The 1,153,433-nt window shown below is 45.6% G+C and overlaps 9 protein-coding genes, 4 long non-coding RNA genes and 1 other non-coding gene across 31 annotated transcripts; 6 read left to right on the top strand and 8 right to left on the bottom strand.

Moving 5' to 3' along the window:
* Positions 1-47,659: 47,659 nt before the first annotated feature.
* On the bottom strand, positions 47,660-47,765 carry LOC121485970. The gene has a single exon (XR_005986463.1). It is a non-coding gene; the product is annotated as a U6 spliceosomal RNA (small nuclear RNA).
* Positions 47,766-171,898: 124,133 nt separating this feature from the next.
* Positions 171,899-182,486, bottom strand: TEX36 (testis expressed 36). Its single transcript, XM_041730677.1, has 4 exons — positions 182,436-182,486; positions 176,596-176,727; positions 175,741-175,821; positions 171,899-172,195 (listed from the first exon to the last, which is right to left on the bottom strand). Exons 1-4 carry the CDS (start codon positions 182,484-182,486, stop codon positions 171,899-171,901), a joined length of 561 nt encoding a protein of 186 aa, XP_041586611.1.
* Positions 182,487-215,809: 33,323 nt separating this feature from the next.
* On the bottom strand, positions 215,810-217,594 carry LOC121484625. The gene is made up of 2 exons (XR_005986083.1): positions 217,338-217,594; positions 215,810-216,948 (listed from the first exon to the last, which is right to left on the bottom strand). It is a non-coding gene; the product is annotated as an uncharacterized LOC121484625 (long non-coding RNA).
* A 136-nt stretch (positions 217,595-217,730) lies between these two features.
* On the top strand, positions 217,731-259,548 carry EDRF1 (erythroid differentiation regulatory factor 1). Of its 3 annotated transcripts, none has more exons than XM_041744006.1 (25): positions 217,731-217,955; positions 219,547-219,755; positions 221,415-221,481; positions 222,547-222,672; positions 223,576-223,700; positions 223,955-224,111; positions 227,036-227,137; positions 227,411-227,532; positions 228,418-228,529; positions 231,229-231,376; positions 231,453-231,561; positions 231,844-231,955; positions 233,540-233,800; positions 236,171-236,242; positions 236,518-236,668; positions 238,672-238,860; positions 239,210-239,410; positions 240,821-241,039; positions 242,779-243,002; positions 244,388-244,546; positions 244,702-244,851; positions 246,483-246,636; positions 248,632-248,747; positions 249,630-249,781; positions 258,681-259,548. In XM_041744006.1, the coding sequence occupies exons 1-25, from the start codon at positions 217,848-217,850 to the stop codon at positions 258,835-258,837; spliced, it is 3,702 nt and encodes a 1,233-aa protein (XP_041599940.1). In that variant the 5' UTR covers positions 217,731-217,847; the 3' UTR covers positions 258,838-259,548. The 3 variants fall into 3 exon arrangements, with proteins under 3 accessions (XP_041599940.1, XP_041599939.1, XP_041599941.1); XM_041744005.1 differs by having other exon boundaries at positions 258,678-259,543; XM_041744007.1 differs by lacking the exon at positions 227,036-227,137 and having other exon boundaries at positions 258,678-259,542.
* Positions 259,549-259,654: 106 nt separating this feature from the next.
* Positions 259,655-269,639, bottom strand: MMP21 (matrix metallopeptidase 21). Its single transcript, XM_041744016.1, has 7 exons — positions 269,256-269,639; positions 267,004-267,484; positions 266,272-266,411; positions 265,880-266,021; positions 264,281-264,538; positions 261,856-262,028; positions 259,655-261,597 (listed from the first exon to the last, which is right to left on the bottom strand). Exons 1-7 carry the CDS (start codon positions 269,637-269,639, stop codon positions 261,298-261,300), a joined length of 1,878 nt encoding a protein of 625 aa, XP_041599950.1. The 3' UTR covers positions 259,655-261,297.
* On the top strand, positions 269,543-273,827 carry LOC121484587. 4 transcript variants are annotated; one of them, XR_005986073.1, is made up of 6 exons: positions 269,543-269,666; positions 269,903-269,981; positions 270,902-271,132; positions 272,161-272,314; positions 272,733-273,187; positions 273,461-273,827. It is a non-coding gene; the product is annotated as an uncharacterized LOC121484587 (long non-coding RNA). The 4 variants fall into 4 exon arrangements; XR_005986072.1 differs by having other exon boundaries at positions 269,903-269,997; positions 273,052-273,187; XR_005986071.1 differs by having other exon boundaries at positions 269,903-269,997; positions 273,519-273,827.
* Positions 273,828-273,865: 38 nt separating this feature from the next.
* On the top strand, positions 273,866-275,349 carry LOC121484588. Its single transcript, XR_005986074.1, has 3 exons — positions 273,866-273,998; positions 274,741-274,909; positions 275,169-275,349. It is a non-coding gene; the product is annotated as an uncharacterized LOC121484588 (long non-coding RNA).
* A 2,017-nt stretch (positions 275,350-277,366) lies between these two features.
* Positions 277,367-309,310, bottom strand: UROS (uroporphyrinogen III synthase). 3 transcript variants are annotated; one of them, XM_041744014.1, is made up of 11 exons: positions 309,071-309,310; positions 304,825-304,924; positions 298,665-298,753; positions 298,388-298,471; positions 296,714-296,810; positions 293,902-293,976; positions 287,786-287,860; positions 283,278-283,358; positions 282,263-282,348; positions 281,250-281,348; positions 277,367-277,551 (listed from the first exon to the last, which is right to left on the bottom strand). In XM_041744014.1, exons 3-11 carry the CDS (start codon positions 298,725-298,727, stop codon positions 277,417-277,419), a joined length of 795 nt encoding a protein of 264 aa, XP_041599948.1. In that variant the 5' UTR covers positions 298,728-298,753; positions 304,825-304,924; positions 309,071-309,310; the 3' UTR covers positions 277,367-277,416. The 3 variants fall into 3 exon arrangements, with proteins under 3 accessions (XP_041599948.1, XP_041599947.1, XP_041599949.1); XM_041744013.1 differs by lacking the exon at positions 304,825-304,924; XM_041744015.1 differs by lacking the exons at positions 304,825-304,924; positions 309,071-309,310 and adding an exon at positions 309,015-309,048.
* Positions 309,311-309,585: 275 nt separating this feature from the next.
* LOC121484583 (BRCA2 and CDKN1A interacting protein) lies at positions 309,586-326,394 on the top strand. 3 transcript variants are annotated; one of them, XM_041744011.1, is made up of 7 exons: positions 309,586-309,778; positions 314,917-314,991; positions 315,294-315,374; positions 321,058-321,147; positions 322,248-322,435; positions 324,029-324,203; positions 326,004-326,394. In XM_041744011.1, exons 1-7 carry the CDS (start codon positions 309,611-309,613, stop codon positions 326,169-326,171), a joined length of 945 nt encoding a protein of 314 aa, XP_041599945.1. In that variant the 5' UTR covers positions 309,586-309,610; the 3' UTR covers positions 326,172-326,394. The 3 variants fall into 3 exon arrangements, with proteins under 3 accessions (XP_041599945.1, XP_041599946.1, XP_041599944.1); XM_041744010.1 differs by having other exon boundaries at positions 309,587-309,778; positions 326,001-326,394; XM_041744012.1 differs by lacking the exon at positions 321,058-321,147 and having other exon boundaries at positions 326,001-326,394.
* Positions 326,238-378,543, bottom strand: DHX32 (DEAH-box helicase 32 (putative)). Its single transcript, XM_041744009.1, has 12 exons — positions 378,225-378,543; positions 363,340-363,854; positions 352,337-352,530; positions 348,336-348,708; positions 342,425-342,670; positions 341,013-341,112; positions 340,767-340,925; positions 331,467-331,658; positions 330,619-330,768; positions 328,948-329,135; positions 327,873-328,054; positions 326,238-326,768 (listed from the first exon to the last, which is right to left on the bottom strand). The coding sequence occupies exons 2-12, from the start codon at positions 363,619-363,621 to the stop codon at positions 326,597-326,599; spliced, it is 2,238 nt and encodes a 745-aa protein (XP_041599943.1). The 5' UTR covers positions 363,622-363,854; positions 378,225-378,543; the 3' UTR covers positions 326,238-326,596.
* On the top strand, positions 357,775-361,836 carry LOC121484586. The gene is made up of 2 exons (XR_005986069.1): positions 357,775-358,261; positions 358,375-361,836. It is a non-coding gene; the product is annotated as an uncharacterized LOC121484586 (long non-coding RNA).
* Positions 378,544-378,662: 119 nt separating the features above from the next.
* On the top strand, positions 378,663-475,137 carry FANK1 (fibronectin type III and ankyrin repeat domains 1). 3 transcript variants are annotated; one of them, XM_041744897.1, is made up of 11 exons: positions 378,663-378,705; positions 450,726-450,903; positions 455,324-455,448; positions 462,513-462,594; positions 463,584-463,658; positions 464,467-464,532; positions 470,820-470,985; positions 473,887-474,030; positions 474,576-474,653; positions 474,764-474,808; positions 474,912-475,137. In XM_041744897.1, the coding sequence occupies exons 1-11, from the start codon at positions 378,693-378,695 to the stop codon at positions 474,963-474,965; spliced, it is 1,026 nt and encodes a 341-aa protein (XP_041600831.1). In that variant the 5' UTR covers positions 378,663-378,692; the 3' UTR covers positions 474,966-475,137. The 3 variants fall into 3 exon arrangements, with proteins under 3 accessions (XP_041600831.1, XP_041600830.1, XP_041600832.1); XM_041744896.1 differs by lacking the exon at positions 378,663-378,705 and adding an exon at positions 448,497-448,622; XM_041744898.1 differs by lacking the exons at positions 378,663-378,705; positions 474,764-474,808 and adding an exon at positions 448,497-448,622.
* A 2,858-nt stretch (positions 475,138-477,995) lies between these two features.
* ADAM12 (ADAM metallopeptidase domain 12) lies at positions 477,996-809,058 on the bottom strand. Of its 2 annotated transcripts, XM_041745566.1 has the most exons (24): positions 808,414-809,058; positions 768,573-768,709; positions 721,908-721,981; positions 604,429-604,507; positions 589,026-589,102; positions 573,251-573,437; positions 566,362-566,427; positions 565,019-565,090; positions 560,240-560,409; positions 557,993-558,077; positions 552,712-552,860; positions 534,617-534,794; positions 529,774-529,863; positions 528,168-528,363; positions 514,345-514,453; positions 514,040-514,238; positions 511,822-511,899; positions 508,869-508,977; positions 505,423-505,558; positions 504,691-504,790; positions 502,647-502,826; positions 484,945-485,075; positions 484,072-484,171; positions 477,996-482,972 (listed from the first exon to the last, which is right to left on the bottom strand). In XM_041745566.1, the coding sequence occupies exons 1-24, from the start codon at positions 808,862-808,864 to the stop codon at positions 482,916-482,918; spliced, it is 3,210 nt and encodes a 1,069-aa protein (XP_041601500.1). In that variant the 5' UTR covers positions 808,865-809,058; the 3' UTR covers positions 477,996-482,915. The 2 variants fall into 2 exon arrangements, with proteins under 2 accessions (XP_041601500.1, XP_041601501.1); XM_041745567.1 differs by lacking the exon at positions 484,072-484,171 and having other exon boundaries at positions 808,414-809,052.
* Positions 809,059-838,859: 29,801 nt separating this feature from the next.
* Positions 838,860-1,054,508, bottom strand: C2H10orf90 (chromosome 2 C10orf90 homolog). 6 transcript variants are annotated; one of them, XM_041746675.1, is made up of 11 exons: positions 1,054,122-1,054,508; positions 1,022,145-1,022,217; positions 915,259-915,348; positions 907,857-907,948; positions 899,803-900,766; positions 861,837-862,127; positions 858,621-858,805; positions 856,229-856,406; positions 843,246-843,309; positions 839,862-839,961; positions 838,860-839,772 (listed from the first exon to the last, which is right to left on the bottom strand). In XM_041746675.1, the coding sequence occupies exons 3-11, from the start codon at positions 915,302-915,304 to the stop codon at positions 839,734-839,736; spliced, it is 1,959 nt and encodes a 652-aa protein (XP_041602609.1). In that variant the 5' UTR covers positions 915,305-915,348; positions 1,022,145-1,022,217; positions 1,054,122-1,054,508; the 3' UTR covers positions 838,860-839,733. The 6 variants fall into 6 exon arrangements, with proteins under 6 accessions (XP_041602609.1, XP_041602605.1, XP_041602607.1 ...); XM_041746671.1 differs by lacking the exon at positions 1,054,122-1,054,508 and adding an exon at positions 1,043,473-1,044,282; XM_041746673.1 differs by lacking the exons at positions 915,259-915,348; positions 1,054,122-1,054,508 and adding an exon at positions 1,043,473-1,044,282.
* Between the last annotated feature and the right edge of the window lie 98,925 nt (positions 1,054,509-1,153,433).

Below are 1,153,433 nucleotides of genomic sequence, written 5' to 3'. Positions count from 1 at the left end.
GATTTCACCATCACTGTCTCCAATGGTAGAAGGGGAACAGCAGGTTTTCACAAATAAGACTGAGGCCTGGTTACAAAGTGAGGACAAGTCACCTACGGTCATGGATCCCATCTCCCCGGCCCTCTCTCATGAGCTTATAAGCATCTGGAGAGTGGCATGTCGTCTGCCGATGTACCCCCAACACCTAGTATAGGGTCACCCACATCACTTGTACGTAAGAGCATGAAGCTCAGTCTCGTGGATGTGTAGACGAAGATGTTCCAGTGACATACGAGCTGTGACATCACGACAGTATTGCAGTAATGATTTTTCTTTTCTTTTTTTAAAAAAATATTTATTCATTTGAGACAGAGAGATAGAGAGACAGAGCATGAGCAGGGGGAGAGGCAGAGGCAGAGGGAAAAGCAGACTCCCTGCTGAGCAGGGACCTTGACATGGGACTCGATTCCAGGACCCTGGGATTATGACCTGAGCTTAAGGCAGATGCTAAACTGACTGAGCCACCCAGGCACCCTGCATTAATGATTTTTTCTACCCATGGCCATATTTGAGTCCAGAAAAGACTTCTGTGTGATGGTTCTAAGGTATCGCTGCTCTCTTGCTAATGACAGCTGACCCTACGTTAGTCCTCCCACCTCTAAAGATTAGTAAAATACCAGTTGCTGAACTGCCCCAACTGGAGCTGGCCCCCTCTTCCCGAGTCCCTCCTTAGACCATCCGGCATGAGCTCACCTCCTCCTGTTGAGATATTCCCAAATTTCCTTGGGGATACATCCTCCCTTGCTGCATCAAGCTTAGCGGACCTAGACCTACCGTTGCTGACTACAGGTGTATCCGTGGTGAGCTAGGCCCTGTGGCGCCCACGCACTCAGTGGATGATTGCTGAGGAGCAGGACAGCATGCAGGGGGTGGGGGTTAGCCAGACCCAGGTCCAATTCCATTATTTACCAGCTGGGGAGAGCTTTTGGAGAGTCATATGACCTCTCTAAATTTCAGCCTCCTCATCCATAAAATGCGGATAGTAGTACCTTCCACTTGGGGTTGTTAAATGAAGGCAAAATGCTACGACACATTTACAGAGCTCAGCACACGGCTCACGGCAAGGATGCCAGGCTCGAGAAGCCGTAGTGCCATGGGACATCATGCAGGCCGCTCCTTCATACCTATTGTAGCTCTGAAATAAGGTTGTCTGTCCACAATAAGCAAAATTGGGGGATTTTTCCAAGTGTTTAGAGATGGTTTGAATGGGAGTCTAGGCACCTTCACCCTAAAAGACTTACTCTTTAAGACTGATACAAAAAAAGAAAGGCACATGACAGAAAGAGGGGTGTTCTTGTCAAGCATGGGAGACAAACAGCTAAACCTTAAAGCCATGTCTTTTGTTTTGTTTTGTTTTTCAAATGGTTGAATTCCTGAGTGATCAATTACTACTGCCTCGAAAAACTCTTCCAGATGGTACTATATGCCTTTAAGTAAGTGGCTGTACTAATAAAAAGTTACATCCACTTTAGTGCATGTGGCATAGAACAATTTATGAGAGCTCGGTTGGAGCTGACGCAGGCTCAAGTTCTCCACCCCCCACCCCCCGACACCCGCAGCGAAAAGTCTGAGCCACTTGGAGACTCAGGTCTACAGAATGACCTGCATTGGGCTCCCCAGAGTTGGCACGTTTCTTGGCCTGTGAAAAACTGATATGTTGAGAAGGAGCCTGTCTCCTGCTGTTGGACGAGAGTCTGCTATGGACTAAATGTTTGCGTCTCCCCCAAATTCGTATAATGAAATCTGACACTCAGAGTGATGATGGCAGGAGGTGGGGCTTTGGGGGAGGTGATGAGGTCACCTAATCACTCATGGGACTAGTGCCCTTATAAGAGGGACTCCTGAGAGCCCCCTCACCCCTCCTGCGACAGGAGGACACAGCAAAATGTCATCTCTGACCCTGGAAGCAAATTCTCGCCACCGAATCTGTGGGTGTCTTGGACTTTCTACCCTTGAGAACTGTGAGAAAGAAATGTCTGTTGTTTATAAGCCCATAAGCCCTCCAGTCTGTGGTATTATGTTGTAGCAGCCTGAACTAAGTCTTTTCCAGAACCAAGAGCCAACAGAGGTAGTTTTATTTGTTTTTATTTATTTATTTTTATTTTTAAAAGTTTTCATTATTGAGATAGGGAGGGGAGGGGCAGAGGGAAAGAGAATCTCAAGCAGACTCCCCGCTGAGCACAGAGCCCAACGAGAGGCTCGATCCCATGACCCTGAGATCACGACATGAGCCGACACAAAGAGTCAGATGCACAACTGGCTGAGCCCCCCAGGTGCCCCCAGAGGTAATTTTAAAAGCAAGCTGGCTTCCCATCCCTGTTTTATTCCATATTAAGTCATAATTAAAATGCCCAGTGATATTATCCACTGAAACTCATCAAGGGTATCACATCTTTTAATAGCAACCAACCTCTTCTAGACTTTTCTTCCAGACTTTTCCAGCTGCATGTGACGAGGTGGACGTGTTTGGAGCTACAGAATATTGGAGTCCCGAATATCAAATACCATTTCAACTGAGTTCTAATGCACGTAAAACAGCTTTTCTGAAGTGGAGTCCTGGACATAAAAAGACAAGGTATAAACACAATGGAGGCAGAAAGGGAAAATGCTGGAAGACTCGTGTTGGCTCAATCCCATGGAGATTGTGTTGCAAAAGGTGCTTCCGGATTCCCATTTGTTCCTTCAGGATATATTTTTGGAATAAAATTTGTTATTTCTTTTATCATGAAATAAATTCATGATATTGAAATATCGAAGATTTGAAATATACAGTAAAATAGAAAACAATGGGAAAACAGTTAACGTAATTCCAGCTTTGAGGACTTTCTCCGCTTCCTCTTCTCATTTTTCCTCCACAATTTATATCCTACTGTGTGTGCAGGTTTGCATTTTCAATTAATATCATAGGATATGATTTTATTCTCATTATTCTTTATTTTCATATCATTTTATACATTTCCAAACACGCCTTTGAGCGGCTGCCCCATAGTTTATATGACCATTCTTCTACAGCTTTAGATTATTGGGGGTTTTTTTCTTATTAAACTTACACGGGAACTTGCTTGTGCATCAAGGGGTTTCATGCATATATTTTAAATTATTTGCTTAATTCAAGGATGAGATCTAGAATTACTGGGTTTAAGAGGGGGTGAGATTTCAGGGCTTTTGAGACTTAAGAGGCCTTCGCAGGATGGGTAGCTCATAAATCACTACCCATGGGTAATTGAGGCAGCCCGAAGCACTTTGTCACGTCGGCCACCTGACCAGGTACACCGTTTGCTGGGTCTCTCCATGGAGAGCACCGTGCTCAGCTCTGTGGTTCCAGGAAAAGAATTCAAGGCACACTTCTTGACCCCGAGCAGCCCTTCCTTTACCAGCTGGGGTCACCGCAGGGCATCTGTGGATCATCCACCACCTTCCTCCTGGTGGGGGGGGGGTTGGCTCCTGCTGTTGCCCCCCACCCCTGCCCACCTCCTGATCTGTTCTCTGTCATTCTTTGCTCTGTGGCCCAAGCATCCGGCCTCTGGGAACTGCACTGCCTGGGGGCACTGCCCTCTGATTCCGGGTTGGGTCATGGACAGCATGGACAAATCAGAGAGCGGTAGAGAGAGGAGAGGTCCCACTACTCCTGTGCCCCATCCCAGTTCTGGTGGCTTCTGTGCTTGCGGCTGCTGTTGGAGGCCCCACTTCCAAGCTCTTGTGGGCCCTGGGAGCAGCATCCCCCCCTCGCCCATCAGCCCCAGGGTTCAGGGGGGTTTTCTACCGCACCTGGGCCGTGGGCGCTTCACCATCAACCGTGTCTGCAAGGAGAACCTTCAGGAAGCTCTCCTGCAGGCTAATCCTCTGACTTTTTCATCTGTTCCCTCGGGGCAGATACACCTGCTCACCCAGCCTGGAGTCAGGGGACATTCCAGTCGCCCTGCCCAGCCATCACCCCCAGAGACGCTGAGCCATCTGCTCCCCCCAGGCCAGCGGCCAAGCTGCTGAAATGAAGTGAGTTCTAACCCTCCAACCAGCACATACCCTGCGTGATGGTCCTTCTAAACGTCCTCGCTGTGGCATCTTTCCTCATCTCAAAGTAGCCCCTCCGCAGCCCCCTGCACCCCTGTGTGCTCACCGTGAGCACTGGTGGGTCCCTATCTGCCGCCCTCGGGGTCTCTGGCCTCAGCCACCAACCCTCTCCCCCGCGCCGGCCAGATTCCGGCTCCACCGATTTCCCCTGGGTTCCCTAAGCGCATTAAGCTCCTGCCTGGCTCCTGCCCTGAGAAGACAGACGGCCTCCTGTGTCTATCAGCCGGGGCACCCCGCTCCTTGCCAGGGTGGGGGGGTGTCCCAGCTGCAGGCCTCCCCTCTTACACTGCGAAAGCGGTGTCCCTGCTCCTGTGCAAAGCAACACCTGGTGTCCTTGCCTCCCAGCCCCTGGTGCCTGGTCACACGAGCATATATTTTAAATTATTTGCTTGATTCGAGGATGAGACCTAGAATTATTGGGTTTAAGAGGGGGTGAGATTTCAGGGCTTTTGAGACTTGGGGCCTTTGCAGGATGGGTAGCTCAGAAGTCACTACCCGCAGGTGGTTGAGGCAGCCTGAAGCACTCTGTCCAGGAGCTCTGGAGCCTTTGGGACACCTGCGGGGGAGGGGGGCAAGCCCCACCCAGATCCACAGCCCCCCGCGGGGCTGCAGCCCCATCCAGCTCCCCGGGCACTGGCCTGCGAAGCCACTCTTGCCAGCCGTGTCCCCCCCCCCCGCCCCCGGGCTCTGGCCAGAGTCCCCAGCAGCCCTCCGCCTGCCCCACCGCCTGCCCCACCCCACAGTCTTCTGCTGCCCGCACCTCCTTGAACCCGTGGGCAGCTGCCCGGAGTTAGCCGCTCGCCCCTCCGACGGTCCTTCCCCGGCCCTTGGCTTCCCGTTTGGCTCCTCCACGAGGGGCCCGGTCTCGAGAGCTGGGGCCCTACCTTCACCCGCGTCCCCCCCTTACTAGTTGCACCTTGTCCCAGGGCTTTCAACGCTGCGGGCGGGCGGGCTGATGAGACCCCAGGTTGTGGGCGGCACTGGCCTTGGTCGGGCTCCTGCATCAGGCTGTTCTCAGGCATCTCCGGGCACTTCAATCCTCATAAGGCCAAACAAAACTCAAGATTTTGCACGGGCACTTCCTCAACCCGCCCGGCCGATCACATCCTGGGGAGGGGTCATGTGTGTCCTCCAGCCTCCCCCATTGCAGAGACCTGCTCACCATCCACCTGTCGCTCCGGGGACCCCGTTCACTCATTCTCAGTTCCTCTTTTGTCCGCCTCTCCCACACAGGGCTTCGCCTCCAAACTGCTTCCTCAATCTCGCTGCTCCCACTTCACCCAAGATGCCTTTATTTCTCACCTAGATCGAGACCATTAGCCTCCTAACCAGTCCCCCCGTGTCTATCACAACAGAGCAGCTCAGGGGATCTTTAAAAAATCTTGCTGCATCACTGCCATGTGTTGAACTCTCCACCAAACTAAGCCCCGGTGCACTGGGAATAAAATTCATACCTACACTCTGGCCTGCAAGACCCAACCTGTGCTGCCAGCAGCACCCCCACCCATCACCAGCTACCCATACTCTCCCCCTTGCTGCCCATGTTCTAGCACCATCCTGGCCTTTCTTCTCCTCCTCAAGCATTGAGCTGAGCCCCTTGCTGTCCCAGGCCCCCCGCACCTGTGGGCCCCTCTGCTGGGAATGCACAGCCCCCAGAGCATTTCAGGACTGGCTCCTTCCTGCTGTTCAGGTGACATCAGAGGTCACCTCTTCCCTGAGGCCCTCCCTGACCAGCTCACCTGCTCCTGCCTCTGTTGTCGCACCCCGTACATTTCCTAGATGGCACTTATCATCTGATCCGACCTCATTATTTTGTTTGTGCTTTGTCTTGCCTGCCCTCCACCGTCCTGCGAGACCATATGCTCCAGAGAGTGGAGCTCTGTTTTGTTTTTTCACAACTAGGTCCCCCACCCAGAACAGTGCCTGGCAGATAGTATGTGCTCAAAACCGCATGTTCAGTAACACTGAATTCAGCAGCAACGTAAGTAACAGTAACATAATTGAAATAACTATAACATGTGGAAGGTAAAACACATGCTCTGTGTCCTGGACAGGAACTCAGGTATCTTTCAGCTCTGAGCCTGCTGCCTTGTACAAGGCCCTCAGTGACTCTGGGAAGTAGAGGTTGTTATCTCTATTTTACAGATGAGGAGACCGAGGCTCACCAAGCTTGAGTGACTTGCCCAGGGTCACACAGGGAATAGGAGAGGCAGCTCTGGCCTCGGTGGACTGGGCTATGGCCCACATCCAGTTCTGACCCAGGGTGCCTGTGACACAACTATTGGATGTCTATTACCCCGTGATAATTAATTTTATGTGGTAAGTCGTCTAGGCTATGGTGTCCAGATATTTGGTCAAACATTATTCTGGATGTTTCTGTGAATGTGCTTTTCAGATGAGATTGCTTTTATTCTTTTTATTTTTTGAAGATTCTATTTATTTATTCATGAGAAACAGAGAGGTAGAGACATAGACAGAAGGAGAAGCAGGCTCCTTGTAAGGAGCCCGATGAGGGACTCGATCCCAGGACCCCAGGGTCACGACCTTCAGCTCAGCCACCTAGGCATCCCAGATGAGATTGCTTTTAAATCAGAAGACTTTGAATAAAGCAGATTGCTCTCCATCATGTGGTAGGCCTCATCCCATCAATTGAAGGCCTTATAAGAACAAAGACTGACCTCCCCTGCCCAAGAGGGGGTTCTCCCAGTAGACTGCCTTTGGACTCAATCTACAACTCCTCCCCGAGTCTCCAGCTTGCTGGCCTACCCCATCTGAATAGAAATAAGATTTGAACTACTGGTTTCTAGGACTTCGGAACCTACGTTCTTTCCATGGGTCCACAGTGCTTCCTGGATAAAAAGGAAGAAATGGGCATATGGGCAAGAGAGATATAAAGATGTGCAGAGGTTCAAACAAAGAGTGAATCCATTTTGCTGTGGTGGAAGGGATCAGGGACCAGGCTCCGTCCTTCCGTGGGCCCAATATGCTGGTCAAGTTCCTGATGAGAATTCCTGGGCCCACTGAGGGATGATGGTATTGACTTCTGGCAGGGTTGCTAGTGGATAAAAAAAAATCTTGCTAAGACTATGAACGTTTTAAAACTAAATTACAAATTGATGAAACCTGACATCATAATGCCCTGTGATTTCCCCGCACAACCTGTGAGGCCTCCATCTGAGGACTCCCAACATTCACATAAAACCTGATCCTGACTCAGGCAAAAAGGGGCTTTGATGAGGTTCTTGTCACTTGAGGTCCTGCATGGTGTCTGTGACAAGATGGCCCAGAGGCACTTTGTTGAGAAGTTCCGAGTACTTAATCCAAATAGTAACTCAAGCCTTAATGTGCTATTATGTCCAAAAATGCTTTTAAATTGCCATGTTTTTAATAGAAAGATGAGAACAGAGATATTTTATTAAATATTTATCTCATTAATAAACACGAGATAATCACTGCTTTTTATTTTGAATTAACTTTCCCATTTGGGTTCAATGCACATTTCATAGACATACTCTTTTCTCTTGATGTGAGGGGACTTAATTACAAAAACACAATTGGACTTCTAGTCTGTATGAAAATGAAGCAAGCGAAATTGCTTTTTCCCCCACAAAGGTTGTTGTTATGAAGAAACACAATTGAATATGACAGTTCTCTGCTACCCAGGAATTGTTTTTGGATGAAGTTTGGGGATTATGTGCAATTATACAACAGTAAATTTTCCATGACCATTCATGTTCAAGGACTTATTTTAAAAATAAAATGAAAGCCTAAGTACAAAATAAAAAGAACCATGATAACAACTGTTCTTTATACCTCTGTAACAGCAGTAAACAGATAGTGTTATATTTGTGTATCAGAAGTCAGTATAACAAAAAATGTGCAGCAGAAAGCAAACAGGCCATTGGAAAACCGTATCAGCGAGGCACGGTAACTTTTTATCCCTCCTTTTCCATGCTCCAAATGTTCACTCTTCCTCCTTGTTAAGTAGGGTCTTCTTCCTCACTCTCTGGGGAGACAAGACAAGGTGGAAGATGAGTGAACATGGCCTTGGCAACTTGCACTGTGGGGCACCTGTGGGCGGATGGACGTGGCTGGCTCCTGGCTTGCTCCCCCAGGTCCCAGAAGATAAGTCTGCAGATGGCTTCCCTCAGCAAGAACCGTGGCCCAGGAGCACTGCCTAAAGCCTTGAGGGCTGTGCACTGCGCAATGGCAGCCGGTGGGTGGAGGTGAGGTGGACAAAATGCACATGGACAGCAGCAAGATCCGAGCCCCTGGAGTTGTACAATATGGTGGTACATCCCATTCCCCGAACCAGCCCCTTCAGAGGCAGAGCTTTATCCAACCCCTCTGACCAGTCTCTGGAACCTGGCCTTGTGGCTCCTTCTCTTCACTGACCCCAAATGTACTAGGGGTCCTTTATAGCATTCAACCCTAGAGCTCTTTGTGCCTGGGTTGAACTCTGTGTTTATGCAGCTCCTGAGCCAAGGTGCTCCTACCTCCACTGCCTTGGTTGGCTCAGGGATCTCTGACCAGGCTTCTGACTCAGTTTCCCTACAGAGTGACAGTGGGCTATCCTCCTCCACAGCCCCGTTCCTCATTCTAGGGTAGAACCCATTGCCTCATCTAGTTCTTGCTAAACTTCTTCCATAGGGGCTGCATCCTACCCTAATCCTTCCCTGGAGCTCATCATCAGATCTTCTGGAACAGTGACTACTCTGTCTGATGGACTTCTGATTTGTCTCTGAGATCCCATCATCCTGGCTAGATTCCAAAATCTGGGATGAACTGGAATGGTTGCCCTCTCAGACACACTAGGGTTACCTGGCTATTCTCTTTGTGTGTCTCCCCCAAGCTTTCTTCCCTCCAGTGGTGTTTGGGCTCCTAAGACCTGGCTTCTGTCTCCCTCTGGGAAGTGAGCAAGTCTCCAGCCAATCTGGTATTCAGCTCCATCTCTGACAAGTGTCCCTTGAGAAATATTTCAGGGAAGAATTTTATCTGATCACTACAGGCAATGATCAAAGAAAACTAATTCCACTGTGTTTGTTACAACAACATCAGTGAAAGAAGTCAAGGATATAGTCTCAGAAGGAGCATAAAGTATACAATAAAGGCCAATACATAATTAATGAATATCATGTCTCTAACACAGAGTTCTGCAAAACTAAGCACACAATGTGTAATTATTCCTCACATCATCATAAAATAGGGAGTGGGCAGATGCTGGTTGCCTCTTATAAATAAGGAAACAAGAGAAAAACCCAAACTATGTTTCCAGAGGAAACTCAATAGAAATGAGAAATGAAACCCAATAATCTTGAAACCCAGTTGTGAGCCACTTAACATGTCAGTGTGAATCAACATCTCAAATTTCCAGTGATCTGAGGTAGTCACTTGCGGTTATGTGTTTTACAGCTTCTGCTGTTGAGAATCCCTGTGTAGCCACAAGTTCCAACCAGTTTGGGAATCACACAAGAAAACCAGTCCATTTACCGACAAATGGCCGCATGGTACAGTGGGTAAGAGCATGGAATCTGTGTCGTGTTGCTTCTGTGCCAATCCCACTTCTACTACTTAGGTAGCTCCTTTGTAAGATTAATTAAATCCGTACATAGTTGATGATGTTTGAGTAATATGTGCCTGGCATATGGTAAGCATGGCATAAGCAGTAGCTCTTACTATTACAATATAGTCACATTTCATTTTGACCCCAGATTGGAATGAATTACCAGTCTTGGTCACCCTTGTTATTCATCACATTGATTTGAAAGATCTCTTAAAAAAAAAAAAAAGACCCAAATATATCCTTTAGGTTAGATAAATTGAATATATCCAACAGAATAATTGTATAAGTTCTAAAGACATTATTAGAATATTCTGAAGGGGCCACAGATTCAATTGTCACCAGGCAGGTGGCATGAAAATGAGATGTAACCAGGTGTGAGACAATGGGGAAAACTTTAAGGAATATTGGTGAAACAAAGCATCCTTCAGGTGATGATTATGATGAATTAGCCTTAATGTATTCATTTGCACCTTTTTGGTACCTTTATCAAATTACCATTGTCTCTTGCATCCATAAAAGAAAGGTTTAAATGAGCGTGTGTGCGCGCACGCACGCGCGTGTGTATATAATTACATTGTATATGCAGACCTTCTTTTATCTGTATACTTTAAAGGAGCCTGTAACTGATGTTTTGTTGGAGCTGGATTTATAGAACCAGTCTCCTTTGGTTTGGATGATTCTAATTATTCCACAACTCCTCAGCCTGCAATTGGTGAAATATACTTGTGCCTATTTATGTAAATCTAATTTGTGTTCTTGGGAATTTGGGTTCTCTTTCCTCTGTTAGAATGAAAATTCCTCCAGTGTAAAAACCGTATTTCTACTGAGCCTAATAATCAGGCATATCTATTAAGTGCCTAATTGTATCCAGTGCTGAGCTAGGCAAATATGAAGGGATTTCAGAGCTCAGCCTTGCCTCTCATTCTTGTGGTTTCAGAGGTGGCTCACGCTCATGGAAATGGTCCCTAGAGCTGTGATGACCTCTACGGAATATTTGCTGAGGGGTTATAATACCATGTCAGATCTCTTCTAAGTGCTTTATTATTTCTTTTAATCCTTCAATAACCCTCTAAGGCCATTCCTATTATTATCCCCATTTTATAGATCAGGAAACTGAGCAGAGAAGATTAAGTACTTTGCTAGGTAACACAGCAGGTCAGGTGCAGACTTAGGAGGAAAATAACACTCTAGTCCGCAGTCTGCCTTCTCCACAGCTCACATGTGACCACAGACATGTAGGTGGCACCCCTGGCATCCTGTGCTGACCTCCTTGCCCCCCAACACAAGCACTTCCTAGAATATGAATTTTTAGATGCATGGAACAATCATATGAAGGCACGGTGACTGGGTGTAGGTATCTACTCTTACTCCTGCATCCAAGCACCAGATGGTAGGAAAAAAAATTTAATATTGACATTATCACACTGAGGAGAAAAAGAAATGTTCGTGGTTTCCTGGATAAAAGGAAGCAGAGTAGATAGAAATCGTGGAGAAAGAAGAGTGCAGGAAATCACAGCCACAGGAGACACTTCTCAGAACCTACAGATCAAATAGACAAAAATAGAAGGCGGCCATGGAATATTGGAATACCACAGTTTATAAACTTGACCTAATAGCTATACAGAATTTTCTAAACCAAAATAGAGAATAAACATTCTCTTCAAACATCCATAAAGCAGTCACAAAAACTAAATATGCATTCTAAGCCCAACTGTCCCCAAAATAGAAATCTTTGAGGCCAACTTTGCTGCCCATACTGCATTAAACCTGAAACTAGTACTTAAGGATAGAAAAGGAAAAAAAAAACCCTGCACAACTTTGGATATGAGGTAAAAAAAAAAAATCCTTTTAATTTTCTCCATAGTATTTATAAATATTATTTCCAAATGGATCACAGGTCCATGTATGTAAGTAGTAGCAAAGAAGCAGTGAGGGCAGTTTTCCTAGGGGTGTGGAGTGGATGGAGATGATCTCGTGGGCTAAGAGTGATCTATAAGCACAAACAACAGACCTTGGGAATGGGTCTGGCTGCCCCCACTCCCCCAGTCCCTCACTGCCTGGGCTCCAGCCTTGCTCATCCCGAGTAAGAGCCTGTCCGGTTTGTTCAGCACTGGATCCCAGGGCCAAGCACAGGCCCAGACCCAAGCCAAGTGACTCATAGCTTTGGTGAAAATTTGTATTAGTTTGCCACTCAGCACATAATCCCACTCAGAGGGAACGTTTAGTTACAAACCTCCCCATCTCCAGCAAATATCATGCCTGGCCAAGCTCTGGAGGAAAAAGACCACCTTTAATTTGTATACACTCTGCAACTGACCAAACTCTTGAGCATAAATTATCTGGTTTTGATCCTAAAACAGGATGACATTTCCCATTTTTCAGAGGTTGAAACTGAAGCCCAGCTCACCCAAGGTCACGGCTGGCAAGTGGCAGAGCTAAGATTTGGCCTCAGTCTAAATGAAAATTGAAGAGTTCATGAAAATAAGTAACCAAGTCAATATTTATTGATTTATGGAGTCCCTACTGTGTGCTAAGCACGGTGCTGGTGCCTTACAAAAATTATTACCTTAGTCTGTCCTCACAAGGACTTTGCGAGGTATTTATAATCTACATCCATTCTCTATACCGATGAGGAAACCAGACAGAAATCTGCCAAGGTCACAAGTAGGAGAGCCGGAATTTGAACCCAGGTCATGGGTCCGAGGCTCATGCTCTTTTCCAAATGTACACTGCTCCTCATCGGACTTAACCATCATCAAGGCGTTGACAAATAAACCTTTTAGTACAATTTAATTCTGATCAAGGAGGATGCTGCTTTTGTAATACAAAAGTGATGCTTTATGAAACTAACTAAGCTTAGGAACCATTTGAGAAAGTGAAACGCTATTGATTACTTAATAGTTACTGCATAAATCACCTTGGACACAAATCGTCTATTATTCTCTAAAGGGCAGGAACCCAATATCTGGAAAAAGTTGGACAAACGTAGCACAATGCGTATTAGAATCTAGTTGGAAAGACCCACAATAAAGGCATATAAATATTTCATAGGCTCACTAGTTATTTGTCCTATAGTTTTAGTTTTTATAACCATCATAATTAGTTATTTTCAAGACAATATCTGGAAGGGAACCTTAAATTCTGACAGGTAACTACAGCAATATTATAAAAGCACAAATCATCTGGATTAATTTTATGTGAACTGTAGTCTAAAAGATATCAATTTATTGATTTAAGAAATAGGGTTGAAGACAGAAGCAATTCTTGGATACCTTCATAGAGCAAAATGAATAGCTCTAATTACTGAGTGTGACACCCACTTTGTGTTTGCTACAAATTGTAGAGCCATAAATTTTAAAGCTACTTAGTGTTCCATATTCTTTAAGTGTTCTGAAATTGGGATCAATGTCCGGCCACATGAGAAAATTGTCCTGAAAGAATAAACTGTACATTCCCATTTTCCAGAGGGAAATGAAAATATTGAGGCATTTCTGTTAGGACATAGAACAGGTTGGTAACCGGACTAATTTATTCATTCCTTTACTCATGCACAAGTTCAAGGAACAAGCTGGGATCATTACTAGGCGCCGGCAGGTTCATAGTTTGGGGGAAGGAGACAAGGTACAGGTAAGCTGGAGGTGGTATGCTTCACTGATCACTATCCTTTTAAACTAACTTTATTGAGGTTATCATTGACATGCAATAGGGTATATATAGTCATAAAGGGTATAGTCATACATGTTGGCATGTCTGTACACCTATGAAATCGTCATCACAATTAAGATTAATGAACATATCTATCACCCTCAAAACTATCCTTACATCTCTTTGTAATCCTTTTCTTCCACTCCTCTCCATATACCTCATCCCCCCTCCGATCCCCCGAGCCACCACCGATCTGCTTCTGTCACTACAGATTAAGGTGCACTTTGTAGAATTTCATATAATTGAAATCACACAGCATGTACTTTTTCTTTTCCTTTTTTTTTTTTTTTTTGGTTTGGTTCTTTAACTCGGCATCATTATTTTAAGATTCATCCATGTTGTGGGGCAGAGTCCTCGCATCCCCACATCCAAAGGGAAGAGGCGTCTGTAGCAAACTTGGGAAATCCAAGGTCAAGCAAATAAAATAATAATTTGGAAAGGAAAAAAGAAACAATGTACGGAAAGTTGCCCGGTTCTAGGAAAAGTCTTTTCCCCCCTCCTTGGTAAAATAAATCATTCATAAAGAGGAAGTGAAAAAAACAAGATTCATCCACATTATGTGGATGAATGTAACATTTATAACAGAACATTTATTTTTATGTCTGAATAGTAGCCTATGGTGAGGATATGTCACAACTAACTCTTCCCTTCACCTGCTGATAGATACTTGTGTTGTTTCCAGTTTGGGTCTATTACAAATGTAGCTGTGAACATTCGCGTCCAAGTCCTTGCGCAGATTGAAGCTTTCACTTCTTTTGGGTAAATACATAGCAGTGTAATGGCTGAGTCATACAGTAGGTGTCTGTTTGGCCTTGTGAGATGCTGCTGAGCTGTTTTCCAAACTGGTTGCACTACATCGCATCCCACCGCACCCCCACCCCAGCGGTGAGAGCTCCAGGTGCTCTTCATTCTCTCCAGCACACCTTTACGGCCCCATCTTTTTAATTTCAGCCACATGTGATTTGCAAATATCGTTTCCAATTCTGTAGTTCATCTTCCCATTCTCTTAGTGCTGTCTTTTGAAGAGCAGAAAAACACATATAGTAGCATCTTGGTTTTTTTTTTTTTTCTTTAATCCAGTCAAATGTCCACCTTTTAATTGGTGCATATATTCCATTGACATTTCATGTAATTATTGATGTGGTTGGATTTATATTTACCATTTTGCTCTTTGTTTTCTGTATGCGTCATGGTTTTTTGTTGTTGTTGTTGTCGTTGTTCCCCTGATCCTTCTTTACTGCATTCTTGTGTAGTAAATAGATATTTCCTAGTATGCCATATTGATCCCTTTGTTGGTTTCTTAACTGTTTTGATCTATTGGTGGTTGCTCTGAGGATTACTATGTACATCTTAATTTATCATAATCTACTTTAGGTTAATATCAACTTAATTTCATGAAAATGGAGACATTCTTCTCCAGTATAGCACCCTTCCCTCCGCCCTTCTTTGTGTGATGGTTGGCATATATATTTCATCTACATATGCTATAGACTCAACAGTACAGTTTTGTAGGCGTTGCTTTTTTTTACAATCTTATGTCATTTAAAGAAGTTAAGAGAAGAAAGAAGAAAACTGTTTGTGTAGAGTCTTTTATATTAACCTACACATTTATCATGTCTGTACTCTTCATTTCTTCATATGGATTGGAGTTACCGTCTGGGGTCATTTCTTTGCTCCAGTATACCTGCCTTCCCTACCCATTCTGTTGTGCTATTATTGTCATGTATGTCTATAATTATATGTGATAAGCTTAATAATATGGTTTTATAATTATTGTTCATGCAATTGTCTTTTAAACCAATTACCAGAAGAAAGCATATATTTCTACTTTTATAATTACCTACATAATTACCTTACTGGTATGCTTTATTCCTTTGTGTGCATTTGAGTTATAGCCAGTTGTTGTTCCCTTTCAGCCTAAAGAACTTCCTTTAGTATTTCTTAAGCACGGATTTTTCTGCAATCTACCCCTGATGAAGTCAGTCTCTTTGCCACACCCTGGGAGAAGCATGGTACCATGAGGCTGGTAGGCAGGGGAGGGAGGCAGCAGGCCTCGGCTAGAATTCCACAGGCTCCCATGGTTCCTTCCCAGTTCAGCAGTTTTTCTGAATGAGCATTTCTCAATCTGTTGTCAGACTCTGGTCAATTTCTAGAGTCCCAGAATGATTCTTTTTGACTGGTTTGTTTAGTTTTGCATTGTGTTTTCAAGAGAGGATCTGCTGAGACCCCATTCATAATCTAAAACTACCATCTTGGGGCATTTGGGTGGCTCAGTTGGTTAAGCATCGGGCTATTGATTTCAGCTCTGGTCATGATCAGGGTTGTGAGATGGAATCCCACATCAGGCTCCATGCTATGCAGGGAGTCTGTGTGAGATTCTCTTTTTCCCTCTACCACTCCCCCCATGCATGCTATCTCTCTCTCAAATAAATAAATAAATACATCTTAAAAAAATTAAACTACTATCTTGATGGTCTTGTTGCTGTTTCATCAGTTTTGGGTTTACTTTTTCCTCTTTTTATGCCTTCTTTGGATTGTGTTTTAAAATTCGATTTCAGGGACACCTGCATGGCTCAGTGATTGAGCATCTGCCTTTGTCTCAGGTCATGATCCTGGGGTGCTGGGATCGAGTCCTGCATCAAGCTCCCTGAGGGAAGCCGCTTCTCCCTCATGTCTCTGCCTCTCATGAATAAATAAATAAAATCTCTTAAAAAATTCTATTTCATCTGCCTTGTTGGTTTATTAGCTATTACTCTTTATTTTGTTATTATAGAATTTTCTTTAAGGTTTATATTATAAATATTTAACCTACGGTCTACCTTCAGGTGACCTTATACTGCATCACATATGTCATAGGAACCTTATAAGACTATATACACTATGCCTTCATTCCTTCTGGCTTTGTGCTATTGCTTTCATATATTTTACTTCTGCAAATATTATAAGCCCCATAAACCTTTGCTATTTTTCATTTAGATAGTTGATTACCTTTCAAAGAGATTAAAATAGTAAAAAAAAATCCTTTCTATTCATCTATGTAGTTATTATATCTGATGCTCTTTGTTTCTTTGTGTAAACCTGTTTTCCATCTTGTATCACTTTCCTCTCACCTGAATGATATCTTTTAATATTTCTTATTGTTTAGTTCTGCCACTGAATTGTTTTAGCTTTTGTATACATATGTATGTATTGCTTTTATTTTGAAAGATGTTCTAGGTTGAGAATTTTTTTTCATCAGCACTTTAAAGATAATGCTTCATTGTCTTATAGCTTGCAGTATTTCCACCAAGAAATCTGCTGTCATCTGTATCTTTCTTATTCTATATATGATATGTCTTATTTTCTTATCTACTTCTTAAGATTTTATCTTATCACTTGTTTTTAAGTGATTTGATGTGCATTGGTATACTTTTATGTCTCTTTAGCTTGTGTTCTTTGAGCTTTTTCTATCTATGGATTTATAGTTTTCATCAAATTTGGAAAGATTCTGGTTATTTTTCCTTTCTTGTTCTTTCCTGTCTTTTAGAGACTCCAGTTAAGTAAATTAGGCCACTTGAGGTTGTCCCACAGCTCACCGATGCTCTATTCGTTTTCTGGTCTTTTTTTTTTCTCTGCATACTTCATTTTGGATAGTTTCTATTGCTATCCCTTCAAGTTCACTACTCTTTTCTTTTGAAATGGCTGATCTGCTGTTAGCCTCATCCATCTTAGGTTTAAGCCTTGGTAGTTTTCAATCCTAGCAGCATGACTTCTTTTATATCCCCTTCTCCATGCCTCTAACATATTCAACTTTATCATAGCTTTTTGATATGGAGTATAGTATATAAGTCACAATAGTTGTTTTAATGTCATCTACCAATTATATCATTGCTGTCATTTCTTGGTCAGTTTCAATTGATTGATTTTTCTTTTCCTTATAAGTTGTATTTTCTGCTGCTTTGCATGTTTGTAATTCTTTTTAGGTCATTCATTCCTAAAAATATTCTTGAGCTTTGATCTGGGATTCAGTTATTTGGAAATCATTTGACTTTTTGTGTTTTGCTTTTAAGCTTTGTTAGGTGGAACCAGAAATGTGCTTAGCTTAGGGTTAATAGCCTCACCAGTGAGGCAGGAGCCTTCATAGTAGTCTAATACCTCATGAATGATAAGATTTTTCACTCTAGGCATTGCAAATTGGCACTATTCTCTACCCTCCATGAATCCAGACACTATCTCTCTAATCCTTTTGGGTGACTCCCTTGCCTTGAGTAGTTTCCTCATATGGATGTGCTAGTCAGTGTTCACTTGAATATTTCAGTGGGACACTGCAGATCTCCAGAGCTCTCCCCTCTACAGTAGTCCTCATTGTCGTCTCTCAGCTGCTCTGGTATCCCAGGACCCCCTGCTCTAACTCCTCAACTCAGGGAGTCCACTGGGCTCTGTCTGCATTTCACCTTCTGTACAATAGCCTGGGAACCTTCTCTAGGCAGCAAGTTGGAGCAGTTAGAGGACGCATCTCATTAGTTCCCCATCTCTCAGGAATCTCTTTCCTTTGTGCTTGATGTGGAATGTTAAGAGCCACTGTTTCATATAGTATGTCCTCCTCTTTAGTTGTTTTTGGTGGAACAGTAAATGTATAAAACCTGTTTCTTCATTCAGGCCAAAGCAAAGTCAAATCAATATGCTTTGAAGGGGCTTTTATTACAACTTTTTATTCAACATCTACTATGTATAAGGCACTATGTCTACTATTTGCATGGTTCCCTAGGGTTTTGTTTGATCTCAAGAGATGTGGCATTAGGGTGGGGGGAAGGAGGTAGAATGCATGAGTGGTAACACGTGATCATCCCCTTGAGGAACTCACAGTCTGGCTGGGGAAATAAGACACAGTCATAGGTCAGACTTAAGGTAACTAACATTGCAAAGAAGAGAAGGATCAGAGACATTTATTCAAGGAATATATATTGAGAGCCTATTCTAGTTGCTGGGAGGTGAAGTGATGAAGCAGATACAATCCCTCCCTTCACAAAGCTCACATTTTAATGGGGAAACAGACAAAAAGCAGGTAAGCCAATAACTGTAATATTAGGAAGTAATATGAGCAACAAAGGAGGATTAAACAGGGCAAGGGGACAGAGAATGGCTGGGGTGCTATTTTGCAAGGGGAAACCTCTCTGATGCAAGGCCATTAGAAGGGAGACCTGAACACAGCGAAGCAAGTAGTAAGAACAAGTGACCCCCACATTTCAAAGAAGGTTTCCCTTTCAAACTAGGGTGGTTAGTGAAGGCTCACAAAAGTTACATTTGAATTTCCACAAGATTTTCATCAAGAATGGTCCATTGCGGGCGGCTCGGGTGGCTCAGCAGTTTAGTGCCACCTTCAGCCTAGGGCATGATCCTGGAGACCCAGGATCGAGTCCCACGTCAGTCTCCCTGCATGGAGCCTGTTTCTCCCTCTGCCTTTGTCTTTGCCCCCCCCCCCCGCCCTATGTATTCTCATGAATAAATAAATAAACCTAAAAAAAAAAAAAAAGAATGGTCCATTGCTGGTGAGAGACACTGATAAGAAAGGGTAAGGCAATTTTGTAGGACAAGGAATACAGATGCTCACCTGGAGAAAGGTATTTGGCAAGGAGCAAATGAAATGACTAGGAGAAAATCTTAGCGTCCAAATGTGGAAGGCCTGAGCAGATGCACTAGGGAGTTTAGGTCAGCTGTGCTGGAATTGTGCAGGAGGTGAAGCCATCTGAGCCTTGAGATGACCACTTAAGTCCCCACGGATACAGGATGAATTAGAGCATGGTGCAAGGATGGCAGACCTAGAGTGGGGCCAGAGGAAGCATCAGCAACATTTGGACACTTGGTGGGATGTTGGGCAGCCAAGGGGTTAGAGGTCAACAATGCCACCAGGGTTAAAATTCATTATAAAGGCTTAAATTTAGGAACTAAAGAGGAAAACGGTAACAGAGCTTTTCCACAAAGAAAGACCCAACTTAAAAATAGAACTGTTGATTTTAAACTAGATTTTCATGGTGCCTTTTCTTAATCCACTGACAATAGGAGGGCAGCAATGCCAATGGGCGTTCGTGTTGTACCAGACTTGATTTTCAAGTGAGCAGCTCAAATCCAGAATCTCTGAAAGTCTGAAACATCCCATTTTCTCTGCCAACCAAAGGCATTCCATTAAAAAAGAAAGATCATCATTTTCAGAAAGTCCTTTTAGTTTTCCCATCAGGACAAAGGTTTCTGGAAAGACAGAAGCAAGCTTCTTTAGACATCACATAAAGCAAACTACGCTCGAGGGACAATTGCAAATGAACTAAGGGAAGCTGTAGCCAAATGAAATGCGACAAACAACTGTCATATTCCAAACGGTCAATCAAAAGCTGGAACAGCGTGAATGTAACAGAAGTCCTTTATGATGAAAATAATGATCTCAGGACAAGGGATACTTAATGATTTGCAAATTTAAGTACAAGATAAATATTCATCCGTGTCCAACTGGTAACTTTCAAGTTCTGACCATTCTGTATGGCTGAGAGTACTACCTGCAATGGTGGGGGCACTTCTAAAGTGAGAGGAGAAACAAATAATTCATCTTCATTTTAATTTCAATACAGTTGCAGAATACTGTGGTACACTAGAAACATGAATGATACACTGAGGGGCATCTTTTCTACATTCCAGAGTATCTCACTGTTTGGGCAGAATGGTTCTCTTACTGGAATTGTTCACAAAGCAACCTATTATATGGTGAGAGGTACCCTCCGGGCACCATTGAAATTAATATGAAAGGAACAATCAAGAATGCCAAGTGCAGTGCATAAAACGCAGGTAGGTGGTGGAAGACAGATAAGCAGCCATGAGGTTTAAGTTGCAGAATCTGAAGCTGCAGAAAGATGTGTTATACAATTTACATTACAACCAGTCACGATTTTAGAATGGGTAATGAAAAGCTCATATAGTTAAGTATTGAGTCTATAAAAAAAACCCACAAAAAGCTTTGCAGCACAAGGGAACTAAACGATGGGTAAATAGACAAAGAAGATAATCAGAGAGCAGAAGAGAAAGCTGGACTTGCTTTCACAAAATTCCTCTGGTTTTGGCAACTTCACCTGCGCATCACATGTAGTGCTCTCTCTCCAGTTGGATCATTATAATAGAGCGTTTCTCAACCTTAGAACTAGTGACATTTGGGGCCAGAGCATTCTGTGTTGTGGGGTCGTCCTCTGCATCACAGGATGTTTAGCAGCATCCCTGGCCTCTCCCCCCGGGGATGCCAGTAGCACCTGTTCTCTCAGCTGTGACAACCAAAAATCTCCAGACTTTGCCAAAGTCTCCATGGGGGAAGATCTGCCCCCATTTGAGAAAGCAACAATGTAAACTACACCGGTGAATTACTTCCTCTCTGAATCATATGTGCCTCATCCTTTAAAGAGCATTACTTATAATAAAATGCTAATTTTGGTTAAAAAATTTGTATGCCAAATTAATCTGGAGTGTAACCTAACAGTAGTGTACAATAACTAATTTACATGAGTTCCAGAAAATCTCTGCTGACTTCCTTCTCATTCTACCTTCAAACAATTGGCAAAAGTGTTTGGTCTCCTGTCCATTCATGTAGTGAGCAATACTTTGTCCCAATAAAAGCACAGACTGTTACACTCCTAAGGTATAGCAGCAACATAGATGTTCAACGCTTTCTACTTGATGAGATATAAAAAGAAAGCCAGGTATAGTCTATAAAATGAAGGAAAGACACTCAAGCAGTAGGAATGGTATCATGGTCACCATGGATCTCGGAGGTATGGAGCAACCATTTTGATTTTTCCCCAGCAAGTTACTCTTTACAGTTGCACACTTGCTACATGGTTAATGCTGTAAATTAAACTCGTTTTCACTATGTCCTTTCCTAATCTGGAAATAGGGTAGATGATTAGCTCCATTAGGGCAGGGACAATATCTTGTGTGCCTTGCTTACCACCATATTGATAACACCCAGCCCAATGTCTGACCGATTGCAAGCACCCAATGGATGTTTGTTGAATGAATAAGTGAACAAATGAGGACAGAAATGCTAACTTCCAAGCAAATAGGTTAGGCTGTCAGTTCCTTATTTTTACTTCCGTGCCACAGCCAACTCTGTGGTTGGCAGCTGGTGCATAGTAGCCAGTCAACAAACGTTGGTGGAACTCATCTGAATGGGAGGTCTCTCTCTGTGTCTCTTAGGCAGCAAAGCCCATCTGCTGAGGCACAGGCAGGCATGTGCTCCCTGAATCTGGTGGCCATGCTCAACCGTTTGGTTGTGTCCAAGTATAACACAAAGACATATTCCACCATGAAGACACAAATTAAGACATCTTGTGTGGACAGATTTCAATACATGCTTTGCAAAAAGACATTGTCCCCCTCTTTGATGGGTAAGGAGGTAGATTTAGTACCTGAGCAACCAGATGCTTCTACTAGAGAAAGTCTAAGGAGCCACAACAGCCACCTATACGTAGGATGGGACATTATTGGCCATGCTGCAGTCTAGGCAAAGGCTTGGGAATGTACTGTGCAAATTAAATCATCACAGGCATCAAGGAGTTTATCCTCATCTTAAATGGCATTATCTCTCATATTGAAACTTTAACAACTCGTCTAAAATGAAAAATCAAAAGTGCCAAAAAGCAGAGCGGCTGGAGGAATAATGATGTGGCTCTTGGGGAAGGCGCCGAGACTCTCTCTCAAAGAACAGAGGGCCCAGTGAGTGGCGTGCTGGAAAATGCGGGAGCCTGGTGGAATGACAGTGCCCAGAAGCTACTGTGAACAGTAATGACAGGCAATAAAATACCCCTTTAAAAATCCGGCAAAAGATAAAGACAGTAGATTATAGCAATGCTTCAATAACCAACTGTTAGTAGATTAGCATAGGCACGGCGAGAAAACACAACTAAAAATTATTCAATCATACCAAATGCTTGCAGGGAAACTAGGCCAAGAAAGCAATCAAAATCAAATAGAAGCAAGGTGTGTTTATATAATTCAGTAGTTCAAAAACATTGAGAAATGCGTTGCAAAGATATTTCAAGGGTTTCTATCTCCTGTTTAAGAAAAAAATATTAACGAAACCCTCGTTAATGTGAGAAATGGAGAACACAGTTCTCTCTTCCCTCCCCACCCCCTCAACCAGGGTTACTAGGAGACGCCATATTCCGTGTGAGAACTCCAGGACGCAGTCATAAAATACAACACACATTTATGCAATTTGCATTAAGTTTGGTTCTACAACATATGTGGCAGACCTCTTGAATTAACTGCATTCAGTGTTTTCAGTTAGAGAAAGAAGATTCATGACTCATAGATGCCATAAATGAAATATGGCATACAGGTAGTAATTACTCAAATTGCATTCTTGAGTCTTTGAAGGTAAATTAGCCAACAATGAGAAATTGATAGCTAGCGGTGCAATTAGCTACAGGTACAACAGAGTGACCTATATAACTTCCTATTTAAAAAAAAAATCTAAAATTTACACAGGTTAATAGCATACAAGTTTCTTCATTGTTACTCGTGGCAGAAATGCGGTTCTATAAATGCACTAGTGTAGCCTCCTGATGATAATTGCTTGAAGACTACAGAAGTAGAATTACTCGGGTTAATTCTTTGAGAAAGGCTCAGATTAAACTAACACTTACTGAGCACTACTGTGTCCTAGGCACTCAGATAAATGAGATCCCATTCAATCTCCCCATAGGTCCCGTATGGTTAGATATGCTCCCATTTCACAAACGAGGGAATGGGGGCAGAGTCATGCTGATGTGGCTTTTCCAAGGCCACGTGCACTGCCCTTTCTGCCCCTCTCCTCCGTGGGCTAGGGTTGGATGTAAGAGATGCTTGTCAAAGCACTCTTGCTGAGTGAGAAGTTTAGTCTATGGGGTACGCATAGTATTTGCCTGCAAATATCCCTTCTTTTGGGAAGCCAGTTCTCCTTCAATCACTAATAATCTTGCTGGGTCTATGGAGTTTGAGTGGAGCTGACCTCTGAATCTGAGTCCAGGAAGGAGCATATGAACCAGGTAGCCACTCAGAGCACAGGATGAGGATGGGTCAACACTGGGGTTTTTTTGTTTTGTCTTGTTTTTTGACCAATAAGGACTGCAGACAGCAAGTACAATTTTGTTGGGCCTTGAAAGGTTTAAATACAGAAGTGGGGAGGGCTAGCAGGAGGCAGATGTAGACACATCGGCATGAGAATGGATGTATCAGAGGAATCATATAATCAACAGCTGGACAGAGAGCTGGGAAGAAGGGCAATCTGGGACAGAAGTGGGGTGCCAGCTGGCAGCTAGTCTTGGGTGTCAGGATCATGCCCTACATTAGGACAAAGTCCTATTTCCTGGGTCCTCAAGCCAATAGGATCACATGGGCCTGAGCTGCAGTGGTCTCATTGCTCGGCGTAAGATGAGTCTGCTGAGGAATAGCCAACACTGGGAAATAGGAGAAGGAGGGACATGAAATAATGTTACAACATCATTTACTCGTGTCCTGAAGCCAACTCTATCTCTTAAAATGTTTGCTGCTGCTGTTGTTGTTATTGTTGTTGACTTCGTTCTCTTTTCCAATTTCATTAGTTTGCCCCTAATGTCCATTTTCTGTTCTAGGATCCCATCTGGGATGCCACATGACATTAGCCATCAGGTCTCCTTAGACCTCTCTGGGCTGTGACACTTTCTCAGATGACCCTTGTTTTTATTGGCCTTGGAAGTGTTGGGGATTGGTGATTGGTATCTCAATAAATCTTTCCTATAGGAAGAGGAGACTAGCACACCCCCACCCAGTGATCAAATTCTATTGAAAGACTGATACCAAATAGGAGATCACAGGTGTATACGGTACAAAATAAAACATATTACACGATCTGGATAGATTAACTAGAATTACTGGATATGCCTTTCAGTGACAAAATATGTGATTGGCATATTTTTGAATGGCAAAAGGCATGTGATGGCCAGGGCTGCTTCCCTCTGAGGAAGAAGCATTCCTGGCTGAGTCGGGCTTGTCCTCCCATTGGCTTGCACGGCACTGCTGAAATCCTGCAGAAAGAAGCTCCTGCTGCCTGAGCATGGCTGCAAACTGCGCTGATCCAGCAGCAACCACGACACCTCACATCTATAAAATCAGACTCTGGATTTTGAACCAGCTATTTCTTTTTATGGTCTTTCTTCTCCTCCTCCCAAGATGGACACAGTAAATCTCTAGCCAGAGGCATGCTGATCCTTATCTGTATTTATCTAGCTACACATAGACAGATGTAGTTATCTAAATCTTATGGTGGGCAGGCAAGGCCAGCCCAGGGGAAGGCTCTCCTGGTAAAGACATGGGGTCGCTCTTCGGGGCTCAGAGGGGGAGGGTTTGCTATTCTGTGGGTGGCATAGTGACCTCGTTTCTGTCTGTGCTTAGATAACAGGATAAAGTGGCCTTGCTTTGTCTCATTTTATCTTGGTCTCAGGATAACTCTGGGTTGGGTATTCTGGGAGATGGCATCTCAGCAGAGACTAATACGGTCTAGCCATCAGAACCAGACCAGCCTCTGACTGTCCTTCTCGGTGCCAACCCTGGTCACCTGGGTTGCCAACTCCGGGCCTCTTTCCATATTGTCCTCCTGGAAGGAAGTCACAAAGTGCAGCAGTTATGCTCCACCTCCCTGAGCAGTTGTCCGTGAACATGTATGTCTTTTTTTTTTTTTTTTTTTCACTAAGGCTGGTCCGAGTCAGGTTTTGAGGAACTCCTAACAGTTCTGAGGAGTGTTCTCAGGCCTTGGGGTCCTTCTTGCTATTAGGACTGCTGTGCTGAGTTCAAGTCCTCTTGTTACTGAGGCCCTTATAACGAAGTCACCAGAGAAAGCTCTTTGAAGACAGATTAAGGAAGATGATATGTCTAGACCGATAAACTGGGCTCTAGGTTTTTCCAGGTATGCCTTTGGTGGTGATGGTGGGGTGGGCGGGGCGGGAGCAAGGAGTATCTCATGTATCAAATAAGAAATGTACTTGTGGGAGCCTGGACTGTCCAGCATGGTCCATATAAGAACTTACTCTGAAAATTCAACCTGAACAGAAAACCAAGTACTACCCGATGTGTCTGTCTAGAAACCATAAAGATCCACACAGTGGGGAGCAGAGTTTCTAACAAATGAATGAAGTCTCATTCTGGCCCTGTGCTGGGATGATCTGAAGAAAACAGGTTGCTCTTAAAAAAAAAAAAAACAAAAACAAAAAAAAAACCAAAACAGGAGCTTTTGTTCTGAACTAGAAAAGATAGAGTTCTTTCCCTTCAGCAGCCGGCTTCTATTCACTGCCAGCTTTTTCTCCTGTGCAGGAAAATCAATAAAGACAATAAATAAATGGCAATCCCATTGAGGGCTGCTTACTAAGTGATTAAATGTTTCAAACCCCAAATACTTGCATGCTTCAGGGATACAAATCTGAATGAACATATGTAAATGGAATTAATGCTCAAATAATTTTCTAGTTACTTAGCACAAATGTGCAATTATTAATACTGCCATAATTTATGTTTGAATATTTATCCCCGTTTTCCTAAGCATAAAACCTTTAATCTACTTTTCTGACATAATTTGAAAATAGATATGGGAATCTTTTTAATCATCTTATGCTTTTTGTAGAGAAAAGAAGGAGACGGGGGGTGGGGGGTGGGAAAAAAGAAGCCTCAGGTAAGGTGGGATAATTTCTAATGCCTCCTACTCCCCCTACCAGAGAGGGAAGCAAATGGTTCTCCCAAATCTGTGATGAATTCGGTATAAGGATATCACTTTCCATTTTACTCTTTGTTGCAAGGACCCTGACCGTGCAAGGAAGGGTTTTTACCACAGCTTGAGAATTACGGTCCTTTAGATGCCACCTGAGAGTTTTTCAAACTTTGACGCGGGACAGAAGAGGTTCCCTGTCCAATTTTGTCACCTACTTTCCTCTCCCTGCCATCCACATTGGGAGGGGAAGAAAGTAGATGCTGAGAAATGTCAAGAGGACACGGAAAGAGCCTCTTAAATCTTCATCTTTGCTATGAGAAGGAAGACAGGGGTCTGAAGTCCAGTTTGGCCACTCCCTCACTGGGTGATCTTGGAGAAAGAAGTTCTCTTTGAACCCCTGTCTCACTATCTGTTAAGGAAGAAGGGAAAGAAGGAGGAGAGAGGGCGAAGATGGAAGGACAGAAGAGGGGAAGAAAGGGAGGAGGGCAGGCTCTAAAGCTTCCTTCCAAACTTGAATCTATGGCTTTGAAATTCCAGATTCATCCATCCTTATCTGCTATACCTCCTACCTCTCTTCTGTCCTGCCAGCCTCACCCTCTGCCACCTCCTGGTGACATGATGACCATGGTCCTACTATCCAGGATGGTCCAGCAAGCTGGGATTAGTAGGCAGAGTTTTCACTGTCTACAAATCTCCAAAGTCCCAAGCACCAAGGGATTGGGGGGGACTGACTTGGGTTTGAGTGTCAATGACATAAATGTATTTCTAGTTTAATGGAGATGAAAGCATATGGTATCAGGGAATATAGTTGACATTGATTTTAATAATAGAAAACGGACTAAGTCAGAAAAGTAAAACTACAAAAAGTTGGTTTGGTTACAAAAACTAAATAGTACAGTCATTTATGTGAAACCCTAATTTATATCTCATTACTACACAGAATCCTGTTATTTCTGAATATATGTAAAATTAAATTGCATCAATCTTAAAAATATGTATTTATTATTTATTTTAAATTAAGCATTTCAATTACTTTGTTCAAAGTACATAAATTTCCATGTGTGTACAATGAAAAGTCTTCCTTGGGCATCCAGTTCCCCACCTTACTTGTGGACAATGTTTCCTACGTATCCTTGTTTATAAAAGTAAATACCTAGGGGAGCCTGGGTAGCTCAGTCAGTTAAGCAGCCGACTCTTGGTTTCAGCTCAGGTCATAGTCTCAAGGTCCTAGGATGGAGCCCTGTGTCATGCTCTGCACTGAGTGAGGAATCTGCTTAAGACTCCTCATCTCCTCCATACTTGCTCTAGCAATCTCTTTCTCATATAAATAAATAAAAGTAAATACATAGATTAAATATACAGATTATTTTTCCTCCTTTTTATTTTTTTAAAAGATCTTATTTATTCATTCATGAGAGACACAGAGAGAGAGGCAGAGACTTAGGCAGAGGGAGAAGCAGGCCCCCTGCGGGGAGCCTGATAAAGAACTCGATCCCAGCACCCTGGGATCACGCCTTGAGCCCAAGGCAGATGCTCAACTGTTGAGCCACCCAGGTGGCCCTCTTCCTTCCTTTTCACACAAATGATGACCCACCATAAGTTGTATAGATTTCATATAACTTAGAAAAGATCATCAGGTCACATAAGCTCAGCCCTCTTCATTGTCGCTCATTAACTTAAAAAAAAGTGAGCATATTTTGATTGTCACGGACTGTATTTGTTTATGTATATAATAAATACCATGTACAGAGCTTACAACATGCCAAGCATTGTTCTAACGTCTGTATTAACTCATTTGATTCTCATCTATCCTGGGATCTTTTAAAAGAATCGTGGAAGAAGACTCAGTTTATTTAATCAGTAGTTCTCAAGTTAGTTGTGCCACCCCCTAGGGGGAGTTTCTGAGATTTGCAGTGGTAATTTTTGGTTGTTATAGTGACTGGTGTGCAGCACTGGCAGCTATTTGGTTAATACCCTGCAATGAAAATTTAAAAAAAAAAAAACACACAAAAAAACCCCCACAAAAAAACCCTACAATGAATGGGAAAGTCCTCCACAACAAAGCATCATCCTGCCCTCAGTATAACTTTGAAAGGTCCCATTTCACATCATCATCCAATCCTAGAACTTAACTCTGTTCAACATAAAGGCACAAAATACTTTTTGGATGGTTTCCACATACATTGAAATTTCCCAAAATGCAACAATGATGTAAATTAAGGGAAGACAGCTTTTTTGGTTTCATTGGGCATTTTATCATGGGTTCTTCACTATTTCAGAAAGTCATATTGCTGACAGCAATTCTTCCTGTGGGATTTGAGTTTTCACTACAACACACCTGTATCAGAACAGACCATGCCCCTGCTAATTCATCAGTCTACATCATCAAGAGGCTCAGACTCACTAAACTATGTCTAACTATGAATTTGAATCAAGAGACCTAGAGATGGATGTTAGGTGTGCTTTCAGACACCTGTAAAACTCTGTCAACCCAACAGACCACGATCAATACTAAAAATGAGAATCACCTGAGAACTCCAGAATGTGCGTGGCTGGTACCTTAAGACTGTCTATCCTGCCTTGTTCCCGATGTGCAAGGAACAAGAGGCTTACTTCTCAGCAAGTGGGAGCCTGGGGCTTGGCACAGGCAGGACTTCTGAAATGTGGGAGTCTCTATCTTAGGCAAGAGCTGGCCCAGGAAAAACGATGGACCCAAACATCCAAAACAGGTGAGATGGTGAAGAGGGTCTCGACCATGAAATCAGGAAGCTGATCCTGAAAGATTCTCAGAGAGTGAGGGCAGTGGGACCTTTGTGATAACCTGAAGGAGAGCTGGGGAAAAAGAGGAAGCTACAAGGATCACGGGATGGTTTCCACCCTAGAACCAGTCTGGGATACCAGCCAACCACAAGGAATGCAGCAACTCTAACTAGCTAACACCGAGGTAAAAGACTCAAAGACTTTACAATCTGGTTTTGTAGATGTGATGGTGACTCTGTTATCCTCCTCCACGTAAGGATACTGCTGCTTGGATTGGAGGAAGCAACGGGGATAAAGGAAACAACAATTTAGTATAAACCGACTTAGACAACATGTTTATTGATTCTTTAGGGATTTAAACATAGGACAGGCCATTTAGCCAGTACTGGGTGTATGTTTTTGATAAACGTAACCTAAAAACGCTTAGTGTGAGAATGAAGACAGATCAGCTTCTCTGTTTCGTGTCAGGTGGGGAGGACTGGATGAGGAAAGGACTGGATGAGGAGAGAATGAGAGAATGGAGAAGGATCACGAGCACGAGCATTTTAAGGAGCAACTTTGTAGTAGCTCATTATGCAGCTAATGTTTTGCTTGATGAAAGTTAAAGAAAAATACATCATTAAACTTAACTTTTCGTAAATTGTGAGTACCACTGGTGTCAACAGTGTTTGCTTTCAAGACATTGTTTTCGACTAAACAGGTTATATAATCCCCCATCCAACCTTCCATCTTCCCTTATTTCTTAGTTTCTCCATTTCTATTATGACATCATTGACCATGCTTTCTATCTTGCCTACATCGGATTTGGTGCCAAGTTCCAAAACACCTTCCTTTGAGTCTATTTATTCTTTCCTTGATGTCCTCACTGCTTTATTTCTAATGTAGAGCCTGGTTGCTCTTTTTCCTTTTTCATCTTCCATCTGAACATTGTTGACATTTGGGGAGGGGGGGCAGGCAGAGAGAGAGAGAGAGAGAGAGAGAGAATCTTGTGCAGGCTCCATACCCAGTGTGAAGCCCAACGCCGGGGGAGGGGGGAGGCTTGATCTCATGACCCTGAGATCATGACCTGAGCCGAAATCAAGAGTCGGATGCTTAACTGACTGCACCCCCCAGGTGTCCTGGAAAACTGCTGACTTGTTAATCTTCCCCAGTGTCCATCAGTTGTTCTTCCACTCAAATATTTCCTTTCATGTACGCTATCAGGATGAGACTTTCTGCTGCTTTTCAACTCTTAAAATCCATTCCTACATGTTTTTTCACATTCACTTCTATCCTTTACTCCCCTGTCAATCCACTGCTAAGTCCTCCTGATGCTGCCACTGAGATTGCTTTTGAGTCCACCCACTTTCCTCCAATCTCTCTGTTATTACTCTAGTCCAACCCTCACCTGTGTCTGTCTCCCAACTGGTTCCATCATTCCTCATGTCCCTCTCCTGTCCATCCTCAATGTTTGGTAAAAGTGAATTTTTAAAAATGTACATTAGATCACATCCTCTTGCTTAAAATCATTCACTGGTTTTCTACTGGACTTAAAAACAAAACAAAATGTAACTCCTTGACATGAGCTATAAGGCCCTGCACCATCTGTCTCCTGCTTAGCTCTCACACCTCAAATTGTGCTACTCTCTCACTCATAATTTTCCAGTTATATAAGCAACCATAACTCTATCTGTATGTCCCATCGTGTTCCAAGCTTTCTTCCACTTGTGCCTTTACCAGGCTATTTTTCCTCAGCCCCTACCTTTCACCCAGAAAATGCCTTCTCATCCTACAGGTCTCGGCTTCCGGGATAGCACTGTTAGAAATATAAATATTCTCAAGGAAATTAACTAAAACAGGATCTTCATGAAACTCAAGACCAATAGGGAGATGATAAAGCACAAGAATAATATGGAGAGATAGCTGGGGAAATAGGAAAGTGAGGGCAAAATGAATCCAAATGCAGAACTAATTGATCCATTACAAACAAGGAGAAGAGAATTTGGCTTTGGAGAGACTGAGTCAGAGACAGAAGAGATTTGAGAAGGCTGAACAAAATACAGAAAGAATCAACACTGAAAGGAGGCATGATGATACATATGGAGGGCAGACAGCAGAGATCGATATTCAAATAACTAACATCCAAAAGCAGAGAACATATCAAAAAGAACAGAAAAATATATTCAAAAGATAATAGAAAAAAACTTTTCTGGCATGAAAAAAACTGCATCTGCCTATATTAGGCTCTCCAGAGAAACATGATATATAGGGATATATATATGAGAGTTATTATAGCAAGCAGCCCACATGGTTACAGAGGCTGAGAAGTCCTGGGATCTGCTGTCTGCAAGCTGGAGAACCAGGAGAGCTGGTGGTGTAATTCAGTCTGCATCCAAAGGCCTAAGAATCAGGGGACCACAGGTGTTAAGTCCCAGTCTGAGTCAGAAGGCCCCAAAACCAAGAGCATTGATGTCCAAAGGCAGGAGAAAGTGGATATCCCAGATCAAGCAAAGAGCAAATTTGCCCATCCCATCTTCCACATTTTTATTCTCCTCAGCTCCTCAACAGATCAAGTGATGCCCACTGGCATCAGTAAGGGCAATCTTCTTTACCCACTAAACTGATTTAAATGCTAATCTCATCCAGAAAAACCTCACATACACATCTAGATATAATGTTTTACCAGCTCTCTGGGCATCCGTAGCCCAGATAAGCTGACACATAAAAGTAACCATCACACTTCCCATCACACAGGCTCACCAAATTCAACAAATGAAAAATGATCAAAACAGGAAGATATATCTTGGTAATTTTATTGAACTGTAGAAATAAAGACAACTGCACACAGCTGCGAAGATAGGACAAGTCTCTTTGAATGGGAAAAATGAAAAGACATTCACAAGTGTGCAAGGACTAAAGGGACATATTGCTCTTATATGTGAATCAGAAAAGTCTTAATGAAGCAATCTAAGGAGCTCAGAGAGGATATAAAACAGGAAAGTTATTGTTCTAAAGAATTAGAGATGAATACTGAATCCACATAAATAAAGGTAAAGAACTATGGTGGTTATGTTATTCAAAACAGAATGCAAATTTATATGCAAACATTTAAAAATTTTTAATGAAAATAATTTTAAAATTAACAGAACTTGTTACTACAAAGGGAATGTAAATGTTTTGTGCAAAAATAAAAACATAATGATAAAATATTAGGATATATATATATTATATATATATATGTACACCAATTAAATACACCAGAATAAACCAATTAAAATTAGGAAGAAAAAGAGTGAAGAAAGAAAAAGAAATGTAAAGATCCTAATTTCCTCATAATGTTTAATTTCCTAAATTGATAAATGAGGGAAATTTTCAGAATATTGTTTAAAGTTATAAAGGTAGCCATGAGTTGGAAATTAAAACAGTCTCTATCGGGATCCCTGGGTGGCGCAGTGGTTTGGCGCCTGCCTTTGGCCCAGGGCGCGATCCTGGAGACCCGGGATCGAATCCCACGTCAGGCTCCTGGTGCATGGAGCCTGCTTCTCCCTCTGCCTATGTCTCTGCCTCTCTCTCTCTCTCTGTATGACTATCATAAATAAATTAAAAAAAAAAAAAAACAGTCTCTATCTTCCATTTGCCTCCCAGGACAATAAACCTTCAAAATCAAGCCAAAATATATAGTGAAAGAAAGAACACACACAAAGTCAAGAAAATAAAACACCCAAAAATTACTACATAGAATTACAAAGTTGAAATGAAATACAGCCACTACAAAAATCAATGCAAATGAGTTCAAAGACTAAAGTCATCTACTTGCTCTTAGGGACAAACTTTGAAAGTAAAAGAATGACCCAGGATATAGCAGGCAGCCACAAATAAAAAGCATGATTTGCAATTTGAATATTAGACACAGCTGGATTCAGGGGGGAAGGCATTATAATGCTGAGGTATAAAATTCATAATTAAACTGCATGTTTCATTCATCTTTATACACCAAACAATATAGCATCAAGGCAGATAAAAAGTAAAAATGGCAGGAAATAAAAGGATAAAGTATTTGAAACACAATAGTAAGAGGAGACTTTAAAACACTTCTCTTAATCACTAATGACTTCCATAGACTAACAATAAGTAAAGAATAGACAAAAATATCCCACCAGATCTGATTAATATAATTAATAGCAATTTCTTTTCAAGCATTCATCTATTTTGCAAAAATTGGATAACAAATAAAACCTCAGTCAATTCTCAGAAAATATAAATGGTACAGGTTTTCTGACCACAATTCAATAAAACTAAAATTAAATAGCAAAGAAGAAAACATAAAAATAAAAAATCCCCACTAGTAGTAAATGCACAGACATCTCCCAAGCTACTCTTAAGCCAAGAAAGAAATTGAAACCATAAGCCTAGAGTAGCTACAAATGATAACAAAAATAATACACATTAAATCCTAAAGCTGTACTCAAGATGAAAATATCAGTTTTAAATTTTCACTAATAATCATTCAAGAATGAAACAAATGAATTTGACACCAAAATCATGTATTTAGATAAATAACACTAAAATAAACACCAAAAAAAGGAATTAATAAAGAAAAATGCAGATATAAGTGAATAAGCATACAAAACTGGCAGACTTGATACATAGAATCAAGAGCTGTTAAGGGAAAAGCAATAAAGACCCAGAGCAAAATAAACTATGTGCTAGACTAATCAAGAAAAAAGTGAGAAAGCATGAAAACACAAAATTAGAAACAAGAATAGGGGAAAAAAAAAAACCCATAGATACAAAGGGAGTTTAGGGAATTCAAAACAGTATGTTGCATGACTCCAGCTAATACGTTGGAAAACCTGGCTGAAAAGTCAATTATTACATTTCCATTCCCCAGCTTCTGAGCCTCCCCTGCTGAAGGGGTATCTGTTGGGGGGTTTTTGGGAAAGGGCATTTCTGCTAAAGAACAACAAGGGTGCACTGGCTTCTCCTGTTCTCATAAAGCTGCTGCGGTCTCCCTGCAGCCATAAGGAAAAAGCAAAGGCTTACAGACATAGGCATGGTTGAAATGCAGAATGAACGAACACCCTCTGTTACTGAGAAAAGGGAATGTTTTATATAAATCTTTATTACTAAAGTTTTCTGTTATTTGCAATGAAATGTATTTCTTGGCAGGAGCATATACTTTGTTACTGGGACAAAGAAAACACCTCACATTTATTTTAAGAACAGGCACAAAGCAAGGATGGCACTATCACTACTCTCATTTATCATTATGCTGGAAGTGTTAGCCAATACAAATAGACAAGAGAACCAAATAAGAAATAGAAACAGAAAAAAGAAGAAGGCAGGTTATCATCATTTTCGATGCTATGACTGATGGAGTCCCCAAATGAATGAACTAAATACCTTTATTAAAAATATAACTTAATGAGGTGGCTGGCTACAAAATTAGTATGCAAAAATAAATGGGCTTTACTATATAATCACTAATTAGAGAATATAATGGAAAAAAGATCCCATTTATAAAAGCAAAAAATTGATAAAATAACTAGGAACACGTCTGGGAAAGTGAGACTTAAAACTCTCAAAATCTATTTGTTCTTCGAAAGTAATGACTAATATTATAATGTTAGTTTTTCCCTCTTTGAATTATAAACTCAATACACTCTTAACAAAAGAAAGCTGATGAAAGCAATATTAAAGTAAACCAAATGAAAATCATGAAGAAAAACCTAAATGGAACAGAGGGCTACTTGATCTTGATAAAGAAGCAACCTACTGAGAAGATAAAATAGTTATAAATTTTAATGTAATGAATTGTGCACTGCAAAAATTGTTAGAAAAATCAGAATAATATTAATAAAAAGAAAATAGACAATGTTGCACAATTCTCTCAGAAAGAAACAGATCATTGAAGACATGAGGATCTGAAAGCCATAATGAACAATCTTAATTTAGTAGGTATATGCAGAAACGTATGCCCAAAAAATGGAAAATAGCCCTTCTAAAGACTGCTTAGCATTTCAAAATGTTTATATATATATGTATATATATATACATACACTATATATATATATAAATATATATCATAAAGAATTCTTAGTTTGTAAAAGTATAAATCATAAATACCACTTCTTTTTATTATAATTCAATTAAACTAGAAATTAATAATTCTAAAAGCTTGGGCATTTACAAATTCTCTTTTAGATAACATGCATCAGAAAAAAAAAAATTAGGGGCACCTGGGTGGCTCAGTCAGTTAAGCTTCTGCTTTCAGCTCAAGTCATGATCCCGGGGTCCTGGAATAGAATCTCATGTCAGGCTTCCCGCTGAGCAGGGAGCCTGCTTCTCCCTCTCCCCCCACTGCTCGTGCTCTCTCTCACTATCTCTCTTTCAAATAAATAAATTTTAAAAAATCTTTAAAAATAAAAGAAAAATTATAGGATATTTAGAAACTGATAAAAAATGAGGGACTACAACTCAAAGTTATTGAAATGCGGTCAAAATAACATTAAAAAAATGTATTGCCTTAAGTGCGTTTATTGGAAAGCAATGAAGACTAAAAATTAAATAATTAAGCATTCAATTCAAGAAGTTTAGAGAAAGAATAATAGCCTACAAGGAAAGGCTGATTTATTCATATCTCATCTCTAGAATAAAATCAGAAATTACTGCAATAGAGAGCAAAATGGTAAACCTGATCAGCATAATCAATAGTGGCTTCTTTTAAAATAGCCGATAAAATAGACAAATCTCTGGTAATTCTAACCATGAAAAAAATGGAGAAAACATACATAAAAATATTAGAAAAGACATATGAGGCATCATCAAAGTCATGGGAAAAATTTAATAAGAGAAGATTTGCATACTCTCTCTCTTCTACGAAGATGTTTTAATAAATCTTATAAATTACATTAAGAGAAGTGTAACCATCGCCAGGCAGAGGAGGATATTGTGGTGGCTGTCATTGCCCACATGTGGCAGACCTTAGCTTTGCTTGGAAGCTCAGTCTGCAGTCCATTTTCACCTCAATAAAGTCATTTCTACTGATAAAAACACAAGCATTTGAATTTCCCACTTAAATTTAGACCCTATCAGGTCGCATAAAACATTTCAAAACTGATCACACCAACATGAAACACAGAGGGAATGAGGCCTGTGTTTAAGACCAGCTCCTAAGTCTAAGGAAGCCAATGGCCTGCCTCCTCCATCCCACTGCAGGGACTGAAAGAGAGACATGCCAAGAGCAGTGAAAAGGACCCTATCTTTGTTTGTTTCCTAGAAGAGTCCACTGAAGAGTTGGAAAATTCTTGCTATGAAAATAACATGGTTGACATAGCCAAGGGCAGATATCAAAAGAAAATTGGAAGAGAAACACTCTGGTAGCAACAAACATGCCAGAGCCCACATTTTGGTTTCCAATTCCATTCTCCAATGAAAGGAACCAGGGCTCCTTAGAGAAATGGCTGATTCCAGGACTGCAGCAAAAAATATAAAAGATGAGTCAGGAGCATCTGGTAGGGCCAAAAAGTAAGATACTGCTAATAACACCCCGAACTATGAGGATATGTCAAAGAGACACAGGAACCAAATTGCTAAGGTTCTTTTCTCACTCTTATAGTCTGTATTTATTAGCAAAATGAAATTTCTCAAACAAAAAAAGGGCAACCAACTCGATTGATAAGCCAGCTGAATGAGTGCAGTGCCATAAGCAATCTCAAATTTTTAGCCAGAGTCCTAGTTCCTTCATAAGGAACAAAAAAATTGGGAATAAAAGATCCACAGAAAACCATCAAAACGTCTCCCACAAACTTCTCTAGTCCTTCATTCTCCTAGCAGCCTGATGGTGGCATCAGCCAGGGACAGTGAGTGGTAAATAGGCAGCTTTGGATTGGAAGTCACCATTCTGGTGGGAAACGTGGTGGGAGCACTGAACAAATGGAACATTTGTGAAGTGAAGAAAGCCCACCCCGTGTGGAACACTGATGGCAACTATGATGTAATGAAGGAACACTGGGTTTGAGAGTTCTGAAATTTGGGTTGGGTATATCCATGGAGATTGAGTTAGAGAATTTATGAGTTACTTTGAGCCTCATTTTCTTCCTCTGAAAGATGAGATTAATGATACCTATTTCATAGGGTTGTGGTGAAAGATCAAAAATTTTTAAAGAATTTGTTTATTTATTTGAAAGAGAGAGACACCATGACAGCAGTGGGGAGGGGGGAGAAGAAGGGAGTAGGGGTGGAGGGAGAGGGAGAAACTGAAGCAGACTCCATGCTGACCATGGAGCCTGATGTGGGGCTCAATTTAGGCTGCATCTCACGACCCTGAGATCACCACCTGAGCGGGAACCAAGAGTTGGACGCTTAACTGACTGCACTATCTGGGGGCCCCTGAAAGATCACATTTAAACATGCGTATAGAGGGGCACCTGGCTGAGTTGGTAAAGTGTGTGACTCTTGAACTTGGGGTCATGGGTTTGAGCCCCATGTTGGGTGTAGAGGTTTCTTAAAAAATAAGTAAAATAAACATGTGTATGGGACACCATAAATAGGAAGACTGTGAATGTATAAATTGTTATGATACTACTTGTGGAATATGTAAACCAGTAGAAGGTAGGAGTAGGATCATAACTCTCAGCTCATGAATGCAACACACCATGACAGGACTAGGGTTGCCGGATGAAATACAGGATGCCTAGTTAAATGTGAATTTCAGATAACAATAAAAAATTTTCTAGTATAAGTAAGTTCCATGATAACTGAGCACAAGTTAACATTTAATATCAACTATTTCCTATTGTTCTCTCATTTCAAATAAGTCAGGTACATCTCCCCAACTTTTTTGAAAGCTCTGTGGGAACACATATCCTATCATATACTTATCTTGGATAACAGGTATGATTACCTATTATCCAGGTATGCTCCAGGATGCTCAAGCACTGTTACGCTTGTAACAGATACTAATAAACGATGATGACAGCAAAGATTTGGTTGGGGTGTCATTAGTCCCCTCTAATACGATCAGGGCTTGAATGAACTATTATCTATAGGGTCCTCTCATTTGGCTGCCCTGGGAACCTATGAAACCGTTCAGATACTTGCCCATTTCTAGAAGTTAAGGAAATAAGGTCCCAGAAACCTAGGATGACACTAGTGGAGATAAACTCATTCCTATGAGCTCTCACACCACAAAATTCGGGTGCTTAAATCACCTGCACTTGGCTTAAAACCTTAAATTCCTCCTACACTCTGCTTGAGTGTTGCTACATGGCTATGACTCACTAAAAGGTAAACAGAAATCTTTAGAGTCTATTTGATTTCTCAAAAAAGAAGAAAGACAATTTGCACTTTTAAACATGGAAACTAACTCAGGTTTTCCCGGGTTTTAGGCGACCAGATTTTGAAAAGACGACAGCATTTCTAAAACACTGGTCTCTGTCATTCTTTCTTACTTGGCTCCTTCTTGCTAAACTTTTCAATGAGCTTTTGGATCTGCCACAAATATCCCTAAGTTAAAAGAACATATTAAGTCAGTGCTTGGTTAGAAGAAGAGAAAAAAACCCAAAGAATGTAAGACTCACTCTACCCATAGACAAGATGATAATCTAGATGCACTATGCATAATGTGTGGTGTATTTTTTTTTCGAGGGAAGATACAGAACTTTCTCAGAATTCTTTGGTGAAATATACACTTGAATCACACACAAAAAAAGAAAATGTGACAAGGAAATACTTTGCATACTGAGTTGTGACCATGGTTATGTAGGAGCGTACATCATTTCCAATTAAACAAAGAAAGAGGCAGTAGAAAACACTTTTTTTAAAACCATGAAGTCTCTTTGAAAGAAAAGTAGAATTTGCACTCTACCTTATTCATTAAAGTTAGAAGCTGCCATCCCTTTAATGAGCAGCCTGCGGGTGGAGAAAGTGTCTTGAATAGCTATATTCCAAGGAGTACTTGGCATCATCACTGAAACATAATGTGGGACTGCAATTGTGTGGGGTTTTTTCCCCAGTGAATAGGAAGTGATCAAAGATAACATTGCCTGAGAAAGAATTAAAATAGTGTAACATTGCATCAAGTTATAGCCAATGCCAATCATTATATGGATGAATGAACAAGATCCTTTAAATAATGGTATAGACGTGCTGTGGCATTCAAAATATAATGACCAACTTCAGTGGGGTTCAAATAAAAATGCAAAAGCATGTGCCCACTCATCTGGCCAGAACAGTGAAGTATAAGCACGTCTCTTTAAATAGATCTGTGAGCCACATCCTTCATTTACATCATCTATAAAACACTGGACTATAGGAAGTAAATTAATTCCAAAAGGCTGCCTTAGGAATTTTATCTTAGCAATGGGAAATGCTATCTGCGGGGATACTAGGAAAATTGGAGGCGCGATTTAAAAAATAAAGTATAAAGGACTTCTGTAATTACAATGTGATCACCTTTCCCTCTGTAAAAGGACAGGAAAGGAAAGGCACAATACAGGAATTGAAGTCATCGTTGTGTAGATGAGAGTTCCTGGCATATAATGCTAGACAGAGCTATTTACTGGAAAAAGTGTTGGTTTATTTACATGCTAAACAGCACCACCTTCGAGCTTCGGCCCACTGACAAATAACAGCACAGAGAGGGAGAGAAAGAAAAGGCAATCTTCCTTATTCCAGAGAGAATCAGAACAAGACTGACAGGGGTTGTCACAAATCCAAACATCTTGACCCCATCATTATAAAATGGAGTGCCCAGCCTCTCCAAACATCTCCAAAGAGATAAGCTTTGTTTTCTCCGGAACGAGAATCCTAGCAAGGAAACTTGACTCTGCATCCAGAAGGAGGGATGACGGGCAGGGGGGACATTATCGATACTTGCCTTCATCTAGGAAATCTCCGCAGCACAACTCTCGAAAGATGGGAAAAATAAAATTTAGCCTCTGTCGGAGGACTCCTAACCCGGGCCACACGACGCCCTTGTGCACTGGGTAAAAACAAAGGTGAAAAATATCTGATCTGATGAACAAAGACTGGCCGATGAACGGAGTGAATCATTTTAATACCATACACAGGAGATCCAAATAAAGAGACCAAAGGAAGCCAGGGAGCCTAATGCACCCACAGTTGCAAGTGCTCCCCAGGGAGTAACAAGACTAAAATTGGAAGATTTTGCTCAGAGAGATACCGCCACTGATTCTAATCCAGTTGTCTATGCTAATCAAGGCGCAGCCTTTTGAGCTTTCTCTAAAAGTTTTCACTTCTTTGATTTAGAAAATAATGCTTGCACTTGCAGTTGGTACATATAAATTCTGACAGATACTAAGAGAGGAAATGAGGGCACTGAGTAGGGAAACAAATAAAATATATGGGATGTGGTTCTCGGCTTGCCCATCCCATGCTGTCCGAGCTTTGGCAAATCATTTCATTCCTGGGCAAGCGTTTCTGAATTGTGTTTACCTTATCCTAAATATTTAACAGTAACACACGCCACCTTCCTCCCCACCTGCCACCTCTCTTAAAAAAAAAAAAAAAAAAAAACCGAGACGGGGGTCCAGCGAAAATTCACTAAGAAACGGTATTGACAAGATACCCATATTTTTCTTCCCTCATTTGACGTTTAGTTGACTGGGATGAAGCACATCAGGAAGTCATCCGTGTACCATCTACACGTATTACTTTAAAATTTATTAACAAGCCTACGGTTAATTAGAGACGAAAAATAATTGTCTCCAGGATTCGGCGTGAATTTCGGTTTGGGCGGCGCAGGAACTAGAGGTTCACGGGGAAGGCCGCTTGGGAAGCGGTGATGGAAACGGCGGGAAAGCGGATGGGAGCCACCAGCTCCCGCAGCCCAGTGAGTCGGGGCGTTCAGTGCGGCCTGCACAGGTGGCGGCGCCCCCAAGGCCTGGGACTAGGCCTGCAGCTTCCGGCCACCGCCCGGCCGTCGCTGCCCAGAAGCCGCAGGCCAATCCCCCGCCGTGGCCCGGGGATTCCTGCGGGGCGGGCTGTGCTCCATGGGTCCCTATCCCGTGGGCTTTGCTCCAAGGCCCCTACCCGGCAGGCTTTGCTCCACGGGTCCCTATCCCATGGGCCTTGCCCCGAGGCCCCTACCCGGCAGCCTTTGCTCCACGGGTCCCTACCCAGCGGGCTTTGCCCCGAGGCCCCTACCCGGCAGGCTTTGCTCCACGGGTCCCTATCCCGTGGGCTTTGCCCCGAGGCCCCTACCTGGCAGGCTTTGCTCCACGGGTCTCTACCCAGCGGGCTTTGCCCCGAGGCCCCTACCCGGCAGGCTTTGCTCCACGGGTCCCTATCCCGTGGGCTTTGCCCCGAGGCCCCTACCCGGCAGGCTTTGCTCCACGGGTCCCTATCCAGCCGGCTTTGCCCCGAGGCCCCTACCCGGCAGGCTTTGCTCCACGGGTCCCTATCCAGCCGGCTTTGTCCCGAGGCCCCTACCCGGCAGGCTGTGCTCCAAGGGTCCCTATCCCGTGGGCCTTGCCCCTGTAGGCCCCTGCCGGGCGGCTCTGCCCCCCGTGGGACCCCACCCGGCAGGCCCGCCCAGCGCCGCTACCCGGGGGTTGCTGCCCGCAGCCGTGATCCCGCGGCCACGCCGTCCGCGACCCAGTTGGCGGCCCCGGGCGCCCCCGCCGCGCTCCCGCGGAGGAGCTGGCCGCTGCCGCGTTCCCTCCGGGCCCCAGGAGCAAGGGGGAGCTGGGGGCCCGGCTGCGCTTCGCGGGCTTCGGCCTCGGGTGTGTGGCGAGGCGCCCGGGCCTTGGGGGGACTTGGCGCTGAGCTGAGCACCGCCGCCCGCCGGACCCTTGTCCGCGGCGCCCGCTTGCTAGAGGCCTCAGCAGTTCTGGAATCCTCGAAGGGCAGGTTCGGAGTCTGCTTTGGTGACGGCAGCGCCCCTCGCTCTGCGGGGGGAGACTCCTCTGAGACCCCGATTTGTGGAAGATTAAGTCGCCGCAGGGAGCGGCTTCTGCTTGGCGCAGTTCGATGCCCGGGTGTGCGCGTGGCCCCGCGGCGGCACCCACGGGCAGGTGGGAGAGGACGCCCGGCCCGGCCGTGCTGGGTGATGGGCGGGACGCGCCGCTCACTGTCCGCGGGCCCAGGGCTTTGTCACTGGGGTCAGCGGCGTCTGCCTGGAGAGCCTGGGGCGCAGAAGGCCCCGGAGCAGCTGCGGAGGACCCGGAGGGAGGAGGACGGCGGGGGCGGACGCGTCTGTACTGCGAGCGGCCCTGCGGCCTCTTCTCCCGGCTGCATGGCCCGGGAGTCCTGGGGGGCTGGGGTTGCTGTGCGTCTCCAGAACTTGGACTTTGGGGGATCCCTGGGTGGCTCAGCGGTTTAGCACCTGCCTTCGGCCCAGGGCGCGATCCTGGAGTCCCGGGATCGAATCCCACGTCGGGCTCCTGGCATGGAGCCTGCTTCTTCCTCCTCCTGTGTCTCTGCCCCCCCCCCCTCAAATCAATCAATCAATCAATCAATCAATCTTAAAAAAAAAAAAAAAAGGAACTTGGACTTTGGTAGACCGGCCCCGGCAGAGAGATGGCCGGCTTCGGGGCCGTTTCCTCAACAGGTTCCTGCTGTGGAAGTGTCTACGAGAATGGGTGACTTGGGTTTCAGAATCCCAGGCCCCTGGAGGCACCTCACATTTCCAAACCCTATGAATGAGGCCTCCAGACAGGCTGCAGGGGCAGAAAGACTTCCGTGAAGAAATCAACAGAAACTGGATTTGTTCCTTTAATGAAATTTCAAACTTGGTGCTTGGTGCCAGACCTCAGTACAGAGCATGGCCTGGAAGTGTGTCCTAGAATGGCCTAAAGAGAGAAGAGGTTTAGGGCAAAAGGTGGCAGTTCCATTCCTGGAAACGAAATTTCATCTTGGAAGCTTAAAATTCCAAGCTTATCGCCGTATCTCCAGCACTGATTGATAATGCAAGTAAAGGGATGACTTTATCATTTTATCGCTGAAAGAGAATAACTTTGCATCACTTATATACCTTAGTTGGGTAAGGTCATTTTTTTTGTGGGTTTTTAATTTTTTTTTTTTTTTCCGTATACTTTTGGAAGGCATTTAACAACAAAAGATTTTTTTAGAGCAAGAGAACCTGCCTGCAGGCCTGGGTGTGAGGGGGGAGGGGCAAGAGAAAGAGGGATGGGGAAAGTCTTAAGCAGACTCCCCCACTGAGCACAGAGCCAGATTTGGGGGGCGGCACACCATCTCACCACATTGAGATGCCCCTAGAAGGCATTTTGGATGAAAAAAAAATCAGAACTCCATAAGCCCCAACCCCCAAAAAAGCTAGTCTGAGGGCTGCACCCATAAAACAACTGGCCTGACAATGTTATTTCAGGGTTGTGTACATCACCTACTTAACCCTGTATTCCCTGAAGGTGGTGATCTTCAAGTAGGAGGGGTGACAAAAAGGGGAGGGGCATGTTAGAATTTCCATGGTAAAGTCTGTGGTGTGGTGAAGAAAGACTATTCTACAGACTATTTTCATGATACAAAATAGAGAACTTAAAGCTTGACGAAATCTTTGCCAGTAGGGGGCTATGCGAGGTTTAAAGAGGGGAAGTTAATTAAAGTAAGCTAATTTAAATAAAAATTGGGAAATTTCTTAATATTAAGCTGGCCTAGAGAATTTATCTACTGGGGTGTCTGGTGGCTCAGTTGCAACCCACTCTTCGTGTCAGCTCACATCATGATCTCCTGGTGGTGGGATAGAGCACACACACCCCCACGCACACACACCTGGGGCTGGGCCAGGAGTTTGCTTGTCTCCCCCCCCCTTGCGCGCGCACACGCACACACACACACACACACACACACACACACAAATAAACCTTTGAATAAGGGATCCCTGGGTGGCGCAGTGGTTTGGCGCTTGCCTTTGGCCCGGGCGCGATCCTGGAGACCCGGGATCGAATCCCACATCGGGCTCCCGGTGCATGGAGCCTGCTTCTCCCTCTGCCTGTGTCTCTGCCTCTGTCTCTCTCTCTGTGACTATCATAAGTAAAATTAAAAAAATAATAATAAAAATTAAAAAAAATTAATTAAAAAAATAAAAAAAAATAAACCTTTGAATAAATAAAAAAGAAGTTATCTACTAAGAAGGGACTTAGGTAGAGAAAATAGTCACGTAAAAGCATAAAATAGGGCATAAACGGATGGAAACTTCCTCGCTGAATGATAGCTGAATTAACAGTTAATCAACATCACACTAGGAGACTTCAACTTTAGGCGATGAATGATAGACTGTAGATTCCCGAAACTGAGGAACTAGATCATGAAATTCACCTTTCATTACTATTTTTAAATCCAAATAAGCTTAGATTTAGATTCAAAAGCAGACAAGTATTCATGATTTTATCCTAAATAACTGCCTTTTATTTTCAATGCCTGTTGTAGCTTTACCTCATGTCACAATTTAATCCCTCTTTAAACTTAATTTAATGCCCAATTTAATCTCAATATGACAGCTAATAATTAGGAGAACTCATGTTGTGTAGCATACTGTTTGGTTGTGTTGGTCATATATATGTGTTGTGTACAATATTGTTTTGTACCGTGCAATTTAATGAACGGTGCCATTTGATATGTTTATTAAGGAAGAACAAAAAAACCAACCTACCATCTTTTTGAGAGTTAAAACGTAGGTTTTCATGGTGATGGTGTGAATAGCAAAAGATTTTACATGCTTCAGAGGCCTGCTTTTAGTATTTGTACATGTACAAATGTACAAACCTACAGATTATGTGTATCTTACATGTACAGATCTGGACAGTATATATACAAATCTGAAATAATCATTTTGTAAGTATAATATGTGGATTAATAATTTGTATTGTGGTTTTCCTCCTTTTCCCCCCTTTTGTCATGGAATCTTTCAAATTCTTACTTGGGAACCTAATTTGCAAAACAGACACAGGTAGCTCCGCTCTGATCAAAGTGTTTGTTGGGGCTGGAAATGGGGGTGGAGGGCCCAAAGGTAGCCTTTTAGGTTCACTCTCAGTGGCCTGCAAGCCCATTCATGGAGCCTCTAGAATTTCTGGAGCACACTTTGAAATTGTTGTCCTATGTAATGCCCTATATTTGTGGTGGGCTTTTATATGTGATAGTATTCATTCCCACAATATTCAATGTTTTCTCATTTTACAGGTGAGAAAACAGGGACTCAGATCAATTCATTTTCCCACTGCCACATAATTATTGAGTGATTAGATTTAGGGCTTGAACCCAAATCTTCTGCTTTGACTTGTTTTTCTCATTAATTCATACTGTCTGTAACAATAGAACATATGCTCAGGATGTTTTCTAACATCCAAGTAGGATGAAGAAGGATTTATGTAAAGCATGAGCGTTTCTTAATGTTATCCTTCTGCAGCAGAAGTGAGTGATGACAGTCACGTGCACCACAGGCCTATGGCTCACCCAGGTCACTGATTGCAGAGGGCTGGGATACGTGTGTAATCCCCACCTGTAAATCTGGCCCTTTCTTTCCTACTTGAGGAAGCACATTGGAGGACAGGGTGATGTTATTATCAAAGTCAATTTTTATTTATGAACAAGATGAACAGTTCACCCCCTGCCTTTGGGAACCACCAGTCTGTTCTCTATCCATGGGTTCAGGTTTGTTTTGTTTTCAATTCCATATATGAGTGAGATCATACAGTATTTTCTTTCTCTGTTTGACTTATTTCATTTAGCATAATGCCCTTAAGGTCCATCCATGTAGCTGCAAATGGCAGGATTTCTTTCCTTTTGTGGCTGAGTAGTATTCCATTGCATATTTACACATCTTCTTTATCCATTCACCCAACAGTGGGCAGTCAGGTTGCTTCCGTGTCTTAGCTATTGTAAATAATGCTGCAGTGAACATGGGGGTGCATCTCTCTTTTTCAGTTAGTATTTTCATTTCCTCTGATAAATACCCAGAAGTGGATTTGCTGCATCATATGGTAGATCTATTTTTTAAAACTTTTTGAGGAAACTCCATGCTGTTTTCCATAATGACTGCACCAATTTACATCCCATCAACAGGGCATAGGGTTCCCTTTTCTCCACATCTTCAACAATGCTTATTTCCTTTCTTTTTGATAAGAGTCATCCTAACAGATGGGAGGTGACATCTCATTGTGGTTTCGATTTACATTTCCCTGATAGTTGTGGCTCCTTCTTATTCCACATCGGGATGCTTTTAGGTCCTCAGAAGGAAAGGAAATGTAGAACTTGGAAAGCTCATCAGTGAACATCTGACCAGGGTTGAATGTACTTGCCACATGCAAGATTCAAGTGCTTCATCACAGAGGAGTGTTGAATGTTATAATTCTGATTGCTACGTTGATTCCAGTTACACTACACACTTCTCCCATCTTCTGCCCAGGCATTTTGTTTTTCTTTCCTAATTTTCTGTTTTTCATTGGCCCCTATTGAGTCTCTTCTCCCACTAAGGTAACTTTTTATTTCAATATTATAGTCAAGATACTGATCACTAATTGCACTTCTTTAGGTATACCATCTCCCAACTGGAGGATGAAAAATAATTGTTTCCACTGATGATTAAAATACTGAAGTTTGTGAACTGTTCATCTTGTTCATACATAGAAATGGACTCAGATAATAACAGGATAAGACTTCTTAGACCCCCCCCCCTCATATGTTCATGTACATTGTAAAGCTGAGAGCATAAGGGAACCAGAAGCATTTTACAAACAGCTAAATTATCAACTTTTTCCCTACCTTTTTATAACTCACTAAATACTGGAGTTCTGGAGAATGCTGATGCCCAGCAACGTTCCTAAGCAAGTTAGAAAGTTGGCAAATACCTCCTAATTAAGAAGAAAGCTCAACATATCTGGAAGCAAGCATAGTAATTTCACACTAATCGTCCCCTGTCTGACATCACACAGGACTGGGGTTCTATGGAACACTCTGGTCCTTTGGGTCAGCTGTTCTAGCACAGTTGTTTTTGCTAACCCAGTGTGACCTAGAAATCCTCACCTTCCTTCCTGTGTTGGATTGACTTTCTCCACTTGGAAGGCCTTGCACTAAGCACGGGTTAGTCAGAGAGTCCAGAGCTGGTCGGAGTCGAAGAAGGAACTGAAGGGTCCTGCCCTCCACAAGCTTCCAGATCAGCACGTAGCCTCCGACCTGACTGCCAATGTTTCCTTGCACTGACTCTTCTGAACCTGTGGTTATGTTTGCACCCGTCTCATAATTCTAACCATATTTTGCTTTGTACAATAGTTACTTTAAATTTAATATATATTAATGTATTAATAGATAACAAAATCTATTAGTTTTCTTTTTAATTGGGAGGTATCTGCCAATTACCGGCTTGCTTAATAACATTGATAAAATACCTGCATTCCCTAGAACTCCAGTGTTTTGTGAGATATGAAGAGGTAGGGGGAAAGTCCTTCATTTAACTGTTTGTAAGATGCTTCTGGTTCCCTTGTGCTCAGAGCTTTATAATGTACATTAACATATCAAAGGGTCTGAGTAGTCTTGTGTTGAAGACACCTGTATACCTTTTTAAAACTTCAATTGGATATTAAATATTTCCAGATATTTGCTAAATGCTATTCAGAACAAGGAAGGGAGTCTTGCCTTCAGAGCAATTAGCATCCAAGGTAAAAAGTAATATATTAGAAAAGTAGTTATTGATTTATTTTTTTTAACAAATAAACTGATGAATAATTGACAAAAGTTTATATATTGTAAGGGTACAACATGATATATATACATTTTGAAATAACCACCACAATCAAGTTAATTAACATCCATCACATCACATAGTTACCTTTTATTTTTTTTATATGGGACACTTCGAAAATTTGCATGTCATCCTTGTGCAGGGGACATGCTAATTAATCTCCGTATCATTCCAGATACAGAATATCTGTATATGTGGTGCTGAAGGGACACTAGTCATTATTAGCACAAGTCTTAAATCCCCTGACTTAGGAAGAAATGTAAAAATTTTCCATTAGTTGTAGGCATTTACATACACACTGTCCGATGGTGTGTTTTCCTTTGCCATGCCCTCCCAGCCTCCAGTCCCAGAGAGGAAATGAAAGACTTCTAATTTAGCTTCAAAGTCATGTTTCTTTGTACATAGAAGTATGACCGTGTCTAAGGTGCCCTGAACCCATTTTTTAAATTAAATGATTGGAAGGAGAGGTAGGAAACTTAATATTAATGTCCTGTAGTTTTTCTTTACAACCTTTTGGGGTTATCCTTTATTTCTGAATTGTTTTCTTCTTCCGTATTTGTTTTTCCACTTACAGCTAAATAACAAAATGAAATGAAAGTGGAACTATTAAAAAGAAAATAATTAACAATTAGGTATTTAGAATACTTAGAATTTTGCTTTATAAAAATATGGTTAAAGCTATTACTCATGTTGAAAGTTTTAGCATTCATTAATGTATGTATTTTGTGCAAAATCAGCAAATTCCACATTCCCAGTTTGGCTGTTATACACACAAATTAATGAATGTACTTTAATGAATTTGATTAATATGCAGCAGTTTAAGATCCATTTTGTATTATTAGCCCATGAAATGTTCCTCATTGAATGTTGCTGAATCAGAATGCTGTATTTGCCTGGGAAGGCTGTCTCTCTCTCTCTCTTTCTCACACACACACACACAGACGCTCTTCACAAATAATGTAAAGCTAAGATTTTCATAATTATCATAATTCACTCATTAAGATATTAGCAAACTGTCACAACCACAAAAGATTCTCTGTGCATGGAAATTTCCATCTTTTGCCTGCACCCAAGATATACATGCAGTGCCAGTGCCAGAGAATGTTAAATGGAAACCCTACTTCTGCATTTTATTAGCAAATTTTGCAAACTACAAACAGCTTGAGTGTTGTATAAATTTATAGTTGTACTTGCACATTTCTGACGGTGGTTTTCGGCATGCAAGTTTTATCTAAGAGCTTTTACTGGGAACTGCACAGAGCAATTCCAAAACCTCAAAACTAAAGGAAAGTAAAATTGAAGTGCCTTTACAATTGTGTGATTTATACATTAAAGTATTTATTTTAAAACAAGATTAAAAATACTGCACTCCTAGAAACATTCTCTCCTGGTAGAAGCCGCTCAGATGGAAAATTTCATCTATTTCAAACTGATTTTTTGCCTGAATGACTCTCACATATTTTCCTAAAACCTAGTCATGTCAAACGATTTATTCTACGTTAATAATACTGTGCAGGTAGCCAGGAAGATTCAAGTGTTGAAGTGGTAGAAGGCAGTTGGCCAATTAGGTGCTCAACTATATTTTGATTTTCTCTGCTTAGACATACTTATTCTTTTCTTACCTTCTTATCCCCTACTCAACAGTACTTCTAGATGAGAATTTGTGCATATTTCTGTCCTAGGAATACTTAGCCAAATTTGAGATATAGAATGCACTTTAGATCAAAATCCCAAATAAGGATAAGGCAGTAGAACCCATTTTCCCACTTTACAAGATAATAGAAGGAGCTCACATGTATTTTCAATGTCCTTCCCAAGGCACCCCTTCACCCCCTTCACAGAGCAGTACCATCTGTGCCATCCCAAATGCCCCTAGTGATAGGGATGCATCTTATTAAAGATGACTGGCCTACAACAAGGCTACCTCATTGCAATATAAGAAGTCATTTTTCAATGAAATAATTGATGCTTTTTCTTTAGACTTTTCTCTCTTAATTGAAAAATTATTATTATTTTTTGCTTCAGCTGTTATTGTGATTGACTCACCATCCTCTGGCAATGTATGTTATTTTTGAAAAATCGATTTTAAGGAAAATAGCATGCAAAATTTTCTTAACAGAAACAATTGGCCAGAAAGTTAATGGGAATCTATTCTCTGGATGGGTTCATGTCATGATCTTGAAATAAAAAGATAAAGGATGTGGTATGAGTCTTAACTTATGATCTCAAGAAGTATGTGAGAAAGCTACAAAAGTAAATCCAGACTTTGAAATTTGGAATTTGCTTTGGAAAAGGATGACATTCATAGCAATGAATGGTATGTTTTCTCTAGGGGTAGCTCTCAGCTATCTTGATTCTACTCAACAAATCAAAGAAACTCATTATTTTTTCTAAATAGCAGGACTGAAAAAAAAAGCCAACATTCTGTACTGGGTTCTTACCTTGATCCACTCACACTCATGAAAAATTTTTTGAGTGAAGGAGTATAAAGCTTCCCATGACAGCAATGGGCAATGCACAGAGAAAGAGGGACTTGGCCTGCCAAGCCCTCCCCAAATGACCATGCAACTCATTTTTTGATGACAGAAAATTGAAAATGCGTAAGTCCTGAGCTTTTCCCTTTACAATGCCCCATTTGAAATAAAGAAGTCATCAGAAAAATGGATTCATTCTTACTAACCTGACACATACCATCCAGGGACTAGAAGGAGATAATTTGTCAATACTGTCAGCCAAATGCTGCTGTGGCCCCCATCTATTACCTAAGGTCTATTTTCATTTTACCCAATTGCATGATGTTTGTTTTTATTAAAATAAAAAATGGGATTATGATGCTCCCTAGAAAGTCATTTTGTCTCCTTCCAGCTGTTCAGTGACAAACTTTTAACTTTGTAAAATCACTTGTTTATAATTTAAAGTTTAGTTATGGCATACATTGTTTACCTGTACCTAGTAGCAAATTTGTAGTGATGGGAGAAAGATCACCAAGCAGCACTAAGTCTTGCGAAGAAAGCACAATTAATAGCAGCCCGTCCCCAGTTTTAGGAAATGTATGTTGTGCATATAACAGTCAGGGTTCTGTAAATAATAGGAGGCATGTTCGTGATTTTATTATTTATTTTTTACTTTTTTCATGTTCATGATTTTAAATAGAAAGGGTACTTTACAGGGAATTCAGAACTTAAGCAATCATGAGAAGGTTGAGAACAGGTTCTACACTGATCTCCAGGAATGACTCCAAGGACAATTTTGCAGATGCTAGCTTCCAAGGACACCGAGTCAGGAAGCTGCAATAGCACCTGCCACCGCCCAGGATCACCGCAGATCTCAGACTTTAGCTGCTTTCCAAGCATCAGGAGGCCACACACTGCAGTTGTTGGCTCCAGGAAATTGTTGGCTACCTAGGCTTCGGTCTACTGAGGAGAACTTGAAGTCCCACCTCTTCTGGGCCATGCTGTGCCTGCCTAACCCACAAGAGGAGAATGGATGTCTCCTGCGTCACTACTTCTCCCTCCCCTGAACTTGGCTCCATATACAGGTCTCACAAGCATGCATCTGACTGGCCAAACCTGAATGGTTTCTTAAGCTGTGCGAGAGCCTGGGTAATATAGATTTTGTTTTACTTTTCTAGTCTTTTTGATCCAGGAGAGCATGCTGATAGGAAGTTAGAACAGAATTGAGGTACTTTATCAAATCTACTCCAATACCCGTAGACTCATTTTCTACTACTGGTTAGCCATGCATAAATTCCTTCATAGTTTCCTATTTTTAAAAAATCTTTTATCTTTTTGGGGTTCTTATGCTAGTTTTCTTAAAGTCACTTGAGATTGTTCTATCTCTTCCATTTGTCAGGAGTAAATAGGTTCTGATGTAGTAGGCAGAGTAATGGCTTCCTGCAAAGATGTTTATGTCATAATGCTTGGAACCTGGGAATTTGTTACATTACATGAAAAAGGAGAATTAAAGTTGCAGATAGAATTATGGTTGTTCATCCCCTGATGTTAAAACAGAGATTCTCGTGGATTATCCAGGTGGGCCTGATGTAATAACAAGGGTCCTTAAATGTGGAAGGGAGAAGTAGAAGAAGAGTTCAGAGCACTGCAGTGTGAGAAAGACTCACCCCGTCATTGCTGGCTTTAAAGACGGAGAGGAGCCATGAGCCAAGGAGTATAGGCAGCCTCTAGAAGCTGGAAGGGCCAAGGTGGTGGATTCTCCCCAGGAAGGAGTCAGCCCTGTTAGCACCTAGAGTTTAGCCCACCCAGAGCCAGTTCAGACGTCTCAACTACAAAACTGGAACAATAAGTTGGTGTTTTAAGTGTGGAATAATTTTTTAAAGCAGCAATAAGAAACTAATAGAGCTGATAGTTAAGACTGCTGGCTGCTTTTCTCATTGCTCCTTTACTCTCATGAGCTTTGACATTTTAGCTTGTGGGTTCATCTTGAGTGGGGTTTACCCCTGCTCTTAATACTTTCCTCACCTTGTCAATCCTTTTGTGGAAACAAGGAGGCTCCTTGGGACCCCAGGTCATAACCTGGTAACTCCATGTCCAGTCCCACAGTGATATGGGTGCTGTCCCAGGGTAAGCCAAGGGGACTAGCGGGCAGCTCAGTCCAATTGCTGCCACAGTCAGGGAACAGCAATAGGAGATTTTTCTTGCTCTTTTCACATATTAGAGAGCATGATTAACCCTTGATTATATGCAAGAAGTAAAGCTCTGGTCCCCAGCTGGGCACAGGGTGCTCCTGCCCAGGCTTTCCCATGGGAATCAGATCTTTACCCCTGTGTCTGCTTTAGTGTTAAAGCTCTGTAGGTCTCTAGCTCTTGATACACTTTCTCCTCTGTAGTTCTGTTTCTGGTCCATCAGGATGTTTAGCTCATTTTTTTAGCATAGCCATACTTTTCAATTTATAATATATATGTAATATAATGTAATTTGTAAAATACATATGAAATACTGGCCACATATTTTGTCATTGCTGTGTTTGGAGAAGGGGAGAGAAATTCCAAGCACTACCTTGACCACAAGACTGCAATATGTAGGACGTATGATTTTTTTTTAAGATGTATTTATTCATTTAAAAGAGAGAGGGAGTGCTTGGGTGTGCGCATGCTAATGAGCTGGGGGGGCGGGGCGTAGAGGGAGAGAGAGAATCTCAAGCAGATTCCCTGCTGAGTGCAGAGCTTGATGCAGAGCTCAGTCCCATGATCCTGAGATCAGGACCTGAGCCAAAATTAAGAGCCAGACGCCCAACTGACTGAACCACCAAGGCGCCCCGGATGTATGATTAACATTTCAGAAAACACCATGTCCCAGGTTTTCACCATGTTTTAGTTGAAGGGAAAATTTAGTGAGTGGTTAGATATTTCTATTTCTATCAGTGATTTGCTTTCTGCATTCCCAGGGATGTCACTTTCTTCAACAAATAATACCCTTTTGGCAAAGGCTTAGCTGGTTGAAAATTATAAGAGAAAGTTTCATTGTATTGCACTTTAAAGTGGTTGTTCCAGAAATTCATCTTAAAACTTGCTATTTCAGGAAGCTGGCTCAGCTCCTCCACTTTCTCTGGAGTCCATCAATTCCATAAATTGGCTAGGCGTTACTCGAGGATGATTGTTAGGGTCAGGAGGGGGAGGAACAGAACACCAGGTGTTACATTACAAAAGGTGGCATGAGTCCCTGGCTTAGTCATGTACTTTAAGAGTGTGGAAAATAGCTGTTCACAGTTAACACCAGAAGTGCTCATTAAACTGATTTTCTGTTGGGAATGATTCCCCCAAAATGTCTCAGGCTATCAAGTAGCTAAAATTCTATCAGGATTATGATACCCACTGAGTTACAAGTTATAAGAAATGATACTTGAAATAAAGGCTTTGCAGCAAATTAAAATAGTAATAATTTCAGTTAATGTAATGATATCTTTTTTTTTAATCCCTTAATATCATTCAGCCAAAATTACATATTTGGGAAAAAATGAGCTACTAAAGAAGATTTCCTAATTGTATGTAATATGCCTGAAGGCATATTGCGGATGTAATTCAGATGCCTGGACACAGAGGAAGATGGCTCTGATGATGATATTATGCAATAGAACTACATTTTAGTCACAAACAGTCATAATGTAAAATTATTTCCCAGAGAAAGGAAGCTGCGAGTATGTTACAGCTTCCACAGTAAGCTCTGTAATCCTGGCTACACTCTGGAGATCATACTTTTACGTGTGCAGGCTTCTCCGTAAGCCCCCAAACCTTGCAGATCAAATTTTGACATCTAGCATCCCAGTATTTTGCAAGTGATAGCACTTATTTGCCTGAAATTCAGTTGTAAGTCTCTTCCTTTCTTTGTTTAGTTTATGCCAATGTGGTATTCCCTCAACCAATTCATTTTGGCTTACCCTTGTCTCCTCTATAGGCCAAGAAAGCCCCAAAGCTGTTTCTTGAGGTGAAAGAATTAAACTAAGCATCAGTCCTTTGAACTATTTACAACTAGAAGTAACTGGTTTAGGAAGGTTTTCTCTTTTTTTCTTTAAATTTTACATTGTTGAACTACAAGTTGTTGTCAAGCAATCTATCAGTTAAAGCTTTTATATTTACTGTAGTTCAGTGGCCACAGTATCTTGCATAGAATTTCATGTCGGTGCACGTGTGATCTTGACAAGGGACTAAAAATCAAACTGTATTCTGATTTGTGGTCTAACTCAGGTGAGTACATTTGGAATATTTTTTCAAATGCTCAGGCAGTGTTCACAAACCGTACTGGCAAAGGCTCATATAACAGGAGATCTTGTGGTGGTCTTCGCACCTCTCCACTCCCCAAATCCCATGGTTTCTTCTCTTGCCCTTGCTGGCTTAGGGGTCAGATTCCATCACCTCTGCCGTGTTGATTTTAGTCTTCCTGAGACAAAGGCTCAAAACCCATTTGGGCCACACTGCTGTGAGCTCTGCTTTCTCACCAGCCTCAGGGCTCGTGATGATGCCTTCTTCAACAATGTTGATTCCTTTTCCATTTTCCTTTCCATTTCCCTGTTTCCTTTATGCTGGGCTAAATGCATTCCTCCACTAGGGTGTGGCTGGGAAAATGGATTCCTCCATTAGTCCTGGTTGGCTTCTGGGATAGCCAGAGCTCCAAATAGGCTTCTTGGCTGGTGGACCTGGGATCAACGGTTCAGTCTCCCTACTAGGCCTGTAGTCAATCTATGCTTACTTATCTCCCAAAACTCTCAGGGCCATCTTCATGATGATTTTTCAGTTGGATCTTGCCACTATCAAAGGACAGCTGTGGGCTTTAGCCTGTCATTTGGCCAGGGTTGTTGCTGGCTTGGGCTTAATACATCTGAGAGAGAGCCCAGAGATGGGAGAGCAAGAAGGAACAGTTGTTTCTCTGGCCCTGGTCAAAATTCTCTTTACTGATTCTAGGCACTCAGTATTCAGGGTCAGCTCAGGCTCAAGTCTTTCTAGAAGGCAAAGGAAGATGAAGACCCATTCCTAACTTCCAGGCAGGTATTGTAAGAAGACCTTTACCTACTACAGCAGCTGGGCAAAGTACCTTCAGAACAAAAAAGGGAGGTGTCTGGGTGGCTCAGTCAGTTGAGCAGCAGACTCTTGATTTAGACTCAGGTCATGATCTCAAGGTCATGGGATCAAGCCCCACATCAGGCTCCACACTCAGCACAGAGTCTGCTTATCCCTCTCCCTCTGCCCCTCCTCCTGTCCGTCTTTCTGCTCATGTGCATGCATACATGCATACCTTTTCTCAAATAAATTTTAAAAAAATTTTTTGTTAAGGATTCCCTGCTTTTGTTTGTTCCTAGAAGAACCCACTGAATAACGGGACCATCCTAGCTAAGAGGAGGATATTGCTGGCACCAGCTAATATAACCAACATCAGATACCCTGTGAAAATCAAGCTTTGGTGTTTTAGGTGACAATACTTGAGTAGGCTTCAGAATTAGTCTAAGCTGGGTTGGTACAAACTATACCTGACCTCTTATCCTTTCATGTTACCAGAGAGCTTCCTTCCTGTCCTTACCCTCCGTGTGAAACAAAGTTGGTGGGTATAATCCTTTCTCCCTCCCTGAGAGAAAGTGTCTGTGTAGACATTTATTCAGTTTAATGTCTTATTTGTTGAGCTATAGGTCTGTAGCCTTCCATCTGCAGTGAAGAAGGAAAGGGAGAGACATTCATGGCATGAAAGGACCTCTGGACTAGGACTCTGAATATGTAGGATTTGATTTGTCATTCATGAGCCAGTACTCCTTAGTTTCAGTTGATTCCCCTGCAAAGAGAGTTGGCAGTAAAAAAGCTATGAGGGCTTCCCTGTTTTGTTAAGATGGGCAGATCAGAAAAAGGATGTGAAAGCTCTCAGAAAAGAAGTCTACTGACATGTTTAAGAAATACCTACCTAGTGAGCAGCAAACTTGTGCCAGACACTGCCAGTCTCTACAGATTAGAAATGAAGATGACACCGACCCTGCCTCATGGAGACCAATGCTTTCAGCCACTGAGAGGTAAAGTCACAGCCCCTGGAGATAGAAAATCATTATAAGTATTATCTTCAGTTAAGGACTTTAATTCAGTCTCCATGTTGCTGCAGGGTAGCTCAGTTCCAAGTAATGAGACATATGCTTCTTTTCCTCCACCTCTGCCTAATTTTTTCCTTATATCTTCTTCCTGCAAAACTCGATTAGTGCTTGGGGATGTAAGGGGCAGTTGGCCCTGGGAAATATGCCAGGGATCAAGGGAGGCTTATTGCAGAAGGGACATTTTAGTTGAGACCTGAAGTTTGAAGTGGATTTGATGTGGCCAAAATGGGGGAAGTAGTGGAGGAAGAAGCCCAGGCTGAGAAAAACAGCATGTGCAAAAGACCAGGGATGAGCAAGAACAGTGGACACTTGGAGAAATGAGAGCAATTTATGGTGATTGTGATAAAGAGTCCAAAGGATGGAGAGGAAAGAGGTGAAAAGGATGAACATTTCAAATACCAGGTTGACAGGTATGTGGGATAGAGGTTGGGTTTGCTTTCTGCAGCTAGCTAGCTGCGGGGCACAACTAGAATCCAGGCGGGAGCTTCCAGGGAAACGGACATTGACGAAAAATGCAACTATAGTCATGGTTTCCACTTAGTCCTTCCAGTATTCCAGGCACATGATAAGGATTTTCTATCCATTACCTCATCGGAGCCTCAAAACAACACCGCGAGGTAAATGTCATGAGAAAACAGAGAAGTTCCATTAACTAGTTCAGGGCCACACAGTGAGGACACGGTCGAGTTGGAATTTCAAAATTGCCGCTGTTGGTCACCCCACTCAGACTGCTTCCTTGTGAGGATTATGCTGTCATGGAACAAATGTGAAGCTCTGAATATCATAGAGGATCCAGGCCTCAAGAGAACCTTCTGAGGATCTTCCCATTGTGAGATCCAGGGATTCAATGACATGTCAACAGTTGGATACATAAAACAACCCCGAAAGACAACCAGCTTCTGCATTTTGGGCAGCTTTCTGTCGTGTGTAATGGGCCCTCCTGGGGCTCCTCGGAGGGGGCCATTCTCAGACTCCATCATTGCAGAAGAGAGCACCGAAAGGGAGGCAGAGTGAAATGGACCGAATTAGGGCAGCTCAGGCCTCCAATAAAGACATGCATCTTTCACAAACATCTGCTTTAGCTAATGCTGGCCTTGGGCAGTATTAAATTATGTATTCAGCTCTTAAACTATCACAGATTCATGTTTCAAGAACATAACCATGAGAAAATATTGCACCACTAGCAGAAACAAAACAGCTCTGCTCATTTTGCATTAATTTTTTTTGGTGGATTTCTATAATAATTCTTCATTTTCTTTCAAATTAAAGGGCATTGTGGGAGACCAAATAGGTTAGAATGCATAGGAATTTTTTTCTATTATTGACTTACTGAAAAAAGAATAAAAAATTGCCTCTTTTGCTCACCATTCAGTGAAGGGTATCCAAATAGCAAACAACAATACATCACACAATGAATTTGGGCATGTTGGAGGTAGAGAGGCCTTAGAGAGCATTCCAAATGTGTTTTCTAGAACTGCCTCTTCTTGATAATGAAGTGCTGCTTCTCTAAGGTCAGAAATCATGATCTTTTAAAATACACCCTGGCTACGCTAAGCTCCCAGCCTTGTCCCAGCTTTTCCTTAAAACAGAAACAGCCATGGAATATCACAGTAGGAGGACTTTACCTGTGAATCTTTAGAGAGAGAGAGAGAGAGAGAGAGAGAGATGTAGGGAAAAGGAAGGAGAGCTCTCTCATGTCATCAACCCTGACATATCTAGTGGTTAATAGTCAGAAAATGGTATTTGGAGTTTCAAAAGGTGTGCTTCTCAGAAATCCCAATAAAATAAAACATTAAGAGTCTTCAACAAAGGTGTCTTTTGTGGTGGCAACCCGGCATCCTCGTACCCTGATGGAAAACATTGGCCATAGTGACAATGCCTGCAGGTGACCCTCTCAGGCAAAAGTCCAAAAGTGTTGATTCTCCTCTCTCTATAGCTGAGGCAAGACATCTCATTCCCTGTCCCTTTCTTGACTGAACACATAGTGATGCTCAAAACTTCCAAGTACTTGTTCATTAAAACCCTGCATCCTGGCCTCTTTCTGCTTCTTTCTCTTCTTTCATGAAGGGAAGAAAACCCTCTTTCCTATGTATCAACAACATGTGCAGAGCATATACTCTTAAAATGTGAAAAACTGAATTTTTGAAAATTATATCAAAAGGCATTGCTTTTGCAACAATCATTTCCTATTTTACGCCCTCTATAAATATTTAAATAAATTTTCAGATCATTCTTGTTTAAAGAAAGATATATCAACGGCCTTATACGAAAGAATTTTTCTGGCCACTTGACAAATGTAGTAAATTCAATAAAAAGAGAGTAAAGATTTTGCAATAAGCGCCCTGTGAGGAACAGAATATCTCAGCTGGAATAATCACGTCAAAGAGCAGGCGGTTGGGCAGGTGATTTTTCTTAAACAGAATTCAATCCACTAATGCCAGTCATGGTCCAAACAAGGCAACTGCTGTGGGTCAAGGTGGGGAAGACAATGTTGTACAAAGACAGTTAGAGCTGCAGTAAACTAAGAACATCTCTGCTCATTTCCTGTCTGGTCTAAAACGTGCAGGAGAGGCATTGATCTCCGCCGGCCAGTCTTAAACACAGCCTGTAAGAGGAAGATGAATTAAGCTCAGCAGAAGCATGATTGCTCCCTGGCCGCCGGAGAGGCAGGAAGACTTGGTGTGGGGGATTCCAGGCATTGTGATGGTGTCTGCAGGTGGGCAAGTGGGCTGCTGCGGGCCTGTGCCCAGAGGCCTTCAGAGGTCAGGACTTCCAGGCCCGACCCCAGGCAGGCCCAGCAGCGAGGGTCTTGGCTCATCAGTCCGACTGGCCAGGCCTTCCAGACTCCTTCATGGCTCTGCCCCAGGGACGTAGTGGCTAGAGGAGGAGACATAGAAACCAACGTGAGGTTCTTTTTGACAATGACTTCTCCCTCTCAGGTCTTCAGTGGGTCTAAGGGACTGTCATTGGACAACATCAATTAAGTCGAGCTGTCCAAACTCACGAGTGTCTCTGTCGAACACTCTCTTCCTCCAAGTCAGTGCAAAGTTTGAGATTTGTAGGATGTTCTGCTAGTATTTTGTTTCCTTTTTTCTCCAACGCCGTGTTTTCAGGTTGCAGATGTGTGTGTGTGTGTGTGTGTGTGTGTGTGTGAAAACTAAAGACGTCTGTCAAAAATGTTTCACTTGGTGTGGTTTTTGTGTTTGTCTTTTCACGGATAGGGAAATGTTTTATTTTCTTTACTGCTTGTCTTCCCTCACGTGGCAAAGACTAAGCCGTCCCATTGCCCCCCAGTGATTTAGAACAGAGAGGAAATTAATATTAGGGTTTTGTTTAACAGCGGCACTACATCTGCCATTGGACAACTTTTACTTCCTCCCCGAGTAGCAGAGAAACTGTCTTTCCTCAACCGAAATGTCAAATGAACAGAGGCCTGAAATAAGAACATGAATTTGACCTTTACCAGATGTCTTTATTCTTTAACATTTTTCAAAGATACACACTTGAAAAAGTTAAGACTTACTAATACCCAGCACGGATGCTTTATTGTCTGTTGTTTCCAAGATGCCAGAGGCTTTCTTATGTGAACAAAATGACTATTTCCGTCATAATGGAGCACAATTATTTATTCACCTAGCAGAGCAGAGGAAATAATTTTTGAACTAAAAACACAAAATGGGTTGTTTCTACCGCAAACTTCCCACAAAAGCAGGAATCTTACTTCATAAGTAGAACCAGACCCTTACTCCATTCCCTGCCCAGCAGAAAAATTACATGGCTTTTAGGTTTAATGGCCTTTTAGGCTTGTTGCCAAAAGAAGTTCCAAAAAAACCTTCCCTGGTCCCAATTTGCCCTCTCGGCCCAGTTCTTTGTAAGCAGGGAGCAGAGTCGCTGGAGAGCATCCAAAGCCGGCTTTGTGAAATGGAGGCCAAAGAACCACTCCACACAATTGGGAGGAGAGACAAAGGAGCCCCATGACCACAGTGAGTCAGACTGCAACAGAGCAGGCTCAGGATGGGGGGCACCGCCTGAGTGGCGGAGTGTGTTACTGACGTTTCAGGGGTCAGCTCATCCGGGCCTGGTGGGGCTGCGAGAGCACCTCTGTCTGCACCCCAGGCCCTCCTCTCTCGTCATCCTGTTGTGTCTCATCCAGTCTGTCTTCAGTAAACAAACGTGGCTCTTTTTTTTTTTCTTTCTTATTAAAGATTTGGGCTTTCATCTGACTCTATCACCTCCCAGTCCTGAGTCCAGATTGTGAAGCAGAGAACATGTCTCTAATTTTTCACGACGGCCTCTTCAAGCTAAAGGGATTTCAGGAGCATCTAAGCCTATCCGTGCCTGCCTAGATATTCTCCTCTCCATTAGCTCAGACTCCTCACCCCTGAGATACAAAGGACTCGGATCAGTTGCCCATGGGCTAACTCCATCGTACGTAGGTTTTCCTCTCCAGAACACTGGATTCTCGCCTTCATTCATTCAACAACTGTTTATGTGCTACTGATGCACAGCAAGAGAGATCTGGGGCTGAATTCCGTGCAGTACCTGAGTTCAAAGAGCTCAGAGTTACCCAGAGAGATCAGAAGATGGCACAAAGGACAGGGGTAGTCATCACGATTTGTTCAAGTTGGTGAGGGTCACTAGGAAGGCATCAGAAGGACAGCAGCTCTTCAGAAGAGGGGAGGGCTGCTTCCGGCTCTGGTGGTCAGAGATGGCTTCGAGGAGGAGCCTGTGCCTGAGCAGGCCTTGGAAGCCCTCTGAGTTGAGGTATGCAGAGGCTGAGGGCAGGCATCTCAACTTGAGCTGATGAGGAAGCATGAAGGATCATTTTCTCTTCACTTCTTCTAGTCAGATTGGTTCCTAAGGGAGCTGGAAAATGCCTCAGCATTGCTGGTGGCTGTGCTCCAGGCACTTGCTTCCCCTCACAGCCAGCCAGGTAAAAAAAAAAAAAAAAAAAAGTTTTATAGCTGACATAAATGGACAAAAATAAAACAAAAAAAATTTAAATGATCTGGATTTGAGGAACTTAAAAAATTTTTTAAACAAAAAGGAAATGCCCTATAGATCAGTACATAATTTGGCTGGGTTCTCAATCATGCCTCGATGAACTCTGAGCCCCGCTTTGGAGTTGCTAGAATGTTCTGAGAGATTCTCCGACACAACAGGAAGACTAAAGCCCCTCCCTGGAAGCCTCTGGAGATGGAGCTTGTGTGACTGTTATCAAAATAAAAGATGATTCCTGAGAAACAGAAATTGCAAACACTGTGACAAACTTACACCTCGGATTTCATATGAACAAATCCAAACCTGTGACTGGAATGTTCTCACAGTTATTTAAGTTCCCAGACTGTGGCAAGGTTTTTCTCCTAACTGTATCATTATTGTTGAAATGTAAGAAAAAGCAAACTGAGAAATGACATCCTTCTGCATAAGTGTCAGAGAGCCAAAAATGTAATAGTCCAAGCACAGGCATTTCCAAACCTTTCAAATATAAGACAACACAGTTAAATCATTTTTATTACAGGCATAAAATAAAAATTAGTATAAAATGTTAAATGTTTATGAGCACGACTCTGCTTTTAACAATTTCTAATTTAGATGGGACGATCTGGCAATCAAAATTGTCTCATAATTACTCTCCAAGATACATTAAGTTCACTCAGTTTCACCTTCAGGCATTTAATGGCAAAAGACCCTAGTATCTTTAGCCATGTTTGAAAGATTAGATCTGTAGTCAAGCAGACTCTTCCATAGAGGTCTTTCCCTCTCTGTTCCCTAGTCTCTAAATGGTGCACCATAAGACAGCAGGCAGGGTGGCAGTGGGCAGAGAGTACAGTTCCATTTTGTGGCACAGATGGCAGCTACAGCCCGGAATATCTGTCTTTAGCCGAACTTAAGGAAGGATGGTTTGGGGAGAGTCAGGATTTATGTCAAGAGTTTTGAAGGTTGCAAAGGCCTTTAGTGCAGACTTCCCAGTGCATGGAAGCAGCCAATTCTTCACATTACATTATATCTGTCGCAGGGTGACAGCCCCCATTAGGGCAGGCCAGGTGGAGCAGGGGAGTGGACTGTCTCCTGCAGGCCAATGAGGAGGTTCCACCAGACTGTGCCCCCCTTTCTGACACTATGGACCCCCAGAAAGTCCATTTAGATTACAATATGATAATGGAGTTACAGTTCTGGAATAAAAGAAGCTCAGCCCCTGTGAGTACTAGTGTGAACACTTGGCTACATATATACCTGGAAGCAGGGACACCTCAACTGCACTGAGCACATATAGCACACAGGTACTGCTTCCTAAATACCATTCTTTATGAAAACAAATGAGGGATCCTTGGAGAAATGTCTGACTCTACAGCCAGCACCGAGGAAGAACAGAATGAATTTGAAATTTCTGTTTGTGCCCCAAAGTAAGAAAGTGTTTGAAGAATGAGGAGGACACGCCAAAGGAGCATGTGGAGGGGCTCTTACTGGTCAAATAGGGTACAATGTGAGTATCAAACTAAATAATTCGGGTAATGAATTATACCCCATTGAATAAAATAGGAAACCATGAAGTCCACACTGATATAAATGAATGAGTAAATCGAAAATATGATGAGGAATAGGATGTTTCCAGAGTCTCAGAATTTCTCCCCACAAAATACTTATTAAATACAAATAGAAAAGCAGAGCTGATAATCTATCAGGAAGAAGCCTGATAGATTCCACGTTAAGTGGAGTAAGTAATATCAGTAATGGGACAAATTGAGATTGTACGCCCCCTGATAGGATCCCAAAGAAGAACACGATATCACATCTGTGGTATTCCTGCCCCAGATACATAGCGTGAATCTAATCATGAGGAGATAGCAAACCCTGATAGGAGGGAAATTTCACAAAACAACCAGCCTGTAATCTTTAGTGTCAAGGTCACGATGATCAGGGAAGACCAAAGAAATTAAAGAGAAACGACAACTCAACATGCGATTCTGAACTGGATCCTTCCTTTTGCTCTAAAAACATCACTGGGACAATTAGAAAAGCTTGAACAGGATCAGATAGTAGTATTATATCAATGTTAATTTCTTGAATTTTATTTATGCTGGAGAACATCCTTGTTTGTAGGCATACACAATGCTTACCAATATTTGGGAATGTTGGGACATCATGGAGGCAACTTTCTCTGAAATGGTTCATAAAAAAGTCTTGGTACCATACTTGCAATTTTTCCATAGTTTACATTTGTTTTTTTAAAGCAGTTAATTACTTCTCTCTTAATGAACATTGACTCTCACCATGAAATAGGCCATGGTTAGCCTTGTCAGGATTTGCACAACCCAACATTCTCAAATACAAAATGGAGTTTGGAAGCATTAGGAATCATTGACCATACAGACAATTCAATTTCTTATTGCTACAAACAGATACCTTGTTTTCTTTGTTAATCTTCTATTTTTTCTGTTTATTAGGGATCACTATATTGCAGAAGTTTTCAAGCTAGTGTGTCCCAATGAATGTGTCATATAACACCAAATATAATTCTTCAGCAGATGCAGCAACATGATCTTTTATGAAAAATGACATACTAATGGTGCAAATTATTTAATTACACCATTATGAATGAGCCTATCATCTTGATTTATAGAACTTCTAGTTTAAATTCTCTGGCTCATGGAACTTGTGTATCTGAGCCTTCAAGGCTGGTGCGCCCAATGAGTAAAAACTTTTTGGCAAGAAGATTTGCTAGCCATTTACTATCTTTTTTTTTTTTTTTTAGATTTATTTGTTTACTTGGGGGGAGGAGAGAAAATGAGAAGGGGAAGGGGCAGAGGGAGAAGCAGATTTCCTGTTTAGCAGAGCCTGACTCGGGGCTCAATCCCAGCATCCCAAGATCATGACCTGAGCCACAGTGAGATGCTTCACCAACTGAGCCACCCAGGCACCCCTGCCATTTACTATCTTCCTTTTGATCCAAACTTTCATATCTTTTAAAACTATGTTATAGCTTATATCCAAGAAAATCTTTGAGTCATGAATCACCCCCCACACCTCCTTGTGGAATTTTTCCACACTTCTGTTGTGTTATATAATCATTTTGTTACTCTGTAAGAAAATAAACAGTGTATTAGTATGAATAATTAATGATATAACATCTTTCAAGTGAGACAATTATTTCTATTTCTTTGGTATGTTAGCATTATTCCTCAACACATTGAATGTACTCATTTTATGTTTTTAGCAAACTTAATATTTTTAATACTAATAATTGCATTAGGATTTTTAAATGTACATACAAAGGATCATATTACACACATATTTCTGAATCTTGCTTTGGAATCTCAACAAAACCTCATGGAAATCCCTTTGAAACAACTGGTATAACTCTAATTCATTTTAAAGTGCTGCATAATATTTCATTACGTGGATGTGCCATAATCTATTCAGTCATTCTCCTACTGATAGAGTCTGACTTAATTTCCTTTTTTTGGACAAATAATGCACAAATAAATATCATCTCTGTTATGTCCTGTGTCCTTATGCTTTTATTTTTCTGGATTAGATTCCCAGGAATGGGAACATAACCTCTTAGAAAAGGCTATGACAATTTACAAGGTATATAACCCCTTTTTTGCTCATTCCTAATGACACTAAGAATTAATATTGAGTTATTTAAGCTTGATTCTAGGTCAATGGCTGTGATTTACTCACTCATCTAACAAACATTTATTGAGTACCTTTTGCATACCAGGCACTGTTGCTGGCAGCTGTATACAGCTGTGAACAGAGCAGGTTTATTTCCTGTGCTCCTGGAGCTTCCATTCTAGAGAGGTAAATGGACAGCAGACAGGTGTGGAGTCAGAGAGGACCTGGAGAGAACGGGACAAGGCTGACAGAGGCAGTGAAGCAGGCAGTGCTATTTGAGATGGGGTGCCAGGAAAGACATCTCAGAGGTGGCACTGGAGCAGAGACTTGAAAAAGTAGGGAATTGAGATGCCTGGGCTCAGCAGTTGAATGTCTACCTTTGGCCCAGGTCGTGATCCCAGGGTCCTGGGATCAAGTCCCACATCAGGCTCCTCACTGGGAGCCTGCTTCTTCCTCTGCCTCTTTGTGTCTCATGAATAAATACATAAAATCTTAAAATAAGAAAAGAAAAGAAAAAGTAGGGAATTGGGTTGCAGGAAGGAGGGACAGCCAGTGGGGGTCCTAAGGCTGGTGCATAGTTGGCATAGCTTTCATGAGGAAAAGTGAGGGCCCAGTGTGGCTGGCAGGGACCCCCACACACAACTCAGTGCTCCCTGGAAGCCATCTGCAGAGCTAGTGCCCCTGAGACTCGCTGGGGGTGGCACCGTGGAGTGTCCGGCCCACTGCTGGGACTCGGCAGGAGGAGGCCGCCAACATACTGGGACTGGGAAGAAAGCCCCCTCCAGCAAAACTGGTGCCTAATTGCATGACAGTTTTACAATCGTGTTTGTAATATTTTACATTACAAATAGTTTCACAAATACTTGTTTTCCAAAATTCTTCTTTACAAATATTTTTTTTTCTGAATTTACCACTTGTCTATTGACTTTGTACAGACTCCAATTTGTCTTCTAAGAGTTTAAAAACTGTTTCTAGCCCTATCCATGTCTCTCTCTCTTTTTAATCTATAACTTCTGGGTTTCCTTTTTCGTTTTTTTGGGGGGCGGTCGGGGTTGTTTTGTTTTGTTTTGTTTGGAGTTCCATTTGCCAACATATAGTATAACGTCTAGGTTTCCAGTGGTGGTTAAGGCCATTTCAGCCCTTAGATGGTGTGTGTACACCCCTAGATTTTCTTGAGATTTTTAGAGTTCTATTTTTTTTTTTGTATTTGTATCTTCAGTCCACATAGATTATATTTTTTTAGTGTGATGTAAATAAGTCCCAATTATATTTTGTTTCAGATAGCCCTTGTACTGACACTATTGATCAAATAATCTTTGTCCCACTGAAATGAAACTTCGTCATTTATTATACTTTTGTATTTACTGGGATCTGATTTTGAATTCTCTATTCAGTTTCACTGATCCCTTTGTCTGTTCCTGAATCCATCATGACTTGATTGCAGACCTGTTATTTTGTAAGGCAAGTACACCCACTGTTCTTTTTCATAAGTTTCTTAGCTATTCTGAGCACACTTATCCTTCCATGTGAGTTTCAATATCATGCCATCCAATTTGGAAACAAATCTCTGAGATTTTAATTAGAATTAGATTACTTTTACATATTTATTTGGAGGAATTGACTTTTTTTTTATGTATGTCTTCCAATCCAAGAAGAATATCTGTTCAGATCTGGTTTTATACATTCAGTTAGGGTCTTTCCTTTTCTTCTTTTAGTGACCACACTTCTTGGTTAAATGCATTTCCAAGTACGTGTGGCTTTTGTTGCCATTGAGAATGGCAGTTTTTACTTCTAGGTGCCTTGCATCAGGGTCCCAGCAGGAGGCAGAGGATATACTCAAATGAGGTACTGGGAAGAGTTTTCAAAGAGAGAGTTTGGAAAGGTGTGGACATGAGTAAGAGAAATGATGGAGAAGCACAGCAGGACAGACCCAGGTGGGCACAGCAGGAGCTGGCAGCGAACACTTTACAGACTTGGAGAGAGAGCTGCAGGAAAGGACAGCTGCCCACGAGCCCCTGGCAGAGGAGGCAGCCGTGGCCCACCCTCCGTCCAGCAGAAAGGGAGACTGTCTCTCCCGCCTCCTGCCAGTGCCTCCCAGTGCCTCCCAGTGCCTGAGCCCAGCAGGAAGCCAGAGAGCAAAGAGGGGCAAGGAGGGAAGATCAGGAAGGTGAATGGAGACCATCCAGGACCATGTTCAAATTTAGAACAGAGGAAAGCTATTGAATTCCTGGGCCCTTGTCTTGTATTGGGCCACTTTACATCTTATTAATTCTAGTAACTTAAAAAAAAAATCGAATCCCTTTGGGTTTTCTGGCTGTACAATGCTGTCATTCTTTAAAACAGGCGATCCTCTTCCACTGTTTAGATCCATCATTTCATCCTCCTGTTGTATTACTTGTGAAGGTTGCCATGACAAAGTAGCATAAATCCACCGGCTTAAGTGGCAGAAATGTATTACCCTACAGTTCTAGGGACAAGATCGCAGAGACATGAGGGCTGGCTCCTTCTGCAGACTGAGGAAGGACCTGTTCTATGTCTGTCCCTCAGAGTCTGGGGGGTTTGCTGGCCACCTTTGGTGCATTCCTTGACTAGCAGGTCAATCACCCTGATGCCTGCCTTCCCCTTCACAGGGCGTTCTCTCTGTGTGTTCCCCCTTTTATAAGGACATCTGTCATATTGGACCAGGGCCCACCCTAATGATCTCATTTTAACTTGATCATCTGCCAAAACCCTATTTCCAAATAAGGTCCTACTGCAGGTACTGGAGGTTAGGACATCTTTTGTGGGGGTGGGGGTACCCAATTCAACAATTCAACCCACAACACCTGTCCTATCATCTTTAAGACAGTGCTTATTTTTTTTTTTTTATAAGACAGTGCTTATTAATAGCAGCAATGGCAGGCATCACTGTCTAATTTCTAATGTAGTTGAAATTATTTTAAGTTTTCCTCTTATAGGATATGTTTCCTGTTTATTTTTGGTAAATAATCTATTGAATAACATAGTCAAAAATAGTTTAGTAAACAAATAACATAGTTATTAAATTAAATTATTTGCTCTTTTTCCGTTTGACTCAAAATTTTTGTTAGGAATGAGACTACCACTATATTTTTGTCAATTGTCTTTGTAGCATCTGTTGATTTGATGAAATAACTCTACTCTTTTAATTTATTGATGTAATGGATTGTGTTGACAATTGTAGGATTGTTGAATCTCTCTTGCCTTCCTGTAAAAAATTCTTTTTGATAAAAATTTATTATTCATTTGCTATGTTGATAGGTTCTATTTGCTCATATTTGTTAAGAATTTTTACAATTATTTTTGTAAGGTCAGAGTATAATTGTTCTTTTTGACAACTCTTTATCAGATTTTGGTATTAAAGTTATGCAAACTTTATAAATTTAATTGGGAAGATTTCTTTCTTTATCTCTGGCTTAGAATAGTTTACATAATTAGAATTATTTATCTGATCTTTAAAAGTTAAATAAATTTCAGCTGTGAACCTACCATGTTCTATATGTTTCTTAATGACACATCCTTAAAAAGCTTTACAATTTCTTCAATGGTAATTGGTTTATTTCCATTTTTTATTGGGTCAATTTAGGTAATTTATAGTTAGTTTGGGTTTTTTCCTTCTACATGTTCAAAATGTTTGCCACAGTATTACATGTGATACTCCCTCATGTTTTTTCTAGGTTCTCTTTTATTTGCAATTCTCTCTTTTCTCATTCTTAATCCTGCATGTTTTGCCCTCGCTCTCTGTTCCTTTGTCAAACTTGAAAGGAATTTATCTTTTTTAGTGTTATTTCCAAAGAAATAGCTTTTGGATTAATTTATCCTTCTATTGTCTTTGTTGCTATGGTTTTCTATTTCACTAATTTTGTCTTTTAAATGAATAAAAGCCCACTTCCTGGCTTTTTATTTATTTTATAGTTCCTTTCTAATTTCTGGTTTCTTTATTTTTAGTATTTTGTCTTTTAAAACATTTATTATTTTTTTCCTTATTTTTCATCTTTGATGATTAACTACTTAAATCTATAGTGTTATAAAGCTTTCAGGTGTGCACCCTAGGTTTGTAGAATAAAATGTTCTCTTCATTCTTTTCTTTCTTTCTTTTTCAAAAGGTTTTATTTATTTATTTATTTGAGAGAGGACGTGCATGCGCAAATGGTGATGGGGAGGGGCTGAGGGAGAGAGAGAACCCCAAGCAGACTCCCCACTGAGCACAGAGCCTGACACCAGGCTTGATCCCACAACCCCGAGATCATGACCTGAGCCGAAATCAAGAGATAGACACTTAACTGACTGAGCCACACAGTCAGTTCATTGTTTTCTAAGTGATTTGCTATTTCTCTATAATTTTCTTTGTGTGTGCGTTCATGTTTTAGTGATTTTAGTTTATTTTTTTACTGAGATAAAATTGGTATACAATATTTAAGTTTCAAGTGTACAACATGCTAATTCAACATCTGTGTGTACTACAAAGTGATCCCCCCCGAAGTCTAGTTACCATCCATCACCATACTGTTGACCCCCTTGGCCCATTTTGTCCAACCCTCAACCCCTTTCCTCCCTGGTAACCATCAAATGGCTCTCCCTATCTATGAGTTTGCTTTGTATTGTTTTGTCTGTTTTCAGATTCCACATAGGAGTGAAATCATATGGTATTTGTCTGTCTCCATCAGACTTACTTCACTTGAGTAATACCTTCTGCATCCATCTATATTGTCACAAATGACAAGATTTCATTCTTCCTTGTGGCTGAGTAGTATTCTATTGTGTATATATGCCACATCCTCCACGCCTCTATTGATGGACAGTTAGGTTCTATCCTTATCTTGTCTACTGTAAATAATGCTGTAGTGAACATGGGGATGCATATATCTGTTCAAATTACTGTTTTTGTATTATTTGGATAAATTCTCAAAAGTGGAATAGCAAGATCACATGGTAGATTTGAAGAGCGTCCATACTGTCTTCCACAGTGGCTGCACCAGTTTGCAGCCCCACCAACAGTGCATGAAGCTTCCTTTTCTCCACATCTTCTCCAATACTTTTTATTTCTTGCCTTTTGATACTAGCCATTCTCACAGGTGTGAGGTGATAGCTCATTGTTTTTTGATTTGCATTTCCCTAATAATTTGTAATTTTGAACATCTTTTCCAGGGCCTGTTGGCCATCTGTATGTCTTCTTCAGAAAATACGTCTAGTCAGATCCTCTTCTCATTTTTAAATTGGGTTTTTTTTTTTATTGTGGAGTTGCATGAGTTCTTTATATGTTTTGGATGTTAACCCTCATCAGGATATATGGTTTGCAAGTATTTTCTCCCATTCAGCAGATGTCTTTTCATTTTGATGAGTTTCTTTTGCTGTGCAGAAAGCTTTTTAGTTTGATGTCATCCCACATGTTTATTTTTGCTTTTGTTTCCCTTGCTGTTGAAGTCAGATCCAGATCCACAAATACATCACTGAGACTGATGTCCAAGAGCTAACTGCCTATGTTAGCTTGGAATTTTATGGTTTTATGTCTTACATTCAAGTCCACAATCCATTTTGAGTCATTCTTAGTGTATGCTATAAGATAGTGACCTGGTTTCATTTGCATTGTGGGCTTCCCTTTAATTTTTTATTTGACTTAAGGATTAACTAGGACTGTGAGTCTTAATTCACAAGATTTTTTGTCAATATTTATTTAATTTTTCAATTTTGGTATACTAATATGACCTTTACCTTATCTATTTTTTATCCTTCCATGCCCATGCCTATTTATTTATTTATTTATTTATTTATTTATTTATTTATTTATTTTTAGTGCTCTAATTGGCTTTTGTTTTGTTTTGTTTCAGGGGTAGAATTTAGTGATTCATCAGTTGCATGTCACACCCAGAGATCATCACATCACGTGCCCTCCTTAATGTCCATCACCCAGTTACCCCGTCTCTACCCACCTCCCCTCCAGCAACCCTCAGTTTGTTTCCTATAGTTAAGAGTCTCTTACGGTTTTATCTCCCTCTCTGTTTTCATCTTATTTTATTTTTCCTTCCCTTCCCCTATGTTCATCTATTTCACTTCTTAAGTTCCTCATATGAGTGAAATCATATGGTATATGTCTTCCTCTGACAGACTTATTTCATTCAGCATAATAATACCCTCTAGTTCTATCCATGTCATTGCGAATGGCAAGATTTCGTTCTTTTGATGGCTGAGTAATATTCCATTGTATATATAGAGCACTGCTTTATCCATTCATCTGTCAATGGATATCTGGGCTCTTTCCATAATTTGGCTATTGTAGACATTATTGCTATAAGCGTTGGGGTGCATGTGCCCTTTCGAGTCACTGTTTTTTTACCCTTTGGGTAAATACCTAGTAGTGCAATTGCTAGATGGTAGGGTGGTTCTATTTTTAACTTTTTGAGGACCCTCCATACTGTTTTCCAGAGTGACTGCACCAGTTGGTATTTCCACCAATAATGTAAGAGGGTTCCCCTTTCTCTGCATCCTCGCCAACATTCGTTGTTTCCTGAGTTGTTCATTTTAGCCATTCTGACCAGTATGAGGTGGTATCTCTTTGTGATTTTTATTTGTATTCCCTGATGCCAAGTGATGTTGAACATTTTTTCATGTGTCTGTTCTGTGTCCATGCTTACTTTTTGATTTTTCATTATTGTTTCCTCTTTCACCTGTAAAAAAAATGTTCTTGTTTAGTCCAGTTGTTATTTTTCTGTAGCTAATGTAGAACTTTAACTGAACATTTCTCTTCAATAAATGGCTATTGGACCAAAAACTCTTACACAGAAACATATTTCTAAGTTTTTCTTTTCAGTGAAGATACTAAGTATTCCCAACCAGGACACACTGTTTCTTTTTTCCTCTAGCCTATATCCCAGCAAGGTCAAACCATTTTCAAGATGTTCTTGGTTATTCTTGAAATTTTATTTTGATAAATTTTAGCACTGATTTATTAAATTTTAGAAAAATTAACAAGCTCAGAACCAAAAAGGAAATTGAGATTGTGATCGAAACTGCATTAAGTGGATTTTGAGGAATAGTGGCATTTTTAAACATTGACTTTCCTGATCTGAAAACATGATCTGTCTCTATTAATTAGGATATAATATCCTTCAGAAAAGCTTTGTCAATTTTTATACCAAAGTTATGCATATATCAAATTCGTTTTCCAAATTCTGTACTTTTCATTCCTATTGTGAATGGCATCTCCGTTTCCATTCTGTTTTCTAGCTGATTATCATTGTAATAAAGGAAAGCATTGAATTTTATATATTCATCTTCTATCTATTTAGAAAATTACCAGTATACTAATTATAAAGTTGATTATAATAGTTCTTCATTTGGTTCCTTGGATTTTCTAGATAAACAACCATATAATCTATTAATAATGATGATTTCCAATACCTGTTTCTTGAATTTCCTTTTTTTTTTTTGTTCTATTGCTCTAACGAGAGGTCCCACATAGTGTAGAATAATGGTTCTTAGAGAAGACATTCTTATCTTAATCCTAACTTCAGCCCAAATATCTTCATTTAAATATCTTTAAATATTAATTTTTATATTCTAATATATATTGTATATCATTTTTAAAGTTTTGTTTTATAGCTATTTTCTAAGAGTTGTTTCTTTTTATTTAAATCCTGAATAGGGGATCCCTGGGTGGCGCAGCGGTTTGGCGCCGGCCTTTGGCCCAGGGCGCGATCCTGGAGACCCCGGATCGAATCCCACATCAGGTTCCCGGTGCATGGAGCCTGCTTCTCCCTCTGCCTGTGTCTCTGCCTCTCTCTCTCTCTCTCTCTCTCTCTATCATAAATAAATAAAAAATAAAAAAAAAATCCTGAATAAGTCTGAAATTTTGTAGGCTGTCTTAATGTTCCCTGAGATGATCACAAGACTTTCTCTTGATCTTTTAATGTAATGATTTACACTAATAGATTTCTTAAGAGTGAATGGCTTTTGTAACCTTTTTTTTTTTAAAAGATTTTTATTGATTTATTTGAGAGGGAAAGAGAATGAGAGAGCAAGGGGGGAGGGGCAGAGGGAGAAGCAGACTCCCTGCTGAGCAGGGAGCCCAATGTGGGGCTGGATCCCAGGACCCTGAGATCATGACCTGAGCCAAAGGCAGACGCTTAACCAAATTGAGCCACCTACCTGCCCAGTCTTTGCATTTTTAATCCATGTTATTTTCTGTTGCAATTTATTTGCTAATATTTTCTTTTGGTTTTGCATCTTTGTTCATGAGCAAATGACCTTTAGTTTCCTATCTTCAGCTGCCTTTGTCTGATTTTGATATCAGGAATTTGTTAGTCACTTAAAATGTGTCTGAAAGACACTCCAAATGTATTTTTGCAAAAAATATATGAATTATATCTTAATTCTATTGAAAAGTGTCAGTCATGCTTACCAGCTCTTGAAAAGAAAGGATTCCATGGACCAACAGGTCTGGGAATCATATCCCTCTGTTAGAAATTTACCGTACACTAGGTACAAAGACTTTGGAAATTCCTGCTGGGAAGAAGCTTATTTCTTCAACCCAGGCTTTCCAAACTAATTTGAGCACAGACACTTCAGTTTTTTAAGCTTACCTATTAAAAACATCCTACACGATATCTTTAAAGAGATATCAGTTTTGGAAATGCTGCTGTAAGCACAAAGCTGTTTCTCGCAAATTATTTATAACAGCGAAGATTAGAGAACAACGTAAACAAGAGGGGGATGTTTAGGTAAATTATGGGAGAACGGAACATCATGCAGTCAGAAACTGCTGTGCGCAAAGATTTTTATAAAGGCATGAAAATGCATTCTTTTAATGGTAAGTGAAAAATCAGGATAAAAATATACTATGTCATCACACGTACATTAACACCAAACAAAGAGATGAAAACAAAGAGAATGATTAGGAGTAAATCAAACAAGATTCAAATAGTCATCTTGGATGATCGGGGGTTTTGTTTGTTTTATTTTTTCCCCTATGTTTCTACAAGCATGGATTGCTTCCATATTTGGGAAAATGGCAACATCAAAATAAGAGAAACTCTCCAATTCCTCCATGGAAGTGGAAGTTTGTTGGCAGAGGGAAGAACGTCTAGGAGAAGGTGGTGGGTGCCAGGGCCTCTGCCTAATATTCTTTACCTCCTGCCTGTAGAAGGGCTTCCTAAGGGCTGGCCAAATCCCTTGCGTGGATTTAAGTGTGAGCAGCCTCTTGTACACACCAACACCAGGTTCTAACTTAACACAACAGGCTGTGGCAGGATGTCTTCCAACCCTTCTATCCGACTCCTTTCCATCCCATTCTTGCTATGGGAGCTATGTATGACTCTCCTTCCCTTGGGACCTCCAGCTTCTCCAAGGAGGACCGTGTCTGATGGACCTCTGAGTTCCCTCTGGTAATTAGCACACGGCTGTAGGCATGACACATGTCAACAAGTGTTTTTTTCACATTTTAAAATGATGTAAGTGGTGTCATTCTCTTTACATGCCCCAAAATCAGTCCCGTTCAGCATGAAAGAGTGGAGAAGGGAGCAGAAGAATTCTGGAGCTCCAGGAAGGACAACTGCTGGAGAAACGGGCAGCTCTATCCAGTCACTGAGGCCACTCCAGATTCTCTCTCCAAATTTGTCTTCTCTATTGAGACTTTGGACTCCTCCCTCTTAAAGTAGGGATTTTCTGCTTTGCATAATGTAATTTTAATTGATTGCATATGACTGTACCCAATTTCAGAGTAACAATAAAATTCTGTATGTTGAACAATCACCTAATAGGGGACATCTTTTTTTAATAACAGAGAGAATTGGGGTATCTAGTGACAACGCCAACTCTTGACATATTTATTAATGGTATTCTGATGCTAATTAATACATGACAGTTTACATAATTCTTGACCTCTTCTAACACGGAGAGCATTTTGCTATGCAATTTTTGAAAGCTAAAGTACAGAATCTCCCATAAGGTCTGAATCCACACGCGTGTGCTTGCACACACATGCGCGCACACATACACACACAAAGTCAAGAGCATATTTTTCGAGGAGGAACGGAGGAGTCTCTTTGCTCCTTTCAAAAATCGTGTGCAATCCAGAATCTATTTGGCCACTACCTCACTCTATATTATTTTAAAATTCTCTGTCAGGTAACATAAAGCCTGGCTGTCTTAAGATTTTAACACAGTGTTGACAACGAATTCTTAATACCATGAGTGGCATGATCCTAATAGCTTTCCTGGACTGAGCTCCTCCTCGGAGCCAGACACCAGGTGAATGTCACTCGCCGCATCCTCAGAATCCCCCGTGGGTGGTGGGTTCTGCAATTGCAGGCAGGTTTGCAGGTATACAGGCTGAGACTCGGGAAGGCGAGGTCACTACATAGGATGGCGTGGCTACTAAATAAGCAAAACACAGGAGCGTCAGTACAGGGCTCACTCTCTCCAAAGCCAAACCATTTGTTTGTAAGAGCTTCATGGGAAAATTGGAATTAGCATATGAAATAGACAGTACTCATCCAATATGACAACAATAGAAGAGAAACCCCCAATTGCTAACCCCTAAGCAGCACTTAATATGCACCACGCACTGTTCTAAGCCTCTGCCAGGTAGGAATTCATTACACCCTCAGTGCGACCCTAGGACGCAGGCAACATTATTAGCTTCAGTTTAGAGGTGAAGCAAAAGCCCTGATAGGTGGGACAACTTGCCCAAGGCCATGCCCCTGGCAGCAGCAGAGCAGATCTTGGACCCCAAAGGGTTGGCACTAGGTCAGAGGAAGTAGCCACTCCTCCCTGCTACTTGAGAACAACAGAAGTCCTTGGGACTCTCCTCTTGGCTGCTGGTCCTCCCCATTAAACCTGATGAATTCAACGCTTGCTCTCCTGTCCTCAGCTTGAAGAGGTTTTCAGATTATCTGTGGAAATCAGCAAGACGTGTTTGTTCTGGGTCAGGCAGGCTATCCCACACTCCTTCCGACAGAGCCCGTATCTTCGAGCACCCCTGGGGGAAAACAAGCCGTGGGAATGATCCAGCTATGGCCTCAGTGTCTGTTAAATCCGCATGTCACTGTGGTATAAATTGGGGCTTTGGACTGACTTCTCGTTTTTATCAAACATCTATATCCTGGTGTGTGTGTGAAGGGAACGTCTTTAGGTTTTCCAGAATCCAGCAAAAATTAAGATGGTGGGGAGGACAGAGAAAGTTCTGGGGTTCACATCTCACACCGCCCTAGAACCACATCAGGGGCACTTGCGGAAGGAGGCCTTATTTTCTCAAGGGATTATTATCATCAGAAGAGTGTCTCAAGTTAACATTTTCCAAGAGCTTTCCTGTCCCCTTCATATTTATTATTTTGGCTCCAAATTACCTCAGTCAATAAAATTACCATTGTTGGTTAGCACCTTTCAGAAAATTTGTGTGCATTAAACACTTTGGCAATATTTATTTATTCCGCCATCTGTCTCACTATCTACACATTCTCAACAGTCTGGCCTAGAAAGGGCCCAGAATCACCTGAGCATCGTAAAATTAGTCCATGGCTGTCAGAGTAACGCATGGAGAACACAGCTGCTGTCCTGCTGCCTGATTTAATGAGGTTCCGAAAGTATGTGGACAAGGATGCTTTCCCTTGGTTACCATGGAAACAGGACGGGCTCTCAGAGCAGGTGTCAGCAGCATCGAAATCAAGATGAATCAGCTGATGGCTCGTCATCTGCGGGAGGCGTTGACCAAACCCTGGTGGCTCCAGTTTGTGCATAATGGCACCTTCCTTGCTCCTTCCCTGGGACAAACTCCAGGACAGAGACCCAAACTCCACCCAGACTTTATTTCAAACATATGGTGTTGCCCTATAAGCTTTGTGAGTCTAAAAGGACTTATACACACACACACACACACACATAAATAAATAAATAAATAAATAAATAAATAATAGAAGACACTTTGAGAATTTCAAAATTAGAAATGCCAAAGGTCCTTCTGTTCTTTCAGATGCTAAGTAATCAGTGATCTGTTGTTTTATTTGAAAAAAAAAAAAAATAACCCATAATCCACCCCTGAAACTCCCCTCCTATCTGATAAACTTGAGTTTATTTGATTTTATGTAAAGTCGAAGTCATTTTCATCTCGGGAAGAAACTTTTTGTTTTAATGAACAGAATAGGATATTCCGTACTTCTGGTTAAGCTCCCCATTTCTAGGGTCAGAGGCTTTTTACACAAAGCTGGTTTTCGTCCTAAGTTACGTTGTCACAAGCGAAGCAGTGTAACTTATAAACTTTAGTGTCAGCTCCATGAGTCACTTCTCAGAGGCCGCATCACTTGTAAAGAATGGACTCCTTGAATATAAAACAATTCTTTTTTTTAATTTTTATTTATTTATGATAGTCACAGAGAGGGGGGGCGCAGAGACACAGGCAGAGGGAGAAGCAGGCTCCATGCACCGGGAGCCCAACGTGGGATTCGATCCTGGGTCTCCAGGATCGCGCCCTGGGCCAAAGGCAGGTGCCAAACCGCTGCACCACCCAGGGATCCCTATAAAACAATTCTTTACGGTTCATCCTGCGAGTGTAGAATACATTCAGGTGAAAAGCTATGAATTGAAGAGGGGGTTCACTGACACTCCTGGCGCATCGTTCCTCAGAAAGTTCCAACTGGGCACAGAAACTTAGACCGGAAAACCTCTGGTAAATGTAGATCTCTCCCCTCCGACGTGTGCAAAGGGAAGGAATCTTTAACTTGGCTTCACCTTCCCAGGATTTTTCTCCATCTTTGGACAGGGTCAAATAGAATTCATTAGCCAATTAGCTCCGAGAAAATAAGGCAGCGTATATGCTATTTCATGTAGAAAAAGAGCAAAGTGTTCCATTTTTCTGCTTTTTCGGCTGAACTGACAGATATTCTTTGTTCTCCAGGAATGTGATGATTTAGGCCAAAATTCTGCTTCCTGAATAATTTAGATAATTGCCTCCACCCCACACTTTGCTGGAGTCGGAGAGATTTGACTTCAAAAGGCAGGTGATCAAATTAAAATCATGTTTTGACGGACCTCGCTTTGAGCTCTTTTTGAAAGAAAAAGATAGATATTTACTGCTTAATTAAATGTTTCTGTGTGTTTTGGAAACATAAATGAACCATACAAATGCCGAACGTTATTAGTCTAATGTTAAGTGGCGAGCAGTGAAAAAGCTCTTTTGAAATGGAGCTTGCTATCCTAGACTTTCTTCCATAAGAATCATCCATCCAATCAGACGTTTTTGTCAAACAGATGTTAGGTTTAGATGTTGGAGGAGACAAAGCTTTCCTCCTGGCCCTCAGGAGTTGTGCGTACAAAGCGATGCTTGCTGCTCAGCTCTGAGGCTGACAGTCCGTGTCACATCACTCAGAGCCAGTGTCCTGTGCTGTAAACAGGAAAAAGGAGTCTGAGGCTGCCCAGAGCTAAGCGCTTCCTGGGTGCTGATGACACAGGAGCACCCAGCATGCGCACCCAATAGGAGTTACCCGTTTGGAGAGAAATTAAAGTTAATTTAAAGAAATGGGACTGCAGTCGGACTTGCCTCCTGTAGCAGAATGGGAGCTTGGTGATGTGACTGTTGACTCACTTTGTGGGTATTTTCTCGAGGCCTCGGAGAAGGCTACTAATGCAGAAGCATGGTCTGAGCACGTGAGTTGTTTGCCTGGCAGGAGTCATAATTTGGCCTGAGCCATCTGCATCCTCGTCTGGGTGACCCGCTTGTGGGTCTGCTGCCTGCGGGGGGGGCATGTGCACCTGTAGCCGCAGAAGAGGGACAGAGACAGGGGCGAGGCGAAGGGAGTCACCTGCCCCTCCTGCCCACTGGCACAGGCCCTACCCTGCACGGACCCCGCTGTGTGCCATGTCCCTGCCTGGCCCTCGGCGGCTCCCTGGACGTGTCACACCCCAGGCGGGTTGGAGCCTCTGCGTGGTGGGCCTCAGCACGGCCCCCTCCAGCTCCTACTGAAGACATGAATCTCTGCCCCTCAAAAGTCTGCCCAGCTCTCCCGCAGCGACCCCCCCTCCCCAGTTCACAGAGAAAACAAAAGCCCTCAGGCAGGAACATGAGCAACCCTATAAACTAACCTGACCTCACCCATCCTCTCCTCATTTCTCGTCTTAATACTTATGCCAACCGCAGACAAGGCCTACATAGCACATGGAGTCTCTACCTCTGCTCCTTTACTTACTCCTCACGATACCCCTGTGATGTAGGCGCTAGTCTCATCCCCATTTTAGAGATGGAGAAGCTGAGGTACGGAGGGGTTAACTCGGAGGCCACACACGGAGTCTGAGTCAGAGCCATCCATCACGGTGCTAAGATGAATGAAGAGCAGCTTCTCAGCTCCGGCCAGTTTTCTGCAGCCTCGGGGGCCCTATCCCGGCCCACCTTCTGCGGGGTTCACTCTCACAACCCTCCCTGACCCCCCGGATCACCAGCTTTCCCTTCTTATTGGCCCTTTCCCAACAACAATGAAATACACCCAAGTCCGCCAGCCATCCCCCCATCTTCCAAAAGTCCTGGATCCCTCTTCTGTCTTTCGCTGTCTTCTCCCTCTCCCGCCTCCCTCTCTTCCTGCCTCTCCTCCTTCCTTCCCAGGCCCCTTCATTCTCTCTCTCACTCTTTCCTATCCTCCTGCTCAAAACCAGGCTTCATGCAAAAGCCACCAGCACACATGGGCTCCATTTCCTTACCTTCCACTTACTCAGTCCATGGCGAGCTGGCTTCTGCCCCCATCACCCCAAAGAAATGCCCCTCATCTTGCCAGTGATCTCCATTGGGTCACTTCAGTCATTGCCTTGACACAGAATTGAGTTTAAAGAAATGTCTGTGTAAAATATGCAAACAAACAAATATATAAAATCTTCTAAGATAACCCAGACTATTTCTCCCCACTCTGTTCCCCATCCCTCTAACAGCTTACCTCTGGAGATCCCCCAAATCAGCACCCCTTACCCTGACCTTATAGTTCCTCAGCCTGAGGTCCTGGGGCACCGCCCATGCCCACCTCCCACCCCCACTCAACCTACAAAGTAAGATTTTCCAGGTGGGGTCCAGTATGATGCAGTGTCAGCAGTTATTGGAGTTGAAACCCCGGGCCCATGGCAGTTGGAGACCAATGCTCATATCTGCCTTTCTGTGAATTCTTACGATTCAGGGATCTCCTTACAAACAATTAGATTGAAAACCATAAGAAGGGATTATGCCTTTGAAAATATTCACAGATATGAAGGAAAGATAAGTTTTATCTCTGGTGTTCAGGAATGCTTGTGGCATTTCATCGATCCCTGCTGTTTGCTTACAGCACTGACCCCTTCCATGAAGCTGTATTGAAGATGCCACAGCAGCCACAGCAGGACAAGAGCGGGAGCCATGGGGCGCATGCATGTGCTCTGAGCAGCTTATGTGTGGGAATGGACATCTTGGACATTGATGATCTGTTTTCTCGGCTCCCACTTTTTGGGACAAGAAAATCTTATTTAGAAAACAGAATTGCTTCGCAGACAAACGCAGACGAGGGAAGACTTTCCGCCTTATGTGAAAATGCTCAGTGACTTTCATTCCCACTTAATAACTCTACTACTTCCTGCTCATACGGTAGATTGCTACTTACACACCACTTCCTGTACCTTAGCACATTTTACCCTAACAACAATACAGAGAAATGGGCAGGGCATTCTATGCATCATTCCTTTCACGGATTCCTAACAGGTGCCTGCGATGTGCCTGACCCCTGCCCAGGTACCAGGGGAACACACAAGAGGGCCTGACTTGGAGGCTGCTGCCCTCCCGAACCTTGCAGGCTGATGGAAGAGATGAGCCATAGGCACACCATCCAGGTCAACCCAGAAGGTACCAAGAGTTTTGAGACTCCATTGTAAATGCCCTAAAGGCAAGAACCGGCTCTTTTTGTATCTCAGCACCAAGCCCAGGGTCTGGCAAGAGCCAACGTTCGGTTAACATGATTAAATGAATAAGAAGCATTGAGCGCTTTGGAAATTCGGAGTTGGGTTGGGTTTGGGGGGTGGATCACTTCCTACTTGGCGTGGGTCAGTGGACTGAGGCTTCCAGAACAAGGAAATGTTTGGACCTAGCAGCTCCTAGTAATCTGTAGAACTTCACAAGATGTATTTGTTCAGACCCTTACAGATGAAGTATAAATTCATGGAAAAGATGTTAGAATGCCAACCTGTACATCCTCCAGCTTGTATTTGGGTCAAAGGCTTATTTTACCCAAAGTGTCCATTTGCATTCAGGGACCTCCCACTTAGTATTAGTTTCAAAGACTTATCTCCTGTTTTGTTTTTGTGTTTGCTTGGTTTTGCTCTATTTTCTCATAAGAAAAAAGCAATGCTGGGGTACCTGGGTGGCTCAGTGATTGAGTGTCTGCCTTTGGCTCAGGGCATGATCCCCGGATCCTGGGATCGAGTCCACATCAGGCCCCTTGCTGAGAAGCAAGGAGCCTGCTTCTCCCTCTGCCTGTGTCTCTGCCTCTCATTCTGAGTCTCTCATGAATAAATAAATAAAATCTTAAAAAAAAAGAAAGAAAAAACTAATGCCATCTCATAAACAATTTGGAAAGTAGAGACAAGTTTGAAGAATTAGGGGGAAAAATCACCCATAATCCCACTACCTAGAGGCAACCATAGTAATTATTTTTGGCATATTCCTCTACAGCATTCATATATGTATGTATTTTTAACATTGATAAGCACCATTAAAAACACAACTTAGAGTACTTTCCACTGTCAGTAAAGCTCTTCAACAGCTCCCTAGAACACTGTGCAATGCGACATTGTTGCTAACGCTATAACTTAAATTTTCATCGTGTTCAACATTTGGCTTGTCCCAATTTTACGTTAATATAAATAGAGCTGAAGTGAAATCTTTATAAAGCATTACCCACATTTTGGGTTATTTGATTGGAATAGATTCCTCAAAGAGAAATTATGGAATCCATGGAAACAAACATTTGAAGGATCCTAATTAGCTACGTATTACCAAATGGCTTTCTAGGAAGTTTGCCTCAGTGTACCCTGCTCCCAGGGGGTTTGATGCTGTCAACATTCTTGTTCACCAGCTCTTCCAGTTATGTATTGCTGCAGAACAAACTATCCCCCAGGGGAGCAGCTTAAAGCCATCAGCATTTCATTCTCTCTCATAGTTTTGTGGGTAGGAATTCAGGCTGGGCTCAGCTGGCTGGTTCTTCTTTCCCGAGTAGCACTGACTGGGGTTTCTTGGGGAAGGGGGGGTTCAGTTGGCAGCTGGTCTGGTCTGGAGGGTCCAGGATGGCTTTTCTGCATGTCCCGAACCCTGGCTCCATCAAATCCCTTTCCTCTCCATGTGGTCTCAAGGCCTTATCACATGGTTTATACCACATGTAGCCAGACTTGTTACAGGGTGCTCAGGGTGCCCCAAGTGAGCCAGTGTTCCCAGAGGAAGGAAATGGAAGCTGCCAGCCTCTGAAGGCACAGTGTCACTTCTGTCATAATCTGTTGTCAAAGCACAGAGTCCACCCAGCCTCAAGGGAGAGGATCAAGCCATTATGTCTCAGCAGAAGGAATGTCAAAAGATTTGCAGCTGCTACTCATTCGCCCTAACAGCATCGAGGATTATAGTAAGAAATATTAATTTGCTTGCTAATATGAAAGATAAGATATGGCTAGATAAGCACTGCCTTCATTATAATTTATCCATTCCAGTCCTCCACATTTTCATATAAGAGTTGCCACTTGAATTTTCCCACCTGTGAATCGTTTGGTCCTGCCCTTGGGTCTCTGCTAGCTCTGCCACTTGCGACCTCCAGGTGGTGAGAGGCTGTGTAAGCTCTACAAGCCTCTACTTCTTCATCTGCAGAATGGGAGTAATAATGATACCCACCTGAGAACCTGTGAGCGTCGCTGGGATTTTAAATGAGAGAAAGAATCTAAAGAGTTTAACACCGTGCCTGACCCATGACGAACACTCAATACACGCTAGTGACTATTGCTAATCATTATCATTTGTTCAGAGTCTTGTCACGACATGCAGCCGCCAGACTGAGGACGTGCGGATGGAAATATGCAGGGCCCCGGGTTGCTGGGGGCGCCAAGTGACTTCAGACAGAGGCAAAACCAGGCATCCTCTGTGCTCTGCTCGATGCCAGTTTACAGCCCCAATTCCCTGGCACCTCTGCCCAAGGGCAGGGAGCTGACGGCTTGCGAGTGGGCACAGTGCCATGCAACGAGATGGGAATGAGAACAGGCAGCCAGGGGAACATGTATGTGTCCTGCCGTGTTTGTTAAACAAACCGTTCCCAGCCGGGGAGCACTAAAACAGCTGTCAATCCTGGTCTTACAAATCCTGCTAATAGGAGACGTGCAATCATCAATCCAGTTCTGGGAAGAATTACCTTTCAAACTTTTTTTTTTTTTAAAGAAACAGTATAGTACACCCAGCAAATACAGAGAAGTTGATTTATGTCTCATCCATCAAACTGAAATAAATGTTATTCCATGGAAATGAGACCAGCGCTTTGAGACTGGAGGTAGTAAATTCATTTGTTGAGCACTGACTGAGGGGGCACTCACATTTGTCACTTCCCCCTCTTGTCTGAAGGTGACACTCTGCACCCGGCCACCGGCAGCATGAGGTCTTTTGGTGGCATCCCCCCCCCTTCCCGGTCATGATAACGATTGTGTCCTGCCAGGCTCACATTCCCTTCCTGATTTGAGCCCAGTAGAGTGCCTGGCCACAGCTGGCAGCCCTTTGGGTGACATTCTGGACCACACGTAGATCAAACCATGGCCTTGCCAGCTCTTGGTGATGTTTTAGGTGGGTGATGGGCCTGGATGGAAGATAGGCGGGTGTGGGATGCAGCGGGTGGGGGAGAGGTGGGTGATGAGGACTCAGAAGGCGAGGGCTCCTCCGTCACCTACCAATCATGATACCTAGGCTTCCTGTGTCTCAGTTTCCACACCTGCTAAATGAGGATACAAATGCCTTGCCCTGCCTACTTCACAAAAATGTGAAAGCACACGAAACAAAAACCTTATTACCATACGAGATGTAATCATAACTGAAGCAAACAAATTATTTCTGTATTGTTCTTTATTATTTTTAAAGATTTTATTTATTTATCTGACAGACAGACAGAGAGAGGGCCAGCAGGAGGAGGGGAAGGAGCAAGTTCCCTGCTGAGCAGGGAGACCAGTGCAGGGCTTGATCCCAGGACCTGGGATCGTGACCTGAGCCGAAGGCAGACGAGTGACCAACTGAGCCACCCAGGTGCCCTGTCTGTATTGTTCTTTAAAAGGACTTTCACATCTAGTGTATATTTCATTCTCCAACAGCTTTGGAAGGGTTTAATAAATACTGTTTTCCCGTTTTATAGAATGGAAAACTAAGGTGTGTTGAGTTTGACCTGCCGGGTCTTAGAGTAGAACCCAGGCCTCCCACCCTCCTCAATTCCCACTGGACCACACTGTCTTCAGGTGAATATGGGATACTGGATAGGTTTCTAGGGCCATGTTTTTATTTCTCAGTAGGTCATTTCCAGCCGGGCTGCAGTGAGTTGGGACTCAACTTGTATGCCTGTCGGCTGCTCGCCTGGAGAAGCTCATAGACACCCATCCTTCATCTTTCTCAGTCCATGTGACGCTGGATGGGGAGGATTGGGTCATTCGGAGCGACCCAGTCTGGCAGTACGACGTGAATCTGGGAAAAGCAAACACCTTGCTGCAGAGAGGCCAGACTTGTCAGTCAGGTAGAACTGCGTTTTAATGTCTCTGCTTCCTGCCCGGGTAAGTTATTCCATCTCCCTGTGTGTCGTTTGCCTCAAAAATTGGGGACAGTCACTCATGCTGTGTGTGGCTGGTGGGGGATTAAATCATGTCCTGCGTGCAGAGTGGCGGGCCCAGTGCCTGGCACCGAGTGGGTGGACACGTTTTCTTCTTTCTTTCCTTATCACCTCTCTTACCTTTCAGTTTTTCTTCCTTCCCTAGGGGGTCTTGGAAAAATCTCAGAGATAAACCAGACATACTTGACCTTGGAGATTTCTTGAGCAGGTCACGTTCTGTGGACGTGCTATGGCAGTGCGAATGGGCAAAGAGCTCGGGAGGAGCCAGGCGAGCCTCTGAGGTTGGAGACAAAGCAAGAGGGAGGTGGTTGTTCATATAGTGCAACCCATCGCCTTCAAGTATTCCTTGGAACGTGGTACACAGTTCCTCGTGTGCTGGGGAGCAAAGTGACCGCAGAAGCCCTAGCAGCTGCTCCCACCTTTTGCAGGATAACCGTGTAGGACCTGTTACAGGTCCTGTTACACCCGAAGACTGGATTACAGATTCCATTCTCCTTAGAAGAATGGCAGAGGAAACCCACATTATAATAACTTGGGACACTTCACTCTCAAAATTCTGCTTCCAAGAGGTGCAGAGGCTGCCACCCACCCCACCCTGACCCCCACCCCCAGGGGGATTTTAAGTGCATTCCTTCTGTTGATCCTCCTTCCCTCTTCCTCCTCCAGGCCCTGTGCCCCTCTAGTCATTTTCCTGGATCTGTGTCTCAAACGTCTGGCAGCAGGTGGGGAAGGTGTCCATCCCCTTCGAGGACAGAGGAGGAAGAGAGGATGAGCCAGAGAGATGGGAGGCAGGGCAGGTGACAGGGTGGGGGCATCGCATGAGTATCTCTTCCCACTGCACATGCCCGTGGACCGGCCAAGCTCCCTGGCACGCGCCGGTGGGGAAAGCCATGATGACGAATGCCCACGAGACAAAGAGTGTGAGTGGGTGCCTCCCCTGGCCCCCCGCATCTCCTAGCCTGGCTCGTGTGGGAATGGCATGCAAGGGTCCTGTGTGCATAAAGGGTGTTGTGTTCAGATCCCCAGGACTATGTAGACACATCAAAACGCTTCTGAATCTCTCCTTTTTGGGATGGAGGTGCTGGATCATTTTGAGACGACCCCTGTAACCCAGAACAAGTAACTTAAATCTCACTAAGGCTTCCATACTCAGGTTTCTGCCCCAACCTAAGACAATTTATTTATAGCTCCCCGAATGTAATAAGGTTGAATAAAAACTCATATGTCAGGCTGTAACAAAGTCTTTGGTCTGCTGGATGACTTGTAACTTCACCTGGTGCTGATGCCACGTGCTCAGCAGCATTCCTGGGGCTTCCGACTGTTGCCCTCCACTGGGCTTTACGGCCTGCATTGTGGTGCTTCATAGCACCACGCTTGGTCTCGAGAACGTGGGCCTATGAGCTCCCTGGCCCTGTCGTTCAGCTTAATGGTGGATGAGCTTGTGTATGAGCAATCCTTTCTGAAAGTCAGTAGGATCCTGTGGGTACTACTGGATATTTTTAGACTGGAGTTTGGGGGATGGGGTGGAATGTAGGCTTTTTGATACTGAATATGCCACAGAAGTAACATAGTGTGTTAAGAGCGTGGTGCAATGTGGTCCTGGGTGGTGTGTGTGTGTGTGTGTGTGTTTCCGTGAGCTAGAAGAACAAGCAGGGCATGGACTCTCAGCTCACTCAGTTGCCCTGTTATTACTGTTAGAGTTTCTACTATTTCCACTGCCAGGGGACTTGTTTGACCTGTTATCTCGTTTGGCTTCCCCCAAGGCCCTGACGTCTATCTGCCGATGATCTCTTTTGCAGAAAGTTAAGATGTTTAAAGTGGTCAGGCTTTGGAGGCAGAGGGCTCTACTTTATGATCTAGGCACATGTGATTTCCCCCCACCCCCCAAATTTTCAGGTAAGCAGTGACGCCTCCTGCCAGAAGGGACTGCCGTGAGCTCCGGTCTCCCACCTCCCAGCCACCACCGCTGGTGTGGTCTGAGCCATCACCTCGGTCCCTCTGCCCGTGTCCTCTCTGAGAATGGAGGGTTTCGAACTGGATCCTGGAGGGTTAGAGCCAGAAGTGACTTTGAAGCTCATCTAATCTAAAGCCCAAAGTCACACTGAGGGGTGGTGACAAGGCTGGGACCAGATTCCCACCGCCCTGCGTGTCTGCCCACAGGCCCGAGTGCACAGTAGGCACCTGTTCAGGGGAACTCGCAATCACACTCAGGAGATGCAGATGCCCCCACCCCCTAGTTCTCAGCATGGCTGCATCCGGGGACATCACAGGCCCTGCAGAGGGGGTTTTTGGCACCACCCCTCCCCTAGCCCCCTGGTCCCGACCTCATCTCTTCACCTGCTTTCCAAAAGTCAGGTTGGACAACCTACTAGAAAACCTCAGGCTGTAACACTCTCTGTGCCTCCCCATCCCTGAGAGCTCTGAAGGCCTTGTTCTACATCTCCCGGTTCTCCCGTTGCCCCTGCCGCCCCAGCTCCCCTCACGCCTCTCTGTATCCAAAGAAGAAGGGGGAGCTTCACCCTGAACAGCCCTGTCCTGACGGCAGGGAAGCACGGTGAGAGAGGTGCAGTCTGTGCCGGCCAGTGCCTCCTTGACATCCTCCCATCTGTCCAGCGCTCGCCCTCGCTGAGTCCTGCTAGATGGTTTCTATTTCCCCACTTCTCCTCACCCCACTCTCTTCACCGGGATCCCCTCCTACTAATGGCCTTTTGGAGCATCCGTCCTGAACCCAGAGGCTCCCTGGCTCAGTTGAGTCTGTGCTGCTCCCTCTCATGCTCTCTGGGGTGTCACAAGCACCTCGCCACTGTCCCATGCTGTTTGCTCCGAGTCCAACACTATTCCCTCACCTGTCTTCATCCAGCGTGGCCGACTCAGCTCGGCACCAGCTCCTCCTGGAAGCCTTTCTGACCATCGTCTTCCACCCCAGCCCCACGTGGTTCCGGGTGGGGGAGCCCCCTCAATTTTTTTTTTTTTAGGATTTTATTTATTTATTTGAAAGGGAGGGAGAGGGAGAGGGAGAGAGCAGGCTGCCCATCCAGCAGGGAGCCCGATGCAGGGCTCGATCCCAGGACCCTGGGATCATGACCTGAGCCAACAGCTGCCACTTAACTGAGCCACCCAGGCATCCCGGGGAGCCCCTTCTTTGTAATGACTCATTCAGCAAAAGCCTGTTGGCTGCCTCCTGTGTGTTGGCCACATGTGGGCACTGGGGACACAAAGACATGGTCTTGGCCCTTGGGAAGTGATGTGGGGGACACAGGACTGTGCCTGTGCTTCAACATTCTCTTCTCCAGAGCATCACACTCTCTTGTCTGGGTCCCCCGCTGTGCACTCTGGAGGCCTGGGAAGGGTCCTAACCATGTTTATATCGCCCCAAGCACAGGTTCTAGCACATACAGTCCTGTGCCCTCAGTGAACACATGAACGAGCGGGTGGGTGTACAAATGGACTTAGCCACAAAGGTATGGTGCGGGACTGCGAGGCACCATCCAGCCCTGAGACGCTACCTTTCCACCGACTGTCACACTGTCACATGGAGAGGTTACTGATAACCCCGCTGGGCAGATGTGTTGATGGAGTGATTTGTAATTAGGAGTTTCCTGAGCAAACACCGTGGCAAAAGGAAGTCCTGCGGTAACGCTTCCCGCTAACGTGCTCTCTTCTTGCAAGCTGGAATCATATGGGACAAGATTTCATGTGTGAGTGATTTATGGGGGAAGTGCTCCGGGAAGCATAGGTGGGAGTGGTGGTAATTTCAGGAACAATCTCAGCCCCAGCCTGAATCCACGGGAAGTTCTACAGGAAGAGTTAGACCTGTGATGGCTTATTGTCTGTGTCCACTTCCCCGGACTAAGGGATGCCAGATAGCTGGCAAAACAGTATTCCTGAGTGTGTCCCTGCTGGTGTCTCCAGAAGAGATTGACATTCGAATCCGTTGACTGAGTAAAAGATGTTTGCCCTCCCCAAAGCAGGGGGGCATCGGCCAATCTGCTGGGCACCTGCGTGCGTGGGTCAAAAAGGCAGAGGAGGGGCGCCTGTGTGGCTCAGTGGTTCAACATCTGCCTTTGGCTCAGGGTGTGATCCTGGGGTCCTGGGATCAAGTCCTGCATCGGGCTTTCCGCAGGGAGCCTGCTTCTCCTTCTGCCTGTGTCTCTACCTCTCTTTCTGGGTCTCTCATGAGTAAGTAAATAAAGTATTTAAGAAAAAAAAAAGGCAGAGGAAGGGCAAATGCTCTGTGTGTGTGAGCTGGGGCATCTCCTCCTGCCCTCAGACAGCAGCACTCCAAGTTCTTGGGTTTCCAGACTTGGATCGGGACTTACACCATCAGCTCCCATGGTTCTCAGGCCTTTGTACTCAGACTGAAAATACACCACCAGCTTTCCTGGGGCTCCAGGACAACGGGCAACATCTCAGCCTCCTTGACCATGGGGGCCAAGTCCTATAATACATCTCCTCACATCTATATCTGTATCCGTATCTGTATCAATATCAATATCTGTATCTGTTGATCTGAATTAATACCATTGATTCTATTCCTCTGAGAACCCTAATTCAACACCTCAAAGCTGAGCCCAGGGGAATAGGACCTCGACAGCCCTTTGGGCCCCAGTAGCGCCCAGACGGGCCTCTGAAGGAGCCCTGGTGCTGGGATGGGCCAGCAGAGACCAGGGCCAGGGAGCTGGAGGTCAGTGAGGAGCATCCACACCCTGTGCAGACGGGAGTATCCAAGACCCTGGGGACGGGGGCCCCTTGTTTCTATTTGACTGCCACAGACGTAGGCTGAACCCAAATGTGGCCTAAACTTGTCCAGTTCTAAGTGGGGCTCCACCTGTGTCCTCCGTTTCTTTGCTAAAGGCTTTATCCTCTTGTGTTGGGGTGGGCTGGGGTAGTTGGGTTAATCCAAGAAGGCAGAGAAAGGTCTTCCTGAAGATCAGAGCATGTAGCTCAGATATCTGGCAAACAGGTGGAGATTATGAATGAGAAGGTAGCCCTAGAAGCCCCGGGGATCGAGTAGCACATCGGGCTCCCCGCTGTGCATCAGAGCACACTTTCCCTCCTTGTCCTGGGTTTATTTCTAGAAAGCATCACTTTAAAAAACATCATTAGGAGGTATATTCGTGGACGCCGTGGCCACGATATTTTAGTAGGACATGACTGCTAGCACCTCACTCCCTGCTGTCTCCAGTTCTTAGGAATGAAAGCATTTTCTCCAGAAAAAATGAAGGTTAATGTTAGAAGTGCTTGGGGAATCACACCACTTAACTAATTTCCTAAGTGTTTCCAGCAACACAGCCTCAGTGGAAACTTTGGAGGGAAAGAGGGAGCCTTTCAAAGCCTTTATGAAAGGCAGCAGCACCCCCTCTGACACCGAGTGGAAGGGGGGCCCACAAATAAAAGAGCGTCTCAAAACTCAAAAGGAGGAAAGGATCGCTGGAGGGTGCGGGGGTGGGGGCAGAGAACACATGAAAAAAGACATTATTCCCACTTTGCTGATTATAGAGCTCCACCAAATCCTCCCACGCCGGAAAGAACAAAGTAGTCATTTCTAGTAACCCCAGAACAGAAGAAGGGGATATTGGCAGAATCAGTTCATATTAAGGAGCAATTAAGGTATTAGGGGATCTCAGAGAAGCTCCAACAGAACAGAGCCCTCCCCGCTCATCACGAACCACCTCCGGGTCCTCGGTGAGGTCCCGAGAGAGTGCGGCGCTCTGGGCCTTGTTCTTTTTCTGGCCATTCACTCATCAAATGTTCGTCGGGTGACTTCTGTGCGAGGGTCACCGAAAGTGATTTTAAGGACCCACCAACACCTGTGGGAGAAGGAATCGGACCTGGAGTGAGAAAAGCCTAGATTCCAGGCCCCACGGCGCCACACACGTGCTTGGTCACCCGCCTTTCCAACCCCGGTCCCAGGATCCCCCCAACTCGGATGATGCTCCGCAGGGAGGCGAAAGGGCTCCCCAAAGGGTAAAGTCCTTCGCAAAGGCAACGTGTCAGTCTTGTTGTGAAGTTCCCGGGGCCAGGACAGGAGGGGGGGATGCACCCCCTGGTTTGTCCAGGACGCTCCCAGGTGACACCTGTTTGCCCGGCCCCTGCGTCCCCCGCTTCTAGGTGCCGCAGTTGGGCAGACACACGACAGGAGCGCATCCCAGGGGCATCATTTGTGCAGGAGCCGGGCCAGAGAAGCCCCCGAGCCCCACACTGGTGGCTCTGTCGCAGTGTCCTGCCTGGCCACACCTGCCCTCTCTGGAGATGCAGCTAGCTCAGGTGGGAAAATCGAAGGTGTTCGCAGAAAGCGACACTCTGCTGCACATTTGCAAAAAAAAAAAAAAAAAAAAAGAGAGAGAGAGAGAGAGAGGGAAGTGTAATTTGTGCAGCCGTCATGAATGCAGACTCTAGGGGTGAAGGACCGGTTTTCCCGCACAAAGGCCTTCCTTAGTGCCTACACTGAAATATGGGGTGTCCCGGCCACAGCTGAGCCCCAGAGATATGGGGCTCACCACGGGGGGACCAGGCTGCTGGGTGGTGGCCGCGGGAGGCCACGCCGTGGGCTGGACGCTGGCACCCTGGGCTGCGGTCCTCCGTCTCGCCCGGCTGCTCCGTCCCGACCGGGGAGAGGCAGGACCTTCCCCCTAGTGCTGTTTCGAGGGGGCAGGCTGATGTGTGCAGTTCCCACGGCAGCCCCCCTTCGCAGGGCGGACGGCCCGACAGCTGTGCGGGGCTTAATCTCAGCTCCCTCGAGGACTCTGCAGGCCCCACAGGCATTGTCCTGGTCGACGCACGCAGGGCAGGAGGAAGGGCAGCCCCGGCCTCTGTCCTCTCTCCCTTGGCCTCCTTCCCAGGCCCCCTCAAGAATCGGCCGGAGCGCAGACTTTGCCGTGAGGCCAGTGGGCCCGCGTCCTGCCCGTGTGTCACCACTGCCACAATCACACGGTGTCACGCGCTACCCCAGACCTCAGTGGCTTAAGACGATGGTGATTTCTTCTCACCAACGTGAAGGTCAGCAGGTGTCCATGAATGCGGGCTGAGCTCTCCTTCAGACCGCTCTGGCTGGGGGGATTCTGGGGCAGCTCCGTGAGGACTTGTCTCTCCTCCTCCTCCTGCAACCAGAGGCTGCCCTTCTCGTGGCAGTGGCAGGGGCCCTGCGGGGCTGGTGTGGGGGGAGCCCTCCAGGTCTCTCGAGGTCTATGCTCAAAACCCAGCCACTGCCACTTCTGCCCACGTATCCTCACCCAGAGTAGGTCACCTGGCCAGGCCCTAAGCCAGTGCTCCCCCCGGAAGGCCACGGCCAGAGAGCCCATAAAGGACTGGGCCCCTAATTCACATCTCATCTTTTGCAGAAAAGGATGGACCAAACAAATTCTGGGTACCCCTTTATGGACTGGGACCTGTTTCTGCTTCAAGAAACCCCATGAACCCATTTTACAGATGAAGAGACTGAGGGCCAAGGCTGAACCATCGGCTTCTGCTGTATAACAAAGCCCTCGCAAGTGGTGACTGTGTCTGAACACCACCATTTGTGCAGCTCACAGTGCCGCCCGCCTGTCAGCAGCTGCGACTGGGCTAGTCGGGCTCTCTCAGCCAAGCCCAGCTGAGGCCACTACGCATCAGCGGTCAGCTGGCGGGTCGGCCGGAGGCTGGCGGGTTTGAGCGGGCCTCACCCACCTGTGTGGCAGTTGGCTGGCCATCGGCTGGGCGACAGGGATCTCTGGGCCGTGGGTGTCTCCCCGCCCAGCAGATGGCCTAGGTTTGCTGGCTTGGTCCTTTCCCAGGAGCCAAATCACGATGTAAGGCCAACCCGGAGCCAGCGTGGGAGGGGGTGACCCAAAGGGGTAGATAAAGCAAGTTAAATCGATGATGGCCCTTTTGGCCATCCTCCAAAGTACCTCGCTTGGGGCACGGTAACCACATTGCAGGCTTCCTTTTTTGGTTCTCCGGGCTGACAGGCATGTGGTAAGCGTAGCCTGCAAGTCATCTGTGTCCCTGATGTGTTCCAGGCGTGCACCGCGCTTCCCGCAGGGCCGCGTAAACTGCCCGTCCTCGCTGACTTTCCGCTCATACATACGGCGGATAAGCCTTACGCCTGGGGCGTTGAATAAAAACGAGCGGAGAAATGTGTTTCGTGGCCTTTGGGCAACCGAGGTGAATCTCTTAGTAGCAAGATTCACCTTCAGGAAGAGAAATCTCGCCTCCGTGGTTCTAGAGATCAGTTCTCCGAAAGCGTTGTCTCAAGGGAAGCGGGGGATTCGGGTCTCTGGCTCATGCCCCAGCAGGGCACCCCCCGTCAGGCCATCGCCGGGCCGGGTTTCTGACGAAGTGCCTAGGATTTGCGAAGCGTGCCCAGGTCTTAGCATATGAGCTTTTACTATGTAAATACGCTCAAATGCTTCACCCATTTCGCATCATTTATCTGGAAAAGGGCAAAATCATTTTCCAAATTGGAGCAGACGTGGAGGGGGGAAATGTGTTCGGTGTTATTGCAATTAGTCACGCTTTGGAATATCCTGGGGAAAGTCTACTCTTGAGTTATTATTGACATAGTGAAGTGGAGGAGGTTAAAAAGAAGTCTGCAGGCACCATTAATTAACCTCTCCATTATTTTTATTTCCCCGTGCATTTTTCTGACGGATAGAAGACCCCGAGGTCAAACCCTGCTAGGGCCGCAGGCATCCCGGCACTCACCAAGCCCACGCCTCCTGCTTTCCAGAGCCAGGGGGAATGGTTGGCAAGTTCCACAACTGCAGCAGGCTATCGGGTGGGCACGGATTCTGGTCCCACATTGCTCGTAACGTGGTCCTCCCTCCCAGTCTTCCCAGTCCTCCAGAGGTTGCTCACATGCTACTTCTCCGGAAAGCCTGGCTGGGATGGATCTCTCCTTCTTCCATAACCCTAGGCCCTGTCTTGGTGGCCCTTTGCGGTGGATGCTGCTTCCTTCTTTAACCTGAGGGCACTCATCCCTCACCCATGCCCACAGCTCTAGTCCTCCCAGGCAATTGACTTTGGCCACAGGGAATAGACTGACTTGCCCAAGGTTACACCCATCGGGGGAGCCTGCAGCCAGTGAGGGACTGGCCAAAGCAGGGACACCAAGCCCAGCCCATTTCCTGGGATTTGGGCACATCTTGGCTTCAGAGCTCTTGGGGGATCGGCTGGGGCCTGTGCCTGTTGCACCTGCATCATGAACCCGCTTCTCCTGCTGCTCAGGCCCACCTCCCAGCAACACTGCTCCCTACGCCTTCTGCACGCAGCTCTCCTCTCAGAGTCTGCTCTGGGGAATCTGAATTGAGACACTCTGTGGCACCCTGTGTCTTATTTTGTTTGCCCACTGGGTGCTCTAAGGCTGAACTCACCACGATAGTTCTTTTTTTTTTAAACCTTGATGGCTAACAATGAAGGAAGTTACAGATTTAAGGTTGCTCGAAGTTTCTTCCTTGTCTAGAGATAGAGGCTGATCTTGTCTCTGTTCGTTCAGGAGCGGGAAGGACATTTCAGTGTCCTTGTAGTCGTGTACAGCCCCAAGCGTGCTCTGGGATGGAGACGTTGAGGCCACAACATGATCGAACACAGTGTGCTGATGTTCAAGGCTGTCTCTCCAAGGCGAGGAGTCCTGTCTTGTTGGGAAAACCAGGCACAGAGGACGGGTTTCTTTCCTCCTCTGGGTTGAGAAGAGGCATGGCTTTGAATCGACTCTGGCTAGAGGTATGTGATGAAAACTGTCTCCTCGCTCTTGGGAGGAGTTAGCTGGTCCTGCCAAGGGTGGCCATCTGGGATGGACACCTAGGAGGAGAGAGAGAGTCAAAAGAGGGCCCTGTGAAGGGCATGGCCAGTGGACTCCAGGAGACGTGATTTCTGGAATCTATTTTAAAAGTTTCCTCATTCTGGGAAACCTGGCTGGCTCAGTCAGTTGGGTGTCTGACTCTTGGTTTTGGCTCAGAGCATGATCTCAGGGTCGTGGGATCAAGCCCTGCCTCGGGCTCTGTGCTCAGCACTGAGTCCGCTGGATAGTCCTTCCCCTTCCCTCTCCCCCGCCTCTCCTCTCAACTTGTGTCCAAGCACACATGCTCTCTCTCTTTCAAAACAAAGAACAAAACATTTCCTCGTCTACACTACAGCCCTTGATGCTATCCCCAAGACACAATGGCCGTGTAGATAAAGGAAGTGCCTATATCCACACTTGGTATGAAGAAGATGAGTTCCGAGAGCCTAGACGAGAGTGACATAAGGGAAGGGACACAAGGTGATCGACTGTAATCCAGTCAGTTCATGGAAGAAAGCATTCCTGAGAGGCTGAGAAACACTTGGAGTGGGGGAAGGGGTTCTGAGGAAAACAAGGCTTGTTGGCGTGTGTTGAAGGGCAAAGGCTCTGGGGGAGCTGTGTCTCTGGACTCTGGCAGGGGGCTGTCTCCCTCTTCCCCTCCTGGGAGGAAGGAATTGGGTGCACTGGTGTGCACCCAAGGGCCAGTGATCCCTGTCCCATAGTCTGTGGTGGGTGGAATTCTGAGATGACTCCACTGTCCCATAATCCCTTCCCCAGTATATGATGAGCTGTCATCCCGTAGTCATGGCACATGATGTGGCAGAGGGACTGTGTGCTGTAACTAAGGCTACTAATCAATTGACCATAAGGCAGGGGTATTATCCAGGTGGGCCTAACACAATCAGAGACTTTTCTCTGGCTGGTGGCAGAAAGAGAAATCGGAGGCATTGGATGAGGAAAAGGATCCAGTGCATCATTGTTCACTTTGAAGGTGGAGAGGGCCACATGAAAAGCCTAGAGAGTAGCCTGTAGGAGCCAAGAGTGACCCTGGCCAACAGTCAGCATGGGGACCTCAGTCCTACAACCACGAGGAACGAGATGCTGCCAACAGCGTGAATGAGCAGATTCTTCCCCAGTCTCCAGATGAAAGCCCAGCCAGCTGACACCTTGATTTCAGTCTTGTGAGACCCTAAACCAGGGCCAGCCAAGCCCAGTGGACTTTTGCCTACGGAACCATGAGAGAATGGGTGTTGTTTGAAAGACACTACGTTGGTGTTCATTTGTTACCCAGCAATGGAAGACAGATGCAGTCTTTGCAGTAGATTTTGGAGCACTGTGGATGAATTCCTTCCAGCTCTTATCAGCGGCACAACCCCTGAGCCTCAGTTTCCTGATCTATAAAGTGATGGATATAATGCTTATCTTTCAGGGCCGTCTCATTCACTGGAGTCTGTGGTAGGTGGCTGCTCTTGGGAGGCTCCTCGATCACTCTGTGCCTCAGCTGTCTCCTCGTAAAAAGGGCCTCATTAATACTTATCACATCATTGTTCTAAAAATCATATCAGACCAGATAGTGGATGCAGGGCGTGACACCAAAGTCTCTTATTTACCCCACCAGCCTGAGCACAAACCACACACATCACACACCTGAGAGCAGGCCACGAAGGGCTACTTCCCTCTAGAATATCATCAAGCCCATCATTTGGGCTTGAGTGCGGGCTCCTCTAATTAAGAAATCTATTGAATGTTTAAGGAAAATCGTCTAGATGTTATATTGTCCTTTTAAGGAGCCAAACTATGTCAATACAACATTTTATCTGCATCAGAAACAACAAGACCTCACGAAAGTTCTCCGGAAGAGATCTTGCCAGAAGTCGTCAAATCAGAAAGTATGTGGCCGTCGGTCCTTCCCTTCGGATCCCCTCCCGGCTTGTCCCACAGGGAAAGCTCCTGGTTGCGATAGAGGTGGCCGGGAAATGGGGAGAAGGAGCGTGAAGAAGTCACATGGCCGGCCGAGGCAGCTGCTCTGGATGCAATCGTCTCCCCCACCCGGCGCCCCATCTGAGCGCCAGTGACTCATGGGGGCCCTGATCACAGGCCCCACGTTCCCTAATAGATTTCTGAAGTTTTCCACCAAGCATTTTATTTTAAGTGACAGTTATTTCTATTAATGGGTGGGCCCTGTCAGTTTGCTGACCCCGGTCGGGAAGGATATTCTTCTGTTCCAATGGCAGTCATCATTTCTGTGAAGTGATGCATGTAAAGGAGGCAGCCAGTGCAGGGCACCTCACGCGGGGCTGTCACTCAAGTTGACATCTCCATGTCGGAGCATTTTCTCAAAGTTTTCTCCATGTGACCTGCAAGTTAAAGATCAGGGGGCTCCCTTCATCCAAGCCATCCAGGTGCCAATCATCCTTACCTAAAAATGAAAGTTACAAACAAGCCGGGCCACTATTTATCCTCCTCCGCCTGGCCCAGCTTCTCCCTGTCAATCTCGCCCTCTCATTACCGATCCGGGCGCCTCTCCTCCGCTCCTCCACTATTTGTCTCCCCTCACCTTCTGTGATGTTTTGTAAAATAATCATGTCCTCCTGGCCTTCGTGCTTCTTCTACCTAATAGGAGAAGGCCGCATTGTTCTCTCCTTGGCTTGTCTTTGCTTTCTCTGCCCTCCCTCCCTCCTTCCTTCCTTCCTTGATTTCTCCTCCTTTTCTCCATCCCCTGGCTCCTCTTCCTCTTCCTTTCTCTTTGTCCATCCTTTCCCCACTCCCTGTCACCAATGTCTCCCCAAAAGGAAGTGAAGCTGTCACTCTGCCCCCCAGCCCTTCCTTGCCTTTGGAGCCGCTGCGGCCGCCCACACACCCCACCCCAGGCCCCAGCCTGAACCCCGGCCCCGCTTTGTGTCCCCCCTTCTGTCCCCACTGAGCCACCACCTCTAACGGCCTGGTGGCCCTGATAAGGAGGCACCTCTCCTGCCCATCAGCCCCGGCTCACCTGGTGGGGCCTTTGCTTCCCTTCAGCCGCCACCAAGGATCTTTCTTGGACAAAAGCGCTGCTCTGAGTAAAGATCTTGTTCATTGAATCCACAGCTCCTCATCGAGCACTTTCTGCGTACGTACCAGGCTCCAGAGAACCAGAGATCCTGTGGTTAGTGAGACAGTCACAGGCCCTGCTTGCAGGACACGTGAGGCCCAAAGGGGAAACGCACACCAAGCAAATGTCTAGCACACTTAGCACGATGGCCACGCAGGGGACAAAGCAAGTCTGTCGTCGGTCAACATGTGTCTTGTGTGCTCACTCCAGGTAAGGCCCCGGGCCCTGTGCGCCCTCACTGCTGCTGCTCCGGGAAAAATGCACCTGCTTTTGAGATCGTCTGGCCTCGGAGGACAGAAAGTGGACATGGCCTTCCAGTTTTCCCTTACTCTTGAGGAACTGCGTTGGGGAAAACCACTGGGTGGTGGTCCTTGCCCTGGGGAGGGCGCTCAGGCCCATGGCACATCTAAGCACTTCCTGAGGCCTCCAGTGTGCTCTCTGGTGTTCTGCTCTCAAAAAGCACGTGCACGTTTCCTCGGCCTTCCCTTGCACCCTCCACGCGGGACTGCGGCCTCCTCCCAGCACTTGCTCCCTCGTCATTTGCAGCCACACGGGGTGCAGCTGGACTGGGAACTTGGAAACAGGTGTGCGTGCTGGGCTGGGAGAGCCGACAGGTGCCTGTGATACAGCACAATGGGGACACCGTGTGAGTCTCAAATGGCACAAAAGTAGCAAACAAAGACAAGAAACTCATTAATTACCACCCCCAGCCTCAGTTTTCCCTTGCGTCAGGTGGGACAACCGAGGCACAGAGAGATTTCCAAAGTATTGCATACATCACTTGCCCGAATAAATATCCATCCACTTTCCCTGATATATGCCATTTAGAAGTCCCGATTGTAGGGGCGCCTGGGTGGCTCAGTCAGTTAAGCATCCAACTCTTGGTTTTGGCTCAAGTCATGATCTCCGGATGGTGAGATCGAGCCCCATGTCAGGCTCTGCACTGGGCATGGAGCCTGCTGGAGATTCTCTCCTTCTCCTGCTGCCCTTCGTACCCCTCCTTTGGTGTGTGCTCACACTCTCTCTAAAAAGTCCCAACTGTGAACCTAGCATGAGCCCAAACAATGTGGGAAACTATACAAAAAGCCTCAGTGTTCATGGGGATGGGCTCTGGGGGGCCCCATGGGCAGGCAATCTGCACAGATCTCCACCTCGGAACAGGGAGGGACCGTGTGGGGAGGGCAGACACAGGCGGTCACCTGTTTCTGCTTCCTGCTTCGCTGGTGATTATCACCTGGAAGGAAGGGAATGAGGGAGGTAAGCTGAGGAACGGGGCTGAACTGGAGAGACTGGGCCCTGCCGTGGGGAACTTAGCAAACCAGCCTGGATGCCTTCTACACTGCACCCTGGCGAACGAGGAGACATGCCCAGCTCGTGAACCTTTCTGCGAGATGACGCTCTTCATAATTTCAGAAAGTTCACGAATGCACAGAACTGACGAGGTGTCATCGGGAGATCAGGTCCTCCACCCGGAGGGCTGGCTGGAGGATACGAGTTAAAAAAAAAAAAAAAAAAAAAAAAAAAAAAAAAAAAAAAAACCTGTTAACTTTTAAACTAAAACTGCAACTAAAAACTAAAAGTCAGACAATTAAGCGGGGAAACCATGCACAAATGTCACACATGGAGGAGGTCAAAGGCAACTTCGATCTCTGATAAAGATCAAGAGGGACAACTCAGATTTTTATGGCATATGCTGACAAATGGCTGAATGGAAAAAAAAAACCCTAGTAACTTGATTTCTCAATATGCCGCAGAGATCAAAGGCTAGCCTCAGAAGTGAAATACCGAAAAAAATGGCACACCCTTTGTTTTTATTATTATTGGGGGGGGGGTAACTTGTATTTTCGACCCATAACTCAAGGTTGGAAATTCATGAGCCAGTGTCACAAGAGGTCAGTCCGCTGGGGAGGGATACATTGCCCTTCGAACTTGCTCTCGTACCTTCCCAGCCTACCCCCTCCCCAACAAAGAAGGTGGCACAAGACCCCTGTCAATGATACAGCATAACCCTCCCACGTCCCAGACACTGCTTTCCTGAGCTGGACACCAGGTGACTGTGTGTGCACGTGTCACATATATTCCATCCTTATTACTTCCTGGCACTTTCTCCTCTCATAATACAGCCACATCCCCCAGACTTTTCTCCCGCCAACTCACTCTTCAGCATCATCTTTATCACCTTTGAAGTCTGTCTTCTTTGAGCCGCCTGTGGTTGCCTCTGTACTCACAGCACTGAAAACTATCCCTGATCTGTCCCAACGTGTAGATACCTGACAGCAGATAAATAAAACATCCGGATGTGTGACTGCTTCTGTTTTCATCTGGAGCTTTGGCGTGATGTGGTGATCTCTTGGATGAAGGCTAGCCCGGACTTTTGATTTTCCGCATTTGGTTATCATTACGTTGTTATTTATTGTTATTTTTGTGTAATTCATCCATTCGTTTAGGTAGCCATCAACGGGCATAATAATGTGGTTAATATTTTGCACAAACAATTATCCTTCAAATGTAAGTTAGTAAGTGGATTACGAATGAATCCAAGAATGTTTTGGCAAATATCCCCAGGAAAGCTGCGTTGGGACTAAAGCCATGGTAACAAAGCAGCATATTCTGGCTGGGGGATCGATGGTGTGTTTGAGAAGCTTAATAAAACATTAAGAGTGTTGATACTGCTGATTCCAGGAAGGTAGGCAGAGAAGTTTAATCAGGTATCAGGCAGGTAACTAGAAAATGTAAATAAAATACATGTCCTATAATTGGTATTATTTGCATCACTCCAGTAGAGAGTTATCAAATCGGGATAATGCTCAGATTATCCTAGTGTGTTAGAAGAACCTGAAGAGCCAAAACATGCCACCTTCTGTCGCTAAGGTCCTAGCAGATGTGGTCCGGGGTCTGACGGACAGCACCGAGCAGTCTCTTGCCCCTTGGATGCTGGAAGTGTCCTGTGTGCGGCACTACGTGTCCACCCAAACTCATGCATCTTAAATCCTTCTGGATGTTTCAGAAATCCAGATGCCCAATGGGTCTTCCTCAGTGTGGCTTTTGCTAAAAGAACTGTGTTCTTTTCTTAGTTACTCTATGTTATAGGAAATTTCAAGCATCTACTAAAATAGAGCAGCATAATGAATCTCAGGGTATCCATCAGCTTCAATTACTGGCAACCTTTTGCCGATCTTACAGCTGATTTTTTTCTATTGTGAAAAAAAAATAAAATAAATGAAAAATAAAAAATAATTTACCATCTTAACTCTTTTAAAGGGTACAGTTCAGTGGTAAGTATATTCACATTGTTGTAAAACAGATCTCCAGAACCTTTTTGTCTTGTAAGCCTGAAGCCCTGTATCCACTGAACAACCTCCCTCTTCCCCTGGAAACCACCACCCTGTTTTCCATCTCTGAATTTTACTACTTTAGATACTTCATGTTAATGGAATCAATCATACAGTATTTGTGTTTCTGTGAGTAGCTTATTTCATTTAGCATAACGTCCTCAAGGCTTATCCCATGCAGTAGCATATGACAGGGCTTCCATCCCTTTTAAGCCTGAATAATATTCCACTGTGTGGATGGACCACATTTTGTGTATCCATCCGTCGATGAACACTTGAGTGGCTTCCACCTTTTGGCAATCGTGAATAGTACTGCTATTTGGACACAGGTGCCCAAATACCTGGGTGTCCAAGATCCTGATTTCAATTCTTTTGGATATATACCCAGAATTGGGGCTGCTGGATCACGTGGCAGTTCTATTTTTAGCTTTCTGTGGAATTTCTCCAGGAGTTCCATCATTTTTATGGTCACCCAACAGTGTGCAAAGGTTCTAATATCTTTGCATCCCCACCAACACTCGTTATTTTGCTCTTTGGGTTTCTTGATAGTGGCCATACTGGTGGGTACGGAGTGATATCCCATTGTGGTTTAGATTTGCATTTCTCTGGTGATGAGTGATCTTGAGCTGCTTTTCATGTACCTGCTAGCCACTTGTACATCATCTTTGGGGAAGTGTCTAGTCAGGTCCTGTGCCCATTTTTTAATTGAGTTATTTGATTTTTTGTTGTTGTGGCTCAGTGTAATTTCTTTGTAAGTAGAGACATAAGAAGGTTTCATGTTTTGTTTTTAATAATAAAAACTGTAAAAGAAAAAAGTAACTAGATTACTAAAATGAAGATCCGGATAACTGTACAGGGGTGGTTCCCAATACAAGCCAGAGAGCATTAGTAGGTTACTTTGAACTCTTCCTATGGCTAATTGAATCATCATTCAACCAGCCTTCCTAAATATGAGATATGAGTATGTCAAAGACCTGGCCTCTGCCTCCAGAGAGCTTACAACAACTCGGAGAAAGGCAGATTTTTGCCTGATTTGCTTTAACAGCTTTATTGAGATATATCTCACATACTATATAATTTACCCATTTAAAGTATAAAATTCAATGGTGGTTTGTATATTAAGTTTTGAGATTATGATAAAATCTATGTAACATGAAATTTGCTAATTTAACGAGTTAAGTGTACACTGGGGCACGAGGCCTTGTGCTATGCACTCTACAGATTGGCCAGTGATCTTCCAAGGGATGAGGTTTCTTCCTCTACCTCAGGCTGGACAGTCAAGTTCTCTCCTTGAGTTGTTCATGAGAGATGGCAAATACATCAGTCCTTATTTCTGCCCAAAGTATTTTCTCCAGTTAAAGAAAATAATAGAGAGAAGCCGGTGGGGCACCTAAACACAGCCTTCCTTCGCTTAGCCCCTAATAGCCAATGCGTGGTGTGAAGGTTTTTTTTAATTAAATAATTTTTTGATTTTTTGCCAAACTATTCATTCCTATGGTTCAAACACTGAAAAAAATCTCAAAATGATGTTAGTTTCCCATCTCTCCCGGCAGGAGACCAGGATTACTAGATTTCTGTTTGTGCTTCTGTTTTCTTTCTCCCTCCAGAGAGTTTAAGGCATTTACCGTCCAATGCAAATATGCCTTCTCCCCATACCTTAATCATAGATGGTAGCATATTGTATACATTGTTCTAAACCTTGTATTTTTCACTTAACAATATATTTGGAGAGCTTTTGTGATGGGTTTTTGAGCATCACAAACACAAAGAGATCAAGACTTCCGATGGGAGTAATTTTTGCAAAGTATTTGGTTATTACTGGATGACAAGTATGTGAATCATCTACGATCAGCATCTACCAGAGCGCACCAAAGTTCATAGCCTGAGTTACCTGGATCATCTGGGTAGAAGGAGATCCCATCTCTACCTGAATCATCCAGTCAATTGTGGTTGATTAGAGTGGGTCTAAAAACACACGGCCCTTTCCCAGCTCCCATCAGGGACATACTCTATCATAATTTGATCCCAACTTATTTTAAAAATCAGCATAACCGAGCTGTGGCTTGAATTGATTCACTGACAGTTCAAATGGGTGGCGATGGCTCAGGAAGATGAGAAATAGCTAAATGGGAACCATTTTATATTCTAGAGCTCCCACGGAACACTCTGAAGAGTAAATAGCACCATTTTTCTCACCATAGAAAGGTGAGACCCATTCACCAGGGCACGAGGTTTGGCAAACCCTATAATCGGAGATCAACTGCTCCAAGCAAAATGGCACCATTGCTCACAAGGGAACGAGGGCCGCTTGCAAGAGTGGTATGTGTTGTGGGAAACTGGGCTCCACTTGAAAATTCACCTCGTCACTGCAGGTGGGCTCATCCTGAGCAGAGCTCTCACTCATCAGCCAGAGAGCTCAGACTCATGGTCAAGGGGGACGGAATGAATTGCATCAGATGAACCAATGGGGTACAGAGAGTGGCCACTGAGTATTAAAAGGGATTAACCTTAAATTATCTTAACTGATGAAATTCTCCTCTTGACCTTCTGGAGGGAAGTAAAACGAGGTGAGAAAAGGGGAAGAGTTCATTCTGGCTAGAATATTCCATCTATAGACCTCTGTGGTAGTGTTCATCATCACCCCATCGAGACTGTTCTCCTCTTGCTAGATTGTCATCCAGGCCTCATTCCTTCCCCGCTTGCTTCATTCAATCATTGCATGAATCCCTTAAACCCTTTGAAATAGGTACTTCCAAAAGGATCCCTCTCCTTCTTAGTTCCACTGGGAGCACATACAGGTAGGTGTGTGTGCCCCAGCCCCACGCAGGCTCTGTTCCCCCCCTCTCTGTCTCTGGTGAAACGAGCCTGTTGCCTCGTTCCTCAGTCCTGCCCGCCTCTCCCCTCCCTTCCTCTGGCATCCTCAAGAATTTACAGAATTTTAATATCTTCCCCAGATGTCCCCCGGTGATGCCAATACAATGTTTTAAAAATAATCTATGTTTTATTTCATTAATTCCATTCACAGATTTATGACTTGGGATTTCATTGTGAGCACAAACTTGTGGGCTTTGAACCAGAGAAAGCGAGTTGAAACACTGGAAAGTGTGGCCACCATGGTCCTGCAACCCCAGTGAGAGAAGCTGGTTGTGAGGTCTGGCGCCCGCCCGCCCTGCCCAGGGGACTGCTGGTGCCACCTGCCCCGAAGCCAGGGCCTGGCTGGAGGGAGGAGAACTCCGGGGTTGGGGAGCACATTGTTTTGGAGAAGGATAACGTGGCAGGAGGTTGTTATTTAATCACTAGCTGCCTTCTGAGCTGGAGAGTTAATCACTACCATTAAGTAGTGATCACTCCAGGTGAGGAGATGAGAGCAGCTTCACATTTTGAAAGTTTGGAAGTCAAAAAGCAAATGCCTGATGCAGTCAGAGCTTGACGAGGAGGCTGCTCTTGTTCCAACGTGTGTGAGCTCCAGGGCCCTGCTTTCGGGTGATGTTCTTCTTTTTCTTTCTTTCTTTCTTTCTTTCTTTTTTTTTGTAATGGAAATTAAAATAAAACAACTTGATAACTTGATGCTGGCGACTGGCCCTTTCTGGTTTTACCTATCATCATGTTTGAAAGTTTTTACAATGAGCCCATATAATTTTTGTAATTAGAAAAAGCAATTGACAGTCTTTAAAACAGAAGAAAACAATGGGCTTTTTAAGGCTCCTTTTTTTGCGGGTTTTTTTTGTTGTTGTTGGCCTAGCTCAGTCTCCTGCGGCTGGTAGTGGAGGCCCAGGGTTCAAGGCTGTTTACCCAATCATGGGAAAACAACAGCAGATTTTTGCTTTTGCTTTCTGACCCCACGAGGAATCAGACACAGGAAGACCGTGTCCCAGGAAGACAGCACAATGGAAAATAACAAAGCCGACGGAGAGGAAAGTGGTCATCATTTCTGTCCTGCCAGGTGTGTCTTCTGCTTGTCCTTCTGTCCCCACCAGGGCCAGGCCGAGCCAGTGTGCAGGGGGAGGGGTCAGCTCAGACATCAGGAGCTGGAGCACTTCCTGGGTAGGAGCAGGTGCAGCCTGCCTCCCCAACCTGAGTTCAGCACCCCCAGCTCGGAGCCCCACCACCCAACCTTGCCAGCAGTTTGGATCACCTGGGGAGCTTTACAAGACTCTGATCTCCGAGTCCACCCCGCAACAACTCGAATGCGAGGGTTCTGGTCCAGGCAGATGATGGTATTGTGCAGCCAGAGTCAAAAAACGTGCCTTCCTGTCTCAGCTCCTCCTCCTGCTTCGGTCCCAGCCATCCCTGCGTCAAGCGGGGGTCCAGGGAGCAGAGCATCGGCAGACAGAACCGGGGAGCTCGGGAGCCACAGAATCTCAGGCCCCAGCCCAGACCTTCTGACCGGATCCCGCATTTTAACCAGACCCCCAGCTGTGTCGTGTGCCTGTTTAACTGTAAGGAGCACCCACCTTGGCCTTAGTACCTCCTGCCTGCACTCATCCACCGTCAGTCTCCCAGGGGGCTTCTTTTCTCTATTCCCTCTATTTCAAGGCAATCGCCACACTATTGCAGGGATTCAGAATAAACCACTGTCAAATTATCTTGAGCTGAAGGCATTTGTGTTCCTGAAATCTCTGATCTAAAAGCAGAGCCTCCCTGAAGGAGCTCAGTGGTCATACATCCTCTCCCCTGATCACTTCTAATCTTCTCTGACCCCAACTGACTTTGGCACCGACTATCACATCTCCCATCTGTCCTCTTAAGGGGCCATTTATCTTTCCAAGACGTCATTGGCTCCTCCATCAGTGCCCTCTCTCCCATCTTGGAAGAAGGCATTCGTTCTCCTAGAAGGGCCCCACTCCCCTCCCCATCCCCTATCAGATGGGACAAAAGCCACGGATTCTAGCCATCTTCTGACTCACATTCTTCTAAAACCCCCGTGCACATGTGTCATTTTGTCTGGTTTCCTCTCCTGCTAGTCTCTCTTTGTTAGTTTAATTTCCCCAGCACTGCTCTGAGAAGGCAGAGGAGACGGGTCCCTCCCCAACATGACGCATCCGATCACATCAGGCTAATGCCTGTAGGATGAAGAGCCAACTCCTTCCTGGCCACAAGGTCACTCAAAATGAGGCCTCTGACCTCTCCAAGGGGTTGTGTGTCCCTGGCTCCCTGGACCTCTGCCCTCCGGCCATGTTCACACCCAGACATCACAGCCGTCCATCAATCTGTGTGTGCGCAGACTATTCCCTCTAAATGGTCTGTTTCCCTCCCTTCTCCCTGGTGATTTCTCACTCTTCAAGAGCATCTCCCATGTTGCCTGGTCCATACACCTTTCTGGTTTCCTTGCCCCGAAGGGCACTCGATGCCTCTAGACTCTGACTCCAGCACCTGACACAGAACCTGGGATGTGTGGCCTATTTAGAAAGTAGCTTAGTCTGGGGCACCCGACTGGCTTAGTATAGAGCATGTGACTCTTGATCTGGGGGTTACAGGTTCAATCCCCATGTTGGGTGTAAAGATTGCTTAGAATCTTTTTTTTTTTTAAGTAGTTTAGTTTGAATCTATGGTAGAAGGCCTTAGTTCTTAGCTCTGAATTTCTGAGGGCTTTGCACGTCACAAACACACACATAGTGATGTTTCAGCGAACACTCGGGTGCCGCTGTCTTGGGGGGAGGTCCAACAGGTGATATTAGTAGCACGACCTCCAGCCCCAAACATCCACTCAGGTGGAAACAGCTCAGGCCCTTCTCTACATCTCTCGCCCTATGTCCTCGGAACGAAAAGTACCTGAGCCCAAATGCCATGAAGGTTTGTGTGTTGTGCCTGTGGATGTCAGAAATAGACACAGCTTCAAAACAGGGGAGGATTTGAGCAGCAGAAGTGCTTAGGTAAGATAAAGGACTAATTAATTCCCTTGTCAAATCCATCCTCCCAGATAGGATGAACACCAGAGATTCTCGCACAGTGAAGCATTTTTTGTGATACTGAGAGTCCATTTTCTTGCTTCTCCTTGTATTCCAATTTGTGGCCCAGATGTGCTAAAGAACACTTAGCAGTAGTTAAATAATTCATATTGCCCTTAAATTTGCATACATGTGGATCTAGATATACCAGGCATGAAGCATGGCACCATCTCCTGTGGTTGCAACTAGATGAACACTGAATGCTAGCACCGAAAGCAATCTATTTTTATAGACTACATGATGGGATTAGCTAGACTTTCAAAATTACGTAGAAATTCGTCTCTTAAAAAATAGTTTGACTTTTTATACCTGCTAACGATATTTTTCTGTTTTTCCTTTTAAATTTCATGGATATTAAAAAAATTAAAATAAATAAATTTTATGGATATTAATAATTTAAAAGAAAGTGACTTTTAAAAACATGAAAAATAATGTTGATTTTTTGGGGTCACATTTGCTTTCATTTGTTTTTCCATATAAAAATATTTAAGTTGTACTTACTCTAGATACAACTACATTCCATTTTAAATCTTTAAATCACTGAGAGCAAATATGAGGCAAGATCATGATAGGAATAAAAAATAGAGCGTAGAGCTCAGAAAAGAAAAAAAACCTGAAAAGAAAAAAAGAATACCTTCAAATAAGTGATCTGCATAAATTTTTTAAAGCTAGAAACAATTAAAGTGAGAAGTCTATGTCAGGCATGACCCACATAAAATTTGCTAGTAAGACATCAGAAATTCTATATTTAATAAAGTTTTAATTACTGATCAAAACAATGAAAATGAGGGAGAAAATTATTCTAATCAAATTCACAACTTCAAGAGGTCAGAGGAAATCCCTAGGACCTCATATTCTCCACTACATGAAGATTTAATTACTGATCAAAGCAATGAGAATGAAAAAGAGGATTGTTCGTAACAAATTCACAACTCAGAAGCAGCAAGTGCAACTCTGGCCTGTCTGTTGGAAGATGAAGAAAAATCCATTCATGAAATTAGCAAATTGGATGAGAAAGCGAAATCTCTGGAGCTTCCCTCATTTATTGTAGGACGATACTAAAAATGGCGTCAAAACCTCTTTGACAGCATGAGAATGTTTCTAGCAAAACACAATCCGATTCAAATTAGCAAATCCAATTTTTCATTGGATGAGCATGGCAGAGAACTGAATATTTCACTTTATACTAACATTCTTTCAAATGGAGAAAGAACCTCTAAAAGCAGGTTTTCAAATTCCAAAGTGAAAGACAAAGTAGTTTGTTACGTGTTACATAATTCACAACTGATTTTCAAGATCAGCTTTGGCCAAAGATGTTATCTATAGCCAGAAACATTTGGATTTTTTATTAAAATAACACAAAACATCATTTGCACACATATGAGAAAAGTACACATATGCAAGTACTAAAAATCAAAGAATATGATGAATAGAGACCAAACCACTAATGATGATCAACAAAGACTAGTAAATGCCAGTCTACAACACTATTGTGATCTTCTGCAGTGATATATTTTGGACTCCATATTTAGCCAAGAGTTATGGTGCTTTTTACAGTACTGAAGCCCCAATATTTACAGAAAGCAATAAAAATGTTCTAGGTATAATAGATATAATCCCAATTTTTAGGCTAGGATGGCCAAAAATGTGAGATGGATAAAAGTAATAAAATAAACGATCACTCTTCAGGATGGAATAATTCAAAATGAGATGACTAATTCAGTAGGTAAGAAAGTGAGAGAATCAATCCTACATATAATAAAAACACAAGTAAACATTGCTCAGTGCAACTAGATGGTACCACTGACAAAAGTCATGTCAAACAACAAACACTGATTATATGTATTGTTGAAGAAGAAAACAAGAACGTATCACACTGTCTTTATTCCTAGAAGTTTTTTATTCAAGAACTGGAAAAATAACTTTCAGTTTGTGGCATTGATTTAAAAGCTTGTTGAGGAGCAGCAGCTGGCTGGCTCAGTTGGTAGAGGACGTGACTCTTGATTTCAGGGTCATGAATTTGAGTCCCACAATGAGTGTAGAGATTACTTCTAAAAATGTTGAGAATACATCAAACATAGTAAATAAAAAATGTATGGCCCCCAATTTTTTGGCCAAAAAGTCAGAAGCATCCCATGTGTAGCTTATAATTTGACTTTGTTACTAAGACGCATGGTCTCAAGTTAGCTAGTGATGCATTCTTCAGAATAATTAAACAAATATATAAAGGGTATTTTCTAGATCTGCCCAAAAAGGGAACAGCTTGATCAAACATATATCAGATCTAAACTACAACCTAAGATTTAAAATGAGAATGCCAAATAAATGCCGCTCAAGCAATTAGATTTAACTTAAACAAGACACAAGAAGAATTAATCAAAAGAACAGAAGATCCACTGAAAAAGTGAATGGATGGAAAATGAAATCAATTTTGAATTTGCATTATCCATTGTTGTTGAGTATATATTGTTGCTTGCTCTTAATAATATTATCAGAAGTTTCCAAAGGAAAAAAATAATTTAAGTATAGCTATTTCTTTTATTAAAAAGGTTTTATTTATTCACTTAGAGAAAGAGCACAAGAGGGGAGGAGGAGGGAGGGGTGCAAATGGAGAGAGAGAAGCAGACTCCCTGCTGAGCTGGGACCTGGGTCTCCTTCCCAGGACCTTGAGATCCTGACCTGAGCTGAAGGCAGACACTTAACCAACTGAGCCACTCAGGTGTCCCGCTACTTCACTTTTTAATTATTAAAAAGTATTTTTGGAAGTTTAAAGAAAATGCATTTTCTTCATCAAAGGAAAATACGTGCAAATTATGTGGCAGTTCATTAAAATGTAAGGAAATTAGAACAAAGAAATGGAACTGATTGGATAACTATGCATATCCACATAAAAATAATTCCCAAATTAATTATTAGAGAGAATATTTTCTGGTCATTATGGATCAAGGAATACTCTCAGTTAAGATTGGAAAAAATTGAGCATTTTACTGTTATTTGCAGTTCTCTTTGTAATATACCAGTATTGAACATTTTGAAAGAAGAATTTAAGAAATATTAACTTAATCTAGACATTGCTTTTAAGAGATGACGAAATTGCTAAATAAGTGATAGTGATTTCTATGATAAAATTACATTTTATAATATATATTATATATTATGATATTTATATGTATAATATATGAATAATATATAATATGTATATAATACATAATAAATATAAAATATAAAACGTAATATTTTCTAACATAATTTATCATATGTAATTCCATTATAATACATGAACATGGTATGTATAATCACAGTCCATTTTAGAATCTAAGTATTGCTTGAAGAAGTATATTGATGGTAAGCAGTTATTCATAGAGCAAAGTTTCTCTAATGTGAAATTAATAGAAACTAGGAATTCTTCTGGGGTGGCTGGGTGGTGAAGCGGGTGAGCGTCTGCCTTTGGCTCAGGGCATGATCCTGGGGTCCTGGGATCGAGTCCCGCGCCAGGCTCCCCTTCAAGGAGCCTGCTCCTCCCTCTGCCTCTGCCTCTACCTCTGCCTCTCTCTGTGTGTCTTTCATGAATAAATAAATAAAATCTTGGAAAAAAAAAGAAACTAGGAATTCTGATAGCTCAAGACATGTCTAATTTGACATTATCCCAGGGAATACATAAAGTATGTGAAAATCTTTATTGAAACAATATAATTAGTGATTTTTCTGAAATCAAAGTAAGAAATATACATTTTATTAAATAAGCATATAATTTATGAATTATGGATTCTTTATTACTCACCCATCCATTACTTGACCCATCAGTAAAATATATATAGACACACAGAATAATAATTAAATTTGGTCACCTTTGATATTTTGGCCAACTATCTGTCATGTAGAAACTGTAGTCAAACATATTCTTAATATAGGATAACATTTTAATGTGTTAATATTTAATATACATCTACATATTTAAACATTTTTAACTTATTCTTATGAAGAAAGTATCTTGCCTCAAAGCGAGAAGGATGGAGCATGTTTTATTTAAGAGCTTGTGACATTGGTGTTATTTGGTATTTTTGGTTTAAAGATTTTAATTTAATTTAATTTAATTTAATTTAATTTAATTTAATTAATTTGAGAGAGACAAAGTGCATGCATGGTGAGGGGAGGAGCAGAGGGGGAGGGACAAGAAGACTCCAAGCTGAGCGTGGATCCCGATGCACTGCTCAATCTCAGAACCCTGAGATCAGGGCCTGAGCCAAAATCAAGAGTCAGACATTTAACTGATGGAGTCACCCAGGCATCCCTTAGTGATTTTGTTTTTAAGTAGTCTCTACACCAAACGGGGTGGGGGGGAGAGTGGGGGAGGGCTCGATCCTACAACCCTGCAATCACGACCTGAGCCGCAATCAAGAGTCTATTGCTCAACCAACTGAGCTACCAGCATCTCTCGCCTTGACTGGGTTTAACTCAGCGTCCATGAGGTGGAAACGGGGATGGGAGGGTACCTTAGCACTGGCCTTCCCCGAAAACCCCTGGGGCCCAAGGTGCCAGTGCAGTGCTCATTCCCTGCCCCCAACCCTTCAGCTGACCTTCAAGGCACCGATGCTCCCACACAGCAGGCCCCCTCTGACCCCAGGCATCCTATTCCCACAGGTCCTGGATGGAAGATGGCCTGCTTTTGCCACCCCACAGGGACTGCCTCTCCCCCCAACTGCACCTCAATTATGCCAAGGCCCTGTGAGCACCCACAGACATGAGATGTGTGCTTGGAGCCCCATAACCCACGGCATCTGCTGGATATCCTGGCTGGAGTGGGAGAGGAAGGCTCACCCCCAAGTTTCCCAGGGTGGAGTTTGCAGCCGGCTTGCAGCTGTGTGTGCCTTAACATTTTGACCAAGCTCAGACACCCCACATCTGGAGTTGGCTTCTCTTCTTCTGTATGAGTTTCTTCCTGCTTGTTGCAACAAATGGCCACAAATTTCGTGACCTAAAACAACACAAGTTTATTATCTTACAGTCCTGGGGAGAAGTCCCCCAGCTACAGTCAAGGTGTTGGAGACTCTTTAGTGAATCATTTTCTTGCTTTTCAGACTTCTGGAAGCTGCCGGCATACTTTGATTTGTGGCCCCCTTCCATCGTCAAAGCCAGCTGTGGCATCGTTACGTCTTCCCCGCACTGCATCGTTCTGACTCTTTGGCCTGCCTTTCTCTTCCACTTACTAGGACCAGGGGAAGGAGGAGGGATTATCTGGCTCGAGTCCTATGCCCATTTCTGAGCGGGGGCCAGGGAATGGGGCAGCATTACTGGTTCTATTCGGATCCTATATGTCTCTATCCCTTGAACTCAGAGGGATGGGATGCGGTGATGGGCAGCCCACAGCCGAGGCCGAGAGTTGAAGCAGAGGAAGAGGCTTTCTAGTTTCTTCTGAATGAACAAGACAATAAACATCTACTACTAATATTCATTATTTTAAATCATGGAAAATATTACAAATTCAGATCAAAAACATCACCTGTCATCCTGTCACCCCAAATCAACCGTAGTTAACACCATGGAATATTTCCTCCTCCAAGTCCTTTTTTTCTGGGCACATGTACATGTTGAATATGGTGCTACCATATCGTATAGATAATTTTGCATCCTGCTCTTTTTACTTGAAATTATAACAGAAGGATTTTCTCATGTTATTTCCTTTGACTCCGTGCCCTGCACAAATCCACTTCCTTTCCCACTCCAGCTCTTTGGCAGAAGAATGTGTAGCCTGCACAAGAAGCTGGAAGGAGGGCTTTTTTGATTTAGGGGAACTGGAGCAAAGAGAGGAGAAAGAAAGATTAAAGGCACAAGCCTCTGTGACCCTTGCAGAGCTGCTGAGACGAACAGATGACACATTCTATGTGAAATGCTTATATCAGTTGTAGTCATTTATCACCAAAGGCAATCCCCCCCCCACCCCGCTTTTTAAAGTAATCCAGCTCACGGGACAGTCCCAGAGCCAGTGGAGGGTTATGCTCTCCTGCTGCAGAGTCCTGCAGGGAAAGGAGTGCCTTCCCAGAGAATCCATAAATTTGTTGTGAGTTGTGGGTGGTAATAGGGTTTTTGCAAGGCACTTCCAGCTTCAGGTGAGGACAGGATGCTATTCTGAGAGCTGCTGATAATATGTGCATCCAAACCCACGGGCTTTGAAGCTGCTTAATTGAAATTCACATCCAAACCAAATTCTGGTTTAGCTCAACTTGACTACTATGGATGGTGAAAATAAATCCCCAGGTCACACAAGGATAGTGATGGAGTAGAGCTTGTTTGCTGGCACAGAAACGACATTTCAACTGGAATTAAATTGTAACAAGACTAAATTTTATGTCGTTCTCTGACTCAGATTTTTCCCCCTAGTTAACACAGACAGAACCCAGGTACTGTCAGTGACTCAGAAAACACAGTTCGCCACATGCAGCCAAGTTGGGCTACGGGCTCACTCGGCGGCCAACAGGCTCAGCTTTCCTTGAGCAGCACTGAGGGAAGAGGGTGCCATGTCCTCCGTCTCCTCCCATTCTTCACCCTGTTTATCCTGCCCATCAGCGAAAACCACCTGTTCTACCTCTAGACTCCCCTACTACCACCTGCTCAGCTCTCACCTGCACTCCTGCAGGTCAGCCTCACAAAAGCAAGGAGGATCTTTCAAAGGCTGGAACCTCAAGTATCATCCTCCTGGCCACAGCTTCCTATTACTCTGACTCAAAACCCTCACTCCTCATCATGGCCCACGGCCCTGCACATGGAATCCCTTTCTGACTCCCTACCCTTTCCCTTTCTGACACTGCACCCCGGCCACTCAGGCCTCCCTTCTAGTTTCCCAACACTACAGATTGGTTCCTGCCTCTACTGCTTCTCCCCAGCTCATCACACCAAGGGCTCCCAACCATTCAACTCTCGACCCAAAGTCAAGATCTTGCTCGGTGAGGCCTCTGTGGCTACTTTCGGCTTTATTGCATGTCTAGCACATTCACTCTTGAAAGGATCTTATTTTTTCATTCATGCAAGCTTATCTGCTATGTCCCCAATTCAAAGTAAGCTCCTTCAAAGCAAGAAATGTGGTTGATCTTACTCAGTGCTACTTAGCAAGCCCCCTTCTGGTTACTTAATAAATATTAGTTGAATGAAAGAATGAATGAACATCCGATTCTGAAAAGACATGTTTTCTGTTAGGCATGGGCAGTGATATGTTGGAGTGTCAGTTTCATACCAGTCATTGTCCCCTTGGTTTTCACCAGTAGCTTCCTACATATCACACTTGTCTTTGAGTGATGAAAGAATTCCCTTAACATTCATTAAGGTCAAATAAGCGAAAGTCTGATTTCTGGTAAGGGAGAGTAAAAGTATGAATCTAAAATGTCAATTGCCCTAAGGTGTGAAAAATATTTTAAAATTCTCCATTTGCTCTTTTGTGGTAGTATCCTTTATCAAAAGCTTTTCTCCAAATTATGCTTGTGCTTGGTGAATGGAAGAACAGAGTTTTCCTAGAACATCATGAAACACACCCAACTAGATGGAGTTTAGGAGTTACAAGTGCCTTCCGAACAGTGCCTGGTGAGTTGGAAGTAAGAGAGAGAGGAGGAGAGAAATCATTGATATATAGAGCTAGAAGACTGATAGGGAGGCAGAAAGGGGCAATTTTAAGTTTAGGGTCCAGCAGCCTTCTGAGAGAGAAAGATCAAGACCCCAAACCCTCCCTGCCCAGAATCCAAATTGTCTGAAGCCCACCAACTGTTTAGGTTGGTCCTGGCCAATGTCTAACGTGCAAAGCACCCAAGTGCTCCTTGCAGCCTCACCCCACCCCTCTTCTGGAACCAACCCCATCCCTCTGACCAGGAGTAGGCAAATGACCCATTCTGCACCAATCAGAATCCTTCAGCACCTAGACTACTGTGATTGGTCCAGGGATGTCACATGACCCACACAGGCCAATCAGAGCCCTTCCCTGGGACTTTGCTGGATAGAGTCCTCCATGATCTGAATGGGTGTCAGCCTGGAGGGCATTGTGATCCAGTTCCCTAAAGAAAATCCACTTGCTGTCAGAGGGAGCAAAGCAACCAGAAGATGCAGAGAGAGGAGATACAGAGTCCCCAGGACAATCTGGGTCCAGAGCAGAAAGTGTCACTTCCCCTGCCACAGTGCAAGGCCCACCTGGGGCCTCCAGCAGCAGCAGCAGCTGGGGTCCACGTCCAGCCTCAAGTCCAGTGGCTTGCTGCTTCCCCACCTATGCTTTCTCCAGCTGGCACAGCACACAACACAGGGAAGCTTGCCTAAACAAAAAAAAACTTTTTGCCTAAACTTGTGGGATCGAACTGGGCTTCTGTCATGCTCCAAGAGTCCTGGAAAAGAACAAGTGGGCAAGTGCCCACAGAGCAGGCTGTGAGAGCAGTGGTTGCGGACTGGCGCTGTGGGGTGGTGGACCTCTGACCTTGTCCAGGCTCATGCATCCTCTTTCTTGGACATGAGTGGGTCTGACAGGCGGCAGCCCTGGGGGTGCCACTGGCTGGGGATACCCATCAGGGAGAGCCTGCAGCCACAGCAGGAGCAGGAGCCCGAGCCCCAGTCCCAAGGCTCCAGTGACACTTGCTCTACAGGGGCAAGCAGGGGGCTCCCCACACTGTGACCCCAGCCCTCCAACTCAGGGATGGCATGGAGGGACCAGCAGGAGGAAGTGACCCTGAGTGCCCTCTGATGGCAAGGCACCTGAGTCAGGAAGCAAAGGGACACAGCCTTAGGCGAGGAAGCTGGGCTGGCAGGACGACGGTGGTGACCTGCAGGTCACTGCTAGGCCTGTAGCCTCCATCCTGGCCACTGCGTCATCCAAGAGAAAAACCATGGTTCATGCCCATTGTCTGACTCCACCTTCTCAGCCTCGAGCCTGGAACACAGACTTGGTGCACATTGCACAGAGGAGGAAGCTAAAGCTCTGGGAGGAGAGGTGGCTGACGGGTCCCCGCAGCCAAGGTGCATCTCCAGTAAGAGAAAGAAACTTTGGCGTACCCCAAGTTGGCATGGAGAGAGTTGGCATGGCCAACTCTCAAGTTCACCAAAGTAACTTCACGTTCTGTTCTCCCTTTCAGCTGAGCGCAGACTTACGGATTAGAATTGGTGACCAAAGGCAGTAGATCTTCCCGTCTATTTGTGTGAACTTGGCCACTGAATTAGCTACTTAAAAGTTGAGTTGAAAGAAGTGACTCAGCTGCATACACACCTGTGGGCACAAATCCATTTGCTCATTTAGACAATCAACAGATAAACCCGAGGAATTTACTTGGATTAAGAGCCCAAAGTCTTCTTGAGATGTCATTTTTCAGCGCTTATTTCACTTTGGGTTGCTAGGAGATAAATTGGTTTAAAAAAAAAAAGCAATTTGCATAAAGACCAGGAAAGCATTTTAATAATGTCAATATATAGCCAAGTGGACTAAAGTGCTAAAGCGACTATTTTTCACTGGATAATTAAGCCTCCAAATTTAAATGTTATAAAAGAGATAGACTTGTATTCCGTGGAGGTCTATTCCACTTAAGTAGCTAATTATTTCTCAAGAACAACACTGAGTCATGTTAGACATCTTCTTGCTGATCTAATAATATTAAGCTACTCAGAGATGTCTCCTATCCCATCACATAATCAGGAATGGAAAGTGGGTAGGGTTTTTAATTGCAAAATTGTGAGAAATCCATTTTTTAATCACCAGCACAAATCTGACAATCTGTCCGGCAGCGAGGAACTAAATTAAAGAAGTTTTCTTTCCCTGATATGTATGCTACAAATCTCAGTAATTCAAACTGATGGAGAGAAGAGCCAATCTATTTTGGGGGAAAAAAATAAATAAATAAATTATATATATATATGTTTCTACTACAGGACTTACTTAATACTTTTTAAATTTGTCTTTCAAGTCCCATTAGAATCTTGAGTCCTGCACAAAATGATCCATATGAAAGCCTCCTTGTGATTACTGTCTCAAAATAGGTACACAAACTAGAAGAAACTTTGAAAACGTTCTTAAAATGCTGTGGCAGCATGTTTGCTAATGTTTACAAGGAGATTCTGATCGGTCCCTCCATCCCTGTATGCTGCTAGCCCCTTCACCCTGGCACTTCATCACTTCTCCCAGCCAGCAGAAAGGCCTGTTCCCACACCCTCAGATCTAGGCAGGCCTTGTGACTTGCCTTGAGCAAGAGATTGAGCTGGAAGTGGCATTGTGTGAGCACCGAACACAGGTCTTAAGAGACCTTGCAGCTTCTAGGTCCTCTTGGAAGCCGCTGTCGTGGAATAAAGCCCCAGCTGGCACTCTGCAGATGAAAGACCACTTGGAGGGAGAGGCCCAGCCGATGGTCAATACCACCTGCCAGACAGGTTAGGCGACTGTGGACCAAACAGGCCCAGGAGAGGTACCAGAAGGACGCAGGCAAGACTAGCAGAACCACCCAGCTGAGCCCTGCCCAAACTGCTGACCCACAGAGCTGCCGACAAATAGCTGTTTGAACCCACTAAGTTTTGGGGGTCATTTTTAATGCAGTAATAGATAACTGGCACAAATGTTTTCGGTTGTTTTTTTTTAAATAAATGTAGAAAATGCAGAAATAAAAGTACAAAAAAAAAATCCCCACAATCTTACCTCCAATATTAACTACCATCAATATGTTGGCATTTTTCTTCCAAATGTTTTATTTTATGTTTGTTTTTTACAAGAACAGAAACATATTGTTTTATAAGTGTGCTTTTTTATGTACCCAGTGTGAATGTTTTTGTGTATCATAAAAGAGTCTTCTTTTAGTGTTCTTTTGTGTGATGGTCAGGCAAGTACAGTCACAAGAGGGGACACAGGAGAGGCTCAGTAAAGTCAACTTTATTATACCACTGGGTCCTAGAAACAAGAGGTACACCATGCCTTGCAGGGGTCACATGGGGAAGCACCAGGGTGGTCAGGAGGCAGGAGGGGAGAAGCAAAGGGAGAACTTGGGCCACAGCCTTTATTGGAGCCTCCTTGGGAATGGGAAGACAGGGCAGGATGAGAAGCTTAGGACTGGCTAGTTTGAATGATTTGGTCAGGCTCTGGGCTCCAAAAGGGGTGTAATCTGTACCTGGCCCTGGGATAATTGGAGCAGAAAAGTCCTGCCTCCTGGGGTCTGCAGGACAGAAGGAGGAGGTAAGGCTCTCTGAACTACCTACCCTGAATGCAGAGGGCATACTCCGGCTGAGCCATTTGCTATCTCTGAATTTGCCAGTCCCGGAAGAAAGGTTCCTTTCTCCCCGGCCAGAAAGGTTCTTAAGATGTCAAAACCTATAATATAGAGAAAATGAAAAATATATACAAACAATAGAATCTTCAACCTCATTTTAAATAATGGCTTAGTATATGATGTCTTCAGAGGAGTCTTCTAGAAAAGACAGCCTTAGGCAAAAATTGAAGTACTGGTAGTTTTGGGGGGAGATACAGGCCCAGGGCCTGGAGAGTAAGAAAAAGAAAGAAAAAAATACAAGGACAAACACAAGGCAGTGCTCTGTGATGAGTCACCACGCTGGCAGCGATTCCAGGACAAGCTCCAGATAGATACAACAGGTCATTCAACAGACGTGTTTCCTTGGCATCAGGAGCTTCCCCCAGAAGGGCTGCAAAGAGGAACCTTATCACAACATAGTTCCCCAAGGAGAGAAGCAAAATGGGGTGTATCTGCCCAATTTCCAATAGATCAAGGACCCCCCCCCCCCGCCACCCACCATCAGGAGCTAAGTCTCCCACACTCACAGCAGGGTCGACCGGTGTGTTGATGTTCACTCAGGAAGCCCTGCCCTGTGCTACCCCATCTAAGTTGGGTAGAAGAGGGTGACTGTGGGGGTGTGGGGGGGCAGATATGAAGCCCAGAAGGCAGAAATGAGCAGGCTGTCTAGGGACTCTGACGGGTGTCCAATGCATGTGTATACGGCATCATTTATTTAACTCGTGTTTCACACCTAATATCATGCATACAGTCAGTTCCCTGTGTGCTACATTTACAAGCTTGGGTCGGCCTAAACATTCGTGCCAGTTAACCCTTGTTCTCACCCGTGACTATTTCCCTGGCATCAATCCCTAGAAGTGAAATTGTTAGGTCAAAGGTTATATATAATTTTGAAGCTTTTGATAAATATTGTTACCCGGATAGCCACTATTATGCATTATGCAGTTTCGCGTCCTGTGCCTTTCTCGTTAAATACACGCCTCCAGAGTTTAGTTTGTGTTCGTGGCTGTTGTGAATAGGACCCTATTGCAATACCTCCTCTACCTAGGTAATGGGGATGACGGTTCATCGAAAAGATGTTTAGTTATAGCATCATCTTTTGGTCTAATTTTGAAATGTTGTTACATTCACGTGGCTCCAAGGTTTAGAGTCTTAAAAAGTTATTGAGTAAAAAGTCTCCCACAGAGATCCTCACCCCTGAAGATATAGTGTCAGTTCCTCATCCAGGCGTTTGGAGGCATTTAGTCCAGATGCAAACCTACACATGCTGTGTTCTTGTTATGCTGTAACAAAGCTCTGTGCCTTGCTTTTATTCATGTCACATGTAATTTGGAGATTACCCCATGTTAGTAGCTAAAGTAAAGTACCCTCCTCCCTTTTTACTAGACTCTCCATCATAGTAAGGGCACCGTAATGTAGTTAGCCCTTCCCCTGTTGATTGGCACTTAAACTGTTGCTAATCTGCTATTTAGAAAAAATGCAGCAGTAAATAACTTTGTAACATATCATTTTGCCCACATGTGAGTATGTCTGTAGGATCCATGCCAAATATGGGATGGATTGATAGGTCGAAGGGTATGGGCATTTGGAATATTGCTAAATGGGGCTAGCTTGCTCTACGCAAAGGCTGTGCCAGTCCACATTCCAACAGAACAAGAGAGTCCCTCGCCCCCATCGCAGGTGGTATTAAACTTTTCAGCCTTTGCCAGTCCTCTAGGTGAAGAGCAATATGGTGAGGTTTTCATGTGATTTCTCTGATTAGCAGTTAGGCTCAACCTCTTTCCATATGTTTAAGAGCCATTTGTATTTCATTTTCTGAGAACACCCATCCCTGTTCTTTACCTATTTCTATTAGATTGTGTGTTGTGTGTTTCTTTGTGTGTGTGTGTGTGTGTGTGTTTCTTTTTCAGAATAGCAGGCTTACTGGGTTCTCTTCTGAGCTCTGGCAGTCTCTCAGTTGACTCTTGGAAGAAGGTGTAATATCTGCAAATTTTACCACTTCATCCTCTCCTTTCTACAAGTCCCTTCTAATATTTCTTTTTCTCTGTGTGTTTTTTTTTAAGATTTTATTTATTTATTCATGAGAGACACACAGAGAGAGGCAGAGACACAGGCAGAGGGAGAAGCAGGCTCCCTGTGGGGAGTCCGATGCGGGACTCGATCTTAGGACTCTGGGATCACACCCTGAGCTGAAGGCAGACGCTCAACCGCTGAGCCACCCAGGTGCCCCTTCTCTGTGTGTTTCTGTACTGACTTATGGTTTCCAGGACAGGGTTAACTAACAGATTCCTGTCTCCTACCTCACATTAATGGTAAGCACATCGCTAATAAGTTGTATGATATTGGCTGACAGTTTCAGATAGACATTCTTTGCCATTTTAAAGTAGAGCCCCCTCTACTCCCAGTTTACTGAGGGACTATTACTAGTGTTTTGAAAACTATAATCAATACTGGATATTAAATTGTGTTAAGTATATTTTTAGAATATACTCAGATAATCCTATTTTTTCCTCATCTTATGAAACATTATATTACTAGACTCTTAATCTCAAACTATCCTTGCATTCCCAGAATGGTGTGTTTTCCTCACTTAATACAGTTCAAGACTCAATCACTTAGTATTTTATTTAAGATTTCGGCATCTCTTACATATGTTCATGTGAGAAGTTACTGTCTGGTTTTCTTTCTGATATTATTTTCGTAAATTCTGAGTATCGCAATCTGTTAGGCGGTTCTTGAGCAAGCTTCAGCTCCAAGCATCATTTTGCCTTTTCAAATCCACATAAATAGGGATCCCTGGGTGGCGCAGCGGTTTAGCGCCTGCCTTTGGCCCAGGGCGCGATCCTGGAGACCCGGGATCGAGTCCCGCGTCGGGCTCCCGGTGCATGGAGCCTGCTTCTCCCTCTGCCTATGCCTCTGCCTCTCTCTCTCTCTGTGTCTCTCATGAATAAATAAACAAAATCTTTAAAAAAAAGGAGGGGGAGGGTTAATAATAGTACCATGTCCTAGAGACAGCCTTTTGTAAGGATTAAATGAAATTATGTGTGTAAGAGACTTTAGCACAATGTCATAGAGTGAGTGCTCCAAATGGACCAGATAGGACACCTTTCCTGATAACCAGCCCCATCTGACAGAAGTCCACGTCCCTAACGTACTTGCTCAGCAAGTGTTTGCTGAACACCCAAATAAGATGTTTGCATGCTTGTGGGAAACAAATGTTGTGTATGATGTCAGCTGCTATCAGAGTGACATTGGCTGATGAAGAAATGATTCACACCATGCTCATCTTTTAAAGAATGTGGTTGACGGAGAGACCCAGTAGCACAACACAGAGACTCCACAGATAGAAATATTAGCAGTCAGGAGGTGCACTGCACAAGTGCTCAAAAAAGCTGTGCTATTGCCCGCTTTCACTTTCACCGTGTCTCTGCAGTTTTGTTCACATTAGTGATTTTAACGCCCTTACCCTTCTGACCCCCCACCCCCACCATGGCCCAGACGCAGGCACTGGGAGCAAGCAAGTCTTTCTCTTTGTGTGTTTACCTCTAAACCGTGAATGATGCTAGAAACCCCCTCACTTGGAAGTGTGAGACCTTAAAAGTGAGTTCCTGCAGGTGAGATGTTTGGAGTTGTGCCCGCCCACTCGCACACCCCCCCCCCCCCCCCGAGCTGCATCCAGGAGAGTGTGCTATCATCCGTGTCACTTTTATTACTGCCACCACTCCCGGTTCTCAGCAGGAGGAGCCAGGTCAGGGGGTGGGCAATGAAAGTTTGAGAAATTGTATACAGTTGGCTTTCGTTCAGATTCCCGTCCCCGCCTCCCCATTGACCTTGCCTTGCATTTCCTCCTCTAGTGACCGGGAGGCAGGAGGGTCAGGCGGTGAGAGGCCTCACGCTACAGAGAATTGTCCAGAAGACCTGTCCTCCTGCAAGAGGCGGTCGGTGGCAGGCAGGGTGCCGGCGCTCTGTGTGCTGGGAAGCCTCCCTGACAGGACCTCATGTCATCCAAGGGGCTACCCTTTACTCTCCCAGTTACTGAGTCAACAGAAAATTGGTATTTGTGTTGCAAAGCAAATCTGGGTCCTAACCTTAAAAGTGTACTTAGGATACTCACACGAGGGACCCTGCATGGCTCAGTGATTGAGCGTCTGCCTTTGGCCCAGGGCGTGATCCCAGGTCCCGGGATGGAGTCCCACATCTGCCCCGCAGGGAGCCTGCTTCTCCCTCTGCCTGTGTCTCTGCCTCTCTCTCTGGGTCTCTCATGAATAAATACACAAAATCTTCTTCTTAAAAAAAAAAAAAAGAATATTCTTGGTGTACATGGAGCTGCCACATTAAAGTGGAAAACCCCTCCAACCCAGAGGATCCGTGAGCAGATGCATTCACCATGCTCTGGTTACTCAGCTCTGGTGGGCTTTCCTTTGTTTAAACGCACCCTGCCCGGAGCTTGCGACTCTTGATCTCAGGGTCCTGAGTTCAAGCCCCACCCTAAGTGTGGAGCTTACGTTAAAATACAAATAAACAAATAAATAAACCCACTGACCTCCCCTCCTCGAGAGAACGGAGAATTAGTGCCGGGGGAGGCTGACCCTTGCCATCAGGGCTCCCAGGCTCTCACTTCTGAGCAGGGCCCCGGGCTCCCCGGTTTTTTCACGAAGTGACAGCAGCAGATCAAGTCCTCACAAGTCAGTGGCCTGTACAATAGAACCGCAAGTAAAACTCTACATGTTGAAGGAGCTTATTGTTTCCCTCTTGTTTGCAAACATGTCCACAGTGAGATCTTGATTATTTCAGAGCTTGGAAAAGCAAGATTGTCTTGCAGCCTGTTTGCACACTGGGTGATTTTTCTGGCTCCTGGAGAAATGCCCAACCTTTTTGGAAGACCGTGTCTTGTGCATCCTAAACCATCCCCCCGGGAGAAACCCTGGTTGGAGTCGGCAGGCCTGAGGAGCATGGAGCTGGAGGCAGCAAGTGGAGACCTCTCCCATGAAGACACTGAGCGCGAGGTGCCCCTGCCCATGGCTCCCCTCCCCGGTGGGTCTGCCCCCCACGAGGCGGCTCTCCCCTAACTGCATGCTCACAAATGCACCACGAATCTTTCTTTGCTTCTACTAAATGTAGTTACCAGAACCTCAGGTTTAGGTTCCAGAGGAAAGAAATTGTCCCCACCTTCTGACACGTTGCCAGACTCTAGAAAAGACGATAGAGTTGCAGACCTGGGCTCCTCATTGTGGTTCAGCCAGTTGCTGTGTGACTTGACACAACCTAACTTAGATTCTCTGGCTTGAGTCTCACGAGGGTATTAAGACTTGTGCTTGCCTCCGGGAATTGTGATGAGACTCAAACACACAAATCAGTTAGAAAATTCTTAAATGTTGGGATGTCTGGGTGGCTCAGTGGTTGGGCATCTGCCTTTGGCTCAGGGCTTAATCCTGAGGTCCCAGGATCCAGTCCCACATCGGGCTCCCTGCATGGAGCCTGCTTCTCCCTCTGCCTGTGTCTCTGCCTCTCTCTCTTGTGTCTCTCATGAAAAAATAAATAAAATCTTTTTAAAAAAATTCTTAGAAGGTACAAAGCATCACACAAACTAAGTCATGACCCTTTATGGTATCATGTGAGGTGAGCTCCTGTTATGAAAACAGATGATGAAACAGAAAATAAGATTTAGAAAATGAGCAGATGCACAAAAGGACAAATACTGTAGGATTCCACTTACATGAGGCACCTGGAATAGGTAAATTCATAGAGACAGAAGTAGAATAGAGGTTACCTGGGGGTGACGGGAGGAGGGTATCGGGAAGTTAGAATTTGACGGGGACAGTTTCTATTGGGAAGATAGAAGTGTTCTGGGGGTGGATGGTGGTGATGGTGGCATGACAACCTGAACCGTACACTTGAAAATAGTTAAAATGGTGCATTTTATATTATATATGTTTTCCCACAATACAAAAAAAAAAAACCAACAAAAATAAATGAGCAGATGGTTTAGGGGAACACAGGATTATTTACAACAATGGCTTTAACTTCTATATCATCGAAAAACGTTGTGTCTATGTGTTTGGTATGTTTTCTTTCTATGGCCAGACTACATGGGAAGCCAAAACCTCATCAGAAGGCATTTGTTCTTTTGCCTTTTGAGTGGCACTGTCCGTGTCCACTGACAACCACCCCTCATATTATGTCCTCACCAAGAGCAGCCTGGCTATTGGATCCATCCCATAGCCAGGGCAACCTCTCCTTCCTTGGACAGACATGGACAGATGCTGCCAATGTTTGCTCATTCTCCCCCCTTTATCTTGTGTCCAGGGCTGGCTATGTCCCCTGCACGGAAGAGTCGCCCTTCCGTAGATTGGTTGTGACCAAAGCAGGGAATATACAAACTTCCTACATATGGATGACCATATAATTTACCCTCCAAAACATGATGCTTTCAAGAAAGGAAAGTGGGGGACAGAAAGGGGCACATGGGTTGAGACCAGCAAAAATGCAGAAGGCCGCCTGCTTGGTGGTTTAGAGCACCCCAAACACACACAAAATGTTGGGTGACGTTCCCAAAGGCACACAGTACCGGTGCATGAGTGGGTGTTTGGGGAAATCAGTAAAGATGTGGGCCTCTACACATCGCAACACAGATGGACCCCAAACACGATGCTAAGAAGCCACATAGAAAGGCCTCATACTTCATGATTTCATTGGTGTGAAATACCCAGAGTAGGGAAATCCATAGAGTGCAGGTCAGTGTTTGCCTGAGGATCGGGGAAGGGTATGGGCGAGTGACGGGTTGATGGTTACAGGGTTTGAGTCTGGGGTGATGGAAATAACCTGGGGCTAGAAAGATGTGGGGATGCCTGGGTGGCTCAGGATCCTGGGATCTAGTCCCACATCGGGCTCCCTCTGTGGAGCCTGCTTCTCCCTCCGCCTATGTCTCTGCCTCTCTCTCCTTCTGTGTCTCTCATGAATAAATAAATAAAATACTTTTTAAAAAAAGATGTGGTGGTTGCACAACACCGGAAATGTACTAAATGCTACTGAATTGCTCACCTATTAAAATCATTCATTTTATGTTACATAAATTTCAACCTGAATTTTTTTAAAACTGTGACCTTCATGGTGGATTCCTGGTGGATCTGATACAGGCACATGGTGGCAGAGGAACACTGGGTAGAAAGGCAGGCCTGGCTCTGGGAGCCAAGAATAGCACACAACCAGATTTCCAAGGGGCAGGAGGCCCCAGCTACCAGCTGGGTTACACAGGTTGAGGGGGTGGGTGGAGTGGGAAGAGGGGCTCACCTCGCTGTAGCCCACAGGCACTTAAATTTTCAACTTCTGGTTTCTGGCATATAGTAGCCAACTGTCTCCTCAAATAAGTAGAGCAATAGACTGTTTACTCATACACATTTCAACCAGTAAAGATTGAAAGTAAAGGTATGGAAAAAAGATGTCCCAGCTAAGTGAGGACAAAAAGAAAACAGATGTAGGAAAATGAATACCAGAGAAAATTGAATTCACAGTGAAAATCATTGAAGAAGGCAACAGGGATATTTGATATTGATGAAAAGTTTAGGCTTAAGCTTGCATACACTTGACACCAGCACTTCAAAATCTTTAAGGCATTTAAAAAGATCAGATGGGGGGCACCTGGATGGCTCCGTCAGTTGAGCATCTGACTCATGATTTCAGCTCAGGTCTTGATCTCAGGGTCATGAGTTCAAGTGCTACATTAGGCTCTGAGCTGGGTGGGTAAATAATAAATAAATAAATAAAAATCAATCAGATGGGGTTGATAAGCCCACATACACATGGTTTACACACCTCTCGCTGAAATTGATCAAATAGACCAAAAACACTTGCCCCCAAGTAACCCCCAACCCCACATTTTTAGAAATTGTAAAGCACGATTCAAAACAAAACAGAAAAATCTGCATGTTTGGTTAAACCTTTACTTAGAAAGAAAGTCAGAATCTTAAGGGTATACATTGGAAAAAAGAAAGACCAAAAGCTGATGAACTGACTTAACCCAACAAGTCAGCGGCCCAATTGGAAAGAAAACAGAAGGAAGGAAATGATAAAGTCAGCAAGAAATATACTGAATAAAAGAGAGAATCCACACAACCAACATTATTTTCTAAGAGACTGGTTTAAACTGACTGGCAAGATTGAGTGAAGAAGAGATAGAAGGAGAAAACGAGAAAGAAGACACGATGCAAAGAGCTACGTGTGCAAAATGGAACGCAGTTATAGTTACAGTTCAGTTTTTAAACATTAGAAGAGTAATTTGATGTAAACTTCACACTGCAGTGTTTGAAAACCTAAGTAAAAAGAAGTAATCTTCTTAAAACGTGTGTTACATTACTGGAATTTAGAAGAAACCACAAAATCAGAGTAGATCTATTAAATAAACTGAATCAGAGTAAAAAAAATCTCACACAAAAGGCCGATCTAACATGCTGACAGGTGCGTTTTTACCAAACTTTCAAGTAATCAGTAGATTATCTTTCACTTAACGTAAATCACCCCCCTCAAATATGTATATTAGTAAAGAGAGGAAAAGTTCCCCAAATTCATTTTTATGAAGCTAGCTAGCATCATGTCAATATCAAAATCAGACCTAGAAACACCTAGAAAAAGGAAAAGTGTTGGTCAAACTTCTGCAGCAGCCTCCTGGCTAATCTCACTACTGCTATTCCTGCCCCCTTAGAGTTCATTCTACTTGCGGCCTAGAGGGATCTATTTAGAGCATAAGTCAGATTATGCCAGCACCTATACCCCTCTGGCCCTGGCCGCCACTCTGACCTGTCCCCTACCTCACCCCCTTGCTGTTCTTCAAGCACACCAGGTACTCCTACCTCAGGGCCTTTGCACTGGCCGTTGTTTCTGCGGAGATCACTCTTCTCCCCACATTCATATGCCTCTCTCCCCACCTTCATTCAACCTCCATCCAGAGTGGATGGATCCTTCCTCCACCCTTTTCTGCACTGTGCATAGCACTACCTACTGCTATGAACTATATACTTTGTCTCCGCCTGCCCCCCAAAATTCCATTTGCAGTCCTAACCCCCCCCCCCCCAGTGGCATGGTATTTGGAGATGAGGCCTTTGGAAGGTACTTAGGTTTAGATGAGATCATGAGAGTGAAGCCCTCACGGTGGGAGAAGTCCCCTTCTAAGAAAGACTCTAGGGAGCTTTGTAAGAAGAGACACCACAGAGCTTGCTCACTCTCCTCCCTCCCTCTCTCTGCCATGTGAGGCCGCAGTGAGAGGGCAGCTGTCTGCAAGCCAGGAAGAGAACGTTCACCAGGAACCGAATCTGCCTTCATCTGGGATTTCCTGGCCCCCAGAACAATGAGGAAATATGTTGAAGCTCCACCAATCTGTGGTTTTTTGTTCTGGCAGCCTGAGCTGAGATACCTACTGTAGTAAATATTTCTTATTTCTTTACCATTTTCTCCTCCTTGGGAGTGTGTAAGCTCTCCAAGGCAAAGACTTTGTCCATCTTGTTCCCTGATGAATCCCAAGTTCTTGGAAGTGCCTGACACATCATTAATGTATTTGTTGAACGGAAGCACCTAGCTGGCTCGGTTGGAAGAGCGTGAGTCTTCATCTCAGGGTCATGAGTTCTAGCCCCACATTGGGTGTAGTGATTACTTCAATGAATAAATGAAAACTTAAATAGATATATATATTGAACAAAGGAATAATTTTCATGAAGTTAGTGTCAAGATCCTGATGAAAATATTAGCAAGCTGAACACAGCTATTATTTTAAAATACTGATAATAATAGCATCGTGATTAGGGAGTGTTTATCTCAGGAATGCAAGAATGATTTAACATGAGAAAAGGTGCAGATGTACCTGCTGCTGAATAATGCCCTCCCCACCCCCCAAGATGTTCATATCCTAATCCCTGGAATCTGTGAATGTCACCTAATGTGGCAAAAAATTTTTGCAGGTGTGATTAAGTCAAAGCTGTTGAGATTGGGATGTGGTCCTGGATTATCCAGGTGGGTCTGCAAACCCAGTGTAATCACAAGGATCCGTAGCAGAGAAGACCGGAGGGCCACAGAGGGAGAGGTGAGGACAGAAAAGCAGGTAAGAGGAAGGAGCAGGGAGGAGGGTTGGGGTGGGGGGAAGAAGGGAGGAAACGGGAGAGGGAAAGGGAGATGGATATTTGGACGTGACACACCACTGGCTTTGAAGATGGGGGGAGGGCCCATGAGCCAAGGAGTAGGGGCAGCCTGGAAAAGATGGAAAAGAAAAAAAAAAAAGGATTCTCCCCTAAAGCCTCCAGAAGGCAGCCCCACCTACACCTTGGTTTTTAAGACTTCCGACCTGCAGAACTGTAAGATATAACAGATCTGTGTTGTTTTAAGTCACTATGTTTGTGGTGATTAGAGCAGCGACAGAAAACAAATACAGTAACTTCTATTCACCAACGGAAAAGAAACCCATTTCAACAGACAGTGAGAGAGCCACGAGCCACCTGCAGGTGACACGGGCAGACCTGCGGGCTCCTGGCAAGGCCAAGACATGCCGTTCGTTGCGGGGCTCACGGTCACGGAGGACTCAGGGACTCTGGAATCCGACACTCCAGGGGAGATGCTCGGCTCACGACGCAGCTGCGTAAATGCAAGCAGGTGACATCATTTCTCCTATAGAGAATAGCACCTACTTCAAAGAGCCACCGGGGATCGCGCGGGGTGGGTGGCCCATGCGATGCTGCTAGAACCTTGCCCATTGTTCCATCAGTGAGATCCCTCCTGAGCCCAAACGCCTCCCCAGGCTTTGGGCCACTTGCACGTTTGATTCCAGCCCCTTGTCCGGCATCCCACGAGTGGTTGTGTGCCACGTCCTGGAGCCCACCTGCGAAGATCCCGGTGCCAAAAACAATCTGACAACGACAGTAATGACCATTGGTGGAGGCCACAGCCCAGGGCGCTCCGCCTCTCTGTTATTTGTAAGCTCAACCCTGGACTGTGGCCACCGCGGGGGAAACCAGGTGGCCTGGGCTGAGTGTGTGCCCCGGTCACCTGGCTGACCCCAGCCCAGTGCTCTTTCCTCCCTCACCCGCGCCTTGAGCTGGGTTTGCTCGGCTGGACTGCGCTTCCCCTGACCTAGAAGAAGTGGGTCCTTGGGAAAGCCCATGCTTTGGGCCCTGGCCAAACCACGTCTCCTCGAACCAACAGAGCCCGGGGCTGAGCATCCAATGCTGAATTGGCCTAATCTGTGCTGAGAAAAGTGAATCCAGAAAGTGCATCCCTATCCTTCTCGATGCCTCTCTCTTAACCTTGTATTTCACAAATCAGTAGATTTTACTGATTTTTTTACCTGGAGGTTTTTAGAGACCCAGCACATTGATTATAGGAAATCAAATCCATTCAGAGAGAAGCCGAGCTCTGTTTCAACATTGGCCAGGCTCAGCATTGTTTCAGCAATAACTTACTTCTCCTGAATTAAATCACACCTTCTAGGTAAGCAAAGAATGACTAAAACTGGATGGTCTTGAAACTTCCACACCATTGTTGGAACCTCTAGTGCAAAATTATATCCTTGGTCCTAATGACTAACCCATTCACGATAAATGGGAAGCTAAAGGTGAACCTGGCCAGATCGGCCACGGTTCCATAAATGGGGAACTCCCCATGGAGTCATATGTTTTTAAACCATGACCTTGGTCCCCTTCCCACACACTCTCGCTTTGCTGCTCCCCCCCAACCCACTCACCAAACCTTTGAAAGGTATACTCACCTTGGATATTTCTTCTCAAAAAATTGGAAAAAGGGGCCCCAGGCTGGCTCAGTCAGAGGAGCATGTGACTCTTGATCTCAGGGTCATGAGTTCGAGCCCCATGTTGGGTGTAGAGATGACTTAAATTTAATAATATTAATGATAATAAAAGGGAAAATTCTTTCATCATAAAACGTAACCACAGTAAAGAGCATTTGGTAAATGGAGAAAGAAAAAGAAAAACACCCATAATCCCAGCAAACTGAAACAGCCAATGGTTTATGGTGTCCTCTCAGTGTGTGACTGTGGGGAATCATGTCCAGGGCTTCGGGATGGCTGAGGACCACCTGACACAGGGGGTGGGCCACCGCGCCTTCCCTCAGAGGGCCAGCCTTGCACTGCGTGTGTGTGAGTGCACGTGTGTGCGTGCGTGCAAGCCCGCGTGTGTTTGGTCTTCTCTGCGTCCTCTGTGTTCCTGCTCAACCCTGTTCATTTCGATTTTGACTTTGTTTCTGCGTTTTCTTCCAGGACAAGTTCTTTAGGAGATGAGTCTTTTGTCACATGCGCTCACAAGTTGCACACACTCAAGAGGACATGGAGAGGCAGCTAATGCACAGTGGCCGTCTGCTCGGCAAAGGCGGCCCGAGCACATCGGGGTTCTCTGCTCCCAGGCCAGCACTGCCTCAAGCTGCTTGCTAGACAAAGTTGCGATACAATCACGTCCGCTTTGGGGCCCAATATTTGGGGTTGGGAGCCGGGCCAGAGGCTCCAAAAGTGTCAATGGATTGTGATCTTTCATAAGCCATGAGAAATGTGAGCCTCAGTTTCCCCATCTGTAAATCTGGGAGGTCTCTAAGGACCATTTGGGGCAGGGGGGGTGGCTTTCTCTGGGTCCCTGGCCCCTGCAGCTTGCTGTAAGGGAGCAGTGAAGGAGAAACCTCTCCCCGCCATCCCTCGCTCCCCCTGCCCTGGCCTCCAGGACCTGCGCTGACCTGAGCCAGAAGGGACAGCCCCTTGTCTGGGGTTTGTCCTGTGATCCGGTCCTGACATCCCTAACCCAGCTCAGGAAACCGGGTATGGGTCCAACTTACTTAGGCAGCAGACACAAATGAGCTCCTGCTCAGAGCTGGGCCATGCACCAGAATCCGCAGAGGAGTGGTACTCGTCCGACCCCCAGCAGCCCCGGGGGACGCAGGCAGGACAGCACCCCGCGGTCCCCAGCCTGGCCCACCAGTGCCCAGTCCAGTGAGCAGATCTGTCTGGGTCCCTGGACCTGAACCTAGGCCTGTCCTGTACCTGAGGACCTAGTAGCCACCTGCCCTACACCCTACTCTCACCCTCGACTGAGCCCTCATCCTCAGATCTTAGAGCTCTACCCTGAGCTTGGTCTGGGGGCACGCAGACAGGGTTTCTAAGAACTCACTCCTCCCCCCTCCCTGACTCTGGGCTTCCCCTTCCACCTGAGCCCCAAAACTCCAGGGGTGAGCTTGCTGAGCACCTCAAGGCTACATGGCAGGACCAAGCTGGGAACACGCCTACCCTTTGGAGCATCTGCTTGGACCCTCTTCTCTGAACGTACCCTCCTGTCCAAGGGGACAGTGCCCCCAGCAGCCACCATGTCCTGCCCCTTCTGCCCCTTCTGCCATTACTGACTGGCCTCAGGGGGAGCATGTGGCCCAAGTCAGGACTGCCAGAAAAATGCTGGACGCCCAGCTCAGTCTGAATTTCAGATCAACAAAGGATCATTTTTCAGTATAAGTGCCACCATGAAATATTTGCACCCTTTATTTTTATTTGCTAAATCTGGCCACCCTACCCAAGGCAGACCAATCAAGCCCTGTCGCAGGACTTTGAACCCACAGTTCAGCAAGACTATAGGGTAATAACTTGGGCTGACAGTGAGACTGCTAGATCCCACCAGGTAGGGACAGGAGATAGGAATCTGATTGGCAGAGAGAAGGGGGTAAGAGGCAGCCACTTTCCTCTGTGTCATGTTCTGGACTTTTCCTAGGAACTGGCCCTGTCCTTGGTTTCGGTGCCATAAGATGCCCTGATGTCCTCATCACTAATTCCCCTCTTCAGGTGAGGGGTCTTGCCCAGCATGTCTAAGATGGAACACTTCCCTGGGATCCTGGGCAGACTAGCCCGTGTGAATGATATTTTGTTTGCTGCTTTCTGCCCCGAACACCAAGATGGTCCCTATTTTACCCTAGTCTCCTGTGTCCCAGGCATCACTGCAGATTCCTCTCTCCCCTCACCCCCTCATCCAAATCCTGTCAACTCCATGTTCTCTCCATGTTCTCTCCACCCTGCTTCCAGCCACCAGCACGTCTTGCCTGGGTTACCACAATGGCTTCCCAACAAGTTTTCTCCAGTATTGTCCACACTCCAGCCAAAGCAATAGTCCTAAACATACGCCTGACGTTTCCCCTTATACCTCACTTGAAACCCATCAGTGAGTTGCCCTCGAGTGGCTTAGGGGTCCCCCCATGATCTGACCTCCACTGGGCTGTCCAGCATCACCTCTTCCTTGGCACCCACCGACTCTCTGCCAGCTTTGGCCACGATCATAGGCTTTCGCATTCTCCTCGAGATTTCCCCTTACTTGAGGGCCTTTACACCTGCTGCTCTTCCCACTCATCTTCCCCTAGCCCCACTCTCTACCTTTGAGACTCTGCTGGTGTGTGTATGGGGGGGGGGGGTCCTGACTCCCTCCTCCCACCCCCACTTCCCAGCAGGTGTGATAAGTGCTTCTCCTGCATTGTTCTTCTCTGGCCCTGGTCCCTGGACCCCCAGCAGCACCTGGGAGTGAGTTAGAAATGCCAATTGTCAAGCCCCTCTGGACTGCCTGCATCACAAACTCTGGGGGTGGGACCCAGCAGTCAGCGCTGTAACTAGCCCTCCAGGTGGTCTGATGCTCAGCTACTGTTTGAGAACCACCGCTGTAGTGTAATTGTATATTTATTTGTTTGAAATAAATAGCTTGACAGCCTTGAGAGGATTACAAACACCGCAGCATCTTCACCAGCTAATATAGGAACTGGCACATAATAGGTTCTTGGTCAATGTCTGTGGGTGGAAGAAAAGGGAGGCCAAGAGAGAAACTAGAAGGAAGGGAGGAAAAAGAGGGGAGGCAGCGAGGAAGGCAGGGGGGCAGCCAGCCACAGTCCTGCTCACAGCACACTCTGTCTCTCGGACCCTCCAAGTGCTTCTAGACACAGTCACCCCTTTCGGCATTCCCTCGGCTCACTATAAGTTTGGGCACAGAGACGAGCACTGTGCACCTGTCATTGCTGGTCCCGCAGGGGCAGCAGGATGCACCCACCACCAGGGGGTCAAGGAGAGAGCAGGTCGTTAACACCTTTCAGCATGTGGGAAGGAGGTGGGAAGTGAGGATAGAAAGGATGTGAACGCAAGACTGGTCTGTTATTTTCTGGGTAGGTTTCATACTGCTTGCACACCCAGGGGGTGTTTCCCACTCGCAGGCCTACCAAGGGCAGGGCATCCTCCCCTTCCTACCCTGGGCCACAGTTGACTGGCCCGCGGGCAGGCCATTGATCTAAGGAGAACACGCTCACAGGCTCGTCGGTCACTTGGACCCGTGTCGTCTGCTTAACATGGTGAAATGGGCCAATCCAACTCCTTTCTCAAGAGGTCGCCATGAGAGACTAAGAGGACAGCGGCTTTGGGGATCAATGACGAGTGTGTATAGAGGGGCTGGGGGCGGGTGGGTGTGATGGGCCATGTGTGGCTGATGACGGAGTGCAGACGGGGAACCTGAGGAAGGGAAGCACGAGATCTGGGCAGATGCAGAAAGAGATGGAGAGATGTCCTGGGCAAGAGGGCTCGGCTGCCTCACCATCGTCCCCTCTCCCGTGAGAAAGGCTCTACCTGGCACGGCTCCCTGAGCCTTCCCACTTGTACTCGCAGAGGACCTCCCTTTACACAAGTTACTGTGCGTGCACTTCTGTCCCTATCTGAATGAGCTTAAGTGAGAGAAGAGGCAGCACTCAGATCTAAGCCATATTCCATGATTGTGGAAACTGAGGACCACAGCAGCCAAGGAACCTGCCCGGGGCCACCCAGGGATGCCCAGGGGCCCGCTCCAACCCTCAATGTGACTGACTAGCCTGTGCATTACGGTGCTGAAGAGGGAACGCACATGCTCCCATTGCTAAGCGAAACACAGATCACTCTGTTTCTAAATGTAATAACCTCGTGGAAAGACCTGAAAAGCTTGTGGCATCACCACATTAGCATTTCAAGGGTATGCCTTTTTCAAAATTTTATTTAAATTCATTTTGGCAACATACAGTATAACACCCAATGCTCATCTCATCAAGTGCCCTCCTTAGTGCCCGTCACCCAGTCTCCTCATCCCCCTTCACCTTCTGCAACCCTTTGTTTGTTTCCCAGAGTTAGGAATCTCTCATGGTTTGTCTTCCTCTTTAATTTTTCCCACTCAGTTCCCCTCCTTTCCTTATGGTCCCTTTCATTATTTCTTATATTCCACATATGAGTGAGATATATGATGATTGTCTTTCTCCAATTGACTTATTTCACTCAGCATCATACTCTCCAGTTCCATCCACGTCCAGGTAGATGGTGGGTATTCATCCTTTCTGATGGCTGAGGGATGTTCCACTGTATATACAGACCACATCTTTATCCATTCATCTGTTGAAGAACATGATGGCTCCTTCCACAGTCTGGCTATTGTGGACATTGCTGCTGTGAACATCGGGGTGCAGGTGTCCCATCGTTTCACTGCATCTGTATCCTTGGGGCAAATCCCCAGCAGTGCAATTGCTGGGTCATAGGGAAGCTCTATTTTAACTTCTTGAGGAACCTCCACACCGTTTTCCAGAGTGGCTGCACCAGCTTGCATTCCCACTGATAATGTAAGAGGGTTCCACCCTTTCTCCGCATCCTCGCCAACACTTGTTGTTTCCTGACTTGTTCATCTTAGCCATTCTGACCAGTATGAGGTGGGATCTCATGGTGATTTTGATTTGTATTTCCCTGATGGGAAGTGATGCAGAGCATTTTCTCTAGTGCTTGTTGGCCATGTGTGGGTCTTCTTCGGAGAAATGTCTGTTCACGTCTTCTGCCCACTTCTTGACTGAGTTGTTTGTTTCTTGGGTGTTGAGTTTGAGAAGTTCTTTATAGATCTTGGATACCAGCTCTTTATCTGATATGTCATTTGCAAATATCTTCTCCTATTTTGTTGGTTGTCTTTCAGTATCATGGACTGCTTCCTTGGCTGTGCAGCAGCTCTTTATCTTGCTGAAGCCCCAATAGTTCACTATTGCTTTTGCTTCCCTTGCCTTCATAGATGTGTCTTGCAAAAGGTTGCTGTGGCCAAGTTCGAAAAGGTTGTTGCCTGTGTTCTCTCTCAGATTTTGATAGATTCTTGTCGCACATTTAGATCTTTCAACCATTTTGAGTTTATCCTTGTGTGTGGTATGAGAGAACAGTCCAGTTTCATTCTTTTTCCAATGTCTTTGAGACTGTCTTTTTTTTTTCCAATGGATATTCTTTCCTGCTCTGTCGAAGATGAGTTGACCATAGAGTTGAGGGTCCATTTCTGGGTTCTTTATTCTGTTCCATTGATCTATGTGGCTGTTTTTGTGCCAGTACCATGTCTTGATGATCACAGCTTTGTAGTGCAGCTTGAAGTCAGGCATTGTGATGCCCCCAGATTTGGTTTCTTTTTCAACATTCCTCTGGCTATTCGGGCTGTTTTCTGATTCCATACAAATCTTAGGATTATTTGTTCCAAATCTGTGAAGAAAGACCATGGTATTTTGATAGCTATTGCATTGAATGTGTAGATTGCTCTGGGTCGCATAGACATTTTCACGGTATTTATTCTTCCAATCCATGAGCATGGAATGTTTTTCCATCCCTTTGTGTCTTCCTCAATTTCTTTCATGAGTGTTCTGTAGTTTCTAGAGTATAGATCCTTTACCTCTTTGGTTAGGTTCGTTCCTAGGTATCGTATCATTTTGGGTGCAATTGTAAATGGGATTGATTCTCTTGACACGCCGTCTATGGAAAAGTAAGATTAGATTTTGTACATGTGAGACACTGAATACCATGGCCCATTTCTGCTTGGGTCTGACCTGAAACTGCACTAATTGCAGAAGCCTAGCTGATGACCTCCTCCAGCAAGAACAACTGAATGCATATATATGCCGAATCTAAAAGCAGGCTTTCTCATTTGGCCAGAGGAATTGGCACATGTAATGTCGATCCAATTTGACTGTCTGGTTGAAACAAGAGAATTGGGAAAAGTAAACATATTTTTGAAATCTAAGCATACTTCTATCTATTAATGTTCACATCCTAATATTTGGGGTTTGATTTTTCAGTCAAGAATAATAGCTAACATTATTTATTGTGTGCTTACTGTGGGTAGGAAACTTTAAATCAATAATCATATTTAATCTCCACAGTAACCTATGAGACAAGTATATGGTTTTAGAAACTATAATAATTATTATATGGGGCCCTCCCAGGAACCTGCCCAAGATGCCCAGCCAGCAAATAGCAATGCCAGGTCTCCATCTGGAAGGTTCTCTCCCAGCCTTTCAGCCACACCACCCCGGGAAGGTGAGCTAAGGAAACAGATGATTGCTTGTTTGTTTGAGGTACAGACAAGGAAGATAATTCAGGAATTTGTAATTGCTCATCCCTGCTGGGGGATATTAGCTAGACATTAGCCTTGACACGTGAATCATGACACTTGTTTCCGGCTGACTTATTACCGATGCACGATGGTGTTCACCAGCTTGCCAGCTTGGTTTAGAAGATGCTGGAAAAAGATGGTCCTCACTGTTTCTAAATACTCCCAATGCCCAGGGCTCAACCAAGAATCCAGGGCTCTCCCCTGAGCCTGCAGGTCCCCCTCCCTGCCACACGGCTAGCCTGCAGTCCCTGGCTTCAGTGCTACAAGGCCCTGCTCCTACTCACTCGGTTCCCTCCTATTGGCCCTTTAGGAATCAGCCTGAGCCTCCTGTGAGGAGTCCCCATCTCAGGAAGCCCTGTCCACCCAGAATTCATGTGTCCTCCTGTGTGCTCCCCGGCAGGGCCTTACATGGCGCTGACTCCCATTTGAATCATTCATTCACTCCCCAAACATGCTCTGAGTGCGGATGCTGGGGGGGGGGGGGGCGGGACACAGAGGGAGTGGAGGAAAGGCCCTGTGCTGAGGGAGGGAGGGAGCAAGGGGGAACACCAGCAGAGACTTGGGGGGCAAGTCTGTGTCCATCCTGAACTCTCTCCAGCCCAATTTTTTGTTTTTTGTTGTTTTTCAAGATTGTATTTATTTATTACAAGAGACACAGAGAGGCAAAGAGACAGGCTGAGGGAGAAGCAGGCTCCCTGTCCGGAGCCCCATGCAGAATCTATCTCAGGATCCCAGGATTGTGACCTGAACCTAAGGCAGGCACATGCTCAACCACTGAACCACCCAGGCGCCCCCAACCCAGTTTTTAAATTCATGTTTCTATCTCCATGCTACATGGAAATATAATTCACATTTGTTTCCTGCCCAAGGACGACTGTTAAAAATGTACCACTTGTTGCTCTGCGGATGAGCCCCTGGCACCCAGAGCGGGGTAAGTAAGGCGCATGTAGGGCCCCCACCCCACACCCCCAGAGCCCCCAGCCCGACCTCGCCGCTGGAACTGGTCTCCTGGCCAAAGGTGTCCAAATGGGCGGGGCCGAAGGGCCCAGGGACAACTCAACCAGCAGGAGCCCAAGGGGTAAGGCCTAGGACACTTGGGTTCTAAGGGTCCCCCAACCAGGAGTTCAATAAAAGTCCCGCCCTCCCCAGCGCTCGCCCTCCTCTGAGAAACTGCAGAAGAGGTGGTTTCCCCTTGGATTTCTCCAAGGTCCCAGATGCGACGCCCCCATCCCCCATGCCAGAAGCAGGGGGGGGGCGGGGGGGAGGCTCACAGGAGCCCTGGGGCTCCCCACCGTCCCTCCCTCGGGTCCACCGCCAGCCCGCCCATCCCCACCCTCTGCTGCTCCGCCTTCCCCTTCCCTCCTCCCCGCCCCCAGCCCTCTACCCCGAGCTCGCCCCCCCAGCCCCCACTCCACCCCCTTCTGCCCTCCCTCCTCCCCTCCCCTCCCCTCCCTCGCTCCCCGCTCTGCGGAGCCCGCGCCCCTGCCTGGTACTCCCCGTAGTCCCCGGGGCTCCTGCCTCCGTTTCCCCGCTCCTCCCCGCCCCCCCCCCCCGCGCCCCTCTGCCCTGCGGGGTCTCTTTCCTTTAACGCGGCCCCCAAACCGCCGACCCCCAAACCGCAGCCTCTGCGCGGATGGGGCCGTGCGGTCCTTCCTGCCCCTGCCTGTGGCCGCGGGTTCGCAGCCGGAGCCCGGCAGCTGCGGAGGAGGCGGTTCCGAGGCCGGGGGTGCGGGGGGTGCGGGGGGTGCGGGGGTGCGGGGGGCGCAGGGCCACCTGCTAGGACCTCGGCCCGCAGCGGGGGCGGCGGGGGTCCCGGGCCGCAGGTCAGGCTTCCCTCTCCTCCTTCCCCCTGAAAGGGCAGCGGACCCACGGCTCCTGCGGTGGCACATCACGGTCCCCTCCCTCCCGGGAGACCACCGGGAGCAGGACCCCTCGGGGAGCGGGACGGGAGAGGGGTACAGGGAGGGGGAACGGGGCGCCTGGCCGGGGTCGGGTGCCTGGGGACCGGGGTCGTGGGGGGGGCAGTTGGAAGTGGGCGGGAACCGCGGGGCTGGTGGGTAGCGGTGGAGGTGGGGGGGCGGGAACCGCGGGGTTGGGGGTGGGGATGGAGGTAGGGGGGCGGGAACCGCGGGGATGGGGTAGGGGTGGAGGTGGGGGGGCGGGAACCGCGAGGTTGGGGGGTGGAGGTGGGGGGCGGGAACCGCGGGGTTGGGGGGTGGAGGTGGGAGGCGGGAGCCGCGGGGTTGGGGGTAGGGATGGAGGTAGGGGGGCGGGAACCGCGGGGATGGGGTAGGGGTGGAGGTGGGGGGGCGGGAACCGCGAGGTTGGGGGGTGGAGGTGGGGGGCGGGAACCGCGGGGTTGGGGGTAGGGATGGAGGTAGGGGGGCGGGAACCGCGGGGATGGGGTAGGGGTGGAGGTGGGGGGGCGGGAACCGCGAGGTTGGGGGGTGGAGGTGGGGGGCGGGAACCGCGGGGTTGGGGGGTGGAGGTGGGGGGCGGGAGCCGCGGGGTTGGGGGTAGGGATGGAGGTAGGGGGGCGGGAACCGCGGGGATGGGGTAGGGGTGGAGGTGGGGGGGCGGGAACCGCGAGGTTGGGGGGTGGAGGTGGGGGGCGGGAACCGCGGGGTTGGGGGGTGGAGGTGGGGGGCGGGAGCCGCGGGGTTGGGGGTAGGGATGGAGGTAGGGGGGCGGGAACCGCGGGGATGGGGTAGGGGTGGAGGTGGGGGGCGGGAACCGCGGGGTTGGGGGTAGGGGTGGAGGTGGGGGGCGGGAACCGCGGGGTTGGGGGTAGGGATGGAGGTAGGGGGGCGGGAACCGCGGGGATGGGGGTAGGGATGGAGGTAGGGGGGCGGGAACCGCGGGGATGGGGTAGGGGTGGAGGTGGGGGGCGGGAACCGTGGGGTTGGGGGGTGGGGATGGAGGTAGGGGGGCGGGAACCGTGGGGTTGGGGGGTAGGGATGGAGGTAGGGGGGCGGGAACCGAGGGGATGGGGTAGGGGTGGAGGTGGGGGGCGGGAACTGCGGGGTTGGGGAGTGGGGGTGGGGGTGGAGGTGGGGGGGCGGGAACCGCGGGGTTGGGGGGTGGGGGTGGAGGTGGGGGGCGGGAACCGCGGGGTTGGGGGGTGGGGGGCGGTCGGTGCGCTCCCGGGTCCTCGCCCAGCCTTCTTCTCTCCTCTCTTCTCTCCCAGGGGGAGGGGGTCTCCCCAGCTCATCCCAGGAGCCCGCAGGAGGCAGTGACGTGCGAGCGCTTAATACGTTTTGGGGGGGGGAGTGAAAAAACAAACAAGTGAATGAAGGAATAAATGAAAGAAACTCTCTGGATCCAAGATGGGTCTATTTTTATATCCTAGTTACAAGAAGAAATCTCTCCATCTTTGTCCTTATCTATCAAAACCGACTTTCTGCCTTTTAAAAAAAAATGCATTCCATTCATTCATCCACAAGCTTTTATTTAGCACCTACTGCACAATTTTTGTGCTTGGGAGTTTACCGGCCCTGAGGGCGGGCTTTATCCGAGGCTAATCTTGGACTCCATCAGTGCCCCAGACTCCATTTCCATCCCAACTGTCCTATAACTACCTGTAGGAAAAAATCCTCCTCACTGACCACTCCTGTAGGATTTTTTTCCCCCTGTAATGAAATGTATTCAATGATGAGATGTCAATAGATTCCTGAGTTTTCAAACATCTCTCTGAAAATCCAAACCCTAGGCCGCATCTGCCTGTCTGTCCAAACAGGTAATTATACTTTGTGTATTAAAGTCTTATATCTCTGACCTATCCGGTGCACAAAAAACAGTTTAACCTTTAAACCAAGTCATGTACACCATTTTACTCCTAGAAAGAGGAATTTATGTTATTCCGTCAATTCAGTATCAACCTGACCTTTAAACGCATCAGTGTTTCTTGGGAAAATATTATGGCTGCGATGCCTACCGAGGTAAACAATATTAGCTGCTCCTGCCCAGCGCTGAGCCATGCTGCGCCGAGGCCTACCGGAATCAGAAGGTGGAAGGCGGCGGGGCCCAGGGCTCTTCTGACAGACTCCACGGGATATGAAGAACAATGTAAATGCACCAGAGTTGGCAGATATATTTCTATATTACTGTTCCGGAGATAACAGCTAAGGTGAATCATTTCCCACCACCTACCATTCCAAATTATTTCAAATTCTGAAGGGACCCTATTTATTTCATTGGTAGCTGGCAATTTACTTAGCTGAAGATCATTATATTTATGTGTCTGTGAAATCCTCACAATAATTACACATTTGCGCTGTCTCAGATGTGCTATACGTATTCTCATTAGTCATATACTTGGAAGGATATTATCACATTTTTGTAGCAACCTTCGCAACATACATATAAAGCGCCCAACTGGATGGGAACTTTGATTCTCATGGTTTTCTTACATATCAGATTTATCAAACAGCAGGGCAGCCTGCATTCACATGCAAATGCTAACAGAATGCTGGGAAATTGTCTTAATTTCTCTTTTTCTCTCCACCGCTTCAGTGCGGCGGCCCTAGAAGATATTGTCTTGGGCAGCAGGGAGAACAGACCTAGCTGAGATCTAAAATTGCTTTAGAAGCTTACCAAAAAGTTCCATAATGGGAAATATTTATAAGGCAGTATGCTTCTTTCCCAATCATAAAGTCATTGAAGGGGAAGTACAAGCAGGCATTTGAAATTTCCAGTGTTCAAGCGAGTGTCCCCAGGTTGAATTCTCTGGACAGCATTTGTGAGGCTGCTTGGTTTACCTGAAAGGTCTATTTTGTTGCTTTAAAGTCACAGATTATTAGAGGGAACAGACCAGACCGCCTGGTGGTTTTGCCTGTTTCTGCTTTGCGCACGTTCATTTCAGAAGGCTCCACTATTATCATAAAAGAGGTGATTCTCGGAACATGTCTAACCTTGATAGCAAATAACCATCACAGGAGAATGTTTTCTCCCTCCTGAGCAATAGATTCCAAGAAAACATGGCCAATTCATGTGCCAGAGACCATTACAGGACCAACGAGCTCAGAACGAGGCACGGGGGCTGGAGGGGGGTAGGGGGGTGTCTTATGGCACGTGCCATGGCTTACTACAGCATGTAATTTGGTGATCGTTGCATTTACAGGTGAACTCCCCCACCTGATGGTAAACTCCACGAGCACGTGCTTATGTTGATCCTCAGCACCCAGGGTGGTGCCCAGCACCTAGCAGGGCCTGGCACATAGGTGCTCAATAAATATTTGTTAGATATTGAGAAATGACTGAAGGAATTATGGGGACCAGCTCTGTGCCTGTCACCTCTAGATACAGTAACTGTAACTTGCTTCTAGTCTAGTGGGAGAACAGACGTTTATTTAGCACCAGCTCCCAAGAAAGGAGATTCCCGGAGCAGAGAAAATAGATCTGAATGCGTACACGGTAGAGCAGGGAGAAAGGGGTTCTGGTTAGTGTTTCTGAGTCACAAACCACCCCGAAGTTTGGTGGCTTAGGAGGGGGATGGAAATGTTAGGGGCTTTGTTGGGGGATGGAAGTGTTCTGTATCTCGGCTGTGAGGGTAGCTTCATGGCTACACATTTGTCAAAGCCCAGCAAACTATACACTAAAGGGGGGGGGGGGATTTTACTTATTCTAAGTTATACTTTAATAAAGCTGCCTTTAAACGCTGAAAACAAGGGGTCCTGGGTGGCACAGTCAGTTGAGCGCAGGACTCTTGGTTTCCACCCGGGTCGTGATCTTCTGCTGGTAAAATCAAGCCCCTCGTTGGGCTCTCTGCTAAGCACGGAGTCTGCTTGAGATTCTCTCTCTCTCCCCTCTCCCCCACCTCTCTGTCTCCAAAGTAAATAAATAAAAATTAAAAAAAAAAAAAGACTAACTAAAACCTAAACCCAAAACTTTAGAGATTGGCAACAATAATCGTTGGTTATTCCCACGGACACAGTGGAGTGGGAATTGGGGCTGGACACAGCAGGAAGCCTAGATGTCCGCTGGGAGGACCCCAGGCTGGACAGGACCCGAGTGGCTGAGGATGGAGTCACCCAGAGGCCCCTGACCTCGTGTGTCTGGTGTCGGGCTTGGGGCTGCAGTGACTAGAAGGCCGGAACACTTCCATCTCAGCCTCTCCTTTCTGCACATCCCTATTGAGTGCCTACTGTATGCCAGGCTCCGTTGTGGACACCACGGATATAGCAGTTAGCCTACTAGACCAATATCCTTGCCCTGTTGGAGTTGACAGTTCAAAGATAGAAGAAAGACAATAAACATCATAAATAAGTAAACCCATGGTCTGCTAAAGGTAATACACTATGTTAGAGTAAAAAACTTTAAGCAAGATGAGGGGTACGGGGAAGTGGGGGAGGGAATAATCTTTGTGAACTGTGCCTCCCAGAGTTGTGCAGTTAATGGTCCTGATATTTATTTTTACCAATGCAACAGTGTAAAATGGTGTTGGTTTTAATTGCAAGTTCCTGGCTACGGGTGAGCTGAGCATCTCTTCATGTGTGTGGCAGCCTGCCAGCGGGTCACCAAACACGGTTCCTCTTTTTGTTTTTGGGGTTTTTTTGGGGGGGGAGGGGGAATACATTTAGACTGTGTTTCCCAGCGTCCTGTGCAGTTAGGTCCATGCAGCCCGGGGTGGAGTTCCAACCTAAAGAACATGTGTGAGGGAGCCCGGGTGGCTCAGCGGTTTAGCGCCTGCCTTCAGCCCTGGGTGTGATCCTGGAGACCTGGGATCGAGTCCCACATCGGGCTCCCCATGGGGAGCCTGCTTCTCCCTCTGCCTGTGTCTCTGCCTCTCTGTGTCTCTCATGAATAAATAAATACAAATCTTTAAAAAAAATAATAAAAGAATAATTAAAAAAAAAAAGAATCGTGCGTGAGCTGTACTGCCTTCACCATCTCCATGTCTAGCCCACAAAAACCTTTTTTTATTCCCAGCTGCCCAGTTCCTCAGGCAGCTCTGGAAGCCCCACGTTGAAGACAGCAGAGCCTCCAGCAGCCTGGAAGCCTGTAGGGCTATGAGGCCCAGAACTTCGCCCTTTCCTCTCCCCAGCCTGGTCTATACAGGCAAGAAATAAGCTCCTGTTATGGGTCTCTACTTACCGCAGGTAGCTCATCATCACTAATATGTGTTCATCACTCATTCGATTTCATTCGATTTCTCTCTTCTGAGGTTGACCGGCTCAGATCCTTTGCCAAACTTAGTGTGGGGTTGTTTGTTTGACTGCCTGTTTTGACTTATCTGTAGGAATCCTTTATATCCTTGCTATTCAGAGTGTAGTCTGTGGACCAGCAGCATAAATTTCACCTGGAATCTTGTTGGAAATGCAGTGTCCGGCCCCACCCAGACCAGCTCAATCAGAACATGCATTTGCAAAAAGATCTGGTGATTCTCATGTGTGTGAGAGTCTGAGAAGTGCTCCTCCACATGTTCTACTGTAATAAGTCTTCATCTTTCACATGCATTGAATTCATTTTCTCTGGTCTGTACCCATCTTTTCATTTCTTTGGCTCTGTCATCTCATGTATAGATTGAAAAAAAATTTTTTAAAGATTTTATTTATTTATTCATGAGAGACACACAGAGAGAGGCAGAGACACAAGCAGAGGGAGAAGCAGGCTCCACACAGGGATCCCGATGCAGGGCTCCATCCCAGGACCCCAGCAGGATCATGCCCTGGGCCAAAGGCAGGTGCTAAAACTCCGAGCCACCCAGGGATCTCCCCAAGTTTTTAACATTGTAGTATTTACCAACATGTCATTTATTGCTTGTCCCTTGTCTCCTCAGAAATTCTCCCCTGCCTGAGGTCATACAGATACTGTGTTGTATTTTTCTTATGAAAGTCATAAAAGTTTTTTGTTTTCGCAGATTGTCCTTCCACCTGGAACTTATGTTTGTCTATGATGTCCCATAAGGCTCTCATCTTATTTTTGTGTGTGGGTCACAATTATCCCAGCGCCACCCACTGAATTAACCATCCATGCCTTACGGATCTGTCATGCTACCCCAGTCACAGGCTGTAAATCCAATTTCCATACGCATGTGGTTCGTGTCTCTGGCCTCCCCATTCACATTCTTCTTTTGGGTAGCCTGCTTCCCCTCCCACAGCCTAACCATATATTTCCAACAATTTGTCCACATCGTGAGGTTCTTTGACAACGACCGCCTCGTGGTCTGTCATACTTCATTCTGCTCGTTTCCTTGTTTGGGTTTTACTCTGTTGTAAATAACGCTGGGGTAAATATCCCTCACACAAGCTTTGCACGCATGCATGTTGATTTAAGATAAATTCTCTGAGTGAAATTACCAAGTAGGCACATTTTTTAAAGCATTTGATAAATATTGCCAAATATCCCTCTAGAGAAATTGTACCAATTTATATTCCCACCTGTTTCCTGCTGCCTACCTTAACATTTTAATACCTCAGCATTTAAATCCCTGCCAATATCATAAGCAAAATACAAGACATGCTATCATGGTAACTCATGCACCTTTGATGACAACTGAAGACACATATTTTTTGTATGTTTATTGGCCTTCTGTGCATATTTTAACAGGTATAGCCCGTTAATGCAGCCCCTTTAACACGTCTGAGCCCATTTATGTGTAGCTGTCCTTTTCTTATTGATTGATAAAACTCTTTATATATGAAAATGACAACTCTCACTCATGTACGTTGCTTTTTTTTTTTTTTTGGCAATTTGTGTTTTACCTTTACTTTTGCTTACCACGTTTTTTTCAGTGTGTAGAAGCTTTAAATGTTGACATGGTAGGATCTAACAATGTTTTCCTTTAGCATTATATTAAAAGAAATGAATAAGTCCTGTTCCCAAATAATTGTTGTATGTTTTTTTTGTTTGTTTTTAGTTCTTTTAGTTCTTTTTGTTTTTTATGTTTGACTGTTTACTTCACTTGTTAGTTACAATCAACCCTCAGGTGGCAACTGACTTCTCCAGCCAGGTAAAATCCTATTATACACTTAGAGAGCACCAGGTACCTTCTTCCTTCCCTCTGCGCACTTTTCACAATGGTAATGTTTACGGGTGTGTGAGGCTTTGGCTAATGTCTGTGTCCTGCTGTAGCATGCAAGCCCCTTGAAGGTAGGAGTCTCTCTTCCATCCTTTTATTCCCAGCACCTGTCAAAATGCCAGGCACCTGCATCCACTCATGTGTTTCCCCCTCTTGCTTTGTTTAGAGCACCTGAGGATTTCTGTGTCTGTCAGCCCTTACCTGTGTCTGTTCAGCTCAGGTAATAGGCACATGTAAATATATGCATATAAACACACACACACACATACACATGTATATGATTTTATAGCTCTACAGTTGGATCTTATTCAGCCTTTTTTTTTTTCAATTTTGCTGCCCTCAAGGGGCTGCCTGGGCTCATCTGACCATGCCATTCTCTTCTTTCCTGTGGTAGATCACTTGGTAATCCCCTGGGCTTTACAAACAGGCAAACATAATATCTAAAAATAATTTAGTCTGTCTTATTTCTACCAGTCATAATTCACATCTTTGATTTGTTTATTGCATTGGCTAAAACTTCTAGAACATGCAGTTCTTTCATATCAGGAGGAAAAAAAAACTGTGTAAAACGAAAATAGAAGAAGATTGTACTTAGGTCGTAATTTTTTTCAATTATAAATTTCAAAAGATACCCAGATGGTCTCCTGATGTGCACACAAGGATAATTTTCACCATTCTGCTATCAGCACTAAAAGCGGCCACCATGAGCCCTGCCCCCCAGCACACCACCACCCCCAGGCGTCTGTCCTGGTCTCCCTCTGCTCCACTGCAGTAAGTCCAGTGTCCCAGTGGGAAACAAGGGTCGTGGCCCCTCTAGCAGCAGAATGCAGTGTGCAGGTGCACCACCTGGGTGTCAGGAAAGCTAGGACACACCCCCAGCTCTGGCCCTAGGCTGGCGCCCTGTCTTGGATAAGCCACTGTCCGACCTCTATGGTTCGCACTTTCCCACTTCCCAATTGAGGTACCTGCCTCCCAGCTCTGCAGCCCAGGACTCCAGGCTTCAGCGGGAGTGGCCCTTCAGGCCATGTGGGTCCTGCCACTTGCCGGGCCTTGATCTCCAAGCGCGGATCCCTGCCAGAGCAGATGCAAGCCAAGTGATGATTTAAATAAGCTCTGACTTGAAAGTCTGCTGCAGCAAGGGTATTAAGGAGATAAACTTTGGAGAATATCCTATATTGGCTGATTTGAGCCTACAGAGATCACGGAGAGAATAAACACTAAAGCACTGTCAACGGATCACGGAAGCAGAGTGCCCGGGACGAGTGATGCCAGGGAAGGACAAAGTGAGTAGGGAGCCCTACCAGCAAGTCCGGAGGAGGCAGAGACAAGGGCTCAGATCCTCCTGGCCATGCAAGACCCCTCTCCCGAGAACCTTCCCTGGTCCCATCTCATCAGCCCCATGCCAGCACTCTCCCAGTCTCCACCACCTCGAGACTGCTCCTTGAGTATAGGAACCATGCCTCATCATTTTTGCCTTCCCCAGCACTTTTTAGATGCTCAGATGGTGACAACATTTTTGCTTCCTTCAAGTCACATTTTGTTTCAAGTTACAAAAATATCAAATGCTTGTTTTAGAATATTTTATTTATTTATTTAAAAGATTTTATTTATTCATCAGAGACACAGAGAGAGGGAAAAGCAGGCTCCCCACAGGGAGCCCAATGTGGGATTCGATCCCCAGAACTTCAGGATCACGCCCTGCACCAAAGGCAAACGCTCCACCACTGAGCCACCCAGGTGTCCCTGTTTTAGAATAGAAGATAAAGGTACAGGAAAATCCATGATAATCACCTCATCCAGAAACCACAGATTACATTTTGATGTATTTCCTCTGTTTCTGAGGTTGGTTTGTTTTCCACAAAATCTGTCTTAGTATATGCATGACCTATACATGTGTATCATTGTAAAAATTTCTCACATCATTATTTTTCTAAAATATGATTTTTTTACTAGCTATATAATTTTGTATCTTGTACCTGAGCATTCTCCATTGGCCAGATAGCGAGCTTTGGTCTTTGAGCTGCCTATTAATAACTGTGATAAGTATCTTTGCCCCTAAATCTTTGCCTAAGTATCTTGTCAATTCCTTAGGATATGTTCTTAGATGGGGGATTTTGGGTCAAAAGATAGGAATTTTTATAGGGCTGTTCATAGGTACTATTCCATTTCTTTCCAGAAACGTGCTAGTTCTGTCTGAAATTGTCCGTCTCGACAAATCCTTGCCAGCGTTAGGTATTTAAATTATAATAATAAATATCTTTGCTCATTTCATAGTGAGAAATGGAAACTCATTGTTGCTTTAATGGGCTTTTCTTTGATTACTAGCGAAGCTGAAAATTTTCTCATTTGGTTACTGTCCATTTGTAATTTATCTTTTGTGGATTTTCTATTCATTTCTTCTTCCTCTCTTCCTCAGATATTCAGTAAAACTGTGCTGAGCATCTGTTTGCCAGACCCTGCCCAGGGGCCATGGTGGATGTGGGTCAGGAAGACACAGTCAAGGACTCAGCATACGTGGGGTGACACGCACCCAGAAGAACACCACCGGACAGACAGTGACAACTGCTGTGAGGAGGTGACCACGCATAATTTTTTTTAATTGTGGTAAAATACACAGAACATAAAATTTGCCGTCCTAACCATTTTTAAGTGTACAGTTAAGTGTTGTTACGTAACCTTGTATCACTGTGCAACCAATGTCCAGAATTTTTCATTTTGCAAAACTGAAATTTCGTATCCATTAAACAACTCCTCAGCCCCCTCCCCCAGCCCTTGACAACCACCATTCCACCCTCTGGCCCTACGATTTTGACTGCTCCAGGGACTTTATATAAGTGGAATCATACAGTATCATCCTTTTGAGGCTAGCTCACATTTCACTTAGCCTAATGTCCTCAAGGCTCATTCATGTAATAGCATATGACCAGATTTCCTTCCTTTTTAAAACTAAATATTCCATTGTGTGTGTGTGTGTGTGTGTGCATGCATGTGTATACATATATATACGTACACTCACATCTTCATCAATCCACTGATTGGCACTTGGGTTGCTTCCACTTTTTTAGACGATCGTGAAGAACACTGCTATGAACTGGGTGTACAAATACCTCCCTGAGACTCTGTCTTTAAATCTTTAATATAATCCCCAGAAGTGGGATTGCTGGATCGTAAAGTAGTTCTATTTTTAATTTTTTGAGGATCCGCCATACTGTTTAGCGTAGCAGCTGCACCATTTTGCATTCCCATTTACAGCGCACAAGCGCTCCAATTTCCCCACATCCTTGCCAACTCTTGTTATTTTCTGTTGTTGTTGTTGTTGTTGTTGCTTTAATAGTAGTCATCCTGACGGGTGTGGGGCAGTAGCTTCTTCTGGTTTTGATTTGCATCAAAAGTTGCAAATGATGAGTGATGTTGAGCATCTTTTCACGCGCTTGTGGGCTCTTCGCATATCTTCGCAATGGATGGCTCTGACGCTGCGTTCGCCACCTCGCATGGAGCACAGCAGTATTGGGAGGCAACCATCCCTCTGCGTTAGCACATTCCTATTTAGTAATATCTTTAATAGGAAGCTGACTTGAAATCATCCCAATGATTGGCCAATTTCTAAATGAGAGAAAAAGCTGGTGACTGTCCTAATTGGCCAAACCCTGCACACTCCTGACACGTGAAGGTGGGAGGCCCTGGAAGGAGGGACAGGTGGGCCTACGCGCCTCTGTGTGAGTAGGAGAGAAGGATTGGAAGTCCACCTCTTCACGGCCTCACCGTGGGTGTTATATCAGCAAATATGTACCCAGGAAGTTAATAACACATTAGAGACCAGAGGGCCGCTTGTGCACCGCGGTCTATGCAGTTTGAATTTACAAATAATCAGGCGCCTCTTCGCCTTGGCTCTGGATCCGGGGCCCAGGGACACGCTGACCGTGGCCTCCTCTCCTCCCTCAGGATGCACACGGCAGCATCGGCTGGTCATCAGTGTGTGGAGGCTGCGAGGTTTTCCTAGACCTTAGTCTTCCCCCGGTGGTACCATCAACTCCCGAGTCTCGGCTTCCAGGACGCTCTGCAGCAACTCTTTGGACTCCAAGATGGACCAGCCCTGTCGCCCTGGACCAGCCCTCCCGGTGCGACCTGTCGCAGGCTTCAAGGAAGCCGCAGCACACCGGGCACAGCACGGTTCCAGCCCTACTTTCCTTATCTCCCCCCCGGCCCGATGCGCCTGGTGTCATCCTGTGAACTTCCCGACCCCTCGACCCCTCGTAAAAGGATGTGGGGATGGTGCCCGGTGCCCACGCGACTGTTGGCGAGACTGGCGTTTCCCCTGGAGCGGGGGACGGGGCTGGGGGCGGGGCAGGGGTGCTGCGGTGCTGGGGCAGTACTGGGGTGCTGGGGTGCTGGGGGCGGTGCTGGGGGCGGTGCTGGGGCGGTGCAAGGGTCGGTGCTGAGATGCTGGGATGCTGGGATGGGGCGGAGCTGGGAGCGGTGCAGGGGGCGGTACTGGGATGCTGGGGGCGGTGCTGGGGTGCTGGGGACAGTGGATGAGGTGGTGCTGGGGGCGGTGCAGGGGGCGGTGCTGGGGGCGGTGCAGGGGGCGGTGCTGGGGTGCTGGGGTGCTGGGGGCAGTGGATGGGATGGTGCTGGGGGCAGCGCAAAGGGCGGTGCTGGGGTGCTGAGGTGATACTGAAGGTGGTGCTGGAGTACTGGGGCTGGTACTGGGGTCAGGGAATGGGGCGGTGCTGGGGGCGATGCCAGGGGCGTGGCTGGGGGCGGTGCTGGGGTGCTGGGGTGCTGGGGGCAGTACTGGGGCCGGTGCTGGGGTGATACTGGGGGCGGTACTGGGGTGATACTGGGGGCGGTGCTGGGGGCAGTGAATGGGGCGGGGCTGGGGGTGGGGCTGGGGCGATGCGGGGGGGGGGGGGGGGGGGGGGGGGGGGGTACTGGGGTGCAGGGGGACGGTGCCAGGGGCGGTGCTGGGGGGGTGCGAGGGGGTACTGGGATGGTACTGGGGGAGGTCCTGGCGGTGTAGTGGACACTGTGGTGTGCTGCACAAACCTTCACCCAAACTCACCCCTACCTGGGGCAACCTGCACCCAATGTCTCACCAGGGCAGGTGATAAAGGCCAAGCTGTCATGGCCCAAGTCAGGAGCAGTCTAAAGGACCATCTTAGTTCAGGGCTCCCCATGGGGACAGCCAAAACTGTCATCAGGCCATCAGCATCACAGCTACCCCCCCCAACCCCCCGGCCAGTCCCAACATCCTCCTCATGTTTCCAGCCCAGGCCCTAGGGCTCTCCCCAGTGAGCATCCTATGCTCTGGACTCCCCCTGAGCCTGCTTCCTGAGCACCTGGCCTGCAGCCGTGGGCTCCCTTAGCCTTCCAGCCCTCGTTTCGGATGTCAGATGACGGTGCTGAGGTGCTGAGCTCTGTCCTCGGCAAGGCCCCTGGTGCTGGCAATTATAAAGAAAATGGTCACATGCCACTTTGCTGATTACAGAGCTCTTCCATGCACACTATCTGCACGCTCTCTGCTCATTCATGCACTCGTTCCATCAGCCCATCAGTGAGGTGCCTGCCCCATGCCAGGAGTGACGATACAGTAAAGAGCAAGGCCTTCCCCTCCCTCTGAGAACTCACGGTCCAGTGCAGAAGGCAGATGGCAAAGCAGAATTCTCCGGATGCCGTGGGCTACAACAGGACAAGCCACAAAGTGGGGAGAAGAGTGGCAGCTAGAGAGGCGAGGCTTCCAGGGAGGTGAGGCTGCCTGTCGCCGGAGGCCCCCAGCTGCACACAGCATCAGTGAGACTACAGAGTTCAAAGACGAGCCGCACTGCCAGGTCCCAACAGCCACATAGGCCGCACGCCCACCGAGGTGCTCTGAGGTTCTCATGGGCTTAACCCAGGGTGGCGGGAGTCACGGAGGCCCAGCGGGCTCTGGCTTTCCCCAGTGCCACCTCCCCAGGGCTTCCACCCCACACTCACACTGCTGGTTGGGGCCCAGGGAACCCAGCAGGGAAAGAAGAGGGGAGAGTATAGGGAAGGAGGGAGTTTGGAGGCAATGAGTGGTGGGTGGTAGGATTCCAAACAAAAGAATAGCATGATCTTGGCAGGTTGCCCCAGGTCCCACTTCAAGCACTGGATTAACTGAATCCTTCTTTGCTACTTTCCAAAGTCAACAGGATTTGTCGAGTTTTGTATCTCCAATAGGGGAAGAGCCTTGAGAGAACAAGACAAAAAGAAAAATACATGTAAAGCGAGATGTTTTCACTGATCTGAATTTGGGGCATATTGACAGTTGAAAAAAAGACTTAAATGCTTAATCATGAGGTCAGGCACATTCCTTTAGAACATCACTGCTTAGAACAATGAACATCAGATTATGCTTTTAGATGTTACAAAGATGAAAATATATCTTGCCTATTTATCAAATTAATCACCCTAAAATCTAAAGACAAATGGGATTCCTAGGGCAGTATTCAGCCAGTAATTTAATACCTAAGTTTTTCTGATCAATAAACCATTGGGCTGTTAGAATATTTAAGTCATGCTTAGAGTCATTCAGGGGAAAAAAAAATCTATCAACTTAAGTTCTTTGAAAGCATGTCTTTAATTTAACATGTCATCTTTCATTTATGCACTGCCTTTTATTATTATAAAACACTACTAAAAAATTTTCATAGAGCTATTGAAGGGGTGCCTGGCTGGCTCAGTCAGTAGAGCATGTGACTCTTGATCTCCGGGATCTCAGGGTTGTAAGTTCGAGCCCTGTGTCAGGTGTAGAGATTACCTAAAAATCTTTTTTAAAGTTTTTTTTTATATTTAATATATTTTTGAATCAGAAATGTCATAATTTATTATGTCTTTTAGTCAACAAGTACTTGAGTGCTAATACTATGTGCCACCGCATCATACAACTCTAGGGGGCACCACTCCTGTTGTGATGTCAGGAAATGGTCCAGGTCTGCGTGAGGCTCTTGGGATACTGTTATGGACAGCATGTGTGTGTCCTGCCCAAATTCATATGTTGAAACCTTAACCCCTCAGTGTGACAGTATTTGGAGATGAGACCTTTGGGAGGTCACAAGGATGGGGCCCCCGTGATGGAATTAGTGCCCTTAGGGAAGAGTAAGAGTCCAGAACACCCTCTCTCTGTCCCTGCCATGTGAGGATACCAGAAGACAAGTGTCTACCGGCCAGGAAGAGAATTTCACTGGGACCCAACCATGCTGACTTCCCAGCCTTCACACCTGTGGGAAATAGTTTAAGACACGCCAGGAGACTGGGGAATAGCAGACTGAACTAAGGCAAATATCACAGTGATAAGGCACAGTCCTTGTGGCCAGTGAGCACACAACAGAGTGTGGGACTGGCCTCCCACACAGACAGAGGAGAGCCTCCCAGTGCAGAGAGGAGCAGGCCTCTCTAGAGGCCAGAGGAGAGCCCCAGCCTCACCCTCCATGAGATCAAGGAAGTGTCAAGTGTGACTCTTGGAACATTAAAGCCACAGAGAGTCCTCAAAGTTTCTCCAGCCAAGACGTCCAGAGATTTACCCAGGCCAACCCGAGTGGCTTTCAAACTAGAGTCACGATTTACTGCTTGTCCAAATGTAGCAGGCTTACAGTCAAGGGTTAAAGGTTATGCAAGCCATTGGTGCCTTTAAAAAAAGAAACAGAAAAACCCACTCACCTCACAATAAAATATATTTGAGACCAGGTAATGATAAGAATCATTTGGCAGGTTGAAGGGGAAAAAATTCAAGTGTGCCGTTGTAGAATTCTCCCCTATAAAAACGATCTGACTTGGTGTGCTTGGCTGGGGGGAAGCAGAGTTACAAAGAACTCCATGTGGCGTCACGGCCTGAGCCAGGCCTGCTTAATGCAAACGGTGCATGCTCTGCTGTAACAGGTGTCCACCGCGGCACCTCGGACCCAGACACACAGCGAGAGCTAATTCGTGATGGTGGCTTCCAACGTGGGCCGGTGGCCGTTGTGCAAAATCTGCGGAGGGCAAGTCGGAAAGCACGCTGCTGTAGAAGCTGCCGCCCCTCGCGGTGGACCGTCTCTCCCAACACTGAGCAGGAAAATGGGCAGGAAGGCTTCCTGCACGCGGAGCTTTTCCCCGGTGATCAGAGCTGCATCATCAGATGCCCTATAGAAGCATAGAGAGGAGCATCCATTCTGGAAGAAGCTTCTGGAAGACCTTAGGGAGGCCACGCGTAGTACACAGTAAGGGAGACACCCCACTCTTTGAGCATCTTTGTTTTCAAAGTCGTTGTTAAAGGTTGTCCTAGGACAAAAAGCAGGGCAGTAAACAGTAATACTAGCTAGCTGTCTGCCGAGCGTCTGCTGTCCCCAGGCAGCAGGTGCACGTCCCCAGGTGTGTGTGATCCCAGGAGCCGTAGTCCCCTGTCTCCTTCAGTCCTCACAGGGTCCTCCGGGGAGAAGCAGCAGTGTGGGTCCATCTCACAGATGGGAAAGCTGAGGTTCAGAGAGGCTGCTGAAGTGCCCCGCGTCGCAGGACTTACATGTCCCAACTGGCAATCGCCGGTGGCTCTGGACTGGTGCGGGGCACACTACAGGGGCCCGCAATCAGCCTTTGATGACTCAGCCCCTTGGGCTCCAGACGTGCGTGGCAGGGACAGGCGCCAGGGAGGGTGAGAAGCACCCCGGGGGCCAGGCTACCTGGAGTCGAGGAGAAACACTATGAGAAGACAATTCATAATCAGAAAAACCCCGGGGTCTGAGAAGCCTGCTTCCTCATCTTTCTTGGGGAAATTGAGACGACTTTTTTTTAAATTACCCAACAAATTAGTTCATTTTAATGTCAGAATGCACCGAGGGGGGAGGGGTTTCTAAGGTGAAAGACGAATAAGTGTAATTGCTTCTTTTTTCAAGATCACAATATTACTTTGTTCATTATGAAATAATGAAGCATTATTTAATCCCATTATGAAATAAATGAGATTGAGTAAATAGCACATCTGCATTCATGCAGTGATATAAAGTCACGAAATGTTTATCCCACTGACATTTAAAAATAGCAGCTCAATTTTTCTTAGTAATGAAATTGTAGGTGTTTTCATTACAAAAATATATTTTATAAGAAATACAAATATGGCATTGTTAAATTAACTGTTGGGGAACCTCTCTGGCTGAACGCCTTCCTAGGTGGTTGGGTTTTGAAATGTGGACTCACTTCTTCAAAATGAGGCTGATCTGTGGGCACTGATCAGTATCAAACAAAATCATCAGTGAAATGCAAAAGGAAAAAAAGTCAATAGGAGTGAAGAAGGGGAAGTCCGCGAAGCCCTATTTCAGTATGTACACCTGCCCTCTTGTGGTCTTCATCTGTATGGTCGCCTACCGTGCACTTTTTAAGACTATTAGAAATGGGGTATCCCAACCAGTATCCTAAGTGGCTGTGTGTACGCCTTATCACAGAGCCCTGGCCCCGAATAGTTCCGATTCTTTTCAACAAGCACGTACTAGGCATCTCCTCTGCTAGGGACTGAAGCCCTCCAGGTACACTCCCATTTGGTGACAGCAATATTGGAATAAAATCCGTTTCACTATGTATCTTGCTCCAGCCACTAGGACTGCATCACAAATGATCCCAAAACATAATGATGCAAAACAACCATTCTGTGAGTCAGGAATTCGGACAGGGGATGATTAGTCGGGGGCGTCACGTGGGAGATTTAAAGACCATGGGCTGGAAACATTTGAAGGCTCATTCACTCTCTGGGGGTTGAGGCTGGCTAGAGGCTGGGGACCTGAGCACGTGGCTCTTCACGGGGGCCAGTTTGGGCTTCTTCCAAGGGCGAGTGTCTCCGAGAGAGAGAATCACAGGCAGAAGCTCTGTCTGTTTTTATGACCCAGCCTTAGAGTCAGATATGGTCACCTCCACCATATTCTATTGATCACAAGGGTCCAGCCCTGATTCAGGATGTTGGGGAACCAAACCAGGGCATGAATACAGGGAGGTGTAGATCATTGGGATCCATCTTAAAAATTAACTGCATACATTCTAATAATAAAACTATACTGTGTTCTATTTTTCTGTAAAATGTGAGTCTTCACCTTTTGCACCTGGCCCTAGCATACTCTCCATCTGAATGCAGGCCAGCATGTAGGACTGAAGTCCACTCTCCTTCCTGCTTGAGGGTTTGGGCAAATGATCAAGGGAGATGTCCCAAATAGAGTGAATCATCCCAGGGAAAAGGTAAGATCTTCCAGGATCTAGCTCTGGAAGGAAAAAGGGAGGGCAGAGGAGCGACACAGGCACAGATGGGTAGGAGGTGGTCAGCCTTGGGAGGGGGTGTGGGGGGAGAATGAGGACTGCTCTCTTCTCTCCAGAGAAGTCTCCCTGCCAGACCCCCATCTACCCCCATTTCCACCTGCATTTTAAGAGATTCCATCAAGGACATCTGGCAGGAATACGAATGACTAATAAACATTAAAGGAAAAAAAAAACACCTCAATTTCACTAGTAACCCTGGAAATAGACATTGAGGCCACGATCAGATACCCTGAAGGGATTTTTTTTTAGGTAGGAAGAGTGGGGTCAGAATGCATACTCAATGAGTGGAACCTCTTTTAATCTGAAAATGTACTGCTGCCTATAATTATCTGAGTGTAACTCAAGTCTCAATTCGGATTTTCCATTTTTAAAAATATAAGTGTTTTTGGTTCTGGAAAAAATAGCTTCATGTTCAGGAATACCAAACACTGGTATCAGATCACTACCCACAAAGCTATCTCAGGAACAGCTGTGTAGACAGAAGCCGTCAAGGTGCGACAGTCGACCATAGGACGGAGAACTCACCCTTGATCTGAAACATTCTGCAATGTGGTCAGAAAGGAGATGACCAAGGGCAGGGGTAGGGAGTGTGAGGATCCTAAAAACATGGCCTTGGGCCTGGGCCTCAACCAACAGGTGAACAGGATGCATGACATCCTCTATGGGGTGTACGCGGGAGAGCCTTGTAGGTGGAGGGAACAGTGTGAGCCAAGGGCCGGTGGTGTCAGCCAGAGCCATATGCTTGGGAAATGACAGGTACCAGTGTCCTGGCTGGTGGCATGTGCAGGTTGGCACTGAGTGGTTTAAGGGCTGTGACAGGGAAGCTGAGCTCATCCCACTGATGTGAGTCCTCAGTGTTTTTCAGCAAGGGCGCCAGCATTTGGGTAAATTTAAGAAGAATCACACTGTGCACAGCAGCCATCGAGGAGCAAGAGGATGAGCCAAAAGCTGACAGCAGGAAGCTGAGAGTCAGGGGTGTCTGGGGCAGTGGAGGTGGGAACCCAAAGAAGGAAGTTATGCAGAGGTGAGAGGCAGGGAGGCATTGGCCTTGGTGACGGGATAGACGGTGATGTCTTTAGCTGAACATGGAACGTGAGCAGGGGAGGAGTCAGTCCGGGACAAACTTGCTGAGTGTCCGTGCTCCTGAGACCACCAGGGCCCAACTCTGGCTCTACGTAGGGGCACGCATCTCCTTAACCCATTTCTCTTCCCAGCCACAGTGGGTACTCCAAGAGGGACATGACTCGCCCTTGTGTTGCATCTCGGGGCCTCAGAAAGGTTTGGCAAGTTGTGCTGAATACACGGTTGTGTACAGAAGACGGGCCAACAAAATGCGTGCAAGAAAGAGGAGAGGGATGAGGATGGGAGGGAAGGGGGTGGGGGGAGGGCACGCTGGGGATCGTCATTTGAAAGGGTTAGAAAAAAAGGGAAGCCAGCACCGGTGGTGGGAAAGGACAGAAGGGAGGGGCAAGAGAACCAGCCCAGCTAATGTACTGTCCCCAGCCACTCCCATATCAACAGACACAGCGACAGTGGGGCGATGAGCCCCTCAGACATGGGTCCTGGTTAAAAAGCTTGTGCTGATCTGCTCAGCCTGGAATGGGTCAGAACTGGTTCTGTCCATTTACATGCAGAATCTGCTCTCTGTAGACCATCTACGAGAATCTTCCAGCTGGCGTCCCCCCAGCCATTTTCTTTCTAGACACAGAATCACACACCCGCTTTGTTGTCTCATCTTTCTATATCATATTTACAGAGAGGAAGTTTGCTAAACATCATTAATTACCTTGAAGAATTCAGTAAGTGGAAAGACCTAATGAGGGACTACTTTTTATTAATGGTAGTAACGAGGGACATCTGTTTAGGAGTCAACAGCCCTCCAGACGAAAGCTAAGATGTGGAGGCCTCTGGCACTTGATTGAATTTTATATCTACAAATGCAATTTATGGCATTATGTATTTGCCTGTGATATACTGATATAAAGTAGAATTTATCCGAATTGCAGAACCTAAATAAATGGCAGTGTTCAAAACATGGAAAACAAAACCAGAAACGTTTGCTTGACTTGGAAGCCTCACGTGATGATCCTGTTCTGAGCAACAGCATCTGTTAAACAATTAACTAATTGTGTCGCTGATCCATTTGAATTTGTCGTTGTTGTAAAACTCATATAGCAATAGAAAATTTTGAAAACGGGAAAGACGATCCCCCCGAATCCTGCCCCTATCACGAAGGCCTGATAGTAATTGCCAGGCTCAGCCCTTGGCCTTAAGCAGATAGTTTTTTTGGTGGTAAACACAGTGTACTTTGTATCCTGCTTTTTTTTTTTTTTTCACTTCAACGTTATCTGATTCTTTTTTATGAGCAATGAAATTTGATACGAGGTGGCTGCTCACACGGGTTTTTTGAGAGACCATTGTTGGAAGGATTGGCGAGCATTTTCTAAGCCTCATCGACTTCAGGGAATCAGGAAATTAAACTTTTTATTTATTGGTCTTTGACTTTCCCATAAATGGACACAGTTTCACTGTGTTTGACTGCATTGTAAAAGCAGACACTGCCTGAACAAAGGCATGCCGGTGAGTAATTAGGCATTAGGTGGAGGCAGGGCGGTGCTTTATGGGGCCATTAGTACCCACTCAGCTGCCTTTAAGGTTCCAGCCAGCTCCTTGGACATTAGTTACCATTAGCTTCTTTGATTTCCAAATACTGGGCTTTGGGTGGGGGCAGGGGGCCCAAATGTTAAAAAACCGATAAGCTGGCCTTTGTACAGTCTTTTAAGGGAAAGGATAAAGGATGTTTGTTACATACGTGTTTTTCAAAAAAAAAATTTTTTTTTCTGAATCTGATTGATGTTGTATAGCACCTGAGCGCTTGGGCACTTAGCGTATAGACGGAGCAGTCCTCCCTGCAGAGCCCGCCCAAGCAGCCCCCCACTCTCCCACCCAGCAGATGAGGGGGTGAGCCCCCCCACCTCCGCAAGGTTTGCGGCATCCCCGAGAGGCTATGTTCTTACCCCATGCTCCACAGTCAGCCCGCTGGGCTTGTGAGTCCCCACCTGCATTCGGGAGGAAACGTGCTTTTTGCTGTGGGCGACGTTTCCTTGTGAAATGCATTTCTTCATATATTTAGTTCAGAGCAAAAATTGTTAGCCTCTCTACCTGTGATCACAGCTATTACATCAATAACTCAAGGGAATCCATCTTCAAGGGGAAAAGTTGGCGAGTTCTTTTCCACAAACGTGGCCTCAGAAAGACCTTGTCATCTTGACTCACCTGCCCTAGCTTTGTAAAGCAAAATGATCGCTGCCACTTCTAGCATGGAAAAAAAAAGTCCATTTTGTTAAAAATTATAAGTCTTAGAAAAAACAACCGACTAGTTTTAGTGGTTGGATGTCTGGAAACACTCCCTCGTTGTTTGGCACCGTACATCATGAGGATCAGATGGTGAACTAAGCACTGCACCAAGGTCAAGGTGAAAGAGGTGGATGTCAGCCTGTCCCCAAGGTGCTGCCACCTGGGAGGGGAAGCAGATTCTTCAGGTACCAGGGGTCTCAGGGCTGTAAGGGAGCTCAGAGGAGAAAGAAGAAATGTTACTCCCCGCTGGGGACCAGGGTGGATGGCCAGGTCCTCCCTTCACAAGGCAGGACGTGAGGTCAAGGCCACATCAGACCCATCGCCAACCCAGTATTTTCTGGTTCTCCAGGAACTAATGCAATCCACTGTTGTTGCAGGAGAATTGTAACTAGGGACCCAATTTAGTGAAGAGTTAATGGCAAAGAATCTTGACGAGAGGGGGGGCACCACCCCAGGAAAAGGAGATGGATTCCCCCTAGAGCCTCCAGAAAGGAATGCAGCCCTGCCCACACCTGGATTTCTGTCCATTGAGACCCATTTTGACCTCCAAAACTGTAATAAATGTGGGTTGTTTTAAACAACAACAACAAAATCCGTCTGTTGACCCTCTTCCTTCAAGCTAGCCTCCCATCTCCTCTCCATCTCCTTTGGTCCTCCTCCTGAGCTGAACCCCAGCACCTAGCTATCTGCTAGAGGTTTCCGCTACCTTGCAGGCACCTAGAAGGGCCCCTCACTGCCTCCACTGTCATTACCTCTTCCCTGACCCAATGTCTCTGCTGTTTCCGTGCATGATCCACTCTATATAAACAGGGGCAAGCAAGGCATCTTCATGTCCCAACCATACGGTAGGAACGCAGACCTCATTCCATCTGCTGAATAAACCCATAATCCCTCACCATTACCCTACTCTTAATTTTACCTATCATTAGGCTTTCAGTAAGTAAATAAGCAAAACCAAAATAACTGCTTATATCCATAAGTAATCAAAATGTATTTAGTGCTTCAGCAAATAGTTTCTTTTTCTAATTTTCCTTTAATTAGCAGGGAAAGAATTAAAATCAATTTCTCATCCAGCAGATAAAAAATTAGACTCAGCTTCTGCCCTTACACAAATCCAAATTTTAATGTACACAAGAAACACAAATTCATAATTGTTCTTTAATATCGTACGTTTCCAATATTAAACACATTTCTATGACATTTATCTTATCTCCCTTATCACAGCTTAATAAAATTATAATTATGACCTTTCAAAGTATTATTGCCTGATCCACACTTAATCGGCGTTCTTAGCTTGAAACCTTGAGTCTTGCAAGGGGGCTGCCGCAATTTGTAGACTGATGGAGTCTAGACTCCGTGCCCTCTGCAGGAGGGTGAGTCTGTTGCTCACCCTCGCTCCCTGGGGCTCAAAGCAGGGGCTGGAGAAGCAGTCGTTGCTTGAGGAGTAAACACGAGGTGTTGGGCGGGCCTTACGTGTATTCACACTGGTGCACGTGAGAATGTGGCTACTTGAGGCCCAAAGGGAAGGGGGCAATTGTGGGAAGGATTGGGGACAGGGGTGGGGACAGGGCTGTATTAGGAATGAGCTAGGAATCAGCCCAGCTTGAGTTGGCAAACATCTGCTTTAATCAGAATTGTCCTGATCGGCTGAAGACACCCAGCTCTTCAGTGACTATGCACGTGCGGAGCCAAATCCTCCCTCTTAAAGATGCCGGATGTGACCGATGTCAGGCATTGGTTTCGTTAGGCCTTAGTGCCTGTCCGTTCTTGGAGGAACAATCTGATTATTCCCGTGGGATGATGTTGACACCTGCCCATCGTCTCCTGGGACTGCAGTGGTGTTGGTAGGAGGAGGATGGCACCCACTGCTCGCCGCTGATGAGAGCCGTGGAAGCTTCGACCAAGATCACAAACAGCAGGAGATTATTTAAGACAGTTTCAACGTTGGGACACTTGGCTGGCTCAGTGGTTGAGCATCTGCCTTCCGCTCAGGGCGTTATCCCGGGGCCCTGGGATCGAGTCCCGCATCGGGCTCCCCATGGGGAGCCTGCTTCTCCCTCTGCCTGTGTCTCTGCCTTTCTCTGTGTGTCTCTCATTAATAAATAAATAAAATCTTTATTTAAAAAAAGGCAGTTTTAATGTTTCTCCTGCAGGTGTAAGGAACAGCAAGCAGTGTGTTCTTGGGCAGGGACGGCCAGATGCTACTGTGGTCGCTTATAATCCTGTGAACACCGACACGACCCTGGGTGACGATTGCACTTGTTCTGCTGGCAACTGGTGGTGGCCACTACCAACGACGCGGCCAGACCAGCGCCCTGGTGGAGCCGAAGTACTGACCTTCTGATGCGGGCTCCCATCTGGGCGGGGGGAGAGGAGGGAAAGATGGGGAGAAAATGTGATGTGTGCTCTCGTGCCTGTATTGCCCAGTTTGGAAACTTGCAGATCCTGTTTGATTTCGGTCGGGAGAGAGAATACAGCATTTGAAGTTATTTTGGTTATTCTGTGCAGAAATCACACGCTACACCTAACAAATTCAACAATTTCATAGAGCCGTAGTCAAGCGTGTGAGTTACAATTTTATTCATTCCATTTATTCAGTGAGTCAGGCTCTGACAGGGGGTTGATTTGTTGTTTAATATTTGGGGGGATTATTTTGGTATATTCGTAACGTGTTTACTTAAATACTGCGTGTTAAATGAGATGTTTTCACTTGTTTTGATAGGTACTTATAAAGGCAACGTACAGCATTTCACACTTCCACAGCGCTTTCTGAGTCCTCAACGCAGCACCAGGACTCCAGAGTGACTACCCTGCGTGTTCGGGAAGTGCCAGCCTCACTTCATGCAGAGCAAAGCAGGGCTTGAGCAGTGCTGCCGGGCCCCCAAACCCAGAGCCCAGCTGAAAGGGCTCTTTCCCAATCTCGGGCTCCCGCTATCACGTAGGACCAAAGATTGTGGGCAGCAGCAAAGAGCCCAGAGGAGGAAATTGATTCTTCTTGCTTGTTTTATGGTTCTTAGGGTGTTACCATAACAGCATGGATTCTTCCCTGAACTCAGCGGAACATATGGGAAACCTATACTTAGCTTGTCATTTCAAGCCCTTCCTCCCCCACACACAGCTCTCCCCGCCCCCCCCCCAGGAGTCCTCAATATGGTACCAATTCTGTAGGTTAAAAAAAAATGTTCAGTTGGGTGAAGTGTCTTTTCATCTTGACCCATGGGACAAAAGCGATGTGACCTGAACGTTGATTGGAGTTGCAGTTGACCATTAAGGTGCCAAGCCGACAGTCCCTGGGATGGCTACCCTATCAGCCAGGGCAGGAGCAGTACAGCCACCACATCTGAATCCAATGCACAGCCACCAGAGCGGAGATGGCTTTGGCCAAAGACAGCTACCAAATGTGCAAAACAAAGGGACGGCACAAGGCAATCTTCAAAAATAGTCATAAATGTCAAAACCGACCAAATGAGAATGTGCTCCTCTGCCTAAAAATAGGCCGTTTCAGAGTTGGCTTCATATAGGAAATCATCACTCTGCTCTTTTAACGCTCGTATTTAAGGGTCTTAGATCTGATTTTTATAAATGAGAAACCCAATAGTTACGCACATGCTTACAACATGCACAGGAGGTAACTGAAGCTCCCTGGTAAAGTTCTAGAAGGGATACGAGGCAGCATCTCTCCGAAAGAGTATTCCTAAGCCATCAGCTGTTCTTTTGGTGTCTAAGTCATTTCGAGGATGGCACAAGTCCAAGTCTCATTCATTAAAACAGAAGAAATCTATAAACACCTGCATGTAATTGATTAGTAAGTTGGGGTTTCTTTAACTGGATGTTTATTCCTCTGTTCAAAACAACACACTAAAACAAAGAATTAACAATGGCAAGTCATTGACATTGTGCCAAGTTATTAGAGACTTTTATTTTTGTAAAGTGGGTTATTGTATTTGGGGAGTCAACCTAAGTCCCTGAGGGCTCCCCTTCCATTCAAGGGCCATAGTTCTTTTGTTCTTGGTTCACTGGATTGAGAACAAAAGGTGAGGTGTGAGGTCGTTGGACATTGGTGTTTACTTTTTATTAGGAAACAATTAGAGAGAGAGGACTGGGTTTAAGGGCAAGCTATCTAATTTGTGTTTTTGTCCATGGTAAACATACCTCCCCACTCTTTAATCCCAAAGAGCAGAGGCTGATCGTCCCCCATCCCCTCATCCCTCCTTCACATAATTGCAGATTTAGTTCTGCATACCTTTTTGGTAATTTTGTGAATCTCATCCCTATTTTGAATTTGGGGTCACTCCTGTTGGAGATTGTTGGTGTTTGGGCAGAGATAGGTGAAGCGAGGCAGAGGTGAGGACAAGTGAGGGGTTGTGGGGGATGCTGGGAGAGGACAAGGAAATGGGAGGGAATATACCAGGGACACCCACATCCCTGTAAGTCAGGGAGTCAGAGACTGCTTTGCAAAGAGTCACATAACCCTGTGTGTGGGGGTGGAGACCTGAGGGTCATGCCCATGGCGATCCCCAAAAGATTTCCAAGCAGCTGAGTACTTTGAATGTCTTCTAGATGAGGCAGGGGAGACGAGAGAGGCCGGACTGGACACCAGAAGCAGCTCAGATGTCATCAAATCTGTTATAAGACATACTATTAAAACAAACCACAACCAAAACAAAGCACCTCTTTGAAACTGGGGACAGGAAGGAGCATTCACACAGCATCCCTCAAAAAGGAAAGATAAATAGAAATCTCCTCGAGGACTGATTTAATCTGTACAAATGTCACTGGATAATCTTTCCATTTTAGTGTGTCATTTAAAAAAATTAATGTTAGTGAAAATAAAAACAATTTGTAAAGGCTGTGATAGGGATTGACATGACTCCATTGTCTCATTGCAACTTTTCTCCTAAGATCTGAGGTCCTCAGCAGCTAATTCTACCTGAGGTGGGGCTGAGGATGAACCCAGTCCTCCGAGATGGGAAGTAATGAGTCCAACCTCAAAACCAACACAGAAAGTTGGGAATATTTGGTTGGCCACACATTGTGTGCTCTTCAGGGTGAGAAATTGCTATTCACGTGACTGCTCAGATGTGAAATCTATTTTTTTATCTATGTCATAGAATAAAAGCCAACATTTAAAGTTTTAAAAATTACTCCTCACAGGGCACCTGGGTGGCTCAGTCAGTTGGGCATCTGCCTTCAGCTCAGGTCATGATCTCAGGGTCCTGGGATTGAGCCTTGTGTGGGGCTCTCTGCACAGGGAGTCTGCTTCTTCCTCTCCCTCTGCTCTTCCTCCCCTGCTGTGCTCTCTTTCTCTCTCAAATAAATAAAATCATTAAAAATAAAAAAATCATTAAAAATAAATATACACGAAAAAAATTATTCCCTGCAAATTACAGTCAACACGCACTGAGTCTCCCTTCTACATGTATCATCTTTGTGCACAAGACATACATGCCTTGAAATGTAAGTGAGAGCAGGGAAGCACAAGATAAGGAGGGACATGACTGGAAAATGCAGAGACCTAATGTCTCAGGGTAGGAAGCAAATTTGAGGACATTCATGCCCTACCCTTAGTCCGTATTTCCTGAAGTATGGAAGACACTTTTAAGTGGCTGAAAGATGCAACATTAAATAATATTGGCTTACACATTAAGAAAGTTGTTTCTTTTTCCATTCTATTTTAAGCCTTCTGTTTAGGATGAGGAGAAAGCCTTGGGTTTGGTGACATGTCTAATGCCTCTGAGGGCAGACCTCAGACACAAAGTCTTGATGAAGCAATGGTGTTCGGCTGGAATTTAATCACATAGGACTGGGGTTGGTTTTTTTTTCCCCCCTCTAAAGTGATTACCTTTAGATTACTTTGTATTTATGACAAAGGATCTCAATTTTCTAAAAGGTGGGAAACAAGATCAAAGTGTGCACATCAGGGCTGCAAATGTGGTAACCAGTCCAAGGAAACAGTGGGTTTGGGAAGAGGTGGGGACCCCTGGACGCTTGATGGGGTTCTTTATAGAGATTCTCTGCCTGAGTTGGTCGCATCACATTCTCTGTGCCAGGCAGTGAACTGGATCTGTGCCTGTGCCAAGGCAAGAGGATGGGGAGCAGTTACTTGGGCCAGAGATCAGGGCGGTGCCCCAGGAAGACACAATAGACAAACTGGGAAACCTCCTCCAGGAGTAGAACTGGTGCCACATCCCAGGTGGTGCGTCGGGCAGAGGACATACACACTCCCCATGGATAAACTAACAAGGATCCTCCCAACATGAACATAAAACCAAAAATCACCAAATGTTTGCACCATGCTAGAAAGGCAAACACATAGAGCAATGCCCAAGAAACAGAATGAACAGACAAAAATCACAAGATATTGGAGTAAGTAAAATTATTATTGGACAGAATTAAACATTCCATCCACAAATAAGGCCCAAATAGAGACTCTAAGAGTTAAAATGTTGCTAAATGACAGGAAAACCTCAGTAGCTTGGCTAGATAACAGACTGGACCATTGAAAATCCAACTAGCAAACTGGAAGGTGAGATGTAGGGATTCTCCCAGAAACTGGTACAGATAGACAAGCAGTCAGGAAATATAATACTTCAGAGTTGAGAAAAACAGGTCGAGATATTTCCATAACCATCTAAGAAGTATTCTAGAAGAAAAGGAGAAAATGGAGTAGAGAAAATAATCAAAGAAATAATTGAAGAAAAATTTATATCACTTTTTTAAAAAGTAAAGATAAAAAATAAAAAAACAAAGCTTCTAAAAGTTAAATAGCCCATCCAATTCTCAAGTGTACACATCATGTAAAACCTAGACTTCCTTAGTCAGTTAACAAGCTAGATATAATCTACTTTTACTTTGTACCTAGCAAAAAAGGATACACACGTAGAAATACACACGCATACAAGCACATATGCAAGTACTTGTAAACCTGGTGAAATCCGCATAAAATCTATGAATTGAAAAAAAATCTATGAATTGTACTAATATCAGTTTCCTGCTTGTGCTGTTCATGTGGGCAGAACTCCAGGATGACACCGCTGACCCTCACTCGTTTGTAACTCCCTGCCCTTCAGTGTAAGTAGAACCTGTGAACGTGATTCAATATCACTCCCATAATTGTGCTATATTATCTGGAAATAGGGACTTGTCCAGATGTAATTAAGGACCCAAATCAATTGACCCTAAGATATGGAGATTGTGGGGCATCTGGGTGGCTCAGTGGTTGAGCTTTGGCTCAGGGTGTGACCCTTGGGTCCTGGGATCAAGTCATGCATCAGGCTCCCTACAGGGAGCCTGTTTCTCCCTCTGCCTGTGTCTCTGCCTCTCTCATGAGGAAATAAATAAAATCTTTATAAAAATTTAAAAATGCGTATTCTTTCCTGCTTTGTCAAAGGTTAACTGACCATATAGTTGTGGGTTCATCTCTGGGTTTTCGATTCTGTTCCAGTGATCTACGTGTCTGCAAGGCAAACCAAGAAACAGACTCTTAACAACTATAGAGAACATACTGATGGTTACCAGGGGGAGGCTGATGGGGACGGGGGGGAACAGGAGAAACAGGTGATGAGGATAAAGGAGGGCACTTGTGATGAACACTGGGTGTTGTTTGGAAGTGTTAAATAGCTATATTGTACACCTGAAACTAATATTACACTACATGTGAACTAACTGGAATTTAAATAAAAACTTTAAGATAAGAAAAAAAAGGTAAAACTAATAAAAATAAAATGAACACTATGAAAAAGAATGAACACTATGTAGAGGAGCATGATGTATCTACAAAATGACATTTGAAAGAAACAGCCTTACCTACATTTACAAGAAAACAAGAAAGGCTGCACATAATTGAGTTATGCTTTCACCTTGAGAAGCCATAAAGAAATAAATAAGCCCAAGAACAGAATACATAAACATGAAAGCCTAAATTAGTGAGATCAAAAGCAAACACCAGCAACAAAAATGTAGATTTGGTAAATAAAGCAAAGACATGTGAACAACATTTAACAAGTCAAAGGACAGGACATAATTTTGAAGCATTAAAGAGAATAGCTATATTAAATATCCCCAATTCAAAAACCCATATGAAACAGATGATTTCCTCTAAAAATAGTAGTGATCAAAGTTAGATGGGACACCGGGCTGGCTCAATCGGGGGAGTGTGCAACTCTTGATCTCGGGGTTGTGAGTTTGAGTCTCATGGTGGGTGTAGAGATTGCTAAAAAGAAACAAGTAAATGACCCCAAAAGAGTGACTCAAATTAGAGAAAAAGAAAAAAATAGAAGATACAGATGAATCTCTATAAAATACATTGAAAAGATGTTCCAAGATCTGTACCTGAAAACTGCACCAGGTCCAAGGGATTTCATGGCAAATTCTATAGATATTTGTAATTTATACATGCAGTGTCAGGGCATACTAAAAACATATTTTAGAGGAGGGCTTTAGAGGTGGCTCAGTGGATCAAGCATCAGACTCTTGGTTTGGTTCAGATCATGGTCCTCCCCTCCACCCCTGCCCTTGTGAAAGCAGTGCCCCCCCTCCCCGCCCCTGCAGTTCTGGGGGTCTGCATTCAGTGCAAAGTCTGCTTGTCCCTCTCCCTCCCCTCTACCCCTTCCCCTGCTCCCTGATCACTCTCTCTCTCAAATAAGTAAATGAACAAAATCTTTTAAAAACTAGATTTGGGGCAGCCCAGGTGGCTCAGCGGTTTAGTGCTGCCTTCAGCCCAGGGTATGATCCTGGAGTCCCGGGATCAAGTCCTACGTCGGGCTCCCTGCATGGAGCCTGCTTCTCACTCTGCCTATGTCTCTGCCTCTCTCTCTGTGTGTCTCTCGTGAGTAAATAAATAACATCTTTAAAAATAAAAAAATAAAAAATAAATAAAAACTAGATTTTATGGTCTCCTGGGTGGTGCAATTGGTTAAGCGTCAGACTCTTGGTTTTGGCTCAGGTCATGAGATCAAGCCTCATGTCTGGCTCTCTACTCAGTATGGAGTCTGCTTAAGACTCACTCTCTCTCTCTCCCTCTGCTCCTTCCCCTGTGCTCTCTCTCTCTCTCTAAAATAAATAAATGAACCTTTTTTAAAAAATAGATTTTAAAATACTTTAAAAATTTGTGTATCAAATGCTCAATTTATCAAAATAATAATATAGCTTATTATAAACAACTAAAGTTTGTCCCTAAAAATGCTAGGATGGTTCAACATTAGAAAATCTACCGATATACTTTACCACGTTTACAGATTAATATGGAAAATTTATATGATCATCTCAATAAGTGTCAAAATATCATGTGCTAAAATGTCACCCCATACACTACCAAGAACTACAACAAACTTAGAATTATTTCATAATCTCAAACAAAGGAGATCCTAAGCAAGGCATGAAATTCAGAAGCCATTAAATAGGAGATTCATACATTTTACTACATGAAAATACATGCAGAACTAAAAACATGGCTTGTACCACACCTGTGCAAGATGTTAATAATAGGGGAAGTGGGTATATGGAAACTGGGTACTTCCCATTTGGTTTTCCTGTAAACCTAAAACTTCTCTAAGAAACAAGTTCTATTTGTTAAAAATACATATATGGTAACAAAAAGGGAATAACCAACATTTGATATAAAACCCTCGATATCTTAATATATCAAGAAATCATACATCTTCAAAATAATTGAAGAATAAGACAAAGGAATAAGACAAAGAATAAGACAAATGGAAGAATTAGTGAAAGATACATACAGATAAACAGTTCACAGCAAAAAAAAAATAGCTTTTCAATAGCAACACACACACTGAAAGACATTAAAATTGAAATATGATACCATTTTTTACCTAACAAATTGGTAAATATCAAAAAGTTTGATAATGCACAAGTGTGAGAAAATAGAAGCACTCATATCTCACATCTTCTTGGTGAAGTTGTAAGCTGGAGCACAGCCTCTTTTAGAAAATTTGATCTTAAAATTTTAAGAATTTAATATAAACTAAAATTTAAAATCCACATACTCTTTGGTTGGACTAGTTTATTCTAGAAGTCTTACCATACAGAAAAGTCCATAGATGGATACAAATATTTATATATAAAGACATTTATAGGAGGAAAAGACAGAAACTTGCATAAATGGCCATGAGAAGATTCCAGGACCATGCTGCACCCATATAATAAAATACCAGGCAACTATGTTTTCAGAAAAAATAGATTTATAAGAACTTGTAAGGAATGACTTCAAAACTTCAAAGATACATTCATAAGTGTAGTTGGTTGTGGAGTAGTAGAAAGCAATAGTAAAAATGGCATCTACCATTGGTGTTTGTTAAAGATGTGTGTGTGCGTGTATGTGTGTGTGTGCGTGTGTGTGTGTGTGTGTGTGAGTGTGTGTGAGAGAGAGAGAGAGAGAGAGAGAGAGAATAACTCTATACAGACTACCTGAAAAAAGATGCATGTAAAAAAACTGTCCATCAGTAGGGCTGGTACTGGGAGAAAAAAATGGGAACTGAAGTCAGGGATTCAGAGAAACTATTTTTCACTGTTTAATTTTATTTTCTTTTTCCCCATGTGCATATGTTACATGGACTTTACAAAATAGCTTGGGGAGGAGAAACAAAGAATAAGAGATTATCGTTAACCGGATAAAGATTACCTATCTAAAACCTAGAGCAATAGTCAGACTTCAGAGCAACAGAGTAGAAGCAGCTCCATTATATTCAGAAATAAAATAATATTCTATACTAATATTCAAATTGTACCTGATGCCATAAAATGAGGGTGATGTATAAATGTTAAAAATGATATAAATTATCATTTTCACAAGTGATATAATCGCCTGCATAGAAAATCCAAGAACATCAACTGAAAATTTATTAGAACTTTATTTTTTTGGAATATTTATTATTACAAGTTTATATAGGTGTCAAATACTAGATTCACATAGAAAAACCAATAGGTTTTTTTTACACATTAGTCAAAATCAACCTAAAACTGTAACTTAAAAAAATTCAAAATAGCCACAAAAGTTCAAAATATGCAGGAATATACATAGAAAATAAACACATCAGAACTATGTGGAGAAAACTATAAAACATTACTGAAGAACTTAAGAGAAGATTTGGATAAATGGTGAAATTCAGGGTGGCTTAAGGATATCAATTCTCCTATAAATTATTTTCTAAATTTGGGGAAATTTCTATCAAATTACCAATGGATTTACTTGACAAGCTTTTTCTAAAATTCATCTTTAGGAAAAGTATCCAAATATAAACAAGACAGTGTTAGCATTGAGAGCTGGTGACACTGCTAAGTTTATAGGAGGGGAACACAAAGGACCATTTAGTGGGAAACGATGCTCAACTTCGCCAATAATCAGAGAAATCAAAATAAGAAAAGTCACTTTTTTCTTATACATCCTTAAATATCTAAAAGATCATTTGAGAGGCATCTGATTGGTTCAGTTGGTTAAGCATCTGACTCTTGATTTCTCTCAGGGTTGTGAGATCTAGCCCTGTGCCCTGCTCCACACTGGGCATTCTTGATTCTCTCTCTCTACTTCTCCCTCTGCCCCTCCCCACCCTCTCTCTCTCTCTCTCTCACACACTCTCTTTCTCTCCCTCTCTCTCTCCTTCCTTTCTAAAAATTAAAAAATAAAAATAAATTTAACAATAAAAGATAATTTGAGGGGGCAGAAACCTAAAAGCACAGCTACGGTTGGTAGAAGTTTAATGTGTCCAGTCTCTAAGGTAATTTGGGAGTATTTTTTAAAACCTCAACTGTGCATCCCATTCAGTCTAGCACTAACAGGGTCACTTTTCAGATTTTACTCCAGAGGTGCATATAAACAAGCACCCAAAGAGGTTGACCAAAATGTTCATGTAGTACCAGGTCTGACAGCAAAAATAGTAGAAGAAATTCAAATGCTCATTAATAACATAATTTTCAGGGGACATCTGGGTGGCTCAGTGGTTGAGCCTTTGACTCAGGGCGTGATTCCAGGGTCCCACATTGGGTGCCCTGAAGGAAAACTGCTTCTCCCTCTGCCTGTGTCTCTGCCTCTCTCTGTGTGTCTCTCATGAACAAATAAATAAAATCTTTAAAAAAATAATTTTCAAAAACATGGTGCATCCGTATTAAGGAATACAGTGCAGCAGTTTAAAAAGCCAACCAGTCTCTTCATACTGGCATAGTAAGAACTGCCAAAATACATTGGTAGATACTTCAAAAGAAAGTTATAGAGTGTTATATGCTGTATAACAGTTTATGTTCAAAATTTGTGAGTCCTACATATGTATATGATTATAAATGCACAGAATAAAAACAAATGGTTAATTACTTCTAGGAACAGGACAAGGATTAGAGATGTGATGAAATCGAGGGGAACTCCTGCTACCTCTGTACGGTTTGAATTTTCAAACTGAAAATGTAATTATATATTAATTACATAATTTTTAAAACTCCCCCCAAAGTGAATGTGGCAATTTTAAAGTTCATTTAAAAACAGTTTCGTTTAAAAAAAAAAAAGTTTCGTTTAAAAGACTTTCATTTAAAATGTGTATATCTTCACATATCTTTATTTTAGAAGGACTTGAATATTTTTCAACCTTATTTAAAAACAAAAATATTTTAAAGGCAGGGAGTGGTAACATAATCTGTAGCTTTTCTAGTTTTTCAATATAAGGACTTGAATCTTTGTGTTATCACTGCAAGAATACTTCACCTCAGCATTAAGGCATGTACAATCTCTAATCTCTAATTTAAACAAATCCTATGTCAACTAGGAGAACACTGACCATTTTGAATGTTCAGGGCAGTACCAATATTACAAGACTCATCAATAACCTTCTGGAAGGACTAGGGCTCCAGTGAAGAACCAAGTTTTTTGTCAATAGCAAACCTTACTTTTGGTTTCTTTTTCAAAAATTCTGTGTAGCTTCTCTGAGGAATAAATTTAAAAGAGTTCCATTTCTCATTATAACGTCTTGGGAAACGTCTAAAAATTGGGACCACCACAACTTCTTGATAGACATATGATATTTGGTTATTTGAAAAACCATCAAGACAAGATGGAACATAGTCACCTGCCCAGAGATTGAAATTTCTTGAAACATGTTGCCTTTTCTCTGGGGAGATCTTCCTACGTCCCAGGCCCTGGGGAAGAATTATAAGAAGTTTAGGAGAAAAATATTCATGGTCACAGAGTTCTGAGGTCTTTAGTAAAACCAGCTACATAGCATCCTATGTCTTAATGCATAATATGGCAAACATTACAAGAGGTATCCTTTACCGATCTGCTAAAGTCTATACATCAACACTCAAAGCATGCAGGTGGTGTTGTTATTATTCTTGCAGTCTTCCAATTCCACCAAGGGAGCTGGTCTTCTAGAGACACAGAGGTCAGAACCAGAGAGACAGCTGGAAACAGCCTACTAGCCAGCCTAGACTCCCAGGCACCCTGGGCAGGATCTGTGCACCCAGGTGGCTCCTCAGTGAATCCACTCCTGGCTGCATTCCAGCATTCAATGGAATAAACGGTTCTCCCTCCAAGAAGTCCACAGAGGCTGGAATCTTTCCTGTGAAGGAAGCAACACCTTTGGGACTCTGCCCACAGGCTTCCTCATTAACTCTCAGGACCTCGTACACGAAGCCCAGAACTACTATGAATTCAGAATTGTACTTTCAATCAGATCATAATTAAGAGAAAACACTATGCTTAGACAAAAGAGAGGAAAGAGACATTAGATTACACAGACTTTACATTACAGATCATCCTGGACTCACCATGGAGCAACATCTGATAAATCCATGGTAAGCTGGAAAAAATCGCAAATCAAAGACTGTCCGTAGCAAAGTGAGTTTGTCTTTTCATAAGAACCAATATCATTCACAATAGCAGCAGGTGGCACATTCAAATTAGAGTAATTTGAAGAGAGTTTAGTGAAGAGACTATTCATGGGGAAACCCATGGGAACAGTGCAAGGGCTCCAGATCCAAGGGGAGGAATGTAATCCCCACAGATTGGCCCCTGGGCAGAGAGAAAGGGGATGACTGGCTCTAGAGGCACAAAGGGAAAAGTAACGAATGTTGTTAGCAAAAAGAAAGTAATAGTGGCAAAGCTAATATTGCAATCTAGAATGCATGGCTAAAAACACTAAGGTATGTAAAGAGAGATACTTCATTTTGATAAATAATCAAAGCCACAAAGAAAATAAAATACTCGTGAATTTTTATGCAGAAAGATATGACATTACACTATATTAGACAAAAAGAATTTAGAAACTCAAGAATAATCTTACAAGGAAAAATTGACAGTCAAGACAAAAATTAAGAAAAGGATATGAAGAATCTGAGTAACATCATTAATAGTCTTTAATAAAATAAAGAATTTTGTAATCAACAGATGGGGGATATATATTCTTTTTGTTTAAAAAAAATGTACTCACGAAGCACTTGTTAAAATTAATCACGTATAAGATAATGAAGGAAATCTTTATAATTCAAAATCCATATTCTATAAAACATATAATCCATAGAACTAGATATCAGCAGTGAAAGATGATCTCAAAAATTCTAACCATTTAGAAAATTCAAAACATTCCTGTAAATTAATTTTAGAATTAAAAATTAAATCATAGACTATTCAAAAGCAAACGACAATGAAACTTTAGTTAGAAAAACTGTTGGAATATAGCCAAAGCAATAATGTGAGGAATATTCATAGTTTTAATAAGTGTATTAACAAAAACAGCTACAAGTATATGAATGAAATATGCAACCAAAAAACATTTTAAAAACAGCAAAATAAGAGTATTTCAGGAGTTGTTACACCAATAAATTTTTAAAGAAATAGATACATTTTAGGTAAATACGTATCAGCAAATCAGCAATAAGTACACAAGAAGTCAATTGAATATATTAATAACCAACGAAGACATTGAAAGGGCAAACAGTAAAAACAAAAACGAAAACAAAACTTACTCTAAAAAATGTTATCAAATCTAAATAATTCCTTGGGCAAATTCTATGTAAACCTCATTAAACTGAAAGTCCACACCTTATGGAAACTATTCCCAAAGGTAGAGAAAGTTGGAAAGCTTCCAGTATTTTCTATGAGACTAACATAGCTCTGAAAAATACATGTGGTACAACTCTGTTTATTATATCAAGATACACACTTATATGTGCACGTTTGCATGTAAATTGCAAAAAAAAAAAAAATTCTCCAATTTTACCCACCAAAAAACCAATACCAAACCAAAAACCCACCTTGTGAGCCATCAAGGTGACCTTGTCAGGAGGGAAAGAAAGAGTGCAATTTTTTTTAACTTTTATTTAATTCTGTATTATTTAAAAGCTGTGAAGCATATATGTTACTTTGATAATTTAGAAAACCATTTTAAGCATTCCATTTAGAGAGGCAGGCAGAGTGAATATTCTGGATCTGTATTCAACACTCAGCCAGGGGCAAACCAGAACTTCAAGGTTAAACCACTTCCATTTAGCTTAGATATGGTAGCCTAGAGGAAAGAATAACTTTGGGCAAGTTGTTTAGCTTCCCTGTTATTAGGTTCCCCATCCTTAAATTAGAGATAACAAGAGTATTAGTCAGAAGTGTTGGCATGAGAATTAAATGAGATAGTATGAGATGCTAGCATATGGCAAATGCTTAATAAATGATGGGGATTATGTACATCATCATCACCACCACCATTGGCATTCAGATTTGGTAAGGATTCCCAGAGATCACCTGATCCAACCCTCCATCTGACATAATATTAACCCTGCCCTGTCCCATTTGATAACCCCTGGCTACCTGCGCACTTCAAATGTGGGTCTTCCAAATGGAGAGGTGCCAATCTGGATTTTAAAGGCTCAGTTTAGGGAATGTAAAATCTCTCATAAAAAAATGTCTATGTTGGGATCCCTGGGTGGCTCAGCGGTTTGATGCCTGCCTTTGGCCTGGGGCGTGATCCTAGAGTCCCGGGATCGAGTCTCACGTGTGGCTCATGGAGCCTGCCTCTCCCTCTGCCTATACCTCTGCTTCTCTCTCTCTCTGTGTGTCTTTCATGAATAAATAAATAAAATCTTTAAAAAATGTTTATATTGATTACATGTCGATTTGATAATTTGGGGAGCTATCACCTTACGTAAAATATACTATTAAAATTAATTTTACCTCTTGTTATGTCATGTGGCTACTAGAAAATTTGAAATTATGCACCTCACTATATTTTCATGTCAGAATGCTGTGATAACCACCACTAACAAGTGCTATCAGACTTTATTTTCTCCACTGAGGACAACTCACCACCTCTAGGGAAAGACAACTCTATAGTCATTGAGAAGTCCTCTGTATTATGTAAGCTCTCCTCCCTCTGACTTCTCCTTATGGGGCTGCATTCTGTCCACCAGAGACACACAGGCAACCCCTCCTTCCCATTATAGATCTTCACAAGAAAGCTCATGGATGAGACAGTTTACCAGAAGACACTTTGAGAAGCATGAAGTACACACAAACGTAGGCAGAAGGCGGTGTAGAAAGTTGCATGGAACTTTGAGAGCTTCATGCATTTTTTAAAAAACTGCTACGAGGCATGAGTTCTGATCTTGTTCCAATTTTGAGGAAAGTCCTCTATCTTCAGGTGCCTCCCAGTGGCGCTCCCAGTCTTACTAGGAATTTGGAGAGGAATACTCACAGAGTCAAGGTAGCATCCAGAACTCTGAAAGCTGTGCCGATTGTCGTGTACAGAGAAGGGGAAGTTGTTATTGACCGCTTGCTGGAAAAGAGTGAGGGAAGAGACGGAAAGACACACATCAGAACCCCAATGTGCTTTCAGAAACGACATACAGTAGCATGAAAGGAAGACGGAGGAAGCAGAGTGACCCCTGAGTAAAAATTAAGGCCATCACCGGAGAGGAGCAACCGGCACCGGGCAGCGAGGTCATTGGTGTGCACATCAACTTAAGGTTTTTTTAAAACTCAGCCTTACTGGTGACCTTGCAGAAAATCATAAAAAATTCTCTTTCAAAACACCTTCTTTGAAGACAAGGAAGGAAAAGTGTATAGGATCATGGAATTGAAAGCTGGTAAGGACTTTTGAGGCCATCAAGACCCGACTTCTTCATCTGACCAACAAGGATCCTGGCAGCCCAGAGCCCGAGGCCTCAACAGGCAGCAGGAGTTAGCTAAGGGTGACGGCCATGCCTGCTGCTCCTTCCGGCCACTTCATGCCCTCGAAGTTGTTCATGAAGTGGCCAGGGAGGCAGAATGTGCATGCTAATGATCTGCGAGCTGTAACCAAAGGCGGTGTGTCTTGTCCACAGAGGAGCCTAATTTGATTGTCTGCACCAGGAGATAGTTCCTTCTAGAGAGTATTTGGGGTGTCACAGTGACCAGGTTATGAGGTGAGATGCTACCAGCATTTAGGGAGCAGGGGATGACAAAAGAGCAGGTCCTTCCAAAGAGGAACTGACTGCCTGGAAATGCCAGTGGGGCTGCCCCCTTGGAGAGCCACAGGGACGTGCGGCTCTGGCCAGCACCCTGGACTCACCTTCTCCCGAACTTTGTAGATGGGTGGCAGCTTCTCTTCTACTTGCCGAGACAAATGCGGACGGTGGGGTTCTTTTAACATTGCACTTGTGCTGGATTCTGGTGTCTTTTGTGTTAGTCCGATCTGAGGGAACTGGAAAACCAGCGCACGCTGTGATTAAAACCAGACACATCTGTGTCTCAAAGCCAAGTATCGGGGCTTCCTCCGTAACGTGATTAAAATGCCATTTGGGTGCTTCTGGTGTGTGATGGAAATGGCATAATTTTTGTAATTTTCAAGTATTCTTTCCAAGACAAAAAAAAAAATATTGTAATGGCCCCAGGCCATCACTGCCAGCTGTTTCAAGTTACCAGGGCCACCCCTGCTGCACTGGAGCCTGGAAACGCTTACGCTGCCTGGCGAGGGGGTGTGACCCGGGGGGCAGGAGCCATGTGCTCAGAGAAGATAGAACTGGGCTGAAACTCCCCTCCTGTCAGGGCGCTCCCCATACGGGGATCCAGCCTATGTTCACAGGGGTGAGCCAACCTCCCGCAGGTTGGAGCTGGATTCTAAAACACAGTTGAGTCTCTGCTGGGAGAGGGTGGGAAGAGTCCACAAGGATAAAAATAGGGCATCGGATACAAAGCATAATAATAAAGACTATTTGGGGAGGCTGCCCATATCTCCCCGTGAACGGCAGGAGTTGGGGGTTAGGAAGCAGGACTGAGCAGAGGGAGGTGGTCCCAAGAAAGCCTTGGGTCTCTCTCTCTCTCTCTCTCTCTCTGCATGGGATGGTCTCTCAGAACTGTCCTGAGCCAGGACAAGGGGACTGAGCTCTTGTGCTCCCTCATTGATCAGTCGTCAGGTGTGGGTTGTTCTAGGAAGAGGGGGTGACCTCAAGGTGGCAGCGGCCTCCAGCCGAGGCATCCCCAGGGTCAGAGCACCGAGGGCTTCCAACAAGGGAGGAACCGTAATTTGGTGGTGGGGTCACAGGCTGTAGACTCAAAGGTCCTGAGTCCAATCCCAGCTCTCTCTCCTATGAGGTGAGCCTGATGCAAGAGATTGAAATTTCCAAGTCCCAGTCTCTTTATTTGTGAAATGGGAATCATAAGACTTATTTGACTGAGTAGATGTGATTAAAAGGGAAAATGCCTGCACCACAGAGTGCCCGGTACTAGCAGGTTCTAGTTGTGCTCACAGCTGTCACCTGCCCGATCCCCAAACCACTGCCACACCTCAGGCCCCTGCTGCTTCCTTTCTGCTGGATTATAAGGAATCTGGCCAACGCTGCTAGTCTCCCTCATTCCTTCTCGCGTCGCAGCATAACTGTATGTTCAGGTGGCTTCTGTTCGCGGCCTGCACAGTGGGTTCAGCATGTTACCGTTTATGTAAAAAGGAGGAGAGGTCATATTGTACACGTTGTACACTTGGTGGGGTGTTCTCGGCAGCAATGAGAAGCAATGGGCAAGGTGACACACAGCCACTGAGCCATCTTTTAAACACATGCTGAGTGGAAAAAGGAAAACCAGAATGGGATCTATAACCCAGCCTCACTCACGTAAATAGAGAATCCGTGCACACAAAATGACAATACCTAATTTACAGAACACATCCGAATGAAAGAACTTTCAGTAAACACTCCTGAATAGTCATTCAGGGTGCACACAGGGTGAGGAGAGCAGGAATAGGGGTCTGGGCAGTGAAACAACCACTTACCAGCACCCCAACCAGTGCCCAGCCAGCCAGGAGCCAGCGCCCCAGCCAGAACCTCAACCAGTACCCCAACCAGCGCCCCAGCCAGCACCCCAGCCAGCGCCCCAACCAGCACCCCAACCAGTGCCCAGCCAGCCAGGAGCCAGCGCCCCAGCCAGAACCTCAACCAGTACCCCAACCAGCGCCCCAGCCAGCACCCCAGCCAGCACCCCAACCAGCACCCCAACCAGTACCCAGCCAGCACCCAGCCAGCCAGGAGCCAGCACCCCAGCCAGCACCCCAACGAGCTCCCAACCAGTGCCCCAGCTGGCACCCCAACCAGTGCCCCAACCAGTACCCAGCCAGAGCCCAGATAGCCAGGAGCCAGTGCCCCAGCCAGAACCCCAACCAGCAAACCAACCAACGCCCCAGCTAGTGCCCCAACCAGTGCCCCAACCAGCACCCCAACCAGCGCCCCAACCAGCACCTAGCCAGCACCCAGCCAGCCAGGAAGCAGCCAGTAGCAGCCCAGCCCCAGCCAGAACCCCACCAGCAAACCAACCAGCAGCCCCAACCAGCACCCCAGCCAGCACCCAGCCAGCACCCAGCCAGCACCCAGCCAGCGCCCCCAGCCAGCACCCAGCCAGCACCCTAGCCAGTGCCCCAAACAGCACCCAGCCAGCACCCCAACCAGCACCTAGCCAGCAACCCGCCAGCCAGGACCCAGTGCCCCAGCCAGAGCCCCAACCAGCACCCCAACCAGCGTCCCAGCTAACACCCCAACCAGTACCCAGCCAGCATCCCAACCAGCACCTAGACAGCACCCAGCCAGCCTGGAGCCAGCTCCCCAGCCAGCGGCCCAACCAGCACCAGCCAGTGCCCCAACCAGTGCCCAACCAGCCAGGAGTCAGTGCCCAGGCTCTCTGAGGGACCTGAAGGAGGAGGGACGGAGTAGGGAACCAGGAAGGAGGAAGACTTTCTGTTTACCATCATGTTCCACTGTACAGATGCTTCTTAACTAAGTGCATCCATTGCATTCTCTTTTTTTTTTTTTAACAACAAAAAATTTGTTTCTTTTTTAAAACCTTTTTTTAAAAGATTTTATTTATTCATGAGACACAGAGAGAGAGAGAGAGAGAGAGAGAGGCAGAGACATGGGCAGAGGGAGAAGCAGGCTCCATGCAGGAGCCCGACGTGGGACTTGATCCCGGGGCCGCAGGATCATGACCTGAGCTAAAGGCAGACGCTCAACCGCTGAGCCCCCCAGGCGTCCCTAATATTTGTTTCTGATTGCAGTTGTAATACATACTCATGGTTTAAAAAAATTCAAACATGAAAATATAAGGAAGTCAAATTCCCATGAACTCATTGGTGACCATCTTCTCCATACATCCGTGTGTGTCTATAAGTAATATGTAGGATCATATCATCCATGTGGTTTCTAAGCATCATGCACGCCTATTTATTTAAGAGTAACTTTGACTACTTTCCCCTTCCCCTTTGTGTCACCCCAGAAGACGGTATTTGCGGCTGAGTGCTCACGTACACCGACATCTAACCTGCAGGGGGGGCTTCTCTTGCTTTACAAAAATTGGACCGTAGGATGCACACTCTTCTGCTCTTTGCTTCCCCACTTAACAGGGCACCCTAGAAATTTCCCCAAGTCAACCTATATATTCCTAATTCATTCTGTTCTATTTTTTCAGTGTTCTAAAACGATTCTTCTTCCAAAGTGAATATAAATAATAACAAAGGGCCTCCAGACCCAGAACCTTTCCTCGCTCCCTCCCTCCAGTCTGGCTGTGTCAATACTCCTGTCTGGGCAGCTACGGAAAATCGGGGCGGGGGTGGGAGCATCAGGAATGATCCCTCTCGCCCACCAAATGACAACTGACTTGAGTTCATTTGTATGCTGGGAGTCTATGGACTAAATCACTGGGAGAAAAAAAAAAAACGGCTCTAGCATTTTAATTTCACTCTTTTAAAATATATATTTAATGGTGATAACATGATAGCTGTGAAATAAACCCTTCTGTTGGATATTGTAACCATGAAATATAGCTTTTTAACTAGTTGGCGGTGAATTTTTTGCTGCATTCAATCACACAATGACTGCAATATTAAAGAGGAAGGTGAAAGTGTATGGAAAAAGCCTTTCCTCCCCGGCAACAGCCAGATTACAACCAGCAAGGTCAACTGCAAAATGACTGTCACCTCTAATGTGGCAATTACCGTCCTCCCCAATGGGCTGCTGCTGACTCAAAGCCAACGGTTTCTTTAATTTTCCCAACTTGTCTGCAAGTTACTTTGGGAAACTTCCTGATCAGCACTATTCTTTTTATGCTCTGAGGTGCTGGCAGCAGAAGGAACCCACACCAAACGCTCAAGTCGGACTTTGGGAGGTAATGTCTTTCCACCTGAGACCGGGCTCTGGGCACAGTCCTGGGGTCATAGTAGGAGATGAAATGTTCTTTCCTGCTTTCTCCCATGAAACAGAACCCTGACTTGGTTTGAGGTGGCAATGTGGCTGCTTGAAAAAAAAAAAAAGCCTCCCCAAACTCCCTTGTGGCTAAATTAGCCAAGGGACCTAATGAGAGAAAAGTAGAAGTCTGCAGGGCGAGGGTCCTGGGATAGCTCTGTTTTCCCTGAGAAAAGGGACAGACTTAGCCAACAGGTGCCTTCAGTCTCGTTGTCCGTTGACAGAGGACATTCCCAGGATCCACACCAAGATGACACAACAGAGAACTGAAAAGAACCCTCAGAGCATCTGTCCCCGCCTCCTTGTGGATTTATTGTTACTTGAGAAATACAAACCCTTGTTTGGTTAAGAGGCTGCAGTCAGCTTTTTATGATAATCCGGTCAAACCCGATCGTCGCTGATATCATAGGTGATAGGAGGAGGGGAAGCTACTTACTCTGAGAAACGGGTGTTTCTCTTCAATACTGATTAGTGTTATGTAGTTCATCCTATTTGCCATTTTCCTGTGGCTGCCAGGAATCTCAGAGTCAAATCTGATGATATTATATAAATAGCTGTCATGTAGGTCACATGGCCGGTATATGTTAGCACACCTTCCTAGTCTCAGCCTTTTATTCTAAAATATATTCAAAATGATTCTGAATTCTTAGTTTTTTTATGCTTTCCTACTTTATTGTGACTATTTTCCATACATTACTGTGAATCTTTGAGGAATGAAGCAGGATATATAGGGAAGAACAAAATGTAGATTATATATATAACATTAATATACATATTTAAGACGTATTGAGTGGTTATTCTGTTTGCACGCCTCATACTAAGCACTCGTGAATGGTCTCATTGATCTGTGCAATAGCCCTATAACCTTAGTACACTATGATCCCATTTAACAGACAAAGAGACTGATTTAGGACTAAAGCTGCTTAGCCAAGCTCACATCCCGGTGGGTAAAGTTAGGGTTTTTTTTAAAAAAGAGTTGTTTATTTATTTATTTATTTATTTATTTATTTATTTATTTATTTATTTTGAGAGAGAGAGAGCCCACAAGCAAAGGGAGGGGCAGAGAGGAGAGAGGGAATCCCAAGCAGACTCTGTGCTGAGCTTGGAGCCTGAAGCGGGGCTTGACCTCACCCCCCTGAGATCAGGACCTGAGCCAAAATAGTCAGATGCTTAACTGATGGAACCATCCAGGCACCCCATAAAGTTAGTTTTTTAAAGTCTTCAGACTGAAATGTTCCAAGACGTTTTCCATTTTTCCTTTTCTTTATAAACAAGCAAAAAGTGTTAACTTTTCCATGTATTACTGTTCTGATACAGTCGGTAAATAAGAAGACAATGATTCCAGCCCTCGAGGAGCTCATATTCGAGGAAGGGAGAGGACAGCACACATGATACCGTAGGCCACTCAGTATGGGCAGGACAGAGGTCATGAAGAGAAAGCACACAGCCCGCCTGCCTCGTGGACACTCACAGGTGTGCTGAGTGCTTTGCACACAAGATTTATTCCATTTAATCCTCCAAGGACGCTATGAGGGCCCCATTTCACAGGAGAAGGAACTGAGGCTAGGGAAGGGATTCCTCAGAGCGGATGCCACGTGAAGTAGCAGCAGCGGGATCTAGACTCACTTCTTTGACCTTGACCACACCCACGTGGTCTGAGAAAGGCGAGAGGAGCCGCGGTCATTCTTACCCATCTTCCGTCCTTGTCTAAAGCTGGTTTGAAGCGTCTTCCTTTGGCCATTTTCAGCAGGAAGCTGCAAGTGGCTGAGGTTGGCTCCTTTGCTTGCCCACTGCTTCGTAAACTCTGCACATCTGGAAAACACTCCTCCTCCTTCTTCCTGACCTTCAGCCTCTACCGGGGGCGGAGATCCAGGGGTGTCCACTGTTGCCATAGAATCAGAGCCCCCATCACAATGGGAGAGGACTGCGAGTCTTCTAAGCCCTCTGAGGGTTCCTGCACTAGGGTCCTTGCAGCTGCTGTTCCTCAAGGTGTGAGGCAGAGAGCCACCGGGTCCCAGCTGAGGGAGCCCCATTAACAGGTCCAACGAGTGGGAACAAGATGGCCTGGAGATGATGGCAAACTTTTGTACCTCTCAGTCCTCGAACCGGTGACTTTGGGGTTGATTGTCCCCATGGTAACCATCTGTCCCAACTTCTTAGTTTTCGGAGAAGTGAACTGAATCCAGGCCGGAGATGACCATCTCCTCCTCGGTGGGATTGCTACACCCAGGCCCCAGGCCTCCTTCCGTGTCCCAGCTCAGAGTCTCTGTCCTGAGGGCACGCACTGCTTGCTCACCTTATGCCCAGCACTGAGGCCACAAGGAAGCAACCACTGTGAGCGATGATGAAATGCCAGGTGCTGTGCTGAGCTGAATACTTTCATGTCTTTTTATCTTCCTTATGGTCCATGACAGCCTTTGACATTTACATCACTCAGCCAGTGGAGCCGTCGCTGGGTCATGGGATGGCCGCAGAGCTCATGAGCCTTCCCGGGGACCAGCGGGCCTCCCTGGGGTGTACCGGCTACTCCTGTTCCCAGCCCAGACACCCAAGTCTGCCTCTCTTCTACTCAGCAATGTGATTTCTGCTTGCTTTCTCCTATTTTAAATGCTCTATCTTAACAGTTCTCTTAGCTATTCCATGAAATAATAAAAGCAAACACCTATAGGAGAACCCGTCCAGCACCATCTCACTCCCTCATCACCAAGCTGGGCATTCGCACAAGACTTTCTGTGTCAGTGACATGAGACCTCTTCCTCGGCCAGCACTGGTGGCCCAAAGAGGTGGGCTCCTGGATGTGATGCCTGGGGTGGCACAGTTCTCTCACAGTCAGGGGGCCAACGTCATGCAGTAAGGGTAGAGGAGAAAAAGCCAGGATAGTGTCCTCCTCTGCTTGGGGAGCTGCTGGGCCAGCTCCAGACAGGCAGAGCTGCTGTGTGGGGAACCACAGGCTCCTGGGTTTCTCCGACCAGCTGACCATCCCTGACCCTGAGATGAGGCTCCCTCCTCTTCTCACCACTGCCGGCTGTCCTCCTTGTGGCCCAGAGGTGGCATCTGTCCTCCAGGCAGTAGGGTGGAGAAAGGGCAGGTCCCAGAGTGTGGGACTGGCCTGGTCCTGGCCCCTGGGCTCATGGCCCCCTCTCACTGCTGGCTCAGCTGCTTTTTCTCAGGGCGGTTTCCACCTGCCCCTGTGCCGCACGTTGACTTGTGAGCCACAACTGGGTCACGTGGTCACACCTCAACTTAAGAGAGGCTGCACAATGGGCTTTGTCCTGGTGGGGTCTTTGTCCAGCCGAACTTCTATTACCATGAAAGAGACAGAACAGGCATCAAGGACAACCAAGCCTAGGCCACCCTGATGGGTGTAAAATGTTCTCTTATCTGTGATTTGAATTGCACTGACTTCTAGCAACATTAAGCAGAAGGCGATGTGCTACCTGCTCCTCGGCATTGTGGTGACAAAGGAAGTAGACCCCGTAAAAGCACTCTGTAACCTATAAAGTACTTTGCAAGAGATATAAGGGCACATCTGGGGCTCCCGGATGGCTCAGTGGTTGAGCGTCTGCCTTCAGCTCAGGTCGTGATCCTGGGGTCCCGGGATCGAGTTCCACATCAGGCTCCCTCTGCCTGTGTCTCTGCCTCTTTCTCTGTGTCTCTTGTGAATAAATAAATAAAATCTTTAAAAAAAAAATAAAGGCACATGTGAAAAGCACTTCATTGTTGACTTAGTACTTTCCTATTTGCTGCTCATGGTTTTATATGACTTTTACCACAGTCCCAAGACACGTGCTGGTTGTTTTCCTTTTGCATGCCTCCCACATGCTAGATCATTCTCTACCCATCCCCACCCCATTCTATGCCCTGGTGTAGACACTGACCTACAGAGACTGCGTCTCCTGTTCCCCACCTTTCGCTGCTGGCTGGATTCACCCAATAGGAAGAAGCAGTGGGAATAGGAAGGGCAGGGTGAGAAAGGACAAGGTGCCATGTGCCAGTAAGTGGTTAACCACCTGCCCTCTAGGGGACAGTCTCATTTGTAGTGGTGTCTGCTGCCAGTTTCCATGGTATAAATACTTCTACCGTGGTGTTCAAGCTAACACCACCCAACGTGGAGTTGGGAAAAGATGTACACACAGGCTCCAGGTCCCCACTGGGTCGGACTGACCTCCAGGCTCCCTGCCTCCCAGGCCACCCTTTGGAAGGAGCTGTGTTGTGTCCCCTCATCCCCCACTCTGGTCAGTCTGGTGGCCCTGCCCCCACCCCTGCAGCTCTTGTTGTCAATGGCGACCTCTCAGCACCCCTTGGCCTACAGGTGGACAAGTGGACAAGGCATTTGGCTCTCACTGATCCTTGTCAGCCCCTCAACCCCGTCCACCTCTCTAGAAGCAGATCCTTCGTTAGACTGTCTTCTGTCTTGGGAGTGGGCCATCTGGTTCCTGCAGGGACACAGACAGAGGCCCACACAGGCATCAGCAATGACCTCCACTTACAGAGGAGGAGACCGAGTCTCAGACAAGTGGAGGGACTCCCCAGGGTCACACAGCTAATATGTGGCAGAGCCTGAACTCGACCCCAAATGTACTGAGGCCAAGTTAAATGCCAGCGTGAAACTGCTCGCTCTGCAGCTCTTCCCTGACTCCACTAAATTCTTCAGCAGCTACTTCAAGGAAGATTGCTTTAATTCCCTTTCTTTAATTTGCATAAAACAAGACCCATCTAGTTTTTTAATAATAAATTTATTTTTTATTGGTGTTCAATTTGCCAACATACAAAATAACACCCAGTGCTCATCCCGTCAAGTGCCCCTCTCAATGCCCGTCAGCAAGACCCATCTAAATGCCTACCTCTTGGCCACAATCCCTCTCTCTGGTGACCTCTGGAGGTCAAGGGCCAAATGATCCACACCATGTGCCACCTGTGGCCCTGGGCAGCAGAAGCGAAGCCAGGCAGCGCTGCACGCAGGATGCGGGCAGAGGGGAGACACTAATGCAGAACGTGCTCCTCCCACACCCCGAAGCTGAAAGGAATGCAAGAAGCGCAGAGGAAGCCAAAGACTTCAAGTTTAAAAGCCTAGAACCAGGGCCATTTCCAACCCAGTATTTCACGTGCATTCATTTCATCTCCACCAATGGAGCAGAAAATTTTTTAGAACTGAAATCTCATTTTTGAAATATACTTTGCATCTCCTCTGTCTTCAGTCATTCGCTCTGTTAAACAAGGGATACGATCGCTGGTTAAGGTGTGTTTCCATTTTTCCCCTTTGAATGATTGTTTAAAATTCTAACAAATTTCTCCAAGGAAATCAAAACTGAATAAAGGACACCCGGCCAGGAAAAATAAAATTCCATTTTTCTTCAGCTAGGATTTCTCAGTCACAGACTGGGGTGGGCTGCTCCTTGTGTTAATATTTGCAGAGGTTTGAATTACTGGGCTGAACTTCACAACCCTCCCCAGTTTGCACACAAGTCCTGGAGCACTCAGGGCGCTCAAGTCACTGGGGCTGAGGTCAGCGGAGGTCCACGCCCCAGCCTGCCTTATGCCCCGCCCGAGCTGGGTCCCCAAGACAGCTTTAGACGGGGCCCATGCAGACACGAGTGAGCGTGTAGCAGTGTTTATTCACTTGTTCAACAAATATTTACCAAACATCCACTATATGCCCGTCCTGTTTTCAAATAGCACCAAGACAATCGCCAAAATCAGTCTTTATAAGTAGGAAATCATGAATTTACCAGTATATCCCATGATCAGTACCCCAAATTATTGATTAATTGAAAACTATTTTCAGCAAACTATCTACGTAATAGCAAACTATCTACGACGTAATAACTTAACAGTTATTGTGTACTTGGACTTTTAGATCTTGTACCTCTGAAGCATTGAGTAGATGTGTCCATCTCTTCTATATGGGTTCCCATACCATTCCTTGTTTAATTAACAATCTGTCATGGGAGAGAAAATGATGGGATGATGGGCACTCTGCAGGAATGCTTTCACACACCCATGCCCACCTGGGATGGCCCCACAAACACTCAGACCTGCACACACAGGTGTGCTTCCGGTTGTCGCTCCACCAAATCAATGTTTCATCTTCACACTCACGTCCACAAATCCTGGACAACTTAACTTCCATCTGCGTGTAAATGTTGAGCACTGAGAAATTCTCAGCTGTCTGAACTACAAAACACATTTTTGTTTCACACTGCAAGGTAAACTATCTGGGTTCTCTCTGCAAATAGCAACCAAACCAAGGTGACTTTTTATTGCACTTCTTATTATGATTCATGATTCATATGGTACTAATGGAAATTTTAATGGACACACAACACATTTGCATGCCCTCTTGAAACATACTCTGGCATCTGTAACGGAAGCACATTTTTTGTTGCACTCTGTGTTGCAAACTATCTGGAAGATTAACTGCATCTCTCTCCCTTCCACTCAAGAAAACAATTCAGCAGATCCAGACAAGTAAGACTCATTGAAAGACAAGAAGGAGAACCTCACCAACTTGGAGATTTATTGAATTGAAAGGCAGAAACTAACTCACTGTAACATTTACAAAAGCCCTTGACTCTGCCGACACGCGTGATACCCCAAATTCAAATCACGTGGGACATTGTCATTGTAGTGACTGAACTCTTGATAACTTTACTGAAAGATGAATTGGTATAAACTCTTCAAATTGTTTCCAGAGAAGCTTTGGGGTCATTGATAATTAGGAGAGTGGGTCACTCAGAGAGAGGGGCTACGATCTAGCAGATTGTGCTGGAGACAGCGAAGGACACAGTAAATCCTGCCACTGCCCTCATGAAGCTGACCCTCCTGTAGACAGAGATGTTGCCACACACACAATCAGTCACAACCGAGAGAGGCCCAGGGTGCTGCAGGACCGCACAACAGAAGGATCTGAATGAATCTGAAAGGCCACCGGGATGGTGAGGAAGGCACGAAGAAGTGAACAGGTGCAACGAGCCGGGGAAAGGGGAGCGCGTGCCAGGCAGATGGAGGCCCTGGCGGTGGGTGCAGCTCGGCTCCCTCAGGAGATGGCAGGGAACCAGTGTGGCCTTGATGCCTGGGGGACAGGCTGGTCATCAGAGCAGAGGTCTGGAGGGAGGAGCAGAAGGCGGGCGGCTCAGGGCGTCCAGGCAGTCCAGAGCAGCGCACAGGCACCTGCCCTCTGTGACTTTGACCCGACAGGTCATAGGAGACGGAGACACAGGGATACAGGTGGCAACAACCAAAAAGCCTTCTTGAGAGCTTTGGCTCTTTTAAGCAAAGCACCTTAGAAAATAAATAAGACGCGCCCGAAATGCAGCAGATGTGTTGAGCTTATTCTTCCTCCAAACGCTGAAAAAGACAAGCGGAGATGTTGAGTTGGGTGCCCGTTTTTTCCACTTGTTGGGATTTTTATTCCTGCTTCCACTTGTGTGTGGCCGCAAAGACGTGGTGCTTTGTCTGCGCCCCCTGGAAAGACAGCTGCTCTTGTCCTCTCGCGGTTTGAATGGGAGAGCCCTGCGAAAACACAGGATAAAAGACAGCAGTAATTACAAGTGTGGTTCAAAACGCAGAGCACTAAAATGGGAAATGCCAGCCTCCAGAAGCGTAGAGCGAAACGGCAAAATAAATATCTATTTTTCTGCTGAAGAGAAAATGAGCAGTGTCTCTGAACGTGACAGAAAGTTCATCTCTACCCCAGCCGGCGGGAGAAGCAGCGGAGGCAGGGTCCCCAAACGAAGAAGAGATCTGTGGGCCTTTTAAAATCTCCTTTATCCTCTTATTTTGTACTATAAAACATAATGGAGATTTCATCAACTTGGCAGGAAATTGCAAGCTAATAAAAGAGCCTTGTTACAAAGATAATAAGAAGAGAAAAGTCATAAAAGACAGACTTGGGCTAAGTTCTGGCCTTAGGCCCTCCTTTCTCAGCTCTACGGGGACCCGAGGTTCATCAACTCAGTTAATGGTGTGGATGACCACCAATTTGTCCTTTCTTGCTTTTGCTCTTTCTTCACATTCTGGGGCATTTCCGCCCATAGCGGGGGCCTTGCAAAGGCCAATAGGAAATCTACACAGCATGAAGTCTTGTCATGTCACCTTCTGCACACGTGTCACCTGTTCCTTCGCTCCGTAAGTGACACCCTGATGGAGGAACCAGACAGGACATGGCACTGAAGCCAAAGTAGATACATCCCTTCATCTGAGGGAGGATTGGCTGGTTCCTTGTCTCTTTCTGCACCCCCTCTGGCTTCCAACTTGTCACCAAAACGTCAGCGATCATTTCTCCCCTACCCTTCTCCAGTGTGTGAGTTGGTTGTAAGGTAAGGAACCCTCCCCTCAGGGCCTCGCTGTTCCAAGTACGGTCCTTGGACCAGCAGCCTCGGGCACCACGTTGGAGTTGATTCGAAATGCAGATTCTCGGGCCCCCTCCCCAGACCTTCTGAATCAGAATGCATGCTTTAACAAGACTCCCAGGTGATTCAGGTACACATAAAAGTTTGACATGTGCCACCATGGAGAATGAGGAGGTACGCGAGACCTACCTTGGCCATGGATTCAGAAAGCCCTATGGGCACATTCGATCTTGCACCTGCAGATACACACTGCAGCCTAATCCCCGGGTAATGATCGCTGCCCCTCTAGACTCTTAGAGACTCAGAAGCCAAACAGGAGGCTAAAACAGCTTACATTTACCTAGAAGGTTTTCCCTCAGGTGCCCAAACCCTTTTGGGACGGTCCCATACCAACCTTCAGTGTGCTTGATGCAGAAGGAGGGAAGTGAATAATGTTTTCCCCTGGAGGACCCCGAGACACATGCTGTTTCTCTGCACAGTTACATAAACATACTGCAGTGTGGTTGTCTTAATGTTTAATTTAGATTGCTGCCCCATTGATTCAAGTGTGGCTCAGGCAAATGAGAGTAAACCAGATTCATGGTTCTGCTGCGCCACGGTCCAGTCGTCCTGACTGTAGGAGAATGACCACCTCACGCTTGTGCGCCTAATTAAGCTCTTAGTCAATAACCCGCTCTCCCCGGACTGAGCCATTCGCTTTATCCATTGCGGGAACGAGATCAAGCTGGGCAGTGAATGTGGGTAATTCATGCAGGAAGAACTCATTTTAGGTGAGGGTGGATTGACTGGAATTGGTTGTTTCAGAGTCAGTGCCGCAGAGAAAGCGCTTTCCCTCCTCGGGGGGATTCCACAAAGGCGAGGTGAGGTTGGTGGCCGGCCTGCCAGGGCTGCACGAGTTGGGGCTGCGTTGTAGAGCCGGGGTGCAGCTCGTGGTGGTGGTGGCCCCAGAGACTTGGGGACAGGCTCCACCACTGGCATGCACACAGCTCGCGGCTCTAGGATGCCTGTAATTGTTCTGTGCTGAGATAAGAACTCTGCATTTTATCTGAGGTCTCAAGACACCGTATTGACTACACTGTCTTCCTGTACAGCACATAATAACGTTGTTAGGGGAAATGCCAGCGAAGGCACTGAAGGGTGGACAAAACATGAAATCAAATTGCTCATGTGACAATGGCTTGAATATTTGTTGGGGTTTTGCTTGCACCGAATGAGGCTGCGGCTTCCTTTCAGAAGGCTGGTTCCATCGGCCCCTGCACGGTGTTCGTCCAGCCGGCCTACCCAGCAGTGAACACATTTTAACAAGCCATCCACTCTTCCTCCTCTCAGAGAGGGGCCTGGAACAGGCGGAGGCTGTCCCAGTCTCCACACAGAGAAGTCATTTTCATAACATCCTGAGCGTCCTGAGACTTCATGGTATATTCTTTCATCAGCCATCTGCTAGGGTGGATGCATCCATAAGACATCTTCCTTCGCTGGCATAATTAAAAGAGATTCTCCTCTTTCGAACGTTGTGTTACATCTACATTCAAAGTTATTTTGCTCTTTCTTTGCCCTTGCCCTCAAGGAATTGTGGGAATTCAAGTTAATAGGCTTTTAATGGCTCTGTGATAACTGTGATTATAAACTGTGAATCAGATGGGGGGGGGGGGGGTGCATCGGAGTTCAGCGGCATCTCATGCAAAGATACCACTGTCGCTTTTGATCCTTGGTTGAAATTTGGTTTTCACTGTTCAGATGCCACCATCCCTTCAAGAAAAAAAAAAAAAAAAGGATATCTCATTTGTCTCCCAATTGCTTTGATAACAATTTTAAAGCCTTTACACATCTTCTTTTTGATATATTAGCAGCATTTAGGAACACATCCTGTTGCTAAAAATTAAGTCTACAATTGCATTTCCTGCTTCCTTTTTGAAGGGAAGATGCTGGATTTATTTAAAACACATGCAACATGTTGGACACACACGCGCACACACATATACGCACACACCGCCTTCAACTTCTCACTGCCAAATATTTAGAAATAAATTTTTACTGTGTTCCTTGAACATATAATTACTGCTTTGAGGCTAGTTAATGAAAATATACTTGTCTTTGAAACATGTTGGCTCTACTAAATGAGCCTTTCCTTGTGAGTCCACAGATGAATTGATTGTGAGCCTCCTTGAAAAAAAAAAAAGAAGAAGAAAGAAAAGGCATTCTGATCATTGTTGCCAGATGTCTCAAGCAAGCCTGCCAAGCTGGGGCTAGAAACACAGACTCAAAATAGTAGGCATGGGATTGTCCCATCAGCCAATTAGGGCCCTAAGAGTAAATTAGCTCTCGCTTCCCATTGGCCAGAACATCTGTGACCAGCTCATGGACAGCCCAGGGACGTTCTAGCGAGCATCCCGGACTCTGGCCAGTTGCAGCTGGCATCTGAAAAGGCCACAAATAACAGTCCACAGTTTTTAAAAACTGGTTTGCTGAACACCTCAGCTCACTTCCTAGGAAATTCGCCATGGCCATCCCTACAGACACCAAGGCATTATCTGGGCAAAATAATCCCTATGGTTGGAATAATTCCACAGGGCAAAGCCCTCACTAAAGCTGGTCTATAGAGACACGGTCTTATTCTCAGGTAAGGGGGCCCTTACCTACTGGTTCCCCCCACCCCTTGGGGGAGAAATAGACTAAATATGTTCAGTGGGAGATCTACAAGAATGCAAGCTGAGTAATGGAGCAAAGGACAGCACAGCACTGCCTTCTTGAATAACCATGATCTCAAGTTGGTGATTGCATTCATCATCAATTTTAAAAGACATGTTTCAACAAGAAGCCATGGGAAACATGGAACCCTAAATACCCGTTCATCTGTAAGGAACAAAGAAACACTATAGAAGGAAGTCTCATCCTCAAAGGTCAGCTCTTGGCAACATATGCCCTACTGGGCAGCCAAGAGCACTTTAGACACTGTTCAATGATGCTGCAGTACTGGCATCAGGACCAGAATTAAGGAATTACTATTGGCAGCAAAGAGTAATTTGGTAGCAATAGCTCCCAAAAAAGCCTTAAAAAATATCCATATTTTATGATCCAGAAGCTTTACTTCTGAGAATTTACCCCAAGAAACTACCCATATATTTGCATGAAGATTTATCCCTAAGCATGCTCACTATACTATTTGTTAGAGAAAAAAAAAATTGAAGCCTAAAGTTGAACCCAATGCAGTCACGAAAACCATAGAATGACACAGAAATGTTTACATTATATTGTTCATTTAAAAAGAAAGGTAAATGGGCACCTGGGTGGCTCAGGAGGTTAAGCACCCGCCTTTGGTTCAGGTCATGATCTCAGGGTCCTGGATCAAGCCCTGAGATGGACCCTCTGCTGAACGGAGAGTCTGCTTCTCTCTCTCCCTCTGCCCCTCCCTCTGGCTCATTCTCTCTCTCTCTTTTTCTCTCTCTCAAATAAATAAAATCTTTTTTTTTTATAAACATGTTTTTTTTAATTGTTTAATTTTTATTTATTTATGATAGTCACACAGAGAGAGAGAGAGAGAGGCAGAGACACAGGCAGAGGGAGAAGCAGGCTCCATGCACTGGGAGCCCGATGTGGGATTCAATCCCGGGTCTCCAGGATCACGCCCTGGGCCAAAGGCAGGCGCCAAACCGCTGCGCCACCCAGGGATCCCAATAAAATCTTTTTTACAAAGAAAGGTGAATACATATATAGAATGATCCTCTTTTGTAAAAATATATATACATATTTATAGAAAAATGGCAGGTTACACGAAAAGTTTTGGAATTACTTGAATTCCTTTTTTTTTTTCCTTCTTCACCGGGCTTTTCCAAATGAACATGTATTGCTATTGTGTTTAGAAACAAAATTAGAAGATTTTTTTAAAAGAAGGCATAGGAAAGCAAGAAACATATGATCACTGTCTTATGATGGTTCGAGACCCAGACAAGGAGAGGACATAAACATTAAGCTATAAAACACAGTGATGCATGTGATGATGTACAGAGAACAAAGAAGGCCAGGCTGGCTATGGTCAAATCATGAATTTGCATGTGTTCCAGAGAAAGGGTTTTACAGGCAATGGTCCACGTTGCATTAGGTGCTGCAGATACCGCAGTGCGTGATCGGTGGTCCCTACTCTGGAGGGCTCACAGCCTGTCTGAGGAATGCATCTCCATTTCCAGGAGGGTATTCCACTCCGCCCTTGTGGCAGGCAGAGAAGTTCCCTGATCACTCGGTCTCTGTGGGATCTACGTTAATAAGCCTTCGCATTATGGAAAGTGAAATCAAATAAAGCTTAAAGTCTGCCAAAGCATGACACTTGGCCTTAACCCAGACTTTTAAGAGTGAGAGCTTGAAGTCCAACAATGAGGAATAACGATGTTTCAAGTTCCAGCAGTATCCCTGTTGAGATCTTTAAGCAGGAAGGCTAGGACCTGCTAAAATGTCTTCGTGGGTTCCTCTGAACACTACCGTGAAACTTTGAAAGCTTCCGTTCTCAGGACTCAGACCCCAAAAGATAGAGTTTTGTCAATTTGAGATATATATCCCCTCCGTTACTGTAAAGCTTTTGGCATGAATTCTTCACTATCAGGGTGCATTTTTACAGTAAATAGACCATCTGACATATTCTTCCTCAAAGGAGTTAAGGAATGCCCCAAGGGCCAAGTGGTCAAGCTGGGGTTCAGTCCTAGGGAATAGACGCTTCACTTAAAGGGGCAGTTGTGGGAGACTTGGAGGCAGGAGGAACTGGGGGTGTAATGAACACTTGGGGCTTGCCTCTCTAGCATCCATCATCAGCCTTCTTCCAGCAATAACCCCGATTTCTGCTCATCACCACCATCAGTCCACACAGTTTGGATGGGGTTGATTCTGCTCTTCCTCCAGCACTAGCCGATCGGAGCATCTCATCCCCTGGGGATACCGGTTGGCTCTGGGTGGGCACATGACACAATCAGGCCAATCAAAGCAGAGTAAAATCAGTTCTAGAGCAGAGAAGGAATCTCAATCTTTCCTGACAAATTTGAACCCAAAAGCAATACAAACTGGCATCTCTGCTGCCACCTTTCTGCCTTGGACCTCAAGAATGAAGCCAACTCAGAAAGACCTGCCTGGAGGGGCTGAGGGAATGTGACCCTCACCACACAGGCTGAACCTGCACCTGAAGCTGGTGGGACCCCTAAACTGGCCAATGCACAAGCCAGTAGAGTTTCCTTCTGTCTGTGAAGAGGGAGGAAGAAGGGTTAAGGGAGAAGCGGAGAGGGAAGGCTTGGCCTTACAGGCAGAGGGGGATGGGAGGCCTATGGGACAGGAAGGTGGTGGGAAACAAAGCTCAGAATCCACTTCCCCCAGGATCTGGAGCCTGGCTAACACCTCCGAATCCCAGGAGTCTGCTGCCCAGATGGGGACCATCCCACACGCCACCTCCTCATCTGTGTCCTGCTCTCCACCACTGCCCAGCATGCCTCCCACACCTGTCACCCTTCTCTGCCACAGGTTGGACCTCTTGGTATGGATTCTCCCCAGGAATGACACTGTAGGAGGCTGAGCCCCCACAAGGGGGGGGGGAGAAGGAGAAAGTCCCATTCCCTCGTCTCCGTGATGACTTCAGACTTGACTCCAGTCCCAGCCCACACACACATGCTGGATTTGACATCACCCCAAAACACCACCTGCCCCTCCCTGATTTGGCAAATCTCGGGACCTCCATGGCAGCCCCACAGTTCAATCTGTGATTTCTGTTCTCCCTGAAGCTGGTGCAGGTGCCCGAGACCCAAACCCCAAGGACTGAGTGACCCCCTTCTTGCCCTAAGTGTGGCTTCCTTCTCGTTAACAAGACCAGCTCATTTGTTACCCACAGGGCCCTGTCTCTGTGTTTAGGGTTATGACAGGCAAGGTGAGGCAGCTATCATGAAAACTTTATTTTTTTTTAAGATTTTATTTATTTATTCATGAGAGACACACAAAGAGAGGCAGCGGCACAGGCAGAGGGAGAAGCAGGCTCCCTGCGGGGAGCCCAATGTGGGACTCGATCTCAGGACCCTGAGATCACGACCTGAGCCGAAGGCAGACGCTCAACCACTGAGCTACTCGGGTGGCCCTATCATGAAAACTTTAAAAGAGTAAATGGAAGAAGCCTCACCAATTTAATTTCATTGAACAGAGTTGATAAGTTCCATATTTAGTTCCCTATTAATCACCATATCAATATCATCCATGTAAAGTTATATATTTTTCTGTTAAAAATAGGCTTTCTCGGGACACCTGGCTGGCTGAATCTGAAGAGCATGCAACTCTTGATCTTGGGGTTGTGAGTTCAAGCCCCAGGTTTGGTGTAGAGATTACCCAAATAAATTAACTTTATAAAAAAAAAAAAAGGCATTCTCATCTTGCATCTTTGTTGACCATGTTTTGTGGATTTTAGTGCGGTTGGACTCTTGGATCTGAAAAAATTGCCGACCTCTGTTCTAACCCAGCCCAGGGGAGTGAAACAGAACTTTAAAAAGTATATTCAGAATTACCTACTGTCTGTTCTCTAAGACATCTTGGAAAGCAAAAGACACCTGAATTCTAATGTCCTAGTATTTCTGTGTTTCTCACTGTTCTTAGTATTTCTCTGGACTGCAGGAAAAAATTCCAACATTTAGAAATGTGTAGGCAGCAGCAAGAACCCGGGCATGGCCGTTGGCAGCAGTATCACCCTTGATAAAAATGCAGTCGAGGAGTGGGAGGCTGGTGTGCGCCCCAGCACTGCACTTCGTATGTGTGTTATCTCAGGCAACTTCTTCACCCCTTTGTGCCTCACTTTTCTCATCTGCAAAATGGAGGTAATTTTTAAACTACTTACATCTTTAGGGGGCCCCTGGGTGGCTCAGTCAGTTAGGCTCAGGTTTTGGCTCAGGTCCTGATCTCAGGGTCCTAGGATGGAGCCCGATTCAGGGCTCCATGCTCAGTGTGGAGTCTGCTTGTCCCTCTCCCTCCGTCTCTACCCCTTCCCCTGAGCACTTGCTCTCTCTCATAAATAAATAAATAAATAGATAGATAAATAAATAAAGTAAGTAAGTAAGTAAGTAAGTAAGTAAAGTCAGTAAGTACCTACCTACATCTTTGGGCCTTGTAAGGATTAAACTCATTAATAGCAGGTGAAAAGCCCAGAAAAGTTCCTGCCCCATAATTAGGTGTAAACAAATGCTAGCTCTTTTTACTATATATTACTGATTCCTCAAAGGGCACAGATTTTGTCAAGAAGCCCGTGGGAACATAGTGGTGGCTGAGGCTGGAAGGAGGAAGGGGCCTAGGAAGTCAAAGACTGCAGGACCCCAGCTGGGGATGTGCCCTGAGTGTCTGGAAGGCTGTCCACAGAGCCAGAGCTTTTATTTTTTTTTAAGATTTTATTTATTCATGAGACACAGAGAGAGAGAGACAGAGACAGAGAGAGAGAGAGAGAGAGGCAGAGACACAGGCAGAGGGAGAAGCAGGCTCCATGCAGGGAGCCCGACATGGGATTCGATCCCGGGACCCCAGGATCACACCCTGGGATAAAGGCAGGTGCTTACTGCTGAGCCACCTGGGCTGCCTGAGCCAGAGCTTTTAAATGTAAAGGGGGCCATGGCAGAGATAGATGCTTTCCATGCCAACCTGGGATGCCCTCCCCCAAAAGATGTCCTAATTCCCAAAGACTCTCAAGCAGGGGACCTTGGACTCTGCCTCTTTCTCTGCTCTCTGAATTGACCCAAGATCCCTGGCAGCTGTGTTGACATCTGTCTTTTCTTTGGCTTGCGGATGGTGGCACGCAGGTGGGATGGGGGTGAAGAGGAGTCCTGTGCAGGAGAGAACCCTCCAAGCACCGAATGAGAAGTCTGGAAGCTCAAAGGCAAATATGGATTGTGTACAGCTTTGCTAATGGAAAGCCTTGCTTCAGCCTGAATTCGGGCCTTCCAAGAAAAATCACCAGCAATGACAGGCTCTTCAATGTGGGTTCCAGCCACAGGCCAAAGATTGGGCTTCACTGAACCAGAGTAAGGAAAGAATGACAGTCAAACATCTTCTTTTTCTGCACACAGACTGTAATCAGCTCCCCACAAGGTCATCCTGGAACACCAAGGACAGTCCAGACCCCTCCTGGCTCTCCTCGGTAATGGACAGAAGCAATGGTGCAAATAATCTGGCCAAATGGTGGGTAATCCAAAAGCCATTTCCATTTGGCCTTGGGAGAAGTTCCATGCTCATCCTGAGTGTGGGTGTATGCGATCCTCCCTGCCAGCTCTGGGCATACCTATCCTGAGATAGGGCTGCGCGCAGAGGAAGGCGTCTCCAGCTGCAGTGGCACAGGCTATGGGACGGGTGTGGGCCATTCCACAGGGATGTGTGCAGGGGCTCCCCGGTGCCCCCAGCCCGTTATCCACGCCTCTCAGCCCTGCCAGGCTGACCCTGCCGACGGCATCCCCTAGGCTCCTTTGCTCTCTGGCTCCCTGGCAGGTTTGAGCAACAGGACATGGAAGCAAGGAAAGGAAAGAAAAAGAAGCCTGGGCATCCCTTCCTGCATCCTTCCTGCTCTGGCACTGTTTCTTCAGTAATCTCTGCTTCCTTTCATCTCCTCCTTGGTTTCAATGTTCAGTGGGCTCCAGGAACACCATTCCCTCCTCATCCTCTCAGTCCCCAGGTAGGGACAGAGCCTCACCGTCATATTCGTGACCCTCACCTGCCCATACCTACACAAGTGGTGCCTTCATGGAAGTAGCTTTGTTAAACCATCTGGGGCAAGCTGTTTCCCACTGATCCCTGGTGGATTCAAGGTGGTAGCAGAAGGGGATGAAGTCAGGGCAGGCACTGGGGACCTGGAAGGGTTTATCAGAGAGGCAGCCAAATGCCCACTCAGAGCACAGCCCCTCACTGGATCTCATTGAAGCCCATCACCCTTTTATGTTTAGAGGCCACTTGACTCTGCTTGGCCTGCCCCCCATTTCAGACAGGTGCTGTCAGGTACAACACACATGGATCCCCATCCAGTGTCGGAGGCCAATTTGTCTCTCCTTTGTGGTCCTCTGGGATGATGGGTCCCTCCAGAGATGATTGACTTCCCTTGGAAATGGATATATCAAATTATAAAAGGAGCAGCTTACCCAACATCCTTGACTCCCTCCCCACCTTAGCACCCTTCTCCAATCCTAACCTCTCAAAACTGGGTTTGGGATCTTATAAGAAGGAACATTTGTCAATCACAGGTTCCATGATCTTGACCCAGACCCTGCTTTCTAGAATCATAATCCAAATGCTTCCTCCTTAGTCTGTTCAGCTCTCTGGCCTTCTGTTGACCAAAGCCATGGCTGCTGCAACTTTGCCACTGTAACTGTCTTTTTTTTTTATCATTGTTCTGTTGATGGACAATTCAGTTGTTTCTGATAGTTCTTGTATCTAGTTATTTTTAGAGTTTTCCGCCCCTGTGAATGGTACCACTATCCATCCAGTTCTACATACCAAAGAAATAGGTGTCAGCCACATACCTTTCTCTCTTCCACTCCCCAGATCCGAACCACCCCCAAGTCCTCGCATATCTCTCAAATCCATCCACTTCTCTCCAGCTCAGCTTCCAACATCCTGGCTTAAGTGACCACTATTTCTCAAGTGGATGACTGCCTTGTTCGGGTAATCCCTGCATCTGTGCAGCCCTCTTCACCCAAGCCATTCTGTATCCCATCATTTGAAAATGTGACTCAGACCATGACAACTATTAAAGTCCCTTCAGCGGCCACTGTCATGCAGCATAAAGACAATGTCCGTTGTGCAGTCCATAAACTGGCCCCTGCTTTTGTGTCTTGCTGCAACTCCTACCATCTTCTGTCTCCCTTTCTGCATCCCTCCACAAACCACACTCTCTGCCACCACATGGCCTTTGTATGCTGCTCCACCTCCCAGCCTCCTTGCCCCTTTGTCCACCCAACTCCTGTTTGTCCTCTAGATCTTAAACTTCATTTTCTCTAGATCAAGGTAGTTCCCCCAGTTCGGTGTAGAAACCTGAACTTTCCTTCAAAGTACCTATTATAGTTTGTAATACATCACATATTCATGCTTCCTCTCTAGGCTATTCTTTCCATAAACCCAGGAATTATCCCTGGTTTTGCTCCCACCACTACATCCCTAGCTCCTCTTACATGACAGGTGCCCAAGAGTCTTGAATGAATGACTTTTTTTTCTATAAAAAATGCTATTAAATTTTTTTAAATCAATATGGCAAATTTACTACATGCTTCTATTTCGTCTTCTTCTGGAAACCCTCCAATGAAGGAACTTTTCAAAGGTGCAGACCCAGAAGAACAAGAACAAAAAGAAATAAAGAAGAGGCAGTAACAAAAGAAAGATCTCAGCAAACTTGGAGAATATAAAAAAGCAGGTGGGGAAACAGTAGCTGCTGCAGCAAAGAACAGCAGAGATGACCCAGGTGCTGATAGAAAGTTAGCCAGGTGACATGAAGAGCCTGGGCCTCCAAGACCTGGAAACAGGTACTGTGGAAGGTGGGGGCAAGGCAAGGCAGGGGCTGAAAATGTTGGTTGAAAATCTAGCCAGAAGGCTAAACCCTCGCCCCTCTCCCACCCTAGATAGCCAAGCAATAACTTTCTCCATCTCTACTCTGACACCATCACCAGTAGAAAATCAGGGGCTTCTTCTCTGGAGAAAATGAACCTGAAGTCTCCGCAGGGGAGGAGATGAGGCTTGGAGGTAAGGGGATCACAAAACTAAAATTGGGCAGTTCAGTGAGCATTTAATAATCTGCAGCTCCACGGAAAAATTTCAGGCACAGAAATGCAGCTTTTCACGGTTGCAAGCCAACCACTGACTGGTCTCAGGACACAGGCAGAGATAGGCTGTGTCCACGACAATGAAATAAATGCGATGTGGGAGCCTCAACTCTGTCCTGGATCAGAGAAAGAAAAAAGGCGGCTATAAAAGATGAGTTGACAGTGTTGGGGAAATTCAAATATGGACTCTTTATTACGTCAGTGTTAAATATCTTACTCTGATAATAGTATTATGCAAAAATATAGGCAAGTATCCTTGTTCCTATAAGCCACACTGAAGTATTTAGAATAGCTGTGCCTTTCAAAGAGCCAACAAAGGAATTATACACATACAGGTACAGAAGTGTGTGGATGTACGCAGAGATAGATAGGTGGACAGTTACATACATATATACATAGAGAAATAGTTGGGGTAGGGGTGGGGAGAAGAAATCAGATGGAGCCAGTGTGGCCAAATGTTAACAATTACGAGACTAGGTGTGGTGTATTCAGATATTCACTGTTCCATTCTTTAGTGTTTATGGTAGGTTTGAGATTTTTCAATATTGCACAACAATAGAAAGAATCCTAGCAGAATAAGATCCCCCAACAGCAACATTAAAAGCGAAAACCAACAACAAAGGTACTTTATAGGATATTAAGTAAAAGTGATTTTCAATCGAGATTTCTATTCCCAGCCAAATGATCTACCAAAATAGTGAGGGCAGAAAAAAAAAATACTTTTAACATATGAAAGAAGTCAAAGTTTTTATCTCCCATGTACCTTTACTCAGAAAGCTAGCAAAAGATGTGCTTCAAACAACAAAGATGGGATGCGGGAGAGCACCAGAAAGAAAAAGCGGCTCAGGATGGTGGGAAAAGGAAGCCACAGGAGACAGGAGTACAAGAAAACACTTGGTGCAGGCTGGAACAGGAAGGCACCACGCTTCTGGAAAAAGAAAGACAGAGAAGATAAAACAAAACAAAACAAAACAAAACAAAAGTCTCCCAGGCATGCCCACACGGGACTTGTCATTGGTAAACATGGATCAGAGCATCAAGGAAAATGTAATGATGACACAAAGGAACGTGGCAAACGTAAAATTGATGCTGTTGTTAATTTCAGAAAAAGTGACGAGTATTCTAGAAAAGAGAGGAGCTACTAGGGCATGTCTGCCTCAGCAGTTAACAATATTTGTAACATTATAATCAAAGGAAACTCTTTTTTTTTTAATTTGTTCAAAACGGGGGTGGGAGGCAGCCTGGGTAGCTCAGCGGTTTAGTGCCGCCTTTGGCCCAGGGAATGATCCTGGAGACCTGGGACTGAGTCCCACATCGGGCTCCCTGCCTGGAGCTTGCTTCTCCCTCTGCCTGTGTCTCTACCTCTCTGTCTCTGTTTCTCATGAATAAATAAATAAAATCTTAAAAAAAAAAAAAACGGGGGTGGGGATGGAGGATGGTACCTAAGTGGCATCGAACTCTTTGATTTCAGCTCAGATCTTGACCTTGTGATCCTGAGTTCAAACCCGCATTAGATTCCACTTTAAAAACAAAGAAATGAAAGAAAACAAAAGAAAACAAAAACTATGTGGGAGTGGTGATGGGGAGTGTGTGTATATGGAAAGGTAGGGAGTTGGTTATAATTATGTCCTTACCTGTCTGACAAACCATGTCTGGAAATCAAAAGTTAGGATCAAAAATGGATAAATCAAGAAACAGCTGCCCAAAACAATTGAACACAGAGGCTCAGACTGATATTTGTACATTGGTGGTCATAGCGACATGATTCACAGTAGCCAAGAGGTGAAAACAACCCAAATGTCCACAAATAAATGAATAAGCAACATGTGGCATTATACACGTAGTGGAATATTACTCAGCCTTTAAAATAGAAGGACATCCTGACACTGGCTCCATGGGAGAATCTTTTTTTTTTTTTATTTTTTATTATTTATTTATTCATGAGAGACACAGAGGGAGAGAGAGGCAGAGACACAGGCAGAGGGAGAAGCAGGCTCCATGCAGGGAGCCCAACGTGGGACTCGATCCCGGGTCTCCAAGATCATACCCTGGACTGAAGGCAGTGCTAAACCACTGAGCCACCGGGGCTGCCCCTCCATGGGAGAATCTTGAAGACATGATGCTAAGTGACATGGCCAGTCACAAAAGGACAGATATTGTGATTCCACTTGTAGGACATACCTAGAGTAGACAAAGTCATAGACGCAACAAAGAGAGTCAGTCGGGGTTACCAGGGGCTGGGAGGAGAGAGGTGGAGTGGAGAGTTACGGTTTAACGGGTACAGAATTGCTTTTGGAAAGGTAAACATCTGGAAATGGATGGTGGTGATGGTTGCACAACATGGTGGGTGTGCTTAATGCCACTAAAAACAATGATTAAAGAGAAAGAATTGTTTAAAAATAATATTCAACATTATGCTAGTAACTAGCTGGACAAACAGCTGAGTGGTGAGTGCTTGCCAGGAGGAGGTGATGCGGGGTGGGGGGGAGGGGGAAGGCAAGAGACAGCTGCTGGTCATTAAAGTCCTTGTTGCACTGTTTTACATTTTTTTTAAAGATTTTATTTGTTTATTCATAAGAGACACACGCAGAGAGAGGCAGAGACACAGGCAGAGGGAGAAGCAGGCTCCATGCAGGGAGCCCAAGGGGGACTCAATCCCAGGACCCTGGGATCACGCCCTGAGCTGAAGGCAGACATTCAACCACTGAGCCACCCCGGCGTCCCTGTTTTACTTTTCAAACAATAGTGTTAACATTAGTGCTTGGGCCATATCCCAGGGTCCTGGGGCTCTCTGCTCAGTGGGGAGCCTGCTCCCTCTCCTCCCCAGCTCATGCTCCCTGTCGCTATCGCTGTCTCTCTCTCAAATAAATAAATAAAATCTTTAAAAAAAAATTCATACAGTGCTTACTATGTGCCAGGTTTGCTTTAGATACTTTACGTATATGTTCTTTAATCCTCCTATCACCAAGGGGCAGGTGCCTCCAGAGTCCCTGCTCTCAGCCCACTGCACGGCCCCTTGCGCATGTGCATTACAGTGATCAAAGTGAAAACTAATTTTCAAAAGATGCTGCAATGAATTTCCTTGTCTACATACTTTATGTGCTGGCATGTGAATATCAGACTCCTAGGAGTAAAATATCCCTAATTTTTATTTAAAAAAACAAGACATGGTGTGATGATGGTGTCCTCATCATGTGGACGTAAAAACTAAGAAGGTTGCTGATGTGGACGCTGTTTCTCTTCTAGTAAAACTGAACACAGAAGCAAATGACTTTCCTTTGTATTCATAATTTTTAACAGGTCTCCCCAGTTTTTGTTCCCCCTCCTCGTTTCCCCACTCACCTCTCTTGTGACAGTGATCATTATAATCGTAATCGGGGAATAAAATATAAGAAAAATGAGCCCGGGAGAGTAAATCAAGCTTCCTTTAGAAATAGAGGAAAATAATTTTGCAGTTGAGAAAACATGTTGAAATATTATTTTTATAGGACAAATAGTTACATCACAATTTTAAATTACATTTACATTTGAAATGGAGTCGATTTGCACCACCTACTGGAATATATGGCTCTATATAGTCCAAGGTTTCAAAACTAGGAATCCACTTTTAAGAATTTAGAGTGACGTTCTTAGCTATCTTTAGGAGACCAGTCCCTTTGATACGTTGAAAATGCCAAATACTAATTTACTTCAGGGACCAGTTTCTAAAACAAACTCTCTTTAGAAGCCAAATTTAATCATCTAGCTAAATTAACAAACTGTACAACTGCTTATAAAAATAAAATGATTAAGGCAAATACATCAACCAAAGAGATAAAAATGTAAATGAAAAGCAAAACTGAAATCAATACACATTATCAGTTGCTAACTCACTATTAAAAAAGGAGATTCAAGCAGACAACTGGAAAATGGCAGGAAACATAAGCAAACAGGATAATAAACAGAACATAACTCAACATTAATTAAAAAAGAACTCGCCCAGTGAAAATTTGATAGTGTTTGTGCCCAAAGTAATAATCATTGTCATGGCTTAATTACAGTTGCACATCGACATACAAAGTATTCATATTTAAGCTCTTTGACATTGTAAAGGAAACCCCAACAAAAATTTCATTCTTCATGACAAACTACTCCAAGCAATAAATTTCTGAAAATATAGCAGCAGCATTCATTATCATGTAATTGACAGAGATTCAGGAGAAAAAAAAAATACATCTACAGTATCCACTATTCCACATGAAATTGCTTTAGAATAGAAGCCTAAATATATTACATTTTAATTTCTTGAAACCTATTATAGCATTTCACTTATTTTATGGGTATTTTGTCTGAAAATTGATTTTATTTTTAGATGTCAACTAAATTAGATGCCAACTCAATTAACTGAAGCATAAAATATGCCAGCAGGATATATTTACAAATACATCCCACAAAATGGTGTGCAAGTAACCACCTGATTTAAACTCCTCAGCACAAAAAGATCCCGTGTGACGGCCACCAACCCATCCATAATCCTCTTTGTTGTTGCAGGTGATTTGTGCATGACAAGCCTGTTTGCAGTGACAAATGTCATGTGCAAGGTTGCCGGAAGGTGTTTTTTCTCAGTTTAGTTCACTGCTGCTGTGATTTCATTCTTAAGGTTCTCATCTGCATTGGAGAGCAGGGCTGTTTAATTTCTGTCAGCTGAGCTCAAAGCCTTTTGCTGAGGATACAGAGAAAATTCTGAATTAGGCCACGGAGGCCTTTCCTGGTCAAGACATACCTGCCTCTCTGGAGCTCCTGGGTCTTCTGCCCCCAGCTCACCACCACCTCCCATGCCTCGCCTTGCCTGGGCTCCCCACTGCTACCCCGACTTTGCCTATGCTTTTCCCTATGCCTAGAATTCTCTTCTCTCCCCACTTTGGCCTAGTTACCTCTTCCCTGACTTTTCTGATTGGGTCAATTCAGAGTGGGGAGTTTGCATTTCGGGGGGTGCTTACCTGCCAGTTTCTGCACGACCTCACTAGACTGTTTTTACTCATCTGTGAGTCCCAAGCACCCAGCACACCACCTATACACCGAAAGTGTGGAAGGCCTCATCCAGATTGGGGCCAGAGAGGCACCTGCTCTCGCCCTCCTCTGGCTACACACCTCTCCTTCTGGGGAGGGAAGCTCCCTGGAGCTCCAGGGAGCCTGCTCTAATGGCCCCATGCCTGCTCTGGGGCCCATGTACGCTGCTTCCCAAGCCTGTCCCCCAAAGGACCTGGTACGTCCATCCCTATGCCCAAGGGGTGGCCAAGGGCATCTGTCAGAAAGGTCGGAGGATAGAATGTATTTTAGGGGTGCCTGGGTAGCTGAGTCGGTGAAGCATCCAACTCTGGATTTCGGTTCAGGTTATGATCTCAGGGTTGTGAGGTCGATCTCAGGGTTGGGCTCTGCTGGGCCTGGATCCTGCTTAAGATTCTCTCTCAGGGATCCCTGGGTGGCTCAGCGGTTTGGTGCCTGCCTTCAGCCCAGGGCGTGATCCTGGGGCCCCAGGATCGAGTCCCACATCAGGCTCCCTGCATGGAGCCTGCTTCTCCCTCTGCCTGTGTCTCTCCCTCTCTCTTTCTCTGTCTCTCATGAATAAATAAATAAATAAAATCTTAAAAAAAAGATTCTCTCTCCCTCTCCCTTTGCCCCTCCTCCCCAAAATAAAATATATATATACATATATATTTTAATAGTTGCCAAGGCATGGCTATGATAAAGGTGTATTAGTCAAGGAAGGAGGACAGAATGTATTTTATTTAATAATTTGTTGGCTTAATATATAACTTGAGATATTTAGCTATATGCTATGCAGAACTCCATTTATAGTTTCCCCAGACCCCACTAACCACCAACCCTCAAAAAAAAAAAAAAAAAAAAAACAGGTGAAAAAGTGGTTTCATGCATGCATATCTAACAATAAACTTTACCTCTCATTTAATACCAAGATGATCTCCTGTATCCCATCTGAAATCTGAGTTCAAAGGAGAGTGACTCTTAAAGTCAACAGAGATATAAATATTTAATGTCAAAACTCCTTGATAAACACAATGAATTGTGCCAGGGGGAGGCAGGCAGAGATAAACAATTAAAGTCATTTAGTTTAAAAACATGTCCCAAAATCATTATACAACACTAAAATATTAAAAATTGTGTTCCTCAGGTAATAGGACAATGCACCCGTCTGCATTTTACTATTGTTTGAATTTTCTTTTTTTTTTTTTTAAGATTTATTGATTCATGAGAGACACAGAGAGAGAGAGAGGCAGAGAGAGAAGCAGGCTCCATGCAAGGAGCCCGATGCGGCACTCGATCCCAGGACCCCAGGATCACACCCTGGACTAAAGGCAGGCGCTAAATCACTGAGCCACCCAGGGATCCCCCTGTTTGAATTTCCTACCATAACAGCGCTTACATTTGTAATGAAAATCTTATTTTGAAAAATCAGGTTACTATTCTGTATCATGTACAGAATATGAACATTTCACCGGATCTCATCATCTTCTTTGCTATCCTTCACGTGGAAGCAACAGTAGGAATTTTCTGCCTGCGTCTTAGTTTCAGAGGCAAAAACCACGTCTTCTCAGGACTCAGGGGAAAAGGACTCTACAGCTTATTTTACATTGTCTGTAGCGGGGAGTTACAAACAAGCTTCATTTCTAGGTTTAGAAAATGTGTCCCCTGGCTAGTGGACTGAGAGTCCATTTTATTGTAGGCAGCTCCCTGAGCTTTTATTATTCCTGCTAACTTTCATTAAGCCCACCTTGATTTCTCTTGGTTTCCTAATTATGGTCCGGAGTTTCTTTTTCATAGCCATGCTTCTAGAAATCTAATTTTGTTTTTCCTTACTTAGAAAAAAGAATGGTCCAGTTATTAACCTATAAAGAACCAACTGCCCTCCTTCCCATGCCCCATCCCTCCCACCAGTTCCCGTGCACCGTGTGTAACAGTCAATGGGTGACCCTCTTGTCCCTCCCCTTTGCCTGGGCTGCTCCCACCTCTGCACTTTGGCAGGTGTTTTTCCCTCACCATCCTACGCCCACCCTTCCAAATCCCCCTATCCGCCCCAGGCTCCACAGCCCTTCCTGACCACCCTCCACACTCATCCCTTCCGGCTGAGTGTAATTATCACACCTTGGAAGCTCTACCAAACCTGGGACTTCCCCTTTATCATAGCAGAGCCCACACTCACCTGTTACTCCTGAGGACTTGTTAGTGCCCTCGTCCTCTCCCCAGAACTAGATGATAGGCCCTTGAGGTCAGGAGCCCTGTTCTGCTGCTGTCTTCAACCTTGTGCTGTGCCTCACACTCACTAAGTGTCTGAAGTGAATGAAGCACACATTGTTTGGTCAATCCAACATTTCTGTCAGAACTACTCAGGGCTCTCTTGAGAAATGTATCTTTTAAGAAAGGGCCAAAAAAAAATGCAACAGGGAAGAATAAAAATTAAAAATGATGAAGAATGAACTAATTTCAATAATAATTTGAGGAAGGGGAGGGTTGGGGGAGGAGGCAGACAGGATGCGTGTATATAATTGTTCAAGGCGGATGACGGTGACAGGTACGTGGGACTTCGTTGTACCATTCTCTCTACTTAGGTATATATTTGAAAATTGTGTGATGAGAAGATTTGAAGAAGGTAAAGGAGGAGAGACAGCAGCAGCTGGTTTGCAGACTCACAGGAGGCCCCAGACACAGGTATGAAAGGATTGAGATACAGGTCTTTCTCCCTCCGGGTGCCATCCTTCCCTGTGGCAGCACTCCTGCCCTCCAAGCTCCTCTCTCCGAATCTCCACTCATTTATATGGCCCTCAGGTTCGGACCTTTGGCCCAAGTGACGCCATCCTCTGCCTCTTGGATAATGCCTCATGTTCTAGGACATTCCCAGATGGGAATGGGAGCCCCTTGGAGCCAGGCTCTACCACAACCAATCCAGTTGGCAAACTCTATCTGTGATAAGTCACACATGAGATCTTCTGGGACATAAAGACCTTGATGTTTCTTAAATCACATCAAGTAGAGTCCCCTACGAGGAAGGATTTGCCACAGGTCCTAGGAGACATCTTGGTGGAAATTTCTTCACTCTGGAAGCCTTTCTGTAGCTGTGGAGGCCAATGCAGACCACCCTCTGTCCAGAGACCTGTTCTATTCTAAACAACCCCTCTGAGGATCCTCCCCTATGGCTGCAATTCTCCCGTGAGTCACTGCAAGCAGATCATAAACATTCGTTGCAGCCAAGAGGCACAAAGCACCATAGTACTTTCATACTCAGGTCTTTCGTACACAGTTCACAATATCCACACCAACCATGTCCAACCAATTTTAGGTATAAACAAGCCCAAGACTCTCCAACAGAAGAGCTCAAGCTTCTCCTCCCACTCTTGTGCTATCTCTTTCCCACTTCCAGACCATTAAAACAATGATATTTGTAATGTAGATGAGACCAGTCTTTTTTGCACAATGTTGACAGACAAGAGGAAGATTCCAGAGAGAAATGCCACAGCAGCAAATGAATATAAATGATGCTTTTCCACTTTGTGCTTATAAAATGCCTTTTGTACCAGAATCTCAAAGCTCTCCAGGAAGCAAGGCTTTGACTGGGGCTTTCACTCAGGATAAACGTGAATGGTCAGAGCTTCTCAAGTCATTTGTGATAAGAAAGAACAAAAGTCCGGACACTTTTAAAATGCAATATCCTTGCCCTCTGGGTAGTAAACAAAAGTATGCAGATGGATAATGACATCTGTGGATTCTGGCTTCATTTCCTAGAGAGAAAAAAAAATGTAAATAAATATGTAAAAAATTGTCATATGTGGATAATACCCGTAGTTCATCCAATGCTTACCATTCAGCCCAACATTTGTGTGCAATGGATTCTATTACTGGATGCCTTGTGACTGCATGACGCTTGAGAAAGTAAAATATATCTTTTCCATGCCCACGAGAAGACAAATCTAGAAATGTTTAGTTAAAAGGTCTGTCCAGTCAGCAGCTTTGACATCTGATCCTTTGGCACTAAGTGATACCTTCCTTTTGTTCTCTCCACTGGAAGTCTCCTTGTAAATGCTTAATGGCTAAATGATTCATTAGGGTCTGCAAAGGCCAAGCCCTTACTAGAAAGGCAGACGGGGGCCCACAGGCAGCACCTAGCTGTGGGACTGATTTGAAGGTTCATTTGAGAATTCCTTGCTTCTCTCATTCTTAGCCAAAGGTGCATACACAGCATGAATAACCACTCCGGCTCCATCCACCAGTGAGCTGTCTGAAGAGCAGAGGTTAGTGACTTTGAAACTGTTTCAAGGGCAGCCCGGGTGGCTCAGCGGTTTAGCGCCACCTTCAGCCCAGGGTGTGGTCCTAGAGATCCAGGATCGAGTCCCACCTCGGGCTCCCTGCATGGGAGCCTGCTTCTCCCTCTGCCTGTGTCTCTGCCTCTGTGTGTGTGTGTGTGTGTGTGTGTGTGTGTGTATCTGATGAATAAATAAATTTTTTTTAAAAAAGAAACCATTTCTAGAATTCATTTAGGGTAATAATCAGCTTCGGAGGACAAAACTCAGGACTAAGAACTGCTGTCAAAGTAATACCAGAGACAACCTGCCCCTACAACCACTTGCCTTGTATTCTCAAAGTCGATGCTAATAGCTTACAATAGAATTTCTGTTCTTCCAGTATCTAGAAAAAGAACTCCCAAAAGTGCAATCAAAATGGATTTCAAAGAGTTTAAAATAATTTGCTTAAATGGAATTAGTCTACAGAACAGCAATTAAATAACTGTCACCTAAATTAAATAAGGTATTATCATGTAGTTTCTAACCAAGAGGGTCTTGCTATTACGCTGGTCTATCACACCTCAAAGTTTTCATTGTCTTATACTTTAAAATTTTCTACTCTTGTCAAATTACAGTGTAAAGGAAAATACAGATCAGTAGCTTGATAACTGTTCTTCACTTAAAGAGTAGCTGGCAGGTGGTTTTTGGTACCCTGGTGTGTCTAAAATAGTCTTTCTAAAAACAGAGGTCTATAAACTTTCTTTTCACACACTATTATTAGTTTAAAAAAAGAAGTTCTGCACAGGCAGCCCCCAACGTATGTAGACAAATATTTATATTTGTAAATTATAGTAGTAATACATTAACATAAAAACACAAAAGTGGAAAACAATATTTAAGATATTTTTATTTATTGACTGCAAACTAACTAGTTCTGTTCCACTAATATACTTTAAAAGAGAGTAATATGTCAAATAGACTTATTTTTGCAGCTCTTGGTTGAAAACTTTGTGATAGAACAATGTGAAGTGTCCAAGTTCGATCTATTTTAAAACTTGTTTTAAGGGCTGTCATTACTTAAAATAGCTCAAAAGATAAGCTAGGAAGACTCACTGGTCTCAGAGCTTTCCAAGTCAAACTGCTCATTTCAATTGTATCCACAGAACACAAACGTTGTAGCTGAAATTTGGTTACGTCTCCATCTTCTTTGAGCCCATCAGACTTCCTTACAAACCAATTACAAGGTTTCAAGGAATAATTCAGAGATAAATTAAGTTAGTTGCTTTACATGCAATTTGTTTACTCCTAAGTGAGGAAGAAAGGTTAACAGACTGTTGTCAAGGAGCAAAATTAAAACAGGATGTGCAAGAGAGGAGAGAGGAAAGCTCCTGCTGGCAGCTGGGAAGAGTGAATCTCGAGGGCACATTTTTGGGGTAAACAAATCAGCTGGTGGCTGACAAAGAGATCAGTCTGGGCATTCTGAGTAGGCCAACGAGTGGTACTGAGGAAAACAATTAAGAGGTGGATAGGTTTTTCCAAGGCCTCAGGAGTGTGGCTAAGGAGCACAGCGGGTTTGCTGTCTCTATACTGCTCTGTTGTCTCCCTTTCGTTTGTTAGACATTGACTAAGTAAACCAGATCTGCACCACTGTCCTCCTTAGAATTCCTCAATATATTTAAAACAAACTCCATTTGCAAGATTTTTTTAAAAGGTGGGAGATTTCAGCTCTTAAGTTGTGCAAAAATTAGGTTTTGGGGTTTTTTTTTTATAAGTAGTATGGGTCATTTTTAGCAACAAAATCACATAATGTTGGAAAGATTTGCAAACATCTATTTTCAAAAATGCTCCCTCCATAAGATAAGGGTTTGTTTGTTTTTTTTTTTTAAAGAGACTTTCTCACTCGTTGTTAAACCGTTAACCTTCTCTCAAAGGAACCGATTAAGTCTGTTTTTATGAAATTTTCTCCTAGAGCATCCTAATGATGGCTACTTGTCACCACGGAAGATGAGGAAATGTGGAACACTTTTTATAAAACATAGTTAACTCATTTTTTGTTTGAAAATTCTTTTAAGTGCTTTGTCACATGATGATCTGTGAACTGTGTGTGTACATGAGATTTTCAAGGTCACCCCTCATTATAGAGTTCTAAAGATTCTCCTAGGGATCCCTGGGTGGCTCAGTGGTTTAGTGCCTGCCTTTAGCCCAGGGTGTGATCCTGGAGTCCTGGCATCAAGTCCCACATCAGGATCCCTGAGCCTACTTCTCCCTCTGCCTGTGTCTGTCTCTCTCTCTCTGTCTTTCATAAATAAAATCTTAAAAAAAAAATCTCCTAAAGGCCTTGTTTTGTCACCAGACTTAACCACGAGGATGGCATTTATATACTCTGGTAGACTACAGAATGGTCTTCAGACACCCAGTGCCCCTCTCTGGGGGTAGTAGTCTTCTCTGCCATATTGATGTTACACTTGGCCATGTGTGTCATTTTGGCCAAAAAAAAAAAAAGTGAGCGGAAGCAATGTTTGTCCCTCCTGACCAGAAGCTTTGGGAACTGGTGTACATACAGGTCAGCCCTATCTTGGTTGTACCACCCCAACCGGTGGCAATGCTCAGAGTGGTCTCATCAGTCTGGCTCACAGAGTAAAGATCATGTGGACTAGTGCAAGGATATCCCAAATTGTGCCCAGGACACACTTCCATTAAATATTTGGGACATTTGTACCCTTAGAAATTTGTTCAGTTTACCCAAAAATCAAATGTAATTCAGCATCCTGAATTTTACCTGGGGACTCTACTTGTAAGTCATAACATTTAGGGATCATTTGTTTTCGCTGCAAAACCCAATTTTTAAAAAAATTTTCATTTATTTATTCATGAGATACACACACACACACACATATATGTATATACATATATATAGAGAGAGAGAAAGTAGAGACACAAGCAGAGGGAGAAGCAGGCTCCATGCAGGGAGCCCGACGTGGGACTTGATCCCGGGTCTCCAGGACCATGACCTGGGCTGAAGGCGGCGCTAAACCACTGAGCCACCCAGGCTGCCCTGCAAAACCCAATCTTCTCTGATACAACCACCTAATCATGGCCCAAGGAAGGGTGCCTGTGTCAATCTGCACATTAAGTAAGGGTTAATTTTGCCCTTACTTTTCAGACTTAAAAAAAAAATAGTTGTTCTTCCTGCATGCTGGCGGAGTGTCTGTGGAGATCACTGTTCTAAACTGTGGTCACAGACCATGGTGATCAGATGCTGCAATGTTGCTAAAAATGCAATTTCTTGGCATTACCTTGGAACACCAGTTTTGAATGGAGATGGCTGGAGGATCTGCTCGCTTAACAAGTTCCTCAGGAGATTCTGAGACACATTAAAGGTCCAATGGCTTGCCTGTGTCTGCATTTCAACTTTTTGTGAGGCTGCATGGGAGTCAGAGACTCATCTTGCCTTTGCTGCTAAACTAGTTTTGTATGATGTTCAGCAAGTCAATTCTTTCTTCCTTTCTGGACTGCACTGCTCACCTAAAGAGGGATGGGATGGGCTCAGATAATCTCAAATCTCTCTTCCAGCTCTAAAAGTCTATGACAAGGAGTCAGAAACCCAGAGCCTGGGACGCCTGGGTGGCTCAGCGGTTGAGTGTCTGCCTTCAGCTCAGGGTGTGATCCTGGGTTTGGGGATCGAGTTCCACATCTGGCTCCCTTTGAGGAGCCTGCTTTTCCCTCTATGTCTCTGCCTCTCTGTGTGTGTCTCTCATGAATAAATAAAATCTTAAAAAAGAAAAAAAAAGCAAAGAAACAAAACCAGGGCCTTCCAAGGTCCCACAAAGTAAACAAGTAAGGATGGTTAAGTGAAAGACATTGGTCATGGAGGGGACCATGACACACTGAAGGACACAAGCCCTAACCTAAGTGGTCCCTGCATGTTCTCCACTCTGCAAGAGGAACTGTCAGGGTCCCAGGTGATCTGGGAAAGAAAAGCAGAAGAAAAATTATTAAATTTCCTTACTACCTACAGCCTATTGGCAAGTCCCTGAAACAGGCAGAGTGAACTTCCTCTAGGGACTCAACTGCCTGGTTGTTAGTACTTTGCTAAGGGCAACAAGCAATCTTAGCCTGACCCTCAGCATCCTATTAAGTCCACTTTAACATATAAATTCTTTTAGAAACTTCCTTTATCTCTACCCCCAAGATTTATGTTGGCAATCATCCCCCACGCAGATGACCCACTGATATAAATCTGAAGGGTCTCTTGACTCAGGTTTTATTAGACAGTAATAAATGACCTTTCCCTAATGATTGCTAGCCTTGTCAAGGTCCTGGAAAACTTGCTTCCAAAATTCCTTAGAGACTTAACATCCTCCCTAAGCCCCTCCCAACTGGAAAGTATATAATGGGCCACTCCTCATGACCCCACTGCAGCTCTTTAGGCCCACGGATCCTGTCCCCTGACTTTAATAAAACCGCCTTTTGGCACCAAAGACATCTCAAGAATTCTTCTTGGCCGCCGGCTTCAAACCCTAACATCTTCCCTACATCACGAGGCACATCTGCCTCGCATAGAACTGTAAATATTTTTGACAAGATGTCTAATTTTGCTTTGGAAAATACCGTGTGCTGCGAGTAACTAACAAAATTTATGATAAGCATTTCTCTGAAATCATAATGTGTGCTGGGAGAATGAGATTTGTAAGTGCAGTCTAAACTACAAAATGTTTTGGAACGGGACAAGCTGCATGTGAAGACGAACTTTAGTAATTAATGACTGACAGCAATAGTTGGGAGATATTTCGTTAAACATTTTTAGCTTTGATTTTGCAGTTTAAAAAAAAATAATTGGAGCCAACAACATTGTTTATATGCCTCAAACACTTTGATAACCATTTTAAAAGCCTGTCATACTTGTTATTTTGCCTACATTGCCTAAGGGCTAAAAGAGTTCAGTGGGCTGGTGCTGTGCCTGGTGTTGGTAAAACAGATGATGCGATGGGACACTAGCCCTGGAGGAGCTCACAGGTGGCAAGAGAGGCAGATACAAACAGGTTAATTCTTCTATAAAACGGCAGGGCAGGATAAAGCTACATACAAGCTTTGGGAACAAAGAAAGGGTCCCTAAGGGGGTAGGGAGGGGACGGGAGAGACTTTCCAGGGATGATACCTGACATGGAAGATGAGGAAGGGAAAGGTATTCTAAGCAGAGGAAAACCATCAGCAAATAGACACTCTGGAACAACCTGTTGAAGCAGGAAACTGTAGGCAGTTCACTCATTCAACAAACATTCCCTAAGTTTGGGTGAAAGTTTTGGATGAAAATATCAGGTGCTGGGGGGTGGGGTAAACACCTGAGAGTGCTGACTGGGTACAAGAACCATACCTACCCACACAGCAGAGCAGGCCCTACGTGATGCAGTACGTCTGAGTGGGGCTGGAAGCTGGGGGACCGGGAAGGAGGCGGAAGGCAGACATTGAAACAACACAAAAAGAAACATAAATAACCTTCTTCAAATGTGAAATTCTGGAAGTAATGATCCATGTCATCCATAATATTAAATTTCAATTACTTACATTAGAAACAATGATATCTCTCTCACAGGAACACACACTCAAACACACAGCACTTAATAGTGTTTGAGAAGAGGGGCGTCTAGGTGGTTCAGTCAGTTAGTTAAGCAGCTGTCTTTGGCTCTGGTCATGATCTTAGGGTCCTGGGATCGAGCCCCACATCAGGTTCCCTGCTCAGTGGGGACTCTGCTTCTCCCTCTGCCCCTCCACCCCTGCTGGAGCCCCCCCCCCCCCAATAAATAGAATCTTTTAAAAAGTGTTTGAACAGAGAGAAAAAAGCAATTAACAAGCACTTAGCTAGAAAAATGGATCAACTCTCTCTAAGTCAGATGTGCCCAGTTTCTCCTGCCCTCAGGAATCCCCCTCCGTTACTCCCAAACCTTGCTGGCTCTAGCTCTGGGAGCAGCCCCGGGAAACCCAGTCTCTCTCTCCTCAGGTGTCATTCCACAAATGGTCCTGGGAGTTACTGGTCAACCCCCACCATCACCCCCCAGGCTGAAGACTGTCTCTGCTCCCAGGATTCTTTCTGCAGCTGTCCTCTCTATGCTGAATTTCTGGTTCTCTCTGTTTCATTCCCCTCTGCCTTTTCTTTCTTCTTTTTAAGATATTTATTTATTTAACAGAAAGAGAGAGAGAAAGAATGTGAGCAGGGGGAGGGGCAGAGAGAGGGAGAGAATCTTAAGCAGACTAGATGGTGAATGAGGAGCCCTATGTGGGGCTTGATTTCACCACCCTAAGATCAAACTGAGCCAAAATCAAGAGCTAGACCCTTAAATGATTGAGCCACCCAGGCCCTTGCTCCCTGCCATTTCCAGCATATTTTCCCACATTACCTAGGGTTCAGGAACCTACTTCTCAAGAGGCTTGCAATATATTTGAGTCCTGAAAAAAAAAAAAATTGATACCTCAGAACATCCCTTCTTAAAAAAAAAAAAAAAGAACATCCCTTCTTACCAATAAACAACAGCAGTTAAAGATTACTAGAAGCTAAACCATAAGTTTAAAAGTTTAATAAGAATCATGTTTTTGATAAAACAATGAACAATCAAAAAGAAAAATTGGAAAATAAAACGTTAAGAATAAATTTTAAATCATTTTATTTACCACTCAGAGATGTTTTTATGGACACATACACGAAAAAGATATGTTTTAGAAATTAGGATGATGATGCATATTTGCTTTTTAAAACTTTAACATCGTATGAACTGAAATGTTCTTCAACATTCCTGAAAAAGAAGATAATAATTTCCCAGGTTAAGGGTATTATATACCAAAAAAGACTTAGCCAGGGCACCCCGGGTGGCTTAGCGGTTTAGCGCCTGCCTTCAGCCCAGGGCGTGACCCAGGAGACCCAGGATCGAGTCCTGCATGGGGCTCCCTGCATGGAGCCTGCTTCTCCCTCTGCCTCTGCCTCCACCTCTCATGAATGAATAAATTAAATCTTAAAAAAAAAAAAAAAAGGACTTAGCCATCTTCCTAATGCCTGATATTATAAATTCTGTTCAAGTTTTTAGTACAATAAATAACGTATTACCCTGCCAAGAGAAGGAGTACAAAATACAAAGGAGTACAAAAAACCCAGTAACCATCAAAATCGATACATACTGGAAGTGTCTACGAAATGCACCATTATGTATAACCCATTGCTAAACAGAATTCATAAGAATATTTCGTTACATTTGAAAGCAACTTGTAAATTGAGCTTCCTCGGCCCCAAGGATGTCCCGAGGACGGGTGAGGACGTCCACAGCGAGGTAGCAGAGCCAACGTAAGTTACAAGTCGAGGCAGCCCAATCCTGCGAGGCAAAGTCAAGTCTTCGAAAACCTTCCCAATGTGTCACCGCAAAACAACGCACATCCTCACGCGGGCCGGGTCTTGCGGTGAAGTTCGCGTGCTGCGACGTCAGATGCGGAGTCCGGCTCCCGAGCTTTCCCAGGGCGCTGGGGGGGCGGGTACAGCCGGCCTCCCCCGCTGCTCCTTTCCCGGCCTCCCCCGATGCTCCGAGCATCGTCTCCTGGAGTCTGCAGGTCGCGCAGCTCTCGGGCCCACGCCCGACCTCCGCACTCAGGATCCGCACGGAACTACACCTGCACCTGGAGGCTGGGGGCGCCCCAGGACCCCCGGAAAGCCCTCCGCCAGCGCCCGGGCACCCGACGAGCAGCGGGCTTTCCGCAGATGCTCCGCCGTCACCAGGCCAACGCGGCATCTTGAAAAAACCCTGCGGAGGTGCGACCGCCTCGGAAGCGCGTCCCTCCGGGGAAGGCGGGGCGGGGGGGGGGCGGCTCCAGCTGGAGCCCCGGGCCCACAGCCGCCCCTCCCCTCGGGGCCCCGCCGCTCCCCGCCGCCCCTCCCCTCGGGGCCCGCCGCTCCCCGCCGCCCCTCCCCTCGGGGCCCGCCGCTCCCCGCCGCCCCTCCCCTCGGGGCCCCGCCGCTCCCCGCCGCCCCTCCCCTCGGGGCCCCGCCGCTCCCCGCCGCCCCTCCCCTCGGGGCCCCGCCGCTCCCCGCCGCCCCTCCCCTCGGGGCCCCGCCGCTCCCCGCCGCCCCTCCCCTCGGGGCCGCGGGCCCACAGCCGCACTGTGATGCGGGGGAGCGGCGCCGAGCCCTCACCTGGCCGCCCCATCTCTCCCGTCCTGGGAGCCCGTCCGCGAGCGCCAACACCTCGCTGCTCACATAAACTGCAACCGCGGGCTCCTGGGGCCCCAGCACCCCCGCCCACGCGGCGACCACCCCGCCGGCCCCCGGAGCCCCCAGCGGCCGGAACTGTTTGCCAACAAACGTCAAAGGCGTGAAGGGGTGGAGCCTGGGAATCAGATCCCGCGAGAAGTGGCCCCCTGAAGAGGCCCCGACAGGCGCAGGCGCATTACAGCTCCTGCCCCTCCCCAACCCCCGCACCCCCGCCGCGAAGGTGGCTTCCGCTGGGGAAGGCGGGGCCGGACCGCCGGCACAAAGATCGCGAGATTTGGCCGCGTCACCGCGACTCCTTCCGGTCCGAGGCCGGAAGCGCCGTGTGTGGGGCGTCCCTGGCGGCCGCTGCGCTGCGCCGCTGCGCTGCGGGGCCCGGTGTGTGTCGCGGCTCCTCGGGGCCCGTTTCTCCCCGCCGAACCCTGGACCGAGGTGATGGGGGACTCCAAGGAGGCCGGGGCCGAGTGTCCGCCGGCGGGGGCCGCTGCTCGGGGAGGGCTCAGCCTCCTGTCCCAGGGAGAATCCGAGGAACCCTCTGCACAGGTGAGTCCGTCCCGGGCGGGACCTGCGGGGCTCCGGGGGCTGCGGGCCGGCCCCGCGGGGGAGGGTGTCCCGCCGCCCGGAGGCTGCTGCCGCCCGCCCCGCGCCTCCCGGGCGGCCTCCCAGACGGAGGGAGGGGGCCCGTGTGTGTCTGTCCGGCGTTCGCGTCCAGGTCACTCCTAGGAGAAGCTGTTGTGGCTTCCCGCTCGGTCATGACCCACCGGCGACTTGGACCCGGTGTCGGCTCCCAAGGAGCGTACGTGGGAGCACGCGGTTCCAGAAGGTGGCAAAGTGGGACGCCCGGTGGCTCGGTGGTTGGGCATCTCCCTTGGGCCCAGGGCGTGACCCCGGGTCCTGGGTTCGAGTCCTGCACCGGGCTCCCTGCAGGGAGGCTGCCTCTCCCTCTGCCTGTGTCTCTGCTTCTCTCTCTCTCTCTCTGTCTCTCATGAATAAATAAATAAACTCATTTTTTTAAAAAAAACGTGGCAAAGTCGTGCAAAGCTGGAGGGAGAAGAGCAGGTGTCGCCAGGGAGCTCACCGAGGTGGGGTCGTGGTAAAGGGTTCCAAGTGTCTGCCGGGCAGAACAGCGACGGCCCGAGAGGTTAGGGTAGTGAACTGGGGCGCTGAGCTTACCTGGGAGGGTGCAGGTGAAGAGTGTGAGGGACACCCCCCCCCCGTGCCTTCCTGTGAAGCCAAGGCTCAGAGTGTTTGTGTAATGAACTGACGAATCCGTCACTAAACTGGAGCCCGAGAAAGCCCTGGGGGAGCCTGGCTGGCTGAGTTTGTGGGACCTGCGACTCTTGATCTCTTGGTGGAATTCAAGCCCCACGTCGGTGTAAAGCTTAATTTGAATAAATGGATGGATGGATGGATGGAAGGAAGGAAAGAAAAAGAAAAGAAAAGGGGATCCCTGGGTGGCCCAGCGGTTTTAGCGCCGCCTGCAGCCCAGGGTGTGATCCTGGAGACCCCAGATTTGAGTCCCAGGTCAGGCTCCCCGCATGGACCCTGCTTCTCCCTCTGCCTGTGTCTCTGCCCCTCTCTCTCTCTCTCTCTCTCTCTCTGTGTGACTATCATAAATAAATTTAAAAAAAATTTTAAAAACCTTTAGAAGGTTTTATTCGCAGGGAACCCGACGCAGGACTCGATCCCAGGTCTCCAGGATCACACCCTGGGCGGAGGGCAGGAGCTAAAACCGCTGGGCCAACAGGGCTGCCCAAAGTCTTATAGAAAAAAATAAAAGAAAGCAGCTTTCTAAATGATAGGCTACTGAAATTAAAATAATCTATCTTTACTAAGGAGCAGAGGTTGTATCAAGTTTTGCCTTTAATTAACGTGATTCTATTGACTTGACCACTGTCTCAGGCGATGACTGTAAACATTCTACTTCTGGACCCATGTTTTTCTTTGAAATTACGTGAAAAAGAGCTAAGTAAACGTGACAGTGTATGCTTGCGTTTTTGTTGCTATTAGAAACTGTAGCATGTATTCATGTGAAGCCTGAGGTGGTGTGTTTGTTGTTGTTTAAAAAAAAAAAAAACTTGGGATTTTTAATTTCTAGGAGTGTTATTCAAGTTTTGTTCAATGTGTTAATTAGGGATCAGCTTTGTTTCTTGGAGGCAATGAAGTGAAGAGCCGAGCTGTGGTGAAGTACTCCTCTGCGCCTCCTCGAACAGCATTTGCACGCCTTGAAGAGAAGACAGACTTGAAACTCCCACCTGCCAACTGGTTACGAGAGAGTGCCAAACTAGGGCCAGCAGGAACTACCATTCTTGGCAATAGTAAGAAAAGCAAGCCATTTTCAAGGTAAGTATTAATCAGTGACATTTTTACTTCTCAACACTCCCTGCCACCCCCCCAACCCCCCGCCACCGCAGCTCTAATATTTGCTTTTTCAGTTTCATTGGTATATTCATCATCTTGGTGAGATTTCTCTTTAGAAAAAGGTTTTAGCTGACTTTCAAAGTCCTTTTTCCTCTTCTAATAGGATTGTATTTCTAATATGAAGACATCAGTTGCATATACTTCTTTGGGGTCTGCATGATGTTTTTAACAAAGCTGAGTTTTGACCACTAAAATTCAATTAGATGTTTTGGTTTTAGGCAATCACATACCTTTTGAGTATGTGAATACAAAGAATCTGGTGGCACAGGAGAAGGAAAACTTGTAACACTGCCTAATCTGCCATACAGAGTTTTTCATTAAATAGTGGTGGATTGTTTGGTCTGAAAAAGCCTAATGAAGAAACCGAGCATGCTGGGTGACCTATAGCCTTGGCTTTGGCACTTGCTGAGGTAGTTGCTGGAAATTCCACTGGTAGTATTTAAGGATGAGTGTGTCCTGGGTTCTTATAGAGAAACGTATGCTAACATTTGTATTCTTGTAGAATATTTAATGTGCAGGATTCTCTCCTGTTTCCCTCTCCATGATTAAACCTAAAATATGTCGGCCTAAGCTAGCAAGAGCCATAAATATATTAATACCTAATGAGTTTAGTTTAGAAATTATCCTAATGCCTCTGAAGGTAAAAGTCATATTTGCAAAATGTTATTTATAGCATTACTTATACTAGCAAAAAGTTGGAAATAGTCCAGATATTTTCCTTTAGAAGAATGGCTTAAATTATATGTCAATGCAATTAAATATTGTGAAGTAAAAAAAAAATAATAATAAATAAATAAATATTGTGAAGTGACTTAAATTTTAGTTATATCGACTGTGTGCAAACAGTGTGCCAAGTACTTCATATGTTTATCTCATTGAATTCTCACAACAACCCTTTGAGTTAGGTTCTGTTAACTAATTTTCACATGGGAAAACTGAGGCTTGGTGTGGTTAAGTAACTTGCCTAGCCCACATGGTATAAATTAGAGCGTGCTTTGAAGTGAGGCGGTCCTAGGTAAGTGTTCTGATCCTCTGCCACTTACTAACTGAAAAATGGTGACATCAGCTGCTTTTCAGGCTGAGTGATTATAGACATGCCTCACGTGGCACCTGACACAACATTTTTTTTTTCTTTTCTTCTTCTGGCTGAATTGGGGTCAGGTTCTCCCCCACCCCACCCCCAATCCTGAAAAAGTAGTATTGTGTATCACTAGCAACACAGCCCTAGAGACTAAATCCTGATTAGTGTTTCCTATCTCATCACGTAAAAAGAATAATATCTTGAACTGTTTACTTTTGGAGATTTGGGGTGGGGATTTGTAACTTAAAAAGTCAATTGTTTTTTTTGTTCTAGTGTTTCCTATTGCTTCTGTTACTATATATTACCTAATCTGTGATTAAGTCTTTGTACCACTAAGAAGGAAAAACTACTTGATTCTAATGGTGATAGGCATATTGATTTCAGAGATGTAAGAATGTAGAAAATGGGTATCCTGGAAGTGATGGAACACTGTATTCTCCTATAAACTCTGCTTGTATCACTATGAGCGTGACCTTTGTGGCCTTTGTTCCCTCCATTAGCTTTGGTATGGCATACGACTTTATTGATTCTGTGGGAAATGATGTGGACGTTGTCTCTGACTCTGAAGTAAGTGTCCTTGTTGGGAAATGTAATTGGGGTGTTTATGTTAGGGATTTATAACATGCTCTGTTGTATAGTCTTGAAAAATTACTGATGAAATAAGATTCAACCGTCTGATTATCAAATACCTTTTTTGTTAGTAAAGTAATGCCCTGCTACATCTTTCAGGAAGGAAGGAGCGATGCCCAAAACACTGGCAGTGGTGATGTTAATATTGATAGTTGTGTTTTAATGGTAACAATTATAAATTATTGTAATGTTTGGGGTGATTTATATAATATTACCAGTTGAGAACGAGAAATGATACAGCAAATCTGTTGCTCCTTAGTTGGTAATTTTATCTGATATGCTAAAAACTTAGGTCAGTGCCAAAGTGACCTATACACACTTAATTTTAGGAAATTCTATTGTGTTAAAATACATCTTTGACCTTCATTTGCATTAACATGGAATGGCTGGTAAAATGTAGGTGATCCTGATTTTATTTTAAAAATTTTTTTTTAGGGCAGCCCGGGTGGCTTAGCACTTTAGCGCCGCTTTCAGCCTAGAGCGTGATCCTGGAGTCCTGGGATCGAGTCCCACATCGGGCTCCCTGCATGGAGCCTGCTTCTCCCTCTGTCTGTGTCTCTGCCCCCCCCCTCTGTCTCTCTGTCTCTCGTGAGTAAATAAATAAAATATTTTAAAAATAAATAAAATAAAATTTTTAAGGATTTTATTTATTTATTTGAGAGAGAGAGGGAGCCAGGGGCGGGGACGGGGGTGTAGGGCCTGGTGCAGAAGCAGGCTCTCCACTGAGCAGGGAGCCTGATGCAGAACCTGGGCCCTGAGACTCTGGGATCATGACCTGAGCCAAAGGCAGGTGCTTAACTGACTGAACCACTTGGGTGATTCTGATTTTAAAGTTTTGTTTTCCATGTGTTTGTATTTAGCTCTTTGTGTGAAATATAGTTTGTATAACCTTAGGGAAATAAAGTTTATTGTGCTTTAAAATTAAATGAAGTTAAAATTTGAAAGTGTTCAAGCTCCCCTAAAAAGATCTTTTTAACTATTTTTCCTTTTAATTTTTTAAAGAACATAAAAAAGCTCCTGAAGATTCCCTACAGCAAGTCGCATGTAAGCATGGCTGTACACCGCATAGGAAGGACTCTGTTACTCGATGAGTTAGATATTCAAGAACTCTTTATGAGATCATCTCAGGTAATGCTTTTTCTGGAAAAACAACCAGAAAGGCACTATTTTAACAACTTAAGGGCACTAGAAATATTGTTTCTAAGAAAGGCTGAAGCAGAAACACAGTTTAGCACTTTGGCAACTGAGAAATGAGACATTTCTTGGAATATAAAGAAGCCTTAATAGGAAATAGAAAAGAGTGAATGAGGAAGAAACTTATCTTATAACCAACAGCCAGGATTCTTGCAAGGAAAAGGATGAAACCGATGAAGAAAGTTGTAAAAAATCAGTAACTTAAGGGAATAGTTAAAATTTTTGAAAAATCCTTTGATGTCTCCATTGAAGAGATTCTCATGAAACAATTGCCAGGAAATGTGAAAATATTAGAGGTTATTTCTATGAATACATAGTTATTAGAATTAAGTGATTCACTAAAAGCAAAGCTTCTCAAACTGTATTTTGGTACATGACTCCCCACCCCCCATGTATTGATAGAGGATACTTTTTGTCAAGTGTAAAGGCAGTGTTGTAGTTTTTTGAGGCTTATTCCCTGTTTCTGTATGTATCCTTGCCACTGGTCAAGCTCTTAAAATGTGATAATGAGTAAATCACAGTCCTTATTTGCTGGCAGCTTAAAGTCTTGGCATTGTAAACAATCACAGATAATATCGATATGGTATGCATATTAGGGTTTATTCCAGGTACTAAGGAATGTGTTAGAAAGACCACTTCTCAGCCTGGCTTGGGGAGAAGAGGAAGGCAGATTTCCCAAAAGAGGTAATAGAGATTAAGTCTAGAAAGACAGTGTTTAAATAAATGTTTATGAAATAGTATTTTTTAAAAAGAGAATATTTCCTGTAAAAGAGTAGAGGATAACCAATTGTTTTGATTACAGGTTTGTTGTATTTATCATTTTCTTTTGTTACTCAGACAGGTGATTGGACGTGGCTGAAAGAGTTTTATCAAAGACTCATTGACCAGAAGTGGCAGAGGAAGAAAAAGAGCAAAGAGCACTGGTATCAGAAGGCTATTCTTTCCAAGTTTTTATATTACAGGTAGTTGGCTGCTTGTTTATTTTTTTATCTTAAGGAAAATGAAATCGTGATCTCAAATTTAATTCTTAAGCTAGTAAAAGTAATTTCAGTTTTGCAAGTATGGTATTAACGACATTTTAGTGTCTTACGTTCCTTTTTTTTTTTTTTTAATAACATTTATGCTTGATTATGGAATTCAGCTTTTGAAAACCAGTAGACTGTCACATAAAGTTAACTTTAGTAACAATGTGGTATTTTTATTTTTGATTGGCCAGTATCAATGGCGATGGAGCCGCTCAGCCCGTCCCATCCACTGCAGAACAGCCCGAATCATCCAGTTCAGATCAGACAAATGATTCGGATGGGGCTTCGTGGCCCGCCCCCTTTGAAATGCCTTCTTCTGTTTCTGAAGATCCCAGTGCTTCCAGTCAGGTTAGTTAGTACTTAGATATTAATTTAATAAACTTGTTTAAGAAGACAAAACCAATGATCTTGTTGGTAAAGATAGAAGAACAGGTATAAAAAGTACTCTAATTTATGTCTTATAATTAATTAGAAAAAATACTTTTTTTAGATTTTCAAAATAGGATTTATAAAAAATACGAATAGCTAGATCAGATTTTTTAAAATTCAAAATATTAAAAATTTTTACTAGCATTTAAAATAGCTTATCCATGTTTATCAATACCGATTATCTCCTTGAAGTCATGAGTATATATGATATAGTCATGTTGTGTATTTTAAGCTTTAGATTTATAGTAAATGCCTATTAGGTATTGAGACTCACAGGCCTGTTTGTAATTTAATCCTGACCTTCTTACCTTAACTTTTAGATTGGTAAGTCTAAAATTGCCCTTAAGATTTTCTGGGTGAAGTTCCTGAGATTTAACCCACATTAATATTGTAAAGTTTTTAGAAAGGAAGAGAGTAGTATATCTGTTTTGTCTCTTGTATTCTTGGTTTTTTCTTATTTTTTGTTTAGTTTTTGTCTTTACTGTGTCTATCAAAGAGTAAAGTAACTATCTATGTAAATTTATACATGTCTGTTTTTAGGAAGACATATTGACAAAGTTGAAGAAGATAAAAATAAGATCTTGGTGAATTGTGTTTTTCCTCTTGCTATGTGTTCTCACAAATTGAACATTATTTGCCCAGATTGCTGCTGTCCTCAGACTATAGGGTTACAAGAGGCAAATATGTTTAACTGAATTTTAGTTTTAGTAGGTTTTAAGATTGAGGAACCTCATTAAGCTATGTAGTGAATTTAAATTTTTTTTCCAAAGTTAGAAAGTAGTAGTTACGTGCAAGTTCACATAGTGCTAACCTCTGAGTGAGGGGGGGGCGGAAGGGGTGTTGTGTGAATGAGAAGGCGCATGGGTGCTTGGTGCGAGCAGGGTCCTGTGTCATGACCTGGGTAATGATTACATGGATAATTTGCTTTGTAATTAGTTATTGTACTGTATGATTTATTTTATGCACTTTCTTGTATGTGATTATATTGCATTAATAGAGTTTTTAAAAATTTAACATTCCTTGATTTCAAAATCCACACATTACAGAAAACATAACGGAAATACTAATCTTCTGCCACCTATCTGCTCATCTCCCAACCTTATCATTCTGTCCTTACCTTGTTTAGGGCTTACTATAAAAAATCTGGGAGGCTTTTGAGAATCTGTAGACTCATATATGGAAGAAGTAAACTGGCATCTGTTTAATGTATTTTATGCCACGTACTTTAAACTGTGTATATGTGTATGTGTGTACATACATTTTTTTCATCCTTCAAGTTGTATGTGTATTAAGTGTTGACAATATAATTTTACAAGTAAGTAAAGTTCATGAAGAATAGATGTTTGCTCATGATCACATAGCTAGTAAAATCTGAGTGAGGACTTAAACCCTGAGATTTCTGACTTCAGAGACTTGTTCGTACAGCAGTAGTCCACTACCATCCACATATTCCACACATATTTAGAAGGGCTCCATAAGCAGTAGGGTTGTCATAGCAATGGCACAGTCCTAAGCAGAGCTAGCCTGCCATAAAAATAATAATCTCTGACAGACTAGTTTATATAACCTCATACTGCCTAAATTTCAAATAGAGATTTTTGTGTATTACCTTGTGAATTCTTATTCCCCAAACCTAGTTTGAGGCCTCTGTTACACAGTGATAGTTTAAATAGGTGTCTGTGGGTGGCCTTGGAGCCATACTTTTATTGAGAATGATCCAGAGCCCAGACTCCCACTAGGGTACTCCCTCACAAATACAGTTTGGGGATGTGGTCCATAGGCTGGTAACGTGTCTGTACAGACAAAATAACGTTTGAAGTTCTGGTGGGGCTCTTTAAGGAGAATATAAGACTGAACAAAAGTAATGGATTCTCCCCCCGCCTCACCGTGCTTGCAGTTGAGGGTACTCACTTCCCAGGCAGGGGCTGAGCCTATTAGCACATACATACACATACCGATCTTGGGATTAAAAGTTTAAAGTAATGTTTCTTAAGGCTACTGTCCCTAATGGTTGGAAATTTGAGTTCTGGACTGAGTTAACCCATTGTCGATGATTCTCCTCCCTTAAGTGTTTTCTAGAACATATTCCACAGAATGTATTAAGAATAAAACATGTTCTGAGATTAAAGTTTGGGAACATTGGATTTTATAGAGGGGAACTTGATTTTTCCAGGACAGAACCTTTTAGAGGTTTTGGTTTTTTTTTTGTTTTTTTTCTTTTTTTTTAAATATTGTTATTGTCCAAAAGCAAGCCTGTGGTGAGCAGTGGGTTTCAAAGCTTACTCTGGAAATTCTTCACCAAGAACGCCAGGGACTAGTTCTCTGAAGCACACGTCAAACAATGGCAAACGTTGGGACTGCTCGAATGACTGATGTCTCAAGAATAATAGGGCTCAGGGGCACCTGGCTATCTCAGTCAATAGAGTGTATGACTTTTGATCTTGGGTTTGAAAGTTTGAGCCCCATGCCACGTGTAGAGATTACTTAAAATCTTTTTAAAAATATAGGAAAAATAAAAATACGTCTGAGATTTCTTAGAAATTTTTAATTTTTAATTCAGTAGATATGGGGTGGGCTGATAAGTGGTATTCAGACTTACCCAAAAAGAAAAAAATTGGAACTTTGAAAGCTTAAAATAATTTTTAATCTTTTTTTATTTGCATAAGATCTATATGTGATTAGCTTAGAATAGCTATGATAATAAAGAGCTGAAACAAGCCACACAGTGATGAGAGTAGATTAGAGGTTTATGCTTTGAATGTTTAGTGGATACTCTTGAAAAGTAGGCCATTTGTGAGAAATTATGGCAGCACGGTCACTCCTTATCCTTGCACTTTTCACAGGGAAGTGAGCCTCTTGAACCCTCATACATAGTGGGGCATGTGGCCTCAGCACCCAAAGAACAAAACCTGACTACTTTATTCAATGACGGGGAGAACAGTCAGGTATGCTTTCCATGGTGTCCAAATTGGGACACCTAATCCCCAGTCTACTTTGTCATTTAAAAGCTAGTCTGAATTGGAATTTGTAGGGAAAAAAGTCCACTTGATCCTGAAAATCACTTTCTAAACATCTCTATGATCTTATAGCTCTGTGACTTTAATTTACTATGTCTGCTTTGTCTTTCCTTTTCCTAGTCTTTCTGTGAATCATGGGGGGAAATTTTGGATCTCTAGTGTATTACATAATAACCTTTCCTGTTTTATTTTTAATCAAAGGGTCTTAAAAATGATTTTGTTCGGAATATCTTATGGACATTTGAAGATATACATATGTTGGTTGGTTCCAACATGCCTATATTTGGAGGAGGCAGATACCCAGCAGTCAGCTTGCGTCTCAGGTAAACCAAAATGGTGTTCGTTTAGGGTCAGTGTCTCATCTGCGTTCACTTAATTTGTTAATCATCACCTTTATCTGGGGTTTTCACTTCCCTCCTTCCCCCATGAATTGAAATCAGCACAGTAAGGAAGGGGGGTGTTATCAGCAAATGCTTAAAGCCCTAAGGCTGGGTTTTCATTCAAGTTCTTCATAATTGGAGTCAGAGATCTGTTGTACTGGCTTAATCAGGTCTGAATTCACAGCTAGTGACAATATAATAGAATTAAATTAGTTAGGGAAGTGGTTTACCAGCTTCCTATTAACTAATTATGAGCACTTTTTTTTTTCTAAAGATTTTATTTATTTATTCATGAGAGATACAGAGAAAGTAAGGCAGAGAGAGAAGCAGGCTCCCTGCAAGGGTCTGGGACTCAGTCCTGGGACTCAGTCCTGGACCCTAGGATCACACCCTGAGCCGAAGGCATATGCTCAACTGCTGAGCCACCCAGGCATCCCGAGTGCTTCTGTTAGTACTCTAGCTGTATGTGTTCATATCAACCAACGTGAGCTACGGTGTGGTGTATTACAATAAATGGGGGCCAGTATTTCACCTCAAGTTTGTGTGAGGAGCATGCAGCAGGCTCACAATAATCTGCTATCCTATTTCCTTCTACTCTTACTGAAAACTCTTAGGGATTCCAGTTAGAAACACAAGCAGAACTTACGGAACAGTGATAAAGAACATACCACATGAGCTGCCTATACGTATCTCACCAGAAAAGAAAGTGTATGTGGTATTTTTCATCCAGAGAGAATAGATTAAAATGGTTAAATGGTGGAAATAAGTCTCAGATGGTTCTTTAGGGAACATCTTAAACTGCATAACGTTAGAAATGTGTATTTTTAGGGACAACAACAAACCAATTAATGTGCTAACTGGAATTGACTATTGGTTGGACAACCTGATATGCAATGTACCGGAACTTGTGATGTGTTTTCACGTAAATGGAATTGTACAGGTAAGTGAGCCACAGTGTGACTTTTCTAATTTTCTCACAAATGTAAATCAGTGCAGAGAGTACCTCACCAAAGATTTGAGGCCCATAAATACTAGGCTGTACTTTTAACAAGGAAGTTTGCTGTGAATAAACTGAACTTTGAGTGTTTTCATATTTGTGTTGTAATACCAGAATTCTAGATGTTACAGGAGTATGATTGTACAGGTATTTTTTTGGGAAGGTCATAAATATATTGAAGCCTGCATTTTTAGCTCTAGAACTCTGATTTTAATACCAGGCATTCATAGTAATTAATTACCTAAAAGTGTCTATAGAGTGGAGGTATCCATTCAGTAGACAGATATGTAGTAGTCTTAGAGCAAGACTACAGCAATAATGTGTGACGTCATCGGTTATATAGCATATTGAAATTGAGCTTGTTCTATTTGTGAGGCACCTTATCCTCATTATAAATGTGAGGGGAAAACAAAGAATAAAGTTTAGTCGCTACCCAGAAAGGTAAAATACTAATGGGAAATGACAGAGTGCAAAGAGAAAGTTAGGAGATTATTTGTGAGACGTGTAGTACACCCCAACTACGAAAGTCTGAGTGATCTGGGAAGGTAAGATCATATCTGTCTTTATCTGAAAGAGACTTCTCAAGAAGTGGCCTCCAAAAACTGGTGAATGTTTTACACTAAAAGACTAGTGTGAGTGAAGGGATAACGGATCTCCAGCAAGGTGACAGAGGATTCATTTAACAGAATAACAAATAGATTAGAAAACCTGAAGTCGGGATCCCTGGGTGGCGCAGCGGTTTGGCGCCTGCCTTTGGCCCAGGGCGCGATCCTGGAGACCCGGGATCGAGTCCCATGTCGGGCTCCTGGTGCATGGAGGCTGCTTCTCCCTCTGCCTGTGTCTCTGCCTCTCTCTCTCTCTGCGACTATCATAAATAAATAAAAAATTAAAAAAAAAAAAAAAAAGAAAACCTGAGGTCAAATAATGGAGAGTCTAGGATGCTGAGCTAAGGAGTGTGGGCTGAGTTTGGTTAGTAATCTGTAATCTGTGAAGGCTTTGCATCTGGGAGGTGAAATTTGTCATGTTGGACTCTTAGTTTGGAGATGGCACGTAGGACAGGCATGGAGGGCTCGGAGACAAAAAGACTGCTGGAGCTTAGCACTATATCTACAAGTAACATGATGGACTTAGACTGTAGAGGAAATACTAAGAATTGACAGTGATAAGAGCTAGCATTTATTGAGTGCTTGTTTTGTTCTAGATACTTTGCTACCGTTTTACATGCATTACTTACTCGATCTTTTTAGCTGCTTGAATACCATTATTCCCTTTTGATGAAGAGGGAAATTTGAGCATCAGAGAGCTCAAGTGAGTTGCCCAGGGCCATATTGCTAGTAAGTGGTGATGCCAGTATTTGAATCTGTATCTGGTTGAGGCCCTATGCTTCTAACCATTGTATCCAGCCCAGTGATTGTAAACTTCTAGTGTCTATCACAGTCACTCTTGATCAAGGACACATATACACACACACTTGCTTGGCTCCCTGGTACATCAGGATAGGTGGGATCTGTGTATCTATCAAAGAAAAAAAAAAAGAAGAAAGCTTTATAGATGATTCTGATTTGCACTCTTGGTTGGGAAGCACTGTTGTAAACATTACCCTAAACAGCATTTAATGAGAGGCTGTGGCTGGAGAGGGTGGGACTTCCAGGGTCCAGGGTCTAAAAGAGCAGTGGTATCATTACTTGAGATGGAGACATTGAACTGGTAAGGCAGGGAAAGGTGATCTGTCTTCATCATGTGCTCCATTTGAAGAAAGCATTGAAATGTCCATGAGCATTTTGAAGTTGTAGGCATGGAGAAGATGAAGCTAGAGAAATAACCTGAGGGGCCATCTGCCTGGATACTGTTGGACGTCATTACCATGGAAATCTATTCTACTCAGACATTGGAGCCATTCCCCATGTGGGTTGAAAGGGCAGAGGGGCCCAGATAGTACAGTATAAAATCCAGGAGGAGTGACTTGGGGCTGTAGATGAGCCAAGAAGGATGAAAATTCACCTTAGGAGACTGGTCTTATTTTCCAGTAGATTTGGAGTTTCTTAGAGTTTTCAGAAAATGTGAGAGGTGTTTAGGGAAGTGTGAACAGAAGACAAGCTAGAAAAAAACTGGAGCCTCAAAAGTACTGGCAGTGGTGTCCTTGTGGCCTCTGCTCTAGCTGCTGCCTCTAGTCCCCATCTCCAGTTCTATAAAGGAGTCGAGTCTGTAGCCCAAGGGAAGAGTAGTGTCTACCGGAGAGACTTGCCCGGTGAGGCTAGTGTCTGGGAGGAAGAGCATGCTGGGTGAATTCTGCCCTCATCTACCATCCTCGTGGATGAAAACCACCAGGAGAATAGAAGGGCGTGTATGCCATGCGCTGCTCTGCAGGAGAACAGAAGTAGGACCGTGCCTAAATCTGTGGTTCCAAATTGGTGGAGATTCTCTCTTGAGACTTATTTCTGTGCTAAGCCTACAGAATGGCTGACATGTGGGTCAGACTCCTCTGGAATATTGGAGCAATAAAAAAGATAAAAAACCAGCGGTTTAAGCTCTTCTGGGCTGCATAGCTCTCTGATGGCAGGATTTCTGTATTTGGTTCCATTTTAATAAAAGGATTGCTGCCTAGGTTTTCTCTGAAACTGCATTTGGTCTATGTTTTACAGAAGTATGAAATGATAAAAACTGAAGAGATTCCCAATTTGGAAAACTCGAACTTTTCTACAAAAGTCATAAAAGACATTGCACAGAATATTTTATCATTTCTAAAATCAAACTGTACCAAAGAAGGACATACCTATTGGCTATTTAAAGGTAAATCCCTTCTTGAATGAACAGTAATAATTGATACCAGTGGCTCTGGTGAACTGAGTTTTGTTTTTGTTTTCAGCAAGTGGCAGTGATATAGTGAAGCTCTATGATCTCACTACTCTTTGTGAAGAAACTGAAGACAAGTACCAGAATCCATTCACAATGCCGGTGGCTATTCTCTTATATAAGTGAGTGCTTGAAGAAGTAGCCTTATTGAAAATTTTTAAGTGTACAGCCACACTATCCAGGTCAAGGCACATTTTACATTTCTGTGGCTTAAGAAACAAAGTGTGTGTATATGTATACAGGCCATACAAAGTCAACTTGGGGGAGAGTAAATACTATATTTAAAAATATGGTATTGTTTCTTATATGTCTTATTCTATGGGAAGGTAAGAAGAGCATGCTTATACTTGAGTCTCGTAGAGAATGAAGAATGGGGTGTAAAGTTGATATAAACATTTTTTTAGGGTTGCTTGCAACATGATGATGAAGAAGAATCAGAATAAGAAACACTATGGGACCATTAGAACATTGCTTCTTAATTGTGTTAAATTGTTGGACAAAAGCAGACATCCTCAAGTAAGATTAATATTTATATACTCTTTAAAAATATTCTAGCATTCTGAAAAAAATAAAAGTATCCTAGCATTCTGAAAGATTGTTGCCTAGACTTTAAAGCCATTTAATTCATGCCTTATTTGTTATGGTAACTGATAACCACATGTGGCTGTCGAGCACTTAAAATGTGCTTAATCCATGAAAAAAAAATGTACTTAATCTGAATTGAAGTTGCTTTAAATGTAAACTACACATTAAGTTTTGAAGGTTGGGGGATCCCTGGGTGACACGGCGGTTTGGCACCTGCCTTTGGCCCAGGGCGCTATCTTGGAGTCCCAGGATCGAGTCCCGTGTTAGGCTCCCAGCATGGAGCCTGCTTCTCCCTCTGCCTGTGTCTCTGCCTCTCTCTCTCTTTCTCTCTATCATGAATAAATAAATAAAATCTTTAAAAAAAAAAATTTGAAGGTTGTGTGTACACATTGCATGTTGAAATGATAATATTTTGTGTTACTGAACCAATTTATTAAAATTAATTTCACCAGACTTTTTATAATTTAGCCACAAGAAATTCAGAATTTCCTATGTGGCTGGCTGACACTACATTTCTTTTAGATAACACTATTCTCTCATTTTAGAACTCATGTAATTTTAACAGTGCTGCTGTTATTTTCCTTTAACACTTCTAAAAGGTGGAAAAGTATTTTAGAATATTTTTTTTAAAGATCCATTTACACAAATGGATGTTAACACTTTGTTGTATAAATAAGGTTCACTCTCTGTACCCTTCAGTACATAAAAGCATCTCTTAAAATAATCTTCTAGTCACATGCCGCACGATTTTACCACTCTGACCCTCAGTTGTTTGAGTCTGACAGCCACTTTTTGGTGTAATGCTGGTTGAATCCTGTTTATATTAGGAAAGGCATGTAGCATATGCAATGTTTTTTTAAAGATTCAAGTTAATTTTAATTGTAGCCATATCCAGTTGGATATATAAGTTTATTTTGGAGACAGAAAACTTGATGATTGAGATCGTGGTGTTTAGCAAAAACTGAATAGTTTATGTGAAAGTTAGGAAAAGGTGTTAAAACTATGGAATGTTTGTGATCAAGAATAAGTAACAGATAATAGAGTAAATAATGATGGTATGTAAATACTCATTTTAATGAAAAGATGCCGGGGTAGACTTTTCCTTCATGAAGCTGGTGGGGCTTTTCCCCCCTGGAACCAAAGAACATGCAATAAATATTAGTTGCTTATTAGACCCTTATTAAAGAGAAATTCTGGTTTCTCAGCTAATATGGAGTGTTATCTTGCTAATATTTTAGTTATGACACTCTGAAAACTTTTGTCTCCGGTTGCCACCATTTTTTAAAGACAGAGGGCTGGAGATGGAATAATTACAGGAAATAAGCATATCAACCCATGAAGATTTTATGGAGAGCCTTCAAAGCATTGAGAACTTTGATTTGTTCTTTGTGTAACAGTGTGGAAATAGCCTCTTTGAAGACCTCCTAAAATTTGTTAGTACATTAGTAAAATTCATGCCACTTTAGAATGCTCAGTTTTGATGACAATCACATGTATTTCTTTTTTTTTTATAAGATTATTGCTTCAGCCAATTACATGCTTTCAGAACTTTTTCAATTAGATGAACCTAAAAAAGAAGAAAGTTCAGAATCTCCTTTAAATGAGAATTCTGATGAAAGTTACAGTGAAGAGGAGGAAGAGATGCCAGACAGCGATGAAAATGGATCCTATAGCACCAGTTCTGATCCCTCGGATGATAACAAAGCAGTAGCTATTATTAAGTCTGTTGGAGAATTGTCAGTTCCAGAAAAATACAAATCCATTCATCAAATCCGAGTAAGCATGGTAAAATTGTTTTCAAGTTTTATAAGTGGAAAAACAGTTATTAATTGAATACAACTAGCCTCTCAAAAGATGGCTTTACTGGGGTACCTGGATGACGCATTTGGTTAAGCATACAATTCTCGGTTTCAGTTCAGGTCATGATTTCAGGGTCCTGAGATCAAATCCTGTGTCAGGCTCCATGCTCAGCTCAGAGTCGGCTTCAGATTCTCTCTCCCTCTTCCTCTGCCCCTCCGTTGTGTGTGCTCTTGCAAATGTGCTCGCTCTCTCTCTCTCTCTCTCTGTCAAAAAAAAAAAAAATTAGTAATGATTCTTCATAGTCCAGGGCCTAGTAATCATTAGCTTTATGAATACTAAAACCTGTTTTATAATTACCCCAGGGTAGCTGATCCATGTGCAAGCCAGTGGTAGACAACATATAAACCATACATCAATATATTAATTTTTATGTGATTTTCTTTTGCAGTGACCAGTGTATAATCCTGTCTCTTCACCAGGGTATTCATTCTCAGTTTATAGGTTGCTGGGATACTGAACGTGTAGATTGCTCTGTGAACATAGAATAAGCATAGAAAATGGGGTGGCTTGTTGATCCATTTGTGGGGAAGCCAGTACCTTATCCCAGTGCTATTGCAGTGACTGGGCCTTATCAGCTACATTAGTCCTATCTCTGGTCTTGTCAAGGTCAGATAGACTCTAACAACTTCCTACCCTTTAAGTTCTGTTGACATGGATTGCATTGACTATCCTACCATTGGTCTTTTTCCAGAAAGTAGAATTAAGTTTCAGTTCCCTAAATCCTAATTACTTTCCAGTCCTACCTGCCTGTGATCAGATCTAAATCAGCCTTAAAAGACTGACTGTTCCCAGCACTGAAATACAGTCATATATACAAATAATCTCTTAACGTAAGCTCGGGGTTTAGCTTTCAGACAGAGACCTTATATCCAGATAGGTTTTTAAAGGACACCTCTCTGTCACCCTTAAACATTACCTGTCTTTTTGACTCTTCCTTCACTTTCCCCTCTCATTTACCAGAGCCACTTGCCTTTTTTCCTGCCTCAGGCTCATCAAGATCATGCCCATCTTGAGGAGGCATCTGCTGTTGCTTCTGCTTGGCCCATCCCAATTTTCATGGCTGCCTTTTTTAAGCCTTGTATCTTAATGGAAATGTCCCTCCTTCCAAAGATCTTTCCTGATCACTCTAGCCAAAGGATGCTATGTTTTCATCTCCTTCATGGAGATCATAATATGTATCTGAAGTTTGTGTTTTTTCCCTTCATAGAAACAGAAGTTCCCTTCATGTATGGACATTCTTTAATCTCCCATGTGTAGAAAGTTTAATGGGTGCTTGGGAAATATTTTAAATGACTACAGGAAAAGTTCTTAACTGTCCATCTGAGTTTTAGTGCACTTTCAGCTTGAACCCCACAGTGGAATTTTTTTTTAATGTTTTTCTGATTATAAACAAAATTACTGATGGCAAAACTTCTGTGTATTCAGGGAACTGCATCATAACACAAGGCCCTAGATTTATGGGGCAAGTAGATGACAAAGACATAGTAGTATGTAGTTTATAGTTTTGTTGTGGGTTTTTTTTTTCTTTACAGATAACAGCACTTTTATTAATATCTAAAGCACTAAAATAATGCAGTCTTAGTATTCATATAAACAGGTCTTTAGTTAGCTTCACCTAATACATGTACTTCTGAAAGTATAGTCAGCATGGCTTCAGCATCTCATTTCCAGCTCAATGACTTTGTCCATGGACAGGTTACTTAACATCTATGATTGATGCAAAATGGGAAGAGTCATCCTGGCCTTGCAGGATTCACCAAAAATGAAATGCCTCACAGAGGCCCTTATACATAAGATCACTTAGTAGATGTAGGTTTACTGGTTCTGCTCATAATTAAACATATAATTTGTACAATGAGACCATTGGTGATAATTAACTAACGTAGTGCTAAATTGATGATACTGTTAACTGTGTGTTACCAAGTATCAGTGCTAATTAGGGATTAAACTCACCCATTAGATTAGATATACATTTACCTAAAACATTACTCACATTTTTGCTTTTTTCTTGCTATAATAAAATTATTTTTAAAATTTAAGAATTTCAAGTAACATATACTTTGGAAGATCTTTTTATTAGGCAAGGTTTTTGTTGATGCTTATGGCAATTTTATCTGCAATTAAAGCAGTACATTTATCTTAGTGCCTGTTACCTCATGAAACTGAATACACAAGCAAATTTTGAAATTATTGATGTGTAGAATTTTGATAATTCTTGGGAGCTGAGAGCTGTGGAATTTGTCATATGGGCAGCATATTAATCATTTTAAATGTTTGTTTCTAAAGCCCAGTTGCACATTTCCAGTCTGCCATGACACAGAGGAGCGCTGTAGACTTGTGCTTAGCTATGTTCTGGAGGTACGTCTTAATTTTGCCTTCGTCGTTTCAGTAAACTTGTACTTGGTATGCACATAGCTCTTGTTTATCGGTGTCTGAACGTTACTCTGAATGATACTCTGCTCTTTTCTTTTTAAGCAGAAAGTGAAAATTAGTTTTTCCCTTTCAAGTAAAATGTAGTCCTTTCAAGTCTGTTTTCAAAATTTAAATTCTCCTAAATATGTTCAGCGCCTTATATTTAGTTTCTAGTTGACCTTCAGTTGTGTGTATAGTAAATGTTTCTCCCTTTTTTAAAGGGGTTAAAATCTGTGGATAGCAGCATTAAAAAAGAAAGCGACCTTCCTGCAGCTGACCCCAACACTCCAATCCCATTAAAATATGAAGATGAATCCACAAGAGGGGGTCCTGAGGGCCTGGAAAAGCAGATGGCCTTGTTTTTGGACAAAAGTAAGTTGAATTGATGTGCAAATAGGGACTTTTCTGTAGAATAGTATACTAGTCCTTTATCAACAGCAGACATGTCAATTAAGGCATTCATTGAAAGGAATTCAGGATAAGGATATCCTGTGAATGGAAAGTAGCGGAAAATACAGTTTCATTCAAAATATAAAACAAAGGATAATTTTGACCCTTTATAGCTATTCCTAATAAATTCTGCTTCTTCCAGTTTCCTGGAGTGAGGAGCTAATGCCTTCAGCTCAGTAGGGTTCTCGTAAGAAATTACTGCTTCAGTGAAAGCAGTGGAGTGTTTAAGAGCAGATTTTGGAACCAAACTGCTTAGCTTCAGATCTTGGCTTTGCTAGGGCAAGTTCCACTTTTCTGAGCCTTGTGATTTTTTTTTTTTTCTCTCTCTCTCTCAAAATGGAGACAATAGTACCTACTTTAAAGTTTCTTATATGGATTAAATGAATTAATATGTGTGTGAAGTGCTTAGAACAGTGCACATAATCACCATAGGGTTGTTGGCTTTTGTTACCGAGTGGTCCTTGAGTAAGCTAGAAAGGTCACTTATAAATTGTCTGATATGTCCCTCAGGAAATCACTTCATGAAGAACATGTGGACTTTTTAAAAACCAGTTTTTAAAAAAATGCTTTGAAAACCTGTATGCTTGAAAGACCTTTCCTGACTTTTTTCTTTTCATGAACATAAGTTGTATGTGGGGGCAGGAAATTTACTGCCCTAGCATTTTATGTACTGTTTCCTATGTGCCAGGCTTGAGCCTTTATACAGTGAGGGGAACCAGGACTTGAGACATCTCTGCCTTTTTTATGGTATTTTTTTTAAATGCCTTTTCTCTTCCTTCATCCCCAGCTCAGCTTTTGAAAATCCTGCTGATATTCAAGAGATTTATGCTTGCTCCATCTCTAGTCAGAATTGATCCCCTTACCACTTAGTCCTTGAGCACTTACTGAAGCCTGCCTTATGTCACAGTTAGCTGTGTTGAATGGTCTTATGCACACCAGTACAGTTGTGAGCAAAAGTTGTGTCTAATTCATTTCTGGTGTTCTCACAATGCCTCACACACAGAAATTGCATACAATAGCAGAGGAAAAAAATACATGCACAATTAAAACCTAATAAAGATTGTAAGTACCTTTCATTGCTTTGAAAGATTCATGCTGTCACTGATCAGAAAATGAGAAATCTTGAGGTGGAAAGACTGGGGAGGGGGGACTCCCATAGCATTTTGTTGTTACCTATGTAGTTGCACTTAATAGATTTTCCAGTGGTTTGTGTTAGCAGCCTGTCTCTGCCTATATTGTGAGATTTTTCCAAGGATGGAGAACTTAGAACTTCATGTCATAGTTTCTGGTGCTTAGCACAGTGCTTGGCACAAAAGGGATCATTTATTAGATGAAGAAGGTAGTAGTAGTCTGGATTTTAGATAGTGTTCCTGGTGGAGGAAACCGTCCACTAGGGGAGATGGAAAAAATAGGCATCTCTATGGGCAACAAGCAGTAACTTGACTTTGGCTAATGGGCAGTAGGGGTGGAATACTGGGGGAGAAAGACAAAAATGTCACATAGCAAGTGGGCTAAGATGCTTAGGCAGGATTTAGTTAACAAGTAGTGTGGAGTCATTTCAGTGTTCTAGAACAGGGGTTTCACCATAATTCAAGCTTATTTTAGGAAGGTAAATTTTCTGGCAGGTTGACACACAGCTGGAGAAAGGACATGCCTGTCATGGGTTCAGTTATGTCAGTGACCCTAAAAGAGAACGATGGTGTTAAAGGCAGCAGGAGGCCTTCAGAAATCCCTATGAGGGTCTGTTGAAACACTGCCATTTTACTCTGTTGTAAAGTAGTAAAGCACAGTATTTACTTGTCTTGTTGTAGCTGTAGTACCTAAGCCTGGACTGTTTCTATCAAGAAACAAATTATTTTCTTATAGTGAGACTTACATTCAAATAAAATGTGCTTTTTCTCCTGCCCCCCCCCCCCCAATGTCAGTGGGCTCCCTTCAGAAGGGTAATTATTCCAGTCAATCTGGAATGATCCCTGGTTCTTGGCAACATAAAATGAAACTCCAGCTGATTCTCAAGTCATCAAAGGCCTATTATGTTTTGTCTGATGCTGCAATGAGTCTTCAGAAATACGGAAGAGCATTACGATACATTAAATTAGCCTTGCAGAGCCATGGTAAGTCATTGTAAATTAATATACTTAATTGGGAGGGGACATTGGGAGGGGAGTAGTAAAGGCACCAGAATCACAGTGAAATTTTACTCCTATGCTGTTGTAAAATTTAATTTTGAAATAATTTTTTTCTAGTCTTGAATGTGTTACTTAGTATTTTATTTTCTGCTTTGAGTGGTTATCTCTTCCTTTTGAAATATATGAAGCCATATAGGGTATCTGACATAACATGAACTTAGAATAGATACAGTGGTACATAGCTTTCAGCTAGTAACAAATTTTCTGAATATTCACTGTATCCATTAATTTTTAATACACTAGTGTTTTTGTCTTTCCCATCCATTCTACCTAGATACTTACTGCTGTCTCTGCACCAACATGCTTTCCGAAGTGCTACTGTTTCTGTCTCAGTATTTGACACTCTGCGGTGACATCCAACTAATGCTGGCCCAGAATGCAAACAACAGAGCAGCACATCTTGAAGAGTTTAATTATCAAACAAAAGAAGATCAGGAGATATTACACAGCCTCCACAGGGAGTCCAGTTGTCAAGGTATGCCTGTGAGACACAGCGTTCAATTCACATTGGGATTATTCCGTCCAATGTATGTTTATTGGAGTATGTCCAGGAAAGTGGCAGAAATGTTAGTGTTTTGATATTGCAGTGTGTTATTCCCTTGATTTCTTAATTTTAAAATTGAGCATGATCTCATGTATTTGTATGTAAAATGGTTTTGAAATATTTTTTAATTACTAATTATACAACTAGACTAAAGGTAAAATAAGCTCTCTTAGAGTTGTGTTGGCTTTGTACTTTTTTTTGTCTTTTCATGAGATTTTCCTAGGTGATTTTGTAATCAGCAAACCAAGCCATGATTTTCTTTTGAAAAAGAGTAACAGTTGGTAAAAGGGAATGAATTACCTTCTGAAGAGTTTCTGGGGGGCTCAGATCCAGAGATCATTTTTTAAAACTTAGTTCATAGCTGACTGTCTTACTGGATATTTTACTTTGTTTTGGAGTTGTCAGATTTTAAAACTAGGAAATAGGAGAAATCATCCACAGCGGCTTTATACTTAGTACAGTCATAAGCTCACTACAGTCAGGGCAGTAAATGAGCTACAAAATCATCTTTGTAACATATCATGGTATTGTCGTATTTTGCTTTTAAAGCATTGATGTTATTTGATGTCCATCCATCTCTCTTACCATCTAGAGAAGTACATTGGGGAGGAATGGAGTATTTCCTCACTTTTGCCCTCTTTCTTCACCTTCTCTCCTTCTGAGTTTCTCAAATGATCATTTTATTTTCAGATACTCAGAAAATCTTCACTGTTTTTACTGCTTTCATCAAATTCATTTCCTTTAAATCACTTCCTTGTGAGAGAGACATTCTCTCACATATGCCTGTGTTATCAGCAGGAGTGCTCCCTTTTTTCCCCTCAAATTTGGGCCCTGTACCTAAGTTTATTCCAGTTCCACTAGATGATGCCATGTTTAAGTCTCTGAGAGCTTAGATAGCAGCAGCTTCAGTGAGGTAAACTGATACGCAAACCGTAACATACGTAAGTAGCCTCTAGTAGCAATTAGAGCTTTATTTTGAGAACTATTTCCATTAATTAAAAAAAAAAGTTTTACCTTGTATCAGTGAACAACTTTAAGTCTGCACCTATCAGCAAGTGTACTTGATAAAATCCAGCTCATGGAAATTATTTGGTATTTTTAGTCAGGAAAATATTTCTTTTCTTTTCTTTTTCAAACAGTAATAGTCCAAGAAAATACAGTTTTCTAAATTAAAGGATCTTTACTGTGAAACTTAAAATTTTAGTTGTATTGATTGAATCTTAGCAGGTTCATACCATTTTGGATTTATTCTACTGTCTTAAAAATATGAGATTATATGGATACTAAGGAGAATAAGGGTTCTCAGAACTCATGGTAATGTTTCCTGTTTTTTCTTTCAAGGATTTGCGTGGGCAACTGATTTGTCTACAGACTTAGAGAGTCAGCTTTCAGTTAGTTGTAAATGTTATGAAGCTGCTAATGAAATCTTGCAATTCAGTGACTTAAAAAGCCAGAACCCAGAACACTATGTACAAGTGTTGAAGAGAATGGGTAACATTAGAAATGAGATGGGCGTGTTTTACATGAATCAGGCTGCTGCACTGCAGAGCGAGAGAGTGGGTGAGTATCTCTTTGGAGTATTCTCTTCATTGCCACTTCTGTTAGAAAATCGTGCTGGTTTTATGATCTGAGCAAAGAATTGTGGCACTTTATGTAGAAAGGACTGCTCTGTTGAAGAATCTCTTAAGTTCTTAAGAAATAAAAACAGGAAAAAACACTTTTCTTTGAAATTCATCATTTCGTTGTCCTTCCTTCTTCATCTGATCAGTTCAGAAGTGAAATGCACAGCCAGCCTGTGCTAGGCTATTTCCTGGATATGTCATTGACTAAAACATAGTTCTCTTTCATGTCAGGAAGAGATAGAATTACAGATCTTTGGGGAGCTGGGCTGGCTCAGTAGAGCGGGCGACTCCTGATCTCAGGGTTGTGAGTTTGAGCCCCATGTTGGGTATAGAGATCACTTAAAAATCAAAAGTCTTAAAGTAAGAAATACAGATCTTTGAAAAATGCTATAAGCACAGATGCAGTAAAGTAGAAGAGGAGGAAAGAGGGGGAAAGGAGACATTTACTGATGTTGTGGGGTTTTTAGAGGGTTTGGGGGAAGAAGGTGTGGTTTCAGTAGATTGGTATGTGATGTACGATATCAATAGGCAGATACAGGAAAGATTGAGAAGGACTAGACATGCAGGGTCCAGGGGACGGTAAGAGTAGCAGCAGGTGGTCTTTTGTGATTTGGGCCTGTGTCAAGTTTGAGATCTGTGTGGACATGTGAGTGGAAGGTCTAGCTCAGTTGTTGACTAGAAACCTGTATTTAGAGCTGTTTGGGTTAGCAAGACATAGGCCGGGCAACACTCAGATGATGTGGGGAGGAGATGATTGAATCTATGAGAATGCTACAAATGTAAAGACCACCCAACCTGAGGAAGGAAAAGAGCTGTGGTAGAAAGGGGGACAGCAGGTAAGTTGAAGTGTGTGTGTTCCTGGTCATCTATGAACTGTGCTTGGGGACACGAAGATCATGCTTTTTAAAGTGTTTCATTATTATATATATGTGTGTGTATGTGTATTTTTTTTAGTTGAGAAATAAGAACCTGGGCTTTTAAGGTGCCTCTGGAGGAGGAAGTCCGTGAAGGAACTGCAAAGTGGTAGAAACCTAGGAGAAATTAGATACAACACAGATCATACCTCTTACAAATCCGTGGGACAAGATGTTTTGAATCTTTATAAAATAGGGCTTTGCTCATGTTTTTGCTTGTTTTCATATCAGTCAGTTCATAGTGAAAGAGGGTATTACGTGAGTCTGCTCAGGCTGCCATAAAGAATATCACAGATGGGGTGGCTTAAACAGCAGAAATGGTATTTCTCACAAGTTGGAAGCTGGAAGCCCAGGATCAAGTGCCAGCAAGGTTGCGTTTTCCTGAAGCCTCTCTCTGTGGCTTGCAGATGGCTCCTTCTTGCCGTGTTGTCCTTAACCTGGTTTTCTCTCTGTGTATGTCCCTGGTATGTTTCTCTTAGAAGAACACCAGTCATGTGGGATCAGGGCCCCATCTTAGGATCTCAGCTAACTTTAATTACCTCTTTAAAGGCCCTATCTTCAAATACCGTCACATTGGGGTTAGGGCCTCATCATAAATTTGAGGGGAGTGTGATGAGAGCAGGTCACTGCGATGGCTCCTTGTAGCCGGTTCCTTAGCCATCCTGTCCCTGTCCCCCTCCTCTCATCCATTCCGGGACACACGGGGTTGACAATGATGTCTGCTTACATGTGATTTTCTTTTTTTTTTTTTTTTTTTGTGAAGTGAGCAAAAGTGTGTCTACTGCAGAACAACAGTTGTGGAAAAAAAGCTTTTCATGTTTTGAAAAAGGAATTCACAACTTTGAGTCAATTGATGATGCCACAAATGCTGCCCTTCTGTTGTGTAACACGGGGAGACTCATGCGGATTTGTGCACAGGCACACTGTGGTGCTGGGGACGAATTTAAGCGGGAATTCTCCCCAGAAGAAGGCTTGTATTATAATAAGGTAACATGCGTGCATGTTGAACCTCATACCTAATTGTCATTTATCTTTGCTACTGCACCATGAAAATATTTTAAAACTAATTAGAACTGTGGTGATGGCAGAGGAGACAGACAAAACACTTACTGTCTGACCGAAGGATGCTAAGAATTTAGTATTGAAGGTGGCATATTGAAAAGATGACTTCACTTAATCGTGTTGGCGTAAGCAGAGAAGACATCAGGTGGATTAAAGGCTGACGTGGAGAAGGATAACAGAAAGTGCAGAAAGTAGAGGAGGAGCTTCATGTGATGAGACGGGACAGGACTTTCCAGCATGACACAAATAGGCAGGAATCACAGTAAATGACGGATACATTTAAATGTGTAAAAATAACGATTTTCAAATGCACAACAGAAAGCAAAATCAAAAAGCAAACCCCAATCTAGTGAAAATATTTATAACCTAGGACAGATCAGAGGTTGATAAACCCTTCATATATAAAGAATCATTGAAGACAGGGGCACCTGGCTGGTTCAGTTGGTAGAACACATGACTCTTGGTCTTGGTATTGTGAGTTCGAGCCCCATGTTGGGCGTGGTACTTACTTTAAGAACAAGTAAATAAAACAAAATAAGATAATCACTGAAAATAAACTGTCCCAGTAGGAAGAAAAGGCAAATATTGGGGGGAGGGTACAGGGAGGGACAGAGGGGAAGGGAGTTGACATACAGAGCCCAACACGGGGCTCAGTCTCACGACCCTGAGATCATGACTTGAGCCGAAACCAAGATTTGGACACTTCTCCAACTGAACCACTTGGTGCCCCATGGCATGGGAAATTTTAAAATAAAAGTGACCTTGTTAGAGATTTTCTTTTATTAAATTCACAGATACACAGGAAAAAAAATGTAGATAGATACAGATAAGAAATGTAGAAATTATTGCTGGGTGATGGAATTGAATGTGATTTTATTTGCTTAAATATAGTGGCCATGCCTTTCAGGCTGCAGGTGGTAGAACATGGAAGAGATTGCTGCTTTTTACACTCAGATCCAGCAATTTTTTATCCTTAGGCTCATCAATTTTTTTCTATCTTACTAGTTATATAAACAAATTTTCATTTAGAAAGGAAAAATAAACGGAAGTGCATCTTCATGAATGAGCATGAGTCAGCACTAAGGCTTATGCTGGTCTTAACTATGGGCATGTGGAGTGACATACAGTCCATTTTAAATGGCTTTTCTCATGAAAGTTTCATTGTTAGGGTTTTTTCCTTTCTTCACAATACTGCCCCTCTGTAAATTGTTCCCACATCAAATTAACATCTGGGTGATTTTAAAGTATTTATTTTCATATGCTGTTGGAATAGATTTAGACTGAGAACTGTACCTTTCCCTCCCTTACAGGCTGTTGATTATTATTTGAAAGCTCTGAGGTCACTGGGAACACGAGACATACACCCGGCTGTTTGGGATTCAGTGAATTGGGAATTGTCCACTACTTATTTCACTATGGCAACTCTGCAGCAAGATTATGCTCCGTTATCTAGAAAAGCTCAGGAGCAGGTAATAATATTTATACGGCTATAAAAGAAGTCTTCATTTATGCCTTTAACTGATATTGAGCATATTTTCCATAACAAGCAGTATTTAAATATTTTTATTTAAGATTATAGGCTTGTCATTTTTTTCCTCCTCCCCCTTTAAAAAAAAAAAAACAGATTGAAAAAGAAGTCAGTGAAGCTATGATGAAGTCCCTGAAATACTGTGATGTGGACTCCGTGTCTGCTCGACAGCCTCTTTGTCAATATCGAGCTGCGACCATCCATCACAGGCTGGCGTCCATGTACCACAGCTGTCTGAGAAATCAGGTATTGCCATTCCAACTGAAGCTTAGGTCCATTTAAAAATGTTCAGGGTGCTTTGCTTATGTTTCAATATCTATTTAAATGTCAACTATTCTGTTAGCTGCTTTAGAAAAACTTGCAGTGTAGGGGATTTTCCCCTCTCACCTGTGCTGCATATTTTTCTCTACTATAATTGATTGGCTATTAGTTTGAGAAATTAGGTATCCTCTGTGTGCTGCCCCTTCCCCACTGAGTCTCTCTCTAGACCCACCGAGAATAACTACTATCCTGGGGGGGATCCCTGGGTGGCTCAGCAGTTTGGCGCCTGCCTTTGGCCCAGGGCGTGATCCTGGAGTCCTGGATCGAGTCCCACGTCGGGCTTCCTGCATGGAGCCTGCTTCTCCCTCTCCCTCTGCCTGTGTCTCTGCCTCTCTCTCTCTCTCTGTCTCTCTCATGAATAAATAAATTAAAATCTTTAAAAAAAAATAAATAACTACTATCCTGGGTTCTCCAGTCTGTCCATACCTTTCGTGTTTTACCACTTAAACAGTATGTTTACATTTTACCCAGTGGTGAACTTTACAGGACAAATCACACTGTACATATTCTGTGGTTTATTGCCTTTCACTGGACATGATGTTTTCAAGATTCCTCCAGGTTGGTGCATTTTCTCAGTTCACTAGAAGTCATTTAATGAATATATCACCGTTTATCCATTCTATGATTGTTGAATCTTTGGGTTGTTTCAATGTGAGGCTGTTAGAAGTAATCGGCTGTGAACTGCCTTGTACCTGAATCCTGGTGCTTAGATGCAGGGGTATCTAAGAATACATTGAGTCCCAGATTGAAGGTACCTTCCTCCAGAACGGTTGCGTGGCCAAGAATTTTGTGTTTGAAGTGTCTCAGGGCTGTGTGTGTGTTTGTTGTTGTTTTTCTTTTCTTAGCTCAGGACCAGGACAACTTACCTTGCAGTCCCTTGGGGGTGGGCCTTCTTCTGAGTGCGCTTTTCCTAAGAATGCTGTCCTTTGAGGTCCAGCTTAATGAGAAAGGATTTCTTTTCACTTTAAGCTGGCCCAGGACTCTTCCCCTTGCCACAGGAGGTCCTAACCAAAATTCAGGCTTGCCCAGATGGTCTAATATCCTCAAGGCAAGAGCAGGCTGTAGACACAATGGGGAACAAAGTGTCTTTTCAGCAAAATGTGCCTGGACACCTGGATGTCCATGTGCAGAGCACATGGGGGGACTGTCCTGTGTCACATCATATACAAAAATTAACCAAAAGTGGATTAAACACCTAAATGTAACAACTAAAACTATAAAACGATGACACTAAATAACTCTTTAAATATATATTTATTTTATTTTATTTTATTTTATTTTATTTTATTTTATTTTATTTTATTTTATTTAGCCATGAGAGAGAGAGGCAGAGACACAGGCAGAGGGAGAAGCAGGCTCCCTTCAGGGAGCCCAATAGGAGACTCAGTCCCTGGACTGGGATCACATCACACCCTGAGCCGAAGGCAGGTGCTCAATCACTGAGCCACCCAGGCGCCCCAACACTAAATAACATTTAATGATCCAGAGACTTGGTTAAGTAGTTATTGTGAAACCAAGCTTTAAGGTTTGTCTTCTTATTTTATTTTTGATCCTAGGTTGGTGATGAACATCTTAGGAAGCAGCACCGGGTGCTGGCAGATCTTCATTACAGCAAAGCTGTTAAGCTTTTTCAGCTTCTCAAAGACGCTCCCTGTGAACTACTTCGAGTACAGTTAGAAAGAGTGGCATTTGCAGAATTCCAAATGAGCAGTGAGTCTTACTCTTTTATTTCGCAGATTTGTGTACATTGACTTGACTTAGTGTCGAATTGTCTTAGAGTGAGGCAGACCAGAGTGTTGTTTTCCTTTAAATTTGCCCATAGTTAACATCTTTGGGTAGAAGCCAGGAGAAGTCTACACTTTTTTAGAAAATGAATTTGAGGGATCCCTGGGTGGCGCAGCAGTTTGGCGCCTGCCTTTGGCCCAGGGTGTGATCCTGGAGACCCGGGATCAAATCCCACGTCAGGCTCCCGGTGCATGGAGCCTGCTTCTCCCTCTGCCTGTGTCTCTGCCTCTCTCTCTCTCTCTCTCTGTGACTATCATAAATAAATAAAAAATTTTTTAAAAAAATGAATTTGAGGGCAGCCCAGGTGGCTCAGTGGTTTAGTGCCGCCTTCAGCCCAGGGCCTGATCCTGGAGACCCAGGATCGAGTCCCACATCAGGCTCTGCGTGGAGCCTGCTTCTCCCTCTGCCTGTGTCTCTGCCATGCTCTCGCACGCACGCACTCTCTTTCTCTCTCTCTCTCATTAATAAATAAATAAAATCTTTTTTAAAAAATGTATTTATGTTCCGTGACCCCTTTATATTCATAGAAATATTGAAATACAGCCATGCTCTCTTTATTTGGAAAAAACTATGACAAGTTTGTTGAGACCGTTAGAGATGTAAATCATTATGAACAATGTAGGAAGGGAAAAGGAGTGATCCTGGAGCAATGATCCCATTGAATACCTATAAACATGCAGTGGATACTGGCAGTTGTGGAACTAGAACTGTAGATCCTGAGCAAGGCAGCGCTAAATGGGAAGGGAAGAGAAGGAGGAAGGTGAATGAGCCTGCTGCATTGGGGTGAGGCCACAGCAGGAAGGGAGTGGCTGCTCCACACTGAATCTGTTTCCCTGAGTTCTCTTATCCTTGTCCACCTGCTCCCCTTCTGCAGGAGGGGTCTTTGGAGAAATAGCCCTTGTGTGGTAAAGAAACAAAAGTTTCTCTGAAGTAACAGCTGTTCATTTGATTTTATTTCAGTTGTTTTTTAAATTAAATGTAATACTGAACCAGATAGATGACTCTTTTATTAGAGTATCCCTGAAGGATGCACAAGAAAGTGATAACATTGCTGTCTCTGGGGGCAGGATGGGGGGCCAGGAGGAGGGCTTTTACTGTTTCCCGATTTAGACTTTATACATTTTGAGGATGTATTACCCATTCAAAACAGTTTTTAAAACTACTTTTGACTGGGACAGCTGGGTGGTGCAGTCAGTTGAGCATCCAACTCTTGGTTTTGCTCAAGTTGTCATCTCAGGTTCATAAGATCAAGCCCCACATCTGTGAAGCCTGCTTGAGACTTTTCTGTCCCTCTCTTTCTGTCCTTTCCTGGCCCCTCCATAAATAAATAAATCTTTAAACAAAAATTTTTACTGAAAATATTTTTAACTTTTTGCCATTATATACTAGATGGCAGGATTAACAGTAGCTCTTTCTAGGGTAGGTTTTCGATGGCCTTTTTTCATTTGCATCTTCAAATTTCCTGCCATGTTTGAATTCCTTCAAGACAGCAGGCATCATTTTCATAAAAACAGAGAGATACTGGGAACAAATTTGCTAAGATGAGGAGTAGGGTTAATTTTTCTTTTAAAAAGATGTTTAAAAATTTGAGTACCTGAGAAAAGTTACATATGCATTTGGAGGCTTTTGGACCAGAGTTGTCCCATCTGGTTTCTTTGACCTCGCAGTCAGGTCTTAATTTCAGATATGTTGTATTCTCACCCTGATAGAACCTACTGGTAATTGTTACATATTGCTTTGTCTACATTTAATATTTTTATCTAGGGATGATTACTAAAAGTTGGATTTAGAAAATTTGTATAGATTCTCATGAGCTCCTTTTAATAGCATTTAAAATCAGTTTTCATTAATCCCCTGACATTGGATGAGTTTCTAGATTTATATTTAAAGGAATGATCATTTTTGTGTTTGACACACTAGGTCAGAATAGCAATGTTGGAAAATTAAAAACACTATCTGGGGCTCTTGATATAATGGTGAGAACTAAGCATGCATTCCAGCTCATCAGAAAGGAGCTTGTAGAGGAATTTGACCAGGTAAATGGAAACTATATTTATCTTTGTTTTTTGTGTATTTTAAGCTAAATAGTGAGCATATGGCGTATATGCTTATGTATGTTATGTATGTTATGTGTGTATATGTATATACAGACATGTATGTATTTTGCATAAAACACACTAATAGTGACCTATTGTATTTTCTTGGTGGAATTATTAAACTCTAAGGTAGAATTATATCTTTTGCATTAAATTTTTTTTTCTTTAAATAACCACATACAGCTTAGTAAGACCCCAGGAGTATAACATCTCTGTTGTGTTTTCTTTTTCAAATTGTTTCTTTTTTGTTGTTTTACTGTTTGTTTTTAAGAAAGAAAGAGGCATATAGCTCTTTTATAATTTCTACTAAACTGCCAGGGAGCAGTTGAACAATGAATGGGCTTAAGCTCCTTGGAAAGCATTTCCAGTTTGCCTGGCATTCCAGCATTCATGCTGCCTTCTGCTGTTGCTAAAAGCTTCCCTGAGTCCCCATGGTAAACCAGCCTGTTATTCCTCCAGCCCGGGTTTGTCCAACCCTGGATCGTGCCCATTTCCATCTTGGTCCTTTAGTGTGCAGTGTTGCACACTAAAGTAGGAGATTTCCATTCAGTATTAATTTCTTTTACGTAAGTGCCTGTTATGTGTAAGACATTTTTCACAGGCTTTAATCTATCAGAGTGATCTCTGGGGTAGGGGGTTCATCACAGCCTCTGCCACCAACAGGATGTGCATGGAGAAAAACAAAGGACCTGGGGTTTCCTTTTTGTTTGTTTTGTTTTTGGCTAAAAAGTCTACTGGTGAATGAAACTGCAGTCCTTTTGCTTCAGTATGAAGCTGTCGTTGTTGGGTAGCTTAGGTGAAGTGACTTCTTCTTCTTCTTAGCCTAAGAGCGATGAGTCCCCTCCAGCTGCTGATTCCTCTCCTAGTCTTAATCGAGAAGAAGTGATCAAGCTCCTCAGTATATTTGAATCTCGGTTGTCATTCCTTCTCCTTCAGTCCATCAAGCTGCTGTCTTCAACTAAGAAGAAAACAAGGTAAATCAAATTGTTCTTTATAGAAATTTCTTTTCCAGCTCCTTACCTGTAGAAAGGTAATAACTTCTACTGACCCTATGAAAAGATAGGTTGTATTCATTCTTGTCCTTTATGTGGGTGATCAGGAATTTTAAGTGGTGCTCTTTCCTGACTTGGTAAATCAGATGAGACTCCTTTCCGTGTTGCCTACTAAATAGTGAAGCTATAGAAACAGATCTTGCTTCCCAAGAGTAAGTACTCTTCTGGTTTTAATGTTTTCCCTGAGAGAGATGAATGACACTGGAATCATTGTTTCAATGGAATCACTTCCACTGTTTCTAGTAACTCACCATTGTCTGTAGTGGGAAGTCAGGACTGCAGTTTGATACTCAGCACCAAATGCACTAATAGAAAGGAGATAACAGAACATTGAAAATCTCTGTAAAGCCAAGAACTTAGTGAAGAGAAAAGCATAAGCATCTCAGCAAAAAATGTTCTTAACACCTGCGTCAGTCTGTCCAATTCTGTTGTTTTGCCAGAGTTACTATGTTGGCATTATTAATTTAACTTGAAAATGTAGTACTAAGTACTAGATCAGGAAGGTAATATAAATAACACATCTATCTATCTATCTATTTTAAAGATTTTATTTATTTATTCATGAGAGACACGGGGGGCGGGGCGCAGATACACAGGCAGAGAGAGAAGCAGGCTCCATGCAGGGAGCACAGCGTGGGACTTGATCCTGGGTCTCCAGGATCACGCCCTGGGCTGAAGGCGGCGCTAAACCGCTGAGCCCGGGCTGGCCTCTTCTTTTTAAATATAAGTACAATCTGACCATATTACAAATTTGGAAAATAGGGGGGAAAATTACCATACACATAAACTGTTATCAGCTGTTGTGTGTTTTATCAATTTATAATATTCAGGTACAGATCATTTTTGTCTCTGTATTTATTTTAATTTATCTGTAGTAAAATTTACTTTTGGTGCTGTATAGTTCTTCAAGCTTTGACAAACACAGACATGCATCTCCTGCCAAAATCATGATCTAGAAAGTTCCATCACTCCAGAAATTCCCTCTTGCTACCTTTTTGTGGTCTACCCTAATTCTTCGGATCTCGGGGAGAAAGTGTGCTTTCTTTTACCATTAAATGTAGCATCAGCTGTGGTTTTTTTGTAGATGCCCTTTACCAAGTTGAGGATGTTCCCTTCTATTCCTAATTTTTATCATGAATGGTTGTGAAATTTTTGTCAGATATTTATTGGTATACATGTTGAAAGGACTACAGTGTTTTCCTTCTTTGGTGTCTTAATATGATGGAGCTCATTGAGGTTTTTTTGATTGTTAAACCAGCTTTGCATTCCTGAGAGAAACTCTACTTTGCTGGGATGTGTCATTCTTAGGCATCCCTGGGATTCCATGTGCTAGTACCGTCAAGGATTGTTGTGTCTGTGAGGACAGTTCTCTCCTATAGTGTAATCACAGTTGTGGTCTTGTAGTGTTCCTGTCTGGTTTCGGTACTAGAGCTGTGCTGGCCTCATGGAATCAATCTGCAACTATTTGCTCTTCTAGGTTTTAGAAGTGTAGAGTTAAATTGTTTCTTCCCTAAAGGTTTGTTAGAATTTACTAATGAAATTATCTTGACCTACAGTTGGCTTTATTGGAAGTTTTTCACAATGAGTTTAATTTCTTTTTGTAGATAAATACTATTCAAGTTGACTTTTTCTTCTGGAGGAATGAAAGTCTTTTATCTGTTGTCAGGTGCATAGGTTCACAGTATTCCCGTAGTATCCTGTTAATGTCTAAAGGCGTTTGCAGGGGTAGCTCTTGTTTTATTCCTGATATTGCCAGCTTTTGTCTTCTTTTCTTTCTTGGTTACTCTGATTAGGAGTTTGTCAGGTTTATTGATCTTTTCAAAAGACTAGCTTATTCGATTGATATTTTCCATTGTTTTTCTATTTTCAGTGTCCTTGATTTATTCAGTTCTCTCTATACCTTTCTACTTATTATGGATTTTTTTCTTTTACTGTTTCTTAAAGTGGAAGCTTAGATTATTGACTTGAGACCCTTTCTCTTTTCTAATATAAGCATTTACTGTAAATTTCACTCTGCTTTTGCTACATCTCATAAATGTATTTTCTTTTTCTTTCAGTTTAACACTAATCTTTGATATTCCCTGAAACTTCCTCCTTGAGCCTTGTGTTATTTAGAAACATGCTCTTAGTTCCTAAGAATGGAGATTTTCCAGGTAATCTTTATTATGGATTACTGGTAATTCCAGTATGTGCTGAGACTATAACTATGCATGATTTCTCTTCTTTCACATTGTGTATGTTTGTATTATGACCTAGAATATGGTTTGCCTTTCCGTGTGCACTTAAAATACATGAGTATCTGCTGTCTTGGATAGACTGCCCTGGAAATGTCAGTTAAGTTGGTGTATAGTATTTTTCAGGACTTCTGTCTTCCTACTTCCTTGTTTTATCAGTTTAAGGGAAGAGTGGGATTTTCTAAGTACAGTTGTGGATTCATCTGTTTTTCTTTTTGGTTCTGTCAGTTCTGTTTCCTCTGTTTTGATGTGGACACATTTAGGATTATTCTGTCATGGAGAATTGACCCCCTTATCATACGATACCTACTTGTTATCTTAATAGAGTTACTCAGCCTTCTTTTGGTTAATGTCTTTTTCTTTCTTTTCTTTTAGCCTAACTGTGCCTTTTTAATAAAAGTGAGATTCTTACAAATGACATATAATTGGGTCTTGCTTTTTTTAATCCAAACTTATAATTGGTATCTTCAGACCATTTACATCTAAGGTGATTATTAATATAGTTAGATAAAATCTATCATCTTGCTATTTTATCTTTTCTGCCTTCTCGAGTGAATTGAACATTTTCATGATTGGATTTTATTTCACTATTGATTTATTATTTATACTACATTTAAAATTTTTTGGTGGTTGACCTAGGGTTTAGGTTGACATCTTTAATCAGGAGCCACTTTCTCATGATATTCTCCTTAATCATGTGCTGTATGAAGACGTTCAGGTAATCACTGCCAGTTCTTCCCTCTCATCAGTTGTGTTATTACCATTTCACTTTTAAACATACTACTACTGTTCCTGCTTTAGATGGATACCTTTTAGAGCAATTAAAAATAAAAGGACAATTTATTTTTCTATGAATTTATTTTACCTTCATTTAGTCCATTTCCAGTGCTCTTCTTGGTATAGATACCACTTTCTGTCTGGTGTCCTATTCTTTCTGCATGAGAAACTTCCTTTAATATCTACCAGCAAAGAATTCTTCCATTTTGAATGTCTGAGTAAGTCTATTCCTTCTTCAGCTTTGGGAAATGTTTTCCCTGGAGAGAGTTCTAGGTTGACAGACTTCTTTGTCCCACACTTGAAGGATTTCCCTCCCTTGCCTTCTGACAGGAAGCCCATTCTGATTCTTACCTTTGTTCATAGGTATGTAAAATGCCTTTTTTCCTCCAGCTGCTTTCAAGATTTTCTTCCCTGCTCCCCCCCCCCCCCACAACCTGCAGTTGAACATGATATTTCTGGGTGTATCTTGGGTGTGTGGTGACGTTTCCTTCCCTCCTTAGTGTGTTTATTTCTTCTCCTCCATTCTCTCTTTCTCTGTGGATCCAGTTGTATCTACACTAGACCATTTGCTCTTTCCCACAACTGTTACATGTTTCGTTGCTTTTATACTTTGCCAGCGGTGGGGGTTAGTTTGGGTAATTTCTGTGAACCTGTTTTCAAATGCACTGATTCTTGATTTTTTGTCATTGACAGTTGAACTTGTCAAAGACATTCTGTATCTGTTTACTGTGTTCCTCATTTCTGGTATTCCCTTTGAGTTCTTTCTGGAGGTTCCATCTCTCAGCTGAAGTGACCCATCTGATCATGCATGTTGCCCACATTTTCCACTTGAGCCTTTTAATGTATTAATCATTGTCATTTTAAATCATCTATCAGATAGTTCCAACATCTGGTTTCAACATCTGCGTCACATCTGAGTCTTGTTTTGTTCTTTGTCTCTTGGCATGTGTTGTTTCATTACTTTCTACATCTCAGACTGAGGGAAATAATTTTCATGCCTGGAAAGTTCTTACACTATCCCATGCTAGGCCTTTAGTATGGAGGGTTGAGTGTTTTCTAGTCTGGAGCTGAGCTGTGGTTTGAGATTATTTTGTTGCTCTGGTTATTTTCCATGTCCAGCAGCCTTCATGTCCCTCAAGCAGTGCCTGTGCTTAGTGTGGAGCAGGTCGGCAGAGGGTTTTTCTTAATGTCTACTCCACCTTTAGTTTAGGGCTTTCCTAAGGAAGGTGTGGGGTACCTCGGAAAGAGTCTGTCTGCATACTCCTCCAGCTCTCAGCCATAATCCATTCCTACTTGTCCTTCAGTGCTTTCAGCCTTTTAGAGAAGGAAAGAGGGCCAGTCAGGCCTTCTCAGTTGATTTGCGTAAGCCTCAGTCTCAGGACTGGGTCCCTGAGTCCCTGGTTTGTGTGTGTGGTCTCACTGCTCCTGCCCCACCCCTGGGGTAGAGTGGTTTTTTTCTGCTCACTGCTTTATCTGCATTGACTTTCACCAGTACCCTAAGGCTGCCATTGCTTGTTGCCTTCCTCTCCCTCCACCCACCTTGACTAGGCCATGCAGATGAAGGCTTTCATTCCATGGAGAAAAGGGTCTGGGTGGGGTTGCCTGCCCTTCTGCAGCTATAGCTGGTCCCCTTGCCCAGCCTGCATGGGCTTTCACCAGAGTCCTTGAAGAGAAGCCTAGGAGACAAGGTGAACTCATCCTATACCTGCAACCCTCAGAGGCCCCACACTCCCTCGCCACGTCTCACTCAGCCTCTACCAGCTCAGTAACTTTTAACTAAATTCTTAGTGGTACCTGGCTGCCTCTGTCCCAGCCGTGGAAGTAAGTACTTCTCTGGTGCCCTGTCTGTTCTTGGTTTTCAGACTCATTGGTTGTCTGGCAACCCCAGCTCTTTGATAGATTCGTAGAAAGTCATGAACTTGTAGGTTGTCCTGCTTTGTATTGCTGGGTTTGTCAAAGGGTGGGAATGATAGTTTTTCTTGTTCTCTCCATTCTGAGCAGAAAGCCTCTCCAGTAAATGCTTTCAGATAATTCTCTGTGGCCTAAAGAGAGCTCTCATTTGGGCGGGAGCACTCAGCCTTAGGCGCCCTGTCATCTCAGCCCCGCTGTTTATCCTCAGCATCTGCTCTGTGTCTGGTCACTGCACCCAGCAGGGAGTATGTACGTGCTATGGTTCAGCTGGTACATCTGTCTTCTGAAGAACCAGAGAACTAAAAAGCGGGGGGGGGGGGGGGGGCGCACTGTGTATAGTGACACACAGTTGGCTTTTCCTGTTTAACAGCAGCAGGTAGAGAATTTTAAAATTTTTCCTTGGTTTCCACAAGGTGGCAATATAAATAAATACATTTGAGAAACAGTGATTCACCAATTTTCACAAATTGATAGTTTGAGTAGTTAGCTAACAGGTAACAGTTCAGTCTTAACAATATCTTATAAACATAACTTACAGGGTGCCTAGGTGGTTTAGTCAGTTAAGTGGTCAGCTCTTGGTTGCAGCTCAGGTCATGATCCCAGGGTTGTAAGATTGAGCCCTGAGTCTGGCTCTGCATTGGGCATGGAGCCTCCTTAAGATTCTCTCTCCCTCGAGAGCACTCGTGCACTCTCTCTCTGATAAATAATATCTTTTAAAAAAAACTATCATATGTATGGCTTAAGTAATTTTTATTTAGTGAAGAGTCTTCTAACCTGTTTTTTCAGGTTATTAATATTCTGCAGAAAAAATGTAATCTAAAGTTTTCATGCATAATGTATAAAATCCTATTTACCTAATTTGTGTTCATTTTTCAAGGTTTATTAAATAAAAGACTATTAAACGTGATATTTGTATTTATACATTAATATGTTGATAGGCTTTGAAACAGAAAACTGATTACTGAGTCATTGACTGTTTCTTCTGTGTCACTGGAGGGGAGGAGGAGGAAGGCCTCCCTTGCTGAGACCCTGCTGTCTCACCATGAATCTGTGAGCATTCCTGCTTAGAGTAAAGGGAGATCAGAATTAGACTTTTCTTTTTTAAATGTATTTATTTGAAAAAGAGAGAAAGGGGGACAGAAAACAAGTGGGGGGAGGGGCAGAGGGAGCAGCAAACTCCCCTCTGAGCAAGGAGCCCGACTTGGGGCTCCATCCCTGGACCCTGAGCCAAAGCCAGATGCCTAACCAACTGAGCCACCCAGGTGCCCCAGAACTAGACTTTAAAAGAAAGAAAATATTATAATTTTGTGTTTTGTTTTGATTATTCTCTACCCACCACACCCCTGCTGGGGAAAAAAAAAACACACACACTTTAGTAATTAAAAATCTTAATTTTCGGGATCCCTGGGTGGCGCAGCGGTTTGGCGCCTTCCTTTGGCCCAGGGCGCGATCCTGGAGACCCAGGATCGAATCCCATGTCTGGCTCCCAGTGCATGGAGCCTGCTTCTCCTCCCTCTGCCTCTCTCTCTCTCTCTCTGTGACTATCATAAATAAAATAAAATTCTAAAAAAAAAAAAAAAAAAAAAAAAAAAATCTTAATTTTCTTAGAATCTTCTTATGACAACTCCCTCTATGGCAACCAGTATTGTTGTCCTGCTAGAAATGCTTGTTTTGTCTGTTGGGTTATATTTTTTCATTTTGAATGAAGAATTTTACTCTTGTACTATATTTTAATATTCATTGCTTTAGCAGACTGGAACCCCTTAATCTTTTTTTGATGGCTTTGGGGTTTCATAGAATGAAAAATAGAAGTAATCTCTGCAGGTTTGGAAAACCTTTGACCATGTGCAGAGAGCAGATCTTTTAGATTTATGGGCTATTCCTGGCCAGGTATGTGCATTTAGTAATTGGTTAAGATTATTAAAAGGAAAATAAAGGAGTGTTAGTTGCCTTTGGATAAAAGATAAGCCAGCAAAATGCTGGGACCTTTCTTGTTAGAGTTCATGGTTTAGTGAGACTATTGATGAGAGTTGATTTCCATTAAGAATGGAAATCATTTGTAGAAATTGGAAGATGAAGATTTAAGGTTCAGGATTAGGATTAGAACAAATCTCAAATGTTTTAAATGTATGATCCCAGCAGCCATGGGTTATCTTCCAGCACCCAGCTAAATGTGGTATCATTGTCCATGAAGAATGCATTTTTGGAGCACTGGTTCTGATAGTTAAGTACTGATGCCTTAATTTGTCAGGAGTTTAAGTTTCTCATAAGGTTATCAGAGGTTTTGTAAATGTCACCCCCACTCAAAAATAAAAACATCACCATCTCAGGCCCGAACTGTAGGCAACAAATGCATTTTGCAGTCACTTTGTGCCCTGGGTGGTTTGACGGGAAGAGAGATTTGCCTGATAAAATAAGTAGTACTAAGAGGGAGAAGAGAAACGGGTCCAGGGAGGGTTTTGCAGGGCCCACACTCCTTCCCGCTTGGGCCCGTGGACAGCCCCAGTATGGACAGGTGTTGAGGAGGAGCAAGTGGAGCCACGAAGAGGACTCCTTATAGCCTGAGCCTTGATGTGCACCAGAGGGAGGTTCTAGACTCCTGGTTTACCGTGTGGCTGGCCTGATGGGTACATGGGAACATTTGTACTTTGGCAAATGGAAAGAACATAGCATTTGAAGTCAGATTATAATGTTTTGACCCCAATCCAAACTATTTAGTCCTTCTGGGCCTTGGTTTTTACATCTGTAAGGTAGGAATATTACTAGTCCTTGCCCTTCTGGGGCAGCAGGGTTATCATGCGGTTCAGATGTAGACACACGTATGAGGAATCGAGCCGCAGTTAGTTAGCTGGTCATGGTCTGAATTATGTTTGGACTCAAAAGGAAAAAAAGGATGCTAGAGATGAACTGCCATGTAATTAGTAGTCTTTTCTCCTAGTGACATAAATAGAACCCATGAATCTATCCTGTGGGGGACATATTTTCAGAACAAACAAGTTTTTGTTCAAAAAGTTGTTAAGTGGAGTATGTCTAGAACCCTGCACCTGGGCAGTGGGGGGGCATCCTTCACCAGAAGCGGCTCGGAGAGTTGAACTGCAGTGAGGTGGAGTAGTTCCCGAGCCTGGAGTCCATGCTTCAGTCCTATGCAATTCTGGCTCCACAGAGAGCAGCCCCACGGTCAGGCTGGTTGATCTGAGGGGCATTGGGCTCAGCACAGAGAAGGGAGCAGATGGCAGACAGCCTCTCGTGCCTAGCCCTTCCCTGCTGGACCTTCTTCACAGCGTGGTCATCTGACCCGCTCTCTGCTTTTTGTGTAATGCACGTCGTCCCACCCCTCCTACCTCAGTAGAACTCAGGTGCCGTGAGGGCAGGGACTCTTGGTCTGCCTTGTCCACTGAGTGTCAAGAGCAGTTCCCAGTACACAGTAGGCGCTCAAATATTTGTAAAAAGAAGGAACATTGGTTCTAATTGATATATTGAAGTAAATGTCTACAGACAGGCCTATAAGCAGTAGATGCAAGAAGGTAAGTACGGAATAAGAATTAATAGAACACCTGCTTCCAGGGATCCCTGGGTGGCTCAGTGGTTTAGCGCCTGCCTTTGGCCCAGGGCACGATCCTGGAGACCCGGGATCGAGTCCCATGTCAGGCTCCCGGCATGGAGCTTGCTTCTCCCTCTGCCTGTGTCTCTGCCTCTCTCTTTCTCTCTCTCTCTCTCTCTCTCTGTGTGTCTCTCTATGTCTACCATGAATAAATAAAATCTTTAAAAAAAAAAAAAAAAAAAAACACCTTCCCTGTGAAAAGTGACAGCCTGTTCCTGTTTATTTTTGGATTTTTTGAACTGAGGTGGGCATCACGGTGCACTTCACTTCCTTTTTTATTTTTGTTTTAACACAGCAGTAATACTGACGAAGATGGAGTCCTCAAAACCAACAAGCAGATTTACTCCCAGCTTTTGAGAGCTACTGCTAACAAAAATGCAACTCTTCTGGAAAGAATCGACGTGCTCCTCCATTTGCTGGATCAGCTTGCTCGAGGTGGCGGTGGCGTGCAGTGACTCGCGCCTGACGCTCCGGCCGCAGAATTGCTGTCAGGCAGTGCCTTCCACTCTTGGAGGCTAGTTTGTCCATTCGGTGCTTCGTCTTATTAAATATGAGGGAAATAGCCACTTAAACAGGCTCAGCAGTGGAAACAGATTCTCTCTTCCCATGACAGATCATGGTTGAGTTCTTTGACTTCTTCATCTGAAGTGCTAAAATCAGAATCAGACTTCGAGCTCCCAGCAGTTCTTTCTTTGAGAAGTACAGGGTACCTCAGTGTTGACACACACGCTGTGCTGCAGGTACACTGCTAGACAGTTCCGAAATATGTTAAGCTACGTGAGTTTAAGATAATTATTTTGGATGATGTTACTTTGGTCAAGGAAACTTTTATCCAGATGATTTTAGTGGTTCCAGTGGGTTAAGGAAACGTCCTGTACATCTACGTGTCTCCTCCTTGGTCGCACAGAAGGAAGCCCGCTCTCCTTCAACGTCAGCGCAGCAGTTTGTGGAGACTGGCCGTCGTGCGAGTTTCTGTATTTAGTGCATGTTCGGAAAGGATCCGCTTTTCTTTGACTTTGTATGACAGTTGATCAAGAATAGGTACTATTCCCCCCACCACCACCTTTTTTTTCATGTTAAACTTGAAACTGTGAATAAGGTAAGAAAACTATTTTGAATAAATAAATTATTTATTTAAAATGTCTTCGTATTTTTCCATTTCACATTCTTCACTTTGTAAAATTCTTTAATGAATGAATTCGAATCAAAAACCAGTTCGAATCAAAACTCAAAAGAAAGATTAAAACATTAAAAAACTGTGCCACCCACTGAATTCTCACTAGAACGTCACACTCGTTACTTGCCACTGTTGCTGTGCAGCTCTTGTCCGGTTGCATACAAACTTCTCTATTCTTTTCTGTGCCTACCGCGTGCGATGATGCACTTGTCCTGTCAATCTCAGGGAACAAACATCAAGCATACCCTTGCCTGTCGGGTGGATGGTTGGGACGTTAGGCGTGAGGCCTTTGTAGACAAGAGCTTGCCCTGCCTCCAGGTCCAGAGTGCCAGCCTGACCTCCTTCATGCCATCTGCAGGTCCCTTGGGCTGCCGATCCTGCACTTTGGCCGGCAACCCGTCCGCTCACCAGCCACACCTCTCCGGAGGAATCTGAACTATACCGAAAGGTGTCTGGAATAAACTTGTTTTAAGCTGAATTTTTACAGATTGGCTTTCTCAGGCGCCAAGACTTTCAGGTGTTTTCCTTGGCAGTGAGGGGACTCCAATCCTAGCTTGGCAGAGCTACGGCTGGCCGTCTGTCCACTCCCTCATTACTCAGTTTGCATTTCCTTGGGACAGATTTGCATCCATTTTCACAAATCACTGAAGCATTTAGAGTTCTAAGTCATGAAGCAGATGCACAGAGTCTGCAAAGTCTCCTGCCAGGACAGCTGTTACTCCGCTTCCCCCTTGGTTGGTCAGGTGCTGTCTCCACTAGCTCAGCCTGCACGCCTCCACTGAGGTCTCATTCTGAAGTAGGCTGGTGCCGGATGTCGTGTTCCCGGTCTTGTTTTCTGGCCGCTCCTTGGCTGAACAGCCTTTTAGTCGAGAGGAATACTTGTTTTTAAGCAAGAAGATCCCAATTCTGGCTGTCTTCCCTTGTCAGCAAGAATACGAACATCCCTGCGGGGGAAGGAGATGTCTAAAAATGTTTTTGTAGTCTGCAGATTCTACACTAGTGCTTCTTGAAGTGCTGGTGTCTTAGCTCACTGGACAAGAACTGGGCCGCCCGTGGCCTGACCGCCGAGAGGACTTGTCTTGAAGAAGAAGTGACTTTCGGTCCAGGGATGGAGAGGAGGTGCCAGGGCGCTGACTGGCTGGAGCGAGGCGGCGATGGTCACCGGCAACCACTGGCTCTGACTCTGGGAAGGACACAAGCGTGAACCAGAGTTTCCCTGACTAGAAACGTGCACAGTCGGAGGCGCCCTGACACAGCTGTGAAGCTCAGAGAAATACATAGAAAGCCTTCTGTACGCTGTCAAGTATTTGAAAAATAGAAATTGCCATGACAGGAATTGGGTGTAGTCGGTCTGGAATCCGACCTTTCCCACCAAATCCCCACGTTGTCGGTGCTTCCAGGGAGCTGCATTCCCTTCCACGACTGGACCCTATGGCTGTGGCTACGTCCTCATCCACCCATGAAACAGGTGTAGGGGTGGACAGACAGGGATTCCCCAGGATTCTTTTTTTTAACCTTTCCTAAAAGATTGCTAAAAATCATTCCCTGAATAATTTTTTTTTTGCCTGAGAAATTGATTTTTAAACCAAATATTTCAAAAGTTTGAGTAATGCTTTTTCCATCGCATTTTAGCCCTACTTGCTTTGGTTACTCAACATCTGGTTTGTTTTCTTTGTAAAAGAAATCAGACTTTCTCTTAGAAGAGAAATCCTTTGAGTCCATTTGCCTATTTTTCTCATTACACAGTCAGGGTGGAGGCATGGACGTCACAAATGTCAAACCACCGCTCTGAGATTGACTGCTTTGGAAATAAGCCGTTTGAAGGAAGCCAAGAATGCTGTTGTTTGTCCTTGTCGTTAACTACTTTCCAGTATGCACTGCCTTTGAAAAAGAAAAGGGAGTTGTGTGCGTAGGAGTAATAGGCTGAGTCTATATTCCTGAAGGGATGGTTCTGTGGCTCTATTCCCGGAAACACTTCAGTGATCTTCATTGGATAAGAATCAAGTACTTGATTTCTATTGACGTCAAATGCAAACACCTGTAAAGCCAAGTGAGAAAGTTAAGACTGGCTTTTCTGAAAACTATTGATTTTTAGGTTAATTTATAGGAATGAGGTAATAAGTAAAGCTGTGGCTTGGCACCAGACTCTCTGGGCTTGAAGTTCTTTCATTTTCTGTATGATGGGGTCTGCTGTGGCCAGAGAGGTCTGAGGCAATTGAGAACAACTCTGAACTAAAAACTTGAATTTTAAGTAGGGGACACAGAAGCAACACCAGGCTGGAAACCTCCTACTTACGAGGGACTCTTTGAAGAAGTAAATTAACTGCTTTCTTCGGTCATAAAAGGCAGTGTCCAGGGGACTTGGGATGCCAGGAAATCCTTCTGAAATCAATTTGGGGTAGCTGTTTCCTTGTTCATCTTCTGTGTAGGCCTGATCCTTGTCACTGTCGTATCTCCAGTACTGATTTCCTGACCAAAAAAAAAAAAAAAAAAAGCTGAATTACCATTTAATTACAGCCAACGATGAAGAGGGCCTGCTTTCAACACAGGTCTCCGTCAACCATGACCCCAGCGGCTAAGGGAAGCCTCCGTTGCGCTGAATGATTCCCCAGGTCTTGAACTACTGGATTCCAGTAATCACTGCTGCTGTTAAAAATGTCGGTTGCCTTTTGCACGGCACTCCAGCCCCCGGGCGCTCATCAAGAGCAACAACAAAAGGACAAAAATGTGGTCTTTTTCACTTATAAGCATCTTACTCCTTTTCATCTTCCTACATAGTCTCAAGATTTTCCTTTTACACGTTAGGGACCCATGGGTCGTCCTGAATCCTTTTCCTACCGTCATCAACACAAGCCCTCTTTTTACAGAAGACAACCATAATGCTTCTGATGGGGTTTTGCTTTCTTTCAGTGTTTTAGAATCCGGTAGTTCCCCCACCAAGCCCAGGGTACCAGTGAGGGAACTGGAGGAGAGAGCTGAAGCGATAAGAGAATCCAGGTTGGCAGCCTGGGCCTCCCGCACTCCAGCCACGCCGCTCCACCCACTGTCCCGAAGTCCCGGCTTGTCATTTGGCTCTGTTTCTTTTCAAGCCCCACATGCTAATTCCATGCTCTGAAACAGCACAGGATTCTAAGCTCTCCTTATTAGTCCCTAATCCTGAATACTGGCACACTGTCAGCATAAATTAGAGCAAGTCTACAGAGTTAGATATTTTTGTGTTCACAACTTACACCACATCACAGCCAGTTAGATTCCTTAGCAACGAACCACGTGAGGCCTCCCTCCCCCTCCCTCACCCCCACCTACCCCACCCGGGAAGGTTCGCCATCGAGAAAGAACAGTGATGTGTGTCCCGCCGAGGGTGCCATTCAAACTGGAATACTTTTTTGAATGTAAAGTATTCACAGCAAGTTCCCTTTAATAAGATGTTTTTAAAGATCCAAGAATAAAATCCAGCTGAATGGTAGCAATCCCCCCGATGACCTAATTCTATAATTGAGAGTCCCCGAGTGTCGCCAATATAAATTCTAGTCCAGGACCTCTTACGTCCCTGAAAGCTGTGCTTCCAACTCTGGAAGACGAACTAGGACGGTCCACCCTGGGCAATTTCTTGATGTCACTGAACTAAAAGAATTCTTCCTTTGTGTGATGTAAGGACAATTAAGGCCAAATTCATATGCTGGTTTCTTACAGCAAATCCGCATGAAGCATCCTCTCGGTTGGGCTCTTGCCTCACTGAGTCCAGCACGATTTAAGGCAATAGGGTCGTATTACCGGGAGTCGGGCAGAGAGGACATGGCTTACCTCTAGGGCGTAAGTTTGGGGAAGGGGAAGAGAAGGTAGCAACCACAGAATCTTGTTTGTGGTTAGATATCTGGTTTGCCAGGGCGGCCAGCCTCGATGACAGGGACACAGGCTCTGGGCATGGCGCCCGGTGAGTGAGGGGAAGCAGCAGCAAGAGAGCCTTGGCCTGCCTGCTCTGTGTGTCCCCCCCCCAGACCCCCACCCCAGTTTCCACCTTCCAGCAAAACACTGATCCTTCCTGCTGGGAAACTGCACAGATTCCTCAGTGCCCACTGGGTGAAGTCCAGGCCCTGAGCAGGGCGGCTCTCGATGCCCAGGCCGACCCTGACTTTCCAAACTAATCTCACCCTATGTGACCCTGTCGCACCTTCACAGGCTCAGCTGACCCTCGGATCTGCGTCTTCATCCTCGCTCACTCTGAAGCCCACCCCCTGCCCCTCACCTGCACCTCCCCCATCTCACTATTCCTGGTGTCCCTTTCTGGGCACCCAGGGACCTGCGCATCCTCCAAGGTGACTCAGGCATCTGGTTCCAGGCGGCAGTGGTCACCTTGTCCGCTCCCCCTCCCGTGCACCACATAACTCTAGCAGTCCGCTTCTAAGGTCTTTTCTCTCCAGAACTAGTTAAAACCTCTGAAGGGAGGGCCCATCCTTACGGTCTTCGGCAACCACCTCAGGGCCTGGCACAGTTGGTTCACCACCCATTCATTCGTTCAGTTGTGCATGTGAGGCATTCAGGGCCTTCTTGCAGAGATCAGGGGATACGACACGGTCCCTGTGCTCACAGAGCTCACAGTCTGATGGAACAAAGGGCAATGGGGTGCGTAACTGCAAGGGTATGAGACTAAGCTTCCCTGGGATGGGGCTCAAAGATGTGTTCTATGATGAAGAAATAGAGCTGTCCATAAGAACCTCTACCTTTAAAAAAATAACGTTCGTCTCTTCTCCACGTCCAGAGGTGGACAAAAGCGTCGATGTGTTGTGTTGGGATCCCGTGCCAGCCCCTGAGGATTTGGATAGGATCCCCGTAGCGCGTCCGGTTGTTTCGATTTTCATAAAGCCAGTACCAGCTGTTGCGGAAGAAGTAGGTGCTGAATCTCATCCTCACGGCCCCATGTTGGTTTCTCTCCTTGCGAATCCAGTCAAACGCGGTATCGAATGATCCCTCACATGAACCTGAAAAAAGAAAAAAGCCCAACCACTCGTCACCTGGTGCAAAAACCAACAGCTGCTACGTTCACGCGTGACTCGAACAGAGACAACTTCGAAGATTGAGTTTTCCACTGAACTGTCCTAAAGCACGACGCCACACGAGATTGGCAGTGGGCCTTCCCGGCCCAGCAGAAGGAGCTGGAGGGGGCCCGCTGGCTGCCGCAGTGCGCCTCGCACGGGCCCTTCTGGCTAACCTGCACCCAGGACACCGGGTCACTCCCTGAAGGGTCTCGATTTGGATGCTGGTTATGCGATCACCCTAAAGATAGCTGACGCCTCTTTGTCTTTTTAAAGATTTCATTTATGAGAGACACGAGAGAGGCAGAGGCACAGGCAGAGGGAGAAGCAGGCTCCACGCAGGGAGCCCGACGTGGGACTCGATCCCAGGATCCCGAGATCACGCCCTAAGCCAAAGGGAGATGCTCATCCCCTGAGGTGCCCGGGCGCCCCTAGCTGATGCCTCTTGATGGCTCATCTGACTTCATTAGAGGCAAGAAGTTTGGTTCTGGGCACAGACGAGAGTAAGACTTCCTCTGATGGAAATAAATGCATCCTGGCGTTTAGGATGCTGAGAGCTTCTTTGCATAGGATGGTTTGCGCGGAACAGGAAGGGGGGTGCTCTCCGTTTTGAGTAAGAAGGGGAAGGGAGCTTGCTTTCCCTACAGCCTCAATGCTAGGTCACGAATCACTTCAATTAAGTAATGAACCATCGGGCAGCCCGGGTGGCTCAGTGGTTTAGCGCCGCCTTCAGCCCAGGGCATGATCCTGGAGTCCCAGGATCGAGTCCCACGTTGGGCTCCCTGCATGGAGCCTGCTCCTCCCTCTGCCTGTGTCTCTGCCTCTCTCTCTCTCTGTGTGTCTCTCATGGATAAATAAATAAAATCTTAAAAAAAAAAAAAAAAAAACCATTAACACTTTGGCCTGAACAATTAAAGACCGATTGAAGTTGATCCGGACAAGGTTTCTGCTGCCCTTTGCCTTGGGAAGGCAGGAAACTTCTCCCAGGGGCCTCCGGTGCCTGCAGCTCCCAGGGGGTGCCACCGCCTGGGGCCCACCCACTGCTCTTTAGGAAACCACCACGTTCTGCTCCTTCCTCGTAGCACACGGGAGCCAGGTCACAGGAGGGACCACCGTGGGCGTGCTCCTCGGCCCCACAGCTACGGGTGGGGCGAGACCACCTTGTTAGGGAAGAGAATCGGCCTCACGGAGCTGTGCTGTCCGGGCCAGGCTCCCGGGCAGGAACGCTCTAGAATACGGTGTGTCCTCTGTGAGCCGCGGAGATGCTCCCAGAACATTCTGTCTTACCGTACAGCTTCTGAATTGCTTTTCTGTCTGACCAGTCCAGCTCAAACACGGGCTCCTGCGGAACGTAGTTGGGCTGCATGATGGATCCCGCCCTGTAGGTGTGCGGCAGGCCGAGGACGTGGCCGATTTCGTGGACGGCCACCTGGAAGGGAACACGCGCCCGGGCAGCGCCAACCCGGGGGTCTCAGTGTCACGTGGACCCCCCACCCCCACCCCACTCCAGGGCAGGGCTGGGCTTCAGGGGGCCAGCACTCGACCCGGAGACGGGGAGGGACCGGGAGCCTCGGGGCCTTTCTGCGAAGGCTGCGGCCCCCCCGGAGCACTCTGGCCGCCAGCCCGCGCCCCACCGCCCTTTGCCGCTCACGGCCCGCGAGCCGCTGGCGCCCACGTACTTTGAGGAGGCTGATGCCCGTGTCACTGGTGGGAGGCGTGAAGTGTTCGTCGTCGTCGAAGTGGATGTCGCCCAGGCGCCAGGCGTGGGCAAACTCCTGCCCGCTGCCATCAAAAACCCGAGGACAGCCCAGGTGCCGGCCTGGCAGGGGGAGGGGGACACAGACGGTTCGCGGCCGGGGGCTTGAGGTGCACGAGCGGAAGCAAGCCCTGGCCCGTGCAGCCGAGTGCTGGCACCCCTAAAGTCTTGGAAGACGGAGCTGCACAGCGAGCCTGGGGGAGCCCGGGGGAGGGGGGACGAGGGGGGCCGTCCAAAGGCCTCGGGAGGAGAGGAGGGCGCAGGTCTGGCTGGAGCCTGCCAGCTGCCTGGTCAGGAGCGACCCCCCAGGGGTCCCAGGCCCCCCAGGGTAGTCCTCAGCGCCCGTGTGGGCCTCACCGGAGGGCCCTAATCCAGCCAGACCAGCAGGGCGGGCGAGCGTCCCTAGCTCCCAGGTGGGCCGCAGAGGGGTGACTTCGCCCCGCCCCGCCCCACCCCACCCGGCTGGGAGCACCCCAAGGCCAGCATCCCGACCTCCCGGAGTGGCGGGGGCGCCTGCGGGGCAGGAGTCCTAGCACAGCCGCTCCCGCGGAGGGGCTGCCGTAGGCCCAGCCCGGGCGCCCTCAGGCCCCCAGGGGGCTGTGCAGGTGACCCGAGTGGGGTTCCCGGGCGGCCTGGGGGTCTTGGGCCTTCTCACCCCGCCCGAACGCCAGCTTGATGTCCACGGCGGCCCCGGGGGTGGCCAGGTCCTCGCGGAAGTCCAGCGGCATCACCTCGCTCCACATCCTGAAGGCCAGCCTGAGGATGCGCCTCTGCTCGGCCTCGGCCAGCTGCCCGCTGGCGCCCTCGCCCAGCAGCCGCCAGCTCAGGGTCCGCTTGGCGAAGGCCCGGGGCGCCCCGCGCGGCGCGGCGACCTCAGGCGGCGGGGCCCCGGGCGGCAGTGGCGGCGGCAGGAAGCGCTTGGGGCGCGGCGGGGCGGCGGGGGGCGGCAGGGCCCGGGTGTCGGGGACCCCGCAGCGAGGCCTGTTCATGGCAGCCAGGGTGGCCGCGTCCAGGCGCCCGCTGGCCGGCAGCGCGTTGACCCTTTGGAACCTGCGCACGGCCTGCGCCAGGGCGGCGGCGGGGGGGCCCCGGGGCCCGGGGGGCGCGTCGGCCCAGCCGTACTTGGACAGGAATCGCTGGGGAGACACGGAGGCACCGGCCGGCCGGCCGGGGGGCGCGGACTGAGCGGCCTTTCTAGTCCGGGGTACGGCTGGCTGCGGGAGGCCCCACCTGTGGCTGCGCACGCTTGCCTGTAGGTGCCCACCTGCGTGTGCACGTGTCCGCGTCTGCACGTGTCTGCATGTGCGCATGTGTCCGTGTAGGTGCCCACCTGCGTGTGCACGAGTCTGCATCTGCACATGCCTGCGTGTGCACATTCCCGTGTAGGTGCCCACCTGCGTGTGCACGTGTCCGCGTCTGCACATGCCTGCGTGTGCACATGTGTCCGTGTAGGTGCCCACCTGCGTATGCACATCCCAGTGTCAGGGCCCACCTGCATGTGCACATGTCTGTGTGTGCCGGTGCCTGTGTGTGCACGTCCCCGTGTCGGTGCCCGCCTGTGTATGCACGTCCCAGTGTCAGTGCCCACCTGCGTGCGCACGTGTCTGTGTGTGCCGGTGCCTGCGTGTGCACGTCCCCGTGTCGGTGGCCGCCTGCGTATGCACGTCCCAGTGTCAGTGCCCACCTGCGTGCGCATGTGTCTGTGTGTGCTGGTGCCTGTGTGTGCACGTCCCTGTGTCGGTGCCTGCCTGCGTGCCCACGTGTCTGTGTATGCCTGTGCCTGCATGTGCATATTCCCGTGTAGGTGCCCACCTGCATGTGCACGGGTCTGCATCTGCACGTGCCTGCGTGTGCACATTCCCGTGTAGGTGCCCACCTGCCTGTGCACGTCCCCGTGCAAGTGCCCCGCCCGCATGTGCATGTGTCTGAGTGTGCCGCACCTGCGTGTGCATGTCCCTGTGTCAGTGCCTGCCATGCGTGTGCACGTGTCTGCATCTGCACGTGCCTGCGTGTGCACGTGTCTGAGTGTGCCCGCGCCTGCGTGTGCACATTCCTTGTAGGTGCCCACCTGCCTGTGCACGTCCCCGTGCAAGTGCCGACCTGCATATGCACATGAGTGTGCCTGTGCCTACGAGGGCACGTCTCCGTGTTGGTGCCTGCCTGCGTGTGTATGTGTCTGAGTGTGCCCACGCCTGCGTGTGCATGTCCCCTGTCGGTGCCCACCTGCATGTGCACGTGTCTGTGTGTGGTGGTGCTTGAGGGTGCACATTCCCGTATCAGTGCCCGCCTGCATGCTCATGGGTCTGCGTCTGCACATGCCTGCAGTGCGTTGCCCGTGTCGGTGCCCGCCCGTGTGTGCACGTGTCTGAGTGTGCCTGTGCCTGTGTGTGCACGCCCCGTGTCGGTGCCCACCTGCATGTGCATGGGTCTGCATCTGCACGTGCCTGCGTGTGCATGTGTCTGAGTGTGCCCGCGCCTGCATGTGCACGTCCCCCTGTCGGTGCCCGCCTGCGTATGCACGTCCCAGTGTCAGTGCCCACCTGCGTGCGCATGTGTCTGTGTGTGCTGGTGCCTGCGTGTGCATGTCCCCTGTCGGTGCCCACCTGCATGTGCACGTGTCTGTGTGTGGTGGTGCTTGAGGGTGCACATTCCCGTATCAGTGCCCGCCTGCATGCTCATGGGTCTGCGTCTGCACATGCCTGCAGTGCGTTGCCCGTGTCGGTGCCCGCCCGTGTGTGCACGTGTCTGAGTGTGCCTGTGCCTGTGTGTGCACGCCCCGTGTCGGTGCCCACCTGCATGTGCATGGGTCTGCATCTGCACGTGCCTGCGTGTGCATGTGTCTGAGTGTGCCCGCCCGCGTGCGCACGTCCCGTCCAGTGTGCGGCGCCTGCGGGCCCGGGCGCCTACCTGCGCGGCGGGAAGGTCGGCGATGGGCTGCGCCCGGCGGCGCGGCGCGGGCTCCGGGTCGGGGCGGTCGCGGCTGCGGAGGAGCGGCTCGGGCCGCGCGGGCGGGGGTGCGGCGAGCCCGCAGAGCAGCAGCGCCCGGAGGACCGCGGGGGCGCCCGGCATGGCCCCGGGAGCGCGGCCCGCCCGCCCGGCTGCGTCCGGCCCGGCCGAGGCTTTATCAGCGGCCGCGGGGAGCCCCGCGCAGGGCCTCGCGGGCCGAGAGTGCGCCGGCGCCGGGCGGTCGGGCGCGGCCCTTTGAAGCCCCCGGGGCGCCCTTCTTGTTGCAGTGACGGTGTTGGCGGCCCCCGGGCAATTGCCTCCGCAGCGGGCGCCTGCGGGCCCCATTCCTATGGCGACGGGCCGCGGCGGCAGGTGCCCCGGGGCGGGGGGGGCGGGGTGGGGGGGAGGGGAGGAGGGGGGAGGGGGGAGGGGTGGGGGGAGGGGAGGGGGGAGGGGGGGACCCGGCCCAAGGCGCCAGCCTCGCCCCAGCAACCCTGCGCCCTACCCCGACGCAGTGGGCCCGCAGCCTGCGCCCACTTTCTTCCTAGGTTAGCTGGGGTGCGGGGGTTTTTTCTCTGATCTTTTGTTTTTGTTTCTTTTTATAAAAGGAATAATCTAGGAAAATAAGGATTTTAAAAGTATCGAGGATCCAGGAGGAAACCCAGCGATTCAGGTGCTGACACTCAGGTGAAGGCGCTCGCAGGTGCGGGCACCGGGCAGATGCCCCCACAGTGTTTGTGTCTGGCCACCTTCATAGAGATCATGTCCTCTATCCTGTTACCTAAGACCCCGTGGACGGTGCCGGGCACCCTTCTCGGTTCCTGAATGTAGGCGTTTATCATCGAGCTAATGGCTTGTCCTGGTCTGTGGGCCAGGATTTTTCCATGAGGTTCAGCTAGAGTCACCGGAAGTTCTAGAACCGCCCCCACGAAGGAGTCTCTGGGAAAGGAGGGTGGTGGTGGGGGGGGGTGCAGGGAACAAGACTAGGCGGACCCAGGCTCAGCCGCCTGCACTTTGTCACTGGTCACTCCAGGAGCCTGCGGGAAGGGAGGAAGGCCCTCCAGGCACCAGGGCTGCAGGGGAGAGCTGGGAGTGCGAGGCCACGGGTCTGACAACAGCACAGGTGCGGGGGTGGGGCACCGGCCTTTAGCTGCTCATTCATTCAGCAGACAGTCCTTGTTCTCCTGGGGACAGGGAGTAGGGAACTGAACGTGATGGACTCATTCTTTGCCCTTTGGCGGACAGTAAACCAAACAATGATGAAAGATTCCAATAGTGACAGGCAGTCAATATTCAGGTGGCCGTGAAAGACCTCTCGCAAAGGTGAAATGGAAGCAATGGAAGAAAAGTACGAGGGATACCATCACCCGTGACTGGGGATTCCTGGGTGGTGTGGGCAAAGGAAAGGACACGTGCAAAGGCCCTGAGGCGGGCCCCAGCACCTGGCAGTGTGGTGGATGTCGGAGAGGGGGAAGGAGGCGGGAGGGGAGGATAGGAAAGAGGGTGATGGGAAGGTGATGAAGGACCCGGAGGTCAGATAACTTGGATTCTACCCTAAATTCATGGGGATTTTTTGAGGAATGACTTTATGGATTCATTATTTAAAGGATCCTCCTGGGGCGCCTGACTGGCTCAGAGGAGCAGGTGACTCTGGATCTCGGGGTTGTGTGAGCCCCACGTTGGGTGTAGAGATTGCTTAGATACAGAGACCTAAAAGAATCTTCCCAGCTGCTCTATGGAAAAGCGATAAAAAAGGGGTGCGGCCCAGAGGCAGATGCCGACGGACCCCTCTGGCCGGGCAGTCCCTCCTGTGGGCCCCAGCAGCCCTTCTGTGCCAGGTTGGTCTGATGGCCCTGTACCCTGAGACCCCTCATGGGGCTCCGGGATATTGGGGTTCCCGGGCAGGGCACAGTTCCAGGCTGTTCCGGGGGGACCCGTTCCCAGTGAGGGCCCTGGAGCAGGTGCTTGTCCTCACACCGGTGCTGCCGTGGCAAGGCCAGCCCCGGTGACATCTGGGGGTTGTGCCCACGGGGAGCCGGGACACCTGTCAGGCTACCTGCACAGCCCCACTGGGTTCCTGTCGGCTCACAGATGGCAGGGGCGGGACATGTACCAGGTGGGGACACGAGCGAGCGGGGGTGTGGGGGGCATGACTATGGAGTGGGGGGGCCTGTGTACTCGAAACCCTCCCAGGACTGTCCAGGGGTAACGGGTCCCCGCCCCCGCCTGCTGGATGGATCTTGGAAGTTTATCAAGAGGCCCTACCTGGGCCGAGTCACATAAACTGTGTTTCATTGGGGGGGGGGGGGGCGGGGTCTTTTTTAAATGTAAATTCACTTAACGTCTGGTGTATTACTAGTTTCAGAGGTAGAGGTCAGTGACTCGTCAGTCTTAGAGAACACCCAGTGCTCATGACGTCATGTGCCCTCCTTCATGCCCTCACCCCGTTACCCCATCTCCCCCACTGCAGCGGCCCTGTTTGTTTCCTATGATTACGAGTCTCTCTTTTTTTTTTTTTAAGAAATATTTTATTAAAAAAAAAAAAAAAGAAATATTTTATTTGAGAGAGAGAAGCAGAAAGGGAGAGAGAGCCCGAGCAGGGGGTATGGGCAGAGGCAGAGGGAGAAGCAGGCTCCCTGCAGGAAGCCCGACGTGGGACTCGATCCCGGGACCCCAGGATCACGCCCTGGGCCCAAGGCCGGCGCTCAACGGCTGAGCCCCCCAGGCGCCCCGAGAGTCTCCCTCTCGGATTTCGTCGTGTTTTATCTTCCTCGGCTGTTTCCCGGGGCTGCGAGGGGCGTCCCGTGCGCCCGTCGGAGATGCTCTCGGCCTAACGTGCTCCTTTTATCCGTTGTGTCTTCCACAGAATTAGTGTCACCGTTTGGGTTGCTTCGTTCTGTGCAGGTGTTTTCAACACCACGTCACCTGTCGAGGCCACGTCCCTGGAACAGCCTCTGGGAGCAGGAAGGGCAAGCAGAGCAGCCCCCACATCCCAAGGACCGCGTGGGTCCAGCTCCCGGGTCAGTCGGTGGGCGCGTCTGCTCGATGACCTTCCCCAGCAGGGCCGTTCTGATGACCGAGGGCCGCCCACGCTCAGCTGTGTCCGCAGGCCCCCACTCCCACCTGCCTCCTACGAACGTGCTCCCCTAGTGCCCCGAACACGGGCTGTGGATGGTGGGGGGAGGGGGGCACCCCGGGCTCAGGGCGTGGGTCCCTCACCCTTCCCCTGGCACCCCTCGCTCTGCGCTGTGTGCACACGCGCGCCCCGGCACCCTCTCGATGCTGTGCGGCAAGTGTTAGCGCGGGTCTGGACCCGGTAGACTGTTGGGGGGCACGCAGAGCGTACCACCATCGCCCTAACACCGAGCGACAGCCCTCTGGCCAGGTCCCATGTGCCCGGACAGAGGTCACATTCTCATCTCCGGCCTCGTCCTTTAGTATCTTCGAAGCCAGCCTCGGAGTGGAAGGCCCATCCGGGGTACTCACTGTGAAACCAGGCGAGGGAGGTGGGCACCCAGCGGCGTGCAGCACCTAGGACTTCCCGCAGGACGGTGGCTCGTGACGTTCACGCAGAGCCGGGGGGGACCTGGACTCCTCGTTGCCAGAGCCGGCTTGGCAGGCGGGCTGCACCGCTGCCCAGAGACGCCCGCCGCCACCGGGGCCCCACGCTGGTGTCTTCCCACTGCGCCGAGTCACACCTGGCGTACATACGTGTTGGTTCCATGTGTCAGCGGGTGTGATGTGTATAAATGTACAGGTCACGATGACACCGGTCGATCCCGTGACAGTGTACGTGTGCGTCAGCTGTACTTACCAACATACCGTCCCGATCCGTCAGGAACAGACATCTGAATAACTGGCTGCATAGAGCCGCGCCGTGTGGACAGAGCCAGGTGCGACTGGCAGGTGTAAGGGCATTGTTCACCTTCCCGCGTGACTGGGGTTCTTTTTTTTAATTGCAATCTCAAACGGTGTGGTGCTTTAAAATTTTATTTATTTGAGAGAGAGAGAGAGAGAGCACAAGCAGGGGCGAGGGGCAGAGGGAGAGGGGGACTCCCCGCAGAGCAGGGAGCCCGATGCAGGACTCGATCCCAGGACCCCGGGATCCTGACCCGAGCCCAAGGCTGACTCTTCACCAACTGACACCCCCCCCCCCCCCCCCGCAGCATCCCTCTGTGTTTCGATGAGAAGATAAATCCTAAGTGTTTTCTCCTGGGGATACAGAAACCTGCCCGGTACGAGACTGAGAACAAAGCCGCCCGAGACCCCACGTAGCGCTCTGCTTCCTGGGAGGCCAACATTCCGGACGCGGAAAGAATGGAGAACTCTGGTCGGCACGGGCCCGGCGGCTGATGTCACACAGACCCGGTTCCGCTGGGACTGGAAGAGCAGTCGGAGCCGGTCCCATCCGCGACTCTGGCCGAAGACGGTGCTCCTGAGGGTCAGGTCTTCAAACGTGGGTGACGGCCGCCCGTGAAGGACAGTGGGGCCTTGAGGGCTTCATGACGGAGGGCCTTCCTCCCTCGTGTCGTCCCTCGTCCCTGTGTCGTGTGCTTGGCCTCAGGCGGCCGGGGGCAGCCGGACTCGGGGATCGTCCCCTCTTCTCTCGGACCGTTCCTCTCCCCGGTTATTTCAAAGCCTCTGAGCAGACTGACTGGCTTTGCAAGGCTCCCAGTGTTTGATGAACCAAATTTCGTACTCCAGGTGAATTGGATTTTAAGGAAATCAGTTAATTTAGGAGGAAAAGTGGCAGCGAAAAGCGTGTGATCTACAATACGGGGGGGTGGGGTGGGGGGACAGGGCCGGTTCTGGTCTGCGCAGGGCACGCCTCATCTCTGAGCTTGGGGCACCCTCTGGCTGGGGGCTTCCGGAATCTGCTGAGATGGCGTGATCCAGCTGTCTGGGTCCTGAGAGGACTGAAAAGTGTCTTTCCCCCTGAAGTACGTGTCATTTAGTCCTTTACGAGATGGGTTTGCACATTCTCAGCCCCACGCAGCGGGACATTTTAAAAGACTTTCCCTCAATTATTCCCACGGGGGATTGCAGAGCCTGATGCACAGCGAGGGGTCCGTTCGGGCTCTGGAAACCGTCGATGTCAGGAGGCCCAGGTGTCTGGGAAGCTGCTTGCACAAGGGCGGCCTGTGTGCCTGGGACTTAGAGCCGCTCACCACTGCTGCTGCCTGTGAAAGGGGGAAAAGATTCTTTGCGCTCCTTCCCCTTCTCATTTCCTTTTCTCTGGAGTTTGCATTTCAGTTGCTTTTCGTGCACAGAGAAGCCCTTTGCCCCCACTGCCAGCCTTGGCTCCTGGGCCTTCCCGGGAACGTGCTTTACACATATACGGGCTGGGGTTTGGGGGTTCCCGGGTCCCCCACTGAAGGAAGCGTGCTGAGGGGGCTGGGAGGGGAGGGGGGCCACGTTCACTGCCTGCCTGCACTCCTCCGCCCAGGTGCGTGTGACATGCTTTGAGATTATGATCGCCATCGACCTGGAGATTTTGATTATCATTGGCTGCCTCTTACTGATTATCGCGTGGTTGCTGATGTGCTGCGTCCTCCGTCTCTGCTGCCAAGTGTTCAGCATATTCCAGTGAAGGGGAACGGCTGGTGGGCAGAGAGGTACGTATGACCGGTGGTGTGATTTGCTCAGCTGAGAACCTCCGGACATTTGTAAGAAATGGGCTTAAAAAAAAAAAAAAGAAATCTGGGGCGCCTGGGTGGCTTGTTCAGTGAGGTGTCTGACTCTTGATCTCAGCTCAGGTCTTGATCTCAGGGTCAAGGGCTTCAAGCCCCATGTTGGGCTCCATGCTGGGCGTGGAGCCTGGTTGAGAAAAGAAAAACAAAAAGAAATCTAATGCTTGTTATAAAATCTCCGAAGGGAAATAGGACAGTCAATGACATCGACGCAAAAGGCAAGTGACTTGGTTTGGAAGAAGGCCATCCTGAGACTCTGCTCCAGCTCCCCACTGTGCTATGGTAATTGTCGTCCCAGGAGACACGGCCTCCCCCGTGTCTCCCGGACACAGTGCTGTCGTGTGAAATACAGGCTGCTATGCTGACCCCAGTGGCCTCCTGACTGTTCTTTCCAAGTGTCTGCAGCCCCTCAGGGCAGGAGCCCTGCTGCGTCTGATGCCCAGGTACTTAGGACTCATGGCCCCAGGACACCTTTGCATGCCAGCGGCACTTCCCACCAGATAGACCTCTAACCTCAGATGTGGCGGATAAATGCTGAGCATTATTTGCTGAGACTATGCGACCCTCTGCTTATGAACCACCAGCATAAGCTCTCCATCCAGAGCTTGAGGGGGCTTCAGGGCGTTCCACAAGTAGTTTTCTGAGTTGCAAGGCTCACACTCAGGAAATGGTAGCTCAAACCCTCTTGACAGATGGGGACATGGCAACTCAGAAGGCAGGAGTGACTCTGGGTGACAGGGAGACCAGAACTCTTGAGTTTCACCCCAACCCCTCCTCCTGGGCTTCCTGAACCCTCAGGACCCATCACTTGCTCCCTGTCCCCAACAAAGAAGCCCAGGCTGCTTTGGGCCGCTGTGGAAGGGCTGCTTCCTCTCCTCCCCCGTACGTACCTCAGTGGGGGCTCGTATGTGGCCACTTCGCACGAGTGTGGGCGTGATGGCCCCCAGGGCCGTGTGCACCCGGCACAGCAGGCAGCAGGTAGGTCAGAGGCAGCGCGGTAGTTTGGTGGTTTAATCTGTAGCAATCTGGCCCGGCTCTGACCTGCAGGCGCACGGTCAGGGGACCGCCCGCCCGGCCCAGGAGCTGCCAGCCCCACACAACAGCCCAGGGTGGCACAGCTGGCGTGCTCCTTACGCAGCAGCCTGCGGAAGTTAAGGCTAGGTTAGCCCTCTGTGGTCCAGGTGGCGACATTCGGTCCCGAGGCCGGCCTCAAGACCCGGCTCCAGCCACCTTGGCGGGGCTGGCACAGCTTCTGGGTGGCTGCGGGTGTTTGCATGGGTGCAGCAGAGTGGCCCCCAGGGGGCACACCGGGGCCCAGCCTCTGGGCTCCTTGGCCGTGGGGGCCCCGGGGGACGGCACTGCCTGCCTCAGTGCGGGCTGCTTGGGGCCAGCCTCTTCCCCGGGATCAGGCAAGGTGGCTCCAGCAGAAAAAGGCTCCTTGGGAACGGCAGGGGTTCGAAACTCAACTCATCAATCCAGACTTGACTTTTAGATCAGAAGGAAGTGGCGGGAGAGATTCTGACCCATATGCAGAAGCGTGACCACAGACCAAGATTCGGGGCCATCACAGTCCCTGCAGTTTCTGTTCAGGTCACACCACTAAATCTTACCAGGTTCTTACTGTTCTACTGAGGTCACTTCGAGGGGAGGCGGCTGAGGCGCCCGACCAGTCTGGGCCTCTGCACTGTGCTTCCGTTCCCTCGGCCCTTTGAGAGCGTCCTGGCTGGTGGCTCCCTCGCTGTGGGACCCTGAGCCAGGCCTTTCGTAAAGCCTGGAGTCTGTTTCCTCCCCAGAGACATGGGGATCGCAGTCAGGGCGTCAAGAGGGATGGGGCGGAGAGACAGAGCCCTGTGCGCAGGGCCTGGCACCGACGGATTGCTCAATGGAACCCCCCACCCCAGGATTCCGCTCGTGCCGGTGATACAGTCCCCTCTCCTGCCACCAGCTCACGTGACTGAAAGATGGACTCTGGGTGGTGCTTTCATTCCACCCAGCCCAAGTTCCAGGCCAGGACTGTAAAAGCAGAAATAAAGTTTGGGGCCAGATTTCCAGAGCCTGTGTGCAGGGCCCCGCCCCCTGCAGATGAACCCCTTCTCCGTGAACCAACCTCCCGCCTCTCGGACGCCCTGGCTGGCCCAGGCTGCGTTTTCTTTCTGAAGGAAGGAAGGAAGGGCTCTCCTTATTTGAATGGCAGTTGTCCACAGCTCACAAAGCAGGACCTGGAAGCTCCTATTTGGAGCACGAATACAACTACTTCCCACGCAGCAGATTTTATCATTCCCACCAGGTTTGGTGCTTCTCAGGACGTGGGCACGTCCGTTTCCTCCGCAAACGCAGCTTTGCACGGAAAACACTACACAGCAAGTGACAACACACTCAGCGTGAGGAGCCAGGGTGGTTTATTTGGTTTTCTTCCAGCTGCCAGTGGGGACTCAGCAGCGCAGGGCCTCCAGTGCCAAGCGGAGGCCCGTGGCCAGGCCCTGCGGCGTGGGGCTCTCAGCCATGCAGCTCACGGGCAGGCCCTGGGCGGCCAGTGCGCGGGCCGTGCTGGGGCCGATGGCGGCGAACTGCAGGGGGAGAGGGGAGAGAGGGGAGCGTCAGTGCACCTGCCGGGCGCTGGAGTGGGAGTTCCTGGCACGCGCAGTTGCCCTTCCCTATGCCCTCAAAATGCCTTTGCCCACATGAGCTCATCACAGCCTCTCCGCCAGCCTGCAGCTCGGGTGCAGGGCAGGGGTGCCAGGCCCCAGCACCCCTGCCCGCCGGCCTGGTTGCATCTCCACCAGCCGTAGTGGCCCATGGTTCTGCCCTGGGACGGGCAGGCGGGGGGTGGGGTGACAAACCAAGCAGGCAGCAAAGTGTGAAAGGTGCTCTGGGCGTGGCAGGGGCCCTGGCTGCACCCCCACCCCCAGGAAATGCAGCAGCAACAGCAGGCCCTGGAGCCAGAGGGTCAGGGTCACATCCTAGCTCCCAGGGTAGTGGCCTTAGCAAGTGACCCTTCATCTCTGGGCCTCCGTCCCTTCATCTCTAAAACAAAGTTTACTAGCCTTCCCCTGTGAGGGTCACATGGGGCCCAGGTGAGCAACCACCTGGCCTGGCACAGAGAAATGCTCAGAGGCCTGCAGAGCTGCTGGGAGCACTGTTGCTCCAGTGGCACGAGCCTCGTCAGCAGGATGCCGCTCTCAGAAAATCGCATGTCTGATGGTCACATGCGGAGCCTCACCTGGGGCCCTGGTGAGGTGTCATTAGCCCCTCTGATCCTGTTTCCTCACCTGTAAAAGGGGTACCGTTACCCTTGCTTGGCAGGGCGAGCACGGGGGTAAGTAAGGAGATCTGCTTGGCAGGGAGAGCACTCACGCTGCCCCCACGCCAACATTGGGGTGCACGCACCCCTGCTCGGGAGTAGGTGTGTGAGGATGGCAGCACACCCTTACCCAGCACCCCCTCCCGCCTGCCGTCCCTGGGTGGGTGTGGTGCAGGGAACAACTCAGGACGCTGCAGCTTGACGCCCCCCCACTCTGAGGCATGTCAGACCCACAGGACAGAGGCTGCTGGCACCTCCACCGGGGGCCTGAGCTCCTGTAGGACCCCCCACCCCCCCTGTAATGCAGCCATTCTTCCAGAAACTCTCTGAAGACAAGATGGAGCTGAGCCCATACCTCACAGCACACACAGACATCGCAGCAGACCGCAGACCTAAATGTAGGTGGTAAGCCCATGAACGTAGAAGAAACACAGCGATGAGTCTTCACGCCCTCGGATTAGGCGGTGGGTTTCTGAGATCCACCACTCACGGCACAAATAGCAAAAGAAAAGGTAGATACGTGGGTCTTTACCAAAATGGAAAACCTGTCATGCTTCTATGGACACCATCACCGACGTGAAAAGACAACTCACGGGATGGGGAAGATTTCTGTAAATCGTACATCTGATGAGGAATTTGTATCCAGAACAAAGAACTCTGAAACCCAGCAGCAACAAGCCACACGGCAAGGATGTGGTCGGACGCTTCTCGGATGAAGATACAGAAATGCCCACCACGCGCAGGCAAAGATGCTCAGAGCCGTCGGCCGTTAGGGGCATCCAACTCACAACTACCTCATGGCCATGGGAACGACTATGATTGTGAAGACAAAAAAATCACAAGTGTTGGTAAAGATGTGGAGGAACTAGAACCCTCAGGCTTGGCTGGTGGGAGTGCCAAGTGCCACAGCCACTCTGGAAGACGGTCTGGTAATTCTTCAAAATTACCAAAGTTGAACATCAAGGCACCACATAAGAGCCTGCAATCCCCCTCCTTGGTTTGTTATACCCAAGAGAAATGAAAACATGTGCCCACACAAAAACTGTCATCAGGGGCTCCTCAGCATTGCTGCTCAGAGCCCCAAAGTGGACAAGACCCAAATGCCCGTCAGCCGATGAACAGATAGAGACGGTGATGTAGTCACAGAATGGACTATTCCACGGCGATGAAAATGAGCCAAGTCCTCACACAGGCCACAGCACGGGTGAGCCTCGAAAACACTACAGTAAGCGAAGGAAGCCAGTCCTGAGATCCCAGAGTAGGAAACCCGCAGAGACGGGGGGTAGACTCGGGGTTACCGGGCTGCTGGGTGCATCACAGCTGCCGTGTCCAGGTGAGGCAGCGGCCCCAGCACCACCGCTTCTCCCAACCTCCAAAGTGGTAAGTGCTCGCTGTGTGCCAGTCGCTACCCCGAGCACTTCAGGGTCTCATCTTCATCCCTACAACCCTGAGAGTTAGCTCTGTTCTCCCCCAGTGACCTACGTGCCCATCCTGGGCTTCCCAGGAACTCACCATATGACTCTGGCAAGTCATTTAACCTCTCTGGGCCTCAGTTTCTCCAACTGTAATAAGGACAATAGCCCCAATTTTGCTTGAGTCCTACCCCTGGACTGGTGTGCGAACTCTGCAAGATACTGCCTGGAAATGCTCCGTCGCCCGGCCATGGCTCATGTATCACCATGGCTAACAACATGGAATCTGTCTTCCTGGGTTTAGACTGTGGCTCTCCCTTCCTCCTGTGTGACCTAGGGCAAGACACACAACTTCTCTGAGCCCAGTACTCCACCTGGAGAACTGGGAACCAGTGCTGACTCCGCAGGTGTGCAGTGAGACACACCTGTAATAAAAGGTAAGAGTCCTCACTCCATGTGCATGTGCACGGTGCTGGCGGCCTCTGTCCTGGGCCCCAGGTCGCCTCCGCCCTCTCCTCGGTCCCACTGGAGCCAGTTCAAGCGCCCGCCAATCACAGGCCCCATAAACCTTGTCATTACTTGTGGATTCCTAGCAAATGAAGTCCCTAACAAGTGGGAATGTCAAGCGTTTGAATTCAAAGACATGAAAAAGGGGAACGGCTTTTAGAATAGATAATTCCAAGATGTTTAGATGGGAAAACAGGGAAAGGATGCTGGCACGTGTGCCAGGCTCTGAGCCAAGGACTGACCCGAATTCTCATCCAATCCTGAGACTCCTCGATCAGAGAAGACCGTCCACAGCAGCCCCCCGCCCACCGCCATCCACGGCTTATTGCGCAGCAGCACCCCCTTATTCGCGGTTGCACGGTCCGCGGATTCAGTTCCCCGCGGTCAACAACAGTCTGGAAGCAGATGACCCTCCTCCTCCTCCTCACGTATGGGCAGCAGGTCAGTAGCAGCCTCACGCTGCGTCACATGCCTACATCACTCACTTCCCCTCATCTCATCACAGAGGCACCTCGTCATCTCACATCTCCACAAAGCAGGGTGAGTGCAGTGCTGCTAAGATTTCTTGAGAGGGTTCGCGTACCTGTTAGTCTGGGACGTTGTTACAACTGCTTTGTTACTAGTTATTAACCTCTTGCTGTGCCTAATCTATAAATTAGAGGTTATCCTAGGGATGTACATGAAGGAAAAAACAAACCGTATTAGGACTGGGTAGTAGCCACAGTTTCAGACGTCCCTCTGAGGGTCTTGGAATGTACTCCCCGCAGATAAGGGGTGACCACATGTCTATGAAGGCCACAGACGGATACTCGTCCTCATGTCACAAGTGAGGAAACACGCTCAGAGGGGTTAATTAACTTGCCCAAGCGCAGCAGCCGGGAAGTGGTGCTCGAGAATCCTGGACCCCAGCCTTCCCAATGCTACGGAGCTGGCGTCAGGGTGTCTGCTAGGTCAGGAGTGCTCTGACTTTCCTTGGAAATGCTAAGGACAATCAGTAAGAATTTTTAAAAATCTGAAGAGACCAAAAGCCCACTGAGTACCTCACCTTAATTCGATCAATGTTGTCACCAGATAACTCTTGAATATGCTTGAGGCTGTATGCAAGGCCGGAGGGACTGAAAAATGTGATGCTGGCCGGGACGCCCTGCAGGGAGAGAGTAAGATGTGTCTGCGGCCACAGGCCCAGGGGAGAGACTGTTTCCCAAGTACCCCCCCACCCCCCCCACACACCGGGCACCATGAGCCCTGGAGCCCCAGGAGGGTTCCTGGTGGACGTGGCCTTCTCTGCTCCCTAGAGGCCGAGGCCGAGTTCAGGTGAGGAGGCACCGTTCAGAGAGCAGGGTGCCACTGGGGAGGCTGGGCGCTGTCCTCATCCCTCTGCCGACCAGAGGACAGGGGCCCACGGCCCCGCATGCCCAGCTGAGCGGACGGTGCCACCAGCTAATGTGGCCAAAGTGGCATCGATCCATAGGGCAGCGGCCCACGCCGGCTCCCCGTCAACTCTGCATCCTTTCTGAGGAAACAGAAGGCAGACTGGCCACATGGCCTTTTTGTTTGGGTTTGCACTAAATAACGGGACCAGCAAGGTCCTCAGAAGCCTGTCCTAGGAGGGGGATGGGAGGTGTCTCTCTGAATACAGATGTGGAAAACCTTAATTCACACAGGCGCCACCCATCCTCCTGCCTGAAGCCTCCAGAGGTCCCTGTGGCCTCCCGAATTCAATGCAGACTCGCAACAGGGGCCCAGCTGCCCTTCCCCCCACCCCGACAGCTCCACTGGGGCCCCACACGATGAAGGACAGTCACACCACGGCCCCCCGCTGCCCAGCTTACTAGGTCTGGGGTGCTATCCATAGGGCTTTGTGCCTATCATCTCCTTTCATCCTTACACAAACCCTACGAGAGAGGTCTACCCCCATGTCACAGATCCAGAGACAGAGCCTCGGCAAGTCGCACAGCCGGGGACAGTGCACGGCACAGAGGCTTGGGCCTCTTGTCCCCAGGGCCCCGCCACTCGGGTGCCCGCCCTGCTGGAGCTCTCCCTGGAAGCACCACGCACCTGCTTAGCATAGTAGCTGTTGAGGTTCACTTGGATTCCCGGGTGTGGGACCTTCTGATAGACAGTGATGCTTTCCATGGGAATCCCTGGACACAATCAAAAGCAGGAGGCAGGCTTTATTACACCAGGAGCAGGGGGTCTCCGCGCTGCAGGGCAGTTCGTGCGGACAGGCCAGCGCCACAAGCCAGACATGCCAACGCCCCCGAACAGGCTGCCGGGAGCTGAGGCGCAGACAGTGCATGCCGGCCCCGCTGGCTCTCGGTAGCCGGGGATCCTCAGCTTGCGGCCTCCTGTCCTCTGCTATTATTCCTGGTAGCGCGTGGGAGACAGACGGTAACACGGGGGAGACAGTCTCCGCTTTAATACAGGGGGCAAAGTTCCGGGGTCTGAGGTCGTCCTGGGTGACGGCCTTCATTCATTCAGGACCGAGGGGCTGAGAACAACAGCTGCGGGGCCCTGGGTTTCCCGCCCTGGGGGAGCTAGACCCGTGCTCCACACTCTCAGGACAGCCCGTGAGGCGGCTTCTGTGGTTAGAGCCATGTCACAGGCGACGAGACAGGCGTGTACAGCAGGTGTGACTTGCCCTCGCCCACGCAGCTGAACAGCAGAGGGAGATTTCCAGCCTGGCTCTGTCTCACCCTGAAGCTCGTACTCCCACCTGCCGGCGATCCCTGCTCCCAGACCCACCACGGGAGGGTGACGGGAGACAGTGTGCGGGTGGCCCCTCCGGCATCTGGGGCAGTGGCTGAGCTGCGGGACCCTGCCTGCCCTGGACATCAGCTCCATCCGGAGACTTTCCTCTGCACGGGGACCAGCACCCCCGTACACTTGGCGAAGGCTCAGTCACACCCTGTGGGCTCAGGGCTACGGAAAGGACAGCAGGCTGCACCCCACACCAAATGCGACCATGAGGGGTGACCCACCTTCCCCCCGGGACTCCACATGGCCGACCCCGAACCTGGAAGGGGGGAGGGAGACGGATGGGGAAGCCCACGAGCCAGTACACTGTCCTCACCTCTGTCCTTGAGCATTTGGGGCAGGATTTCTCCTTTGACGGTTCCACAGGGAAACAGAAGAGGCAATGCTGGTGACTCCCCTGCAGATAAATAACCCGACTTTGTCAACGCTTTCAAGAAAGGGGTGCATGTGCCAGGGCGCAGGGTGGAGCAGCTCTGGGCCGCCCAGTGTCGGTGGGTGGGAGGGAAGCCGCTGACCTTGCAGGACAAGGATCACAGAGGATTGAGGCAAGGTGCTCAGAAAACGGGCGTCCCCGCAAGCCAGGGGCTGCTGCCCCCCAGGCCCCTAGAGCCCCTCTGGTCCACACGAGCGGGCACGTGGCTCTGCACTTCAGAGAGCTGGCTGGAGCCGGGCTCGCTCATGACGCGGCAGGGAAACGGCAGCCCTGCGTGGCCCTGCAGCCACCCACCCCAGAGACGAGCTGCGCGTCTACTGTCCCCATCAGGACAGTGGCCACCCGGCCAAGTGCTCGAGGGGCAGATGGGTGGCCGTGTAGGGGCCCAGCCTGCTGGGAACAGCCCTGCCTCTCACCCTGCTCCCCATCTCCACTCTCGGAAGACCTGGGGGTGTGTTCAGCTCCAAGCTCTGCAGAATGAAGGTGGCATGCAGTCCGAACGCTGACCCGAGACAGTACCGTGCAACAAAACCGATGGGGCTCATGTCCGAATCCTCCCCAAAGCGAACGTTTTGATAGACCTCCCCTTCCCCCCCGCATCCGTCCCTCAGTTGGAAGAAGGTGTAATGGCTTTGCTCATGCACGGAGGCTTTTTTCTCTATCCCTGAGATCTCTGAACACCTCTTTGGGGACTGCAGGCAGAGGACGGAACGAAGCTCTTCTTGTCTGGCACCATCTCCCACCCACAAGAACAACTGGAGACTTCTTTTCTCCAGGTTACTCAATAACTACGTACTGGTGAATGTGTTCTTTAAGCTGCTCTGTACCCATCAGCATAGACGTAGAAGGACACCAGGGACTGGCAAAAACTCAAATGCAAGCTAGATGCCCACTGATTTCTCTTTTCCAGCGGGAGGAAATGTTTCACGCGATGTAGACACCATCCTTGGAGACTATTTTCAACGCCATGTTTAGGCACTGTTTTCTTAACCAGAGCCCGGGCGTCCCTCCCGTGTGTGTGTGTATGTGGGGGGGGGGGGGGGTGCTGGGGTGTGCAGGATTCTAGGGGTCAAAGCTGCTCCCACAGACCCGCTCCGGGGCAGCGTCGAGAATCCATCAGGAAAACCAAGGGCCTGCCTTTGCAGCAAGCCCAGGCTTCGGGGTGTGCAAGGGACATTCGGAAGATTCTAGAATCTGCCCTTCGAAGCACCTCTCTGAAGGTCTAGCATGGCACTGAGCTGCTCATGCTTATTCTCGGATTGCTGGCCACTAACTCGGGGGACGGGAGCTTAGCACGCATGTCCTGGCACAGGACAGAGGACTGTCTTTTCTCACCGCACCGCTCCCTGGAGAGCCAGGCCACGCATGCTGACTTCATGGAAACCCTCCACACTATCAGCAAAGGGAGGAAAATGTGAAAACGTCGCAGCAGGATCCTCTTCTGCAGAGTGGAGATCTACCACAGCTGTGCTTCCTGGGACCTAACCCCCTTCAAGAAGTCAGAGGCAACCCATTCTTTTTGGGGGATAAGTTTGCTGCCTGCAGATTTTTAACCCCATTAGGCCAACGCTAAATAGGCCAATGCTAAAGCTGGCTGATTCTGCAGAGGTGTGAGAGGTTTCCCGGAATGACAGGGAGAGACGGGGGCCTGGCAGGGGTCTCACCCGACAGAGAAGACCCAGAATGGTGACTCAACGGGCTCAGAGGCTGCCCATTCCTTTAATAGGAAGGAGGCCTGGGTGGGGGGGCTGTGGGGGTTGAGGCCAGCAAGGGTGCTGAAAGTCCCAGGAGAGGGTTGTGCAGGGGGCTGGGGGACTCCGTAAGTAGTCACCGTAGCAATTAAGGTAACGAGGCTGATTTTTTTTTTTTTTTTTAGAAATGCCATTTCACTGGAGGACACGTGCGTGGTTGGAAAGCTCCAGCAGCTGCCAGGCTGATTTCGGCCTCCCAGGCGGGGCTGTGAGGAGCAGGCCGGGCAGGCTGAGATTCTCATGGTTGAGCATCCAAACAGTGGAGCTGATGGCAAGGGAAGCAAGAGCTGAGCTGCAGGAGTGGCCCATCGGCAGCCCCCAATCCGGGGGACATTTCAAATAAACGCACTCCCCCATCTGACTCAGGCTGACCCCCTCTTGCAGGATGTTGTAAATTCCCCCTTTTACCATTTATTTGCTGCTTTCTTTTCCATTAGAGGAGACCTCCTGGGAGGGGAGAGTTTTCTATCAGAGCAATGAGCTATCAGATTAAATGAGTTAATAGTTTTAAGTGCTCGCCAAACAAATCTATCACATAGTTTTAATAATAAAAAAAAAGCGTTAAGTAAAAGAAATAAGCAGTAACTGTCCTGTTTCCTCCAAACACTGGAAGTAGATTCTTAGCTTTTAAAATCCAGTTTCAGAGCTTGCTGGGGGAGAAAGTCATTAATGCCTTGGTAAAACCAAGGTGAGCGTCCTTATTGGCAGCCAAGGAGAATCCTCATTTGGATATTCTAATTGACAAAGATTTATCAGGACACATAGGTGTGTTGGTAATAAGTTGGAAGAAGTAACAAAGGCTTTGCAAAGAACGCAGCCCAGTCTTCGCTGAGATAAGGCACAGCCTGTGCTTATCTCCCCTCCAAGCCTTGAGTCGGTTCATTAAAACACCAGCGTGACATCTCAGGAGTGACCCGGATCCTCCCTGCCTTGCGTATGAGGGGCAAGGAGCACACCGGCCTGATGGCTCTGCACCTGATAGGAAGGACTCAATTTCCTTCCATCTCGTTCTAGAACTAGTGCGTCCGTGGGGAGTACAGCCAGGTTATCTGCCCCAGAAACAGGCTGCAGCCACCCATTCCAGTAAGGAGCTAATTGTCATCCTGCCCACGGAACCACTCATCAGTCTTCGTAAACGAAGGCACCTAGTCCCCCAGGGAGTGCCACGTTCTACAGTTTACAGTGATTTCTACATTCAAACAGAAGGGCTTTGCTCCTGTTTACTGGTGACCATTACCCCCTGAAAACATTAGAAATAGCCTGGAGTTGGATCATGCTGGAACATATGCATCCCACACCATGAACTGCTGGGGGAAAAACCCAATCACATGACATTCTTCTCGTCCTGGAAGAGGTGAGGCTCGGTGACCCTCAAAACAGTCCTGTGGGCCTGAGGCCCCTGCGGCACCTAGGACAGTGGCCACCCCTGGGCCACCAGCATAGCTGCCCTCGGCTTCTTAGCCACTTTCGACGCCTGGCTGCACAAGAGTGCACAACTGACCAGCCCAACAATTGCCCCATCCCCCATACACCCTCCTCACATCAGCCAGCACAGTTCAACAGCGCTCAGCAAACACTGCATGGGATCACCTGCAGGCCGGGCCCTTTGCAGGGCTGGGGGGTCGCGAGGGAGGGGGCTGCACAGACCAGCGACCCTCACAAGACAGAGGGGGTTAAGCGACAGGACAAGGTACAAAGCGTGTGTGAAGTGAGTGAGGCCAAAAGAGGGCCAAGGTCTTCCGGACAGCGTGTGCAGAAGGAGCATAGCCCACGGCATCCCTGACACAGAGGGGCTGTGTCTCCAGGAATCTGCGGGAAGGACGGGGCCTCTGTAGGCAGCACCGGGGGCAGGAGATGAGGGTGTGCTGGGAGCCACGGAGCCCCAGGGACAGTGGAGCTGAGTCCCAATCCGGTGACCCTCTGGGCCCAATCCTTGTCGAAGCAGGTGCTGGCCTGGGCTGGAGCGGAGGAGCGGGCGCTCAGCACTGTGTTCCCGTCCCAGGGCAGCACCTCTGGGCCTCCAGCCCTGGCTCTCGTATCCAGCACTCCGCATGAGCTGCTGTGCCTGGGGGGCTCTTAAACATGACAGTCGCTTGGCCCACGGCTCTAGTGGCGGGGTCCATGGTTCCACTAGCCCACCTTCCGGCCCCTCTCGCTCTAAGAGCTCCCCCACATCTTTGCTTCCATCAAGGCTGGGCACTGCCTGGAAGGCAGACACCTCTACAACCCATGTCATCTCAGGTCCCTGTCCCCATGCTGCCCCAGGGACATGCTCCCAGGGGGTGGGTCCACTCTGAGAGAGGGAGCTCAGAGAGGGAGGGGCCCCTGAGAGGAGGGGAGGGGGTGCAGGTGCAGGGCAGGTGCCAGCAGCCGCTGCCTCCCTCCACTCCCTTAGTCACCGCAGATGGTCTCCCTGGATATGTTGCTGCCCAATGTTTTGTTTTGTGTAATGTTTGAGTTGTGTCAAGTCCTCTGGTGGAGAGGTGGGCTGGGGTCCCAGGAGTGGCCTGCACACTGCGCGCCAGCCCACGTCACCACGGATAGTGCACCCAGGAAGTGTTCCTCTGCAGGGGGCTAGGGGTGAGGCCGACAAACAAGTCAATGGGCTTCTTCAGGGGGAGGTGACCTTTTTCTACTTACGGGAACAAATGTATTCTGCAAGCTTTTCTGCATTTCCACAGTTTGCTCCTTCTGCATCTAGGCCGATTTTATTCACTGGAAAACAAGAAAGAAATATACGTTTTCACGTGGCTATTAAAGCCCACTGTCCCTGTGCTTGTATGCGTGTGCTTTACAAATGACACAGGACGTCCCGTCCTGTAGGCTGGTATCTGAGGGCCACAGGCACGTGTCAGATGGGAGGGAGTCCGGCCCTGTCCCACCCTCCCTAGATGTCTGGCTTTGAGTCTCCACCAATTTCTCTGAGCCCCCCCGAGCTCACCTACACTAGAGGAGGATGCCAGCCCTATGGGATGCCTCTACGGAGTATTCGAGAGGATGAGAGTAAACCGCTGGCCAGCTAGGTGGAGCTGAAGAATGGTGGCAAACATTTAGGATGTTCTGTGAGGGAGACGAGGCCAGCCCCCATCCAGAAGGGTGGTGTGGTCTGACTGGCCAGACTGGAATGGAAGGGAGGGCAGGAGAGGTTCCATGGTAACCTGCCAACAGGGACCCAGAGTATTGCGAGTACAGGTCATCTGGGGTGAGGGGCGGACCAGCTGCTTTGAGAGATTCCTAGCATGCAGGGAGGCAGGAGCAGACCCCCAGGCTCCCCTGCAGGCTTCCACGTGGAGAACACTGGCCCCTCGGCAGAGGATGCTGAGGGAGAAAGGGCCACAGGCCCGTGCTGTCAGGGCTCACTCCCTGTTCACGGGGTGTGGAGCGGCCCTGACGGAGGAGGTGCTGTGGGCATTGCATTTAGGGTTCATGTGAGACTGGCCGGCTGGTGACAAACTGCAGCTTTCACATAAACACCATCAGCTTTTAATTTACAGGTCATTTCAAGTGTCCTGAGTCCAACAGACAAAAGTCACATGTAGCTGTAAACCTGGTTCTGGAACAAAGCCGTTGCTTATGCTCACTGCCAGACCAGGCAGGGCTGCCTCTCCTCTGATTGAACTGGGAAGGTCCCAGTACACCAGAAAGCCTGAAAACTTCCCAGGAAGTGGACTGGGACATAAGTACTGCAGGGATGTCGATACTTAAACATCGACGTTCATACCCAGACAGGAGGAACCGCCTAGACTCACACACCACCTTGCTGTTCCAAGTGAGCACTGGCACATTTTGTCCTCGCACGACCCTGAGACCCTGGGGCGTCCAGCATGTGTCAGCAGTGTCTGTAAGGGCAGGCACAGGGCTGTGTGGTCCTCCCGGTGCCCACAGAGGCTCTCAGGAGAGATCAGGGGAATGGATGTTTGCTGGAAGGTCTCGACCTCTGTGGCGGCAAGGCTGGCTCTGCTCTAAGTGGGTACAGGCATGTGAGCCAGCACTGGGGCCCAGGCAAGCCCGCCTTCCGGGCCTCCCCAGGCGACGGTGGCAGGGGAGCTTCAGGTTACTCACAGCTGTGTGAAACAAACCAATCTGATCCTACACAAACCTGCCATGGGGTTCTTTACATTTGAGAGGTTAAGGCAAGGACAGCCATGGTGGATCCAGTCGGGGGGGCTCATGTAAACCTGGGGGTGAGCTCCCCTGCTGGTGGATGCCTACACTCAAAAGGTATCAGGTGGTTATCTGAAGGTGAGATAAAATCCTGAGTGCAAATCAGTAAGAATCAACAAATGGGATGTGAAGACATATTAACAAGGTTATGGATACAGATTGTCTCAGTATTCTCCCAGAATTAATGGGAAAACAATGAAAAATACTAAAAAACAAAACAAAAAAACCAGATATGGTTTATAGGGTTTCTGGGTAGCTCAGTCGGTTGAGCGTCCAGCTCTTGTTTTGGCTCAGGTCACAGTCTCATGGGTCCTAGGATCAAACCCTGGGTCAGACTCCAAGCTCAGCAGGGAGTCTGCTTGAGGGTCCTCTCCCTCTGCCCCTCCCTCCACTAGCTCTCTCTAAAATAAATAAATCTTGGTGGACACGGACATCAGGACCACTTGTGTGGACCCAGTTTCGGTTTCTGCTATGAGAAACATTTCTACCTTTTCTTTGCTTAAAATGTTCAACTCTCCTGACCTGATCTGCAGCTCTGGCTTGGGGGGGAGGGGGCAGTTCTTGGGCTCAGTCTGACCCGAGAGCTCTTATAAAATACCTCCCAGTAATCTCGGTGCTCACACTGCTGTGACAGTCCCTCCCCTTGAGTGCGGGCTGGACCCACTCAATTCAAACAAAAAGGTGGAAGAAGTGATGGGATGTCACTCTCCAAGATGATGAAAAGAAGCCAGTCTGGCCTGGATGCTCTCTTGCACTGGCTCTTGGATTATCTTGAAATAGGGGAATCCTGCTGCCGTGTTCTAAGGTAGCCCTTAAAGAGGGCCACATGAAGGCTGGGAAGTGGATCCACGTGCGTGCTTTTGGAGTTAGAACCTCCAAGTGGAGCCTTGAGATACTTGCAACCTGGTGAGGGACCCTGAGCCAGAGTGAGGGCCACGTGAAGGCTGGGAAGTGGATCCACAGGCGTGCTCTTGGAAGCAGAACCTCCAAGTGAAGCCTTGAGATACTTGCAACCTGGTGAGGGACTCTGAGCCAGACAGACCCAGCTCAGCCATTCCCAGATTTCTGACTCACAGAAACTGTGAGAAATTAAATGCTTGTTTCTAGTCACTAAGTTTTGGGGGAATTCATTACACAGCCGAGGATGACTGACACATGGGCCTGGTCTCCTCTGGCTGCCCCCGTTCCTCAAACTCTCCAGGCTCTTGCTGAGCCACAGGGTGAACAGAAGCACCAGCAGTTCAAGCAGTGTCTCTTCCCTGCACCCACCAGAGAGAGCTCCTCTTGGACATCATGTTTGGGAAAGTGAGCTAAGATAGAAGGTTCAAAAGTTGGGTGACTAACTTTCATGTTAAGAATGTGGTTTCTTAAAAAAAAAAAAAAAAAAAAAATGTGGTTTCTCCCAAGAGATTTTTTTTTTAAAGGTGCAAGCCCCCTAATTGCATCTTTCCTTTGATCAGATGTTTCGGCATTTAGAACGTGTGGCCTTTTCCTTCACAGTGGAATAAACAGGGAGCAGGCTGGGGCTGGCGGGTCCCCGGGAGACCAGGCTCTGCCGCCCGTGCCCACGGGATGCTGGCGCACTGCTAGCAGGCTCTGGTTCGAGGTTTCTCATCCCATACAACCACTTTTGTTCTTGGGTATTCTTGTTTGACAGAACAATGAGATGCAAGACGAACAGTGGTACTCTTGATATCAGACTGAAGGTAGCGTGAAAATCAAAAGAGGACAATTTACAAACACACCATGTTTGATAGCTGAAATGCTGATGTGTTGGAAGTTGCCTCTAGAATTTTCTTGCCTCTTTACATCAGAAAAAAAGAAACAGGGGCAGCCCGGTGGCTCAGTGGTTTAGCGCTGCCTTTGGCCCTGGGCCTGATCCTGGAGACCTGGGATCAAGTCCCACATGGGGCTCCCTGCGTGGAGTCTGCTTTTCCCTCTGCCTGTGTCTCTGCCTCTCTCTCTCTCCGTGTCTCTCATGATTGAATAAATAAAAATCTCAAAAAAAAGCAGCAGCAAAAGAAGGTGCAAGCAAATTCTTAACCGATTAGGGAGGAAATGGGAAAGGGGTGGTTTCCTTGGCAACCAAGGCTGATTCCCTCTTCCCTGATCCGTGTGGAGCTCCAGCGCTCCAGGTACACATTGTTCTTCATTGAATAGCGAAGCACTGGCTCTTAGTCAGGCAACTCCATGCTGGTGAACTCCTCGGTGTCATTTTATTCTCTGCAAAGAGTGCTTTATCATTCTTAAGCTACTCTCATCTTCCACCAGCATTTTAAAATTCATTTGGACAAACTGGACCGTTTTAAAACAAAGCTGCACGTTGATTTACTCACAGTTGCTAAGCATTGCTTCATGCTTACTTTTCATGTTTACTTGCAATGTTGATTTTTAATGCTTCACTGTTTACCTTTGTGCTTTAAAAATAACAGACGAAGTCAAGACTGGAAAATGTGGACTATATTAAGAAAATTATAAAAAACAGCTATCGTACCACCATCTGGAGAGAAGTACCTTTCGTAGGGTTATTTCCTTTCAGGTTGTGTTCTTATTGTAGTAAAAACATATAACATAAAATTTAGCATCTAAGCAATTTTTAAGTGTATAACTTCCGTGGCATTCAGTACTGTCACAGTCATCACCCATATCCACTTACAGAACTTTTTCATCATCCCAAACAGAAACTCTACATCAGATTAAACAAGAACTTCCCATTTCCCTCAACCCCAGACCTGCAAACCTCTACCGTACCTTTAGTCTCTTTGGGTCTGGCTGTTCTGGGAGCCCCAGTAAGTGGAATTATACAGTATTCATCTTTTTGTATCTGGCTCATTTCACTTGGCATAATTTTTTTTAAGAAAAGATTTTATTTATTTATTCATGAGAGACACACAGAGAGAGGCAGAGACACAGGCAGAGGGAGAAGCAGGCTCCCTGCAGGGATCCCCATGTGGGGACTCCATCCCAGGACCTTGGGATCAAGACCTGAGCCAAAGGCAGACACTCAACCACTGAGCCACCCAGGTGTCCCTGAGTGTAATGTTTTCAAGGTTTTTCCATGTTGTAGCATGTGTCAGAATTTCCATGATATTCTATTGAATGTGTACACCCCATTTTATCCATTTATGAGTCCAGGGATATTTAGGTTGTTTCCACCTTTTGCCTGTGGTGCTGATGCTGTTATGAACCCTACATACTCCAACGAGTATCTCTGTGAGTCCCTGTTCCTCTCCAGCAACTTTGGGGGTAAGGAGGGCTCTCTATTTAGTACAGGACCCATGTTTTTAAATTAAATTGAAATTGTATCATGTATCTATATTGCATCCTGCTTCTTTTTTTTTTAAAGGATTTATTTACTTGAGAGAGAATGAGTGCATGTGCATATGAGCAGTGGTGGGGAGGAGGGGGAAAAAGAGAGAAGCAGACCCCCCACCCCCCCCCGCTGACTATGGAGTCTCCAAGGGGCTTAATCCCAGGGCTCTGAGATCATGACCTGGGCTGAAATCAAGAGTCAGACACTTAACTGACTGAGCCACCAGGGTGCCCCTAAAGTTACCTTTTGTTATTGATAACACACTTCTTTCAATTATGCCTGAGTTTGTTAATGAGGCAGCTTTTGGAAAGCCCTAAGGGATGGGGGCTGGTTCCAGGGTAACCAACCTTGTGATCAGAGACAGTCGTCTCTTGCCTCTCGTCTCTTGCCTCTCCCACCTCCGAGGAGAAGAGCAGAGCTAGAGGTTGGATGAATTATCAATAAGCAGCGATTTAATCAATCATGCCTGTGTAATGAGCCTTCATAAAAACCCAAATGGTGTCACAGAGAAGTGTGGGAGGGTGGTATACCAGGAAGGGGTGAGGAAGTGCTACACCCACCCATTCACTCCCCACCTTGCTCTGTGCATCTCTTCCATCTGGCTGTTCATTTGTATCTTTTGTAATAAATAGGCAATAGTTAGTAAACCATCTGCCTGATTCTGTGAGCAAATGACCCAACCCAACACACATTTGTTAACCAGAGTACAGAAGTATGACTATGGTAGTAGCATAGACTACAGGAGAGAAGAAAAGCAGTTTTTCATTCCCCAAGGACTTTTTTTCCATTCCCCAATGACTTAATCTTGTTTTTTTTTTTTTTTTTAATTTTTATTTATTTATGATAGGCACACAGTGAGAGAGAGGCAGAGACACAGGCAGAGGGAGAAGCAGGCTCCGTGCACTGGGAGCCCGACGTGGGACTCGATCCCGGGTCTCCAGGATCGCGCCCTGGGCCAAAGGCAGGCGCCAAACCGCTGCGCCACCCAGGGATCCCCTCTTGTTTGTTTTTTAAACACTGTAGTCTAAAATATGATTTTTTGCTTATTAAATTTACAAATAGTTAATTAGTTAAATATATAATGTTGCTGGTAAGGAAACAGTGAAAAATCTCTCTAAAATAAATCTTAAAAAAAAAAAGGCAACCTTATCACTTAGCAAATACCAAGGTTCTGAGGAACTCTGTGCCAGGAACAGGGACAAAGAAAATTCATATTTTTTATTACAAATCATAATATCACAGTCATTCCTGGTGTTTTATCTTTACCTCGATTGCTTACCTAGAGAAGCAGTAGCATTTCCAACCACATACACTGTCTTAGCATTCCATTTTTCTTTCAGAGAATGCTTCCAGACTGTAAAACAGGAATTATATGTGAGCTGCAAATACCATAGTGGTTATTTGGACTGCTGCCCAAAGCTACTTGTTCATCCTAAGACATTTATTAACAAGGCAAACTATTAATAACCAAGTATAAAGAATAGCATCTCAAACTAAAATTTCATTTTTATTCTGTTCATATTCAGCAGGCAAATTTTTAAAAATTACTTTCATGATGTTTCAGTATGCCTTGCTTAAAGTATCCTCTCTTTTCCACAGTGGGCACTAGAAGCATGTTTAGTGTGTACCAGAAAACAAACATAACTTGAAGAATGAATTTGCAGGGTGACTTTAAAATTAAAAATCTAGACTTTTGGGATGCCTGGGTGGCTCAGTGGTTAAGCGCCTGCCTTTAGCCCAGGGCGTGATCCTGGAGACCTGGGATCGAGTCCCACATCGGGCTCCCTGCATGGAGCCTGCTTCTCCCTCTCCCTATGTCTCTGCCTCTCTCTCTCTCTCTGTCTCTCATGAATAAAATCTTAAAAAAATTAAAATCTAGACTCTTACTAAATTTTTAAAACATTTTTATTTTATTTTATTTTTTAATAATCTCTATGCTCAACATGAGGTACGAACTCACAACTCCAAGATCAAGAGTTGCACACCTGGGGCACCCGGGTGGCTCTATTGGTTAAGCATCCAACTGTTGGTTTCGATTCAGGTCATGATCTCGGGGTTCTGGGAATCGAGCCCTATGTTGGGCTCCCTGGGGAGATTGTCTCTCTCCCTCTCCCCCTGCGCCCCCTCTAAAATAAATAAATAAATTCTTTAAAAAAAAAAGTCATATACTCTTCTAAGAGCCAGCCAGGTGCCTAAAAAGTATAGATTTTTAAAGAAAAAGTCACGAGTCATTAAAAAGGGCAACTTTGTGTCTCATAAAGCAATACAACTGGTTTTATTTGGGACATAAATCTGAATGCAGTCAAGAAACTGTAATCTCGGATGTATCCATTAAGTCAAAGTAAAGCTAATACATTTCAGGTTCATAGGTAAACACAATTTTATAAAGAACACTATCATCTTTTTTTTTTTTTTTTTAGAACACTATCATCTTATGTCAAAAACAAACAACTTTAAATGTGGATTAAAGAAATACAAAGAGAAAATGAGTTTTATAATTATAAGGCCGCTGGGTATTCAATATTTTTTGAGAAGACAAAGAAACATGAGTTCTCCATTCCTAAAATCTGATTATGAGTGTAACTTTTCCTTACATTTAAGTGTTACACTACCCTTTACACTCACATGGGAGATTTCCTTTCCTTTCCTTTCATTTAAAGATTTTTATTTTTTTAAGTAATCTCCACACCCAACGTAGGGCTTGAACTTGCAACCCTGAGATCAAGAGTTGATCCAGCTGAGCCAGCCAGGTGCCCCTGGGAAATTTCCTTTTAAACAGTAACCAAAGACTGAGTCTTACCTTCTTTCCTACTCCACAAATGTAAATAATATTTGAAAATTATCTATAGCATGTGAACAAGCCATTCTCCAATCTCGTGGCAGATATTTCTAACAGAAGGTGAATGTGTAAGGTGATTTTTTTTTTTAGGCTATAATGAAAGCCTAATTAAATGTAGAGAGAGAACAAGCATTCACCACTGTCACTCATTCAGTGCCCACCACGGGCCAGGCAACATCCCAAATGGTTCTTTTGGGGGCTCAGATTCATAGCTGGTATCACAAATCTGCAACTTACAGACCATGTGGTCTGGGCAAGTTTCATACGCTGTCTTCAAACTCCTCATATGTCGAGTGGAAAAACTAATTGTATCTATTTCAAGGGTAAGTCATTTAAGATGGGGTCTGGCACAGAGAAGGCACCTTGTCAAGTTCTAGCTAGCTAGTAGTTACAAGTGATGAACTTGGGATGGAGGGATTATTTATTATGCCCACTTTACAGACAAGGAAACCAAGGCTCAGTGAAGTCAAGGAACTCGCCAAGGTCAGAATGGCCATCTGAACCGAGGCCTACCTTGCCACAAAGCCATCCTGTAATGATGCCTGACTGCTGCCTCTACTCCTTAAGATAAGTAGGGCTGGTCAGGTTTAGGTCTGAGGCTGGCTGTGCACTCTCTGGTTCCATGGCCTTGGACAAGTCCTTACTCTTCCAGAGCTTCAGTTTTCTCATCTGTAAAATAATGAGGACCACAGTATGTATGCTTCCGGCCAAAAATCCAGAAATAAATGAGATAATGAATGTAAAGTAGTTAACCGAGCCTGGTATACATTAGGCACTCCATAAATGTTAGCTATGAAGCTATCGGATCAAAAGACGAAGGTGGTTGTCCAGTCTGAACCAAGGCTCTGTTCCTATGTTTTGATGGAGAGAGGAGGAGGTAGAAGAAGGGTCTAAGAGATGATCGTGTTATTAGGTGCCTGACAGGGCACGAGCCATCGTTTCATTGTTGATACATATACATACCAGCATCTGTGACAGGGCACCACGAGGCACTCCCTCCCATCAGAGAGCTACCAGGTCAACCCATCGTTCTGTGTGGGACATTAAGAGTCAGCTTACAAGAAGAAAGATCATTTTCTGCTTCCTCCAAAGGTCACACAAACATGAATTAATTTGGTATGTAAATACTTCATTGAGCAAAAAGTCACTGAAATTTTTAAAATATGAAAAATCTATTTCTGGAACCCAGTCTCCCCAGTGGGAAGAATCAGAGTAAAGGAAGTCTGGTGGAATCCACAACAGAGCCCCTCACCTTCAGCTTTATTGTCTTTCTCCAAACACAGCTCCACTGCTTCCACTGCTCTGGGGCTGGTAAAAATGAGACCCCCATAGCCTTCAGGATGAGACAGCTGTGCACCAAACAGCAAGAGGCATTTTATTTTACATGATGCCAATTTCAACATTTCCTAGATTTCCAAATGCTTCATAAAACTAATTCCTTCTATCCATCCATCCATCCATCCATTTATCCATCCACCCATCCATCCTTCCATCCACTCTTCTACTCAACACCTCCTAGGAGCTTACTATATGCCTGGAACTATTCAGGGCTTTTAGGAATATACAGGTGAATTCACTATTCATGGCATTTTTCTCAAGCAGTTTATAGTCAAGGGGAAGGATAGGAAAGAGCACTCTCGGGTGGTATCGTAACAGGAACAGAGAGGGGCAACCTGACCCAGTCTGGGCTTGGGTGGGGTGCAGGCAGGAGGGCAGACTGGACTTGCATCTATAATAAAACTGGAATCTTCAAGGGGCTCAGTCGGTTAAGTGGCCAGCTCCTGATTTTGGGTTAGGTTATGATCTCAGGATCCTGGGATCTGGCCCTGCGTTGGGCTCTGGGCTCAGCAGGGAATCTGCTTGGAGAGTCTCTCTAATCTATTCCTCTACTCCCCCAACCTCTGCTCATGTTCTTTCTCTCTCTAGGGTAAATTAAAAAATTGCTGTTTTTACATATTCTTTCTCTCTATCTGTGAAAGTTCCCTGTGAGATGCGTGGGGTTACTGTCATCTCATAGGTGAAGACTCAGGCTTGGAGAGGCTAAGGACCTGGCCCAAGGTAAATAGCAGAGCCAGGACTTGACCACATGCCTTGTGCCCCCACTCACTGCATAGGGAGCTATATGAACGTCCAGAAGAGCCCTCAGGAGGCACACTGGCTGGTGGTGACAGGAGAGGCTCCTGTGGAAACTCTAGTATTTGTGTGACCACAAGGTCCAAGATGTGATCTTGAGTGATGAGATCTTTGGGGCCTTTCAGAGCTGCTTATGGAGGGCATGCTGACTTGGGTCCCTCTTACATAGTTCCCTCAGCACACAACTCAGGGCAGAAGAACGTAACAGGTACCAGATCATTGTCGGGTAAATTACTGAATGGATAATGCAATATTCAGCCCAAGTCAAAGGGGCGCTAACAGAGGTGTGGAGCCCAGGAGCAGGGCTGGGCACCGTCATCCATGAAACTAGCCTGGCTCTTGGCCTCCGGGTCTAGAAAGGAGCTCCAGGGGAGATGCCCCGGAGGCGCTCTGCTCCTGGGACTGGGTGCATGCTGGGGAGGGTGGCCTGAGCACTGAATCTTTGAAACATTTGGAGGTCTCAGCCCAGTGGCCCAACCTGGCGGAAGGTACCACCTGTGCAGGGCGTGGTCAGGTGGGAGGGTAAATGGGAGGATGGACAGGACTGGCCGCACGACTGAGAGCCCTCTCTGCCACCTGTTTCCCAGGCCCTCACAGACCCCGCCTCCAGGTCAGGGTGGCTTTCCGGAGGAGCTGCTGGAAGCTCAGGGACGGTCTAATAGCCTTTCACTGTAGCCAGGTGAGGCTGTGCTGCCCTCATTGTAAAGCGTGGTAGTAAAATGAGGGAGTGAAGAAATTCTCCGGCTTGGGTTGGCAGGGAACCTCCAGGGACTCAGACACTGACAGACCTTACCTTCTCAGAAAAACTGGGAAGAGACAAAAACTCAAATGATAAAACAGGGATCAGAGTGGCTTCAAATCCATATAATCCTAATTCCTGCAAATACAAGAATATAGTTCTGGATTGGCCAGGGTTGTTTGGAAAATAAGGAAAGAGTCACAGCAACAACGTACTCTGCGTCAGCTCCTCAGAGGGTTAGCAGGCCTCCCACCCTTCACCCCTGACCCCCTTAGCTTCCTTAGTAAGGCAATGTCATGCTATGCGGGGACCAGGAGCCTTGGGCACTTACCCTGATGTATGGATCTTGGCCACAGTCATCCTCTTTAGGGTCTTTCAGTAAAAGAACCTTCATTATCACCTGGCAGTCCTTCCAGGGTGCTGTGACAGAGCAGAGAAATGGAGGGATCTTAATTAGATCTCAAGGACTCTTCCTAAGCAATGTTAGACGGGACAGGAGCATGGTAATCAACTGCTAGCTGAGGTGACCTATCCTTGCCCACAATGACTTAGCATTAATGGGCTTGTTCCTTCTGAAGACCCTGTCACTGATAAGGCCAAGGGACGGCATGCTAGCACTTGATATCACTTGGAAAGGCAGATGAAAGCCATTAGGGAAAGCCAGTGTCCTGGCCACACATTTAAGCCTCGTAAAGAGGAGTGATGCATATTTGGGGTTGTATCATTAACAAACAGACAAATTATTTTAGGGAAATAAAGAATTACTTCCTTTCAAGACAAATATACTGAGTAGTTCATAAACATACGCTCTTCAGGGAATAATTATACTGACCCTTCTACTTCTCAAATGATGTTTTATAAATGTCCAATATTATGAGGTATCTTTCAAAAGTGTTCTAACAACCTGGAAAATAATTTGTTGAGATGTATCAAAAGCCTTGAATACTTCCTACTCTTTCTTCCAATAATTTCACTTCTAAGAATAAATACTAAGGCAATACTCAAATGTGTGCAAAGACTAACAAAGACGTTCATCTGGGAATTCTTTTTTTTTTTTTTTAAACCGAGATGTCATTGACGTACAACTTAAGTTTCAGGTATTTAGCTGTTCATTTGATACATTTATATAAGGCAGTATGATTACTACCTCTGTAGCTCAGCTAACACCTCTACCACACCTCCTCATAATTACTTCTTTTTTGTAGTGAGAATAATTAAGATCAACTCTTCTGGGAACTTTGAAGTTTATAATACAGTATTGTTGACTATAATCACTATGTTGTGCATTAGGTCTCTAGGACTGACTCTTCTTCTGGTTGCAGGATTGTATCCTGGTATTTAGAGTGGGAAACAAAGTAAATGTCCAAAAGTGAGAGAATGGTAGTTGTATGAAATCATTAAAATATTCCTTAATAACTTAATTACATGGATCATTTAATTTAATCACATCATAATGCTAAGTTTAAAACGTAGTTGCAGGAATAGTATAATTTTATAAATTTTATATCTATGTATATATGAAAGGATTTGTACCAAAATACTACTACTAATTCTTTCTTTCTTTTTTTCAAGGATTTTATTTATTCATGACAGGCAGAGACATAGGCAGAGGAAGAAGCAGGCTCCCTGCGGAGAGCCTGACGTGGGACTTGATCCCAGGAGCCCGGGATCACACCCTGAGCCAAAGGCTCAGACCACCAACCACCACTAATTATTTATGGGTGGCAGGTTAGGGTGATTATTTTCTTGTTTACCTCTTTCTGTATGATCCACATCTTTTAGACAATAAATATTAAATTCTTTTGGATCAAGGAAGAGAATTTAATACTACCACCCCCAAAGGCCTCACAATAAATGCTGCCAGAGACCTGCAGAATAAATTCTGCCTGAAATGTGGATTACTATCCCATAAGTAGCATTAGGCCCACCAGCTAGTTACTTACTAAATATTATACAGTGGTTGATAATAGCCAAACAGTGTATATTGTTTGGAGCAGAAATGTGTTAACTCTGAGAGCCATTACTTGTGATTTATTACTGAATTGGTTTCTGAAACATTATAGCATCTATGGGACATCTTAGGAAAATTTGGCTCAAAATGAATTGCTTTGTATCTAAGCAACCAACCCTGGGTGAACAAATAATAATCATGAAATCAAGTTCTAATTACTGCTGCTGTTGAGCTGTTGGCTAGAGAGACTGGGGATTTGGGGGAATGGGCAGTATTGTTTCTATCATTTCCTGAAGTTACTTGGAACGTGTCTCACACAGAAATTAGGAACCAGCCTTTCTGAGATGGTCACGCTCAGGTGTCAACCCAGGGCTCAAGTTCCCATTTATTCACAAGTGCTTTTAGCCAGGGAGATTATCCTAGGTAATCTGGGTGGGCCTCCTCCAGTCAGTGGCCTTAAGAGCAGAACTGAGACTTCTCTGAGGAAGAAATTCCAGCTGTGGACACAGCGTCTGCTCAAGGCTGGAGGCAGCCTGCCCTTCTCGGTGGCTTGCCCTTGGGGTCTCAGACTTGCCCTGGAAGCCTCCACAGTTACATGAGGCAGTGCCTGGCAGTAGGTCTTAATCCATATCCCCCACCAGCTGTTTCTCTGGTTGAACCCCCAACTGATCCCAAGAGCCCCTTCTAGGGCTCCAGGAAACTGTAAGTCACTGAGTGGCAGGTAAGACTTAGCATTTTCGGTTAACACATAAATGTTTCCAGGCACACAAAACAAGCAACGATTGTGGGATTAAAAGGTGGAAGCATCATGCTGCTAGAAGCAGTTGGTCCTGGGTGGCCGACCTCAGCCCCACCATGACCTTGCCATGGTGCTAGTTAGGATCTGGGATGCATATCCCCAGGAAAAAAAAAAAAAAAAGCCATGTGGACAGAAGTCAGGGATTCCCGGCATAGAAGTCACTCCTCACTCAGGGCCGCTGCCTGATGCCACCTACATATGTGCCTTTAGAAACACATGTACCTTGGCTGTCCCCTGAGCCAGTCCTCCCTCTGGTGAGTATTTCCTCTGCAGAGGGCAGTGTCTGTCACCAGGTCCCTGAGCCTTTGCTGCAGACCCTTTGGCTCTGCAGAACCTTTTGGGACTCCCCTCCCCCCCAACACACACCCAACCCTTATCTCCTGTAGACCTTTCTCTGAGTCCTTGGATTCTCCCGTGGGCTGAATGTGCTAATAGGACAGTGAACAGTACCAGTCAATTAGGCGGAATCAAGTCTCAAAACATTATCAACTTTAAATATTAAATTACTAAGAAAATTACTAATGTGTGAGCATGACTACCTTTGTGCACTTATCAGGTGATTTCTTTCTTGTGGAACTTGATGACATGGGGCTCTAGCAGGGCAAATAATCACCAGCAATGGTTCCTCTTAATTTTGCACTAGAGGTGCTTTGAGCAATGGCTGAGGAATGTGGGTAGTAATCTGATTTTTATTTGTCAATTCCAGCAGCACATCTCATAGTCTCTCTTAACAGTTATTATCTGGAAGCCATCAATTTTATTACCTAGGGCAACTGCAGAGTAGAACCCAGAAGAAACATTTTCTCTATTTGCAGCGGGTAGACTGGTTTTGCTTTCAAGTGTTTGCATTATTAAACTAAGCCCTTTGTACCAGAGTGATATTTTTTATTTTTATGCCTGTTTTCCCTAACACTTCTGTATGCCAAGTATATGAGAGGCAGCATAGTAATAGGGTTAGGACCACAGCCTTCAGAGCCAGACTGCCTGAGTGTGAATCCCACCCAGCTCTGCCACTCATCAGTTCTGGGACTTTGGTGTATGTGTGTGTTTTTTTTTTTAAGTTTTTATTTATTTATTCATGAGAGACACAGACATAGGCAGAGGGAGAAGCAGGTTCCCCACGGAGAGCCCGATGTGGGACTCGATCCCCAGACCCCAGATAACGACCTGAGCCAAAGGCAGATGCTCAATCACTGAGCCACCCAGGTGCCCATTTCTGGGACTTTGGATGAGTTTTGTCCTCTACAGGTCAGCTTCCTCACCCATAAAGCAGGACAAACCTCATTGATTTAATGCAAATAAAGCATAAGATCAGTCTCTGGTGTATACAGGTAGTCCTCAACAACTGTGTTGGAGGTCATTGTTATGTCCTTTGAGTCACTCAGCAACCCTACGGCTTGGTAGGGCAGAGGTTATTCCCACCTAACAGGAGAAAACAAGACTACGGCATGCACGATAAAGCTGGCATCAGATCCCCTTGACCCTCAGTCCTGGGCTTGTTCCCTGACACCACACTTTCCTCCTCCTGTTCCCCCAGAGAGAAGAGGGCAAGCAGAAATGAGAAAAGGAGAAGAGAAATACATCTATAAAAAAAGAAGCTTCCCACTGTGGTTATGATCAGACCCAAACTCCCTCAAATGACCTGACAAGCTGCAGCGTGTCCCAGCCAGGTCCCCACTCTCCCCTGAGCACTCCAGCTGCCCCAGACTTCTCTCCATCCCTCAGGCTTATCCTCCTCAGGGCTTCTGCCAACTCCTACTCAGCCTCCAGGTCTGGGTGTAAACAGCACTTCCTCGAGGACAGTTAGGGTGTGGGTCTGGCTGTGTGCTAAGAGATCCAAATGAACACTGGCTGAAACAGGGATAGGCCTTTTCTTCTCCCTGATGGAAAAGTCCTGGCTGACTGGTGGCTCTGTCATGCAAAGGGAGCGTCAAGCTCCTTTTATCTGGTTTTTCCATCATCCCCAGGTAGGAGATGAGCTCAGAGCTGGGCACGGGACAATGCAGGGTTGCTCAGGCCACGTTCAGGACTTAGCTTTTTATCCCCAATGAGATGTGATGCCACTGGGGGACTGAGCAGAGGGCTGATGTGCTTATATTCCAGTGAGGTCACTTGCAGGTGTGCAGAGGAAAGACTCAAAGTAGAAAGGATTAAGAACTGGGAGGCTCTTAGAACAGTCTCCACGAGGGGTACCTGGTGGCTCAGTCGGTTAAGTATTCGATTTTTGATTTCAGCTCAGGTCATGATTTTCAGGGTAGTGAGATCAAGCCCTGTGTGGGGCTCTGCACTGAGTGTGGAGCCTGCTCGAGATTCTCTCTCCCTCTGGCCCCCTCCAACCTCCCACATACTGCTTGTGTGCTCTATTTAAAAAATAAATAAATAAAATTTAAAAAAAAGTCTGGGTGAGAGCTGATACAGGTTTGGACTAGGCTGGTAGTCTTGGGAAAGAGTGCACTTGGATGTATTCTGAAGGTGGGGCCAATAGCATTTGCTTGGGTTGGATGCAGGGTAGAGGAAAGAGAGGTCAGGTTTATAACAACGGAGAATGGGAGCACATCCAGGAGATGGGGAATAGATGGGGACAAAGGTTCTCTTTGGGACATACTATGTTTGAGGGTACCTGTTCCCCACCAATGTGCTTCAGCCCATTTGTGCATTTTGAATGGCTTACAGGTGTGCCTGTGGGCTGATCCTCTCAGCCCTTGGTAGGGACCAGGGTTACCAGAACCACAGTGCCACTCTCCTCACACCCACCCCAGCCAGGGCTGGCTGCCTTTACCTGTAAAGTGTGTCTCCTGTGTGTACATATGTTGTATTTACCTTTTACTTGGTGTGCTGTAATGTTAAAAAAGTTGGAGAGTATGGCATCAAATGTCCAAATGAAGAAACTGGGTAGGCAATTTGGGCTCAGCGGGAGTCAGGTCAAAAAACAAAGACTTGGGAGGTGTTAGTGCATTGAGGGTATTTGAAGTCCGAGGACTGCTGAGACCATGGTGAGAAAAGGAGGCAGCCCAGGATGGAGCCCTACGGCACCCACACGGTGCCAGATCAAGTCTGGGCAGCGGGCAGGGAGACCCTAGCAAAGGAGAGGGAACACAGACTGGAGTTGAGTCTTAGTCATGCCATAACAGAATTCCACAGACTGGGGCTTCAACGGTAGACATTTATTTCCTCAGTTCTGGGCGCTGGAGTCCAGAAGCGAGGCGTCATCTTGGTTGGCTCCTGGTAAGAGCTCTCTTCCTGGCTTCCAGGCTACTGTCTTCTTGCTGTGTGCTTGCATGGTCTTTCTTCTGTGCAGAGAGACCTCTGGTAGCTCTTCTTCTAAGGACACCACACCTAGAGGATTAGAGCTCCACCTAACGGCAGGGCTTGACCTCATAATGACCTCATTCAATCTTCATGACCTCTTTCCTCCCTTTTCTTTCCTTTTTTTTTTTTTTCTTGAGTTGCCTCCATGCCCAAAGTGAGGTTTGAACTCAAAATCCCGAGATCACATGCTCTACAAACTGAGCCAGGCAGGTGCCCCTTCTTCATTACCTCTTTAAGGGCTCTATACCCAAATAAAGTCACACTGGGGATCAGGGCTTCAATGTATGAATTTGGGGGTGGGGGGAGCCACAGTTCAGTCCATAACAGAGTAAGCTACAGAATAAAGTGAGGGTAGATGATGTAGGGTGATGTGTGTACATTCCAGCTACTATGTATATAAGGTTTGGTGAGATTAATAAATGAGTTTAGTACCTGAACATGCTGAATACGTTGAAGATGGGTAAAGCCAGCTGAGATGCTTTTGTAGACTAGAGCCCAGAGTACTCTAGGGATTGGAGCAGGCAAGGGGGTTCTGAAAAAGTCAACAACCCCCGTCTCAGAAATGTGACTCTAATGTTTGTCTTCACCCAGAACTCCTTTAGTTGTTCCCATCAAGAAGTGACATACTCATCATCCCATCGTCTGCTATGAAGAGCAAGCAGTGAAATGGCAGGTCCCTGCATTTGCCCTGTTATGAATCCAAAATTTATGTGTTAAAGTCCTAACCCTCAGTCTGTGACCTTATTTGGAAATGGGGTCTTTGCAGATGTATTAAGTTAAAATGAGGTCATTAGGGTGGGCCCTAATCCAGTCTGACTGGTGTCCTTATAAAAAGGGGAAATGTGGACACACACTCAGGGAAAACATGAAGATGAAGGCAGAGATCGGGTGATGTATTAACAAGCCAGAGGGCATTAGAGATGGCCAGCAAACCACCAGAGCTGGGGGGAAGAGGCACAGAATGGATTTCCCCTTACAGCCCTCAGAAGGAACCAACCCTACTGACATTTTGATCTTAGAATCTAGCCTGTGAGACAATACATTTCTGCTGTACACACCATCCAGCTTGTGGCACTTTGATATGGCAGCCTGGGAAACGAATACAGCCTCATTCAAGTTGAAACCACAAACATGGTATAAACAGATCTTGTCCACATGGGAAGATCTATCCCTGCTTTTCTCTGGGACCAAGCTGAAAGCAACCTGCTTGAAGAAACTTGTTACCTGTCTTGCACCAAGAATAGGAGGAAACCAGGATCAGGAGACAGGCAGGGGTATCCTCAGGTTTTTAAAGGAGGAAGATTGTACATGAGCCACTTCGGACTTTGGGAAGAGGTGTGCTGAAGGGCAAGGAGCTTGCACTCGAGGGCAAAGGCCTCTGTTCTGGTCTCTAGGCTGCTCTGCTCTTGGCCTCAGTCCCTGCAATTGTGAAATGGGCTGGTCCTCTGGATGCTGGCTGTTTTGAGGGACTTTCTTCTGCATGGTAGACGCTCAGTAAATGCTCAGTGTGAACAAGTGTTCACACTGAAGAAAACAACACTGTAGATTTACCCAGCATCTCTGGAACAGGGGAAATGACCTCTTTTCCTTAAAGAAATAGGGGCATGATTTGATGAAGACAGCTGGTAAGAAAGAGCCAGGTCTCAAATTCAGTTTCCAGCTGTGTCCTGCTGCTCTTCCAGCAGTAACAGCTGCCCTTTTAGTGAGCACTTACTCTGTGATATTTACGGGGCTAAGCATTTTACATTGCAGGATCTCAATCCTCATTTAAACCAGCAAAGGTAGGTATTATTATCCTTATTTCACAAAAGAGGAACCCAAAACTCCAAAGGGTTGAGCAATGTGCCCAAGATCACATAGCACCGTTGAGTGGCAGGGGTGGTATTTAATCCTGGTCTAAATCCCATGCCCATTCCCTAAGCACTCCCACCACTTCTCAGCTCCTGTAAGATTGTCTTCACACTCATCATTAGCTCAACACTAGGAGCTAGTCTGAAGACACAAAGTAAGGCTTTTCCCCTGATCTCTAATCAAAGCAATACACAGTACCTGGAAAATCTGCAAACTACAAGAAAGTATAGTTCTTCAAAAAACAGTAAACATAGGATTACCATATGATCCAACAGGTCCACTTTTGGGTATACACACCCTAAGCTTTCAAAGCAGGGACTTAAACAGGTATTTGTACATCCCAGTGCACAGCAGCATTCTACATAGTAGTCAAAAGGTGGAAGCAACCCAAGTGTCCACCAATGGACGAATGGATAAACAAAATGTGATATATACATATGATGGAATACCATTGTTTTAAAAAGGAAATTCTGACACATGCTACAACATGGATGAAGCCTGAGAACTTTATGCCAAGTAAAATAAGCAATCACAGAAGAACAAATTATTAGGATTCCCCTAGAACAGTCAAATTCATAGAGACGGAGAACAGAACAGTGGTTTCCAGGGTCTGGGGGTTGGGAGGGATTGGCGAGTTACTGTTTAATGGACAGAGTTTTAGTTCGGCAAGATGAGGAAGATCTGGGGATGGGTGGTGGTGATTGTTGCACAGCAAAGTGAATATACTTGATGCCACTCAAGTGTATACTTAGAAATGATTAAAATTGTAAATGTTATATATATTTTTCTACAAGAAAACATAAAGAAATGGAATGGGTGATGGGCACTGAGGGGGACACTTGACGGGATGAGCACTGGGTTTTATGCTGTATGTTGGCAAATTGAACTCCAATAAAATTTTTTTAATAAAAAAATAAAAAATAAAGAAATGGAAAAACTTATCTATGATGTCTGAGTGAAACTCCATTAATATTTTGGTACTGACTCTATTTTCTTTTTTTTTTTTTTAAGATTTTATTTATTTATTCATAGAGACAGAGAGAGAGGGGCAGAGGCACAGGCAGAGAGGGAGAAGCAGGCTCCATGCAGGGAGCCTGACGTGGGACTCGATCCAGGGTCGCCAGGATCACACCCTGGGCTGCAGGCGGTGCTAAACCGCTGTGCCACTGGGGCTGCCCCTGAGTCTATTTTCTAATTTTAGCCTTGTTAAGAGGTCTTTTTGTTTTTTTTACAGCTTCCTGTCTTGTACATTATAGGAAGATGTTTTTACATGGTTGTAGGACCCAAAGGGGTCATATTAAGCTACCCTATCAGATGTGAATCCCGGATATGCATGTTTATCAATATCCATGTTGGGGTGTGGTAGCAGAGTCTCAGGGAGGCTGGAACCCACAGGACACAGTCATGGGGACTCTGTGGCCCCTTACCTTAACCTGACTCCATTTCCTGCGGCTGAAGGATCATTGAGAAGAGGTTATCACACTTCTGCTTAAACCTCTGGGCAGCAGCCACCTCCCCAGGAAGCCGCAGCTCCTTCTGTTTTTAGAATCCCAGGTATCCAACCCACTTTCTTCACTTTACAGAAGAGAAACAAGTTAAACTATGAACCTCCTTCTCCTATGGCTGGTGTCTTCTTTAATGAAGGATGTTCTTTCCAAATGGTCTTTACAATGAGTGGCCGCATACCGGCAGCCCCTGGGATAAACCTGCTTGGGGACTGAATTTTATTTGGCACAGGTTTTGTTAAAAATCAGAGTAGATCTCCTGCCCTATGACCCAGCAATTGCACTGCTGGGAATTTACCCCAAAGATACAGATGCAGTGAAAACGCCGGGACACCTGCACCCCGATGTTTATAGCAGCAACGTCCACAATAGCCAAACTGTAGAAGGAGCCTCGGTGCCCATCGACAGGTGATGGATAAAGAAGCTGTGGTCTATGTACAGCTTGTGTACAATGGAATATTCCTCAGCCATTAGAAACGACAAATACCCACCATTTGCTTCGACGTGGATGGAACTGGAGGGTATTATGCTGAGTGACATAAGTCAATCGGAGAAGGACAAACGTTATATGGTCTCATTCATCTGGGGAATATAAAAAATAGTGAAAGGGAATAAGGGAAAGGAGAGAAAATGAGTGGGAAATATCAGAGTGGGAGACAGAACATGAAAGACTCCTAACTCTGGGAAACGAACTAGGGGTGGTGGAAAGGGAGGTGGGTGGGGGTGACTGGGTGACGGGCACCGAGGGGGGCACTTGATGGGATGAGCACTGGGTGTTATGCTATTTGTTGGCAAATTGCACTCCAATAAAAAAAAAAAATAAAAAAATCAGGGTAGATCTCGTAAAACTCCACAACTCCGGTTCTCTGGAAATGCAAAGATCCGAGCGCACTGGGGCAGGTGTCCACTGGGCCGCACGTGGCTGCAGCAGCAGGTGCACGCTCTCTGGCTGACCACAGCCCCTCCGCTCCGTTCCCTTACAGTAGGTAGGCCCTAGGCCCTGCCTTGTAATCCTCATTTCCACCCCCCGGACCCGAAGCGTTTAGGGCTCATCCCTCCTTGGGAGGAACTTGCAGGTCGAGCAATGCGCTTAAAGAGCGTCGGCTGGGAGCAGGGCTTCGGAGGGGACCGCGCCCCCGACGGAGCTGGGGGCCCTGCGCGCACCTGCGCCGACCCGGCGACCTGCCCCGGGCCCGGCCCGCCCAGACCAGCAGCGGCCCCGCGCTCCTCTCCCCGCGGGCTCACGCTCGGGCCAGCGCCGCACACCTGCGCGTCCGTGGGCCTCGGGGTCCCCGTCGGCGACAACGGGCGGCGACACCTACCTCGCCGGGCAGGCGCGGGGCCCGTGCCCGGCACTCGGCGGGCGCCCCGTCGGGGGCAGCGTCTCGCGGTGCCGACCAGCCTGCGGGGCAGCGGCGGGCAGCGGCGGGAGCTGCGAGCCGGGTGGGTGGGCCCTCACCACGTGGCCTCGGCTGCCATGGAGACGGCCTGCGCGTGGCCGCCCGGCACCTGCACCACCGCCCGGGGTCCCGGAGCCGAGGGAGCGCGCGCATGCGCACCGACAATCCAGGCCCGGCGGGCGGGGGGGGCGGGCCCAGATGGGTCGAACCACTGAGGGGTGGGGGGAGCGGCGGAGGGCGGGAGGCAGGACGGAGACGGGGGGAAGAAAGTGCCCCAACAGGACCCCCGAACTGACTTGACTCCTAGGGATCACGGGCCTTGGAATCCATCAGAACCCCTGGGGGTGGCGCCGACCCGGCGCCGAGGTGGTCCGTCGTCTCTCACTCCCCCCCCCCGCTTGTGTGGGCGGGTCCGGAAGGGCGGGCTTGCTGCGCCTGCGCAGGCGCAGGGAGGCCGGCAAGATGGCGTCCAGGCCCAAGCGGCGCGCGGTCGGCAGCGGGGTCCCGCAGCCCCCGGGCGGCCCGGCCGTGCGCGCCGAGGAGGAAGAGGAAGACGGCGTGGAAGATGAGGACGAAGACGAGGAAGACAGCGACGAAGACGAGGATGAAGACGACGAGAGCGTCGACGAGGTGAGAAGCACACGTGCGGCCCCGGTTTGGTTTCTGTCGGGGCGGGGGGGGGGACTTTCTGGCTCCGGAGCCGTAGGCAGGGGCCCGCCGCTTATTCTCCGCCCGCCCTGCGGCGCCCTCTTTCCGTTTCTCAGGCCTTCTTTTTAAAGATTTTTATTTATTTGTTCATGAGAGACACAGAGAGGCAGAGACACAGGCAGGGGGAGCAGCAGGCCTCACGCAGGGAGCCCGACGCAGGATTCGATCCCAGGACCCCGGGGTCACGCCCTGGGCCGAAGGCGGCGCTAAACCGCCGGGGCCCCCCGGGCGGCCCTCCAGGCCTCGTGTTCCGACGCTGTTCTCCACCCTGCGGCGCCCTCCGGTCCTCGCTGAGACCTCAGTGACCTCAGTGACCTCAGTGAAGCTGCATCTTCTGCCTCCGAGGCACCTGACCCCGCCCCACCCACCGAGTCCAGGTGCTGGGTTCGCGGTGCAACCGGGTTCCTTTTTTTCCCCAGATTGTCCTCTACCGAACCGCCTGGCATTGTAGGTACTTAACTTACTATTTGTTGAATGAATCAGTAGGACTGAACGGGCCTTAAGAGCACTGAGTGCCCACTAGGTACGTAAAACCTACTGCGTCCAAAGAGGAATTGGTAATTCGCGCTTCAGGTCCTCTTTGTTTCTCTAAATCAACCCCCCCCCCCCGCATTGGCAACTTACTCAAGGCCCAAACCTGGTGATTGACTTTAATTCCTCCTTTGTCATGCCACATCCAGTCTTGCCATAAATCCTGCTAGTTTTTTTTTTTTTTTTAAAGATTTTATTTATTCATGAGAGACAGAGAGGCAGAGACACAGGCAGAGGGAGAAGCAGGCTCCATGCAGGGAGCCGGATGCTGGACTGGATCCCAGGACCCCAGGATCAACCGCCCTGGGCCGAAGGCAGCGCTAAACCGCTGACCCACCTGGGGATCCCAAATCCTGCTAGTTTTATCTTCATACCCAGACGGTTTCGTTGTGGATTCTCCAACAGCCTTAATGCACAAGTCCATGCTTCCATCATCGCCTGCCTGGACTCCTGGGGTAACTTCAGTGACTTGCTGTTTCTCCATTCTTGTACCATCACTACACCCGCAGCCAGAGAGATCTTTTTATTTTTTTATACAATACTAAGCGTGCTCAGTACCATACTTTGAAGTTTACTTATTTATATTTTAGTGAACTCTTAAGGCCAAGGTGGGGCTCCAACTCACAAACAAGAGTCACACAGGTTCTTCCTACTGAGCCAGCCAGACAACCCCCCAGAGATACATATATATTTTTTAAGATTTTATTTATTTATTCATGAGAGACACAGAAAGAGAGAGAGGCAGAGACAGAGGCAGAGGGAGAAGCAGGCTCCATGCAGGGAGCCCGACGTGGGACTTGATCCCAGGACCCCAGGATCACACCCTGGGCCAACGGCAGATAAGCCACTCAGCCACCCAGGCTGCCCAAGAGAGATCTTTTTTAAATGTAGGTGTGTTCCCTCTTCCCTGTTCAGAACATTCCACCAGCTTTCCATTTCATTTATAGGAAAATCCAAAGACCTCCTGGTTGATGGACTGGAAGGTAGCTAGTATGACCACAACAGAATAAGCAAGGGAGAGTAATGGGATATCAAGTCAGAGATGAACATGAGTCAGGATTAGGGCTGAGACTGGCTTGGGTGCATGATAAATCTTCCAGGGAACAGAGCTTTCCCTTAGAAATCAGCTCTTTGGCCCCTTGCCTTGGATGTGGTCTCACCTTTTTTCACCTAGAACTTTATTGGCTATTTTGCTAAGCACAGCAATCAGTGCTTCTTGAATTGACATGGATAGTCTGTTGCACTCCAGTGATTAAAAATTAGTGTGATGATCCTCATTAACTATAGTGTAAGAAAACATGCACTTGTATATACTGTTGGTGGGAGTATAATTTATTGCAGTGTCTTTGGAGGACAATTTGACAGTATCAGAATCTAAAATGTATACATCCTTTGACAGAGTAACTGGACTGCAAAGAATTTATTCTTTCGTCATCATAATAATACATGCTGTTCCAGGGTCTGTGCACTTTATTAACTCATTTAGTATTTACATCAACCATGTAAAGTTAGGAGTTAGCACCATTTAAGACAGAGGATACACAACAAGTTTAAATGAAGACAGTGTGTGTGGTGCAGTAGATACAGGGGAAGGAAGAAACAGGAAATAACTGGGATTATGTGTCAGAAACCTCTTGAAAGATTAACTTAACTATTGTTAGTGACCTCTGAGGAGTAGGAGTTGGGGGGTGGGTAGTAAGACTTTCAACTGGAATCTGCTCTTTGTCATATTTACCACTGAAATATATTCCTTTCTTGATTGAAGAAATTGTTAAGGCTTTCACGGCAGTTTCCTACACCTGGTGGATCTTGATTCCTGTATTTATTGGAAAGAGGCTTTTAGTTTTTGTGGTGTTCACTCATCCACATCCATTTGTCATTATTGTGATGAATAAATCCTTGACCATTGTTTTGGAAATGAAGAATCTACCTCAGACCTGCTCTGCATATAGAGAAGGAAGGAAATGCGCATGTGTGTACATGAAGCCTGATTTAGAAAACAGGGGTGACTGGCTTTGAGGCAGCTGGCAGAGCTGGTGATAGAATGTGGCTAGAAGAACTTACATAAGCAGGTCAGGGTACTGAAAAGATGAGACGAAAAACACTAGGCGTGCTTAGTTAAGTTCTTGTGGCCATGTGGCTGGGACGGGTGCTTGTGTTTAACACAGACCCTTGGAGTGTAGCTGCAGAGGAAGGGGAGTGGGTGGTGAGGGTGCCGGGGTATCTTAGACCTCCAAGGGCAGGAAGTAGTGGGGCCTCAGGGACCGCTGGGTCACTGAGCCTGGAATGCTGTGGAAAACCAGAGGAGTCTTTCACATTTTCCTTCTCTCCTTTCCTGCTCTTTGTTACATTCAAAATATTTGGTTATTTTTCTGTTTCTACTCCTTATAGCAGAGAATAGAAAATACCAACAGCTTCTGAGATTTGTCAGTCAAAAGAGCAAGCAGGTGAGATGCCACATCTAGTTTTAGTTCTGAAGTCTGTCACTTGGGAGTAAGTGGCAGGGCTCTGTTTCACAAAGGTGGCTGTTTCCCCTGAAACCACGTGGATGGGGAGTGATTCCCAGGGCAAGGGGTGCTGGGCAGATGGTCCATTTGGTATCGGCTGCGGTGCTGGTGCCATCATAGCCTGGGGCAGAGGTCGGAGACATCTGTCCAGACAAGGAAAAAAAAACCCTAAAAGCATCCTTTAAAGAATTTGTTTCTTTTTTAAGGAATGCACTGAATACCTGAATTGTGACAATTTGTTACATGGTTTAGTTTGACCCTGTTTGGAACACGTCCTCACCCCCTACCCACCCGGGCTGTGTCGCCCTCACAATCTGGCTGAGCCTCCTTCCAGGAGTCAGGATTTGAACTTGATAAACTGGCCTCAATACCCCCTGGCGAATGTAACAGCCAGGGGACGCTTAAATGTATGCACAGTCAGGATGACTGGGCACAAGTAGCTGTGACTGACCTCTCTGGCCTTCAGCGAAGACCCAAATTCCAGAATCTGCTATACTTGGAACTATGTGTGAACACATTATTTTAGCAGAGCCCCAAAATAAATGTGTCACTTACCAAGGTATGATTTAGGACTGATCTTGTGGAGGCTTATAAGCCTCTAAGGTTTTGCTTTTGGTGTGAAGCAATCCTTTCATTGATTTATGGGACACAAGTAGCATTACAGATTAGGTTCTGTTTTCATTGTTTTGCTTCATATAGTATCATGTACTTAACATAGTTTGTTGGCCTCTGGGCCATAGTATGTGCTGTTCTCGGGGCCAGGAACTCTTTAATTTTTTTTTTTTTTAAGATTTTATTTGAGCATGAGTGGGGTGAGGAACAGAGGGAGAAGCAGACTGCCTGCTGAGCAGGGAGCCCAGTGTGGGCCTCAATCCCAGGACTCTGGGACCATGACCTGAGCTGAAGGCAGATGCTCAACCAGCTGAGCCACCCAGGTGCCCGAGTGCCAGGAAGTCCCTCCCAGCTTGTGTCACTTCTCTAAGGGAAGACTTTCCTGACTTTTTTTTTTTTTTTTTTTTGGTGGAGTTCAATTTGCCAACACACAGAATAACACCCAGTGCTCATCCCGTCAAGTGCCCCCTCAGTGCTCATCACCCAGTCACCCCCACCCCCCGCCCACCTCCCCTTCCACCATCCTTTGTTCGTTTCCCAGAGTTAGGAGTCTCTCATGTTCTGTCTCCCTTTATGATATTTCCCACTCATTTTTTCTCCTTTCCCTTTCATTCCCTTTCACTATTTTTTATATTCTGCCAATGAATGAGACCATATAATGTTTGTCCTTCTCCGATTGACTTATTTCACTCAGCATAATACCCTCTTTCCTGATTTTCTTACCTATTTTTCACGTTGTTACAGCACTGTGTACCTGTGTTTTATAGCACATATAGTTGCAACTTTATATTTATCTCCATGAATATTTCCTTAAAGCCTATGTTCTCCCCTAAATTGTAAGCTCCACGAGGGCAGAATCATTCATGTCTGCTTTGCTTACCTTTTCGTCACGAGTGCCTGGCACAGTGCTAATGTACGTGGTGGTCAGTATTTGTCAGGTGAATGAAGTGTAGCCTCAGATGCATGGGCTGAATCAAGGGCATCAAGCGGTAGGCAGTGCTGGGGACTTGTGAAGTGATTCTGCGCTTTGCTCATCCTTATTGTAGTCAGGTAAATAATTTCTTCTTTGTGGCTGCTGTGACTGTTTTTTCTGGAGCAGACTTCCTCTACATTGAAACTAGATCAGTCTGAGTTTTTTGTTCCCAGGCTTATGTGTCAGATGAGATGGCGTGAAGGTGCTTTGTAACCTGTGCAGATGGCAATCTTGGCAATATTTTTGCCTATTTGAAACCTAGACAGTTCTTCAGATAACATTTTCTTTGTGTCCTTTCTCCTGGCACGTTCTATAGATAGAGATAGAGCCAAAAACAATAGAGGCAGAAGGAAAAGAAAAAGCTGCAAAATAGAAAATACTGCCTGAATTATCTTAGGGAGTTATGTGTGATGACCTATTTTGTGTGTTATTTACAGGAAGTGAATGTTGAATTTGAAGCTTATTCCATCTCCGACAAGGATCATGACGGAATTAAGAAGTTATTGCAACAGGTATAGTCATTTACCCTCTACACACAAATTTGCTCTTCTAAGAAAATCCAGGCCATTCAACACAAGCTAGGTCAAATTTCATCCTTTATTTTAGAATTCCTATTCCTGTCCTCTCTACCCTGCAGAGTAGGAAGGATTGTTTCTCTTTTCCAAGGGCTTTTCTTTTCCTCCTGCGATTGCTCTTCTGAGTTGTCTTCTATCATTGATACTTTATTATTTGAGTATGGATGTTAGAAGTTTTGTTAAAAATTGCGTTTTGATTTTCATTTAAAGTACTTTTTTTTTTTTTTTCTTCTCCTTAGCTTTTCCTAAAGGCTCCTGTGAACACTGCAGAACTAACTGATCTCTTAATTCAACAAAACCATATTGGGAGTGTGATAAAGGTAAGCGGGAGTTATGTTTGTTCTGATTAAATTAGTTCTTTGTTGTGTTAAGATCCTCCCAAGGTTTAGCGGATGGGCCAGGAGCTCAAACTGGAAAGAGATGTTACCGGAGGGAGACTGGTTATAAAGTCATTCCAGTAATTTCCAAGATTCCTGAATGCTGGATTCCCAGGAGTGCCAATGGATAGTGAGAAAAAGGGGTGATTCAGAAGATATTTAGGAGACGAGAGATAATGGAGCTTAATGAGTGATGGGGCTGAGTTGAGGGGTCAAGGGTGGCTCCCAAGTGTCTGCCTCCAGTGACCAAGATTGCAAACATGGAAGAAGAGGCCAGGAGGGAACCTGAGTTCGGGTGTACACGTGTTGAGTTTGATTTGCTTGTGATACATGTGAGGGAGGTGTGAGCAGTGGCTGGAGACCTGGGTGTCCTCAGCAGATGGACGGTTGCCCAGGGAGGGTGGGACAGACACTGCTAATACCAATTACTTGGAGGAGTCAGTGGCAGAGTCTGCAAAGGAGCTGTGGTGGGTGCCACAGTGGGGGGTGGGGGTGACCTGGAAGGGAGGGCGTGAAGCACTGGAGGGAGCTTTTGGAGGAGGCACAGCAGGAGGGGTGAGGCCTGCCTCTGCCTCCCCATGGTGGTTTTGGGTTTTCTGGGGCTGCCATACATACTGCCTGCAGTTTACTGTCACAGTAGCAATGGTCATCTTTTTGGCTCATTTGGACAGAGCTCAGTGAGAACAACTCCTGTCTGCTCTGTGTCTCATTAGCCAGTGGGAGGCCAGAGGATTCACTTTCAAGATGGCTCACTCACATGATCAGCAAGGTCATGCCAGCTGTCCGGATGGAGCCCAGCTGGGATTATGGGTCAGGGGCCTCCGTTTCTTCGTGGCATGGGCCCCTCTACGAAGCAGCTGGGTTCCAGGAGCAAGCAGCCCAAAAGAACCAGGCACAAGTGCACAGCACTGTATTTCCGCTGTCCTATTAATCAGACGTGAGGGTCTGCAGAGGTTCAAGGGGAGGGTGCATGGACCTCAGCATTCAGTTGGAGTAGGGGCTAGGTTACTTTGTCAGAAGAGAATGTAGGACTGGACTGTGGTGGCCATCTGTGGAGAATAGAATCTAGCACCGTGACCTTGGTCTGTTTCCACTTCCATCTCTGAAAATGAGGATGGTCCCGGTCCCTACTTCGTCCGGCATTGCAGAAGCAGCGCGAGTTGCTGAGCACTTGGTGCTTAGAGCAGCAGCACGTGGCCGGTGCTGTAGTCTCAGTGCCCACAGTTGATGTCTTTTCCCGTTCCCAGAACGTGCCATTGGGGTCATGGTACAGAAGCAGGACCACTTCGGTCTACTGCACCCACTCACCACCTCACCTTTAGCCATCTCCCATTGTGGTCAAAGCCGAAGGTCTTCAACAAGCTGGCATTCACAGCCCCTGTCTCCTCTCCTAAATACCTCTACCTGGCTTTTACAACCAGTACTCCACTGAGGTTCTGGAACTATCGGATAGGCTCACCAGCGTCTTGTTACTAAACCTCATGGCACTAAAGTGAAGAAAGTGAAAGCAGTAGTACAGTAGTTTCCTTCTAGAGCAGTGGGAAAGGTAGACCTCTCACCAGACACCTGTTCCCTCCAGCTGATCAGTGTCTGTAGGAGTGTTATCAACACTCACTCCATCTTTGGCCCTCCGTCTTGTTGGTGCTTGTGCCGTGACCTTGGAGAAGGCTTGTTTTGATCATCCAGAAAGGGGTGCACAGAAGGCCACACAGAAGGCTGCACTTTAGGTAACTACCCTGCGACCTCCCCACCATGCCCCTAGCTTGTCGAAGCTGTGGGTGAGGTCCAAGCTTTGTGGAGAAAAGCTGCATGGCGCCAGAATCGTTGGTCCACCCAGTCAGTCTCTCTGTCAGTAAGATCGCCTCAATAAGACTGCGAATGGTGGAGTGGCTTGCTTCAGTGTCTGTCTTAGGTGGCTTCTCCATGTAGAACATCCATTGCTGACCCTTCTCTACCTTCTAACCGTGTCCTAAGACTGTCCAACAAGAAACACTTTTATTCTTGAAAGAGCTTAGCTCAGTGGAGGATTCAGCCTTCAACGGGATGGTTCTACGGGTAACTTCACAGTGACAGTTACAGCTTTTGGCTTCCGCAGAGGTCCTCAGGGCGTCCCAGCGACAGAGACTTCTGTCGCTAGGAGAGGGACTGCCCAGAACTTTCACCAGAGCCTCTGGGACTGGGGGGATTTGGACTCCTGTAGAGAAGGCAGTCCCAAGGGCTGTGGAGGGGAAAGGGCGGGGGCCTGCAGGGCATGCCCTGCTTGTGTGGCTAGTGTAGGGAGATTCAGGGGTGAGAGGTTAGGTGGAGTTGCTCAGGACAAAGGCCCTAGGAATTGTGTCGAAGAAGGAGGCTTGGGATCTCTGGGTGGCGCAGCGGTTTGGCGCCTGCCTTTGGCCCAGGGTGCGATCCTGGACACCCGGGATCGAATCCCACATCGGGCTCCCGGTGCATGGAGCCTGCTTCTCCCTCTGCCTGTGTCTCTGCCCCTCTCTCTCTCTCTCTTTGTGACTATCATAAATAAATAAAAAGTAACCCCCTTTCTTTAAAAAAAAAAAAAAAAAAAAGGAGGAGGCTTGAGGCAGTGAACGGGTCAGGTGGGTGGGGCTTTTGCTGGAGTGTGCGGTAAGCAGGTGGTCATGGATGAGACTGATGGGATTGTGACCGCGGCCCCTGTGGAGAGGCAGCCCCCATGTGGTGTTGCTTTGATGGCTGATGACCATCAAGGAGGAACACTGAGTGTGCTCCAGGGGATGCTAACTGCTTGTGAGCCCAGTGACCATTTGGGGGATTCCCCCCCCCCCTTTTTTTAAAGTAAGCTCTGTGCCCCACTGAACTCACAACCTTGAGAGCAAGAGTCACATGTTCCTGTGACTGAGCCCACCCGGTGCCCCAATTTTGGGGATTGCTTAGAATTCGACGCTGAGGGTTCCTTTTCCTACCCCTGGCCCTCTTGGTACTGCATGTATTTTGCCACCGTAGGTGGGAGACCTGTGAGCTGCAGGACATCTGTCCCAGGTTGGTCTTGAGGGACCAGGGCTGGTGGACTAATTCTGTTGCCTGAGTAGATGTGCCCCAGTTCTCTCATGGCTGGTGTTTGTGTTCTGAGTTACCTGCCTGTTCTCTCTCTGTGTATCCCCTGGATTCGTAGAGCTTGAAACATCTCTCATTTTGGCACATGGTTTTACTCCCTAGGCCATGCTGCCCACCCTAGTTCTACAGGTGAAACTGCTTCAGCACAAATGCTGCCTTTTTTTTCCCCCCAAAGATTTTATTTATATATTCTTGAGAGACAGAGAGAGAGAGAGAGGCAGGCTCCATGCAGGGAGCCTGACGTGGGACTCGATTCCAGGTCTCCAGGATCAGGCCCTGGGCTGAAGGCAGCGCTAAACCACTGAGCCATCCGGGCTGCCCCCAGATGTTGCTTTTAAAGCCTGGTAGTGCCTGTGCCTGAGTCTCCCTGTCAGTAGCAGGAGATCCAGGACTACTTCCTCAGGCCCCTTGAGTCACTACTCTGATGCCCCGTCCCCACAGAGGCAGGTTTCGTGGCCCTGTACTCGCCCTGCGGCCCCCGGGAGCACCCCTGCTCCACTGGCCCTACCTTAGTGAGCCTGGGTGCTGCTGCAGGAGGCAGAGCTGTGAGTCCCTTCCCACAGAAGAGCGTCAGGGAGACACATGGGACAGTCGTGGGTCCCTGCTGGCGTTCTGTAGATAAAGCAGCAGCCTCATTTCATTTCCTTCCTTCAGCACATGGTCCCCAAGGACATTGTCTTTGCCAGACCTCACGCTAGGGGCCGGGGACGCAGTGAGTGTGTCGCCTGAACACGTGCACCAGCACCACTGCACCAGCAGCACATGGAGAGGTGGAGGCGGAGGCCCCCGGGGGAGGGCTTGTCTGTAGAGTCTGGAAGTTCAGGTCGGAGTCAAGCATTTCATTCTTTTTTTTTTTTAAATTAATTTTTATTGGTGTTCAATTTACCAACATACAGAAAAACACCCAGTGCTCATCCCGTCAAGTGTCCACCTCAGTGCCCGTCACCCATTCACCCCCACCCCCCGCCCTCCTCCCCTTCCACCACCCCTAGTTCGTTTCCCCGAGTTAGGAGTCTTTATGTTCTGTCTCCCTTCCTGATATTTCCCAACATTTCTTTTCCCTTCCTTTATATTCCCTTTCACTATTATTCATATTCCCCAAATGAATGAGGACATACACTGTTTGTCCTTCTCCGATTGACTTATTTCACTCAGCATAATACCCTCCAGTTCCATCCACTTTGAAGCAAATGGTGGGTATTTGTCGTTTCTAATTGCTGAGTAATACTCCATTGTATACATAAACCACATCTTCTTTATCCATCATCTTTTTTTTTTTTTCCATTCATCTTTCGATGGACACCGAGGCTCCTTCCACAGTTTGGCTATTGTGGCCATTGCTGATAGAAACATCGGGGTGTAGTTGTCCCGACGTTACATTGCATCTGAATCTTTGGGGTAAATTCCCAACAGTGCAATTGCTGGGTCGTAGGGCAGGTCTATTTTTAACTCTTTGAGGAACCTCCACACAGTTTTCCAGAGTGGCTGCACCAGTTCACATTCCCACCAACAGTGTAAGAGGGTTCCCTTTTCTCCGCATCCTCTCCAACATTTGTTGTTTCCTGCCTTGTTAATTTTCCCCATTCTCACTGGTGTGAGGTGGTATCTCATTGTGGTTTTGATTTGTATTTCCCTGATGGCAAGTGATGCGGAGCATTTTCTCTTGTGCATGTTGGCCATGTCCATGTCTTCCTCTGTGAGATTTCTCTTCATGTCTTTTGCCCATTTCATGATTGGATTGTTTGTTTCTTTGATAAACTCAAAATGGATGAGAGATCTAAATGTGAGACAAGAGTCCATCAAAATCATAGAAGAGAACACAGGCAACACCCTTTTTGAACTCGGCCACAATAACTTCTTGCAAGATACATCCACGAAGGCAAAAGAAACAAAAGCAAAAATGAACTATTGGGACTTCATCAAGATAAGAAGCTTTTGCACAGCAAAGGATACAGTCAACAAAACTAAAAGACAACCTACAGAATGGGAGAAGATATTTGCAAATGACATATCAGATAAAGGGTAGTTTCCAAAATCTATAAAGAACTTATTAAACTCAACACCAAAGCATTTCATTCTTAGGTCTCGTTCCTTTCTTGCCCTCTTTTTCTCTTCACGTGGTAGGAGGAGTGGCGCCCAAGCATTGTTCGCTCTCACCCATGCTGGGGCTGGGCCTGGGCTCTGGAGGCCTGTGACTGCAGGGGATCCACGGAGGGACAAGCAAGGGCTGGCTGCAGCCAGGTGTCTTTGAAGACAGACTGAAGTGGTTGATTTCAGGAAGTTTTATCTGTTCTGGTGACATACTGCGAATCTAGTATAAAGAATTTTGGAGCAGGAAGGGGTCATCCACAATGTAAAAGGGGGGAGCAGAAGCAAGTGAGGTGAGCTGATCAGGGCAAGGCCCATGGTCCTCAGCCTGTGACACTTCCCTGCCGTGATGGTGGCCAAGGATGGTGTTTGAAAACCGAAGCGTGACTTGGTATTCTGCTTATCCCAACCAAATGTACAACTTTAATTCTTTTTCTTTTTAAAATAGCAGATGGATGTTTCAGAAGACAGCGATGACGATGTGGATGAAGATGAGATTTTTGGGTTCATAAGTCTTTTAAATTTAACTGAAAGAAAGGTTGGTTTCACTGGGTGGCATCAGACTGTTCCTTAGACCCAAGTCACTTTAATGTATGATGACTGTTTTTATATCAGCAATGGAATTAACAATAAGGATATGTGCTCTTGTGAAATCTCACTATAATCTTGTTTTTTGGGTTTTTTTTTTTTTTTTTTTAAGATTTTATTTATTAGAGCAGAGAGGGAGAAGCAGACTCTTTGCTGAGCAGGGAGCCTGCTGTGGGGCTTGATCCCAGGACCCACCCTAAGGTCATGACCTGAGCCCCCTAGGTGCCCCACTGTAATTTTTTTCAAATGTGAGAGTGTTTTTATGCTGAATGATCTCAAACATGAAAGTCATGGCTCCTCGTGGTGTAGAGAACCATTCAGAACTGGGGTCCTGGTGTTGGTATTGATACCAGAGCTGGTGGTGCTGCTGTCTGTGGCTCTTCCTTTGTGAGGCTTTGTTGCTTCCTGCAGCAGAGGGCACGTGCTGACCTTCACTTGTGCTTCCATTTGTCTCTTTATTGATTCGTTGAGTTCTAAGAAAAGGGAGAACAAGCTGTTTACTCTCCTCAGAGTAAGGTGCAGGTCACCATTTATCTTCAGGTTTTATTTATTTATTTTTTTTTAAGATTTTATTTACTTATTCATGGGAGACACAGAGAGAGAGAGGCAGAGACACAGGCAGAGGGGGAAGCAGGCTCCATGCAGGGAGCCCGCCCAATGTGGGACTTGATCCCGGGACTCCAGGGTCACGCCCTGGGCCGAAGGTGGCGCTAAACCGCTGAGCCACCCGGGCTGCCCCTCATCTTCAGGTTTTACATGAACTTTCCAGTTACGTCCATCTGTCTCTACGAAGTGGACTGGAATGGCTGTTCCGGTGTGTGAGTGTAGGTGTAACGTGCTGTCACCACTGCTCATAGGACCGTAAATAGCCAGGTGTAGTTAATTTTGAGAAATGCTTAAGCAGTGAACACCGAGGACAGGTGGGGTTGTTAAAGGCGATGCCAGGAGACTGGCCTGACTGTAAGATAGAAAGTGCTAGAGAGCTCTCACTCTCTTTTCTGCTCCAGGTGCGGCCTGTACTGAACGGCAAGCCTTGTCTTTGCTTCCTAGGGAACCCAGTGTGCTGAACAAATTAAAGAGCTGATTCTGAGCTCCTGTGAGAAGAACTGTGGAAAGAGTTTGGTGGAACAGCTGGATACACTTTTAAACGACAACTCCAAGCCTGTGGGCTTTCTCCTCAGCGAGAGGTTCATTAACGTCCCTCCTCAGATTGCGCTGCCCATGCACCAGCAGCTCCAGTAAGAGACTGGGCCACATGCCTCTGAACAGAGGTTTTTCCCAGGTGGACTTGGCAGAGGGATTTCAGTAGTGGGAAGCGCCCCGCCCGCCCTTTCGGCAGCCCTGTGCCTCGGAGGACACCTCCTCCTGCCAGAGGGCTGTCCCTGCTTAGCAGCAGGCTTCCTAATGTCTTGTGACCGTAGTCTCAACAGTCTTAGAAGATGTACAGGGTATAAACACAGATGAGTTTATATAGACTTTTTACCCCCTACTGGACTAAAGTTTTCATCGTCTTCCCAGATTTCTGTAACATGGATAAAATGCTGAACAGTTATTCTGATAACAAAAACTGGGTACAATTCCTAAATTCTACTGGGATGTTTTTTAACTAAGGAAGCTGCAGTCCTGATACTGTGTCTCTGGCTTCTTGAGGTTTGCTGTTTTTAATTTTTGTTTTTGTTTTTGTTTTGTGGTTTTTCTTTTTCTTTTTCTTTCTTCCCTATTTTAGAGAAGGAGAAAGCACGAGTGGAAAGGCAGAGGGGAAGAGAGAGAAAGAGAACCTCACAAGCAGACTCCCCACTGAACATGGAGTCCAACGGGGGGTTTGATCTCACTGCCCTGAGATCATGACCTGAGCTGAAACCAGGAGTTGAAACTATGCCACCCAGTACTTTCTTAATGCAGGGACTTTAGGTTTACATTTAATTGTCAAGAGCTAAGAATTGGGCTTGTTGTGCTTTGAGGTAGAGTGGGATGGAAATACAGACTGGCCCCTGTGCCGCATGCACAGGCGCTGTTGCTCCAGGTCGTGGTGCTCATGCTTGCCTGGTAGTAGTTGGTGGGGATGTAAGGACAGGCTGAACCTTCGGGTTTCCCACTTAACCAGTTCATTCTTGATCGTTTTACTCTCACTCCCTCATGCCCAGCTGGCACTCATCATACTTTTGCTGCATGTTCTTTGTTTTGCTTTGTCTTTTTTTTGATCAGCTGGAGCTCATGTGTATTTGGTATCACAGGAGAGTGATCTGCTTTTTCCTGATCATCCTCTCTTAAAGCTGAAGTCTTTACATCTTTGGACAGATGTATAGGGACACGGGCAGTTTTTGGAAGGAAAAAAATGAAGGCTATGTTGCCATTCTACTGATTATCCTAGAATCTAGGGGATGTGTGTCCTGGTGTGCCATTTCTGCAGCATGTCAGGACTCTAGTCCTAGTGCTTGACTCTGGTGTTTGGAGATTAATGGCATTGGTTATAGCTCTGTGCCTTTATGTCTCTGCTAAATGTTTTTAAAAGTCCAAATTCTTACATATTTTTAGTTCTGCAGAGGCAGAGCAGTGATGCTGACTGCCTTTGAGACCCCTCTTATTTGCTGTGTATCCACATTGCAGCATAATCTGAGGGGCTCATCCTGCTTACTACAAAACCCCGTCGTAGTCGATCACAAGTGCAACTGACCACATAAATAAAACTCATGCCTTAGAAGTGTCCAGATCTGACTTGTTCGAGCCTGTGTCAGAGACCACAGAACCCCTGCGGAGGCCTCTCTGGTTTCCCTGTGCTCTGGCTTGTTGGATTTTCACCAGGCAGACCGTCTCTGTGTTGTGCTTTGTAGGAAAGAACTAGCAGAAGCACACAAAACTAACAAGCCATGTGGGAAGTGTTACTTCTACCTTCTGATTAGCAAGACGTTTGTGGAAGCTGGAAAAAATTCCAAAAAGAAAGGGAGCAACCAAGAAGAGAAAGAGGAGTTAATGTTTGCAAATGCAGAGGAAGAATTTTTCTATGAGGTAAGACTGTCCTGTTCTATTTTTTTTTTAACATAAACCAGAGCTTTCTTGACCATAGGCAAGATTTGCTGCTCTCTGAGTCCTCGGAGTACGGCCACACTTTACTTCATGTAGCTGGCAGTTGGTGGCTCACGTGGTGCCCACACCTAGTACCTCCCTGCAGGGGCTCACGCGGGGCCCACACCTAGTACATCCCAGTGGGGGCTCACTCGGGGCCCACACCTAGTACCTCCCTGCGGGGGTTCACTCAGGGCCCATACCTAGTACATCCCGGTAGGGGCTCACTCGGGGCCCACACCTAGTACCTCCCTGCGGGGGCTCACTCAGGGCCCACACCTAGTACATCCCTGCGGGGGCTTACGCAGGGCCCACGCCTAGTACATCCCTGCGGGGGCTCACGCAGGGCCCACACTTAGTACATCCCTGTGGGAGCTCAAGCCTAGTAGATCCCGGTGGGGGCTCACCCAGGGCCCACACCTAGTACATCCTGGTGGGGGCTCAAGCCTAGTACATTCCGGTGGGGGCTCACCCAGGGCCCACACCTAGTACATCCTGGTGGGAGCTCAAGCCTAGTACATCCCGGTGGGGGCTCACCCGGGGCCCACACCTAGTACATCCCGGTGGGGGCTCACCTGGGGCCCACACCTAGTACCTCCCTGTAGGGGCTCACGCAGTGCCCACACCTAGTACCTCCCCGCGGGGGCTTACCCGGGGCCCATGCCTAGTACATCTCGGCAGCGGGCTCACACAGCGTCCATATCTAGTACGTCCCCTGCAGGGACTTAATAAGCAGCGCTCACACCTAGTACCTCTTGGCAGGGGCTTGCTTGCCTGCGCCTACTACACTACCAGCAGGCTTGTCCCTAGACCCCAGCCCCTGGGGTGGAATGTGGAGAGGAAAAGGGCCATGAACTTTGAATGGTGATCAAGCACTGTCCACATGCTTACTAGAAGATCTTTTGTTCTGGAACCACGCCATGAGGTAGACGTTAGTCTTAGTTTACAGATGGGCATGCAGAGTTGGGGAGGAGAGCCATCATCTGAGGTCATGTAGCTGGTTCATGTGGAAGCTGGCGTAGGCCTTGCTGCCCTGTGAAGGCTCACGTGTTTCTCTGTGTCCTTGCTCCTGGATGTCCTCCCACTTAACAGGATTTCTAGCACTTTCTTCCAGAAAGGTAGCTTGTGCCATGATGGACAGCTAGATGCCAGAGAATCTGCTTTCTTGCTCAAAGATAGTCAATCTGAGGAGTAACATACTTTCCTGGATTAGAGGGCATCTGTAACTACTTTTTTGGAAAAAGACTTCTGCAAAATACTAAATACTGCAGATTCAGCTCTACCTTTGTTTTTCAGGAAGTAAACAGTGAAAATTAAACGTGTATCCCCCGAGCACCTTAGATTTTTTTCAGGGAAGGCCGGATGGGTGTTTGAAGATGGCCTGGTTACACACACGCCTGTCTTCACACAGCTTGATGCCAGCACAGTGAGGAAAGACCAGTGTGTGGGGACCATTCTGAATCTCATTGTCAAAATGCTAGGAGTCTTTATTTCACTTTCCTGTTGATTTATAAACACTTAAGACTGGGACACACTGCTCTCCATGCTTTTCCTGTAGGTTAGAAATCTGGTAAGCATTGTGTAACTTCTGCTGGAATATCCCGTTTGAGCTAATTTTATTGTTCGGCTTCTGTTTGCCGTCACTTGTAAGCACGTCAGACAATATTCCTGGCTGCCCTTTAAACAAGTTTCCCTTTGGGTTGTCTGAAACTTTAACTTACAATTTTACGTTCGGTTCAGAAGGCCATCCTGAAGTTCAGCTACTCGGTGCAGGAAGAGAGCGACACTCGTCTGGGAGGCAGGTGGTCCTTTGATGACGTCCCCATGAAGCCCTTGCGAACCGTGATGTTGATTCCAGGTGACCGGATGAACGAAATCATGGACAGACTGAAAGAGCACCTCTCCGTGTGACCCATTTCCAATGGACAGTAGTTGGTGATTTTGTGTTTGTAAAATTACCAGAAAACAGCTCTCAGATTTACTGAAAAACTCACGACTTTATTCAGAGTAAGGTCCTCTACAAAAGAGTAGGGTTCTGTCCCCTGTGTCTGTGACACATTTACAAAATAGTTTTTTTAAAAAAAAATTTGGTCAAATTATGAATGATTAAAAGCTTTTCCAATAAGAAGGAAAACATGGGAGTCGTAATTTAAAGAACTCAATAAAAACTTCTATTTTTTTATTTTTAAATAATATACAAAGTATTTTTTTTTTTCAAGACTCATGGGGCATGATCTCATTCAAGTTGAGCGTCTGCACCTCCCTCCGGCAGACTGGCTGTTAGGCTAGTGTGGGGCACTTATTGCACATCTTGCTTTTTATGGAAGATTCTGAAGTCACTGGATGGTGCATCTCTGCTCAGTAGTCTCAGGGCACTTCTCACACATTTTCGGTTCCTTTTTCATTGTTGATAGAGGTGAAAGGTGATCCATTACTTGACGTAGGATATCCTTACTTTCGCTAGGAGGCAGGTTACTGAAATAGTATGGTGGTGCCAGCTGCATAAATCTGTTGAAAACAAAAAGATTAGATTTTCTTCTTTTTTGGTGAGTAATACCAAACATGGGGGGACTTCCCACCCCTGGAGAATCTACTTGTCGAACTGGTACTTAATTTGAACTCTTCAGTCACTGTCTCCCTTTGCATGATAAATACTTCCTGTGGTTTTTATTGAACCAGTCAGTCCAATTGCATTTCTGGAATAAGTTGGCTTCTCTAGTGTTAGGCCACACCTAACTATGATGCCCACCACTCATCATCAGGGGAAACTGGCACTTGCTTTAAGGCCCATCACATGTGAAAGATCAGGTCAGGTGTTAGGGAGAACTCCGGGTGGGTAAGAGTTCTTTCTCTCATTAACTGATACCACTCTGCGTCCAGCTACTAGGTACTTTAGGTTCCTGCCTTGAAGCTCCCTGTCCAGGGAGGAGCGTATGTTCAGGTGGACCTAGCATCTGCAGGAGCACCAGAGACAGCTCTTCATTCTCACGGGTACCCCATGTACTTCATTCCCTTGGCAGCCAGAGTCGTCTTTGAAAGTACACAGAAAGGATGTTATTCCTACTTAAAACTCTCATAGTTTTGTAGGGCAAATTCTAGACTCGCACGTGGCCCACGAGCCCTATACCTCTCATAGTTGCCTGTCGCCCACCTCCCCTGCATCCCTCCCTCTCCCACTAGCCCTAGTCTTGGCACGTCTGTTCTGAGAGTGGCTAAGCTCATTCCTTCTCAGGGTTTGCACCTGTAAACACTCTTTGTGGCTTTTTTGTTCCTTTTAAGAGGCATCATGCTGTTGTATTTCTACACTGTATTGTTTTTTCAATAATCTCTACACCCAACATGGGGTGGGGCTCAAACTCATGACCCTGGGATCAAGAGTTGCACGTTCCACCTCCTGAGCCAGCCAGGCGCCCCTTTGCATGGTATGTAATTTGTTGTGATCCCAGAGAGAGGAACGTTTAGATGCTCCTCCCGAGAGACCTGCCCTAAGTAGGTATGCAGTACGTTTAGATTGGTGCCAGCATAACCTAACTGAAAATGTAGTAAAAACCAAATGTGTCATTGACTCAAGTTATGAGTTAAAAAGAACCTTTTTCTCTCTAGTAGACTTACAGTTCAGGAGAGATTTCGGAGGTAATCCTGATGTAGTTGTTCTCAGATATGCTGAACTTGTGGAAGAGAACCCACTCTGGCATCTTCTTGGTGATGGAGTAACTGGACAGGGGGTGCAGCTGGGCTACCTGCTTGTGTGTCAGCATTAAGTAGTTACCTGATCCATCCACATCCCTGGCAATCTGCAAGGCAGTGTTTTTAAGGAAAAAGGTTCTGTGTTAATGAGATCAAAAGACAAGATGTTTTGTTTAAAAAAATTCCTAAGTACTTACTTCACTCAAAATAGTAAAAATTACCCATCTGCCACCCATGTTTCCTATTTTCAGATCCAGAAAACAAGCCAAACACAGGTTTTGCCCAAAACTTTGAGGCCGTGATGATGATGTTACTGACTTTAGCAGTTTCAGGGCAGTGGGCGAAAAGAGCGTAGCTACAAAGGCTAACTGGGTCGTGAAGGCTAGCGTGCTGCCAGCCACGTTCTGGGCAGGATACTCCTGTCAGGGGCTTTATGCCAGATGTTCTAGCTCAATACAGTAACACTGATGTAGGAACCTTACTTTTTCCATACAAGATGAGGAAATTCATTTTAAAATGTCATTTTTTCTCCTCTTTTAAGACCATTTTAGAATTTGAGAAATACCAGTTTCACTCCCCATGATGTGAAGAAAATGCATCCATAATGTGCTTTAATTTAGGGGAGCTACATCGGGCAGCCTTCATTTGGGGGATGAAACACATGAGACATTACCTTTACCAGTATCACTGGTTAAACGAGCTACTTCACAAACCAGTGAGATGAGGGACTGTATCTGATGCTCCCCCAAAGAGCGTGTTTTTCCTAATGTCCCTTCTGTAATGAAAAAAGACCTTTTGTCTTTTTGGACAAAGTGACCATATAGTGGCTTAGCCCTTCAATTCCCTTGAAGGGAAGTATATTTAAATAATCTTTAGTGACATAGAAGGTTTTAGTTTTATATAATGTCAACACCACTGAAAGCACCATCCCAGGTGAGACTTCCTGACAGGCTGTCCTGAGCGTGAGGTTCTGTAGAGACCACGCCCTCCCCATTCTCGCCTGCATGAAGTAACCGGACAGGAGAGCCTTCTTTATGTTCAGGGCGTTTTCCTTTGAGCCAAAAGCAGGTTCTGCGCAGGGAAGCTCAATTCGCTTGACAATTTCTAAGAGTTCAGCTCGGATAACGTCTGCCATCCTGAGAGCACAACAATTGAGGAAGTAATCGTGACACCACTTTTCAACACAGTCTGGGAGGGAAAGAAGAAAAGAAACGACCCGTTATAAGCTACCAGAGCCCAGGCCAGGAAGAAGGTGGGATCTCTGTCCTGTCCTGAAGAGGAGGAGGTCACCTGGGTGACGGAGGCTGCAGGGACGCGTGCTGGCCGGCGGGACCTGCACTGGCTGTGGGGTTCTGGAACCCCCGAGCTGGGGGGCAGCATGTGGCAGGTGCAGACCAGGCCAGTGTACCGCCCGTCACCTGCACCCGAGGGCGGGCAGAGGACGTGGTCTCATCAACGTTTGTGTCGTGTACACGATGAGGACGTACGTGGCCACAACGTTTAATCAAACTAGGAGGGAAAGTGTACAGTAGAAGGTCCCCTGAGCCATGAAAATATCTCAACATACTTCTAAGGATCACTACTAGGCTGATTGGGGAATTCTGTTAAGCTCATCTACTTTAGCTGCAAATTTTATATTAAAATTCAGTCCCCTGGTTCAGTTTGATGTGAATGCTTTCTTGCTACTGGTAGTTCCTTAGGACGGGCCTGGAGTGCTGCCTGGCCCTGGGAACGCCCCTGGCCTTGGCACAGTGGGGGGAGGCCCCCAGTTGACCCTGTCCTGTGCACCTGGGCCAACAGGAGCATGTGCTTGGGCAGACAATTGTATCCAGCCTCCTTGCTCTCCAAAGATGCCACCAAACTCCCCATATCCTTTCTGGCTCCACTGACAACTTTACCTTCTCAGCTTGGAAAAATTAACTCCCCATTGAATAATTCTACTGCCAAACTGCTGTCCTATTTCTCAGCTCAGTTTTCATCCTGTCTACCTGAGCAGAGGAGGTAAAAGGTGCTAAAGGGAAAACCAAGGTTCCCTTGCGGGAAGGGGGTTCCTCACCACCTGCCTCTGGAGGCCCCGGCCTGCGTGTCGCTCTGTCCTGTCGGCCCTTCGGGATCCCCTTCCTGTCTAAAGCCAAGCAAGGCAGTTTCAAGGATAGGTGTTTCCAGTTCCCTCTTGTGCAAAGTCATACTCCCACTGTGGGTTAGCCCCGGGACTTGTGCCTCCACTTTTCCACACGCCCTGTCCTCTCCCCTCCCCCCGGCCAAGCCGGCTCTCTCCTGCCTCCTTCGGCACATCTGCCGATTAGTATCTGGAGCCGGGGTTGGTTGGTTTGGTCCTGGATGTCCACGTTCTGTCTGTCCAGTGAATGTGGGTGTTGGGGAAAGCACAAATCCCAGCTCTGACCCAGGGCACCTAGAGACGGCAGTTCCTTTCTCTCCTCCCCCGGCCCTGGAGGGTGGGGGCTGTGCTGTGCAAGAATTTTGGGCCCAGGTCACCTGTGTCCAGGCTAGCTCCCTGGGCTGGCCGGGCACTGGACTTCCACACGCCCGGCGACAAGTGCCACTCCACTCCAGTGACCAACAGGCTGGAGAAGGGAGAACAGCTCGGCTTCCTCTGGGGAAGGAAAGCTGGACACGAGCTAATTTCTCAGACTCGCAAGCATTCACTTACGGTCACTGGTGGAATTCAGAGCTATGTCCTGGTAGGCCTTGTAAATGTTGATGAGGGTAAAGTGATCTCCTTCAGGATGTAAAAATGTCTTCCAGCAAGTCAAGGCGGCCTCCTCAGCCCCATGTGGCAGATTAGAGAAGCAGTTGGGAGCTTTAAGACACAAAAGATCAGAAGGTCAGCAATACTGGAGGCACTTTCCCTCCCCTGCCCACCAGCAGAACATGCAGAGGGCCGGCTGGTGACCCTGTATGTAGAACCAACCATTCCTGGCTGCTGCTCGTGATCAACGTTATTCTTGCTTACTCAGAAATCAGAGATTCAGGGTGAGTTGTCCTGTTTTTTCTCCTTGTTTGCCTGTGTAGGTGTAGCGAGTACCCTGCTCGTACCACCGTCAGAGCAGGGCCCCCGGGGGACCTGAGACACTCAGAGGCCCAGCCGCTGGCGCAGGATTAGGACTTACAGTCCTAATGCTGCACTGCCCTTGGCCTGTTTTGCCAGTAAAGGAATACATTAAGCCAGGAAGCAAGAATGAAGGTGGTAGGAAACAGAAACAGAGCTCTCTGGGGGAAGAACATTCCTAGTGACCCAATTTTTCTTTCGATGTTTGATTAAGAAATTCACTGGGTTTTGAATGACTTTTTTCAATCACTTGATTCCATCTTTCAATTATTAAGATAATTCGTGTAACTTCCTACCTTTTAAACCTATTAATATGCTTATTACTTCAAAAGGTTAAATGAATTGGTCAGTGCCTCTGTTAGGTTCTTCAAATCCTTCAGATGGATCTCATTTAAATCTAGACCTGGCACAGATTGACAAAACAAAGAGCAGTACTCCCCAAGGAGTACCTGTCACCATGGCAGCGATTGTCAGCATCTCCTCCACACAGTCAAATTCACAGGATGCTAAGATAGACTTTGAGAGTTGTGGGTCAAGGGGAAACTCCGACATGATGATCCCAAACTCAGAGAGGTTCCCATCATTGTCCAGTGCTGCCAGGTAGTCCAAGTCTTCCAGAGCCTGCATTAAGCTTTCCGGTGCTAGCAGAGAAAAAAAAAAAATCACCAGTCTCCTATAACCAAGATGGAGTGACAAGTACTGGACCTCCCTTCCCACACGAGACAACCGAACAGTTGGCAAAACACGTGAAACCACAGTTTGCGGGACAAAGCATGTCAGCAGTGAAGGCAGGGATTCCGGAGAGGGGCGCTAATGAAGGGAAGGCCATGACCACCCAGCAAAAGGCCTTGAAAGTTTCCCGGCTGCAGTGCCAGAAGGGGACCCAGGTGAGGCCTGCCAGACTCCTGAGCTATGAAGATGGTGCTGAGGGTCCAGGAAAGCTAAGGTCGCCAGAGCTTGCAGGTGGGGCCACCTGACAGGAGAGAGCCATACAGAGCTAGAGATCGGAATATCTACGAAAGGTCTTCTTGCTTCGTCGGCAGAGCATGCAGAAGTAACATCGGGTCACAGAAAGAACCATCAGGTCACAGAAAGAACCATCCAGAGGATTAGAGGGACAGTGCCAGGTGCTCATACTGGATCTAGGGCACGCCCATTTCTGCCCACCAGACTGGCAAACCTCAGAGTTCATGGGGCCCTGGGTGGGAGATGCAGAAGGGAAGAACTAACCCTCAATGTGCACGGCTCCAGGACCCGAATCTTAAAACCAGGACCTGAAAGGATCATCCTGCAGCCCAGAATAACAGTCAAGAATATTTATAGGAATACAAAATATCCAATACCCAACACAACAAAATGTACAATGTCTAGCATCCAATAAAAAATTATGAGGCATGAAGAGCAGGAAAATACAATCCCATAATAGGGAGAAAAATTAATCAATTGAAACCCAGAATCTGGAGAGATGACAAATAGCAGGTAAGGATGCTAAAGAGTTACTCGCCAGTGCAAAGACAAGGCAGATTTTCTCCATGCCTGCAGAACGTCAGTAATGGCGTGCTCATCAGAGATGCTTAATACCCACCAGAAAAGGTAATCCACTTATTCAAACCAAGGTATTCTCCTTGCCTTTGCAGAGTAAGATTAGATTAGTAAATATGTGTGTTTTTCTCCTGTCTGGCAGGTGGTACAGCAATAAAGGCCACACAGAGAAGCAAATGACACAGGATTAAGTGTTCTACCCCAGACACAAGGATTTCTGAGCACTGCTAGATTCATTTGTCTTGACTCTACCAGGTGCATGGTGAGCTAGCTGAGCACTACGGGGACCTGCTGGCATCGGGGAGTTCAAAATAACGAATAGTAAAAATTTCCTTATTTGCTGTTCAAACACTGACTGCTAAGCTACTTGGCAAAATTTTGGGCAAAGTCTATAACTCAAAAGCCAGTCACAACTCAGATCCGCTAAAATCCCCTCTTTCCTACTGAGACTTGATGAAAACATCAGGAGAAACCACTATGGTGGGTTGAGAAATGGTTCGCTGATGCCGACGTGCAGTTCTTCAAGTCTCTAGTCCTCTCGCTGAAGAAGAGCAGAACGGGTCACGGGCCTGTTCTCAACCTGTGACACATCACACAGGTCACGAGCAAAAGACCAGTCCTGGGAAAGCAGGTGTTGGGGCTGCAGGGGCTGTAAGAAGTAGCCTGCCACACCCCCAAACCTGCCCAGACCCCCCACACACACTGGAAGACCTGGAGCACAGCTTTAATCCCCAGCTGGGGGAAAAGAAGTTTAACTTTCCTTCTGCTTTTGAATCCCACCCTTGAGATTTACCAGTGAGTGGGGCAGGGCCTCCAGGAGATCCCTGTCCTTCCCCAGGCTCGGCCCCTGCGGCCTGGTCTGGGTGCTGGCACGGAGCACCGGGGCTCCTCGGTCATTCTTGGACACCCCTGGGCAAAGATGAGACCTTGAGAAGCCACAGTCCCGGGAAGGAGACAGATGGGCTATTTAGGGAAAAAAAAAAGTCCGAGAGTTCTCTCAGCCATGAAATGAAAGAACAGCTGACCTGTTGGGAGAAGGTGCAAGATGCAGTCGGAGGAACAAACATCTCAGATTAAAAACCGCGGGACGGGGCTGGGAGCACAAACTTAATTACCGAAAACTGTTTAGAAACCAATTTCTATAAATCAGCAAAGCTGCCACGTTATGACTTACAGGATCTTTGGCAATTGTCCCTGTAAGCATCTGGCTTCGCAGCCAGGCTGTGTCCCCAAAGGGCATCTACTCCTCATTTTATGTCTTGTGGCTAAATTGGCTGCACACAGGATGATGAACAGAAACAACTTCATAATTCTGCTCCCACCCTAACACCAGAAAAAAAAAATGTTCTGGGGTTTTATTGTATCAGAAGGAACAAGTTAATGAATGCAGATCACACAGGTGAAGCAGCAATAATAAATAACTGAATAGGATTTGCTAATAGAACATCCCACACTTTAAGACGTCTCCCCGGTGCGGCTCACGAAGTTGTCGTAGCCACAAAGCGGAAGTGTTTAGGCGAGGCCCTTCACGGCAGCTTCAGACTTCCCTGCGAAGTCATGCTAAGGACGTGTCTCAGCCGGCAGGAGGGCAGAACAGCAGGCCGCCTCGTGGGGAGCAGTCCCCAGGGCAGGGTTGGTTCCCTTCCTCCCCCACACTCCTTAACCAACCAGGAGGGCTGTGGGATCCAGGTTCAATCTGCGTCACTGGAGTGGGAGAGGATTTTAGAGGTAGGGTGGCCTCAGGGGTACGCGGAGGAGACAGGCCATGCCCTGAAAGGTGAAGTTCCTGACCGGGAGGAGCCCGTCCTGCTGTGAGGGCGCCGTCCGGGCTCACCCGCTGCGCCCTCCGACCCCTCGCGCCCAGCTCTGCTCTAGCCGTGCCGAGGACGAGACGCTCGCAGACCCGACGGCCACGGCCCAGGAGAGGACTGAGGCAGGGAAGGGAGCTGAGCCCATCTGCGGGGGCCGCCCTGCTGGCTGCCGGTCAGCTCACTCCTTCTAAGGGTGACACCCAGCTCATTGACTCGCGTCCTCTTAAGCCACTTGCAAGGCCCTGGGGCAGGGACACGTGGATGGGTGCAACCCTGGCCCCTCAGGGGTGGGAGGTCTTAGAGGAGGGAGACCCACGTACAAACCCACAATCCATTTCCGGTGTCCTGGGATAATTCCCAGTTGTCCCTAACTGGCCCCTCGCGGGCGGCGCCCCCGCGCCCCCCAGAAGCGGGGACCCCAGCACGTGCCCACGGCCAGACGCGCTGCCGGCTTCAGGGCGCCGCTTCTCAAACGGAGCCAACGACGCCCCTCCCTGGGGCTTGAGGGTTTGGACCAAGAGGCGGACGAGTTTCCAGGGGCTGACTCGGGGCCGGAGGCTCGGAGCCGAACCGGCCGGATTCTGGCAGGACCGAAGAGCGGACGAGCCACCGAGACGCTCGGGCAGGAGACGCCGCGCGCCGAGGTCGTCCGAGGCTGTTTTCGCGAGCGCTCCCGGGGCTCGACTTCATTCCCACCCTGGACTTCACGGGACACCCCGGTTTCCTTGTCACCACCCCGTGTTCACGCAGGTGTGGGCCGCGCTGCTGGCTCTCGGCCCCGGGGCGCTGGGACCAGGCCAGCGCGGCTCGGAAGCCCGTGGAAGGGCAGCGAATCCACGGCTGGGGGGCGCGAGGAACCCGCTGTGTGCCGGCCCCGTTAACCCCCCCCCCCCCCGTCACACACACACACACACACACACACACACACACACACACACACACACACGGAGAAAGAGAGAAATGAAGCCACGGCCGAAGAGGGCCGGAGGAAAGGAGCTCTGGGCCCCCGCCGGTGTGAGGGTGGGCACCGCGCAGCGCAGAGGGGAGCCAGCGGCTGGCTCCGGGGCGGCGGTGTAGACTCCAAAGCCTCGAGACTTTCAGGAACCGGGTTTAAGAGCTTGGCTCCGAAGAGGAGAGGCGGACGGGCTTCCGTGTCCCTGGGCCCCAGGGCCGCGCCCCCGAGCCTGGCGTTCGCCGGGTCCCCGCGGCCACACGCACACGGCCCTGCTGCGCCTGTCACCGACGCGAGCCGCTCAGGCGAGCCGCTCAGGACGAGGGCGGACACCGCGTCCTCGGGCTGCAGATGAGCCAAGGGAAGTGATGGCCCGAGGCCCAGGCAGGGTGGGCCGGACCGGGGATGGGGACACGTGGCCTCGGGCTCCGGGCCCGACGCCCCCTTGGGCCTGACCCGGGTCCTCAGAGGCCGCCCGGTGCTGCCTCCCGGCGCCCGTGGCTCCGCATCCGCCTCTCGCAGGTGAAATGCCCTTTGTGGGGACCCGCTTCCGAGCTCGGGCCGGAGTCACGCAGGTGGGGACAGCTACAGTGGCTACCATGTGCCGGTCACGTCTCTAAGGGGCCCACGTACATGAGCTGATTTGTCTTGCCAACTCTAGGAGCCAATTACCCTGATCACACTCACATTCAGATGAAGAAGCTGAGGCCCGAGGGGTGACACGGTGAGGTGACACGGTGCGGGGGGACTGGAGTCCTGGCGGCCTGCTCAGGAGCCCGAGCTGCCACGGCTCCCCGGCTCAGTTAGGAGCAGCGTCCCCCTTCGCCCTCAGACGCGCCGGCCTGGGCCACAAGTCACGCGCTCACCGGAGCCATCAAGAGCCTGATGCGAATCAGGAGCCGAAAAGGCCTCCATCCTGCGCCTGCAGAAATCTCCCCATCCTCATCTTTCTGAGTAATTACTTTGTCGCTTCCAAGACCCTCCAAGGCCCTCACTCGGTGGCTCTTGAGTTGTTCTAGCATTTTTGCGCCTCTTTTGCACACTCCTACCCCGCCGCCTGGACACAGCGAATAGCTCTGCGTGGCCTCTAGACGGATAAGAACGTGACTGTCACCGACTTAGACATCCAGGCAGGCACTTGCTACCGGTGTGGCGCCAGACAATCTGCTCACCCGAGGCTGTCCGCGGGCGGCAGGGGCAGGCGGAGGGGCTGCGGCCCGGGGTCTGTGCCACCGCGTGCACGGGGAGTGTGCGGCCCCCTCCGCCTCTGCCCTCCCCTTAGTACAGGCTGCAGCAGTTAAAGACCCTTTTGTAAGTCTTGAGGCAAAATCCCATTTCCAGGGATGCGGAAACAGGCCAGGTCTTCCCCGGGTGCACCCAGCTTAGGCCCTCCTGCGGCGGACGGAGTTCCAGATCCTCCTTCGTTGACTCCTGACTCCTCGGACGAGCCTCCCGCACCATCACCGTAGATCACGCCACTGCAGCATTTCATCCCCCCTCCTGCCAACTCCGACGCTGGCCTCGGCGCCCCGACTTTATTCCGTCCCCCGCGTTCCTTCCCGTTTCCTCGGGCGCCCTGGCTCGTCCTGTGCACCCTGCCTGGCAAGTCCGTGTGTGGGTTCATTCCTCACAGATCCTTCCAAGGCCGGTCATCTCGCCACCGCTAAACGAGCTCTGCGTCCAAATACACAGATGATGTCTGGTGTTGTCTGGTACATCTCAGCTAGTTTGTCCCCAGTCTCTGTGCAGGTGTCGCTGCTTCCTGGAGGAAAACATGTGGTCAGCTGGTCCCGGGCAACTGATCCAGATCAACAGTAATGGTGTCGCTCAGGATGGAGGTCAATGTTCAGCACCAGGGAAGAAAAAACAACTGATTCTTTTTTTTTTTTTTTTTTAAGAGATCTGTATCAAGGGAATTCAGTGAATAGCCTGTAGCCTAGTTATGCCAAATTCATTTCCACATGGCTCATGAATCCTGAAAAGGGTAACAGGTTTGCTGCATTTGCGTGTTTCAATTGTAAGTTGAGTTAAATGCACCAGCTGCAAGCATCATCTTTTTTTCCTTCTAAAATGATGAGTCAGAGTTAATCCACAGTTCTCTCTCCCCCAAGCACAGCAGAAAACAGTTATGTGCTATTGTCAGGAGACAAAAATAAACTGCCACCCCAACCCTCTGTCCCCGGCCCCCCGCTCTAGGCCTCAGCAGCGCAGAGGATGGCCGCCCAGAGAACGCAGGGATTCTTCTGCGCTGCTGGGGCTTGCTGGCGGCTTTTTAAAACCTTTGAGGTTACAAAGGCCGCTTTTCTTCTGCCTTCCTGGCAAGTTCACCAGACATCTGCCATCTGGACCCAAGAAGAAGCCTGGGGAATCCACGCGGGCTGATTCCGGGCCTAAGAGACGAGCAGCGGGACGGGAAGCGTGTCTCCTCAGAGCATGGTCTCTGGAAGGTCCCTGCAGGGACTGCTTGGCCGACGGGCCTCTGACAAAAGCCGAGCTGAGGCTCTGAGGTCACCAATGAGAAACCCAGGAAATGGGGGCGCGTGGCCGCTGTGGTCACAGGATGGAGGCTGCAGGGATGCCGGCCTGCCTGTGCCCCCGGGCCCACCCCTGTCGAGCTCACCAGTTCCCGTCGCTCCTAACCTTCAGATAAGACACACGCACCCAACTGAGGCTGCCATACACACTCTACAGCTTTCCATCACATTCTCAGGCCACTGTGCTCCTCTGGGCTGCTCCTGCTCAGACCAGTGTGTTCAGCACACGGACGCACGGCCTCAGAATGCTTTGCTGGGGCGGGGAAGCCAGGAGCCAGGCAAGCTGGGCAGTAGGGTCGTTCGGCTGGGCTGTAACCTGCCCAGGGCCGGGCAGTAGGGTCACTCCCCTTGGCTGTAACCTGCCCAGAGCTGGGCAGTAGGATCGCTCCCCTTGGCTGTAACCTGCCCAGGGCCGGGCAGTAGGGTCGCTCCGCTTGGCTGTTATCCAGGTGACCTGCTCATTTTCCCAGGCACCAAAATGCCAAGGTCTTCTTGGCATACATTCTACTTGGGCTTCTTCTCCCACCTGCATCTGAGCTCTTCCTCTTAATCTGGAGGAGATTTTCCCGACGCACTGCGTCTCCTGAGCCCTCAGGGAAGCCGGTTTCCTGCCCAAGGACAGCCTCCCCCGGGGCCTCCAATCCCCACCAGTTTACTGTGGCTCCCAGGGGCCCCACACTCCGGGCCAGCAGACGTGGCCTGGCAGGCGGCAGCGGGGGCAGGGGCGTGGACAGAACAGCAGTCTGCAAACCTGCTTCTGGAAGAACAGAGAGCTCCGAGGGAGGAAGTGGCTACAGGGAAGTAGATGGATTTCACAAGAGATAAGGTGCTCCTCTGGTCCCTCTCCCTCTTAGAGATCCCACTGCTCCTTTAGGGAAGAGAATCTTTGCTGAAAATGTAAGATTCCAAAGGGTTCCCCAAAGTAGTTCATTTTTCAAACTGCTTACTGGGAGAGTTTCCTCATAAAGCTCCGAGAAGCTCCAGGGAAGGAGGAAGCATTGGTGAAGAGCACAGCACGGTGCACCTGCCCTGACCTCCCGACAGGAAACTTCCTAATCCCGCTTCGTGCGCTCTCCACACAGCGCTGCCCCACTTACAAGGACAAGCTGTCGTCTCCACTGTTAATTTTCCCTTGCACCTTTTCATTTCAAAGTTTGGCATCTTTGGAGGACCTTCCTCTTACTTACTCCCAATTCTACTAGTCATTTTCAGAAATATTTGAGAAAGGGTGACTCTAAAAGAACATACTTCTCAAGGGCTTGTGAATCCTACTGGCACCACTGGACTAAATGACTGAAAAACACAGGAACAGAGAGAAAGCAGCGCAAGGAAGTAGAAATCGTTCGGTTTCCAAGCATGCTCTATGCGCACGAGGCCCTGTGGCTGATGACTCTCTTGTGCACATTTGCCAAATAACACCCAGGCCGGTAGGTTGCCTTTCGCCCTCTCTGATCAGTGTCCTGAAGACGTCAACCACTGGCCTAAGGTGTGAAAAGAAATGAAGGAACTCCTTTGTGTTGAAGCATGACTGAGACTAAAATATCAATGAAGGGCAATCAACTTCAAATCAGGAGCCTTATGGGGACGCAAATACCCACTGGGGTTCAGTGAAACTAAGCACAGGCTAGAGGACAAAGCGGCAGATCCTGCGGTCAACACTGCCTGGGCGTGGGCCTTCGCCTGGGCGGCAGGTGGAAGGAGTGAAAGGCATCGGACCCGCCCCCTGCAGCTCTGGAGGTGGGGTGCTTGGGGGGGCGTGAGAAGCACCAGAGAAAGGATGGAGGGCACGGACGACTAGGACAGATGCTCAGGCCCCTGGGGCTCCGGTCTGTGTAAGGAGACACTGCAGCAGAGGGTCCAGCTTCTCGTCTGTGTGCATGACCTAACTTCTGTGACTCTGTTTCCTCATCTGTAAAATGGAGCAACTCAGAGCATTTAGCTCAGAGGGCGTCTGCACAGGCTACAAGGACGCTACTGCTGTTCCCCCGGCGACGTATTTAAATGGACAAGAACAAGCAGAGCACTTGCTGCTTTCAACCTTTCGTGGCCGGCTAATTGCTGACATTTTAAACTCCAGAGCCAGCATCCCCCCCCCCCCCCCCCCGCCCCGACATCATAGGCAGAACGGAAGCCGTTTGCCCGCCAAGTAGGAGAAGCCAACTGGGAATGCGGGAGGCGCTGGGAGGCTGAGGGGAGCTGGTCCCAGCTTCCCTTCCCAGGCTGACCATGTGGCGTGGCCGCCCTGCACACCGCAGAGGCCACCTGTCCCTGCTTTCTCGGCCTTTCCACAGCACTCTGCTGGTGTCCACGGGGCAGTTGCTGTCCCAGGGAGGGCAGCACTGGAGCGGAGACAGCCAGCACCTCCTGGGTGACAGGGGGCTTTTGTCAAGGGCCCGCCAGAGGCATCATTCCCATCGGAGGGTGATGGCCAGCCTGTAGCTAGAGTCTGGGTCCTAGGCTCCGGAACCTCACCCTCCGCGGAAATGCTAGACCTTAACTGCGAAGGAAGGAACTTCCAGGGGGAGCTCCCCCGGGTGACAGTGCGGTGCAGGACAGCTGGCTGACTCATGTCCCACCGGGAAGCCTGGAGGCCACCAGAAGTCCCCTGCCCTCTGCAGCAGGCGGCCTCTGATGCCACACTCGGACCCGCTGGGTCTCTCAGGCCCAGTCCCCCAGGCTCCAGGGTCCAATGACAGATAATTCTCCAGGGTTGGGGCAGATGGCTCAAGAGGCTTTTAAAAAAGTCCTTCTGAGACTGTTTCCCTCTAATGGGAAAAATGCTTCAGTATGAACCAAACCCTGACGCTTGCTTGCTCTGCCAAACACCACCTACTCTTCACACTGGGCTGGGCAGGAGGCGAGGAGGCACGTCGGGGCCACGCACCGGCCAACACACGAGCACAACGTTACCTGGTCTGTTCATGAAGTCGCAGTGGCCTAAGCCCGCGATGTCCACTCTCTTCATGAAGAGCACCATGCTGGTTAGGTTGGCTTCCTGCATTTCGGCTGGCTTCAGGGGCCGCATGTCTTTGGAGGCAAATTCCTCAGAGTACAGGCAGAAAAGTTTTCCTAGGAGAAACCAAGAAGAATGGTTTTAATGTCTCTAGGCTGCCTTCCCACAGGAATTGGCAGCGGTTTTCATGACCGTGGTGCTACCTGAAGAAGATGAGCCGAGAATCTGCTTGCGAATCTCTGCTTGGCTTTGGCTGATGGGCTGCGTGACGAGGGAGTTTGCTCTTATCCTAGGGTTGTACACCTTTAAGTGGAAAGACAGGCTCTTTAGCGTCAGATCACTCAAGATTTCGCAGGCTCGATGGACCTGAGGGGACCGTGTGGGTCGGAGCACGTCACTTCTTGAAATGCTCTGCTACGGACTCATTCTCTCTGGATGACACTTATTATTGTTTCCCTTGCTGTGAGATAGAAACTGCTAGTGCCTTGATAAATGGATTTCAAGTTGTCTGCTTTCATTGGAGGTTCAATAAATATGGGACCTCTGCACCTGTCCTGAAATGCTGGCAGTGTCATTTCTCAAAGCATGACACTGTGATGACGACAGATGAGCATACGCCACATATGCACCAGCATCATCATCTGCTGATGGGACTGTTCAAGGTTTTATTCAAATTGTGACCTCAGCGGTCTGACCTTGATAAGCTGAGCTTCTCCAGATATAATGGCTCAGACAAAGGCTGCATGTGGCACCAACAGTGATTTTTTTTTTCTATTGAAAAAAAAATTTCCTGTTGGTGGGGGAGAGGGGGTCGGGGGGAGTGCAAATAATATCCCTGGGTTTTCTGAATGGTAAGAATCCAAAGTGGCTCCAAGGGAACCTGTGGAATGGTTGGAATCACTCTGTAGCACTAAGACAGTAAGATACTAGGAGAGCCAGTTTCCTAAAGGAGAAAAGCTACGTGATCTCTAATAATGCGCGATGGGATCAATACTTGGGTAGGCTCTCTCAGTTCTTAAATGCTATGATTTCTTATGTTCCAGTGTCTTTGAGAGTTTGAGATATCCTACTTGTACTTTTCCTAATTTTATTTAAAGGCAGTTATAAAAAAAATATTTTTAAAAGCTTAGGATAGAATTTTATCAGGTCAACATTAAAGCAGAAACTTGGTAAATTAAAGGCTGTGTACTGGAAACTAATTTCTGGCAAATCACCTCGGGGAAGATGCTAATGATGTTGATAAAGAGGCTACCAAAAATACTCAGTAGATGTACACAGGGAAAGACTGGTTCAGGAGTCAAATAACTTGCCTTGCTAGCAGCTTAGCTTACGAAAAACCACTGACAAGGAGAACCACCACCTTTATGCTTTAGCAGTTGTGTCTTTTCTCAAAAGGTTTTCCTGTGGCACCGCAATCAACTTAGTTTGGGGATTACCTGCGTGCTAATGAAAGGCAGGAATGGGTAAACAAGACTGGCAATACTTTCCCTTTGCACACATGAGCATATCAGAGACTCCCCAGACCACATGCGTCACCCTCACTTCCCAGTGGATACAACGGCAGGAACCCAAGGACAATTATCAGCAGATGGTTTACCTGCTTGATAGTAATTACCTTTCTCCTCTCCACACCCACATCGATAACAAATTTGACTGTATTGCTCCAGATCAAAGACTCTCCAGAGCTAGCAGTTAACACCACTCTTCTCTGATAAACTTGGCATCTTTTTTCTGTTTCATCATTTGGCTTGAACAATGCGCATTTCTCTTTTGGATACAAAGGAACCACCACCAGCTCTCCAAGATCTGGGTTTAAGTTCGATCCTTCCTGGCAGACGATTTCATAGGCTTTCTCAATATCCTAAAGTAAAAAATAACGTCATTCATGAGAATAAACATGTCACAAACAACTCTGCTACTTAAAAAAAAAAAGTCTAATTAAATAAAACTGTCAGCAAAAGCTGCGGAATGTATACATGGAAAGAAATACCTGTGTTGTTGTCTATGTGAATCATTATGTGAAAAGAAGATGTAACTGGATGAGAACATTTCTCTGGGGAAGTTAAATATAATTTATAAACAATTTCATTGATTTCAGTCCAAAATGGCTTTCCTCTTGTGAAATGTACTACCTGAAATGCCTTTATGCGTTTATTCTATTTTTCTAGCTTGATGCAATTTCTCATATCCATTAACGATGATGGGTAAACAATTATTTTCACATCAGTGATAATGCATCACTATACTTTAATGGTGGCAGAGCTAAGAATTATTATGCAATCTCTGGATTTCCAATAAAAGCACACAGACACACACATTCTATAACTAGGGTCTCGGTCACCCTCAAAGTTGTTTTGACCCATTTTCACTTTAAGACAGCATAAATGCAATGCAGGCAGGGAATATTCACTGCTAAATTACACATTTTGGTGTGATTCAGGCATTTAGAAATATCCTTTTAAACTGTTTCCCTGCCAAATGTATTGGAAAAAAAAAAAAAAAAAAGGAAGTTATTTCTCCTAAAACTACATATAACTAGTATGCCTCAGAAGGCAAGGCATGTTAGATAGTATTTTTCTATTTTTCAAATGCAACCATTTTTTTTTAGGACCTCATATAAAAAAAGACGTCATTTAATTCTTAAACGTTTTTTGGGGATCCCTGGGTGGCTCAGCGGTTTTGCGCCTGCCTTTGGCCCCGGGGCGTGATCCTGGAGTCCGGGGATCGGGTCCTGCATCAGGCTCCCTGCATGGAGCCTGCTTCTCCCTCTGCCTGTGTCTCTGCCTCTCTCTCTCTCTCTATGTCTATCATCAATAAATAAAAATAAATCTTAAAAAAAAAATCTTAAACGTTTTTGTTTCTAAAATTTTCTACTTTCTTAAGGGCCCAACTACCAAATGGAAGAAGCCACATTTCATTCATTAGATTTCACTAAAAATCTAGAAAAAGAGATGACTTTCCTTGACCGTTTGAGTTTTTAGCTCATTTTCCAGTGCCCTCGCTCTCTCTCTCTTTTCTTCTTTTGCAGAAGAGGCTTAAGTTAACACAAGGGTTTTGTAGGACAGATCTGCCTGGAAAGATGGCATCACGGGTCTCGAAGACCTGGGGTGAGCTGTTTGAAAATTATTCCTGAGCTGCTGGGAGGTCCAGAAAGCAGGGCAGAGGCTTCCATGTGAGCAGGTGTCCAGTTACCTTCTCCCGTGTACACGTCCCCCTCCTGCACAGAGGTGGCTTCCTAGGGGCAGATGTCCACCAAGCAAAGAGCCTAACTGTTAATCATAATGAATGAAAACTTGCCAATGGGGATAATCAGAACAAACTTAGAATTCTGATCATGCCATCATTCTGTGTGAGGAGAGCCTGTTAGAAATTACAGGGAGGGGGGCAGGACTGTGGGGTTGCGTGTCCCTGCAGTGGGCCCCTCTCGGCCCACCAGGATCTCCTCCGATCCTCCCGGACGGATGACTCCAGTGGACGGATGACTCCTTTGAGCAGGTTGCCACAGGTGCTGCTGGAGTTGGAAATGGAAACTGATTCCAGCAGCCTGCTTGTGAGCAATTAGTTTTCAAAATAAGCCTTCAAACTGCAGTGAAACATTTCTCTTATTCTCCTAAATACAGTTTAAAAGGTAATTTGGGCCACTCATTTTTTATTTGCTCCTGGTTGCTAAAACTTCTTGGTTGTCGATGGGTTCCAAGGTTGATTTTGTCCCTAATGGACAAAGAAAAAGGCATCAAAGAAATCTCCAAAAGGAAAAAAGCAGAGCAAAATAGAAACTGATGCTGTATGTAGTTTAGAGGCCTCGGGCTCAGCTGACACAGGGCTTTGTGGCCATAACCGTCAGAATTTGAGAGAAAACTGCTTGGCACACTCATCCAATGCTTCAAATTGTTGGTTCATTTCCTCTTTAGTGTGTACAGTGCATTTACCTCCATGGGGCTTTCCTACAATCCCTGGAAAGCCAAGGAAGGCAGACACACACTGGAGGGCGACCCCAGCCCCCGCAAGCCCCAACACAAGAGCATTCCCCTTCAACCTGACAGTGGCTTTGGTGGACAGTTTGGAGGAAGCACAATAATTGGGCTGATGGGACCGTAAATCTCAAATTCATCCTCTACTTAACGTATTTGACTTTTCCAGGCTAAGAGACAGTTGCTATAAACCCTGAGGGCTCAAAGTCTCGGCTGAGTGTTAAGACTCAGGGCAGCATGTGGCTATGGGGATGAATTCACAGCAGGTGAGGCGCTAGGCCAGCAGTCACAGCAAATGTGAGGCACCCAATGCTCACCAACCCTAAAGGTTTGAGAGTATCTCTATATTTATATTTCTACAATAATAAATGTAGCCCTTAAAATACAAAGTGACAATTAGTACGTTCCTGTTAATGTACGTAACTCCTTGCATTATCATAACACATTTCACTGCTATGGCAGATTTTTAACTTTTACATAAGAATCAAGAAAGCTTCTAATTGTATGGGAGGAATGCTCAATAGCTATTAATACAGATTTCAGAGGAAGGCAAATTTTTCAAAGAGACAAACTGTAAGACCACAGGAAAGGAGTTATCTTTTTTTTTTTTTTTTCTGAGAGAGAGAGCGTGTGCACAAGTTGGGGTGGGAGGTGGTGGGGAGAGGGAGGGTGTTAAGCAGACTCCACACTCAGCCTGGAGGCTGACATCCCGAGCCTGAGATCAAGACCTGAGCGGAAATCAAGAGTCAGACACTAAACAGACCGAACCACCCAGGCGCCCCAGGAGAGGAATATCTTAATGGTAATGCTGATGTAAGTGGTAAAGGAAAGAGGAAAAGTCCGTCGGGAGATGAACTGTGTGCAGCTTGTTAGGGGGACAGTGGGGAGAAGCAGACTCCAGCTGTGGAGTTCAGAGCCCAACTGGGAGGGGAAAGCTGGTCCAGCAAAGGTCTGCTGAAGCCAGCAGGCTGCTGCTGACCCAGGCCTCTGCCCTGAGCCTGTGGACACAGGGAGCCTCCCTCGGGATCCCAGGCCCGACTCAGATGGGCTGCACCTGCCCGACATCGTGGCCTCTCTCTCAGGGCTAGGAATTGCAAATCTGGCTGGCAGCCTTCATCACACTATCACGGGCTAGATCTTCAGACGCTACCAGACTATGGTTTCTTAACAGGAAATGTCCTTCTGGTCTCAATTCATGGAAGAGCATATGCCTTCCTAAGCCCTGGGATCTTAGGGTTTGACTACCAGCCTGGGTGAGAATGCATCTCCTAGAGTCTGACATTCAAAAGCCACCGTGTCATTAATTATAGCTTATATTAAACTTATAAGAATCAAATGACTTTTTTAGGACCATCCACTATCCCTAATTCTGTTAAGAACTTTATTTTTTAAAGTCTATTTGGGGGGGGGGGTGTCTGGGGGCTCAGTTGGTTAAGTCTGACTCTTGGTTTCTTTTTTTTTTTTTTAAGATTTATTTATTTATTCAGAGGGAGAGAGAGAGAAAGGGGCAGAGATACAGGCAGAGGGAGAAGCAGGCTCCATGCAGGAACCCCGACGCGGGACTCGATCCCGGATCTCCACGATCACGCCCTAGGCTGCAGGTGGTGCTAAACCGCTGAGTCACCCGGGCTGCCCATGACTCTTGGTTTCAGCTCAGGTCATGATCCTGGGGTCCTGGGACTGAGCCCCACGTCGGGCTCCACGCTCAGGGAGGAGTCTGCTTCTCTCTCTCCCTCTGCTCCACTGCCCTCCACTACCTCCTGCAGCTGGTGCTCTTTCTCTCTCTCAAACAATAAATATTTTCAAAAAAGCGGGGGGAGTCAGATACTTAACCAGTTGAGCCACCTGAGCGCCCCTGAAGTAAATAAAATCTTTAAAAAAAATTCCACTTTAGGGCAGCCTGGGTGACCCAGCGGTTTAGCATCATCTTCAGCCCAGGGCGTGATCCTGGAGACCCAGAATCGAGTCCCGCATCAGGCTCCCTGAATGGAGCCTGTGTCTCCCTCTGCCTGTGTCTCTGCCTCTCTCTTTCTCTGTTTCTCATGAATAAATAAATAAAATCTTTTAAAAAATTCCATTTTAGAATTTGTGCTTACTCTGACTTGAAAGAGGCCTACTCATCCAATCACTGTTAATTACACATTTTGCCCCCCAGAAACTCATGTCTTTTTCTCCCGGCTGCTGACTGCTAACCCTGCCGCCATTCTTTCCTTCCTAAGGCTTCACCCAGTTACACCGAGAACCTCTAGTCATCTTCGTAGATCCTTCTCCTGGCTGCTTAATCATTTTATTACTTTCCTTGGGACTTTCTTGAATATTCATCTTGAATCATGCAGGATTAGGAAATGATAATAGAATAAATCACTGAAATAGGCAGAAGATCTATTGAAGAGGCTGTATCATCTATACATGAAAAATTGATAAGTACGCCATGGTTATTATACATTTGAGATTCTAAATCACTCTCTTTGTGGAAGCAGGTAAAATCTGTCTAAAGTGCCTGACGCTGGGAGGGTCAGCCATCCTTTAAGCTTTGAATGTAAAACAGAATAAATACTTCTGTAAGTATTTCTGAAAGCATGTGAATCCTTAAGACAAGCATCTGAGGGAGAGCTGAGAGCTGCTGGCTCAGCCAGTATCAAATAATTTCCTTTTTGCTTTCTGCTTAATCACTGGAATCACCACATATTTGGGTCATGGTCTACTAAAAACTAGTACTTTCATTGAATAAAATGATGGGTAGGGAGAAAAAGACCAGGAAATCGGTCTCTAAGAAGAAAGGTGTAATTCTTGAGATTCTGGAGGCTTCTAGATTCAGCCAAGAGAGTATGGAGAGGAAGTAGGGCTGGCGTACAGCTGCGATTAAAAATAAAAACAAAATCCAATGCAACCCAAACGGCACCTTGACCACGGAGAAGCAGTAACAGATGCTCAGTTATACATTTCGAATTGTTCTTTTGAAAACACATTTTCTAGAATCCAAGTCAGAGTTTTCTCTTTCATCTTTTTAGAAAAGAAGCCCCAGGGCTGGAAGGTAGCCTTCTGGGTATGTTACAAATTCTATTTTTCTGCCTCAAAACCCACTGCCTATTGCAGGAACATCCGTGGGAATCCTTTTTGTTCCTAAGTGCTCAGGGCACAGTCCTCCTCTGCAAGCAGACGCTCCTGGTCAGACGGGAGTCAGCGTGCACCTTCTCTCCAAGACAACATAAGCACGCAGGAGCAGCACCGGCTCTGGATCTGGGGCAGCCCGAGACTCGGCCTGAGAGCTCTGGAGACCACCGTTGGCGGAGTCCCGAGGCCTTCCCCGTCCTCTGCTCTCACAGCTTGTGATTTCAGGAGCCCTCCTGTGTCCTTGCTCAGAACACGTTTTATTTACCCTCCTGCAGGTCTTCTCGAGTATTTAAAAAAGAGGGTGTGTTGGAACCAAATATTTAAACAGCAAGTCAGCAATCTGAAACCTGGATGTTAATGATTAAAAGCTTCCCAACAAGGCTAAAAGGTTCCCCCTGAAGAACTCTATTACTCTGTTAGGTCAGAATATTACTTACTTACTTGTTCACAGGCCAGAAAGACAACAATGTCACCCTTCTCACCAGACTGGTGAATTTCAAAGATAAGGCGTAAAATAGACTCAAGGGACTCCTTCTGAGCCCCACTCAGGTACACAACCTCCACAGGGTGCTGCTTTTTCACTTCTATGAGAGGCACATTTCCATAATAAGAACTAAGTTTGCTGATCAAGTGAGGTGAGGAGTTAATTATGAGCTTCAGTTCTGGTCTTGCCAGTAAAACATCCTTAAGAAGTCCAAGTAACACGTCGGTGGCAATGCTTCTTTCATGTATGTCATCTAAGATGATGACCCCATAGCTGCCCAAAAAAGGACTGGACATCATCTCTCTCTGCAGCATGTCATCAGTACAATACCTACAAAGAAGCAGTAGCAAAGTTAGAGGCGCTCAGGAGAAACCAGAGGCTTCAAACAACACCACAAATGCCTTGGCTACACCCTCTCTCTAACCGAGGAGTTAGTTTGACATCGTCATCGTCACATGTTACTATTGATTCTGGTCTAAAAACAAATTATCTATATTTATGCTACTTCCTTCACATTAGAAATTAAAGCTATTTCCTTCTCAGCAAGACTCATCTAAGCACTGACCTTATAGGGAGAAATGTTCTCCTACAAGGAGGGAGTGTGTTACGTAAATATATCAGGGCTTAATTAAAAAGAGGAAGATGATGACTTATTTAAAACTCTGCTACACTCAGCAAGGCCTGGGCCTTCCAGATGATTATGTCACGCTAAGGGAATACTAAAGCTCAATCCTAAAACTATACAAACCTTCAGTTTTCTCCATAACACAGAGATCTACTTCCTACCTTTGTGTTAATAAGATCATGTGTACAGTGCTTTTAAAAGTGCTGCTCCTGATAACTATAAAAAAAAATAGACATATTGTTAAGGTTTCAGGAAATGTAGTTTATATTCCAAATTCCTAAAACAGAATTTCTGAAAGCTAAAAATAAAATATAGGATAGCTTTAATAATATTTTCTGAAATTAAATATATTGAATTTGACCTGGAATGAAAATTTGAGTAATTCTTTTAAGAGAGTCCATATTTGAAATTTATGTGTCACTTCTCCAAGTCTGGATATCTGGTTCAGAAAGACTATTTTAGGTATAAATTTAGGTATCCACGGTTTCAAAAAAGGCCACAAAACAGCTTACAGAAGAACTACGTTATTACATATAACATCCCCCCAAAATGGTAGCAGGCATAAAGATTATATTTACTAAGTGTCTATTATGTGCCTAACAGATTAGATACTAAGGGGTTACAAAAGAAAACGAAGAAGACAATACCAAGTATAGAACACTGCCTTCCATAGTCAATAGGTAACTTTTAATCCTCTCATTTAAATAGCTAGTCAATCTGAGCTTTTTAAAAAAATCATGGTTAGCACAGATCTCTAAGAAAATGAAATCTGGTTCCGATTTATCTTAATAATGAAAGTTTCCCTAACACGTACAGGGTGCTCACGCATCAGACCCACGGATTAGCTTATTTTGCCCTCACAACCACCCGGTGAGCAGAGTAAGCACCCCATCTTCTGGGTGGGGAAGCCTGAGCATGGGGAGATCAGATGGCTTGTGCAGGGCTCAGGGGAGCAAATGGCGGGGACACTCCTTTTCTAGCCACGTTGCCACATTTTCTAGCCTCCTTTTCTAGCAACGTTTCTAGGTAATGTTGCCACGTTACCTCCTCTTCAGGGCACAGGAAACCAGGAGAGAGATGGGGAACTGCTTTCTTTGATCTTAGGGGGCTTTGCACTAGTTTGGATCTCTTTGTTGTGACTCAAACTCTGTTAGCAACAGGTCAGAGTATCTGCTGACTCTCCACTGGCTGGGGGGATGGGACAGTGGAGAAGAGAGAACAGTATCCCAGCAACGAGATTAATGGCAAAGTGCAGATAAAAAAGGCCATGTGAGGGCCAGGCCCCTGAGCAAAGGCAGCAGGAAGTAGGACCTGCAGGGGCCAGGGCAGGCCACTACGTCCCACCACCTCCAGGGAGTACCTGCATTTCAGCAGCCCCCACAGCTGAAAGCTACTGGCCATATTGAGAGAATCCTACATGCAGATAAGAACTAAAAAGGAATGTCAACATAAATTGTAGTCCTTCCTTTGACTGTCACAAGTGAATGCTTGGTGGGGAGGGGTTGCCATAAGATAATCACATGGAAGCCAACTCCCAACAGGAGATATGTCTTCGACCTATTCTGACATTATTAGACTTCTCCACAATTATTTATCTCTGTGGATTTCTAAAAAGAAATTAAACATGCACTTGATCTATATTAACAATACTGTAATATTTCATTTTAAAAGTGACTACATCCAAGAATTCCTGCGAAAAGGTTTCCAAAGTCCAGATGGCATTAAAGATGTAAAAATATCTATATTAACTTTAGAATATAGTCAGAGCTGTCCTTTAATTAATATCATGGCCACTTGAAAGGCCACTTCAAAATCTAAGGGATAAAGAATGAATCTGTCAAGCTTAAAGATCCTTCTTCACTCCTTCCGGGTCATATGTCCTGCTTTCTCCAACTCAGGGAGTTTTTTTACCTATTTCATCTGTATCATCCATAGATTATTTGATTATACATACATACTAATTTGATGACGTGGGGACACCGTGGCTATAAAAGCAGAAGGTTCTATCTTCAAGAAGTTCAAGTCATATCACTGTTGATGGAAAGATTCCCTAGGGTTTAACATTAGCCTGAAGACCTGTGTCTTCCATTTTTGAAGATAAACATTTGAGGGAAAGCAGCTTAGTACATACCAAATGAGTCTCATGGCCTTTCTGAATCAGAGAAGTCTCCAGACTTTTCCACTAGAGGCTCCAGTCTCTCTACCTAGCTAGGACAGGGTACTATTCCTTCCTTCCGCTAGCAAATTTACTGCATGTTCCCTATGAAACAAGCAGGTCAGACGCTGGGGATATAAGGATGTAAGAACCAGCAGCGCTGTACCACTATACCATACCATACCACACTGCACTACACCATATATACCACCCCTAGACTAGAGCAGAGCTTCCCCAGTGGTGTGCCACACAAAGGAGTTACAGATGCGATATACTGTTCCCAAGAAACTTGTCTCCTCAGCCCCTGGGAGTAGTTAGGTAGTGCCTGGGGCAGATGAAGCCCTTGGGATGGCCAAGCAGCTTTGACCATTTCCTTGAGGTGCCGCTGGATATTCCTACTTTCTGTGTGGCCCATGATATAAAACTTCTTGAGAAATGCTGCCCCAGAGCACTGCTTTTTTCCAATTATCTTTTTTCTTTTCTCTTTTCCTCTGTGTGTGAAGCTCTTAGAACCCTCTGCGCAAAGGAAATCTCACAGTGAAGCTAAAAACAGAGATAAAAAGTTGCCCTGCTCCCTCTACTTGTGGTAGCTAGTGAGAAGGATCCTTGGAACCCGTAAGGCTCTGAAAAGTACAGTTAGAAAAACACTGATCTAACCTGCTATGATGAAGACTGGTATCAAGTTTTATAAGCAGAGTATTTTTTAACTCGCAGTACAGGAGGGTGAAGGAAGCCTTCCTGGAGTAAGTGGCCCTTGCATGGGGTCTTGCAGGCCTAGAAGGCATTAGTTATGCCCAGAAGAGGCATGGTCATTCCACGCAGAGGGCACGTGGGCACAAACAGAACCACAGGTATGGGCTGACATGGCTGCCACACAGATAGCCTATATGGACCCATCATGAGGCGAGTTTGAGAAGCACAAGCTTGATGGTCTTTGGGTCCAACCCAAACAAGTTATGACTTTTCCCTGAGGATTATGGGGAGTTTTGGAAGAAGTTTAGACACAAAGTCCTTGATGATGCCAGAGCAGGAAAACAACCAGCGCATGGCTTGCTGGTGACAGACTGACCAGTTACTATGACACATGACAGACGTTTATAATGTGGAACATAAGAATACGCTCTCCTAGGGTTGCAGAGTGTCATCAGACCCAGTAGACCCAGCCCCCCCACACCCACCTCAGGATGGTTTCGCTGCTGCAGCAGTTTTCAAAGGGGATCATGTAGCCAACTTCATGCCCAATGTTCACATCCATCTCATCTGCCACCCGGAGGGCGAGCTGCACGGCGGTGGGCTTGTGGACCTGTGTGCATACCACACCCCCATGCTGGTAGTGGATGGAGAGGCAATACTCGGCACACCATTGAGGAACCTGTCACAGGGAAAAATGAGATAGGATCAGCTTCCTCTGGGAGAACTACCAAACAACAAGGGTTCGTCTTGTAAATAATTCCTTCTTTCACGAATGAGTCACCAGTGGGCTGCACTTCATCTTACTCAGTGAAAGTCTGAACAATGTGCATTTTTGCATAGGGTCATTCCTATTAAAAAGTTTGGAACAAATAGGGGTTAGTGAGGATTGTGAAAGTTTGACTTCTTCCAGACAGGAAAAAAAAAAAGTAGATAAAAATAAGCAAAATTAAAAAAAAAAATTCTTAACCTCAGCTGTGTTTCTGAAAAAACTAATGCATTTACAGACTGTTAGCTTCTTCCTGGTTACGAGAAAACGCCGTCAAAAATATGGTTTTTGGTTACACTATATGTTAAGTAAGTTGAATTTAAATAAAATCTAAAAAAAAATGGATTCTGGTATCTACTACTGTGTTTTAAGCAATGTAAATATGAAATGACATTTCAATGAAAAATAGTGACTCCAAATTAAAGCATGCACAGTTAAACCTAAATGATCATAACAAAATAACCAGACAGGCGGACTCAACATTTCCCTGGTAATAGAAGATAAAACACACAGGCATTTATTATCTAAATACAATGTAAGATAAATCCACTGAGCTCGTCACTCAACCCATCCAGATTTGGAAAGAGTCAATTCTAAGTCTGCTGTTAAGTCATTTATATTAAAGATCCTTTTACTGAATATGTATTATAGAGCAATTTATCAGGTTCGTTTGTGCCAGAATGAGTACACTGGAAAGTACATGTTTCATCTGCATGTTATAACCTCAGGTACTGTCAGTAAGCCACGCTTTGTTACCTGGGTATTTAAAATAAATCATTCCAAAGTGTTTTTAAATAGATCTAAGGTACTTAAAGGTTTTAACATGTTTAATTACTTTGAGATTTGCTATTTAGTAGACCCATCAAAGAATTCTTAGATTTTAATCCTCACTATAATTTGAAAAATAAACACAACTAAAAATCCTAAGTAACTTCAAAATGAAAAACTGCTGTAGAACACTAATCCCTAATAATAAATAGCATAAATGTAGTTCCTCCATTTTAAGACAGGTGTCAGCCTTGTCAACAGGTTGGAAACTAATCAACAATTTATTCAGCACCCACTGTGTTCTGTGAAAGGTGAAGGTTTGAGGTACGGTACCCAGGAAATGTGGAATCAGGGCATACCAGGTAACTACAAGGCATACCAGGGACCAAAGTCCAGACTTCCAAGCCTGGTTTGCTACTAGCTTGTTATTTGGTTGGTTTGTTTAGTAATTAATATCTATACCTAGTGTGGGGCTCGAACTCAAGACTCTGAGATCAGGGATCCTGGTGGCGCAGCGGTTTGGCGCCTGCCTTTGGCCCCGGGCGCGATCCTGGAGACCCGGATCGAATCCCACGTCGGGCTCCCGGCGCATGGAGCCTGCTTCTCCCTCTGCAGGGAGGGAGTGTCTCTGCCTCTCTCTCTTTCTCTCTGTATGACTATCATAAATAAATAAATAAAATAAAATAAAAAAGGAAAGGAAAGTGCATAGCTGCTGGAATATTATCAAGAGTCACATGTCCTTTTTTTTTTCTTTTTAAGATTTTATCTATTCTTGAGAGACAGAGAGAGAGGGGGGGGGGGGCACAGACACTGGCAGAGGGAGAAGCAGGCTCCATACAGGGAGCCCGACGTGGGACTTGATCCTGGGACTCCAGGATCATGCCCTGGGCCGAATGCAGGTGCTAAACCACTGAGCCACCCGGGCTGCCTGAGAGTCACATGTTCTGTTTGAGCCAGCCAAGTGTCCCGACTAGTTTGTTATTTGTAAATCACAATTTCTCTAAGCTTCAGTTTCTTCTCTGTAAAATGGGTTGAATGAATGAGTTACCCTTCAGTTTTAAGCTCCTGGGACACCTGTTCCACATGGTTTAGTGTGACTCCCTAGGCACGAGATCCCATAGGGCACTTCCAGCGACCACACATGGATCACCCTTCCTGCAGCTACTGGTCTGTTCCCAGTGTCCACCTGCCCTGCTAGACTATAAGCTCTGGGAGACCAGGGATCTGTCTATCTTGGTCACCAAATAGTCTCAAGTAATTTTTTAAAAAGATTTTATTTATTTATGCATGAGACACACACACACAGAGAGAGAGAGAGAGAGAGAGAGAGAGAGAGAGAGGCAGAGACACAGGCAAAGGGAGAAGCAGGTTTCATGTGAGGAGCCCGATGCAGGACTCAGTCCTAGGACTTCAGGATCACACCCTGCGCCGAAGGCAGATGCTCAACCACTGAGCCACCCAGGCATCCCTCAAGTAATTTTGTTCAATAAATAGTTGATGAACACATTCCCTTAGCTTTCCCAAAAATACTTTAAAAGCCCACGATTCTGTATACGTTACTGTGAATTGCTTCACCATCACCACATTACCTAAAATTTCCTGTCTCCCTCATTTTCTAAGTCATTTGTTCATTCTTGCCAAAGCCTTCCTTTCTAACCTGATTCCCTTCATATCAGGGTCCATTCTCTAGGCGTCCAAGACTGCAAACATCATTTCTGCGAAAACCATTTGTTTTCATTTTTGTCTCCCCACTAGATTGGAGAGTCCTTAAGCTGGACACGTGTGGCTCATATTTTCCCCAAAACTTCACAGAGGAACAAATAGGAATGATAAATATTTGGACGGATGGAAGGTTATGGATATCACAAAAATAAAAGAAGGAAAGGGAAGGACTTGGACTCAGAGAAAAGTAATAAAAGCAAGGGACATTCACTGCAAAGGAAGCATGAGTAGTACTCACCAGCAGAATAACTACACACAGGAAGAAACATATTCTAAGACTTTCTAACTACAGATAGTAGGTGATGGTATCACCAACAAGAATAGAAAAGTGGAAAGTAAAATAAAATAAAATGAAGGAAGGAAGCTAAACAGTAGGTGTTTCTGTGGGGGAGGAGGAACTGGGAGGGGAGGGAGATGACCTTTGGGAGCCAGGAAGGTGTGGGGTCAGTGATGTTAAGGGACCATGCCCAAGTGCAGCTAATCTGAGAGCAACTGACAAACAGGCCGGGAGCGCTGAGGGCCGGAGCTCAAGGTTCAGGCACACGAGTCACAGGATTTCAGAGCTGGAGGGGAACTCTGGAAGGCACATCGGCCACACTCTCACTTGACACATGAGTGAAGTCTTAGAGGGGTGCCTTGCCCAAGTCCTACTGCCAGCGTGCAGCCCAGCCAGGCTGGTCCAAATCCTCCCATTTCTCGTCTCGTGTCACTTCCACCACACGGCAGGTGCTTCCAAGCATCTTTATACAAAGGTGGCAACCAAAGCCCTGAGATTCTTAGCCGGCAACATTTTTAATCACTGTTTCCAGCCTAAGGGCAGTGGCAGGAAACACTATAAAGACAGGCACTGTCGTACAACAGGGAGAACTGGGCTGAAATCACACCACCCAGGTTCACTAAAACACCTGGGTACACTCGGTATGGTTATTATTCTAAGATCCAGGAGAGGGATCCCTGGGTGGCGCAGCGGTTTGGCGCCTGCCTTTGGCCCAGGGCACGATCCTGGAGACCCGGGATCGAATCCCACGTCGGGCTCCCGGTGCATGGAGCCTGCTTCTCCCTCTGCCTGTGTCTCTGCCTCTTTCTCTCTCTGTGACTATCATAAATAAATAAAAATTTAAAAAAAATTAAAAAAAATAAGATCCAGGAGAGATGCTTTCAAAGTCTGGCGTTATGCGTGATTCAGACAATTATGGGCCACGTTCCCAAGCTACTGATGGGGATTTTTGACTGCATTTCTTTTATTTCTATCTACTTATATAAACAAATGCTGCAAGATTATATATTACAGTGCACTTATAATGGTATAAATATCATACAGGTCTGGCAGTGCAATAAATGTAACAATCCAACCAGTCTTCATTGTCCTTTTTTGCTCCCCTCACACACTCGAGCAAATTATTCACCTACAAAGCAGAGGAATTCGGAAAGGGGAACAGCTCTTCTAAACGATATCAGTTAAAATAACCAGTGAAAGACTGACCATGTGCATCGATCAGGTGCTTGATGTAGGGATGTTTGCTGACACAGCCTAACTATAAGTTGAGCACAAGTAGTCACGCCTAATGGCAGGGAGCCCACAAGTGTGGCTCTGACTGCGCACGACACATGGCCCCTTGTGAACAGTTACACATGGATAGTGGCAGTGAGTGACACACACGCCATGATACCAACTCATCCGCCCTACTTGGTACAATGTCTCTGGCTTTTATGCACCTTCTCAATCACTCGACACCAGCTAAGGCCCATTGTCAAGCTGGACACCTTAGGAAACTCAAAGTATCAGCTGAAAAAAAGTTATGATTCAGCAACTGCTAGAAATGTGGGCGTTTCATCATTTCCAGGGACACCAGGATTCCAGCTTCCCGGGCACACCTGCATTCTCTGTGCCAACAGTAGACACTGTGCTGTTCTCATTAGTTCTCCTCTGGGTGGGGCTTCTTCTTTACCCCCACATCCCTTACCCTCTCACCAAGGAGTCACACCTGCCCCTACTTGAGAGTTCACTCCTCCCTCCATGGCTTCTCTGGGGAAGATGCCCCACCCCGGGCGTCCAGAACCCCGCGCAGGTTGGCTCCACAAGAACCTGGAGACCGTAATACCTGCACCTTTCTCTCAAGCACTTGGTTTTACTCTTTCCAGACAGAAACACTGGGTTCTAGGCCGCTTGGTGCCTTACGTAACACTGCAGAACGTGGCAATAGTTGTACAATCTGGAGAACAAAACAGGAAACTGCTCTTTTAACGCATGAAAAAAAAAATGAACCTGTTTACACATTTTCATGGGAGTCTGGGCAATTAGACAACACCCAAATTTATATATTTGGTTTAGAAACTCTCCCTACTAGAAATCACGACTGCAAATATTTTCCTTTTGAACTTAACCTCACAATTGTTTTATATTCCCTCAACCCATTTTTTTTTTTAAGATTTTATTTATCTGAGAAAAGAGCAAGCGTGCGGGGTGGGGGAGAGGGAGAAGCAGACTCCCGGCTGAGCAGGGAGCCCGCTGCGGGGGCTCGATCCCAGGATCCTAGGATCATGACCTGAGCCGGAGGCAGACACTTCACCGACTGAGCCACTCAGGGGCTCCTCCCTCAGCCCATTTTTTAAATGCCATTTCCTGGACGTGTGATGTGCCAAGTGTGTTAAAGCCCGAAGCACGCCTCAGCTCTGTCCCAGCGCCCGGCTCAGCTGTCCCCGGGGCGGTCGAGGCGGGCAATCCGTGTCACAGTGCATGGCGAGAACACGTGTCCCCGGGCTCCTACGTCCCGCCCATCAGCCGATGAGAGCGGGTAGGAGTCCCCTGAGTAACCAGAACCTAATCTACATCGAGGCTTCACCAACATAAATCAGCAGCCGGAGTTCTCCCGGTTGTACACACCCAAAGCGAAGCAAAGGCGCTCCGATCTCCAGGCAACGGGCCCAGAGGCCGGCATCTGGGTCCGGGAGTGCTGGGGTGCAGGGACGTCAGGGGGCCCGATCCAGGGGAGCAGCAGCGGCGGGATCTGCACTCGCGCCCCTGCCGGCCACCGTGGCAAGAGGACAGCCACGGAGTTACACCGCGAGGACTTCCTGTCCTTCCCCTCCACTGCCAGAGATGCTCTCCGTTCACTGAACGGATACGTGCACACATGAAGTGAGACAGAGTCAGGTGTGAGACACGAGGCTACTCCTGTTAACACATCCTACCCGCAAAGGCCCCCGAACCCTCATTTTCCATCGCTCTTCTGTCCGTGACAGCCTGGTTCCTCTTCTGCTTCCTAGGACCATTGAGGCTGCGCCCAGTGCCAAGGCTCTGCTCGCTCGCCCGTATTTCAGGACCAGAGGCACCGGATCCAAAAGTGGAAAGGAACCGTGAGAACCATGGACTCACCCAAAGGTAAGAATCCCAACAAAAACATCACTGCAGAGCGCCTGTGCCTGAGCACACTCCCAAGGCTCCCACGGTGAGCCACGACGCCGGGATACATTACTGAGCACTCGGTCCCCTTCTGAATTAAGTATCCCACGTCCCTGGATATCATAATTTGTACATATGTTGACACTGAGTGAACACAGGTGGACTCTACCAGCAGAAACAGTGGACAAGTTTACTCAATAGGGTAGAGATGTTCTATACCAGGTAGAGTCTGAATTTAGGTTAAATCTCAGGTACATTGCACTTACCCACCTCACTAACCCATCCATCTGTTTCCTGGGAAATTTCAGGACAAAAGCTAAAGAAGGAGAAGCAAAAAAAAAAAAAAAAAAAAATAGATAGTTCTAAAAATATTCCATTCTCTTTCAGGCTTTTTTTTTTTTTTTTTTTTTAAATAAAGCTGCCCTTGAAAAAGGCAATAGGAAAAGGTTCTATAAATGTATGAAAGGTTGTCCTGTTTTCCCGAGGGCAGCCACAAAATGCCAGTTGCACCAAAGTGCGATGGATTTTTAAAATCCTGCAAAATGTTTGTGGTTCTCTTTAGAAGGCCTGGGTCTAAAGACAAACTTTTGTTAGAAAGGTTTAAAACTCTGAGGAACAAAGTAGTCTTAGAAGCTCTCTCAAAAATAACCAGGCTGTTGTTTCCAGAACTGAGAAAACAACCAGTGCTCCCACTATTTAAATTAGTTTGGAATAGGCCAATTTTCCCATCATCTGAGTCCTATTTTGATTTCTCCCACCCTGAAGATATACACTGACTTCTCAATTAACAGAAAACCAGCATTATTTGTGAAAATGGTTGAGAAGTCAACGATGACAGCAGAAACTGCTGTTAGGTATTCACATAATATATTACAGATGATGATAATTCTTGCCCTTAGAGATCACAAATTCTAAAAGAAAAACGCGGAGTATATATTTTTAATTTTTTTTTTAACCAAAAGTGTGGGTTAGCAATTCTGAAGCTACATTAGGAGTATGTTCTAAGACTGAACAAGTAATGCTATCAGGAATAATGAGTGGCAGGTTTCCCACAGAGAAGGGAGCAGGGGGGAAAAAAAAAACTTCAAATAATTTTTTAACTTGCCATCTGTCCACAGAAACCAAGAATATTATACCCAGTTTTCAACAGTAGCTTCTTGTTAACCAAAACTTTAGGAAATGGGCAAGGTCATAATGAACCCTGTGGTGTGAAACTGGCATTGGCAGGAATTTTTGTTTTTTTAAGAGAAAGAAAGACAAATATATACGTGTATATATGTAGAAAGAAATACACAGAGAAAAAGAGCTAGAAACAGAGATGCAGAGTTAGAGGGAGAGGGGTAGCACACACCCCCCCAAATTTACTTCATTGCTCTGTTATAGTTGGCAGGGCCGGGAAACAATGATAAGCCAATGGCAATGCCACTTAGTGCTCCAATCTTGGTTTCTAAGCACAATTCTCCACTAAAAGGAACCAGGGCTCCTGGTGGATGGAACCTGTAATGTCTTACTGAGAAAGAGCAAAGAAGTGCTCAAGAACCATGTGGTCATGTGAGCAGGACACAGAAACCCTGAAGGGGCTCCCAGAGGCCACATCAGGGACAATATGAACTAAATAAATGGGCTTAGTAATGATTTATAATCCATAAAATAAAGAAAGAATTTATGTGACCATATCGAAAGAAAGAAAGAAAGAAAGAAAGAAAGAAAGAAAGAAAGAAAGAAAGAAAGAAGAGAAAGTTTAGCTTTTCAGAAGAATTCCAAATATTAACTGTAGGAATGTCAGAAGTAGAGAAATCACTGATTTGGTTACCTACCAGCATCATAATGTCAAAGAATGATCTAAGGATGCTAAAACTAGTAGGCAAACACACGATGAGAAGCATACTTTATATTGTCTCAAAGTATCTCCTCATATCTTTTACTTTTTTTAAAGTGAATCATTGATTTTTTTTACTCCATTGTGTAAAAACTCTTGAGAATATTTAACAGAAGATATACAAAAATGCTCATCACGGGGCACTTGGGTGGCCCAGTTGGGTAAGCATCAACTCTTGATTTCACCTCCGGTCTTGATCTCAGGGTCATGAGTTTAGGCTCCACACTGGGCGTGGAGCCTATTAAAAAAAGCCAAAAATGGTCATCACAACACTGTTGGAATAGGAAACTCTGGAAGCAACCCAAATGTCCACCATCAGGAGAGCGGATATATAACCTGTGGTACAGTCACACAGTGGGACAGCATAAAGAGGAAAAGCACAGGAAACCCAGCTCTAAAGCATCAGGATCACGCGGGGTTCTTCAAGCACGGTTTCGAGACCATCAGCATCACCTGGGCTTGTTAACCACCACGCTCTCCTCCGCACACCAACTGGATTAGAAACTGGGGCGGGGGCGGGGTCAGCGGGGCAGCAAGTCGGTTGTGGAAGGCCTCCAGGGGAGTCTGATAGACTCAGGTTAGAGCATCACTGTTATGGCTGAATGTCAGTCACACCTGGGCAAGACAAGCTGGTCTCAGAAGAACACAATATGTCCATTTAATAGTGAAAAACTGGCTAACCGAAATTAATGGTGTTTATACCAAAAACATAGTAAAGCTATAAAGAAAGGCAAGAAATGATTAATACAAGTTACTTTGTGGAAGAAAGTGGGTAAAGTATGGGGAAGGGCCACACAACAGCCTCTGAGAATAACAGCACCTTATTTCTTCCATTAGGCAGTGGGTATGAGAATCTCCCCACATTTTTTAAATGATGGTGGAAGACAATACCTTTACGATGAACAACAAGGAAATCATCACCTCATTGCTATCAAATTTAATTAAAGTTAAGGGAAAAATCTTATTACGCTTCCTGATAGGATGCACCGAGGAGGACACCACAGCACTTCTGTGGTCTTCCTGCCGCAAATGTGTAACTGGAATCTAATCCTCAGGAAACATCAGACAGGCTCAGGGATGTCCTACGAAACACCTAGTGGTACTCTTCTGAAATGTTGAGGTCATGAAAGGCAAGGAAAAACTGAGCAACTGTTTCAGACTAGAGGTGATTAAAGAGAAATGACAATTACATGCAATGTAATTTGTATTGGATTCTAGACCAGAAAAATACTTTTTTTTTTTATTATAAAGGACATTAGTAGGGAAAATCATGCTATTTGAATGCCTATATATTAGATAATCATGAAACGTTAATTTTACCTTTCAGACTTTTATAATTACAGTGTCGCTGTGCCCTGTTTTTAGTAAAACTTGAAGTATTTGGAGGCAAAGGCCATTATATCGTTAACTTTCAAAAGGTTCGGAATAAAAAATGTGCATGTCCGTGTGTCTGTGTGTGTGTGCATGGAAAGACAGAGAATGATAAAGCCAATGTGGTGAAATATTAACACTTAGGGAAGCTGGCTGGGTGAACAACATATGGAAAATCTTTGACCTATTTTTGCGACTTTTCGTAAGTCTGAATTATTGTAAAATAACAATTTCAAATCATTTTTTTAACTTGCCATTTGTCCACAGAAACCAAGAATATTATACCCAGTTTTCAACCAAGAATTCTTTTGGTTTGCTAACAGACCAAAAGAATTTGTTGTAACAATAACTCACTGCAACAAATAACAATTCATAGCAAACCCCTGACATTGGCAGCTCTAAAGAGAACCACCACCTATTGTCTATCCCTCCTCTCTGTAAGTCAGAACAATTATGTCTCAGAGGTAACAACCTGAAAGTGGCAATGCACACAAGATATTCTTATAATTCCAACTCAGAAATTTATGTGACAAATTATCAAATCCCTCTGGGCCGCTTTCGCCTTCTGAAAAATAAAGGGATTCTATTCTTTCAGATTATCTTTAGGGTCTATTCTAATTCTTACATTGCCGAGAATCCATACATGAATTTTGTAATAAACATACTTACTGCTTGCTTTATAACTTTTTTAATAAATTTATTTTTTATTGGTGTTCAATTTGCCAACACTTTATAATTTTAAAGCAAAATATAAATACTACTAAAATCTGGAAGTTCAGGGGTAACCATAGCCTGGACAATACATTTTCATTAACTAGCTACCCTAATTCTATCCTCCATACTAGCTCCCAAAATGTATGACCTGGGGCCAGGATGGCATTTGGCCACTCACTTATTTCTTATAGTCTGGGAAATAATTTTCTTGTGCTGTTGAATTTCTGTCGCTGAACCAGCTTTGCCAATAAGCATAGAAACACCTCAATCATCAGGCTGCTGGGCACGCAGACACGGAAATTAATCTCCAAATCTATGGCAGGCAAATAACATCTATCACATCTTTTAAATGGAATACGAGCAATGAAACAATCTGAATGGATTTTTATCTACTATTCTGGAGAAAATTTACTGGTACACTAAACACAATTAATATCCACATAGGTATAATTAACTGTTATTCAGCTGACTTTAATAAACAAAACCAAGTAAGTAAGTAACTTAATTGTTGTGCCTGAATTGCTAATACTCTTTTTTTGTTCTATTTTTTTGGCTTAGATATCATTATTAAAACTGAACACTATGCTCAGGGGCCTGGGTGGCTCAGTGGGCTAAGCGTCTGCCTTAGGCTCAGGGCATGATCTTGGGGTCCTGGGATCGAGTCTCACGGCAGGCTCCCTGCTCAGTGGGGAGTCTGCTTCTTCCTCTGCCTTTATGCTCCTGCTGTCTGTTTCTCTCTCAACAACAAAAAAATCTTTAAAAATGAAAAAAAAAAACCTGAACGCTATCCTGTGACATCATGCTTATTTTTAAGTAATAAGTACAACACATAGAGCAAATGGTATTTTTTGTAGTGGCTACTCACCTGAGAGCTCTTGCCACATTTAGCATCTCCTGAAACGATCACAATTTGATTCTGAAGCAGATTCTCCATAAAGGAGTATTTTTCTTTCCATATTGGAAGATCTTCTCTCTCTTTTAGAAGTTTATAATAACGTGATGAGTATGGCAAACCATCGAAAGGGTTAAGTTCCAAATCCTCACAAGCCAAAATCCCCTCCTCATCCCCATCACTGGAATCTAGGGATTCGGGGAAATAGCGTTTCTCAGAGGCAGAGTTTGGGCATTCCAGTTCTTCCTCTTCCATCTTGTCCACGAGGGAGCTCAAGCAGCTGGCATCCTATGTTCCAGTTTCTCCTACAATAACCCACTGCGAACAGGGTTGATACAGACTTGGACGTCTTAATCGCCAAGACTTTGGTTCAAAGTCTCCGCAAGCTGAAGTCCTCAAATCTGCATCTGGTTTCCTCGCCCGGTTACCTTCTGTGCTGGCTCAGGTAAGCACTCTCCTGCACGTTGAACGACCGTCCATAAATCGCACTATAAACACACAAAAAAAGGGGGAAAATCAGGTACACATACAAGATGTGCAAAAGAAAGAAGCACAGGTGTTCAAAACAGAAGCAGTAATGGGTTTTTTTTTCTGTGAACTGGTTACTGCTGCCTATTTGAAAGACCAGGAATAATTCAGGCTAGCTCTTGAAGTCTGGTCAGCTGCAATTTTTCTCCTGGCCAGCTTGGGGACAGTTCTACACTGGACTGGGTGCTCTCTGCCTAACCTCCAGCACAGGCCCTGACAGTGAACCAGGGGATGGGGGATGAGTAGGGGGGTGGGTACATGGTGGCTGTAAGGCTCCACCATGTGGTCTCTAGTCCCACCGCAAAAGAGATGCTGGATCCTGTCATGGGGAAAACTGTGAGGGCCCAGTGAGTGTTCCCCTAACACTGGTTTATTTTTAATTAAGAAGTTCTCTAGCTTAAAGGAAGATTTTATACAAAATTTCATTTAGATTTGCTTATGCCGGTTTACAATGACAGGTAAGGAAAGTGGATTTCTTTTTTTCTCTCTCAGGCTACAGTTAGTTAGCTTTTATTAATAAGATCTTTTGTTGGTTTCATCAAACCAGAAACCTCACACATACTTCTTGAAATTCCAGGGTCTTGAGCCCAAAATGTCAGATTCAAGAGGCAATAAAAGAAAATATTTATTTTATTTATTGTCTTAAAGATTTTATTTATTTATCTGAGAGGCAGAGAGCATGAGCAGAGAGTGAGGGAGAAGCAGACTCCCCACTGAGCAGGGAGTCCGATGCGGGGCTTGATCCCAGGACCCTGGGATCATGAACTGAGCCAAAGGCAGATGCTTAACCGACTGAGCTACCCAGGCACCCTAAGAACATTTTAAATGAAGAAGTCACCCAAGCAAGGGCAAATTTACTCCAGTAACTTGTTCCCTACGTGTCAGGTAAGTGATCTTTCAATTATGAGTGATTTTTAAAAATCCAATCAATATTGCTGGAAATAAGCCCCTTTTCCCATTAACCAGGTAAAAACTAGAAACACAGAAGAAACTCAAGCAAAAAAGAACACAGCATAGCCTATAATTCATGATATTCTCAGTTACATTACTCTTTTCACAGCACCCCATTTATGGTAACCATTGCTTTAGATGATTAGGGGGCTCACAGGGCTAGCTCCTCATCCTATGTAATACGACAGGCTTCTTCACTGTTCAAGCCAGACTCCAGGGAAACACTCAGGAAGCGCTTGTTGAGTGCCTTCTTGGGGCTTCGGTTATAACACACGTAAAGATACTTTGAGGTCAGGACCAAGACTTTTATAAACTCACACACAAGTAGGCCAAAAGAGGGAGAAATTAATAACTAGAGGGAGGAGAGAAAGGATGTTTTAGCTCCTCAAAGGTAGAGTTCGTCAAAATCCATTCTGAAAGCTGCTGCTTCAAAATTAAAATGGTATAATAACATAAATGTAGTATGGATGAACGGCACAGCTCTTTGCTGCTCCTATGGGTGAGACCAGAGCCACATGGAGCCAGCTCCAAGAAACACGATGGCTTAAGATCACAGGACAAGAGCAGCCCGGGTGGCTCAGCGGTTTAGCGCCGCCTTCAGCCCAGGGCCTGATCCTGGAGACCCGGGATCGAGTCCCATGTCGAACTCCCTGCGAGGAGCCTGCTTCTCCCTCTGCCTGTGTCTCTGCCTCTCTCTCTGTGTCTCTAGTGAATAAATAAATAGAATATTTTTTAAAAAATCACCGGACAAGCTAACTTTGAGAAGGTATCTAAGAATCAAAAAACTCCACTGCTTAAGAGAAGTCAACATTTGGTTTTATATTCCATTTTTCCTTTATTCTGCTTAGAATCCCTTCTAGAGGTTCTCATTCTACATATAAATTGCTCTTCTTATGACCAATGATTGCCATAGGAACAATTTCTGAACTGTTTTACCAAAACAAAACAAGCTATTATTTTTTTACCAAATAAATACCCTTGAAATGTGTCTCTTTGTCGTATAATGCTCCCTAAAGGCACAATAATCTTGTAATTAAAGTAAAATCTTATTTATAAAGTATTGACCACTTTGAGCCTGTGGGGGAAGAGTCGAGTTTTCCGGACGGTTATGTCTCCAGAGACTGGAGAGTCACCAGGCCCCCTCAGCACGTGTACACAATCCAGCTCCATCACCCACTTCTGTGTCACGTGGATTGAAGGTGGCCGCACACGCTCTGCAGGCTCCCCTGGGGAGGTGGAGTCTACTTCCTCTCCCCCTGTCTGGCCCTGTGAATCACTGCGATCAAAAGAATGCGGTGAAGGGATGTTGAACCACATTCACATGACTGGAACACTCCCTCTTGGAGCCAGCTGTCATTCTGCGAGACGCCCAAGCCACCCGGAGAGGCCACTGGGAAGGGACTAAAGCTCGGCTTCCTCTGACAGACAGTACAGACGTGCCGTGTGGGTAAGCCACGGGAGACCCTTCCCCAGGTCAGCTCTCCAGATGACCACAGGCCCAGCCAACACGACCGGCAAAAGCAGCACCCACGGCCACCCAGTCAATCCAAGGGACCGTGAGAGGGAACACACACAGTCACCACTTCTGTAGGTTCTCCGTTCCGGGGGTTTGGCCTTACAGCAACAGATACCCAGACCTCTGCCTACTAGAACAGCCTAACTTTCTCTTCATGACTTGGGGTCACCGATACATCAGTTCCCAAACAGAAAGATGTCCTCAGACTTTAGTGTCCAAGGATCCACTGGTCCAGAGCCCTGCTTTTCTTTTCCTTTTTTTTTTTTTCAAATTATTTTTATTCATTAATGAGAGAGAGAGAGAGAGGCAGAAGCAGGCTCCCTGCGAGGAGCCCTGGGACTCAATCCCAGGACTCGGGGATCATGACCTGAGCCACCCAGGCATCCCCGGAGCCCCTCTTTCTGTAGGGATTCAGTACCCATGTCACACTGTGGTCAACATGCTTACCTAGCGGGGCCTTGTCTGCTTTTCTGACCAACTCTCCTACCAGGCATGTTAGAAACCAGTTAGGCTTGTTTGACAGAAATACTTGTAAAGGTTGAGTCCTCAAAAGGTTCTACATTGAATCCAAGGAGTCTGAGGGGCAGAGCTATGAAGTTTGTGACAATCTGTTTTCACTACTCAGAGGGACTCTCTGCTGCTCCGTAGTTTGAGTTCCAGATTTAGAGGGGGGCAGTGGTGGAGTTTTCATGATACACAACACCTCGCTGCGTTTATTCTGCAACTGGCACAAGCCGTATCAGTATTTTCTTAGATGTAATTAAATACATACAAGAGATCCATGTTTTGGCCGTTGGCAGATTTAGCAGTACCAAGAAGGGAAAACAAATCTGGCAGGTTACATGCCACTCAAAATAAAAGTTAATAAAATTTGTTCTGTTAGCAGTATTAGGTACATTTCACTACAAGAACCAGAAAGATTGGTTTTTGCTCCTTTTCAAAGCATTCTTACAAATAAATTGTAGCCTGCATAATTTGTCAAGGACTGCCCTTTGAAGTGAGTCTATTACAACTTTTAAATGAGCATTTATGAAAACAACACAGAGCTAATGTAACATGAAACTCCCTCAACAAGAAAGACTCAGAAGTTGATGTAAGATGAGCTATGTCTTAGTCATCTGGATCCTTGACTCTGATGCAGTCAATTCTAGAAATATAGTTCACAGAAAAGATAAAGTTTGCAAGGGATTATGTAAAACAAGATTGCGAAATTTGTCCTGAGAAACTTTGGGTTAGGTTTTACGGTTCAATGCTCCTCTTCGACATTTTCCTCCGTGTTCAATTTACTATAAATACATTCTTCACGCCTATCAAATTCTCAAATGTACAACATTAGGATTTTGCAGAGATCGAACAGGGCCTATGTGGTCTCATTCAGTCTCACAGCTTTGGTGCCACCTATATGAGGAGGACTCCCATTTACACGTCCTGTCAATCCTCACTCTAATCTTCGGTCTCCTATGTTCTACTACTGCCTCATCACATCCCGTGTGGATTTTTAAAAGGCATTTCAAACTATGTCCTAAACCGAGCTCTCGATATTTACCTCAAAGCCACAAACCTGGTCTTTTCCACACCAATTACTTCCTTTCCTTCAATTGCTCAGACCAAAAAATCTGAAGTTATTCTTGATTTTTCTCAATCTTGAATTCCACATCTTTTTTTGTTTGTTTGTTTGTTTTGATTTTTTTTTTGATTTTTTTTTTTTTTTGAATTCCACATCTGATCCTTCAATGGATGCACTAGGCTGATAAGCCTACAGAGATGTGCACATCCTAATCCCCAGAACCTACGAACGTGTGCTTTGAATGCCACAAAGGGCTGAAGATGTCATGAAGGTAAAGCCCTCGAGCTAGGGGGACCATCCTGGTGAGTCCAACCTAATCTTGAGAGCCCTGGTATCAGACCATCTTTCCCAGGTATAGTCAGAGGGAGAGAGGACAATGGAAGACAGGCCAGAGCGACAGATACAGTGCTGTTGGCTTTGAAAACAGAGGGAGGGCCATGAGCCAAAGAATGAGAGGGTGGCCTCTAAAAGCTGAGTAGACAAGGAAATGGATTCTCTTCTAGTCTCCAGAAAGGAACACAGCCCTGCCGACCCCTTGATCATTCGATGGACTTCTAACCTATCAGACTGGAAGAGAATAAATAACCACTAACTTTGCAGTGATTTGTCATAGAAGCAACAGAAAACAACCTGATCATGTCAGTTCTATTTTCAAAGTACACCAAGCACCCTTGGTGCTCCGCTGGGAGCAGGTGGTCACCTGGATCACTACAGCAGCCTGCTGGCTCGCCTTCTGGTTTCACTCCTGGCCCTATCAATCACTTCTCAACCGAGTCACGGTGACCCCGTTTAAGTCAGCTCACGTGTCCTCTGCTCAGTCTCTACTGGCTTCCCATCTCATCTTACTCCAGGGAAAACCCCACTTAACAGGATCAACAAGGTTGGAGGCCCTGGGCTCAGCACAACCTTAGCCTTGTTTCCAACTGCTCTCTCCCCTCCCCCCTCCCCCTTCCAGCCACGTGGCCCCTGGATGTTCCTCAGACACCCTGGCACGGGCTGACCTCAGGACGCAGCGCCTGCTCCTGGGGTTGAAATGTCCTTGTCTCAGGTGTCCCAGCATCTAGCTCCCTTTCCTCGTAAAGGTGTTTTTTTTGTTTTTTGTGTTTTTTGTTTTTTTTTTTTTTAAGATTTTATTTATTTATTCATGAGAGACACACAGAGAGAGAGAGGCAGAGACACAGGCAGAGGGAGAAGCAGGCTCCAGGCAGGGAGCCCAGTGAGGGACTCGATCCCAGGACTCCGGGGTCATGCCCTGGGCCAAAGGGAGATGCTCAACCACTGAGCCACCCAGGCACCCCCCTTGTAAAGGTCTTTATCAAATGTCAACTGGGTGAGGGGCTTACTGGCCACCCTGTCTAAACTCTGACCCACACCCCCTGCGACTCATACCCACTTCCCAGCCTCCTCCTGCTTTGTTCCTTCCCCTTGATGCTCACCATGGTCCAGCAAAGTCTACACTTGACCTCTTGATCTTGCTTACGTATGGCTGGTGTCCTCCACCAGAAGGCCAACACCAGGAGGCAGGGATTTGTGTCTGTTTTGCTCACTGCTGTCCTACAAGAGCCTGGCACCTGCTAGGCACTCAATCAGCATTTGCTGAGTGACATTAGTACCTCAGAGGTACTTTTACTCAACTTTTCCAAGTTGCCCTACACTGTGTCTGTGACAACGTCCTTTAAAACTCCTCAGGATTCGGTTCCTCCCATTTCCATACACCTTCGCTTCATGCCGACATCCTACTGTCACTGTGCTGCTGGATTTCAGTGACTTTGTGTCCCCTTCCAGTCATGCAATCACAGAATCATGCTATTCCTAAAGGCTCCGGCCTGAAATTGTCATGAATTCCCAGATCTCCAAACTGAAATATTTGTACAGGTTCTTAGTTTTCCCTTGACTCATACACCCAAACCACAGCTCATGCTTTTTTCAACATTAAAGCCGTTTTCTTCTTCCAGAAGAGTTACGGTGCAGAAAACAGCAGAGCTGAGATCTCTTCTGTCGGAGGTGCATCCCAAGCTTGCTCCGGGCCGCCCATGGTCCCAGCAGCCAGGAAATAACCTGGAAATAACCGATATGGACGAGGCAACGTCCTTAGATACCAGGGAGCTCCTCAGCTGTCTGGACTACCTACCATCCTTTCCCTATGCTTCTGGTCTCGCTACTTAGACGGTTATTGGAGCGATGCCCTCTTTGGTAATTTCCACAGTCTGAGCCTGAATATTGTGGGTGTTTAATCAGCAATTAGAGGCTGAGCAGCTAATGACTGAATCACTTTCTGTTCTTTAGGGATTTTTCCACTTCTAAGACTTCCATCTGTCTGTTTTATTATAGGTATTATTCATGATCTAATAGGTTTTCTCTGTCCTCAAGTTTTCTCATCTTCCATCCCTGTATTTCTGGCCTTCCATTTACCGACTCAGCCAGGACCCGAGTGCCCACTAAGTGTCTACCCTGCAAACAGGCCAGTGCCACAGAGAAAACAGCCAGGTCTGGGTCCTGTCCTCATGGAGCTTACCGCCCAGCGAGGCAGAGTGTGGGGTGTGGAACAGAGATGGTTTACGACACACGGACTTAGTCTTATGGTCAAGTAACTAGAAGAAGGAAGATGTGGCTGGTACATAAAAGGAGAGAGAAAGGCTCTGGTACAGATGAGCTCACAGAGCAGATGGGGCCAGACCACCAAAGATGGTATATACACTAAAAAGATTGTGTTTTAAGTGCCATGGGTCTAACTCACCCCGTCATTTTGTGATTGAAATTCTTATTTTTACTTTCTGCTTTTCTTTACAATTCTTCTCTTAAATTTGATGTATCATATATTTTTTAATACTAAAGATCATCATTTTCTTAAAGTCATTAGTGAATCAAGTTCTAGGAAAGCTGGTAACAGTTTAAGGCAAATGGCAGGATGAAACACATAATGGGGTTACGAGCTGGCTTACCAAGTCAGGCAAAAAATCATTTTCATGTACAAGAATTCTTAAGATTTATGAAAACTAAATAACATTTCCCGACCTGAGTATTTTAAATCATTTTCTGATAGGTCTATGAAAATAGTCTGTTCTGTGATCTAATTCACAGTCAACCCCTTTTTATCTCTACTCTTTGGGGAACAAGTTCTGAGAGAAAAGGGAATAAGTACACACATATCTTGCCTTTTAAAAAAAGTATTCTTTTTATATGACTCCCTAATCTGTGTTGCCACTATTTGACCAATGAATTTTTCTTGAAGACTCAGTGCTAATTTGTTGAAACTTGAGAAACATTTTGGTATCTATTTAACGTCTCCCTCATATTCTGAACAGCAGTAAGTTATCATTAAATAGTTGTATACAGGATCAAACAGAACCAATAATTTTAAAAATGCCTAAAGATGAGTCTTCTGTAAATACTAATCTGAAAAAGTTGTCTTTTGTCATTTGTATCCCTTAATTCAGTGATTCCCTAGTGTTGCAGATTTTTTAATTGTTTGAATCACTACGCCTGATAAAGTGAACACTGATCTCTATTATGTTAGTCTAAGTATTGAAAAATAAAAAGTATTAATTCTAGCCATTTATGGGAAGAGCTCAGCAAAAGGAGGCATCTGTCTACGTGGAACCTTCGGAACTAAGCTATAGGACTAACAGAAACACTTGCTACACGTACTCAACACATTTATTCAGATTTTCACTTTGTCCTCTCCCTCTAGATGCTCTGCAGACTTACTAAAGTCAAGATCCATTTGTGAGCCATCTTTACAACTTGTACAAAAAAAGACACAGGGTTTTGCACAGACTAGGTGTTCAATAAATATTTGCTGAACTAATAAACAATATCCTTGTAACCCATAATTATAATGTTTAGAACAGAGAGGGTTAATGAGGCATTACAAGTGAATAATAACTGTCTTCAGGATAAAGGGCTATTATTTTTTAGAGAACAGGATCACTGATCCAATATGCTATGCCAATTCTATTCAAAATGCTTATTTGTGGCAAAATAAAGAGATTGCACTGAATATAAATCAACCCATTGCTTCCTTCATTGAAGAAGTCTTACTATTAAAAACGTCAGCTCAGTGCAACAGTATGATTAGTGCCATAGTCTATTTACATTCTGGCACAAGTTCCTTATCTTCCTGCCAACCAGTAACCGTCTATGGACTGGAACTGGTCTGCAGATCACACTTCGAGAAACATGGTTCTCTACTGCTCCTAGAGTTGGGCTGATAGCAATAATGGTAATGATGATAATTCTACCAATTAGCCTTTATAGAGTGTGCTTATTGGGTGCCAGATGCTCTATGTGCTTAAACACTTTGTATGGATTATTTCATTTAAACTCTTAAAGACCCCATGAGGGTTTACTTTATTATTTCCATTTTTCAAATGAGGAAATTTAAGCCTTCAGAGGTTTGGTTAATTTATCCAGCTTCTAATAGCTCGTCTCTGGGAGAGCAGGTGCTTGAAGTCAAGTGGTCTGATCTCAGCTTAACCCTAGTTAAGTGTACAGTATATGCCTAACTACACTGTACCATACTGCTTCCTGACTGCATAAAAGAACAAGGGCTCACGTTGAGCTGTGGGCTGAAGGAATACTTGATGCTATGTGAGATGTCAGGCAGAGTGGTCTGGAAGAAATACTACAGAACAAAACAAATGTAGCTCTCTTATGGAAAGAAAAACATTGAAAATTTTTGAAAAACATGGTTGTGATCACCCATGCGGCATTACAGTCAAATATTTAATATGTAAACTTTATCTCCAAGGCATGTTATACTCTAATTGAAACAATGGGCTTGTGATTACTAGGATTTTTAGAAGGTTACCCTATTGCTTGCTTTTAATTGGCTCAGAGCTCCCCAAAGCACATTCTATTTGGCTTCTAGTATCTACTTAAAACCTTTCTTGAACAAGATAAAAGTTCAGAATTCACTAAAAAAAAAAAAAAATCTGGGATGCCTGGGTGGCTCAGTGGTTGAGCATCTGCCTTGGGCTCAGGGCGTGATCCTGGGGTCCAGGGATGGAGTCCCGCAATGAGCTCCCTGCAGGGAGCCTGCTTCTCCCTCTGCCTGTGTCTGTCTCTCTCTGTGTCTTTCATGAATAAATAAATAAATCTTTTTTTTTTTTTTTAAATCTTATCTCCAGACTTCTAACAAGTGACTTTGTTTTGATTTAATTAGCTGGCAAATTAAATTAGCTGGCTTTTTAAAAACCCTCAAATTAAAAAAAAAGATCCACTTTTAACTCAATTTGGTTCATATTAAATGCAGCTAAAATAACCAATCCTGCACAATTAATTTAAGAATCCTATTTTCCACTGGTAATTTAAATTTTTGTAGACTTATATACAGAAAGATCTCCTGATCATTTTGCAGTAACTTTAATAACACAATAATAGATTGATAAACTATGTTGCACATTCTATGGCAAGTGGAAGAAAATTTAATTTTAGGGAATGCCAATGCACGAACCCCTCAAAAGCAGGGATTCTGCTTTATTAATCTTTCCAGATTTAAAAAAAAATTTAATTTATTCATGAGAGACACACAGAGAGGCAGCAACACAGACAGAGAGAGAAGCAGCCTCCATGTGGGGAGCGTGATGTGGGACTCGATCTCAGGACCCTGGGATCACGCCTTGAGCTGAAGGCAGACGTTCAACCCCTGAGTCACCCAGGTGTCCCAATCTTTCCAGATTTGGGGCTTACTTTTTTCGTCTCTTCTTATTAGTCTCCCTGGGTTCATCCACCCCACCCAACTCCTTGTGACAAATAACTGTGTACCCTCGGGGTCCTAGCCTTGACCTGCTGCTTAACTCTCTTCTCATTCCACATAATCTCCCTGGAGAAAATCATTCATATTTTAACTCCAATTTCTGAATGCTTAATCTAAATTTCTACCTTCGTCTCAGACTTCTTTCTTTAGTTCCTGACCCACACATCCAACCATTACTTGAGGGAAATCCCAATTTAGACAAGCATTTCAAATGAACTGCATTCATCATGTATGCATTTCTCATGCTTCCTAAGAAGAAAAAGACTTCTTTCCTTCTCTTGTGTTCTAGATTTTGATAACTAACACAACTGTTCCCCCATCACCTGGGTGGCATCCCTGCCTTCTCCCTCCTCCTCCCCACCTACAACACCAAGACCTGCTGCTTGGACCCTCTCAGAGGCCCCTCATTCCTGTTCACTGCCCTCCCAACCACCACACTTATTTTTTTTCATTTCTTAATGGAATTACTACAAAATCTCCAGTTTGGTTTTTCTGCCTCTAGTTTTGGCTCTCCACCAATCCGTCATTCACATGCTGCCAGTGATCCCTTTCAAATGGAGAACCGATCACGTCACTGACCCAAATCCTTCTCATTACCTTCGAGATATACGAATCTCACTCCTTTGGTTCTTTCTGATTTAATGCATATCTGCCTCTCAGCTTCACTTCTTTCTATGCTCTTTTAAGAAGTTCCCTCCGCTCCAGCCACAACGGAACTTCTGCTCAGAGCTGTACTCTCGTGCCCCGTGCCTTTGCCCGTGAAGCCCTCACACACTCCATCTGGTCATTCCCTATTCCCTTTATGAAGAGCAACCTCCAGGAAGTGCCTAATACATTATGGATGCTCAATAAGTGTTTGCTGTATGCCGGCAATAACAACTATTTACATTTAAGAAGTTCTTTCCAATATACAAGATACTTTCACTTCTATCTATAATCACATTTAATTGATTTTGATTTTCACAACTTGACTGTTGGACAATCATTGAAGATCTTATTATTCTCAGTTACCAATGAGGAAATAATAGCTCTTGGGTTTCCAAAGTGGCATAGCTAGAAATGAAGGCAATCATCTGTGACTAAGGGCTTGTCCTCTTTCTACTATTATCGTACTGAAAACCCACTATGAGCTAAAAGGAGTACTGGACTTGGATCCTAAAATATTTAATTTAATCAGAGGCACAGACCCATCCATGCACATAAAATGGAAGAAAACTCTACAAGAAAGCAGAGGACAGGGCTAGGTGCCAAACTGGGTAGTGCTCCAGTAGAAGTGCATTTTGTGGGCATCAACCTAATCCTGGAAGACTTTCCAGATGCAGGGGCAGCAGCATGGTCCTGCAGCCCAATTATACGAAGAATGAGTAAAACGCTGAAAGAGCATTCCTCTACTCCAACAATTTGAGTGCAGACCAATGCAGATCCAGACGACAAAGAGGAAGCAAGTTAGAAATGGAAATTTGTTTTCTACCTTGACTGAATTTCTTATAAGTTTCAGAAAGTAGCAGAGAAAAAGAGAAAAAAGTACCCTCACTCTGGCAAAACAAAAAGCAAACAGAAGTCCAGTAACGAAAAGGAAAACTTCCTCTGACTTAAAATCTTAAAAAAAAAAAAAAAAAATAGTAAGGCTAGGAAACAGTGCAGTCATTTGCTTGTCTTAATTTTTTTTTTAAAGTCATCCCACTTCATTAAATAATGATAGCTTTCTACCACAATTATTTTTACTTTGACTTTGGATGTAGCTAAGAGATTTAAGTAAGAAAAAGAAAGGCTGCATCTGTCTCTTCATTGCTACCTTATTCCCTGGTTATAGTGTTCTGGTTTGCTACATTTAGTTAAGTATCAGCAAAGTAAATAATGTAACTATTCTAATTTGATAAGCTTGGAAACTTCTTCAAAAGTCAGGACTTGGGATCCCTGGGTGGTGCAGCGGTTTAGCGCCTGCCTTTGACCCAGGGCGCGATCCTGGAGACCCGGGATCAAATCCCACGTCGGGCTCCCGGTGCATGGGGCCTGCTTCTCCCTCTGCCTATGTCTCTGCCTCTCTCTCTCTCTCACTGTGTGCCTATCATAAAAAAAAAAAAAAAAAAAAAAAGTCAGGACTTTTGTTTTTTACCTGACCGCCAATAACATCCTGAACCTGCCAATGGAAAGAAATAGAAAACACATGGTGGGAAATCCCCACAAGGGGCAACATCAAGACCTTTGCCATTCTTCTCAACCCCTACCCCATTAGCAACTTTGTGACCTTAGGATAGTTCCTCTAAAAATAAAGTGTATCTGTTTATCTAAAGCAATTTCTCTGACCCTCTTCTCACTCAAGCAACAGACAAGTACAAGTCCACAGGACCAACTGCTGGAGGGGGAAAGAGAAACTGTTGTCCTCAAACATTTTAGTACCCTTTCCTCCCCCCTTCCACCCCTCAGTCATTTGTTCCATCAACACACTATCCCCTAAAATCAAATGTTGCTTTTCACAGTTGCCATTACCTACTGCCTGAAATATTTCAGTGCAAGACTTCCTCAATGTCAAGTTCATAGCTACCGATAAAATCATTCTTCTACAGCAAGTATAAAGTACCAACACACATCTCCACTTTTCCAACCTTAAAATCTGCACAACCAACCAAATTCTCCAGTCCTCGTTACTTCAGCATGGAGATCTACAATGTTGTTGTTCTTCTTCTTCTCTCTCTCTCTCTTTTTTTAAGATTTTATTTATTCATGAGAGAGAGAGAGAGAGAGAGAGAGAGAGAGAGAGAGAGAGAGGTAGAGACACAGGCAGAGGGAGAAGCAGGAGCTGGATCTGGGACTTGATCCTGGACCCTGGGATCACAACCCTGAGCCAAAGATAGAGGATCAACCACTGAGCAACCCAGGCATCCCACCTTGTTCTTTTTAAAATACAAATGCCGAATCCTGTACCATTTGAGAAAATACAACCCTACTCCTGTGTTAACAAAGGCCAGGTTTTTATCACTAATTTGTCACTTCATGATATTAATAACGGGCACCACTACGTTTCTTGGATGAAAAGACCAATTCACGATTTTGCTAACGATGTGAAAACTAGAGTTTGAAAACGTGGTACTACAGGAGTGCTGTTGATCTTAGATGTCGTTTGTCTAAAAATGCATCCCCTGGCCCTAAGCTTCGGGAACAGGTAATTAAGATGCCATGGAGGGTTCACTTTCCGATCTGAATTTATCACCTCAATATTCTAGCTTATGAATCGTGGGTTCTGTATACATCACACCGAGTGTCAATATCCACACATAAACCTTCTTGCTTTGACAATTAATCTCAAACAGGCCCCACAGAGTCCCAGCCCGGAAGCCCAGTTTGGTGAAACATAATAAATGTCCGTTTCCATCACGGAATATATGCTTCTCGGGTTCAATTAACCTCTGAACGGTTCTCCTTCTAAGAGGAAAGTAATTTTCCTTGGTGTCCCTGTCATCTGTGGGCTGGAAATCTCTCTGGTGGCAAAGAATGAGCGATCGCTTACAGGACCCAAGGAGGGCTCTTCTCTCCATTTCCCCCAAGTGCTGTCTGGGGCCGCAGGAGGAACTGATGGAGGAGCCATAATCTCCAGACACGAGCACAGAATCAATCATGCGGTTTCCACCCGCCTGCTCTTTCCTCCCCAATCTTCTCTCTCCTCCATTTTTCTTTCCTCCTCGAGGCTCGTCTTTCTCAATCCAGAACTCTCTGTCGGCTGTTTGCATGTTTACCACCCACCAGGCACCGTCTCCCGTGGTCCTCCAAGCTTCCTTAAAAGCACCACCTGAGGGGGGGGGGGTCTCTGGGGAGGGGTGGCTCAGCGGTTTGGCGCCTGCCCTGGGGCCAGGGCGTGACCCTGGAGACCTGGGATCGAGTCCTGCACCGGACTCCCTGCATGGAGCCTGCTTCTCCCTCTGCCTGTGTCTCTGCCTCTCTCTCGCTCTCATGCATAAATAAATAAAATCTTAAAAAAATAAAAATAAAAAATGAGAGCACCACCCGGCACCGGCATCTCAAGAGCCATTAGGATACTATTGTGTGGGACAATGTTACATTTGTTGAACGGCCCTGCAAAGTTTCGATACAAAATAACGTGGCTGGACTCCCCAGCTCCTCCGAAAACGCGGAGGCTTGATGCAAACGAAACACACACACACACACACACACACACGCACCCCCCCCCCCCCATCCACCCGGAAAGGCCCAACCCGGGCCCGCTGCCCGAAATGGGATCCCGGGGATGACAGTGCAGCGCGGGGCCACGCAGCGCTCGCGGGTTCGGGGCTCGGGAGGCCCAGGTGCCCCGGGGCCGCCGACCGAGGGCTCCCGGGGGCACCTCCCCGGCCCGGCCGCCGCCCCGGCTGCCAGGAAGGGCCCGCGGGCTCCGGGAGGCGGGGCGGCCTCCGCCCGGCTGTCCCGGGGGTCGGGGCGGGGCGGGGTCGAGCGGGGCCAGCGGGCGGGGCGGGGGCCCCCCGGGCGGCCGCAACAGGTGCGCCGCCCCCCGCCCCCCCCCGCGCGGCCCGGCCGGCCTTTACCTGCAGCGGCGGCTCCCGAGTCCGGGGAGGGAGGGGGGAGGGAGGGCCGCGCTTCCCCGCCCCGCAGGCCGAGCTCGCCGGACGCACGGACCGACCGACCGACGGACGCCCGCGGGCGGCGACCGCGGCCGCGCAGGCCCCCGCCCCGAAGGCCCGGGCGCTGGCCCCGCTGGGGGCGCAAGGGCTGCGGGGGAGGCCCCGAACGCCCGGCGGGGCTCAGGGGGCAGAGTCTGCAGCCGACGACGCGGCCGCCACCCTCGCTCGGTGGCCCCGCAGGCGCGCGGGCCCTCGCGCTCGCCCGCGTTTCCTCGCGGCTTTTGGTCCCTCCCTCTCGCCGTCCTCCTGGCCCCGCCCCCCCGCCCCCCGTTGTCAAGGCAACCCGGGCGACGCCAGCCGCGGAGCAGGGGCGTTAGGAGGGGCGGCGGCGGCGGCGGGGGCTCGGGCCTTGGGGCCCGGGAGCTGCTGACCATGGAGCCCCACAGTAAGGGGGCCGGGCGGGGCGGGCCGGGGCCTCCGGGAACCGGGGTGGGTGCCCGCGCGCGGCCCGCAGGCGTTAACGCTTGTTACGCGGAAACACGGTGTCCCCCCCCCCGCCCCGCCGCGCGTGTCGGGTCGGGTCGCGAGGGCCGAGGGGGTCCGCTGGGAGCCGGGGGCGGGGGGGGGGGAGCGGGGCGGGGCGCGAGAGCTCGGAGTGTGGACGGGAGGCGGCAGCGCCCCCGCCCGGTTCCTCCCTGGAATTACCGGGTATTGTCGCCACCGCTCAGGTCGTCGAGGTCATGGTAGTTTTTAGTTCATTCATTCATTGTATTTTTCCTTTATTATTTTTTTTTATTGGAGTTCAATTTGCCAACATATAGCATAACACCCAGTGCTCATCCCACCAAGTGCCCCGCTCATGCCCATCACCCAGTCACCCCCACCCCACGCCCACCTCCCCTTCCACCACCCCTTGTTCACTTCCCAGAGTTAGGGGTCTCTCCTGTTCTGTCTCCCTCACTGATATTTTCATTCAGTTTCTCTCCTTTTAAGAACCGTCCTGCTCCTACGAGTCAGCAGTTGAACCTGCCACGAGGGTGGGTCTTGCATTCGCAAGAGAGACCCTGTCCAACCTCCCCCCCCCCCCCCCCCCCCCCCCCCCCACCATCTGTGGTTTAAAGGAGGGAAAAAAAAAAACAACTGAGCTGTGTCCAAGCCTGTTTGATTCACGGCCGGAGGTTCTACGAGGTGGGACACTACGAAAAACAAAATTATTTTCCTGTTTCCCACCTTGTTTGGCAAAACGTGGCCAGTCTGGAATCAAGAGATCCAATCAGAGCTCTAAGTTAATGGGTCCCCGGCCTCCCAAGCCCCTCTAGGGCTGGAGAGCTCAGTCCTTCCTTTGCCAGGCTAATGTGTTATTGCTCCTTTTGTTCTTAAAATAAGAACAGTATTTCCCATAGTATTTCCCAGTATTTCCCAAGACTTGGAAGACCTTAGACCTTTAGAAAAGGATGCAGTTTGACTCTCAAAACCAAGTCATCTTTTCTTGGGCCATTTCAGGGATGGAAGTACTCAGATCAAATCCATTCTCAGGGGGGAAATGCTGGCATTTTAAAAGGTCATTAGTTTCAAGCAAGAAGGTTTTAAAGGTTTTGTCTCCCACTCCTTTCAACTCATTTGCTGATGAAAAACTTAAAAGGTGTGAGTTATCTATCATTTGCTTGAATTGAATTTATACACTACCCTGCCATTTGCATTTATAACTCTCGGGATTCTACATCACATCTAACTTGTCAAAAGAAACTGAACGTAAGACAATACTAAAAGTTTTGTCTCCTGTCAAACTGATGCCAAGCTGTGTATGTTCTCTGTTTACGAAGAATGAGATGAAATATATCCTTTGGAAACAACTTTATTCCTTCCGATTTGTTGTTTAAATGTGTTAAGTATAAATTTCAGCCAATTCAGTGCTCACGGTCTTTATTCACTCCCTCATTCATAGTATCTATTGTGTTCCAGACACACTCTAGACAGCGGGGTGGCATGATGAGTAGGACACTGTTAGTTTGGGCCATCCCAGAAAAACCCTGCAGAGACTCGTCCAAGAACCACCCACACCTCCCTCAGGTCTGAGATTGGGAGAGAGGAGATAGAAGGCTCCTGGGAGGAAGGAATAAGAGGCCTGCAAAATGACCCAGCAAAGAATAAGGGAAGGGGTTCCAGGTGGAGGGAACCCTGCAGTACATAGGTGCTGAGACCTGAAGAGCAGTGGGTTTGAGGCTCAAAGTAGATTAATAAAGTTTTAGCTAATAAGACTTGAGGGTAGAGAGGAGTAGAAAAGACAGGTCTGGAAAAGTCAACAAGAGCCAGATCACAAAGGCTTGATAAAACTATGTAAGAAATGTATCAGGGGGTGTCTGGGTGGCTCAGTCAGTTAAGCATCCAACTCTTGATTTTGGCTCAGGTCATGATCTCAGGGTTGTGAAATGGAGCCCCGCGATGGGCTCCATACTGGGCACTGAGCGTGTGTAGTCTGCTTAAGGTTCTCTCTACCCCTCCCTCCCTGCTCCCTCTCTAAAAGAAAAAAGAAAAGGAAAGTATTATGTGTATGTATTATATGTTTATATCCCATCGCATTGAGTTTTGAAGTGGAAAATTTCTGTTAATTAATCCATGCCTGGGGTATAACTGTACATTTATTCCTTTCACTGTATTCTTAAATGCTTTTATCAATTTAATTTTAGATAATCCAAACAATCACCAGTTATCTTAGGAAGTTCTTTTTTTTTTTTTTTAAAGATTTTATTTTTAAGTAATCTCTACATCCAATATGGGACTCAAACTCACAACCCTGAGGTCAAATTCACATTGTCTACTGACTGAGCCAGCCAGGCGCCCGAGGAACTTCTTTCACCGTCCAATAAGCACCATTGGGATAAATATTTACTAAAATCATTCACTGTTAGTAAATATTTGGAAGACACTTAAAACATTAAATGATTTTTTAGGTCCCTTTTAATTTCAAAATTCAAATCCAACCTTCAAAATTAAGATTTTCCCTGAAACTCACATTATTTAATTCTCTCAAAAATATTGGAGAGCACTATAGATAGGGTATTACACAAGTATTGTAATTATAACTACAATTATACTGTAACCGATATTATATTAACAATATATTGTGATACAATATTATCCAACGCATTTTAAACCTGGTGTTTACACGGCACCGTTTGTCATGATGGGTTTCAAAGAACATTTTACAACCGTGGTGGCACATAGCATCAGTGAATTGATTGAAAGGAAGGATTCTTCTTGATGAAGGATCCTTTAAGGATAAGACACACACCAAAGGACAACACCGAGGACCCGCTAGAGTCAGCCTTATCCATTCTGTTTCCACACACTTAGGTTTCTATTACTTTTAGAAATGACCTTTATTAACAGAGTCATTAAAATCCAATAAACATAAACTCCTCAGGCCTCAAAGAAGGATCATACTCTGGCTATAGGCAGAGGAGGACAGGGGCTACCACTATTTTACAGAATAATAATAAATCAATGAGCCAAGAAATGACTCCCCAGGGAAAGGGCAAACTAAGTAAATTCGCAACCTCAGGCCGTTCAGAGTGGTTTTGGCTCAGCTCTCAGCTTTATTATTTTTTTCCTAAACTAACTACACTGTAGGCAAGATAACCCACGTATGAAATAACATGGGAAATCTACATCAAATTCTTTTTTTTTTTTTTTTTTGGTTTTGGTTTTGGTCTTGTTTTTAGAAAATATTTAAGTTCAACAGTACTGTCTCTTCCCTAATTTCTTAGTGACTTATGCCAAGGGGTAGCTTTGGGGGTCTTTACCCTCCCTCTCATGATCTTTCCAAGCCCACCAAATCCCCTAAGCAGACACACAATCTGAGTCTAAAAACTGTGTATTTATCACATGCAACATCAAGATAAGCCCCCAGCTCTGCATTAGAACCCCCTACTGCTGTCTACTCCCTATATAAAAATCTGGGTCTAGTTTAGGCTGGGCAGCAGTTGACTGCTATATACCTGCCCTTAGAAAGAAATGCCAAATGGGGATCCAAGTTGCTCCAATGACTAAGAGAATGAGGCATTCACTTAAAGGGCTGAAGCCTTTCTGCAAGCCTGTTTTTCTACTCATTTTTCCATCTTTGATAGGATTACAACACCTCCCCAATTATTCCAGCTGGAAATCAAAGAGTCATCCTTCACTCCTCCCTTCCACGCCCTATTCCTTGTACCATCCTGCTCACCAGAATGCCTGTTTACTCCACCTTCAAAGTACGCCTCAAATGTGCAACCTTCTTCCTACTGTCATCAGTGGGACCCCAAGCCACACCGTCTTGCTTAAGCCATGATCGGAGGCTCTCCTGATTTCTACAGTTCCTCTCTCCTGCCCCATCTGTGCTCCACCTGGAAGTCAGAGTGACCTTTTCAAAATAACATTTTACATCATGTCACTCCCCTGCCAAAACCCTCCAGGGTTCTTATAACGATCTAGTTGCCTCTTCAGGCTTATCAGGGGTATGATCTTAGATAATTATGCTTCAAGTGTATGGGTCTTTTAGTCCCTTCACCAAGCTCCTTTAAGGACGATAAGTCTGAACCAGCTTTTTCCCTCCTGTTCTGACGGATCTGACTCAATATCCTCTGGTCTTAGTCTCAAGGTCCCCTCTTCATTGAATCCTTCTCTTCGATCCTAAAGTATGTAGGTTCCTCATGTGATTCCTGCCTTTGTGTTTTTTCTCTTCCTAGCAATGATAATTCGAAATTCGTTGTTAATTTAAAAAAAAAAAATCTGTTTTCTCCACCAGATTGTAAGATTGTTTTAAAGGGCTCAGTCTGTCATTCTGGTCCCAGTGCCTGACATGAAGTAAGCCCTGAACTAGCATCTACGGAATGGATGGCAATGCTGATAACAGCTGAATGCCTCATCTGATTTTATTTCCTTAAGAATGGGATGTAGTTAAAAATGAAAAACCATTTTACTCTATGACAGGAAGGGCTTTGCACCAGTGAAATCTAAAATGCCTCTTGTGTAGGATGCTTCAGGTAATGTTCATTTAACTCAGGTGCTTATAAAAGTTAGCTTGATTACAAACACAGCATTCCTTTTTGCTAGCGTAAATGAGATGTTTTCAGAATCTCATTTTATCCAATAAAATTAAGCAACTAGGCAAGTAATCTTATTTTTGAGACCAAAGACTCACCAGAATCATACATAGACCCGACAAAATCATTGCACTACAATCGGCTGCTTGTGTGTTAATTGCCTGAGAGACTGGTAAGAGTTTGAGAAGTAAATAGGTAAGCCCAAGAAAGTCTTAAAAAAAATCTGGTTAACAGTTTCTTCTCAAGTAGTCTTAGCCCCTAAAGAATATTAATTCTATTAACTAGGCTTTAATTGAAGTGATATCATTAAGAAATAAATGCTTATATGAATCAAGTTCAAAATTAAAAAAAAAATTTCGAAGCAACATCTTTTAAATAGATATCGTTTCAAATTCCCATCAAAATAGTAAAATTCATTGCAATCCTGACCTCTGGATGCTCAGCCAGCCCCAGAAAGGGGCAAAACGACTTGATGATTGCAGCTTTGTGTCACCAGAAGATCATGTTCACCTCAGCATCATTCCCAGACCAAGTCTATTCCTGGTAACTTGGATTTTACCTCTTGACAGGGTAAAGGAAGCACTGTTAGGACTTGCCTCCACCCAGTCATACCCAGGAGCTGAGCTAGCCAACCAGATTAAAGGAGGGGTTTGTGCAAACCAGCATCATCCAAGAATGGCCTGAATGACTCATTAAGTACACAAGGTGGTGTTAACTCATTAACAAGTAAACAACTCATATTGCAAGAAGTGTTCTTGCATTTCTGCACTCACAGGGCTGGCTGGCAAGCCAGGGGCAAAGATGCTTCTCCTCAGGATCCTCCAGCCTGCGTCCTGGGGGCATTTGCCTGCTGGGAGGCAGAAGGAAGGGAGGGGGCATCCCTTTCTCTTAGACCCCATGTGCCAGTTCTGTTAGCTGTGCCTTACCTTCTTCCGGGTTGTCAGGGATCCTTCTCTGGCCTTGTCGTCTTGGGGGTGTCCTCTCATCCTCAGACTCTCCTGCCTTCGTGTCTTGGTCCAAAATGCACTCACTGCCCATCCACCTGTCTATTCTTGAAAACAAGTTTCGGACATCACTGTCTCTTAGAAACTTTGCTACCTACCATCCCCCAACCCAAATCAGAGTTACTTTCTCCCTCCTAGGTACTGTCTGCATTTTATTAATACCTTTATTATTCTAACAGTTTGTAATCAATATATCTATCTGTTCAACTCTTTCATTAGAAGTTAACTTGAGGGGCACCTGGGTGGCTCAGTTGGTTGAGCATCTGCCTTCAGCTCATATCATGATCTCAAGGTCCTGGGATTGAACCCGCATTGAGCTCCCTGTTCAGTGGGGGCCTGCTTCTCCCTCTCCCCTCTTCCCTCTCCTTGCTCATGCTCTCATGCTCTCTCTCTCTCACACTCTCTTTTTCTCTCTCTAAGGTAGACAAATAGAATCCTAAAAAAGAAAGTTAACTTGAAATGGATTAAGAGTTTAAACATAAGATCTGAAATTTTAAAACTCCTGGAAGAAAAACATAGGGTAAAACCTCCTTGACACTGGTCTTGGCCATGATTTCTTTGAGATGACACTAAAAAACACAAATAACAAATGCAACAACAAGTGGGGCTATGGGATCCCTGGGTGGCACAGCGGTTTGGTGCCTGCCTTTGGCCCAGGGCACGATCCTGGAGACCCGGGATCGAATCCCACGTCGGGCTCCCGGTGCATGGAGCCTGCTTCTCCCTCTGCCTGTGTCTCTGCCTCTCTCTCTATCTCTCTGTGACTATCATAAATAAATAAAAATTAAAAAAAAATTAAAAAAAAAACAAGTGGGGCTACATCAAACCAAAAAGCTTCTGTACAGTGAAAGAAACAACAAAATAAAAAGGCAATCTCAGATGAGAGAAAATATTTCCAAGCCATCTATCTGATAAGGGGTTAATATCCAAAATATATAAGGAACTCAATATTACTCAATAGCAATAATAGTAATAATCCAATTAAAAATGAGTAGAGGACCTATATAGACATTTTCCCAAAGATGTCACAGATATGCTTTGCTTTTCAAAAGTTTACCCTACTTGGCTTTGATGGCAGACCTACATACGTACCTGTTTTTTCTAATCAAAAATAGAGTGGGGGTGCCTCGGTGGCTCAGTCAGTTAAGCCTCCGACTCATGGTTTCAGCTCCAAGTCATGATCTCTGGGTCTTGAGATCAAACCCTGTGTTGGGCTCCATGCACTGCACGGAGTCTGCTTGTTCCTCTACTCCTCCCACTGCGTTCTCTCTCTAATAAAATCTTTAAAAAAATAGCATTCATCAAGGTTTTGCAGAGAGCCCTTACAGGGGCAGCATGCACCGCAAGTGGGAAGAGTAGCACTGTCAAGTGCCTTCCCGGGATCCACACCTCCGCATCTTTGCATCCAGCCACCAGAGCTCTGAGCGGGCTGTAAGCACCTGCGCCTCATCTTGATTTATTTTGTTTATCTGTTAGCAGGATGTGTCCTTAGGTACCAGAAAAGCCCGAGAGAGGTTGTTTTTTGGATCTGAGAATGCCAAAAAACAGTTTTCCATGTAAATTAATGGGTAATTGCTGCTTCTCTACACCACTTCAGCTTGTGATAGTTTTCTTAAGGATGTTCTACTTCCAGATAGCTGAGGAAACCTGTACGAATGGCCAAAGGGACACAAAAAGATGCTCAATATCATTACTCATCAGGGAAATGCAGATCAAAACCACAATGAAGAACATCTCAGACCTGTTAGAATGGCTTTTATTAAAAAGATAAGAGCAAGCATTGGCAGGGATGTGGAGGAAAGGAAATCCTGGTGCATTGTCAGTGGGAATGTAAATTAATACGGCTGCTATAGAAAACAGTATGGAGGTTTCCCAAAAAAATTAAAAATAAAACTACCATATGATCTATCAATCTCATTTTGGGGTATATATATCTAAAGGAAATGAAATCAGGACCTTGAAGAGATAATCTGCATTCCCTCATTGCAGCATTAGTCATGATAGCCAAGATCTATAGACATAGATATAATGGAACATTATTCAGCCATGAGAAAGAAGGAAATCTTACCCTTTGTGGCAACACAGAGGTATGCTCGAGGGCATTATGCTAAGTGAAGTAAGGCAAACAGAGAAAGACAAACACTGTATGATTATGATCTCTCTCATACGTGGAATCTAGACAACTGGAACTTATAGAAACAGTAAGTGGAATGGTGGGTGGTTGCCAGGGGTTGGAGTTGAGGGAAATGGGGAAGCCAGTTAGAGGGTAAAGATGAGTAAGTTCTGGGGATCTGTTATGCGTGATCACTACAGTTAACAATATTTGAAAGTTGCTATGGGAATAGACCTTAAATGTTCTCACCATACTGGTAAAAAAAAAAAAAAAGTTACTTTTGTGAATCAATAGAGGTGTTGACCAACCTATTGTAATCATTTTGCAATGCATGAGTGTATCAAATCATCAGGTTGTACACCTTAAATCTATACAATGTTTTGTGTCAGTTATATCTCAATAAAGCTGGGGGTGGGGGTGGAAAGCCATGAGCTCATCATTGTTTTCTTTCCTGAGGCTCTCTAGAGCACTTAGAAGAAACCAACTAACCCTGTTACACTACTTGATGATAGGTACCTAGTTTATATTTTAAGTACGTTTTTGCCACAGTAAAGCAATGGACTGGCAGTGTCCTTTACCACTGGGGGTCAGTACTGTCTCTAATCAGATTGGAGAAACAATTCCAGATAGCCCAGTACCAATTCAGAAACTCATCCTATAAGTTCTGTTCTCTGCATCTGCTTCTATATTAATATTTGTATCAATTAAGGTTTAATCAGGAAAGCAAAGCCACAATGAGTGATACAATATGTGTTTGTGGTAATTTGTTATGCAGCAATAGAAAACAAATAGATTACCTCATATAGTTTCTGTGGGCCAAGATTTTGGGAATGCTTTAGCTGAGTGGTTTTGTGTTGGGTTCTAGTCAACATGTTGGCCAGGGCTTCAGGCCTGTAAAGGCTTGACTGAGGCTGGAGGATCTGGTTTCAAGATGTCACATTTCACATTTTGAAATGGGGGCAGGTTGGTACTGACTGTTGGTAGGAGACCTCAGTAACTTAGCACATTAATTTCTCTGTAGGGTTGTGTGAGTGTGCTTACAGCTTGGTAGTTGGTTTTACCCAGAGTGAATGATCTCAGAGAAAGGAAGGTAGAAGCTGCAGTGTCTTTTATAATCCGTCCTTGGATGTCACACTCTTGTTATTTGCCTTAACACAGGCCAGCCCTATTGACTATGAGTGAGCCTGAGAGAGGGTTCTACAAGGGTGTGAATAGCAGGAGGTGAGAGTTAACTATAGCAATTATCAATGATATCATTCAGAAACCAGTTTTTAGATTTTATATTTTTCTCATTATGCATTTTTTTATTTCATTGATTTCTGCATTTATCCTCATTGTTTCCATCTTTTAAATTTTGTTCTTTCTTTAAAGGATCTTTGATAGATAGACACTAGCATCATGTTTTTCAACCTACTTTTTCAAATATGTGCATTTAAAAAAATATGTGCATTTAAGACTATGAATTTCCTTCTAAGCCCAGATTTAACTGCATTTAACAAGTCTTTTTTTTTTTCTGTAAAGTTGTATCAAAGTAGGATATATGCCCAAGAGAGTACACCGTCTTAAATATACAGGTTGATGAATTATCTCAAAGTAAACACACCCATAACGAGCACCCAGGTCAAAAGACAGATGACTATTAATTATCTCAAAGCCCAAGTCTCAGAATATTTCTGGTTACTTTAAAGTTCATGTCTGATCATTCCAATACCTGAATCACTCTCTTCTGTTTTTCAGTCATTTGGTCACAGATCCTGGCATTCCTGGTAATTTTTTATTGAATGCTTGACATTCTTTGTGAAAATCATAGAGGTTTTGATATTATCCATAGAGGATTTTATTTACTTTTGGTTGGCAGTTAGCTAGAAACAAATAACCTTCATTTAGCTGAGAGTAGTCCATTTTCAGTTTGCCTTTATTCATAGGATGTAGCTATTTCAGGAAGCTTAGCTGAAAACACAGGTTCTTTACTAGTGCCTCGCCCTCCCTTCCTCCCCCCCCTCTTTTTTTTTGAGAGAGAGTACTAGCAGTTTGGGGGTGAGCAGGGCAGGGAGAGTGAGAGGGGGAGGGAGTCTCAAGCAGACACCATGCTGAGGGAGGAGCTTGATCCCACAACCCTGAAATCATGACCCTAGCCCAAATACAAGTCCAATGCTTAACCGAATGAGGCACCCAGGCACCCCACCCCTCCCTTTCAGCAGGACTTATTTTGATCCGTAGCACCATGGCACTGCCAAGACCTCTGCTCGTCTGTGATCAGCACATTTCTCCTTGGGCTCAATGTCTGTGCTCCCTTTGCTCTAGGATCTTGGCCCTTAAGCCCTGGTGGTTTGGGTGGGCTTCCACCAACTATGTTTGTCTCCCAGCTCAGTGTGACTATTATTTTTTTTCAATATTTTATTTATTGATTTGAGAGGGCATGAGAAGGGGGGAGGGGCAAAGGGAGAGGGTGAAGGCAACTCCCCACTGAGCAGGGAGTTGGATGCGAGGGACTCCATCCCAGGAACCTGGGTTCATGACCCAAGCCAAAGGCAGATTCTTGACCGACTGAGCCACCCAGCACCCCACATTGTACTGTAGAGAGCTCTCTGATCCTGCTTTGTGTTTGTCCTCTATGACCCAGCAATCTTGTCTACAGTTGTTGTACTCTGGTTTTTGGTATATTACTCAACTTCTCCCTTTTTGTTTTTGTTTTGTTTTTATTGTTTTTGTGGAGTATTAGCATGATATTAATTTCTGGAAGCAGAAATTGATAATTAACATTTCAACAGAAGACCCTTAAAGACACTTAATTCAAAAGAACAAACAGGGCTTCTTTCTTTTTCCTCTTTTCTTTCTTTCTTTCTTTCTTTCTTTCTTTCTTTCTTTCTTTCTTTCTTTCTTTCTTTCTTTCTTTCTTTCTATATTTTATTCATTTATTCATGAAAGACACAGAGAGAGAGAGAGGCAGAAACACAGGTAGAGGGAGAAGCAGGCTCCATGCAGGGAGCCCAATGTGGGACTCCATCCCAGGACTCCAGGATCATGCCCTGGGCCAAAGGCAGGCACCAAACCACTGACCCACCCAGGGATCCCCCATGAACAGGGATTTCAATAATTTTTTCATACCATTCTGTTATTTAAGCAATCTGAAAATATATATTAAAATTTAATTTATTAATACAACAGCATTTGCCTATGTTTTAACAATTCCATATGTAGTTAGTAAGTAAACAAATGAATAAATTTTATACATGATATCCACATCTTACAGTTTTTGATCAAATTGCATAACTCCTAGTTAATAATCTGAAACTTCAGTAGATATTTTTGTATTCCTTGAAGATTAAAAGAAACTTTTATAACTATTTTATGTACATTGCTTAGTAAGCACTTTTGATGGTTGAAAAAATTATGTCAAACATAAAATGAGACCAAAGGTAACTAAAGGAATCATTTCTCCAAGGGAAAATAGCCTGCTGTCTTTTAATATTTTGTCAGTTTGGTTTAGAATGTGTTCAGGATAATCCATAACTTAGCTAGAGGCGTTACTCCAGCCCCCTTGAATCTGGTCAGATATGTTCCTCAGATGGCGATGCTCTTTTCTCTCCATGTTGACTGGCTTTCTGTACTGTGCCTGTAAGTGCACCAGCTCCCAACTACAAGTCATCAGTCCCAACTACTAGAGGAGACACTGAATTTTCTTTCTTGATTCCCTTTTTTTTTTTTTACATTTTAAAAATTTACATTCAACTTGCCAACATATAGTATAACATCCAGTGCTCATCCCATCAAGTGCCCTCCTCATTGTCTGTCCTGCAGTTACCCCATCCACCCACCTACCTCCCTATTTCTTTCTTAATTCCAATACTAAAATTCAGGACAAGGATTTTTATTAAAGCAGCTCTGTCAGATGCTCATCCCATCCATGGTGGAAAGATGGAGGGGAGGGATGTCCATGATAGGACATGTGCAGAAAAAGCTGAAAAGATCAGGAGAAATGTCAGACCTTTGCCAAACAAAGTGATCATGTAAAACTACAACAGTTCCATACTGTGTTCAGAGGTTCTTCTACTTGTCTCTCTGGTCTGTTAGAGGGAAGGCTGTTCCTCCATTGATCCATCTCCTCCAAAGTTGTCACTTTTCATTGAGTTAGCTCTAAGATCCATTCAGAGAAGCAGGGGCCTACTTTTTATGACTCAACCACTTTATCTTGCTTACAGAGACAGAGCTGAGTACTGCTAAGAAAGTATTACTGCTGCCAGGTCTTGCTGATCAACGTAAAGGCACTTCCTATTCTTTTATTTGGAGCATTCCAAACCTAAGCATACTCAATAGCTAAACCTAGATTTATTCATGGGACTCCTTCCCATTTCTGAGTTAAATAATCATGACAGTGTTCTGTAGGAAATTCCATTTACCTGAACCTGCTTTCTTGTCCTCCAGATGAAAGATCACAAACTGATCTTTAATAAAACTTTTTTTAAAGATCTTTGTTTATTTATTGGGCAGCGGCTTAGCACCGCCTGCAGCCCGGGGTCTGATCCTGGAGACCCAGGATCAAGTCCCGCGTCGGGCTCCCTGCATGGAGCCCGCTTCTCCCTCTGCCTGTGTCTCTGCCTCTCAGTCTCTCTCTCTCTCTGAATAAATAAATTAAAAAAAATACTAAAGATATTATTTATTTATTTATTATTTATTTATTTAGAGAGTGAGTGAGCATGTACACAAGTAGGGGGGGATGGGTGGGGAAGGGGCTAAGGGAAGGGGAGAGAGAGAATCTTAAGCAGACTACATGCTGAGCACAGAGCTTGATGATCACATGACCCTGAGATCATGACCTGAGTGAAAATCAAGAGTCAGACACTTAAACAACTGAGCCACACAGGTGCCTCTTTAAGAAATCTTTTATATGGGTTAATATGAACAATTTAGCCAGCACAAGAAGTTCTAAGAGACATGAAGTAGCTACAGAATTGCCACTTTGTAGTCTGCAAAGGGAGAATAACTTGTGGTTCGATGTACAATAGAATTCTGAGGATGGGGCTGATAGTGGCATCGGAGCTGTGGCATCGCAGCGTGGCAGCGTGGGAAATGTCTGTTACATCACTCTTGATACAGTGTGCCACCGGCATCACAGGCCACCTCTGCTGCTTTCACCATCGAGGACCAAATATAACGAAGTTCAGGACAAAATTTCCTAGTTTTATTTCAGGAATGAAGCTGAGAATGGCTTAGTTCAGTAACTGCATGACTCAAATGAACTTTGGACTTTGAACATTGGATCGTTTCTGCTTCACAAAAGATTGTGCATCATCACCGGTGGGATAAGAAATGAAAAGATCTACATCCTGTCTTCTGTGGCTCAGCTACTTGTGATGATAGGATATTTCAGGGTCAGTTCATCCACACTGTGGATTGTGAGGTGGGCTTTTCAGATCTTTAAAGGAATTAACAGTTCTGTTCAAAATTGGACATAGCCCCCTTGGGCATGATAGCTCCATAGCTCCATAAATATGCAGCTTGCCTTATGTTTATGCTTTCTAAATGTATATGTGGAACAGAAATATATACAGAAACTATATATATATACTTTTTATTTTGAAAATTTTCAGGGGTACCTGGGTGACTCAGTTGGTTAAGCATCTGCTTTCCACTCAGATCATGATCGCAGGTCCTGGGATTGAGCAAACCCTGCTCATTGGGGAGCCTGCCTCTCCTCTCCCCACCTTCTACTTGTGTTCTCTCTTGCAATCTCTCTCAAATAAATCTTAAAACATTTTTTTTCAGGGCTATAGAATAGTTCAAAGTCATACAATGAACACTTCCATACCCCTCACATAGATTTGATTGTTTACATTTTACCACACTTGGTTTCTGTCTTTCTCTCCTCTGTTTCTGCCTTTCTCTCCTCTGTCCAGACACACACAAATGTACACATGCACTTTTTTTTTTCTGAACCATTTGAAAGTTGCACACACAATGACACTTCAGTCCTAGATACTTCGGCATGTTTCTCCTCTAAGAACCAGGACATTTTCTTCTGTAACCACAATACTAATACATCTCAAAATTTAACACTGATATAGTAATGTTACCTCATATGTAGTCCCTTTTTGTGTTTTCCCAATTGTCTTAATAATGTCCTTTGTGGTTTTTTCTTTTTAAATGATTGGGACCCTCTTCAGGATTACACATGGCATTGAATTGTCATAGTCCCTCAGCTTTCTTTAATGTAGAATAGTCTCTGTATTTTTTTGTTGTTGTTGTTTTTCTTTCATGACACTGATATTTCTGAGGTGGCCAGACCAGCTGGCTTATAGAAGGCTCCATGCTGGGCTTGTCTGATTGTTGCCTCATGATGTTTTAAGTCGAATATTTTTACAAGGAATGTAATATTACACAGATGATGCCGTGTCTCTCTGTTGCATCTTGTCAGGAGGCACGTGATGTCAGTCCTGTATTTTGATACAATGTCACTGCTGCCACTGAAAAAGAAAAGGCGAATATTCTGGAATGAAATGTAATTAAGCATTGAGGAATCTGTTAAGAAGAAAAAGACTAGTTTCTCAAGGCTGTCAGGACCGGTGCTACAGGAGTCAGTTTGCATCACGTAAGCCACAGCGTCAAGCTTGCCTTTACAAGCAGAGGGTGGCAGGGGTATGAACATGAAAGACTTGCTCCTCTTCTCTAAGGCATCTCGATCTTCTAGTAGAAGAGAGAAGCTAACACGTATGAAAGAATTTTCCAGTGTGATGAGAGAGGATATTTTTCAGCTTAGGACTGGAACACAGATGTGAGCATGACAAGAATGGCCAGTCAGAGGCCTGGTAATCGGGGCAAACCCTACTCTCCGTATTTTTGTTTTTTCTGCTTCCCAGTATGTACTTAACTAGGCCTATTTCCTCCTTGCCATCCACATTTACTGTAGCCATTCATGTTTATTCCCTTCCTCATGTTTGCTCACCAGAGCCCTGCCCTCCACAGCTCTGTACCTGCAGTAGCCTGATAGCCTGCTTCCAGGGTGGCTCCCCGGGAGCCCTCCGCCTCCTGGTGTTCTCACCTGTACCCTGGTGTTCTATACCTGTACCCCGCCTCATTGTGCTAAGGTTGGTCTGTGTGACCAATGACATATGGCAGGAGTGATATGTCACTTCCAAGATTAGATTATAAAAGCCTGGGGCTTCTGCCTTGGGTTGGTCTTCGATCTCTTGCCTTCTCCCTCCCTTGCTCCCTCTCTCTTTTCCTCTTTTTTGGATTACTTATCAATTGCCATGTCATGGGCACACTCAAGCATCTTATGGCATGGCCTACATAGCAAGGAACAGAGGCTCTTTTAGTGGTAGAAGGTTACAGCCAAGGAATGTGGGAGGACTAGAAGCTGGAAGAGGCTCAGAAATGTACTCTCCCCTAGAACCTCCGGAAAGAACAAGCCTTTGATTTTAGCTGGGTAAGACCAGTTGTGAACTTCTGACCTCCAGAACTGCAAGATAACGAATTTGTGTTGTTTTTAAGCTGCTGTGTTTATGGGAATTGGTTACAACAGCGGTAGGAAACTAGTACAGCTGTGATTACAAGCAATTATAAACAAAGTTGCGTTAAATTATCTTATATGTTGGATATTTTGCATTTTGTGCAAGCATATTTGCAGAATAAATGCCTAGATGTAGAATTGCCCAAGGGCAGTGTTGGGTTTGGCTAATCCTCACTTTCAGTGGTGATAACTTGGGAGAACAACTTCCATAGGGTCTCCAACGAGCGTGTAATCAAACTCTGGATTCTTACTGTTCAGTAATTGAAAAAAACCCTAATTTCTTTGAACGAGCTAATTATTACTAAATATTCCTTATCTGCACACCATGTTTAGCGTCTCCTTCAGAGTGAGAACTAAGTCCTTATTTCCATTTTATTCCACGTTGTTTGGCTGCACCCCACCTCCTACCTTACATAGAGGGGGGTCTCCCTATAGAGTAGTAAAGGGATATATACATATCCAAAGGCATCCATTCTACAATAGTGGGAGAGAAATGTTATGTAGAATCCATTTTATCCATATATATATATATATCCATCAAATTTTCCTTTAAAAACAAAATACTTGGGGGAATTCCTGGGTGGCTCAGTAGTTTAGCGCCTGCCTTTGACCTAGGGCAAGATCCTGGAGTCCCGGGATCGAGTCCCACGTTGGGCTCCCTGCATGGAGCCTGCTTCTCTCTCAGCCTGTGTCCCTGCCTCTCTCTCTCTCTGTCTCTCATGAATGGATTAGTGAAATATTTAAAAAAATAAAAATAAAAACAAAATACTTGCTTTGTTTTGGACAAAAACATCCTAATTACAATCATTGATAAGAGTTTGGAATGATTGGTGTGCTTGTCCTGCCCCCCCCCTTTTTTTAAATGTTTGATGGATATAAGGTGGGATCAAGAAAGAATATGTGGCTTTGCCTTGCCTCTGTGCTCCAGGCCCCTACTGTAGACCCTTACCATTAAGGGCAACAATCCCGGCTCCTGGAGGCAGCCAATCCTTATTATTTGCAAGTGAGCTAAAACTTATTTGTGTCCTATTTAAGGACCACCAGCCGCACCACAAACTGTAACCTTGTGCATTTCCAGTGAAGAATGAAACATAAATATAGAACCTTCTACCAGCTTCCTTCTCATAGCTTGGGGATGGTTACACCTCCATTCCCTATGGTTTTTTTCTTTATTAGCATTGCCAACATCTTTACCTTTTTGAGATCTTAAAACTTCAGGGAAAAGGAAAAGCTATGAGTTTCATGAAAACATTGGAGGCTTCTAATTTTTTTTAAAAATTTGTTTCTTTTGTTTACAGTGTTGCCTGGTTGAAGTGGTAAAAAAAAAAAAAAAAAAAAAAGTTTGGTGCAAGTTCTTACCCGAGGAATATGCAGTTAATCTCTTGAGCTGTTAGCTAAAGCTTCTTTTAATACATAGTGTTTAGCGTCAGTGCCAACCAGTGTTAGGGTACACGTTCAGAATTTTCAAACCTTCCAAGAAACCACAAAACTTAAGTAAAATATGTCATGGAAATGGGAAACAAATCTATTGACAATGAGCCCAATGATTTTAAAAATCCTTTGGTTACTGACAAGGATACAAAATGAAGCCTATTAAAAACATGTGACTCCTGTCCCCTTACTATTCTGAAGTGGTGATAATTAACAAGCGCCCAACATCTGACTTTAAAGATAGACTGGAGCTTCTCTATCCTTTTCTGATCATTTCCCGGCATTTTGATTGTCCCTTGTTCTACGTGACCCCTACCTAACTTGAGTCCTTTGGCGGCCTACCTGAAGGAAGCACAAATGTCCTGTCCCAAGGCTTCATTCGCTAGTCAGCTGTGGGATGGTTTACACACGAATACGAGTCAGGGTGTTTCTGCCAAAGCTTTCCCTCTGGCCATGGTCCTTGCCACCGCTGCTTCCAAATGGCATCTGTTTAAGTTCATTTTAGATAAAAATGAACTAACTTATAAAAATGTGATACTCCTAGCAACACTTAAAATACCATTAAAACTAGTATTTTGAAACTTCCTACATACCCATCATAGTGTGGGACACTACTCTACCCTCAGGAAAACAACTTCCTATGGTCAGTGTTCCTCCCCCCCCCCCCAACGCCGAATATGTAACAATCCTCATTCTTTTGTGATGTAACAATCTAAGCTTACATGACTTTTTCTCATTTTCCAAAGCTCCATTGTGCATCTTTTTTTTTTTTAGGCCTTAAAAAAACAAAATCTCTGTAATCTCTTGTTCTGGTGTTAATTCCCATACCCCACCCTCTGCCTCAGCAAGGTGGAAAACCCCCGGAGTATAGGAACCACACCTGCCTATTCACTGTGTCATCAGCACTTAGGGCCTCAAGTACTAGTTGAATAAATGGAACACCTGAAAATGGGTGGGCAGGACACATGATTAGAGGAAACTTCTAGTGCTGTGGATAAAGAAACATAGACCCAAGGCAGTTTTGTTTTTTTTTTTTAAAAACCGTATTCTTTTTCCCCAAGGAGAAAAATTAAATTCTCCCTAAGAAAAATTAAATACTTAGGTATGATTGAGCCCTAAAAGGCTGCTGTAATAACCAAGATTCTACTCATCCTCCACTCCCTGGTCCAGCAACTAATTTGGGTGCAGAATGCTTCAATGTAAGGTCCGTGATCTGAGGCCTGGGTCTCAGATTTCTTTGTGGGTTTACTTTTACTTCCTGAAGATTTGATTGCCTGCGAAGGGAAGAGGGTGGTTGTGATCAAAAGTGTGGTCTCTGAGCTCCTGGGTTGGGTGAGGCTCGGAGTTGAAATAGAAAATTTCGGGCAATGAACTTGCAGCCCATCCAAGGGAGGTTTGGTGAGAGGGAGCCAGGAAGGCTGGAAGTGGTTGGCAAAACCCTGGGAAAGGTTGGGAAAGACTGGTAGATCCAGTTCTATCAGGAATCCATTTAAGAATATTGAACTTGAAAATGATGCTTAGGTGGCTTTGCTATTTGGGGGCAGAACTGCCCTTCCGGTGGACAGGCTCATTTGCCTACGTACAGACTAGAATCATTTGTTACCACTGGTTCTCTTCAACTTTGAACTAGGCTGTGCCAGGCTTGACTGGAAAACCCAAAAGCAGATGATGTGAACAATGTGTAATTTTTCCACTGAAGCACAGATATTTTCCTATAATTTGTAAGTGGTTGGCACTTTCCAATTTTAGATTGCTCTGTATTAACTTCACAGTGTGTAATAACTGTGACTAGCAGTTTCTTTTTTCATAGTTGAACCGTTTTTGTTCTTCTGGGTGTGAAAAAGTAATGAGAGGTTTTATTTTTTTTCTTATATAAATTTATTTTTTATCGGTGTCCAATTTGCCAACATATAGAATAACACCCAGTGCTCATCCCATCAAGTGCCCCCCTCAGTGCCCATCACCCAGTCACCCCCCCCGCCCACCTCCCCTTCCACCACCCCTAGTTCGTTTCCCAGTGTTAGGAGTCTAATGAGAGGTTTTAAATAGGATTTCTATCAATAGAAAGTAGGAGCGGTCTGTATTTCCCTCACATAGGGTCATGAAGAAGATATTTGTGAGCCTGGGGCAGACTATTTTGATTGCTTAACATATATACTTGGTACAAAAAACATCTATAGTTAAAAAGAAACTTGCCCCTTGCATTATAATAGCCAAAAGAGGAAAACCACTCAGGTGTCCATTAATAGATGAACAGAGAGACGAACAAAATATGGTCTACACATACAATGGAATTCCACCCAGCCTTGAAAACGCAAGGATTCTGACACAGGCTACAACAGAGATGAGCCTGGAAGACCGTGTGCCAAGTGAAATACACCAGTCACAAAAGGACAAATACTGTATGGTTCTGTCAAAGGACAAAGATAATGTAGTGCTGCTTGTCCTTTAAGAGAAAATAAGCTACAGATGGGGGACTAGAGTGTCTTACAAGCGATGGACCACTTTTCCTGAAGGATTTGGGGCAAGGATGAGCTCTGTAGAACATTAGAAGAGCAATGCAGAGACAGGGCATAACCTCATTTATGCCCAGGATTTATGATCCAGGATTGAGGAGATAAGTAGAGCCCAGAGTTGGCTCAGCATTTCAGGCTTGGCTGACTGCATATATGGCGTTCCTGGTCAAGTTGGAACATTTACAGGAACAGGAAAGTTTGGTTTGCTGATGTGGCACCTGGCACTGGAGTGCCTCCAGCTCGGGCCTAGAAATTGAGTTCACCGCTTACCTGCAGCAAATTGATAGAAAGAAGACTAGAGCTTGCCTGCAGCTTATGGAAAAGGGGGAGTTATTTCATGGGTGAATATAGGATTTTAGTTTAAGATGATTAAAGTTCTGGAGATGGATGGTACTGATAGTTGTACAACAGTGTGTGTCCATAATGCCAGTAAATTGTACACATAAAAATAGTTAACATGGCAGATCTTGTTAAAGGATTTTGCAGCAGCAAAAAGTCTTTGCCACAATAAAGACTTTGTAAACACCTGCCGTTTGAGCACCTGCTAAATGCCAAGTCCTTTAGGTCCACCTCCACTATTCCTTAAAACTGCCTTGCAGTAATGGTAAATCAATCCCTAGCGCACAGATGATGAAACCGCCTCTGAGAGGCTAGTCCTCCAGCCAAGGTCTCAGAGCTGGTAAACGCGGCGTGGGCTTGTGTAATGGGAATCGTGCCCTCTTTCGGCCCTGCCTCACTCCCCTCTCAATAGCTGGAAGGCTCACTATCAGTGAAGAATCTCAAAAATAACAACTGAAAGCATAAGAAACACATGTATGGTGTTTGAACAGAGACCAGCTAAAGGTGGCTGGGACTGGTTAAATCTAATTGAAATGTGAATCAATAGGAAAGGGAAGGAATTTCTAGGTTTCAAGATGAAGTAGAAGTCCTGAGAGTTACCTAGATTGAAATCCTAGCTCCCTAGAGAGAACTAGGAGTCAGCTACGGTCAGCTAGGAGAATATTCGGTAAAGCCAACTTCTCATGTCATTAGCCTGGAATTGTTTGATGTCAAATAGACACGAATACTAGGAAACACTGGAGGTAAGAATGGCCCATCTGAATCTCCTGTGAGGACCTGAGAGACCTTCAGGAAGGAAAGGAGGTGTCATTCCTTTAGAGTCAGGTGGAATATTAAGGACCACCAGCTCCTCAGGCTAATGGTGGTTGCCACTATTCTTTTGGACCTGACCCATAACATTTTATTTTTATTTTTTATTTTTTTATTGGAGTTCAATTTGCCAACATTTAGCATAATACCCAGTGCTCATCCTGCCAAGTGCCCCCCTCAGTGCCCATCACCCAGTCACCCCAACCTCCCGCCCACTTCCCCTTCCATTACCCCTTGTTAGGGGAGTTAGCTGTGTCTCCTGTTTTGTCACCCTCACTGATACTTTCACTCCTTTTCTCTCCTTTCCCTTTATTCCCTTTCACTAATTTTTATCTTCCCCAAATGAATGAGACCATATAATGTTTGTCCTTTTCCGATTGACTTATTTCACTCAGCATAATAGTTCCAATATTTCACTCAGTTCCATCCACGTCGAAAAAAATGGTGGGTATTTGTCGTTTCTAATGGCTGAGGAATATTCCATTGTACACGTAGACCACAGCTTCTTTATCCATCATCTGTCGATGGACAGCGAGGCTCCTTCCACAGTTTGGCTATTGTGGACATTGCTGCTAGAAACATCGGGGTGCAGGTGTCCCAGCGTTTCACTGCATCTATGTCTTTGGGGTAAATCCCCAGCAGTGCAATTGCTGGGTCGTAGGGCAGGTCTATTTTTAACTCTTTGAGGAACCTCCACACAGTTTTCCAGAGTGGCTGCACCAGGTCACATTCCCACCAACAGTGCAAGAGGGTTCCCCTTTCTCCACATCCTCTCCAACATTTGTTTTCTGTCTTATTAATTTTAGCCATTCTCACTGGTGTGAGGTGGGATCTCATTGTGGTTTTGATTTGTATTTCCCTGATGGCCAGTGATGCGGAGCATGTTCTCATGTGCTTTTTGGCCATGTCTGTGTCTTCCTCTGTGAAATTTTAGAAGGGATCAGTTCTTTGAGGGACACAAAGGCTATGAAGTGGGTCAAAGGTTGTGCAAACCCAGCTGACCCTCACTGACCTTTGCCAGTGGAGGTTGTCTGATTCTGCTGGGGCTCTGTACGTTCGCTTCCCTTCTTCTGCGACCCTGGGGTACAGCTTCTGCCCACAGCTGCTGCAAAATCCTTACCCTGTGTGTGTGATGAAAATGCTCTGAGGTTGACCATAAGCCTGTAAATGAATTTTTCCACTGAATTTGACTATTTTCTAGTTTCTTCTTTCTGATGGACTCTTTAACTGCCCCCAAATCTCCTTGACTTTTGTAATTGAATTCTTTCTGGAATTCCTGGTCCCAGTTCCTTGCTTCACCACACAGCGGGTGTATGACCTTTTTGTTTCTGCTCGTACTGCTTCTGGAATTTTAAGTTATTGTGACTTTTCATGATGACTAGAGTTTAGATTTTTGCAACCCCTCCAGTCAGTGGTGGTTCCTTCCAGCTCAGAGGATACTGGACCAGGTCTCAAAGTATGGGGGAAGAATACAGGTGCAGGCAATAACTGCTGCCTCTTGCACATAACAGTGTTTTTAAAAATTTTAACTCCCGGGGTGCCTGGGTGGCTCAGTAGGTTGAGCGTCACACTCTTGGTTTTGGCTCAGGTCATGACCTCGATGTGGGATCGAGCCCGGTGTGGGGCTCTGTGCTCAGCAGGTAGTCTGCTTGAGATTCTTTCCTTCTCCCTCGGCCCCCCACCCCACCAGTCTTCTGCATGTGTGTGTGTGCACTCTTTAAAATAAATAAAATCTTAAAAAAATAGTTTAGCTGCCCTTACCTTTTTTTTTTTTAAAGATTTTATTTATTCATAGAGACACACACAGAGAGAGAGGCAGAGACACAGGCAGAGGGAGAAGCAGGCTTCATGCAGGGAGCCTGACGTGGGACTTGATCCAGGGTCTCCAGGATCACGCCCTGGGCTGCAGGTGGCGCTAAACCGCTGAGCCACGGGGGCTGCCGCCCTTACCTTTTTTATATAACAATCATGAAAATCTGTGTAAAAACTTTTCCCACTTTATGGGGGGAAATTTGAACTAATATTTGGCATCTTCATTCTTATCTGGAAAGTTTATTTAAAAATCTCCAAGGTTACTATTGCATTATTGATGAAAAGGTACAGAATTAGTGAAACTTTCTATGTTCAAAAAAAATTTGTTTCAACTCCCTATGTTTTATCTCATTGCCGAGGGGCGCTGGCAAACATAAAAAGTAATTTGAGGCTTTTGTGAACAAACAAGATTCAGGATACAGGAGAAGAAAGCAGCAATCATTTGGATTGTATATTTTGCCTTTTTTTTCCTTAATATTTTCTTAGAGCAAGTGTGTGAGCAAGGAAGATGCAGAGGGAGAGCAAGAATCCCAAGCCGACTCAGCCCTGAGCACAGAGCCCAATGTAGGGCTTGATCCGAAAACCCTGAGATCATGACCTGACTGAGCCACCCAAGCACTCCTGTACATTTTGCTTTTTATTTTTCTGGATTTCAGATGCAGACTGAACCTTGAAATCTCTGGCCTCTGTGTCTTTCAGCACTGTGATCGTGCATTAGCTCAGTTGTAAAAGTTAGATGTGACTTGGGGCCTAATGCTTCCTTATGGCCATTTTCATAAATTATCCAGATGAGTATGTTGCTCCCTCCTCACAATACACTAGATTTATTTATTAAAAATTTTTAGGGGTGCCTGAGGGGCTCAGTTAAGTATCTGCCTTCGGCTCAGGTTATGATCCCAGCATCCTTGGTCTTTGGTCCTGGGATTGAGCCCCAACTTGGACTCCCTGCTCAGCAGGGAGGCTGCTTCCCCCCACTCCCTACTCTTGTGTGTGCGTATGCTCTCTCTTTCCCCATCTCAAATCTTAATTTTTTTTAAATGATTTTATTTTTAAGTAAGCTCTACATCCAATGTGGGGCTCAACCCAGAGAGTTGTACCGTCTACTGACTGACCCAGCCAGGTGTCCCAATACACTAGATTTATTAAGTAGAAAATTTTAGGAAGATTTTTTGTTTTTTTGGCTTTTTTTTTCCCCTGAAAATGTTTTCTTGGATAAAAAAAAAAAAACAAAAAAAACAAAAAGAAAACTTCTTAATTTTTTCTATCTCCTGGAGTAGTCGATGTATTTAAAAAACCCTTTTTATTTTAAATCAGATTTGAGGGATACTTCTGTCTGCCTACTATTGTTCTTCTGTGCTACCACATATTAATTTTGGTGGCCATCTAATTACTTCATTAATAGGAAAATATTTGTGACTGCTTCCTCTCCCTTGATCTTGGCTATTCTTAGCCTTTTGCACTTAACTGGTAAGTCAATTCTAAAATTTATATTTCCTATCAGAGAGGGAGACAGAACATGAGAGACTCCTAACTCTCGGAAACAAACAAGGGGTGGTGGAAAGGGAGGTGGGCGGGGGGTGGGGGTGACTGGGTGATGGGCACTGAGGGGGGCACTTGATGGGATGAGCATTGGGTGTTATGCTATATGTTGGCAAATTGGGCTCCAATAAAAAAAAACTTGGGGAGAAGAAAAGAAAAAAGAATTTATATTTCCTACAAATGTTGTTAGGGTTTCCATTGGGATTAAATCAGTAGTTCATCCTGGGGAGAACTTTATCGAATATTCCAATCCTCAAGCTTCATTTATCTTCCCACGTCTTATGTCTTGAGTACATCCTAAAATATGATATTCTCTATTAAGGGCCAACACATTTCATAGATTACCTGATTCATTGCGTTTTCAGTGCTATTGTAACTTATTCAGTTTGTTAAAATGTAATGTTAATTGTTGGGTGTATGACTAGCTAACTTGTTCATTACTTACATATATATACTTTTTGAATTTTCGATATAGGTAACCAAACCTTCTGTAAATAAGTTTGTTTTTCTCCCTTGCCAATTCTTTTGCTTTTTCTTATTTTCCTTATTGTGCTCAGACCTATAGTAAATGTTGACCATAAGTACTGACAGTGGTTATCTTTGTTGTCCTTCCAACTTCAGAGAAAACTTTACGTATCTCATATTGAGAACATTTTTTACGTGTAATAGATCTCCTTTATCAGAATAAAGACATTCCCTTCCATTCATAATATGCTTATTTTTTAAAAAGATTTTATTTACTAATGAGAGACACAGAGAGGCAGAGACACATGCAGAGGGAGAAGCAGGCTCCCTGTGGGGAGCCTGATGTGGGATGTGATCCCAGTGGGATCATGACCTGAGCCAAAGGCAGACCCTCATTGAGCACCCCCAGTACCCCCTAATTTGCTTATTTTTAAAATATGCAATGAGTTTTGAATGTTATCAGACACTTTTTATGCATCTTAGATTATTTTTTTTCTTCTTTAATCTGCTCATGGGTTATAATTTTGTGTGCATGTGTTCAAATCAAACATTCCTGGAATAAACAAAACTTACCCTTTTAATATATTGCTGCTGGCTTTGGTTTGCAGATGCATCTGTAGACTTTGTAAATCTGCATACAGTACACTTCGTTCTTTTTGGTGATGTTGATAAATAGTGGTGTAACCACTGCCACGGTGAAGACCCATAACCGTCCATCACTCTACAAATGCCTGTGCTATCCCTTTGCAGTAACTCTTCCCCCCCTTAGCCCTCGGCAACCACTGATCCACATCCCTCTAGTGATTCCTTTTCCAGAATGTCATTAGCATAATGCACTTGAGATTTATCCATGTGGTCTGTGTCAACGGTTCATTCCTTTTTATTTATACTTAGTATTTCATTGTATGAATATAGCGTAGTTTATCTGTTCACCATTGGGGGAATGGATTATTTTCACTTATTAGTGCATCATAAAAGAATTCACTATGCATGTTTACAAACTGGCTTTTGAACGTAGGTTTTTATTCGAGGAATAGGGTTGCTGGACCATGTTGTCAGTATGTTTGACTTTATATAAGAAACCGCCAATTTGTTTTCCAAAGTGGAGATATCCTTTCAGTTTCTTTAAGAGATAACTGGAGACTTTGAGCTTTCTACTTTGAGTTTGCTGGTGTACAGAGGGCACAAAACTTTACCTGACCTATCTTATGACTTCAGCTGGAGCTCTGTAACAAAAAAGACTGAATAATAAGTGAAAAACAATTAACGTGGGTGGGGGTGCATCCCACAGGGGACATAGTGAGAAGTAACTTAGCTTGGTGGCTTAGAATGGTCTGCTTATGTAGCCTCTTCAGCAAAGGGCAGTATGTTGGTAGAGAAATGACAGGAGAAAGAAAGCAGTTTTAGGCTTCCAGGGGCAACAAACTGGGACGGTTTGTATATATACATATATATGTATATACCAGATTCCTCTTGTGCCATCTCTGGGTGGGGAAGTCTTTTTCCAGTAAAAGAATTTACATCCTGCCTTTAGGCATAAGAGAGGGAGGACAAAGCTTTTCCTGTGTTTGCTGCTGCTTAATTGCCTTCAGCTTAAAATAATTTTTATGTGAAAGAGGCATATTTGGAGGCAATATATTCTGGTTTCCTTCAGTAATTTGTCTTTCAAGGGTGCAATCTATTTAATTTGTTGGCTTTCTAGACAAAAGTCATCTTAGTAGAATCCTTTCTTAACCTAAGGTCTACAGGGGTCTGCAATGGTGCTCCCTATCCTTAATCCTGGTATCAGTGATTTGGGTTTCTACCTTTTACTTGGTCTGTCGGCCTCGAGCTTTATCAATTTATTTATCTTCAAAGAACCAGTTTTGGATTTTGAGTTTTTTATTTTAAATTTTATTGATTTTACTCTGTTATACTGGTTTTACTTTATTTACTCTTCTGCTTGACTTGGGTTTATTCTTCTTTTCTCTACTTTAAGCAGATACTTAGGTGATTGACTTGATATCTTTCTGATGCCATAACTTAGTGCTTTGAATTTTCTTCTTGGCGCAAATTTAGATGAATTGATCAGTTCAAAATATTTCCTAGGTGTTCTTGACCCCACACATCATTTAGAAGTACATTAATTCCACACACTTGGCAATGTTCTAGAAATGTTTGTTGATTTTGGACTTAACTCTGCTATCAGAATTCTGTTCTCTGTACTTGATTTAATTTCAATTCTTTCACATTGCTGGGTTTACTTTTATGACCCAAAATATGGTCTATGTATCCTGCAATATTGATCAGTGTTCCAAGTTTTGACTTTGTCTCAATCTGCTTGTCATTTACTTCTCAGAGTCCTCAAGTCATTGCAGTTTATATTTTATCCAGAGTTTTTTTTATTGTAATCAGAGAGAATGACTGGCTACAACATGAATACTGCATCTTGGCCAGCACCATAAATTGTCAACACATTCTAAAAATACCTTTACATTCACGTTACATTGCCGTATAAATATCTTTTCTTGCAGTTGCCTTTTTTTTTTTTTTTAAGGATTTGAGAGAGTGTATGTGCACTAGCAGTGGGGAGGTGGAGGGGCAGAGGGAGAGAGAGAAGCAGACTTCCCACTGAGTGGGAGCCCTATGCGGGGCTTGATCCCAGGACCCTGAGATCATGACCCAAGCCAAAGGCAGATGCTTAACCGACTGAGCCATCCAGGCTCCCTGCCTTGTTGGGTTTTGGTATCGAGGTTATTTTTATTTTAACCTCATAAAAACGAACTGGGGAGTGTTTCTGCATTTTTTTGTACTCCAAGAGAGTCTCAGTTTTTTTTTTAAAGAATTGTTTATTTTAGAGAGAGATCACAAGTGGGAGGGGCAGAGAGAGAGAGAATCTCAAGCAGACACTGTGCTGAATGCAGAGCTTGACTTGGAGCTCAACCCCAATGCCTGGATATCATGACCAAGAATTGGACTCTTAACTGACTGCCACCCAGGTGCCTCAAAAAAAAATTTTTTTTAACTTGTATATTTCCTGGAACATTTGGTAAAGCCACAGGAGACTAGAAATTTTAAGGGAAGATTTTGACTACTGATTCAGTGTGTTTAATAGGTAGAAGATGTCTCAGTTTTTCTACTTTTTGAGTCTGTTTTGATGTTTTTTTTTTTTTGTTTTTTTTTTTTTCCAGAAAATTGTTATGGTCTATACTTCAAAGTCTACTGGCATAAAGTTAGTAATTGCAAATCATCTTTTCGAAGTCTTCAGGTCTATAATACAATCCTCATTTTGTGCTGTCTGTTAATTTTTGCCTTTTGTCCCTTTTGCTAACTCCTGGTAAAGGCTTGTGAATTTTATTATGCTTTTTGAAGAACTGAGTTTTAGCTTGATTGATTCTATTGTGTGTTTCTTTGTATCTTGTTCATTTCTGTTATGTTTTTCCTAATTTATTGACTGATGCTTTGTTCACTGATCTTATTTTTCAATGTATTACTCTAGTACACAGTAAGACTATAAATTTGCCTTTAAGAATGGATTCAGCTGTACCTCACAGCTTTTGATATGTAGAACTGATGAAGATGAATTTTCCTTGTAATTTTATCTTTGATCTATGGGTTATTCAGAACTATGTGTCCCAGTTTCTAAAATGTGAATTTTCTCATTTTTATCCTTTGTTTCTCACTCTCGGCTTAATTATGTTATTGTTAGAGATTGTGATCTGTATTCCACTTCTTTGAAATTTGTTGCTTGCTTTAACACCTACATATATGGTTAATTTTTTGAAATTGTTTCTCATTTCTTGAGAGGAAGTCTGCTTCTGCAGTTAAGGCATTGTGTTCTATATATGTCCATTGAGTCTTTTTTTGATAATTTGGTTAAAATCTATAATATCCTATTTTTTTTTTTTTTACTTTCTCTATTGCCTGAGAGATGTTAGACAAGTCCACAATCATAGTGGAGTATTTATCTCTTTATATTTTGTCAACTTTTGCTTTCAGTCTTGAGACTATTTTGGGGCATATGATTTAAAAATGTGTATCTTTGTAAATTGAATTTCTATTAAAATTCTTTCCTCATTTGTGTATGCTCTCAACTGTATGATAGAGCTATAGTAACTGCGGTCATGTTCTGTGTGTATGTGTGTTACATGTATATTATAATTTAGCCCTTCTATATCTTCATATTTTAGTAGGACTCTTGTAAACTGCATGGGATTGGATGAAACAATTTAACAGTTTCTAACCAGATCATTTAGTCACTTTACATTTATTATACATCCTGATGCTTTTGGATTCCCTATATGGTTGTGTGTCTGACATGTATGTATATGTGTTCAATCATTTTATTTCCTATTTTCTACTTGTCCCCACAAACCCCTGCTTTTCTGTCCTCTTTGGACTGGTGGGATATTTTGTCGTCTCTAGTCATTTGGAAGTCTTTGTTTGTAATCTGTCAGCAGCTATCATACTAAACATGTATATTTAAGTTATGGAAATCTGAAGTTTACGTACCTTCTAAAGTGTAAAGAACTTTAGAATATTTTAATTGCTTTAACTCTTCTTGAGTTATGCTATTCTATATAGTATATCCACATTTATTTCTTCATTTTCATCTCTTTGAGATGATGGTAGATCCACATTCAGATATAAGAAATATGCAAATATACTCTTTACTCAGTTTCTCCTAATGGTAACATCTTTCAAAACTATAATATCACTGGGCTCCCTGCATGGAGCCTGTTTCTCTTCCTTCTCTGTCCCTGCCTCTCTCTCTGTATTTCTTGTGAATAAAGAAATAAAAGCTTTAAAAAAAGCTAACATCGCAATCAGGAAATTGACATTAATACAATGCACTGATCTCATTCAGATTTTACCAGTTTTATGTGCATGCACATGGGGGTGTATTTTGTTCTATGCTCTCCTGTCATGTATAGGGCTACTAGTCCCCAGATATAGAAGAGTTCCATAAGAAAGACCCTATGTCTTGCCCTTTGTTAGCTACAGACACTTGCTTCTCTCCCTAACCTCCGACAGCCACGAACCTCTACTTTATTTCTATAATTTTGTCATTTCAAGAACATTATATAAATTAAACCATGTAGTAGCTAATCTTTTGAAATTGACTTTTTTCATTCAGTCTAATTCTCTTGAGATTCATTCAAGTTGTTTTGATATATTTTAATTTTACCATTTTTGTATATTTCTTGGGAAATTACTTTTATTGTTTTACATACTTAATATTTTTTTAGTTTTAGCCACAGATTCACTTTTTTTTTTTCCTGTTCATTTCTTCTTCTATCACGTGGGGTCACTTTCTTCCTGCCTGAAATAGGTCTTTTAGGATTTGGTTTAGTAATGGTCTCCTGGGGTAAACTTCCTAAGTTTCTTTGTCTTGTACGCTGTCTTTATTTCATTCTTAAGCTATTTTTTTAAGAGATTTTATTTATTCATGAGAGACACAGAGAGAGAGAGGCAGACACACAGGTAGAGGGAGAAACAGCCTCCCTGTGGAGGAGCCTGATGTGGGACTCAATCCCGGGACTCTGAGATCATGCCCTGAGCTGAAGGCCGATACCCAATCACTGAACCACCCAGGTGTCCCTCATTCTTAAACTATTTTTAAAAGGAAATTTTTAATTGGTATATAAGCTACATATAGGCAAGTGTATATAGGTATAAGAAACATACAATTAAGATTAGAAAAGTACAACTGAGTGAATTTTTACATAATTAATATAAGAGGAACATTACCAGCACCCCCATAAGCCTCATTTATATTACCTTCCCCTCTTTCCTGAAGAAATTTTCCATCCTGACTTTTTAAACTGTAGATAAGTTTTGCCCATTTTTGCATTTTATAAATGAAGCTTTTTTTGTCTGTCTTCTTTCCATCAGCATTAGCTATGTGAAACACATTCTTGCCCTTGCTCATAGCGATGATTAGTTTGTGTTCATTGTTGCAGAAATTCTATTTTACTAATATTCCATAATATGATTACTCTGCTGGTAGTAGAAATTCAGTTTCCAAACTGGGTCTATTATAAGTAATACTGCTGTGAGCTTTCTTGTGCATCTCTTTTGGTGCACCTGTATATATTTCCTTTGGCTTGTACATGGGAGTTAAAGTGTTGTTTTGTAGAATATGTTTAGGGTTGGCTTTAGGAGATAACTCCTCACTTTTTTTCCACTGGTTATGTCCATTCATACTTCCACAGCTGGTGCATGAATGTACAATTATGTCCCATCCTTCCTGATACTTACTATTGTGTCAGCTTTAAATACATTTTTAATTTAATCATTCTGTTGGGGGTGTAGTAGTAGCTCATTGAATTTGAATTTCCATGATGCCTGAAGAGGTTGAGCATCTTTTCATATATTTTAATATCAGCCACTTGGATATTCTCTTTGGGGGATGAGTCTCTTGCTGCATTTTCTCTTGGGTTGTTGGTCTTTTTTAAATTATTGATGTGAGGGAATTCTTAAATCTATTCTAAATTGGAGTCTGTTGGTTAGATTTTCTTAGTGCTTTTTTTGTTCTCAACAGTTTCTTTTGATAATTAGTTCTAATGTAGTCTAATTTATCAATCTTTTCCTTTATGGTTAATGTTTTCAGTATTCTTTTTTAAAAAAGATTTTATTTATTCATGAGAGACAGAAAGAGGCAAAGACACAGGCAGAGGGAGAAATAGCCTCCATGCAGGGAGCTCAATGTGGGACTCAATCCCAGGTCTCCAGGATTGCACCCTAGGCCAAAGGCAGTACTAAAACATTGAGCCACCCAGGCAGTCCATGTTTTCAGTATTCTTTATAAATTTCTTTGGCCTAATCTAAGGTCATGAATATATTGTTATCTTTTAGAAGTTTTTTCATGTTTATATCTATCTGAATTTTTTTAATGTATAGATTTTTTTTCATCTGGTTAGTCAATTGACTTAGCACTGTTATATTAAAATGACATCCTTTCTGGGGTACATAGGCTGGCTCAGTAGAGTGCTCTTGATTTTGTGAGTTCAAGCTCCACATTGGGTGTAGAGATTACTTAAAATGACCTCCTTTCCTCACCATTCTGCAATGTCCCCCTTTTTTATAAATCAAGCATCACTGAGATATATGGATGCTTTTCTGGTCTCTTAGCTCTTTAGTTGATTTGTCTGTATCTTGTTCTGGGAAGAAAAAGCATAAAATGCAGCCTTTACTCTGAAAATACTTAGTATCTAATGTAGGAATCCGTTAAGTAGCTTATTTCAACATAACGTGGTGTGGAAGAAAACAATGTTAAAAATGTGCTCATGTTTAAGTTTTCAGATTCACTTTAGTAAAGAAATTCAGTAGGGAAGGCTGTTATTATAACAAAGATATCTTGTGTTTCATTACTTGGATTTTTCTTTATCATTTACCATATGTGAATATATCCCTAAACATACATTGTTTAGTTTTACCTGTTTGACTCTACTATAAAATGACATTTATACCACATGTATTCTGTACTGTTTTTGTTATGGTTTCAATTTAAGCTTTTAAGACCAATTATATTTTAGTGACAGAATTTCTAGCAGTAGGAAAAATTTCATGCCAGGTGGTTTCCATTAAATCGGTAGCTCCTAAGATCTGGCATATAGCATCATTTTAGGTGGTATTAAGACAAACATTTTAAAATGATCACTTTACATTTTAATAGTTTCTCTTGGTTAAAACCATAGTATTGGTTTTTCATGGACTTACAGCATAAAATTTCAAGTCAACATAAGAACATTTAGGTCAAGTTTGCAAGTGGTTGACACTTTGTTCTTTGTAGCATGGCAGAAACTTGAAGTGGAAGGAGGATGGCCTGTGTGGATAACCTTGCCTTTATAGTGACTTTTCTGGCCCAGGGAATGGGTGAGGGCGATTTATCATTGCCTCCTTTTGGTCAGGGCTACCCTGCAGTCAAGGAAAAGTTGCTCCCTAAGAAAGTTACCATTGTCTGGGATGGGAGTGGCGCACCACACAATACTGTGCAAAAGGGAGAATCTGTCTCAGGTTTGCCACTCTTCTTCTGACACGAGTGCCTACTTACCCCTCAGCTATATTAGGGATGCACATAATTCAATGCCAGCAAATTTATTATTTCTCTGGTTATAAGATTACCAACCACACCTGGTCCTCTCTGACAGATGGAAAGGTAAAGGGTGGTATCGGGGTGCTTGTAAGGGTTTTGAATTGAGAAGCTGGTGAGCAAATTCTATGAGCTCTATCCTGAGGAGATCTTCAGTTCCAGAAAGAGTATTAAGCTAGGAGGATGGGTTTCTGAGCACAGGGCAGAAGCAAAAGACCAAGCAAGAGGGACAGAGTTGGGGGAGGGGGAGGAGAGTGAGCTTTGGGGAATATCCCTCATCCAGGGTGAAAGCATTGGGCCATAGTACATTTTATGGCAGTAAATGAAACAGATTTTATCACTTGATGCTCAGGTCACACAGTCATCTGTGTCTGGGGAAGAAGCAGGAATCCACAAGACCTGACCATGCATGTGGGGGGAAGAAACAGCACAAAGAGTCCAGGGGAGTTATACAAGAGTTCAAGTGTGGGAGGGTCTGAGGAGGATGAGCTACCCAATGACCTCCAAGAACCAGGCTGGAGGGGTTTGATCTGGAAGAGAAGAGAAGTTTGTTTTTCTAGCCTGCTGAACTTGAGATGACCAGGGCCTGTCCAGGAGGCTGGGGTGAACAACAATGGAAAAGCTAAGTAAGAGTGCCAGGGATAGAGTCTTACCAGGCAGAGGACAACAGCCCAGAGCTGTTGGGGCAGCACGGGAGAAAGACAGACAGAAAGGCTGACTCTGCTCACAGTGAAGGAGAAGAATAAAGGCCACACCTAGTGAAGTTGTCTAGTACAATGTCTTGTTTGTAGCACTTCATAAATACTCATTGAAAGATTTTTGATTTATTTATTTTTAAAAAATTTTTATTTATTCATGAAAGACACACACAGAGAGGCAGAGACACAAGCAGAGGCAGAAGCAGGCTCCATGCAGGGAGCCTGACGTGGGACTCAATCCGAGGACCAGGATCACGCCCTGGGCCAAAGGCAGGCGCTAAAGCACTGAGCCACCCAGGGATTCCTGAAAGATTTTTGAAATACCTGTGCAGACATTGGATAGTAGAAATATAAAAGATGGAGTGAGATTTTAACTTTTGGAGGTGGAGCTTCTGGCAAACTTAACCTGGGAATGTGGCTCTATTTGTGGAGATAAAAAGAGAACTTCAAGTTCTTGCAGCAGTCCATTTACCTGAACGAGAGCCCAGTGCTTTCCTTCTCAGCCTCCTACTCTGTCTGGCTGCCATTTAATACATGATTTTTAATAAGTGTGACTCGAGTACCTTCTTCCACAGTAAATTAGACGTCCATAATGGCCATATAAGGCTTATCAGTGCAACTACGGGCAACAGCTGGCAACCTGGCTCGGAGGGAGGAGACCAGAAGCTGAGATATGTCCCATTACCATACGTTACTAAAGAAATGGGCATCTTTCAGAGGTGGGACAGGTTGCGTAGTAAGCAGATCCAGTGGGAGAGGATGAACATAGGCCAGGTCATGGCTGGCCACAGCATCTCTCCTGCAGAGTGTTTGGTAAGGGCTGAGAGGAACTTGGCTCTGAAGGACTCTAGTCATAGGCAGGAAGTGTGGCAGGGTGCGGCAGACAGATGAAGGCCTCAGGGATGTCTGGCTATTCATAGGGATGGAGTGGTGGGTGGAATTCTGGTCCTGGATGAATTAAGGCTAATTCTACAAGTTAGTGGAAGGAACAAAACTGACTGGAGGAGCGGAGGGAGGGCCATAGGAAGGCAGCTAGTTGCAGTTTGGGTACAGTTAGTGATGGCTCTGCAGGCATGTTGTCATGGGTCTCCCTGAATTTCCCCTTCCAGGTCAGCTCAGTGCTGGAGTCCAACTGGGCTGAGACCATCTTTCCAATGTGCCAGGTCTCTTCTGCTCCAGGATGTGTGGGCAGAGCTTCTCTTTTCATGTTTCACCAAAGACCTCCTTTTGTTCTGATGTAGATACTCTGCCAGAGGGCATCTCCCCACCCCAGCCCCCACATTTTGCTCCTTTTTTGAAAGTCTTCCTGTTTCACTCTGGTTATCTTCTGAGTAATCTTCCTTCATTGCATTTGTCATAGTTTGTAACTGGGGGATTATCCAATTCTTAGCTCACTGCTCCATAGAACTTTAAGCTTCATGAAGGCAGAGACCATGTCTGTTTGCTCACCATTGTATCCTCCTAACTTTGCACAGTTACTGACCCCTAGAAGGGTTTTAATACCATTTGATGATGGAATGGAAGAGCTCAGAAATACACCCATGCTTATAGGGTTAGTTACAACAAAGGAGCCAAGAGTATACAGTGGGAATAGGATAGTCCCTTCAATAGTATTGGGAAAACTGGACAGCTCATACAAAAGAATGAAACTGGACTCCACTGGACATCATACATAAAAATCCACTCAAAATGAATCACTTGAATGTAAAACTCGCAACTGAAAAAGAAAACCTAAGCTCCTTAACATTGATCTTGGCAATGATGACTTGGATTTGATACCAAAAGCAAAAACAAACAAGTGGGACTATATCAAAGGATAAAGCTTTTGCATAGCAGAGGAAACCAAATGAAAAGTAACTTGGAGGATGGGAGAAAATACTTGCAAATTATTAAAAGAGCTGATCGAAGTGTATAACAACAACAAAAATATTTTTAAAAAGGCATTGGACCTGAATAGATATTTTCCCAAAGAAAACACATGAGTGGTCAGTAGGTACAGACATACCTCAGAGCTATTGTGGGTTCAGTTCCAGACCACCACAATGGAACAAATTACACAATAAAACAAGTCAAAATAATTTGGGGGATTTCCAATACACATAAAAGTTATGTTTACACTGTGCCATAGTCTATTAATTGCAATAGCAATCTGTCTAAAAAAAACCCCAACAATATACTTACTTTAAATGAAAAATATTATTGCTAAAAAAAAAACCCCAAACAACAACAAAAACCTAGCCATCATCTGAACTTTCAAGTGAATCATAACCTTTTTATGGTGAAGGGTCTTGCCTCAATGTTTCTGGCTGTTGACTAATTAGGGTGGTGGTTGCTGTAATTGGAGTGATTATGGAAATTTCTTAAAATGTGAAATTCACTGTATTGGTTGACTCTTCTTCTTTTTACGAATAAATTCTCTATGGTGTGTGATGCCATTTGACAGCATTTCACCCACAGTAGAACTTCTTTCAAAATTGGGGTTGGTCCTCTCAAACCCTGCTGCTGCCTTATGAACTAAGTTTCTGTAATATTAAAAATTCTTTGTCATTTCAGCAGTCTTTACAGTCTTCACCACAACTAGATTCCATCTCAAAAAGACCAGTCTTTGCTCATCCATCACAAGAAAGTCCTCATCTGTTCTAGTTGTGTCATGAGATTGCAGCAGTTCAAGCCCATCTCCAGGCTCTACTTCTCATTCTAGTTCTCTTGCTATTCCCACCACATATGTAGTTACTTCTTCCATGTAGATCTTGAATCCCTCAATGTCATCCAGAGGGTTTGAATCAACTCCTTCCAAACTTCTGTTGTTGATATTTTGATCTCTTCCCATGAGTCACAGATGCTCTTAATGTCCTCTGGAATGGTGAGGCCTTTCTAGAAGATTTTCCACTTTTGTTGGCCAGATTCATCCAAAGAATCACTAGGTATGGCAGCTATAGCCTTATGAAATGTATTTCTCAAATAGGGAGACTGGGAAGTCAAATGACTCCTTGGTCCATGGGCTGCAGAATGGATGCTGTGTTCACAGGCATGAAAACACTAATCTTGTCCATCTCCATCAGAGCTCTTGGGTGATCAAGTGCATTGTCAATAAGAAGTGATGTTTTGAAAGGAATCTTTTTTTTTCTTGAGCAACAGGTCTCAATAGTGGGTTTAAAATATTCAGTAATCATGTTATAAACATGTGCTAGCATCCGGGCCTTGTTCCATTTATAGAGCATCAGCTGCATTAACCCTTAACAAGAGCATCAGCCTGTTCTTTGAAGCCAGGTACTGACTTCTCTCTAGCTATAACAGTCCTAGATGGCATCTTCTTCCAATCAAACGCTGCTTTGTCTACATTGAAAATTTATTTAGGGGCACTTGGGTGGCTCAGCGTTGAGTGTCTGCCTTTGGCTCAGGGCGTGACCCCCAGGGTCCTGGGATCAAGTCCTTCATTGGACTCCCCGCAGGAAGCCTGCTTCTCCCTCTGCCTGTGTCTCTGCCTCTCTGTGTCTCTCATGAATAAATAAGTAAAATCTTAAAAATGTTTAGTGTAGCCACCTTCATTATCTTAGCTAGATAGATCTTCAGATAACTTGCTGCAGCTTGCAGCAAGAGCTACCTCAGCACTTCTTCACCATGTACTTTGTTAATGGAGACAGCTTCTCTCTTAAACCTACTGAACCAACCTCTGCCAACTTCAAACTTCTGCAGTTTTCTCAGCCTTCACAGCATTGGAGAATTAGGGCCTTGCTCTAGCTTTGGCTTAAGGGAATGTTGTGGCTGGTTTGATCTTCTGTCTACCACTAAAACTTTCTCCATATCAGCAATAATGCTCTTTTGTTTTCTTATTTTTCATGTGTTCAGTGGAGTAACACTTGTGATTTCCTTCGAGAACCTTACCTTTGCATTCACAACTTGGGCTGTTAGGCTGAAAGCTAGGCCTCTTGTGCCAGTCTTGGCTTTCAACATGCCTTCCTCACTAAGCTGAAACATTTTTAGCTTTTGATTTTAGAGAAATATCTATGACTCTTTGTTTTACTTGAACATTTAGAGGCCATTGTAAGGTTATTAATTAGCCCAATTTCAATATTGTTGTGCCTCTGGGAGTTAGGGAGGCCCAAGGAGAAGGAGGAGAGTGACAGGAACAGCCAGTCAGTGGAGCACTCAGAGCATGCACAATATCAAGTTAACCTCAACTGTTTGCTGTCTTATATGAGTGTGCGTTGTGGTACCCCAAAACGACTGCAGTAGTGATACCAGAGATCGTGGATTACCATAACAAATGTATGAATAGCTAAAAAGTTTTAAATATGGTAAGCATTACTGAAATGTGATATGGAGACATGAAATAAGCAACTGCTGTTTGGAAAAATAGCACCAATAGATGAGTTTCATGCAGGGTTGCCACAACCTTCAATTTGTAAAAATAGCAGCACCCCTCCAACCCCTCAGTATCTGCAAAGCACAATAAAGAGAGATCTGCCTGTACATGGAAAGGTGCTCAAAGTCATTACTCATCAGGGAAATGCAAATCCAAACCACAGTGAGCTAGCACCTCAGACCTGTTGAATGGCTGTTATTGAAGACAAGAGAGAACAACCATTGGCAAGCATGTGGAGAATAGGGAACCCTGTGCAAAGTTGGCGAGAATGTAAACTGGTGCAGCAACTGTGGAAAGTAGTATGAAGATTCCTTAAATTAAAAATAAAAATACCAGGGTGCCTGGCTGGCTCTGTTGGTGGAGCATGCGACTCTTGATCTCAAGGTTGTGTGTTTAAGCCCCACATTGGAGATTGAGATACTTAAAAATAAAATCTTAAAAAAAAGTTATGATGTGATCCAGCAATTCTGTTGTACGTATCCGAAGTGTACCAAATCACTATCTGGAAGAAATCTCTGCACCCCATGTTCTACAGCATTATAGTAGCCAAGACATGAAACAGCATAAATGTCCATTGATCAGATGAGTGGATGAAGAAAATGTGCCATATTTATTATACACACAATGGAATATTCAGCCATGAGAAAGTAGAAAATCCTGCCATTTGTGATGACATTAATGGACCTTGACAGCATTATGCTAAGTGAAATAAGTCAAAGAAAGATGACTACTACATGACCCCATATATAGGGGAAATCTAAGACTGAACTCACAGAAAATGAACAGATTGGTGGTGACCAGAGGCACGGGGGTTGGGAAAATGGATGAAAGTGGTCAAAAGGTACTAGCTTTCAGTCAGAAGTCCCAGAGATGTAATGCACAGCATAATGACTAGAATTAACACTACTGTGTTGTATATTTGGGAGTTGTGAGGAGAGTAGATCTTAAAAGTTCTCATCACAAGAAAAATTGCAATAATGAGAGATAATGAATGTTAACTATATATTCATTATGTACCTGAAGTTAAACAACGTTATGTCAATTACAGGCCCATAAAACTAGAAAACAATACTACTTGATGAATGAATACATGAATGACTCACCTAAATTAACTTTGCATCTTAGTTTTTTTCCTTAAGATTTTTATTTGAAAGAGACATCAGAAAGAGCATGAGCTGGGGGGAAGGGCAGAGGGAGAGGAAGAACTAGGCTCCCCACCAAGCAGGGAGCCCAATGTGGCGTCCGAACCCAGCACCCCAGGATCATGACCTGAGCAGAGGGCAGATGCTTAACTGACTGAGCCACCCAGGTGCCCTTATTTCTTAGTTCTTAATTGCCATGTAGGTTATTACATCACAGCTCTGTTTTCCAAACTGCATTCAGCATGGTGAGAAACTGCAGCCTTGCCAGGAACTTGAATCCCATTCAGCAGCAGACCTAGATTTTCTGAAGCAATTTGGGGAGCCCTCTTTAAGATAAAGAATAGAAATTAGAGTCTATGTGCTACTACAATGAGCACAAGAATGGAAATTATGAACGTAAAATTGGTTATGAAGGTGTATACTTAAATGACAGAAAGCACAAATAATTAAAAACATAAAAAGCTACTCAAAAAAACCCCCACAGAAGTGCAGAAAGAATAACATTTTTATTAACTGTGATTTGTTATTTTTTTCTGGCTGCATGCTATTGTATCATCTTCTATGTAACAAGTAATCTTTGAATTTTATGGCTAGAATAGAAAGATAATTTAGCCTTTCCATTAATGTAGTTATTAAGGTTCTTTAAAATTATTAGACTTTTTGCTTAATATTTTTGCTATAACTGCAGTTTTATTTTATTTTAAACCTAATGAGGGCCCCCAACAGGGTAAAGGTTTGCATACTTCTCTGTATGCAGGTGGTAGTGAGCACAGTTGATAGTGGTAGATTTTCAAACTACAGGAAACCATGGCCCTTCTTCCTGGAGCATCAGTTTTACTTATTAGTATATATGTTGAAATATTTTTATGCTAAAATAAAAACTGGAATATCCTAGAATGGAATAAAAAACATTAGTTTTTAAAGTTCAAATACTAGATTTTATAAGGCTATAATTTTGAGTTAATATCAGCACTTTTGAATCTAAGATCATCATCTGGTTTCTATTCTAGGGCTTCCATTTGTGCTTAGGTTTAATCGAACTTGGTGATTTTGTACTTCACTACTTAACTGAGATTTAAAGCATACTTTTAATTGAAGTACACCATAGGCACAGAAATTCAGGTTATGGCTAACTGAATTTTCACAGAATAAACCTACCTGTACGTCAAGAACTGGTGTCAAGAAACAGAACTTGACCACCACCCTAGAAGCTCTCCTTACAGTCCCTTCCACATATACCTCCATTCCACTGCCCAGATTTCTAACAGTGTGTGTTAGTTTTGCCTGATTTAAAAAAAAAAATTAGAGGGAGAGGGAGTGGGAATGGGGTAGAGGGGGAGAGAGAATCTCAAGCAGAATCCCTGCTGAGCGGGGAGCCCTAAATGGGGCTCTATCTCACAACCCCGAGATCATGACCTGAGTTGGAAGCTTTACTGAGCCACCCAGTCTGTACTTGTTTGGATCTGGCTTATTTCCCCCAACATTATAAGACTCATTTGTATTGTTGGTGCATGGTAGCAAATCCTTCACTCTCATTGCTATTCCTTTGTCTGAATATACTACAACTTATTTATTTTACCATTGGGCTTTTGAATAGTTTTTATATTTTGGCTATGTGAATACACACTGTGATCATTCTAGTACATGTCTTTTTGTGAGCATGTATATGCCTTTGTGTTGAGTATATAACTAAGAGTGGGATTGTTGGGTCATGGGGGGTATGCATTGATCTCATGTGGTTAGACATTGCAGTTGACACACTCACCAACAGTGTATGAGAGTTCTGATTGCTCCACCTCTTCACTAACCCCTGGTGTAGTACATTCTGTCTCTTTAATTTTAGATTTTTCTGGCACCTGTGTAGTGGTATTTCATTATGGTTTCAATTTGCACTGCAACTTTTATAAAATATTAACAGCTTAGAAAAGACTGCTTACAACTTGTTTTGGGGACTGTGTAAATTTTCAGAATTGTTAGATTTGGGAAGACCTCTAAATTTATTTTTTGCATGAAATTTAATATTTCAGGAAATTTTCCATACATTAGAAGTCTGGAAAAAAAAAGTCTGGGTGAGTAAACTATTATACATCCATACATCCACACAATAGAGTGCTATGCAACCTTTTTTTTTTCTTTTTAAAGAATGATCATGAACTGATACAGGGTGATTTATTTTTATTTTTGGCAAATGGTATAATTGTCTGCCAAAATAGCATAATATCATACCTTATGGAAACTAAAGACAAATTATTATCTGAGTCTCCTAAGGTGGCTACTAGATCAACCTGCAAACATCAATTGCTACATTTCTATATGGCCAAATAATACATTGTTAGGAAGCGTAACTTTTAAGATATCATTATTATATAAAATTCAAAAGACCTTGGAATACATCTAATAAAATATGTGAGTCCTATATGCAGAAACTTACACACCTTCATTGAAAAACATTACTAAAGACTCAAAAGTATAAAGACTTACAGGTAGCTGTACTGAGAATTGTAAATTTATTTCTAATCAAAAGGGTGCTGGGGAAATTATATCAATATGGGGGGAAATCCTATGAAATTGGTTGCTGTCTCACTTTGTATGTTAAAATCAGTCCCCAATTATTCAAATGTAAAAGACAAGCTTTAAAACATTTGGAAGAAGTTATAGGAAAAAAAAATTTTCAAGCTTGGGGTAGAAAATAACTTTTTTCATAAATGTAGATCATAAAGTGAAGAAACAAAATTTTGCAGAAATCCCACATTTGCAACATCAAAGGATTAGTCTCCAGAATATATAGTGAATTTCCATAAATGAATTAGATATAAACAACCAAAGGAAAAATAAGCACTGTATTTAAAAAAATGAGCATTTGGCAGAAGAAAAAGTATTTTTGGCAAATAAAATCACATGAAGGCAGTTAATCTCTTTGGTAAACAAGGAAATAAAAAGACCACAGTAAGATAACATTTTGCATTTACAGGATTGGTGATCATTAAGAAGTTTGAAAGTGTGTGGGCTAGATTATACTTATTTATGCTCTTACCAGATATATAAGGATTATTGATCCATAATCAGGTTGGGAAACAATCTGGCATTATATAAAGGGTGAACGTTTGCATATCTACAGACAAGTAGACTTTATTCCTAAGTCGAAAATCCATAGAAGCTCTTGTGTATGGATACCAGGAGACCCAGGATACCAAGAATATTCATAACTGGACTGTTTACAGTAGCAAAAACCTGGAAAAAACCATGTATCTATTGTCAGAAAGGCTGAGGAAATTATGCCATATTTGCGTGATAGAATATAACGTAACTTATAGAAGGCTGATGAATCATTGAACCCTACCTCTGAAATTAATACACTTAATTAATTGAATTTAAATAAATATAATACAGAATGAAAAGCTATTCACACCTTGATAAATGACAGTAATGTAAAACTTTCATGAAAAAGTCTCAGAAGCTAATACAGTTCAATATCCTTCTATAAAGTTAATATGCCAACAAAACTAAACAGTAAGTAGGGATTCATACATACAATGTTAAACCACTTTTATGAATTATAGGACTAATGAACATAAATGGTCGTGTTCTCTCTGGGGGATTAAGGAAGAGAATGGGGACAGCACACAAATATAGTCATTGGTGTTTGTACTCTTTTAGGTCTTCAGCTTTTGGTTGCTTTACAGTGTCTGCTTATTATTTTATGTATATATTCCACATAGTCTAGTGATATCAGCTGTCCTAATGAAAATGATGAAAAAAGTAGAACTACCAAGAAGCAATTAGCCTTGGTGTATAGATAGACAATAACTAATTAGAAAATATACTGTAGGAAGGTAACTTCCTAATGACATTCTAGGGAAAAATCTCACAAAATCTGCAGATCTATGTGAAGACAATTTTGAAAGTCGGAGAGCCATAGAAGATTTGAAAATGGAAAGGCATATTTTTTTCCTAGAAAAATTCATAAAGATGTCAATTCTCCTTCAGTCTATAAATTTAACATTTTATAAAATTTCTGAAGTTTTTTTCAGCCTAGATAACCGTAGAATTCATGTATAGAAAATAAGTATGTGGGGGCATGCAAAGAAATTATGAAACCAAAACAAAAGTGACTAGAACTGAATAGAAAGCATTAGTAAATCTGCCTGGTAATAGGTATGTGAATGGACATAAAGGCCAAGGAAGCAAACAAAACTGCAGAAATAGACCCGTTATTAAAGAGATAATTCATATATGATAAAGATTTTAAATCAGGAGTGAACATGTTCAATACATGTTGGGAGAAATAGCCATATTTAAAAACCCAATTTCAGAAGGATCAAAGATGTGTTTAAAAAGTAACCCTAGGAAAAAAAAATAGGAAATTTAAAAATAACCTTGGAGGGGCACCTGGATGGCTCAGTTGGTTAAGGTCTGCCTTTGGCTTGGGTCATGATCCCTGGGTCCTGGGATGGAGCATCCCATTGGGCTCTTTGCTCAGAGCCTCTCCTTCTCCCTGCTGCTCCCCCTGCTTGTGCTCTCTGTCAAACAGTCTTCTAAAAAAAAAAAATAACCTTGGAGTGGGGAAGATTTTTCGAAGCATGACTTGAACTGTTGAAGCCATAGAAGATGAAGCTGACTGTGTAAGGAGGAAAAAAATGAAGCTAAGTAAAAATAACAGAAGGAAAATGTTAGTTCATCTTAAAAATGTTTTTTTAATATGTAAAGAATTCCACAATTAAGAAGATCAACTATACAATAGTAAAATAGGCAGCAGTTTCAAACATTTCACATTTTCTAAAAGCAAATGTAAATGGGTTTTAAACATCAAAGAATGCTCAATCTTAAAGTTCAATCTTAGAGAAGTGTTGATTAAAATGACAAGAATTCAAAAATTGGCAGCTGAACAACCCAATTAAAAAATGGGCAGAAAAACTGTGGAAGGAGCCATGATGTCCTTCAACAGATGAATGGATAGAGAAGTGGTGTATATAGACAATGAAATCCTACTCAGCCATCAGAAAGGATGAATATCCACCATTTACACGAATGTGGATGGAACTGGAGGGTATTGTGTGGAGTGAAATATGATAATTGTCTTTCTCCAATTGACTTATGGTGTCACTCATATATGGAATGTAAGAAATAGTGAAAAGAACCGTAAGGGAAGGAAGGAAGCTGAGTGGGGGAAAACATAGGAAGACCAACCATGAGAGACTCCTAACTCTGGGGAAAGAAGCAAAGGGTTGCAGAATGGGGGGAGGTGGGTAGGGGATGAGGTGACTGGGTGATGGGCATTACGGAGGGCATGTGATGAGATGAGCACTGGGGTGTTAGACGTTGGCAATTTGAATTTAAATAAAATTAAAATATATCCTCCACATAAAAAAAGGCAGGAGATCTGACCAAACTCCTTATGAAGCACTCGGATGGTGAATAAGCACATGAAAAGATGCTCAACATCGTATGTCATTAGGGAGTTGAAATTAAAATGACAAATGAAGTAAGCAAATTAAGCCACTTCATACCATTAGAATAATGGAAATCCAAAATTCTGATAATACCAAATGCTGGTGAGGATGTGGGGCAACAGGAATTCTCATTCATTGCTGGTGGGAAGGCAAAATGGCATAGCCACTTTTAAAGACATTTTGGCAGTATCTTAGGAAAACCAAACATGCTCTTGGACAGTCCAGCAATCCTGTTCCCTGGTACCTACCCAAGGGAGTTGAAAACTTACGTCTACACAAGAACCTGCACGTGGCTGTTTATAGTAGTTTTGTTTATAATTGCCAAATTTGAACGTAGCCAAGACGCCCTTCATTAGGTAAATGGATAAATAAGCTTTGGTTTATCCAGGCTATGGAATATTCAGCACTAAAAAGAAATGAGCTGCTAAGCCATGTAAAGACCTCGAGGAACCGTAACTTCCTGTTACTAAGTAAAAAAAGCTAATTGGAAAAGGCAAAGTTGTGGAGGCCGTAAGAGGATCAGTGGTTGCCAGAGTTTAGGGGGAAGGAGGGATGAGGAGCCAGAGCAGAGGATTTTTAGGGCAGTAAATCAGCTCTGTAGGATACGATAATGGTAGCGACACATCATACGTGTGTTCCAATCCACAGAAGGTACAATGCCAAGAGTGAGTCCTAATGGAAACCACGGACTCTGGTGGTAATGACGTATCAGTGCAGGTGCATCAGTTGTAGCAACTGTAGGGTGCTGGCGTAGGGTGTTAATAGTGGGGAAGGCTGTGCATGTGTGGGAACTCTGTGGTTTCTGCTCAATTTTGCTGTGAACTTGAAGCTGTTCTAAAAGATCAGCATACTTAAAAGATGACAAGGAGATACCATTTTAAAATCATCTAAATATTTGGCACCCTGTATTCCTCAGGGTAGGGAGTAGACATGATTTTTGCTGGGGCATGGAAGGAGTATCTTTTTAAATCCAACTTAAAAATGCATAGTCTGACTTAGCAATTGTACTTCTAGGAATGTATCCATCTATGAACCCAGGGTGCACATCGCATCCTTATTTATACTAGGGAAAAGACTGAAAATATTCCAAATATCCTACAAGAGGGAACGGGTTACGTACAGTATATTCATAAAATGGAATACTTGTAGGTATCCAAAGGAAAAGTAAAGTAATTCAGTCTTTGATTGCTAGCATTACAAACAGTGTTTGACAATTGTAGCTCTGCAACTCGTTATTGGTAATGTCAGGTACTTTTTTTTTTTTTTTTTTTTTAGATTTTTGCTGTCATGTTTGCTGTGATTTCCATCAGATTTCTTTCCTGCATAATCCATATTTTCATGGGCTAGGGCAGTCATAAATACTCAGTATTAAACAGTTTGTCATCAAGGTCTTCATAATAGTAGCAATTATGAGTTCCATTTATCCTTAAATAATTTTTAATGAGAATTCAGCAGAATATTGAGTATTTTCCCAATGTCCATATGATCCACTTCTCTTCATTAATTGGGTTATCAGAAATCCAGAGCCTATTCGCTTTGTTTGAAATTTATCCTTACCAGTTAATTACTGCTTTTACTGAGATATGAAGATTTTCCTCTTACAATTTGCTTCCTGATGTCAGAATAATTTCTATTAAATTCATCGCTCCTTTTTAATCACTTGTTTCATAGCCTGATAATTTTACACTTCTGTATTTAGTAGATTGAAATCCTTCCTATATGTCCAAATCTGAAAACTTTAATTTAGTGAACTAATCTAAAACGATTTTTCCAAATTACAGTTAAGATGGCATAGTCGACCTTTCTTAATTTTTAAACCATTAAAATATTTAAAAATAATCCACATATCATAAAGTATGTCTTTTACAATCCAGTGTTTTTTAGTGGTGATGCTCAGCTTTAAGAACATACTATCTAATTTCAATTTATCATTCCCAAAGACCACCCCCCATCCTCATCAGCAGTCACTCCCATTGTTCTCCAGCCTCTGACAACCATATTTTCATCTCCATGGATTTCCCTATTCTGAACAACTCCTATAAACAGAATTCTACAATGTGTGGCCTATTGTGCAATCCTTATTAACTTTTTGAATAACCTCATGTCCTTATGTTCAAGTTTTTCTTGTCATAGGAAATATATTTCAGAGTAGTCAGAATTGTTATTGTACTTCAAAATGTGCTGCAGGGTGGTTGGTTCCACTAGTGGAGCACGAAAGTCTTGATCTTGGGGTCATGAGTTTGAGCCCACCTTGGGCATAGAACCTATTTTAAAAAGAATTGTAAAATGTGCTGTAAGATCTCACTGCTTTGTGATGCACAAGCCATTTCCCTATCCTTAGACTCTTAAAAACCAATTTGGCATGGATGTTTAAAACACTACGTCTAATATAAGAAAGAATAGCTGTTGCAAAACCCTGAAGTAGTCGGCAACTTGAGGAATTGGGAGGAGCTCTTCTTGATGTGATTTAGGGAGGAAGTTGTGTCCAGAATGTATTTTAAGTACACACTCATGTTTCTAAAGCGTGCTTGAAACTTTGTCATCTGTCTTGTCATTGACTGATTGCAAATGTGCCACGTAGGTTACAATAGCCCAGAACTTCATTCATTCTGTGGAATTGCCAAGACTGCATTTGAATTATTCTTGTGTGTGGCTTAATTTCAGATGAATTTTGTCAAAAAAGTGAAAAATTGGTTTCCTGTGTAACTAAGTGGTTTTGTGTGTTTTTTTTTTTTTTTTGGTTTTAATCTTAAAGTAGCACACATAGTGACATCCCCAAAGCAAATCACTACTGTAGACTCCGAAGCCATAGAGGGTTCCTTGATGTCTGGTTTTGATTTCTCACTTCATATTGCTCAGGTTTTCACTCCTTTTGATTAATTTTCATGAGGTGTTTTGAATAAATAAGTCAATGTCATCTTTTCATTATGACAGTTTTCTAAGCACTCATGTAAAAATGGATCAAATCTAGCTGTTAGTCTGATGATTTGCTGAAGTTCTGGAGAGCGTCATTTTTATTGTCTCTGATGGGTAATCCTTTTTATTTTTATTTTTTTTGTTTTTTTGGGTAATCCTTTTTTTTAAAAATTTTTATTTATTTATGATAGTCACAGAGAGAGAGAGAGAGAGGCAGAGACATAGGCGGAGGGAGAAGCAGGCTCCATGCACCGGGAGCCCGACGTGGGATTCGATCCCGGGTCTCCAGGATCGCGCCCTGGGCCAAAGGCAGGTGCCAAACCACTGCGCCACCCAGGGATCCCTGGATAATCCTTTTTCACTTAACAATCTAATGCCCTCAACTACTCCTTTTAGTACTTCAAAATAATATTGTATGTTCTTTCTTGTCAGTTCTTCCAGGCAGTGATAAAGTACATTTAAATTTATGGGGAATATAAATAGTAAATTTATGTGTAATCCAAGTAAACAAAACCTCCTTGGGTTCTATGACACCTGGTTTCTGAGAATTCTTAATATATTTAATTCCGTCTGAAAACTTATGTGGGGTAAGTAATGTGGGTCTTGTTAAAAATATTTAATATTGGTATCCACCCCCCCCAATATGTATATTCATCAGTTGTGGAACAGACTAGCCAAGGTCTTGAAATTTCATATTTAAATTTGTTTTATGATACCTGTTTGAGAAGTATTTTAACAAATTCTTATTTTGATTCTCTGTGAATTGAGATCATGATTTTGCAGGTGAAAAACTCACATGCACAGTGTGTAGCAGACCAGGATGAGCCTTCGTGCTACTTTGGGAAGTTAACACATTTATTAAAATGTGTCAACACATTTTGTGCTGACAAATTGTTTTCTCTTTGGAAATTCTTTTGTGTTTGGTTCTTGTAATCTTCTCATTATCAGTGTCTTCTTGACTATTATGATCCTTCTTGACTATTATGATCCTTTTTGAAATGATTCTGTATACCATTTCAACCACGAGAGTTTTTATTCCATTCTTAAATGGTAGAGGTTTTTGTTTGTTTGTTTGTTTGTTTTTTACTTATTTTTTCCCCCTTTCTAACATTTGGAAGGCCCTGCCAATTTATTCTTTTAGTTTCCAGTAGACTCCTTACTTTCCAGTATATTTGAATTTTGGAATGATCAATAACAGTAGAAAATAGAGAATTTATTTGAATTTAAGGCCAATACAAGAGCAATTCAAATGCATTTAAAAATTGCCACTGTTTGATCAAACCCTATAATTGTGTAACTAAATTATTCTCAGGCTGCAACTAGTGAATTATTGATGGGATACGCATAGGAGTTTTTCAGGGGGACATTTGTTTCTTCAGGCTACTTTGCTGTATTGGTGGCAATTCTGCATGCTGTTTTATCTGGAACTGTCAGACTTTGTGAGGACAGGATGCCTTGGCTAAGTTAAGGTGTACCTGGGAATGCATAAATCATGCACCTCCTCTTCAGTTATATTTGCTGTTTGAAGTAATGCTTGTGTGTGTGTCCTACAAGCCAAGAATTTTAACATTTAATTTTATGTGATTTACTGCAAAAAGAGAAAACCAGGATATGTTTATTATTTATATGCTGCTTATTGAGTATATTTTTGACAGATGAAAACTTCTGTATTAATTAGTTATCAATGAGATCCACATCCTCTGCTTCAGATTTTGAATATTTGATATTTGGGGGGAATTTTCCACAGACCAGCTTTTGGCTCTATCCATGTCAATGAACTTTCCCTGAAGGGCATGTTCATAGGGCAATAGAATTGGATCACCTTGAACCTGTGTGATGGGGAGTGAGCCCAATAGGTGGTGGGAGCATCCCAGGAAGCCACTGTTTCCAGAAGGAGGGCTAACAGTATCTCCGTGACACACAGGAATGACTTTGACCTGCATCAATACCTGATCAAAGCAAATGAGTTTTTTTTTTTTAAGATTTATTTATTTATTCATTCAGAGAGAGCGAAGAGAGAGGCAGAGACACAGGCAGAGGGAGAAACAGGCTCCCTGCAGGAAGCCCGATGTGGGACTCGATCCCAGGTCTCCAGGATCATACCCCGGGCTGCAGGTGGCGCTAAACCGCTGTGCCACTGCGGCTGCCCAGCAAATGAGTTTCTAACTCAAGGCCCCTTTGATCGTAAAATTACCAGTCCCTGCAATGCCACCAGACCCAGCAGAGGCAGGCAGAGTGTACTCTCCTAACAATTCAGAGTTCTGACATCGTTTGCAAATTTTACAAGAGAATGTTTTGCCACATGAACACGTTGTTAAGACCCCTTGGAAGAGGCTTATGCGAGACCCCAGAGATTTAGGCTTCATGAACTTTCTAGTAAATCTCTCTCTGTCATAGGTACACCCTCCTAAAAATTTAATAAATATGGGTCCAGTTGGACAATATTTGTCGGTTGGGCCACACCATGTTCCAAATCGCTAGTGTAAACTAAACATTTTGTGGGTGCCGCCTCTACCAGGGGAGGCTCTGGTGTCATCTTGGTGGAAATGTCCCCCTGAGACTGAGCTCATCACTCCGAGCTAATTATGCTGGCTATGTCCCCAGAATGCCATGCGAGGCCACGTTCTTATTTCTTCATATTTTAAAGTTCAAATCAGGAGGAAAATGGAGATCTTAAGAAAACCGTGTAACAGTTTGGCTACAAGGTGTTTTACCTGCCAAGAATGCAAATATTTCATGCATGTTGCAGAAAGCGCTTCCCGTTCTTGAAGCTCAACCGGTACTTTTATGGGACTGAGGAGGGGAAGCAACAGCCTGGATGAGCTGGATGAGGATGGAATATATTTGAAAGGGGATTCAAAGTGACATTTTATTGAGGATTTCACTTTAGAAAAGAAGAAAAAATCCAAGGCTTTCTCAAAGATTGTACAGAAAATAAAATTTATTGGAGATACCCCTTGCCTGCATGCTCGTATCATTAAGCCACCATATATAATGTGAGTTATACTAGAGTAGAAAATGGGAAGGCACAGTCAGATTTACTGTTATGTATGAGCATGAATAATCTTTATTTTTATTGCTTTCCCACTTCTGATCAAGATAAAATTTTTTACTTTTGAGCAAAGACGCTTGTTGGGTTTGCAGAAAATGTGGCCCAGGTACATGGGATGTAATATATTTACTGTATGGGTTTGTAGTGGTATAAAGTAAAATACAGTAATTTTAAAGTTTAAAAGTTATGGTTAGGATTTTAAATTTAGTATATGTGCTGCCGAAGCAAGCACAGTTTTTTTTTTTTTGTATATTTTTTTTATTGGAGTTTGATTTGCCAACATATAGCATAACACCCAGCGAGCACAATTTTAAAGTGCCAGTTTAATAATTACAAGAGTTAAATGATTGATAAACTGTGGATATGTTCGTTTAGCAATTTTAGTGGCCAAGAAGGAACTTTCTCAGTTTCCTTAAGAAAATATCTGACAAACTAGAGGTTTTACTCTAGTTTCATTAAACAGTTAACTAGTAAACAGTAAAACTAGATAGTTTTAGTAAACAGTTAAAAAGGAGAAATGGGGCACTTGGGTGGCTCAGTCCAGTTGGACAATATTTGTTGGTTGGGCCACACCATGTTCCCAATTGCTATTTGGAACGTAAAGCATCTGGCTTTGGCTCAGGTCATGATCCCAGGGTCTTGTGATCAAGTCCAGCATCAAGTTCCCTGCTCAGTGGGAATCTGCTTCTCCCTCTATCCCTCCCCCTGCTTGTGATCTTTCTCTCATGCTTGCTCTCAAATAAATAGCATCTTAATAAAATAAAAAGGAGAAATGGTAATGCATTATAAGTTTGTATGCTTGGGTGGTAGAGAACTCATCAAAGTCTCTAAGTAATATCGCACCACTTGACATTATGCACGAGAAACCCTGGACCATGCACTTCCATCCCCCAATCCTCTGTGCTATTGCGAGATGTTTCTTCTTTACGAACTCTTAAACCTTACAGTACGTTCTTATTTACTTTAGGCAGATGATCCATTTACCCACATATGTGCCATCCTTAGCACACTTTATTCCTTTGTGTAGATCCAGGTTTTCATCTCCTATGATTTTTCTTTTGCCTAAGAAATTTCCTTTAACATTTTGTATAGTTCAGGGCTGCTGGTGATGAATTCTTTCAGCTTCTGTTCATCTAAAATAGCCTTTATTTTGAAAAAAAAATAGCCTTTATTTTGCTTTTATTTTTAAAGAGATTGCCAGCAGCTAAAGTGTTTAGGTAGACCCTTTTTCTCTTGGATACTTTAAAGATGTTTGTTTCTATATTGTGTTCACTTACATAATTCCAGAGGAAAAGTCCACTGTCCTTTATTCCTCTGGGTTTTTTTCCTGCCATAGATGGCTGCTTTTAAGATTTTTCACTGAATTTCAACAATTAGAATAAAACCTACGTGGCACAGCTTTAAGTTTATTCTGCTAGGGGTTCTTGAAGCTCTGGATCTGTAGGTTTATGCTATTTATCAAATTTGCAAAATTCTTGGCTGTTATTTCTTCAAAAAATTTTTCTGCGTTTTTCTCTATCTCCTTGAACTGCAATTACATGTAAGGTAGACTGCTTGATATTTTCCTTCATTTCACTGATGCTCTCTTAATTCTCAAGGTTTTTTTTCTGTATGCTTCATTTTCCCATTTCAAAACTTTTTTTTTTAGTGTAAGTAATCTCTACACCCAATGTGGGGCTCCAACTCCCACCCCAAGATCAAGAGCCACAGGTTCTTCCCAACTGAGCCAGCCAGTTGCCCCCATTTTACCATTTTTTAAATTGCTGTGACTTCTAATTTATTGACCTTTTTCTGCCATGTACAGTCTACTATAAATTCTATTAAGTTTATTTTTCATTTCCTATTGTATCTTTCAAACAAGTCCAGTTAGGCTTTTTTTTTTTTTCTTTTCTTTCCTCCTCATGCTCCTGTTTATCTTCTTGAACCACCTGGAGCATACTTACACCAGGTTAATATGCTTTTCTATGAATTCTATCATCTATAGCATGTCTGGGTTCATTCCTATTTTTTCCTCATTATAGGTAATATTTTCTGCTTATTGGTGATGCATTTTCTAAAATGGCTTATTTTTATAACAGTTTTACAAAAAAAATCACAAAGATAGTGCACAGTTTCTCTGTAACCCACACTCAGTTTCTACTGTTAAAACTAAAGTCTATATTTCCTTAGTTTTTACCAAATGCTTTTTTTTTTTCCTTTCCATGCTTCCATCCAGAATACCACATTACATTTTATTGTCAGGTCTCCTTATGCCTTTTGTGGTTCAGACTTTCCAGACTTGTCTTGTTTTTGATGATCTTAGCAAATTTGAGGAATGCCGGTTCAGATGTTCTGTAGAACATCTCTCAATGGGATTTCTCTGATGTTTTTCTCAAGATTAGATTGGGTTCCTTGATTTTGGGGCAAAAGACCACAGAAGTAAAAATGTCACTTCCACCTCCTCGACGACATACCATCCACCTAAATTATCTGGAGTCCTGCATGGGAGATTTTTTGTTTCTTTCCCATTTGTTTATTTATTCATATCAGTGTGCACTCATGGATATATACTTTATGCTTTGGGGTATTGTCCAATACTAAATTCATTTTGTTGCTCAAATTTTCCAGCTTGAGTAATTAGGAGTTTTTCAGTTGATGTCTATTTGGCATATCTTCACCACTGGGTTTTGTTTTTTTGTTTTTAACTCATTAACTTACTTTCTAGCACTATTAGATGCTGCAGACTCATCTTGTATATTTCCTGCTCTGTTTCTAGAATCAGCCCTTTCTCCAAAGGCTTTCTTCTTACCTGAAGAATGGCATTAGGACCCAAGATCTGGGTGCTAGCACTGCGTGTTGCTGTTTATTGGGGTATCATTGCTTTTAGGACTTCTCAGCTGACAGAGCAGAGAAATCTACATGTGTGTACACATGTATAAATAAATAAATATGTAAGTTAAGCTACACATGAGTTCATACTGAGGTCTCCAACTATAATTTAACATGTGCATCACTCTCCTTATCTGTGAAGTGTCCACCTCTGATACCAGAGGTATCATTCATTCATTTACTTCATTGCCATTCATTTACTTCATTGTTCAGTTCCAGTATACATGGGCAGCAATGAGCAATTGTTAACCTGTACCCCTGTGGGAAGCAGTGTTACCCATTGGAGTATGGTGCTTGGGGGTGGTTTCTTTTCCCTTTGAGTCTCTGTATATTTCAGAGTTACTTAGGGTGGAACCCTTTCCCCCTATCCATCAATGAGGGGGTTCCATATATTTGTTAACAGTTAAAGATTGTTTTATCACATTGTGCATTCCACCTTGGGATTCCCAACTACCTAAATGATTTAAAACATTTATATACATTAAGCTTCACTGTTTGTGCTGTAAAGCTCTATGGTTTTTGGCAAATTCATAGTATCATGTATGTACCTTTAGAGATTCATAAAGAGTAATTTCACTATCCTAAAAAATCCTTTGTGTTTCACTTATTCATCCCTCCTTCCCTACCCTGAAACCTCTGGCAACTACTGATTTTTTTTTTTAATTCTCTCCACAGTTTTGCCTTTTCTACAATATCATATAATTGGAATTGTATGAATGTATCTTTCTTGGACTGCTTTCACTTACCAATATACACGTAAGATTCTTCTCATGGCTTGACGGGTCATTTCTTTCATTGTTGAATAACATTCCACCATAGGGATGCACCATAGCTCCTTTGTCCATTTACCTACTGAAGGACCTATTGCTTCCAGTTTGGGACATCGATGAATATAGCTGCTGTAAACATTCTCACACAAGTTTTTGTATTGATATAAGTTTTCAAATCGACTGGGTAATTACTTAGGCTCTTGATTGGTGTGTCATCTGGTAAGACTATGTTCAACTTTGTAAAAACGAAACAAAACCCAACCAAACAAAAATGAACCAAACAAAAACCCTGCCAAATTGTCTCCCAAAGTGGCTGTACCAACAGCAATGAGCAAGTTCTTGTTGCTCGGCATCTTGGCTAGCATTTGTTATTGTCAGGTTTTTGGATATCATCTATTCTTATAGGGGTATGGTGGCAGCATGTTGTTTTAATTTGCAATTCCCTATTGGTGTGTGACGTCGAGCATCTTTTCATATGCTTATTTGCCATCTGTATGTCATTTTGGTGAGATCGATTTAAATCTTTTGCCAATTTCTTAATTGCTATTGTTGAATTTTAAGAAGTCTGTTTATATTTTGGATGTAAGTCCTTTACCAGGTAGGCTTTGCACATATTTGAAAAATGCCTACATTTTGTTTGTTTGTTTTTTAAAGCACCTGGGTGGCACAGTTGGTTGAGCGTAGAAATGGAGGAGTAGGCTTGAACCATATGGTCAAATTCTTTGAGCATTGGGTAAAGGGCTAAGAGTTGGTACATTTTAGGGCACCTGGATGTTTCAGTCAGTGGTTCAGCTGGTTTCGGCTCAGGGTTGTGGGGTCGAGTCCCATGTTGGGTTTTGTGCTCAGTGCAGAGTCTGCTTGAGATTCTTTACCTATCCTCCTGCCCCTCCCCATCTCTAAAGCAAATCTTTAAAAAAGCCTTCCTTTTTTTTTTTTTTTTTAAAATAAAAGCATTTATTTCATTCTTGTCCCTGAAGGGAATATTTTCCTGAGTGTGCAGTTCTAGGCTGACAGCTACTTTTTTTCTTCTCTCTGAAGATATTCCTGTTCTGTCATTGAGAATCTTGTCTCCTTCTGACCTTCCCTTGTAAGGGGACACGCTTTCTCTATAGTTGCTTTTGGGATCTTGCCATTGCTTTTGATGTGCTGCTGTTGCATTTTTGTGTCTAGGCATGTTTTTATCCTGCTTGGGATATGTTTTTCTTCCCGAAGTTACGAATTTATATTTTTAAATAGTTATGGTCCATAAGTTAGTCTTTAAATGTTGCCTCTTCTCCATTCTCTTTATTCTTCCTTTTTGGCATTCAGAGAGAAGATATGTTGATCTTCTCATTCTGTTTTCTTAACCTCTATTTTATATATTCTATCTTTGCTTTATCCTGGGTAAATTCTTCACACATATAATTATCTTTTCATTTCTGCTTACTTTGCCTCTTAATCCCCTGCTTAGGTTTTTATTTCAATAATTACATTTGCATTTCTAGGACTTCCATATGCTTTTTTTGATCAGCTATTTCTGGCCATTCCTAATAGTTTTTTGTTATATATTCAACTTTGTAAATGTTTTATTTCTTTAATGTATATAACTCTTAGATCATTTGAATCTGACCATCCCAACCTCTTCAGTTCTTGGAGGGTATTTTTTTTTTAAAAAGATTTATTTATTTGACAGAGAGCGAGCGAGCAAGCTCACATGCATGATCAGGGGAGATGGAGAAGCAGACTCCCCACAGAGCAGGGTTCCCCACTCAGGGCTCGATCCCAGGACCCTGGGATCTTGGAGGGTATTTTTAAATGTAAGTTTATTATTAGGTATGATGAAGTGAACAGGTCAGGACATTGCCATTAGATAGTTTGTGACTTACATTTCACAGAAGCAGGGGGGCACGTCATGCCCTGTGGAGACAGGGGCGCACAGGGAAATGCCAGGTCAGTTGGGAGGGAGAGTAAGGAGCACTGTGGCAAGACCCTTTATTGCTGTTTCTGTGGGAAAGACCAGACAAGGAAGAGTAAGCAGGTTTAAGACTGGCTACTCTGAATAATGCCCACAGGCTCTGGGGCCTAAGGGCTGTCCCTAGTTTGTTAGGTACCTGACAGGTGGTCAGGGCAGGTGGATATTGGCCTGGAGTTTAAGAGCTTAGAGGAGGTGGGAGGATGTGTGTGCTCTGGATTGACTAGTTTTCATATGAAAGGTGCACCGGAAGGTAAATTTAGGGTCTCTAGGAATTGGCTATCCCTGGGAGGGGGCGTCCTCCTGGGGCAGTAAGGCTCCAGATGTCAGAACCTCAGAATAAAAAAGGCATGCTTAATACAAGGGTCCGCACCCCTCACTGGGTAGTAGCTTGCATGCCTTTGTGTTTGATGATCTTTATCTGATCTTAGACTGTGTGGCTGATGACTCGACTCAGGGAATCTTTCCACCAAAGAGCATTTGCTTCTGCCCTATAGGTAGCCGAGGGGCTTAAAGGAACCATGGCCACTCTGGCTCCCTCCCTTAGAGCCGGGAGTCTGCCTCCACTGCTGTTCTTTGCTTTCCAGGTCCGATATCCCGGAAACACGGTTCTGTATTACTCTGGCCTTGTGGGAACTTGATGCCCTGCTGCCTGCGGATGAGGCCGACTCTGGTTCTCCTCCCCGTGCTCTGACACCCTGCTTCTCTGGCCTCTGTGGATTCCTTCCTTCCTCACTTCCAGTTGTTCCGAGACTTGAAGCCCAGGTTTCTGTTCCCGACGGTTCCTGATGGATCTGAACCCTGTCACATTTTACAGTGTTTTTAAAATTGGGGTGGGGGTGGAGAGGTGGGCCGTCTCTGGATGATAATTCTACCTTTTGTGAGACCAAAGGGGCATCAAAGGGTGTGTCCCATCCCAGCTCTAATTTTGTGGAGTGGAGGGTCCTTCAGAGTCAGGAGGGTTTTGTTGCCTACATCTGATCACTCTGACTCTATCACTCCTACCTCCCAGGCCCTCAGATTTCCATCTGGAACACTGCAGTGGCCTCCTTGCTCCTGCCCTTGCCTCACTTTGGTCTATTTCCAATATGGTAGCCAGAGAGATCCTGTTAAAACCTAAATCAGATTGTGTCACTCCTGTACTTAGAACACTCAAATTACTTTCCATCTCCAGCACAAAAGTCAAAGATTTTTCAGTGACCAAAAGACCCTGGATGACCTTCTCCTGTCTACTCCCTTGTCCCCATGAGCTTCCCTCCCCTCACCCTCTCCTGTTCTTGCTCATGATCCTATAATATCCTGGCCTCCTTGCAGTTCAAGAAACATGCTGGGCTTGGTCCTGCCTGTAAGTTGTCGTGTTAGCTCTGCCTGCTGCTTACAGTGCCCTTCCTCTAGCTAGGGCATTGGGCTCTGTGCTGAGCATGGAGCTTGCTTGAGATCCTCTCTCTCCTGCTCTTTTGCCCCCATTTGTAAGCTCTCTTAAAAAAGAAAAAAAAAAAGCTACATTGCCAGTGGAGCCTTCACAACCTCCCTATTCCCATTCCCTGCTTTTATTATTTTTTTTTTCCTAGCATTTAGGGTCATCTTACATACTATACATTTGTTCTTTTAGGAATCAACTTCACTGAGGTATGGTTTACATACAGTAAAGTGTACTCATTTTAAGTATGAAGTAAGAGTTTCAGCAAATGTATTCACCTGTGTACCACCACTTCAGTCAAAATATAGAGCCTTTCTATCACCAAAAAAATCCCCCTAGGTCCCTGTGCTACCTCGCAAGCACGTTTCTAGGCAATCACTGATCTGATCACGAGAGATCTTTGCTTCTTCTAGAACTCCATATAAGTGGAGTCACTCAGTATGAACACTTCTGTCTGGCCCCTTCTACTCAGTATAATGGTTTTGAGTTTTAACTGCTACTGCACGTATCAATAGTACAATAACTCTTCATGGATTTTTATGAATTAACTATGCATTTTTAGTGTTAAGTGATATTTCAATGTATGGATCTATCACAGTGTCTTTGGGGGTCTGATAATAGTCTTGTTTGTCTGGATTCAAGAAAATCAGTCTCTTGCATACAGTTGGTACATTGATATATGCACATTTTAAAGGGTAATTTGGCAATAAAAATAAAAACGAAATCTATATGTATCCAAAGACTCAAGAGTTTTACTGCTACAAATTTGTCTTATAAGAATACTTGCAATACTATGTAAAGTTAAATGCACCATAATTTTTATTGAATTTTATTGTCTGTACAAGATTATCATATGCATGGAATAGTTTTCAAAAATTGAATTAAAGCCACCTATGTTAACACGTAAGAGTATCAGTAGCATGTTTTAACTTAAAATGGCAAACTGCAAGACAATACCTTGAATATGATGCCATTTTTGGAAAAATCTTCTCCATGCTCAAGAAATCTTTGTATCTTCATTGAATTGCTAGTGGTCCTCATTGTTTTGGGGGGAAAAATGTGCTTAACCCAGAGAATTCTCTTTAAAAAAATCTCCAGTATCTGAATAACTATCTTTGTTTCTTTTTGAAGACAGTACAGCATACTTTTTAGAGCTCATCTGATTGGACAGTAAGGACTTTGCCTTTTAATTGAGGTTATGCTGGAATGCTTACAGGTGTCAATTTTCATTTGTAGGATTAATCTTGTAGTCTCCGTTTAGAAAGGGATATGCATTTCCATGCCACGGTAAGATTGTGTGAGTACAAAAAAAGCTTGTAATTTAATGATCATTTCAAGTCAACATTTCCTAATCGTTTTTCAGAAATTTAAGGGAAGAGTTGGGGGTAGGGGATGTAAGCGTATGAAGAGGGAAAGATGTGGAGGAAGGGAGCTGGTGAGGGTGGAAGCCAGGGGAAGCACGCTGGAAGCTGGCTCAAGGGACTCCAGAAATTTATTTGCCTTCAAGCCTGAGATCAAAGCTGTACATCTGTAACAAGTGCAGAGAGGGAGAAGGAACTCTATTTCAAACTGTTACTTACACACTAGAGGACAGGGACTTTCTGGAAGGACAACTATAACATAGTAGTTGCCTCTGAATTTTGTTTGTTGAACAGGTTTAGTTACTATGTACAGTGAAGTGTCTGGTCATAAATCTTGGCCACTAAGACCTGATGGGAGCCAAGACACAGATGGATACAAAAACAATCCCATAATAGAAGCAGGGGCTTTCTTATTCAGGACATTATTCTGATAAATGCAAAGAACAATAACCACTATTTATAATTAATGCCTGACTTATGATCCTGGTTCTTTCCATACTGGCTGCCAAAGTACAACGCATTTTCCTGTGTATACCCTGGTAACTTATTTAGAATGAGTGAGTTTGGAGAGATTTATGGTTTAAGAAGTTTTTATATGGTGAGTTCATTCAACCTTTCTGTTTATTATTGCAGAAAGAAATGCTGGAAAAGCTGGGGTGTGGTTATAAGTTTATAAAAGAGCCACATGTGAAAGGGCCACAGTGTGTGGGAAATATGTACTGATGCATAACAGAACATAACAGTGATGTTTTCATTAATCACAATACAGGTATCTTCTGCTTTTCAAAATTCACTTTTACAAAGGCCTATGTTAGTACCTGATTTTGCTAACTGAAAGAAATCTGAAGAGGACATTTGCTTTAAGAAAAAGGCCAAAGAAGACGAAATCAGAGGAAAGAACAAACCATAAGAGACTCTTAACTCTAGGAAACAAATAGGGTTGCTGGAGGTGGGAGGGGTTGGGGGGAGATGGGTAAGTGGGTGACAGGCATTGAGGAGGACACACGATGGAATGAACACTGGGTATTATAGGCAACTGATGAATCACTAAACTCTACCTCTGAAGCTAATACACTATATGTTAACAAATTGAATTTAAATTAAAAAGAAAAAGGGCAAAGAGTGAAAAAAGCATTCAGCATTGGTTTTGCAGCAGGCCATTCTAGAGGCAGTGTGTGCTGAGCAGTGGGAGTGGTGCCCCCAGACTCCCTCCCGGGGGAGCTCTACTCAAAATCTCTGCATCCAACTCTCTGCCTCCAGCTGCCAGAGCTTTGACTTGTGCCTGTGAGAAGCTGTGCTTCATCTCCACTTATTTTGTGCATCTAATAACGAGATATGTTCTAGGGTAACAGAAAAGCCTACGAGAGGTTATCTTTTGGGTTTGAGAATGCTAACACATTTTTCCATCCAAATTAATGGTAATTGCTTCTTCATCTTATGCCATTTTGGATTATAAAAAGTTTCACAGGAACATTCTGTTTTTGGATAGCTAGAGAGACTTGTATGTTGATGATGAGGGTTGAATTTTTCTCTAGAGGTCTTAATATTAGACTACTCAGTTGCTATTAAAATGATCCAGTTCATTTTTTGGTTTGGATTTGCACGAGGAAAGTTTGCACCTTGTGTCCATCCACCAACTTACATGGAATGATGACTCTTTTTTTCCTTGCTATAATGTCTTCATGGCCCTTTCTGGGCTGCACCCTTGACAGATGAGCTCAAAGGGCTCTCAGCACCTTTGTTTCTTGTAGAGCAATGATCAAAATTGTGATCTTTTTTTGAAGGGGGAGGTTCTTTGTGTCATGTTTCTATCTGCTGTAAGACCGTGGACTCAGTTAGAACCATCTGTCTTGTCCTACCCCTTCAATACTTAGAGTGCCTACCACACAGTAACATTAAAAAAAAATACTGAAAAGTAAAGAACAGAGAATAGGTAGAAAAAAGATTGGTTTAGAGAACAGATCAGGAAAATAGCAGTTTTGAGAGAAATTTAAGACAATGATCCTGATTACAATCATTTTAAACTGCAAAATGGGGCAGCCCTGGTGGTGCAGCAGTTTGGTGCCACCTGCAGCCCGGGTGATCCTGGAGATCCGGGATCGAGTCCCGCATCAGGTTCCCTGCGTGGAGCCTGCTTCTCCCTCTGCCTGTGTCTATGCCTCTCCTCTCTCTCTCTCTGTCAATAAATAAATAAAATCTTAAAAAAAAATTTTAACTGCGAAATGTGCTAAAAAGCTATAGGATTGCAAAGATTTTTGGCAGTATGCATCTTCCACTATATTCGTGTGAATAAGAGGGGTTCATGACAGTATAGTTATTTATGCTACAAGCTGGATTGAGTTAATTTTTATAGGGCTCAGTGGAAGGCAACTGACAAATCTCTGTCAGGAGACAAAGTATCACATCCCATGGGATGACAAGTGTGAACTAGGAGGTGGGCAACATAATGATTTGAACTCCTACAACACCAGGTTTCCAGTGGTGGAAACCTCTCTGCTTTTTCAAAGTTGCTATTTCTCACACCTACCGGTCAATAATATGCAGTCTCCGCATTGATAAGCATTGACAGATGTAGAATAAAACATGGTAAATAATATACTGTGTTAAAACACCAGCCTTTCATAGTTGAATTAATTGCAATCTACTTTTAAGGAATTATGGGACAATTCCTTGAGTATTTGAATAGTGTCAGCTCAGATCAAGCATTTATGAAGTGGTATTGGGAGTGGAGAGTGAACCTCGGTTCACCTCAAGGAGCTCGATCTCTGGGTGGATTGAATGTATTATTGAAATGTAGAAAACAGTAATGACACATGACTCCTTTTGGGTGTCCGAATTTGAAATGGAACCACCTTTGTAAAACACTTTATTTTTTAAATTTTTAAAAAATATTTTATTTATTAATGAGAGACACACAGAGAGGCAGAGACACAGGCAGAGGGAGAAGCAGGCTCCACGCGGGGAGCCCAATGTGGGACTCAATCCTGGGACTCCAGGATCATGCCCTGGGCTGAAGGCAGGTGCTCCAATCACTGAGCCACCCAGGCGTTCCTGTTTAACATATTAAGGTGATTTTTATATATGGGTTATTTGCATACCCGTTTATTTAGGCAGTGAGAAGACAAGAATAAGGATAGAAATACATCTGTGTGTGTAGTACCTTATTCTGTTCTTTCATTAAGTGGTTTAGTCATAAAAAAGTTATCACATGCTGCCACCCAGCTCAAGAAACCAAGCATTGCCCATAAAACTATTCTGCTATTCCCATTCCTTTCTCTCCTTTCTCTATCGTTAGACAGTTTTGCTTTTCAAACTTTTTGGAAATTGTGTCATCATGTACACATCACTTTACAACTTGCTTTTGTAATTCAGTTACCCTCAGATTTATCCAGGTAGAAGCTTTAAAATCCTATTAATTGCAATTTCAATCTACTGGCCATACACTATTCCAGTATATGTACGATTATTCATAATTTGTCCAATCTTCTCATGCAGGCAGTTCAGGTGGTTTTCAGTGTTTTCCACATGCAGAGTTGCCGTGAACATTCCTGCCACGTCAGGGCCTGTGTAGCTAGGAGTGGAATGGCTGGATGGTGGAGATTGCACTGTACTTCACCTGGGCAGATGGCTCGCCAGAGAGAATTCTCTGTTCATACTTCCCCTGGCCATTTAAGAACATTCCCACTGTTTCTCTTCTCTGCAGTCAGCAGATTCAATTTTCATAAATTTGATGATTGTGAAATCTCCTTTCAGCTCCTTTTTCTGATTATCTTTGAGGGTACGATTTCATTGGCATTCTGCTTCTGTTGAATTGCTTAGTCCTATTCTTCAGTGCAATTTTCTTAAAGTACGTAGGCGAAGCAGATACCTGTGAACATCTTTCTTATTGCCACTATTAAAGCATCCTACCATTTTCACCCTAAATCTATTTGAAACTTCAGTAGCATGCTTTGTGCCAAAGGAATATAAATAGCAAGTTGACTTTTCACATTTGGTTTGGAAAGACTGTCATTTCCCAAGGATTCGTTACTCGTTTCCATTGAGAAGCTCTGAAGCTCCACATGGTGCTGCATGTGGGGAGGAGCACCGGCTCTGGGGTTAGAGACCTGGGTTGGAATTAAGCAGCTTTACCTCTTTGAGCCTGTCTCTTCTTGCTCTCTCCTCCTAGTCTGTATATTAAGAGCATCAGGTCATTGAGAGGTTTAGAAACACTCGAGCTCGAGTGTCTGGTGCAGTGACTTGCTCAGAGCAAACTGTGGTAAACTGCAGTCATAAGAACTAGGTAAAAGAAATAGTTTGGAAATACTTCTCCGATTTTTGTCTCCTACCTGGTACCCATGTGGAATTCCAAGCAGAGTTTGCATGTAGCAAAAAGTAGAAAGTACACCTTTTCAGAAGCATTACCTCTATCATATGTTGAAGCCCCTTATACACTTCAAATCACTTTTCTTTTTTTTTTGCAGGAAATCTAAGAGGGAGGGTGGGGGGTGTGGGGAGGGAGGGAGGCAGGCAGGCCAGGTAGTCCTCCTTATTTACCTTCTTTTTTCTGAGGAGGAAAACGTGCGGTGGAGCCAAGACAAGAAGCTATGGTTCCTAATTCTTATTCTAGGAGGTTTTGTCTTTTGTTTGTTAGTTGAGTTTTGCTTTATTTGGTTTCTGTTTTCCTCTAAAAGCTTTCTAGCAAAGTAGTGAGAAGTGGCTGTAAGAAGCTTGCATTTTATATTATTTTCTCTTAGAAGATAAGGATGCTTGGCAGTAAAAATATAAGGACATTTTCTAAGCAAATTAAAATTTTCATTAAAATTTTTTAGAGATGTATTTTATTTTGAGAGAAAGAGAGTCAGAGGGAGGGGCAGAGGGAGAGGTAGAGAGAGTCAGAGGCAGATTCCCCGCTGAGCACGGAGCCCAACACATAGCAAGATCCCACAGCCCTGAGATCATGTCCTGAGTGGAAACCAAGAGTAGGATGCTTAAGTGAGTCTGCCCCCCAGGCACCCCAAGGAAAGTTAATGTTTTTTTAATAGATGATGTCCTCTCCGCCCACAGGCCCTGCTAGACTTATCCCTCTGACCCTTCACACCTCACTTGAGAGCATCTCCCCACCCCTTGAAGCCCCACACCTCCAACCTGAGATACACCTGCTGCCTTTCCTTCTGCCGTGGCCTGCCTCTGGTTTGTGTTTCTTTGGTGTCAGGCCTCTTAGTGCCCTCTCCCTCTCCATCTTGCTCACGCTTGGGCCATCAAGACATAGTAGGTGTCCCACAAATATGCTGAATGAATGGATCTAAAGTAAACTTACTCCTTGGGAGTAGGTGTGATGCTGAATATCTGCTACTAAAATGGTCAATAAATCGAGCCAGAGTGTAATTGAAACGTCTCAGGCTGTGAAGCATCCACGTTGACTTATTGGCTTATTTTATCGGGCTTGTTTCTTCATGTACGTACAGGCTTGGAGAAGGAATCTAGGCTGATAGTTGACCTTAACTGAATTTTGTTTTCGTTAAGGATACGTGAAAATGAGCAGTAACATTTTGGTTTTTCTTCTGTATTCCATACTGTAATGACAATAGAACATACCCCGAATCAGCCATAATTCTGCTCTAATTGTCTTTCATTTTTCTAAGTTTTTCTGTATATGCATCTGTATATTCCATACCATAGTATCTGTACAAATTTGTATTCTTCCCTTAGCATATCAGGCATATTGACATTAGTATATTTTCTCCCATGTGGCTTTTTAGTGGCTAAATATTCTTGCATATAAATGATGTACCAAAGTGTATACAACAAATTCCATATTTTTGAACATTTAGATTCTTTGCAGTTTTTATTGCTATCAGTGATGCCGAGGTGATTCTCTTGGTTTTCCTGTTATCATTTATGTATGTGTGCGTGTATGGTTAAATGTAGGGGAGGTAGTAAATGGTGCACAGAGAGGTTAAGGGCATGGCTCTGCTGTCGTGTTGCCTGGGTTCACAGCCTTGCTCTGCTGCTTACTGGATGCCCTCCCTGGCAAGTTCTGTGACCTCAATCCTTAGCCCATTTGTAAAATGGAGGAAATTCTTAGATTTCCTGGAATTGTTAGAAAGACTAAATGATAAAGAATATCATTGGTATAGGAGATGCAATATATGAGATGTGATATACAAATTGCTTACAACACAGTCTGATACAAAGTGAAGGCTCATTAAAATTTAGCTATTAAGTAATCCAGGTTTGGGGGAGGGATGGAGGTAGGTGGAAGGATAGATGACATCAGATTGGCCATGATCCAGCCGGTTGATGAAGCATGGGTGCCAGATGTGAGCATACTATGCTATTCTACTTCTTTTAATTTTTTAAAATTTTAAAAAAGATTTTATTTATTTACTCATGAGAGACACACAGAGAGAGGAGGCAGAGACACAGGCAGAGGGAGAAGCAGACTCCTCACAGGGAGCCTGATGCGGGACTCGATCCTTAGACCCGGAATCGCGCCCTGAGCCGAAGGCAGACGCTCAACCACTGAGCCACCCAGGCGTCCTCTATTCTATTTTTTTATGTTTGAGTTTATTTGTATATTTTACAATATGAAGTAAGAGTATATACAATACAAAGACATTTAGGTTTTATATTCATTTTTTGGTTTTGAAGTCTTTTCCTTGGACCTGTTTCTAGAAGAGTCACCAGGTGGGATGTTGGATATTGTATAATCCTTGCCGAGTATGGCCAAACTGTTTTAGTCAAGAATTATTTACAGGACTTCCCCCAATCTGTAATAAGCCAGTTTTATCACAGTCTTTAGCACAGGGTATAACCACTTCATGTTTTTTTTTTTTTATCAAATTTTATAAATCAAAAGGTACCTCAGTTATTTTAATACCCTCCTTCCCCCGTCTCACTTCTTTTTTCCTGAAGTATAGACGATGCACAGTGTTACACGAGCTTCAGGACTAAAGCAAAGGGATTGGACAAGTTTATACATTGCGCTGCACTCCCCACGAGTGTGGCTCCCATCTGTCGCCGTAAATGCTGTTGCCGTATCGTGGCCTGTGTTCCCTGCGCTGTGCCTTTTGTCCCATGACATTCGTTCCATACCCGGAAGCCTGGATCTCATTCTCCCCTTCACCTGTTTGCCCGGCCCCCCAGCCTCCTCCCCTCTGGCAACCACCAGTTCATTCTCTGTATTTATAGGTCTGATTCTGCCCTTTAAGCACTCCCTTTTTGGATTAATAGTAACTTTGGATATTTGCTTAATTGTATTTACTGATGGTTATAATTTCTCAAGTTTATCTACTTCTCTCCTTGGTCCTTTCATCTATTAGAGTTTTATAGGATTTCATTTAATGAGAGCAATAGGACTGTTTGGGGGAGCTAAGCCCATTTTGGCTGTCACATTTCATTTTTTAACTTAAAGGAAAAACTGTCCTCAATATGTGGCTCTTATGATACTTGATTGAAAAATCCTTCTTTGGTATATATATTCATGGCAAACATTTTTTTATGATACTTTTAAAATCCTGGGTGTAGGAAGGATTATGATCTCCTTGTCATATTGATCTGGAGTAAGTTTTTGATTGACGGTTGCTATAAATCCATGGTCAGGCCATGATGAATTGCTTCGAGGTGACAGCCACGACTGTTCTTTATATAGTGTTCCCTCCGTGTGCTGTCCTCTTCATTACAAACCATCTGCCACTGGAGGCCAGGCTGCAAATGTCCCTTGTCAATGAAATTTGACCTCCGTAAATCTGCAGATGTCTTTGGAAGGACAGGGAGACAGCCATTCTGCTTTTACGGTATTATATTTATGATGACTGTGCTCCTCGCTGCTTCTCCATCATTTTCTGCTTTCCATGACACTAATCACAACCAATTTCAATAAAGATCATGGTCACGAGTTCTCTCTGTAGCTTTTAAGATACTGTCACGTGCCAATCATTAGGATACTAGGTCACTCTGCTGTTGTTACTAATTCATATTGTGAGTCTCCTTTTCTAGGGCTGGCACATTTCTGTTGTGTTATATTATTACAACCTGTACTTAAAAAAATTAGGATAATAAGGCTTAATAATGTACTGGTTTATTTATACTTTATAGTATTCTGTGTTTAAACCTATAATTTGTAAATAATAGTTTTTTAGAAATGGATTTCTGGTGTGCTTGAGGGCTGTATTTTTTTTTTTTTTTTTTTTTTTACCATTTTTGCAACCATAGGGACTGGATGGTGACAGTTTATGAAGGGCTCTATATTTCATGTTCACATTATTTATTACTTGACAAATGGCAAGAGGGGCATAAAATTTTTGTCAGATTTGCATAAACTTTCTTACAAAGAGCATTTATGGTACACAACACATGCATAAATCCTCAATCATCCTTTTGCCGTCTGCCTTGTAGTTTTTTCCTTTCTCATAATTGGGAAAACTTTTTTTTTTTTTTTTTGGCGTTTATTGTATTCAGGTATCATTGACCTATAACATTAGTTTTAGGTGTACAACAGAGTGATTTGGTATTTGTGTATGTGGCTCTGTGGTTCCACAATGAGTCCAATTACCACCTAATTACAAATCATTTTTCTTTTCTTCCTGTGATGAGGACTTTTAAGATCTACTCTTACCGCCTTGCAAATAGGCAGTACAGTATTGTTTGCAGTAGCCACCCTTAGATTCTCATGACTTATTTTATGGCTGGAAGTTTATATGTTTCCAGCCTTTGCTCCCCCCAGTCCCACCTCTGGCCACCTGTTTCCTGGTGGAAAATTTTAAAGATAAGAAAAGTTTGTCACAATGGAAAGAACCTACCAACTGTTTAAAGGAACCATGCAAAATTGAAGGTATGGGTTTTTTTTTTTTCTTTTCTTTTTGTTGGTTTCTTTAGGGAAGTTAAATTTTAAGCCAGAGATTATGACCTGAGGTGATGTGATTGTCTAAATGTGACACTGGTTATCAGACTTCAGCAAAAGCACCTTCTAAAAGATCTGAAACTCACTTATCAGGAAAATAAACGTTCTGTATAAAAAAGTAGCCTCGAATACTGTATACCGACTAGACTGGAATGAAAATAATAAAAAAAGCATCTCACATGTGTCTCTCAATGTGTTGTGGTGTTTATGCATTCATTTTATAAAACTTTTAAAAGACAGTTCCCCAAGTAATGTTTCTTATGATACAAGATAAATGCAAAAATGGACATAAACATCCTGGTTAAATAGCAAAAAGGGGAATTGCTTAGTTTTTCAAAAATGTAGATTTTTAGTCACCTTAAGAAAGATACATTACTTGTCATACAGCCAGCTGGAGTGGGGTGAGCCAGGGCTGGAGTCCTAGATACATGTACCTCTCCCCTTGCAATTCTAGCGTCCCTGTAAAGTGTGTGTGTGTGTGTGTGTGTGGGGGGGGGAGGTGACAAAATTTAAAAGTAGAGGAATTTGTGCATACATTGATAGTAAACTCAATGTAGCATATTTCTTTCCAGTTTATTGTGTATTCCCTGGCCTGGTATAAATATTTGTCTCAGACTTCTCTAGGGATCATCTCATTAACTGTTTAACCCACATGCTATACCCTTTGCTTGACCGGTTTTGCCATCTTTTCCTCTCCACGTTCCACGCTGGATGTAGAGGCAACTGGCTGGCTTCCTACCCGTGGTCACAGTGTCAAGGTGAATGGCAGCCAAACCTCTCTGCCTTCTTGGGCCCCATTAGGGTTCTGTGCTCCTCTTGGATCATGTACTTTTTTGTGAGCCAAGTTTCCCAAAGATGAGCAGCCTCCCTGGCCCCAGTGTCGTGAAGGGGTTACTCTCCCTCATCTCTCCCGTGTGCAGCATCCCTGCACTTCAACCAGTGATTGTCTCCCTTTTTCTTGTCGACTTCTCATGCTCATCTTTAAATGTCCTGGGGGGTTTAGTCCAGTTCACAAGCTAAAAAAGTTCACTTATTTAAAATGAGTGGTTTGACCGGACATCAGACTCCTAATTCTAGAGAACACACTGATGGTCATTGGGCGGGGGGTTGGGGTGGGGGTGGGGTGGGGTCTGGGGAGAGGGGGGAAATAGGTGAAGGGGATTGTGAGTACACTTACCTTGATGAGCACTGAGTAATACATGGAGTGATTGGACCATTATATTGTACACCCCAAACTAACACTATGTTCATTACACTGGAATTAAAAATAAAATGAATGGTTTGAAGAAATCTTTAGATCTAAACAGATTTTTCACCTGGGTCTACCTTGTATCTCTGCTCCTAAGAGGCCATATGGTACAGGGTACAGGGTACAGGTACAATAGAGACTTTCTGAGTCAGATTGCCTAGTTCTGCCTCTTACTACAGTCTGACCTTGGGAAAATTCCTTAATCTCTGCATCTCTGGTATTTGGTAATGGTAGAAGGATTTTTATTATTTCCATCTATAGTTGTAGTGAAGGTTAACCAGATGAATACATGTAAAGCATCTAACGACAGTGTCTGGCCCTGAGTAGGCCTATCGCTTGCCATTTCTGTCCACGCTCATGGAGGCTCAGTGCTGACCCAGGGATCTGTTCCCTTGGCATACTTGATGTTTGCACTTTGGCTAGTAATCTGTTGATCCTTGATACATATATTTTAGGATCCTAAAGCCAACATCCTACAATATGCATATTGACAGGTCATGATAAAAATACCAGAATTTTTATCAAAGAAAATACAAACACACCCGTCAAATGACCGTAGGTTGGACAAAGACCAAAACAAGTTTGGTCTCATCCACTGTTTATTTTTATTTTTTTGGCCACCTGAAAAATCCTCAGCTCTTACCTGATGAGAACACTCATTCATGTTGTAACTGTGTGAGTCCTGTTTGACATCAACAGCTTTCTGCCCAAAGCAGTTCTTGCCCAGATGGAGATTTCCATCGTGGGAAGTTTTGTTGTTCAGTAAACAAGACTTAGAATATGTCCTCGCTGGTCCGTGCACAAACCTTTGGGGGTTCTGGGTACTAACGCAGTGCAGAATGGTGTCTCAGCTATAGCCAGACGCCAGACAGTTTGAGTGCTAAAGCGTGGTGAGGCCATGGGGCGGTGAAATTTGAGTCACTCCTTTAAAAAAAAAAAAAGAAAAAGAAAAAAGAAAACAACTGTCTAAACCCCATGCCTTTTCTGATGTGGCAGATCAGGGGGAGGGGTGGAGAGCAGGAGGACACTGACCGTCCCGAGAGCACAGCTAGATGTGGGCACGTTGCCACGTCTCATGGCTCTGATGCCAAGTTCACTGAGGTCTGACCATCCGTGGCCACTGCTAAGCTCACAGACACTGGTCTCTTATTGTTTACTGTATCAATGATTAGTAAAGGGCAAGGCATGAGAAAAGCTTACATAACCGGGGATGTGATCTCTTTATTCCTCACATAAATCCGTGGCGAGCCATTTGACTTACCCACTTCAAAATTTAGAGGTTCTTGCCTATCTTGATTTTGAGTGGGATTCTAAGCCAGAAGTCTTTGGAATGGATGTATTACTTGGCTTCTAATTACATGGGAAGGGGGGGCATTTATCCATAAGAGTCAATCAGTCCTGGTCTTCGGATGGTTCTAGAAGGCTCTGGAAAGACCAGCAAAAAAGGGTTGCTCAGCAATGGTATCATAACATCAGAGTGTGAGTCTCCAGTGTGTTCCAGGCAGCGTCGCTGGGGTTAGATGAGATGCTAATGCCGAAAGGTCAGTGTCTAGCATGTGGTCAATGCTCACGTGTTCTTTTCCCCACAGATGTTAGTACGTAGAACATTGAAATAGGTTTCTCTAAGGAAACCAACAGGCCCATAAGAATAATGTTTATCATTTTTATGGGTCTTAATATTTCAAATATACCAAAGCTGTTAAAAATCCTACGCCTCCACGTACCATATAGTTTTAAAATGCATCTTGCCAAGTAGGTCTTAAATTCTTAAAGAACTGAAACCCTGCAAATACAGTGGCAAGTCTCCCTCCCCAGGACCTCTCTGTATCCCTTCTCCAACTTTCTTTGAGATAACCCTATCCTGGTGGTGTGCATTCCTTCCCCTTCACAGATTTGACTTTCACTGCATATTTGTGTACTCACAAACAATGTCTAGTGTTGTGTTGTAAAAACTTACATATGCAGTACGATGTAGCAGATCCTTGAACGTATGTTTTTCACTCGCTGAGATTGTACCTGTGTTGCTGTGTAAGATTTCATTGTATGAAGTACACAGTAACTAGCGACTTCACGTGTTACTGAGTTATCACAAAACACTTTGAATATCTTTGACTGGTTCACGAATTTAAACCCGGCTTTATCCAATTCCACCATGCCATGCCCTCGATAAATATTAGGAAAATAAAGTTGAAAAAAATAAGCTTGCAGGCTGCCCTCTAGTGTCTCTGTGGGAAGTGAAGGAAACTGGTAGTTGTCCTGGCCTGGAGCAGGCAAGATCAAGGCAGCCCTGCCTTCCTCAAAGGCGTCTACACTGCAGGAGGCCCCGAGGTCTGGGGGGAGTGTGGGTCCCCTACCTGAGACAGGGCTTGAGAAAAGCACAAGACTGTTTCTTATGAATGACAAGTGTGGCAAACCACTGATATGTCTGGGGCCTGAAAGGCCCTGTGGGATACGAAGAATTTTAAAAAAGGAATGTAAGACATCAGGGTGCCCAGGTGGCTCAGTTGATTAAGTGGACATCCTACTCTTGGTTTTGGCTTGGGTCCTGATCTTTGGGGTCGTGAGCTCGAGCTCCACACTGGGTGTGGAATCTGCTTAAGATTCTCTATTTCTGCCTCTGCCCCTTCCCCTCCCCTGCTTGCTCTCTCTCACTCTCTCAAAAAAAAAAAAAAAAAAAAAGTAAGACATGGACCCAGCCCTCAAGGAGCTTAGAAATCCTAGCAGACATCCAGTATGGATCTAGTTCATTTGTAATCTCCCATGCTATGGACATGTCATCATTTATTTGACCCTCCCCTTATTCATGGGTCATCTCTTTTTTGCTGAAAACTGTAGCTCTTACTGTGGACATGGAGGTGTTCGTCTGTGCTCTGGTGCTCTGATTTCTGGGATGACTGGAGAGGGGGCTATCTGTATTTTTAATTGTAATACAAGCTGCCACATTGCTTCCTAAAAAGACTGCACAGAATTCCTATTTCCCCACCAGCATCACATGAGAGCATCCTCTCCCTACATCGTCGCCTCTGATAGTTAAGACATCTTGAGTGTCTGGTTGGATATAGAGTTATATGCCTTTGTTATCAATTTCTGTGGCCAGTTGGGAATATCAGCGTCTGTTTGGACATTATGTTGGCTGTTTTTGTCTTGTCTGCTGCTCATCATTTGCCTGGTTGGTTATTAGCCTTTGGGTTTTCCCCTTGGCTCGTCTGTAAGAGCTGTTTGTGTAGAGTGGGTATCAATCCTTTGTCACCTATGTTACAAATAGTTGGACCAGCTCTATGTGTCTATCAGCTTTGTGTACCAGCCAGTTCACTGAAGGGTTCCAGCAGCACACTGAGTTTCATTAGCTCAAGAACGCCCTAATGAGTCTGATCTGTTAACCATCGTTTTTGGAAAGGTCCATAAGTGAAATATGGCATTGATGGGTTGTGATACGATCTACTCATTGAAGTATGTGGTAGCTCACTACATCAGCTGAATTTCCTGTCACTTGAGCTTTTCAGATGTTCTTCAAGCAGCAGGGAGGAGTGCCCACACGTGTGTCTGATGTGTAGGAAAACAGTCTGATCTCTGAGCAGCTCTAATGCACTCAGCTGATGTCCTTACGGAAATGAGTTCTGAAATTCTGTGTCGTTCTTTTTTAGGAATCACACCATCCTCAAAGCCTCATCCACCTGTTGTGGGCAAAGTGACTCATCACAGCATTGAATTGTACTGGGATCTGGAAAAGAGAGCGAAACGGCAAGGACCTCAGGAGCAGTGGTTCAGGTTCTCGATCGAAGAAGAAGACCCCAAAATGCACACTTACGGTATCATTTATACGTAGGTGCAATGTTGAATCGCTTAACATTTTGCTTTGATTTCCTGATGAGCTGGAATGGTTTCGATTGTCTCTAAAAAGACTCCTTTTGAAATGAAAGAAAAGAACGAGTCGGCATCATCTGCATGCATGCTTTTTATGAATTAGGATTTTTGGAAGATCTGCATTAGCAGTAACTTTGAAATTAAACCTCATACCTTTTGAGAGCTTCTTAGGCTTCTGCAGTATTCTGATGGTATATTTTAAAGCTCTAAAATGTAGAGTCAGAATCAAGAGACTCTGAAATTGGAGGAGGTACCGTCAGGTACCTGCTGTGTTTCGGAGATGTGGGCTGGGGGATGCCGTCTGGACCTCCTGTCACGCTGCTGTTCTTTGTTAGCTGTTCCCAGTCTGTGCTGGTGCCCAGGCTGGGGCCTTTCTTGTTATCTTACCTTGAGTGCGTTTCCTCCTGTTTTCTGATGGCTGGTGCCTCCACACCATGCAAACTTCGGGTCAAATATTCCCTTGTCAGAAGGCCATCTGAAGCGACCGTCTCATCCAGGTATCCTCTCTGTCCCGACTTGGTTTCATGTGCTCCTCACATTCGGCTTCTGCTGGAATTACTTGCCCTGTTGGCATGTTCATTTTGTCTTCCCACCAGTATTTAAATTCCGCGACAAGCAGAACTGCTTGTGTAACACCCAGTGCCCCTGTCCTAGGCAGTGTTGGCACACAGTGGGCCCTCTGAACACTCGTCACACAAATGAATAAATGAATGTAATGGGGGTAATCAAGAAGTCATTTTTTTCCCTTAGTCTTCAACTCTTACTTGCTTCCCTTTGATTTTGCAAGTGCTTTACCACTTGCAAAATGACAGTTTTAGGGGTGCCAAAACCACGATACGAATATGGCTGTGAACTAAAATTGACTTTGAGGTAATCGTAGATTCATATCTGGTTGTGAGAAATCGTAGAGGTCTCGTGTACCTTTTGCCCACATGTCCCAGTAGTGACATCATGGGAAGCTATGGGGCAGCCTCACCGCCAGGATACTGGGGTTGATGCAGTCAAGGCGCAGAGTGGTTCCTTCTCAAGGTGACATTGTGATGACGTTGAGGGGATTAACAGAGGCTTTCACTGTTCCCTGAATGAAGATATCCCTGAGATTTAACGAACAATTTTTTTTAAGACACAAACACTACTCCCCCCCGCCCACAAACGCACCAAAAAAACCCCACACATTTATCTGTAATGTAGTTACCATCTGCAAATAATTCCTGGCCTGACTACTTGAAAATGTTATTTTAATGATGTCATGCCATGTTCTTCTCTATTAGGTAGTTTCCATCTGCAATCTGAAAGCATGAGTAGGATATTAGAAGTATTAATATGGAGAGGGAACGACTTTTTCCCCCCCCCACTTTCCCCAGTTCCCCACACTGCACCTGCACCGGGGCACTTCAGGTGGGGCGGTGCTGGATGCGCCTCCACTTCCTCTCGCCTTCTCTGCCAGCGGCCAGGTGGTCGGCACCCCCTTACCCCCCACCCCCCTCCCACACGCTGGTCCCCACCCTGGGGTGTGCATCCTGGTGCCTCACGTTCCCCAGACACCTGAGTGCCGTCCAGCTGGCCCCCCCCTGGAGGGCCTGGCCTGCTGACCCCCAACTCCAAGGGCGACCCAGAGTTGCTTGCCTTCCCTTGGAGAATTGGCAGCAAGAGCTTGACACTAGGTGGCAGAGTCAGACTGTGTGAATCGCCACCTCCTTGCCTCCGCCTCCTGCTGCCGCTGCCCCAGCGCTGGCGATGCCTTAGGTTTAGGACACCCGAGCTTGGAAGCGCTCGACTTGCCCGTTGCCCACGGGGGCCGGGGGTGTCGGCTGTGACTTGGGCTGTCCTCACAGCCGTCGGTCGCCCGCGTTCGCGAGCTCTCCCTTCCCGAGGCCTCCCTCCGTGCAAGCCGGGCCCTGGCCGCATCCCCGACCCGCAGCCCGGAGCGTGTTGCTGCCTGGAGGGGCCGGTCCCGCTTCCCTTGCCCGTCCTGCCGGGTCAGCCTTCTTCCCAACCGTCCTTTTGTCGCATTCTCTTCGGGGAGCCTCCTTTCTGGAAGCGTGAAGGTCAGACTCCTCAGACCGGCCCGGGATGCCCTCACGGCTTGCCCACACCTGGCTGCCCCGTTGCCCCTTATTCCAAGCACCTGTGTTTCAGGAACACCGAGGAGCGAGCGAATGAGGGGACCAGCCAGCCGAGGCCAGCGAGGCAACGGGAGGCCGTCGCTGGGGTCAGTGGGCCTGCCAGGGACACAGCTGTGGCTTTTACCCCGAGAGGCGGGAGGGCCAGGCCTGGCTGACACGCTTTCTGACGATGGCTCTGGCTGCGGAGGTGAGAACAGGCCCCGGGGAGGCAGGGCAGTGAGTGTCTTAGCAGTGAGGGAGATGGAAGATGATGGAACAGCGTGAGCCACGGTTAAGTCTAGGCTGGGTTTATTCTTATTTTTATTTTTATTTTTTTTAAGGTGGGTTTAAAGACAGACTTGAAGACTTTGCTGGTGGCTCAGATATGAGATGGGAGAGGAAGAGGAGCGACAAGGGGGTAGCTCTAGATCTGGCCTCGTCCCCCGGGACAGGCGAGTGAGGCTGCTCCAACCTCAACCTCAGAAGCTCTGTGCTTTAGGACGACAGTGTATTCCCACACGACATACCCTTTGTGTCGGCCGTGGCTCCATTCCCTGTTGTCTTCCTTCCACATCCGCCCGGGCTGATGGAGCAGCCTCCACCTGGAGCTTGCCAGTCCCCATGCTGAGGGCAGGCTCCAGCACGAAGCTGTTGCTCGAAGCTTCCATCATCCAGAATGACACCTTTCATTCCTGCTTCTGCGTCCTTGCTCAAAGCAAGTCCTACAGCCACGCCTGCATTCAACAGGGCGGGGGTAACAGGACCCTTGGGGGAGGGCACCAAATATTTGGGGACAATAATCCAGTCCTCCACAGGTGGCACCGGGGGATGGAGCCTGAGCGTCTCCAATAACAAAGACGGGAAGACGAGGGCAGGAGCAGGAGCTCGGTTGGGACATCAGCTGGCCGCCGAGCGGAGATGTCAAGGAGCAGCTGGAGAGGATCGGCCAAGGGGAGAGTCACGGCTCCAGAAGTGAATTTCCGGGTCCCCAGCAGGAGACTGGAGTGGAGCTGGGGGTGGGGGGAGCACAGAGAGGGGGGCAGGTCTGGCCTCGGAGTCCTTAGGTGTCCCGGTATTGGGTTTCCTATGTTTCACGTTTGCTCAGCTGCTGCATCAAATATTTGCTTATTGACTGATGATAAAAAAAAAAAAGGCCCGCATCACACTTTCATATGCTCTCCTCTACGGTGGGAAAGTCCTAAGATTGTTTTTATTCATTCAGGTATCACGCCTGGGCCGTGGGGAGGTGTGCGTCTCTACGAGTTTGCTGAACGGCCTCTGTCTCCCCATGGCTGGGCTGCGACCGTGGTGGAGGGAGCCGCAGCGGGCGGCTGTGTCCCGGGGCCCCGTGTGTGTCCGGTCCCCTCCTCGGGGTCCTCTGTCTTGAAGGGAGGGCCTTCATCCCTCCCTAACTGTGCCCGGTGACTTCTGTTTTTCTAAACAGTCGTGTGATGCCTCTTTCCAGGGGTTATGAAGGTGCTGCTTGCCGCAGGGTGACTCAGGATGTTGAGCAACACTGGATTTTATTGGGGGCACTTTGGGTTTCCTTTTGGTCTGAAACTAGGTAAAGTCTTTGACACCTGACATTGCATATTCTACTCAATTGGATATTCTATTCAGTTTGAGCTCCTACAGATCTTTTCAGATGCCACAAATTCAAGGCTCGTTTTCCAGGATTCCCCTATCTGTGGATATGGATGTACGCCCACACAAAGGATGAGACCCACTTACTCTTGAGGCCACTTTGTGCCAGGGCGGATATGTTTTAGATGGTGATGATAAGGATTTTGAAAAACCACGCAGTTTCTCTGAACATTTATCTTGGTTTTAGAGCTTTCACTTTTATGGTAATAAATGTATTTATATAGACTTTTAACCCTTCTGTCTTCTTGGTTTCTTAATTCAGATGTTTTTCTTAATGCCGTTGGTATCATTTCTTCATTGTCTTTGTTACAGTTTCTTCTTTGCTGGTACATGATGCATCAGTTATCTCTTGCTGGGTAACAAACCACCCCCAAACTTGGTAGTTTTGCTTAAATGCGGGGAAAAAAACATCAAGTGTTTTCTCAGGATCCTACAATGTGGGCTGGGTGGGCGGGGATGGATGCGTGACTTCCCCTTCACACTCAGGGCACGCCCACGCCAACCCCGATCACATCATCCTGGAAGTAGATCGCATTCACAGATTGCTTCCACTTGTTCTTTTGGTGACTTTCAGAGCGTGCTGATTGGATTCCCTGGTGTCCTCCTCATGCCTGTCTCCTCCCATCTAGGGGATATGCAACGAAGCATGTTGTGGAAGGTCTGGAACCACGGACACTGTACAGATTTCGACTGAAGGTCACCAGCCCCTCTGGAGAGTATGAGTACAGCCCAGTGGTCTCCGTGTCTACAACCAGTGAGTATAGTTTACTAACCCCAAACCCCTCTATCTAAGGATAAATGAAGACCACAAGCCATATAGAAAGGTAAAAATATCCAGCCTTCTCCTCCTCTGCCTTACTGGAAGCAGAAACTCTTCCATTTTTAAGGACTGTGAATGGGATTGTTTCCTGGCAAGGCCAGGCCATACAGCATGAAGGATGTCGAGTTGTGCTTTAATAAACGGGGAGAGCTGTTCTGGGGTCAGCATCGCCCTGCGAGTACACATTCAGTACCACAGGGTGGAGTCGCCTTTCTTCAGAAACAGGCCGGTGGGGTGTGGGCTGAGAAAGTCTCCCTCTTTGGATGCGACAAGGTCTACAAAGCATTTTGTCCTTTTTGGACAACGTCCATCCTATATCTTGACACACAAATTTGGTTCCCGGGGAGGCTGAGTGAGGAAGAACGAATAATGTGGCTTCCACACACACGCAGGGGCGAGGGGAGGGCTGCGCTGCCTCTGACCTGCATGTCCTCCTCCCAGGTCACATCTGAGGGTGCAGATAGTTTCTGTGATCGGGATTTTAAAACATTTAAAAAAGATGTTTGTGTATCTAGAATGTGGTAAAGATTAAAATGGTCAGGTTTCTCGTGGTCTAGTCCCTGGAAATGAGTCTTTTATCACTTGCACAAAGAAAATCTTCCTCTGTGAGTCAAAGTTATTTTACTTTATTTTTTAAAGATTGATTTGAGAGAGAGCATGTGCACATGCACGCACGCGCGCGCACACACACACACACACACACACAAGTGGGGGGTGGGGAGGGGCAGAGGGAGAAGCAGACTCCCCACTGACTCAGGGCTCCACTCAGGTCCTGGGATCATGACCTGGACCAAAGCAGACACTTAACCGACTGAGCTACCCGGGTGCCCCAAAAGTTATTTTAAAGTTTTAATCAAGGGACGCCTGGGTGGCTCAGTGGTTGAACGTCTGCCTTGAACTCAGGGCGTGATCCCAGAGTCCAGGGATCGAGTCCTGCATTGGGCTCCCCACGTGGAGCCTGCTTCTCCATCTGCCTATGTCTCTGCCTCTCTCTCTCTGTGTCTCTCATGAATCAATAAATAGTCTTTAAAAAAATAAAGTTTTAATCAATATTGCATATGGCGTATGTGCTGTTATGCACACATTTACATGTATAAATAAAAATACAGTTTTCCTTCTGTGACTTTCAATTGTGTCCTTTATGCACTTATTTGGAGGGATTTTTGTGTGGGTTAAAGGTGATTCAGGTTTTGAGTTAGCCTAGCATATCTTCATTTGCAACCAAGCCGCTAGGGAGCTGGGCCTTAGTTTGGCAAACTGAGAATTTGGTGAAGGCTGAGAGAGGCGTGCCCTCCCCAGGGGGCTCAGCTCCCTGCGAAGGCACATGATTTCCAAGGAGACTTTCCAAGTGGAATGGGCCGTTAGAGAGTCGCAGGTCAGGAAAGAGGGCTGGTCCTTCGTGTGCTGGCCGTGAAGGCGTTTGCTTCCTGGGGGGACCTGGAGCTCCTGGAGCTTTGAGGGGAAGGAAAAGGTGGAGCAGCCGAGTGTGAGTTGGTTTCTTCCGAGTGGAGGGCAGGCATACAGAACGGGGGAGCAGGGGCAGGAGAAAGTTGTCAAAGGGAACCTACTATTTGAATAGCGATTCTCTAGGGGACGCTGGGCCAGCGTGCTCCCTCTTGTGCTGCTGTCCCCAGCCAGCCACAGGCCACTCCCACACTCCTCTGCCTTTGCCCATTCTGTCTGCAATGCCCCCACCTTGGAGCCCCCCCTTCCCGGCACCCATCCCACCCCTCTGCCTGCTGAGCCACTCCACAGGCTGAGCTCTGCTCAGGGGTGGTTCCTCGTGTTTCTCCTTCTCCGCCATGTACTGGTGTGTCTCCCTCGTACCCAGTTGGGTCTCCCCCTCTGCTAACACTCAGTGCATCTTACTTTCATGTTTTTTTTTCTTTTTTTTAAAATTATCGTCTTTGTCTCCCACCGACTTGTGTGCCTCCGAAGTAGAGGATGTGATAGGTTGGTCAGGTCTAGCTTGTAGAAGACAACAATCAATGGATGGATGGGTGGTGAATGGAGAGGCCTGGAGGCAGAATTAGAATGAGGAGCAACGCTGATTTTTCTCAGCTCACACTCATACCTGTTGGGAGATGGACCTGTGTCCCATGGGCTGGGGAGAGTCCCCCTGAACCTATGAGGTGAGGGTGAACAGGATGCAGAACTAGCCATGGTGAGCTCAGCTTGCCACTGGCATCTTTTCTTCATATCACATCAATGTCAGGGCATGGGCTTCTGGACCTTTCTGGCTAGAGCTGACGTGGTGTCTGCATACCATTTGGAGCTCTTTGGGAAGGCAGAAACCACAGTGGCTTTCTATCAGCTGACAAGGATTGTGCTGCCTTCTTGCTGAGCTGGCTTCTGAGAGGTGGCTGCAGAGAGCTGGACCAGTGGTCCAGGGCATTTGTCACTGCAGTCTGTGGCTTCTGTGGGTCATTAGACAAGACCTCCTGCAGGGACTGGGGTATGATGGGGACATGGTTCCTGGTAGTGCCCGGCTTCCTGTGTATTTTGATGTCTGGTCACAGCACAATGCTGCAGCCAAGACATGCTCTCAGCCTCAGAGGGCTCTCCTGGGTGGCAAGGGTCCAGTACCCTCTTCTTGCTGGCTGCTGCTCCCTTGTGCTATTATTATATTTATAATATCCACAGCAGACTCCCTTAAGGAGGTAGATCATGCTAAACAAAGAATTAAAAAAAGGTACATATTAAAAAAAAAAAAGGTACATATTTTACAAAACAAGTAAAAATGTTTCTGTGGGTTGATCATTTGCATTCAGTTTGAAAGTGTTTTTAATGAATCACGAAAGCATTTACTTTGAATAAAGGATGCTCAGCTTTTTTTTTTTTTAATTCCAGGTAAAGTCCACGAGACTCTTGCTTAAATGAGGCATGCAATTTTAATCAGTTGGGTCCTTAAAAAGAGAAAAGCAGCTGCTGCTTGTTAATTGGCAAATCTCTCCTCCAATGAGCTCATCATTTATTCACTGCTTCTAACAGGGACCTGAATTCCACCCAGAAACGTGTTACCCCCACATTGCAGTATCTGCTGGCACATCTGTAGCTACAAGGCGATGGCTTTCCCCTCCTCTCAGGGGTTCCCTCCCCTCCCCTGGCCCTGCCTGATGAAGTGAGCACTCCCAGACATCCTCCCACGGGCAACATCATTGATTCAGTATTTGTCATTGCAGCACTCAGGGGTAAACATTAGCCAACCAAAGCCACAGAGGCAAAGCCTGCCTTTTTTGTATGCAGTTGCACTTAAATGATGGCAATCCCTTGGGCCAGGCCCACGAAATCTTGAAGGATTCAGGGGTAGGAGGAGTGGAACGTTTGGCTCACCCTGGAATTTCCTCTCTTTGTGACTCCTGCTTATAGTGGGAGGAAGAAAGAATTAATCTGCTCTGGGAACAGGAGCCCTTTCATTTGTTACTCTGTCCGATTCGCACAAATGGAGACTTTCCCGTGCCTTGGTTGATCTGGGTGGTGTCTGGTCTGGTGCTGCTAATCCTCGGTTACCTCTTCGCCTTCCTGGCAGTGGCCTGAGAGGGGTTAATGAGTTAATGCTGAGCAAGAGCTTTTGTGCCCGGAATGATACTTATTGCTTCCTTTTGCTGAAATTCAGCAAGCCCGGAATGATTAACAGTTGTGCTGTGTCCTCTGTCTTCTGTGAGATGTCCTTTTATTTTCAGATTGAGTTTTGAGGGCACTGATTACCTCTCGCAGAAGCTGGAATGGGCAATACGTTCATTGAAGTTATGTCCCACTATCAAAAAACCCTGGTATTTCCTGCGCATGGTCCTCAAGCTTCTAACCACAAAATGAACTTATTTCATTTTCCAATATTTGCATGCTGCAGAGCTTCCTGGGTAGGATGCACCAGGAAGTGCCCCCCACTGGGAGAGCTGTACTGGCCAGGTAAGACAGATGATGTGGATTGGAGGTGGGTCAGTGCAGAAATATGCTGGGATGCTGCATGTGCTTTCAGAACTTTCTTTAAAATCTTAAGTTAGCACTTTCTTGAAGCTTTTTAGGCTTTAGCATCCCCTTCCATTTAACACTTTGTGTGGGTGGGGATCATGTTTGTTTAAGAAGTCTGCTGATTTTCAAAATTTAATAAGATTGGAAGCATATAATGAACTGGTCTGCTACCTCAGCGTGTATTAAAATGCACGAGGAGGGAGCGTGGCCTTAAAGACTCATTTTGAGCTCTGATGTTGCCCACGCCTACCGGCTTGACCTTGGACAACTCAGTCTTCCTGGCTCTCAGTTTTGTGGTTTGAAGAAGAATTGAAAAAGCATTGTGTAAAATCCTAGACAGAGCTTAATTAATAGGACTTTGAGTTTAGATGCCATCTTTTAAAATTTCATAGAAATGGGGGGATCCCTGGGTGGCGCAGCAGTTTGGCGCCTGCCTTTGGCCCAGGGCGCGATCCTGGAGACCCGGGATCGAATCCCATGTCGGGCTCCCGGTGCATGGAGCCTGCTTCTCCCTCTGCCTGTGTCTCTGCCTCTCTCTCTCTCTCTGTGTGACTATCATAAAAAAAAAAAAAAATTAAAATTTCATAGAAATGGGATGAGCTTTCTGTGTTCTAGATGATTCTATGCAAGTCAGTTGTTGTATTTTTAGGGGCAATTGAAGTTTGAGAGTCCCAGAAGTGGGGGCTGTTTGGTGGGATAACAGATGTACCACCACCATCCCACTCTCCCCCTCCTTTCTGGGAAGTGAGGAGGAAGGGAAACTTTCCGTGGGTTTAGCTTGTCCACTAAAGTATAGGTGCATCACCCAATAGATCATTTTAAGTCCATATTATTCTAGCCTAGGGTTCCTCAACCTTGGCACTGTTGACATTTGGGGGCTGGCTAATTCTCATCATGTGTACTGTAGGATGTTTATCGGCATCCCTGGCCCCCCTCCCTGCTAGAGGCCAGTAGCACCAACCCCTAAGGTGTGACAACCAAAAATGTCTCCAGGCTTTCCCAAATGTCCTCATGGTGATGGTGGAGGGGGAGGGGTGTACTGCTCCCGTCCATACCCCCCAGGTAGAACCACCAGGCTAGGCCTGATTTTCCTTGGAAGGCTGGGGACAGCCTTACCCTTTGATAGTTTATCATGATACTTTTATTTGAAGCTTTTGGCCTAAAAATATGTGTGGAATGATGAAAAGGAAGTACAATGTGGCTAAAAAATCTTTAGGAGATTGGCAAGCTCTAGCAGACAAAATTGTTATTTCAAAAACAGCTTTAACTTGGCTTAAATTTATTTTTACCAGAAGTAAAGGGTATCAGCTAGGGGTCATTCTGCTGGTGACCCCTGCATTCTTCTGCCCCGCTCCCCCCCCACCCCTGGTTTCCTAGTTTGTAATTCGCCCAGCTAAAATCCTCCAAGGAAATGAGTAGTAGCAAAGTGGCTCCAATGCCCACATGTTTTTCTTAGCCTACCTCCCCGACCCGGATGGGTACTGAGTTTATAATCCCCAATCCAGTCAGCTCCAAGGTCTGGTCCTAGAGAGTTTTTCTACCCGAGGTACAGGAAGAGGGAATTTGGCTCCCTACCTGGCAGGGCTGGCCAGGGGACCTCTGGAGGCCAGACTGTAAGAGGGCGGTGAGGTGGTGGGTGAGCCCCCAGGAAGCAGTCTGGGGTAGAGCTCGGGAAGACAGGGTAGGAGGCAGGTGTTTTAGGGTTTAAGATGATGATGGAAGTGGATACTATTGTGTAAATGGCAAAGGAGAGGAACATGCTTGCCTTGTTCCTCTGGGACCCTCAGCATCAGGACTGGGCGTGTGAGCTCCTTAATAAACATTTGTTGAAAGGACGGAAGTGACCTTGGAGCTGAACTGGAACTGGGGATTATAAACTCGGTATCCATCCAGGTTAGGAAGGTACGCTGAGCGTGTGACGGCTGGGTGTGGGGGCCACAGAGAGGGCCACTGCCCTTCCCACCACCTCAACGACAGACACGTGTTGGGTATCTGTGATGTGCCGTGTGCTAGTCTAAGTGCTTCGCTTGTATTTCATTTACGCTGAATCCTTCAAACAATTAGAAAATCACAGCATGTGGAGCCAGTAGAGACGTGGGATAATTGCTCTGAAAGACGGCTTCTGTCACTTGGTCCTTTTATTTTTTTTAAAGAGATTTTATTTATTTATTCATGAGAGAGGCAGAGACCTAGGCAGAGGGAGAAGCAGGCTCCATGCAGAGATCCTGATGTGGGACTCGATCCCAGGACCCTAGGACCACACCCTGAGCCAAAGGCAGACGCTCAACCACTGAGCCACCCAGGCGCCCCTCTCGCTTGGTCCTTTATCGTCACCCTCTGCTCCTTTCTGCATCTCCCCCTCTTCTCTTCTTCGAGGAGCTAATGTCCCCGCCCCCCCACAGGGACCCCTCCCTTCTGCCCTGCTTCCCCTTGTTTTGCAGGCTCCTCCTCCTCGCCCTTCTCACCTGCAGGCTGTCCCCCATAACCAGGCTTTCTCATGCTGTCCCACTTCTGTGAATGAGCCCCGTGTGCCCCCCAGGAGCTCCGGGGAGACCAGGCCAACATGAATGTTCTATTCCTAGGAAGAACTGAAATTTGGGACGTCAGACGTTAAAGTAATTTATTTTTGTTGTTTGTTCAAGTACTTTAGTGACTCTTTGGCAAACAAAACCAGCCTGTTGTGATGATGGTGGGGCTTCCCCTTGCTTGTAAGGGAGGTTTATTAAGTCTTATGAAATCTGGAAGATTATTTTCACCTCTCAAAATACTATTCACAAAGCAATCCTCTCATAACTTGAGGCTGTCTCAAGTCCTTAGGACAATCTTAAGTGTTCTTAATATATGGAAACAAGGTATTTTTCGGTAAAAGAAGTTGAATAGGAAATGTAAGCTACACTTCCTGGAATAGCCAAGGCCCTTCACGGAGCTGAACCTGAGCCCCCACTCAAGGCTGCAGGTGGTGTGAGGCCGGAAGGAATTTTCTTTTGTTCGACTTTGGGTGACTCCTTTCCATCTTCTTTCTTTAGGAGAACCCATAAGTAGTGAGCACTTCCATCGAGCTGTCAATGTGAATGATGAAGATTTGCTGGTTCGAATACTTCAAGGAGGGTGAGAGAGCTCTGCCTTAAAAATTTTAAATTTTTAATGCCCAGCCAAGTGCACAGAATTGCATTTATTTTGTTTCCCCCCAAATTTTCCACACCTTTGATATTGCTCCAAAATAGATCTCCAGTGACCGATGTAAGTTCAGCATAGTCAATAAAGATGACCTTTTAGCCCTGTGTAAATGCTGTATTTTGTAATTATGTAATGAAAATTGAAAATTAGAAGTCTAGGTATCATATTTTCTTCCCAGAAATAATTTCTGACCCTGGCTTATATGCCACAGCATTTAGGCCAATTTTACCCCCAAAGTGCCCACATCATCTAAGGAATCATGAAATCAGCTGTTTCTGATTCAAGAGGTTGGTAAAACACTAGAAGAAAAGTAGCAAATACATTTGCTGCCATGGGATATCTGAAGCTGCCTCCTAATGAAACGTGAACAATGTTAATTAAATTTTTTCTGAATCCATAGTTCTGAGTGCCTTGGAAGGCCAGGCATTTTGCGAATAGGGCACTTCAGTTGGCTTTTTGTGGAATACTTCTCCAAGGCTTCTAAGCTGTTAAGATCTCTTTCTTCCTCCAGTGGCAGCACTTCACGCCCATTGGTGAGCTGGGAATTAAGGGAAAAATTCAGGCTTCCCTCAGTCTAGGCTCGTGGAGGGGAGGTGTGTGGCCTGGAGACCCTGCGTCCTTGGCCACATAAGGGGGTGGTGTTCTTTGCAGTATTCTATCCGATGACATCATGGTTTTGGGTTGAAGGGAGTGCCTATTTTAAGCGGAATTATGGCAATTTCTCTTCTTGTGAATTTAAATCCTTTAAAAATATTAGGGTAGGGCAGTTTAAGACACAAACTTAATGGCCCAGGAGAAATTGGAACTTTTGGGAAAATGAATCCTATTCAGCACCTGTGTCCTGCAAGAGACATCAACTGTGAATCTCTGGGGAGCCATGCCGAGCATGTTAATCTCTTTTCTCTGTGTTTTTCCCCCAGAAATGTGAAGGTCGATGTTCCCAATAAGTTTGGCTTTACCGCTCTGATGGTCGCTGCCCAGAAAGGATACAGCAGGTAGGGCTCCTCCTTTCTCATCTCTGAGTGGCCCAACCTTTTACTTCTCCCGGAAGCTCCTGTCAGAACATGGATGGGAGGGAGAGGGGGTGTGCAAGAGCCCCTTTCCTCTCAGTTTCCAAAACTGTAAGGGCTGCACAAACAAGCTGTTTTAATCATGAAGTTCTAGAACATGCAGCAGAGAATGTAAAAATGTCTAACTCTATGGTGAGGAAGAGAGGTAGCTACTTAATTATGTTTTGCAATATATTTTGTATGTCCCAGGAAAACTGGTTACTGGAATTTAAATTTCTTTAAAAAAAAAAGAAAGGGGTAGGGATATTAACTCTGGAAAACAAAGTTCCCTGATAGGTTGCTAAGATATCATTTTCACTGATACGCTCCATTATCTCTCTGCCACACAGAAGCATAAATACTAATAGCTTATTTTTCAGTCATATTTATAGTTAACTACTAAAGTGCTATGTTGAAAAAAATATTTTATTAAATACTGCCATTTGGAAATGTATTTAAAGCAGTCATTAAGGCAACAGTGAATTAGCTTGATGGTACAATGTGTTTCATGTGGTATGCTTTGTTTTCAATGAATAATTCATGTGAGGGATAAACTCCACCCCCCCTTTTTTTTTGGTGTTGAAGAGGTAGTTTTCTGGTTCAATAACATCCTGTCTTTGAAGCCAGCTGGCCTCTGAAGGCAGGAAAGCAAGTTGTGGAGTGTGGAGCTGTGTCTTAGATATAGCGCTGTTCCCTGTTCCCGCATTATCATCAAAGCTGCGTATCCAGTTCCCTTCCAATTTGTTTCCTTCAGGCTTGTGAAAATCCTCGTTTCTAACGGCACAGATGTGAATCTGAGGAACGGAAGTGGCAAGGACAGGTGGGTGGTAGACCATGCCCCGAAACGTCCCCATACCTGCGCTACCAGGCTCGTGCCCAGATGGCTTTTGATTTAACCCAAATATCGGATGCAGCTTCTTTTGACAGGACTGTAGCCCAAAGGAAAGAGGTCGATGACAAAGTCTGGCTTGTTTTGTTCACACTTATTCCTTCCTTCGATGGGATTGGAGTGGGCTGTATGATCTGAAGCACCTACCTTCCCTAACTCCGTGCCCAACCCATGTTAAGGGCTCAGCAACTGACAGCTATTACTGTAGTTATCACGAGCCCGTGCTGGCCATTTGGCTGTGCCTGGGACACTTGGGGGGGGGGTTCCCTGAAGGGCTCTCCTTATACTTGGCCTTACTTTTTTTTAAAAATTTTTTTTTCAATTTATTTATTTATGATAGTCACACACACACACACACACACACACACACAGAGAGAGAGAGAGAGAGAGAGAGAGAGAGGCAGAGACACAGGCAGAGGGAGAAGCAGGCTCCATGCAGGGAGCCCGACGTGGGATTTGATCCTGGGTCTCCAGGATCGGGCCCTGGGCCAAAGGCAGGCGCCAAACCGCTGTGCCACCCAGGGATCCCCCTTGGCCTTACCTTCTTAACTAAGACTCCTAGGTGTTCCCCAAGAAGCACAAAGCAGTCACAATCAAAGATACAACCAACCCCAAGAACTTCCCTACGGTGAAAGCACAGGAGACGTTTACGAAAGAGCATGGTACTTGGAAACCTGTATTTAGAGAGATGAGAGAATGCTCTACAAAGACCTAAAAGTAATTGCTAGTCAAGTAATTAGGTTTAACTGATTAATTCTAATTAACTAGTATTTGTTGAATGGCTACCATATGCCAGGCTATGTGTAGGTGCTTGGGTGGAACAGTACAGAAAATGCAACGGCTTTGCTCCAGGACCTCAGAGTCCCATCGTACATACAGCTCACAGGTGTGTGTCCTGCAAACTAGTATCTAAGGAGTAGCTACAAAAACACTGGTTGGGGCGCCTGGGTGGCTTGGTCAGTTAAGCGCCTGCCTTTGGCTCAGGTCATGATCCTCGAGTGCCCGGATGGAGCCCTTCTCGGTGGGGAGTACTGCTTCTCCCTCTGCCTTTCACTCCACTTGTGCTCTTTCTCTCAGATAAATACAATCTTACACCAAACAAAACACTAGTCACCTTTGGTGGGCCACAAGGAAAGCATCAATTTCTGAGCTCAGAACACCTACCTGCTACACTCTCTGAACACACAGAGAAATAGGTTTTAAATAACATTAAAAGAAATAATTTTAAAATTTGGGGTGCCTGGGTGGCTCAGTCGGTTAAGTGCCTTCGGCTCAGGTCACGATTGCAGGGTCCTGGGATCAAGCCTGAGTTGGGGCTCCCTGTCAGCAGGGATTCTGCTTCTCCTCTATCTACTGCTCCCCCTCTCACTCCCCCACTCCACTCCCCTGCTTCCCTGCTCATGCTCTCTCTTGCTCTTAAATAAATAAAAATCTTAAAATAATTTTTAAAAATTTAGAAAGTTGTTTTCTGCATAACTCTTAGGTTAATTTGGAGCCAAGCCATCAACTCAAGAAGTTTGAAAACAATACCAACTTAAAAAGGACAAAGAAAAACTTTGAGGGTGTAGGAAAGAGGAAAGAATGAAAATAAATTGATTAGAAAATCGGAAGATTATTGAAACATAGGAGCAAAAGATATAAGGGCTGCTTCTTAAAAAAAAAAAAGGCCTATATAATAAAATGAACCAATTTCTTATAGATCTAAGAAAAAAATCAATTTAGAAATGGTACATGGCTGTGGTTGGAAATTTTTGGAATTTTAAGAAGAAAAAATAGAATTTTGGAAGGGTACATATAACAGTGGTGAGAGGAAATCCAAATGTAAAAAGAAAAGCAGTGTGCTGTGTCTACACTAGTAGATGTGATAATTTCATTGAAATTAGCTTTTCGATGGTACAGTTTCTGGGGAAAAATATAAATCCCCCAAACCAACCCAAGACACAGAAAATCTGAGACCTCCAATATCCACATAAGAAATTAGAAAATTTATTGAGGGATTCCCTATGAAAGAGACTTTGTGGTTTGACTGTTCTGCCTCTGAGCTTGTGAGGATTGTAGATAACTTACTTAGCAGATGGGTATTTGGAAAGTCACAGAGGATAATCTTACTGCTGAAATCTGATAGTGAAAGAGCGGTGTTCATGTGTTTATATATGTACAGGTATTTATGTCTCTTCCATCTCAACTTGGAGGATCATGCAGGATGGTTAGGATGTCTAAATTAGGAAGTTTCCTTTTTTCATTTAAAGATTTTATTTATTTGAGAGAGAGAGGGAGAGAGCATGCGTGCATGAGTGCACAAACAGAGGGAGGGGCAGAGAGAGGGAAAAGCAGACTCCCCAGTTAGCAGGGAGCCCGATGTGGGACTTGACCCCAGGACCCCGAGATCATGACCTGAGCTGCAGGGAGATGGTTAACCAGCTGAGTGAGCCCTCCAGACACTACAGATTAGGAGATTTCTTAATGCTTCCTATTAGTAGACCAAAGATGAAAACCTATGTATGTATAGATGCAAAACAAAAATTAGGCGTTATGCAGCATCTTTTAAAGTGCAGGATGCTTTTGTTCCTGGTACAGTGTCTTAGGAAGACTAGCCTCTGCTTGTTGGAGTGAATCCTTCGATTGGATCATAAAAGGTTGTTTATCGTCTCAGACCACCAGCCAGTATCATACTTAGTGTTGACAGATTCCTTTTCAAAGTAAGGAGTGAAGCTCATGAGAGTGGTTGAGAGCAGGAGCACTCGATGTCAAATCCAGATTCCTCTGTGGTCTGGGTATATGAACTTGGGCAGGTCACTTAACCTCTGTGTGCCTCAATTGCCCCATCTCCAAGATAGGGGTAATAGAGGTACTTACAGAATTGTGAGCATTTGACGAATTAATACAAGAGAAATAAGCAAAGCAGTGCCTGGCATATGGTAACTCGACATTATATTTTGTTATTTCATGATTGGTATTTTGGAGTGCTGATCAACCTGGTGAGAGATGAAGCAGAGTAAGAGAGGCTTGGCTCCTTTCTTGCAGGATCCAAGAGAATCTACTTTCAAATACTTGGTCTTAATAAGGCGGCTTAGGAGAATAGTGGCCAGCTACAAAACAAAAAAAGTGTTTCTTAAATAACAGCAATAATCAGTAAATATAATGAGGGAAACAAAATAGAATAAATATCTCACTTCCATGAGAAATTTGTGTCAAAAAACCTATAAAAATTACTGAGAGATATAAAGATTTAAAAGGGACCTATACCATATGCCAGAATGGACAAGATCAAAGACTGTAAAATTTTCAGTTTTTCTAAATTAATATATAGATCCAGTATAGCCCCAAATGGAATTATACTTGGGAGCCCATCAAAATGATGGGCTCGAAACTTACCCAAAAGAATAAATGGATGATACCAGCTATTAATTTTGTTGGAGAGAAATGTGGAACGGCTTTTGACAGTTATTAAAATGACTTATCAAATTATAGTACTTAGTGAGGTACTGGTACAAATAATTGAAAAAAAGATGTATAGAATCAACTAGAAAGAGGTCTCCATATATGTAAGAACTTAACATGTGACGAGGGGAGCAACACAAACAAATGAGGAAGAGGTTAGGGGAAAAAAAAGGCTATTTGAAGAAAAAAAGTTAAATTCTGGCCTTCTATAGCATGCATCAAAATAAATTCCAGGTGAATTAAGAATTAAACGTATAAGACAGAACCATAGAAAACACAGCATATGTGTGTCTAATCTTATAATGGGAAAGGCAAAATCATTGAAATAAATCACTAAGGAGATTAAAAGTACATAAAACATTTTTAAAATCTTAATTACAAAGTTAAGGGTAGTCTGGGGAGAGATTTGCAAATATATTATAGACCAATGATTGGCATATTTAATATAGAGCAGATACACATACACCCCCTCCCCTAAAGATACACAGTAAAAAGGAGCAGTTTACACAAAAAGACAATTCATAGCAGAATAAATTAATATGCAAAATTGCCAGTAATAAAAAAAATTAAAAACTTTCATATAGTTAATTAAGAGATAGTGTTGGTATAGGTGAGTAAAATAGACACTTTTAGGTGCAGTTGATAAAATTGTAAATTGTCATAGCCTCTCTAGAAAGCAATGCATCTACAGGGAGCCTTAAACATTTGCATTAAGCATACAGAGATGTGGACATCAGGTTCCATTCCAGCCCAGGCTTGGACCTCAGAGCTGGACCCCACTCTATTTTTCACTCAGAGACTTTATAGAATTTCCCTATTGGGAAGACTGCCTTCTCGCCCCGCTCCCCCAGCTCTTTATTTTGAAAAGTTCAAACATTCAGAAAAATTGGAAGAATAGTACGATAAATTTCTATATACTCACCGCTTCGGTTTGGCAGCTGTCAGCATTTTGCCCTATTTGCTTCTCTAATTTTTCTTAACTTTGCCCCCCTGCTTGCCCATTTCAGTGTTAATAGGCATTATAATCCTCTACCATTCATATTTCAATACGTTATCTCTTAAAAACAGGGACGTCAACCTGCATAGCCATCATATCATCATCACACTTCCCATACTTCACGCTAATTCGCTGACACCATTGATGCCCCAGTCATTCATGCCCCAGTTTCCCCACTTGTCCTCTAGAAAGTCTTCATGGCTCTATCTGGGGTACTTGGGGGTATGGGGAAAGACCATGATCCAACTAAGGCTCACGTGTTGCAGCTGGTTCTGTTTAGTCTCTTATTCTAGTCTGGTCCTCTATCCATTATTTTGGTTTAAATATTTGTTTCTCTTCCTCCTTTTGAGGAGACCAGACCAATTGTCCTATAGAATGCCCTATGTCCTTGAGATGCTTCATTGTCTCCTAGTTGTGGAGGCGGTGTTTAACTTGTTCATTTGTCCCTTAATTGCCAATAAAGTTAAAATTAGGTTTAAAGGCTTGATTTGAAGCAGGTTAACATTTTTAGCAAGAACACTTCAGAGCTGGTGGTGTGGCTCCAGGCCACATCCTTCAGGAATGCATGTTGTCCCACAGCTGCTGATTCTAGGTTTGATCATTTGGTTAGAGTGGTACAGCTAAACCTCTCCTTTGTAAAGATACAGTTTCCCATTAAAATTAGCAAATAATCTATGGAGGAATCATGGTGTGAATATCCTGTTCTCCATTAACCTTTCACCCAAGAATTTTAGCATCGAGTGATGGTCCTTGCCCAGATCAATGATTTAATTGGGAATTGTAAAAGTATGATTTTTCTGATTCCATATTTCCTCCCACATTGATTAGCTGGCAGGCTTCTACGAAAAGGCCTTTCCCTCATCAAGGGAGGATGGACTACATTTTATTCCATAAAGGCAGAGTAAATGTTTAATTATTTTCCTTAAATACCAACATTTAAGAGTATGGAATTGGCTTAATAGCCATCTGTAATAAGGTCGATGAGTATTTTCCTTCCCTCTTTTTTGAATAGCTTCACAGACTCATGGATGTTTTAAAGTCCAATATTTTACTCAGTTACAGTGATTCCTTTTGTTTGAGATATAATTTATCCATTCCTTTAAAATTTGGCGCTTAAAGACTATATTAACAAAACTGTGCAACTGCCACTACCGTCTAATTCCAGAACATTGTTAATTAGCCCTGGAAGAAGCCCTGTACTCACTGGCAGTCACTCCTCGTATCTTCTCCCCCAGCCCCTGGAAATAGCTAAACTGCCAGTTCTGTCCCCCATGGATTTGCCAGTTTTAGTCATTTCATGTAAATAGCATCCAACGATATGTAGCCTTTTGTGTCCAGCTTTTATTTAGTGTGATGTCTTAAGGTTCATTCATGTTGTACATAATATCGGTATTTCTTTTTCCTTTTTTAAGGCCCAAGCATATTTCATTGTATTGATGTGCCACATTTTGTTTATCTGTCCATCAGTTGATGGACACAGCATTTTATTTTTTATTTATTCATGAAAGAGAGAGAGAGAGAGGCAGAGACACAGGCAGGCTCCATGCAGGGAGCCCAACACAGGACTTGATCCCGGGACTCCAGGATCACGCCCTTAGCTGAAGGCAGATGCTTAACTGCTGAGCCACCCACGTATCCTGGACACAACATTTTATATGAATAACTTTCATGGCTTTCCACTCACATTAGGATTTCTTGGTTTAAGCCAGGCAGGGTAAAACGAGGACCTGAGTTTGGTGAGTGCACTTAGAGTTATTGCTGCTGCTTCCATATATTACAGTCTGATGCTTGCGTGCTACGCGGGACACCTAGACGTTGTGAAATATCTCCGAAGACACGGCGCTTCTTGGGAGACCAGAGACCTAGGAGGCTGCACTGCTCTGCACTGGGCTGCAGATGGAGGCCACTGCAGTGTGATCGAGTGGATGATAAAAGACGGCTGTGAGGTACGGGATCTTCCTTCCCAGCCACGCATGTGGCATCAAGACCTTGCAGCGCCATTCCACAGGGTTTAGGAGAAACAGCCTTATGTGGGTGCCTTTGATTAGCTGAACTTAAAAATGCTGCAGAAAGTTGTCTGACTTATCAGTAAGAAGTTTCCTGAAGCCCTGGGAAAGAAAGATCATCATAGAATTGATAGGATAGTGAGGCTTTAGATCATCATGGAAGTTTGTTCTGTGTAGGAAAAAAAAAAAAAAACCCTGCTGAATCCAGAGCTGGAACTGATGATGCTTCTGCTTTGTTTATTCCTCTGTTCATTCACTCATTGTGTCTCTGTTCAATCTGTCCACAAAGCTTTACTGAGCACCTGCCATGTGCCTGTTGCTATCCTAGGTGCTTGCAGACACAAGATGTCAAGAACTCTTACAGTCGTAGTACTTCTTACTGCTCTTAGACTATTTTTATTTGTGGTTTGCTTTAAAGATTTCAGTCTTCGCAAAACCTTTCTGAAGAGCAAACTGACCATATCACAAGCAGAGCAGCTCCGCGTGCCTTTACCTTGAAGCGGGCACGTGGGTATCCTTTTGGTTTCATGTTATCGGAAAGTACAGATTTGATAGCAAATAGAACCGGCGTTGTTTGGACTTCTGTAGCTGTTTGAAGATGAGTAAACAGAATTAGCTCAATTATGGTGACTGCTGATAACTTTGAGAACTTTAGTTCAAGACTTGAGAGAAGTTAAATACAAATTTCAAGGCATGGAAATAAGGAATGGTAAGCAGAATGCTATCCTAATTGAGACTGCCAGATGGTGTAGAGTATGGAGAAATTAAACTGATGACCTGGAAAATAAACTCAAATTGAGGAGAGTCATGTCTCCTGGAAGATGTTAGCAGATTTGTTCTAGCTTGTCTCTGAAGTGTGATTGAGGGGAAAGCAAGACTTAATTGTGGGGTCTCACTGGTTTCCTGCCGCTGCCAGCAGAAGGCTGAAGAAAGGATCCCTTGAAGGAAAATCTCAGTGGTTACTTTTTATTACATTTCTTGTTTTTTTTTTTTGTTTTTGTTTTTGTTTTTTCCCTTTTAGAGAGACACATAAGAGGTCAGAAGGATTAGCATGTGGACCTCGCTGGAAGGGTAGGGCCGCACCTACCTTGTGTGGTGGCAAGAGCCACAGTCTTCTTGTTTGGTTTATGGTTAACTCTGCTCATGCTTTGGTCCCAGTAAAACTCTGTAGTGAAAAATGAAGTTTGGCCTTTGCTGAAAGAAGGGCAGATCTCTGGCATGAACACTTAAATACAGTAATTTTGGAAACCTAGACTTTCTGGGCTTCAGATAAGAACACACTGATTTGTGGGTAAATCAATTGCACTAGAGCTACATGTATGTTGCCACTGGAGATATCCGTGGTTGGCTGGTGGCAGATAGGTGATGTCACCAGGAGTGCCCCTCCCTGTTCTTGGCAGACAGGCCACCCGATGTTTGGGTGCCGGTAGGAGGCATCTGGGATCCCAAGCCGGGCATTGTGGCCACCAGTCTTGAACATAATTTCATACTGACAGTGACTGACTTGCTTGGGGAACCATCTCTACATCAAATGAGCCACGTGACCTCAGGAAAGGCCTTTGATTTCTCTGAGATTTAGTTTAATCACCTGTAGACCAGCAATAAAAGCATCTACCCCATTTAACCCCCAAAAGAGAAAATGGGGGTGAAAGTTCACCAAAGACCACATAAAGCACCATGTAAAACAAGGTGATGATTTTATTATTTAAACATAATGGAGTTCTGCTGCTCAAAGGTTATTTGTTATTTGCATGAGAAAGAACTGCAAATCCTAATGATGTCGAGTGGATAATCTCATACATATAAATAACCTGAAACATCCCAGGGACCTTTTGGCAGTTCTGGGTTTGATATTCCATTCTGGTGTTTTACTAACATGTCTGAGTAATTCTTCTGTAACAGAATTAGGGATGTGTGTGTTTGTGGGCGCGCGTGTGTGCACGCACACGTGTATATATATTTAGAGTCATTCTTCATGGATTGGTGAGTCCTTCACTGAAACTGGGGAGGCACCATTTACATTTTCTTATTCTAGACTGTGGCTTTTAAAACGACGTTGAGAGATCTCAATCACTGGATTACTGGGAAATGGCCATCTCATTACTAGTCAGATTAAGTTTGGAGAAGTATTAGGTTGGCTAACTTCATATTGGAATTTATGTAGTAAATCTGGTTGCTTTGTGTTTGTTGGACCTGTAGTTCTCCTGCTTGTTGACAAGTGTGTCTACATATTAACATCTGGCTCCCGAAAGGATTTAAAGCTGCTTACAGAGATACTTAGAAGTGAACAAAATAAACTTTTTAAAAAGGGAGGAAAGTTAGTCAAGAGAAACTAAGGTAGGGACTTCTCGTGGAGCTAAGAGTAGGATGGTTCATTTCTCTATCCCATCTTGCACCCTTTTTTAAAGAATTCACTAGAGAGAAAGAGTGTGAGTGAGTGCATGAGCAGGGGAAGGGGCAGAGGGAGAAGCAGACTCCGCCCCCACCCCAGCAGGGCGCCTGAATATGGGACTGGATCCCAGGACCCCAAGATCATGACCTGAGCTGAAGGCAGATGCTTAACCGACTGAGCCAGCCAGGTGCCCCCATCTTTCAACCACTTTAACAACATGTAGGTGAAGGTGCCAGTGGGATGTCCTGGGGCCTCTCAGCACCCTGTGAGGTCCTAACACAGCTTCTCACCGCGTGTGAACGTGGGTTATGTTAGCACGGTCCCCTCGATCCTAACTGGCTCTCCAAGTCCGGGGAGTTTGGGCAACTAAATATTCCTTTATAAGTTTCTGATGACTATTTTTAAGGAAAAGAGACTGGACTAAGAGCAGCTCTTCCTCTGGCATAAAGGTAGACGCTGCGGACACGGGCTCAGGATGGACCCCACTCATGAGAGTCTCTGCTGTCTCAGGAAACCAGAGGGTAGCCTCTCTGCTGATTGAAGCTGGAGCGGACGTGAACATGAAAGACAAAGATGGAAAGACCCCTCTAATGGTATGCCACTCTTCAGAAAACAGCCTGGCTTTGTGTATGGAATTAAGGTCAGAGCTGCTTCTATAATCAGGCAATTCTTGTGAACTGAGCCATGTACGAGCGCTGGCTTTTGGCTGCCGGTATATTCCCTGCTGGCCTGTTAAAAAAGGCACGATAATGTCACTACAACATTTTTGTTGTCTTTTTACAACCATTTCTTTAAAGCTTACCAGCCCCAGTCCCCTGGGCCATCGTAGCATCCTAGCAGATCTGTTCCGACAAGGAACGTGCTGCTTTCTTGTGCTGGTCTGGCCTAGTGTTTCTCGTGTCACTGGAGCGCAGAGGAAGGTGGATTCCACTTGCATTTTCCTGGCACTTGGGATGGCTGCAGAGTGAGAGCACACGTGTGGTACGAAGCCACGGTGGCCCTGGCTGGCTCTGCCTTCTTGAGAAAGCCTCCGGCCGACGTCCCCAGGCCCGCCTGCATGGGGTCCACCCTGGCCGCCGGCCTCGCCCTCTGCGGGAGCAGCAGACTCCCTCACACCCCACTGTCTTCCGTTTCTCAGGTGGCTGTGTTAAATAATCACGAGGAGTTAGTCCAGCTACTTCTTGACAAAGGGGCAGATGCAACTGTAAAGAATGAGGTAAGTAACTTAATCTTTATCTAAAGCCTTTCCCTGGTGGAGAAAGTTCCATATATATATATATGTGTGTGTGTGTGTGTGTGTATAATTTTTGTTGTTTTCACTTTCAGTTTGGCAAAGGTGTGCTAGAGATGGCCAGAGTTTTTGACAGACAGGTTGGGATGTTCTTTCTGATTTTCAAGGCTAATTTTATGATACTTAAAAAAAAAAAAATAACGGCAGCCCTTGGATTACACTCCCCTGTTTCTGTTGATCTAGAACGTGGTCTCCTTGTTGGAAGAAAGGAAAAAAACCCACGCGGCAAAGAAGTAGTCCGTCTGCTGGCCAGGGCGCTACTCACTCCGAAAGCCCAAGCGAAACAAAGTTCAATGCGACCATTGAGCTAGAGATGAAATTCTGCATCTTGGAGGCTATACATTTGATTATTTATTTAGATTCACAGTGACTTTTTGTAACGTACAACTGTTCCCAGTTTGAAATACATCTTTTTCCCTAAGCACGTGCGCCTGTGGTGTCATCATTGGGCGTCTGCAGCGTGGAGATGTTTGCTTGCACTTGTGCCTCTTGGAGTTAGACACGAAACAAAATATTTATGTACTGGAGCTGTACAAACGTACATGGTTCTTCACTTCCCGCCCCTGTCCCTCCTCCAAGCTGTCCTCTGAGCCACTCTGGGACCTTGTGGACATTCTTCCCCTCATGTGTTTTCAATTATGACCTCCCCTCCTGACTTCAGGCCTTCCAGGCTGTGTTGTCAGGCTGGTGTTCCCTTCTGGAGTGACACTCCTCCTGAAAGCCCAGGAGGCCACGCGTTAAGTTTTCTCCTCAGCTGTTGGCCACACATCAAAGTAAAAAAAAACAAAAAACAACCCCCCCCCCCATATTTCAAGACCCTGATTCCACTCTCTTAGAGGTATCTGGTGGAGGGTCATTCTTTTTTGAACAGACCTGTCTGAGAATGTGTTTGCGTACCCTTCTGCCCTGACAGTGAAGGACCCAGCCTGCTGGCACGCTGATGACTTTGCCAAAGACAAGTATATTAAAGTTTGCCTCTAGAGTGGAGAGGTTTTTGATGCTGATCACACTGTTGGAAGACAAGTAGGAAGGAACCACAGCTACGTCAGCTGGTTAGGAGCTGAGACACTCGTGTGCGGGAGCTTGAACTCATTTGTAAGAATGAGCCCAGTGAACCAGCAGATCACCTGCATTTTGTGTCTCCAAAGTGGTTAACTTGGCCCCAGAAGAAGACCAGCTATAAAGGTCCACACGGGAGTGGAAATTTCTCCATAAAGAAAGCCCGATTACAAGGCAATAAAAGCTCCAAAGCTTTGGGGAAAGGGCACAGAGAAAAAGCGCAGTCAATTGCATTGATATTGGCAATTCTCAGCTTTATTCTATATTCTATGTTTGTAGAACATCCACCTCAGGAATTGGATCTGTGGGTCATAGATCGCCCTCTCTTTACACACCTCATGAGTCTTTTACCATCTGTACAAATGTGTATTCCTTTAAATTCGCTAGATTGACTTTTTAAATCTTTCTCAAAATCAAAGCATAGTCACAACTTTCCACAACTTTCCCTCCTCACCCCAGTCATTGTTGATATTCAGCTTAATTTCAATCTCAGTCTATTGTAGATCCTATTCCCAAGCCTCCTCTGTGGCAAGAGTATACATCCCTTCTCGTTGATGAACTCTTGGCAACATTGTCCCAGCCTCCTGATGGGAGGGAGCCCTGGCCATATAATGGGGTGACTTTGGTCACTGAAATGTTAACAGAGATGGCTCCTGCCCCACTGAGCAGAAGTTTTAAGAATCCCCATGTGTCTCTTTTGCCACAAGACCAGCTGTGACTCAAGTAGAGGCTCCCCATTAGCCCAGGGTCTGGAGGCAGAGCCAGAGCTCACCCAGGGATGGACATTTGATGGGCAAGTAAGAAATAATCCTCTCATGGTGTAAGCCACTGAAATTTAAGAGTGCCTTGCGATTGCAGTGCAGTTTAGCCAACGACTGCTTATAAGGTCCTAAGTTTGTGAGGTTAATTTTCTACAAATACCCTTCACATTTCTCAAGTCCTGTGGTTTCTGGCCTTACTCAGATCTTCAAAAACTCAGGGACACTGAATTTTTTCAAATGTCTTTTCAGGGTCTCTGGTAATCCTAATATGGCATATTTCCTGAAAATCTGTCAATTTGATGAATGATTAGATTTTTTTTTTTAAATTTTTTTTTTTATTTTTTATTTATTTATGATAGTCACAGAGAGAGAGAGAGAGAGGCAGAGACACAGGCGGAGGGAGAAGCAGGCTCCATGCACCGGGAGCCCGATGTGGGATTCGATCCCGGGTCTCCAGGATCGCGCCCTGGGCCAAAGGCAGGCGCCAAACCGCTGCGCCACCCAGGGATCCCCTGAATGATTAGATTTTAAGATATCAAACCATCCTTGTATTTCTGAGATCATCTCATGGGTTACAGTGGATTGCTGGATTCTCTGTGTTCATATGCTTTGCATATGTGCTTTTGATCTTTCCTGAGTGAGATTAGTGATTTGTCTTGTGTTTTAATTTTCCCAAAGAAGCAACCCATGGTTTGTTGTACCATTTGGAATGTGAGTTTTACTTTGTGGCTTAATATATAAAATTTATATATATATTAGTTTTATATACAGTTCTGTGTAGGTAGTTTTCTTTTTCAGAGGTACTTTGAAAGAAGGCATATTCTGTATGTTTGAAGAATCTCAATATGATCCATATCCATTTGATTACATTATTAACTGAGGTCTTCCAGGTACTTATTTTTTGTCTCCTTGCTTTGACATGGGTAGTAGGTGGTAATAATAAAGACCCCTTGTTACCATTCTACATATCTATTTTTCTTTGTATTTTCTGTAGTTCTTTATGAAGTTGGATTCTATTTTTTCAGAATTTTATAAATTTCCATTACACTTAGATTTTCATCCTGGATAAGTCTGATATCAATGTTTCAACTTCTGCGTGCTTGCTTTTTTTGAGTTTCTCTCTTTTGTAAATTGAGTTTTCAAAAAAAATTATTCTGATAGGTTATACACTTATGTTGTTCAAAACAAGTAATGTGGTCCCTCCCACCCACCCACCCACCCAATCCCACCTCCCCACTCTTATGTATGTTAAAAGGCACCTTCCTTCTTATGCCATCATCTAACCGGTTCAGGTAGACTGGCAGTGTCTGGGCCCTGACCACCACTCATTTTCGTTTCTTCTGGACTGTCCCAGAATTTCCTTGTGCCTCTATAAATGGGTGATTTAGGGATGGGGATTTCCCTTTCCCCGTTTTTGTGACCTTGTCAGTAAGGAACGAGACACGTCTTTATGTTTACCTGTATACCATTTATTGGATATAATATTCTTAACAATGACTTTCTCTACGGAAATAGGTTGTTACCTGTAGAACCCCAATATGAGAAACGTGTACAAAAGTAACAGGCTGTAACATAAAGGGTATGTGAAAAGAAATGAGCAAACTGAAGCATTATAAATGGATGAAGCTCTGTGAACTTGACGAAATGGTTTGTTTAGTAGCTGTAACTGTACTGCGCTGAATGGCCTGTAGCCAAGTGTTCTGAGAGTTTAACAGTTGCCACACACGTTTAAACCATGGGTCTTCCCTACAACCTCCCAATTTGACCTGATAGAAGGTAAAAGAGAACCATCAGCTCTGCTATTACTCATCCCGCCTTGGACTCTTAGAGGATTTTCTAATTTGATACATTTTTTTTCTATCACTGCCCTCCTTATGTACTTGCTTATAGGCCATGAACATAGATGTCCTTTTAGTTCTTTGTAAAACTAAAAGGATCACAGGATATTTATTATTTTGTCTGGATTTAAACTGCGCTTAAATGGAGGACTAAATTATTTTCGGGAAGGAAACTCACAGGGGGAACATAAGACATGTTTTTTGCAGATGATGTGGAAAATCAGGATGGGTTCCAGAATATTCAACCTGGAAGAGCTGAATCCCAGTGAGAATTTCTTTCACTATGTGGTAAATCTCCAGGCTATCACTACCCATTATTGAATGTTATAACAATTTTATATGCGGTGTTTTGTCTCCTAGTTTTTCTCCTATGAAGTCGACTCTTATGGCTGGACCGTCAGCTGCCACTGCTGTCCCAAGAGTTAAAGAGGGGATTTCCAACCATGTGTAGGTAAATGGCTTCTGGAAGCATCCTTACTGCACATAAATGGTTCTTAGCCTGGGACTCACGAATCTTTCTTAGTGTGTAATGTGTATCACCACTGCAGCTTCCAAATAGGTTTTAAAGAAACAGATGTCAACAGGAGCTATGGAGTGAGTCAAGAGAATTGTGCCCTCATAGATAAACTGATTTTCTAGGGGATGATGTGCCTGTAGGAGGGACTCTGCTGGATTCAAAGCTGGGGCGTAGCTGGTGGGCTTGCTTTAGATCGCCACTCTGGAGAAGGGGGGGGGCTGGGGGGGTGGTAGTGACACCCTCCCACAGCCCCCACTTTGGCTGACCTGAGTTGGCTCTGATGGCAGAGATATCTCACATGGGAAGGGGCATCGGCACTGGGTTTGGTCTGGAAAGGGGACTTGCCTCTGGGTGGTGAGAGGCAAACAGATGTATTAGCCTCAGCTGCCTGCATCCAGATATGTTTATGGGTCTGCTCCTGAGTCGTGATGGGGGTACCTGTCGCAGCCTAGGGCAGGCCTCTGCGGTGGTAGGGAGGGGAACAGGTGGTCCGTGCACTGTCCCCCACCAGCAAGCCATAGTGTATGAAGTCTCCAGCCTCAGAGTCACACCTACAGGGTCAGCACAGGCACCGTGAGACTTCTGGGGGAGGGTTGGCATCAAGTTTATCTGGGTCACTTCCGGTTGGCTGGGGTCCTATTGACAGCAGTGAGGAAGGAGCACCAGAGCGAGTCCTGCCCTGGGCTTGCTGCTCCCAGAACACAGAAGGGAGCCCTCCATTGCAGAAGTTTTCAATGAAATAAGCCTCATGAGGAAAGACTGCCAAAGGGGGGGGTCAGGTTGCGTGAGAAAGATCCGGCCCCACTGCCCAGGCATCTTGCCCTTTCAGTTGTCAGGGCCGCATTGGCTCAGAATGCTTAGTAAACATCAACTGAGAGATGGCAGGAAGGTGCCCGGGCGCTCTCGCTGGCCCAGCACCAGGCTCTCTGCAGCACCAGGGGAGACCACAGGCTCCTGAGGACAGCTCGCCACTGATCAGAGTTTTCCCTGCTTTTCTTTGAGGGGCTACAGCGATGGGTTGCATTTATTTGCCGGAGAACAATGGCCTACGGTTTCAGCCTGAGAATTTGTAATAAAGTTAAGAAGGCATAAAGATGTCCCCTCTGAGACCAGTCAGGAGTATTTATTCTCATGTAGTTTAATTTGTTGCTTTTGTGGTTTCTGTGATGTCATCCCACATGTGTAAGCTGGAAAAATTCACACTGGGAAGTGTAACCTCTGTATGCATATTTTGACAATGGAAAATGTTATGCATTGTTTCTCTTGGTTGCTACACATCTGACTCCATGTGTCAGCAAAACAAACTGTTACCAAAAAATTCAGGAGATAAACTTTTAAAGGGAATGCCTGGAAGATTAGCCCTATACTTCCCAGTAAGTGGGGTCACATAACCTACAACTATAACAAGACGGGGAGAAGAAAAGCGACTACCCTCAGGGCCTGCTTTGTGTCTAGACACGTTGACGGCCTTATAAACTCGAATCAACTCTTATTCATGCCTACAAAAATTTAAAAAAATATTAAAAATAGACTGCCATGAAAATACAAGTATTGATTTTTGTTTCCATCATTGATAAGGATATAAAAAGGGAGAGGTACACCTTCCTCCCATGTCTCCCCCCCCCCCCCCGCCCCACCAAAAGAAACTCTGGCTCTTGGTTCTTTTATATTAAAATGGAACTTATTGCTAAATATTCATTTGATTCTGCATCTTGGAAGTATTATTCCTTTAAGATCTGTATATCATCAGGGGCTGTTAGGCTCAAACATATTCTTATCCAGAAATGACTTGCATGCCTCTCTATAAAAGCAATTTGTACTGTAGGGGTAGGAATGTGTCATCAGCTGCAGCCCCTACATGGCCATTGACGACATGGTATAAGATCACAGCGTTAACTTTAATACCCAACTATTCTCTGAAATGGAAGCTACAGGAATTCTAGGTAAGGACAGACAAAAAAACAAAAACAAAAACAAAAACAAAAAAAAAACCCCTTCACATCCTCTTCTTCACAATAAGAGGAAGGGCTAAAACGATGGGTCTAAGGATTTGGGCATCTGTAAAGACAACACCCACATAATGCACCATAAAAATTCTGTAAACTTTTCCATAGCATATGTTTTGGCCTGCCTTGCTACAATGATCAAATGTAGTATCAGTTACAGTAATTCCGTAGGCATTCATCAGCAGTCATACTGTCTAACGTGGCTTTGCCTTTTTAAGAAATTAATAATTGTACGATACACAGACAAATGCTATAGGAGGTGGAATGTATTAGGACTGGGCTCCCTTTTGTGTGTTTGTGACATGGATTTATTTTCTCTGTGATCATGAATACTATGTTGCCTAGATACAGCAGGGAACACCGGGAGAGTTAAATGCAGTCTTGTTTTCTGGAAGGAAAACCGATTCTTGGTATATTTTGTCTCTCCGCTTCAAGGCACAGAAAACCCGTTGAAATGACCCCAACTGAAGTCTTTATCTTAAAACACTCAGAGTGAATTACGGAACTGTTGTCAATTGCCTTCGAATGTGAAAACGAGTCACCTATGACCCCAGCAGAAGACAGAGGCATAATGGCATTTTACCTTGTTTGAGTGTTTTTGTAATTTTCATGCCATTAGTACAGGCGGCTTCAAGATCTCCTTGGGAAAACAGCTCCCCAGTCAGACCTTTGAAGAGTAAAAGGTTGAAGGGGCTGCTGCCCAAGACTGCGCTGCATGAATATTTAGGATTGGGAACGTCATTTCCTTATCACATTCTGTGATGATCAACAGGTAGGTTGCAAGTGTTTAAAAGATATTTTTAGCATAAGCTCCGAACACCCCCCCCCTTTTTTTTTTCTTAGGATTCCCGCAGCCAAGCTGGGAAAAGAGAATGCCCCCCAAATAACTAACCAGTAACTTAGGATTCTTTGTCCTCCCTGGACGGCAGCCTGCCACCCGGCATTCCGTTTGCTTGTACTTTTGTGGGCAGAGGGAGCCTGCCTAATTCTTAATAAGCTGTTTATATCTACAGAATTGATTCACTAGATCTGGTTACTGGGCCACATCTGAACATCGTTACGGTCCCATGGAAAGCCTCATCCGTCTGTCTGAACACAGAATCCCTGCATCACGGTTGAGAAGACACGGTGGTAATTTGCTTAGCTCCGCTCCCGACAGTACAGGGGGGTGCAGGTTTGCAGCCTCTGGGCAGTAGCCGGCCGGTAGAGACGCCACCCCCTCCCACTCTGAATAATCGGGTGAAGGGCAGGGTTTCTGTAAAGCAACGGTCTTCGCCTGCTCTCCAAATGGCCAGCGAGCTCAAGGTCAAGTTTCTGCCTGGCCTCGTGTCCCAGGCTCTGGCCTGGTGTGGCCACACCTTAGAATTCCTTTCTGTGACCCAGATTCCCTCCAGAGCTTCCCGGTCAGGGGCCAGAGTGTTCCCTGCCATCCTGGAGCATCAACGTGTGTGGCCGCTGCTGGGCTGGCCTGTCAGCTGTGACAAGGCCCAAGGCCCGCCTGGACTTGAAGCCCCTGGCTCGGGGCTGAGACCAGGGGTTCCAGAGAATCCCTCAAGTTTCTACCTGGGGTCTCCTGAGCTGCGTCTGTGCCAGAACCACAGCCTTGGGTGGTTGGGGAACCGTTCTTCAATAAAGCCTCGATCAGAAAGGTAAACATCCTGTCCAGAATCCCATAAAGCAGGATAGTTCAAGTTCACTATTGAGAGCACACAAGCCTTCCTTCCGTGGAAAACTCAGTGATGGTAAAAATGCCTCCCACAGCGCACCGCACTGCAACAGACATCGGCATAAATTAATAATTTACAAGTACCTGAGCAAGTATACAGAGCACCATAGCACAGCACAGCACCGACGGCAGTAGCTCAAAATTCTTAAAATAATGGTGTTTTAAACATTAAAAAAAAAAATTCTAAAAGTTGGTACAAAAAACTAACTCCAACTGGAGTTGAAAGATAGTGCAAACTTCTGTCTTCACTGTTGAAAAAAGGTGTCAACTTGCTTCTCACTTAGTACAGGCGGTGTGGGGGGGCCTGGGCCCTTGAGGCGGGTGTCTCGGAACAGGTCTGCAGCGAGAGAAGAGAGAACAAGATTGTAGGTGGCGGCCCTGCAGGCGGCCTCTATAGGTACGGACGTCTGTGGTTGTCGGGGTGTCCTTGCCAGACCTCCAGGGCCTTGGGGACCAGCCCCGTGCGGATGGCTCTGCATATGGCAGGGTGGTGGGGCCCCACCGAGGGACCCTGATCCAGGCTGCGGAACTGCTGGCGTTTGTGCCAGCTGGCCACTAGACGAGCCCCCGCCAACGCCCTCCGTCCCTTCTGCGAGCTGCCCCTAGAACGGCGCCCACTCACTAGAGAAACAGAAGCCACGTCTCTAATCGAAACTTCGCTAGCAGCCACGAGAAAAAAGGAAAAAAGATAGGTGAAATAGATTTTAGCAATGAATTTCATGAACGCATACAGCCAGCCCTAGGAGCCGTGTCTATCCATACAGGTGTAGCAAGAGGAAAAGAGCCTGAGCTACTTGGCATTTGGGACACTGCGTGGCTCCCCTCCCGCGTGTGTCTGCAGCGAGTGGATTAGCCCGTGTGCGTCCGGGGAGCAGAGCTGGGCCTGTGGGATCCCTCAAAAACGAATTCTTCCCCTTCGAGACCAAGACGACACCCGCTTGTACCGGTGTCAGTGGCCAGCAGAGGCGACGACTGGCCACTGCTTGATGGCATTTTACCCAGCGGGCCTTCCCCATCTTCCCCTCATCGTGTCCATGTAAGGGGCGCTTTTGCTTTGAGCAAGAAAAGTAACATTAAGATCGCATACGAACCACAGTGAAATAATTCGGATGCTCTGCAATCTTGCTGTATTTGTGCAGTTGGGAATTAAACCACTGTTCTGCCCCCGTGACCGGCGTTATCTCTGGGATTTATGAGGCAGTTTGCTCTCCCACAGGCCAAGCATTTTTCCCAAAAGCTGTAATGACATCACGAACGTGTGTCTTCCCCGTTGGAGACACTGAATTATTGAGCCCAGGGCCTGGCCAACACCCTACCTTGGGTTCTTTCGAGCTCATACAGCAAGCTTCCTGCCAAGGGGGTATGCATGTCAGAAGGGTGTTTGGCTGCGGGTCTAACCTACCCACTGTGGGGAGGAAGGGGGGCTGATCTGTAACCTTTGTTTCCAGGGTGTAAATCCTCTGGCTGCGTGAGCGAGGAGCTGCACACTGGCCCCCAGCCATGGTCTTTCCACCAATGCAAACAGCTGCATGTAACCTCCAGAGCATAGGTGATAGTAAGATGTAAAACAAAAAAAGGAATTTTGAGCATTTTACATTTGTTTTCCTGTGATTTGTATCATTTGGAGTTTATATACTTTAAATCGCGGCTAGGTTTAACAGCTAGCTTGCAAAATTCCTGGAAATGTAATAGCTCTCGAAAACCAGCGTGGCCTAGCCCCGGGCATGACCGCTTAACCCCCTGTGCCAGGAGTCTGCCTTCCTCGTCCTCTGGACAGGGCAAGTGAGGACCACGGCTCGGGAACAGTCTCTAAAGGTGCTTCCTTCTGTTAATTAGATGGAGAAGCTCCCGGTTGTGCCAGGTGTTCGGGAGCTCACTCCCCACCCCACCTCCCTCATCCATCTGGGACCTCCCTGCCCCTCACCTACTTTCTCAGGACCCAGGAATGGGGCACAGTTTATGAAGGTTTAAGATGGTTTTGGAGGTGGGTTCAGCCTTTAGAGTATCACACTGCTTGGTTGTTGTTCATCTCTCTGGGGCACAGGGCCCGGCCCATCTCAAGAGCCACAGCTTTCCAGGGCACGCTCTCTAGTTCTACTTGATCCTGGTTTCATGTCTTAGGGACACTGGGGCATCCCAGAGATTATAAGCTTGTGACTGCCTCCTGGTCATGCTCCTATCTGCTTTGGCCACTATTTTCTGCTGTTCCCACAAGGCTGGCCGAGACTACCAGGCCCATGTCCTGACAGGGCCTGGAAAGCATGGGTCAGTGCTGGGGAGGAAAAGATGGGCTCAGCTCTTACACCCACCTGAGGGGCACCAGGCGGAGCCCGGATTCCTGCTGTCCCGGGGCCCTGGCTGAGGCGCTGGTGAGCCGGGTTGTCTTGCTCAAAGGATCTGCAGGCAGAGGCTTCTGAGGAGGGTTTGGCTTACGAGTTCCCTGCAATAAATCACAGCATATGTGTGACCACCCATCTCTGTGAGGCGGGACCAGACCCTGACCTCAGGAGCCACCAGCGTCCTGTGTGAGGTGGGAACCGGGAGAAATGGGGCCTGGTGCTGGGCTTCGCAGGTTTCACATCCTGAGCAAACTTTCTGAACACATCCCCTCACCGCCCACGCTGTTGACCTTTGTCTATCTTCTTGCCAATGTTTTCTCTAACCCATAAAAGATTTATCAGTAGTATCGCACAGTCACAAACACTCAGAGCGTCTTCTGAGGCCACACTGTTCACAGGCCTTGGGAGTACAGTTGATATGGCATTTCTGGGCCAATGCTACCTGGAGGATGTAAGTGTTCCTGTGTCTTTAAGCTGCCTTTCGCTTTATAAAGGCCTCAAATTGAGAGGTTGACAAAAATCTTCTTAAACATCGTTTATTCAAGTTTTCCAGAATCGTGAAACAGAATTCGTTCAACTGTGAATGAATTCACTGACCAAAATGATCATCTTTCCTCCACCATAGGGTCAGGATATCCAATGTTGATCCAGATCACTGAGTGAAATGCACCAAAATTCTTCTACCAAAATACCTAGTTCAAAGAATCACAAACTCACACAGTTGTCCCACAAAGTGACAAGTAGGAGGAAACTCTAAAAACTGTGTTTTGAGGGACAAGTATTAAGTCTACAAGGAAGCCACTGGAAAGGTGTCACATTGACCAGAGCATGAACTTGGGTGTGATTCTACACGGGGCTTTATCTGAAGACCAATGCTTTGGGACTGTGCCAGTCACTTGATAGGCACTTTTTCCTCTCATTTTATAGGGAGAGAAATTGAGGTTTGGACCTATCTCAGAGTATTGTGATGTGGACTACATAAAATGATGCCTAGGAAGCTCCCATAACACAGATCACTATTAATACCATCAGCATTCCCTGATGCCACAAATTCTAAAATGCTTCTTAATGGAAATAGAAGAAAAGCAACACACAGAACAGTAAAACCACAAATCACTTGTTTTCAAGGGACTCTTCCCCTGACTACTCTGAGAAAAGGGGGTACAGGGTGGGAAGACAGTTAAGGCTTCACCGGGTTCTCCTCTTGGCCCACGGTGAACATAGGTGCCAAGACACCTTCTCCTCTGGTCCTTGGAGCCTGGAAGCACTCATGAATGCACAGCAAGTGTGTAGGAAATGATGCTAGAACCTCAAGGGAGAGACAGGATGTCCTAACAAACAGATGATCTACTTCACTGGCACAGGACCCGCAGTTCCATACTTCCAGGACCACTCAAGAGGACTCTGAAACATGTGACTTGAAATTTCTCACAGTACTTATCCCACTAAAATTACATTTCCTCAGCAAATGGAGCTTAGCTGAAAGAATGCAAAGTGTACAACCACCATTTAACATATCTCTGTAAGTGAAGGAAGCAACCCCAGAAGTCTGGAAACCACAGCTGTATGGAAGATAAGCCAAGTTGAAACAACGAGCAATGGGCCACCGATCAAGGGCAGACTTCAAAGTGACATTTCTATACCAGTTCTTATTAAAGGAAACAAAGTAGAGCACATCTCTTAAGTAGGCCTACAGACCATCTAACGTGCCTGAGTGCATATTGGGGACAGGCGGTTTGTATACTCAACCAGGCTCTGCAAATACAGGCATTACTCAGCCTCAAAGTCATGGAGAGGGGGATGCTAACTGTACCTTCCTCAGGGGGTTGATGCGAGGACTGTGAGCTGGGAAGCTCTCTGCACAGGCCCTAGTACAGTGTCCAAGGAGTAGGTGTTAGCTGCTACTGCTGTACCGCAGCTATTAACGATGGAATAAATTTACCATCTAAAAGTACTGCAATCGGGATCCCTGGGTGGCGCAGCGGTTTGGCGCCTGCCTTTGGCCCAGGGCGCGATCCTGGAGACCCAGGATCGAATCCCACGTCAGGCTCCCGGTGCATGGAGCCTGCTTCTCCCTCTGCCTGTATCTCTGCCTCTCTCTCTCTCTCTCTCTGTGTGACTATCATAAATAAATTAAAAAAAAATTAAAAAAAAATAAATAAAAGTACTGCAATCCTACCAACAAACCTCGGGTAATAAACTATGGGAATAAATTAAGCTCCATTCCCTAGAAGATGGCAGAAAACTACGAGCAAGATATTAGTGTGTAATGTAAAAAATGAATGCACGCACCTATAAAACTGAAAGGCATTGAGGTTTAAATGATTCATTACTAAGGGATACTAGTTTTGCTGCTAAGAATGAATAAGTATCTGGTCTTGGTAATAAAGATAACGTCAGCTTTTTATGGCCATGCTGGAGGAAAAAGTGAGATCCCTGTTATAATGTATCATAATCCATTTGGATTTATCACGGAAACCCAGGAGATAGCTTGGCCATTCATTCTGCTTTGTTTGGGATATCTGCAATTTATGTTTATGGCCCTGTCTAATTATTAATCATGACTCAGCTACGTCCTGGTTTAAAGGGTAAACTGTATGGTCACTACAGTGACCAAAGCCCAAACAGTGGAAATGTTGATCGAAAGTTCTGACCTCAAGCCCTGGGATCCGCGAGACATTGATCCACTATGAAATAGGTCACACTCACAGATGCTGCCTAGGTGAGTGGTCTATTTCCTGCCAGGCCCGAACAGGCCCACTAGGACAGTGGAGCTAGTGAAAGATGATGGGTCCTCCCTTCTCAGATAATCAGGCATGGTGATGTGGAGCCTATACACAGGTGGGCAGAAGCACAGCTGCAGAGGCTGTGACTTTGTAGGAAAGAGTAGGATTCCCACACACTCTGTCAGGCATTGCATGTTTTCATGCTGCCTTTGCAAACCTGAACCTCAGTTTCCCAGAAAAGTCCAGCCTGGCCACAAAGAGTCATCAGAATGGAGAAAGGACTCCAGGCCAGATTGTTCACACTCAAATATTCCTGTAGACCTATTAAAAAGCAGGAATGCAGACCTCCCCTCCCCACTCTCTCCCTTTTCAACTTTCTGATATTGGAGGAAAATTGAGATCTACATTAAATGTAGAACTGTCCCATTTGTCCACATTCTGCTGTTTTTGCAGCAGCCACATATTTCAAAGTTTTAGAGGGTTGGGAATAAATTTTAAAATCCAAAAAGAATCCTCTACCTTGACCATCATCAAAGAATTAATTCTCAACTGTTATCTACCTCTGTGTAAGCAAGAGTAAATGGATCCTGCTTATCCAGCGACCTCTATCACAGGAAAATGCCAGGGATGCCACGGCTATCCCTGACAAGCTCATGCAGGGCCAGGGGTAGCATCAGCCTCACCCTCTCCACTCGGCCTCTCTGGATCTGTGAGGAATATATTTAAAGATCAGTCCAAGGATAACCAGTTCTCAGGGAAATGGTGTGATTTCTTTATTCTTTCTCCAAAAAAAGCAGAGGTCTCAACAAATCTCTCTTAAAAGAACACACACCTGTCTATAAGATGACCTTGACCAAAGACCTTGACCTTTCTTTTTGAAAGTACCTGAAAACATTTAAGAAAATGCATGGAAAGGAGCAAAATGGAGGAAAAGTTACAACCCTAAATCTATATAAAAAGGGGGCAAAGTGTCCAGCAGGCCAGGGTGAAGAAAGGCCTTGAGAAAGGAGAAGATCCTGCCATGGCCAACCTGCTACAGTGCAGAAGAGAAAATCAGGCCCTTTTGCATGAAACAGGCATGAGGAGTAAGCAGATAGCATGATGTATCTGGACCGAACAAACAGCAGTGCAGACAGGTCCAGCCATCTGTGCAAACCTGGAGTAGGGCTGGGCCTGCAGGGTCTGTGTTGGGAGCAGGGAAGGCCAGACCACTCTCTCAAAGACCTCAGCACCAGCATCACCTTTTCCTCAGCTGTCTTGTGACTGGTTTTCCAGGAAGAACTCCCTACCTTTAAGGAGGAGGCGGACACATTAGGGAAAAAGGCAAAGTTAAGAACCCACCCTGTAAAAATGTATATACACAGAAATGACAAAGGAGGTAGCAAAACTCAAAAGGGGAAGAGAAAAACCATGAAAACCAAGGATGAAAATCATATTGAACAAAGGGCTGTGAGGTCTGAGCTGAGGGAAGTGAAAAGTTCAACAGTAAAATAAAGACCACAGCAAAGGTGACACAACATACATAAAAATGGTGTCACTTAAAGGATCTGAGTAGATAGAAAAAATACACTGATTTCATAAGAACTTTCCTGAAGAAAAAGAGTGTCAAATCTATGATTAGAAGTGCACACAATTTCCCTCAGAAAAATGAATTCAACTCCTCAATAGTAAGATATCACCTATTGAAGTTATTGGACAGTGAGGATACCAAATCCCATCACTTCAAAGGGTAAAAAAAAAAAAACAGCTTCTGATTTCTCCAGGGGAGAGAGAGGAAAACCACGGGGAAGAGTTTTGGGAAGACAAAGTGTGCTCCATTATTTTTACATGCACATTATCGCTGAGAAGTGAAAACAACAGCCAAATGTCTTTGAACATGGAAAGCTTCAGGGAGTAGCCGCCTGTGGAACTCTTGGGGAAGGATGTACACTAGAATGACATCAGCTAGCCAGGAAATGAATGAATATGTGGCAAAAAGATTGTCCATGAGCATTGAATCCTTTCAGTGTAGACCTGCATCTAACAAAACTGATGCTTATGGCTACAGAACAGGATGTCACAAAGTATGATAATTGAGACACTACAGAACAAACTAGAGTTGAGAGGTGAATCTTCCATTTCTGGAAATATGGTGGGCTAGTTATTTTGACCTATTCTCTCTCTTAAACCACTGAAATTGTTGGAAAATAAACCTCTAACCACAAATTGCCCTTGAGGACCCGAAGCTGAGATCACATCCCCTCAGTGGCTCAAGCCCAAGCCTTTTAGAGAGAGGGGTCTCAAATGGTTACTGCTTCCAGGAGGCAGAAGCAAAATACATCCTCTCTGGAGGGTCACACCTTCATCCTAGTTGAAAGAACTCCCAGGTAGTTTTCTAGATAATTTTCCAGAAAAATAAGCAGCTCATAGGAAAAAATTACCAAGCATACAAAGAAGCAAGGAATTGTGAAAGGAACCTCAGGAGTAACATACCCAAAGACTTCAGATTGTGAAATTATTTGAACAAATTTTCTGTGTTTAAAGACAAGCCAGCGTATTTGAATAATAAAATTTCTAGAAACAAAGAAAACATAATTGCATCAAAAAGAAGAAAATATCTAAGAATACACTTAACCAAGGAAGTGACAGACTTGTACTCTGAAAACTATAAGACACTGATGAAGGAAACTGAAGATCACACAAATAGAAAGCTATTCTATGCTCATGGATTAGAAAAGTTAATATTATTAAAATATCCATACCACTCAAAGAAGTATACAGATTCAATGCAATTCCTATCAAAATACCAATAGCACTTTTCACAAACTAGGACAGATAATACTAAAATTTATATGGACCCACAGAAGACCCCAAATAGCCAAAGCAACCTTGAGAAAGGAGAACGAAGCTGGAAGTATTTTAAGATATACTAGCAAGCTATAATAAAACGATAGGGTACAAAAATGGACACATTGATTAATGGAACAGAACAGAGAGCCCAGAAATAAACCCATGCTTATCTGGTCAATCTATGACAAAGGAGGCAAGAATATATGATGGGGGAATGAGTGTCTTTAGTAAATGGTGCTGGGAAAACTGGACCACTTCCTTATACTACACACAAAATGGGTTACAGACCTAAATGTGAGATCTGAGATCATAAACCTCCCAGAAGAGACCATAGGCAGTAATCTCAACATCAGCTTTAACAACATTTTTTCTGGATATGTCTTCTTAGGCAAGGGAGTCATGAGTCAACTATTGGGACTACACCCAAATGAAAACTCTTTACACAGCAAAGGAGCAAACAAAATGAAAAGGCAGCCTACTGAATGGGAGAAGATATTTGCAAATGACAGATCTAATAAGGAGTTAGTATCCAAAATATATGAAAAACTTACACAACTCAACACCAAAAAAAATCCAATTAAAACATGGGCAGAGGATCTGAATGGACATTTTCCAAAGACCTGCAGATGACCAACAGACACATGAAAAGATGCTCAACAACACTATCAGGGAAATGCAAATCAAAACCACAATGAGATACCACCTCATGCATCGGAATGGCTAGTCTGCAAAAACTAAGCAATAACAAGTGTTGGTGAGGATGTGGAGGAAACAGTTCCTCCCGCACTGCTGGTGGGAATGTAAGTTGGTGCAGCCACTGTGGAAAACAGTACTGAGGTTCCTCAAAACATTAAAATAGAATTATCATATGATTCAGTAATTGGGGATTTACCCAAAGAAAACGATAACACTAATTTGCAAAGATGTATGCACCCATATGTTTATCACAGTGTTATTTACAAAAGCCAAGGCATGGAATCAGCCCAGGGTCCATAGGCAGATGGGTGGATAAAGAAGATGTGGTAGAGATGTACAGTGGAATATTACTTGGCCATAAACAAGAAGGAGATCCTAGAGGGTATTATACTAAGTGAAATGTGGCAGAGAAAGACAAAGACCTTTTGACTTCACTTGTGGAATCTAAATGTGTAATCTAAACAAAACAAAACAAAACAAAACAAAAAAACAAACCACAAGTGAACAAATAAAGCGGAAACCAATCCATAAATAGAGAACAAAACTGGTGGTTGCCAGAGGGGAGAGAAGTAGGAGAATGGACAAAAATGTGTGAAGGGGAGTAGGGGGGCACAGGCTTCCAGTTATGTAATGAATAAAAAATGGGGATGAGAGGCACAACAGGGAATACAGTCCAGGCTACGAGGCTACGGTCATGGCGTGCATGGTGACAGACGGGAGTGACACTTGTGAGCACAGCCTCAGTATGGAGTAGTCAGGTGCCTGTGTTGTGCACCCGAAACTAATGTAACACTCTGCGTCAGCTGTACTTCAATGTAAGAAAAAAGTAAAATACAGTTGAATGTAAGTGCAAACTGTGTGAAGCTAATTGTAGTTTTATACCATTTATGTAAATTGAAGTATTCCATATGTTCTTTGGATATCTATGTAAAAGTATTGAAAAGGCTCCATAAAAATATCACCACCAACCCACAAAAGTGATTGTATCTGAGGTAGTCACAGTGACTTTGTCTGGATGGCTCTGTTTTTCCTATTATTTTTTTTAAAAGGAAACAGTGCAAAAAATAAAAATAAAAAAAATAAAGGAAACAGTGCATATCCTCTGAGATTTAAGTAGGCACATGCGTAGAAAAACACGGAGATCCCAACGGGTTGTTTCTGTGTAGTATATAAATGTGGGTGAATTCTAGATTATTTTCACTTTTCCGTGTTTTAAACGTCTTAAGAATTCATGACAACAAAAAGGAAAATAATTTCAAGTTTTGGGCCAAAGAACAAAGCAAAAGGGGAAGTGTAGATTATTTTAAAAATATAAATATTGAGAACAGTACAAATCAGACCCAGTGAGCACAGGCAATGCAGTGTTTGGAGGGAAATTCCTAGACTCCTATGCTTATTTGGTAATGTATACATAAAATAAATAAATGAAGTATGAACAGAAATGAGGTAAGAGTCTAAAAAGTTAGAGAAATAAACCTAAGGGTGGAAGGAAATGATAAAAGGAGAAAAGAATACATTAGAGAAATGAATAGCTATCATTTAGCAGAGACTCATCACACTGCAGGCTAATGTTAGATACTTTCGTGCAATGGCCATGAAGCCCCGAGAGGCAGGTGCACTGTCCGGCGTGTGCTGGGGGCACCGAGGGGGCGCTTCTGCGGCCGAAGGGCAGGGACCAGGAGGCCACACTGCCTGCCAGGCCCCCAGCCAGCTCCTGTGGGTGGGCTGGGGCTGCCGAGGAGCCGGGGAACGCTAATAAAACACAGGCCGGAAAGGGACAAAACAGCATCCAGACTCAAGAAACGGGGTTGAGGATTACTCAGGGGGCCCTCCAGAAAAAGGGAGGCGGATTCCTACTTCATTTTATACACCGCCATCCATGGCAGATGGATCAAACACTTCACTGTAAGAAAAAAAAAAAAAAAGATCATCAAAGAATAAGAGACAAAAATGCTTGAATTCTTTGGGTGTCCTTTCTGAGAGGACAATGAGATGGCAGGGGACATGAAAAGACAGTCCACGAAAAGGGAAAAAGAACCCCACAAATGGATCTTAAGCCTTCAAAAAGTGGTTTTGCCTCATTTATGGAAAGAGAAATGTAGATACATTTATTTTACCTCCAGCAAAAGTAAGCAAAATCTCTGAACGCCGTGTTGGTGGGGAGTTGGGGAGTAGAAATAGGCAGGATTCTTTTTGGGGCCGTTCCACTTAATCAGATCATACGGCCATTGTGCTCCCAGGATGCTACCCCACAGATGTCCTCTGCGCAGCCCCGAGGTCCCCGGGCAAGGACACGTCTGTCTGATGCAGCAAATGATTGGAAACAACCCATGTGGCTCTCAGCAAAGGACAGGATGAATAATTTATGGGATGGTTCCACAATGAAACACAAAGTAGCCAAAACAATGAGGTGGACCCTTGTAGCACTGACCGGGAATGAGCAGAGCGCCAGAGAGGCCGGGATGGGCTGCCATTTGAGTTCCAAACAAGAATCTAAGATGACAAAAGAGTGCCAGCAAGCTGGCAGGTGCTGAAGGTGGGTGTTGGGCAGACGGCGTTTCATTGCCCTCTTTTCTCCAATTTTGCATGTTTGAAAATTCCCAAATTTTCAATAATCTCTCTCTGTAGAGAGAGACAGAGTAGAAATGAGGCCTTCACCCATATTCCAAGCTGCAGCTTACGAAAGCCTAGTGACCATGCTTCTGGGAAAGGAAGCCTGGTGGCAGAGGTCGGGGGGAGACCAATTGTTTTCTAAGGAACCCTTTGTACTGTTGGAATTTGTAATTATGGGCACACCTGACCTATTAAAAAACATAAAGGGTAAAAATAGGCATCACTTTTTTCATGAAAGGCTTGCATGCTTCTAGGAACCTCCTAAATGAGTGGAAAGCAAACACCCCTTAGAGTACTGTCATCGTTTGAATGGCCTTCCTCTAAGTTACTCCTCTCCAGAGAGATACAGGTGCTTCCTCCGCACGTGACAGATGCTTTTAAGGACATCAGGTGGGTTTGTCGCATGAGTAACGGGGGGGGGGGGGGGGTAGGATATGAAACCAGAGAAATTTTGGTTGAGCTTTCTGGGAGTGCTGCACAGGTGGCAGGGAGAGGTCAGCAGGTGTCCAAGACCTTGGTAGCTGCATTTTAGGTTTACAGGAGGAAGGGCCTCAGATTTTTATGAACCCGTGACGCATGGAGTGGGACGGCCCCAGGGGAATAACCGACGCTGTGACAAGGCTTATTGCTGTACTACTTAAAATTCACAGCCACTCCGCAGATTCCCCTCACATCTATTATGCTCAAGGGGCTGGACGTAAGTGTGCCCGGAGATGCACAAGCCGTCGGTGCCTTCTGAAGTGGGACGGGGCAAGTAGCAAGGTTACTCTGGGCCGAGGGAGCAGGTGAGCGTGGAGGCCCCCGGGAGGACTGCAGAAAACACGGGCCAGGAGGCATCTCGGAGGGCATCTGGGCAAGAGGGTGACACGTGGAAAGTGGTGCGCAGGCATGGGGTCGAGGGGGGCGCTTTCCAGCACGTGAGCTCAGGGGTTAGCTTCGGGTCGCCTGGCGGAATGAAGGCTTTTATAAGGATCAGCTTTGCTGTATCTCATCTCACTTCCTTGGGAGAACATCTTGACCCGTGGATTTCCTTTTCTCATTACGTATTGGCATTTCTGATCAGAAAGGACCTAAATCATCAGATTCTCGGGCCCCGTGAGTGTTGGTTTAAATATCAGATGCCCACACGGGCCAGAAGAAGGGGTCACACAAGTCTTTACTCATTCGGATGCTTGAGTTCATTCCGTTGGAGAGGACTTGAAAGTCAGGGCTCAACCTCAGAAGCTCAGTTAATTTGTTTCGCTCACATCTGTATCCCAAAGCATTGGGATGAGTAGTTGTTCACCAGTAATGGCCAGGGAGGTGGGGGGACGGCTCAGTGCCCCATGTTGGTGAGGGTTGGGGGAGGGGGGGTCTGGGGCTCCTTGAATTAGACACCCCCTCCCCCCCAGCCCCGGGGCCACTGGAGCCATTCTGGGTTGCTCCACAGCCTTTTCTCGGCAGAGCCTGCACAAGATCAGCCGGTCTCATTTTACAAAATATGTTTTTTTGTACGTTCCACAGACACAGACAAGGTGTTGATTAGGAGAAATGTCCTGCCAGGAACACGGGACCAAGAATCTCCACCTCTACCGAAAATGCACGCAAGCCTTCTTGGTATTCCCAGTGCAGCTCCAGGGCTGCCCTGGTTCTGAACAAGGACTGGCTCCAGGACAGATCAGTTAGGACACGGAGAATGCTAGTGTTACAGGTAAAGGAAAAGAGAAATGCAGGCTTCTCTTGTTACGGTCTGAAGCCTCCACTAGATGCCAGAAGGTTCCCCCCATTCCACCTTGTATGAGGCAACAATCAATGAAACATTGCCGAGGTGGTCAGGGGCCTGAACTATGCTGTTACAGTCTTCACCATCGACCAGAACAGTCTCTGCCTCCCTCCAGCTACCCAGCTGGCGGTGCTTCTCTACCCAAGCTGGGCGTGGGGTGGGGGGGCTTCCCTGGGCCTTGGTTCAGCCTCTGTAAAGTGGGGCTGAGGGCGCCATCCGCTCCCAAGGCTCTGCAAGACCATCAGAAACGTCCGTGAAGGGCTGGGCTCAGGACTACCAGCTATGTGATTGGTGTTCAATACATGTTTTCTATTTTACAACAATCTAAGATGCAAATAGAAAGCTCCTTACACCAAAACAATCAGTAAAATAAAATAACACATTCAAACATGTATGTGCACACATAAATACATTTGTACACTATTTGGTTATAAAATAAAACCAGAAATTAATCCCGTTGTTGCCGTTTCGATGACATTTCCGCAGCCCAGACAAGCATTGCCAGAAGTAGGGTTGGCAAATGTTCCCATGGGCCTACCAGCTCTTTCAGGACAAGACTTTGATTCAGCAAAAATCAGTCTAAAGGATGGATCCAACTGTCCTTTTGTTTTCGGTTCCTATTATTTTGGAAAAACAATCCCAGCCAGTCAGTTCAGTATTAGAATTCACTGCTAAGAGTGCACGGAGGGAAAGCACTTCCTAGTATTTTCCCAGGAAACTAAGGGCTTAAAAAAATAAACATATTTGGCACCCTAAGCCAAATATGACCACACATCAGCAGGTATGGTTCACATGCCATTTTATGAGGCAATCCTTAAAATAAAATGCAGAGAAATGCTAAGAGAATGACACTCCCATGAAGTTTTTCCTCTTTAGAAGAATGGCCCAGCTATGGATTGAAGGTGCCTCTTATACTCCCTTTAGAATCCTGGCACATTTCAATCTGACAGCAGAAAATTGCATTTCAATCTGCCGCTACTTAGCACAGCCCTCTCTAGATGTAATTTTCTGTGAGCAGAAATATCTTTTTCTTTTTTCTTTTTTTGGCAGAAATATCTATTTCTTAGACGTGACATTGAAGATGTTTTTATTTAAACTTTAAACCAATTCATTAGGCCAATTAATCGGAATAACCCGCATAAAGGAATTCAGGTGGATATATTCTAGAAATCTAATGAAAACCCCATGAGTTTGTCCCTATTGGTCCTTCTTCTCTTCTAGGAGCAAAATTACACACCCTGGTGTTAAGAATATGAGTGGTCTTTGTATTTTCGTCTTTTGAGGGTCCCACTTAATTGTTCAGTTCAGACTTAGTGGCTCGACACCCTTTCTTAGGTGACAGGGGGATGCTCCATCTGCACCCACACTCTTGTCAGGCTCCTGCCTCACCCCGCTCCCAACCTGACACCTGCTCCAGACTACTGTCCAGATCCTGTCCCGGCATCTCACACCTGGCCCTGCAGGGGGCTGTCCTCTCCCTGGAAATCAGCTGCTCCCTCCTTCTCTAACCCTCCTGGCACTGGCTCTAGGTCACGGTGGTGATGCATGCTTCCCTGAACATTGGAGGATGTCCTAGGGACCGGCACAGAGGAAAGGAAACTGTAAAACCTGGTGTCAGATGTTTCCCCTCCAGGGGTCCCGAGCTCACCCAGTGTTCCTGGGGCCTCTCAGGAAGAGGCCTTCCTCCTGGAAGTCAGCTCACTTGACTCCACACACGAAGTCTGTGGTCAAGAAAGTGATCCTTCCACTGGATTCAGTGCAGCTCTTCAACTGCCAGGCGCCCACCTCTCATCTCCCGGGCCTTGGTGTCAGCCTGGAGCCTGCCACCTTATGTGGCTTCCTCCCGAGAGGGTCCTTGCAGACTTCTGCTCGAGACCCACCCTTCCTAGGCATTGTGTTTTCTCCCCTTTGTACACATTACTCTACTTTAAAAAATTACCAAAACGGTAGAATTGACTTTTTGTGTGGCCGGGGGAGCACAAAGTTGAGAGATGTTTAACACTTTTGTAGTCAGAGGAAAAACAACAGAGAATGTCTTGAAGGATGACCATTGCCAGATCTCTCAAAGCCTCTGGGATCCACGCACAGACTTCCTTTCCTTCCTCTTCACTCCCTGCTAGATCTAGAGATGAACTACCCAGCAGCGAGCACAGAAGAAGTCGCTGGGTGCTTCCAGAGTGGCCTGAAGGATGCAAATCTCCACAGATTGGTCTGGTTCCCCCCATCAAGTGCGTGCCCCTTTAGGGCAGGGCAAGCTCAAGGCCACACACGGTATGAGCATCCTGTGATGCTCCTCTGCCCCCTTGTGCTTGCACAAGCACACAACTGTCCATGGTCACACGCCTCTGTGACCCCGCTGTCCTCCTTTTACTGTCCTGTTCCCAAGATCGCCTTCTGCCTTTCATGATCTGGGGGGTGGGGTGGAGGGGGAACATGGCAGCTAGATGAACAACCGCATTAAGTTGCCTCTAAAATAGCTGGGGGGATGAAAAGGAAACGAAAAGTTCGTTTCCTTGACCGAGGCTGAGGAGTTAGGTGGAGAAGCTTGCGTCGCAAGGGCCGTTTGGCCAAGAAGGAAATGGCACACGGGAAGGGTGTATGTGCAGACAAGAGAGGGAGCTGATCCCATTGTCCTTGGTTTCTATAAATCAAACAGAACGTGTGATGGAAAGATCAAATGTTTTCTATAAAGACCTGACTTTGCCCCTTTCGATGTGAGGTATATGTTGCGTCCATGAGAACGTTTTCCTTTGGGAAAGTTTGGACAAATGAAGCACAGCTAGCCAGGTAGCTGTCTTTGTCAAGCTGCGAGGGGCAGGGCACGGGGACTCGAAAGTACCCGACGTCAGTCAGTGGGTTCAATCTGTGCTGCCAAGCACGAGCCACCTCCCAATATTTGCCACACCTGCATGGAATTAATTTCAGTTCTCTATGTGTGATGGGAGAGAAAGCGCGAGCCTAATCTATATCATATGTCTCGGAAAAGCTCCAGACAGACACCAGCCTGGAGTGAGAAATGTGGATTTTTTCAGTTCCTAATGTTTAAAGGGTAACATTTCCTTCGTTTCATAAAACAGAACGAAGGCCTTTTTTCAGGGCCTGTTTTTAAAGGAAATCTTGAGGGAGTGCCTTCTGTAGGCATTCACTGCTGTCAGGAAAAAAAAAGATACCAGCAAGTGGAAATATCTTGCCTCAGATCCCATGGTCTGTTAAAGGCAGTCCCAGTTTGACATGGTGCATAGGCGAGTTGCTTAAAGAGAGACATAAAAAGCCAAAGTCTGAGGGAATCTGTGGGGAAGGGGTTGGCGGCCCCGTGGATATCTGAAATTTGCATGTGAAGTATCAAGGCCCGGTGCGTTTTCTGAGATTTCATAGCTTTCATCAGATTCTCGAATAAGTCCATTGCCCAGAAAAATTTAGGACATGCCCACTGCCTTCCTTCTCACAGTAAATCCAAGACAGGTTAGACAGACACTTGTAAAATAATTCTCAACAGCCCATAAAATAAACGAAGAGGCTAGAGGTAGATCCTGACTGGCAGTGAAATGAAAGAGGACTTTGTAAGCACGGAGAATTTCTTCACAAGGTGAAGAAATTTAATATTCAAAGTGGGAATTCCTTTTATACCCCAAAATATCATAAATGAAATGAAAAGATAAATTAAGGAAATGTTTACAATAGATTACTGGGAGAGGGTAAGTACTCTGAAGGAGAAAATGAACCCTTACAAATTGGGAAGAAAAATTCTCTCTCAAATAGAAATACATAGGCTAAGGGTAGGGACAGATAGTTCATACAACAAATACAGTTAATGGCAGCTTTCTGCTGGAGCTGGCTGGTGCTAGCTCAGGTCCGCCAATTCTCTGCTCCTCCTTTAGTGACATCACGTTGATAGCATGGAATTGGCCATGGCGTTTTTTTTTTTTTTTTTTTTTTTTTTTTTTTTTTTTATTGCAGAGAAATCACTGACAAATCAAGCCTTCTTTGGGTCCTTTTTGTTTTTTGATGGCCAATTTAGTGCTATTCCATTGGTTAATAGATATATAAAAAGCAGTTCAAGTGTACCAGTAATCAGAGAAATAGAAAAAAAAAATGAGGTCTGGACAAGATGGAACAAGTACACCTCACCCTAGACCTCCTGCAAATTGCAACAAAAACGTCTGGAGAAAATCCATAAAGCAACTGACTGAGACTCTGAAAGTTGGAGAAAAATAAATGGACTGGCTGTGGATCTCAGAACTCAAGAACCACCCAATACTGAGGTCTTGTTTTTGTTTTTGCCATTTTCATATCTTGGCCTGTGCTCTGGAGAGGTTCCCAATCTGGAAATGTCAACAGCACCAGAGCAAAAGGAGGCCCAAGGAAAGCCTTCTGTCTCCAGCCAATAGATGGGAACGGGGTGACTCTGTAAGAGAGAAACATCTTGACCATACCTGACCTTACTCCAGCCCTAGGTGGGCGCCAGAAAAAGCCATCCCCTCCACCCCCAGCTGGCCACCACATCCTGGAGATGGCAGAGACCTGCTTCTCAATCCTGTGTACCATCACAGGCCACATCTCTTCCCTGGAACGGAGACTGTAGGCTGAACTTTTCAGTGGATTTCTCATTGCCACAGAGGCCAGAAGGAAGTGGAACATTTTTCAATGTTGAAGGAACAGTCAACCCAGAATTGGATATCCAGTGAAAATATCCTTCAGGAGCTAAGGTGAAGTAGACAGTTTTGGATGAAGGAAAACCAAAGAACTTGTTCACCAGTGGACCTGGTTTAACAGAATAGCTGAAGTTTCTCAGACAGAAAGGAAATGATAAGAGAAAGAAACCCAGGAATAAAGGAAGGAGAGAAAGGGTGCATCTATGAGGAGAAATAGTAGACCACTCTTAAGTTTTAAAACTTAGGCTTGATGGTTGAAAGCTAAATTACAGCATCTGAAGTGATTCTCAGTGCACATAAAGCTAATAGTTAAGACATCTATGTGATAAAGGGAGAAGGATAAAGAGACCTCAAAGATGGTAACGTTTTTACATTCCACTTGAAGTGATAACGTACTGATACTAGTAAACTGTGATAAATTATGCACATATGGTATAATCTTTACTGCAGCTTTTCAGTTGGGTGATTTCGCCCACCTGGGGACATCTGGCAATGTCTGGAGACATGGTTGCATGCGCTACTGCCACCTACTTTGTAGAAACCAAGATGCTCCTAGACATTCTACAATACACAGGACAGTCCCACACAACCAAGAGTTATCCAGCCCCAACTGCTGATAATGCTGAGGTTGAGAAACCCTGCCCAACAGCAAACTATACAGAGACATATCTCAAAACCACTACAGATCAATCAGCAGGGAATACTAAAAACGTGTTCAACTAACCTAAAGGAATTCAGGGAGGAGGAGTACAATAAACAAAAATCAGAGGGAACAAACAGTATTAAAATGGTAGACAAATTCTAACACATCCATAATTGCATTAAAAGTAAATGCCCTAAACACACCTATTAAAAGACAGTGACTGACAGAACGGATGGGCCCAGCTACATATGGTCTCTGAGAAACTCATTTCCACTACGACGACATAGGAAAGTTAAGTGTAGAAAGGTGGCAACAGACACGCCTTACAAACACGAATCAAAAGAAAACTGAAGTGGATATATGAGATAAAGTAGGCCTTGGAACAAAGATAATACCCAGGACTAAAGAGGGACATGATGTAATGATAAAAGGGTCCATTCACCAAGAAAACATAACAATCCTAACTACGAGTACCACAAACACGAGAGTTTCAAAACACGTGAAGGAAAACCTGATGGAATGAAAAGAAACAGATTCATTGCTAAAAACATCAACATCCCCTTTCAGTAAGTGATGGAACCGCTAGCCAGAAAAAATGAGATTTTTAAAATATCAAATGGGCCAAAACTTTGAAATGGTAATACTTAGAACTAGCAGAGTCATGGAGAGACAGATGCTCTGTAATAATGTGGAAACATAAATATACATAGGAGTCCTGAAAAAGTATTTATTTTATATATTAAGAGGCATAAAAGAGTTATAGCACTTTTTAACCCAATATTTTCACTTTTAGGAATCTCTCGTAAGGGAACCATTAAAGTGTTCCAAAATTTATCTGTCTAGACCTTCACAACACAGCTATTTATACCAGTGAAACTTTGAGAGGTCCAGACTTGCCCACTAATTGGCAGGTGCTTAAAAAAGTATTCCACATACACATATAGTGCTATTGTTAAAGTGACATGTTAAAGACTTTCTAGTGCTATGGTATATAGGAATGATTCTAAGGCAAAAAAGTAGTATATAAAGCAATGTGCTTATAGAATAATCTAAATTATGTTAAAAATACACATGTAATTGTTAAATAGAAACATTACAAAAAAAAAAAGAAACATTACAGAAAGTATGACAATGATAAGCAGTGAAAAATTACCAGGGATTATTTCTCCGTGTTTTGCATGTGCTTGTTTTTACTGCCTGCCCGCCCTCCCCCCCCGCCCCGGGATTCTTTTCATGAAATGTTGTCTTATTCACGGTCACAGCAAACAGAAACCATGAACTTCCACGATAGCATAGAAAAGAGATGATAGACTCAAAGGATCGAACACTGTGCTTCATCTGGTGTTGGGGACACTCAATGGGTGGTGAAATTCTTGTGAATAATTTTGAAAATGGAAAAAGGGTAAGAAAGTCTGCCCGCTAATATTCCTGAAGTGACCATCTTTTGACTTATCGTCCAGGCCTCACTATTCGAAGTGTCCCTGCCATTCTCACAAGTGTCTTGGTTTAGGCGGTAAGTTGCACAGGTGCCCTGACTCTTCCGATCACAGAAATATTCCTGGTAAAACGCACCTGTGTGGACGATACACCGAGCACGGCGCTCAATGCTTCACGTGGCTCATCCCACTTGACCATCTGGGGAGCTGAGTCATCTGCACCTTATAGAGGCCCCGCAAGTAGACTAACTAGACGCATTCATGGTGGAGTCTGGACTCTAATGACACCCATCACCTTAGCTGAGGGGGCCGTACCTGGATCTGCCGGAACGCAGGGTTGGCCGGCAGGGGTCTGGCGGGGACGAGGGGCGCACGAGGAACCTTCTGGAGGGGTGGGAGCACTCGCTGAGGCGATCCTGGCGGAGGGGCGTCATGGGCCCGGAGGGGCCCGCTGATGTCAACGTTCTGACACTGTGGCCACCTCCTGGTAGTGTCCTGCGGGGGTGAAGCAAAAGCCACGGTGTCACGGGCCTCACCACTGCTCAGGAGGCAGCGGTGCCCGCTAGTGCAGCTCCACGACAGGGAATCTATCCTTATTTGTTTAAACTTCACAGGCGGAGCAGAGGCACCCCTCCCTCCAACCCAATCTGGAACAGCGGGACCGGTTTCTACAGGAATTAAAAAAAAAAACAAACTGGTCTCATCCATCAAGAAAGAGGCACAGGGTACTTGGGGGCAGGGGGGGAGTGCCAACCAGTAGGAGGCCACAGACCAGATCTTAAGGAAAGGATGAAGGAGCTGCGAACCGAGGGTGATGCCCTCCAGGCTCAGTGAGAACTGAGGAAACTCCTGGCAAGGAGGACGGAAGCTTCTGGAAGTCGGGTGGAGGTAGATCTCCTACTATGCGGTGCCCCTGCTCTTAGGGCAGATCAGAACAGATCCCTCATGCCCCTGGCCCTCCCTCTTTTCTTCCTTTCTCTCTTTCTAAAAACAGCCTTCTTGAGGTTCCACAGAGAGACAGCAATTGCACGTAATGAAACCATACAAAGTGGAAAATTTTGACATGTGTCTAACCAACGAAACCATCACCATAAGCTAAATAATGAACATATATCCATGTCATCCTTCCCTCCCACTCCTCCCCGCCGCCTCTTCCTTGCAACTCCTGATCTGCTTTCTGCCCCTATAAAATAGTTTGCATTTTCTAGAATTTCACATAAATGGAATCATGGAAGTGTGTGTGTGTGTGTGTGTGTGTGTGTGTGTGTGTGTGTGTGTGTTTTCCCCTCTGGGTTTTTTTTACTTGGGCATAATCATCTTGAGATTCATCCATCCTGTTGTATATATTAGTAGTTCATTCTTTCTTATTGCCGAATAGCATTCCATTGTGTGAATATATCAACGTTTGTTTATCCTTTTACCTGTTAATAGATATTTGGGTCATTTCCCGTTTTTGGCTCTTCGACGTAAAGCTAGCTGTTCTTGCTATGTAGCCCCCACATTTGGGTCTGAGAGGTGGTAAAGCTTACTAGGACCCAATCCTTTATACTTTTTACACCAAGGGAGATGAAATAGCTTATGGTTTAGTAAATACATGATAGTAATTTTTAAAATCACTTGTCATTTCCTGACACCAACACTGTCATTGTTATAATTTGACTCTTGTTGGATGAGTCCAACATTCAAAAATTCTCACGTGTATACCAGAAACACTTGATGGGGAAAACTAAATATTGGAGTGAACATTTATCTCTGCTGATATTATCACCAGATATTATTATCTGGTGATAATTCATGAGGGAACAGGAAAGTTCAGAGCTGGGAGGCAGCCAGCAGGTACTTTGGGTTAAGGATCTGGCTCTTTGAGACCATAGGGTAGGCAGCGCTTCCACAACCCAGAGTTAGAGCACGAGGGGCCCATCCATAGGCTTGGCGTAACTCTTAGAAATGCACTAGGAGATACAGAGCCAAAGAAGGTGGTCCAGATCTTGCGGGTGGCATCTAAAACCATAGGAGGGGCCCAGAGCAGGGAACCTACTTGGGAGGCAGACCCAGGGGGCCTCCTGGGAATTTGGCCCATCGGGGTGATTGGAGGATCACGGCTCACGATGTACCATACATCACGTCACATGGGGGACAGCGCCCCAACTGGATCTAGTAGAGCTTCCATGGGGCACAGTGGGCCTCCTTCCAGCCCCTGATCATCACCTCACTAAGTGTGTGGACTCCACATTTCAGGGATCTATTCCTACTATAAACCTATCTATAGATCTCCGGGATCTGTCCCTACTCAAGCCCTTGTTGAAAACCCCATGTCTCAACTCACACCCTAACTTGGCACATTTTGTGGACAACTTACCTTTGACATGTTGGAAAGTGGTGGCTTCCTCATTAGGCCTTTGCTGAGGTGAGCCTGACCGGGGTGGGAGCCTCGGGATGGCCGTGAAGGGTGCACACACCTGCAACACGATTTCATTACACCTAAACCAGTGCATTTCCCCTCTGGTTGACTCAACTTCTTGTTTTTTTGTTCACCGTCACGCTCAAAAAATAATTGGCTTGAGTGGTAAATATGCAAAGCAAAAATTATCTAATATCCTTACAAGATTAAAAGATAAATATTGATTCCTGTCCCCCACCCCACCCCCCACCCTGCCCAAAGCCACTAATCTGTGAAATCAGCTCTTGCAATCCATAGATACATGGCTTTGAGGCACCCGGGAGACGTTTTGTAGAAAGCTGCCATTTCAGCAATAATGTCTTTGAATATATTTGGATCAAAAGCTACCCCATTTGATGAAAATATTTTAACATCTCACGTCTTGTAAAAATTACTAATGTAAGGGCAAGAAAAAAAATACATCAGTGGGACTCATCAACACCTTATTTATGTAATAAGGAGCAAAGAGTTTGGAGGCAAAGTGAAGGAGGCAGCTGGTCCGGCAGAGATTTTTTAAAAAAACCAACAAAATAGTTTTCCCCTCTGAAAATCTGACCCCTTTCTTTGCGAAGGAAAACAAAGCAAGGAGCAGTTGGCTGCACATTCTTTCAAATGCCATTTCTGGACGAGATTGACCCAGACCCAGGGTACCTTAGCTTCTCAATGGTGGTTTTTTTATCTGTAAACAGCAGGCGTATTAGTGTCTTCCTTTTGAGATAAACTACAAATCCAGCAGCGAGAAGACACAGGATGGTCACCAGAACTCCTATGGTTAAACCCTGGTGATCTGAAACAAAACACATTTCACTCAGGCAAAGAGGCGGTTATAACGAAATGTGGGAAGTATCCGATGCTGACATTTAGCAACGTGAGCTTTGAAGGAAGGAGGGAACAGAAACGGAGTAAACCCCTGAATGATGTGCTGATAAATTAGTCTTACTTCAAAGGTCAAGCCTGAGGTTTAGTCTGTGTCACCGACACGCATTTCTGACAACTCTGGAGCTTGATAAACAGGAACGTCCATAGTCTGGCAGGTGGGACCGCAGCCCTGGCCACATGCCGCCCCTCCCTCCGCCCACCGGCCACTGGGATGGTCACAGGGCCAACCGGACTGTGACCTCTGCAGCCCCCATCACAGAAACACTCCTCCCCACCCCACCCTTCTCTCATTCTTTAGCGCTGGAGTCTGTTCTTGCTTTGTTTTCTTGTATTTTCTTAGACCAAGACCTTATTTCTGGGTATTGTCAAAATAGAAGGTGGAAAAAAAAGAAACTCACAAAACCCTTAGCTGAAAGGAGGTTTGGTTTTGTTAGATTTTGCCGTGTTTGTTATGTTAGGGACTCCAAATACAGCCTTTGGGGGCACGCCCCTCTCCCTGGCAGGGTGCTGTGTATTTTCTCCAAGAGAAGATCCCCTTTTCTGTGATTTGCCCCCATTGGTTCAGTACAAAGATACTGAGACCCCTCAAGGGTGTGGAAACGAAAGGAAAATTCAAACTTCTGATCACAGGAAGAGTCCTGGAGAGGACTGCCAGGATGGAGAGGAGCTGTATTTGCAACTCCCACTGTTCCCCAGAGTCCTTGAGAGCACAGATGTGGGTTCACTGGTCTCTGTTTCGCTGTGAGCAACAACCAGGATGTGCTTCCCCCAGCGGCAGGCGAGCAACAGTCCCCCGAGGGCGCTGGTGGCAGCTGTGCAGGTGACAGCCCCTCCCCAGGCCCTCCACACCCCGTCCTGGCCTGGATGCTGGGAGGCTCCCGGCCAGGGCGGCTGCACTCCCACTCTGGGAGGGAACGCCTCACACCCTCTGTTTCTGGACTTTGTCCCCAGCTGACAAGTCCTATCAGGGACGTGTCTCAGCCTAACTAAGGCAATCAACATGTGACAGTCTTGATTCCCTTGTTAGTGTTACTGGAAAAGCACTGCTTCTGGTTCCCTGGCCAGGATGTCATTCTTCTCAGACAGGGAGGCTCTGGCTAGAGTTCTGTTGTCTCTTAACAAAGCTAATGAAAAAAGTGAGCAGCAAGCGTCCCGAACCACAATTTCCAGCTCCTCACAATCAATCCACACGTCTGAAGCTGAGCCGTTTAGCCCATCGAACATTTCCTAGGCCCCTAAAATGAACTTGGCTGTGCCTCCCGGGCCACCTGTCACTATCTGTTGCAGTGAAATTCCATCAAGCTGCTGGAGCCAGCAAACCGGGTCCCCCGGTCCCGTGCAAGCACCGAGTCCTGTGTGGCCAGCCCCCACCTCCCGCCTCGTCGGCCCACCTCCCTGAGTCCCATGGTCACCCCTCCCAAGGCAGTGCTCGCTGGTCCACGAGGGACTCGCTCTGGGTCTCTGGGACCAGGAAGAGTGGCTGGTACGTGGCAGGTGCTTCATGAACACTGAGCCACGGTCAGGCTGGTGGGCCGTGGGCGCAGGGGGCCCAGGACACGGTCCCCACCGGCCTCTTCGGTGTGTGTTTGAATGTACTTTCACGAAGTAATGGTAGTCGTGGGCAGGGTCACTGCTCGCTTGTTATCACTGCTGTAAATATTCTTACTCGCTACAACGGAGAGCTGGCGACTGTGGATTCCCTAGTCTACGTGAAGCCCCCCAGCCTGAATACCACGGCTCCTGCGTGTTCACACCAGAGACAGACCCAGAGCGCACTGGCCAATCCTCTCCCACCGCTTTCAGGGGCCATCTGGCTGACTTGGTGCTGGTGGAATGGTGGCCCCATCAGATTAGAAACTAGAATCCTGCTAGTTTTGCAAGACAAAAGCTTCACGCTGTATGAGAATGTTAACTACGGTGCAGCAGGAGGGCAGTGGGCAGGGCAGAGGCCCAGTCGGGAAAGGGGAGGCTGGCCAGGCCTTGCTTTCCTACCACAGGGGGTGGCGGCCGGGGTGCTCCCTGGACAGCAAGACTTTCTGTCCTTCGTGTGCTTGCTGCAGGGCCCAGGCCCAAGGGCAGGGCCGCCTGGAGTCTCTGAGAGCCAGGTGGACACACAGCCCCATTTAAGCAGAAGGACCATCAGGAACTTGGGGTCCCACCTCATGACACCGATCATGCAGATGTGCCCGCTGGCCGCGTCCTCCGTCCCCAGCGCTGTGCTTACTGCCTGGCCCTGCAGAGCACTGTCCTGTCTGTCGTTTTTGAGATGTGGTGACGTTGCTGCTAGTTGCAATGGGACTCGAGGACACACGATGGCCTCTGTAGCCACGTGAACCACTGTCTGGGCGTCTAAGCATCGTGGGTTCAGGTGAGCACGGTGGTGTCAGCACGAATGGGCACTGTGCTGGCCCCTGCACCTTTCTGTCTTGGTTCTTTTACAAGGGACATCCCCCCGACTCGCCTCTTCACTCACTGCCTGGCAGGTGCTCAGAGGAGAGAGCAATGCACCGGGAGACCCCGTTTAAGGTCATCCGGGGAGGAAAGAACTGGGCACCACACACGGCTGCTAGGAGGGAGATGGGCTGGGTCTCCATCTTCCCTGTGGGACTTGGGGTAAGTTACTTAACTTCCCTGAGCTTCAGGTCTTTTCTATGTAAAGAGCGAAGAAGAAGACTGACTTGGGAGCTATGCAAGGATCCCAGGAGATCATGAAATGCCCAGCAAGGTGCCTGCGCATGGCAACCGCTCAGTGAACAGAAGCCCCTGCTTTCCCCACCACTGGTGCTGGGACCATGAACCTTCACTGCTGAGGAGGTGTCTCTCTAGAGTGGGCTTTAGAAGACATTTGGTCCCCAGTGGGCGGAGGCTGGGCCGTGCAAAGTGCTTCCATCCCACACTGGAGCTCACACCCCCCTGGCAGTCCGTTGAAATGACCTTAGCTGGCCAAGGTGTCACAGGTGAACAAGGGACAGAGTCCACCTCTCGGCCAGAGCAGAGTGAGGAGTGTCTGCAAAGGCCAGGGCGGCACAGCACCTGGACACAGGCCTCAGGCGTGTCAGGCCCTCGCGGGTGTCCCCTGGCTTCCCGTGGGTGGGGCACACCTGCATTGGCTCCGTCTTGCTCGCACGGCTCCGTGCCTGGCTGCCCACGGCCCCTCCCCACCCCCCTGGGTCACTCAGCACCCCCCCCATCCCCCGGGATGCACCGGCCCCGCTCACCTGCTCGCCGGACCGGGCCGCTGTCTGTGCTTCCCCCGAAGCCAAACTTGTCACAGAAGGGAGGCGCCCAGTGGGCCTCGCAGTGGCAGTTCTTCCGGTTGTTACACACCTGTTGGGGCCACAGGGAGGAGGACACCGAGGGAGAAGCAGCGTTAGAGCCCACCCTCCGCGTGGGCGGTCATAAAGCTTTGAGCCCTAACTGCAGCCACACCAAAGCAAAGGCCCTGTGGCCAGAGTCCCCATGGAGCAACGACCGAGCCAGATGCAGAAACGCCACCGTGAGCATGAACCCGAAGCGCAGCACCGCACAGGTGAGACCAGAGCCCGGGGCTGCAAATGTGACATAACCTGCCAATTGGCAGCTGTTAGGGGAGTGATGGAGATTTGGGGGGCTCATCTATACCTCCCTCCCCTTTCTTTCTCAGTAATTGCTCTGTCCCTCTTTTTCAATTTAGGGTTTCCCCATGTACCCCCTCTCCCCCCAACTCTCCAAGGTGAGGAGTGATCCTGGCTGTGGAATCCGAGCCCCCGGGCATCACGGGCCTGACAGCCCCCGGGGCACAGCCCTGCCTCCTGCAGGCACAAGCTGGACAGGCTGGCACACCTGCGTCCACATCTCAGGCCTGAAATGCCCACCTCCCCCTGGCAGCTTCCCAGCTGTGGCTCCCGGCCCTGCATGCCAGACACAGCTTAGCAAACCCCTGGTGTCCCCATGACGTGAGGAAGTGGCCCTCGCATGTCAGGAAGGGGGTGCTGAGAAAGCAGGGGGATGGGCTTCACCCTGGGGGGCCCTGACTGCATAGCCCAGCTTGGAGACCAGAGTGCTCCAGGGAGGGCCAGCTCCAGCTCGCCTGGTTGGCAGGGGTGACCGGTGGGCGCTGCGTTGGCTGTTGGACTTGTGGTTATTACACGTGGAACTCACCGAGCTCCTGCACGAGCCCGTGGGCTGTGAGCACGAAAACAAGAGGATATTATTGCTCTGAAAAGTGGGGTGTCTGCTGGATGCATGCCCAGGTGCATGGATACGGGCAAGTGGCTAAAAAGAATCTCTGACCAATTCGGAATGGGTGGGACACCTGCGAATGGCCGGGACAGAAGGATTGTTTACTCGCGTTGCTTCTGAGTGTCCAAGTTTCTCTTTCACTTAAAAGCAAATTCTACATCCTGGATGATGCACTTTGGGTGGTTAATATAAGGATGTCGGTGCAGAGCCACAGCCAGTACGCCTGCCACGAAGGCCCCAGCTCTGCATCAAAATATTACTGGATGGGGCCAAATATGTGCTTTTATATTTTAAGGCAGAAATCAAATATTTGGGGCAGCCTGGGTGGCTCAGCAGTTTAGCGCTGCCTTTGGCCCAGGGCATGATCCTGGAGTCCCAGGATCGAGTCCCGTATTGGGCTACCCGCATAGAGCCTGCTTCTCCCTCTGCCTGTGTCTCTGCCTCTTTCTCTTTGTGTCTCTCATGAATAAATAAATAAAATCTTAAAAAAAAAAAGAAATCAAATATTTGGAGGATATGTCTCATTTGTGATGTTTTCCTGCTTTCACTGATTTTTTTTGATGATTCAACCATCTGTTCCAATTGCTTAAAATAAGACCGACAATCATGATAACCTGCAGTAAGTTGGAAAGTATATCCCCATAGAGCTACAGCCATATAGAATTAATCACCGAGTAGCGTGACGATGCCGCATTGGAGCATCTTGCCTGGTTCTCAAAGATGCTTCTGTTGACGTGCCACCCACCGGGATTCGGGCCCTGTCCTGCCCACACCATTTTGCACGGTCTCCCAGTATAGACCAGAGCCATGTGCCCTTTTTGCAGGGAGATTGGCAGCCGCGCCACCCTATTTAGAGGCACTGCTGGTGAGTCTGGTCTCACTGGGGGAAGGACTGTAGTCATGTTTCTTGTCACCAAGTCACGGCAGCTGCTCCGCCAACCCAGACAATGTGGGTCTTTCCTCTCCAACACATGGATGGGGGCCTAGGGATGTTGTAAAGCCAGGGCCCCAGCACTACTACTAACTGGTCATGTAACCTTGGACAGGCACTACCACCGTGCGGGCCTGGCCTCCTTCATAGTAAGGCTGTCCCGCATCATCTCTTACAGCCATTAGAAAGAAATCTACGATCCAACGAAGACTTGAAAAGATTTCACTTTATATTGACAGTCAGCTACCCTCACAGTCAACAAACCCATCCGAGACGGCACTGCAATCCTTCATGGTTACGGCGCAATAGTCGTTTTATGAAAACCTCCATAATTCTATGTTAGAGTCACTGGCGAGTGTCTGTACGTTTTAAAAATAGAACTGAGAGCATGATTTCTGCACAAAAGGTTTCAGAAAAACAAATGAACCACTGGCATGGCTAATCAAGATTAATACGATTCCATTGGAAATAATTAAGCCCATCAGGAAAAATAAATTATGTTTTAAACAATTAGAGTCCACTTCTCTCCTTAAAAAAAAAAAATTCTCTGAACTAAAATAACAGCCTTCTTTAGTTGAAATGCATTGTATGTGATTTCAAGAACATGTGGTCAGTGTGTTCTGTCTCCTTTGTTTTAATTTCTTTTGGAAGTATTTCAGTTCAGACATATATTCCGAATCTTGGTTGAAAGAGGGACAGCTCTGTTTGAAACATTAATGCAAATCCTTTATGCAGGAAGGTTAGCTTTAAAATTTACTTTGAAGATGACAAAGTCCCTTCTTAAAAAATCACAGGATGTTAATTTGAAAGCTAATTACTGCTCAATCTGATTTTCTTAAGTAAAAGTCACATTTCTGATGCTATGTAAAGGTCAAAAAAATTAGTGTCTTTAGAGGAAAACATTGAGGCAACTGCTATATATATTTTTTAAAGTTATGGATTGCATAATCCTTTGCAAATGAATGATTTGGTGCATATCTTGATAGGGACTGGCTATAAAAGGCAGTTCAGGCGCTCACCCCTCTCTGGTGGCACTGCATCACGCACTCGTGGACGCCGAAGACGCTCACGTTCTGACACCGACGATTGAGGCAGATCTGCAGGAGGAGGAAAGCACGGTAAATTTCTCAGCCCCTTTCCAACCACATGTGCACATCTGTGATTTAAAAAGGGAAAGCAAAGAGGAGTCCGAGGAAGATGATCTTCTTTCGGCTCATATGGAGGCCACGCTATGTGGCACTTTCTGTTTGACTCGCAACCTGGATCCTGATGCCCGTCTCCAGACTCAGCACATGTCAGCACTCAGGTCAGTGTGACTCAGGTCAATGTGAGTTGGGCCAGTGTGGTGCTTCATACGGTTTCAGCCAATTATGAGATTATGAAAACTGACTTTTGCTTAGAGCTAACAATGAAATCTGTGAAATACAGCAACTCTGTGCCTAGCACCCCTGCCCCTCTCAACTGGCCCCCTGACCTGTCCCTTCCATTAAAAGATACAGGGGAGGAGAAATGCACCAGCCTTTTGCCTGGGGCCTGTGTAGACTCCGAGACTCCAAGCATCCAAGGTCCTAGAACCTTTTAAAGGAGATATTGAAATATGGGAAATTTTCCAAATTACTGACTGACAAGTACTATCATTGATGACGTAAACCATCAACAGATATGCTCAGCAGAGGAAAACAGACAGCTCCCTGGTGTTTACCAAGTCTTTGCAGAGGCAGTAATTTGCTAAATGACACTGGGCTAGTTGCAAGAGTTTAGTCTCATTTTAAAGGCACATAATATACTCCAGACTCAAAGGATCAGGCCCTTTATCTTCCAGAAGATGTTACAAATTAGTGAAGGCAGAGGAAGAGATGTCTAATTTTTAGAGCAGAAGCATTTTGAGTCGAGTAGAACCTTCCTATGGGAAGTTCACCATCTGACCCCAACAGCTTGCGGGAGGCACTAGTGACACCCTTTGAAAGAAGTGCCAGCCCAAGCAACTCTGATCACTGCCGGGAATCTCGGCCAAGGGGACGGTCACATTCCAGCTGAGAGAAGAAACTGAGGTTACAGAGAAAACAGCGGGACCCTGGTCAGAATCCCAGTGTATGGGTGCTGCCCTCTTCCCAGCCCACGAGCAATGCCGAGGATGGCTTTCAAAGAGCCAGTGTTCTGCAGAAATGTGGATCAAAGCACATTTAATCTTGCACGTGGAGGGAAAAAAACCTCATTGATAAATTGAGCCCTTGGAGTTTTGGTGTTCAGATGCACCTGGTGCTGGCTGTTCAGACTACAGTTTAAAAAATGAGTGTCATTCTAATGTCAAGGTCTGAATATAATCTAACATGTGTGGTTAAGGTGAGCCCTGGAATGTATATTGTGTTTCTCATATCATCATCCCACTTCCTTAGGGATGAAGCCTTTGTGGCTCAGGGTACACGGGGGTGGGGGGGTGGGGGAGGGAACGGGGTGAGGGTACAGAATCCTTGCCCTAGGGAATTGAATCTGTGTCTTTCTATTCATGTTTGTGAATGATTTCATAATCATTTTGAAGGTGGGGGGGGGTCCTAAGAAAAACAGGTGGGGGCTGATTAATCTTTCCTAAAATGTGTTACTAAAGTTGCTTTCATTTAGCCTGATGAGAAAGTTTGGTGAGAAAAATCAATGCAGCAGAATGTTAAAAATCTCAATTTCTTTTTTTTTTTTTTTTAATATTTTATTTTCTTTCTAAACCCTCAAGTATCTCAGCCCACCTTTCTCCTCTGGTCTCTAAAAGAACTCCCTTCAGCTTCAAGCTGATCCTATCTCTTCCCCCTTTCCTATTCTCTCTATGAGGGTCTTTGAAAATACATCTCACTTCCCATTCTGTCCAGGTGAGAACAAGCCCTCACTGTGCCAAAAACCAAGGCCACATTTCCAAAAACAATATAATACGCTACTGTGTTTCCTTCCAAAGTAATTTCCTGGCTGGAAACACTCACGACACCCAGAGTGCAGAAATGACTTATTAACACTTAAAGGCTGAGAAACCAAGCTTGAGTTTCCCCAATCTGCATCTCCATGGTCAGGCCAGGATCTAGGATTTATTAACTTTACCTTCCAAGTGCAAAGAACTGGATTCCAGAGACAAAGTTCTAGGAAGGAGTGGATTTAGGAAAACAAACCTCCTAAACCCATGTTTGGACAGGACGTTTCTCAACGGGCCCCCTTCCAGACTTACACAGATGATGCGAGTGAACATTTGGGTCTTACTTTTCCATCTGCACACTTTGTGCCGGCAAGCACAAGCCCGGGGTCCGGCATGTCATCGCCCAAGTACACATGGGTCCCGCGGCACAGAATCCGACCTCCTTCCTGCAGTGGGATGTTTGTTTCTATGGAAACAGCATTGGTACCGATGACGGGCCGGCTGGCACCTCCTTGACACTGGATTTTTCCGCATTTAGCATCTCTGGAAGGGCAAGAATAAACAGTCCCCAGGGAGGGAAAGTTTGGAACCAGCCCTGAGAACCTAGGAAGTTCAAAGTGACAGCGGGCTCAGGCCGAGGATCCCATACCTCATCTCACATTTGGCAAAGGAGCTCTTGGAGTGTTTGCCACAGTTGCCATAAGGGTCACCTGCAGAGTTGACTCTCTCAAAGCAGATCCCAGGGGCAGGTTTAGCGCCTGAAATGGAAGCAAAGCAGCACTGTCACCTCCTGCAAGTGTTTTTAATATTTGCCTTTGAACAGCACTGTGCTTTCCGGTTAAGAGGAGATGAGTTTGGTGTTGGGAGAAACCATGCCTGGCATCTCAGCTGACTCCTGGTATGAACTGGCCATGGAAGCCTAGCATCCTCTCAGAGCAAAGCTCACTCTTCTCAAAGGCTGCTCTCTGGGCCCAGGGCACATGCAGCTTCTCAGGCGATGTGGCCTAGCTGCAGGACCAGATCTGATCCAACACAGAAAGGAGGTGGCTAGCTGGCAGCAGGGACAGGGGAGCTTGCTCTCTTTAACAGCATTCTACACAATTCTAGTGAGAAAATGCAAGGTAGAGCAGGCTCCAAGGAATAATGATGACTGTGTGGGGACGTGGGGATGGATAAACAACACAGAGATTTTATACAACATTTTCAGTCTATAAACCTCCCTATAAGAGCAAGCATGGGACACTTGGTGGCTCAGTGGTTGAGCGTCTGTCTTGGCTCAGGTCATGATCCCAGGGTCCTGGGATCAAGTCCTACATCAGGCTCCCCAAGGAGAGCCTGCTTCTCCTTCTGCCTGTGTCTCTGCCTCTGTGTGTCTCGCAGGAATAAATAAAATCTTAAAAAAAGAGTAATCACTAGCTTCCATTAGTGCCTATGTTAGCAAAGCAAAGTGCTCTCAGAGGCCAGGGAGGCATAAATCCTGATAGTCATTTTGCACAGAAAGACAGTACCTGGCAGAGAGGAACATGGGAGCCAGAGAGCTCAGGACATGGCCATTCTTAGCACATCTTTTGGCCAAGGGAAGAGTGAGCCGATGCTCTGGGGCTTGTACTGCCAAAAATTTGGAGGGTTTTTAGATCCTATGTGTAACAACCCCTGTTGAAGACCATATGAAGAATTCAGGAAAAGAGGTTAAATGTGTGGCTTAAAGCTGTATAGTGGGGCCACCTGAGGGTAGAGTTCAGCCTATCACCTCTGGTGCTCTGAGGTGTATCGAGGCCTCATCTGTACCAGGCCCTACATGGGCCTTGAGGACAGACAGCAGAAGACCTGATGTGCATGCACCCTCTGCTGCTGAGTGGAGAGACAGGCAGGTGCACATGGGTAATAGGGGAAGAGCCAGGGTATTTACTCACATGCCGCCCAAGGGACCCCAGGGTTAGGTAGATATGGGATGTAGAGCTACTGCTGATAGAATGGCTTCATTCCCTCTTTCCTTGCCTCAGGAGACCAGGATAAAGGAGCACCACCAGTGTCTGGTGGATGCTAAGCTCTAGGAACTGGGTAGACAGAGTTGATACTGCTCTGTCATCAATGCTGTTTTGATTCTATGTAGGTCCTGTCACTCTTGCTTCTACCAAGCAATTTATCTTCTGGGAAATGTGGCCACTTAAAAAAAAACAAACTTTGCTGCAATTCAAATGTGTCCATTGATAAATTTGTTTTCCTTACAAGGAAAAAGAGATAAAAGAGATTTTTTTTTTGTGTGTGTGTATAGATAGAAATTTCCAAGCAATTTCAGACACATGAGCTTACAAACAGCTGGAAGGTAGGACTGGATGGGAGCTGGACTGGGGTGTGCAGAAAGGTAAGACCAGGAGGGGGAAAGAGGGAAAGAGACTGGACTCTACAGCGATTTAAAACAAAGGGGCAAGTTTGATGTACGAATACCCCATAAAGTGGCTAAATCATGGCCGGAAACCAAGCAAAGGGATACAAACAGTATTTAAACAAGTATAAAACATTTTAAAGAGAAAACAAATGCTAGGTCACTGCTTGGGAATCTGGACCTGGGATTTTGACAAAACTGGGTCTAGGGCAGGGGGAGGGAAGGCTTGGGGTTTTAATGCCCCAAATGCCAATGGGCTGTATGGCTTAGGAAACCAGGTACACATGTGATAGAATGACTGTAACATCCCTGGAGGCTATAACACGGTATTAGTGTTTCCTGGTAACTGTGAAGCACTGTGCATGCCCAGGTAGAAGCCACCACACAGTTAAGGAGAGTTGCTACTTTCCTACAGAGACAACCGCATAGCAATGTTGATGGTTGATTTGAACATGTGAATTTTTAGCAACATGAGTGACAGAGTCAAGAGTCTTACAACATACTGTCAATTAACTTGACGAGAAATATTGGAAAGTCCTGTTTTAGTGAAGAAATATTACTTTTTCTTTTACTGTCCTCTATCGCGAAACAACACTATTCAGCTTCTTTACATTTCTCTTTGGTCTCAAGATCTGTGGTCAACCAACCTTTGACAAAGGTGCTAAGAACGCACAACTGGGAAATGGTAATCTCTTTGATAAATGGTGCTGGGAAAACTGGATATCCACATGCAGAAAAATAAACTGGACCCTTATCTTCTACCAGACACAAAAATTAACTAAAAAAAATGGGAGTAGTGACTCAAGTGTTAAGACTTGAAACTATAAAACTGTAAGAAGAAAACATAAGGGAAAAGCTCCTTGACATTGGCCTTGGCAAAGATTTCTTGGACACGATGCCAAAAGCACAGGCAACAAAAAAACAAAAATAGACAAGTGGAACTACATTGGACCAAAAAGCTTATGCATGGTAAAGGAAACATAATCAACAAAATGAAAGGCAACCTACAGAATGGGAGGAAATATTTGCAAACTGTCTGACAAAAGGTTAATACATGAAATATATAGGGAAGTCCTACAACTCAATAGCAAAAAATCCCAAATAACCAGATTAAAGAATGAGCAAAAGAACTGAATAGACAGGTCTTCATAGAAGATGTACCAATGGCCAACAGTTATATGAAGAGACGCTCAAGCTCACTGATTACTGGGGAGATGCAAATCAAAAGCACAATGAGATACCAGTTCACATCAGTTAGAATGGCTGGTATGAAAAAAGCAAAAGATAACAAGTGTTGGCAGGGGTGTCGAGAAAGGAAGCACTTGCTCCCTTGTCCCGTACATTGTGGGGATGCAAAGTGGAGACAGCCTTTGCAGAAAACAGCATGGAAATCCCTCAAAAAATTAAAAATAGGACCACCATAACATCAGTAGTCCCACTTCTAGGTATATATCCCAGGGAACTGAAATTGGGATCTTGAAGAGATACCTAAACTCCCACGTTCACTGCAAAATTATTCACAATGCCCAAGACGTGGAACCAAACTCTGTGTCTTGATGGATCAATAGATAAAAATATAAAATATAAAAATATAAAATTTATATACTACATTTGTAGTATATACACATTACTGAAGACTATTCAGGCTTAAAACATAAGGAAATCCTGCCATTTGAAACAACATGGATAAACGTGGATGACATGATTCTAAGTGAAGTCAGTCAGACACAGAAGGACAAATACTGCACAATCTCACTTGTATGTGGAATCTAGAAAAATAGAACTGATAAAGGCAGATATGGTGGTGGCCAAGGGGCTGGGGGAGGAGGGAGGAGGCCATGGGGAGGTCTTGGTCAAAGAGTACAATGTTTCACTTATGCAAAGTCAATCCTAGAAATCTGCTGTACAGATTCTATAGTTAATAATACTATAGTTAATAATATATTGTACACTTAAAATTTTGCCAAGAGGGTAGATCTTATGCTAAGCGTTCTCTGTCTCTCACACACATGAAGAGGTTGGGAAGCATCTTTTGGAGGTGATGAATATGTTTATGGCATCGACCGTGGTGATGGTTTCATGGATGTATACTTCTCTCCAAACTCATCAAGCTGTATAAGTTAAATACCTACAGCTTCTTGTATGTCAATCACATCCCAATAAAGTGGTTTAAAAACAAGTCTGTTTTCCACAGCACGTCCTCTGTATTTCTAGCTCATTTGGATGCTGACCTTTTTACTCTGTTGTGATGCTGTCACCGGAAATCTTATTTTTAGGTACAAATACCCATTCCTCCAACAGTGAGTCTTTTGCTTTTGCTTTTTTTTTTCTATTTGCTCAGCAGGTGTATATTCATGATCGCCATAACCTAATCATTCCTCCTGTTGCTTGTCAAAGTGATCTTTTAAAAGGTCTTTTACCAGAATAAAAAAAAACAAGTGACACCTTAGGAATAATTAAACGTGTGATAAATGTCCTTGTTCTTTCTTAAACCCAATGTTGTCTGTCAACTCCAGTGAACCTCCTAAATAGCACTGATTGACATTCCTGAGACACAATGCCCCTTTCTGATCGGACTGTGAGAGTCAAAAGATACGATCGAGAGATTGAGAAGTCGGTAGCAAATCTTTCTTTCTGATGGAAAATTTTTTGGAGAAAACCATGCTTTATATCTGGCCAAGTGTGGCAAGGAAACAATGAATGTTTATCAAATTTTAATACTTTTGGAAGGCCTCCTCCCCGTTGGTCTCTCTAATCAGCCATGCTGCAGAGTTGGAGGAGCAAGGACTCAGGACTGAGAATGATATAGGCTGATTTGGTGTCAACCTCACATACCAAGAGGCCCTCGCAAAGTCATATATGCTCTAGAGACTCTCTTCCCTCATTTGTCAAATGGGGACAAGGCCATCACCTGACTCAAAGGTGCTGAGACTGAATGAGTCCCTGACATGTGACAGGCTCTCAGTCAACCTGAATTACAATAAAGAGCAGCCACTGATCATGGGGAAGAGGAAGTCTGGGCTCCTGGGCATTAAGAATGGGAGAACGTATGAGGGAGAAGAGAGCTCCTTGGTCCTGGCCATGTTTACAACAGTTACCATATTTGAAAGTTCATGATTATGTCCACAAGGGCTTTACATCTGTGTCCTTCATGGATGACTGTCCCCAGGTCCTAGCACATCATGGGAAACCAATGAAGAGTGCTGAATGACTGGGTAAGTAATTCCTGAACCCATCTTGGGACACAGAGGGGTAAGAGAATCACCTAATCTGAAACCCTGGGAGGTTGTGTACACACTTTGTATATTAAATAAAAAGTACAGTTGTAGCTCAAGGATTTCAACTTCCCTACACCTCTCCCCTCCTTACTCATTTCAGTGAGTGAGGGTCCCCACTGCGCTAAGCCTTGTGCTTATTCTGGGCACCCTCCCAGCCTCCTCTGGGCTGAGCCTCCAGAACCCTATATCACTGCATATGTACATGGCACCATCCTGAAAGAGGCAGTAGGAAATCTCAAGTATAGACTCTTGAGTCTGAGCCCTTTCTATACTCCGGTGACAAAGGTCACCGTCCCTGTAATTCCTTTCCTCACCCTTAAACAAACCAGCACACACACTTTAAACGAATGAGCCTAGTTTGGATCACCAACAGGCCATCTGTTGGGTACCCCCACTATTAGGTATTGTGTGGGGTCCAGCATGCATATCTTTAATCTTTATAACTGTCCTGTAAGGTCTACATATCCCATTGCACAGATGTAAACACAAGGCTCAGTGTTCTAGCAACTTGCTGAAGATGATAATGCTAAGTGGTAAAGGTGGACTTGACTCATGGACTTAAGCCGAAGACCATGACCTTTCTATTCAGCTACAATCCCGTGTGCTGCCTCCACCTTAGATACCACCTAATTGGCAACAGACTCCTGTGTCTGCTGTTCCTTTCGCTCCAGAACCACCAGTCAACTCCTGTAATCTACCGTTCATGGGTGTGGCTGTAACTGCACCAAATCTTTTTTAGAGGATAACTTGAAGGCCGCAATACTGGCCACCGCAGGCTTATTTCTCAGGTAATGGTAATGAACCAAACTGGGTGACCTACCCTTGAGTCTGAGCACACTCAATGGGGGGAGGGGGTCTTCCTCCAAGAGGGGAGCGATGGGGAGGCACAGTAAACATTTTTATGCCTCTTTGTTGAATATCTACTGACCCAGGAAAAGAAATGAAAAACCTTGAATAGCCTGAAAACTTCTGTGGGTAGAAGGCATCCAAAAAGAAGCAAAGCTGGGTAGAGTTTGGCCAGTGAAATTTATTCCCCTCTGGTATGAATCTGCCCAGTGGTTTGAACTATGCCGCTTTCTAGAGGTTAACTTTCCGTCTTCCCCTGGAAACCAATACCGGTTATTCATTTCAGGTCTCACCCAAAACTTGAGCGTAGGAGCAAGAGTTGCCAGGTCACATTTTACCATGGGTGAATTAGCAGGATGCCTCCTTGGTGGGACATGGCAATGACACTGCTTGCCATAAAATGGCAAACAACAACAACAACAACAAAAAACAAAAACCAAACTCTAAACAAAACCCCTCACATTTGGGAGGAAAAATAGGTCATGCTTCATTAGCTACATAAACTTGGGGACGGGCTAGATCTCTCTCTCTCTCTCTCTCTCTCTCTCTCTCTCTCTCTCTCTCTCTCTCTCTCTGTGAAGTCAAAGACCAGAATGGATAGTCAATGCCTGTCATGTGGTCTTCGCTTATCTGGAAAACTCACGGAAAGCACACCATTGTGAGTAATTCATGGTCAACCGCGACACAAGAGCTTTTGCATTCTCCATCCTCAGGCACTTAGGGACTGACAACTTTCATCAATGCTCAGAAACGGCTATTTTAACTTGGGGGGGGGGATGGTGAGCAGCAGCAGGTGAGAGGAGAAGGGGGCAGAACCATGTTGATGATGCTTGTTCTCATCCAGCTGGGCTTGCCTTTCCTACCCTGGAGTCTCCATGTCGGGATGAGAAATCTGAGTGGAAAAACATGGATGTTTAAAGGCCAAGAGGCTTAAGATGAATGAAGCTGATTTTAGAAGTAGTATAAGCTGTTGAGACCTGACCTGACTCAGATCACAACTTGCCCTGCTGCTGCCCCACCTCAAATTTCAGGCCATAGGATGGTGCCACGCGGGGCTCTGTGCCACCTCCTGGGGCCAGCAAGCTTCCAGCTAGGGGTTGGGCACCACTCGGCACCAGCCCACACACCCTCTGAAGGGGGGGGTAATCTCTCTCACAGGAGAGCCTGTGCGGTGGGAGGGGCTCCCTCTGGCGAGTGTGAGACTCCAGTTTGGCCAGAGGCCTCTGTGCCACAGGTCATCAGATGGGGTCTGTGATGGATGCATGACCAGGGCCAGGTAAATTAGCATCTTCCTTGGAACCTGGCTGCTGGGGCCGGTTGGCTGAGGGTCCTGGGCTGCTGTGTTGCTCAACATGGCTTCATCCTTTGGGGCCCTCTTCCATGACCACCTTCCCATGAGGCTGGGGTCAACCCTCCTTCTCTCGTCCGTGCTGTAGGGGCTGTCCCCTCCTCGCATTTACCACCCTGGCCTTCTTGCCTCTTGTCATGTCCCAAGGCTCCTGCCTCACTGTAAAAACCCAGCTGCCAGGGACGGTGCCCGAGGCCTGCACAGAGCAGGTGTGTGCTGAGAATGAATGAGTGAAGAGCCGCGGGGAAGGCAGTTTGGGGAAGGCACGCCACGTCTCAGCTGCCCGACCCGGAGGGAGTCGACTGTCATTTCTGTAGAACGAAACATCCTGGGTAAATGAACACTGTCTCCTGGCTTCTCTTTCCCGTGGCTCTGGATTTTCACTTCCTCATTTACATCAAAGGAGGTATTACCAGGCCGTCCGACGTGGAAAGAAGATACAAGGTCATCAGGAGACAGATGTTTCACAAATACAGGCAAAGTAAGAAAGCTTATCGGCAGGACAGCCAGAGGGGGGCCCGGTGCTGACCTTGGCAGAAGATAGGGCTCTTGCATTCAAAGAACGCATCACTGAGGAAGGAGAGTGGGAGCCACAGAGCCCAGAGACAAGGCCTGAGCTTCCCGGCAGCGCAGAACCTGCAGTGCCCATAGCGGAGCAGGTGACTCACGGGGCTCGTGTGTGCAAGTGGCCGTCTGGCCTTTCTCTTAGCACAGGATGGTCAGTAATTTCAGGGGTGCAAATGACTTCTGGTAGGAGGTTATGAAGGCACAGGTTTGGGTTCAAAGTCACCACGCTTAAACCCATCTGTCTTCACATTTTCACAAAGAGACTTCATGTCTGTCTCTTGGAAAAAAAATGACAACAATCTTCTTATCGCTATGATAGTACATCAATTTACAGCCTTTGAATTTGTAATAATGGAACACTTAGATGTTTTGCCATTATCCAAAGATAAAGTTTAGCCTTTCAGAGGGAATTTTGACATCCTACTGTATTTTACAATTACACAGAAAGTGATGGATTTTAATTACCGGTTTTATCTTCAGAGGGATAAAACTTATATTTGTAATTGTAGTTTGGAAGTTCCAATGTCATTATGTCTCTTGAAAGAAGAGATGATGACATCTTGCATTAAGCCCACAATTTACTTGATCTAATCTTTTCCTTAAAATGACTTTATGCAAATGGATTTCTTGCGTTTGGGCGGACGGGCTCCTCCCCACTGTCACTAACTGTCCCGACTCCCACTGCTCATACCCACAGAGGCCCTCTTTCCAGCAACTGGAAGCTGTCCCGTTCTCCTCGTATTTCTCCTTCTCTCTTCTCCAAACTGACCCTTGCGCTCAACAGAAAATAGAGCCCCAATGGACAAGTCTTATCATTTCCTTCTCATGGGGTGGGACAAAACAGAGACTCTCCTGATTCCTAGACGATAGGACTCTCGACAAAAGTATCTTCTCTTCCCATCGCTCGTCTCCAGAGTTGTAGATGATTAGGAAATGTACTGCCCCAGGTGTATCATAACGCAAACTCATTTAAACCAGCCTTGCAGATAAACACTGAATATTTACCAGCCCATAAAAACTGTCTGGCCAGCTCACACTGTATAAATCAAGTGACACTATTTTCTGGTGAGTGATAAAATAGATAAAGCTAACATATTTTCAGGACTTCCCTGATGCAAATTGTTTGTGGCTCTAGACATGTAGTTATCTGTAAGATTAATTTCCAAGTAACGCTTTCAGTAACCACGGTTCAGATAAACAGCATTGGCAAAAGTAAATTTTCTGCCTGAAGAAAAATATCCAGCTGTATTTCAGAAGGAATAAAGGTCATATCACATTGACAGAAAATCTTTGTGGCTATTAAAGACTAAACTGGAGTAAGGGAGCGAAACACAAGTTATAGTTTGAACTACAGATAACATTTCTGTGACATCAACATAAAAAGCCTTGAGATACAACGTTTGTGGTAGAAAAATCGGGGGGCGGGTGGGTGGTGGGGGGAGTTTAAACTCCTTGCCAATGAGAACATTATCAACAATGATTAGGAAAAGAAACAAATGAACAAAAACACCCCAAAAGGTATTCGAAAGGGTATTACTTTGCTAGTGGGGAGCTGGTTGCAGGCATATGTTTTGAATTTTCATCATTCTATTTGTAGAAAGATTTGGAAGCAGGGTTATTGTATTGAAATAAAATGCTGGATCGAGAAAAGTCCATTTCGAGAGGGAATGGTTAGCTGGAAGGAAGGGCTTTATCCGGTCAGTGTTTGGGCAGCCAGGTCTGGAGAATAATGGACTTCCTGAGTGTAACTGGACGCTTCCGGATGACTCGACATTTGGGTCAGGTCACCAGGGTGGGGGTGGCACAGGCCAGCAGAGTAGGAGCCCAGTGACTCCTGGAGCTCCGAGTTGCTGGGCCTCAGGGGGGAACTAAAATGACCCCAAGGCAAATGCGGTCCAGATCCCAGAGCATTGCTAATCACGGGAAAATGAAATATTGCGAATGTGTTCCTGACAATAGGTTTTCCTCTTCTGAATCATGAGAAGCTAATTTAAAGCAACCACTGTAATGCAGCATTAGGATGCGCTCAGCCCAGTGCATCTAGCTGGCCGGGGCCCTGGCAGCTCCCCCTGCCTCCGTGATGGTGAAGGTCACATCCTGACCCTACTCCAGGTCCAGGTGAGGGCACAGAAGGATGGTGGGAAGTATGTCACACTTTGGCAGAATCAGGGCTCTTGAGTCAGCATCTTAGAACAGCAGGACGTCGATGAATATTTAATAACTGAGAGAATGGGGTTACAAATAAGGATCTCTGCTCTCCAGGTCACAGTCCAAGCTCTGGAGAAGCAGAACTGCTGCAGTTCCCTGGAAAGGCCCCAGGGACGCCCTGACCCCCTGCTGTTCCGTATGCAGGAAATACCCTTTCCCTCCACCTCTGCCAAAGGACTTCTCCAGGGCAACCTCATGTAGGACGGCTTCCTGGTTGGCTCCACACCCCACTATAGGCTGAGCCCCCCTCTTCCATGCCCCACCACATCAGAGCACTCACTACAGCCCCAGGGGGCCAGCGCCTTGCTCACTAGGCCATGGGCCTCCTGTGAGCTCAGCCAGACCTTTAGAGAGTTCAGCCTTACTAGGCGCCATGCACCTAGCGTGCTGCTAGATGTGTCATACAGGATAGGTCAGGCTGTGTTAGAGGGCCACAACATACCCTCGGAGTGGACATACTGCAATCCCTATTTTACAGATGAGCCCAAGGTCACCTTGTTAGTAAGTGGTCTGTTCAACACCTGTGGTAGGCAGAAAAAGGGCCCCCCAACGAGGCCCACACCCTAATCCTCAATATGTCACCTCATGTGGCAAAAGGGACTTTGAGGATGCAATTAAGTTTGGATTTTGGGAGGGGAGATTCTCCTGAATGGTCTAGATAAGTGCAATATGATCATAGGGCCCTTATAAGAGGCAGGCAGGAGGGTTAGACGCAGAGATGATGTGACACAGAAGCAAAAGCCAGAGAGACAGAGATTGGCAGATGCATGCTGCTGGCCTTGAAGATGGAGGGGGCGGGGGGCTGTGAGCCAAGGAATGCAGGTACCTCGGGAAGCTGGAAGAAGCAGAGAAATATACTCTCCCCTAGAGTCTGCAAGAGTAACACTGTCCTGCCAACAACATCATTTCAGGACTTCCAATCTGCAGAACTGTAAGATGACAAATTTGCATGGTCACGAGCCACCATGTTTGTGATTTGTTACAGCAGCCACAGGAAACTCATACGGTGCCCTTGAGCCAAACAACAGGGCAGCTGTACTGATATGGAAGGGAAGGAGCACACTGTATTTACAGAAGAGGTGGTTAAAAAGGCTGTTCTGAGAAGGTGTGTAGGGCCACAGCTGGTTCTGGCACACATGCTCTCTGCCCTCCTAGGGAAGTTTGTGCAGCGATCTGAAGTCCCAAGGCAGGATTGGCTGAAGTACACCGAACTCTAGGAAGTCATGAGCCTGAGGTGGGTCCCTAAGCTTGTCATTTCCAGGAACTCTCTGAGCATCCCTGATGCCAGGGAGGCTCAGTCCACATGCAGGGACCCTCTCACGGCAAATGTACCACCGCCCAAAGGGTACCTCAGTCCTCAGCAGGAGGGTGGGGACAGGAGAGGCAGGCTGGGAGCTGCAGGGCAGCAGTCCCCCACCTCTCCGCCCCCGCCAGGAGGTGGTTCAGGTCCCCAGGCAGTCAGGCTGCCAATCTCACTGTCAGCCACAAGGATGCTGAGAATTCAAAGAAGGTAACTTCCTACTGCTCTTGCTTTTGAAAAGCTCAGTGCATGAGTCAGGTTGTCAGTTTGCCTGCCTGTCTGGCGCTCTGGCTCATGCTCTCTTTCTCTCTCTGGTCAGGCAGTTTGAGAAGGACTAATCTGATGAGATAATAAATACCAGCCTTGGTCACCAGGAATCTAAGGCGTGCAGCCAGCTGAGTCACACAGTGGCGGTGGCTCAGAGAGCGCCGTGGAGTTCCATCTGACCTCACTTTGGAAATGAGGCCAGACGCTGTAATATAGCAGGGCACCAAAGAGCACATTTGACTCCAAAAAGCTCCAAGTGCTGTGTGTGCTCTGGCCACGGAATGCTTTTTTGGAAGGGAGCATTATAACATGCCCTGTAACTTAAGAAGGGGGAGATTACGAAGTCCGGAGAAAGGCTAGGAAGGAATGGCCACTAGGGATGCTTCAGGCCACAAGGATTTGGCCTGTAGCAGTAGCCACTGTCCCAAAGTGACCTCACTTGGCTAAAAGGTGTCTGAAATCACTAAACCATTCAGAGCCCATCCAACCACCTGACCTGTGTATAGTGAGTGCCTTCTTTGTGCTTGTCATCGCATTCACCCAGAATGAGATTGAGACCCCACCCTGGCCTCAGGGCCTTCCTGGCCCAGCTGGTGAGGAGGCCAGGACTAAGGCCTGGTCAAGTTCCAGAGATGAAGCACAAGGTCCCAGGTAGCACAGGCCTCCTCCTTCTGCACCCAAGTGGACCCATGAGGCCTGAGGAGCACTAGGAGATGCCCTCACAGACGCGATGACCAGGATGCTCCTTCCTGCCCCTCAGAGAGGTCCAAGTACAGAGGGGCGTCTTTGGCTGGTGAGGCAGCAGTCTCCATGACAGGACCCAGCCTTCAGAAACAACCGTCTCTCTTCTCCCTGCTTGGTTGCTGCTTTCACATCACACCGAAAACCCAAGCCTTGAGGAGGAGTCATCATTTTCTGTCCTAGTTTACTGTCCTCATCACTCCTGAAACCGAAACCTCACAACGAAAGTCTGAGGCCCATATTGGATTTCCCTTTCCTCAGAGCTTGCCTGGCTCTCTGCCTGCCTGACCACAGTGGTCTTGCCACAGCCGGTGTCCCCAGCCAGAACTGAGGTCACCATGGCAAGGTGGCGGGAGGAGGGAGAATGACAAGACAGGGTGGGAACTGCGCTCTTAGAAAGTGCTCTCTATAGGATTTGCTGCTGGAATCTTGGAGCAGGACAGAGGCAGTAAGCCCTGGGGTGAGGAGTCCACTGAGCCCTGGCTGCCCTCCATGGCCCTAGACCTCTAGCCTCAGAAGATGGGTCAACGGAGGAGAGACGTGCCCAGGGGACTTATTATTCCCCGTTTTACATCCGAGCATCTGTTAGACTGTGGAGCTTCCGTGGAACTTTGTTCTAGGCCTGGTTCTTCGGTATGGTTGCACAGTATGTGTTACGTATGGCCTTTGGGTCAATTGGCCTGGGTTCAAATCCCAGCCTTACAACCTCAGGAAATTGACTTCCGGGTTCTGAATTTGAGCTTCACTTTCTTTAAACTGTAGTCATTTTCCCTGTCTCTGATGCTGGGAGTTAGAAGGGACAGGCCACACTGAGCATCTGGCCCAGCATCCCATTCACAGGAAGCAGTGAGTGGACAGCCTCTAATTGCCCCTACAGCGGCTTCCTGGCTTCCGGTCCATCTGGGCATCTTTTCTGGAACACACAAGTTTGTCACTCCACTTTTAGAACCCAAATGGTTTTCAAGGCCCTCAAACATCTGTCTCCATGTTCTTCCTCTAAGCTCTGGTATCCAGGCCTCCCATCTGCTGTCTTTTCTGTGGGCCTTCCCATTCAAGGGCTCTGTGTCAGGAGCAATCTCTCCCTGTCCTTCCTGATCACAGACTACTCATGCATCCAGTCCGCAGTGACTTTCTCTTTGGCACCCTCAGCCTTTGGTTGGGGTCCTTGTTTGAGCATCAAGAAGCACCTACATACTCAGAGTGGGTGGGTGTGTGTGGGGTCCCACCTTTCTGCCCAACTACCTGTTAAGCTATCTGAGGGTAGGGGTCGTGGCTGACTCTTCTCTGTCACTCCCCAGGGCACACAGTAGTTGCTTACACATCTCTCCTCTCTGGACCGCACTGAGCCCTCAGGAGGGGCCTATATTTGCATGTCCACTGCCTGGCACAGCCCCAGACCTGCCAGGGAGCCAATCACTCCAGCTGAATGGAGGGAAGCTTCATAGATGGTGCGCTGCAGGAGCAATGCTCAGGGACACGGAGCGAGCTCCCCAGCCCCATTGCTCTGCGCCCATTAGTGGCAGCCACCTACCTGGTCCCCAGAGTGTGACGCACTGCTGCTCGTGGGTCTGACAGATGCCGTTGTAGCAGTAGCCATCCACCCCCTGACATGGGTGCCCGTCGTGCAGGTACACATTGGCTGGGCAGTGTGGACTGGCCCCCGTGCAGAACTCTGGGAGGTCGCAGGAATTGCTGGAGTCCCTGCACGCCGTTCCTGCAGGTTTCAGCTGGAAGGAGAGGCTGTTTATAGCACGTGCACTGTGGGAAAGGGGGGACCAGCTGCCCAGCAGCACTCCTGGGGTAGAATGGACCAAGGCCATTCTCATGAAGCCTCACATCAAAGGGCAAGGATTCCAAAGGAAGAGAGAGACAGAGAGTCACTAAGTAAACAGAATCTTGCTCTGGGCTCCACTATGGGGGTGGGCAAGGCTGCTTCTTTTTAATTTCATGCAATATTAGGGTTTTCTGATGAGCAGACCAGCTGGTTGCTGGCACCTGTCACTTCGAGGAGGAGTAGGAAGGGAGTGTTGGCTGGTAGGCTCCTTAATTCTGAAGATCTCTGGTCGCCAGTCCCGTCATGTGTTTTACAATGGAGTGTGCACTTACAGTGTTAGTGCTGGTGGCCAAGATGACAAAAATCATCCCAAGGGCTGGGTCACAATAATATTTCACTTTGTCATCAAATCATGGAGTTGGAAACCTGTCTGCAGGACATCACCGAGAGAAGGAGAGAAGAGCGAAGCAAGGGAGCAATAAAAGACATTCGGGACCGCTGGCCAATGCCTCATCTTTTTGTGGTTGAAGAAACAAAGGCACAGAGTGGTTGGTCAGAGGCTACACAACCAATGAGTTACCGTCCGCCCATCTCTGGCACTTTCCACAGCCAGCTTCCTTTACTGTTCCCCAGGCATTAATCACAAGTAGAAAGGGCAGGTGGGATATTTCAAGCTGGGCCTGGGATGGTGTAATGCACTTCTGAATCACTGTGCTCTAGCTGGGGAGCTAAGAGGGAGTTTCCTACGAGCACAATGCCAAAATCAATTGCTTAATTAAAAAAGAAATAAAGTCTATCCTTGGAATCTTTGAATCAAAAGCTCAGGCTTCTAGTCAGTCGGGTCTCAGCTCTGAATAATGAGACAAACCCTGGAATTGCCAAAACAAACGCAGTCATGGCGGCAGGAATGGCTAAAGTAGGAAAGTGCCGAGATTGGCTGGGCCGGGCTACGTTGGCCAGCAAGCACCTTGTGTTAGGAGGACCTCAGGATGAAGCTGTTGACATAAAACCCCTGGAACATCAGGCAGGGGCTGGGTGACCAGGGTGGGGCCTGGCTCTCCAGTTGGTCCCATGATGGTGATGGGACTTGACATGCCTGCAATGGCACAACTGGAACATTTCACACTGAGCTGGGGTTTTGTGGAAAAATTGCTTTTCACCCATAAATAAATAACTTATCCCAGAGTTATTTCCCAATGCTGAAGTGCGCATTTCACATGAAGATGGGGTGACAGTAAGAACAGGCAGTGGGAGATGTCAGCTGGTGCAGAGGTGTCAGGAAGCCATCCTGCCGTGTTGCTTGTCTTGCATCCGAGTGGAACCACCTGAACCTGGGGGTGGCCTTGGGGTCTAGAGGACTCACCTGACAGTTTTCACAGCACAGCCCATGTGCGCACACAGCATCTGGTTTCAGGGTGCACGTGGTAGCATTGCAGCAGAGATTCATACATTCCTGGAGAGGGGAGTGGGATTCATTTGACACGGTCGCGTGGGGCAACTACTCACGGAAGATGGTGACTATAAAGGGAAGGAGGAACCAGAGGGCCTGGCCCTTGAGCTGAAAACCAGCCTGACTGAGAGCATCTTTATCTGTAAGAAAGCCAAGCCTCTGTTAAGTGTTTACCAGCTGATGGGGTCTGTGATCCCTGGGGAAGAGTCGGTAGCCCTTGACACCTTTCGTCAAGGCCACGGGAGCCTGCACAGGAAGGCTGGCTACCGAATCCAGCCACGTCGACTGCACTTGGGGCCCCGCAGGGAGGTCTCTGATTAATTCAGGTCTTAGTGCAATGAACTAACTGTACCAGGGTCACCGGAATACTTTGAATATACTTATTTAAAAACACACAGAGAGGGATCCCTGGGTGGCGCAGTGGTTTGGCGCCTGCCTTTGGCCCAGGGCGCGATCCTGGAGACCCGGGATCGAATCCCACGTCGGGCTCCCGGTGCATGGAGCCTGCTTCTCCCTCTGCCTGTGTCTCTGCCTCTCTCTCTCTCTCTCTCTGTGTGTGTGACTATCATAAATAATAATAAATAAAAGAAATAAATTAAAAAAAAAACACACAGAGATGCGTACAAACTTGACTCTTCAAATCCTGACTTTTTTCATCTGGGGCGTGCTGGCAGGAAATGAAGTCCAGTCAATTGTGTTTGGACCACAGGTCCCGGTAATCTGACCAAATGCTTGTAGCCAAGACTCTTGCTCAGCACAGGTGAGCTGCCTCACCTGACAGGGCACCTCTCAGATCTGAAATGCACAGTATAATGACCAAGATGCTGGCAGGAGGGCTGTGGGCTGTGCCCACATCAAATATTAGATGTATTTGTTCTCTCTGAAATGAGAGAAAATGACCCCCTTCATTGAGCTGTGCTTCCCAAGTATCCGTTTTTTTCTAACAAAAAACTATAGGGGATGGACACCTTTTGCTTAGCTATCCACAAAAGGTCTATACATATTATCTAGGTGTTCAGGAAGTCCTTGCACTTTAGAGCATTCTAATAACTTGGAGTTTACACACTTTAAGAGAAACTGAATTATCAGAAGAGTTGAGTCTTTAGTATTAATTTATCATTGTCCTTTTATTTACTACAGGACGTGAGCAGAAGAATGTGCATACTATTAGCTAGAGTGAAGCCAATCATGGACTATTTTAATAGTATAGTTGTTTACTCCTGAAAACCATTTTCTGTAAATGAATTTATCATTAGTATTATAGATGCAATTGATAAAATCCTGTTGATAATCCAGAAGATTTAGGATTATCCTAGATCTCTGAACTATACCCTGCATAAGGCTGTGAATTACGCTCTCATTTGGTGTTTACCATTTGCTCCTACTGTACATACATCCAAAGTTATTAAATTTTAAATTTTTCAAGGACTTCATAAACATCCAGAATGTCTAATATACACAATAAAAGTGCCAACCAGAAGTAATAGCTGTAACTTTCATAACAGTAAGGGTTTCTAACTCATGGACTTATCATCCTAAAAAGTTTAGGAACCTGTTTTTCTTTATTTTTTTTTTTTAAAGGAGTCCATTGATTGCATTCCTGACCAGTGCCATCAAATATACAGCAGTGTCGTCCTGTTCAATAAAGTCTAAATGGCTCTACTAATGAGACACTAACTAAATTACAGATTTACCTGAGCTCCTAAGCTAAATCAGCCATCTGAAAACTAGGCCCTAAGATTCTTTGAGAACTACTTCCCCACCCCCGACCAAATCACCAAATAATATAAGCAGCCGCTCAAATGGAAATGCAGCCAAGTAGAATGGCTTTGACTTCAAAGGGGATTGATAATGTGAGAAAGATAACTAAGTTTAAAAGATATTTGCAGGCTACTGGCATTCTATTGACTTTAAACAAGGAGATAAGGCTGCTTTCCCAACCCTGTTAGCTGGATGAATGAGTGAGTTGTCAGGATATCCTTATGGTGGTTGTAAATCCCATGCCCTGTACGGAAGGCTTCAGCAGCCACTTGCCTTCTTAACTACTAGGATCTATTTCTTCTGCAGTACTGTATTTATCAGAAGAGACAAATTCTTCATCTGTTGATACATTTATTATTTTAGTACTCAACAGAAAAGTTCAACAGAGCCAATGAACCCTAAGTCTCCAAAGAAAAATGACTAATGAAGCCATTAGAAGAACTCTCTGCAAAGGCCCTGTCATTCTTGGGTTGTGGGTGGTAGACAGATCCTTGATCACAATGGACCAGGATCAGTCTACAGTGCAGCTTCTTGAAAACAGTGGGAATTATTTCTGGGAGCATGGGGCAGAAGCTGGGTCCAGTTGTGAGCTGGGGAAGTTGTCCTGATCCCATTTGCTCACTGATGTGGTGACACACTGAGTCCTTCTGTGGGCCAGGGGGTGTGTGGGTCAACATGAAGCACCCAGGGTCTAGGCACTGGGGAGGGGGATAAAGAGCCCAGGTGAACGGAGCTCAGGTCTGACTGGTCATAGCAGTTTGGAAACTGGATTTGGGTTGTTACGCTGTTGGACACAACTTAAAAAGCAAAAACTAAAGATCTGGAAATTGAAGCAAAGCCTTGCCTGTGACTCTGGAAGATTTCTTGGACAAAAGGCCTTTGGATGAGGAAAATGACAATTCTATTCAAATATCAAGAAATTATCCTGTGAAATAAGGACCCTAATCATAGAAATATACGGTTGAGGACTATATGCAGGCATATAGTCTCCATAAGGAGAGTTTGGTTTAATCAGTGCTGTCCTGCGACACTATCCTGCCTGGAGAGATAGTTAGCACCCTGTCAAAGCCAATGCCTCCTCAATGGCGGTGAAGTTGAGGATCACATCAGTGGCTGGCAAATTTGAGGCACTCACAGACTTGCTGATGGGATGGTGGTGATGAGGACGCTGGTGGTAGAGATGGCAGTGATGGTAGTGATAGTGGTGCTGATGGGGATGCTGGGGATGGAGCTCATGGCAGTGATGGTGGTGGTGGCAGTGATGGCAGTAGGGATGGTGGTGGTGGTAGGGATGAAGATGACAGCGGTTATGGTAGGGTGATGATGGTGGGGTGGTGGTGGTGGTGGTGAGGGTGGCAGCAGTGCCGCTACTGGTACTAGAATATGGGGCAAGTGATTGCTGATGGTCATTCTAAACCTGAGAGTTCAGGGCTCTATAAAGAGCTGTTAAATTTATTTGGATTAAATAAACAATTACAAGGAGTTCAAATCAAAGACAAACCGTTTTAAGTCCACATGGCCTCTCCTGAGAACTATGAGTAATTTAAACTAATTTTGATTTTCTTCTTCAAGTAATTAACAAAGTCTCTAAGGAATTTCCCCTTTGCATGCCCCATTCCGTGACAGTTTCAAGTTTTCCTCCGCTAATCTTAAGAAGGGTTTCTATAGCCCCCTGCACGAGGACTGGCTCCTGTACAGCAGTCACCCGCAGCACATTGTGAGCAAAATCCCTGCTGCTCTGGTCAGTGCTGTTATCGCTGATGAATCCCAGGTCTGGAAAGGGCGCACAAACATTTGCTGGAGCCACCCCTAGCAGGCCCATCCCCTGGTACTTATCCACTCCGACATTCTTGCAGAAATGGCCAGACCGAGACCAAGACTGGGCCTGCTGGTATGGGAAACCACAGAGGCCCAGAGATTAAGCAGATGAAGGAGATTCTAGGACGAGTTGTCTGATAAACACAGGAATTCGAGGGCTATCCCAGGGTCTCTGCACATTTCCCTCCACCCGGGAGCCCCCTTTCAGAGCGGCTCTCCAGGACATGCTCTTGCTAAGCCCTCGCCCAGCCTGTCTGCGAGTCCAGCCAAGCCCGCCTTGAACCCGTCTACCCTTTCAGCTTGCATCAGCTCTCGGGGAGGGAATCCCACATGCAGACTGCTTGCAGTACAAACTGCCTGCTTTGATTTATTCTAAACACCACCTCCTCCAAGCTTCCAGGAGGCACTTGTTTTACCAGGAGGTCTCACTGTGTCCCCTCTGCCTTTCTCTTTCCTTCTCAAGATTATTCAGAGATTAAAACCGTGGCCGTTATAATTTTTATGTTGATGAACACTATCTGAGGCCCCTAAGGAAACCAGAGATTTTCCTGACATCGGCTGGAAAACAGGGTTAGACGAGCCCATTGCTGGATAAAAATGTTCCCTGCTTCCGCTTATTGCTTCTGAAAGCTAACGAGCCAGGAGGCAGCAGCCCGGAGCCTCAGGTCTGCATACAGAGGAGGCTGTGGCATCGGAGGGAACTGCAGCTTGGGGTGGGGGTGGGGGTGGGGGTGGGGGCTCTTGGTGCAAAATGAATGCTGCTTATTCAAATTCCCCTCTGGTCGCCTGCCTTGCAAAGAGAAAGAAATGATGCTTATTAGCCATCTGAAGCTAGCACTCCAAAGCTTTCTTCTCTGTTAAACCCACAGCTAAATGCTTTTTTTTTTTTTTGATTTTTTTATTGTTTCTGTCCTCATCTCGCCTCACCTATACAGTGTCCTTCAATAGAGGAGATCCTTGATCTTTTAAAACCAGCACTACAACTTATTCTGTGTGCAATTGTGACAATTCAAGAGGGCCACCCCGGCTTGTGCGGCTGGTCGGCTGGTCGTTGAGGAGGCCATTTGGGACACTCCCATCCTGAGTTTCTAGCACTTTCTGCTGCATCATTCTTCCTGGCGTGTGTGCCTTTGCCAGCTGCGGATGCAAGGCAAGGGTCCCGGGATGTGTCTCTTACCTCGGGCTCCCCACAGTCACACTCCTCTCCTTGTTCCACGTATCCGTTCCCGCACTTCTGGCCTCCAAAAGACTGCTTCACTTCGGGCAGGTTGAAGAGGCACATGCCCATGCCCTTCTCCAGGCTGGCCTCCAGGTCCTTCTTGCTACAGCTGCTGAACACCATGGGGAATGGGAACCTGCAGGGAAGGACTGGGACAGTCAGCGGTCGAGGCACAGAGCACCCACCGATGGCACCCACCGATGACACCTGCCCAATGTGGCCGCCGTTGGTCCCCACCGACCAAGGCTTAACTACCTTGCCCAACACGGGGCGTATTCAGCTACCTCTTGGGACCCATTCTTCTATGGCACCATCACTACCAAGGAGGAAGTGGTCTATCAAAAAAAAAAATGACCTTTTGATGGTTTTCCCATCAACAAATTTAGCCAGGATCTCGTTACAGATGATTATCAGCAGTTCTATATGAAATGATATAATGAAAACTGCATTCTTGGAACCTGCGGTTTCCAATATGAACACATACCGATGTCCTTAGTGGAAAGTACAAAGAAGATGTGAGAACAAGTGACTGCATTTAGCAATTCCACGGCTGCATGGACACAACCCCACTGGAGGTCAGGGCCAGCTGAAACTGGTGTGTGGGTTTACCAGGGACAAATCACTGCTTCCCAAAGCATAGCTGTGAGAGAATGGAGGTGGCCAGAAATGCAGGTCCTGCTCTTGCCTCAAACTACCAGGGTGACGAAGGGATACGGCAAAGCTGGCCAACTGCCCTGCAAAGTTCACATTCTCCCTTCCATGGTCTAGACAGGCTGCCCCCCCTCCCCCGCCCACTCCAGGGTGGGCTATATGACTAATTCTTGGCAGTGGAATGTGAGCAGAGGTGAAGTGATGTGGAACACTTCTGGTTGAATATAGTTAAGTGAGTTCTTCCTTAGGTCCTTTCTTTCCCCTCTGCCAGCTGAGCTCAGGGTATTATTCCAAATGTCCCAGGAGGTGAAAGAGCCATACATGCCACTGGTCCTGACTCATTGCTGGGAGGGAAGCCACCTGTAGCTTAGAGCCCCGGGGTGTCATATGGAAGGGAAACACACCTCGGTTACGGTAAGCCACCAAAAATCAGTGGCTTGTTTCCTACAGCAGTTAGTGTTACCCAACACAAGTAGAGTATCGCCCTCTCTCTTCAAATGAATTTTCTCCTATATTGAGGCAGCAGTGATTATAAGGGACAAGCATGCCAGAAACCTAGAAGGTTTTATTACCTAGTGAGGAAGCAGGGGCCTGCTGACCAGCAAGCCTAAACATCTTCTTTCCACACAGACGTTTAGGATGACTTTACAACTGGATCCTAATCAATTGGCCAAAGCAAGCTGCTACATTTTCCTGAAGATGACAGGCTGGCCACCATTTGATACAGTTTGGCAATATTTTGAGATCAGGATAATTTCCTGGTAATAAACTGGTAACACTGTCTTATCCACCCCCCCACCCCAAGTGTTTTCTATCAGTCGCAGGTTATTAACTCTGGAGTAGAATTCTAATCTATGAATAAATTAAGAAGTGCAAATCTTGCTCTTGGATGGAAAGGCAATAATAAACTAGGACTTATTTATAGTGCTGTCACAAAGTTCCTTTTGAAATCTTTATAATTTTCTTTGTCAGACAGATTGATTATTCTTGATACCAAAATGATGCTGAATAGCTTCAAATGATGATCACAAGAAAATTCTAATTTTATCAATTTAGAAGTGCTTTGTATTGAAAAGACAATGGGTACATTACAGAGGGAATTCAGAGCACTTCTTTGCTTTGCAAAGACATAAGTTTCATCAAGGCAAGGAGATCAGACTTTCTTCTGAGTTGAGAGTCCTAGGACGCTTATGTATGTCAGGGCCTGATCCAGGAGACCAAACGTCATTCTTATGTACTATGTAACCGAGTGTTGTGATGAATTCTTACTAGTTCCTTCCAGAAAAGAACTGATTTCTAGAATGTTTTAACAGTTCATTAGAAAAGACACTAGGATCACCTGTACATCTCAGGAACGGTTTAGAGCAAGAATAACAGTAGTTGAGAGAAGCCCAATGAAAGAGTGATATGAATCACCCTGTTTCCCAAGTGGGCAGAGGATGTCCTCCAGAGGCTAGAGGGCCAAGACTAGCTCCAGTTCCAGCTTAGACATCTATCTCATTGTCTCGCAAAAATAAATACATATTGGGTTTTAGGGAAAGGACATGAAAGAAAAGGGAGAGATAGTAATAAGGTGAATGGGATTGGTTTAAGTCTAGGATTTAAACTGCAGAGTGTTTGGGAAAGGAGAGGAGATCCTTGCTGGCAAAAGTATGCTTGTGTGCCCGTGCTAGATGCTGTCACCTGTTATCTGTGTTGTAATGAATCTCTATTTCTCTTAGAAATAGGGGGATGAACAAAACAGAAAAATCCTGGCCATCATGGAGCTAGCACTCCAGTGGGGCAGGAAGGTGCTGTATAAGGTAAGGGGGCCAATTAAGTGTGCTAGAAAAGGGTGTCAAAGAGAAAAATAAAACAGGCAAGAAGGAGAGGTTGTGTGTGGGAAGAACAGAACTTTTAGGAAGGCTGGTCAGGAAAGACATCATTGGGGGTGGGGGGTGGCATTTGAAAATTTCCCACCAGAGGGATGAGAGGGACCAAGCTGTGGGCACATCTAAAGAAGGAATGTTCCAGGCACAGGGAAGAGCTGGTGCAAAGATCCAGTGGAGAGATATGACTGCACTAGAGGAATTTGCTCAATAGAAAGCCCCTAGGCCACCTGAGATCATGTCAATGGCAAGAAGACTACCAACAAATATTAAGTGGCGATGGTGGGACTCTGCCCTGCATGGACCAGGTACTGATAACAGCTGAAAGTATTTTTCATAAAAACTACAAATTCTTATTATTGTCTCCCTTTTTAGCAAACTTAAAAAAAACAACAGATTTTAGAGAAAGAATGTGCAGGAGGGAGGAGCAGAGGGAGAGAGAGAGAATGAGTCTGAAGCAGACCGTGCTGAGCCCTACATGGGGCTCAGTCTCATAACCCTGAGATCATGACCTGAGCCCAAACCAAGAGTTGTACACTCAACCAACTGAGCCACCCAGAACAAACTATTTTTGAATGACAAGCAAATAGAGAATATCTAAAAGTTATATATAGGGCAGCCCGGGGCCTCAGGGGTTTAATGCTGCCTTCAGCCCAGGGTGTGATCCTGGAGACCCGGGATCGAGTCCCAGGTCAGGCTCCCTGCATGGGGCCTGCTTCTCCCTCTGCCCGTGTCTCTGCCCCTCTCTCTCTGTGTCTCTCATGAATAAATAAATAAAATCTTAAAAAAAAGTTATATATAACCTAATGGGCCTTCCAGTAAACTGAATTTAGTGAGGTAAAATGATTTCAAATCTCCAAAAGGAATTTGATGGCACCAAATATTAGATTCCTCTAATTGTAATACAATCCTAATCGACACATATTTGAAAATGTTTGACATCCAAATAGGCATGGTTGCACAATGCTTAGCGGATAACTGAGGTCTTGGCTTAAGGAGTCAAAGAACAGTTCACTTATCCTCGTGAAAAATGTGCCAATGGACCACGAACACAGTATGGAAGCTACTCCCCAAGATGGTGTCAAGAAGCCATGGACAGTATCTATCAGCCCAGTGATTATTAAGACGGCTACCTCTTCAACTCAGTCACACGTAAAAGAATGATACCAGGAACATGCCTGGCACGGCCAAGCTCATCACCCCACTTCCTAGGTGTCGACTCTGCCTCTGAGCTTTGGATGACAGCAGAATTAAACCTTTTGGGTAGTTTGTTCACTACTCTTTTTACGGAATCACTTACCCACCTATTTACTCAAGAAGTAGTCTTCAAGAGGCTATTACTATGTTCAAAGCTCTGAGGAGGATCAAATAATTCAAATATGGCTAGAGCCCTTCCCTGTCCCCTTGTAGAACCTTTGCCAAGGGAACTATCGGACACACCCATGCCCCACACTGCCTCTCCATCCATAGAAGTAGAATATGGACATATATTTGCATATACATAAAATAAATATATTATGCATGCTTATCCACATAATATAGAATGTATATAAAAACAAATTGTATATAATTATAATGCATATAATTATATTTAGTTGATATAAACAGATGTATTTTTAAAAATATGTATGGAGACACTTCTTTAAGCTGGGTGGCATGGTGGGTGCTTTCTCAAGTAATATTCATTTCTTTTTCTTTTTTTTTTTGCTTTTAGACTTAAAACTTCAAAGCAATCCAGTGAGACAGGTACTATTCTCATTTTGCCAACAAGAGGAAGGGTTGGTTTAAGACCTTACAGTTAGAGAATGGCGGACACTGGATTTAATTCTGAGTTCAGTTATTTAAAAATCCCATCTTCCTCATTACTGAGGGCAGTTCACACTGCATTACCTGTAGGAACGCCTGGAATGTGGACAGTGATCAATAGGCCCTAATGTACTGATTTAAATACGAAGGACAAATCCTCCCACTGTCCAATGTGCGCCAGGATGAGTGGTTCTCAAAGTGCGGGCCCTGAGTCAGCATCACTTGGCAAACTACTAGAAACGCAAAAATGTCCAGGCCTTACCCAGACCTACTAAGCCAGAAAAACTCAGAGGTGGGGCCCAGCAACTTATATTTTAATAAGCCCTCAAGGTGAATTTTTAAAAATTGAGGTAAAATTCACATAATGTCAAGTCCACTATTTAAAAGTATACAATGTAGTCACTTTTAGTATGTTCATAATGTTGTGCCACCATCGCCCCAAACATTTATTTTCCTTATCCCCCCGAACAAACCCCATATCCACCAAGCAGTCCTCCCCTCAGCCCCTGTCAACCACGAACCTGTCTCTTTGGATTTGCCTGTTCTGGAACTCTCATAGAAATGCAATTGTACATTATGTGACCTTTGTCTGGCTTTTTTCACTTTGCATAATGTTTTCAAGGTTCATCCACACTGTGACACTACTTATCAAAATTAAGGTTTGGGAGCAACTGACCTAGATTTAAAATTCAGGTGGCATTAAGGAAATAGGGACAAACCCACATCTGCTTATGTCAGAAAAGGAGAAATACGATCTAGGTGCATCATAGGTCACCTTTTCACGCACTCAGATTAGAAAGTTTGGTTTCACACTGTGTTTCCATTTCTTAAGGAAAACCCAATGTACAGCATCTTGAAAACAGTACGTGATTTTAGGCAGGTGCTAAAAATGCCCCGTGAGTATCCGTCATCTTTAAAGGTCAAATTCAAATCATGAATACATTTTCAAATATCTTTCAGTGTCATACCAGAATGACCAACTAATCATCACACGTTATACTAATTAAGGAGCCATGGAATGTTCTGGTCATAAAACATGAGGTTTCTATTCCTAAGCAAGTACTCTCCTCTTGCTTCCAACTCCACCGTATGGTAATTCCTCCTTCCTGTGGTTTGAACTGTTCCTGTCTCCTGGTAAAGCTGGATTCCCACTGGTGAAAAGAGCACTGCGTGGAGCCACGTAGTTGCCCATAACATCGAAGATCTTCTGCAGCCCAGGGTCAGTGGTTTAAAACGACAAGCCTCAGTTCCTCCCAGAGCTTTCAGGAAGCTCATCACAATACACTTTTTAATAGTTCTTGTAAATTATCCCAAATATGTCAAGGCGGCAGCTAATTGAGTTGACATATAGCAATGATAGACTGGTGTAAAGCAATAAAATGGGAGAATTATTTAGAAAAGAAGTCCTTCTGGCAAGATACTTGCCCTCTGCACAAGAACACTTTCAAATGACTCTACCTAGGCCTCAGAAAAGTGCTGCTTTCCGCTCACGGGTGGATGCCACGCCAGGGTGATTGGCTCCTGCCCAGATGTGACCTCTTCCGTCACACATAGCCGCCTTTGCCTCTAGTTTTTAACTACCAAGGTTGGAAATACGTGGACCAAACAGACAGCTGGGAGATTCTGGGGGAAAACAAACAAACAAACAAAAAAAAAACAAACCCAAAACACAAAACCCACTCTCAAAAGAGGAACGCCTCTTATGGCTTTTCACTGTAAATGCAGACAAGGCTTAATATTTTAGCCGTCACAAAGCTGCCAAGGAAAACATTATTAGGGGTTACTTTTACTTTGACAAATCTGCAGTCAGAAAATTTTTTGCTTGCAGGCACCTGTTGTGCATTTCACTGCTATATTTTTGGGGTGAACCCTACTAAAGCCAGTTTATCAGCTCTGACAGTAGAGGTCGGGAGTTACTAGTCTTGCAAAAGCTCTCTGGGTATTACCTGGAGACAATGGCCTTTCTTGTTGGAAACCAGGCAGGCTGGGAAAGCAGGTGTGACAGGGCTGGATTCATGGGGACTGTTGGTGACCGTGCACCAGGTTCCCGGAGACACCCTTGCCCTTCGCAGCTCTGAGTTCTGGGGGTGACATTGGTCTGTGTGTTGACCACAGGAAAGACATGGGAGTGACCAAGGGAAGGAGGGGAAGTGGCCTGGCAGCTGCTGAGAATACAACTGTGCTCGGCTGACACAACTGTGTGACAGGAAAAGCCAATGTCGCAGGAAACCGGGATGGTTGGGAAGCCTTCCAGATTTGCTTCAATTGATTGGAAAAGAAAAAAAACAACAGCCGCCGTCTCACTTCTCCCACAGCTGATAAATGATTAAGGAATAGCTAGTTTTAGAAAATACGTTGCCGATGTGCTGCTTCCCACTGATTTCTTTTTTGCAGGCTAGAGTGGAGTTTTATTTCCTCCCGACAGCAGAAGTGACTGATCCAGCAGGCCTGGGGCTCTTTACCTGGGCATGGGGCACAGAACAGGTAGAGAAGAACTGGACGTGGAAGACAGAGTCTGACCACCCCGTCTACCAAAACTAAAGCCAAGTTTTAAAACTGAGCCTCAGTCTTCACATCCATAGAATGGGGTAAGCACAATGACCTCACGTGCCACGGGTTAGGATTAGTGAACCTCAGACAAAAACGGGACAAATCTCCAGTTAACTTCACGGCTCCGTGAGGTACAGGTTGTCAGTATTCATAGGAAGCAGCTGTGTCTTTCTTTTTAGAGTTGCTGCTTTGGCTACTTCAAATTATTGACTACGAGTGCCTTGTACGCTCAAGGACTTAGGAACATTTTTGCTAGGATGCAGAATTTATCATAATTGTGGCCCAAACGTAGCAATCTTTAAACTGTAAACCACAAGTACGTGTCAACTTGAGAGGAAAAGGATGTCGGAGGCCAAAGGAGGATTAGGCAGTTAAGTACAATCCCTCAAACTTAATACATATATGGTGTGAAAGGAGCAAAAAGACCCAGCTCCAGAATGGAGGGGCCAGGTTTTCTCTAGCTCGACCAGAACAGGGACTTAGGAACATAAGCAACCACCAACACAAACAAAAACACATTTGGCTGGCTCTGACCTGCCACGCAGCCATGGTTGTCAGCAGATCCTGAAAGCTTTTTCCCAGTCATGTGAGCATCCACCACGTACCCCCCTCCGCCAGCCCGGTGCTCAGGGTGGACTGTGACCCCAAACACAGCAGACCTGACCTCTGTGCCCTGAGAACATGATCTCATGACTCATTCTTTAATTGTTCACTCCACAACTAGCCTGAAGAACTTTTCCCAAAACAACTCTCTCTTTTATTTTTTAAAGATTTTATTTATTCATGAGAGACACAGAGAAAGAGAGGCAGAGGGACAAGCAGGCTCCCTGCATGGAGCCTGATGTGGGACTTGATCCCAGAACTCCAGAATCACACCCTGGGCCGAAGGCAGGCGCTAAACCGCTGAGCCACCCAGGGGTCCCCCAAAACAACCCCTTAATTTACAGTTTGGAACTGATTCTACGTGTTCCTCATCCCTCCAGGAGCACAAACCCCATCACGTGATCATCATGGTCTCTTCTAGTTGAGCTGGAGACCCGTTTGCAGTGCAAGGGTGCATGAGGTCACAGTTGCGATGGACAGTGGTCAAATTTCTAACCAAAAATTCTAGGGCCATCTTCAAAAAATATCTTTTATGTTTCTCAGAGTTAGGCCCAGGACTAAAAACTCTCAATCAGCATGTACAGAATTTAGGTGCCAGCAGGAAGGCAGTGCTGTTGGGATTGGCCCAGTCTCCAGCAGCCCGGCAGGATAGAGGAGCAGCTGAAGGAGGCCGTCCCACTGCAGTGCTTCTTGCCTGCAGGTCAAGGGGTAATGAGCATAAATATTAAGAGCAGTTAGCAGTGGTCAGCAAGCCCCTGCTATGGGTCAGGAGCTCCGTGGGCATTCTTACTCATACCCCTGCGAGTCGGGTTATGTCGTTTCTATTTTGCAGATGAGGATACTGAGGCTCGGAGAGGTTATGTGCCTTGGCACAGTCCTCTCAGGTTTCAAAACACAGTTCTCTGACCTGACATCCCAAGTTCTGCTTCCACAGCAGAGGCTTCTAGGAGCGGCTTCCAGAAGTTACTCCCAGGACAGGGGCCTAGAGCAGTCTCAGGCAGGACCTGGCACAAATGGCTGAGCCAGGAGAATTAGCATCAATGGACGGACATCTGTCCAGAGACCTTGGGCTCCCTGGGGTCAGGTAAAGGCAGAAGCAAAACCCAGGCTCCTGCACGTTACTCCAAGTACACCTTCAAGCACCTGCTTGGGGGTCTCTGGGGTAATGGAAAGCAGAGGCCAGGTGTTGGGATTTTTTCGGCACACCTGAGGTCAAGCACGGGCCAGAATGCACCCCCTGGGGGAGGCTGTGAGCCGGTTCTGGCCCCAAGCAGTGGGCAAGGAGGGGGTCTTCCACCCGGGAAGCAGCGTGACCCTGCTAGAAGACTCCCCTGAGTTGGGGGGGTGCGGAAGTGGGTCCCAAGTCCACATTCTGCTCACCTTCGGGTGCATCGGGCATGGCTCGGAGAACGTCGGCTCACACCACAGGACGAGACCCACGGTGGCCGGAAGGGATTCCCCGTGTCAACTCCAGGAATGGAAAGTGACTGCATTCGGGCCAAGCGCTGACCCAGTGAGCCCACCAGATGGGCCGCAGAAGGTGAGGGAAAGCACCAGACCAGGGGCAAATGATCAAAAACGTCCTTAGTAGGACATTTCCATTGTTAATAGCAAACACCTGGGATTCAGAATGAAGCCATCTGCGGCACATTATAATTCATGTTTTTACATGTGACCTCTGACCTCCGCTCCTCCTCCCTGGAAACCAATTAAAGCACAAATGTAATTTCCGAGAATTTTTAATAAAGAGAGATAGCAACTGAGCTCTGGGAGGTCTCTAGACGTTACCAGAAATTAGGCCCCTCACTTCTGTGTGCTGAAGGCTGTTCCCTCCTGAGCCCAGTCTTGAAGGGCAGGGGGCTCAGACCATCAGAGGCTGTGTCTTAGATGAGTTTCTCAGCTTCATTACAAAAAAAAAATGCCCCTGTCTGCCTGGGGCGCATCAGGGACCAGGCTCTGGCGCCTACAAACAGATCCAGAGGTTAGTAAGGGGACAGTTTGCAGACAGACCTGCACAGATGACGCCAGTTGCTGCTGCTGGCTCTGTGAGTGTGTAACAGGGAAGACACTTTTAATCAAACATGATAAAAAAAAAAAGAAGTAATGCTAGGTACCTCCAAGCTACGCAGCCGGGCCTGAAGTTTGCATGAGACCCATTCTTGCCTCATGGAGCTCCTGACACTGGGGTTGCCATCAGGGCAACACAGAACTCGAGAGTGATGAAGGGCTGACCCCTGGCTCCACCCCCAGCCCACACCCCTGCATCCAACGATTGGGAACCACAGGCTCCTCTGCTCAGAGACGCGTGGGGAGGCGTGGAGGAATGGGCCGGGAACCAGAAGTCGTGGGCTGACATCTAGAGTCTGACTCTGACCAGCTGTGGGGCTGCTAGACTTCCTAAGCCTCAGTTTCCTCCTCTGGAAAACGGAGGTATTTGCCCTTTTCTCTTGGGCACAATTAAATGGGAAAGGAGATATGAAAGTTCTTTGCGGACTGGAAGGTGGTCTGAGAAGTGTACGGGGCCTTACTCTTACTTTCAGACTTTTGATCCCTCTCCTCCCACTTCAGCTAAATTAAGCAAAGGCTTTCAGGAGAAGCCACTTTGGGCAGGACTCCACTGTTTGAAAGCAAATTGCTCCTGTCACACTGATTTCCAGATATGTGTGAAAGAGCAATGGACTCAGCCACCTATTTACCTCCCATTTCCTTGGGGTTTCTCAGCTTTTATCATAAAAGACAACGGCCTCAAAATCTTCTCTCCCAGAGGTTCAGCCATCACACAAAAGAAGAAAGATGGCCTCGCTCTGCATACATCTGATTGTGCTGTGCTCACCTCAGTCTATCTGTCCATTATTCCAACCACCATTATCTGTTCATCCACTGACCCACCCTTTCTTTCCTCCATCCATCCATCCATCCATCCATCCTTCCACTCACCATTATCCATTCATCCACCTTTTCTTCCTTCCATCCATCCATCCCTCCCTCCATCCATCCATCATTCCAGTCACCATTATGCATTCATTCGCCAACTCATCCCTCTAGCCATCCATCCCTTCATTCATTGCACTTCACTATGTGCCAGGATCTGTGTTAGATGCTGGGGATTTAGCAAGAACAAAACACACAGAATTTCCAACCTAGAGGGATTGAAGTGGGTTCTGCTGGATATTGTTGGTTGCAGAGAGGCCTAAGTTTCCCCTTGACCTCACATTGTAGCCTCCGTGCCATATGTCCTGGGGAGAGGAGGAAGCCTTGGGTGTGTGTGTGTGGGGGGGGAGGGAAGCATTGGCTGAATTTCAGCTATAATGTTTTCACACATGTTCTACCACAAATAAAATGCTGGATTAACGAGCAATGACAGGAAATAATTCTCTGCTGTTGTAACACAAGTTGAAGGAAGTTTGCAAAACTAAATGATTTAAAATTGGGGCAGCTTGCCTCCCAGAAGTTGTCCAGGGACACCACTGTTTGCCGAGAGGGCTTCAGTCCCCACAGGAAACCCAAACAAGGCTGGGGTCAGGTCCATGTGCCAAATACACCGGGAGGCTGAATTGCACAGCTCCCCACGACTCATCCTCAGCCTTGAAGCGCAGAGCCTGGCTATGGGGAGCTCCCTTGAAGCCTGCAGCTGGAAGCACAGTTTTCTCTGACCATCACCCCAGGAGAGATCCCCTTCTCCTCTTCCTGAGGTTTGGCTGCTGCAAATTTTTATTTGGGGCAATAGGAAGGTGGAAAGGCAGAGGCCTGGCACCTGGCAACTCAGCCTTGTGTCCTGGGGCTTCCTGTTGAGTAGCTTGGAAAATGCTGGCAGTTCATTTAACTTCCTGAGCCCCAGATCTCTTATCTTTAAATTAGGCATAGTCAGACCCACCTCATACTAGGACATTGTAATGCAATCCTGTAGGGTCAAAGTCAAGTTTTCCTATGTGCATTTCCACCCTTCCCAAACTGGATATTTAAGAAGCAGTAACCATGCTGACCCATCTCTCCAGCTTGACCCTCTCTGTTTTGTGTCCAGTGTAAGAAAGGAGGACGATTCAACTGTGACCTTGGGCAGTGACTTTTAGTTTCCGAGCTCTGCATTAATTGCAGACAAGCTCCCGTACTTCACAGTGAGCAATATCTAATTACACAGAGAGGGCAAGACCATCCTCCATGGTGGTGCGTCCTCTTGAACTCTTTTCCAGAATCTCTCCTGCCAGTTCATTTCCCCTGTATGATAATGTCGGGATGTAGCCAACGAAATTACTCAGGCTGGATAATTAAACGGATTCTGAGCAGCAATGTTTTAATGTTACCAGAGTTCCTCATTTTGTTCCCTCCTTGAAGGGAGATTTCCACTCCCGCTCCCCTACTCTGAGGAATGAAGTGAAGCCTTTCTTAAACCTTTTGTTGAGAAAAAAAAATCACCTTTAAATTAAGAGATAATATGGGAAAGCGATTTCCCACAATCCTGTTCTTATAAAATCCTCTTATGATAAATGTATTTCATGATCTCAGTTCCTCAGAGTTCAAAGGGGGGGGGCATGAGTTTTACTTATGTGTATTTTGCACTGTCTTCAAGGATGCAAGTTCTACAAAGAGTGCGTGCGGACTTCCCTAGTACATCAAATTTCTATCAATTCCTAACCATGTCCCAAAGCCCGGGGAATCTTCCACTGAATCGTTCACTTTAGTTCCTTGAAACACAATTTCAGAGAGAGGGCTCCTCAAACAGACATCCAGCTTTCCGGTAATGGGAGCTAACCCATTACCTAACCTCACTCAGTTGCTCAGGGTTCAGGCTGGCCCGACTTCTAGCTCATTTTCCCTGCCCGTCACCCCTTCCAACTTTTGGCTCCTCGTTCGTGATGAATTGTCGTCGTCGTCGTTTTTAAGCGTGAAATGGTACTATGGTTAGGTCCAAAAAATGTCTCCTAACCTTGCAGAGGCATACACTTCGAGGGGAGACGCTATGACATCCAGGGCCTTGTCGATAGACTAGGCCGCAGGGAGCCGCATGGGCCCACAATACCTCCCCGGTCGGAGTCCTGAGGTTCCTACATGTCATCAGCAGTTTACTTGGCTGTCGCTCCACCACAGTGTGAGTTCCCAGAACCTTCTTGCCTTCTGTGTGTGTGTGTGTGTGTGTGTGTGTGTGCCCGCCCCCACCCTGCTCCCTGGGACCTGGCACATTGGGGCACAGTGACTGCTCGCTGAGTAAACGAGTGGCTTTGCCACAGTTGGTTGCCTGACCCAATTTCCTGCAGCGGGCTGGTCCTGAGTCAGAGGCAGGCCTGATGTCTTCCTGGTTTTCATCAGGGAAGGTTGAACCTGGGTGGAGGCCATCCAGATGTGCTCCACATCCAGAGTGCTGTGTAGCCAGTAGGTATGCAATGACTGTTTCCTGAACTGAATTAAATGGAACTGAATGAGCCAATTAAACAAACTTCTGAGGATGCAGAATGGCAGTGCTTTCTGCTTAAACACGGTTATTTGATCCCGTTGTAAAGGTTATTCCTGAAACGTCCAACCTCAGCTAAACGTAAATTATTTACACCACTGGAGAGCAAGGGGTCACCCTCATTTGATTTCCCAGCCGATGTTATCCTCGGCGCGCAACACGCTGCTCTCCGCTGGCAGCCAGGGAGCACGTTCTTTGCTCAGGAGCCGCTTGCCAGTCTGGACTGAACAAAACCCAAACAGCTCCAAACCCCTAATCCGAGCATCAGCATGAAAACTATGCAGTGATTCCTTTCAGATACACACATACGCGTGTATACACACACACACAGTGTGAAAGTGCTCTTCCACGGCTCTTTGAAGTTGAGTCCTTGAAGGCTGCTCATTGTAGGAAAAGCAAAGTGAAATCCTAAGCAGAACAGCATTTTGTACATCAAGTATGCAAGCCGGGAGAGGCAAGAGTGTGGGGTGTGTGTGTGAGGCACCACCTGGTGCGCTGATGCAGGACCCTTCTCATTGCATTCCAAATGCCTATTAATTACATGAAAATAAAACTAGAATTTATAGCCTATCGCTTTGACTTATTATTATTATTTTTTACAAGAAGCACACCCTGCCTTTTTAAAGTAGACACAAAGCCCTTAATTTGGGAAGCTATAAGAGCTCAGATGCTGGTGATCTTAGAAGTGAAGGAATCTGAAGAGGTAAGTCAGATCATATTACTGCCCTGCCTAAAACCCTCTGATGACTTCTCACTGCTCTGGGGACAAAACCACGTTCCTACCTGGTGGACTGGGCTTTGCTTGCTCTGGCTCCCCTCCACCCCCTTTCTCTCCGGCAGCACCAGCTCCCTGTGCCGCCAGGCTTCGCCCCATCCTGACCCAGCCCCGACAAACCCTGGCCTCGGGTCAGCACAGCCACGTCCCCTCTGCCCAAGCGCACGTCCTCCCCGCATCCCTGCAGCCTCTCCATCCCGCTCTTCCTTCTGGTCTCCACCTAGACGTCACCTCCAGGACAGCTCTTCCCTGAGCCCCTGATTAAAGTGGGGGCCCTAGCCCATGTGTTTCCTTTCCACCCTCTTCCCTTCAAAGCACTCCTCTTTACCTGCGATTTTCAGTTTATTGTTTTTCAAGTCTATCTTCCCCAAGAGAGTGCAAGTCCCACGAGGCAAGAAGAGTGTCTGCCCCGTTCATGGCTGTCACCCCGACGCCCATCAGAGCACATGAAACGTCGCAGCAGCCGGGTTAGCGTGTGTCCCACACTCACCCACGTTCCCCCCCACGAGAGGCTCTGACTCTTTCTAACACAAAACTTCCTGCACAAAATAAAGGAAGCTCTGAGTAATTTCTGAATGCCAATACTGCTTTTTTTTTTTTTTTTTTGGGTCCACTCTGGGAAGTGACATTTACAATTATGCTAAATATTCTTTTCCAAACGTGTTCAAACTGCTCACGTTTTTCTACTCCCATAAATGTGGCAGGCTTAGTCCTCAACCCTTTCAGCCCAAAGGCTCCGAGAAGCTCATTAACGGGGGGACTCCATTGAGTTTAAACTCCCACACGAATCCCCAGATACTGCTTTTGCCAAAGAGTAATTTCCAAGGCAGGTCTTAATGTTAACTATCCAAAGACATAAAACACATGCTCGCACACACTCCAGGCCTTGCGGTAATTAATGGTACGACCTGTAAGGAACCCCCTCCGACCATTCCTGTAAGCTTCAGCTGAAGCCGTGACACCGCGTTTAACAGGCCTGCACACTAGCTCGGTTCTCCCGGGGCTCTGAGTCCCATTTGTCAATGATGGCAGTTGGGGAATGTTTCGGAGCTAGGATTCTGGAATGTCTTGATAAAGAATAAACAAGGTAATACTGAACCATCTGCAGTGCTTGGTTCTTTTTGATTCAGGGAGACCTGAATATCATGACAGCAGTCACGGATTCATCTCTTTCTGAGTCACCTTTGAGGTTAAGACTTGAAGGACATCTTGAACGTCTGCTGCTCATGCCTGAATCAGTCGTACAGAGGAAGTAGGGGGGAAGGTTGGTGTTTGGTCGTGGGCCAGGTTACAACGAGCCATTCACACAGAGACTGTGGGTGCATTGCTGAGTGACTGCTATGTGACCCTGGAAGTGTTTTCCAGCACATTCGAGCAGGGATCCTGGAAGAGGCCCTCAACAATGTAGGCCGCGCGAGCTAAATAATAATAGTCATCGTGCTGCCGTGTATTTGTGGAGTGATTTACAATTTACAAAGACATGTGATCTCATTTAATCCACTCTGCTGCTCTCGAGGGGGGACCTTATGGGGTAAGAGAGCGACCATGTTGGGATAATGCTGCAGATGAAAAGCCGCCTGGAAGTTCTACAATGGGTGATGGATGGTGGAGGGTGGCCTGAGCGGCCTGACCTCCCCCTCACTGTGGGCTTTTGGGATTAATTCACCCACTTGCTTAGGAAGTTTCTTTCCATCTGAGAAAATTAAAAACACCACTCTCTGGACAGGAATGTGGGATCATAAATGAGAACCAAATAGAAAAGATTTACACAAAAGAACAAGCTCAGCAAAAGAGAAAACTTAGAAATCGCTAATAAGGTATAAATCAAGGAAAGGCTATTAGCAAACCCCCGGTAAGGGAAAAACAAAACAAAACAGAAAACCAAAAACAAAACAAAACAAAACAAAACAAAAAAAACCTTTGAAATGATTTGCCGAGCTCTTAGCAATATCACCTCTACTTATGATTTTCAAATATCTCCAGGGTAATTTGGCTCATATCCTTAAACACTGCCATGAAGACTTCCCAATTTGAAAGGCTTCACACAAAATTATGGGGAGTATCAGAAAGTAGGTCTTGCTATTGTGCCCCCAGAATCACATAATTCTTAGAGCTGTAGGGCCTTCCTAATAATCTGTGCATTCCCCACAACAATAAGCACAGGAGTCAAAAAATTTTGTTTACTATGTGAACAAATAAGTAGGAAGGATGGCTGGATGTGTAGATGATCTGATGAAAAGATGGATGGATGGATGGACGGATGGATGGATGGATGAGTGGAACAAACAATGAATAGATGGATAGGTGGAGAGAATGAATATGAATAGATGGATGGACAGATGGATGGAAGGAGGGAAGGTAAAAGACTAACTCACTCATTTTCTTGATGAAGAAGAGTTAAGACTAGAGAGGTTACTCCTTCGTCTGTATTACCCAAAACCACTGGTATTAGAACAGGGGCTCCCAGGTCTCTTCAGTCCTACCCTAGGGTTCCTAGTCTAGATTTACCTCTCTCCCGTTTGCCAATTTTATCAAGAGTTCCAAGACGTAAACAATATTAGTCATTAGGAACCACTTCCAGAGGTATGTAGGCTGGTGTGTTTGTGTCTATTTGATAATCAGGGAAATTAAGCAAATAGTGAATTTTCTGTAGCCACTTTGAGTTCATCAGGAACGAGAAGGCATGAAAACCACTCAGGTGTGTGTTCACTTCCTACCAACCCCATTGTCTGAGATCCACACAGCATGCTGGCCAGTGACGCTGGGCTCTGTCTGGGTTGGTAGGATATTGGAAAAAGAAGACACCTACAGGCCCCTGGCTCAACCTCACACCCTAAGAAGGAATTCTTTCCCTCAAATACCCCCAAGTAGTTATCTTGCCTCTGTCCGGACAGTTTAAATGACAAGGAGCACACACTTTCTCAGAGCAGCCTGCCTCCCTTTGGGGAACTCCCTGGTTAGTATCTAGGGTTTTATAACATTTCACTTCCTGTTGGTGTTGGCCTAAGATACTCTCACTTGGGGCTCAGGTTCTTGGCTTCAGTTATCATAGATTCAGAGAAAATCCCTCTACTAGGTCTTGATAACTCTCTTGAACTGTGCTTAAGATAGAACCAGGGGCAGAAAAGAGGCACTCCGAAGGTTCTGCGCTAACAGAACAGGTGGCGATAAAGAGAAACAGTCACTTGCTAATAAGGTAACAACGAGGTGCCTCACCAATAGCTCTCAGGCATGACAAAGTCCATGACATGAGCTGTGCCATTCTGCTCAGTCTTTGTTTCAGGGGCAATGTGATGCCCTTGGAGCCGTTTGAGAGAAGACCCTGAAAGCTATTGCTTGCAAAAGCATAACTGCCTTCTGTAACAATCCATCCCTTTACATCTCTAGCAGGTGTCCCCCCTGCCACCAGGACTGGCCCCTTGTCAGCACGTCTTCATAGAGGCCAATCTTTGGGCCGCCAGCCAGTGCTTGCTTCCTGCTCCAGCATTTCCTTCCAGCAAACCCAGAGAGCAGGCCTCACCTGGGAAGTGCCATGAAGATAAGTGTTGGGAAGGTTCTCAGGTATAAAAAAGGAAGACTAACAAGTGTGCGTTCTGCTTTCCTAATGAAAATCTCCCATTAGTACGGTGCTCTGGTTTGGGACAGGCTCTTGGGGGCATCAGGATCTCATCAGAATCTGTACTCAATCACCTCATGTGGCATCTCTTTCCACCTCATTTGAATGCTCCCTTAATGAAACTGTCTTCCTTCACCCCCGGGGGAACCAAGTCTAGAGTCTCAGTAAAGGCATTCCATAAGGAAGGACGGTGTGACTTACTGAAACAGAAAAGTCCCTTCATTTAAACCTCTCAGATCTGACAGAGTGATTTATCAGAGGTACGAATGCTCTGGACTCCACATACTGACACACTTGAGACACACCATGGGCCAGCCCGAGGGAAGAAGCACTCCCCAACCAGCATCCTCTGAAGGCCATGCAGCCCATCGAACCCTGCCCTCTTTGCCCAGTGAGTTTTCCCAGCCCTGGCCTGGTGGGGGCACTGGAGCTGTAGGCTCAAATAGAAAACAGGTGCTCAGATTGTAGGATGATTTGCAATTTCGAAACAAAGACAGTGTCCACCGCTCCCCTCACCACTTCTCAGGGAAGAGGGTCAATCCTCATGCCCTGTGGTACTGAGTCTGGTTCCCCATGACCCACCCTCTCGGACCAGTGCAGTCCACTTTTGCTACTTCCTTCTGGAAGTTTCCATGGGTGTTCTGGCCAGAAAACCAGAGAGATTTCTGCTTAGCCGTTTCCCAGTATGCAATTCAACCTGAGGCAACTCTCAAAGTGGCTGGGATTGTTGATACTTGCCCGGTTGAAGGGTTCATGATGCAGCCTCCTTTGTCCGCAGCTACGCTGCAGCCACAGCCTCTCTCCAGTGTGTCATGGTTCATCCCAAAGTTGTGGCCCAGCTCATGTGCCAGTGTCACGGCTGCACCAAGGGGACTGTCTGAATGGTCCTCAAAGCAAACACAAGAGCACAATGTATAGTTTACATCTCTTTGGCTTGTCCTCAGTCTACCTCTCTCCCCCACCATTGATCTTTGGTTAACATTTGACTGAATCCAATCCCCTATAAGGAATAAATATAGAGCCCTATTATTTAGTTCAGACTTCAATAAAAGATGTGACCTATTTTATTAAGCCTGTTCAGGGTTCCTTCTGCAGAGGAATGCATACTTCATCAACACACGTAGGACTCCTTATGTCTTTGCGTGAAATGCTCAAAGCAGTCATCTCCATTCTGTTTCCTGCAGTCTCTTACAAAACATCTTTCTTGGGGCGTCTGGGTGGCTCAAAAAAAAGTATCATTTTATTGTTGATTGAGATGAGGCTGATGAACAGTTAGTAGGGGGAAGCATACTTCGTTACATTCTAAATAAGACCTGAGCAGGTGCTACTGAGCATGCCCCTCCTGTCACCTTGGGAGAGAAGGATACTTGGAAAATTCACAATAATTCACAAAAAAAGCTAGCCACATTGAGTAATCTGTTTGAAGACGACTGGATTAAGATTGTAATCTGGTTAGTCCTCACTCTTGCTGGCTCCTTGTTTCGTCAAGTAGATTTTGGAGATGGGTAGAAGCACCCTGACTCTCTGCTGCTGCTGAGGGTTTGCTCAACCCTTTGATGGGTTTTGGAAGGCGGTCTCTCCATTCGGCGAGCATTGCGTGGCCACCCCTAACTTAACTAAGTGTGTGGATGGTTTGGCTAAAGAGATATTAGAAATTACTGTTACTTACAATATTATTACTAAATTATTAAATACTAATTATTAAACTATTGTTACTTAACTTTAACAAACTAAAATTGGTTAATTACTAAAGGTGATTTGCAGAAATTGTGCCCATCTATGGTCTTTTTTTTTTTTTTCTTTTTCGTTTCAGGGGTAGAATTTAGTGATTCATCACTTACATGTAACACCCAGTGCTCATTACCTTAAGTGCCCTCCTTAATTCCCATCACCTGCTTAGCTCTTCCCCCACCTACCTCCCCTCTGGCAATCCTCTGTTTTCTATAGTTGAGACTCTTTGTTTTTAACTTATTTTATTTTTCCTTCCTTTCTCCTTTGTTCATCTGCTTTATTTCTTAAATCCCACATATGAGTGAAATCACATGGTATTTGCCTTTCTCTGACTGACTTATTTCACTTAGTATAATACACTCTAGTTCCATCTACATCATTGCAAATGACAAGATTTCGTTCTTTTTGATGGCTGAGTAATATGCCACTGTATATGCACACCCCTTCTTCTTTACCCACTCATCAGTTGATGGACATTTGGGCTCTTTCTTTTCCAACTATCTGTTGATAGTTCTGCTGTAAACATTGGGGTGCATGTGCCCTTTGAATCACTATTTTTGCATCCTTTGGATAAGTACCTAGCAGTGAATTGCTGGTCATAGGGTAGTTCTATTTTTAACTTTTGAGAAACCTCCATACTGTTTTCAGAGTGAACTATACCAGTTTGCATTCTCACCGATAGTATAAGAGGACTCCCCTTTCTCTGCATCCTAGCCAACATCTGTTGTTTCCTGTGTTGTTAATTTTAGCCATTCTGACAGGTGTGAGGAGGTATCTCATTGTGCTTTTGATTTGTATTTTCCTGATGAGTGATGCTGAGCATTTTTCTTCATGTGTCTATTAGCTATCTCTCTGTCTTCTTTGGAGAAATGTCTGTTCAATGTCTTCTGACTAAATTATTTATTTTGGGGGCATTGAGTTTGACAAGTTCTTAATAGATTTTGGATAGTAGCTCTTTATCTGATATGTTATTTGCAAGTGTCTAGGTTGTGTTTTGTTGATTGTTTCCTTCACTGTGCAGAATCTTTTTATCTTGATGAAGTTCCAATAGTTAATTTTTGCTTTTGTTTCCCTGGACTCTGGAGAAGTGTCAAGTAAGAAGCTGCTATGGCTGCGGTCAAAGAGGTTGCTGCCTGTATTCTTCTCTAGGATTTTGATGGTTTCCTACCTCACATTTAGGTCTTTCATCCATATTATGTTTATTTTTGTGTATGGTATAAGAAAGTGGTCCAGTTTCATTCTTATGCATGTGGCTGTACGGTTTTCCCAACACCATTTGTTGAAAAGACTATCTTTTTTTTCCGTTGGATATTCTTTCCTGCTTTGTCAAAGAGTTGTGGCCATTGGTCGTATTTCTGAAAAGGCCTGTCCACCACAGAACAATGAAGGTATCTTATTCAAATATTGCTCTCTGTTACCCAGGAAAGAGATAAGAAGTTTTCCAAGAAACTTTCAGGAAACAGTGACACTAGGTTTTGGAGAAAGCATCATTCCTAACATAGATAATCTTTGTGGGGCCTCTTATAAAGCTATGTTCATAAAAGGTCATATAGGTTGTTGCTTGTTACAGCTGAGCTAACTCTCTCCCTAGCCCTGAGTCTCAGAAGAGAACAGCACATCAAGGGACCAAGTTATTCTTAGAATAGATGAAATTCCTAATAAATTACTTTGTTTAGATTTTATAGTTTCCTGTTGTAGGAAGCTTCACAAACATGTTTCAGGAAATCAATTCTCAAGAATAACACAGGTTGGCAAAGAGAATGTAGTCAACCTAAGAATGTGGAGGGCTGAATTTAGCATGCTTTGGCACAAAATTCAAGGACTTCATCCTTTCAAAATTATTTTTTATTTGATTTTTTTTTTGTATCACTGAATATCTTGGGTTTGTTTTTAACTGCCAAATTGTTTTACATTCCTTCATGGATAGGTGATTATGAACAGAATGTCTCTCAAGAGACTCTGACAAACAGTTTATATTTGTAATAAGAAAAAAACAACACCCTACTTCTTTATTTATGGCATTATCCCCAAACCAAGGCTGTTCTGGTCCAGTTCAGATACAAGGGATGGCTTTACATTTCTAAATCAAAGATTTTCTCTATCTTAGAAAAAAAGGGAACTGTAGCAGAACACATCTTTTCCATTTGATTGGGATTCCTGCTTCCTTGGCTACAAGATTTCCTTCCTCATAGACTTGTGATTCCTTGAATGGGGCTGGTCACATGGAACACCCATGAATTTAATTTTAGAGACATAATAAGAGAAAGTTTGTCTAGAAGTTTTAGGTCTGATCAAGATATTGATCTCATTTATCTCATGAATTTTATAGAATTAAAGAGGCTGTAGATTTTTGTCCCCCTTGATGCTTCTCTCATATGTGGAGTAGACAAAGGATGTGTCTAACTGCTTCCAAGTTGGTGAAACATATTTCCCGTTGATTAACTTTGGTCTTGACTTGATTACCATTGTAGTACACACATGTGCTTATACTTCCCACATTCATTTTCATCCATTAAAAAAATTAGGCTTTGCTGTGTGCTTTTAAAGAAGGAATCTTGATAAAGTGCTTGTATGGAAACAGAATGAGGGATACGAACTGAAGAAAGCCACTTAATATGATCAGAATGGTTATAAAAATGTTTAAACACTCCAAACAGCAGAACCTGCCATGCTTATGAAGAATTCAGTTTCAGCTCTAAAAAATATTTACACCCATTTTAAGTGGCAAAGTCAGTAGCAACTGACCATGGAACCGTGAAACAGAAAATTATTCCCTCTTAAAATTTTACAGGCTGCTCTGTAAAAATACAGTCGGGATCTGACTTGAAATTAACCTGGCACCAACAAAAACCAATCTTTCCAATGACTTCCATGGCGGGGATCACATATAGGGCTTGTAGGTTCAAAGAAAACCAGAGGACAGCTCATTCAAGCCAGAAATCCAGGGTGGGTGCAATCCTGCCAGACGGCCTCTCTAGCTTGCATGTTTGGTGCATGTTTATATGAATTACCAATACTTATCAGAAAAGAGGAAAACATTTGTTGTGTGTTTTCATTACGAAGATTGGGTCGGGCCGTATGTGGAGGGAAAATAATAGTCAGCAGAATGTTACTCCTTCTGCTCCTTCATACAATGGAGTATTCAGAAATGTTCTGTTTGAAAAAAAATGTGGAGGAAATCATGGTTTATTAGAAGGGCAAGTTTCTATTTGTTTAATGGAGATGTCAGAGTGGTCTCTGAGAATACTCCCTGAGGGGCTGGTGCAAAGGGGACACTACATTTTCAGAGCAGGGACGGTGACAGCATGAGGTGACACCTTTTCTTTAATTAACTGATGGAATGGAATAGGTGTCCCCCGTTGGGCAGTATATCAAAGCTATTTCTCTCTTAAATTCATAAGAAATAATCCCAAATATTCTTTCTGGCTTGTTCCCTTTTACAAACATATAGAGCCCATATATGACAAAATTATCCTCATAAAGCAATAAACCTAGGTATTGGCCTTCTAAGATTAATGTTATTATGAAGACAAATTGGACATTGGCTAAGAGGTAGATCAAGTGTTTGCAGTGGTAAATAGTTAAGAACCTCAGACTTCTGGCTATTGGGCCTGGAGGCAGAACCGTCAGAAAATTATTCTGGTAGTAATGTTTGATGAGACCACAGCCCCTCTGAGAAACAGAGTGATGAGGACCATCCCAGTGCCTTGGTTCATCCCAATGCCAGGGGGGAGTCTGGGATTGGAATGCTTTGACCAAATCCCAGCTGAAATTTTTTCTCCATAAAAGGGGCAGATGGGTTTTCACTGAGTTATTTTTATACATTCACCTTACCTGTGTATGACTTGAAGTAGTTTTTTTTAAATAAACAGTCCCCAAAATATTATGGGATATATAAGACCATAAATAGAGCTAGATAAAGGTAGAATTACATCCAAGAAGCATGAAAGAAAATGGTCTAATTTTACAAAGTCCAATAAAAGTAGAGCTGCCCTGAGAAATCAAGGGAAATGGGAGGAACATTGCTATCAGCTCCTTGGTGCTTTCTAAAAAAATTTTTTTTTAAATTTTAAAGATTTATTTGAGAGAGAGAGAGAGAGAGAGAAAGTGAGCACATGAGTAGGGAGGATGGCAGGCAGAGGAAGAGGGAGAAGCAGACTCCCTGCTAAGCAGAGAGCCTGATGAGGGGCTCGATCCCAGGACCCTGGGATCATGATCTGTGCTGAAGGCAGAAGGTTCACCGACTCAGCCACCCAGGCACCCCAGCTCCTTGGTGCTCTTGACTTACCATGACGATTCCTCCTGACTGCTCTGCAGTGCACATGCTCATGATTGGTGCCATGCCAATGGTGGTCCCTTGGAAATAAACCCCACTGGGAAATTAAACAAAAAACTGTCTTAAATTAATACAGAATGAGGACATTTCCTAACATTTGAAATTATTTTGGCCATTCCGGCATTCCAGTGAGAAGAGCAAGAGCAACATGCAAAAATGAAGAGCCACGTGAGGGTGTGTTTACAGGTGATTTGTATCCTCAGTTCCTTTAAATATATATTTTGTATTTGTGGTCCCACAGTCCTCTCAGATTTTTGTTTGCAAGACTCAGACCATGACCAGTCATGACCTTTGTACTTATAAGTTGTATCCTGCCTATTTCCTATGGATCAGAGGGAGCTGCTCCTTTGAAACAACATCTGCTGATGGAAGTGCTGAGAAGAGTCACAGAGAATCACTGGTAACTAAATGAAATGCATGCAGTGGTTTACTAGACTTTATGTTGTAGCTGAGTTTTGCTTTCCTGTGTAATATTACCATTAGGCCAGCAACCCAAACTCTTCAAAGTATCTGTTAATGTACTGGCAAAAATGAAGTCGGCAGAAAAATGATTGATCCTCTGGAGCCAGTGTAGAATAAGCACTGACAAAGCCTCCATACCCTGGGAGGAAGTTTCCAGCAGGGGATGTTGTGGCTTAGGCACAGGCTTTCCCTTATATGAATTAACTCGATCAATGAGTCTAATGATATGAAGCCTGTTTAATACAAGTGCTGTAAATCTGACCCTCATACATTAAAAATTAAACATTGTTCGTATTTGCTGAATCTTCTTTAAGGGAATCTCCTTTAAATGACTTACTTATGTTATCTTGGCCATGTACATACACAGAGTATCCACACACTGCTTGAAAAGTTAGTTATTTTGTCAGTGTTCAACTGGCAAAAGGGAGTAAATATATATAAAACCTCATCTGTGTGTGTATGTATCCATCCATCCATCCATCCATCCATCCATCCATCCATCCTGTCATACTCATACGTACAGTAGTTGGGGTTACAGCTTTTATATTTACATCTATACAGACCATTTTAACAGATACAATTATATATGTATATAAATAATAAAGTTGTATAAGAGGCTAATTTATTTCCAGATATTTAAGTTGGACAGACTCCTTTTGGGGAAAACAAAACAAAACAAAATACTCTGATTCAAAATATTTGAAATGTACTTTCAGTAGTTCAGGATTAATCAATGCATAAAATATGAGGCAACCACAAATATCCAAGGCGGGAAAAAAAACAAACAACCCTGTGAAAATGGCCAAGGTAAATTATCAGGGAATGCCAACAGCCTTAGTTCATATGTAGGCATTTTCTAAAATGAGGATGGGGTAAGAATGGGTTTTAACTTTCTATAAAGTTCGAAGAAACTAGATATAATTTATTATATCTAATCGAATATAATCTACTCCTTACCAACTTAGATGATAAAATCTACTCCTTACCAATTTGGATTATGAAAAGATTTTTTTCTTTTAAATACAAACGTCTGAATATCTTCCCAATATATTATGTTATGTTATAGCTGTGCTTTCTCTCATTTTATTATCTTCATGACAGTACTATTGTTGCCTTCTTCCTGCAGACTGGGGACTCTGGAGAGCAGGGAGGCCTAGAGTGCTGGTCATTGTTATGTTCAAAGCACCTAAAACATACTTGCTTCCTGACTGGTGCTCAATGCACACTGATTGAAAGAATGCAGACTGCTGGGGTCCTCTGATCTAGAAAACCAGAGTCATAGCAAAACAGGAGGAGGAATGAACATTTCCTTTCTCCAGGCATCTGGAAATAATCATCCTAATGCATCATCCTCACATCTTGCATAAACATTTTTCACTAATAATGAAAGAAAATGAGCTTTTTTTAAAAAATAGTCTACTCAGGACAATTTTATATCAAGACAAAGACTAGAAAAATTTGCAAGAGGGAAAGCGTCCAGGTGATGGAAAAAGAAAATAGGACATCTCCTAGAGGGATAGGTTTCCTAGGGGGTTCAAAGGGAGACTTTCCCAATAGACCCCCAATCTAGTCAAGGATGACATGTGCCTCACTGGTGTGAGCTGAGAAACACCCCTGTACAAGTCGGAGTGCTCTGTAGAGAGGTGCGCAGCTCCGGGGACTGGGTGAAGCTAAGAGGAGAGAGGGCTGCTGACGTCATTCTTTCTCTAAGTAAAGAAGAGACAACGAACGCTGTACCTGATAAGCTGGGCATTGTCATGCGATTTGCGAGGTAGAAGCTTCATCTTTCTCCAGTCCAGAAATTCATGGAGGCTTGTGAACGGGTCCTGACTTATAGAGCATTTGTCGATGTCATTCCACACCTCCACACCCACCAGCACTATCCGAATGTTCAGTGGTCTGTAAAACTGATGAAGACAGGCACCCTCTGGGGGTTCACAGTCATGACAACTTAAAATGCAGGGCAGAACATATGTGCATGTTTGGAACATCACTGACACGGGTGAGAAAAACATCTTTGTGCTCCCCTGTCCCTGCGGCATTAGAATTTAAGAAGTATTTGCGGTGTCTGATGCAAAGTGATGTGCTAACTGGGTTTCCAATGTTGTTGACCAGTTAGATGCCAAAGTTAATAGGCTTTTTGATGTCTGACCTTATTTTGTATGGAAGCACACATTTCACACGGTTCGCTGGTGATTTAAAATGTGCATATAGATGTGTACTGTCGCTAAAGGAGTTAAGACTGCCAGTTAATAACTATTGCAGGAGAAACAATGAAGGAATTAGGATCTTTCAGACACTCTGCCAAGGACAATAATTTGTTCCTTCTAAGCAAAATGTCCTACCTATGAGTTACTGAAAATGAATCTGTATTAATTTTTCAGCAAAGACTCAGACTTGGCTGACACTATCACATTCGGTCGCTTATAATCAACCTAGAGGGCTTTAATTAGATGAACACTTCGGTATCTTTCAGAATACTAAAGGCATACACAGAGCCCTCCTTCTGGAGCTTCAATGACCATCCTCCTCACAGCCAGAAGCTAGCCCATCAGCAGTGTCCCAGGGAAGATCTTCTAACGGAAGCTCCTCTTTTGGAGGCTTGTGAAATAAAGCTTCAGGTAACACCACCAAAGCAGGTCTTCTCATTGCCATTCTGTCTCCCGTCTTTATATACTCCTGACTTCAACCTACAGCCCTTTCTCCACGAGCATATCATCCTGGGGCAGAGGAAGGAAGAGCAACTCTTCTAATGGCTCAGGGATAGTTTTGTCCAGGACAAGATGACTGGTCAGGGCGGAGGGAAGGACTACCCATTGTCTCCAACTACCTTGCTGCCTCCCCATGTGGGTTATGACAGGGAGATGGCTCTATGCTCAGGGCCCAGGGGGTGAGTACGTGGGATCGCCTGGCTGGCTATAAAGTCCTCCAATGCCCACGTGGTGTGACATGGTACATGATGGGAAAGTCCTCATTTTCTGATACTCCAGGTAGCCAAGGAGACAGATGTGGCTGATGTGGCTGGTGGTAGCAGCCAGAGTCAAGCTCCAGATGTGAGCAGGTCCCATTTATGCTACAAGCCTCTGGGACAATGAGTAACAAAAGTCACAGAAGCTCCACATTTGATGATCGAACCCCATTCCACTGTGGTGAGCTACAGGGCAATAAAGTCCTCACGTTTGAGCATCTGACCCAAGGAAGCTCATCGCTTCCCCCACCAATCTCCCCGCAGTCATCTGGTGAGCATTAGGTTAGCACAAGACTATGATTGGAACATGAACTACATCACAGAACGTAAACTGGCTGCCATGGTCTGACTGGGATTCAAGCAGATAACAACTACGGGCATTACGTTAAGAAGTTAATGAGACAATTCTATGACCAAAAATCTGCCCAACAGCTTGTTTTTAATCAAGAATTGCTTAGTCTGTGCTATGGACTTGCAAGCTCCCAGCCCAGCCTTCCTGGGCAGAATGAAGTTTCTGGACTCTTCTGGGACTCTGACTGCCTGTGTCTCACTGCTGCCTTTTGACAGATCACATCTTCCTTGGTGTGAGGCACAAAGGTAAGGGTAAGGAGGCAGAAATGTAGGTGGTCCAGAGCCAATGTCCACGCCAGCTCACTAAGCCATAGCCTCAGAGCCAGATGCCCTGTGTGGGCTTCAGGGTGGTCATCTGTGAAGGGGACCCTGTGTGTGCCTCCCACAAGGGTTCTGTGGAAGGGATAACTAAGGTCTGTAAAGGACTGTTATTGTTGCTCACACCTAGCTTTGGTGCTTGCCAACCAAGGAGCTTTTCATAGGATGACGGGTTATAATTTCCGTCTATTAGACCTCTCAGGTCACATCTTTACGACAGACTCCACATGTCAGGATATAAAACACGGTCCTCCCTCTCCAAATTGGTGCCACTGAGCAACTGTCATGCGTGCTACTCCCCCTAAGTCATCATACACCATCCCTGTCCTGCCGATTGGGATCGCTCTTCCCCGGCTGCTGATAACAACAACCACAGCGAACACGCTGTGGGCATTTACTACGTCCTGGGCACAGTGCTGAGGACTTGCCATGCTGCAGCTCCAGTAGTCTGCACATCAGCTCAGTGAGCCAAGAACAGCATTAATCGCCGTTGTATACTCAGGGACCCTGAGATACGGAGGGATCAGGCAAGGGATCAAGGCATGACTGGGTGGCTGGCTTGGGGACACAGACAGACTGGCCCTGGCACCCAGGTCTTAAACCAGGAAGTAGTACAGCCACCCTTCCAAGGGTGTGAGTGCTCAGACTCCTTTCCAAGATGACCCACTGTGACCCTAGGCCCAGAGAGAAGCTGGCCGGGAGCCTGGCAGCCGCCTGCCTGGCCCATGCACCCCAGAATGTGGTTGGGTGCAATCAGAGCAGCGGCATCAATTTGCCCATGAACACAGCAAGCATTTGCTTGGCTCTTGTTGCATGCCAAGGTTGGCATTGGCACTAAGAACGAGGATTAGGATGCCCTTGCCCTTGGCCCCCACATGCTCAGGGGTCAGCAGGAGGCTCAAGGCTGCAGATACTTAGTCCTTGTGACTGTTCACTCTCACAGAGCGAACTGCCAGGGAAGGGTGCAAACAGGAAGTTCACAGGGTGCTGTGCTGAGGGCTCAAGGAAGCCTTTCTGGAAGAAGTGGGTCTGAAACAATGGGTGTAATGAAAGAGCAGACTCTGTGGGGTGTGACGTGAGAACATGTACCCTTTAGGCAACCAGCTCAGGAGAAGAGAAGCGTCCCATGAGAGGGAAAGACCTGAGGAAATTACATCATGCACAGAAGATGAGCCCTTTCAGAAGCAGGTCACAGAGGGTCTGTGCTGACGAATCTGCAGCTGGTGCGACCTTCTTAATGGATAAGAAGTGGGGCAGACAGGAGGAGAAAGGGTAAAGAGGCAAAGCTTGGGGCATCCCACACCTCTACTGCTCGGCCCTGCAGGTGCATCAGGACCTCGGAGTTCCTAGGTACAGGCTTAGCCTCCAGCTATGAGCAGCTCACATGCTTTCTGTGAGGATTTCCTGGATGCTTCAGAACATCACCTTTGTACGGAATCACTTTCTGGTCTTTGAGCCTGGGATGTCCCTCTCCCTCTTCCTTTCAGGCCAACCCAGCCGGCCAAGCAGTTATTAATTTAGAATGGCCAAGGAGAGCCAAGATCTCTGCAAATGAGGAAGTCGCCACTGGAACAGCCCCTGTTTTGGGGTCCAGACACTCCCACTTGGAGAGAGGCAAAGCTCAACTTCTGAATACCTGCCAGAATCCAGGGCTCATCAGTTAGCCGAGCTGGAGGCACAGAGCAACTGGAGGAGCCTGGGTACCCCCAGCACGGTCTTCAGGGTGTGCTGGGGGTGGCCACAGATGTGTGCTTAGCAGTTCAGCTCTGGCCAGAAACACAAGCACAGCCAGGCTGGCAAACTTCCTGGCATCCATCAGGTCTTTCCTGAGGTACATGGTTCTTTAATTACCCAATTGCCAAGATACCCAGGCATCGATGCCTTTGAAAGCTTCCAGGCAACTCCAAGGTGCGGGCAAGTATGAGAAGCCCTGTTTTATTTATTTTTTATTTTTTTAATTTTTGAAAAAATTTTAAAATTAAAAAAAATTTTTTTTAAAGATGTTATTTATCTATTTATGAGACACAGAGTGAGAGAGAGGCAGAGACACAGGCAGAGGGAGAAGCAGGCTCCATGCAGGGATCCTGATGTGGGACTCGATCTCGGGACTCCAGGATCATGTCCTGAGCTGAAGGCAGGCGCTAAGCTGCTGAGCCACCCAGGGATCCCCCAAGAGGAGGCCTGTTTTAGACTGAGAGCCGCCAGCCCCAGACAGCTTGATAGCTCTGTTCTGCAGGTGCGCTGCAGGGCAGGTGCTGAGACAGGCTCACCCTCTCCTTGTGAACAGGTATGTGTTGCTGAGCACGTACCCCCGGGATCAGGCCAGACTTCTAGGGTTTCCTCCGGGTCTGGATCATCTTTGCCCAGGGTGAGCGCCCAATCTCCCGGTTCTTGGTGAGCAACTTACAACGGCTGATTAAATGGAAAGCCAATTTCTGCGTCTCAGGACTGTGGAGCCTGCGTGTCACTTATAAATGACAGCTTGCCCTCAGGGGGACTGCGGGCACAACCCAAGGAGACCTGGGAAAAAGCCCCCTTGAGAGTTCTCCAGGGGGTCAGATGCATCCCGCTGGGGCTCTGGCTCTAACTGGGGAGTCTGAGACCCCCTCACACTGGGACTCTGGCCAGAAGAGAGCCTGGAGGGAGATGTGGCCAAGGCCACCGCAGTCCAGACAGCGTGCGTGGGTTGGCATCTCCTGTAGCTGCTCCAAGACAAGAATTGTGTGCTCAGAGGAAAGGGAAGTCCGTGTTCCAGCCCAGGACTAGAGGCAGAACCGGGTCTCCCTGCCAAGTCAGACGAGATGTGCTGCATTCCCTCCACCTCATTTCTAAACATTTACATGCTTTGAGTGACTTAATTACCCCCAAAAAGAACTTACCTTGTCAACGTGATTAGCGATCTCTATTAATCGCTGCTTAACTTTTTCCAGATCTTTTCCTTGCCTCTGAAACTTAATAATAATTTTAAATGTCAGCATTAATAATGGCAAGAGTATCAATCAAATCTCCTCTTCCCAGCTCCTGGAAACGTGAAGTCTTGGGCTTCACAAAACACCCGGGACCCTCCATGGTTTACGGTGAAATGAGTTCCCATCCTGACGAGTAATTTCCCCATCTGGGGACTTTCTGAAACTCCCTGAAATTTGCCCAAGCCAAGTGCTCATAAGACAGTAACTTCTGCGATTTTTCCAGCCTCATAAATGATGGAGGCCGTGACATGTTTTGGCAGAGAAAACAGACAACTAGAAGGCAGTCCAAAGCCATTCTTCATATCATCAACTTGATTTTAACTTCCTCAGAAATTTCCTTTATATTTGTTTTTAAAAATTAAACAGTAAAGGTTATAGAAGCTCATGGCAACAAGTCAAACAGCGCAGAGGAGAAGGGAGAAAAGTTAACGAGCTCCCCACGCCCCCTCTAATCTGACCTTCCTGCAGGGGAACGGTTCTCTGAGAAACCATCAAGCCTGTTTCATTCATAGGTATGGAGTGAGTTCGTGAGAAAAAGTCGGCTAATTCATAACATGGAGTGGAGGGAGGCAAGGAATGAATGCAGAGAAGATCATCTAGAAACAGCAAATTGGAAACTAATAATAATAAAAAAAGACTAATGTAGCATCAAAGCAGATTTCAGAAGGTAGGGGTTTTCTGCTGTGTCCCTGCAGTCTACATTCTCCAATTCATTTTGGTTTGGGACGTATTGGACAATTTTAAACCAAAATTTTCCCCCAAATGTTTTAGAATACATCCTAAGGCCGTCTGCCATTTCCCCCAAATAACTGCATTCGGAGAGCTCAGCAGAGTAGCTCTGCTTTTCCTGCAGCCCTTGCTTTTATTTTGTAGTATCAGATACATTTGTAATATTTTATGCTTTATAAGACCAGAAAACCACTTTTTCAATGGGTTGTTGGCAATGCTTTTAAGGGCTCATCGAAAATGAGGTTAATCAAAGCAAGTAATAACTTGCTAAACATTTTCTTTTCCCTACTTTTTAAAAAAAGATTTTATGTATTTATTCATGAGACACACAGAGAGAGAGGCAGAGACACAGGCAGAGGGAGAAGCAGGCTCCCTGCGGGGAGCCCCATGGGGGACTTGATCCCAGGACCCCAAGATCACCCCCTGAGCCAAAGGCAGATGCTCAACCCCTGAGCCACCCAGGTGCCCCTCCCTATTTTTTTTTTTTTAAACCAATTGTACTGAGAAGTTTGGAAAGTTCTTACCTCCCGGTTGTCTGCTACAATAACCAGCTCTACGTATTTGGTCATCTTGAGGGTCTCTCTTTTACGCTGCCAAGAGTAAAGATGGATTTAATTTCCCTTAACACCTCTCTGGGGCTTCCAGAACACTGTCAGTATCTCTGGACCCAAGGACTTTACAAGACTATCCTCACCGCCACCACCGGTGCCACCTCTGTTCCCTCTAGAAGTTCACTTCCCACCCCAGTGACCTCTGTAAAACCTTTTCCACGTGAGTGACTGGTTTCCATTTCCATGTGGGCAATTTCTAAAGAGGAATCCAGCCTGTTTGCTGAATCACTGATGGTGGAATTGGAACGAGTCAAGACCATTACATATAAATGAAACATGCACACAAACAAGCAAAACCAAGGCACTCTCTGGAACAGGAGCCGGGTGACGGCCGTTTGTTTTGGGCTGTATGTAGTAGCACATGTGAAGGTCACTCAGAGGATGATGGAACTCAGTGTCTCATGTGTGTTGCCTCCCCCTTTATGGTCTAGTTTGGGGATTTGAGAAAAGTGAAAGAGAATATATTTTGAGCAGGGACTGCATAAGCCTTCTGGAGGAAACACTACATAGTCCTTTGCCAGCAGCTGATTTCTTGTGGCTGATCATGTAAAAAAATAAAATAAAATAAAATAAAACTTAGAAGCAAAGGACAATGTAAAAGCCTGGAAAACACGGAACAGCCAAGCTGATAAATGGAACAGAGTTGGTTGAGGAGGAGCTGCTAGGAGTAAAACCAGGAAGGAACAACAACAACAAAATAGAATAGAAAGAAACAGTGTTGAGGAAAAAGAAAAAGACTGAACTGTATACTACGGAGCAGGGGATTTGCAGGGAGTGAAAGGGTTGAGAGAAATATGGAAACTGTGCATCGAGGGGTAGGGATGGAGAAGACGCAGAACTCCCTCTGAAATAAAGGCAGCCTATGAAGTGGGCTACGTTTTAATCAAGTTTCCTCAAAAAACATTTGCACTCTTCCATGAATTACTGGGAGAATCCCAAAGGCATTTTTCAGGAGAAAAAGAGCAATTCATGGAGGGTGGTCTCAAAAAGCAAACATTAAAAACAGAAAACAAAGCCTTCTGTTTCTGCAATAAAATGCAGTTGGAGGGAACGGGGGTTGAGGTGGGTTTGGTCCCCGCAGCCGATGGGCTGCTTTCCGCATTAAGGACGCTGCTTCGCGTTTGAGACTCTCATGCTCCGACCACGCTTTCAGACAAAAAGCAAAGATGACCAAGGCATGCTTTGAATCAGCTTTCCAGTCACATAATCCAGAGGGAAACATCTTTTATAAAACAAATCCCCATCAGTCCGGGATCTTCCAAACAGATTTTTACAAGAAAAATGTTTGTATCATAGCAGTGTTCCTGCTCGCCGCCCAGCTGTGCTGATTCATGAATTTAGGGATCCCTCAAGAAATCTGGAAACCTTATGGAGAAGGGAAAAATCAAACACCGGGCAAGGTATAATTTCTCATACTTTGACAACGTTACAAGCAAAAAAAAAAAAAGGTCAGGCTTGGTGACTGTGTTTCGGGCGTGTTTCATCGTGATAACTATGTACTCATAAAGGAAGAGAGATTAGCTCCAGTGGTACCCGCTGGTGTGCCCCAAAATGAGACACCTTTGGAAGGGGTGGAGATCTTGCACCTTTTCCTTACTGAGGTGTGAAAGAAGCAGAAGCCTGTTTCCCCCACGACTCCCCGATTAATCACAGATTCAGCTAATCATATAGAAGAACATACAGCTGCAGAACAGAAAAAAAAAAACCCAACTAATTAATCTCCCATTGAAAAACTCACAGAAAGGGCCTTGGTTGTTTAGACGTCTACACCTTTCAGACCACGAAGGGGTGAAATAAATGACCAGGGGATTTTTCCGAGTGGCCTTGGATCATCATTTAGAAAATACACAATTCCAGATAATGAAAACAAACACATGAACACAATTTTCCTGTCTCTGCAGTTTTCAGAGAAGTCCAAATTTTCTCATGAATTCAGAGAAATGCAAGCTCAGAGAGAAGCCTAACCACATAATAATAAAAAGCCGTGGGGGAGTGGCCGGCTCATGGCCGCGAACATTCATTCTTCCATCAGCGGCACACAGAGAGGCTTAAATTACCTCCACATGATTTCGACCTATCTGGGCTGTCCGGTTAAAAAAAAAATCATATTTAAAATTTTTGATATGCAGAGCAACATTTGAAACTGGTTGCTTGATTGAATTTTCATTTTTGGGGTTATAAACAAAAGCCCTTCCCCAAACAGATAGGCACACGAGCCTCTGAGAATGGCCCAACGGTCTCTGTTCCAAGGTGGAGACCGAGGCGTTCTCGGAGTCTTGCTCAAGAGGGAACCAGTTCCTGGGCCTCTCGAAGTCATCACAGCCAAGTTCCCAGAGACAGAAAGAATATCCCCCGACATGGTGAAGCAAGAGCTCTGGCACGGGGGACCTAAACTCAACCCAACTCAAGTCGGAAAAGCAAGCTGAGATTAGGGTTTCAATAAACGCTTATCGTATCTCCTCCCTCCTTCTGGGCCAGACTATGTGTGTATCATTTGCTCACCCCACAAATATCTACTGTCGCTCTCTGCGTTGGGCACTATGTCGGGTGCTGGGGAGGTAGGGCTGGACAAGAAACCCAAGGTCGCAGGCCCACGAGGCTCACATTCCAGGAGGGGTTAGGAGACAGGGTAACAACAACAACAAAAACTAGCAAAACTAAAGCTTAGTCTGTAGAAGGGGCAACAGTAGGGACACGTGGCATTCTGCAAGGAGGATAAAAAGGGGGCGTGTGACGAAGGCAGCTGTGAGCTGAGGGATGAGAAGTCGGTGTGTGTGCAGGGAACGGTGTTCCGACAGATGGAATACCAGCAGCAGAAGTTCTGAGGCTGGGAGACCGTGGAGTGTCACGGCAACAGGCAGGATGGCCACATGGTCTCGAGCAGGAGGGAAGAGCATGGATGAGCTGTGGACGGGGCAAAGACCACGGCAAGGAGGCTGAAGGGTAATCTAGTGACCTGAGAGCAACAGGGAGACCCTGGCATGTGGGTTTTAAAAATATCACTCTGGCTGCTGGGAGAATGGGTTACGGGAAGACAGTGGTGGAAGCCAGGAGATTGCTGGTGACAACGTGGGACAGTAACCATGGAGCTCGGCAAATGGATTCCAGTTGGGTGTGATACAACCAACGACAAAAGAACAATAACAATGAAGCCGGGGCCAATGTCTCCGTAGGTGGCGAGGTCAGCAAATTCAATAAATCAAAAGTGTGATCTTCCTCTGAGTAAAACAGGGTCATTGTTGGCTCACACGAGGCTCTGTGCCTGGACTCTGAGGCCACTTCATGAATATTTATAAGCTGAGCCCTGGTCCCCTGCTCTGCCAGGTCTTCTCTACCATGGTGACACTGATTCTTGAGAGGGTGAAGCACACCGATCACACCCGCGTGGGAGACAGCCCCTGGGGCCTGGCCGATGGGCGGGCTGCAGGAGGAGCCGGCAAGAGAGACAATCAGCCAGGGGAATGGGCTCAGGGAATGGGCTCAGGGGCAACCAGGGGCAACCGTGAGATACCGAGGTGGAGGCCACAAGGCCAGTGGCACCACTGAGATCTGTTATTTACTTATCCGCAGTTTCAATGGATTTGAGTCCCAGTAGGAATCCACAGATGGAGAACTTGGATCCTAAGCTCACAGAGAGGGATGCAGAGAGCTCAGGTCTCAGGGCCAGAGAGGCACCCGCGGCTCTCCACCGACGGGATCCGGTTCTGTCGGAGCGGGGTTAGGTCACCTGCTGTGATCAGCGAGGTCCCCTGGGTCCCAACACGCTGATATTCAACAGTTCTCCGTGCCTCTTGCTGCTTCTACCGCCACCGTGACCCCACGCAACCTGGAGAGGCTTTCTAGAAGCCAAAGGCAGCGGCCCGGGCCCACATCCAGGCAACTCTGAGCAGCACAGTGGCCTGAGCGACGGCCGCGCTGCCTCTTAACAGTTGACTCACGACGACCCACCGATTGCGGGGAGCGACACCGCGTCCCCCAGGAAAGGATAATCCGAGCATAATTCACATCTGCCTCTGGGATGAATTATGTGACATTTTCTGTCCCGAGGCAGAGGGGCCCGAGCCTTGGCCTACAGCTTGCTCAGGCCCGCGCTGGGGTTAGTGTGGCCCTGGCCGGGCTCAGGGATGGACACGGAGGGACACGGCCGTGGCCGGCTCCAACCCCGCGCGGGGAGGTCCTGCTGCGAGGCCACGTGGCTGCAGGCGCCTGGCAGGGGCAGCTCGGGTCCCCGCCAACATCTAACGTAGAGTCTGGTAAAAATGACAAACTCAAGCTCAAGCTCAAGCCCGTATTATGGCCGGTGCGTACCCCGAGCGCTGATTTATCCCTGCTGCTCTGGGAGGGAAAAACGCGGGGATCCGCAGAACGATCTCAGCCTGCGAGCCCATCTTTGCACTAGTGAGTGTTTAGCGGGGGCAGGAGCTGGGCGCGAAGCAAGTGCGCTGGCCGCGTTGCATAAACAAGCGGAGCGGGCTGCAGTCACATCGATTTGGGGGCTTGTTCTGTTTGGGGTTTTGAGTAAGAAATCGGCTGGGGGAAGTGAGGCAGGTCAGCGGCATGTAAGGTGAATGTGCCTCTTTCACGCTCTCCTGAGACGCCACCCCAAGCCGCAAGGTCCACGGTTCCGGCCCCTGAGCAGTCCCCTTACTTGAAAATGACGTTTCAAATCATTTTCATTAGGTAGATGGACTTTATGTCACATTTTCTCTTCCATGAAAACAATCACAACTGTTTTCTAGAGGAAAATGTGGAGGACGGAGCTACTGTCTTCCCTTATTTTTATTTTTTTGCCTTCTCTTTTAAATGGAGAATGGAGAGATTCATTTTCCACCCCGATGTGCATGATCAACAAAATAACGGGGTTATTTGGGTTTTTGGGTCTTCCGCTGTTCTCTACAAGGCAGAATGACTGGAAGTTAGGGTTCCGGGCTGAGTTCTAGAAGGCCAGGAGCTTAGTTAAGGAAATAAATTGCGGCTGGCCAGGAGAGACCAAGCTCGCACTTCCACGTGAAGCGGTGCACGTGTTGAGGGTCATTGAAACTGTCAAGTCATCAATCTCACAACGTGGATAACGTGTGTTCAAAGAGGGGCTCAAAGCAAAGCGCCTCGAAAACAAGATGCGGACGTCCTACTTGTTTGTGACTGGAAAACCTACTAGGGCTTAATCGCCTCTTCTCCGAGGTTGGAATCCAAGGAGACAGTGTTTGAAGAGTCTTTGTGCTGCCAGCCCTTAAATCCGTCACCCTAAGATGGGTGCTGGTGGCGGAGCAGGGGGTGGTGGAAAGCAGGAGGAAAACCCTTGAGTCGCTGTTCACGGGTGCGTGCGAGGGGTTAATTTTCCACTCTGCCTCTTGGGGTTTGGTTCAGTCTCCACTACCGAGTATTGGAGTCAAGGCGGGTCACCTACCTGGACAGTGGTCTTTTCCCTTCCATGTGATGGAGTGGGGGGGGGGCGGGGGGAAGAGGTGGCCAGCACCTGCCGCAGAAAATCGTGCGAGCGTACAAAGAAATAGAGGACGTGAGGGTCACACAGGCAGAAGGCACCAGGACAGGAAGAATGAATGACGTGAAAGTGAAGGTTAGGGGGGCTCTTTCAATGGTGTGAGGGAAATTTTATGAACGAGAAGAAATAATTTGGGATAGTGTTTACTGTTTGAGTTCGGGGGGAAGAAATGACGAGGAGTGAACCAAGAGGAATAATATTTATGAAATGCTGAGTGTGAAGCAGCATAAGGCTCCAAGTCAGGGAAGACAAAATGTGCTGTCTTTTAAGGGGAAACTGGAAGAAGGTGTCCCCCCGACCACCCAGTGTCAGCACATTTGACATCAGAGCCATGAAATCCCGATTTCAGGAAAGGCAGAGATGAAAATTAGGACGTTGTGGAGGATTTCCCCCCTGGTGGTACTCACTAAACGTCAGGGCCCCCAGCCAAACGTGGCTTATGCTTACTCCTTTTCTAGAGTGCTCGGCTGGGGCCCGTGGCACCCACAGAACACTGGATATAAAAGGGTCACGCAGCCATCTGGGGTGGAGGGTTCATGGTTCTGCACCAGAGACCCCCTGTGTTTCTATCTGCTTAGCAGGGAGGGAGATCTGTGGTCTAGACTCCATCGGGTGATGACTCTTCCCACCCAGCAGCAGCAGGAGAAAACACTGATAAGCAGAGCCAGGAGCAGGTGGCCAGAAAGCACAGAGGGCTTGGACTGTCCCGGGAAGGAAGGACAGGCCTCGGCAGCATGGGCTGGGATAAGCAACAGCCCCCAGCAGCACTGCGTGGCCACGGCTCTGTTCACCTCTGCGCAGGCCCGCGGGCAAACACTGGGCAGGTTCTGCCAATCATGCTGAAGACCCTAACTGTAAAACAGCCTTGCCAGTGAAGAAGCCTCCATAGTGTCTTTCTCCTCCTGAGGGGGGAGAGCTGCCCAAAGGTGGGTGAGGGTTCACGCTTGTCCTGTTTATCACCGTGGGTGCAACGGTCGGGTGCAGCCCCGGGTGTAGGCCCAGGCCTGCAGGAGCTTCTCACTGACGACATAATGATTGGTGACTTTGTCAGCCTCGGAGCCAGACTTTACACAGCACGGGTTAATGAGTCTGAGGCCGACATTTGCAAAAACAATGATGGGGGTTTCTGTATTTGGTTATGCTCTGCATACACAGGGTATCAACCACTCCAGATAAACTGGGTGGCTCCAACCCCCAGACACAACATCCAGACAGCAAAATTTCTCCAGCTGTCCTAGCACTGGGTGCCCCTAGCTAGAGCCCCCACTGCCCAGAAGCAAGATCTTGATTGCCTCCTACCCTTCTTGCCCACATCTGGGAGGGTGGCTGGAGCCTGTCCTCTGCAGCGAGTGTAGACGTGTTGTGATGAGATCCACAGGATCCCCAGGTGCCCTTCAGGTTCTCCACTGGGAAGAGCTTGTATTTGTTGGTTTCGTTTTTCATCGGTTCCAAGATATAGGTGTTATTTTCAAATGTAATAAGTCCCCTGTTGAAAAAGAAATAAGAAAAAAAATTTTTTTTTAAGGGTGATCTCTTATTTACAGTCAAGGCCCTGTTCTTAATGAGAGAAGAAATGAAAGGAGAAAGGCCAATTTATTTATATTCTCAGGTTTTAATTGGGAAGGACATTTCTGTGCCATATGTTTGTGCGGATTCATCTCGCGAATGTTTTGAAAACAAGTCTGGGAATTTTTTTGTTTGAAATATTCTGCGGTAAAGAATAGACTGTGTTTAGCCTCTATGTTTTTTTTTTTTTAATTTTGATTTATAATTTTTCACTTCCCAAAGATATATTTCTGGGAAAAAGAGCTGAGAGCAGAGATGTTTCATCTGCTTAGAAAGTAACTCTTTCTGAGTTAGCAGATGTGATTCAGAAGGGAAATCTTTTTCTTTAAAGGAAAATTCTTGCATGTGAATTATTCAGCTCGATCAACTATGTCTCCTAAATTTTTGAAAGGATTCTAAGGTTGAGTATCAACTTACACTTATTTATGGAGGATGGGTGAATAAAAGAAGCAATGTAAGTGCACAAAGCATTAGATATTGCTTCTTGAAGGCGGAGGCCTGCCCCATGCTCTGACTTGGTTAAAGGTAGATTGGTCTTTACAGGAGACATCCCAGCTCTGAGGCTGGCACGGTGGCCTTCAGAGCCTGGGAGTCTGGGTGTAAGTTCTGGCTGTGTGACCTTGACCTCTTTGAACCTTGGTTTCCTTATCTGGAAAATGGGATAATGATGCCTTTTTTCTCAGGGCTGCTATGTCCTGTGGAGGCCATAAATCAGTGTTGTTTCTTTTTAAAGATTTTATTTATTCATGCATTTTATTTATTTATTCATGAGAGACAAACAGAGAGAGGCAGAGACACAGGTAGAGGGAGAAGCAGGCTCCCTGCGGGGAGCCTGATGTGGAACTCGATCCCAGGAGCCCGGATCATGACCTGAGCTAAAGGCAGATGCTCAACCACTGAGCCAGGTGGGTGCCCCCGTAAATGAGTACTTAAATGGTAGATATCCTCATGGTTATGAATAAGGGCAGGTCCGTGGATTAGGCTTCTGTTAACATGTTATTCCAAAGACTGACAATTTCAGGAAGGCCGTGTGCTTTGATGACGCATCTGCCCACATACTGGCCATTCATGACTCCCTGATATGAGACAGAGCAACAGTATGATACATCTACTTCTGGGAATGACAATAAGAGAGAAAGAAACCTTTGAAGTAATTTTTAGATTTGGGAATAAGAGTATAAATTGTTTTAAAAAAACAGACACATTTGCTAGACATTCCACCTTGCAGAGACAGAGGTGGCATCAGGCCACAGACCACAATGCATGTCTGACCTCCCGGGGCAGGAGGGAGCTGAGGCAGCATTCCGCTTCCCGGAAATGAGCAGCACTAGCCGAGGGTGTCAGCTTCCTTCAAGTGATAGGGAACATTGGCCTGCACGATGGTTTATGTTTCTCTCTTTTCCAGTGCGGGATAATACAGTATTTTCATTTAAAAGGCTCTTCTTGATGTCTAAAGAAGGATTTTCTTTGGAGGAATGGCAATTTGAGTAATAGTAAACTGGCAGCTTTAAGACTTCCCATGCAATGATGGAAGCTTCCAGTGACTTCCATCCTTTACAGGTTAACCACAATCTCTCCACTAGAGAAAAGCATCACACTTTCACGTGAGATTCATCACCCTGTAAGCAGACACGTCTAACATAGTGAACCTTAACCTTCTTTTGGGACATGAACCCTTTTATACTCTCCTCAGAAAAATTCACATGTACATATATCCACAATATTTTGCAGATAATTTCAGAAGATTCAAGACTATGGATGAGGTCTGTGGGGTCCAGGTTTAGGTCAGTAGTTCCAACACATAATTTGTACTGCATCAACCCAAGGATTTGAGTATGCCTTAGTCCTTAAGAGGCAGCTGAAAAAGCTGGTTGCTCCATTGGTTTTCTTTAGAAAATCTGAGCCTTTTTTCCAAAAGAGGGACCTTGTAAAATGTTCCTATGTCATTCATTATTTTTTATTTGAGTCATTCATTCATGCTATGGTTCCAACTTTAGCACATGTACTGCCGAAGCAAGCACCATCCTCGGCTTGTTGATGGCCCATTTATAGGTGAGTATTTAGTCACTCTCAGATTTTAATAGAATGACAGTATTTCAACACTCAAACAGTATGGAAGGAAGAGGTTTGAATAAATCAAACAATTATTTTGAACACAACTGGTAAACCAATATTCACAACTCAATGCTTTTTTATCCAACTGGTTTACCAGTTTTTGTTTTTGTTTTGTTTTTATCCACCAGTTCTATTTAATGTAGCTATAGGCCATGGGAAAGAGAAAGAACATGCCCGGGGTGCCTGTGCCCCAAATAATTTCGTGTGTCCCCAGTAGATCCCACAGACATGACTTTGGCCATCAGCTCTGTTGAGGTGGCTTGTATCTCCTTAAAAAACTTCTTTATGAAACAAAACTTAGAGTTCTAAGTTTGGAATGGGTAACGGGATTTTTTGTTTATTAAAGTTGATTTTAAATCACCTAAAGTAAGAAAGGGTACTTAAAAAAAAATAGGCCCAGGAAATGCAGAAAACAAACACACTTGAAGGGAAAATACGAATTTGCTAAAAACCTGACTTTCCTGCCCTAAAACAAAGATGATACCAACATTTCATTTGATACCACAACATTTTCTATTTTGTGTTAGATTTAAGTAAGCTGAACACTCACAGTTAAAACATGTCACCAAGTTCTAATCATGAGAAACAAATTACTGAAAAAGTTTTTCTACTTAATGGAAAATTTTTAGAAATTGTTACTTAGTCATAAAAATGTTCTCATATCTCCTTTTATCTTTTAAGTCATCCAAAGGCCAGATGTTGAGAAACTGGGGTGAAGGCTTTCCCTTTGCTCTAAACAATTGGCAGCCTGGAATACAGCTTAATTAAATAATTGCTTTGGACTGTCTTGGGTATAATTAATCATTTAGCCTTAGAGATTGCTGGAAACAACAGTGGACACAAAATTCAAGGATTCTGAGATGTAAAATTTTGATGTTCTCACAGCCCTCGCTGGCCCCAAGCTAGATAAGCAGAGTGTAATTTAAGCTGAATGTCAAAGATATTTAGTTGCAAACTTGGAGTTGGAAGTATCTCGGGGTATGGAATTTAAATCCAGCAGACTTTGAAGTTGGAGTTCTTCCTCCTTGCCAGAGCGGGGCAGGAAAATGAAGACCTCGGGTACCTTCTCTAGGGGGAGATTAGGAGGAGGATCCAGAGGATAACGAACCGGCCATCCTGGTGGGCAGTGAGCTGAGAGTAGTGAATGCAGGGAGGAGAAGAGGAAGGGGTGGTTGGGGGTGATGAGGGCCACCCCTGATGGTGCTCTGCCCCTGGCATTCCTCTCCCAATGGATCTGCGCATGGTGGTAGCCCTGGCTGTTATCCCCACTGTCAAGGGCAAGTGGACGGCCTGGGGCAGAGTTGGGACCTGGGTGCCCAAGCCCTGAACCTCTCAACCCTCCCACCCTCCTGCCTCCCTCTAGTGCTGTGTTGAGAGGGGGCTGGGGCCTTGGACGAGGATGATCATGTTGGAGAAGAAAAAAGGCAGAGAAACAGAGCTGCTTTGAAAATCGGCAGCCTTACTTTAAATTTTAAAATCCTGTTGTTGTTGTTTTTTCCCTTCAATATAAACGAAGAGGAATCTATTAAAATTTTAAATTGACTTTGTTAGCTTTCAAAGTGGAAACTCTGGAGGCCTATATTTCCTCGAGATAAGTTTTTGTTTTTCTCAAAATTCAGTTTTTAATCTCCAAAGCAATGGTGCATCAGGCAATAACAGGGCTTAATGTTGTTGTTCTTATTACGATTTTTCTTACTACTCCCAGGCGAGCAGGAGAGTGGCGCACGGATTTTTGCCTACCTCTAATAAGGTAACGATTAGAATATATGAATTATCTGGATTAGCTCCATGTTCAATTACTAATTGAATTTTCTTGGAAAAAAAGACTTTTGGTCCCAATATCACGCTGCCAATCATAAGTTAGAAATGCAGTTGGCATGAAATTTAATTCCAGCTCTTTCCTGGGGGAGCCCGTGGGTAAAAGTAATATCCCACCTCGCATACGCTGGATACGGCGATCGCGGTGATACTAGTGAGCACGCAGGCGGGGCAGGGCTTACTTTCAACAAGTAATTTCCATGGGAACTACTCATGTACCATCAAGACAAATTTGCATCGTCCCCTACTACGTGCAAAGCCCTGGGCTGACTCCGGCAGAGCACACGAGCACATCTCACCCATGGTCCCCGTTTTAAACGTAATTCATATCTGGGTTCGGGAGGCATGACAAAAGAGGTAAAATGTTAAACTGTTACAAAAGATTTTAATATTGGTTGTGACTGGCACACCAATAGTAATAATAGAGGCTAGGATTTATGAAAAAGCTGTCCCCCCCCCCCCGAGCCAGGCTCCTTTATAAAAATAGCAGTTTATCCAGAAATGTCTCAACATGCCACTAAGATCACTCTTAAAGCATGCAATTCCATGATTTTTAGTGCATCCGATGAGGTGTGCAAACATCACCACTGATGCTAGGACATTTTCATCACCCCTCGAAAAACTCTGTCCCCATTATCAGATACGTCTCATACTCTCCTACCCCATGAGCCCTGCTTCTGAATCCTCTATTTTCTCTAATATTTAGAGTGATCCTTTTGAGAGCAGGCATCATGAGCCCGTTTCACTAACAGGAAGGCGGTCCAAGGCCGCTGTAGTGGGTTGAATGCTGTTGCACCGAAGGGTATGTCTGAGTCTCAAGCCTGGTACCTGTGAACGGCACCCTCGGGAAAAGGGTCTTTGCAGGTGGGATTTTAAGGATCTCAAGGTGAGCTCATCCTGGATTGACGGTGGGCCCTAAATTCAATGACACGGCCCCTTAGAGAAAAAGGAGAAGACAGAGACACAGCGGGGAGGCCCCATGAAGGTGGGGGCAGAAACCAGGCGTGTGGCGACAAGATGGGGCATGCCGGGGGTTGCCAGGAGCCGCCAGGAATCGGGAGAGAGGCACGGGGGCATCCTCCCTCCCAGGCTGCGGCCTCCTGACTTCAGCCTCCTGGCCTCCAGAACTGCGAGAGGATACCTTTCTGTCGCTCTCAGCCCCCACTTTTGGTGGCTTGTTCTGGCGGCCCCAGGAATCTCACAGCCACCCGGCTGGTCAGCGGCGCAGCTGGCGAGCCCCGGGTGGACCTGGCCCCCAGCTGGTCCCTTGTCCTCGGCCACACTGGGTGGCTGGCCCTGTCTCCTTGGCCACCGAGGACTCACCCTGGGGAGGACACAGCCGGACTCCGAATGCAAACACCGCCCACCGGCTGACCGAGGGAGGGTCACTCATGGGCCGCATGAAACAGGGGCCCTGAGGGGAGGACCCGGAGGGTGGGGAGGACCCAGAGGGTGGGGAGGACCTGGAGGGTGGGGAGCACGAAGGCCAGGCGAGCGGCCTTGAAGGAGCAGGAGTGGAGGAGAGAGGAAGGTCAGGGTGCGCACATGAGGGTGCAGGGACGTGGACAGCGGGGCCGTGGAAGGAAGGTGGGGTGCAGGATTCCGGCTTCCTTCTCTGGCCCCATCCTTCACCTTGGCTTTGGCCTTGGCTGCCCGGCAGCCTCAGCACCCACCGCTCCACAGCCTTCGTGCAGGCCGCCAGGATGCTGCTCTTGGGGTCCCCTCTGTCCTCCTGCTGCCCCTGCCCCCATCCCAGGAGCCTCTACAGGCCCACGGGCTCCCTTAGCGTAACCGTTGGTGGCCACCCCCGGCCTTTGGGGATGCAAGCCGCGTTAAGGCCACAGCCACGTTCTGTTCCTCGGTGTTCCCACCACAGCCCCCGGCTAGAACGACCTTCGGGGCTGACGCATAGTCTCCAAGGGCCAGCTCGGCCACGCCCCAGGTCTGCCCCGCACTCAGGCCCCTTGGGGGTTCCCCTTGCGGTTTCATGGGTGCCCACTTCACAGCACCTACTACGCACTACTGACACGGCGTGTGGCTGCGTTACACACCCGGGAGCATCCTCCTGTCTGCTGTGGTCTTCCTGGCCGGGCACGGGGCCCCGCATGGCCCCCGGCCGATCAGTACGTGAGCAGGCGGTCAGCAGACAGCCGCGGGAAGCCTGGCAGGAGCGCGTGAGGGAACGAGAGGCTCTCTGGCTTGCAGGCCGCAGGGAGCATGTGGTTCTGTGTGCAGAGGGGTGGCAGGACTTACGTTACGATCAAGCAGTGTTTTTGAAACATGACCTTCTGGAATGTGCTAGATGGCTGTGAAGGGAAGGGAGGGAAGAGGGAGGAAGTATGGGTGGGAGGATTAAAAAATCTTGGAGCAAGGGTTGAGCTAGGGTGGCGATGAGGGGATATGAAAAAGAGACACCCTGCGTGGCAGCCTGCAGGGGTGGGGAGTGCGAGAGGGGTCCTCAAAGGTCACCAGGGGCCAAGCTTAAGAGTCAGAGGTGGGCTAGACCATCAGTGGAAAAGACGTAGGAGGGGAGCCCCTTTGGGGACTGAGGGGTTTGGATGCGGACATTGGAGCTTCGAGGGAGAGTGGAGGTGGGGAGAGTGGACACTTGACCTTGGGCGACCTTGGGGATGGACAACAGTGCAGCCCGACAGAGGGTGCAGATGAGCTCTGATCCCAGCAGGGCCCCCACAGGCGTTCTCCCGGGGCCACTGAAGGACCCTTTCCTTGGGAGGAGGAGGCCAGGACAAAGGAAGCCCCAGCCAGGGTGGCAGGTATGGCCAGAGGGCTGGAGGCCGGGTAGTGTAGACCAGCCCCTGAAAGGGAGGGGGCAGAGGGTCACAGGGCAGAGCTCGAGGTCGAACTGACTTTATCCCCTCTCCATGCTAATTTCTTCCTTAATATGACCCACTATGCATTAGAGATTTTTTAAAAATTTGGACTGGTCAAAGGGTGCCTGGGTGGCTCTGTCGGTGAAGCATCAGACTCGACTTCAGCTCGGGTCAGGATCTCAGGATCGTGAGATGCAGCCCCACATCTGGCTCTGCATTCAGCACAGAGTCCACCTGTCCCTCTCCCTCTGTTCCTCCCCCTGCACACTCTCTCTCTCTCTCTCTCTGAAATAAATGAATAAATTGAAAAAAAAAAAAACTGAGATTGCCAAGATTGTCACTGACCACTTACTTGATGGCTTGGGGAGAGCTTGTTTAGTCCACTGAGGTTGAGTGGACCCCTGTAACCATCCAGGCTCTAGGATGAGCCCGGAACCCTGCCAGCCTGGAACTCACCATCTAGCAGACAGGGAAGTGAGTGCAAGGTCATCCTGTGTGCCTGACTTCCCGGCCCCTCGGGCCACTTGGCGGCAGGCCATTTAAGTTGTGATGTGAGAGCTGATAAGAATCCACATCCGTCCAGGTGAGTGACCTGGAGCCAAGCCGTGAGGTGCCAGGGAGGTGCCGAGGGCCTGGCATCGGATGCATGGGCCCGTGGGACGGCTGTGGCTCATCTTCCAGCCTGCCTTGCTCCCTCCATCTCTTCCTCCTAAGATTCCTTTCTCCTCTTACTTTGTCAGCTGAGATTTTGGGTGGATTTTTTTTTCAAATGGGTCAATTCAACTTATCTGCTAAACTGTAAACAATAAAATAGTGAATACTGTATAAAAGCAGAACTTTTTTTTTATTTTAACAATGGCTGTTTCTGCTTTCAATTGCAAATGATTACTTTCATCATAATGGTTATTTCTGATTCCATGGACCGTAACAGTGGTTAATTCTACCCTTTGAAAAATAAGTTGTTGACTATTTTTCAATAGCATGGGGCAAGAAGTATTCCTGCCTTCTGTGCTGTATTTGATTTCATTACATAAAATTGAGTGCAGCAAGCTTTATATTATACAGTTTAAAGGAACATAATGATGTACGTACGTAGTGGGGTAGCAAATAGACTCGCATCTGAATATTTTTATGTAACTGAATTTTCGAAAGCGTTTTGTGCCGTCTCCCACATCGAAGGGCAGTGCTAAGAGCTCCAGGGGCTAGAAGCAATGTCAGAAATGTCCCCCCGTCCTGAAGGTCCTTACAACAAGGTGTGCACATGTACGGCAGGGTATGTCGGTCAACTAGAAACGGAGCGAGGACGGACGGGTGCCTTAACACAGGGGTGTGAACAGATATTTATAAATCACCTGCTCGGTGGCAGGAAGGGCTATGATAATGCAGGCGAGGTAGGCTTGGCCTGCCTGCTGAGGAATATTTGGGATGCGGGATGGGGCCTCATGTGGGAAGCATCCTATGACTTGGGCCCTTGGTGAAGCTTCTAAAACCAAATGGGAGGTGGGAGAGAAGCATGTCCCAGGCAGAGGGACAGCAGGGACAAGGAGGGTGAGAGACATGAGGCATGTTCTGGAGACAGCTAGCAGACAGTGCGGCTGGAATCGGAGGGGGCTTCCTCCCGGTAGAGCCGTGCCTGCCCATGGCCTGGATGCGTATCACACGAGGACAAGCAGGGCTGCGTAAATGCGGGAGATGCTTCTCTCTCTCGAGATGGATGCTGCGCCTCAGAACAGGGGGACAGTGTCACTTGGTGTGGGAATCTGTAGCTCCCGGCTGCAGCATCAAGTCGAGGCCGTCGATGGCCTCAGCTGCTCTGCACGGTGGCGGCAATAACACCGCCTCTACCCTCATGACAGCAGGAATTGTAATGATGATGAAGAAGAAAGTCTGGCATCCCTGAGTGTCGTCACCACCCCCAAGGGATGCATGTGTGTGTGCATGTGTACGTGCATCTCCAGGTGTGTTAGCATGTGCGTGTAAGCACACAAGGGCGAGTGCGCAAGCGCTCAGGTACGACGGTCTCAGCGTGCAGGTGTGCGAGAACATAAGTAGGGGCATGAGTGCGTCAGTGTGAGGACATGTGCCCTTTGTGCTCAAGTGGCTTCAACCCCACTTAAAAGTAAAGTTATTATTATAACCCACACTAGTTTACGACTCTAGATACCAGTTTCCTCATCTACTATTAAGTAGACGGTGGGCTTAAGTCTGTTAAACCACAGGCGGCTCCTTCAGAAATTAAGCCTCATTTCAACCACTGTCCCTGCAGGTGGCGGGAGCCCCTGGGATGGGGCAGGAGCCACCTCGTGCCCGACACGAAGAGGAGCTGAGAGGATGCAGCAAGAGAACGAGAGGAAATGGTGAGAGACAGTGTCTTGCCTCGAGGAGCTCACGCTCCAGCCAGAGAGCTGGACGGGGATGGGAAGGTGGCACCAGCGAACAGGATCAGGACATGGGGACGCGGTGCTCTGACGCTCCAGCAGGAGTGAGCCAGGGCTGGATGTCTGCCGGACGACAGAACACAGCAGGTTGGCGCTCTAGGGCGGGAGCAGGCCTCTGTCCCCAGCACCGTGGCGGCTGGGTCCCTGATGCTCACGGGGCTGCTGTGGTCAGGTACTCACCTGACCCGGGGCGGGGGGCGGTGAGGCCCAGGACGGGGAGAGCAACTGAGGAACCAGGATGTCAAAGGAGAATCATGCATCTCTGCGCCGGAACCGCGCTAACGAGGACTGGGCATTTTGGGGAGACATACTAGAGCCGAAAAGTGACTTTGCCTTTGACTTGGATCCTTTGCCTTTGACTTGGATCCTTTGCCTTTGACTTGGATCCTTTCCGAGTGGGAGCAGGCTGCAGGGCTGCGCTCATTTTTATGACCTATTTTCCACGTTGCGCTCCATCCTCCCTACTAGAGAGCTGTTCCCTCTTTAATCCTGCTTTCTGCTGGGATCTTCCTATCTCCTCGCTCCTTATCTATCCCCCTGCCCTCCGCCCACCGCACCCCAAGCTTCAAATGAAGAAGGCGGACTTGTTTGCTTCCCTCCTCTCTTCTCTCTTCCAGCACCGAGATTTTTCCTCCTGCCCGTCTTTGATCCGGCCTTCCTGAGGCAGCGAGGACATTCCCTCTCTGCTTTTTCTCTGCAGCGCCGTAATCTGCTGAGCTCTAATTAATGTGTCCCCTAGGACATTGGAGTTTCCCCCCTACATTCCTCGATCTGAATGTGTTTTGGGGTCACACCAGGGTGAACATCATTTTTAATGCCTATTATTCTTTCTCTAGATCTACCGGGCTGGTGCCACGCTGGCTGCCTTCCCCCTTTATCTCAAGTCTCAATCGATTCTTCTTCCGGCGGTGGATCCAGCAGAGCTTCTTCTCTCTGGGCTGGGTCTCTACTTGGGAGGTCACAAGGTTGACTCCGTAACTCCAGAACGTCTCTGTTGATGCACGGTCTGCTGCTTCGGCAGCAACGGCACGAGGAGTTAGGAGGTCCACGCTCTCTGGTGGTCAACACCAGACGGCCCAGCACCCACTCTCCTGACTCTTCCTGAAACCCCAGCCACAAGGAGTTTCATAGTCCTCCTCTTTGCCAGATTAGGGTCTGTGCCAAGTACCCCGGAGGGAACACCGTCCAGGTGTGGGAGACGAGGGGCGAAGCCTGAGAAGCAGAGGCTGCTCCATCTGGGCACAGCGGTTGACCTCTCCGTGTGGGAGCCCAATTACCTGCGCCTTTGGCGGGCAGCCCTGGGAAGAAGGGTGGGGGTTGTGACCGTGGGGTGTGGGCGAGCACAGAAGGCAGATTTATCCTATTTGAATGTTACTCTGGGAATAGTCCATCCAATGGTTCCTCTTTGTTTTTAATTTTTAAAATTTATTTTTTAGAGACTTATTTTTTTCATTTTAGAGAGAGAGGAGAAGAGAGGGGGGTAGAGAGAGAGAGCGGGAGCATGAGCAGGAGCGGCAGAGGGAGAGAGACTCTCAAGCCGACCCCATGCTGAGCTTGGACCCCAATGCAGGGCTCGTTCCCACAACCCCAAGATCATGACCTGAGCCAAAACCAGAAGTCAGACACTTAATAGACTGAGCCACCCAGGTGCCCCCTTCCTCTTCATTTTTAAAAACTAATTAATTAATGTCACTGGTTGGTCAACGGCTTTATTTATTATAAAAGGGAGCTTTTAGGGATACCTTGGAGGTACCCCCTTTTTCTCTTTGCCCATCAGGAGTTTGATACACCTATGAAAATCACCTGAGAATTACCAGGCCAATCCTGATGCCTCTATTAATGCCTGTTGTCAGTTCTGACGGACTAAAACTACTTCATAGATGTGTGGAAGCTACGGTTGGAGGAGGCCTGTTTGTTTCTTACTGGCCTGGCCCTCATTTGTCCTTTTCCTGGCAAAAGCTCACTGGTTTTCCTTGGTGTACGCACCTTCCCAACCTCCCAACCTTGGGGTTGGATGTGGTTCACCCCTAGCCTGGCCCAGGGAGTGAAGCCAAAGCATCATACTCACCACTGGCCACTGTGAGTGTTTCAGGAATGGGCCTAAGACCCAGTTGGGGCCAATCAGTTATGTTCTGGGGAACTCTGCTGAACTTGAAAGAGGGGCACCTCATTTTTCTACTTGCCCCCTTAGAACGTAAGCCTGGGGCTGGCTGCAGTCCCTCTGTCAGCACAAAAATAAGCCATTTGTGAAAATAAAACCAGCTGAGAAGAAAGCAGAGACTAGAGTGAAGAGAGAATGGACTTTGATAGCATTAGTTAGACCCTGGATCCAGCCATGCCTGAAGCCACCCTGGCCTTTTAAGTAGCATGAATCTACCTCCAAGTTCTGTTTGGTTCTTTTTTGCCAATTCAAATGAGCTTTTCTGTTCTTTGCACACATTGACCTTTATGTTAACTTGAAGGCTAGAAATATTTAGCCTTCAATAAATGGCCTTTGAACAAACAGGTCCATCTTTCAGGCTCCAGGGAAGCATGACAGTGAAGTGTGGATTTTCCTCTTCTGTGTGTATTAGAGACCCTTCTTTCAAGCATGTTGGATACCACACAGGGTAGGCGGGCTACGATTTCCATTGTGATCTTTGCCACTGTGGTCTTGTGTGCGTCCACCGTGTTTCCCTTAGGAGAAGGAGAGCTCTGCCCAGGATTAGCCCAGAAGTACCGCATGAACCCGCCTCCCGACTGGCCGGCCCAGTCCCAGAATCAAAGAACGCAAGACAGTCTCAAGAGTCTGATGGTTTTCCCATTGGCTGCTCGCTCGAAGTCGCGCACAGAACTGGCTTTCCCACAGGTCACCGCACTCATCTTCAAAACCACCACTTCAGCCGGGGACTTCATTCTATTTTAACACAGGGACACTGGGGCTCAGGGAGGTCGAGTGACTTGCCCACTGTCACGCAGCTGGCTCACTGCTCGGGCTGCTGTGCGTCAGGGCAGAAACACCCGCCGTCGGCCCCGGATCATCCGTCTTGAACTGGTCACTCCCCTCATCCCAGATGCCCTGAGCTCTGACCCCACGCTGTCCTTCATCTCTGTTCACCTCTGTCTCCCCCAGGAGCCTGAGTCTGCTTTTCCCATCAAGACGGGACCCTGTCTCCACACAGCTCTTTAATCCTCTAACTGACCCCGTTCTCACTCTTCCCATCGTCCCGCTCACCTCCCGACTGTGCTCTCGGGACTCGCGGTCCGTCCTCACACTACCCTCCCCCTGACCCTCTCCTGAACATCTCTCCCCTCCGTGCCCTGCTGAAACCTGGCTGACCCTGTGACCCTGCGTCCCTGACAGCCTTTCAAGAAGACACTTCATTGTTCAAAGTCCCTCCCTCATGGACCTCAGTGCCTCGAAGGGGGGCAGGTGTCCTCTCTCTGCACATCGTCACTTGCAAACGCTCTCTTCCTCCTCCTCTTCCTCCTCCTCCTCCGAGCGCCCACTGTGCCTGTCGGGCCTGCACGTGTCTGGGAGGGCCTACCCCGTGAGTGACTTTGCCACGGCTTCCTCAGTCATCACTCACTCAGGAGCAGGAGCTTGGTCCTTCCTTGGGGACTTAGTCCCCACTACCTTGGGGGAGTGAGTCTTTTGGTGGCGAAGGCAATGGTCAGAAGCTTATGCAGATGTGAGAGGCACCAGCCTCGCTAAACCCTTGAAGAAGTTTCTGGGCTCCTGCAGGTCTGCAGGTGCCACGTCTACCTGGGCTCCCATCCCTTGCCAGGGTCACTGGGAGGGCATCTAGCTGAGCTCTGCTCCTCTGCACGTACGCCCTACAGTGTGTTTTCAGCCTGGTAGCCGGAGTGCCCCGTGTCAACGTGAAGCCAGACTTCAGCACAAAGTTCTGTGATCCCCGTTGTAAAGAGGGGAGAGGCCAAGGCCCCTCCTTCTCCCCTGACCACAGCCCCCCCTCCTGCTTTCCCTGCTCCACCGAGCCCCACCGGCCACCTTGCTGCTCGGCCAAGCCCGGGCATTGTCCTGCTTCAGGGGCTTTGCACATGCTGTTCCCTGTGCCAGGAAGGCGCCTCCTCCAGATGCCGCACGGCTCACCCCTCCCCTCTTCAGTGCCGGTGCCCAGGATGTGCTCAAGGGCCGTTTGCTAAGGAACAGCAATGAGGTAGCCGTTCGCACAGCAGATCAGCGGACGCCTCAAAGTTCCACAGCGTCACATAAGTGGAATATCAACAGCGCTTCATAAGGCAACAGCGCGCAGAAACGTGTGCGCACCCTCAGTGGGGTGAACCAAAGAGATTTAAGTCTCTGTCTCCTGACGTGCAGAGACAGAAGGATCAGGGGACACAGCAAAGCTTTACGGTGAAGCGTACGATGTGACGCTGTTTCTATTAAAATAGGCAAACACACGCGTGCCGAGGACTTGGCAAGCGCGGGACGAGGGCAGAGTTAGATTTTTGTACATATTGTTGGATTCCAGTGGGAAACCCTGAAAATAAACCAGGTATGTCAGGGATTGGGGAGGAGGTGAGGGGGCAGCAGTCTCACCTCTGCCGGCCAGCGTGGAGATTAGGACAGACGCTCGAAGAACAAGGTGGCAGGACAGGCGCTGGTAAAGGGAAGGCCCCTCTGCCCCCGTGGCACCTGCTCCCCCCCACCCGACCCTGTGCACAGAGGCGGGGCCGCCCCAGGACCCCGGGCAGCGCAGGGAGGTCTGCACTTGAGAAAAGCTGGAAACCACCCAAATGCAGGGCATGGAGGCTGCGGAGAGCTACGATGCGGCCAAGCCGAGCATATTTGTCAAAGGAAGGAACCAACCACACAGGAGCCAAGGAGGACGGATGTCAGAACCGGCCGCAGACACAGCAAACTGCGGAGTGGGACGGGTGCCCTCCCTTGGCATTGTAACTTGTGCAGGTGACCCGGGTCATGCAGGATGCGCAGCAGCTTGGAAGGTCGTGTGTTTCCTGTGAACGGGGGGCACCCGGGGGCGGGGAGGGGGATCAGGATGGGAGCTGGAGGGTGTGGTGGAAGGGCTGGCTCCCGGAGGGTCAGGACCAAGGGGCCGCTCGGCTCAGTGCACCTGACACACGGTGACCACGAAGAGGCAGACGGGGGCGCCGGCCTCATGCAGGGACGAGCTCCTGGCTGCTCCTGTGCACCTGCCAGCATGTCCCCGGGTGTGAGCATCCCAAACCTGGGGCAGGGGGTTTCTCTGGGCTCCGCACGCTGTGCTACATGGGACAGTCACTCACAAACGCCGGGGCTGTCACTAGGTGCGGGCCACAGGGACTCTCTCCTAATCGATGCATTATTTGTTGGATGCCGGCTGTGTGTCAGGATTACTATGGGGCAACATTTCGAGTTCCCATTTCCCGTTTATGTTCAGTGGGGCTTCCGTCTGCATCCACAGCTGTTAACACCCCGATGAGGGCCAGGGCAGCCACCACTTCCCTCGCATTTGCAGAGGTTGACTGGTGTGTGTGTGTGTGTGGCATTCGTGTCCATGTGTGGTGCCACATGTCGTGTGTGTACAGCATCCCATGAGGGACTCCCAGAGACGTGGCGTTCCTGCTGACCCAGAGGGCAGCCCTCCCAGGCCCTCGGCCCTCTCTCCCTGTCTCGGGACCCAGTACCCAAACCAAGCAGGACTTGGGGGGATACAAGCTGTTGGTTCACAAACCCAATGAATGAATCCAGTAGAAAGGCTGAGGCAGCTGGAAGTTTGTTAGACAAACTGGTTTGTCTGGAAAACACACGAGAACCAACTGGTGGTGAATGAGTGTGATCTGGGAGGATGAGCCATGAGGGTTGGCTCTTCCAGCCACAGAAGGGAGCTGTATCCTGACACGTGCCGCAACCTCATAGCAAAAGGCCCTACAACCCACGCCTGGCTTCAGCTCACACTGACCTCTGCTCAGCTGGTTGCTGGGCTTTGTCTCTTAATGAGGGGAGGCCCCTGCACGTCAACCAAGCTGGCGGCCTGAACACTAGCACCTGAGGTCCTACCTTTTACCACCAGGAATTAAGCACAGAGCCACATAAACAAAACATAGTCATAAAATCCTCGGATGTAGATACTCAGCCAGTTCAGCAGCTCTCAACTGACCAGGCCCAAGAACCTTCTAGAAAGAGTTGTGATGGCAGAGAAACTAAGATCCTGGGCACTCTGTGCTCCAGGTGGGGCTTCTCCATCTCACCGGGTGGAGGCTCAGGCCCCATCATCTACTCTTGATCCTTGAGAGCACATGGGAGAGGAAGGAGGAGGCCGTGGGTGCCAGCCCAGGGCCAGCACCATCAGCACCACTTACCTGAGGCCAGAACAAGTGCTGAGGCTGGCGGTGGAACCAGAATACCCTTGCACGTGTCCGTGGTAGTAGCAGTGACCCTAGGAGGAGGAGAAAGTCGGTTCAGTCAGGGTAGCTTCTCGCTCGCTCACGATAAACCAGCCCCTCCCATCACCTTCACTTGCTTTCAGCCACGGGATTCCCTTTTGGCATAAAATATTGAACCAGTGGTCTTAGTATTTAATGCTAAGCCCGGCGTGACCCCGGCCAGGATCTCTGGCAGGAAGGCCTGATTTACTTCGAGATGATCAATGGGGTTTTAAGCTGCATCCCAATTCCACTCTTGTCTCTCTGATGCCCTTCAGGGAAAACCCAGTGGCAGGACAAATCACATTGACTGACATCCCCTCCTACCCTCCTGGAAACTGTCTCTTGTACTGAGATGAGGACCTCTATGGCCTATTTACGCACGCTGAGAAATGTCATAAAATGAGGCCCAAATCTCTGGCTTTTGGAAACAGAAAAGCAGGTGAGATGGGAGCTGGAGGGGGCCTCCCTGAATCGCCCAGTCGAGAGCTGACAGTCTCTGTCGGCAGGAAATAAAACTAGGACGGTCTTCTAGGTCTGGGACAGAAGCCCCCGTGTGACACGCCTGCAGGATCCCACTTCTTGAATAACGTTGCTGCCTGTGACAAGAAGCCACAGCCCGGCCACTTCCTTACCGAGACAGAGATCTGTCCAGAATCCACGTGGCAGGAGCTTACGTGGCAGCCCCGACTAAGTGGCTGACCCACAGGAAAAGCTAAGCACACTCCGCTCGCCTCACTCGTGGCCTCTGCGTGCCAGCGGCGTGGTCTGGCAGGGCAGCGGTGTGGAAGGAGCAGGGCAAGTGGATGTCGGGCTTCGGCCTGTCCCTGCTGTGTCTGCAGCAGCACGCGGCTCCTCCGCTCGTGGTGGCAGTAACCCACTTTCCCCAGGGCAGAGCTTGGTGTCCAGCTCTCCCGCCCAACAAAAAGAAAATTCTAAGACCACCTTGACTTTGCTAAGAAAGAGGACTGGCTGGGATGAAGAGGCCAGTGGTCTCCAATAACACCTCCAAAAAGGGGTCAAGGTCATCTGTCACTGAGTAGAGAACAGACTTCTGGGACCATCTGAAAGGCAACTAACTCAAGGAGGGAGATGAGAGATCTGGACTCTTGTTATTTTGACTTTTCTTACTGATTCCGGATTTTCTTCAAAAATTCAGGATTTTAATACTTTGCCTACTACGTGAGAAACGATTTTTGAACTTCCTTCTATCTTTTGTTGTATAGTTTCCAGTTCTTATAAAGAGACACTTTCCATCTTTCTCCTTATGAATTTTATGTACTGCTTAGGGGGGGCCTTCCCCAAGGTCACACATATGTCCTTTTTCTTTTCTTCTATTCCCGTAGTCTTGTACTTAGCCCTTTACTCTACTTGGGATTTATTCAAGGAGTGTGAGGTCAGAATCTAACTGTCCCTCACACACTAAGACCCAGTTGTTCTCTGCTACCATTTTCCCTTTTCTGGTGATTGGAGGTGCTCCGTATCATACATGGGATGCCCACACCATGTACGTGTCTCTGCTTTCGTACCCCATGAGCTGTCCCCATTGAGACAAACCTCCGTGTGTCCATTCCAAGACCACGGCACCATTTTCGTTCCTACTGTCCCATCATACATTTTGATGTCAGGTAGTATAAGTTCTCTGTTTTGATTAAGGTTAAATTCAACGACTACAGGATTCACCTTTTAAAAGCATTCGGTTAACACGTTCACAACGTTGTACAGCTGTCACCACTGTCTAATTCCAAAACCTTTTCATCACCCTAAAGAGAAACCTCATCCCCATTAGCACTCACTTCCCTGGACCTGCCCCTCCTGCCTCAGCCGCTGGCAACCACTAATCTACTTCCTGTCTCTATGGATTTGCTTATTCATTCATTTCGTGTAAGTGGATTCATACAATATGTGGCCCTTTGTGTCTGGCTTCTTTCACTCAGCGTAATGTTTACAAGGCTCATTTAGGCTGCAGCATGGGTCACTCCTGTCTATTGCAGAATAATATTGCATGCTCTGGAAATGCCACATTTTGTTTATCCATTCATCAGTTGATGGGTACTTGGGTGGTTTCCACTTTTTGGCAGCTGTGAACAGTGCTGCCACGGACATCCTACAACTTCCTGTGTGGATGCACATTTTTGGTCCCCTTGGGAATATATTATGATGCATGATTTGCAAATATTTCCCCCCTCTTTGTGTGTTGTCCTCTCATTTTCTCAAGCATCTCTTTTGAAGCACAAAAGTCGATCATTTTGATGAGATCTTTTTCCCTTCGGTTGCTTATGTGTTTGGCATCAGACCTAAGAAACCATTATCTCAAGGTGCTGAAGATTTCCACCTATGTGTTCTTTTAGGAACCCTACAAGTTTAGCTCTTCTATTCACATCCTTGGTCTACCTTGAATTAATTTTTATATATGGCTTGAGGTAGGAGTCTAGTTTCATGCTTCTGCATGTGTAGATCCAGGTGATCCAGAGCCATTTGTTAAAGGGCTGTCTTGGCAACTGTGTTAAGGGCAGGTTTTCTTTGGTTCTATTCTTTGCTTTGACTGTTTCTAGGATATTATTGCCTATTTTCTCTTCCCGATGAATTTCAGGATCAAATTTTAAGCTCTGTAATAATCCACTGAAGTTATTTATCTATTAATAATGTGGTTAATAATCCATCGTAATAAATCCACCAAGATCCCTTTTCCTATTCATGTACATGGTACGTTTTTATGGCCTTCCATCTAGTCTTGGATTTTTTTCATATTGCTGTCATGAAGTTTTCATTAGGGTTATTCCTCGGTATTGGGTAGGTTTTGTTGATATCACAAATAGGATCTTTTTTCTATTATATCTTCCACATCTATTTTTAATGTAAAGGAAGACTGGGTGTTTTTCTTAACTTATCTCCTATCAGACCATTTTATCAGCTTAGTTTATAGTTTGTATAAACTTAGCCCATCTTGGATTTTTTTTTTCTGCTCTTGATTATGCTGACTGCAAACAATTTTTGCAGTTTGTGGCTCTCTTCTTTTGGCTCCCAGACAATGTTGAGGGGTGGGGTGGGGTGGCTAGGCGTCCAGGGGCCAAGGCAGGAGAGACAACTGCTCATAGAGGGAAAGCATGTGCAGAGATGGGAGGCAGTTAGTTCTGCTTGGCTGGAAGATTCTAGGGCAGGAGCAGCCACGGTGAGGCAGACCTCTCCAGTGAGTATATGGCTCAGGGAGGACAGTGGTAGGGGAACACCTGCCCACTGGCCACATCAGGTATCCACCCAGACCTGGCTACCAGCTTGCCTTTTTAGTATCCACGTGAAATTACTTTTGAAAGGCTCCACGCCCCCACCCTCCCTTATATAAGTGGACCTGCGTACTTGAGGGAGGAGTGGTAACAATTTTCTAACCATGAGGGGGCCAGGTAACTGGATCATAATGTCCCCAGGGCGCCCGAGGGATCCCAGCGGGGGGATTTCAGTCCTGGGTGCCCAGCAGGCACATCAGGGCAGAGAAGGCTCAGAAAGCGAAAGAGCAGTGGCTGATGGGTTTAGGCCGCCCAGGGTGACCAGAATCACGGATTTTGTCTGTTAGCCATCATACACTCCAGATTTTGCCTCATTTTAGAGAAATACGAGATGTTGCGCTGGCAGCCGAGTATTGGTTAAACAATTAAAAACCAAATAGCGACAATAATCTTAATTGCTGACCTCTGAAATTTCAAACTCATTTATTTTCAGTCTCAATTTATTTTTTAATAGATTATTTATCAGACTTACTTTCAAATTAAATACTCAGAAATATAAGCTCATTAAAGCATGAGCTGAGAACAAATTAGTATAAAATTAATTTCCAGTTCACCAAGTGGGTTGAAACAGTGCTGATAACAGAGGGGGGGGGTGGATCCTTGCTCTCATGAGCTGGTCCTGAAACCATCCTGCCTCTTTCCATCATTCCTGGGGTTCATAACTTATTTCTTAGTGCTGAAACTACTTTTTTAAAAAAATATATTTATTTGAGAGAGAGAGAGAGAGAGAGAGAGAGAGCAAGCATGCACAAGCAGGGGGAGTGGCAGGCAGAGGGAGAGGGAGGGGGGAAGCAGATTCCCTGCGGAGCAGGGAGCTGGACACAGGGCTTGACCCCAGGACCCTGAGATCATGACCTGAGCCGAAGGCAGACGCTTCACCCACTGAGCCCCCGGGGCACCCCAGTGCTAGAACTACTTTCCATTCATCTGAGGACAGCTAACAAGGCCACTGCTCACTCCTTAACCTCTTAGATTACCAAGTATAGCGGCTAGAACTCCAAATTCCAGATTCTCCAGGACAATTAGAATTTCATGAAGTTTTAATTTTTTCTATATGATTCAGCACACGCTTAAACAACCGTGATTTCATTTTCAGGATGCAGCAAGTCATATGGATAACCTCAAACTCAGAAAGACATGCTCATCACACCATGTGCTGCATAATTGGTTGTGAATTTGATTACAAGGAGTGGAAGAGGTGTAGCCTTGTGCTCCCTGGGAGGTTTCGCCCCCTCCAGCGGTGGCTGAGGCAGGGGGAGCAGTCCCCCACTCGGAGCTGGGGGGATCCTCCAGGTGAGTGCTGCCACCATATCAGAGGGCCAGGTTGCCTCTCATGGGCTGATGCTAAGAGGCAGGATTCCATCAGGCCCTGTGGATTCGCAAACACCTGGCCTGTTGGTTGCAAGGGTGACGCGCCAGTGAGAGACACAGCAGGCATCCATCACGCCCTGGGAGGTCCTTCCTGCACCCACGGTGCACTGCAGCTACGATCCCAACACTTCCCCTTACGAACATTCCCGAAGCATCCCCTTCCACAGCCTCAAGAGTGCCAACTACTATCTCTTTATTATCACACCCGTGTCTGTAAAGGCGTCACTGAATAGAGGACACTGTCCCGCTAGCACGTCGATGCTGCTGTTCTGCTGATCCGATACATTCTGTTTCTACCAACAAAACATAACACAGAAAACAGTCCCAAACATGCATAACCACAAAATTACATCTTTTCCTTTACAAAACCTCTAACCATGTATTTTATATACTTATTACTTAACCTAATGCGTTTCCCCACTCCAGTAAAATAAATTTTCCTTCTGTTTAATACTATCAATCAAATGTAATGGTGGGTAAGAGGGAGATGGAACGAGAACACTTGGGCCTCAGAAGAGTAGCCCTCCACCCTCTGCCATATGGGAAGCAAAGTACAAATTCTGTTACCCGACTCTCAGCGGACTTGAAAGGGATTTTATCTGTTTAAATTGCTAACAAAAATGGCCTGACCTTGTGATTCCAAAGGAAAGGGAGCAGACAAAGCCTGTTAGGGAGGATGCTGAGCGAAAATTATCGTCCATGCCACTTTTCCTCAGGAAGTTGACGGCCACCCCCACCCGCCAAGGTGCATCATATGCAATGTGCCCAACTGCCTCCTCGTGTTAGTACTGGAGTCACACAGGGTTCTAGCTGAAAGGGTGCTTCAGGTCGTCTAAGGCCAACCTTCCTCTTTCAGGCAACCCCCTTCCTGAGCAGATATGGAAACTGAGGCCCCAACGGGCAAAGTGACTGTCAAAGGCCACGGGGTTGGTCGGTGGCACAGCAGAGGGACTGACATTTAGACCTGACTCCAGGCCAGACGGCTTCCCTCTGTGTCTTGCCACTGTGACCATGTGCCCCTGTAGGTCTCTCTTTTTGGACAGAAGCGATCACCTAAAATCCAAACTTAGATGCCTTCTGGAGTCCAATAGAGCCTATTGTAATGGCACTCAGGGAATTGTAGGAAAGTGAACTGATTTCCAAACTCGCAGAGAGCCCTGCAGATAGAAGGAGTGCAAGGGCAAGCAAGTGTGTGTAGGTCTGCATGGAAGCGTGTGTGCGTGTGCACATGTGTGCATGTACCTACATGTGTCTGCATGAGCTATTGGCCTGCACTTCAGCACAACCATGGTCTAGGCCGTGTTCCCTCGTATGGAACATCAAGCCCCACATACCATGTGTTTGCTTGTGGTAGTGCAGTCAAGCAAAGGAAAAAGTGATTTTGCAGCCCCGTGCGTCTCTCTGGCTGGGCCACGTTACGCTCAGCCTTGAATGCGGGACAGGATCACTGAGCAATAAGTCACCACGCCCATACTCCCAGGGCTATCTTTTGCTCTCAGCTCTAACAAGAACCATGTCTGGTTAAATGACTATAAAGGACGAACCTCAAGGGCCATTCACATCATTTCGCTGGGCTGGAATTCTGCATCAGGGAACACATGCTTAAGAAATCATGTTCACGTTCCTCGGGACCTCCCAGCAAACTGGGCCTGGAAACAGGATGTCTGCAAGAATGAGCGCGCTAGATGGATCCTGAGTGGAGAGTCTTGGAATCCGAGACGTGGAGTCTCAGTTTTTAATCTGTAAAATGGGAGTGACACTTACTGCCCAGGGTTTTAGGGATCCAATAAACATTTCACAAGGAAACGGTCTCTGAAAAGGCACCGTCAGAGATCTTGAATGTGAAAATAGGTATTGTAAGCCCGCTGTGCCATAAACTCAACTTTCCTCCGCACTGAACCCTAGCTCTGTGTATTTTTGCTGAATGCATGAATGTGTGTGAGAGCAATGGACACAGTGGAGAGGAGTGGGCTGGTTTTCTTACAGTCCTGCATGGGTTCCAAACCCCCAGCTGCAAATCTGCTTGCATGTTGTGTGGGACTTTGTTGAGCTGTGAAAGCGAGCAGGAGCGGCCTGTTGGCAGCCAGGTCGGAAGAGCGGAGGGGCCAGTTGCCATTTCACGGGGAGGCCTGTACCTGAAGAACTCTGCTCAGCACTGCGCATCACCCCCTCTCCTGGCCGCGGCCCACATTCTCATCCTGCTCTTATGATATAGAGGGACTTCCAAAGGAACATACGGTCCAGGGTGGCTATGAGTTGTTGTGGGCAGTGGTACCGCTGGCTCGCCTTCCTAAAGGCCTGACTGTGTGCCAGGTTCAGTGTCTGAGTCATGTTCACATTCACGGCCGGTTAAGTGCTTCAGCTGGGCTTTGAACCTGGGCAGTCTGCCTCCCTGGCTTGTGATCCTAACCTTACACACACTGCCTCCAGACGGAAGGCCTCACTCACAGCCTTCCTCTCTGACAACTTTGGAAAAGGAAAGTCGCTCAAACCTGGGTTCCTCTGGGAACTTGTTCCAGATTCCACATGGATTTGGCGCTTCCATTGTTTGGCTCCTAGAGTATCGTTGCGATGGGCCCGTCATGTCGTCTGTAGTCAGACTGTGCTCTCAGAGACTGTGTCCTCCTCCCTTCTGTGAATGGCCACAAAGTACTGGACCCTTCCTGATCTCCATTCAGTTGGGCCTCAGAGCGACGCACTTAGTGAATTCCCAGAGGGCTGTTGGGCCTTTTCTCTCCCATGTCCCAGGACTGCAGTTCTGCAGGACAGCCTCTGCTCTCCCCCAGAAGCATCTGCTGGGTGTCTCCTTGCAAATGAATGCTAGTCCATTCCTTAATCCACCTTGCTACAGTTTTCTAGACTAATTCCATTACCACAGCCAGGAACACCTAACAGAGAGCCTTCTGTATTCTGTTGCAAATGAATCAGGCAGGATCACAGTGGCCAGGAGCTCCGATTTTAGAGTCTGACTACGTGGTCTTGAATTCTTATCAGCTCTGGGCTTGATCTAGTTACTTAACTCTGCTAGGTTTCAGATTCCTTATCTGGCTATAAAAATAGCAAACATTGATTTATTGGGAGGATCAAACAACAAAACGTCTAAGAAGCATGCCTTGCATATCCCTGGTGCTCACTTAATGCTAGCAGGCGTCATAGTAAGCACTCAGTATATGTTTGTTGTCGGGTGAGCATCTGAATAAATGAGTGATGCACACATGAAGAAGGAGGTATGTCACCTCTGAGGAATGTGCATGCTGGTCTAAGAAGTCTGGACTCGATGAAGGGGGCATTGGGGAAGCTACTGATGATGATCGAGGAGGATCAAAGTAAGTGCAACAGGAACTGGCACAAAGAGAAAGATGTTCTGGAAGGACAGGACTGCTGAGCCAGGAAGAGGGGCTGGATTGAACCCAGGGGATACAGGAAATGGAGAGATAAGGTCAGGTGGCTGTGACGTCTTGTGGTGGAAGGCAGGGCCTGCGCTGGGAGCAGAAGGGTCCATGGACAAGGAAAGTGTGGAAGATGCAGTGGGGCAGGGTCACCATGAGATATCGTCAGTGCCCCAGTGGGTGGAAAAGCAGAACAGCCATGTGGGGAGAGTGGATGGATTGGATGGGTGTAGAGTACAGTGAAGGCAGGGAAATTAAATCCATTTTAAAGCATTTCTCAAGAGTCTGATAACAAGCCTTTGCTCACACCTGCTACACTTAATGAATGGCCTGCGACTTCCCTCCTACATCCAGAGTCATCTTTTCATACATTTCATGCTAACTGTTGAGGGGTGAGGTTGACTCCCTAAGATCCACTTGCCCTGAAATGTTTAGTCCAAGCCAACTGCAGAGATTCAACTCCTTTTATTTATTTTTTTCAGAAAGGGAGAGAGAGAGTTGGTGAGGGAGAAGGCCAGAGAAAGAGAGAGAGAGAGAAAATCTCAAGCAGACTCTGTGCTGACCATGGAGGCTGATGTTGGGCTCGATCCCACACCCCTGAGTTCATGACCAGAGCTGAAATCTTAACCTACTGGGCCACCCAGATTTCCCTCGACTCTTTTTTTGATAGGAAACATTTGCCATGGAAATGGATGGGATGTCACCCAAACAATACTTTCAACAATCAAAATATTGGATTCCACATCTGCCTGATGGCCAGCCTCACTTAACACTGACTGGTCTCCTAGTGGTATCCTCCCAACGAATGTCTCATTAAGTTTTCCCAAGAGAAACACATACAACAAATGGAACCTTTCTAGGAGTGGCTCACGCATCTAGGGTCAGACATTTCCCTTCTCCATCCCCATGGCCCAGGCCTCAGCAGCCATGTCCCCTCTGCTGGGCTTTAGGCTTTTCCACAAGAGCCAGCTGCCTCATCTTGCCAAATCCCTGCTCTTGCTGTCTCTGTTTTACCGCTTTGTGTGGTAGCCAGTGGGTCTTTCAAAGCCTATACTGGTCATGACACCCCCAGAGTTGAGATCCTTATGGCTTCCCAACGCTCCTCCACAACAACCAAATGCATCACCATGACCTCCAAGGCTTACATGTCCTGGCCCCTGACAACTCTTAAACACTGCCCTGCCTACAAGTAAAGCTCAGCATCAGCCTGGAATGTCCGTCTCTCACCCGTCCCGAGTCGTATCTCAACCTTTGGATCTCAGGTCACGCACTCCTTTCTCCATGAAGATGTCCATGATCCCTTAGACCAGATGAGGCCCCTCAACCTTTCCTTTAGCACACTTATCACAGATTTTTATTAGGTTTGAGATACTTGGAAAAATGTCAATCTCCTCCCTCTCGCCCCATCCCCTAATCTATATTCAATGACTGCTGTCCCCTCAGTGGTGGCCATAGTGTCTGGCCATATGCAGGTGCTCAGTTAGTGCACATCCAACAGATGAGTGTGCATTTCCACCCATCCATCCCTGACAACCCTTGGGAGGCGTTCTGGAGCGTTACTCTGGCCTTTCCCCGAGTTGTCTTCTGGGATGCAAATAGCACAATGTCATGTGCATCGTCTCCCACAGGCCTTATTAAAAGTAACAATATAAAACATAATCTTCCCTCAGATGTGGCCGGCAGAGGATAAAACCACAAATATTTCAGCCTGTCAGGACAATGGAGAGATAAAAGACAAGCGATTAATTCCAAAATTAAAATCAGCCACTACGCGGCATGTCAACCAGCTTACGCTGATGGTTGAGAGATGAAATTTTAAAAAAGAGGGTACTACAGCCAAAAGTGGTTCTTATTTTTTCATAATCTTAAATGGAGGAAAATTCATAGTGTGCTGACTTTAGGGGGTAAGAAGATGAGTCAGCACATTTCTTTTTTGTTCTCCAGCCTGATTCAATAAAAATAAAACCCCAAAAGCTGCGTCTGTCTCCTCACCACGAAAGATAATACGAGGTCACGGACTCTCCTCAAGGGGGTTTCTGCTGGGAGGACCAGCTGTCGGGGGCTGTGGGTTCTCTTTAGTGGGGAAGACTGTTCACTCCTTATCTTTACAGTAACACGGCTGATGGCTCAGGAAGGTGACAAAGTAGATGCTGGAATACAAGACAGGTCTTCCTCTTTCTAATATGTGCTTGCTGTTTCTGGAGGTTTTGGGTGGGGGGGAATTAATTACCTTCAAAACAAGGGGCTTCTGGTATATTCTGTTAGAAGATACAACTTTGGCCGAGGTGGGACTGAGGCATCCTGCCATTTCCAACCTTCATCTCTACTGCTCCATTCTTGCTAGCCAAGCCATGAGGCTCATCCCAGGGAGGCTGGGGATGCAGGCACTGTTGCTGAGAAGAGTCCATGCAGGGAGTGGGCAAGGCTTAGCCACCACTGACTGAGGGAGGACGGCAAGGCTAGAGTCATGGCCTTTCCCAGCATGGGCTCTCCCTGCCCAATGAGGAGGGACTGGGGCTGTCAGGCCTGCTGGCTCCCACCCCCTTCTCCCTATAAAGGACACTTCCACGCAGAGGAACGATGGAAGAGAAGGGATGGAGCAGACATCTGCCTGTCTGTACTGTGACCTTGTAGAAAAATGAGAAGAAAGAAAAACATAATCCCCCCACCCATCACAGAAAATAGAAAAATACAGAGTTTCCCTCCCCCCCACAGAGACGGCCACTGTTAGCATTCTGGCACGTGGCCTTCCAGCTAGTCTCATAGACATCTACCTTTGTAGCCTACAGACCGCACCTCCCGAGCTCCTAACAGACCCCGCAGCTGCCAGGTCCTCGTTTAGCCTAGTCTTCTATCTCTTCTTCTTTCTTATTTGTCTTCCCAAATGAGAAAAAAAGGACAAAAATTGCCTAAGAAAAGGAAAACTAGAAAAGGAGATTGAAACCAAAAACATAAAACAAGTAAAATAATTTTGGGACCATATCTTACACATTCTGGGTGTGTCCGTGTTAGACACTCACCCCTCCTATACGACGGGTAAGTGGAGGACTCAAGAATTTATATGCTTAAGAGTGCATTTTATTCATCCTATATCCTCACAGGCTAACAGTGTTGGCACACAGAAGGTGGTTAATAAATGTCTCTGGAGTGCATGAGTAAATGGATGAATGGAGGGGCACCTGGGTGGCTCAGTGGTTGAGCATCTGCCTTCGGCTCAGGGCATGGTCCTGGGATTGAGTCCCGCCATCAGGCTCCCCTGCAGGAAGCCTGCTTCTCCCTCTGCCTGTGTCTCTGCCTCTCTCTATGTCTCTCAAATAAATAAATAAAATCTTAAAAAAAAAAAAAAAAGAATGAATGGATTCTCAGTGGCATCAACCAAGATGCTGCAGTGGCTACATGAATCAGTTTTGGAAGGTCTAGTCTATGCAATGTGATATATGGGGACAGAAGGGAGATAGGAGAAACATTTCCCACCTGTAAGAGCTCTTTTAATCTACATAATAAATATTATGGATTATATTTGAAGAAATATATCAATTATAATAATACTTTTCATCTACAGATATTAATACATTAAATTATATTATCCGATACACTGATGTTGAACTATCTTCACATTCCTCAGGTAAATACAATTTGGTCACAAAGTATTTTTAAAAATCTGTGCTGGATAGGATCTGCAAATATTTTATTTAGGATTTTTGCAACTATGTTTATAACTGAAACTAGTCTATAATATTCATGTTGTGGATGCTCTTTTTCTGAGTTTTGTAGTTCCTCTCTCCTCCTTTAGAAAGTTAAAAAAAAAATCTCAAGAACTATTTGGTCTTTAAAGATTTGGTAAGAGTTACCTGGTAAAATATTTGGGTTTGATGTCATTTGAGGGGGGAGATTACAAAAATACTTTTTATTTAATTTCTTTATATGGTTATATTTACATTTTTGCTTTATCTTGAACAGTGTTAAGAATTTCCCTTTTTTTTTTTTTTTAGGAAATGGTTATTAATGTTGATAGCATTCCTGTAATTCTCAAAATCTCTGAATGACAATAGTTATGTCCATCTTTGTGCTTGTAATACTGTTCCCTGGGAATTCTTCGTTCTTGCTTAGATTTGTATTTTATTCATTTTATTAATATTTTCAAAGAACCATCTTCTGGCTTAATTGAATCTCTCAATTATTTTGGTCTTCCTTTTCATTAATTTCTGCTCATCTTTTAAAGTTTTCATTTCTGAGAGCGGTATATTTAAATCTCCCTCTCTGGTTGTGGATTTGTCCGTTTATTTTAATTCTTTTGATTATTGATTGCTTCACATGTTTTGAGGCTATTTTACTGGGACACATAGGTTCAGTTACTTTACCATCCTTTTGAATTGCTCCTTTTCTCATCAAGTAATCAACCCCGTTATCCATAATAATGCTTTTTTGCCTTAAGATCTAGCTGGTCTGATATGAATGCTATGACAGCAGCTTTCTTTGGGTTAATATTTGTCTACTACACATTTTCTACTCCTTTCACAACCATTTTGTATGTTGAGTGTGAAGCTTGTAAAAATTATGTAGCTGGATTTTAAATTTTAAGCAGATAATCTGTTTTTACTTTAACAAACAGATTCAATCTATTTACATATAATTAGAATAATATGTTGACTCATTTTTATGTAATTATTTTGTGTTTTATATTTACTCTGCTTTTCAAATCCTTTTCCTTCTTTCCTGGCCTCTGCTGAGCTGATACATTGTTTTTGTTCACTATCTATTATTTGGAATTATACATTTTGCTTTTCTGTTCTTTTAAGGGTTATACTTAAATTTGCAAGATAGTTATCAAAATCTAAAGTTAATCTGCATCTCTGTTATTTTCAAGTATGATACAAGTTCTTAAACTGTTTTAAATCTTCTCTTTGCTTGCCTTGTCTTAAAACATCCAAATTTAGTCATTATTTTTGTAATTATTACTTTAAATAGCTTACTTAGATTTATTCACATGCAATTATTTGGCTTACTATTGCCTCTAACATCATACCCTTGTCTCTTATGTTCCATTTCTTTCTTAGTACAAGAGTCTTTGGTAGATACTCTCTGTTAAAAGTGGAGAGTAGTAAATTCTCGTTTTTGTGTGCAAATGTATTTTATTATTATTTTTGTAATTTCCCCTTGACTCTCTGAAATTTTAATTTTGGAGTTGCTGATAAGAAGTCTGTTGTTGGTTTTGCACAGATTTTGCACAAATGTCTCTTTTCTCTCAGGTGGTTTTACGATCCATCTTTGGTGGTCTGCAGTTTTACTACAAGCCATCCTCGACAGAATTTATTTGCACTCTTCCTGCTTGTGATGCATGTCTTTCTTCAATTCTGGGACATTCTCATTACACTGTTTAAACATTCACTCTGGAATTTTTCTTTTTTTTTTTTTTTAAAATAGATTTATTTATTTTAGAAAGAAAGTGCACAAGTGGGGAAGGAGGAGGAGGAGGAGGAGGAGGAAGAGAGAGAGAGAGAGAGAGAGAGAATCTCAAGGAGACACTGTGCTGAACATGGAGCCCAACATGGGGCTCAATCTCATGACCCTGAGATCACAGCCTGAGCTGAAATCAAGAGGCAGACGCTCAACTGACTGAGCCCTTTCACTCTGGAATTTCTATTAGGCCTATTCTGTTCTCTTTAAAATATTTACGATTTTCTCTGATTTTTCTATTAGCTTGCATTTCCAGAGGGGCCGATATTCTTGTTACTCTTGTCTACTGATGCTCACTTACAGTGGCTTTTCTCACTGTGTTTTGTAATTTTGATTTTGGGCTCATCATTATTTGTTTTTTGCCATGGGCAACTCATGTGATCTGGGTTGTAGAAATATTTCCATAGAACTATTTTGGGTTGGCTTTAGCCCAGGGGACCCAGGATTGCTGATTTGAGACCAATCAAGCTATGACTGGTCCCAAAATATTTTTGAGGTCAATATATTGACTGGAAATTGCATTTCTATGCAGGTTTTAGAAATTTAAATACCAGTCCACCCTGCTGCAAACATATACTTATAAGGTTGGCTGGGGTTTCAATTTCTCTATTTTTTTATGAGATCTTTCTTCAATACAGGATCTTTTAAGGCAATTCCTTTTGTTGTCCCTTCTCTGGACTAGGGTTTTTTTCATACATTTTTTTTCACAGAGGAAGCAGCTCTCTGGATGCCCAGTTCTTGTGGGACTCTCAGTTGTAGGTGCCCATTTCTCTTGCCCCAAATCCCAAGTGCCAGGTAGCTCTTTGTGGTCCCATGACCCCAACTCACCAGCCTACTGCTCTGAGCTTGCATCCCCTCTTTGTTTCTGCCTCCAGGGATTCCCTGGACTCTTTTAAGCTTGACCAGGCTGGAATATCAATGCCAGGTCATTCCACAAGATTGCTATGAGTCCGAAGGTATCAGTCTGTACTTGCCACATGCCAAACACGTGATGAAGAAAACAAGCGTTGGCATAGTTCAGAGAAGGGAGAAATCCCTGCAGACAATCAAAGTTGCTTGATGATACTTCGACTGCAAATGTAAAGTCTTTTTCTAAGCTTATGCTTTTTAAGACAAATATCCATAGCTTTTTTTTTAAAAGTAATTTTCTTAGTCCTGAGAGGGCAGTACCTCTCTTTAATCACACACAGGCTGAGCACAGAGAGTACCCAGTAAGTACTTGTTAAAGGATCAAATAAAATTAGCATCTTGTCCAAGTTATATATAAAACTTCAAGCAACAGGAAAGCTAAAAGGCGATAAATGCTGTATTATAATAACAACCATGATATAGAACCATCTTATTTATGGTGGATTTATCTTTTATATAAATAAATGGCTTATGCATTTATTTATGGTGGATACACTTACAATAGGTAGGTTACATTTCCAATAGGTGGGATACATTTATAGGTTATGCAGAGTCAGTTTTCCTTCAAATTTCTTTAAGTTACTTGGAGGGTAACACAGCTAAGTTCAGCCTTGGGATGACCGCTTTCCAAGCCATCTTGAACTTTGGCAAGGTTTTCTAGCAAGGATTTGCCTAACTGAGCATCCCCTAGTTATTGGAAGGTGGTTTCAAGGTCAGCTGGATCTCCAAGGACTGTCCTGGTGTGAAGCTGGCCAAGGCCAAGTTTTCCTGGAGTTTTAATGCAATGCCCAAATCCTGAGTGATGCACAGGCTCTTCATGGGATCTGAGTGAAGACTCTGAGTGTGTGACTTTGCTAGGATAAAATGGCTGCAAAGTTTAAGCACAGATTTGACAGCACGGTAACATGGTGGTCTTGCAGTGGGACTTACCGTGTAATTTCGAGTGAAGGATATATCAGTACCATCTTGCAGATAATGAGTTTCTGTGAAACTGCTAGCAATGAGACCTCTGTGGAAAAATACAAACAACACAGAAAGATGAGTGTAGAGTTGTATTGATATGTTGCTTGTGAGTTTCTAGGCCACGGGGCAGCCAGCATTTGACCCATCCTTATTTTACAGATGACCCAGTGAGGCTCCCAAATGACCTTCCTCTGCTCAGGAAGGAGACAGGAGGAGACCCAGATGACGGGATTCAGGCGTGTGTGCTTTGAACAATAGCTCCCACAGGACGCGCAGAGCCCTCCAGCACACTCTCTGGTGTGCGCACACTCACATACATACATGTGCACGTGCATGCTAGAGCATACACACAAGCACACGCTCTTCTACAAATCGCATGTACAGGTTTCCAGGTTGGGAGAATCACCTGCCTGGCAGTCGCCAGGCTCTGCCATCTAGAATCAATGGCTAAGCCACCTGCTGGGAAAATAATTCTGGGTTCACTGCATTGCTCCTGCTGGTACTTGTTCAGGGGAGAGAAATAGCTGTCATTATGAAAATGTCAAAGAAGAGTTTGGAACAACAATGAAATGTTAAAAGCAGTGCTACAGGTGGTAAGGAAAAATGATTTCGGACACACTGAAGTATTGAATTTCTACGATAAATTGAAAGGGGGAGAAAAAGTCCTATCTATCCCAACTAAAATTGTATGTGGTCTACTAGATCTTCACTGATGATAGTAAAAGCACAAGTTTCTTAAGGTTTTAAATTATTTTGCAGTTTCTTTTGTAATATATGCTATTTTATTCTTTTCAACAGAACTATGACAAATGTTTCCTGTGTACCTACTATGTCCTAGATGCGGTGCCAGCTGGTGGGATACAAAGATAAATAAGGATACGGTGGCCTGGTGCGGTGACAGAGGAAACACCGCTCAGCATGGGCAAGGCTGCCACAGAGGTAGGAACAGTCTTACTGGGGGAATGGAATAAGGCAGGTGGGATACTGTGGAAGGGGAAGGCTATACACAGGGAACCTGCAGATGGAGCAGCAGATGGCCAGGCAAGAGAGGGGGTAGGAGGAGGGAATTCCAGGCAGAGGATGGCAAGGCCAGGAGGCCTAAAGTCTGAAATCTGGGAAGCCACGTTGGTGCAAGATGGGGAAGGGCCCTCCGACATGGAGCCTGGTTGTATCTGCCTCGGCAATGAGGAGTTGAGGATTGTTTTACATACTGAGCTTTGCAGGAGGTGCAGCACCTGCCAGTGTGGCTGTCAACCTGCCCGCCCGCCGCCCCAGACCAGAGATGAACCTGGGACCCAAGCGAGCCCATCACAAATCTCTACCACAGCATGCTGTGAGCTGGGGCTTCCAGGGAAGAAGTCTTGCCTCTTTGTTCTCAAAGCTCCCAAAACACACTCATTAGGGCTTCCCTCAGCCTGGTCCCTTGCTTTACAAGGATGTTGCCCAGGGGACCGTGGCCACCACTCGGCTCTGACAGAGGGGAATAAGGCGGAGACTTTCCAGGTGTGTTGGAGACCTGCTTTGTCCCCTTCCCTTTCCCCAATAAACCCCTCTCCTTTGCTTCAGTTGGCTGGAGTTAGGTTTGGCAACCAGGGCGCTGACAAACAGGGAAGAGACAGCAGTGGGAAGTTCTGGATGTAACAGATTAGGAACATCTTCCTTACAGCCCATCTCTCTTGCTTCTCTCCCAGCCATGTCCAGAGCTGAAAGCAATCTCCCTGGTTTACATGGATTCCGATATATTTAGGATATGCCTGACTTAAGTCAGTTAGACCCTCACAGTGGTCTGACTTGTGCTCTACTTACCAGCGGGTGTTGGAGAAGTGTGTGCCAAAAATGCAAAACAGACCATCTCTCACACTCACGGATAAAGGGCCATGGATCCTCCTGCATGCCCCCCACCCCTTCACTCTGCTCAGGAATACACAGATCGTGCTGGGGGAGGTTACGTCCCTGTTCCTTTTGGTCTCAAATCCCCATTTCCTAAGTGTCCCTCCCACGAGCTGTCAGAGGAACCTCTGGACAGGCTCAGGGCCAGGGAGACCGCAACCCTGTTGGGATGGGCAGGGGCGGGTGGGGGTGTGTGTGGGAGGATGGTGACCTTGGGGAGGGGCAGCGACTGGGGAGACCAAGGAAATGGGGACAGAACACATCAATGAATCTTTCCAGAGGGTGGCTCTGAAGGGAAGCAGAGAGATGGGGTGTGGGGTCAAAGGGCAGGGTCATGTAAAGGGATGGGCTGGAGGAATGGGGATGCAGAGGGGGCAGGGCACAGCTGCAGGGGAAGGAGGCACAGAGCACAGGGGCCATTGAGGAGGGGCCAGGAGCGAGGGCCTGCAGGAGGTGAGGCCTGCAACAGCCTCAGTCTCCTGGTGAAGGAGCGGCTTTGGTCAGCTCCATGATCACAGATTGAGGAGACAAAGAAACACTTAAGAGAATTCAGTTATATTATAATTACTTACATTATTTGCTGTTTGCTCATAATTTTATTATTTTACTTATATCTTGTTAATACTTTAGTAATTCCACTCCTGACAGTACTAAATTCTTCCTTTGAATGAACCTAATTCATAGAGTTGTAATATACGCAGGAATTTGTGGAGATAAAATTTCTAACAGAGATAGCTTTTATATGCTGTAACTTACAAACAGATATCACTTAAAGGCTTTCTAACTGGAAGCTAGTTTGGATGGCTGTCCAAGGAGAAGACACGCTTCACGTGTGAGTGACATGGAAAATCTGCCAGGAAGGCCAGGAACTGGAGAACATGAGCTTTTGGTAGACGACAGCAAACTTGTGGACAAGAGGAATTTTGGGGTCTACCAGCAGGAAGATTACTCGTAGGGTTTCAGAATGTGGCTCTGTACAGAAATACAAAGACCTATGAATACTTCTGCCTTTAAAAACCTTTACAAACCTGCTGCTTTATTGTACTATTAGGTATTTACCCAGAGGACATGAACATCGTGATTTGAAGGGGCACCTGCACCCCAATGATTATAGCAGCAATGTCCACAATTGCCAAACTATGGAAAGAGCCCAGATGTCCACGCACAGATGAAAGGATAAAGATGTGGTGTCTGTATGCAGTGGAATATTACGCAACCATCAAAAGGAACGAAGTCTTGCCATTTGCAACAATGTGGATGGAGCCAGAGGGTATCAAGCTGAGCAGAATAAGTCAGAGAAAGACAACCATTTGATTTCACTTGTACGTGGAATTCAAGAAACAAAACAGATGAACGCAGGGGAATGGAAGAAAAAATAAAATAAGATGAAATCAGAGAGGGAGACAAACCGTAAGGGACACTGAACTCTAGGAAACAAACTGAAGGTCACTGGGGGGGGATGGGGCAACTGGGGGGTGGGCACAAAGGAGGGCACGGGATGGGATGGGCATGGGGTGTCACAGGCAACTGGTGAATCACTAAACTGTACTCCTGAAACTTACTGTACTATGTTAACTAAATTGAATTTGAATAAAGAATTAAAAAATACCTCTACTTCTTTTCTGTGTTATCCTAACAGCACTTAAACAGAAATATCTCAGTCATACTATGAGCTCTAGAGAGTTCTTCAGCATCACTGTAGTTTCCTTTGTCAAAAGAGGGGGAGGCTGGCCGCTGAGTAATGCCTGAGCGTGTCCCCTAAGCTAAGACATTGGTGACACTCCATTTTGAGTTTTTCTCCTAGAATCTGGGAAAGAAATGGCCCTGAGTGCAGGCCCAGGGATGGCGCTGTGGGTGTTAACCTTCTCAAAGGGACGGAGGCACACAGTCAGAACAGACGCTCTGGCTCTGTGGGCAGGGCCAGGAACCCAGAGCTCAGGGATGCCAGACCTGCTCTTGCCTCAGTTTCCCACAACCTCTGGACCCCTCTGAACGTTCAAGCCATGGGTCTGTGCTTCCACATGGGGCCCCGGGGCCTGGGTGTCCATGGGCCACACGCTGCACAAGAGGACCCACGCCGCTCTCTGTGCTGGATCTCCTCTCGGTGCTGCACGGTCCACCTCACGTTTGTCTCAGGCTGTGAGGAGCTGAGGGCAGTGATGGATCTGTCCAGACCCCACTTTGGGGTCATGCACCCCCCTGCTCCAAGCCCTGAATGCCTTCCCTCTGTGCTTGGAATGAATTCCCCATGCCTTCCACGCTCTCCCAGGTGCTCACGACCCTACCCTCCCAACACGCCGTGACTGCTTGCCTGTGACTCAGTCTACTCCAGCCAACACTGCCTCCTGGCATGTTCTCGAACATTTCACAACCTATCTATCCCACTTGGAACCTTTGCATTTGCCCTGTCCTGGGCCCGGAACATCCTCTGCATGGTTTTTCATGGAGCTGGCTCCTTTTCATCTTTCAGGTATTAGTTTAAATATCTTTGCAGAGGGGCCTTCCCTCATCATCTTACTGGAAGTGGCCTCCAACACCACCACTCCCCACATCATAGAACCCCTTTGGTTTCCTTACTTGTCTGTGTCCCCCTAAGATTTTAAGCCCCAGAAGAGGGCTCTTTGCTCATCACTGCGGCCCCATGCCCAGTCCAGGCCCTTTGCCAAGCCCCTGATATACATCTCATTTCATCCTGATTGTGCCTAGTATCTGGCTCTTTGGGTTAGAGTCCATTTTGTTTGTCCCAATCTAAACAAGGAAACTGAGATACAGGGAGGTTAAGTGACCCACCCAGGGTCACATCATCTGTGGTGACGTTTGAGTGGCTTTGGGGCAGAACTTGTACTCTTAACCACTCTATGGTACCATCTAACAGCAGGTGCTTTGCTAAGTGCTGGACAAGAATGTGTCAAGTAGGATAACAGATGGACAAATGGGTGGATGGGTGGGTGGATGGGTGAAGGAGTGAATTTCAGGAGAATGCTGTAGGCACAGTCGTTTTGGCTGGGGCTATCCCCTCCCAACCCAGGTGACCTGTGTCTTGTGTCTTTCTTAGGAACCATGATTTGCTGAGAAGTCACAGCTGAAACTGAGAATGTGGTTGATTGAGGCTTTCTGAGATATGTGTCTAATTTAAAAGGGCCAGAAGTCAAAGGTCCCTTGAGAAAACAGAGAGGCAGGTGGACAATGGCCGTATTGGAAATGTGATAGCAATGGGCCCATTTCCTTTAGATTTCCCCAAGGAGAAAATCCAATTAGATGGATCCTCTGTGTCAGCAAATGAAAACAGAAGGTGAATGCATAATTTCATGAGAGCGTCACGTCCCTTTTCTCTGCTTATTAGATGAGCTGATCTAACACAGAATTCTGTTGTTCTCTTCACCAGAAAATAAAATACCTGAGAGTTGATTTTGCTACTTTCCATACGTTTTCCTATTATAAGTGACACCTCAATGTTCTCTCATTTATTATGTATTGTGATGGACATTGGGAATAAGACACCCCACAAACTCATCATATCTGGTGAAGGACAGACCCAAGGAGTGATGAGAGCTCCACGATAGAGATGTGCCCAAAGCATTGGGGGAGTTCAAGGAAAGGTTTCTAACCCAGACGCCAGCCTGGGGGAGGTGGTACCCAAGTGAGTCACGGAAGATGGGAAGAAGAAATCAAGTTGAGAGGGGGTAGTGAGGTGGGAAATGGAGAGGGATGAGGAAAAGAATATTCTAGATAGGGGTAACCATATCCTCAAAGGCACAGGAAGAGCAAGCTAGTGGAGATGGGCACGGGAAATGTGGAGTTATGTGGAGTTCCACTTGTTGGAATGTAAAATATGAAGTAGGAAGACACACTGTTGCTTAAATAGGTAGGCTGGGGATTAATTCTACAAGTTGCAAGTGTTGCTGACTTTATTCTGTGTGATAGGGAGTCATTAAACATGGCAGTGACCTGAGCAGACATAAGCTTTGGAGCTAAGGCCACTCTGACCGCCACGTAGATAAGACTTCTGGGGAAAGAAACAGGGGCACCTGGGTGGCTCAGTTGGTTAAGCATCTGACTCTTGATTTCAGCTCAGGTCTTGATCTTGGGGTTGTGAGTTCAAGTCCCACACTGAGCTCCACCCTGGGTATGGGAGGAAAAGAAAAAGAAGGAAACAAAGGGCAGCAGGAAGCTGCTGTGAGCCTCCAAACAAATGGCCAGAGCAAGATATGAGCCTTCAGGCTGGGAAATTCAGACAAGGGCACAGAATTGGGAACCTCAGTTAACAACTGAGATGGGTAGTAGTTCATACAGGAGGGAAAGGAGATGGTGAGATCTGCTTGGTCATGTTGAGAGTCAAGTACCTGGCAGACATGCTCTTGAATGTCCAGCAGAGCACTGACTCCCTGAGTCTACAGTTTAGGGAGAGGCTTGGAGTGAAGACAGAGATGGAGACACTCAGACAGCACCTGCTTTCTTTACAGGGGAACAGACAGAAACTTGTCCTTTCCAGTCGAGCACTGTATTTTCTGATTTCCAAGTCTTTGGGTACACCTGGCTGGAAATGATCATTTATGATCTACATTAAGGCACTGCGAGGTAGATAACATTTTTCCTTATAAAATTTCTCACATTTCTGAAATGATTTGTGTATTGAAATAAAAAACAATTACCCCCAAATTGCCTTTTTTAATACTGAAATGATCCCACTCTAAATTTACTGTTATATGATGTAGTTATATAGTTGGAATGAGATGGATTTCGTCACAATGACATATTTTATTCCCCAGAGCATAGGAGAGCAGTTGACACACCTACTTATTTTTTCTTCTAGGATCCCTTTCTCTGCCCTCCCTCCATTAATGCTTCTCATGTGTCTGCCAGGCTCTGTGACAGGACTTTCCCTGCTCTATCTTGTTTCTTGGTGACTTGTCTTCTCCCACATTGGGTTGAGTTAAGGGGCAGAACCTGTATCCCCAAGCCAGCATAAAGCCTAGCACACAGGAAGCGCTTCATAAATAAACGATGACAAACGCAGAATCATCAGTAGAGAAAAGCAACCCCATTTGGACAGAATGTGCTCAAACTAATTGGATCAATTAAAAATAAAAGAAATACGGCTCCAAATTGTGGTCACCGATCCTGGAGGGGCTCGGAGGTAGGGGCTGGTCACATTCACTCCCTTGTTATTTCAAGAATTCTAAATGTTGTCAGGTCGTCAAGACCAACCTTGACAACTTGTCACCAATTTCAATTTCAGAACTGCTTAAATGAGGGGAAAGAAGGCTAAGAGATTGGCATCAATTATTTAGAATATGGAAAACTCATTGATGACATGTCAACTTTTTCCTATTATTTCTTTGAAGACTATACATATGGTTTAAGGGTTTAATTATTCTGCGCAGCATATTCATGGAAAAGCATCGCAAGACAGCTCTTGTTTGTCAATTATACCAGCAGGCACCACAGATACTCTTTGCAATTAAATCACACACGCACTTGTGATCTCTCTAGCAAACCCATTTGGTATTCGAAGCATCCAACCCAGTTTTCTGCTGAAGATTTACTTCGCTACAAGTTATTATTCCCCAAATTACCAAATCATTCATATATAAATTTGGGTAATGGTTTTCTTTATAAGAATTTGGAAATACAGCTCTGAATACATTCGTATGAGGGATAAAGCATCTGGAGCTTCAATAAAACATAACACATAATAAAAACCATAATTAAAAATCATAATCAGGATTTTCCCAGTTACTAAAATGAATATCCATTATTGAAAATGATCTATTCCTCAAGCAGAGCGAAATAAATACTGAGAAAAGATCGCGAGGAAACCCAGTATGTACCCAGACTGGATGCTTCATACCCTGAAAGAACTCCTGGTTTTCAGTGAAAACTTTGCACTGGCTGCCGTCATGGGACTCCTCAGGCTTATATAATTGGCTCTTCTGGACTCTTCCATGGCAAGATCAGACAACTGAATAATTCTCTATAAAGCCGGTGCAGCGAGGTATGAAATAAGTGAAGGAAAATGAAAAGTAAGAAGAAGAATCCAAGACCTGGCATTTTCTGTGTCTCGGCTTTGCTTGAACTTCCTCAGAGCCTAGTCCTTGCAAATACTTATGCTTTCTGTTCTCCTTTAGGGAAAGTCATCCTGGTAAACAACTGATGCTCTGGCTTCTTGATTTGGGGAGTGAAGGCAAAGCCCTATCACCATGACCATTTATGACTTGTGGTCTTCACCAGCACTGCCATCTCCCTGCTGAGGTTTGTTTACAGAATGTCAGGCCCTGGGACACCTGCTTTTCAAGTGCATTTTCGAACCCTGTGGTGTAGGGACAGTTACTATCTGCCTGGCAGGGAAGAGGGAAACACACAGAGAGGTTAGGGGACTTGTCCAAGGCCACAGAGCCAAACCAGTGGAGACTGAACTTGGCTCTGTTTGACCTAGAGTCCACCTCATCCTAACCACTGGTTGGCACTGCCTCGCCAGGAAGAAACATCAGCACGTGGTTCTTAAAGTTTGAAAAATAAGTAGTGGCAAATCATACTGTATCTTTTCCTGAAATAATTTTTTTCCACACTGCAAAATGGGGCTTGTGCTGTCTCTCATAGCACTCCATCCAATTTAGCTACAAAATTCAAATTATTCTTGGTTATGATTTTGGTATTTGGGGTCCTATTTAGAACTGTACAACTGAAAGAACAATGAAGCATTTATATTCAATTTTCTTTTGTTATTCTCTATTTGCTAAAATACTCAAGATGATTAAACAACTTCCCCCCCACCGCCAGAATAAAAAAAAAAATCCCTTTCCCCAGCTCTTTCTCATTTAGTTTCACTAACTATAATAGATAAAACTGTTGAGACAGCATTTTAGCAACTGTAGGGGACAATTATGTTCCCTGCAAAATAATTTCTTAATGTACTGCTTCCATTTTGCCACAAATACATAGAATTTTGGATTAAATCATGGGGCATTTATACCGAAATATGTTATTACCATCACTTGGGGCTCTTCAGATGACGCCATCCATCCACAGGGTGAATGGATTACATGTGCCACCGGGGACAGTTATAGACTCAGTAGAGATCTGGGTAAGAACAGTGGGGCCTTGGTGCTAAACATTATGTGAAACCAGTTGAGTAGGTTTGGCCCCAGCAGCAAAGCCAACCCTTACTCATGTTCCAACTGCCCATCGTGCCCTGTAATGCAAGTGGTATCTATGGCCGCAGCTCATAGTGTACCCATGTGCTCTACAACGTGGCAGGACATGTTCTAACTAGTGGCTCTTTAAATCTTAACAGTGACCATTTCATAAATGTAGAAACTGAGGCTCAGAGGTGTTCAGAAATTCGTCCAAGGTCACAGAGGGTGGCAACAGAGTGAGGTTGTTGGATGCTATCACACCTTACACCCAGCCTCATGACCAGCCTCTGGTCATCACCTGTATGTGGAAAAACATGCATGCTTCCATACTCCCCAGCCCAATGAATTCCTGCTTGATTATTTTAAGGAACGTAGGACCAGATGGAACAACTGAATTTGGTGCACAAGGGGATGAAAGCCAAGGGGAAGTGCCTCTAAGTGAGTGATGTGAGGGTTGGGGTGGGTCTTCCTTATTCACTTTGGAGGCCCCATCTCCTGTCCAGTTTCTGGCTCCCAGTCAATATTTGCAGGATGCCTTGGCTAATATATTTTCAGGTAATACAAATTCCGACAAGAAGACAAATCCACCTTCAAAATATATCATTGGCAGCAGTGCAGCAATGGTGGTCAGTGGCAAACCTGGTTCCACCTCTTTCTTCTTTGTGACGTTGGGCATAAAACTTGACCTTTGTTGTATTAGAGCTTCCTCATCTAACGTGGGGATAACAGGACCTACTTTGTAAAGTTCTTGTGAAAATAATACATGTTAAATGCTTGTACACACACCTGGCCCAGATTATGTGCTCAATAAATGTGAGCAATTATTAGGATCATTAAACCCATCAGCTTCTGTCCCAAGCACCCCCATCTCCTGGTTCCAAGTCGTCATCTCTCTGGCCTGCCTTCTGTGACAGCCTCCACGTCAGACTCCTGTTTTCACTCTTGTTCCATCGCCATCCATTTTCCACACAACAGCCAGAGTTGTGTGGAAATCAGATCGTGTCATCCTTCCACTGAAAACCCTCCACTCCCTTCGCACAGAGCCCAGAGTGCAATTAAAATCCTGGAGTGAGGATGGACCCCACCTCCCTGTCCACAGGCCCAGCTCACCTCACTAAGGCTCTGGAGACTTCCTTTGGTTTCTCAAGGCCTCCACCCTTCTCATCTGGGTCTGGAACATTCTTCCCTCTTTCCCTGTCTGGCCAGCTAATAGTAACCCTTACCCTAAATGACATTTTCTGGAGCAGCCTTCTCTGCCTGTCCCTTTCCACATCTGGTACGTCTCGTAGCCACTCTGGCAGTGACCTGGCCTGTTCCTATAGAGCTCACTGCCCTTTATTGCTTATTTGCTTGATGATTTGTTTGAGGCTCTGCATCCTCCATGAGAGTAGGGGCTCATCTGTCCGAATCCCTCTGTATCTTCAGCCCTTGGATTAGGGCCTGCAATCTGATAGGTATTCAATAAACATTTTTGGAAGGAACATAATGAACAGAATGAGAAAAATACATCAAAGGCACTCAGACAATCCAGTCACTACTGATTTTATTGCTCTTTTAGGGTATGAGGCATTGCTTCCCACTCTGAAAAATAAACCTATCACCACCACCACCACTACCAAAACCACACAAAATCTGATAGATAAAAGATACTCAAAGGTTCTATCATAGAGCAGATCTGGCCGTTTGTTCATACCGTGGAGCAAATACACTGCTTTTCCTTTTCAATCTTCAAAGAGCGGTTTCTCAAGGTTTAGCATGAAGAAAGTCTGGCCAGATTTAGAACCACCAAATCCAAACACCTTTTAATCCTTGGGTGTAGAGCTTTAAATGAAAAATGAAATGAGTCTGGTACGTATGGACCTTCCCCACCCCAGCTGGAGTCCGAGGGGCTGCTGGTGTGAACGGGCATTTCCACGGAGCCCAAGGCTGGGAGTCCGGCCACACTGCAGGTCTGATGACCCGGTAAGCTGTTCCACAGAAAGCTGGATGCGGCTCAGCCCGATTTCCTCACCCACACTGCTCGATGAAGAACTTTTATTAATTGGTGCTCTGAGGCTAAAGAGGGGGTTTTCTTGGCCCCAGAGGAAGCCAGCCAGCCAGCTCCCAGGCAGACTTGCAGACTGGCCAGCTGGGCTCTCTTAAAAACTGACCTACATTGAACCAAAATCACAGAATGTGTGTTAGATCAAATTTGTTCCCTTCTGCTTACTCAAAGACAGTTCTGCTCTGCAAATTTCCATCCCGTCACTGCCAAGAGATAGATGCCAGGAGTGACCTATGGCAGGGGAATAGGACCCTAGCTTTCTCAAGTTTTCTCCACCAGCCACTGAACTACTCAAACCTCTTGCTCACACTACCAAGCCATGGGCTGAGGTTCTGGAATGTATGTCTTGCTCCTCTTTTTTTTTTTTTTCTTTTCTTTTCTTTTTCTCAAAAGGCCTACTGGCTGTGAACCCGGGTGTTCGGAGCCACGGTCAGTGAAAGCACACCCTTGTTCCCGTGATGGCCCACTGCTGTTGCCCGCTCACGTCCCTGAGGCTGAGTCACAGAGATCCCAAAAAAGCCACAGATTTCTGCCAGCACCAACAGGCACCAATGTCTGTGAGAGATCCGGTGGAGAAGAATGGACCTCTGGGGCAACGAAGGGCTGTAAAATGTAAAATCGTAAAATGAAACCATAAGTCCCATCTGAATTCTGGTTGCTGTGCTCTTCATAGGAAGTATTGTTTTCCTTTTTTTTTTTTCTTTTTAAAAGAAAACACAATAAGAAGTCCTCGTAATACCCAAGGTGAGTATTTCTGACTCCCAGTAGCTTTTCTCTCAATACTTACCTGATCAGCAATGGGGCTTTTTCTTTTTCTTTTTTTTTAATATCTGAAAGGGCTTTGCATTTTGACCTTATGCTTTCAGGAACCTCCAGGGAAAAACCAAAGAGCAGACACCAGTGACAATGAGCCATTGATGGACTTTTCTCTAGGATAAAAGCCCAACCAATCAATAGTCCCACAGCTGGGCCTTTGAAAGACTTGCCTCCTCCACCTGGGCCCTCCAGGGGTAAAGAAGCACTTTTCATGGTGCCTTACTTCCTTATTCAGTTCCAGCCCCCAGGTTTAAGAAGAGTTTGGCTAATTCTAACAGCTGATTTTCTATGAGTACTTGAGTGGGTTTAATCAGGACATGGGCTGGGAATACTGGTTACTGCCATCATCCTCAGGGCAGGGCGATAGGAACCCTACCTTGTTGATTTTGTTCACTAACACAGTACACTGCAAACTCTCACCCTAGGTCACGACAAACAGAGGTCTTTAATAAGCATCACAGACAAAAATGGAAAAACTCGTTGAAAGGGGGGCTGGGTTGGTTCATATCTGATTGAAGCAGTGACTCCCTATATTTATGAAAACTTTGGAGCTCATCTGCCATCAGCATTCCCAGGGAATGACCTGCTTGGTGCTCTTTTAAAAAGTTGCTGGCATCACAGCTGTGGCAACGCTCACAGTGCTCAGCTAAGGCAGCTTCACCCCCCCCCTCCCCCCGATGTAACTTCTATAACCTCTAAGTCTCCAAGCCATCCTGGGTACACGGCAAAAACGAATACCTACTGCATGCACCCGACCTAGACCATTACCTCACTTCTCTGGACGGAGTTTGGGCAGAAAAAAAAGACAAACACACTTCCAACGTTTCTGGCTGCCCAACCGTGGATCTGTTTCTCAGATGACAATACTGTGGTTTCTTAAGAAAGAAAGAAAGAAAGAAAGAAAGAAAGAAAGGAAGAAAGAAAGAAAGAAAGAAAGAAAGAAAGAAAGAAAGAAAGAGAGAAAGAAAAAAGAAAGAAAGAAAGAAAGAAAGAAAGAAAGAAAGAAAGAAAGAAAGAAAGAAAGAAAGAAAGAAAACTTCCATAAAGAACCCAGCAACCAGAATTCAGATGGGATTTATGGTTTCATTTTTACACAACCATCTTGCACGCAAACTTGGGGATTGGGGTGACATCATATGTGCTACTAAACTCATATTCTAAAAACATGCTCCAGAAAGGAGTTCTTCATTAAAAGCTGAAATCTTTCCATGTGTCTGGGGAAAGAAACAGCGAACTATATCGAGGAGGAGGAAGACACAACTTAATGATTAAAAAAATGTAATTTACAGTGGTCTGCTTCAGTAATCTTTCCTACATAGTTTCATAGAAAAAAATACTATAATCACCTACAAGCTTATTGAATTAATCAACACTTCTTGGGGGTCACAAAACAACAGTGTACCCTATATGTCAGAAGGCTGTAGAGACGGATCAGACTAGAAAATGTGCAAAATGTCAAGTCGGGGCTCTTTACTTTTCCCCGTGAGGGGTGGGTGTTTCCAGGGGGAACCAGTCCCATCTCGGCTGGCTCCCTGCGGGGTCACTGTTTGGCCCAGGACATGTGAATCTGGACCGGTTGTATCTGTACCAGTCCCGGGAAATTATTATTCATTTTGCTGGGTGTGACAGTGGCACTGTGGTCTCATAAGGAAATTCCACATTAATTCCAGAAACGCATATTGCTGTGCGGAGGGGAAATGACATGGTATCTGGTGTCGGCTTAAAATGACCTCTGAGAATGGGGGCGGACAGAAGGAACAGGTGTGGCCACGTGTTGAAATGGAATGACTCTGGGTCATGGTCGGGGGGAAGGGCAGGCGGCAGGTGTCTCAAGCTCGGCTCTGTTGACAGGTGGCACCAGGTAACTGAGGTGGAGGCTGTCCTGTGCCTGGAGGATGTTCGGCAGCCCCTCTGGCCTCCACAGGCCAGTACGGATCCCCAGCTGTGATGGGCAAACTGCCTCCAGCCACACTGTCCCCCTGTCCCCTGGGGGTGGGACGCCCTCGAGCACCACTGGGATGTGGGAGGATTAATATACTCTTTTCTCTCCTCTAGAATACGGTTAGAAGGTTTCAGAATAAAAGGGTTTTAAAGTTAATGGAGGAACAAAAGTGTGAAAAATCATGATGCCGGGTGAGTCTCTGGGGCCGTTGGGAGGACATTCCTGAGAAATGTGGGTCTGGGGGCCTACACACAAGGGGAATTTCCGACTCGGGTCCTGGGCCTCAGCCTCAGAACACACGAGAGGCGTGGACCCATCTCAGGCCTGGGAGTCACCCCTCGGGGGGCCTGGGCCCAGGAAGGCACGTTTCAAAAAAGCAGCATTTGTCCATTATGTTCTATTCCCTTTGCTTTATCCTTTGTGCTGGCCTTTGCTCGCTGGGCCTCACGATCTCCCTCCTCACTGCCCCCCCCCCCGCAGGTTTTGTTCTAGACCATGTGAGGGTAAGTCACACACATCAATGCCTTCACTCCTCCGTGCCTTGGGGTGTATTTCCCACGAGCACGCGTGTCCCCCGCGTGATAGCGGCACGGATGTGGGGGGCCCCGGCCTCCTCTTGCGCTCACATCCTCACATCCACAGTGGACTCCGCGGTGCTCTTCGCGACCTCGCTCCTCCTCCAGGGTGGGATCCAGTCTGGGATCAGGTATTGCTCTGGGCGATCGGGTCCCTTTGCCTCTTTTTATTAGCACTTTGGAGAAATAATTCAGCTGCCCTCGGGTTTACCCAGTGAGAGTGGGAGTTGGAGCCCGTTCGCAGAGTCGTGCAGCCACCCACCACGAGCTGACCTCGGCGTTTTCGGTCTCCCTTTGCTCTTGACCCTGTACTCGTCACCCTTAGCGTCCTCGGGCTGAGAACATTTCTACCGCTTTTCTTTGACTTTTATGATGTTTAACAGAATGTTCCTTGTGTGGGGTTGGTCCGAGAGTGGCTTGTGATTCCGCGAGGTCACACAGTCTTCCTATGCCTTTCTCAGGGTACCCCGGGCGGCGACGCGTGGCGTCCATCTGGCCTCCCTGCCGATCACCTGGCCACGGTGCTGCGTGGCGTCCACACTGGACAACTACACCCGTGGGTGCTATTCTAGGGGGAAATCGGATGAGGAGCAAGGCAGTTGCATGTTCTTCGAGGGTCTCCTCAGAGACAGCCTAGGATTTGGAAGGAGAGGCAACCAAGCGGTAATTTCGGGGCCACCCGCTCCCCTGCTCGCAGGCACAGCCTGCAGGGGCTCCCCGGGTGGTCACGAAGCCGGTGAGGTGGGCTCGGTCCATGCAGCCGCCCTGCCCCCCGGACCCAGCGCCCACCGCCTGGTGCAATCAGCCCCTGGAGCACAGCTGCTCCCTGGCCACGCGGGTGCCCTGTGGCCCTCCAGGCCCAGGCCACCAAGGGAGCACATTTCTGGAAGGAAGAAGGCGTCCTGGATGTCGCCAGGGGCGCCCTGCACGGGAATGAGGACCGGGCCCGGCCAGCTCCACTCAGGGGGCCCAACGACTGGGCGCCCTGGGCTCCCCCTCTCCCCACCCGGCTCCGGGCCTCGCGCCCCGTTCCTGAACCTTCCACAGCAGAAGAGGCAGCCATGCCGGGTAAACCACGGGTCCTGTCTGCCCAGGTGGGAAGAAGGCGGCGGGGTCAGTACTGAGTTGGGAGACGCCGGGGACAGGCAGCAGGGGGGCCGCGATGAGCTGCCACGGATGCTTCGCGTGGAATGGCTCGCTCGGGGGCCAAGGCCGCCTGTGCTCCCTGGGGGGCTCCACGCCGTGGCACCCACGGCCCAGGCCAGCCCAGGCAGGTCGGCTCCAGACGGGTGGGTCGGGGGACCTGGCAGGGCCACGGTGGGGGGGTGGGGACAGGTGGAGACCGGGTGGGCATCAAGGGGCCAGGCAGGGCCACGGGGGGACAGGTGGAGACCGGGTGGGCGTCGGGGGACCTGGCAGGGCCACGGGGGGAGGGACAGGTGAAGACCAGGGGGGCATTGGGGGGACCTGGCAGGGCCACGGGGTGGGGGGGGGAACAGGTGGAGACCAGGTGGGCGTTGGGGGACCTGGCAGGGCCACGTGGGGGGGGACAGGTGGAGACCGGGTGGGTGTCAGGGGACCTGGCAGGGCCATGGGGGACAGGTGGAGACCGGGTGGGCGTCAGGGGGACCCGGCAGGGCCACGGGGCGGGGGGTGTGGTGGAAGGTGGAGACCACTGTCAGGGCCAGAGTCCTGCAAGAATAGTCAGAAACATGATGGCATGGTGTCCTCTATCCCCTGACAAGGGACCACACCAGGTAAACAGGACAGTGCACACAAGGACATGGCGCATTCACAAACGGGAGAGGACAAACACGAGCAGCAAACACGACCTGCAGGAGGCCGCTTTACCCAGAGGCCATTGGACCACATGGCCAGGTGCTTAGAATCTCAACTTCCTGTGGCCTTGGCCTGCCTGCTTGCAGGGCAACGTTAAAAAATATTATTATTATTTAATTGTAACAATAACAATTGCTCAGAAAATAAAAACCGAAACAGGCAAAGCATTGGAACACCAAGAAGAGATTTCTAAGGGCTTTTATTTTAAACATATGTTCCTAAAACAGTCAGTGAAGAGTGCCAAAAACACAGCGTCGAGTCTGTTTTCCTTTTTCTGTGTACAGGATTTGCTTTGGAAACTGCCTATAAATGCCCTAAAACTTCTTCTCTCATCAAAAACAATTGAGGAATAGTACAAGGAGTTCCGAGGCATGATCCACTTATTTCATTTGAGTGGAGTGAGAGAGAAGTGATGCTCGGGTGACAGGGAATAAAGTTGTGGCGGGGAGATATCGGGAGAAGGGCTCGCTCATCCCATCGGATGGCACAGAAGAGGCATCGCATCGTACAGCACTTTGGAAAACCAGCCCAGCTGCTTGGCTGCCCTGCACGTTGGTTGTGGAGGGAGAAGAGAGGCTCTCCATGCTCCTTCTGGAATTCCATGGGGCCCATGGCATCATGCAAGAGACCCCAGATGGTATTCAATACCCAGAGGCGGGCAAGAGATTCTATTCCCTTCTTTTGGCATATGGGCCCTGGAAGGTCTTCTCCCCAAAGCTATGAGATGGAAATCCACACTCCCTGTGTGCGAGCTCAGCATTAAGAAACAGCTGTCCTCACCCTCACCCCACACACCACAGAGAGCTTCTCCGAGGGACTTAGTTCACTGTGGTCCTCAGGTCCAGGGTCAGGGAACTTGGCTCGGAAAATAAATCAGACCACGCACTGAGTTAACTCAGTGATATCACTGAGCACACACTGAGTAGAATCCCAAGAAAGCTAAGAATATTCTTGGGGTGAAAGAGCCTCACGAGTTAATGTGCATTCAAGGCCTCTGTGGGCCCCACTGCCCTTTGCTTCAAAGATTCACAACTCAAGTGAGAAGGGTAAACACTGTTCTCTGCCCAAAGCCATGATTCAAAATTCTGGCTTTGTTATCCTTCAGCGTGGGATTAATTATCACAAGGCCTCGTAGGGGCCTCGTAGTCTCATTTATATATGATATAAAGTAGAGTTTACTGTCATCTGAAATAAGGACACTAGAGGAAATTTAAAGCATACGAAGGGTAGAGAGAATATAAAACCAGAAATGGCAAAATATCACAATTCTGAGGAGAATTCTAAATCATGATTGAGGGCATATTCTAACTGGTATTCAGAATAAGTAGCTGAATTAAGTACATCCCATATTATTTTATTTCAGAGTAATATGATTCTTTTGTTTCTATTGCGTAGGAAGCAGGAGTGTAACTAAAATACAATCATCACCTTTTGGTCTAAAAATAATGACCTTATAGAAAAGAAATTGGAATAAAAACTTAATTCATAGGGCTTTTAACAAAATCTCTCATTGTCTCCTAAAGTATGGGGGTCTACATGGTTAAATGTAAAGGTGACTCTTCAATGTGCTATCAGTGGACCATAGAATCTTTCCTCCAAGTGTTTACCATCACGGAGAAAGTATAGAAAGGAACCTATAGTCATGGCTCCTAATCTTTCAGAAAAGGGCTCCTTTGACTTAAATAAGAGCCTACCTATTTGTTTAATGCTATAATGAATCTGTTATTGTATTATATTTTTAGAGCAGGAGTGTGCTAAGCAAAGAGAGAGGGAGAGAAGGACAGAGGGAGATGGAGGGAAGGGGAGGGAGAGGGAGAGAGACAGAGAAGGTAGCCAGGTTGAATGCATTTGCTATTCATTTAAGGCTGTACATTGTTGCTATCGCATTATGGGAAATGCTTATGAGAGCCTTTTAGAAAAGGATAGGGCAGGTTGTCAAGAAACATGTAGAATTACCTGGGAAGAAAATTTTAAAATATCATCAGATTGTAAATACAAAAAAAAAAAAAAAAAGGAGCAAAAGATCAGAAGATAGAAGATTTGATACTGGTTATGTGTGGAACACTGGTAATTATTGATTAATAACATTTTAATTGTATAATGACACTGGTCACCATTCATTGAACCCCTGTGTGTCATGAATGTGCTAAGCATGCTCTCATTTACTACCTAAAAAGACTCATAAGGTCCCATAATTCTGCCCATTTTACAGAAGAGACAACTAAGGAACAAAGACATAGTTTGGCATAGTTTGTTTGTAGCAAATAGAAGACCCAGGATTGGGACCAAGATGAGTCTGACTCTAAACCCTGTTTCAAGATTTTCTGTGAAGATTTGAGACTCTGAAAGGAAGAGGCCTTTTTCGACTGATTATTTAAAATACAAATACAACATTTTGGCTTAAGAATGTGGGAAGGAAGCCTAGGGAGGACCTCAATACAAATCTATGACCAAACAAAACATAAATACAGTACAATGAATAAAATAAAATAAAATACTGGAATCAAGGATTACCTCATGCTTGATGATCCTGTAACAGAGGGTGGGATTCTGTTGTTTCAGAATTCCTTCATTATCAGGCTTTTGGCCAACAAAGAAGGAAGATTTTGCACTTAACTGGAGGTACTAGGATTCAAGCAATGTGCCAATCAAGTCTTTGGCGGCTTAATTCAGATTTATTATATAAGAATCTCTGTGCTGATTCCATTTAATTTGTTAATCTTATTTGAATAAAATTTCTGTCTCTAATTTTGGAAAAAAATTTTGCTAACAACGATTGGGGAAGCTTTTGTGTCATATTTATGGCTATCACTGACATGAAAAATGGCTTTGTTAACATCTCAGTATCTACTTTAGACAAAGTCAAATGTTATAGATATTTTAAAAATCTTTTGTAGAAGTGAGATCTACTCTCTTATGTAGAGAATAAACATACTTTCAACAATCAAGGAAAAAAATACCATTATACTTATGAAGCTCCATATTGGAGGATTTTTGTTCACGAGAGAATATGGTACTGTTATCAATTCATATTTTCATGATTTAAAAGATTTTTGAATCTAAAATTAAAATCAATCAAGCATGTTAGAAAACCTGAGAAATACTCATTATGCTTCTCTTTTGGCTCACGTCAGTCCTTATCAAAAGACTGTTTTTTCCCTATAAACATCTTTAAGATGTTTCTGTAAACAGTAATTGAAAACTTACGCAAGTGTCAGAGTCTCTTTTATGCACAAGAGCAATATCCAAAAAAGCAACACATTTCTTTGTACACTCATAAAAATAATCGTTCATTTCTTACTCTTCTTTTATGGTATCAAAAGTTCTAGAACACAACAAAACCAGGCGGCAGGCAGAAAAAAAATTAAAGGAGATAAAAAGATGAAGTCAGAACACTTTACAAAAAAATGTTCCTGTGGGTGATTTGTAGAAAAGTAAAAGGGAAAATGTCTCCACTACATGTGAATTGGAAAATATGACATGCAACTGTCAGTATCTACTCAGGCAGCTCCCAGTCAACTGATTCATTTATTTCATGAATATAAGTGGAGTGTGTGGAAATTTTTCATCATTCCTGCCAAAAATTGTCATAAATGTCCATTAAAAATGCAGCAGTTCTAAGAGGGAAGTTTATAGTGATAAATGCATATACTAAGAAAATAGACCTAAAATAAATAATTGAACTTTATTCAATTATTTATTCAAGGAACCAGAAGAGGTACAAACTAAGCCCAAAGTCAGCAGAAGAAATGAAATAACAAAAATCAGAGAGGAAATAAATAAAACAGAGATCAGAAAACAATAGAAAAGATCAACAAAACTAAGACTAGTTTTCAAAAAGAAAACAAAACTGACAAAAATTGAGAGAGACTAAGAGAAAAAGAGAGAAGCCTCAAAGTCAGAGATGAAAGACATTACAATGGACACTAAAGAAATACACAGAAACATAAAATACTGTATGAACAATTATATGCCAATAAATTAGACAATCTAGAAGAAATAGATACATTTCTAGAAATATACAACCTACCAAGACTGAATCAGGAAGAAACTGAAATTCCCAATAGACCAATAATGTGTGAAGAGTTTAAGTCAGTAATAAAAAAATTTAAAAAAAAATTAAAAAAAACCCCTCTCAACATAGAAAAGCCTAGGACCAGATAGTTTCACAATAAATTCTACCAAACATTTAAAGAAATATGAGCACCCATTGTTCTCAAGCTCTTCCAAAAAACTGAAGAGGAGGGTACATTTTCAAACTCATTTTACAAAACCAGCGTCACTGATAATAAAGTCAAATACCAGATAAGGACACTACAAGAAAAGAACACTATAGACCAAAATCTTGATGAATATGGAAACAAAAGTCCTCAACAGAGTATCAGCAAACTAAATTCAAAAATATATTAAAAGGATTATATGCCATAACCAAGTGGGATTTATCCCTGCAATGCAAGGATAGTTTAATACATGCAGATTAACAAATGTGATACACCTCATTACTAGAATAAAAGATAAAATGATAAATAAAAGATAAAAGAAATAAATAAAAGATAAAAGATGACCTTATGGTCATCTCAATAGATGCAAAAAAATAAACATTTAACAAAATACAACATCCTTTCATAATAACAACTCTCAACAAATTGGGTATAAAAGAACATACCTCAATATAATAAAGGCCATATACAACAAGCCCACAGGTAACATCACACTCAATGGTGAGAGATTGTAAGCTTTTCCCTTAAGGAATAAGATAATGGTGTCCAATCTCACTACATTTATTCAACATGGTACTGGAAGCCCACTTAGAGCAATCAGGCAAGACAAAGAAACAAAAGCATCCAAATCAGAAAGGGAGAAGTCAACTTTATAGATGATATGATCTTATCTGTAGAAAATCCTAAAACCTCAACCAAAAAACTGTTGGAACTGATCAATGAATCCAGTAAAGTTGCAGGATCAGTGTTTCGAAATCAGTGATGTTTCTATATGCTAACAATGAAATATCTGAAAAAAATTACAAAAACTATTCCGTTTACGATTTCATCAAAAACAATACTTGGCCATAAATTTAACCGAGGAAGTGAAAGATCTGTACAATGAAAACTACAAGACTTTAATGAAAGATATTTCAGGAGTCACAAACAAGTGGAAAGATACTCTGTTGTCATGGATTAGAAGAATTAGCATTGTTAAAATATCCATACTGCTCAAATTCATCTAGGGAGTCAATGCAATCCCTGCCCAAATTCCAATGGCATTTGTCACAGAAAAGGAAAAAGTGATCCTAAAATTTGGTGGAACCACAATACACTAAAACCCAATAGCCAAAGCAGTCCCGAGAAAGAACAAAGATGAAGGTATCCCCCTTTCTGATGTCAAACTATACTACAACGCTGTAGTAATTAAAACGCTGTATAGCACTGGCATAAAAATAGACACATAGACCAATGGAACAGAATAGACACCCAGAGAGGATCCCTAGGTGGCTCAGCAGTTTAGCGCCTGCCTTTGGCCCAGGGCGTGATCCTGGAGTCCCAGGATCGAGTCCCACGTTGGGCTCCCTGCATGGAGCCTGTTCCTCCCTCTGCCTGTGTTTCTGTCTCTCTCTCTCTCTCTCTGTCTCTCATGAATAAATAAATAAGATCTTAAAAAAAAAGAATAGACACCCAGAAATAAACCTCATATACAGTCAACTAGTATTTGACAGGGGAGCTAAGAACACTCAATGGGGAAAGGACAGTCTCTTCAACAAATTGTGGTGGGAAAACTAGATAACTACATGCATAAAAAGTAAATTGGACTCTTATACCACTCATAGAAATTAACTAGAAATGGATTAAAGACTTAAACATAAGATCTGATATCATAAAACTCTTAGAAGAAAACGGAAAATACTTCTTGACATCGCAGCCTCAGTAATGATTTTTTTTTTTTTGCACATGATACCAAAAGCACAAGTAACAAGCAAAAATCCACTTGTGAGACCACAACAAATTAAAAAGTGTCTAGAGAGCACAAAAGAAACAACAAAATAAAAAGGCAACCTGCAGAATGGGACAAAATACTTGCAAACCATATATCAAAAAAGGGGGTTAATACCTCAACATATAAAGAATTCATACAACTCAAAAACCAATCTGATGTTAAAATGGCAGAGGAACTAAACAGACCTTTTTCCAACAGGGACATCCACATGGCTGGTAGGTACATGAAAAGGTGCTCAACATCACTCATCATCAGGGAAATGCAAATCAAAGCCACAGTGAGATACCGTTTCACACCTATTAGAATGTCGGCCATGTAGAAGAGATAATAAATGTCCACAAGGATATGGAGAAAAGGGAACACTTGTGCACTGTTGGTGGGAATGTAAATTGGTGTAGCCACTACGGAAACTAGTATGGAGGTTCCTCAAAAAGTTAAGAATGGAAATACCATATGATCTAGCAGTTCCACTTCAGGGTATAGATCCAAAGGAAATGAAACAGGATATGCAAGATACATCTGCATATACTCCCAGGTTCGCTGTAGTATTATCCTCAATAACGATATACAGAAACAACCTAAGTGTCTGTCAGTAAACAAATGGATAAAGGAGATATGGTGTGTACACACACACACACACTGGAATATCTTTTAGCCATGAGAAAGAAAGCAATCCTGACATTTGTGACAACAGGCCATGAGGGCATTATACGAAGCAAAATAAGCCAGAGAGAGAAAGACCCATACCATGCAATATCACTTATTTGTGCAATCTAAAAAAGCTGAATTCCTGAAAACAGACTGTAGACTGGTGGTTACCAGGGGCTAGGGGCAGGGGGAGTTGGGGGGATGTTGTTTAAGGGGAGGACTTGCAACTAGTAGATGAGTAAGTCCTGGAAATCTAATGCGCAACACAGTGATGATAGTCAATAATACTGTCTTATGAACTTCAATGTTCTAAGGGACTAGATCTTAACTGTTATCACTGCAAAAAAGAAATTATAAATTATGTGACATGTTGGACTATGGAGGTCATTGCATTGCAATATGCAAATTTATCAAATCCACAGGTTGTGCACCTTAAGCTTATGCAATGTTTTCTTTTTCCACTGAACTCAAAATGCACTGGTTGAACTGGTCAGAATCAAATTGGATCTCTAAGTCTTCCACCTACCGAGAGTGGCAAGGACTGTGTGATATAAAACAAACTCTGTGTGAGAGAGAAAGTTGAAGTGACTTAGAAGTATTTTGACCTTGTGGGGAAAAATTGGTTATAATTTGAATGCTCAAAAATGTCGAGTCACACATACTCTGTCGTTTGACTACGTTCAACATTAGGTATCAATCCTATAAATATTGAGTGCCTCCTAATGCCAGGCTGGGATGGTGGGGATACAAAGATGAATTAGATGAGTTCATGTACTCAGGGATGCTGCTAGTCTAGTGGGGGTGACCTGGATGTATACAAATGTAAATAAAGTGTTGTAAAGGCTGGGCTAGCAATTCACGTAGGGCCCAGTGAGGTTTGAAAGTGAAGGAGTCATCTGTAGGATTGGGATAGGGATGCAAGTTTGACTCTGATGCTCCTCCTCAGTCTTATTGTTTGCCTTCAGAGAAGTTCTTTCAAGATATTCTACAACCCACATGTAGAGGTTAGTCTTCAACAAGAAATATTCTTTAGGCTGTAAAGCCCATTCAATACCCATCTAAATGATACAGATGTGAAACAGGGAGTATTACTACAAATAACGGAAATGATTTGGGCTGAGTGCTGTGTCCCAGGTGCTATATTAAGCATTTGTAATCCTTACAATAACCCCAGGATTATTATTAATTCTTATCCTAATTCACACATGAAAACTTACGCCTGGAAAGATGAAGAGCGTTCTAAAGGTCATACTTCTAGGAAGCGGCTGAAATAAGATGAGAATCAGAGTGTACTGACCCCAGGGTTTAAGGTCTAAGCTATAGCAAGGCTTATGGTAAGAAAAACCTTTTGGGGTGTTCTGCATTCCAAAAACCAGGCTTTTTGGTTCTGGAAGGACACACCGGCAACCAATCTCAGGCATCACTGTACTGGTTTGGCACTTGCAGGTGTGTATGCATGTCTGTACATGCGTGATGTGTAAGGCTGATGACAATACCCAGGAAAAAGCAAAGATAAAGCACTGAAATGGTAAACAGGAAAAAATATGGCAATCTGAGTATAAAAGGTAAGCTTAATAATCCTATAATATTAGGACTGTAGTCTATTTGGGTTGCTGTAACAGAAGGCCACAGACTGAGTGGCTTAAAAATAGCAGACATTTACAGAAATCCTAGTTCTGGAGGCTCCCCCACCTCCTAACCCCATCACCTTTGGGGGTTAGGATTTAAACATGAATTTGGTGAAAATACAAATATCCACAGCAATGGGGATCCCTGGGTGGCGCAGCGGTTTGGCACCTGCCTTTGGCCCAGGGCGTGATCCTGGAGACCCGGGATCGAATCCCACATCGGGCTTCCGGTGCATGGAGCCTGCTTCTCCCTCTGCCTGTGTCTCTGCCTCTCTCTCTCTCTCTGTGACTATCATAAGTAAATAAAAATTTAAAAAAAATTTAAAAAAATATCCACAGCAATGTGTATCAATCTTTTTTTTTTTAAAGATAAGCCCCAGTATTTGCTTGTCTAGCACCTGGTCCAAAAGAATTTAAAGCAAAGTAGTAAAGTTCCTCATATTCTTTATATAAATATTCATGAAGTTTTAATTTGCTTTTGCATTGGAAGCCATCGATCCTTTTCCCTATTCAATTGTAAAACCGTATCATGTCCAAAGAAGCTTCTCAGAAAGAAAGTTAATGAAGAGTAAGTTTGTTATTTTATTGGTTTAAATTTCCCAACGTGGTACTAGAGCTCTGGAGAGAGGGCCATAGTTATTGTAATTATACCTAGCATGCTTGTATTATTGAGTAATTAGCCAAAAACATTCTGGAAGAGGAAAAAGTACAAATACAGTTTGAACAAGGACATTTTAGATGTTACGTTTACCCGCTAATTTAAATCATGGATACTATTTTCTGAACAAAGCTCTAGCAGTTTATTAACACAAGAATAAATAAAGTATCTAATAAATACCAAAGCAGACTATGCTGTAGTGGGATTGTGGTCATGGTCTCATTAATTCTTCAGAATAATTCCAAGAGTTGTAATGATTTACATTATATGGCACCTCTTCCTACTGTTCATCAGTGCGATGGTATTTGTATGTCCACCCATTCATCCATTTATTTAATTATTCAAGAATCTATAAATAAGTGCCAGTGCGTATCAGGCACTGTGTTGGGGGAGTGAAAGACCAGTGAGTCAGAGAAGAAACAGTTGGAAGTGAAGGAGCCAGAAGAGAGATGTACTGTGGGGTTTTATCCCTATTTCTTATTTGGCTAGAACTGTGACTTTATGTTTGCCCTAACTGATGTTATACTGGTTCACCTAGAAATGAGCCAGATGCTTTTGAGAGTCAAAAGATATCAGGCCTCGAGAGGCAGTCCTTCTGGTTTCCTGAGTTGTGGCAGGAACCACTGCTGGCTTGGAAGGAGCTGAGATCCCCTGGGAGCTTCCGTGACCCTCAGTCTGCTGCCTGCAGAAGGCCTTTCTCTCTGGGAGCAGCAGCAGAGCATAATCCTTCTGAAGGCATTTAAAGAACTTAATTAGGGAAAGAGATCAAGGTTGAAATTTAGCCCCACAAGATGCTGACAATGCAATTCATCCCACAAAGGTGATGGCTGGATACGGAGATGGCGAGTGTAGGCAATGGTGGCCCTGCTGGGACGTACTCATCTGCCTGTTGACTAGTGAGTTTCCTCGGATATGGCTTGCCACGAACATTTCTATTCAAAAACACAAATATGGGGAGGCAAAGTGCACGAGACCATCATACATCTGATTTTATTGATTTATTCATGAGAGACAGAGACAGAGAGAGAGAGAGAGAGAGGCAGAGACACAGGCAGAGGGAGAAGCAGGCTCCATGCAGGGATCCTGACGTGGGACTCGATCCTGGTTCTCGATCCTGGGATCTCCAGGATCACACCCTAGGCTGCAGGCGGTGCTAAACCAGTGTGCCACCGGAGCTGCCCCATACACCTGATAGTTAAGTTTGGAGTAGTATTACAGCAGGGGGTACTTTTTTTTTTTAAAGATTTTATTTATTTTTTCATGAGAGACACACAGAGAGTCAGAGACACAGACAGAGGGAGAAGCAGGCTCCCTCTGGGAGCCTGACGCGGGACTCGATCCCAGGACTCCAGGATCACGCCTGGGCCAAAGGCAGGCGCTAAACTGCTGAGCCACCCAGGGATCCCCACAGACGCCTAATTTAAAAAAGCCAGAAGCGCTAAAAACACTTTCATAAATTCTGGTATGGACAGAAGTGCGTCCATTACTTCACATATTTATGAACATCTACTTTGTTCGCAGATTTTAATTCCTAATAGGGTGTCACTGATTGGAGTTAACATGTTATACATTTAATCCTCAAATCTTCTTTCTAACTGAAAGTTTGTATCCCTTGACCGGCCTCTCCCTATTTTCCCCTCCTCCCCACCCCTCCAGGCCCTGGAAACCACTTCCCCACTCTCTGTTTCAGAGTTTGACCTTTTGTTTGTTTTCAGATCCCACATATGAGTGATGCCATGGAGTATTCGTCTCCCTCTGTCTGGTTTATTTCACTTAGCATAATTTTCTCTAGGCTCATCCATGTTGTTGCCAATGACAGGAATTCCTTCTTCTTTTTTTAAGACCGAATAATATTTATTGTGTGTACACACCACATTTTCTCGACCCATCCATCCACTGAGGGACACTTAAGTTGTTCTGTATTTTGGCTATTGGGGAATAATGCTGTAATGAACACGGGGTGCAGAGATCTTGTTTTATTGAGAAGAGCCATCCTAACTGGTGTGAGGTAATACATGGTTGTGGTTTTGATTTGATTTTACATTTCAAAACACCTCACCCCAGTCCCAGGATGATGACTTCAAACAGGATCGTTTGGCTTCTTGCCTTTCCATTTAAACACCCTGTGAGCAGAGCAAAACAGAGGTGAAAAAGGCATTTGGGGGCAAACACTAAAGCACAGGTTTTCTGAAGATGTATCTGGCAAGTGTGGGGTAGTCCCTACGTTTACACGTTTATCCCGTCCGTTTAAGAGGTCTACTTTATTAACTTACTCATCTATTTTCTTGGATGTCTCCTCTGTTCCCACATACTATCCGAAGTGCTGAGGACATGACAACGATAAAGAATAAGATGCGGTTTCATCTTGCCCCAAGTGGCAGAAACAACAGCTGTTCTCCCAAAGCCCACATGACAGGCATCCAACAAAAGTTCAGTGAATGGATGATGGGAAAATGGATAAATGATAGCATGTTTTGAAATCAAACACAGAGATGTTATTTACATCCACAATTTACATGTAACTATAGAAGAATCTAGTCCCGAGTCCTGTGACTAACACTCTAAAACTTGGCATCACAAAATGTTCCGAGGTCCACATTTCAGAAATGACTATATAACATAATGAATTATCTAATATTCTTGCCTTAGGTTATTGCTATCCTTATATTATGCTTGCTTTTCTCCAAAAGGGCCACGAAATCTTTATTTAACACCATAACTCATGAGCCGGGGAATGTGGATTTAGTCCTACCAAATCTATCCCAGAACCAGAATACTGTCCCACGGAAGGGACATGTTTCAGCTCTTTCCAAGATTTATTTTCTGTTCCTTCTCCCCAGTGCCCTCTTGATCCAGGTACAGCAGAATGGAACTACCAGATATGAGGGAAACTGCTCATTTATATTTCTGTGCCATTAAACTCTTTTGATACATCAGCAACTTTTAGATAATACCAACAAATTAACCTACCACAGGCTTTATTATTTTTCCTAAGTATTGATGGGATTCTCTACAGAAAACTCACAGCTCTCGAATGTTACATAAAAGTGGCCTCAAATTTTTAATATGACACAAAGCTTATTAATCCTGCTCAGATTTCAGGCTTTAAACATTCATTATTACATTAGTCTTCCAAATGTGATTTATTTAGACTTAAGTATACCCAGTTTTTATGAGAAATGGAAAATGCTGTATCATATTTCACAAATTAGGAATGACATTTTCTAGATTAGAATGAAGGGATTCAGCATAGGCCTTCAGTTTTATAGTACGTGGCTTTGTCAAAAGTATGGTATCCAGGGGGGCACCTGGGTGGCTCAGTTGGTTAAGTGTCTGCCTTCGGGTCAGGTCATGATCTTAGAGTCTTGGGATTGAACCCCACATTGGGCTCTCTGCTCAGTATGGGGCCTGCTTCTCCCTCTCCCCACCACCCACCATGTTCTCTCTCACTATCTCTCTCTCAAATAAATAAATACAATCTTTTAAAAAAAATGTAGAGTATCCACAACTCAGTGATCTTCCTGTTGGCCATCACTCATTAGTGTTATCTTTCCAACATTTGTGCTTTGTGTGTTGACAACTATCCTGCAGGAAAAACAAACCTCAGGGTGGCACTAGGAGACAGAAAGTACAAGAGATCCACCTGGGAAGACCAGAGTTCAAGTCCTGCCCAGCCGCCTCCCCTTCCCTCTGCACATACACAACGCAGATTATATGATGGCATCATTCCGCCATCCTTCCAGGCCCATGTGAGTATCAAAAACTACACGTCAGTGACCAACACCATCCTCTGTGCTGGGACGTGGGCAAGAAGGGAAGCCTCCTGAAAGATTTATAGACAAAAGCCAACATTGCAGCTTGAACATAAGCTTTGATTGGATTAAATCCCCTTATCTAATAAGGCATAAGCAGGATTCCATAATTTTTCTATTTCTGAGCCTCATGTCTTACTCAAGACTGCCCTACACGACGGTCTGGATTTGACAATGCGGAGCTGAGTCCTAGCTCACATCTCTGAGTGACGATGTAGGATGGCTTGTTGAAAAAAGATAAAAAAAAGGATGGCTTGTTGGTTTATCTGTCTCTAGGTCATAAAATACTGCTTATTCTGGAGTCCACGAAGCAACAAAGATGTTGCCACTATACTGCATTTTCAAACCACACTGCATTTCTTAAGAATGGTGCAAAACGAAGAAAGTCTGAATTTATGCTTGGGCTTTCCTTTTTGGGATTTCTGTTTGCCAGCCAGGGCTGCACACTTCGGTCTAAACAGAATAACTCTGATAGAGAAGCAAATGATGGCACCTTTTTCTGAACACAGTGCTCCCACCTGGCAAGAGCTAAGGAATGTTGGGGCATCTATGTTCTATTCCCATCTATTTTTTCAGGCCGGAGGAAGGTACTTTTTAGCAAATATATGATGGAGCCAACTGTGCTCTATTATATGCTTAAGGTGAGTGCTGCAAGGGGAAGTTAGAGTGAAAGTCTTCCCAAATGGTCAGGCTGACACACAGGAGCACACGGGCGGGGGAGCATCTAGGATGGCAGGTTACCAGGTGTCATCCCGTGAGGGACAATGTGAGTGACAAGGAACAGAAACTTCCAGGGGGCCGGAATGACACTGCCCCGGTCAATTCATCTTGAGTGATCATTTTATCAGCCTTGTTGGTGTCTCATGGAACAGGCCATCTCAGATGAGAGCAAGCTCCCTGTCTCTGGGACCAAGGAACCCTCGGAGGGAATCTTTTCAAAAATATCTAAAGATTAGCCAGGGGAATGAACTGGGTGACTGTCCACGTCCCCTGTAATTCTAACATTCGGTGATGATGTTTTGTTTAAATGTTCTGTCTGGATTTGCATTGTAAATGGTGAGTCACTGCCCTGCATCTGGAATGTCACTGCTGAGGCCCCACGGGGAGGAGGAGCCGGAGAGGGCTGCTGCTCCTGCCCTGCACTCCCACGGATTCTGGAATGAGAGTCAGCGGACGCCAGCCAGGCCTCTATCAGGAAACTCATCTCTACAACTTTGACTTCTCCCTTCCAACTGTCAGCCTGCAACGTGTGGCCGCCGGGTCCGCGTGCTGCAATCCTCTCGGGACAGCAAAACTCGGTTACCCTAGTTAGCAACCATTACGCCTGGGGAGTCGAGTATGTGGCCAATGATGAACAAAGGAGCATCTGCAACTGGGTAACAGGGACATGGTGCTTTGTCAATGGAAAAGTTCAAGTGACGTGTCTGGCTGGGCAGCTGTCCACAGGAAGGAGAGTTTACTTCCCTGGGACAATCCCTCAGGTTCTTTAAACCCAATCGTGTCGAGCTGACATTTTGATGGGACTGACTGCAAACACGCACTTTCATCCATGTCCCGTCTTCCTTTTGTCTCCAAGACTGCTCTGACACACAGGTACCAACATCTTGGTCTTATAGATGGGGAAACTGAGGCCCAGTGGGCAAACACGCTTTCCGAAGGCCACAGTCACCAGGGAGGGGCAGATCGAACAAGGCCTGGCTTCAGATCCCAAACTGTGTGGCCTTCTCTTGGGACCAGCACCTTTCCTGGCAGGGTGGCTTTTCCCTGGGCTGTTAAGCTGATGATGTGAGTGATGTCATAATTAAATATTTCATTCGTTCTGACATTTGGGTGTTGTTTACATTTACAAATCTTTTGCACTGTGGGAACGGCTACATTGGTAAACTTTTTATATTTCGTCTCAAATTATAGAGACAACAAAGGACAGGAGTCCCCTGAGGAATGGCTCTAGTGGGCAAGATAGTCTCCACGTGATTTTATTGTTCTCATTCCTTCTTTTTTAAGCTCTCCCCAACTGTGAAGGAAATGAAGTATCAGGTGTCTTTTTGCTGCTGGGGGCATTTCGGTAAATGATTTTGGCCTTCCTTCTAGGTCCTTTTGAAAGCCAAGGAAACCAGAAGGCTGACACGCAGGCATTTGGGGGGCTCAGCAAGGAGCTGTGTCCCACACCTGTACAGAGCCCGGGGAAGGTGCCCAAGGGCTCTCCTGTGGGATGTCCCTGGCTAGAAACTCTACTTCTGAGGCAACAGTCTCCCTGCCCTTGGGGACAGTGGTAAAGTAACCAGCCCTCCGACACTTGAAAGTGACTTCAAAGAGACCAGGTACAGGAGAAGAGAGCTGACCCATGCACACAAATGAGGGGAGCTGGCGGGAACAAGCCAACCATCGCACACCTACCAGCGTCCTGTGCTTTAAGTTCTTTCTGGAGCTCAAGTTAAAGGTGATTTGAAGACCCCTCACATCCTGTTCCCCCAGATCAAGGTAAGTGTGCATGCAGGAGTCATGCTCTACCTGGTCTCAGCGGATACCGTCCTCAAAGCTCAAAGCTCATCATTCCTGCTAACGGCGAGCAGGATGAGGATCCAAGGAGAGGCGTCCATCTGATTTAGCTCAGAGACTGCTCAGCTCTGATCAGGCACCTGACCCGAGTGGTGGTTCAAGTCTCTGCAGAGGAGGTTCACAGTTCTGAGGCCGATGTCATTTAAAAAGCCAGGCTGAAGGATCAGTGAGTACAGCCGGCCCTACCGCAGCAGAAGCTACTTAATAAACACTGTGATGTGTTCTCTGTCCTCTTCCTTCCACCCCCAGCCTCCGTATCATGCATCCCTCAGTTTCTTTCCCTCAACTGATCTGGCTCAGAAGGAAAAATATGTTAGAAGCAGATACTGAGAACCAAAAGTTGAATGCTATTCTAAGTTTACAACCCAGATCAAAGTGCTCTTCTGTGAACCTTTATTAGATACCACATGTACCACTGAGCATGCCCTAATTTTCTTGGCCACATCACTGTTGAAAAAGTCTTCAGGATTCAGGGTGGTTTCATATTACTGCCCACAACAAAATGCATATTGAAAATACCTCTCATCCAAACTCATTGAATGTGACATCAACACATCAGTCTGTCCATCCATCTGTCATTTAGGCTTACTTTAGACTTATAATGTATCAGGCATTCTTCTTGGAAGAGGCACACAGGCCTTACCTGTGTGTGACCTTACAGATTGGTGCTAAAGAACATTCTCGTTTCCCAACTTCTGGTTCAGGGAGCTTAAGCAGTCATAAGCATCTTCTGTGTATGGAAGCATTTCTCTTATATTTGATCCCATGACATCTCTTTATACACCTTTTAACCTCTCATTCCATCTTTGGGATTCTTTTTGCAACAACATTTGAATTTTCATCTCTATTACCATTGATCATCCATCTATCTATCTATCCATCCATCCACCCTCCATTCATCCACCATCCATCCATCCTTTATCCATCCCTTATCCACCCATCCATCATCTACCCATCCCCCATCCACCTATCCATACATGCACATGTTCTATATGCCAGGTGCAGTGTGAGCCCAGGTTGCACGAAGATCCCTGTCCTCAAGAAGTCTGCCACCTAGAGTAGGGACACACACACATGAAAATGCAGGGAGTGCTTTAGTGCACTAAGGAGAGCCCTGGACTTAAGAAATTAGGGAAAGCTCCACAGACCAAGTGCCAGAGGGAAGGATCATGATGGAGAGGAACTCACGAGTATGGAAGAGTGAGGAGGAGTAGCACACAGTAAGGGAAGAGCATGGAACATTCACGGAAGGGGAGAAGCTGGGTTGGGATGTAGCACAAGGTACATAGTGGAAGGTGCTACCGAGGCTGGGAAGACAAGTGGAGACAGAATGTGAGGGCCCCAAAGGCCAGAGTCATTCTGTACCCCGTGGTCATCCTTATCCTTTCTGTGATCCTAATTTTCTGGTCATGACATCAGCAGCCATAACCACATCTGCTCTACTCTACCGATACTGCCAAGTATTATGACTATTTTTCAAGTGCTGACGACGAGCCAGGCATGTGCTAGACATGCGTTACCTGTTTACTCCTCTCAATAGCCTTATGGGGTAGATACTGCTATACTTCTTCCCCCTCTATAGCTGACCAAGTGAGGACAGATCAGGCTCCTTGTCCTAGGCCACGGGGCTGGTCCTCAGTGGCACTGGAACCTACCCGTTGCAGGTCTGCTGCAGAGCCCATTGGGTAGGCTGACATGTCCACAGAACCTTCCTGAAGATGGCACCATGGTGATTCCACTTTTCTGGCTACCCAGACTGTGTGGTGGCTCGTTTCATTCTGTATTTCAGGCCCATGCTCCCACTCAGTTCTTAGTATCAGTTCTTAGGTCTCCCTCTCTCCTCATCAGATGGCTGCTAAAGGCCCAGCATTCTGAGTGGGGCAGCCAGCCAGCTCACTCTTCCAAGTGGCCACGCGAGAGCTGCTGCTACGCTGGGCAGGAGCTGAGGACCTGAGGCTTGCCTGTCCCACCAGCCCAGACCTCTCTGCTGGCATAGATGCTCCACCCACCTTCCAGCCTGCTTGGGTTGAGGTGGAGGGGACTGAAATGTGGCACGTCCATCTCTGCCTCCACGGAGGTCATTCACTTAGCAAAAACCGCCCAAGTGTCCGCTGTGTGCTGGATGCTCTGGGAAGGGAGATGGATCAGAGATGGTGGGTGAGGGAGGAAAAGAAGCACATGGGGTTCCTGATGTTCTGGTGTGAGCAACATTGTGAATAAATGATCCATGCCTGAGTCAGAGGAAACTGAGGTGGGGGTGATGGGGGCCAGCCGCCTGGGTTTGAACCTTGGCTCTGCTAAGGATAAGTTATGTGTCTTTGGGAAAGCTGAATAACTTCTCTTTGACTTGCTCTTTTCATTAAAAAAAAAAAAAAAAGAATTTTTTCGTGGTCCTTATGAAGATTACATGAGTTGATATATAGAAGGGGCTCAGAAAAGTGCCAGGTATATGGACACCCAGGTGGCTCAGTGGCTGAGCGTCTGCCTTCGGCTCAGGGTGTGATCCTGGAGTCCCAGGACCAAGTCTCGCATCAGGCTCCTGCAGTGAGCCTGCTTCTCACTCTGCCTAGGTGTCTGCCTCTCTCTCTCTGTGTTACTCATGAATAAATAAATAAATAATATCTTTGAAAAGTGCCAGGTACACAAAAAAAAGCAACTCAGTAAATGCTAGCTATTATTACGCTTATTGACAAACATAGATGAGCACCCACCCTGCACGAGGCACCCTGTTTTGGGTGGAAACCAGCTTTATCTCCAAGAGGCTTACATGCTATTAAGGTGGCAAAGGCACGTGAGTGCCTTAGAAATCCCTTCAGTTACTACTTTGTGTAGCCAATGGTCACTTGCTACAGGCCAAGAAGAGGATCAGATCCCAAGCAAAATGTAGCAAGAGAATCAATGCTACCCAGCTGTCTATACCCACCTCACTCATTACTTTTCTCTCTCAGAGCTCACTTTCGTACTTCGGTAGACGTGATCCTCTAGAGGAATGTTTAAGATGCCTTCCTCTAGCTGCTGATCATGTGACTTCTGGAGTGTGTCATGAAACATTTACAAAGATCAAATTTAAGCAAGGAGTCCAGCGGCACTTTGTACAATATGACAAGGGCCCATTTCGGCACGGGACTGTCGGATCCTGCTCAAATGGCATTAACTTAACTGACCTAGAGCTGTGGGTCTGTACCCTGTCATTCTGCAAGAGGCAAGAACATTCAGCCTACTTCCAAAAGGAAACAGTAGGCAAACTTCGCCGAAGGATTTACTGTAATGGTTTACTGAAGAAAAAAAAAAAAAAGGAAGGAGAACATAGGCAATCGGCAGAACTGAGTAAATGATTCCAGAAGACGATGAACTCAGGTGACCACTAGGACCATCTTCGTTCATTTGCAAAGTTGCTGATCTGATTCCTGCCACAGCTTAATTCTATCAGGAAAATGTACTTACTGGGTTTACTTCCTATATGTAATAGAACTGGACGCTCAAAACAAAACTCAGTCACGTAACCCTGAAAAGGGACAGATTCTTTTGAAAGACAAAGGAACGACCATGGCACTAATAGGTCTTAGGCATGTGGGGGACACCAGAAATGGGGAAGCCGGTGTGGAAGGATTGATCTGGAAACAGTGGAGTATGGGTGCAGGTTCTGCGGTGGCGCAGCCTGAAATGCTTTAAAATCAGCGCATCTCTTCCTGGAGAATTTACATTTGTGAAAGAATACTCCTTACTAAGCATGCTAGCTGCTTATCAGGAGAAGATTAAAAAAAAAGGCTCGAATACAGAGTGTTATTGGAGCAAATGTTAAATCGAACTTCAGAGCAACCCAGTTTCAAACAAGGAAGGATCCCTGGTGCTTCTATCTCTGCCAAAAGTTGCAGACACCTAATAAGCAGCTAACACGCTCCAAAAAAAAAAAAAAAAAAAGGGCTTTCTGGAGTCTGTCAGCCCATCTGTGTGAAGACTGGAGAGGAATGCTTTAAGCTTTTGGGGACAAATCAAAGGCAAAGGGGAGAAAAGGAAGCACACGCCTTGCCGGTTATCGGGAAGTGGACTCAGGTAATTTTGTTGAGCCAGTGACAGATGAAACACATGGTCAAATGTGGCATTTTCTCACACATGGAGAAAGACTCCAATTCTAAGAGACCCTTGATATTGACTCAAGTTATTTTTATTCTAATATTATTTAAATGTATACAAGCATAAAACAAGGTATAAACACTGGCTTACAGCTCTTACCCCAACCCAAACAGTAGTGGGCTGCCCAACCCAAGAATACTCAATCGAATAATATTAGTTCCACCTTACGGGTAATGTGGTTTTGTTGAAATGAAACTGCTCCCGTTGCATTTCAGAAAAATGTGACCCTCGTTCTGGTTCCACGTGTGCTGGTTCTGTGTTTGATTTTAATGATACCCTTGCACGTAGCCGTCATTTCCATACAAACGGGATACAGGGCTGTATGAAAATCCTGAGAGCTTTGTTGGTCTGAAAAGGATAACGAGACCTCATCTGTCTCTGAAATTCCTCCAGTAAGCAGTCCTTGAACGCCTGTGTCCTCGAGGTGGAATCTGATCTCTTTGTTATTTGAAGCTGAGGCTGCAGAACTCTCGTATGGAAAATCTGCATTAAACACGGACCGATCTTAAATACTATTTGCGCTCCTAGGAAACATTATTTTACTTTTACTACTCTATTGACAAATGATAAACGTCTGGGAGCTGGTATCTAAGAGATGTGGGCCCGTGAAACAGTTAAGAAAAATGACCTAAAATTTGGGAATAAGACCCAAAGCCTGCTATGGGCACTTTCCAAGTCAAACCAGAGCACCGCCCCACAGGGCCACGGAGAATCTAGGATCGTGTGGCTAACGAGGAGGACAGGGGTCAGCGATCTGCCTCTCAGGGCCTGTTTTTGGTAAATAAAGCTTTAGAGGAACACAGCCATTGACACGTTCCTGATGGCAGCTCTGTGCTACGCAGGTCGCCTCGTCGTGACAGGGGCCAAACAGCTTACAAAGCTGGAGGTATTTTAATCTGTGGCCCTTCACAGAAGACATCTGCCAACCCTCGTTCTAGGGGCTGCTACTGGGTTGATTTACTGTTTGTTCTTAATTAGGGGCCAGATACTGTAAAGTTAGATGCTAACTTGTAGAAGGCTCATAAATTACAAGCAATCTCGTTTGGTAGGAAAAATAATCCCACAAAGTTAGGGTCTCACCACCCTGGAGGAATCACGTCGGTTTTTTATCTGAGCCAGGGCCCTCCCCCGCCCTTCCCCACTCCTGAGCCAGCTCTGCCGCCCTGCCGCTTCCCTCGCTCACGAGCCGCTCACACCTCTCATGGGTGCTGGCTGCACATTTCCTTTGAGTCACGTCTTTCACTTTCTGAAATGTGCACATTGACATCACTTGCTTGTTTACACTCGATCAATGAGCTCGCCTTTACTGAGACCGACTTACATTGGCTGAACAGCCAACAGAGCCCCTTCTAGGCAGCAGTGTTATGTTGGGTGCCACGTGGGAGACAAAAGTGAATGAGGACTGGAGTTGATGGAACAGTGTGAAAAATAACTCACCAATTCCCATAACTACTACACATTCGACGTGCGTGCTCAGGAAAGGACGTGTGTCGCGGAAGTCACAGTTGATTGTAATTGCTTAGTTATAATTAGTTACCGGAGGGTGAGATGATAAAGCTTTTCTCCAATGTTTCTGTAGGTTCTGTAAAGAGCATCTGTTGCGTCTTGTAAAATTTTTTAAAGGGCAGGGGGGAGGAGGATTTCAATTTTACAAAAATTTCAGTTCAAGGTAAAAAACACAAGATGAAAGATCTAGCAAGAGCATAAAGAGTTGGCTTAGTTTCAATGGCGGATGAGGCGACTTTTCTTTTGATAAAATCATGGAGGGTTGAGCAGTCTCAGTGGGAGATCAGGAGGCAGAGAAAATAATTCAGAAGGCGCCAGGTGGCCAGACGGTAGAAACTTTGGAAGCCAGGCTGACAAGCTCCACTCAGCATCTTGGGGAAGATGGAGCTGGTGAGGCTGGAAGGTTGGAAGGAAGAGGGACAGGTGGAGAGCTGATGCACCGTCCAGGCCTGAGATGAAAATGGCACGGTTCTGGCTGTGGGACAGACAAGGATGGCTGAGGAGCTATTTCTAAAGGCAGGACCTACTACTGACCGAAGATGCCTTACGTATGGGGGGGGGGGGCGGTCAGGAAGGAGACATCTCTAGGACACACCAACTTAGAGATGGAGCTGACACATCCCAGCGGTGAGTCCTGAATCCAAGGGATCCTCCCTTGGATCCCTGTGGCTTAGCTCAGTGTCTGGAAGGTAGAGCATGGCCAGCACCCATGGGCCAGGCGTGGGAAGGGAAGTGAAGGTTTCGGGCACTGCACGCTGTAGGCTGTGTGCTGCAAGGAGGCTCAACTATGTGGAATGATGATCCTGGGGGGGTCAGGTTTTCAACCAGGCATCTGAAGAGGCGCATCAGAAAGATCAGAGGAGAACCAGGGGAGTGTGGGAACTGGATCTGCCTTGAAAAAGGCCAGTCTGTTGAGCACCCCAGGACAGAGGTGGGCCTGAGAAAGTCCCCTGGAGGGCACGAAGGAAGCTGCCTGGCTATACTTGGCATTGACACACCTTTGATGCCCAACACATGTTCAATCAATGAACTTGGACATTTGTTCACTTATTTAAAAATTATGTGTTGAGCATCTACTGGGTCTTAGGCATGAGGATATGACTGTGAACAAACAAGCAGCCTCCTGGTCAGCGTGGCACTTCTACCGCGGCTGGGAGAGAGAATCAGAGCGGGTCTGCACTATGTCCAAGGGGGTAAGTGTTAGGGAGGCAAAGAAAGCCCTAAGGGCAGAGGGTGCAAAGGCCGGGGTGGGAGAGCGGCTCTTTCTGGCCGTGGGATCAGGGACAGCAGCTCCAGCAAAAGGACGTGACCCCAGCGACCGAAGGGCTGAAGGTGAGCTCTGAGGACCTTGGGAACAGGACTTGAGTTCACTCGGAGCGAGGAGCAGGGCCAGGGGTTGCCCACTTGTGTCTGCCAGGGTCAGGCCGGCTGCAGTGCTGGGGGCCGAGGCAGGAGGGGACGTGGGTCGGGGCCCCGGATATAGGTGTTGAAGATCAGAAGCACAGGATTCACCGTCAGATTGTCGACGGGCTGTGGTAGGAACTAAAAGAACTCAAGGATGTTTCCAAGATGTTGGCTTTGGTGACTTAATAAATAGAATTGGTTTTTGTGGAGCTGGAGAGGACACGAGAAGGGAAGACTTTCATTGGACATTGGAAGTCGGTGGTGCCTTTTACTGGCATGAGTGGAAAGGCCCAGTAGGCCGCTGGACGTGAAGCCTGAGAGCCACCCACCGGCTTAGAGCTGGGGGTTCAAGCCAGGGACTGAACGAGCTCCGGGCAGTGAGGGTGCAGACTGAGGCCGGGTGTGGGGGGCCGGAGGAATGAGCAGGTGCGTTGTGCAGTGACGAGGGGAGACGGGGAGCTGAGGAGCCGGCCAAGAACCCGTTTCTGAGTCATGGGTGAGAAAGGTCAGGACTGAACACTGTTTAATTGACCTGCTCACAGGTCAGCAGTGACCCAGAAAGTGCTGATTTTGTAGAATGACCAGGACAGAGGGGAAGAGGAGGGAAGGAATGGCCAAGGACTGAGACAAGCCAGGAGGCAGGCTCCACGTGGGGGCAATTGCTGCGGTGGAGGTGACATGAAGGGAGGTTTCATTGCTAAGAAGATGGGTTTCAGAGCATTAAGAGCTGTCTAGGGCACAACCAACACCCGACGGGGCTGGAGGGAGCTGGGGGGGGAGGGAGGCTGCCCTGTAGGTGGGAGAGGACAGGACCTGGCACACACAGGCCAGCCTCGGACTGTTGCATAGGCTGTGCACAGTGCCCTAAACCAAGGCGGCATGGCTTCTGGATGGCCAGGGTGAGGGGCTTGGAAATACAGCAGGGGCTCACTGGCGTGGCCAATGAGGCGACAGGAAGCAGCAGCAGCTTCAGCTGGCAGCTTCCAGAGCGCAGGGATGAGGGGCAGGTGGGGCGAGCAGGGGCCTGGGCCCTGGAGGTGGCCATCAAGGCAGAGCCGTGTTGGCAGGAATGTCTCTGGGGAGGTGGGGAGGATCCAAGTGCAAAAGGAAATTCCCACTCATTTTCCCCCCTTTCCCCTATAATCCCCTTCACTGTTTTTTATATTCCCCGTAAGAGTGAAACCATCTGATGAGTGGGAAAAATCAGAGAGGGTGACAAAACATGAGAGACAGGTCCTAACTCTGGGAAACGGCACAAGGGGTGGTGGAAGGGGAGGTGGGTGGGGGGTGGGGTGACTGGGTGATAGGCACTGAGGGGGGCACTTGACGGGATGGGCACTGGGCGTTACACTATATGTTGGCAAATCGAACTCCAATAAAAAATATATATACATATTTTTAAAAAAGAAAGATCACAGAGAAAATAGCTGTCATGTTAAGAAACCTTTTTTAAAAGGAGGAAATGATTAATAAATAATAGGTTGAGACTAATAGAATGGAAAATAAACCAAAGGAGGAACAGGACAAGGAGGAAAGCAGTGACTGATAAATCCAAACTAAAACTTTGAAAAGAGCAGTAAAGCAGGTTAACTTTTTTAGGAGCCCAATTAAAAAAAAAAAAAAAAGAGTGATGTGGGAAACGAAGGCAGAAGGAAATATAGATAAAATTAAATGGCCTTATAATTGGCGGCCCATTGACAAATACTTGAGACAGGCAGATTATAACATTCCCCAAGAACCTATGAGTCTTTAGCATATGAAAGTCCTTCCTGGGTCTTTATTTCCCCAACCCCAAGGTACATAGTCCCTTGCTCCTCACAGTCCTGGGACAGCAGCTCCTTCTGCCCACAGATCTTGTCCCTGTGCTTTAATGAAATCACCTTTTTGCAAAAAAAAAAAAAAAAAAAAAGAAGGAAATTCCCTAGGAGCCTGAGCACCTCAGGGGGAGGGCGGCTCCCGGACAGTCCCCAAGTCCCCTGCAGAGCACGAGGTGCCGTCGCCCCCGGGAGCTGCTGGAGGAGGTGAGAAGGGGCCAGGGCCTCAGGGTGCAGCCCTGCCTGATGGTGCCAGCTGTACAGACAGATGGGGAGCCGGCCGAGAACAGTGGGGGCTGCCGGGGAGGGGGGGTTCTGCAGCCCCCGTGGCGAGCCCCTGCTCCTAGGACCCTGGGACAGGGGGGCTGCGCAGCACCCGGAGCAAGGTCAAGGGTCGGGGACAGAATCCAGGGGACCCCGGGCAAGGGCCGGAGGGACCTGCGAGCAGCATCTCCCGGGCCTGTTCCTGCCCCCGGCCCGCAGCCGCGCCGGGGCCAGATGTGCTGGGTGTCGCAGGCTCTGGCGGCGACATACGTGCCATCTGGTTCGCCCGGGCAAAATTCACAGCCCGGGCAGCCTCTGGCCCGGATGTGAGTCCCGTCGCCCGGGTTTCCGGGCCTGGAGGCCAGAGCACCACCCCCAGCCCCCCGGCCTCCGGCCGCCTGGGCCCTGCGGCAGGGCTCCAGCGCCTGGCGTCCAGCCTTGCAAAGCAAATGAACAACCCATTAGAAACAAACTCATTTTTTTTTTTTTGTCTCAAGGTACGTCTGGGCTTCAACCTGACAATATGCTCTTTCAATTCTATTTTTCTTTAAACCCCACCAAAATTCATGTGTATTTATGAATATACAGTTACTGCCAAATTCCTGGAGATTTATTCACATTCAAAACTCCCAGCTGTGGTGAGAAAAGAGGAGCACATTTTTTCAGGAGGGGAAGAAATGACTTTTCCCAGTATGTCAAAAATATGTCCCATTTTATTACCATCTATCTGATATCAAAGAGTAGGGGAAGCAGGCTGGAGGAGACAGGCTACAGGTTCTGGAGTCTTCCTTCAAGGGGGGAGCCTGCCCCTCTGCACAGTGAGCCTCTGTGCTTGGCTGCCCTACGAAGTCCAGCCCTGGCTCCCTTGTAAAACTGCCTCCTAGCCAGGCCGACGACCCCACTCTGCTCAGACAGGGCCACACGAAGGCTCGGTGCGGGTGGGGGGCAATTGTCTGGATGATTCGGCCAAATGTTAGAACAAGTGACTTCAAGGACTGGGATGATGTCAGTGAGGTGGGGCAACCCAGCGACACTGACACAGCCACCTACTCCCCACTGCCGGCCAGATCAGCAGAAACAACTCCGCTGGTGGAAATGACCCACATCAGAGTCACCGACCACCTGGGCCGCTCATGCAGGAGTCACTGTCGGCATGAGAGCAGCCAGCCCAGCTCCCTAACGACTACGTAACGTAACGTCCAGTTCACAGCCCGTCCTGGCTTCCAGCGAACATGCTGGCACACCACCCGATGCCAGGAGGGTGCATTTAAATCCTGCGCACGCCTGCTCCCACGGCCGCCACAGGGCCCTCTCCTTCAGCACAGCAAACCTCTGCTCCCCAGGCCGTGAGCCGCAACATGAGTCTAAGTATCACAAGACCCTCGGTCGCGATGAAGCTAGCTCTGCTTTAAATGTACCAGTGCAGAGCACATTTCCTACAGCTCTATGTCTGGTGAATTTAAACCAGCTCGTTTCATTTTTAGACTCCTTTGAGTTACTTCTCATTATATCAGAGAAAACCAAATATTGTAACTTATAAATGAAATACCAAAAAATTAAGCACAAAGTTTCTCTGTGCCACTAACATTTCCTGGTAATGACACAACGAGAACGCCTTCTTTTAAAATAAATTATGCTCTTCTCGCTCAGGCGAACGGAGGTCATACGTGATCTTGAAACAAGAATTAAGGTTTGTTCAGTCAACAAACATAGGCACTCTCTGACCAAGGAACGCTTTGAGGTCAAAACTGACTGATAAAAAAAAAAAAACAAAAAACTGAGTAAGACAAAAGTTCCAGTACCCGATCCTGGCACCAAATGCAGGCACTTGACAGGGCCACATAAGGTACGTGGATCAAGTCTTCCACACACGTCACGTCCTACATCTGTCAACAGTAGGACTATACGCTTGTAACTGGAACATTATCACTTGTAAGACACTCCTTACTATTCACTGTTCTAGTAGTTAAAACATTCTGCTAATTGGCATTTCCATGAGGGGTCCAGCCTGAGTCACGGTGAGGTGGAACAGGTGCGAGGTGTTGGCTGGAGGGAAGTACGGCTCCCCGAGACTGGGTGGGCCGGAGGCTGGTGAGAGCCCAGGAAGGACACCAGATCTCCTGGGGCTTCAGTTAACCCAAAGGCTGTGTCTTTGAAGTCTCTGCAACTTGCTAATAACTATTTGTTGATCCTTAAATAGAATTAGATGCTTTCTGAATCATCAAAGACTTCTGGTGTAGTATCAACACTCAAAATATTTATGCTCTAATTAAGGAAATTAAACCCAGCACATGGGAAAGTCACTGACACCAGCGGAAGCAGCAACAGAGTGTGGAGGTGAAGAGCGGGGCTTCTGGAATCAGAAAAGTTGGTTGGGACTCCTGGTTCCAATTGTCACGAACTTGTAAGATCTTGGGCAAGGTGTTCTCTAGGCTGCAGTGTCTTAATCCACAAGGTACGGATTTAAACCTACTTTGTGGAACCGTTATAGGACATACATAGGAACGCATGCAAAGTGCTCAGTATATGTCGAGTGAGGTCTCCGAGAACCTCAGCTGTTTACAGCAAGAGCAGTGCCAGTGAAGCACTACTGATGAGCTCAGAATGGTTCAGAAAATTCAGAAGAGAGATAGGTCCCGCCGTGGGCTGGAGTCCTGAACACTCCAGAGAAAGGGACCCCAGGGTGTGGCTTTGAGACAGACCATGGAGAGTTGCTACCACTTAGATGTGGGTGGTGGGGAAAGGGGATGGTAGTCATTAATTCAAAGCAAGAGGGAGGGATGCTGTGAGCAAAGGCACAGATACTGCAAATGTACACGCAATGTTCTAGAGACAATAAGTAGATCATTCTGGGCAGGGCACAGGGCTCTCAAATGGGGTGATGGGAAGGGAGACTGGAAAAGTAGGCTTGGCCAGGCTGGGGAAGAGTATGAGCACCCAGCTGAAGTATTCAGAATTTCTCCCACAGGCAAGAAGGTTTCTGAGCAATGGAGTGATAAGAAAAGGGGACATTAGAGAGGAAACAACATGGTAGATGCTGTGGGTTCAATTGTGTGCCCCCAGAGAGATATGTTGAAGCCCTAAGCCCCAGTATCCGTGATCATGATCTTATTTGGAAATGAGTCTTAGCAGATGGACTCAAGGGAAGATGAAGTCATGTTGGAGTAGGGTAGCCCTCATCCAATGACTGGTGTCCTTCTAAGGAGACAGGGGCAAAGAAGGATGCTTCCCTAGGGCCTTCAGAGGGAGCGTGGCCCTACTGGAAATCAGAAGTCCTTGACTTCAGAGTTCTGGCCCCCAGAATGATGAGAGAATCAATTTCTGTTATTTTGAGCAAAGTACCAATTCGTGGTCCTTTGTCATACCAGCCCTGGGAAATGACTAGCCATAGGGCCAGGCATGTTAGAGCAGATCAAGGACCTGAGCATAATCACCAGATAAGATAGGATGCTGGTGGTGACAGGGGACAGAACCGACGGCAAATCAACAAGACATGGAGACTTAACAGCTATGTGGAGAAAAGGACAGGGAAAGAGGCAAGATACAGAGCGCCAAGGGGGCCTCCCCTGATGTCAAGACCAGGAGCGAGGACGCCACTTCTGGGAACTGGACTGGGCTGTGGGTAGAGACCTGCCAGGTGCGGTGCTGCGACACTGGTTTAGCGGGTCTGTAACTAACCTAAAGGACATCTGGGAGAAGGGGGACGGTTCTCTGTATTTGTAATAACAGAACATCCAGGCTGGTGGAAAAGGAAACGATCCATATGGTGTCTGAGCATCGCCTGGCTTCCCATTTTTGTCCCCTCTTGAAACACTCCATTGGGAAATCACAACCTCCAAACATCTCGGTGGAGCTGATCTTTTACTGTGGCCAGAGATCCACCCCATGTGGAGAAGTTCGGCTCCAAAATGCACTCACGTGGGTCTGGGGCTATTAGTACCTGTGGAGAACTTTTGCTTTACTTCAAGATTTTTAGAAAAATAAACAAGGCATACCATAATTGTTGGTTAATTTGTTTTCAGATAATCGATTCCAGATTTCGGGCTTTCTGACTATTGCCACTTTTACCCCTTTTGGCCTACCCTTGAGTTCACTGAACTGTAATTTGGGGTAAATTTAATGACTATCAAATGACATTACGATGTCTGAAAATCTTCCTTTTTCATTTCGAGGTGTCCCACCCTGTAATCCAAGGGCTTGAAAAACCCCAAAGTGCTCTGTTTCTTCTTCTCCCTTTCTCTCTCTTTCCTAACCCGAAGAAAGAAAGGTCATTCTCCCGTCAGAATAATTGCTATAGCGGAGAGAAGATATTTTTAAAAAAACTTTCTCTCAAAATTACACATTTAAGACGACAATGAAAGCAAAATTGCAGCTGAACTCCAAAAGCAAAACCTTCAACTAAAAATACAAGCTACTCACACTGTGCAATTTGGCTGGGGCCAAGAGGCAAAAAGCACTTTGCTTCAACAGAATTCTCATCATCTCGAAGTGTCTGCAGAATTCAAGTGGCTTCCAGTTATATAAAGTCCCCCAAATGACTAGAGGTTCGCATACCTACATGTCTCGGAAATGCCTTTCTCACGTCTTCCCGAAGGTCAAATTGACACTCAGTCTTCAAACCACTGGAAAGAAAAACGTGTCTCCATGCCAGCGACCCTTATTTCCCCTCGTTGCCGATGACAGGATGCAAGGGAATTATGTATAAACTCTTGTCCTGGGTCCTCTTAAATGTGCCTCAGCAAATCACAACTTTCAAACCCCTTGGCCGGACGTTCGGCCCCTGTGGCATCTTTAACTAGATGTCTTTGGTGAAAGCTTAGGTGTTAAGCAGTACTCGGTATTCATCAGGTAAGGGGTGAGCAAAGAGAATGGGTGTAGGGGGAGATGGGCAGGCACCCCCCCTTAATGTGGTGAACAAAACCACGCAGAACATTGATTTCTAAATTTAAAGTTTCTTGCCTTGGGACGCCTGGGTGGCTCAGTTGTTGAGCATCTGTCTTTGGCCCAGGGCGTGATCCCAGAGACCCGGGATCGAGTCCCACAGCGGCCTCCCTGCATGGAGCCTGCTTTCCCCTCTGCCTGTGTCTCTGCCTCTCTCTCTCTCTCTGTGTGTGTGTGTCTCTCATGAATAAATAAATAAAATCTTTAAAAAATGTTTTTTTCTTGCCTTAATACCTAACAAGATAATGCATCTGATCTCATCTGGAGGAATCTCAGTGGTGCTTTTCTACAAGGGGCAGGAAGGTGTTCTTTGCTTGAGATGTATACTACTGTTATAGGCCATCCTCCCACATCTATTCAAAAGAACTACAGTTTGAGGGAGGAAAAATACCTCGGTTCAATTGTAACTAAAATCATACTGAAGGTAAATACTGCAACAGACGTTTTAACTTTACTTTATAAAAAGCAAGTATAGTGGAATTCCTGTGTGGAATGTAGGTGCTTCGGCCAAGAAAAATTATGTTTTACAGATTTCAGACGTTCTTTTTTGAACAAATATAGAAACATAAACATGCAGAAACACAGAAGTCAGTGAGAAAAATGATTTGGGCATAAGCTCTATCAAAGCATCAAATACCGTTTTACCGAAGAGCCATTCAATTTTTAGATAAGAAATCATTTTTCACAAACATACCCTGGGTATCCTTTACTTATCTGACGGGTTCGGACCAAATATCTTTCCAGGTACAATTTTCCTTCCCACTCCCACAAATTCCTCAGAAAATATTCTGAAGGGCTTTAAAAATTTTTGTAATTTGGGCGACGATGAGAGGGTATGAGCCGCCCTGCTGGGCCCCAGCCCTCTCTCCTGGGAGCCCGGCTACTCCCGATGGGCCTTCCTTTCTGCAGTAGATGTGTCCCTGGAAACATCGCGTGAATCGGGCTTTTATTTTTATTATTATTATTTTTGAGTGTGAACCAAGTCATCTTCTCCATGCCCTCGGGAGTTTGCTCAGGGACTGAGGGAATTCCACAACAAGTTCTTTGTGACAGGAGCAGCCACTGCAGCTCGGCCCGTGACCGGCGGCTGGGCTGGCCTGCGAGCGTCCAGCTGCTGGTGTCCATCTGTCTGTCCTCCTCGTGGTGGGGCTCCTCCTGGGCTGGAAATGGTGGTCTCCTTGCCCCCTTGGATCTAACCCTGGCCAGTCATCTGCTGTGAGGGTTTTGGAAGGGTTTTCTCCCCTTCTGGAAAGAGCAATGCAAGGGAGGAAACAGGGCTTCCTTTCCTTTTTGAACCGTTGGACGCTGCTGGGTGAAGGCGTGATGCTCGCAGCAGCTGCAGCTCCAGCTCTAACTACACGGAGCAGCTGCCCCACATGGTGCTGGTGCTGGTGGCGCTCGGTGCCTGAGGTCATGTATATCCTCCCTCTGCTGGAGCCACTTTGGGTTGGGTACTCTACTACTCATCAGAAAGCACATCCCCACTTCATGTCCTGCTATCACAGGCAGGGGCCCCCAGAAATCCCTCCCGTCCCTCCAGCCTTAGCCCACGATCAACTCCAGGGAGCCTCTGGCAGCGGAGGCCAGGCCCGGCCTCCTCTGGCACCTGTGCACGCACCTAGTTTGGGCTCACAATGCTAATACGACTTCTTGCTCACCAGCAGGACTCGCTCGGAACTTGCGGTTCCCAGTGCAAAGGAAAACGCGGCGCCTCTTATTTACAGAGCATTAAACCAGGGTGGGGCCCGGTGGGACCACTCGGTTAGTACACACATCAAACTGCCTCTGCTTATGAGCAAATCCTTTCTGTAAATGTCCGGATAGCAGGGATTTGGGGCTCTGCAGGCTACACAGTCTTGGTCACAACTGCCCAACTTGGCCCTGGTGGTGTCAAAGAAGCCACAGATGATACACAAGTGAATGGGCATGGCTGAGCTTCAATAAAACTTTATTTATTGCAAGTTGACTAAGGGGTCCTTGCTGGCTCACCAGTGCTCTAGACCTGAGCCTCCTCAACTTTGGTGTGTACCTGAGGATCACCTAATGGGTCACTTGAGGATCTTGTGAGGATGGATCCAGCGGTCTGGAGGGTTAGTGTAGCCCGATCCACATTAACAAGCTCCCAGGCAATGCTGATGCTGCAGGTCCTGGCACCACCCTCTGGGTCGCACATTGGTGTCTGAGACACACTGGCTTAGCCGGGAGGGTGAGACCATGTGATTGCTCTCTGTGATCAGTGCCCTGCACAGAAAGCTTTCTCCAGTACCCCCCACCCCCACCACCACCCCAGTCCCAATTCCATGAAGGCAGGAACTGGACCTGCTTTGCTCACCACCACTGTGTAGGCGGCACCCAGCCTGGCACAGTGAAATATTTGTCCAGAGATGCAAATGAATTACAGGAGTTCCATAAACATTTGCTGAATGAATTCACTAGGGTGCTAGTTCTTAAGAGGCAGGAATGATTCCTTGTATTTCTAGTATCTTCTAGACTTCTGTCTTCCTAGGAAAGAGCCTTGTGCATCACAGATTTTAAATACATGTTGAATATCTTCTAAATGTATCTTATCCAGATTCTGCTTTTCCACAGCCACCATTACTTTCCCCCACCTCATCCATCAACTCTTCCCCCTCTGGCTGGTACCATGACCCCCACTCTTGTGGACAGCCTATTCTAAGTGGATTAAGTAGGATATCAGCCACAGTCCCAGGAACGGGCATGAAACCGAGTTCTCACAGTAACTATGGTTTCATGATCACGGTGATTGGCTCAGGGGTCAGGCATATCATGAAAGCCAGGCCAAGTGGCTACCACCTCAAGGTTTTGCTGCGGGTTCCTGAGATAGATGGCCTCTTTTGCCTGCAATCCCAAAGTAAGAGTGTATGAGTCTGGGGGTGCCGATGGCCTTCTTGACTGTCACAGAAGGAGCGCCTGACCAAGAGACAGCCAGGGAGACAGGGCCCTGATGACAACCTGGACCATGCCTGAATCAAGTTGTACCTTGCTTCCTGGGTTACATGATGCAAAAAATTCCTTACGTTTTCATCGAGCAATTTGAGCTGGCTTTTTTTTAATTAATTTATTTTTTTAATTTTATTTTTTTAAAATTTTATTTTTTCATGATAGTCACACACACACACACACACACACACACAGTCATAGGCAGAGGGAGAAGCAGGCTCCATATAGGGAGCCTGACGTGGAATTCGATCCCGGGTCTCCAGGATCGCCCTGGGCCAAAGGCAGGCGCCAAACCGCTGCGCCACCCAGGGATCCCCTGAGCTGGCTTTCTGTCACATAGAAGCAAAAGAATCCTAACTATATATAAAAAAAGCTCCCTTTGTATGTTGGGCCAACTTCATTCCTCTTATGTTAAATTAGTTTAATCACAAGAACCCACTTCACATAAGATAACGAAAGATGTGATTTAATGTTAGTAATAACTATAAAACTGGAAATGAACGGGACCACCCACATCCATTGACTTGTTACCCCATTTCTTAAAACTCAGATCAATCCATACCAATTCAGGATCAGTATATTTGTTAAATAGGACCTGTCCTTCACAGAGAAAGTCCTTTTGAAAGAGACAGGCTTGCACAGGTCAGGTGGACACCTGGCATCAAGTAGGTGAGAAGCAAACTCACGCTGTATTTTCCAGAAATGAAGACAAAACCCTGGCTAAGACACCTCGTCTCAGACTTGGCAAACTCTGGATCCCTGCCCTCCCATCAATTTATGACTCTTGTTGGCAGCCCTAGAATATGCATAACTGTTACTCCTTGGGAAATGTTGTTCAGTATGTTGTGGTGATATTTCTTATTGTTGATACTTTAAAAAATTTGAAATATTCTGGTCACCAGATGATCAGTTTTATGAGTAAAAACATCACTGGTATTTGGGTGAATTCCAATAAGCATACACTAATATGTACACTCATCTGCATTAAAAAAAAAAACAACAACGCATCATAGTCTAAAAATTTTGGTGGGAAGGCTATTATAATCCAGCCTTCCCAGCAAGGTTTCATGTGTCTAGAGAAATGCCTATTATTTTCCCCCCAGCAGCATCTAAACAAATTACCTTGAGTAGAGCAAAACAGGGTCACACTTGAACTCAAATAACTGAACCTCAGAAATGTTTGGCGTTGTGTTTCGTTAAACTTTCCTTATTGGGGGAAAATAGAGTGTAAAAGCCAGGGTCATTCTGCAAGTCTTCTACTAGTCTATAGAATGAGTACATGGACCTTGAATTTCTTTTTTACCCTTTCAGAAAGTACTTGCCATATATACCAGAAATGCTGACCCCGAGAGGTTTCAAGATCCCAAACCCAAAACCAGCAATGTGCCATTAAATTACACTCAGTTGGGACACTCTCCTGCTGGTCGAGGGAGACAGACTAATCCAGTTTTGAAAACACTTTCAAACACAAGCATTAAAAGCGAAAGAGTTGACTCCTTCACACTCAGCCAGGAAATTCAGTTAATCATAACATCTCATGAATCAAGAGAAACAGCCTCCTGCTTCCAGAACATGTGTATTGGTATCTAATGTTGACAAACACAATAACTGTCTGCTGTCCCCCCCCCCCCCCAAAATGTATCTTTTTCTATTACAGGATGTTTGCCTGTCTCGGCAAAGACCCGTTAGGGGCAGTTAGGAAATTATCAGCCAACACTTAAAGAAAGAAAATATGCAAGAATCATGCTCTCAGGTTCTTAGCATGTTGCAGTATGTGGGGTTTTTTTTCCCCCTGAAGGGTTTGCAATTCTCTGCAGACACAGAGGAAGGAAAGCAGGGATTAAGAATATAAACTGAAAGTCACCTCGGAGGGACATTTTTGTGATCTTGGGTCAGGAAGCCTGGGGAAAAGCAGGGACAGGGAGAGGGCACGGAGGGACAGGGGGAGGGCTTACGATGCCTCTTTGGCCGCAGAAAGCTGCTGGTGGTGCCACAAAGCCGAGCAGTTGGCACACTTCTGATTTCATAAGTAGGAAATAATGGTGCATTAGGATCTTTCCTTGCAGTCTACGTTGTGTGACAGCATCATCACGCAACGGCACGTTACGTAAATTATTACAACTCGGTTTGAGGTTAGATGTTGCGCGTGAAACTGCCTTATGACGATAGTTTAAGAAACCGTTCTCGAAGAAGAGATCGACACGCATCTGTGTACCACAAGTGTTGTTTTAGCAGATTTGAAATGCTGTCGGCCTTGAGACCGTCTGGGCGCTCGTCTGCCAGTCACAGACCCCATGCAAACCACGACTGCCTCCGCGCTAAGTATACGGACTCACCTGGCAACTGGTCACTAAAATAATAATTTCTTTTGTGGTTCTCTAACCTTGTTGTAAGCCTTTCAAAGTTTATGCTACTCTAGGTTATTTACTGAGACTAAGAGCTGCTGCTATTTAAATAGTTTCTCAGATACCAATACTCTTGTCCCACTCATCTCCTTATCATCATCCCTCAGGAATTAGAGATAAAATCCCAGAGTCTGTTCTTAGATAAGATTACAAAAATATACCAAGACCCTTACATATTTTACCACGAATAACATGAAGAGGAAAAACAGTGGATGGCGGGACTTCCATGTAAGTTAAGAGACTTCAATGATCTCTGTCAATTTTTTTTTTCTGGTAATGTATGTTTTATCTAAGGAGGGTTATTATGCACAGAATTGTATCTTGTGTGTGGGATTACGGAGGCCTGAACATTGTGTTTCTTGATGTGGGATACATGCTGCTCTAATAAAGAAACACTTTAAGATGCCAAGTGAGAGTAGGGAAGGAAACCTGAGGAAGATGTGAAGATGCTGCCCTCAAGTTCCTTATTTTCAATCAGTGGTTCTCAGTTGCAGTGCTTTGGCCCTATACAGGACATGGGTAATATGGAAGACATTTTTGGCTGTCACAATTTAGGGATGGGATTGTGGACAGAGGCCAGGGATGCTGCTACACATCCTCCAAATCAGAGGACAGCCTCCCTCGACAGAGAGTTAGCCCCTCCACTGCCAAAGTCACTCGTGCTGAGGTCCAGAAACCTGTCCTAGCATCCTCAGGCTCTAGCTCTTGGTCAGCAGGATGGTTCTCAGAGCACTTAAAGATTCATAGGGGCGCCTGGGTGGTGTATGACTCTTGATTTTGGCTCGGGTCGTGAACTCAGGGTCGTGGGATCGAGCCCCATGTCGGGCTCCATGCTCAGCGTGGAGTCTGCTTGCCCCTCTCCCTCTGCTCCTCCTCCTGATAGCACATACTGTCTCTCGTTCTCAAATAAGGAAATAAAATCTTTTTAAAAAGATTCATCTGTAGTTATGCACAGGAGCAAGCAGGTACGTCGAAGCACCCCACACATAGGGTTCTCAACAAAGTTTCAGTAAAGAGAAAGAAATCAGATAGGATTTCTCTTTGCTTTTCAGTGATAGGTGGTCAGCCAACAGGAAACATAATAGATGTTTTTTGGGGGGTAAAATCAACACCTCAAATGCAGATAGAAGAAATCAGCAGCTCACAGCACAGGAAGACAGAGCAGAAAGAGAGAACAGTCTGAGCAATCTGGCTAAAACGATCCTTTGACTGTCGCAAGGAAAGTCTACGGGGCCCAGTGGGGTGAGTCAACTTCTCTGGATCTCATCCATCAGAAATCCCGGCGCTGCAGCTTAGAAAGAAGAGAAAGGGGAAGAGATTTCCTCCCTGCTCCCTCCCACAGCTTTCTTGGCCATCACGTCCCCTCGCCCCGTTCAAAGCGAGCTTTTCCTCAAGTGTGCACCAACTCTTTGTCATAAGAATATTCTCTGAGAAATGTCAAATGACAGAACGTTTCTTTTCAAGAATTAATGAAACTTTTCTATTACTCATTAAGCTGCTGTCAAAACTGAGAGCCGGGAGACGGCCCTGAAAGCTGGAATTCCAAAGGCAGGAACACTGTCAATCCCCAGTCGGGAATTCTGGCAAGGAACGCGAGTCCTATCAACAGAGGAGGCACATTTTTCATTCTTTAATTGCTTCTCGTGGCTACTTCCAGAAAGTGCAGGCGGTTCCCACCTTGATGAAGAGAGTGGAAGGAAAAAAAAAAAAAAGCAGCTTCTGAAATCTTTATTATGGGAGCAGCCCTGGGTGTAAATCTCTTCAGACACCTCTATAAAATTCTGCTGGACATGTGAAAATTGTTCCAAATGGATAGAAGGGAATAGAAATGACCTGATTGACAGTGCCGCTCCTCTCCTGTCTTGGCATAAAAGACGAAATTGCCTTTAGCTGTGACTACTCTTTAGCCTCCATAAGGACAATTGGTGGTGATAAGATAAATATTGGGGTGTCCTATTTTCATGCAGAAGTCATTAGGATTTGACGTCATGCTATGATGATTTGTCAGGCCTTTGATTGTGACAAATGAAACAGATTTTACAACTGTGGAGCTTGAGAGAATGGTCATATTATTATCAAAATCATCCAGAGAGTGCAGCTGCATTCCTGCCAAGAGCCAGCTATTCAAGAGGTTTTCAGGACAAGGATGACAAAACAAGGACCCTCTTGTTATACCGGATACAGGCTTTCAGCCAGAGAGGATCCAAAATGCAGATTTTATAAAACAAGAAGCTTTTTACACTTCCTTTACTACAGCATCCAGTCCAATTAGCATTGAGCTCAGTAGCAGGGCACACGACTCAACAGACTGAGGGGTCTGGATCCATGAACGTTCAAAATACAGCTGGTTATCCCACTGAGCATCCAGCTTCACTGCTGGATGGTCTGCTAAAAATAATGCCCATGTAACTTACTTTACTTTTTTTTTCTTTTTTTTTGTGCTTTTATAAATGCAAAACTACATCTTGGGATTCTCCAGTTACTGACTTAATTCACTGGCTTGATTCTCAGTCTTCTCTGGTTACAACGGAACTGTTTTGTCTTCTCCCTACCTGCCCGGTGCACCTATGCCTGCTGGCTTCCTCCTGGACTGACCTGCTGCAGGGAAGATCCTCCCCTCCATCCGTGTCTGGTTGACTCCATCTCATCCTTCCAGAAACAACACATGACAAACCTGATGGAACAGCAACTGATGTTGGCGGATTCTTTCCTCTGTTGTCAGGGATGCTCTGGGTGCTTTACAAACAATATTGCCTTTTACCCTCAAGTCCTGAGCCCAAGAAACAGCCAGTTCCTCCCTCCTGTTCCTGGGTGCCAGCCCCACTGAGTCACCTAGCACCTGGCCCCTGCAGGTCCCAGTCTAGTATTGAGGTAATGACTACACAGCATGCCTTATGCTAGATGAGAAAGAGCAAAGCATGATGGGGAGGGGGATGGGGAGGGTCACAAGGGAGAACATCCTGGGAGATGTTCTGGAGACTGGATGTGTGGGCGAATCTCTCTTAAAGGCTGAACAAATGAGTGCAATGAAGAAGATGGTAGGAGGAAGCACACGTTTGAAATGCTGGGATGGGAAATGGTGACTAGGACACGAGGGTCACCAGGGACGAGGTGTGGACCTCTGCGCAGGGAGGAGAGATTTCCCTCCACTGGTGCTCTGCACCTGGGGAGGCAGAGGGGAGAGCAAAGATTGATCCACAGTTAGACCTTTTCTGGATACCAGGAATGGGATGATAAGGAAGGAGCAAAGTCACGACAGGTCAGAGAGTCTGGGAGCTCACGGAAAGGCTGCAGTGGGCTTTGGTGCATGGCTTCCAGGCACGAGGCACTCTGGCCCGTTTTCTGCCAGTGGTCCCATATTTTCCTTTGACTAACTATCCTTTTCCCATTCTCAGTCTTTGTGGCTGGGTGGAACTGACTCCACCAATGGTGGATCTTGGTCTTACCCTGACATGAGGAACTTCCTCTCTTCCTGGCTGGGGGGCTGTGGTATCACAATTCTGAGGTGCGAAGCTGCTGCTGCCCAAGGAGAGAATGGAGATGGAGTGCCTCCCCAGAAGGCACACTGGCCAGATGGAGAGAACTCATCCCTGTGACGTCACATAACTGCCTAGAAACCTGCCGAAATCATGTTTCCTCCCGAGCTCCTTTCACAGATGGGGAGAAGGGGTCTAATGCTGTGGTCTTGCTTCCACTCCACCACTGTTTACAGAGAGAGATGGGGTGGTTAACTTATCTTCTAGCCAAGGGTGGAGGGATCTTGCGGGGTGACATGTACACCTAACCCAGGGTGTGTTCCCCAGGCTAGACAAGCAGATCTCCACTCTCCTGGGTGCAGTGAGTGGTCCTCAAGGGATGGGTGCCCCCACTTAAGCTCTTTTTCCTTCACTGATTATCAAAGAGTGCGAAAGAGAGATGACGTATTCTCAGAGAGGAGGGAACCTAGGATCATATGACCCAGGACCCGTTAACAGCCCACGTGCTTCCGGTGGTCAGATGCAGATTGATGAGGAAGCCCACTGAGAGCAAAGTACAGAAGGAGCGAGACCACGTGAGTTGATGAACACCCTTTGTGCAGAAGCTATTTTGAGTTAGGTTTTCCGCTATTTGAAATAAATTAGACCAAGTAATACTCTCAGGCTGGAGCAGTTGTGATGTCCAATGTGGAATGCAGAATTTAGGAGACAGGAAAGCAACGGAAGTTATCCGGGGCTTAATTATTGTCCTAGGAGATGGAAGTTGGCTCCCATATGCTCCCAGCCCTGCTGCCATGCAGCCCAAGGGCCCGGTTGGTGCATCATGATGGCAGGCCCCGTGCTCACGAGGATGCATCTTCCAAATGAGGATTTTCTCCTCTTTGATGTGTGCTCATCCACAGACTTGAAAAAAAGTTTCTCATCCAGATGTGAAAATTCATTCTGAGAATATGGTGTCAGTATTAACATAACACAGCTTGGGCTCAGCCAGAATTTTGAAAAAAAAAATTTTGTTCTGGTAATGATCAGGACACCGTATTTCCCAAGTGACTAAATTCCACCAACTTTGCCTTGAACTGAGGAATAAAAGGTATATTCTGGATACACAGGTATCCAACACCAGCCTTACAAAAGATTGAGGTATACTTGCCTTGATTAAGTATTAGTTTATCTTTTAGTAACAATCTTCAAAAGACATTAAATGATAGAAAGTTAAATGGGAACTCTTGTCTCTTTTTTTTTTTTTTTAATTTCTGTTCGTTTTGCCAATCCATCTCTTTCTGAATATACAAAAAATCCCAGGCTGCCCTGGCGTCTAGGGACTGGCAGGTCTCAGGCTAGGTCCACTGATCTAATTGCATCCACCCCAGGGACTGATCTAGGTATCTCCTAACATAAGCATTTGGGGGTTTCTGAACTAAATGGAGGTCTTGAATGGAGATATTGATTCTTTTCAATTTTATTGCAATATTAGGCCAAGGACTTTTTTCCTTTGGTCATGAGCAAATACTTCACAAATGCATTTGGACCTCTGAGGTCAGTCCCACCATCTGCTTCCTATGTATTTTCCCACATTGAACCCAGAGGGATTTTTTTTTTAAATAACAGCATTATTAAAATATAATTCTACGTGCCATAAAATTCACCTCTTTAAAGCATACAGGTGAGTGGTATTTTAGTATGTTTGCAGAGTTGCAGGAGGATCTTCTTTATAACACATGTCAGCTCTCATCCCTAACCTCAAAACCCTGCAAAGCTCTACGAGATTCACATCCTGCTTACCCTTTTTTCCCTGCAGTGTCCAGCACACTGGCAGATAGAAGGTGCCCAGTAAGTACTTGTGGAAGGAATACATCCATTATTCTAGGGGCAGTCTAAGCTCAAAGATCGACTGCATACAGAAACTTCTGTGTTCTGGCAATGGTATGATAAATCAGAATTTTCCAAATAACAAAATGCTATAGGTTGGGATCCCTGGGTGGCGCAGCGGTTTAGCGCCTGCCTTTGGCCCAGGGCGCGATCCTGGAGACCCGGGATCAAATCCCACGTCGGGCTCCCGGTGCATGGAGCCTGCTTCTCCCTCTGCCTATGTCTCTGCTTCTCTCTCTCTCACTGTGTGCCTATCATAAATAAATAAAATTTAAAAAAATTAAAAAAAATGCTATAGGTTATCTTTGCTATTTGATGGTACAATCTTAGACTGTATATGATGTGATGTGTACGTGTTTTGTTCTTTAAAAAGAACACACATTTTTATCTAATTTCAGCCTAGTACGCTTTAGAGATGATGCCCAGGTAAAGTGGCCAGAGAGAATGAATCGAACACTACAGATTCTTAAGCAAGTGTTTCAGGCAGACAGGCAGGAAAAATCCAACCAATAATTGATCAAATATTTGTTTCAACAGGGCTTTGTGAAATAATATGCTGTATTTTACCAAATAAATAAATGAACCGCCTACTGATTACACTCAAATGTTTTCTCTATGAGGGTTGCAGGATAATTGCCAAGTATAAAAATATGCACAGGCTAAATTACCCACTGACACAAAACTGAATATTTATTCTTAATACTACATCTCCAGGTGACTAAAACTAATTGTCATTGTGATTGGTAATCCATATTTTGAAAAGCTCCCAGGATGCCGAAAGCACTCAGATGGAAGCAGAGCACCAGGAGGGTGTTTCAACAATGCTCTTAAAAGTTTCCCTGCCAAAACACTAGAGTGAACTCTTGTTGGCTTCCTGCTTAAAGCAGAGACCATCTGTTGCCTCTACTTTCCACAGATATAGTGAAAGCAAATTAAAGCAGGTCCCGTCTCTTAAAAACCAGCTTTCTGAACTGAGGTGAATTCTAGGTTCAGTGATAAGCAGCTTAACAAATGTCTCGTTACAACTACAAAAGTTCAAATTTATGACTTGACCCAATGAATCACTTCAAAACTATGATGAAATCAGAGGCTGGAAACAACCTAAATGCCCATCACTAAGAAGAAGCTGGGTAGGTGAATTTGAGTTCAGCCTGTGGCATTCCTTGAAGCATTAAAATCACGAGTAGAAGTGTGTGGCTGGTCACAGAGTGAACACCAGCAGGTGAGTGCAGGAGGCCAGAGGCAGAGGGACCAGCCTTGGGCAGTCACGTCTCCCTCCGCCCTGCAGCAGGGACACGACTCAGGGAAGTCATTGCCTCCTCTGGTCCCTTATCTGTTAAATGGGGAAATAGAAACAGCGCCTACCTGTAGAGTTGCTAAGAGCTGTTTCCATGAGATATTTGCAAAGCATTTAGGATGGTGCCTGACGTAGAGTAAATGTCATGCAAATATTTGCTACTCTTCTTGTCCCCCCCCCACACACACACACATAGACATGTTAACATGGGCATGGATCGTCTCTGGAAATGTATATGAGGGACTGGAAACAGGGGTTGCTTCTGAGAGAAGGTTCTGGAGGGTCTGGAGTGATATTTTCTTTTCACTGTGTGCATTTATGATTTAAACAAAAAGCCCTACGTTTTTGAGAAACGAGGAAATAGGGCCCCTGACAGGAGCAAATGTTTTTGAGATGAGTGTCTATGACGTTCATAATGACTCAACTTGGACTCCTAGTTGAATGCAGGTGGCCATGCATAGGAAGAGCAAACTCCCGGGAGTGGGGCCCTCAGCCCCACCACGGGCAGGGAGCCCACTTTCCGTGGCTGCTGCATGGGCGAGGCCACTGCTCTTCAGCTGGCCTCCCACCTCCCATCCCTTTTCCTCATCTCGCTAACTCCTGTCTGGCTGAGCCGCTCACCCTGAAACCCTCCCTGGGCCATTTTTTTCTGCTCAGAACTTTTGCCTACATCCCCTGTCCCATGATGCCAGGACCAAACTCCTGGACCTGGCGTGGAGGTCCACTGGCTCGTCTGACCACTTCGTCTGTCCTGTCCTTCTGCAACAGGCCAATGCAGGCCAGCCTCACTGTCCTCTGACCTTACTATTCCCACCAGCACCTTCTGGAGGGGTCACATGGCTCTGAGCTCAGGTCAGGCCACCTGCATCCAAATGTCACCCTGCTGTTGCTGCTGTGGCTGTCCAACCTGGGTAAGTGCCTTCCCCCTTCTGGGCTCAGCCTCCCCAGGGGGGACACAGGGGGACACTGCCCATGGGCTGGAGGGTGAGCAGAGCCGGTGTGTCTCTGGCTCGGGGACAATCCCCACAGGGCTTCTCTTTCCTCTTGTCCCCCTGTCTGGCTCCAGTTGTTCCCCCACCTCTTTGCCTTCCATTGACTCTGGGTTTAAATCTGTGTTGCATTCATGGGGGGGATCATGGGACCGGGCACCCAGAGGGGGTGCGTGGTTCAGTTCAGGGTCACCTGAAATCACGGCACACGGTGAAGTGATTGACTGGAGGACTTAGGTTCTGGGGCAGCATGGCAATCCCCAGGGAGGGGGGACTGGGGCCCGGCTGTTAGGAAAGGCTTTCCGCACAGCTGATGCCCATCAGGGCTGAGCAGGACGGGCCCCAGTGGGAGGGATGCCCATCAGCAGGCCTAGCACCGAGCTGCCCACGGCAGGGACAGGACTCAGAGCAAAAGAGAGGACTCAGCCCGGGGGGACAGTCAAGCCCACGATGCAAACGAGGCCATTTCAAGAGCAGAGCATGTGCCCGTGAAAGCAACTTGCTTACTGTCACCCCCTCACCCCCTGGCACCACTGCGGCCTAAAGCGCTGGTGTAGACGGTTCGGGTCAGGTATATCAGCCAAGGGCCACAGGATATGCAAACACATGGCTTTTCTGACCCCTGAGAGCTCCCGAGTGCCCTGCTTGTCTGGCCACCTGCTCCTGCTGACACTCCCCGGACGTCTGCAGCCGGCCCGAGGGGACCCCGCCTGGGGGCGGCAGCAGGGACCACCTTCCCTGGGTCCCCGGATTTCAGCCTCCTGTCGTCCCCTTTCCGTGCTTGCTCTGCCATTTGGTGCTAAAAACACTTGTTCACCTCTCGTTCCTTCCAATAGTTCGAATGACTGTGGTGTCCTGGGCAGACCCCCCAGCCCCAGCCAGCGCCCCCGGGCCCTCTCCCCAACTCCGCGTGGGACATCGGGCGGGGCCGGGGGGCCAAAGCTTGGCTCTACCCGGTGAGGACAAGGTGGCCTCTCCTGAAGGGCTAAACCCCACTTCCAAGTTAAGAGGAGTCTCAGAAAAATGAAAACACCGACTGCGCAAGCACAGGTCAGCCCGATGGGGCTGAGCCATTTGTTTTCCAGCTCGGCCACACTCCCAGCTCCCAGCTTCGCCTCCGACAACATGTGCTCCATCAGCGCCTGTGACATGAATCACAGCTCGTGGTGGCCTCTCGTGTCGGCCTCGAGAAACCGCTGGGCCTGAGCAATGCCAGGAAGAGGGCTGATCCTCCAGGACCATAAATCTTCTCTTTCCACCGTGATGTGAAAGGTATGGCACCGCTTCAAATGTTACTTCGAACCCATCCTTCATTAACAACACCTTTCATCTCAACCACTGGGAACGCTGAACATATATCAGAAGACCCGAGGGCTCAGTAGGTTGGGGAGGCAGCCCCCCTCCCTCCCTGGAGCCCAGCCGGGCCGCCAGGATGACCCTGGCGGAAGGCCAGAGGACCCTGCGTTGGGTCAAAGAGTGAATTCCACATTTTGAAAGATGATCCTCGAGATGCCCCCAGAAGGGTCCCAGGTCCTCGTCCATATCCACGCACTAGATCTTCAAGCACGGTGCCTCTTCCCTACAAGTTCCCATACACTGTGCCTTCACCTGAAATCCCATGTAACCATTAAGGAAAAGATTTTTGTTTCTCCCTCCTCTCTTGGTACTGCTGTATTTCCCGATTCTGAGCTCAAAAACCAGAGATGCTAGCAAGCACACTTTTGTACATTGGAGGAACTTAATTAATAAAACAATGACAGTAAGTAAAAATATCTTACAATAGAGAAGACTGAAGAAGATGCACACACACGTATGATAATGGCTACAGAAGGCTAAGCTTCATATACCTAACAAATGTCCTAAATGTATGTGATCTTTGAAAAGATGGACTAAAGCTTTATCCAGAAGACCACATAGCTTACTGAGAAAAAATAATCAGTCCTATAGGTATCTACAGGAAGGAAATTCAATACCCCCAATCTATGAGGCTATCATAGGAAAATAGCAAAAGCTTATGTAATGGGCACAATTTCTGATCCATGTAAATCACCACGTTTTCTAATAAGAAAAATTAGAAGGTTTTAATTTCATGGAAACATAACATAAAAAGTTTTTTTTTTGGATTAGCAACATTATTATGATTATAGTCATCAATCATTACCAACAATCAGAGAGAATCAATTACTGGGTATCTGCATATTTAGGGTGACCATCATCCGATCTGAGACATCTATAAGAGTGAAAAAGACACTATCAGCAAATATGACCTGATGATAGGCATAATCCGGACCGTTCCAGGCAAAGCTGGACATGTAGCCTCCCTAAGTCATCCTCCTAACAACTCATCTACTCATCGAGGTAGGAACCATTATCCCCATTTTTACAGACAGGAACACCAAGGCTTGCTCAAGGTCACACAGCTACTAAATAGCAGAGCTGGCTTTAGTACTAATATCAAACCACCAGCCCTTCTGGACAGGGTCCCAGCCAAAGAGACACACTATGTGTATCTTGATGCTTTGGGTCTGTTACAAGGGCCATGCTCAGAACACATGAGAAAACTCTCAGGCTCCGTGAAAGGGTCAAGGAAGTGGTGCTATGGGCAGGGGGCATGAAAGCCACAGGGCACATGGGCTGCCTTGTTGTAGACTTTGTTCGTTCACACCATGTTCACTCAACCCACAACACTGAATCTCTATCTGCTTTACTTTTTCTCTGTTCAAACAATACTCTTATTCAACATTCGACTGAACACCAAAGCCAACCCCAGAAATAAATCCTTCAAAGGGAGTATGTACTACTCTATCCCATTTCTCGTGTGTCACTGGGAAGAGGATGGCATCTGCCGAGTTAGGATCTGCAGAGATATTGGGGGTGATGAATAAAAGCAAGTAGTTTCAGATTTTTGCCATAAATGTTGCTATCAATGCCTTCCATCAGTTGCACACCTGCTCCAGGCCTGGCCTTGTGCCCGATGCTTTATAGACATTACATCCAATCCTCCCAATCCTGCATGGAAATGTGATCAGAAATTCACAGGAGAGGAAAATGAGACATAGAGGTCATGGGTAGTAAGGCACAGGGCTAGGATGTGGTTGTGAGGGATGGAAAACTCTAGAACCCGTGTACTTTTCTCCACAACTGTGCAACCTGAAGGGCCCAGTCTGTTCGGGGTTGCCCTTGAGTGAAAAAGAATAAAACAAAACCAAATCCATTGCCACAAGCCTCCAAAGGATTTGTCACTCTAGACGTGATGCCGGGACGATGTCGTACCTCTGAGATCTGGGCCTGCTGTTGTCCCTCATGCCCTCCATGGCCATCCTGGAGACCTCTTCAGGGCGGCTCTGCTCAGGCTGAACCGTGACCCTAATAGCCACAGCACCCTGGCACCCATGCCTGTCTCCCTGCAGGCAGGGCGGGAACCTTTGCTAATCTGGACAGACACCCTGGGATGCAAGTAGGTCTTTTCCTTTCTCTCTCTCTTTTTTAAGATTGGCAGAGCTATATAATGTCCACGTTTTATAGAGAGAAGGAATGTCCATAAATCCAATTGTAAGTGTTACTATGATATTATATTTTAACAACTCAGAGGAGTCTGGTGAAAATCCTTATAGCTGAATCCTATAGCTGAATGGTCAAATGTAATAGCTCGTGATAGAAACAGACACTTTGCAGTTTCTCCAAGTCATCTTTTCTCATGTAGCTCTAGGTTCTATGAGATAATCAGTAAATTTTGTCAGTTAAACCATCAATTTAATAGGTTTGAGACACTGACTCCACCTATTAAAACATTATTTTTCTGGTAGACTCCCCTTCTTGTTGCTATTATCACACAGCCCTGGATGACTGAAAAGCTTTTGCCAGTTTATAAGGAAAGTCAGAAATGGGGGTTTTGCACTGAATTGGATAATCAATGGGGATTGACCTTGATCATATTTGTCAAAACCAGGCCATGGGGAATTGGAAATAAGGTGAACAAATGGAGAGACAGGAGCTCGATAATTCTGGAATTTGCCATAGTAACAACTAGCACCTTGCCATCCCAAGTAGGATGCCCACAAACCTCAGCAGAGTCCGAGCCTAGGACTTACACACTCGATGATGCAACACTTCTATATAAGTTCTGAAAGGGACATATAAAATAACAATTATTATGCTTAAGTTATTGGATTATGGGCGATTTTAATATGTGCCAGTTTCCACTCTTTTTATAATGTTACAACATGTGGACAAGGTTAAAATACCTAAAATAAACTCTTCACCATCTGTCTTTTCTCTCTCACTTAAGGAAAAGGAATTTGGCTACAAGTGGCTGCTCATCATTCACATCCAATGCGAGGAGAGGTGCTGAAATCAGTCTTGCAGGGAACGAGGGGGCGGGTCTGAAATTCAAAGACCTGGAACCTCCCCTTTGCAAGGGAGATTGATCTTCCTCATTCTCCCCAAAGACCAAGCAGGCTGACCCAGGCACTACGAAACGTTATCACATTTAAAGAGATACCCAGTCACCAAAGTTGTCACAACTGTCAGTGTTGATCCTTGAATCACTGAGCACACATAGACCCTCCGAGCCAGAAAGCCAGACTGGTCTCACTCTTGTCCTGGGTGACCTAGTGGACGCCCCCCTGTCCTTTAGATGTCCCCTCAGAAGACGGCTGCCTCTTAAGATCCTCAGATGAGTTTAGCCTCTTTTGAGCTGTGATGCTGGCTAACCCGGCACATGCAAACAGAGGCAGGATGTGACATTGTGGGCAGTGCTACTCTTTAGACAAAGGGGTGGCACTCAATTATAGGGACAGCTCACAGGCCCCTAGCCCCCAGGGTTACTGATTGTGTATTCCAGGTTTCTGCACAAAACGTCAATTTGGAGAGAGGACGCCAGGTCTGAAAATCCCTGTAGCACAGCCTTTTCCCCTCATAAAAAAAAAAAAAAAAAAAAAAAAAAAAAAGCACTGTGTTTGGGGCAATTTGCCTCCGAAGTCTTATAAGAAATTGAATTGGCAGGTTCATAAGCCGTGGCTCCGGGCCTAGCTGTGTGTCCTTGCGCAAATCCCGTAAGCCACTGTTGAGTCTTTATTTCCTCATGTGAAAATGGGGGAAAGGCTAGGGTTTGTCTCACTGGGTTTTTGGGAAGAAAGCTGAGCATAACCCCACTCCGGTAAGCTCGGCATGCAGGCTCATGAAGCCTCCTCCTGCAAAGTGCTAGTTCCCAGGGCCTGGCCACAGAATGGGTCTGTCGGTGTGCTGATCCGGGTACTCCCCTCGAGCTTCTATTTTGGAGCTCTCATCTTGCATTTTTGGGTTGTTTTCCAACCACAAAGAAGACAGGCATCATGGTAGTGACTTCCATGTCCAGGAACAGTCAGTGACAGCAGAGGTTGTTGAGGCTCTGCGATCTGTCAGTGTCTCGGGTAGCACATGAACCAGCCTATACCGTCTTCTCGTCTTCACGTGTTCACCCTCACAAGGATTTCTGAGTCTCCTGAGAGACCTCAGCCTCTATTCCATATATATGCCAATTTCTTGGGAAATTAGACTAGCAATAGGAAATTTTCCACCATTTCACACAGGGCCAAGGAAAAAAAGCCATTGTCAGTTGATTCATCATGCTTGCTAATTGTCCCTCTGTGTCCTAGAGATTTAGATTCAGCTCTGTCAAATCGACCGCAAATGCTTTATGCAAATAAAAAATAATTTTCATTTTGCCTCTGTCATTATTCTTATCCATTTATAGTTTAGAAGTTTCATAAGCCCATTTATTTATCAGTTTTTTTGAGATGTAACTGACACACAATATTATATTAGTTTCGGGTGTACAACATAATGATTTCATATTTGCATACGCTGTGAAATGATCACAATACATCACCAAAGTTAATATGATATTATTGATTATATTCCTCATGCTGTACATTATGCCCTTGTGATTTTTTTATTTTATAACTGGAAGTCTGTATTTCTTGATCCCCTTCGTTCATTTCATACCCTTCCCCAAACCCTACTTCCTCCTCTGGCAGTCACCATTCTGTTCTCTGTTATCTATGAGTCTACGCTTTTTGTTTTGTTTTGTTTTTTAGATTCCACCTATTAGTGAAATCATGTGCTGTTTGTCTTTCTCTGGGTGGCTTATTTCACTTACCTCAAGGTTGGTCCAAGTTGTTGCAAATGGCAAGATTTCATTCTTTTTTCTTTATAATTGAATAATATTCCATCGAATATATGCCACATCTTTATCCATTTGTCTGTTGATGGACACTTAGGTCACATCCATATCTTGGCTATTATAAATAATGCTGCAGCGAACACAAGGGTGACTATATCTTTTCATGTGAGTTAGTGTTCTTGTTCTCTTCAGATAGATATCCAGTAGTGGGGCTGCTGGATCATATGGTAGTTCTATTTTTAATTTTTTGAGGAATTGCCATACTGTTTTCCACAGTAGCTGAACCAGTTTCCATTCCCATCAACAGGGCACGAGGTTTCCCTTCTCTCCACATCCTCATCAGCACTTAATATTTTTGTCTTTTTCATAACAGTCACTGAACTAATCATATGTTTTTTTTTTATCTTCCGCTTTGTTAATGTGGTGTATCACATTGATTGATCTGCAGATGTTGAACCATCCTTGCATCCCGGGGACAAATCCTACTTGGTCATGATGTATGATCCCTTTAATATATCATTGAATTTGGTTTGGCAATATTTTGTTGACTACTTTTGCATCTTTGTTCATCAGGTGCATTGGCCTATAATTTTTTTGGTGATATCCTTTTTGGTTTTGGTTTTGGAGTAATCCTGGTCTTGTACAATGAGTTTGGAAGCATTACCCCCTCTTTGATTGGAAGAGTTTGAGAAGGACAGGTATTAAATCTTCCTTGAATGTTTCATAGAATTCACCAGTGAAGCCATCTGGTCCTGGACTCTGGTTTGTTGGGAGGTTTTTGATGACTGACTCAATCTCCTTACTAGTAATTGGTCTACTCATATTTTCTATTTCTTCATGATTCAGTCTTGGAAGATTGTAAGTTTATAGGAATTTATCCATTTCTCCCAGGTTGTTCAGTGTTGGCATATAATTATTCATAGTAATCTCTTATGATTCTTTGTGTTTCTGTGATATCAGCTGTAACTTCTCTCTTTCATTTCTGATTTTGTTTATTTGAGCCCTGTCTCTTTTTTCTTAGAGAGTCCAGCTAAAGATTTGTCAATTTTGTTTATCGTTTTTAAAAACCAGGCCTAGTTTCATTGACCTTTTGGACTGTCTTTTTAATTCTTTCACTTATTTCCACTCTAACCTTTATTATTTACTTCCTTCTACTAACTTTGGGATTCATTTGTTTTTCTTTTTCTAGGTCCTTTACATGTAAAGTTAAATAGTGTATTTGAGATTGCTCTTATTTCTTATGGTAGGCGTGTATTGCTATGAACTTCCCTCTTACACTGCTTTTGTTGCATCCTATAGATTCTGAGATGTCACAATTCTGTTGTCATTTGCCTGTAGGTACTTTTTGATTTTTTCTATGACCTAGTAGTATTCTCAGTAAATGTTGCTTAATCTGCATATTCATAGTTTTTCATTTTCTTCTTATAACTGACTATAGTTTCATACCATTGTGGTTGAAAGAGCTGCTCGACATGATTTCAAACCTCTTGAATTTTTTGAGATTTGTTTGTGATCTGTTCTGGAGAATGTTCCATGCGCTTTGAGAAAAAGGTGTATTTTGCTTCTTTTGGATGGAATGTTCTGAATATAACTATTAATTAGTCCATTAGTCTATCTGGTCTAATGTCTCATTTAAGGCCAATGTTTTCTTTTGTTTCCCTGTTCTGGATGATCTAGCCAATGTTGTAAGTGGGGTGTTAAAAGTCTCCTTCTATTATCATATTGCTGTCACTTTCTCCCTTTAGGTCTGTTAATATCAGCTATATTTATTTTAGTGCTTCAATGTTGGATGCATATATATTTATTTATAAATGTTATATTTTCTTGCTGTATTGACCCCTTTATCATCATGTAATGTTTCTCTTTATCTTTTATTACAATCTTTGTTTTAAAGTCTACTTTGTCTGATATAAGTATAGCTATGCTAGCTTTCTTTTTGAAAAACATGCATGATGGGATCCCTGGGTGGCTCAGCGGTTTCACGCCTGCCTTTGGCCCAGGGTGCGATCCTGGAGTCCCGGGATCGAGTCCCACATCGGGCTCCTGGCATGGAGCCTGCTTCTCCCTCTGCCTGTGTCTCTGCCTCTCTCTCTCTCTCTCTATGTCTATCATAAATAAATAAATCTTTAAAAAAATTTAAAAAAAAACATGCATGACACATGTTTTTCTACCCCTTCACTTTCAGTGTCTGCGGGTCCTAACATCTAAGAGGAGTCTCTTGTAGACTGTTTTACAGTTGTGTCTTGTCCTTTTATCCATTCAGTCACTATATGATTGAAGAATTTAGCCCACTTACATTTAAAGTAAGTATTGGTAGGTATGTACTTTTTGCCATCTTGTTCCTTGTTTTCTGGCTGCTTTAGTAATCTCTGCTCCTTTCTTCTTCTCGTTCTCTCTTCCTTTGCGGTTTGAAGATTTTCTTTAGTACTACATTTACATTCCTTTCTCTTTTTTCTTTTTTGTGTATGTACTATAAGTTTTTACTTTGTGGTTACTATGAGTTTCACATTTATCATCCTATGTATGCAACAGTCTATTTTTAAGTTAATAGCAACTTAAATTTGAACACATTCCAAAACTCTACATTTTTCTCCCGCTCCCATTTTATGTTTTTGATGTCACATTTTAGATCTTTTTATTTTATGTATCCTTCAACTATTTTTTCTGGTTTCAGTTAATTTTAGTACTTTTGTCTTTTAACCATCATAGTAGCTTTATAAGTGATTAATCCACAACCTTTACAATATATTTTCCGTTTCCAGAGAGATTTTTACTTTTGTGTGTTTTCTTGCCAACTCTTTTCAGCTTAAACTAGTCCCTTTAATATTTCTCTTACAGGTGATTTAGTAGTGATGAATTCCTTTAGCTTTTGCTGGTCTAGAAAACTCTTTACCTCTCCTTTGATTCTGAATGATCACCTGCAAAGTTTCTGCTGAGAAATCTGTTGATAGGTGTATGGGGTTTCCCTTGTACATAATTTGTTTTTCTCTCCCTAAGATTCTTTAACTTCAGATATTTTAATTATAATGTGTCTTGGTGTTGATCTCTTTGGGTTCATCTCCTTTGGACCTCTCTGAGTTTCCTGGATCGGGATATCTGTTTCTTTCTCTAGCTTAGGGAAGCTTTCAGCCATTATTTCAAATAAGTTTTCTGCTTCTTTCTCTCTTCTGCTGGGATCCCTCCAATGCAAATATTACTCTGCTTGGTGCTGTCCCATAGTTCTCTGAAGCTATATTCATTTTTTTAAATCTTTTTTTCTTTTTGCTGCTCTGTATGGGTGAATTCCATTGCTTCATCTTCCAGCTCATTGATCTGTTCTTCTACTTCATCCAGTCTCCTGTTGAACCCCTGTAGTCTGTTTTTCAGTTAATTACTGTATTCTTCAGCTCTGTGACTTCTGTTTGGCAGTTTCTTATGTCTTTCATCTCTTTGTTGAAGTTCTCACTGTGTTCATCTATTCTAAATTCAATGAACATCTTTAGGACCACTACTTTGAATTCTTTTTCAAGTAGATTACTTATCTTTATACCACTAATGTTGTTTTCTGAGGTCTTGTTTTATTCTTTTACTAGGAACATATTTCTGATTCTTCATTTTGCTTGACTCTCTAGGTTTTGTTTTTAATAGATAAAACAGCCACTTCTCTCACTCTTGAAAGAGTGGCCCTGTGTAGGTGATGAGTCTTCACATTAGACCTACCCCTAGTTCTTGGTTTCTTTCTAATCTTTGTGATTGTCTAAACTTATTCTTGACAGGTCCTCTCATTGAGGACGTACTAAGACCTGTCCATGTTCCAAGGGGAGGAATCTCATTTAGTACCTAGTTACAGAGTGATTGGAAGCCAGACCCTCAGGCAGAAGCTTTTAATACAGGCAAATATATACAGTCCTGTGAGGCCACAATCATAACCCCTGCTGGCCTATATACTAGGAGATCTAGAGGTGTCAACTGAGTGATAGTTGTAAAGATTGGGGCTCCAGATGAGTGTATAAGCTCCTTTCTGGGAGGTCTTTTCAAGCTGTAGCAAGGCCAAGGCAGGAAGAGAGGATGGTGTCTCTCTGTTTACGTTCTCTGGGAATGCCTGCTAAGTCTGTAGATGTGTGGGAAACCAAAGCCTGTCCCTTAGGCAGAAGCTCCAGGCTAAGTAAACATGCTTTTTTTTTTTTTCACAGGAAGACTGGGGTTGTGTTTCAGTCTGTTGTCTGTGCAGTGTCCTGGGGGTGGTGGTCTGTCAAGAACTATCTTCCCAATTGTTACTTTCCCAGGGGAGCTCAGGAATGCCAGCCTTCTTGGCCACCAGGGCCAGGCAATCAAGGGCCATCCCCTGTGTGGACTGCATACACCCTGGCTTTAGCTAGGCAGCAGGAGAGTGTAGAAGGTAGGGCACATTCACTGGCTTTCGAAAGAGTACTTTGTAAGAAGATATAGGGAGGATGCTACCACCACTGCTTGCACCCATCAGCCTGAGCCAGGGAGCAGGGGAAGTGTCACAAGTGTCCAAGCTGGTCGACTTTAGCTTAGCCAACGGGAGACTGCAGCAACCCTTTGTACTAACCTGCCCCAGCCAGGCAGCAGAAAAGTATCACAATTCCTTGTGCTCTCTGGCTTCAGAAAAGTGGTGGGATTAGTGCCACAACCACTGTCCATGCTTATCTCAGCAAGGTGGTGGGAGGGGGCCACTTCCAAGCCCATCAGCCCTCCTTCTGCAGGGAAAGTTTCAGCCATTCCTTGACCCTCCAGCAGATACTTTAAGATCAGCAAATGACTTTTCCATCACACATAATCTTAGGTGTTCTTCAATTTAGTTTAGTGGTTTTTTTTTTTCCCCTGGGTCTTTGGGCAAATGTGACCACATGCAAGTAAGGGGAATCTTGGTTTCCTACAGCTTTGGGTACCTTGGACATCAGTTCCATTGGTTTTGTAAGCCAGATGTCTTAGAGGTTCATCTGTCTGGTACAGATCTTAGGGGTTGGAGATGTGGGGTACCCTTCTCTGTCTCTGCTTCTTCAGGAGAGACACCTGTCCCACCTCTAGATCTCCTGGTCTGTGAAATCCTTTCATATTGCATGTCTTTGTGCTGGGAATGGGGTTTTGGCGAGACTGCATCTCTGCTTCTTCTATCTGTCCTGACGTAGTCTTTTTATCCTTTTTTTAAAAAAATATTTTATTTATTTATTCATGAGCGACAGAGAGAAAGAGAGAGAGAGAGAGAGAGAGAGAGAGGCAGAGACACAGGCCAGGGGAGAAGCAGGCTCCATGCAGGGAGCCTGATGTGGGACTTGATCCCAGGACCCCAGGATCATGCCCTGGGCTGAAAGCAGTGCTAAACCGCTGAGCTACCCGGGCTGCCCCTTTTTATTCTTTGTTATGGGAAAGTAGCTCATCTTGTTTTCAGATCTCTTTCAGAGGGATACGATCCGTGTGTAGCTCTAGGTTTGGTGTGTCCAAGGGAGGAGGTGAGTTCAGAATCTTTCTAGGCTGCCATCTTGTAGAAATCCCCCCCACCCTCAAAACCCTTCCATTTAGACAGGACACAGCTTAAAGGGGGAGGTATTTGACCCATAATAAGCGTAATTCTAAATAACCTTATGTGATTTAATACAGTAGCTCTTGCTTCCTTAATAAGCCTGAAGTATGACACTCTGACGGAGATTGAAATTTAATTTCAAAGAAGTGCTTCTCACATTTAAGCTTCTGCCCACCACATTCTTCTGCTCTCTCAAATCAGTCAAGGTTATAAGTACCAAGAATATGAACACTAATTGAGGATGGGTGTTATTTCTCCATGGAAATCACTCTGTTATCTATCTTTGCCATACATATCACATGCAATAGAATCGGGAACAACCTTCCATTTTAAATGTCCTTGAATGTCTAAGTAGAGAATCCAGTAGGTATTTATATAAACATTTTTAAAGGGCTACAACTCAAATTTGAGAAAGAACAATAAAAGCAAGGAATTTTAGAAGAATTTCCCCAGCAGCACCAGAAGACCTTAGCCCACACATACAAGAAAAGCAGCCCACATGCTCCCTTCTTAACTCCTTGACAGTGTAGGAGAGGGACAACGCCAGGCCCAGATACAGGTATGTGCCGAGCAGAAGCACTATGGCCTTACACAGGTCCCAGGGAGGCTGCTGCAGCAGGAGATAAGGAAGCACACTGCTGAGGGGAGCTGGGCATCAGAGGTGCACCAAAGCCAAGCCAGCCCCCACCAGCCTCCCTCTTCACAAGCATGGCTTTTGTTTGGGGGTACGGGTGTGAGTCAGGCTTGGGGGTGAGAAGCAGCTCTTTAGAAAAGAAGTATCCACAGGCCATGGAGGAGGCAGCTCATCTCATGTCACTGTTCTGATTGGCCGAGGCAGTAGCCATGCACATCTCAATGCACAGAGGCCCAAGCCCCTGGGTAAGGGAGGAGGAGAGCTGGCTGCATTCGTTAAAGCATAATTTCCCTGTTATAGGTAACATGCCACAGCTGAAAAACACGGAAGTGGAGGTCAATTAATGAGAAAGGAATTACTTAAAAATGTGTCACACACTTGAGGCCAACAATCTGGCGGTCACAGAGTTTCAAAGCTGAACAGTCTCTGCACAGTTTTCAGTTTAAATGCCTTCATTTTACAGGTGAGAAAATAAGCCCAGAGAGGGGAAGAGACCTTTGCAAGGTCACATAGCACATGAGTTTAAGTTCAGCACAAGAACGTCCTTTATCCTTGTATTATCTTGCACATGAGTTTAAGTTCAGCACAAGAACGTCCTTTATCCTTGTATTATCTTGCCCGATCATTCGGAAAAATCAGTTGGCTTTTACCTTTCACCTGGGGGCCAGACTTCTCTGAATTACTGAGTGGAGGCATCCAGGTTTAACACATGGGGTCGGAAAACGAGCATGCATTTAGGATGCAAAATGAGGGTGGAGGAGCTGGTCTTGTCTGACACTCTGGTCTTGCAGGCTTCAAGCAGGCTGGTCTTGTCTGACAGTCTGATAACCGGTTGAAATTTCAGTACACATCATTTTCAGCCTTTAGCCCCCAAATGAGCACAGACCTCAGTATGAATCACAGTTCATGGAAAGATGGCTGGAAACACCACTCCTCTCCGAGCTCTCTGGAATTGCAACTGGGAGTTCCCAGGGTCCCAAAGCGACTGTTACAATAACCTTACAACAGGATGTCAGAGTCCAGTGCATTGTAATTCTAGCTACCTCCCAAATGGAATGATGTGGAAGCTTTTTGTAATGTTAACAGAGATAGGGCTGGCACCCCCCGGGGGGCAGCAGGGATGAGCGTCCCATTGTGGAGCTGCTCAGACCCAAGGTGCCCGGCATTGACCGTCCCTGCAAGCCAGGATCACGCTCTGCGCACATGTACAGATGGGTCAGGGAGGATGGCTGGATAATGGAACAATGAGCTCTGTGTGATTCCCCAGGGGTCTGCGGCTGTTATTTCAGCCCCTGGAAGTCGGCCTGAACATAGCTCTCCAGGACAGAATCAGAACCATGTGGGAAGGAAGAAGGGGTTCAAGGACAGGAGCAAGGAGGACGAGGATGCACGTGCATGTGGCTGAGGAGCACCGTGGCTGGCAGATCCCACATGGAGAGGGGAAGTCTTCCTGCCTGCTGACCACATGGGCAAAGGTTTCAAGGCCCTTGGAGCAGGGCTGATGCACACATGGTGGTGGCTCTGCGCCAAAATCCTCCTGGTTCCACAGCAGGACCAGGATGGCCCGGGAAAAGGGCTGGGGCTGCAGGATCTCATGGCCCTGACTTCGAATTCTGCCTTTCAAAGACAGAATGACCTTGGCCAAGACTCAGTTTCCACATCTGTAAAGTGGATTTAATCATTACACCCTCCCAAAGTTTGTTGTGAAGGTAAATGAGAAAAATGCATGCAGCGTGCTCGGCATATGGTCACTGCTCAGTAAGTGAAGATAGTAGCCAACATTTATTGAGGGATTGCTATGTGCCAGGCACTTTTGCCAGGTGCCAGGAAACAGGGATAACCAAGACTGACTCGGTTTCTGCCTCTAGAACTTACTGCCTAAAGAACTAGGGCTGGTTCGCAAACTGTACAAAATTCCTCCGTATGAATATGAGCATATGCTTACTGGCCAACACGAAGGAATTCCTGTGCTCCGTTTTCCCTGATGCTTATTCTCTGAAAATAACTCCTTATCCTATGGCAGAGTCAACAATGTTTTTTTCTATTAAAATAAATGTTTCCTGCTATTCTCAGCATCATCACCATCACCACCACCATTGCCAACACCACCACCACCACCACCATCACCATCACTGCCGCCACCATCATTGTCTCCTTCATCATCTTCAAGCTCATTATTAAGCACTTACTACATATGAGGCCAGGCTCTCTGCTCAGCCCCTTGCATGGATTCTTGCACTGATTTTCAGGTCAAGCATCCTTTCCAAGTAGCACATTGCTGCTACTAGGAACGCATGGGCCAGCACCTGTGCATCACCTGGGAGCCTGTCAGAAACACAAATTCTCAGGCCCACCCCAGCCTTACTGATTCAGAATATGCATTTCAACAATTCACAGTGATTCACAGGCATAGTCATTTGAAAAGCACTGATTCACGAAGGCGGCCATCGCTTGCCAAAAAATGACCCTCAACCCTTCCTTCCTAGGAACCCCACCATATAATCCTGACAATCTCACAAGGCTAAGGAAAAAACCCAAAAGGACAGGAAAACAAAAATCGCAACACATTTGCAAGGCCAAAAGAAAGCTGGAAGCAGGGAGGAGGGTGAGAGGAAGAGTCCCAGGCAGAGGACAGGCAGTCCCCCACAGAGCCCCACCCTCGGCACTTCCCCAAAGCCTTGAGGTCCCTGGAGGAGGTGTGGGCGGGTGCCTTCCTGTGGTGACATCCCTGAGTCAGGGCCTGTGGTCTGGGAGGAGAGGAGCTTCCACAGGCCAGGAGAGGGAGAGCCAAGGACCGCCCTAGCAGTCCCAGTCCTCACTGGAGATGTAGAGGGAAGGATGCTTCTGGGGGGCGGCCCACCAGCTGGCCACTCTGGGGCCCTGCACACCCCAACACTGCCCAGGTCCTCTTGGCAAAGGAAAATCAACGTTTATTGAAAGTTCACAAAGTCTTAAGAATGCCCCAGGGTGCCAGCAAATAATTGCTATTAATAAAAGCTTGACACTTAGAATGGGAGAGTTTTTGATATGTTAAAGTACACCCTGGGGTTTCTCCTTCATTCAGCTTCTACTAAAGGCATGATTCCCAGAGATCATTTCATTCAAGCCCAAGAACTGGCAGCGGAAGGAACAGAAGCGAAACAGATTTTCAAAAAGTAACTTCAAATGTTGGGCTCAGATAGAAGGATTTAATTTTTATAAAACCCTAAGAAGGTTTAGTTATATTTTTTAGACACATGTTTTTTTGAAATACTTAAATGGAAACCATCCTACTCCTAAGTCTATTTCATACTAGAATGAAACCAGATAATTAGAAATCATGTTTCTGGTGGGTATTTTTACACTCTAGAAATGTAGGACAATTTCATACTAAATGAAATACTTAGTTACACATATTTGTCCTTCCCCAGAGCACTTTCACGTTCTGATTATCAAGAGGGAGGGTGAACTTTATCTTTGTTTTTCTGTCCATAAATCATGGTCTCCAGTTAAGACAGATCCCACCCATGCACCATCTATTCTGTGGTGTCCAAGCCTCCTCTGTTCTTTCAGTGAAAAAGGCTGTTTCCCTTGCAAGGAGCATAACAAATCTATTTGTAAATCCAGTGATTATGTGGAGTGAGGTTTTATAGAATATTTTTAGGATTGAAGGTCTTATTGGCAGTGCATACAAGAGCTGTGAGAAACGATAGTAAATCGATGGGTGGAGAAGAAGAGAAAATCCAATACCTTTCTGTGATTACCCTGTTTGCCCAGAAAGCAACAACAACAAAACACAAAAAGCAACCTAGGATGACCATATACATGGAAACATGGAGCCCAGAGGTTTCCTTATTCAAGTGATCACACATGTGGATGTCTTTGGCTCATTCCCTCCCCCATCCCTGGAGGGAGGTAGAGACCGGTTGGAAAGAAAAGCATGGGTGGGGGGCAAATACATTAATTGGTTCATAGGCTCCTACTTTTCCTTTTGAGCAAAAGTCTGTAGAAACCAAATCTAAATCTCATTCGGTATCTGTACCTCTGTGGCCTCAATTTTGGGTTTGTTAGATGCTTCTTAACAGCGCACAGGTTGAAGGATAAATTATGTTAGGCGCATTAAAACATTTATTCATTTGAATGGATTTATAAGTAGTTCTCTTTTTAAAAATTTTAGGATTATAGAATAATGTGTATTAAATACAGAAAACTATTTAAAAAAAAAGATATTTTGGGGCGCTTGGGTGGCTCAGTCAGTGAAGCATCTGCCCTCAGCTCGGGTCATGATTCCAGGGTCCTTGGATGGAGCCCCATGTCTTGGGCTCCCTGCTCAGTGGGGAGCCTGCTTTTCCCTCTCCCTCTGTGGCTCCCCCTGCTTGTGCTCTCTGATTCTATCTCTCTGTCAAATAAATAAATAAAATCTTAAAAAAAAAAAAAAGACATTTTAAGCTCCTAGTAATACACTCTGGAGAACATTACTCGGCACTGGTGTGCACACCTTCCCTTCGTCCCTTTTCTATACATGTGCGTATCCTTCCTTCCTCACTCCCTCTCCCCTCCCCTCCCATCTGACCTCCCCAATCCTCCATTCACCCTCTCTCCTTCCAGTGGCAAAGCTCACATTTTCCTTTGGGAGCCACACCCTTTCTCATGCTCAAACCTCTGGCTGAGGTGAAGTTCTAAGCCTTCTCTTCTAGGAAATGTGCTGAGATGTGATTTTTCATCTTTTACTGCTTTCATTCTTTTGCTCTTATCACTGAAGGCTGAAAGCAGGCCTTCCACGGCCTTCTTGACCTGGCTCCTGGGCACCCCTATATTCCATGTGTATGGCACCCCAGGAGTTGTGCTTCCCCAGCATCATTTTTATTCCCAACATGCCAGCCTACATCCTTGGGCCTGGCCAATTGCTACCCGCCCTTTATATGTGGCTTACGGATCCTTCTCATCTTGATGTAACTTCCTCCAGCCTTCTCTGGACGCCCCCTGCTGCTGTCCCACCAAGCCCAGAGCAGGTACAAGCTGTGTGCAAGCTCGGCGTGATCCTCCAGCCATCAGAGCACTCGTGGCTTCGGGGTGTCATGGCAGATTGGCCTGTCTGTACCTTAGGTACCAGGTACGGAGGGAGGGCAGGGGCTGGGTCTGTTGCAGGCCGCCAGCCCCACTATTGCCCCTGCACCTAACACTGCTCCTGGCTCTTGGATATGCAGTAAAGAGAACTTCAGTGAACATCATAACCAGACTGCAATGAATATACACCTTGGACTATGTTAGCTACTTTCCTTAGAATAAATCCTTGATGTGAAATTGCTCAAAGGGTATAAATAAGTTTAATCTTTATTGCCAAACTGCTCTACCTAACGGTACATAAAGTGTCATTCTTCTGAACCATGTCAGAGTCAACCTACTTTCCGGAACCCTCATCAACGCGGAACAGCAGTCTTTTTCATTTTTGCCAATCTGATAAATGGAAAACAGTCCCTCATTTGAATATGCATTTTAGTACAAATCAGTTTAAGTGTTTTCCCTCATATTCATTCATTTGTGTTTTGCGATTGTCTTAAGCCAATTTTTATCTTAGTGTGAATATCTTTGCTTCCTGATTTATAAAATATATTGACTATATTTATACTGACAATACTTTTTTCATTTGCTCTTTGTCCTTGGTTTTTACATTTTAATATCACTAAGTTTAAAATTTTTATTTCATTCAATATTACACTCTTACCCTTTAGAGTTGTTTGTTTGTTTGTTTTTTTACCCCGTTATGTTGAGGAAGGACATACACAAAATCCTATGTAAGTTGTGAAAGATTACATTTTAAAAGATTGTAAGTTGAATTTTAGCAACCAAAATCATTGTATTAAGAACGTAAGACATCAATTTAAAAGGGATTCTTTGGCGCATTGTTCCGTAAATGGAAGCATTCTTCTGGGAGTCTCTTGTGACTTTTGCCTGCCATATACAGTAAATCTGCATATTCTTGTATCTTAATAGCTTTAGCTAAAAAAAAAATGAGTTTTTCAAACTACTAGAGGCTGAGGTTTGCTAGAAAAGCACATTCTGCTCACCAAACTACGGTCACTGAATGTTTGCAGGAGACTTAATCCCCACACTTACTTTTCTTTGTGTTAGAAATCCTGACCTCTTTCTCCCAGCATTTTATAACAGTGATGCTTTTCTGGAAACTTAAAAATCTTAGGAGGGAGGAGACAAGGGAACGAAAATAGGAGATTAATATGAAAAACCTGGCTCACGCTAATAGGTCCTTCCCATCATGCAAATGGGCCTTCATAACACCTATGTACTAGAAAAACTGCCCTGCCCCTGGTCCTAGCTCCTGCTGCATTCACAGGGACCCCACCCCGTTTGCTGTGTCCACTTCCTTACCTTTCATTCTCTCCTCACCAGCTGCAATGGGGCTCCTGCCTCCACGAAAAGGGCACCAAGGTCACCAGTTAGCACCCCAGCCAAATCTGAAGAGCACTCTCCTCCTCCTTGCAACACTGTCTTCCATCTGGGTTTCCTTCCTACCTCACTGGCTGCTGCTTCTCCTTTTTTGTGGGACCTTCTTCCTCTTCCCAACCTCAACACACTGGGGACACAGAGGGATCCGGGGCTGCTTCTTCTCCATATCTTCTCTACATAAGTGTCTCAATCCAGCCTTAATTTATATTCTTTTGATCCCCACTTTTTTTTTCCAGCTCTAAATTCTAGACTTACATCCCATTGCCTTTTGACATCTCCACTGGAATGTCTAGCAGACATGGCCAGCTTCTGAGGGATAAAAGAGCCTCTTGGTAATAGTATCCCCTCTTCCCATTATGCCCTGTCATGGGCTGAATAAAGGCCTCTCAAAGATGTCCATTTTCTGATTCCTGGAACCTATGTCTATGTTACTTTACCTGAAAAGGGGTTTCTATTGATGTGATTAGATTAAGGGCTCTGAGGTGGGCGAGATTATCCTACATCATCTGGCTGGGCCCAGCACAATCACCAAGGGCCCTTGTAAAAGACTGGCCAGAGGGTCAGAGTCAGAGAGGTTAGAAGATCCTACACTGCTGGCTTTGAAGATGGAGAGGGGGCCAAGCGCCGAGGGCTGTAGGCAGCCTCCACAAGTTGGAGAAAGGAAAAGGCTTCTTCTCCTACAGCCTCCAGAACTGTAAGGTAATCTGTGGTTTTAAGCCACTAAACTTACAATAATTTGTTCAAGCTGCAATAAGAAACTAATGTGTCCACCTCCAACACAAGCAAAATGAAACACAAATGTGCCCCTTCCTTAGCCTCAACTAGCACCCGCACAGTCCATCAATAGTGCACGCCAACAGCTCGGGTGCCAGCTCTCTGCTACTTTTCTTTTCTGTTGTATAACCAGTAGGTCATCAGCTGACACACAGCAAGATTGGTCAATCACGGGAGAACCACTTGCTCCATGGTTAGGCAGCTATTACGTAGCCAAGGTCAGAGCTAGGCAAATTGCAGTAGGCCAGAAAAGGACAGAAAAGAACATAGAAGGCACTTAGGATGTAGAATCCATGGGATATCAAAACATTGAAGGTGCTAGGGGGCCAAGTTGGGGGTGGGTGCCGGGACTCCTGGTGGAGACACAGAACAAAGGGTAGGAGGCATGAGAGGCAAAGCTGTGGAGTCCAGGTGGATTCCCGCTGCATTTGACATGCTTGTGGGCAGCACGGAGGCAGAGGCCTCCACTATTCCCCTTCCAGGGGGCTGGGGCCGAGCTGCCGAGACAGACGGGTTGGAGATAGAGATTTGGGCTCCAACAGCAAAGAGGTGGGAGTTGAAATCATACAAGAATGTGGGTCTCCCATGGGGTCATCATTTTAGACCTGGGAGGAGGAAGAGGAGGAGGAGGAGGAGGAGACATTACCAAGGAAGAGGCAGGAAAGGAGCCCTGAGGATGGCCAAAGGGCACTAGGAAAGCCCAGGGTCATGGAATCAGGTGAGGAGTGCACAAGAGAAGGAGAAACTGAGGAACTGTGGCAAACACAGTTCACACGGGTCAGCACCAGAAAAGGTCATGGGGTCAAGTGAACAGAAGTAGCAAAAATAGGGGCTAAGGGGTTAGTGTGGATGGGAAGGGATGAGGGAGGGATGGTAGGACAAAGGGAGATGAACATGCAGAGGGGCATGCAGGACCCACGTGCTCAGGATGGGATGGGTGGAGAAAGGAGGCTACATAGGAGCTGGGAAGGAGGGACAGGGTGGAGACACAGAAGCCAGGGCCACCACGCAAGAGGATCAGAACATGAAGCCCGACCCCTCGAGAGTCTCCGAAGTCAAGCAGAAAGGTGAGCATTCTGTGGTTCTTGAGCGTTGGTGAGTTAGATGTTTCCAACAAGGGGACGCCCTTCACCAGCCTACTGTATGCTGCGCCCACCTGTACCAGAACTGCACCTACATGGCAGTAAAGCAGCCTTTGGTTCACAATCACAGATAAAGACGCAAGTGGCAACTGTAGTTATACATTGCATTCGGTATTTTATGTCCTCTGTATATATAATTCTGTAACCCCAAGGTTCCATAAAGGAAATGAGAAGAGATTAAGCAGGGGGGTGATATATGATTGTTGTCTTTGCATGCATCATAAACACACACCCAATTTTATGGTAAAGAAAGTAGAAGCTGCGTGGCTAACCCTCCTGCGGAAAGTAACACAGCGGGCTGAACAGAGCAGAGACTCCCCAGCTCATTGGCATGTGTGCCTTGCCTCCCCAAGGAAAGCCATTAGTCGTAAGTTCACATACGTCACAGAGAAAAGACTGGAAGGAAATAACCAAAAAGTGATGACATTATGTGCCATTTCTTTTTTTTTTTTCCTTTCTGTGTCTTCTGTATTTTATATCATTCTAATTAGTTGTGTTCATAATAAAAGCTAATCACAGTCGTGATAAAATATGCTTGTCAATAGAAACTCAAAACCATTAGCTTTTTTTTCTTAAGATTTTATTTATTTATTCATGAGAGAGAAAGAGAGAGAGGCAGAGAGGCAGAGACACAGGCAGAGGGAGAAGCAGGCTCCATGCAGGGAGCCTGATGTGGGACTCGATCCTGGGACTCCAGGATCACGCCCTGGGCCAAAGGCAAATGTTCAACTGCTGAGCCACCCAGGCATCCCTAGCTTTTTTATTAGCTCAGTGATTTCTGTTTCTTTGAAAGCTGGCCAGATTGCTGTTGCCGGGTCTTAATACATGAAGGTGGAGAACACTTTCCGATGACAATCATCTTGACAGATATTTGCATGTAGGAAAGAAAAATACACTCCTGTTTCTCATTTGCCCTCCCACGGCTACCACACTCACAGCACTTCCGACACCAGGTATGTGGGCTCCTTCCCCACACTTCAAGCTACCAGCTGGATGTCCTAGAATTCAATTCAATTCTGACAGTGATCAGAGTTAGTGTAGACACCCCAGCTGATGGGCTCAGGCCCACAAGACTGTCATCCACCACAGGTGCTGATCCTGAGCAGTAGGTCCCCAGCTTATCCACAACTTCAGTCTTTAATGGCAAACCAGAGGTTCCCACAATCCCCCACTCTCGGATTCATTTGCTAGAACAGCTCACAGAACTCAGGGAAACACTTACTTATGTTTACCAGTTTAGTATAATAAAGGATATGATAAAGGCTACTGATGAAGAGCCAGATGAAGAGATACACAGGGTGAGGTCCCCAGGGGCCTGAGTGCTGGAGCTTTATCCATGTAGTTGGGACAGACCATCCTCCCAGTGCGTGGATGTGACCAACCCACACTGCAAAGCCCACACTGTTGGGATTTTTATGGAGGTTTCATCATGTACTTATGATTGATCCATCAGTAATTCCATTTCTAGCACCTCTCCCCTGAGGGGTGTGGCTAAAAGCTCCAAGCTTCTAATCATGACTTGGTCTTTCTAATGACCAGCCCCCATCCAGAAGTGCAGCCACAGCCTCCGCATTAGAACACAAGACATTTTGTCACTCAGGAAGCTCGAAGGGATTCGGGAGTTCCGTGTCAGGAATCACAGCCAAAGACCAAATATAATAGGGGTGCTTGGATGGCTCAGTCAGTTAAGTATCCAACTCTTGATTTCTGCTCAGGTCATGATCTCAGGGTCCTGGGATCCAGCCCCGCAGCAGGCTTTGCAGTCAACGTGCAGTCTGCTCGTCTCTCTCCCTCTGCTCCTCCCCTGGCTCATGCTCACTCTCTCTCTCTCAAATAAATAAATAAAATCTTAATAAAAAAAAAGACCAAATATTATAACAAAAGATGCTTCTAGTGCTCTTATCACTTAGGAAATTACAAAGGATTTAAGAGCCCTGTGTGAGGGACTGGGGCAAAGACCAATATAAATATTTTCTATTATTGCACAGCATATAAGCCACATGATCCCACATACAAACACAGGCTTAGAAAACAGATCAAATGACAACATTTCTAGTTCAACAATATGATTCTTTCATTGCTTATTGAGTAGCGTAGTCAGTGCCAAATAATGAGCTGAGTGCCATACAGGATACAAAAACATGGCATAGAGTCGGAACTGAAGACACGGCTGGCCTGGGGGAAGCAGAAACACGCTTAGGTGGCCATGCTTCCGTTGGCCCATCTGGATGCTTAGTCTTCAATGTATAGATTGGTATTTGCCTCCCACCATGTAGATAAATAAAGACGGGGATTCAGGAGTCGTGGTGAGCCAGCTAGTTTTGGTAAACAGGAATAATTCTGAAGAGAAGGAGGGTTGAAGTCTCCAAAGTTCACACTGGGAAACAAGCAGGGACAATAGACCACAGGTTACCCAGAAGGAAGCCCCCTGACTTGGGGGTGCAGAGGCATATGGCCAGTCCACTCACTGTAGTGGGGCATTAATAAGGCATCAGGCTGTGCGTGGGAAATTAAGGCAGGGCTCCCATGGGTAAGACCAGAAGGATGTGGGAGGACAGGGGAAGAGTCATCAAGGAGCTGGAGGCGGGGATGGGAAGCCCCGGAGACGGGGTCCATGCTTCATGGGACCACTGAGTCCAGGCCAGGCCACCGCTGGCCAGCGGGTCACAGGCCAAGGGTAAGCCCGAGGAGGCAGTCACCTCGAGGGAGTGACACAAAGGAGCACAAATGCAGTCAAAGGCAAGAGAAAGCACACCGGGGTGGGGTGGGGGGGAGGGTGGAGACAGGACAAGCTCAGGAAGCGAGAAGCACCGAACAAAGGCGAGGACACACAATCCAGGCGACAGGCTGGCAAGGGTGCGTGGCTCTGCCTTGTGGCCTTCTGCCCTTCCTCAGGTTATGCAGGAGCCTACACAGTGTGTCCTTGTCCTTGCCTTCTCACAGCCCGGGGGCGTCTGAAGAGCCCCAGGCCCAGAGCCCAAACAGCTCAAGGGTAAGCTCAGGTCATGTGCAACATTTAACCCTTTGAGGTTTGCCTACGCCTCCTTCGGCCTCTTCCCGTGTTCCTGCTCCTTCCCCACCTTCTGCTCCTGGTTCCACTGGCAGGAAAGGCCACTATTGTTTTAAAAACCATTTAAAAGCAACTGTTTTACATGAAAAATAATGGAGATGGTCAAAGAGGGTGGTGATGCCAGGAATGCGAGGGTGGGATCCTAGGATCAGGCTGCCTGTTGGACAGGAGGAGGCACGACATGAGGGCAGTGGAGGTTGGGGAAGGCGAGCAAATGCAGGGAGGTGGAGGCTCCCCTGCACATTGGCAGGACTTGGCCAGATGAGGGGACTTGGGGACTGTGATGTAAGCCGCCCAGGGGCCGTCCCCAGGTCCGGGCCAGGGTGCAGGGAAGCTCTGGGTGCCACGCTGGGGAGGGGGGCAGGTGTCATCCTGGGAGGGCCCCAGTGAGGGAGGAGCAACACGTTTGGGGCGCAGAGGGCACACTTCTGCAGAAGGCAGCTCAGGGCCTGGCAAGCTAAGCTCGGTTAACCGGGAGACGTGCCCACGCCGCATCAGCAGGCCCTGGTGCAGGGCGGTGACACACCGGGTGACTCTGGGGGCTCCCGAGGGTGGGGACGCTGGACCCTGACATGGGGGGCCCCAGGGGCACTGAGGTCTAAGGAGAGCAAGACAACGGCTTTGATTTGGCCCTACTGAGTCTGAGGTCCCGTGGGATGGTGGGGCACCGACAAGCTGGCTTCCAGAGATTAGCAGGCCCGTCTGGAACTCTAGAGCCCCCCAGGAGTGTGCTGGGCCCAAGCGTGTGGGGAGGGAGGGGCACAGCAGGGAGAAGCCAGGGAAGGGTCTCAGGAGCCATCAGAGCACAGGGGACCACATGAGCCCCGAAGCTGGCATTGCCCAGGTGGAGGGCCGGGCCCCCCGAGGTGGCAGGGGCGGTGGGAGAGGCCTCCCTGGGCAGGCAGTGCGCGGCCTCCCCAAGCCGACCAGAGCCCGTCTGCTCTTTATCACCCGCGAGTGGGCAACGGCAAGCCATTCACACGTGGCATATCACCCTCCCCCCGCAGGCCAGCTGCTCCCACTCACGTCCGCCTTCGTTAACACATCTCCCAGCACCCTTTAAATAGGTGCCCTTTCGGTCTATTTAATTTGGAGATTTTCTTTACAATGGTTATGCCTCCTTTCCTGGACTCTCAGGGAGCTGTAGCCCAGTCTCTTATTCTTAGTTCTAACAAGAACATTAAAAAAAAAAAAAAGACTTTATTTATTTATTCATGGGAGACACAGAGAGAGAGGCAGAGACACAGGCAGAGGGAGAAGCGGGCTCCATGCAAGGAGCCTGATGCGGGACTCGATCCCAGGACCCTGGGATCATGACCTGAGCTGAAGGCAGATGCTCAACCACTGAGCCACCGAGGCGCCCTCTAACAAGAACATTAATAGAGAAATTTTCACTGGGTTGTTTGCTGGTCTGCAAGGACAGCTGTCAGCTATGCAAAGGAATCATCCAAAAACATTCCTTTTAAAAAGTCATTAAAGAGCCTTTTTATCGGGGAGAAATCAACTTCCATTCTTTTTGATGAGTACATGCGTTGTGTAAAATGAGGTCCCCCCTCCTCAACTCTTGCCACTGTGGTGTTTTAAGTTACAATCTGACACTTTAAATGGGAAGTATTAAAATACGTAGCATGTTCTAGAAATTAACACAAGAAGGTGGAATTTAATCTCTGGAATAGGAATTTGTGTGATATTATGCTTAAGTATCTGTGTCATTTCTACCTCCAGTCAATAGCTCATAAAAATAATCTGTAGTTCTGTGCCCGCTAAAGAGGCACAAGAACCACAAACTCATTTTCTCTCTCAAATTCTTAGCTTAGTTTCCAAGGGCAAACCTGAGATTTCACTTATTCTGCTCTATTACTCCCCCCCCCCACCTTTTCTTTTATGAAGAGGATCTGCTTCAGAGGCTATGCAGACAAATGAATTATTCATTGACAAGGAGATAAAAGAGAAGTTTTTAGGGACTAAAATATTTAGGCCTCTGGTTCTGTGAGTTTGATCACATTGACTAAGTGGGCACCATGGGAGCTGAAATAAACCAAAATTAAGAAGTAAAAACTGTGTCAACATTTTATGATATTTGGTGGGATTAAGGGAGAATTATTTCCAGCAGTAATGTCAGTGCTAAAGATTAACTTTTGAGGCTGAACTAATTCAAAGAACATTGCATGTCCATGTCATTCATCAATGTGTTCTAGAGGTAAGGTGTGCAAACTGCAGAAATAAAAGGTGTGTAGGAAAAAAGCCAGTTTCCTGGATCTCAGGTGTAATCACTAGGGCCCTCCTGAGAAGGCAGGTGCAGATTCAGCCCTTTCTATGAGATGTGACCTCCAGCAAATCTGCTAGAAATGTCACCTGTGCAGCAGGGTGAGCAGCCCTCTCCCTGGTTGCTTTTGCAAAAAATCTCTTCGGGTTTCTAACCATCAACCTTCTGAGTAATTGGGAATGTCTAGTTAGCTCAAAGCTCTGATCCACAGGGAACAAATCCCACCTTTCTAAACTAAAGAGCTATAGGAGGTGACATGCTCATTTTGGAAATCAGTTTAAAGCGTACAGTATTAAAAAAAAATAAAGCATACAGTTTTTATTTAGCTCTGCATTTTTCTCTGTGGGAAAAAAAAAGAGGTGATCTTAAAAAGAAATACAATAGAATTCTTCACTGTTGGATCTAAGGAGTGATGTAGTGATGGTTGCAACTTTTTGATGACAAAACTCAATATTAGGTTTCAGAAAGCTTGGGAGTTAAAGAGCCACGTGATTCTATGTTGATGGTCCTCTGATGGGCAGGAGTATCAGGGATATCACATACACCAGTGCATCTCTGGCTATCCTGGCTAGATGACGTGTTAGGGCATCATTAAGAGACTAAATCCGAAGAGTTCTTACGACAGGGAGAACATTTTTTCCTCTTTATTTTTTTCTTCTTATTATACCTGTACAAGAAGATGGGTGTCAGCTGAACCTGTTGTGATCATTTCACAGTTTATGGAAACCAAAACCATCACGCTATATGCCTTAAACTTACATGGTGATAGGTATCATCATTTCTTGATAAAACTGGACAAAAATCGATTTAAAAGTGGTAAATATGTGAGGTGATGGATATGCTCATTAACTTGTGATGATCATTTCACAACGTATACATATATTAAATTGTCATATTGTACACGTTTTAAAAAATCACATTGTATAACCTGAATATATATATGCTTTTGGGGGGACCAATCATACCTCAGCAAAGCCTGGAAACACTAAAATAAAATAAAAGAAGATATTATATATATATATATTTTACATATATATATATATATATTTTTTTTTTTTTTGGTCCCTTTCTATGGAAAGGCCAACATCTCCACCCATAGTGGGCAGGTGAAAACACTGTGCATATCATGGTAGGAGTCCTGGGGGACTTGGACTAGCGTGGTTTCCAAGTCAGGAGTTTACTACTCAGAGCTGGGTACTCACTGCCATGCCTAGTGCCCCTACTTCTGTCCTCCTGAGCCCGCACATCTCCTGAACACTTGCCCTAGTTTCGTCCCCCAGTCCATTCAGAGTCCTTTGCCAGGCCCACTCTAGCACGTGTCTATACTGCCATTGGCACATGTGACACTCAGTGTCCCAGTGGACACCCCAAGGGCAGAGACCTGACTGAGCATTTTCCTCGCTTCCCACTCAAGTGGGAAGCTGGAGTGTGCAGGTCTAAGGACTTCTCACTAGCTGAAGAGAGGTACATGGCCAAGCCATCAACACTTTGTAAAAATTCATCCAACTGCACTTCCTGAGCAGTGGGCTCCTTGGGCAGGTGACGCTCGGTGAGGCATCTCTGGGGGTCTCACTTATTGGGCCCAAGGGGCTCAACCATGTGCAGTATGAAGAGTAAATCTGGGACTATTTCCTATATCAGCGCTCTTCACACCTAGTGAGCACACAGTCCGTAAGGACTCAGACTGCTGACCCCCATCTCCTGGGTTCCTGATTCAGAAGGCCTTGGGTGGGGCCCAGGAAGTGTCACCTCTAACTTGTCCCCAGGTAGCACTACCCTAGATGCAAGGTAACCTTCTGACATTGACTGAGTACACAGAGAGGCCCCAGAGATCGAGCAACACAAACCCAAAGGCAGCCCGTCGGTGGCGACTAGGGATGCTGGAGGAGACCCGCATGAAATGAGTGGACACAGGACAAACACACAGTTACAAGTAAGAAATATACTTTTAACAGAAGGGAACAGGGCACTGGAAAGACTAGAGTGGCTGGTCAGTTGTGCTCTGCATTCAGGTGGCCTCGTGGCCGAGCAGGTGACAGCCAGGCAGTCAGGACTTGGGGGGCAGAATCTCCAGGAAGAGGACAGAACTAGTGTCCGTATTACTTCTCGAGCAACAAGAAGCTGCTGGAGGCCTAGCTAGATGGCCACCAGGTCTGTATTTGACAGGCACAGACTTGACCTTGTTGGTGTGCTAGGGCTTCCACCTACTTCTGGGGTGAAACTTCGGGTAGCATCAAAATATCATTCAGAAACCGAGGAGTGGATAACCAGTGTGGCATGGCCATACAGCCATAAAAAGGAACAGGGCACCGGCACTGAGACTTGGATGGACCCTGCAAACATGACGCTAAGTGACCACAGCTGGATGTGAAAGGCCACACATCACATAATTCCATTCATAGGAAATGTCCAGAACAGGTGAATCCATAGAGACAGAAGGATCTGTGCCTGCCAGGGGGTCCACCGGGGACGGGGAAGGCGACTGGGAAATGACTTTATTAGGTATGGGCTTTCCTTCTGGGGATGATGGAAATGTTCGGGAATTACATAGTGGTAAGGGCCGCATGACACTGTGAATATACTAAAAACCACTGCAATTATACACCATAAAATGGTGAAGTTTATGTTATGTGAATTATACCTCAATTAAAAAATCGTAACCAGGAAATAAAACTGACTTAAGAAATATCATTCGATATATCGTTTGCTCCTGTCTCTTAGACAAGGTGACTTTACTCTGACGTGCACTACCCGTATCTTGGGCGACAGCTCTTCCTCCTGATGAGCGGAACGTGTGTGTTGGGCCGAGGTCTGGGCTGCTGTCAGACACGCTGAGGCCAGGACCCGATGTTGCTCTTCCCTGCCCCTCACGTGCCTGGGAGTGGGGCTGGGAAGTTGTGGAAGGGGAGGCGTGTTTCAGACCAGGGTAAAGTGAGTGAACCTTGACTTCGTCCCTCATTGGCCATGTGGCCTGGGCCAAGCTGTGTAAACACTCTGAGGAGTGTCCCCAAGTATAAAATGGGGAGAGAGCAACGTGTAAGATCATCGTAAGGAGCAGAGGTAACGTGTGCACAGAAAACATATAAGCAGCAGATACCCAGTAAATTGTGTTGTTAATAGTCTGATACACTCTACAGCCTCTTGGCACTTAGTGCATTTTATAAATGCTCTTTGGAATCCCCCATGGCAAAGACAGAGCTGGTGGGGTACGCTTTGTAAAACAGAGCATTTTTTTTTCAAATCCAATAATCATCTCCTGACATACATGTTTGGAATCTTAGACTGATTCCCCCCCGCCCCCCCCATCACATGAGTCAGTCCGCCTGCTTCGGTTTGTGCTTGCAAAGCTATGTTCCTTGAGAAGTTGCATGCAAATCAAATTTTTACAATTCTGATAATATTTTCCCATTGTTCCACGTTATATGCTCAGGGGTGATTTATCTTCATTTGTGATTCATTCTCAATTGGCAGCAGCTCCTAACACTTCGGTTTGAAGCCTCTTTTCTCCCCCGACTCTGTCAAGTTGTAAAAACATACTTTAAAATACCCTTGACATTTTAAGGAACCCCCCACTCACCTATTTTATAAAATCAAACTCTTAGCGCTAAAGCTTTTTCCACAAGCAAGGGATAGAGCTGTAGTTCTGGTTCAGCAGTAAATACTGAACAGCCTTGCTTACTTTCCCCGGAATCCCCCAAAGGCTTTCAAAATCAAGGCAAAAAGATGCAGAGTGAAATGCAACGTGAGCGGCCTGGCACTGAGTGGGGGAGGCGCAGGGGTGAGGCGGGGGAGCCCGGCCATGTGCAAGCCATGGGCTTCCCCCCATGCCTGTCCACGGTGGGTCCCTGCAAACCTTCTGATAACACGACCGGCAAACCCGTGTAGTGGGGATCGCCTCTGCCTTACTTAAGTGGCAATAGGTGCAGGCTCTCAGCTTTCCATGTGCACAACAAAGCCATGGCTGGGGGCCCAGGAGCTTCAGATGCTACATTTTAGGAAGAAACAAGTAGATGCAATTTGTCCCAGCCTTGGCCTTAGACTTGCTGAGAAGGAGCTCCCATGGGTTCCTACTAATGCCCTGTTTTGACATCCAGCACAGCCTGCTGTGGACTGTCATGATCTCACGGAAGGGCACATTATGCTGCTTTCCTCACCTAGGCTGTACCCTGAAAGGGAATGTGACCCAGCCGAGGCCATGACCCAGAGAGACGTACAGGCAAGCCCAAGCAGCAGCCACTCATCCATACCCATGTGGGACTGGGATGACCTCATCTCTTTTCTTTTCCCTTTAGACATTCATCCCATCTGTACACTCAGGGCAGCTGTGACAGCTGCAAAATGTCACAGGAGGAGTCCAGCGTGACCGCGTCACTCAGCATGGGGCTGCTGAGCACGCAGCACCCCGGCCACCCTCCGCCACAGGAGAGCCCGGGTATAGGGTTCCTGCCCCAGGAGCTGCTCCCACCAGATCCTCATCAGCAGACTGTGGCAGCTCTGAGACGTTCAAGCAACACGGAAGGACAATTGGTGATAATTATGGACAGCAATCCCGAATGTGTAATTATATTCTGGCGGAACCTCTGGTGACTTCTTACCGTGTGCCCTCTGCTGCGCTCAGCATCTTTGTGCCTCGTCTTAGGTCATTCTCTTGGCTCCTTCTGAGGCAGAGACGAATATCAGCCTCAGTGAGGACCAGGAGGGAGTAACGCTCCATGTCTGCGTACTTGGGGAGGTCATTCAGGCCACGTTAAAACATTTATGAGATGTGGGGTTTTTTTTCCAGATTTTATTTATTTATTCATGAGACACAGAGAGAGAGGGAGCGACCTAGGCAGAGGGAGAAGCAGGCTCCTCGCAGGGAGTCCGATGTGGGACTTGATCCCCGGATGGGGATCACACCCTGAGCCAAAGACAGACTCTCAACCCGCTGAGCCACCCAGGTGTCCCTATGAGATGTGTTTTTTACTCTCAGGGTGCATATATTTTTATGGATTTCTTTTTTTGGGGGAAAAGTGATATTTTAACAGATGCCTGCTTGATGAAGAGAATACTAATTTTAAAAACACTCTGTTTGTCAGACAAGTTATCTCGGCATTTCTGAGAAGTAGTCACGTGAAAGCAGCTTCTAACATCGTTTGTCCTGGCACCAGACTCTGGCTCTTCTGCAGAGCTCAGGGGGCTTCTGACTGGCCCAGGACAGCACAGACACCGATGCTGCATAATTTAAAACTCAGCATCAGTGACTGTCCTCTACGTCGGAGCTCTTTTAAAACCTAGAGTAAACTCATTTAGAAGAGATTTGTAGCCTTATTAAAGTCTAGTGAAGGGCACAGTACCAACTGGATCAGGCTGGGGGCAGGAGGTTTCTATTGCTCAAATTCTAGTCATTTCCAGACTCCTACTCATGTTTTGGCAGCTCTGTGATTAGAGCATAAGGGTTCAGCCTTTCAACTGTGGCTCTGATGGTCTCGAATACTTGGACATGAAGTATAAGATATCTAAACAACTCATCAAGCATTTGATGTACAGCTATGTGCATACCACGAAGCCAGCTTTGGTGGTGTTCAAAACGGTCCAGCATGGCCTTTGTCTTCATTCCACTTACAGTTCTGGGAGACAAGATAAACTTAGTGAGAGATAGCTGGAGAATATGCTCAAGTACTTAACCAGGCAGGGTCCTGGCTGCGTACGAATGGTCACTGTAGAAGGCATGGAAGAGAGGAGGGGACAGATGGTGAGGGAGAAGGACAAGCTCCAGAGGCAGACAAAAGAGGGGGCTTAAGGAACACACACCTCGGGTGTGGACGAGCTCAGGCTTTTCTGGAGAACTTGAGCCTTCCTGTGTGTTGGAGGAACGTGGTAAGTACGGTGGATGAGCCAAGTCACAGGGACCCAACCCCGTTACTCAGCAGGAAAGTGTCATTTAACATTTTATTCAGTCAGTATTTATTGGCATCTGTTAATTTAGAGGTCTTGTGTGGGGGATTCAAAGAGAAGATACCCTACGTCAGATCCCAAGCAGCTTCTACTCTGTAAGCATAAGTAGACCGATGACCAGATTTCATGGAATACACATACTATGATAAAGTTGCAAGAGGCTAAAGAGGAGGATGATGGATAACCCGGAGGGACTGAGCAATGGGTGACAGGTCGGGGCTGGAGGCACTCATTGGAATCCACAGAAGTGAGGGGTAGGCCTCAGAGAAAGCCAAGTGAATTAAGACCCCGGGGGGCTGAGGACTGCATGGTGGAGCACCCGTCTACACTTAGAGGACTGGGGAGGAAGGAAATTAGTAGTGAGACTGTTTGGGGACAGTAGGAAAAAGGTCACAATGGAAGTCAGACAAGGGGTCCTTCAGGGAGAAGATGACAACAGGGCCAGGAGGCAAGGAGGAAGAGGACTGAGGAAAAAGGCTTTGGAGTTGACAAGAAAGTGGCCCTGCCTCCGGGGTTTCTGGAAGAAGGGGGATGGAAGGAGAAGTGGTGGGCAGCAGGGCACACGGTTACATGCAGTGGGCCTACAAGATGAAAGAAAAATCTGACTGGGGATGGGTGGACAGATGGAGGATAGATGGGTGGATGGACACAGCCTTTTCTTTAACAATGGAGAGATCGGAGCATATTTAGAGAGGGAAAGGAGGAAATGAACGGGAGAGCCTAGGAAAGATGGTGAAGGCAAAGAAAATAAACCAGGACACAAAATTCTGGAATTCTGGAGGAGATCACAGGCAAAAATTAAGATAACATAAAATAAGATAAAATTAAAAAAAAAGATGGCTCACAGAACAAAATGGTACCTGTTTCTCAGAAAGTTGGAGAAGGATGAAGAGGCCTCCCCAGGCTATTGATTTTTTGATGTAACGTTGAGAGTAATGGCTTAACTCATCCCTTTATTTTGAAGCTATCATGAAACATCCCAGATTTAACAGTTCCATCCTCAAGAGAATGGCCATGGTCAACTCAAGGTAAACTCTGCTTGATATCCACCCACCAAGGCAAATACATATTTAAGTTTTTATCTTTCTACAGCGAAGAAGAAAAGCCACTTACTATTTTAGTAAAAATGCTTTCAAAATCATATAAAAATCATTTCTCTTTAGAAAACAACTCCAATGATCCTTTAGAGGATCTGAAAATAGTTCCTAGGAAGACCCGTTATGTGTAACCTCAAACTGTCCATCTCAAACCAACTGTGCTGCACACAGAGCTGGAATGCTGGGAAGCCTACGGAGAATCAAGCGCACGCTCGCTCTCAGCGTTACCATCTTTGGAGATGGTCTTAAAATATCATCGCATGAAATGCTTATGTATAATATTAACTCATCTCACCATTTCTCGTAGATAAAATAGCTTTGATTCCCCTTAAGCACAACGTCAACAAAGCCAGCAATGAGAAAAATTTCATGGCAACAGAGCCGCTAACCAAATTTCACTCATGGATCGCAGCAGAAAGGAGAGCTTGGAAGGCCTCAATCGCTTGCCCATCCCTGAGAGATACTGAGGAGGGAGCCTGCTGTCAGTGACGCAGGGGCAATCCCAGAGTCGGAAGCCGTCCTGAGAAACGCATGTGCTTCCTGGCCGCAAGTCATAAGGAATGGACGGTGTTCCATAGCCAAGGAAGACAGGGGATTACTTAAGATAAGGCTGGACGCTGACCTTGAGAATAAGTCAGCAATCAGGAATTCTTTGCTGTTATCTAGTTTTTGGTACTCGTAAAAACGCCAACTATAAATAATGAATGCGTGACTCTAAAAATACCTCTCAAATCAGCATGGTGGCAACGAACAGATGATACAGTCAGCACACAGTGGCCACAACTTCACCTCCTTCTCTGGCCGGCCATTTACTAAAATTCCAAGAAATAGAAACGAGGCTCACTTCCTGAGCTCCCACAGCAATCCAGTGGCTTGGCGACAAGCTCTTGGAACTTGGTAATCTCTTCAAACCAAAGACTTGAGAGTCAGAAGGGCCTCTGGGGGCCGTGAAGGCAGTAAGCCCCAGTGGAGGGCTGCAGGAAACAGCCTCTGATACGGGTTCGAGTCCCAGGTGCTACCCTCTGTTGGCTCCAGGGCTCATCACTGAAATGTCTTGGGCAGTATTGTATTCCTCTAGGCTTTTACATCGTCATCTGCAGAATGAGGATGGCCTTCATAGATCCTACACATCATCCAGTTATGGAAAGAACCAAAGGCTATAATTCATGTATTCTTTTCAAAGTCAGCCCTAGCCTATGTGCCAGGTGCTCACCTAAGCACTGGGACTCACATGAACACAACGAACCAAGTTCTGCACCTGTGAGCACTCACACGGAGCCTGGTGCATCGTTCAATGATCATTTCTGTCCTTTCTTGTGCTTTCTGCTCTCACCTAGGACACACGCATGCCACTCTTTCACCACTGGGCTCTCCTGGATGCCTCCCTTGGATTCCCCACGTCTACGTCATACCTTCTACTCGTTGGTCCCCTGCTGCTCTCTGTGGCCAATGGGCAGACATCTCTGCCCTCTCACCGGCTTACCAACACAGCTCAGTGTTTGGGGCAGTCAATGAGATGTTCCACAACTCTTGGTCTTGCCATAAGTGCTTCTCAGGTGTTTACCTGGTCTATTCCCAGAACCATCCACTGAGTACAATTAACTATCACTCATTAATAGTTTAAGGAAACTGAGAGAGCAGTTAAGTAATCTGCCTGAGACCATACAGCTTCTGTGTCTACGTCCTGCCTCCTTGCCTCTTCTCTTTCCATTTAGCTCTGGAAGACATTTTAAATTCTGTAATTAATTTCCTCTCCTAAAATCCAGCCACACCTGATGGTAAGTAGAGACAAATACAAATACAAATACAAATACAAATACAAATACAAATACAAATACAAATACAAATACAGACATTCTGGTCTCCACCACCCCTAAACCACAGAGCTGGTGCTCTCCATGGTGGTGGTTGGGGGCGTAGTGTGTTTGTCTACAAGGGGCAGCAGAGAGCTTACGAGTCCATCGAAGTGCTTTGGAAAACCATGATCAGTACATAGCCTTTGCCTACAACATGATTTAAATCGCAGAAACTCTAAATCTTTGCATGGTTGCATTAGCTTTACCCCTCCTGAATTCCTCTAGCACTTTGTTATGTGCCCAGGACATACAGACCCATTGCCTTGACAGGTCATACCGGCTCATTCATCACCATTCCTCCAACAGGCTTTAAATTTCTTAAAGTTGGGAACTGGGTCTTGGTATCTCTTCTGCTTAGTACAGGGGTTCATGCACAGTTAAGTCACTGATAGAAGGCAGCAGGGGCAACCAGAAAGAGGAAGAAAGAATGAACAAGACCATGGTGTGTGGCCAGATTCTGCCTTGACCAGGGCAGGGGCTCCAACTCATCCAGGACAACCTCAGAGAGCAGGAAGCCAAGCACATGGACTGCAGGGCTCACCCAAGGCCTGGGATGAGGTCCCTTCATGAGGCATAATCCCAGAGAGTGTCAATGGGGACTCAAGGAATCAGGAGACCTAACAACCATCCCTTACAAGCTGACACTGCTGGACATAAAGGCACCCACCTTCACTTAAATAAACGAACATTTAGGAGATAAGATTTAAGAACAAACCCCTCTAAGATAAACCAGTGGGAACAACCCAGGCTGACATTTTGTTCGCAGGTTTATTGGGAGGTCTGTGTGTCTGTGTGTGTTCATCAAATGTCCAACAATGAGGATTTTTAGAAAGGGAATGTCCTGCCCTGGCCTTACACTTTGATTGCATCATATGTTTTACTCAAGTGTTTAAAAAGAATTTTTAATCTGTCAAGACTCTTACATTTCAACAGCATTCTTGGGGGGTTATTTTGGTGGACGGAGGCAGGGGGTGCAGTGGTATGTGGATGGGAAATTAGAAGAATAAACTCCAGTGAGGACAAAAGACTTCCTGGGAGTTCGAAGTCATTAGCTTCCTTCCTCTTTTTTTTGTACTAACTGAAATTTTTACTGAGATCATTGTAGAATTGCATGCCGTTGTCAAAAACTAATACAGAGAGATTCTCTGCACAATTTTCCCAGTTTCCCCAATGGTAACATTTTTGCAAAACTCTAGTATAATAACGTCACAACCAGGATGCTGACATTGGTGCAATCTACTGATTTTATTCCAATTTCTGATTTTAACTGTACTCATTGGTGTGTATGCTTCATCAGCTTCTTACTTGGAATAGCTTATATTATTGATCTGCTATCAATCATTCCAATTTATAACTGATACACAACATCTGATTTTTCAGCTCTTACAATGCGGCAGGCATGGTGCCAAGCACTTTACATGCATGATGTCAATTAATCCCCATAACATTCTTCCCTCCTCCTTCTGGTAATAGAAACTCTACCTCCCCCACTGGCTGAAGGAAGTGCCTTGTTTTCCTCCAGCCAAGAGGTGAGGACATGTCTAAATGAACCTACAGGATGCTATCTCTCTGGAATTTGACCCTGACAAGAGGATAAAGGACAAAACAAGACCTGAGTGGCCCTGGTACCCCCATCTGCCTGGGACCTGGTTCTTTGTACTTCTGACTTCATCAGCTACTCCACATTCTTCCTGTAGATCCCCTTTCTGATGTGGGCAGGGTCTGTCCCTGTTGCCTACAGTCAAGCCCATCAACTGAGTGGGTGCTGGGGTCATGAGTCTCTCCTTAGAGCAGGAAGCAGGCCGAAGAAGTTAGGGAGCTTGCCCAGGTCACATGGCTAAGAAATGGCAGAGCAAGGACACAGAGCAGCCCCCCTGTTTGCAGAGCTGATGCCTTAGCCACTGGGCTCACTGCCTCCTACTGCTTGTAGGGCTGGCCAGAGGTGGCATTTGTAACTCCACACAGTCCCCTCTTCGGAATATTTCCAGATGGTAAGTTTAGAGTGGATACTCTGTTGGGGCTATTTTCTCAGCACGGAACACGCCTCCCTGGGACCGATTCCTATTTCTGATGCTATTACGTAAGTCCTATGTGACATCTAACACTACATAAGCCCCAGGCCAAATGACATCTCACACTCACTGATTAAATGTATCCCTTCAAATCTGTCCTTCCCTGAACCTCTCTCCCCAGGGTCCCAGCACAGGAAATGTTGTTTTACCACTCTTGACATTGACTACAAAAATTTCTTACAAATATAAAGAGAGATGGAAAGGAGGAAATACATACATTAAACTTTTGAGTCACCACGATGCATTTCTTTGGCATTACTTGTGCTTTTACAACTGGTCTTCATCAAAGGGTTTTCATCTGCTCGCCAGTGTGTCATCTGTCCTAATGACTCATGGTGAAGGCTCATTCCTTTTAGCATGATTTATACTAGCTTATCATTCCTTCGTTTTCCAGGGGAGGCTGGTCTACAAGCGAGCTCAGCCCATGGAGGAATAACCACTAACTAGCTGAATGCTCTTGCTAAGGAAACCGGCTAATGTGTTTTCCACAAATGAACCTACTGGAAGACTAGTAGGGGACATCTGCTTATTGTCACACAGTAGACTGGATAAACAGGGGACAGCCTGCCCCCAAGAGGCCAAGAACTCTGGGCCCTCTGATAGCCTTTGGACTCACTTTCCATTAGGACATCTTTGGGGGAAGGATGGTGGGTGTCTTTACGCACCGCTCAGATCATCCTCGTGGAGGGACTCCTGGGTGCAGGCACTACAGAGGGGCTGGGAATAGCTGGGCACCAGCCCCGGTCGCTGCATGGCCTGAGCTTGCACAGCTGTGCTGAGAGAAGCCTCACACACCAGGAGGTAGGTCCCAAGCCTTCCCTGTTTCTTCCCCCTGCAGGCCCATCAGCCCTTGGCATCCTGTCCCCGGAGCTGAGCAATCAGGTGGCACAGCCAGAGCGGAGGCCAGTCCCAGGCGGGTAAGCCACAGCCCTGCTCACCTGGCCCCCGGCTCCGCTCGGGTAGAGCTGTTGCGTGGCATCTCCACAGCTCCCTGGGTCCCCCTGCCATCCTTCCCCTGCCCGGGCAGCACCGTTTATCATGCCAGTCCTGTCCTTTTCCTCGGAGGCTTCTGAGGCCAGGCCTTAGCCATCAGCACGCAAGAGAGGCTGGGGCCCTTCAGGTTGCCTACCTGGGTCTGGGTCTGGGTCCCGGCTCCCTCACTGAATCAGCTGTGCGCCCTGGCATGAGTCATTCAGTAGTGCCATGCCTCAGTTTCCCCATCTGTGCAATAGGGTTAGAGATAGCACGCACCTCGCAGGAGTAACGTGGGGACTGAATGAGATAATGCAGGTAGCCACGTGCTCTGTCCGTGTCAGCTGGTCCTGTTTTCCTTAACCCCGGGGCCAGCCTGCAGTCCGAAAGCCCTGAGGCCTGCATCAGCCCTAGTCCTGAGATGGGCAGCCGGGCTCCTCCCCAGATGGGCTCTCGGTCCCTACCCTCTCCTTGCCTGGGGGCCCACCCTCAGGGCCCACCACCCAGTGTGGATGGCAGATGTGCCCTCCGACTGCTGATGCTCCCTCCCAGGGCCCGGAGCCACCTGCAGCCTGGCTCCCCGCCGCGCCCAGCTTGCTCCGTGTGTGGGTCCCTCCTGCGAGGCACAGTGGATGTGCATTCTGGCCACGACTCGCCCTGGTCGCTGGGCCCTGTGGCGCTGGGAGAGGGGGCTGCCCTCTGAGCACTGCTCTCCGGCCCCCAGGTGTGGGGACCCCCTGGGACAGCTTTGGGGTGCTCCTTGTCTGAGATCCTCCGGGAGCTCTGTAATGCTTCCCTCCGTGGGGCTCCCCCACGGGGTCCAGCTCAGAGCGTGTGGCCAGTGCAACCCCGCAGGTGGCTTCCCTCCCCCGTGGCGCTCCGCAAGGGCTTGTGAGGCCCCGTAACTGAACGACTCCGGTTCTGACTCGCAAGGAAAGACCTGCCCATTCTCCACCCCGGGGAAGTGACATCGGGTACGTGATAACTTCACGTGGGGTCCCGAGTCAAGCTCCCATCTGCATTTGGTCCCTGTGATCCCTACTTCGGCCCTGAGCCTCAAATCACACACACCCCCTTCCTCAAACCCCAGTCCCCTTAGAACACAGGCCCAGGAAGGTCCAATAAGGTTCTGAAAACATCGGTGAGGTGCCGACGGCCATGCAGTCAACTCCAAGAAAACAAACAGCAAAGCCTTCTAGGAAAATTGATTTTGAAATCCCCGCCTAGTAATTTGTACTAACAAATACCCAAACACGGCTTCCCTCATGTATTAAGAGCCCCTTAAGATCAGAGGCCTCATCCTGCCCTCCTGGGAATCCCCAGCAAAGCATCTGGCTCTGCAAGGGCTGTGTCTGGGGACAAGTGACAGTGTGAAGAAGGATGAAAGCTAACCGCCCAGCCTGAAGCTCAAAGAAAGGTTGGCACAGAGGCAGTGGATGTCTGGGGGCACACGAGGCCGGGCATGGTGGCCCTGTCCCGGCCACCTCTACCAGGGGCCAAACCCACATAGTGTGGACTGTCCAAGGGCCCCCTGAGTCCGGGGCAGGGCAGGAGAGGCGGGCACTGAGCACCCCGCCCAAGAGCAGCCCCCTTTACAGTTAATAAGTCCCGGAGACGGTTGCTTACACCAGCCTGGTCCTCCACCGCGGCCCTCAGCCCTGCTGTCTAATCAACTAGCCCGGAATACTTAAAAGAAAACACCGATGCATAGAGACAGGTAAATCAGCCTCACCTGGGGACTCTTCCTTTTTTAGAGCTCCCCAGGTGATTCTAATGTGTGAGCAGGACGGAAAAACCACTGGCCTGGCACATAACAATCATGTTTTCTGAATGAGTGAAGGGATAGGCATTAAGCACAGACCCCATGGCCCTGTCACAGGGGAAGAGCCAGTCCAATAGAAAGTCCAAGGAAGCAACACCAACACTGGATTTGTCATCTGGAGTCTTGCTTCAGTTTCCAATTCCACCACCATGTGACCCTGGTGAACCTGGGCGTGCGCCTCTCCGCTCTTCAGGTCTGCATCTGTATAATGAGTGATTTGGACAAGATGACCCTCGAGGTGCCTATATTCACCGTGCACACAAGCATCTAACGCCACGAGCATCCACTGTGTGCAAGGGTCTGTTCTAGGCACAAGGGACTCAGCCAGAGACTGGACCAGCACCTGTCCCTCCAGGAGCTCATATTCCAGGAGACATTCTCACTTCCATCCCTTTCCACTTTGGACGCTCTCCCAATCTAGATGTCTACTTCATTTATCTGGATAATAGCCCAGTTCAGAGAAGCAGAGATTATATCAAATAAGAGCAACTAGAAGCAAGTGTCCCCTTGAGTCACTGGGGGGGCGATGGAGAGGAGGTTAAGTAGGCCACAGGGGATGGGCAGAGCGGATCCGTCCAGAAATCTCTTTCCTATTAATATTAACATGGCAAAGCCTGGCTCTAAAATACCATTTTAGCATATTTATTCCTAACAAGTAGTGTTCCTGTGGCCTTGAGGTGTGAATGACAAATGATGAGAATAAAGGGATTTCTGTGGCTTTGCACCCCCCCCCCCCGTTTGCTGAGCACTGACTAACTCACTGAGCAGCTGCCCACCGGCTGCCCCATGCTCCCCTGCCTGCGTGTCCTTGTTCCACACCCACAGCTCCCACGCTGTCCCTTCTTTCCCCAACATCACACCGCCTGCATCCGTGCTGCTGGAAGGGATCCTCTGGCACCTGAGACCAGCCACCTAACCCTCCAAAGTGCCTACAAAATGCAATGACACACAAGTGTCCGCCTCCACGGACAGACCAGGAAGGACAGACATGAGACAACGTTGTCCTCAAGCCAGGATGCCCGTTAGGCTCACTCCAGTCCTCCCACCAAAACCTCCTGAGTAAGATACCTGGGAACATTCTCGTCATCCTCAGATCCGAGATCAAAATGGGCCACTTGACTTGAGACGGGCTCTTGGCTGCAGACGGAATGGAGGAGCTGCACCGATGTGAGCAAAGTAACTCTTCCTGACCCAAATAAAACTTAGAAGCAAGAAGAGCTTCTTTAATGCACTCAAGAATCCACTGTTGTCACCAAATTTCTCAGTTGCAAAGAAGTGGTAACGTACTTCTGTGCTGCACTAAAAATTTTTTTTATTGACTCTTTAAATAAAACTCTATGCACAATAATAGAAGAAAAATGGAGAAATACGACCTGCCGTGAGGAATTACATCTCATATAAAATACTAGAACTGCTTCGTGAAATAACTTTCATCCATCAACTCTGGAGAGGGGCAGGGAAATTTCACTGTCCTCATTTTATGGAGGTGAGAACAAAGACAAGAATATATAAATGTGTAAGTTAGAATAAAAAAGAATCAGTCCTTCCAAGGATTCAGGGAAGACTCGGCCTAGCAAATGATGCCAGATGTTTACAAGCAGGTGATTGTTCCCCACAAGTCCTGGATTTCTGATCAGAGGGAAGTGTCCTGCCGGGTAGCGTGCCTGAGACAGCGAAGGGGCGGGTTATCGCCACAGCTGAAGATACAGGCAATCCCGAAGAGAAAGGGGCTTCTCGGTTTTTCACAATGAGGAGATGCCCGAAGGATCTGTGACCGCATATCTCTCTGTAGAGAATTTACACAGATGTTGACACACACAGTAGAAACCGTCAGCTGTTCACTTACAGCATTTGTCAGTGTGGTTGTATCTTTAGGATGTATTGTGTTAGCTAACTTGTTCATAGAGCTTCTCCCATTCTCCCTTCTCACAAAACACTTGTATCTGAAATCTTGTCCCCCCTCGAGTCTTTCTCAAGCTCTCAGTAATTTCCTAGACCCGGTGTCTTCATCTGCCTCTGAATCAGTGGGGATCCAGGAGCTGTCCCCTAACCACTTTTTTTTTTTTTTAAGATTTTATTTATTTATTCATGAGAGACACACACAGAGAGAGGCAGAGACACAGGCAGAGGGAGAAGCAGGCTCCACGCAGGGAGCCCGATGTGGGACTCGATCCCGGGACTCCAGGGTCACACCCCAGGCCCAAGGCAGCGCTAAACTGCTAAGCCACCCGGGGATCCCCCAACCACTTCTTAAACTCCTGTCCCTCGGCGCTCACGGCTCCCACGCTCGATGAGTGCCCCCCGCGCATCCCTCGGGGCCTCCGACACCTGCTCTTGGCATCCCCCACGTCACTCTCCGTGCGGCGGTCAGGTGCCGTTTTTAAAACACAAATTTCACTGTTGCTTCCCATAGTGCAGAGCCCAAAACCCATCCGAGGCTCGGTGGGCGAGCCGTGTGCGGGTGCCCAGCTGGTGAGGTCAGCCCCTGGGCCCCCGCCTGCCAGCGCTTCCACGCCACTGGCTCCTGCCCCACGGGGCCTGTGCGCCTCCGCTGCTCCCCGAAGCCTGCCCACCCGCCTCTGAAAGAGACTCACTCCTGCCTCCTCTCGTCCACACTCCCGATGCTTAGAACCACAGAATTCCTTGTTTGTAGCCTCCTCTCTTTGGCATCTCATGGCCCCGCTAGGCTGCCAGCTTTCTGGGGGCAGGACGGCTTCGCCTCCCTCCCACGGCGCCCCAGTGTTTGCACGGTGCCTACTGTGTGGAGGAGGTCACACAACCACTGAATTAGCAGCAGCACCAGCTAACATTTAAGGGACACTTAGGTCTCAGGCTGTACACTAACTCTTTCCACGGCTTATTGATTTCTTAAACCAACGGGATGGTCTTGACGATCCCCATCTTGCAGACACCGAGCCAAGGCTCCGAGAGGTTAATTCCTAAATTCATAAAATCCTGATGAAGATAACGTCCCAGCCCGATGCTTCCAATTTGTTTAGTAAAATAAATAACCTTCTTAGATAGCTGAGTAAATGTGACACAGAAGAAAAATACTTTTTTTTTTTTTTTTAAAAAAAAAAAAAAGGTCATGGAAGATCTAAGAGGACAAATCAAGCTCTGCAGAGTCAAATAATAAGTTTATAAAATGAGCTGTAGCCCTAGTGGCTCCAAGGACTGTTTTTCAAGAGTTTTGTAAAGTTTGTTTATTGAACAAGGTATCACATGCTTTCCTTAGTAACAAAAGCGGTAAGTCACTCATGTTTTTGTTGTTGTTCACTTAAAGGTTCTCAAGCACGTGATCTGGTCTGAAATGATTAAATATTTCACTACGGGGAAATGCAATTCTAATACTTGACTTTTACATGTAAGTGTGGCATCCTGATTTCTTCTGTTCTCCACGGCGATGGCCCTGAGTGCTCACTGGGCGCTGTCTACCCCGGGGGGAGGAGGAGGCGCCTCTTCCCCAGCCTCTGTGGAAACAAAGTCACCCTCTGAGAAATAAGCCAGTACAAGTGACCCAGCTGGCTGACATCTACCTGTAGAAAAGTTTTGGAAACCCTCATGGTTTGGCTGGTGGGCCAAATATCTGTATCTATATCTATATCTATATCTATATCTATATCTATATCTATCTATATCTATCTATATCTACACACATTTAAATAAAGAATAAAGAATAAAATATATATATTAGATATAATACTGAATATATATATATATGTATATATATATACACACATATTTAAAGAATACAGGGATATGGAGCTGGCCCATTAGCGGTGGCAGGAAGCAGGGATGTGCCACCCTGAAGGCCCCCTGTAAGAACGCAGAAATAAAGGAAACACATTTATCTGCAGGGTGAGCTAGTCAAAACAATGAAAAACAGAGGCATTTGGGGGGACGCTGAAGGTTCCTCCCCCCCCCTTGCAATGCACTGCCTCCTGGGTCTGTAATTGGAAGGTGAGGTTGGAGACCTCAGAGGCTTGGCTGAAACCTGGGGCCAGCAGGTATCTGCTGGGCATAAGCACTGGACCCTGGGGAGGAGCCTGAGACTCCGAAGGGAAGGCAGAAGTAGGATGTCCAATAAAACAGACAAGGAGTAAGGGGGTTCTTTGGAGAGAGAGAGAGAGAGACACTGGACGTGGAGGCCACCAAGTTTCTGTTCCCAAGGACGGAGCCTGCTGTGGGCAGGAACTGCTCCCTGGCTCCCTTCTACCCGGCACTGAGTGAGGCTCATACAGTGAGCACTGTTGCAGGCCCAGCCCTGGGAAAAATCCAATCCACTCAACTCTAGGAGGTCTTATCCCCATTTTATAGATAAGGTGGCTGAGGCATGGAGAGATTCAGTGCTGGACTAGCACCCACACTGCGTAAGGACTGTGGGACCTCCAATCTGATCTTCTCAACCTATGGCTCCTGGCCTGGTCACTGACTGTCTCCCCTACACCCCTCTGGACAGGTCACCCTGGCCCTGACCATGGACATGGCTGCCCAGGGCTGCTGAGAATAAATTCTGGATTTGCTGTCCATCACAAGTGATTTTGGTCGCCTTTGAATTCAGGCCTTTGAATACTTTCTGGATGGGCAATTTCTGGATGACCTCCCTGAGGTGACGGCCCTGTGTGAGGCCAGCTGCCACCCCGGGTGACCAGGTGATACCCAGGACCCACCATCCACAATGGCACAGCAGTTTGGCTGTGCACAGATTATCCCCATGCCGCTCTCCAGATCTGTCCTGGAAAAGCAGGACAGACTGCCGGGAGCCAGAGCTCCAAGCTGCCTGCTGAACTCCCTGTACTCGCAGGCAAACCTGGATGCAAATTTGCATTTGAAAAGTTGATCTCTGTTCCTGCCTGGGATTCTCATAAATCAAAAATGGTCAGTGTTTACAGGACAGTCCAAAGGGAGAGCCGCTGGGAGAGCCCCAAACACTTAAAAATTCTATATAGGAACCAAGAAAACTTCATCTGAAGACAGGAGATTGGAAGAACTAACAGGCCCACTTTTCATCTGCTTCTCATTTAGAAAAATTGGACTACTGGGGAAAAGGGTAAAAAATAAAAATTGGAAGAAAAAAAATCTTTAAAGGCAAGATCACCCATTCTAGAACACGTAGAGGTTGATACAATCCTTCCCTTTCCTGAAGGCCAGTTACTTGTTTGGATGGCGGGTCAGGCTGGTGGGGAGGGCGGCACAGAAAGCTGACAGAGAGTTGGGGACTGTGGCCACAGTGCCCGCGACAAGAGCTGTCATTCAAAGGCAGGGACCATCAGTCTTTAGACAGATTGAGTTCACTGTGGCAGAGCAACAGGAACAATATCTACCTCTGTCAGACCCCCCCAAAGGCATCAGGGCAGAAACAGACCATCCAGGGATCATACTGAGAAATACGTAATTGTGTAACATGTCATGTGTATTTAGTTAGGTATTTATAGAGAGAGATATACACACACAAATGTACTAGTGAGTTTAAAGGAATTATACTTAGAAAAAAAGGCAATAAAATATTTGGAGAAGGCAGGGCAAAGATAAAAAAGAGGAAGAAAAGTATATCCCTTGCCTAATTTTCCCCTTACGTTAATCAGAAATCTTAATTTATCGACATTCCTTCGCATTTGTTTTAAATCAATTCAGACAAGCCTGTCCTTCGCTCTTCTATAAAATGGGGCTGGGTATAAGCACTGCAGAGAACAGGGACGCTGTAGGACTTCTATGTCCCAGCCCCCAGCATAGTGTCTGAAACACAGTCTGTTGAGCCTCTGCATAGATGAACGAAAGAGCAGAATGAGTGACATGGGAATCAGGTATTTTATTTTATTTTATTTTTTTTTTTTTTTTATTTTTTTAATTTTTTTAATTTTTATTTATTTATGATAGTCACATAGAGAGAGAGAGAGGCAGAGACACAGGCAGAGGGAGAAGCAGGCTCCACGCACCGGGAGCCCGATGTGGGATTCGATCCCGGGTCTCCAGGATCGCGCCCTGGGCCAAAGGCAGGCGCTAAACCGCTGCGCCACCCAGGGATCCCGGAATCAGGTATTTTAATATACAAAAAATAAAAATGGCAAAATGCACCTCAGATTAGAAGTTCTCTTCTCCATTAATAAAAAGGATCATCAATAAATCCTTTTTATTAATGGAGTATCTTTTTAATCCCCCACTTAGAAATGTCTGAAGGAACTGACATTCAAATCTTACCTTCTAAGAAGCCCTAAATTCTGTGTTTAAATCAAAACCTATAGATGATTTTCAGGGCATAAATCAAGTTTGCACTACTGTAGAATTTTTTTTTTTTTTTTTGCTAAATCACTGAAAACATAACCCGAACTAATAGGTTCTTCCAAACATAGCATATTGGTTACTAGTTCAACTTAACAAAATGAATGACTGTGTAAGATGATGACTGATATTTATGTAATGTTGTAACTATATAATACATTAGGAGATATAAGTATATTTCTGTATGTTCATGTCAGTATAGAAATTTAATTACAAATATATTCTGAGAAATTCCACTCTTTATATATATTTGTGTTTGTATTTCCATTTACAGGAATATCATGCCAATGATTATTTAAAAAATGATGTCAGTTCATTGAAATATTTATCCAGGTTCCTGTTATTGGCAACAAAAGGTGCTCATTTTTCTTAAACTCATTCCAATGACCGTGTCCTCTGCACATCAATCAGGATTTCAATCCAAGGAGGTCAGAGGGAAAGAAGGAAACACATAACAGGGCTCAAAAGGATTAGTACAATTGCTCTTTGTGGACCAAAAAACTGTGTTAGGTTTTGCCAGGAAAAAGATGGTGTTTTAATTTCATGACCTATAGTGTATATATAAAAGAATGTGAAAAAACGAACACTCAATGCACCCATCACTGGGTTTAAGAAACAGAATATAGCTAGCATCCTGGAGGCACCTCAATGCCTTTCTTCTGTTACCATTTTATTTTAAAAATTATTTTTGAAGACTTGAAGGGGATTAAGGTGATGATCATGTATCATTGTGTCATGAAGGCTAACTTTAAAAAAATTCTTATTTAAGTTCAATTTAGTTAACATACACTGTATTATTAGTTACTAGGGTAGAACTCAGTGATTCATCAGCTGCATATAACACCCAGTGCTCATCCCATCATATGCCCTCCTGATTGCCTGCCACCCAGTTACCCCATCCCCCCACCTGCTCCCCTCCAGCAACCCTCAGTTTGTTTTCCAGAGTTAAGAGCCTCTATGATTTGTCTCACTCTGTTTTTATCTTATTTTTTTTCTCTTCCCCTTTGTTCCTCTGTTTTGCTTCTTCAATTCCACATATGAGTGAGATCATATGGTATTTGTCTTTCTCTGACTGGCTTATTTCATTCAGCATGATACCCTCTGGTTCCATCCACGTCATTGCAGATGGCAGGATTTCATTCTTTCTTATGGTCGCATAATATTCCACTGTATACATACACCACATCTTCTTTACCCATTCATCTGTTGATGGACATCTGAGCTCTTTCCATACGTTCGCTATTGTGGACATTGCTGCTATAATCATTGGGGTGCAAAAGCAAAAATGAACTATTGGGATTTCATCAAGGCTCTCCAACTTCTAACAAATGACACCTATGCCTCAGGCCAAGAGTCAATGCTTCCCGCCATGTCTCTCCCACAGTGTGGTCTCCCATGCTTGCTTTATTGTGTTGGCCAGGAGTTTCTCCTGAGCACACACATTTCCCCCAGATACATAATCTCACATATTTAAATCTCTCAACAGAACAGAATTCTTAGGTCTCCAGGGAGCAGAGCTCAGAGCCACACAGAAGGAGCTACTCGTTCAGGGTTTCCTGGTTCACTAAAATACAGCTAAATATGAAGCCTTGGCTCTCACAGGATTTGTCTAATTGGTCTCGATGCTTAAATATAATATGCTATTCATGATTCCTCATCTATTATCGTTAAGTACAACTTCTCCCAGTATGTCCAGTTCAAGAATTCCTCTGGGACAAGTAAGAATGTATTCTAATTCAGGAAATTACTGCGGCCATAGATCTTAGAGGGGAAATGTGCCCCTTGACAACCATTCAACCCAGTTCCTAAGCTTATAAACCATTGTTATATACATTTTTTTTTAATTTGGGAAATATCTTGTTCTTAAATTTACTAATTGAAGTACAGCTGACACATATTAAATTCATTTCAAGTGTATAACACAGTGATTCAACAATTAACACATTATGAAACGCTCACCACAATAAATATGTTAAAATATTATCGACTATATTCCTTATGTATTTTTCATCCCCATGACTTATTTAGTTTACAACTGGAAGTCTGTATGTCTTTATCCCCTTCATTCATTTCAGATTATAGATGAGACAAATGAAGACTAGAGAGGTTAATTAATTTGCTAAAAGTCATAAAGCTTACAAATACCAGAAATTTTGTGTTTCCTTCTTTTTGATTCAATGCTTCGCCCCTATACCACACTAAACCTCTTTGCACCTGGTGGAAAAAAAAAAGGAGACCAATGACAGGCATACATCGTACTTCCCTAAATGGTCACTTTCATGGCTCTATCAATATGAATCAGAATTGCTGCTCTGAAAATAAAATAAAATGCAGACGCACTTAGTTCATCAGTGGTAGGGATAGTCTATACATCTGAAGGAAGTCTGTTAATCTATGTGTCTTTTTTAGCAAATTTGAATTATTTTCTGGCATATGATAGAGGATAAATCAATTGGTTAACAAACTAGTAATCTATGGCTGCATCAATGATTACATTTTGGAATTACATTTCCAAAAGTTACTTTGGAAAAAACATCAGTTTTGAATAAGCAGCTTTCGAAACAAAAAGAGATTTGTGTAAAGTCTATGCAGGTTATTTATGGTCTGATGTAAAAATACAGACTTTTGAATGAAGAAGTATTTATAGAGCATAAGAAGTAATGTAATCAAGTCAGAAGCATGACTCTATTTGGAACGATAATAAATTTGATCCAAAACTTAAGGGTATTTTAAACATATATATTGAATTTTAGGGATAATACTTTTAGGAAGTTTTTAACATTATGCTTTCATATATATATGAATTTTTTTATATAGGAGCTTTTAACATTATTTTCTCATGTGTATATTAATTTTTTATATATGTATTTTTCCACTTAACCAACCTCCGAATATTCTATATATTTTATGAAAATGAATACACAATACCATCAGGACTTTACTAAAAATGTTAGTAATTCTTTACTTTGTGAAAACCACATGTAAAAACTATACCCCACAACTCCCAAGGGAACTTCTGTGGCATTGAGATTTGTCGCCTGGGTATTGCTTGGTCACTAACATAGCATAAAGGGAATCTCCATTGGAGACTGTCGGAGTTCTAAAGAAAAACAAGAAACTGATCAACAAAACCCTCCTGGCCAGTTAAGACCGAAGAGGTAGCCTTAGAAGTGCCATGAAAATAACTCTATGCATAAATAAATTATCTCCCATAATAAATCTCCTGCTGTGGGGATTGTTCTTATATCATCGTTTATCTGCCCACATGTTTTTCATAAGGAAGAAAATCTTTAAAAAATAAATTCTATTCTCCACTTATGTTAAGCCCACTTCAACCCACAGTGAAATCTACCAGCACACTGAAAGAAGTGACTATTTCATATCATTTCTAGATAAATCCCCTTCTTCTATTTTTCTCAGGTGCACTTCTCTGAGTGTCGCTAGCCTCTGCATCTTTTCAGGCTGTGGGCCTTTGAAGAATTTACTGCCACTTTCCTTTTGCCTAAGTCAGCTTGTCAGTGAAACAGTTGCCTTAATTTGCCATTGGCATTGGCACGGAGACAGCCCTTGAGGGACAGGTGATGTCTGGACTCCACTTCAGAGCCGTGGTTTTCATGCCAGCAAGTCTGAGATCTGTCCCTGCTTTCCTATTCTGACCCCTGAGTATCTGCTTCCAAACAGGATGCAGGGACACGTTTGCTTTACAAAGAACAAGAAAATGAGGGTCTCTATAGAGAAGTTTCAGAGTCAGGCCTATGTCCTATACTCTAGCAACTGCTTAGGGACGGGTTCTGGCATAACCTCTGCATCCCCATGGAAACTGTCATAAATGTGGGTGCTCAACAGGGGACTCTGCAGTCCCAAGTGTGGGTGCTAAATATGAGGAATACAGTAGCTACCCAGAGGCAAAGGCAGAGCAGTGATTAGAGGTGTTTCCTCCTCTTTCACAAACGTGAGGGTAACCAACAGTTAATGAGGGAAAGCTCTCTATAGAAGAATTCCGGCTAACCGATGAAGAAGGAATGATAGAATTAGAACATCATCCCTTTGCAAGTCCTAAAGAAAGAACTGATCTAAACATTCATTTTTAATGGCCACAGACCCTGGCTCACATGGGGCTTTATGATAGAAGCCTCAGGATGATTCGTGAATCATCCTGCAATGAATCCAACATCACAAAACTCCTGATGTGATGCAAGAGGACACAGCATCACCGGTGATGTAGTCCTACCAAAAAACCAGAACCTGCATCTGCTCAAGGCTGTAGATCTAACTACTGGTTAACAGAAAACCTCAGGGGCCAGAGGAAGGGGCTAGAGGACACCATGGGGATAACATGAAACATATGAAAAGTTCCACTCGGCAGCAACCTGATTTCATCCACAGGGATTGCAAGATTGCAAAGTCAAGAATTAAGAAGAGGGATCATTCCCTGGGTGGCACGGCGGTTTAGCGCCTGCCTTTGGCCCAGGGCGCGATCCTGGAGACCCGGGATTGAGTCCCACGTCGGGCTCCCGGTACATGGAGCCTGCTTCTCCCTCTGCCTGTGTTTCTGCCTCTCTCTCGCGCACGCGCTCTGTGACTATCATAAATAAATAATTTTAAAAAATTAAAAAAAAAAGAAGAGGGATCATTTAAAGACTTAACACAGCAAACAAATGTAATGTAGGGACTGTGTTTATACCCTCATTCAACAATCTAACCGCCAAAAAAGTGTTCCAAGCTTTCTGGAGAGTTAGTCTTACATCTTACCTGATCAATGAAAAGTCATGATGTCCCGCAAACAGAAACACTATGTCCTTTCTGTCGACAATGAGAAAACTGGAAAAAGGCAAGGGACCTGCCATATATACACCAGCTTGCATGGCATTTGTATGTCACCATGCCGGCCACACCACAGGGAAGGGTCAGGTAGCTGACAGCCACAATGACAACACCTGCTTGCCCTCCAGGCGGTGGAGACCATCTGCCTGCACACAGCCATTTAGGATGCAGTGTTCTGGGGAGGAGTCCTGAGGATGCGCGGGATTTTCATCAGAAAATCATAAACCCAAGGCACAGAAGTGAAGGATTGGAAGTGACGTAATTAGACTTGGAAATCCACTTCAGTATCAAAGACCTTGTCAAATCCTTCAAACTTTAAAGAAGTCCATTCAAGGACACCATACTCTCAAGCTAGAAGGCAAAGGGGCACCATTTTTGGAAAGGTTGATCTAAACCAGTTAAGACACTTTAAAGTTAAGTCAAGTTGGGGAACAAAAAACTCTAAAAATGGTATTCTGACCTTTTCCAATGTCTGTACAACTTCAAAGACTGAAATAAGGAGGGAAGCTCAAGGGAATTCAGTTCTTATTCAGAAAACGAAATTTAGCCCAATTAGAAAGAACTAAAATGTTAAGAGACTTAAACTGAATTCAGAAGGGGTTTGATCTAGTTAGAAGATGGTGGAAGTCCATCAATTGTATGAGTCTATAGTCATGCTCAGGGAATTTTCTACTGTCCTTTCCCCCACTTCATCAAAGTGCAGAGGTGAGCCCTCTGGTACAGCCCAATGCCCTAAAGTAGGGGACGGAGCTGATCATGCTGCAAGAATGGACAACTGGAAAAGGCGCGGTCACCTCCTGTAGGAAAGACCATTCCCATGAGCAATGCATCAGCTAAGACAGAAACCCCAAACTAGAAGGATCTGGTGGGCTGGCATTTCCCTGCAAGTCCCAGCACTATCCAGCACAACTTTCTGCCATAATAGAAATGTTTGTATCACCATACGTGGCAATAAGCATGTGAACTACGGCTAATGTAATGAAGTAACTAAAGTTTTAATTTTATTTAATGTAAATAGCTTCGTGTGTCCAGTTATGAATACAACTTCTTGTGGAATGTCTCAAAAATACAGTCCCCAGGCCCTATAACTGGGGATTCTGGTTCAATAGAGAGACATGGGGCTAGGCATCTGCCTTTGGAAGAAGCTCCCCACGTGATCCTGGTGCTGAGTGGTCCTGAAATAATGCTCCAAACTTGAAGGAGGATAGGGGGTCTCTGTATGCACTCCCGGCAGAGGGAGCACCCAATACATGGAGACAGACCACAGGAAGAATGTGAGATGGGGCCTAGAGCAAGCCTGGAGGCCACATGCTCAGCCCACTGTGTTTCTACCCAGATACCACATGGAACACTGACATTACCTTGGGTTGTGACAGCTATCTAGACATTTTCAGAGTTATGGCCAGGGCCTCACGATGTCCCAGCCACCGCTAAATTTAAAAACACCCATGGCACTCAAAGAAATGTCATGTCCAGTTCCACAGATCACCTCCCGAGTGGGTTCTGTTAGACCCCAAAGTCGACCCTCCTGCAAAGTTCTGGGGACCATGCCCACTATGATCCAGGTCTTGGTGTTCCTAACCATTACTCAAAGAACAAGTTCTTGGTCCTTTGCTAGAGTTCTCTATTCTGATCAAAGGTCATCAATGTTTGAGCATTTCATATATAAGAATTATCCCTTCCATTATCTGACACATTCAACTGCTCATCAATTTCTGACCAACCCCCCCCCCCCCATCTATTCCTTTCTGTGGATTCTCTGTTGCTGCGGCCATTACCAGCTCTTCCCTGAGCACCAGCGATATACATAGCCTCTTATCCTACCCACTCTTCACCTCCCCTAATCTGTCTTCACATGCAGCCAGAATGCTATTCTAGAAACTGAATTCTATCACACCATGGTCCTGCTTACAGGCCTTGCTCCCACGGGGTACCATTGTCCCTGTGAGAAAATACTCAGGTCCTTATCATGGAGCATGATAAGATCCTGCATGGGCTGGCTTCCGCTTCTCTCTCACTGTCTCCTTCTTGCTCAATAGCACACGGACTTTCTTAGTTTTTGAAACACTTCAAAGCTCCTTCCCCCTCCCCTAGGACTTTTATGCCTGCTCCTCCTTCTCTGGAAGCCTCTACCCTCTGCCGTCCTTCACCTGGCTCATTCCAGTTGGCATACAGCTCAGATGCTATTTCGTCACATGGCTTCCTTCCCTAGGCCAGCTTGGGCCTCATACTTGTCTTCCTCAGCTCTTAGCCCCACTGACTTTTATTACAGTTTTGTGATGGCCTGTTCACAAGAGGACAAGGTATCTGGTATCAAATAAGTATGTGTGAACAAATTACTAAGTGAATAAATAAATGATTTAATTGATTACTGATTAATTACTAATCATTTGAATCGATAAAGATTTGTGGCTGGTACAAGGGAAGCGCAGAGATAAAACCATGAGAGTAGACAGTCGAGTTTCCTAGATGTGGTTTCGTCCTATTTCAGTCAAAATTTAGAACCACTCGGTGGATTAAAGCTGGAGGTTCTAGCAGGGACAGAGAAAGCAGGCTGGGCTTCCTCTGCAAGAGTGGAAATGAAAAAAAAAAGCACTCTATGCACAAAAACTAAAAAATGTTTAATCCCTGAGGATGTCAATATTGTGAAATTAAGACTGTTACAGCAACAGAAACCCATGCTAATGCTTTCCAGCTCTTGTCAGAACTGGGCTCTTGGTCCATTGTCAAGACTCATGGGCAAAGATTAGGAATAATCTGATCTCCACTAATTCAGGAAGTTTGAAACAGGATACAGTTTCAGTGAAGCCAAGGTGAAACAACAAATATTGCTGGGTCCACAGGAACAGGTCAAGTGAGTCGTTCAAACCTGATCGTCAAAACAACACGAGCTCCAGTCTCCCAGCACTGACTATATGCAGACTTTTACTCCCTCTTACAGATGAGAAAACAGGGAATGTAAGCAGCTTGTTGTTGGAAGCAAAGCTGGGTTTCAAAGCCTGGGTTCTTGATTCCAAACCCTCTGTATTTTCCAGAAGCTTTCTCTTTGAATAACTATTTGTTCTTATATCACCCACGGCAGACTTTCAACCTCCTGGTAACTCACTTCTGTCTTGGTAAGACTGCCCATGTTCCATCTTTCACTCAAATGGTAAGTGCTCACTGAGTGCCTGCTACTAGCCAGACCCCGTGCGAGTGGGTGGAGGGACAGTGAGGCCTTGGCCCTGGCCTTAAGGACATCTCTGGTTGGTAGGAGATGGAAGGTGGGAATGAGAACTGGGGCGAGCTGCTCTCCAAGACTGAGTGGAGCAGCATAGGGGAAGGTTCTGAATATGGCCTGAGGGTGTCACCGCACAGTAGAATGACAGCCGCTCCAGTTTAGGGCCATGGGCACCCATCCACGCACCCTGGCGGCAGTCACCTTAGAGAGCCACACTGCCTCAGGCGTTCATGTTGAGTTTGTGGGTCTCATTCATGAGAACGATGAGTAAATTTCCTTCTGAACTTACAACGTTTATTTTCTGTTAACCCAAGCATAGGACTTTACGTTTATCCCCATTAAATCTCATCTTGTTAGTTTTGGCCCATTGATCCACACTGCTGAAACCTCTGTAATCTAGATTCCGCGATGCAGAGCAGTTACCCCCCTCCAGCTTTGTGTTGCCAAGAAGTGTGATCGATGCACCTTTTATGTCTTCACAGAGATGGCTCTGGAAATCGTGGGCCAGGGCGAGGCCTTGTACACAGCCCTAGGGCCACTGACTGCATCTCAATTCAGCTGTCTAGCACAGTTTGGGTCAACATGAACAGTAGGTTCATAACCTCCGGGTAGTTATTTGGCGAACCACTAACCTATCCAATGCTATCTCTACACCAGCTACATTTCTCCCTCCCACATCATGAGACTCTGAGAGATGTTGTCAAATGAACACCTTCCCAGATATTTACACTCATGCCTGACAAATTTAAAATGTCCTTTCTGCTACTGTTTGAAGGAATATTAATTAGATTTACCCCTTCAGAGAGGTTTGGAATCATTCCAGGCAGAATTAAAACCGATGCCAGAGTTTTTCAAGTGCAGAGACCTGGCAAATAGCAATTCAGCGGGCTACGGACCTCCCCCAGCACCTGCCTTCTGTCAGTGATGGGCCAAGGCTTCAAAACAGGAAGCTCAGTAGGTTTGCGAGACGTGGGGAGTGTGATCTACCGCCATCACTTCTAATTACCCTAAACTGGAAAAACGGACGTCTAACCTGGCCAGCCTGTCTAATAAAGCATTTTGATCAAAGATGCAGTTGCATGGAGCACCTGTTTGAGGCATGGCCTGAGAGCCCACGGGGACCCACGAGAGTTATGGAAGTCATAAAGCGGTCCCTGCAGTTCCGCAGGCAGACAGCAACACTGTGAAAAATGCTCCTCCAGGGAAGCTTTGAGTTTCTTTAAACATTCAATTATGGCTATACAAACACAGATTTTAAGTGAACAGCATCCGATCTTTGCACAAATTAGGGATGCTAGGAGGCAAATAAAAGAGATTCCCTGAAACAACTATTTAATGCAAACTCTATCCTTGCTTCATGAGGAATTCGTGTATGTGATGAGTTTTTGAGTAGGGTTAATTACATGACCCTCTTTAAGCATTAACTTTGGATTATGGCTCTTAGGATTTAAGGCTCTGAGGCCACCTTTATTTTGGTTATGATTTCCTAGCAGGTTTTTAATTAAAACAGATTTCTGGATATTTAAAGACCCAGCATCCAATGGGTAGAGCATTTTAGCCCTTTGAAAGTTGCTGGAGGCCCTTCTAAAACTCAACATTTCCTTTTTATGAACAATAAATGCTCCGATATTCTTTTCAACCATTTTTAAGTTTTTACAGTTTTTTCCTTCGATGTATAAAGGTTTCCTAATTTTGATAGTAATATTTTCTTTTTGTAAAATATGAACAAAGTAAATGTCTTGCACAGTCTTACTAGTCAGAGATACACGTACATGTGTATAATTTTAAAATCAAACCTGAATACCATGTAAAATACTAACATGCTGTTTACATTGATTATATCAGAATGGTTTTCACAATGATGAAGACCCCTGTCATTGCCTTTAATTGCTGCATAGAGCTCTAGTTCATGGCTAAGTCATAATTTACTTAATCAGTCTCCTATGGATTTAAGTAAAATATTCTGCAGAGAACATCCTAAACACAGGGCTGATTCCCAGCCTGTCAGCATGATGCAGGGCACTGTCAGGTTACCTTTTGATTGGCCAGACCCTCTACTGTGCTGGTTAAATATTCACATTTATCTTGTGTGAACATTTATCTTTGAGTTCTCATAGCTTCATTTGAATTAATTCTTTAATTGGATCTACTGGGCCAAAGGCAATAGGAAATAAAAATTATACTTTCTACTGGACAATGAATTATATTTTGGCTTGACGGCATCAAGAGCTAGTAGCATATAAGCATTTCACTCTACCTATAGACTTACAGATTTTTGGTATTCATTGTCTCAAGAGTGTAGCTCATATGGAACAGACAAGTGATTTTTCCCCCCAAAATACTATGTTGAAATATTTGGGGGGAATACAACATTAAAATAGTAATATTGGCATGCTTTAATTATGAAAATGTTGTTTTTAGCAGAACAGAAACCCTACAACTGGTATAAGCAGTATGATTAAAATAAAGCCATAGAATATCATAGGATCATATCCAACACTGTGTAATTTTTAAAATGTAGGTTGACAGTGAGGTTAGGAAGAGAGATAAATCAAGAAAAGATGGTTTTATGTTTTAAACTTTTCTAATTTTGAGATTATTTTGTGAAAGGTCCAGAATTGGAAGTGAGCATATTAAGGCACCTTTAAAAATTATATTTTATACAAATTATCCACCATAGAATAGTCATTGTGTGTTATACTATCTGCCTTAACAGACAGTAAACTATTTCCAAAAAGAACCACGAACGAGGCTGTTGAGCCACTTCACAGGCTTAGAGAACCAAAGGGCACTAAGAGCTGCATTTCTATATGGAAAAGTATGTCATCATAAAGCTCATCGAAGAAGCAGGTTATCAAATTGCATACAGACCACAACATCCACTAGGAAGACAAAAAAAAATCAAAGCCTATTTATAAGGAAAACATGTCTTTGGACAACCACTAAAATATTAATCAAGATTATGTTTGGTAATAGAAATGCTTTCTTTTGGCTCTTTGTTCATTTTTTTCCCTTACAATTTTCAATTTTCTGCACTGAACATGTATTTATTTTAGAGTAAAAACAAATAGATTAAGGTTTTGATTAAGTTGATTTCTGCTCCTCTACCTGCAATCCAGCTACCACCTGCAAGTCTGGAATTGGCACCACTCCCGCTGTTCACTGCATGTCCCGACACTGACGAAAGGAGCAGTTGCCCCAAATCAGTGGCAATCCTAAAACCCCATGGAGAACGTGCATCACCACCAGAAACCCTACCTACCCCCTTTTGATCTTTCAGGGAATACCTAGTTTCATCTGCTTAGATATTTTTCAAAACCACACACAAACAGCAATTTACAAAAATTAAAATGTCCCACGGTATTCTTACATGAAAAAAAAAAAGCACGAACACATCTACTTTGCTGAGACAGACATATCAAAGGCAACATAGAAGTTTCTGTTCAGCCCCCTTGCTCATTTAAGACGTGGGCCAGAACCTCTACTTATAGAGCATCAAGTCATGAGGAAGGCTAAAAACACATTCTGTATTGCTTACAGATGCTTTTAACCCATTTAATGGTGTGGAGAGTAAACATACAAGATATATGAGGAGGCAGGTTGCAGATCCCAAGGAATAGGTTATGCTACTTTACATACATTCAAGTTAAGTATATTTATTGTTAAATGTATATATTTATGTGGATCTCTCTGTTTTTTTAAATTACTATTGGCCATGGTGTTAGATACTGAATGAGAGAATTGGCCACGATGATTTGTCTCATTGATCTGACTTGCTTGGGACCCTCCAAGCAAAGCAGGGATTCTGTAAAGGACCTGACTTGCTCACATGGAGCCACAGAGGCAGATTTTTGTGACATCCGTCTCTGCCAGAACTCACTCCAGCGAAGCTCTCCTATCTGCATTATCACTTCAGCAAGAAGTCAGCATTTCACCGATGGTTGAGGAATAGGAACCAGGAGTTCTAGAAGATAGAAACTCCTGTCTCAAATCAAGCAGGATGTGGTAACTTCATTTACACCTTCAAATACAGAATGCTAATTAGAAGCATGCAGATCTTTTTTATAGAAGAGTACGGGGTCCTCGGGGTCTGAGGAACCCAGGGCCTAGCCAGGGTGTAAAGGATGACAAGGACCAGGCTTGTGTTACTTATGCCTTGAAGCAGACAGCTTTCTACTGGGAAGTCGTACAAAATATGTAATAATATCCATCTGCTCCAGGAAGAAAATGTAATACCATTTTTGGAAATTTATATAATTTTGCAAAAAAAGGTCAAATTTTTAAATAAAAAGATAAAATAAATACTTTGTACCACTGGAGACAAGCTCTGAAAGATAAATAAACCCTTGGTATTTCTCAGGGAAAAAAAAAGATGTTCTACTCATTTGAAGCTATTTCTCCTTATATAAGCCAGGAATTGCCAAAAGTCAACTAATTATGGAACACTGTTATTTGAACGAAGATGCTTAAATTCTATCCTTGACAAATCAGGCCCTGAAACACAGAAACATCAGAAGTATGAGAAAAACCTGCTGATTTACAAAGTTCTTTTTCAGAGTGATAAAATTCTTCATTTTTCCACTTCTTTTTTTTCCCCAAGTTAATTCCAGCCTCAGATCCAAATTGGGATTATGAATCCATGCATTTCGTTCTGTTTCTCTAAATGCCAATGTAAATTCCATGGCACTTTGAGCCCACAGCTCCTAACTTTCTCCTGTGGCGCAGGACACAAGAATTAACGTGACTTACTCGTTTCTTTCCAGATTTATGATCAGTTCTTTGCTTTCCAGTTGAATTCGAAAATTTAACACTTCTGGATGATTCTGAAAGATAAATAAGAGAAATCAGCTGAAACATATTTCATCTCGACTTGCCAACCTTCAAATGTTCTGAAGGCATATTCAATGGAGGGAGAGAAAAATATTTTTTTTCCCTTGGGACCACTCTGAGATCCCAAGTGGAGGAGATCGGGTCACCCACGACCAGACTCTGGAGTATGTGCCCCCTTCCAGGATGGTGTGGATGTGACCTGCACCCCCTTCCTCTGGCCACATACCCTTGAGATCCTTCTTGACTACCCCCACTGCCCATAATGAACTCTTTCCTCAGTTTCCCTGTTTCTATGAAGGGCACCTTCATTTCCTTCAACTGCTCATGTCAGAAATGTGAAGTCTTGCCTGAAACTTTGTCCCTCTCCAGCTCCTCTTAACCCGTGGAAAGGCCCTGCAGTGCTGCCCTCCAAAATCCAAGTCCCATTACATCTTACACGCCTCTGCCTCTCTCCAGTTCAAAGCATGGTCCCCTCTTGCTGGGATTACCAACCTGGGTCCCCTCCATAGACCTTTGGTTTCCTCCCATTTGCTCTCCAACAGCTGCAGAAGCTCATCTTTAAAAACACTTCCTCATCACCTCACCTCCGCTTATAAGGAGCCTGCACTGGTGTCCGGTGATAAGATGCCAACCTTTCAAAGTGGCTGGCACTGCCCGTGTGGCTCTCCTCCTCACTCACGCTGGCCTTGCCAGCTCTTCAAACACACTGAGCTCCTCTGTAGTGCTGATCTTCACACATGCTGTTCCCTCTGCCCGGAAGGCTCCCCCCGCCCCCCAGCTCCTCCACTTAGTACCAGCTTTGGTGTCAGTCAGTCAGGGAGACCTGATCCTGCTCCTCCATCTCAGTGCATGCCCATCTTCCCAGGCATGCTTCCCTGCTGTCTCCTGTCCCTTCCTTCCTTGGGTAAGAAAGAACTTCCTTCCCACTTGTAATAACTCAGTATGTTGATTTGTGCATCCGCTTGCTTACTGTCCACAAAGGCGCCAACTAATAGAAGTTCGACTAATATCTGGTAAATGAAAGAATTAATACATAGGGCATATGTCTTGACCAACCTCTTCTCCTTGCAAGCCACACTCTCCTTCTCCTCTGTGCTCCAGGGAACCACACTCTGTTCTGCCCTAGAAATCCCAAGGAGTTTCTTGCGCTGCTCTGAGAATGTGCCTGCATGACAGTGTCCCTTAACCCAAACCCTTACTCTCCATCCCCTCCCCACTAACCCAGGGTGGTTGCTTGGGCCACACTCCTACCTTTGAGCCCCACCATTCAGAGTCCTTACCAGGTCATAATCTATTTGGCAACACACAGGTATCCTATGAAGCCCCCACCCACCCCCTTTTCTGTTGTGCACCCCTAGTGCACTGTCACTTGGACCCGTCCCCCACTTTATCCAGGCCAGCATGTCCCAAATGGGGGCTTTACATATCCAGGAGGCATTTCACACTTGGGGACTTTATAATTTTCAACGTTGGTTTTTAAAAATGAATGCTGCATATTCATTCTGATGACCTGTGATGATGGGTCCCCTGGCTCAGCTCTGACCCAGGGCCCAGGTGGGAGCCTGGAAGCGCCCCCCTGACTGTCCAGTGACGTACGAAGGGCAAAGGAGGGGTTAACTCCCAAATGATGTGGTCAACCGGATGCCATCAAAGCCCAGGGCAGAAATTAAGGTTCCTGAATGGCTTAAGAGGAGCAAAGTGGAGGAGAGCTGGGTCATCTCATGGAAATAGCATCAGAAATCCAAGGGTGCCTGTCTCCCGGCGGCTCAGCCCCCCTGAAATGTCATCACTGCATCAGATCAGTGCACCAACTTCAGTTGTGGTTTTGCCTGCCTTTGTAAGTTCTTTTGGTTTTATACTTGTGTAATGAAAGTATGAAGCTGATATGTCGTGTTCTAATATTCCAATTTTAAAAGGCACTATCGTAACTCCAGAGTTCAAGAGACTTTTCTTAACAACATAGCATTTCATTGATACTGTGGATTAACCCCATGTTACTATAAGAGAAAATGGACTGAAGTTTCCAACATTAGTTAAAATGAGACAAAATTTAAACAAAAACCAGAGAAAGTTACATCAGTTTTGGGAAAAGGTTAAAATGTGTGTGCACTGGTGCCGTGTGACTGGGACAGCGTTATAAAGGGTGAAACATTAGTTTATTTTTAGGGCTGCCCTTTGCACATCTGGATAGTTTTATATGTCAAGTACAGTCATTAGCCACATATGTATTTACATTTAAATTAATTGAAATAAAATTTAAAAATCAGTTTATCAGCCTCACAGGACACATTTCAGACTCAATAGCAAGATGTGCTAGTCGCTGCCACTGCTGGACAGGGCAGAGCGACAATGTTCCTACCTTCGCAGAAAGCTGACATTTCTATCTTCATTGAGCATCTCTGAGTCAGGAATAAAGACCTAAAATTTGCATCATCTAACTGCTGCCTGAGTAATAGACTATTTTCTTTTTTTTTTTTTTTTTTTTGACTATTTTCAATATTGATGCCTACAGGGGATATGATTAGGTGCAAACCCAAGTGGTTTTTTTTTTTTAAGTGCGCATTAAGAAAGCTCTTCTCAATTTTAATTGATGAGTGATATTTTTTAAGGAGTTACTTAAGATTCACAGTTAAACTGGTAAATTTCCATATAAATGAACTGCTTATCTATATTTTCTGGGTTTAAACAGATCTTGTTTTGTATAGGCTCATTCTAGCAAATGACAACACAAACATCTAGCAAAAAACATACATCTTCATTGCTTTATTTTGACCCTACTGATGTTTATAAGAATATTATAGATTTCTTATTCTTTGCTGAACTTTTAAAATTAATATTACTATTTTCATCCTATGCAACATTAAATACACTTTACTTAAAGTACTTTATAAGTCCTGTTTGCTTCTGAGTCTGTCACAGGGAATTTTGCCTAAATTTGCCTGTATTTTCTGACACTGAGATTTAATTACAAATATGCATAGATGTTCTCTCCAGGGTTTGCAGTTTGTACTTACTAATTTTTTAAAAAGCTTTTATTTATTTACTCATGAGAGACACAGAAGGAGGGTGTGGGGGGGCAGAGACGCAGGCAGAGGGAGAAGCAGGCTCCATGCAGGGAGCCCAATGCGGGACTCGATCCCGGGACTCCAGGACCACACCCTGAGCCGAAGGCAAACACTCAGCCACTGAGCCACCCAGGCATCCCTGTACTTATTAATTATATCTTAGAAAAATGCGATTATTAATTAAGTTTCCAATAAAATAGTAGAACAAAAATGTCTTAATATTTTGTCAAGATGTGCCCAGTGTTTATAAACGTAGGTATATATATTTTTTTTTTAAACGTAGGTATATATATTTTTTTTTTAAACGTAGGTATATTTGAATGTCTTTTATATATGTGTAAATAACTTACTTGAATTACAAATTGTCTTCGCTTAAGGTATTGATACGTATCACATTTTAAAGATGAATCCTGAGAATTATATTTATGAATAAAGATAAAATATTTGCAGCACCCCTTGCCCCTTTTCCCCCAAATTTAGCTACTTTAAACATTAACATTTGTACTAATTCTGCATGAAGTCCCTACAGGAGCTGTTATAACATTCTAATGTCAACATCTTTCAAATTAATACATTTTTCCCTAGAGAGGCAAAAAAGGCTTTATCTGTATATTTTAGTTGAGATTTAATGGTACAAGAGAAATCAATGGGGAAAAAGAACAGAGAGCTATTTTCATTCAAAACCACTAATTGCATTATATTGGTTAGTTTAAAAGCATGTATTCATTCCATTTTCTTTTGATATTCATACATTGGAGATAATGAACTAGTGCTGGTTAAATATAGCATTCCTTTTCTTAAAAAAATGATATATTGATTACCTTAATGGAACTGCATCTTTTATTGAATGCTTAAAGAACTGCATTTGCTGAATGAATTAATTCAATGCTAATCAATAGGTCAGTAATGTTTTGGCATAAATACAATTCCACTTTTTTAACTGAGAAAAGTATATCCAAAAAAGAGTATATAACATGTATTACTACAATTTTATTTTTTATTTTCTAAAAGATTTATTATTTTAGAGGGCGAGGGGCAGAGGGGGAGAGAGGGAAAGAATATCAAGCAGATTCCCTGTTGAACATGGAGCCCCACGTGGGGCTTGATCTCAAGGCCTTAAGATCATGACCTGAGCTGAAATTAAAAGCTGGATGCAAAAAAAAAAAAAAAAAAAAAAAAAAGCTGGATGCTTAGGTGACTGAGCCACCCAGGTGCCCCGCTACAATACTTATTAGGATACCTACCACTTAGCTGAAGTCAAGATATTAGCAGAATCTCAGAAGCCCCCTATATTCGTTTGCCAAGGCTGCAATAACAAAATATCACAGGCTGGGTACTTAACCAACAGAGATTTATTTTTACACAGTTCAGGAAGCTAGAAGTCCAAGACCAAGTTGTCAACAGGGTTGGTTTCTTCGGAGGTCCCTCTTCTTGTAAATTCCTCATGGAAACTGTGTGGGCAGGCTCCCCCAGATGGCACACCCAGAACCCGGGCAGTTCTGCAAAGTAAGGCTCCAGGCAGGACCCCATGCCCATCTCTCGGACTTCAGTTGCCTTGCACTTCATCTGGGGTCAACCACTGTGCACCTGTCCAGCACAATCTACTTAACTGGACACGTGAACAGATGTTTAAAAGTGATTTATTGATTAGCCATAGTTTCTTCCACAGTTGTGTCACCTACTTTAATCTGTGTAATTGGGAGCTCCCCCAAACTTGAATTTAAATTACTTCACCCGTGGTGGCTACAAAATACTTCTAGTCAATAAATGTAACTTTTCATGGATACAGGGATGTCTCCAACTGCTTTTTTCCCAGTGGGCGAAATGATATGCAGCAGCATCTCCTTGGTGTTTCCATGCCCTTAAAAAACAGCCAATTTTCAGCAACTTAGAAAAAAATCTAAACCAGATCATGAAATTGAAATAAGGTGGCAATGAGCCGCCAGAAGGAAGGGAATAAGTGAAAGAAAATATGATGTAGGGTCAATGGCCGAGTCCATTCCCATCCTGGCTTCCAGATTATCCTTTTAAAGGTGATGATCAGTTCTGACCAAACTCACTCATCTCAACTGTTGAAATTGGAAGCTTGGAGGGATCTAATTTTTTTAGGCAGAACAACAATATTAAAATAGTGCATGTGAGGGACTCTGAAATAACTAGATCCCTCTCCAGCGCTAAATAAAAGCTTCAGACTACAGCCCTGGCATTCATGGGGCACAAGGGAGTCATTTATTGCTATGAATATTTAGAGGCAATCTTGATTACCACTTTAATATTAGTGGGCTGGTTCCACAGTTGGGAAGATACGCACGCGGTGGAATTGAGAGAGGGCAAGATTGAATTAACTGCAGACTAGCACGGGAAGGAGGGAAGGCATTGCAGTGCCATAACGGGGTGTCCCTGGCTTGGGGCCTTTTACTTATTATATAAATGATAATAATGTTTATTCATGAGTCATCGATAATTTTTTTCTGTTGGAAACTGACCTTTGCAACACCTTCTTAAAATGTGCAGAATGGTGCGTATTCATCTCAGGTTAAAAACTGCTTTTGAAATATGCATAACGTCATTTTTAAGGCTTCTGTGGGTTAAAATGTTGGACTCTTTTTAGCACAGACTCTCCTTAATGTATTTGTGTGACATGGCAGGTTTATAGAGTTCCAGCCTACTTCTCCCCTTCCCACGACAAAAAAGGCACAACCTCGCCACCCCTGGCACGCGTGATGCTCGTCGCTCAGGCTCTTTATCCTGTGGCTGCTGGAGTGATCAGTAATGCTTAAATTTGTAGCAAACATTTTTGATTTTCATTTTAGATTACTGCAGCCATAGCCAAAACATCTTAAGCGCCTTATTTATTCATTGAAATGTTGCCAGTTCCCTGCTGTGCATCTGTATGCAATGGGCCCACAGTCCCCGGGACACCGTGTTCTGGCCGAGGACAGTGGCTGATTCCAAAGCAGACATAGTCGTCTGTTCCCTCCTGGAAGCTCCCTGTCGGGTGGTAAGAGGACAGTGACAACATAACTTATCAGAAAGCAATCTGGGAAACATGACAATGTAGGTCTAAAATTCATGTTTTATTTTATGGCCCCTCCATCCATTCCAGAGAGGAAGTTGGGGGAAAGAAAATCGATGTTGGCTCTCCAGCAGAGCTAGCCCAGCCACCATGCTCTCTCTTAAAACCCTTCAATGGTGGCCCATTGTACTTAGAATAAAACCATGGGGCAGCCCGGGTGGCTCAGTGGTTTAGCGCCACCTTCGGCCCAGGGCCTGATCCTGGGGAACTGGGACCGAGTCCCATGTTGGGCTCCTTGCATGGGGTCTGCTTCTCCCTCTGTCTGTGTCTCTGCCTCTCTCTCTCTCTCTCTCATAAATCAATCAATCAATAAATAAATAAATAAAATCTCTATTAAAACAACAACAACAACAACACGGCCTTCCTACCACGAAGATTCTGGCCTCAGCTCATTAGGCTTCTGGTGCACCCACTCCAGGCAGCTTCCAGGCCTCTCCACCTGCTGACCCTCTGCATGGAGGTCCTCCCTGGCTCCACCTGCAGGGCTCCGGGAGGGGGGACGTCACTGCCTCCGAGAAGCCCCCACCATCTCAGGGGGGCTCTGCTCTTGCCCACTCCCGCCCTTCCTAGCAGATTTCCCCATTTGTGATCATTTATTGTGCATCTATTTCTCTTGTTGACTGTATATCTTCTCATAAAGCAGAAACTTTGCAGGGGGTGGGAGTTCTTTGGCCTAGTCCCACATTCTATCATGTAGCATCTGGAAATATCTGTGGGAAGGTGGAAGCAGGTACAGAGGCTGTCAGAGATGGCGGAAGGAAGGGGGTCCAAGGGGTGGCGAAGAAACCCCAAAGCCATAAACGCCGGCTCAGAAGGTATGGGGGACACCCAGACTCTCCTCCCCAGTTGGAGCTGTCCCCAAGCAGAAGCCTCCAGTCTGTTCCTCTGGCCCCGATGGTCTGCCTGCTTCGCCCCTGGAGACTCATGTCCTTGTGGACCCAAGTAGCCACACACAGGATCCCTTTTCACTGAACGAGGACCCCGGCCTTTGGCTGTGACTTGCTTTCTGTTCCTCTAAGGAGGGTGGGTAGGGCTTGCTGGAAGCTCGATTCTTTACATTTATACTTGAGACTGATTAACAATTTCCAGTGACTCCATTCCCGGCCTGGCTCCCAGCACCCTCCTGCTCCTCCTGGTCAGTCTCCTTGGACCTTAGTGATAAAGAATCCGAAACAGGGCACAGGGGTACGGGGCGGGGGGCAGGGGGAGGAGGGCTTGTGATAAAGTGTCCATCAGTGTGAAATACAAGGCAGATGGGTGGGGGGTGGGGGCAGTAGGGAGAATCAGGAATCCGAGCCACGTCAAGATGAGGATGGGTGCTGAGGGAAGTCCGGCTAGGAGGGTTTTCGGGAAGACTTGTTTTGCTGTAATAACTTATTCATTGTCCCAGGCTTGGGGACCATAGCCTGGACACACGGTGACATGGTGGCCTGGGAGCAGGACTGTGTGGTGACATGGTAACTCTGAGGACAAGGCACTGTGGTACCATGGTGGTGAGATCACGTTGCTGAAATTTGCCTCTGACCAGGGCTGAGCTGACCCAGACCCCACGTCCTCAGATCTCTGCTGTCCTCCTCTGGCTTCAGGCACGTCTGCTGAAGGAAGGAGATACCACGTCATCCTTGCACCGGGCTGCCTGCTGATGGCTCAGGAACATCAGGACACCTGAGGCAGGACTGCCCCATCAGCCATGCCCCAAGAGGACTCACAGGACCACCCGCAGCCCTGCCACCACGTGTCCATCGCCCCGCACACACGAGGAACTGGCCTCTGGTGAATATTCAGTGTCAACGCGGGCCGCGCCTCCATACAGTGGGACTTGTGATGAGGAATGTGCTCACGTGAAGAAGGCCTGGGCTGGGGGCCGGGCCCACAGGTTCACGTCAGCATCCGCCAACCACCTCCAATTCCCAGGGAGGAGGCCACTGAGCCCTTCTTCTAAGGACATCCTGAATCGGAAGTTTGCACACATGTAACGATTTCTCCTCCTTTGATGGCAAAGCAGTAATACTTTTAAATAAAAACTGAGGGATTTAATTTCATCTTAGAAGCAGTGTTTTCCATCTAGGAGGCTGCACGCTGGAGGGAGCGGTGTGGAACGGGGGTGGCCTAGGCTGGAGATCCGGCCACAGACCGGGGGCAGGCCGCCACTCGGACACGGGACTGCTGGCCGGTCACTGAACTCCGCCGGGCCTCAGTTTCCTCACCGGGAAAACAGGGATAACTGCTGTCCCTGCCTATCAGTGTGGTCAGCGGAAAAATATGGCCTCAAAGATGTCCTTGGACTGATCCTCGGAATCATGTGAACACGTTACTTTACCTGGGAAAAGGGACTTTACTCGTGTGACTAAGGGCAAGACTTTGAAAGGGGAAGATTACCCTGAGTTATTCGGACGGACCTGTTGTAGCGATGAGGCTCCTTAAAAGCAAAGGGCCTTCACTGCTGGGGTCAGAGGTGCAACAGGTGGTGGCCTCCAGAGGCCGGGAATGACCACTGACTCTGAGCCAGCGAGGACATGGGGACCTGGCCCTACGACCTCCAAGAGCAGGGTTCTGTCAACAGCTCGAATGAGCCAGAAGCAGATCCCCCCCGAGGTCCCCACCACAACCAGCAGTCCATGAACACCTTGATTTTAACCCGGCGAGATCTGAGGCAGAGAACACAAGCCGCCGGACTGGTGATCTTCAGACCTGGGAGCAGGTCCATGGGCATCACTGCAAGCCACCTAAGCTGCGGTCATTCGTCACAGCAGCACCAGGAAGCTGGTCCAGCAGGCGAGGTTGCTGCGGGGCTCAAATGGGGAAAGGTCTGCACGGGCCATAAACCGACAAGGCAGGTCTGTTCTAGAAATCCAATCACAAGTGAGTCTGCTCGTTCACAGAGTGACTGGAGGCCCACGGATTATTTATTCACTTATTATTTAATCACTTTATTGCTATTTACCCAAATTGCCACTCTTTTAGATTTCTTTTGTATTTAGATGTAAATAAGTTGGTTTTTTTTTTTAAGTTTTCGAAAAGCAATATCTATTCATTAACTGGGGGCCTGTTGACGAGCCAGGTACCGAGCCAGTTCCATACGGGAGGATCTTACACCTGTAGGATCAGCCCCAGAGAAGGGATGGAAGATTCTGCAAGACCCATGGGGATACCTCACAAGACAGCGAATGCACTTCACTGTGATGTGAAATACGCTGAAGGAAGTACCGTCTAAGATTTGCTAACTGGTAACGTCAGGGACATAATATTCAAAAGTAGCACAGAGTTGCTTTTCGGAATGACTTGTCTCGTCTTGAAAGACACAGCCGTAAAATAACATGCACTGTGTTTATTAACTGGGAAGCCTGGTTTTCCATTCAGAGTTCATGTATCTAACTAATTTGATGTCTGGAAACGTTCACGTACCATATTTTTCTACGACACCACTGCAAAACTGTCAGTCAGAGGCAGTTCATAGCCTAAGTTGCTAGTTTGTTTGCATGCAAGCTGTCTTCCAGAGAGACTATCCCATTCATATGTTGACTGAGGGCCTTTTATAAAGCATCGCTCTAATCTCTTTCAAATAAACATTAGCACAATATAATAAGCCCTTTAAAGAGTAATCCTGCCGTTGATCGGAGGCACGGCCAAGGCATTGTGCGCTAACGAAAGCCCAGTGCAAACAAGATTTTTTTTATTACAAACAGAATTACAGCTAATTGCTAATTTTTTAGAAAACTTGCTCTAAATGCTCATGGAAACTCGTGCTAGGAGCTGCACCGAGACCTAGGAGAATTCGCACTTCACAACTTCGGACAAAAATTGGAGTGTGACCACCGCCCGCTTTCCCCATCGCTTGCCTGTGCCGCCGTTTCTTGGGGTGTTTGGGCCTCGGAATCAGGAGGGCAAGGGAGTAGCAGTAGCAGAGGAGCCCCCCCGGGGAGCCGAAGCTGGTCCCTGGCAGGAGAAGGTCGGCGGAGGCCGGGCTGTGGCCTGGACAGGAGGCCGGCAGCCGAGGCGCCAGCAGAGCACGAGCCCTCCCTTCCCTGCGCTGGCAGCACCTCACACTTCTGGAGGATACAGTTTTCTATCTTCAACCTAGCTCTCTTCTAGAACAAAGAGGTTTCACAAATGGGTACACTTTGCTGAAGGAAAATTCGAGTCTAACTCTCTGCCGGTTACATGATTAGTGAAACCGACCAGTCATGAATCTAGTGACATGACGGCGGCTTCACTCTCCACGTTGAAGATTGCTCATTGCAAATCCCTAGCTCTGACCTCTCTCTCTTAAGGCTCAGTGGGTGGCAAATGCCCCACAAGCCACATCCAACAAATACCTTCCCAGCAGCTGTGATGCGCAGGTTCAAACCCACTCACCTCTGTCCCGCCAAGTGCACTCCCCCGAGTGCTTCCCTCATCCTATGACACTCCCCCCCCTCCTTCTTATCCCTATTGCCAGCGTCATCCTCAAAAGGCCACACTCATACCACCCCCCTCTGACTCCTTCCTCTTGGTCCCAGGTTGAATTAGAAGTTCTGGACTTCTCCCCTGAAGCGTGTCTGCAGTGCCCCCCACACACACTTTCTGTGCCTGCTGCGAGGCCCCCCCACCCCAGCTCTGGTCTGGACACTCTCTCCACAGCCAGTGGTCCACATTGCTCCCTGGCCACTTTCTGACTGCAGGGCTCCATCATACTTCTCTCCTCCAACCTGGGTATGCCATCCTGGGCTCCTTAGCAACCCTGAATCCTGAGTCTTGCCCACTTTCTCCCTCTGCCCCTTCTCATGGTGCCAGAGCCAGTTGCCAAACAATTTCTGTAAAGGGCCAGATAATAAATAACCAATATTTTAAATGGATACTTTAAGCTCAGGGGCCTCCCAGCCCCTGCCATGATGCTTCGACTCGGCTGCTGCAGTACAGACACAGTCAGAAACAAAAGGTGAGTGAACAAGCATGGCTATGTGCCAGTAAAACCTTATTTATGGAAACTAAAATTTGAACTTCATATAATTTTATGTATCATAAAATATTATTCTTCTCTTGATTTTTTTTCCAGCCAATAAAAAATGGAAAAGAACATTCTGGAACCTGAGTGGGCACCAAAACCACCTGTAGGGCCCGTCACCAAGCTTCTTATTCAGCACATCTGGGATGAAGCCAAGACATCTGTGATTCTAGCAAGTTCCCAGGTGATGCTGACTCTGCCCATGCGGGCACCGTGCTTTCAACACCACTGTGCTGGAAAAGTGTAGTTTCACAGGGTAGCAATTCGCGAGGTCCCTCGGCCTGCGACTAGTGAAGGGTGGACCCCAAGGGTGTGCACCCACCATTGTCAATTTGATTTAGTGGCTAACATCTAAGAGACAGGAGAAATCGTAGATGAGTTTGGACATGAAGCTTCGCAGAGGGGAAAAACAGAAGAAAGATGGCAACTCGGGGCTTGCACATCAGGTGGTGACAACTGGCTAAAAGTGAATGGAAGCTGCCAGTTCTCCCAGGCCCACATGCCCTAGCCTGTCTGCCCATGGAGGCCGCAGGGCAGACGTAGTCTACCCCCAATGCCTGGCCAGCCTTACTCACTCATAACTCCAGCCTGGCTCCTGGTGGTATTAAAGCTCACTTACATCTCTGATCTAAAGTTATATAGGATGAGGACAGAAATAGGATGACTGTAAGAATGCACAGAAGGACTAGATGAGCCCACCCTTCCTTCTCTCGCCTTCCCTGAACTCAGACCCATCCCTTAGGGTCCCTGAGATGCTCCTGACCTTCCACGCCCTCCCTCGTGGCTCAGATAGAACCCTCCTCTCTACACTTGAGACGACACATCCACCTTCTGCCTGGGGTATGGTTGTTTCTGTCCACTGGCTTTATGCTCACAGGGCTATCAGCTCCTTGGAGCCTGAGCCAACTCTGAGAACCCATCAAGATGCCTCAAGCGCTGCCTTCTTGAACATATAAGGCACAAAATCAATGCTTATTGGTTTCATTACCTTGATCAATACATTAAAAAATACTTCTCACTCATTCCTTCATCAAATATTTACATGCCTTAAGTATAGGCTGTCTACCCTGCTAACCGATCTGGACATTTGCTACAAAGCTCAAGTTTATTAAAAAATCTTATTTTGCTGAACAAATGAATATATTGGCTATTCTGTTGTTGGTGTTATGTTGACAGAGTTAGATATTTAAACTCATCCCTGATACGCACTATTTACAAGCCAAAATGGAAAACCTAGTCCTTACTGGGAATAAGACTGGAAGCATCAGACGTGCATGATCACCAAATCCTTAGTCTGTCTTAAACCATAAAAGTGTAAGAGAGATAGCACTGAGAGGGCCACTGCAGAAACTAGGATTTCTACAGGACAATAACAGGCTGATTCCCAGGGGATATAAAAAAATGAAGTTCAGAGTCAGTGCTGTCATTTCCATCACTGGGGCTGGCATGGCTTTGCCTTTGGGAGGACAGCCAGGAGCACACAGGGCTCCCTCCTGGTCCTGTGGGAAGAGGAAAGAGTGGCTACATTCCTATGAACAACCTTAAAACAACTATGTCAAACTGGACGAATAGTCAACTTCACTGGACTTTAAAACTAAGTAATGTCGACCTGACAAAAAGTGAAAGAGAAATAAAGAGACAACTCAGCTAACAGATGTTGCACATAGGTATGAATAATTTATGACTAGCCTGCAAGATTTTTAACCAAGGGAAGCCAAAATCCCATTATTTTCTAGAGACAGAATGTCATGCAGGGATACCTGAAGTCCTGCTGAAAAATCTGTTATTTGTAACAATTTCAAAGAAAATGCTTCAGAAAAGACTTCAGATGAGTCACTAGTTAGAAGAAATTTTGTATAAGCAAAATTATGTGTGTCTGTATTTTTCTTAAGTACAAAATGAGATCTTACCTTAAGGTGCCCTGAAACAAGGAAATATAAAAATTGCTGCCTGGTCATCAGGCTTAAATTAAAGGTGTCCTTGCTCATTTTTATAAAAAGAAAATCTGTGCTTCATGGAAGATAAGAGGAACGTGGCCAGTTAAGCTCACCGGAAGCTTCACTCTGAATTAGAACTTGCTTTTTCATTATAGCCCCGTCACTTCCCCCAAGTAAACTAGGATCACACAAACCTGAGGTCAAATCCAAGCCCCATGACTAACTACCTCTGTGACTTAGACGTAGTTAGCCTCTCTGGGCTCCAGTTTCCTTGCTTGTGAATCATCATAATACCAGCTGGGAGGATTAAGTGGCATGGTTTAGGTCAATAGCTGGACAGCGCCAGCACATGGGAAGCACTTCGTGTCTTTGACAGCAGGGATCACCCCACACTGCCATTTGTATTGATCAGACCCCTGTTCCTTTTGTCTAAAAATATACTTTTGCCCTCCAAGCCAGCAAAACATTCCTGTTCTTGCAACCCAGTTTCCATTTTGTTATAAAACATAACATCTTATCACAAAAATACACAGACACATATTTATTTTCATTCTTCTACTGGAATCGTTGAAGAAGAGTTATTCACAAGGACCTTATCCAAATGGTCGTAGTTACTTGACTAAGAAAAGAAAGCTTAATAAATCCCTCCTCAGTAATTCTCGGGGACTCTCTCCTTCCCCTCAAAAACATAAACATGCTCCCATTCCCCCTGTACTTTTCCTCCTTTTTTTTTTTTTTTTTTTTGCCTATTCTGAAGGGTGTTGTTTGTAAAGAAAAACAAAACTATGAAATGTGGAGTGGAGTGGAGTGGACACAAGGTAAGCCAATCTCTCTTCATCTGACAACGAAAGCTAAAAAATAACCACTATGATGAAGCAATGAACAACACAGAAACATACACACACTCCATGGTTAAGTCACGTTTCTACACACCGGGTCTGCTATACACGGATTCAAAGTCCTGGCAAGTAGGTTTCATGAAAGGCAGGGGCTGGAGAGAACTTGAGGCTTATGTCATTCTTGCTTGTGGGAACCCTCAGGTAATATGTGGCAAAATAATTTTTTGTAAAAATTTTATTTATTCATTCATGAGAGACACACAGAGAGAGGCAGAGACACAGGCAGAGGGAGAAGCACGCTCCACGCAGGGAGCCCAATGTGGGACTCGATCCCATGTCCCCAGGACCATGCCCTGGGCTAAAGGCAGGTGCCAAACCTCTGAGCCACCCAGGGATCCTGTGGCAAAATATTTTTGAAAATAAAATGCTTGCCGGGTAACTTCCTATTCCTTAATTATTTTTTTTTTAAGATTCTATTTATCTATTCATGAGAGACAGACAGACAGAGAGAGAGAGAGAGAGAGAGAGGCAGAGACACAGGCAGAGGGAGAAGCAGGCTCCACGCGGGGGAGTCTGACATAGGACTCGATCCCGGGTCTCCAGGATCAGACCCTGAGCTGAAGGCAGCGCCAAATCACTGAGCCACCTGAGCTGCCCCTATTCCTTAATTTTTAACTACATTTGTAAAGTCGTACAAAATCATTAGTCCCTCCCCCAAATACATCTTTTGTGGGAACTACACATCCCTGCTCCTTCCACGGTTTTCTACCCGGTATGGTTATAGACCAATCACCATTGTGGGACTCTATTCTGGAACCATGTCAAGTGGATCAGGTTCTTAAAATGCAACCATGGTTGTAATATTTCAGATAGAAGTTACCTACTTTAGAGTTCAGTGAGATTCCTTATCCTCCTTGATCTGTATCTTCAAGGTCTATAAATTTGATCCAGGATTATGTTTGCTTTTCATCTACTATGATCCCCACCCTCTTTATCCTATCAACTGCTGTTATACCAGATTCCCTGTGTTAGAACTGCTTATTTTTATTTAACTGAAGGCCTTGTTATTTTACTTATTGATTTATTTTATGAGTTTTGACCCATAGTTCCAAATTATTGAGAACTTTAAAAGTCATAACTCTTTTGCCTAACCTGGTAGCTACCTGGTGCTGTGCCAGGCTTATTAAAGTATGATATTCCAGTGTTGGTAAAGTGCCAAGAAACGGGCACTTTCATGCACAGCTGGTTACAAGTGTAAATTGGTACAGCCTTCCATGGAGCAATCTGGAAATAGTTATAATACTCCTTTAAAATGTACAAATATTTGATTCAATAATTCTGCTCTTAAGAATTAATTTAAATCAAATAACCAGAGAAGTATGCACAGTTATAAACAGAAAAAAACTTAGCATAGTTCATACCGAAAAGTCAGAAAACATCTGTATGTTTACACCAGGGGAATAGTTACAAAAATGACACAGGAACCACAGGACATGATATTACAAAGTTGTCAAGTTGCTGGGATGAGAATGGGGAAATTCTGTTTCTGGTGATGATGCTCTGAATAATTTGGACTCATTCTCCCACTGAAAACAACTAGAGAAAGTGGGAAAAATACATACAAATTCTATTTGAAGACAATGCAGAGTTTCCAAAATAGTGAAGAATTATGAGACCATGACTCAGGTAGAAGGAAGCCATGGTGTGATCATGGTGTGATACCAGAAGTGGAGGATAACTTTGGTACTCATGACATCTGAAGGTATTAAAAAAGGCAATTGAAGGGTGCCTGGGTGGCTCAGTCAATAAAGCGTCTGCCTTCAGCTCAGGTCGTGATCTCAGGGTCCTGGGATTGAGCCCCATATTTGGGTCTCTGCTTGGTGGGGAGTCTGCTTGTCCCTCTACCCACCCGCCACTGTCTCTCTCTTAAATAAATAAATAAAATATTTAAAAAATAAAAGAGGCAATTGAGAGGCTGAAACTTGACAACTTCCACAGAGTTATAGGGTAAAGGGGATAAAAACTGGACATCAGAGCCTGCTAATAGGTGGAATTGATAAACCCCTCTGACTCTGGGCTTTGGGTTGGGATTTTGGAATGCTATCATACTCTGGGAGAAAGGGTGAATCAGAAGTACAGTAGTCTCCACAAAAACAAGCCAGCTCAGTCCCTGATCTTGAGTGCCCCAGCTTAGACATGAGCCATGCACAGTGTCTCAAACTATTTTTACGCATCTTGTACACAACATCTGGCACTCAGAAAAACAAGCGTGAGTGGATATCAAGAAGAGGACCCTGAAAATCAAGAGAAACAACAAGCTATAGAAACTGATCTATAGGAGATTCAGTTGATGGAGCCAAAAGACACAGGCATTAAAATGATTGTGTTTAATATGTTCAGGAAGTCAAAAAGCAAAACTTTCAGAAGAAAACTAGAACTTCCTGGATATTCTAGAACTGGGAAGTACAATTCAGTGAAAAAGTTCCATAGCAGTTTAAACATAGCTGAAGAGAGAAATGGTACGGTGGAAAATAGGTCAGAAGAAAACACATAGGACTAAAGTGTAGAGACAAAAGGACAAAGCATTTAGAACAGAGCAAAGGAGACCTATGGGATCTGTGAACTGTCTATGCACACGCAACCATGAGACCGGAGGAAACACAGTGGAAGCAGTGTTTGAATAAAATATAATGAGGCATTCTCCAAAATTAGCAAAAGACATCAAGTCCCACATTTTAAAAACCACCATGCATCCCAAGCACTATATATGAAAAGAACAACCACAGCCTGACCTAACATAGTAAAATTTCTGAAAAATAGAGATGGAGAAAAAAATACAGTATCCTAAAAGGAACAACAATAATTGGCAGATGATATATGTATATTGTAATATATTATGGTACTTAAAGGAAATAGTTCCTACCTAGAGTTCTACATTCCATGAAATAGCCTTCAAAACAGAGAGTGAGATAAAGGTATTTTCAGACACATAAAAATTGAGAGAATTCAAAAGCAACAGACTGCCTTAAAGAAATACTGAGGGCTTTTCTTCGGGCAAAAGAAAAATTACCCTTGACAGTTGCCAGGAGATGAAGAAATGAAGAGATAAGATTTAATGTGTGGGAACCTTTAAGTGAAAATTAAAGGCAGGTTACAACAATCACAAGAGAGATAGGAAGCAAATATCACCCAATGAAGGAATTTACAGGAATATACACAGTTGCAATGACTTCATTTCCAGTGACATATTGTTCAACCGGAAGCAGCAGCTTTCATGACCCCAGGTCCTGGTGTTCTTATCATCAGTCACTAGAGATTCAGTCCCGAATTATTCTTGTTGTAATGCATTTATTCAACAAATCTACTGAGCATCTATTACATGCCTCGCACTGTGCAGGGGACCAGGACCACAGAGCTAAAGACTTCCATTTTATTGATGGAGAAGAAAACCTCACGGAGATGAAGCAACTTGCTCAAGGTCACCAGGCTCATAAGCAGCAGCACTGAACTCTGGTTCTATTTCTCTGCCATAAATTTTTTACTAAGGAACCCCAACTCTCCATAAAACATACCACATATATGAATGCTAACTGGAATTTATGCATGTTATTCTTTCTCTCTCGTGTTTTGTTGCCATTAACACTAGTTTTTCTCTCATATCCCTGTATCACTATCACTCTCTCTACCATCTTCAAATTATTCCCTTTAATGCTCTTTCCTATTCTCTATGCTTTTGTTGAATAAAATATTTTGAATTTATTTGTGAAATGTGCAATCCTCTATTTAAGATGCAGCATTCTGTAACTGGGAGGATCTCTCTGGGATTTCTATCAAAGCTACCAATCATACACAGTTGCTGTCCTCTTACCCTGGCAGAGAGCTGAGGTCAGGTGGCCTACAGAGAAGGAAGGAGACTGCCTCTTTCCTCCACCTGCCTGACCCTATGCCACCTGATTAGCCTTGGAACACACATCATTGTGCCCTGGTGATACACAACAGTGAGAAGGCCAGTGCTAATGCTATCAATGGGGCTCCTTCCTGCTTCCCAATTACCCAATTCAGTAACTCTGAGCTAAGAGTTATTCCTCTTGACTCAGGCAATAACTTCTGCACGTATCCATATCATGATTTAACAACTGGGAGGGAAAGATTATTTTTACAGAGCAATGGTCAATCACATGTTTATATATAATGTATGGTCAAGACACAGGTTTATAACACTAAAATACTGCTCCAATGATTCAATCTGAGCCCCCATCTTATAGAAAGGTAGTCTGTAGGCTGGAGGCTGAACTTTCTAAGTCTGGCACAGAAACAAACATGGTGAAGCAGCATAAAGAGTTTGGAATCATAAAAGTATGTGGGGGTAAGGTTTGAAGAATAATAAAAGAATTATGCCAAATGATTATTTAAGCATCAGAACTAGATAACCCTGAGAATCCCTCTAGAGAACATACTACAGACTGTTGCTTCTCCAGAGCTGAAATTTTAGATAAGGCCAGGATGTTTTGTACACTATTTGTACTGCAGACTGTAATTGTAGTCACTATGGAACTTATTAATAAAGGACCTCACATTTCATTAATAGGAAAGACAAAAAACTGATCTGACTAGAGAACAAAATTCAAAACAGGAAAATAAAAATAACTTTTAAAACCCTGGTGTAAAAGTCTCTACCAGTTGAGTGTACAATTCCTTTCACAGGTCCACAGATTAACTGTTTCACATACAAACCCTGCTGGCATATTTCAGGAATGTCCACAACCATATTGTGACAGAAAAGACCAACTTCTGAAGAAGCCCAAACATTTCTGTCAACGGGTCCTTCCTTTTCATCTGCTGAACAAAAACCAAGTATTCAATAAGCAACTATTTCAATAGGTGGGTTGAAATCAGTGGTTATCAACCTGGGGTGATCTTGCACCCAGGGGACATGGTGGCAAACGTCTCAAGACATTTTTGGTTACCATAACTAGATAAGGGGGGGACTCCTGGAAGCTGCTAGGTAGAGACCAGGAATGCTGGTAAACATCCTACAAAGCACAGGATACCATAACCCCTGCCTCCCAGGAAAGGATTATCCTGTCCAAAATGTTAGTGGTGCCACAATTGAGAAACTCTGGTATTAAAGTCTTCCTCATGAATAGCTGTATTTAACCGGATGGTCTATAACTTAATAAGTCCTAACAACCTACTGGATTACATAGCACTCTTTCTCATCATTTATATATGCAAACAGATATGTTATGTACTTTTAAGATCACCTTTGAATGGGAGAAAACTTGCCAAAATATAGCTATATCCAATCTATATCAGTGTGAATGTAGTTTCACTCAGCCCTAGAAATGACGGTACATTGGAAAAGAGATTAATGTGTATTTAATCTGGGGAGGTTTTCTGCTAGAGATAGTCTTCAGTTCTCATTTAAAGGAAGATTAGGGCATGAGGGGGAGGGAGGAATAAAAACTTTCATGTTTCTGAGTCAAATGTGCAAAAACTTGGAGACAGGCAAAAGGGACATGGGGTTGAAGAGGGGGGTGTTGATATACTTGGAACAGTGGTTTTTTTGGAGGGGGAGGTGTATTCATTTCAGATCAAGGCTTGTAGGGTGTGACCATTTGGCAGGAAGATTTGAGGACAATCATCAAAAGTCTGTATTTAATCCTGAGCAACAGAAAGCCAGGGACCATTATGGGTCCACTGAGAAATACTCAGAAGATGAAAATACACTGGTCCACTCTCTTTCTTATCCAAGTGGACTACATCGCCCTTCATAAACATTCTTGTCCTTCTTAATTGCAAGGCACAGTTAATACTCTGCCTCTTTAATCCTAGTTTATACTCTGTGACCAGGACCTAATCACTTAATCTATTTCAAATTAAAGGAACATACATGGATCCTATGTATCATGACCATGGGACAGCTTGAGCCACTTAGGAAAAATTTCAAAGAGTGTACAAAAACATCCTGGCCTTATCTAAAATTTCAACATTCTCTGGAGAAGTAACAATCTGTAGTATGTTCTCCAGAGGGATTCTCAGGGTCATCCAATTCTGATGCTTAAATCAAATAATCATTTGGCATAATTCTTTTATTATTCCTCAAACCCTACCCCCACATGCTTTCATCCTTCCAAACTCTTCGTGCTGCTTCACCATGTTTGTTTCTGTGCCAGACTTGGAAAGTTCAGCCTCCAGCCTGCAGACTATCTTTCTATAAGATGGAGGCTAGATTAAATCCTCACTAACTTATTATTATGATCACAGATGTGCTTCTGGACCCGTCTTCCTTTGCATGCAATCTCATGGAGTTTGGGCTGAAGACAGAAAGTCAGCATTTTTTTTTTTTTAGAAAATAATTGGTCTTTTATCATATTTTGAGAATGACAAATGAGTTTTAGCCCAAACAGAAATTATTTTGATAAAACAGAATGCAGATAGATGGGAAGAATTCACCCCTTGCTTGAGGACACTTAGAATAATGAGTAGAGGCCCAAGGTACAGGAGGGTGGAAGGGGTCTTAAGAGTTTGAAATGATCTCTATAAATTTAAGTAAAAGCACAGTTGTCTCCTCTCTAAAGTCAGTTTGTATTCAGTTGTTTTTAAAAAGGAAACCACCAATGAAGAAGACCCTGTTATGCTCAATTATAAATCACCACTCACCACTGAAAAATAACTTTTGGAAAAAAAAGACAAAAGTTTTTAAATAGGCAATACACACCGCGGCGTTACCAAAGAATGTATCTTTTCAGAACTACAAATCTCTGAAATGTATTTTTGAGTTCTATTGCAATGAGATCCTCATGACTTCCAATTTCTACTAGTTGAGCACACTGGCTATTAATGCTACAGAAAGGGGGGGTGGGGATCAAGGGGAGAGGTGGCACACCCGTGGAATGGCCTGGACCGTAAGGATAAAAGGAGAATATAAGCCAAGAGAGGGGCAAAGTGGAAAGCTGAGCACCTGAACACTGATGTGTGGGTAGGAATAGGGGAGTGGGGAGTGGGGATGACCTGACAATTTCTTATATTTGATGTGCTAAGCACTTTTATATACATGAAATTAATTTTTCTTTAAGTACAATGGGGCCCACTGCTGCTTCAGGCAACATCCAAGTTCCTTTTCACATGTCACTTGATACAATCCCCATTCATCACAGTGTGCTTTTGGTATTTCCAGTTGCTCATACTAACCTATAAATGTCCCTAATATAAGAGCAGCTGCTGTCACTGTTTTTAGAAAAATACAAGCATCTTTGGACAGCTTTTGCAAGCAAAACTCTCATTTTCCTTTTTATTAAATTGGTCTTGATTAGGGGCAAAACTATAGAAATCCGATTAGAAAGAGTAATATAACAGCTTATACAGGGTCCCAGGTCATTTCCCAAGACAAGTCATTAGACTACTCTCTGAGAAGAGAAAATTCACATACAGCACTTTCTCCTCGAGATACTCAGGCCAATTAAGGAGGTCTTACCCTAGTCCTGGCTCTTGAACTTTCTGAGGCAAGGTATGATGGTTTGAACAAAACTAGGGAACGTGGTAAAGGGGGATTATTTCTATACAGCAGAACAGGGAAATAAGGAGTATGGTTGATTACTGCTCCCCCCAACACACACACACACACGCACAGTTTGAGACAGACTAACCACGCCTAGCAAAGCATCTTTACCCACGGTGGCCGAGATGCCTTCATTTACTGCAAAGGAATGCCTCACCTTGCTTCTCCTAATTGTGAGACTACCATTACATGATACCTCAAACTGGCTTGTTCATAGAAGGGGGAGGATCCTAGGCCAAAGGGCATGTTTAAATTCTCCCACCAAGTATAACATTTATTTGACAGTAAACTATGAATAAGTTAAAGAAGTGTATTGGTAATTCCCTAGCTTTTCTCAATCAGATTTCCTCCAGAGATTAAGTTGTAACATCTTAAGATATCCATTATACATGATGAATTCATTTCTGTCCTAGACGCTGAGGATGATGTTGGTTAAATACTATTCTTGGGAGAATTGAGAGAACAGACATTGAAATCATTTTTTTGTCTTCCGTGGTTCAGAACTCTGGTTGAGAAAGACTATGCTTCACATAAACACTCAAAAATAAATAAATAAGGCAGTACACCAATGAAGACAAAGAAGAAAGAAACCAACAGTGTAGAAAAAAATGGAATACTAAAAAAAAAAAGTCAAAACAGAACTCTACATTAATGTAAAGCAAAGTAAGAAAAATAAGCATAAAAACAAATGGAAAAGTAGAAAATATAAATAGCAACCACTACAATCGGAGGCAGAGGTGATCAGAATGAAATGCAAGACTTAACTATATGCTGTCAGCAAGGCACTGACTTTAAATATAAAGATGCAGACAGGTTAAAAGTCAGAGGATGGAAAATGATAGACCATAGAAAGTGAAATACTATTATTGGATAAACTGGGTTTCAAATTTTAAAAATTCTGCTCCTTGAAAGACATCATTAAGAAAATACAGAGTTAAGCACTGTGTGAGAGAAAATACTGGCAATACAAAGATTCTGTAACCAGAACACATAAAGAACTGTTACCACCCAAGAAGAGTATAAACAACCCAATTAAAAATGAACAAAACATTTTGAGTATTTACCCCCCAACTCCTCCCAAGAGTATTTGAATGGATAATTGGTACATGTAAAAATGGTCAATCTCATTAGATGTTAAGGAACTAAAACCACAATGAGGCACAAATATTCATTCCTTAGAATGGCCACAATTATAAGGACTGAGAATACCAGGTGTCAGTGAGAGTTGGACACTGCCGGTGGGAAAGCAAAAATGGTGCAACCACTTCGGAAAATAATGTGACAACTTCTTGGAAATCTAAACATGTACTTACTATTTGAAATGAAAATTTCACTCCTAAATATTTTCTCAAGAAAAACATATGTCCACAAAACAATTTACACAGGGATAATCCTAACAGCCTATTCTTAACAGCTCAAAACTTGAGTCAATCCAAATGTCCATCAACAAACTATGGCATATCCAACAATGAGTTCCTTCCTACTGAGCAATAAAAAGGAGCGGACTGGTGATACCAATGACAATACCAGTAAGTCTCAAAAACATCAGGCTAATCAAAAGAAGACACAAAAGGGCACATATTGTGTAGTTTTATGTATATAAATTTCTTGAAATATGTAACCTTTAGGGCTCAAAGAACAGATTGGGGTGAGGGTTAATGGAAAGGACTGACTGCAAAGTAAATTTAGGGAATGATGGGGGCAAGCATTTGTCAAGTTTCATTGGACTGTATACTTAAAAAATACAAAATACTATACTTAAAAAATACTGTTGTTTTATTTCAAAGTTTATTTAAAAAGAAATCTCTTTTCTTCCCTCACCTGTCTGATATGGTTTTGTGTATCTCCCCTTTAAGTTTACCAATTTTTATGCTACGTATTTTGAATAAATTCTAACAAAATTTTTCAGATTGAAGGGAAATGATTCCAAATAGAATTATGGCAGGTTACTTGACACCTTTCTCATTATGAATGTCTCTTTATTTCTAATTATGCTTCTTGTCTTAAATCTAGTATATCTGATATTATTATAACCGGTCAGCTTTATTTTTTTATTAGTGTTTGCATAGCATATATATTTTTTCCTTTTTTCTTTCCTTTTTGTTTTCCTTTTCCTTTATCTCTATAGAAATTTCTCTACATATTGATAAAGAGTGTGTCTTGTCAAACACATATGGAGAGTCTGGTTTCTTAACCCCATCTGGCAATCTTTGTTTTTTAATTTGCCTGTTTAATTTTAATACAATTACTGACATGGCTGAGTTTAAGTTTACCATCCTTCTATTTATTTTCTTATCCTATTAGCATTTCATTCCTTTACTTCGCCTTTCCTTTAAAAAAAATCATGTATTTTTCCTATTCTATTTTTCTCCTTTAATAGTTTCTTATATTTTTTGTATATTTCTTTTAGTGATTAGAGATTAAAATCTGCATCCCAGACTTACTACACTGTATCTTAAATTAGAATCTTTACTGCTTTCATAGCAATGCAAAAATATCACAAAAGTTTAATTTTACTTCTTCTTCCCTTTGTACTACTGGTTTCATATATTCTACTTGTATATATGTTGTAAATCCTTACACATCTTGTTACTGGTGTTTAACAACGAATACTTTTTTGATTTACCAACATATTTACTTTTTCATGCTCTTTGCTGTTTTGCAGTTCTGGGCTCCCATCTGGGTTCATTTCCTTTCAACCCGAAGCATACCCTTTTATAGTTCTTGGAGTCTGTGACTGTTGCAGATGAGTTTTATTACCTGTTTGGTCTTTAAACATTTTTATTTCTCACTCATTTTTGAAGAATATTTTCATTGGGCTGGATTGTAGGTTGACAGTTTTTCTTACATTCTGCCCTTTCTTGGTATCTTCTCATTTTCTTCTTGCCAGTGTATTTCCATTGCAAAGTCAGAAATGACTTTTTGCTCCTTTGAAAGTCTTTTTGTCCTCTGGATGTTTGAAAGATTTTCTTGCACTTCAATTTTCAATAGTTTGATGGGATTTTCTTTGTAGTTATTCTAATTGGGATTCACCGAGCTTCTTGAAAGTATGAACTGACTGCTTCTCATCACTTCTGAAAAATTCTCAGCCATTATTTCTTTAGAGGATGCTTCTGCTCCAATCTCTCTCCTTTTCTTTTGGGACTCCAAGTACGTGTAAGACAGAGTTTTGACTATTCCATATGTTTAGGTATGTTATTTCCATTTGTTTTTATCTGTGTTTTATTTTCTTCTATTGCTATCTTCAAGTTCACTCTTTCTAACTTCTTCTGGTTACATTCTGCTGTTAAACTTTCCAAGGAATACTTTAGATATTGCTTTATTCAGCTAGATGATGTCCACTTAATTTTATGGATTCCAAGCTACTGTTGAAATTCTACATATATTTCTCCATTTTTAGCTTTATTTTTTTAAAACCATACCAATCCTAATTATTTTTAAGTCCTTCTCAACCAGTTCCAATATCTGGATCATTCATTACACTGCTTTTATTTTGTTTGTTTCCTGATTGTTAGTTACATTTTTCAGCTTCTTTTTGCATGTCTAGTCAATTTTTATTTCATGACAGCCATTGTATATGAAAGTACCATGGAGGCTCTAGATGATATTTCTCACCAGGGAGGCTACTAGCCTTTCCTCTACAAGCAGACTGGATCATGTAATCAGTCCCTCACCTATCAAGAATTGAGCTGGGTCAAGGTTGGGTTGCACTGTTAATAAGACTCAGCCTACCTCCAGTTAGCACCTATGCCTTGAGAATGCCCCTCCCAGGCTTCTGATGGAGGGTCTGAAGAATCCTTATCCTCTCAACTCCGAGAAACTGCAGAAGAGGTTCAGTTCTAGCTTTTGGAGGTTTGAAGCTTACTCTTTAGTTTCTTTACACATGAAAATGTAATATCTGGCGTGAGAGGGAAAACAGTCATGTGATTGTTACAAGCCTCATCCCTCCCTCTTGCTGGATCTTGTGTCCCAAACACCACGAGTATGTGGTAGATTTCACCCTGCCTTTCCAACCCATCACCCAAGCCTCCTAACTTTACAAGAACTAGTATGTAAATTTATACTACCAAAGTCCAGGAAACTTTCAACAACACAAACCTTTTCTTTACTACTGTAAACACTCCCAGAGAAACCTTACTTTCACTACTGATTTACTTGGTATTTTTATTTTTATTTAAAAAAAATTATTTATAGAGCGAGCATGCAAGGGGTGTGTGTGTGGGGGGGGGGAGGCAGAGGGAGAGAGATAATCTTAAACAGGCTCCAGGCCCAGCACAGAGCCCAACACAGGGCTCAGTCTCACGACCCTGAGATCATGACCTGAGCCAAAATCAAGAGCTGGACACTTCACTAAGCTGCCCAGGCGCCCCCACTTAGCATTTTTAACAGATAGTACAAAAGTGAACTTCTATACAGTCACTATTTAAAATTAATTCAAGTTTTGATTAAGTGATATCTTGACTACTTTTTTCAAATCTTGATTTGCTGTGTGAGGAAATGCCCTCAAACTATAATCCTAGAAGTTTAAAAATATTCTCTGCAAATTGACGGATGCCTGGTGTGCTTTATAGTGGAGGACACTAGAACATCTCTTTTCAGATAAGAAGCATTATCATCTCATAGTTAGCAACTGCAAATAACAGCTGTGACATGTTGAAGTTCTTTTAATATTATGTCCAGAGCTGAAGGTCAGACCTTATCGCTTACTGGTCCAGGAATGTTGCATGTGTCAGCTGTCATGAAGCCTCTTCTGGGATAACTGCAGAGATGCATTCATACAGTTGAGTAGACATTTTTTCCTGCTTGCCTTCCATTCTCCTCAAATACAATCACAGAGCCCAGGGTTCTTTTGGAGGATCACCACTCTCCCATATGGTCCTTGTGTTTATGATTGATTACCTCCTCCGCCCCATGCCAAAGGTGGGCGTATGACCTAGGCTTTGTCAGTCACTTATTCCACGCTTCTGGTTCACCATTTCAAATGTTGACCCATAACCCATATTAATTCTCAGAGACTCAACTTGAGGACTCTTGTTGACATTGCAGAGGATGAGAATGTCTGTAGCAGGGGTTGCAGAGAAGGAGGTACAAGACTGGAGCTGTTGGTAGCCATCTGGCCACTATGAGGTTAAAGCCTCTCTCCAATCAAGGCTAACAGGGAGGAGCTAAGTGATGTAGAGAATAAATGCCAGTCTTGAGGACATTAGTTGAGTCCCTGGATGGAGTCTATCAGGTCTAAAGCCAGGAAAATGCCCCAGGATTCTTCAGTTTTGTAAATAGAAAAGAAAAACTTCTCTTGAACATAAGTAGGGTTTAGGCGGTTTTCTGTCACTGATAACCAAGAGTCTGTTCATCAGGTAATTCACAATAATGGATCATCATTTTCAGCTACAGTCCATTCTAAGGCAAAGGTTAGCTGGTGAGCGGGGTGCAGAGGGTGGAGAGGTAATGTGCTCCTACCATATTACACGAGATGAGAATCCACACTCAGGAACTGGCTGTGTCACAAGCCAAATATGGACTTCAGTAAAGCCACTCAGCTTCCAGAGGGAAGCAAAGAAGATCACTTTGGGAGACTAGCAGCTGGAGAGAGTGGCATAATGTCCAGAGTGAAGTGATCTAGGACAATGGGAAATATGGACCTGAAATCTTGCAAAAGATCAGGGCTTGTGGGGAGGATTTTGTCACGTTAACAGAGGTGAGGGTAGCAACCCTTGAGATGAAGGGGGCCTAGAGAGAGAACACCATGAGGGGAAGTAGGTGGAACACAGAACCTCCTGAGCTGCAGATTTAGAAGGCTGGTGGGGGAGATGAGGAACAGGGGGGAAATAAGTGGAACAGTCCGGGAAGGAGGAGGAGAATAAGGGAAAACCTGGGACCAAGAAATCAGGGGCAGGAGCTGGGAGAGAAAAAGACCAACTATGAATACCAAGAAGTTGAAAATCCCAGAGACTGAGAGAAGGGCGAGGAATTCCCCAAGGTCATTGCTGACCTTGCCAAAAGCTGTCCAGGCAAGTGGGAGGGTAGCACTGGGCTGCAACAGTCATTCAGCAAATCCATGGTGAGAAAGCAGACACCAGGGACCATCAGCTGCCTCGGGGATGACTGGCGGCTAGGGCAGGGGCAGAAAGGCAGGAAGCTGGGGGCTTTCTGCCAAAAAATACAAATGCCATGACATTGTCTTTGACTGTAAATCACCATTTGGGATACTCGCTTTCAACACGAAGCTGTAAAAAACTGACTCTGTCAATAAAGGTGTGAGGCTGTGATGCAAAGTAGCACACGGCCAGTAAACATATCAAGAACTGAATTATGGTGTTTGGCGAGAAGGGATCAAAATATGAAAACTCTGTGCTATGCAGGGAAAACTATACGATTCAGCCCAGCATCTACTATGTACGGTGCACAGCGGATCCTAAAAAGACGAGGTTCCTGTCTTTAGGAGGTGCCAGTCCACACTGAGGGTCAGTGCAAGACAAAACCTCCGGGAAGCCTCCGCTGAGCTATGCCCCTGAAATATTAAGATCCCACCCACACCGGGGTTGGGGCCCTTCTCTTGTCCCCGTGCTGGGTGTGCTTCCAGCATGCCCCCTGGGAAGTCTCTTTCTCTGCACAGGTGCTTGTCTCTTCTGCTGGGATGACAGCTCCAAGGGGGCAGGGATTATGTTTTATTCATCTTTATACCACACAGTCAGGCACAGAGTAGACAATTGGGGTTACCAGATTGAGGAAAAAAAGAGAAAAAAGAAAATCTAGTCAAATTTGGATTGCAAATTCAAACACTGCACGGGACATACTTTTTACTCAAAAGCTATTTGTTGCTTATTTGAAATTCAAATTTCACTGGGAAGTCCGTGTTTTATGGGGCGACCCTACACGTTCCGTCCATATTTGCTGAATGAATGCAGAAGTGCAAATGGGGCAGGAGATGCCAAGAGGACAGTTAACCCCCTTCTGAACCCATTCTCCAAAAATGGTAATTTAAACAAAGCAGCACGATGCTAGACGGGAGACACTGGCAGTGCCGTTAAGACCATAAGAAGACAAGAGAGAAGGTATGAGAAACCTGTAGCAGGAACACCAGCTGGAGGACCTCAAGCAGTTGGGTAGATGTGCTCCCCACCTCTCCCACCCCCAGGATCACAACTGCTGATGTCAGAACCTGGCTGTGCCTCTGGACGAACGTGGCTGAACTCAGGTCACTGTCCCTCCTCGACACACAAAAACTGAAGATGTGCTCTGTGCAGCTGGGTGGTCTTGACCACATAGTTGAGGGATTCAGAGACTGCAGGGTCAGTGGAGCCTGGGTGGTCAGGGAAGGCGTCAGGGAGGAGGCGTGCCCATGGTGAGGCACTCAAGAAGGGGGGGGGGGACACACAAACAGAAACCTCTTCTTAGGTTCTAACTCAGAATTCTTTGTAATCAAACCTCAGAAACAAGCCAACCATGAGACCAAGACCGTGGCTGTCTTCCTTCAACACTTGGTTTGTTTGTTACTTTGGCTGTTTCTCTGCTTCAGGAACAAGCGACTTTCTTCTCTTCCCCCAACAGACCAGAGTTTCATCAACCCTGGGATCCGCACAACCCCGTTTGTGGTAAACCGTGAGCTACGCCTGGTCATTGCAGGCCACGACCCCGCACATGCACGCACCCAGTGGAGAGGCACTTGCAGGCGAGTCTTTGGACTCCATGTTGTCTCCCTCCCTTTCCTTTTAGTTGATGCTTATTCATTACTTGCCTCTGATTGATGTGGGAGGCAACCACTTCGGTTCTGCTGAAGACAGCATTTTAGCTGGCCACTTCGCTTGTGGTTTCTGTGGGTGGGAACCCGGATCGGCTTAGCCGGGAGGTTGTGTCTTGGGGTGTCTCAAGAGGGTAAAGTCAGACCTCAGCGGGGGCTGCCATCACCAGAAGTTGGGCTGAGATGGAGGCCCCACTGCAAGAGGGCGCAGATGCGGGCACGATAGTGGGCAAGATGGCGCACTCGCCTACCTGGCAATGGGTGCCGCCAGTCAGCCAGATGACCCAACTCTCCACGCGGCCCTGTCCACAGGGCTGTTTAAAGATTTTCAGGGCTTGGCAATTGGTTCCCTCCAAAGTGAGAGACCCACGAGACCAAGGTAAAAAGTATAAAGTCACAGGCTGTCTCTACTGCCTTATTCCCCTGGTGACTCAGACTAACCTCAACTCCGCGTGGGAAGGGGCCTCAGAAGGGTGAGGGTAATATGGGAAGTCGGCTATCCCAAAACCAGTTCAGGAAATTCAACTTAGAAATTTCAAAATAGGGGCACCTGGGTGGCTCAGCTGGCGAAGCATCTGCCTTCAGCTCAGGTCATGATCCTGGGTCCTGGGATCGAGCCTCACACGGGGCTCCCTGCTCAGAGAGGAGCCTGCTTCTCCCTCTCCCTCTGCCCCTCCCCCTGCTTACTCTCTCTCATTCACTCTCCCTCTCAAATAAATTTAAAAAATTTTTTTAAAGAAAGAAAATCAAAATATGCTAACTTAGGGCAATATCTTCCATCCTGGAAATAAAAGGCCATTAAGATCTTACAAGGAATAGCCAGATGCCCAAAGAGACTACACCAAAGGGAAGCAGAGAACACAGAGGCCTCAACGACACCATCCGCTTCAAAAGGGTTAGGCCTTACTCAGTCCCATCTATTCACCCTCCATCTGTCCACCCCATCCCTCATCTACCCACCCAGATATCAATGATATTTAACACATACACTCCTGTGGGAGACTGGCGAACGGTGTGAGCGAAAGGGATAGGTCTCCATCCTCTTGCAACAGGCGGTCCAGTTGGGGAGGCAAACGTGCAAGCAGATAACCAAAATGGCGAGGCACAATGTGAAAGAAACAGCAATTACAGCAACCGACAGAGTAGGTACCTGCCTAAATGAGACGACCAGGGAAGGCTTCCGTAACGAGGCGGTTTTAAGGCAGGGCTGAGAAAAGGGTCTCCCAGCAGTGGTCAGAAGGACAGTGGAGGGACTCATGGATGGAGGTCAGGAACGGGTATTCACAGGAGGGATCCTACGACTCTTCTGGGGAGGATCCCCGAGAAGAAGCCAAGTGTGGAAGATGGGCCCACCTGCTGGGTCCTGAACAGCTTCAAACAGAGGGGCTGCATCTGGCTGCCAACCAGATGTCCCAGGTGAAGGGGGACTGAGGGCAGGATATGGCAGGAGGTGGGTGCCCCAGAGGGAGTTTTAATGCAGAGATTGTAGAGCGGGGATAAGCTTTAGGGCTGCAGGCCAAGGTCTGGCCTCTGTCTAGAGCATCATCTCAATGGGGCTACACATTAAAAGGTTCCACTCTTCACTTTGGACAAATTGGGACACACCTGAATCAATCAAAAGATATGACATATATATTTCTGGGGAAAAAGATCTGCTCATTGTTCATAGTAACACTTTCAATAATTTGAAATACAAGTAGCAGGTAGTTGTGGCCGAGTGGTTAAGGCAATGGACTTGAAATGCAAGCAGCTGAGGGAAGTGTTTGTAAAACTATTTATGAAAAGGATTTTTTATTTTTGGTAGCATTCATCAAACCTAATGAAAAAGCACTAGACCAAAACAAAAGCCAAGATAAAAGTAAAGGAAATTATTGAAAAATGAGGGACTCTTATCAATGTTCATTCAAACATCTTTGAGGACCTACTATGTGCCAAGTATCAACAGATTCTGAGGATCCTGACAGGAGCAACAATTGTATCTGCCCTTAAAGATTCCAGCTTCCCTGGGAAACCAGTAAGAGAATTAACTGTTATGTGTGGATAACACACTCCATGATGGAGGTCCTGACGGGGTGCTTGGGTAACATGCCTACCCCAGAGGTCCTGACGGGGTACGTGGCAGCTGAGCAGGGTTGCCAAGGGTAGCGTAGGTGAGGAGTTCGGGACAAACAGGGCTCAGTGTGCTTCCAGGCAGGAGGGCTCTGCCAGCAGACATCTATCCCCCCGGGCCTGGAGGCTGGAGGCTGGAGGCTGGAGTCTGAGGCGCGGGGGCCAGCGTGGCTGGGGCCCTGCTCAGGGCCACCCTCCTGGCTCGCTGTGGGGCCCACAGTCACCCTGTTCTCACCCGGGAGAGAGAAGGCCCCAGTCTCTTCCTCTTCTGAAGCTGCTACTCCACCCTCGGGGGCCCCAAGCCCTTGACCTCATCTGACCCAATCACCCCGACGGCTCCACCTCCCAATGCCCTCCCGGTGGGGGTCCAACGTGCTGGCTTTGGGGAAACACGAACGTGCAGCAAGTAACACCAACCCCAAACCGGTAACTTTTGAGGGGAGTCCAGGACGATGGAGACAAGATGAGGCAGGTGAGCGGGGCTCCGGGGTGGGGAGGGTAGGAGTGTGTAGACGCTCTATGCAGAGCAGCCGTGGGGCCCCGGCCTCGGGGGGCGGCATGGACGTGGAGGGGAGCAGGGCCTGAGGAGGGCAGCGGGCTCAGAGCAGGGGGACATGCAGGCCCTGCGCTTGAGATCGGGGCTTATTCTGAGGGAAATGGGGAGTTGCTGATGTTTGTTTAAGGTTTTATTTATTGGGGGGAGGAGAGAGAGAGAGAGAGAGGGAGGGAGAAGCAGGCCTGTCCAGTAGGGAGCCTGATGTGGGGTCGACCCCAGGACCCCGGGATCAAGACCCAAGCCGATGGCAGCGCTTAACCGACTGAGCCACCCAGGCGCCCAGCCTGATGGTTTTTAAACACTTCTAAGGTTTGGTCAGGTTTATGTTGAAGGGCGGGCCTGAGGGGCCAGAGAGCACAGGATCCACCACGATGCCATCAAAAACCAGGTTTCCAAGAACACCTGGTGGCACGGGAAGTGCAAATGACAGCGATGATTAACCCAGTGAGCCTCAGCATGTGCAGAGGTTCAGAGAGGTCGTGTCACTCCCCCCCCCCCACCCCATAAGCAGTAAGCAGTCACCTTTGACGGCCTCGATGGCGGGGAGGGGTCCGCGGAGAACAGCAGTCCCTCACCAGCTCCCGCTCTGGTCTCCTCACAGGCCTGGCGCCCACTCTCCATCCCTAGCGCAACCCATCTAGTGTCCTGCCACCACTTTCCCCCCTAAAAAGGATGCTCTATCTCCAACCGCTTCTAAAACCACTGCCCCAAAGGTCACTTGACGTGTCCAAGCCCTCGTGGCTTTCCACTGCCTTGGGAGTGGAGCCCCAACCTCTTAGCGTGACATTCAAGGCCCTGCTTCACCACAAGAGCCCAGGCCCGAGAGGGCCTCATCTGCACTAGGTGTTGTCACCCGTGTTAACAAGCGGAGGACGCGCCACCCTGCCACCCCGAGCACGCGCAGTGCAGTGTGTGGCTCCAGTCTCGGCCGCGACCCTCCACGCACAAGGAGACCGAGGACGGGGAGGGTCTCCACGGCCTGCCTCCGTTTGCACAGAAGCTAGCACTCGGCCCTTCCTGCCTTTCCCCCATCGGCTTCAGAGACCCAGGTCCCCCAGCCTCAGATGCTTCAAATAGAACAGTTACATGAATTTGCCGGCCCGGCCTTAGAAACTTCTCGAGAGGAGGCACCTCTGAGGTTGAGGAATGTAATAGGCCAATTCTGTGTGTGCTCAGGTTCCGGAATCTGCGAACACAGGCAGTTGTATCTGGGAACGTTTCACTGAAAAATGGACATGTGCTGGGGGTACTGACCTAACTCAAGACATACATTTCCAGGCTTTTGGACATTTCTTTTATAGGAAAAGACCTTTGAAGCTGTGCCAACTCGCTTCCCCAACAGCCAGCTCCCCCCAACCCCAGGTCAGGCTTGCTGGGCCCGAAGAGCGTCTCCGTGTGCCCGTCCATATAGCCAACAAGAAAGCTCTCGATGGTTTGCATCTGACTCCAGATCGCACCTGGGTGGCTCAGCAGTTGAGCGTCTCCCTTCAGCTCAGGGCATGATCCTGGGGTCCCGGGATCGAGTCCCACATTGGGCTGCATGGAGCCTGCTTCTCCCTCTGCCTGTGTCTCTGCCTCTGTGTGTCTCTCATGGATAAATAAATACAATCTTTTAAAAGACAAAACGCTCCCTTCTCCCCTTACTGAGGCCGGGACGCAAGCAGGTGGAAGGAACCAGGATCCCTCCATCGCCAGCAGCAGCCCAGACGTGAAAACAGCAGGACTGCAAAGGCCTGTTCGCTGGGCTCCAGATGAGCAGCGACGTGGATGCAGGAGGCCGGAGCCGGGCCGGCCCACAGCTCCCGGGGATCTGACGCATTGCCACGGATCCCACTTAAGACGCTAAACCCAGCAAGAACTTCTGGCAGAGCAACCACATTCCTATCAGCTGAATAGGCACAACCAGACATTATATGCCCAGCGGGCTTGTTTCAAACTATAAAAGAAGGGACCAGATTTCAAAGGAGCCACGATAGAACTCTCTACCCCTCGTGGGCTCTCAACTCTTCCTTATGTTTGGGCTTCAGGAGCTGACATTTCCTAGAGCTCCGTCCGAGCGAGCTTCAAAGTAGTTCTGAAAGGAAATTGCTGGGTGTTATGCTTTTATTTTTTTTTTTTTTTAAGGGCAAACTATCTCCAGCACCCAGCCCAGGGCCCGGAACTTGAGGGGTTTGCAGTAACTGTTTACTGATGAAATGAGTAGACAGAAAGGAGTCCAGGGAGAAGTGGGATGATGTTGAGTCAGTAAAAATTTTCCCCTCAGAAGGGATACGTCACTGCTGTTAGATGGAGCTCTGCTGGATGGTGCTGGTTCCTGGCTGGGCCACCAGGCTCAGCAGCCGGGCACCCAACCAGCCTTGCCCCTCACAAGTGATGCAGAGTTTAGCTTGCAAAGCTGTGCAGGGCACCCCCAGTGGGGTACTCAATAAGCATCTATTGGATGGAAGAAAGAAAGAAACTGTGAAAGGTGTCAGACTGGTTTCAAATGATACAACGTCCTCCCAATGACAGGTGCATTCAGAGAGGTACACAGCACATTTCATTTTATTTTTTTATGATTTCATTTGGGAGAGACAGAGAACACGAGTCGGTGGGAGAGGAACAGAGAGAGAGGGACAAGTAGACTCCCCGCTGAGCAGGGAGCCTGATGCAGGGCTGGATCCCAGGATGCTGAGATCATGACCTGAGCTGAAGGCAGACGCTTAACCAGCTGAACCAACCAGGCACCCCGCACATTTCATTTGAATCATTTATATTCCTTTTATGTGTTTGAGAAAAAATGCAATATGTCAAGCACGCATAAACTGTTAAGTGTGGCTGCTTCTATAATTAGGCTGAAATCTTTCATGTGGATCATGGGTGACTGATGTTTGGGAAACATGGATGTGAACAATGTCACCTGCACATACAAACATAGCCCTGCTAACCCAGCAGTGATGGGGAAGAGTGCATGCATCACGTCTCTGAACTGGGGCTGTCTGCCCTCATACGTTCGGGGTGTCCTCTGTGAGATGCTAAGGGGCTAAGACATGCCAGGGAAGGCCAGGGAACAGAGCCAAGCTAATGGTTCCCGTGGGAATGGGGAATCCTAACAGACATAATCTGCAACCCTGGTCTCATTAGCTCTGTGCTCTCACCACCTCTGTTTTGGGTTTATGACCATATCTTTAAATTACATGCTGGGAAAATTAGTAGGTTCAAGCAAAAGACCCTTAGTACCTTCAGTGAGTAAAAATCGCATATGAAAATGGTTTCACCAGCTGAATAAAATCATTTTGTGTGCCACTTCTAGGAAAAGGTCAGATTAATTTCCAGTAATTAGCAGAAAGGCAGCCTGGAGGCATGGGTCGGCTCAGGGAACCTGAAAAGCCAGAGTTAGGTCAAACGCTAGAGAGCTGGGCATTAATTTTTTAAAATGACATTTTAGGGAAAGGCACTTAATGTTTAGCTTTGATTCTCAAGAACTGATTTGGTTACTGAAAATAGCCATTCTTCATTTTTGCTCGTACAGGTATAGCCATAAAAAGTCACATTCCTGGTATATTTTGTCTTATAGAATTTTTTTAGAATGAAAAATATTGTGTGAAAAGGCATGGTATGCCTTGGTCATGACCTAGAGCTTGAAGTTTGCTTCTTTCAAATATAACAAGAACACACACATCTATTTCCTTACTCTGTCAACTGAGAAGACCAAGAAGTGTCCCTGCAGTACTGGCGAGCACACCCAGAGTCCAGATCTTGATGACTAATACTATTCTCCGACGAACCAGGGCTCTGCGGAGAGATGGCTGATTTTAAGGCTTGTGCAGGAAATACAGAAGATGGACCTGAGGCTTCCTGTAGTGATCACATACACATACACACACGCACAAACACACACACACACACACACACACACACACAATGGGTATATGTCAAAGGGACACAAAGCCAACTGCAGGAGCTCCCAATGGCCAAAATGGAGACAATTTAAACAATAACATAAATAAAATAGTATTGGGGGCACCTGGATGGTTCAGTCAGTTAAGTGTCTGCCTTCAGCTCAGGTCATGATCTCAGGGTCCTGGGATCAAGTTCTACGTCGGGCTCCCTGCTCAGCCGGGGAATCTGCTTCTCCTTCGCCCTCTGTCCCCCCGCCTTGTGCTCTCTTGCATGTGCGCTCTCTCTCTTTCTAATAAATAAATAAAATCTTTAAAAACTAGATCAATAAAATAGTATTGGATTACAGCTTAAAGTATAAATATCCACGAGCCCATCCTGATATGGATAAGAAACTGAACAAGTAAGTCTGTAGGAAGAGTAGAGAAATCTCACCTGCAGGAGAATTATAAATAATTTATGTAGCTGCTTCACCCTCCTGGAGGTGGAGCATAACTCTTCTGTGCGTGAGATGTGCACAGTGACTTCCTTCCAAAGAATCCAGTATGGAAAGGATATTAACCTGGCAAACATGACCCCAGCCAGACGATCAAGGTCAACATCAACAGAGATAAGTCATGTCGACAGTACTTGCTCTGGTGTTACAAGAATGGTACTTTATCGCTGGGGTCTTCTCCGCAACATTGAGAAGTCCAGCGCAATCATAAGAAAGATATCAGACAGAGACCAAATGAGGAACGTTCTGCAAAATCCCTGATGAGTACTTCTCAAAATTATCAATATCGTCAAAAAAGGAATCTCTAAGAAATTGTCAGAACCAAGTGGCAAGATATGATGGCTAATGTGGGATCCTGGATGGGATCTTAGAACAGAAAAAAGACATTAGATTAAAACTCAGAAAATATAAATGAGGTATGGACTTCAGTTGTAATAATTGCCAACATTGGTTCATTCATTGTGGCAAATGCACCATAATGTGATCAATAATAGGGGAGATATTGTGTGAGGCATATGGGAACTCTGACCTAGCTTTACAATTTTTCTGTAAATCTAAAACTGTTCTCACATAAAATACTTTTAAAATCTTGCAAGAACGGACGTTGAGAGAGGGAGAAATCAACTTTCCTTCATACCTGTCCCAAAGCTCCAAAGGGCAGATTTCTGCAAATACATATAGTCCTGGGAGACATACATTTCTTTTTGCCCATTTACATGTGGTGCCCATCATACATTCTCAGTAGATAGATATTTCCCTTAATGGGGCAAAAAGTGGTACTGGGGAGGGGTTGAAAAATCTTAGATATTACCATGATTTGTATCCCTCTAGAGCTTACCTCTAGTTAACAAATCTTATTTCTTAGTATTTAATTTCTCCCTAAAAAGAAATATAAAGCAATTTGAATTTAATTAAAATTAATTAAAATTAAATATTCTCCTTAAGTAAGCAATAATGAAAAAATGGTTATAAAATACTGGTGTATACCACTCAAAAACACATACCTTATGCTTGCAAGGAAGCATGCAAGAAATGGGGGCGTCCAGAGCATGTTAAATCCATGCAAGAGGAAAATCTCACACAAGTTCGGCTGTTTTTTAACGTGATTTTACAGACTTGGTTGCAGACACTCTTGTGATAGATTTTAAAAGATTTAAGGAAAAATGAAATTTTTTAAAAAAATCTGAATTTCAAACTTTGGTTGAATGAAGAAGCATTGACACCAACATGACTGTTTATTGAACAAACTAGGATGGAACCCATCTCACTGGTATATTTTAACTTGTGAGAAATTCCAGAGTAAACACACAGGTGAGGCCTTCCTCAGCCTTCACATGATGTGAGATTATTAAAGGCAACATTGGTACATATTAAGTCTCTCTTGGGAAGGTATGCTCTTTTTAAAAAAAAAATTAAAAGATTTTATTCATTTATTCATGAGAGGCTCAGACAGAGGCAGAGGCACAGGCAGAGGGAGAAGCAGGTTCCATGCAGGGAGCCTGATGTGGGACTCGACCCCGGGCCCCAGGATCACGCCCTGGGCTGAAGGCAGATCCTCAATCACTAAGCCATCCAGGAGTTCCCGAAGGTATGCTCTTTTAGTCTAAACTATGATTTAAAAATCATTAGCCTTTCTAGAAATTTTATATTCTTCGAAATGTTCTCCACCCCCTAAACCTTTTTCTTTTAGTGAAAAAGTTCAGACTAAAATATAAAAATTAAAAAAAATAATGATAAAATATATCATTAATTGTTACAAATGTGCCATACCAATGTAAATATGAGTAACAGGGAAATCTGACTGTGGGGTATATGAGGCTCCCTGTACCATCTTTGCAATGTTTCAGTAAACCTAAAACTACTCCAAAGTTACTTATTTTAAAAAGCACAGATCTCTTATGAAGTATCTATTTAAATTTATTACGATCATTAGTTCACTAAACTGTGAGCTTCTCAAGGGCAGATGGAGGCTGAACTTGACCAGGACCTGGAATGCAGCAGGTACCACAGGAGCTTAGAGATGAATGCTTGAAAAATTGAAAACAGAATTCATCAGACTCCTTTTCTCCTATTATCAAGCAATGGCATGCCCTACCTCTCAGTCAAACATGGAGACTCTTACCCAGAAATTATAAAGAAAAAAAAAATTATAACTCTGTTTAAACAATGCAAACTGCTCTACCTCCTAGCATTATCTAAATTTGTTTATTTATATTTGTTATATATTTTTAAAAGTCCCAGTTCAGGGTATCTGGGTGGGTCCTGGGATCGAGTCCTACATCGGGCTCCCCATGGGGAGCCTGCTTCTCCCTCTGCCCATGTCTCTGACTCTCTCATGAGTAAATGAATAAAAAAAAAAAAAAAGTAAAAGCCCCAGTTCCATGATGATGCTACAGGTCTGGTGGGGCAGGAGGTGTGGGGAGGGGAGTTGCAGAAACTGTAGGAGACCTGATTCAATAGCCAACTTGAAGACAAATGACTTAGAGCTTCGCTAAGAAGTCACAAGAGAGGGACGCCTAGGTGGCTCAGCGGTTGAGCGTCTGGCTTTGGCCCAGGGCGTGATCCTGGGATCCCGGGATCGAGTCCCACGTCAGGCTCCCTGCATGGACCCTGCTTCTCCCTTTGCCTGTGTCTCTGTCTCTCTCTCTCTCTCTCATGAATAAATAAATTAAAAAAAAAAAGTCACAAGAGACAAATGAGTTAGCAGTGAGCCACGTGGGAGTGCAGTCCTGCTCCACGGAGGGGCGTGCTCCCAAAGCTGGGGACACAGCTGAACCAGGCACAACACTTGGGCTTGTGTCATCCTTTCGTGTGTTGTCCAAAAGGGAGGAGTGCACAGAAAGGCCGAGGAGGGAGACGGGAGCAGCTCTCAGGTCCTGCCTAAGAAAAAATCAGAAATGCTTTGGTGGCATCCCTGATGGAAGCCTGCCCTCCAGGCCACATGTCTGGGGTCCGCATTTATGAACCATCCTGATACAGGGGCCAAGGGGAAAGAAGCTAAAGATTTTCCCAGGCAGCAGCAGAGCGCTGGGGAAGGAACACAAGACTTCAGAACGGGATGGACCTGGGCTCAGGCGCCAGACCTGCCACGTCCCATTGCAACTCATGTCCACAGCCTGGCCTGTGTGTGCACACAACACCCACCCTACAGGCCCTGGGGGTGGGAGGCACCCAGTGGGAATCATCTGCAGCCTGGCCTGCGTGTGCGCACAACACTCACCCTGCAGCCCTGGGTGGGGGGAATGTGGCACCTGGTGGGAATCCTCTGCAGCCTGGACATCTAGTTCAGCGCTTGCACACTACAGCCCGCCTGCAAGCCAAGGCTGGCCCACTGCCTGTGAGCTGAGGATGGTTTTACATTTTCAAATGATTTTTAAAAAAATAATTAAAAGGAGACTATTTCAGGACACGTGAAAATTATGTTAAATTCATAGAGACGTCTTGGAATGCAGCAGGTATGATAGAGAAGTTTTATTAGGACGCAGCTGTGCCCGATTGTTTGGGTGTCCCCGGCTGCCTTCAGGCCACGAGGGGCAGAGCTGTGCAGCCCAGAGGCCCTGGGACCCACAGCTGAGTCCCTGTTGGGCTATTCGCAGAAGGTTTACTGGCCTTTGGTCTAGCTCCATCCGAAGGCGAAGGGAGGTTCTGGGTACGTGTCCTCAGCGCTCCCAGGTTCCCCCAGCGCAGGCTCTCAAGGGGCAAGTTTACACCTCCCCCTGCCCCGAGGGACGTTAGGAGTTGACATGTCTGGAGGGAAGGTGGAGGCCAGGGATGCCAACCAGCCTCCTGTACACACACAGCACGGAACCAGCAGGCCTCCTGGGCAAGGTGCCGAGGCTGAGGATCCTGCCAGAAAGCCCAGAGTAAGTCACGAGAAAGGAAGGAGGCTGACGATGGAGTGAGCCGGGCTGTGGTGTCAGGCAGCAAGGTGACCGCTAACACCTCCTCTACAACGAGGAAACAGAGGCTCAGTCGAGGCCTGTCACTGGCCCAACATTACACAGCAAGGTAGAGGCTGTGCAGGAGTCTGAATCCCTTCCAGCAAGTTCCGACAGCTTTCTCCTTCCACTATACATGGCACCAATTCTTGGAAATGGTTGAGTTCCCAGAGATACTGGGGTGCCGGCTCTTCCCTGTCTAATCCCTCTCTCCCAGAGGGGTGGGCATGGTCCTGGCTGGGCGGGTTATGTCAGGCCGAAACAGGAGCCACCTGCGTGCCCATTGCACCCTCCTGTGTGCCCGCATAGTCTCATGGGGACTGTCAGGCAAGGCAGGGGGCCGGGGGGCCCAATAGGAGTTAAGCGACTGGGAGTGGAGGTACAGACCATCCTAGGGACACTGCACGGTCTGGAAACAATACATTTCTTAGGAAAAGCTTCCCTTTGGATACTTTAATAATTACATTCTTAAGAGGAAGCACTGTTGGCCAGCTTGCAGGCTAACGTAAGCTCAAAGTTCCCTAAGTGGGAAAGGCTGCCCGTTGAGCTTACTCAGCCTAGAAGCAGATGCTACGAGCTGGCCTGCAGCAACTCCTACGACTAGAATCATCTCTTAGAGAAGGGGAGAGTCATTCTGTATAGGGCTGGCCATGTAAACCCACCCAGACAGAGTCGCAGGACCCGTCCCAGAACAGAGAGGCAATGTGCGGAGTCATTCCAGATAAGACATTAGTAACCACAAAAGTGAAAAATGTAGCATTCAACCAAGCTGTAAAAGACCTCTGTGATTTAAAAGCCCCTAGAGTTGCTAAAGGGAGGTGAGCAACATCTAAAAAGTTACGGTAGTTGGAGAATGGTTTGCAAACTCTGCAGAATCGGAGAGGCTCCCAAGGCACCCTCTGGCATTTGAATAGGGTGCAAACGTTGGCTTTCATTTGCTCTATCTTCTGTGGCGGCAGTGGCCACCTTCACACCAGTGAGGGACCCGGGCTCCAGGCACAGAGGAAAACTCAGAGCCAGTCAGCAAAGGCGGTGGCCTCGTTCCACTAGGTGCCAAGCACCACATGAAAGGAGGAGGGCGTAAGGCCACTGCCCCTGGGGTGGGGGCACAGGTTGGTGGAAGGACTAGAAGCATACAACAGGAATGGGAGCACAGAATGGTCTGTGGCCAAGAGCTGAGTCCCACATCATGTGAAGGGAAGGTCCAAAGCCAGCACACAAGGGGGCAATACCTAAGGCGGAGTCTAAACTGATCCTCAAAATGCCTTATGGTTTTCATGCTTTTCAAAGATAGACAGATAGATAGAATGCATGTATGTATGTATTTGAGAGAGAGAGAGAAAGAGAGAGAGAGAGGTTGAGACAATATGTGGGTGTAAGAGCAGGAAGAGGGGCAGAGGGGAGAGCAGGGGGCCAGCAGACGCCACGCTAACTTTGGATCCCAGCCCGGGGTTCCATCTCCTGACCCTGAGATCATGACCTGAGCTGAAACCAAGAGTCAGATACCTAACCAGCCGAGCCACCCAGGCGCCCTTGCAAGCTCAACCTGGCCCTTTCTTCTCTCTAGAATGTTGTTTCTTGGGTTGAGCATAGTTGAGCTGGTTTTCTTTGGGCCCTGCTATAAAATGGTATCCAGCTGAAAGAACTGGCATTGCTCTCAGGCTGCAGGCAGCTTGCCCTGCAGGAGGCAGAAGGCCCCGAGGCAGCAGCAGATGCAGCTGCCCCCTCCCGCTCCGTGGGCAGATCAGGGGATGTGCACTGACCTAACTTTGTGTCTGCAGCATGTTTGTGCCGTGTGCACAGGTTCCATCTGCGGGAGTTGAGTGTGTGCATGGCATGACTGCACATCACAGAGATGTGTGTGGCTGTGAGGACAGAGATGCAGGTGGGACTAGTTGGTCTGGGAAGCTCAAGATGAGCTTCACGTGAGACAGGACAATTTCAGCCGGGGCCTTAGGTACCAGGGACACAGCATATGGCAAGAGAGAACATGGTGTATTTAGGCAGTAGACTGCCTGAAGAGCTTGATGGCTGGGAAGTAGGAGTGGGGGCTTCAGCATCAAGACAGCCCGGCCTATAAAGCGTCTTGGGCATCAAGCAAGGAACCTGGCTTTGAAGCCAGACATCATAGGTAGGAAGAAAGAAAGCGACAGGCTAGATCTGTGTGGTAGACAAATCGCCCTGCTTGCATTTGTACAATGTCTGACGCGGAGAAAGACGAACACGACACGGCAGGGAAGGGCCATGTGTTAGACGTGCTGGGCCAGTGGACTCAACCTCATGATGATGTCTCCAACCTCATGGTCTCAAGGGAAAAGGGGGATGATGACGATTTTATCTTCTGGGAGCTATTAAATATAGAAGAGAAGATGGAGAGGGAGCTATGTCCACTGTGGGGCACAACACATTTACAATAATTGGGAACTTTCAGATGGAGGCACCAAGAATCCACTGGAAGTCAGGACCGAATCTCAGAACTCGAGGCCAAGTGAGTGATGTGGATTTTAAGTCCACATATGTCAGAGGACACATGGTGAGGCCCGCACATAAAATGTGCGTGACAGGGTAGTTCCCACACAGCCGGACCCCAGGGGTGGTGGCCAGTGCTGTCGTTGTCATTCCTGTGGGCAGCCCCCGCCCTGCTGCTCTGGGGGATGGTGGGGCCATAGAAGGGGATGACATGGCCGGTGGGGGCCCTCAGTCAGAAGAAAGCCAGCGGAAACCGACAGTTAAGGGACAAAGCCATAGAGAGGAATGGAAAGCAAGAATTAAAAACATGTGAGGAGAAACGAGAGCGAACAGGGTCTGGGGAGCCCCAAGCAAGGGAGACTTTCCAAGGAGAGTGAATCAGTGTCAAGATAAGTAAGATAAAGAGTGAAGGGCATGGGCTGGCTTTGGAAGTTGGGAGGCTACCTATGACCCTGGCAAGAGCCGGTGCTCTGACGAAGGGCTTACTGGGGGTGCGAATGCAGGGGGGAGGCGAGCACCGGATGTGGAACCCCACGAGAAGTCTCCCTGGAAGGGCTAAAGCAGACAGACGGTCATTCAAAGGGAAAGCAGGGCTCCTTTCGATGCGTGCAGCAGCATCTACTTGTGCCACGTTAATTAGCTGCCATCTGATGTTTGATATTTGAGACCCACGATATTCTAAGGGAAGCTTTGGTTTCACGTTCTAATCCATCTGCCTTTTTATTTTCCATTTCGCACACTGTTTCCATATATTCATTCTCATGTGAGAAAGCTGGAAATTTCCTGGAGCGCTCAGAGGCTGGGCCCAACGGAGATCATCTCCCGATGGAGCCACATCCTGACATGTGTTCCCCGGGTCCAGGGTTGATTTTTTTTCAAGACGTGAAATTGGAGAGGGGTCCCTAAAACACTTTAAACTTGCAATATCACCTTACACTTGCATAGTGGGGTTTTGTTCCTGACGTATTTTTATAGCTATTGTTTCATCTCATTCTTACCATGACCCCAATGGGGAGAAGAAGCAGATAAGCTTATCCTCACGTTTTAGACCAAAATGACAGCAAGCAAACACCCGAAGCTCTCCAATGTATGCGAAGTCACATTCTTTCCCATCCTCTGCTCTTTCAAGTAAATTATCAGTGGCAATGATGGCTTGATTCTTGATTTGTAATGGGCCTAATAATACCCTATCCAGATATATTTTAATCACAGGGCAGGGAGAGGGAGAATGAGAGAGAGAGAGAGAGAGTATGTGACAGTACTTTTGCCGAAATCAGCTCAGTCAGGTTGACCAGCATTCCAGCTGCTTCCACTAGGGCCATGGCTCTAATCTCGTGGGCTCATTAGAATCCCTTGGGAGCACTTTATAAAAAAAGGAAGATGCCTGTGCCATCTCCAGTACTAAATTACACTCTCAAAGACTGGTTAAATAGAAAGATCCAGGAGAGCAAAGAATAAAATAGCAGAGCGGAAAAGCAAGAATGTGTATCTCAAACTATATTCTAAGGTATAGCAGGCATAGTTGTAAAAAATAAAACAGTCATTGATGTATGTTTTGCATACTTGAGGATATACTCTGTTAATAGAGTTTAAAATTAAAACGTTGAAAAAAATAAAAATAAATAAAACGTTGACCGTTCAATTTGATAACAAGACACGCACATGCACACCGTTAGCCAGAATCCCTATTCTCACAACAGGTACACACATCTACCTGGTGGAGGATTGTGGCACACTTGTGCAAGCATGACAACAGCCACTGACACGTACCCCTTCTCACGCAGGCTCGTAGTGGTTAACCAGCACACATGTGTACACATCATAACTACAGAGCCATAATGCTGATCCCATGAGCCCCGTGGCATTATGACAAAGTGCTGTTCTCCAAATCACCTAAGTCCCTAATTCTTAAATAATCTCAGTAACCTGGACTTACGTCAGTGTACTAGGCATGTGCCTACTACGTGCACGGTTCGGAATGGGAGACAGAATTGCAGAAGAGCTAAGACAGTCATCAAATAATAATGGTTTTCTAAGTTTTCTATAAAGATGGTGCTGGCGGCCCATAAATATCAGGCGGTAAGCTTGGCAAGAAGCAGCTGCGCCAGCGTGCTCTGTAATGTCTACAGGATGGCTGGCTGGCAGGAAGGATAAAGCTGGAGGTCACAAACCAGAGCTCACCTGAATTGGTCCATTCCAGGGACATGCTGAGAACCCTCATCAGTTTGTTGCTCTGATACAATCCCCAGGTGGGGTTGCCAGATAAAATACAAGACACCAGTTAAATGAGGATTTCGATAATATTCCAAATACTGCATGGGATAGACTTAAAAAATTCACTGTTGCTGGTGGGGAGGTGGAGGGAGGTGGGTAATTGTGTGATGCGCATTAAGGAGAGCACTTGATGTAATGAGCACTGGGTGGTACATGCAACTGATGAATCACTAAATTCTACCTCTGAAACTAATTTTAAAAATTCACTGTTTATCTGAAGTCCAAGTTTATTTTTATTTTTTTTAAAGATTTTATTTATTCATGAGAGACACACACACACACACACAGAGAGAGAGAGAGAGAGAGAGGGAGGCGCAGAGACACAGGCAGAGGGAGAAGCAGGCTCCATGCTGGGAGCCCAATGTGGGACTCGATCCCCGGACTCCAGGATCACGCCCTGGGCCGAAGGCAGGCGCTAAACCTCTGAGCCACTCAGGGATCCCCTGGTGTCCAAGTTTAAAGGGGAATTCTATACTTTAATTTGCTAAATTTGGCAACCCTCCTATCAGGGAAAGCCCCCATAATGGGTTCCACCACCCAAGAAACTTCAGATCGTTCCATATTGTTGCATTATTAATTAGCACCTACAAATATTTTAAAGACACATTTTTTGAAATAGTATACTTCTCTTTTCTGCATCTATCATATCCTTTCTAATGTTTCAGATTAATGGCACAATGAACTATTCTTTAACGTCTTAAGTCTTCTGGAAAACACCAGCCATACCACCATGAGTGGCCTGGACTCTGTATATTAAATTTGCAATGGTCTCCATGAAACGGAAATATTAAAAAAGTGCAGATCTGGCGTTTGGATCCTTTAACCAAACTTCCACCCTTTCTGAATGCTCACTTTTAACGGAAAGCCTCCCTAGAAAATAATGATGTAAATCATATTATCATTACTCAAAGAAAGGTGGCTCACTGTAGCCCTTCCAGAAAGCTACAGAGGATTTTCACAATCTCAACTGCTCTTTCAGGAAAAAAAAAAATCTGTTTTCTATTATGAAAAATAATCTAAAAATAGTTCCACATAACACAAGGACAAAGCCATCTGTATGATCTCTCTGAAGAGCTCATATTACTATAGATTTTTATCACCTTCCAACTGTTCCAACAAGTTCTGAAATTTAAGAAAGTCATGTAGATTTGGCAGCTAAAAATCATTGAAATATTAAATTTAATCCCTAATATTTCCATTATTTTACATTCAATTCTCTTATATCACAGGAGGCGTAAATCAAATATGTACCAAAATAAACAAAGCATGAAACTGCATTAAAAAGCATTACAAACTTTTGAAAAGTCACATTAACATGTTTCTACCAATAATCAATCAATAAAACCAAAATGCTGATGGAACAGAAAAAAAACCAGCAGTCGAGTACAACACCCAGAAATTGTGTATCTGGAAATGCGAGCCCTGGCGTACGCTTGAAAAATAACTTTTGACAGATGTAAATAATGCTGGGCCACCTATCAGGACTGTCACATCAAAACTGGTCTGTATTTCCTCTTAAGAATCAAGATTTCACTTTCTAAGAATAAAGTCAGCATTAAAATAAAGACAAAAGTTGAACAGAAGAATATGAATGCAGTTAACGTGGTTTTTAAACTTCCGCCATCGAAAGGTCATGAAAATAACAGAAAACACAACTGACCTTTGAGTGGATGCTCTCCGTTGGGTCCCAGAGGTCTCCATTCAAGAGAGAGATGGGGACTACTTCATATGCTCCTTCCCGGCCCCGTCTTCCGGTCGCATGCATGGAAGGTGCTAATTGGGTTCCCAGGTTCACCCCTGTGTCAAAAAAAAAACAAAAAAAAACCATTCTTCATTCTTGTCAGGAAGAGTCTGGCATCAGAAACTTAGGACACAAATGACTCAGTGAAAATATTTGCAAGGTGAAGGAAGCCAGGGAAACCGCGTTATCTACTGAGTCACGGTCAGTGTCAGAAGTGATGAATTCTCTATCAATCTAAGCAAACACTTTTGTGACTTAAGCCAAAGCTTATTTTTCCCTTCAAGTCCTGTGGCATGTGCTGGGTGATGATCGAAGTCAAAGTATATAATTCCGTCCTTCACCGAGCAACAAAAACACACAAGTGGTGACTTCTTAAATGATGAATTAATGCTTTGCTTAAGATCAGCTCCCTATTAAACGTCTCGAGGCTTTAGCTGTATTAAGACTAAATCCATTTACTTAAGTCCCAGTGAATCAGCTCAACACAATGCCAATTCTCCTCTCTGTACTAACGGAGGCTAATTTTATATGCTTCAGTGAGTGATTCTATAGACAAAATTAATTTGCCAGTTCAGACTGACTAGACTGGTTTATGTAAAAAAAATTAAGTCATTCAATAAACTATTATATGATCTTGTTTCTTGGGGTCCTGTCGAACCAGTTAATGCCCTGACATAGGTTCAATTTAGCCCCAATTCCATAAACAATCCTAATGGAAAGTCTAACATTTTTTCTCTTCTGGAGAGTGTATCGCTTTCTCAACAAGTCGGGTAATTTCTCTGGGCTTGGTCTCCTATGAGGTCACGTTCCTGCTATTTGGTGCGACCACAGTATATCCCTCAAGGTAAAGGATGGGAGCAGATTCCCTCACATGTTATTCCCATTTCTTCAACCAGGACTCATAATTTTCAGACCTGAGTCATAATAGCACAGTTTTAAGTTACTAAGGAGTTCACATTTATTGGGCACAAATGGTATTGAAATTTTAATCCTAGACATTTTACAGTTCCCCAAATACTTTTAAATCCACACCATTTTATCATTCTCGATGTGGAAGTCTGCAGTTATATTCAGGTTACAAAAGGATTACTACTCGAGTATTAACTGTCTGACACAGACACTCCAGAAAATTCTCAAGCTGGTCACAAAGCATTTAAAATTCCCAGTTGTTAAGGGACTATGGGAACAGGGATGAGCAAAGAGTTAGGGATTTGGCCAGTGGCAGAGGAGGTGAGCGGGCCCATTAGCCTTGAGGGGTCAGGGGGATGTGAGGAGAGAGGACCATGAGCCACGTGAACAAGGAGAGGAGAGTGTGCAGGGCTCAGGGCTGGGATGAGCTGAGTTTTTTTTTAGGATGAACCTGCATTCAAGGGAGAGGGTTCTGGCCCTGTCACTAGAGGGGACGGTTCTAGTGGTGACATCTGTGGATACTGGTGGAGGGCTGGATGGAAGTAGACAAAATTTCTATCCAAACAGAAGATGCCAGAAGCCCTTCTCCTGGCTGCAGAGAGGGCAGCCACTGGCAGCATAGAGATTGTGCACAAATGCCCCTTGTCTACTGGCTTGATCTCATACCCCTCATTGTGCTCCCTGGTAGTGGGACATCGCTACAAGTAGGGGCTTCGGGGTAAGACCTACCCCGGCACCAGCACCAACTCTTCCACGTATCAGCTGCGGGTCTCCGGTCCAGTTGTTTGCCCACTTGTTGGTTTGTTCATTCGTTCATTTACTCATTCAACAACTATGTATTCCCTGTCTACCTTCTGCAGACACTCTGATGTCTTCCATTCAAAAAAGCCCATTGTTTCTGCTTTGCACTAATGTCACCTGGGTGGAGACAGCCCCTCTGCCCACACTGCCAGGACCCTCATCTTTTTTTTTTTTAAATACTGGCGGGGAGCCGGAGTGCCTCAGTCGTTAAGCACCCAGTTTTTTTTTATTATTATTATTTTTTATTTTATTTGTATTTATTTATGATAGGCACACAGTGAGAGAGAGAGAGAAGCAGAGACACAGGCAGAGGGAGAAGCAGGCTCCATGCACCGGGAGCCTGATGTGGGATTCGATCCCGAGTCTCCAGGATCGCGCCCTGGGCCAAAGGCAGGCACCAAACCGCTGCGCCACCCAGGGATCCCAGGACCCTCATCTTTTAAATGCAGCTTAACCCCAGAAGACTCTGTTGTCTCCATCCAGGGCATCTAAGAGAGGCACACAGATATAGGTGCCCTCACGACCTACGTTCTTGTATTGGAAGAAAGATGGGCAACAAGACCATTTCAGAGAAGAGTCAGGGGGGCCCTGTGTTATCCTTGCACCACTTCTGTAAAAGTGCAATGGTTTCCAAATTAAAGGTATTTAATATCCTTAAAAATAAGGTGATGGTAGAGTGCTGGGGGAGGGCTGCCCTTGATAGATAGGCCAGGAAAGACCTTTACTTGTTGGGATGGGGGTGCACGTAAGCCCAGACGTGAAGAGGAGAACCTTCCAGACTCACACAGAGCCACAGGGAGAATGAGTCAGCAGAGGGACAGCAAGTACTTTCCTTGTCCATAAAATGAACCAGAGCATGGGGAGGCCAGGAAAAAATACGTGAGAAGCATAGAGAACAACGTCCACTTGTTTCACTGGCATCATCCTCGCCAAGACCCAGGTCTCTTGCTCAGGACTCTCAGTGGGATTCCCATGCTGGGATTTACCAAAAGTTCATGCTGATCCAGTTATATAGCTCCTGCCGAGCCAGACTATAGAGTGCAATTAGCTGAATATATCTTAAAAGAGAGCAGGTGTGTTATTTGAATTGGACTCTAAGAAGGCTCTGAAATACCAGCAATTATGGAATAAGAATTGGAGATCCATCTGAACTTTCCCCTAAACCAATGAAAACCATGCCACGTGCCAAGAGTCACCATGGCCAGGATTTTAATCTTTTGAAAAGTCGGGTAAAACCGTTAAGAAAGTGATTGTAAGCATTTAAAAATTTTCTCTACAAAAAACAAACCAATTTGATTATAAGTATTCCTGGCAGTTCTGGCAGTTACATTTCCAACACAAATGGATTGCTGACTTGAGTAGTTAGTCACAAATCCAGTTGTCCAAGGGCTTATTAAATCCAAAACAGGAGTTATGCATCACCCACCACCCAGCCATCGTTGGAGAAGACAGGATGCTTTCTAGGAGTATTCCAGCTACGCAGCTCGAAGACCTAGATCTTGACCCGGCCTGGACACTTGGAGAACAGTCTCTGCATGCAACAGAACTAGCTTGAGAAGCCATAGATCTTAGAAGGAAGGAGATGGAACCATGAGGTCCGGGTCTCCTGGGTAAATCATTAGCATGACTCTGCCAGCAGGGGAGCTGGGGGGGTTGCAAGTCCAAAATCCTTCTTTTGTGGGAAGCTGAGGAACCTTTGTGGGGCCTCCTACATGACAATCAGGCTGAAGCTTCACAAACCAAATACAAGGAACACTCTTGGTCCTCTGGACCTTTTTCCTCCAAGACTCTTAATAGCAGAGAGTTATTTACTCTCCTGAAGGCAAAATGTTCCAAGCACTGAACACTTCTCTTTTTACCTACATATTCGATCATCTTAATCCAAAAGAAGCCTTTTTTGGCTGACTTCTTTTTGTCCAAAAGGCTTTATTTCTAAATATTCCAAGGAGAATTTAGAGGCAGACTGTGCCAGCACTTGGAGAATGTTGTGCAACCTTTTTAAGAAATTGAGTAACTGTGCTCTTTGCTGAGTACAGTATTTATTATCTATGTACATGGATAATGATGCCGTCCCTCAGCTTTTTAATTGGTTGCACAATACCCACCCCCAGCAGTATCTGTAGTCAGAAGACCATTTCTTATGAGCTTTGCTTATGTATTTGTACACTGGTATTTCTTTTAGATGATGCAAATAAAAATTTTATTTGTGCTGCATGGATAGACAGAATAAATTATACACAGCTGTGAGATATCAGAATGTATTTTATGGAGTGATCTTGTTGACAAACCATAAAAACAGGTCCTGAATGACGCGTATATCCAAGGCCTAGAAGCCCAGGGAAAAAATATGACCTTATAAAATATACAGTTTGCATACATTTTGTTTTTCCAAATATTTGGGCATCAACAAAACTCGGTTGCCTAAATAAAAAAACGTGAATAGCTTATATTGGGGAGGAACTTTCAGCTTTTTCTTCTGTTGGGGAACCAGATACACTGCTGCCATTTTGATAAAATGGCCAGTTTGCTTCAGTATCATAGAGGGGTAAAAAGCATATTGGATAATTTGGTTTCTAACACAATTATCTTCTGTAATAATTAGCTTTACTTTCAAGGGAAGTGTCTATGTCTATTTTGCTTTTGTCCTCATCTGAGCTTTTCATCTCCAGGCTTGATTGTGGCCAGCCAACAGGGAAGGTATGAGACCCAATTCCACAAGCAAGAAAGACTCTTTGCTGCAATGGCTTTTAAGGTCTTAGAAAAGCCAGTAATGAAGACACCCTCCTCGAAAGTGACTTCGGATCCCGCCCCCACATGTGGCTCACCCAGAGCCTGGCTGCCCGTGGAAGTCCTGCCTCATTCCTGCTCTGGCCAACCCTCCTTTGCCTGCCTTACTAAGAATCACCACCTGACACCCACTGATGGGCTTTGGTTACACACAGGTGAAGACTGATGTGGAGTTCTTTTTTTTTTTTTAAGATTTTATTTATTTATTCATGAGAGACACAGAAAGAAGCAGAGACATAGGCAGAGGGGGAAGCAGCCTCCCTGCAGGGAGCCCGATGTGGGACTCGATCCCAGGCCTCTGGGATCGCGATCTGTCAAATCTACAGTGTTTGACCAAATCACACTAGTGGTGTGAAAATGACCACTGCCTGTCGATCATTAGGAAATGTCGGGCTTAGGTACCAATGGGTATCCAGTCAGGCTGCCCATTAGGCCACTGGGGAAGCAAACCCTGATGTGATTACTAGTCAAGATAAAACTGCAACATCACACCTGGAGTTCTGCCTTTAAAGGGAAACCATTATCAACACCTGTGTGGACCTAAAAGGGGAGAATTGATCCGAGTTGCTCAAAGTAGGATTAAGATAAATAATACTTTTGACAATCTAACTGGGGAAAAAAAATTGAGGTAGCTGCGGACCAATCTGGGGACAAGGCTCTGGAAACTCATAAAGCATTTTCCCTAGTCCCAAGTATGTGAAAGCTAAAGAAAATTTTATAGAACTGACTGAGCCGCTCCTTATTGCAGGGAAATATGGTGGGAATGCTCCCATAAAGGACGAATCTATTTCCTTGGTTCAGATTCCTATTTGCAATCTTAACCAAATAACAATATCACTTTCATTTCATCTGCAGGCTCCCTGGGTGAAAATTAGGAATGTGATTTTTAAAATGACACAGCTCAGGGATGCTCAAAAGAACCAGGGCAAAAGTTAATCTGAAAAGAGTGATTTCAGAATGGAAAAACCTGAAAAACACTACTTCAGTCAGATGATCAAGGGCAACATAAACAGCAACGTCATGTTGTCGGTATGTACTTTCATAGGATATGGTAAAAATGATGCTCTAGCTCTGCAGCCTTACTCCCCAAAACCCATGACCCCAGTCTAACCTGAGACAAATACCAACAGAGGTGAGTCCTAGAACATACGTGACTGGCACACCTTGAAATGGTCAAGGTCATTAGAAACAAGGGTGCTCTACAAAACCCTCAGTGCCAAGAGGAGCCCAAGGAGGTAGAAAACTATCATGTGTGGTCACCTGCTCGATGGGATGCCCAAACAGAAAAAGGACAGGAGATAAGAAGTAATGAAATCTGAATAAAGTGCAAACTTCAGTTGAAAAGATGTTAATTTTGGTTAACATCTTTTTTAACCTTAATTTTTGGTTCCTAAGCTATGATAAAAGTACAATATTAATGTCAGATGTTAATAACAGGGGAAAGTGGACATGGGGAATATGGAAATGGATCTATATGATCTTCTCGATTTTTCTATAAATCTAAAACAGTCCTTTAAAACAAAGTCTATTAATAATCACTTTTAAAACCTAATCTGAATTTTGGAGGAATGATGTCATTCTGGAGCAATACAGTGTCAAAAGCTCTGAGATGGCTGGTGGCCACGGAAGGCTCCGAATACCAGCAAACTGGAGTGCTTGCCCTTATGGTTCTCATATCGCTCTCTATTCAGGTGGGAGGAAAGACACAGCAACTGCAGTCAAGTGAAAAGCATCAAGTAAGGCTTTCCTAGAGCAGGAGGAAGGCAGAGGTATGGGGAATTAGTCAATCCTCAAGCAGCTGAAAAGGCCCCCTATGTGCCCCAGATACTCTAGAGAACACAGAAATGACAAGTTGCTGTAAAAACTTCAAAATGTTTGGACGGCTGGTTACAAGGCTCTGGGGGGGAGTACAGAAGGAAAAAGTTGGTTTAGGAAGGTGACACCAAGTGACAGTCACATTAATACTTTGACAAAAGGATGTCGAAATAGAACCAGACTCTCTTGGAGCCCAAGATTTTACTTGTCCACACTGGTAGGCTAAATTATCAAGACGAAGCCCGGTGTAAAGAAAGCAGCCATAGTGTCCTGAGTCAAAAGACACATCCCACACCCATCACAGGCCTTATATGGGTGATCGCGGGCAAGTTGCTCTTCCTCGACACTCAGATCCTTTCTGTGTCCAGGAGGCTATGGGATCATCCATCATCCATCGAGTGAGGCTGATAAGAGGACCAAGTGAGATCATGGATGTAAAGTGTACACGGGTGCCATTTAGCTTCATTTTTTGCTCTAAAATCAGTGTTGGAAAGAAATACACTGAAATGCTCTTCTAGGTTTCTTCTGAGTGTTGGGGCTATGAATTCACTGTTTTTCTTCTTTATGTTTGCATGTATCTCTGATTTTTCTATAATCAGCAAATACTACTTTTATGATGGATAAACTTTTATGATAAATAAAAAAAATTAATTTACAAAGATCAATCATTTGGACTTGTGACAATAAACCAACTGCTCGAATGTTTTACTTTCTTACCAGCTTTCCTGGCATCACAGATACACAGACTTGGGCATGCCAGAGGACAGAGTCCATTTGGAAATAAAAGCAATCAAGCACTATGGAACAATTACAATTTTGAAAAGATGTTTTATATGTCATTTCCAAACTCAAAGAAAGCTGATTATAGCTTCCCATAAATGTTTCAAATGGATTCATACCCCAAGTATCCATTGTCTCTACTACACAGAAAAATAATTCTCCGTGCCCACAGTGTACCCTGTTTGCAGGAAGCAGAATCATTTATGACATTAATTTATTTTTATACCTTTTGCTGGTCAGTGGAAGCTAATGCAAGGACCATTTTACAAATGGTCAGACTGAACTACATGAATATTTCTAATGTTGCTCAACAACAAATGGCAGAACTAATGGCAAAACCCAAGACCTTTGCATTTCAAATTCATTTTTCCCTTCATAACAGGGACCAAGACCTGCTGCAGGAATTAATTTGATTACTTTGGGGGTTTGGAGTGGGGTCAGAATTTCTCAAAATTGACTTTGCAAAAAAATGGTATGGGGGGGTGCAGGGGAAAGGAATCAGTGATGAAAATCTATACTCCAGGAGGGTTTTTTTTTTTTCTTTTTCTTTCTTTTGTTTTTTCAGGAGCCATTTTTGAAAGATAACAGCAAAAAGAATGAAAACTAGTTTATTCCACTCACTATCATAAATTTAGCAAATGGGAAGTACACAACAGCAAGGGAGTGGTCACATTACATCTACATCGGAAGCTCAGTTCCATCTGAGGGCGCACTCTAACATCCCCGGTGCACCCACCATCTTCTGCTACAATACACACTGATTTTGCAGCACCTGACCATTCTCTGACCAGGTCTTGCCTTGTTCTACTCATCCCTCTTTCTTTGGCTTCCTTCTCTCCCTAAGGGACTTGAATACCCTCCAAGTCCCAGCTCTGGGCCATCCTCCCTCTCTGTTCTGATCGTTCCCCACAGAACTCATTAACATTAAACTGATGTTGCCCAAATCGATATTTTCCCATCTGGAGAACTCACCCAAGTGCAGTGTGTATTACAACACCTCCTGGGCATTTTAATTCCTATGTCTTGTCATCATCATCACCTCAGATCCAGCATGTTTAAAAATCAAAGGTTTCATTCCATTCCCCAGTCAGGCAACAAACTATTCTGTATCACACATGTCTTGCCAATGCCACTGCCATTCACTGCTCCTTAAGTCACATGGTCACATGGCTGGGTGATCTGACACAGTCCTTGTCTTATGGCCCATAGTCAACAGCTCCAACGAGCTTCTTTGTGCTTTGTGTTGGTCTCTCTTGTTTTCCCCAAAGTCTCCTACTTCTTAATTGAATCCTTCTAGATAATCTCATCACCAGCCAGTTCTCCCTCTTCCAATCTTAAAGGAGAGGTACAGTTGAAGAGAGCAAAAACCTACAGTGTTGTTTTTCATCAAGGGAATGTGACGTAAATGCCCGAAGGCAGTAGAGAGCAGTCAGTGTGGCTACAGTGGAGTGGATGATGGGATGGAGAGCGATGTGAAAAGCACAGGTGGTAAACAAGGCCTGGATTGTGGTGGGCCTTCCAAGGCAGAGTTTGGATGTTATTTGATTGCAATGGGAAGGCATTCTAGAATAGAGTAGTAAGCAGAAACACTGGAAACATTCTCTCCATGGAGAGTATGAAGGTTAGAGAAGAATGGATAAATGAGAACCATTCATAGGACAAAAAAGCAGTGTTGAGCACAGGTGACATGATCGACAAGCACTTATCGATCACAATGGTGAACACTAATTGATCAACTGTACACACCAAGCCCCACTCTCACTCTTTAAAGGTTTAACTTGTTTCAACTGCACTACACTCTATGAAGTTTATCTTCACGTAATACATGAGAAAACAGGCACAGGGAAATTAAGCCCAGGGTCAAATAAATCATGAAGCCAGGAGGCCAATCCACACAGCAAAGTTTTAGGATCTGTGCTCTGGCCATACTGCATGATATATTAACACTCACTCTGGCCTGGAAACACTTGGAATAAGATTCAATCCTTTCCTCTGTCCTAAAATCCTAGAACTTCATCCCCTGATCACTTTATCTCACTTGCTCTGTTGTGACCACGCTGACCACCCTTCCGACACCTTAATATACCCAGCTATGTCCTACCTCATGTTCTTTGCCTTTACTGCTCCCTCTGCTGAAGATTTCCAACTCTCAAACCTTTGCATGACCCCAAATCTCATTATTCATGTCTCAGCTCAAAAGTAACCACTTCAGAGAAGCTTTCTCCCAACCCAAGATCCTCTCCAGCCCATCATCCCATGCTGTTCCTTTCACAGCAACTTGTAAGTACCTGAACTTGTTTTATTTATTTATCTCTTTGTCCCTACTTCCCAATCTAAAATCACAAGAGAGTAGGGGCTCTGTCTGTCAAATTCACTGTTATATCCTCAGGGGTATGTATTTATTTGTAGACACGTATTTATTTAATGGATTATTACCAAACCAATGAAAAGTTCCCACAGTCTTGGGGTGATCATAATGACATGCGGGAGTGGGTCGGGGCTTGGTTCTCAGCTTGGAGGTTCTGACAGGTGATTTTTAGCTTACCCAGCAATGTCTGGTCCCTTTGCAGATCAAGGCCCAGAACAAACCCACATGTGTCTTATTTATAAGCCAGAATTCCAATTTACTTATTTTTTATGAGAAAGAACTGACAAGTCAACCAGAATCCTCATCTAAGGCATTTTGCTCATTATCTTCCCAGCAGGAAATCTTCTTTGAAAGGCCAAATTAAGATCAGAACCAAGAACTGAGGGACCATTATAGAAATTGTGATCCTGAAAGCCCAATATTTCCTCCTCAAGAGTGTGTACCTGCCATGCTAGCCAAGGGAGAGCTGAATCTCAGCAAGCGTGCGGCACACCAAAAGTAAGCAAGCAGAGGCTGATTATTTGAACTTGACTCTACAGACTTCAGGAGCTCTCGAAAGCCAGCTCTCAAATAATTATTAACTCATAAGGTAGTTGCTTCTCATACCACCATTTGGAAGACTTCATCTTCTTTATGAGAAAAGTGCACTTTAGGTTTTCCCTCAGATAATAGATTATGGACCTGAAACCCCATGTGTGTTTATGAGAAAATATATTCAGAATTCCAAGATGCAACACCATATCCTCTGCCTCATGCCCCTATGACAGGAACTTTCCCTCCCCCTTCTCTACCTGCTGATGCTCAGCTGTAGGAACTCCTGTGGCTCAGGCAGTAAGGGGAGTGGGAACAGGGCAAGACTAGGAGTCTTGGCTTCAAGGTGGTACTTGGACACAATAAGGATGGGGGATTCATGGGAATAAGGTAGGGAACACCTGCCCAAATCCTACTGACCAAGGGAAAAGTGTAGCTATCGGAAGGCAGGTGCCAATAGTATTTTTACAACTGTTGATGTTCTAGTTGTTGACTTTGCTGGTTGAATTGGAGGGACCCAAATGGGAATCCTAACTGTCAAACAGGATAAACAAAACTATTGTAACACAGGGTTAGAGTCCTGAGTTCAGAGACATTTTAATTCTATGAGATTTGATAAATATTTATCAGGCATACGGAATGACTTAGGGGCACTTTTAATAATTTCAATTAGAAATACTTTCATTCTGGAACACCCGGGTGGCTCAGTGGTTGAGTGTCTGCCTTTGGCTCGGGATGTGACCCCCGGGGCCTGGGATCGAGTCTCACATCGGGCTCCCCACAGGGAGCCTGCTTCTCCCTCTGCCTATATCTCTGCCTCTCTCTCATGAGTAAATAAATGGAATCTTGAAAAAAAAAAAAAAAACAACTTCCATTCTCAGTGTTTGTCTGGCTTAGGAACTTTTAAACAATTTCCTCTTGATAATGCAAATCTTTAGTCTGATCTATTCCCATGAGACAACAGAACTGGCCAATCCTGTACTAGCCAACAAGCATCTCAGCAGAGCAAGTGCATCTGTGGGCTGTCATTGCCCCAGCTTAAAATTCATACGAATGCTGAATTAATTGTTTTAAATGGATTTTCAATCCTCTATAAAACAGGCACAGATATGCCACCCAAGTGTCACCATTATGAGGGGGCCACAGTCACTACTGCAAGTTTGTCTTGTCTTTCCCTCTCCTGGCTGGTCACACTGGGTAGCACGGTGGCATCAACAAGAGGAGGCACGAGGTTTCACGGCCTCCCAGCACTAAGGAATGCTGAAGGCAGGGGAGAATGGGTGGGGAGTGGGCCGGGTACCCTCCTGCCCTTTGCTGGATATGAAGCAGGACTGTTTTCTGTTTATTCACCAGGGATCAGGGCCTGGCAGGTCGACTTAGTAGCCAAACTACAGCCAAAAGGGCTCAGTAGCCAAAAGTTCTGAAAAAAGCCCGCTCAAAAATAGTTGAGCATTTGTGGGGCACTTGGGTGGCTCAGTTGGTTAAGCCTTCACCTCTGGATTTCAGCTCAGCTCATGCTCTCAGGGTCATGAGATCAAGCCCTGCATCAGGCTCCACACTCAGCGGGGAGGCTGCTGTCTCTTATCATCTGCTCCTCCCCCTATTCGCACCCTCTCTCCAATAAATAAAATTTGAGCATTTGTAAAGAAAAAAAAATATTTCCCACATTTCCTCGTTTTTTTAATATGTATTTGTCATTCAAGGTAAAGTTTTTCATACTTTTACCAGTAATTTTCATTCTTAATTGGGGGATTATGTTTTCCTATCTCCTGCCCATTTTTCATTGTTTGGATTTACTGATATGAAATGTGATATGTTAAGAACATTAAACGGGCTCATTTTTAAAAATGAACAAGCAACCAAACAACTCCCGAGTCAGCCAGAGTCCGCCCCGAGGGTGGAGGTGGCCGTCACCTCCCGCGACGACTCCCATCCTGCTGCTCAGGAACTGTGGGGGGTGGTGGTGGTGGGGACCCACGGGGATGTCAGCCTCTGCCTCACTGGGACCCTTCTGGTACGCGCCGCAGAGGGCCCGATACTCAACCCCCATGAGAGAGCCGAGGACATCAGAGGAGATGATGACCTGCGGAAAGAAGGCCTGGGGGGCTCAGTGCTTGAGCATCTGCCTCCGGCCCAGGGTGTGATCCCAGGGTCCCGGGATAGAGTCCCGCATCGGGCTCCCCGCAGGGGGCCCACTTCTCCCTCTGCCTGTGTGTCCCTCATGAATAAATAATCTTAAAAAAAAAAAAGGAGTGATCCGAGTTGAAGCAGAAAACCGACTGCAGCTGACCTGATCCAGGAAGGGGGCACCAAAGGGGTGCCACCTGGAGCAGGGTCCGCGCAGGTGCTGTTGTTGGGGTGGGGGGGAGGGCAGGGAGGACCATGTCCCGGGTCTGCCCACCCTGGGGCGGGGGTGGGGGCACAATCAGAAAGGTCTGGAAGGCTGAGCAAGTGGATGCCTCTAAGGAGTCAAAGGGGCTGCTACCCCACGCCCAAGGGCAAGTGCCCGCCTCGCTGTGCGGAGCCGCCGCGCGTGGGCCCCAGCAGCCCCACCGTTACCCTGTGCACCCCGGGCACGCGCTCCACTGGCCCCCATGGCATCGCAAACTCCCCAAACCCTCACCCCTGAGGAATTCGCTTTGCCAGGCCGGTTTAGGAGGACAGACCATAAGCCAGGATCTATGTAGGGCTGCCAGACGGAGCAAACAAAATCACGACGGCCGGTTCAATCTGAATTTCAGATGAACAGCAAATGAGGCTTTGGGGGTTTGTTTTTGTTTTTGGTTTTTTGTTTTTTTTTTTCTTGGCTTTGGGTTTTTTGTTTGGATTTTTAAAATAGAAGCATGTCCCCCGCGATACTCTGCGATCAGAGATCGGAGACTCAGACTCACGGGGCGTCCTCCGTGTCACCGGGCGGCCCGGGAGCCCGGCCCCGCCAACAGCTCGCTGGCCCACTGAGCCAAAAAACGTCATGCAATTCCTAGGAGCACATTCGGGTGTCGGAACTTGGAGCTAAGGCGAGAAGGCCCGCAACGTAATTGTCCTCCATCAGTTCGGAGTGGATGACACTATCCGCCGTGGCCAAATAACCCAGTGACACATTTCCAAGGGGAAAGAGAGATCGTCAGCTCGCTCGAAAGCACACCTCTTAAGTAACTGGATCCTCTTAATCTCGCAGCTTGTGTAACCCAGCTGCTGGAAGACAAAATCTATACACAATAAAGAGTTTCATTCAGGGGTCCACATGACTCCATCCGTCACTGAAGCACATGTTTGGCACGGATTGAAAGCCAAAAGCAGTCTAACAAATATTTCAAAACTGAATTTATATCTTTCTAACACATGGTTTATATACGGATGTAATACCTAGAGAGCTTTTCAGTTCTCAAATAATATCCTGGCTAAACTACAAATGATGTCTGCAGCAGACCACAAGACCAAAATTATTTGCTTTTTAAATATGTTAAAGAAAGCTAAGTTTATGAGGGGGCGGCTGCCAGAGATGCCTGCTTTAGTATGCAATTGTTATAAGGGAGCAGAATCCAAATACGTCCACTGTAAGCTAAATATTTGCATAATTCCTTATTCAAAGAGGGAGCTCCTCTCTGAAGCTCCAGCTTCAGGGATGAAACAACAAGGACCCTGAACTCCTATTTTCAGATACGTCCTCCATCTAGGAAACCGTTTGAATGTCACCTCGGTGACAGTGCACGAAGGACGACGTTTGCTCCTGGGGTCCTGAGGCAGAAAAAGTTAGCATGATGGCTTTCTCGGCCTGCGAGCATGCTCAGGTATAGTAGCCTGTCCCAAGTGGCTTTCCCTTAAGACTAATTTCTAGATGAAAACTGAAAACTACTGAAAGACAAATGTCTTCTCTTCAGTGTCAAAAAGCCACATGTTTGTAGACTTTCTTGTCTTCGTGTTTTCCAGTTGTCCTCCACCTGTCTGATAGCTGGGGAGACACAGCTTCAGTCTTTTGGGAAACAGATGGTATTTGCCACTCATGGGGCTGGTGCACCCCGATAAATACTCCAATACCCTCTCTGCTCCCAAGAATAACATGGGAAAACCCAAAACTATCAGCAAGCAGTATCCCCGCACTGGCACCCGCTGAAATTCTACTAACTTTTCCCATGTGTCCCCAAGATTGCTTTCCAAGGAGGGATGGGGCCAGAGAGAGGGGGAGCAAAGAAATCATCCCATCGATTTTCTGCGGAAATACTACAATTTATATTTTTTAACTTGACAGTATTAGTAGATATCAGAGCCACATGGAGAGAAACTCTCCTCCCAAAAACACAGGCACATGCTCTAGAGGGCAGACTCTGAGAAGGGGGGAGGGGAGGGGACAGGAATTCAGGCCAAAGTCAGGGACAGCTGCTTGCAGTGTTGTCCCCACAGCGAGCCTCACCTGGCCCCACAAGGTGACCAGCATTTTAGGAAGCTCTTGCCCCCAGGGCCTGACTTTGCACATTTCTTGGAGGGCTTTGCATAGCAGCCTGAGTGCAGGAAGGAGCCTGTGCATCGGAGATGGCAGTCTGGCCCCACTCTCAGCCAAAGGTGGTGCCAAGCCACCTGGGCCTCCTGAGCCTTCAGTCTGGCCCCTGGTCTCCCCTCCAGTTTCAGGTTTCTGGCATGACCTAGACCTCACCAGACGTGGCCTGGTTGTGACCAGTGCTCCTGCCAGCCCTGCCTCTGCCAGCCCCATCCAAGTCAACAGGCTCTCCCAACTTGATGCACAGGCCAGTTCTCTGCCTCACTGGAAGTCACTCTGCACCTCCAAGGTGCAACAGATCCCTGTCCCACCCAGAGAGCTGCCCAAAGCCTCCCACGAGGACCTCTGGGCAGCATGTATAGTCTTCCTGACATGGAGCCTTGTGCCACAGCATGTGGACATCACCTGGCCACCTGGGGCTGGCCTCTTAACAGAGGCTTTTACTTTAAGCCCCAAGCTGCAGCACCTGGGACCTACCACATGCTAAATAAATGTGCTGAACAAATATGATTGAGGGGGTGAGGTCCAGAAGGCGTCAAACAAGATGTGTGAAAATGCTCTCACTGACAGTTTGGGCTCAGAGAGAAAATACCAACCTCCTCATCAATGAGACAACACCTCCATCTGTACCCTGCTCCCCCAGCATCCTCTCTTCCGATGAGGGCATGGAGCCTCCAGGGGCACCAGTTGGTTTCAGGTGTCATCCACATATCCTATGATTCAGGCCTCAGCCCTCACCTGGCCTTTGGATTCACACCTAGGAGTGGATAGTTGGAAGCACTCGCAGGTCACTGGAAGGCTCTAGGCCTTCTCCCCTCTTCTCTAGATAAGAGGGTCACCAAATCATTCTGGGATCTTCATTGAAGGAACTCAGACCTTGAGTGTCTCAGGACCCACACACATCAGCACCGCTGCTGGCTGGGTACGAGATGCCCTCAGGACGCTGGTCACAGGGGACACATTATTCCCTTTCCAAACCCCTTCTACGTCTTTTAATTAGGGCAACATCTGTTTTCTTATAATAGACCTAACAGCTCTCCAGCCACTGGCTGACTATCCTTCTTCACAAAGGGAGTGGGCACATCATTGCTGTCTGGCTGTGATTTAATAACCTTGCTGTGCTTTCCTCCCACTTATTTTTACACTATTTGTGACAAGTGATACTGGCCTTCCATTTATATTATGGAAGTACAATTTCCTCCTTAAATAAATTTATATAAAATATGCACATGTTGACTTAAGGGAAAATGTAAGATAAATTAAGAAAAGAAGTTATTCAAGTAAATGATAGCACAGGTGAGATCCACATTTGTAAAAAGTCATGAAGTTCTTTTTTTTTTTTTTAAGTCATGAAGTTCTTAACGCCAAGTCGGGAGACTTGATAGTGCATAGATTGCTTAGGCCACAGCTGGTCCACACTGCTATGTGCTGATTACTGAAGCTGCTGTATAAATAAGCAGGCCCCCACCCCAGCAGAGAGGAGATCCTGATTCAGGGTGCAGCACCAAGTTGTGTACAAATCCGCATTCATAACAAGCCCCATGGGGCATTCCAATGCAGGCCATCTGGTAGACCAGCAGTCTGAGAGTCCCTGGCCTTTGAATCAACAATCCTTGACCTCTGCCCTAAAATCAAAGCACAAAGGCTGCTCTTATGGAAAGCACGTCCCTATTTGCTGATTCCTACTCTGAACAGAGCAGGCTTCACTCTACTCCTCTAGGACACCTTTCATCCACGAGACATCTGCTCATCTCCTCCATACAAAATACAGCCCATAGATTGAAAGAGAATTACCACCCACTCCCTATGTTCAAATGGATGCAATACCGAGTGAGTGCAGAGGTAGGAGACACAAATTGAGAGCAATGAGCTCACAACCTCATGAGGCCATTATTGAACCCACCAGCCTCTACTGAGCACGTGCTAGGTCACAGGCCCTTGGGGCTGAGGGTTAAAAGGTCACAAGCCCAACTTGAAACATTTCACAGTATGAAAGGGAGCAGACAATGGTGTCAGACCAAGACAGTGGAGTACCCAGGGAGAATGCCTACCACAACTTGGAGAAGGGAACCGGCAGGTACAGATGGGAGGACAGTAGTCAAGGAGTAGTCAAGGGACAGAGGTTCGCAGGCACAAAGGGGAGACAAGGAGAGCAGCATCCAGGGCTGAGAAAGCAACATATGTAGTTAAGTAGCCACGTGGATGATAAAACAGGGCAGACATGGTGGTCACAGCATGTCACTCTTTCTGTTTCATCTGCAGAGGATCTCAGCCTGTGTATTAAAGAGCTAAATTCTGGGAGGGCCTCTGGTAGCTGAATGGAGTAACTAGAAGATGCATGGGTTCTAAAGCTCACTGCTGTTCACAAGTGGACAAAGGGAATGGAAGCCAGCTCCAGCCTGGGCCTGCTCATATACCTTTTGGGAGATTTCATATTGAACCTGGAATCTATAAAAAGAATGGGAAACTGCCTTCTGTAACCAGTTGACTGCTCGGGCACAGCGAGCCCTAGGCTTCCAGCTGTCCTTATTCGGGAAACACACTCTCCAGGGATAATGTCCTTTTGCGAGTCTAGAGGATCGCGTTTTAACCCCAGCTAGGGGGCTCAGGTTCACAGCACATTCTTGTGCCTAAATGTGACACCAAAGGAAGGCAGCCCATTTAAATTTGAGATGACAGATTTTAAATAATTTTTCCACTGATAAAAAAAAACTTCTTTAAAAGTTATCTGGGGCACCTGGTTCACTTAGTAGAGCATGCGACTCTTGATCTCTGAGTCATGAGTATGAGCTCCAGGTTGGGGGTAGAGGTTAAATAAACATTTAAAAAAAGATATTTGCATGTATTTACTTATTTTCCATTGATACTTCATCTGTGCCTCCATGAAATCCTGCTCCTTCCCTAGTTTGGTATCTTTCTTTGGACAAATCATTTGACCTTTTTAGCCTTACCTTCCTCATCTAAAAAAAATGACAGATTTATGGGTTGTCACTGTGGCTTTTGGAGGTTCCAAGAGTGTGGTATTGTGGTTTGGGGAGTCATTTTTATTAAAGGAAAGCCTAAGAGTGTGTTCCATCATAATACTGGTTTAATGCACCTGGCTCCTGCCCTCCATCAACCCTTGACTTTAAGTAACTAGAAGTCCTCTGTTCTGGGAGGAGGGTCGAGGGCAAATCCAGGAGTGACCGCACATGCACATGGTATCCAGCATGCAGTAGGCACGCCACGAACATCTGTGGAGGGGATGGTGCAAAGGGTAGTATCCATACAACTAGGTGAGTTTCTAGTCTCTTAAGTGTCTCTAAAATCCCATATTCTGTCTACCTTACTAGCAATTACACATGAAAATAACATTTATGTTTAATTTTTTTAAAGTAGGGCCTTAATTGGAAAAATGCTTCATGCTGCAAACTGATTGGCTATTCAAAAAGAAAGCTCTGTGGGAGAAAAAGTACTCAGACACATCCAAGTCTTCCAACGTGTTCATTTGCAAAGTGAGCGCCGTGGAGCTGACAGTGGCAAGATCTCCTGTAATGATGCTAAGACATTTTGTTTGTTTTTAAGGGAATGTTCAAATAAGATAGTCAATCAGTGAAACTCTAAATCTACATTCTTCATTTTGGAGTAGTGGCCCCACAAGGAGATGGAAGTTTCTCACATATTTATATTAAAACTTGCACTGGTCTCAGAATTTAGTCATTCACAGAAAATGTGCCCCACAGAGATCTGACATCAATCCTCAAACAAGAATCCTCTGCAGAAAAAGGAAACTTTTTTTTTTAAAGTAAAAATGTGTCAAATTCTAATGAATACTACACATCAAAATATATGGGAGAAAGCCAAAAATTTACTGACAGGAATATGTACAGTTTTAAATGTGTTTATGATCTAGAGACATGAACATAAATGAACCAGCCAAATAACAAAGCCAACAATGAAAGATAGGAGGAAGGAGTTAAAAAATAAATAAAAGCAGAAACTACTAGATTAGAAACCACAAATAAAAGCAATAGATTCAATGACTAAATCCAAGACTTAATTCTTCAGACAGACTACATCCATATCCAAAATTCTGATAAGTCCAAACAAGGAGAAAGATAAAGACAGAGAAATGGATATAATTATAGGTATAAAATTTAAATTCCAATCAGCTACTACACATTCTTTATACTAATAAGTCTGAAAACATGGATAGAAGATTTTCCAGGAAAGGTTGTTACCAAAATTGGCTCAATAAAGAAATAGCAAAACCAATGGCCATGTAAGTAGTTGAAAATCTGTAAGAGATTTATGTTCCATAGAGATTCTGGGCCCAGATAGCGTTAAGGGAAAGTTTTGAAAGCCCAAACGACAGATTATTCTTGTATTATTTTTACTGTCCCAAAAAACACACACACACAGTCAAAGGCAGGACAAAGGAAACTTGAGGATTATGGCTGGTTGCTGGAATGGCCCTAATACTTCATTCTCCACCATCTGAGCCCTACTGAGCCCTTTGCTTTGGGACTGAGATTTAGCATTGCAGCTCCTCCTGCCAACCCCACATGCCTGGATTTTGGGTTTGGCTACTCGACATGGTAATGAACGCTAGTAGGTCTGACCCAAGCAGAGGTTAGAAATGGGCTTGAGCCTTAGAGCTTGTTAGTTCTTGTGTGTCTGCCAGCCCCATGAGAAGATGCCAGGGCTAGCCTGCTGGCGGGATGGGGGAAACTCATGGAGCAAAGCCCACAACCACCAGATCAATAGTCAGTGCCCCCCCCCCAACCCGAGACAAGAACTGCCCCATATAGATCTCTGACTCACAGACTCAATGCTTGCTTTATGGTTTTAAGCCACTGAATTCGGGGCCAATTTATTAAGCAGTATTATTATGTCAGTAAACAACTGAAGACCACTTTGCCTTCCTAATTTAGATGTGAAAAATCTTAATTAGAATACTAGGAAATTAAATTCAGCAGCATATTAAAATATGATATACCTTAAAAGAGTTAGATATGTCCCCCAAATGTAAGCATGTTTTGAAATTGGGAAGTCCACCAATGAATAATTATATCAAAATGTTAATGAATATTTGCATCAGAGGGTCAAAGGATTCAAAGAGGAGAAAGGAAAAGATGTGGTGTCTCAGTGTCTAAAAGACAGTTAATAAAATTCAATAGCTAATGCTGATTCTTAAAAATTCCTATTTTAAAACTAGAAACAAATTCTTCCATAAAATAATGAACTTTCATCTTAAATCTATAGTCAATATCATAATCAATGGCGAAAAAATCAGAGGCCTTCCCGCTAAAGCCCAAAACATAAAACGGGATGCCTACTATTTGCACAAGTTTTTAAACTTCTTTATATTTGAGGGATTATAATAAAGCAATAAAAAAATTCAGAGAAATAAATGTAAGAAAAATTATTTATAGGTGATATGATCAGTTACCTAGGAAACCCAAGGAAATCAACTGTACATCTACTAAAACCAGCAAGATATTTTAATAAACATGCCAGTCCCAGAATGCATATATATAAATCAATACAAAAACACTATTACTGAAATAAAATTGAAAATTGGATCCCATTATAATGACAAGAAAAGAAAAATAGCCAAGGAGGGGGGGAAACCTAAAAAATGCTTCGAGAGGAATGGATGATAATGCTGCTCATCCAAAATTATGGCTCACAACAGGGCAGTGTCATAGCATATAAGTAGCTCTTAAAAAACAAGTGAGAGAGGACAAATACCTCAATAACAAAGTGATCCAAGGATATGAACGGACAGCATAAAAACAGAATCATAAATTGTTGGTAAACATAAGGAAGAGAAATCCAACGGCACTAGTAGGTATTTAAAGAGAGTCTCCTTCCCCAACTCCTCCGCCTGCCCTTGCTGTGTGTGCAGGAACTTACTCTTGGCCTCGCTCCCTGCCCAGCCCCCCCAGGGAAGGGGCAGTGACATCTGTGATCCAAGGCCTTGGGAGGAGGAGTTGGCTGTCATGGCTCACTTCCCTCTCTGGCTCTCCTCTCTCTTCTTGGATCTGCCTACAGCACATTTGTTCTGGCCTGCCTGCTGCTCTGCATGGAGGACAGTGATCCTTCAAGGAGGTGAGATGGCACCAAGGCCACTCAACCCCAGGCCAAAAGCCAAATTCTCTTACAAGCTTCCTAGTAATAATGGATAGTTTGATCCCCAACACTCAGCCTCCTGAGCAACCAATGTGCTCTGAACCTAAGAAGGGAAGAACAACAGTTCTAAAAATGTATGTTAAGGGGCACCTGGGTGGTTCAGTAAGTTAAGTGCCTGACTCTGGGTTTCAGCTCAGGTCATGATCTCTGGGGGGTGGGATCAAGCCCTGCACCAGGCTCTACACTGCATGGGGCGTGCTTGAGATTCTCTCCGTCTCCCTCTGTCCCCCTCCCCCATGCATGCATGGACGCATGTGTGCTTTCTCTAAAAAAATAAATAAATAAAACCACTCCATCCAAAAGAAAACAGGAAAAGGATATAGGGCATGTATAAAAGAAATAGAAAAATAATGAATTTCAACTCCCGTGTGAATAGTTTAAATATAATTAGATGAAATGTTCCATTTATTTTTTAAAGATTGTATTTATTTATTCATGAAAGACACACAGAGAGAGAAGAAAGACAGAGACACAGGCAGAGGGAGAAGGAGGTTCCATGCAGGGAGCCCGATGCAGGACTCGATCCTGGGACTCCAGGATCACACTCCGGGGCTGAAGGTGGCGCTAAACCACTGAGCCATCCAGGCTGCCCGAAATGTTCCATTTAAAAAAAGAGAGAGAGAGAGAGAGAGACCCTCAGAATGAATTAAAATGCAAGGCCAACTAACTAGTTACGGTTTGCCAAAAAAAAAGTGCACTTTGAGTATAACTACAATAGACAGGTTGAAAGTAAAAAACAATAATAATAATGCAAAAAGATGCTCCATGAATACATATGTATCACTAAGCATAAGAAAGCTGAGGTGGTTGAACAAATATCCAAGTAGACCTAAAAGAATTACTACATGAGAAACAGACGAAATTTTGTAATGACAAAAGGACATATGCGGACATTAACAAGGTGGGGAACCTACACTAAGAGTCAAAATATGTAAGAAAGAAATAGATAGAACTGAAGGGAGAAATAGACCAATGGACAGCGCTAGGTAAGGTTACACTACTCGCCCAGCATCGGTGAACAACCGACCAGTGAGCTTCTAGAAGATTCGATCGCACCATCCACCAAGTCTGCCATATGTAGAGCACCTTCACCCAACAGTTGCAAATACCACTTTCCTTCCCACTGCTTGTGGAATGAACACTCAGGACACAGACCACACACTGGGGTACAAAACGAGTCTCGACAGATGTAAAGACCAAAATCGGAAATGATCTATTATGTGATCACAAAATGAAATTAGAAATGAAAAACAAAACGATATCCTTTTACATTCTCAAATACGTGGAAATTAAGCAATGCATTTCTATGGAAGCCATAGGTCAAGGAATTAAATTACAGGGGGGAATTTAAAATATTTTTAGCTGCATGATAATACAAACACAGCCCTTAAAAATCTGTACTATGTAGCTAAAGATGTGCTTCCGGGGATATTTCTATTTCTAGACGGTTCTGTGGGAAAAAAAAATAAATAAAAAGAGTTTTGTGTCAAAAACCTAAGGATCCACCATAGGAAGCTAAAAGAAGGGCAAAATCAAAGACAAAGTAGAAAGAAATACAAAAAGGTTGAAGGCTGGAAATAGAAGACAAAAGAGAAACTCTTTGAAACCAAAGTTGCTTGTGGTACTGATAAAATGGTTAAGCCCTTACTTAGCAAGGTGAAAGAAAACACGACTTACCAATTTCAGGAAAGGAAGAGGGCGACATTAATATAGAGATAAGGGTATTACAATAAGAAAAATACTATGAAAAATGTTATGCCAATAAATTGAACTCAGAAGACATGAGTATGTTCCTTGGAAGTCACAAATGACCAAAGTGACACGAGAACGAGAAACACCTGTCTGGCCCTCTCTCTGTTAAAGAAATTGAATTCACAACCAACGCCCTCCTCCCAACATGCACACGCACCTGCCCCTCTCGGCAGACAAAGGATGGACATTTAAGAAATACCAACAATCCTACACTAAGTCTTGCACAAAATACGAGAGGAGGGAAAACCTCCCTAACCCTCATTACGAGGCCAACAAAACCCTTAGACCAAAACCAGACAAGAATATAATGAGAAAAATATTGCAAGCCACTATCTCTTGAACATGGACTTAAAATCCTTAATAAAAGATTAAGAAATTAAATCCAGTACTGTCTTTACGCACACATATACACACACAGAGGGAAAGAATGGGCAGCTCATTTGTGGATCTAAATCATCCATATTCCCAGGACTATACCTAATTAGGCCACCCTGTTCTTATTTATTTAAAACTTTTCAGCCACACGGATTTCATCATTCCTTTGATAACCTACTTCAACATTTTGTGATCTGGGCTTAGTTTTTAGGCTACTTCTACAAAGGACCCATGGTAAACCACCAAGAGAAAAATGTATTACAAAAATAAATAGGGCACAACCTTAAGAAATGTACTTTTAAAATTATTGTGAGTTTATCAACAATGGACTTTGATGTTCTCAAACAGTTGTGTATAAAAATGTGTTTTTCCCCCAAACCACTGAAATCATCCAGCGTGGACATAAATAAAAGGATAACCAAGGTCAATGTAAGGTGACAATATAAAACAAAGTAAAATTTGTGAATTCCAAATTAGCCTGATGTGAGGTTTTATGTTTTGCTGTTGTTTTTGTAGTTGGCGGCCCGTTAAGCTCCATTTCAGAGTCCTTTTATTCCCCAGCTGAATTTTCACTTCAAAGGTTTAAAATGGAGTAAAGAGAGAATGAAAAGAAAAACGTGAATATACAGCTGGCTTTATCTTCACCTGGTCACTAGGTGCTGGCGAGAAAAACCCCAGCCCATGGCAGCCCCCGGTGCCCCATACCCATCCCTCCGCCCTGGGCGGCTTCTCAGGGAGGTCGTGGGAACACGCTCGAGCTCATAGGGACCTCTTCTGATTTTTTATTAAATTATCAGTTCATGTCTTCTACCCAATACAAAAATAATATTCCAAGTAGAATTTCATATATTTCCCAGAGATGTTTCTTTTGGATCGCTCCAAGATACTAACCACCGGGGCGCCTGGGCGGCTCAGTCCCGTAAGCGTCGGCCTCTTGATTTTGGCCCAGGTCATGATCTGGGGGTCGTGGGATGGAGCCCCGAGTCCTTGCTGAGCACGGAGCCTGCTTCGCCCTCTCCCTCTGCTCCTCCCCCTGCTCTCTCGTTCTAAGAAATAAAATCTTTAGAAAAAAAAAAAGATAGTAAAACTACCCCTTCTGCACCAAATATTAGGACACGTGGTCTTTTTAAAGATCGTCCAAACAGGCGTCCTGTACGTGAGTTGTCCGCAGACCAAAGTTCAAGCAGGAGGAGGGCTTGAGGGGACCACCCTGGCTGAAAAGGAACAGCAGCAGGTGAAGGGGGCCAGGAGCTCAGGGCCAGAACCTCTGGAGCAGCTGGGACGCTCGGTGCGGGGGACGCCGTGACGTGGATTTGGTCTCGGTCACCTGGCCCTTAACTGCTGCCCAGGAAGACACACGGGGGATCCAGTGCAACGAGCCCTGGGACAGAGCAGTGGTGCTCCGAGGGAACTTGGCAGGTGGCACCTGGTGGGCGGCAGGCGGGGGCAAGGGCGCAGACGCCGATGCCCAGGGTGACCTCCCGCGGCAGGTGCACGGGCTGTGGGCAGTTAGGGGCCTGGAGGCCACTGCACAGAACCACCTTCCCGCTAAGACGCCGCTGCCACCTCCGATGCCGGGCACGTCTGCAGACCAGCTGCCGCTGCCACAGCCCCACGCTACCTAGTTAACACCTGGGGGAAGGCGGACAGTGAAGGCGGCTCCCAGGGACCTCTGCAGCCCGCTGCTCCCATCCCTGCGCAGCCTCCTCCCTGGGAGAGGGGCCGGCCTGCCCGCCTGTTTCTAACCCACAGAATATGCAACTAGGTTACAAATCTTGTGGCTTCTGTCTTTCTAGCACATTCTCTCTGCTGTCTTCTCAGCTTACTTGCTGGGCTGAAACCAGGTGTCATGTTGGACAGGGAAGTGAGGGAGGCCTCCGGCCAAGGGCCAGCTAGGAACTGGGACCCTCAGGCCAACAGCTCTCAGGGAGCTAAGCTCTGCCTGTAACCACGTGAGCCTGGAAGCAGAGCCTTTCCCAGTGCAACCTTCAGATGGACGCCTGGCCCAGCGGTCACCTTGCTTGCAGCCCGGGACAGAAGCCAAAGAAGGGGACACAGCTGTGCCCATGTTCCTGACCCCTCAAACTGTGGGATCAGAGCGTGTGCTACTTTAAACCACTGAGTTATGCTCACTTGTGACACAGCAATAGATAACTAATGCATTTGGGTATGTGCATTTATAATTTAAATATTTCTACAGCCGTCATAGATAGAAGTGACCAGGGTGAGTCCTCTAGCTTGTGAGAGAGGACACATAATTATCAAGCAATAAGCTACCCTGGCAGAGAAAACATACATTAGCTATGTCCACACATGTCCCTTGAATGCAAAATCAAAAGGTCAATACAGTTGGGCCCTGAAAATGGGTCCTTAGCCCTCTCTCTCCTGTCAGTCCCTGTGGGGCAGGACCCTCCCCAGGAAAAGTCTCCAGCATCTACACAGAGAACAGCTCAAGTGTCATTCTACCCAGCGTCTTCCTGGCAAGATGAGCTACTCTCTCCTCAACCCTGATACCCCAAGATCAACACAAGATGGGACAGCTGTGAAGGGTTCCCAAAGGGCACTGGGGAGTCATGGTTCATTCCAGGGGAGCCGAGGCTAAGCCACTGTGGGCCTGAAATCCACCATCTAGTTTGGTTGTGGCTCAGCCTCCGAGAAGACGGAGCCAAAGCAAATAGCAAGTGCCCTTTGCCTCAGTTCCCTTACCTGTAAATTGGAAATAGTTGTAGCACGTCCCTCCTGGGACTGTCATGAGATTTTAGTGAGAGGTTCACGTAGAGGGCTTAATCCAGCATGTGCTGGATGCCCAGCTCCATGCCAGGGCCATCACAATGACAGGTACTAGTATGCCCACTTCCTTTGCCTAGTTGTCTATTTGGACAGTACTTCTTGTGCATGATCCTGCTGTGCCACCCGCCTGCTGGGTGACCGTGTACCAGTTGAACTTCCCAACCTTGGCTTTCATATCAGGAAAGGTGATTGCTCATGGTATCTCCTGCCCAGACCCACAGTGATGCACCGAGGTTGTGTGTAAGCTCCTGGACCAGTGCTGGCGTATGGAAGTTACAAAAGCAAACACTCCTTTATGGAATTCCTTCATTCTGTCCTCAAAGTGAGAGCACGGACCCTCAGGAAATAGGACTGTCGTCCAGGTACACAGGTAAAACTAACTACGAGTGGAGTGCGGTCTCAGAATGTGTTGAGCTAAGACTCAGTGGACGTTTTTTGAAAATGCATTTGGTTCTTTGCAACTCAAGGGAAAAGGTAGCCAGAACCAATAGTTTAAGATTCAGGAGATAAACAATCTTGGCAGTGAGGGGGAAAAATACCTTTCCATTTACTTATCTTCTTTCCTACAAATTGGGAAAAATAACATCCACATCCAGTCTTACAGGGAAACATTTTTGTCAGAGTCTGGAATGTTCTAAATTTTCCTGACTAGAAACACAAGGATGCAGAGCGTCTAAGTGGCCATACTGCTGCAATCCCATGCTCTAATTGGTAATTAGCACAAAAGAGCTTATCTGCATGCTTCATCCACAGAATGTCAAAGATTCCTATTTCTACTTAAATCCTACAAACACCTACCTAGCACCTTGATGAGCATTTTGCATTTTAGATTTTATTTTCCTTGTAATCCTACTCTCAGGACTCCTCCCAAGCCCCTTTCTCAACAAGCCAGTGGAAGGTGAAGGCTGGGAAAATCATGCCCCTGGCCTGGGTCTCTGCCATCACTCGTGTTCTCTCCAGCCCTATGCTGAGCCTGCAGCACGTCCCGTAAGTGGAGAAGAAGGAAACTAATATATATGTGTGTGTATATATATATATATATATATATATATATATATATATATATATATTTTTTTTTTTTTGCTATACCCAAATATATCTGACATTATTAGAATGATCTCAAATGATCCTGGTTAACAGAGATGCCCCCACCCCAGACTAATAAAAACAAAGACTGAAACATAAGATTTCAGGCCGGAGGAGAAGAAACAGAGCCATCCTGTTCTCCCAAACCTCTGCCTCCCCAGTGTCGACCTCCAGGATTAACCTGCCCACCCATCTTCCAACAGCAGGAGGGACGGTGGCCCATGGAAGCTGAGAACTTTGTGCTTCCCAAGGCATGAGCCCTACGTACATCACTGAACCGACAGTTGTACCTACTATGTGCCCCTCAGCCTTAAGGAAGGACTCAAATCACAAAATGCTCTGCCCAACATGCCCATACTTCAGTGCTCCAACAACTCAGCGAGGCAGGCTGTAAACTTCTTCTCTCTTTAATCGTTTTTAATTTTTTTTTTAAGATTTTATTCATTTGTTCATGAGAGACACACAGAGAGAGGCAGAGACACAGGCAGAGGGAGAGCAGGCTCCTTGCGGGGAGCCCAATGTAAGACTCCATCCTGGGACCCCAGGATCATGACCTGAGCCAAAGGCAGATGCTCAACCACTGAGCCACCCAGGCGCCCCTAAATTTTTTTTAATGTGGGGCTTGAACTCACAACCCTAAGATCAAGACCTGAGCCAAGATCAAGACCTACTTACCTGACTGAGCCACCAAGGCGCCCTTGTATCCTCAATTCTTCTGTGACAAAGAAGGAAACTGAGGTTCAGAAAGATTGAGTAGCTTCCTCAGGCCACGCAGCTGTAAAAAGGCCAGGCCTTCTCAGCCCAGGCCCGTGTGCTGGCATGACCCCTGGCGCCCCTCAGTGTCATCACTGCAGTGCGAGAACACACGGCACTCTCAACCCCACTAACTCTGCATGGAGGTACCTCCAGGAGCGAGGGAGGTTAAAGAACTCTCCTTACGCCCATAAGAGGAGCAGAAGCCTCTACTAGAGATCTTTTCAAGCTTTACAACAGTGGTCTTGGGACGCCTGGGTGGCTTAGTGGTTGAGTGTCCACCTTTGGCTCAGGTCGTGATCCCAGGGTCCTGGGATCGAGTCCCACATCGGGCTCCCTGTACGGAGCCTGCTTCTCCCTCTGCCTGTGTCCCTGCCTCTCTGTGTTTCTCAGGAATAAATAAATACAATCTTTTTTTAAAAAAAAAAAGTTGCCTTGACTTGGCCTTTCAAACTGTCCCATCTTGTCCCTCTGCCACGCCTTTGAAATCACTTTCCTACTGAACCTCTGTCACCAACACGGTGGCCCTCAGCTGTGCCGAGTCAGAAAGAAGGTTGAAAAGCACTTTTTCAGGGTGGGCAGAGATACGAGAAGGGAGGAGAGTCCCTCAACCATGTGGAAGTGTGACTGGAAGTTTCAGGGGGACCATCTACTATAGCCGAGGAACAGACTTTCCCTAAGAAACTGAAAGGGAAGTTTCATGAATCGAATACGCTAAATCCAAATTTTAGTAACAAATCAGGCATCTGATTTGAGATAAATCAGTAGAGGATTCATTCTGTATGGGATCATGTTATTCATTCCAAGAGTTACAAGATACGCAGATGAGTGTTTCAATCACCAGCTTACCCCATTATACAATCCTCTCTCTATATTAGAACTTTAAAGTATGGAACAAATTCAATATACGTCCTGGAAGGCTCACATGAATGGAATTCTGTTGACACCTCCGCTGGCAGAGGAGCGGCTTCTGGGAGTGTATTCCGGCCTTGTTTCCCAGCTGTTCACATTCTGCCTCAGCCAGAGGAAGATGGGAACAGCTGACGGCTTCACCCCCAAAGCTCAGCTTGGCCCCATCATTAGCACATCTCACCCCTGCAGCTGCCAAGGCAAAGACTAACATGCCAGCAGGAAAGCAGCTGACTCGCTTTTCTGACCAAGCTTTGGCATATTGGAAGCTGAGAACCAGGGTGCCAGGTGGGTTCAACTCATTTTTCTGTACATCTGTAGCATCGACTCACTCTACATGCCAGGAGGTGAGCAGCTGTGTCTGTTTTTCTCACCATAACATCCCCAGTGCCTGGCACAAATCTGAGATTGCTGTAGGCAAATAAATTTGTTGACTAAGATAACCCAGTGTTGGGGACTCCCAGTCTGAAAGCATGGTGGACTGAGCTGATTCGAATAGAAAATTTGGTCAAGACAAACACATAAAAGTCTTAAATTAAATGTGGGGTTTTTAGAGTATATACATAACAAAACTAGAAAGAAAGGAAAGGAAATTACCAGGATCCATAAACTAAAAAAAGAATTCGTAGCCAGTGCATTCCAAATAATGCCAATGCCATCAGTGCCATAGAGAACCATCAAGATACAGGTCCACAGTCTAGGAACTGTCAGTTTAATGTTGGGCAGTACGACTGCAAACACAGGAGATGGGAACTGGAGCAGGACCCCTGCATAAAGCCAGGATCCTGCAAGACTGCCCTTCCCAAGTTCAAGGGGCTAGAAAAACTCTACCAAATGCCCCAGGGAAACTGCAAAGTGGAATGTCTACCCAGAGAGCTCATGAGGGTTAGAGGGTCACCCAGGAGAAATCAAAACCTCCAGTTTTCATCACATGGGTGTAGAGACCTATTGGTCTCTTATAATAATCATATATTACACAATTCCCAAAATGAGAAATTAACATAAAAACTGAGCTCAGATGAGTGGAATCCTTGAAATACCCATCATAAGTAAATGCTGCACTAGACTCCTCATAATCCCAAGTGCATAAGACTCCCATGGAAGCAGTGGTAGCGGATGGGAAAAACTGAAAATGAGTTTGCAATTCAAAATTGCAAGGAGAAGAGATAACATATGACAATACAGATTCAGCACCCTAAGGAATAGAGAAAAATCTAAAAGGAATATATGTGTATATATGTATCCCTTTTATATCCCCATCCTCCATCTCCCTAAAAGTTTTGAAGACATAGAACACATAAAACCATAATGGAAAAAATTTTTAAATTATTTGTAAATGATCTGGCAGGTTTAAAAGATTAAAAAGCTTCTATAAATGAAAAATAAAAGGCATTGAAAATGCAAAGTAAGTCCATAGACAGTCTAAACAGCAATATAGACATTGCTTGAAAGAGACCTGGGAAATGAGCTTTGGGCCCAGAGACATCAGAGTGGCAGAAACAGAAATTAAAAGCAGTGCGACTGAATGATAAGGTCTCATTACATATCATCAAAGTCCAAAGAAGGTAACAGAGAAAACAAAGCAAAATAGTAATTGAAGAGGTGATGATGAAGAATTTTGAATAATTGGCTGGATTCGAGACACATGTCAAGAGGGGATATACACAAATTAAAAATCAATGCATATCAAAGATATAAAAACTTCAGCACCATAAAACAAACAAGTGAAAAAAACAAATAACAATCTTAAGAGGAACCAGATAAAAAAGCAGGTTTAGTTCAAAGAAATCATCATTAAACTAAAGGCTTCTCAACAATAATAGTAGAGACCAGGATACAATAGATAATATCCACTGAAGGACAATAATCATCAACCTGGAATTCTATACATAGTTAACCTAACATTCATGAGAAAAAGAAAACAAACATTTTTTAGGCAAATACAGAGAATTTGCTACCTGTAGATCTTGAATGAAAGACTACTTTGATAAAAAGCAAACTAAATCCAGGAGGCAGAAGTAGTTTGCAAGAAGCCATGATGGAAGAGAGGAACTGGTTACACTGGACTAATCTAAAATATCCAGGACTGTAAAAAACAAAGACAAAGTCTATCATTGCCCCATGACATTTTTGATAATGTGTTTCAAACGAGAATAAAATGCTAGATAATAACTGGTGGGAGAAGAGATAAAAGGCACTAAGCATGCTTGGCCTATAGTACTGTTTGAGGGGAGGCTAGAGTTACTGACCACCTCTACACTTTGGTGCCTGAGGTACAAATGTTAAAAATTTAACAGTACTACTAAAATTGAGGAAATGGAATATATAACCTCTAAATTAACAGAGCTGGACAGAAGTAGATGTAAATAATCCTTCAGTAATATAATAGATAGAAAAGGAAAAGTATCTAAAAATAGCAATGGTAACTTGAGAAAAAATAGAAGAAAAGTTCAAAATTTTCAAAAGTCACAATAAATGTAAATGCATAAAACTAGTTGGTTAATAGGCAGCAATTACAAAGTTTTAAAAATCCAGGCATATTTTCTTTATGATGGACACTTGTGAAACATAACATGGAAAATTTTTATGTAAAGAGATGGGAAAAATATACCAGAAGAGTTTTAACCAAAAGAAAATTGATAGAGTAATTTTGTCTTAGACAGGGGCACCTGGGTGGCTCAGTGATTGAGCATCTACCTTTGGGTCAGGTCATGATCCCAGAGTCCTGGGATCAAGTCACAAATCAGGCTCCCCATGAGGAGCCTGCTTCTCCCTCTGCCTATGTCTCTGCCTCTCTGTGTCTCATGAATAAATAAAATCTTTTTAAAAAGATAATAAACATCTTAATGGTGAAAAGCTAGTTATTCTCACTGAAGTTCAGAAACAGTCCAAGGACACTTGGAATCACCATTTTTGTTTATCATTATAATAAAGGCGCTAGCCAATGAATGAAGAGATAGAATGCATAAGAACTACAAAGAAAAAAACAAAATTTACAATCACTTTCTGGTGATAATTCTTTTAGAATTTCTATAAAATCAATTTAAAAACTATCAGAATAAAAATCAAGCAAAGTCACTGAATTCAAAAGTAAAACACAAAAAGCAGTAATGTTCATTTATACTAAAAACATCAATGAGAACTTTTTTAAAAAAGATATAAATCCAAAAAAAAAAAAAGATATAAACCCACAAATAAAACAAGATTAGCCATAAGCTGGTATTTGTTGAAGCTGAGAAACAGAGAAGTGTGTTCATTACACCAGTCTATTTTTGTAGGTGTTTAAAATTTTCCATATTAGAAAATGAAAACTTAAAAATAAAAATAGTGATAACATTCAGAACAATAAATCTGTTAGGTACTCAGGATACCTCAAAATATATCTTACAGAGATGTGCAAGAACTTTAAAGAAAAAAATTATTTAAAACTTATTGAATAACATTAAAAAAATATGAACAAAGAAGTGACCATATTCATGAAGCAAAGCTTTGATGTCATGAGGTAGTCAATTCTCCCTCAAACTAATCTATAAGTCCCCATAGGGTATTTTGCAGAACTTATCAAGATATTCTAAAGTCTCTATGAAATACTAATGTTTCAAGAATAGTTCAGAGAATTTTAAAGGAGAGGAAGAAGGGAAATTAATGTTCTTTGAGCACTTAGCATGACCTGTCCAAAGCACTTTCCATGCATTATCTCATTTACTCCTCCCCACACCCTTGCGCTATTATTATCACCATTTTATGGAGGGAGAAACTGGAGGAAAAAAGCTTGCACAATTTGTGTGAGGTCTAGAGTGACCAATCTTTAAGGTTTGTTCTACACTAAGGGTGTCTTGCAACAGGGGATCCTCAAGTGCTAAAACTGGGAAATTCCTGACAGCATAGGATATTAACCACTTTCCTAAGGTCACATGTCATTAACTGGGTGGCACGGCTAATATGTAAACACTGGCAAGGTGACCTCAGGGTCTGCCCTCTACACCACTATATGTCAACCAATTTAAACACTTAGGACTGATTACCAAGTACAGAAACTTGAATGCAGGAGGATGCTGGAGATAGGATAAATAAATATCCAACAGGATAGGGAACCCAGAAGCACATCTATCTATACTTGGTATTTATCAGAAGGGAGAAAGGATTCAAGAGATGTTAACCAGAATGACTGGTTATCTTATCTATATGTGAAAAAAAAAAACAAATGCGGAATTCCTACAATAAATAAAAAATAAAGTCCAGTTATATTAAAAGTTAAAATTTAAAAGAAATAATAATAATTATTATTATAAGTGGGCTCCACACCCAGCATAGAGCCCAACACCAGGCTTGAACTCACAACCCAGAGATTGAGACATGAGCTGAAATCGAGTCTAGCAAGTCACCGACTGAGACATTCAGGTGCCCCTAGAAGAAATTATTTTTAAATCTCCATTGGAGTTTAGCAAAGAGAAAAATATTTAAACAAACCTAGAAAACTGGGCAAATGATAAGACTAAATAAGTCAAAGAAGAAACACAGAAAATAATACAGACATATAAAAAGAGTCTTAGAGTCTCTAGTAATCAGGAAATTGACAAAATAATGAAATAGTTCACATCCGGCTTGGTAACATTTAAAAGTCTGAAAATGTCAAATATTTGCAAAAACACAGGTAACCAGAACTTTCTGACAAGTAGGCATGTCATTTGGTACAACCAATTTAGAAAGCAATAGAGCAAAACATATTAAAGTGGAAAACTGGCATACTGTGTAATTCATTTGTAACAGATTCTCTAGAGCCCACGCCTATACAAGGAGACAGGTACAAGTATCCCTGCTCCACTGCAGTATCAGGAAGTTGGGAAAAACATATATTTATCACTAGAAATTCACAATTTTGGCTCATTCAATTAAAAGAAATGAAGAAAGCACACGTATCAACATGAATGTCTTTAAAAACATTGATTTAAAGATAGCAAGTTGCAGAAGGCTCTTGTATACAGTAGGCTACTATTCACATAATATTTAAATACAAAAAATATTGATTAGGGATATGTAGGAGATGAGGCTGCCCAATTTTTTAAGGAGTTGTCTAGAAGCTGAGCTCTTAATATCGCCTTGGAAGGACATGAAAGCTTAAGAGATAAAAAAAATATATCAATACGATGCTGAATTATTTAGGTTCTCCATCCCATCTATCAGTTGGAGGCAAGGTATATTGGGCATTAAATTAACACACAAGGATGCAGAATGAAAAACGAGCTGAAGGAAGTATGAAGATTGAAGTGGCAGCCTGTCAGACAGCATGACACTCAGTGCACACATTTCAGTTGGCAAACAAAGTTGTGGCTTAAAACTAAGCCAAACTATAATCTCATTGCTAGAGATGTTTTAATTAGGCCAAAGACATAGTACACAGACTACAAAATGCTCCCCAGGGCTAGGTTAAGACTAGTCTCCGTCATGAGATAGCCTAGAGACCGCGCTACATCTGCAACTTGGCAGATATTCACCATCTGAAGCTGTGGTTTCCTCCTCTGTAGGGTGAGGGCAATAGCAGGACCTGGGGCAAGACTCTCAGATGAGGATGATATGAGGTGGTGCATGCAAAGATCTCAGAACTGCCCCAGGCACCAAAGCACTCAATAAATGCCTTTTTAAGTAACTATGTGCTAGTATAAACACTTTGGGTTTAATAAAATACTAAACAAACATATAGAGAAGTAGCTACTAAAAATGCATAGAGACTATTTCTTGAAACATTTTGTCCAGATTATATCAACTTCACTTTCTCAACCCCAGGGAGCTGATAATTAAAGAGTTGTACATACCACAGAGTTGTTTAATACAGCTCCCAGTGGGTACACAGCCAAAGGGCTATATGGCTAGCCATTTGGCATAGAAGAAACATCTGAAAATGTTTTTCACACCTGTCTTTATAAATCATAGATACAGCAGGAACAGTTCATCTTAAAAAGGCTTCTGGAACACAAAACAAAAAAATTTTTTTTTGCAATTGTAATGAGTTCATTACAGCATCATCTACACCAGGAGGAAATATGTTTAGCATCTTTACGTGATGCAGTTGGATTGCTTTTTAAAAAAAAATCTTCAGTTTCCACAGCTGCAACATCTATCTAATTAGGTATATATTGACTTTGAGCATTTATAGATTTTTAAAAGAAAGTTTTAAAACATTTAAAAATGGATGTAATTTTTGTTTCCACAAGGAAGGAACAGAAAGAGCCAAGTAACAATTAAGAGAAAGAAAGTATGTCTATGTGGAAGGAGTGGGAACAGAAGCAAGGGCTGACTTCTGAATGTACATGGCAGACCCACAGGTGTTTATCTGCACTCCCTCCTGAAACCCCACAATAAGGAAAAACAATAATAACAATGATTTTAAAAACAATGCATTGGAGAGAAGCTAACAGGTAAGAGAGAGCAGCAAAACTTTCAAAGATGGAGGAGGATAGATGAGTGATTTCCTACTTAGCGGAAGAGAGGGGGCTGGAACCCTGCTGCTTAGGGAAGAGGGAAGCCATCGAGAAGGTGAGATGGATGAGCATAACCTGAAAATGGTTGGAAATGAGAGGCAGGGGCACCTCTGATGGCCAGTACAGGCTGGGCTGAAATATCATCCAAAGAAAAATCAGAGCCCTAGATTCCTTGCAAAGCTACCATGGCAAGGGGATGGATCCTTCCTCTCTGACAGATAAGGAGATGTATCTTCCAGAGACTCTGAAGCAGAGAGGTTCTGTGAACAAGGACCCCAGGCATAGCTAAGGTAGAGAAAGGAAGCAAGGAGCCAAATTGAAAACAAAATGATGAATTAAAAACAACAACAACAACAACAACGCACACTTAAGAGTGAAACATCCACTTTAGCCTTGTTCCCCTTGCTCAGCTCACAGACCTCCTAGTCAGGCTTCAATCACTTCTGCAGGAGGATGCACAGTTCTCCTTAGGGAAAATGGACCAGCCTGAGAAATAAAATATAGTCAGTGATGTATGAAGGTCCCTGCAACAAAGTTCTGCTTTAGAAGCACACAGAACATGCAATCAGCCTCTTAGTGCCTCATAATTGAATATAAACAACCAAAATTCAGAATTCTGAAGAAATTCAGAGATTAAAACAAATGGGGATGGAGAAGAACCTCAGAGCTCATGATGCAAATGAAGTTAGCAAAAAAAAAATGCTCAAAAGATAAAAATACGCTCCAAGAGTTCACCAAAATCTTACATTTTTTACAAATAAAAGGGGGGTGGATAACATTCATAGAACAACAACAACAACAACAAAAACACCTCCTGGAAATAACTGTCTGGTAGAAATAACAAATTCAATAGCAAGATTAGAAAATGAAACTAAACAAAGTCTCCAAGAAAGTAGAACAAAAATACAGAGATGAAGAATAAATAAGGCAATTAGAGAATGTTTGCAGGTGATTGGGACATCCAGCTAACAACAGTTTCATAAAAAGTATGACAGAGAGTAGTAGGGAAGAAATAATTGAAGAAGTAGTACAAGAAAGTGACTCAAATTTCATAGCATGGATTTTCAAACTGAAAAGGGGCCACAGAGTTCCCAGCACGATAACTGACAAGAACTTCATTAAAGCAAATCATCATGAAATGTAAAAATATTAGGGATAAAAAAGATGATATTAGCCTCCAGGAAAAAAAAAGTCTATATAAAGGACTGACAAAGTGCTATCAAGTTCTCAAGCAGCAATGGGCATAGAGACAGTAAAGAAATATCTTATAAAACGCTGAGGAAATAGGCCTTCCATGCTGAAATTTTATACCTAAACAAACTAGCAAAAGTGGAATACACACACACACACACACACACACACATATATATATACACACACACACAGTTATTTTTATGCAAGGTATGGCGGGCACATGTGCTGACCCATCTTACTTAAAGAGCTCTCTTTTGTTTAAAATACCAATGTGCACTGCTAAAAAAATTAGGCACTTTTCTATTTTTTCCATGCAGTTAGCAGTGGCCCTGCATCACAGGCTGACCAAGAGAAAATCTGCTACAAAGGTTTCTGGAAGTATTCTTATTTTCCTGCTAAAAGAGATTTGATGGGCTCTGCCCTTTGCCTCTTCGCCCTTCACTGCCTAGAATTCAGATATGATGCTAAGAGGCAGAGCAGTTATCATGAGACCATGGGGCAGAAGCATAAAAACAAAAGTCAACACATGAGGACGACAGTTACAAACAAAAGTAAATGTTTGGGTCCCTGAGAGGCTTAGGGATGCACTACACCAGCTATTAATTACACTGCTTATTTCAGAGCTGTGTGTCATATAAAGGTAAAGAAAAAAAAAACTTTTAAAAAAATTCTGTAGTCAGGTTTTCTGTTATTTGCTACTGAATATTCCTAGCAAGTTATCAAGTAGTTTCATCATCCATGCACCCATCCTTAGGAAGTTCCTAGAAGATGGGCCCTCCCAAAAGTAAGGAATAAGCTATGAAAGAGAAAGTTATGGTGCAGAAACAGGTGATCCCACAGAGGAAGGATGCAAAATGAATTGCAAGCATCTCAGTAGTAAGTGTAGGCTTGAGACAACAGCTGCACTGTATCCTAAAAAGTAACTAGTTTATATTGGAACAAAAGGATAAAGGGCTCCAGGAGAGAGAACATTAAATAAAAATAAATGATGGATAGATTACCTGATGTGTTTGATCATGCTGAAAGGAATTTAATAGTTCTCCCAGAAAGTCTGGAAGGTAGAGATTGGTATACAGGAAATAAAGCAAAAACAGGTGTTTTTTTAAAAAGCAATTATTAACTCTGGGAAAAACAAAAAGTTGCAAGAGGTATGAAATGGAATCATAGAACACTGTGTGGCTCAATTGTGAACAATATTTGCAGTCTTCATAGAGCAAACATTGAATTTTGTTTTTTAAAAATTATGGCAACACTATACTGGAAAGTTGGAAAGAAGAGATGCCAGTGTGGCTAGAGTAGAATGAGGAAGGAGGGGAATGGTAAGAAAGGAGATCATAGAGGAAAACAGGGATTAGGTTATCCAGAGGTTTGAATTTTCTTTCCTAAGAGCTGCAGAAAGCCACTGGAGAGTTTTAAACAGGAAACCAGCATGATCCAACTCATGATTGAAAATGATGACTTTGGCTGTAGTATTGGGAAGAATACACTGTGCAGGGGCAGGAGGGAGAGCCAGCAGACCAGTTAGGAGGCTACTCTAGCAAGGATACGAGGCTTCTGCAGAAGAGGGGGCTGCATTGAAATTGAAAAGGGGGGCTGGGTTGGGGAAGGCATACTTCGAAATGGTGGGCAGAGGGCAGATGGGAATCCATCTTAGAGGCTGGTAGCTTTTAGGGAGAAAGGCATGACCTTCCATGTGTTAGCAGGAGACATCTGGAGAAGGCAGAGGGTGTCCTCACTGAGTTGGGAAGGCTGGGGGAGGAATGGATTCAGGTGTAGAGGGTACGGGATCTAGGGTTCTGTTTTGGACCTCTTGGGTACCAGGTAGACAACTGTTCTGAGTCATGGGGTAACACACAGGGAGACAACCCCCAGCATATACTCTGCCTTCAACAAGTAGTAATTCCTCCTTTTCTCTTGCTAACACAGAGACATGTTTTATTATATGCTTGGATTTTTAAGCAACTGCAATGCTAGGATTTGGGGGGCACTGACTGATCTAAGAACTGATACTGAGAATCCAAAGATAAACAAGCAGTGAATCCTGGGATATCACAACATATACCCCACTCAAAATGTTTAGGTCTAACCGGTTTTGTACTCGAGTCATATCTACCCCAGGGAAAAACTCTCTCCACCAAAGCTGCAGTCATAAAATAATAAAAGTTCCCCCACTCCGTGAAATAATTTCCCTTTATTAGCCTGAGTAAACATCTTCTTCCAAAACAGATAATTCATATTGTCCGTGCTCAGTGGACCTCAGTCTATGTGTGCGGAGCATATGCCAAGCTAAGGACCACCTCGGGCACTTGGGAGATTCCGTTTGAGTCTCAAAAAGTCCCTTCTCAACAAACATTCAAAAGGACCAATTTCTACAAAAGCCTTTTTGACTACTATTATTTTCATTTGCAAGTCATAGAGCTCTTTAAACAGTCAGCACTATTCTTTCTTGGCTCCCCCAATTGTTTTTCACTGCTTCGTGCAATCCTTTTATTTAATCATTAATTCCCCAATTGGTCTTCATTGCTGAGCGGCATTTTAACGAGAGCTGGGTTTTAGCCACATTACAGTAGATGTGGTGGGGGCGGAGGGCAGCAGTGGCAATTGCAAAATAAAACGTACCATAAAGTGGTAACGGCTCATGATTGAGGCCAGTTGTTGAAAAATAAATGCCTGTTAACGGAGAACCATAGACATTGAAGTCGGAGGCCGAGGCAGGTCATTCATTGGTAGGCAGACAGCGCCTCTGGCGGCAGAGACACCGCACTGGCGGCGCCCAAGAGAGAAGCTGCTGAATTTTTAAAAAGGCACCTGCTGGGTGAGTCCTCATCATGCAAAAACAAAAGCTCCACAGGTGCCCAGTTTTCAGGGGATGCCACTCGAGGAGCTCTAGATCCATAAAACAGCTGTCACACCTACACTTTTTGTTAACTTCGAAAGGGGCTGTCGCTTCACACAGGTTGATTTAAACGATGATTTATTGCCCAGACACTGACCAAGTGGCGGGAGGCGGAAAATTTCTGCTCCAGTTTGGCCGCCACTGACAACGGGGGGAACGATCTCGAATTAAAAAAAGAAAAGAAAAGAAAAGAAAAGAAAAGAGAAGAGAAGAGAAGAGAAGAGAAGAGAAGAGAAGAGAAGAGAAGAGAAGAAAAGAAAAGAAAAGAAAAGAAAAGAAAAGAAAAGAAAAGAAAAGAAAAGAAAAGAAAAGAAAAAGGTGGGAAAGAAAACTAAAGAAGTAGATGAGTTGACTTAAAAAAAAAAAAAGGAAGAGCGCTTGGCACATGCGCCAACGGGCACACCTGCGGCCGAGGGGATGGCTCACCTGTGTCACTGTGCCCCCCCCCCCGCTCCAGGTGCATCCGTGGGGGTGGAAAGTGGAAACCTGTCGGAGGGCGCCTGGCCCAGGACTTGGGGAGTGGGTTCGCTAGGGGAGGGGGCCAGGAAGAGGAGCCGACGCACACCATCCCGAGCCACACGTGTACTGTCAGGGCGCAGGCACCCTGGCAAAGGGCACCCCGAGGGGGAGGCGAGCAGCCCCGAGGCTGTGCCGTCCGGGCTCCGCGCTGGCATCGTCCGGGCCCCGAGCCAAGCGCGCCCTCCTGCACCCCCATCCCCGGGCACTGGCACCTCAGGGAGCGGGGCCCCGGGGCTCTGGGCACATGCGCCCCGCGCGCCCCCCGCGAGGTGTCCCGGTGCGGACGAGCCCCCCTCCCCCAGGGCTGGACGGGAGGCCCGGGGAGCCCCGCGGGCGGGGACACTTACCTCGGGCCGCGGGGGGCGCCAGCAGGGCCCCGGCCAGGGCGAGCAGGAGGGCGCGGGCGGGGGGCGCTGCCATGGTGGGCGGCCTCGGGCGCAGCAGCTCTGGGGCCGGGCGGCGGGCGCTGCACCATCCCCCGCGGGCGGCGCCACCCGAGGGCTCTCCCGCCGCAGGGACGCAGCCCCGGAGCCCTCGCGCAGCGCCCGCGCCGCCGAGGAGCCAGGCTAGGCTTTCATTTTTTTGAAAAAAAAAAAAAAAAAGTTTCCCCCCCCAATCCCCCGCCCGCCCCCGGTGTGTGCGTGTGCGCGCGCGCGCGGCTCTGGCACGAGCCGGCCTTGACCGTTGCAGTGAGTGAGCGAAGGGTCCGAGTTGGCCCGGGACGAGGAGGACCGGCGGGGACGGCGAGGGCGGGCAGGCCTGTGAAATGGATCCACGGCCGGCGGCCCCCGCTCTCATTACCACGGAACAAATTAGCGTCTCCCCCGCCCGCCCGCGGCGTCCCGCGGGTCCTAGAGACCGCTCGGGCCCCCCGCCCCCCCCCCCCGCCAGGGTCCCGCCCAGACCCGCGGCTCGGCCCCCCCCCCACCACCTGCCCCCCCACCCCCACCCCCACCCCCACCCCCACCCCCGGGGGCGGCTCGGGGCCGCGCGCCCCGGCGGCACAGCACAGACGTGGCTCGGTGGCGGCGCGGGCGCCCGGAGCGCACACCTCCCCGCCCCGGGATGATGTGGCCGCGGGCCCCGGGGCGCCCCGCTGCCAAGAGCACACGCGGCTGCACGGTCCAGCTTTCCAGGCTGAGGCTGGAAACGATGACTCGGCGGCTCGCTCCCCGGGTAGCGGGTCTGAGAGGCCGTCCTGCGTGCGCCCCGGCGTGCGCCCCCCCAGCCCCCCGGGGCCTGTGCCCTCCGCGCCCCGCCCCCCACCCCTCGGACACCGCGGCCCTCAAGAGCCATCTCGGACCCCCAGGGCGCAAGACGGCCTCTAGCCATTGCGCTGTGGATGCACTGCTGTAGGTTTGGGGTTGCTTTCCCCACCCAGGGCACGGCCCCACAGAGGGCTCCCCAAACCTTCCCGATCCTGGAGAAGCATCTGAGTGTGTCCCCGCTGGAAATACAGGTTCCCGGGCGCCCGTCCACGCGTGCGTGTGTGTGTGTGTGTGTGTGTGTGTGTGTGTGTGTGGCCCGGGGAGCGCGGAGGCCTGGGGAACCCGGGCCAAGCCCCCCCCCCTCCCGTGGAGGGCCTTGCCTGGGGTCGAGGCCTGGCTCTTGGCCATCTCGGCCCTCTCCCCCAGAGCCGCCCCGAGCCCTGATGTCCATTTGGGTCACAGGACCTGCCCTCTCCAAGACGGTGGGGATCCACAGCCAGGCATCCACGCTCAGCGAAGGAGCCGGGTGTGTCAAGGATGGTGGCCACCACCCGCAGGATCCAGTGACTTCCCACCAATTCCTGGCAGAGCCGGCGTTCCAGGGGGCAAACACTCCCTTTACGGTGTTTCAGGTTCCTCGGGAAAGTAGCTTTCCTATCTCCCACGCACTCAAGGGGGTATTTGCCATGTTCTCAAGAACCACCTCAACCCTTTCAACAAAGTAGAGGCCTGTAAAACACACACACACACACACACACACACACACAAACCGGAAAGCCAGGGGCACTAGGCAAAGGGCCCACCTTCTGTGGGCCTGGGCACCTCAACACTCCATCTGGAAACAAGGCCTGGGTCTCAGCCCCAGCTTAAATCCAGCCCTGCTTACTCCCTACACCCCCCGCCCCCCCACTTTCTCTGGTCATTCATTCCCTCCATCAACAATTAGCAACACTAATGTGAGGGACTTGGGAAACCAAAGAATGAGAAATGCCTTTGGCCTTCAAAGACTTTTCCGTCTGGCAGGACAAACTGATAAATCAGGGCTATCGAACGGCGTGACTGGTTACCTAACCTGCCTAATAATCACTGGGCTGCTCCTTAACCGCTACATGATTCACGAAGGGACCCCGTAGGATGGCAGGATCGCGCTAAAGTAAATGCCGCCGGTGCATCATTTCAAGATCCCAAATATATGGAAGAAGAAAGTGTAGCGTAGAGAGCTGAAGAGGCTTCCCCGCCGTCCCGGGGCTAAGGACTTGGTCAGAGCCGACGCCGGATCTGCCCGCAAACACAGCCTGTGTCTTCAGCCCTGACTTCCAAGCTTCAGGTCCAGCATCTGTTAAGTGAAAGTAAAACACAAGCCTCCCACGTGGTGGTGAGCAGTTAAATAAGCTAATACAGTGCCCCGCCCCCAGCCCACGGGATTCCGGAGGGTTTGCTAAGATTTCAAATGCCCCGATGTTTGCACTGGACGTTATTATTAGGACGGTCTGGGAAGTTTCAGCAACTACCCAGTGGTTCCGATACCTTGGTTCCCAGAACGTTCAGCAACGCTGTGCAAGGGGATCAAAAATTGTTTCCTTTGAAGTCTGGGCGTCAGACTAGTTTGAGGAGGACTCTAGCGGGACTGGCCTCTTGAATCTTTGTGAGCGGACTAATTTTTTTATTCATAACGGACCTCCTATGTGCTGCACATAGGCGGGGGCTTTATATGGTTTCTAATGATCCATTCCTTTTTGTTCTTCTATATTCAGCTGTTACTCTTGACCGTGGAAGTCCAGTTGTTGTTTTTGACTCTTTCCAAACGGTTAAATGTACCCCAAGACTGTCCTTGGTTTGTTTTTGGAATGAAAGAAAATAGCCAGCCAATGCGGGGGGTAGGGGGGTGGTAAGTAAGACAGGAAAGAAAATCCTAGCCACAGTCCTGGTGTCTCAACCATTTAATACCCCGCATCTGTGAAGCAAGGAGCCTGGACTGACACTCCATCCATAAAGACTTCATGCTCGTCCATAGCAGCCGGCCGGGCAGAGGGAACCTTCCATGCGTCCGGCAGATGGTTGGCCTTTAGATGGGAACCGTGCCTCCTCATTCACAGGAAATAGAAGCCGACATGGCATTCAATACTGGATTGTTAGGTCATGGTATGGGGTCAGAGGCCAGGATCTGCTCATTAAAATTTCAGATAGATGGCCTGTTGTCCCTTCCTTTCCAGAAGGATTGACCTTTGCAATACCGTTTCCTGTGTGCTATTTTTGCTGAACAGCCTGGGCATTCATGAGCAGGGCACTTACCACTTACCCAAGCTCACACTGAGCTCAATCCACTTTGCGTACAAGCCGATGAGAAATGGAGGCAGATTTTCCTAAGCCGGGATCTTACAGGTAGCCACTCCTGACTTCTGTAAAGGGTCAGCCTCCCCGCAGCTTGACCCAGCGATGGAGCTGCAGACGCAGCCTCACAGAACAGCTTTCATCTATCGGCGCACAGTTCCCAAGCTTCCTGCAAAAGTAAACAAACACCATCGCCCGGTGATTAAGATTCTTGGGAATCTTTTTAATTCCATCTCTTGGAGGGCTTGAAACTCATGACCCCCTCCGTCCGTGATAACATGGAGTCCGTTTCCTTTTCATAGATCTCATTTCCAGAATCCATGCCTCACTTCAAGAGGTTTCTCAGTTCTCACTTCAAGAGTCCCCAAGAAAGAATTCTTTGGGGGAACCAGGGTCAGAACAGACACAGAAGATCATCTAGGCCAGCTCTTTCCAATGCCATCTATGCTCATCTATAGTGCCCTGCCACTCGATCATCTAGTATCTCCTTGTATGCCTATTGTGATGGGGAACTCACTACTGGTCACATAAGAGAGCCCATTTTTAAGCACCCACGAGTGATTGACAACACCCAGGAGGAACAGAGAGCCACCCCGTGGACAGAATGCCAGGCGTGGAGCTAGCACCCCTGGCTGCACTGGCCTGTTCTTTTCCACTGTCACTGGGATGGGCCGAATAAACAGGCGGTACTCTGAAAAAAGAAAACAGGGAATCTCAAAAAGAAACAAGAACTCACAAGAATGACCAAATATTTGAAGATCCTTCATCATTCAAGAAGTAAAGCTTACTCTCCTTCCCTTTTTGTGTGGGCCGGGCTGGAGACGTATCCTAAAGAATAAAATATGGCCAAAGTGACCATGCGTGAGCTCTGAGACTAAATCATGAAAGGCAGGAGTGACTCAGGTCACTCACTCTGAAGAGAGCCGACTGCCGGTCCAATGGGGAAGAACTGGGATGGGACACAGCTGTCTCCCGCCATCAGCCATGTGAGGGGGCTACGGTGGAAGCAGAGCTTCCAACCCAGTCCAGTTTTGGCAGCCCAGGGCAGTGTCCGAGAGATCTCACGGCCAGCCCACCCGCGAGGCGGCTCCCAAATTCCTCACCCACAGAAACTGCACGAGATAATGAATGCTTATTGTTTTCAACCACTAATTTTGGGGGCTAATTTGTTACACAGCATTAGATAACTAATCCACACCCAACAAAGCAAACCTTCCATTTCCACCAGAAAGTCTGCAAGGATTTTAATATCAAGGGCACCTCCCTTCTCATTTGGGTTTTGAATATAAGTCACGGATGGATGCAGGGCGCCTGGGTGGCTCAGTCATTTGAGCCTCTCACTTTCGGTTTCGGTTCAGGTCATTATCTCAGGGTCCTGGGATCAAGCACCACATCCAGCTCTTTGCTGGGTGCGGAGTCTGCTGGAGGTTCTTTCCCTCTGCCCCTCCTCTCTCTCTTTCTCTCTTTCTCTCCAATAACTAAATAAAACCTTTAAAAATTAAAAAAAAGTCATAGATGGATGGCCACAGGCCTCAGCTATGCACCAGCAGAATTATCAACAGTACCTTCCATTCACTCTCACAAGCACCATGGTTTGTGAACCAACTGTACAGTTATCCGATCTGTAGATTAGTGTCTTTGATGCCGGGCATGGACACGCAAGCTTGATTTTGCATCTTGACCCAGTTCCTTGTAGGAATGATGGTTGAACGTGTGATTGGGCTCACCCCGTGATGGAGAGTGCACCTGCCGGTGTAGCCATGGCCACCAAAGCACACCGTCTAGGGGTGTGGACTCACAGGCTCTCTGCGAGGATTTTCACGCCGTGATCTGATCTAAACTGCCACTTCCGGAAGTTGTGATACATTTTTTTACCAGCTGCCAAAGCACAGGCCGGCATTTACTGCCGACTGGATCGTGAACACATCAAAGAGAAAATGTGATTAAAGGTCATGCTTGCTCTTGGATGGAGGGACCCACCAGGAGAGGCAAAGACGCTCCCACCCGTCCCGGCCCAGGTTTCTGCCCCGAAAAAGAGGCACAGGCTCCGCGCAGCCAGGAGAGCCGGGCCTGGGGGCCGCTGGAGACCAGCCAGGCCCTCCCTATCTACTGGCCTCGTCCCCAGCAGCTCTCCTCCCAGGGAGGGGCCAGCTCTGTTTTACAGTAACCCCAGGGAAGGCCATTCCAAAACGTCCATATGTTTTTGAAACTCCTTCTTTACCTAATCTCTCCTGTGGCGGATTAAGCCATTTGCCTCTTATTCCGCGCTCTTGAAATTGGAAGATAACCCGACCCCGGCCCCTCTCCATGTATCTGAATGCAGTCCCCATTTCGACTTTACTGTTTTAGGCAAATCAACCCCAATTTCTTTAACTTGTCTCTGGGGTCCCATTCTTGCTCTCTTTAATCATGTTTTTTGGTCTCCATTGGATCCTCTCCAGTTTCCTGATTTCTCTTCAACTGTGGAGGCAAAATGTGGCCGTGGAGCTTCAAGAAGGGTCCGCGTGAGGCCGTGGGGAGCAGAGGCCGGTTTATTGCTTTGGCTTTATGGGTGCCGGGGGTCTCTCTGCAGCTGTGACTCTTAACTCCTCTTAGGAGCCGGCCTACTTTCCACTCTGGGGGTGACGAACAGTTCTGGGTGGTTCCGGGGCGGTGGGCTGCTCTGATCCGGGTGTGTCGGGGCCTCCGTCCCATCACTGCGTGGCCGTGCGTGTGGCACATGCAGGCCTCCTTCTTCACTTCAGCCCGTCCCCTGGATCTTAGTTTCTATGCTCCTCTGATGGACACTTTTATGCAGGCCTCCTTTGTCCCATTAACTACTCCTCGCAGGATTCAGGCAGAGAAGCCAACTCAAATTTCTAGGGCCTGGGGTCCATTGTTCTTCCTCCTACACCAAGCTCTGGTCTGGGATTTGAGTTTGTAGTAGATACCAAACATCTGATGGTTTTCATCACCAGCACGCCCTGGCCCGGCGATGCCCCAGCTGCCGTAAGCCCACCAACACCCAGCAGTGGGCAGGTGTGCTCCCGTCTCCCTGGGTATAAGCATCCCCAGTGGGTTTTTTTTTTTCCCCCAGCAAGTGTTAGGCAATATTCCCCGGGAGTTTTCAGCTTTCTTTGTCCTAGGCTGAACTGGAAAATAAAAAGAAGCTGAGCAGACATCCCCAGAGCCCCTCTGTGTCCCGGGCTGGAGGTGAGGGACACAGACAGCAGCCTCTAGTCTCCTGACCCCCCATGTGGCACAGAGCATGGCTCTGAGCCCACCTAAAGTCATCATAATGGACAGCCCCTGTCCTGAATCCAGGATCTCATCGACCCCAGTGAATCCTGTCCATTACCCTTGGTTTGAAGGAGGAGATGGAGGGTTTGAGGAGTAACTTGGTCACAGACTTGATAGTGGTACAGCTGGGATTGGGAGCTGAGTGTGTCTGACTCCAAAGACACCCTCCCCTCTCATTTCCTCCCGGCCCGCCCCTTCCTTTCTCTCTCCCTCCCTCAACCACACTCTCCCACTTCATAAAGTCCTGTCTGTCTCCTGGGCCTCAGGAATGGCTCCTGAGCCCGCCTGCCCCACCCCCAGTGCTCCAGCCTCAGGGCTGGGTAACCATGGTGCCTCCCCTCGACAGCAGTCACAGGCCCCTGGAGCTTGTTTTGCTCTCATTCTAGCCACTGCTATTGCAAAAGCACTTTTAAAATGAAAATCTGACAAAACTTCACTAAATCCCCATGGCCTTTAGTAATACGTCAAATCTCCTTCCTGGGATACGCCAGGCCATTTGGGATTTGACCCCAACCAGCGTTCCCAACCTCATCTGTCTCCTACCCCCAATACACAGCCACGCGGGACCACTCCACATGTGCAAAGTGTTTAACACTTCATGGGTTTCTGTGCTTCTCTGAACGTCACAATACGCTTCTCCTCCTTTCTGATCCACCCTTCAAAGCTCACAGCGACGCCCTTTCCTCTGCATTGTTTTTTCTACTCCTCCAAGCAAAGTGGAGACTTCCTCTCTTTGCTTGTACAGTTCTTTGCCTCTAAGTGCTGGCATCAGGTTTACCACTTTCTACTCTAACGATGGCTGTGTGAGCCTGCCTGCCTTACTCAACAGACAGCGCCTTGGAGGGAGGGCCCCTCGACCTATTATCTCCGATATGCCCGTGCCTAGCCCAGAGCCTGGCAAAAAAGAAAGAACAGCAATTTCTGGTTCAGTGGATAAATGAACCAATGTGTGACTATTCCCACTTGGGTCTTTAAGACTTTCCCTCTCCACACAGCCTTCCAAACTGGGCTCAAGGATAGTGACTCTATGTAAGCATATTTATTGTTGAGGTCCAAGAAGATAAGTAGGCAATATTTCATTTCTCTCCCAAACCATTCCCCCAATAACCTCTGTAATTATTCCAGTTAAGGCCCATTACCGTCGCAAATCAAGTTAAGACTGATTTGCACAGTGCTAGCAATCTGTACCAGGACATGTTTTATAAAATCTTCCATTTTTAACCAAGTCTGTTACTTCTGGTACTATTTTTAAATTTAATAGAAACAAAAATCAAACCCTTTTAGAACTAAACAACCTCAGACTGTGTTTTGTTCTGGTAATCAGACAATGGATGAAGATTGTGGTTACTTGGAGATATTGCCAACAATGGAAAAAAATAAATAAGAGCATGAGTCAGAATAATTTGAAACCAGAAATGTGTGTTGGTAATAACTCAGAAAGTCACATGGAAGAGGCTTGATCACAAAATCAAATTTGATTTTTTTTAAAAATTATAATCTATTAGAGAGCCCCTTCTACCTGGAGGTGTGCCAAGGAACCTTACAAAATCTAGTATTGGGAAATCAAAATCCTGCACCATCCGGACAATGCTGTCTCTCTGGGGGGCAGGATGCAGACAGTCTCGAGTGCCATATGGAAAAATGACCCACAGTGGTGAGGAAGCAATGTATCATTGGAGAGCGGACCATTAAAGCCGGGTAAAAGCCATTGCTTCAGCCTAATCCTGTTAGGCACATTTCCAGCAGCACCCTGGGCGGGGGTGACGTGCAACAGGATTCCATGTCCAGCTACATAGCATTGAAATACCAGAAACATTACCCATAGTGCAATTTTGCCGTTCAAAACCAGCTGCTTGTCCACCTATCCACAGAGGCAGGAAAGCACCCCACTTATTCATCCCCCAACAGAATGCTGTCCCCAGTCCTGTGTTGGGCATCCCAAAGACATCAGGCTTAAATCTGCCAGCTTGGTCCCCAGGCCCAGCAACCATGCTCTCCATCCTAGAGAAAGAAAATGCAGGCAGCCAGCAAGGGTCCAGGAGAGGATCTGTGTCATGGTCCTTCAGGCCTTAAGAGGACAGACACCGAGGATCTAAACATGAAATCTTTCTAGAGCTGAACCCCACCCCCTCCTTCTGCTTAGGTTTGTGGCAGTTGACCTATTTTACTGCTCTTGTACCGACCTACTTTTGAGTTCTATTTTGGAAAGTGACACAAAAGTGCCTTGTACCCCTGCAGAAGAACCACACGCACAGGCGCACATGTGCTCACACCCCAGAAATCAAGGCTGTGGCAGGGTTCCACACAGAAGCTTTTTCTTCTGTCGCGAGAAAGCTTGCCAGCACTTTAAAAAGTGTCAACAGTCCTTCCAGAAGTAAAAATACATAGATGTTAATTTATTAGATGCGTATTTTTTGGCAAAATACCTGCAGGGCGATGTCAATGGGTGTTGGTGGAAAGCCTCACCTTCCAAACAGAAGCCAGCCACTGATGTACGAGCCAGGTCAGATCTGGCTGCGGATGCCCTCCCAAAATGCCTCCTGCTTCGTGTCGCTTGCTTTCATCAGAGGCTGCATATCTGAGTTGTACCCATCCTGTAACTGGTGGACTAAAATTACGTATCTGTTCTGTAAGAGAGAATGATAGTCTGGGTAGCAGACAACCAACATCTGGTTCCCAAGTGCTGGGTATCGGTCTGCCAACAACGATGCTGTGATAACAGTGATTGCCATTTGCTGAGCGCTTATTACAGTCCAAACACCTCACATATGTAATTTAGAAACTTCTATTACCCTGGGAGGTACATTTTATTTAGTTACCCACTTTATGGATTTAAAACTAAGGCCTGGTGACACTAAATAATTCAAGACCCCCTAACTACTAAGTAGCAAACCCCAATGAGGACTCGCACCCAGGTCTGCCCAATACCAGCGTCTGCATTTCCTCCCCCTAAACCACACTGCCTCTTCTAAAAGCAGATTCCACCCAGATTTAGATTTCAATCCTGTGAACTTCCCACTGCCAGTAAGCCATTTGGTTTCTGTCCCTTATCGCCTATAAAATGGGAGCGCTCTTTAGCATTGATAGATTTTTAGGTCAATTAAAAGTAGAAAGACATTAAATGCAATGTGGTATCCTGGATCAGATTCTGGAACAGAGAAAGGGCATTAGTGGAAAAACTAGTGAAATCTGAATAAAGTCTGGAGTTTAGTTAATAGTATCGTACCAGTGTTGGTTTCCTGGTTTTGACAAATGTACCATGTTATTTTAGATGTTTACAATAGGGAAAATTGGATGAAGAGTATGTGAGAACTCCACTATCTTTGCAACTTTTCTGCAAGTCTGAAATTAGTCCAAAATTTAAGCGTTTATTTTTTTAAAAAGAGACATCCAAACAAATAAAAGGAAAAGAATGGAAAAATAGTAAGTCTCTTCCTGTGGTTTCTCATTGTTGATATTTGAACCAAGTATTTATTGTAGGCTGGACAGAGAGGGGGACTGACATTTTCAATTTTACATCAATGCATTAGGATAAACACATTTACTTAAGTACGCGTATTTAAAAGTGCTACCAAATGCACTGCAGTTTCTTTGTCCTTGTATATTTTCTTAATAAATTCCCCAAGTGGATCTATTTAATGTAAATATTTTTGACATTACAAAGTAGTCTCAGAAGCTAAGTGGAGAAAAGTGTGTGTAGCATGCTACCGTTTATCCAAGAAGATGTGATATGAAAATACATGTATAATATATGCTATTATTATATTGATTTTAAAACAATAGGATAAACCATAATTTTTTTTTAATTATTCCATATAAGAGGAGGAAAGGATCATGACAGAGAGGGAGGAGTACATTAGACTTCTCCAAATATACTTCGACTTGTACATTTGATTTTGAAACCACGAAAATATCTACACTGATTTAAAAAATTAACGTATATTTTTAAATTTTTAAAATATTTTAAAAAATCAGTCCCGAAAAGTCAAAAGCAAAATGAAACAAACGTAGCTGTATATTGATCTGTGGCACGACCACAAAGGCAGAAACTATTTCGTGTGACTTCAAGACATTAATTTGACTGTACATCCTTAGTTAGACATACACGAAGAACAGAAAGAACATAACGAAAGGAAAAACAAAGGGTTTTTAATGATCATATTACAGACTAGAGGGCTAGAGTTGTTATTCTGAGATTTTAGATTGATGGGATCAAGTAAAATGCCCCCTAAAGGCTGAGTGAAAATATTCTTACAAACTCATACATTTTATTTTTAAAAGAAACATATTTTCTAGCTTTATGCACTGAAAAGTTCTGGAAACAATGACTAACCCATCACTAATGAACGCAATCCAGTGCTCAGACTGTGGTCTCCGAGGGCCATTTGCATTAAATGCAATCAGGGCTCCTTGGAGAAATGGCTGACTCCGGGTCCAGGAGACAGAATGTATAAGGTGAACCAGGAAAATCTTGTCCTATCAGAAGAAAGGAAGCTAAAAGGCTCCTGGAGGCAAGCCAAAAGGACCCAGGAGCCAACCTGACAGGGCCCCCATTAGTCAAAGATAAAATAATTGGAGCATCAGAAATAATAGCCTAGTGAACTGAACACAAAAAAAGTACATTTGTATTCATGAATTCACTAGAATAGATAAAAACAAACAAAACCCACCTCTGTTGGCTCAGGATGCTAGCCAACCAACTTTATTTTGAAAATGGTTAGGGACACCTGGGTGGCTCAGTCGGTTAGGTGGCTGCCTTCGGCTCATGATCCCAGGATCCTGGGATGGAGCCCTAGTCAGGCTTCCTATGGCCTGTTTCTCCCCCCGCCTCTGCCTCTCTTCACCCCCTCCCCCAACTCATGATCTCTCATTCTGCTCTTTCGCTTTCAAGTAAGTAAATGATATCTTTTTATTTTTTAAATAAAAGAAAGAAAATGGATTAACGAAGAGAAAGATCATCCTGTCATAGGAACTCTAACTTTGGGTCTTCAAATAGTTGATGAAGGGAAGTCTGTCTTTAGGGAAGCAGACAAAGTAATCAGCGTAGAAGGAACAATACAATCAGAGTATCGTGGTTTTGCAACCCAGTGAAATAACAAATCTAGGAATGATCATCGGTGGCTGCTAACGTTTCCAAGAGAGATGACCAGATGTTGTGCCTCTGATGAAAGTATACAGTATTTTGTCCAAATCTAGCCAAAATGGACTTTAAAACATATAATGAGCAGAGAAAAGTATTCAAAGACACCCTGGGGATGCAGCTCGGGAAAGCTAGGTGGCGGGCAGCCAGAGCAGCGCTGCCCAGCATGGGTTCACAGACCAGCATCAGCATCCCTGGGGTGCTTGCTAGAAATGCAGGTTCTCAAGCCCCACCCCAGCCTACTTAATCTGGAATCTCTGGGGCTGGGGCCCATGGAACTGTGTCTTCACAGACTTTCTAGGTGATTCTTTTGCCTGTGGGAGCATGAGATGCACTGACATGCAGGGCAAGCAACCTGGTTACTTCAACAAATGGCCTGCAAGAAAAATAAGAAAGGAAATTTACGGATCCATAAAGAATTTTTTAAAAATCAGCAATACGCTGTATGTGAACTTTGTGTGGCTCCTGATTGGAACAATCTGTAAAAATCTTTTATGAGGGAAATGGGGAAATTTGAATACTGACTTGATACTAAGAAGTTACTGTTAATTTTTAAAGGGATGACAGTGATCTGGTTGTATTTCTAAGAGTCCTTTCTTTTAAGAGTCTTTTCATACTTCGGGCATGAAAGGATGTCAGTATTTGAGATTTGTTTCTAAATAATTCTGGGGTGGGAGGTGGGGAAACAGGTGAGGATATGATAGAAACAGGATTAGCCATGATTTCGTAATAATTGAGACTGAGTGTTGGGTGCACGGGAGCTCCTCATACTTCTCTCTCTCTCTCTCTCTCTGTCAATATTTCAAAATTTTTATAATAAGATTTTTTTTTAAAGGACTAGGGCAGCCCTGGTGGCTCAGCAGTTTAGTGCAGCCTTCAGCCTAGGGCGTGATCCTGAAGACCCGGGATCGAGTCCCACGTCAGGCTCCCTGAATGGAGCCTGTTTCTCCCTCTGCCTGTGTCTCTGCCTCTCTCTCTCTGTCTCTCTCTCTGTCTCTCATGAATAAATAAATAAAATCTTTAAAAAAAAAAAAAAAAGGACTAACTCAGGGGCGCCTGGGTGGCTCAGCTGGTTAAGTGTTTGCTTTCAGCTCAGGTCATGGTCTCAGAGTCCTGGGATCGAGCCCTGTATCAGTTTTCCTGCTTGGTGGGGAGTCTGCTTCTCCTTCTCCTTCTGCCTAAACCCCCCACCTCTCTCCCTCTCCCTCTCTCTCTCTCTCTCTTTGAAATACATACATAAAATAGTTTTTGAAAAATAAAACAAAACAAAAAAAGGTCTAACTCGGGAAAATAATACAGCAAATATAACAAAATGCTACCATTTGTTACATGGATTGGTGGATGGATTAGGTGGCCATTATGCTTTTCTCTCTACTTTTCTCTATGCTTGAAAATCTTCATATGTAAAAACAGAAAACTTCATTGGAAAAAAATTGAAATAGGTTCTCATGCTCAAAAAGTGGGCATCACTGTAGGAAACTCACATATTTTCTTCATTATTGATCATTTTTGTGTGCAGACACTGTATTAGTAGGAGATCACATATGACACAATCTCGGGTGTTATTAAGAGTTATTAGCATCGATTTAAAACTGCAGGAAGGGAGGCCCAGGGAGGCATTCCCGGGGTCACTGTGCTGAGTGTGAGGACAGTTTCACATTGTCTCTACTTGGTCCTGGGCTCTTCCTACTTCTCTCTCTGCTGGAACTAGTACATCTCAGAACAAAATCTTTTCCCCAGTGTATCTGTTTATAACGCCTACCAACTTGGGGGTCCTTTACGTGTCCTGGGACATTAAGTGATAGCATTCTGTTTTGTGTATCTGTTAGTTGATTTTTTTTTTTACTTAATGTTTACTATTATACAGAGCATTTGAATATTAAACATACCATTTCATGAGTTTCACTTACACGACCCCCTTGTATTGCCACCCTGATCAAGACATGAATATTTCCAGCACCCCCACCACCCTTGCCCCAATCTAATCAAGGCCCTCCCCCCCCCAGGTAAGGACTCTGCTACCTTCCATCACCAAGGACACAAATAGGTTCCCAGGGGATGGTCCTTGTGTCTGGCTTCTTTCATTTGTCACCATGTCTGTGAGATTCACACATGTTGCTGTAGGTAGTAGATTATTCTTTTATAGCTCCATACTATCCCCTCATACGGATATATCTCAAATTATTGAATCCAGCCTATTTGATGGAAATGTGAGTTGTTTCTAGTTTTTAACTATTGTGAGTGATCCGTCAATGAACATTCTCATAAACATCATCTGGTGGGCATGTGCATACACACTTAGCTTGGGTGTAAACCCAGGAGTGGAATTGCTGAGTCATGGGACTATTATGACCCTCTCTTTACCTTTAGCAGGTAACCTGGCAAAGTGTTACAAGATCGTACCAAATGTTCCCCCAGCCAGCAACATACAAAAGTCCCAGCTGCTTCCTACTCACGGTGACAAAACGGCCACTGGTTTTTGTCATTCTGATATCACCCTGTTTTAGAAGCCCCCTGGGAACTGTGTGCTTCTGCAGAATTGGCACCCCTCCTCCGGCTCACACATCATCTTCTCCCTCTGTTACAATTCCCACCACCTCTGTGGGACCATTTGTTTCCTGGGTGTTACTTGACATTAGAATTGAGATCCTTCAAGGGCAGAGCAGTCTTGGTACCCCAGGAAGATGTTGGCCTGGCCCACAGTCATTGCTCAATATTTGATTCAGTGAATAAATGAATGAATGGATGCATTAATAAACCAATGAATATTCTTAAAAGCCTAAATCCTACTTATCTGGCAGGACTTGGTACACAGTTTACATAAACAACTAAACTCTTTGGACTGTGTAAACCTATCTCCATAGCTGGGAAATACAGGGAAAATTTGTTTGGCTTGAAATTCAGAGAAGTCTCAGAGATTAGAAAATGTTTTCCATCTCCAAAGCCTCCATGTGCAACAGGGCTGGAGGCATAAAGAAGCAGGACTCAGTGCTAGAAAGGAGCTGCCTTGGTTGGCACCAAGCTTAGATAGAGTGGATCTGTTTTGAAAAGTCCATCTCTTCCCCGCTGGCTACCATATTGCCATGAGCACAGACACCAGAATTTATATACATTTTCAATCCTTGCCAAGAGCAGCAATCTTCTCTTCGGGGAGGTTTAATGAGATACAAACACTATCCCTGCCCTGACACCATCTGTGAGTTCAGTAATTCTCAGAAGTGACCTCATGATCTAGACACATACGCCAAGAGGAGAGTGGTCACAGAGACACTATTTGGGTCAGCTTGGACAGACATGTCCATGTAAAGATTGCCATTCGATGGATTGGGGATTGAGACTCCACTGCTGGGTGAATAAATACTCTCTGTACACAATTGTAGCCACCAGCCGTTAAAGGAAAAAGCCCAACTTTTAGGCAAATATTTGGCTCTCATTGAACTTCTGCAAAATGATTACATCTGTAACTTCAGTTGTGAGCATTTTGTGAGCATCTCTATAAGGCAAGGGTGCCGCAGAATGGAAAAAAAAATTACAGAGGCTGAGTGCTAACAAAAGCAGAACTATGAGAAAGATTGAAGAGATTGGAATGAATGTGCTTCTCATGTCACCAGCATTCATTCCTTCGAATCATACCAGCCTGGAGGTGAGGATGAGGCTGCATTTTATTACATTTACCTGGGTCTCCACTACCTTTCAACACTGGCTCTTGTGCTCACAAAGCCACAAGACTCAGTCCTTTACTTCCAGGTGGCCCGTAGGACTGTCACATGTGTGATGTGAGCAAACTCCCTTGGCCTCCACTGTCGTCTTCCACCCGCTGCCAACCCAGGTTTGGCTCTCAACCCCATCTTCCCAAAGCTGCACACAAGGAAACAGCCTGAAGGGCAGATGACCTGTGAGTGTGAGTATGCTCTAGAGGTGAGGATGACCCCCAGCTGACAGCAAGGACCCGGGGACCCCAAGGGAACCCCCACATGAGGAACTGACTTCTGCCAATAGCCTGGATGAGCTTGCAAGTGGATTCATCCCCAAAGCCCCCAGAAAGGAATCCAACCTTGCAGAGACCTTGATTTTCTCCTGGTGAGACCCTTACCAGATTCCGACCTACAGAACTGTAAAATAATAAATTTGTGTTGCTTTAAGTTTGTGGTAATTTGTCATAACAGCAAGAGAAAACCAGTGCAAGATTCATAATAAAAATGTTAGAAACTATACAAAAGCAAAAACAAAACAAAACAAAAAAGCAAAAGCCATCTATACTATTATCATCTCTGGATAATCACTTAAATTTTACTTGAGATATATTATCTATTTAGCTATCTTAACCCAACTTGAGAGCATACTGGACATACATTTTATAACTCACTATTTTATTTTTATTTAGCAGATACTGATAGTATCCTAGGTCAATGAATTGTTTTCTCCATCCCTGACAATAGAATTTTTTTAAAAGATTCATTTATTTATTTCACAGGGAGAGAGAGAGAGAAAGTGCAAGTGAGGGGAGGTGCAGAGAGAGGGGGGGAGGCAAGCAGACTCCCTGCTGATCGTGGGGCCCCCACTCAGGGCTCCATCCCAGGACCCGGAGATCATGACCTGAGCCGAAATCAAGAGATGGAGGCTTAACCGACTGAGCCACCCAGGTGCCCCCTGAAAATAGAACTATAATCAGATCTTAGAAGAGTTCATGTAGAGGTCACACGGGGTGTGGGAACTTAGTAAGTGCCAGGAGCCACTTCCTGGAAGAGAGGGGGTCTTGAAGAGTGAGTAGGAGTTCAGTAGGTGAAGACAGGGTGACTTTCCCAGGAGGAGGAATAGTGTAGACAAGGATTGGGAGGCATGAGCCCAGAGCACGCTCCCTGCAGCTGCTGTGTCCTCTCTAGCCTAGAGGGTAGAGCAGGGGCTGGGAGGGGTGGGAGAGGCAGGAGGAAGGCTGGGGGCGGACCCCCGAGGACCCTCGACACTGGACGCTGCGGTGCTTAAGCTCTGGGAAAGCATCCTCTGAAAGACCGTCCTCTTGTCTCTCGGTCCTGCCACTGTGTCTTGCAGGAAACACCTTGTGGACAAGTGACTTAGGGCTTCCTCCAAGAAAGAGCTGCGGGGGTTACTCAGCAGGTGAGACCTGCACAGACCAGATTTTCCTAGAACGATGCTCCAGCGCCAGCAAACCACACTCACCCGCAGGGGCTTCGACACAGTCATTACCTTGAAGCCTTTATGGAAAACGGAGATCATTCTAATCTCTTGACAACAACCCACCTCGGAACTGAAATCGCTGACACAGAAATAAGCACATTTAATTACTACCAACGTTCAAGCAGGTCTTGGCAGAAAGACAGACGTCATCAGCTACGCTGTGCCCACCTCGCACGTTCTGGAACTGCTCCTCTGGTAAAAACCCTTGACTTCCAAGCAGCCGCTTAATGGGGCAGCAGGCCGTTGTGGGGGTTGCGGGGGAGTCTGTTTTCCTCCTCGGGGACACAGGTAAGACAGTCAGGGGCCCTCTGCAAACACCCCCTCCGTCCCCCACACTGGCCCATCTCTGGCGCGCTGGGGTTCGCTCTGTCTTGCTTGTTCCCAAGCAGAAGATGGGAACAGGGTCTGCTCACTGAAGTGCCAAGTCTTTCTGTCCTGGAATAATGAAGTAATTCCCACTCTTGTCTCCAGACTGGAGGGGATGAGTCATGTAGGACAACACCCTCCTCTTTTTCCCCAGCAATACATCTTCCCAAGCAGGGGAGATAGCCGAGAGTTGCCAGGGCCCTGGCTTTGTCCGGGGCCCAGGAGGGTTTTCTGCGTCCGTGTGTCCCTCTGTCTGCAGACCCAGGCCTGAAACCGTAGAAGGCCTTCTCCTTCCCCCGGCCTCTTCCCTCAAACTCGCCGGCCTCCTAATCCGGCCCTAATTCCACCTGGGCACTCTGTCTGCTGCCCTTTAAAACATCAAAGAACAGCTGCTCGCTTGGACATAATGGGTGTCTTTGTTACCCCTGAAGAACTGGAACCTTTAAAATGTCACTTCCTTGACGATTTCGTTTGGTATAAATGAAACCGATTTTCAAGTTAAAACTTGCACTTGGAGGTTGAATTCCCCGGGATCGTGTCTCTCTGCCTTTCCGCTGGCTCACCCCGTGGGTCTGACACCCTGACGTAGATGGATAGGGCTCTCTTGCAAACCCTGGAACTCTCGCAGTTCCTAAATCCTCCCCATCTGAACGTGAAGAGCCATCCCTGAGGATGCACTCCTGTGACTGTGCGTTCCGGCCCTGAGAATATTGCTATTTTTAATGATTTTCTTGTCTCTTCAAGCAGCCGTTAATGGTTGTGCTCATCTTAGAACCGATCCTTTTTTTAAGTTTGGATGGAATCCCATAGTAGAGAATGACCAGTTCCTGCCTGTGTCCTGGACTGGCATCCACTAGAGTTGCACCACCAAGTCTTCGTGCTCATTGGAGCCATCAGCTCAGGCTGCGCTCTGCCCAGAAGGTAGAGCCTGAATTTATCCTGGACGCCAGCAAGAAGGCTGGCAAGGAATAGCACCCTGCTTTTCAGAGTCGGTGCTAGGACCTGCTACACCCACACAGAGCTAATCTCTCACCAAGCAAACTGGAGGCCTCTATGCTCAGGACGTTGGAGGACAGTCGCCCTTGGCCCAAAGGCACTAGGGTGCAGGGTGCAGAGCCTCGAGCGATATGACAATCAAAATGACCAATCATCTAATGTTAACGGGAACATTTTTCCCCAGGTCGGCGACTACTGTTTCTGAGAGTCAACTTTTTAGGGGGTGGAGAGGGGAGTCTTCATTATCAGGTGCTGGTTGCTCTGGTTGTGGCCAACTCACCCCTTCTCTGTCCCACAATGTGCCCCACCCCATGAATCTCCATTTGCATTCTTTTACCCCCCAAGGCATGGCTCAGGGGGGCAGATAGGTTTACTCATAGGGTCACTCCCTGATGGTGCAGTGGCTTCCAGAATGATTCCCAGGCTGCATGTGGGTTTAGGAGAGAAGGGAGCCGTTGGTTATGGAATGGCCTTGGGCATGGAATGAGGAGAAAGTTAGGTCCTCTTTGCAGTACTCCTGGGGAGTCCCTCTGCATTCACTGTCCCTGTTAGAGGGGTCCTCTGGCAAGTGGTGTTTGAGACTCCAGGCTTCCCTCTGGGCTCTCTGTTCCCAGCAGGAGAGGGTAGCCTGGCTTGCAAATTAGATGGCTTCCCCATTTAGTGGGGCTTTCAGGATGACCCCCCCTCCCCCAGACACACATCCCGCCCACCCAAACCTTCAGTCCATAACATTGCTATTTCCCAGGGGTAATAAGTACTTCATTCATGACCTTTTAATGGGTAAGATTTTTTCAGATGAATATATGAGTTTTTGTAACCATTTCTTTGTTGTTGGATGTTTGGCTTATTCACATTTTTTTTTCTTTAAAGATTTTATTTACTTATTTATTTGAGAGAGAAAGAGACAGAGACAGAAAGAGTGTTTGCAAGTGCAGGGAATGAGTGCAGGGGGAGGGAGAGAGTATCTCAAGCAGAATCCCAGCTGCGTGCAGAGCCCAAAGTGGGGCTCAATTTCACAATCCTGAGATCATAACCTGAGCCGAAACTAGGAGTTGGACACTTAACCAACTGGGCCATTCAGGCACTCCTCACATTATTTTCCTCTTAAAAAGAATATTGTAATTACATTTCTTACACAATGCCCTTTCAAAACTTTAAAAGTTTCTAGAATGCTAGCAGTAGGATTGTTAGTTCAAAAGAAATGTTCATTTTACAGTTCAGATATGTATTTCTAAGTTGATTTCAAAAGATTTGTATTGGGATCCCTAGGTGGCTCAGCGGTTTAGCACCTGCTTTCAGCCTAAGGCGTGATTCTAGAGTCCTGGGATCGAGTCCCACGTTGGGCTCCCTGAGTGGAGCCTGCTTCTCCCTCTGCCTGTGTCTCTGCCTCTCTCTCTGTGTCTCTAATAAATAAATAAAATCTTAAAAAAAAAAAAACAACAAAAGAGTTGTATCAACTTATTGTCCAGACAGTAATTTTTTAAATTACTTTAAAAACTTGAGAGGTGGGATCCCTGGTTGGCGCAGCGGTTTGGCGCCTGCCTTTGGCCCAGGGCACGATCCTGGAGACCCGGGATCGAATCCCACATCAGGCTCCCGGTGCATGGAGCCTGCTTCTCCCTCTGCCTGTGTCTCTGCCTCTCTCTCTCTCTGTCTGTGACTATCATAAATAAATTAAAAAAAAAAAAACTTGAGAGGTAAATAAGTGATAAATGCCCTAAGATAGCATAAATTTTTGTTTTTATCTAATTATAAAGGCAGAAAACTTGGAAAACATAAAAAGAAGAAAATAAAGTACAAAGGTCACTATTTTGAGAAGGAGATGATTTCTGCAACTTAGTATCAAATAGTTCAGAAAAATAATATATACAGTTTTACATAACATGTGTACTATGACACTATGACACATATACCATATATACACATGCAATACCTATGTGTATATATAATGTATATATGAAATAGAAATATTATACACATTATATATATGTCATATATAGATTGCCTAATGTACTTACCTGTACATGCATATTGCATATAATATATATTATTTTATAGAGAGTCACAATATGTATTGTGTGTGTGTGTGGAGAGAGAAAGAGGGAGAGAATAGTAAGGCAAATGTGATAAAATGTTAACACAGTTGGTGAGCCTGGGTGAAGGTCTGTGAAGGTGAGTGAGCATTCTTTGTGCTGCTCTTGGAACTTACCTATCAATGTGATACTATTTTAAAATAAAACATTAATTGATTTTGGATTTGGAGATTTCTCCCTATGCATAAAAACACTGTTTTCTGCCAATTTAGGGGTTCATACTATTTAGGTTTTTTTTTTTTTTAGTAGCAGCTCCATAGCATTACGCTGTACCATAAATATGCTGCCCTGACCTTGGTACATCATCTTATGGATCTTCCTTAATTTCCTTCCTGTGGAACTTTTAAGTTTTTTCCAGTTTTTCATTATTAAAAAATAAAATTTCAATTAAGTGTCCCTAGACACAAAGCTTTAATCACGTCTTTGGTGAATTTCCTTCCTGGGAAGGGCTGCTAACATAAATGGTCAAATGCCGCTGGACAGGTTGGGGTAATTCGCTCCGCCACTCAGCATGCAGGGGTCTGCTCTGTCTGGTGCCAGAAAGAGAGCCCTGCTCCAAGCTGCTCAAGGGGGAAGTGGGCTCCACTGTAGGCTCAGCTGCAGGAAGCACAGCCTGGCATTGCAGACCTGGAGGGTCTCCCTTGTGCAGGATTTCCTCCACCCCACCCTCCTCTGGGCAGGCTGGAACCTCCTTTGCAAAGCTCTGAGCTCTCACCTCTCCTTCACTCCCACTCGAGGGATCCTCTGGCTCCCACTTCAGGACCTTGCAGTTGAGCCGCTCCCCACGGTTTGCACAGGTGGGATAGCATGTGTGCTAGGCGTGGGGTGGACAGAGCACAGATATCTTAAAACTGAGCAGGGCCCAAGAGGCAATGGCCCACACCTCAATCGCATAGGGCTCCCTGTGCATTTTACTACAGTTTTCTTTCACGCTTAAAAAAGAAAAAAAAAAAACACCAGAAAATTTGATAGTTTGAAACATTATTTTAATTCATTTCTTTGGATGCTAGTGTTCTTTACCAGTTGTGCATGTTTGTTGATCATTTCTCTGTCTTCTGCCAAAGATTTGTTCATGTCCTTCCACCATATTTGTACCGAATGCTGTTTTTCCTTCGTTCGTCTGTCTGAAGCCTTTATAAAGGACATCACCCTCTGCTGCATAGTTCAAATAAACATCTGTCCCACTTTGCTATTCAACTATTTACAGTGTTTACAGTGTCATTTGACATTCAGCAATTTCCCATTCTTGCATCAGCAAATCTAAGTGGGTTTGTTTTGTTTTCTTACTACAGCTCCATATTTGGAGAAATGCTCCTTCTTTTGCTCTTGCCAGAAAGGTGTGCGTTCCGCGTGCTCAAGCATTGGTGCTCTGCACCGCGTCCCCTCTCACGCCACCCATGCGGTCCCTGGCACAGCACCCCAAGTAGGTGCTCAATCAATACGTGGTTGCTGTTGACTCGAGTGAAGGGTAATGAAAACTCTTTATGGTCTAATGACTTTGAACATTATTTGAAAGGCTGCAAATGAGAATTCAAGAAGCAATGCCCTAAATGGTACCCTAGTGCCTCTCAGAGGATCTGGCTAATTGAATTCAAACCATATGTGGGGCTGTCTTTCCCAGGACAATATGCTCAGAAGGCAGTGGAGATGAGCTGCCTTTCCAGAGCCTGGCAGTCCCATAACAGGACCAAATAAAGATTGAAGTCAACATCTTCTTTCTCTCCCTTCAGAGATTTGGATTATGATGTGTACCTTCTAGCGTTAATGACTTCTGAAAATTCCTAGAGCTGGCAATACAGGGCTCATCTGCAAACAGCAATGCAAGTGCCTTGTTTTAAAGCAGAAAGTGGTGTCCATAAGCCCGAGGCAATGAGTTGACTGTTACCACAGATCTTTTCACGATGTCTCTAAGCACGTATATGGAGACAACCACGAAATCACCGTGCTGGGCCTTCTTATGGCTCCAGGACTTTGGATCTCATTTTAGAAAGTGTTCACAGAAAACAAAACAAAAACAAAAACCATGTAGTACATTTTCTAAAGACAAACTGGTCCCATGGTGTCCCTGTGTTTTTCAGCTTTGTGGGGTGGGGGCAATCTCTTGTTTGAAATCTTGCTCTTTTTTTTTTTTTTTTGACAGAATTATTGATTCTGTGTTGACTCCTTGACTACGAGATCATGAACTCTCTTGGTCATCACAAATAAACATCTAAAGAATTGTCTCTTGCACCAACATCAAGAAAAAGGGAACCTGGGTTTTCTAAATAAAGTGTCCGGAGAAAAAACCAATGTGTGTTTTGCACAGATTATGTCATTAATAATGCATTTTTAGGTGAAGTTAATATTTTACGGGCTATTAATAATACATGTGTTTGGAGAAATGCATATATTCTATAGGAGGAGGAGAAAGTTTCAAATCTTGAATCACATCTTTGTATTGCAGTGCGGTTGGGACCCACAATTTGATGAAAACTTGCTGTTACTTTGTGTTGAGACTAAAGTTTCTTCATTGATGTAACCTGGAAAGTTCAGAATTCTGCTTCTAGCTGAGGCTGCTGCTAGCACCCGCACCCCTCCTTACCCATCATGCACTTCAGCCACGGCTCTGAGCACCTCCAATGCCAAAGTAAGGGCTTTGAAGCATCAAGCAGGGCATGTGAATGGCACTTATTATGTGTATACATCAGACGTTGTCTCAACTCAGAATGTGATTTAAACTTAACGGCAATTTTTGTTCAGAATTGGAAAGGGTCTGTCTCTCCCATTACCTTTGAGTTTGAAGAGACAGCTTACGCAATGTTCGCTTTCCCAGATGGAGTGAGACACAGAAGGGAGACAAGCGTGGAACAGCTGGTGAGGCCCAGATGCAGTGAAAAACTGGCTGGTGACATTGAAATGAGAACATCCTGACACCCATGGGTGCCAGGCTCCCTGCCAGTTGCTGAGGAGGAGAAGTATGGCATAACCCCTGCCCCCGGGGTGCTCTCAACCTAGTGAAAAATCAAAGTACTCCGTTATTCTCATGTCATGATAAACCTACTTAAGTCTTCCTTATTCTGTAGCCCCTGACGTCTTGCTGTGAAGGATGCAAATAACCAAGGCAAATATTTTCTAATTTTATTTCCCTGAAGCTTTGAGGTATCCTATTCCATATGTTAAGTCTGATGGAGTTCAGAACATGTAGTCCCCAAACACAACATCTTACCATGTTTTAAGCATATGTTAAGCTGAAGGAATGTGAGAAATGCAGGTGCAAGGAAGACTCCCTGACCCCTCCTTCTCCCTGAAGCCGTCCTAAGACCCTCCTGTGAGAGGTGCTTCCCTACCTGGAGGAAAGGAGCATCCTTATCTCAGAAGGGGAGACACTCCAAGAGGGCTTTGGGTGAGCAGGCCTTGCTAATTTTCCTGCTCTTTACTCCCCTTTGCTCATGCCTGTAGTCCTACCATGTTTTCCCATGACTGTCCACTCCTCTACCGACCTAGTTCAAAAACACATCAACCAATTCTTCAACGGTTCATTTCCTAATGATGGCTCCCACATTACAGAACATTTATAGCAAACAAATGACCCTGCTTGTCTCCTTTGAATCTGTTTTTGTTGATTTTTCAGACCTGAAGAAGGTTGAGGATGAGTTTTTCCTTCAGGGGACACAAGTCTCCCTCTGTGTCAGTAAAGTTACCTAAAATGTCAGTGAAATCCGAAAGCATGTCTTCATTCTTCAGCACACTCACACAGGTGCAGCATGGGCCGCATAAAAGCTTGGGGTTCTGGAGCCATAAGAAGGCCCAGCACGGTGATTTCATGCGACAGGCCTGGCTCCCACCTCAGTCCAGCTCCCTGACATAGAATAACCTGGGCAAGGTAACACCCATCCCCGAGAGGATTGCACTCCCTCATGCCGAATGGAGCTTATTCTGTGGGTCTCAGCACACTGGTGCACTTAATTCAGACATCAGCTCCAGGGAGGCAGAGGGGAGGCAATGTAACCAGCCTTCAAGGATGTTCATCTTTCTACTCTGAGCTCTGAGGCCCTACCCTGCAGGAGGACCAGATGGGAACTGGGATCTAGGGTCCCTTGCTTCTCAATGTATGGCCTCCGCTCAGTGCTGAGTGGGATTCTAGTACTTTAAAAGAAGCTTTTTTTGTGCAAGTCTTCTACACATGCCAGTTTCCTCACCTGATGCTCAGTTGATCTGTCTCAGACTTGGAAGAAACAGTGACGGGTTGCAGACGTTCCCTGAGAAATATTAGTTGGCCTCAAGATGGTAACAAAGGGGTTTTCAAGAGTGATCTGAAACCATACTAATCTTAGAAGCTCTAATCAAAAAAAAAAAAAAAAAAAAGAAGAAGAAGAAGAAGAAGAAGCTCTAACCACCCCCTCCTTATGTCACACACTGCAGTCCACCTCCTGTTCAAAGGAAGCCAGTCCAGATCCTACCTACCCTCTACCTGCTAGGAGTATTCTGAGGGTAATGAATGTGAAGTGGACATGATTTGTAAACGTGTAGACTTTTGACTCAGACACAAAAAAGGGCACCTGGGTAGCTCAGTGTTTGAGCATCTGCCTTCAGTTCAGGTGATGATCCTGGGGTCCTGGGGTCAAGTCTTGTATTGGGCTCCCTGCAGGGAGTCTGCTTCTCCCTCTGCCTGAGTCTGCCTCTCTGTGTCTCTCATGAATAAATAAAATCTTTAAAAAGAGGGGGGGATATCTCAGAATATGAAAAGAGACCACTGAATAGCTTTGAAACCTAAAGCCCACTCTCTTGACATGTTTCATGAGACAATGGTCTTGAACCCAAGCATTATGGGGCAGGAAGAATGAACTTTCTAAACGCCTTGATTTTCAGGAGCATATCAAGCACTCTGCTGAAGGGACAAGATCCTGGAGATTATGTGGCAGGGACAGAGAAAATCCAGGATATGACCCAGAGGAGAAATCCACTTCCTCTAGGTTGGACAGAGGAAGGGCTTTAATTTGTTTCTCCAGCATGTTTCTAGGCCTTTCCATGAGGCATGCAGGAAGGCAGCAGGAAGTTCCTGATATACTGTGCCTGAGAATGCAGAAGCGGAGCCCAGTCAGCACGGAGAACTGGCAGGCTCAAGCTGAGAGAGCACACAGGCTGTAGACTGGGGTAGCAGGTGCCAGTAGAGTGGGCAAGGAACATTGTGAGCTGCAGAGGATGGCAAGGGTCCTATCTTAGGCTACTTGGGGTGCCATGAATACCACTGACTGGGAGATGTACACAACAGAAATAGCTCACAGTCCAGAGGCTAGGAAGTCCAAGATCCAGGTAGCAGCAATCTACATTTCACTCTGAGGTCTCTGCTCTTGGCGTTTGTAGGCAGCCACCCCTGTGTCGTGTGCTCACATGACCTCTTTATGCATTTTGAGGGACAGAGTGCAAGCTTTCCAGTGTCTTGCCTTAAAAGGATGCTAATCCTGACAGATCAGAGCCACATCCTCATGACCTCACTTAGCCTTTTTTTTTTTTTTTTTCTGACCTCACTTAGCCTTAATTACATCCTTAGATGCTTCATCTCCAAACACAGCCATAGGGGGCTGGGGCTTCAACATGTGAATCTGGACGCAACACAGACATTCAGTCCAAAACAGGACCTTTGCTCTCCGAGGACCTTGGAAGCAGATGCGACCCTGTGTCTTACTCCTCCCTGACCTGTCTCATGTCTATAGGTGAGACATGAGATGCACATATCAATAAACTTCTGTTCGTCTTTTATTAATTTGTCCTTTATTATGAGGCTTAGCTGAGAACCTAGGATAGAGAGAGGAAAAATGTTCTCCTCCCCTACCATACAAAGCACATGGCAAGCATGTGGCAAGCATGTGGTTAGCCCTCAAAAGGAAAACAACATTCTCAGCCATTAGTTTTTGATACATTTGAATACATTTTGATACATGGATCCCGGGCTCAGCAGGTTTTTGTCCGGGTTTCTCTTCTGTTCTGCTCATGACTCATCGATCAGAAACCACTTCGTGCATCAGAGGCTAGGAAGTGGGGGAACCACACTAAATCACCAATGTAGAATTATGGTTGAAACCCCTCAATGTGAAAAAAGGCTTCGTCATATTCCCTTAATCCGAGTCAAATCCCCGGCTAGAAACATCAATGTCTGCACGTACCATTTTCATCCACACAAAAGGTATCTGCTATCCACTGGGGAGGAGAAGCTTCGCCTGGCTAATGAAATGTCATAGGCTACCAAAGTCCCAGAAAACTACCCTGAATCACTTTGTCATTTTGATTTAACAAACGTTTCAGCCCAGCGAGCAAGACTTGGAATTATAATTATGTCAGCATCTGATAATTAAATCCCCCTAATCAGCCTTCATGTATACTTTTCAACCAAAACAAGCACAAAAAATTCTGCACATGCCCTCAGTAGATTTCAGTGCTAAGGGACATATTTGGCAACACATGACCAGTACGTGGATGGTCATCACAAACCCCTCTGGTATCCGTGTCACGACATGAGTCACAAGGAACCACAGTGGATACAGCACATAACTGTGGCTTTACTTCCTCAGAAATCGGCAGCAGTGAAAGATGCCTCATTCCCCTCTCCCGGACATCAGCAGGCAAGCAGCAGCCCCGTTGGCTTTGATGAAAGGATATGACACATGGTATGTGCTTAACGCGGGGGACGGTCGTAATACCTTCTCCCTGACGTCAGTTCCAGCTGCTGCCCTGTGTCAGGCAGGTCAGCAAAGTCATCCCCCAGACGCTTTTCCATCTCTCCCTCCTGGTGCTGTTTCATCAAAAAGACTCAAAGAAACTCATGACTGTTTTTCTCTGCAGTTTAGGCCATAAACTTGGATCTCTTCCTCCTTAGTCTTGGAGAAGAATAAGCCAGCATTTTTGAAGATCCTAGAGGAAAGTAAAGGCTCCCCCCCACTCCCTCCACCCCACTTCCAGCCTCTGATGTGCTAAGATCTGAGAGATCTTAGCTTGAAGTCACGCTTTGGCTGCAGCCCGGCAGGTGCCCGCAGCATCCAGAATGGGGACGCGAGCAGCTGCTTAGAGACGCGAGGAGAAATGGATGCTTCTCAGCGCCTCCTCCCCTACACTCACCCCAGACAACCCCCTCAGACAGTCTCTGGGGGGCTCGGGATCAGAACTTGCTGGAGGCAGCCGACGGACTTGAAACAAAACCCCTCGGTTGGAGGGGAGGCTTGCCAAGGCCGTTGCTAGGTTCCAGGTGGAGAAAACATTTGCGGGAAGGAGCCCGGCACTTGGGGACCCAGCAGCCCGACCACAAGGAGAAAGGGGGACACCCGGGGAATCCCACGGAGTTTTCTGACAACCGTCTCTCCTGATGAGCGGGGACATGTCCTGGCAGCTCAGGGCAGACAGAGGAGGGGAGAAATGCAGAGAGGTTGCCAGCCTGCGTGGGTCCCCGGTGAGGGCCAGGCCAGCTCGCTGCCAGCCACCCAGGGGCTCTGCAGCCGCCCCGGCGGGCAGCTCTCACCTACCCATGAAAGGGCACACGAGGCACAAGCCTCTGCCAATAGACTCGTTTTAATCACTCCACAGATCGTTTCCTTTGCTCTCAGTGTTGCCCGCCAACGCTCTCACACAGAGCCCCCTGAGTCATTCCTGCACCCCGTTTCTGCTCCCTTAGCCCAGAAGGCCGGGGTCCCCACTGGGGACAGCCACCTGCCGGGTGGCCTCATCGTCTCGTCCTTCCACACCTGGCCGGCCTCGATCTCAGAGCGTGGGGCATCGGAGACGGGTCCAGGTCCAGAGCCGGCGATTCTTACGCCTGGTGTCGAAATGGGAGAGCTTCCCAGGCAAGAGCCTTTGCAACCACCCTTCAGCCACTGGCGTTTCCCAAACGGTTCTTTCAAAGAGCCTCGTTTCATGTGAGCAAGCATTTGCTGACTCACTCAGGGAGCACACAGCTTCCAGGAAGTTTGGTTGGCAATCCGTGCTGGCTTAAAAAAAAAAAAAAAAACCCAAGGCAATTGTTTTTCCATTATTCCATTACCAGCTGGCAGAAAGGATAAATACCAAAATAGGAATTTCTCTTTCGACATGAAGTCATGGAGACCGCAGTGAGACAGGCCGGTCCTGTTACCGGCTGTCCAGCTCAAATTATTTCAAATGTTGCTGGGTTCGAGCTCACGAACCGTCAGCTGCACATCTTCGGCTCCTACTACCTGCTGTATCGCCGGAGAGCCGTTCCAAGGCCAGAACCCAAATATGCTCAGATGCAAAGAAATCAGCTCCAGGATGAATCTGATTATTGAAGTGACAAAGGTAGAGTCTACTTAGGATTTCAAAATCATTGAAGTCTTTCCTGAAGTCTCATTTTAAGAAGAGAATCAGGCAACTGGGGCAGCGAGCTCCTGAGAGAGGGGTGTCTCTTAGATTTCAAGACCTGACTTCCACATTTATTCTAACACTATTATATTTCTGTTATAACCTTATTAAGACAGAAAGGGAATGCAGGATATCCAAAATTTACTCATCCACATCACAAAACAAACAACAGGGGAAAAAATTCAGTTTAGCAGAAAGCAGGACTTTCACTTGCAGCCCTGGCCTGAGCTGGCTGCCCCGGAGCACAGACCAGCTGGAGCCAGACATCACAAACTCCTACCCGGACTCCACCTCCGGGCCCTTAGTTACGAAATGTCTAAGGGCATTCGATCCCAAGTTGACTCTTTCTTACTATTTAGATTTTAAGACCTGGCATCCGCTTTACAAAGGGGGTAAACTCTTCACTGGCAACTTTTGGAAGTTGGCTGCATGCAGGAATTCTGAGATATTTAGTTGCTAAGTGACATCAACCCACTTCTTAGCAAGTGTCCTAGAACAGTCTAGAAATGATTGGGCCCTGGATTTAAGTTACCAGTTAGGAAAAGCTTGGAAACTCTCTGAAGATAGTAAAGAAACATAAGAAAAGCTAAGGAACTTGCTGGGCCAGTGTTTGATGGTGTGATCTCATCCTTGCAGAGCTGCCCCTCTTGCCTACCGTTGAGATGGATCTGGGCCCTCTACATGGTTTCCCACCACTTGCGGGCACAATGCTAAGCTTTGTTGGTAAAGGAGACAGAGACACTGTGGGACAGAAGGGCGCTGCTTCCTAGGTCTGAGACAGTTGGCTCTGTGGGCTCCTGTGGGTCAGGTGGTGGCTGCTTCCCCGGCACCCCCTCAGTCGATCCTGTAGCAGAGTAACATGGCTTCCACATGCATCCTAGACAGCTGGCTTCCAGCAAATTCTAGAGGGTGGATTTTCAACAAGATCTGTCAGCAGGGACCACAGGCACGCCTGTCACCTGCTGAGCCACAACCATTCCCTCTCTATCCTATCTAGGCCTCAGCCCAGGACAGGAGAGGATACTCCTCATGGGCAGGGATGCTCCTTTTCTGCGTGGCTCCTACCTGCATGCTTTGCAGTTCCTTCTCCCTCTCGCTGGCTGATCCCTCGTTCCTGCAGCTCCGTTATGGTAAATAGTCATATACATTACACATCCCTGGCCAAGCTACCGTGTGGTTTCTCTCCCCTGATTGGATCCAGACTGATAACCTGGTCTAGGGGCGCAGACTGCGGAGCAAACCAGCTGAGACCTGAATCCAGAGTCTGCTCCCTGCTGTGTTGTTCTATCATCTCTGGTCGGCGGGTTCTGATACGATGTGCCCAAAGGGCGAAGCACCAATCCATCCTGGAGGGCAGGGCAGAGGGGACGGTGTCAGGACAGAACCCAAAGGCTGAATTTTTAAGCAATTTTCCAGTAGATACATAAATGAAAGGAATTCCTGAAAGGGGACGGTGTATGAAGCCCTGGAAGGAGGGAAAGTGAGTGACATCCCCAGTCTGGGGACGGAGCTGCCAGTAGGGCTCCTGCTTAGTCTCCCCAACCTCCCCGCATTCTGGGGTGATTCCTAGTGAGATCAGAGGCCTTTGGGATCCTAACCCTCGCTCTCCAGTTTCCCTGTTTTCTCACCCCTGCTCTCTGGGGACAACCTGGGGCCTCTCTCTCTCTCCAGGGCCTCGGGGGGCAGGGGCTCCTGACCTGGGTGCTGTGGTGGTAAGAAGGTGGCAGAGGAGTGGGTTAGAGGCCCCCACTGGCCGTGATCTCATTTCTCAACAAGCATCCTCCACAGCAGCTTCGGCTCATAGCAGAGAATACACAGCAGAGCGACATTCTCATTTTTGTAATAACCGCATTTATTTCCATTTTTGATAAAAACTAGTTAGTTCTTAACTCCCCAAACCCACATGTATAAATAATGAACATTGTCAACGTTGGAAGAGCAAATGGCAGAGCTGGGGCCCTCAGGCCACCTTTAGCAACACAGCTTTTGTTTTGGGGGGGGGCGTTTGCAGGAAACACTGAAGTTACCTATAATTTTTCTCCCACCGATTCTGCTCCCCTAGCTCCTGTGGAAACAGACTTTCTATCAATGAAGAGAAGCAGTCAGAGTGGGGTGGGGTAGTGAGGACGGCCCTGCCCACCCCGGGGTCACAGACAAACAGACTGCACGTTCCCGAGTCCCGGACGGAGCACCTGCTTGCGTCCACGGTCAGCTTCCAGCAGCACGCGGCTCACACATCCAGGGAGTTTTTAAACATCCTGGGTGCTGACCCAAAGTCTGGAGTTGGCTGAACTGGCAAAAATTGGGACTGACTCCGAAAAAGTGATAGATGCGGGTACCAAAAATCCGATGAACAAGAATAACCCCCTGGGATCTAGGCCCGTGGAACCGTGTAAGGCCTTTCTGCCTCGGTGGGAATGGTGGGGGCAAACATCAGAAGCCAAAGGTCAATTCCAAATTGGAAAAATGAGGAGCCTGTTCCTACCGGTTCACATCACGTGGGTCACCCCTTGATGGCCTGCCGACCCGCTCCCTCAAGGGTTAGTGTTTCTGTGCGGTTTGGGTAAGCAATTCAGGAAGCTATGTTTTCCTTTATGGGGGAAAAAAAAGAAAAGTAAGTGTTTCATATCATGAAGATAATGCTAAGTTTAATGCTTGATCCAGCGTTTGAAGTCCTCCCAGGGCCAGGTAGCGGGTCAGCAGGGCAGCCTGTGGTTAGACCGCGTTCCTTTGAAGGAGCTGGTCCAGTAATTGCTAGGGAAGCAGGAGACAAACACGTCAGGTTCAAGGTCAGCATCTGCGCGCCACACACACGTCACACCTGCTGGCGGCCGGGCCATTACCTTTTTGAAGACCTCAGCGCGGAGTCGGTTACTCTGTAAGATCACTCTCTTCTTTTGTTCCTCTTTTTTCTTTTTAACTTCCGGCAAGTTATTATAGATTCTGAAATAGAGTCAGAAAAACCCTCTGAGTGGTGGCGAGACACCGTGTGTGCCTGTGGCGGGTCTGTGTCCTGTCCTGGCGACAGGCTCTTCCACTTCAAAGGCAAGGCCAGCTGCGGATGGGCCATCTCGGATCTGCGAGACGCCGAGTCCCAGGGCTGCCCCGACAGGCCCCAGGACGGGCCAGGGGGGCTGTGACGGCGCCAACAGTCCGTGGGTCCCCCTCCCACCCCGGGTCAGAGCGGGGAAGCCACCTGTCCGCGGGGCAGTCACTTCTCTGCCCCTCCAGTCTGAGATAATTAATGACTCGCTTGCATAAAGTGGGAGATTCCAAACCCACCACTTGGCCACTCCGTGTAAACTTGCCCCAGATACCTTTTTGCTACACAGTTTTTGGACACTTTCCCGTGACTTAGAAAAGGAGCAGGGAACAAATGGAAGTAGCAGGAGCCGCCTGGAAGATCACACATGTAAATGTGTGTCTACCTCTTAACCTGTTGCCTTCCCAATTCAAGTGCTTCCAGACACGTCTCAGGCATAAAGTATTATGTTTTGGTCCTGGTGTAAAATCAAGAGTTTCTGAGTTATGAGCAGGGCCCAAGAGACCTTCTTCTGGACCCTTCTTTCCTACCCCTTAACGGAAACTGTTTGTGTACGGACGCCAAAGGATATTTCTGCAAGAACCCACAGTAGAAGGACTGCAGCTGAGCTCTGGGATTGCTGTATACATGGCACTCGGATAAACACTTTTTTTTTTTTCATTTTATCTCATGTCTGAAAGCCAGACAAAATTTGTTTAATAGGTTCTACAGTTAAAATAATAACTAACAATGAATAAAAACATTACTAATGACAATATTAGCAGCTGACCTTATCCTGGTTACTGAGCATGAGGCTAATCACCTGGCATAAATGTTCTCAATCCTCACAACAGTTGAAAGAGGCATGTTGTGTCCTCCAGAGTATGATTTTCCCCGCATTTTCCCCCTTTCTTTAAATTTAAGCTCAATTTGCCAGCATATAGTATAACCCCCAGGGGTCATTCCATCAAGTGTCCTCCTCAGTGCCCATCACCCAGTTACCCCATCCCCCCTACCCACCTCTTCTGCAGTCCTTTGTTTGTTTCCCAGAGTTAGGAGTATATTGAGGAAGGCAAGCCCCAGCGAGGATGGCAGACTCGTGTAAAGTCCCTCAGCTGGCTAAGGGTGGGCTGGGATTCGAAGCTCGGACTCTCTATGCACCACTCTCCCCCAACCATGTAGCATAAAGCGTCTGGGAAATGCTTGTTCCACTGATATGGTGTGAATGAGTAAATAAACACACACAGTTTCCATGTCCAGGAACTATTCTGGAAAGGGCCAGGGACATAGACGATAAGGAATCAGTAGGAAAGCCGAATGTCCCAAAGCTCCACAGTGGAAATCCCTTCAGATGCAGAAGGCCGTCTTCTGGATACGAACCATCTGAATCGTGTGGGCAGCTTAAGATAAAAATTCCTAGGTGTCACTCCTGGAGTGTCTGATGTAGTATTTTGTTAAAAGGGCTTCCTAAATAAATTATGGTACATCCATACCATGCCCCACTCAGCAGATAGTGAGAACCAATGAGAAAAATCATCTATGCCTGTATCTTTTGACACAGAAAGAACTCACATATTATAAAGCAAAAAAAGTAAGCTATGGGAAAATAATTTATATGGTATGACCCCATTTATGATTTAAAATTAGATAATTTTAGATGTACAAATAAAAGTCAGTTTCCAAGCAGAGAGAAAGGCCAAGAAGAATACACAGAAGGTGATAACTGTGGGTCTCTGGGGAAAGGATTGGGCTCAGGGAAGTGGGGTAGGAGGTGGGAGGGGAAGACAGTGGACTTAGACAGACTTCAGCTTTTTCTCTACTGTTTGAGTTTTTAAAATGAAAATGTGATTTAACAATACAACTAATGACAAAGAATACAAAAGAAAAGAAAGGTCCAGTGTGATTGTGGGTGAGTGAAGTCTGAGAGCCAGGGTCAGAGCCCACCCAGGACTTAGTGAAAACCCAAGTAAACTCCATCCAGGGCATGCCCCATAGCCTAGCTCCTGAACCCTCCCTGAGCCTCGGTTTCCTCTTCTGGAAAGCCACAGGGCCATCCTGTCAACCCTGAATGCTGCTTTGAGATCTAGCATTTTCATTGCAAGGCTCTGAAATAGCAGCTTTGGGTTTAGGGACCGGGAGGGGAAGATTCAGCTGAATTTTCTCGCAAAATTGAAGAAAGAACACAACTCTGCACTTCTCAAACAGCAAGTCTGAAAACCCGGTGGCCCCTCAGAGCCCCCAGTTAGAACACCATGAATCCGTCAATCAGGTGGCTAATAGGATGCTCCCCTTCTTGTCACTTCCACTCTTTGACTTACAAAGGGCCCCCCCGCCCCCACTGCAGATGATCGAAGTTGGCCAATTATCATGGAAACAATTCAGTCATGCTAAAAGCAGAGATTTTTGTGCCTGGACTGTGGAGAAATATATTCTTCCTATTTCAGCGGTTTTCCTAAGCTCGCTATCAATTGGGTGTAATTATTAGAGTGCGTCCCAGTGCTAGATACTTTACTATAAACAAATGACATTTTACTTGCATGAACTTGGCCAACACTGCTGAGTTCTTGCCTTTCGGGTAGGAGGCCAGGGCTCAGAAAGAATGGCCGCCTTTGTGTGCATCAGGTTGGTGAAATTGTGGGGGTCTGGAATCGCAAGCAGCCAAGCAGAACAGGGGAGTTTGCACCAGCAGGGCCGCCAGGCCCGCCGGGGATACAGCGTCAGGAAGGCCAGCGTGTGGCCCGCGGTGGCTTTGCTGGCTCCCATGTGCCACGGGCTTCCAAGTCTGGACTCTCTTCTTGCAGGCTCTGCTACTGTCAAGGCCCTCAGGAGAAACCGCCTCTCTCCTCATAAAATCACCTTCAAAGGTGCACAGCGACACACAGCACCTGCCCACAGAGACGATGAGCGTGTGCAGAAGCTTTCCCATTACGAGTCTGGGGATCTCTTAGAGACCAATTACTGGACCAGTTCAGAATCCAAGACCCACCGCTTTCCTAAGGCTTTTCCAAGAACGGCATTAACATTCAGAGGTGCAATTGGACAACTATACTTCTCTTAGCCAGCTTTTCAAACTCACGGCCAAGAGGACCTCAAGACATTAAAGTTGGACCTGGAAATAGTGACTCCTCTGGACAGCGCCTGGACGCATCAGACACCCTCCCCCGCCTCCCCCCACATTTTTCGATCTCACACGATAACCAAGTACCTTTTAGATCGCATGTGCATCTCCTTCTCTGAAATGTACCTTTCTTTGGGTTTGAACAAGTTATCTGGAATGAAAGAGAAAGAGGATTAATTTTGGAAGGTATGGATACGGCACATTCTAGAGAAACACTGCAGTGGACTTAGTACACACTTTGCTACTGATCCTCAGTCTAAGCCCCGCCCTGCTGCAGATACTGCAGGACATAGTAGACACTCAGACACCATAAACGGTTATATTAAAATTGACAACCAATACATTGGTCTTGGCAATAAATACAGGCATGAAGCGCAAGGTTAGCATCTAACATACTTTGCAGACAGTGACCCTTGAGTGTGCTCAGACAGCAATAGTCACGGTGCGCAGGGTGGGCAGCGCCAATGTGGCGCGAAAATGTGCTTAAGTGTCACCCTGGGTGCAGGGCCCTGGGTGTCAGGTGAAAGATCTCCACACTAGGCTCTTGTCTCGAAGGACAAGGACATCTCCCTGCTATCACTAGAGCATTTTGAGAGCAGGAGTGGACACTCACAACCGGGGCCCTTGGTCAGGGACACTCAACCTTGGCATCCATTCTCCTGCAGGACTACCCACTTCTAATCACTATGAGTCTGGAATGTTTTTCATTGTAAGTCCATGTTACTAATCACAATGATGCTTACAGATGGCACACTTGAGCGTGTTATAAATACATTTTTAAAAAATAGTGAATACCCTCCTGCAATAATGCCATCTCCCACGAGGCTCTTGACCCTAAAGACTGGCCAAGAGTCTGTCACACAAAAATCCTCTTGGGGTACGTGTTGCATGGAGTACCTCTGAGAAGCTGCCACACTTGCTGGAACACCTGGACGGGGACCAGGTCCCCTCCTCCACTGAATACAAGCAGGCAGACACCTCAACATCCTAGCTAAGTATCACAGAGTTGAAGTGGATTCCCTGTGATCCCCAGTGAAGACCTCACATGTTCCTATCAATCTCCTCCATGGGGGGCCTGTCCCCCCACTCAACGCTCCTGTGGAGTCACGCAAGACCTCTCGGGCTTGCAGAATTCTCCACGAATATACACGAGGGTGGGGTAGAGACAGGAATTCTAATGAATTTCTCCCCTCTAGAGAAAGAAAACACAGCTACTGATTTAAAAACTGGAAACAACAGGGTGGCTGAGCTTGGAGTCTAGTTATTGAACATGAGTGGAAAAAAATGGCACCATTACTTAACTTCAAAGATAAGATTCCTAGGAGGAATAGGAGAGGAGACAAAAGAAAAAAAAAATCAGAAGAATTTTCCCAGCTAAGGGAAAACATCCCCAGTGTTTGGAAAGGCATGAGAGAAAGAAGCAGTGAACATCGCCATTGCACCCACCCTTGGCTTTCGCCCCAGAAAGAAAAGCTTCAGAAACATCCCGATGACTTTCCCAAAGACATGGGGTGTCACCTTAAGGCGACCAGGTCTTGGGAAAGCGGTTGTGTGACTTTGAAGACTCCCACTCAGGCCAGGAGAAGGAACCTCTACAAAAAATTAAGAGTCGAGCCTGGATTAGCTTTCCTCAGGAGGGACTTGAGATTAGGGCACGGTCAACCCAGACAGATAATGGTGCTCCCAAGGAATACAAACGTCACAAGCCGTATCCGTGATATTTTTTATAATCTTAATCCAATGGTTTGTGGTGTACTCTGGGAAATTCGTTGGTTTTTTGTTTTGTTTTTTAAGTTTGTTTCTCTAGAGCACCTGATATCACAAAGCAGCTTTGGTTTTATTTCCAAGAGGAAACGAAAGCAAATGTGAGCTCTTTGGCACCTCCACTGTTTTGTTTTCTGGGCTCTCCATGGCCTGCTGTGCCTCAGCAGGAATTGAAATTCGGGGCCCAGCAGCCCACATTAGGTGCAAAACAAGTAGGTCCGGCATCCAAGCTGGTCGGGCCCTCCTGGGCTGGTGGGCTCCACCCACACTCTGGGAAAGTGCTCCTTAGTTGCTGACTTAAAGGTTTCATAACACCACCGAGCCCATCTGATGAATAGAGAGACCAAAGAGAGAAGCGGGGGTTCTGGGCGCCTGAAGGTAGTTGTTTGAAGTAAAGCAAGTGGCTTGCTGATCGCTCTCAACCTCACCAGAGTACATAGAACTCTACGTGGCTCTCAGAGGGGGAAGGAGAGGGGAGAAATGGCACATCAGACATGGTGGGGGGGGGGGTCCTTGTTATTATTGATAACAATACTCCTAGCACTTATTGGATGCTTCCCTATGTGATCTTCATACCAACCCTGTGACTTGCTCATGATTTTCCATATTTTAGGATTGGGGAAATCTGAGGTCAAAGGGCTATTTCCTGTTCAGGTTCATGAAGTGAAAGAGTGAATGGCAGAGCTGGGTTTCAGCCCGAATTAGTCCAGCCCTGTCCACAGGTGCTCTTAACCTCAGAACACTGCCACCGACTCGTGTTGCAGAATCCACATACTGGAAGCCCTGATAATGCCAGTCCACTTCCCAGGAGGCCAACCCCAAATGTGTTTCTCTTGTATTCCTTCCTCCTACATCTAATGAGCAACTACTACATCACCAGGGGTTGCTCAGAAGAAAGGTAAGATCCTACCATCATGAACCTCATTTGTTGGGGGCAGGTGGTGTTTAGATGATTAACAAACCGGCCACAAAGTATCAGGCAAGTGCTCGGAAGGAAATGAAACGTGATCACATGGTAAAGGGGAGTTGGGGCGGTAGGGGGAAGAGATATTGAAACCAGAACCCAGATGAACATAGGACCAGCTGTGGGAGGCTCTGGGAGAAGGGGGTCAGTGGGGAGAACCAGTGAGGGCCACAATGGATGCAGTGTGAGGGAGGGAGGGAGGGCTCGAGGCATGAGGCAAAGTCAGGCCAGCAGGTGACACAAGATCAAAGACAGCATCACTACCCACCCCCCTGCCCGGCACACCTACTGAGAGCCCCCCGGGGACTGTGAGCACCGAGCGTGGGCACTGGAAATGTAAACCAGAATCTCCAGACTATGCTACTGTGCACCCAAACTGGGAACCACCTATACTGGGTTTTGTAAGCCAGCTTAAGGGGCTTTGTAAGCCTGGTAAGGAGTATTTCTTCAAAGTGAGAGAGAGATAAATATTTTTTAAAGGAGGGGGGGCACCTGGGTGGCTCAGCACTTAAGTGTCTGCCTTTAGCTCAGGGCATGATCCCGGGATCGAGTCCCACATCGGGCTCCCCACAAGGAGCCTGCTTCTCCCTCTGCCTGTGTCTCTGCCTCTCTGTGTCTCTCATGAATAAATGAATAAAATAAAATAAAATAAAGTGAGCGAGATGGAGAATCACGTGGGGTTCTAACCAGGAGATCTGATTAGTGTTGGTAAAATCTGGCCAGCGGCTGTTCATAAACAAACTCAGATGGAGGAGCCACAGACAGGCCCTGGGGAGGGAATCAGGCACCTGGAGGGGGAGCTAGAGAGGGCAGTGCTCCGAGGGCGAAGTTGGTGGGCTCTGGCTTCACTGACACTGCCTGTGGGCGAAGCGAGTGGTGGGCTGGGAGAGGATGGGGACGACTTCCAGACTGTGGGCTGGAGCGACTGTTCCCCAGATGCCTGCTAGGCTTCCACCCCTTTGGTGCTATGCAGTAGAGACACGAAGGTCACTAAGACCAAGGGCTTAAAGCCCAGGGTGAGAGCCAGAAAAATAAGGCCTTTGGGAGCCGGGACCAATGGTCTACATGGGGCAGAGGGCTCCTGGGGGAGTGGGCAGCCCGTGGGGGCAAGAGCAGGGCTGGGGGGGCTTGGCAGGAGGAGAAAGCAGAGCTGAATCTTAGTATGGCAAATCGAACTTCAATTAAAAAAAAAAAAAAAAAGAGCTGACGCTGACGGTGGGGGGAGGAAGGGTGGCCCAGGGGGTGGGGGGGATGTCGCAGAACCACGGGCACCTGTGTGCAGCAAGAGTCGGTTCTTCAAGCCCCCGTGTGACAGGATCCACTGGGAGCCTCACTTCGTGGAATGGAAACCACCCTGCATGCGCTTTGTTTAAATAAAAAAAAAAAAAAAAAAAATACCGCAAAACCGCCTCTATCAATTCTCCTTGAATGAAATTCTGCCTTTATGAAATTAAAGTGACTGGTGAGAACAATTTGCAGCCTGCTTATGGGCCGTTTATGGATTTTCCTTGAAGCGTTGTTATTGCAATTCACTGATAGGGAGCGAGGAGAACCCTGGTTGTATTTACCTTTCATTAACACTCAAAGAGAGGAGGTTTGGGGTTTGTTTTCAGTTTTTTCAATAAAATTTCTAAGGTAAATTGCCCATTTCTGTATTTCTGCAAAATCCTACCCCCCCCCACCCCCGAATCTGTTGTGTCTGGCTCATTCTTGTCTCGAAGCCAGGGGGCCTGTTGATAATTTAATTCGGCAAGGCCAGACACACTTAACCCCTTGCCTGTTTCAAAGTTGGCCAATAACAAGCTACCAAGATCTTGGTGCCCCTGAGGCTGCTCTGGGGGGGTGGGGCGCGGAGTCAGAGCTGAGTCCCATACCCCATCGGTCTCTGTAAACACACGTGCTTATTAATAACCCTCGCCTCCTACGTGTGTGAACACGCACACACACACACACACACACAAGGGGACAGGTGGCCTTCACCTTGTATCTCCAGGAGGCAGCAAGGATCAGCCAGTCGCCAGCATGATTGGTTGTTTATGGGCCTGGGGTGGTTCTCCCTCCACACGGGGCCCTATCTACGGCTCTGACTGCAAAGCTTCATTTTCCCTATTGAGCAAGTAATCTAAATGATAATCAAGTCCATGCTGGATTTATTACTACAGCTCCCTCCCAGGAGCTTGTTCTCTGCAGTCACCCTGAGCACTTTGAAGAATCCTTCAGGTCCTTGTTCCCCCCATCTGAGAAACCCCCAAAACCAAGAGATGCCTGTTGGAGAGAATCCAGCATAGAGCCAATAAACCACTTTGGAGTGTTGATACCAAGTCTACACCTCTCGGCATCTTCTGTGAAACATTGGGTCTATCGAAAAAGAATGCAGATAGGGTGTGGGTTTTGGGGGGGGCGGTTCTCTGAAAGATTTTCCCTAACAAAGGACCCCAGTATCTGTGCTTTCTGAGATCACAAGGCCATTGAGCAGCTGGCCATCCTTTCGGCCGGAGTGCTTACATCATGGCTTTCAAGAGTTAAATGCAATCCCTTGCACATCATTTCTATTCAGCTCACTTTGGTGGCACCTCTAATCTGCCTGACACAGGCAACAGCGGAGTGGTCTAGGTTGGGCTAATTAGCCTCCCGAAATTAAATGGTACACACGGCACCGCACAAAGGCGAGTGGAAAGATATTTCAGTGCCTTGCCTCCGAAGTGCTCTTGCGATGATAAAATCCTGTGCTGGATAAACATTCTCATTTTTCTCAGATCATTTCTGGCCTTCGGTGGAATCCTGCTCTGAATGGCAGTTCCACAGGGTAGGCAGGCTGCTCCGGGCCCTGGATGGTGGTGGCGGCTGCACAGATGCTGGCGTTGACATGCAAATGATGCTCGGCTCAATTACCACCCAGCTACACCAGAGAGGGGCTGATGTCAGAGCTGGAAAATGCAGCGAGGCTCTCCCATCCTTCCGGCGAAGGGATGCAGCATGAAGAGCTCAAGGATACACCAGAGGTCTCCAGGGATGCCGACTTCTCTCCGCAGGTACTAAGGTATGAAGTCCGCTGGTTACACAAGTGACTCGGTCTGTTGGTGGAGAGCTCAGTCCCCGTGCAGAGTTTTGTCCTGGGGCAGAGAGCCGGGCAGGGATGCTGGTGGTGACAACAGCCCGCCAACACCACCAGCAGCCCACGAGACTCCCCGCAAATCTTCATAATGGGAGAGCCCTTGGTGGGGCCCAGGGGCCGCAACTTCAGCTCCCCCAGCGAGAGGAACCAGATCCCCAAGGCCAACATGTCTACGAAGAACATTTGTGGAAAGATGTGGAGTCTTCATGCCATCCCTGGTTTTATCCTGTGCTTGGACCAAGAGCAGCCAGCCAAGTCCCCCCACCTCCCTCCCAGCTCCTTCAGGGTCTTTTGCTATGTGATTCCAGACTTGGCTTATAGCTCCTGCCAGGCCAGCTCTCTTCCCAAGTGGCCCTGACTCCTTAGTGACAAAGTGGGGGATGGATTTTTTCTACTCTGCTTCCTCATCCTCCCAACACCCTTGCTCCTTTCAATCCACGCTCCATCCCTATGGCCAAAGACGACAAATGTTAATATTTCTATGTATTATCTGGTTATTCCTCAAAGGCTCAGCAAATGACGAAGGGGCCCAAGGCTCTCTGCTGGCTCTCATGAAAGCCACGAGGACCGCAGAGGAAGGCAAGCCTGTATCACTGGTTACCTCTCCTCTGCATCACTCCTACTTAAGCTCTTGGTATAGATAACGCCCGTTCTTGCCATTATTTTAGAGTCACATTTGTGAAATACTTTCCAAAGGGACTATGACTGGCTCCTTTCCTCTGATGGACTTTGTGCTGGGTACCAGCATGATGGCATGGTTACGGGTGCCGGGGGAACCTACATGGAGACAGGTCTAGACAGAGCCTGTCAACAGACAAGCTTCCAATGAGGCAAAGCAGACCACAGACCGTGAAGGTGGCACCAAACTCTACGGCCCAGAGGCCGCCAGGGCCCTCAACCCTTGCTTCCTGGCACTACTAGACCAAAGGATACAAGTAAGGAGAGTAAGACCCCCATTCCACAATCCCAGGTTTCTGTGGGAAATGGGAGACTTAAACTCCAGGAGGTGGGGTTTCCTTAGCAAAGCACGGTAGATAGTTCCATAAGCAGAGAGTCCTAGAGCGGTATTTCCAAAGTGGACTCTCGAGAATTGGATAAAAGCATTTCCAAGGTTGAAAAAGTATAGGGGGAACAGGGTCAAACTAATGTAAGCAGTCTTCGTTGTTGCACAACTTATGGGTGCCTTTGACAGGCATAATCATCAGTTTTCAAAATTAGTGTTTATACCTACAGCATAGCAATTAATCTATCTCAAAAAGAAAATCTGCTCTACTTTCCCCACATTTCCCTTAAAAATGTGTGTGTTCAACGGCAAGTTTAAATTACTCATTTAAAGGGACTTTAACAATGGCTCAAATCACACACTTCACTGTAAAACAGCAACAGTTAGTGAAAGTCTGAAAGATTAACTGTTGATATGAGAGTCATTGTTTGTTCCAATTCCAGGGTTTGCCAGCATTTTTTAGGGAACCACAAAATACGGTGATTTACAGATGATGAATAAACTTTCCTTCCCATTGCCAAGTAGATTTATATACTCAGTGTCACCGCAAGGTTTACTACTAAACTGCATCGTGAGATAAAAGGAAAATCATTTGGAAAATAAAATCCAGACAATTGGGAAAAGGAATCTCCCATAAAGTGATTTTTTTCCTCCTTACCGCTCTGTAATTCCTGTTTCCACCTTGAACTATTTTCATTGGAAACAGCACTGTCCTTCTAACCGACAGACGTAAATTGGTCTTTTTCTCCCACGTTTCTTAAAAAGAAACAAAACACCTTTATCATCGGCCTGTGAAGGACACCATAATAGCGCACTTGGAAAGATCTTTGAATCAGGGAAACAGTCTCTTAGCTAAACCGTGCTGCTTGTTTTCTTTGCAGAACTGATGAAGTAACAATGACTTTTATCTGATAAGCACATTTAAAAATTCCTTTGTGAGTAATATTGGGAGAACTACCCCCCCCCCAAATATTTATTCAGATGTTTTATGGGAGAACATTCGCGAGATCAGACCAGGCGGACCAGCCTTGGACCACGCGGCCGGGGCTCAGCTTAGCTGCATGATGAACAGCACATTTTTATGACTGCGATGACTTCCCTGCCATCTCATATCTGCTGGGTCATTTCTCTAGCTCGATGCTCTGGGAATGCAAATTCATTTTAATACTTTGCTCTGGCCAAGATCATCAGTGAAGGCAGATCTGCTGGGGGAGGAATTCTGCGGTGCCTTCCAGAGAATTCCGTTCCTCTACTGGTCCGTGATCTGAATGGCTCTGACTTGGATCACCTTGGGAAGTGTGGATAATGCAATTCAGATGAATTCAGTCTGTTTTGCTACGTGCAGCAGAGCAGCCCAGAGTGACTCAGTGCGGGGTGTGCCCATTGGCGCTTACCGTCTAGGGGGGCTTTACTAGCATCCCCACCTGACCGTAAGCCAGGGTGGAGAAGGTAAGAAGGTTGGGGATCCAGAGACATACAAGAGCCATGAGCCCTCACAAGGCAGGATGAGGTGGGGGCAGGGGACGGGATGGGAATATCAGGGAGAGCTTCATGGAAGGAGGGGACATGCCTCATAGGTTTTCTAGGCATTTGCAGGTTAGGGGGACAGTGTGAGTGGGTCACCAGCAGGATCCCGATAGGCAGAGAGCAGAGAGACAGAAGCAGCCGGGACTGCGTGAGAGCACGGCGGGACTTCCATGACCATGCAGGTCAGGCATTATGGGAACCAGAAGGAAGGGCCTTGAGAGTAAGAGGTTAAGGAAGATGCTGGACTTAGGCGGAGCCAATGAGGTGAGGCAGCATTTTATAGGGCAGAGACAAGGAGAGACAGACAAGGCTTCTCTCAGGTGCTTCCGGAACCCTGATGCAAGGACAGACAGCTAAGGACACCAACTGGGAAGCCTGGGAGGTGGGCAGAGTCAGGCCAGGAGGGGCCCAGGTCATGGGGTCAGGATGAAATCCAGGGGGAACTCTGGGCTGGACTCCCAGGCTGGGGGGCTGCAGCGGGAACAGGCCGGAGCCACACCCTGGTCAGCAGGCGGTGGTGAGGGCGCCGCTGATGGAGCACCTACAGGCTACAGAGGCGCTGCCTACACCTGACGCTCTCTGTTCATCCCGCCCCTCACTCATCCTATTAGGCAGAAGCGATGACTTATTCTGAAACACTCCAAGTTAGGGACCAACCCCCAGGCCCCTGGGAGCCAGGTAGTGATGTCAGGGAAGGCGGGGGATGGCCCTGAGACTGGAGGTCCATGGTCTCCTCCTTCCTCCTCCTGCTTCCTTGGCTCTCACCTTCTCTCCCCCACGACTCAGCAGTCACTACCTTACATTGATTCCATCACCTCAAAAGCTGTCCCATCTGTCACCGTCCTGGATCCCGCTCCCCTGCCCAAGGCCTGCCCATCCCGTCCTGCCCTGGCCTCAGCTCTTGACCTTCGAATAAGGTTCAACTTGGAAGCAGCATTCATGATCCCCGTTAGCCCTCCTGGGCTCCTCTGTGGCCCGTCTGCCACCCCGTCGGCCCACACCCCCACTCCGCAGTTCCATCCAAGCTGACCCAACACCTCACGCACCCCCATCCCGCTGCACCTGCTCTGCGCCTCGATGAGCCAACACGGCCCCAGCCCAGCACACTTCAGAGGTCTCCCCATCCGAAGCGCCCACCAGCCCCAAGTGGCGCTTCTCCCTGTGTTTCCTCCCCCACGAGCTGGGAGGTCCGTGAGACCAGGGGCTGTACCTGGCACACGGTGAGTTCCCAAGAAAGTTTCGCTAAGAGACAGAGGAGCAAAGTCCCATGTCACTGCCGCAGCCACATCACGGTGGGCCACACCACGGGGGCTCCAGGCCAGGAAAGGAACATATGCGTGTGCTGACTCTGATTCAACCCACAGCCGGCGAGTAGTAGAGACAGGCAGGTGGAGACACGCCTTCATAAGGCTACTCGCTTCCTGGTCTCCCTGGAGTCTCAGCTGCTCATGAATGTCCCCATCTACCAGCGGGGAGCCCGATTACCTGTCCCACACCTGTCCACCTGTCCGCGTGCACGCACACGTGCGGCCCGGCCCTGAACCCTGAAAACTGCTCGGCATTCATGGGTCAACAGGAAGCAGAGCCGGCGCCCTGGCCCTCGCTGTCAGCAGGCCTGCCGCTGAGATGCCCGTTGTCCCGGCAGCCCCCGGCCGGCCAGGCACCTGTTAGCCACCAGAGCGCCCACCTGAGCCTCTCAGGTGCGTCCCCGACACCAGACTGCTGTGCAAATCCCGGCGACGGGAGGCAGCTAGCCCAGCTCGGAAAGCCCACCCACCCGCCTGCCTGCCTGCCTGCCTTCCTTCCTTTCCTTTCCTTTCCTTTCCTTTCCTTTCCTTTCCTTTCTCCTTTCCTTCCTTCCTTCCAGCCGACGTCTTGACGCTGTAGCCACAGCTCGTTCACGCATATGATTTATTAACTAATTTAGCATGTAAGGAAAACATCTGCATTTCGCTTTTATCATCTTGCCAGCAGACAGGCTGAAGACAAGATGTGTACCGTAGACTTGTTTAATGGGGCCCTAAACACTCCCTCTCCCTTGCACGAGGCTCCGGTTTCCAAAGTTGTCTGATTTCACTGACCTAACACAAACAAACAGGAGCATAAAGCTCTCATCGACACATAAATATGGCAGGGATGGGCAGTGGCCATAAAACCCCGGCCCCAAAGTCCTGCCCACAGCATCCTAGTGGCTGTGGCTACCTCCAAGCTGGGGGGGACGAAAAGGTATTTGAACTATTGACTGGTTATTAAAACCATTGACTGTGTCCGATCACCCTTTAATATAGACGATTTCAAGATATTCATTTAAAGTGAATTTTGGGGACACCTGGGTGGTTCAGCGATTGAGGGTCTGCCTTTGGCTCAGGGCACGATCCTGGGATCCGGGATCAAGTCCCACATCGGGATCCCCAAAGGGAGTCTGCTTGTTCTCTGCCTGTGTCCCTGCCTCTCTCTCTGTGCCTCTCATAAATAAATAAAATCCTTTTAAAAAAATAAAGTGAATTTTGTTTAAAGATTTCATTTAACATGAACTTGTAAGCAGACCTGTTGAGGGGGAAATGCCACAGTTGGACAATGTAGTGCTGAGAATACCGTCTCCCCAAAAAGACATGTTCAGGTCCTCACCCCCCACTCAACCTGTTTTTGTGAATTAACTTGGAAACAGGGTCCTGGCAGACGTGTATAAGTTAGAATGGGTGACAGTGGATGAGGGTGGACCCCGATCCAGCGACTGGTGTCCTCCTAAGATGAGGAAATTCGAATACAAAGACACACAGACAAGGGCAGGTGGCCACGTAAAGAATGAGGCAGAGAACGCAGTGATGCATCTGTAAGCCAAGGAACACCAAGGATTGCCAGAAGCCACCAGAAGCTAGGACGCAGGCCTAGCATGAATGCTCCCTCTGAGCATCCAGAAGAAAACCAGCCATTTAGACCCCCTGATTTTGCACTTTTGGCCCCCAGACTCTGAGACAACACATTTCTACTACTTTAGCCACCCGGCCTGTGGTCACTTGTTAAAGCAGCTTGAGGAGGGACCAACGGGCATCTCTCCAATAGTGGAGATGATGGTCATCCTAGAGCATCTGGCACCCACAGCTGGAAGGCCCAGGGGACGAGGAACCCTGCGCCGCTGCTGACGAATGGCCCCACATGGAAGACACTCCTGGTGTCTCTGGGTCCCCATTTCTTCCTGCACAAAGTAAAGCTAAAACTAATCTTCCCGACTAAAAAGGAAGCTAATCAGATGCCATTTTTTTGCACATGAATCTGCTGAGGTCAACGGCAGCGCTGTTTCGTGTTTGTTGTCATTTTCTAACAAGTAAGATCTTCAGAAATGTCGAGGCCAAGTGGCCCACCCATCACGAGCACCCCGGCGGCCCTTCCCAGGACAAGCACAGACATCCAAGGGCGCAGGGGGCTCCCACTTGCAGCTGATGGTTGGTCCCTCATGGTAACCTGAGAAGTCTGCTCCTGAACCCAGATTTCTCTTGGTCGAGCCAGCAGAGAGTTTAGTCCCCAGGAGAACACACCCAAATCCAGCCAGGCAGCTTGAAAACGCTGGTGAGACACATTGTCAAAGAGGGAAAGTCTTTGCATGTTCATTTTGTTGGTTTTTTTTTTTTTTTTAATTTTTTGAAAAAGCGTGCTGGAAAATGTCACTGGGAAGGAACAGCAAAATCCTCTGCCACGAGAAGGATGACCGTTGCCCGGGGTCTTAGGACTTGCAGCGCCATGGGTGGATGAAGGGGACGGCCTGGCCACGGGCCACAGAGGTCAGAGGGCATCCTGGCATCACAGCCCTTGGTCTCTGTCACCCAGGCTCCCCTACGCTGTTTGTAATGTTTGCTAAGCTGCATTTTATTGAATATGCTTATTTCCCTAGAGGACTTTTATTCAGATTTATACCCATGATTTCACCTCCTGGGGGCCAGCACGTTTTGCTAGGAAGAAAGCTCTTGTTCCTCTGTCCAAAGGAATAAAAGGGAGGTTTCCCCAGGCCTCCAGATTTTCAGATTTGAGTTGGCAGTTTTGCTCTCATCTCTTGTTATTCTTGCTGCTTTAATAGCCTGTTTATAAGGTCCGAGAAGAAAGGACCAAGGCCCGTCTGGCTCCCCGCGCCATCCGCAGCTCCCAGCAGGGTGCCTGGCCCAGAGAAGATTCCTGAGAACTCCCTGTCTAGCGAGCCTATGCGTGCCGCCCCTCCCCGGGGTCAACGCGACACCAGCCCCACTGCGTTTGGAAAGCGGGGCATCCACTCCCGGAGCTCACAGCGGGAAAGGGGTTTCCAGATGACGAATGTTGATGTAGACAAGCTGGAATCGACCTCGCGCCCGGAGATCTGTTTTGCAATCTATAAAGGGCAGAGGGGATCTCTTGCAAATGTCTGTTGGGAGCCAAGAATGTGAACTTGCTACCCTGGCGGCTGCAGGCGAGTGGCTTCCTGCCCAGCTCCGGAGGTGCGTTCGTGTCCAAGTGCGTTCTGCTGAACCCAGTGCCCCACACGAGCGCCCAGCACGGGGTGGCTCCCGGAGCAGGCTTTAGGATATTGGGGTTCGGGCGTGTGCGGCAAACCCGAGGCCGCTGCAGGTCAGGGGTAGCATTTGCACCATCACTGTGGGTGAAGGTCCCGGCCCCTCAGGCCACCCCACCCCCCCAGCCTCACCTGCCCTCCCAAGCCACCTGTAGCTTACCACTAAGGGGGTGGGGAACCGTGAACTGCTTCTTGTTGGTGCGGACGGGAAAGAGGGTCTGCTTCTGCCCCAGGTTCTCCTTCCGCTGCGCTTTTCTCTGCTGTACCATATGTTCTAGCTTCTTCAGCCGCTCTTGGGAGCGAGAAATGAACTGGGGTTTACGGGTTTCCAGTGCTTCCTAAAAACAGCACGAAGATATTTTACCTTTTTAATAGAAGTGACACAGACAACACACCCCTCTGATTTGGTCAGGAAGCTGATCGAAAGGACCACGTTCAGAGACCAACAGCCACGGCCGTGGGCACACCCCGACTTTCTGCTGCTGCCTCCTGTCAAGACTGTAGGAGACGTGTCATGAGGACACAGGTCCTGTGGGTCAGCCCCAGCTGGCACCGAGGGCCCCCTGGTCACCGACAGCGAGAGGGCACACTGCCACCCACCCCTCCTTCCCCGGCCACCCATTCAATCTCCAAAGGACCAAAATCCAAGTGCCCCGAATTGCATATTCCAAAGACACATGGGTGGGGAAAGAAAGGGATTATGAGTCACTTGCTTCTGCTGGGGGTTGGAAGCCTCACACACAGACTCAGATCCTCCACCCAGTGCAAAATACGTGCCTTTTCAGGAGAAACCATAATCCTGGCTAATGGGAACGTCTATTCCCAGGATGACAAAGTTGGCAAAGTATCTTTGCCTCTGCAAACTGGTTCTTTTTTTTTTTTTTTTTTTAAGATTTTATTTATTCATGAGAGACACAGAGAAAGAGACAGAGACACAAGCAGAGGGAGAAGCAGGCTCCATGCAGGGAGCCCGACGTGAGACTCAATCCCAGGACCCCGGGGTTACCCCCTGGGCCAGAGGCAGGCGCTCAACAGCTGAGCCCCCCGGGGGCCCCTGCAAACTGGCCCTGCAAGCTTCACGGAGGGATGTCTGCGTGGCCCCGTTGCCCCTCAGCACGCTCCCCGCTCCACCCCTGCCCTAATCCATGTACTCGGGTCCACGGATGCGTTCCACTCCGTGTCAGACACTGGGCTCTGAGCTCTAGGTGTCTCTGGGAACCCCCATGTTGACTCTGGAAGGCAGGTCTGTTTACCCCCATTCGACAGATGCGCAACCCGAGGCTCGTTGCAGTTGGGTGGATCTGAGAGCCGCCCCCGTTTTTTCCACACTGACTTCCATGGTCTTCACCCGCTATTCCGTGGAAACCTCCGGCCGGTGCTCCGCCCCTGGGGTAGGAGCCCACCACACCCCCAGTTAGAGCTCCAGCTCGCCCGGGAAGCTCTGGCCAGTCTTCCGCTCCAGCCTGAGCATCGTGGAACCTCACAGTCCGCCTCGTACAACTGATTCGCACGCACTTAGGGCCACGCTGGGCCATGTCTCACCCACGCTGGATCCCTCGCGGCCACTGCCCTGCGCCCCCCACCCCGCACAGCAGGTGCTCGGCAGAGGCTCTCCTGCTGCACTGCCGTCGCGGGCCTGTTCCTCCGCCCCAGTCCTCTCCCAGCCCTTTGGGAGGCCAGGTTGCGGGGATGGGGGGTGCAGCTCAGGTGCTGTGGCAGGAGGAGGGTCCTCTTGGCCAGCTGGTCTCCATGGCACCATCCCTCGGTCCCAGGCACATGGGGCTGCACAGACAGCCCCCGGGAACAGCCCTCTAGCCCATGGCTGCTTCGAGGGCATCAGGAGTCTCTCACCATGGACCCACGGAGGACCCCGGGGGACGGGGACCAGCCGATGGCACCATCTCCACATCTGCAGGGAGGTGTGTGACATACCGGGTACTTTCCTAGACAGGGTGTCTCATTATACAACATGCTGCTGGCTGGGGCTTTCTCAGAGTTGTCTGCCCTTCTAATCCTTATCTCTCTATAATTTTGAACTTTAAAAAACGTGTACATATTACTTTTACAACCAGGAACAGACACCAAATGAAAGCTTTCATATCCTTGAGCTCATGGCCATGTGATTTAGGGCAACCTCCTTCATCTTTCCAAAGCTTAATATCCTTACATGAGGATGAAATCATAGGGGCCCTACCCCTACCCCTACCCCAGAGGGGGGCTGCGAGGATGGAACGCTCTGATGCCTATGAAGCGACCTGCCCTGCATCACCCATAAGTTCTCAAGATGTGCTGTCCCTGCCGTGATCATTGTCACTAGGGGTATTACGTGATCCTCCTTCCAGCCCAGCAGAGTAGACATCGTTTCTCCATCACTCACACGGTGAGACGGAGGCCCAGAAAGGCTAGGGGACCTGCCCAGAGTCACACAGCCATTATATGAAGGGGAGTCAAGCCTCCAGTCTCAGAGGTGGAAGCGACATCGTGCCCCACGGACTCTCCGGGGAAAGGTGTCCCTTCGGTTGGGATCAAGCCGGGTGCACAGAGGGCCTTACCTGCAGGGTCAAGGAGCCTACAGGTGTTCGCTGACCCTCAGAATGGTCTTCAGACAGGTCAGGGGTCTCTGGTGGCTCAGGGGGCGCTGGTTTGGGGGGTGCCGGTTCAGGGGGTGCCGGCTCGGGCTCCTCACTCTTCCTGCATTCTTTTATTTTCACAACCAAGTCACAGCACTTGTAATCCCCTGGGAGAGAAGATTTAGAATCCCATTTAGAGGGGCAGCAAGATTTTCTCCCGGCTCCTCAGAGCCACGAGACACAGAAAACAACTTGGAAAGTAGAAACACTAGTGGGTTATTAATGGGCCTCGTTAAGTCGACAAGATCCCGCTTCAACAGCCCCCACCGCTCCCCCTCCCACCCCCCAACTGCCCTGGTCACAGGCAGGAATGTCTGTGGGTAGCCAGACTTCGCGACCGGCTAATTACGCCGTGGAGGTATTCCCTCGGCTTCCAGGGCTCAGAATGTCTTTGTTCACAGTGAAAAGAAACTTTTCTATTCTGGGCCTCATATTAAGTGTGTCCTGTACAATTATTGCAGCTCAGTTGTTTGGGGACAGTGTATTAATTTATCTTCTGTTTGCTACACTAATGATGTAAGACAGAAAAATGGTGTTCAATTATTTATCCCTCCCCTTCATTTGCCAGAGACTACCACTGGCTTTACATGTATAATTGGAACGATCTGTCTCTCGATGCTGGATCTGGCCCCTTCCTGAGGCCATCCTGACATTCCCTTGTGGCAAAGGTCAGGGGACACATCGATTCAATAGCACTTCGGGCAGGGCGGCCTCTGGCCTGTGGAAGGAGGGACTGATGTGTATTCACTGACCAACGGCTCCATCAGGGACACACTGTCCCTTCTGTCCCCGTGTCCCCCCAACACAGCCTCCCCAGCCCTGCAACTCAATAGCGTCTTACTCCTCATCCACATGCCCTCCCATCGCCACAAAGCCCCTTTGATTCCCATGCCCGGTGACCTCCGACCTGCAGGCCGAGCCCACATCCATAGGAAGTGCCCCCCTTCCCAAAGCAGCTCCATCCCGCAGCTCTGTGTTCCCGCAGAACACGCTGCACACCCCCAGCGGCAGGGTCATAACAGGACGTGTTAACCTCACACGCCTGTGTCACTCGAGGGCGGTGGCACCATGTCACATCCACCCCACATCCCTCATGGGAGCAGCCCGGGAGCCCTCTGGCTCTGTCGGGAGAGGAGACGTGGCCTCGGGAGGCCCGCCTGGCCCCAGGTTCCATCTCTACGGTCCCCTGAACCTCCGACCTGAAGCCCCTTCCAGAACAGCCACCTCTCCTGCCTGGACCCTCTCCGGCCGGAACCCGCGGGCCTCTCTCTGTGCAAAACCCACCCACGCTCCCGAAGGCCTCCAAGTGCCGCAGGCAGACCAGACTCCGGGTAGCTCGTTCACGGGGGATGGCCCACTTCCAACTCTCGCCTTTCACTCTCTACCACCAACTTAGAGGCTCCCAAGGCATTCTCTTCCATTCCTTCAGGCATTTGCTCCTGTTCTTTTTGGAGGATTTCCCTGTTGCCCGCCCCCCCCCCACCCCGATCCCTGCTTTCAGCCCAACTGACCTGCCCCCATATCCATCCCCCAAGTCCCCTGCTGCTGGAGTTAACTCCACCTCCCCCCACACTCTTCCCCTTTCTTGCCGTGAACTTCCTCCTGGCTCAGCTCATCCATAGGGACGCCACAGGGCCTTAGATCCTTTCCCACCTGCCCCCCACCACCAGGCCCCGCAACCCGAGGCCGGTGCAGGCACGCCCACCTTCATCGGTGCTCATATCAGTGCTCCCTAGTATCGTGAAACTCTCCACGACTGTGGCCTCTCCTCCCCAGTCTGTGCTCCTCCTCGGAGTCTTGGGGGTCTCAGCCCCCAGCCCTACCCTCTCCCTTTCTTCCCCCTGATCCCCCACCATCCAGTAGGCAATCTCTTTTGGAGTAAATCTAATTCGATCTCTGTCCTTCAAGGGCTTGGCCCTACCTTTGGTCCAAGCCCCCTGAGTGGGTTTTAAGGACGTTCCAACTTAACCGCATGACCTCAGACTCCCACTAAGCCCCTCCCCTGTCCCCGGCACTCTGGCCCTTTGGATCCCAAATCAACCACATCCTTTCCATCAACTCTTTGCTGTGTGTGTGTGCCCTTCCCCCAGTCTGCAATGCTCTTCACCCTCAGGTCTGATTTGTAAGCATCCAATTGGCTTTCAAACCCCTGCTTGGGATCATTTCCTCAAGGGGGAGTCTCGCCCAGCCCTCCCTGGAGCCCCTGCGGCCACCTGCAGCTTCCTGACTGCTCAGCACACAGGTAGGATCCTGGTGTCTCCAGCCCTGGGCTGACACCACCTGGAAGGTAGGGAGCTCTGAGCACAGTGAGTGGCACGCGGTAGGTGTGCATACAGTAGGTATTTAATAAATGCTTCTTTCATGTATTAATGGAAGACGAGCAAGGGATTAACTCAGCTCCCAAGTGAAATCAGTTTTAATCAACTACCATAGCCATTTTAACCTTTCTATCCCAACGCCATATAACCTGGTGGGTTTCTTTCTCTCCTCATCCAGAGCAAAGTTTGGGAAAACCTTCAGAGCAACAGGAGATCTAAATTCTCTCATTGAAAACTGGGCACCACAATCTCTTTTCTATTCTACCTTTATATTCCTTTATAGATCAGTGCTCACTGCAGTAGGAGCAGGGGTCAGCTGCTTGGCCTTTAGGGAAGGGATGGCCTGGCTGGAATTCCTGGTTCCCTTCCTCTGGGCGAGGGTCGGATTGGGACCTACCTGGAGGGCACTGTGAGGCCTGCACCTCTCGGCCCTGTTCCTAGCTAGCCAGTCACAGAGGACCACGGGCAGCCTGGTGGGCCTCAGAGCGGCCACAACGGCATCTCAAATCTTCCTTAGCTAAGCCTGGGAGCCAGCCATGCACCTGGGAGTGGCCTTCCTCTTGGTCTTAGTTGATACGGACCCTGCACACAGCAGGGCTGGAACCCTTGACCTACACAGGGTTGTCTTCTCCACACTTGGGAGGGAGAACTCACCCACCACGGAAACCTGCTGGTCCTGCTTGCTCTCGACTCCCACAGCGGAGCAGGGGCAGCTTTACGAGGTGGGCTTGTGTGAACCAGGGCTCAGGAAGGCATCAAACCATTTTCCGTTAGAATATCAAGGAGGAATCACCTCAACCCTGCCTCCCTTGCTCCTTACCTTTGGGGAACTCTCTTTCTATCTGAACACCACTGTCTTCCTGTGGAGGTGTGCATAAATCTTGTAAGGGGCAAAGAAACCCGGATAAAGGGATTCTGGATTTCAGGAGGCTTTGCTGTTGACTCTCTGAAGGCTCAGAGAAGTTGCTAGACTGACAGCAGTTGCTTGGAGAGCTATACTCATCGGGAAGGAAATCTTTAACCAGCTTGTGTTCCACTGGGGGAGCAGACAAAGTCACACGTGCTTCTCTCAGTTGCTTCTTGCTGCTTCCAGAAAATACCTTTGTTTCTACTAAAAATAAAACAAGAGTTGTGCTCAAAACATCTGATGAGGGCCCATCAAAGGTACTGACTTCTGCACACCTTGCTCGTCTGGGGACAGGGACTCAGGCTGCAGGACTGCCTCTGGAGGGTTCTGGTGGCATTCAGTCCATGGTCACTGTCCCAGCTAGGACGTCCCCCCAGCTCACTGAAGAGCTCCACTGTATACGCCACTCTTGGGCATTCAGCCTGGGCATTCACTGTGCTCCCCAAATCCCTTAGAAACTCAGGTGGCTTTCTTGATAATAGGCAACAGAGTGGTGGTTTAGCAACTGACCGTGCGGCCGGAGTACCCGGGTTCAAATCCCACCTCTATCACTTCTAAGGTATCTAGCCCCACCTATGAAATCGAGGTAATACTATCACGAGGTAATCACATTAAATATTATTATAGCTATTTTCAGAGTAAGTTCATATATGTATATAATAACACATTTATATAGACAATTTTTATAGGATAATGTTATAGCAATTAAAATCGAGATAATATGAAAAAAATACTGATCCATGTAAGGTGTTTAGTGCAGCACCTAACACACGATATGCCCTCAATAAATGTTGCCTGTCATTATTGATGCAGAAGCATTGATGGGTTTGTGTACAACGGCGAGTACAGACGTAGGAGGTAATTTATGAGGTCACGGTGCTCACTTCTCATAAAGCAGTGGATCGAAAATGTGTACGACTTGCTGCTCGTTGCCACACGGTAATACCTAAAGTCTAGAGAGCACCTTCTGTCCCTCAACGGGGAACTACTAGAACCAGGTGCCTCCACGCTTTGCAGCAAGGGGAGAGAAGAGGGCAAATAAATGCTCTTGTGTAGATGTGCAATAATCTCAGGTGAACGAAGCAAAATGTGGGACCGTGCATCAGCTCTGCTTCCCTGGGTAAGTCCTTCCCTGGGTAAGTCCTTATGTAGTCAGGACATCCCTGGAAAGAGCCCAGAGGTGCTAGGCACCTTGGAACCTCGAGGGCAGCGCAGGACCAGGAACTGCGGGTGGGGGACAGACTTTCTTTTCACTGTTTGCCTGTTTTATACTCTTGGTTTTTATTTTGCCTTTTTTTTTTCTTCTGGAATACTCCATAAGTGTTTTAAAGTTATTCATTTTAAGTAAGGCGGTGACTCTTCAGCCGGCACCATCTCCTATGTTGGGAGATATTAGGGGGACGGAGCCCCCGCTGCCAGGGGCATGTATCAGATTGCCTCCTTGTGCGCTGGGGAGAAAAAAGTCCCAGGTACTGCTGGGATAATAAGGACTCTTAGAAGGTTCTTGCAAGATTTTCTCAAATGTCATACACAGAAAGGAAATGAGCCCATGACTCCCCGGCACTGATTAGAACGGGGGCCTCTCTTAAAATATCTCAGTTGTCCACAATTCGGTGGAGCCCCTGTGCCCCTGAGCCCTGGCATCCCTGACAATGAGACCAGGTTAAATGTGGTGATGTGCAGCTCAGGTAGCTGGAAGAACAGAGAGAAGGTGGCTCTGGGGTCTAGGGCAAGCGAATCAATAGAGGATAAAGCCAGATTTCCATGTTCTTATAAACAAAATGAGGGAAACCTGGTGGCTCAGTGGTTGAGCATCTGCCCTCGGCTCAGGGCATGATCCTGGGGTCCTGGGGTCGAGTCTTGCATCGGGCTCCCCATGGGGAGCCTGCTTCTCTCTCTGCCTGTGTCTCTTGTGAACAAACAATCTTTAAAAACAAAAACAAAATGACATGGAGCACCTCGTGGGTCCTAGCACATTGGAGGTACTAAGAAAATTACAGGTTTTTTATGGCCCTGTCATTTGGAGATGACCTATGGCATCCTTTGCCTCCAACCCAGCAAAGGCTGGGTTTTGCTCATTTGTACAGAACTTTCTAAACTTTTATTTCGAAAACCGTCAATTCTGGTTAAGCACGAGATGTCATACGCAAGATGTCTCAAAATGGTTATTCCTTTCAATGTTGCTTCCTTTTACAAGCAGCTCTCTTAAAAGAATCAAAAACGAAATCAGCGGTCAGTGGTGCAGTCCCCGATCTGCTCCTTCCACACGGGTGTCAGGCTCTCTAAGGGACACTGACCCAGCGACCTATAGCGACCTGTCCGGTTTTAAGTAAATTCTTACGTAAACCACTGTGTGCAAGTCGGGTGGTCCACTCGTGACGTGGAAGAGTTAAACCCCCCAGAAAGTAGGAAGTAATTTATGTGCTGGAGAAGAGAAAAATATGCAGTCTGAGAAGGACGCTTCTGACAACTTCTTGACCAGCTCTCTTTCTGTGGATTCTGAAAAGTGCAACCATCAGCCGTGACCCTGTCCTCGGGCAGCCCTGCGCAGAGCAAGAGGCGCACTCGCTTTCTCCCCGTGATGCCCTGCATGTGGGCAGGACTGAGAGTGCTCGATTCATGCCCCCGACCCTAAACCCTATCAGCCCGGTGACGGCCCACTGCACTGCAGGCCCTGGCCGTCTTGAGAGTCTTAAGAGAGGTGTGAATAAAGCTGCAGCCTCTGACAGGCATTTTCTATTTCTTGGACTCAAACTCAAAGCCTCTTTCCTGAGCCAGAACTTGGAAGAGCTGGGGCGCCGTGGGTTTCCTTGAAATAGTCACATTCCCTCTGTTGCCTCTTCTCAGATGCATCATCACCCTGGGGTGCCTGGGTGACTCGGTGGGTGAAGTATCTGCCTTTGGCTCAGGTCATGATCCCAGGTCCTGGGATGGAGCCCCACGTCTGGCTTCCTGCTCAGGGCAGGGGGAGTCTGCTTCTCTCTCTCCCTCTGCCCCTCCTCTCCACTTGTGGTCTCTCTCTCTTAAATAAATAAATAAAATCTTAAAAATAAAATAAAATCTTAAAAATAAAATAAAATCTTAAAAATAAAATAAAATCTTAAAATCTTAAAAATAAAAAAAAATCTTAAAAATAAAATCTTAAAATCTTAAATCATATCAAAAAATAAAATCACATCAAAAAAATAATAAAATAAAATAAAATAAAAGATAATATAAAAATAAAATATAAATAAATAAAATAAAAGATAATATAAAAATAAAATATAAAATAAAATAAAAAAAATAAAAAAATAAAATAAAATAAAATAAAATAAAATAAAATGCATTACCCTACAGGTCGGTCTTCTATAGCTTGAGTATCCAGAAGACTCACCTATCCAGAACTGTGCCATGCTCCAGGAGGTGAATAGAAAGCAACAAAAGATCCTGCCCAACAGTCACGATTATCTTGTGTATAATTTTCCCACCTATGTCAGTATCCATAAACAATATATTTCCAATACCAATAGCAAGCTCAAAGCTAGTTGTTTTCAGGTGAGGAGGTCATTGCACCTGTTACTCAAAAGCTTCCAGGAGGAGAGAGATCAGCAGGCGGGCTCGGCCACAGCTTCCCTGAGAGCTGATGGGCGTGATTCTGGGGAAGACAGAGGTAAGCCACGAATGAGTCTGGATGACAAGGGGCTGACCAGGGTCTGGGCAGCAGGCAGGGCTGTTCAGCAGGAAGAGACCCGGGGGGAGTGGGCTGCTCTGTGCTTTCTGTTTCTGCCCTCAGCGTGCATAACTGTAAGCCCAGGGGTGAGTTACAGTGGGACACTTCTCTGCGGTGAGATGCGGGCCCTGGGCTGACCCGAGCATAGGGCAGGGAGGGGAGCGGGGGGCCTCCTGGACACACACAGCATCATGGCCAACCTAAAAGACGTGACTCTGGGCCAGGCGACGGCACCACCAGCCCATGCAGGCCTTTAGCACGAAATGAGGAAAAGGTGCCCCTTCCCCAAGACACTTTACCTCCAAAGGCCAGAAAATATCATAATGAACCAATCTGATAGAAAAAAGATACGTCCCGGATTCTTTCCAAATATTAAGGCAATGCATCTTTGATTTTTTTTTTTTAAGAGAGAGAGAGGAAGAGAATGCATACAAGTGGGGGGGGGGTAGGGAGGTGGGGCAGAGGGAAAGGGAGAGAGAATCTCAAGCAGGCTCCACACCCAACACAAAGCCTGATGTGGGGCTCGATGTCATGACCCTAGATCAGAACCTGAGACAAAGTGAAGAGTCGGACGCTTAACCACCTGAGTCACCCAGGTGCTCCTATAATATTTTATGTTCTTAGATGAGCCCCTACTGAGCCACTAGTCCACCCATTGACATACGGTCCTGACTGACAACCTGGCTCACAACAGATGCTGGGATGGAGCAGTGGTTGCCAAGGAGAAGGACCAGCACAGCAGCCAGGTTCCAACAGTGAATCACAAAGGAAGAGCAGAAACAAACAAACAAACAAAAATAAAAAAAAAACAGACACACAAGTCAGAGAGGACAGTTGTCTGGGGGATGCTCAAGAGCCTGAGGCAGGAAAGTCACATACAGAGCACATTTTAGAGTCATTTATCTCCACATTAGTTTAGATTTTTGTTCTAAGGTGTTTTGGCGTTGAAGATGGAACTCGGCTCCTAGCAAAGTCCTGTCTAAGGGTTTGGGTTACGTCTGCGCACCTTCCTGCCTTCTTAAAACAGACGGAAACCAGACAATTAGCCAAAGAGACAGTTCTGAACTAAGCCAGCTTCCTTGAATCCAAGGCCCATGTTTGCTCCCACATTTCAATGTTCCTGATGGGGATATTTCTCCCCCTCAAAAGCTGGACCATCTTACAAATGCCTGGGTCTTAGAGTAACTGAAGCTTGTTTCTGTCCATGTTTCTGGGTCAATGATATAAACACGAGTTTCTAAACTCAACCACAGACCCAGCCTGAAGATCTCCTACAGGACAGCTATTTGCACTGAAGCCCTGACTGCCCCCCCACACCATCACCTCCTTATTAAAGCTCTTATGTCTGCATTTTCTGTACAGTTTACGTAGCTCACCTTCCTGCCTCCCCTGTGGGTTCTCCTCCAGCAAACCCCGTAAGCACCGCACCTCACTGGAAACCAAAGAAGCGAGCTTGATGGGACCGTGTGTCAGTCGATGGCAAAGCCACCTTGAGTGGCACCCTGGGTCAGTTGCGGACTCTCCTTGACTTTGCTGTCTCCAGTTTTGGCACGCTGCTGCCCAGGGGAAAGACAGGGCAGTCTCTGCAGGGTGCATGCTAATTTGTGGGGGTGCACAGGCTGTTGGGAGGGAGGGTGCACACAACTTCTCCAGCAAGTGCTTTGCTCTGTTCACCAGAGAGAGAAAACCTCCAAGCACCTCCATTACAACTCACAGAAGGTCAAGTCCATTGGTGGCCCCCACAAGAAACAACCAAGAGAGAAAATAAAAGAAGAGCATTTGGCCACGAGCAGGGCTGGTGGAGGTCTTCTTTTTTTCATGCGTCAAGCCTTCATCGTCTGGCTGCAGACTAGAGCTTGTGTGGAAATGGGTCTCCGCATGGGACCCCGCACCCCACCCAATCCAGACTTCTGTTCAAAATCAGCCAATAATTGTTTCAACATATTTAGGTTCAGCTTCTACGTATAGCTGTCACAGCCTAGGAAGGGGGTCCGAAGAGGGGAGGGGGGCAGGCAGCAGATGAGATAAACAGCTCCCAGCAGGGAGGCCGTGTCGGGGACCCACGGGCCCCCGAGCCAAGGCCCCAAGCAGGAGCCGAGCCAGGTCGCCTTGGGGAAGAGAAAGGGGAGGACCGGCAGGGCCCAGGGGAGCAGACAGGCAGCCTAAGAGTCAGAGGGTAAGGATGCAGGGGCGCCCCCAAGGCGGCTGGGCCGCAGGAAAGCCACCAGGAACGAGGCCCTTCCTTCTCCGGAAATGAGACTTCCTGCCAGTGCCAGCTCCTGCTAGACAGTAAACAGGTCTCTTCTGCTTTATGCATCAAACATCACAACCCCGTCTGGCCCTAGAGCAGCAGACCTAACGGGGGAGGGGGCGGCCACCAAGAAATACAGCTGACTTGTAAGTGGGGGCAGCCCCTACCCTCTGCAAGAAGAGCCTTCCCTTTCTGGAACCTCGGCCCAGGGTCAGGGAGGGGAGGCCAGGGCTATTATGTTGTTCAGACGTCTACATGGTGTCAGGACACAAATATGCCCGCGCAGGGATCAGAGGACCTCTGTATTCAGGGAGCAGAACAACGCAGGAGGTTCATTACTATTGTTCTAGGGTCAAGTTGCAAAACACCATGTGGGGAAGAGCGCACGCAAGTCTCGTTTGCAGCGAAGGCTCATATGTGCAATTCCTGCGAAGGGCAGTGAGTAATATCCCTCCTCTCCCAGAGGCTATCTAGCAAGGGCACTGGATAAATAGAACTGTTTTTCTAATTATGTCATAATCCTAGAGGTCTTAAGGCTGATGAGCAAAAGCCTCCGGATGTACAAAAAGTATTCAGAAGGCAGAAATCAAAAGGCACGCACACGTGCACACATATATGCCTGTTTTCTGTAACGTGATTACCTTGAACGCATCACACTGCACGTGGTGATCAAGAGACACCGGTTTTAGGTCAGGATTAGATCACACCTTTCTACCTTACACTCCGGGAAGTCAGTCCCCAGTTATTGGATCGTCCATGATCTTTTATCCCAAAGCATGACTCCTACTCCTGAAGCACAAGAAAAGCCTTTTCTTAAAACCTGATGCTAGGGGAGCCCGGGTGGTGCCGTTGGTTGGGCATCGGATTCTTGGTTTCGGCTCAGGTCGTGATCTCATGGTCATGAGATCGAGCCCCGCGTTGGGCTCCGTGCAGAGTCTACTTGGGATTCTCTCTCCCTCCCCCCTGCCCATCCCACTTGTGCTCTTTCTCTAAAGTAATGAATAAACAAATCTTGAAAAGAAAAAAAAAATCTTGATGAAAAAGTTCCCCAAAGCAGCCATTGGGGAAGATAATTTTCTCATTAAGGTGTACTTCCTTTAAAAAAACCTTTTTTTTTTTTTTTTCAAATTAGAAAGGCAATACATGAGCACATTTGAAATATAGGAAAGCATATAAAAAATTAAAATCACTGACAAGCTGTCACTCAAAAATGTTCACAGTGATTTTTCTCTGGGAAGGAGGGTACATTTCCTGTGGAATTATCCACTTTTCCCTTTTTTTTTTTTCCATTTCCATTTCGGGTATCACTTATAACTGGACAGGATCACCCGCTTCCACACCAGAGATACAGAAAGACACAGGTTCATCAACACACTATTTTTTTTGGAGAAGTTTATAGCTGCTGACGGCCGCTCTTTCCACTTTGCTTGATAATGCTGGCAGGCTTTCATCTCCCCTCCTCCTCTTGCTTTTCTTGGGTGCTCAATTACCAAGGAGGTGATGCCGCATGTTAAAAACTGATATAAAAATTTTTAAAAATCCAGCCAATCTTCCAGATGTCAAAGGGAGCAGCAGAGGAGAATCTTAGTCAAGGCTCCTGCAAAGTGAAGTGCCTGCTGGGCATGTGTGTGTGTTCACGTGCGTGCATGTGGCAGGGCTGGGGGCTTCTAGGTCTCATCCCATCACCTTCATCGGAGGTTTTAGTACTCCAGAGAGGGAGAAAGTTTGTTTTCAGTCGCTCCTGCTCCCTTAAAGAAAATGCCTGACTTCCCAATCTTCAACCCTTTACCAGCACCTATGTGCCAGGTACTGTTATAGGACACTTGAGATGCAGCGGTGAAAACAACAAAACTAATGCCCTCGCACAAAGGACTATCCACGTCAGCCCCCCTCCTGTAACCAATGACCATCACCTCCACTTCCACAGCCAATGAGATCACTCCTGCTCCTTCAGCCAAAGAAATCACCTCAACTCCTATGACCAGTGACATCACCTCCACCACAACCCACGACCTCTACAACCAATGACCATCACCTCCACGCCTACAGCCAGTGACCACTACCTCCACCCCAAAACCAAGACATCACCTCCACTCTGCCCTCCACTCCTGCAACCAGTGATATCACCTCTACTACCACATCCCTCCTACAATCATGACCATCACCTCTACTCCAATGCTCATCCTATAGCCAATGACCAGCACAGCACCTCCACCCCTACAATCTGGCATTCGGCCCTAGACAGTCCACATACAGGCAGATCTTCACGCTCCTACATTTTATTTTATCTTTTAAAGATTTATTTGTTAGAGAGAGAGAGAGAGAGAGAAAGCAGAGGGAGGGGCAGAGGAGAGAGACAAGCAGACTCCCTGCTGAGCACAGAGCCCAATGCAGGGCTCAGTCCCAGGACCCTGAGATCATGACCGGAGCCACTTAACTGACTGCGCCACCCGGGTGCCCTGATGGTCCTACATTTTAGAGCACCCTCACCCCCACAACAGCTTCTATACGTGGATGCTGGATGTTGGCACAACAGGGGACAAACAGAGCCGCCACGTGGTGATGCTGCCTTCAGCATTAGCACAAGTGCCAGTGCGGTTTGGACTGCTGTTTTCTGGCCATGATCTGAATATATACCACGTTTTCCCTTCTGTTCAGAAAGGAGTAGAACATCGTTGTATGAACCTGCTTAGGACCCATTTAATACAATTACGATGAAGATGGGAATCATCAGGTCCTAGAAGCAGCAAATCCTTACAACCTTCACTCTGTGGTCCTGGACTAAAGCCAGAAACTGATTGATTTCGTGCTGAGTCGTGAAGGACGTAAACACAATTAAAGAGCCGATCTGAAGTGCTTGATATTGAAGATGAAAGCTCGGGCCAAAAGTGCGGGGTATAAGTTAGAGGTCCTATAACACGCCTGAGGGCTCGGCCCGCAGACCCCCGTTCTCGAGATGCTTTCCAGTTCCCAGGCAACTGCCCCTGGTGCTCTCGGGACCCTGGCTGTAAGGAATCCCTGTTTTGCTGCTCAGTGGGGTTGGAGCCAGGAAGGAGACAGGCTTGCCTGCTACACAATACCTCCACTTCCTGACTCTCCCATTCAGCCCAGTTCCTCCCTCCAACCCAGGCAGACACTCGTTTCCATTACAAGATCTGGAAACATCATTTGGGGAAGATATAAATACCTCCACGGGTTCCATGTCAGGAAAGGAAGTGAATTCCAAGGCTGTAGGATTCCCGTGGAAAAGGCTCCGGGTTCTACTTCTCAGTGCTGTTGGGACTGCTGGAAGCACTTCCTTGCCTGGCTGACATCATTTTTCTGGTTTTCCCAGACACTTGGTGTAAACCTCAATCGTGTCAAACCAAACTCAGTTGGAAACACATGGTCCTGTGTGCATCTTCTTCTAAGAATGCTGTGGCCTTTGAAGAACTATTTTTGAAAATCAGAATTGGAGAGGTTCCCCAGGGCCTCTGAAGAAAAGCACATGCCACCCGAAAATAGTAACGAAGAATAAATCAAGCAACACAAAGCCTGAATCCGGGCTGGCCAGGCTGCAGTCATCATGCAGACACCCTGATGCCGGCTGGCTTTCTCTGCCTGCATCTCCTAGGAGCAATGCTCACACCCATCCCGTCCTTTCGGCTCCTGTCCCCTCCTGAATGACCATCATCTCCCAATGAAATAAACAGGTGGTGTCACACCAGACAAATGCTCTGTTTTCCCATTACTCCCATTTTATGTGGATTTCCTGAGTTATTTATTTCTCATCGCTGAGAGTAATTCATAAGAAACAAAACATATTTAGTTTATGGGCTTGCCCCGAGAGATCACTTAGGTACAGAAAAATGGAAATATGTTTAACTGTTTCTTAAATGCTATGGTGAGTATCTGCAGCTAGTAAGCATTTTCCTCATGCCCAAAGAAGGGAGGGATTTTTGTGTGTGTGAAAGTGAGCTTATCATTGTCTTATTAAAAATCGTCATTTTGGAGCAATGTGGGAAAGGCAAAATTGCTAAAAAATTGCAAGCTTTTTCTGAGCTGATGTCTAATATATGAGCCTGGGGAAAGGAGAGAGATCCCATGTACTTTTATTCTTCCAGTGGTCTCATGTTGGCTAGGAGAGTAAATCACTTCCTTCTGACAACTTCAAATGTTCAGCTAGTACAGCTGAGCATCGTTTTATATAAACTTGCACCATTGGCAGTGAATTATACTGAATTAGTGTAGGATGCACACTTTTCTCCCCATACCACTGCCTCCCCCCTCTTTTTCTGGTCAGGATATTCAACTTATCCTTGATTTCAAAATAGTAGAAGAGTAGGAAAAAAAGATAGGTGATTGGGGGTTTTAGAGATTTAAAAGCCCAAAGGAAACCAATCAGGCTTTCCAAAGCTTCTCTTAGGAAGGGAAATCACCATATTTCCCACTGGGTTCTATCCAGTTCCTACAAACTCTGAGCCATCTTTGTTTCTCATCTTGATGCCTTTCAAAGAAGTCTTTTGGGTCAAGCTGTAGAGTAACTACAGCACCCTTTAAAAAGTGAGTTTTCAGGCAGCGAGTCTATAGGTTTTACAGATGGTTTTTTTAAGAAATAAATTTTTTTAAATGGTCATGGTCAACATCTTACTTGTTAGCATTAGGGGAAGCAGGGTGAGGCATGCACGAAAACTCTTTGTATTATATCTGTACCATTTCTGTAAGTCTAAAATTAGGTTAAACTTGAACTTTAAAAAAGTCTTTTGTGAGAGGTTTAAAATCTTCCCAAGAGTTGCTGTTTTTCATAGAGTTGAAAGTCACGTCTCAGTAAAAACTCTGTAATATGACTCCCTATCTCTGTATTTGTTGATGTACCAGAAATGGCATAAGCATGTTTGTAAAATCCTGCTCTGTATTTATTAAAACATCCTGATGCATCTCAGCACCGTTCCTAGTTTCCCACCATCTGTTGATAAGTGGAGAAGGGTCATCAGCTACTGAGAATCCCACCAAGGTCAGCTCTGTTAACAAGGTACCTGCAGGGTCCCTCAAAGAGAGCATGGCATCAATTCTCCCAGGATGGCCAAGTTTGCAACATGACATCATTTCAGAGAGGCGGAAGGCATTTGGAATATGAATGATAAGAAGGATTTGGAATTGCACACCAGAGATCTGTGATCCACTCCAGCCTGGGTTTGCCTCCCATTAACTGTGACTGTGCAACAGATCACCGAGTCCACCTGGCCTTAAGTCACTCATCTATACAATGGATAATAACCACCCTGCTCCACGAGGACAAACTGGGACATTGTGCACAGAGAGAATAAGGCAGCGTGCAAGGGTGAGCCTTTGTTACAGTGTACTCGGCCCTAAGGTGTCTCATACCCAAGGCACAAAACTAAAAGTCATATGGATGGACCTTGTCCTTTATTTCAGATCTGGGGGCAGGGGGAAAGTATACACCCAAGGACACACAGAGGCAGGAAGACAGCTCAAACTTTGACCCATTTCCCACTCGAATGCCCAGACTGCTATTTCCTGCCTATTGTGCCAAATTCACTAGGAGGCCAGGGAAGGTCAATGTGGGTTATGCTTTGCGGTCACTTTATATGGCAAGATAATTGCTGGCCTTTGGATAGAGCAAACTCAGCCATCTCTGTGGGCCTGCAGGGGCTCTGGGGGAGGGGATTCTGCTCTTCAGCCCCATGGGGCTTAGTCTGTCCCTTGAATGTGCCATCTCCCTCCTTATGCCATGTCAGGAGCTTTTCTGCTGGGGATCAGGTGAGAGAGAGAAAGAAGGATATGGAACCACCTGCAGGGGCTGGAGAAGATCTGAGACCTCCAGGGGAGCTTCAGATGAAAAGCAGGTGGAAGGAGACAACACCAGCCCCTGGCCCTTCTATACCTTTCTCCCCTCGAATTTGCAGAGATGCCCTAACCACTTCAGTCCTATTCAGCTGCATATGAATACCTGCACTGGGATGGGGACAGGGGAGAGGAACACGCAGTGAGATCGGTGCCAAAACTCCACCAACCCAGGCATCAAAGGGCAACAAAAAGTCTTTCAAGGTCAACCCATGCATAAAGATATTTGGAATATTTCAGAAACATCTAGTCACAATGGGACTCCTTCCAGGGTCACACAGGTATGTCCCAGAACAGAGGGAGAAAAAGCACTGAGAATCAGCAATGCAAGGGGTTTCCCAACAAGCACAGCAGCTCCCACTCCACCCAGAGCTGGAGCCTCTGAGTGGTGAGCTCCCAAGGGACCCCAATGGTTCAATCTCAACCCATCCCGAGTAGGGTCAGATTTGGACAGGACCTGACCCCAGGACACAGCTGATGTGTGCTGTGGTGAGGCCTCTCCGTGGCCACGGGGCGGCTGTTATTTATACACTCTGGGATGATTCTCTTCCTTCATGAAGATGCCTTTCTCCCATTAAAGCTAATGGGAGTCATGTGGCTGAACTGAAGGCATTTCATTCTCCAGATTTTCCAAAAATAAAATGTGGAGAAGGGAAACATATGTATTGTTTCTATTTGGGACTGTAAAAACACAAACAAAAAGGAACCAGAGAGATTCACTGTCCAAGAGCTCCAGTTCTTTCTCGCTTATAATAGCAGAGAGGTTACTTGCCATTGAATAGGTTTAGACGGGAGATAATCTGAAATCTTGCTCCACGCATTATGTGAGCACAGTTTAATGAATGTTCTTTTTCATCCCTTGAAAACCACATCCCATCTTGACTTTGACGACCAGGGCACAGAAAGGTCTTTATTAGCTAATAGACTATGGAATGGTCCTGGATTATGGTTCGAAGTAAGAGGAACTATATTCCAGAGAAGTCTGCTGTAAAGAAAATTACTGAAAGGGGAATTTTGTTTTCCTGATGAGTTTCATTATTCACTTGTAATTACATATGGCAAGGATGAAAAAAAAGTACCTCTTGGATATAATAAAATTACACTTAAGAACACAAACATCCTTTTAGAGTTATATGTTTAAGGAGAAGATGGTAATACAAGCTTAATACCCACAGCACCAGGAGCCAATCTCAAAATGTCACAAAATAGCAATACTTTACGGGAACTTCGGGCCTGCCTTTGTCTCATGTAAGTGTAGTATTATCTAAAATTGGCTGCATTTGCTCAATCTTCTGTTGGCCAGAATATCTCTAATTTCCATTTAGGACCTTTCTGTTTGTTTTGGTTTTCTCATCACTTGTTCGCAAGCATCTTGAAACGTGGCCATCCCTCCACACACAATTTGGTCCAGTGCTTGGGAACCCGCAGACACAACCAGTCTCTGCCTGGCAATGAAGGCCTCCCCCCAGGAGCGGTGAATGGACAGCAGTCAGCAGTCTCATATATTTGGAAACAACCAAGCGGGACCTGAGCCAGCCGTTCTGCCCCTAATTCAGTGAGTGTTTACTCCCAAAGCTAAGCATTTCCTTCCTTCCTTCCCTCCACTCCACAAGCATTCCGTCAGGGAGTCCTGTTAACTCTAAAACACCTCAAACCATCCATTCTACTCCACCACTCACTTGTTGACTCTCATTCTACAGACTTTTCTGCTTCCACATGAGATCTTGGGAAAATGCAAGTCAAATCATGAAAATCCTCTGCTTAAATCTCTCCGGCGGCTTTCATTCCACCTAAAGTAAATCCCAAACTCCTCGCAACCTGATCTGTCTTTTGCCCACCCGCTCGAGCTCATGTGGCTGCCCTTGCCCTCGTCTGCACTCCCCCACCAGCCTTGGTATTATCCCTCGAATGTACCAGCTCCATTCTTTATCACATCAGGGGCTTCTCACCTGCTGTTCCTTCCATCTAAAGTGCTCGTCCTTTCCACCTTCACAAAGTAGGCTCCTTATTATGCAGATCTTGACTGAAACATCACTTACTCAGAGATGCCTTCTGTGACACCACCCCATCTGGAGAAGCCAGCAAGTAGCCAATCTAATCACGCCACCTGATTCCAGTGCTCTGCTAAAGCTCTTATCGCCACTCGAAATTTCTCATGTTGTTGCATCATCTATTTGTTGTCCATCTCTATCCATTCACAAGAGTAAGCTCCACAAAGGCATGGACATTGCATTGTTCCCTGCAATACCCAACACACCTAGATGATACTTGGCACCCTCAATCAACCTTTGTCAAGTGACTCACATCATTTAAGTGATGGATCATGTCTTCTATAAGGACTTATAGTCTGTGAGGAGCCCAATAAAATCTGAAGACTCACTTGCCTACCAGATAATAGGAGGCAATGAAGAGTTACAGGATCTGCACCCAAAAGTATCATCAGGGGAATTCTGACAATTTCTTAAGGGGGAATATTAATTCGATAATCCAATAGTATTTTTTTTAGGTACCTCCTAGGGTCAAGATTCCTATTATGAATGACAGATAGAATGTGAATAGAGATATAGCTCTTGGCCCCACAGAGTGGCCAAATTGGGGTATTTGTGACAGAGGATAGATATCTTCAACCCGAGGATAGTTAATTCCATCCTCACTCTTATGGCAACAAAAACACATAATTCTAGAGGAGCCTGGGTTCTTTCAGTTTCAGTGGCCTCAAGGAAAGGAAAATTGTCTTGAGACGAAGCCTAATTCCTGAATGATAGAGCCATTTCTGCATTTTTACAACCTTTCCTTTTTCTGGAATCATTCACTCCATTCAGGAAGGTGTTGGAAGCCTTGCTTATCTTAACTGGACCACCATATCGGCAGGCACTGCAAATCCATATGGCTGAAATGGATGGGGAGTGTGGCGATGAGGTGTGTGTACATCCCCGCTGATGGGAACTGGACATTTGCTAACATTCAAATGCACAGATCTCATTATAAGCATGTCATCGTAGACAACAGTTCCGGCCTCTTCCTAGTCCAAAACTTTCATAAACCAAATGACAAACTTGACCAATTCGAATTCACAGTCTCTGCACACTGTCTTAGCAGAGGCACAGATGGATAGAAATTTAGACAAAAGCCAGGTCAATGGAATAGTGGAGACAGAAAAGCAAAGAGCTCCATTACACTCTGACTGAAAGCATTTACTTCCTAAATAGCCAGTAGTTGTCATTCTGGCTTTCCCCAGGATGTGGAATTACACGTTTTCCATTTCTGACATGACCACCAATCTAGCCATGTGAGGGCAATTTTCAGGAAGGAAGCAGCTGATCAGCTTTACAGGCCATGTAGACCAGGTAGTAAACCCTGGTCTGTCCCTGGGGAGAACAAGATGGTCACATTTTGTCTGTGATTAGTAGGGGGTGGGCGTTTCCTTACAGAAAAAATAGTTCAAATTTTAAAGGGAAGTTTCTCTTCTGGAAAAGGAGTGAAGAAACCATTTTTTTTGGTGACCCCTTAATTTTAAGTTTCCTGCACCTGTTACATGAGGTTATTTTTGCTGAAAAAAATATGTAGCAATAAGCAGTATTCAGAAATTCACTGCATCTTAAGTGACTGTCTGGAGGACATTGCTAGCTGAGACAACACAACTCAAGACAGTCACTGTATGCAGATTATATCCCTATGAAGCTATTATTAAATGACTAAAAAAAAAAAAAGCAGGACTGTTCATCAAGCTGATAGGCATGCGGCTGGCAGGTTTTGAACAAGGTGGGGACAGCTAGGGGTTGTACCGTATAAACAAAGAACATTTCCTGCTCAGCAGGTGGAGCCCAAATGAAATATACCGTTGTACACTTAGCATTCTGGTCTTTGCTAGTCTTTTGACTTGCAGTCTAGTTTCTTTTGGTTGAGGAACTAATTCAACTCAGCTGCAGAGACTCTGCTTTTTTGTGCATTAAGTTTTGTGATGTAATTAACGATTCACATCCAATTACATCATGTTAAAATCCCCCTTCCAGTCCTTTCTCTACTAATCCTAGACTCAGTGTCTGTGTGTTGACTTGATCAAGGCTCAAGAGGAAAGCAGAAAGTTCATTCATAAGCACAGAGGTGAGCCTGTGATCATCTTTAGCGATATCTGGCCAAACACATGCGTGCTTTCAGTTTTTGTTGAGATCAGACATATCTTTATTAAAAAATCCTAAGGAAATAGGCCATCTCCAGAATAAGACTTTTACAATTAGCTCAATAAACACGGCTTCCATACCAATTGGATGCAGATATTGCCACTTGAGTCCCTGTGGCACTTCGCAGTGCACCCAGAGTGAGGCCTAAAATCTCTGCTGTGGATTGCCTTCTGCACTGGGTCCTGGACTTCTTTTCCATCACCATATTCTGTTTGCAATCCATCAAGTTCCCAGGGATCTAAGTACATGCTCTATTTGTCATTGTTCTAGGTCTTCTGAATCTCTGTGTCTACTGTGTGCTGCTTTCCAGCCACTAGGATGTCTTTCTCCATCCCACTAATGCCAGGTTCTCCTTGAAATTTTGCTAGTTCTCTCGTTGGAAATCAATCCCTCTCACTCTGCTGGCTCAGCACAGCATGTGGATTATCCCATGGGCCTGACTTTGACTCATCCTGCATTTCCCATTTTCCCACTAGCCTGTGAGTATCTTGAGACAGAGAAAGTTCTCCTTCTCTTCACCATACCACCAACAGCGCCAACCACAGTAATTCATCTCTACTCTTTTCTCAATAAAACCTTGAAAGGTGTTATTTCTGCATCCAGGTTTCTTCATGAGCATTCCAGTTCTCTGAAAATCCATCATTATTTGCATTATTACAACAATTTCAATTCTCTAAGGACAGTGAAGTCAGAATACAGTAGCGGAACTGTAAAATGGAAGTTCAAAATGACTTAGCAGTGACTCTACAATGGCCCAGATGGTACAGGCTAATAACCATTGTGGTCCCTGGTGACATAAAAGAGTACGTTAAAGACTCCTAGGAAAAACTCTAATGCTCAAGGAGCTGAAGGGGAGACGGAATATAAGACAGTTCCCAAAACAGGAAATATACATGACTAATAAACAATTCTACCTTATTTAAAATTAAACATGACTGAGATACTATCTTTCACTGATTGAATTAGTAAAGTATAAAATTATATGCACTCAACTTTAGAGAGAACACAGGAGACCAGTTCTCCTATAAAGCCAATGGCCGCACGCCACAGCAATAATTTTGTAACGCAATTGGTAGTAAGGTCTCAAAACACTTAAAAGTGTTCAGATATTTTACCCAACAATTCTCCTTCCATGAATATCACTGAAGAACACAAGCAGAAGTGTGGCCAAAGATGTATGCACAAAGATATTCAATAAGTGTTATTATTTATAGAGGTAAAAAATTAAGAAACAAGCAAAATGCCCAATATTAGAAATGTGGTTAAAATTTTTATATCACTATAGGATCTGAATATTAAACTAATACGTTCACAGAGAATTTTTAATAACATGGAAAACAAGTCACTGTGATTCATAGCTTGAGAAAAACTGTAATGTTATATAAAGCCTATTGAGGTCATTTAAAAAACCCAACTTAAAATAAACACCACTTAAGTTTCCTTGTGTAAATAAAATGCATACAATGTATAGGCTTTAAAAATTAATACTGTAACAATGACCATTAGTCTATAAATTTAATTTTTAAAAATACCCTAAAATCCCAACATTTTTTTAAATGAATGGCCAATTTAAGAAAATTCCACTGGAAAAAAATATTTTACTTCCTACAACATGGTTAACTAGATACCCAAAACACCCTTATGCTAAAAAGCAATAAAAAACCATGGAAATAAGCATAAATACATATAGCTCAGCTTGAAGGAAAGTAAGGAAACCCTTCAGAGCCCAAGAAGAAAATTGGAGACCAATCTACCTTCTCTAAGGGCAACTGCTGATTTCTGGTCATCCAGAGCTTTGGATTTAAGGACAAATAGGCTAGTGGACAAAACCTGGTGACTGAGACTATGGGAAGTCAGGCTAAAAACCCCTGCATGAAACACCAAGTCACAATCACAAGCCGATCCCCTCTCAGGCTTAGGGCCAATATTCACACAACCCACTCAGTATGAACAACCATAGGTTGGAATTTTAGCATAATGTGAGCCCACCTGAGAGGAGCATGAAAATCTCTGGAGGAACTTAGCCCCAATCTAGGATTCAGAATTTCCACAGATAAAGTTCCAGTGAACATGTGCTCAGAATCACAGTAGCCAAAGAGCAACCATATATGGTAACCATGGTTACCAAAGTGCGCATATACAGCCCCAAAAATCACAATATATGCAAGAAACCACCATTAGCAAAAGTCAGTAGATAAGCAGAACTGTAGATTCTGACTACATATGCCTCAGAACTAGAAATATCAGATAGAAATTATAAAATAATTGACATGTTTGGAGGCATAAAAGAATTAATCAAAGTTATCAATAAGGATAAGAGACTATAAAACTGGCCAGAGCAATTTCAAAAAGAAACTTAAAGGCGCTCCCCACAATGAAGAAATGCATTAATTGAAGCTTAAAACTCAGGTGAATTTAGATAGAGCTGAAAACAGAATTAGTGAAGTAGAATACTAGCCTAAACAAAGTTTAATGAATGCCTCAGAGAGAGTCAAATAAATGGAAATTGAAAGGCAAGCCAAGAGGAAAGAGGATGGAATGAGTACAAAATACATCTGAGCAGAAATGACAGGGGATAATAAAAGAAATGATGGAGAAGAAATAAAGAAATGGTTGTGAAACTTCCAGAACTAATAAAAAGAACCATCAGCCTCATGAAGCACAGCAAATCATGCAAACAACAAAAAAGAGATCCACATCTAAAACTGTCATGGTGAGGCATAATCCCAACACAAACAGAAGATCTTAAAAACAGTGGGGAAAAAAATACAAAGGTCAACAATTATTAGGCCTACAGCTGCCTTCTACAACTGGAAGCCCAAAGCACTAGGATAATATTTTCAGACCGGTGGGAGAAAATAATTGTCATTATAGAAGCTTATGCCTTACAAAGTTTTCTTTCAAGAATATTGTGAAATAAAAATGTTTTTAGAATTCCCAACTTCCCCAACCCCAAACAAATTTGGAGAGTTTACCACCAAAAGCCCCTCCATTTTGGAGTACTTCGGTGGCTCAGTGGTTGAGTGTCTGCCTTTGGCTCAGGTTGTGATCCTGGGGTCCTAGGATCGAGTCCTGCATCAGGCTTCCTGCAGAAAGCCTGCTTCTCTGCTTGTGTCTCTGTCTCTCTCATGAATAAACAAACAAAATCTTAAAAAAAAAAAAAAAAAAAAAAAACCTACAAGTCCCTCCAGTTTGATGTACCACCAAAAGGGACATCTCAAATATATATTTTAGGAAGATGAGAATTGATATCAGCAGCAAAGATCTGACATATATAAAGGAAAGTGGAGCCCAAGCAGTGGTAACCATGAGGTGAATTAAACAGATTGTGTAAAAGTAACATTGGATTTGTAGGACTCCTAAAACAAAATATAAAAAAAATAATAGAACTAAAACATAGTGATCAATCTAAGGTGGTGATGGGAGTTAAGATTCTAAATTGTTTGAGAGAGGATTAAAAATATCAACTTTCAGCTTTGTTAATTTCACATGTTACAATTTCCAGCTGGTCAATGAAATAAAAAAATAAAGAGTATAACTTCCAAACAGCAGAGGAAAAAAAGTAGAATAGAAAAAAATTATTCATTACAAGGTTATAAAAAGAGATAAAAAGAAAAGGTAGGACAAAGAGAAAGCCTAAATAACATGATGGAAATGAATCCATACATACCAGTAATCAAACTAAGTGTAAGTGGTCTAAATTTTCTAGTTAAAATAAGTAAGAATAGCTAATAACCTTTTAAAAAAAAGAGCAGTGATTATCTTCTTGCCTTATCAGACATTAAATCATACTATGAAGATACATAAAACATAGTTATATTGGTGGAGCATATGTAGAAAAGATTTTGAACTGAGTGTGAAAAAATGTATATCAAAATAAGAAGGAAATTCGCATCTTGAAATAATTATGTGAAAATATTTGACATGAGCATTTAAGTTTCCCCCTTAGGCTAAAAAATTAAACAGGAGAGGAGCAAATTTAGGACAAAGTAAATAGACACAAGGAAATAATAAAGCTAAAAGCAGAAATCAGTGTAACAGAAAATCGGCAAACAATCAATCAATCAATCAATCAATAAATGTAACAAAACCTAGATCCTTGGAAAAATTTTAATAAAATGAATAAACCTCTAGCTACACCAAAAAAAAAGAGACACAAATTATGAGTACCCAAAGCAAATGAGGAAACATCATTACAGATCCAAGGATAGTAAAAAAATATTATGAACAACTTTGTGGCAATAATTTCAACAATTTAGGAAATGGCAAATTCCTCGAAGGATGCAAATTACCAAACAGATTGCAGAAGTAGTGAAAAGACTAGTCCTATAATAATTAAAGAAGTTTAATCTGTATTTAAAGGTTTCCCACAGAGAAAACTTCAGGCCAAAATGACTTCACTCGTGATTTCTACCAAACACTTCAGGGAAGAAATAATATCGACCCCCTAAAGTCTCCTCTTGAAATAAAGAGATCACTTCCCAATTCGTTGTATAAAACTAGTATTTTCCTGATACCAAAACCAAAACTTTTTTTTTTTTTTAAATTTCCATTTATTCATGACGGTCACAGAGAGAGAGAGAGAGAGGCAGAGACACAGGCAGAGGGAGAAGCAGGCTCCATGCACCGGGAGCCCGACATGGGACTCGATCCCGGGTCTCCAGGACCGCGCCCCGGGCCAAAGGCAGGCGCCAAACCGCTGCGCCACCCAGGGATCCCCCAAAACATTTTTTAAAAGGACATACCACTCTTCCATAGGAACAAATATTGAAAAAAAAGATTCCTAAAAATATTAGCAAATATATTTATTTTTGGATGTATAATACATCATGACTAAATAGAGTTTAACCTAGAAATATATAGTTAATTTATCATAAAAATTTATGTAATTCCCCATGCTACAATATAAAGGAGAGAAACCCTATTATTCCAAGAGGTACATACAAAGCATGTCAGTGTTCAACAATAATAAACACTTTTCATCAAATTTGAAATAGAAATAATGAAACCACCAGAACAAAAATTGGCAAAAGATTTGACTAGACATTTCTCCAAAGAAGACATACAAAATGGCCAACATGCACATGAGAAGATGCTCGATATCACTAGGGAACCATTAAGGAAATGCACATCAAACCCACAGAGATACCAGTGCAGACCCACTAGGATGACTATTACCAAAAAAAAAAAATCAAAATGACAAGTATGGGGATCCCTGGGTGGCACAGCGGTTTGGCGCCTGCCTTTGGCCCAGGGAGCGATCCTGGAGACCCGGGATCGAATCCCACATCAGGCTGCCGGTGCATGGAGCCTGCTTCTTCCTCCGCCTGTGTCTCTGCCTCTCTCTCTCTCTCTCTCTGTGACTATCATTAAAAAAAAAAAAAAATGACAAGTATGAACAAGGATACAGAGAAATTGGAAGCCTTGTGCTTTGCCAGTAGAAATGTGAAGTGTATAGCTGCTGTGGAAAATGGAAAATGGTGGTTTCTTAGAAAATTAAACATGGAAATCCTATATGATTCAGCAATTCTACTTCTTGGTATTATACCCCGAAGAATTAAAAGCAAGAGACCCGAAGAAATATGTTCACAGCAGCATAATTAACAAAAGCCAAAAGGTGGGCCCAACGACAACCAAGTGTCCATTGACAGATGAATACACAAAATGTGGTCCATCCACACAATGGACTATTATTCAACATTAACAAAGGAGGAAATTTTGACACAGGCTACAGTGTAGATAAAATGAGGACATTATGCTGTGTGAAATAAGCCAGTCACAAAAGGACAAATACTGTATAATTCCACTCATATGAGGTGTCTTGAGTAGTCAAATTCCTGTAGAAAGAGGAATGGTGATTTCCAGAGACTGGGGGAGAGGGAATGGGGAATCCTAAGTTTCAGTTTTGCAAGATGAACAAAATTCTGTGGATCTATGGGAGTAATGGTTGCAAAACCATTACTGACTATATTTAATGCCACAGAACTGTACACACAAAAAATGGTTAAAGGGATAAATTTTATGTTATATCAGGATAAAAAATAAAAGAGAAAAAAATCGGAGTAGAATGAATCTTCTCAACCTGGCAGATGGACTCTATCTACCTACCTCACCTTCCTATCTATATTTTTAAATCCTGGCAGCTAACAAGGGAATAAGTCAGGATGCTCACCCTCATTGCTGCTGTTCCACATTTTACTGATAAGTCTTAGTGTAAAAAGGCAAGAAAAAAGAAGGTAACGGCATCAAGATGGGAAAAAACAAGTAGAATTTTCATCATACATAATATTACTGTGTATGTAGAAAATCCTGGGGAATCTACAAAAAAAACTACTATAATTAAGTGTTTCTAATGACATCGCGGATTCAAGGTCACTATACAGAAATCAATTATATGTCTATGTGTAAGCGTAAAAAAGGGGACATGAAGTGTTTAAAATCACTATCATTCATTTTTGGGAGCATTCAGAACGTGAAATAAGCAGGAATGTATTTAACAAAACACATGAACGATCTTTATCGTGAAAACTACGAAACATCGTGGAGAGAAATTCAAGATAGATGTCGTGATGCGGAAAAATCTCAAAAGCATTATAGTCTGAGTGGAAGAAAACTTCCGAGGAAAAAGCCCAATCTCCTTCAATTTCTATAGATTCTAGAATAGAGACAACAAAAAGAAGATCGGCAGTTTCCTGGTACAGGGAGGAAGGGGAAGATGGGCTCGGAAGGAGCCAAATATTTTTCTGAGCTGAAATATTCTGTATCCCACTGTGATGCTGCCTACATGGGCACATATGCTAAATGTGTGCACCTTAAGGTAAGCAAGTTAAACCTCCGTAGAGCTGATGAAAAGCAAACCACAGAGTGTGGGATTGAAATGAGGGGTTTTTTTTAAATATAAAATTAAAATTTGATGAAGTATGATGGCAGCCAGAGCCTCTCCCCACCTGAGTCCCGCGGTGACGAGACACATCAGATGCCAACAGGATGTCACATTTAGGAGTATTTGAAAGATGCCCCATCCCTCAAATGCCTACATGGTCACAAGCAGCTCCTGTGAGTCACGTAATATTTAAAAGCATAGAAATTTCTAGAAGGAAACTGGAAATACGAGCCAGGAAATCCTCATATAAACATTAATTCAATACAGGATTGGCATTTCCAGCCAGTAGAGAAATAATGGATTATCTCATCAATCGTCCACAGACAATGGGCGAACCATTCAGGGAAAAGAGACGCCAAGCTTCTGCCACCTGAGGACGTACATCCAGAGGGATTACAGATTTACACAAAGGAGCTGGAGAATGAGCTTAGGAAAATAATAAAAATTACTGACTGTCAAAAATTAAACAGGCATGGTGACTAAATGCAATGTGGTGCCCTGGACGCGATCCTGGAATAGAAAAAGGACATTCATGGAAAAACCGGTGAAATCGCAATGAAGTCTGGAGTTTAGTTAAAAGCACTGTGGCAATACTGATCGCCTAGTTTAGGTCAGGGGGTCTCAGCTGTGGGTGATTTTGCTCCCCGGGGAACATGTGGCAATGTGCAGAGACATTTTTGCTTGTACGGCTGAGATGAATGGAGACTCTGCTACCAGTGTCTTGGGGTCAAGGCCAGGGATGCTGCTAAGCCCTGCAACACGGAGGACAGCCCCCAGTGAAGACCCCCCCCCCATCCAAAATGCCAATAGTGCTGGGGTGGAGGAACTGTCATGGAGAAAAGTGCTGCGATTCTGTAAGACACAGGGAGAAGCTAGATGTAGGAGATATCCAGGAACTCTCCATACCACCTTTGAAACTCTTCTGTCAACTTAAATCATTTCAAAACTCAAAGTTCAAAAACTTACGATGCCCCACATTAAAGAAATACAAAAAGGAGATTTTGACATAAAAACAAATCCAAAAGAAAAAAAAAAAAGACTGAAGCAGACAAAGAAAATACACAGGCAATTTACAAGAGCAGAAATATAGATCTACCACAAGGGAAAAGCTCAACTGAAAAAATTTGCATTCATATATCATAAATATCATTTTTCATTCATCAAAATGGCATGGAAATTGCTGTGATGCCAACACTGAACGTTTGTGCATCTTCAGGGAAGCTGGTGTTTATGTACCGATAGCGTAACTTCAGATACTTGTTGCAGAAAATCTTTTGGAAACCTAGATCTAAAAGCCTTCAAACTCTGCCTATGCTTTGACCCAGAAATCCTTAGGAATCCGAGTTAAGGAAATCATATGAAATGCCCATACAGATTTCTGTAGAAGGACACTTGTCAACACATTGGTTACAAAAATGTAAAAAACGAAAACAATCTATTCTATAAGAAGGTTTTTCAAACAAACCACAACAACAAAACCCCCAGGTAAATCCATGCAATGAAAGCCTGGGTCGCTTATTACAAGGTTAGCGGGAATATTGTAGGACATGAAAATGAGCTTCACAGTCCACTGCTGAGGATGAGTAGCCTCCTAGAATGATGCTTTACATGACGCCTTTTCTGTTAAGAAAGGACTGGAAGGACAGAATAAAGAAAACATGTTTGCTGCCTCCAAGTCATCTGTTCAGGAAGATCTACGAAAATATCCGCAGGGGTGTCACCGTGGGTAGTAGGGCTCTGGTTGCTTTTCATTTCCCTCTCTTGGCTTGTCTACATTTTAACTTTTATAATGAGTATATATTTTTTAACAAGAGGAAAAGAAAACATTAAAACAGCAGAAGGAATGAAAGAGAAACATTACATTTACAGCCTTTTCTAAGCATTTAAATGGATGCTGGGGAGAAACCACAGAGTTCCCATGATGCTAAGAGCCAAGGAGGGCTTGGGGCTGAGACCATGACGATGGGCTTTCCCACACCAATTTCTCCCTGATGTCTAGACAAGCGACCCTGGGACATTCAACATGCTTTAAGGACCACCAGTCCCAGACTCTGCGGGTGGGGTCTCACACCCCACTCTTCACAGCTCCTTTGTGATCACTTGTGAACCGGTCTTGCTTTATGGGGTGCAGGACAGGATGCCACTGGAACTCAAGGTCAGTTTCACTGTCTACACGGGCCATCTGAGCCAAATCACCTCAATATAATCCACATTTATGCAAAAATGGATAAGGCCCTACCTTAACACACCAGAGCTCCTCATCTGCTGAATATATACCAACCTTGAAATGCACGCCTAGACCCTCAATTTAGTCTCCTGTCCAAAGAGGGAGCAGATTTTAAATAAAACTATACACTTTTTCCCTTCATTCCAGCCAACTTAGATATCAGTACGTGGGAAAGATAAGACCAAGCCCGAACACCAAACATCACCCTAAGACCCTGCCTGTTTATAAGAGACAGGTCTCGAAGTTGCCTGGATTTTCTGGTAACGTGAAGGAGAAACATCAGGGGCTGCACAGACCAAATGTCCTGAGAGGGAAAAGTCGCTCAGAAAACACACAGCTCTAGGATCAGGGAGTGTGGAGGTGTCACTCCTTGTGGGGCACCCCCAGAAATGGCATTGTGTAATAGGAGTGATCCCCTCACTTAACATAGGCTCGTGCACAACACACCAAAGCACAGTGAAGACCAAGGTGGTCCCACAGAAGATCAAAATGATGCGGTCCTTGTACCCAAATGCTTCAACTAATCAAAACAACCTGGACTTCTCTAGCTTTTGTCGCCAACTTCTGAGTCTATAGAAAACCGCCACCTAGGAGGCCAGTTTATATAGTCCTCACCCAGACTCTGAGTTTTACTCTGAGTTCCTACAGGGCATTTAGCACAAGAATGGGAGTGGGGAAGGGTAGGCATTTGGGGGAGCAGGTTCTCACTGTGTGTGGCCTGACAAAGGCTCCTACAGAGGGAACCTCTGTCCTGTGCAACTGCACTTCAGGACCCCCAAACCTTGAATAGTTTGACCATCATCCCCGGAAAGCAGAGGATCATGATGCACACAGTGGAAGGGACATGCTGTCCTCCAGACAGAACTGTCCCTGAAGGGTAGTGGCATATGCTTCCCCAAAATATGTCACTTTGCAGGAGCTGAGAGCAGCTGAGAAAAAGCCAGGAGAAGAAATGCTCTCTGCCCTCTCCCCATTTCCCTATTTGACTAAAAGCACAGCATAAATTTACAGAGGTGTCCCTCCTCCCCTCTCCAGCAGGAAGGACAGAAGTTCATCATCAGAGACAACTGCAGACGCATCAGCCAGGAGACAGCACCAGCAGAAGGGACATAACGAGCTCCAGCCTTTATCTGGGATCCTCCCCGCCTTGCTGACCTCGGAAGCCTGACGCTGCTTTCTTTTGTCCTGTCATTTCTTCCCAGAACCATCGTTCTTGTTGAAGATCTACATAAGCCGGACTCTAGGCCGCTGTTCAGAGTCAGATTTCCCACGCATGCCCTTGCCCATGTACACACGTCAATAAACGGATCTGCTTTTCTCTGGTTAATCTGTTTTTTTTTTTTTTATAGGGGCCCCAGAGAACACTTAGGAGGGTGGAGGGAAAATTATTTTCCATCCCCTACATCCTTAAGAGCTCTTTACTGGAGAGACACTGGATTCCAGCACAGAGTCCAGTGTGGACCTTTTGAAAAAGTCCCTGGTGTGCCTGACACCCACCCCTGGTTGAGAACATGTTTTCCACACTCTGGTGCTAGCTCCCAAGCCACAGGTGGCGGCCAGAATGTCCCCATGCGAACTGTGGTGGTTCATCCACAGGGATGCCCTCCCGGGCTCTGACCTAATCCAGGAAATAAATGATCCCGTGTAACAAATGGAGAACAATTGGTCCATTTAGCAACAAGCTATTGGGGCAGCATGGCTTAAGACGACTTTCCAGGCTGGTCCTACCATCCTCATCTCTCCTTCCCCCAAAGCTAGTGGGGAGCACGGAAAATAAAGTTACATATTTTTTGGAAAGACCTGAGCTGCTTCTGCTTTAAGATAATGGGGAAAATAGGAGAGCTCATGAAGCCAGAGGACTTAAACACACCACCACCTATTTCGCACATTTTTCTTCCCTTTTCTTCAGGGTCACCCATTCCTGGACCACTTTTCCTTACAGAATTCACTGTTAGACCCATTCCTTCTTCCAAGATCCCGTCTACATGAATTTCCCACAGACAAGTCAGGTGGCACTGGGTCTAAAGATAATTATTCCCACCGCACACCCACTGTGCTCAGTCCTCGTGCACAAGGTCAGCAGCTAGCAGAGCCTGAACTGAAACTCAGATGAATCTCGTCCCCACACCCACGGTCTTCTGACGGTCACGTTCCCCTGACGATCACCGTTTCCCAGGCAGGTTTAGATGGCAGCTCTGCAGTTGCCCAATTTAGAAGATCAGACCATTTATTCTGTGGTCAGCCGGCCACAGCCCTTGAAACCAGGTCTCTCAATGACCATTTCCTAAACAACGTGAGGACACAAGCCAGTCGTACAACTAAGGGAATGCATCAGGGGAAAAAGTGGGGGGGAAAGCCTTTTTCCCCCCATAAAGACAGTGGAGGTAGCTGACATGAACAACTTTGAGAGATCATATAGACGCTGGGAGATGATCTGAACATCATAGTCGAGATTATTGGGGAAAACAATACAATCTCATCCAGATTTACCAAGACCTAAGTGAACACACACACACACAACACGCTTCATAATGTTTTTGTAACACTGTCCCTAGGTTTTCTCTTTTAACATTAAATCAGACCATCTAAAGGATAATAGAGAACTTGTTCCATGGTAATACTTACTGAGTTCTTGGAGGGAAACAACAGTTGGAAAATTTTTCCTGCTAAATTTTAAAACCAAGTGGGAATGCCATAGTTTTCACTTCACTTTTTTGCAACCTACCTCTGGACAACGAATCTTACATGGCTCCCCACCCGTTCTTGGCCAGAGAGGTTTTAGATATGTCCACAGGGAGAGGTGGTTTGAGGAAAGACAAGACAGCTGGCTTTTAAGGGACCCTGACATCAGCAAGGCTTTGTTGGGTCATCAAAATGGCCTGTCCTCCAACCAGCACACAAGTCCTGAGCAAAGGGCTCTGTGCTCTGTAGCTCTCTGCTGGCTGTGGAGAGGTCAATGCCAAGACTCAGACCTGGATCCTGACCTCAAGCTCCATGCAATCTAGAAGAAGAAAACGGTCTTCAAAATATAGCAAATATATCATATTAATAGGCCATAAAAGTCCTGGGAGTTGGGTACTTAAGAGAAATGGCTGGACCAAGTGCTAAGGCTGTGTCTCAGTCTGGTGAGCAACAAGGACTGCTGAGCAGGCTGGTCTGTCATCACCGTGGGCTGTAAGGAGGTCTGGGCATAGAGTACAGGGCCAACAGTCCTCAGCCATGGGGGATTTTGTTGTGCCCCCAACCAGGCATGTCTGGAGATAATTGATTTGGTCACAACTGGGAGGGAGGGCTATTGGCACCAAGTGGGCAGAGGCCAGGGGTGCTGTTAACCCCCCCCAGTGTACAGACAGCACTTACAACAGAGAGTGATCTGGCCCCACATGTCTAGGCCTAGAAGAAAGTTTCTGAGGCCTAAAGAAGAAAGGTATGAGGGGCGGGGCCAAGGGGACAGCCACAGCCAAGGTCGAGGTGAGAAGCAGGAGCAAGGAATGCTCACCAGCAATCACAGAAATGCCAGCTCAAACCACAAGGCTGGAGTATTCATCTTGGAATTTGCAGAACTTAGCATATTGGTCCCTAATCTTGGCCAAGCACGTATACAGAAAGGGCCTTCACAACTGAAAAAAGAAGCTTCCACCTAGGCTTCTCCTGCAGTTGAATCTGGCACTGTGCCCCAAGAACCTTAAAAGGTTGATACTCTCTGATCTAGATCTGCCAGTTAAAGGATTTTTTCCAAAAGGATGTAATCTAGCAAAGCCTTACACACCCAGTGTTCGCATTAATATTATTCCAAAAAGTGAAAAATGAGTAACAACTTTAAGGGCCAAGAATGAAGAAACAGTTAAATAAACTATGATATGTCCATAAAACTCACCATTTCAGTCAATAAAATGTTCTCTGTAAAGTACTGTTAATATCAGGAAATATTTATGACCTAGGGCTGAGTGGCAGAGACCCAGAGGAAAATCACATACGTAGCAGGATCTCAACTATTTAAAAGAAAAAAACATACATGCGTAAAAAAACCTTGGAACAAATACACCAAAGTATTAACAATGATTATTAAGCTTTTTATTCTGCTTTTTTATTATTCTCAGTTGCCTGTAACGTATTAGTTTTATATCAGGAAAATAAATCCATCTGGGCATGGAAGTTCATGAAGGCAATAAAAAAGGCATGGATGAGGGTGCTGGGGGTGGACACAGAGGCCTAGGGACGGCTGTGGGAGACTTTCGGCTTTGTCAGTGACCAAACATAGCAGCAAGGGACTGGGAAGGGGTTCAAAGATGACCCAGGCTTCTGAGCCTGGGGTCCAGGAGCTGAGGCGACCATTACCAAGAATAGAAGCAAACAGAACTGAGCACAAAGTTGACCACGGTGGCCTGGGATGTGCCATCAGAGGCTGCGGAACACAGCCCGATGCGTGAGTGTGAAGCCTGCCCCTCCCTCCACAGTGAGCAGGTGCCTCTGTGCAAATCTGTTTACCTGGAACCTGAAGGTAAGCAACGTTCCCACCTCATGGCCTTTTAGGGAGTAGTAAAGGGATGAAAACGGTGAAGTACCTGGCCCAGTGCCCGACAACACTAAGACCCAAATATGGAAAAGCTGGGGAACTCATAGCACTACCACCTGATGGAAATGCTGCTACTCCTTCCAGGCCCCAAATATTTGCAACCCAACCCTGTACAGTACCTGTCCCTCTCTTTCCCTGGGCTTTCTCAAACAATTCTGCAGCATAAAACACCAACTCTAGGAAGAAGCTTCCCAACCACACCTGTAGCCTAGAACGTTCTCCAAAGCTCCCAACCTCCAGCTTGCCCACTGCACCAGAAGGTTCCACTGACACTTCAAATGTATCCTGACCCCGTGGCACTCAGGGTTGTCCCTGCTCCTCCTTGCATCTTCCCCGTGTGGATAAAAACCTTCTCCCCTGTTATCCATAATACACAAACAACTCTTAAAGCTCAACAAGAAGAAAAACAATTCCAGTAAAACATGGGCCAAGACCTTAGCAGACACCTCACCAAAGGAGATACGCAGATGGCAAGTAAGCAGAAACACGCTCCACGGAAAGATGCTCCATGTCGTATGTCATCAGGGAATTGCAAACTGAAACAAAAGTGAGACACCGCTACACACCCATTAGGATGGCCACAATCCAGAAGGCTGACCACACCACATGCTAGTGAGCATGAGGAGCAACAGAAGCCCTCACGCGTTGGCTGGCGGGAAGGCAAAATGGTACAGCTACTTTGGAAGACAGTTTGGCAGCTTCTTACAGAACTAAACACGCTCTGGGAAAGCTTTCTGTAAAACTAAACAAACAGACCAACAAAAACTAAACATCCTCTGGCCATGCGATCTAGCAGTCACACTCCTTGGTATCTCCCCAAAGCAGTTGAAAACTTATGTCCACAGAAAAACCTGCGCACAGATGTTTACAGCAGCTTTATTCAACACTTAGAAGGAACCAAGATGTCCTTCAGCAGGTGAGCGGAGAAACTGTGCTCCATCCAGACGATGGAATATTATTCAGTGTTATATAAATAAATAAATAAATAAATAAATAAATAAATAAATAAATAAAATTGAGCTATCAAGTCCCAAAAAGACATAGAGGAATCTTAAATGCATATTGCTAAGTGAAAGGAACCAACCTAGAAAGACGACGTACTGTAGGATTCCAACTATTGGACTTTCCAGAAATGGTGAAATACAGAGACAGTAAAATGGTCAGTGGTTGCCAGGGGTTAGTGGGAGGGAGAGATGAATAGAGCACAGGGGATTTTTAGGGCAGTGAAACTACTCCTTAGGCTACTACAGTGGTGGATACGGGTCACATTCCCGTGTGTTTCAACCCACAGGAGGCACAGCCCCAGGAGAGCACCTACAGTAAACGACAGACTTTGTGTGATTGTAGTAGATCAATGTAGGTTCATTGACTGTGACAAACGTACCACTCAGTGGAGAGGTTGACAGTAGGGGAGGTTGCTGCATGTGTGGGACGTGGGATTTGTGGCAAATCTCCGCACCTTTCTCTCAAATTTGCCGTGAACCTAAAACTGCTCTAAGAACTAGTCCATACACAAAAACACCACCACCTTCTCTGAATGCTTAGGCCAGAAATCCGGGTTCCACCTCCTCTGGCTTCTTCCTGAGCTCAGCGGTCCTCAAGGCCTGCGAGCTCCACCATCAGACTTCTCCCACCTCTGCAGCCCCCAGGATGGCTCTCAGGTGCACCACAGCTATGGCCTCACCTGCTTCCATCTCTCACCCTCTCTGAGAAGCAAGATGATCTTATTAAAGCATAAATTGCATCACACCATCTTGCTGCACTTAGGGTAAAATTTTAAATCCTTTTTCTGGTCTCTAAGCCCCTAACCCCACCTAGGACTGTGGCCTGGGCTCACATGGCCCCACTTACTATGTGGGAGGTGCACAAACCTTCTCAGCAACTCCAAAGTGTCACAACTCAAAGCTTTGGGACACAATGGCCCTTATACTTACGATTCAAGAATCAATTTTTAAAAGGCTCCTCCTCAGAAAGTTCCTGCTAACGTCCCATCTTCTAAATTAAGCCTGCCTTGTCAAACTCTCTTACAGTCGTCACTACCCCCTAGAGCACTGACCATGATCTACAATCACACTTATTTTGGGGTGTCAGTTGGATGTCTGTCTTCCCCCTGGACCATAACCCGCATGCCAGGGAGACCATATCTAAGTTTTGTTTCAGTGTTATGGAACCAGAGCCTCACCCAGTGCCTGACACAATAAATGTCATGTGACTGAGGGAGGGTTGTCTAGATGGGACACTGGTCTGGCACTAGCAGGAGGTGCCGGGGCTGGACACATGCCTAAACCACTTAGTGGCAATGGCAGGTGGCACAGAAGTGCCTGATCCTGCTGCTGATGTACAAAGAGGCAGGACGGCACGTGCCAACATTAAACCTTAGTGACACTGCATCTCTGGAGCGGGAGAAAAAAAGAGTCAGAGAAAGCCGGGAGGGTACTGGTTGGGAAAGGTTGGGGCGAACCCAGAGTATGCAGGGCGCTGGAGGTCAAGGACGAGAGAGCTCTTCCCTTGGACTCTGAGCATCTTTCCTACATTCTGGGAGTTAACCTACAGAGATGACCCCCCCCCCCTCATTCCACAGGTGGGACAATGGGAGACTTTGTAGGAAAAAGGACCTGCCCAAAGTCACCCAGAGAGCCCGCCCCTGAGCAGGAGGTGGCATGCTTTTCCAGTGAAAGCCCAGAGAGCAAATACTATGGGCTTCGTGGGTCACTCGGCCTCTGTCCCAACTAGTCAACTCTGCTGTCTAGTGAGGAAGCAGCCACAGAACAGCAGGTGGAACAGCATGGCTGTGTCCCAAGGGAACCTGATTTCCAGAAACAGGTGGGTTCGGCCCCCTGGGCTGCAGTTTGCTAATCCCTGCGCTCCAGCTCCTGCCAGATACCAGGGGTCCCAGTTTAGCGGTTCCTTTGCCAGCTGATTCTAACACCCACTGGCTTGGTTTGCTGTTGACAATAAAACAAAACACAAGAACTCATTCCACTCGATTCTTCTTGTGTAGCTCCACAAAACGTAAGAAGACACAGGCAGATTGTTCACCTGGTCCTCAACAGTGATCATGGTCTAAATGTGGGCCAGCCCCTGGGAGACAACTCCCCATCCAGTTGGTCAAGGCAGCCCCAGGAGATGCCCCACAGGCACATCCGGTCGCTGTGGCACCACCAGCACACCTGATCATCCGCAACCCTGCTGGCTTTTCCTTCCAAACAGTCAGAGTCTGGTCACCTTTCAGCACACCCACCACACCACCTGGTCCAAGTCGCTGCTCCTGCACCAGGACAACGTCTAGCACGCATTTACTGAATGAATGAATAAACATCAAGGGTGGGGAGCAAATTCTCCACTATCCTCTTTGTTCAGGTGCTAAGGTCCATGCACATGCCCCCACCTCACTGTCCCAGATCCAGCCATGCAAGATCCTTGAGGTGTTTTAGAGAAGTATGAGGTCACAGACGAGAAAGGTAGATTAAAGGGCAGCATGGCCAGCTATGACGTACACTGTGATGCCCTCAATCCCCCTCAGGAAAGAAGGAATGATTCCCCAGCTGCTCAGAGTCCACCAGGACCATGGCAAGCATCTGGCACAAAGAGCTGCCTCACTCACGGTCACAGCCTCTTCCCGGGGGGCGGGGGCGGCAGGTAAAGGCACAGCCCCCTTGTCTCACTTCAGAACAACTCTGATGGGCCATCCCAAATTCAGAGTTCCCGCAGGCCTTCATTATGACCGCATCACAGAGCGACTTCTCCCTCTGCCCATTCCTACTTTTTTCCCTTCCCACCCACAGATGCCAAGACCACTCCCTAATAAATGCCCGTTAACCTCCAGCTCAGAGCTGGGTTTCCAGAGAAGCCAACATGCAAGACTGGCAGAGTAAAATTTGTTTTGGAGGATGAATGGTTTGGAGTTAGCAAATTTCAGCCAGTAGGCCAAATGGGGCCACTGCCTGTTTTTGCAAATAAAGCTTTATTAGAACATGTCCATGCTCACTTACTTATGCATTGTCTGTGGCTGCTTGAGTTGAGTAGTCACTATGGAAACCATCTGGCCCTTTATTATGAAAGATTGTAGACCCCAGTTCTAGATCATTAAAGGAAAATCGTATTTGTAAAATAAGAGCTCCGCAAATGTTTTCTGGCTCCTAATAAGAAGTTCTCATGGGACTAAAGGAGCAGAACCCAATGCAGATTTCTCTGGTAGGCTTGACACGTATGCATATGGTCTAACATTTTCCCTTAGTGATGAAAATGCTTTCTTCATGACATAAACCTCACTCGCTACCCATGTGTTAGATCATAGCATCAGAACACTGGTAGTCACAGTAGACCTTTCATGATGCAGCAGGGATCCAGTCATTCCTCTCAGGTGAATCCTCTCCAACCATTCACACCTTTGATCACCAGTGATGCTAAACTCCACCAGGGACTTCTCAGACCAAGGCCACCAGCAGCCTGAGCACCAGCTGGGCATACTGAGACACAGAGTCTGCCACAGAACTTCAATGCTTGGGGCAAAAAAAAAGTACATTCATAAGTCTCTTCTCCAAAAGCATCTAGTGAACTTCAATGGATATCTTGGAAACAGGAGAAAGCTTCAGATCTAGCCCACAGATGCAAAATGAACCTGGCAAGAAGTAACGTACCAAAGTCAATACTGTTTCAGGCATGCAACACCCAGCAAAGAGAACTATTCATATCAATACTGTACATCCCATAGGACAGCACAGAGAATGGGATTTCAGGCTGGGAAGGATTTCTGAGCCAATAAGTTCCACCTGTACCAAATGATGTAGCTTTGTAACTTAATTAGAAATTAACTGGGTAACTGACTCTCCTAATAGATTCTGGCCACCAAACTCTACTATTACTCCCTATGTCCGTGAGTGGTCTTCAAATATTCCCATCGTGGTGATAGTGGAGATGGGGCCCACCACTGAGTCTCCACCCAGCAAGCTGCTCTGCTTAGGGCTGTCATTGAGAGAGTACAGTCAGAGCCAAGCACAAGACTGTTCTCAGCTCCGACACTTAATGGCCATGTGGACTCAGGCAAATCATTTCATCTTCAAGCCTCCTTTGTCTTAGCTGCAAAATAGGGATAACGACACCATCTCTACAGAATGGTCTGAAGGATTCCAAGAAATGGACACAACCGATGTCAGTCAGGACCTGGCATCTAGAACCTGCATGGTATATGCTACGGTCCTTGGTAGGATGAGTGAAGACCATGAAACCCTTCCTTAGAGCAGAGCAGGGAGCTGTACAATGCCCATCCTTCGGGGGCCGGCGGGAGGCATACGACAGTGGAGACACAAGGAATGACACAAGGAATGCGATGCCCCCGTAGACATGGCCTATCTCTACTGCACTAAATGTGTGAAAGTCTCCCATTTTCCCTAATCTTAGTAACCTTTCTGCATGTGTACCCCGGAGACTCATTCTAGAACACAGTGTATAGGACTTCCTGTCTGGTGACCTAATGACTAGAACTGAAACGGCCTCGCCTGTTTGTAGAATCTTCCAGACTGCGCCTCCCTTGTGGCTGAATGTCAGCAAGGCGGCTGGAGAGGATGCCGCTCGCACAGGATCTGGGGATCCTTCAGATAAAAAGAATCAGATTCAGTAACTATGAAATACGAAGACCGCTAATAGCTTGTGTAGCCACAGGAGGTTGTCAAGAATGCCTCCGACGAGATCCCCGTTCCAGACAGCAAACACAAACAGCTCCTCGGAGTTTTAATGAGCACTGTCCCTGTCAGAAAGCACTTGCCATACGGCCAGAAAGCTCTGTCAAGACCGAAGGTCAGCAAGCCCACCGTCGGAGTTCTGTGTAGATTAGCCCAGGACACGCTGTGGTAGTTAAAGCCCATGGGCGGTGCTTATAAACCTCAGGCAAGAATTCAGTAGCATGGACAAGCAGCGCGTTCTTGTCACCTGGGAACAAATACATCCCCTTGCGAATGACTTTCTGAGTGAGAAAGTAGGAAAGTCTAGGGAGGGTTGTGTGAGTGACTGTGTCTATGTACCCATCTGAGGCATGTGCCCAAAATGGTGAGCTCAAGCTTCTGTGAATTGGAGCTTGATGACTGAGGGACCCAGAGTCACATGGACACTCTCCCTCACAGATGTCACCTGTGGCAAATAGAGAAGTTTTGTTTAATTTTTCCAAACTAGAGGGAATCTTCGAGAACACCAAACGCACCCCTTATCTAGCTACTCAGATGAAGAAAGGCTCGGAGAGTTGGGGTGGCCTGTCTACATTCACTGCACAAGAAAATGATAGACCAGCAACTTTCATAAAGGTGCCCCGGCCTCTGTGAATATATCTCCTCAAATGGTAGAATGAGGCCACATGATTCAGAGCCACCCACATGGAATCCTTGGGATCTGGAGTATATTCTGAGGGAAATCGGCCCATGGGAAGTGACTCATACTCTTTGCCTAAGAACATCAGTTACACGAGCAGTCATTCTACAAAGTCAAAATCAAATATCTTCTCTGCACCAAAACCAAAATAAGTTGGGGTGGGGGTGGGGGATTTTCTCTGCTCATGCTCCTTTCCCATGAAACCAATGTTTGGGACCTGGCTCTAGGGATTTTTAAAGAGTCTTTGAGGAACATGCCATAAATCCAAAGGATTATTTCACATCATGAGACACAACATAAAGACAAGGACGTGCTTCAGTGGGGGTGGGGGGACTGACATACAACAATGTAGGTTGTATGTTTCCGAAATCTTCATGGACCAGGAAGAGGAGACGGTTGACTCGGGTGATTTCTTTTTTTTTTTTTTTCCGATAGATAGATTTATTTATTTATTTTTTATTTATTTTTTATTTTTTATTATTTATTATTTATTTATTTATTTATTTATTTATTTATTTATTTATTTATGAGGGGCGGGGGGCAGACACACAGGAGAAGGGAGAAGCAGGCTCCATGCCGGGAGCCTGACACAGGACTCGATCCCGGGACTCCAGGATCGCGCCCTGGGCCAAAGGCAGGCACTAAACCGCTGAGCCACCCAGGGATCCCCTGACTTGGGTGATTTCTTAAGATACTGAGGCCCATCTTTGTAACATTGATCAGGGCTTACATCTTCCTTTTTGCAGTAAGTCTGTAAGACTCAGAAGCATTTCGATGGTCTAATCAACCTGAAAGCCACGTCAAATTGCCTTAAAAATCTCTGCACATTCAATATACACACGCTTGTTAAAATTAATTACATCATTTACCATTTCTATGCACATTATAGCTTAAAATGTTTTACAGCCATTTTTATTAATTAATAAAGCCTTAATGGACAAAAATTATACCATAAAATTATTGTACGTATGCTGCATTTCCAGTTTTACTACTATTATCTTTAAATATTTTCCCCGAGTGGAAAGTCACTAATTCATAAGTTAGAGTCTGTCTCGCTGAAAGTAAAACTGATAATTGGAAGTTTTCTGCAGAGAAAGAAATCTCGTGTCTGGCGAAGGCCTGTTTGCCCCTTCCTCATCTCTTGAGAAAGGTAAAGGGGTCAGCCAGGGCTGCTGACATTGGGAAATCTGCCTTGCTCTGGCAGTGGCAGACCGAGCAACAAATTCTAGCCGAGTTGCCCCAGAAAATTCCTGCTTTTTCTCTTTGACAGGGAAAGTCCCCAACTTTTTAAAGAAATGTCCCATAAGTACTAATCTCCCCCATGCACACACCTACACTGCCCCATGCGCACGCACAGTTATGGACTGTATCTCTATGAGAAATCCATAAATACCAACTGTCGGATTGAAAGGTAAAGAGGAGCAGGACTGTGGACCCTTCCAGATATGCAGATGTTCAGCCCAGAGGCACTAAACCTCTAGGCGTGGACAGCACTTTGCTCTCTGCTGTTTTCCAGCGATGTGGCCCTAAAATAATTTCACCAGGGGGCTAGCCTTTCCTGCTCACTACGCTACAGGGTCTGGAGCTATTGTTGGAAACAAGAGGGAAGGTCTCCCAGAATCTATAAAAGTATCTGTGAAAATCTAAGGCAGACTTGAACACTGAATTACCCGTGGTCACCTTAGAGCAGAGCAGATAGATCGAGGCTCCGGAGAACTGCCCCTTGAAATAAGTCACAGAGAGGAAAGTGGCCGCCCACCTTGGCGGGGGACTTGCACAGATGAGCTGACAGCCAGGGATCTGGACTTGGCAGCCCCACCTCCCCAGGACGGCAGCGCCACTCACCTGCCGTGTAACTCCAGCCGGGAATGTGAATGGCCAGCTGGCTGGCACCACGCCCCGGGCCACAGTCCTCTCTCCCTTTGCTTACAGTGACCTGGTTAACTCCCACGTCCGAGAATGCTCGATCTTCCACCCGACGTGAGCCACTGCAAGGACAGGCGGAGGGCCCCAGATGCACCTGCTCCAACGCTGGGTTTTCCTTCAAGAAACTTTCTTGTAAACCTGGGTTCCAGCGGCGGCCTGGCAGGTCTGGGCTCCCCTGGGTGAGCTCCTGCTTCAAGGCGCTGCAGAGGGGCGCCCCGTTAGCTGGGCCATCTGCTCCATCTGGCGTCAATCTGTGGGAACTGCAGCTCAGGTGGAGCGACAGGACCGACCTGTGCATTTTGGGGCTTGCACGTTGAGGCTGCTGAGCCGGGCCAGGGAGGGCCCCGTCTAGGTAGCCGCCGGAGCTCGGGCACTGCTGGGACACCCTGAGGTGCACGCAGGAGCTGAACACCAGCGGCCCCTTCCCCGCCTGTGGGGCACCGGGAGGAAAGGCGTCCTCCGGGTCGTCCTCCAGGTTGGTGACCCAGTACCCGTGGGCCTCACACAGCCGGGGCTGCGTCTCGGGCACCTTCAGGCGCATCACAGAGCAGGTTCTGGAGAGCTCCGCGCAGGTGCACGGTCCCTGGTGCCCACGGGGCGCGGCGGGTGCACAGGGCTCCGTGAGCAGAGCGCCCTGGGCCTCCCACGCCAGGCTGCCGGCTGGGGGGCCCACGCGCCGGGCCGTGATGGTGATGGACGCGAAGCCCCTTGGGGGCCCAGGCTCCCCGGGAGGGAGGCCCACGGAGGCCTGTGGATGCGCGCGCAGGGCGGGAGCGCAGGGCACCTGCAGCGCAGCCCGGGTTGCCTTTGATTTATTCTCATCAATCAGCTGTGAAATGACTATGGATGAAATCATTTTTGTGTTTTGCGATGCCAGAGTCTCCTGCAAATGGAAAAAGATGGCAATTATTCACGCAGCCCATTGTCATGCAGGCAGTAAACGCTCCTCCAAGGGCCAAGAGGACGTCCTGAAGCCTGTTCTCCTCTAAGGCCTCCTGCCCCACACCTGACACCTCCTCCAGGGCTCCGGAGGGTGGGAAACCCAGACGCATCTGTGAAACGGTTAAACATTCTGAAATCATTCTCCCCCACTCTGCTGGGTGTCTATTGTTAGTTTATTTAATGATGTTCGGGTGGATGGGGATCATCAAATTTTAATAATCCTCTCCACTAGGCCCAGGAACACCTGAATACAAGTTCACAGCCTCATGGGGGAGGGAGGATGGAATTCTCGAGCAGGGCTGGGACCTGGGGCCGCAGGTTCACGTGGGAGATGAGTTAGCCCTCCCCCCCACTCTGCCTGCGTCCCCACCACAATCCTCTACCTTGGCTCCCCATGCTTGCCATGGTGGGGGTCAAATCCCAGACAGCCGAACAAAGGCAATCAAACACCCAAGCTGGACTTAACCTAGACTAACACAGAGACCACGGGAATCACTAATCAGAAAGGGGGCGGAGGGGCGTTGGAAGAGACAGTGTGGTTGCTCTGCACCGCAGGGCTCAGGGGCACAGGCACAACCTCTGTCCAGTAGCGGGAGCAAGGTGTGCCACGCTTCCTTATCAGCAGAGCTGTGTCCTAACAGTAAACTGCTAGTGTGTCCAAAACAATGTGCTGAGATTTTTTAATAAAGCATCTAACCAGGTCAATAGCAGGAGGAAGGATCTCTTCTGCCCTGGTTTTGTTTTTCATGTGTGCATGGAGAACACTGCAGAAAGCTACGTGGGCGAGTGCGTAGTGCAGGCTCGCGGGGCCGGGGTCGGAGGCCTCCTTTCCGATGCTCCGTATTCTCCGTGCTTAAAAGGGACCCTTGCCTGAACCTGCATACGGTAACCACTCGATTCCCACCAGGAGCGGAGCCTTCTCGAGGAGTCCGGAGGCTTAACTGGTGCTCTGCAAGTAAGCAGCAATTCTCAAGCTGTAAGGGGCCTGGAATGCTAAGCACTGCAGGTTCCCCAGGCTCCAGAGCTTCTGATTCTGTAGGTCTCTGGGTGGGGCCCCAGCAATGTGCATTTTAACCAACATCCCCGTGATTCTGATGCAGGTGATCCAGGGAATACACTTTGAAAAACGCTAACAATGGCTGGTCTTTTCAAGAAGGGGAAGGGCTTGTGCTTGATGGGAACGAGAAAATTGTTCTCGTTCCCTTAGATGTGATAAGAAAGCACAAAATTTTCTTCAGGGCAGGATCAACACTTAGGCCACTAATGTAATGCTTTTCTCCACCTGGACTTTGGACAGGAGGCCTGGCACACGGGATCTTAGCACCTGAGGCTCATTGATCTTACTGTTACCACCTGGTCAGCTACTCAGTTTTTCCTCCCCGCCCCCCCGCCCCTGTTTTTCACCATAGTCCCCATCACCTGACACATACTCAGATTTTAAAGATACATGGGAAGTTGCAAATTCAAAAGATAACAAGAGACAGGTGAAGAAGAAACAATCGTCTTAAAACTCACTTCATCTTTTTAAAAACCTAAATAGCACTGGCTACCTTTTTCCAGGTGGCTCACGAGAGCCAGGCTCTGCTTGAAACCTCCTTCAAGGTGGGGTCTCCTCTTCAGAGCTTCTCATGATACATAACAACCTGGGAGGCCCCCAACTGCCTCAGAATCCCTGGGGGTGGGGCCCAGGCATCAGTGCTTTTAATTTCCAATGTGATTCCAGTGGGCAGGTGATGTTGAGAAGCAGCACCTGAGGCTTCTGAGGCACCTGTCTCTCCTTTCGAGGAGGCACTTTCCATGACTGTAGTTTACATACGAGAAAAGTGAAGTGCGTCTGGCACCAACCCCAGGCAGTTTGATTGGCACACAGTCCCTCCTTAGTTAATTTTACTTCTGAAATTAATTGCCTGACCACCCTACCAGGTGCTTAATCGTACCTGGTAGGAATTCCTTTGACACAGGTCTCTGAAAGAAAAAGCCAATAGTCATCTTGGAAAGTGGGCTGTGTTGGTCTTATTTTATACTCCATAACAATGTTTCCCAACGTTTGGGCCAGGGACCACTGGCGTAAAAAAACACCTAGCATTGGGGTGGGGGTTAAAAATGTTGACTTCTGGGCTCTTCCCTCCCACTCTCTAGGTGAAGGGTAAATCAGGATCTCTGGGGATATGGCCAAGAAGCCATGTTTTTAACCAGCTGCCAGGTGATTCTTCTCACAGATAGGTTAGAAGAAATACCAGGCCAGGATTCAGACCTTCTTGGGTCCATCCTGAGCACACGGTGGGGGGACACCCTGGGGCTACATTGGGGGTTTCGGGTACCACTATAGGAGGTCCTAAAGGCCCAGAAGGATAGGATGAAGAATTGCCCACCACCTCATTACCTTGGGCCTGGCAGGTGTAACTGTGACTTTGAGTCCATCAAATGCAAATAGATGAAGGAAGAACAATAACGAATGGCATGAATTTGAATGTAATTCTGAAGCTAAGGAGTCGCCTGGTATGTCAAGGTGACACTGCTCCTGAGGGAGAGATGCTGACAGAAATCCAGTTCCCAAGAAAAGTCTAGTTGCCTTCTCTGCCTTATAGGAAGTTTTGGAGATCAAAAACAATGAAGGATGTGAAACTACCTCTCAAAATATGAACATGATATGTAACCGCAGGGTGTGACATTTTCTGTGACTTAGCAGAAATCAGAGGACATCTGATGGATTCAAACCTCCGGATGAGTGAGGGGGGTACTTATAATGAATGCATCTGTGTTTATTTGAATTACATAAGTGGAAATAACCTATCACATACCCAATACTTTGAAATGTTGTAATGTGAATATAGAATGAATGAAAGCTTTCTAGACGTAAATTCTGTCGTTATAACATAGAGTCATGATCAACCCATTTTTTTCATGAACTCATCAGACATATCTATTGAGCTACTTCAACAGGAAACTGAGGAAACTTCTTGACCCCACAGAGTTAACAAATGGGAGAGAACACCAAGCAGGGATTGCGGTTATCAGGACCGGGATTATTGGTTAAGTTTTACTATGTTTTCTTGAGGTGTTCTCATCCAGCTTTGACAAAAGCCCAAACCGACAACTGAGAGAAACTAAAAAGGAAACACTTTCCTCTTTGCTCGTCAATTCACATCCTACTCTTGTATGGGAAGTTCTATTTAGCAGATCCTATTTTCTCATTAAGCTCCATTAAATCATTAAAGATAAGGTCCAACCTCTTAAAAATCCGGCAGCCATAACACAGCACCATAGTCTGGGTGGCTTAAAACCAGAAATTTTATTTTGTCACAATTCTGGAGGCTGGAAGTTGGAGAGCAAGGAGGCGTCATGGAGGGTTCCTTCTGAGTCTTCTCCCCATGTCTTCACATTGTCTTCCCTCAGTGTGTGACTATGTCCCAACATCCTCCTGTTGAAAGGGTGTCGGTCGTATTGGATAAGGCCCACCTTGCTGACCTCATTTAACCTCAATTACCTCTTTAAAGATTCTGTCTCCAAACACAATCACACTCTGTCATTCTGGGAGTTAGGACTTCCACACATGCATTCGGAGTGGGGGGAGACATAGTCCATGACTGACAATACAATACATCACTTTGTGTCCAGCTCTTCTTCCGGGGCTGGGAAACCAAGAAAGAGATGAGACAGAGGAGCTATTTGATGTTCCAAACTTGGCCCACTGCTTTTAAAACAGGGCCACTTTTTAGAAAAGCGATCCCATCGTTCACATCAAATATCTTTCCCAATGAAGCTATTTCAAGGTGCCACTCCGTCTGTTCTTTATATTGGGTTCACTGAACATGGCTTTGGGGAAAAAAAAAAGTATCTTTTATCTAAAATAAGATTAACTGATGTAAGATTTGATTTGGGAAGAAAATAATCTTGCATTTAGAGTAGAACATTCAAGGTCAGAGAAAGGTCAAATGAATAGTTGGATTTCATGTCTTGCCTGGGCAATAAATCACCCATTTCCTGACCATCCTCGTACCACATTCGTCTGTGTGTATTTTCTTTCTCGTAAATGCTGCTTTAAGATATTGATTTCTTTTAAATGTTTCAAACATGATTTTGTAGGGCTGGTAACTGCTTTCCTAGTTTTATGCATTTTATTGACTGTTTTTAACTTTATATTTATGCCGTAAGGCATATTACTATAAAGGCACCATTTCATAAATTGAAGGAAGAAAGAGATAAGCGGCGGATGGTCAGAGAAATCAGATCCTGAGCCACTGGGATGAGGATGCTTCCATTCCTGTTGCAATTTATTTCTCCAAAGGATAAGCATCTAATCCAACCTGTGGCTTTGAAATCTATATTTTTCTCCACTTGACAATTCTTGCCATTTTCATGGCTGCTCTGCAGCCTACAACTATGTTTGCCAGATGGATTCTTCAGCCCCATGTCTGCACGGATACTCCCTACAGCCACCTCCGTGCTAGCTGCAAGCATGTTTACTCCTTTTTATTTGATCCAGAATTATCACCACTAAGCAATCTGTCAACCTAGTGGCATTTCATCATGCATGTAAGAGTGTTTTCAAATGTGAGTTCACTCTGGTATGTAGCGGTGGAGAAAGACCAGTTTAAGACAAATGGAAGAATTGTAGCTTTTCTCCATCTCCGTCCTAAAACTTTTGTCCTTCTATGTACTTACAAGAAATGAAAGGACTCTTTGCAGTGTAACATATAACAGTGAAAAGAAGCTGGAAAGAATCCAAATGTCTTTTAAAAGGGGGTCGGGTAAGTAAATCAGGGCAGGCACAACTGCATTGTATTCCATAGAAATTAAAAATAAAGATTACAAAGAATTTACACGTCATGGGAAATTGCTTGTGATGGAATCTTATGTAATAAAAGAGAGCCATAAAAGTTGATGTGCATTCTAGTTTTATGTAAAAAAAAAATTGCATGGGAAAAATAAGGGAATGAAATATATATCAATATTTTCTTACTTATATATTTCTATATTTTCCTAAGTGTCTACATGGAGCTGCCAGTACTTTTGTGATCAGGAAAATTTAAACGTTGTTTTTTCAAAGAAGAAAACCCTGTTCCATATTTCATTCCTTTTAAATAATCACTTGGTTGAAGAAGTGCCTGCATATCATTTCTACAGCTTCGACGAATTTTGAAAGGAAAAGTGATCAATCTTGTGCAGGCTCCGGCGGAGAGGCGGAGATTTATGGCAGTTACAAAGGAAGGGCATCCGTTTGGAGTGTTTCATCATCTTACAGCATCCTTATAACAAACACACAGGGACAAGCTTTAAAAGCTCAAAGTTAGGAGGGAAATTTGAAAGTCACACTACTGATAAGATCAAAGCTGATGGTCCAGATCATTCCAAAGCAGATGTTTAGAAGGTGTGATTTCTGGGAGTTATTTAATTCAATCATAGATAATGACTGTGTGTGTGTGTGTGTGTGTGTGTGTGTGTGTGTTATGGAGACCCAGCTGCATGGCTGCAAAGATCCTTATCAGTAATAACCAAACTAATTTTAACATCAACAGGAAAATGCTGGAATTTGCCAGCTCAGTGTCAAAAGCAGGTGGGAAAGACCTTCAGCTTGTATCCTTCTTAAAAAGAGAAGCAATCAACTTCATCATTATCCTGCCCTTCTTAACTGGGAACCTGCTTCCAGGGATGGTTCTCCATGATCCATTGTACTTGTTCTTTTCCCTCCCTGCAACCTGAGGTTCCTGCTCCTGCTCCCCAGGAACAAATTAGTGATAGCCCAGCATCTTTACATCTTTAGACAGTGAGCTCAGTGGTTCCCTATAGAAAGGGCTTCAAGTATTGGGGTGCCTAAATGGATGGTTCGGTGGTTGAGCGTCTGCCTTCAGCTCAGGTCATGATCCCAAGGGCCTGGGATTGAGTCCTACATCGGGCACCCCGCTGGGAGCCTGCTTCTCCCTCTGCGTATGTCTCTGCCTCTTTCTCTGGGTCTCTCATGACTAAATAAATAAAATCTTCCAAAACGGGGGGGGGGGGGGCTTTAAGTATCGACGACTAGACCTCATACCCAGAATGGAATCCTTTCTCTGTCACGTGGGAGTTCAGTCCTGGGGTCTCTGAGGGAAATGTCGAACTTCATTAAATGCAGAGCTAAATCAAAGGATAATACTTAAGACAAGTATTTTTTGGGGGAAACAATTTTTTTACAGATACCCTTGCCGCTTGAATCTGTCATGAGACATCAATTCTTATAATCCCACAATCTCTTAGAATTACAAAAGTCGGTGGCAGATTATCCATTTGTGAAAGTCAACAGTGGTCTTGTAAGCTAATGCCTTGGACGGTTCCTTCTGGCTGGAAAGTCCACATAACTAGAATGAGCCTTCCCTGATGCCAGCCTTTCAAGCAAGATGAGAACAGAAGCTCTGGAGCCAGACAGCTGGGGGATTCAGGGCAAGTCAAGTACTAGAGGTACTGGAGCTTTACTTTTCTCACCTACAAAATAGGTATAATAATAATATCTCCTTCCAGGGACTGTGGGAAGGATGGAATGAGTCAGTCAATTAGCCAGAACCTGGTATGAGAGACACTGGCGGTATTAACCACCATGTACAGAGTCTTTGTTCTCTAGAATCAGAAACATTTCATTTTATAAATATGACCTCTAATTTTCTCCCTATTTCAGACAACTGACATTTTCTGCCGTTATAACAATGTATACTAGCTTGTTAGATTTCCAATTATCTCTTCTCCACCTTCCAAGTGCTGCATGGCATCATCCTGTCTCTCTCCAGCAGATTAATTTTGGTTTAAAATGGAGATTCAATCACCATCCTCTCCTATGATACTGCAAATTTACAAATTGTTGGCGAGGATTATAAAAGAATAATTATACAGCATGTACTTCAACCTAACAAGTCTTAGCCATCGATGGTTAGATTTTCTGCTGCCTTAATTCAGTTTTGACTAAACAAAATAAAATGCAAACACAACATAAGGAGGCCAGTGATCATGTTTTATAGTTGGCTGCATTTTGCTGACTACCCTAGAAGTTAGAAACATGTTACCTCGGTGAAGTCAGATTTCTTCTCTGTAACATCAGACTGAAGATTTTTAAGGGTGATTCGATCATTTGTAGTGTACTGGTTGTCCCGTAATCCTAGGCAAAAGGAGATAATATTGCTACCTTTTAGTATATGAAAGCATGAGATGGACTCTATGACTCTACTAGGAAGTTTCACATCACCTAGTCAGGTATTATTACTAGTCAAGGGTGAAGCCGGTATATTTTGACCCATGTTAAAACCTTGTACATTGCCCTCATTCATTCCACCCCCTTTACGTAGGCTCTATGGTTTTATTATTATTTAGTTTACAATTAGGCTGCAAGATTCCTTCTTCCACCCAGCAGTTGTTTATGTTCCTGGATTTAGTAATAATTGAACAAGTTCGGAATGCTCACAGTCTCCCTCATCCTGAGTTTACACCCAGCAGGAGAGAAAACCACATCTAAGAGGTTCCCAGCACCACTCGAGTTAAGAAAGGCTGAAACATTATGACCAACTTTCATCCAATGTCTTAACACAACAGCGCTTGAAGGAGCCATGATTGGCGCAGACGCAGACATCGAAGCTGCTTTCGAATGGCTGAGGATAATTCTGTGATAATACTGCAAGGACACGTGAGACACCATGGGCAGCCCTCCACAGAGACACCTGCCACCCTGATGGCCTGGGACATCATCAGATCCAAGTGCACACACTGGCGGCGAATTGTGAACCTGGATTCCAGTTCTGGCCCCACCACCCACGAACTTGATAACAATGGACAGGTTGGAATCTCCTGATCCACCAAACCTGGCCTGTGTGCCTCATAGAGCCCTGGATGGAATCCACAACCCAACAGCATTATGATCACCTGTTGCTAACGTAGGAACGTATGTAAACACAGGAAGGTGGGGTAGAGAGGAGAGTCTGTGTGGCCCAATCTCTGCAGCCCAGGTAACAGTGCTGCCTCCACGGTGCAGATATTCTGGGGAAAGTGATTTTTCCAGAGCCTATACAGAGTGATTCCCCAACAGCTGGTGCTGGTGATAAGAAAAAAGAGACTTCAGAAGTAGCTTTCTAAGTTAGACTCCTATCTTCATCAACTCATGAGAAGGGCTTATTACATATATATTTACATATAATTCAAACAACTCGTTTTAAATCATTTAAAAATAATACAAAGAATTTTATGGAGCAAATGATACCTTATAGTATTTTTATGCTTGGCAGATTTGCAAAGGGGTCAGGACATGACTTGCGGGAATTTCAGGGGCCACTCTACCAGCCCACCCAAAGCCCGCTCATGTCCCACCTCGTCCTTGGGTGATGAGGCCCCCATCAGCTCTGTCCCAGACGTGTGGTTGTGCCTCCATCTCTGCCTGTTATTGAGTGACAGAGATAGTCATCCAAGATGATGTGCACAGATTACTTTCCATGAAGTGCAAATATAAGACCTGAAAGATCTCATGGATTTCTGTGCAGAGTCGATGTGTCATGATGAGCTGACAATAAAGCTGATGAAGATGGAAATCTCCTGGCTCTAGTCAGACAGCATCGTGTAAAGAACTCTAAAGTCAGCAAAGACCTGGGGGCCAGCGAGGCCCAGAGCTGCAGCCTAGCCCAGCCCAGCCCCAAGCTCATGGGCAGTAGGGGAGCTACTCATCCTCTCAGAGTTTCTGCAGCCACAAAATGCAGAGAAGAACACCTCTTGCCCAGCCTCGTTGTGGATGCCCCGAGGCTAGTGTATGTAAAGTACGTGGGCCAGGGTGGCATCTGGGGTTAATACTTGATAAACCACACTGGTGAGGACTGTTTGCGAGCATGACCAAGGCAGCACCACCTCCCATCCTGTGCCCCAGATGGTCGCTAGAGTCAGACCACACAGTCCCAGAATCTCTAGCTACTGGTGTGGCTTTGGGCAAGTCACTCAGCATCCCGTGGCTCCTTGCTATGAGGTTGGAGGTGACAATGGAGCCTACTTGATAGAGGTACTGGGAAAGAGTAAGTGGCCTAACTAATTAGCCCTCAACACAATGCCCAGAACCCAAGGATATGTGATAAACATCAGCTACAGGGAAGTTGCATCACCCTCGGTGGAGAGGAGGGACAGCGCTGGGCCAGACAAGCAGTGGCTGTGTGTTCGTGGCCTGTAGCTGCTGCATCAGTGATCACCAGCTGTGAGGCCTGTTATCTTATGGTTATGGAGCTCAGACATCCATTGGGAATGAGTCTCACAGGGCTAAAGTCTCAGTATCCAGGGGCTGCACTCCTTCGGGAGGCTCTAGGGAGAATGTTTCCTTGCCTGTCCAGCTTCAAGAGCCCACCGGCTTTCCTTGGCTCCTGGCTCCACATCACTCACATTGTGCTCCCACCATCACTTCTCCCCCTCTCTCTGACCCTCCCATCTCCCTCTTACCCTTGTGATTAGACTGGGCCCACAGATAATCCAGGATAGATGTCCTGTCCCATGGTTCTCAACCATACCTGCAAATTCCCTTTTGCCACAAAGGGTAATACGACCACCACTTCTGGGGACGAGGACGTGGACATATTTGGGGGCACCCCTGTTGTGCCTATCAAAGACTAGTTGGGGGCAGCCCCGGTGGCTCAGCAATTTAGCACGACCTTCAGCCCAGGGCCTGATCCTGGAGTCTTGGGATCGAGTCCCACATCAGGCTCCCTGCATGGAGCCTGCTTCTCCCTCTGCCTGTGTCTCTGCCTCTCTCTCTCTCTCTCTCTCTCTCTGTGTGTGTGTGTCTGTCATGAATAAATAAAATCTTAAAAAATAAAAAAGACTAGTTGGGGAGACTGAGGTAGATGTGTTGGATGAAATGTAGGACCTTTAAAACAACGAATCGAGAGTCTGTGTAGCAAACAAGGGAAGACACTTACAATGGGCTGTTTATTGAAAGGAAACAAAAACTTATGAGCCACATGATTGCAGCATTAAAAGAAAATTTTTAATATGTGTGAGAATTCATAAAACCAGTAAACTTGTAACTGAGAGCCATGAACCTAGTTTTAAGTGAAAACGAGGTAGGACTGGAGCCACACATGAGGATGCCTGACATAACGACCTCAAAGGACATGAGGAGGTGAGTTACCAGAGTGGGTTAAAGCATGGTATTGGGGAAAGAAAGACCCCGATTCAAATCCATTTTGCCACTAACCACTCAGTCAATTTAAGTAATTTTGGGTAAGTTACTTAAATTGTCAGAGTCTTATTTTCCCATGTGTCAGAGGAAGCAAGACCCGTCTCCTAGAGTGGCTACAAGAAATAATGAGATGGTGAATACCAAGACCTGAGCAGAGTGCCCAGCATGTGGTGATGACACAACCCCGCCCTCACCCTGTGCCTTCCACTTGACCACATAACTGTTGCCTCCGGTAAAGGTCCCCACCATCAGGTGACCTGCCCTGGCATCTCTGAGTAAGGCCAAGCTGGGGGGAATGCTTGGGGCAGGTTAGCGAGAACAAGGGTAATAGTTTTGGCTTTTCTACTAGCTGGGATCCACCAGTTCCATGGGAAAAGGGTTCACATCTCCAGTACAGAAAACACATTAACCAGAATGGACTGCACCTGGACTTGGTCTTGCTCTCAGAACAAGGACAGGAGGGGTCCAGACCAGTTGGCTCCTTCTCTCCACAGTGGGAGCTGGTCTGGCCTGGATCTCTCACAGGCGCAGGTGAAGTCTACTCTGCATCAAGAAATTGTCCTGGTTAAAACACACACACACACACAAAAAAAAAAACTGGCAGTAGGTGGGCAGGCCCTGAGCACCTGCAGGACATACACCAACCAGCTATGTGTCATCACAGAAATCCAGCAACCTGGGGCCAAATTCTAAGTTGTGTCACTCTGTGTAGTTTACATAACCCCATCATTTCTGCTCCCCACTCTAAGAAATTAGAACCTGGAGCTGTCTCTGTTGGGAGGGCAGCTGTCAGAGACTCACAGCTTCACTCTTCTCTGAGAACGGTCCTCTATGGAGGCTGCGCCTTTCTCTATATTGGCTCACAGCCCAGGATGGGGCACAAAATGGGTACAAAAGCCAGGGAAGTTTTGTTGTTTATGCCCTGAGCGTAACCCATGGCCAGGCTATACCTGAGAACCCATCAGGGCTCCTTAGCTCTCTCACAGTCCTACCTGGACAGCACCCTCTCGCACCTGCCCTCAGTCCCAGGCTCTGCTCCTTGTAAACCCAATGGGGCCCTACCACACTGTGCTGGTTAAGAAGGAGGGCTTTCGGGATCCCTGGGTGGCGCAGCGGTTTGGCGCCTGCCTTTGGCCCAGGGCGCGATCCTGGAGACCCGGGATCGAATCCCACATCAGGCTCCCGGTGCATGGAGCCTGCTTCTCCCTCTGCCTGTGTCTCTGCCTCTCTCTTTCTCTCTGTATGACTATCATAAGAAAAAAAAAAAATTTAAGAAGGAGGGCTTTCAAAGTGGGGCTCCTAGATCACAATTCATCATAGGTGAACTTGTTAGAAGTGCACCTTCTCAGGCCCCACCTGCTGACCTGCAGATCTACTGAATAAAACTCAGGTGGGGCTTAGCTATCAACATTTTAGCAAGCCCTACGGAACATTCAATGCAGCTCAGGTCCAAAAACACTGCTGGTCTTAGGCCAACCAGCTCTTCCACAAATGATGACTTTGAGGTCCCGGGAGGAAACCACATGCTTTCTGATGCAAAACCACCACCCCCTGGCTTTTAGAAAGCCATATCTAGGGGATCTAAGTGGATTTTAACCAATGACTTCAATTACAATGAAGGCATCAAGAATGCCAGCATGCTGACTTTCATCCTGAAATGAATTTAAAAGTCAGTCCAGTTGGCCAACAATTCATTGCTGGTTTATGGATCAGCCGTGTTTGGTGCCCAGCGCTCTGGGCCTCTGGCCCCAGGGAGTGTGTCAGCACACAGGCATGTCTGAAGAGGTCTTCTCTTCCAAGACGGTTGGAAGGATTATATATACGCTTCTGTCTTCATCAGCCTGCACCACTCACCCAAAGCCACCCATCCCCAACTTTAGGCCCCTTCCCAGAGGCCACAAGCAACCCGTTGCTCATGAGGCCTTGAGCCGGACACTCCTGGAATCCAGATTTCCTCTCTGGGGAAAGTGCACTTCAGCCATGGAATCCAGAGCAGGAATTTATGTGGCGCCCAGGGTGTTAAGGCCCCCAGTGAGCCCCTCTCTTGCCCATGGCTCTGCCACAGAGAGAGCCCTGCCAGCCAAGGGACCCTGGTAGGGTTTGGGAGGGGGACATCGGAAACGGCCCTGTAGGATGGGGTGAATGTAGACAAATATGGAAGCAGGATGGAGAGAAGGTGGCACAGCCCAAGCAGAGGCAAAAGAGAAAAGTGGGAATGGCTTAAAGCATAAAAGCAGAAGAATCCGGCATATTTGGAGAATGGCAAGTAGCACATTGGGTGAAGCACAGGGTAGGAGCAAGGAATGGCCTACAGTTCCCACACAGCACCCAACAATGCTTGAGTCATCACCACGAAACCAGCAGGCAAGCACCTTCGTGCCTGCAAATGGCACCATCAAAGTGGTGCGCGCATGAGGCGCACCCAACCTTCAGCCAGCGGGGTGAGCACGCGGTTGGCACTCCTCTACCGTTCACATCCACATGCCCGCTTCTCGGACCACAAATGCCCCTCACATGGTGTACTCGGAGCTCTCACGATGCTTTAACAATACCTTCAGAAAATATTTTAAAATAGGCATTTCTCGGAATCACTTATCCAATTTCAATTCAGCTAGTCACTTCTGTGGGATTTGACCTTGTTGGCTACCCAATGCCTCTGGAAGTTCTTTCCGTCTTTGACTTCTGGAAGGACAGGTCATCTGTCTTCCTCCCTCCCGGCTACGGTGTCCTTTCCTTTGTGGGTTCTCTCCTTGACTGCCCCTTGACTCCCCCTTGGGCTCTCATGCCAAACCTCAAGACGCATCGTGGCCTTTGCTTGCTTTATAAACCAATGGCAAGGAAGGACCCGGATCTCGTCCTTGAGTACCAGCTAGAACCAGCCTCAAGCTCGGCTAGCTTGAAAGGGAACCAGCCAACGTGTCCCAAGTTGCTGCCACCACTGGCCTCCTCTGCCTCTTCTCCCCCTGCCAACCCTGCATCCATTATTTTGGTGAGTGGCCCCCATCCTCTTATCACACACAATAGAAATCGAGGTGTCCCCTTCTACACACATTCTCTCATCTCACCTCCTATGTCCAGTGGAAAGCCAAGACCTGTTTCCTCTTATGAAATAGGCTCTGCTCTATCCCATCTGTTTCATCTCGCCTGCATTGCCTGGTCTCGTCAAGGTCACAGTCAAGCTGGTGACCCCACAGCCTCGTCTCCTGTCTGGTTCCCCCAAATCCCCTTGACGTCACCAATTTGTGACCTTGTGGCTCCTTTGGAAAATCTAATGAAAGGATTCCCCCCCCCTTACCCTCCCTGCCCTGACCCCCAACAGAGCCTGGGAAATATACACATAAAAACCTGAGCTCATGTGCCCAGGCTCCTGGGGCTCCCGGAAAGGAGGCTAAAATTCCTTAAAACAAGCCTGCCACTCCTTCCCAGACACGGTGGCTTCCATCCCTCTTTGATCTCAGGTGCCACCTTTCCAATCCTCCTGGCCAGCTCACTGCTCACCTTGGATCCAACTCTGGAGCATCTCCTCCGAGAAGGGCTTCTTGGGCTGCGCCCTCCACCTGACACCCCCCACCCCATGCTGCATTCCCCTCTGGTCTGTGCTGGTGCCTGCATTTACTTCCTAGGGCTGCCGTAGCTAATGATCACTGATGAGGTGGCCATAGGAATGTATTGTGTCACAGTTCTGGAAGCCAGAAATCTGAAATCAAGGGGGAGAATCCTCCCTTGTCTCTTGCTGGCCGCTGCTGGTGGCCGGGCATCCTTAGTGTTTCTTAGCTCATAGCAACAGAACGCTCAGGTCTGTGTCCACAATCACACGGGTCTCAGCGTCTGCAAATCCCTCCCTTTACAAGGGCACCAGCCACTGGGTTTTAAGACCAACCCTAATCCTGTCTGACCTCATCTTGTTGTATCTACAAGGACTCTACTTCCAAATTAGGCCATGTTCATGGGTGTTAGGATGTTAGGACTCACTCCAACATTATCTTTTGGGGGGAACACAGTTCAACCTGTCCCTGTGCCCCCAACAGGCTGTCACTACCGTCCATCCTTACTTACTACACCGTGCTGTAACCACCCATTCAAGAGGCTGTCTCCCCCATTGGACCGAGGTCTTTAGGGGACATGCTATTCATCTCCTTCCTCCAGTGCCTAGTCCAGCCACCTGGCCAAATGAGGACACTCACTGTTGACTGAATGAACAAATGATTTTATATTTTGATAACAGTTACATCTGTGAGGGGCAAAAAAAAAAAAAAATCACAACATACCTTCCTCGGACAGTTTTATCATATTCCACTGGCGTTTCAAAGACATTTGACTCAGTTTCAGAGGTCTGTTAATGACAAGGATGTTTCTGGCTAAAAAATATAAAAATACAAATAAGAAAGAAAAGAAAAAAAGAAATATCAGGCACACTTTACATCTGTAGGTACTCTTGGAATGAGTCAGGCTGCCACGGTCCACCCTGGGCGGAAGAGCCTCTGAGGGTTCTATCTGTGATGAAGTCACCAGAATGTTTACGGGGCAACCAGGGGGAGGGGGAGGGAGTCCACCTTGGCTCCATTTCTCATTGGCGACAACCATCATCGTGATGTTTCTATCTGAGGTTCTCTGACAAGTGAGAAGAGTTGGCACGACCATTATTTATAAGTTTTCTGCAGAGCACTGAGATACGAGTCAAGGAGCTGTTCTCTCTAGTGCCTACATTCAGACACCAACTTCTCCTCTTCCTCACCAACTTCTCACTCCTTTATGTTTCACCTGGCTTGGATGACACTGGTTCTCTTGCCAGGCAGCATTTTTTACTGTTTAAAAGTTCCCTGAGTGTGACCATACACGCAGGAAAACACCACAATGTTAATCTGTTTAATCTGCTTTTAACATGTTACCAAATTCTGCAAACCGGGTCACCTAGAATATTGGGCAACATGACAGTCTTTATCATGCAAGCTATTTTGAGAACAATCAGTTTTCGTGCAACTTAATAAAACACCTTTGACACTAAATTATAACGAACATTGTTTTATAATTCATGCCCGACTGACTACATCTGAGGTAGCTTATAATTAGCAACAAGGATTTTTTTTGTTGTTGTTGAAGGTAAACCCGTGATAAAAGAGGCAAGCGATGAGCTGGAGAAATCGCTGACCCATAACGTCTGGTCTAAAAGATGACACTGGCACAGATGAATCACAACCTAAGGGCGAATTTGCCACAGCCAAGGCCAAAGGGAGGCATGATAAATTGCATAACTCATTGCCTTTCAAATGAAATACGATGTTTCGTGAGGAAAGTGGTTTCATCCCCTGGGATAAGACATTGGGGGAGGGGGTCATTACATAAATGGACAGCACCTGCGTGAGTCTTTCCATAAACACCAAACTGATAGAAACTTCCCTGGATAATCCCAAAGTGCTCTGAGTCACTAATGACCAAACTCACTTTGAGTTTGGTCAACGTCACTAATACAACTTAATGGCTTAAAATTTCTCTTTCCATCTCTGCAAGACAATCGATGTGGGATTCAGTGTGATCTTCTTTAATGCTCCAACTGGCCTTATGAGGAGGGCACTATTATTACCCCCATTTTACAGGTAAGGAAGCTGAGCCTCATTTAAGTGACGTGCAAGGGTCACCCATCCAGGAGGCCTCCAGCTGGGACTTTGCAATACTACTGATCACTGTACCTGTAGCAAAGGTAGAAACTGGGCAGATTGAGAAAGTGCCTGGATTTTGGTGGCAGGGCCAAGGTGACACCGGCCCTACCACACTCTTATGCTATCTTCTTGGACAAGATGCACACCCTCCAAGCCTGGGTTTGCTCCTCGGACAGAGAGGCACTGTAGGGCCGGGAACTGTGAAATGAGGTAAATAAAGGTTTCATGGGCTCAGCACAGCACAGTGCCTGGGCATACAGTGGGCCCTGGAGAAAATGGAAGGTATTATCAGCCACAGTTTTACACAAAATTTTTAATCTCAGAAAATTGAGGTAATAAAGATGTTTTAAGTCTATCCACCCATTTTGTAGCCATTTTGTAGCTGGTTTCTGAGATGCCTGGAGCCTAAGGCACCGCATGTCCGGCCCCCAGTGTCCCGGGTTGGCTCCCTGGGGACAGCGCAAGGGCTGTGCACTGACTGTGATTGCGCCTGTGCACCAGTCTATGAGCCCTGACACCCGCTCATGTCGGGTGAGTACTCACGTACTCACACCACGAGCTCGGTGCCACAAACGTGTAAATGAGAACCCAACATCTTTGAGCACCTAAGTTAGGTGCTGGGGTAACAAAGATGAATAGCACACAGGAGTCCCCGTCTTTGAAAAGCTGAGAGCCTAATGGGGGAAGGAGACCCCAAACTAGGCCTCTTTCAGTGCAATGCAGACTTGATCATTTTCTCCTATGGACTATCGCTTTTTTACCTTCAATTGTGGTAAAATACACGTAGCACAAAGTAACCATCTTAACCATTTGTAGGTGTCCAGTTCAGGGGCATTCGGTACGTCCCCACTCTCGTGCTCCAGAACTCTCTCATCTTGTAAGCTGAAACCCCACACCCCTAAAAGCTCACCCCTCATTCCCCACCCGCCCCTCAGGCCCTGGAATCCACCCTCCTACTCTGTGTCTCTATATATTTGACTATTCTAGAAACTATTCTAGAAACCTAACATAAGTGGAATCATGCAGTGTTTGTCCTTTTGTGCCTGGCTTGTTTCACGGAGCGTGTCCTCAGAGTTCCTGCACGCTGCGACCAGCGTCCGCATTTCCTTCCTCTTCAAGGCTGAGTAATATTCCACTGTTTGTAGAGAGCACATTTTGTCTCTCCGTTCACGCGTCACCGGGCATTCAGGTTGCTTGCACCCCGCAGTCACTGTGAATAAAGCTGCCGTGGACACAGCCGTACAAATATCTCTTTGAGTTCCTGCTTTGAATTCTTCCTGCGGGTTACCTTCTACCTTTTTTCTGACTTCCTATTGGTCTTATTACCTAACATTTGCTTGGCAAACTCTAGGGTTCTTTTTTGAGGGGGAGGCAGGACAAAGAGATGGACACATGGAGAGATCACTTTAGTAGTCCTCTTAAAAGTGTCCTTGAAAAATGATCATTTCCCGGCTTTGTACATGCATGGGGCAGGGCAGACGGGACAGGTAGGGGGTCATCTTGTTTTATGTCTTTGACAGAGGTAAGCAAGAAAGCACAGGTGGCCTCTGTCATGTAACCCAGGTACCTTCGATGTGGGCTCCAATGTGAAGGAGAGAGAACACACCTCCCCTCTCAAAAAAGACTCCATGAGTGGGGACAGGGGGGCAGCCCGGGTCAGAGAGAACCAGGGCTGGGCGGTGGGGCAGGGGTTGTGTTGGGCTCCCAGGGAAGGTGTCGGCTCACCTACACGAGGGGCCTGGGTCCGAGCAGCACCAAGGAACAGTGGAAGAGGTTGAAAGCAAGCAGTGTTCCCTCATTTCTTTGGCTTTAAAAGGGACACAGCGTGCTACGGCGGGCAGAGTCCAGGCGGGCAGCAAGGACACTGGGCTCCCGTCCCACCTGGCCACTCGACTGGGACCCTGAGCAGGTCAGCCCATCATCCAGGCTCAGCTTCCCGTCTGTGACATGTGGGGTGGCAGGGGCCCGTGTGGCCTCAGGGACACCGTGTCGTTCTGCTACATGGCCCTGTCCCGAGACGGCCAGCTGCAAGGTGTCAGGGACATTTGAGGGGTGTACACGTGGGAACACAGCTCCCCACTCGGGGCCTGCTTCCTTCACCGGGCGGAACACACATCGTTACACGCTCTCTTCTTCAAGGAGCATCAAGCTCACCGAACAAGAGTCACTATTACCTCGCATCGAAAGTCACAGAGTGGTTGGATTCCAGAGGGGCCGTTCGCCCTTCCCAGGTGGCAGCAGAAACCTGGGACCCTGGGGTGGACAACAGGGACCCGCCGGGCCCGGCGCCCCCAGTGAGACCCAGGCCCCTGCCACCGAGGCCACCCCCTGCAGGACGGGCCAGGGGGTCATCTGCTTTGAGCCCAGGCCTGGATGGCAGCCAACATGTAGGGAAGAAGCGGGCCGCATCTGGACACCTCCGGCGGAGAACCCGGAGCGCAGTCCAGCTGCGGAGCCACGCCGTCCAGGGAGCCCCGAGAACCTGGCAGCTCGGTCCCTTATGGAAACCAGCTGCGGCGATATTTTCAGATGTCAGGTGGGTCTCCTCTGCTTGCTGCCGGGATGAAGCCGGGAAGACCCAGGCTGGCTGCAGGGCCAGGCGGGGCCGGAGGAACGCAGGTTGCACCCTGCGCTGGCCACACCAGGGTGGTGTAGCACCCCAGGGCACCCCGCAGCAAAGCTCTCGTGTAAGAGCCTCGGGCAGCATCCAGGGTGGGGGGGCTGACCCAGATCCGCAAGCCCCGCACCACAGGAAACCCCCAGGCTGGGAGATGCTCGCACATGCTCGGCCCCATGCCCGGGGGTCTGCCCACCAAGCCCAGGGGGCTCCCTACACAGTGCTCCCCTCGCCGGCTGGGGAGCTTGCTCTGCATGTCACCGGGCTTCGGGTTTTGAGGGGTGTGGGTTGTCCTTCTTTGTTGCTTGTTTACTGGAACGAAGATCCAGGGCTCTGCATTTCCTACTAGTCTCTCCTGCTCTAACAGACCCCGAACGCAGGCAAGAGCCAGGAAAACCACCCCCTTTAACTGTGGAGGCACCTAAGCATCGCAGGTGATGGGCTCGTCTACACGGGCCACTCTGCAAAGACGGGACACGGAGGCTAGGGAGGGGCAGGGCTGGCCGGAGCAGCTCCAGCTCAGGAGTAGCGGGGGCGGGCTCACTCCTGGGAGACAGTCCTGATCTCCCACTCTCCCTCACGCTATCTTCTACGCCCCCCACCCCCTGGGCTGACCTTCCCTCCGTGCAGCTGACTTCTGTTCATACAGCTTTATTGAGCTGTAACTCACGTACCATAAAGTTTACCCTTTACAGCGTACAATTTGATGGGTTTGTATATTGACAAAGTTGGGCAACCATCACCACTGTCTGATTCCAGGACAGTCTCATCACCCTCCCAAGAAGCCCCCTCCCTGCTGTTCCCCATCACCCCTTCACCCCAGTCTCTGGCAACCACTGGTCTTCTTTCTCTGGATTTGCTTATTCTGGATATTGCCTATAAATGGAATCATATGACATGTCGCCTTCCAGTTTGGCTTCTTTCACTGAACATCATATTTCTAGGGTTCATCCCTGCAATAGTATGTGTGAGGCTCTCATTCCTTTCTACGGCTGAATACTATCCCATGGCACGGATACACCACATTCTGTGCATCTGTTCATCAGCTGATGGGCATCTGAATTGTTTTCACTTTGGGTTTTAATGACTGATGCTGAACTTCTGTGTACAAGGTTTTATGTGGACATAGGTTTTCCATCTCGTGGTTGTATACTTAGGAGCAGAATTGCTGGGTCCTAGGGCAACTCCATCTTTAACTTCTTGGGGAAATGTCAAACTGGTTTCTGAAGTCCCTGCACCATTTTAAATTCCCACTAGCAATGTTTGAGGGTTCCACTTTTTCCTCATCTTTGCCAACACTTGCTCTTCTCCATTTCTTTGACTAGAGCCATCCCAGTGGGGGTGCAGTACCATCTCCTTGTAGTGTTGACTTTCCTTTTCCTAATGACTAAAATGTTTTATGCCTTTTCATAGGATAGTTGGCATCTTGCATATCTTCTTTGAAGAAATGTCTATTTTTAAATATTTTTATAGCAACTCTAGGAGAAAGATGCTCAAGGATGCCTCCTTTTCTGTCACCCACATAAATGAGTGAACAACAGTGATTCACAGACTCCCATCAGACAGCATTTCACATCGATGTACCTTCAGCGAGAGTGACATCACTACATGGAGGCTAAGAAAATTTCTTTGGCATTCTACAGATAAGAGCTTGAGTTACCTTGGACACATAAAAAATTTGTGACTTTGAGATAGAAACAAAAAACCCCTAGACTCTTAAATATAGAAAATAAGTGGTTACCAGAGAGGAAGTGGGAGCATGGGTGGGGGTGAAATAGATAAAGGGGAATAAGAGTAAACTTATCGTGATGAGCACTGAGTAATGTATACAAATGTTGAATCACCTGAAACTAATATTATACTGTATGTTAACTGGAATTTAAATAAAAATTTTTAAAAAAGAAATGTTAAATCATTATATATACCTGAATCTAATATAGCACTCTATATTAATTGTGCTCCAATAAAAATAAATAACAAAAAAGTTTGTGACTTAGACAAGTCATCTAATGCTCTCTGCCTCAGTTTCCCCACCTGTAAAACAGGGATCATAATGTTTATTTCACTGTACTGTCATGAGAAGTAAGAGAAGACACACTGAAAACCCTTTGCACGTGGCTTGGCATATAGGAAGCACCCAATACAATTCACTTCTTTATTCAGTGCATATATATATATATATTCATATATAGCATCAACCATGGGCCAGTGTAGGCCCTGAAGTCACAGCAATGAGCAAAACAGACAGAAAATCTCTGCCTGTGTGGAGCTTATATGCAGCTTAACATTTTAGCAAAAGTTAATGATTCTAGTTATTATTATAATTCAACATTTTTACTCTTGATTGCAAAATAAGTACCAGCTCATCAGAAACCAGAAACTAGAATGACAAGATAAAGTTTCCCTAATGAACTTGAACTTTAGAGAGAGATGAAGCATTAGTTTCAGTAATTACGGCTCTCCTGCCGGCTCCCCAGAAAGGCCTTTTCTTCCTCTATACTTGCAGAGAGATACGAAGGAGAAATGCCTAAGAAGACACCCAGCAGTCCGTCCACAGGTCTTTGGAATATGAATAAAGGAGAGAATACCAAGATTTAGCACTTCCAGGTGTCTGAGCAAAGAGACGGATAACACACCAACTGAAGGGAGTTTTAGAAGCTTCAGAACAGATAATTTTTTTTAAAAAATAGACTAAAAAAGAAAATGAGAGACATCCTTGGGTAGAAAGAGCAAGCAGAGCGGCTTTTGATCCTGGAAAAACAGGTGGGGTGGAGGCAAATGGCCCTGAATCTGAAACCGAAGGGTAACACTTGAGAGCTCCTCTGGGCATGAAGAGCAAAACTTTCCTGAGCAAACGAGGGTGCAGGAAACACAAGCAACACTGCTCTGTCGGGAAGTCAGTGGAAACACACAAAACTGACCTGCACTCAAGACCAGATTCACCATGGACTAGGCATGTGAACCGAACAAGTTGCTTGCCTTTTTTTTATTTCATCATCTGCAAAATGGGTTGATCTATTCCAACCCCATCCCGCAGGTTAGACTCTCAATCCTTCTAAGAGAACATTTCCACCACCTAGGATGGGAGGCCTTTACCATAACCTAGTTGTTGATACCCAGCTTACTGTGGGATTTTCTGGAATGTCCAGATGACCACAGTCTCTTTATGTGTGAGAGAGAATATGTCAAACCTAGGAGAACAGGAATATCAATCGGCTGGTTTTTTGGAGATAGTCAGACACACAAATAGTCAGGGAAGAGGAATTTGCCCTATCAGATATCAAAATTTGCTTTAAAAGTGTAGAGAAAATGTCAGTGCATTGCTATAGGAATAAACAAAAAAAAAACAACTAGTGGAAAAGAATAAGAAGCCCAGAAAGAGACTTTCCCATATATGTAATGTGAAAAGTAATGAGGTAGTGTGGATAAACATAAGCCATAATAGATGATGCTGGGACAATTCGTTGTCATTACTTTAAAAACCAAAATTTGTTCCCTACTCCTTACCATACCCACAAATCTGCTCCAGATAATCTAAAAACTTTAATCTGAAAGGTTAAGCTCTAGGACTATAAAGAGATAAAATAGTTAAGATCTCTATGATCTTGGGTAAGAAATTATAAGTTTAAAATGTTCCCAAAGCAAACACTACTAAATAAAAGTTTGATTAATTTGAGTATTTTTAAGAATTACTGACTATTAATGGTGTAATAAAAAGAGAAAGCAAGCTACAAATTAGAAAAAGATATTTGTAACCCACAAAACAGAGTATCAAAACCAATAAAAAAAACTTCTATATCTGAAACTAATGATACATTGCATGTTAACTAATTGAATTTAAATAAAAGTTATTTTTAAAAACTTCTATAAATTAATTTGAGAAAGACTAGCAACTCAATGAAAATATAGGCAAAGACAGAACACAACATTTCTTGGAATAGAATGTCCACTAAGCAACTGAAAAGAGAGATATAGATATATAGATATGATATTGGGGAAAATAACCTTATTAGTAAATAGAGAAATGAAAATAAAATCATAATAAGAGACCATTTCATAGCTACCCAACTGGTAAAAAATAACAATACTAGTTATTGATAAAGACAAGGGGCAGCTGTGACTCTCATGTATGGCTTGTGAGCATCAGCTGATACAACCAGAAAGTAACCTGGTGAAGGTGAAGATGAGCTATTTAGCTCTCATTTACAGTATTTCATCAAAATCTAACACTCCATCAATTATAAGATGTACCATTTTCTGTATCACCAAGAAGGAAAAAAAGCTTCCAATTATGCTCTAAAGTATCACTAATTTTAAGACACATTCTGATTTCAGATGTATTAAAATATTTATAAAAAACACATTTTAGGATAAATCAGCGTTTATGTAAAAGAAACCTGCTAATCAACACCAGAATTTACAAGACTGTCCATAGAGTCATTGCTTTTATTGGTAAAAACCTGAAAACAACCAAAATGTACTTTGATAGAACTTATAAATAGTGAGATATTCAACACTCCAGCAGTGAAAATAAATAAACTACAGGTGCACAGATCAACATGGGTGACAAAAAACAAATCAAAATAAGAGCAGAAATTAGTGAAACAACAGGAAAAAATGGAAAAACATTAACAAAACCAAAATTGGGTTTTCTGAGGGAAAAACAACAAAATCAATCAAGAGAAACATTAAAAACACATACAAGTAGCCACTGTCAGGAATGGAAGAAGTGTTATGACTACAGGCATGAAAAGGATAGTGAGGAAATATTCTGAATACATTTTATAGGAATAAATTCAACAACATAGAAAAGATGTACGAATTGCTTAAAACACGACTTACCAAAACTGACACAAGATAAAGTAGAAAATCTTAAGAGTCCTAGAGCTAATAAAGGAATTCAGTCATTATTAAAAACCTTTTTATAAGGAAAACTCTAGGCACATATGGCTTCACTGCAAATAAGGAATAGAATAAGATGGGAGAAAACCAAGTCTTAGCTCAAGCAGCCTGTAGGCATATATGGGAAAGATGAACTTTAAGGAAAACAAAAAATAATGCCAACTACAAGACTCTTGAGAAGTTAGAGACAGCAGCACAACCTATCAAGACTACTAGGAATACCTGACAAAGCCATTACCAAAATACATATATATAGAGAGAGGGGAAGAAGGATTATAGGTCAATGTCCCTCATGAAGATGGACCAATGGTTCTCAGGGGTAATCTGCTTCCCAAGGGATGGGGTAATCTACCTCCCAAGGGATGCTTGGCTGTGTCTGGAAATGTTTCTGGTTGTCACCACTGGAAGGGCAGGTGCTACTAGTGACAGCAGATATTCCCTTCCAAGAAGCCACAGAGTCTGGGCTCTGAGACACCGCCCCCCCTCAGCCCACCCCCCACCCCCCTCGCCTCCCAGTGGCTAACATCACAACTATATCTTTGTCCCATGCCTCAGCACTTTTCCCTTGGCCCCAGGAACTCTCAGACCTTGGGCAGGGAGACTCTACTGGGCTCCATCAAAGTTGGGTCACCCCAGATCAATCCCCAGTAAGTGGAGTCAGGACTCATATGCAGAGTGAGCACAAAGCAAGCATTCTTTAAAAAAAAAAAAAAAAAAAAAAGCTTGCTTTTTTTTGCTGCTAAACCCCATTCATAGAAACCCAGTAGGATTCCCAATAGGGCCATTTTGGAGTAAATCTCTTTCAACTCAGGGGAACTCTTGTCTTATCACTTAAGGCCCAGTTCAAACTATTTCCCTCTGGAAGCTTTTGCCCCCAGAAGAAACAACCAGTTGCTTTTCTATGTTTCCAGGGCACCTCTCTCCAATGTATTATAATGGTCAACAGTTGCCTCCCCAGGTGGAACGGACCTCGCAGGGCTAGGAGCCTACACCTTGGCACCCCCATTGCCCTGGAGCTTGGGGAGATGGAGCAATGAGAAGTGAACTCAGACATTGGAGGACCTGACACCAACTTTGACTTTAGCAAAGCTAAGTTCTCACAGCCCGTTTCCCATCTGTGACATGAGAGGAAGCACCCCACTCACTTCAGGGAATTGCTTACGGCAGGGAGAGCCCCCAGCACATGTGCCTGGCACACGGCAGAAACTGAGGAATGGCAGCTTCCAATTAGTATAAGAGCGAATTAAAAGTTTGCTCAACCAGGCTGAATTACACATGCTGGTTCTCCCGGGGTGGGCCCAGTTCAGTGTGTCCACTGGCACCTTTCCTGAGAGGCCAACATCCCCATAAGAACTGGGGATTAGACCAGCGCCCCCAAGATGTATCTGCAAATAAAGAAGAGAGAGAAGGAAAATGCAATGATGCTTTGAGAGCAGGAGGCATCGATTTCTCGCTCTCCACACCCTTACTTAGAGCTACCTGCCTCAGGTGCCCCCTCCTGCTCAGAGTGTCTGTCCTCCTTGCCCCATGAGATCAGCTTCCCTGGGGAAGGACTGTCCATTATACATCCAGGGTGCAAGTCCTGTCCCACCAAACCCCCTACCATCCAAGTGAGATGCCAAGATACCTGCTTGTGCAAGACCCAGCTCTGTTTGGTACCTGATAATCTAGGCTTCCCATGCAGGCCTCCGAGCTCCTCCCTTCAGTGTCCAAACTACTCTGGTTTTGTCGCTGGGGAATTTCCGAGCTTCTGCTCCCTGACGTTTCATTTTCCTTTGGTGTCGCATTTGCCATCCCCCACTGTACTTGCTCTTACAGTCGTAACGGGACATTTTGCTCTCCCAGTCTCCCAGTCCTCTGCATCTGGCTGGAAGCTGTCCTACCCAACAAAGGCTTTTGCAGTGTTTGGGATACACGGTCCCTTCTTTCGTAGGATATCGCTGGTGTCATAAACCAAGATCCAAGAGACATATCCAGCTTTTTTATGATGTCTACAGAGATAGCTGTACTGCATCTCTTGCTCACTCCCTGGGGGTAGAAGAGATGGTGATGCCACAGGGTCCATACAACCTTAATTTTTCTACTAAGAATTATCAAAATCCCTAGAATGAACTCTAAGTTTTTTGTTGCTGCTGTTTTCCAGTTCTGCTTTTCTCCTCCCTCAATAAAGTCACAGAAATAAGGCATATCGGGTGCATCTGGAAGTTCTCAGCAGGCTCCCGTTCACCTGGCACGCACACCATGAAACATGGCACTGTCTTTCGACACCCCAGCGGACTCTGCACAGGGCTGTTTCCCTTGGCAAGTCTCTGTGGGGTGACAGTCACCCCCATCAGCTCTGTGCTTCCCCTGGGAGCAGAAACCAGCCACTTCCACCTTGTTGAGAAGGAGCTGATGCCCAGATGGCTTGCTCGCAGCATCTGAGGTCACACTCACAGGAAGAGCTATGTATTTTCATTTCAGGCCTGGAAGATTTTTAAACAAATCTCCAAATATATCATGATACTCTTAATAGATTCCCGCTACCAGGTTGCAAAACATGAAGTTGTGCTCTACAGACCCCTACAAATCAAGTGCATTGTTTGAAATCCATGGATGTAAAGGAAACAGTGAGAAAAATATTTATAGTTGAAGCCCACAGCAGTAGGGATTCTGATTCTATAGATAATATTTTTTCATTTCCCTTTCATGTGTCTTGGGTCTTCCCATTAGAACTAAAAGTGGTGGAAATATGGCCTTTTTTTTTCCTTGCACGCAACACACAAGTGCTCTCTGGTCTCTGCTTCCTCAATCAAGCCTTTCCCTTATGAATCTCTGTGTTAGGGACCATGGCATGGAAAACGATGAGCCATAACAACACCTGCGTGCAGCATAGCTGTCCTTGAACCTCCAGGGCACACCGGCTCACACCCACATTAGGTGTGGGTGCTATAATCCCTGCCGGTTGTTCTTCTTCTCCAAGGGCAATCTGAGCTATCACTGCAGTCCATTGATCCTCCAGATGGAGCAGAATCTTGAGCCTACTCTTTTTCCTATTGGTGTAGAACAAAAGGTACAGCCCCTGAAGAGCTACCTGGGGCACAAGAGGGACACGGTTAGGACAGAAGTCCACCCTTTGCATGATGTGGGTTCTGGAAGGGGCCTCTTCAGTGGTGCTGCTCTGGGAAGAAGTGGGCACTGACAGGGGAACCAGGTCTTCAGTCTGGGACAAGAAGTCCCAGACTGTAGGACCCAGAACCACCTCCATCTGTGGATGGGAAAGAGGGCTTGATACAATTTGAACTTGGCAGGGGGGTGGCTAGGGTGGTGGCACTTTGAGGCAGTGTTCAGTAAGCATGCTTTGGCAAACACACCAAAGACCCTCTCATGGCCCTAGTGCTGATTCCACCCAAGATCAGGAAAGAGTGAAGACTGCTCCCATCTCCTGAGTGTGGCAAGGATGTAAACACAGTCCTGCTGGACACCAAGCCAAAGCTTGCCCACCGAGCTGCATGCTGGCCCCAAAGAAATGGTTTCCACCCGGGCTCTCCATGCTGAGACCGTCCACCACAAAACGATGCATAAAGCCATATTTGTGTTCTTACAGATGACAATGCCCTTGAACTCTTCCAGAGCCCTGCCTGTGTCTGATAAAAATGTCTGCCATTCAAAAGCAGCCCTGAAAATCCCACAGCAAGAAGTCTGGCCAGGTAAGGACGCTCAGGGTCCTTGATCACCAGCTTTGTGTTTCCCCTAAAACAAAGCTTCCAAGGGCTGGATTTGGCAAGTCAACCATTACCCTGCCAAGTCCTCAGAAGCTGGAATACAAACACCCAAGATTAAACAAACACAGGGGCGTAAAAATAAAGAGAAATGTAAGTGGGTTTGGTGCTTATCTTTTTTCCCAACAAAAGATAACAGGTAATTGCTTTTTTATCACTAGCACTTGAAATTTGAAAGTAAAGAAGGAGCGAGGCTTGCTATCACACCTAAACTTGGCAGCCCATTGATCCTTAACTTCCACTTCTGCTGAGCACCAATAGTCAAACAACCCTGATACTCGTATACAATTCAATAAGCAAAAGAGCCAAAAAGCAGCAAAGGAAATGTCAACCATGTCATTTCCAATAGGAGGGCTTTGTGTTTTGATTTTGTTAACTGATTACATATATACATCCGCACCCCCTTTACCACCATCCCCCAAAAAGTTCTAAAATGTCATCGAGTCTCTAAATGCAGCCTTCACCAAAGAAGAGACGTCTGGACAAGCGGAATGAGATGCTTCATGGATTCCCCAGAAAAGGAGAAAGCTGTTGCCTAGCAACCCAGCCCCCCAAAACTCCTGCCGGTTACCTGGCTCTTGTGAAAACGGAACATTTTTAAGAGACACAGCTATTGCCTGTAGCTGCCAAAGCAAAGTGCTTCACAGGGGAGCACCCTCTCTATCCTACCCGGGGGCTTTCCCATACAGTGACACAGAGGGAGCCAAAAAGTGCCATGTCTGAGCTTCCTGGCTTGTTCCCCTCCGAGAGGAAGATGCTCAAATTCCTCCCCACTTAAGTTCTCCCACAACTCAGCTCAACAGAATTTACTTTCTTCTGTCTAAAGAGTTCTCTGGATGCTCAAGAAATTGCAATGGTCCGCAGAGAACCTGCGGTCTGGAGGTAATTGTCTGGGTTTCAATGTGCTACCGAAAATTTTGAAATCAAAGGTATTTATTGAATACCGTCATGGGTTCAGTTGTCTCTCTCCCAAACTCGGATGTTGAAGTCCTAAGGTAATGAGGCTGACACGAGGTCATTAGGGTGGGCCCTGATCCAATACGATGGTTGTCCTTATAAAAAGGGTGAGTTTGGACACAGATACACTCACAGAGGGAAGGTCAGGTACAGATGATGGCAGGGAGCAGGGTGGTGCTCAAAGAAGCTGAGGACTGTCAGAGACGGCCAGCAACCCCCAGAAGCGAGGGCTAGAAGGACGGACGGAACAGACTCAGAAGGAACCCTGCCAAGGACACCTTGACTTTGGACTTCAGGCAAGGGATAACCTAAGCCTTAGTGAAATTTTAGGTTGAATTTCGCATGCTTCATTTTTTTACCATTCCTGTTGGAGATGACACTGTTTCCCTTGGTTCATTTTAAATCTAATTGGGGGCCTCCAGACCTGAGAAGCAATATTTTTGCTGTCTAAGCCACCCGATGTGGGGTCATTTGTTTGGGCGGCCCAGAAAACCAATACTGCCATTCCCCACAGTGCCACAGGCTGCTACAGGTGTCACCCCCTCTCTCACTGAGCCCCCACGGCTCCCCATGTAGGATTCACCCTGCTTAGCACACAGGGAAGCCCGGGGCTTAGGGAAATGGGGTACCTTGTCTGACATCCCACAGCTCCCAAGCACAGGAGTTGGAATTCAGGGTGAAGTCAGGTGCCTCAGAAGCCCATGCTCTTCACCCCCTTGCTGGTCTCCCTCTGCTCATTCTAGATGAGGCTTCCCTCACCTGGCGGCCAGGGGTCCCCCCCCACCAAGTAACTAACAGCAGAGCTAACTGCTAACCAGGGCAGGGAAACCCCACAAAGCCGAGGCGTTATGAAATATTTAACATGTCAATGGGAGGCATATTGCCAGCTGAGCTCAAGCCAGGAGCTGGTCTTGGCCGACAGGCAAGAGATTCCTGCTCCAGCAAGCTGAGCCCGGAGCAAAGTTAGCTTTGAAGTTTATTAAACGGCTGTGTCTGTAGGGTCGGGGGAGAAAGAATCTGGAGGCGCCCCTGCTGTCCCAGCTCTGGGCAAGGCAGCGCAGGGGGACCGTCCCACCACGGGGGCAGAGTGGGGCACTTAGGAAGTGTTTTTCACAATTTGCAACACTCAAGGATCCTATTCTCATTTGGATTCATGCGTTTGACAGGGAAAGCAAACTTCCATGAATAGAGTAAAAACCCACAGGAGGGCTCTGCTCCACAACCAAGAGAGGCTAAAATCACCACCAGCAAATGAAGGTGAATTGGTATCACAAACAAGGTCACCACACTCAGAAAACTAAATCCATGGTGGGAAGGGGGGCGGTATCTTTATTGTTAGTGGGAATCTGTGCAGTAGCATTTGAACTTGGCGAAGGTTCCCCATCAAAGAAGCCACCTCCATTTACTACATTATTTAAAGGATCAGATCACATAAAAAAAAATGCTTTTTAGTAATTCTTCCAGTCACACAGATCTTCAGCCAAACGCTGTAGAAATAAATTCATTCCATAAATATCGCATATGTGAAATGATCAAATAGTAAAATCTGACTAACACGCTATAATGAAACAAAAGAAATATAAAGCTTTTTTAAGTGATTTTTATAAAATGGGCAAAATTTGGGGACTCCTGGGTGGCTCGGTCAGTTAAGCATCTGCCTTCAGCTCAGGTCATGCTCCCAGGGTCCTGGGATTGAGCTCCACGTAGGGCTCCCTGCTCAGGGCAGAACCTGTTTCTCCCTCCCCCTCTCCCTCCTTTTCCCCTCCCTCTCTGCCTTGCTTGTGCTCACTTTCTCTCTCTCACTCAAATAAATAAATAAAATATTTTTAAAAATAAACAAAATGGACAAAATTTATAAGCCATGATATTTGGAAAAAGCTTATAAATTAAAAATCCCAGCATGCACTTATTAAACACATCGTATGACTTCTTGGTTCTTTGCAATTTTAAAAAATAATGAGAATTCTTGTGATAAAACGTGAAGTGCCAAACAAGGAAACCTTGGCTGCTGGGAAGAAAGCAAACATTCGCAAGATCACAGAGAGAAAAGGAGGGAAGAAATAAGTTGGCCTGGAAGAGACAAAACCATCATGACTTCAGACGATGTGATTGTCTACCTGGGAACCCTAGGGTCTGAGCAGTAAATGATTAGAAACCACTGGCAGAGCTGTGTGGTTAAAGCATAATCAAAAACTACTCCCCCTCCAAAATCCAAAAGAAACCAAAAAAAGACCTGCTCCCACGAATCAATGACTTTCACAAAGAACAGCAGTAACCAATTGCAAATCATCATCAGAAAAAAAATTAACAATGGCAAGAAAATTATACACCATCCAGGACAACATCTAACAAGAACTATGCTACGCCTATGTCGAGAAGATCATAAAGTTATACTAGAGGAAATAAAAGAAAGGCTAAGTGGATGGGAAAGCATGCCACATTTCTGGATGAAGAAGTCAAAATTGTAAAGTCAATGCTCCCCCAGATTAATTTATATATTCCAAATTTAATTTTAAAAACGGACAATAAACAAACAATAAAATTAAAAAATTGAAAATGTGATTTATAAATGTATGTGGAAGAGAGAATACATAAGAATACTCAGATCAGTTTTGATAATACACATGAAGAGTGCGATATTGCCGTAATACATAGCGAAACATACAATTCAAACAGTGTGGTTGGTCCTGGTTAAGGAAAAGCTGGTTGGATCAATGAAATAAAACAGAGAGTAAGACACCCATGCACACTGGGGGATTTACTATCTATAAGATGCTACCAATCAAAGGGAACAGGATTGGTATTGGTAATCCATTTAAGGATAAAATAATCCTAGGGCCCATATTTAAGCCATCCACAAAACAAAATTTAAAATGGATTTAAAGTGTAAACATAAACAAGTGAAATTTAAAAAAATAAAATAATATTTTTTATAACATTGGAAGTCTTCTTAAAGACAACATATCGAGAGGCCATAAAAGATTAACAATTAAAGTATAAGATAATAAATAACTCTAATATGACAAATGTTGTTACATACAAAATTAAATGACAAGCAACAGACTGGAAGAAAACATTAAAAGGAAAAATACGTAGGATACAAAGTTAACTTCTATGCCTATATTAGAACATACTTTTTAAAAGTAAGTAAATGATTTGAACATGGATTTCACAGAAAACACAATGGGATAATATTCAATTTAAAAAGATTCTGGGGCAGCCCGGGGGGCTCAGCAGTTTAGTGCCACCTTCGGCCCAGGGCATGATTCTGGGGACCCAGAATCGAGTCCCATGTCGGGCTCCCTGCATGGAGCCTGCTTCTCCCTCTGCCTGTGTCTCTACCTCTCTCTCTCTCTCTCTCTCTCTCATAAATAAATAAATAAATAAATAAATAAATAAATAAATAATTTAAAAAAAGATTCTGAAGCTCTTTAGCAATTGAGAAATATACATTAAAACAACATTTAAATAAAATAATACTTTATGCATTAAAGGATATTATTAAGAAAGTGAAAAGACAATATACAGAACGGAACGACATGTTTGCAGAGCGTTTATCTGGTAAGATCCAGAATCCTGCATATATAAAGAACTCTACAGCCTAACAACTAAAAGACAACCCAGTATTAAAATGGCCCAAGAATTGGCATAGACACTTCTCCAAAGAATTTATGCCATGGCCAACAAGCACATGGAAAGAGGCTCAACAGTATGAGTCATGAGGGAAATGTAAATCAAAACCATAATAAGACCCCACTTTATATCCAGGATGGCTTTAATTAAACTGAAAACAAAACAAAACAAGACACACATACCACAAACCCCCCGGAAAGTAACAAGTACTGGTGAGGATGGGAAGAAATAGACACTTTCAAACATGGCTGGTGGGGATGTAAACTGGTATGGCCACTGTGGAAACCAGTTTGGTGGCTCCCCCGAAAGTTAAACCTAATCACCATAGGATCATATTATCATATATATGTAGATGTATACATGTATCTATACAAAAGTATTGAAAACAGGTCCTCAAATACTTGTACTCAAGCGTTTGTGTCAATACGAATTCACAATAGTCAAAAGGCAGAAACAACCGAAATGTCCATCAAGAGGTGAGTCCATAAACGAACGGCTGTACCTTGTACAAGGGACAATGTATATACGCACATACACACACTGGAAAATATTCAGCTGTAAAAAGAAGTGAAGCATCAACAGAAGCTACAACATGGATGAACCTCAAAAACATCACGCTAGGTAAAAGAAACCAGACACAAAGGATCCCATATGATATGATTCCCTTTATGGGAAACGTCCAGAATAGGAAAATCCCCAAACGTGAAAGCAAATTAGCAGTTGCTAGGAACTGGGGGGAGGCATGAATAGGAAGGAAGTAAGCGGCGCAGGGTCTTCACTCGGTGAGATGAGATGATTTGGAACTGGATAGAGGCGCTGGTTGCATAACATCGTGAACGTACAAATGCCACTGCAATGTACACTTTAAAATGGTTAAATTTGGGGGCGCTTGGGGAGCTCAGTAGGTTAAGCGTCTGCCTTCGGCTCAGGGCATGATTCCGGGGTCCCACAATGAGCCCCTGGTCGGGCTCCCTGCTCAGCGGGGAGTCTGCTTCTCCCTCTGCCTCCGCCCCTCCCCTCGCCCATGCTCTCTCTCAAATAAGTAAATAAAATCGTAATAAAATGGCTAAATTTTTTGTCACGTTTCACTTCAATAAAAAACAAAATACCTTCCCTTTTTCTTAGTTTGGTGAACACGATCATACACACACACGTACACACATCTGTAACAATCCAGTGTCCGGGTGTGGGAAAGTGGGTTCTCTCTATACTTTTGGCTCAAACATCAACCGGCACAGCATTTTGGGGGAGGAAATTTGGCAATATCTATCAAAATTTAAAACATTTGTACCTTGTGACTCCTCAATTTCGCTTATGAAATTCAATTCCACACACGCCCTGAGGTAGATGGGTATGTTCACTGGTGCTTAGTTGTTTAAAAAATGACACAGAAAATCCAGCAAATGGGTGTGGTTGGTTTTGTTGAGAGCCTCAAAGAAAAAAACCGAAGGACCATTTGGTCTCAAATTGCCCTTGAACATCCCTTAAATCGCCCATAAATTACCTATATGTGATCTGTGTAAACAAGTCTGTATAGCAATAAAAACGTACAAACATATAATTTACACTATAATGTATAATATGTACGTCCATAAAGTAGTTGTAATAAAAATTAAATCATTCAAGTGCTACACTGCTTAGACACACTTCAACAAATTTGTGAATATTCAAACTTGCCAGCTCTGCCCATTGGTGAATAATGAAGTGTCCACGCATTTTGGTTCTTTCATCTGAAAAATGGGGTGCTACACACACCTGTCTCCAAGGGTCACCGAGAAGACACGCTGAGTTAATTCAGATAAAGTGCCTGGCACTATAGCTGGCACATCTTCAGCATGCAGTGAATGTGAGATGTTATTAGGCAGCCGAGGGGTTGACCTTCTGGAAGGCGAGGTAGATAATTCACAGACAATTTCACAGAATGCAGTGCAATGAGGATCTCTGGCAGCTGTGGGCACAGGTACACGGGGGAACAGAGCAGGGCACTAAGGACAAGCTGACCACCCCTAGGGGCTCTTCCCACCACCTCTCAGCCCATTTGAAAGTTGGCCATGAACCCATTTCCTGAGACAGAACCACCAAAGGCTCCTAAGACCAATACTAACATGCTTTTCCCTGGAGGACTTCATTCCTCCAGGCCTGTGCTATCAACCATCAGCACATGTGTTTAAGAATTCCCTGTGTTTGTTCTCTGGAAAATAAACTGTTGGAAAGAAAAATCAATTTTCATTAGCAGTGCTATTACTTTCAAGAGAATCCCTTCTCAAACAAGTGTTAGAGGATGCTCCAAGAGCTGGTGTCACTTTGACTTTCCCCTGCAGGACTGAGTGAGTTGCTGACTCGAGCCTCAGCGTGGTCTCCTCCCCCAGCCCCCTGCCCCGTCAGCATCCTGAGAGGACATGCCACCAGAAGCCAGCAGGTGCCACCGAGGCACAAAGCAGGCTGGGCGGGCCTGGGCTAACCCGAGAGCCTCCGCTTGAGGCCGAGTACCCCTGACTTCAGCTGATGCAGGCACAGGACTGGGGTTGCCCGACCCCATTCTTCAAGAGAAACTCTATGCCTGAATTTTTATTTAAAATCTGCCAATTTTTTTTAATATGAAGGGTAAACAAGAAGCACTGTTGGGTCCCTCCAAATCTGCGGGATGGACCTGGCCCAATGGTCCCAGTTGGTGGCTCCATGGGACACACACTTGCCCTTGTAGGTTTGAAACTGCGTGCAAAGGTTGTCACAGACCACAGCTGTGGATGTCATAGGAAAACAATCTGCTGTGTTCTTCGGGTCCAGCAAAGCCCATCGTTGGATGTGAGTCAGTTTCCCATCCGCAGCCTGTCACTCATCTGCCTTCAGGACTCAGCCCCAATCGCCTCTCTGTATGTGCCCCCCTGCTGGGGGGTCATCATTTCAAATAACACCTGTCACTCTGCTGTGCTTCACATACACCTCACTTAACAAAAATAAATCACAAGACGCATCTTCACCAAGAAAGCACACTGAGGTTTATTTTCATTTCCACTTAAGAAGTCAACAGAATTTGTGACACTTGGCACCTCCCCTTTGTCAGTGGAGCTGTTAGAGAGATTATCTTAAATGAATGTACAGAGAATGATGGAATCAGGGAAGGGAAAGTACAGAGCCACCAGGCAATGCTAGAGAAGAATTGATTTTTCCTAACGGAGAGGAGTGAATAAATCGCATGAAGCACGGCCGGGGAGAGCTACTCTGAAACCCATTCTTTCCCAGATGGTGGAATGCCCCTGCCTTGCCCTATTGATCCCACTGCATGCACAGCCAGAAGAGTGGAGGACCTTTGATTATCTGGTGATTTCAGTATCTCTCCCTCCTTCCTGATCAGCACTGGCAGGATGATGGATTTTGAAGACAATTTCTAGGCTAGATCTCCCATATCTGGCGAGGGCAAAATGACTTCTAAACGCTACAGTCATTTCTAGAAGAGATAAATGTCAACCCATTATTTAAAAGACGTGGTGCCTGTTATCCTGTGTCTGGAAGTGACTCATAGCCTAGCTGAGGTGGGACATAATACACCTCCACCTCTACCCTCCTGTCACATCACGGAGGCTGTGACTACACAGCTGCCTTCATCCACTTAATCACACCCTGCCCTCCTCTGATCTCTCCCATCCAGAGCCAGGCCCCACTCTCCAGGGACCATGGGAGCTGAGATGACATTAAGCAGAATACAAATCTCCCATAAACCACCATTTGGGTACAAAATGCACAAGCTATGGTTAGTTTTCCAATACCCTAACTCCTCTTGGTTACGGTGTCTCTATGATCTTAATTAATTCCTGTGCCTTACCTGGTATTATGTAAAGGAAGGCATCATGACCTGTATACCTGGCCAAACGAATGACATCAATGTTTCCCTCTTTTTGGTCACTGATAAAGAACCCTTTAAAAGTATTCACTTACTCTTATCAATATGCTATGACTGTTTCATGCTGAATTCTCTCCATTGCCCATGATCCCAAGGTGGCTAAGGAACCTAGAGGCAGAAATTTCTCACAATATTTAAATAGCACTCTCTCTCTCTCTTTTCTCCCTCTGGCAAATACATCTACTGGAATTCCTGAAACCATGGAGGCCAGAGGGAAGTAACACAATATCTCTCAAATGCTTAAACAACAACAACAACAGAACTTTCAACCTAGAATCCTATACCTCAGGAAAGTATCATTCAGAAGTGAAGAGGACGCCAAATAGGAAAAAGAAAAAAACAAAGAAAATCTGTGGCCAGCAGGCTTACCCTAAGAGAATGGTAAAGGTAGTTCTCTCTAAATAGAAAGGAAAAGATAAAGGAAAGAAACTGGAACACCAGGAAGGAAGAAAGAACACAGTGAGCAAAAGTATGGAGAAATACAATAGGTTTTCTTCCCCTCTTGAGTTTTGTGAGGTATGTTTAACAGTTGAGGCAAAAATCACATGATGTGGTTTTAAATGTACATAGAGGAACTATTTTAAACCATTGTATTATAAATGCAGGAGGATAAAAGGATATACAGGGAGGTAAAGTTTCTGTATGTCGCTTGAACTGGCAAAATGATGACAGGGGACTGTGATTTTATATAGATAGCTACTTAATATAGCTCTTCCTGCTTTCCTTTGATTGATGTTTGTGTGATATATCTCTTTCCATCCTTTTACTTTCAAGCTGCCTAGATGGCTGTATTTAAAGTGAGTTTCATGTGGATAGCAAATGGCTGGGTCATGTTTTGGAATCTAATGCACTAACTTTCATCTTTTAATCTGTGCATTTGCATTATATACACACATGAGATGTATATATACGTAAGTACATAAATATATGACGTCATATACGTCATGCATACATATCATATATATAGAAATATATCTCATGTATGCTTATATAAATAGCATATATACATGATGAGGTACACACATGATAGTACATACATGATATATATTTATATTATGTGTATATATATCATGTATATATGTATGTAATGTGATGAGTTTTATATCCAATACCTCATCCCTAGAGTAACCATTAAAAAAAGCTATACAGGGACATACTGGGAAACATTATAGTTAAATGATAATGAAGTTGTAAGAAATGTCCAATAACCCACAGGAAGGAAGGACATGAAAATAGAGAACAGAGAAATGAATAAAACAGAAAAAGCAGAATACAAAAGAAAAGGTTGACTTAAGCCCTAACTTATGTATAGTTACATTAAATGCAGGTGGTCTCAATACACAAAATAAAAGACAAACGTTTGTGGAGTGGCTTATAAACTATGACCCGATCATTTGCTATCCACCAAAAACTCACTTTAAATATTGCAATATAGGCAGGTCGGAAGTAAAAGAATGGAAACATTAATCCAAGGAAAGCAGGAGTAGCTGTAATAATATCAGACAAAGTAGATCTTAGAGCAAAGAAAATTACCAAAGTAAGAGGAGGAACAATGCATAATGATAAAAAAAATCAATCTACCAAGGCGACATGGGAATCATAACTGTGCATGTCTCGCACAACAGAGCTGCGAACATGTGAAGCAAAAGCTGATAGAACTGAGAGGATTAGCAGACAAATCTGAAATTATACTTAGAGAATTTTAACACCCCTCTCTCAACTGTTGATAGAAGAAATGGTCACAAAACCAGCAAGCAGACAGAAGAACTGACGGACACCACCGCCAACCAACAAGATCTAATCAACATTTTTAAAACACTGAAGAAGGGCACCTGGGTAGCTCAGTGGTTGTATGTCTGCCTTTGGTTCAGGTCATGATCCCTGGGTCCTGGGGTCAAGACCTGCATTGGACTCCCCATGGGGAGCCTGCTTCTCCCTCTGCCTGTGTCTCTGCCTCTCTCTGTCTCTCACAAATAAATAAATAAAGTATTAAAAAAATAAAACTACTGCACCCAACTACAGCAGAATACACATTATTTCCAAGTAGCCATAGAACATATACCAGAATACACCATTTCCTGAGCCATAAAACAAACATCAACAAACTTGAAAGAGTTGAAATCCTACAGAGTGTGTTTTCTGACTACAGTGGAAGCAGACTAGAAATCAATAACAGGAATATAACAGGAAAATCTCCAAACACTTGGAAACTAAGCAACATACTTCTAAATAATCAATGAGTCAAAGAGGACATCTCAAAGGAAATAAAAAAGTGAACTGAATGAAAATAAAAATACAGCACATCAACATTTGTGAGACACAGCTACAGCAGTGCATTTATAGCACTAAGTGCAAACAATAGAAAAGAGGGGCAGTTTCAAATTAACAACCTAAGCTCCCACCTCAAACAGCTAGGAAAAGGAGAGCAAAGTAATCCCAAAGGTGGCAGAAGGATGGAATGATAAAGGTAAAACAGAAATCAATGAAATCAAAAACAGAAAAACAATAGAGAAAATCAATAGAACAGTGCTGGTATAAATAAAACTGACAAATAAGAAAAAAAGAGAAGAAATCGATTACTAATAACAGGAATGAAATAGAAAGATATCACTACAGAACTTACAGACATTCAAAAAATAATAAGGGGAAAGGAGAAAAAATAAGTGGGAAATATCAGAAAGGGAGACAGTACATGAAAGACTCCTAACTCTGGGAAGCGAACTAGGGGTGGTGGAACGGGAGGTGGGCGGGGGAGTGGGTGTGACTGGGTGGCGGGCACTGAGGTGGGCACTTGACGGGATGAGCACTGGGTGTTATTCTGTATATTGGCAAATTGAACACCAATAAAAAATAAATTTATTTAAAAAAATAATAATACTACGAATAACTCTACACATAAATCTGACAACTGAGATTAAATGGACCAATTCCCTGAAAACACAAACTACCACAACTCACCCAATATGAAATACATAATTTAACTAGCCTGATAGCAATCAAGAAAATTGAATTTATAATTAAAAGCTCTGTTCCCTCCAAATAGCCAGGCTCAATGGCTTCACTTGAGAATTCTATGAAACTTTAAAAAAAATTAACATCAATTCTACACAATTCTGTCCAGAAAAAGGAATAATTCTCAGTTTATCTTATAAAGCTAGTATTGCCCTACTACAAAACCAGACTGGAAAGAAAAAGAAAATGGTCTTTATTTATATATGACATGTTTGTCTACATAGAATATCCCCCAAGTGTCTACAAAAAAGTTCTTAAAACTTGTAAGTTCAATAAGGCTGCCAGAGACAACATAAACATATAAAAATAAATTGCATTTATATATAGTAACAGTGAATGCATGGGTATCAAAAGCTCAGTCATAATACCATGCACTATAAAAAGAAATAAAAAATATAGTACTAGGTGTGAATCTAACAGAACATGCGTAGGACATGTGTGTTGAAAATGATACAACATTAACAAAAGGAATCAAAGAAGATATAAGTAGAGAGACATCCCATGTTCATGGATTGAAAGAGTCAACATAGTAAAGACATCAGTTCTCCCTAAATGGATTTGTAGGTTTAACATGATTTCTATCAAAATCCCAGCAAGATTTTTTTATCAATATAGACAATTTATATGGAAATATAAAGGACTTAGAGTAGCTAAAACAATTTTTTTAAAGGAGAATAAACTGGGAGAAACCAATCTACCCAATTTTAAGATTCACTATATACCTTCGGTAATCAAGACCATGTGGCACTGGCAGATTGTTGGACACCTATATAAATGGAACAGAATGATGAGCTCAGAAAGCCACTCACACAAATATGTCCAACTGATTTTGATGAAGGTACAAAAGCAATTCAGTGGAGGAAAGATATCTTTTTTTCATTTAAATTCAATAAATTAACATATAATGTATTACTGGTTTCAAAGATAGAGGTCAGGGATTCATCAGTCTTATATAACACCTAGTGCTCATTACATCACAGCTCTCCTTAATGCCCATCGCCAGTGACCCTGTCCCTGTCCCCCCACTCCACTCCCCTCCAGCAACCCTCTGTTTGTTTCCTATGATTTTTAAGAGTCTCTTATGGTTTGTCTCCCATCTGATTTTGTCTTACTTTATTTTTTCCACTCTTCTCTTATGTCCCTCTGTTTTGTTTCTTAAATTCCACATATGAGCGAGATCATATAATGGTCTTTCCCTGATTGACTTATTTCGCTTAGCATAATATCCTCTAGTTCCATTCATGTCATTGCAAATGACAAGATTTCATTTTTGGAGGCTGAGTAGTATTCCTATGTGTGTGAGTGTGTGTGTGTGTGTGTGTGTGTGTATACACACATATACATCACATGTTCTTTATCCATTCACCTCTCAATGGACAGCTGGGCTCTTTCCATTGTTTGGCTAATGTGGACATTGCTGCTATAAACATTGGGGTGCAGGTGTTCCTTTGGTTCACTGCATTTGTATCTTTGGGGCAAACCCCAAGTAATGCAATTTCTGGGTTACAGGGTAGCTCTATTTTCAACTTTCTGAGGAACCTCCACAGTTTTCCAGAGTGGCTGTACCAGCGTTCATTCCCACCAACAGCATACAAGGGTTTCCCTTTCTCCACATCCTCACCAACATCTGTCATTTCCTGACTTGTTAATTTTAGCCATTCTCACTGGTGTGAGGTGGTATCTCATTGTGGTTTGATTTGTATTTTCCTGATGCTGGGTGATGTTGAACACTTCTTCGTGTGTCTGTTGGTCATTTGTATGTCTTCTTCGGAGAAATGTCTGTTCATGTCTTCTGTCCATTTCTTGATTGGATTACTTGTTCTTTGGGTGTTGAGTTTGATAAATTCTTTATAGATTTTGGATACTAGTCCTTCACCCGATATGTCATTTGCAAATATCTTCTCCCATTCTGGTGGTTGTCCTTTGGCTTTGTCGACTGTTTCCTTTGCTGTGCAAAAGCTTTTTATCTTGATGAAGTCCCAATAGTTCATTTTTGCCTTTGTTTCCCTTGCCTTTGGAGATGTGTCTAGCAAGGTGTTGCTGCAGCCTAAGTCACAGAGGTTGCAGCCTGTGTTCTCCTCTAGGATTTACATTTCTCCTCACATTTAGTTCCTTCATCCATTTTGAATTTGAAGAAAATGGCTCAGTTTTGGGATGCGTGGGTGGCTCAGCAATTGAGCACCTGCCTTCAGATCCTGGAGTCCCCAGGATCGAGTCCCACATCGGGCTCCCTGCATGAAGCCTGCTTCTCCCTCTGCCTATGTCTCTGACTCTCTCTTCCTGTGTCTTTCATGAATAAATAAATAAAATCTTAAAAAAAAAAGAAAGAACAGAAAATGGTCCAGTTTCATTTTTGTGCATGTGGCTGTCCAGTTTTCCCAACACCATTTGTTGAAGAGACTGTTTTTTTCCCACTGGATATTCTTTCTTGCTTTGTTGAAGATGAGTTGACCACAGAGTTGAGGGTCCATGTCTGAGTTCTCTATTCTGTTCCATTGATCTATGTGTCCTTTTTTGTGTGAGTACCATACTGTCTTGATGATCACAGCTTTGTAATAGAGCTTGAAGTCCAGAATTGTGATGCCACTAGTTTTGGTTTTCTTTTTCAACATTCCTCTGGCTATTCAGGGTCTTTTCTGGTTCCATACAAATCTTGGTATAGTTTGTTCTAGCTCTGTAAAAAATGTTGATGGTATTTTGATAGGAATTGCCTTGAATATGTAGATTGCTTTGGGTAGCATAGACATTTTTACAATATTTGTTCTTCCAGTCCATGAGCATGGAACATTTTTCCATTTCTTTGTGTCTTCCTCAATTTCTTTCATGAGTGTTCTATAGTTTTCTGAGTAAGGAAAGGTATCTTTTGAAACAAATGGTGCTGAAGCAATTGGACACTTAAAGGTTGAAACATTATCCTTGAACTAAATCTCACAGCTTATACAAAAAATTAGCTCAAAATAGGGTATGAAATAAATGGAAAATATAGAACTATAAATACTTTAGGAAAAACAAAGTACTAGACTATCTGTAGGATCTGGGACTAGGCAAAGAGTTCTCAGACTTGAACTAAGAATGAACCACTAAAGGAAAACTGAAAAACTGGACCTCCTCAAAATCAAGATATTTTGCATGGTGAATACCTTGTTTAAAGGATGAAAAGGGATATATTTGCAAATATTTGAGAAAATATCTGTGAACCACATATCCAACAAATGGCTAGAATACATTAAAAAAAAACTGTCAAAACTCAGTAGTAAGAAAAACAAACCATCCAATTAGATAAAGGTCAAAAGGCAGGGAGATACATTTCACCAATGAGCATATACAGATGGCAAATAAGCATGCAAAAAGATGCTCCACATCATTATCTGTTAAGGAAATGCAAATTAAAACCACAATGAGACATCACTATATATCTATCAGAATGGCTAAAATAAAATATAGTGACAACACCAAATGCTGGCAAGGAAGCAGAAATACTGCATCACTCATATGTTACTGGCAAGAATGAGAAATGGTACAGTCACTCTGGAAAACAGTTTGACAGTCTTTTGAAAAGCTAAACATGCAACTACCATACAACATACTATTACACTCCTGGGCACTCTTCCCAGAAAAATGAAGACTTGTGTGCACACACAAAAAAAACCGTACATGAATGTTTCCAACAGCTTTATTTATAATAGCCAAAAACTGGGAAAAATCCATGTGTTCTTCAGTGAGCAACTAGTTAAGCAAACCATGGTACATCTATATCATGGGATATTATTCAGCATTAAAAAGGAATGAACTATTTATACATGGAACAGCCTGAATTCTCTGAAGAATTAATTATGCTGAGTGCAAAAGCCAATCCCAAAGGCTGCATGCTGTTTGATTTCATTTATATAACATTCTTGGCATGACAAGATGTTAGAAATGAAGAACAGGTAAATGCTTGTCAGGGATTAAGGAGAGGGAGGAGCAAGAGGGAAGTGGGTAGAGCTATAAAAAAGTCAACAGGAGGGGTCCTTATGGGGTGCAAATGTTCTGTTTTGACTTGTATCGTGTCAGTATACTAGTTGTGATATTGCACTATAGTTTTGTTTTATTTTTTTTACTTTATTTTTTTAAGGAGACCTGAACTCACAACCCTGAGATGGAGACCCTCAGATCATGAGCTGAGCAGAGATTAAGGGTCCAAGGCTTAACCAGCTGAGCTACCCAGGCACCCCCAGCATTATAGTTTTGTTAAGATGTTACCATTAGGGGAAAATAGGGTAAAAGGTACATGGCATGTCTGTATTACTTCTTAAAACTGCATGTGAACCTTCAATTATTTCCAAATGAAAAACTTTGATTAAAAACATCTCCAATGTCACTGCCTTTCTCTAAATTAGAATTCATCTGGTCCTCCTCTGTTTTCTCCCTCTTGGAGAAGAGGGCGGGAGGGGAGGGCAGAGCCAGCCTTGCAGCCAGGTGGTCCTGGATTTAAGTCTTTGATCTTCATATGCCAGCTGCAAAACCTTGAGTGTGTCATTCATCCCCTCCAAGCCTCAATTCTGTAAAAGAGGGATAATTAAATCTACTTTGAAGGGTTGCCCTGAAGTTAAAGAGAACATTTGCAACATGCAAATGGGTGCCTAGTGCATAATAAATGCTTAATAACTAGTAAATGCTTCTACTGCCACCAGCACCTCTATGTGGGTTTATTCCATTTTGCTTGGTGCAATAGATGATGGTATAAGTGTTCCTCCAAAAGTAGGTTGTAAACTCCTTGTGCAAAGTACTGGGTCCTATTCATTCATTTTAACCTCAGGACACATCATAGTCTGTCACTGGTAAATACCTTATAAATGCATGCTGGACTGAATTCATGGAATAAAGTATTATAAGGGGGACCTGGGCAAAAAGTATGTGGCAGAAAAACTGAAGATCAATAAAAGAATGGAAACCTTTTGTTAAAGGTTTATGCAACCTTTAAATGCAACCTGTTGTATCTCAGCAGATCCAAGGTAGCGTAAGATGCCTGCAGCAGGCACAATTTGTCCAAATTTGTGTCTTAGGCCACAGGCTGCATTTGAGATGATTTGATATAATATCCACAGGAAAAAGGCCCAGGAGAAGAGAAACCAGTGATTTACAGGATTAAGTCCAACACCGATTTCCTTATTGATAAGGAGAGACTTGTACTCTTGCTGAAGGCAGTTTTGAAAAGGTCTTCAGAATGACGATGAGGACAGCTGTGTGTCACTTGGTCGGTGGTAGAAGCACAAACAGTAATGCCTACAATTGAATTCACCCACTAGAACCAATTAGGACCCACTGCCTTTCCAAGGTACATCAAGTGGTCCTTGCGTTTTTCAATCTTTGGAGATGAAGTGGAAATTACTAGAAAATAGGTAAGGAATTGGGGAGACTGCCTATGGTTACGGTCTGGAAGTACTGGTTCTCAAACGCCTGTGGGAGTGGAGAAGCTTGGCAGAGGAGGGAAGGAATTTGCTGGAGTTCAACTGATCTTTAAATGAAAAAGCTCCCAGTATGTCAGCCTGAAACAACTTTATCATAATATCCTTATCTGAAATGTAAGCTCCCTGGGAATAAGGGTCCCCATCTCTTTTGTTCACTGCCAGTGCCTGGAACCACAAAGCATACTCAAAAATATATTTGTTGAACGATGGGTTCACTTTATTACTCCCAAGTGCCCCAGGTACTGATGGTAAATCTTCGAAGTCTGCCTTTGTCTTTGTTAAGGCCAGTCCCGGGACAGAAGCCTCCATTGTGACATCTCTATGTGAATCCAGATCCTTCCTCCACAAAACCCAAAGACACATGATTCAAGTGGAACTGGGCATGCTCCATCAGGGAAGTCTTCTGGGCAAATAGTGGAAGACTGGACAAGTGGTCCTCTATCTGTGTCTCTGTGGAAGGGTGAAATATCCAGATTCTTCTTTAGGATGCACCAGTGTTCACTTCTCCAATACTGAGAAATCACCAGGTCTGCTTTGACCTGAGTCTGGACTGAGCCCTGCCAAGAGACACTGGTGTAAAGGACACTCATCAGAGATGTGATGCAATCCACTCACCCTGCAGTCTGATTATGTAGTGTTCCCTGTCCACTTTGTCAGACCATTTACCCAGCATGAAAAAAAAAAAAATTCAGGAGCAGCATGTGTCTGCAAAGGCAGAGGGTGAAGTTCTAAGCCTTAGGTTCTTGCTGTATGGCCAGAATGAGTTATCTAATCTCTCTGAGTCTCCAGTTTTTCATATGTGTGGTAGGGATAAAATCAGTAGATGTATTTGGGGGTTATTATAAGAATTAAGTTACAGAGAACAACTGAAACAGTATATCACTGCAATGTAGTAGGAAAAAAATATTTTCAATAAATGTCCCTGGCCAATGGGGCACTGAGCAACTCAGTCAGTTAAGTGTCTGCCTTCAGCTTATGTCATGATCTCAAGGTCCTGGGATTGAGCCAGAGCTCAATCTCCTGCTCAGCAGGAGTCTGCTTCTCCCTCTCCCTCTACCTGCTGCTACTCTCTCCACTTGTGCTCTCTTCCTCTCTCTGTCAAATAAATAAACAACATCTTTAAAAAAAATGACTCTGGCCAAATGGACACCTGTTTGGGGGGGGGGAGACAAATAAATCTTTACTCCTGCCTCATACAATGAACACAAATCAATTCCAGATAAATTATAACCCTAAAAAAGAAAGGTCAAACTATAATGCTTCCAGAAGAAAGCAGAAGAGAATACCTTCATGACTTTGGGGCAGGCAAAATTTTCTTTAAAAAGGTACAAAAAAAAGAAAATGAAAAGGTACCCCAAAATAGTATAAAAATTTTTAAAAAGATGGATATACTAGACTTCAGAAAAATCAAGAACGTCTTTATCAAAAGACACTATTAAGAGAATGAAAAATCAAGCCACGGATGGAGAAAAGATATCTATAGATCCATATTTTTGTCCTGGATATATAAAGAGCTCCAACAAATCAATAAGAAAAAGATAGAAAACACAATGTTCAAAATTGGGCAAAGAACTTGAAGAAGTACTTCAAAGCATAGGATGTCAAGTGTCCAGAAAGCATATGAACAGGTACCTATTCAGCATCCTTAGTCACCAGAATAATTAAATTATGAAAACATTGCTGAAAAGTTAAAATTTAAATATTTGACAGTACCAAGTGCGAAAAAGGATGCTGAGTGACCACAATCCGCATATATTACTAATATAATAGTAATACACTTACAGACACTTTGGAAAACTGGTGGATGTTATCTACAAAGCTAAACGAATGAATAAAATCCAATGCTGACCCTGTGACACAGCCGTTCCACTTCTAGGTATCTATCAAAAAGAAATGGACAAAAATGTCCACCAGAAGCACAAACGAGAATGTTTGTGGCAGGTTCGTCTGTCCAAACACTGGAAACAACCCAAATGTCTACCAACAATAGAACAGATGAATAAATGTGGTCTGTGCATACAATAGAACACCGTGTAGCTATTAAAAAAGAGCCATACTAAGACATCGAAACGCTCTCGGCCACAGATGAATCTCAGGCATAGCGTCAAGCAGAGAAGCCAGATTCCAGTGGAGAGGATGCCTGACTCCATTTCCGTCGAGTTCAACGGGCAAAAGTAATCTGTTGCAGCAGAAGTCAGAATAGTGGTTACCTCGGCCAGATGGGTTATGGAGGTGGTAGGTCTGGATGCAGAGGGGACGGGAAGGTGCCCTCTGACTTACTGGACATGTTCTATCTCGATGCAAGTGGTAGTTAGAGGAGCAGACATGCGTGTAAAAAAACGCACCAAGCTAAAAAATAAAAAGGAAAAAAAGAAAAAATTCAAAAAACTAAAAAATTTTTTAAAAATTAAGAAAATGCACCAAGCTGCACACCTAACATCTGCACGTGACCTCCCCTTAAACACGATCATACCAATCCACGAGGTACGGTGCGAGATCCACAGTAATCACTCAAAAAATTCACTGACATGAAATTACCGTTAAATTGACCATCCTAATTAGGGATTCCTTCCCCAGCCGGTCCGGCTGCCGGTTCTCTTCAGAAACACTGCAGGGGCAATTCGGTCCCTTATTCGCTTTAACCTCGCAGTCTTTGAACTACTTTCATTATCCCTTTTGTCTCACAAAACGTGCATGAAAGCCAAAGACACCTTTATTTCAGACGACTACTCCTGCTGATTGCACCTAGCTCGGAGACTCCGCAAGATGTGCGGCACAATCAGGCAGCCAGGAGGGCGGGGAAGGCAGCAAGCGGAGGACGCTGATTATCGGGGTCTGATAACCTGGGAAGGCCAGCAGCTCTGGGCTCACCGTGCTCGCCCTGCCAGGGGCCTTACCATGCTGGGAAATCTCCCTCTGAATTTCCCTTTCACTGGGGAGGACAGTCTGATTGTGGCCCGCACAAAAGAAGCCACCTCTCCTGGGACTGTCCTCTGTACATTTATCAGAGCACTCCGCCTTAGGACCAGACATTAGAGGAGGAAGTTTTGGGGGGGTGGGGGACACAGCCGGTCCCACCTGGCTCATCAGCCTTTCATTTCCCACTAATTCACACCCCAGACTTTGCATTAACCTTGAATGCGTAACGGGATAAATGGACCAAGCTTTGGGGGAGAGGAGGTGGAGGGTGGTAAATAAACATAAAATACAGCCAGACCCAAGCTCCAGCTTCGCGGAAACGGAACTGGAGGAGATTGACACCTTAGCTAATTGACACCTTAGCTTTTTGAAAAAGCTGTTGAAAATAAGCTAATCGGACCCTGCAAATTCACACTTGGGTCAACAACGTAAGCGAAATCCGCGCCACACCGAGGGGCCGGGGGAGGCAGGCCGACGGGCGTCTCTACTCGGGCCGTCAGCTCACTTCAGAAGCCGCTCCCTCTTGGCAACAGAGAGAAATGATTACATTTCACAAAGATATCACTCTGTCTATGCCTGAGTCAATTTCACATTTTAACCTGCCATAAAACTTCTGTGAAATTACACAATTTTGGTGAATGCCTGTAAATTGGTGAAGTGAGTCATCCTCAGGTGAGCCCAAATTGGTGAAAAATGTCTGGCTCAGCCTGCATCGGATCACAAATGAATCTTTGCTTTCTGATGTGATCGAAACCGGCTGGTTGCCTGGCCCTTAGCCAAAGCCATGCATGGGCCAAAATGACAATAATCATAATCTCGGGTCCCCTATCATGATAAAGAAATGATACTTGACTTGTGATCTGGAAGATTGCAAAAAAAAAAAAAAAATCGCCAGCAGGTAGCACGGACGTGCTAAAGCGGAGGAAGCAGGGACAGGAAGGAGAGACTTTGCAAGGACTCAGCAGAGGCAACCAGGTGACCCCCCATCTTCTTCTTTTACGCTCAAAATAGCGCGCAGACGGTTCCTCCTCGTGGTTATCACACCTCGATGTTTTCCTAGCTGTACACTCATGAAATGATCCTTGAAATTATATTACCAAGAGAAATTTTCCTTCATTGCTTATTTTGATATGATTTCAATAAATGTACAGTATGTGAAATTATTTCTTCATTTCACCCTGGTCCTGAAAATGAAATCCAATTTAGGAGCCAGTCTACGGAACACCAGCTGAGCACAACACCCGAGCAGCATACTGTTAACAACAGTGGGACTGGGTCCTCGGGCCGTGTGTTTCCTCGACCTGGGCAGGAACAAGGTGGTCGGTGCCCAGGGTCATTCTCAGTGGGCTGAATCATGGATTGTGGATTCTAAATCAGGAGCGGCAACTCAGACACCTTATTTCTTCCGTCTTGTGATCTCTAAAAAGAAGAGCGTGCGAGATCCTGCAGAAGCCAGGAGGGCCAAACACCACGGATACATTGGTGCACCACCAACGGTGACCCCAGACAAGGTACCGGGGTGCAAGCCAGAAGCCCTGACCTTGAGGTGGGCAGGCAGGGCTGTAGGGCCTGGGCATCTCTGTGAAGGCTCTGGGTAAGAAAGCTTACCCAGTGCAGGGTTGTTCCTAGGGATATGTTAAAATGATGGTCTGGGGTGATGGGTTTTTGATGACTTTGAAAAACTATGACATATTTCAGGCACATAGAAGTAAAAATGAGTAACACTGTACAGGGACACATTACTGCTGAAGAAATAAGTGTTATCAAAACAGTCGACATCTTTTCCCTAATTATATCTTTCTCCAGTTACACCCCCTTCTTTTTTTTTTTTACACCCCCTTCTCAGATGAACATTGCCCTGAATTCAGTGCACATCTTTGCTGTGATTTGTATTCGTAGAAGTGTATGATTCCTTTAGCAAAGCGTGGTATTGTTTTGAATGCTGTCAAATGTATGTTGACAATATTTTATACTGTTTATGTCAGGGCAGGACTTTTTATCTATTTATCAGAGACAGAGAAAGAGCAGGGGGGAGGAGCAGAGGGAGAAGGAGAAGCAGACTGTCCTCTGAGCAGGGAGCCCGACACGAGGCTCGATCCCAGGACCCTGAGATCCTGACCTGAGCCAAAGGCAGATGCTTCATTGACTGAGCCCCCCCCCCGCCCAGGCGCCCCCAGAACTTGATTTTTTGCTCAGCATTTTGAGATTCATCAATGCTAACACATGTAGTTCCAAATGGCTTCTTCTCGCTACTGGTGTCCTATGAATGGGCAACCTCTTTCAGCTCCCCTGGCTTTGGGTTTTCTCTTTCTGAGTTTCCTGCATCAGACAGGCATGACTTTTACCATCGGAAGAGAATGCAGTTTGATGAAAGGAGGCAGCATCCACAGGACTCCTCCCAATTCTCCTTCTTCTAAGTTCTCTCTCCGGGGACGATGATGCTAGAACCTAGAGCCAGCCTCCGCCCCCAGCCAATGGCCAGGCCTGGGTGCTGCTCCTGCTCGCACCCCCGGATGCCTCACTTACCCCACGCTTCTTCACATTGGGAGCCCATCCCCGTCACTGGGCTGAGGCCATGTGTCCGCCCAGCCTTCTCCTTGCTCTGCCCTGGTTCAATCCACCGTCATGAATCCCCACCTGATACTATCCCAGGTCAGGTTTTCATCATCTCATGCTTGTGTTACTCTACCAGCTTCATCACTGGGCTCCTGCCTCCAGTTTCATTGCCAGAAGCCTTACCTTTCTAAAACAGAAACCTGAACTTATCAAACCATCCCCTCCACCGTAAACATCCTTCAGCGACTTCTCATCGTCTTGGGGATGAAATCCAAACGCTGAAGCGTGACGTAGGAGACTCCTTGTAACGCGATCTTTGCCCATCTGGCCAGCCTCCTCCCGTCCACCACGAGGAGCTGCTGAAACTCTGCAGACGGGCTGCACAGCCTCCCACTCTCCCTGTGGACTCTCCTGCTTGTGATTGCTCCTCGCCTTTCCCTGACCAGCCAGTGCTGGCTATGAGCACTCTGGGCCACCTCAGGCCACCTTTTCAAAGCCCCTACCCCATCCCAGGTGGGTCTCTCACTCCATGACCCTCAGCATCTTCCCATTGCCTCTCGCACAACACACTCACACTGGTCTGCACTCACACAGAGCCGGCCCCCCCAGCACTGTGCCACACACCTTGAATCCACAAGATCCAGCTCAGCCCACACCTGGGGGTGCGTGAGGGCCAGGTGCCTGCAGAGACCCTGAATTGCTGGGACATGTGGCATCCTGAAAAAAATAAACTTTCCACATAACTGAAATTCATCTTTTTGAACCCAAAATACTTCTATTTGGTAACTTATTGAGAAATGTTTCTAAAAATGATTTATGCCACTGATATTTGGCCCATACTCTCTGGTACACCTGGGCCTGGTCTCTAACCACATTGATTCTTAGAGGTCAGGGCCTGTGCCCGACAGTTGTTAAATGTTTTAAAAAATCACTCTTGGGCAGCCCAGGTGGCTCAGCGGTTTAGCACCACCTTCAGCCCAGGGCGTGATCCTGGAGACCCGGATGGAGTCCCATGTCAGGCTCCCTGCAGGGAGCCTGCTTCTCCCTCTGCCTGTCTCTGTCTCTGTATCTCTCTCTCTCTCATGAATAAATAAACAAAATATTAAAAAAGAAAAATCACTCTTATTTGTTTCCTTGAATTCTTTAAAGTGATTTTCAACATGTCCTGATGCTCCATTAACATGAGCAGCTATGCTAAAGTGTTGGAATCCACATGAGGCTTTGTCCCTATATCAACAGGCCCCATATGGTGAGCTTTGATATGGAGAGTTTATAACCCTCTGCCAAGGGCCACCACTATCCTGTCACAACTCAACGAGGGAATGTCTTGTGCCTGCATCGTGTCTCTTACCATGCAGTTTAGGATTGCCACAGGAGCAGAACTGAGGGCAGCAAGGAAAAGGCACCCAGCCTGGCATAGCTGCAGGTCCCCTCCACAATCCCTAAACCCTCCATCCTCTCCTTCGGCCTTCTACCCAGAGCTGGCCGTTTCGTAACTGTTGTGCTGAGTCAGGGCTGGTGGGACTGGTCAGAAGGTGGGTACCAGGGGGAGTGAATCATCTCTTCTGTGCCCAAGCACCAACCTGTTGGCTTAAGAAACCAACCAACCAACCAACCAACCAACCAAGAAGCCTTATCTATGATACCAACTGGCAAAGTCAGGATATTTAATATGACAGCATAAACCAGAGTTGATTTCCTTGAGTTAGCAAGTCAGGAAGATTTTTCTCAGAGTTTATTAACAGCTCATGGTCATACTCAAAATATGTAGTGGGAATTTTACTGAAATTAGACTCCCAACGGTTTCAGGAGAAATACCTCATTCTGTTATCCATACTTGATAAACCATGGGAAATGAGAACCTTGAGGAATTGTTAAAGTTCTTGGCTCTTTTTGTGTCTTCTCATGACAGCAGCTTATGTGATGTCGGGTCATCTGAAGGTTAGCTTTATAATATTTGCTCTTAGCAAGAAATGCTGTATTTCTATGCAACCACTCCATTTGTTTCCTTCAACAATCTTTGAGCAAGGCCACACAGGAAAGAGAATTTTTCCTTTCTCACTGGACAGTTCTCAGCAGCCAGCACGAATTACTTTTCAGAATGAAATAAGCAAGGGGCCCCCAGACCAAAGTGGGTAGGACTCAGCCTAAGATGAAAACGTGCCAGCGAGGAAAGCCTTCATTTTTAATTTTTTGCATTTACTTACAACCAGAGGAAAACCAAAATTAATTTTCCACTTTAGTTCATTGGCAAACTATTTTTCACTTTGCTGAGCATTCAAGGCGCAGTGATAAATGGCAAATAATAAGCCGCCACCGCTCAAATGCACGGATGGAGGCCTCTCAACTTTGCCTCAGTGGATATAGTCACGTGGCCTTCCCTTTGGGGTGAGACCCTGTTACCACATTTGGCTCTGACTCGCAACGGCCTTTAGTGACACCAGACACCCAAAGTCTTACCAAAAATAAAGCCTGTCATGGAATAAGACACCAACACAGCAGGTCTTTGGTTGACAGCTCAGAGACCAAGGCCATGCCCACCTTGGCAAATGCTCATCCGAAACAGGGCCAACAAATGATTTCTGCAAAGGGCCAGAGAGTAAATATCGAACATTTTGCAAGCCACGCAGTCCCTGGTGCAACTATTCAAGTCTGCCACTGCAGCACAGACGGGGCCGTGGACAATGTGGAGACAATGGGGTCTTGCCGTGTGGCCCACAAGAACTTTACGGACACTGAAATGTGAATGTCATGTGATTTTCACATGTCACAAAACATTTGTCTTTTTTTTTCAACCATTTCAACCATTTTTTTTCAACCATTTTCAACCATTTACATTTAAGAATGTAAAAGAAAAAAAAATTCTTAGCTTAGAGAGCTTACAGACCCATGCAGTATGATTTTCTAGAACATCATCTGCAGGTCCCACAAAGCCTGCACAGAAAGTGTATCCCTCAAGCCCTCTGGAGTAAAAGGAAACGCCTGCAGATAACTTCGGACACCAGCATGATGTACTGGTCTTTGCCCTCAAAGACCCGTCCAGAGTGGATGAAAAAAATGAGTCAACAGTGTGTCTTCAAAGATACCAGAACTGCCAGAAAAAAAGAAAAAAAAAAAAAAACCTGGGAGATGTGGAAGAAAGAATATGAAAAGTGCCCTAGGAGTATAATTCATAGCCTGTCGCCGGTTCCAAAGTGTGGGTCTCACCCTCTAATTAATCTTAATGGCAGCACCGCCTGCTTCTCCTCATGGAATCCTGATGAAAATTCGCTGTATTTCATTCAAACATGCGTGAGGCTCCAATACCTTAGCAGGTGGTGCACGGCGATGACCCTGCACAGCGGCGAGCGGCCAGCCCAGCAGGACCCTGTGGCAAGTGTGGGAGCGCCGGGGCAACCTGCAGGCGACCGACCTGCTCTGGGATCCAGGTGCGGGCCGGGGCCTGCGGGGGGTCCGGCCGAAAACCACGAAAGCAAACGTTCCCGCTCTGTTCTGCGGTGTCTGCAGGACGGTGAGGCTCCTGTGACCGACAAATGTCACCTCTTGGCCCCGTGGCCGCGAAGTAAGCAAGGACACTCTCGGAGAAACATTGCCTGGCAGCCTGCGGAGTGGAGGGGGAGAGGGAGATGCCAGCGAGATGCGGGGAGCCAGCACCTCCTGGCTCCGCTAAGCACCCATCAACACCTCCAGATAGGATGCCAGGGAGCCCGGGGAGGTGTAAATTTGGAAGTTAAGTAGAAGGAGACCCCCACTGAGAGCCGAATTAGGAGGGTAAAAGCTGTGCCCCGGGAAGGTCCTTGCAATCAGGATCAGTCCTGAAAGACCTCGGGCCTGGGAGGAAACATGAATCCCTGACTGCCCCCCCCCAACCCAGGGGTGCTGGCTGGCTCCTCTCCCCTCTATCTGAGCACAACAGGGGGTTGCCCCGAAAAAGCTGCAGGATTCCCGCCACTGCTGCCCAGAGCTGGCCCAGCTGGCTCCAGGGAGGAGGCTCCCCCCTGCACCCCCACCCCGTGTGCCTTGTTGCGGCCAGGCTTCCTGGACCCCCAGGGCTTGGAGGGGCATCCGCCCTCTCCTCCCCCAGCACAGCCACAGTGAATCTCCCAGGATGGACAACTTTAACTGACACTCCCTGCATTCTCCTTCCAGAAGGATCAAAGGGGTTAGCCCGGGATTGGAGCCACGGGAGACAGTCTTCTAAACAGAACACTTTTGGTCTCTGCATGAGACCGAACAGCCCGAGACACAGCAGATGGGGATCCTGGCTCCGTTACCTGCTCCCTGCACCACCGTGGAAGACCAAGCAACCTCGCTGATAGGCAGATCGCCCCACCTGTCAAATGGGCACAAAGCAATCTGCAGAACTGTGTGTGGTTCTTCCCATCCTTCCCCTGGAGCTGGGATGGTGGTGGGGGGTGGGGGCAGGGGGCGCCTACTTTAGATTCAGAAGCCACCTTTGGTTTTAATAGGCATCAGTTGCGTGGTTAGAGCCAATATGCCTAGAGGCTGCGTCAGGGAGCCCTGCAACCCGCCTGAGTGTCAGTACCACCCAGGGAACGAAGGTGCCGGAGCCCCCCAGCCAGGGCCGGAAAACCACCAGGAGCATCCCTCCCTTTGTGATCTACCAAACGCACGTTATGCCATCTGCCAACGTGAGGCCGCATTTTCCGGACTCAGGCCCCTCCTCACGGCCCCTCGCGGGGGTGTGCTGGAGCTGGCTCCCACGCTGGCCAGACACAAGCATCTGCACCTCCTCCTGACTGTGGTCACTGGCCTCGCGTTGATGTTCTGAAGCCAGGTGTGGCAGGAGCACTTGCGCCACCAAAGCGGCCAGTACTACGACTCACGGTGACCCCTCCTCCCTCTCGGGGGCTGCTCGGAGACTGACAGCAGGCCACGGGACCTGTCGGGGCCCTGCTGCGTACCCTGCAGGGAGCTCAGCCAGCAGCAGGGCTGCATGTGGCCAAACAGCGCGTCTGGCGCGAACCCTCACATCCACCACCTGCCACATGATAGAGTGGACGCCGAGGCCCCAGCTTTCACTCCGAATGAACCGGCAAATGGATCCGGGGCAGGGCAAGCAGAGTCCCGCCTTGGCTTTATGGCTGCAACAGGGTTCTTACCAGGAGCCATAAATGGCCAAACACAGGGCTCCCGCGCTCACCAGGTGTCCAACGGCGGACAGGAGGGTTCTGACCTCCCGAGCCCATTTCCTCATCTGTAAGAGGCGGACGATCATGGGCTCTTCCTTGGAGGACGGCCGGGAGGAGTATATGCGACCGCTTCTGTGCAGCCCTGTGGCCAGCATGTGGCCCCGAGGCCAGGGCACGTTGACAGGTGTGGTGGAGGGGACTGTGGTGAGGGGAGCCTGCACAGCCCAGCAACCTGTGCACTCAGCCCAGGGCGTCCTGCTGAACCAAGTCCTTCCTCATTTGCCTCCAGTGACACTATTTGGTCCACAGACCAGAGAAGTTGGCTGCAGCAGCGAACCCACTGAGACACATCCTATTATTACTCATTGCACTGACATCACTTAGGACCAGCCGGATACAGTCCCTGCCATCAAGTGATGCACCATCCAGCACAGGGGCCAGAGAGTGGGAGCTAGGAGCAGGAGTGCTCAGAACGGGCTTTCTCAGCCTCGGCATTGCTGAGCTCTGGGCCAGAGCATTCTCTGTGGCCCCCCACACCTGCACAGTGTGGGGTGCTCAGCATCATCCCCGGCTTCCACTCACTGGACACCAGTAGAGGCCCCCATGCATCCCAGCTGTGACCACCAAAACCATCTCCAGACAAGGCAAACTCATGCTGGGGGACAACCCTGGTTTGGACTGGCAGCCATCTGCTCCAGGGACCGTGGGGGCCAGGGTCTGCATCGCCAGGCTCTGCAGAGCTCCACGCGCAGAAGAGATCTGGAAACGTATCAAGTGTCAGCAGGGACAGTCCTTTCTTTCTTTTTAAAGATTTTATGTATTTATTCGTGAGAGACACACAGAGAGAGGCAGAGACACAGGCAGAGGGAAAAGCAGGCTCCCTGCGAGGAATCCAATGCGGGACTCGATCCCAGGACCCCGGGTCTTGCCCTGAGCCAAAGGGAGACGCTCAACCGCTGAGCCACCCAGGTGTCCCGGAACATCCCTTTCCAAACAGAGCATTTATGTATAGTTTGGCCTTTGTAAACATCCCTGAGTAACAAGGTTGAAAACCTGACCAGACTGCGGTGAGCACAGGAAGGTAGTCCAGAGGTGGTGACCAGACATGGGTCCTAGAGGCCAAGGCCAGCTGGGCAGCAAGGGTGGCCTCACCGAGGCAGGAGCGGGGACAAATCCCTCCACGGACACCCTTCTCCTCCTTCCATCCCAAACACAAGCCAACAATCAAGCCTAAAATCTGTCAATGTGCAAGCAGCCTGGCTCTCAGAGGGGCACAGGCTAATCCCAGCAGCAGGTGGCCTGCGTCCCATCGGGGCTTGTGTCCCAGGTGCCCACCAGTGCCTGCCTCCCTGCCGGCGCTCAGGCCGTGTGGACTAACTGGATCCCTCGCCCTTGCTTAGTGGGTACGGAAAAGGGAGACTCCCGAGGTCTCGGAACATGTCAGCAACAAACAAAGTTAAGAAGTAGGAAAAGAATGGTGACCCCCGATGGCCACCCCCACCAAGCACTTGCCAAGGGGCAGGCCTACGCCGAGAGTATTGAAAATGTCATTGCATCTCGTCTCCGAGGCCCCCAGTGAGTTAGGGACGGGCTTAGTCCTGCCACTGCACACGGCCTAAGTGACTCTGCCAACGCCCCACAGGCAGAAAGAGCCAGAGCTGGACATGAGACGGAAGCAGAGCCCGCATCCCTGACCTCAACCACAGAACTTCCCGCTAAGGAACGAGGTGATGGGCAGGGCCCGCCGGCAGGAGGGTCTCACACAAAAAGCCACCAAATCCAGGCGTATACTACCAACCACCCCTCACCCTCGACTCTGCTTCAAAGGCCTTCCACATGCGCTCGGAAAGAAAGGGCCTGCCTTTCACAGCCTGGAGAAGTCGGCTGGTGGAAACCATAGCAACCTCCCCCATCTCACGTACGAAGGGCCAGTCTTGTCCCCCATCCACTCTGGCACACAGATTGGCTTTGTTCTTCCTTTTCTCTGCCTCCCACTCATGTGTGGCATGACTGCTAAGTGGCCTTCACTTGCCCTCACCCACCCCAAGTCATCCAGTTCAATATTGAAGTGAAAACATCTTTGTGTTGACTCGATTATAAATTTTGGAATAAGACTCTAGATCCAAGGTTTAAAAAAAATATATATATATATATATGTATGTATATTCATATTCACACACATACACATATGAAAGATGTACACATCTTTCAAACTAAGTAAATGAATCAATTTACTGTCACCCTCCCTAAAAACAGGGCCCTTGTAGGAGCCCCAAGCTCTGCTTTAAAAAAAAAAAAAAAAAAGCGTCTTTCTGTATTAGCATCTGGAAAATTGGCATGTTTCCAGTGAAACGGGAAACTTCTCACCACTCCGTGCTCCCAGACCCTGCACTGGGCTGGTTTAAGGTACTTCAAAGCTCCTTGTCATTTGAACAAATTGGAAACAGAAAACAAAGGGATGAGAAAGGAGCCATCCCCGTGCAAGCACTCTCCATTCTGGAGGGGAAGCAGAGTCCTGGCAGCCTTTGATGTGGCCCTGTGGCCACATTCCTCCCTAAAAGCTCCAGACGCTGGTCCCAGCAGCTCCTCTGTTGTTTGAAACTGAGCAAATCCAGCGTTGCAGACAACAGCCTCATCGTGCAAGCAGAAGCACCTAACATGTGCACTGTTATGGGCGTGATGGGGGTGCTGGTGCTGGTGCAAATAAATATCACCGGTCCATACCTCCCTACCACTTCAACTACTCAGTAGTCCTCACTAATTCCCCTCGATGGCCTGTGTGTGGACAAGCCTCCCAGCCCAGATGGAGGACTGAGAGGCAGCCCAGAGCCGGAACGTCTGCCTTCAAGTCCTGACGCAGGCTCCGGCATTCACACAAGCATGACCTCTGGGAGATTATTTCACCCATTCCGGTCTGGTTTCTTTCCCTTTTAAATATTCATGATCATAATACCTACGTGATGGGCTTACTGAGCAGATCAAATGGAATATCTGTGCTTGAAAGATAGCAAGCCAACAATTGATGTTGTTCATGACTTTTTTAATTCAACTAATATTAATTGAGGGCCCCGATGTGTCAGGCATCGTGCTCAGCGCTATGATAGAAGTGTGAAGAAATTGGAGTGACTCCATGCCCTTCAGAAGGCGAGGATGGAAAAAAAGAAAAGAAAAGAAAAGAACAGGGGAATATGTAAGAATTACTTTCAAGTTTCAGAGAGCTCTATGATGGAAATCCCAAGGGGCTGAAGCAAAGGACACAGCGCAGCCCGGCTGGGCAAGAACGGGGCTGGCCTCTCTGAAGGGCCAGTGGGAAGGCGGGAAGGACTTGGTGGGCACAGCGAGGGGGAAGAGCACGAGGGAGCATGGGAGGGGAGGAGGGAGGGATGACCTACTGGAGGGGGGCATCCCTACTGGGACACATGCAGCCTGAGACGTGTGTTACCCAACCTAGGGGCATCCAGCGGGCAACTATCTGCCAGCAAGTGCAGCCCAGTGGAGAGCCTGGCAGGGAGGCATAGCTGGAAGTCTCGGCATAGGGCAGACATCAGAGCCGTGGCAGCGTGAGAGATGATGGAGGCGAGCAGAGTGAGGGCCGGGTTGGGTAAAGGAGGTTGACCAGTAGAGCAGACCCAAAAGTTCTGGCCAGTGAAATGAGGGAAACCAGCCAGGAGAAAGTGATGTTTTTCAGCTAAAAGAAGAGGGAGGCGTGGCTGTTATCCATTGCTAGGAGGTCAGGTAGTATGAGGAGAGCGGTGCACGGCTGACCCTGCCAAGAGCAAACACCAGACAGCAGCAGGCGTCTGGAGGAGTGGGGCTGGGGGCAAGCGTGCCATGTGTATTTTTGCCCAAGGGGAAGCAGAGCACTGGGGTGAATCTTGGGAGAGCTGTGTGGTCGAGAAAGACTATTTTGTTAAATGGGACATGTCTGTATGCCGATGGAGACAGCCCAGGAGAGATGAGTGGCATCCGAGCTACTGCATGATGTCAGGAAAGACGCTCTTGACAAGAGGGGGTGAGAGCAAAGCAAAGGGGAGGCTTAGGCCATAGATCAGAGATGGGCAAACTGCCACAGCCCTAGAGAGAACGTGCTCGATCTCTGTTGCTGTGGGACAAACAAACACAAACTTAGCCCTTAGAATGATAGCAGGTTACCTCACGGTTATCTAGGTTGGAAGTTGGGCAGAACTCAACTGGACTCTCCGTTCAAGGTCTGTCAAGGCCAAAACCACACTGTCAGCCAGGGCTGTGTTCTCTCCTGAGCCTGACATGCTCTTCCACACTCATTCAGGTTGGAAGAGAAAGGAAGAGAAAGGTTATCAGTCCCATGTGGTTGTAGGACTGAGGTCACCGTTGGCTGGGGCTTGCTCTCAGCTCCTGAGGGCTGCTCTTGGGTCTTCACCACAATGCCCCTTCATCTTCGAAGTCCACACAAAGACTCTTCCTCATCTTAGAGCGTCTCTAACTTCAGGAAGGGCCTGACCATTTTAAGGGTTCACCTGATTAGGTCAGGCCCATCTAGGCAATCTTCCTTTTGATTAACTTGAATTTGACCGACCAGTATCCTCATCGTGGGAGTTATAGTCCATCCCGTTCACAGTCTTGGCCCACGCGTGTGGGGATCTTATAGGGTATGTGTCCAAGGGGACAGGAGTCTTGGAGTTCTGCCCATAGAAACAGGTAAAAGATAGAAAAGGGCAGTGGGTATTGGGGGACCCAGAGTGGGGAAGACAGATTTTGCAGCTCACAGTGTCCATTTCCCAGGCAACATGAGGCATGCTGTCTGGGGGCAAGTTGGAGGGGCGAGCACAGGACGGTAGAAGAGGGGAGACTGCAGCCCGCTGGTGGGCGGAAGGCTGGGGTGGGTGCTGAGTTGTAGGGTATAAGCGGTGCTGGGGGTACTGGCAGCCGGGGAAAGGATGCCTGGCCAAGACAGTGGCAGGCACCTCCCTCTAGTCAGCCTTGCAGAGAGGGAAGAGAAAACTGGGTGGTGGTCTAGGAGAGAAACTGTAGTCCTGGGGGAGCAGAAGCGAAAGGACAGCCACAGGGGAGAGCAGGTTGAGGAATGTCGGGGTTCGGGAGGAACAAGAGAACTGTTCTCAGTCCTGCACTGGCTACAGAGAGAAGCTGCTCTTCCTGGGGCCCAGTTACTGCATTATTATAACACGAATTCTTATAATAAACTGTCTTTCCATGAAGGAACCTGCACTGGTCTCTGTTCCTCGGAGCGGGGGAAGCCCACCACCCCCCGATGCACACCAGACTTTGTGCCCAGTACTGAGAGGACGGAGACATGGGTCCTTCCTCTGAGGACTCCACAGCCTGAAGCAAACCGACCTGCAGATAATCATGCACCAGCCAGACCAAGACAGAGGGGTATGAGCCAAGTATGTGCCCTGGTAACAAGTTTTGGGAAAAGGCATGAAAATGAAAAATCAGGCATAGAGGGCAGAGTGAGCGAGAGAAGAAGGTGTCTTGAGAGAATGCAAGCAGGGGGAGTTTACTGGAGGTGTGGAGTCTTACGTCTGAGCACAACCTGGTGGGTGTCTGTGGCCAACCCGTCCCAACAGCTGAGAGTCAGAAACACGTCACCCAAACAACATTGCAATGGACAGAATGTCATTGTCCCCAGACAAATCAACTCTTGGCACATGAAATCCAACTTGAGAAGGAGCCCCAAAGCTCCTGAAGCATTTCTGAACCACTGAGAAAACAGACAGGTGCCACCATCAGGCTTTAAAAGAAAAAAAACAACAACAAAAAAACGCAAGAAACCAACAAAAAGAAAGTGATGCTTCTTTTGAGGTGGTGACCCAGCGCCCCCTCGCATGGTGGCTGTACTCAGTGATACGCTGTAGTCCTTGTGAACCAGAGGCAATGGCGTGCATCTAAAAGAAATATTTCTTTAAAAATTAAATAAAGCAAAAGCTCTCTGTAAGTATTGGTGTTACCCTGCATGCCGAGCTCGGCACTAATCATATTCTGCTTTATTGCAGACCCTGGTTTATGCTGCATTATCTCCCTTCTTTTAATTCCTGGGCACAGCATACTTTATGCCTGCAGACTCAGAAACTCCTTAGGGCAGGGACTTCATTAAGGTTTGTGTCAATCAGGGGAGAGTTATGTGCATTTTCAATAGCACCGAGAACTATCTGCACCGCCTTCCTCTCCTCCTGGAACTTCCCACCCTGCCCGCATGTTCTTTAAGATTCAGAAATCGGATGCACTGAAATGGACCCCCGGAAGTTAATATATTATTACCCAGTTAGCACAGTTTTATTTCATGGTACTATAATGTAAGGCTCAATGATTTTTAGGCAATAAAAGGAGTTACTTTAAAACTTAATTAGGAAAATTTAGAGACTATATAGGATTCTTACTGAATTTCTGAAAACTTGGAAGTATGCACTGATATTCCTGAGATTTATCTAATGGAAATCCCGGGAAGGTTTTTGTGAGCTGTTGTAAAATCATTCTCAAGGGTGCTATCTCTTATGGTTGCACCAAAGGCATCGTACTGAAAAGAAATAAGAAACCAAACAAGAACACCCCGTTCCTATGGGACGTGAATCCATATTACTGTCTCCCTCCCATGCTCTTCGGGGATGTCCCCACACATCCTTCAATTTTCATTCCACTGGACCCCGGTCTGTTCTCCACACTTCCCATTTCTGTCTTTTAAACTAACATGATCTCATTTAAAAGGAAAGGAAAGTGGGGCACCTGGGGAGGGGGTGCAGTGGGTTAAGTGGCTGACTCTTGGCTTCCGTTCAGGTTGTGATCTCAGGGTTGTGAGATCGAGCCCCGTGTTGGGCTCTGTGTGGAGTGGGGAGGTCTGCTTGGGATTCTCTCTCCCACTCCCTGCCCCTCTCGCTCGTGCTCGCTCTCTCTCTAAAATAAACAAATAAGACTTTTTAAAAAATAAAAATAAATAAAAGTAAGACAATTTGAGCCATAACAGAATCTTCATCAAGACCCCAGAAACATCTTCCCACAGCATCCCCTGCAGTGACTCTACAGACTGCATTTCCAATGCCATGCCCCTTCCCTTCCCTCCACACAAACCCATCCTTATCCCACAGCTTTATCTACTTCCATCAAAATAGATGTGCTTGCCTGCAGGAGATTGTCAGGGAAATAAATGTTGGGTTTGGCTCCAGTCCCTTTAAAGAAGTCGGGATCAGAAATGTAAAGGCTATTCGAAGATGCAGCCAGTGAGTGCAATGCACCGGGCTCTGGACCTGCAATGTCCTTCTGGGGACATTGAGACTTCTTTTAGAAGCAAGGGTGAGTGATCACTTTTCAGAGACAGAAATCCTTCATTTCACCCTGACAGGGACTCCCACAGCCTCATTGCAAACCAAGGGGGCAGAGGAGACTCACCAGTGGGAGGGCTGTCTCAGAAGAGCGGGGGGTGCTGGCCAGGAGCCCTGGGGCCCAAGGCACCCAGGACCAGGCTGGCCCTGCAGCTCCTGCAGCAGAGACTGTGGGCAGTGGGGAGAAGCAATCACCTGTGGGGCCTGGGAGGAGGCCCAGGCAGGAGGCAACACTGAATAATGAACATGCTTTCCCTCACATCATTAGCATTCTATTCAAACCATGCAAACGAAGTATCCATTTCTCTTCCTGGCTTAGAAGGAGAAGGACAGAAGCTGCCCCCTGGGACAGAGATGAGCAAGGGGACCAAGGATGGCAGGAGCTGGCACCTGGATTGACCCTCCACCTGCCACGCTACACAAGACCGTTCACTACCAGGGACTTAAAAGGAACATCGCTAGGGGGGTGAAGGTGAGGGACTTTGGACCCCAGCCATAAATAAGAAGACTTCAAGCTTCTATCTACAAAGGCAAGGGGGCACCCAGCACAAATAGTCAGGACTGTGTGCTTCTGGGTGGAGAGCCATCACCTGGAACCCTCAGAGGAAGAGCTTGAGATGGTGACAGGACAACCTCAATTGTCCTTGTGAGGAGGGCCCTGATCTGGCCTTTTTGGTCAATGTCTCAGCTCAGAAATATACCTCATTAACAGAAGAAGGATACTTAAAAACATTGCCTTTCTAACTCTTAAAAAATGGTGATTTTGAAAGATTTGTTCAAATTCTACCCGATGGAAGGAGAGTGCATGAGGATAGTCTTGAAGAAAATGGGCTCCGTCCTGCTCTGGGAGAACTAATTTTTTTAATTTCTTCAAGTATACTATAGTTCACTTTGTTTTAGCAAAAATGCATTATGTTCCTTGTTCCATTCAAGTGCTAGTAATTGAAGACTTCAACAGTAAGAAATAAAGCCTTACAAATATGAAAAGAAGAATACTTTAATGATCTGTATAAGAACACCGTTCAAAACTAGACCCCCAAATCCAAAAATCATGAAAAACTGAAAACTTGGACTATATGGAAAATTAGAATGCTCTGCTGTATAGTGACAAAAACTTTTACTACAAACAAAGTCAAAAGATAAATGACAAACTGGCAGAAAGATATTGAACATTCATCTGTTAGGCAAAAGATTAATTTCGTTAATGCAAAGTGAGCCCCTACAATCAATAAGACAGAGATCAAAACGAAAGAGAAAAATGGACAAAGGACACAAATGGGTAGTTCACACGGAAAAAATTAGAAATAGCTCTTAGACATATGGAAATATGTTTAACCTCAGTATAAAAAAAGAAATACAAACTATGACAGCCTGAAAAGAATATTACAAGACAGGAAAATTAGAGAACAGTCTTTCTTTTGAACATAAATGTAAAAATCTTAGGCAAAATATTAGCAAATCAAAGCCAGTGATATATAAAGAGAATGATACATCAAGATCAAGTGAGGTCTGTTGCAGGAATGCAAGTGTGGTTTAACATCTAATAAATCAATCTACATAATATACAGCATTAGCAAAGGAAAAAAAAGAGAAAAATAATACAAACATATTGAAGATGTAAAAATACTGTGACAAGTGGTGTAAAAAAATCCAGAGCAAATTTCATTCTCTCTTTTTTTTTTTAAGAGAGTGAGTGAGCATGCATGAGCAGCAGGTGGGGGAAAGGAACAGAGTGACAGGGAGAGAGAGAATCTTAAGCAAGCCCCACATCCAGCACAGAGCCTCACAGGGGGCTTGATCTCATAACCCTGAGATCATGACCTGAGCCAAAATCAAGAAATCAAGAGTCACATGCTTAACTGACTAAGCCACCCAGGTGCCCTGCAGATTTCATTCTTGATGGTAAAATAGTAGAAGCTTTCCCTCTGAGGATCAGAATGAATAAATGTACTTCCTACAACCACCTTTATTCAACATGGTACTAGAGGCCCAACTCTGTAAAGTAAGTCAAGAAATAGAAATAAAATGCAGAAGGATTAGAAAGAAAAAAGAAAACTCTAATTATTTAGAGATAACATGATTATGTATTAGAAACCCAAAAGAATTTTTAAAGCTATTAGAATTAATAAGTGAAACTAGTAAGGTGTCTGAGTGTGAGAAAGCAGTATACAAAATTCAATTGTATTTCTATTTACTATCAACAAAGAAAAGAAAACAAAAATTTTTAATTATTTTATTTATAACTTTTTAAAACCTAGGAATAAATATAAAAAAAAATCTGTGCAAGACCTCTGGGCTAAAAAACATTTAAATATTATTGAAATAGAGTAGACATTAATAAAAGAGATATACTATGTTCATGGAATAGAAGACCCTATATTGTAAAGATCTCTATTCTCCCCAAATGGAACCATAAATTCATCACAATCCCATTAACATTCTAGCAAAACTGCAGCAATTTTTTTTTTTGTAGAAACTGACATACTGATTCTAAAATTCACATGGAAATTCCAGGTAATCTTGAAGGACAAAGCTGGAAAATTTACACTATCAGACATAAAGACTCATCATACAGTCAAAAAAATTAAGATGTGTGATACTAAAAAAAGAATGGGTAAACCAGTGGAGATGAATAGTCTGGAAACTGACCATCATCTGATTTATGACAAATGTGATACATAATGTAGTGGGGGAAAGGATGGTCTTTCAATAGAAGGGACCAGATCAAACGGATATCCAAGGAGGTGGGGCAAATGTATCTGGACCCTTATGTCACACTGCACACAATAATCAATTCCAGATGATCAGGATCTTAATGTGAAAGGTAAAAATAAATAAATAGAGCTTCTAGGAGAAAACATAGACAATAACATCTTCGTAACATCAGAGTAGGCAAAAATAAATTGTCACAAACAAAAAATAACTACATTATTTATAATGCATTTGTAGCGCATAAAACATTAATGAATTGAGGCATATTAAATGAAGAACTGTTCATGAAAAGACATCAGTAAGACAGTGAAAATACAATCCACAGAGTGGGAAAAGGTATTTATAACATATACATCCAACAAAGAATTCATGCCAAGTGTATGTAAAAAATTCCTATAAGTTAGTAAGAAAAAGACAATCGGCCCAATTTAAAATGGGCAAAGGACTTAAGCAGACTTTTGACAAAAGTGAATTTACTAATGACTAATAAGCAAAGGGAAATGTGCTCAACTTCATTAATCATCAAGGAAAAGCTAATCAAAACCATTAGACACCCGTCAGAATGGCTAACATAAAACAACTGCAAAATGCCATATGTTGGAGAGACTGTAGAGCCACTGGAAATCTCATACAGTGATGCTAGTAAAGTGTATTAGTAAAATTGCTTTTTAAAGTTGTTTGGCCTGCCCTGTGAACTCCCAGTTCATTCCTGGCTGTTGCTCAACAGAAATCCTTATATATGTTTAACCAAAGACATGTATAAGAATGCCCATTATAACTCCAAACTGGAATTTTTTTCAAATTCCCAGCAACAATAGAATACACAAATTGTACATTTGCACAAAGAAATTCCACTCAGCCATGAGAATAAGTGAACCGCGACATGCAATAATATGAATGAATCTCACAAACACAATATGTGAAAGAGGCCAGACGTGAAAAGTATGTACTTTTGGCACAAAGCACAAAACAGGCCAACCATCTGGTCAGTCTGTTGATTCCAGAAAGGAGACACAAGGGAGCTTCTGGGAGGCCTGTCAGGTTCTACATATTGATCTGAGTCCTGGTTACATAGATGTATTCATTTTGTGAAAATTCATGGAACTGTATGCTTAATTATGGTATGTGCATTTTTATGTATAGGTAATACACATCAATGAAAAGCTTTTTAAAAAGAGTCAGTTCTGCTCTTGTGGGCAGGTGTTTATTGCTGGCTGCCCAGATAGTAACATCATACCCCATATTCTTTTCTCTAAGGAGACAGTGCCACCAGGTCACACTTATCAACCACTTGCATACAGGTGTTTCAGTGAGATTTCATTCTGAAAGGGTTTCAAAATTTTATATTTCATGATGCAATTTTACACTAAGCAAATTTCACTGAACTCTGTTCAAAGCAAAGACTGCTTGAAACTTGTAAAAAACTGAGCATGTATATTATTCATAGTTACAAATGACAAAAACAACAGAAGTGAAGTTTTCCAGGAGTGGTCTTACTGAAATCTGCCACCATTTTATTGCAAAATATTTCACATATAAATATATGTTGCTGAAGTAATGGGGGAAAGAGTCAATTCTTACCAAGCACTTGTACGGAAGATGTAGTCACAGGTATTTGCATGTGTGAACACATCGTTGTCCTCAGGACAACCCCATAATGTAAGGTTATCATTAGCTCCATTTTATAGATGGGGAAGCTAAGTGGTTAAACAGTTTGCTTACTGTCACAGATCTCCCATATGAAGCCAGTGAGAATCAAACCTGGGTGCCTGGCTCCTGTACCCATGATTCTACCAGGGAATGATCTTTACCTACAAACATAAGCCTGTGGGTCTCAGTGCTATTCGACGTGTCTCTCCTGGACCATGGCAGATTTCCTAGGGGTAGATCCATCTGCTGGCCAGCATCCATTAATCTGATGTAAAAGCTACCAAGTAAGAGGAAGGGGGAGAAATGCATTAAAGCAAATACCTACCTGAATTCTTAACAGCTGGAGTCCCAGGATGCCCTAACTCTCTTTCCAAGACCTAGATTTGCAATTTTTCTTTAGATACTAAGAGCTATGTCTTTTCTAATAAACCCATTTTTCCAAAGGCTCACTCGAGTTGGTTTCTCTCACAGCAGTAAAAAAAAAAAAAAAAAAAAGAAAGAAAGAGGGGAGTGGAAAGAGGGAGGGAGGGATGGAGGGAGGGAGGAAGGAGGGAAGGAAAAGAAAAAGGCCACTAAAACAAGATGCTAATCCTCTACTTGCCCATGGTATAAACAAGAAGTGTGTGTGTGTGTGTGTGTGTGTGTGTGTGTGCCCGTGAGTGTTTCTGGACAGATTTCCAACCTCCCTGTGTCCCATCCACAAGGGGCTAGCTACATTGTCTTTTTTCTCCCATATTCTCCATCCTATTTCTCCAACAGTCATGACTGACACAGTTGTTACAGGAGGCATTAATTTACACTAAAAAGGCAAAACTACTAGGTGTCCAGCCAAAGAACTCACTCATAACTTGGCTGAGAAACAACCCACTTAGACTAGTTGCATTGCAGAGTGAAAATGCCAGGAATACACACTGCACCTTCTACTGCTACTTAGGTAGGACTGTATGAGGTCAACTTTCTCCCTCCTCTGCCTCACTTGGCTCCTTCAGCAAAATAAGACCAGCAGGAATACGTCCTTTGTTCTAAAGAACTCAAAGGAATTGAAAGGAAAAAGCCTTATGATGGTGACAATTCCAGCCCCAGAGTGCATTTGACCAGCAGAAGTGCTCCAGGGAAGAACAGACAGACAGACCCACTGGCCATTTTCCTAGGAGCACATCCTTGAGTTGGGATTGCCAGAAGAGCCATGTTAGAGGACTGTCCCGTGGTGTGGAGTCTCATGCCAGCCTGTCTTGCCACAGAGCCTTCTGATTGCCCCATGTTACCCCGTAGGTGGTCCTGGGGCTCTCTCTGCATCATGTCATTCATATCTCCCTCCTTACAGGCAGATTTTGCCCTCGGTTGTTTCATAGGATGGTTTGATCATCCTCTTCATGGGCACAAACCTGATGGCCAGAGTTTAAAATGAACAGCAGCTCACATTGGCATTGGATTTGTGGACGGCTGTCACATGTGGCCGCATGAAATATGATAAACCCCTTCCAATTTTGAAAATTCCCCACCTTGTGAATCCTACATTCATAGCATAGAATCTTAATGCAGAAACAGACTGAACTACATTTTCCAGCATACTTTGCTTCTAGGATGCCGGCATGTGACTCAGAGGCCCACCAAGCAGAGGCGCCCCGGCAGGACCTTGGTTCAGAAACCACTGCAGATGGTGGGCTTCTTCCTGGGACACAAGAGCAGCATCCCAGTCTCCCAGGGCAATGTCAGTCTGGGGTTGGCTGCTGTAGTGCCAACTTCTGGTTGTAGCAGGGACAGTGGGATCCCTGAAGAGAGCCTGGGGACCAAGCAGCTTCCTGGCTGTGGTAAGGGCAGGATAATCCTGGCTCAGCTACATCTCTCCTCTCCCAGGTTTTTCTTCAATGGCTCCGGAAGTCCCTGGAGTAAGCCTACTGCCAGGGCCCCTCCAGAGATGTCCCTTAATAAGTCCCTTGAACTAGCAGCAGGGGACTCTGTGGTCTGCAACTAAAAATGCTGGCCAATTCCCCAGGTAGATGCGAGTGTGTGCCAAGGATGCTTTTACAGGCTAGAGCTTCTTCCTCCCTACTCCCATCTCCTCGGTAGCTCCTACACCTCTGATTCAAAGCAGGCAAATTGCCTTCCTTCTTCTGCTTCCCTGGATTAATGGCTTTTGCTTTTCTTTATCCTTTTCAACAATTCTGATGAAATCTAAGTGATGAGGGAGCAGAAGACTGAGAACAAAGCACAAGCTGACACCCCACAACCCCTCACCACCACTCCTGGGTGAGATCTGTGTGACATTCTTCCAGGAAACTTCCAACTATCTTAATGTTAATGCTTTGCTAGAGGGAAAAAACCACCTTAGCATAATAATAGCAAGGCCTCCAGTATCTTAAGGGTCTTCTTTAGCCTGTGAAAGTCCTTTGGGACACCTCCCTCTTTCCTTACCTCCCCCAGCCCCAGAGTATATAGTCCATTGCTCCTCACAACCCCACTGTGGCTCTTTCTGCCCAAGGGTTCCATCCCTGGCTTTAATAAAACAACCATTTTGCACCAAAGACATCTCAAGAATTCTTTCTTGCCCGTGGGCTCCAGACCTCACCCCACCAAACCTCACTACATTCCTAAACTACATCATAAGGACACTTATTAAGGCTGCATAGATGGTGTGTGAAACAAGGGGGTGTGGATGTACACCTCGGCAACCTGGCACACAACACCAGCGTTCACTGTGAAAAGGATCTGCTGTAGAAGAGCAAGAGGGGGCTGCTATCTCCAGATTCCAGATCATTTCCATAGTTAAAAGTGAGACAAAGCCCCTCAATTCATACCTGAGAGGTGAGGGCACATATATATCAACTTACTATGGAAATGAATGAGGAGGCGGGTATCTTCTGATTTTGTTCTCTTCATTTTCTTGGCGTGACCATATTTCTCGACTATTTTCTAAACATCATAAAAATGGCCTAACCAGGAGTATCCCATGCTACCCACCCCCCATGACCTCAAGAAGTGAGCCTAAGGTCTTGAATTAAAAGGTGGACTAGATTACTTAAAACTTGAAAATATGTACCTCACGTCACTCTGAGAAAGAGGTGGTGATGTCACAAAATCACAGATCAAGAGACTCTTTCCTCCAACAGCTCAACGTCATCCTACAGGAGGGTTTCCCAACCGTGGTTGACACAGCTGACATTTAGGGCTGGATAACCCTCAGTTGTGGGGGCTGTCCCTGGCATTGTAGGGTATTCAGTAGCCTCTACCCATTTGGACCCCACCCCCAGTCATGAAATCCAAAGATGTCTCCACACATCATTGCCACATAGGCTCTGGGGACAGAATCACCCCTACCTGGGAAACACTGCCCTGGAGGCGGGCACAATAGGCTACTTTGCCCAAGTATGGAAGCGCCACACGTACAAGCCTTTTAGCTTAAGGAGTGATGTTTTTTAGTCGAAACCTCAAGAGTTGTATATTAAATCTCAAGGTAATTTCCTTTTATCTCTGAAACATTTAGAGAGGCAAAAATCATTATGAATTCTAATACAAAAATCTCTGCACCTCAAAGTCATCTCCTTCTATTTGCAATTTCATATCGAAAACAGATCCTGGGTTGTTTAAAAGATCCCTTATCCCACTTTACCTTTCAGGCTTAAAAGCCTCAAATTTAGATTCTTACATTTCATTCTGTTTCATATTTATGAGGCTGAGCATTATCAGTTCTGTTCTTTTAAATCATCGTTTCTTGGCATCATTCTGCTCAGACCAGAGCAGAACGGCCAGTCTCCCTCAACGGTTGCAAGGAGCCGTGTCCTGTCAGAGGGCTAGGCCTGGAAGGACAGAGCCCTGAAGTGGCTCTGCACCCCGACTCGCCCCAGCCACCTACAGCCGCACCCGTGGCTCTTCCAGCTGTGGCAGCCGGCAGGGCTGGCCCACGACGCTCTCAGGAAGGACAGTGCAGCTGTGCTTCTCCCCGGTGCCCCACAGGCTAGTGCAAATGATAAACCAACCTGGATAAACACTCAGTGCTCTGACCTGGAAGAGAAGACAACCCACCACCAGCACCACCAGCACCAGCACCACCCACACCAGCAACAACAGCAGCCACCCTGGAGATACGTGCACCACACCTAGTGAACGTCCCCATCTGCTGGGTGAGGCCCAGGAGCCTGAAGGGAGCCATGTGCCCGCTGCGGCCATGACCTGCTCGCCTGCAGGAGACCCTCATCGCTTGTGCTTGCCCTACGTTGTGTCCCTCTCCCTGTGGTTAATAGTATAAGAGACCCCCGCTGCCCCTTCTCAGAATCCAGCTGACTCGGGGGTAGCTGACAGTCCTAGAACCGAGAGAGGGTGGTCGAGGGGAGTATTAGTACTTTTTAGAACTTCAGAATTTCATTTTATTTTTGAATTTTAGAATTGTCTTCCTTCTTTTCTAGAATTTTTCACAGTCCTCATGACCATTCACCTCAATCCCTGAGAGACACCGTATGACATTTGTGTGTTTCGGAAGTTCCCTTGGTGGGCCTAACAAGATGTCCCTGATCCCTTCTATCCTGTACAGGTGCACACACACATCACACACATGTCCCAGGATGACAAACTTTGCCTGTGGCCAATGTAGCCCCTGGAGGAGTCTAAGCAGAGGAGCACACATGGTATTGAGTTTCTACGTGGGAGAGGCTTTTCCCAGCAGAACAGAGGATGAAGGACAGATGGAGGAGCACCAGACTGGAGTCAGGATCCTTTCTGGGGTGCTCGTCTCCAGCTGGTCAGGACAAAGATAGGCATTGAAGTAATGTTTCGATCTTGAAAGTGGGATTCGAGCATTGCAGGGAAGGAAGGAAGGAAGGAAGGAAGGAAGGAAGGAAGGAAGGAAGGAAGGAAGGGAGGGAGGAAGGGAAGGAGAGAGGGAGGGAGAGAGAGAGGGAAGTAGGGAAAAAGGGAAGAAGAAAAAAGGTCAAAGACAGGAAGAGGGAGCAAGAAAGGGAAGGAGGAAGGGAAGCAGGGAGGAATGGTCAGGAGCAGCAGGTACAGGGCAAGTACGAAGACTAGAGAGCATTCTATTTGGCTGAAATAAAGGATTTATGAGTTGGAGACCATTCGAAAAAACATTTTAGGGCCAGATAAGGGAGAGCGAGAGAGGCCAGTTCCAGCTAAGGCCCTTGGCCTTTGTGCTATCAGCTGTAGTTCTCCAAGCAGGGTCCCAAGATCACAGCTTCAGCTTCAGCTTCACCGCCGTTACCCAGGAACTAGGTAAAAATGCCAATTCTCAAGTGACCTCCTCCTGCCTCCAGACACCCCTGCCATGGGGCCCGGCTTTCTGAGTTTTAAGAAAGCCCCCAGGTAGGGGCGCCTGGGGGGCTCAGTCGGTGAAGCGACCGCCTTCGGCTCAGGTCATGATCCCAGGGTCCTGGGATCAAGTCTCCACTCTGGGCTCCCTGCTCAGTGGGGAAGCTGCTTCTCCCCCTCCTCCCTGCTCCTGCTCTTTCTCACTATCTCTGTCTCTGTCTCTCTCTCTCAAATAAATGAATAAAATCTTGAAAGAAAGAAAGAAAGAGAGAGAGAGAGAGAGAAAGCCCCCAGGTAATTCTGATGCTTTTTAAAGCTCGAGACCCTATTGCTGCGAGCAATAGGGAATCACTGAAGATTATTAAGCAGACAAGCAATTTCACTCTGTCCCAAAAACTGAAGGAACTTACTTTTTTTTTTTTTTCCAGCCTCTCAAATACAAATGGTAAATTCCGGGTGTAAGCGCTCTCCGGGCCCTAATTCCAGACCTTTGCCTTCAGCACATCTTCTTACATTTGGCCTCCACTGTCTCAGGGACGGCTCTGCTATATAATATTTACAGCAGAAGCCACCTTCCTGGAGCAATATCCAGGCGTGATGAGCCAGAGCCACGGGAAACCGGATCACGGAGAAAGAGATGTGAGGATGCATCTAGAAACCAGAGCCCTTAGCATCCCTCCAGAGCTGCGGGCCCAGGAGACCTTCGCTTTCATTAAGCAAAAGAGAGCCTTGGTGGAGGGGGGCTAGGGCGGCCCTGCGAGGCACCCCCGGGAGAGGCCAGGCGAGAGGAAAGCAGCCCGAAGGTGCTCTGAGCGATCGCGATGCTTCTCGGCGAGGAAATCCAGCATTTGCGAAGCTGCCAGGAGATGCCTTGCTTTGCCTCTTACTTTGTTTACAAAATAGCAGATGAACAAACCAGGTTGGTAATTGCGACCTGGCATCTTCCAAAGGACCATTTGCATCTATTTCTTTCCTGCAGGGCTTAAATTTCAGAAGCTGCTCAGAAAATGCCTAGAGTCCGGTCTCTTAATTGGGTCGCCTAATCCCCAAAAGTCAAGAAGAGGAAATGTCAGCCATGGAGGGTGACTCTGGAGACTGAGCTCCAGGATGAAAGTGGGGAGACGGTAAATCTCAAGGCAGAGATCAAAACACTGGCTCAGCGAGAAGGCTCTTCAATTGCTTTGCCTGCCATCGCAGATTCTGCTCCTGGGCCACGTCTCATGACCTCACCTCCCGCCCCCAAGCCTCGGAAATTGGATTCTGGACAAAGGTGCGAGGGGCAGGAGATCTCAGAGGCTAGCAGGAAGGGACACCACACAGCCTCTTCCAGGCCAACAAAGAGGGAACCAGGCTTCAGTAGCATCAGAACAAAGGGGCTGATGTAAAAGTGATTCCATCATCATCCCCTCTACACTCTCATCCCTCTAACAGCAGAGGAAGGGTTATCTACGGATGATGGAAGCTGCCCATCGGTGACTTCTGGGATGTCATAGCCCAGTGACTGCAGCAGCGACATCAGGGTGGCCTCACTGTCCCTGGCCACCTTTATCCTTTATTAGATAATTAGAGTTTTGGAGCATGGATGGGATCCAGGGCATCTTAAGGCCTCTCTAAGTCACATCCTAGGAAACATAAGAAAATGGTCCCTCAGAACCTTAAGAGTGGAGTGGAGATGTGGTTAATCAGTTGACACAATGTGCTATTTTGTATTATGCTTTTTCTTTTCACATTTTGGAGCCATTAGAATGTGGGGGATTTTTAAGCCCCAACCATTTCACAGATCTCTGAAAAGCAGTCAGGCTGAAACTATGGAGGCCCCAGCGAATTGTGAAAGTGAGGTGCGAATTACATCCCCCACTCCTCAGTCCACGTAGGAAATGAGTTGCCAAAAGGATTTCCAGGGAGGAGCAAGTGACAACAAGACAGGAGCTACATGCTTCGTATCCACAGACATCAGAAGGGACAGAAGAAATCACAGGGTAAGGGTAGCTCCAAATCATCAGGAATATGGTGTTTTCTAAGATGTATGTCATTTTTAAATTACATATTTCCTACCATACATTATGTCCTCTGCTACTCTGTAGGATTAAAAACATCCTTTTTCATTTTTTGTTTTTAAGTGTTTATTTATTTGAGAGAGAAAAAGAGAGAGAGTGCACGCACAAGTCAGGTGAAGGGCAGAGGAACAAGCAGACTCCCCACCGAGCAGAGAGCCCAATGTGGGACTCGATCCCCAGGATCAGGACTGGAGCAGAAGGCAGACACTTAACCAGCTGAGTCACCCAGGAACCCAGGAACCCCCCCAAAAAAATCCTTTCTTGTTTTCAAACACTGCATTGGGACAGGGGGTGTTATAATAATCATGTTCCATTAACAGCATCCTTGGCATTCTGAGCAAGATACTGACCACCTTGATTCTGCATGGGGAGGGCAGGAAAGACCTCAGGGAGGAGCTCTATGATGGAGCTTCCACAGGGAAAGACTAAATGAGCACCGAAAAGCAGCACCAACCCCAGGAAGGACGTGAAGAAAGGACGCTGGTGAAGGAAGGACGCTGGTGAAGTTCTAGAACCACAGGAGCAGAAACAACCGGCACATCCCTGATAGTTGGGTAGTAACCTAACTGGGGAAGACCAGGCCAACGTTATCAAGAGTGAGGTAGGTCTCTCCGTGCTGAAGCAGATATATTTCCTCTAGGCCTCTTCTTAGGTGGTAAGTGAGACAGGACAGAACAGTATGGATGGAAAGATCTCATTTACATTAAAAACAAGAAAATAAGCCAAAACACACAAATTGTGTGTGTGTGTGTTTGTGTGTGTCCAATACAGATACAGATATATATTACATGTAAATGTCCAGAGATGGACATTTCCTGGAAGGAAATGCAGGAAAATGTAAGCAACAATCACATCGAGGGAGGGTTGGGAAGATGAGGCCTGCGAGCAGATTGCTGACTATTTTATAGCAGTCAGCACATGTCAACACCTCGTCAGTGCTGGCTACCATTCTCGATGCTAGTACATGAGGTGAATGAGACGCAGACACAGCACCTTCTAGACAGTGACATTCACCCGGGAGGAGACAATAAACAAACACATACATGGGTAAAATCAGGTGCCGAGATGGGTGCGATGGAGAGAATGACAGAGCATGGCAGGTGGGGAAGTCCTCTGTGAGCAGCTGGAGGATGGAGACAACCAAGGCAGGTTCAGAGTAAGAGCATTCCAGGGAGGAAGGTCACCCAGAGCAAAGGTCCTGGGACAAGAAGAGCTCGTCATGGTCAAGAGATAGAAAATAGACCCACAGGGCAGGGAGTAGTGAACAGAGAGGTGAAAAGAGGCCCCACCAGGTAGGCAGGAGTTTCACAGCATGGCCAAGGGCCTGTGCTGTATTCTAAGTGAAATAGGAAGACTCTGGAGAGCTCTCAGGTGGCAGAGGAGACACAGACCAGGTTTGCTTAGAAAGTGGCCGCTGGCTGCTACAGAGGCACGAGGCAGTCCCACGGGGAAACTATCCCAGTAGCCAAGGGAAGGAATGACATAGTTTGCCAAGGTATGGTATGAAGTGGTGGCTTCCAAATTCTATTTTTGAAGGCCAGTCTGGCAGGACTTAGAGACCCATTCAAGGTGGGATGCGGCAAGAAAGAAGGATCCACTATATCCCTTGAAGGAAGGCCTAAGCGACTTGGTGGAAGATGGTTTCACTGTTGAGATCAGACTGGGGAGGGACAGGGTTGTGGGGGCAAGATTTGGAGGGAAAATCAACAGAGGTGCCATCAAGAGGAGATGCAAGCGGGTGGTCCTGTAGGCAGGGGTGGGACATGGGAGAAGGTTCAGACTGAGGCCATGAACAAGAGCGGCTGTCATCGAGTCCCAGATGGTGTCCCAGCTACGGGGCAAGATGATGTCGCCTGGAGAGATGAAGTGGGTAGATGAGAGAATGGGGCCCTGGGGCACGCCAAGAAGTTGAGTCTGAATAAGGGGAAGGAGCCTTCAAGGAAAGCAGAGAAAGAAAAGGGCTGCCGGTGACAGAGTGGCTGTGAAGCCTAGAGCAAAAACAAGTTCAGGAAGAAAAAGTGACCTGCTGTCCCAGATGCTCGTGAGCCGGAATGAGGCAGAGATGTAACAACACGGCCATCACGGACGCCGGGACAATGGTGGGCTCGGTGGTGGGAGGGAGATGATCTGGGTCAGAGTGGGTTGCACAGAGAATGTACCATGTTCTCATCTGCCATCTAAAAGCCCTCATTAAGGGCTCCCGGAATTCTCTGGCCTTGTGCTTGAACTATGGAATTCAGGCCTTATTGTGCCTCCACCTGCACTTATGGTGATTAGTTAGGTTGCAAGAATACAGAGTCTTTGGAAACCCAAGCGGATCATTAGAATGTCAGGCTGCATTTCACAAAGTGGACAAAAAAAATTCTAATTGATACCCACGAAGCTGACCTCTGCTCCACATTGATTGATAGATTGGGCTCTTCCACTGAGATTCAGAATGTGCTTGCATAGCCTTTGGATGGCTGCCACCCCTCCTGACAAACCCATCTTTTATCTCCCCCGCAAGTGACAGCATCAGAAAAAGAGGAGCTAAATTATTTAGCTTTACGGGTTGCCCGTTTTCAATGTTTAAAATGCTGAAAAGGCAAACTGCAAATAAGGGATTTTGTGGAATCTCCAGCAGCTCTCAGCCAGAGGCAGCACGGAGGTGGGGCAGGAGGAGGTGCAGTGCAGGTCGAGGGGAGACTGAGCCTCCAGCTCCTGTTCTGGCACAGACTCACCTGGGCACACCACAACCTTTCCCGGGCCCAGCTTCCCCACCTTATAACTTAGGGAATATTTAGACCTCCGACACTGGTAGGTGTGAAGCACTTTGTTCAAATGAATCCCTATGCAGAAGACCCATGAGGCAGGGGTAAAGGTGGACGGGCCATGGTTGGGATCGGCAGGCAATCCAAAATCCCCCAGACCTAGCTGCTCACGGACGCATATCCCATCACGGCTCCAAACCTTAAGCACTGGGAATCCTCAAGCTCACCAGATGATACCATTTAGAAAATAACCTACCGGACTATCCATTTAGAAAAAAAACAAAAACAAAAATGAGCTTCAACCCTTAGTTCACACCTTACACAAAAATTAATTTGAAATGGGTTATATACCTGAATATAAAAGCTAAAACTATAAAACTTACAGAATAAAACATAAGAGAAAATCTCATGCCTTGGAGTAGCAAATATTTCTTAGAACTCCCAAAATACTGACCATAAAAGAAAAAAAATGGCAAGTGGACTTCATCAAAATTAAAATCTGTCCTCTGAAAAACACCATTAAGAAAATGGAAAGGCAAGCCAGGGATTGGAAGAAAATACTTATATTACTTATATCTGGCAAGTCTTATACCCACATTATATAAAGAACTTTTATAACAGGGCGAGTGCGTGGCTCAGTTGCTTAAGCCTCTGACTCTAGATTTTGGCTTAGGTCATGATCTCAAGGTCATGAGATCAGCCCCACATTGGGCTCCGTGTTCAGTGGGGAGTTTACTTGAGATTCTCTCCTGCTCCCTCCCCTTCTGCTCCTTCTCCCACTCGTGCTCGCTCTCTCTCTCAAATAAATAAATATTTTTAAAAAAGAACTTTTAGGGACACCTGGGTGGCTCAGTGGTTGAGCATCTGCCTTTGGTGCAAGGCATGATCCTGGGGTCCTGGGATCGAGTCCTGCATCGGGCTCCCTCCAGGGAGACTGCTTCTCTCTCTGCCTCTCTCTGTGTGCCTCTCATGAATAAACAAATAAAATCTTTAAAAATAAAAAAGAACTTTTATAACTAAATAAGAAGACAACTCAATTTTAAACTCCTCATAAATAAAGATAGAAAAATGACAAAAAAGCACATGGACCTTTCAGCATCTTCAGTCGCCAGGGAAATGCACACTGAAACCACAATGAGATATCCCCAGACACCTACCAAAAAAAATTGGCTTTAACCTAAAAATACTGAAAATATCAAGTGTTGATGAGGGTGTGGAGAAATCTGAACTTACATGCACTGAACTTCCTTCATTAGAATATCAGGCTGCATTTCACAAAGTAGACAAAAAAAATTCTAATTGATACCCACGAAGCTGACCTCTGCTCCACATTGATTGATAGATTGGGTTCTTCCACTGAGATTCCGTGCATCGCTGGGGGGAATGTGACGTGTTATACTTTACTTTGGGGAAAAAATGTAATTTCTCATTAGGATAAACTACAAAGGTTGACGACACAACCCAGCAATTCCAATCCTAGGGATTTACCACCACCCACCCACCCCCTGCAAATGAAAACATATGTCCACACAACGGCTTGTAGTATCCAAGTGTTTATAACGGCATTAATCACAGCAGGGGGCCACTCATGCAATAGAATATTACTCAGAAAGGAAGAGGAGTGGATGGGTGTTCGAGCTGGCAGGACCAGAGTGCTCAGGAGCTGAGGCGAGAGGACCCGGTGTGCCCGAGGCACCGTGGGGCTGGGGCAGTGAGGCAGAGAACAGCCAGGAGGCTGGGAGGAGGCTGGCGCCAGATGCCACACGGCCTTGGGAAGCGTGCTAATTACCTGGATTTGTTCTAAGGGCAGGAAAAGGGATGCAGCTGACTAGCTTGATCAGATTTGCATTTTTAAAAGACAGCTGGCTGCCAGGAAGGAATGAACTGGAAAGGGGCAGGAGTAGAGGAGGAGAGACCGGTGGGGGGAGATGCCTGATGACCACAGCTGGGCTTACGTGGTGACAATATGGGGGGGGGGGTGCATTCGAGGGAGTTCTAGGAGAACATACCAACAGAACTTAATGGCTGAGTTCAGAGGAACGGCTGTACTGATCACTATTAAATAAATCCCATCTTTTTTAGTGTCTGCTCTTCATTTTGGAGTCGTCACCCAGCACATAAGCCATTCCTTGCAAACCTCATCAGCGACTGCCTGTGTCACCTGAGTCATTGGCACAAACGTCGGAATATGACAAGGAACACTACAGCACGAACGACCCACCCCTCCAGGTTGGGTTGGAACAGCGCTCTTTATGCCACCACGAATCCCCCCAGACCACCTTTCTCCGCTCCTCCCTCGGTGTCATGAAAGACCTGGGAGGCGCCCCATGAGCATCCATATTTCACAGCATTGCTCTGCATGGTGGCTCTGAGAAGCAGATCGGAAGCACAGGAAGGATAGGACAACGTGGCTTAGAGCTCTCCAAGGACTTGCTTGTGGTCTTCATGCATCGTCACCGACCGGTGGCAAAGCTAGACCCGCACACCAGACACTGAGCACCGTTCACTCCTGCCCCTTCCCCAGTGGCTCCTGCACTGAGATGACAGGTCCAGCCCAGCTGGCCTTTGACCCTTCTGCGCACTTTGCTATAAGGCCAGGTGAATCATTACACCTGGGTGTGCTTTTCTTGGAAGAGAGAAGAAAGAAACAGCAAACATCCTCGTGACATCCTCCTCTCCTGCACATCCTGTAATCTGACCATAGGGGAATTCATATCTTCGAACCCAAGTCCACTGGAAGCAGGTACTCAGCACAGAGCCCACCTTGTCCTCCAGCTATGCCAGCCAACAGGTTCTGATTTAAACATCCATCACCCCTGCACGACTTCCCGCCCCTTGCCTGCACTCTCCTGGCTTGGTACACGCTTGCCTGTCCTCCTCCGCCAGACCTGTAATTAAGCTACTGTGTCAGGCCGCGCTTTCCTTTGCAGTTGGCATGTGAGCTGGTCTTTAGGAAGGAAGCAGTTACCAGCTCACGGATGGGCGTATTCAGCGGTGGCATTTCTGAACTGATTGAAGCAGGTGTCAAAACTGAGCGAAACTAATGAGTTTACCAGGGAGCAGTCCCAGCGCTGGCCCTGGGGTGCGGAGCAGGGATGAAAACGGGAGCCTGCTGCTTCTCACACCCCTGCCCGCCCCCCGCCTCTCTTCCTCCACCCTTCCTTGCTTGTCCCCTTCGTTCCCTCTTTCCCCCTCCCCTTCTTCTCTCTCTCTCTTCCTTCTAATTCAGTGATGAAGGATTTGCAGGCTGTGCTGGTCTATGGTTCCGTTTTGCTCTATCTCCAAAATAAGCGTCCATGCGCACCTGCCAACAAACTTGAGGTTGCTGTTTTGCTGACAACGACTTAGAAGCATGAGGACGTTTCTGTTGGGGTCAGTGGGCCTCTGCTTGAGCCTGGTTCACACTTGCCCAATGTCTGCTCGTTCTGGTAAACTCTCCCCTCCACGGGGAGCAGATCTCGGTGCTCTACGGAGATGGGATGCCCCAGTGGAGCTCCACCGTCCGAAAGGCCCGGCCCAAAGCAGCTCCCGGAGCCGGGGGGTGAACGGCAGGAAGCCTGGGGAAAGACCAGGAGACGGAGGCTGGACAGCACCCACGGACACAACTTTGAGATGCCAGGGAAAAGCACCACCTCCCGGCTGTCCCCTCTGCTTTGCAGGGCTTTAAGTGCTCTACTGATAGCTGCATGCACAGTTAGAAGTGAGTTTAAAAAAACAGTAATAAGGGATTTGGAATTAATCCCCTTCCAATTGTTTTTTTAAAACAAAAATTTTTAAGGTTTTATTTATTTATTCATGAGAAACACAGAGAGGAGAGAGAGGCAGAGGGAGAAGCAGGCTCCATGCAGGGAGCCCGACGTGGGACTCGATCCCGGGTCTCCAGGATCATGTCCTGGGCCGAAGGCGGCGCTAAGCTGCCCCCTTTCCAATTGTTAATATTCATTAAAGCGCTTTTTTTTTTCTTTAATTAAGCAACAAACACTCATACTCCTTTAAAAGGACGAGCCAGAGAATGCGGTTTGGGAGGGCAACATTTGCTTGCTTTTTCCATCCAGGAAAGCATTATGTGCTTGTTTTCCTTCTCAGCACAAAGCTCTGGGATGGATGTGAGACACAGGAGGAGGAAGAGAATAGCACTCTCTTTTCACCACTTTGTAGATGAGATATTTTTAAAGTTCCAAGATGTAACTGCCTAATCATTTCCCCTAAGAATTGTCTCATTGGCCACTGCAGCCAAATTATACAGATTAAAGCACAGAGAGCGCTCAGCTAACGGGAGCCACGGTGCGTGGGGGTGTGTGTCCAGGTGGATGGCTTTCCTTGGGGCCTGAGAGGGACAGCAGGTGGCCAGCTCACCGCAGCCGGCATGCTGAGCCTAGGCGTCCTGTGCTTGGCAGGTACTCTGTGTCCCCAGGGGGCTGATGTCATGGAGGAGATGCCGTGGAAAGTCCCAAGGGCAACATTGCTATCTCCTCTTGTGGCCATCAGACGAAAACACCCACTGAGCCCTAGCGTGGACAGAAGCCCGTGCTGTGTGTGTGGGGAAGACGTACTCAGGGAACAACAGGCAGATGCAGCGGGAAGCTCACGGGTGAAGTCACAGCAACCAAAGCAAAGCCAACCATGTGCGAGACTCAGGAAGCATTAGGACAGACCAGAAACACCCCCTCACCCCAAAGGGGGAAAATGCATCTCACTCACTGAATTTCAAACCAAGAAGAAAAAAAAAGACACCTAGATCCTCCTTTCTGTTCAAACCAGAAAATTCACAAGATGTACCGCAGGCCCAGCTACACTCTATAAGAGAGACTGTGCATATCTGTGTGTGTGTGTGTGTGTGTGTGTTTTTAAGATTTTATTTATTGATTCATGAGAGACACACAGAGAGAGGCAGAGACACAGGCAGAGGGAGAAGCAGGCTCCCTGCAGGGAACCCAATGTAGGACTCGATCCCAGGACCCGGATCATGACCTGAGCCAACCACCCAGGTGTCCCCCGTGTCTGTGTTTAAACACAATATAAGACAGGGGATGTGTTATGTTTATCTCCATCTCTTCACCAAAGCATCATATATGATGCCTGACCTCAAACAACTGGGTTTTCCAGTTTCTTGCCATTTTGGTGCATGTATGCACCATTTGATTTAAATGACTATTTTTTTAATTTTATTTTTTTTTAAATTTTTATTTATTTATGATGGTCAGAGAGAGAGAGAGAGAGAGGCAGAGACACAGGCAGAGGGAGAAGCAGGCTCCATGCACCAGGAGCCTGATGTGGGATTCGATCCCGGGTCTCTAGGATCGCGCCCTGGGGCCAAAGGCAGGCGCCAAACCACTGCGCCACCCAGGGATCCCTATTTTTTTTAATTTTAATAAAACAGAATGACTTTTCTAGTTATGCCCTAGAATTCAGAGGCCGAATAAAGTTCCATGCTCCAAGGCTTCTATGATGTTCTTTAGGAATCCGGAATAACCAGCGAGCTGCCCTCCCAAGGAACCACAAGGACATCTGATGATGCCAAGGCACCTCACTCACCACGCAGGGAGCTTGGTTGGCCTCGGGGAGCTTTCGGGGAACAGGAAAACCACTTTCTCACACCGACCTCTCCTTCATGTGTCCCTTAGTCTCAACTCCAAATGCCTCAAAGTAGCCTATGAGGCAAATAGACACCAGCACACACCCCACATAAGGAAAACGCATTGCTAAACACTATTATTATTCACATTGCTACACAAATGTCCTCTCCACAGCCAGTCGCCTCCTAAACGCGAGACCAGATGTGTTCTCCTGAATGAGGCCCACAGACCTCGCCCCAGGAAAAATGTCCCCCAAAAGTCTGCTCACATTTCAGGATGAGCCCTTGTGATGAATCACATCTCTGGCAAAGGTATTAGCTATGATACAAATCAGTGTTTCCCGGGTTTTGAGCTATAATGAGGGTGCTGGAGGCACCTGCTGGGAAACTCTTCCTTTCACCCCAAGCACCCACCTTGGGGAGCAAAGAGCTGTGGGCACAATCATACAACACTAATGAAAATTAATAGTGAGCAGCTGCTCTGCTCCTAGCCCTGTGCTTTCCTCAGAATATCTCATCCCACACCCACACCAGGAGGCAGAGCAAGGGCAAGACCCCAAGGCCCAATTGGCCATGAGGTGGCTCACCTGGATCTACTGACTGGGTTGGGGGGGGGGGTCTGGCTGCAGAGCTCTCGCTCCTATATGCTTCCTCGGGCTCACCACTGGGTCCTCGGAGCACACAGTCCCTTATAGGTAGGGCTGCACCCATCACTGCTTTCCTGGCCTGTCAGGGGCCACCACCACAAGGGCTTGGGATGCTATGTGTAAGTGAATTTGCCCAAACTGCTGGAAGCAACTGAACCTCTCCGAAATCAGGATGTGTCTTAAAAAGGGTGGTGTGTCATAGTGAAGTTGACAGGTTTGGGGTTTCCTTTTTGGGTCTTTCTTAGCCACACGTAAACTAGTGGTGCATCTTACCATCAGTGGACCTTGGACTTGAGAAAACACAGTCATATCCATTTACCCCCTCGTTGAAAGACAGTGCCTTGCCAATGGGAGTTCCCAAAATTCAGAATAACAAACAATGGGTGATATGAGTGACACAGCACTCAGAGTAGCAAGCCCAGGACAGGGTCACCGTGAGGGGACAGGAGAGACACTAGGAAGGGGATGGCAGGTTCCAGCGGAGGGGATCGGGTTTAACATGGATCACGCCGGAGAAACAGAGGAGCGCTCCAGCCTGGAGGTGGAAGTCAGGGTGTCAGCCGTGTCACATGTCACATGTCGTCGTTTGAATAAGACAATATCCCAGGGCTTGACCCCCAGCGGCCCCTACCTGCTGTGTGACCTTAGATGAGCTGCTTAGGCCCTCTATGCCTCAGTTTTCCGTACGTGTAAAAGGGGCCCATAGTTACACAGACCTCCAGGTTAGCGTGCAGGCTGAGTGCATTCGAAGTGCTGGCAACAGCCCCTGGCAATTATTCCTAGATGGTGCCCACCTGCATTTTATCTATGAAAAACATCTTCTACTGCTTCCAGCCCTGAAAGGCAGTCACAGAAGCGTGGTTGATTCCACACATTTTTGGGATTTGGGGGGAGCTTCTGGTGGATGCGAAAGAGAACCAGAAGCGGTGGGAGGTGGGGGAAAGGCAGGAGGCCATCCATGGAAGCCTGGCATCAGAGGCTGCTTCACGGCCACCCTCGCCTCTGGATTCAAAGTGGGGGAAGAGACAGGGTCGTCAAGGGCAGGCGAGTACAAAGACCGAGATAAAATTAGATTGGATAAGCTTGAAAGAAATGCTTGTGTTCATTTCCCCTGAACATGGCTCTCGACGACTCAGTTCGCTCATGTTTTCATTTCCACCCCTCCTGAAGCCAGCCCAGGCTCCTTCCAGAAATGGAGATTCAGAGAAGCCATCTGGCTTCTGACCTTGGGCCTCACCATCCCTTGATATCTAAGTAAAACTGCACCACGAGGGAAAATGCGAACCTTCTATGTCACCCAGGAGTCTTCCTGTGCCACGTTTTCACAGGGAAAAAAAAAAAGAAGCCTTCAAGTCATTTATCCAATATTTTTGCCTGACTGTTTGGCTCTTGATCCTTTATTTCCTTTCTCAGATTTGATCTTTAGTTGAAGGGGGAGAAAAAAAAATCTCTATCTATGCCCTTGTTTAAAAGAGAGAAAATTAAAAAAAATAAATAAATAAAAATAAAAGAGAGAAAATTGCATGAACAAAAAGTCTCCAGTCTTCAGTGAGAACCTCATCTCTACTATCCAAGACAAGAAAGATAATCTATAAAACATAGAAATGCAAACGCAGATGTGCTCGCTTCCCCTTTCCCCAGACTACTAGCAAAGTTCATTTAGGGCTTTAGTTTTTTGTTTTCCACAGAAGCCACAGAGTGAGACCATTGGTTTTGGCCACACGGCTCAACATCCTAATGGTCAGGAAGGCCGAAGTTCTGATAATAGACACAGATTTTGCTGAGGTAACAATTTATCTACACTTCTCTGCAAGTTCCACCAAGCTTGAGTTTCTTTAGCTACATGAATCCATTTTAATAAGAGCTGACAGTTTAATCAGGTAAGATAAGGCACATTTTCATAATAGGGCACAAGAGGTATGCATATTTTTCCATTAATGGATCTTGGGATTTGGTCACGTAGCCTCTGCATAAAATGTAGACATTTCACTCCAGCGTACCCTTTTGATCTGGTGCCACACCAGGAAAGCTCAGAAAAAAGGCAAAACTGGCTGTAAAGGACATTTTATAATAAAATGGATTGCACACATTAAAGGGAACTCGACTTTCAAATGAATGTTGCTCCATGGCTTCAGTTACGCTAATCACTTAATGGCCATTTTTAACCTTATAACCAAGTCATGGGGGAGAAAAACTCTTCATTCTGGAAAATGGCTTCATATTTATTCTCAGTAGAGGCAGAATTTGGGCCAACAAGTCATGAATATGGATGACTGCAAATGCCCTCAAAGGAGCATGCACCTTGATGTGCCAAACCAGAGATGCGGAGGCAGGAAGGCATTTCTCTGACTCCAGCCCTCTCACCCTCCAACTCTGAAGCAGGCCCAGTGCCCTCTGCTGAAAGGCACAGCCTTGGGGTCTGGGGTGATTGGCAGGGCCAGCCCCGCAGGGTACAAGCTGAGACTTGGTTCCCTCTGCAGGACGATTGCAGAAGACCCTGGAAAGGTCCCTATGTTCCTGCAGAACAGCTGTTCCTTGGTGATCCCTGGGACCCTGGTGGGAGCAGCCTGTGTAAGTGGCCCTGGGATAGACATCCAGGAGAAGGGAAAGATGGGCTGTATCCCCCAGCCCCCCAGCCCTAAAGAGCACTCTACCCTAACCTTCGTGGCCAAGGAGGAAGGTAGGCTCCCAGGTCTCCTGGGGTCCTGCAGGTGACTTGACAACACCAACCCTTAGAGATGGAGTCTGCTGAGCATCCTGCCAGGTGTGACATTGCTGCCTCTGGACCCAGAGCCAAAAGTTACTAGGGCCTGGGATTAGGAACCCAACAACCCAAGAAGGGAGAAACAACCAGAAACCCAGAAAATGTGGCTCCTTGTGAGACAGAGCTACAAGACAATACAAAGGAAAACTTAAAATAATAAAAAAAAAATAAAATTCAATTGTAGTCTATATTTTTAAGACTTTAACTACACACGATCTTTAATTTTAAAATCCCATCTATAAATTGAAGTAGAGGATGGCCACTATTGAGACCTAAATTAGTAGCTTTAAAATTAAGTGGAAGACACAGCTCAGACTACAGAGTAGCTCTTCGGAGGCAATGCAGTTTCAGGTTAGAGTCTGGGAATACTGAGCCCAGAGGGACCCCCGGATTCCTGAGAGTTCCGCCTGCGGTACATAAAGCAACTCTCAAGACAGGAGAACGCTCATCAGGGATTGTATTGATGTTATGATTAAAAGAATGTCCTTTGAGACATGAAATGATATTAAAAAAATGAATAATGTCACTCTTGTAGGTTATAATCAGTATGATAAATGATTTTGGGTTTTGAAACACTTGGGGAAGAAAACAAGTGCAGCTCATTACCGCGACATCAGTGGGCAGACTGGCTCTTACCAGAGGCTGTGGGCTCCCTCATGTTGGTAGTGACCTGTGACTCTCTCATCTCCCTTTCTCTTTGAGCAACATGAAGCTACCCCAGGGTCATCCGTGTCATTTCTGAAGGTTATTCTGGAGTGGGCTGTCCAAGATCGATTTTCTTGGCGAGTAAAATCAGCTAACCTACTGCCAGGCAAAGAGGCCTGGGCATTCCACCTGCTGTAGAATTTACTTCCAAGAACTTTGAGGGGCTCTAATGTCAGGATGCAGATTAGCAGCATAAGGTCCTTTTAGAACCTGGGAGTGAGGATGGAAGCAGAACTAAGGTTTGCACAACTCTTAACTGAATTGGCTTCAAAAATTTCCGTGATGTAGCTGTTTGGGTTGAGGTGTTTATTTGGGGTTATTTGTACAAATGCCGGATAACATCCCTGCATTTCCATGATGAACCCGCTGGAACTGGGGAAGCAATATAGCTCCTGAATTTCATTTCTCAAACCTCATATTCCATGATATGATGAAGAGCATAACCTTCAGTGCAACCTTCTCAACCTTGTGTCCCCCTGTACCGGACGTCATCTGTCCACCTCTGCAGGTCCACTCCAGCCTTCTCTATCTGTGCTGTACCCCGGCAGGCCGACTTGCATAGACTGTGCTGCCAGGGTTCCCTCACCTCCAGCTGCCAGTTGGGTTCATCCAAAAGGGACCACAGGTGGGATGTAGAAAGGAGAAAAGGTGGGGTATTGACCCCCCCCCCCGCCCCGGGTCCTCCTTGTGGGCTATTTATAGGCTGAGTTCAGTTCCTGTAGGTATTCCTCTCTCTCTGGCCAGCCCTCCACTCTCTGCCATCTGTATATAGATGACCTCACCTCAACACCTCCAGAAGGTATAAGGGGCTGACACAAGTCCCAGGGTTCTACACCATCCCCTGTCCACATGTCATAAATGGTCCCTTTTAAAACTCTCCTAAAATTACCCAAATGGGAGTGCACTCTCAGTCTCCTTCCAGGGTCCTGACCAGTGAACTCACATGGGTCCAGCCTAGTACCTTGAGCTTGGATGGCCCTCAGGGAGGGCAGAGATCTCCTCTGTGCTGTTCACTGATAGTCAGTCTCCAGGGTTGAGAAGAGTCCCAGACACATAGTATGCACTTGCTAAATATTTGCTGGATGAATGAATGAGAAATGAATTTTCCTTTTCATTTTGTCCACATATTTAATCAAATGCTTCAAAACACTTTAGATTAGGAATTCATTGCCTCTCCTAGTCACTATTTTAATCCATAGCTATAATCAGACCTCTACCCACCCCCACAGTTAATAAATGAAAACCAGACACAGAACAAGTTAGCAGAGAGGAGAGCTCAAACGAAGCCCCATCTGGAAATCTCCCCAAGTACTCCACATGCCCACCCCCTACACACACACACACACACACACACACACACACACACACACACACACTTGGGTCTGGAGGAGGGGTGGGAGTCTCTATACTGGTTCTGTTTTTCTTTGTTCCCATTTGCATTTAATTTCATTTCTGATATTTTTAAGTGTAACAACTTAAGATGTCATTCACGTACATTCACGTACAATCCACTCATTTAAGTGCACAATTGCTTTTAGTGTAGTCACAGAGCTGTTCAACCATACTAGGACTTCGTCATTTCCAGAACAAACTCCATACCCATTGGCAGTCTCTCTGTATTTTCCTTTCACCCTCCAGCCCTAGGCAACCACTCCTATACCTGGACATTTCATATAAATGGAATCATATGGTATGTGGTCCTTTGTAATGGCTTCTTTCACTTAGCGTATTTTCAAGATGCACCCATGCTACAGTGTGTATTGGTACTTGGTTCTTTTTATTGCCAGGTAATATTCCACTGTATGGATACACCACATTTTATTGATCCATTCATCAATTAACAGACATTTGGGTTGTTCCAACTTTTTGGCTATTACGAATGATGCTGCTATGAATAGTGTACAAGTTTTATGTGGACATAGGTTTCCGTTTTTCTTGGGTAGGATTCCTAGGTCATATGGTAACTCTATGTCTCACCTTTTGAAAAAGTGCTAGACTGTTTTCTAAAGCAACTGCACCATTTTATGTTCCCACCAGCAACATACGAGGCTTCCAATTATTCCGCACCCTTGTCAATACATATTATTATCTGTACTTTTTCTTTAATGATAGCTCTAGACTTATTCTTAAACACTTCCCCGAGATGGGATTTTTGTTAAATGTGGCTTCAATCAGCATTCTGGACCCCTCACGGAAATGATCATGTTTAAGGGACTGTTCTAGAATTGCTTCCCCAGCACCTCACAATTTCTGGAGTCCTATCCAGGCTCCAAGGGCACTAAGTAGATGTGGCCTCAAGTAGCACATTCCGAGTCCAGACAAATTCCACAATGGCATGAATTCTGCAGGCTCTAGAGCTGTCCTGTCCAATACGGTAACCACTAACCATATGTGGCTATTCAAATTTAAATTAATTAAAATGAAATGAAATTAAACATTCAGTTGCTCAGTCACACTGATCACATTTCAAGTGCTCAATAGCTGTATTGGACAGTGCAGATACAGCACATTTCCATCACTGTAGGAAGTTCTATTGGATAGCACCAAAGAGGAAAGACAAAAGACACTACACATCCCCACCCTGTGAAAAATGTTCACCAGGGTGGCTTTGTCTCCAGACCCCACGACACACATTCCCATTTTGCCAGTCAACCGAAGCAGCTCAGAATTCTTAGTGATACTAGAAAAAAAGGGAGATGAGTCTACATTTTGATGTATGGACACAGAAATTTAGACCTTGAGACCTTACAGGTGGACTATCATGTTTTCCAATCAGTTCAAAATTTCAAGCTATTCTTTTCATTCCTCAGGGTCCAGCTACCCAAACCTCGAAGTCTTTGATGAGAAATATTTAACATCTAAAATGATCTCTCTCTGAAAACTCTTCTGTAAAGGATTACCAATACTCATGCATTTCTAAAACAAAGGATTTCCTGCATATGTGCTATTAATAATTAGCAGTCAATTAACACTTTGTCAGCTTCCAGCATGTTAAAAATGTTAACCAAGTGGTTCCTAGGAGAAAAACTTGCCCTCGAAGCAGCAATGGTGTGTTACATACTAAAGCAGAGTCAGCCTTGAATTCTGGAGACTGGAATCTGGTGGGGCATACCAAATACGGGATTTCACACATCTTTATAATTGTTGGTATTCAAAGAGTATATTCATTATTCCTTTGAAGGCAGGCAAATACTCCTCACTATTTGTATATATCAATGGGCACTAGCCTTCTCTCTCAAGTCATAATACTGCACTTTGCCACAAGTTCAATGAGGTCCAAGGACCAAAGCTACAGATGAACATTTCAATCCACTTATACAAAAGTTCACAATTATTAATTCAGTTCCAAAAAATGATATAAGGCAATTTAAAAGTCAAGTTCTTCACAGAGCTCTTCTCTCCATTTGAATCACTATAGACAAACTAACTCTTGCCAGGTCTTGTTTTAAAGAATCAACCGGGAACTTCCCAATCAAGATAAATCAAATTCACAACTATGTGACCTTCAAGTGAAAACTAAAAGGATTTCTGGGGAACTCTCTCTCTCTGGATATGAGCCTCTATTTATACATGAGCCAAGGTTTTCAATGTCTTACACCTGAACAGAGTATGTGGTACCCCATGAGAAGCCGCCCACTGTGATGGCCTGACATCCACCACTTGTTCAATAAATGCAAATGGGAAGCCTAGCCCCGTGCTCCTTGAAAGGCAGTCAGGAGACCGTGGGCTCCCCTGAAACTGGTGCTACTCTCCTTCCTTAAAAGCGTATGTTCCACATTATATATGGGCAGGTCTTGTGATCCCATCGCACGTCTCTTTGTGTTGTGGGCCCCAAAGCAGCCACAAGGTAGCAGGTAAAGTCAATGTAGCTATGAGGTAGGTTCAAGAGTGGGTACAACCTAAAGTCTTTAAGAGACAGAAAGCTGTGAGACTATAGAGGTCATTGCACTGAGCTGCCATGGCTCTACCTGCCCACATTAGAGGAGGTAACATCTTTTTATCCCCACTTTACAGAAAAGGCCACAGAAATTAAATGGCTTACTTAAATTCATTGGGGGTGGGATGGGAATTGAGGTGTCCGGTCACCATAAAGGGAATAAAAACATTCACAAAATGTGGCAAGCACCTCTGAGAATATGACAAGGGCAAGGATAGGCATAGCTTGTCTTTGCTGAGTGGATTCAGGGTTAGAGAAAGGCACGGATGCCCCCATGGAACCTTGTAACATCTTCTGCTCTATCCCGAAACAAAGGTATCAACTCCAGACAACCCCTGTCCTACCCCTATTGGAATCGAGGTTATCATGTGGGGGTGCACACGGGGCACTGGGGATTTGGACAGAAGACCAGGTGTCCCATTCTTCAGAGGGTCCCAGGCTGATAGTCCTCCATGGTTTCCTATCCTCAGCTCAGCCTTCTAACATCAGCAAAGGTTCACACTTGAGGTCAGTAGGGGAGGAGCATTGCTCAGTGACCCTGCAGGCCATTATTCCTCTAGAAGGTGTAATGCAGAAGCAGAAGGAGACGAGGCATTAACTTCTATTTAATATGTTTATACGCTTTGATAGTATCTGAAATCATCTGTGAAATAGAACAGCAGAAATACTCTTTTTTCAATGCCAACTATTGGGCTCAATCATGTATCAGGTGGCACTTACAGCACCACAAAATGCTATAAAACGCAGTGTCCTGAAACAATGACGCACTTATTATTTCTCCTGATTTTGTATATTGACAGGATGCTTCTGATCTCAGCTGGTTTGGCAGAAGCCCAAGGATCTAGAAGAGTCTCACTGGCATGTGTGGGTTCCCAGCTGGGATCCTGGGGCTCTCTCCACAAGCTTTCTCCTCTAGAAGGCTAGCTGGAGCTTCACATAGAGGCACAAAGTTTCCCAGAAGCTAGAGGGGGGTGAGCCCCACTTCCCAAGAGCTCTTCAAGTTTCTGCTTGTATTACAGCTGCTAATGTCCGCTCAGCCAAAGCAAGTCGCGTGGGTCCAGCCCACAGTCAGATGGGAGAAGCAACACAAGGGGGTGGCTACAAGGAGGCACGATTCACTGGGGGCCATTTCTACAGCAATCCATAACAAACTACCCCAGATGAGATGAGTGCCATAAACCAGCAAAGGTTATGTCTTCTGTTGAATATAACAAAGAAGAATGAAATAGTATAAAATCCAAGTTACTATACTTATTAGTAATATTTCATAGTAAGACTTCAGCAACCATTATCTGTGAAAGAAGATGCACTTGAAGCAAGACCACAAAATATGAAATCTTAAATACAGAGATCTGAGTTGACTCATATTTTTAATTTCCTTATATTTTATTCTCTAACCAAATCTCCTTAAGATTTCTTTCAGTTTTCCGCAAATATCTTTTTTTTACAGTACCTATGATGTATAAGGCATTATGAAGATCCAAAGATTAGTAGCATATGATCTCTACCCCACTGGGAGAGATAGAGTCTCTGCCCAGATCACTGTAATATTTATCATAAGAGAGGGAGAAAACATCACAAGAATAGAGAGTCAGAGGAAGGTCCAAATGGAGTCAGGCTCAACGTATACCTCACAGTTACGACTTCCTGAAATTCCATAAACCCTGCATCTAATTCCAACTTGGCCATGTGCTGGGGACCTCACATCAGGGCACTACTACTGTAACTGACATCTGTGATAGGGGACGTCTAAGTGTCCCAGACCGTTGGACAGAGGTTGTCTTCTGGGATGGCTGGATGTGGCACTGAGCTGTGTCTCAAGGCACAAATGAGTACATTTCTGCTGGACAGTTGATACACAGCCCTCCCACCACCACCACCACTGCTGACGCTCATGGTCTGCCAGAAGCTGCTAGTCTCTTGATTTTTGTGTTCCTGAGTGTGCCCTCCTTCCAAGCCTGTGACTCCTTTATCTAATCTGGAGTGGAATAAACTAGCTCTGCAAATGCACACTCAAATCTATCTGCCTCACACTTAAACCAATGGCTACTGAACTGAATAAACAAGGCTTTGCCCCCATCTATGCTTCTATTTTTACAACAACCCTCTTGCAACAAGTTGTAGGTGACTCCTATCTAGCTGTCCTAGGGGAAAGGTTTTCAGGGCTCACCTGAAGGTCTTAGATGAGCATAGGGATAGGAAGTGGGGGAGACACACACCAAGTAATCATTCCAATATGATCGCACCCATCCCATGGAATCTACCAGTCTTGCATGCAGTCGGCATCTGTTTGGGTAGGAGGTGAATGGTGAGCGAGGCCTTGGGAGGATTTTAAGATGCAGGAAGGTATTGCAGTTGTGGCAAAGGCAGAAAGGCGGTCCTGTAATGTGCATCCTCTGGCAACTTCTAGCAATCCCTTGGGCAGCAAGATGGTGGCTCTTTGTCTACTAACTTAACTCTGGAGGGCAGAGCAGGGCTCTTAGGTATCTGAGCCTTGTCTTTGTGTCTGTACAATCCATCTCCTTAATTAATGGCCATTCACAGCTAAAGCCAAGCTGGGGGCAATTCATGCCACTTGAAGAACAAAACCTTTGATCTTTGTTCTTTGTTGTCTCCTCCTAACCGAATCTCAGGCAGGAAGAAAAATAACAGCAAGTCTCCCCTTCTTGATCCAGTGACCTTCATGCCCCAGCAAAGTAAGGCCTGCAACACTGATGTGCTGCATCTCCCTTTCCTAAGCAGAGCTATTTCATCAAACTTGAAAAACAATGGGAGACTAAAATCCCTGATGGCGATTCTTCTAATCTGTCAGGTATCATTCGCTGTGAGAAAATGCAGCTGATTTAATTCCTCCCCATTGAAACTTTCTCCTGTTTCTGATAGCCTGAAGAGGGAGAAAGTAAAAAAAAAAAACAAAAACAAAAACAAAAAACAGTGTGCAATCAAATAGCACAAATTCCTCAATGTATGCTAGGCTAATTTCCTTGGAGCTACCCCCTCTTTAACTTTCCCAAATCGCTCTATACATCTGCAACCCACACCAAATAAGAACACTTGGGGCATTCCTTCCAATTGGATCTCCAACCAGGGAGGGATATAAGATCTCCATTCCTTGCCCCAGGGTGCCAGTGAAAAGAACGTTCTGCTTGCTGACTGGCAAGAACAAGCATTGCAGCAAGACCTCACCACCAATCTAGGTACCTACAGCGAGATGCCGTGCCTTCTACCCACAATGACTGGCTTGGATTCTTCGGCCGGTATGGCTTGGGTTCTTATACCCCTACAGCTCAGAGCCAGGCTTCTTAGCAGGTGTATATATCATGAACATCCAGTCTTTGGGTATGGACACATACTGATACACAAGTCCCTAGATTCATTCTGTGCCAGAGAAGCATTCCCCAACACTGCACTTCGTTTTCACGAATGGCTTCTGAGACCTTTGCTAGGACAGTGAGCTCTGATATCAAGATCTTTGTCTTTGCCTGTGTCCTGGGCACCTATCTTCCAAGCTGATCTCCCTCAACCCACTCTCTGTCTCTGCAGAGGAAGGCATCAACTCCCATGGGCTCTCCCTCTGTTCACCTTGGGGTTTGCCATTACAAACATAGATTATACAGAGAGAGAGAGAGAGAAGATCGTCAGTCACGAAATCCATGAGCAATAAATGTTAACGTATGCCAATTTTTATTCAGAGTTGGCTGTGGGCCATGGCTGATGCTTAATATTTATTGAGTGCCCATAATGGATGAGGCCTCTTCTGACCCTCTTGTGGAACAACCCTCCGGAGCAATAGAAAATGCTTTCCTAAGGGAATAAGCCTCCCTCGCTGTGAGGCTCACAAGGGAGTCTTAAAGCTGGAAGAGGTTTAATTACCATATTTCATCAAATTGAAGGTGCCTTTCAATCTTATAATCTTCTATTGATGTACCATTATTTTCTGGAGCTAAGAAAGACAGACACTGCCATTAACTGCCAAGTGCTACGGACTCTAGGTGCTATGATGCCCCTAGAGCTCAGAAATGTCAAAATAGGACATAACGTGCATCTTAGAATCAAAGAAATAGTTATTTTATCTAGCTTTGTTCATGACCTTGACATGGAATCTCCTTGGCGCTGGGACACCATTTGTTTTCTTCTTGAAGACTCTAGGACAAAGGCTTCCCATCTGCCCACAAACCACGATTGTATTTGAACAACCTTATTCTCAGCAAGTCCTTCTTCTTGCCCAGCCAGACTCTCTTTTACTTTTACTTGTTTGATTTTCCACTTACCTGGATAGAAGCTAGACTTCCCTGGCCTTATTTTAAATACAACTCTGTATTTCCTTAAAGACAAGAATCAAGCACCACAGTCTTTCCTCCTATAAAGTCAAACAATTTCAATTTCTTTTTATTGGAGTATGACATCCACATACAAACAAGGAATAAATCACAAATGGATAGCTCGGTAAGTTTTGCAAAATGAACACATCTGCAGAATCACCATTCTGATTGTTTAAAAGTACGAGCCTCCTTTATGCCTTGCCTCCTCATCCGCCCCCAAGTTAATCATTCTGACTTCAGTCAGAACCAGAGATTCATTTTGTCTGTTTTAAACTATATGCAAATGAAAGCATACAGTATATAATCCCTTGCATTTGGTTTCTTTTGCTCAACATTGCACAGCCTCCTGCAGTGTGTGGTGGCAGTTTGTTCCTTTTAATTTCTACAACAGATTTATCCATTTTACTCTTGATGGACCATTAGGTTGTTTCCTGCGAGTGCCTGTTACAAATCACGCTGTCATGTATATGCTCTTATACACGTCTTCCAGGACACAGAGGCACGCATTCCTGTTGGGAATATACATGAGGGTTGAATTACTTAGCCATAGGGTTTGGGTATGTTCAGCCTGAGTACTGACAACTCAAGAGTTTTCCAAAGTCACGGGGCCAGTTCATGCTCCTGCATGCATGAGCAATGCATGAGCGTTCCTGCTGCTCCAAGTCCTCACCAACACTTGGTTGTGTCTACTTCATTAAGCCATGCTGGTGGGTAATATCCCACTGCTCTTTTAATTTGCATTTCCCTGATGACTAATGATGTCGAGAGCCTTTCCATACATTTTTTGCCCATTGGATATCCTCTTCTTTGAAGAATCTTTTAGTTCTTTGGCCCCTTTAAAAAATTGTGTTGTTTTTCCTTATTGAACTTATAGAAATTCTTTATATAGTTGATACTGGATACAAATCCTTTGTTAGATGGATCTATCAATCTGTCAATCTATCACACTGTCAATCTGTCAATCTTCCGCCACTCTATGGTTTGCCTCTTTACTGCCTTACACGGTGTCTTTTGATGAGCAGCAAGCCTCAATTTTAATTTAACTTTAAAATAATTCAGTGGAAAAAAAAATAAAATAAAATAATTCAGTGGAGCAATCCTTTATAGCCTTATAGTTAGCATTTTATGTCTTACCTATCTCATAATCCTAAAAATATTTTTTCATGTTATCTACTAAAGCCTACTTGTTTTGGGGCACCTGGGTGGTTCAGTCTCTTGATTTAGCTCAGGTCATGATCTCAGGGTTCTGGATCAAGCCCCACATCTGGCTCTGTGATGAGCACACAGTCTGCTTGTCTTTCTCCCTCTGTTCCTCCTCCCATGCACACACACACTCTCTATCAAATAAATAAATCTTTAAAAAAAATTTAAAATAAAACCTACTTGTTTTGCCTTTTACATTTAGGTAAAACACTTTACAATCCACCTGAGACTGAATTTGTATATTTCCAACTGTTTCAGAATGAGTTCTTCCTCACCTCATTGCTGTGGCCCCTTTGTCACTCATCAGGTGACTGTGAGCTTACATCTGGGCTCCGTATTCTGTTCTGTTACCACTTCTAAACTGTCTTGACTACTTCAGCTTTACTGCTTCAACTAATAAAAATAAATAAATAAACTCATATTATAAAATTGTCACCCATGTGATTCATCCCCAGGACAGTGTCTTGATCGAAAGAACAGAGTCCACTGAAACTAAAGGAATCTTAAAATAATTCAACAACATTATTTGTATTTCTTGAGCACCTTACTCCTCCCCATATCAGGCTCCTCTCTTATTATCCATTACAGAAGTCAGAAAAGATAGAAGACCCTCCCTGGAGAATGGAGAGGACAGAGGGAAGAAAAATTCAGCAAATCCAAAGTCTTTTGACTGGCTATAGGGAAAAGAAACACTAGAAAGATTCCCTCTTACTCATTTGTTTTAATTTTCTTTGGTTTTAAAATAATAAAGGCCATATAAATATTTTATAAATTCCAGTAAATGGAAGGAGGGGAATAATCTACATCCCCAACAAACTCAACAGTTACAAATTCTTTCCAGTTTTATCAAGAAATAAATGGCATCCATCACTATGTAAGTATAAGGCATACCGTATGATGGCTTGACTCACATATACTATGAAATGATTACCACAACAGGTTCAGCAGACATCCGTCTTCTCATATAGATACAACAAAAAGAAAAGAAGGAAGAAAAGAAAAAAAATTTTTTTCCATGTGATGAGAGATCTTAGAATCTACTCTCTTAGCAACATCCCTACACATCACCTAGCCAGGTTAGCCATAGTCATCCTGTACATTACATCGCTAGGACTTCCCTATCTTGTAAGTGGAATTTTGTACCTTTTGACCTCCTTCCTCCAATTCCTCCACCCCCAAACCCCCACTACCACCTTCAGTACTTACAAGTCTGATCTCATCTCCTATGAGTTTGGCTGTTATTGTTTTATCCCACATATAAGTAAGATCACACAGTCTTTCTCGGTCTATTTCACGTAGCATATGCTTTCAAGGTCCATCCATATTGTCACAAACAACAATTATAAATTTAATGCATCCCTGCCTGGTATTTATTTCATGTGCTTAATTAGTCACTGTTTTTTAATTTGACTAGGTATTATGCTTAATATTTATTGAGTGCCCATAATGGATGAGGCTCCTTCTGACCCTCTTGTGGAACAATCCTAAGGAGGGATAGAAAATGCTTAGCATGTTTTGCATTTCTACAACTTATTCACATGGTCTTTTCTCTACTATCAAGCTTTTCAGTCACTCCTGATTTTTCTTAGAATAGATAATACTGCAATGAACATCTTCAAGTATATGGTTGTTTTCTTTGTATTGAGAGATTTCTTCCCAGTGGGTGTTACTACCTTATGTGACCATGGGCGATGTTTAGTTTCAATATACACATTGTGAATTAATTTACATTTTAATGGGGTTGAATTTTTTTCTACATTATTTTTTAGTGTCACCTCCTTTTTTGTCCTTTCTGCATTGATCCAGTGAGGTCTTAATATTTTCCTTTTCAATTTGCGTGACACATCTCTGGATGACAAATATGGTAGCTGTCTTTTGTTTAAACCTTGTAATCCTTTGGGTCAGGGATGGTGTGGAATTTATCTCTGTATGTTCAGTGGTTGGCACACTGCAGGCACCCAGCATGTGCTCAATCAATATTTGCTGAGTGAATGAAGTCATATTTGTTTCAAGTAGTCTCCCCTATCTATTGTTGCCATCTGTGCTTTGTGCATGGAAGGAATTAATAAATGTTGATTGTTTATTATGATAATGATGACATATGGTGTATTTATTTTTAGTGGCATCTGTCATGAATAAGAATCCCCAGTTTTCTTATTTCAGTATGGCATCTTATGGATTGACTTTCCTGAGACCATTTCACTCATTCTTGCTATTAATAAAAATTCCTCCATACAATTAATGTAGTAAAAATTGGAAAATCTAGACAGAATTCTGTCCCTTCGCCTTAACTCATCAAGACCCATCTACTTATACTCTACAATTATTTTGCATTTTAGAGATACTGAACTACCTACAGTCCTCTAAATGAACTATTCTCTGGCTTCTTGGCCTTAAACATGTTCTTCTCCACCATTTCTTCCACTCTGTCCCATCTTCATCCCCTAATTGGCTTATACTCTATTCCTTCATACACCCAGTTTAGCAAACATCCTCCCCGTCTCTGTCCCATGGGCTCATTAGGTGTTTCTCCCTATTTCCTCCTAGAAGCCCCAAATTTTCCCCTCTGATATCACTTTGCATCTGTATTAGATCTGTAGAATTATGTCTGGTTCATTCTTATACTCACTCCCACTTCACCCTTGTATCTACATAATCCCTGGGACATAGTAGCAATCAGATTTATTGTTGAATGAACAAAATAATTGAAATAGGGTCACCTGGGTGGCTCAGCAGTTGAGAGCCTGCCTTCAGCCCAGGGCGTGATCCTGGAGTTCCAGGATCGAGTCCTACATCGGGCTCCCTGCAGGGAGCCTGCTTCTCCCTCTACTTGTGTCTCTGCCTCTCTCTGTATCTCTCATGAATAAATACATAAAATCTTTTTTAAAAATAATCAAAATAAACTCCATGGATATCAACCTTCTCTATCTCCATTGATGAATAATTTCATCAGGCTTAGAAAGGAGAGCCAGACTCTTCTGTCCACTCTTTATCACCTCTTCCCATTGGTGGGCTTGGCTAGCTCTTCCTTGTGACAAAGAAAAAAAATCTATCTTTCTCTTTCTGTTAATGTTGTTTTTAAGTCTGAACACTCTATAACAGTGGTTCTCAACTGGGGACTTCTTCCCTCTAGGGGATAGCTGTCAATGTCTAGGAACACTTTTAGTTTTCATAATGAGGGAAGAGGTGCTGCTGGCACCTGGTAGGCAGAAGACAAGGATGCAACTACCATCCTACAGTGCCAGGGTGGCCCCCACCACAGAGAATTATCTGCCCCATTGTCAGTAGTGCTGAGGCTGACAAACCCTGCACAAAGAAGTCCTTTTCAATTATTTCAGCACCCCGGTCTGCCACCACCCAGCAGTCACCATCTCCCCAGAAGCCTGAATGACAAGGGAGGATTTTCCTAGAGGTGGCCAGAGTGCCCTGGCATGCAGCTATGGTCTCTGCCTCCAACAGTGCCAACCATGCTCTGGTTAGAAAGGTGCACACACTCCCATTATGCAAAGAAACCTCAACAGCTCTTCAGATAGCTACTTGACATAAAATTATTTAATTTACATGTGCAAGCACATATTTTCATACATACTTATCATTGCCACAAATTAAGTAGCAATATTGGAAAGGCTCACATGAAATATTAACAACATAATTTGATTTCAAAATGCACCATGCAATTGTCCTCCATGGGAGACGCAGAAGTGAGAGCAAACAGCACAGCCCAAGGCCTCAGGCCCAATCCCTGCCTGACCAGCAGCTCTAATGGCTCTTGGATAAGCTCACAGCTGGATGTCACTGCAGACCTGAGAGTAATACTTTTCAAACCCAACTCAGAGCATGCCTTCCTCTACTCAAAACCTCCCCTGGGCTCCTCACTTTAACTTGAGTTACCATGGCTTCATCCCCCCACCCCAATCTGTGGCACCATACCCCACTATCCCCTCATTCATCAGTTCCTGACTGGCCTCTGTACTGTTCTCAAACACTCTACACATGTCCCAGACTCAGGATTTTGTCCTTCCCCAAATCTCTCATACCTCACTTCCTTCCTTCCTTTGTATGGCTCAAACATCCCTTTTTCCCCAGAAGTCTCCTCTGACCATCTACACAAGGCAGTGCACCTCCATTCTTCTCTACCCATCTCCTGCACTTTATAGTTCTTTGCAGAGCACATCACCACCTGGCAATCCATATCTTTCTTCGTTGACTGTCCCCCCAAAGTAGGATGAGAGCTTCATGTGGCAAGGTCTTTGACTGCTCATAGCTATAGTACCAGCCCCTAAAATCGTTTCTAAAACACAACATTTATCTAATAAATATTTGTTGAATTAATAACTCCATCATTGCACTTTTAGGTCTGCCCCCATAATACAAAGAGTTGAGGAACTTCACTCGTCTATTCTTAATAGGTGTTTCGCTCGCGCAGGGACTGGAGGATAATTACAAGATCATAAAACCAGGTCCCTTTTTGTTTTCTATTCAGAGTTCCCAGCAGGAACTGCCTCTGGCTAACTTAAACCAATGGCATTGGTCAGAATTGTCAAGAAGGATCAGAACAGGGACCCTGGCAGGAACTATGTGAACTCCTGGGAACTAAACAAACAGAGAGAGTCAGGAATGGTCTTATAGCCAGACACACAGTTGAGGTAAGAACTTTGAGCCATGTCATCTGTGATGGTTTCTTTTCTCCTTATGGTTCTCATTCCAGCCCCAAAGTTTTAAGAAAGAGGATCCATCTGGTGGGTCACCTTTAGGTTTTATGCTGAAACTATAGAGTAGGAAAAGGAAATCTGGCAGGAAATCAGCCTGAGGACCACTTGAGCTTCCACAGTGGGGAACAGGCATCCATATTTACTTCCAACAAGGCTGAGCACAGTGGGAATAAATATCCCTACAAAGAACTTGGCATGCTGGTAGGAAACAGAAAGGGACCATGGGCAGCCAAAGATGGGCAAATACCCACTCTGCCTTTCCCTCAAGGAGCTGGCAATTGTTTCTGGTTCAATCACAAGTGACAGATGCATCAAGTTCGGTGGTCCAACGACGATGCTAATGCAGAGACCTGCAGAGGTTCTGAGGAGGTGCCCAGTGAGACCCTAGAATTTTCACACACTCTCCCTTTTTGGAAATAAAGAGATTATACCTAAGCAGACACCAGTCTATCCTTTCCCATGGGGCCTCAGGGCCCAGCCTTCTAGAACAGGCATTCAGTAATGTCTCAGGGGCTAGAGCAGCACTTCCTAATGTATGTTCCATATGACACTTGTCCTGCAAGATGCTCACTATGCAAAGGTCAAGCGGGTTTCCAGAACTTGCACAGACATGCCCTTGGCTCTAAGAGTCCTCACTAAAGAAATCAGCTCACCCTAAAACCCAGTATATCCCAAGTGGACTTGACCGAGTGACGTTTTTATAAAATACAGCAAGTATTTGGCATCCTATTTAAATGGTAACCAATGGAGCATCATTTGGGAAACTTGACCAAGAATACAGTTATCTTTTAGGCTGTGTCTCTTCTGTCCCCCATCTCACATCTGACTGGTTCCAATATATTCTGAGGAAGAAGAGAAATTCAGAGGGCCGGAACATGGAGGGGGTGGCGGGGAAGCAGGATTGGACCGAGCCAGTTCATACCCTTTCTCAGTAGGTTGAACTCTTTGGTGCAACTCTTTAGTTTCTCTGAAGGTATCAAGGACTCAAAATGAAGTAAGAGTGGGCAATGTGGACACTAACTTGAGGACTGAAATTCAATCACTTAATTTCTTTACATTGTTCACCAGAATTTTTACTGCAATCTTTTAATTCCGACAGTGGATGGTTTTGAGATTGGGGACTTTCCACGGGATGCTGGATTACTTCTCAAAGTGTGAAAACACCTCAGACTTCCTTCTCCTAGTGGTGTACAACTCACTCTCTCCTCTATTGTAAAGACAGATTATCATGGAAAGTGGACCATTACCTCAACCTCCTTGTCCATTCCACCCTGCTCTACCCCCCCAACCCAGGAAAAATCCCGCTGAGACCACCTGCCTCTAAGAACCCACAGCAATCCTACTGAGCAAGGAGGGAAAGAGGTCACCTGGCTGACTACATTGCTGAGTGCAGCAGCTTCAGGTAAGCTCAGGGGTGTGGATGCTTGGGGTCAGTTCAGGAACTGCTGGGCCTCCTGCCTTGCTTCACGTGTGTTAGGCTCATTACTGTAATAATAAAACCTTATCCTGGCTTTAGATATGTTCTTCCAACTTAAGGAAGGATTATTGCATCTTTGATATCACAATTAAAATGGATCAGCAGGAAGAAATAATGATTGATCCTTGAACTATTGTGCTGATGTGTTAAAAGCGCTAAAATATGCCTTGAGCAGAAACACTGAATCACAGGGATCGATAAACTGAGCTATACTGGTGCCCCTGCTGCAGGCTTCCCAGGTAGGCCGGTGCTGGCAATTACAGAAACGGGGCTGACTTTAAAACCGCTTCAGCAGGAGTATGTAACCTTGATTTCTAAGTGAAAGTGTAATTGTCCTTGGGGCTGTCAACACTTCCAAACTTTTCTCTGGCTGTCCACGAGGACATCCCCATACAGCAGCTATCTCGGCTGCCGCAACAAAGGCCATCTTGCTAAACTGAAATAAAGCTCAGTGAAACCAGGTGGGCCATGTAAGAGCCATGATTTTGTTTTTTTAATAATGGAGATAAACCAGTTATTTTAATTTCTAAGGTCTCATCCCATGTTACTATCCCTCGTGGTTGATTAGGAAAACCTCACCATGGTCCATGGCGGTGGAATGGCACCCCAATGGCATCGGATTCACTGGGAGTGCCACCTAAAGCAAACCTGCAAGGAAACCAGCCTCTTTCTTATCTCTATGTGGTTCATGGCTCCAGTCCTGAAGCCAGACTGAAAATCCAGAATTTTGGCTGCTCCGAGGTTAAAGAAGAAGGAGGAGGAGGGGGAAGGTAGGGGAGGAAGAAGAAGAAGATGATGGTGATGGCGAGGCCTGGGGTAGAGGGAGATCCAGCACTAGAAAAAAAATCATTCCTGTGTCTGGCCATTACAGGTAAGAAGGGGGAAGTCTAAGAGGCCAAGGTCACACACTTTCATTTCTCTCGGAACCCCCAGCAAAGAGAAAGCTCGCATTCCAGCTGCTCGGCAGAGCATGGTTTCATGTCAACAGGAATATATCTGCTTTCTTTCTGAGCATGCTGGGCCAGTTTTCTCTGAATAGGGGGGCTGTTTGTTCTCCTTGTCAAAAGTAGCCATTGTCTCTCAGAAAAATGCATGGAATTTTACCCAATCTGTAAAGCACAGGTTTTTTGCTCTCATCATAATGACGGGGCCCTCGGTGTGCTGCATGAAAACTCCCTTCGCTGGCAGGTATAAAGCCTGGACCCCAGTCCAGTCTGAGCGGGTCACTCACCTCTCCTCTGCTCAGTTTTCTCATTGGTCAAATAAGGCAAGGAGGTCCCTAAAAGATCTCTTCCGCTTTCACATTCTTGGGGTCTCCAAATGTCCATCTGTTACAGTAAATTCAAAATGCCAAGGCCTATGTGTTATTTATGTGTGCATTTGCAGGCCTTTCTCAAAGTTGGTGCCTATTAGATGTTGGGTGGATGGATGTAAGGAAGAAAAGATGGAAGGAAGGAAATAGGAAGGAAGGAAGGGGGGATTGATGGGGGAAAGGAAGGAACGGTGCTGGGGGACTGGATGCTTTGTTTGTCCCTAGTTCACTAGTGTTCCTTATTTGTGGAGAATCCCAGCACTCACAGCGAGCCCTTGGCTTGAGTTTCAACCGTCACTGGGAACATTGAGCCAACGGGCGGGGTGCCGATCTTGCTAGAAGTCAGCCTTCAAGATGAGTTCCATTGGCATTGAGAGGTCAGCCTTCAAGATGAGTTTCATCAGCTCCTGCCTCTCAGCATTGAAAATCATTCAATAATAAGTAATTTGGGACTCATTTGCCAAGTGGACAGTTCTGAATCCTTGGCAGTCACCACTCCTACATTGGGTGACTCTCTGGCCATGAAACATCACCTTCCTGTCCTTCACCTGGTCCCTGCAGCTTCTCCGACACCAGGCTCACCTTCCCACCCCTCACTCTCCACTGTCCTCACAAGCGGGAGTGCAACTGGAGATCCCAGTTCATTAGGGAGGACTTTCCTTACAAACACCGAGCTCCTTCCATGGGCCACCCCCAACTGTAGAAGTAGCAGTATCCACCATTTACCATTTACCTGGCCTCTGAAGAGACCAGTGGGGGGCCCTTGTGGAAGGAGCTGGGGTCTAGACAGCCCTCTCTGCGACACCGCCAATACAGAAATTAAGATTCCAAACACAGGCCAGTGTTCCATATAGTTACATCCTCATTGAGATTGGAAGGCAGAGGCAGCCTTCCGAGGTGGCATTTAGGGCCCTAACCGCTCATGAATGATGAAGGCTGATTTCTGCAGCATTAATTTACCATCATTGACCTCTTCTTGCATTAATTGTGAAGGGTGAAAACTTTTATGACGACAGCTTCTTAAATGCTAATTTCGTCTTTTGGGTGAGGGAACGAGAAGCCCAGCTTATCCTAGCTAATAGGACGGCAGAGGCAGACGCCCTCCGGCAAAGATGTCTGATGGACACATTCTAATGAAGGGGAAACATCTGGCCGGAGACCATCTTCGGCATCCTCAAATAAGACCCCTGCTCTGTGCACAACACATCTCAATTATCAAGAAAAGCCTGCACGGAGACAAATGGCAGGTGTTAACAGCAAGAGCAGGAGATGCAGCTTCCAGCTGCCCAACAGATGCAGACATCTGAAGGGATCTATTCTTTATGCGATGGCTTGAAAGGGGGAAAGTTTTCAAAGTAATCTTACATTCCACATACTTAAAATTTTAGTTAAACTTATCAGAAAAACCGATGCTCACAAGGGATGAGGAGCCATTTGTAGAAAAATGGGCTTATAAATAATAGGGCTATGCATGCTTTGTATTCTGTGTGGGTATGACCTCCTTCCCCATTAGTAAATCCACATACTTTGTATTCAGTAAAGACAGGAGCCACCAACGCTGCAAAGCTCTGTCCAGGGATGGGGCCGGGCAGTGTGGGGTTTGATGAATGCCAGCTGTAAGGAGAGGTGAGTGGGGGGGGGGGGTCTCAGACCCCAAAGATTGAGAGCTTTCCTTTTGCATTCACCCACCTCTCTTTTAACTTGCAAATATTACTCCAAGTTCTATCTTGCATTAGCTGTATGACAGTTGCTCCTTTCTTGCCTCTTCAAATATAGATAATAAAAGTAGTCATCACCCATGTGCGCACTTTATACAAGGCACGGTGGGTGCCAACATGACCAGGTTTAATCCTCGCGACCCCATGATGTAGGGACTATCACTGTCCCCATTTTCATAACAAGAACATGGGCCAGTGAGCTTAAGTCCCTGGAGAACCAGCTCACTACTCTGCTTTTGTGTCAAAAACCTTCGTTCGACAAAACTTGACGTGATGCTCACTGTGTGCAGAGTCTAAGACGCTGGGATGCAGAGGTCCCAGCGTGGCCCCAGTGTGGTCGCCCTGGACTGAGCTGATTGGGGAGGGGAAGCCGAGTAGGGAGAGGGGACTGCCTCAGAGGAGGTGGCCCAGCAGGGCTCCAAGCAGCAGAGGGCCCCTGGGGTCGGGATGATGAGTCGGCAGGTGGAAAGCAAAGAAAAGAAGGAAGGCAAAGCCTTTGCTTGCATCCATCCGAAGGGCCCCCTGTATGCTTGGCAACCCCGAGAGTGACCTCGCCAGCTCTGCAGCCTGCACAAGCATGCAGTGGCAGCGGGCTCCCTCGCGCTGGCCCGTGTTCACATCTGGCTGACCCTGAGCAGTCCTGAAATGCACAGGGGGCTCCTCAACCTCCCAGGGCCTATTCCCCCACTTCTGGACTTAGGGGGGATCATCAGCCTGTCCTAGAAGTAGTGACAGGATTAAAGGGGGTGCTGGGTGACCACACCCACAATTCTGCCCTTCCTCTGCCATGTACCCCCAACCCTTGAGCAAAATCTTGAGACTCTACTTTCAACATCTGTGTGACCCCATCCACTGCCCCAAAGTCACCACCCATCATCACAGGCCCCCTTCTCTGGACAGCTGCTATGGGCCTGGACCCTCTGCAACCCTGTGTGCCCCCCTACCCATGCCATCCCTGGGCCCCAGGTCTAGTGGAAGAAGTCTCAGGCTCCTGGCCCATGTGAACACACTTGCACGTGTCCTCCAGGGGCCCTGGCAGTTCTGTACCTGCCACCCTGTGCCCTGTTTCCCAGACAAGTTTGCCCGTTGAGGCCAGGCCGCAGGCCTCACAACCCCTGACTCGGCCCCGACGTGTATGTGTGGCCTCTTCACAAAGAAGAATGAATCGGGATTGGTAAGGCCCAAAATGAATGAGGACTGGTAAGGCTCAACCCTTGTGCTGCTGGCGCGGCCCTCCAGGTTCATCATTCTGATCACCTCTCCAACCACTTCTCCTTCCGCCTCCCCCTTCCTCACCAAGATCAAGCCGCACCAGCTTTCCTTTGCCCTTCCTGGACATGCCAGGCTCCTCCCTCCCTCCCTCCCTCCCTCCCTCCCTCTCTCCCTCCCTCAGGAACTTTGCACAGCCTGCTGCCTCGGCCTGAAACAGCCCCTGCCCTGGCCCCCTGGACAGCAGACTCCTCTTCAACCTTCCTGACCTGAGGCAGCCACCCATCTGTTTTCCTCTCCCATCTCCTTGTTATACTAATTTTGCTTACTTGTCTGTTTACTTGATTTTTGTCCATCCTGAGCCTCTAGCCTATAAATTCTAGGAAGGCCAGTTCCTGTGATGTCACGGTGACATCAGAAGTGCAGAAATCTATCTTCAAGCCAATGCAAGCCAAATGATGAAACTCAGAACCTAGAGGTCAGAACTAGCCCTCACCTCCCAAAAGGGTGGGGGATGGAGGTGCACAGCCAGTGCCCGCAACAGTTCCTGGCACATAGTCAGTGCTCAGTAGAGGGGGGAGCCGCCATCCTGACTTACTCAGTCACTACCTTCCAGGTCTTTGAGATCTTTGAACTTCCTTGATGGCAGGGATTTGAATAGTGAATGGTTGAAATGGAAGACAGGCAGCGTAAATACCAAGACCCAAGGAGTAGATATAGAAGACAGAAGCAAGACTATGAAACCATGAAGGAGCCACGAGGTGGAGCTTCCTCTGCAGGCCAAGGACTATGACACTGCTTAGGGGCAAGAGCAGATGGACCAGGTGCCTATGGGGGGCCAGACACCGTGCTTGTTTCTGTGGCTTCAGGTACCCCAACAGAGCTGGAATCGCCGAAGACTGTAAGGAGCAGAATCCCAAGGCACATAAACTGACAAAAATTCATATGGAAGAGACGGGATTGGAAAAGTTCGAGGGCAAACTTAAAGAGACACCATGTCTCCTGGACTCGCAAACTGGAGGTCCCACAGGTAATCAGTGACTGATAGACCCAGATCTGTCTGACCAGGAGGTATTTTATTTCCAAGACTCTGTGTGTCGTCATGCATCCATTGAACAGCTACTTATTGGGTCCCAGACCCTGTGCCAGGCACATGTGACATGTGTGGTCTCTGGACACGTGTGATCCAGGCCTGTGGGCAGCCAGCATCTATCATGCATTCACCAAGTGCCAGGCATAGATGCACTTGGTATATATTTAATGTGCCCAGTGTATTAACTCCCATCACAAAACTCAGAATAGAACCCCATCTTAGGGGTGAACAGTTCGGCAACCCCATAGGTAACTGGACTTCTTTGAATCTCAATGTTCTTATCTATCAAATGGGCATAAATGTACCTTCTTCATGGAGTGGTTGTTAATAACCATATATATATAGCACATGCCCTGGGCCTGCCCAGCAGATTGCCAGGTGTATAGAGTTGGTAGATGGATGGGATTAAGAGTTCCAATTCTCTGCACCCTCCATCCCCCACCCTTTTGGGAGGTGAGGGCCAGTTCTGACCTCTAGGTTCTGAGTTTCATCATTTGGCTTGCATTGGCTTGAAGATAGATTTCTGCACTTCTGTTTCTGCTCTTGCCCCGTGCCTTCACCTTGGGAGCATTCCCAAGTGGCCTGTGTGAGTGGAACTGTCATTCCAACTGACACCCTGCTGACGCCCAGCTGACCCCCAGCACACAAGCAGGCAGACAAGACCAAAGCCAAAGACAAAGAACCAGGAGCCAAAATTTCCAATGTGCACTTTAAGAGCCAAAGAAATGCTCATGATCCTATGAGCCACTAAGTCTTGGAGACAGTGTGGGTTTGGGCATTACTGTGGCAGTGGACATCCGACCCCCATCGCTGGTGTTTATTCCTTTTCTCCCTTTAGATCCTCTGATGAAATGGCATTTCTGGAACTACATGGAGCCTGGTCTGACTCCAGGACCTGCTGCCAACTTCCTGATGTTGCTTCTCCCACCACCAGCCACATGATAAAAACTGCCCAGGAGGGTACAGCATCCAGGCTCTGCAGGCATTTCCCATCAGCTCCCCAATAATTGCCCAGAGATCCATGAGGACCCATGAGGAATTTTGCTGATGGACAGGGTATGTTTTAGAAGAGAAGATGTAGGACATTCCACAAACTGCCAGGAGACTCTCTAGGTAAGGTGTGGTGGTGTCTGCCTGAGATGGAGCCGTACACAGGGCAGGGAAGTCTGAAGACACCTGCTGAAGTGCTTAGAAGCACAGGCCAAGGGTGGAGCCTGGTCCATCCTGGGGATGGCCTTCCACAGTGGCCAAGGACAGGGACAAAGTTGGCCATTGCAGGGCTCCTGGCCAAGGGAGGTATGGGCATGAGGCTCTGTGATAAGCTGGGAGAAGAGCACCCCTGGTCTGGGATAAAGCTGTGGGAATAAAAAAGAAGGCAGGCCAAGGGACACGCTGAGCACGGTGACCAACTGTATGTGTCACCTAGAAATGGGGAGCAGTCGGTGTCCAGTGTGGCAGGCCTGGAGGAAGCCCAGGTCATGGGGCAGGTTGTCCTTCTATCCTCGTGCTCTCCTCAACCCTTACCCCTTTGCAGCCCCCAACCTCACCTTCTCTTTCCTTTCCCCACATGCAGCCCACATAGAATGTTCCAGAAAGAAAATAATAGCATGACCTGTAAGCATCAGTATATTTTTGGCAAGGGGAGTGGGCACTGACAGCACACAATGCTGATTTAAATATCAATGACGAAGATTGGTCACTTGTCATCAGGGAAATGCAAATCAAAGCTGCATGAGAGAGACCACCTCCCACCTGTCAAGTCGGCTAGTATCAAAAAAAAAAAAAAAAGTAACAAATATTGGTAAGGATGTGGAGAAACTAGAAACCTTGTATCCTGTTGCTGGGAACTCAAAATTGTGCAGTCACTACAGAAAATGGTGAGGGCAGGGGGTTTCCAAAAATTAAAAATCAGAACTACCATGTGATCCGGCAATCTCACTTCTGGGTATTTACCTGAAGGACTGAAATCAGGATCTCGAAGTGATAGTAGCACCCCCACGGTCACCGCAGCACTACGCACAGCAGCCGGGATGGGGCAACCACCCAGATATGCATCAGCGGGTGACTGGATAAAGAAAATGGGGTCAATGTACACAATGAAATACTATCCAGCTGTAGGAAGGAAGGAAATCCTACCCTGTGCAACAACAGGGATGGACCTGGAGGATGTGATGCTGAGTGAAGTAAGCCGGGCACAGACAGACAAACCCGGGGCACCTGGGTGGCTCAGAGGTGGAGCATCTTCCTTTGGCTCAGGGCGTGATCCCAGGGTCCTGGGATCGAGTCCTGCAGGGAGCCTGCTTCTCCCTCTGCCTGTGTCTCTGCCTCTCTCTCTCTCTGTTTCTCTCATGAATAAATAAATAAAATATTTTTTAAGAAAGAAAGAAAGATAGATAAACCCTGTGTGATTCTACTTCCATGAGGTTTGTAAAATGGTCAGATTGCTAGAATCAGAGACTGGGCTGGTAATAGCCAGGGGCTGCAGGGAGGGGGAGATGGGGAATCATCAACCAATGGACATACATTTCAGTTAGGCAGCGTACCCCAGAAATCCCTGTACAGCGCCGCATCCATAACTGGGCTAGCCAGTGTAGGCTTACCAAGTTGCCACGTGAGTAGATCTTATGTTGAGGTGTTCTCGCCATACTAATGTTTTGTAAAAAAAAAGGTCAGGATTAGTGGTTCTATCTATTATAACTACTCCTCAGAACAGCGATGCAACGTAGGGTCTTACCATCCCCACTTTACAAATGGTGAAACTGAGTTGCACAGAGCTCAATTCAGTTGACCAACATTGAAGAGTGAACCGTCGGGGCACCTGGGGGGCTCAGTGGTTGAGCATCAGCCTTTGGCTCAGGTCATGATCTCAGGGTCCTGGGATCGAGTCCTGCAGGGGGCCTGCTTCTCCCTCTGCCTGTGTCTCTGCCTCTGTGTGTTTGTGTGTGTCTCTCATGAATAAATAAATAAAATCTTTACAAAAATAATAAAGAAAAGAAAAGAAAAGTGAACAGTGGAGGAGCTGGGATTGCCTAAGGCCTCCTAGTTTCACCCCCTAACACTGACTCCAGCCAGGGCCATTGTCCTCTGAGCCAACCGTAATTTATGCCCGGGCACCCCTTGTTTGGAACCCGTGTTCACCAACCCCATCACGCGGCACAGCTTTCTGGAATCGACGTCCTGGACCCCAGCCCTACCCATTTGCAGAGCTGCCCAGGAGCGAGGCTCGGCCCCCTCGGCAGGCTGACAGTCTCGTTGTGTAGTCCCCCCCGGAGACCGTCTCCTAAGTCCCATAAAAATAACAAGGCAAACTGGGGCGCCCGCAAGGCGTTGCGGGGAAAGGCGCACATTTGGAGCTGAGCAAGGAGCTGGGGGCCAGGGCCGGCCTGAGGATCCGAAGGGAACTATGAGCTGGGGGTCATTAAACCAAAGCCATTTCGTACCGGAGAGGGGAGGGAATTTTGAAAGCACGGCCCGGTTACAGACCCTGTGGCTTCCCATCTGCCTGTGGAAACCAGGGCACATTCCCGGCGCCCACCTATGGGCCAGTGCCCACCTGCAGGCCAGTGCCCACCTGCGGGCGCCAGCTCGGGCTCTGAGGTGCCGGGAGCACGGCCGCAGCGCCCGAGGGCGCGGGATCCAGATCCACACGGGGTAGGCCCACGGGTGGAAAGGCACTGCCCGCGGGTGGAAAGGCACCAGCCCCGAGGGCAAGCCCCCTTGCAGGGCTCCGGGCGGCCTCGGGAAGTCCCCGCGTCCAGGGGAACATCACCTGGTGGGTGCACAGCCAGTGCTGGTGCTGCCCAGGGTGCTTGTCGGATCCCGCCCCGTGGAGGCCAGGAAGCCCGGCTGCACCTGCGGGGCTCCCCGCACCCCCACCCACCGGGGCCAGGGCCCCCCCAGCCCCCGCGGGCGCCCTGGCTGTCTCCCACACCGGCTCCCCACAGGATCCCATTTCAAGAACGAGCTCCCCTTGCAAGTAACTCGAGCAGCTTTCGGGAAGCTCAGCCTCTGTGGTCGGGGTAGGCTGGGAAGAACGGACCGCCCCGCTGAAGCTCCTATAGAAAGGTTTGGGAGCTCCCTCCCAATGCCAGCCTGGGGGGGAATGTTCCGGAAGGGTTTGGAAACCTAAGGTCCCCTCCTGTGCCCAGGGGATGCATAAGACACGCAGCTGAGGCTCTTTCCGGAACAGTGGTGGTACCTTTGAAGGCAGAGGCCAGATCTTACCTGTCCGATTGCTCAAACACACACAGGCCATTTCTACCAGGACACGAGAGGTCTTTGCACCCCCCTGGGAGCTGAAAAGGGGGGGTGGCCCTAATTTTCTTTTTCTATCTGTTATGACCTCTGATTGTGAGCTCCAGGCACAGGCAACCCTGCCCACTGCCTGGTTCCACTGGCCTCGAGGGCAAGCTGGCAGCCTGTGCCCACACCCAGAGAGAGAGAGAGAGAGAGAGAGAGAGAGAGACCACTCTCGGGAAGCAGGAGAGGAGGAAGCAAGTCAGGAGGTAATTTGTTCAAAAAAGGCTGCTTTTCGGGGCACCTCGGTGGCATTTGCCTTTGGTCCAGGGTGTGATCCCGGGGTCCTGGGATCGAGTCCTGCATCGGGCTCCCTGTAGGGAGGCTGCTTCTCCCTCTGCCTATGTCTCTGCCTCTCTCTGTGTGTCTCTCAAATAAATAAAATCTTTTAAAAAATTAAAAATTAAATAAATTTAAAAGATGCTTTGCAAGAACAATCTTACGGCCAGCACTGGTGTTCTCACCAACACGTAAACTAGGCCAGGGGCGCAGACGGTCTCGCTCTGTGTGGGAGGCGCTTCGCTCAGTGTCCTGGTCCCCTGGGCTCAGCTACAGCACAGCTGCCAGAGAAATTCTCCTCTCGAGCTTGGAAAGCCGGACACTAACATGACCATTATATTAAATAACACGGTAAGCTTCAAAAGTACATTTAATTCCATGTGTCACTTTCAATTTGCGTTGCCTTTGCTTATACACTTTTTCTTTCAAAGAATCTTTTCTTTCGATGGCCAGCTGGGCACAAAGCTGCTCGAAAATAGAACGCCTCAGCTCTTAACCAAGTCTGTCCTCTCCACGCCCTAGTAACAATATTTCACCAAAATAAGCAGCATTTGGGGCAGCAGGGCCCACAGAGCTGGGCGGGGGTGGGGGGTGGGGGGTGGGTTCCTTTTATTGGGAGCCTTTCCCCAGTGACATCAACCTTTGGAAGGAGTATGTGACTTTGACAATTGTTTAGAAACGTTTTTTCTCTCGGGGGCTCTGGACATAAAACAAACCATAGGGAAGTAGGAACCCATGAGCCTCTTTAACTTAAAGCCTCTGAAATCACACCAGGAATCACATGTAAGCCCTGGGGCTCGTGGCTCTGGGGCAGGCAATACCATGAGATCTTGGTGGAATCCCAGGAAGGAGACTGAGAAGCCTGAGGCTGGAAGGGAGGGTCTTGCCGTTTCAGAGAGGAGAAGACAGGGCGGAAAGGGAAGTGCACACAGTGTCCCAGCGTCACCCTAAAGTCCTTCTGAAGTTAGCTCACAGTGATGTGCCTGATTCCCCATCCCCATGGCTCTCCAGGTTCCACAGGTGACTTAGCTCCTTCCTCCACCCAACTAGCTCATCCCCCCAAAGGTGGTTTACAGCACACCTAGCTTGGTACCGGGGCTGGCAGGCAAAATCCAAGCTCCCCTGCAGCTTACAGTCTGGAAGGGTGGGGGGGGGCAGGTGCTTCTCAAGCCCAAAGAAACATAACACGATTGTCACAGGTGCAGCAAAGAAGAGGGAAGGTGGACTCCAAGTGCCTGCAGTGGGACTGGTCTTGAGATCAGGGATGCTTCCCTAGGATGTATGGCTGAGGATCTGTAGTCAAGGGTCCTTAGGGGGAAAGGAAAGGGCAGCGTGGGTCAGGCAAAGAGATCAGCTTGTCCAGGGGTCTCACAGCAGGAGGCCCATGGAGGATGGGGTGGGAGAGCCAGAGGGAGGGAGAAAGGGAGCTCAGGGACCGGCACCCCCAGGGCCTCTCACACCATAGTAAGTTTTGCCTTTATGAGCAACTGAAAGGCATGGAAGGAATCTAAAGGAGGAATGGCATGGCCCACACAGCTCGTTCTGACTGTAAGCAGAGACGAGACGCAGAAAGCACAGGCTACTGCAGTATCCAGGCCAACACGGCAGCAGGGACGGGTCTCAGAGATGAGCAGGAGGTAAGTCAGAGGGACGCAGTCATGGATTGGACACCGGGGGTGTGGGAGAGACAGAAAGACTCCTAGGCCTCCAGTGTGACAGCCCCATGGACGGTGGTGCCATTCCTGAGAGGGGACAGCAGTCTTAGCTCAGAGAGATATTAGGGTTCCATTGCTTCTCGGGCCCATTTTGGCCTCAGTCTAGAACTTGGGTTTCTGCCTTGCTGGGGAACGAGTTCCTGGCTTGCACCCGATTCCTGGACCTGATGCTGGGACCCTAGCACTCTGAGCAGGACCTAACCTGAGTCAGATCCAGCCACAGTTTCTTTCTCTACGTGGCTCCCACCCTACATTCCCAGACACCAAGGTGCACTTCCTCCATGTGAGGACACTGTGTCCTCCAGCTGCACGTCCCTGACACTGCCCTCGTGCCTCGTTGGTGTCCACACCTGGCTCTCGCCATGCTCTTGGAAGCTGGGTCCAAGCTCTCTCTCTCTCTCAATCTCTCTCTCTGTCCCTCTTGCCCCAGCAGGTATGTAACCCCCTAGATTCCAGACCATGTTATTCTGCCCAGGCCTCCACACCTTCACTCTCCATGTCAGGCCCTCACTGTGTAAGGATCACCATTAAGACCCCATATCATGTGCTGTTTTGACATCTGGTGCAACTAAGAAGGCTTCATCTGGCCAAACTGCAAACTCCCTTTCCAGCCCTGCTCCCACAGACAAGATCCCCCAGTCAAATAACCCTCCTTGTCATGGAGATGGGGGGTGAGGGGAGGAGCAGCTCCTGCTTTTCCCTGAGCCATAGCTTCATTTCCTTCCCAACTCTTGGAATTACTTAAAGAATCCTATTACATCCTCCCACAGGAGGCAAGGGTCACCCCACCCTCTTGACATTACAAAGCCTGCCTCCACTGCTTCTACTTGTTCACTTTGTCCCGAGGGTAGTTCTCGTGTGGCCCTGCAGGTGACAGGTAGCAGGTGCCGTGCCCCTCCCCAGGACTGTGAGGTGTATGTGACTCATAAACTGCTAGCAGTTCCCCCACCCGGTGTCAGGTGTTGTGCCTGGCCACCCCCATAATCCTGGAGTGGGAACCCTCCTGTTACCAAATGATGAAGAGGAGGCAATCCAAACAGCCTTCTGTAGGAGACCTTTATGCTGAATAACTCTTGGAGGTGAAGGAATGATAATTACGCATATTTCTTAAAAACACAGCAAATTCCAAAAGCCTCATGGGGTGGTTTTCACAAGGGATGCTCCTGACAGCTTCTTGGGCTCTGCTCCCATAGTCTCTGATGCCACAGGTCTGGGTGGACTCTAGAGAGTTGTTTCTGTTTTAGGTTCCCTGGAGGACTCCGGTGCCCTCTTCCACTTGGGAACTATTGCTAGAGCAGAGCCATTCCCTTGCACTGTGATTTCAGTAAAATCTTGTCTCCATGCTGGAAAGGGGATTGCTGCTCAGCCTCAGCCATCGGACTTGGGCTTCTTAATGCCACTTCACCAGTGGGTGCCCCTTCCCAGCAAAAACATATAATGCTGGATGCCTGTCACTCAGACCTGATCCCTTTGTTCAGGTCAAAATACTAGTGCCCAAAGATGCCTGCCCGGACACCCACGTGCCTGCCCGGACACCCACGTGCCTGCCCGGACACCCACGTGAAGGTGGAAGGGCTCATATGCTCCAGGGAAAATGAATGGAAACGATGGGAAGTCCTCATTCCTCCAAGAATAGGACACAGTGGCCCTCCCAGAACACTGCCAGTACCTCATGTCTACCCCAGCATCTGATTTCCTTACTTCTAGATGAGCTCCTTTTGTTCCTCTGTACACAAGAGGCGATGACTAAGCTTCCAAGCCTTTGAGGGGAGGCAGTTACATCTGGCTGGATGCATTTCATTCTGCCACAGAGCTCCACAGACTGGGGAATCTTCAGCTGAGCTCTTTGCTTGGTATACTTCTTACCAATTATTTTTAAAATTAGATTATGTACAGGGGGTGGGCAAAGATGACCTAGATGCAGAAATTCATACAAGGGGGAAAAGTTGCTTATCACACTATTTATAGGTGATTGTGACAAAACGGAGGGCCAAGACCCAGGCAGGCACTAGGTGGAACTGAGGAAGGGACAAGAGCATAACAGTTGTCCATTAGAGAGCAAAGTGACTTGGTCTACTTTCTTTCCAGTCATGTTCTACACAAGCAGGCACAACAGACCCAAAAGTGTCCCTTTCATCTGGCACAGAAAGCAGGAATAAATGTTCTTTCTTCTCGGGTGGCCAGCAAAGTTATGCTGCCTTTTCCCACCTTTCTTCTTGCAGAGCGAGAGGGACACTGAGCAGAGCCAGCAGCAAGCAGGCTCCATAGGAGCCACTTGAGTGGAGGCCTCCATCCCCTTAGCAAAGGGAACTGAGTAACAGGACAGGTAAAGCACTCGAGAGAGTCGTAGAAAACCCCAAAGGCAGCTGCTATCCCTGACAGGCTCTCAACTGCGGTCACGGAATCCAATTCCCAGCCTGCTCTGAGGCCTTGCCTGAGAGAGTCAAGTAAGATCCCTGGATGTAGAATTGGCTCCACATCTCCTTCAAGCAACTAATCCTTTGCAATCCAGTGAACTTCTATGCACTGGTCCCTAACCTGGGGAACATAGAGATGAGTGAGACAAGGTCCCTGCCCTCCAAGCCAATAGTCAATAGTCTTGGAGAGAAAAAAGAAAAAAAAAAAAAAAGACAAGTCTACAAGGGAAAGAGGAAAATGCAGGGTGGACTAGAATCATGGAACACAGAAACCCTGAAGTGCCAAGGGTGGGCTGATTGAATCAGGGAATGCATTTGACAAAAGGAAGGATTTTCACAACCGAGATGTACAGAAGGTAGTTTCGGGAGAGTCCCCAGGGGCAAGGAGAGGGTCAAGCAAGTGTAGAGTCAGATGTGGGATGGCACCAAATGCGGTGCCAAGGAATCGATACTTTGCCCTCCGAGGACTGGTGTGATCTTTAAGCAGAGAAGTTGCATTGGTTAAAGCCACTCTTACACGCTGTCCCATAGGTGCCTTCCCCTCACGGGTAAGGAGGAGCCTGGGAGAGGGAGGCAGATGGCGATACGGCATGATCAACACAGCTCCTTTTTATAAAAAGGAATGAATCCACGTGCTTTCGCCTCAACAATTAGAGCCTGAATACAAACCAGGTTTTTCAGGGAAAACAGGTAACTGTGGTGGCCTTGTTATACCTTGTTCAGAGGGAACCTGCAATTACAAACTGCAGAAGAGAAAAGAAATAAAACCCATACCCATCTCGGGGCAGTTTTTAAGGGATAACAGACCAATCCTTCCTTGGAGGATCGGTGTTGTGGCAGGACAGCTGTTTGACTTGGCACTGATGAAACTAAAAGTACAGGTTAGGAAGGCAGCAAATCACTGCTCTTACTAAAGCTGGAGGAGAGAAACAATGACCCTCAAGTTTTAAGGGAAATATAATTACTTCATCCCACTCATCAATCAAAGACCCACCCTTTAAAAACTGCCAGCTGTAAAGGTCGGGCTTAATTGATCAGGAGGGAGAAAATTTCATGCCGTTCCACCTTCCTTCCTAAGCCAAGTGAATTAGCAATTAAAAATTCCAGGTGATCCTTCATCAATTACCTTTCCATACATTTCCCATAACTGATGTCCCCAGAAATGGCTTAACTAAGCACCTGACCCTCCTAACTATTGCTAAATCCTCAGATGAAGCAGTCTTGTCTGCAGACAGGTAGCGCAGGGATGGGGAAACGGTAAAAGGAATCTTTTTATAACACACAGAACGGAAATTTCAAAGGGACTTCCTACCTTCCACTGACTTTTGAAAACAGATACGAGTTTGGGCAGAAACAGTCACCCTTCCTACATTATTTCCCTCTCTTAGGGTTTGGATCCTATTATTCATTGTGACCTGGGGTTCTACGCAGGCCAACCGCATTTCAAAGGTCTTGCCAATAGGACGATTTTACCATGAAAAATCAGCCCCCCCTCCCCCCACCCTTCCCACTCCTGGAATCCCCAATGAGCGAGGCAGTGACTATAGTTGCAGCGTACAAGCGAAGGGAGCAAAAATGAAAATCTGGAGACGATGTTTCATTTGCAAGTTCGTGCATGAGCCCTCGAACCCTGTTTGCAGAAAATATGCCCCTCCCTATCTGGCTTCTAGGCTTACCACCCACATCGCCCAGTTCTAAAGCAGCTGGTAGAGATGGGGCATAAATCACTGTTGTCTGAGAGCAAAGACCTGAGCAAGTGGACTTTTCCCGAGACAAGGAGCTGAGTGAGGGCAAAGTCAACCCTGGCACTAAATTGCACATTTTAGTGCAATCACATTGCAAAAGAAAACCCTGATGCCAGGTTTGTGGTTCCCAGGACAGTGCTGTCCTTCCCCGCCCCAGCCACCACCCCACACAGTGGGCTTCTTCAGTTTTGCAGCCTCATACCCTCTCCATCCAGCTCATATATTTTCCTTTGCATTAATCTCAGTTGTTTTCATGGCCTCTCATACACCGCCTGTAAATGATGGTCAGATTGAGATCTACGACCCTAACCTGTCTCTCCATCTCAACACCAAACTGCTGAATGCATCCCAGGCATCTATGGCAGGTGGCTTCTCACAAGTGCAGGGTCCAAACCCCACAAAATCGGGATCCTCCAACCAGCACCCCCATACACACTCTGTGAACGTCCTGGACCCGAATTCCCTACCCCACTAACAGCAGCACTGTCTACCCAAGAAACATCTTAAGCCTCCCCCTTACTGGGGCATCTGGGTGGCTCAGTGGTTGAGCGTCTGCCTTTGGCTCAGGGTGTGATCCTAGGGTCTCCAGATCAGGTCCCCACATCGGGCTCTCACATGGTGCCTGCTTCCCCCTCTGCCTATGTCTCTGCCTGTCTCTGTGTGTCTCTCATGAATAGATAAATAAAATCTTAAAAAAAAAAAAAAAACTTCCTCTTACTGCAAATAATTCGGTCATTACCCAGGGCTCCAGTGACTCAAGCACTGGAGTCACTCCTGCCCTAGATGAAACCCCCATCATCCCCTTCCTGGAACAGGATACAGGAGTCTTTCTAGAACATACATCAGATCGTGCATTCTAACAACTCAGTATTTAATGAGGACTCTTTGCCTCCTCAAAACAGATTAAAAGCAAATAAGTAACTTATTTTAGTTTGGCTCAATACAATCTAAAGGATTTCTAACAGTTCCCGCTGTGTGAGCACGTCATAAGCTACCTCCCGAGAGCGAGCCCCCTGTCCGTGGGGCGCTATGTGGTCAGCCTGCTCTGAGAGGCTTCCCCACTTTTGCACAGGAAGGAGGAGGAGGTTTTCAGACATCAGACAGCAGGAGGAAACTGGATGAAACTGGACGAAATGACCCTCGGGCCCTGCCCAAACTTGAGATTCTATGAGCTGACCTCTGCCAGGCCCGTGGACTCCTTCTGGAAGAATTGCCCTGCTAGCCAGGTGCGCACAAGATAACACGCTCAGAAGCCACGTTTCTAATATTTGACCTTGCTTCCTGACCTGTGATGATCGAATCACGATGGAGCCTGAGGAAGTGAATTGAGAGACACCAAACCCTGTCATGGTAGCTCTTGGCGAGGCCCATGTCCTCACTGCCAGAGCCCACGGAGTCCCCTTCATTCCTGTGCTTTCTGCAACCTGGTGGCTCATCCTGACCCCTGTCCTGGCCCTGCTGGTGGTGGCCTGCCAAGCCCAGTTTTAGCAAAGAATCCCATTGAGCCCAGATTTAGAGAGAAAATGCTGCTGAGCCGGTTTCACAAGACTCTCCCCTACCTTGACATCTAATCAAGTTCTTTTTTGGTAGTGTTGTATGCACCCCGTCCCCCACCCTACTACAGATGCCCCCACCCCACCCCTGGCTACAGATGCTCTGGCTGCATTGGCTGCACCGGCTGCATTCAAAGTTGAGCCCAGTTCTCCACTGGGGTTTCCCTTCTCCACCGCAGTAGCTCACCTGTCTCGCCATTGCAGAGGAGTTGATGCCATTTCTCTTTAAGAGACGGGAATGACCCTTCGGGGAGACACACGGAGCCTGGACAGCCCCCGGGAGAGTCGGCCTTCCAGAAGAGCACGGTGCCCACTTAGGTCCTGACTCTGACAAAGACTCTCCTTGATCAAACGAGAGTCAGGCTTCTCTGAGAAGTCGATGTACCAAGACCTCACCCTTGAGCTCTGTCCTTGGCCTATAGAGTCCTGCTGGTTCCATTAGAAAAAATCCCACCCCCCCTTGATATGTGATCAAATCCCTCATCCCCCACCCGTCAAGTCAATTTAGCCCTCTGACCTCTTAGAAAATTTCCATCCACTGACCCCCACCCTGCTCCTTGGCTGTGAATTCCTACGTTTCCTTATATTCACAGTTGAGCTTGGACTCTTTCCTCCTTGAAGACCCCAAAGGAGTGGTCTCCCTGAATAAAAGCTGCCTTATGCTCTTTAAGAAGCCTTACGAATGATTTCTTTCTTTAATAGCTGCTTGCTTTCTATAAGAATGCCCAAGGTTTAAGACTATCTCTAAAGTATCCTTCCATAATTAGAACTTGGAAAATACAGATTTAAAAGGAAAGAAAGGACAAGGGAGGGAGAGAGGGGGGGAGAGAGCCAGAGTAGCTGTATCTCCTCCTTGCCCAGGCTTGCTTGGGCACATTCCGTATAGCCTGGACCATTAACCTGTGGCCTCTGGGCCAGCATGTGCAAGGTTTCTAAGTCATTAAACGGCTAAGTACCTCATGAGCCAGCATCCACTGTAGGAGTGCCCGATTAGGCCCATTTTGAGCTAAGCTCGTCCTACAAAAAAAGCAGACTGATGGGTCTACATCTAGGTCACCCGGGCCAGACTGTTCTCCCCACTACCTCTGAGCGCTCCGAGGAAAACACGGCATTCTCCTCAACGTCCCCAAGCCCCCTGTGGGGAGCAGGTGGCCAGACGTGCTCATGAGCCTGCCGTTTATGCCACTAGAAGCGCCTGTCAGTGGATTCATGTTCTCACCACAAGCAATTTCTGGGCTCAGTTTTTAAAGGATCCAAACTAAATATCTGCCACCATTAAAGAGTAAGCTATAAACCATGCTTTGGGAATCCAGGAAGGATTAACTAGGAAAGCTTCACTCAAATAATATATTTGTCTTGAGTTGACTGTGTTGGTTACGGAGGAGAATTCAGGCCCCTGATACCTTTGATACGGGTCAGGGTTAAGGAAGAGAAAAGCTATAAATGTGTATGTGTATAATCACACGCATGCACGCACGTATATGCATAAAATAGTTTTCATAGATACCAATTCACCTGCCACATTTACAAATTAAAATTAACATGAGGATTAAAAAGAAAATGTGCTACATGAACACACGCTTTTAGAAGTTATTATTCAGAAGTTATAGTCTCTGAATTGAAATGCTCTGTTAACCTTGTAGTCTTAGTGTGGCACCATCAGAAAATGTGACCTAAACCCACCTGACTTCTCTCACGGCCCAGGGACTGGGGTGGGGGTGGGGGGACAAGCTTATTTCCACACCACTTATATTAACAAACTTAATAAAAGTTCTGAACTGTAACCACCTCACCTGGTGTTGTTCCAGTATAGGGGCTGTGAATTGAAGCTTCACCGCAAATGATTTATACATGCCTATACTTAAACTGTCCCTGCTCCGTTGCGAGAATATTCCATATTCGCCCCCATTACTCATTCCTGGAGGAACCTGCACCACGCTGGCCTGAACCCCTGCAATCTGCAGTAATCTCGGGTCCTGAATGCACTACCAATATTTCTTCTGCATTGTTTGCTTTTCTCGGAGACTGCCAACCTAAAAGCCTGGGTGTTTAGAAATTCAAATCAGCTTCAAATCTTGTCAGAGCCACTGAGCTATCATCTTGGGGTTGCAAGGAGATGAGGCTCCAAAGAACATTTCATTATTAATAAAAATAAAGGAGAGAGATAGTAAATAAAGGCTTGAGCGGGAACGCCACCCGGTCAGAGCCCAGCTCTTTACCTGCGTGTGAAAGACCTTCGTTTCTTTCCCAAGCGGAATGATCTTTGGGGGACGAGAAGAGCCGACTGTGGATCTGGAAGATAAACAGAAACCTTCCCAGTTTTATATTTTTATTTGCCAGATATATAATCTTCAATAATGCGCATTATTATTTCTAAAGAATCAAGAAACGTCCCTAGAATCTCTCCAATCTCCCAAGAAAGAACTCTGGGTTTTAATGAAGACTTATTTCCATTTTCTCCTGCGTTAACTCCACAAATGAATAAAGGGTAGGTTTCTGATGATTTCAAAATGCACAAGGAGGAGGAGGAGAGGGAGAAAAACCATAATCAGCTAACATGGATTTTGCTAGTAGAGCAAAAAGAACCACATCTAATATTTCTTTTCTATCCCATCACGATGTTGAATGGGTGTGGGGCTAAAATTGGACATGCAATAACTATTGATAAATTGATTAACCACAAGCAATCAAATTTCAGGAATCAGCCTTCAAGGCCCAATGAAAATAAGATTAATATATACAAAAGCATTCTGCTGTCTGCAAGTAGGATTGTGACGCTGACTTCCCCTGCCAAAAGGCAAAGGTTGGTTTTGTGAGTTTATTCCGCAAGTGGTTTGCTATAGGTGAGACTTTTGGTTTGGATTTATGAATTTATAATCAGGGTCCACACTGGGTCTGTCCTGTGCCCGCCATCCCTCCTCACGACTGTCCCCTAAAGCTGACGAGTAACTTTTCCGGCCTCTGCTGTAAGCGCAGCGTGATTGGAAGCGGCGATGCCAGCCCCCAATTGTGCATCTCTGCTCACTTCTTGGTCCCACCCAGGCTGAGTCAGGCTTCACAGTGTTCAGTCCCCACCCTGGCCCTTCTCATCCCCAGCATCTGGGCAACCAAACTGGGGACAGAGAAAAGTGGGGGGGACCCAGAGCAGGGGGGGGCTAAGATCTGGGGAGTCACACACCACGTTTGGCCACTCCCTGGGCTTCTCTGCTCCGAGCCCTCCTCCGTTGCGGCCTATGCACGACATGACCTATTAATTCTCACAACGGACACGTCACAGGGAATACCAGGTAACCCGTGGAACACTTTCAGGAAGGAAATACAGGTGCAGCAGCATCGGATGTAGGACAGGAAATGATTTAAATCCCAAGTTGAGGGACGCCTGGGTGGCTCAGTGGTTAAGCATCTGCCTTCAGCCCAGGGTGTGATCCTGGATGCCCGGGATAGAGTCCCACGTTGGGATCCCTGCAAGGAGCATGCTTCTCCCTCTGCCTGTGTCTCTGCCTCGCTCTCTGTGTCTCTCATGAGTCATTCAAAAGGGACTTAAAGCTCTATTCACAGAGATGTTTTTGTGGCGTGGTTCATCATGGCAAAACATCAGAGGTTTCTGAAATATCCACCACCGGGGAATAGCTCGGGAGGCCAGCGCCAAGTGTTGATGCATCCGTTAACAGCGTAACAATGTTCGTGGTCCGAGCTGCAGTCTCCACAGCTACAGCCCATGACTGCGTGCCACGGGCAGGCTTCAATGACATGCTAATGTGGATATTATTTCCTAGGTGATGGGGAAGTTTTGGGGATTTTTGAACAAGGAGATTTAGCACGTAATGTTCACTTGTGTGTTATAGCTCAGGCCTGTGTACACATTGAATTAGAGCCATGCCTGGAGTCCTGACCATGCGCCAAACTTCGTCACTGCCTTCGGAACATGCGACACTTTGCAACTGTGTTTTACCAAGCCTACCTTGCACTGTATATTCATTTTATAACTTTTTTATTACAGTAAAATATATTTAATGTAAAATTTGCCATCGTGATCATTTTACAAGCGTACAGTTCAGTGGTGTTCGACACGTCCACAGTGATGCGCAAGCCATCACCACTCTCCTCTGTAATTCTTTTCATCTTGTAGAACTGAAACCCTGTACCCATTAACAACTCTCTCCCCTTCCCCTTGTTCCTCGTTTTGGCTAGTGTGAATAGTTATTGCCACGAAATGCATGTACAAATATCTCTCTGAGCTCCTGCTTTCAGTTCTTTGGTGTATATGCCCAGACATAGAATTGCTGGACCATAGAGGAATTCTATTTTTTTTTAATATTTATCTATTTATTTGAGAGACAGAAAGAAAGAGAGCAGGGGGAGGGGGAGAGGGAGAGAGAGAGAGAGAGAGAATCCCAAGCAGACTCCACACTGAGCACAGAGCCCAACACAAGGCTCCATGTCAGGACCCTGAAATCATGACCTACGCCAAAAATCAAGAGTCAGGCTCTCAACCAACTGAGCCACCATGGTGCCCCCCAATAATTCTATTTTTTAATTTTTTGAGGACCCTTCACACAGTTTTCCTAAGAGGCTTTACCATTTTTGCATTTCCACCAGCAGTGCACAAATGTTTCCCTTTTTCCACATCCCCACCAACATTTGTTATTTTATGTTTTTTTTAAATAATAACTATCCTAATGGATATGAGATGTATCTCACTACAGTGTGATTTGCATTCCCCTACTTATTCATGATGTGAAGCATCTTTCCATAGGCTTATTATACATCTGCTTTGGAGAAATATTTCTTCAAGTCCTCTACCTTGTTTATTTGTTCTTAAGTTTTGTTTCTCTGTATATTCTGGTCATTAATTCCTTATCAGATAAACCAATTTGCAAGTATTTCCTTCCTTTCTGTACATTGGCCTTTCTCTCCATTGATATTGTCCTTTGATGCATATTTTTTTAAATTTTTAATTAAATTTAACTTAGTTAACATATATTGCATTATTAGTTTCAGAAGTAGAATTTAGTGATTCGCCAGTATGCATAATTTTAAAAACTTTTCATGAGGTCAAATTTGTCTATTTTTTCTCTTGTTGCCTGTGCATCTGGTGTCATATCCAAGGAGTCACTGCTAAATTAGCTGTCATGAAGCTTTTGCTCTAGGTCTTCTTCTTCTTCTTTGCTCTAGGTCTTTTCATAGTATTTGGTCTTGGATCCGTGAGAATGTTAGACAAGGATCCAACTGAATTCCTTTGTATATGGATATCCAGTCTTCTCAGCACCATTTGCTGACCAGACTGCCCTTCCACTATTGAATGGCTTGTCAAAAGTCATTTGACCATTTATGAGCAGGCTTATTCTATTTTATGGGTCTATTTTTGGTCTTTACACCAGTACTACACTGTTTTGATTACCATAGCTTTATAGTAAGCTTTAAAGTCAGGAAGAATGAACCTGCCAGCTTTGTTCTTTTTCTGGATTGTTTTGGCTATTTGGGATCCCTTGAGATTTTTTTTTGGATCCCTTGGGATTATATATGGATTTTATAATGGGTTTTCTTATTTCTGAAAAAAAGTCATTGAGATTTTCACAGGGATTGCACTGACCTTATAGATCATTTTAGGTAGTATCGATATCTTAACAATACTAAGTTACCTGATCCATGAACATGGGATGTGTTTCCAGTTGTTTATGCCTTCCTTAATTTATTTCAGCAACAGTTTGTAGCTTTTATTGTATTGTATATGTCTTTTACCCCCTTGGTTAATTCCTAAGTATTTCATTCTTTTTATTTCAACTGTAAATTGAACTATTTTCATAATTTCCTTTTCAGATTGTTCACTATTAGTGTAGAGAAATGCAACCGGTTTTTGTGTTATTGCTTCTTCATCTTGTTGTTTTGCCAAATGTGTTTATTAGTTCTAACACTATTTCTGTGGGATCTTCTAGGGCTTTCTGCATATTAGATCATATCATCTACACATAGAGATGATTTTACTTCTTTCTTTATGGTCTGATGCCTTTTATTTCTTTTCTGTGCCTAGCTGGTCTGGCTGCGACTTCCACTATGGTGTTGAACAGAAATGGTGAAAGCAGTCATCCTTGTCTTGTTCCTGATCTTAGAGGTAAAGCTCTCAGTCTTTTACCAGCAAGTATGATGCTCACAGTGGGTTTTTCATTATGTAGCTTCTATGCTTTTGAGGTACTTTCCTTCTGTTCCTTGTTTGCTGGCTGTGATATATTTGGTGACCTGTTTTCCATGTCCTCCCCCTAGAATGTGAGCTGCACACAGAAAATTCTTTATTCATTGCTTTGGTTGTAACATCTATAACAGCACTGAGTCCCTAATTTGTCTTTGAAAACATGTACTGAATGACAGGAGTGGGTGAAAGGACTGTGATAGCACATGAGCACATGCGTGTGATGATGTACCACATGATATCAGTGGATGTCTACTGTGATTTCCACTGAGGAAAATAAAAGGTTTTATGGAAAGAAAGAATGGAAAAAGTATACAAAACTCAATATATATGGCACTCTTTCTGCACGCAGATCATGTTCCCTAATAAACAAAAGATATTGCTAAAGGTCTTATTAGTTAAGACCTGGGAGTGTCTCCACTGGGAGACACTTATCAGCGCTGAGCTATTTCTTGTGTGATCATTAGGTAGCTCCTGTCTCACCCCTTTCAAGACTTTGTCTCCCTTAGGTCTCTGAAGCCATTAGTTCTTAATGAACGGCCATGTTATTTAATGAACGGCCACAGTAACTGACCTAAGCCACATGGTGGAGGTTAGATTTAGACCCCATTTTCCAGCTCTGTTCCCAGAAGCTCCTCAGCCTGCATCAAGCTTGGGATGACACAAGGAGATACCACCGAGGCCTCACTGCATGCACATAGTGACCTCACTGGATCCTACAACAACTCTGTGGGAGAAATAGCTTGACTATTTCCATTTTACAGAGGTGGAAATTGAGGCACAGAGAGGCTAAGTAATTTTCTCAAAGTCACAAAGACCTAGTAAAGCAAGTGAAGAAGCCCATGTTGGAATCAAGGCAATCGGGATCAAGATCAGTCCTTGAGAACAGAACACTATGATTAGAATCAAGGACATGAAAAGAATCATGACACCTCAGAATCACAGGGAATGTTCCAGTTTGCACAGTTCTTTTATACACATTACCTCCTTTTGACTCCCCAAAGTCCCTGAGAGGTGGCCAGAACACATACAGTTCTGATTGCATAAAGAAACAAAGGTCCTGAGAGTGGGAGAGACATCAGGGCCCATGGGCAAGAAAATGGGGCTTTTACACCTGCACCAGCCCTCCTGACTCCAGGCTCGCATTCCTTCCACACCCTCTCACCACTTGCTACCTTATAGGGTCCACCACTACCAGCAGAAACTCCACGGTCAAGCCTGGCACCAGCTAGGATGCTGATAACATTGACAACAAAATGATCCTGTGAGTTCTGTCAAGAGCCGGAAGCTGAGCACTAGCGAGATCTGAACATCTCTGGTACAGTAATACTAGAACCATCCATTTACAGAAGACTAAACGCTTTACAAAGCAACTCTCACATTCTCCCACTTGATCCTCCCAAGTCCTGCCATAATGGCTGGACCTTAATGAGCAAATATGCTACTGTTTTTGTTGTTTTTGTTGTTTACCGACTCTCCCTTCAAGATATCAGAGTTCTTACAATAGATCCATAATCCTATACCTGCAACTCTAAAATCCATAAAGCTCTGAAATCCAAGAGGGTTTTTTTTTTTTTCTGTGAATTTGTAGAAAACTAATCTGACAGTCAGACCTTCCCTGAACTAACCTAAGGCTATTTATAATATTAATTTATTCCATTTAGTGTGAATATTCATACATTTTATTGCAAAAACATCAGTGAGCTTAATTACAGGGTGATTAGATCCTGCTAGAAATGTTGTGCAGTGTTACCTTTCTGAAATAAAATTAAGAAATCATCGTTGAATCACATTTGGCCCCAAGAGCTCTGGATGGAGAACTGTGGTCTTCGTACAACAGACGTTTAATAAACTTGCTAGTCCCTGGGTTTGAGTTTTCCATAGATCCTCTCATCCAGTTCCCACAAGGCAGCCAGTATCTCTGCATTTTGTGGTTATGGACACGGGGGCAGGGAGAGATTCAGGAATTTGCTCTAGGTCACAGAGCTACTAAATGCCAGAGCCAGGATCCTCTCCAACTAGAACACAGTGCTCTCGGCATTCCCCATATTAGCACATGTGTGTGTTCAGCGGTGGTCAGGGCTTTGTAAAGCATTGAGCAAGTAAAACAGGGACCAAGTGAAGAGAAAGGAGAGAGAAGAGCAAACAGCTGGGAACTTAAGTCTAGGCAGATCCCTGCCTCTAGTACCTCTTCACTCTGCCTTGCCTGGACGTGTGCATGGTCTACAGAGAAAACAGAGGAGAGATTACAAGTCTATTTATATCTCAAGGACCAAAGACCAAGGGTGGATTTTTGGCCAAGTCTTCTCTTTACAATGATGGCAGACACTGTTGGGGTCCAAAAAAAAAGAGGGCCATTTCTTTTCTGCATCCGGTGTCTTCTCCCCAGGGGATATTGAAGGTCCCGGGAGAAGCAGATAGCACGTCACAGGGAGGGCTCCAGCATGGCCTGCCAACGGGTTAACACAGCCTCTTCTCTTCAGGGGCGGGAATACACTCTCCATGGCTAATCTGGATGCATGATTGATCTTTGCCAGCATTGCATGTTTATATTCAATCTTCTGAATTCTCTTCTGCAACAATAATTAATGTCAGAGCAGTTTTTGGATCAACAGTGTATTTTCTGGTTAATGCAACCCTGCACCTATAATAACTCAAAACTGAGATTTATCACTCTGCCATGATTCCCTCTTCATGCTTCATCTCTCCATGTTTACATCTGCTTTAACTTTTTCTAATCTAAAATAAATCAGCATGAAAAGCATTAGATTTTTCATTTAGATTCTCAATTGCCTTTTATTATGGAGATAATATCCCTTATCTGATTGCAAATGGGGGGGATTGTTCCCTTGTTAGGATCTGCAGGAAGATGCCTCAGTCTCTCCTTGCTTCTCCTTCACTTGTGTCGTCAAGAGTGGTGTCTGCTGGGGTTCTGGTTTGAAAATAAGGCAAATCAGCATGGAAGGAGGATCCGTTATTTTCATCCTCCCTCCTCTTGTGAGACTCCCGGGAAGCAGCCTCCCTGGCTGCCTAACGAGAAGTGGTCCATGGAGAGTTCACCCTCCGTTTTCCTGCCAGGGTGACTTCAGCCCCTGTGTGTTTGCACGGATAAATGAGAACAGTGATGATGAGGATGAAGAGCTTGGCTGGAGATTTCTATGCCAACATCAGGCATGGGCAGGGGGTGGGGGGACATAACGCCATAACATGGGCATGTTAATTACCAGTTACAAAATCAAATTTAGCTGAACTATTTTGTATATCAAAGAGGTGGATTTCCCCTGATTCCTTAAGTATTCCTTTCAGCATGTTCTATTATGTTTCCTATCATTTGCAACCTTCTCTCCTTGCTTTAAAATGCGAGCTGATGATTCCAGAAGCTGAATCCATTTCTTGTACCAGGTGGAAACTTCTCTTCCCAGGGATTGTTCCCTGTCACGGACTACTCTCCCAAGCGGCTTCAAGTACTTCCGAATCCACTACAGTGACGCTACCCTGACTCGGAACACCTCAGGAAGTTCTGACAATTCAGTCGCCTACTCAACTGTATAACTTTTAACTCAATTGCTGTCATTTTTTCTTCTTTCAAAAGAATAGAGACAAAAAAAAAAAAAGGGACTAGGGTATTTCCTGTTCTTTGGCTCACCTGTTCACATGGAACTCATCCCCTGGGCCCATGGGAGAAAGGCCTTTACTATTTCACACTGGTGGCTGCTGTTTGCAACTTTTTTTTTTTTTTAACCTAGACTGGCAGAAAGCAATCTAAATGGAGCCCTTTCACATCTTCTCACAATTAGAGAAGGTGATGACTTTTACTTAGTGAGGAATAGCAAAACAGGGTCCTTGATGGCTTCAGAATGGAATAATATCAACAGCTACACTACAGATTGCTTACCAATTGCTAGGCACCATATAAAATGCTAAACGGACATTAAATAATCTCCACGGCAACACGAGAAGGAAGGTACCATGGCTGCCATTTGAGAGACAAGGACATGCCATTCTTAGAATTCTTGTTAATGATGGTATCAGTAATAGGATGATAAACAGTTAAGCATTACTGAGCTATTGCTATGAGCCAAGCTCTGCCCTGAGCACTTTTCGTACATCACCTTATTCAACCCCCGAAAATGCACTGGGTGAAGGGAAGGGACTCTTATTAACTCCATTTTGTACATAAAGCAACTGATCCTGGGGAAGGTAAGAGTTCATGCAAAGTCAGAATTGAAAGAAAGTGTGGACTTAGAATAAAAATCTACATGTACCAGAATCAGGGACCCTCACCTCTCTGCCACCCCAACAGAACATGATCTGTTTAATTAAGAAGCCAGAAGTTGTAATGAAAACTTATTACACACACACACACACACACACACACACACACACACACCTGCATATTGCATGATTTCAGTTAAAAACATGCCAGACCAGGTAAAAGTTAAGTGGCAGAAAGCAGATCAGCAATTGCCAGGGGCAGAGCTGAGGGAAGGTGTTGGGTACGAAAGGCACCAGGGAACTTTCTGGTAGATATGCCCTACATCGTGATTTGGTGCTGGTTACACCACTGTATGCATTTGTCAAAACAAAATGAACTGTATACTTATACAGTGTATGAATATTAATATATGTAAATCGTACATAAGCCTGCATTTTTTAAATGTATCGTGAACAAGCTCCACTTTAGCTCGGAGTTTCAATTCAACACAGAGTTAGTGAGAGAAATGAGACAGGGACCCTGACCTCAGAGATCTCCTCCTGTTGTGAAAGAGAATCGTCCTACGCACTTACAAACACGAGTTAGCGCAGGACCAGCTTCACAGGCATGAGACCCAGGCAGTGGCACGGAAGCCTGTACTGCGAAGGGCCACATATTGGTTTCATGTCACCATCTTGAAGTTCTTTTAATTATGGTAAAATATACATAGCATAAAATTTAGCATTTTAAGCGCATAATTCAGTAAGTAACACTAAGTACATTCATCATGTCGCGCGGTCATCACCACTATCTGTCTCCAGAGCTTTTCCAGCCCCACAGGCTGCAACGCTGTACCGTTAAACACGAGTTTCCTATTCTACGCACCGCCCCACAGCCCTGAAAGGCACCAGTCTACTCCCCATCTCAGAGAATTTAACTACTCCAGGTACGTCGCCAAAGTGGAGTCCGTCAACATCTGTCTGGTCATAACCGGCTTATTGCACCCAGTATAACTCTCTCCAGGCTCACCCAGGTAGTAGGTGGGATTTCCTTGTGCTGTGCTAATAATGTCCTCCGATGCACGCAAGGTTTTCATGCTGATCAAGTCCAATTTATCCATTTTTTTCCTTCTACAGCCAGTGCTTTTGTGTCACCATCTTGAATTATAAAACATTTTTATCTTTGAACTTGTGCTTTGTAAATGAAATCCCAAGAGGATAGTGGGGGTACTGTAAGCAGAGGACGGGGCAAGGTGTGTTTGCTGATTTCCTCACTGCCCATCACAGATGGTCCTCAGTGGCCCCTCGCTGAGGTGCGCCTACCTGGTGGAAGCCTACCTACCTACCTGGTGAGCCTACCACACGTGGAAGTTCAGCAAGACTCAAAGAGAATATGAGGTAAGCGAATCACATCTAGGATCAAGTACGCCGAGTGCTGACAGCCCCAAGGGGCCCGTGCTCCCCCCGGAAACAGACTTACTTCAAATGCAGAAAGAAGGCAGTAGATTTCTGGGAAACACGAGTGACCAAGCAACCCTATCACAGACTTTCTTCCTCATGTTACATCCCAGTGTTGGCCACCTGCTTATGCTGCAAATGACAGCTCAGAAGGAGAAGGAGAGAGGGAGAGAGAGGACCCCCGTAGCTCCCTTGTATCTTAGCCCTTCCTCACCCAGCAGGAAACTGAAGGTACAGAGCATTGGTCGAATATTATGTCAAATAAAAGTTAGAGATGATTTTTGCAGTGTTTCCATTGTTCCAGTGAGAATGAGATACATATATGCATGTATAGCATCAGTGCAAATAAAAGCTGCACCATTTCAGTGATTCCACCTATGAGTCGAGTGCTCTTATATTTGTGTTAAAATGGCATTACGCAGTTTAAAGATGAACGTCAAAATTCATGGTAAAATTTAAAATCTAAATTTGTCTTTGCTTAAACCAATGTTAAAGAACCCATTAAAAACCAACAGGACAAACCCAAAGAGAGACAATAAAAGGAAGGAAAAAAGACCTACTTTAGTACCTTGAACAACTATTTCTCCCTGCTTTTCTAACACGAGGAGCACATGTTCCTTTTGCCCTGGTCCCCACGTGTTGCATAATCAAAACTGAGGTTGTGGCCATTTATTGTGGAACTCTGTCATGGAAAGTCTTCATATTTTTGTTTCCTGTGTGTCTGACAGCTAGCACGGTGGCACACACCTCCTGGAAGAATGACAAAGCTTCTTTCCTGAATATCACATCAACGGTGAGCAGCAAACAACAAAGCTCTGAGCACATTGCATCTCCCATATGCCCCTGGGCCCCTCCTTGCATACCCATCAACCGAGACCCCATCCCTCTGGCACACACGGCCCAGCTCACCACCGCCTCCAACAGGTGTCCTCCAACACTACTAGCAAAGTGTAGCTACTACCCCAGAACCAAGTGTTGAGAAGCCAGCAGCATCCAGAACTCACTAGCGAGGAGTGCAGCTAAAATAATGGGTTTCATGAACTTTCTGTGACCAGAGGGCTGAATCGGAGGCATCTGAGCCCTAGCAGAGAGTAGCTGCTTAGGGCTAACCCACTCACCGCCAGCTTCGGGCTGCTCTGCTGGGAAGATGCTCCTTGTCTTCAATAGAAATTGGCAAGCAATTTGTTGTCTACTTTAAGAAAATAATTCCCCCATTTGTCTTCAGCCCTATTTGTTTCTCTGACAAATTATTATTCCTAAATTCTGGATGTCTTCCAAGAATGCTTATTTTTAGAGCTGTCTTGAAGTCCTTTCTGGATGGAGAAGGGATATAAATTAGAACCTAGAGAGAAAATTAAATAATTTCTCTATTTGGAATTTGATTAATGAAAAGGGTAATGAAACAAGGGACCTCCGTTTTGGACCTTCACTTGGGCTACCTAAAGCCAAGGTGTATCTGTCGATCACTGCAAATGAGTGGATCCATGGGGAGCCTAACATGAGCATGGAGTCAGAGGCAGATCCCTTGCATGCACAGTCTTCAACCATCACCTACTCTGGCCCCAGATTTTCATTTCAAACATACTCTGTGCACTTTTTTGTTTATCCATTCATCCATGAATGCATCTATTCACACGTGTCCCACAATGTTTTTTTTAAGATTTTATTTATTTATTTGAGAGAGAGAGAGAGAGAGAGAGGCAGAGGTAGAGAGAGAAGCAGATTCCTTGCTGAGCAGGGAACCTGACGTGGGGCTCGATCCCAGGGCCTTGAGATCGTGGCCTGAGCCAAAGGCAGACATTTAACCAACTGAGCCAGCCAGGTGCCCCATGCCACAATGTTCTTGAAGGTGACCTGGTGTTGGGGGCACAGTGGTAAGCCAGAAGACCTTAAGGGCACCTTCCCCTCATGGACCTCCTAGACAGAGGCTCCAAACCTATGTGCCTTCAATTCCAATACCTCCTTCTATTTCCTTTTCTGCCCAGATACAAAAATTTGAAATAAAGTTTAGGCAGAATGTTAAAACAGCTCCCAGGATTCCCACCCCTTGGTACACACGTCCCAGAGCCTGTGAGTACAACGGGCTCTCACTTCCACAATTAAGTTATATGATATGGATAGAGGGTTTTGCCTGTATAATTAAGGTTGCTAATCAGTTGATTTTGAGTGAATCAAAGGGAGATGATACGGGGGGGGGGGGGGGTGTCTGACCTAATCAGGTGTGTCTCCAAAAGAACTCAGAAATGTTCAGAGCAGCAGATTATCCTTCTAGCCATGAATAAGCAAGCAAACATGCTGTGAACTGCCTATGGCTGGCACCGCATGGCAGGGACCTGAGGACAGCTTCCAGGAGCGGAGAGTGCCAGCTGACAGCCACCAACAGAATGCAGACTCTGTCCTCCGACCACAAGGAACTGAATTCTGACAATAACCAGTGATGTTGGAAGAGGCCCCTGAGCCTCAGGTGAGATCACAGCCTTATCTGACATCTTGATTCAGCCTGGAGAGACATTAGCAGAGGGGCCAGCTAACCCACACCAGGATATCCAGCCTACAAAATTGTGAAATAATAAGTAGGTATCATTTTAAGCCAATTACATGATCATTTGTTTTGCAGGAATAGAAAAATCATACAGATAGCATCTGCCAGATTGCTTTTCCCTTTTCTCATAGCCCATCGGAGCTAAAAACAATCTTGCACTAAATTGATATTATGTCAGCCATAAATAAATAAGCAAACTGCCTCAGTGAATTATGCAGAGTGATCACAAAGAAGCAAACATATTCCTTGCACAGGAGAACTCTGATTGACAACCCTGTGACCACCACTGGGAGACACTGAAATATATACTATTTACACAGGATGGGCTGAGCTTGATGATCTGGACTCTACTATATACATGTACTTGACAGGCAATGCATTGACATACGTTCCGGTAGATTTGGAAACTTTTCAGCCATTATTTCTCCAAATCATTTTCTACCCTCATTTCTGCTCTACTCTTTGAGATTCTAATTATATGTGTGTTGGATCTCTTGATATCAATGTTGTCCTACAGGTCACTCAGGCTTTCTTTCTCTGACTCTCTCTCTCTCTTCCCCTCATTCCCTCCTCTCCCTCTCCTCCCTCTCCTTTTTCTCTGTCTTCAGTTTAGAAATTTAACTGACCTTCTCTTCTGCAGCATCCAATTTCCTATTAATCCCATCTAGTAAAATTTCCATTTCAGGTAGTGTCATTTCTTTTCCTTCTCTGTAAGTTCTATTTGGTGCATTTTTATATCAACTATTTCTTTCTCCATCGTGGTAGTATCTTCTCTTAAACCCTTGAATTTATTTTTTTAAAGACTTTATTTATTTATTCATGATAGACATAGAGAGAGAGAGAGGCAGAGACACAGGCAGAGGGAGAAGCAGGCTCCATGCAGGGAGCCCGACGCAGGACTTGATCCCGGGACTCCAGGATCGCACCCTGAGCCAAAGGCAGGCGCCAAACCGCTGAGCCACCCAGGGATCCTCAAACTCTTGAATTTAAAGGGAAAACAATAGTCTTGTAATAGCTTTTAAAAAAAAAATCATTGCTTTTTAATTCCATCATCACTGTCATTGATAAATCTGTTGCTATTAATCATGATTTCTCCTGGTTCAGAATCATGCTTTCCTGTTTCTTGAATGTCTAGTGAGCTTTGTCTGGATGCTAGATCTTTTTAATTTTATATTATTGCTTGCTGAATTTTGTTGTAATCCATGAAAGGGTATTGATCATAGTTTTGGCAGGCAATTAAACTACTTGTGGAGGAGCCAAATTCTTTCAAGAATTGTTTCCAAAATTGTTATAGGATGGATATAGGGTAGCCTTTACTCTAGGGCTAGTTTGGCATCCATCCAAGGCATGACCCTTCTAGAATCTCTACTGAATTTACCCTCTACTCAGTGAGGTCTTTCTACTCTGGATGGTGAGAAACTAAAACAATCCATGGCCCTGAGTGGGCCCTGAGAATTGTTCATCTTACAGCTTCCCAACAACTGTTCTTTCCTTGTCAGCTGTTCTTTGTCTGGCCTCATGGACTTTCACATAGATTAGTTTTTAGCCACAGATCCAAATTCCAAAACTCTTTCTCTGCCTGGCTCCCTCCTCCCAGGAACTGTGCCCTGCAAATTCTAACTGCAATTCTAGAGACCACAGGGTTCTACTTACGCGTGATCTTTCTGTACCACTACCCAGGAGCTGCCATTCCTTCTGCCTGAAATGTCTTTTCCTTCTCCACCCAGGCCCCATATTCTCACTCTCCCTTCATCTTCCATGACGAACATGCCCAAATGTCTCCTTCCCAGCCTTGCCTACAGCTCAGTGTAGACACCTTGACTCGGCACTTATTAGGCTGGCTGCCTTTTCAACAGATGATAAGCAGGGACAGGAACCCTGCCTTTTGGACCTCTGTGTTCCCAGCACCAGCACAGTTCCTAGCACAGAGTAGGTCCTTGATAATTTTTTTTTTTTAAGTCAGCCCAATATTTCCTCTTTAATCCATCTGCTCCACCAGAAAGGGAAGAGAACATGGGACAACACTGAGGTCAGTGAGAACCTATGTGGGACCTAAGGACCAGGAGGAGGTGCTTGGTGAAAGAGCTGCGGGAAGGAAAGATTCCTGAAGCAGAGGGAGAGAGCAAGTCAGAGCAAAGGTATCATTATCTCTTACCACCAGATCCTGGCATAGTTGGCTTTGTCTACAGTCAACCCCAAAGACCCCTGGGCTCCTAGTCGCTGCTGTCAGGATAAGTGCTGCTCCCCCATCTCCCCACTCCTCAGCACCATGCCAGAAGCACAACCTCAGAACAAGACATAACTGAGGCAGACCCTCCTCCTCCTGCCCCTGTGTCCCCATGCAGCCTGCATCAGTGATTGGGCCTCACAGAACTTTCTCTTTGGAAAAATAGGGCTCATGTGCCCCACACAGCTGTGGTGAGGATCAATGAGGCAATTGAGGGATCAAACAACAGCCCCTTTTGTTCCATCTCTGTCTCTCAGTTCTCCTGGCACACGGTGGCCCAGCCACTCTCCTCTCTGACCATGCCTCCCCTCCCCCACCCTGGGCCCCTTGGCTCCAGTTTTTTCAACACAGGCCAGTCACTTGGGCTTCTTTGTTGTCTCCTTCTTGGCTTGTGCAGTTGGAAAGTATCAGCCTGGAAGTTCCATATTTGGACCTGCATCCAAATCACCTGGATTCGGGGGCACCTGGGTGGCTCAGTGGTTGAGCATCTGCCTTCAGCTCAGGGCGTGATCCTGGGGTCCTGGGATTGAGTCCTACATCGGGCTCCCCATGGGGAACCTACTTCTCCCTCTGCCTGTGTCTCTCTCTCTTTCTCTCTCTCTCTCTCTCTCTCTGTGTCTCATGAATAAATAAATTTTTTTTAAATCTTAAAAAAAATCATTTGGATTTCATGTTAAAAAACAGAAATTTCTGGATCCCACCCTTCCCAGAGTCCCAGGTCTACATTGCTTGAATGTTCTCTTGAGGATTCTAGAGTACACTAAAGCATGAGGGGCATTCCATCCTTCCTGGGGGTGGTGAACTCCTTTATATCCCTGTGGCTCTTCGAAGGGAGGGTGCATCTCACATGGAACACGTTCTGTTAACACTTCCTGCCTTCTCCCCAGCTTTCACAGGCAGGAATCAGATGTGTATGAACTCAATTCTCAGCAGTCCCTTGTCAAAGGTGGAACTGGCAGCTGACCACAGAATTAGGTGGGTTGTGAGCGGAAACTGTGCATTCGGCTCAGGGCCAATTTGCTGACTAATGTCTGAGTTGCTTAGGGAATGGATTACCCTGAGCCAAGAGCACCAAAGGTTATAAGTCCCTGTCACCTGGCACTCTGAGCATGGGGAAGGAGGAGTAGGGATGTTCACCCCAATTTAAACAGGACTGCATGCCCGGAGCAGTCTCCTCTAAGCACTGGTTACAATCAGCCTGGTCCCAGGGGCCACGCCTTCGCAGCAGGGTTGGGGACAGCAGAGAAAGGCCATATTGGAACGTGAGTAGCAACAACTCACCTTGATGAGATGCTGCCTCTCTGCCAGGCCTGAGGCTTAGCCTTTTGTATAGATTGTCTCCCTTCATCCCTGCGGCAAACCTAGGAGGTAGATGTCATGGTTCTCATGAACACAGGCGAGGAAACTAGGCCGCAGAACGGCCAAGAAGCTTCCCAAGGTCACTCATCTAGCAAGACCCCAGGCTCAAGCCAGTGCCCTCACACTTAGCCACACAGCCACCAGTCACCTTCCATCACCCCTCCCTTGGTTTGGCTGAAATGTGGACACGGAGTCCCCGACCCATGCCCAATGTCCTGATGCACACTGACCACAGCAATGTCAGATAGATCTCAAGAGACTGCAAGTGTTCCAGATCGAGTCACGTGTCACCTCTAACAAAGCATTCACAGCACAGCTATTCTGGACACCTCAACCACCAGAGGTGCCTGCTGATGCCACAAAATTCATTTCAGCCCTCCAACCCACTGCACCTGCTAAGAACCTTGCCCTCTAATGTCCAGCCTCCCACTGACACCTGTGGGGAGAGCCTGGAAGAATGTGCCAAGTGAGCAGCCCAGAGACCCCACAAGTGATTGTTTCATCTTTTGCCCCCTGGATTTGCCTCCTCCTGCACCTGCATGAAGACCACCAGCTGCTGTCAGCAGAGAGGTGAGTGGCCAAGGCTCCCATCGGAGCACCAAGTACACACACAGGCAGAAGCAGGGCCCAGGGTGAGGCAGGGGTTCCTGACCTGCCAGTGAGGTGGCAAAGGTGATGGGAATATTTATTGTCCTTTGTCCATTGGCCTTTTCTCAGTGCTCTTTCCTTGGAGAGCTCACTGCCTACACCACAGCCAGAGCCACCGCCGATCTAGCAGAAGCCTCACTGGAGGCCAAGACCCTAGGAAGAAACATGAGACTGTGAAGACTGATCTGGCCACATCTCTCTGGCTTGATTTGGAAATGGGCACATCATTTTGCCCCATTTGGTAACTGTACTAAGAAAGGGAATGTTTGTTTTACTTCCTGTTTCCTCTCATTGACTTCTTCATTCCCCAAATAAAGTTATATTGAAGTCCAAGCACCTAAAACCTGAGTACTTCTACCTCCTATGACCTAGGGCTCACCCCAACCTAAGAAGACATTCAGCAAAGCCCAAAGTGGCATCTCTCAACCCTGGTGGGACATTAAAATTATCTAGGGGGGCGCTTCCACTTCCAGCTACGATGGAGCAGAAAGACAAAAGCTATGAAGCAATGGGGTCTATGATCCTGGAGGGAGGGGGCATGACAGGAGGAAGCCCTACAATTGTCCCTACCCAGAGACAGTTTCCAGGTTGCAGAGCACAAAGCGGAAGCTCAAGAGAGGAGCATTGAGCAAAGGAAGCAGAGATCAAGACTCCAAGAAGCTGAGGTAGCTAGAATTTGGGGCTAAATTCTGAAGAGGAGTGAACTGCAGGGAAAGATTGCTCCAGCAACCAGCAACAGGTCTCTCCAGTCTCTGGCTGAATACTGATTTTCGCATGCTTAAGAGAAAACTGCATAAAACCAGAAAAAGAACTACCAGAAAGTAGTAGTAGGTCAGATGCTTCTGGGACCTTTCCCAGGGCTGGAAACAGTTCATGCTCCTACTGGCCCTGGTGGAAAGTTCTCACACACACACGGGGCATTAAGTAGGTCCTCCCAAGGGTTGTACTTTGACAGTGGGGGCTCAATTAGCCCTAGGTCAGGGCTTCTCAGCCTCCACACTGTGAACATGTCAGGTCAGGTGGGTCTTTGTTGGTGGTGGTGGAAGACAGCCCTGGACACAGCAGTATATCTAGCAGCATCCCTGGCCCCTCCTCAGTAGGTACCAGTAGCATCTTCCCCATGCTGTGACAACCAAAGTGTCTCCAGGCTTTACCAAATATCGCCTGGGGACAAAACCATCACTTATTGAGGACGAATCCCCTAGATTAAAGTGTGGGGAAAAGTCAGCCTCACAAGATCAGACCATTTGCAGGTAATTTCACCTCACACGGGAACAAAGTTCAATCCTCTCTAAAGGAATACAACACAACCCCACACACCTGCCCTGGGTCACAATGGCCTTGGCTGGGCAATGAGCATATGTCAGTGTTAAAAGTTCACCATAAGGAAATAACCCAAACAGATGAACAGATTTTTTTTAATGTAGTATATATATGCGATGGAATATTACTCAGGCTTAAAAATTGAGAAATTCCTACACTTGTGACAACACGGGAGAAACCAGAGGATTTTACATTCAGGGAAATAAGTCCATCACAGAAGGACAAATGCCACATGATTCCACTTATATGAGGCATCTAAACCAAACTCCTAGAAGCCGAAAATAGAATGGTGGTTGCCAGGGGCTGGGGAAGGGGAAACGGGAAGCTGTTGCTCAGTGGGTGTAAAGCTTACGTGATAGATTAGTGAGTCCAGAGCTCTGCCGTACAACACGAGTGCCTATAGTTAACAACATGGAGCTAACACCCTTTAAAATACAGTAAGAGAACACATCTCATGTTAAGCGTCCTTACCAACAAAAAAAAAACAAAAAAGTCACATGCACAAGAAAACAGGAAATGTTTAGAGGTGATGGATACGTTTAGAACCTTGATTGTGGTGATTGATGGCTGTCATGGGTGTGTGCCTATGTCCAAACTCATCAAAATTTATACTTTAAATGTGTGCAATCTTTGCATGTCAAAAAAAATTTAAAAATAACAGTTTGCCATGATTCTTACAGTCAGCCAGAATTGAGCATCACTGCCAAATCCAAAAAAAAAAAAAAAAAAGGATGAGTAGGAAGGAGAGATAGAAATGATAGAAGTTTTAGGAAATCTTAAAAAGCATAGCCACAAGGCGATTACCACATACAGAAACTTTCTCTGGCTCATCTAATGATTAAATGTATTAGAAACTGTCACCCAAGAGAAGACGGATGGATGAGACTTGACTTGCATGCCCCAGCCTGTGCCTATAAGCAGAAAGTTCTCAACAATCAATTAGGAGATGCTAGCTCATATCCACACTCTAGGAGATGCAAGCGCATCTCTGAATTCCACGTGGTTCCCCTCAAGTGGAAACCATCCCTGCTCTGCTTCTGTAAGGACTCTCGGGATGTGGCCATGTTTGCAGTGTGATCAGCGGCCAAAACTCAAGCTCAGGTCCGTCCCATTACTCAGTTCTGGCTATTTTTAAGTCTGAAGTCTACCAGATATCTAGGCAGGGAGAGAAAGGCCCTTAGCACACTGTGTTTTTAATAGTTTGGAGCATTTTGGAATCAGCAGGGATCAAGGCGTTGCAAACCCCTCGCCACCATCTATTTCCCATCCTACTTACATTTCAGACAAACAGGTCAGCTGTACATTCCTATTAAAAGGCGGTTTAAGTAAGGGAACGAGTGTGGCTGGGCCACCCCTGGGACAGAGTTGAGCTGAGCCACTGCTTATCTCAGATGAGAGGCAGCCTCTTCAGGCATTAACACAGCCCAGGACAAAGACAACAGTTTTAGAGAAATGCCAGTTTTAGACATTCAAGTCAACCAGAGTGGATTTGTAGGTCCTCATGGGAGGGAATGAAATGCATAAGGTTTTTACAGAAACAAAATTTCCAAAACTCACTTTTACTGGAGAATCGGCTAGTTTCTTTAACCTAGTACCTCTGTGCAGTGAGCGTTCGTTTCAGTGACCCTGTTCATTTCTCACCCCGTCAGGTACTTTGTGGTCACAGCCCAGGCAGGTTAACCCATGGCCTTGGAGCTGGCGAGAGAGAAGCGGTCACTGGGGCCAAGTCTAACAGGGCCCCAAGACTGTTAATTGGGCTCTATCATCAGTTCAGCTTGGAAACTGAGCAAGGAAGTTGACTCCTTCCTGGAATTCCTAATTTAAACAGCGCTGACATGCCCCAGTGGGAATAATATGAATAGCTCAATGGATATGGAATATTTTAAATTCTGACATGTTTGCCTCTAAAAGGGCAGAGCTCAGAAGTAAAAGGGAAAGGAGGCAAGGATCCGATGTTGGGTTTCAAACCTGACCTGCCCCTGAGCAAAGTGGGCCTTGCCTAGACCACTTCCCAAGTCACAGACACAGTGAGGTCCGTCCAGCTGGGGGCCTGATGGCTATGGGAGGGCCTCAGACTCATTTTCACATAAGAATTAAGACTCCAGGTTACTGCCAGGTGGCAGGCATACAACCTCCACTTGTTGACTGTAACTGGTAATTGGGGGTGGGAGGTGTGGGGGACACAAAGCAGCAGCTGTGACTGTCAGCACGCTTAAAGCTTTTCACAATCTCCTGCAAAGATGCACTTCTCCACATTGTCGCCTTGAGTGTCGCTATAGGGAGAAATGAAGTTTCATTCATAAAAAAAAAAAAAAAAAAACAGGACACCAGAGCTGCTCTCTGTCACTTAAGGCTTAAACTGGAGCCAAGAACACGTCTGCAAAATGCAAGATGGTATAATTCAACAAGTCTTTCTCTCTCTGGAGGATCGAAAAGTAACCTGAACGAAAATTATACAATGATAAAATTCTGTCCCCATCCAATTAATTACTTGTGAATAATAATATCTCTGGTTTCTTTCAGTTATATTCTAATTGCACACCTTTTGCTCTGGTTGATTGGACAATGAACTAATGAACAACTATTACTGAATCTAATTAATGCCATTATTTCTGAGGCCTCTATATCTCTGTTGTGAACATGGAAATTCACAATCCCAGGGCTGCAACTGGAAGAAGCCAGCCTTGAACCCTGCAGAACAGGTTCTCGCATTGCCCTGAAATGAGGAAGCCCGGAGTGGGGAACAAAAGATGTGGGGTCTTTGCCAGCATTCAGGGCGAAGGCCCTCCTAACAACGGGCATCAACATTGGGAAAGGTTCCCATTTCAAAAACACTGATAATTTACCTGTTACCTTTATCAAAAGAGATAGGTAAGTGAGCTCTAGAGGAGTCAATGACGACGACATCCATAATTTATTACATGTACAGTAACGAGCGGGTCGGATTTCATGCGTGTTTACTCTCTGAAAGATAACTGCTCGCGCCTCACACCAGTTGCAGAATGCAAATATGTCTGAGGGATGTGTTTATCTCACTTTGACATTCTAAACTCCAAAATTCTCCTTTTCTCCTCCCCCCCAATCCCCCCCCCCAAAAAAAGTCGCTTCTGTTTAAAAATTAGGACTCCCTCTCAAAGGAGCAAAAAGGCCACGCTTCCGGGCCTGGCTTAAATCATGCATTTTTAACTCCAGCAAGGCAAGTCATAGATACTTTTTCTACATAAGGCGCCAGGAAACAAATGGGAATTTGTTTCTAAAGACGGATGATTACAAACGAACAGAGCAAGGGCTCTCTAACTGGCAGACACATACTGCGGTTTCCAAACGCGGATACAAACGAGCTCGCTAGTCCCTACTAAGTGTTTGCAAATGCAGACGTGGGTCATGTGTAAAGGACACTCCTGCGATATGCTGCCCCCCGCCCCCTTCCCGTATCTCAAGCACTGAAAGGAGAGGCGAAACGCCTTTTCCCAGCTTGCCGGGGGAAGAGTACAAATAAGGCGACTCATGTATTAGACCAGTCAAAACACCTGCACCACCTGGCGAGGGGCGCCTCCAGCTTCTCCGCATCAGCGGTGCGCCCACCGCTCCCCCCAGCTCCAGCCGTACCTCATATCTGCTGGCCGCCCGCTCGGCCGTCTCCAGGCCTTGGTACATCTGGATGATGCAGACTTGGGCTCTTCTCTGGGCGGGGAACCAGTTACTCTTCACGAAATCCATGACCATCACATGGTTTCTCAAGCCCGTACTGAATGCTCTTATCTGAAAAGTCGGGTGCCCGGCCGTGTCCGAGTGGCGGGCGGCGCACCCCTCCTGATGGGTGTTTGTAGGAATCCCAGGGTGCCGCATGATACTCGGAATCTTGTGACTTCAGCTGGGGAGCCTGGCAGACACGATTTTCTTTGTCTGATCCAGGTATTGGGTGCGGCAGGAGAGCCTCGGGAAGGGCCCCAGCGGGGACGGTCCTGGTGCCCGGGCCCCAGCCGCAAAGGGGCCGGACGCTCCTGGGTGACCTCTACGTGCCTTCAAAGCACGCTGGCCGCCTGCCGTCCCTCCGTCTCCGGCGCCTCTACCTGTGTTCTCGGGTCACCCAAAGCCGTCTCTGGTTTCAAAGGCCCCCCTCTCTTTCCCGCTGTCCCCAGCCCTGCCGGGTGCAGCGAGGTTCCACGTGTCCTGCGGGTCGGGCCCCTCGAATCCCGACGGATTCTTGACTGGGCCGCGCAAAGGAACCACGGGCGACCCCCGCTGCCTCTGCACAATCCCTGCCTTTCCTCGCCGGGTCGGAAAGGATCCAGCGCAGGCTCCTGCCGACACGGAGAGTGACCTCAGCCCCGGGCAGATAAGAAACACATTCAAGAGAGGAAGAGGGCCCGGCGCAGAGGAGCGACGATGCAGGCAGGCGATGGAAAGCCCGCTCTGTTAGGAAGCGCTGTGTCCCTGGCGGGCGGGGACAGCGTAGTGACGGCTCTGGGCCGGAGCCAGGCAAAGTCCCGCCACCAGCCTGAGCCCCGGTCTCCCATGAGGACAACTGGAATCACCAACTCACAGGGACAGCAGGGGAGTAAGACAGTGAGGAAAGAGAGGCGTGTCGCACGGTCACCTGGGCATCATTTCCAAGGCCTTGATACCTGGTTGCGTGGTTGCGTGTCTTCTGCCCAAGTTACGTGGCACAGTTCTCTGTCTAACCAGTGACGTAGTGGAGATTCACACGATGCTGAGAATCACTGGCTTGTGAATCATGTGGAAATGCAGGTGCATGACGTACGCCTACTCATTTCATTTCACGTTTTGGTACCATTTCTGTTAACCCAGTAATTTAGAGGGTGGAAATTACCAGACTTGGATCAAGGGTTGGGCCAGGAGAGAGCTGATGACAGGCACGGAGGCCGTCTTCTGAGTCCTCACACAGCTCTCTCCTCTGCGGGCGACTCCCTCTCAGCTTTCAGCACAGATTCCCCCTGAACAATCCTCCAGCCCCACTCGAAGGCTAGGGCGGGATGGGGGGATGGGGGGGTGGGGAGAGGCTAAATGAGCAAGTGACTCCAGATGCATTCCCCTGGCCCAGAACCAGACCCCCTCCTGCTAGAGGCGGTGGCTGGCCAGGACCTGGACTGGAAATGTTGAACTCCCACCTTTTGAGGCAACGGGAATGTTGAAACTGAGAACGAAAACAAAGGAGAGGGAAAGAGCTCAGAGAAAATTTAGGCCGATGTTCTCATTTGACTCTTAAGACATGAGACCCATAGTCATTCACTGTGATCCACACCATGAAGCAGGGTTGACTGTCCCTTAAGCAGAACACTGTCCATTCTCCCCGTGGTCCTCCCCAGGATGTCAGTGAAGTTGTCAGGACCCAGCTGATGGCAGCATGGTTCCCACGGGAAGGGCGACACACCAAGATCCAAGCCTGAGAGCCAGGCTGGATGCTCCCCAGTGAGTTACACCATGGGGCGCCATCTGAAATTTGGAAGCTCTTTGATCAAGACAGCCAGGAGAGAAACTTGAGCAATAAAGAAGTAAAATTAAACAAGGACAGAAAGGGAAGAGGGCATTTGCTTGGCTCTTTGGGTGCTGTGAACACTATTCCCTATATCCAGTCACCATTGAACCAGCTCCTAATGATGCCTATCTGTCCCCATCCAGCAGTGGCAAGAGGAAGGAAGGGAAGGGAAGGGAAGGGAAGGGAAGGGAAGGGAAGGGAAGGGAAGGGAAGGGAAGGGAAGGGAAGGGAAGGCAAGGCAAGGCAAGGCAAGGCAAGGCAAGGCAAGGCAAGGCAAGGCAAGGGAAGGGAAGGGAAGGGAAGGGAAGGGAAGGGAAGGGAAGGGAAGGGAAGGCAAGGGAAGACAAGGGAAGGGAAGGGAAGGGAAGGGAAGGGAAGGCAAGGCAAGGCAAGGCAAGGCAAGGCAAGGGAAGGGAAGGGAAGGGAAGGGAAGGCAGGGCAAGGCAAGGCAAGGCAAGGCAAGGGAAGGGAAGGGAAGGGAAGGGAAGGGAAGGGAAGGGAAGGGAAGGCAGGGCAAGGCAAGGCAAGGCAAGGCAAGGGAAGGGAAGGGAAGGGAAGGGAAGGGAAGGGAAGGGAAGGGAAGGGAAGGGAAGGGAAGGGGAGGCGAGGCGAGGCGAGGCAAGGGAAGGGAAGACAAGGGAAGGGAAAGGAAGGGAAGGGAAGGGAAGGAAGGGAAGGGAAGGGAAGGGAAGGGAAGGGAAGGGCAAGGCAGGCAAGGCAAGGCAAGGCAAGGGAAGGGAAGGGAAGGGAAGGGAAGGGAAGGGAAGGGAAGGGAAGGGAAGGGAAGGGAAGGGAAGGAAGGGAAGGGAAGGGAAGGGAAGGGAAGGGAAGGGAAGGGAAGGGAAGACAAGGGAAGGGAAGGGAAGGGAAGGGAAGGCAAGGCAAGGCAAGGGAAGGCAAGGGAAGGGAAGACAAGGGAAGGGAAAGGAAGGGAAGGGAAGGCAAGGCAAGGCAAGGCAAGGCAAGGCAAGGGAAGGGAAGGGAAGGGAAGGGAAGGAAGGGAAGGGAAGGGAAGGGAAGGGAAGGGAAGACAAGGGAAGGGAAGGGAAGGGAAGGGAAGGCAAGGCAAGGCAAGGGAAGGCAAGGGAAGGGAAGACAAGGGAAGGGAAAGGAAGGGAAGGGAAGGCAAGGCAAGGCAAGGGAAGGGAAGGGAAGGGAAGGGAAGGGAAGGGAAGGGAAGGGAAGACAAGGGAAGGGAAGGGAAGGGAAGGGAAGGGAAGGGAATGGAAGGCAAGGGAAGGCAAGGGAAAGGAAGGGAAGGGAAGGGAAAGGAAGGGAAGGGAAGGCAAGGCAAGGCAAGGCAAGGCAAGGGAAGGGAAGGGAAGGGAAGGGAAGGGAAGGGAAGGGAAGGGAAGGGAAGGGAAGGGAAGGGAAGGCAAGGGAAGACAAGGGAAGGGAAGGGAAGGGAAGGGAAGGGAAGACAAGGGAAGGGAAGGGAAGGCAAGGGAAGGGTGATCTGTGGAGACTCCAAAGATCAAAGGCTGTAGGTGGCTCTTCCTTCTGCCAAGGTCATAGGCAGATCTGGGCTTCCACCAGCTTCTGCAGCCGCGAGAGAAAGCACTAGTGTGACCTTGCATAGGTCTCCAGAATTCTCGGCCCTGGAAGGAAACCTCAGCACTGTCAGATCCAATCCCTCATCACCCAGAGCAAGAAGCAGAGGCCCAGGGGGAAGGAAAGAGCACATCAGGGGGATGGACCCCCAAAGTAGCATGTGATTACAGACAAGCCCTCTCCCATCAGCCTTCCATTCCTTTGTCACCAAGCCCCTGGCTGCTCCACGTGGGGCCTGTCGATCCAGGTTGCACGGGGACAGAGCGGAGGGCAGCTCCCCGCCCAGGGGAGGCCTCCCCAGGAAAGGCAGCAGACCCTCTGCAGATGGAGGCCTCCTCCTGCCTGAGCCACTGAGGAGGGACTTGGGGGGGCTCACACCCCGTGTCCAGCCTTGGATCCAGTGCTCCTCATTCTCATCAGGGCCACCCCTGCCACCAGTCTAACCAGAAGCCCTTGCTCCCTCGGGCACTCACAGCAATGGCTCTACAACCTCGGTGAACTGCAGATCACCCTCTGCCTCACCGTCCCCACCTGTTTCAGAGGATAACACCAGTACCTTCCTCCTTTGGGCTTCTGCGGATCTGGTAAAAACTGGAACACGTAAAGCACTTGGGCCAGCCTGGCACTGGGCACGTGCTCGACAATCACCAGCCACGGTCGCCTAGAAAGGACAAGCACTCAGAGTGGTAAACTCCTGGACACGTTATTTTAATAAGGCAGGAACTCTGTTCAGGGGAAAGAGGAACTGAACTGGACACTGTGAGACCTGAATTCCAGGGCTCCGTCCACACACAGTGCTGCCCAGAACGGGGTAGGGGGTTGATTCACTCAAGCGCGTTTGTAAAGTATATATTTTTTAAACCTATTCAAATGCAAGTTTTTAATGTCAGATACAACAAAAACAAAACACCCAGTGGAAGGAGGAGTACTGGGACGCCTGGGTGGCCCAGAAGTTAAGCAACTGCTTTTAGTCCAAGGCGTGATCCTGGGGTCCCTGGATCGAGTCCCGCATGGGGCTCCCTGCATGGAGCCTGCTTCTCCCTCTGCCTGTGTCTCTGCTTCTCTCATGTCTCTCATGAATAAATAAATAAAATCTTAAAAAAAAAAAAAAAAAAAGGAAGGAGGAGTACCAGGCACAAACCCACATCAAGCTAATTCTCACCCAGAGACAGAAAGCCAGTCACATCTACCACCACAAGAGAGTGGCATGGGACTGTGTGATGCCATCGCGTGGGCCCGTATTGGCCCAGGACACTGAACACTATCCTGTGAACTCTCCCGTCAACCTCCACCCCATGGGAGCTGGCCTTTTTTTTTTTTCTAAGATTTTATTTATTTATTTGAGAGAGCGAGACCGAGAAAGAGCACAAGCAAGAGGAGCAGCAGAGGGAGAGGGAGAAGCAGACTCCCCACTGAGCAGGGAGCCCGATGCAGGACTAGAGCCCAGGACCCCAGGATCATGACATGAGCCGAAGGCAGACACCTCACCAACTGAGCCCCCCAGGGGCCCCTGGCCTGTCTTATAAGGACAGCTGACCTCAGTTGGCTCGCTCAGGGGTGTGCACCCAGCCAGAACGGAGCCCATCACTGTCCGTCCTGGAGAATCCTGGGTCCTGGTATAGAGCAAGCAAGGGGGCGGATGCCACAAGACGGCACACACCGGGCGTGGTGGGGGGAGGTGGCAACGGCCACTGAGAGAGGCAGAGGCCAGAAACCGGGAGCATCCTGATGGCCCTGGAGCCCTGGTTCCTGCCTGTGGGTTCCAAGCGAGACTCTAGATCTTTACACTACTTTTTCCCTTAGGCTGAAGCTATTCAAATTGAGTTTCTGTCACTTGCAACCAACGGAGTTTGGGCCGAGTCTCTGAAAATTGATTCATTCATTAAACGAGCACATGCAAAGCACTTGTGTGTGCCAGGCATTGCCAGCACCAGCGACACACAGACGACACTCACACTGTTCTCACGGGGAGTTCACTGCTCAGCAGAGGGACAGACGCCTGGACAGGGAGCTCCTCACAGCCCAGGAGTGCTTTTCTTTTTTTTTTTTTTTTTAAGATACTACAAATTCCTCGCCTCCATCTTTTTTTTGTGATTTTATTTATTTATTTATTCATGAGAGACACAGAGAGAGAGAGAGAGAGGCAGAGACACAGGCAGAGGGAGAAGCAGGCTCCCTGCAGGGAGCCTGATGTGGGACTCGATCCCAGGACCCCAGGATCACGCCCTGGGTCAAAGGCAGGCGCAAACCACTGAGGCACCCAGGGAGGGATTCCCCTCCCCGGGAGTGCTTTCCACGAGGGAGACTTGCACCACGCTGATGCAGACCTCAAGAAAAGACCTGATACAGACCTTGTATAAGAAAAGATAGGGCACGGAGTCTTGAAGGATTAGAGATGTGCTGCTACATACACACACACACACACACACATGTGGGTGGACAAAAGTCACCTGCAGGGTGTCACATTTCACCTTCTGTCCCCACATTTTATCATTAAGCTCATGGCCAAAAATGGGGAAGCACTGAATGAAACCCCATTTGCTACAAACAATCCCCACTCTACGGAAAACACCTTTCCGAATCCTTTGCTGTTTTATTTTTTTCTTCTTAAACCAAAGAACTCAGTCACCTATAAAAGTTAGCTCTCTGACCTTATTAATGTCCTGCAGAAGTTCTATTTAATTTCCCTAAATGGGTCCCTAGGGTGACCAAAACTGTAACATCGTTAGCAATTGCCACCCAACGACACCAAATCAACACCAACGAGGCCTGAATGTGTTTAGCGTTGAAATATATGGGAAATTAATCTCTTATTTCTCCCCTGCCCCCGATACAACACGCAGGGCTGCAGAGGATGTGCGGCGAAGTATTTAAATAATGAATTATTCAAAAAGAAAAGGAACTGCAGGTACCTGATGCCAGAAATTCATGCCTGTGAATTCTTAATCTGTTCTCCAATGGGATTAGCATTTACGACTATGAAAGATGTCCTAATTATGCAGAGTTTCAGAGTTGATTTTCTGCAGGGCCCGCGCAGATCTAAAAAGCATTAGGCAACAATAAAACCAAATGACTATGAATTTCTGAATTCATAATTTTTTTTCCTTTGGGGGGGGGATGGCATTTTTATTTATGGGCGCCTCACTCATCAGGTGGGAGCTGAAGTTTTCTCTCTCCTCAAAGGCACTGTGCTCGCTGTACGTGCATCCAAACCGTCATGGGTGCAATTCACAGTCCCACGTAGGACCAATGCAGTGTGTGTCTCCTCCTCTCTCTTCCCACCTGCTGAGGTTCGAGGCCAAAACAGAGGGCTGAGAATGGCTGATTGTGGGATCCTGTGCCTTTGAACCCAGTTAGGAAGGGGATGCAAGTTAGCTCCCCGAATGCCGTCGCCTTGAAGCCACTCAGCGCGCTGGGCTCTAGCGCTGGTTGCGGGATGGAAAGGGGTGTCCTCAGCTCACTAACTATTGGCTCGATGGGTGAGTGAAGTGAAAAGGTATCGGCCGTCTTTTCTCATAGGCTCGCCTGTTCCTCGTCCATAAATGGAAAGCTTTTTTTTCTCTGTCTTTAGACAATGTTGAAAACCTTGACAGTCCCATCTGTCTGCCAGCGGTCCCAGGGACAAAACCAGGGAGAAAACTGAAGTCAGTGGCACAAACAATATTGCCAGTTCACCCACGAGGCTCATGTTCTTGTCCCTTGAGCAAGCGATCGGTAATCACTCACTCACCACCCACTGGGTGAGCTTCAGCTGTGTGGCAAGCTCCGATTACACATTCTAAGCCACTTCTAAAACCAGAGCTAGGGACACCTGGGGGGGTGGCTCAGAAACTGAGCCTTTGGCTCAAGTGTGATCCTGGGGTCCCGGGATCGAGTCCCACATCGGGCTCCCTGCAGGGAGCCCACTTCGCCCTCTGCCTGTGTTTCTGCCTCTCTCTGTGTGTCTCTCACAAATAAATAAAATCATTTTTAAAAAAAATAGGAAAACCAGAGCTAAGCCACCTTTGGGGAGAAATCACATATCCCTCCCTCACGCTCACTGACAGGAGTGCGTTATTTGAAGACAATGAATGGTATTTTCATATTTTCTCTCTAGTGTGTGAACAGATTTTGAATAAAGAAAATCAATGGCTTTGTTAGACACTACGCTGGATTTTAAAGCAATATTTTGACAAGCAAGAGTTGGGGGTGAAAGATTAGGTTGAAATTTTAAGGAAAACAGCAAACTCGATTTGCTATTTACATACTGGGGCAATTTTACCCGAAAAGAAAGCCTGGAGTGTGGGCCACCCGTCACCGCCCTCCTCCCACGGGAAATGAAGGCGGGTGGGGCTGGGGCAGCAAACGACGAGGTCTACTGCTATAGCCCGAGCACTCGCACTCTGCTTTCTCCAGGTGTTCTTCTTGCAAATGTATTCACTGTTACTCTTGGCCAGGCTTCCTTCCTTGCACGAGTTAATTTTTCTTTTTTTTTTTTAATAAATTAATTTTTATTGGTGTTCAATTTACCAACATACAGAATAACACCCAAAGTTTATCCCGTCAAGTGTCCCCCTCAGTGCCCGTCACCCATTCACCCCCAACCCCCGCCCTCCTCCCCTTCCTCCACCCCTAGTTCATTTCCCAGAGTTAGGAGTCTTCATGTTCTGTCTCCCTTCCTGATATTTCAATGAAAGTGTTGAAAACTGGGATGTCTTGGTGGCTCAGCAGTTGAGCATCTGCCTTTGCCTCGGGACATGATCCTGGAGTCCTGGGATCGAATCCTACGTCGGGCTCCCTGCATGGAGCCCACTTCTCCCTCTGCCTATGTCTCTGCCTGTCTCTCTCTCTCTCTCTCTCTCTGTCTCTCATGAATAAATAAATAAAATCTTTAAAAAAAAAGTGTTGAAAACTTCCTGAAATGCAGTATTTATCGGTAAAATAACCAGAGCTCCCCGGGAAACCCCAAGACTAGTGCCCACAAATAGCGTAGCCTCTGCCGACCCCCCAGGTCTACCCGGCGCAGATCCCTCCCTGCCACTGGGGCAGCAGGTAGGCGGCTGCTTGGGTGGCACCCAGACTGTCTCCCTGAATGCAGAGTGGCAGGCACCTGTGGGGGTGAGGCCCAGATGGTATTTATGGGAAGAGAATGGCCTTCTACCTGCACACCTGCCTGTCAGGCTCATGTCCTGTGCTACATGATCCTGTCCTGGGCAGAGGACGGGCTTCCTCTGAGCCCCCAGAGCACCCACTGACTTGGTAACCAGGTGACCCCCTCCCCACTGCATGTGGCCAGTCAGGTTATCCTCAAACATGAAAACCAACAGCCAGGATGGGCAGATTACTGATTTCCCAAACATTATAAAAACTGGTTCTATTGCAATGATCTTTTGTGCATGTACGAGAGCATACACACACACACACACACAAACACACACACACGCACGCACACACACACGAAGATGTGTAACATTCCGTGTGTTTCCTAAAAGTAAAATAGGCCCAGTACAATTTACCTTTTGGGTCATTTCATATAAATATAAGAATTGTCTGGCCACCCTGCCTGTTCATCAATGCATACGAGGTCAGCAAACTCTGACCCAAATGTAGCCGGTGGGAAGTAGGCCCACCAGGGCCTATGGGGGCTGGAGGCAGAGCCCAGAGGACAGGCCTGAGATGCACTTCATAAGGCTCCGTCCACCGGCCCATGATGGCACGTGAGTTGCCAGGGCTGGCTGGCCTCACGGTGCTCCTGGCCCAGCCTCTCCACCTTCCAGCTGCATTCACCCTGGGCTTTCACTCACCTCGGTTCCCGGGGTGTCCTTTTCAGGTTGGCTGCTGCCACAAGGGGTTTCCCAAACTCTGCTCTCAGGAGAACCCAGGCTGAGTCCAATACCAACTCGCCTATGGCACCCCCTCACTGCAGCCCAGATGGCTCAAGGATCTCTTCCTCGAGTGACTAGTCCCTCCCTTGACTTTCACCTCTAGTGCCCCAGACACTTTGGTTGCGGGCATTCTGCTCTCACTGGGATAAGTATCGAATCTCCATTAGGTCCTTCTAAACCTCCAGCTCAGTATCCTGCTCATAACAGAATCCCAATAAATGTCTGTTACATGTAATAGCACAATAACAAATGAGCCACATACAGGAATAAGGGATAAATCTTGTATATACCTACCAAGGGCCACGAATCAACCCTCATCACAGGACATTGAGTTAGCACCATTTAAAGCACCTGGTGTGACTCAGAAGTCCAGGACCATCAAATACTCAGATCACAGATAGGCTGCATCCCACGCTATAGGTTTTTCTCTGATTCCAACCTGTCTTCAAGGGCATGTAAGCTTGACAAAATATCACAAGGTGTTATTTTTAAACACATGCCAAAGGAGCGCAGGGCCATCTCCTGTCATATTGAAAAAATAGGTAAAGGGAAAGGGTAACTATGGCTGTTGTGTGGGCATCACTGATGGGCATCAGTTTTGGGCATCACTGTGGACTATCACCATTTGGCCATGACTGTTTGGACATCACTGCTGGGTACCAGCAAAAAAGAAAATGGACTGTCTAATGGTGAGCTCCCCTCCCACCGTTTCTCCAAAGCTTGCAAGCATGGGTACCTCGAGCCTTTTCTGGGCCCATCCCTACTATAAGGTGGGGCACAGTAAGTGTTCGTTGAATGGGTAAGTGCTCCGCCGTTGTAGGAGTCTCCTCACCGGGGCAATGGGTTTCTATTACCAGGTTTGGATAGAATGCAGCCAAGTGCACACCTCTTTGGAGCAGGATTCCATTTCTACGCTGCATTTGAAGGGATCTCACACCCTACTAGGAAACGTACAAGGACACCTGAGTCATCTCCTCAGGGGTGCTCCCTCTCCATCACCTGGTGGGCCAACCTCCCCCAGCCACTGCTGGCAACTGTCTGAGCAGCCTCCGGAGAGGCCTGAGCAGGCCAGGGGCACAAAAGGATTGCAGCGCCCTCACTGGCAGGAGAGTGAAACCTGCCGGGGGAGTCTGTCCAGTATGCGTGTCCCGCACCCACCGTGCACCTTGCCCTCCTCCTGTGCCCGGGCACGCAGGCATGGGGCAAGGCCACCTGGCTGTGCAGATCCGCTCTCCGCCCTCTCACCAGCCCCCAGGTTCTCGGCCCTGGGGCCCTTCACTCTAGGCTGCTCTGCCCAGCCCGCCCTCGTCCCCCGCCACCTGTTCCACCAAAGGGAAACAGACCTCGGATTCCGCTTGTCCTCCCTGTGGGCCGACCACAAAGTGCTCCCTCCTTAAGTTTCCTGCACGCTTTCTCTCACCCGGCTCCGGTTTCCCTCTGGGCTCCTCACCCTGCAGTTAAAATTCAAATCGGATGACAGCCCTATTTTTTAAGCAAAGGAAAGAGCCTTCTATTGGGGAACCAGAATGAACCCAGAATACAGGCCCGGACCAGGCCAGCGCCCTTTCTGAAAAGAAGAAAACAGAAATTCTAAGAGCTTTGCTTTTTCACACAAAGAATTCATCCTGCCAGCCAATTAGAAGAGCGAAAATAGTTTTAAAAGCTACAGCCCGAGTTCTCAGGAGCGGCAGCTCTCTTGGCATCCTGGCTGGAAAACGGGTAATTCGGCATCCAAGCCCAGGTCCCGCTGGGTAGCTGCTGCTGGAGCTTCCTGTTGACCACAGGGTCCAGACTCTCCCACCCCCGCCCCCGCCTCACCCCTGGCTCCCTCGAGCCCACTGGAATTTCAATTGCCTCTTGCTCGCGTACACACCGTGGACACTTTTTGAGCACCTGACGCCCAGATGGCAGGCACAGCTCTTGGCATTGGAATACAGAGCCAAGCAGAACACAGATCTGACCTGCACACTGCTGGTGGGAAGGGAAAGGAGTGAGGCCACCGTGGAAAACTATACGGTGGAGCCTCAGAAAACTGAACATGCCTTCACCACGTGATCCCGCAGCTCCACTTCCGGGAATGCACCCAAAAGAATTGAAAGCAGGATCTCAAAGACGTCTTTGTGCACCCACAGTCACAGCGGCCTTGTTCACGAGGGCCGGAAAGCACAAATGACCCGGGTGTACTTTAACGGCTGAATGGATAAACAGAATTGGGGGGGGGGGGAGTATTACTCAGCCGCAAAGAGGAATGAGGTTCTGACACGCGGGACGGCCCGGATGAATCATGGAGACATTTTGCCAAATGAAAGAAGTTAGACACAAAACAAAACGCACGCTATGATTCCACTTAGCTGAGGTGCGTGCAATCGTCCAATTCATGGAGACAGAAGGTGGGATGGAGGGTCGTGGGGGGCTGGGGAGGCTGGCGAGGGAGATGTTACTTCGTGGTTATGGACGTTCCGCTTTGCAGGATGAGATGAGTCCTGGAGATGGATGGAGGTGATGGCAGCACAACGGTGGGAACGTACTTACTGCTGCTGGTCTGTACACCTCAAAAGGGTTAAGATGGTACATTTTGTTACGTATATTTTACCACAACTAAAAACAATTTTACGGGCACCTAAGTGGCTCAGTCAGTTGAGCATCTGACTCTTGGTTTCAGCTCAAGTCGTGATCTCAGGGTTGTACGATCAAGCCCTGCATCGGGCTCTGCACTCAGCCAGGAGTCTACATGAGATTCTCTCCCTCTAACTCTCCCTCCTCCCCTGCCCTTCCCCATTCACTCTCATGTGTGCGCTCTCTCTCTCTCCAATAAGTACATAAATCTTTTTTTGAAATAATAATAATTTTTTTAAAAAAACATGGTCCCTGCTCTCAAAGCTCTTGATATCTGGTGGTTCTGGGACAGTGGTGTCTCCAAAGCCGTTCTAGGCACTGGTGCAGTTATTCTCTTGTCCACGGGGGGATGGAAGACAAGTTGGCAACTTTATGTACACTTGCTTTTAACTCGTCTTTTAAAAATATCTGTATAGAGCTGGTTCTATAAAGTACTATATTAGTACAATATAGTTCATGGTCATGCGTTATAGACAAAAATTAGGCCTACCTCTGGGGTGCCCTAAAAACTCCTTACTGGTGAGGATGATGGACTGGATGCTGTCTGGAGCCCGTTGTCTTAAAGAATGGCCCTTTGCACCTCTGCGGGGCAAGTAGACCCTTCCCAGAATTGGAATCCTTTTTTCCTCAGGGCAGAGTAGGGGTGGTGGCAGGATAATAATCCAAGTTGTGCTGACAACTACAAGTGGCAGTGGCACGTGGTCCCTGTTTACCAGGCCACCAAATGCAATTGGGAAGGGCAACTTCCCAATTTTAAACCCTGTTTCCCAGAGTTTAAAAACAATGACCCTGTTCCCCTCCTCCTTCTCCAGGGGACTCAAGGAGAGTTCGTGCATTATTATTTCTGAGGGATTTTTCCGCTGCTCCTGGGACTGCTGGTCACTCTGCAAAGCCATGGGCAGCCAAGCCTGGCAGAGCCATTGCTACATTACCACTGCCTCTGTTCCTGGGGCCAGGCTTGCCCACTTGTCCCAAAGTGATGGGATGGGCTCTCTCCCTACTGGGATTAGAGCCTACATTAGGTGTCTCACTGTGGTTGATCTTCTCACAGTCCCTACTCTCAAGGGACATATGACATTCTCCTCTGGGCCTAGGTGGATGGTACTGCCTGGGGCTGCCTTCTAAGCGTGCCTCCCACTAGTCCTCAGCTAGTCCTCAGCCCAACCATTGACTATCTTCTGTCTTGGGTCAATCCCAGGTCTACCCTGGAGGGAGGAGGATTTTCTGAGGCTTCCAAGAAAGATGCTTATCCCTGATCTGGGCATACTAGGAGACACTCGTTCCTCGTGCATGAACAGGAGGGGGCCATGAAGTTTGGAATGTCTATGGCCATCTCCCCACTGGGGACAAAGCCGACAGCAGGGAAGCCAGCATGGACACACAGAAAGCAATCAGCTCCTTGATGGCAGGGAGCAGCCTGAAGTATCCCCAAAGCCCATCCTACGCTGGACTTGCCAGCTCCACATGCAGATAAATCCCAGCTACTATTTAACCTCAGTGTGAATTCACTATTGGCACCAAAAAGCATCCTAATTACATGAGCTTTGATTTGGCCCTAGCTCATTTTTATTGCTGGCCTATGATGTCCTTGGACTTCATTCAGCCTGTTACTATTTGTTACTATTTCCAGTAAAAAATAGGGGAGCAGGGAGAGAGATGTGGGCTTCTTTGCTCCATCCTCTTGCAGGAGCCACCCTTCATCATGGGGTCATCTCTGACCCTTCTGGTTCCAGCACCACTCCTCTCCACACATGGACCCAAGCCCAGACGCAAAAGACAACAGGAAGGAGAGATAAGACCATGTGCATCTACTCGGAGGGGGGGCAGGGCCGAGCACCATGACTTCAAGCATCTCTATTACTGTCACTCAGTTCCCCATAGCTGCCTCATTGTCTTCCTATCTCACCTGTCTATTAGGGGACATGGGGACATTTTTATGTTTTCTTATATCTCAACCAATTGTGTTCACAAGATACTTCCTACCCTGTGATCTTTAATCTGATTAATAGGCTTAAGCCCCATTTTTATGTTATCTTGTCTTGTTCTGCTTTTGTTCTATCAATCACGTCACTGTGTAGAAAGCAACCAAACTAACATAACAGAAGCTTATTCTTCCCCAACTCGTTTATCCTGGTCTCATTTATCTTGCTGTTCTCTTTCACCTGACTTCCTTCAAGGATTGCATGAACACTCACATGTGTTAAATTAGAAAAATATACAACCTTGTAAGAGGGAGTTATATTTGCATAAAATACTGCCACCTGACAGCCCTGCAAGCCACTGTAGACAAGGCAGGGCTTGCCCGTGAAGTTCAAGGCTGCTGTGCCAAACACAGCAGATGTCTTCCTGGAAAACCCAGTGTACACCAAGAATATTGTATCATTTTTGAATTGCACAAAAGAACCTTGAATTTTCTTTAAAAAAAACTGCTGGTGAGTTATCTTCTACAGTTAAGAATGTTGATGGCGGTGCTAATTACTTGCAAGCATCACTCCAAGTCTGTCCTTGTAATGTTCTCTCAAGAAGATTCTAGCTGACTAATGGCTTCTCTCTTCAAAAAGAGTTCTTTAAATCATGTGATCCTGCTGACCACAGACGACTGGGTAAGGGATGGGGGCTTGGTTCAAGCCAGTTATATTTCCAAAGAGAAGCTTTCTGTTTGGGGAAAAGGAGACAGAGCCGATTGCTTAGGAGTGACCCACCAGGAAGGTCATGAGATTGAGTGCTGCTATTTGGGGCCAGACAGAACCATGTGCATGGGGACGACCAGAGAGGCTGGGCTGCACAGAGCAGATAAAAGCAGGGTGGCCACAAAGATGAAAGGGGACAAAGAGACATCAGGACACCCTACCCAGACTTGCCTGTCCTTGTTGTATTTAGGATCCAAGGAATACACTTTTATTCTAACCATCCATAAATCCTACTTTCTTGCTCTTTCATGAGTAGACTTCTGTACCTTGCAGCAGGGCAATCACGCTGGCTAGGATGGTTTGGAGGATGCAGCATGAGCATCTGGGGGACTTTCTTCAACCCCTTTTTCTCAACACCAGAGGCTTCTCCCAGGCCGGCAGCTTCACACGCTCTGACTTCTTTTTTCTTCCTTTCTAATTTACCAGCTGTTCATGAATGGCCTCTAGGGAGGGCTTCAGGGACACACTGCCAGTTATCTTCTGAGAAGAAGCCCAAGTCCTCGTGATGGGAACTTCCAAGGCTTAGTGCACTCATTCTTTGGCTATAACTAATAGAATTTTCAAGTTGAAAGAAATTTTATATTAAAGAACCATATGGCCCAAATTTGCAAGATAACCCTGATTTCAAATATTCTGTTCAGTGTTCAGCCAATCTATTCTTATTTTTGTTTCAGCAAATGTTCTCCTTCCTTCTTCTGCTGGAGATCAGAGAATAAGCTGGGCCCTAGTAGCTAATCTCAAGTTGCTCACAGTCTACTGGAAGGTCAAACAAGAACAGTGTGTGAGGATTCCCTGGGGGCTACAAATGATACAAACCCCCCTACACCAGCCCGGACAGAGAGAGGAGCCCAATGGCTCAAAGAATCCAAGGATAGATCCAAGAATCAAACTGCCAGAAGGATAAGGATTTACCAGGAATCAGGAATGACTGGATTCTCCATATGGACTCCCCTGTTGCCTACACCATTGAGGCTTGGCTTACTTATCAATAAATGGGAGGATGCTATCTCTTATAGAGGGCTCAGGCAAAGATTAAATTTCAAATACTTCAGAGAAACACCTAGAATGATGTAAAGGAGGAGCTCAATTTCCCCATTTCCCCTTCTGGCGGAACCAAGATGGCAGAAAGCCCAGGAATATACCATTTGTTACCTGACGTGCTTGGAGTGGGGTGTAATAGAAATGCAAGAGTGTAGGAAAGTGGGAGGAAAACAGAGATAAAGGAACTTTTGAGTGACTGGAGAGAATCTTCCAGGCATCTTTGACTCCAAGAGAGATATTCTTTCCTTGTAAAACCAGAGACTTCTCCCCCTCCCAGGACAATTGTAGAAATTATCTTGAAGAAAAAAGAAAAAAATTATCTTGGAGAAAGCATTATCACAAAGGAAGCCACGCCCCTGAATTTCCAGCAAATGCACAGATACAAAAAATATTAAAATGGAACATCTAGAGCTAGAAAAACAAAAATGTACTTACAGTGTACGTGGAACAGATTCAGAAATTCTCTGTAGATTCAAAACTAAATCTGGACTCACCCAGAAAGACTGATAACTCTCTGGAATTAGCACGTAAATATTGATTTTGACAATAAGTGAGCATCCTCAAGTCAGTTGGCACTGACTGATGCTGATTAGTAGAGTAGAGGTACAAAAACTCGGGGAGACAAAAGAAGATATGAGAGGATCCCAGACAGAGCTGCCCTCGCCCTCCTAGCTGGGGCTGTACCAAGACCCTCCTGAGGAAAGATCCGAAGGAAGTCATCTGAAATGAGGAAAAAGACTTCTGTTTTCAACGGAAAAGGTACTAATTATACTATGAAAAAAAATTAAATTGGAATGTCTAAGTAAAAAAATCAAATTATGAATTATAAACTAAAACTATACACACACAGAAAACCTTAAAATGGAATATGACAAAAAAATGGAATATGGCAAAATATCAACAGTGATCTGCTGGTGCAGTGAGACCACAGGCAACCTGTTCTTACGGCTTTTCTTTTCAGTAGTGAATATGCATTCTTCTTCATGAAAACCAATTTTAGGAAAATTTTTCAGAATAACTTCCCTTATTGCTGAAGAGAGGTACCTCAAAGATCAAACTGAAGTTTGAAGAAAAGCAGCTGGAGCATAAGTCAGATGGTGTCGTGCCAACAGCGGGGCTCAACACTCACTGGGCGCGTTGGCGTGCCAGGCACCACACGGAGTGTGTAATGCAGAGCTCACAAACACCCGAGACTGACACCACAGTTCCCCACATTCAACAACAAGGTGAAGTGAGGCAAGAAAGGAGTGACATGCTCATGGTCACTCACCAGAGCAGAGGCCCAGCCCAGAGGTGACCTGGAGTCTGGCTGACTCTGAGCCCAGCCTCCAAACCTCTAGGGGAGCAGGGCACCCCATCAAAGTCCATCCTCTTCAGATAAGATGCTCCATGAAAACGAACACAAAAGTTGCTCATGGAGTTTTCATAAGGGTCCTGCCCTAGGTGCAGAAACCAAATCTCAAAAGAAGTCAGGCAACCGGACCACAGCCACACCGCTGGTAAGGGGCAGAGAGCAGACGCAGCCCTCCTTTCCTGACGCCATGGTCACACCTCTGAGTGCAAGGAGGGCTGGGATCCTAACTCTGCTCATCTCACCTCTGGTCTGAGTTTTTTCAGGAAAGTCAATAGTATATTTAAAAAGAAAACATACATTTATATAGTATATTCAGCAGGTATTCACTAGGTACTTCCTGGGGCTGATCCCAGGGGCTCAAAGACAACATCCCTCCCTCCAGGATCACACATTCCACTGGGATGGAGGCGTGCGCACAGTCGCAGCCTGTGACAATGACTATAATGGTGCTAGGTCTAAGATGCAGAACCTTCCACGGAAGACCCAGGAGGGACCAGGAAGACCCAGCTGGCTCCAGCAATGAGGAAAGAAGCTGGTTAGTGTCTGCTGTGGGCCTGCAAATGGAGATTAATTCCCCTGTGGAATTGAGGCCAGTCGCCCTCAAATCTGAGTCTGGGGCACAGGTGAGAAATTCAGCTTAACCCAGGGGGCGTCCTACTTCGCTCTACCACCTGCCCTCCCCTGAATTCCAGTTAGCACCTGTTGATCTGAGACTCTTCCATCAGTCAATGCATTATAGATTGCACGTCACGTATCATGCTAAGCCGATACATCACGGGCATGGGGCGCCAACCTCTCTGCTGCTGATCAAACCCCTCTGATGTTGCCGAACCTGGCATCACAGGAGGGCCACCCACAGCCCTCATACTCCGTCTTCTAAGTCCGATCTACTGACGGCCCACAGTGAGCTGACACGGGCAGGCACAGAGGAAAGAATAGTCCAAAAAGGAGCTGAGCCCTTGATGCCAAATTCTGTTGGTAATTGGCCTCTGTCCCCTCCCTATCTCTTGTACCCGCTTTTCCACCATCAGTGGTCTTGAATACTAGTCTCACTGAATATTATAACTGGAATCAGCCTGAAAAAGCCAAAGCATGAAGGAGGTAAGCAACTTGCTCAAGGTCACACAGCCAACTAGAGGAGCCCTTTCTATTTCTGATGAATGGAAGCCATTAGGAATCATCTTGCATACAAGGTAAAGGCTCCACCCTGAGAATTAATTCCAGGAGCAGAAGCAGAAACTGGTTGAAACAAGTTAAATCAGCAACTCAGGGAAGCCTGGTGACTGGGGAGACCCAGAGGTCAAGGAAGGATTTGTTTCCCCCTCCCCTCCCCTCCCCTCCCCTCCCTGCCCTTTCTGTGATGGCTCCCTTTCCCCCTACCCAGCTCCGATGGCATTTCCTGGACACACAGAGAAAAGCCATGTAAGGAAATTCAGATTTCTGGCTTGAAGAGTTAAGGGCAGACTGTGTGGTCTGCAAAGCCAGAAAGCATTGGGGTCCTCTGGCTCTAGACCCAGTACTGTCATGTGTCATCCACTGGGAGTTGAACACTGGGGGCCTCTGTTTCTCTTTCAGTAAAACACCATTTGCCTCATTCACCTGAGACCTTAGCAGTTAAGGAAAAATTGTTTTGACACTTGTTACAACAGTAAGGAAGACCTTGTTCAAGACCACCTCAATAGGGAGAGACCCGGCTCACCTTGGAGCACAAGGGCAAGAAGAGAATTCCAGCAAAGGAGTGGAGAGAGGGGCTCAGCGGGTGGACTCAGTGGGTGGAGAGTCCCTAAGAAAGGCATCAAGAGCCAGTGGGATCCTGACCAGAGGCAGGCCAAGGTGGTCGGACTCCCAAGGCCAAGGGGAGGGAGATGCTCGCTAGGAGGAGCTGGGCAGGCCAAAGACAGGGCAGGAGCCAAGGCAAGATCTGGAGGGAACGAAGCATCAGAGGAACCTGACAATAGGGCAAGGAAAAAGCCTTTTCAGGCCCCAAGAATCAAACAAGACACTCTGAGGCCTGCGCATTGGGGAGCCATGAAGAACGATTCACATCACTTTACGTTCCCAACCCCCATAGTCATTTGCAATGAGAATCACTTAGAAAAACCTTATGTTTAATAGATGGCAAAAAAAAAACAAAAAACAAAAAACACAGTTGGCGTTTGAAGTCTAAACAAACACAAGCTTTAGGCTCTGGAAACTGAGAAATAAACAAATTCACACAAGCCAGTGATGTTACCACCATCTGGCTAATCCTTTGTCACCATCATCATAGCTAATGGCCAAGTAGCCAGACCACTGCGGGCTGGGGGCCTGGTCCTATTGGGCGTCGAAGGGAAGGGCCCAGCCAGTTGCCTGTAAAACTCCTGGGATGGTTCCCATTACACTGGGACATGGTCAGGGTTCAGCCCGTGGAGGGTTGTGCTAATCAATCCTGTACTTCCAGCCTGGGGTTGGGGGGGAGGGGTGGTAAACAAAAGTAAAAATAGCTCAGAGAGGAGCACTCTTATCATATATTGAGTCTTCCTGGTCATTTTAAAGACCACAATTTACTACCTGCCAGGATTCGGGGAAGGGACTTCGAATTGCTTCAAGATTCGAAAACATCACTGGGGAAGAGACCAGCTGGCCGAATGGTGGGCCTCTCTGGCCATGCTGCCTTCACATGTGCTCACACGCAGCCAGAAAGTTCTGGCATGTGCCCAGGAGCAGAGAAGCAAATGAACTCGGGGAGCCTAGAACCAAGACCTGGTGAAGCAAATGCAACCTGACCAAGGGCAGATGGACGGAGGCAGTACACCAACCCGACCCAACCCCAACCCTGGGATGTGAACCCTGAGCGCTGGGGCCCGTCTTCCTCTGCCCAGTGAGCCCCGTAGCTTCTTCCCTCCAGGGTGTCTCTCTCATGCTCCCTCCAACACGAACACCCGGGGGAAGCAGAGCTGCCTGTGGGTATGGCACCGGGGAACTAAACCTTCTCACAGGCTTTGAGGCACCACACAGATCACAGACCACCCTCACAAACCCATGACCTCGATCATAAGGTCGATCCGTGATTCCCAAACTCGGGGCTTGCTCTCGCTCCCCCGGGCCTCTGAGTTGCAAGCTCTCTTTTGATCACGTCTGACTTGTTCTGGGCTGCGGTGATTCCTGCCCCATCCCACCACTGCCTTGGAGGGCCTGTTGAGATCGTTTTGAGTCAATCGAGGCAGAGGTTCTACTGACCCCGGTGCAGCCTCACGACCCCCCAGCTCTCCCAGGCAGACTCGTCTGGTGGAAAGTAAGTCTCCTGGCTGCCATTCTGAGTCCAGACAGGAGGGCAGAGGAGCCCTGGTCTCTCCCTCTTGTGCCAGAGTGAATGTCTCAGCATTTCCTCTCCCTGCCTTCACCTTTGGTTCTCACCCACTTTCAAATAAAGCGAGAAGCCAGACCCTCTCACCCAAAGCAAACGGAGCTTGGCGATGCCCTCACCCATGTGCCCTAACCTTTCTGAGAAGAGAGAAGATAGACGGATCTCGGAAGGCCCACACGCTGCCCCCCCTTCTCTTACCCCATCCCCACGTGGCCTGCGCATCTGCTCTCGAGAGGGTGTGGAAGTCACGCCAGCCACCCCAATCAACCCATCCGCGTGGCCAACCTCCGGGAGGCCCCCGCCAGTATCCCACCCTTTGCAGACACCTGACGCTCCCTCCAAGACTTAACATGTGAACAGGGAGGGCCCCTGCTGCTCCCCCGGGGTGAAACAGGAGAGGCTCAAAGGCAAGCCTCAGTCCTGTAAGGGTGAAGGCCTGGGAAGTCCCTGCTGGGAAAAGCCTTCTTCCTTCTGGATGTGAAGTATCCAAAAGAGAAAATGTGCTCCTGCCCTGATGGGCAAGGATGAAACACGCTACGTAACGCACCGGAAGATGTGTGCTCTCTACTGAACAAACCGGCAGAGGCCAGTGGCCATTGGTCCAACAGCAACAGAGGCACCTGGGGAGGTAGAGACCTGGACGAAAGAGGGATGTGGTTTTTGTGGATCGGTTTTGAGCACTGAGATTTTACTCCACTAATCTGCTGCATCTACTAAAAGGCAGCCCTCTTCAAGAGAGGCAACCCAAATATTTCCACCAAGGGGAAAAAAATCCGTCCCTCAGGAAGCAGGCAGTAAACATGGAAATGAGGTAAGTGAACGTAGCAGACCCTACCCCCACTCAGCCATGTGGTGGACTCCTCTAGGGCCCCATGCCTGGGTTTCTGGTGTCCTCCAAGTTCCAGAAGCCTACGGATTAGAGTCCTCCCACAGACTCTTGAGGCCATCTGGCTGGCCCTCACCATCAGAGGTGACCTGGTCGGAGTGCACAGCAAGGCCGAGCACCCGGAGCGGCCGCTGATGCCACATGTAGAGTCAAACGGGCTCAGAGACAGTCTGAGGCCAGTGGGCTTGAAGACAGGAGCTGGGGCGGCTCCCCGCGCAGAACCAGCAGGGTGAGGCCAGGAGGGGGCCAGAGACAACGATGAGCCTCCTGGCAGGGCCACTGAACCTGCCAGGCTGGTCCTTGGTCAAAGCCCCTGTGACTTCTGATTCCTAAGGCCAATGGTTCACGACTGGGACCATTCTGTCCTTCCCTGGGGGAACCCGTGGCAATGTCTGGAGACACGTGTGGCTGTCACAGCCAGGAGGACACGTCATGGCATCTGGTGGGTAGAGGCCAGGGATACAGTTAAACATCCAGCAAAGCACCAAACGGCCCCCAAGACCGAGGATTCTCCTGCCCCACACATCAGCTGCCTGTAACCAGCACGGAGGGCACGTGAAGCTCCAGGAGCAACGTGGTGCCGTCCTTCTCCGTGGTCTGCACATTGCTGTCTGCCCTCCTAGAAGTCCTACTTTGAAACTCAGATCCGCCAGCAAAGCTCGCAAAGGTCCTGATCCTCAATCACACCTTGACCGAGGTGATGGAAAGTCCAGAAGGTCCCGAGGAAGGCCGCCTCCGTTCTACCCACCAGGCGGCTTTCTCACAAGTGCTCCTTTGTAAGGGGAAGATACCCCGAAGGAGACCAATTTGGGGAAAATGAATTGTTCCCTCCTCTTGCCATGAAACTGGAAAGCTGCCATTTGAATAAACAGGGGTCATTACCCTTTGAAAGATGTCTTTCCTTTTGTCTGATTCAAACTAGCCATTTTTCATGTAAAATACAAGCTAACTGGGAAATTACATTTCTACTCTTTTATAATACAGATTAGAGAGATGAAGAAAAATCTGCCATAAACAATAGAAAAAGCCATTATTCAGATGGAGAGCAGCCTGCAGGAGGCAGTTTGCTTGAGATGCAAGCCCTGAAATCTGCATATGGCTCCAGCGGTAATTCTCAGTCTTGGCTGCACACTGGACCTGAGAAATTCTGGAAAACTCCCAATGATCAGGCCATATCCCAGACCCATCTCACTAGAAACTCTATGATGGTTGTCACCACTGGGCATCACCCGGAGAGCTGATTAAAAGCCAGGCCCCCATGCCCAGGGGTTCCAATCTGCAGGTCAGGGGAGAGCCCAAGAATTTGCATCTCTAACAAGTTCCCCTGGTGACAGTGATGATGCTGCTGGCCTGGGAACCACATTGTAAGAACCGCCGCTCTCAGGGAGGATCCAGGTATCCCAGGTGTGCAGCCAGCATTGAGAATCGCTGCTGTGCATCTGCTCAGGGACTGACTTCCCCTAGGGAGGCCGCGAGGAGAAAGTTAGACGGGTCCCTGATGCCTCTGCTTTCCCCGGTCAATGCAATCCTGAAAATGAGAATCCTTTAACAAATGGACTGTGGTGGCTGTAGAGTGGCCAAGCTGGCAGACGTGGCCTCAACTGGGGATCAAGGTTGGCATCACCCGCGATGAGCCATGTTGTGTCACGTGCCCCCTCATGAGATGTGACAAGGAGGGTGCATCACCTCCTTGTCACATCGTTCGTCCCCAAAATCTACAACTGCAACGGAACAAGGAGAAAACATCAGAGAAACTCCAACTGAGGGACCCTCTACAAGACGACAGATCACTACTCCTCAAAAGAATTGAGATTATGAAAGTCAAGGGATGGGACACCCTGGGGGGCTCAGCGGTTGAGCATCTGCCTTCGGCTCAGGGCGTGATCCCGGGGTCCTGAGATCAAGTCCCACATCGGGCTCCCCGCACAGAGCCTGCTTCTCCCTCTGCCTGTGTCTCTGCCTCTCTGGGTGTGTCTCTCTTGAATAAATAAAACCTTAAAAAAAAAAAAAATTAAGTCAACAAAAGACTGAGGAAGTGTCAAAGATTGGAGGAGGCTAAAGAGATGTTAGGGCTCAATGCCACCTGGGATCCCCGGTTAGATCCCCCGACAGAAAGAGGACCCCAGCTGGAAATCCCAGGAGAACCAGAGAAGCCCGTAGATCACAGCATTGTACCAACGCTAAGGTCTTAGTTTTGACAAACGTACTAAGGTTTTATAGGATGTTAACGCTGGGCCAAGCTGCGTCAAGGGGACCCATTACTATCTTCCTAACCCTTTTGCATATTCAAAATTATTTAAAATAAAAACTTTAAAAGTGAGAATCCTAGGACTGTCTGATTTTCTCAGTTCATTTCATTATTTGGAATTTATCTTTTTTAAGATTTAATTTATTTACGTGACAGAGAGAATATGAGCACAAGCAGGAGAACGGGCAGAGGCTGATGCAGGGCTCATCCCAGGGCCCCGGGATCATGACCTGAGCCGAAGGCAGATGCTTAACCAACTCAGCCACCCAGGCACCCCCATACTTTGGAATTTATGAAGAGATCTCTGCAAGAGATCAAGGGAGTTATAGAGATGTCCTTCCCTAACTCACTACCCACTGTTTGCTGGGGACACGGACAAGGTGGGGTGCCTCACAGAACTGGGGGCACATGAGCAAATATTTTAATTTTAGTATAAGACATTATTAGGTAAAGTGATTACTAGGATCAGGATTCTGATAATACTGAGAAAACAGTAGGAAGTGGTACAATTTGTGACGTACAGACATAGTGCAGGGAGCCACACACTCCTGAGTAGGTGCCTCAGTTTATCAGCTAAAAAATTAGGGGCTGACATGATGTCCTTGCAGGTCCTTTCCCCTCGCGTGTTCAACAATTCACGTGTATGTTGGGACTTTTGAATAACCAGCTCTTCTAGAAAATGAGGCATGCCTATTTCACACACCCTGGGAAATTCGAAGGAAATCTGCAGTTATCTTTCAGTGACACTGTTGGTAATTTAAGTTTTTTTCTTCATACTTTCATGTTATTTTACCAATTTTGTAAAAAAGGACGTGTTGTGCTTCTATAAGTCAGGGCGAAACGAACAAAAACACACAAACAAATACAAGAATTTCAGTGTTTTCAAGACTCACAGAAAACAAACCACATATGAGAAGGCCACTGATGATTTGGAATTGCTAATGACGCTCTTCTCAGAGATATCACGAGTTGATAAAATGTGTAAATATGAATGCCTGAAGGCTCCACGAGATGCTAAAAGAAATGAGTTTATTCTATTTTCCACAATGCAGAATTGATTTTTCTCTTGCCTTGAAGTCCCAAATTATGCTGTTTTGAATCCATTCCACCCACATGTTGCCAGGCAGGGGATATGACCAAGAGTTAAACTACACGATAGTCCTGCTTGAATGCAGCGCTTCGAGGTGTTAAATAAAAACTAAATTGAGACTTTCATGCCTGGCCCTGATGGAGAGACTGGACTCAGATGTCCCTTCTTGCTGTGAAGAGCTGTGATAGGCTGATTTTGTGTCCCCCCAAAATTCGTATGTTGAAGCCAACCCAAAGGGATGGTGTTTGGTGGGAGAGTCTTTGGGAGGTAATTAGGTCTAGATGAGGTCCTGGGAGGAGAGTCTCCATGATGGGATTCCTGTCCTCATATGAGGTGGAAGGGACACCAGAGCTGCCTCTATCCATGGACGCAAAGAAGAAGTCACATGTGCACACCAGTGTCCCCGAAGCCAGGTACAACCAGCTGCCAGGAGAGGGCCATGAAGGTCTGGAGAGCAAGCAGAGAAGCTGTGGAAGGTGCCACCTCTGCCGTGGGTTGCTCCTTGCCAGCAAGACCAGCAGTCAGGGGGGTAAATGCTGGAACGGGGCAGGAAGAGCAAGTAGCAGCTGGAATCTGCACACCTCCCAGCCATGACTCGATGATGGCCTTCAGAGCAGCCACGTCACTTCCCTGTTACAGTCACAGAGGCAGATGGATCTCCAGAGTTGGCTCAGATGTCAAGACCAATGTTGCCACACTCACACCAAGGAGATAAATGAAGAGGCTGATGACTCACAGCACTGAGGCCCCTGGGGGAGGTGGTTGCCATGGTTTGAGAGAACCAGGAAGGGAGGCTGACGCAGGGTTTGGGGTGGTTTGGGGTGGGTTCCTGGGCACAGGGAGGGCTTCTGTGGTTCACATCTCCTGCCAGCACCACAAGGGGGCTTTCTCATCAGCTCACCCAGATGCAGAGCAGAGGAACCAAGCAGAGGTGGGGCTAAAAAACATCAAAAAACAGTCAGATTCCTCATCACAACCTTCCAATCTCACACAAATGTTCCTCGACCAACTCCAACTCAGGATCACGCAGGAGAGTGTGGGAAGCCTAAATTTCTAGCAGGTCTAGCCAAGTTGCTTTCATGCAGACCCACCACCAATGCCACTTGCCATACTAATGATTAACTCAACCCAATTTTGTTAGATTAGCAACCGTTTTGTGGCCCACAATACTAAAATCCATACTGACAAGTGAATACGTGGAAGGGGAGAAAAGCATCCCACTGCTTGGCTCTTGAAACACAAATTCTTGCTTTAACCTGCAACGTAGATATTATATTCCACATCCTGCCTGGGAAATGCACTTTGACCTCTCTGTTCTAGTTTTCATCCAAAGCACTCTTTTCAATAACTGAGATTTTGGGGGAATGCTGGAAGGAGAGGTTGAGGCAGCCCTTCCACTCCTCGAGCTTTTCCAAGTTTTACTCCTACATCAGGTCAGCTGATCAGGGACCTGCAGGCCTGGCCATTGTTTTGCCCTCTACAGTGGATTAGATTTGGCCACGTACTCTTCAGTCTTTCTCCCGTCCAGAGGTGAAGTCAACCGTTCCCTTGAAGCTGGACTAGCCCGAAGATCTGTTTTGACCAACAGAATGTGGCGGAAGTGATATTGTATAACATGCAAGGCTGGGCCTCCAGAGGTGTATGTGTTCCAAGATGTCGACAGCTTCTCCTTCCCCCTCAGAATGGTTCTCTTGGAACCCAGGTGCCATGTTCTGAGAACCAGAGCAGCCCAGTCAGCAGCCCAGCTGAGCCTCCCGCTGACAGCCAGCGCCGCCGGCACCAATGTGAGGAGGCCCCATTGGCTGTTCTGGCTCCAGCCGATCTACCCACCATACCAGGAGAGATCATAAATTGTGGTTGTTGTGTCAAATCACTGAGTTTGGGGTGTTTTAATGCACCAAGAGCTAATTGAAACACCCCCACCCCATCCCCACCCCCTTCATGGTATCTCTCACTGACAGGTGCTTGGGTATTGGTCATCTGCTTGCATTAAGGGACACTGCGGGAATCTGGTGTTCACACAAAGGTCACTATAACGTCCGTTAGAGATTTCCCAAGGACAAAGTTCACAACAACCAACACTATTGCTTGTGAGGACTTGCAGCCGAAATTCTTCTCAGATGTCAGCCATAGAAAAGAATGGGCATCTGCTAGACAACTCACCTGATTGCTTCTTCTCTCTTTGCTTTGTGGGCTGGGATGCTTGAGGCCAAGTTCATGAACCACCTCAGCCAACAATGAACAAACTCTCTAGTTTCCTTTTTTTCCTACTTAAAATCTCCACTTAACCTGTTTCCTGCAACTACTTCTTCCAGCATCTTGTATTACTTACATTTTTGGAAGCTACATCAAATCCTCTGTGGACTGAAGCAACATATGAATTAAAATATGGAAAAAACACAGGTAAGCAAATACCGCAATGTAAACTTCTAGATTTGCCAATCCACATTTTTCTGTAAATGTCACAAAGTGACATTAAAGCTGGACTAGCCCGAAGATCTAGAATCTAGATCTAGATCTAGATTCTTATTAAAATAAGAATATAAAAAAAAATCAGGCCTTGTCCAACGTGAGGGGCAGATAAAGGAATCCTGCGACCCTATTTGCAAACTTGCATCCAAGATCATCTTTCTCCAACTCTGACACGATACTGCTCAGTTTAGGAAGCTTCAGTGATTACAGGACATAGTGGGCAGAATGATGGCTCCTGGAGATGGTCACGTTTGGGTCCCCAGCGCCCATGACCATGTTAAGTTACATGGCAGAGGGAATTAATGCTGCAGATAGAATCAATGTCGCTAATCAGCTGATCTTAAAACAAGTTGTCCCCGGATTATTGGGTGAGCCCAACATAATCACAAGAGTCCTTAAAAGTGGAAGAGAGATGGAGAGAAGCAGCATGAGGAAGACCCTCCACTGTTGCTGGCTTTGAACGTGGAGGAGCGTGTCAGGAGGCGGCCTCTGAAGCTGGGAGAGGCAGAAAAAACAGTCTTCCCCCGGAGCCTCCAGAAGGAATGCAGCCCTGCCCAAGTGAAACCCATTTTGGATTCCGACATCCAGAACTGTAAGATAATAAAACGATATTACTTAAGCCTCTAAGTGGTGGTAATTTGTCACAACAGTCACAGAGAACTAATGCCCAGGCTGGCAAACATCGCCTGGGAGCGTGCGGCCACGGCTCTAGACCCTGGCCTACCTTCCCCATCTCCTCGACGGCATCCGACCCCTTCCATCTCCAACTCGCCACCACCCCCATTTCACAGCTCCTCTCTCCACTCAACGTCCGCTGGCCCTCTTGGCCTGGAGTCCTCCTGCTTGGTCTCATGGAGGTCCCCAGGCCTCCTCCGCTCCTCTTCCAAACCGTCCAACTGCTGATCTCCTACTCATCAGTCAAGGCCCAGCTCAACGGTCACCTGCTCCCTCAAGGGTTCTCCTTGATTCCGCGGCTGCCCCCCACGGCTCCACGTCACACAGAAAGGGCCCCAGACTGGAAACACTGACGCGCCGTGCAGTGACTTCAGCACCGTGGGTTCGTTTTCACGTGGCCCTCCCCAGAACCAACCCTTCAAAGTCAAGGACAGTGCCTTGGTCACCCCTGCCCCCCGCCCCCGTGCCTAGCTCTTAGCAAATGGTGTCCTAAAAGGAATGGAACTAAACAAAGACACAAAGACACAACCACCCGCCTTGCCCCATGAGCAGGTCTTGCACCATCTGTAAAAGTTCTGTGTCAACAAATTGGAGGCGACACAGGGTCAGGAGGCCGGCCCTGCCGCTGGGTTCCCTGGACTCCTTCCAGCGCGGCCGCCACCAGCTGCCTGGCCGGCGGCAGGTTTGGGGAGGTCCCCGTGCCTCCCTCTCCTGACCTATAAATCCAGGAGCAGGTTAGAAAGCATCTGCATTCCCGAGCTGCGGGATCAAAATGCAAAGATGAAGCACTCGATAAATGCGAGGTGTTATTTATTTGCTACTCCGCTTGCACTGGAGTCCAAAAGCCACACTGGACTTCCACTAAGGGAGAAAGACACGTTTGCGCCCTACAGGCCACCCTGTAGTAGCTGCCACTGCACACGGGCCGTGTCTAGGGCCCCGGGTCCCCACCGCGCCCCGGCTTCCGTGGCCCCCCATCCTTGAGAGCTGGGCGCTCCCCACGGGCAGATTCCTGGAACGGGACACTTACGGGCCCGCCCGGCGCTCTCAGAAGCAAAATGCTTGCAAGGCCCGCCGAGTCCAAGGGGCCGTTTGCAGAAAATCCCGGGGGACCGCGGAGGCTTGCACTGTGAGGCCACCTGCCCCCTGTGGCCGGGCCGCCACCCTGAGGCCCGCGTGCGGGGAGCACCTCCAGGGGCAGCTGGTGACCCCCATCCTTCCGTCCTTTCTTACTGGATGTCTTGATAGAGGTCCCACGGGAGGGCGGTGCGAGCTGAAGAACCTCAGGGTCACACGCACCCCCGCAGAGGATGCCCAGGCCCCAGCCGTCCCCTCCTGCTGCAGGAGCAGCTGCACTGGGCCTTGGGGGCACAGTGACCGTGGGATGGCCGGGCAGGAGTCTCCCTGCAGAGGCCATCCGTTCATCAGGGTCCTGTCTGTGAGCCACCCGGCCCCCTTCCAGCAAATTCCTTTCTTGGTTTTCCGCCGGCTGACGCTAGTTTCCGTGGCTTGCCAACAGAGCCCTGAACCACCGCTCCGTGAGCTGGTCCCAAGCTCAGGCACCACGGGCAGGAGTGTGACAGGTGGGTGCCATGAGCAAGGGCTGCCTCCAAAATAAAAATGGGGAAAAAAACCCAAACACCCCATGCCGTTCTAGGTTTGTACAATACCAGCTATCAATATTCATGCTACTTCCGGATGATTTAACATGAAAGAGCAGCCCTCGAAGGCAAAGACCTGCCTCTTGCGAGCATCATTTTAAGAGGATGAAAAGCACCCAGTGAGCCCGAGCTCAAGGGTCAGTAAGAGAAATGCGGGGAAATGAAGAGCGGACGCTCATTCGCTGGAGCCCCGCATCCAGCAGGTCGGTGGCAGCTTGGCGACGGCAGGAGGGGACCCAGGATGGAGGAGATCCCCTGCTGGGGACCCCGGCCAGAGCGCTCCTCTCCCACGGGAGCCAGGAGCGGGCCTCGAGGGTGCCGCGGGAGAGCGCGGAGGGGGGTGGCCATCCTTGGGGTCACCCACACAGCTCAGGCTCTGATGGAGCGTGAGGTGGCTTTTCTTGGACCAAGAGAGGGGAACAATGATTTGTTTCTTGGGCAGATCCTCCCAGAGGTCCTGGTACCTCCCCGACAGTGTCCTGGGACCTGGGAGTGCAACCGTGCACCTGCTAGGTTAGCTATAATTTTCTTTAAAGTGTGTGAATAAAAAAAAAATAAAATAAAAATAAAAATAAAATAAAATAAAAATAAATAAATAAATAAATAAAGCGTGTGGATAGGGACGCCTGGGTAGCTCAGCGGCTGAGCATCTGCCTTCGGCTCAGGCTGTGATCCTGGGTCTCCGGGATCGAGTCCTGCATCAGGCTCCCTGCAAGGAGCCTGCTTCTCCCTCGGCCTGGGTCTCTGCCTCTGTGTGTGTCTCTCATGAGTAAATAAATAAATCTTTAAAAAATAAATAACTATATAAATAAAGTGTGCGGATAATGAGAATCCACGGGGGCTGTCAAGAAACTGGAACCCTCGCCTGTTGCTGATAGGACTGTGCAACGGTGCAGCCGCGGTGGAGACAGTCTGGGGATTCCTCCAGAATTGGACACAGAATGACCCTTTGCCACAGCAGTTCTGCTCCTGCGGATACACCCCAAAGAACCGACCGGGTGCTCAAACACAAACATATACATGAGTAAGCACTAGTCAGCAGCGCCAAGAGGTGGAACAATCCAGATGCCCATGAATAGGTGAGTGCATAAATGTCCACTACCTGCAAAGGAGAACTATCTGGCCATAAAAAGAAATGAAGTCCTGACACGGGCTACAACATGGATGAGCCTCGGTGATGCGCGGAGTGAACGGAGCCAGACACAAAAGGCCACCTGTGTGGCGTGTGATTCCATTTCGATGGAATGTCCAGAGTCGGCAGATCCACGGGGCCAGGAAGCAGGTTCGTGGCTGCCAGGGGCTGCGGCAGGCGGAGGGAGACGTGGGCACTGGCTGCTGCATATATACGGAGTCTCCTTTTGGGGTGATGCACACGTCCTGCAGCCAGACGTGGTTCTACAGCATTACGGGCAAACCAAATGCCGATGCATTGTACGGTTTAAAATGGTTTAAATAGGGATCCCTGGGTGGCGCAGCGGTTTGGCGCCTGCCTTTGGCCCAGGGCGCGATCCTGGAGACCCGGGATCGAATCCCACGTCAGGCTCCTGGTGCATGGAGCCTGCTTCTCCCTCTGCCTGTGTCTCTGCCTCTCTCTCTCTCTCTGTGACTATCATAAATAAATAAAAAAAAATTTAAAAAAAAAAAAAAATAAATAAATAAATAAATAAATAAAATGGTTTAAATACTATTATGTGTATTTTAATAAATGGGGGAGGAAGGCCCCACCAGCAGGAGTTTACGGTTTAAAGAGAGAAACAAAAGAGAAGCTAAAACGAGCATCCATGTGATAAAGGCACGGGAGGGGGAAGGCCCCATAGTACGGCCGCAGGAAAGGGGTTTTGTAACTTGGATGAGGGGACGGTGTCAACAAGGAAGACTTCCTGGAGGCAGTGATGCCTCAGCCGGGAAAGGACATGTTGGTGTTAGCCAGCCCGGGACTCGGGGATGCGGGCAGACATGGAAGCAGGCGGGGGGCATCCCAGCAGGTGCAGGGGCCCAGGGGCACGAGGGTCTCGGCATCTTTGGGGGGATTTGGAGGGACCGAGTGCAAGGTGGGCAACTGTGAGGCGTGAGTCTGGCGAGCCGCGGCCAGACCGAGCACAGCTCTCCGCTGGATGGGGGCTGCTCACGCTGGGCCATCGTGTCCCCCTGACCTCGAGGCCGAGAGCGGGGGAGAGCTCCTGGCTCCCCCTTCAGCCACAGCCCAGGGCAACGCCATCAGGGGAAGGTGTGTGGACCCGGGAGAGAGGGAGGTCTAACCCTCCCGGCACCTCCGCAGCCCCCAGGGCCCCCCGCTCCCCCCCCCCCGCCCCCTGCGTGGCAGCCCCCAGGGCCACCTGTTCCCCCCACCACCACCCCCTGCCTGGCAGCCCCCAGGGCCACCTGTTCCCCCCACCACCACCCCCTGCTCAGCAGCCCCAGGGCCACCCGCTCCCCCGCCCCGCCCCCTGCCCAGGAGCCCCCAGGGCCACTGTTCCCCCCCTCCCTGCCCCCCTGCCCGGGCCCTTGTGGGAGGGGACAGAGGACAGACACGGGAGTAGCCGAGCCCTCTCAGAATCCATTGCAGTGACACCCAAACCTTGGTCCGCGCCGACTCTCCCATCGGACGCCAACTCCGTTTTGCAGAGAAGGAAACTGAGGCTCAGGGCCGTTGTGGTTTTCTAGAGCCGACGGTGCGGGGCATCCCAAACAGCCTGAGCTCAGCCCCAGCCCCGGGGCTCCCCGCCGGCTCTTCTGGGGCCTGTGCTCAGAGCCCGCTGTCCTCGCTGCCCCCCCAGGCTCACAGAGCGTGCGGCCAGACCCCCGCTTTGATCCCGCCCCTCGAGAAACCATCCTGGGAGTCCAGGCTGCTCCAACCCCTAGTCCCCATTAAAGTCCCAACTTCCCAGGCGCCCAGGGGGGCTCAGTCCATGACACGTCTGTCTTCGGCTCAGGTCATGATCTCAGGGTCCTGGGATCGAGCCCCGCATCGGGCTCCCTGCTCGGTGGGGAGCCTGCTTCTCCCTCTCCCTCTGCTTGTCCTCCCTCTGTCTCTCTCTCAGCCAAATAAATAAATAAAATCTTTGGAAAACAAAACTCCCCCTGTGCCACCTGCCGGCTCGCTCCCCGGGCCAGCACTCAGCATCCCACAGGACCTGGCCCAGGGCTGTCATCTCCCGTTCCCTCCCTCAAGCACCTGGCCAGGCTACCCCCCACCCTACACCTGCGGGCAGGCCTGTCTCCTCATGCACTTGTCAAGGGAGTAGAGTCTCCCCTAGGCCCCTGGGGCACTGGGTGCTGGAGCGAAGGACCTTGCTTCTGAGACCAGGCAGGAATTTCCAGGTCGCCCATGATCTCCTGCCGCTCTGGGCACAACTTGCACAGCTAAAAGCAGCCCGACTCCCCAGCTTTGGCAGCATGTGCTGCTGTCGGATCCCCAGATGGGGTGTTATGCAGAGCTGGCCCTGGGCGTCCACACCGGGTGGCCTCAACGTGTGAACAGTTTCTTTTTTTTTTTTTTTTTTAAGATTTTATTTATTCACGAAAGACAGAGAGAGAGAGAGAGAGAGAGAGAAAGAAGCAGGCTCTATACAGGGATCCTGATGCGGGACTCGATCCCGGGACGCCAGGATCATATCCTGGACCGAAGGCAGGTGCTAAACCGCCGAGCCACCCAGGGATCCCGTGAACAGAGTTTCTGAAGGTCACTGAGAACTTCCCTGTCTCCTGCCTGAGGCAGCTCCTGACCTTCTAGGGGCTTCACCACAGACACTCTGCGCAGCCCGGGTACGTTATCTTTACGAACCAGGCGATGTTGTGATTCTGCAGAGGTGTGAACGGAGTTAAAATCATGAAGGCTGCAATCATGCCAGAATTATTTAATTAGAGGAACTGAACACTGAGATCTTTTATCTTACACTTGAGAACACGAGCCAGAAATCCACCCCCGGCATCAGGCAGTTCAGATTCTCGCACTCAGGTGAGAAGCTCCAGCTGCCCCAGCTGCTCAGTGCTCCTGAGACCAAGCACCTCTGCCCCTGTGCATGCTGTTCTCTCCTCCAAGCCGCCATCCCCACCCACTCCCCGATCCAGCTGGGAAAATTCCACTCAGCTATCAAAAGGGCCAATTCAAATGGCCTCTCCTCTAGGACACCCACCTGGGTTTCTCCCGGCTGAACACTGATTCTTTAGTTCCTCCTCTAAATCTTCTCTTGTATCTACACCTCAACTTCTGAAAAAAAATAATAAAATTGCCTCTCTTCATTTCCTGGCATTTTGGTTAAACAAACGTTACCAACCCTCCCCTAAAGACAACACATTTAGGGAGAGTAGGAAAAAATGCTGGTTTTAAAAAAAGCACGATGAATAATTCAAAATATTATTGATACACATGCTTTCAAATGGGTTGGGTGATTAGTGACTGACCAGTGCTTGCTCCTGGAATAGCCACAAGCTGACAAAATCCAGAAATGACCTATATGAATCTAGATCATCCAAAAGGAAGACACCAGATGAGACTGTGCAATGACTTTACAAGGAAAAGATGCCTTCTAAGAGGCAATCGAGGGGAGCTGGAAAAGGCAGGAGGAGTCATCAGACCATGACACAAGTTGAGGCGCATGAAGGAAAAAGAGGGAAAAAGATGTCCCAGGCTGGGGAGCAATCAAAGAAAGGTTGGGCCAAGCCCTCAGGGAGCCCTCAAGCCAAAGTCTTGAGGTGGAGCAGTCCTGCTCCTCCCAGGAATGGGTCCCCTTGGCATCCCTCTATCACCCTGAGAGCAGCCACTGGGAGGTGTGGCCTCAGGACAGGAGTGGTGACAGGTCTCAGAGCACAGCAGCTGGGGCTCGTGGTCACCGTGTGTGCGGCCCACTCCATGTCCACACATCACCTGTTTGGAAGCAGGGGCGAGCTGCTAAGGCAGTGAGAATTCAAAACAGATTCTAAAGAAGGAAAAAATTTAGAGACAAAAGCTGTCCGTCACTGTCTGCTGTTACTCTAGGGACATTGCCCGGTTCTGAGTATAAAGACAAGGGTAAACATCTTGTGTGATAACCAGTGAAAAACTAGGTAGCGAGTCCCTGGAAGGGAGACAAAAAAATCCCCAGGAGAGCTCTGGCACGCATTTGGGCATCCTCAAGAATATAGGCCTGTTTCCTGAGAACATTAGCTGAATTTTGGAGCTAGGCAGAATGACAACCAGATATGTAGGTGGAAACCTCTGAAAAGCACAGTCCCAGGAGTCAAACATTTGGTCTCAGAACCTTCCTGAGCTTTACTAAGGCTGCAACCCATCGTTGACTTAATCAGACCCTGACTGCACTGGGGAGACCAGTCACTGCTCCATGTTCCCAGCAGAGAAAAGGGTTAAGTCCTGTCTGGAGGAAAACAAAACCATTTGAGGCCTCTAAATTGAAATATTACTAGGTCAAAAGTCAGAATCACATAACCATATAACAAGAGGTGAAAACCCTTCAGAAAACCTAAACAGGAGAATCATACCCACACGGATCTAGATACTGAAATCAGCTAACAAACTATAAAATAACCATAACTAACAAGCTGATGATAAAAATGGATACTAGGCATAAGATAGACAATTTTAACACTGAAATATGGTCTATAAAAAATAATAAATGGTCAATCTTCAACTGAAATAAGTGGTGTTTGAAATGAGGAATTTTAGTCAGATTTAACACAGCAGTATACAGTATTGTTGACCTGTACTGGCAGACAGATCAATGGAAAATATCCAAACTAAAACATGGAAAGGAAACAGGGGTGGAATAAAATCAGAAAGACACATTGAAATATGTGGTCAGGTCATAATTAAAATATCTAATTATGTGTATAATTAGTGGCCCAGAAGAAGAAAAGGGAAAAAATATGCGAGAGAAGCAATATCTGAAATCAGAGTGGCAGAGAATTTTGTAAAGGTGATGAAAGATATCAATTCAAATACCCAAGGTATTCTACATAAATATTTAAAAATTTATAATAAGGTAGATCATAACACTAATAAAAATCAAAGATATAGAAAACATCATTAAGCAATGGAAAAGGGTAAATAATTTTTTTTCAAAGACCAACAGAAAAAAAAAAAAGACCAACAGAAAGACTAACAGCTGAGTTATCAACAAAAACCATGGATTCTAGTGCTGACAGAAAAACTATTTAATACTATGCAAAAAAATACTACCAACCTAGAATTTAAAACTCAGCAAAAATAAAAAAAAAATAAAGAGCCTTAAAAGACAAAGGTGAAACAATGAAGTTTTCAGACAAATAAAACCTGACAATTCACTTAAAGCAGTATTAGCAGGATTTCTTCAGGCAGAAGGACAATCAATGATCCCAGTGAGAAACATAGAATTGCAGAGGAACATCAAGAAAAATGGAAAATGTAAGCATGCAGACAAATATAAAAAAATGCTGATTGAAAATGCAGTGTTCAAAATAATTATGGCAATTTCTTGTGGGTTTCAAAATATGTGAAGAATAAAAATATGTGTAGGGGTACCTGGGTGGCATAGTCGGTTAAGTGCCAACTCTTGGTTTCAGCTCTGGTTGTGATCTCCAGGTCATGAGATTAAGCCCCATATCAGGCTCTGCAGTGAGTGGGGCCTGCTTGAGTTTCTCTCTCCCTCTGCCCCTCCTGCTTATGCTCTCTCTCTCTCTCTAAAATAAATAAATAGTTTTAAAAATATGAGTAGTGTCATATGACAATCAGTAATGTAAAAGATGGAGGGAGTGATTAAGATGTCCTAAGTTTCTACCGCTATTGGAGAAATGGTAAAAGTAAAAATTTGTTTCAGATTGGAGTAAGACAAGATTCATGTTGTGATCCTTAGGATAGCTACAAAAAGAATAGAAGAATGGAAAAAAAAGAATAGAAGATGTATAATTAATAAATTATATTATAATAATTATAATAGAAGAATGTATAATTAATAAAAAGAAAAATTAAATGACAAAAAATGTTTATCATAATTAATCCAAAAAAGGGCAAGAAAGGTGAGAAAAGGGAACATAAAACAAGTGGGTTTTATGTTAGTATAAACATAAAATGATAGATCTAAAATTCAAGTATATCAATAATTAAATTAAATGTTAACGAATAAAATATTTCAATTAAAAGACCAAGTTTGTTAGGATGATTTTTAAAAAAGCAATGCTGCTGTTTACAAGAGTCACAAGTAAAATACAAGTAGGAAGGCTGAAAGAGAAAAAATGGAAAAAGATGAGTCATACAAACAAAAACCAGAAGAAAGATGATATAGTTATACTATATCAAAGTAGACTTTAAGGCATGAAACCTACAGATAAGGAGGGACGTTTCATAATGACAAACAATATCACAATCCTAAATGTGTAGGCACTCAGTAACATACTTTCAAAATATATAAAACAAAAAATTTACAGAACTAAGAGAAAAGTAGAGAAATCTGAACTTATAATGAGAGATTTCAACACATTGCTCTTGATAGTTTATAGGGGAAAAAATGACAAAAAATGTACTGAGGATCCTGTATGTATGATGTGAATAACACAATCACCAAGACCTCATTGGCATATATGAAACATGATGGTACCTGCTGTTGGGGTGGGAGTGTGGAGTAGGACTAAGCACATGAATTTATGTGCTTTGAAAAATGCTTTGGCTGCTGTGTGATGAATGGATGGTAACACAAGAAAGGGGAAGAAATTGGAAGAAAAGCAGCTAGGATATCACTGCAGAAGACTTGGCAAAAGATAAAAGCAACAATGGGGAAGAGAATGAGCAATAGTCCAAAGGGGACTGCATTCTCAACTTAAAGCTGACAGGACATGTTAATGGATCAGGTCAGGATTCTCTCTTTTTTTTAAGATTTATTTATTTGAGAGAGAGAAAGAGCGAGTGGGGGGAGGGGCAGAGGGAGAGAATTTTTCAGGTGGACTTCCCACTGAGCGTGGAGTCCAACATGGGGCTCAATCCTACAACCCATGAAATCATGACCTGAGCCAAAACCAAGAGTCAGATCTCAACTGACAAAGTACCCAGGTGCCCTAGGATCAAGTCAGGATTCTGAGGTAAAGGGAAAACCAAGAATGACTCCAAATGACCAACAGGTACGTGAAAAGGTGTTCAACATCACTAATCACCAGGGGGATGCAAATCCAAACCACAATGAGGCATTGCACCTGTTAGAATAACCATCCTCAAAAAGACAAGAGATAACAAGCATGGGTAGGATGTGGGGAGAAGGGAACCTGGTGCACTGTTGGTGGGAGTGTAGATTGGTTCAGCCACTTGGGAAAAACATACAGAGGCACCTCAAAAATTTAAAAATAGGACTACCATAGGATCCAACAATTCCACTCCTCAGTCTACACTTGGAATGAAAACAAGATGTTGAAAAGATATCTGCACTCCTATGTCACTGCAGCCTTAGTCATGATAGCCAAGGTACAGAACAACCTCGGTGTCTGACAACAGATGAACGGATAAAGAAGACGTGAGATACACACGCACAGTGGAATATTATTCAGCCATGAGAAAGAAGAGAACCCTGCCAGTTGCAACAACATGGATGAGTCTTGAGGGCATTATGCAAGGTAAATAAGCCAGACAAAGACAAATAATGTATGCTGTCACTCATATGTGGAATCTATAAGAGCCGAACTCAGAGAAACAGAGTAGAAACAGAGTGGTCACCAGGGGCCAGAAGTGGGGAGGGGGGTAGTTGGGGGGGGGGGGTTGAGGAGATGTCCTCAAAGGATACAAACCTGCAACTAGAAGATGAATGAGCGTGGGAGAGTTAGCGTAGAGCACGGCGATCATGGCCAACAGTACTGCAGTACACACTTCAAAGTTGCTAAGTGACCAGATCTCAGACATTCTTACCACAAAAAAGAGGTGACAGTTCTGTGCCATGCTAAGGGGCGCTACCTAGTGATAAGGTGGTAATCATATTGCAATATGTAAATAAATCAAACTGACAGTTTTCATACCTGAAATGTACACAATATTATATGTCAATTATATGTCATTTAAAAAAATGATGACCCCATCACCCATTTGATCTGAGCAAAGGGAAGATGAATCATACCATTTACTGATATTTAAATAAAATAGTGCACAAAAAGCACTTAGCACAGTGGCTGCCATATAACCACTTATAGGCTCTTACTGTCATTATAATTATTATTTATTTTTATTACAACCAAACAGGGAACTTATTTTAGGTGCTTGGGTGGGCAGAGCTGCTGAGTCTGGAACCCCTAACCAGTGCCCACAACCCCCAGCCCTGCCCTGGCCCATCGGTGCCATTGACCTCACTCCCCAGTGGCTTGGCAAACCCATTCGCTCTCCCCAGCAAGGCTTCTTTCTCACTTGAATCCACAGGGAGCAGGAGGGCAGGATCTCTGGCCACACCTGAGGGCATCACCTATTGGTATCCGGTAAATCTTGCCACTCATTCGGCGCTACCTGGCCACACTTCTTTGCCTCATGACCTAAAGCTCATGCCTCTTTGTCCTTGCCAGTCATCTGCAGGGTCAGCTTGAGTGAGGGACCCAGGCTAGGGAGGGAGAGATAGGGAGGGGGCCACACGACCGGGCCCACGCAGGGGACTATGTAACCAGGCTCACAGAAATCCCAGATGTGGGGAAATGTTATAGATGAGATAATAGCCAGAGATGTTAACCGTATTTGCTCTAAATATAGACAAGATATTTTCATAATATTTACAAAGCCACCAAGCTCCCTGGTCAGTTTTCTGTAGAAGACCAACCATAAAAGCCCTTCGGGGCAACCCATTCGGGACCCTTCTCACTGTAGAGAGCTCCTTTTCGCTCCCTTCTATTCTCACCTTTGCTTAATAAACTTTCACTTCACTTCACCCTTTGGTCTGCGAGATTCATCCTTGGACTCCGTGAGACGAGCTCCCTGCAACCCCAACGAGCTCTCAGACCCTCCGTGGGCAGGTGGGCCTGTCTCTGCCCTCACCTCTGCTTTCTCCGCAGCCCCTGTGTTCCTGAGTGACTGGTACCGTCTCTCAGCTCAGAGTTCTCCCTCCTGGCTCCTCTGTAGAGTCACCCGGAGAACTTCTAGAACACACTGATGCCTGGGCCAGCTGGGGGATGACTTAAATCTGAGTCTCTGGGGATGGGACCCACTCATCCATGTTGGAGTTCATAAGCTTTCCAGGTGGTTCTAGCAAACGACCAGAGTTGAGACGCACTCAGACGTGACTGTGGCTTTTTGCCTTTGAGATGCTGATGTCCTAACCACTGAAAGGGACGTAGAATTTCTGCCAGGGAAACAGTGTGCTTCGGGAGGGTCCGGAAGCAGACGTGCCCGGTCACCTCCGCATTGCCAAGGGTCATCCGAGTGATGAGGACAAAAGCAAAGCAGTTGGGTTCTTAGGTAAACATATCAGTCCATTTAGCTAAACTCAAAAATGCTCAAGGGACCGTAAAGGCTGAAAGATACCAAACTGTCATCAACGCCATCCAGATTGGAATCCTCAGCAGATGATGGGTACTTGGTAGTAGTAGTTGACCACATCAACATACCCTGGTAGACACACAAAAACTCGTGTCAGAAGTTTTAGAGGTTTAACGGTTCCCCAAGCCTATGGGGTTACAAACCCATGGGAAAGATGTGAGCCCTAGAAAGCAAGAGTCACAGATGCCAAAACCTGCGACATCTGCACCAAGCACATGTCAGACTTGCTGAACGTAAGAAGGAAGTGCATACCCACCATTCCTTCGACTCTCGGCCAAGTGATTATGATTTCCACAGTTGTGCCAACTCAGCTGGGGTCCTGTTATTTTTCTAGCCTGTATCCTAGAGGAGCTCTACAGGTAAGAGAACATGGTCCACGGAACTCACAGTGAGCTTTTAGACACTTAGCAGCTGCTGTACCTGGAGAGCCAGCACACACCTGGGGAACATTTTCATGTTTATACCTATGCAGTCAAGGACCGCTTTCCCCTAAGGAATGCAGCTGAAGCCTCTCCTCCAGAGTGAAAGAAAGGGAAAAGAAGGAAGGCTGCTTTCCTAGAGCAATAATGCACTTTCTTTTCTTTTATTTTTATTTTATTTTTTTATTTATTTATGATAGTCACAGAGAGAGAGAGAAAGGCAGAGACACAGACAGAGGGAGAAGCAGGCTCCATGCACCGGGAGCCTGACGTGGGACTCGATCCCGGGTCTCCAGGATCGCGCCCTGGGCCAAAGGCAGGCGCTAAACCGCTGCGCCACCCAGGGATCCCCTCTTTTATTTTTTTTTTTTAAGATTTTCTTTATTTACTCATGAGAGACACAAAGAGAGAGAGAGAGAGAGAGAGAGAGAGAGAGAGAGAGGCAGAGACACAGGCAGAAGGAGAAGCAGGCTCCATGCAGGGAACCTGATGTGGGACTCGATCCCGGGTCTCCAGGATCACGCCCTGGACTGATCCTCAGCGCTAAACCACTGAGCCGCCCGGGCTGCCCAATAATGCACTTTATGAAAAGTCTTCTGTTGCTTCTCACAAGCCATCAGGCAGGTGATGATGTCACCCAGTCACCCTTCAATCAAAGTCTCAGCAGCAGGAAGGAGTCACCCACATGTAGCAACAGAGCCAAGGGAACCAAGAGGCCCAAGGGGCCTGGGGCAGAGGTCTGGGCTCCCTCAACACCACGCAGTATTCCGCAGAGCATTTAAAAAATAATTCACAAAATGTTTCTCAGTTAAAGAAATGTCCTCTGCCCTTTCCTTGTCCATGTCCTTCACTTCTTGCTTTTGCTTTAGCCTCTTTTTCTCTTCTATTTTTCCAACAGTGGCCCCAATAGCCACTGAATTATCATTTTTTTTTCCTTTATAGCTCCTGTACTGGATTGAATAGTGCCCCCCACCTCCGCCAAATTCGTGGCAAGAGGGAGGGAGACATTGGAAGGGTGCATCTACATGCCAAGGAACCCCAAAGATTGACAGATGCTGGGAGAGGCAAGAAAAGATTCTTCCCTTGAGCCTTTGGAGAGAGCATGGCCCTTCCATCACCTTGATTTCAGACTTCTGACCCCGGAACTGTGATAGAATCAATTTCTGTTGTTTCAATCCACCCCGCTTGTGGCAATTGATCATGGCAGCCCAGGAAACTGATATCGAATGGCTGAGTGAATGACAAAGTCTCATTCATTCATTCATTCATTCAACCATTCAGTTAGTCCATCACAATCCTTACCCAAGAAGCTCATAGTCCTTGGGATCCCTGGGTGGCGCAGCGGTTTGGCGCCTGCCTTTGGCCCAGGGCGTGATCCTGGAGACCCGGGATCGAGTCCCACATCGGGCTCCCGGTGCATGGAGCCTGCTTCTCCCTCTGCCTGTGTCTCTGCCAGTCTCTCTCTCTCTCTGTGACTATCATAAGTAAATAAAAATTTAAAAAAAAAAAATTTTTTTAAATTTAAAAGTAAATTAAAAAAAAGTTAAAAACATTTTAAAAATTTAAAATTTTACTTATATCATAAGTAAAAAAAATTTTTAAATAAAATTAAAAATTAAAAATTAAAAAAATTTAAATAAAAATTAAAAAAAAAAGAAGCTCATAGTCCTAAGGACAAAACAAGAATTTAGGAAATAATTACATACTAGGAAATCTAGTTAATTTCTACTATAATGAGCACTAGAAAAAAAATTCAAGTTTTCACACAACCAAGAACAGGGACACCAGAGATATTTGCTAACTTTTGCATTAAGTATCAAGCATCACGCAGCTCTCGTGCTCCTTTGAGGGATTCCAAATCCAGGCAGGTACCTGCTTCCTTTAGAGCCATTTCTGGAGCACGAGTGAATGGCAGAGAAGCAAAAAGCACAGATATTCTAAATTCTTTGTATCTGAGGCTGCAACATTCACTCTATCAAAAAACCAAGAATTCCCACAATGAGTCTACTAGCACTAAAGCCCCAGCCATCTACTACATCTGCTAACAGTGGAAACAATATTATTATAGAGAGAAATTCCCCTGAAACAGTCCCCACCACGCTCCTCCCCAGATGTGAGCATTGCTAACAACTGCGGGCTGTCTCCTTAGCCCTTGCCAGCATAAATCTCTACACATGGAAATACATACAATTCTTTTTTACGTAAACACTATTTTATTTGTGGCCATTTTTTTTTCTTCTCCACAATATGCCTTCAAGACCTTCCCATGTCAGCACATGTAGGATAAGATCTAAGCAACCAACTGTGCGGTCAAAGGCTGTGCATATTTTAAATTTTGAAAGGCCACATCAGCTTGACCTTCCAAAATCCCAAAGGACAGAAGTAACAACATAGCACTCAACTCTGGTCACAAACTCAAACTGTGCCTCAGTTGCCTGACTTGTAGAAGGGTAATGAGCAATCCGTCCCTGCCCACCTCCCAGGATGCTGGTGAGGACCAACCCAGACCGAATAAGGGTCCACACTGTGAAACACGGAGCATGGGGCACAGCGTTGGGGATTACACCAGGAGACTTCAAAAGCAGCTGGGCTGGGTGGCCAGAGCTGCAGCCCACCTGCTCCCACTGCCTGCACTTGGAAGTCACAGCGCTGTTTGTCACCGGCACTGTTAAATGAGCACCAACCAATCCTCCTCAGTTGCAGAGAGAACAAGCGTAGGCTCAGCCAGGCATACAAATTACAGGGCTTCCTTCATATATTCAGAGCATGTACGCTTGGCATTAATTTAAAATCATTCATTGCTCTTCTTATCAGGGTAAAGGACATTGGTGCATTTTAGTGTTATCTTGAAGTTAATTTGAGGCTTTAAATATTTAAGTGTTTGATAACTTGTAGTCTGGAAGGATGAAACACAGAGAACCATAGATTGTATTTATTTATCTGCAGGTGAAAGACAGGACACCTTCCCCTCTTGAAATAACACTGACTTTTAAAAATGTCTTTTTAAAAATTCATTTTCAGGCTATTGATTCTTTCAAAATGAAGATGCTCTATCCAACAGGAAAAGAAATAATTTCTGAATAGCATCTAATTCTACAGAATGTTTGGGTTAGAATACTCAGTGATCTATGCAAGTAGGCAAAGATGTACATTTGTAACGTGAGCTATTAGCGTCTTAGAACCCAGCCCTGTGACCTCTGTCTCGTTTGGGGAGACCTCACCCAGCACAGCATTACTGCCAGGCCATCAAAACGTACCTTCCATTAGAAGGCATATCTTTGCTGTTTCCTAGGATGAATGATGATTTTCATCAAACCCCCTCCATTTCCCAGTCAGGTACCCTTTGCACAATTCATTCATTCTTTCATTCATTCATGCGTTCATTCAGGAAGTCTACACCCAACAGCTTATAGTATGGCGTGGTGGATAAAAGCTCCCCACACATGTTCAATCCCATCACTGCTGCTCACCAAATGTTTCACCTTGGGCAAGGATCTCCTCCATTTGAAGCAAAATTTGGGTTTTTTAAAAAGCACCTTCTTTGGACACTCTTTTTTGGGGGGGGAGACTTTTTGAAGACTCATTATATAATGCACAGAAGCAATGAGCATAGCACCAGGTACACAGAAGTGTCCTATGGATGCTATGCACTGCTGTTGTTAACACTCTGAGCCAAGTGCAAAGTCTGGGCAAGGCATTATGGGAGATGGGAGGGGGGGGGTGTCAAGATAAAGGAAGACAGAACTGCACCCATAGCTTGAGGCCCGGATAACAGATGAAAGGTGAGAAAGCCATAACAGCCTGCAGAGGAGTTTCAGAATGAAGAAGAGGGTGCAGCATTTGGGGACCCCAACATCCCAGGATGCATCATGTGAAGGGAAGTAACTCCAGGTAGGCCTCATGCGTTGCTCACTGGTACATGATTAGAATGGGCTGGTTACATAAATCATGATCTGTTGCTCCTCTGTCTGCAGGACCATTCCCAGCAGTGTTCAAACATACTATCCATGTCTCCAGTCTTGGGGTGGGGTGGGAAGAGGCCCACTGGACTCAAAGGAAAAAAATTTTAAAGGTTAGACAACAAACAGAAATATATGAAAATGCACCTTTTTACTGGGCAACCCAATATCAATGAGTCAGCTTCAGGGAAACAATGTCATCTGTCATAATGCTGCTATGATTTGAACTTTATCGGTACCACACCTGGATATTTTAGAAATATTTAGAAACTTCCTGGCAAACAGCAGGTGCTCAAAGATGCTCTGGAATGGTTAAGTTCAAGTGAGAGCTAGCATAAGCTTGAACTCAGGAAGCATGGCGAGGGCAGGACCGTGTGGTATCTGAAGATCCCAGCAGCACCCGGAGTATGTGAGTACACCCAGGAGGCGTTAGGGCCGAAAGAACAGGAAGTGGCAGGGATGTGATCATCTATTGGCAGACATGTCTGAGTGCTGACCTCACATCAGACACTCCACTGGTACCTGGGCACAAGGTGTTGAACAAAGCATGATGCAACTGGACCCTAAGAGTGGAAGACAGAGCCCTAGAGGAGACCAGAGCTTGGGAAGGAAAGCAAGAAGCCTCTTTGTGAAATATTCCACTTGCAGAGAAGCCCCAAGCCACACACCTGGTAGCCACCACTCTGTTGGACTCCATGTATTTGGTTTCCGGGGCCCTCCCTACTCTTAAGCTCTTACTCGCCAGGACACCCTGCTTATCCTTAGCATTGACAAAGTGGCCGCCATATTGAATCCCAATTTAGGGTGAAAGACAATTAACTTGGAAATGCTTATTGTCTCAGCCTAGTAATGTAGCATGAGAAATGGACGGAATTAGAGCTGGACAATGATGTCTTTCTTCTTGGGAAATCAAACTTGTCCTGGGTCCCTGATGATACCCTATTACACACACCATTATCTACACATTCAATCTAAGGGACATTTATCTTCTATTTTAAGGAATCATGACAACTCATTATGGAAAAGAAAGAAAAAGATCAGACACACTTCATTATGTGTTTTCCCTCAATTAGGTAGGGATCTCGGCGGATTAATATTCAAAAAGATGTAGGTCTTTCTTCTGACCTAGATTTTCTCTGGGTTTTCTCAATATCAGGCAGCAGATAGCAAGACAAAATCAATGATATGCAATAAACAAACACACGCATTACCGCATTTTAAAGTTTCCCCAAGACAATTGTTTTAACCATAATCACTTGATAAAAATACCGAATTTCCCTGTACTGGATTCTTCCAGTAATCTTCTTAAAATCTTCTTCCAAGATTTTATTTGTAAGTCATCTCCACACCCAACATGGAGCTCGAACACATGATCCCAAGATCAAGAATCGCGTGCTCTTCTGACGGAGTCAGCTAGGCACCCCTCCCCCGTGATGTTTTTTAATATTTTTTCTTTCAAGAAATGGGATGGGTATGATAGAAAAAGTCTTAAGATTGGTATAACAAGCTTGCTTCTGCAACAATCAAGTCATTTGACCTCTATTACTCATATTCTCATCTGCAAAAATGGTTAGAATGATAATCGCTTCCCATGCTGTCATGAAGGTTAATAATGTACTTTACAAAATCATTATGACATATTCCAGCAAGAGCAATTATTACTTGTATTCATTTGTTAAGTAAAAGAGTTTTAGTTGTATAGATGTATTATTAAAAATAATTGTCTTAAGCTTGCTGTAGTAACTACTAATTACATACATTTTCCTGAAACTCCTGCTAAACAACCTGCTTATTTAAAAAAAAAAAAAAAACAGGCAAAGCATATTTATTTTCCCAAATGGCCTTAGCCAATCATTATCACCACTGGTCCCAAAATTGTGTTAGTGCCTCCATCCATTATGAGAACATCCGTTATATAACCCTGGTATTTACTACATGCATGATCAATTTTCAAGTATTTGATATTCTTGGGCGGGGGGAGAATACACAAAATGGAAAGGCAAGAACCTATTAAGCAAAAGCATAGAAGTCTACTCATGAACAAAGTCTCCTTCCGTCATCTGGCGAGTAACTGCGGCTGGTCTAAGAACTCGCATGCCATGGAAGTGGGTTTTCTTTCACCCCGAGCAAAGGATTTCCACTCATTCAATTTTTTTCTTAAAAAAGAGCAGCCCAACATGGACAAAGCAGGTAATAATACAGAGTGAAGACGATTCAAGACATACCATGTCATCAGTACTTGGGGCCAGAAGGATGATAGCCCAAGGATGGAAACACATTAGGGTTTTTGACCACCTAAGTCTCATTCACTTTTCTGGAGGAATGAGCTTTATGCCCACTGACACCTGCCTCTTTTTCTCCCCCTTACCTTCTCCCACACATCCCTCCTTGCATCTCATTCTCTCCCTCTTCCAAAGTGTCTATCCTCCCAAATGGCAGTGGTTCAGAGAAGAATTGAGGGTTGTCAGGGAGGGAGACAAGAGGAGGAGCGGGGAAAAGCTATAGGATTTTGAGTTGTTCCCATGATTCCGACATTTTTATTTCATTGCTTTGCTTATCTTCAGATTTTATCCATTTCCCCACTGAGGTCTCGGCTCATACCCGAGTTTCTCTTCTCAAAAGGTTGCTGTGCATTTGCGTTTAAATTATCTACACTTTAGCAAAATGTTCATCTTTTAAAGTGACCCTCTTGTCCTTGGCCTTCATACTAAATGAAGGTGAGGATTAAAATTCAACTCTTTCCACCACTGCTTTCTTTAATGAGAAAAACAAAATTGGGTTTGAAGTAGATTAAATAACTCATTTGATGTCAATTGAGGTGAAGCTGAAACATGAGGCATTCAGTAGAAACAAATACATGTTTTTCACTATTTAAATGTCTCGAGGGTTTGAATCATTTAGGCTTTGGTGACACGCTGACCCCGTGGCTCTGTCCATCAGACTGGACCCTGAATACTTCGAACTTGCTTTTACTTCTTTATCATTCCCACAGTGTACAGCATAACACCATGTAGAACCTTTGAAAGTATCTGCAGATTCCCAAACTTTAACATACATGAGAATCATCTGGGGTGTTTGTTATGGACACATACTCCCAGGTTCTGACCCAGAATACTCCCTCATTAGGTCTGGGGACAGGAGGTGGATACCAGAATCTAAATATTTAACAAGCTCTGCATGTAATGCTGATGTAGATGACCCACAGAAAGCACTCTGGAAAATACTAATGTGGGGGGGGCCTTTCCAGTTAGGGGTTTCCTACACTCCCTCTGCAACCTCTGACATGATCAGTGCCTGAGAAATGTTTCATACTTATGACCAATTTATTTTTTTTAATTTTTATTTATTTATGATAGTCACACAGAGAGAGAGAGAGGCAGAGACACAGGCAGAGGGAGAAGCAGGCTCCATGCACCGGGAGCCCAATGTGGGATTCAATCCCGGGTCTCTAGGATCGTGCCCTGGGCCAAAGGCAGGCGCTAAACTGCTGCGCCACACAGGGATCCCTTATGACCAATTTATAAAGGCAAACCCAACAGAAAGAGAACTCAGTAGCGTGAGCCCTCTCCAGGTTTTGAGCATTGCTCTGATTTTCCTTGCCCCATACTTCATTACCCAGGACTTGAGCATTAGATCAGTATCATACTCATCGATTTATTTCATCCCCATACAAATTCCTTTAACAGCACTTCGGAACAAAAGTGAACTAATTTTAGTAAATCACTCACTGGGGGGCACCTGGGTGACTCAGTGGTTGAGCGTCTGCCTTCAGTTCAGAGCGTGATCCTGGGGTCCTGGGAATAAGTCCCACATTGGGCTTCCCACAGGGAGCCTGCTTTTTCCTCTGCCTATGTCTCTGCCTCTGTGTGTCTCTCATAAATAAAATAAAATAAATAAAATAAAATAAAATAATAAAATAAATAAATAATAAAATATTTTTTTTAAAAAAATCACTCACTGTGTGGCTAAACCATAACTTTTAGCTCCCAGTCTGGGTTCCTTAAGGAGACCTGAGAGGTTTCAGAAAGTCTGAAGAAGACAGGCAATTAGCCACAGCTTCGAAACACAAGGTGAAGCTAAATTTGAGGAACAATCACATCTACGTCTGGGGATTCACAGTTCCAAACCTGGGGGTTCATGGCTCAAAAGTGGGGAAATTTCTTGTGTAGTAGGGGCTAGAAAATTTCCCAAGTAGATGTGATCAGTCACTATCTCAAATATTAAACAGGTGATATAATTTGTAATTGCAGAAAAGTTTATTTAATATTTGTTGAGTTCGACAAATGCTTTGGTTGTGTTTTGCCAGTTGTTACTATCGCCTGAGCGTGTTAAGGGAGTGCACTTCCATCGGGGGCCCAGAGAGACTTGCACTCAAAGCTTCGCCTTGTCGCTGACTCGCTGTTGGGACACCCAAGGCTGTGGGTTCCCATCACCAGCCTCCAGATGTCTTTCCCATAGTCGCTCCTGTTCCTGACACTTTCTATAATGAAACCAATGTCCACATGGAATGGTTGGCTGCAATGTAGTGACTAAAAGGAGGGCTTGCAGTTTTGAAACGCCCACCGCAGTTGCCTCCAGCCTTAAACTTTCTTGGCATTATTGACAAAGGATCTAAAAGGAGAAATTAACCTCCTAGCTCCTAACCTGATACCTCAGGATGGAGACTCATACACTCAGAACTGGCTTCTGCTTCAGCTGCTCTTTTGTGCACACACTCTGCCTTTCCCTCTGTCTTCACAAAAACGAATCCCTGCTGCTCTTTTTGAACGCCAGGACCACCTTGATCTATGGCTCCATGAGTCCTTGTTCCTCTTATGAGAATGACAATCATCCTTTAAACAATACACCAAAAGATCAAAGATCTGTGTAGCACTTCGCTAAAATCAGAGTGTCGACTCCTGGGGGCATGAAATACACTTTTCATAATTCCTACTGACAACATTCCGACTAGACGATTTCGTCCTTGTCATCCTGGTGGATTTGCTGTAGAAGAAGCTCCTGGAAGCAGAACGGATGGGCCATCTGCCATCTGCTCAGTGGAGACAATCCCCATTAAGGGTATTGGGCTTCAATGCATCTGCCTGAAGATGAACCTCTCAAAGTGGGATTTCACTAAATCAGTGTTAATCCCGCTTACGTAATCTACTACTCGGGGCTTTCTGAAAACAGCGGGATTCAGCTAGAAGCCATTCTGGGGTACAAAATGTGACCCCACTCCAAGGGGCCTATTGGTGTCAACCTCAGCAGTGGCACCTAAGAACCTGCCCCTGCAGGTAATGAATCTTTTATATACCAACTCCTAGGCAGGTTGACAGCTGAGCAGGGCACAGAGGAGACTGACTCAACTACAAGGCACACACTCAAAGCCTACAAGGAACAGAAGTAAATGAGGGAAGCTGACCTTTTCGGGACAACAGCAAACTTGGAAGCGCAACTCCTATCTAAAAAGGATCCACAGCTATGGAGCGCCACCCAATGCTCCCATGCACAGTGGCTGCCCTGAGCTGTCAGATTTATTGGTTTTTCGTAAGATTTACTGTGTTTTAGGTGAAAGCCACTGAATTTTTCTTAATCAACTTAATGCATGCATATCATTAGAAAATCAAAGACTTAAAAATTATGGAGACAGTGAAAAGATTAGTTGCCAGAGGGTCAGGGGTGCGAGATGAGTAGGCGGGGCAGAGAGGATCTGCGGGGCAACCAAGCTACTCTGTATGATACCATGGCGGGGGATACACATCATTACACAACACCCAGAGTGAACGCTAACGTCAACCATGGACTGTGGGTGAGGAAGACGGGCCCATGCAGGCTCATCAATTGTAACTTATGTACCACCTGGTGGGGGATGTAGATCGTGGAGGAAGCTGTGCCTTTGTGAGGGCAGAGGGCATGTAGGAAATCTCTGAGCCTTCTGCTTAACGTTGCCATAAACCTAAAACTGCTCTAAAAAAAAAAAAATTAAAAGAAAAGGGACACCTGATTTCAGCTCAGGTCATGATTTCCAGGGCTGTGAGATCCAGCCCTGAGTTGGGCTCTGTGCTGAGCAAGGAGCCTGCTTGATTCTCTCTCTTCCTCTCCCTCTACCCCTCATACATGCATAGGCTTTCTCTCTCTCTCTCTCTCAGAATGAAATAAAATCTAAAAAAAAAAGAGAGAGAGAGAGAGACAGAGAGAGAAAAAGAAAAAAGAAAATCAAAAGGAAAGCTGAAAAAAGTCAAAGGCTTATAGCAACAGCTCTGTTCTGGCCCCTGCAACCACCATTCCCATTCAGTAAGCACCACTTTTAACTCTATTTCTTCTGGTATTTTCTTCTACATTACAGAAAAGTATGCTTATTTAGCTCTTCAGTAGTTTGGTTACCTATTTATCTCCTGCATTCACAGAGGCGGAGGGCTTTTTAGCTCTCCCAGCACCCAACCCTCCCTCTGCACCACAGCCTTGGTCTCCAGGTCACCCCTCGGCCCTCTCCTGAGCTAGGTTCCCTGTTTTTCTGGGCTCCGTGTTTTTCCTGATTGTTGTTTTGTTAGAACATAGTTCTGGCAGTTTCCCTAAAAATGCTGTTCCGGAGGTAAGTTGTTTGAGGCCTCACCTGTTTAGAATGTCTTTGTTCTATTCTCGCACTTGCTTGGGAATTTGGCTGGTATAGATGACTGCCTTGAAAACCATTTTCCTTCCGATTTTTAAAGGCATACCTTGATTTAAAAAAAAGGAATCTTTTTTTAAGATTTTATTTATTTATTCATGAGAGACACAGAAAGAGAGGCAGAGACACAGGCAGAAGGAGAAGCAGGCTCCCTGCAGGGAGCCCGAAGCGGGATCTTGAGACCCCAGGATCATGCCCTGGGATAAAGGCAGTTAGATGCTCAACCACTGAGCCACGCAGGCGTCCCTATCATCCTCATCCTTTGTTCTGCTCCTGATTTCAGCAGTGGTTTGTGTCCTTCACACCTGTCTCTTCAGTTAGATTTTCACTAACTCCCTTCCTCCTATTAGTCAGATATTGGACTCCTTTTTTTTTTTAATTAATTTTTATTGGTGTTCAATTTACCAACATACAGAAAAACACCCAGTGCTCATCCCGTCAAGTGTCCGCCTCAGTGCCCGTCACCCATTCCCCTCCAACACCCGCCCTCCTCCCCTTCCACCACCCCTAGTTAGTTTCCCAGAGTTAGGACTCCTAGCCTCACCTCTCCTGTTCCCACTCTTTCATGTTTTCCATTACTCTTTTATTATTAGTATTCCACTTTCTGCAATATTTCCTGGACCTTTATTGTCCCAATTCCTCTGAGCTTATTGATGGCCACTATATTTTCAATTTCCAAGAGCTCATTCTATCTCCCTGATGGTTTCTTTCCCATTAGCATCTTGCTCTTGGTTTCTGGATGCACCGTGTCCTCTGATCTCTCTAAGAATAATAAGTAAACTTTGAAATTGTTTGCTGATTCCTACAATCACATTTCCTTTGGATTTCTTTCTTCTACTTGTTTGCTTATTTCTCTCATTTTCATGATGCAAGATTTCTTCCTCAAATTCTGGTCATCCTTGGCTGTTTGCTCATATCCAAGAGGAAGGGCTGAAAAAGCTATGCCTGGGGGTAGTGATTGTTTACTGGTAGGCTTCAGCCCCAGGGGGTCAGGGGCTTTTCTCCAGAGTTCTTCCTCTGTCCCTGGAGTAGAATCCTCCAGGGTCCCCTCTGGGCACACAGCCTGCCTGCAACATTCTGGAGGAAGGACAGAGGATGGGAGCTGGCTGTCCAGGCTCCAGACACAGACTTTCACATAATCCCTGATGCCCAGCTCTGTACCTCAGCCCTGCCATCTGTGGCCTGGATGCCCTCCATCACAGCTTCTTTAGAGAATGAATTTCCCAGCTATCCATGGAGCCAAATGGAGAGCAGTCAGCCCCAATATCCTACCCTGCCCCCATCAGAGCCTGGGGTCTTCTGGTCCTGAGCATCGAGGGGTTCTTAGGAGTGCACTGGCTGTTCCTCTCCATCACTTTCCACCCCTCATCCACTTTCCAACTCCAGGAAAACAAAGTCCTGATTTTTTAAATTTGGTAACTAATTCAAGTGTTATGATATTCTTCAGCAGGTTGGGGCAGGGGGGAGAATGTATCAGGAGGTCACAACCAGTCCCTTGGCCAGTTGCTAACCTGGGACCCCCACCCCCACCCCAGCCTACCTATAAGAATGACCTGAGATATTGTTAAGGACACAGATTCCTAGACTCCATCCCAGACCCACTAAACCAGAAGCCCTGTGGGTGGGGCCTAGGAACCTTCACGTTTAATAAGTTATCCTGAGAGGTTTGGACGCAAGTGCCCTGGTGTTCGTCACATACGGATGAAGACTGGTTAGTCACTGCTAGTCTGTGGCCAGTCAGCAATGAGGTACTGAGTGTCCGCTTGACATTAGCCTGATTGGGTGATTTCCATGCACTGCTAACATGAAGGGCTCAGCCCAGGGATGCAGTGACTCCATCAGAGCAGACAGTTGGGATCTAGTCAGTGTTCTACCTGGGGCCGCCCTGGGACACATTGTCAGCAGGTGCAAAGATAAGCACCATCTACAGTGATGCCCTCTGTACGGGTGAATGCACGTAGGGGCAAGGAGAGCTAGATGACCGTGTTGTACCACAATGGTGTATTTGTCTGTTCTAGAGACACAGACTCTCTTCATCATTTCTGCCCAGCCAGCATGTCATCCTGTGTGGCCCTTAGTAGGTGCTCTATAAATGGTTTCGTTGATATGTTAATTCATCTTTGCCAGATAGGATTTAAACTGACTGCTCTCCATTCAACTTTCCCTATTGGTGTCACACCATTGGAAGGTGCCATCTTGGAAAGCCATTTCAGTTCACTGGAAATGTGGCATCAGCAGGTCTTACAATTTAAAAATGTGGCAATCTGGACAGCCCCGGTGGCTTAGCAGTTTAGCACTGTCATCAGCCCGGGGTGTGATCCTGGAGACCTGGGATCAACTCCACATTGGGCTCCCCACATGGAGCCTGCTTCTCCCTCTGCCTCTCTCTCTCTCTCTCTCTGTATCTCATGAATAAATAAAATCTTTAAAAAAATGAAAATGTGGAAATGTGAGAATGCTTAGACCTTTTATTAGCAGTAAGATTGAATGCTTGATGCTGATTGTTTACTGGAAGAAGAAAGAAAACAGAAGGCTGTATTAAAGAAATGGAGTGGTGATCCCTGGGTAGCTCAGTGGTTTAGCACCTGCCTTCGACCCAGGGCGTAATCCTGTAGTCCCAGGATCAAGTCCCATGTCAGGCTCCCTGAATGAAGCCTACTTCTCCCTCTGCCTGTGTCTCTGTCTCTGTCTCTCTCTCTTTCTCTCCCTCTGTGTCTCTCATGAATAAATAAATAAAATCTTAAAAAAAAATAAATGGAGTGCATGCTCTGTAGAAATTTGCAAGAGCAAAGTATGGTTTGAAAAGTATCATGGCTGATTGGAAATGACAGAACAAGAGTAGATATGTGTGTACATGTCTAGTGTGTGTGTGTGCGTGTGCAAAAGACTGCATCAAGGAAGGACAGAAATAATACCCTTCTCTAGATGAATTGACTTTTTCCACATCGGTGGGAGTAAGCAAGCCTTCCTACATTGCTACCACTTCCTTGTCCAGAATATGAGTTCTACAAACATGGGAAGGGGGATTTTTTTTTTGAAAGAGAGAGAGAGAGAGTGCTCCAGGGGGGTGAGGGGGAGAGGGAGAGGAACAAGCAGACTCCCTGCTGAGCAGAGAGCCTCCACGAGGCTCAATCCTAGGACCCTGAGATCATGACCTGAGCTGAATTCAGATGCTTAACTGACTGAGCCACCGAGGCACGCTGGGAAGGGGGCTTTTAGATGCTGCTTTTGTTCCTATGAATCTTTTTCAATCAAGGGGGTAGATGATGGTTCTGTGGATGTGTAATGTTTTCCAGCATAAACAAAGGGAGCACAGGGCAGAGTCCATCATTATGGTTGAACAGATACCCTTACCCTAGCACTGCACAGGCTGAGAGGCCACTATTTGCCTCCCTTGCCTCCCCCACCTAGGCACTCAACAACCCCAAGCCTACTGTTTAATGGTCATTTTTTCTCAGCATTAAAACCTTTTGTCTTCAAAATCTCTCTATTGAGGGGATCCCTGGGTGGCTCAGCAGTTTAGTGCCTGCCTTTGGCCCAGGGCGTGATCCTGGAGTCCTGGGATGGAGTCCCACATCAGGCTCCCTGCATGGAGCCTGCTTCTCCCTCTCCCTGTGTCTCTCATGAATAAATAAATAAATAATATTAAAAAAATATCTTGAAAATAATCTGGGACTGTTTTGGTAAGGTCCATGCAGTCAAAGTTATTTATGGGAAGGTGTTCACGACAGTCTTATTTATAATTGCAAAAAAAATTGGATACCTCCTAAAAGTCTACCAATAAAAGTTGGTCAATACATTTTATTTTTTTAAAGATTTTTGTTTATTTATTCATGAGAGACATGCACACAGAGAGAGGCAGAGACACAGGCAGAGGGAGAAGCAGGCTCCATGCAGGGAGCCTGACATGGGACTTGATCCCAGGTCTCCAGGATCACATCCTGGGCTGAAGGCGATGCTAAACCGCTGAGCCACCCGGGCTGCCCCAAGTTGATCAATAGATTATGATACTCATGCTATGGAACTCTATGCAGCAGTTGAAATGAACAAGTGGCTGTTTGCCTCACTGGGATGGGTACTCAAGCATGAGTATTGGGGGACGATCACTGCAGAGCAAAATATAAAACTGTGTTAAAAAAAAAAAAGGTGAGGGGTGCCTGGGTGGCTCAACTGGTTGAGCATCTGCCTTTGGCTCAAATCATGTTCTTGAGGTCCTGGGATCAATCCCTGTCTCGGGCTCCCTGCTTAGTGGGGAGCCTGTTTCTCCCACTCCCTCTGCAGCTCCCCCTCTGCTTGTGCTCTCTCTCAAATAAATTAATAAAGTATTTTAAAAAAGAAAGAAAAGAAAAATTTAAAGAGTATGTACCAATGTATAATAGATGTTCCAATGTGCACAGAGAAAATTCTGGAGGAATACAAACTAAACTATACATAGTGATTATACCTAGAGAATATAATTGATGGGTAGGGAATGAGAAAGAGGAGATTTTCATTTTTTTATTAGAATGGACTAATTTTATAATTTTGGAAAGTCCTCAATCCCCTATTAAGATGCAGCTCTCTACGGAAAAGGTTATTCCATGCTGTGGTCCAGTATCTTGACTGGAACGTGAGTAAATCATGGAAGGGAGCATTTATTATACAATCTGCTGAGAATTAGCCCAAGGATTTTTACAGAGAAGGGGGTTGCAGAGTCCAGACAGGATCCACAAGGTGAGGATGTCCTGTCCAGGGCAAGTCCTTGCCTATAGACCAGAGCTTAGCATGTGTCAAACAGCAGGATTTGGGGAGTGTTGCCCAATAGCATTGCCTTCCTTCTTGCATGGACAATGATACACCACCGGCCAGCGCCAGTCATCTTGTGTCCTATCTATGCCAAGGATTTCTTTTCTCAAAGATGCTGCCCATGCACAAGGTGTAAAAGCCAATGGACCAAATTGCAAATGGACTGGCCTGTTACCGATCCCCCGTCCTCCTTCCCATAATGTCAAATCACATTATATCTTTAAACATCAGAGCCTCTACTTGGTCAGAAGAATTTAAGCAAGTGACATATGGGCTGCCTGATATGAAAAATAACTATAGTTCCCATTACACAAAGGAATCTTTGCTTTCCCCATCCTGAGCTCTAACTCCCCCTCTGGTTGATTGAGTCCCTGACACCAGAACACGGCATTTAATTAAAATCAACAAGGGCCAGGATGGCCTAGGATTTTGCTTCTGGCTCCCAAGCAATCTGCTGACCTTTCTCCGACACCACTGATTATATTTTAGTGTTGGAATCATTGAATGGTGGGTTCTAAAGAGAGCCACTGAATACATTTGTGCTTTGGGAAAAAGCAGCCTCAGCCATCCTCATCCATCATTGTTAGGTGGAAGGGGAAAATGCGTCAAAGTGGCTCGTTTTCTTTCAACTGCCATATACCAGCAGAGCGCATAAGGATTCTATAACATGCAGCAACCACTGTGATTTATCCTCATAAGGTAATGTCTGAGCCAAAAGAGAAGTAAATCTCAGAGAAAGCACCTTTCTCTGCTGGGAAAGTGGCTGGGGCCATTTGTCCTCCAGGTACCAACCACTAAGGGTCACAGTGCCCTCTGGTGGTAGATGCTTTTTCCTGCGCTACACAATGGCCGGCTTCTCTGATTGGCCCCACCCAAGACCAAGGCAACTCCACTCTGCAAAAGGTGCTGGGGACCCAGAGGCCCAGAAGAAGAGTATCTGAAAAGCAACCCACATGTAGAAATGGGAACGACTAGTAGGAGCTTGTCGGGCTCCTCATGTCCTACTGAGCGCTGGCACTTTGGACAAGGCAGTTGGCTCTGTATAAGTTCTGGTGACCTCTCCTGATCTACTGGAAAACTGTGCCCAGCCAGGAAGAGAAACAGCACTGCCCAGGGGAAGAACTTCTTTGTGTGTGTGCATGGCGGGGGGGTGGGGGGGGTGTCAAAGAAGCTGGGTGTGGGACCCCACTTGATCACTTGCTGGTTGAGTGACCTAGGGCAAGTCATTTTGCTTCTGCAGTTTTGTTCATCAGTTTGCTATCTGTGAAATAGGGAGAAGAAATCCTACTTTGTGAGGTCATTGTCCAAGCAAACAAGACAATATGCATCACGGCTTATGTCACAGTGCGGTCCCTCCATGGCAAGTGTCACTAAAGCATGGCGTAATTCCATGTGTTGTTGTTTCAGGTTCTTCACGCCACTTGGTGAGACTGCGGGAGACAACAGGCATTTTTTAAATCATAGATATTATCATAAAGCTGTGACAAGAAAAGAAAAAAGAAAGAAAGAAAATAAAAGAAAAGAAAGAAAAGAAAAGAAAGAAAATCTGAAGAATGCGCTCGGAAATACTAGGTCACGCTTCAACCCTACCCTTGGGGGAGATTTTAAACAATGAAATTACTAACAAAAAGCACAAAACTAGAGCTAAAAGAGTAGAACTAAATTAACTACATAAAGGACACTTGTTTACGGTATGAGTGCCAAAACAAGAAGGCAGAGGGTCACCTTGTTCCACCCCAGCAGGGAATATGCACCCAGAGCCGCTCAGATTTAAGAAAGAAAAGAAAAGAAAAGAAAAGAAAAGAAAAGAAAAGAAAAGAAAAGAAGAAAAGAAAAGAAAAGAAAAGAAAAGAAAAGAAAAGAAAAGAAAAGAAAAGAAAAGAAAAGAAAAAAGAAAGAAAAGCTATGGCCTCTTTCCTCTAAAGATGGAGTCAAAAAATATGGAGAATCTAATATGAACACTCATGCACGTTCTTTACTTTCCCTTCCTCAGTCTCTCCACTGCTTCTTCTCCCTCATTCTAAAATGAACAGACCTTGATGGATCTTTAAAATCTCTTAGAAATTATTTCCGAGTCTGGGAGTTCTTATATTAAACAACCCTACTTGCTCAAGTCGATCCAGAGTATTTCAAGGAATAAAGATCGTGAACAATGTGCCCACTAATTTTATTTTAAATTGCAAATAGGTAACTAGCCTCTCTGGTCACAACATTTTCATTAACTGATCAATATATAACCTTGCTTGGGACGCCCAGGTGGCTTAGTAGTTGAGCGTCTGCCTTCAGCTCAGGGCATGATCCTGGAGTCCAGGATCGAGTCCCACACATTGGGCTCCCTGCATGGAGCCTGCTTTTCCCTCTGCCTCTGTCTCTCTCTCTGTGTCTCTCATGAATAAATAAATAAATCTTATATATATGTATATATAAGATATATATACATATGTATATGTATATATATATAACCTTGCTTTATGTGTGTTTCTGTTTAAAGAAACACCTTATTTAATCTATTTTGTCCACTCACTAACACTGAACTCCTAGCCAACAGCACTATAATTCATGCCTGAACAAAACTTATCATCTAACATGCACATTTTCCCCAAAAAGCACGTCATAGTCTTCTTGCGCTCGGAAACACTAGGTCACGCTTCAACCCTACCCTTGGGGGAGATTTTAAACAATGAAATTACTAACAAAAAGCACAAAACTAGAGCTAAAAGAGTAGAACTAAATTAACTACATAAAGGACACTTGTTTACGGTATGAGTGCCAAAACAAGAAGGCAGAGGGTCACCTTGTTCCACCCCAGCAGGGAATATGCACCCAGAGCCGCTCAGATTTAAGCTCCTGTGTGCATGTGTTTGCCCACAAACAGCCCCGAACACACATTGAGTGTTGGCTCGGAGCGACATCTTAAGAAGTAGATGAACTCACAATATTGAATCCATGAGTAATGAGGACCAACTCTACCAGCAGCTTGCTCGGTGGGGCCTGTGGACCCAAAGACTGCGAGGCTCTTTCAGAAAGAACGTGAGATCAAAACGATTTTCAAAGTATTACCAAGATGCCACTTATTTGCCTTTTCCTCTGTATTGAACGTTTGCACTGATGGCACCAAGAAGGGCAGTAAAACTACTGGTGTGTCAGCAATGAGTGATGGGCTGGCGCCAAACGCCACCACTCGTCACTGTGTGTGTCACCAAGCACTCAAAGAAAAAATAAGCCAGTTTCACCCAAAAATGTTCTGGAAGCAGTAGAAATGATTACTATTATTTTTGTCTCTACCTATAAGAACACATCTTTAAATTTGTCCCAATTGGGACACATTGGGAACGGCACATAAAGCCCTTTGCTGCATCCCATTGAGCAACAGTTGTCTGGAATGAAAGTCCTTGAGCAATTATTTGAGTTGCACACTGAACTAGCCAGTTTTTCATGGAACACTGTTTCTGCTTGAAAGCACTTCTAACAAACTATGGGCATTCAGACTTGAGTAACTGGAGACATTTTCTCGGGAGTGAATGAAATGAGTCTGTCACCGCCAGGAAAACAACTGATAGTATTTGTTGCCAATAATAACATTCAAGCTTTCACATGAAAATTACATTTCGGAAAACTTGCCTATGCCACCAGGAGCTGGAGAGCCTTCCAATATGTTTAAACAGTTTTCTGATGTGATTGGCGCTGATATTAACAAATGTAATTCCTGATAGCGTGTGATGACATATATCAACGTCCAGCAGAGCTGTCTAACTAGGTGAGCCCACATTTTCCAAGTGACCAGCGCACGATGTTACAAAATCACACACAAATGGGTAAAATATCCATTTAAAGTATAAGATGGGGGATCCCTGGGTGGTGCAGCGGTTTAGCGCCTGCCTTTGGCTCAGGGCGCGATCCTGGAGACCGGGGATCGAATCCCACATCAGGCTCCCGGTGCATGGAGCCTGCTTCTCCCTCTGCCTATGTCTCTGCCTCTCTCTCTCTCTGTGTGTGACTATCATAAATAAATAAAAATTTAAAAAAAAAATAAAGTATAAGATGGGGGGAAAATGGATCTTACTAAAACAGAGAATGAAAAGTTCATTAATATGACTCCATGTTCCACACTGCAACCAGCTTTTGAGAAACTACCTTAAAGTTTTGATATAATATAGAAGAAGAAGATCCATGATTACTTGAAAACACTAGTGAACGGTCTTTTTTCCAACCACACGCCTGTGCGTGGCCAGGTTTTCCTTTACATGCTTCAACCAAACCATATCACAACATATTTCACGAAGAAACAAATATGAGAATGTAGCTATCTTCTAGGAAACCCGACATTAACGATATTTCCAAAAATGTAAAATAATGCCACTCTTCTTGTCTTTTTCTTGGAAGATGCAGTTCTTTTTAATGTTATTCATGTTGACATATAATGGCTCTATTCTTATTTCTTAATCAATTTATAAGTAATTTCTCGTGTCTCAGGTCAGTTCTAATGTGGATAATCTCAATAGACAAAGCCCAAATTAACACAAGTTCTTCAGGAATCTCAACAATTGCTAGAAGTGTTGGAGACGTACTGCCCGGCCCACACTCCGCCGCTCAGTCAGCTCTGCCGCCACTTCAGATACAGTATTCTCACGTGGGTTTCAAGATGAAGGTTCTAGCTCTCGCTCCCCAACAGCAAAAGAGAGCAGAACGAAGCAGGGTGCTTAAAGAAATGAGACCCTGAAAACAAGTTGGGAGCCTTAAAGATTTCATGCCAACTTTGATCAAGCCATGGAGAGAACAACGATCTTCCCAAAGATGCAGCGTCCAAGAGCCACTGACAGTGGTCCTCCAGGGTCCATGGACGGAGGACTTGCTGACCAGAAGACCCCTGTGCTATGTCCTCACCCTGAGCAACCTCATCAACTCACAGACATCCAACCACCATCCACCGCAGGATTGCTCAACCTCTCTCTCTCTGAGAGGCTGTGAAATCTCTTCCAGTTACCCCAGTAAAAATGCAATAATAACAAGACAATGGCCAAAACTTGACAAGCCATCTCGGTTACTAGAGAAGGCTCTCAAGCACGAGCCAAAAGAGAGAACCTCATTGCCTGGCTCTGCATCAAAGGATTTGAATTCCTTCAAAGTCCCACCCCTCCAGCACCCGCTGCACCCTCCTGAGAATCTCACCCCCTTTCTCTGGTTTTTTCCCCACCTTCCTCCCAAAAACCACTCACCCGTATTAGCTTTAGGGATCCATCTTTCCTCAACAAATCTCTTCCATTTTCTTATATAATCAGTCTAGCTTTTCTCCTTCCTTCTCCACTCACTACATGGTTGAGCATGACAATAGCCCACAAACAAAACATCAGGATCCCCCCTGGAAGAGGATGGGGCAGGCTGAAAATACGTACGTGCAAATGGTTTTGTACAAATCACTTTCTTCTCTAACAGGCAAATGGCACTCAGTTCCAAAGTCTTTTATTTTTATAGGACTAAGAGTTATCCATGAAATGTGTTTCTAAATTTGGAGTTCTTAAACTAAAATCAGCCCTGTATTAGAATTTACTGAGGATTTTGCCTGACAGTATTGCTTCTCTCCTACTTCCTGTGCAAATAAGTCCTTGGAATTTTCAGGGATAATGCTGTGTCATTAATGCATTGTCAACACTGCCTTGAGTTGTTGTGGTTGGTACTTGCTGTTATTATTCCATTTTAATTAGAAATCTTTATTAGTTTGACTTCATCATTATTACTTTAATTTCTTGCAAGCTATTTGGTTTGCTATATAATGAGATGCCTATTAGCATCCACAGCATCTTTGGCCCATAATTTCCCAGTGCCCAGATTTAGGACAATGTGTAATGGTACAAATATGAATCCTTCAGACGCCTATTGCCAAGATTTGTGAGATGTTATTATAGATAATTATATAATCATAAATATGTTATTGTGTGATTTTGTTGTTATATAAATAATCTCAGAATGTCTTTAGACAGTGAAACTTTGTGATTAAAAAAGAGTTTCTTCAACTGGAAAGGTGGAATGGGGCAGTGTGAGGCCACAGTGTCTGTGTCTCAAACAACTAATGTCAAAAGTGCTAAAGATGCATGGTTTGTAGCATCTGCTGATAATTCCCAAATCAGAATCTCAAACCCATATTTTTTCCTAACCTCTGGTTCCATACATTCAACTAGGTTTCACAAACAAACTCATCATTTCCAAAATAGAAACCATCTCTCTGCTGGCACACCAGTCCCACTCCTTATAGCTATTCCAGGCTCAGGAGATGGCATCACTATTTATTCACTCAGTCTACAGCCCTGACTCCCTTCTCTTTCCCAGTCCAATTTCCAAGTACTATCAGTTCTGCCCTCTAGATACTTCTTCAACCTGTCCTTTACTCCCCATCCCCACTGCTCCCAACCCAAGGCACTATCATCTCTCATCTGGATTTTTTACTATCTCACTCTCCAGCTTCCAAAACCATCTCTGGCATATAGTAGATGCTTGTGTCCGATATCTTGTATTTGCCTCTTTGGATCCAGCCTTCTCCTGTGCCCAGCCCCTCTGTCCTGGGCCCAGAGAGCTGACCTGATGGCTCATCTCAGCATAACAGTCTGTTCATTGCCTCTTTCAGCAGTGCTGTCCAACAGAAATGAAAGTCAAGCCACCGATGTGAGCCACATGTCATTTAAAGTTTTCTAGTAGTCACATTTTTATAAGTAAAAATAAATGACTGAAGTTCATTTTAATAATACATTTTATTTAACAGGACACATCAACTTGCAATCAATACAAAATATTATTAAATATTTTACAATCTTTTTGCTGAGTCTTCATGACCCAGTGTGTATGTCACACAGCACATCTCGGTTCCCACTAACCACATTTCAAGTGCATATTAGCTGCATGTGGCGATGGCTGTCAACCTGGATAGCTCAAGCCAGCACGGGGAAAGGGAGTAAGATCAGAGCATTTATGCCCCTAACTCCCTGCCTCCCAAAGTTTCCACAGACTAGCAAGTCCCAGCTCTGGTAGAACAGCCTTCTTGTCTCACCACCCTGTGCATTCCTGTCCTGCTGCTGTAACAAAGCACCACACACTGGGTGCCTTATAACCACAGACATCTAGTCTCCCACAGTTATGGAAGCAACAAACCTGAAATCCAAGTGTTGGCAGGGCCACGGTCTTTCTGAAGCTTCTAGGGAAGACTCCTTCCTTGCCTCTCCCAGCTTCTGGTGGGTGCTGGCCATCCTTGGGTTCCCTGGTTTGCAGACACATCACCTAATCTCAGCCTCCATTGTCACACGGCCTTCTCTCCCATGTGTCTCTGCATCTCTTTGTATAAGGATACCAATAGTGTTCTGTTAAGGGCCTGCCCTACTCCTTCTGACCTCACCTCAATGAATTACATCTGCGATGACTCTATTTCCAAATAATATCACATTCTGAGGTTTGGAGAAGGACATGAATTGGTGGCAGGGGGGACAATATCCAACCTGAGACTCCGTAACTGCAAACTCTTCTGACCAAAGCATGAGCAAGTCCTCACTGATGACTCTGGCTTGAGATCCCATCTCTACCAAGCACTAAACTTCCATATGCTAGTAGATGTACTTCTAGATTTTTCTACTCTGTTAAATTGATCTATGCATGTGCCAGTTGCACTCTACTTTAGTTATAGAATCTTCATATCATGTTTTAATATTTTAATTCTAAAGCTTCATAATCTGTTTAACCTCTGCTCCTCATCCCTGTAACTCAACTTCCTCCAGTTCTCCCAGTGAATGTTCCTCATTTGTTATTCCAAATAAACTTCATAAGTGGCCTGTCTAGGCCCATTTTAAGAAGGACAATCATTATATGGTTTCACTCATATGGGGAATATAAGAAATAGTGAAAGGGATTAAAGGGAAAATGAGTAGGAAAAATTAGAGAGGGTGACAAAACATGAGAGACTCCTCACTCTGGGAAACGAACAAGGGGTAGTAGAAGGGGAGGTGGGCAGGGGGATGGGATGACTGGGTGACCAACACTGAGGGGGGCACTTGACGGGATAAGCACTGGGTGTTATACTATATGTTGGCAAATCGAACTCCAACAAAAAAATATATAGAAAAAAATAATCTCTGATTTTTCTGAGACTACCTTTACCTGACAAATTGATCTGTAAGGAATTGACATATTTGGGAAAATGGATTTTTCCATCCAAAACATGGGATGTTTTCCCAGTTGCTCATGGCCCCTTTTGTATCTTCCAGGGGTGCTTACATTTTCCATGTAGGTTTTAGACCTTTCTTGCTAAGTTTACACCCACATATTTCATTGTCTTTCCTGCTGTTGTAAATGCAGTCTTGTCCTTCAGTATGCCTTTGCATTGGTTTTTGTTTTTATATAGTACATTACTGATTTGTGTGTTGATTTTATCACTTGTTAATTTACTGAAGTTTCTTACTATTTTATAGCAGCTTCTCATTGATTCTCTGGGTTGTCACATAACCATATTATCTATAAATAGAAATACTTTTATATTCCTTTCTAATGTCTACCCTGTAAGTTCTTTACTTTGTCTGGTTGCATCTAATAACACAATATTAGACAGTAATAAAGAGAGTGGTCATTATTTCTTATTCCAGCCCTTGGAAGCAAGTGTTTTCCCATTAAGTAGAAGCTAACTTTTGTCTGAGGCTTATATATTTCACATGTGGTGAAAGCATCCATCAATTCCTATTCTACCATAGGGATAAATGTTGATAAAGGGAATAAGTATTATGATGTGTGGAATTGTGGTCCCCAAAATTCATATGTGGAAGCTGTAACTCCAGTACATCAGAATGTGACTAGATTTGGAGAAAAGACCTCTAATGGGGCAATTTAAGTTAAAATGAAGCCATTAGGCTGGGTCCTATTCCAATCTGATTTTTCTTGTAAAAAGAGGAAATTTGGATACACCAAAAGGCACCAGAAGTGTATGCACACACAGGAAAGACTTTGTGAGGCAACAAGGAGGAGACCATGTGCAAGCCAAGGGGAGAGATCTCAGAAGAAAACCCCTCTGCCAACATCTTGACCTTGGACTTAGAGCATCCATAACCATGAGAAGATAAATATCCATTGTTTATGCCACCCGGACCACACCTTGTTGTGACACCTGTAGCAGACCATTGCAGGTATGAGTCATATCAAGAGCCTCTTCCATATCGATGGAGATGGCTTTACCATTTAGCCCCTTGGTCAGTATGGCATATCAATGTATTTCCTAATATTGGACCATCCTTGCATTCTGGAATGAATCTCACTTGTTCTTAATGTATCATTCTTTTAATGTGCTCTTGTGTTCTCTTGGATAACTTTTATTTAAAAATTTATCATCAAAAAAAATGTATCATCAATATTTATAAGCCAGATCAAATCAGAAGTTATATTTTCAATGAAATCTTTCCAAATTTGAGGATTAATGAGACTTTATAACAAAGTTATATTTTTCTATTTCTTCTGTGGTAAGCAGTCTGTTCAGACTTACTGTCTTTACCAGGTTCTATTAAAGTAAGTTGTATTTTTTTTTTCCCATTTTATTTAGGTTTTCGTATTTATTCCCAACACGCATAGAGTTGTAGAAAAAAAAAAACTCTTAATTTCTTTTATTTTTTGGGTTTCACCTTTTGTTACTCCTAAGTTGTGAATTTCTGCTTTCTCTATTCTTAGGTTGATTAGTGGGTGGTTTGTCCATTTTGTTGGGTTTTACTTAAAGAAATCACTTTTTGATTTCCTTGTGATCTCTACTGCTTTTCTATTTCCTTTTTTTTTTTTTTTTTTTTAAATAGGTTCCATGCCCAGCATGGAGGCAGTGCAGGGCTTGAATTCACCAAGACCTTGAAATCATCAATCTTGAACTCATCAAGACATGACCTGAGATCAAGAGTCAGCTTGATCAAGATCTCAGCTTAACCAGCTAAGCCAACCAGGAGCCCCCTGCTTCTCTATTTCCCAATGTACTGACTTCTCCATGGTTGGTTATCAAACCCTTCCTTCTCTCTTTTAGTTTACTATATTGTTCTTTTTCTGTTTTTTTGCATTGGTGCTTAATTTATTTCTTTTTTAATTATCATTGCTATATGGATTGAATGCTACAAATTTTCCACTGGTAATTTTGCTATATCCCTTACATTCTGATGGGTTGCATTTTTACCTGTACTGACCTTTAAGAACTCCTGCAATTTCAATTTACATTTTTCCTTTGAATCTAAGAGCTGTTTAACAGAGGATTTTTTTTGTTTTGGTTGTTTTGGTAGTGGTGGTGGATTTTTTTGTTGGGTTTTTTGCTGTTGTCGTCGTCGTTGTTTTAGTTCTTTATTTTATTAACCCCTTGCCAGATATATGAGTTACAAATAATTCTCTCCCATTATATAGGAGGCCATTTTAATTTGTTTCCTTTTCTGTGCAGTAATTCTTTAGTTTGGTGTAGTCTCACTCATTGATTTTAGCTTTTCTTGCCACTGTTTCTTATAGAAGGACATTTTGATTTGTTAATGTTGTCAATTTCTGGCTTTATGGTCAAAGACTCTTACTTGTATTATTTCTATTCCTCTAAATTCATTGAGATCTTCTTTGTGGGATAAGATTTAGTCAATTTTCTTAATGTTCCATGTTTACTTTAAAAGAAAATGTCTTAAGGTGCCTGGATGGCTTAGTTGGCTGAGCATCTGACTCTTGTTTGGGCTCAAGTCATGGTCTTAGGGTCATAGGATTGGGCCCACATTGGGCTCCACACTTAGCAGAGAGTCTGCTTAGGATTCCCTCTCCTTTTCCCTCTGCCCTTCCCCCATTGTGAGCACTAAATAAATAAATAAATAAATAAATAAATTCTTTAGAAAAAATTAAGAGAAAAGAAGATGTATTCCCTTGCCTGGTTCTTTAAATTATACAGATTTACCTCATTGCTCATGCTGGTTATGGTTTCTATATTCTTACTAAGTTTTTGTCCACATGGTATTCTTTCAATTGAGAGAAGTGAATTAAGTTTAATGTTAATGGGTTGGATGACTTCTCTTTGAATCTTTCATAGATTCGGCACTATAAAATTGTTGCTGTGCTACTGGGAGCCTAAATACTAGTAACTGTGGTATCTTTATTGCAAACTGGAGCCTTGACATCATAAACTCTCTTCTTGGTCTTTTATAATGCTTTCTTTTTTAAAAGATATTTATTTATTTATTTATTTATTTATTTATTTATTTATTTATGAGAAAGAGAGAGTGCACAGTGAGAGGGGGAGCGGCAGAGGGAGACGGAGCAGCAGACTCCCCACTGAGCAGGGACCCTGACGTGGGGCTCAATCCCAGGACACCAGGATCATGACCTGAGCTGAAGGCAAATGCTTAATCAGCTGAGCCACCCACAAGCCCCTTATAAGGCTTTCTGATCTGAATTCCACCTTGCCAGATATCAAGGTTTCTTTCTTGCATTTTTATCCTTCCTTTTATTTTACTTATGATGATTTTGCATAGTATACATTTGTCTATTCTTTAATTGTTAACCTCTCTGGATCTCTTTTTTTTAGGAGAATCTCTTACATGTGCATAGTGTTAAGATTCTCCTTTGGTAGCCAAATCTGTAAATCCTTCTTTTCATAAGCTAAACCATTTATTTTAATCAACATATTTTACCTCATCTTCATATTGTATTTGTATATTTACACATATGTATGTACACACCTCTACATAGATACATACATTGAAATACACATAAGAGACTTTCAGCACGTGGTCTCTTTGGTTTTTTATCTTTCTGTTCTTTATGTTTTAGAAAGTAGGAACGTTTGTATTTTTATTAAAGTAGTTACCTTTATACTAGTACTATTTCACAATTCTTCTTTAATTCCTCATTTAGAGCTTTTATCTATTGATCCTCTGCTATAAGCAATATCAAAATTAGCTAGTAGCCTCTTTGCACTCCCATGCCTCCCCTCAGCATCTGATTTGAAATAATATCCTTGTACTCCTGGTTAATACCAATACAGTAACTAGTAAGTCTATCCTTGTAATGGTTAACTGAGGTCATCAAAGTTAATCATTCCAATGTCTGTAGTTCAGTGAGCTATTATTTAACTGAATAATACTGCCCTGCAGGATTCATCCAACCCCATGTCCTAAATTCTATCAAAGCATTATGGTCAAGAACTGCCTATTACTGAGCTCCAAACATTTTAAACAACGGGAACATAATACACTCCAGGAATGCCTGATTCCCTACCCCCTTGATGGCCACTCTACCCTTAAGGCAGTGTCTTTGGGCATTTTTAAGCAGTGGTGAAATCAGTGGTTTTTACTGATAATGCCCAGAACTGTGCTGACTACATATTTTAAAAATTGGTTTATATGAGTAAATGAGACACTGGGACAATGTCTAGCACAGAACAAATCATCATCATCATCACCACCACTCTGAACAGACATCAAAGCTGACCTCAGGACATTCAATATCCTGAGTGAGCACATCCTGGCATATCCTGTTATAGACATTCAGGCTTTTTGCCATGACCCCCTGGAGTCTGCTCTTCTTTCCTGTCCAGCCATACTTTTACTTCCCTCTAGAAAACCACCTCTACTGAGCTCTCACTCCCTATTGTTGGAGGAGACCTGGCCTCATCCCAGAGAAGCTCCAGTAGTGAAGCACATGAACAAGATCTAAGCCAATCAGTGGGTAAATAACATTCTCTTTGACACACTGGTTGATTTAAGGACATGCATATGACGGGACAGAGGCAATGAGATTTTTTCTGGGTGTCCTAGGAAAGAAATACTGTTTTCTCCTGAAAAATAGAAGATCTGGAGATGTCACAGCCCTTTTGTAATCATAAAAAGAAAGCCTGTCAAGATTGATGAAGCCCATAAATGAAGCTAAGTGATAAGATGTGGAGAAACAGGTTGGGACTTTTTTTTTTTTTTAACCATGTCTAAAGGTACCCCTGACTTTTTCCCTAAGTGAAACAATAGGTTTCTTTCATCTTTAGCTGACTGGTGTTGGATTTTGTTACTTCTAACCAAGAGTCTTAAGTGACACATGATCTGATCTTGCTTTTCATGATTTTACCGCCTACATGTGTTTCACAATATTCCAGATACTTGGCTTTGTTCAAACAAATCCCTCTCTCTGTGATACCCATTTGCCCACTCCAGATATCCAAAGTGTTTTCATTTTTTAAGATAATAGGTCAAATGCTCCCTTCTCTATAAAGAATTCCCTGAATTATTCAGGGAAGATGAACAGTAACTCAGCAATTTATTCTCAAATGGTCCAGGAAACCAATGCTCTTGATTTACTACTTGCAACTTCTCCATAACTTTGTAATTCTTTTTAATTTTTCTTAAAAATAAAAAAAAGTCTGAGCTGTTTGGTGGGCTTATCCTCAGTAGAGGCAATTTGATGATAGTATTAGTAATACTCTCCTTTGGGGGGCTAATAGCCCTAAACATATCCAATCTCCTCAACAAGGTAGATGCACTCCTTGTGAAATGGGCCAAATTATCCAGGATTTATCCCAGTTCCTGGCACATGATAGGTACTCTGCCAAAGTTTTTGGAATGAGTGAATGGATAGGGATGGATCCTGCACACAGGCATCAAAGTCTTGATTGTTCAGAAAACCCATAGAAAATGTTATTCAATATTTTATGTGATGTTAGAAAAGATTATTAGTGTTCTAGGGTCTGATCCTTGCCTAAATAGTTAAGGAGAGTAAAAAGGAGATTTTCCATCAACTAAAATAACTTTGCTTCCTGCAGACTGCATAGCAGGATAATTGAAGATTCATGCAAAACTAATGGATTCTCTATGAAAGGAATGGAGGCATGAAGGGAACCTGATATCATTGCACGATGACAAAGGAGCAGTTATTTATCAGAAAAATAAATTGGATTTACTCAGCTAGTGGCACTGCCCCTATTGTAATGCTAAGTACACATTTGGCACAATTTACCTCCTTCTTCCCAATCTCCCTCTGCTTTGCCTTCCCCATGTTTGTCAGTGCTTCTTGCATCAGATGGTCCATTCCAGGACCCTGTGTATGAGCACAATCGTCTATACAGTCACAAAACCTGCCCAACACCATCAGGACCGAATGCCTCTGAAAACAGAGGTCCCACTCTTCGGAGTAATTGGTAAGAGACCACACTCAGCCTGGCTGCTGCAGGCCTGACCCCAAATCCCACCCTCACACTGAAAACGTGGACTCTGTCATTTCAAACCAGAGCATCAAAAAGGTGTCAAGTGCCTGCTGGGAAAATCTAATCCTATGTCTCATGTTGTGGAGTCCACTCCTGGCCCCGGCTCAGCCCCTGCATGATTACGATCCCCCAGCATCCCAGGCTCAGGCTACTGGTCAGACCAGTAGATGCCAGTAGCTGCCCTGACCACACAGTCACAGTGAGGAGCAAATACATGGGGAAGAACTACGAACATAAAACAGTATCCTGTACACAGAAAGTATTAGCATTATTTATATGCTAAGGCAATAGTTCTAGAGATATGAGGCATCAGAGCAAAAAGAAGGTAAAATGGATTAATGAAATTTGCCGAGTCTCCACCTGGAATGCAATGCCCAGCTTCCCCTGAGAGGATGCTGGCCTGCACCGTACCCAGGGCTGATGGCATCACCAGGTAGGTCTGGTGGTTGGACAGAGCCATACACGGCAAAGCCTTAGTACTGTAGCACACGTTGATTTAACCATCTCCCAGAGATCACAGCTGTGGCATCTGTACGGCAAAGAGAAGGGCATTCACTCAAACAGTCACTCGCATAGACGTGGCCTCCTCGCTGCCATCTCTTCCCACCTGCTCCTCCTCCCTGCTCCACTGTGGCTCTCCCACTCACACAAGCTGTTTTCTACTAGCTCCAAGCCACAGAAGTGCTTAGACCTCCCCAGGCAGAAAATACTTGTTCCTACCGTGCAGTCTTCCAAGCAGAAGGGTTTTTTCTTCTCTCCATCTTTCTCCCCCATCCCCTGTCCCGTGCCTCCTAAGTGAAGATCCATTTCTTGGGCCAAGTAGTTCCCATTTCTTCACATCCTCTTTCCTTAACCTTGTCCACCCACCTGGGCACAGCTAACCCTCCCTGTGACTCTGGAACCTCCCTCTCGCAGGTTCTGGGCCCACACTGTCACTGTCTGTAGGATATCCTCACCCAAATGCCCCAGCAGACCCTTGTGCTCACTCCAGGCCCAACTAAATCTTCACCTTCCTCCTCAGACTTACCTCCTACTTCAAACTTCTGTAATTCAAGCAACAGGGTTAACATCATTCTGGTCATCTGGACTCAAAACCTTGGAATCACTCTTGAGTGCTCCCCTCTATTCCCTACCAGCCCTATATACCCTCTCCGTCCTTTCTGCTGCCGCCTTCACTCAAGGCATTATTGTGTTTTCCCCTGGATGCTGCTTTCTATAGAGAGTCCAATCCCCTTAGTGTGGCATTCAAGTCCCTTTCTGGCCTCATCCGGGCAGCTTTGTTTCCTACTCCTTCCTCATACATACTGTGCTTTCCCCTGGGGCCAGAGTATCTGCCTCGAGCCAAGGACGCCTGGGCTTTCTCGGCCCCCGGCCTTTGTTCACACAGGCTCCTCTTCCTGGAGCACCTTTCCCCACCTCCCATCTCTACTTGGCAGAATCATCTGAGCCCCAGCTGCAACCCACCTGCCAGGAAACCTTCCTGGTGCCCTGCTTTTCTGCTGCCTCTTTAGAACCGCGGGCAAACATGCCCATTCTCTCCCCTAGATCAGAAGTTCCTTTAGAGCACAGGTGTCTTGCTCCTTGACGAATGGCACACAGTGTCTATCCCATAGTAGCACACCATACTTATTTGCTGTGATAAATCCATTTGTTAAAATAAATTCCGCAGGAGTGGATTCAATACCTCCTTTGAAATGAACCTTGTTGCCTCCTGATGTTTTCATCCCCTTGAAATGTTCAGAAATCTTCTCTTAGACTTGAGGCTCCTACTTTGAATCATCTAGATAGATTTGCTTGGCTGGCAACCACAACACTAATCTCGAAACTTTGTGAAAGAGTAATAATCCAATTCATATGGCATAATAGAACAATGCTAAATAAGAGTGTGTGTTGGTGAACTACAAAATGCCCAAAGAAGAAAGAGATGCTGCTTGAATGTTTAATTAGTAGTGATTGGAAGAAACCGAAGCAAATACAAGAAGAGCCAACTCCTGATTTCCCATTTCCCAGAAAGCAGTGGGGGAGGTGGGTACTGTCTCCACGGCCAGTAGAGGAGACAACTTTGTTTCCGGAGTTGAAATAGAAGATTTTTGGAAGTCACGTAGACTTGGCAAGTCTGGACAGGTTGACAGGGTAAAGAGAGCTGAACAAGGGCTGAGTGTTCCGGCTTCCAGGGGGGAGGTGACCCTGGACAGCCACTCGGAGCCTCAAGTCCAGAACCCTGAGCTTGCTCTGAGGCTCTGTTGTAGAGTCATCTTGCAATTACCAATTTTTGAACAAGGGGCCCCACAAATGAAGCAGCTGGTCCTGGCCTGGGGCCTCTGAGGTCAGAGGAGCAGAGAACAAAGGAACACCATGAAGGTAGCACCGTAGGTGAGACGCCACCTGTCTAATGTCACCTGATGAGCAGGGAGGGGGATGCTTGCTCTCCCGGAAAAAGCCTCATCGTTGCTGGGAAAGAGGATACAAGATACCTTTCTCCTTTGTAAGCCAGTCTCTGAAGGCATTTTTGCAAAAATTTTTTCTATCTAGAAGAACGGGAAGTAGAAGTTCCCAGGAAAATTTTCAAGTGAAGGTTTCCATGTGGAATCACCAGACCAATTAAAAATTATAATATGCAAATGTCTCTGGCATATATGCTAATAAGTAGGCTTACAAATACTCCAGGGTGGCACGTCTTAACTGCAAATTATGCAGCTGCTGGTTTTCTGAAGTATATTTCTAATTCCCTTTTAGAAAATGATATTACATGACCATAAATAGTTTATATCCATGACTTGAGAGTTTTCTTAAATGGAGTATCTCGGTGAGCGATCATATTTCTATCACACCTCAGAATGAACTCCTCGGTTAATTAGAAGAACTCAAAAACCTATATTTTGTAGGCAAATGCCTACACTGGAGGAACCAGAGGATTTAACTACAATATTTGTCTTGTGGCTCATTTTGGCTTTGACAGTTTGACTGTAGTAATTATTGCTTTCTCAGGAAATATTTAATGAAGATAATAAGATAATCCCGTGCACTACTGACTTTCTCATTGAATCTTTTTAATCCATTGTTTTAATTATGGAAAAAATATTAATTTGTTATTAACCTAACATAAGGTTGAATTTCCTTATATGTTACCAAAAGTGGTAGTTTATTAGATCTGATTTTAAAGTGCAGATATCCGTAGTTGTTTATACAGTGAGGCTTTTAAAATTATCTTAATGGAAACACCAACATTCTTTTAGGGAGAGCAGTTGTTCTGTTTATTTGGGAAGATACCCTGATCATCCACTCATGGGGTTCAGGTTTCCACTGGACTGGAAACGAGTCAACAAAAGATGTGGTCAAGCTGCTTTGCATTTGGGGACCAAGGAGAGGAGATAAGAGAGGTTGAAAGGGGTTCCCAAAGCTTTTAGGACTACAGCAGTTGCAGTGCCTGGGTAGCTCAGTGGGTTGAGGGTCTGACTCTAGGTTTCAGCTCAGGTCGTGATCTCAGGGTCGTAAGATCGAGCCCCGCATGGGGCTCTGCACTCAGTGGGGGAGTCTGCTTGGGTTTCTCGGTGTGTGTCTCTCTCTCCCTCTGCCCCTCTCCCCTGCTCGTGTGTACTTGCTCGCTTTCTCTCTCTCAAAATAAATATACGAAGTCTTTAAAAAAAAAAAAAGAATAAAAGGACATAGCAGATAGCAGCTGACACTTGACTGTGAGCTACAAATCAGTGCCAGCCCCCTAACTTCCCTTCAGGTTCACGACCCACACAAATGCCTCATGTGCAGAAACTGAGGCAAGGGGCGGTTAGCCACTCAGGCTGGCATGGAGCAGAGAGGTCACAGGTCTGACAGAAGCAGAGGCCGAGCGCACCCAGGGATCGACCCAACTCGTGAGTGGGCTGGAAGAAGGAAATGAGTGGACTTCTGGGAGGCACTTGGGGATGCCCTTCACTTAAAAGTCTCTGTAGGGGACACCTGGGTGGCTGAGTGGTTGAGCGTCTGCCTTCGGCTCAGGAGATCCCAGGGTCCTGGGATCAAGTCCCACATCGGGCTCCTCACAGGGAGCCTGCTTCTCCCTCTGCCTCTCTTTCATGGATAAATAAATAAAATTTTAAAATGAATGAATGAATGAATGTCTCTGTAGGATGTAAACTGAAGGCCGCTGTGGGGCAGGGTGGGGGGGGTAACTGGGAGACCAGATGGAGGGCACGTGATGGAGCGAGGACTGCGTGTGATATGCAGCTGATGAACCACTAAATTCTAACTTTGGAACTAATAATACACTACACGTTAATTTAATTAAATTTAAATATAAATGTACGAATGTATGTATGTATGTATATATGCCCAGGTGGCTCAATCAGTTCAGCCTCTGACTCTTGATTTTGGCTCAGGTCACGATCTCAGGGTCCTGGGTCTGAGCCCTGAGTCTGACTCTGTGCTCAGGACAGAGTCTGCTTGTCCCTCCCCTCCACTCCCCCCACCAAATAAGTAAATAAAAATCTTTTTTAAAAAACAAGAGTCTCTTTTTCAACACTACCGTTAATTTTCCAAAAGAAAATGTTTTGCCCTGGGAATTTTTTTTTTCCATGCTAATTGTTTCCTGATTTGGGCGATGTACCATGACTCTCGACCGAGCTTCCCACTCCCCCGCTCAGCCACCACCCTGTCCCCAAAAGGCCTCACTTAGGGCCAGGCACACAAGAGACGAACAATAAAGCCTCGGCCCCTTCTGGGTGTTGGGTGTTTTCTCCTCTCACTTCCTCAGCAAGGACTACAAGGTGGTCAGATCGCCAGGGTTCCCAATCCTCCGGAATAGCCTGCAAGAAACCGAAGCAACTGGTGGCATCCTCACTGGAGTTAACGAGGCCTTAGGCCTCTGCCTTCCTTTCTCTCTTCTCCCCCGAACACAAACTGGAAATCTTACAACATACTCACTGACTCGTCTTCCCGCCTTCCCCTCTCCACCATCATCCACTTAAAATGTGTTCTCTGAGCATCAACTGTGAGTAAGGTACTGTGGGACCCAGGAAATCTAACAAAAATCCCCTACCCCTGGACAAGCAGAGCAGGACTAACTCCATTCCGTGCTACACCCGCCATCTCATGTAAAAGCCCCACAGGACCTGCCTGTCGTTTAAGGCACTCCCTCGGCCTCGTTGAGCTATTAAGCTCACCCTTATCAGAAACCAGCACACACAGGAATGCGGGACCTCTGACCTTTAACCACCAAAGAATGAAAACCCCGTCTTTTGCCCACCAAACCTGCACACCAATTCCGACCAGAATAATAGGCTAGTTCAAATGGTCACTATAGGGTGAATCGTGATTCAATCGGCCACCTGCGTGTGGACCGACATGACTGTGCAACTTTCTATGTATGTTACGATCTCATTGGCCACCGGCCCCTATAACACTGCTGTGCTTCTTAGTCTCGGGGTCCAGGTCTCTGCTCCGCTGTGTCGGGTATACTTGGACCCAAGCTCGAGCTTGTGATTAAACCCTTATGCGATTATATCGGTGTCGGCTCCTTGGTGGTTTCTCGGATTTGCAATCTTGGGCACAACAGTACAAATCCATAGGCAGTCTTGCTTAAAAGCTGTATTTTCCTGTTTAGCAAGAAATTACGAAATGTCTGTGAGAAGGCGAAAATATTAGGAAAACACACCCACGAGATTAGCGATGCTACGGAACTAACCGCCAGTAGGACACGCTTGTCACTTGCCACTGAAGCTACGGTCCCTGCTCTGTAAACCCAGTGCTCACTCCCGCCCGTACCTGTCAATTCCAAAACCACTTCCTCTTTCTTTCTGGATGACTCCTCACTCGAGGGTCTAGAAGACCATGACCGAGTTCCTTTCACTCCAGAACTGCATAGCATGACAGCCTGACACGAGATGAGTCACCGAAGTTTTTTGAACCCAGATGAAGAGAAATCAGGAAAACTTATATACACTTGTGAGCAGCTTTCTTCCTAAGCGAGAGTTGCTTGAATTTGCATATTGATGTAGTCTGTTCCTTCGTTCCAGGGAAACCAGCCAAGGACCTTCAGTATTTGCAAAGCAAAAAGACTCTACTGGAAAGAGGTTTGAGAAAATGCGGCTTCGGGTACCATGCACCTCCACGTAGTCCTCTAAGATGATGTTATTTTCTGTGAACGGACAGAGCTGCCGACTCTAAACGGTGTTAGTGATGGAAAAGTACTCCTTGCCTGAGCGAGGATTTTATCTGCCCTTCTCCACACACTCTTATGCCTTCTTGCAGAGCGGTGGGTGTATGCCCACAGCAGTTTGGGGGAAGCCAGGATGGGTGTCAAGGTCTACAGGAAGGACATGCAGGCCTCTGCATCACCTCACTACAACGGAGGGTCACAGGGCTCACCTCGGCCTAGCCCAGCCCGGATGGCAGGTAGGATTTAAGACCTGGTAGCCCAGCTTGGAGAATCGTACTCACGTCCCATGGCTGGTGGCGAAGCAAATCAATGATCCTCATGAAATCAAACCTGGATAGACTTCTTATTCTTACCAGGATAAAAGGCTTGGGGCCTGGGGCAGTTCGTCTTGGCCATGCGCGGGTGGCAAGGCAGACATAGGTTTTGAACCCAGGTAGGCAGGAGGCCGGTAAAGGGCTCTCTGCAGTAGTTGTGTGTGATTCCTCCACCTTCCGTGATCATGGACCCATCATTAATATTTTCCTAAGAGTCGGAACGTGGTCTTTGCTGTGCTGTAGGGCCGAGAGAAGCCAGCGAGAATGCCATGCTCACCCCTTGTAGTAGTTTCCTATTGCTGCTCTAACAAATCATCATAGATGAAGTGGCTTGAAACAATGCAGAGACATTCTTTCATTTCTGGAGATCAGAAGTCCAGAATGGGTCTTAGGGAGCTAGAATCAAGGCAGGTGCTTCTTCCAGAGGCTCAAGGGGGGGGAGGGGATCTGTTTTCTTGTCCACCTTCTAGAGGCTCCTGCATTCCTTAGCCCATGGCTGCATCACTGCAACCTCACTTGCAACCTCATTTCCACCCTCACATCTGCTTTTCTGGCTCTGACCTTCTTGCTTTCCTTTTTGAGGTCCCTTGTGAGTACATTGAGCTCATCCAGTTTTTGCAGGGGAAGCTCCCCATGGCCAGAATCTTAATCACATCGGCAAAGTCCCTCCTACTATGTAAGAAAACAAATTCACAGGTTCCAGGGACTAAGGTAGCACCACCCTTGGGGACATGACTCAGCCTACCACAGCCTTCCACCCCTGGAGACAGCGCTGTGAGGGGCAGAGGCAGCAGAGCCCCAAGGGGCAGGAGGCCAAGGTGGAAGGTCAGGGGCAGCTCCCCGACATGCTTTATTTCAGATTAACAACAAATCACTTTTAGTAAAAGCAAAACCCAAATACTACATGGAACGTACTTAGACTAAAATTTATTCATTGTTTATCTGATATTCACATTTAACTTGGTGTCCTGTATTTTTATTTGCTAAATCTAAACACCCTTGAGGAAATCACAGAAGTAGTTTCACGGCACCTGGAAAGTACTTTGAGGGAGCTAATGTCCTCCAATGATGCCCTCGGAGAGGTTTGCTATTGCAATTACACTACATACAGAACTCACTGATTTTATAAATTACAATCAGAACTCCCTTAACACCTTCTTATTTCCACATTAATAATTCTCTGATCTTCATCTCATTGTCTTTCCTAACGTAGGTTTTCTACATTCTTGAAACTTGGCCAACTTTTCTCTGATACTAAATATATATTTCAAAAATAGTATTCCAACCAACGAATCGAATTAAGGTTTTTATTTTCATAAGGCAGAGAGACACTACCTGTTGCTATCAATAAACAATGCGTGGCTCATTCAAACTCACAACTGACTATCAAAATTCCTCATAGACACGTAGAAGGTCAGCTAACACTATAACAGCTATATGATTTGTGCATCAAAAAATTCCCAGAGGTCTTTTGTAAAATGCTAGAACTCTTCAAACAGCATTATAGGCTGGGTGTTCCCGTTAAAAAGAGTTTCAAGTCAATTGCGAGGTCATGGAAGCTTTCCTATGCAGTGGACAACCAGAAGTGTGAGCAAGCCCCCATGAAGAGTATATATTTGTGCTTGAATTGAACAATAGCTTGAACGGGCTAGACTATCCCTGTCCAATAGAATTAACCTCAGCCTCATATTTATAAATTTTTAGTAGCTCTTTATTTTAAAAATTAAAAAAATAAAAACAGGTAAAGTTAATTTTAATGATATACTGTATTTCATCTCTCATATCCAACGTATTATTCTCACAGCATGTAATCGATATAAACAATCCTAATGACATATTTTTATAGTATTTCCCTACTATGTCTTTCAAATCCTGAGTATATTTCATACTTATAGCACAGCTCAACCAGGAGTAGCCTCATTTCCAGTGCTCACAGCCACACATGGCTGGTAACTTCCATACTGGATAGGGCAACCTGACAGTGTAATAGACAACCAGTCACAGTGAGTTTTATTTTTTTTAAGATTCATTTATTCGAGAGAGAGGCAGAAATACAAGCAGAGGGAGAAGGAGGCTCCCCATGGGGAGTCTGATGGGGGGCTCAATCCCAGGAACTCAGGATCACAACTTGAGCCAAAGGCAGATGCTCAACCACTGAGCCACCCAGGCGCCCTCACAGTGAGTTTTCTAAACACAGAAACCCAAGCAGGTGAGTGATTGTCCATGCTGATGGGCATTGATCAGGTTCTGCTAGATCCTCCCAGCATGTCTTTTTAAAATCCCAGTCACCCCATTTGTTTCTACCATAATTCCTTCAAATATAAAAGATAGTACTCAGACACACAAAGATGATTAATTGGAATCAAGCAATTAGGAGGGACCAATATGCTAATTTATTCCTTTACACCTACAGGAAAAGATAAGCAGTAAATTTAACATTTCAGGGCAGAGGACAAGAAGAGTCATCAGCTTTCTAAAATAGAACAGGAAAAAAATAATAAAAATTTAAAAATAAATAGATAATAAATAAGTAAGTAAGTAAGTAAATAATAAATAAATAAATAAATAAATAAATAGAACAGGTTTGTGAACCTGACTCAAACATAAAATGATTTTCAATCCTGTGAAGGAGAAGCACTGTGACATTGTAAAGCTTTTAGAGCAAACTGAAGTCTGAGATCCTGGGGCCCATGGACCCCAGGGAAGAGGGGTTAAGGTGAAACTTAATCTTCTTGGGCAGTAGGGTTTGGAACCCAGAGTCCCATGGGCTCTTGGGAAAGATGGAGTGACTTTTGGACCCTACGTGACTATGGGCCTGATCTGGTCCTCCCAGACAGAAATGAGAGTGTCACCCACTGCTAGACACTCGGGGGGACTCCAGGCTTCAGGTGGGAGGGGAGTCAGAACATGTAAGGCACCCTGGAGCTCCATGGAAACTCCTTTATCACAGAAAACCAGCCAGTCCCACCCTTAGAGTCCCCTGCACAGCCTGTGTACATGGTGTCCAGCCACCCGTGCAGGGCCTGGGGTGGTTGCAGGGGGGAAGCTGGCACCCAGCTGGAGAAGCAGTGAGTTTCGCTCCTACACATAAGTATACATAAGAGCTCACTGACACGTCAAACAAATGCCCTGAGTCTACAGTTCACACATTCCATTTTTGAGGTTAATAAAATATACGTTACGAGTTGTAATTGTTGCTTCGGAGCATAAGATCTCAGGGCACGAAGGTTTTCACCATTCACTGTGAAAACACTTAGAATTGTGGCTGTTGGAACATTCGTACAATGACAACAGGAGCAAAACTCCCAGGGTTCACATTTGATGGAATGGCCATGTGTGACAGAAGGGACGCCGGTCTAATTTTCTGAATGCATTTTCGGTCCCAGTGACTTGTGCTCCCAGTATGAATTCCTCTCGCCAACACACATGACATTTTGGCCTTTTACTCAGAAAAGAAACCTGATGGAACTATGAGTATTGTTCTCGAATAATAAGTCTTCCAAGCTACCAATTGTATACGTGCCAGGGGCGAAGAGCCACAGAGAGCTGACGCCACGGCGGCCAGCTAACATCCTGCTCTACAAGATCTACAGGTATCAGCCGTCTGATAACAGCTGCATTCAATTTCAATAATAGCATCTGCGAAGTGGAGTTCTCCCCCCCCCCCCCCCAGAAGACTTTTCAGGACGAGATGTCATCTCCAGGTCCCTGTCTGTATCAGGAAAAGAGGCTAATACCAAACCATTGAGACTGATTATCTAAAATACATTTTCCTTTTGGAAGATGTCTGTCGAGGGAGATTTTTGAAAGAAGATGTGTAAAAATCTGATACACTGACTCCAGGCTGCTTATGACCACGTGGCTTCCAAGTTCATGGAGTGAATTTCCCTTTGCTGGTTCTTTTGGGGCGTGGAGAGAGTAACAGTCTCACGGATGTCATCATCTGGCCTTACACTGCCCTGATCTTGAGGAGACCTCTGACTCACAGGACATACCCCATTAGGGGTGCCAGCCACTTATAGCTGTGGTTTTTTTTTTTTTAATATCTATGGTTTTAATAACCCCTCAGAGGGTCTAAAGTATCCACTGCAGCCCAAGGCAGGGATACATGCTCTATTCTGCTCCAACTCCAGCTGTAGAGCACATGGACCTGAAAAGGCCTGGTGACCAGACACAGGGCTGCTGCTTCACCCAGGAAACTACCCAACTCTGAAGGGCATTAAATACAAAGCCAGAGAATGGACTGAGAGCTGCACCAAGTGCGGTCCAGGGGTGTGCGACATTGGTATCACCTGGGCAGTGGTTAGAAACTCAGAATCTCAGAATCCAGTCCAGACACGTGCAATGAGTTTTAACAACTTCAATGCCTCTGATGCTCGCTGAAGTTTGAGACGCCCTAGGCTGAGTAACAAGCTTCGTAGCTCTAGTCCCAAAAAAGGTTAAAGCCAAATATCAGCCTCCTCAAACAAAAAGAACAAAACAGATGTTGCTTCTTTCCATTTATGCATTCAAGCTCAGCTATCACTCTCTGCTGGACTCTGCTGGGCCCGGGGATGCAGGGCAGAGCCCAGCAGGCTGATTCCTGCCTTGCTCATGTCACCTTTCTCATACATCCTGCACATGCCCACCCTGCTCATACCCAGTGATGGTTGCCCAGCACTGTGACTGCATGTAATGCCAGTGAACTGTACACTTTAAAATGGTTAACTTTTATTTGAAAAACTACAAGGTAAAACAACAACAAAAGACAGTCTGAAAAGAAAAAGCAAGTATCAGAATCAGGCTGAGGTATAACATAGATTTTGGAATTACCAGATGGAGAATGTTAAATCATGATCATTAATGTTTAAGTGTTCTAATAGAAAAAGTAAACATACAAGAAGCAGATGGGAAATGTAAGCAGAGAAATAAAAATTTCTAGGAAAAATTAAAAGGAAATGTAAGAAATCAAAAATTGTAAGAAAAATGAAAAATGTCTTTGATGGGTCCATCAGCAGATAGGACAAGGCCAAGGAAAGGATCCATGAGCTTAAAAATAAGTCAATAGAAACTTTCTAGGGACACCTGGGTGGCTCAGCAGTTGAACGTCTGCCTTTGGCTCCGGGCATGATCCCGGGGTCCTGGGATGGAGTCCCACATCGGGCTCCCTTCATGGAGCCCGCTTCTCCCTCTGCCTGTGTCTCTGCCTGCCTCTCCCTCTCTCTCTCTCTCTCTCTGTCTCTCATGAATAAATAAATAAATAAAAATATTTTTTAAAAAAGAAGGTTTCTAAACTAAAACACAAAGAATGAAAAAGCAGAACATCTTGAAAGGAATAGCACAATTTAAAAAGGTATAATAAATGTGTAATTAAAATATCTATATCTACAGAACATGAAAGACTCCTAACTCTGGGAAACCAACTAGGGGTGGTGGAAGGGGAGGTGGGCGGGGGGTGGGGGTGACTGGGTGACAGGGACTGAGGTGGGCACTTGACGGGATGAGCACTGGGTGTTATTCTATATGTTGGCAAATTGAACACCAATAAAAAATAAATTTATTAAGAAAAATAAATAAAATAAAATATCTAGAGGAGGGACGCCAGGTGGCTCAGTCAGTTAAGCGTCCAACACTTGATTTCTGCTCAGGTCATCTCAGGGTTGTGAGATCAAGCCCCTCATCAGGCTCTGTGCTCAGTGGGGATCCTACTCAAGATTCTCTCTCTCCCCCCAACATGTGCTCATGCTCTCTCTCACTCTCTCTCAAAAATAAACAAATAAATAAATCTAGAAGAAGACAGAATAGAATATTTGAATAATAATAATGGCAAAGAACTTTCCAAAATTAATAGATACTAAATCACAGATCCAGAATCTCAGAGAACACTAAGTAGACTATCAAAAAATCTAAACACCTATTACCATATCACATTCAAACTGCTGAAACCAGTAACAGAGAAAATCTTGAAAGAAGCCAGAGGAAGAAAAAAAAACCTTACTTATAAATAAACAAAGACAAGAAATTTAGCAGATATTTTACCAGAAAACCATGCAGGAGAATGAAGGGAAACATTTTCTGTTGAAAGAACAAAAAAACACCAATCTAGAATTCTATACTCAAAGAAATTACTCCCCAAAGTGAAAGTGAAAGAAAGATCTTCTTAGATAAACATAAACTGAGGAAATTCATCTCCCGTCCTGTAAGACATGTTAAAAGACTTTCTAATGCAGAAGGAAAATGATGTAGGTCAAAACCATGGATCTACATTTAAAAAAAAGAAGCACATAGGAGAAGGAATAAATGAAGGTAAAGCAAAATCTTTTCTTTTCCTTATTCTTCATTGATCAAAGAGACAGCTATTAGTGTGAATTAGTAATAATACCAATGTATTCAGTGATTATCCCAAATGGATAAATGAAATGAATAACAGCAATGCTATAGGACGGGAGAGAGAAATTAGGAATTCTCTTTTATCAGATTACCTCACTACCCATAAGGTGGAATAATGTTATTAGTAAGTAGACTTAAATTGTTTAAAATTAAGTACTGTAGACTTAATTTGTCTACAAATTAAGTATAAGTAGACTTAAATTGTTTAAAAATAAGTACCATAAACTCTTAAAGCAACCACTAAAATTATTTTGAAGGATTTACTTGTTTATTTTAGAGAGAGACAGAGAGCATGTGTGCAATCAAGCAGGGGAAGGGCAGAGAGAGAGAGGAAATCTCAAGCAAACTCTACACTGAGCACAGAGCCTGATGCAGGGCTCGGTCTCATGACCCCAAGATCATGACCTGAGCCAAAGTCAAGAGTCAGATGTTCAACTGACTGATCCACCCAGGTGCCCTAACATTTTTAAGTATAATTGATAAAATATATTAGATAAAATATAATCATTTGAAATGCTCAAATCAGGGGATCCCTGGGTGGCGCAGCGGTTTGGCGCCTGCCTTTGGCCCAGGGCGCGATCCTGGAGACCCGGGATCGAATCCCACGTCAGGCTCCCGGTGCATGGAGCCTGCTTCTCCCTCTGCCTGTGTCTCTGCCTCTCTCTCTATCTCTCTGTGACTATCATAAATAAATAAAAATTTTAAAAAAAAATTTTGAAATGCTCAAATCAGAGAAGACAGGAAAGAAGTTTCCAACAATGAATGGAAAAGACCTACAAACATAGCTGATACTAATATTAATCCAAATATATCAATAATCACATTAAGTATGAACTGTTTATTTTTTTAACTGTTTAAATACTATAATTAACACAGATATTTCAGAGGAAAAAACAAGACCCAAATATATGTTGTCTATATGAAGCTGATTATCAAGTTCAATGTAAAAGAATGAGGAAAAAAGACCACATTAATACTAAAGAAAGCTGGAGTGGCTTATGTTAATTTCAAACAAAGTAGATTTTAAAGCAAGGAAAATTATCAAGGGAACTACATAATGACAAAAGAGTTAATTGTCTAAGAAGACACAATAGTCCTAAAGATGTATGCACTTAACAACAGATCATCAGAATATATGATGCAAAATTTGATACAACTGAATGGAGAAATAGACAAATCCACCATTAAAGTTAGAGCTCAACACTTCCCTGTCAGTAATTGATAGACCAAGTAGACATAAAATCAACAAGGACATAATAGACCCGAATAATACTATCAGTCAACTTAATCTAACTGCCATTTATTGAATACTCCATCCTACAACGGCAGCATATACATTCTTTCCAAATATGTATCAAATATTCAGCAAGAGGGACACATTCTAGGCCACCAAACACATCATAATAAATTTAAAAGAATAAAAATCACATACCACAAAGAAATTAAGCTAGAACATATAGAGCTGGAAAATCTCAGATATTTGAAATTTAAGCAAAATACTTCTAAACAACACAGGGGTCCCAGGGGAAGTATCAAGAGAAATGTAAAAACATTTTAAACCTAAACTGAGAATACAACTTATAATACATGTGGGATATAGTGAAATCAATGCTAAGAGGAAAATACACAGCGTTGAACTGCACTTGTTAAAGAAAACTGTAATTGCAATAATCTATCTAACTATTCATCTCAAAAAACTAGAGAAGGAAGAGCAAGTTAATCCTAGAGCAGGAAAGGAGGAGAAATAACAAAAATTAGAGCAGAAATCAATAAAATTAAAAACAGAAAAATAGAAAAAATTCTACAAACCAAAAGATTGATGAAACTGATAAAGCTCTAGGCAAGCTAACCAAGGAAAAAAGATAAAATGCAAACTGTCAATTTCAAGCATATCCCATGGGCATATCATATGGCTATTATATATTATACATATTGATATTACATCAAGGGGAGATACCAACAACTCTATGTCCACAAATTGGATAATTTGGATAAAATGTGACAAGCCCTTGTAAGATACAAACTCTCACAAGGAGATATGGACAACTTGAATAGCCTTATATCTTTTTTTAAAAATTGAATTAATAACTAATACTCTTCCAAAAAAGAAGTATCAGATCCATATAGCTTTATGGGTAAACTTAAACTTACTTAAATGTAAGAAATAATGCCACTTCACCACTATATCTTCCAGAAAATAAAGCAATGGAAACATTTCCTAATTCATTTTGTGAGGTCAGCATTACCCTAATAAACACATAAAATAAAGAATTACAATAAAGGAAAATCACAGACCAGTATCTTTCTTAAACACAGACTCAAAAATCCTCAAAAAAAAAAAAAATACTAGAAAATCAGATCTAATAATGCATAAATTCCACAACCTAGTGGGATTTACCCCAGGAATGCAAAGATGGTTTTAACATCTGAAATTCAATGCCGTATTAAAAAGCTTACGAATAAAAATTACATTGTCTTATCAATTGACACCAAAAAAACATTTGACAAAATCCAACACATATTCATGATTTTAAAAATGATAATAAAACTCAGCAAACTAGGAATAGAAGGAAAGGTCCTTAATCTGGTGAAAAATATCCACAAAAAGCTTACAGTTAATATGAAACTTAATGGTATGAAACTGAACAGTTTCTTTCTAAACCAGGAACAAGACAAGGATATTCTCTCTCACCATTCCTATTCAAAATCATACTAGACATATAAATTAGCAAAATGTAATAAGAGAAGTAAAAGGTAACCAGATTGGAAAGGAAGAAATAAAACTTCTTTGTTCTCAGTAGAAAATGCCAAACAAACAAAAATAGCTCTTTGAACTCAGAGAGTTTAGCACCATCACAAGGTTAATATACCAAAGTCAATTGCTCTCCTTATAACAGCAATGAACAACTGGAATTTGAGATGAGAAAGGAAATAATTTACAATAGCTTCCAAAAAATAAAATACTTAGGTATTCATCTAACAAAATATATGTAGGAGTGACCGGAGGAAAATTAAAGAACACTGATGAAAATCAAAGATCTGTATAAAAAGACAGAGATTTCATGTTCATGGAATGGAATGATTAACCAGTATGGTTAAGATATAAAATCTTCCCAACATGATGTATAGATTTGACTTAATTCCAATTAAAATTTCAATAAGTTATTTCGTAGATATCAATAATTCTAAAATTCATAGATAAAAGCAAAAGGCCTAGAATACTGAAGGAGCACAAAATTGGAAGAGTCACACTATCTGATTTCAAGAATTATCATAAGCCTACAGTAATCAAGACAGCATGATATTGGTGAACAAATAGGCACATATGATCAATAGAACAAAATAAAAAGCCCAGAGAGAGACCCACACAAGTACAATCTGCTGATCCCTACTAAATTGCAAAGATAATATAGTAGAAAAAGACAGTCTTTTCAACAACAGTACTACATGCAAAATAATAACCCAGTCACAGACCTTATACTTTCCATAAACATTAATTAAAAATGGATTGTGGAAAAAAAATGGAGTGTGGATCTAAATGCAAAATGAATACAACTTCTAGAAGAACACATAGGAGAAAATCTACATGACTTTGGGTTTGGTGCTGAGTTTTTAAGTACAACACCAAAGGAATGATCCATCAAAGAAAAATATTGACAAGATTGACTTTATTATAACTAGAACATGCTCTGCAGAAGACACTGTTAAGAGGATGAAAAGATCAAGCCACAGACTAGGAGGAAATATTTTCAAAATACACATATGTTGAAGGATTTGTATCCAAATATGCAAAGAACTGGTGAAACTCAACAATAAAAAAAAAAAAAAAACAAGCAGCCCGATTAAAAAGTGGGCCAAAGATCTGAATAGACACCTCAATGAAAATGATATCGAAAGAAAGAAAGAAAGAAAGAAAGAAAGAAAGAAAGAAAGAAAGAAAGAAAGAAAGAAAGAAAGAAAATGATATCTAGATGGCAAGTATGCATATAAAAAGGGTCTCGATATCATCTGTGCTTAGGGAATTGCAAGGTAAAACAACAATGTGATACCAGTGCACACCCATTTGAATGGCTAAAATCTAAAAAACCCCAACAATACCAACTGCTGGAAAGAATTCAGAACAGGAACTCTCATTCATTGTCCTTAGAATTGCAAAATGATACAGCCCCTTTGAAAGGGAGTTTCTAACAAACTAAACATTGTCTTGCCATAAGATCTAACAATTGCACTTATAAGTATTTACCCAAATGATCTGAAAACCTATGTTCACACACACACACACACACACACACACAAAAATTGTGGACACATGCTTAGGCAGCTTCACTCAAAATTGCCAAAAACTGAAAGTAATCAAAATGCCCACCAATGGGTGAACAAATAAACAAATTATGGCATATCCATACAATGGACTATTATTCAGAGCCACCAAACCATGAAAAGACATGAATTAATCCTAAACGCATATTACTAAGTGAAAGAAGCCAATCTAAAAAGGCACATTCTATATAATTACAATTCTGTGATATTCTGGAAAAGGCAAACTATACAGACAGTAAATAGATCTATGGTTGCCAGGGGTTCCAGGTGGGGGTGGGAAGGTTGAGTAGATAGAGCATAGGATTTTTAGGGCGGCAAAACTATCTTGTTTGATATTGTAATGATGAGTACAAGACTATAAGCATTTGTCAAAAACCATAAACTTGACAGCACAAAAAGTAAACCTTAATATATGTAGCTGGGCAAAATGATCAAAAAATCACTTAGGATGTTGAGGGATCCCAGGAGGGAAGACAGAATGTGACAAAGAGTCTAAATGCATTAAAAACCTATGAGACAAGCTCACTGAATGGGGTTAACAATAAGGTGCAGACCTAGAAAACTCTGGAAATGAGTAGAGGCTGCAAGACCCAAAGGCAAAAGCAACAATACATAAGCACCTTAGTTAACAAAATTGTTTGCCAGGGAGATATGTGTTAATTCCATTATACCAATTCCATTTATGTGTGCAATTACCAAATGGCAGGAGCCAGGTTTCCCAAGTTGGAGGGGGGGATACAGAGAAGCAAGGGGAGGAGACCAGACAATCCATGTGGGAATGATTAGGTCTGGAGACCTGAATATGCTAAACTCATGTTCAACTTGAGACAGTTACACATTAAAATATTTATAGCTGTGCATAGACATGGTTTAGAATATACACATGCATCTCTTGCTCCGTCAGCTGAGAGAACCCAAAAGAAATGACAGCCCAGTAGCAACAAGCACACCTAGTACCCAGATGTTGGTTTCTAACATCATTCTCCAATGAAAGGAAACAGGGCTCCTTAGAGAAATGGCTGATTCATGGACTGGGACAGGAAATATACAAGATGAGCCTGGAGAAAAGAGTAGTGCAAGGAAGTGCTTAAAAAGGAACAGATGGGTCATGGCAAAGAATACAGGAGCCAACTGAAAGCACTCTTTGGCCAACAATGGTAAAATGTGAGTGACAAAATAAAGTGCTATTAGATTATAACCCAAGGTATAGAGATATGGAGTCCAAATGATGAAACAAAAATATTAAATAAGTAAATAAATAAAAGTAGACAAATCTTCCATGCAAAAGAATTACAGATAATTTACATAACTATTTCATTTTTAAGAAAGGAGAGCATAGGGCGGCCCCGGTGGCGCAGTGGTTTAGCGCCGCCTGCAGCCCAGGTGTGATCCTGGAGACCCAGGATCGAGTCCCATGTCGGGCTCCCTGCATGGAGCCTGCTTCTCCCTCTGCCTATGTCTCTGCCTCTCTCTCTCTCTCTCTCTCTCTCTCTCTGTCTCTCATGAATAAATAAATAAAATCTTAAAAAAAAAAAAAAGAAAAGAAAGGAGAGCATAGCCCCTTCCCCTGCCCTGCCAAGTGTGGGCTGCATATGGTGACTTTCTTCCAAAGAGTACAGTAGGGAAAAAGAGAAACAAAGACTAACTTTACAGTGTGGAGACACAGAACGACTTCAGCCAGATGGTCAAGGTCAACATTAACAGTAACAAATCCTATTGATAATATGTACCCTTGGTAGGATGTGATGAGAACAGCACTTCACCTCTGGGGTCTTCCTCCCAAAAACCATAGCCCCAGTCTAACCATGAGAAAAACATCAGACAAATACCAGCTGAAGGATGTTCTCAGAAGTATAGGACCAGTACTGCTCAAAACTGTGAAGGTCATCAAAAACAATGAAAGTCTGAGAAACTGCCACAGCCAAGAGGAGCTTGGGGAAACATGACTAAATGTGATGTGGAATTGTGGATGGAATCCTGGAGCAAAAAAAAGACATTAAGTAAAAACTACCGAAATCTAGTAAACTATGAACTTTGACCAATGAACATATGCCAACAGTGGTGTGTGAATTGTGACAAATATACTGTATTAATGTAAGATGTCAACAACAGAGGGTACTTAATACAGGTATTTGGGAATTCTTGGTACAATTCTGGCAATAATTCTGTAAATCTATTTTTTTCTTAGTAGGCCTCACACTGGGTGTGGTTCTTGAACTCGGGACCCTGAGATCAAGACCTGAGCTGAGATCAAGAGTTGGACACTTGACTGACTGAGCCACCCCGGCACCCCAATAATTCTATAAATCTAAAACTGTTATTATAAAAGTTGGTTTTTTAAAAATCAGAAGGATAGGAAGCAGGGGTCAAAGTTGAAAGAACTCACAGATTCTGAAATCTGGGCACCCACCTGAAAAAAAGAATAATTTAAAGTCTACCAACATGTCCATCATAACAATATCACCGCTGATTGATATGACATGGCTGTAGGCTAAACTAATTGAATTACATCCAATTATAGGCAAGATTCAAATACATACCAAACTATTCAAGAGTCAGATGGGCTGAGGATAATATCTTAATAGAATGAGTGGCTTATTTTTTGAAATGCTAAATCAGAGCATGAAAATCCAGACCTGCATGCTGGCTAAATCCACACAGAGATAGGCAAATGGAATCTCAAACACTGTGCTGCTAATTTGTGGCATCCTTATAACTAAATTGGGCAGTTTGAAGAACACCAGGGAAGAAAGACAAATAAGAAAAATGACCCTAAGGAGAGTATAAACAGAGCCAGAAAATAAGGAAATGAGATTCTAGTTGGATAAATGCCAGGTAAAGCATCTGGGAAAAATAATCCCAAACACAGATAAAGTCACAGGGAATGAGATGCCTAAAAATGCCAAAAGAAATCAAGCAGCGAAAGATTAAATATTAGGTGCACGCAATAGGAACACAGCGTGTTGAACAGAGAGCGTGTGCCTCCTCTGGGTGTACAGGTGCGACAACGAAGCCAACAGATCTCTTCCTGTGTAAGGTAAAAATCTCTGGTCCTCCAGGAAGCTGGGGAGGCATGGGTGTGGTCCTGGCTTTCCCCAAAGAACAGGGAGCTAAGGAATTCCACACTCCTAAAATTCTTGCCAAATGAGAAGGTTGTTTTCATAACTGAGCACACTCTAAGAACACAAGAGCTGGAGAGGCCTTATGAAACCCAACGTGTGACAGTGTCATGACTCATGACAATGGGAGCAATAGAGGTCACTCATAGATGACATAGCTTAACACCATTATTTTCAAAAAATAAAAATAACAAACAGCCTTTCTTGAGTGCTTACCGTGTGCCAGGCACAGCGCAAAGCATCTATTACACAGTCATTTAATCCTCATGATGCCCTCTAAGGGGGGGAAGTGATGTTACCCCTACTTTACAGATGAGGAAGAGGAGGCCCGCTAGGCAGTTGATGCCAAAGCCAGGACTAGAACCTGAGCTGCACGGCTCCCAAGTCTGTGCTCCCAACCACCCGAAGAGGTTGCTGCTTGATGAGCAAGTGTTCCAGAGTGAGCCGCCAAACCCACAGCCCCCTGTGGAGGGGTCTAAAGACCTGAGTTGTGATGCTGCAGACGCCATGGTCCAAGAGCTGCAAGTCCCCAGGACAAAGGAGGGGAAGGGCACTCTTCTGATCTCTTGCCCTCAGCTCTCTCAAGAAGTGTGACAGGGCAGCTCCAGCCCTGGAGAAGACAGGATGATGTCCATGCAGCAGACGTGGGGAGCTCCGCCGTGTGGCCACACACCTGAGCCTGTCCTCTTGCTGAGTCTGTATCATCAAGGAGCAAGAGTTTGATTTCTATTTGCCTGACTCTTCCAGTGAAGAGCCATTCCCGCTCTTCTGAATTCCGTCAGAGAAGGGGCTTGGTTGGCACTTACAGCCAAGTGAACACTGCAGCTCCCCCCACCTGGTTAGCTGCTCTCTGCTCCAGAGAATGGGGCAGTGCCAAGGCCTTGGGACTCTACCAGCCAGCAGACACTCCTGACACAAGAACACATGCCCCAAACATATGGCCCACACTTTCCTTGAGCCTTACGTCCTCCGCCACCTACCAGCCAGAGGCCATCTCAACTCATCTTCCTTGGGCATCCATCCCGTGCTTGAAAGGGTCCTGGGAGCAGCCCCCTTGCTAGAAGAGTGTCCACTCTAGTGGGAAGTTCCTGCATGACACCAGTAACATTCTTAAGTGCCCGACACTAGTCTGACACCAGCACAATCAAGAAAAGTGAAATATTGCACCTAGATTAAGAAAATGGGTCTGGAGGGAGCTCTGTACAGCAGAAGTAAGGGATGGCCTCACCAAGACATGAAGATTTTCAGTCCATGCACACGTGGAGATATAATATAGAGCTAACACACGTTACAGAATAATAGAAGACAGGCTGCAGTGGAAGGAGGCAAAAATAATTGGGTCCAGACAATAAGAGAAAAAAAAAAGGAAATGAAAAAGCAAGAGGTCATGAGAGCTAGAGGGTCAATGAGAAGGCTTCAAGAAGCAGCAAGGCTTCATTTGGGCTTTGAAGAGGACCCAAACTTTAAGTAGACATGGATCAAAGGCATGGGTGGGGCTCCACTAGGGGGACGTCAGCAGAAATCAGGGCAGGTCCAGGTCCCAGGCCGAGGCCTGAATCAGCACTGCTGTGGGGGATTTGAAAGAGGGTAGAAGACAGAAGGTCATTGACGGCACCGTCCAGGCCAAAGGAGCATCAGAAAAGCTGGGAGGGGCCAGGTGTGGCGTGCACACCCTCTCGCCCCAGGCTGACTGAGGACCCTTGCCAGGCACCCAGGTGGGCTCTGCTGTGGAGCAGCCTCTCAGCAGTACCTGGGGAGCCAGGATGGGCCAGAAGGGTCAGGTGACTCAAGGAAAGCTGGGAAGTAAGTAACGTCCCCAGCATCCGGGGCCAACTGTGCAAGAGAGCCTCACCATAAATCAGAGCAAAAGCATTCCAGCTGGGGTCCACGCTTTACATGTGCTTCGTCACAGAGTCCTAGAATCCACCTGGAGGGAGGGCTTGACCTTCATCCAACCCAACCACCTCGCTACTCCTGCAGAAGGGGGAAGGGTTCGTGACCCTTAACGTGAGGAACAAAAAGAGAAGTGCCAGGTCTAAACTCCGGCTCTGCTCTCAGGCGTTCGGGGGTGCCAGGGATATGCCAGTGAATAGAACAAAAATCCCTGCCTCTCGCAGAGTCTGTCTCGATGCATCTATAAATCGTGTTGACCCAAAAAAAAAAAATCGTGGTCACCCTCACACCTCCCCTACAGAGCTATAGGAAGTCAGAACAAGGTCCTGTATTGCATACAAGGATTGTTTAATGGTGAAAGAAAAATCCCCTGAGCCTGGCACAGAATCTCTGGAGCTAGAACTCAACATATAGGGGGCACGGGGTTGGACCCTCCCTGCCACGTCCCACGATGTGTCCCAGTGCTGAACAGGCAAGAGCCACCCGGATGCTGGAAGTAGGAGCACTTGCAAGGTGTGGCCCCACGCCACCAGCTGCCACCACCAGCCTTCATGTCCCACGGCTCCACTCCAGAGGCACCCCGACGCATTCCAGAAAACTCACCACCACATTCTCAGCCAGCTTGCATCCGAAAGCACCCCCGAAATACTTCTTTGCCAACCAAAAAGAAAGGAAATCAGTTTTTTGCCCAAAACGTGATTTTTTTTTAGTAGTCTCCCTCTACAGATGCTTCTAGTTACACCCTGTAGGTTTTAAGCAAAGATAATTAAATGGATCTTTCAAGGCAAAGACCAACCGGTGAGACTAAATTATAGTTAAGCACATGCTTCTAATTGAAACCTGCGACTTACCCAACAGACGGAGCGCTTCCACCTGGTTGGTGGCGGAGCCGGCAGGTGCCGGTGCGATTTTCAGGGTCAAATGTGGGACCCGGAGAGCGGAGGGACCCTCCGTGAGCCCAGAGGGCGATCCCATCTGCCAGACTTCTGGGCTTTTGTCCGAATCCTCCCCTTGCGTGAGGCCTCCCAGCAAAGGGCCTCCAAGCCTTGAGCTCCTTGTTGGGGAGCGGCCAACCCCAAGGCCCCGTCAGGAGTTGTCTGGGACTCCGAGCACCTGGTGGCTCCCCCAGGTCCTCAGCCTCGCCTCCCCACTTTGTTCTTGAAGAATGCCGGGCCTGGGACCCACCGCTCTGGAGGGAAGAGCTCCTGCCAGCAGAGGTCCAGACACCCAAGCCGCGTGCACAGGTGACAAGGACAGCAAGACCCCAGCAGCCACGGATCCTCTGCCACCCGCCCGGCGCACAGTGGGCTAAGTCCTCCAGCCCCGGTTCAGGGCCTCCCCTCGCCGCTGCCGCCTCCACTGCTGTTCCAGGTCTGCTCAGGGTGGGATGTGCTGGGCCCCGGCTCTGCAGCACGGGGATGGCTATGTCCTGCCCCCACCACCCTTAGGTGCGCGGGGAGTGGCTTCCTGCAGAGAAGCACCTTCCCCGTGGGGCTAGGTAAGGTTCAGTTAAACTTCAAACTAAAACGGCAAAAATGGGTTTATTCAGGAGTAGCAGAGAACTGCAATCCGGAACATGCAAAACCATAGGTAAGTTCCTAGAACAAAGAAGACGGAAAAAAGGGATGTTGGGAGGGCTGTCCCCAAACCAAAGTCCACTGGAGTAAACTGGGAGTTCCAACCATGGTGGCTTGGAGCATTCCCCCTGCCAGACCCTAAATCCATTGCGGTGAGGGCCCTCTTTATTAAAATTCTTAATTTTAAGATCCCTGGGTGGCTCAACAGTTTGGCACCTGCCTTTGGCCCATGGCGCGATCCTGGAGTCCTACGATCGAGTCCCACGTCAGGCTCCCGGCATGGAGCCTGCTTCTCCCTCCTCCTGTGTCTCTGCCTCTCTCTCTCTCTATCATAAATAATAAATAAATAAATCTTTAAAAAATAATAATAAAATAAAATTCTTAATTCTGGGGACACCTGGGTGGCTCGGTGGTTGAGCGCCTGCCTTCAGGGAGTGATCCCAGGGTACTGGGATCGAGTCCCTCATCGGGCTCCCTGCATAGCGCCTGCTTCTCCTTCTGCCTGGGTCTTGGCCTCTCTGTGTCTCTCATGAATAAATAATTTTTTTAAATATGACCCCCCAAATGACCCCTTGTTACCTACAATAAAGCCAATTCTGATCCCCTCCCCACAAATTCCCATTCTTTGTCTCTTAAGTGATTGGCTGAACTATTTGTCCACACTGACCAGTCTGGACAAAATATCCACTAACAGGACTTGACCAAATTCCCATCAGGCTCTCCCCTTCCCCAGGGTCTAGTGTTCGTCCTGGAGACTGGAGAAATGAACCCAGTGGCCCCTCCTGAGCATCAGCTGACCTCAAGGGAGAACATTCCCTGACCCACCATCTGGCCATCCTCTCCTCTGACTCCCCCGCACCTGTTCTTTCCGGCCTCTTTACACCTCCCTCCAAAAAGAACATCTTTCCTGGGAGAACTTCGGGAGCTTGCACATCTCAGGGCCGAGTTCTTATTGCAGTTGTCTCCTCCCCCCTGGCAGCAATCCTTTTGAGCGAAGTTCCCCCAAACCCAAGTCCAGATTCATTTTTATCCGACACTGCCAGGTCCGGTTCGTTCGTGCCCACTCGGTCTCCTGCTTTCTCGCTGGTGACCTGGGAAAGCCTGCCCAGCCTCTCACCCCTCGGCTCACCTCCTCCACGGAGCCCTCCCTGACTCTGCCCAGTGGGAAGCGGATGACTTCTGCCAACTTGGCTTCCGATTGTTGCATTTCTGCAGTGGCCACGCAGCCTCAAGCCAGTTCCCTCACTTCTCAGAGCTGAGTTCACAAAAGCTACTAATAGGGCTTTCCTCCCAAGAGGAATAAAAAGGGGTTGGGGGGCGCAGTGACCTTGCAGTGCTCAGTCTCTGGAAGCCCAGGCCAGCTGACATGCCCCAGGTGTGCCATGACCCTGCTCTAGCACCCAAGATAAACATCCCTGGCTGGACCCAATCTTCTCCTGCTGAGCAGTGGGCAAGGTAGGAGCACCCCTGAGACACCAGTTACTGCTAAAGAGAGGAACCCAGCCAGGGCAGCTCCAGGAAGCCAGGCTCCGTAATGCCACCAAATGCAAAGCCTCCGGTACCCTTGGGTGCTCAGCACTTCCCACCTAGTGGTTCCTACTGGAACAGAGTCTGACAAGGTGGTAACAGGGGTCTGGTCTCTGTTTCCCAGGCTTCTCTGGCTAAAGAGACAGATGCTCATTAAAATACTCATTTTTAAAATTGCTTTGGTTGGCTTCATAACAACAAGTCATGGTGGTAGCACTGACCTGCTATTTAATAAATGTGCTTTGTATGCAAAGTCTTTCCCAGAACGAGATCTGGGGGGAGGAAAAGTCCTGGAAGATGTCCTGTGGCTGAGGCCCTGACAATGGTGGGAGGGCGGGGGAGGCCCACGTTCACTGCACAGGAACCGGGGTCACAGGCTCGCCTCTCACATCGTTTTCTTGGCCGGCACACAAATCTAGTTTTTGTTTTGTTTTCAAGTTTCGGCGTGCTGGCCGTTCAGCAATGCATTGTCTACCTTCCGATCACCACCCATGGACTCATCCCCTCCCGATTCCCTCAGCCATCAGCTAGGTCCTGTGGGCACTTCAGTGACTTCAATCAGGCCTCTTGCCTCCTTGACCAGTGTCTTCTCTGTGACACAACACAGTGGCGGTGGCCCTACTGGGGACCTCAACCTTTTCTCAGGGGGGCCTTGGCCCCACGTCGGCCTCCCAGGCCATGAGAATCTTTGAGGTGCTCAAGAGACACATTCAAGAGTCTGAGACTCAGAAACCTCATTTATGTAACTATGAAAGCCCAGTTTTCCTCTCTGACCTAACTCTTCTATTTCTAGAAACATATCCCAGGGAAATATGATCCAAAAAATATGTATAATGATATTCATCAGAGAGCACTGATTAAACACCAGAAGCTTGGCCACAATATAAATGTCTAGCAATACAGCATTCATATATAATTTATAGCCAATAAGAAACCATATAAGCCATTTAAAGATTATGTGTATGCTCTACTCAGATATTTGTTTAATAACAAATTAACGGCCTATGGTTTAATGAGAAAATTATCCGTTATCTTGTAATGGACCCAGTTTACTTGCTTCCCTGATCCTCCTCACGCTTGAGGCCTTGGCTGTGGCCACCATGACTTAATCTCCCAACACTGCCTGCTTCAGTCTCCCCAGGCCAGAGCTGGGCATGGGCTTTGGGCTCAGGCCCCATTGCTCTCGCAGCCAGGTCCACATCAGAAACCCATGTGGACCATGGCAGCTCCACCCCGGCCAGGCCCCGAGCTGCAGGGTGGGACCTGCTTTCTCCAATGGTCATGTGTAGGGGCTGCTAACAAAGCATAGAAATGCCAGGAAGTTGGTGTCCTGTGGAGTAAAACTCTCCCAGTCAGGGGCAAGAGACTGGAAGGAGACCTCAGGTAGCCAGCTCTCCTCTCCAAACTGTCTGAGGCGTGGAAGACAGGCCGCTTTATTTTTCTCATGAAGCTCTTGATAGCTCAATAACACACTGCCTGATGTTTGGTTTCTCTCCTTCTCTGCCTCCCTCATTGCCTCTGCCCTGGGATTGCAATTCCCAGGAAAGCCTTAGGAACTAAGCCAGGTACCCGGGCTAAAGGAAAAAAAAACACCTAACACTCTGTGTGCACGTACATGCGTATGAGAGAGAACTGCGGTCACGGGTGATTTTCACTTTTAGATATTTTAAGTTTTCTGTAATTTTAATCGTGAATACTATTACCTTTGTAGCCATTAAATGTTATTTTTGAGAGCAGCACCCAGTGAAAATTTTCACCACTCCTGAACAGATGAGCCAGCTGCAAAATTGGAGGTCCACCCTCACTTCTGACACCAAGTGCAGGTTCAGCGGAGGGAGTTCCCAAAACCACCTTTAGGTCTGATGACTCACAAGAATGACCCAGGACTCGCTGAAAGCTTATACTCAGGGTTATAGTTTATGACAAGGAAAGGAAGTAAATTAAAATCAGCCAAGGGAAGAGGCTCATGGGCAGAGTCCAGGAAAATACCAAATGTAGAGCTTCCATCGTCCTCCCCCTGTGGAGTCGGGGACAGCATTGCTTTCCCAGCATCATTGTGTGACAATATGCAGAGTGTTGCCAACCGGGGACACCCACCTGAGTCCTGGTGTCCAAGTTTGTACTGGAGTGCGATGATGTAGACGTGATGGATTGCTGTTGGACCTGAGTGGTCACCAGCCCTTCCAGAGGTCAACTGATACCATGTAACCCTAAGTCCCCACCCTACCTCACATTGTTACAATCCTGCTTGGTCCAAGGGCCCCAGGAAATGAAGACACCCCTAACAGGTAAGACATCCCAAGGGCTTAGAGGTCACCTCCCAGAAGCTTGAGAACAAAGGCCAGACCTCTTTGGGGACAGGGTTAAATTCTATACTACACAGCCCTGTGGAATTCCTCAGGGGTCCTCCACTGCTGTACCTTTGCAGACCTATTTTTAATTTTAAAAAAAAAATTATTTGAGAGAGAGAGAGCACACACAAAGGGAGAGGGAGAAGCAGACTCTCCACCGAGTAGGAGCCCAACACGGGGCTCGATCCCAGGATCCTAGGATCATGACTTGAGCTGAAAGCAGATGCTTAACTGACTAAGCCACCCAGACGCCCCCTCTACAGCCCTCTTTAGCATCTGGCTGCTGCTTATCTCTCTGGCCACATCCCTACTTCTGTCCTCCCACCGTGGCAGGTGCATGGGTATTGTCTTTTGCTCCAGTTCCCTTGCACTATCTCCTCTGCTCAGAACACCTGGCTGGCTAACCCTACCTGGGGCTTGGACCCACTGAGCGTCTGCGCTCTGAGCCTGGGATTCCTACACTCACAAAGCTTTCTTCTTCCCTACAGACCTTCTCTCAGGCAGCAGCTTTCCAAAAGTCATCCCTTTTTAATCGTTTCTTTGGGGAAAACAATACCAGAAGGAAAATGAGCACTGGTGATGGAAGTGAAACATCTAAGAAATGATGGTTCTTGGCAAGAGAGTGGAAGTTTGGAATGGATTAGAGAGTGAAATGTCAAAAATAATTTATTTACTTCATACCTTCTTTGGCCAGATATGTCTCAAGCCTTTACAAATAACTACTGAATCCACTTTTTTTTTAAGATTTTATGTATTCATGAGAGACACAAAGACACAGGCAGAAGGAGAAGCAGGCTTCCCCTAGGGAGCCTGATGCAGGACTTGATCCCAGGACCTGAGCCAAAGGCAGACGCTCAACCACTGAGCCACCCAGGTGCCCCACTACTGAACCCTCTTAACAATCCTATGAAGTCAGTACTATTACTATCCTCCATTTACTGAGGAGGAAATGGATACACAGAGAGGCTAAGTAACTGGCTCAGAATCACACACTTCATAAGTGGTGGAGCCAAGAGGGCATCTGAGTTCTGATTCTATGGCAATGCTGCAATACACTAGGGTATACACCCCAAGGCACCAGGAGCTGAGATCAATCTGCTCACTGCTATGTTCCCTGTTATTAGCACAGTTCTCCCTACCTAATAGATATGCAATGAAGGTTTATTGTTAATTGATTAATTAAGATGACTAAATATGTTTAAATGTCCATTAATTCATTAGTCACAACGATGGTCTAATATGTGGATCATTTAATGGACATTTGAAGACATTAAATGATCTGCCCAGGCAGAAGGACTAGACGTTAGGGAATGTTTTGTGGATGTGAGAGAGAGCAAATAAGTCTCGGTTAGGGATCCACGGAAAGAAAACGTTTGAGAGCCCTCTCCTAGCAAATAAGAATGGGCAGATGACTTTCTAGGGTGAATGTAGCTAAGATACAATTAAATACATTTCTTGTTGAATCCTTGAGTACACTGTCAGGTTCATTAATTAGTACCCATAAGGCTTAGGTCAAGAGAATCACAGAATTTCAAAGATGGAAGTGACCTTAGAGGTCATCAAATTTAACTTTCTCATTTTGCCTGTGATTTTCATAAAAAGGAACCAAGGCCCAGAGTATTCAAGTGGCTTGCTTATGATCATCACTCCCTTTACATAGAAATCCCCTCCCTCCCCTCCTTGAATGTCCTGGTCTGATACATCCTGCAGGGCTTTTCCCAACTCCCATCCATGCCACGTGGTCTTTCTTACGCCCTCAAAGCCATTGGAAGCATTTTATTTCCTTCTAACTCCCATAGCCCCCAGTCTGTAGTGCTCTCTAATGCTTAGCTTTGCAAGCAGCCGGGTGTATGTTCAATTTCCCAGATGGGCATAGAGCTCAGCAATTATTTGTTGAATGAATGAATCAATCTACCAAACCCCATATTGGCTGACACAGCAGGACATACCTGGCTTCACATGTCCTGGCAGACCCGTTCAGGGGCCTGCCCAGGGAGGGGCCCAGGGCAACACCTGTGTGCCAACGTACTTCTACCATCTGGGGTCGTAAGCTTCAGAACCTGGGTTTGCTTCCATTCTCCATCACTAACGAGCTGAATTATCTAGGCATTTACTTAACTTCACTGCCCTCCTTGTCTAGAAAATGAGGATAAAAATAAACCATACTTCCCAGGGTTTTCATGAGGATTAAAGGGATAATGTTATATAAAGCATTTAGTACAGTGTTGAGCACATAGCAAGTGCTCAGTAGGTGCTAGCAAATGTTGATTTCTTATTATTGTGCCCAGAATAAAGCCTGGCATGTAGTAAGTGCATAATAGATGGTAACTGCCATTTGCACCCTTGGCGCCTGGAACCTTTGTCGCTGCCTCTAACTGCACTTCAGAATAGAACATTTCAAATTATCAAAAGAACAAGAAATTTGGAAGAGACCAGTGCTGTACCCCAAGCTGTAGTTCAAATAACCAGGGAATGATGATGGCAGAAAATTGTAGAAAAGCTTATCTGTGCAGGAAGAAATGTGTGTAACTACTACAGACTCTTAAAATTTCCATAAAGTTGTGTGAGCAATTAAAACACATTAGGGACCAATTCCATATTTGCTCCCAGAACCAAATAGGGTAATTGTGTTACTGAACTAATATCATCATTTCTATTTAGCGGAAAGAGTTCTCAGGTCATAAACATTAGGGTTTGCATTTCACCGTAGCCGACTTCCATGAGACCCAATGACCCAGCTAGCTTAATCAAAGCAAGCATCCTTCCCTCCACAAGCTTTTGTCACTCACATTGTAGGATCTAAACTTAAGAATTACAGGATAGGGGCGCCTGGGTGGCTTAATTGGTTAAGCATCCAACTCTTGATTTCAGCTCAAGTCATGATCTCAGCGTTATGAGGTCGAGCCCCGTGTTGGGCTCTGTGTTGGGCATGGAGCCTGCGTAACATTGTCTCTCACGCTCTGCCCCTCCCCACTATTCTTTCTCCCTCTCTCTCCAAAAAATTAAAAATTATATAAAAATAAATGAATGAACAAAAATTATGGCACAGCCTAAACACAAAAAAAAACATTCATTCACTTTTATGAAGCTCTTAGCTCCGAAGATTTAAAATATACTGAGCCAAGTACTTTGAATTCAGGGGGGAAAGAGTCTCCTCAGAGTTAAGTCATGGGGTGATAATAATTACGAGGCATTATTAATTAACCTTTCTTGCCCTCAGACCACATTTCACAGATGATAAAGAGGGGTTTTGCTTTCCGTTCTTGACATCAGTGTCTTTCCCCTACTTTTAAATATTAAACATGAAAAGAAATCTCACAGAGGAAGACATGGACATGGCCAACAAGCACATGAGAAAATGCTCCGCATCACTTGCCATCAGGGAAATACAAATCAAAACCACAATGAGATCCCACCTCACACCAGTGAGAATGGAGAAAATTAACAAGGCAGGAAACAACACGTTGGAGAGGACGTGGAGAAAGGGGAACCCTCCTTACACTGTTGGTGGGAATGTGAACTGGTGCAGCCACTCTGGAAAACTGTGTGGAGGTTCCTCAAAGAGTTAAAAATAGACCTGCCCTATGACCCAGCAATTGCACTGTTGGGGATTTACCCCAAAGGTTCAGATGCAGTGAAACGCCGGGACACCTGCACCTGGATGTTTCTATCAGCAATGGCCACAATAGCCAAACTGTGGAAGGAGCCTCGGTGTCCATCGAAAGATAAATGGATAAAGAAGCTGTGGTCTATGTGTACAGTGGGATATTCCTCAGCCGTTAGAAACGACAAATACCCACCATGTGCTTCGACGTGGATGGAACTGGAGGGTATTATGCTGAGTGACATAAGTCCATCAGAGAAGGACAAACATTATATGGTCTCATTCATTTGGGGAATATAAAAAATAGGGAAAGGGAATAAAGGGGAAAGGAGAAAAATGAGTGGGAAATATCAGAAAGGGAGAGAGACCATGAGAGACTCCTAACTCTGGGAAACGAACAAAGGGTGGTGGAAAGGGAGGTGGGCGGGGGGTGGGGGTGACTGGGTGACGGGCACTGAGGAGGGCACTTGATGCGGTGAGCACTGGGTGTTATGCTATATGTTGGCAAATTGAACACCAATAAATAAATAAATAAATAAATAAATAAATAAATAAATAAAATTTTTAAAAATAAAATAAGTAAATATTAGTCTCAGGTTCTTGTGGCCTGGAGCAAAATGACAAAATGCCCAAACTGCATCTTATTTTCTTATTGTGATTATATATTTCCCACATTTGGGCAAATAATCAAAACACCCAGCCTGGTCCACAGCAACAGTGGTTTCCGTGCCTCCGTGAGCTGAGATGGCCCCTGTCCTGTTGTTTTCTGCTCAGCATCAGCCTTGACAGAACAGGTAAATCTGCGACCTTAAGAAGGTGTCCGTGTCCACATTGATAGGTCTGTGTGACATGTGAGCAGCACTTTACAGCCAGAAGACAGAAACAGAAGCCCTTGTCAGAAATAGCTTCTCCGGCAGGGCACTTTGTGAAAAGAAATAAGACCATTTAATCCCATTGTTAGGCCGCGCTGTAAGAGTTACTGCCTTCTTGCTCTTGGGGGGAAGTTTCATTGTGAGAGACGTTCTTGATGTATTTCTGTCTAAATTTTATTTGAAGATAATTCTTTTGCACTTGCAGAAAGTTTCTTTTTTTCTTCGTTGAAAGAAGAGCAGCCCTGCCACGGTGTGCCATTCTTGCTAAATGGGGAGGATGTCATTCATCTATTGCTTTGGACTCTCATAGGGACCTGACACTCTGGTGAATAAGATAATTAGAAGGACCCTGCTGAATGGCAAATGAATTGAAACCTCGTAAGGATGAATCAGCATGACCTGGCTAAATAAATTATGGCATTCATACAGTGGAATATTATAAAGTGATTTAAAAGAAGGAGGCAGTTACTGTATTGATACAGAATGTTCTCCAGTACAACTATTATTAAGTGAAAAATATAAGACCATGAAGAGTGGGTCGAGTGTCCTGCAGTTTGTGGAGGCTTTATTTATTTTTTTAAAGATTTTATTTATTTATTCATGAGAGACACGGGGCAGGAGGGGGCAGAGATAGAGGCAGAAGGCGAAGCAGGATCCATGCAGAGAGCCTGATGTGGGACTCGATCCTGGGACTCCAAGGCCAAAGGCAGGCACTAAACCACTGAGCCACCCGGGCGTCCCTGTGGGGGCTTTTTTTTAAAAGAAGATATAGATCCTTATGCTTACAGGTGCACATGATTTCACATGAAGAATCCATTAGAAATATGTAATGGGCATTTTCTCTAGGGAGGTAACTAGCGCACTAAAAAAGAGATGTACTTTTTTACTGTATACTTCCTATATTTTTACTGAGCTATAATATGCTACTTGGAGAGAGAGAGAAAGATTTACAATTTTTTAAAAAGAAGGATGTTCCTTACAAATGGTGTTAGAACAATTGTCATCTATATGTTAAAAAAAATTTTTTTGACCCACATAAAGATTAACACGAAATGGATCAGAGATGTAAATATAAAATACGGATGACAGTACTTTTTAGAGGAAAACCACCAAAGCCTGCATTAGACAGAGTTCCTAGAAATAACCCAAATCATGATTTGTTAGAAACTGATTGATAGGACATCAGCAGATAGTCTTGCAAGCTTACCACCCTGAGCAACAATAATTTGGCAGGCATCCACAAAGAAAAATTTAAAAATAATGAGCAAATTGGATTTTATTAAAAATTTAAGACTGGGGACACCTGGATAGCTCAGCAGTTGAGCGTCTGTCTTTGGCTCCGGGCATGGTCCCAGAGTCCCAGGATTGAGTCCCACATCAGGCTCCCTTTGAGGAGCCTGCTTCTCCCTCTGCCTATGTCTCTGACTTTCTCTGTGTCTCTCATGAATAAATAAAAGAAATCTTTTTTTAAAAAAAATTAAGACTGGTGCTTATCCAAAGATACTATAAGAGAATAAAGAGACAAGCCATAAACTGGAAGAAAATATTCACAAATCACATTTGATAAAGGACTTGTATCCAGAATATACAAAGAGCTCTCAAAACTCAACAATAAGAAAGCAAACAACCCAATTTGTCAAATTGGAAAAGCTTTTGAACAGATGCTTCACCAGAGATTACATGAGGATGGTAAATAAGCACATGAACAGATATTTAACATCATTAGCTGTTAGGAAAATGCAAATTAAAACCGTGATAAAATGTCACAACAAGCCTGTTAGTATAATGGAAATTTTTTAAAATGCTGACAATACCAAATGCTGGCCAAGATGTAGAACAACTCAAATTCTCCTACACTGACAATAGGAATACAAAATGATATGGCCACTTTGGAAACCAGTTAGGCAGTTTTTTATAAAGTTAAATATGCACTTATCATATGATCTAGCAATCCCCTCCCTGTGTATGTGTCCTAGAAAAAAGAATGAAAACTTAAGTTTACATAAACACCTGTACACAGATATTCATAATAGCTTTTTTGTGACACCTAAAAGCTGGAATTAGTCCAAATATTGTCCAGTAGGTTAATTGACAAAGTGTGGTATATCCATACAATGGACTATCTCTCAGCAATAAAAAAGAAGAAAAGGAACAAATTATTGAAACATGGAACAGCTTAGATGGCTTACAAAAACGTGCAGAGTGAGAGAAGCTAGTACAAAGGCTAATGTACAATTCCATTTCTTTGACATTCTCAAAAAACCAAAACTATGGCTATGGCAAGCAAATCAGTGGTTGCCAGGAAAGACAGGTGAAAGGAAGGTGTCACTGGAGAAGGTTAGCATTAGGGCATTTGGGGGGTAATGGAACTCTTCTATATCCTAATTGTAATAGTGGTTATAGGAAGACATATATGTGTCAAAACTCATAAAACTCTACATCAGGGGCCAGCTGGGTGGCTCAGTCAGTAAAGTGTCTTCCTTTGGCTCAGGTCATGATCGCAGCATCCTGGGATTAAGCCTCACGTCCAGCTCCCTACTCAGTTGGGAGCCTGCTTCTTCCTCTCCCTCTGCTGCTCCCCCTGCTGTGCTCGCTTTCTCTCTCTCTCTCTCTCTGCCAAATAAATGAAATTTTTAAAAACAAACAAACATCTACACCAAAGTAAAATAAGAAATTTTACTGTATGATTTTTTTAAGGGAAAGGTAAGTTACAACTTCCAACAATAGCAAAGCAGATTCATGGCTAAGATCATGACTAAGATACTGTTGTAATGCTCCTATGTTATACATAAAATCATAAAATATTAAGTCTAAGTTGATTATGATAAGTTAAAGACACATAATGTAATCCTTATAGGAACCACTAAAAAAATTATTAAAATTGAGATAACAGAAAAAGCCTAAAGAAGAACCAAAATAAATATTTTACTAATTCACAAGAAGGCAAGAAAGGAGAAACAGAAACAAAAAAAGCAGATGAGACAAATAGAAAACAACAGCAAAATTGCACACCTAAATCCAACAGTGTCAATAATTAATAAATTGATACCAAATTGATTATTAAATGGACTTAAAACTCTAAACAAAAAGCAGAGATTTTCAGACTGGATAAAAAAAAAAACCTGGGACCCAAGTATATACTGTCTACAAAGGATACATTTAACATTTTCAAAAAGATAAAATAGGTTGAAAATAAAAAGATGAAAATGGATATACCATGCAAACACTAACCATAACAAAACTAGAGAGGCTACATTAATATCCAGCAAAATAAATTTTTTTAAGACAAAAAGCATTACTGAAGATAGAGGAGAGTGTTTTATAATGATAAAAAAGTCAACGTGGCAGGGAGGCATAACATATTTATAACTGTGTCCCTAATAATAGAGCTTCAAAACACATGAGGCAAAAACTAATAGAAATAAAGGAGAAACATAAAGCCACAGAGTTGGAGATTTTAATACCCCTCTCTAAGTAATGGATAGAACAATTAGAAAAAAAAGCAGCAATGATACAGAAGAACTGAATGACACTATAAAATCCTTACGCTAATAGATAGCTACAGAACACTGGCTAATAGCTACAGGACATGCATTCTTTTCAGATGTACATGGAATGTTCATGACATAGACCATATGCTGGCCTATAAAACAAGTCTCAATAAATGTTAAAAAAAAAAATGGAAATCTTAGAGAGTATGTATCCCAACCAAAATTAAAGTAAATTGTAAATCAATGGGACCTGCAGAAAAATCCCAAGTACTGGAAATTAAATAATTAACTTTAAATAAATTATTAATCAGATAATAAACCAGAACACCCATACCAATTATTATTTAAGTTTTCCCTTACATATCTAGAGAAAAGATGAGTAAACCCAAGGTACACAGAGGAAGGACATAACAAAGAACTGAAAAGTAAAATCCAATAAAAGAGAACACAATGGAGAAAATTTTAAAAGGCAAAAAGTGATTCTTTCAAGAGATAAATCAGGTTCATTAATCCCCAGTAAGACTAATAAGAGGAAAAAGAAAAAACCAATCATGAGCAACGTGAATAAAAGCAGCGATGTCACTGTGACTCCTACAGACATCAAAAGAACATCTAGCAGCTTAGACAAAATGGAAAATTTCCTTGAAAAACACAATTGATTAAAACTGAAACTACATAAAATATAAAATGTGATTAGCATTTGTCTAGTCCAGAAAATTGTTTGTTTCTAAAAAACACCGAAAAGAAAATACTAGCCCAGATGTTCTCACTGGTGATTCTGCCAAACGTTAAGGATGAAATAATACCAGTTTTATGTACGCTCTTTCAGAAAATACAAAAATAAGGTTCAATAAGCCAGACGCTTAACCACTGAGCCACCCAGGTGCCCCAGGGGCAAGAACTCTTAACAAAATGTTAGCGAATCAGAAATAAACATATATATTATATGTTGCTCTATAACATAGCATGTAATATAATGATTATATGTAATTACAAATGTAAATATAGAAAATAGAGCTATTATATTGTAATTCACGTGTAATATAATTATATTATATGCTATGTTGTTATATAGTTACATAATATGGTGATATTATTCAATGGAATATTAGCCATCAGAGAGGACATATACCTAACATTTGTATCCATGTAGATGGAACTGGAGGGTTTTATGCTGAGTGAAATAGGTCAGCTGGAGAAAGACAGTTACCATATGCTCTCACTCATATGTGGAAAATAAGAAATAGTGAAAGAAATAGTGAAATAAGAAATAAGGAAAGGATTGGAACTGAGTGGAGAAAAATAAGAGAAGACAAACTATGAGAGACTCTTGACTCGGAATCAAACAAAGGGTTGCAGAAGGGGAGGTGGGTGGGAGGTGGGGCATTAAGGAGGGCATGTGATGAGATGAGCACGGGGTGTTATACTATATGTTGGCCAGTTGAATTTAAATTTTAAAAAATAAATTAAAATAAATCAAATTAAAATTAATTAATTAAAAATAAATTAAATAAACTAAATAGGAGCACCTGGGTGGCTCAGTGATTGAGCATCTGCCTTCGGCTCAGGGTGTGATCCTGGGGTCTGGGATCGAGTCCTGCATCCAGCTCCCCGCAGGGAGCCTGCTCCTCCCTCTGCCCGTGTCTCTGCTTCTCTCTCTCTGTGTCTCTCATGAATCTTTATTTTTTTTTAAGATTTTATTTATTTATTCATGAGAGACACAAAGAGAATGAGAGGCAGAGACACAGGCAGAGGGAGAAGCAGGCTCCATGCAGGGAGCCCAATGTGGGACTTGATCCTGAGTCTCTAGGATCAGGCCCTGGACTGAAAGTGGCGCTAAACCACTGAGCCACCCGGGCTGCCCAAATACAATCTTTAAAAAAAAGAATGCAGGGGATCCCTGGGTGGCGCAGTGGTTTGGCGCCTGCCTTTGGCCCAGGGCGCAATCCTGGAGACCTGGGATCGAGTCCCACGTCGGGCTCCCGGTGCATGTAGCCTGCTCCTCCCTCTGCCTGTGTCTCTGCCTCTCTTTCTCTCTCTGTGACTATCATAAATAAATTTAAAAATTTTTTTAAATAAAAAATAAAAAAAAATGCAGAGTGGAACAACATGGGACCTAAGTCCCCATCATAACACCAACCAATAAATAAATAAAATCTTTTAAATTTTTTTTTTTTATGATAGTCACAGAGAGAAAGAGAGGCAGAGACATAGGCAGAGGGCGAAGCAGGCTCCATGCACCGGGAGCCCGATGTGGGATTCGATCCCGGGTCTCCAGGATCGCGCCCTGGGCCAAAGGCAGGCGCCAAACCGCTGCGCCATCCAGGGATCCCAATAAAATCTTTTAAAAGACCAACAAATAAATAAATACAATGGTACTATTATTACTAATTGTGATTACTCATTATTGATCATAATTAGTACTTAATAATTATAATAATTACTACATTGCCACCAACATAGCGATATTGTTAATAGCAATATCATTAATTATTAATAATTATATAACAACTGTAAATAAAATAATTTAATACCAAAATTATTATGTATAATACCAATTATAATTATTCATTATATATTACCAATATGGTGGCTTATCCATCTAGTGGAATACTATTTGCCAATAAAAAAGAAGAAACTAAGGATCCCGGGTGGCTCAGCAGTTTATTTTTTATTTTTTTTTAAGATTTTATTTATTTATTTATAGAGACACAGAGAGAGAGGGAGGCAGAGGCACAGGCAGAGGGAGAAGCAGGCTCCATGCAGGGAGCCTGAGGTGGGACTCGATGTGGGACTCGATCCAGGGTCCCCAGGATCACACCCCAGGCTGCAGACAGCGCTAAACCGCTGCACCACCGGGGCTTCCCTGGCTCAGCGGTTTAGCACCGCCTTCAGCCCAGTGCATGATCCTGGAGACCCGGGATCAAGACCCACATCAGGCTCCCTGCATGGAGCCTGCTTCTCCCTCTGCCTGTGTCTCTGCCTCTCTTTGTGTGTGTCTCTTGTGAACAAATAAATAAAATCTTAAAAAAAAAAAGAAGAAGAAGAAGAAGAAGAAGAAGAAGAAGAAGAAGAAGAAGAAGAAGAAGAAGAAGAAGAAGAAGAAGAAACCAGTGACCTCCAACAATGTGGGCAAATCTCTCCTACGCTATGTTGACAGGAAGAAGCCAGATACAGAAGAGTACATACATGAGTCCATTTTCATGAAGTTGTAAAACAGGCAAAAGTAATTGAAGTTGGAAAATAAATCAGAACACAGCGGTCTCTGGGGGCAGGGGAGGAACTGAGTGGGAAGGGACCTTCGGGAATTTTCCATGCAGGCAGAAATATTCTACATCATGATAGGCACGCTGGTATTACTGGTATACCCCTTGGCCAGATCACACAGTGAAGATGTGTGTGCTGCCAAGTTCATAAATCTTACCTCAAAAGGAAACTGTGAAACTAAACCAGAGGAGAGTGGGGTGAAGGTGAGTGAGTGGAACGAGTAATGAAAAAAAAAAAACTGTGGATGAATTTCCTAATTGTTGCAACTGGGTGATGGGTGTCCGGGTGGTTCACTGCGCAGCTCTGCTCGCCCTGTGTCCACCTGAAATGTTGCACAGTGAAAGCTAGGATTTGACTTTCGGCCAGGCTGTGTGGTCTTGCGTGGACGGTCTGTGAACATCACACACGCACAGGGGCGCCACTGTCTCCCATGAGGGTACCACACCAAGGGCACATCCGTGGACAGCACACACACCTGCTCCCTTCCCCTTCCCGTGTGTCTCTGCAGACCTTCGTGCTCCCCGGGCACACCAAGCGCCTCACAACACCTGTAGGATCATCGTACTATCATTGCCCTAAGTTACCCCCTCCCTCCCCACGGGCTTGAAGCCTGCCCTGACCCACCCACCCTACCATCCCCTGGGAAGACACTGCCCTGAACCTTCCAGGGCACTCACCTCACCGGACAGCACAGAGCGTCCAGGAAAGTGAACTTCCTTTCATTGAATTTAATAATTAAAAAAAAAAATGGACAGAGACTTTAAGAATTGTCAGAATCTCCACATCCTGGGTAGTAAGCTGGCATCCTGGTTTCGGTTTTTAAAGATTATTTATTTATTTATTTATTTATTCATTCATTCATTCATTCATTCATGAGAGACCCAGCTAGAGAGGCAGAGACACAGGCAGAGGGAGAAGCAGGCTCCCTGTGGGGAGCCTGATGCGGGACTCGATCCCAGGACCCTGGGATCACCACCTGAGCCAAAGGCAGACATGCAACCACTGAACCACCCAGCCATCTGGTGTCCTGTTTTGGCAACTGCATCCAAGCCTAGAAGCCCTCAGAAGAAGAGGGGGGCTGCTGGAGGGGGGCGGTGGCAAGACAGAGGGCTAAGTAGGAACGGGAGGCCCTCCAGGCTGTAGAAACCTACACTTAGTGTTTGGACACAAACAAAAATAGTACTAAGAGAGAAAAAAGAAAAATTTTTAAAGATTTATTTATTTGAGAGAGAGAACACGCT

Source organism: Vulpes lagopus, chromosome 2 (genome assembly GCF_018345385.1).
Source record: "Vulpes lagopus strain Blue_001 chromosome 2, ASM1834538v1, whole genome shotgun sequence".
NCBI classification, from domain to species: Eukaryota; Metazoa; Chordata; class Mammalia; order Carnivora; family Canidae; genus Vulpes; species Vulpes lagopus.
The sequence above is the reverse complement of the archived record's forward strand: the minus strand, read 5'-3'. Positions and strand labels throughout refer to the sequence as shown.

What these genes read in the sequence shown, in the direction of transcription:
- EDRF1 (XM_041744005.1), top strand. Translation starts at nt 217,848, where the DNA reads ATGGGGGACTCCAAGGAGGCCGGGGCCGAGTGTCCGCCGGCGGGGGCC. An exon ending in GTGGCTATTCTCTTATATAA is followed by an intron (nt 231,562 to 231,843) that starts GTGAGTGCTTGA and finishes ACATTTTTTTAG; the next exon opens with GGTTGCTTGCAACATGATGA. An exon ending in GGCCTTGTTTTTGGACAAAA is followed by an intron (nt 236,669 to 238,671) that starts GTAAGTTGAATT and finishes CCCCAATGTCAG; the next exon opens with TGGGCTCCCTTCAGAAGGGT.
- ADAM12 (XM_041745566.1), bottom strand. Translation starts at nt 808,864, where the DNA reads ATGAGAGCGGGGGCCGCCGGCCGTGGATCCATTTCACAGGCCTGCCCG. An exon ending in ATAAATCTGGAAAGAAACGA is followed by an intron (nt 604,508 to 721,907) that starts GTAAGTCACGTT and finishes ATTTTTCCACAG; the next exon opens with AGGTCTCATTGCTAGCAGTT. An exon ending in TTTGCCAAATGTGAGATGAG is followed by an intron (nt 514,239 to 514,344) that starts GTATGGGATCCT and finishes TTGCCCTTCCAG; the next exon opens with AGATGCTAAATGCGGAAAAA.
- TEX36 (XM_041730677.1), bottom strand. Translation starts at nt 182,486, where the DNA reads ATGGCCAAAGGAAGACGCTTCAAACCAGCTTTAGACAAGGACGGAAGA. An exon ending in TAGACAAGGACGGAAGATGG is followed by an intron (nt 176,728 to 182,435) that starts GTAAGAATGACC and finishes CTGGTTTTCCAG; the next exon opens with TTCCCTCAGATCGGACTAAC. An exon ending in CTGGATGCTACCTTGACTCT is followed by an intron (nt 172,196 to 175,740) that starts GTGAGTATTCCT and finishes ATTCTTCCCCAG; the next exon opens with GGCCTGGGACGTAGGAAGAT.
- UROS (XM_041744014.1), bottom strand. Translation starts at nt 298,727, where the DNA reads ATGAAGGTTCTTTTACTGAAAGACCCTAAAGAGGATGACTGTGGCCAA. An exon ending in TGCAGAATACATTTGTTCCC is followed by an intron (nt 283,359 to 287,785) that starts GTAAGTAGAAAA and finishes ATTTATCTGCAG; the next exon opens with GGGAGTCACCAGCATTGCCT. An exon ending in ACAGCTACTATGCTAAGCAG is followed by an intron (nt 281,349 to 282,262) that starts GTGCGTGGTGCT and finishes CTCTCCCTGCAG; the next exon opens with GGCGTCCCGGCCAGCATCAC.
- C2H10orf90 (XM_041746671.1), bottom strand. Translation starts at nt 1,043,712, where the DNA reads ATGCGGCACCCTGGGATTCCTACAAACACCCATCAGGAGGGGTGCGCC. An exon ending in CGAAGGTCTTTCACACGCAG is followed by an intron (nt 915,349 to 1,022,144) that starts GTAAAGAGCTGG and finishes TATATTTTTTAG; the next exon opens with CCAGAAACATCCTTGTCATT. An exon ending in AGAAATCTGACTTCACCGAG is followed by an intron (nt 900,767 to 907,856) that starts GTAACATGTTTC and finishes TTCCATTTGCAG; the next exon opens with GAGACTCTGGCATCGCAAAA.
- FANK1 (XM_041744896.1), top strand. An exon ending in GGTCTCCGTGTCTACAACCA is followed by an intron (nt 455,449 to 462,512) that starts GTGAGTATAGTT and finishes TTCTTTCTTTAG; the next exon opens with GAGAACCCATAAGTAGTGAG. An exon ending in AACGGAAGTGGCAAGGACAG is followed by an intron (nt 464,533 to 470,819) that starts GTGGGTGGTAGA and finishes CATATATTACAG; the next exon opens with TCTGATGCTTGCGTGCTACG.
- MMP21 (XM_041744016.1), bottom strand. Translation starts at nt 269,639, where the DNA reads ATGGGGCCCGCAGGCGCCCGCTGCGGAGGCAATTGCCCGGGGGCCGCC. An exon ending in CGGGCATCAGCCTCCTCAAA is followed by an intron (nt 266,022 to 266,271) that starts GTACGTGGGCGC and finishes GTTCCCTTCCAG; the next exon opens with GTGGCCGTCCACGAAATCGG. An exon ending in AGCAATTCAGAAGCTGTACG is followed by an intron (nt 264,539 to 265,879) that starts GTAAGACAGAAT and finishes TTCTTTTTTCAG; the next exon opens with GTTCATGTGAGGGATCATTC.
- LOC121484583 (XM_041744010.1), top strand. Translation starts at nt 309,611, where the DNA reads ATGGCGTCCAGGCCCAAGCGGCGCGCGGTCGGCAGCGGGGTCCCGCAG. An exon ending in TTAAGAAGTTATTGCAACAG is followed by an intron (nt 314,992 to 315,293) that starts GTATAGTCATTT and finishes TCTTCTCCTTAG; the next exon opens with CTTTTCCTAAAGGCTCCTGT. An exon ending in TAAATTTAACTGAAAGAAAG is followed by an intron (nt 321,148 to 322,247) that starts GTTGGTTTCACT and finishes TTTGCTTCCTAG; the next exon opens with GGAACCCAGTGTGCTGAACA.
- DHX32 (XM_041744009.1), bottom strand. Translation starts at nt 363,621, where the DNA reads ATGGAAGAGGAAGAACTGGAATGCCCAAACTCTGCCTCTGAGAAACGC. An exon ending in AGCAGCGAAACCATCCTGAG is followed by an intron (nt 348,709 to 352,336) that starts GTGGGTGTGGGG and finishes GCTTCTTTGTAG; the next exon opens with GTATTGTACTGATGACATGC. An exon ending in CGACTTCATGAACAGACCAG is followed by an intron (nt 331,659 to 340,766) that starts GTAACGTTGTGC and finishes TTTCTCTGCTAG; the next exon opens with CACCGGAAAGCTTAATGCAG.